The following is a 1,153,433-nucleotide window of genomic DNA, read 5'->3' on the forward strand; positions in this document are numbered from 1 at the left end:
AGCACTCCAGCCAGAGTCCACTGAGCAATTTGTCCCCCGCCTCCGCCCTCACTCGGCTCCAGGATTGGGTCGTTTCCGTCTGTCCTCGCTGTGATTGGCTGTCCTGGGCCCGGTTGAGCAGGAGATGGGGCGTGAAGTGTTGCCGCTGCCCAGGCCTCATCTCCGGTACACCGCTCACGCAGTGAACCTTCCTGTCTAGAGAGGCGGATGAACTCCGGTTTCGAAGACCACCTTTTAGGGGCGGAGAAAAAAAGAGCCGAGCAAAGAAGTCGAGTCTCTTCTGCTAAGAGGAGGGCTCTGCCGCCGCGCCGCGCCGCCGTGACGACATCTTTCCGCGCCCGAAGCCGAGCGTCCTCAGCGAAGTCAGCGGCGGGTGGCGGGCGCCTGCGCAGTGGCTCCGAGCGGGCGGTTGCTTGTTGGTTGTTGTAGTAACGGGGGGAGCAGCCGTCGGCGGCGGCCGTGAGCCCGGCTGGGGAAGGAGGACGGAGGTAGGCGAAGAGCGCGGTCCCCGCCTGCCCGCCCGAGCCGTGGGAAGATGAGACGGGTAAGCGCCTGCATCCGCGCGCCCCCATGCCGAGGGAGGTGCGCTCCCGGGTCTGGGCGGCCCCGGCGGCTGCGCTTCCTTCTGAGTCCGGGAGCAGCTGGTGGCTTCCGGGCGCGCCGGGCTGAGTCGCGGCGGCGGAGTCGCCCGGTCCTTCCCCTGGGGAGCATCTGCGACCTGCCTGGGGTTGGGGTGAGCCGAGGTGGGGCTGAGGGGCTGATCCCGTTAGGGCGAGGACGCTCCTGGGGCGAGTGTCCTTAATCTTCTTCCGATCGTCCCGTCTGTCCCCGCTCTGCAGGCGGCCTGGGACGGGTCGGCACCCCTTCCTCGCTTGCAGATTTTGTTTTGCTTCAGCTTAAAGGACATCCCAGCATTTTGGGAGAGATCGAGAAATCCCGTTGGGAATCCTCGGAAGAACGCCTTTGAGGTGGTTAGATCTTCATCCCATTCCGCTGAAGATCTGTAGGGATCGTTATCGGGATCGGCGTTTTTTTGTCCTGTTAACAATCTAATCTTATCGTATATGTGAATGGATAGAAAAGGTTTGGAAAGATTGACATCAGGTGGTTATCTCTGAGTAATGGGATTACGGTTATTTAAATATTTTCATTTTCTTTATCAGTCATTTCTATTCCTTCCTCTCACACACATAACGAATATGTACTTTTCTCCAATGGAAAATATATTTTAAGTTAGAAATGGGAATATTCTAATTTTAATGACTGAGATTCAGATGATAGTTTGTGATTTTTAGTAAGGGAGAAAAATTTTTGAGAGTGTTTGGAAGGACAGTTTATTCCCCAGCTATTTATTACCTTGATTCAGTAGAATATATTAATCTTTTGGTTCAGTGGTTGGATTTGTTTTAGTGGAAGCATGAGGGCGTTTTACTTGTGTGCTTGTCATAGAGTCGAAAGTATTTTCAAGGATCTTAAATCTTGAGTTTTTATTTTTAACCCAGGTCCAGTTTTTCTAGCAAGGAATCTGTTTTAGGCAGTCATCCACTTACCTCAGGCTTCTCTGAAAGTTAAGTAAATCTATCCTTTTGGTGCATGTTAGATATAGTATATAAAAGAAAAATGAGAAACTCAAACTTAATAACAGCTCTTCAAATACATAGAGGACAGACAGTACGTTTGGGAAAAAAATCTTGATTTTTCTGGCGTACGTGAGGGACTGTGATAGAAAGTAAGCTTCTAGAGGCTGGGCACCATTTAGGTAAATATTCATTTTTATTACTTGAAGATTATCAGCAATAATCAACAAATAGACAACTGTATTATGTTTCAGATCATTTGGCTTTCTTACAGGAATCAGTGCCACCCAAATTGTTTGACCCAGTGAATCTGCAAGGAAAGGTCTCTGAGGCCCCCGTCTGCTGACTGTATGACAACCCCTAAAGGAAATGCCAGTCGTGATGGCCCGGGACCTGGAGGAAACAGCATCATCCTCAGAGGATGAGGACGTGGTAAGCCAAGAGTAAGTAATAGCAAGCCTGCTTTTGACCCTTTGCCTCTAGGATGGAAAATAGTTCTCTTTTACTCGTATACTCTTTTACCCAATATCCTTCCTTTACTATTGTCTGCCTCTGGTTTTAGCTTCTATCCATGATCTAATTCAAGATCTTATTGTGTCTCCATCAGCTATCTGAAATGAGATAAGGCTCTGGGCTCATAAGTGAACTCGGGCTCATGAATGAACATCGGTTCTAGACGTTGCAGGTAGTAGCTCTTAGTAAAAACTCTTAATCAGAGCTCCTACCATAGGAGATTTAGAAATTTTTAGATATTGAAGAAAAATAGATCTCCAAACTCTTGTGACATTGGTTGTGTTCATAAGCCTTTACAGTGATGGAATGATGATAATATAGAGGTTAGGTGACTTCCCAGAGTAACTGTGGGGCAGGACATTAGAATTCTGTAGCCTGTGCTGTGTCTATTGGACCACATTGCTTTCCTGAGTTCTTTTAGGTAAGAGTCATGTTTCTTGATTGCTGGATTCTCATGATAATAAAAATGAATGATAGTGATAAGTGCAGCTGCTATAGATGATGGTAAGGGCTTTAACTACTGTATCTTATTTAATCTGAAGATGTTATTATTCCCACTTTATTAAACTGAGGCTCACAAATATCAGAGTACTTCCTAAGGGGCGCATAGAGAGTATGTGAAGGATTGAGATTCAGACCTAATTTTCCTGGATTTTGAAGCACTTTGCAGTTTTGCCTCCTTTAATGTTATTACTTGATACAGAGAACAAAGAGACTGGCTTAAAATTAATATTAGTTTTAAGATTCTCTGTGAGTCCCCTTGGATATGTGTGTGTTGTCTAACCTGAGAAATGGGGATAATATCTCCAGGCTATTTTGTAGGCGTATGGTGAGGATCAAATAGAAGAATGTGTATGAAATCACTTTGTAAATTATAAAGTGCCATACAAATGTAAGGCATGAATCTAACTGGCTTTAATATTGAATTTAAAGTGGAATTCTTATCATAAAGTGGAAGATTCCATTATTTAATATGACTTGAAAAAATTATTGAAGCATTAATAAAGCTTTAGGGAGAGGCTTCTCATCACTGTTAGGCTGCAGAAAATAATAGAGATTGGACCATATATTTGGATCATTCTCATTCAGGATAATTAAATGGGTAATTCCCTTTGGCCACTTTGCTTTCTTGAGATTTTTGCTTTCTGTGTGCCACTTTACCCATTTTACGAAATTTTTAACTTCTGCTGCAAGCATCCATCTTTCTGATTTCAAGTTAATGATTTACTCCATGAATCTCTCTGTTATTAGTGGGCCTAGAGGTTAAGCCTGACAAGTGTTAGATTGCACTACATGAAATTGCTATTTTGGTAGGTCAAAAACAGTCAAACATTGGGGCCAGCCCGGTGGCGTAGCAGTTAAGTTCGCACACTCCACTTCGGTGGCCTGGGATTCGCAGGTTCGGATCCCAGGCGTGGACCAATGCACTGCTTGTCAAGCCATGCTGTGGTGGCGTCCCATATAAAGTAGAGGAAGATGGGCACAGGTGTTAGCCCAGGGCCAATCTTCTTCCTCAGCAAAAAGAGGAGGAGTGGCAATGGATGTTAGCACAGGGCTAATCTTCCTCACAAAAAAAAAAAATTAAAAATAGAAATACCATACAACCCAGCTATTCCACTACTGGGTATTTATCCAAAGAACTTGAAATCAAACATTCAAAGAGACTTACGCACCACTATATTCATTGCAGCGTTATTCACAATAGCCAAGGCATGGAAGCAACCCAAGTGCCCCTCCACTGATGAATGGATAAAGAAGATGTGGTATATATACACAACGGAATACTACTCAGCCATATAAAAAGACAAAAACGTCCCATTTGCAACAACATGGGTAGACCTTGAGGGTATTATGTTAAGCGAAATGAGCCAGACAGAGGACAAACACCACCTGATTTCACTCATATGTGGAACATAAACACATGGACAAAGAGAACAGATTAGTGATTACCAGAGGGGAAGGGGGTTGGCGGGTGTGCATAAGGACTAAAGGGGCAAAATATATGGTGACTGAGAAATAATAATGTACACCTGAAATTTCACAATGTTATAAACTATCATGACCCCAATAAAATAATAAAAAAAAATCAACAGCAGGACTTTGAAAGGAAGAAGAGCAAAAGGTCCTTGAATTTGGATTGGGGGGAGTAGTGGGGATTACACCTTTGTTTTCACTAACTTCTACTAGAAATTTAACATTTCTCAATTATAAATATAGGCAACAAAGCACAGCAGTGTTAGCGTTATCTGTGCCATTGGCTCTACCTGAAATTACAGATTTTTTATATCATTTTACAGTTGTTGCTGATATCTCAAAATGTCATTTACATTTATCACTACTTCTAAGTTATGGTAGATATTAAACTTGCCACTAGATCACCTGTGATCACAGTCATCCTCCTCTGCTGTGATGAGGCTGGACAATGATCTGGCAACTCTGCCTCAAGCCACCAAATGGTGACATCTCACATTGGTGGTCCAGACATCTATGATGCTTCCCAGTATTCCCCACTTATAAGTGTTAATCAAAGACCACCCTAGAGTGCGATGATTTTATGCAAACTAAGCAAAAACAGTCTTCCTGCTACTGTCTTTAGAAAATAAAATTTAACCTTTCACTGTTTTAAATGAATCATCTTGTTATTTAATGTAGTAATAAGAAAGCATATATTACTATATCACAAGTTTGTTTTTCTAATTTTGATAACTGCATTTCAATGTAATTGGTATTCTTTGTAATATGTATTTTATTTTAAGCCCTTAGAAATGTTATTCTGATAGGGATTCATGGCACTAAAAAGGCTAAGAACCCATGGATCTAAGGTAATCTAAAACATAAAGTCTCCATCCATTCATTCAGTCAGTCATTCATTCAGTCAGCAAGTATTTATTGAGAACCTACCATAGTACTAGGTTGAACCATCTGAAATTGTCAATATTTGACTTTTTTCTTTTGTTTCCTTTGTCCAAGTAGACATGGTATTGGAAAAGATCCTTCTAAGACCGATGTCAAAGAGTGTACTGCCTATATTTTCTTCTAGGAGTTTTATGGTTTCAGGTCTTACATTCAAGTCTTTAAACCATTTTGAGTTAATTTTTGTGTATGGTGAAAGATAATGGTCTACTTTTAACCTTTTGCATGTGACTGTCCAGTTTTCCCAACACCATTTATTGAAGAGACTTTCCTTTCTCCTTTGTATGATCTTGGCTCCTTTGTCAAAGATCTGCTGTCTGTAGAGGTGTGGTTTTATTGCTGGTCTTTCAATTCTGTTCTATTGATCTGTGTGTCTGTTCTTGTACCAGTACCATGCTGTTTTGATTACTATAGCTTTGTAATACATTTTGAAATTTGGGATTGTGATGCTTTCAGCTTTGTTCCTTTTTCTCAGGATTGCTTTAGCTATTTGGGGTCTTTTGTTGCCCCATATGAATTTTAGGATTCTTTGTTCTATTTCTGTGAAGAACGTCATTGGGATTCTGATTGGGATTGCATTGAATCTGTAGATTGCTTTAGGTAGTATGAACATTTTAACTATATTTATTCTTCCAATCCATGAGCATGGAATATCTTTCCATTTCTTTATGTCCTCATCAATTTCTTTCAATAGTGTCTTTTTTTTTTAATATTTTATTTATTTATTTATTTTTTCCCCCCAAAGCCCCAGGAGATAGTTGTATGTCATAGCTGCACATCCTTCTAGTTGCTGTATGTGGGACGCGGCCTCAGCATGGCTGGAGAAATGTTGCATCGGTGCGCGCCCGGGATCCGAACCCGGGCCGCCAGCAGCGGAGCACATGCACTTAACCGCTAAGCCATGGGGCCGGCCCTCAATACTGTCTTATAGTTTTCATTTTGTAGCTCTTTCACCTCCTTGGTTAAATTTATTCCTAGATATTTTATTCTTTTTGTTGCAGGTGTAAATGGCCACAAAAGATGCTTGTATTCTTGTGTTCTCTTTCTGTTAGTTCATTATTAGAGTATAGAAATGCAACTGATTTTGTAAGTTGATTTGGTACCCTGCAACTTTGCTGTAGTTGTTGATTATTTCTAATTGTTTTCCAGTGGATTCTTAAGGGTTTTCTGTATATAAAATCATATCGTCTGCAAACAGTGTGACTTGCACTTCTTCATTGCCTATTTGGACTCCTGTTATCTCTTTTTCTTGCCTAATTGCTTGCCTAATTGCTCTGGCCAAAACCTCCACTACTATGTTGAATAAGAGTGGTGAGAGTCGGCACCCTTGTCTTGTTCCTGTTCTCAGAGGGATGGCTTTCTGTTTTGAGCATTAAGTTATGATGTTGGCTGTGGGTTTGTTACATATGGCCTTTATTATGTTGAAGTACTTTCCTTCTATACCCATTTTATTGAGAGTTTTTATCGTAAATGGATGTTGGGTCTTGTCAAATGCTTTCTCTGTGTCTTTATTCCTCATTTTGTTAATGTGGTGTATCACATTGATTGATTTGCAGATCTTGAACCATCCCTGTGTCCTTGGTATAAATCCCACTTGGTCATGGTGTATGATCTTTTTAGTGTATTGCTGTATTCGGTTTTTTAATGTATTGCTGTATTCAGTTTGCCAATGTTTTGTTGAGGATTTTTTCATCTGTGTTTATCAGTGATATTGGCCTGTAATTTTCCTTCTTTGTGTTGTCCTTGTCTGGCTTTGGTATCAGGGTGATGTTGGCCTTGTAGAATTTGTTAGGATGTATTCTGTCTTCCTCAATTTTGGGGGATAGTTTGAGAAGGATAGGTATTAAGTCTTCTTTCAGTTTTTGGTAGAATTCTCCGGAGAAGTCATCTGGTCCTGGATTTTTATTTTTTGGGAGGTTTTTGATTACTATTTCAATCTCTTTATTTGAGATTGGTCTATTCAGATTCTCTATTTCTTCTTGGTTCAGTTTTGGGAGGTTGTATGAGTCTAAGAACTTATCCATTTCTTCTAGGTTGTCCAATTTGTTGGCATGTAGTTTTTCATATTATTCTTATAATCCTTTGTATTTCTCTGGTATCCATTGTAACTTCTCCTCTTTCATTTCTAATTTTATTTATTTGTGCCTTCTCTCTTTTTTTCTTAGTGAGTCTGGCTAAGGGTTTGTCAATTTTGTTTATCTTCTCAAAGAACCAGCTCTTTGTTTCATTGATCCTTTCTACTGTTTTTTTGTTTCAATTTCATTTATTTCTGCTCTAATTTTTGTTATTTCCCTCCTTCTACTGACTTTGAGCTTTGTTTGTTCTTCTTTTTCTAGTTCTGTTAGGTGTCGTTTAAGATTGCTTATTTGAGATTTTTGTTGTTGGTTAAGGTGGGCCTGTATTGCTATGAATTTCCGTCTTAGGACTGCTTTTGCTGCATCCCATATGAGTTGGTATGGTGTATTTTCATTCTCATTTGTCTCCAGATATTTTTTGATTTCTGCTTTAATTTTTTCAATGATCCATTGATTGTTCAGTAGCATGTTGTTTAGTCTCCATATATTTGTCACTTTCCCAACTTTCTTCTTGTGGTTTGATTTCTAGTTTCATAGCTTATGGTAGGGAACGATGCTTGGTATGATTTCAATCTTCTTAAATTTATTGAGGCTTGCCTTTTTTCCCAGCATATTGTCTGTCCTTGAGAAAGTTCCATGTGCACTTGAGAAGAATGTGTATTCTGCTGTTTTTGGATGGAGTGCTTTGTATATATCTCTTAAGTCCTCCTGGTCTAGTTTTTCATTTAAATCCACTATTTCCTTGTTGACTTTCTGTCTGGATGTTCTATCCATTGATGTAAGTGGGGTGTTGAAGTCCCCTACTATTATTGTGTTGTTGTTAATATCTCCTTTTAGGTTTGTTAATAGTTGCTTTATGTCCTTTGGAGCTCCTGTGTTGGTTGCATATATATTAATAAGTGTTATGTCTTCTTGGTGGAAAGTCCCTTTTATCATTATATACTGCCCCTCTTTGTTTCTTGTTGTCTTTTTTATCTTGAAGTCTGCTTTGTCTGACATAGGTATGGCAACATCTGCTTTCTTTTGCTTGCCATTTGCTTGGAGTATCATCTTCCATCCCTTCACTCTGAGCCTGTTTGTCTTTAGAGCTATGTTTCCTGGAGGGAGCATTTTGTTGGGTCTTGTTTTTTGATCCATCCAGCCACTCTCTGTCTTTTGATTGTAGGATTCAATCCCTTTAGAGTGATTATTGATACATGAGGTCTTAATACTGCCATTTTTTCTCTTGTTTTCCGGTTGTTCTGTATTTCCCTTATTTCTTGTCCCATGGATTTCCGACTGCCAATTTAGTTTGGTGATTCTCTGGGATGGTTTTCTCAGTTTTCTCTTTATTTATCATTTTTGTCTATGTATTGATTTTTTGTTTAGTAGTTACCATGAGGTTTATGTACAAGATCTAGATGAGATAGTCCATTTTCTGATAGCCTCTTATCTCCTTAGTCTAAGCAGGTTCCATCCCTTCCTCATCTAAGTCGTCGTTGTCACAACTTATTCCATTTTGTGTTTTGAATTTGTGATTAAAATGAAATGGTTATAGTTATTTTTTGATGCCATCCTTCCATTTATCTTTAATGTTATAATTGTTTGCTAACCTGTTCTGATAGAGAGCTGCCATTTTCTGATTTTGTTTGTCTATTTATTTCATTGCTGAAGGCTTTTTAAACGATTTTTTTGGTCACGTACAAGGGCCTTCTTGGTCCTTCTTGTAGATGGGCTCTTGTGGGGATGAACTCCCTCAGCTTTTGTTTATCTGGGAAAGTTTTTATTTCTCCATCGTATCTGAAGGATAGTTTCACTGGATAGAGTATTCTAGGCTGAAATTTTTTGTCTTTCAGTATTTTGAATATATCATTTCACTCTCTCCTAGCCTGTAAGGTTTCTGCTGAGAAATCTGCTGAAAGGCAGATAGGGGTTCCTTTGTAGGTGATTTTCTTCTGCCTTGCTGCCCTTAATATTTTTTCTTTGTCATTGACTTTTCCAGTTTTACTAATATGTGCCTTGGAGAAGGTCTTCTTACATTGATGTAATTAGGAGTTCTATTAGCTTCATTTACATGTAATTCCATCTCCATCTGCAGGTTTGAGAAGTTCTCAGCTATTATTTTTTTGAACAAGCTCTCTGCTCCTCTCTCCCACCCTTCTCCCTCTGAAATACCTGTAATCCTTAAGTTGCATTTCCTAATTGTGTTGGATATTTCTCGGAGTATTTCTTCATTTATTTTTACTCTTAGTTCTCTCTCCTCCTCCACCTGATGCATTTCTGTGTTTCTGTCCTCTAAATTACTAATTTTGTCCTCTGTAATATCAGCTGTGTTTTTTAAGGATTCTAGTTTTTTTATGCCATTCATTGTGTTCTTCATCTCTAACATTTCTTTTTTTTTTTTTATAATTTTATTTATTTATTTTTTTTTTGCCCAAAGCCCCAGTAGATAGTTGTATGTCATAGTTGCACATCCCTCTAGTTGCTGTATGTGGGACGCGGCCTCAGCATGGCCGGAGAAGCAGTGCGTCGGTGCGCGCCCGGGATCCGAACCCGGGCCACCAGCAGCAGAGCGCGCGTACTTAACCGCCAAGCCATGGGGCTGGCCCCTCTAACATTTCTAATTGTTGTTTTTTTTTTTATAATTTCAATCTCTTTTGTGAAGAATTCCCTCAGCTCATTAATTTTATTCCTGAGTTCATTGAACTGTCTTTCTGAGTTTTCCTATAATTCATTGAGTTTCTTTATGATAACTATTTTGAATTCTCTGTCATTTCATGTGTAAATTTCTATGACTTCAGGATTGGTTTCTGGATACTTGTCATTTTCCTTCTGGTCTGGAGTGTTAATATATTTCTTCATGCTGTTTGATGGGGTGGACCTTTGCCGTCACATAGTGGTAGTATCTGGTCACAGGTTCCACCTGCTACCACTGGAGGGGCAGGAGCTGTGTTTTCTGAGCCTGCTGTGACCCCTGGCAGTTGTCCCTTTCTGTTGGAAGTTGTGCTGATAGGGCTGTCTGTCTCTGGCCACTGCTGCCTCACACAGACACGTGGAGGCACTCTGGCGGGGATCCCCCGCCCTGCCCAACTGAGCCAAGCTGATGCGCCAGGTGGGATGGGGGACAGGGGCGCCTTCTTTCCCACTCATGCTACCACTCTGCACTCGGTGGCTGCCCACCTAAGCTGCTTTGCTTGGTGAGAGTGCCCCTGGGGTGGCTTAGCCACCTCGGTGTGGACTGTTCCTGTGGGTTGGGAAGCAACTCCAAGAGTGGAAAGCATGCCTTTGAAGAGCTGCCTTTTCCCCTTTCTCCCCTCAGAGTCATGTGCTGGCCACCATGTGAAGTCTTGCACCCTAGATCGCTACCCCTGGGGTGGGGGAGGAGATCCCCTTACCTCCTTGCACTGCCCTCCTGGTGGTCCAGCACCCCTGCCTTCAGACATATGGCTGCGTGGATCTCTCAGATATCTGTTGTGTTATGTGGATGTCCTCTGTGGGTTAATGAATGTCCTTTTCGTTGTATCTTAGTGGGGAGAGCCTAGGAGAACAGCTCCCTCCGCCATGATGCTGACTTCACTCCACTACTGTTGATTTTTGACTGTTAATCTCGTTCTGTCACCTCATGTCTTGTCTGTCAGTTACTTCACAGATCTTAAGTCAATCTTGTTCAGATTTAGGGCAGTAGGCTTACATTTAAAAAGGTTTGGAAATTAGAAGGTCTTAAATCATCTAAGGATGTTGATTTGATCTAAAGATCCATGGACATCTGTTAGATCTGCTCAGATCCATAGGCCATGTTAAAAGTGTTAATGCCTTGCAATCCTGGACTTCAGGGCTAGAAACTGTTCAGAAAGTCCTTGTTTTGCATGGCATTATTTCAGATAATAAATGTCAAGGGGCTCTTTTTCTATATTTTGTTTGGGCATCCCAAATACAAATTCATAAATAGATGTGGAAACTTTCATAAAAGGATTTGATGTAAGGTTTCTTTAGTCACGGAAAAAATAGTAACCTTAATTCTTATCATAAATGCTGGGTTTATATCAGTTAAAAGGATCACCAGCATTTACATGGAAAAAATAAAAGATCGTCAAAACAAATGATTATCGAATGAGTGCTACAGGATTTTACAGAAGGAAGGCATCACTGTGGCTGGAGGAGCTGGGGAACGTCCATGGATGTGGTGAGACGGGCTTGGCCTTGGAGAGTGGGATTAAATGGACAGAGAAGTGGGGAAGGCATTTCCAGCGGGGATGTTGGTATGAGTCAGGCATAGAAGCTTTAAGTTATACAGGCTGGATCCCAGGAGTGAATAATATATATTCCTCATGAAATTGCTTCTTAAAAACCAAAACGTTCTTAGGCTTTCAATAAAGTGAACCATAAAACTGGTCTACTTCAGTAATTAATCATTCACATCCTTGGTCTTTTCATGACTCTCATGAATTATATTTTCTTAATATATACCAGTTTCTAGTGTGAATGAAAATGTAAGGTCCCAATTTCCACTTTCCTAATCATTTTGAGTTTTTCCCTTTAGCACCACCTGGTGGACACATGATTTTCATAACAATTTAGCATCTACCTTAAATGTGTTTTGGTTGACCCTAGTGAATTAATAATTCGTCTCCTACCTCTTTTATCTTTTCATAGGTCGTAAGTGGAAAGATTTCTCTCTCAGGGATTTGGCTTTCCACAGATAGTATGGTTAGGGCCTTGGCTCTTCTCAGCTGTGTATCTGTTTATAGTCATGCATCGCTTAATGATGGGGATACGTTCTGAGAAATGTGTCATTAGGTGATTTCATCATTCTGTGAACATCACAGAGTGTACTTACACAAACCTAGACGGCATAGCCTACTATACACCTAGGCTATATGGTACTAATCTTATGGGACCATCGTCATATATGCACTCTGTTGTTGACTGAAACGTCGTTATGCGGTGCATGACTGTGTTGTGTTCCTGACTGTTGTCAGGAATTTCTAACTGGTAGCAGTAATCCATTGGTTGTGAGTGCTAAGACACAGTGGTGCCAGTTTGTAGCTAGTGCTAGATTGACAAGGAACTTTGAATAGTTTCCAAAGTTTCTGTCTAAGACTTGGTAATTTAGGCTGCCTATTATTTCTCGGTCCTCTGACTTAGAAATATAGTAGAAAAATTAAAGTTGGAAAAGATCATAGGAATCATCTGGCCCCTTACCCGGATTTTATAGATGTTTAAGTTTTAAAAGCATGAAAACCACCAAAAAAATCCTTCTTGCTAAAAAATGCACCCTGTATGGGCCGGCCCCGTGGCTTAGCGGTTAAGTGCGTGCACTCCGCTACTGGCAGCCTGGGTTCGGGTCCCAGGCACGCACCGACGCACCGCTTCTCTGGCCATGCTGAGGCTGCGTCCCACATACAGCAACTAGAAGGATGTGCAACTATGACATACAACTATCTACTGGGGCTTTGGGGGAAAAAAAAAAGGAGGAGGATTGACAATAGATGTTAGCTCAGAGCCGGTCTTCCTCAGCAGAAAGAGGAGGATCAGCATGGATGTTAGCTCAGGGCTGATCTTCCTCACAAAAAAAAAAAAAGCGCACCCTGTAAACACCATTTCTCAAGTGGACACTATCATCCAAGTCAGAGAGCAAGAACAATTAGCATCCACATTCCATTTCTAGAAAACAGGAGATGAACTAGGTGTGGTGTTCTTTGCTTTCCTCAGTAAAAGGCTTTTGGCAGCTCATGCCAAGTGTAAAGGCTGCCTTACTTCTAAGTTTGGTAGCCTGGCAGCCTGTGCATTCAAATTGTGGATCTTTTTTTTTTTTGATGGGGAAGATTTGCCCTGAGCTAACATCCGTTGCCAATCTTCCTCTTTTTCTGCTTGAGGAAGATTAGCTCTGAGCTCACGTCTGCGCCAATCTTCCTCACTTTTTGTATGTGGGATGCCTCCACAGCATGTCTGATGAGTGGAGTAGGTCCGCACCTGGGATCCCAACTCGTGAACCTGGGCTGCCGAAGTGGAGCCCGCGGAACTATAACCACTCAACCATGGGGCCAGCCCCTCAAAATTTGGATCTTTAAAAACTTGAGCTGGGAGAGTCTGACTTAGCCCTGAGATTTGTGGTATGGACTTTGTGGTGTGATCATGTGAGTTTTTGAGAGCAGCCTGAATCTTGGTTAAATGCATCTTATTCCCTTTAAGGAACTGATTCAGTCCCCAAAGAGTTGGGTTTAAGGTGATCCATATACAGAACATCACCGAAATGTGACTCGGGAGATGGAAGGGTAGAAAGAACAGCCACTTATTTTCACATACCTGTTCTATTACTTAACCAGCTGTGTGACCTCGGGCAAATTACTTAACCTCTCTGAGACACCTTTTCTTCAGTTCATAGTGCGGCAAGACAATTAAGTGAGGTAACATGTAAAAAGCTCTTAGTTTAATTCCTGGCACAGTGCAGGGACTCAGTTCATTTCTTTCCCTTTCTACCTCCCTGCATTAAGGAGGTTGAAAATTTTCCTAATCTGTGAGTAAATATACATGTGTCTAAGATTGATTAATCTGAGATTTCCTGAGGATAGAGTAAGAGAATAAAGTCAAGGGTCCTTTTCTGAAGGAAAATGTCTATTGTTCCATTTAGTATAGGCTTTCTTGAAAATACGTGGTTTTAATTGGGAAACTTGTATTAATTTAGGGTTCCTAGCTCAGAATCTTAGGATGGGCCATCAAATTGGCTTAAAAAAGAACTATAGGGTGTAAAAGGGGTATATAAATTATTGTGAATATATTAGTTAGCATTCTTTATGTGTGCTGGGGAGTAAAGTGTCCTAAATAACAAAAGGAATTTATTTACTCATATTTAGGAAAGTCTTGATTCTGCAACTCCACATTTGCCGCTCAGGATCTCACTTCCCTCATTCTTTCATTCAGGCTCCACTGACTTCCTCTTCTACCAAAGCTCCATGCTCTCCTCTCCAGGTCACGAAATGACAGTTGCACTTCCAGACCTCTCATGCCCTTACACCACCAAGGGGAAGAGAGGCCATCTCTCCTGTAGCTGCTATAGAAGAGAAAGAAAGCATCGCTTTCTCAGAGGGTCTCACAACCTGTCTCCTGACACTCACTGGCTCCGATTGGTTTATGTGTTCATCCCTGAACCAGTCACTATAACTGGGGGGTGGAATACCTTGATTGGCTGCAACCAGTCAAGGCCTATCCCTGGAGCAGGGATGGAATTAATCTTAAACAAACCACATGCTTAAGAATGGGAGAGTAATGGTTTCCCAAAGGGCAGTTGGGGTTCTTATGCCAAAAGGAGGGGAAAGTTGCTAAGCAGCAAACCGCAGTGATCTGCTTCAGCCGGTAATTCAGATTTTGAGCTGTGAATTAATAAAGCCTTTTGTTATGGTTGCAGGGATCATCCATGTATCATGTGGACTGGAGGCTGCAGGAGAATTCCAGTTTTGGTGTTCCATGCTGATGCTATTCTGACAAAGGACAACAATATTCGAGTAATTGGAGGTGGGTATGACCTCCCCACAGAGGGCAGGGCTGGGCGTGGCCCTGAGGGCCTTGTCTTGCAGAAATTGATATCACATATAGATAGAGAAAGGGCCTTGGCCATGAGAAAATCTACTAATTTCTTATGCTTGAAAGGATTATTTATGATTTCTTCAGTTGTTTTCTGCATATTAAATTGTTTTTCCTCTTTGAATTTTTTTCAGAATTATATGTACATGTGTTTGTCTATTGTTATTTTTTTAATTGAGATAAAATACACATAACAAAATTTACCATTTTAACCATTTTAGAGTGTATGATTCAGTGGCATTTAGTATATTCACAGTGCTGTGCAACCATCACCACTGTCGAGTTCTAGAACATTTTCGTCATCCCAAAAGTAAACCCTGTACTCAATAAGCAGTCACTACCCTTTCCCCCTGGTTCCCAGTCCCTGGCAATCACTAATCTACTTTCTGTCTGTATGAATTGGCCTATTCCAGATATTTCATATATAGACCCATACGATATGTAGCCTTTTGTGTCTGGCTTCTCTCACTTAGCATAGTGTTCTCAAGGCTTATCCATATTGTAGCATGTTTCAGTACTTCATTCCTTTTTATGGCTGAATAATATCCCATTGTGTGGGTTTACCACATTTTGTTTATCCATTCATCAGTTGATGGATGGTTGTTTCTACCTTTTGGCTATTGTAAATAGTGCTGCTAAGAACATTCATGAACAAGTTTTGGTTTGAACACCTGTTTTCAATTCCTTTGTGTATATACCTAGGAATGGAGTTGCTAGGTTGCATGGTAATTCTGTGTTTAACTCATTAAGAAACTGCCAAAGTTCCTTAACTGTCACTTAACTTATTAAGTGACAGCAGCGTTCCAACCAACAATGTATGAGAGTTCCAATTTCTCCACATCCTCACTAACATTTGTTATTTTCTGTTTTTTAGATTATAACCACACTAGTGGGTGTGAAGTGGTCTCTTATGGTGGTTTTGATTTGCATTTCCTTAATGACTAATAACATTGAGCATCTTTTCATGTGCTTGTTGGCCACTGTATCTTTTTTGGAGAAATGTCTATTCAAGGCTTTTCCTATTTTATAATTGAGTTGCTTGTATTTTTGTTGTTGAGTTCTTTATACATTCTGGATACAAGACCCTTATCACATATATAATTTGTAAATATTTTTTTCTATTCTGTGGTTTGCCTTTTCACTTTCTTGATATTGCTCATTACTGAGCAAGTTTTTCACTCTGATGACATCCAGTTTATCTATTTTTTCTTTTGTTCCTTATGCTTTTGGTGTCATATCTAAGAAACCATTGCCTAACCCAAGGTCATGATCTCTATGCTTTCTTCTAAGAGTTTTATAGTTTAAGGTCTTATATTTAGAGCTACACGGTCTTTGATCCATTTTGAGTTAATATTTTTATATAGTGTGAGTTAAGGGTCCACCTTCATTCTTTTGCATGTGGATACCCAGTTGTCCCAGGACGATTAGTTGAAGAGACTGTTCTTTCCCTGTTGAGTAGTCTTGGCACTATTGTTGAAAATCAGTTGACCATGGATGTATGGGTTTATTTCTGGACTCTTAATATTCCATTGATCTGTAGTACATTTACCTTTTTTTTTTTTTTTTTTTTGTGAGGAAGATCAGCCCTGAGCTAACATCCATGCCAATCCTCCTCTTTTTGCTGAGGAAGTCTGGCCCTGAGCTAACGTCTATTGCCAATCCTCCTCCTTTTTTTCCCTTTTTCTCCCCAAAGCCCCCATAGATAGTTCTATGTCATAGTTGCACATCCTTCTAGTTGCTGTATGTGGGATGCCGCCTCAGCATGGCTGGACAAGCGGTGCGTTGGTGCACGCCCAGGATCCGAACCCGGCCCGCCAGTAGCGGAGCAGGCGCACTTAACTGCTAAGCCACGGGGCCAGCCCCTGTAGTACATTTATCCTTATACCAGTGCCATATTGTTTTGATTACTGTACTTTTATACTAAGTTTTGAAATTGGGAACTGTGAGTCTTCTAACTTTGTTCTTCTTTTTCAAGATTCTTTTGCTATTCAGGGTCACATGGAATTCCATTGAATTTTAGGATCAGCTTTTCCATTTCTGCAAAAAAAGGCTGTTTGGATTTTGATAGGGAGTGCATTGAATCTGTAAGTCACTTTTTGAAGTATTGCCATCTCAATGTTAAGTCTTCCAGTCCATGAATATAGGATGTCTTTCCATTTATTTAGGTCTTCTTTAAGTTCTTTAGAAGTGTTTTAGAGTTTTCAGTGTACATGACTTGGAGCTTCTTGGTTAACTTTATTTCTAAATATTTTATTCTTTTTGATGCTATTATAAATGGAATTGTTTTCTCAATTTCATTTTTGGGTTGTTCCTTGCCAGTGTGTAGAAATACAATTGATTTTTGTATATTGATTTTATATCCTGAAACCTTGCTGAACTCATTTATTTATGTATGTATTTATTTTTTTTAATTATCATTAGTTTTTTTTCCCTGGAGAAGATTTGCCCTGAGCTAACATCTGCTGCCAATCTTCCTTTTTTTATGTGAGCCGCTGCCACAGCATGGTCACTGACAGACAAGTGGTGTAGGTCTGTGTCTGGGAACTGAAGCCGGGCCACTGAAGTGGAACGTGCCGAACTTGAAAACTAGGCTATTGGGGCTGGCCCTGAACTCATTTATTAATAAGCTGTAATAGTTTTTGTGTATGTCTATTCTTTACGATTGTCTATATAGAAGATCATGTCATTTGCAAATAGAGATTTGACTTATTCTTTTCTAACCTGGATGCCTTTTATATCTTTTTATTGCTTAATTGCTCTGGCTAGAACTTCCAGTACAATGTTGAATAGAAGTGGTGAAAGTAGGCATCTTTGCTTTGTTCCTGATCTTAGGGGGAAAGCTTTCAGTCTTTTACCATCCAGTATGTTAGCTGTGGGTTTTTCATAAATGCCATTTATCATGCTGAGGAAGTTTTCTCTTTCTTTGTTGAGTATTTTTATCATGCAAGGGTATTGGGCTTTGTCAAATGCTTTTTCTACATCAATTCAGATGATTTTATGTTTTTTTCCCCTTCATTCTATTACCGTGGTATATTATATTGACTTTTTAATGTTGAACCATCCTTGCATTCCTCAGATAAATCCCACTTGGTCCTGATGTAGAATTCTTTTAATATGCTGCTGGATTTGATTTGCTAGTATTTTGTTGAGAATTTTTGCATCTATATTCATAAAGGATATTGGTCTGTAGTTTTCTTTTCTTGTGATGCCTTTATCTGGGTTTGGTATCAGGGTAATGCTGGCCTTCCTCCTCTTTGGAAGATTTTGAGAAGGATTAGTAAGTGTTAATTCTTTAAATGTTTGATAGAATTCATCCAGTCATAGCTTTTCTTTGTTAGGATGTTTTTGATTACTGATTTAACCTCTACTTGTTATAGGTCTGTTTGTATTTTCTAGTTCTTATTGAGTCAGTTTTGGTAGTTTGTGTGTTTCTAGGATTTTGTTCGTTTTATTTAGTTTATCTAATTTGTCAGTATACAGTTGTTCATAGTATCATTTTATAATCCTTTTTATTTTTGTAAGGTCAGTAGTAATGTCCCCACTTTCATTTCTGATTTTAGTAATTTGAATCTTTTCTCTTTTCTTAGTCTAGCTAAACATTTGTCAATTTTGATGATCATTTTAAAGAGCCAGCTTTTTATTTTGCTTATTTTCTCTATTGTTTTTCTGTTCTCAGTTTCATTTATCTCCACTCCTCTTTGATTTTAAGCAGTGCTCTGAATCCTGGGGCTAGCCTGTAATTATCTTCAAAGGTTACAGTACTATAGATCAGAACTATTGTGTGATAATAGTGGAAAGACTCTATTCTTGGGACATTGGTTCTGTACTGAGGTCATTGGTTCGAATCCCAGCTTTGGCATTTACTAGCTGTGAGTCATGGGCAAATCACTTAAACTCTGTTAACCCATTTCATTATTATTATTTTTGGGTGTGTGTGAGGAAGATCAGCCGTGAGCTAACATCCATGCCAATCCTCCTCTTTTTGCTGAGGAAGACTGGCCCTGGGCTAACATCCATGCCCATCTTCCTCCACTTTATATGGGATACCACCACAGCATGGCTTGACAAGCAGTGAGTCAGTGTGTGCCCAGGATCCGAAGCCCGGGCCACCACAGCGGAGTGCACGCGCTTAACTGCTATGCCACCAGGCCGGCCCTGACCCATTTAATTATTAGTAAAATGGAGATAATAGCTACCTTGAAGCATTGTGACAATTAAATGAGATCATTTAATGTTTGGCACATAGCAGGCAGTCAGAACTTGTACTGCTTACTTTACTTGTTGAACAGGATCTGCTCTACTTTGAAATGACTTTAATAAGCCAGGAGTTCAGAGGACAGTGAGCACCTGCTTCTGGGATTTGTATCCTCCCCCGTCCCTAAGGGTCCTTGTGTTCCAATCCCCTCAGCAAGTTGCTAGGTTACGACTTAAAGGGACATGGTTCATTTGTAGTCTCTGAAGCCCGAGTAACTGAAGAATTGCTAACATTTGCTGAGAAACTCCCTCTAAATATGCTTTGAGTCAAAACGTCAAAGGTGGGTAAAAACAACAAGTTTATAATCCTCCCAAAACACACTTCTTTTGGTCTGCTTGTCACATAAATAAATCCATGTATTCTATGGCAATAGGCAGACCCTTCTTTTTTAGAATACCTAACATTTATTGGAAATAAGTATCCATCAATGTAGTCATCCCATTATTCAAGCAATCACTATTTTCTAGAACCTCTGAGTCTTTGTGTTTTTTTTCCCTTACACATTCTTGTGATTAACGAATAGGTCACTAAACACTTTTTCTTAATCTCTCTGCTTTTAAATTTTCTGTATCTTTCTAATTCCTTGAGATTTAATCATTTTCTTCAACTTCTTTTATGAAAAGAACAATTTGAATGATTTTTGTTAGTTGCTGCCTCTGATGTCTGAATTTTTAAACACTTGGTCTAGAGCCGGCCCTGATGGCCTAGTGGTTAAAGTTTGGTGCGCTCTACTTCTGTGGCCCAGCTTCGGTTCCCGGGTGTGGAACCACACCACTCATCTGTCAGTAGCCATGCTGTGGAGGTGGCTCACGTAGAAGAACTAGAAGGACCTACAACTAGAATATACAACTATGTACTGGGGCTTTGGGGAGAAAAAAAAAAGAGAGAGGAGGATTGGCAACAGATGTTAGCCCAGGGCGAATCTTTCCCAGCAAAAAAATCCTCCAAAAAACAGGCCAGCCCCGTGGCCAAGTGGTTCAAGTTCCGCATGCTCTGCTTTGGCGGCCCAGGTTCATGGGTTTGGATCCCAGGCACAGACCTACTGCACTCATCAGCCATGCTGTAGAGGTGTCCCACATATAAAAAATAGAGGAAGATTGGCACAGATCTTAGCTCGGAGCTAATCTTCCTCAAGCCAAACAAAAAAAGAGGAAGACTGGCAGTGGGTGTTAGCTTAGGGTGAATATTCCTCACCAAAAAAAAAAAAAAAGACAGTCTATTTTTTAATTTTTTTTTTTCTCTCTTAAATAGCTGACATAGATCTGCTCAGATCATAATCCTGTGGTGAAATCCCCTTGAGAAGTTTATCTGGGGCATTAGTTATCTTCTGTTGATCTTATAGTGTTAGATGCCAACCTTGTTTCTTCTGTTATGAATTAAATGTTTCATTGAATTCACCATTAATATTTTTGGTACAATATGATTTCATATGCTTTATTTGTGAAATAGTCCAGGAATATATATTTTTTTCTCACTATATGCATATACTTTAAATATGTAAATGGGATTGAATTTTAGAGGCAACAGAGATATTTTCAGATTAAAGTAATCTTCTCCTAGGATGAAGTAGCATTTATAATTTGCCTGTGAATGTGTCAGTTTCATAAGTTTGCATTTGTAAAGACTACCACTGTCCAATAGAAATATGATGCTAGCTATATATATAAAATTTCCAGTAGTCTTATTAAAACAACTAAACAGAAATAGGTGAAGTTAGTTTTAATAATATATTTTATATAATCCAAAATATCATTTCCACATTTACTCAGTATAGAAAAATCATTGAGATATTTTACATCCAGTGTGTATCTTATAGTGCGTCTCAATATGGACTAAAATTTTCACTGCAAGTATTTGATCTGTATTTAGATTTCATAAATGTTATAGGTGAAAAAGTAAATTCATATTCTCAAGTTGTTCCAAATAAATTTTCCCATAACTGAATCGACTATCAGTTTTTAAATTTAAATTAGTTAAAGTTAAATAAAATTAAAAATTCAGTTCCTCTGTTACACTAGTCACATTTCAAGTGCTCGCTAGTTACATGTGGCTAGTGACTCCATATTGAACAGTGCAGGCATAGACCTAATCTTCTGACAGTAAGACAAAGCTAACTATGTTGTCATTGAAGGGGTTATTCTTGAATTCTAAAAGTCAAAAACATTAGTTTTCTCCTCATCCTAGTTTCCCATGCTATTATAGACCAAACCCCTCAGGGCACTTCACCATTCCCTAGGTGCTTCTGCGTTGAACCAGTGAGAGAAAGTTAGATTATTCAATAAATAGAGTTGAGACAACTGGCTAGCCATTTGGAAAAAAAAAAATGCTAGATTCTTAATTTCTTATACAACACACACACACATTAAATGTAAAAAGAAAAAAAAAAGACTAAAGAAATTTGAAAAAAAGTGAGCATTAAAAAATTTATCTTGGAATGAAATCTTTCCCAGATAAAATACAAAACCCTGAAACCATTAAGGAAAAGATTGATATACATTACCTTTAGATATAAAAAGTGAAAATTTCTACACAGCTCAAAATACTATATGCAAAATCAAAGGCAAAGGGCAGACTGGGAAGAATATCTGCAACATAGCTGACCCTGAAAAGGGCATATTATTTAATATGTGAGAGCTCATATGAATAAGAAAATGATTAACAACCCAAAAGAAAAATGAGCAATGTTTATGAACAGGCAATTTACAGAAGAAATAAATGGCAAATAAATATGGAAATGATGCTAGACTTCACTTAAGAAAATCTTAGTTAAACCAACAGCAAGATTCCCTTGCCAGATTGGCAAAGACAAAAAATGTTCCTAATACGTGGTGTTACCAAGGTGAGGGAGAAGCAGGTACCATCATACACTACTAGTAGGAGTATAAGTCAGTATAGCCCTGTGAGAGGACAATTTGACTATGTCCATCCAAATTATAAGTGCACATACCGTGTAACTTGGCAGTTTTACATCTAGGAATCTATTTACAAACATACCCACAGATTATATAATTATGTACACGTAAAGATAATCATTGCTGCATTGTCTGTTAGCAAAGACTAGAAACATGAGAAATATCCGTCAGTAAGAGACTAATTAAGTAAACTGCAGTTTGTCCATTCAGTGGAATATAATGAAGTTGTTAAAATAATGACTTACCTTGGAATGTGCTCATCTGAGAAGATTATCAAGCTTCTATACTCTTAAGTGAAAAAGGTATGAATATGGTACATAGTTTGCCCCCAAGTGTGTTTTTAATAAAAAGAAACATGTGTGCATATGTGTATAAACTTAAAATTTCTCAAATAGCTTGCCCCAAAAATTGTTAATGATATTTATTTCTGAAAAGTAGGAATAAAGGTCTAAAGCAGGAGAGAGATACTTTGCATTTTTTACCTTTTTTATATAGTTTGGATGTTTTTATCACATGCTTTTATTTTAAAAATACAGATATTTAAGTTCTCACCATTGATCATTACTACATAGGATTTCTTTTCTAATTTTGGTTTAAAACACTGAATAGTCTTCCACTGTGATGTTTTATGCCTTGAATATCCTACGTAAATATCTCAGTCCTTTGGGAGAACCAACTGTTGGTTGGGATTTGAGTAATCCTAAAGTCTTTGATACTAGACAAGCCACGATAAGGGATAGAAATTGGTTTCATTTGTGTGGCCATCCTGGTTGACTGTAGTGGCTCTCTGGTGCCTTACAGCAGGAAGGATTTTGAGTCAGTGTCCCAGTGGGAAAGAGAGTTGAGATAATTGAGAAGCTTTCATGAAAAGGCTAAAAGTAGGGGAGATGGTGGGCAGACAGTAACATTAGCCAGATGGGTGCTGTTGACAAGTCAGATACAGCCTCGAGGATGGACCCGGAAGCCAGGTAGAGTAACAGGGCCAAATCTGAAAGCTGGAACTTTAGGGACTCCCGTGGATGGGAGTGGGACAGCTGCTTGCCTGGGGCTGGCTCCTGAAGGAGTCCCACACTAGTTCAAAAAAAGAGACAGGTTTACAGGTCCCAGGGTGTATCTTTAATGCCGTATACAACAAACATCATGAGTATAAATTATGCATGAAATGAAGCTTTAAGAAATAAGGCTCTGAGAAATAAGACATTTACAATTGGAGGAAAACTGAGTAATGGAAGAGAAGAAGCTCAGCAAAGACGTTAACCTCTCGGGCCTCCCTAGACTGATACTGTTGTTCTTGGTCTTCTGGGGACGGCGGGAAGACAAGGCTGCTTATGGTCCTTTTTCACTGCTGGAGTTCTTTTTCTGTCTCTGGGAGACCATGCCCTAAGGTTTATTGGCATAGAGAAGTCATACGTCAGAAAAAACAAAAAAACACAGAAGGAATGTTCTGGCTAGTTCCACCCTAAAAAAGTTCAGCATTAAATCAGTGACTCATCTGTGGGAAAGAGACATTTCTCTTGGGCCTCTGTTGCTATGAACTTCTTTTTATGAAAAACATATTAATTGAACACATGACTGTGTACCAGGCACTGTGTTAAGTGCTCTACCTGCAGTGTCTCATTTAATCTGCACAAAACTTTATTTTATAATTCCTGGATAAGGTTAAGTAACTTGTTCAAGGTCACACAGCTTATAACTAGGTCTGTCTGAATTTAGAACCCATCTTCCTAACCACTAGACTACACTGCCTCTTCCTTTGGAGTCTCATGAAAATACATTCATCTCCCCTAACCCATATCCTCCTTGAATCTCTTCCTGAATTTATTTTATTGTTCTTTAAGTAACATCCTCCAAAATTCACACTTTTCCTCTTCCATCATTAGGCCTGGTGAAGAAAGTAAAGATGTCCGTATGCAATCTATCAATATGTCCATTTGAGACCATTTTTGAAGAAAGCTGTGTAGCAATAAATATTAACATCTTACGTGAGAAGACCCTTTGGTGCAGCAATTCCACTTACAAGAGTTTGAAGAAAAAATGATGGACAAAGATGCTGAATTCATCATTATTTGTGAACAGTAAACACTTTATCAATACTATAAAATTGGACAGATGCCCAACAAGGAAGTAAACATATTATGATATATTTATGAAATAGAATTTAATGCTGGCACTAAAAATGACTAGTGGATCTATATCATCAACACAGAGAGATGTCAGTGACGTAGCATTGAGTGAAAAAAGCAAGTTACAAAGAACGTGCAGAGCATAATCCCGTTGATGTAAAATTTGTGGGTTCAGGCATGTTTGCATGCATAAAGAGATGTCTGGAAGGCGAGTCTCCAAAATGCTAACAGTGGTTATTTCTGAGTGGTTGAGTTTTGAGTAACTTACTTTACTCCTAGTACTTTCCTGTAATTTCTTTTTATTATGATGAATGAGTACCGTTTTTTAAATCAGAATAAACAAATAGAAAGAAAAATATTTTCTTTGGAAGGAAAAACATGTCAAGGCAATCCACCACCCCCAACTGCTTGTCCCACTGACGATGGGTCAGCGTGGCTACGTTTGGGAGGCATATTTGAAAGGAGGCCAGCTCCACACTGGTCTTGACATTATAAAGAATTTCTGTCCAAACGGGATTGCAGGTCACAGGTCACAAATTGACAGCGCCCATTCAGCAGATGTCTTCATGAAGCTGCCTTCAGCAACAGCCAGACTTCTTTCTCTTGAAAAGAATGGGAGTCTCACCAAAGAACCCCTACCCAAGCTGCTTGGGGGTTTTCTTCGTCTCCTCTTTAGCAATCAGTCTGGACCCTGCTTCCCAGGGGCATAGATTGGTTCCACAGGACAAAATCCCCTTCAGATTGTGGGCTGTCTGTAGAAGGTCCCATCATGGGTCCACGTGGTAGCAAGCGAGGGACTAACAATAATGATGGTCATATTCCCTTGTTTATAGAATCACAGAATTAAAAGGAAACTCAGAGATGCTCTAGGCCAACCGGCTGTTTTACGACGAGGACCCTGATGTCTTCCTCAGGGACACCCCAGAAAATAAACCTCTTGTCGTTCCACCATTTGCTTTTGTTTTGTGTCACTTTGCTGCACAGGACTTTGCTATGCAGATGCTGCTGCTCTCACATGTCCTTTCGCAAAGGGTAAGCCAAGAGGTAGGCCATTAACCAGAACACCTGCACAACCCAGACACTCTTCAGTGACACAACCCAAGCATACAGCAAGAGACCAGAGAGAGAGAGTCCAAGATTGAGAGGGGCTGAAGTTTAAATGTTCCTTTATTTAAAAATGGTCTTAGGGGCCGGCCTGGTGGCACAGTGGTTAAATGCGCGCCCTCCACCTTGGCAGCCCGGGGTTCACAGGGTTGGATCCCAGGCGCGCACCGACGCACCGCTTGTCAAGCCATGCTGTGGCGGCGTCCCATATACAGTGGAGGAAGATGGGCACAGATGTTAGCCCAGGGCCAGTCTTCCTCAGCAAAAAGAGGAGGACTGGCATTGGATGTTAGCCAGGGCTGATCTTCTTCACAAAATAAATAAATAATAAATAATAAATAAAAACGGTCTTCAAGTTGTAATCCCAAATTAAAAGGACAATGACATATTGGGAAAATATTTACATCACACTAAATAAATGCAGCTTTAATATTTATACTATGGAAAGAACATCCTCAAGAAAAAGAAATAAAAGGGATTCAAATTGGAAGAAGTGAAATTGTCACTATTTGCAGATGACATTATATTTAGAAAACCCTAAAGAATCCACCAAAAAACTTTTAGAAATAATGAATGAATATGGTAAAGTTGTAGGATACAAAATCAACATACAAAAATCAGTTGTGTTTCTATACACTAACAACGAAGTAGCAGAAAAAGAAATTAAGAATACAATCCGATTTACAATTGCAACAAAAAGAATAAAATACCTGACAATGAATTTAACCAAAGAGGTGAAAGACCTATACACTGAAAACTATAAAACATTGTTGAAAGAAATTGAAAAAGACACAAAGAAATGGAAAGATATTTCTGTGCTCTTGGATTGGAAGAATTAACACAGTTAAAATGTCCGTACTTCCTAAAGCAGTCTACAGATTCAGTGTAATCCCTATCAAAGTTCCAAGGACATTTTTCACAGAAATAGAAGAAAGATTCCTAAAATTTATATGGAACAACAAAAGACCCTGAATAGCCAAAGGAATCCTGAGAAAAAAGAACAAAGCTGGAGGTATCACACACGCCCTGATTTTACAATATACTACAAAGCTATAGTAACCAAAACAGCACAGTACTGGCACAAAAACAGACACACAGATCAATGGGACAGAGTCGAGAGCCCAGAAATAAACCCACACGGCTAATTTTCAACAAGGGAGCCAAGAACACACAATGGAGAAAGGAAAGTCTCTTCAATAAATTGTGTTGGGAAAACTGGACAGCCACATGCAAAAGAATGAAAGTAGACCATTATCTTTCACCATACACAAAAATTAACTCAAAATGGATTAAAGACTTGAATGTAAGACATGAAACCGTAAAAATTCTAGAAGAAAACATAGGCAGTATGCTCTTCAGCATTGGTCTTAGCAGCATATTTTCAAGTACCATGTCTGACCAGGCAAGAGAAACAATAGAAAAAAATAAATAAATGGCGGCTGGCCTGGTGGCATAGTGATTAAGTTCTTGCGATCCACTTTGGCAGCCTGGAGTTCGCAGGTTCAGATCCCGGGCATGGACCTACGCACTGCTTATCAAGCCTTGCTGTTGCAGGCCTCCCACATATAAAAAGTAGAGGAAGATCGGCACGGATTATTAGGCCAGGGCCAATCTTCTTCAGCAAAAAGAGGAGGATTGGCAATAGATGTTAGCTCACGGCTAGTCTTCCTCACCAAAAAAGTAAATAAATAAATAAAATAAATAAATGGGACTACATCAAACTAAAAAGCTTCTGCACAGCAAAGGAAACCAGCAACAAAACGAAAAGGCAACCTAACAATTGGGAGAAGATATTTGCAAACCATATATCTGATAAGGGGTTAATATCCAAAATATATAAGGAACTCATACATCTCAACAACATAAAAATTAACAACCCAATTAAAAAATGGGCAAAAGATCTAAACAGACATTTTTCCAAAGAAGATATACAGATGGCCAACAGGCACATAAAAGGTTTTCAACATCACTAATTATTAGGGAAATGCAAATCAAAACTACAATGAAATATCACCTCATGCCCGTCAGAATGGCTATAATTAACAAGACAGGAAACAACAAGTGTTGGAGAGGATGTGGAGAGAAGGGAACTCTCATACACTGCTGGTAGGAGTGCAAACTGGTGCAGCCACTATGGAAAACAGTATGGAGATTCCTCAAAAAATTAAGAATAGAACTACCATACAGTCCAGCTATTCCACTGCTGGGTATTTATCCAAAGAACATGAAAACATGAATGTGTAAAGATATATGCACCCCTGTGTTCATTGTGGTGTTATTCTCAATAGCCAAGACTTGGAAGCAACCTACGTGCCCATCAGGGGACAAATGGATAAAGAAGATGTGGATAAAGATATATATACAATGGAATACTACTCAGCCATAAAAAGAGATGAAATCTTGCCATTTGCGACAACATGGATGGACCTTGAAGATATTATGCTAAGAGAAATAAGTCAGAGGGAGAAAGTCAAATACTGTATAATCTTACTCATAAATAGAAGATAAAAACAACAAACAAACATAGAGACAGAGATTAGATTGGTGGTACCAGAGGAGAAGGGGGGAGGGAGGAAGGCGAAAGGGGTGATCCGTACATGTGGGTGGTGATGGATGGTAATTAGTCTTTGGGTGGTGAACATGTTGTAATCTACACAAAAATAGAAATATAATGATGTACACCTGAAATTTATATAATGTTATAAACCAATGTTACCTCAATAAAAATAAATGTAGAAAAAAATAAAGAAATAGGATTGACAGGAAAACAAAAGAACATCCTTTTTAAGAAAAACATCAAGACGTCAGTAGGTGTGTGGGCAGAGGCTATGAACAGAAAGCTTACATAACATTTTTCCTACCAAAATGAAAATAACGAATTTTCTATGCTGATTGTGAAAACGATACACACTAAGGGTTTCTCAGCCTCCACACTGTGACATTCTCTGTGTCGGGGGGTGTCCTGTGCATTATAAGATGTACAGTCCACCCACTAGATGCCAGTAGCACCCCCTCACCCCCCAGTTGTGACAATCAAAAATATTTCCAAACCTTGCCAAATGCCTCCTGGGGGCAAAATTTCCCCTGGTTGAGAATGCTGTCCTAGGGAACAGATGCATAGAAAGTTCTTCCTCCTTAGTAATTGGTAACTTGGGACATTAAAGTGAAATTAAGAAACCTTCAGAAAGCTAGTTGGCAAAATAAATTATTTAAAATTATAACACCTAAATGCCGATGAGGTTGTAGTAAAATTGATAGATGCATTCACTGCTGGTGATGTTGTATATCTTACATAACCGTTCTACAGCAATGTTTACCATGAACTGGAAGACTGACTATGCCCTTTACCCCAGTAATCTCACTCCTAGGAATTTATCCTGGGAAATAATTGAACAGAAACAAACCCCAACATGGATCAAGATGTCCACTGCAGAATTATTTATAATAGCAACATTTTGATAGTGACCAAAATGTCCAACATTAGAAACCCATTTTAAGTAAATGGTGGATCATCCATTTGATGATGTAGCCATTAAAAATAATAATTATGGTGATTATGTAAGTATGACAAAACTATGACAGAAAGGAAAATACGAACTGTATATATGATTGAGATTTTATAAAAATAAGTATTCATGTTTGTTAAAAGGAACAAGATGGCAAAATGTACAAATGAAAACAGTCGTGTTAGAGGACTGGGATCATAGATGTGTATAATTTTTTAAAATTCTCTTTAATGTAGTTATACTGTATGTATTTTTTATTTAAAAACATAAGAAAATGATCAAATAGTGAGCTGAGTGAACTCTGGAGGAAATCAGGGATGAGAACAGAGAGGATATTATCATTGAGCTAGAATTCGGGGGGTCAGGCTTTCATGCGGGGTCTTATAATTTATCCTCCAGATGGGAACACTTTTGAGAGTAAAAAGGGGCACTAGTAGAAATTATATCAGGATAATAGGTATGAACTGGGACTGTCACCCTAGATTTAGGGGAACCAGGGAGGGTGACCTGGAGCTCTTATGAAAATTCAAGAGTAAAGTTCGGAGCCAAGCACAGAGGACTAGATTCCTGGGGCCAGAATGCAATTTCCTGCACCTGAGGAACTTGTAGCTAAAATGTTTTCTGGGTACTCAGCTGGCACAAGAATATGCCTTATTGCTCAGGGGATGGGGTGCTCCAGAAAATTCTAAAAGCAAAGGCCATATTCCTAGTACTAGAGCCAATGTCAGCAGAAAGGATCCATTCTGCTGGACAAGTAGATGTTAGCCTCCTGTGTACCAGGTACGGTTTGTTCTAGGCACTGAGAATACAGCAGCGACAAGACCGACTGAGTCCCTGATTTCATGGACCTTACATTCAATTGGAAATCAGACTGGAAAATAAACAGACAAATAAATGAACACGCTAGTCACATGAAGTGAAGAGTGCTTCGAAGAAAATCAAATAGCGCAATATTGAAAGTGACTATGGGAAGGGGATGGGGACAGTGATCAAGGAGGGTCTTTCTGAGGTCCTGACCTTTGAGATCAAATATGAGTTAAAGAGAAGGGGACCGGGAAGGTCTGGGGAAAGGGTGCTCTCAGCAGAGCCTTGAGGGCAAACTGTGTGTGGCCAATCAAGGGTCAGAGAGATGCCTTGTGGGGTGGGGACTGGGAAAGAGCCAGGATCTCAGGAATAGAGCCTGTTGTGCTATAGGGAGCAGGGGGGGCGGTGGTCAACAAAACTAATTCAGATCCTGCCTGGGGGGTACATCTGAATCTAAATTCTGATCTACAAAATGGGAAGCAATAACACCTTGCTGGGTTGTTTGAGAGTTAAATGAGGGAGGCAATGTAAAACAAAGCATTACTGCATTTTTTGCTTTGCACTGTGGAGAAGGTTATATTTATTCATTTGTTTAATGCAGAGAGCCTGGCATTTTCTTACAAATCCACCAGATGACGATATCAGATGTGTTATCATAATGAAAACATATGCCCTTCTTTCCAGTTGATAAAAACTTGAAAAACACGAACTGTTCCACTTGGCTTTTCCCCACAGCTGTTCAAGTCTTCTTTGCTTGGTAGGGATGGGGAAGGTCAGGTCCCAGCTAGGGAAATTAGGTGCAGAGGCTGACTTCTGTTTCCAACCTCTTTTTAGCCTGGGACTTTGGTCCATGTGCTTCTGCTGTGCACTCTCATTCTGTTCCCTCCCTAACTGGAAACTCAAAATCAACTCCCATACATACATATTTACTAAATGTGTAAAAACATGCACAGGAAGGATAAAAATGAAATTTAACATATTGGTTCCTTTTTTGGGGGGAGTGGGGAACAGGAGAATGGGATCAGGACGAGAGAAGGATACACAGGATGCTTTAACTGATATCTGTAATTTTTGTGTGTGTGTGTGTGTGTGTGTGAGGAAGATCAGCCCTGAGCTAACATCATGCCAATCTTCCTCTTTTTTTGCTGAGGAAGACTGGCGCTGGGCTAACATCTGTGCCCATCTTCCTCCACTTTTTTTATATGGGACACCGCCACAGCATGGCCTCACAAGCGGTGCATTGGTGCGCGCTCAGGATCCAAACATGGGCCGCCAGCAGCGGAGCACGCGCACTTAACTGCTACACCATGGGGCCGGCCCCCTTAAAATATTTCTAAGAAATATTTTATTTCTTAGAAAAAAGTATCTGAAGCAGAAATGTTAAAATGTTCAGATTAGATGGAGCAGGTGTTGGTCGCATAGGGATTAATTATAGTATTTTATTATCTATAATTTTTTGTATGTTTGAAGTATTTCATAATTTTAAAAATTTCAGAGTTAAAAAAAAAAGATAGCAGCAGTCCAGGTGGTGGATCACCCTGTAACCTGTCTCTTCCCCACCTCTTTATCAAAGCCGAGGAACAAGTTCTCTTCCTGTGAGGTTGTCACTGTGTCCTCCACCTCACCATTGTCCTAGGCTGAGACACAGATTAACCAGCCCACATTGCGAGAGCATCTGAAAGGCCCAGAGAGGTCCTTGCTGCTCATCCCCCGTTCAGGCCCTGCATTCTGTGGCATCCATGACAGGAGCACTAACCAGCCCCTGGCCAAACATCTGCCGGGTGGGCTTCGACTACAGAGGCAAGCCAATTTGAGTAAGGAGAATATGTAAGTGTGACTGATCCAAAATCGTCTATACTGCGTGGGACTGCCATCATCCAGACTCTGCTTTGCTGTAGCTGGCTTCACCACCTTGCTAAGACTTGGAGATCGTTCTGGAAGCCGGGACCATTCTCCTCTCAGTGTAGCCTTTGAAACCTTCAGTTCTGCCCCAGTAGAGAATAAACTGATGTGATCAAGCGGCCAGGTCTTTCTCAGGACCAAGTCTCTTTTCCTTCCATCATAGTCACTGCCTGGGTTTTTCTCTGTGTGTATCCAGTCTGACCGCTCCTTTTCCTCTGCACTGAGCACGCAGGCCCTTCAGTTCCCATTTCTGTCTGCTCCCTTGCAGGCTCTACCACCTCACGCTCTGGACCTTCCTCCTCGCCCTGGGGCACTTCCTCTCCGAGGTGTTCGTATATGGGACCGCGGCTCCCACGATTGGCATCCTGGCACCCCTGATGGTGGCAAGTAAGCCTCCAACCACCCTAGACCCCCCACAGGAACTGGCCCAGCCCTAGAGCCGGGGCCAGAGAGCAGACCCACAAGGGTTTAAGAAAGCGCTGTGTTCACGTCTGTTCTCTGTTCTCTGTATTCAAGGTTTCTCAATCCTGGGAATGCTAGTTGGGCTCCGGTACCTGGAAGTAGAACCAGTATCCAGACAGAAGAAGAGAAACTGAGGCCAGCCCTACCACCTCCAAGACTTCGTCTTCCACCTTCGCTGTCCTGTGCCTTCATCCTCTCTGCTCTTTAATTTCTTCTTCTCTGCTCTGTCATCAGCCGCCTTACCCACTTCTAGCCTTTTACATTTTGCTTTTTTTATTTTATTTTTTTGCAAGGAAGATCGGCCCTGAGCTAAAATCTGCCAATCCCCCTCTTTTTGCTGAGGAAGACTGGCCCTGGGCTAACATCCATGCCCATCTTCCTCCACTTTATATGGGACGCCGCCACAGCATGGCGCGACAAGCAGTGCATCGGTGCGCGCCTGGGATCCGAACTCGCAAACCCTGGGCTGCCGCAGCAGAGCACATGCACTTAACTGCTTGCGCCACCGGGCCAGCCCCATACATTTTGGTTTTTGTTACATTTAATTATTTTTAGATAAAACAGGCATACAAAGTAGTATACAACATGTATGTACAAGGTAAAGAATCATTTTAAAGTGACTACGCTGTACCTCCATCCAGATCAAGAAATTGCCAGCACCTCCAAAGCTCACTGGTGCCCTTCTCCCACCTCCACCTCTTCCAGGATCACTTTTCCAGCCTTCTGCCTTTTTCCTTTTATTTTCAATCCGTGATGTGACTTGTGTGGTGGGAACACGTGAACTGTGAAACTTAAAGCTGCTGCCTCACCCAAAGCAGCTGACACCAAGGGCTGCTTTCAGAGGTCGTCCACCCACGTTGGCCTCGTCTCTGCTGCCTGACCCAAGACTCTGAACCATCCGAGGGACAGGCAGTTCTGAGAAGGGCTCCTCTGTGAGTGAGCGTGGCTCACATCCTTGTATCTACATGTGGATCAGGGTTGGAAGAGTCGGAGCTGTTTTAGACCTTCTGTTCAGCTGTGTTTGTGTAACAAATTTTGTGATAAATAGAAAAACTCTCTGTTCTGATCAGTCCTTGTACTTTGACCTCCCCTAAGCCAAGAGCACTCGTGCCCTCCTCTGAGCTCAAGTGTAGGAGAAGCACAGCTTTCCGCGGATCAAAGACACCAGAGTGAGTAGGACAGCTCAGGACCCAGGCGGACCTGGCTGCCTCCAGCCCCTTTTGTCACTTGCTCATTTCTCTTGAAGTCAACTCTTCCTCCTCTCCTTCCTCACCTTCAAGATTCTGAGTTCACAACTGAATGGTCAGGACCCTGTCTTGTTTTCTTCCTAAGGAAGAAACAGATTCTTGAGAAAGCAGAGGCAGAAAACAGCACGAGGCAGCACAGAAGACACAGCTGCCTGACCCTGAAAAGGAGAACACTGACTTCCAAGGACAATGCGCTGGAGAGGACAGGTGCCCTCCAGACACAACCCGAAAGGCTCCCACTGCCTGGGCCTCCCACACAGTGTATAGACTTGAGAGACCATTCATTGTTTCAGCAAGTGTTTATTGAACACTTAGTCCCTGCCAGACACATGGGAAAGAGACAGACAGCCCAGGCAATATACCTGCTCCCATGGCCCTTACCTTGTCATCAGGGAAACCTGATCAACAAGTCAACAGGTGAGAGAACAACTTCAGACAGTGATACGGACTCTAGAAAACAAGGAGTTTTGATCAAGATGGGGAGGAGGGCATGAGTTAGATCATCAGGAAAGGCCTCCTGAGGAGGTGAGGTTTGAGATTAGACCAGAATGCCCAGACAGCAGATGTCTTCAGATATGAGGCAGGCGTTTAGGGCAGAGAGAACAGCATCTGGAAGGTAGGAACAGTCTTGTTCAAGGAGTAAGATCAGTGTAACTATGGTATGGTGAAGTTAGGAAGTAGAAGGTAGGAGATAGGTCAGAAAGAGGCAGGAGACTTCTAAGGGATCATAGGAAGCTTGAAGTTGATACTTGAGTGCATTGGGAATTCTCTATCAGTTAAGGCTCTTTAGGTGAAAGGAACAAAATCTGCCTTAAACTAGCTTAAACAATAAAGATAACATTCGCTCACAAAACTGAGAAGTTAAGAGGATATAGGCTTCAGGAATGGTTTGATGAGGACTCAGCTCCATTTCTCCACAGTCTTTTCAGCTTTGCCCTCCTGTGTTGGCTTCATCCTCAGGCTGGCTTCCTTTATGGCGCCAAAAGTGGGTGCAGAAATTCCAGCCCTCACATTCCCACGATAGCACATCTAGAAAAATAGCCCAGTGATAAGAACTATCTTTCCCTTAGCAACAATTCAGGTAAGAAAAGGAGGCAGTAAGAAAAGCAGTGATCTTACAGAGAGTGAACATTTGAGTGGAGATTCCCATGAAGCCCACCTAAGAAAGAATGAATGAAGTATAAGATGATTTGAATCCTTGAGGCATGCATCATAGAAGTATGATTCCAGAAAAATAAAGACCCCAAAGGATCTAAAAAGAGGACATAGAGTATTTAGCAGACACTATGAATATTAGATTTCTTTAACAGCCCAGGCTTGGCTCCCTTCCCAGATGATTTAGAGGAGAATGGTAATGTTGTCTCTCTCCAGCTAAGAATTGCTAACACATATGGTGCCAGAAGGCCACAGGCACAGTGCAACTCTCTAGGGAAGAAACGTACAGAAAACTGATGGCAGCAGCACATCCAACAGACAGCCATAAGGTAAACGCGATTGGGAGGGAGAGTGGCAGTAAGTAAGACAGTTTAAGAGAAAAATGGTAACAGAAGTGCAGAGGCCGGGACCGCAGACTCCGGCCAGAGCAGGCTGGTGTGAGCCTGGGGTGATTGTAGAACAAACACCTCGGCCACCCTGTGAAGCAGAGCCAGAATCGACAGTGGGCTTCATCAGCAGCCACACTCGGTGAACCGTCTTCATTTCAGGGTTGTTGCCACCAAAAGGGCTCTTCTACTCGCAACAAAGACAACCCAACAATCAAGAGACATGGTGGTAGGAGAGAAAGGGTTTTTTATTACAGCTTGCTAGCATGGGGGAAGATGGCTGACTAATGTCCTAAAGAACCATCTTAAAACTACAAAATTTTGAAGCAGTCATATAGAGCAAATGGGCTGAAAAGGAGGGTCTCGGAATGCTCAACATCTGGTATAGTAGTCTTTAAGATGCCACACCATCCCTTTCTCCTGTCACTGGTGATGAATACCAGCATAGGGCTCTTTCCCAGAGGTTGTTACATTCCTGGGAAAACTTAAAGAACAAAGTTCGTTACATTCCTGGGAAAACTTAAAGAACAAAGTTATCACCTTATCGCAATAGAGAGGTCTATGTATAAGCCAGGGCTACAAAAATAGTAGAGCATGCATATTTCTCACAAGCAAGTGCTTATTTAGGCTACATGCAAACCAAAGCACTGCTGACAAGGAAAGGGGGGTGTCTGGTGGATCAGGGTCATTTACAGTTCCAACATGGCTCCCCTTTATAAGATGGCTTCCCTTATACTAGCTTATGTTAACCTTAAATTGGCTGTATTTATCTGAGCTGTTTAGGCGGCACTAACAGGGTCACGTGTTGGGCGTTGAGGTGCAGTCCCCCTTGTAGTCCAACAGTAACCTTGACAGCCCCGTCATTAAAAAATAACCTAGGTGACCAGGATGGTAACACCGCTTCTACGGAAGGGGATGGGAGCTGCACCTCCAGCCGTGACCCACCCCCCCTCAGCCCTTTCCCACACCTTAGTCCTCAGAAACGTGCGAGTCTCGTGGGGACTACTAAAAGCCATCTCTGCCCCACCAAATGACAAGGCAGACCACTTGAAGAATCTTTTATTGCCTTAAAACATCTGGTATTACAAATAGAAAATATAAATTGTTTTTAAAATAAAGCAATGGATTCAGTAAACATTTGGTTAACACACTTTAAGGGGCTGAAGAGTAACACCTTTCTCCACATCAAAAAGTCAGGTACACTTTCTCTGCACCTCTCTTCCACCCCTACCTCACTCCCCCCACCAGAAGTGTCTGTACACACACAGCCCTGGCTCCCCTCAGGCAGTGGCCCAGGCACCCCAGCACTGCGGCCAGCACAGGCTGCCCCGACGTGCTGAGGCCAGGACAGTGGCCACAGGGGAACAGCACAGTGGTCATGACTGTAGCTCAATGCACAGGAGGAAATACCAACATGTCTTATTTTCAGGAGACACTACCCAAGCCCATGAGTAGAGCCAGACAGCAGGCTAGGCAGAGGAGGAGGTCAGCTTGAGATGGTTTAAAGGGAATCCCTTTAAATTTAGAACATCTGATAAAGATTGTTGCTAGAAGGCGGTGGGTGTGCAAATCCTGTCCCCACCAACGGTGGGGTACACTTAATTCAAGCCGACTCAATTCCCATTTCAAGGGCCTCCTTCCCTCTGCCCTTTCCTCTCATCGCTCAGAAGCAGCTTTGGGTTTCTCAGGCTGGAATGAATCAAGATTGCTTTTCAGTAAGGTTACAGGAAGTTGGCTGGGACTTCCCTCCCTCCAGAGCAAACAAGTACTTAGGCCGATGACAGAGTTTCTCACGGCGGTGTCCAGATGAAGGCATCAGAGGTGACTGTGACACACACCCAAGTCCCTGGGCAAGGACTTCTTTTGTAGACAAGATCCTTCCCGTTCCCAAAGCAGGTACCCGAGTTCCCAAATCCGGGCCCTCACAAACACACTCAGAAGGTGGCCCCCAGCACCCTCACACACCTGGGCCGTTAGCTCTGCCAATTCACTTTCTCCTTCCTGGCCACAACAAAGCTTTTCTCGAGTTTATTGATGTTTGGTTTGATCAGCTCTTAGGAAAGAGGGTTTGGTGACAGACCCCAAGGTTAGGCCAGGAGAATCTAGGCCCAGAGAGCCGATGGGCTTGTTCTGATGAAGCTGGTTCTGATGGTTCTCCCAGAGAACTTAGCAGTCAGTGTGATGACCCAAGAAGGACCCTGAGCCAGAGCAGCTGCCGCTCCTTAGAACTGGGCTTCTGAGGGTCATAAGACACTAGAAAAGTTAATGTCCTGATTAAGCTTCTTTCCGTGATAATTTCGCAGGCTTTCTCCGTAAGGGAGGAGGTGAAGAGGGAAGGCAGTCACCAGGCCAGGACTGACCCCACTGTCCTCCACCAGCCTCTCCCAACGCCAGCTCCCATGACCCGAAGGGGTCGGGGTCGGGGTCGGGGTCGGGATCGAGTCTGCATTTCGTGAAAGGTGCCCTTTTCCCTGACTACATAAGCTCTTGAGTGGGCTCCAGGAGGCACAGGCACTGCCATCCAAGCCACAAATATTCCAGCCGGTTCCCTCCAAAAGCTGCTCCAGCGAAGACCTCTGTGCTGCCGGTGAGCTGTGCTGACGGAAGAGGTGGGGGGTGTTCGTGTTCCCTGAGTCGCCACCACCTTTCTCTCTCAGAAATGCTCCTCCGAGACGGTCGTGGGGGCTTTGCTGGTATGGCTCATCACCTCCTCCTCCTCCTCCTCCTCTTGGAGTTTCTACAAGGCAAGACAAGCAGGCGGCCCTTTGGGTGAAGAGACACAGGACTGCACCCTGGCTGGAGCCGCTGCCTGTGAGTGACCGTATCCGAGGGAAACACAAGAGTCAGAGGCCACTCCGTGTCGCCAAGAGTGAACAAAGGAAACAAGAGAAAAGCAACCAGCCCCTGCCACAGGTGTGCTCCCCAAACACACACACACATACATACACACCATCACAACATAAAGGAAAAAAACAGTCCAGCTTTCTGTGATGCCACAGCCACCACAAACCATCCCAGTCCGAGTGCCAGGTTCCATGCTCTCGCCCTCCCCGTGCTGACAGCCTAAAGGTCACCTGGACTGAGCATCAAGCAGCTGTCTCAAGTGTCCAGTCTGCAACTCCCGCAGAATTTCCAACTACCCCCATTTGGAAGCAGCCCCCCAGGATGAGGAACATTATGATGATGTGCATGGAATGAATGCAACAGAGAATTTTTATAAAGGCAGGATGCCTAACATATATAAACTCAGTGGCTACAAATATGTATATGCACTTTATGGATAGAAAAAAAGACCTTGGGTCAGTGTGGCTGTGGCTTTCCCAGGGAGGGGTGGCACAGGATTAGGAGAGTCTTCTGGGTCACACTTGTTAGGTGAGTTTAAATACTGAACTAAAGGAATTCCAGGAATTAAATATGGCCTGGAAATCATCCTCTAGGGCCCCCAGGTGCACACTGCCACCTTGCGCATTTGTCTGCTGTTCTAAGGAACACTTTGCTGCTTAGCTCTAGTTAGCGAGAAGGCCTCGGGCCCAGGCACAGCCCTGCACAGTCCACACCACTCGGCTGGAGGAGGGTGTGCAGGGCCAAGCTGCAGTCCAGTCTCAATCCGACAGTGGTGCTTCTTCCCCAGGGAGTATCTCCGGGCCAGTCCCTGGCAGTGCCCACAGCTGTGGAAATCCAACTTTGCATCCTCAGTCTTGCTAACCTTCTGGCACCAGGTCAGCCTCGGTCATGAGGAGCCTTCGCTCAGGCAACTAGCAGCCTACTTCAGTCAACCAGGCAGGCTCTCTCTCTGCCACACACGCACACAGACATGCCTGCCTCCGCAGAGCCATCACCTTGAAATCGCAATCAGAAACCCAGGCTAGTGGGGAAGGAAGCACAGCCACTGCGTCTGTGGCTGAGAACTATCAGCTGGAAGAAAAATGGAAACCAAACCAAGATTTTCATAGTCAGGCGTTACACCATCCCAGAAGTTCTGTCTCTTTTTACTAAAGCTATACACGTCGCTGATTAGGAAGAGCAGCTCTGGATAGGTCTGCTGCGTGCCCTGTCTTCCCCTGGCTCTGATAATGAATTCGTGTGCTCTGTGCAGGTCTCGCTTACACTGACCGCCATGGGGTATGTAATGATGGACGGGCTCCAGAGGAGGGATGCTCTGTGACAGCCCTGGCTTCCCTGGGTGTCAGCCCAGCATGACTCTGACTGCCCCATAACACTAGGCTGGCCCAGATACAAGTGAGGCCCAGAGACGCAGAGTGAGTTATCCATGGACACAGAGAGTTGAGCGCCAGCACCACACTCAAGTCTCGTATTCCTACTTAGTGCTATTTCCAATGCTCCGTACAGAAGGTGCCTGAGACGACAGCTCCAACCTTGACTAACAAACCCGCTCCATGTGCACAAGGATCTGGCTGCAAGAAGCGTGAAATACTGGAACAACCTAAACACTAAACGAGAGGAAACAGAAATACGTTTATGTAGATATGAGGCTGTAAAATGCAACAATGTGGAAAGGAAAGGCTGTCAAGCTATACTAAGTAAACAAGTAGATAGAAAACCAAACGTGCACAAGCACACCCATAGAAAAGTGGGCTAAAATGTTCCTAGGTTGTCTCGGGGTGCAAGGACTGTAGGTGACCTTTATATTCTTCTTGTTTGACTATATCTGCCAACATAAACACAGATTCTAAAGTAAACACAGCAGGGCCGGCCCCGTGGCTTAGCGGTTAAGTGCGTGCGCTCCGCTGCTGGCGGCCTGGGTTCGGATCCCGGGTGCGCACCGACGCACCGCTTCTCCAGCCATGCCGGGGCCGCGTCCCACATACAGCAACTAGAAGGATGTGCAGCTATGACATACAACTGTCTACTGGGGCTTTGGGGGGAAAAATAAATAAATAAAATTATAAAAAAAATAAAAAATAAGTAAAGTAAACAGCAAAATCCCATATCACTTGACACAATATGTCACATTCCAAATTGAAACCTTTTCACAAGAAATCTATCCCGTTTTATTTCAGGCATCTTATCCCAGGCCCACTATATAGTCACCAAAGTGTTGCAGATCATTATGTTTCCTTGTACATGGCACAGGGGAGCGCCCGTCCCCACAGTGGAAACGCCTTGACCTCACCCTGGCTAGAGAACAGTGTTTCTGCTCCAAGGTGTTCCCTGTCTCCCCACTAAATTTCCTGTCCTAGGCCCCTCCCGCCACATGCTGCCCACTGCTGCCTGCCAACTCGAGAGCCCGATATCAGAAGGCAAATGGTAAAGAACTAAAGATCATCATCTGTCTGCCAACATGTATCCTTAAAATGCTAAATATACCTCTTTCAGATAAAATTATTTTATTTTATTTTTTAAATTTTTTTGCAGAGGAAGATTCGCCCTGAACTAACATCTGTCGCCAGTCTTCCTCTACTTTTTATGTGGGTCGCGGCTACAGCATGCCTGAGGAGTGGTGTAGGTCCACACCGGCATCTGCACCTGTGAACCCTGGTTGCCAAAGCGGAGCATGCTGAACTTAACCAGTACACCACGCGGCCAGTCCCTCACATACCGTTTTTTGCCCTAGAAAACTGGCAAAGATTTTTCAAAATGATAAATACTCAGTGTTGGCACTCATACACTGCTATAGCATATAAATTGGTAGTATCGATGGTACTTTTCTAGAGAACAGTTTGGCAATATAACAGGGCCTTAAAAATGTGCTTGACCGCTGATCCATTTCTCAAGGAAATACTGTGCTTAAGAACATGCACAGGGGCCGGCCTGGTGGCGCAGTGGTTAAGTGCGCGCCCTCCGCTGTGTCGGCCCGGGGTTCACCAGTTCGGATCCCGGGCGCGCACCGACCCCCATGCTGTGGCGGCGTCCCACGTAACGTGGAGGAAGACAGGCATGGATGTTAGCTCAGGGCCAGTCTTCCTCAGAAAAAAGAGGAGGATTGCCAGATGTTAGCTCAGGGCTGATCTTCCTCACAAAAAAAGGAACATGCACAAAAATTCAGCTTCCAGGACATTAACCACAATATTGTTTATAACAACAACTGGAAACAATCTTAATGTCCATGGACAGGAAAACTGTCAAACAAATCATGGTTTATACATGTGCACTCATTAAACATGGTGCATTCATTAAAAGTATGTTGTAAAAGACTAATGATCTGATACAGTGTTCACACCAAGAAACAGAAGATTCCATTTTTGTGTAAAAAAAATATATATATATATCCATGGATATATATTATATGTGGATATAGATGAGTATAAGTACATGGAAAAACACAGCATCTCATCTCTAGATGATGCTATTACAGGGTATTTTTAAATTTTGTACACTTTTCTGTCTTTTTCAGTTTTCCTACAAAGAACATGTATTACCTCTGTAATAGGTTTTAGGTGTTTTGTTTATTTTTTAAGAAATATTCCACTTTTACTCCTTCTAAGATTTGATATTCTTTTCATATAGCTCAGATTTGATACTTAACATTTTGGTTAAAATAGTTCCCACCTGGTTGGAGCAGATGGGAAACACTTTTCTGTTCTAGATCATACTCCTGGTCCTGTCCCCTTCTACCACCATCAGGTCCTGCTTCCTGAACTGTCCTTTTAAAGCCCTACTGGCTCCACTGGCTCCAGTCCTCCGTCTCCATCCCACTGCCTAAGGGGTTGTCACATGCCAGGAGAGCCACTGCCTTAGGGCCATCACCACCAGGACAGAATGGTCGAGCCTGGCTCCCACCTTTCCTCTCCAGCAGGCCCCAGGCTGAAACCAGCAGAGCCAGGGCCTCAGGACTTGTGTCAGGATCAGGGGTGGACACTACTCAGCAGACTGTGACAACAGTGATGTGCTCTGGGGACCAGAGCAGGGAGGCCAGGAGAAGGGCAGGAAGTGGGAGAAGAGACCGGGAAAGAGCAGCAGAAAAGCAGTGCTGAAACACCCACTGAGGAGACTCTCTGGGCACCATGTTTGTGAGTTGTGTTGGTTTCACAGCCACCACAAAACCAGTCCACTCTGGGAGCTCCCCCCACCCCCACCCCTGCTGCCACATCCTCAGCCAATGCCCAGAACCCAGAACTCTGCCCAGCAAGCTCCCCCATACTCACATTCTCAGGGGTTTCCTTATTTGCTTTCTGCCTCTGGAGATCTGCCTTAATGAATGCTGAGGTCGAGGGATCAAGAAGGAAAAGCAACAGAGACACAGAGTTATGAAGCCGACCAATGGTCAAGTTCATCCAAGAGAGGGAGGCCTCATTATCCTTATGGTCACAGGTATCCCGGAGCTACTTCAGATATCCCAGGGAGCTGGGGGTACCATCAGCCAACTTGATAAAGCTTGGGGATCACTGCTGTCCCTGACAGGCAGAAGCCAATGATGACACTGGCCTTCGTTTATAGATCACTTATATTTGCCGTGGAGTTTGCACACACTGCTCTAATCCTCACAACGATCCCCATTTTACAGATGAGGAAAGTGAGGCTCCCAGAAGTTGGTTCACTTGGCCAAGATCAAACAGCTATGGAGGTCAGAGTCACAGTCTGGGATTCAAACGAGGGTCTTTTGGCACCAAAGCCCATGCTCATCCCACCAAAACATGCTACTGCCTCCCGAACAGATTTCCAAATAAGCCGTTCCCGCTGCATGTGTGCCCCCAATCTGTATGCTCATTCAAGACCCTGGGGGCTGGCCCGGTGGCTTAGCGGTTAAGTGCTCACGCTCCGCTGCTGGCGGCCAGGGTTCGGATCCTGGGCGCGCAGCGACGCACCGCTTCTCCGGCCATGCTGAGGCCGCATCCCACATACAGCACTAGAAGGATGTGCAACTATGACATACAACTATCTACTGGGGCTTTGGGGGAAAAATAAAATTATAAAAAAAAAAAAACAACGACCCTGGGGTCCCAAATTGCCAAGAACCTAAGCCCATGGGCAGCCTGAGCGCCATCTTGTCCCGAGGCTCCAACTCACCAGTGAGGACTACTCCAAGGGTGAGGAACACACACAGAAAGATGTTCCCGGGCATGGGTCCATAGTTCTCGATAATCTGGCCCTGGGAGATGGTGAAAATGATCCCAAATACCTGGAAAGGCACAAAGAAGAGTGGAAATAAGCACTCAGCCAACTAGCCCAAGGGGGAGCTGAGCTACCACAATGCAATGCCTGTGCCAGCCAGGCCGGGCAGGGAAGCAAGAGCCACTGCTTTGGGGCCACTAAATGAGAGCCTTACCTGGGGAGACACGTTGAGGAAGCCAGATGACATGGCTTCTGGTTCTGGGTATGTGAGCTCCACAGCAAACTCAAATCCCAGCGGGATATAGCCAGTCATAAGCTAAAGGCCAGATCACAGAAACGAGGTGATGGAGAACTTCCAGAACAAGAAGGATGGGGAGCCCACCTCCTCCCTTAGAACTTTCCTGTTTGTTTCTCCCCATCAAGACATGCCAGGCCCTTGAATGGATCGGGGCATCGCCTCAATGGCCATACCAAGGAAAGACAGACCCCTACAGGCCAGGAAGAGGTTCATATGGAGGCTTTCTGTTCAGGAGGCCCTCGGGGGTCCCTGCTTCTTCTCTGTCCAGCCACCAATTACACACAGAGTGAGCATTTACAGAAGGGGTGCGGTTGCCTGGAGTGTTCAGACCTCAGCTAAGAAATTCTGTGTCCTGGGTACACAGGCCCTGTGCTGGGAGGGGGAAGTTCCCGGATATTGAACAGCATCTCCATGGCTCTTGGGGACCTGAAAGGAAGAGCTCTGAGTCCTCCTTATTTCCCTCCCTCCGGAGAGTTGCCAGCTGAGAAGGACTGAGTGTGTCTGTCTGTCCCTGTCTCTGTCTCTGTCTCTGAATCTCTCTCTCTCACACACACACACACTCATGTAGTGCCTACAGGAAAATAATTGGGAGGTGTGCCTGATCAGAGATTCCCATGGGAAGGGTACTGTTTCCTATGCTTTCTAAAACAACAGGTCTAGAAAATTACAATTCTCATTTTTTACATCTACACCACACTTCTTGCTGCTTTCACATCTATTATCTCTCTCAATCCTTCTAACAACTTGACGAGGCAGGCCACTCATCTTGATTTACAGATGAGGAAACTGACTCTCAGAGTGGTTAAGTGATGGGCCTGTGGTCTAATAGATAGCAACAGAGCTGAGACCAGGACCCAGACTTTCTGACTCTCGGCCCTGTGTACTTTCTGTGACCCCGTGTTGTCCCAGGCAGAGCTAAAAAATATTTCCTAGCCTCCCAGAGGTGTGTGAAGGCGATCCTTCATCCCAACAGCATGGATGGGCCTGGGGGCCCCAGCTCGCCTTTTGAAGTGCTGCAAGTAAACAAGATCTCTGGGGGCCGGCCCCGTGGCTTAGCGGTTAAGTGCGCGCGCTCCGCTGCTGGCGGCCTGGGTTCGGATCCCAGGCGTGCACGGACGCACCACTTCTCCGGCCATGCTGAGGCCGCGTCCCACATACAGCAACTGGAAGGACGTGCAGCTATGACATACAACTATCTACTGGGGCTTTGGAGGGAAAAAATAAATAAATAAAATCTTAAAAAAAAAAAACAAAACAAGACCTCTGGGCACCATGTCCACATGCATCTCTAGAGCTCAGTGAGAAGGCAGCAGAGGGATCAATATAGCTTCCTAGGATGGCGGCAGCTCTAGAAGCCATGGGATGGTGCTTCCCAGTTAAACAGGTTATAGGTGAAACTTACCCCATTGTGCCAGCGGTGATGAACACTACCCACAGGTGTCCCAGGTTCAAGGTCAATGTGTACACCACCATGCCCACCAGGGTCATATATAGACCACGAGGGTTGTCTCCCTACAAGCAGAGGCAGAGAAGTTGAGTAACACACTTCCGACTTTAACAGGATCATCCATCCATCCATCCATTCATTCGTTCAATCATTCTACAAGTATCTGTGGGGCACCTGCTGTGTGTCAAGCCCCTCTGCTGTGTGCTGGGACATCTGCTCTCACGGAACTTTCTGTCCATGAGGTTGATGGACACCGAACCAATGATCACACAAATAACTACCGAATTACATCGTGGTCACTGCTACAAAGGGTGAGACCAGGAAGTACGAAGCTGTCTTGCTGCACGTGCATTCTCCTCCTGCAGAAGCCTCTCAAAAACATCGAGCTGCAGCTTGACTTGTCACGTTCTACCCACAAGCAATAAGGTCCGGCCCTTTCCTTTCCTCATCCCGCACCAAAAAACCAAACAGGACAACATCAGCTCTGGTCAGGCGGCAGTGGCGTGCAGAACTCCCCCAGAGGCCATCCAATTCTGCTTGTCTGCTTTGCCCCAAGCCCCACGACAGTGCTGGGCAGTGTGCCTTTTCGGTTCTCTCTCTGGTCTCTAAGTTCTTCCTGTTGCCACGTGCACAGGTCCAGCCCAGCTTTTCCTGCAGAATCTGAGCCACTCTGCTCCAGACAGTGGAACTAAGAGAACATTCTCCCGCCCTGAACTAAGTGCTTGATTCCAAAGCCAAAGTGAGAACCCTCTGCCCTCTCCCTGTGACACTTCCCTTTCTCTGTCCCCTCAGAAGGACCATCAGCAACGTGCTGGTTTCTGTTTCCGGCTCACCCTGCTAGTCCCCTCCACACACATCTCCTCCCGTGCGGCCCAGGCAGGACTCTGCTGCAACCCCGACTCCTGCAGCTGGACCTGCATTCCTCTCCCTGCCCTACTCACTGCAGGGCCCGGGCTCCACACAGCCCTCCGCCCTCCTGCCCAAACATCAGGACTCAGAGGATGAAAGCTTACAGGCTTCACTCCTCTCCTGAGGCCAGAAACACGGTGGGGGCGCCAGGAGACGTAGACTACGGTTATGTCCAACTGATACTGCACTTATTGGGTGCCAGGCATTCTGTCAAGCATTTTACAGGCATTTATGATTTCCCTCAACCCTCACAAAAGCCCTGCAAGAAATGCATGGCTACCCCTAATTTTACGAATGAGGAAACTGAGGCTCAGACCAGTTATTTGTCCAAAGTCACCCGCTTAGTAAATGCAGAGCTGGGATTTGAACCCAGAGCTGGGATTTGAATCCAGCACTCTTTCTACCACTGCACACAGGAATACTAATATACCATGTGGTTGCATCTTTGGAAAAGCTTAAGGCCAGAGCCTCTGAAGAAAGCCCGTCCCACCTGGTGCTCAGAGCAGCTGCTGAGGGTACATGAGCTTCCCCATCTCCCATCCTGCTCCCTATCCAAGTCTCCCCCCCCAACCCGCAGAATGCAGCTTCATGGACACCAGGCTCTCTCGCTGATCCACAAGCTCATCTTTGCCATATTTATTTAAGCACAGCTTCATCTCAAACCACTGACCCATCTAGAAAAACCGTCAGTAGTCCTAGCCTGAGATCAAGCAACCTGACCACCCAATTTCCAGCCTCCAAACCAAAGGGAACAAATCTGGGAGCCTTAAGGAGGGGGGAACTACCGCCGAAATGACCAGATCACAGAGCTCTCTCCTCCTTTCTCTGCCTGGGTAGCAGTGCAGACAGAAGAATGTCTCCAGTTGACTGCAGGACTGAGACATCAAGTGACACAAGGAACTGGTGACGACAGGTTCTGAAGTGTCCTCCCCAGCCCTTTCCTTCTATTTTCTAGTTCATCTGAGTCATCTGGCTGCCCACGTCCCAGCCCAGCCGACATTCCAATCCCTCCCTTCTCCTGCCACAGGGCAAGCCCTGGAAAAAGGGACACTGCTGTCCACTGGTGTGGGGGTGGCCAGTCCTCACTGCTCTCGTGTCTGGCTGAAGCAAGCAATTGACAGGTGGCAGAGACGAGACGGCAGCCAAGCTCCACCAGCAGTAATTAAGCCGAGCCAGGCTCCTCGTCGTGCTCAGCCAGGCGGCCACAGCCCCAGGGATGGCCTCAATGGCCTTGGACTAGGGCGGCCAGAGTGAGACCTGGTCTGCCCAGAGCCTCACAGAAGCGGGTTTGTGTGGAGAGAACAGCTCTGCTACTGTCTGTCGCCTCCAGACCCTGGGAACTTTGGAGGCCTTGACAGTGTGGCCCAGAGTACCGCCATGCCCCAGCGCAGGACAACCCTGGCAGCTGCCCTGTGGGCCAGCATTAATTGAGCACCCAATGCATGCAGAGCACTGGAAAGACACAACAAGAAGGGAAGGAAGTTGGGCCTCTGTTCTCCAGAGCCTTTTCTCCAAGGCTCACTACAGAATTGAGCCATCTGGGTTGCTTTTTACAAATGCAGATTCTCCTACTGAATTGGCATCCTGAGGGTGGGGCCCAGGAATGTGTGTTTAGAACAAGCATCCTGGATTAGCCTGGCATATGCTAAAATCTTAGTGCCTCTTAGAAACTCACTGGACATTCAGGCCCAAAGCACCTCCCAATATTTACCAATTACACCAATGAGGTGTAAGCAATTGCAAGACAATACTGCAGCCCAGAGGAAGCACAGAGCACCTTGTTAACCCACAGGGTCCAAGAGGGAGTCATGGGAACAGGGCAGTGGAATCACCTCCTCATCTCTGGTCCTTGGACCTTCCACAAACTTCCCAACTGCTGACATTTTTCCAGGTTCATTTTCATTTCTCCCTCATCCGCACCTTCCCCAGATGCTTGGGGGGTGGGATTGGAGAAGATATTGTACTTCATGTCCTCCATCTCCAATCTTCCCAAGATCCCAATGGGGTGGGTACTCTTTCCCTCATTTTATAAATGGGGAAACTGAGGCTAGGAGAAGATAAATTTCAACTGCCTAGGTGACCACTCAGGCCCCCAGCTGCCGCACGCAAATCTTTGGAGTCGTATTGCTAATGAATGTGTCATTTCAAAACACTGGTCCCCAGTTCTCAGTCCAGCAGGAAGTCACTTACTTGTAGGTCTTGGTCCTATCCAGCCAGATGCCTGTGATCACAGCCCCGAGCATTCCCGCAATGATGATGGTCAGGCCGATTCTTCCAGCATTCACTTCTTCCCCCTGGGAAACCACAGCCCTGACGGTCACTCGGCGAGGGGACAAGACACCGGGCAGGGCACAGTCACCACAAGGCAAAGGGGCAAAGGCAAGTAATTCAGGCTCCATTAGAGCCAATTCTCAGAAAGTACCAGGGAAGATGGCCTGTAGGAAGCTACCAGTGGGCAGAGAATCCTAGAACAGTGCTCCTCCCAACATAATATAACCCTGGAGTGTGAGCATGACACTGGATGCTGGGGAGAACAGAATTCTGTCCTTGGAACCACTTTTAGGTAGATTTTTTAAGAAATTTAATCCTTACAGCAACCCTTTTATTTATCATTATTCCCATTTCACAGAGGGGGAAACTGAAATACGTGTATCCAAACCTTCCATACTTAGGTTTCTTTGAGCTATCAGTGCCAAAGGAATACGCAGATAATAGTTACATATTTTTGAGCACTTATTATGAGCCAGACACCATGGCGAGGACTTTACGTCATCATCTTATTTAATTCTCATAATTCCCCACCATAAGGTTGGGAATCAACATTCCCCAATTTACAGATGAAGAAACTGAGGCACAGTGAGATTAACCTATCCGCCCAAGGTCATGAGGCATTTATTAAGTGCAGAGCTAGGATGTGAACTGAGACCTGTCAAACTCCAGAACTGGAACACTCAGCCACAGTGACCCACCACCTCCCAAGGGCCCCTCGTCCTTTCAAAAGAGGGCTAGACGTGGGATTCCTGACTCCAGGACACTCAGAATCCCACTCCCAGTATCCAGCCCTCACTGATTCTGGAAACATTTAAAAATGCTTTCAGTTGAGCAACTAAGATTCAAAATTAAACCTTGCACATGTTTTACAAATTAAATATTCCATATGTGATTCCATATGTATATATGTTTACCTACTGTGTTGCCAGGCACCAGGCTCTGTGCTTTACATACATATAATGGATATGAATGTATATATACACACACGATATTATTTACTTTCTAATCCTACAAGTAATCTTTCATTATGATTATGTTCCTTTTGCAGAAAAGAGAATGAGAGCTCAAAGAGGCTAACTCGCTTGTCACACAGGTTAGTACCACCAGAGCTGGGGCTGAAACCCAGGGCCATCTCCCTTCAAATCCCGTAAGCATACCACCGTACCATGCTACCCAGAGCTAGGGAGAACCAAGAAGTAACTGCTGCCCCAGCTCCCACCAAGACAGACTCAGAAATCGCATTCTCTCTGGGTCCAGCATGCTTAGGGAACTCCCTTACCGGGTAGTGCAAGATCACCATGCGATTCAGCAGAGTGGACAAGGCATAAAAAGCACCAGCATTCAGACCTGAAGGAGGGAGGGAGAAACACAGCATTAGGGTCAGCCTTCCGCTGGGGCCAGAGCTAAGTTCTCCCCTCGCAGTTAGGGAGGTTAGAAATCCTCATCCTCGTTGCCACGGTGAGTGGTGTCCTCAGAGAAGAAAAATCGAGGGTGTATGATGCCACTCTGCAGTGTTTCTCAAAGAAATACTCCAAAACAACCCAAAGTAACCATTCGAACCTTTTCTTGGCCACACACCATTGCCCCCTGATCCCTTTAACTCTGCCCTGGAAACACAGGCTCTAGAAAGTATTACTCCTAGGTCAGAAACTGTCTATATTCCTCTTAAGTGTTGGCTAGACCTACAGGGTCAGTAGAACCACTGGACACCTTCCACTTCCTCTGGATGAACTTTCCCCTCTCTAGACTGCTCCAGACCTCTGACCTCTAACACCACTCCCTCCACAGGTGGTTTCTCACCTCTTTCCCCATCCCTCTTTCAACTTTCTTCTCCGATTCAATGTCACACAAAATATTATATTTGAAACCAGAAAGGACCCTAAAGAGCATTTAGTTGACTCTCCTAATTCATCGACTCATTGAATAAATACATGGGGCACCTAGAATATACTGTAAGAATCTGTGTCCTTAGAGAATGAGGCCATTTGTCCAAAGCCATACAGTGAGCTAGTAACTAAGATCAGACTGGAACTGACCCAAAGGAGACAGTGCCTCCTGCCCTCCCTTCATAATAACAGTAACGATGATGATGATGATGATGATGATGGCGGTGGTGATGGTGGTGGTGGTGGTGGTGGCAGCTGCGCAGACTTATGCACTAGACACTGTTCTAAGCACCTTACAATCCTCATAACAACCCTAGATGGCAGGTAATATTATCGTCCCCATTTTATAGATGAGAAAAATGCACACAGGGTTTAAAAACAAATACACAGACCATTATGTAATGGCCACCAGGGGTCTTTTTAACTTTAACTAATTTTAAGGTTCACAAGACTACCACCGGCACACTTGACATTAGGTCCACTTAGAAAGGTATAAGACAGCTCACAGGCAGGGCAGCCCCAGGAGTTGCTCTTCAATGGAACCAGTCCATAGAACCCCAGTCCATGGAGCCATCCAGAAGCTGTTCTCTTTGGCCCTCAATGTGATGGCTCAGGTGGAGGGAAAGGGAGATATGGCAACCCTGGTTTAACACCTCACAGGAGCTACTATTGTTTGTAACGACCCCATAGCCATAGCTTCCAGGGTCCCCATAAAGGACAGGCCACTGGAAAGAGTCACCGTACTCAGAGAAGCACCAAGAATGGCTTCCTACCAGATAGGAAAAGGCCTCCCAGTCCAGCTGCAGTCATCTTATCCCAAGAGGTCATTTTTATCATAAGCAACGTTGCCGAAATGCAGTTGACTTACCCCCTTATCAGGTTTCCAGAGGAACGAGATACAAAGTTCAGTGAAGGCCAGATTCTCAGAAAAATGGGAGAGGAAGTTTTGTTTGCCATTCCCACAATCCCACAGGTAGTAAGAGGCAGGGCTGGATTTGAACCCCAGACCGCATGGCTCCAGAGTCCTCGATCTTAATCACTCTACTTTATATCCTCACAAAACTGATTCTCAGGATTTCCCCAGCTCAGGGGATGACAATTTCACGTCTCAGCCTCTTCTGGCAGGTCGCCTCAGGGATGCAACAAGGGTGGGCTCAAAGCCGCCTCCTGACTGGCACAGGGCCACAGTGGGTTGGCAAACCCAGAAGTGTCACCAAATGTTGCTACAAGCTGATGGTCATGAGGACTCGGAGGCTCTCAGCAACTTCTGACCCAACAACCATACCTGACTAACCTTCATACCACACACCCAGCCACTTGGAAATTCCATTCCTGAGTCAAGAGGTCCCACAAGGAGACGCGTTCCTGAAAAGGGGGGTGGGGAGGAGCGGGGGCAGGGAGAAGGATGGAATCAGCCCTCTTCCTGCTCCTCACACCTCCCTCAGCCTCTGGGCCTCACAATACAAGGGGCAAGAGGAGGCTCCAAGTCAAGCTCAGCTTCAGGGGGGATGACTGCTCTCAGCTGGGGGCCCGGCTGGGATGAACAAGGAGGACAGAATCCTCAGGAAGCGGAGGGAGAACTGGAGCAAAAAACCCCACCCCCAACACCAGCACTTTCGTGACGCTGAAAAAGGCAGAGGGAAGCAGTCCTCAGCTGGCTGACCTGCACTACTGAGGGAGCAGCTTCACGGGGCTGGAGGGTTTAGGGAAATCAGCCCCACATCAGCACACCCGGGAGCTTGTGAGAGATGCAGACATTCTTAACCCCGCCCCAGACCTACTGCTGCAGAAACTCTGGCAGTGGGGCTGGCAATCCCCACTGAGACAGGCCCTCCAGGTAATTCTGCTCGTGCTCAAGTTTCAGACCCACTGGCTCAGCTAGATTAGTGTGATTTACCAATAGCCATCCCAGGCCACCAGACATGGTTCAACAGCACAAACCACTCCACTGCCCAAATCAAGGGGTCGGTGTCCACACTGTAGAGCAGGGATGAATGCGTGCTCTGCCCGGTGTGTGAGTCCCTCTCACAGGAAGACAGGTTACTGTGTTATACTCGGGTATGACTGTCCCCAGCAAGGTAAGCCTGCCAGGTCAAGGCCGTACTCCTGTGAGAAAATGACCCCTCCCCAAAAGGCCAGGTCATCCTAGTATCAGTCACCTGGTCACTGAGGAGACGGGCTTTAGGAAGGCAGAAAGGATGTGCCATCACTGAGCTTCCCTCCTTCGCCAGGACCAGTTTTTTCAAACTGTGGTCCAGAGACCACTGGCATTAGAAATCCTTAGAGTTTAAAAATGCGGATTCCTGGGCTCCACCATGGACCTACTAAATCCGATTCTCCTGGAACAGGGCTAGGAATCTGCATTTTGAAAACAATAACAACAAAAAACCCTGGGCATTTCTTAAACTTGCTGGCGTTTAGGAATAAATGGCCTTGGGAATCCAGAACCAGGTCCCCAGGAGCTGGGGTTGATATGGAGGCCGCTGGGATGGGAAGGGGCTTCAAGACCATGAGAATGACCCATAACACACCTACTTTAGAAGTTCTCAACCCTGCTGCCCACCAGAATCACCTGGAATGCTTGTTAAAAGCAGATTCCTAGGCCCCAACCCAGACTTTCTGAATTTGAATTTCCAGAAGAGAGGCAGGGAAACCTATGCACACATTCAACCAAGCACCCCAGGGCATTCTGTCCTCAGGGAGCTCGGGAAGCACTGATCCCAGATCCTATCCCTGGGTTCTGGCTACTCGGTGTTCACTTCCCTTCTGTCCTTCCTGAACTTGTAGTAAACCCTTGTTTCAAGGGGCCAACCTGACCTCAGCAAAGCTCCAGGGAATCCGGAGGATTTTTATACCCATTCTGAAGCCAGGATCTTAGAAGGGGCACAAAGCCCCCTCCCTAGGCCCATGTGGGTGGGGCAGTGGTAAAGCCCCTGAGTGCCCCCAGGAAAGGTATCCCCAGGACACACTTGAGGCTCTGACTTCAGATGCCAACACTAGCAGATTATTCAGAAGCATAGCTGGAGGCAAGGCTGGGGAATAACATGGAAAAGTATTCCCTTTGAGGACATTCTCTAGAAGAGGAGAGAAGAGGAGCCTTTTCAATGATTCTTTTTAACATGGCCGTTGTTACACCATTGATGAAAAGATACTTGGAGGCCATGTGAAAGCAAGTCCTAGAGACATAAGGAGAAGGTAGCCAAAGAAAGGTTCTTTCCTTCACCCCACCCCACTGCTCATACACATCACCAGCCCTGCCCTACCCAGATTTTGGTAGACCTGAGGAGAATCTGGCTCCAGCCCTGCATCTGCCTGCATTGCCAAACTTGGAGGAAGGAGGGTATTTTACTAGAGGAGGAGGCAGTTTCTTATTCCTGTGATATTTCAGCAACATCATGCACAAACCCAACCTCTGCACCTCCTCCTCTCTATGTTGGGCTACCAGATTTAGGAAAAAACAAAAACAAACAGCATATCCGGATAAATTTGAATTTCAGATAAACAAATGTTTAGTATAAATATGCCCAATGTTGCATGGGACATATTTATACTAAAAAGAATTTGTTGTTTATCTGAAATTCAAATTTAGCCAGATGGCCCTTATTTTCTCTCTCAAATCTACCCTCAGAACCCTATAGGGAACAGCCAGCCACAGGCAGACCCTGGAATTCCTCCAAAGCCTTCACTGTATCACTGCACCTCAGTTCGGGCAGCTGACTCTGCAGCTTGGAGAAACCACTAAAAATACAGTCTGGATGTCCCAGCAGCTGCACGAGAGTGACTCCTTACTTGGTGAAATCTAGTTCAGACCAACGAGAGAATGTAGGAAATCGGCAAGTTTACCAACGCAACAGCAAGGTGGATGCATGCAGTGTCTTTATTCACAACTGCTTTAAAAGTGTTCATTTCCCTTCAGAGCACTCCAATGAGAAGCAAATGTTACTACTATTTTCTGAGAGGGGTAATTAGAGAGACAAAGGATGGGCACAGGACGAGTGGTGGTACACTCAGGGATTGGCAGAGCTGACACCAAAACTCAGACCTCCCATTCCTTATGTGCCAACTCTGAACTCACCAGTCCAGCAGTCAAGGCTCTTACCCCAAGATATCCACCACGGCCAGCAAAGGTGCCCGTGAAATGCTATCATCTGCTTGATTCCCAGCTACATGCTCTTAAGTGCATATAATTCAGAGGAAAATATGAACATCAAAGGTACAATATAAAAAGCATGAACCATTTCCCTCTTCAAAGCCCAACCTGAAACTACAGGGAGGGTGGGGATGCTGGGGGATTTCTGGGGGGCTTCAAAGCCTCTAGCTCAATTTATAGAGGGTTTTTTGTTGTTGTTGTTGTTTTTAATTTGGAGCAAAGACAGTGGGAGAAGAAAGTAGAGATCCTGAGATGGACTGAGCAGCAAACACTGCCTTTACATGGCCTGTAAACCTTAGGGAGACACAGTAAGGCTGAGACCCCATCATCCCCAAATCCCAAAGATGGCTGGTCAATGTAGGTGGATCCTGCTTCCAAAACCCTAGAACTCTAGACCTGCACCTTAGAAGAAAGCAAACCCCCGGCAACTGGTCTGGAGGTCTGATTCTGAGGAAGGACATACTCCCCTAGGTAGACCCAAGACCACTCAGGCAAGTGCGCTAATAAAAGAGCCCTGGCTCTGTCTCCAAGAGGCCCCTGTCTGCGTGGAAAGGCAAAATGGCGCAGTGGTTAGGAAAATGGGATTTGGCATCAGACAGACACAAGTTTATATCCAAGCTCTACTGCTTGCTAGCTGTCCAACTATGGGCAAGGAACTAAATCAGAGCCTGTTTCTTCTGGTATAAAATGAAATAGAGTTAAGGACCTAAGTCATGGGTTTGTTTTGAAGATTAAAAGAGATAATGCCTGTAAAGCATTTAACATGGTGGCTGACACATAATAATGGCTCAATAAAATTGTTTTCAAATCTGTGATAAAGCCTAAGAACCATTTCCTTGTTGGCAAAGAGCCCTGTCACCAAGTCCAATTGTCTACCATAGAAATAAGGCTTGTGGTTTTCTGAAATGTGTACGACATCCAGATTAGTTTAACTCTCTCTCACTGGGATAATCCTAGGCCTTTGAGAAAAATCTTAATAAATTCTATCTATACACAACAGAGTCAAATGCTTCCAGAGACTCAGAAGTGACCTGCTTTTCTAGTTTGGGGCTATCTCAACTTAAATGATGATTTACATCCACCCCTCTCTCTCTCTCCTCTCCTTCTGGGACTCCCATTATGCATACATTGTATGCTTGATGGTGTCCCATAGGTCTCTGAGGCTCTGCTCATTTTTATTCATTCTTTTTCTTTCTGTTCCTCAGACAGGATAATTTCATTCGACCTATCTTCAAGTTCACTGATTCTTTCTTCTGCCAGCTCAAATCTGATGTTGACCCTTCTAGTGAATTTTTCATTTCAGTTATTGTATTTTCAATTCCAGAATTTCTATTTGGTTCTTTTTTATTTCCATCTTTATTGACAGTCTCCATTTCGTGAGACATCATTTTCTACTTTTCTTTCGTTCTTCAGACATGGTTTCCTTTAGTTCTTTGAACACATTTACAATAGTTGATTTACAGTCTTTGTCTGTTATGTCCACTGTCTGGGCTTCCTCAGGGACAGTTTCTATTAAGTGTGTATGGGCCATGCTTTCCTGTTTCTTTGCATGTCTTATAACTTTGTGTTGAAAACTGGACATTTTAAATACCACGTCAACTCTGGAAATGAGATTCTCCTCCCTCCCCAGGATTTGTTGTTGTTGCTGCTGTTTGTTAGGTATTCAAATTTATCTTACCAAAAGCCAAGAAAATGAAAGGAAAGAGGAATGTGGTTTTGCATTCAGGTAAAAACGGAGTCAGTGTTACCAGATGAAGGAGGATTGGTTGAGGAGTGGTTCGTGTGGCAAGACTTATGTATGCATTCATTCATTCATTCATTCCTTCACTCATTCAATACCTGTTGGAGTATCCACACCAGGCTGGCCACCGCTGAGGAACTATAAAGAGGAAAAGACATGAATCCCCACTCTTGGGGAGTTCATTCTAGTTGGAAGACAGATCTGGGAACAGTTTTTTAAAAATGATGAGTGTTGAGGCCGGCCCCGTAGCATAGTGGTTAAGTTCCCAAGCTCTGCTTTGGCGGCCTGGGGTGTGCAGGTTTGGATCCCGGGCGTGGACCTATGCAATGCATATCAAGCCATGCTGTGGCAGGCGTCTCACATATAAAGTAGAGGAAGATGGGCATAGGTGTTAGCTCAGGGCCAATCTCTCTCAGCAAAAAGAGGAGGATTGGCAATGGATGTTAACTCAGGGCCAATCTTCCTCACCAAAAAAAAACTAATTAAAAAAAACATGGTAAATGTTAAGACGTACCAGAAACAGGACAATGAAAGATGAAAAGTCACCTAATACTACCTTACAGCAGTGACACTGAGATGAGACTTGAAGGATCAGTGGGCATTTTCAGACAACCTGACATGAGAAGGAATGATTTTCTAGGTCAACTTTACAGAACACGCAAAGGCCCTGAGGCACAGCTGGCTCTTCTGGTCGACCCTAAACAATGACTTTACATACACAATTTGGATTTGGAAAGAGTAAGACCCACAGATACATCAGGCCTCTTGTCTCACATTCCTCGTTCAAGCACTCTCCTAGGCACACCGCACCTTACCATAAGTGAAGACAAGCAGCATAAAGTTGAGGTTTTTGAAGAGCCGGATGATGGAGGATGAAGCATCAGGGGATGCCATGTCATAGCTCAGGGATTGGGCCCTGCTGGGGGGATGTTTAGGCTTCTCCTTGAATACTGAAAGGAAAGAAACAGAGATGTGACTGCCAATCCCCGTGGTCCCACTGCTGCAGAGCTGACACATGAACCAGCTGACACATGAACGGGAGCTGGCTCCCTCATCTGAGGAGGAGCTAAGGCTCCAAAAGGAAATATTAATTCTTCAATTAACTCCTTTACAGCCTCCTCTCTTGAAGCTGCTTCTCATTGTCTGTGGATGAGTGAGTGTTCCTTTGATTACTTTTTCTTAATGGCTTCTGGATGGCGGCAATCACTGGGCCTCCCAGGCAATGTTCAAGGATCAAGGAGTCCCATAATACCCAGAAGGTAACATACCACAGAGCACTGAAAACATGCAATAGTAACGTATGGATAGAAAGGAAGTGAGGGCTGAGGCTTTGGTATTAGTGAGCCCAGTTAATGGCTCAGCCCCAGAGCTCCTCCCGAGGGGGAAGGGACTGTGTTGCCCACGAGTAGCACAGAGCCTGGCACGCAGCAGCCAAGAAACATTCCCTGAATAAGTGAAAGGATCTTCTTCTATTGGAAAAACCTCAAATTCATTCCTAGTTTCTCAAAGTCTGAAGCAGACATCTGCCTCACGAAGAGTCAAGAGGATCCTGCAGGAGTAGCCACTCTGATATGAAGGACTGGGGATGGACAGTTGAAAACCATTCATTGTATATTCTTTTTTCAATACAACTGGTACAGTCAATTTGACTGCACAGATTGCTATTCAGTTCTCTGGGGGGCAGATCACTTTAGCCAGTTGTTTGGCTAAACTGGTCCTCCAACTGGGTCCAAGCAAGCACCACGTGGCCTCGCCCACACGCCATGAGAACACTCCTGAAAGGTCAATAGGCTATCTCCAGTTAGAGGAAGCTCTGGAAATGAGGTTTACTCTCTTGAAGATCAAAGGGGCCCCCACCCAGAAAACCCTCCAGCCCTGACTTCAGAGCCCGGCTTCTTACTTCTCCGGAAATAGTCCTGGATGACTTCCCGCCACTGAACCTCTCGTCCATTATCTTGCCTGTTCACCTCCCCATGGGGGGGGAGGGGAAGAACAATGCAAGAGGTTATTTATCTCGGCAACAGCAGGGGTTTGCTCAAGGACTTGGCAACCACAAACCAGAATCCAGATAAGATTTCTCACTTCTTTACTCAACGAGCTGTTATCTGTGCTTGATAATAAATTGCCAAAATGTAGGAAGGTCCTATCTCCAGGATTTCAACAGCAAAGAACCAAGCCCTCATCTGCTACAAACATAAGAATTTGGAGGTGGGACATTACAACTTGAAACTTCAAGTCTGCTGATTCAGAGGGTCCCTGGCCAGACTGTTCTTTCTTGCTCTCATCCCCAGCTCCACAGCTTCTCAGCCTTCCAGGAACACCAAGTCCTCTGTCCAAGATATCCTGCCAGCTTCTGAAGCGATCAGGCAGCCCTTCCTCAGCTTGGATGCCGGGGAGGAAGGACACAGTCAGAGCAGTTGAATGAGGTACAGATTATAAAACTGACTCTGGAGGTGAGGCCAGCAGGAAGGAAGGAAACCTTTACCACGCGAGGTGGAACTTTCAGATGTTAGGAGAAAGCTGGTTAACCTTTAAGGACGGGTGACTAACTGAAAATGAAAACCTCTACTATGCTGTTTCCGAATTTATCACAGCCATGTCTTATCACTCAGATGATAAAGGAAGATATAAAATCAACCAGATACCTCAATGATTAAATGTACATGCACATAAAATTAATAGTAGTGTGGGAGATCAAAATTTGGCCACCCTGAAATATATCTCTTTACCTTGATTGTTTTCTCTGAAGGACATTTGACCTCCCCCACTAACTGCCTAAAGAATTTGACATGATGGCTCCTTCCTGGAACAGATCTTCCATCTGATGGCTGTAATATAATGTAAAATAGATGTTACAATAGGAAAGGCACCAACAAGCCCATCTTATCGGAAATTCTGTCTCTCTGGCCACATTCTCTGGATGGCCCTGCGAGGAGTTGCCAGACAAACATTTACATTTATAAGGGAAATCTCCATTTGTAAAGGTATCTCCCTCTCTGTTTGGAGAAGAGAGGGGGATGAGCTCATTTCTAGTGACTTATCAATGTGGAAGGTGATGACTTAAATCTGCATAATCACCTTACTCTTGTTTACTGTGCTTTAGTGGTAATCTCCTGTAACTGACTCCCCCACCCCCAAAATCCTCCTTTGTCATTGGCTGAAAATGATATTTAAGACGAGAATTTCTGCTATTGTGTTGAGAAATGCAGTGTCCCTGCTTTCTCCCATGTATACATGTTATTAAACTTGGTATTATTTTCTCCTGCTAACCTGTCTTGTTGATTATTTGGCCAGCCAGAAGAACCTTAAGGGAAAGGGCAGAGGGAGATCCTCCCTCTTCCCCCGACAGTTTTGGCGAGCCAGCCAGGAGAAGCACTGGCTGGTAAGTTGCCTTCTCTGGTTGGAAGACCTGCCTTCTCCCTGGACTACTGCAGATGATGAGATACGGGAACGCCTGACGAAAGCCGGCAAAAAGGTAAGACTTCTTACCACGTCAGCCTCCCGGAATCTCTATCTGCGGAGTCCGGCGGAAGGAAGTGGTGAGAATTTTTTTCTCTTTCTAAATTTAGATTGGCAGGAGAAAATATTTGGGAAACTAGTTTCTTGGGCTTTTAGTGACTCTTGGTTTAAATTTGGTAGAGTACTCTTGGTTATGATCTTGATCCCTTTTCCTCCCAGAGGTAGTCTCTGTTTTTCTCTTTTGTCTGTGTCTTTTGTCATAGGAAGGAAATACCATAGGGTAGGACGCAGGCATAGGCCCTATAAGCCTGCTGTCCGGGCTGGCCCCACAGACTGGTGAGTTTGCGGGTCTCACCAGACTGGCGTCTACAAACTTTGCTGTGGGTTATTATGCACATGAAGCGAAGGTCATTGCCAAGGGCATCTTGGAAGCCAAAAAGGCCGCAAATTTAAGTGGGCGCGGGTCGAGCAGTTAAGAGCCATTAGGGCGCTCGCCACTTTCAGAAGACTCCCGTGACAGGATAAGTTGGATCACGGAACAGGGTAGATGACACAGGTCCCCCGCCAACTGCAAGAAAATGTCCGTGCAACGACGAGGTACTCTGTAAAAGCACACAGTCCCCAACCCCGCGGCACCTCCCCCTCTAGGTATTATTCTGGCTCCAAGAGACCTAAGGCGTGACTAAAGCTGTCATTGTGCACAGAAAAAAAAAAAAAAAAAAAAAAAAAAACCGGATGAGGTTTTTCCTTCTGTCTTGTTCTGTGTCCTGAGAAAACTTGGCTTTGTGACCAGTGAGAATATTCTCCTTGGTCTCCACCATACGGAAGGTGCATTTACCGGGGTGCACCTTGGTGGCCAGTCGAGTAGACTGGGGTTCCGAACTGTCTCTTTGTCCGGCTGTGCCAAGTTCTCAGGGGAGTTTGTCATAAAAGGGCCCAGTCCATAAGGGCTTTTGTCGTCTTAACCTTCGTTGCTTGTTAGTGCTGGAAAAATCCCATTCCAGTATCGCCCGCCCGGTGTCACAGATTAGCGGGTCTGTGACGGAGGCGTCCCACACTATTGTGGGAGACCGGAGACACCCTTTTATCCTTACCGCCTGTGCAACGAAGGTCTTTACTGTCTCTGAATATCTTTGGGAGTGAATTCTGTGGATCATGGGGGCTACATCATCTGCGCCCTCACCAGGGACGCCTCTTGCGTCCATGGAAGATTTAGTCTAAGCGTGGAAAGCTACCTCCGGGTCTTTCCTTAAAAAGGCTTATTGGTTCGAGTCACTATTGGAATAAATATACAAATAAAGATCCTACTCGTCAATGGCCAGACGACGGATCCTTTGAATTGGAAAAACTTCTAAATTGGGGGAAAAAAAAAATGTTTTGAGAGCTCTCACATAATTGCTTAATTGGTACCTAAGAATTAAGGCCAGAAAAAGGAAGGGAAAAATTTGACTAGTCTTAAGACCTTGACTCAGGTTACAATTGAATTGAGAACATGTAAAAGTGTAAGTGTTGATAAGATTATAAAGGTTGGAATGTTTGAGCTAATTTTATACAAAGAGGTTACATCAACTTTGCCTGAGTATGTTTTAAAATGTCTGACTGGGAATGCTTCTCTTGTCCAAAGTTAGAAGACCAAGACCTATTGATAAAAATCTTAATGATAACTATGTTTAAAGGTATAAGAAGTGATGAAAATTGCATGAAATTTTGTAGGAAAAAAACCGATGTTATTTCTATTACAGAACTGGTTAACAAAAATAGTAATTTAAATGATGGCTAATTTTATCTCAAGTCTTATGAAGTCTTGTAGGCAATCTAAATAATTATTGGGAATAAGTAACTAAATAGTTGTGATAAAGATGAATGTTGGATGAACTTTAAACAATAATTATGTGTTATGGTAGTTACTGCTTCCAAACTCTTTTTGGTGACTTAAAACTTGAGAGTTTTGCTAAGTTTTATAATAAAAATTCTCTGAGTATCATCATTTCCAAATAAGATAAGATATTAGACATTGATTGCTAAATGTACATTTGTCTACTTTTGGCTTTTCATTACAGGAAAACTAAAAGGTGTTTTGGGTCTATTAGTAAACGTGTTTTATTAAAAGATTATACTATAAAATAACATGTTTCTAAAAGTTATGAAGTGTTTATAAATTTTCCAAGCCACAAGATACTAATGTAAAAGAAAGTTTACAATTGTTTACTTAGTTTTTACTTACAAATTAAGGTTTCTAAAGGTTAAAATTTCTAATTAGTATATGTGATTGAAAATTAAGAAAAATATGTCTGTGTACAAGGAAAGTAAGATGTATAAAGGTACAAAGAATGGAAATATTTGGTTGATTAAGAAAGATAAATTTGTCCTCAAGTACTAGAAGGGAAAAGAAAGACATGGGACAAATTCTGAATGTAAAAAGAAAGTTATAGAAGGTTTGTGGAAGAGGAATTCTGGAAAAGGAGTTTTATGCATGATCAAGTTGGCTAAGATTGAAATGAATTTAATTAAGTAAATAAATTTTAATAGCAAAAGTAAGCTGGTGCAAAATTAAAATTTGGTCTTATTTCTCTTAAAAAGATAATTTGCTTAAACTTGATAAAGAGGTTACAAAAGATTTTTCTTTACCTTTGAGTAAGTCTACCTAAAAGACAGAAAAAAAAAAAAAAACTGTTAAAATAATTTCCTACGTTCAAAAGACTGAGGTCTCTCTATTAAGGCTTTTGGACTGTTAATGCTATGTTTGCTTTGACTGTTTATATTTTTGACAAGCTCCACCAAAATTCATATCTTAAATAAAGTCTTTTTTTTTACTTTTTTCTTTGGGAATTTTCAAAGGGCCCTGGAACTTCTCAAAGAAATTTGCTCTCTTGCTATAAGGGGAAAGATACTAAACTTATTAGGCTTATTCAATATGCTCAATTAAATGGAAAGCATTGTCAGAACAGTGATGATAAGCCTGCTTAGGTGCTATTATGTGGGCAAATGTTATTGACATAGGTGTTTTAAAATTATATAACATTACTGAAATTCTGATCTGTCCTGGTTATCAGTCATAATTCTGGTTATTATTATTTTAAAGTGTTGTATGTCACAAAATTAACTAAATTTCCTTGTCAATTGCCATTTTGAGGTCTTGTTGTTTACAGACTTATTTCTTTGCACTAATGCTTTTGCAAAATATGTTTCATCTTCAGAGAAGTTCATAAAAAAGACTTTAACACTTACTCTAGAATACAGGTTTCTGACAAACTTTCTGATCATAAAACTGAACTGGGTAAAAAAATTATAGAAATCTGATGGAGAGACTGATAACTTCATAAAGCCACTAACAAAAAGAGTGGGATCAAGAATGGATTACACAGGACTGAATAAACTGATAAGGATGCTTATAATTTTTATGATTTTTCATTTGAAGTATTGCTGAATTTTTAATGTTTTGTTTTTTCAGATTTAAGGAAAACTTTTTCTCTTTTCTCCCGAGATAGCTATGACTTACAGCAATTTAGTAAATGATATTTTTGTAAGTAAAATTGAAATATTTATCTTTTTCTCTCTACCTGATCCCTCCAGGATTTGGAAACTCTTAGTGAGTGAATATTGTTGTTTTCATCGCAATATAGTTACTTGCATAAGTTCAATAAGAATCTGTTCTCCTTATAACAGGACACAATTGGAAACACTGGGTCTATTACCAAGGTTGTGACTGGAACATCATATTTGCAATATAACCATACAGCTTTTGAGGAATGAAGATTGGACTTTATGGAATAAAGCCACGTGGAAATATTGGCCTGGTACCTTTATGTTCCAAGCAGCACTTACCAAGATAAGTAAAGAATGTCACTTATCTGGCAGGTACAAGGAACCTCAAAATATTTTGGGGGAACCTCGGAAGAGAGGAATTCACCCAAATCTGTAGGTATTGCAGGCAACGTCTGACGATAAAATCCTTGGCTTGGCTTTCCTGGCCTCGAGAGACCTTTAAAGTTCAATCTGAGATTCCTTATAAAAAGTTCCAGCAAAGCAGATTTAAAAGAGCCTATGTGATCAACTGCTATTCTTGCTGTACTTATGTAAATAATTGAGCCAACTCTATTGGAACTAGACTTATTTTGCAAACTAGTTTTAATTTTGCTATCTTAATAAAAATGAGGGTGATTTTAGAGAGAAAAAATTATATTTCAGTAAAAACTATTTCAGTATAAGTTTGCAGATATTAGATCCTAGTTTTGTTGTCTTTTGAGGTTTTTGTTTTATATCTGTTGACTGGACTGGATCCTGATTTCTTCTAGTCTCCTGAAATATCTGGCTACAGATATCCAAACTAACGTTTTTGATTTTTTCCATCATTTTCATTTGAAATCACTGAAAACTGAACCTGCCCTTTTTCCTGAAGCCTTACAAACTGAAGCTGATGGACTTGATATAAACTTGAGATGACCTGACGACACCATCCGAGACATTTTAAACTGCAAAAGATGCTTTGACGCTGACATCTAAAATTCTTCTTCACTGGCTGTCCTCTGAACTCAAAAACTGCTTTACAACTTGCTCCAACCATTAACCTTGTTTTTCTTTTATAGAAATGCTTCTATTAAATACTTGATTGCTTGCTTCCACAATATAGGCGTGACCTTGAGAGCCCACCTGCATCACCACCTACCTTCCAAAAGGAACTTAATTGAACTGATCTATTCTCAGGACTAAGAAATGTGTTCAGTGAGATGAAACAATCTACCAACTCAGCTTCTGGACTATGAAACTTCTTTAAGTTTCAAAAGGACTGTGAAACTTTTAGTTTCAAAGGCGGGACTGTGGGAGATCAAAATTTGGCCACCCTGAAATATATCTCTTTACCTTGATTGTTTTCTCTGAAGGACATTTGACCTCCCCCACTAACTGCCTAAAGAATTTGACATGATGGCTCCTTCCTGGAACAGATCTTCCATCTGATGGCTGTAATATAATGTAAAATAGATGTTACAATAGGAAAGGCACCAACAAGCCCATCTTATCGGAAATTCTGTCTCTCTGGCCACATTCTCTGGATGGCCCTGCGAGGAGTTGCCAGACAAACATTTACATTTATAAGGGAAATCTCCATTTGTAAAGGTATCTCCCTCTCTGTTTGGAGAAGAGAGGGGGATGAGCTCATTTCTAGTGACTTATCAATGTGGAAGGTGATGACTTAAATCTGCATAATCACCTTACTCTTGTTTACTGTGCTTTAGTGGTAATCTCCTGTAACTGACTCCCCCACCCCCAAAATCCTCCTTTGTCATTGGCTGAAAATGATATTTAAGACGAGAATTTCTGCTATTGTGTTGAGAAACGCAGTGTCCCTGCTTTCTCCCATGTATACATGTTATTAAACTTGGTATTATTTTCTCCTGCTAACCTGTCTTGTTGATTATTTGGCCAGCCAGAAGAACCTTAAGGGAAAGGGCAGAGGGAGATCCTCCCTCTTCCCCCGACAGTAGTTATCCGAGGTTGGTGGTTGGGATTAACTGGTACAAGGCTAAATTAATGATCATTCTTTTCTTTATTCTTTTTTGTATTTTCTAGATTTTTCCATAATGAGCATATATTACTCTTATAATTTAAATAAATAGCATTTAAAAAACGTGGCCCCAGGTATTCTCAGGTGAATCTATGAGAGTATTAGTGTTTGTGGTTCAATTCTGCTTTGTTTTGTTCCAGAAATTTCGAGTATGGAGTTAGACAAGCTTAGGCTTGAATCCAATCTCTGCCACTTACTAGCTCTCTAATCTTGAATAATTTAGTAACTTGCCTTAAGTCTCCTTTTCCTCTTTGTTAAATGAGAGTGATAATGGTACCTTCATTCATAGAGTTGTCAAGGATTAGGTGATATCAGGCATGCTCAGCGGTGCCTATGATACCATAAGTGCTCACTGGGCTTTCATCAAGGAATCAGCAGTCTGCACATGAATTCTGGTGAGGTCCTATTGGGGAACTGGTTAATTACAATTAAACCTTTACTGACCTGTTTTGGTGGCAACTGCTCAGGCTAAAACACTTGAAGACCATCAGAAGCCTGGCCTCCAGTTTCTATAAATGTCCATGGTATTCTAGGGCCGTGTCCACAAGGTCCCCACCCAAGTCAGCAGAACCTCCTTGCCTCCCAGCCTCCCATCAGTCTACTAATGACCTTACCAATGATGACAAGGATGAAAAGCAGAGTGGCTACACCTCCTATTATGTAGAACATGATGCTCATGTGGTAGGCAAGCTTCTCCTGGTCGTCAGTGTTGGGTACCAAAACAGGAGGGACCAAGAATCCAAGCCCAATTCCAAGCTATAGAAGACAGACAATCAATCACAGTTACCAATGGCCAAGAGATCACAGCACAAATTTAAAGAGACTCCTAATAAGAAACATAATCCCCAACTTCCAGTCCTTTTTAAGACCCAAACAGGGGCCCCCCCACCTTAAACCCCACCTCAAAACACCAGAGAGATCTCTCTTTTGATTGACAACTCAACTCACACACCCCAACCACCCTCATTATCAATACCTATTGAAAAATATTATAGTTGAGGTTCTCAATGCAGACTGGCTCTTCTGTAGCTGCAAACTAATGAACAATGGTTCCTATACTCCCATGTCTATGGTAAAGTAAAACAATGTTGATTGTTTGTTATGCCACTTAAATTCTTGATTTCACTGAATCTGTTACCCTGGAGCTGAGAGACCAGCTGAGGGAAAAGATCTACACCCTACACCCCTAAGAACTTGCATTCAGTAAGACATAGAAGCCTGAAGTGGTTACCACATTTACAAACATGACAGCTTAAGTTCATTGCGCAAATAATTTCGTAATTTACCAAACAACTGTAGTATGAAGTCACACACAATTGTATAAATTTGTGCAGGACATGGGCACATGCAAACTGGCTATAAACACACACACACACACACATATGCACAGACACCAACAAATTAAAACATCTCATGTCTGCCTGGAAGTTCAAACTCCAGTGACCTAACAGATAACCTGACTTGCATGTTTCCAAGGTCAGAAATGCCTTGCTTCGGTAGTGACTAGTTGTGATACAACCCGGAGGCCCTTCTGCCACACGTAATACGAAGGCAGAAATTGGAAAATAGCCTGAGAACTCAGGCAAGCGTCAAATCCTAAGAGTGAAGGAAGATGAGTAAATCTTTTGTCTTAAGGTCCCACTTTTCCTTTATTGTATTTCAAAGGACCTGCAGGTGGAGAAGAAATCTGCTTTCATGGCACAGTGTAATGCGGGTTCTAGGTTCTTCTTCCATAAGCATCTTTGCCGCGAGCATTTTCACTGCAAACATTTTTGCCACATGTCTAATTGTAAGGCGATTTTGCTATGGAAGGTAACATAACTGGTTGACAGTTTGGTTTCAACCACTTGACACTTTGGTTTCATTTCTCCATTGACACAGTTCTCCCATTTTTATCTTATATAAACCTTAGCTCCACATTTACCATAGAACTTTGGAACATGTATCAATGGACATGTGACAACACGCCAAGAACAAACAACAGCGTAGAAGGCTTTTCACAACGCAATTCAAAGCTCAGTTACAAATATGCATCCTAGCATTTGGAAACTGACACCTCTCTTAACGAAGGAAGAAATTTTAGTGAAAAAGAAGTGTGATAGATGCTGAACAAGGAGATGAATCAACAAGCAAAAAAAAAAAAATGTAATACTATTAATGAAAGACTTTGAAGACGAGTGCTTAGATACAACCCACAAAATAAAATCAATTATTTGCACAGTATTGCCGTGAATCTACACACATTTTAAATGTATTCAAATATTTTGTATTTCAAAAAAAGTCTTTCTAATTATGTCATTCATTTTTCATGTTTCATTACTGCCCTTTTTAATGTCCCTCTTTTATTTTTTGTGATTTGCATTTTTACAGCAAAACTGTCTTATGGCCAATTAGTTACGCAGTGAAAATGTTTGTGGCAAAGACGTGTACAGCAAAGATGCTTATGGGGAAAAAAGCAGACACGTATAATACCATGCATCAGCTGCCAATCTGCTGACCGTGTTGATTGGTTTTCCAGCCTGTCAATTATACACACTCAGGATGGTCACTGGTGGTTCTCAGCTCTGGAATATTCACAACACAAAAGTCATCATCGACAGGCTCAGTATAGAGTTCTTCCAATGTACACCAGTATATAATCAATAAATCTAACAGATCTTTAAAGCATCTACTACATGAAAAGTATTCTGCTAGATATTTTAGGAGGTACCAAGATGTATATGGCAGGGTTCCTGCCTTGAAGGAGCTTTATAATCTAGTGGGGGCAGGGAGCATTTAAAACAAAGATACAAACAATAACACAAATGGGGATACTTGTGGGTTGCAAATATAGAATGTTATAGTTTCAGAGTTCCTTTGTCATCCTCTACTACAACCCGATTAATTGAGGGACAAACAGAGGCTACATGAGGTTAAGATCTAGAGGTGAAGTGACTTGTTCAGGTCACATGGAGTTCTAGCACAGTTGAGGTGAGAAAACAGATCTCCTGGCTTCTCAGGCCAGTGCCTCCTCCACTGGGCCTGGCCTGGTCCTTCCGGGACCAAGAGCCTTGAGAAAGGCCCAAGTGAGCGTGCTTCTCCAGAAGAGAAGATACTTCATGTCCTCAGAGCTTTATCCGATCCTCAGTCACACTGATTTGTCAGAGTCAAGTCCGGCTTCTTAAGGGCTGATCTCCAAGATCTTGAGGGTAAAAACCAGCCATAGACAGAGAGGCAAACACAACCTTTATAGCTGGGAAGATGGGCCCACTGTAGGTCATAGCTGGCCTTAGCCTAAGCACTTCAGAGTTGGAGATCTAGAAGTTGAATAGAATCCCGAGGGTCCCTTTGGCAAGAATCAGGGAAGATATGGGACATCACCCATTCTTTCATTCCCAAAGGACCCTGACGTAGGATAACCTAATCCCCAGGAATCTTCTGCCTCAAGAAAAAGTCCTCCCAGTGGGTTGTACACTACATGCCTGACCCCTCAGAGGCAGGACTCCATTCTCTGTCTACACAGTAAGGCTAAGTGAGTGCCATTCCACCTCAACTCCAGCACTGAAGCCTTCTCCAGCCAGCAGGATGAAGCAGCCAGCCACAGGGGCCCACAGTAACCCTGGTCAGAGAGCGACACTGTCTCACAGTGACCTTTCTCCAGGAGGAAATTGGCCTTGGAGGTACTTTCATGCCCAGTGTGGAAAACCAAAACATAGAGATTAGACTGGAAACTGCTTTTGTTTTTTCAAGACATATTTTTTCCTGCTTCTTGAGAGCCGTGTTCAGTGAGAGTGTACAGCTGTATTCCAGCTCCTGGTTCCTAAGTCTGTCCCTTAGTAGGTACTCAGTCCTGTTGGCCAGCTGGACCAGTGGACAGGTGAACACTGGCAGAAAATCTTGTCTACACAAAGCTGGCAATATCACACAGTCCTGCCCATCAGGGTCCGTGTTCTTTCCACAAACCACATTGTAGAAACCACTGTGAAGTGGTAAGGAAAAAAATGTGTACAAGGGAGAGTTGGGTGAGGGTAGGAGCATTTCCTGAGCATCTACTATGCACCAAGTATCTAATATAATTTATCTTTTTGATTTGACCCAAGAAGCTTACAACAAAGACAAAACTGAGAAAAACTGACGGTCAGCACCCTGCCCAAGGTCACACAGGCAGCTAGCAGAAGAGCTGAGCCCCTAAACCAGTTCTGTCTGACTCCAGAACCCAAGCTCACCTCCTGCTTCCCATGAAATGTTGACGTGATACTAGTCCACACGGAAGCCCGTGTATTCACCCACCTGAGTTCTGTCAAGCACTCAGTAGGACACCACTTGGGTAAAACTCAGAGACCTGCAGCCCAAGTCAGTACAAGGTTACTTCCAATAGATGGGAGAACGCTGCTCTGGGAGGGTGGTGCGGGCACCTTTCCTGTGCTCACACAAAACAGAGACCCAGGCCATGAATGTAAATAATTAAACATCACCACTAACTGGTTTTCATTTGGCTTACTTCCCAGCATATGTTCTAGTTTTATCCTCCTCAACAAAATACAAAGTCACAGGGAAAATACACAATACACAGTGAAACCAAGTCAGAGTCTTAGCTTGTCAGGAATTTGTTGTTGTTAGTGCTGTCAAGTCAATTCTGACTCCTAGCGACCCTGTGGACAGCAGAGCAGAACCCTGCCCCGTCTTCTTGCACCATCCTCTCACCTTCCGGTGCTCTATCAGACAATGCTCTGCTGCTGCTACTCATAGGGTTTTCACGGCCAATATTTTGTGTGTGTATGTGAGGAAGACCAGCCCTGAGATAACATCCGATGCCAATCCTCTTCTTTTTGCTGAGGAAGACTGGCCCTGGGCTAACATCCGTGCCCATCTTCCTCCACATTATATGGGACGCCGCCACAGCACGGCTTGCCAAGCGGTGCATCGGTGCGTGCCCAGGATCCGAACCGGCAAACCCCGGGCCATGGCAGTGGAGCGCGCGCACTTAACTGCTTGCACCACCGCTCACAGCCAATTTTTTCAGAAGTGGGTGGCCAGATCCTTCTTCCTAGTCTGTCTTAGTCTGGAAGCTCCACTGAAACCTGTCCACTATGGGTAACCCTGCTGGTATTTGAAATACTGGTGACATAGCTTTCAGCATCCCAGCAACGTGCAGCCGCCACAGTACGACAACCTGCACGTGGGTGGTGTGGTTCCCTGACGAGGAAACGAACCCAGATCACAGTGGGGAAAGCGCCGAATCTTAAGCACTAGACCACCAGGGCTGGCCTTCAGGAACTTACTTTTTAAAAATTGCTTTTAAAGTAGAGTTAGCCTCTCTTCATTTTTACATAGCCCGTAGCAGTATTTCCCAACCTTGCTTGACGACAAAGGTCACCAGCCCCAACCCCACTGTGATCCCTCAGGTCTGGGGCGGGTCCTGAGTACCTGCATTTTCATCTGCAGGCAATCCTTACCACACATCCAGGGAGTGGGGGAGACACTGGCCCCCTAACGGCTTCCATGGGGCTCTGCTCCCTGCCATTCTCCACTCTGCAGCCAGGGATATCTGGAAAATGTGATCGGAGTATGTTCTATGTGCTTAAATCTCTGCAGTGACCTCCCTTTGCTTTCAAATTAGGGGTAAAAATCCTAGACACACTCACAAAGTTCTGCACATGGGGTCACCTGCCCCTGGTCAACTATTTGCTCCCTGAGACTCTGCCACACTGGCCTCCTTTCTATCTTTCAAATGTCCAAAGTGCCCTCGTGCCAGAAGACCACAGGGACTCTGCACCAGCTCCTCTGCCCAGACTCGAATGCCCTCCCTGCTCCATGTCACCCCATAAACGCAGACAACCTTCAGGCCTGAGCTCAAGGCCCACTTCCTCAGGGAAGCTTTCTCGGATCCCTCATCTGAGGTCAGGACCCTCTCACATAGATAGTTTTGTACTTGTATGATTATTCAATTAACATCTGTCTCCCACCCAGACTATAAGCTCCATGAGGGCAGGGCTCATTTTACCTCTAGAGCCTAGCAAAGAATAACATGAATCAGTAAAATGTATGGCGCTTTTCACAGAGTATCTCAATCCTCACAGCAACCCCAGAAAGAGAGTCCAGTCATGTCCCGATTTCACAGATGGTAAAACTGAAAGGTGAAGCGACCTCCCCAAGGTGACAAACTACAGGAGGCAGAGCGGGAGTCTGAACACACAGCAGTTCTGCATCCAACGCCTATGCGCCCAGTCACTACAGTTCACTTCACCCCAAAGGAAGGCGTTGAACAAAAACGTGGTGAATGAAAGGATGGAGGCAGCCTGGGACACTCAATTTTCATTTTCTATGTTATTTCTGCTCTTTCCACAAACTCCAGGGTGATATCTAAACACTGATGCAATCTAGCAGTCACGGGCACTGCCAGAGCAAATGTCACAATTAAAAACACACCTGTGCAGCCTGAGGGCTGGGGGTGACAGGGAGAAGCCATGCTTTGTGTAATGCATCGCTCATCATTCTGGCTCATGCATTTGGCAGAGCAAGAATAAAACCAGGAAACCATCGGGCTGCCTCTGGGATAAGACGCCCACCCCTAACCAATCACCCAACACGTGTTATATCAGCTCTGAGACCCACAGAACCACTGTTCTCTAGGATTTCAGGGACCCCAGGAGCTGGCTCCCTGACAGTGAGAGTTAAATATTGTCCCCTTATTGGGTGGCAGCTTTCTCTACAGCAGAGCCCTTGGGCTTGAAGGCTGAGTCCAAACTTGGTCTCCTTGTGACCTCACTGGGGGCTCACCTTGCTCCTTAAGGAGCTCACACGCATGTTGTTCACTTTAAAATGAACCCCTCAGCTTTCCTTCTTTCCAATTCAACGTTCCTTAGAGACATCATCACCCGAATACAGGGGTTAAGGGCTCAGGCTCTGGGGTCAGAGAGACCTGAGTTCAAATCTCAGCTCTACTAGTTACTAGCTGTCTGACCTTGGCAAGTTAATTTATCTCTGTGTGCCTGTTTCCAACTCCACCAAAAAAAGATAATGTCACCTCCTTACAGTATCTAGCTCACGGGGTTGTTCTGAGAACTAAATGAGCTCATGGGAATGGACCATTCAGCAGAATGCTCTACAGCTCCGAGGCTCTCACTCCCCATCTGCAAGCCTGGCTCTGCACCCTGCGCACTCGCACACAGCGATGGCGACCGGCAGGAGAGGAGGGGCTACTGGGACTCACCAGACAGGCTTGGTTTATGTATGGCAGTCATGCAACCAGCCGCCCCCGGTTCTCCTCCTCCTCCTTCCCCAGCTCCTTCTCCTTCCCTCTGCTCTTCCTCAGTTCTCTCAGTCACCCTTGACTCTGCCCTCTCACGTCCACTCTGTCCCAGACCCTCCCAAGCCCTCCTTAGAAGCCCACTTTGAATCCGCCCCCTTGCCTTCAGGCGACCGTGATCTCTCTCCACCAGCCCGCACAACGTATTCAGGTGCACGTTCCTCAGAGCTGCACTGCCCACAAAGTCCCCGCTCAAGGACCTTCGAGGACTCAGCCCTCTCAGAGGGAGGACGGAAGTCCAAACCCCTCAGCCTGCTGTTCCCGGCTCTCTTCACCTACTTTCAAACTACCTTTCCAGTGCACCTCCACCTACTTCCGTCCATGTCACTGGTACTCCATCCAGCCAGACCAGACGATTCACGATGCCAACCTTTTCATCGTCTAGTCTCCACCTTGATCCAAGCAGTTTGCTTGCCTGGAAAGGTCTCCCGCTATAATCTTGCTGAGCCCATCTCAACGTGAGTTCCTTCACTGAGTCTTCCTTGGTTATTGTAGCTAGGCGTCATCTCCTCGCCACAAACTCCTCTAGTCCTTTGGTTTTCAGCCATTTTTCTGACACTAGTCTGGTGCCTGGTAAACAGAACAGGGCCTACTCAATAAATGGCTGAAGAATGAATCGCTGCAGTCAACTGGCACGTCAAGAAAATGTCACTTCCCTTCCAGATTAGCTGTGAGCCCAGACCCGGGAAAGACGTGGTCGGAAATTTAAAACTAGACCAGGTTCCCAGGGAAAGTTTGCTATTTAAAAAACATGATGGAGGGTCCTTTAAACCCCGCTTAAAAACTTAACACTTTAAGCCCATCAACGCTTATGAGCAATCTTAAAGCACCCAGCATGAGGCCACCACCCACAAGGGTGTTTTTATATGATGGATGACTAGGTACATGAGTGTATATACACATCTCTGTGTACACTAGCAATAGTCTTACAGTCTAAAGATTAATGGGAAGTTAAGGTTCACAGAGCACTCAGCTGAGGAAAACTTAAGCTACACAGATAAATGTAAGAAAATGTTACTATATTGAGGGCCTTTTAAGTCCATACAGAATTTATGAGCACTAAAATACGCTAGTAATGTGGTATGCCTAATTTCCATTCCACACAAAAGCATGCCCACACACTCCTGGGGCTGTGTGGCTTGACACTGGTGCCTCAGGTGTGAACAGTATGGCCACCAGCAGGGAGGACACCACTAAAGCTTCATCTCCCAGGACCATGTCCACGTGAGGAATTATGTGCAAACACTCGGAAGTGTCTTCAACACTCATTGCCCGACCCCGGTGTGCACTGGTGTGGACATGTCAACACCACCAAGATGGTGCTAGTGAGGCACATCTGCACACTCCAATACACAATTCTGGTCCTAGAAATACCTCCCTCTCTCCTTGGTGAGGCACTTAGACGTTGTTTACACCTGCAAGTGAATGACTAATCTCGGCAGAATAATGCACAAACAGGGGCCCCACGGTCCAAAACGTAAGGGACTAGGTTAGAGTGAAGGCACTCTGCAGGAAAGCCACCTTTGGACCAGTGGAGAAGGCTCCAAGGGGGGCCCTGGGACTCAGTCTATGGATGCTCCAGAAAGCAGCAAGGACATCGAGGTGGCAGCTAGGGCACTGACACAATGAGGCTGAACAGTTTAACCAAGAGGTCAAGCCCTCAGCCATCTAGGAAAGCCAGGCAGCTCCCAGGAAAATGCCATGGTAAGCAATAACGTGCATGCAAAACCTGCTCATATGACTGTATTTTGAAATCCCCAAATCCAAGCCCTTGGCTTCTTTTGAAAAGGCCAACTCAGGATTAAGGAGGTAGCAGACCTTCAGGAACAAAAACAATCCTGTTGATTTGGGGATCACTCATGAAAGAGGTTTATGGATTTAAAAGGCTAAGCTTAGGTCTCTAAGAACTTAGGAAGCATGGTCACTGCTGGTCAACTCCAGACTTCCTTAGAGCTCCCTCCCCACTCACAGGGTTTGTTCTCAAATCCGTGAGTATGCTGTGGCTTATACTAGCTCCACACTCTTGGATTTCCTCAACCTTTGGGGGAAAAGAGGTTAGGGAATGTAGGAAGCAGCAGCTACCGAAATTAGGGTAGCCTGCAATCATGATTCCTAGGGGAGAGAAGAGTAGTAATAACAGCTGATACGTTGTGTTTACCATGCGGCTGGCTCCAGCCTAAGCACTATACATAAATATACACGCACTCTTTTAATCCCCATTATAATTTGAGGAAACTGGCATTTAAGTAGCTTGCCCAAGGTCCTACAATAGCGAGTGATAAGGCTGGACTTCAAGCTCGGGCCATCTGTACTAGAGTCTGCACTCTTAACCATCAGGCTGAACGCTCAGGTCACGGCTACTATCCAAACTAGAAAGAAGGACACTAACACATAATGAACACCTACTATACGTTAGGCAGCGTGCAAAATGATTTTTCTCATGTTATTTCACTTAATCCCTCACAACAACCCCCTAAGTCGGCATCACTATCTCTGGTTTGGTTTTCACAGATGAGAAAACATCAGTACTTTGCCCAAGGTCACCCAGCTTCTAAAGGCAGAACTGAGATTCAAACCCATGGCTACCTGACTCCAAATCCTTTGACAAACAGGGGGAAGGCCACAGAAGCGACCGCCCTCAAAGACCTGACGCTTCCTCCAGCCTCATACGCTCGACTCTGTAATTCAAGCACCTCCCGGTCCGTCTGGCTCTTGGAGGGAGCAATGTGAGAGGTGTCTCCAGCCACAGTCTGTTTTGTTTACCACGTGGTTACACCCTACGGGATTTCTTGTTCTTATGTAATGCTGAGTTTCGGGTTTTTTCCATGTAGAGCGTTGTCTCCCCAACTAGACTGTTAGCACCTTGAGGATGGGGACGTTGACTAACATTTCCTGTGTGACCCCTCCCCACACCGCACCCAGCACAGAGATGGCGCTCGGGAAGTATCTCCTGAATTAAGAAAGGACTTTGAGAATTGTGCAGCTCAAACCTAACTCTAGTATTTCCAGTCTCTTCTATAGCAAACAAGTTGGGTACAGTAGCAGTTTGCTGTCTTCCAAGAGTTTACCACCAAAAGAAAGCAGATGCAAGGTGGAATGACACAGAGAAGACTTCAAATTTGAGGATCCCCAAGATCAGACATGGAGGCCATTGGAATGTAGGCTGATCAGCTTCCCACTCTCAAATCTGCACTCAATATTGATTGAACACCTACTGATACTAAGCACCATACTAAAAGGAGGGGGAGGAGACAACAGGTGTAAGACAAAGAGCTCACATCACCAGGCTTATAAACTCTCCAATATACCTTGATCTTGACCTACAGCCTTGGTGCTGGGTTTCCTCCTCATCTTTGTGGATGCAAGGTAGCTGAAGAGCAGGGGAACCCTAGGCTGTAAATAGAGAAGATGCTAAATTTAGGGGAGGAGTCTGAGTTCTACAGGGAAATTTTTTTGACTAAAAAAAAAAAAAGGATGCTGACAAAAGACTTTATTTTTTCAGCTGAGCCTCATACTTCTGCCGGCTTTCAGTCATCAACTCAGGAGGCTCCTGGTACACACACTCCTCCTTTTAAGGGTTGGTGTTCCTCTTGAAATTTCCCCGTGGTGACATCTGCAAAGGGTCAGTCTAGGTCTACATGAGAGCAGACGTGAAGCCTCCTCTGCCTCCCCGTTCACCAAGAGCCCGCGTCACTGCCGGCTACACCACTCAAAGTTCCCTCTGTCTGACAGTGCTGACGGCCCATGACCACAGGCTCATAGAACTTCCCCAATGACTCAGCTGGGAAAGAGAAAAAGCGAGGGGGAATCTCTTGAACCAGCAGGCCGGCCAAGGTGGCAGAATGCAGAGCTCCCTTTCTCCAAGGTTTCACATTTGAAGTAGGCAAGTGTAAATCTCCACTGGAATGCTTTGGAATTTCCCACCAATTCTGTCCCAGACGCCGGCACGCAGCAGCCAACAGATGGACTTTACCGTCCTGTGTGCTGTTACTGTGCTCAACTGCACCACTCCCTGCCTTTTGACAGATGGTGTACAACAGCCCAAAGCGGAATTGTCTCCTTTGTCTGCAGTGTCACACGCTGTCATTCCTAAAAGTTCTTCACGTGACAATAAATGTTTCTAATCCTCCCAAGTTTTCTTTTCAGTCTGGTTGGGCTCTCTTGGTGACACCCCTCCCATTCCCATTTTCACAGTTGAAACTCAGACCCAGAGGTTACTCATGGGCAGGTCCTGGAAGAGTTATTGCTTAAAGGGCTGCAATGAGACAGACGGAGTTCCTCTGACTTCAGGGTGTGCCTCCAGAAACAGACAGCGTGGGCCTCCTGTAGCTTTTTCCTAAGAAGCCAACTTCACAAGTTAACTAACCCCGCCTCGTGATCCCAGAGAGAAATCTGGAAAGAAAAGAAATCTAAACCTTGCACCGGAAAACTATGAGTTACCCATATCCAACACCACCCCAAGAAAGCAGCAGCATCAGATCTGGCCCTGCAATTTAGGGACTTACTAAGGGACCTACATACACAAGAACATCTCCCAATATCCTGCTCTGAAGTCAGCTCCCCTCCTCCATGGCCTGACATTTCCACCATTAGTCACTCCATAAGTGACTGCCTTACAGTCTGATCTCTTCCCTGAAATGTGAACTCAGGGACCTTTTCTTTCCCATTCACTGCTGCATCCTCAGAGCTCAGAATGTTGCTTGGACAGCGGAGATACTCAATAATTATCTGTTCAATAAATAAATGAAGGCAGTGTGCATTGTCTCAAAAAAACCATAGCTCCCAAGAACTGACTATAAAGGTCAGAGCACTGAGCCCTTTAAATGGAGGGTGTGGCCACTAATCCGACGTTGTCCTTCATGGGACAGACAGCCAAGGGAATGCGAGCCCTCATTCACTGGCTCTCGTCTGTCACATTACCTGCTGTCAACGGGGGAGACACAGGGAGGCTGGCTGGAGGATGCAATCCAGGACAAGTAGAATTCAACGCGAGACAAAGACTGGATGGCCCAGGGCCTGTGTGGGTTATCTGCAAGGGACAGAGATCTAGCCCAGGGCGGGGACACCCTAGGAAAGGTCATGGATTTCTGTGGAGTAGCATGAGAATACAGGGCTAGCCATTGCTGGGGCAGATAATGGGGCACCCTCTTCCCTAAGGAGAGTCAGAAGAACTCTAGAGAGAGAAAATGCAACATCTTCACAAGGACTGTCTGACCCCACCAGTCCCCATTCGTTACCATTGAGCACGGCCACTTGCTAACTGTAAGGGGCCTGGGAGAAAATGTGGTAATGCCAGGACCTCCAGGCCCTTAGGTGAGAACTTGTCACGCCCGGGCCCTGTCTCCTGGTGGCGGGGATTAAATCTATTCTGTGCTGTACCACCACCGCCACTTTCCTACATTGAAGAGAGGAGCCATTGTAGGCACATTCTTCCCCCACTACACCCCCATCCTACTGAGGCCATGGCTGACATGTTATTAAACAGCAATCACAGAAAATGCTCTGGAACCTTCCTTCTGAAATGAGAAGATAACACCCCAAAGGTAAAGTGTAAAACCAGAACATCAGTCATGCATCTTTCCATCTAAATGTTCTCAATCCCTACTGTGTGTCGGGCATGGCCTCTTCCTGCCTGTGTACTATGAGCAAGGTCTTGTGAGGGCTGATTTCTGTTTAGAAGGGGGGTGACGCTGGTTCCAACCTAACTTATCAGCAAACGCAGCAGATAGGTGGGTCTGCTTAAGTTCCCAATGGCTGACACATCAGGGAGGAGCATCTGTCTGCAAAAATTCCAGGGAGGGCAGCTAAGATGAAAGAAAGGAGCTGCAATCTAGAGATACCAGAAACACTGCTGCAGAACCTGAGCTTGGTGGGGAGGGGAAAGATAGATGTGGTTTCAGTATATTTACGGAGGGCTTATCTGGATTCAGGAACTTTCACACACACACTCCCTCATTTCACTTTGGGGGCGACCCTGTGAGGCAGGCTTCCTTGTTACAGATAATGAAGCTGATGCCCAAAGAGGGCAGGTGTCCTGCTGGAGGCCCCAAACAGCCACCAGCAGAGCGGAATTGTGGTTCCAAGGCTCCCAACCAGGAGTTCTCACACTTCAGTGGGCATCAGAATCCCAGGCACACAATCAAAAACACAGATTCCTGAGCCCTACCCCAGGGAGGCTAATTCCTAGGGTCTGCCCTGGTGTCCAGGAATCTGCATTTTTAACAAACAATCCAGGTGCTTCTAGTGCTGGAGTTCATGGACCACACTTAAAAACAATTAATCTCCACTGCCCCAAGGAAAGAAATCAAGAGAGAATGTCACATGTATATGACCTGGCTGGCCCCCATGACCATTTGAGGGTGGGGCTATCTCATTTCGGTCCCCACTAGCTCTGTTCTGCTCTCCAGGCCCTGTCTGTTCCTCTCTTCTAATGCATAACGGGGGGCCAGAAAGTGGGTGGCCATGTGGGCAGGCCCTTTGTGTGCCTTGTGTAACACTAACAACCAAAGGAAGAGAACAAGAGTTTGCCTTCACCTCCCTAAACTTCTCTCTGACCTTGAAAGGCCTCTGACGTTAGAAAATCCAGAAGGAAAGCCCGGACTTGAACAGACCCAAGTGACCATGATTCTGGAACAAGACTAGGCTGACCATCACCTATGACCCTGACTCCTGAGTCAGCCTCTGGGTGATGCCATAGGATCAGCGGGTCCAGCAAACACAAGCTCCTCGAGGCTGGCCTCGGCTTCCTAGAGCCCATCTTTACCTGCTAGACTCTGATTTCCAACTTATGGAAATATAATATAGCTCAGGACACGCTACCCCAGAATACGGGACCTTGGCATCTTGAGTATTTTAAGCTGAAGGAGTTTGAGAAAATGGCAGAGGCAGATCACTCTCACCTCCTACCCGTCCCCACCCTTCTTCCCTGAAACAGCCCTTAAAACCCTCCTGTGAGAGGTGCCCTCCCTGTACTCGAAGGAAGGGAGCATCCTCATCTCTGGAAGGGAGCATCCTCATCTCTGGAGACAAAGGGACTCCCCTAAGGAGAATCCTAACAAACTGGCCTTGTACAGTTTCCCCCAGTTAAAACCACCTCATACTCCTTCACCATTCATATTCCTCCACGACTGTCCACTCCTCATCAAACCCAGCACAAAAGCACATGGGTCGACCTGTTGCTTCATTTCCTTATGAAGAAATAGTAAGGCTCCCATGTCACATCACATATTAAATAAATCTGGATGATTTTCTCCTGTCAATCTGACTTTGTCAGTCTAATTTTTAGACCCAGTCAGGGACCCTAAAAGGGTCCATGAAAACTTTTTCCTTCTCTACAGATAGCATCATTGCTCTAGACCTGCTAGAACCTGATGCTATGAACACATCCCATCATTGCTGGGAAATGTCGCTAGTCTATAAGTGTAAGATACATGCTGAAAAGAATGTAAAATAGCTTCTTAGTAATTTTATTATATTGATTACACATTGAAATAATATTTTGGATATTTTGGGTTAAAGAAAATATAGTACTAAAAGTAATTTCACCTGTTGTTTTTACTTTTTTTAATTTATATTATACCTATTTTTAATGTGGCTACTACAAAATTTAGTTATGTGTATGGCCTGCATTAGTTGCTTGCATTATATTTTTACTGGACAGCACTATTTTCGACAGCCCAGCCAGCCATGGCTTCTACAGAACTTGTTCTGTAAAGTTACTGTATTTTCTTTACCTCGAAAAGCAGACTGATTCTGTCCTACTGTGTTTCTCAGAGGTGCTGGGCTATGAGCGGCCCAAGCGTCCTTGAGGAAGTGTCGGTGCTGTAGGCTCTTCACTGGGACCGGAGCAGACTTGAAGATCTCTTCCAGCTCCCACATCTCTCGTCCTGATCACCAAGCGATCACCAGACTCCCACACAAAGCTTGCTTCCAGCCCTTGCGCAATAACAATGTGTCCACATCACTCAAAACTCCACACAGATCATTTTCCCTTGAAACAATGGAGCAAGTGCTGCTAAAAACTGTCAAGCTGTTACCCACCGTGCAACTGGTCCGAGTGTACCACGGGAAGGGAAAGGGAAGAGCTGGGGCTGCAGTCTAAGACTAGCCTTCCCTCCCTCACCCCAGCTCAGGCCTCACTGGTTCTCCTTCTCAGAGACTGGAGCCCACCTTCCTGTGCGCTCCGCCTAGGCTCAGAGAGGCAGAAGGGGCCCTTGAGCAGTTTACAGCACAGCGGGTGGGGAGGCAATGCTGATGCTGGCAACTCCAAAACAGAAGACAGGTGCCAGGCCCTCAAATTCTGGAGAAAACTGCTGGACGCTTTATCACCACCAACAACCCTCAAGACGCAAGGGGCAAAATTCCAACCTCAGAATCCTGCCTTTTTTTTAAAAAAAAATATATGATTTATCCATGTGAAAACTCAATACTGGCTATTGACATGGGTGTTGGAGGTGGAGTTGGGTTCAGATCTCCCTTCTACCACTCAGCAGCTGTAGGACCCTGGATAAGGTAGCTCCATTTATCTGGGGCTCAGTTTCCCCATCTCTAACAATGGGGACAATTCCACCTACCTCACAGAGCTGAAACATTCAACAATGGATGAAAAGGTGCCTTGCACATAATAAGTGTTTGATAGATATGAGCTTCCTTCCCCTTCAATTTTCCCATAGCAATTAGGCAAAGCAGATACTAAAAACCTTGTGGAAACTGAAAGTAAATCCTCTATACTCTGATCTGTTTTTCATGTGTTTTTTGTTTTTTCTGAATTTTGGTGCCTGGTAGAATTTAAAACCCTGGTACAGGAACTCTGCGAAGGCAGGGATTATCTTTGCAGCCCTAGCATAGCATCTGGCACAAGGTAGGTGCCAGGAAAATGCTTGTGGAATGAATGAGGGAATGTGGGATTTACTGCGAGCAGGGGCTGGCGCAGGTGTGGAGCATATAAGCACTAGGAGAGAGGTCAGAGTTGGCAGGGTACGGGGTTTTGCTGATCAGTGTGACGTTTGCAGGCCACGAAGAATTATTCTGCAGAATGACATCTGAAATCTTGGTGGAGCCTTTTTTCTAAGCAGCAAAGCTCAAGGTGCTCTGTTAATATTTGTCCTCCACTCAGCCATGCTTTACTCAGAAAGGAAGGTTAGAACACACGCCGAGAAGCAAACCTGGTCATCTCTACATGAGGAAGCATAAACAATTCCGTTTTTCGTAATGATTTTTTTTTTTTAACTTAGCACAGTTGGTTAAGCCTAAAAGATCAAACTTAAATAGATGGCTCGTGATACAAACATATGCCATCAGAGTGTTTTCAAATGTAAAATTCTTAGCATTTTCTGACTTTGGTGGGGGTTGGGGGTGGAGAATAACTATTCTTTTAAAATTTTAAAGATGTATCTGGTGTTAAGTTCCCTCACAGGTGTGTGAGGAGGGCTCAGAAAACCTATTAGTTTACACTTGATGGTTAACAAAAAGTGTTGCATTCTCTGATCTCGCCAGACCACTGAGGACTTCTCCCGGTTAGCTCTCCTGCCCTCCCCACACAGTGGGTTTGGGATTGCAGTGACCTTGTCTGAATCTTGTTCTGCTGCTCACAGGAGCTTTAACCCTCTGGAAGCCTGCAAGTCCCGCCCTTCACCTCCCAGGTTTACCCTCCTATAAAGGAAAAATCCAAAAATGTCAAACACATCAGCAGGGCTGCAAAGGGGATGTTAAAATCCACAGTCACATCACCTTAGAGGGTAGGGGGTTGGTAAATGTCACCCTCGATACCTACTTTTCAATTGCCCTGAACAAAAGATCCATCTTGTTTCATCCCCAGACCTCAACTCAATTCAATCTTCAGAACATTCAAACCTGCAGTGCAAGAAAACTGAGGAAAGGACTTTATGGCGCCTGTTTGCGTGCTAGAGAAACCGTCTCTGTGCTTTCACTGATTGCTTCCACGATCACCCCAGTGGCAGGACTTACTGGCATAGGGAAATCTAGCTCAGCTTACCTCCCTGGTCCTGTGGATGAACAAAACAGAAATATGCCTTGAGAGAAGATTTGGAAATTTCTGATCCAAATGAGAAATTTCTAGATGAAAGGTTAAATTTTCTAAATGCAACGAACAGGTAAGAGAAAAGAGGCCTATAAGAACTAAGGGTCACTGGTCATTCCTTAAACGCGTAGCCACGACTGCACGTCCTTGGGAAGAAGTGAGACTGGAGGCAGCGGTCCAGATAAAGGAGTCCCCAACTATTCGCTTCAAAGAATTGGAAAAGGCAATTAGATTCATAATACACCCAACTTTCTGGATCATAACCACATCGAGATGCCAAGAATTTGAGATTCTCCTATAAAGAAGGAAAGACAAAGGATTAAGATACGAGATTTCCAGGAGTTTCCAAGATTTCTAGGCCTTGGAAATTCAGAGCAAGATTTCTACTCCATCATGCTGGACTTGGCTCTAAACCCCAGGGAAGGAGTTTGGCAAGAAGCATTGTTCCCACTGTCCTGGCTTCAGCTGTGTATGAACGAAGGTAAGAACAGTGCCAACCACGGCCAGGACACTGCTCTGCGATTCTGTGTAGTACAGGAGATACTGCACTCTAGGAAAGCTGGTTGGTCAGGCTAAAAACACCTCCCAATTTCTGATGACACCACAATAGTCTGACACCCAAGGGCTGCTTCCAGGGGAAGAACAGCTTTCCTCAAGTCACAGGTCTAAGCTGGTGGACTGACAGGCTCAGTAATGAGACCACGAAAACAGCATACGTTCCAGAAGCATGCTTTCTGCTGGGGGAGGAGAAAATGTCTGTGAAAGAAGAGGTACCCTCCTTTTGTTTCCCGGCACCTCTCATACACAGTCACCCAGTCACCATCACTCACACCGTCAGTCACACCCAGCCACAGTCACCCAGAGTCACAAACACTGTTGAAAGTCTGACTCAAGTCAGAAAATTGCAGGGTCCCCCACAGTTAGGTACAATCTACCCCACTCAGTCTCACAGTGACATGACGCTCATTCCTCTGAACATCCACAACTCCTCTACTCACCTGATTGCCAAGGACAGCTATGCAGCAGGCTGTTGAAACCTCATTAGCCCCAAACCAGACGGAAGCGATGCGGGAGGGCATGCCCAGGATGAAGACCTGGGCTACAGAACAGATGACCTGGCCCAGCACGGTCACTGGGAAGAGATGTGGCTTCAGGCTGCCCAACTTCACCCAGGCCCCCAGGCAGTTGAGAGCAGAGCCGGTGAGCGCGATGGTGCGCAGGCCGAATTTCTCCAGCAGCCAGGCCACAGGCAGGACGAGAGGGATGTAGGTTAGCATGTAGCACATGGACAGCCAGTCGATGGCGAAGGCGCTAACCCCGTAGAAGTTCCTGAAGATGTTATTGATGGAGCCGTACTGGATCCACTGGAAAGCGTTGCACATGGAGTAGCAGCTAAACACCAGGATCACCGCCCACCGGCGCCTGCTCACCTTGATCACGCTAAGGTCCTCGGGGCCGGAGCTACTGGGGTGGGCCAAGCCGCCGGGGTGGGCCGAACTGCTGGGGTCCGCAGAGACGCTGGGGTCCGCCCGGACTGCGGACTCCTGCGCAGGGGTGCCATCGCACTCCTGTTGGTTGCGATCTTCATTCACCATGCCCACAGGTGCTGGGGACTCCCGCGGTCTTAAGGGACAGTGGCCTCAGCTGGTCCCCTAGAGCTGACGACGCATTGGCCCCGGACAGCCCCAGAATAAACGGAGACCCGAGCCTGCGTAAAAGCCGCGCGTGGGGCTCCCTACGCTCACCCCCGAGATCCTACACCCACTTTTCCTTGACGTCCTCAGTCGCCGACCGCTGTCCCCCAAGCCACCGCAGACTCCTCAGCCCGGTCCCGGCCGCCGGCGCCTTGAGTCTTCCCAGGGCGTTCTCGCCTTGTTCAGCCTCTCTGCCCTGGAAAAACTTCGCTCCTTGCGCAGCCACTTTCCCGGATTCCGTTCGCTCCCGGGCCGGCTAGGGGCCTCGCCCCCTCGGGCGCACGTGACCTCCCCGCCCCCGTCCAGCCCGGCGTCCCCACCCCCCTACCCCCCTCCACTCCCTCCCGCCTTCTTGAGCCGGGCTGGCCCGACAGCACCGTTGTTCCGCCACAACTTGCGGGCGCATTCCTCTTACACGCCCCGGGCGCCATGGAAACCGCCGGTTAACCCCCACCCCCTGCACTGCCCGTCAAATTCATTTGCCGCCTCCCAGGGGACCCCGCAAGAAAAGCCCCTCCGTCCTTCCGAGGTAATCCTCCAAGCAGAGCCTCCCCGGTGCCGGTCCGCATCCCCTGCGCGCGGGCACCGATGCCCGGGGCCGCCTAGTGCTCTGGGGAATCCGAGAGGGATTCCCGACTTCTTCCCACTTGACTAGGCTCCCTGACTCTTGCTGAACTTTTGGTATAAAGAGAGATTTGTAGGTTTCCCGGTCTGGTTGCGCTCCTGGGGTAAAGGGGAGTTGCGCAAAACTCGCTTTGCTCTTTGCTTTCCCTGCGGACGTGGTCTGTCTCGGGGAACTCAAGCTTGAACCTGTCACGTAGGCTGTTCCTTCCTGATGGGTGCCCCGGCCGCCTCCTAGGCGAGGACCTGAGCGGGGAGGGGAGAGGGGAGTTCGGAGACGTTTAAGAACTAGCGGTGGGTTTGTGGGGAAATGCCCAGCACAGTGCTGCCCCTGGGCGTGGTCTTTGCAGCCGCGTACCTAGGCTGCCCCCTGCTGGTCCCAGCCCATGCCAGAGGGAAAGCCCTCAAGTCAGCTCCTCCAGAAAGTCAGGCGTGCAGGGCAGAAGTGCCTGTTCGCACTGATCCATTCAGCCCTGGGGAGGGAAAAGAGCCCAGATTCTCCCTGGGTTCAGACACCGGCTTAGCTCCTCCTAGGTGAGTAGTGAAAATTAAGGTATTCCACCTCTGTGTGCCTCAGTTTCTTCATCTGTCAAATAAGGATGATGAAATAATAGTACCCACCTCATAGTGTTGTTTTGAGGCTTGAACGGTTAAGATATGAAAGCACTTTGAAAATTCCTGGCAGGTAGTAAGCATTCCATGAGTGTTGACTGTCCTAACAATTGAAAAGCTAATGGTTGTTATATTGTGCTAAACATGTTCACTGCATTATCTCATTTAAGCATCACAAGAATTCTGTGATGAAGTTACCAATGCTTGCGTGCATTTTACAGAAAAGAAAACAGCTCATAGAAGTGAAGTAACTTCTTAAGGTCCCACCTGGCCTGACCAGCAAGTCTGTATTCATTGAAGCTACAGCCCAGCTACTCGAGCGTAGTCTGGGGACAGCAGTGTGGGCATCCTCTGGCGGCTTGTTACAAGGGCAGAAGCCGAGACCCACCCCAGACCGACTGAATTAGAGGCTGCCTTTTAGAAGATCTCCAGGTGATTCGTTTGTTTGCACATTAAAGTTTGAGAGCCACTGGGTGCCACTGCTTTCCTTTGGTTTTCTGTTTTCATCTTCAGACCAAAAGTGAAGAATTTAAAACTCTGTGGGAGTGGCTCCAACTTGGGCTGCACATTACAATCACATGGTGAACTCCTAACATTCTCAGTGCCTCAGCCACACCCCAAATCAGGGTCTCTGAGAGTGGACCTGGCATCTGCGTGTTTAAAGCTCCCCAGGGGACCTCACCATGCAGCCAAGTCTGAGCACCCCTGGTGGAGTTAGAACCACAGGTTCCCAGGAGAGGCAACACTGCTTGGAGGCACCTACTTTTTGGTAGAAATTATGGGGTCTTGGATTAGAATGGGATCTTTGAAGAGGGAACTCATAGCAGTCTAAGAATTTCTACACTAATTTAACATCCCCTGCAAATTCCAATGGTGATTCCCATCATTCTCCAGGGAACACAGAACCTACCTTCTCTTGGAATGCCTTCTGAGACCTCTCACTGTTGATCTCCCTAGGTCATCAGGGTCCTCTCCAAAAATTCTTCAGAATATGTTCTTAACTTCATTTTACAGATGTGGAAACTGAGGCCCAGATAGTCAGAGTGTGTTATCAGAGTCCCACAGCTAATTAGAATGAGAACAAGCAACAGTAAGACAGGTTTCTTTTTTGTGTGTGTAGGGAAGATCAGCCCTGAGCTAACATCCATGCCAATCCTCCTGTTTTTGCTGAGGGAGACTGGCCCTGGGCTAACATCTGTGCCCATCTTCCTCCTCTTTATATGCGACGCCACCACAGCATGGCCTGACAAGCGGTGTGTCTGTGCGCGCCCAGGATCCGAACCCGGGCCACCAGCAGCGGAGCTCGCACACTTAACAGCTATGCCACGGGGTCGGCCCTAAGACAGGTTTCTCGTTTCCGGTTCGCTTCCACACACCTTCTCCGACCTTCTCCCCTGGGGCAATGCTTCAGTTTGGTGACTAATCCCAAGGGATTTAACTTGGCATTCATGTGATATTTGGGGTCGCCTTTTGTGGTGGAGCCCGTGGGATCTGTTGTGAGCTCTGGATTCAGTCTACTCAAGATTTGAAGCTCTGTTCTGCCATTATTAGCTTTGGGATCTTAGGCAAGTTACTTAACCTCTCTCCTCCAGTTTCTGAATCTGTAAAATGAGGATTAAAAATACCTGCCTCATAAGGTTATTGTGAGAATTAAACAAGATAATGTGTGTCAGTTGTTTTCAATAATAGTATTCTGGCCGCACCCAGGGTAGTGCTGTCTCTTGGCTGATTCCCATCGGGGGAGGACAGCTGTTGGGCAGATATTACGTGGAGAGAAATATTCTGTATTCGACCATTGAGAAAACATTTATTGAGCAGCTTATTATGTGTTATATCTGTTTAGTGATATGTTCTATCTATAGGTACCTATAGATACACCTTGAAAGGGAAGGACAAATGCATTTTAGGGATTGCTTCCTGAAAAGGGGCCGTGGTTCCTGCTTCTATCCCAACTGACTCCGCAAGGAGCTTGAGGGACCCTGTGGCGTTGGATTCAAGCTGTGCTGGCTCTCTGCAGAATGGTAGCCGAGTCTGCCCCCTAGAGGCTAAGAGCAACTCCAGCAGTAAGAGCAGAACTGGGAAGTCAAAACATCACACCATCATTGATAGCTTACCACCCCCTCAGCAGAGGCTGGAGCGTGGGAGGCATGAAGTTGGCTGAGTGCATGGGAAGGCTAAATTGCTAATGTGATGAATCAGATTGAGACCCTGGATTAGTCTCTCTTAAAAAATACTGACACATGGAATTTGTAAAAATGTTGCCCTTACAAATCTTATATGTGTAACTTATGTGTGTAATACTGCTTAGTCACCAATATCCTGTTTGCCTTATCTCCCACACTTCCCACATATTTCCAGCCCCTAAGGACCTGTGTGTATCTTTGTATACACTGGAGCGTCTAGTGAGAGAAGCTATACAGCACATCTCTCAACACCTGTCGGGAGAATTGAGTTGAATTACACCTCCGTGAAATTTCAGAAATCTGAAACAAAGAAGACATCCACAGGCTTTCAAACATAAAAACAGGTTTCATTAAATGTTTTCCAAAAAACAGGAACAGAACGTCGTCAGAGTTATCATCAAGTCTGAAAACTGGAAGTCAGAGGAAAAATGCTTTCTGAAGGACTATCATTTCCTGCCTAGAATTCTATTCCCAAACTACCAAAGAAAACGTATGAGAAGAGAAGCAAATATTATCACATATGGCATGCAAACTTTCAAGAAAGGATACTACCTTATCCTTTCTCCCAGAGAGCTCTTAAAGGTGTGCTCCACGAAGACAAGCGGCAGGTGAAGGAAATCACCAAGATCACAGCAAAGGAAATTCTCGGGTGCACAGCTGTGTGCCGGGCATAGGAAGCAGCCTGTTCAGATGCAGGCTGCTCAAAAGACTCCAGGAAAGATTTACCCAAGAAGACGACACCGGTAGAACTGTGTTTAGACACATTGAGAGGGGGTTTAAATAATGGGGGAGAATTAGAGGTTGGACCAGTGATAAGTACCACAAAGTGTAACTAAATAAGTGGGGGGTGGGGAGAGGACGTGATTATCAACTCCCGTGGAGTGTAGAAAGCTGTGAAGGAAAGGGAAAAATCATGGTCCTTGAGTGACTCGGTTGTGAAGAGCATGAACACAATCATAACCATGTGAATGCAGAAAGCTGATATAACCCCATATAACTCTATTGGGAGGATGGGGGAATGGGAAGTGGGCACATGCGTGTGGTGGAGATCAGGGTGGGTTAACAGAGCTAAACTTTTGTCTGCCATATTGGAAAGTCAGTAGATGATTCCTGACATGGACAAAACCAGGAAGTATCAATATCCCCATCTTATTTAGAGCTACGGAGGTAAACAGCAAAAGAATCATCTAATAAGACCTGAAAGCAATTGCCTCAAGGGAGCAGGAAAGGGGTAACAAACTGATATTTTTGATACATGACTATTTGATTCTTTAAGCTATGTATAACTTTGGTTTTTGAAAAAAAACTCTAAAATTAAAAAATAGAATCAAAGTGAGTGGAGATGGACTTGCTTCACCGAGGAGGTCCACAGGTGATACCTAGGGGTGTGGTCAATTCCATCGAGGATTTTATAATGTTGGTGCTAAAATGGGCACCCAAGTCTCCAACCCTGGAACCTCAGGGATGCTGTATCCTCCAAAGTTGTGCTGCGGTGTCACCTCAGAAAATTGGGGGTGTGGTCAGAGGCCCTATTGCCTACACCCTGTTCTTTTTTTTTTTAATTTTATTTATTTATGTTTTTCCCCCAAAGCCCCAGTAGATAGTTGTATGTCATAGCTGCACATCCTTCCATTTGCTGTATGTGGGACGCGGCCTCAGCATGGCCGGAGAAGAGGTGCGTTGGTGCCCGCCTGGGATCCGACCCCGGGCCACCAGCAGGGGAGCGCACGCACTTAACCGCTAAGCCACGGGGCCGTCCCACCCGCCCTGCTCTTCCTTGACCCTTCTCTGACCCTCTTTCTGCTTCTAGTGACTTTCACTCTTGTAGATTCTCTGGCGGTCTTATCTCTTCTACTTAGAACTCACCTTCTGTCCCAACATCCAAAGACCATGCCAAGGTCTCTTCTGGAATCCTCTCTGTCGATGGTAGCACTGCCAGCTCCCAGCCAGCCGAACCCAAACATCAGGAAGTACCCAGAACCCTCCCTTCCCTCACTCTCAGTTTCCGCTGGATGCGTATCTCCTACCATCTTCCCTCCTCTCCTTTCCCTGGGACACCACTTCAGTTCAGACTCTCATGGCTTCTCACCTTGATCCTGCGACCCCCTGCTCATTGCTTTCACGCCTCCAGTTCACCACCACGCCGCTTCACAGGGCTGTCCAGTTCTCTTCAGGCCTCTCCCCTGCCTTCAGTCCTCCAGTGGCCGCCCCGAGCTTGCAGAAGGTTCACACTCCTCAGCTTAGCACACAAGGCCTTTGTGATGTCTCTCTGGCCACCTCTCCCACCGCTGCCCACTCCCACCTTTCACTCCGGGCAGCTGGAAGCACCTGCAGCTCCCCACAGCGTTATGAACACATCAGGCCTTGCAGGTGCCATCCTTCACAATGCAGGACAAGCATCACCTCCTCCAGGGAGCCTTCCTTGATGCCCTGGGGGTGATTCAGAGGCTTCATTCACACCTCGCACATACACCTTTATAGTAGCTTCTGTCACACTACATCACAAATGTTTATTTACTTCTTTAAGCCATCCACTTACCATGAGTTCCTCGAGGTTGTGAATCATGTCCTATTCATATTCAAACCCCAGCCCCTAGCTCGATGTCTGGCCCACAGAAGGGACATGAGGGAATGATTGCATGGACTTCTGGGATGCAGTTCTAGATGAGTCCCACCTGCAGAGGGCCTCAACAGGAGTGAAAACACGTCCAGCTTGTTCTGAATGCTCGTGTCTGCTTTGTCTCTTGGGTCTGCCTTTGTCTTCTCTGAGGTGCCTCCCCTGTGGGGTTTGGACCCCACTGACACATCTCACGGAGGCCATGGGGCAGGACGGTGGGGAGGGCATTCCTGTGCTGAGTGGGGTTCTGGATTCCTTCCCCACCAGGGTCCTCTCAGTTCAGAGAGTCTTGGAGTCTGTCTTGAAGGCAAGGTGGTCCGGGTCTGCTATGGGTGGAGCCTCGCTCTCCTTGGGAGAGAACGGAGCAGAGCCCCCTGCCTGGACACGGAGACGCAGGCTCTGTCCTGGACGCAGTGCTGGAAATCGATTCTCAGTTCCCTGGCAGTACGCGGCTGTATCCAGCGAGGCCTCAGATGGTGTTAGTTCTGCTCTGAAGAAACAGCCACCTACTTGGGTCACATTTTACGTCCTCAGCTCTCCGTACTTGGGTGTGTTCATGGGGTCCACTAGGTTGTTCTTCATACCTGTTTATATGTTTTAATAACTTCTTAATAATTAGAAACCAACGAAGTTGCTCCATAGGCATGAGAAAGACCTAACTAAAAACATGAGTCAAAGAGGAAGGAGGTATTAAAATGGCCTCTTTTTGCATAATCTATAGAAAGCCCAGAGGTGTGAGGCTCTCTTTGCATAGTGAACTAGAGGAACTGTGGTGCCAGGAGGTTTGCTGATTGCCAGCGCAACAGTTCAGGCACACGGGTGACACAACAGAGAGGCGCTGACGGGCAGGGCTCTGTGATGCTGGAACCGGAGTGTGAGAGAGGGGACAGACAGTCCTGTGGTTCAGCCCCTCGGTTTACGGGGGATAACACCCGGGCTAGGGAGCTGTCTTAACGTCATTCATCTATTCACACAGTCGTCCCCGTAGGCCAAGCACTGTGCTGGGTGTCGGGGAAACAGACACAAGAAAGCCAGTGGTTCTCGCTCTCCAGGAATCCACACACTAGGGGTGAGACACATATGTGACAAATCATTGCTGAGTGGCACAATAAACGCGTGGTGGAGGTCCATTCTGGTTCAGGGACTAAGCAGGGGGCCTGAGAGGGCTTCTCAGAGATGCTTGAACAGGACCTGGAGGGGGACGTAAGACTCACCCAGGCCCCGTGGACGCTGTTGGGGCTCCAGTGGTGAGCGAAACAGACATGGTCCCTCCCTGCCCTCACAGAGCTTGCGGTCTGGTTGGGAGGTCAACTGTCAAATGCTCACACAGGTGTCAGTTGAAGTGTGACAAGTGCTATGAGGGTTATTTGTAAGAACTTGTAAAGAAGGAAGGATGAGCTAGATGTTAAGAAAGAGTGGGAACTAACTGGGTGAAGGAGAGGGGAAGGGCATTCCGGGCAGAGAGAGCAGTTCGTGCAAAGGCCCTGGGCCAGGAGGGAGCACAGCCCTTTAGGGAGTTGAGCAAAGTCAGTGTGGCAGGAGCAGGGGGAGGGGGAGGTGGGGGAGAGAGGCAGCAGCCTGAGGTGCAGGCATAATTGAGGGTTTTGTACTTCATCCTAAGAGCAAAGGGGAGCCACTGAGGGGTTTTAAGCAGATGAGGGACATTGTCAGGTTTGTCACTTGGAGAGGTTACTCTGGCTGCTTCGTGGAGAACTCGGTTGGGGTTAGGGGCGAGCATGGGGACAGAGAGACTTCTTAGGAGGCCGTTGTGGTCCCCTAGGGAGAATGGAGTTTTAGAGGTGTACAGGGCCAGTGCAGGAGGGTGGGGAGGAGGGGCAGGGGAGCGGTGGTGCTGGACTGGATTGGATGGGGAGGGGGCAGAGGGAGGAGTCAGGACAATGCCCTCTGCAGGGAGAGGAACAGCTTCAGCCCATGAATCTTGCAGAGAGAAGCCAAGTTGTAAAGGAAAAGTGCCCTGTGTTCTTATCCCTCGTGCCCCCTGTTCCTCTCTCCTTCCCCCTTTATTCGGCCTCCCTCCCCTTCCTCCAGCTCCCTCAGCCCCTGCAAGGTCAACAGGCCAGAGACGCTGCTTTCAGTTCAGAGTGTGAATTCCCATAGAAATTCAATAATCAAATTTTATGGAAACTAATGCGTCCCGAATTCATGGTCTTGTCTTTCACTCTCTGCCATAACACCCCTCCAGGCTGCAGAGCAGGACACTGGCTCAGGTTCTCCTTAATTCTGTGAATAAATAGAATAACTAGAAAGAAACAAACACGTCCAGAATGAAACCCCAGTATTTGTGGATCCCCTTTAAGTTTTCCCGAGTCAACAGGTGTGTGAAGTCCCTGCCGTTGGGGCCGTCAGCCGCCCTGAGCTCTGAGTGGTCTTAAAAGTGCTTCCTGGTGTCTCAATTGGGGAAACCAAGAGTGCTGAGTGCACCCCAGTTTTTTCAATAATCTTTTCTTTTCACTGTTGCATTGAATGCAAATGACAGATGCCCAACCCGAACCAGCTGCAGCTCAAGGAGAATGTGTTTCAAGAAGACTGGGGGTGCTCACGGCCTTCAGGGAGAAGGTGACCAGTCCAGTGGCAGAAAGGCAGGGTGTGGCTGAAGCCTCGGGACCTGCCAGAACCAAGGACTGGACCTGCTCAGGACTCTTCCCTTCTCCGATTCTCCCCGTGTCTCAGTCGTTTGGGCCGCTGTGACGAAAATACCCTATAATCGACAGAAACTTATTTCCACAGTTCCGGAGGCTGGGAGGTCCACCGTCTAGGAGCCGGCAGATTCGGTGTCTGGTGAGGCCCCCTTCCTGGTGCACAGACGGGTCTTCTCGCTGTGTCCTCACGTGGAGGAGGGGCGAGGGATTTCTCTGGGGTCTCTGTCATCAGGGCACTGATCCCATTCGTGAGGGCTCCACCCTCAGGACCCCATCACCTCCCAAAGGCCCACCTCCCAGCACTGTTACCTACAGGTTGGATTTCAACATATGAATTTGGGGGGGACACACAACTAGTCCATTGCACCCTGCGTGTCTGCTTTCCTTTTGTCTCTTCCTGAAGACTGGTTTTCTCCATGCTGGACTTTCACCTCTTCACGGCTTCAGCTGCCTGAGAGAGGCTGCCCTGATGTTCCGTCCTAAATACAAACTCCCAGATGCCCATTCCTGGACCCATTGACTGGACCATGGGGACAAGGAGGCAGGTGCCAAGGGGGCCGGCCATAGTGGAGGTGGAGGAGGGGCAGTTCCCAGGAAGAGAGGAGCCATTAACCAGGCAGATAAGACCATCAGTGTCCTCCACGACCATTAACTCTTATGTATTAAGAATCACGTACCTTTAGAAATGAGGTAAGATTCGACGCTCTCACCCTCATGGCCTGGTTTCGTTCCCAGTCAGGGAACCACACCACCCATCTGTCAGTTGTCAGACTGTGAAGGCTGTGTGATGCTGAAAGCTATGCCACAGGGACTTCAAACACCAGCAGGGTCACCCATGGTGGACAGGTTTCAGCGGAGCTTCCAGACTAAGACAGACTAGGAAGAAGGACATGGACACCCACTTCTGAAAAAATTGGCCATGAAAACCCTATGAATAGTAGGGGAGCATTGTCTGATACAGCACTGGAGGGTGAGAGAATGGCACAAAAAGATGGGGCAGGGTTCCGCTCTGCTGTACACAGGGTGGCTAGGGTCGGAATCGACTTCCAACGACAAAAACCTAGTTCCCTATCCCCTTGGTGCTTGGAAGCATCCCCACTTTTGTACTAAGGACCGTTTGCCAGAGTAATGATCAGGAGTACAACCCCAGTCAAGGGCTGCCTGTGCCCATTGAATTTCTCTTGCACAATCATTTGTGTGATTCTGCAGATGACTCCAGAATCCAAACGCAGCTCTGTGTCTCTACAGTTGTATTTCCTGCTGGGACAGATCTCTGTGTGACAGCTTACCTTCTGGTCTTCCCACCTTATTTCTCATTCCTTAACATGCCTTTAGTTCCCAGTGCTCCCAAGAACTCTTTTATCTGCCCAACACAAGAGCACATTTCTGGCTTTCCGGCCGCAGAGTCCACACTGTCACTCCTTGCTCTAGAGTAGGGACACATGGACCAGTGAGACCTGAGACGATTTCAGGTGCTCCAGGAGCAACACAGGGGCCGCTGCCCAGCGGAGGCCAACACACTCGCTGTCCAGTCCCAGGAGGACAGCCTGGCCCCTCTGCGGAGGGGACACACACCCAGCACTGCCTTCCCTCCAAATCCACTTCCAGGTCACCCCACTGTGATCCCTCCTCAACACCCCCCAATCTCAGCTTTCCCCTCTGCATCCCCCAGCCTTCCTCCCCCTGACTCTTTGGAGCCCAGCCTCACTCTGCCCAACTCCTCAGCACCCCGTCCCACGTGTCCTCTCCCACATGCCCTCCTCAGGCCCTGCCCTTAGCCTCAGCACTCTGTCCTGCCCATCCCTCACCTCACCCGAACCCCCACACTGACAGCACCTCGGGGTCAGTCCCCCACCCCCTCGGCTTCCCTTCTCACAACACCCCAAGCCCAGCCCTCCGTCCCAGGCTGCAGCCTCCTTTTCCTCCTTCTGTCCCTGAGATTCCCAGGGTCCTGCGGGCTCTCTTCTTTCTCCTTCCCTCTGCTCAGCCCCTTGGGACCTCACTCCCGGCTCCGAACCCCCCACCCCTGCCTCCACTGCCATCGCGAGGCTCTGCCTTCCGCCTCTGCATGCAGCGCTCCCTCTGGGCCGTGGTTTCTCCTGCTGGTCACAACTTTCCTTTTGCTCTCCCTTATCTGCTACTTTCTGTTTAAAATGTGTGTATTCAGAGAATAAAAGTGAGTCAACTTGAAACATGAAGTCAATAACAGTGCAGATAGTCCAGGGATGCAGCAGAAATGGTGGTGGCCATCTCTGGGTGACTAAAGTTTGAGGAAATGCCGACTTAGAGGAAAGGGTATAACCTCAGATGAAAAACAGCTACCGTACTCACGCGATGACAACAGCCGTGTGTCGAGTAATTTCTGTTGGTGTGGCCCTGCTCTGACTGCTAATCAGGGAACCACAGCACGAAACTACTGACACAACCTGTTTCCGTCCCCCGCAGCCTCGTGGCACACTGGGGCAGGTCTCAGTCTCCCTCTGTGCCTGGACCCAGGTACCATTAAGGAGCTTGTTGCCACCTGTATCTCCGACACTCACTCGTTTTGGAAGCTGACGTATCCCCACCATCTCCACGGCTATCAAAAGCCTGCTCCTGGCCAGTGTGTTGGGAAAGTTGGGGACATCAGAAGGAATCTGTGGAGTCTTGACGTTGAGAATTCTCTTCCTTCCCTTTGCTAAAGTTAGTGGGAAGTGGGGAGGAGGCAGGGATGGAGGGTGGTGTGGGGGTGGTGATACCCAGTGACTCACTTATTCATTCAACAAATATTGTTGAGCCCTGACTGCCTTTCCAGCACTGCTCTAAGGACAGGGGATACAATGGTGAACACACTGACAAGGTCCTGAACCTGCTGAAGTTGACAATCCCACAGAGAAGGCAGTCAATGGACAAACAACTAACATAATATTATGTAAGGTAACAAGATAGAGAGTGAGGCGGTTGTTAGGGAAGGCCTTCTGAGGAGGAGACATTTGAGCATAAGTGAAGGAAACAAGCCACGTGGAGATCTGGAGCGAAGAGTGCCCCAGGGACAGAAATGGCAAGTGCAAAGGCCCTGAGGCAGGAACATGCTTGGTTTGTTCAAGACACAGCAGGGAGGTTGGTGTGGCTGGAGTAGAGAGACTGAGAGGGAGAGTGCAGGGAGAGGAGTTCAGATAGGGAGATGGGGCCTGATCATGAGGGGTCTGTGGGCTCTGCTGAGGACTTGGGCTTTGACTGAGGGAAGAAGCTACGAGAGGGTTTTAAGCAGACGAGTGCTGTGGCTGACTTGCATTGTAAAAGGATCACTCTGGCCACCATATGGAGAGTAGACAGGGGAGCCGTTAGGAGAGCCTGGTGAGGGACGAAGCAGAGGGATGGAAGTGTCTGCCCTGGGTGAGAGGCATGGATGCGCTGACAGGTGGGCTGGTTGTGTCGTGTCACCAACTGCAAAAAATGGGGGATGCTTCTGTGGAAATGTACCTCAGCACCAGCACTTTTGGAGGCAGTAGAGTTAGGAAGAGGTAGAACCGTCTCTCCAGCTATTTGGACACCTCCAGCCAGGAGATAGCGTCTCCATATCACCTCAGGCCACACTGGGCGTGTGCTGTTCCCTCCACCTGGAACGCGCTTCTCCTCCTCCTCCATCCTCCATCTGCTTGACGTTACTCATCCTTCAGCACTCAGTTGAAATATGTCTCCCTCAGGCAAACCTTCCCTGACCACCCCCCTCCCCACAATAGGTCAGGTCCTCGGGGTGTTTGCTCTCCTGTTCTCCGTGCTTCTCTTCCCAGGTACTTATCACAGGTGTCATTCGTTAATCAGTACGATTAGGTCTTGGTGTCTGTTTCCTCCACTGGACTGAGACTCCCCGCGGGCGGGGATGGCTCTGCCTTATTCGTTTCTCCATCCTCGGTCCCTAGCATGTGCCTGACACAGGTGGGCGCTCAATACATTCGTGTTGAATGAATGACTCAATAAGCCAAGGGACAGTAGAGCAGCTACCAGAGAGGCAGCAGGGGAGGGAAGTGATTCTGAAAGGAGAGACGCAAATAGGAACAGAGCCTGTGTGAACTTAGAAACCGAAGGACTCACAGGCACCTAGTGTGGAAATCATCAGGACTCTGTCCTCGACTTGTGGACGCACCCAGCCTTGCGGACATGCCCACACATTTGCGCACACACACGTATACACACACACACACGTATACACACACACGAGGCAGTAAGAGCGGTACCTCCCAATATGAAGCATAATGGCGGTTGATAACATAAAATATCTACTCAGAACACATACTGAAGTTGGAGCAGGAACAGGGACTAATATTTTGATGGCCAGAATTTGTTCTTGAGGCGAATGATTGAATCAACTCAAGCGATTTGCAACTCAACTCAACTGAAACCAGGATCAATGTTGATAGAAATCATGACATGATCAATTTGGTTTCGATGCCTCTAGCTCCCATCCTCCAAGTCCTTTCCCATACCCATTCCTCCAATCTCTAGCATTCTTATGCCCTCTCTACCCTCCCATGAATCAAAAGAAGACCTTTAGGGAAGGAGCAGGCAAAAATTCTGTCTATAGTGTAAATGGCTGATAAGACACAGTATTACTCTTACCAGGAGTATTTACACTTTGGCTGTTAATAAATACCTTAAGCTACAGGAAGACAGTTTGGGGTTCTTATGCCCTTGTGATTGTATTCTACAGACAGCCACCTCTCTCACACAGGTTCTCTTTCATTCACTGCACTTGGAAGGCACTTAACATGGTTGTTGTAGCAGAAGAGCATTTTGTGAAAGGGACATTTTTTTTTTTACATTCCTCTTTTTTAAAAAATTATTTTATTGAGGTCATAGTGGCTTATAACATCGTACAAATTTCAGGTATACATTATTATAGATCAGTTTCTGCATAGATTGCATGGTGTTCACCACCAATAATCTAGTTTTTATCCATCACCATACATATGTGCCCCTTTGCCCCTTCACCCTCCCCCACCCTTTCCCCTTTGGTAACCACTAATTTGTTCTGATCTATGTGTTGTTTATCTTCTACATATGAGTGAAATCACACGGTGTTTGTCTTTCTCTGTCTGACTTATTTCACTTAGCATAATATCCTCAAGGTCCATCCATGTTGTCACAAATGGCACGATTTCATCTTTTTTATGACTGAGTAGTATTCCATTGTATATGTATACCACATCTTCTTTATCCGTTCATCTGTTGTTGGGCACTTGAGTTGCTTCCAGATCTTGGCTATTGTGAATAATGCTGTGATGAACACAGGGGTACATAAGTCTCTTTGAATTATTGATTTTATGTTCTTTCGATAAATGCCCAGTAGTGGGATAGCTGGATCATAGGGTATTTCTATTTTTAATTTTTGAGAAATCTCCATACTGTTTTCCATAGTGGCTGCACCAGTTTGCGTTCCCACCAACAGTGTATGAGGGTTCTCTCAAAGGACATTTTTATATATTATTTTTAAAAACCATTAGGCTTCCAACCATTAAAAAATTATCAAGTAATGTACCTAACATACATCTTCATTCCATCCTTGAACCTCATCGCATCCTCATGCCCACTCCTTCCTTCTCACCATTGATGACACGTGATATCAGAGCTGCCAGATCAAACTGGTCCTTGGGTCAAACATTCTGCTTCACGTCAAGTACATTTACTTCTTGCAAGTAGGAGGCCCTCCTGGCTCAGTAAACTGTGACAACTGATGAGAACGTCTGGCTCCCAATTCAGTGCTGCAAGCCCTGGACCACACTCTCTGCCGGCAGCTGTGTTTCTTGAGTACTGGGTGCTTGCTGTGTTGACCGATGAAAGGTTTTTACCTAAGGAGTCTACGAATGGGTTTCAGGAGTCTATGAACCCCTGAAATTATGTAATCCAAATTTGATGAGTACATATATACTTTGCAAAGGGAAGGGGGCTCCATAGTTTTCATCAGATCTTCAAAGCAATCCTATGACCACCAAATGTAAGAAATCAGTGGTTTACATGGGTAATCCAGATATTTTAGGTAAAAAACGCCTGCTTCGGAACATGCTGCCTAGTATCTGCCCTCACTAGATACGGGGTGTCAGGGGCAGAGCTGACTATTCTGTGATGTGTATTTTGTCACTATGGGCAACCAGTTTATGTAGCACATAATCGAAAGTGGATTTCCTGACACAAATGATGCACTTTGCAGGCAACCGTTGAGGACTAAACAGAGAAGTTACTGAATTAATTTGGGGCAGAGTGAAGCACGGGTTAGGTGAGACCGTCCTGCCTTCTAGAAGGTGACTCTTTATTCTCTCTCCATTTGCAACGAGATTCCAAGAACTGGGTCTAAAAGCAAGATTTAGCTTCTGACTTCCACGTTTCAGGTGACCTGGGGCTTGGGAGAAGACCCAGAAAGAGCCGTGGGAGGCGCGGGGAGTGGGAATTGCTTCTGCTTATCTGCCCAGATATTATGTCCTATTATGGTTGAGACTGAAATCGCATGTCAGCCACATGTTTCAGATTAAGGTGACTTCTCGCTGCCTTAAAGATCAGGAAAGCCACTGTGCTGACACAGGCCTTTCTCCCCCTGGCAGTCTGCCCCACATCGACTCTTGAGTCATCACATCTGGATGACTGGGCTGACAAAAACAAGGTTTCACGGGGTGAGTCGAGCTAGGGGGAAGTGGGGTGGCAGGGCAGAGTGATGAAGCGGGAAGAACACTGCCCTCGGAGTCTGAGGCTCCGGGTTCAAGTCCCCGCTCTGTGAACTTGGGCACGCCGCGATGATCCCTTTGGGTCTCGGAGGAAATTAGATAAAGCAAGACAAGCTGCTTAACGTGGCACCAGGGAGCTAGCAGTGCTCGATGAAAGGGGCCGTGCAGGACCTGCACTGAGGCAGAAGTCTTGGCCCTAGACCTGGATGTGCTCAGCCCTGATCTTCACAGTGACGTGTCTTCAGAGGTTCTCTATGCAGACCAGGTTGGTCCCCAGACCTGTGGAGATTTGCATCCCTGGTCATTCATTTAGTCACCAAATATTTCTTCAGAGCTATGCTCTGGGATACAGTGAGGAAGCCTGATGAGGTGCCAGCTTATGCCAAGAAGTCAGTTCTCTGTGTCCAAGCTTCTTCTGCCAAAACACATAACAGTTGGCTGTGAGAGGTAGAACTCAACCTGTGCGGGTCTCTCAAGCTGGGGTGTGGGGCTGGAGCCTGGAGGGGGAGGTGGGGAAGGTTTGTGTCCACAGTTCTCTGCCTTGTCACTAGGTGGCAGCACCAACTCAGGGCTGCCGTCCCCAGGATCCTGGCTGTAACTTGGGACCTCAGAAATTCCCCCAAGTGGACTCAGCCCTCATATACAGCTCCAGCTTCGGAGGCAAAAAAGGTGAGTTTGAGCCCCATCTCCGCACTTCGCTGTGTGACCTTGGGCAAGCAATGTAACCTCTTTTGAGTCTGTTCCTTTATCTGCAAAATGGGGAAAATGACAGTTCCTAAAGTAATAGAGTGAACAATGAGGCAAATGTTTGATAAATGGCAGCTGCTGTCGCCTCTGCCCCCAGCAAGATCAGGCAGCACAGTCCCCTTACGCTTTCATGCATCGCCCTTATTCTGCGCCTTTCCCCTCTTGCAAGAGTGCCCCTGGGCCAGCCCTGTGGCTTAGCGGTTAAGTGCGGGCGCTCTGCTACTGGCGGCCCGGGTTTGGATCCCGGGCGCGCACCGACGCACTGCTTCTCTGGCCATGCTGAGACCGCGTCCCACATACAGCAACTAGAAAGATGTGCAGCTATGACATACAACTGTCTACTGGGGCTTTCGGGGGGAAAAAAATTAAAAAAAAAAAAAAAAAGAGTGCCCCTGATTCTTATTTAAAATGAGACCAGAGATAAACATTTTGGGGTGGGGGTGTGAGAAGGCAGGGGGAAGGTCCACAGGGTGATTTTTCTAGAACAGACCCAACTTTTCCCCTTCCTTCCCTCCTTCTACCCCTTCTCTTCCTCTTCATTTTCTTTCTCCTATCTAGGGATTTTTATTTTTTATTTACGAATGTCTGTTAACCACCAGCTCTGTGCAGAGCCCTTGGCCAGGCAGGGACAGGTGGGGAGCGAAGGCTGCGGAGAGTAGAGTTACACCCACTGGAGACAGCCCCTCCCTCAGAGGCGCCCACATCCTATAGGCGCTGAGCTGATACCCACATGGGGCGCGCCCAGCGCAGTCCCGTTGTTGAAAGAGTAAAATATTTACATCCTGGCTGGTCAGTAGCCCCACCCTACTGCCCTCCATGCCGCAATGCAGGGCACGCCTTGACCCTGCTCCGGTTCCAGCGTCGGTTCTGACTGGCCGGCGCCAGACCTGAATTTCGAATATTGCCCCTGAGCAGGTTGGCTGGGCTTCACACAGCGTGAACCAAAGCGGGTGGAGAGTGCAGCCTGGAGGCCGAGTCGCAGACTCCCAGTGATGGTTTTCAAAGCAATAAAGGGTCTTATCCAGGTCAGGCACGCCAGAGGCTGGCGCAGGCTGGCTGAATGCCTGGTTTCTGATGGAGCATCCCAGAACCTCTCAGAAACCAGCCTATTCCTGTTGGGCCCTGAGAATTAGGATCCAGTGCCCCCCCCCACCCCCCACCCCCGCTTCCTAGGAAACCCAGGTGTGAATCATCATTCCTCAGTTTTGGGTTTCTTAACAGAAGCTTACTCTGGCTGGCTTAAGGAGGAAGTGAATTTGTTGGAAGGATATTGTATGGCTCACAGAATCCAAAGGAAGACTGGAGACAAGACTCAGAATAAGGCAGGAACCAGGACGGTTCTCACCACAGGAATTCTCTCGTCATGGATTCACAGCTGGAGTGGAGGGTTCCTGTTATCTTTTTGGGTCTTTCCTTTGCTCTGCTCGAGTCAAATTCCCAGGAAAGTGTCTGATTGGCCCAGCCTGAGTCAAATGATTGCATCTTCACCAGATAAGGCATGGCAACTGATTGACAGCCCTACACATGGAAAGAGGCAATTCTCAAAAAGGAAATTAGGGCGCTTTACCAAAAGAGGGAGGAATGGATTCTGGGTGGCAAAAAATGACCCCTCTAATCACCTGCATCCCAGTTGTAGGTCAGAGTCCAGTGACATGCTGTCATCAGTCCTCAGGGGTTAGAACCAGACAGAGCTAGATCCCCATCCTATTAATACTATAAACTTCCTGGAGGCCACCAGGTCAACCCAGGCAGCACCGGTTCCTCAGGATTTGGGGAGCCTTGTTCCCCCTACCTCCTCAGGAACAATGGAACACAAACATCTGAGGGAGCTGTAGGCAAATTTACCCTGAAGTAGACAACTTTGAGAATATAAGAGATCCGTCCTTCCTTCCTTCCTTCCTTCTTTCCTTCCTTCCTTCCTTCATCAAACCAATAGTTATTAAGTGCCGGCTGTGCTGGGCACTAGTGATACAGAAGTAACAAAGACAGAGACAGTCTCTACATTTGCTCACAGGGTAGTGAATGGCCTATTTAGAAAGTCATTTGACTGTCCATCATTAGTGACCACTGGTGGCTTTATCCATGGTATGTGTGAATGTCCTGTCTTTCTCATCATCATTTCTCCTTTCTGGGTCAGAAGATTGGTTTGTGGAGCATGTGTGTGTGTGTAGGGGGTGGGGGCATGGAGAGCTAGCTAGGCAGGCAGGCAGGCCAACTTCCACTGTACGTTATCATGCGAGCAGGACTTGGAGGGATAGAGCAGAGGCTGATGAGGGCGGGCAGACAGAGGTGAAGGTCCTTTTATGGAGCCCTGTTCTGGACTCCAGCTTGTTTCTACTTTGATCCTGGTCCTTGCCTCTGTCTGGTTGGTGACATCGAGATACAAAACTAAAAGCCAGATGACAGTGTGACTCAAGAGACACAGCTCACCACCCTAGCCTCCTCGGCCCCACCTGGGGCTCCTGTCCCCAATCTCTACCATCTCCACAGGAATGAGTCCCTTCCCTTGATTCCTGCTGTTAAAAGATCTGATTAATTCTTACTGTTCATATGTTGGTCAAATGTTTGTTACTGGTATTCCATTGTCAGAAAAAGAATTGTCCTGGATTATACATTCCTGGAAGGCAGGCACTGTGCTTCCTTCTTTCATCCATCCATCCATCCATCCATCCATCCTTGCATTCATTCAGTCAACAAATATTGAGTTCCTACTGTGTGGCAGGCTCTTTGCTACTGTGCATAGAAATGTACGTGAGAATACAAAGGTGAGCCAAACCTTTGCAAGGTTCTGCCATCACAGAACTTTATGGTCTAGGAATAGACACAGATGTTAACCAAATAACCACACAGATACATGTGAAATTTCAGTCTGTTAATGACTATGAAGGAAGGGTATGCGTTGCTATGAAACCATGTGATAGTGGGGATCTGATCTAGTCTGGGAATTGGGCAAAACTTCCCTAAACTGATATGTGAAGAAAAGGTAGGAGTTAACCAGATGGAGGGGGAGTACGGGATAAAGAGTGGTTAGTTGAGGCTGAACCTTATGAACAAGATTCTGAAGTGGGAGGGAGCGTAGAGAATCAGGGAAAGGCACAGGGCCAGTGCAGGAAATGAGGGTGTGTGAGATGAGCTGAGGGGCAGAGGATGTAAGGCCTCTGGGATCCCATCAAGGACTTGGGTCTTCACCTCGATAGTCACATTGAGTAACTTTTAAAGCCCAGTCATGCCATGTGCCAGCAGACAGTTGATAAGCATTTGAGGAGAATAATGCTGACTTCACCCAGAGAAGATGTGCTAATGGGAATGCGGGCGGGACCTGGTACTGATGTGACTCAGCCTGATTTCACTGCTCCAATGGCACAGCGGTGAAGAGCTGGTCTCCAGGAATGGGGACCCATGTCTGTGACTGCACGTTGCAAGATGGTTTGGAAAGTGTAGTTCAGTATTTTATTTTATTTTATTTTATTTGCGAGGAAGATCGGCCCTGAGCTAACATCTGCCAATCCTCCTCTTTTTGCTGAACAAGACTGACCCTGGCCTAACATACGTGCCCATCTTCCTCCACTTTATACGGGACGCCGCCACAGCATGGCCTGACAAGCGGTGCTTTGGTGCACGCCTGGATCCGAAACGGCGAACCCCGGGCAGCCGCAGTGGAGCGCCCGCACTTAACTGCTTGCGCCACCGGGCCGGCCCCTAGTTCAGTATCTTAAAATGCCACGAGATAGGGAAATGAGATATGATGATTTTCACTGTTCAGACCTGGATGTTCTCTAGAGAAAACAAAAAGGGGAAATTTCAGGGATGCTTCTGGGCTTTCAAACTTTGGTTTTATACCCTATATTAGCTAGGCCTTAAAAATCTAAATATACGTATTTTTAAACAAAAGAAGAATGTAAATGATCTGGGTTTTGGCCAACAGGGAGGTTTAATTCATCTGCCTTTTACCCCCTTCTTCCTTGTCTTCTATGTGCATTAAAAAGCAACATGGAAAACAAAGCAAATATTTACATACTGTGTATATTAACAAGAGTGATGTTTCCTAAACAGCTGTCATTTTTAGCATATATTTCTTTAAATCGATTCACTTTTTTATGAAAGTGAAATTTATTTGTAAAGGAACTTGTATATCATTATAATAAATGGAAAACCACTAGACTTATTAGAATAAATAGATACCAACTAAAGTAAATAAGTTTTAACCAAGTATCGCCTAAAATCATCCTGCATTCCAGGCAGGCCCTGTGGTCACTGAGTTGGATTTTGAAAAATGGGTAGAATTTCAAAAAAATAAATGTAGCATAACAAAGTCATGCATCTCATGCCACTTAGATCAGAGGCACCAGAGAATCCTATTAAAAATGAAGGTTCCTGGGCTCCATCTAAAGAACCACTGAAAAGATGACAGGGGCGTTCTAGGTGGAGGGAACAGCACAGGAGCAGAGGCCTAGCGTAAGGAAAGTGCAAAATGTGCTCACAGACCTGAGTTTTCCAGCCTAGCCACCACACAAGTTTGTGTCCACAAGCGGAGGGACGGACGAGCGAGCCAAGGGAGGGAAGCAGGCTAAGGGCTAGTGCTCTGGAAGCACTAGCGCCAGCTGCAGGGTTTCTCAGCCTCTGCACTACTGACACCTGGGGCTGGATAATTCTCTGTCGTGGGGTCTGTCCTGTGCGTTGTAGAATGTTCAGCAGCATCCCTGGCCTCTATCCGCTAGATTCCGGTAGCATCTGTCTCCCAAGTTTCAACAACCAAAAACGTCTCCAGACATTGCTGAATGTCCCTTGAGGAACAAAATCACCCCTAGTCGAGAACCACCGAGCTGGGGTGGTTTAAATTCCTTGTTTGGTTGTTTGTTCTCTCAGCTTCTGCATTAGACAGAATGAGGTAAGCAGCACTTACCAGTGCTACTCATAGTGGCTTAACCAAGTAAACTCTTTTCTACTTTCACTTAAAAGAAACCCAGAGAGAGGCCTTCTATTTGTGCATCATCACATTTCTGCGTTATTACCAGGAACTCAGAATCTCTTTTCCTCCTTTGTGTACATGGTTGTCTCATGGTCCTAAAATGGTTGTCCCACATCATATATCACATCTGCCTTCTAGACAGAAAGAAGGAGAAAGGCATGTGCCAACTGAGATGGCCCCACCTTTTAAGGATCTTTCCTATAAGCCCTACTTGGCAATTTCTGCTTACATCTCGTTGGCCTGTGTCATGTGGCCGTCTCTAGCTGCAAGAGAGTCTGGGAAATGTAATCTTTTGAGCTGGGCACGTTGCCATCATGGATGAAATGAGGGTTCTATAGAGAAGAAAAAGAGGAGAATGGCTTTGAGAGGTCAATTGTCAGTCTCTGCCGTTGCTCCTCATCTTGGTTTCTAGGTACAGTGACAAGCTCAGTGGTCTCTCACCAGGAATCTTCCAGAAGGAGCCAGGCAAACCTCCTGGGCAGCAATGGAATTAGTCTGTGCCAGTTTCCCTAGTGAGTTCCTCTAAGACGGGGCTCCTCGTCTCTGCTTGCTGGTGGATTCTGTAACCCAGGATCAAGTTTTTAGCCTATCTTCCCGGAAGTAGATTAACTGAAATCACATAGCAAGCAGTTGAAAAATAAGATTTTAGGAGGAATGTGCCTCTGTTCCCTTCCCGGCCCCGGCTCCCATTCCCCTGGCACCCACACGAGGCGAGCGCAGCAGCTGGTCATCCACGCGGCAGGAAGTGCACTAACTATCTCCTCTCCACACTTGCTGCAGAGCCTAAAACGCCACCCTTAGCCACCATTCCTTCGGTCAGGCCTGGCTCTCCCCAGGGCCTCTTAAAATGCCAGTCCCGTCTGACAGAGACGAAAGAGGATGAAATCTCGGCCACCTTAGTGTTGGTCTCAGCTCACCAGCCCTTTTCCCCCTTGCGGTTCCTGGGCAGCTTTGGGGCACCGAACCCCGTGATGGGGAAGGAGGCCAGGGCGGCGGAGGAAGACGGCCTCTGTCCCGAAAAGCGGGGGGCGCCCAGCTGGCGCAGCTCCTTCCCTGTAAAGCCGCAGCCACAACGGGGGCACCGGCTGGAGGTATCAATAAACACTGCCGGTAAGTCTGGGCCCAGCAGATGGCAACCCCGTGACCTTTGAGTTGCCTTTGCTGCCCTTTCTCTCCCCACCCACACTTCTCGACCTGCAGACTGAAAATCTGGCTTTCCTGTAACTTGCTCTGACGCTGCCTCAGGGAATGACACTGCTAGTAAGAGGTCAACAGCGAGGATGGCAGGTGGGGAAACAAAGATTCCCCAGGAACCCTCGCGTCCAAGTGACAGGTAACGATGACGCGGCCTGCGCCGCTTTCTTGCTGCTCGGAGCCTTCCCCTGGCCCGGGCTCTCCAGGGAGACCTCGGTGACCTAGGTCAGAGTTACAAACTGGCAGGCCTCTGCAGTGCCACCCTCAGACCCGGGCAAAAGGGGACCCTGCTCTGGACTCCCCACATTGCAGGGACTGGCCGTGGCCCTCCTCCTGCTATACCCCTTCCCGTGGGGCATGAAGTGCTTAGGACCCAGGGGACATGCCTACCCAGAGCCCTCTGTCCCCTGTTAGACTGTGGTGCACATACCCAGGACACCAGAATCCCCTGCCTGAGTGGCCCTGAGCCGGCTTCCAGGAGCTGTAGCCCTCTTCCCCCGATACTTGCTCTCCCGGGTAGACCAGGCCTGGTACGTGCACCCCTGGACCTGAGGGGTGGCTGAGGATGGCTGTCCGTGGTGGAGGGACGTGCAGGGAACCCTGTCTTGTAGGTGCTATGTCCACCAACATAACATAAGGCCACTGAGGAGGAGCCAGGAGAGGGACAAGAAGAGGACAGGCCGAGGTCTGGGGACTGTTTCTCCCTGTGCCACCTTGTGCTAATACCAAGTTCTGAAGGGTCTAAGAATTCTGACTCCAAACCTCACCTTCCTGGTTGTTATGAAGATGTATTTGTTAAGGTAGGAGTAAAGAACATATATTTTTTAACATATTTAACATATTTTATTTTGTTGTTACTGCCGTTGAGTGGATTCCGACTCCTAGTGACCCTGTGTACAGCAGAGTAAAACCCTGCCAGGTCTTTTTATGCCATCTTCCCACCTTCCGGCGCTACATCAGACAATGTTCCACTGCTATTCATAGGATTTTCATGGAAATTTTTTCAGAAGCGGGCAGCCAGGTCCTTCTTCCTAGTCTGTTCTAGTCTGGAAGCTCTGCTGAAACCTGTCCATTATGGGTGACCCTGCTGGTACTTGAAATACCAGCAGCATGGCTTTCAGCATCACAGCAACACACAGCCACCACAGTATCACAACTGACAGACGGGTGGTGAGGTTCCCTGCCCGGGAAACGAACCCGGAGCAGGGCAGTGAAAGCATCAAATCTTACCTCATTTCTAAAGGTACGTGAGTCTCAATACACAAGAGTTAATGGTCATGGAAGGCACTGATGGTCTTATGTGCCTGGTTAATGGCCCCTCTCTTCCTGGGAACTGCCCCTCCTCCACCCCTAATATGGACCCCTTGGCAGCTGTCCCCTTGACTCCATGGTTACAGTCAATGGGTCCAGTATGGGCATCTGGGAGTTTGTATTTATTTATTTGTTTGTTTCTTGTGAAGAAGATTGGCCCTGAGCTAACATCCGTTGCCAATCTTCCTCTTTTTGGTTGAGGAAGGTGGTCCCAGAGCTAACACATTTGCCAATCTTCCTCTTCTTTGTACGTGAGACGCTGCAGCACCATGGCTTGATGAGTGGTGCATAGGTCCATGCACGGGATCTGAACCCACAAACCCCAGGCCACCAAGGCAGAGAGCACAAACTTAACCACTATGCCACCGGGACGGCCCCTAGGAGTTTCTATTTAGAACAGAATATCAGGGCAGCCTCTCTCAGGCAGCTGAAGCTGTGAAGAGGTGAAAGTCCAGCGTGGAGAAAACCAGTCTTCAGGAAGAGACAAAAGGAAAGCAGACATGCAGGGTGCAATGGACTAGTTGTGTGTCCCCCCAAATTCATATGTTGAAATCCAACCTGTAGGTAACAGTGCTGGGAGGTGGGCCTTTGGGAGGCGACGGGGTCCTGAGGGTGGAGCCCTCATGAATGGGATCAGTGCCCTGATGACAGAGACCTCAGAGAGCTCCCTCGCCCCTCCTCCACGTGAGGACACAGCGAGAAGACCCGTCTGTGCACCAGGAAGGGGGCCTCACCAGACACCGAATCTGCCGGCTCCTAGACGGTGGACCTCCCAGCCTCCGGAACTGTGGAAATAAGTTTCTGTCGATTATAGGGTATTTTCGTCACAGCAGCCCAAACGACTGAGACACGGGGAGAATCGGAGAAGGGAAGAGTCCTGAGCAGGTCCAGTCCTTGGTTCTGGCAGTTCCCGAGGCTTCAGCCACACTCTGCCTTTCTGCCACTGGACTGGTCACCTCCTCCCTGAAGGCCGTGAGCACCCCCAGTCTTCTTGAAACACATTCTCCTTGAGCTGCAGCTGGTTTGGGTTGGGCATCTGTCATTTGCATTCAATGCAACAGTGAAAAGAAAAGATTATTGGAAAAACTGGGGTGCACTCAGCACTCTTGGTTTCCCCAATTCAGATACCAGGAAGCACTTTCAAGACCGTTCAGAGCTCAGGGCGGCTGATGGCACCAACGGCAGGGACTTCACACACCTGTTGACTTGGGAGAACTTAAAAGGGATCCATAAATACTGGGGTTTCATTCTGGACCAGTTTGTTTCTTTCTAGTTATTCTATTTATTCACAGAATTAAGGAGAACCTGAGCCAGTGTCCTGCTCTGCAGCCAGGAGGGGGCGTGATGGCAGAGAGCGAAAGACAAGACGATGAATTCGGGATGCGTTAGTTTCCATAAAATTTGATTTTGGAATTTCCATGGGAATTCACACTCTGAACTGAAAGCAGCGTCTCTGGCCCGTTGACCTTGCAGGGGCTGAGGGAGCTGGAGGAAGGGGAGGGAGGCCGAATAAAGGGGGAAGGAGAGAGGAACAGGGGGCACGAGGGATAAGAACACAGGGCACTTTTCCTTTACAACTTGGCTTCTCTCTGCAAGATTCATGGGCTGAAGCTGTTCCTCTCCCTGCAGAGGGCATTGTCCTGACTCCTCCCTCTGCCCCCTCCCCATCCAATCCAGTCCGGCACCACCGCTCCCCTGCCCCTCCTCCCCACCCTCCTGCACTGGCCCTGTACACCTCTAAAACTCCATTCTCCCTAGGGGACCACAACGGCCTCCTAAGAAGTCTCTCTGTCCCCATGCTCGCGCCTAACCCCAAGCGAGTCCTCCACGAAGCAGCCAGAGTAACCTCTCCAAGTGACAAACCTGACAATGTCCCTCATCTGCTTAAAACCCCTCAGTGGCTCCCCTTTGCTCTTAGGATGAAGTACAAAACCCTCAATTATGCCTGCACCTCAGGCTGCTGCCTCTCTCCCCCACCTCCCCCTCCCCATCCCTCTGCTCCTGCCACACCGACTTTGCTCAACTCCCTAAAAGGCTGTGCTTCCTCCTGGCTCAGGGCCTTTGCACGAACTGCTCTCTCTGCCCGGAATGCCCTTCCCCTCTCCTTCACCCAGTTAGTTCCCACTCTTTCTTAACATCTAGCTCATCCTTCCTTCTTTACAAGTTCTTACAAATAACCCTCATAGCACTTGTCACACTTCAGCTGACACCTGTGTGAGCGTTTGACAGTTGTCCTCCCAACTAGACCACAAGCTCCGTGAAGGCAGGGAGGGACCATGTCTGTTTCGCTCACCACTGGACTCCCAACAGCATCCACGGGGCCTGGCTGAGTCTTACCTCCCCCTCCAGGTCCAGTTCAAGCATCTCTGAGAAGCCCTCTTGGGCCCCCTGCCTAGTCAGTCCTGAACCAGAATAGACCTCCACCACGCGTTTATTGTGCCACTCAGCAATGATTTGTCACATATGTGTCTCACCCCTAGTGTGTGGATTCCTGGAGAGCGAGAACCACTGGCTTTGTTGTGTCTGTTTCCCCGACACCCAGCACAGTGCTTGGCCTACAGGGGACGACTGTGTGAATAGATGAATGACGTTAAAACAGCTCCCTGGCCCAGGTGTTATATCCCGTAAGCCGAGGGGCTGAACCGCAGGACTGTCTGTCCCCTCTCTCACACTCTGGTTCCAGCATCACAGAGCCCTGCCCGTCAGCGCCTCTCTGCTGTGTCACCCGTGTGCCTAAACTGTTGCGCTGGCAATCAGCAAACCTCCTGGCACCACAGTTCCTCTAGTTCACTATGCAAAGAGAGCCTCACACCTCTGGGCTTTCTATAGATTATGCAAAAAGAGGCCATTTTAATACCTCCTTCCTCTTTGACTCATGTTTTTAGTTAGGTCTTTCTCATGTCTATGGAGCAACGTCTTTGGTTTCTAATTATTAAGAAGTAATTAAAACATATAAAAAGGTATGAAGAACAACCTAGTGGACCCCATGAACACACCCAAGTAGGGAGAGCTGAGGACGTAAAATGTGACCCAAGTAGGTGGCCTTTTCTCAGAGCAGAACTAACACCATCTGAGGCCTCGCTGGATACAGCCGCGTACTGCCAGGGAACTGAGAATCGATTTCCAGCACTGCGTCCAGGACAGAGCCTGCGTCTCCGTGTCCAGGCAGGGGGCTCTGATCCGTACTCTCTCCTAAGGAGAGCGAGGCTCCACCCATAGCAGACCCGGACCACCTTGCCTTCAAGACAGACTCCAAGACTCTCTGAACTGAGAGGACCCTGGTGGGGAAGGAATCCAGAACCCCACTCAGCACAGGAATGCCCTCCCCACCGTCCTGCCCCATGGGCTCCCTGAGATGTGTCAGTGGGGTCCAAACCCCACAGGGGAGGCACCTCAGAGAAGACAAAGGCAGACCCAAGAGACAAAGGAGACACGAGCATTCAGAACAAGCTGGACGTGTTTTCACTCCTGTTGAGGCCCTCTGCAGGTGGGACTCGTCTAGAACTGCATCCCAGAAGTCCATGCAATCATTCCCTCATGTCCCTTCTGTGGGCCAGACCTCGAGCTAGGGGCTGGGGTTTGAATATGAATAGGACATGATTCACAACCTCGAGGAACTCATGGTAAGTGGATGGCTTAAAGAAGTAAATAAACATTTGTGATGTAGTGTGACAGAAGCTACTATAAAGGTGTATGTGCGAGGTGTGAATGAAGCCTCTGAATCACCCCCAGGGCATCAAGGAAGGCTCCCTGGAGGAAGTGATGCTTGTCCTGCATTATGAAGGATGGCACCTGCAAGGCCTGATGTGTTCATTACGCTGTGGGGAGCTGCAGGTGCTTCCAGCTGCCCGGAGTGAAAGGTGGGAGTGGGCAGCGGTGGGAGAGGTGGCCAGAGAGACATCACAAAGGCCTTGTGTGCTAAGCTGAGGAGTGTGAACCTTCTGCAAGCTCGGGGCGGCCACTGGAGGACTGAAGGCAGGGGAGAGGCCTGAAGAGAACTGGACAGCCCTGTGAAGCGGCGTGGTGGTGAACTGGAGGAGTGAGAGCAATGAGCAGGAGGTCTCAGGATCAAGGTGAGAAGCCATGAGAGGTCTGAACTGAGGTGGTGTCCCAGGGAAAGGAGAAGAGGGAAGATGGTAGGAGATACGCATCCAGCGGAAACTGAGAGTGAGGGAAGGGAGGATTCTGGGTACTTCCCGATGTTTGGCTTTGGCTGACTGGGAGCTGGCAGTGCTACCATCAACAGAGAGGATTCCAGAGAAGACCTTGGCATGGTCTTTGGGTGATGGGACAGAAGGTGAGTCCTAAGTAGAAGGGATAAGACCTTCAGAGAATCTCAAGAGTGAACGTCACTAGAAGAAAGACGGTCAGAGAAGGGTCAAGCAAGACCAAGGTGTGGGTAATAGGGCCTCTGACCACACCCGCAATTTTCTGATGTGACACCATAGCACAACTTTGGAGGATACAGCATCCCTGAGGTTCCAGGGTTGGAGACTTGGGTGCCCATTTTAGCACCAACATTATAAAATCCACGATGGAATCGACTACACCCCTAGGCATCACCTGTGGACCTCCTCGATGAAGCAAGTCCATCTCCATTCAATTTGATTCTATTTTTAAATTTTAGAGTTTTTTTTTTTTTTTGAAAACCAAAGTTATACCTAGTTTAAAAAATCAAATAGTCATGTATCAAAAATATCAGTTTCTGCTGCTGGCCTGACGGCATACTGTTTAAGTTTGCATGCTCTGTTTTGTCAGCCGGGGGTTCGTGGGTTCAGATCCTGGGCACGGACCTACACACCGCTCATCAAGCCATGCTGTGGAAGTGTCCCACATACAAAATAGAGGAAGGTTGGCACAGATGTTAGCTCAGGGACAATCTTCCTCAAGAAAAAGAGGAGGATTGGCAATGGATGTTAGCTCAGGGCCAATCTTCCTCACCAAAAAAAAAAAATCAGTTTCTTACCCCTTTCCTGCTCCCTTGAGGCAATTACTTTCAGGTCTTATTAGATGATTCTTTTGGTATTTACATCCATAGCTCTAAATAAGATGGGGATATTGATACTTCCTGATTTTGTCCATGTCAGGAATCATCTACTGACTTTCCAATATGGCAGACAAAGGTTTAGCTCTGTTAACCCACCCTGATCAACACTACACGCATGTGCCCACTTCCCATTCCCCCATCCTCCCAATAGAGTTATATCATATGGGGTTATATCAGCTTTCTGCATTCACATTGTTATGATTGTGTTCATGCTCTTCACAACCGAGTCACTCAAGGTAACCATGATTTTTCTCTTTCCTCCACTGCTTTTTATATTCCACCAGAGTTAATAATGACATCCTCCCACACCCTGTTTATTTAGTTATACTTTGTGGTACTTGTCACTGGTCCAACCCCTAATTCTCCTCCAGTCATTTAAACCCCCTCTCAATATTTCCAAACACAGTTCTACCAGTGTCGTCTTCTTGAGTAAATCTTTCCTGGAGTCTTTTGAGCAGCTTCCATCTGAACAGGCTGCTTCCTATGCCTGGCACATAGCTGTGCACCTGGGATTTTCCTTTACCATGATCTTGGTATTTCCCATCGCCTGTCTCTTGTTTCGCCCCTTGTTTTGGTGGAGCACATCCTTTAGCAGCTCTCTGGGAGAGAGGATAAGGCAGTACCTTTTTTTTTGAAAGTTTGCATGTCACGTCTGAAAATATTTGCTTCTCTTCTCATACTTCTTTCTTTGGTAGTTTGGGAATAGAATTCTAGGCGGGCAATGATAGTCCTTCAGAAAGCATTTTTCCACTGACTTCCAGTTTTCAGACTTGATGATAACTCTGACGACATTCTGTTCCTGTTTTTTGGAAAACATTTAATGAAACCTGTTTTTATGTTTGAAAGCCTGTGGATGTCTTCTTTGTCTCAGTTTTCTGAAATTTCATGGCGGTGTGTAATTTAACTCAATTCTCCCGACAGGTGTTGAGAGATGTGCTGTATAGCTTCTCTCACTAGGCGCTCCAGTGTATACAAAGATACACACAGGTCCTTAGGAGCTGGAAATATGTGGGAAGTGTGGGAGATAAGGCAAACAGGATATTGGTGACTAAGCAGTATTATACACATAAATTACACATATAAGATTTGTAAGGGCAACATTTTCACAAATTCCATGTGTCAGTATTTTTTGAGGAGGACTAATCCAGGGTCTCAACCTGATTCATCACATTAGCAATTTAGCCTTCTCATGTACTCAGCGAACTTCATGCCTCCCACACTCCAGCCTCTGTTGAGGGGGTGGTAAGCTATCAATGATGGTGTGATGTTTTGACTTCCCAGTTCTGCTCTTACTGCTGGAGTTGCTCTTAGCCTCTAGGGGGCAGACTCGGCTACCATTCTGCAGAGAGCCAGCACAGCTTGAATCCAACGCCACAGGGTCCCTCAAGCTCCTTGGGGAGTCAGTTGGGATAGAAGCAGGAACCAGGGCCCCTTTTCAGGAAGCAATCCCTAAAATGCATTTGTCCTTCCCTTTCAAGGTGTATCTATAGGTACGTATAGATAGAACATATCACTAAACAGATATAACACATAATAAGCTGCTCGATAAATGTTTTCTCAATGGTTGAATACAGAATATTTCTCTCCACGTAATATCTGCCCAACAGCTGTCCTCCCCCGATGGGAATCAGCCAAGAGACAGCACTACCCTGGGCGCGGCCAGAATACTATTATTGAAAACAACTGACACACATTATCTTGTTTAATTCTCACAATAACCTTATGAGGCAGGTATTTTTAATCCTCATTTTACAGATTCGGAAACTGGAGGAGAGAGGTTAAGTAACTTGCCTAAGATCCCAAAGCTAATAATGGCAGAACAGAGCTTCAAATCTTTTTTTTTTTTTTTTTTTTTTGTGAGGAGATCAGCCCTGTGCTAACATCCGCCAATCCTCCTCTTTTTTGCTGAGGAAGACGGCCCTGGGCTAACATCTGTGCCCATCTTCCTTCACTTTATATGGGACGCCGCCACAGCATGGCTTGCCAAGCAGTGCGACGGTGCCCGCCCGGGATCCGAACCAGCGAACCCCGGGCCGCCGCAGCGGAGCGCGCGCACTTAACCGTTTGCGCCACCGGGCCGGCCCCATAGCTTCAAATCTTGAGTAGACTGAATCCAGAGCTCACAACAGATCCCACAGGCTCCACCACAAAAGGCGACCCCAAATATCACATGAATGCAAAGTTAAATCCCTTGGGATTAGTCAACAAACTGAAGCATTGCCCCAGGCGAGAAGGTCCGAGAAGGGTGTGGAAGGGAACTGAGAAACCTGTTTTAGGGCCGGCCCAGTGGCATAGCTGTTAAGTGTGTGAGCTCCGCTGCCGGCGGCCCGGGTTCGGATCCCGGGCGCGCACAGACACACCGCTTGTCAGGCCATGCTGTGGTGGCGTCCCATATAAAGTGGAGGAAAATGGGTACAGATGTTAGCCCAGGGCTAGACTTCCTCAGCAAAAATAGGAGGATAAGCATGGATGTTAGCTCAGGGCTGATCTTTCTCACACACACAAAAAAAGAAACCTGTCTTACTGTTGCTTGTTCTCATTCTAATTCGCTGTGGGACTCTGATAACACACTCTGACTCTCTGGGCCTCAGTTTCTACATCCGTAAAATGAAGTTAAGAACGTATTCTGAAGAATTCTTGAAGAATTCTTGGAGAGGACCCTGATGACCTAGGGAGATAAAGTGTGAGAGGTCTCAGAAGGCCTTCCAAGAGAAGGTAGGTTCTGTGCTCCCTGGAGAATGATGGGAATCACCATTAGAATTTGGAGGGGATGTTAAATTAGTGTAGAAATTCTTAGACTGGTATGAGTTCCCTCTTCAAAGATCCCATTCTAATCCAAGACCCCATAATTTCTACCAAAAAGTGGGTGCCTCCAAGCATTGTTGCCTCTCCTGGGAACCTGTGGTTCTAACTCCACCAGGGGTGCTCAGACTTGGCTGCATGGTGAGGTCCCCTGGGGAGCTTTAAACACACAGATGCCAGGTCCACTCTCAGAGACCCTGATTTGGGGTGTGGCCGAGGTACTGAGAATGTTAGGAGTTCACCATGTGATTGTAATGTGCAGCCCAAGTTGGAGCCACTCCCACAGAGTTTTAAATTCTTCACTTTTGGTCTGAAGATGAAAACAGAAAACCAAAGGAAAGCAGTGGCACCCAGTGGCTCTCAAACTTTAATGTGCAAACAAACGAATCACCTGGAGATCTTCTAAAAGGCAGCCTCTAATTCAGTCGGTCTGGGGTGGGTCTGGGCTTCTACCCTTGTAACAAGCCGCCAGAGGATGCCCACACTGCTGTCCCCAGACTATGCTCGAGTAGCTGGGCTGTAGCTTCAATGAATACAGACTTGCTGGTCTTCAGGCCAGATGGGACCTTAAGAGTTACTTCACTTCTATGAGCTGTTTTCTTTTCTGTAAAATGCACGCAAGCATTGGTAACTTCATCACAGAATTCTTGTGATGCTTAAATGAGATAATGCAGTGAACGTGTTTAGCACAAGGTAACAATTGTTCGCTTTTCAATTGTTAGGACAGTCAACACTCATGGAATGCTTACTACCTGCCAGGAATTTTCAAAGTGCTTTCATGTCTTAACTGTTCAAGCCTCAAAACAACACTATGAGGTGGGTACTATTATTTCATCATCCTTATTTTACAGTTGAAGAAACTGAGGCACGCAGAGGTGGAGTACCTTAATTTGCACTACTCACCTAGGAGGAGCTAAGCCGGTGTCTGAACCCAGGGAGAATCTGGGCTCTTTTCCCTCCCCAGGGCTGCATGGATCAGTGTGAACAGGCACTTCTGCCCTGCACGCCTGACTTTCTGGAGGAGCTGACTTGAGGGCTTTCCCTCTGGCATGGGCTGGGACCAGCAGGGGGCAGCCTAGGTACGCGGCTGCAAAGACCACGCCCAGGGGCAGCACTGTGCTGGGCATTTCCCCACAAACCCACCGCTAGTTCTTAAACGTCTCCGAACTCCCCTCTCCCCTCCCCGCTCAGGTCCTCGCCTAGGAGGCGGCCGGGGCACCCATCAGGAAGGAACAGCCTACGTGACAGGTTCAAGCTTGAGTTCCCCGAGACAGACCACGTCCGCAGGGAAAGCAAAGAGCAAAGCGAGTTTTGCGCAACTCCCCTTTACCCCAGGAGCGCAACCAGACCGGGAAACCTACAAATCACTCCTTATACCGAAAGTTCAGCAAGAGTCAGGGAGCCTAGTCAAGTGGGAAGAAGTCGGGAATCCCTCTCGGATTCCCCAGAGCACTAAGCGGCTCCGGGCATCGGTGCCCGCGCGCAGGGAATGCGGACCGGCACCGGGGAGGCTCTGCTTGGAGGATTACCTCGGAAGGACGGAGGGGCTTTTCTTGCGGGGTCCCCTGGGAGGCGGCAAATGAATTTGACGGGCAGTGCAGGGGGTGGGGGTTAACTGGCGGTTTCCATGGCGCCCGGGGCGTGTAACAGGAATGCACCCGCAAGTTGTGGCGAAACAACTGTGCTGTCGGGCCAGCCCGGCTCAAGAAGGCGGGAGGGAGTGGAGGGGGGTAGGGGGGTGGGGACGCCGGGCTGGACGGGGGCGGGGAGGTCACGTGCGCCCGAGGGGGCGAGGCCCCTAGTCGGCCCGGGAGCGAACGGAATCCGGGAAAGTGGCTGCGCCAGGAGCGAAGTTTTTGCAGGGCGGAGAGGCTGAACAAGGCGAGAACGCCCTGGGAAGACTCAAGGCGCCGGCGGCCGGGACCGGGCTGAGGAGTCTGCGGTGGCTTGGGGGACAGCGGTCGGCGACTGAGGACGTCAAGGAAAAGTGGGTGTAGGATCTCGGAGGTGAGCGCAGGGAGCCCCACGCGTGGCTTTTACGCAGGCTCGGGTCTCCGTTTATTCTGGGGCTGTCCGGGGCCAATGCCTCGTCAGCTCTAGGGGACCAGCTGAGGCCACTGTCCCTTAAGACCGCCGGAGTCCCCAGCACCTGTGGGCATGGTGAATGAAGATCCCAACCAACAGGAGTGCGATGGCACCCCTGCGCAGGAGTCCGCAGTCCGGGCGGACCCCAGCGTCTCGGCCCACCCCAGTGTCTCGGTCCACCCCAGCGTATCGGTCCACCCCAGCGTCTCGATGCACCCCAGCGTCTCTGCATATCCCAGCAGTTCGGCCCACCCCAGTACTTCGGCTCAACCCGGCGGCTTGGCCCGCCCCAGTAGCTCCGGCCCCGAGGACCTTAGCGTGATCAAGGTGAGCAGGCGCCGGTGGGCGGTGGTCCTGGTGTTTAGCTGCTACTCCATGTGCAACGCTTTCCAGTGGATCCAGTACGGCTCCATCAATAACATCTTCATGAACTTCTACGGGGTTAGCGCCTTCGCCATCGACTGGCTGTCCATGTGCTACATGCTAACCTACATCCCTCTCCTCCTGCCTGTGGCCTGGCTGCTGGAGAAATTCGGCCTGCGCACCATCGCGCTCACCGGCTCTGCTCTCAACTGCCTGGGGGCCTGGGTGAAGTTGGGCAGCCTGAAGCCACATCTCTTCCCAGTGACCGTGCTGGGCCAGGTCATCTGCTCTGTAGCCCAGGTCTTCATCCTGGGCATGCCCTCCCGTATCGCTTCCGTCTGGTTTGGGGCTAATGAGGTTTCAACAGCCTGCTCCATAGCTGTCTTTGGCAATCAGGTGAGTAGAGGACTTTGTGGATGTTCAGAGGAATGAGCGTCATGTTGCTATGAGACTGAGTGGGGTAGATTGTACCTAACTGTGGGGGACCCTGCAATTTTCTGACTTCAACAGTGTTTGTGACTCTGGGTGACTGTGGCTGGGTGTGACTGACAGTGTGACTGAGTGATGGTGACTGGGTGACTGTGTATGAGAGGTGCGGGGAAACAAAAGGAGGTGACTTTTTCTTTCAACACAATTTCTCCTCCCCCAGCAGAAAGCATGCTTCTGGAACATAAACTGTTTTTATGATCTCATTACTGAACCTGTCAGTCCACCAGCTTAGACCTGTGACTTTAGGAAAGCTATTCTTTCTCAGGGAGTAGCCCATGGGTGTCAGACTGTTCTGGTGTCATGAGAATTGGGGAGGTGTTTTTGGCTTGACCAACCAGCTTTCCTAGATTGCAGTATCTCCTGTACTACACAGAATCACGGAGCAGTGTCCTACCGGTAGTTGGCACCGTTCTTACCTTCTTTCATACACAGCTGAAGCCAGGACAGTGGGAACAATGCTTTGTGCCAAACTCTTTCCCTGGAGTCTAGAGCCAAGTCCAGCAGGAGGGAGTAGAAATCTTGCTCTGAATTTCATCCATCCTTGGAAAGGCCTAGAAATCTCATATCTTAATCCTTTGTCTTTCCTTCTTTATGCAACGAGAATCTCAAATTCTTTGCATCTCACTGTGGTTGTGACCCAGAAAGTTGGGTGTATTATGAATCTAATTGCCTTTTCCAATTCTTTGAAGCGAATAGTTATGGACTCCTTTATCTGGACCACTGCCTCCAGTCTCACTTCTTCCCAAGGACGTGCAGTCGTGGCTACGTGTCTAAGAAATGACCAATAACCCTTAGTTCTTGTAGGCCTATTTTCTCTGACCTGTTCATTGCATTTAGAAAATTTAACCTTTCATCTAGAAATTTCTCATTTGGATCAGAAATTTCAAAATCTTCTCTCAAGGCAAATTTCCGTTCTGTTCATCTTCAGCACCAGGGAGGTAAGCTGAGCTAGATTTCCCTATGCCAGTAAGTCCTGCCACTGGGGTGATCATGGAAGCAATCAGTGAAAGCACAGAGACGGTTTCTCTAGCACACAAACAGGCTGCATAAAGTCCTTTCCTCAGTTTTCTTTCACTGCAGGTTTGAATGTTCTGAAGATTGAATTGAGTTGAGGTCTGGGGATGAAACAAGATGGATCTTTTGTTCAGGGCAATTGAAAAGTAGGTATCGAGGGTGACATTTACCAACCCCCTACCCTCTAAGGTGATGTGACTGTGGATTTTAACATCCCCTTTGCAGCCCTGCTGATGCGTTTGACATTTTTGGATTTTTCCTTTATAGGAGGGTAAACCTGGGAGGTGAAGGGCGGGACTTGCAGGCTTCCAGAGGGTTAAAGCTCCTGTGAGCAGCAGAACAAGATTCAGACAAGGTCACTGCAATCCCAAACCCACTGTGTGGGGAGGGCAGGAGAGCTAACCGGGAGAAGTCCTCAGTGGTCTGGCGAGATCAGAGAATGCAACACTTTTTGTTAACCATAAAGTGTAAACTAATAGGTTTTCTGAGCCCTCCTCACACACCTGTGAGGGAACTTAACACCAGATACATCTTTAAAATTTTAAAAGAACAGTTATTCATTCTCCACCCTCACCCCCCACCAAGGTCAGGAAATGCTAAGAATTTTACATTTGAAAACACTCTGATGGCATATATTTGTATCAAGAGCCATCTATTTAAGTTTGACCTTTTAGGCATAACCAACTGTGCTAAGTTAAAAAAAAAAAACACATGAAAAACGGAATTGTTTATGCTTCCTCACGTAGAGATGACCAGGTTTGCTTCTCGGCGTGTGTTCTAACCTTCCTTTCTGAGTAAAGCATGGCTGAGTGGAGGACAAATATTAACAGAGCACCTTGAGCTTTGCTGCTCAGCAAAAAGGCTCCACCAAGATTTCAGATGTCATTCTGCAGAATAATTCTTCGTGATCTACAAACTTCACACTGATCAGCAAAACCCCGTACCCTGCCAACTCTGACCTCTCTCCTAGTGCTTATATGCTCCACACCTGCGCCAGCCCCTGCTCACATTAAATCCCACATTCCCTCATTCATTCCACAAGCATTTTCCTGGTACCTACCTTTTGCCAGATACTATGCTAGGGCTGCAAAGATAATCCCTGCCTTCGCAGAGTTCCTGTACCAGGGTTTTAAATTCTACCAGGCACCAAGATTCAGAAAAAACAAGTAACACATGAGAAACAGATCAGAGTATAGAGGATTTACTTTCAGTTTTCCACAAGGTTTTTAGCATCTGCTTTGCCTAATTGCTATGGGAAAATTGAAGGGGAAGGAAGCTCATATCTATCAAACACTTATTATGTGCAAGGCACCTTTTCATCCATTGTTGAATGTTTCAGCTCTGTGAGGTAGGTGGAATTGTCCCCATTGTTAGAGATGGAGAAACTGAGCCCCAGATAAATGGAGCTACCTTATCCAGGGTCCTACAGCTGCTGAGTGGTAGAAGGGAGATCTGAACCCAACTCTACCTCCAACACCCCTGTCAGTAGCCAGTATTGAGTCTTCACGTGAATGAGGCGTATAATTAAAAAAAAAAAAAAAAAAAAAGGCAGGATTCTGAGGTTTGAATTTTGCCCCTTGCGTCTTGAGGGTTGTTGGTGGTGATAAAGCATCTAGCAGTTTTCTCCGGAATTTGAGTGCCTGGCACCTGTCTTCTGTTTTGGAGTTCCCAGCATCAGCATTGCGTCTCTACCCGCTGTGCTGTAAACTGCTCAAGGGCCCCTTCTGCCTCTCTGAGCCTAGGCGGAGCACACAGGAAGGTGGGGCTCCAGTCTCTGAGAAGGAGAACCAGTGAGGCCTGAGCTGGGGTGAGGGAAGGAAGGCTAGTCTTAGACTGCAGCCCCAGCTCTTCCCTTTCCCTTCCCATGGTACACTCGGACCAGTTGCACAGTGGGTAACAGCTTGACAGTTTTTAGCAACACTTGCTCCATTGTTTCAAGGGAAAATAATCTGTGTGGAGTTTTGAGTGATGTGGACACATTGTTAATGCGCAAGGGCTGGAAGCAAGCTTTGTGTGGGAGTCTGGTGATCGCTTGGTGACACAGGACGGTCAGCTCCAGCCCCAGTGAAGAGCCTACAGCACCGATGCTTCCTCAAGGACGCTTGGGCAGCTCATAGCCCAGCACCACCCAGCAATACAGTAGGAGAGAATCAGTTTGCTTTTCGAGGTAAAGAAAATACAGTAACTTTACAGACTGAGTTCTGTAGAAGCCACGGCTGGCTGGGCTATCGAAAATAGCGCTGTCCAGGAAAAATATAACGCAGGCCACTAATGCAAGCCATGTACATAACTATATTTTCTAGTAGCCACATCAAAAATAGGTAAAATGTAAATTTAAAAAAAAGTAAAAAAGAACAAGTGAAATTAGTTTTTATACTATATTTTATTTAATCCAATATATCCAAAATATTATTTCAACATGTAATCAATATAATAAAATTACTAACAAGCTATTTTATATTCTTTTTTCATACTGAGACTTTGGAAATCGGCATGTATTTTACACTTGTAGATAGCCACATTTCCCAGCAATAATGGGATGTGTTCAATAGCATCAGGTTCTAGCAGATCCAGAACAATGATGCTAATTGTAGAGGAGAAAAAGTTTTCCTTGAGCGTCTTAAGGTCCCTGGCTGGGTCTAAAAATTAAACTGGCAAAGTCAAATTAAAAGGAGAAAATCAAGGCCGGCCCTGTGGCTTAGCAGTTAAGTGTGTGCGCTCTGCTGTTGGCGGCCCGTGTTCGGATCCCAGGCGCGCACCGACGCACCGCTTCTCCGGCCATGTTGAGGCTGCGTCCCACGTACAGCAACTAGAAGGATGTGCATCTATGACATACAACTATCTACCGGGGACTTTGGGGAAGAAAAATAAATAGATAAATAAATTTAAAAAATAAATAAAAAAAGAAAATCATCCAGATTTATTTAATGTAAATATGATGTAATATGGGAGCCTTACTGTTTCTTTCTTTCTTTCTTTCTTTTTTTTGCTGGCGAAGATTAGGCCTGAGCTAACATCTGTGGCCAGTCTTCTCTATTATGTACGTGGGACGCCAGCACAGCATGGCTGACAAGTGGTGGAGGTCCGTGCTCAGGAACCGAACGCGGGCCACCAAAGCAGAGTGCGCCGAACTTAACCACTAGGCCACAGAGCCAGCTCCCACCTTACTGTTTCTTCATAAGGAAATGAAGAAACAGGTCGACCCATGTGCTTTTGTGCTGGGTTTGATGAGGAGTGGACAGTCGTGGAGGAATATGAATGGTGAAGGAGTATGAGGTGGTTTTAACTGGGGGAAACTGTACAAGGCCAGTTTGTTAGGATTCTCCTTGGGGGAGTCCCTTTGTCTCCAGAGATGAGGATGCTCCCTTCCTCCGAGTCCAGGGAGGGCACCTCTCACAGGAGGGTTTTAAGGGCTGCTTCAGGGAAGAAGGGCGGGGACGGGGAGGAGGTCAGAGTGATCTGCCTCTGCCATTTTCTGAAACTCCTTCAGCTTAAAATACTCAAGTCAAGATGCCAAGGTCCCGTATTCTGGGGTAGCGTGTCCTGAGCTATATTATATTTCCATCAGTTGGAAATCAGAGTCTAGCAGGTAAAGATGGGCTCTAGGAAGCCGAGGCCAGCCTCGAGGAGCTTGTGTTTGCTGGACCCGCTGATCGTGTGGCATCACCCAGAGGCTGACTCAGGAGTCAGGGTCATAGGTGGTGGTCAGCCTAGTCTTGTTCCAGAATCATGGTCACTTGGGTCTGTTAAAGTCCGGGCTTTCCTTCTGGATTTTCCAACGTTAGAGGCCTTTCAAGGTCAGAGAAAAGTTTGGGGAAGTGAAGGCAAACTCTTGTTCTCTTCCTTTGGTTGTTAGTGTTACGCAAGGCGCACAAAGGGCCAGCCCACACGGCCACCCACTTTCTGGCCCCCCGTTATGCATTAGAAGAGAGGAACAGACGGGGCCTGGAGAGCAGAACAGAGCTAGTGGGGGCCGAAATGAGAGAGGGTGGGGCCGCCACCACACCCTCAAATGGTCATGGGGGCCAGCCAGGTCATATACATGTGGCAAAGTAGAAGTGACATTGGAGTGTGGTGGGGTCACAGCAAAAGTGACAAACGCGTCTCACCTAAAGGCAGCAGCTCCTTCAGCTCCTGCCAGCTGTTGACACACAGAGTGTGACCTGGGGTGGTCATATGTCTCATTTTTTTTCTTTAAAGAGAAACCAGAAATCCAGATTTTCATGTGAAATCTTTTTTTTTTATTGTGGTAAAATATACATAACATAATATTTTTCATTTAACCAATTGTAAGTGTACAGTTCAATAACATTAAATATGTTCACAGTGTTGTGTATTACCACTATCTATACCCAAACTTTTTCATCATCCCCAACAACTCTGTACCTATTAAACAATAACTCCTCCCTTCCCCCTCCCTCCAGTCCCTAGTAACCTCTATTCTACTTTCTGTCTTTATGAATTTGCCTATTCTATAAACCTCATATACATGGAGTCATATAATATTTGTCTTCTGTGTCTGGCTTATGAAATTTGTTTTTTAACTAATTCAATAGTTTTATTATTGTTATTATTATATTCTATGTTTTGAAACTGTGGGTCAGATAAAACTGCCCGTTTGAGACTTCTGGGGAGGGTAACCCAAAACCGAATTGCAGTTCTGCTTTCTCCTTCCTCGGGAGGCCCTCACCAAAGATGCAGGCAGGTGAAAATGAGCTCAGAGGCCAGCAACTCTGGGGAGGAGACTAGACTAGTGCTCCCCCACCATGGTGATCATTTGCCTCTCCCATGGGACTAGGTAAAGAGACAGATGCCTGGGCCCCCACGTGGACTTCCTTAACTGGACTCTCTCAGGGAGGGGCCCAGGCCCCTGTATTTCACCTGGTCTCCCAGAGGAGGCTAGTGGTCAGCGCTTTTTGAAGCCGTGTGGAGACGGGACCAGCACCCCATGGGAAGGCATCCTCCTGCTTGGAGCCACGTTCTTGTCGGAGCTGATTTATTATGTGTTTGCTGTATGCTGGGTCCTCTGTCCAGGTGGAAGCAGTTGGAAGCTCAGCCACTCGCTCTTCAGATTGAGGGGAGAAGCACGACTGGGGGTGGGGTTCATAATTCTGATTCACTTAAGGTTCTGAAAATATACTCAACGCCCTGGGGTGGGGGGTGGGTAGGGGAGAGGGGATGCTCCTGATCCTTTGTTGCTGTGACGTTCAACTCCGTGCACTGGAGGAGGCTTGGGTTGGCCTGGCCTGACTTCTGTCTTGGCTTTGTTGCCTTGCCAGACATTGTTGCAGGTGCCCGCCAAGTCCATGGCATCCAATCGGAGTCTCCAGTTTGGTAGTCCCTACTCCCTCCCCATTCCTATGCAGCCTGTCCCTTGTTCCCTCCCAGCCTCGTCTCTCTGCCCTGACCAGTCTGGCTCCTTAATTATCTCCTTGAAGAGATACTGCTTGGGGAATAGTTCTTAGGCCGTGGAGAGTGACATCAGCAAGATGGTGGACTAGGAAGCTCCAGACCCTCACTCCCCACGGAAACATTAAATAAACTAGAAACTGGCTACAGTAACTTCTTTATAGGAGCTATGGAAATCAGTCAGAGATCTAGAGCAGCCAAGCAGGTGCCCAATCAGGAAAAATCCACATTCAAAATGGTAGGGAATTTTACGGCCTTCTTACTCAGCCTTGCCTTCCGCCTTCCCCGTGCTGGGCCTCCCAATGCCCTGTTCCCTTCTGCAAACTGGGGAGAGTAGAGCAGACCCAATTTGCATCATTTTAACCCAGTTGTATTTCTATACACTAACAGTGAATAATCCAAAAAGGAAATTAAGAAAACATTTCCATTTATGATAGTATCGAAATAGAAAATACTTAGGAATAAATTTAACCAAGGAGGTGAAAGACTAGTACAGTGAAAACTACAAAATGTTGCTGAAAGAAATTGAAGTCATAAATGGATGGAAAAACTTCCTGCGTTCATGGATTGGAAGACTTATATTGTTAAGATGTCAACACTACGTAAAGCAGTGTGCAGATTCAGTGTAATCCCTATCAAAATCCCAATGATGTTTTTTGCAGAAATAGAAAATTGCATCCTAGAATTCATATGGAAGTTCAAGGGACACTAAATAGCCAAAACAATCCTGGAAAAGAACAACAAAGTTGGAGGGCTCATACCTCTTGATTTCAAATCTACTAACAAGGCTGCAGTAACCCTGATGCTATGGTATTGGCATAAAGACAAACATGTAGACCAATGGAATGGAGAGTCCAGAAATAAACCCTCACCTATATGGTCAAAATGCTTTTCAACAAGAGTGCCAAGACCATTCAATAGGAAAAGGACAACTTAAAAAAAAAAAAAGACTTTATTCATTAGAGCAGTTTTAGGTTCACAGCAATATTAAGGGGAAGGTACAGTATATCTTCTATACACTCCCTGTCCCCGACCAATGAAAGCCTCCCCCATTATCAACATCCCCCGCGAGAGTAGTACATTGGTTACAACTGGTGAACCTACATTGACACATCATTATCACCAGTTTTTTCAACAACCAGTGTTGAAAAAACTATAAAAGTCATAGAAGAAAACAGGGAAAAAGCTTCATGACATTGGATTTGGCAATGATAACAATGATTTCTTGAATATGATACTAAAAACATGGGCAAAAAAAGAAAAAAGATAGGTAAATTAGACTACATCAATTTAAAAACTTTTGATATGCATCAGAGGACACTATCAATAGAAAAGGCGACCCACAGAATGGGAGAAAATATTTGCAAATCATATAGCTGATAAGGTGTTAATATCCAGAATATATAAAGAACTTCTACAGCTTGACAACAAAAAAATAAACAACCCAATTTAAAAATGAGCAAAGGACTTGAATAGACGTTTCTCAAAAAAAGATATATAAATGGCCAATAGGCACATGAAAAGATGCTCAACATTAGGGAAATGCAAATCAAAACCACAATGAGATACCACTTCACACCTATTAGGATGGCTTAAAAGAAAAAAAGAAAAGAAATGTTGGCAAGGATGTGGAGAAATTGGAACGCTTGTGCATTGCTGATGGGAATGTAAAATGGTGTAGTCAAATGGAGGATAGTATGGTAGTTCCTCAAAAAATTAAAAATAGAATTACCATATGATCCAGCAGTTTCTACTTCTGGGTATATACCCAAAAGAATCGAAAGCAGGAACTTGAACAAATATTTGTATACTATTGTTCATAGCAGCATTACTCAAAATAGCCTAAAGGTGAAAGCAACCCAGGTGTCCATCTACGGATGAATGGATAAACAAAATGTCATATATACATACAGTGGGATATTATTTAGCCTTAAAAAGAAAGGGAAGTTTGACACATGCTACACGTGGGTGAACCTTGGAGACGTTATGCTAAGTGAAATAAGCTAGTCACAAAAGGACAAATACTGTATAATTCCACTTATGTGAGGTATTGAGATGTATTTTTTTCTGATACCAACCAATTCTCCAATTCTAACACCTACTGGGTGTCCTACAGTTCAGTTCAATTCTAACACTACTTGGAGTTAGTGCAGACCCCACACGTTAAGGGCTCAGTTCCACAAGACTGCCTCCATTTAAGACGCCATTTGCAGGGCCGGCCCCGTGGCGGAGCGCTTAAGTGTGCACGCTGTGCTGCGGTGGCTCGGGGTTCAGATCCCAGGCACGCACCGACGCACTGCTTGTCAGCCCATGCTGTGGTGGCGTCCCATGTAAAGTGGAGGAAGATGGGCACGGATGTTAGCACAGGGCCAGTCTTCCTCAGCAAAAAGAGGAGGATTGGCGACAGACATTAGCTCAGGGCTAATCTTCCTCACACACACACACACACACAAAGATGCCATTTGCAAATCCTAGGGGCCACCCGTACTTCTGACTCACTGACTATAAATTGGGGGTTTCCACAACCCCTGCTCAGGTTCTATAGTTTCTAGAATGGCTCACAGAATCCAGGTAAGCATTTTACTCAGGTTTCCTGGTTTGTTATAAAGGATACAACTCGGGAACAGCCAGGTGGAAGAGATGCTGGGCCAAGTTGTGGGGGAGGGGCACAGAGCTTCCATGTCCTCTCTGGGGGCGCCATCCTCCCCGCCTTTGATGTGATGTGTTCACCAACCCTGAAGCTCACTGAATTTGTTTGTTCAAGAGTTTTTACAGAGCTCAGTTTCCAGCTCCCCTCTCCTCCTCAGAGGTGGGGGCAAGGTGGGATTGGAAGTTCCCCAACTCTGATCACTAGGTCTTCTGGTGACCAGCTCCATCCTGGGGCCATCTAAGGCGCTAGTCACCCTAGGTCACCTGATTAGCGTAAACTGGAAAGGAGCCCCTTTTGAATAACAAAAGACACTACTATCACTCAGGAAATTCCAAAGGTATTTAGAGCTCTGGCCAGGAAGTGGGACAAAGACCAAATATATTTTTATTATACCACAGGTGCCTAGAGTAGTCAAATTCGTGGAGACAGAAAGTCGAATGGTGGCTGCCAGGGGCTGGGGGAGGAGGGAATGAGGAGTTGTTGTTCAAGGGGTACTGAGTTTCAGTTGAGGAAGATGAAAAAAGTTCTGGAGATGGATGGAGGTGATGGTTGCACAATAATGTCAGTGTCCTTAGTGCCACTGAACTGTACTGTTAGCAATGGTAATGGTTAATGGTTAAAATGGGAAATGTTAGGCTCTGTATATTTTACCACTACCACCAAATAAAGGATACATCACTTTTGAGGAGTTCTCTTCTGGCTGGGTACCTGCTCACCTCCTGCCCTGCTGTCATCAGCCTGTGCTGGAGGAACGCATTCCCTGCCTTCTCCGTGCTTGCTGAGTTTACTGGGATACTGGCCTTAGTTTTCTGGTGGTTTGTGTTTCCCCTTCTTCCTTTTCTCTTGTTCTATTCCCCTCCTCCTCCACCTCCTCTTCTGACTAAATGGGAAACTTGTCTGAAGACTGGAACCTTGACTAATACATCTCTCCAGGGCTCAGGGCTCTGGGCAGTAACAGGTGCTTAGAAATGAATGGACAAGTTAATAAACAAGTTTCCATTTCCTGAAAGGAGTTAAGGCGACCAGTCAGTTACCTGAGAGCTCAGGTGGTTGGAGGAAGGGATTATCAGGCCTACATTCTTCCCGATGTGACTCAGTCTTGTTCACTCAATGGAAAGAGCTGAAGTCCTTGCTGTGTGCCTTGAACTGTGCCAGACCCAGCGTGGTTGAGGACACTCTCTTTCGCTCTGCTGGGTACCCTTGGACAAGTCCTGTAACTTCCCTAAGTCTCGGCTTCTTCTTTTGTGAGATGGAGATAGTATTGGCTACTGCAGAAGGTGGAGGCGAGGATTAAATGAGACAGTAAGCGGAGGGCGCTAGCGAGCGGAGTTTATCAGATAAGAAGTGCAAAATGAAGAACAGATGCTGTCAGTACTATCACCAATAAAGGTGGTTGGCTCCTGTCTTCAGGGGGCTCCTGATCTAGAAGGTGAGGCCAACACTTCAACGCTCATGATACCCCACGTGGCAGGCTTAAGGGTCTATGTGCACAGGGCATTAAGGGGTCACAGCATGTGGGAGGACATTACCCCAGTGTGAGTGCAGTGGGGAGCAGGCGGGACAGCTTCCCTGAGGAGGTGATGGTAATAGCCAATTCTTGATGAGTGAGGTGACCAGGAGTTGGGTGAAGAGAAGAGGGTGGGCCATTCCAGCTAGTTCCCAGGCAGTATCCTGATGGGACCTTGTCCCTCTTGAGAGCTCCTCACACTGAAAACAGTGCCAGTGCTGGGAGATGGTGTTAATGTCCCAGTGTGTGGTGATGAGACCTGATGTCTGTGATGAAAACTTTGGGGTCTCTGTGAGATACTGGGCCAGCCTCCACCCCCGCACATCAGACTATAGTCTCACAAACCTAAGACTCTGCTGAAGGAAACGGGGCGCCCCGCTTATCAGGTGGACACAGCTGTTTTCCACCGCCTGGGTCTTGATCTTTTTCCAGCAATGCTGTTAACAGGATGTCCTTCCCTTGACTTCAGCTCCCTCCGGCCCTCAACATCAAACATCCCCGAGTGGATTGCAGGATGAGGGTTGGAGCCCCATCAGGGATGGTAAAGAACCACAGGGTTACGGTGAAAGCTGGTGTTGCCTCTTCTTTCTTCTCTGTCTCCTGACTTCTCTCCAAGACCATTCCCAAACTTAACTGGTGGAGCATCTCCCTTGTCTTGTTTCTGCAGGACTAAGGGCCTTTTTCTTTGCTAGGTCCTTCAGAGGTGGCAGGGCACCCTGCAGACTTGGGCGGCCCACCCAGACTCTCCTGCTTTCTGACCTCATTACAGCATCTTTCCATTTTTATGCTGTGCAAAAACATTAGCTCAGCCTCTCACCCCCCACAGCTCAAGATGAGGCCTTGCCCCAGCACGAGGGCAGGTAGCAGTGGCACCTGTGGTGTTTGCAGAAGGCGGGGATGGGAGGCAGGGCTGGCTTCCACTTGCTTACCCGCTTCTTGGGATTAGAGAGTGTGTCTCGGAACCTCATGGTGGAGCAGGGTTTGCTTTGGCTCCCATCTGATTCCTTCTCTAGAGAGGAGGTGAACACAAGCCCCTTTCAGTTCCAGGAGACCACTTTTGGGGGACAGCTCCAGAAAGGAGGGACATAGAAACTGGAGCAAAGTTGGGGGTTATTTTTTCTCCTTTTTGCTCTTCTCCTCTCCCCTGGAAATTCCTGATTTCTGCCCAGAATTACTGTGTTAGCGTGGTTGGGTCTCCTTTGGTGGCTCTGGAGGCAGCTATCTGTGCACAAAGCTATTGCTGTGTCCGTCTCCTCTGAGAACTGTAGGAAGTGAGCAGCCTTGAGTCATCATGTTAAAGCAGGACCCATTCCAATGGGCTGCTGTTTGGGGTGGTGGCTGCCAGGTGAGCAATCCACACCTCCTCAGACCTTCGTCCTGGGCTTCCTGTTTGGTGCTGGACATGTTGGTGGGGCCCTCAGTCAGCTCACTCAGAGGAGCATTTCTTCTCTGCCGAGGAGCCGGATAGGAGCTTGCACGTCTCTTCCATCATCCCTGCCTAGGATGCCTAGGGAAGCCAGCAGCTGAGAATTATCTCTTGATTTCTCTCCTTGGGGCAGTGGAGATCAGTTGTTTTTAAGTGTGGTCAGTGAATTCCAGCACTAGAACAACTTGGAGTGTTTGTTAAAAATGTAGATTCCTGGGCACCAGGGCAGACCCTAGGAATTAGCCTCCCTGGGGTGGGGCTCAGGAATCTGTGTTTTTGATCGTGTGCCAGGGATTCTGATGCCCACTGAAGTGTGAGAACTCCTGGTTGGGAGCCATGGAACCGCACTTCCGCTCTGCTGGTGGCTGTTTGGGGCCTCCAGCAGGACACCTGCCCTCTTTGGGCATCAGCTTCATTATCTGTAACAAGGAAGCCTGCCTCACAGGGTTGCCCCCAAAGTGAAATGAGGGAGTGTGTGTGTGAAAGTTCCTGGATCCAGATAAGCCCTCCATAAATATACTGAAACCACATCTATCTTCCCCCTCCCCACCAAACTCAGGTTCTGTGACATTCTTTCTGGTATCTCTAGATTCCAGCTCCTTTCTTTCATCTTAGTTGCTATCCCTGGAATTTTTGCTGACAGATGCTCCTCCCTGATGTGTCAGCCATTGGGAACTTAAGGAGACCCACCTATCTGCTTTCTCTGCTGATGAGTTAGGTTGGGACCAGCATCACCCCACTTCTAGACAGAAGTCAGCCCCTGCAAGACCTTGCTCATAGTACACAGGCCAGGAGAGGCCATGCCTGGCACCCATTAGGGACTGAGAACATTTGAGTGCAAAGATGCATGACTGGTGTTCTGGTCTTACATTTTATCTTTGGGGCATTGTCTTCTCATTGCAGAAGGAAGATTCCAGAGCATTTTCTGTGATTGTTGTTTAATAACATGTCAGTCATGGCCTCAGTAGGATGGGGCTGTGGTGGGGGAAGAATGCGTCTTGACCCAACCCTCTTTCTAATCTTTCTTGCTTTTTATGTGTAACTGGGCCCTCTGAGAAGATCTCTTCCACCTCCATCCTCAGTTCCTAAAGCTTTGGAAGCCCGTGCTCCAGCTTGGGGAGAGCAGCAGGTGGTCAGGCACCTCCCCCTCTGAAGCTGGCTGACCTGGGAGGCGGGGCCTGGGAGGATCAGGGCTCCCTTGTTCTCTGAGCCACTTCCTCTCTAGCCCCTCACCAGCGCCCTGTGTCCTGAGTGTCACTGTCCCAGTCACCAAGAGACATTCTTGGCCTCTGGCCAGCTGTGTGGCCTTGGGACAGGCATCTCAACAACCTCTTGCTCTATTTGTGGAATAAGGACAGTCCTCCTTGCGAATGTTTTGTTTCCTCAAGGTTATCGTCAAGGGAAGGAAAGTTGTGTTCTCAGGGCTCAGAACACTGGCTGGAAGTTTGTTTGGGGACTTAAGGAGACATTGACTTTCTCTCTTCTCATTAGACTGCCTCTTTTTTTTTTTTTTTGTGAGGAGATCAGCCCTGTGCTAACATCTGCCAATCCTCCTCTTTTTGCTGAGGAAGACTGGCCCTGGGCTAACATCCGTGCCCATCTTCCTCCACTTTATATGGGACGCCGCCACAGCATGGCCTGCCAAACAGTGTGTTGGTGCGCGCCTGGGATCCAAACCGGCGACCCCAGGGCTCGCCGGTTAAGTGCGCCACAGTGGAGCGCACGCACTTAACGGCTTGCGCCACCGGGCCGGCCCCAAGACTGCCTCTGACTCACTGTCCAGAAAGAACTTTGATAAGAAGTGCTGACTGAATATGTCTCCATTTTATGATGACCCAAATACATTCCTCGTTGTAGGACAAACCCAGTTGCAAATGATCCCTTCAGACCCTGGATCGTCTGGAGTCTCAGACCGTGTCTTCCTGGGTTATGTGGCTGTTTGGTGCCTTGTTGTGGCTCAGCCAGGACCTGTGGGGAGAGAGCAGGGCTGGGAATGGGAACATCAGAAGTCCTGATGTTTACCTCACTACTGATTCACTCATGACTTCAGCAAGTTGTTTAGAGTCCATTAGGTAATGGAGAGAACGAAGAGCCCCTCATCGGGTCTGTTGCCTCGTCTGCACTTTGGGCATCCTGCTGTTGACCCCACTGGGTGGTTTTGAGGCTCAGATTATATGCTGGATGTGCAGATTCCTTCAAAACTGTGAAATATTATGCAAATGTGGGCTTTTAAGTGCCCTTAAAAAAAGAGAGATCCTGGACTTGCCTCATGATACTTGGGGAATAAAAGGGTTCCTCTGTCCACAGATCATCTTCTGTCCATCTCATGAAGTGCAACCTTGGATTAGGGGCCTCACCCTCCGTTTACAGGGTTTGGCATTCTTGCCTCTAGAGTCAGCTCTTTGTTTCAGAATAAGCTCTGGTTATTCTGGCTACAGGAGCCTCTCCCAGAGCTTCTGGGTTCCAAAGCATCCTTGCTGATCTGATCCTTTTGAGCTGAGCCATGCTGCAGCTCCAGGAGTACTGCGGAACATTCTGATTCCTTTTGATTCCAAGAAGGGCCTTTTGCCAAGGGTTGGCACGAAGCAGCTTTTCAGTCTATACCTGCCTCTGATGGCTCCTCTCTTCAATGTAGGAAAGTGGCGGTGGTGGTACAGCACAGAACAGATTTGGTTCCCACCATCAGGAGGTAGGGGCCAGGAGTGAGAAGTTTTCTCCTAAGGGCTTGGAGGTCCTGGCCTTACCACATTTTCTCTCAGGCCCCTTACAGTTAGCAAGTGGCTGTGATCAATGGTAACGAATGGAGACTGGTAGGGTCAGACAGTCCTTGTGAAGATGTTGCTTTTCTCTCTCTAGAGTTCTTCTGTCTCTCCTTAGGGAAGAGGGTACCCCATTATCTGCCCCAGGAATGGCTAGCCCTGTATTCTCATGCTACTCCACAGAAATCCATGACCTTTCCTAGGGTGTCCCCGCCCTAGGCTAGATCTCTGTCCCTTGCAGATAACCCACACAGGCCCTGGGCCATCCAGTGTTTGTCTCTCTTTGAATTCTATTTGTCCTGGATTGCATCCTCCAGCCAGCCTCCCTGTGTCTCCCCAGTTGACAGTGTCTCACCAGCAGGTAATGTGATATATGAGAGCCAGTGAATGAGGGCTCGCATCCCATTGGCTGTCTGTCCCATGAAGGACAACCTTGGATTAGTGGCCATGCCCTCCATTTAAGGGCTCAGTGCTCTGACCTTTATAGTCAGTTCTTGGGAGCTATAGTTTTTTTGAGACAATGCACACCGCCTTCATTTATTTATTGAACAGATAATTACTGAGTATCTCCGCTGTCCCAGCAACATTCTGAGCTCTCAGGATGCAGCAGTGAATGGGAAAGAAAAGGTCCCTGAGTTCACATTTCAGGGAAGAGATCAGACTGTAAGGCAGTCACTTATGGAGTGACTAATGGTGGAAATGTCAGGCCAAGGAGGAGGGGAGCTGGCTTCAGAGCAGGATATTGAGAGATATTCTTATGTAAGTAGGTCCTCGAGTAACTCCCTAAACTGCAGGGCCAGATCTGATGCTGCTGCTTTCTTGGGGTGCTGTTGGATATGGGTGACTCATAGTTTTCCGGTGCAAGGTTTAGATTTCTTTTCTTTCCAGATTTCTCTCTGGGATCATGAGGCAGGGTTAGTTAACTTGTGAAGTTGGCTTCTTAGGAAAAAGCTACAGGAGGCCCACGCTGTCTGTTTCTGGAGGCACACCCTGAAGTCAGAGGAACTCGGTCTGTCTCATCGCAGCCCTTTAAGCAATAACTCTTCCAGGACCTGCCCATGAGTAACCTCTGGGTCTGAGTTTCAACCGTGAAAATGGGAATGGGAGGGGTGTCACCAAGAGAGCCCAACCAGACTGAAAAGAAAACTTGGGAGGATTAGAAACATTTGTTGTCACATGAACTACTTTTAGGAATGACAGCGTGTGACATCACAAAGGAGACAATTATTCTGCTTTGGGCTGTTGTACACCATCTGTCAAAAGGCAGGGAGTGGTGCAGTTGAGCAGAGCAACAGCACACAGGACGGTAAAGTCCATCTGTTGGCTGCTGCGTGCCGGCGTCTGGGACAGAATTGGTGGGAAGTGCCAAAGCATTCCAGTGGAGCTTTGAACTCAAATGTGAAAAAGTGAGGTCTCCATTCTACCACCTTAGCCGGCCTGGTGGTTTGAAAGAGCCCCCCTCATTTTTCCTCTTTTCCAGCTGAGTCATTGGGGAAGTTCTATGAGCCTGTGGTCATGGGCCGTCAGCACTGTCAGACAGAGGGACCTTTGAGTGGTGAATTCAGCCAGCAGTGACGCGGGCTCTTCGTGTAAAGGGAGGCAGAGGAGGCTTCACGTCTGCTCTCATGTAGACCTAGACTGACCCTTTGCAGATGTCACCACAGGGACAATTTCAAGAGGAACACCAACCCTTAAAAGGAGGAGTGTGTGTACCAGGACCCTCCTGGGTTGATGACTGAAAGCCGGCAGAAGTATGAGGCTCAGCTGAAAAAATAAAGCCTTTTGTTATCATCCTTTTTTTTTTAATCAAAAAAATTTCCCTTTAGAACTCAGACCCCTCCCCTAAACTTAGAGTCTTCTCTATTTACAGCCTAGGGTTCCCCTGCTCTTCAGCTACCTTGCATCCTCAAAGATGAGGAGGAAACCCAGCACCAAGGCTGTAGGTCAAGATATTAGATAGTTTATAAGCCTGGTGATGTGAGCTCTTTGTCTTACACCTGTTGTCTCCTCCCCCTCCTTTTAGTATGGTGCTTAGTATCAGTAGGTGTTCAATCAATATTGAGTGTAGATTTGAGAGTGGGAAGCTGATCAGCCTACATTCCAATGGCCTCCATGTCTGATCTTGGGGATCCTCAAATTTGAGGTCTTCTCTGTGTTGTTCCACCTTGCATCTGCTTCCTTGTGGTGTAAACTCTTGGAAGACAGCAAACTGCTGCTGTACCCAACTTGTTTGCTATAGAGGAGACTGGAAATACTAGAGTTAGGTTTGAGCTGCACAATTCTCAAAGTCCTCTCTTTATTCAAAAGATCTTTCTGAAGCACCATCTCTGGTCTTGGCATTGTGCTGGGTGCGGTGTGGGGAGGGGTCACACAGGAAATGTTAGTCAGTGTCCCCGTCCTCAAGGTGCCAGCAGTCTAGTTGGGGAGACAACGCTTTACATGGAAAAAACCCGAAACTCAGCATTACATAAGAACAAGCAATCCCATAGGGTGTAACCACGTGGTAAACAAAACAGACTGTGGCTGGAGACACCTCTCACATTGCTCCCTCCAAGAGCTAGACAGACGGGGAGGTGCTTGAATTACAGAGTCGAGCTTATGAGGCTGGAGGAAGTGTCAGGTCTTTGAGGGCGGTCACTTCTGTGGCCTTCCCCCTGTTTGTCAAGGGATTTGGAGTCAGGTAGCCATGGGTTTGAATCTCAGTTCTGCCTTTAGAAGCTGGGTGACTTTGGGCAAAGTCCTGATGTTTTCTCATGTATAAAAACCAACCAGAGATAGTGATGCCGACTTAGGGGGTTGTTGTGAAGGATTAAGTGAAATAACATGAGAAAAATCATTTTGCACGCTGCCTAACATATAGTAGGTGTTCATTATGTGTTAGTTTCCTCCTTTCTAGTTTGGATAGTAGCCGTGACCTGAGCGTTCAGCCTGATGGTTAAGAGTGCAGAGTCTAGTACAGAGGGCCTGAGCTTGAAGTCCAGCCTTATCACTCGCTATTGCAGGTCCTTGGGCAAGCTACTTAAATGCCAGTTTCCTTATTTATAATGGGGATTAGAAGAGTGTGTATATATTTATGTATAGTGCTTAGGCTGGTGCCTGCGGCTTGGTGAACACAACGTATCAGCTGTTATTACTACTCTTATCTCCCCTGGGAATCATGATTGCAGGCTACCCTAATTTCCATAGCTGCTGCTTCCTACATTCCCTAACCTGTTTTCTCCCAAAGGACTGAAGAAATCCAAGAGTGTCGAGCTAGTATAAGCCACAGCAGAATCACAGATTTGAGGACAAACCCTGTGAGTGGGGAGGGAACTCTAAGGAAGTCTAGAGTTGACCAGCAGTGACCATGCTTTCTAAGTTCTTAGAGACCTAAGCTTAGCCTTTTAAATCCATAAACCTCTTTCATGAGTGATTTTCCCCCAAATCAATGGGATTTTTTTTTTGTTCCTGAAGGTCTGCTACCTCCTTAATCCTGAGTTGGCCTTTTCAAAAGAAGCCAAGGGCTTGGATTTGGGGATTTCAAAATACAGTCATATGAGCAGGTTTTGCATGCACGTTATTGCTTACCATGGCATTTTCCTGGGAGCTGTCTGGGGTTCCTAGGTGGGGAGGGCTCGTTCTCATGATTAAACTGTTGTTCAGCCTCAGTGTGTCAGTGCCCTAGCCGCCACCTCGTTCTCCTTGCTGCTTTCTGGAGCATCCACAGACTCAGTCCCAGGCGCCCCCTCGGAGCCTTCTCCACTGGTCCAAAGGTGGCTTTCCTGCAGAGTGCCTTCACTCTAACCTAGTCCATTACGTTTGGGACCGTGGGGCCCCTGTTTGTGCATTATTCTGCCGAGATTAGTATTCACTTGCAGGTGTAAACAACGTCTAAGTGACTCACCAAGGAGAGAGGGAGTTATTTATAGGACCAGAATTGTGTATTGGAGTGTGCAGACGTGCCTCACTAGCACCATCATCATGGTGTTGAAATGCCCACACCAGTGCACATGAGGGTCAGGCAATGAGTGTTGAAGACACTTCCGAGTGTTTGTACATAATTCCTCACGTGGACATGGTCCTGGGAGACGAAGCTTTAGTGGTGTCCTCCCTGCTGGTGGCCATACTGTCCATACCTGAGATGTCAGTGTCAAGCCACACAGCCCCAGGAGTGTGTGGGCATGTTTTTGTGTGGAATGGAAATTAGGCATACCGCATTTCTAGCATATTTTAGCGCTCATAAATTCTGTATGGACTTAAATGAGCCTCAATATAGTGACATTTTCTTACATTTGTCTATGAAGCTTAAGTTTTCCTCAGCTGTGGTGCTCTGTGAACCTTAGCTTCCAATATGTCTTTAGATTGTAAGACCACTGCTAGTGTACACAGAGATGTGTAGATAACTCATGTTCCTAGTCACTCGTATAAGAACACCCTTGTTGGGGGTGCCCTCATGCTGGGTGCTTTAAGATTACTTATAATCGTTGATGGGCTTTTAATTGTTAGGTTTTTAAGTGGGCTTTAAAGGACCCTCCATCATGTATTTTAAATAGCAGACTTTCTCTGGGAACCTGGTCTAGATTTAAATTTCCAACCACGTCTTTCCCGGGTCTGGGCTCACAGCTAATCTGGAAGGTAAGTGATGTTTTCCTGATGTGCCAATTAACTACGGCCTACTCATGCAGCACCCATTTATTGAGTAAGCCCTGTTTTGTTTACCAGGCACCAGACTAGTGTCAGACAAATGGCTGAAAATCAAAGGACTAGAGGAGTTTGTGGCGAGGAGATGACGCCTAGCTACAATAACCAAGGAAGACTCAGTGAAAGAACTGATGTTGAGATGGGCTCAGCAAGATTAAAGCGGGAGACCTTTCCAGGCAAGGAAACTGCTTGGATCAAGGTGGAGACTAGACGATGAAAAGGTTGGCATCGTGAATCGTCTGGTCTGGCTGGATGGAGTACCAGCGACATGGACGGAAGTAGGTGGAGGTGCACTGGAAAGGTAGTTTGAAAGTAGGTGAAGAAAGCCGGGAACAGCAGGCTGAGGGGTTTGGACTTCCGTCCTCCCTCTGAGAGGGTTGAGTCCTCGAAGGTCCTTGAGCGGGGACTTTGTGGGCAGTGCAGCTCTGAGGAACGTGCACCTGAACACGTTGTGCGGGCTGGTGGAGAGAGATCACGGTCACCTGAAGGCAAGGGGGCGGATTCAAAGTGGGCTTCTAAGGAGGTCTTGGGAGGGTCTGGGACAGAGTGGACGTGAGAGGGCAGAGTCAAGGGTGACTGAGAGAACTGAGGAAGAGCAGAGGGAAGGAGAAGGAGCTGGGGAAGGAGGAGGAGGAGAACCGGGGGCGGGTGGTTGCATGACTGCCATACATAAACCAAGCCTGTCTGGTGAGTCCCAGTAGCCCCTCCTCTCCTGCCGGTCGCCATCGCTGTGTGCGAGTGCGCAGGGTGCAGAGCCAGGCTTGCAGATGGGGAGTGAGAGCCTCGGAGCTGTAGAGCATTCTGCTGAATGGTCCATTCCCATGAGCTCATTTAGTTCTCAGAACAACCCCGTGAGCTAGATACTGTAACGAGGTGACATTATCTTTTTTTGGTGGAGTTGGAAACAGGCACAAAAAGATAAATTAACTTGCCAAGGTCAGACAGCTAGTAACTGGTAGAGCAGGGATTTGAACTCAGGTCTCTCTGACCCCAGAGCCTGAGCCCTTAACCCCTGTGTTCAGGTGATGATGTCTCTGAATAATGTTGGAGTGGAAAGAAGGAAAGCTGAGGGGTTCATTTTAAAGTGAAGAACATGCGTGTGAGCTCCTCAAGGAGCAAGGTGAGCCCCCAGTGAGGTCACAAGGAGACCAAGTTTGGACTCAGCCTTCAAGCCCAGGGGCTCTGCTGTAGAGAAACCTGCCACCCAATAAGGGGACAATATTTAACTCTCAGTGTCAGGGAGCCAGCTCCTGGGGGCCGTGAAATCCTAGAGAACAGTGGTTCTGTGGGTCTCAGAGCCAATATAACATGTGTTGTGTGATGTGTTAGGGGTGGCCATCTTATCCCAGAGGCAGCCCGATGGTTTCCTGGTTTTATTCTTGCTCTGCCAAATGTATGAGCCAGAATGATGAGCGATGCATTACACAAAGCATGGCTTCTCCCTGTCACCCCCAGCCCTCAGGCTGCACAGGTGTGTTTTTAATTGTGACATTTGCTCTGGCAGTGCCCGTGACTGCTAGATTGCATCAGTGTTTAGATATCACCTTGGAGTTTGTGGAAAGAGCAGAAATAAAATGGAAAATGAAAATTGAGTGTCCCAGGCTGCCTCTCCATCCTTTCATTCACCTCGTTTTTGTTCAACGCCTTCCTTTGGGGTGAAGTGAACTGTAGTGACTGGGCGCACAGGCTCTGGATGCAGAACCGCTGTGTGTTCAGACTCCCGCTCTGCTACCTGTAGTTTGTCACCTCAGGCAGGGGACTTCACCTTTCAGTTTCATCATCTGTGAAATCGGGACAAGACTGGACTCTCTTTCTGGGGTTGCTGTGAGGATTGAGATACTCCGTGAAAAGTGCCATACATTTTACTGATTCATGTTATTCTGTGCTAGGCTCCAGAGGTACATGTGAGCACTGCCCTCATGGAGCTTATAGTCTGGGTGGGAGACAGATGTTAATTGAATAATGATACAGATATAAAACTGCCTGTGCGAGGGGACCTGACCTCAGATGAGGGACCGGAGAAAGCTTCCCTGAGGAAGTGCGACTTGAGCTCAGGCCTGAAGGACATCTGCGTTTATGGGATGACACAAGCAGGGAGGGCATTCGAGTCTGGGCAGAGGAGCTGGTGTAGTGTCCCTGTGGTCTTCTGGCACGACGACACTTTGGACATTTGAAAGATAGAAAGGAGGCCGGTGTGGCAGGGTCTCAGGGAGCAAATAGTTGACCAGGGGCAGGTGACCCCATGTGCAGAACTTGGTGGGTGTGTCTAGGATTTCTACCACTAATTTCAAAGTAAGGGGAAGTCACTGCAGGGCTTTAAGCAGGGGAAGGACATAATCCAATTACATTTTGCAGATATCCCTTACTGCAGAGTGGAGAATGGCTGGGGGCAGAGCCGCATGGAAGCCATTAGGGGGCCCATGCCATACATTTTGTGAGGCCGGTGTCTCCCCCACTCCCTGGATGCGTGGTAAGGGTTGCCTGCAGATGAAAATGCAGGTACTCAGGACCCGCCCCAGACCTGAGGGATCACAGTGGGGTTGGGGCTGGTGACCTCTGTCATCAGGCACGGTTGGGAAATACTGCGATGGGCTATGTAAAATGAAGAGCAATTTTTACTCTACTTTAAAAGCAATTTTTAAAAAATAGGTTTCTGAAGGCTAGGCCTGGTGGTCTAGTGGTTAAGATTCAGTGCTCTCACCACCATGGTCCAGGTTCATTTCCAGTCAGGGAAGCACACCACCCGTCTGTTGGTTGTTACACTGTGGCATCTGCCTGTTGCTGTGATGCTGAAAGCTATGCCACCGGTATTTCAAATACCAGCAGGGTCACCCATGGTGGACAGGTTTCAACAGAGCTTCCAGACTGAGACAGACTAGGAAGAAGGACCTGGCCACCCACTTCCGAAAAAACTGGCCGTGAAAACCCTATGAACAGCAGTGGAGCATTGTCTGATACAACGCGGGAAGGTGAGAGGATGGCGCAAAAAAGACTGGGCAGGCACAGCCTCTATGGAAAACAGTATGGAAATTCCTCAAAAAATTGGAAATAGAAATACCTTATAATCCAGCTATCCCACTACTGGGAATCTACCCAACAAACCTGAAATCAACAATCCAAATAGACTTATGCACCCCTATGTTCATCGCAGCATTATTCACTATAGCCAAGACATGGAAGCAACCCAAGCGTCCCTTGACTGATGATGGGGTACAGAACAAGTGGTATATATACACAATGGAATACTATTCAGCCATAAAAAAAGACAAAATCGTCTCATTTGCAACAACATGGATTGACCTGGAGGGTATTATGTTAAGTGAAATAAGCCAGAAAGAGAAACTGTATGATTTCACTCATATGTGGAAGATAAACCAACACACTGACAGATAGAACTGCTTGGTGGTTACCAGGGGCACAAGAGGTGAAGGGAGGCATTTATATGGTGACTGACAAACAATACTGTACAAAAAAATTTCACAATTGAAAAAAAAAAAGACTGGGCAGGGTTCTGCTCTGCTGTCCACAGGGTCGCTAGGAGTTGAAGTTGACTTAACAGCACTAAAAACAACAAATTCCTGATGAGTTAAGACTCTGACTTGGTTTGACTGTGTATTGTGTAACTTGGTATTTTGTTGAGGAGGATAAAACTAGAACATATGCTGGGACATAAGCCAAGTCACAACCAGTTAGCGGTGATTTTTAATTGTTTACATTCATGGCCTGGGTCTCTGTTTTGTGTGAGCACAGGAAAGGTGCCCGCACCACCCTCCCAGAGCAGCATTCTCCCATCTATTGGAAGTAACCTTGGGCTGCAGGTCTCTGAGATTTACCCAAGTGGTGTCCTATTGAGTGCTTGACAGAACTCAGGTGGGTGAATACACGGGCTTCCGTGTGGACTAGTATCACGTCAACATTTCATGGGAAGCAAGAGGCGAGCTCGGGTTCTGGAGTCAGACAGAACTGGTTTAAGGGCTCAGCTCTTCTGCTAGCTGCCTGTGTGACCTTGGACAGGGTGCTCACCATCAGTTTTTCTCAGTTTTGTCTTTGTTGTAAGCTTCGTGGGTTAAATGAAAAAGATAAATTACGTTAGATACTCGGTGCATAGTAGATGCTCAGGAAATGCTCGGCCTTCCTACCCTCACCCAACTCTCCCCTGTACACATGTTTTTCCTTACCACTTCACAGTGGTTTCTACAATGTGGTTTGTAGAAAGAACACAGACCCTAATGGGCAGGACTGTGTGATATTGGCATCTTTGTGTAGTCAAGATTTTCTGCCAACGTACATCTGTCCATCTGTCCAACCGGCCAGCATGACTGAGTACCTACTAAGGGACAGACTTAGGAACCAGGAGCTGGAATACAGCTGTACACTCTCACTGAACACAGCTCTCAAGAAGCAGGGAAAAAAAGACTTGAAAAAACAGAAAAGGCAGAATTTTTCAGTCTAATCTCTATGTTTTGGTTTTCCACACTGGGCATGAAGGTACCTCCAAGGCCAATTTCCTCCTGGAGAAAGGTCACTGTGAGACAGTGTCGCTCTCTGACCAGGGTTACCGTGGGCCCCTGTGGCTGGCTGCTCCATCCTGCTGGCTGGAGAAGGCTTCAGTGCTGGAGTTAAGGTGGAATGGCACTCACTCAGCATTAGTGTGCAGGCGGAGAATGGAGTCCAGCCTCTGAGGGGTCAGGCATGTAGTGTACAACCGGCTGGGAGGACTTTTTCTCGAGGCAGAAGATTCCTGGGGATTAGGTTATCCTACATCAGGGTCCTTTGGGAATGAAAGAATGACAGAGCCTTGGGTGATGTCCCATATCTTCCCTCATTCTTGCCAAAGGGACCCTGGGGATTCTATTCAACTTCTAGATCTCCAACTCTGAAGTGCTTAGGCTAAGGCTAGCTATGACCTTCAGTGAGCCCATGGTCATATGAGCTCCCAGCCATGAAGGTTGTGTTTGCCCTTCTGTCTTTGGCTGGGGTTTTTTTTTTTTTTTTTTTGAGGAAGATCGGCCCTGAGCTACCATCTGCCAATCCTCCTCTTTTTGCTGAGGAAGACTGGCCCTGGGCTAACATCCATGACCATCTTCCTCCACTTTATATGGGACGCCGCCACAGCATGGCTTGACAAGCGGTGCGTCGGTGCGTGCCTGGGATCCCAACTGGCGAATCCCAGGCCCCCGCAGCAGAGCGCGCGCACTTAACCGCTTGCGCCACCGGGCCGGCTCCTGTGGCTGGTTTTTACACTCAAAGTCTTGGAGATCAGCATTTAAGAAGCCGGACTCGAGTCTGACAAATCTGTGTGACTGAGGAAAGGATAAAGCTCCGAGGATATGAAGTATCTTCTCTTCTGGAGAAGCCTGCTCACTTGGGCCTTTCTCAAGGCTCTTGGTCCTGGAGGGACCAGGCCAGGCCAGTGGAGGAGGCACTGGCCTGAGAAGCCAGGAGATCTATTTTTCTTACCTCAACTCTGTATGACCTGAACAAGTCACTTCACCTCTGCAGTTTAGCCTTACCTATCCTCCGTTTGTTCCTCTAATGATCGGGTTGTAGTAGAGGATGACAAAGGAACTCTGAAACTATAACATTCTATAATTTCAACCTACAAGTATCCCCATTTGTGTTAATCTTTTGTATCATTGTTTTAAATGCCCCCTGCCCCCACTAGATTATAAAGCTCCCTGAAGGCAGGAACCCTGCCATATACATCTCGGTACCTCCTAAAACATCTAGCAGAATACTTTTCACATAGTAGATGCTTTAAAGATGTTTGATTTATTGAGTGTATACTGGCATACTTTGGAAGAACCCTATACTGAGCCTATTGGTGATGACTTTTGTGAATATTCCAGAGCTGAGAGCCACTAGTGACCATCCTCAGTACGTATAGTTGACAGGCTGGAAAACCAATCAAGACGGTCACCAGATTGGCAGATGATGCATGATGTTGTATGTGTCTGCTGTTTTCCCTGTAAGCATCTTTGCTGTAGACGTCTTTGCCACAAACATTTTCGCTGCATAACTAATCAGCCATAAGGCAATTTTGCTGTAAAGGATAGAGATCACAAAAAATAAAAGAGGGACATTAAAAAGGACAATAATGAAACATGAAAAATGAATAACAAAATTAAAGAGACTTTTTCAAAATACAAAATATTTGAATACATTTAAAATGTGTGTAGATTCACGGCAATACTGTGCAAATAACTGATTTTATTTTGTGGGATGTATCTAAGCACTTGTCTTTAAAGTCTTTCATTCATAGTATTATACTTTTTTTTTTTTTGCTTGTTGATTCATCTCCTTGTTCAGCATCCATCACACTTCGTTTTCACTAAAATTTCTTCCTTTGTTAAGAGAGGTGTCAGTTTCCAAAAGCTAGGATCCATATTTGTAACTGAGCTTTGAATTGCGTTGTGAAAAGCCTTCTACGCTGTTGTTTGTTCTTGGCGTGTTGTCACATGTCCATTGATACATGTTCCAAAGTTCTATGGGAAATGTGGAGCTAAGGTTTATATAAGATAAAAATGGTAGTCCTGTGTCAATGGAGAACTTAAACCAAAGTGTCAAGCAGTTGAAACGAAACTGTCAACCAGTTATGTTATCTTTTATACCAAAATTGCCTTATGAACAATTAGACATTGGCAAAAATGTTTGCAGCGAAAATGCTTGCGGCGAAGGTGCCTACGGCGGAAGTACCTAGAACCCGTGTTATAGGGTGGCATGAAAGGAAATTGCTTCTCTACCTGCAGGTCCTTTCAAATACAATAAAGGAAAAGTGGGACCTTAAGACAAAAGACTTACTCATCTTCCTTCACTCTTAGGATTTGAGGCTTGCCTGGGTTCTCAGGCTATTTTCCAATTTCTGCCTTGGTATTACGTGTGGCAGAAGGGCATCCAGGAGTTGTATCATAGCTAGTCACTACTGAAGCAAGGCATTTCTGACCTCAGAAACACCCAAGTCACGTTATCTGTCAGGTCACTGGAGTTTGAACTTCCACGCAGATATGAGATGTTTTAATTTGTTGGTGCATGCGTGTGTGTGTGTGTGTGTGTGTGTGTTTATAGCCAGTTTCCATGTGTGTATAAATTTATGCAGTTGCTATTAACAAGCAATGGGCTCGCTGTGCTCTCTGTGGTCTGAGCCAATCAATCACAACGAGTTAGGGATCGAGAAAGAGAGCTTTAATTCCATTAGCCGGCATAATTGGGAAGACATTAGCAAACTAATGTCTCAAAAAAACCATCTCAAGAATTACAGAATCTCGAGGTAGTTATATAGGGAAAGTGGGCAGTAAGGAGGGGGGTTAGAAATGTCGGCCTTCAAGCATGACGACTCCAGAGTCTTTCATTGTTCTTTTCTTCTGCCAGTGATGATGAATATCTTGTAGGTGTGTTTCTTGCCTTTGGTCAGCCTGTTCCTAGAGAGAAACTCATAGAACAAAGTTTTAATTTATCAAGCTATATTGGAGTACCCACGTAAGCAGAGGCCATAAATCAGGAGAGCATGTGAATTTTTTTAGAGTACATGCAGAGCAGCGAGTAGGCACATGGAGGAGGGGCTGGGGCCATTTAGTATAACAAGAGGGCCTCACTTATGTTCACTTAACATTTCATGTGACTTCACACTACAGATGCTTTATAAATTACTAAGTTATTTACACAATGAACTTAAGCTGTCATGTTTGTAAATGTGGTAACAACTTCAGGCTTCCATCTCTTACTGAATGCAAGTTCTTGGGGTTGTAGGGTATAGAACTTTTCCCTCAGCTGGTCTCTCAACTCTAGGGTAAAAGATTCAGTGAAATCAAGAATTTAAGTGGCATGAAAAAAAAATCAACATTGTTTTACTCTACCATAGAGATGGAAGTATAGGAACCATTGTTCATCAGTTTGCAGCTACAGAAGAGCCAGTCTGCATTGAGAACCCATCTATCATTGTTTCCAATTGGTGTTGATAGTGAGGGTGGTCAGGGGTGTGTGAGTTGAGTTGTCAATCAAAAGAGAGATCTCTCTGGTATCTTGAGGGGAGTTTTTAGGGGGTTCCTGATTATGTTTCTTATTAGGAGTCTCTTTAAATTTGTGCTGTGATCTCTTGGCCATTGGTAACTGTAATTGATTGTCTCTGTCTTTTATAGCTTGGAATTGCGATTGGGTTCTTGGTCCCTCCTGTTTTGGTACCCAACATCGAAGACCGGGACAAGCTTGCCTACCACATCAGCGTCATGTTCTACATAATAGGAAGTGTAGCCACTCTGCTTTTCATCCTTGTCATCATTGGTAAGGTCATTAGTAGACTGATGGGAGGCTGGGAGGTAAGGAGGTTCCTCTGACTTGGGTGGGGACGTAGTGAACATGGCTCTAGAGTACCATGGACATTTATAGAAACTGGAGACCTGGATTCTAATGGTCTTCAAATGTTTTTACCTGCTCACTTGCTACCAATACAGTGCTAGCCAGTCCTGTTTACTTTGTTAGCAGCTCAGTAAAGGTTTAATTGTAATTAAGCCAATATGACCTCACCAGAATTCACATGCAGACTGCTGCATTGTTGAAACCCGAGTGAGCACTTATGGTATCATAGGCACTGTACTGAGCATGTCTGATCTCACTTAATCCTTGACAACTCTGTGAGTGAAGGTCCCATTATCACTCTCATTTAACAAAGAGGAAAAGGAGACTTAAGGCAAGTTAATAAATTATTCAAGATTAGGGAGCTAGTAAGTGGCAGAGATTGGATTCAAGCCTAAACTTATCGAACTCCGTACTCTAAATTTCTGGAACAAAACAAAACAGAATTGAGCCACAACACTAATACTCTCATAGATTGACCTGAGAATGACTGGGACCACATTTTTTAATGCTCTTTTTTAAATTATAAAAGTAATATCCTCATTATGGAAAAATCTAGAAAATACAAAAAAGAATGACCATTCATTTAGCCTTGTACCAGTTAATCCAAATGACCAACTTCAGATAACTACTGTTAATTTTATATGCATGTACATTGAATCATTGAGATATTTGGTTGATTTTATATCTTCTTTTATCATCTGAGTGATATGACGGGCTGTGATAAATTCAAAAACAGCATAGTAGAGGTTTTCATTTTCAGTTAGTCACCCGTCTTTAAAGGTTAACCAGCTTCCTCCTAACATCTGAAAGTTCCACCACACATGTTAAAGGTTTCCTTCCTTCCTGCCGGCCTCACCTCCAGAGTCAGTTTTATAATCTGTACCTCATTACACTGTTCTCACTGTGTTGTTCCCTCCCCGGCATCCAAGTTGAGGAAGGGCCGCCTGATGGCTTCAGAAGCTGGCAGCATATCTTGGACAGAGGACTTGGTGTTCCTGGAAGGCTGAGAAGCTGTGGAGCCGTGGATGAGAGCAAGAAAGAACAGTCCAGCCAGGGACCCTCTTTTTTTTTTTTTTTTATAATTTTATTTATGTATTTATTTTTTCCCCCAAAGTCCCAGTAGATAGTTGTATGTCATAGTTGCACATCCTTCTAGTTGCTGTATGTGGGACGCGGCCTCAGCATGGCCAGAGAAGCGGTGCGTCGATGTGCGCCCGGGATCCAAACCTGGGCCGCCAGCAGCGGGCACTTAACTGCTAAGCCACGGGCCGGCCCCAGCCAGGGACCCTCTTAATCAGCAAACTTGAAGTTTCAAGTTGTAATGTTCCCACCTCCAAATTCTTATGTTTGTAGCAGATGAGGGCTTGGTTCTTTGCTGTTGAAATCCTGGAGATAGGACATTGCTACATTTTGGCATTTTATTATCAAGCACAGATAGTAGCTCATTGAGTAAAGAACTGAGAAATCTTATCTGGATTCTTGTTTGTGGTTGCCAAGTCCTTGAGCAAACCCCTGCTGTTGCAGAGATAAATAACCTCTTGCCTTGCTCTTTCCGCCTGAAGGGGAGGTGAATAGGCAAGACAATGGATGAGAGGTTCCCAGTGGTGGGAAGTCGTCCAGGACTATTTCCGGAGAAGGAAGAAGCCAGGCTCTGAAGTCGGGGCTGGAGGGTTTTCTGGGTGGGGGCCCCTTTGATCTTCAAGAGAGTAAACCTCATTTCCAGAGCTTCTTCTAACTGGAGATAGCCTATTGACCTTTCAGGAGTGTTCTCATGGCGTGTGGGGGAGGCCACGTGGTGCTTGCTTGGACCCATTTGGAGGACCAGTTTAGCCAAACAACTAGCTAAAGTGATCTGTCCCCCAGAGAACTGAATAGCAATCTGTGCAGTCAAATTGACTGTACTGGTTGTATTGAAAAAAGAATATACAATGAATGGTTTTCCATTGTCTGTCCCCAGTCCTTCATATCAGAGTGGCTACTCCTGCAGGATCCTCTTGTCTCTTCGTGAGGCAGATGTCTGATTCAGACTTTGAGAAACTAGGAATGAACTTGAGGTTTTTCCAAAAGAAGAAGATCCTTTCACTTATTCAGGGAATAATTCTTGGCTGCTGTGTGCCAGGCTCTGTGCTAATCATGGGCAACACAGTCCCTTCCCCTTCGGGAGGAGCCCTGGGGGTAAGCCATTAATTGGGTATTAATACCAGAATACCAAAGCCTCAGCCCTGACTTCCTTTCTATCCATATGTTACTATTGCATGTTTTCAGTGCTCTGTGGTATGTTATTTTCTGGGTATTATGGGACTCCTTGATCCTTGAACATTGCCCGGGAGGCCTACAGATTTGCAGCCATCCAGAAGCCATTAAGAAAAGATAATCAAAGGACTGCTCACTCAGCCACAGACAATGAGAAGCAGCCTCAAGAGAGGAGGCTGTAAAGGAGTTAATTGAATAATTAATATTTCCTTTTGCGGGGCTAGCCCAGTGGCCTAGTGGTTAAGTTTGTGCACTCAGCTTCGGCGGTCCGGGGTTCACCAGTTCGGATCCTGGGCGCAGACCTATGCACCGCTCATCAAGCCATGCTAAGGCGGCGTCCCATATAGAGCAACTAGAAGGATGTACAACTATGACATACAACTATCTACTGGGGCTTTGGGGGGAAAAAAAAAATAAAGGAAAAAGGAGGAAGATTGGCAACAGATGTTAGCTCAGGGCTAATCTTCCTCAAAAAAAAAAATTTCCTTTTGGAGTCTTAGTTTCTTCTCAGATGAGGGAGCCAGCTCTCCTTCATGTGTCAGCTCTGTGGGGGTGGGACCACAGGGATTTGCAGTCATCTCTCTTTTTGTTTCCTTTCAGTATTCAAGGAGAAGCCTAAACATCCCCCCAGCAGGGCCCAATCCCTGAGCTATGCCTTGGCGTCCCCTGATGCTTCATACTTAAATTCCATCGCCCGACTCTTCAAAAACCTCAACTTTGTGCTGCTTGTCATCACCTATGGTAAGGTGCAGGTGTGTCCAGGAGTGTACTTGAATGGAGACTGTGAGACAAGAGGCCTGATGTGTCTATGCTTCTTACTTTTTCCAAATTCCAAATATGTATGTAAAGTCACTGTTTAGGTTCAACCAGAAGAGCCAGCTGTGCCTCAGGGCCTTTGCATGTTCCGTAGAGTTCACTTAGAAAACCATTCATTCCCATGTCAGTTTGTCTGACAAATGCCCACTGATCCTTCAAGTCGCATCTCAGTATCACTGCTATAAAGCAGTATTAGGTGACCTTCCCTCTTTTATTGTGCTGTTCTTGGTACATCGTAACACTTATAATTTTTAAAAAACTGTTTCCAGATCTGTCTTCCAACTAGACTGTGAACTCCCTAAGAGTGGGGATTTATGTCTTTCCCTCTTTATAGTTCCTCAGCAGTGGCCAGCCTGGTGTGGATACACCACTGGTTATTGAATGAGTGAATGAATGAAGGAATGAATGAATGCATACATGAGTCTTGCCACATGAACCACTCCTCAACCAATCCTCCTTCATCTGGTAATATTGACTCCATTTTTACCTGAATGCAAAGCCACATCCCTCTCTCATTTCATTTTCTTGGCTTTTGGTAAGATAAATTTGAATATTTATGCTAGTGTATTGGCTTGCCTTTCCAGCATGGTATATCCTGCATCTTCTTCCCAACCTTTAATGAGAATGTTGGACCAGACCAGGGCAAGGACAGAGCCTCGTGGCATTCCATTAAAGAGTGTCTTTACAGATCTACCCAACTCTACTGCTGTCCAGCCTACATTTGACCATTTAATCTACCAGTTAGCATGATTAAAATCAAGAGTTAACATGTATGTAACATGCTCAGTAACCATAAGAAAAAAAGAAATGAGATTGGTTTGACATGACTTATTCTTAGTGAAACCCCGGTTGGCTATAACCTCACGTTTTCTTTAGGGTCACAAACCATGTGTTTTATAAGAACAATAACATTTACTGTGTGCCAAGACTTTTCTTATATGATTTTATTTAACCATAGCCGTGTGAGGTAGGTACTATGATTATCCGCATTTAACAGATGAGGAAACTGAAACTCAGAGAGATTAGGTAACTAATTCAAGAACACACAGCTTTTAAGAGGCAAAGCCAGGATTCAGATACAGGTTTGTCTAACTCCAAAGCCTGTACTCTTAATACCTGTTCCATAGTTGCCTATACTCCTTCCTGGAACTGTACCATGGTTTCATTTTAGGCCTATTGATGCCCTTTAGCTAGATAAAGGTGGTATCATCCTTTTTTTCTGGCATGCACAAAAGTTAGATGTCCTCTCACCTGGAGTAGCTCTAGATGACCAGATTAGTCTTCAAGGTCGCAGGTCTCTGTTCCTCATTCTCTCCAGCGTCTCAGTTCTGAGTATGTCTCTGTAGTCATCCACAATATAAAGACCAAGTTTCTAATACTTAAGATGTCCAACTAAAGAAGGTATGAGTTGCCTGTCACTGGGAGGTATTCAAGTGTGGGTGAGACCAGCCACTTTGTGGGGATATTGTGGGGAATATCAAGCTATAGATGGATAGTGAAATCAGATGACCTCTGGGGTCCCTTCCAGACTCAGGATTCCATGACTCTAAGAATTTTCACTTTTCCCTAGAATTAAACATCTTCAGTGCATTGATCTTTGACCACCATAAACTTTATTGCATCTGACAACAGGGTATTTGGAGCCTACCTTGGGGTTCTAGGGCAGATGAGTACTTAATAAATATTTTCTATGGATGAGAATGGTGATGGTGGTAATAACTGGGCAATGGTCCAATTCCAGAGGCTGTGGTCTTCAGTGCTGGAGGCTGGGTTGATTGCAGGTTCAGGTCATTGACCCATGAAAACAAGAAACAAGAACAAAATGTACAGGAACCAGCATTGCTCCTGGTCGTTGAGGGGCTCAGCTCTGGGCCATGCTGTGGGAGCAAAGCAACTACTTCTCTTTCCTTCTTCCATGGCTGCTTGCTTATATGGTCTTTAATCTGGTGGAGTGGTTTTAATCCTGTACTTCCGGACACTCTTATCTATTTGGTTAAATGATAACACAGGAAATAAATAGAGAAGCACTTCTGGAATGGTGGAGTTAGGACCTTAGGTAATCTGTTCCTCCATAAAGCAACAAGAACACTGGCAAACATTGTGAAAATCAGTTTTTTCAGAACTCTTAACCAAAGGCCTACAATAATCCAAGGGACATTTATTCAAAAAAAATGGCTGAATAATGGTAAGAATAGTGAGCTATGTGTTTTAACTTGCTCTATTTTTAGACCCCTGTCCCAGGCTCTGCTGTAGCCTTGACAACCAGCAGCCTTGCAGCCCTGGTAGTTGTGAAAACCAGCAGTCTTGCAGCCATAGGAGCAGTGAAAACTAGCAGCCTCACAGCCACTGGAGAGGGCAAAACACTTTTGGAGCTTCCCCAGTGCCCCAACCCTAGGTCACTATTTGACCTATCAGGAAGGTCTCTGGAAAAGCCCCATTCAGAGGACTTGCTTGTATTTGACCTGACTCAGAACTTGCTCAGTGGGAAAGCCCAATTTCTTGGGAATTTGTTGAAAATAATTACTGTTTAATGTCATAGCTGTCTGAGGTAGCAATAGCAGTTGGGGCAAACAAGAGGCTGGCCAAAAATCTTGAAAGGAAAATCTGGAGAATGAGATGTCCATGGGAGCTTTGAAAAACTCTGAAATATTCTTAGGAATCTTTAAGTCCACATGCACATGCAGAGCTGTGCACATGCCCAGGGAAGATCTGAGCGAGCCCTAAACTCTCACCTCTGGCTGACCTTGAGGCTCTGTGCAAGCAAGAAGTGAAGGCTAAGGCAGAGTTGTCACCTGCCTGCTAGAGCATTAAAGGTGAGCCCCAGCACAGACAGAGAGGTCCTTGGTAAAGGCAGAGACTTATTGGTTTAAGATGTTTAAGGAAATCTCTGTTTAATCATTAGCTTGCCACAAAGCTGATGTAGCAGAAACTTCAGTGGCACATGAGAAAGAATACAGAATTTACAAAGTTAGTCCAGGAAAGTCACTAAACAAACAGCAGCAACAGCAAGAAATCCTGGGGAGGGAGGAGAATCTCAGTTGATGTGATATTTAAAATGTCCAGTTTTCAACACAAAATTATGAGACATGCAAAGAAACAGGAAAGCATGGCCCAGCCCATACACACTTAATAGAAACTGTCCCTGAGGAAGCCCAGACATGGGGCATAATAGACAAAATTGTAAATCAACTATTGTAAATGTGTTCATAGAACTAAAAGAAATGATGTCTAATGAAAGAAAAGTAGAGAATGATGTCTCACCAGATGGAGAATATCAATAACGATGGAAATAAAAAAGAACCAAATAGAAATTCTGGAGTTGAAAATACAATAACTGAAATGAAAAATTCACTAGAAATCTCATCATCAGATTTGAGCTGGCAGAAGAAAGAATCAGTGAACTTGAAGATAGGTCGAATGAAATTATCCTGTCTGAGGAACAGAAAGAAAAAGAATGAATAAAAATGAGCAGAGCCTCAGAGACCTATGGGACACCATCAAGCATACAATGTATGCATAATGGGAGTCCCAGAAGGAGAGGAGAGAGAGAGAGGGGTGGAAGTAAATCATCATTTAAGTTGAGATAGCAGTAAACCTGGAAAGCAATTCACTTCTGAGTCTCTGGAAGCATTTGACTCTGTTGTGTATAGATAGAATTTATTAAGATTTTTCTCAAAGGCCTAGGATTATCCCAGTGGGACAGATTAAACTAATCTGGATGTTCATACACATTTCAGAAAACCACAAGCCTTATTTCCATGGTAGAGAATTGGACTTGGTGACAGGGCTCTTTGCCAACAAGGAAATGATTCTTAGGCTTTATCACAGATTTGAAAAAAATTTTATTGAGCCATTATTATGTGTCAGCGACCATGTTAAGTGCTTTACAGGCATTCTCTCTTAATCTTCAAAACAAACCCATGACTTAGGTCCTTAACTCTATTTCATTTTATACCTGAGGAAACTGACGCTCTGAGTTAGTTCCTTGCCCATACTTGGACAGCTAGCAAGCAGTAGAGCTTGGATATAAACTTTTGTCTGTCTGATGCCAAATCCCATCTTCCTAACCACTGCGCCATTTTGCCTTTCCACGCAGACAGGGGCCTCTTTCTTAGTGCACTTGCCTGAGTGGTCTTGGGTCTACCTAGGGGAGTATGTCTTTCCTCAGATTCAGTCCTCCAGACCAGTTGCCGGCGGTTTGCTTTCTTCTGAGGTGCAGGTCTAGAGTTCTAGGGTTTTGGAAGCAGGACCCACCTACATTGACCAGCCATCTTTGGGATTTGGGGATGATGGGGTCTCAGCCTTACTGTGTCTCCCTAAGGTTTACAGGCCATGTAAAGGCAGTGTCTGGTGCTCAGTCCACTTCAGAATCTCTCTTTCTTCTCCCAGTCTTGGCTACAAATTAAAACAACAATAACAAAAAAGCCTCGATATATTCAGCTAGAGGCTTTGAAACTCCCCCAGAGATCCCCCAGCATCCCCACCCTCCCTGTAGTTTCAGATTGGGCTTTGAAGAGGGAAACGGTTCATACTTTTTATATTGTACATTTGATGTTCATATTTTCCTCTGAATTATATGCACTTGAGCACATAGCTGAGAATCAAGCAGATGATAGCATTTCACGGGCACCTTTGCTGGATGTGGTGGACATCTTGGAGTAAGAGCCTTGACTGCTGGACTGGTGAGTTCAGAGTTGGCACGTAAGGAATGGGAGGTCTGAGTTTTGGTGTTAGCTCTGCCAATCCCTGAGTGTACCACCTTCACTTGTCCTGTGCCCATCCTTTGTCTCTCTAATTACCCCCCTCAGAAAATAGCAGTAACATTTGCTTCTCATTGAATGAGCAGTTAAAGCAGTTAAAGCAGTTGTGAATAAAGACACTGCATGCATCCACCTTGCTGTTGCGTTGGTAAACTTGCTGATTTTCTGCATTCTTGTGCTGGTCTGAACTAGATTTCACCAAGTAAGGAGGCTCTCTCATGCTGCTGGTGGGATATCCGGTATGGTTTTTGTAGTGGCTTCTCCAAGTTGCGGAGTCAGCTGCCCAGAGGTGAAGTACAGTAATACAGTGAAGGCTTTGGAGGAATTCCAGGGTCCAAGTTTGGCTGGCTGTTTCCTGTAGGCTTCTGGCCACACCCTTAGAGGTAGGTTTGAGAGATAAAATATAAGGGCCATCTGGCTCAATTTGAATTTCAGATAAACAACAGGGGCCAGCCCAGTGGCGCAGTGGTTAAGTGTGTGCACTCCACTTCGGAGGCCCGAGGCCCGAGAGTTCACTGGTTCGGATCCTGGGCGTGCACGGATGCACCGCTTGTCAAGCCATGCTGTGGTGGCATCCCGTGTAAAGTAGAGGAAGATGGGCACGGATATTAGCCCAGGGCCAGTCTTCCTCAGCAAAAAGAGGCGTATTTGCATTGATGTTAGCTCAGGGCTGGTCTTCCTCACACACACACACACACACACACACACACACACACACACAAAAGATAACACAATCTTTTTAGTATAAACATGTCCCATGTAATATTTGGGGCATATTTATGCTAAAAAATTATTTGTTTATCTGAAATTCAAATTTAAGTGGATGTGAAGCCGGGTACCTGAGGGTGACTGTAAATATTCAATAAGATTACCTTTGCACCTTGTTATGAAAAGAAGTTAATCTTGTCAATTTGCTGTGTTCCTGTTTAACCTGAGAGGTGACTCAAGGGTCACAAGGATTTACGAACTTGTTTCACAGAAGAAAGATAATGCCTTCAAGGAAGTTACCATCACCAGATAACCCGCCCCCAGCTGCCCTTGAGGCTGAGAAGTCAGATTGCCTGGGGCTTATCTGGGATGAAAGAAACATGGATTACCCCTTTGTTTCTCCTCCTGCCAAGCCCCCTAGCTCTACAAAACCCCTTGCTTTCTTCTCTTGTTAAGGTGGATTTGAGAGAACCTGTCCTCCTGCCTGCTCATTTTGGCCAGTTTATACCTTTCTCCATCTCCAAGCACTGATGTCTCAGTAATTGGCTTACTGCTCATCAGGCACTTGAATTTCAGATTAAGAGGTTTGGTATCAGATGTCCTGTTTGTTTTTGTTTTTTCCTAAAACTGGCAGCCCAACTTAGAGGGAAGGAGGTGCAGAGGTTGGGTTTATGCTTGATGTTGCTGAAATATCACAGGAATAGGAAACTGCCTCCTCCTCTAGTAAAATACCCTTCTTCCTCCAAGTTTGGTGATGCAGGGAGATGCAGGGCTGGAGCCAGATTCTCCTTGGGTCTCTCAGAGTCTGGGAGTAGGGCAGGGTTGGTGATGTGTATGAGCAGTGTGCGGGGAGAGGGGGGCTGAAGAAAATAGCCTTTCTTTGGCTACCTTCTCCTTGTGTCTCTACATCTTGCTTTTATATGGCCTCTTCTTATGTCTTTTCATCCATGGTGTAACAACTGCCATGTTAAAAACAATTGTTGAAAAGTCTCCTCTTCTAGAGAATGTCCTCAAAGGGAATACTTTTCCATGTTATCCCCCAGCCTTGCCTCCAGCTATGCTTCTGAATAATCTGCCAGTGAGGGCAGTTTATCTGAAGTTAGACCCTCAAGTGTGTCCTGGGGATACCTTTCCTGGGGGCTCTCAAGGGCATTACCACTGCCCTACCCACGTGTGCCTGGGGAGTGGGCTTTGCGCCCCTTCTAAGATCCTGGCTTCAGAGTGGATATAAAATCCTCCGGATTCCCTGGAACTTCGCTGAGGTCAGGCTGGCCCTTTGAAACAAGGGTTTACTACAAGTTCAGGAATGGCAGAAGGGAAATGAACACAGAGTAGCCAGAACCCAGAGATGGGATCTGGGACCAGTGTTTCCCGAGCTTGCCTGATGACAGAACGCCCTGGGGTGCTTGGTTGAATGTGTGCATAGATTTCCCTGCCTCTCTTCTGCAAATTCAAATTCAGAAAGTCTGGGTTAGGGCCTGAGAATCTGCTTTTCACAAGCATTCCAGGCAATTCTGGTGGGCGGCAGGGTTGAGAATTTCAAAAGTAGGCGTGTTATGGGTCATTCTCATGGTCTTGGAGCCCCTTCCCCTCCCAGCGGCCTCCATGTTAACCCCAGCTCCTGGGAGCCTGGTTCTGTATTCCCAAGGCCATTTATTCCCAAACTCCAGTGAATTTAAGAAATGCTCAGGGTTTTTTGTTGTTGTTGTTTTTAAAATGCAGATTCCTAGCCCTGTTCCAGGAGAATCGGATTTAGTAGGTCCATGGTGGAGCCCAGGAATCTGCATTTTTAAACTCTAAGGACTTCTAATGCCAGTGGTCTCTGGACCACAGTTTGAAAAAACTGGTCCTGGCGAAGGAGGGAAACTCAGAGTGATGACACGTCCTTTCTGCCTTCCTAAAGCCCGTCTCCTCAGTGACCAGGTGACTGATACTAGGATGACCTGGCCTTTCGGGGAGGGGTCATTTTCTCACAGGAGTACGGCCTTGACCTGGCAGGCTTACCTTGCTGGGGACAGTCATACCCGAGTATAACAGAGTAACCTGTCTTCCTGTGAGAGGGACTCACACACCGGGCAGAGCACGCATTCATCCCTGCCCTCCAGTGGGGACGCAAAACCCCTTGATTTGGGCAGTGGAGTGGTTTGTGCTGTTGAACCATGTCTGGTGGCCTGGGATGGCTATTGGTAAATCACACTAATCTAGCTGAGCCAGTGGGTCTGAAACTTGAGCACGAGCAGAATTACCTGGAGGGCTTGTCTCAGTGGGGATTGCCAGCCCCACTGCCAGAGTTTCTGCAGCAGAAGGTCTGGGGCGGGGTTAAGAATGTCTGCATCTCTCACAAGCTCCCGGGTGTGCTGATGTGGGGCTGATTTCCCTAAACCCTCCAGCCCCGTGAAGCTGCTCCCCTCAGTAGTGCAGGTCAGCCAGCTCAGGACTGCTTCCCTCTGCCTTTTTCAGCCTCAGGAAAGTGCTGGTGTTGGGGGTGGGGTTTTGTGCTCCAGTTCTCCCTCCGCTTCCTGAGGATTCTGCCCTCCTTGTTCATCCCAGCCGGGCCCCCAGCTGAGAGCACTCATTCCCCCGAAGCTGAGCTTGACTTGGAGCCTCCTCTTGCCCCTTGTAGTGTGAGGCCCAGAGGCTGAGGGAGGCGTAAGGTGCAGGAAGAGGGCTGATTCCATCCTTCTCCCTGCCTCCGCTCCTCCCCACCCCCCTTTTCAGGAACCTGTCTCCTTGTGGGACCTCTTGACTCAGGAATGGAATTTCCAAGTGGCTGGGTGTGTGGTATGAAGGTTAGTCAGGTATGTTTGTTGGGTCAGAAGTTGCTGAGAGCCTCAGGGTCCTCATGACCATCAGCTTGTAGCAACATTTGATGACACTTCTGGGTTTGCCAACCCACTGTGGCCCTGTGCCAGTCAGGAGGCGGCTTTGAGCCCACCCTTGTTGCATCCCTGAGGCGACCTGCCAGAAGAGGCTGAGACGTTAAATTGTCATCCCCTGAGCTGGGGAAATCTTGAGAATCAGTTTTGTGAGGATATAAAGTAGAGTGATTAAGATCGAGGACTCTGGAGCCATGCGGTCTGGGGTTCAAATCCAGCCCTGCCTCTTACTACCTGTGGGATTGTGGGAATGGCAAACAAAACTTCCTCTCCCATTTTTCTGAGAATCTGGCCTTCACTGAACTTTGTATCTCGTTCCTCTGGAAACCTGATAAGGGGGTAAGTCAACTGCATTTCGGCAACATTGCTTATGATAAAAATGACCTCTTGGGATAAGATGACTGCAGCTGGACTGGGAGGCCTTTTCCTATCTGGTAGGAAGCCATTCTTGGTGCTTCTCTGAGTACAGTGACTCTTTCCAGTGGCCTGTCCTTTATGGGGACCCTGGAAGCTATGGCTATGGGGTCGTTACAAGCAATAGTAGCTCCTGTGAGGTGTTAAATCAGGGTTGCCATATCTCCCTTTCCCTGCACCTGAGCCATCACCTTAGGGGCCAAAGAGAACAGCTTCTGGATGGCTCCATGGACTGGGGTTCTATGGACTGGTTCCATTGCAGAGCAACTCCTGGGGCTGCCCTGCCCGCGAGCTGTCTTATACCTTTCTAAGTGGACCTAATGTCAAGTGTGCCAGTGGTAGTCTTGTGAACCTCAAAATTAGTTAAAGTTAAAAAGACCCCTGGTGGGCATTGCAGAGTGACCTCTGTGTTTGTTTTTAAAGTCTGTGTGCAGTTTTCTCGTGTATAAAATGGGGATGATATTATTACCTACCGGCTAGGGTTGTTATGAGGATTGTAAGGTGCTTAGAACAGTGTCTAGTACATAAGTCTGTGCAGCTGCCGTTGTCGTGATCAACATCATCATCATCGTCATCATCATCATCATCGTTGCTGTTATTATGAAGGGAGGGCAGGAGACCCTGTCTCCTTTGGGTGAGTTCCAGCCTGATCTTAGTTACTAGCTCACTGTATGGCTTTGGACAAATGGCCTCATTCTCTAAGGACACAGATTCTTACAGTATATTCTAGGTGCTCCATTTGTTACTGAGCCCTAAGGGACCGGTGACCCTCTGGTGAGTCCTTTTGCCCGGATCTGCTTGCGCCGATAGGAGACCAGGTTTGGAATAGCAGAGCAGAAACGTTATTCATTGATCAGTGAACGGAGGAGGTAGAGTTTGTACTCTCAAACATCTTCTTGAAGGGAAGGTGAGCAGGGTTCTTATGTGATGTGAGGGGAGAGGGGTCTGTGCATTATCGCTCAGGGCAGGGGCATTTGGGGCATGCGCAGATCTTCCCTTCTTGCACACGGCCCCTTTTGCACACGTTTCCTTTTGCGCGTGGCACCCCATCGCCATCTTGCACCTTTCTGGTTTGGATCAGTTCTGCAGTTTGGCCACCTGGTATTGTTCTGCCTTGGTTGCTATAAGCAAGCACAACTTAAAAACAAAGCATTAGACATGGAAAGTTTTAGGGACTTCTCTGGGTGACACATTTATTTGTTGAATGAGTTGGTGAATTAGGAGAGTCAGCTAAATGCTCTTTAGGGTCCTGTCTGGTTTCTAATATAAGATTTTGTGTGACATTGAATCCGAGAAGAAAGTTGAAAGAGGGATGGGGAAAGAGGTTAGAAACCAATTGTGGAGGGTGTGGTGTCAGGGGTCAGAGGTCTGGAACAGTCTGGAGAGGGGAAAGGTCATCCGGAGGAAGTGGAAGGTGTCCAGTGGTTCTACTGACCCCATAGGTCTAGCCAGCAGTTAAGAGGAGTGTGGATGGTTTGGCCTAGGAGTAATACTTTCTAGAGCCTGTGTTTCCAGGGCAGAGTTAAAGGGATCACAGGGCAATGGTGTGTGGCCAAGAAAAGGTTCAAATGGTTACTTTTGGTGTTTTGGAGTATTTCTTTGAGAAACACTGCAGAGTGGCATCATAGGCCCTCAATTTTTCTTCTCTGAGGACACCACTCACCGTGGCAACAAGAGTGAGGATTTCTAACCTCCCTAACTACGAGGGGAGAACTTAGCTCTGGCCCCAGCGGAAGGTTGACCCTAATGCTGTGTTTCTCCCTCCCTCCTTCAGGTCTGAATGCTGGTGCTTTTTATGCCTTGTCCACTCTGCTGAATCGCATGGTGATCTTGCACTACCCGGTAAGGGAGTTCCCCAAGCATGAGAGAGATTGAGATTTCTGAGTCTCGGCGGGAGCTAGGGTGGCAGTTACTTCTTGGTTTCCCCTAGGTCTTGGCAGTGTAGTATGGTGGTATGCTTATGGGATTTGGAGGGAGATGGCCCTGGGTCTCAACCGCAGCTCTGGTGGTGCTAACCTGTGTGAGAAGCTAGTTAGCTTCTCTGAGCTCTCATTCTCTTTTCTGCAAAAGGAGCATCATTACTTACTGAAAGATTATTTGTAGGATTAGAAAGTAAATAATATCGTGTGTGTATATGTACATTCATATCTATTATATGTATGTAAAGCGCAGGGCCTGGTGCCTGGCAACACAGTAGGTAAGCATATATACGTATAGAATCACATATGAAATATTTAATTTGTAAAATATGCGCAAAGTTTAATTTTGAATCTTAGTTGCTCAACTGAAGCATTTTTTAAATGTTTCCAGAATCAGTGAGGGCTGGATACTGGGAGTGGGATTCTGAGTGTCCTGGAGTCAGGAATCCCATGTCTAGCCCTCTTTTGAAAGGATGAGGATGTGACACTTTGGGAGGTGGTGGGTCACTGTGGCTGAGTGTTCCAGTTCTGGAGTTTGACAGGTCTGAGTTCACATCCTAGCTCTGCACTTAATAAATGCCTCATAACCTTGGGTAGGTAGGTTAATCTCACTGTGCCTCAGTTTCTTCATCGTTAAAATGGGGAATATTGATTCCTAACTTTATGGTGGGGAATTATGAGAATTAAATGAGAGGATGATATGAAATCCTTGCCATGGTGTCTGGCTCATAATAATCACTCAAAAATATGTAACTATTATCTCCCTAGTCCTTTGGCACTGATAGCTCAACAAACTTAAGTATGGAATGTTTGGATATACATATTTCAGTTTCCCCATCTGCGAAATGGGAATAATGATAAAAGGGTTGCTGTAAGGATTAAATTTTTTAAAAAATCTACCTAAAACTGGTTCCAAGGGCAGAATTTGGTGTCCATGTCCTCCCACCCCCCCCCACCCCCCCGCCCCGGCATCCAGTGTCATGCTCACACTCCAGGGTTATGTTATGTTGGGAGGAGCAACTGTTCTAGGATTCTCTCCCCACTGGTAGCTTCCTGCAGGCTGTCTTCCCTGGTACTTTCTGAGAATTGGCTATAATGGAGCCTGAATTCCTTGCCTTTGCCCCTTCGCCTTGTGGTGACTGTGCCTGGCCCGGTGTCCCATCCCCTTACTGAGTGACCAACAGTGTTGTGGTTTGCCCAGGGGGAAGAAGTGAATGCTGGAAGAATCGGCCTGACCATCGTCATTGCAGGAATGCTCGGGGCCGTGATCTCGGGCATCTGGCTGGATAGGACCAAAACCTACAAGTAAGTGACTTCCTCCTGGACTGAGAATTGGGGACCAGTGTTTTGAAATGACACATTCATTAGCAATACAGCTCTAAAGGTTTGGGTGCAGCAGCTGGGGGTCTGAGTGGTCAACTAGGCAGTTGAAATTTATCTTCTCTGAGCCTCAGTTTCCCCATTTATAAGATGAGGTAAGCAATACCTGCCCTGTGGGGATCTTAGGAGGTTAGGAGATGGAGGACATGATGCCTAGTGCAGCACCTTCCCCAATCTCACCCCCAAGTAGCAGTGGAAGGTTGGGATGAGGGAGAAATGAAAATGAACGTGGAAAAATGTCAGCAGTTGGGAAGTTTGTGGAAAGTCCAAGGAGCGGAGATGAGGAGGTGATTCCACTGCACCATTCCCATGACTCCCTCTTGGACCCCGTGGGTTAACCAAGGTGCTCTGTGCTTCCTCCGGGCTGCAGTGTTATCTTGCAATTGCTTACACCTCATTGGTGTAATTGGTAAATATGGGGATGTGCTTTGGGCCTGAATGTCCAGTGTGTTTCTAAGAGCCACTATGATTTTACTGTATGCCAGGCTAATCTAGGATGCTTGTTAGAAATACAGATTCCTGGGCCCCACCCTCAGGATGCCAGTTCAGTAGGAGAATCTGCATTTGTAAAAAGCAACGCAGATGGCTCAATTCCGTAGTGAGCCTTGGAGAAAAGGCTCTGGAGAACAGAGGCCCAACTTCCTTCCCTTCTTGTTGTGTCTTTCCAGTGCTCTGCATGCATTGGGTGCTCAATTAATGCTGGCCCACAGGGCAGCTGCCAGGGTTGTCCAGCGCTGGGGCATGGCGGTACTCTGGGCCACACTGTCAAGGCCTCCAAAGTTCCCAGGGTCTGGAGGCGACAGACAGTAGCAGAGCTGTTCTCTCCACACAAACCCGCTTCTGTGAGGCTCTGGGCAGACCAGGTCTCACTCTGGCCGCCCTAGTCCAAGGCCATTGAGGCCATCCCTGGGGCTGTGGCCGCCTGGCTGAGCACGACGAGGAGCCTGGCTCGGCTTAATTACTGCTGGTGGAGCTTGGCTGCCGTCTCGTCTCTGCCACCTGTCAATTGCTTGCTTCGGCCAGACACGAGAGCAGTGAGGACTGGCCGCTCCCAAACCAGTGGACCGCAGTGTCCCTTTTTGCAGGGCTTGCCCTGTGGCAGGAGAAGGGAGGGATTGGAATGTCGGCTGGGCTGAGACGTGGGCAGCCAGATGATTCAGATGAACTAGAAAATAGAAGGAAAGGGCTGGGGAGGACACTTCAGAACCTGTCGTCACCAGTTCCTTGTGTCACTTGATGTCTCAGTCCTGCAGTCAACAGGAGACATTCTTCTGTATGCACTGCTACCCAGGCAGAGACAGGAGAGAGCTCTGTGATCTGGATATTTCGGTGGCAGTTCCCTCCTCCCTAAGGCTCCGAGATTTGTCCGCTTTGGTTTGGAGGCTGGAAATTGGGTGGTCCAGTCCCTTTATTTCAGGCTGGGACTACAGACAGTTTTTCTAGACGGGTCAGTGGTTTAAGATGAAGCTATGGTGAAACAAATATGGCAAAATATGAGCTTGTGGGTTAGTGAGAGAGCCTGGTGTCCATGAAGTTGCGTTCTGCAGGGGGTGGGACGAGGGGAGGGGAACAGGAGTGGGGAGGAGAAAGCTCATGTACCCTCAGGAGCTGCTCTGAGCACCAGGTGGGAGGGGCCTCCTTCAGAGGCTCTGGCCTTAAGCTTTTCCAAAGTGGCAACCACAGGGTATATTAGTATTCCTGTGTGCAGTGGTAGAAAGAGTGCTGGTTTCAAATCCCAGCTCTGGGTTCAAATCCCAGCTCTGCATTTACTCAGCAGGTGACTTTGGTCAAATAACTAGACTGAGCCTCAGTTTCCTCATTTGTAAAATTAGGGGTAGCCATGCATTTCTTGCAGGGCTTTTGTGAGGGTTGAGGGAAATCATAAATGCCTGTAAAGTGCTTGACAGAATGCCTGGCACCCAATAAGTGCAGTATTAGTTGGACATAACCGTAGTCTACGTCTCCTGGCGCCCCCACCGTGTTTCTGGCCTCAGGAGAGGAGTGAAGCCTGTAAGCTTTCATCCTCTGAGTCCTGATGTTCGGGCAGGAGGGCGGAGGGCTGTGTGGAGCCCGGGCCCTGCAGTGAGTAGGGCAGGGAGAGGAATGCAGGTCCAGCTGCAGGAGTCGGGGTTGCAGCAGAGTCCTGCCTGGGCCGCACGGGAGGAGACGTGTGTGGAGGGGACTAGCAGGGTGAGCCCGAAACAGAAACCAGCACGTTGCTGATGGTCCTTCTGAGGGGACAGACAAAGGGAAGTGTCACAGGGAGAGGGCGGAGGGTTCTCACTTTGGCTTTGGAGTCAAGCATTTAGTTCAGGGCTGTAGAATGTTCTCTTAGTTCTGCTGTCTGGAGCAGAGTGGCTCAGATTCCGCAGGAAAAGCTGTGCTGGACCTGTGCACGTGGCGACAGGAAGAACTTAGAGACCACAGAGAGAACCAAAAAGGCACACTGCCCAGCATTGTCGTGGGGCTTGGGGCAAAGCAGACAAGCAGAATTGGATGGCCTCCGGGGGAGTTCTGCACGCCACTGCCGCCTGACCAGAGCTGATGCTTCCTGTTTGGTTTTTTGGTGCGGGATGAGGAAAGGGAAGGGCCGGACCTTATTGCTTGTGGGTAGGACATGACAAGTCAAGCTGCAGCTCGATGTTTTTGAGAGGCTTCTGCAGGAGGAGAATGCATGTGCAGCAAGACAGCTTCGTACTTCCTGGTCTTACCCTTTGTAGCAGTGACCACGATGTAATTCGGTAGTTATTTGTGTGATCATTGGTTCCGTGTCCATCAACCTCATGGACAGAAAGTTCCGTGAGAGCAGATGTCCCAGCACACAGCAGAGGGGCTTGACACACAGCAAGTGCCCCACAGATACTTGTAGAATGATTGAACGAATGAATGAATGGATGGATGGATGGATGATCCTGTTAAAGTCGGAAGTGTGTTACTCAATTTCTCTGCCTCTGCTTGTAGGGAGACAACCCTCGTGGTCTATATCATGACCCTGGTGGGCATGGTGGTCTACACATTGACCTTGAACCTGGGACACCTGTGGGTAGTGTTCATCACCGCTGGCACAATGGGGTAAGTTTCACCTCTAACCCGTTTAACTGGGAAGCACCATCCCTTGCCTTCTAGAGCTGCCGCCATCCTAGGAAGCCATATTGATCCCTCTGCTGCCTTCTCACTGAGCTCTGGAGATGCACGTGGACATGGTGCTCAGAGCTCTTGTTTCCTTGCAGCACTTCAAAAGGCCGCCTGGGGCCCCCAGGCCCATCCATGCTGTTGGGATGTAGGATCTCCTTCACACACCTCTGGGAGGCTAGGAAATGTTTTTTAGCTCTTCCTGGGACAACACGGGGTCACAGAAAGTACACAGGACTGAGAGTCAGCAAGTCTGGGTCCTGGTCTCAGCTCTGCTGCTGACTATCTGTTAGACCACAGGCCCATCACTTAACTGCTCTGAGCCTCAGTTTCCTCATCTATAAATGAAGATGAGTGGCCTGCCTTGTCGAGTTGTTAGAAGCATTGAGAGAGATAATAGATGTGAAAGCAGCGAGAAGTGTGGTATAGATGTAAAAAATTAGAATTGGAATTTTCTAGACCTGTTGTTTGAGAAAGTGTAAGAAATGGTCCCCTTTCCACAGGGGTCTCTGCTGAGCTTCACCTCCCAATTATTTCTGTGTAGGTACTACCTGAGTCTGTGTGTGTGTATGTGTGTGTGAAAGAGAGAGATTCAGGGACAAAGACAGACAGACACTCAGTCCTTCTCAGCTGGCAACTCTTTGGAGAAAAATAATGAGGACTCTGAGCTCCTCCTTCTAGGTCCCCGAGAGTGATTGAGATGCTGTTCAATATCCGGGAACTTCCCACTCCCAGCACAGGGCCTGTGTACCCAGGACACAGAATTTCTTAGCTGAGGTCTGAATACTCCAGGCAACCGCACCCCTTCTGTAAATGCTCACTCTGTGTGTAATTGATGGCTGGACGGAGAAGAAGCAGGGACCTCCAAGGGCCTCCTGAACAGAAAGCTTCCATGTGAACTTCTTCCCGGTCTGCAGGGGTCTCTGTTTCCTTAGTATGGCCACCTAGTGGATGGCTTGATCCATTCAAGGGCCTAGCATGTCTTTTTCTTTTTTTTTTTACAGTACCATGGTTTGTGTATAGTTTTTTTTGTTTGTTTGTTAGTTTTTTTTTTTGATTGTGACATTTTTGTTGTACATTATTATTTGTCAGTCACCATGTAAGTGCATCCCTCCACCTCTTGTACCCACTCCCCACCCCCCTTGCTCCTGGTAACCACCAAACAGTTCTATCTGTCCATGTGTTGGTTTATCTTCCACATATGAGTGAAATCATGCACTGTTTGTCTTTCTCTTTCTGGCTTATTTCACTTAACATAATACCCTCCAGGTCCATCCATGTTGTTGCAAAAGGGATGATTTTGTCTTTTTTTATGGCTGAGTAGTATTCCATGATATATATATATACTACATCTTTATCCAATCATCCTTCGAGGGACACTTAGGTTGCTTCCATGTCTCGGCTATAGTGAATAATGCTGCGATGAACATAGGGGTCCACAGGCCTCTTTGGATTGTTGATTTCAGGTTCATTGGGTAGATACCCAGTAGTGGGAATAGCTGGATCATAAGGTATTTCTATTTTTAATTTTTTGAGGAATTTCCATACTGTTTTCCATAGAGGCTGCACCAGTTTGCATTCTCACCAGCAGTGAATTAGGGTTCCCATTTCTCCACAGCCTCTCTAGCATTTGTTGTTTTTTGTCTTGTGATTATAGCCATTCTAATGGGTGTAAGATGATATCTTAGTGTGGTTTTGATTTGCATTTCCCTGATGATTAGTGATGTTGAGCATCTTTTCATGTGCCTATTGGCCATCTGTATATCTTCTTTGGAGAAGTGTCTGTTCGTTTCCTCTGGCATGTCTTGATGGGGAGAAACCAACAGGAAAGTTCTAAGGGAGGAGATGGACTCCCCATCCTTCTTGTCTGGAAGTTCTCCATCACCTTGTTTCTGTGATCTGGCCTTTAGCTTCTTTATGACTGGCTATCTCCCACTGGGATTTGAGTTTGCTGTGGAGCTGACATACCCAGAATCAGAAGGCATGTCATCTGGCCTCCTCAACGTGTCTGCTCAGGTAAGGCTCTTATTTGGTGGTGGCTGCAAAGCAGTGGCTCTTGGTTCCCTGCCCAGCTTAGCTCGTGCAGACATTGCATTGTGGCAGCTCAGTTCCCCCTTGGGCTAGTTGGCTGAGCGCTTATTTCCACTCTTCTTTATGCCTTTCCAGGTATTTGGGATCATCTTCACCATCTCCCAGGGCCAGATTATTGACAACTATGGGACCTTGCCCGGGAACATCTTTCTGTGTGTGTTCCTCACCCTTGGAGTAGCCCTCACTGGTGAGTTGGGGCCACAGGACGAGATGACACTCAGGCTGCTCATGCGCTTATGTTGTTGGCACTTTGGGCCCCCAGGGTCTTGAATGAGCATACAGATTGGGGGCACACATGCAGCGGGAACGGCTTATTTGGAAATCTGTTCGGGAGGCAGTAGCATGTTTTGGTGGCATGAGCATGGGCTTTGGTGCCAAAAGACCCTCGTTTGAATCCCAGACTGTGACTCTGACCTCCATAGCTGTTTGATCTTGGCCAAGTGAACCAACTTCTGGGAGCCTCACTTTCCTCATCTGTAAAATGGGGACTGTTGTGAGGATTAGAGCGATGTGTCCAAACTCCGTGGCAAATATAAGTGATCTATAAATGAAGGCCAGTGTCATCATTGGCTTCTGCCTGTCAGGGACAGCAGTGATCTCCAGGCTTTATCAAGTTGGCTGATGGTACCCCCAGCTCCCTGGGATATCTGAAGTAGCTCCGGGATACCTGTGACCATAAGGAAAATGAGGCCTCCCTCTCTTGGATGAACTTGACCATTGGTCGGCCTCATAACTCTGTGTCTCTGTTGCTTTTCCTTCTTGATCCCTCGACCTCAGCATTCATTAAGGCAGATCTCCGGAGGCAGAAAGCAAATAAGGAAACCCCTGAGAATGTGAGTATGGGGGAGCTTGCTGGGCAGAGTTCTGGGTTGTGGGCTTTGCTGAGGATGTGGCAGCAGGGGTGGGGGTGGGGGGAGCTCCCAGAGTGGACTGGTTTTGTGGTGGCTGTGAAACCAACTCAACTCACAAACATGGCGCCCAGAGAGTTTCCTCAGTGGGTGTTTCAGCACTGCTTTTCTGCTGCTCTTTCCCGGTCTCTTCTCCCACTTCCTGCCCTTCTCTTGGCGTCCCTGCTCTGGTCCTCAGAGCACATCACTGTTGTCACAGTCTACTGAGTAGTGTCCAGCCCTGATTCTGACATAAGTGCTGAGGCCCTAGCTCCACTGCTTTCAGCCTGGGGTCAGTGGCTAGAGAGGAAAGGTGGGAGCCAGGCTTGACCATTCTGTCCTGGTGGTGATGGCCCCAAGGCAGTGGCTCTCCTGGCATGTGACAACACCTTAGGCAGTGGGATGGAGATGGAGGGACTAGAGCCAACGGATTTCCAGTAGGGCTTTAAAAGGACAGTTCAGGAAGTAGGAGCAGTTGGTGGTAGAAGGGAAGAGGATCAGGAGTATGATCTAGAACAGAAAAGTGTTTCCCTGGGGCCGGCCCGGTGGCGTAGTGGTTAAGTCTGTGTGCTCCGCTGTGGCGGCCCGGGGTTTGATCCTGGGTACGCACCGACGCACCGCTTGTCAGGCCATGCTGTGGCGGCGTCCCATGTAAAGTGGAGGAAGATGGGCAAGGATATTAGCCCAAGATGGGCACAGATGTTAGCCCAGGGCCAGTCTTCCTCAGCAAAAAGAGGAGTATTGGCATGGATATTATCTCAGCGCTGATCTTCCTCACACACACAAAAATATATTAAAAAAAAAAAAAAAGAAAGAAAGAAAAGTGTTTCCCATCTGCTCTAATCAGCTGGGAACTATTTTCACCAAAATGTTAGGTATCAAATCTGAGCCAGAAAGAAAGGAATAACAAATCTGAGGAGTAAAAGTGGGATATTTCTTAAAAAACAAACAAAGCACCCAAAACCTATTAGAGAGGTAATACAGCTTCTTTGTAGAAAAACTGAAAAATACAAAAAAGTGTACAAAATTTAAAAATCACCCTGTAATACATTCATCTAGAGATGAGATACTGTTTTTTTGCATTTACTCATACATGTTTATATCCATATATAATATATAGCCATGAATATCTATGTATTTTTTTAAAACAAAATTGGAATCTTCTATATGCTTTTTAACTTGTGAACACTGTATCAGGTCATTAGTCTATTACAACATACTTTTAATGACTGCACCATATTTTAATGAGTGCATATGGATAAACCATGATTTGTTTGACAGTTTTCCTGTCCATGGACATTAAGGTTGTTTCCAGTTGTTGTTATAAACAATATTGTGATTAATGTCCTGGAAGCTGAATCTTTGTGCATGTTCTTAAGCACAGTATTTCCTTGAGAAATGGATCAGCGGTCGAGCACATTTTTTTTTTTTTTTTGTGAGGAAGATCAGCCCTGAGCTAACATCCGTGCTAATCCTCCTCTTTTTGCTGAGGAAGACCGGCTCTAAGCTAACATCTATTGCCAATCTTCCTCCTTTTTTTCCCCCAAAGCCCCAGTAGATAGCTGTATGTCATAGTCGCACATCCTTCTAGTTGCTGTACGTGGGACACGGCCTCAGCATGGCTGGAGATGTGGTGCGTCAGTGCGTGCCCGGGATCCGAACCTGGGCCGCCAGTAGCGGAGCGTGCGCACTTAACCACTAAGGGCTGGCCACGGGGCCGGCCCTCGAGCACATTTTTAAGACCTTGATATATTGCTAAACTGTTCTCTAGAAAAGTACCATGGATACTAACAATTATATGCTATAGCAGTGTATGAGTGCCAACACTGAGTATTTATCATTTTGAAAAATCTTTGCCAGTTTTCTAAGGCAAAAAACGGTATGTGAGGGACTGGCCGCGTGGTGTACTGGTTAAGTTCAGCATGCTCTGCTTTGGCGACCTGGGTTCACAGGTGCAGATGCCGGTGTGGACCTACACCACTCCTCAGCCATGCTATAGCTGTGACCCACATAAAAAGTAGAGGAAGACTGGCGACAGATGTTAGCTCAGGGCGAATCTTCCTCTGCAAAAAAATTTAAAAAATAAAATAAAATAATGGTATCTGAAAGACGTATATTTAGCGTTTTAAGGATACATGTTGGCAGACAGATGATGAGCTTTAGTTCTTTACCATTTGTCTTCTGATATCGGGCTCTCGAGTTGGCAGGCAGCGGTGGGCAGCATGTGGTGGGAGGGGCCTAGGACAGGAAATTCAGTGGGGAGACAGGGAATACCTTGGAGCAGAAACGCTGTCTCTAGCCAGGGTGAGGTCATGGCGTTTCCACTGTGGGGACGGGCGCTCCCCTGTGCCATGTACAAGGAAACATAATGATCTGCAACACTTTGGTGACTATGTAGTGGGCCTGGGCCAAGATGCCTGTAATAAAACGGGATAGATTTCTCGCGAAAAGGTTTCAATTTGGAATGTGACATATTGTGTCAAGTGATATGGGATTTTGCTGTGTTTACTTTAGAATCTGTGTTTACGTTGGCAGATATAGTCAAACAAGAAGAATGTAAAGGTCACCTACAGTCCTTGCACCCCGAGACAACCTAGGAACATGTTAGCCCACTTTTCTATGGGTGTGCTTGTGCACATTTGGTTTTCTACCTGCTTGTTTACTTAGTATAGCTTGACAGCCTTTCCTTTCCACACCGTTGCATTTTACAGCCTCATATCTACATATACGTATTTCCGTTTCCTCTCATTTAGTGTTTAGTTTGGTCCAGTATTTCACTCTTATTGCAGCCAGATCCTTGTGCACGTGGACCGGGTTAGTTAGTCAAGGTTGGAGCTGTCGGCTCAGGCACCTTCTGTACGGAGCATTGGAAATAGCAGTGAGTAGGAATGCGAGACTTGAGTGTGGTGCTGGCGCTCAACTCTCTGTGTCCATGGATAACTCACTCTGCGTCTCTGGGCCTCACTTGTATCTGGGCCAGCCTAGTGTTATGGGGCAGTCAGAGTCATGCTGGGCTGACACCCAGGGAAGCCAGGGCTGTCACAGAGCATCCCTCCTCTGGAGCCCGTCCATCATTACACACCCCATGGCGGTCAGTGTAAGCGAGACCTGCACAGAGCACACGAATTCATTATCAGAGCCAGGGGAAGACAGGGCACGCAGCAGACCTATCCAGAGCTGCTCTTCCTAATCAGCGACGTGTATAGCTTTAGTAAAAAGAGACAGAACTTCTGGGATGGTGTAACGCCTGACTATGAAAATCTTGGTTTGGTTTCCATTTTTCTTCCAGCTGATAGTTCTCAGCCACAGACGCAGTGGCTGTGCTTCCTTCCCCACTAGCCTGGGTTTCTGATTGCGATTTCAAGGTGATGGCTCTGCGGAGGCAGGCGTGTCTGTGTGCGTGTGTGGCAGAGAGAGAGCCTGCCTGGTTGACTGAAGTAGGCTGCTAGTTGCCTGAGCGAAGGCTCCTCATGACCGAGGCTGACCTGGTGCCAGAAGGTTAGCAAGACTGAGGATGCAAAGTTGGATTTCCACAGCTGTGGGCACTGCCAGGGACTGGCCCGGAGATACTCCCTGGGGAAGAAGCACCACTGTCGGATTGAGACTGGACTGCAGCTTGGCCCTGCACACCCTCCTCCAGCCGAGTGGTGTGGACTGTGCAGGGCTGTGCCTGGGCCCGAGGCCTTCTCGCTAACTAGAGCTAAGCAGCAAAGTGTTCCTTAGAACAGCAGACAAATGCGCAAGGTGGCAGTGTGCACCTGGGGGCCCTAGAGGATGATTTCCAGGCCATATTTAATTCCTGGAATTCCTTTAGTTCCGTATTTAAACTCACCTAACAAGTGTGACCCAGAAGACTCTCCTAATCCTGTGCCACCCCTCCCTGGGAAAGCCACAGCCACACTGACCCAAAGTCTTTTTTTCTATCCATAAAGTGCATATACATATTTGTAGCCACTGAGTTTATATATGTTAGGCATCCTGCCTTTATAAAAATTCTCTGTTGCATCCATTCCATGTACATTATCATAATGTTCCTCATCCTGGGGGGCTGCTTCCAAATGGGGGTAGTTGGAAATTCTAAGGGAGTTGCAGACTGGGCAGTTGGGATAGCTGCTTGGTGCTCAGTCCAGGTGACCTTTAGGCTGTCAGCACGGGGAGGGCGAGAGCATGGAACCTGGCACTCGGACTGGGATGGTTTGTGGTGGCTGTGGCATCACAGAAAGCTGGACTGTTTTTTTCCTTTATGTTGTGATGGTGTGTATGTGTATGTGTGTGTGTTTGGGGAGCACACCTGTGGCAGGGGCTGGTTGCTTTTCTCTTGTTCCCTTTGTTCACTCTTGGCGACACGGAGTGGCCTCTGACTCTTGTGTTTCATTCGGATACGGTCACTCACAGGCAGCGGCTCCAGCCAGGGTGCAGTCCTGTGTCTCTTCACCCAAAGGGCCGCCTGCTTGTCTTGCCTTGTAGAAACTCCAAGAGGAGGAGGAGGAGGAGGAGGTGATGAGCCATACCAGCAAAGCCCCCACGACCGTCTCGGAGGAGCATTTCTGAGAGAGAAAGGTGGTGGCGACTCAGGCAACACGAACACCCCCCACCTCTTCCGTCAGCACAGCTCACCGCCAGCACAGAGGTCTTCGCTGGAGCAGCTTTTGGAGGGAACCGGCTGGAATATTTGTGGCTTGGATGGCAGTGCCTGTGCCTCCTGGAGCCCACTCAAGAGCTTATGTAGTCAGGGAAAAGGGCACCTTTCACCAAATGCAGACTCGATCCCGACCCCGACCCCGACCCCTTCGGGTCATGGGAGCTGGCGTTGGGAGAGGCTGGTGGAGGACAGTGGGGTCAGTCCTGGCCTGGTGACTGCCTTCCCTCTTCACCTCCTCCCTTACGGAGAAAGCCTGCGAAATTATCACGGAAAGAAGCTTAATCAGGACATTAACTTTTCTAGTGTCTTATGACCCTCAGAAGCCCAGTTCTAAGGAGCGGCAGCTGCTCTGGCTCAGGGTCCTTCTTGGGTCATCACACTGACTGCTAAGTTCTCTGGGAGAACCATCAGAACCAGCTTCATCAGAACAAGCCCATCGGCTCTCTGGGCCTAGATTCTCCTGGCCTAACCTTGGGGTCTGTCACCAAACCCTCTTTCCTAAGAGCTGATCAAACCAAACATCAATAAACTCGAGAAAAGCTTTGTTGTGGCCAGGAAGGAGAAAGTGAATTGGCAGAGCTAACGGCCCAGGTGTGTGAGGGTGCTGGGGGCCACCTTCTGAGTGTGTTTGTGAGGGCCCGGATTTGGGAACTCGGGTACTTGATTTGGGAACGGGAAGGATCTTGTCTACAAAAGAAGTCCTTGCCCAGGGACTTGTGTGTGTGTCACAGTCACCTCTGATGCCTTCATCTGGACGCTGCCGTGAGAAACTCTGTCATTGGCCTAAGTACTTGTTTGCTCTGGAGGGAGGGAAGTCCCAGCCAACTTCCTGTAACCTTACTGAAAAGCAATCTTGATTCATTCCAGCCCGAGAAACCCAAAGCTGCTTCTGAGCGATGAGAGGAAAGGGCAGAGGGAAGGAGGCCCTTGAAATGGGAATTGAGTCGGCTTGAATTAAGTGTACCCCACCGTTGGTGGGGACAGGATTTGCACACCCACCGCCTTCTAGCAACAATCTTTATCGGATGTTCTAAATTTAAAGGGATTCCCTTTAAACCATCTCAAGCTGACCTCCTCCTCTGCCTAGCCTGCTGTCTGGCTCTACTCACGGGCTTGGGTAGTGTCTCCTGAAAATAAGGCATGTTGGTATTTCCTCCTGTGCATTGAGCTACAGTCATGACCACTGTGCTGTTCCCCTGTGGCCACTGTCCTGGCCTCAGCATGTCGGCGCAGCCTGTGCTGGCCGCGGTGCTGCGGTGCCTGGGCCACTGCCCGAGGGGAGCCAGGGGTATTGCTGTGAGTACACTCTGTACATAATACAAGTTCACACTTCTGGTGTGGGGAGTGAGGTAGGGGTGGAAGAGAGGTGCAGAGAAAGTGTACCTGACTTTTTGATAAGGAGAAAGGTGTTACTCTTCAGCTCCTTAAAATGTATTAACAAAATGTTTACTGAATCCATTGCTTTATTTTAAAAACATAATTTGTATTTTCTATTTGTAATAGCAGATGTTTTAAGGCAATAAAAGAGTCTTCAAGTGGTCTGCCTTGTCATTTGGTGGGGCAGAGATGGCTTTTAGTAGTCCCCACGAGACTCGCACGTTTCTGAGGACTAAGGTCTGGGAAAGGGCTGGGGGTGGGGCAGGTCTGGGATGGAGGTGCAGCTCCTTGGCCTCCATAGAAGTGGTGTTACCATCCTGGTCACCTAGGTTATTTTTTAATGACAAGGCTGTAAAGGTTACTGTTGGCCTACGTGGGAGACTGCACCTCATCGCCTAACTCACGACCCTGACTGCTTCCCGTGCTGTGTACACATGAAGATGGTTCACCGAGTGTGGCTGCTGAGAGAGCCCACTGTCATTTCTGGCTCTGCTTCACAGGGTGGCCGAGGTGTTTGTTCTACAATCACCCCAGGCTTGCACCAGCCTGCTCTGGCCAGAGTCCGCAGTCTCGGCCCCTGCAGTTCTGTTACCATTTTTCTGCTGAACTGTCCTACTTACTGCCACTCTCCCTCCCAATCGCATTCACCTTATGGCTGTTACTTGGATGTGCTGCTGCCGTCAGTTTTCTGTACGTTTCTTCCCTAGAGAGTTGCACTGTGCCTGTGGCCTTCTGGCACCATATGTGTTAGCAATTCTTAGCTGGAGAGAAAGCATTACCATTCTCCTCTAACTCATCTGGGAAAGGAGCCAAGCCTGGGCTGTTAAAGAAATGTAATAGTCATAGTGTGTGCTAAATACTCTATGTCCTCTTTTTAGATTCTTTGGGGTCTTTATTTTTCTGGAATCATACTTCTATGATGCATGCCTCAAGGATTCAAATCAGCTTATGCTTCATTCATTCTTTCTGAGGTGGGCTTCATGGGGATCTCCACTCAAATGTTCACTTTCTGTAAGATCATTGCTTTTCTTACTGCCTCCTTTTCTTACCTAAATAGTTGGTAAGGGAAAGAGTTCTTATCACTGGGCCATTTTTCTAGATGTGCTGTTGTGGGAATGTGAGGGCTGGAAGTGCTGCACCCACTTTTGGTGCCATAAAGGAAGCCAGCCTCAGGATGAAGCCAACACAAGAGGGCAAAGCTGAAAAGACTGGAGAAATGGAGCTGAGTCCTGATCAAACCATTCCTGAAGCCTATATCCTCTTAACTTCTCAGTTTTGTGAGCGAATGTTATCTTTATTGTTTAAGCTAGTTTAAGGCAGATTTTGTTCCTTTCACCTAAAGAGCCTTAACTGATAGAGAATTCCCAATGCACTCAAGTATCAACTTCAAGCTTCCTATGATCCCTTACAAGTCTGCTGCCTTTCTCACCTATCTCCTACCTTCTACTTTCTAACTTCACCATACCATAGTTACACCGCTCTTACTCCTTGAACAAGACTGTTCCTACCTTCCAGATACTGCTCCCTCTGCCCTAAACGCCTGCCTCATATCTGAAGACATCTGCTGTCTGGGCATTCTGGTCTCAACTCAAACCTCACCTCCTCAGGAGGCCTTTCCCGATGATCTAAGTTATACCCTCCTCCCCGTTTTGACCACAACTCCTTGTTTTCTAGAGTTCTTATCACTGTCTGAAGTTGTTCTCTCAACTGTTGGCTTGGTGATCATGTTTCCCTGATTACAAGGTAAGGGCCATGGGAGCAGGTACATTGCCTGGGCTGTCTGTCTCTTTCCCATGTGTCTGGCAGGGACTAAGTGTTCAATAAACACTTGCTGCAACAATGAATGGGCTCTCAAGTCTACACGCTGTGTGGGAGGCCCTAGCCAGTGGGAGCCTCTCAGGGTTGTGTCTGGAGGGCATCTGTCCACTCAAGCGCATTGTCCTTGGAAGTCAGTGTTCTTCTTTTCAGGGTCAGGCAGCTGTGTCTTCTGTGCTGCCTCGTGCTGTTTTCTGCCTCTGCTTTCTCAAGAATCTGTTTCTTCCTTAGGAAGAAAACAAGACAGGGTCCTGACCATTCAGTTGTGAACTCAGAATCTTGAAGGTGAGGAAGGAGAGGAGGAAGAGTTGACTTAAGAGAAATAAGCAAGTGACAAAAGGGGCTGGAGGCAGCCAGGTCCGCCTGGGTCCTGAGCTGTCCTACTCACTCTGGTGTCTTTGATTTGTGGAAAGCTGTGCTTCTCCTACGCTCGGGCTCAGAGGAGGGCACGAGTGCTCTTGGCTTAGGGGAGGTCAAAGTGCAAGGAGTGATCAGAAGAGAGAGTTTATTTATTACAAAATTTGTTACACAAACACAGCTGACCAGAAGGTCTAAAACAGCTCCGACTCTTCGAACCCTGATCCACATGTAGATACAAGGATGTGAGCCACGCTCACTCACAGAGGAGCCCTTCTCAGAAGAACTGCCTGTCCCTCGGATGGTTCAGAGTCTTGGGTCAGGCAGCAGAGAGGAGGCCAACGTGGGTGGCCGGCCCTTGACAGCAGCCCTTGGTGTCAGCTGCTCTGGGTGAGGCAGCAGCTTTAAGTTTCACAGTTCACGTGTTCCCATCACACAAGTCACATCAAGGATTGAAAATAAAAGGAAAAAGGCAGAAGGCTGGAAAAGTGATCCTGGAAGAGGTGGAGGTGGGGGAAGGGCACACAGTGGGCTTCAGAGGTGCTGGCAATTTCTTGGTCTGGATGGAGGTACAGCGTATTCACTTTAAAATGATTCTTTACATTGTACATACATGTTGTATACAACTTTGTACGCCTGTTTTATCTTAAAAATAATTAAATGTAAAAAAACCCAAAATCTATGGGGCAGGCCCGGTGGTGCAAGCAGTTAAGTGCACGCGCTCCGCTGCAGCAGCCCAGGGTTTGCCGGTTCGGATCCCAGGCGCGCACCGATGCACTGCTTGTCACGCCATGCTGTGGCGGCGTCCCATATAAAGTGGAGGAAGATGGGCATGGATGTTAGCCCAGGGCCAGTCTTCCTCAGCAAAAAAAGGGGGCTTGGCAGATGTTAGCTCAGGGCCGATCTTCCTCGCAAAAAATAAAATAATAAACCAAAATGTAAAAGGCTAGAAGTGGGTAAGGCAGCTGATGACAGAGCAGAGAAGAAGAAATTAAAGAGCAGAGAGGATGAAGGCACAGGACAGCAAAGGTGGAAGACGAAGTCTTGGAGGTGGTAGGGCTGGCCTCAGTTTCTCTTCTTCTGTCTGGATACTGGTTCTACTTCCAGGTACCGGAGCCCAACTAGCATTCCCAGGATTGAGAAACCTTGAATACAGAGAACAGAGAACAGACGTGAACACAGCGCTTTCTTAAACCCTGTGGGTCTGCTCTCCGGCACCAGCTCTAGGGCTGGGCCAGTTCCTGTGGGGGGGTCTAGGGTGGTTGGAGGCTTACTTGCCACCATCAGGGGTGCCAGGACGCCAATCGTGGGAGCCGCGGTCCCATATACGAACACCTCGGAGAGGAAGTGCCCCAGGGCGAGGAGGAAGGTCCAGAGCGTGAGGTGGTAGAGCCTGCAAGGGAGCAGACAGAAATGGGAACTGAAGGGCCTGCATGCTCAGTGCAGAGGAAAAGGAGCCGTCAGACTGGATACACACAGAGAAAAACCCAGGCAGTGACTATGGCGGAAGGAAAAGAGACTTGGTCCTGAGAAAGACCTGGCCGCTTGATCACATCAGTTTATTCTCTACTGGGGCAGAACTGAAGGTTTCAAAGGCTACACTGAGAGGAGAGTGGTCCCGGCTTCCAGAATGATCTCCAAGTCTTAGCAAGGTGGTGAAGCCAGCTACAGCAAAGCTGAGTCTGGACGATGGCAGTCCCAGGCAGTGTAGACGATTTGGGATCAGTCACGCTTACATATTCTCCTTACTCGAACTGGCTTGCCTCTGTAGTCCAAGCCCACCCGGCAGATGTTTGGCCAGGGGCTGGTCAGTGCTCCTGTCATGGATGCCACAGAATGCAGGGCCTGAACAGGGGATGAGCAGCAAGGACCTCTCTGGGCCTTTCAGATGCTCTCGCAATGTGGGCTGGTTATTTTGTGTCTTAGCCCAGGACAATGGTGAGGTGGAGGACACAGTGACAACCTCACAGGAAGAGAACTTGTTCCTCAGCTTTGATAAAGAGGTGGGGAAGAGAGAGGTTACAGGGTGATCGACCACCTGGACTGCTGGTATCTTTTTTTTAACTATGAAATTTTTAAAATTATGAAATACTTCAAACATACAAAAAATTATAGATAATAAAATACTATAATTAATCCCTATTCGACCAACACCTGCTCCATCAAATCTGAACATTTTGACATTTTTGCTTCAGATACTTTTTCCTAAGAAATAAAATATTACAGGTATCAGTTAAAGCATCCTGTGTATACTTAGCCCATCCTCCTGTCCCCCCGCCCCCTGCTCACTGAAGGAACTGATATCTTAAATTTGATTTTTGTCCTTCCTGTCCATGTTTTTACACATTTAGTAAATATGTATGTATGGGAGTTGATTTTGAGTTTCTAGTTAGGGAGGGAATAGAATCAGAGTGCACAGCAGAAGTGCATGGACCAAAGTCCCAGGCTAAATGAGGTTGGAAACAGAAGTCAGCCCTTTGCTGACTGTGCAGCTGTCCTGTGTGGGAGAAGGAGAAATGAATGGGTAATAGAGGTAAAAATAAGTCTGAGCTGTCTTTGCTCACTGCAAAAGCACAGGAAACAAAAGATATACCCCTGATCCCTATCAGCCTTTCTTCATCATGGTAAAGGTCTTTCAAATGAGTATTCAATCCTCACTCCCTCCCCGTCACTCTGAGAGGAGGACAGATACACTAGTCTCACTTCATACATGCAGAGATGGATATGCAGAGAAGGTCTATAATGAACTTGCTGCTACAAAGTTCGTTACAAACAGAACTGACACCAGAGCCCATTTTCTAGTTTTCATTTTCACGCTCCAGGCTGTTTCCACTAAACCACACTGCTTCCAGAAATACGTGTCAGTCTAGAACAAATAAACCACAGTTTTCAAGTTCAAAAGAGAAAAGTATTTTAAAAATAAAGTTGGAGAGATCGCAGGGCTAATAGCACTGCTTCAAATCCCACTGGAGTCAGTCTTCCTTGGTTTAAATTAATTGGGTCTCTAATACATAGATCTGCAAACGTGGAATGAAAATGACTACCTCCCAGGGCTCCTAGGAGGAGACTTAATCAAGTCATGTGGATGAAAGCATCTGGCATAGTAAGAGGGGTCAGTACTGTTACCGCCTCTCTTCCCCAGATGCTGAGAGTTTGGGTAAGACAGAAAAATGTTTTAGTGTGAAGTTGGCGTTGGTGGCCTCACTCAGTGACCTGAGAGAACTTTCCACTTCACTGTGGTGATGACTGTTGCTGGGAAGAGAGCTCGAGCCCCCTCCAGTGGCCCCACCAGTTACAGCATTACCTAGAGGAGGCTAGACTGCCTGCGGTTGCTCCACACTGGTCTCCTTGAGTACCTAGAGAGGCAGAATACAGGGGTGCCTGGTTCTCTGTCACCCTCAGTGACTGAGTCTGCTTAAGCGTAAAACACGTTACTTCTGGGCTGGTTTTTTCACGATCGTGATTTCTGGTCATTCCTGCTTATTGAGGAGGAATGTGAGAATAAGGTATGTGTGGGTGGCTGCTCTAAAAAAGAGCACTCCACTCTACTCCTTCAGTAGAAGAAAGGCTGATTCCTCAGTAACGAAGTAGAGGGATATGATGCAGGCCACTGGATCATCACACTACTACTTTGCTATATCAGTTCTGAAGAACTGTCAAACTTTAAAGAACCGTTAGTTCTACTATGTTTTTAGGCCTGGAAGCAATGGAACCTATTAACCTTTTATTTATCTATTTTTGTGAGGAAGATTAGCCCTGAGCTAACGTCCAACGCCAATCCTCCTCATTTTTTGCTGAGGAAGACTGGCCCTGGGCTAACATCTACTTTATATGGGACACCGCCACAGCATGGCTTGATAAGCGGCGTGTCGGTGCGTGCCCGGGATCCGAACTTGCGAACCACGGGCCGCTGCAGTGGAGCGCGCGCACTTAACCGCTACGCCACCAGGCCAGCCCCTGTTAACCTTTTATGATCCACATTCTAGGCTAATGTGTCATAATTAACAGGTCTCCAAGGGGAAGACCACAGTGAGTATGCTTAGCACCTGATTTCCAACAGAAAGATGCTAAAGCTCTTCCTTCCCTTACATACGTCTTGTTGTGGATGTCGATGGCACAGATGCAGCGAATCACTGATGAGAGCAGCGTCCAGATCCCAAAGGTCCGAGCTTGGAGGCCATTCACTGTGTATCAGAAAAAAGTAAGACTGTTGAGAAGGGGAGGAGTAGGGCTCCTTCCAAACTCCTCCCACATCACTGGTGGGTCATGGGAGGCAGAGAGCTGAGCCTGAACTCCCTCTGGCTGGGCAGAGTAGAAAGAGGCGCTGGTGCTGCACATGGAAACTAGAAGGAATGGAAGGAATTCCAGAATGAGAACTGCTCAGCTCCTCTTCAGATGTCTACAGTTGGCTGGGGGAGTCCCCAGAATAGAAACCCAACAAAGAGCCCACTTAGGCAATAACTCCTGGATGTAGTAGTGTAAGCCTCTGCACTGGAAGCCACTCGGGTGTTGAGAAAGCCCAGCAAGTCTGGATCAGGACGGGTGTAGGGCCCTGCTCGAACACGGCCTATGTGCTTTACAACAGCCATGCGTCCCTGAGGCCCCTTGTCTGGACTAGGAGCCAGCACTCATGATAACAGTCCTGGGGTTGGCCAAGGCCAAGGTATCTCGTGGGATAGCTAGCACAAAGACTGCTGCTGTCTGAGGGAACACGGGGACACTCCAGGGGGAGCTCTCATCCTTAGGAATGCAAGTCATAGAGGGATAGTCCCCCTTGGCAAGCATGCAGCCTTTGTTCCTCTGCCTACTTAAGCAAGCTTCTCTCAGGGGATGGGAGCGGTGTGCAAATCTATGTCCAGTCAGTCATCCCTGGACTCTCCCTGTACGTAAGTCCTAATAAATCTTTATGTCTCGCCTGCTGTCTCTGAGTCATTTCTTTGGTCTCTGGGCACGATACCCCACTGTCTTAGCCCACCTGGGCATGCGGCCAAACAACAGGTTTGGAGGAGTGGTGCAGAGTGGTCTGTCAATACAAGATGCCTAAGAGGTCAGCTGATGTAGGAGAGAACTCAGAAATACTGGGACCTATCTCGATACCCACATCTGGTCTTTAAGAGACCTAAGTCCCTGGGTCTTCTCCTGAATCCAGATCTATATTATTTGAACAGAGCCCAAACCAGGCTGGTTTCCTGTGCATGTGGTAGTGGGACAACGCACTGTTTCTTTGGTGTTTTCCGAGGCCACAGTGCTCTTGGTGGCTTTGTTCTGATACTGCTGTATTAAATATCTTGTCCTGAAAGTATGGATCATATTCTACTGTAATAGTGGTTCTTGAGCCTGGCGTTTATTAGAATCAACTAAAGAAGTTTTATAAAATTACCAAGACCTGGGTACCAGACCAATTAAATCATACTCTGGAGGTGGGCCATGGGCATAAGTATTTTCTATAACTCTCTCCCTGGGTGACTGTAACGTACAGCTGTTGATCTAAGCCATCCAGTGGTCAGGAATCTCAAAATAGTGAAAGCAAAGATGCTTCCTGTGCTGGTCTATCAAGCAAGGGAAATTTCAAGGGACAAGACTGAAAATGGAAAGGTCTATTAATGTTTACTTAGGCTTTAAGGATTTTCCAGCTTTTGGAAAACTAGACAGTGATACGAGTTGCACAACCCTGAAGACCTTTAGATGGTAGTAAGGTGAGAAAAAATTACATCTGCCAACCAAATATCTAGGGGTTAGCCCTGGAGATCAACATTCTTTATAAACCAATTTGATAGCTTTTCTGATGAAAAGACTGAGGAAATTTCTCTACTTAGTGAGATATGAAAATGGAATATTTCAACAACCCAAACGAGATTAGACATCAGGTGAAATTCTACGGAATGCTCCAGAGCACGGCTATGACCAGCAGAGAACCCTGACAGCCCCCAGATCACGAGGGAGGAGGCAGGCTCTACTCTGGGCTGGAGACAGACAGACAGACACACATAGTTGTTTTGCTGAGCTACATGCCCTTCAAGCAAGTCACATGACCACTGGGCTTTTCTGTCTCTACTTGAATTCAAAGGGCTACACCAAATGACCTAAAATCCCGTGAATCTATACAGGGTTCGTGGACCACCAGAAGGCAGCGTTTGAGGGTGAAAAAGTGGAATTGTCCTGCCCAGCTTTCCAGGTTCTTGACTCCTACTGTATTTGAGCTTTGTTCAAAATGAGCCGTAGCCTACTTAGTTTCATTTTATACACAGATGTTGCGGAAAATGAGCTAGGTCAGGGCCTGAATCTGGGTTAGCTATAAATGTGACACGGATTCGTCAGCGCTGTGAGGTGGTGCTGCAGCTCAAACGACCCCCCGCAGCAACGCAAGGGAGTGTGAGCTGAAACGTGAAGATGCCCTCAGCAGAGGCTCAGGAAGCTGGGAAAGGCCACCGTGGGCCTTCGGGAGCTTCACTCTGGGAGACCAACTTGGAGGGATTTGGGTACCTTCTCAGGGCCCAGGTCACGGTTTGGGAAGACCTTGGATTAGGAACTCTCCATCTGCAACATGGAATATAACCACGTGGGCCGTGACCTGATTTCTGAAGAGGGCTGGATAACATGCAGAGCTTCCTCATGGCTTTCCAGCGGGGCCTCACAGAGTCACCAAGGACCTCTATTTCCTCACTTGTGTGTGTAATGCTTTCTGTACAGACTAATTACCTAGGGCAGTGTGAAATGGATGAAAGGGTGTTCAGAGAAGCCAGGGGGAAAGGGGCCAAGTGCTCTCCACAGTCTTTATTCCAGTGGTTGCCAAAGGCTAGATTAGGCAGCATCAGAATCACCTGGGAAGTTTTTAAAAAACAGCACCCAGGGCCCCACCCAGGGGGTCAAAGTTTCAGTAGATAGGTTGGGAGAGGGAAATTGGCCCCTGTGCTTTGTTTGTTGGTAAGTCTTCTAGGTTATTCTGATGTACAGCTGGGTCTGGGAACGACAATTTAGGCCACTCGCACAAAGGATGCATTTCTTCAATTTCTTACCGAGGTCTGGCTTGCCGGTGTAGAGCTTTTCATAGAGAAAGGTGTGGTCTCGGAAGCTCTGTAACGTGTTCCCCATGGCTATGATGGAGACCATAACCAGCCAGCTTCGCAACACATTCAGGAAACGGCTCATGGCTCCCCTCACACCAGACAGGGCTTCTTGCCTTGGAAACAAAGGCAGAGGACATGAGACAACAGATGGTTAGTCTACTGCAACCATAAGCTCTCTCACCTCCGTAGTTAACCTGTGCCCCACTCATGAGGGCTGTACTGACCTTACTTGATCAATCACTTCACAAATTCCTCTCCAAGTCCTCTAGGATCTTCCACCCCCAGGGATTTTTCTTTCCTTTTTTTTTTTTTGGTGAGGAAGATTGGCCCCGAGCTAACATCTGTTGCCAATCTTTCTCTCTCTCTCTCTCTTTTTTTTTTGCTTGAGGAAGATGGTCCCTGAGCTAATATCTGTGTCAATCCCCCTCTATTTTGTATGTGGGACACCACCACAGCATGGCTTGATGAGCGGTGTGTAGGTCCACCCCTGGGATCTGAACCTATGATCCCTGGGCTGCCGAAGTGCAGTGCTCGAACTTAACCAATACGCCACTGGGCTGGCCCCCACCCCCAGTGATCTTGACACACTTCCCTTACTTCACAAGGTTAGCACACTGCCTTTGAATATCTACCTTAAACCAAAATGTGCTGAAGTTTACCCAGAGTGAAAAGGCTCAATAATGCAGTGGGTGGAAATGACAACAGCAGTGGAAAAAATGGAGAGAAGAAAGGGAACAGTTGTACAAATATTACTATAAAATAACACATGGACTTCTGTGCAAGACTTACAGAAACTGGTCTCAATATTTAGTCACACTAATAGTAATGAACCAACATTATACTCTGCAGTAAGTGGCACAGGACTTATTTTTGTCTAAGCAATTTCTCCAAAATACTAGCCTAAATCAGAACTTTTTCTCTTGGCTGGAGTCAGTCAGTCCTCTTCCATCTTTACTTGTAGCCTGGTTTGTCACGCCATTCCTTTGTAATGCGAGTGGCTCAAATCTGCTAACAGATACCTGCCTGGCTACCGACGAAAGATCCCTCCAAGCACAGAGAAGCCTTATGCATTTGAGTGGAACCTATGGTGTTAGGCCCATATTTACATCCTCGGCTCTTCTCTACTCTGGTTCTCAGGTACACCATGCTCCATAAACTAGAACAATCTAAAAGTTAAAAATAAATAAACTGCTGTGACTTGAGAACTAGTAAGAAAATTACATGGAGAAGGAAACAGCAATATTGGTGTTGGGTTACAAGAGAAATGATAATAGCTTACAGTTATTGAGCACTCATGTGTGCCATGCAGTGCAAGCACCTAACATATATTATCTCATTTAATCCTTAAACAAGGTAGGTAGGCACTATTAATATTTACATTTTTACAGAAGAGGGTTGGCACAGAGAGGTTAAGTGATTTGCTTGAGGTTACACAGCTAATATATGGCAGAGCTGAGATACATGGTCTGTTGGGCTTGGTATTGCAATACTGCCTCACTGAGAATACTTTGATGAAGTTTCCATTTTTGAGGAAGACAAGCAGACCATATCCATTTCTGTCTTCAAGTTGTGTAGAAGATACAACTAGGTTACATACTTTTTGTTTAAAAAAAAAATAAAAGCTTAGATCAAACCTTGGTGAGCACTGATTTCAATCAGCTTGATTTCAATAAAATCCTTGCAGATAAAGAATCTAATAATGGAATTACTTCTTCCCAACTTCATTATGTCTTTTTGGCCCACAGTTTATCTGTTTTGGGTTAACTTCTTGGGCCTGAAGTGGTGATAAACCGTCAGGCCTCCTTTGTCACTGTGGCGGCAGGAGTCTCAGGAGGGTCCTACACTACCAGCTGAAACAGATATTAAAGTCAGCAATGGCTCTAGACAGTGAGAAGCATCAAAAAGCAAACAAAAATGAGCTCTAGAGGAGGATGGGTGAATAGATGACACCTTCAGGGACGGTGGCTCACAAAAGGGGACTTTGTCCAAGTCCACAGAGAACAGGGCTCTACTGGCAGGTGCAGCATGGGCCAGGATCCCTCCATCCTCCTTAATTTCTCACCCTCCCTCAATAGGAGACTCAGGCTCTTTCCTCCCAGGGTCAGAAAAGCTCCATGGATGGTCCCCTCTTTGACAGATCTTATGTCCATTTCACAGAAGGTCTTAGAAATCCCAACACATAGCTGATGAAGGCAGAACCTGATTACTCTTCTGCACTGCTCTTCCAATCCCTCAACACCATCTCCCTAAAGCTTGAGGGCCTCCTAGAATATCCAACAGCTATTCTCAAATTTTGCCCTGGCCCAGCCCAGCAAAGGTGTGGTGTTAAGACTAGAGTCAGGAGAGAGAGATTCCTCTCCTGATCCTACCATTTAGTAGCTGTGTGACCCTGGGCAAGGAAGTTACACGTTACACTCTAGGTTTCCTCACCTGCAAAATGGAGATGAAAAATAATAATTACATGAGCAAGTGGAGGTTGCACCGTGCTAGGCTCACAGTGGCCGCTCATTAGTTCATCCATTCAATCGTTCCCCGAACCTACCAAGCCTTCATCTTCCTAGCTCCCCCTTCTCGTGGTCTCTCGAACCTCTTTTCACTCAAAAGATTGCCTTCCAGGTATCTTCCTTCCATCCCACCTCCATTTTTCCAGACGCTCTGGAACCTTTCAATCAGATGCCACACACACCCCTACATCCGTCTTCTTCCCCACTTTCTCCTTACCTGGCGACTGTAGCCCCAACCCAGCAGCAGCTGCTGCAGCAGCAAATAAGCTGCCCCAAGACCGCTCCAGCCGGAGACCACCTGAGCCATTTGTCCGCGCCCCCGCCCTCACCCGGCTCCAGGATTGGGTCGTTTCCGTCTGTCCTCGCTGTGATTGGCTGTCCCGGTTCTGCTCGAGCAGGAGATGGGGCGTGAACCCCTTACTGCCAATCAGCGGTTGCCGCTGCCCAAGCCCTATCTCCGGGACGCCGCTCACGCAGTGAACCATCCTGTCTAGAGAGGCGGATGAACTCCGGTTTCGAAGTCCACCTTTTAGGGGCGGAGGAAAAAAGAGCGGCACAAAGAAGTCGAGTCTCTTCCGCTGAGAGGAGGGCTCTGCGACCGCGCTGCGCCGCGCCGCCGTGACGACATCCTTCCGCGCCCGAAGCCGAGCGTCCTCAGCGGCGGGTGGCGGGCGCCTGCGCAGTGGCTCCGAGCGGGCGGTTGCTTGTTGGTTGTTGTAGTAACGGGGGAAGCAGCCGTCGGCGGCGGCCGTGAGCCCGGCTGGGGAAGGAGGACGGAGGTAGGCGAAGAGCGCGATCCCCGCCTGCCTGCCCGAGCCATGGGAAGATGAGACGGGTAAGCGCCTGCATCCGCGCGCCCCCCTGCCGAGGGAGGTGCGCTCCTGGGTCTGGGCGGCCCCGGCGGCTGCGCTTCCCTCTGAGTCCGGGAGCAGCTGGTGGCTTCCGGGCGCGCCGGGCTGAGTCGCGGCGGCGGAGTCGCCCGGTCCTTCCCCTGGGGAGCATCTGCGACCTGCCTGGGGTTGGGGTGAGCCGAGGTGGGGCTGAGGGGCTGATCCCGTTAGGGCGAGGACGCTCCTGGGGCGAGTGTCCTTAATCTTCTTCCGATCGTCCCGTCTGTCCCCGCTCTGCAGGCGGCCTGGGACGGGTCGGCACCCCTTCCTCGCTTGCAGATTTTGTTTTGCTTCAGCTTAAAGGACATCCCAGCATTTTGGGAGAGATCGAGAAATCCCGTTGGGAATCCTCGGAAGAACGCTTTTGAGGTTGTTAGATCTTCAGCCCATTCCGCTGAAGATCTGTAGGGATCGTTATTGGGATTGGCGTTTTCTTGTCCTGTTTACAGTCTAATCTTATTGTGTATATGAATGGATAGAAAAGGTTTGGAAAGATTGACATCAGGTGGTTATCTCTGAGTAATGTGATTATGGTCATTTAAATAAATATTTTCGTTTTCTTTTTCTGTCATTTCTATTCGTTCCTCAAACACACGTAATGAACATGTACTTTTTCCCTATGGAAAAAGTATTTTAGGTTAGAAATATCTTAATTTCTCATCTATTTGAGATTCGGATTATAGTTTCTGATTTTTAGTAAGAGAGAATAAGTTTTGAGTGTTTGGAAGGACAGTTTTTTCCCCAGCTATTTATGACCTCGATTGAAGAGAACTATATTAATCTTTTGGTTCCATGGTTGAATTTATTTTAGTGGAAAGATGAGGGCATTTTATCTGTGTGCTTGTCATAGAGTCTAAAATATTTTCAAGGATCTTAAATCTTGAGTTTTTATTTTTAACCTAGGTCAGGTTTTTCTAGCAAGCAGTCTGTTTTTGGTTGTCATCTACTTACCTCAGACTTACCGAAAAGTTAAGTAAGTCTGTCCTTTTGGTGCATGTTAGATATAGTATATAAAAGAAAAATGAGAAACTCGAACTTAATAACAGCTCTTTAAATACATAGAGGACAGACCGTATGTTTGGAAAATAATCCTGATTTTTCTGGTGTATGTGAGGGACTGTGATAGAAGGAAAGCTTCTAGAGGCTGGGCACCGTTTAGGTAGATATTCATTTTTATTACTTGAAGATTATCAGCAATAATCAACAAATAGACAACTGTATTATGTTTCAGATCATTTGGCTTTCTTATAGGAAACTGTGCCACCCAAATTGATTGATCCAGTGAATCTGCAAGGAAAGGTCTCTGAGGCCCCCGTCTGCTGACTGTATGACAACCCCTAAAGGAAATGCCAGTCGTGATGGCCCGGGACCTGGAGGAAACAGCATCATCCTCAGAGGATGAGGAGGTGGTAAGCCAAGAGTAAGTAATAACAAGCCTGCTTTTGACCTTTTGCCTCTAGGATGGAAAATAGTTCTCTTTTACTCATATACTCTTTTACCGAATATCCTTCCTTTAGTATTGTCTGCCCCTGGTTTTAGCTTCTATCCATGATCTAATTCAAGATCTTATTGGGTTCCCAACAGCTAACTGACATGAGATAAGGCTCTGGGCTCATAAGTGAACTTGGGCTCATGAATGAACATCGGTTCTAGATGGTGCAGGTAGTAGCTCTTAGTAAAAGCTCTTAATCAGAGCTCCTACCATAGGAGATTTTGAAATTTTTAGATTTTGAAGAAAAATAGATCTCTAAACTCTGTGACATTGGTTCTGTTATTTTCTCAAAAGCCTTTACAGTGATGGAATGATGATAATATAGAGAGGTTAGGTGACTTCCCAGAGTAACTGTGGGGCAGGACATTGGAATTCTGTAGCCTATGCTGTGTCTATTGGACCATGTTGCTTTCCTGAGTTCTTTTAGGTAAGAGTCATGTTTCTTGATTGCTGGATTCTCATGATAATAAAAATGAATGATAGTGATAAGTGCAGCTGCTGTAGATGATGGTAGGGACTTGAACTACTGTATCTCATTTAATCTGAAGATATTTTTGTTCCCACTTTATTAAACTCAGTCTCAGAAATATCAGAGTACTTCTTTAGGGACACATAGAGTAAGTGAAGGATTGAAAACTAGTGACCTAGTTTTCCTGGATTTTGAAGCTCTTCCCTATTTTGCCTCCTTTAACATTATTACTTGGGGCCGGCCCCATGGCTTAGCAGTTAAGTGCTCACGCTCTGCTCCTGGTGGCCCGGGTTCGGATCCCGGGCGTGCACTGACGCACTGCTTTTCTGGCCATGCTGAGGCCGCGTCTCACATACAGCAACTAGAAGGATGTGCAACAATGACATACAACTCTCTACTGGGGCTTTGGGGGAAAAAAGAAAAAAGGAGGAGGATTGGCAATAGATGTTAGCTCAGAGCCGGTCTTCCTCAGCAAAAAGAGGAGGATTGGCATGGATGTTAGCTCAGGGCTGATCTTCCTCACAAAAAAAAACAAAAACAAAAAAACATTATTACTTGACACAGAGAACAAAGAGAGAGACTGGCTTAAAGTTAAGATTAGTTTTTAAGATTCTCTGTGAGTCCCCTTGGATATGTGTGTGTTGTCTAACCTGAGAAATGGGGATAATATCTCCCAGGCTATTTTGTAGGGCTATGCTTAGGATCAAATAGAAGAATGTGTCTGAAATTACTTTGTAAATTATAAAGTGTGCTACAAATGTAAGGCATTATTCTAACTGGCTTTAGTATTGAATGTAAAGAGGACTTTTTATTATAAAGTGGAAGATGCCATTATTTAATATGACTTGAAAAAAATTATTGAAGCATTAAGAAAGCTTTGAAGAAAGGCTTCTTATCACTGGTAGGTTGCAGAACGTAATAGAGACTTGACAATATATTTGGGTCGTTCTTATTCAAGATAATTAAATGGATAATTCCCTCTGGCCACTTTGCCTTCTCATGACTTTTGCGCTCTGTGTGCTGCCTCTTACCCATTTTACAAAATTTTTAACTTCTGCTGAAAGCATCCGTCTTTCTGATTTCAAGATCATTTTTTTACTTGTGAATATCTCTCTAAATAGTGGGCTTGGAGGTTAGGCCCAACAAGTATGAGGTTGAACTGTATAAAATTGCCATTTTGGTAGGCAATGAATGAATAGATGCTTTATGCTTTAGATCACCTTAGATCCAGGGATTCTTAACCTTTTTAATGCCGTGGATCCCTTATCAGAATAGTATTTTTAAGTGCTTAAAATAAAATACATATTACAAAGAATACTAATTACATTGACATGCAGTTGTCAAAATTAAAAAAACAAACTTGCGATATAGAAATATGTGCTTTCTTATGGCTACATTAATTAACAAGATCATTCATGTAAAACATGGGAAAGTTAGATTTTATTTTCTGAAGACAGCAGCATGAAGACTGTTTTTGCTTAGTTTGCATAAAATCATCACACTCTGGGGTGGTCTTTGATTAACACTTATAAGTGGGGAATACTGGGAAGCATCATAGATGTCTGGACCACCAATGTGAGATGTGACCATTTGGTGGCTTGAGGCAGAGTTGCCAGATCATTGTCCAGCCTCATCACAGCAGAGGAGGACGACTGTGATCACAGGTGATCTAGTGGCAAGTTTAATATCTACCATAACTTAGAGGTAGTGATAAATGTAAATGACATTTTGAGATATCAACAACTGTAAAATGGTATAAAAAATCTATAATTTCAGATACAGTCAGTGACACAGATAACGCTAATACTGCTGTGCTTTGTTGCCTATATTCATAATTGAGAAATGTTAAATTTGTAGTAGAAGTTAGTAAAAATGAAGGTATAATCCCCACTATCCCCACAATCCAAGTTCATGGACCTTTTGCTCTTCTTCTTTTCAAACTCCTGCTGTTGATTTTTGACTGTTAATCTCATTCTGTCAGCTTATGTCTTGTCTATCAGACACTTGTTTTATGCATTAGGAATCTTAAGTCAGTCTTGTTCACACTTGGAGCAGTAGGCTAACATTTAAAAAGTCTTGGGGGGGCCCTGTGGCTTAGCGGTCAAGTGCTCGCGCTCCGCTGCTGGCGGCCCGGGTTCAGATCCCGGGCGTGCACCGACACACTGCTTCTCCGGCCATGCTGAGGCCGTGTCCCACATACAGCAACTAGAAGGATGTGCAGCTATGACATACAACTATCTACTGGGGCTTTGGGGGGAAAAAAAGAAATAAATAAAATTTTAAAAAAATAAATAATAAAAAAAAAATAGTCTTGGAAGTTAGAAAGTCTTAAATCATCTAAGGATGTTGATTGGATCCAAAGATCATGGACATCTGTTAGATCTGCTCAGATCCCTAGGCCGTATTAAAGTATTAATGCCTTGCAATCCTGGACTTCAGGGCTAGAAACTGTGCAGTCCTTGTTTTGCATGGCATTAATTCAAATAATAAATGTAAAGGGGCTCTTTTTGTATATTTTGCTTGGAGATGCCAAATACAAATTTATAAATAGATTTGGAAACTTTCATAAAAGGATTTGATGTCCGATTTCTTTAGTCATGGAAAAAATAGTAACTTTAATTCCTATCATAAAAGCTGGCTTTAGGGGCCAGCCTGGTGGTGTAGCGGTTAAGTGCGCGTGCTCCGCCGCCAAGGCCCAGGGTTCGGATCCTGGGCGTGCACCGATACACCGCTTGTCAAGCCATGCTGTGGTGGCGTCCCACATAAAGTGGAGGAAGATGGGCACGGATGTTAGCCCAGGGCCAGTCTTCCTCAGCAAAAAGAGGAGGATTGGGAACAGATGTCAGCTCAGGGCTCATCTTCCTCACAAATAAAAAAGAAAAAGCTGGCTTTATATCAGTTCAAAAGATCATCAGCATTTACATGGAAAAAATAAAAGAGCATCAACAAATGATTATACAGTGAGTGCTACAGGATTTTAGAGAAGGAAGGCATCACTGTGGCTGGAGGAGCTGGGGAAGGCTCCATGGAGGTGGTGAGACGGGCTGGGCCTTGAAGAGTGGGATTAAATGGACAGAGAAGTGGGGAGGGCATTTCCAGCAGGGATGTTGGTATGAGTCAGGCATAGAAGCTTTGAGTTATGCAAGCTGGATCCCAGTTGAGTTATGCAGGCTGGATCCCAGGAGTGAATAATATATATTCCTCATGAAATTGCTTCTTAAAAATCAAAACATTCCTAGGCTTTCAATAAAGTGAACCATAAAACTGGTCTACTTCAGTAATTAATGATTCACATCCTTTGTCTTTTCATGACTCTAAATGCATATTTTCTTAATATATACTAGTTTCTGGTGTGAATGAAAATGTAAGGTCCCAATTTTCCAGTTTCCTAATCATTTTGAATCTTTCCCTTTAGCACCACCTGGTGGGCGCATGATTTTCATGACAATTTAGCATCTGCCTTCAATGTGTTTTAGTTGACCTTACTGAATTAATAATTCGTTGACTACCTCTTTTATCTTTTCATAGCTTGTAAGTGGAAAGATTTCTCTGTCAGAGATTTGGCTTTCCACAGACAGTATGGTTAGGGCCTTGGCTCTTCTCAGCTGTGTGTCTGTTTACAGTTATGCATCGCTTAATGATGGGGATACATTCTGAGAAATGTGTCATTAGGTGATTTCATCGTGTGAACATCATAGAGTGTACTTACACAAACCTAGATGGTATAGCCTACTACACGCCTAGGCTGTATGGTACTAATCTTATGGGACCATCATGGTATATGCAATCTGTCGTTGACCAAAACGTCGTTAGGCAGTGCATGACTGTATTGTGTTCCTGACTCTTGTCAGACATTTTTAACATGTGGCCGTAATCCATTGTTTGTGAGTGCTAAGGCACAGTGGTGCCAGGTCGTAGCTAGTGCTAGATTGAAAAGGAACTTTGGATAGTTTCCAAAGTTTCTGACCAAGACTTGGTAATTTAGGCTGCTTGCCTGTTATTTCTCTACCCTCTGACTAAGAAATATAGTGGAAAAATTAGAGTTGGAAGAGATCTTAGGAATCATCTGGCCCCATGCCCACATTTTACAGGTGTTTAAGAGTAAAAAGCATGCAAACTACAGAAAAATCCTTCTTGCTAAAAAATACACCTCATGGGGGCCGGCCCTGTGGCTTGGTGGCTAAGTGCGTGCGCTCTGCTACTGGCGGCCCAGGTTCGGATCCTGGGCGTGCATTGACGCACCCCTTCTCCGGCCATGCTGAGGCCGCGTCCCACATACAGCAACTAGAAGAATGTGTGACTATGACATACAACTATCTGCTGGGGCTTTGGGGAAAAAAAGGAGGAGGATTGGCCATAGATGTTAGCTCAGAGCTGGTCTTCCTCAGCAGAAAGAGGAGGATTAGCATGGATGTTAGCTCAGGGCTGATCTTCCTCACAAAAAATAAATAAGTAAGTAAATAAATAAATAAATAAATAAAAATAAAATAAACTTTAAAAAATGCACCTCACAAATGGGCATTATCACCCAAGTCAGAGAGCAAGAACAATTAGCATCCACATTCCATTTCTAGAAAACAGGAGATGAACTAGGTGTGGTGTTCTTTGCTTTCCTCACTAAAAGGCTTTTGGCAGCTCATGCCAAGTGTAAAGGCTGCCTTACTTCTAAGATTGGTAGCCTGGCAGCCTGTGTATTCAAATTGTGGATCTTTTTCAACTTGGGCTGGGAGAGTCTGACTTGGCCCTGAGATTTGTGATATGGCGTTTGTTAAGGGGTGTGGTCATGTGAGTTTCTGAGAGCATCCTGAATCTTGGCTAAATGGATTGTATTCCATTTAAGGAATTGATTAGCTTAAGTTCCCAAAGAGTTGAGTGTAAGGTGATCCATATGCAGAACATCACCGAAATGTGACTAGGGAGATGGAAGAGTAGAAAGAACATAGACACTTGAATTCAAATACCTGTTCCCTTACTTAACCAGCTGTATAACCTCGGGCAAATTACTTAACCTCTCTGAGACAACTTTGTTCCCATTCATAGTGCGGCAAGAGGATTAAGTGAGGTGACATGTAAAAGCTCTTAGTTTAATTCCTGGCACATAGAAGGGACTCAATTCGTTTCTTTCCCTTTCTACCTTCCCGCATTAAGGAGGTTGAAGATTTTCCTAATCTGTGAGTAAATATACATGTGTCTAAGATTGATTAATCTGAGATTTCCTGAGGATAGGGACAGAGAATAAAGTCAGAGGTCCTTTTCTGAAGGAAAATGTCTATTGTTCCATTTAGTATAGGCTTTCTTGAAAATATGTGGTTTTAATTGGGAAACTTGTATTAGTTTAGAGTTCCTAGCTCAGAATCTTAGGATGGGCCATCAAATTGGCTTAAAAAGGAACTATAGGGTGTAAAAGGGGTATATAAATTATTGTGAATATATTAGTTAGCATTCTTTATGTGTGCTGGGGAGTAAAGTGTCCTAAATAATAAAGGGAATTTATTTACTCATATTTAGGAAAGGCTTGATTCTGCAACTCCGTATTTGCCGCTCAGGATCTCACTTCTCTCATTCTTTCATTCAGGCTCCACTGACTTCCTCTTCTACCAAAGCTCCATGCTCTCCTCTCCAGGTCACGAAATGACAATTGCACTTCCAGACCTCTCATGCCCTTACACCACCAAGGGGAAGAGAGGCCATCTCTCCTGTAGCTGCTATAGAAGAGAAAGAAAGCATCGCTTTCTCAGAGGGTCTCACAACCTGTCTCCTGACACTCACTGGCTCCGATTGGTTTATGTGTTCATCCCTGAACCAGTCACTATAACTGGGGGGTGGAATACCTTGATTGGCTGAAACCAGTCAAGGCCTATCCCTGGAGCAGGGATGGAATTAATCTTAAACAAACCACATGCTTAAGAATGGGAGAGTAATGGTTTCCCAAAGGACGTTTGGGATTCTTATTCCAAAAGGAGGGGAAAGTTGCTAAGCAGCAAACCGCAGTGATCTGCTTCAGCCGGTAATTCAGATTTTGAGCTGTGAATTAATAAAGCCTTTTGTTACGGTTGCAGGGATCATCCATGTATCATGTGGACTGGAGGCTGCAGGAGAATTCCAGTTTTGGTGTTCCATGCTGATGCTATTCTGACAAAGGACAACAATATTCGAGTAATTGGAGGTGGGTATGACCTCCCCACAGAGGGCAGGGCTGGGCGTGGCCCTGAGAACCTTGTCTTGCAGAAATTGATATCCCATATAGATAGAGAAAGGGCCTTGGCCATGAGAAAATCTACTGATTTGTTATGCTTGAAAGGATTAAGATTTCTTTGGTTGTTTTCTGCATATTAAATTTTTTTGTGTGTGTGAGGAAGATCAGCCCTGAGCTAACATCCATGCCAATCCTCCTCTTTCTCCTCTTTTTGCTGAGGAAGACCGGCTCTGAGCTAACATCTATTGCCAATCCTCCTTTTTTTTCCCCCAAAGCCCAAGTAGACAGTTGTATGTCATAGGTGCACATCCTTCTAGTTGCTGTATGTGGGACGCGGCCTCAGCATGGCCGGAGAAGTGGTGGGTTGGTGCACGCCTGGGATCCGAACTCGGGCTGCCAGTAGCGGAGCGTGCACACTTAACTGCTAAGCCGTGGGGCTGGCCCTATTAAGTTGTTTTTCCTCTCTGATTTTTTTTTTCAGAATTATGTGTACATGTATTTATTTATTGTTATTTTTTTAATTGTGATAAAGTACACATAACAAAATTTACCATTTTAACCATTTTAGAGTGTACGACTCAGTGGCATTTAGTACATTCACAGTGCTGTGCAACCATCACCACTGTCTAGTTCCAGAACATTTTCATCATCCCAAAAGTAAACCCGGTACCCAATAAGCAGTCACTACCCTTTCTCCCTTGTCCCCAGTACCTGGCAATCACTAATCTACTTTCTGTCTGTATGAATTTTCCTATTCCAGATATTTCATATATAGACCCATACAATATGTAGCCTTTTGTGTCTGGCTTCTCTCACTTAGCATAATGTTCTCAAGGCTTATCCATATTGTAGCATGTATCAGTACTTCATTCCTTTTTATGGCTGAATAATATCCCATTGTGTGGGTTTGCCACATTTTGTTTATCCATTCGTCAGTTGATGGATGGTTGTTTCTACCTTTTGGCTATTGTAAATAGTGCTGCTAAGAACATTCATGAACAAGGTTTTGTTTGAACACCTGTTTTCAATTTCTTTGTGTATATACCTAGGAATGGAGTTGCTAGGTTGTATGGTAATTCTATGTTTAACTTATTAAGGCACTTCCAGAGTTCCTTAACTGTCACTTAACTTATTAAGTGACTGCAGCGTTCCCACCAACAATGTATGAGAGTTCCAATTTCTCCACATCCTCACTAACACTTTTTATTTTCTGTTTTTTGATTATAGCTATGCTAGAGGGTGTGAAGTGGTCTCTTATGGTGGTTTTGATTTGTATTTCCTTAATGACTTGTAACAGTGAGCATCTTTTCATGTGCTTATTAGCTATTTGTATATCTTCTTTGGAGAAATGTCTATTCAAGGCTTTTCCTATTTTATAATTGAGTTGCTTGTATTTTTGTTGTTGAGTTATGAGTTCTTTATACATTCTGGATGCAAGACCCTTATCAGATATATAACTTGTAAATAGTTTTTTCCATTCTGTGGTTTGTCTTTTCACTCTCTTGATAACGTTCTTTCCTCAGCAAGTTTTTCATTTTGATGATGTCAGTTTATCTATTTTTTCTTTTGTTGCTTATGCTTTTGGTGTCATATCTAAGAAACCATTACCTAACCCAAGGTCATGATCCCTATGCTTCTAAGAGTTTTATAGTTTAAGTTCTTATATTTAGAGCTAAATGATCTTTGATCCATTTTGAGTTAATATTTTTATATAGTGTGAGATAAGGGTCCACCTTCATTCTTTTGCATGTGAATACCCAGTTGGATTAGTTGAGGAGACCGTTCTTTCCCTGTTGCGTAGTCTTGGCACTGTTGTTCAAAGTCAGTTGACCACAGATGTATGGGTTTATTTCTGGACTCTTAATGTTCCATTGATCTCTAGTACATTTATCCTTATACCAGTGCCATATTGTTTTAATTACTGTACCTTTATACTAAGTTTTAAAATTGGGAAGTGTAAGCCTTCTAACTTTGTTCTTCTTTTTCAGAATTTTTTGGCTGTTCAGTGTCCCTTGCAATTCCATTGAATTTTAGGATCAGCTTTTCCACTTCTGTGAAAAAAGGCTGTTGGGATTTTGATAGGGAGTGCGTTGAATCTGTAAATCACTTTTGGAAGTATTGCCATCTTAATGTTAAGTCTTCCAGTCCATGAATATAGGATGTCTTTCCATTTATTTGGGTCTCCTTTAATTTCTTTAGCAATGTTTTATATTTTTCGGTGTATAAGTCTTGGACCTGCTTGGTTAACTTTATTCCTAAATGTTTTATTCTTTTTGATGCTATGTATTATAAATGGAATTATTTTCTCAATTTCATTTTTGGATTGTTCATTGCCAGTGTGTAGAAATACAATTTATTTTTGTATATTGATCTTGTATCCTGAAACCTTGCTTAACTCATTTATTAATAAGCTCTAATAGTTTTTTTGTGTGTGTATTTTTTAGGATTGTCTACATACAAGATCATGTCATCTGAAACAGAGATTTGACTTGTTCCTTTCCAACCTGAATGCTTTTTATTTCTTTTTCTTGCCTAGTTGCTCTGACTAGAACTTTCAGTACAATTTTGAATAGAAGTGGTGAAAGTGGGCATCTTTGTCTTGTTCCTGATCTTAGGGGGAAAGCTTTCAGTCTTTTACCATTCATTGTATTAGCTGTGGCTTTTTCGTAAATGTCGTTTATCATGCTGAGGAAGTTTTCTTCTCTTTCTTTGTTGAGTATTGTTATCATGCAAGGGTGTTGGACTTTGTCAGATGCTTTTTCTACATCAATTGAGATGATTCTCTGTTTTTTTTCCCCCTCATTCTATTACTGTGGTATATTACATTGGTTGAGTTTTGTATGTTGAACCACCCTTGCATTCCTGAGATAAATCCCACTTGGTCATGGTGTATAATCATTTTAATATGCTGCTGGATTTGGTTTGCTAGTATTTTGTTGAGGATTTTTGCATCTATATCTGTAAGGGATAAATGGTCTGTCGTTTTCTTTTCTTGCGATGCCTTTTTCTGGCTTTGGTATCAGGGTAATGCTGGCCTCCTAGAATGAGTTCCCTCCTCCTCTTTGGAAGATTTTGAGAAGGATTAGTAAGTGTTAATTTTTTAAATATTTGGTAGAATTCATCCAGTCCTAGCTTTTCTTTGTTGTGAGGTTTTTGATTACTGATTCAACCTCTACTTGTTATAGGTCTATTTGTATTTTCTGTTCTTATTGAGTCAGTTTTGGTAGTTTGTGCGTTTCTAGGATTTTGTTCATTTTATTTAGTTTACCTAATTTGTTGGCATGCAGTTGTTGGCAGTATTCTGTTATAAGGCAAGGTCAGTAGTAAGGTCCCTACTCTCATTTCTGATTTTAGTAATTTGAATCTTTTCTCTTGTTTCTTAGTCAGATTTGTCAGTTTTGATGATCATTTTCAAGAGCCAACTTTTTATTTTGCTTATTTTCTCTATTGTTTTTCTGTTCTCCATTTCATTTATCTCCACTCTGATTTTAAGCAGTGCTCTGAATCCTGAGGCTAGCCTATAATTATCTTCAAAGGTCACAGTACTATGGATCAGAACTGTCGTGTGATAATAGTGGAAAGACTCTATAAGTGGGTCATTGGTTCTGTACTGAGGTCATTGGTTCGAATCCCAGCTTTGGCATTTACTAGCTGTGAGTCACGGGCAAATCACTTAAACTCTGTTAACCCATTCATTATTAGTAAAATGGAGATAATAGCTACCTTGAGGCATTGTGAGAATTAAAAGTGGGCACTCAGAACTTGTGCTGCTTACTTTACTTGTTGAACAGGATTTGCTCTACTTTGAAATGACTTTAATAAGCCAGGAGTTCAGAGGACGGTGAGCACCTGCTTCTGGGATTTGAATCCTCCTCCCTCCCTAAGGGTCCTTGTGTTCTAATCCCCTCAGCAAGTTGCTAGGTTACCATTTAAAGGGACGCGGTTCATTCATATTCTCTGAAGCCTAAGTAACTGAAGAATTGCTAACATTTGCTGAGAAACTCCCTCTAAATATGGTTTGAATCAAAACGTGAAAGGTGGGTAAAGACAACAGAAGTAAATAATCCCCCCAAACATACTTCTTTTAATCCGCTTATCTGTCACATAAATGAATCTGTGTATTCCACGACAATAGGCAGACCCTTTATAGGATATCTAACATTTGTTGGAAATTAGTATCCATCAATGTAGTCATCCCATTATTCAAGTAAGCACTGTTTTCTAGAACTTATAAGTCTTTGTTTTTCGCTTTTACATATTCTTGTGATTAAAGAATAGGCCACTAAACTTTTTCCTCAATCTCTCTGCTTTTAAATTTTCTGTATCTTTCCAGTTCCTTTTAGGTTTAATAATTTTTTTCACCTTTTTTATGAAAAGAACACTCTGAGTGACTTTTGCTAGTTGCTGCCCTGATGTCTGAATTGTTGAACACTTGGTCTATTTTTTTTTTTTTTGGCTCTTTTAAATAGATGACATAGATCTGCTCAGATCATAATCCTGTGGTTAAATCCCCTTGAGAAGTTTATGTGGGGCATTAGTTATCTTCTGTTGATCTTATAGTGTTAGAGGCCAACCTTGTTTTTTCTGTTATGTGTTAAATGTTTCATTGAATTCACTGTTAATATGTTTGGTACAATATGATTTCATATGCTTTATTTGTGAAATATTCCAGGAATATATTTTTTCCTCACAATATCCATGTTTTTTCAAAATAGTATGGTCTTTAAACGTGTAAATGGGATTGCATTTTAGAGGCAACAAAGATATTTTCAGTTTAAAGTAATCTTTTTCTAGAGTGAAGTAGCATTTTATAATTTGCCTCTGAATGTGTTAGTTACCTAAGTTTCTATTTATATAGACTAGCATTGTCCAATATGTCCAAAATAGGATGCAAGATATATATGTAAATTTTCCAGTAGCTTTATTAAAAAAAGTAAACAGAAATAGCTGAAATTAGTTTTAATAATATATTTTATTTAGTCCAATATATCATTTCCACATTTACTCAATATAGAAAAATCAGTAAGATATTTTACATCCAGTATGTATTTTATACTTATAGTGCATCTCAGTATAGTGCAAAATTTACCCAGAAGTATTTGATCTGTATTTAGATTTCACAAATGTTACAGGTGAAAAAGTAAATTCGTATGCTCAAGTTGTTCCAAACAGATTTTCCATAACTGAATTGAGTATCAGTTTTTAAATTTAAAATAAGTTAAATAAAATTAAAAATTCAGTTCCTTTGTCACACTAGTCACATTTCAAGTGCTCACTGGTTAGTTACATGTGGCTAGTGACTCCGTATTGAACAGTGCAGGCATAGACCTAATTTTCTGACAGTAAGGCAAAGTTACACTATGTTATCATTGAAGGGATTATTCTTGTATTCTAAAAGTCGAAAACATTAGTTTTCTCTTCAGTCTACTTTCCCGTGCTATTTTAGACCAAACTCCTTAGGGCACCTTACCATTCCCTAGGTGCTTCTGTGCTGACAGTTAGATTATTGGTTCCTTGTTTTTATTTGCTCTCTATGGTCAGTCCTGGAATTTGCCAGGGGTCCTAGCACTTCAGGTTATCTCCTGAGAGACATGTAAGTGATTGGAGAAGAGGAAATTCTACCATCTCATGGTGGAATTGATGCAATGTGGGTTCAGAGGCTCAGCTGTCAGAGGTTTGGGCAGTTTGCTAGTAGCCAGGGAGGATGAAGGCCTCTTGTTTTTATATGGAAGAAAACATGGACAAAGTGGTTCTTTCTTGGGCAGTTGGGCAGGTTCAGTTTACAGCTGCAAGTCTCCATTTGACTCTTGCTGTGGGAGAGAAAACCTAGGTTGCTAGTTTTTTCAAGAGAAGCCCAGAAATCTAGATTTTTATATGAATTCTTTCAATTTTAAAAAGTTAGCAACTAGTTCAATTTTATGTTTAAAACACCACGAGGAACAAACCAACCGTGTTTGCAGGCTGGATTTGGCCCTTGGATCACCAGTTTATAACCTCTGTTCTTACATATACTGGTAATCAGCATTCTTGGACTCAGAACGTGCGTGTGAGTTATAATCCCCAGCAGTCACCGTTGCTTTGTATCATTCCACCCGCCTCTCTTGCACTCCCCTTTTGGAACATGTTCAGTGTATCTGAGTTGGGTTATAGTTAGTTGGTGTGGATTACAAGTAATTGGTTACTGCTTACTACTTACATACTGTGAGAATCAGATCTGCCACTGAATGCAGTGATGACTGCATTTTTCTTCTATATTAGGAGAAGTAGAAAGAGTATTAATAGCATTTTTATTTTTTAATTTGCTATATAAAGTGTATCATTTACTATGTATGATACTATGTATTAATAGCTATTTTACTATGTATTTACTTTTTTACTGTATGAAAAATTTTACTGTGTATCAACAAGTGTCTAAAAGTTTTACAGTATTAACTGACTTAATGCTTACAACTACCCATGAGATATATACCTTTGTTATCACCCCTGTTTTACAGGTGATGAAATTGAGCCTACAGAAATTAAACAACATATTCAAGATGACAGGCAGGAAGTAGTAAAGGCAGGATTTGAACCCTGGCAGTTTGGCTCCAGAGACATACTCGTCCTCTTATTACTCCCCCGTCTGCCCCAGTCCCCACATAATTGTTCTCTGTTTTTCCACACACGTTACTGATCACCTTTCCCGTGGCTGGCATTGTGGAGCCAGCACTGCAGAACAGGCATGGAGCTGGACGTAGTCCTGGTCTCCAGCAGTTGAGGATGCTTTGGCTTTTGCCTGTGCAAAAATGGAGGTGTCAGTGATGACTGTTATCATAAGGAAAAGCCTTGATTTTTTTCTTTCATTTTCTAAACATTTTACTTAGAAAAATTAAAAACCTCCAACAAGTTGTAAGAATACTACAATGAATGCATGTATACTCTTTCCCTAGATTCACCAATTATTAATATTTTGCCCTATTTGCTTCTCTATCTCTCTCTCTGAAACATTTGAGAATTAGTTCAAATACTTCACACCTAAATACTTTATTCAGTATGTATCTCCTAAGAACAGGGCATCCTGTCTAACCACAGTACAGTGATGGCCCTCAGGAAGTCTGTCATTGGTAAGACACTCTTATCTAATATACAATTCCTATGCAGATTTTTCCAATTGTCCCCACTTTATAGCTGTTTTTTTTTTTTCCCCCCAAATCTGGGATCCAATCAAAGAGTGCATTTAGTTTTAGTCTCCTTTAATCTAAAACCATTTACTAGAATTTTTTTGTCTTTCATGACATTGACATTTTAAAAGATTCCAGGCTAGCTGCTTTGCAGATGTCCTTAAGTTTGGGCTTGTCAGATTGTTTCCACATGTTCAGATTCAGGTTAAAAAAATTTGCAGGGGGGCCGGCCCGGTGGCGCAAGCGGTTAAGTGCGCGCGCTCCGCTGCGGCGGCCCGGGGTTCGCTGGTTCGGATCCCGGGCGCGCACCGATGCACTGCTTGGTAAGCCATGCTGTGGCGGCGTCCCATATAAAGTGGAAGAAGATAGGCACAGATGTTAGCCCAGGGCCGTCTTCCTCAGCAAAAAAAGAGGAGGATTGGCGGATGTTAGCTCAGGGCTGATCTCCTCACCAAAAAAAAAAAAAAAAAAAAGAAAAAAAAAATTTGCAGGAATATCACTTAGTGAAGTTGTGTCTTTCTCAGTGTATCACATTAGGAAGCATGTGGTGTCATTATATTGCATTGTTGGTGTTGGCAACTTTGATCATTTGATGAAGATAGTGTTCACCACATAGCTTCATTGTAGAGGTACCTTTCTTCTTTCTTATAAGCATTCTCTGGAGTGATATTTTAAGATGTATGAGTATCCTTTTCCCCAGTAGTCTCTAACCCATTGGTATTCATTGATTCTCGTCTTGAATTGCTTACTCTTATGGTTTTTATAAAATGGTGATTTTCTATTTCTGTCTTTCCTTTTACATTTATTGGCTGGCTTTTCTGTAAAGAAGAGCTTTCCCTTCTGTGGTAGGCAGGATAATGGTCCCCCAAAGATGTCCACCTCCTAATCCCCAGAACCTGTGAAAATATTACCTGACCTAGCAAAGGGGAATTGAGGGATTCTATTGTAGATGGAATTAAGGTTGCTGATTAGCTGACCTTAAGATAAAGAGATTCTTCAAGTGGGCCCAGTATAAGCATAAGAGTCCTTTAAAGTAGAAGAAGAAGGCAGAAGAAGAGTCAGACTGATGCGATGTGAGAAGGACTAGAACCATCATTGCTGGCTTTGAAGATGGGGAAGGAGACTACAAACCAAGAAATGGGGGCGGCCTCTAGAAGATGGAAAAGGAAAGGAAATGGACCCTACCCAGAGCCTATATAGAAAGGAGCACAGGCTTGTTGATGCCTCGATGAGACTCATCTCAGACTTCTGACCTGCAGAACTATAAGACAATACATTTGTGTTGTTTAAGCCGCTAAGTGTGTGGTAATTTGTGTTAGCAGCAATAGAAAACCAGTATACCTTCTCACCTTCTTATCAGTGTGGATTCATGGATTCTTTTCTTTTTTTATGAGTGAGTTATAAATCTATCTCTGTCATTATTCATTTTTATATTCAAAATTGTCTCAAATTTGGCCATTGGGAGCCCCTTCAAGATTCTTGTGACATGTTCCCAATCAGTTTTTGAGCACTTTCTCTTTTTCTGGCATAGTGAGATATTCCAGGCCTATCTTGTGGTTTCCTTCCCAACTTGGAATCAGAACACAAACTCTTAAGCAGTGCACCATATTGCTTCTTATGTTGTACTCTGCACCAAAGTGAACACATATGACTCTGTGCCGTTTTTCTTATAACGATATTGCAAAGACAACATAATAGTGATTGATCATTGGGAAAACTCTGTAACTGGGCTTTAAAAGTTTGCCACAAGAATGAGAACTATGGCGTGTCTGGCCTTTCCATTCCAGTCCTCCTGTGTCTGCTTCGCAAGGCGTTCCTGCCAGGGCTGGGCAAGTAGTAGCAGGGATTTGTGAATATTTTCACATAAATGCATAAAAATCAATGCTTATCTTTGTAGAGGCTGAATTTTGTCCTAGGGTCTGTCCGTAAGTTTCTGTGTTATACTCATTCGGAAATTGTTCAATACACAGTCCTTTAAAAAAATTGTTCTGTAGAATTCTTAGCTAACTTTTCAATAATCTGTAGTGATGCATAGAAAGAAATTGAATTTAATGGGCCAGATTAAATGTTAGTCTTTGGGGATATATAGACATTTCATATGATTTAGATTTTCCTTTTAGACAAGGGTCACAAGCACAGAATGCTTACAGGGGCCTGGCAGGAAATATGAATGAGTGAAGCAGGCTGGGTGGGGACTGTGCTGAACTGGACAGTGCAGGCCTGTCCTAAAGGGAGCGCTTGCACTTCTCCAGTTGACTCTTGCCATGCCAGAGAGAGACAGCCCAGGGTTGCCAGAGTTCTCAAGAGTAGCCCAGAAAACTAGATTTTTATATGAATTCCTCCAATTTCTAAAGGTTAACAATTAATTCAATTTTATTTTAAAGCACAATGAAAAACCATTCCTGCAGATTGGTTTTGGCCCTTGGGTCGTCAGTTTATAACCTCTGGTCTAAGATATGCTGGTAACCAGCACTGTTGTGCACACAGGGCTGTCTGGAGGGGTTCTTAACCTTTTTGGTGCAGTAGACCCCGTGGGCAGGGTGGAGAAGCCTATGGGTCTCTTCTCAGAATAATGTTTTTTAAGTGTATTAAAAAAATACATATAACTACAAAGAAAATCAATTATATTGCAATACAGCTACCAAAATATTTTTTAAAAACCAAACTTGTGGTAGATATGCTTTTTTATGAGTGCATTAAATAACATGATCTGGTGGTAGGTCTGTTAACTCCTATAATTTTTAAATACTATGAGAATAGTGATATTTTGAGCTAACTGTAACCATTGTAAAATAATATTAAAATGCCTGATATCTATTGGTGGCGGGTCACGGGTACTGCTAATACTACTCTGCTTTGTTGCCTACACTCCTAGTTGAAGCATGTTAAATTTCAACTAGAAATTAGTGAAAACAGAGATGTCATTTTTCCCCCATCCATATTTAGTAACCCCCAACGAATCTCAGGTCAAGAACCGTTGGTCCAAAATAATCCACAACCTACTTAAGGTTAGGATTATTATTATTATTATCATTATTATTACTACACTGCATAAGAGTAGCAGTGTAGTGTTATTGAGTATAATTAAGCAAGCCACCCTCTTACAGTTTATATCTGTCTCTACAGTTAACTTTCTGCTTACTGAACTTGATTTATGTTTTTCTTTAGAACGTTATCATTTGTCTTACAAGATTGTACGAACAGACAGTCGCCTGGTGCGCAGCATTCTGACAGCCCATGGATTTCATGAAGTAAGCTCATTTTTACTGCCTTACCTGATATGCTCAGAAGCTGAAAAACCTAGCCACCTGGCTGCCAATTAACAGGGCCAGCTCAAGAAAGTACATGGGACCAATGCTTAGTGATGATGCAGAACTTGGATTGAATTTCTGAGTGGCTTTACCAGTTTCTTCTTGAAATACCTGGAAAAATTTTCACACGATTATTTTTTTGGCAAAAACTCACTTTATTTTTCTTGCTATGTTTTTTTTTTTTGGTGAGGAAGATTCACTCTGAGCTAACATCTGTTGCCAATCTTCCTCTTTTTTGCTTGAGGAACATTCACCCTGAGCTGACATTTGTGCTAGTCTTCCTCTATTTTGTATGTGGGTCGCTGCCACAGCATGGCTTGACACGTGGTGTAGGTCTGTGCCCAGGATCCGAACCCGTGAACCCAGGCCCACGCCCAAGCAGAATGTGCCAGACTTAACCACTACGTCACAGGACCGGCCCCTCTTGCTATGTTTTTAAGCTTGGGCTAGAGGCAGAGTTGCCTATAAGAAGTTGTCTGATACCCAATTAAGGTTCTTTGATTGCAGGCAACAGAAATAGACTCTGTCTAACTTAAACCAGAGGAATTTATAGGAAAGGTGTGCGCAAGATGGCTAGTGGAATCAGAGGAATAGCTGAAAAGGGAGGCCTTTGGAAGGAGAGAGACCAGGACAGCCCCAGGGATCTGGGAACAGGAATCTTCAGGGCCATCTCCTCAAGGCACTGCTGTGGAAGTGACTTGACTCCATTCATTGTCCTTGTGCCTGTCTCTGCTCAAGAATAACATTCTAGGGGGCCGGCCCGGTGGCACAAGCGGTTAAGTGCATGTGCTCCACTGCGGCGGCCTGGGGTTCGCTCGTTCGGATCCCGGGCGCACAGCGACGCACTGCTTGGCAGGCCATGCTGTGATGGCATCCCATATAAAGTGGAGGAAGATGGGCATGGGTGTTAGCCCAGGGCCAGTCTTCTCAGCAAAAAAAGAGGAGGATTGGCAGATGTTAGCACAGGGCTGATCTTTCTCACAGAAAAAAAAAAAAAAGAATAACATTCTGGAGATAGAGTGACTGGCCCAGCTTGGATCATGGATTCACTTCTTGGGGGAAGAGAGAGGTGGGTGATTGGTAGGTCCTTTAAAACCAAGGAATATGTTATTCCCCCTCAAAATTGGGAAAATTGGCATGTTGACATCAAAAGGGACAGACAAAAATGCTGGACAGACTTCCACTGTAGATGTTTTGAGACAATTGATAAAAGTCTAGTTGCTAGCTCCTTATCTTAGGTTGAGATCTGAAGTAGACGTTTTGAGGAAGTTCTGATACCAGTGTATATCCTGTCTTATTGCTGTTTTATCTCCAGGGCTCAAAAGGGTACCTATCATGTAATAGACATAGAGTACATAATTATTGAATGAATGGACAAATGAATTCTTATGAATGAATGAATGAATTCTGAGTTGGTTTGCTGCTATAAGGCTTTAGTTCTGATCAGTACTTTATACCCAGCATCTGCAAGGACATAAGGACAATCTGAGAAGGGAGTTTTGGGGTTGCGCCCTCTTCTCATACTTTGATATGCAAGAATATTAAGAGACATCATGGACTTCTGTAGGAGGGTTAATTTATTCTACTTTTTGCATCTGGCATTTGCCCAACTCTCCCATTCTTTAAACTTGATTATCCTCATGTTCTGTATACCCCACTTTTGTCTTACTAGGCTCACATACTAACTGGGCCACCTCTGTGAGTACTCTGTGGATGAAAAGTCTCTATGGCCATCACTCTTCTTGAAGAGAGCCTGTCTCTGATGTTTTTTGTCTTGTCTTTTTATATGCCATCAGGTTCACCCAAGCAGCACTGACTATAACCTAATGTGGACAGGATCCCACCTGAAGCCCTTCTTACTTCGTACCCTCTCTGAAGCACAAAAGGTTAATCACTTTCCCAGGTAATGCTCTTGTTGCTATTTTGCTCCATTTAAAGGTACCTGACATTGGGCATGTAGCCAGCAGAGATAATTAATGTCCTTAAAAAAAAAGTCTGTGATATAGGGCAGCAGTCTGCAAACCAAACCGAGGTGTTTATATCCCTAAGCATATATCAAGCCTTTCCAAGGACTGTGTAGATATGGATAGTTTTAAAGAAGACTCTTTCTAGATTGCAAATCCCATAGGTTCTCTTTCCTACAATTGAGCTGCTTGAGAGCCCCTCATGTGGACAGGTTCTCCCTTCCCACCTCATTTTTCACAGTTACTGTTTTTCCCCTTTATAAAAGAATGGCCCAGCTAGACTCTTATTATGGTACCTTGTCCTTATGTGTAAAAATTTTCAGAGTTCCAAACAAAGGTACAAAAAAATTGGTATTTAATTGAATTCTAGTATGCATTGAATTCTTTTTGCATGATAAGGATTTCCATTTCTTTGCTTTTAACAGAATTGAAGGAGAACATAATCAAGTTGTCACTGATAGATCATTAAATATAATTTTTAATGATAGATCATCGTGTGACTTTTGACACATAATTAGGAAGGAGTTCAGAGAATTGAGTGTCATTGCTATAGAAAACTCCTTCCAGTTGCCGTTGTTAATGGCAGCCTAGAGAGGCAATATGGCCTAGTGATTAGAAGCACAGGCTCTGGAGCCACCTGCCTGGGCCCAGATTGCAGCTCTGCTGAGTGACCTTGAGCAAATGACCTTCCTGAGTGTCAGTTTCCTCATTGGTAAAAAGAAGGTACTAATGACACATATTTCATAGGATGGTTGTGAGGATTTAATATATCAAGATCTAAAGTACTTAGAACAGTGTGTTCCTGTCACATAGTAAAGACTATGTAAGTTAGCTATTATTTTTGTGACCAAGGTTTCTTAGTGTTTACATCTATGAAAAAGAAGATAGGAATAAAATTGATGCCGAAACCCTGGTTCTTCTAGCCAGTAAGTAATGCTCAACCATGAAGAGATACATGGTTACATTTTATTTTATTTTCAGGACTTACGCCCCAGTTACTCACTTACGCCAAGTTTTGTTTTCTGTTACCTCATATACTTTCCTCATTTCCATGAGGAATGAAAGGCACTTTCTTGATTTTTCAATACTACTGTCTTATTCCTAGGCACTGTGTATAAATACCTGTCTCTACTGTCAAATAGTTTCTTCATAATCTTGGATAAATGTGTGTTTTGAGTCTTCATTACAAGTTCCAGTTTTATTTTATGTCTGAGCTTCATTTGCAGAAAGTAATTTAAACCTTATTTTCGGGCCGGCCCCGTGGCTTAGCGGTTAAGTGCGTGCGCTCTGCTACTGGCAGCCCGGGTTCGGATCCCGGGCGCACACTGACGCACCGCTTCTCCGGCCATGCTGAGGCTGCATCCCACATACAGCAACTAGAAGGATGTACAGCTATGACATACAACTATCTACTGGGGCTTTGGGGGAAACAAAGGAGGAGGATTGGCCATAGATGTTAGCTCAGAGCTGGTCTTCCTCAGCAAAAAGAGGAGGATTAGCATGGATGTTAGCTCAGGGCTGATCTTCCTCACAAAAAAAAACCCAAAAAACGAAAAAACCTTATTTTCTTCCTTACTGCCTGGAAGATGTAGATTTGGTTTTCTAAATGTGTGACTGGATGCTTGAAGTGAATCAGAAGCATCTACTTTAAATAGGCATTTAAACAGTCTTTAAATAGCCCACACTAGAGTCTGCATTCCTAATTCATGATAGTAGTTATTATTTATTTCAGTAGTGTTTGAAATATTCCTGTAGGTGTATGAGAATTCCATCTCAATTTGGACTCTGTCAGTATTAATAAATTCTAACCCTGTGTTTTCTTTTTTTTTTTTTTTTTTAAAGATTTTATTTATTTATTTTGCCCCGGTAGATAGTTGTATGTCGTAGTTGCACATCCATTCTAGTTGCTGTATGTGGGACACGGCCTCAGCATGGCCGGAGAAACGGCACGTTGGTGCTCGCCCGGGATCCGAACCCGGGCTGCCAGCAGCGGAGCGCGCGCACTTAACCGCCAAGCCACGGGGCCGGCCCAACCCTGTGTTTTCTTGATTACTCTTTGAATGTGTTGTATGTTTGAGAAATTAATAATCAGTTACCTGAGAAACAATACAAAAAATAAACAAATGGGACTACATTAAACTAAAAAGCTTCTGCACAGCAAAGGAAACCATGAACAAAACGAAAAGACAACCTAACAATTGGGAGAAGATATTTGCAAACCATACATCTGATAAGGGCTTAATCTCCAAAATATATAAAGAACTCATGCATCTCAACAACAAAAAAGCTGCCAACCCAATCAAAAAATGGGCAAAAGACCTGAACAGACATTTCTCCAAAGAAGATATACAGATGGCCAACAGACACATGGAAAGATGTTCAACATCATTAACTATCAGGGAAATGCAAATCAAAACTACAATGAGATATCACCTCACGCCCGTCAGAATGGCTATAATTAACAAGACAGGAAACAACATGTGTTGGAGAGGATGTGGAGAGAAGGGAACTCTCATACACTGCTGGTGGGAGTGCAAACTGGTGCAGCCACTATGGAAAACAGTATGGAGATTCCTCAAAAAATCAAGGATAGAACTACCATATGATCCTGCTATTCCACTGCTGGGTATTTATCCAAAGAACTTGAAAACACCAATGCGTAAAGATACATGCACCCCTGTGTTCATTGCAGCGTTATTCACAATAGCCAAGACTTGGAAGCAACCTAAGTGCCCATCAAGGGACGAATGGATAAAGAAGCTGTGGTATATATACACAATGGAATACTACTCAGCCATAAGAAACGATGAAATCCAGCCATTTGTGACAACATGGATGGACATTGAGGGTATTATGCAAAGTGAAATAAGTCAGGGGGAGAAGGTCAAATACCATATGATTTCCTTCATTAAGTAGTAGATAATAACAACAATAAACAAACACATAGAGACAGAGATTGGATTGGTGGTTACCAGAGGGGAACGGGGGAGGGAGGAGGGCGAAAGGGATAATTCGGCACATGTGTGTGGTGATGGGTTGTAGTTAGTATTTGAGTGGTGAACATGATGTAATCTATGCAGAAATAGAAGTATAACGATGTACACCTGAAACTTATACAATGTTATAAACCAATGTTACTGCAATAAACAACAAATTAAAAAAAAAAAAAAGACAGAATAATCAGTTACCTAAATGCATACACTTTGTGGCTTCTGCTACTATATCTCTCCTTTTTCAATCCAAAGACTTCTAACTCACATGCAAGAGGAATTCTAACACTTAAAATGTTTCCATGTTTTTGTGAACTCTTTCTTAATATAATTTTTTAACTTTTTATTTTTAGTAATTGTAGACTTATAGAAAAGTTGCAAAAATAATGTAGTTACTATGTATCCTTTACCCAGTTCTCCTAATGTTAACATCAGTTATAATCATAGTATAATTATCAAAATGGAGAAATTTACATTGGTATAATATACATTTTAACCAGAATTTATAATATTTATGGTGTTTTGATGAATTGTGTACTGTAATACTTGCATTGATAATCAGTCCAATATAAACAGTTAAAGCCTTATGATCACAGGAAATTTAAAAATATTACATATTAATTCATATGCATATTTTTGTTGTAGAGAAGGTATGATAGGATGTAAAAAACTTATGAGCATTAAATATGTTCTATTAGGCTAAGCTGTTCTTTGGAGGAAATAGAATGGAAGAAGTAAAAATAAGAGTGATTGGGGGGATAATGTCTGGGTGGGAGTATGGGGGAGGCTTCTGGCTTGCTGGGAATGTTCTATACTCTGTGTGTGTTCACTTGGTGTGTTCACTTTGTAAAAATTCTTCATGCTCTGCACTAGTGGTGATTTGTGTGCTTTTCTGTATATATGTTAACTTCAGTAAAAAGTATATTTAAAAAAGTGAAAAATTTACTGACAAAAAAGAGCTTTTTCTTTAATAACATTTTTTAAATGTATGGTGGCTAGTGAATCCTGATGTTATTTAGGTTCCCTTGAATATACTTAAAACCGTAGTGTTACAGTTATATTTTAAAATAATATTTGCCGTTCATTGGATCCTTTGGAACAATTTAAATTTATGATGAAAAATCTTAGATGCCGACTAAAATGATATGTAGTCTCCCAAAATTTGTATAGGGTATATACCAAGCAAAACAGTTTTGAGACCACTAAAAACTGGACATCTGTAGGAGAATGTGTTCTTCTTCTTATCCTTTGGTTCGGTGTTTCTAATTCCTTAATGATAAGAATCACCGAGGGTACTTTTTAAAAATATACATTCACAGGGCCCATTGCAGATTCATGGAATCACCATCCCAGGGAAGATGTGTATTTAAAAAGCACCTTCTATGTGCTTAATCTTTCTAAGTAAATATACACCTAGAAAGCTATATATTTAAAAACCTCTAGATACCTGTGGCATATATATATTAAAAAGCAATTTATATCCAGCTAGTTTGGAGACTGTGAAACTAGACTAAATGAGTGTTATAGAGTGGCCTCTGGACCACCTGTACCAAATCACCTGAGGTACTTGTTTAAAATGCAGAATCCTAGACGTCATTCCAGAACTTTGAGAGCTGGGGCCAGGAACATGCATTTTAAAGAAACTCTCTAGGTGATTCTTATGTACACTAAAATTTAATACCTCTGCTCTAGATTTCTCAAGAGGACAGTGGATAAGAAAGAAGTATTTGTAATACCTGGATTTGGCAAAGCAACCTTTGAATTTAAGAAATCATAATAAAAAATTTGAACTGAGGAACAGATAGAGTAAGTTTTTAATGGTTACAACAAAGATTCTTCAATGGTTTTTATTTTATTTTATTTGTGTGTGTGTGTGTGTGTGTGTGTGTGTGAGGAAGATTAGCCCTGAGCTAACATCAGATGCCAATCTACCTCTTTTTGCTGAGGCAGATTGGCCCTGGGCTAACATCTGTGCCCATCTTCCTCTACTTTATATGGGATGCCACCACAGCATGGCTTGACAAGCGGGCATCGGTGCGCACCTGGGATCCGAACCTGCGAACCCCAGGCCGTCGAAGCAGAGAGTGCAAACTTAACCACTACACCACTGGGCTGGCCCCCCTTAGATGGTTTTTAAATGGTGGCATAAACCATAGACTCATGAGTCCAGTTGAGGCTAACTGAGGTGCCTTTTTGTAGTCTGCCAGGATACACTCCCCAATAGGCAGCAATGATTGCCCTGAATTTTAAGGTGATCATATCCTTTGTTTTCTTTAAAATTTTACCTCTTATATATCCATCTCTCAATGATGTAGTTTAGTTGTCAGTGGGATTCTTAACCTAGTAATCTGGGACTTGACTACAGTGGGATCATTGCAGTCTAAAATTAAGATCTGTCTTGGGCACTATGCAGGTGAAACATATCAGACCATTGGTACTTATAGTGATGGTACAAGTTCCATGTAGGTATCTGAGAGGTTGTGTAATTATTGCTGTGGTGTTAGGTCTATATATATGGATAAAGTGGCCACATGTTTTATTTTCCTGGACAGTCCTGTTTTCCAAGATACTAACCTTTCTTTCTAAAAACAAATTAATAAAATTTCTCAGAAATTCTGATATTTTAGTATCTTAATCAGTCTGCATCTACACTTGGGATTAACTGAGAAATTTTTTGTCAGGCCATATATCTCAGAAGGTCACATCCTCTGGATACCTGTGGCATAAAAATTCCCAGAATGCTTTGGATTTGGAACTTGTTAGTTGATATACTAGTGTTTTTTCATTATTTGGGTAATCCAGATTTTTTGGTACTATTAATGAATTATGATTCAATTAAAATAAAGCACATAGTGTTCCTAAAATATTTCATAATTATTTGTAGTGGTGAATAGTCACAGACTGTTCATGAAGCTTTATGAGACTAGAATTTATTTGATGTATTTAGTTTCTGGACCCTCTAAATTTGAGTATATTTATCAAAAGTCAAACTTAGAACACAGTCTTTTCTTGTTTGTGTATATTTGAAGTCTATTTTAGAATATATTTTATACTTATAAATCAAATTTAAAAAGCCGATTTGGCAAGAAGAATCATAGACTTAAATGTAAAACCTAAAACTAAATCTTCTAGAAGAAAACATTTAGAAAATTTTTATGACCTTGGATTAGGTAAAGATTTCTTAGATATAACAATAAAAGCACAATCTATAAGAGAAAAAAAATTGATAAATTGGACTTCATCAAAATTTAAAATGTCTGTTCTTTGAAAGACACTGTTAAGAAAATGAAAAGACAAGCCCTAGACTGGGAGAAAATATTTGCAAAACATGTATCTGATAAGGAATTTGTATCCAGAATATATAGTAACTCTTGAAACTAAATGATAAAGGAACAATCTTATTTTTCAAAATGGGCAAAATATTTGAACAGATACTTCACCAAAGACCATATATGGACATGACAAGTTGTTCAACATCAGTAGTCTTTAGCGGAATGCAAATTAAAACCACATGAGGTGTTACTACATACCTGTTAGAATGGCTAAAAACAAAACAAAAAACCAGACAATGCCAAGTGCTGATCAGGATGTAGTGCAACTGGAACACTGAAACCTTGCTGGTGGGAATTGCAAAATGGTACAGCCACTTTAGATAACAATTTGGCCATTGCTTATAAAGTTAAACATATACTTGTGGTTTTAAAATGTGTCCACAAATTCCTTGACATTGCCTCCAAAAGGTTGAGCCTAATTCTCTGTTTTTGAATGTGGGCTAGACTTAGTGACTTACTGCTAACGAATATAATGGCAGAAGTGATGGTAAGTTACTTCTGAGACTAGGTCATAAAAGACTTTCTTTCTTTCTTCAAGCTTCTTTCTTGCTCTGTTTCTCTGTTGGATCACTTGATCTGGGAGAAACCACCTGTCATGTCATAAAGACACTCAATTAGCCTTATGGAAAAATTCACATGGGGAGGAACTGAGGCTTCCTGCCAACAGCCAGCCCCCTATGAGTGAGCATCTGGAAGGTGGGTCCTCCAGCCCCAGTCAAACCTGATGACTGCCGCCCTGGCCAACATCTTGACTGTAACCTCAGGACAAGAAGAGCTACCAAGACAGAACTACCACTGCTACAGTGGACAGCTCTGCCACTCCTATGTTCCTGACCCACAGAAACTGTGTGAGATAAAAAATATTTATTATTATTTTAAGCTATTATGTTTTGGGGTAATATATTATGCAGCAATAATAGATAGCTAATACAACTTACTAAACAATCTTATTAAACCCAGCAATCCTACTCCTAGAGGGATGAAAACTTATGTTCACAAAAAACTTACAAAAATTTATATTCATATAAAACCTGTACACAAATGCTTATAGCGACTTTATTCATAATCTTCAAAAACTGGAAACAGCTCTTTTGTCTTTTAACTGGAGGATGGATAAACAAACCGCGTACACCCAAACAATGGATACTACTGAGCCGTAAAAAGGAATGAAATACATACATGCAAGATAAATCTCAACTGTGTTATGCTCAGTGAAAGAAGCCAGTCTCAAAAGGATACATACCATATGATTCCATTTATTTGACTTCCTGAAAAAGGCAAAATTATAGAGACAGAAAACAGAGGAATGTTTGCCAGGGCCTGGAGGTGATTGGCAGGGTTGGCTACAAAGGGACTTAGGGTAACTTTTTGGAATGTTGGAACTGTTCTGTATCTTGATGTTGGTGGTGGTTACCTAATTGTATGTGTTTGTTCAAACTCATAGAATTATACACTGAAAAGGGTAGATTTTACTGTACGTAAGTTATACCTTAATGAATAAATCTTACCTAAGAAATCCATTTCATGAAAATGATTAATAAACTTTTGAGCTTGACAAAGGGATAGATTTGGGATATAATACTATCCCCAGTAACTGCTCTAGAACTGTAAACTATAAACTTTTTAGAATATGGTAACACAGGAAAACCTCTGAGTCATGGTTTACTGAAATGGGAATACTTTTATGATTTTTAGGTCGTATGAACTAACCCGGAAGGACCGACTGTACAAAAACATCATTCGAATGCAGCATACGCATGGATTCAAGGCTTTCCACATCCTGCCTCAGACCTTCCTGCTGCCGGCTGAGTATGCGGAATTCTGTAGTAAGTGCTTGACTGAGAACGCCCCCATCCCCACAACTGAACTCAGGGCAGACTTACCCCAAGGGCTGCCTCAGTCAGTAACCAATCAGGGCTTTTCAAATCCTTAAAAAATTGTGTTTCTTTAGTAAAACAGCTGCAGAGATAACTTTAAAACTGTTTTTATTCTGATTGTGTACCTGTGTATTTATTCTTAGCAAGCTTGTTGGTATCATTCATGTGAGGACACATTAGTGTCATATACATGTTCCCCTGTCTTGTACAAAAAGTCTCTTCTCCATTGACCACAGTTAGTGCCTATGTAAAGATGTATGTACTTCTGCATTTGAACTACATATGCTTCCTTTTTGGTGTCTCTTTTCCCCTTGCCATTTAAGCAATATTCCTGTCACCTTGATTTCTGGACTTGTGTGACGTATGTTCTTTGGGGTACAAGTATCGTGCGTCTTTTGGTGTTAGAGTGTGAAGGTACAAATTAGTCACGTTCTCTCTCCTTGGTGTTCAGACTAGTTGAAAAATACACATGGGAGCTAAATAGGGATCTAAATGTCAGCTGTACTGCTGGTAAAGCCAGAGAGGAGCACATGGCCTGCGTCTGAGTCTCAGTGGGCTTCTTATTTCTTTTGCCTTGAAGTGAACTTACCTCCCCCACTCCAGGTAGAGGAGATGGGCTATTTCAGGTTTTCCTCCATGGGGTCAGAGCCTGACTCAGTGGGCTTAGTATATAGGAGAGGCATGAGTACAGAGGAGGTTTGAAGCAGGTCTTTGTGAGAGTCTAAATAGTAATAATCATAATAGTTAACACTTAATGAATATTTCCTTTCTGTTAGGCCGTCTTCTAAGTGGCATCTATCCTCTGAGTTATGTACTATTATTGTTCCCAGTTTTACAGGTGAGGAGACGGAGGTACAGAGAGCTTAAGAAACTTCCATAAGTTATGCAGCTAGCAAGTGGTGGAATTAGGGTTCAGACCCGGCAGTTTGGCTTCAGAGGCCATGCTCTTCACCACTGTGGTTTATTGCTAAAGACGCTGGGCAGTATGCGCGCAATGACCATTTCTCATTATCGCCAATGAGAGAAGTCACCTCTGTGAAGAGGATCAGGTATGACATACAGAGTGGAGAGACATATCGATAGTGCTCTTCTCAGTAAGTCCAAGAGAGACTATTCCTGTTTTATGGGTAGAGGAAGAGAAAGTTCTCTCTAGACTTCCTGACTTTTAATTCTTTTTTTTTTTTTGTGAGGGAGATCAGACCTGAGCTAACATCCGTGCTAATCCTCCTCTTTTTGCTGAGGAAGACCGGCTCTGAGCTAACATCTATTGCCAATCCTCCTCCTTTTTTTCTTCCCCAAAGCCCCAGTAGATAGTTGTACGTCATAGTTGCACGTCCTTCTAGTTGCTGTATGTGGGGTGTGGCCTCAGCATGGCCGGAGAAGTGGTGCGTTGGTGCGCGCCCGAACCTGGGCCGCCAGCAGCGGAGCACGCGCACTTACTGACTTTTAATTCTTTTAACCTGTTGGACTTAACAGTCTAGTCGTCACCAGTGGGCTATTCATGCTCTGGGACTTTCATCATCAGGGACAGTTATCAGGATCTCCTGCTTCCACCTTGGTGAGGCCATTTCTCTGATAGCACTAGTTGCTCCAGCTGGGACCATTGGTTGGCTGTTCATGTTCTTTTTTTTTTGTGAGGAAGATCAGCCCTGAGCTAACATCCATGCCAGTCCTCCTTTTTTTTGCTGAGGAAGACTGGCCCTGAGCTAACATCCGTGCCGATCTTCCTCCACTTTATGTGGGACGCCACCACAGCATGGCCCCACAAGCGGTTCGTCGGTGCACACCAGGATCTGAACCCGGGTCGCCAGCAGTGGAGCGCACACACTTAACCACTACGCCAGGGGGCCGGCCCCTGGTTGGCAGTTCAGTGTTTGCCCATAGAAGGCTCTGAAATGGATCAGAAGAGAATATTAATTGGATGAATTAAGTTAACTTCAAAGCTATAGTACACCTAAAGCTGGAAATTTGTAGGTAAGAATTTTTGTTATGTGACTTTAGCTACATTGCTTAAACCTCTCTGCACCTTAGCTTCCTCCTCTGTAAAATGGGACTATTTCTAGTACTGACCTGATGGTGGTGTTGGGCTGTTTAAATAGGTTAATGCATGGAATGCACTTGGAATGGTGCCTGATAGGTGCTTAATAAATGTTCAATATTATTTCCTATTTCAAGTTATGTTGAGATGTATTGTTACATAATAAAATTGATAATAAGCTAGTATAAAAATGCTTCAGCTAACATGTCAGCAATGTAAAAATCCCTGATATGAACTCTTCTTGTTGTTGTATTCCTAATGAGAAATTAAAGTCCAGAATAATTCCCTATTAAAGATTAAAGGAGTCTAACTTGAAAATTTCCCTTTCTCCTCTCTGCGATTTTTTATTCTGCTGTTCTCCGCCACACTTTGGAGGCAGGTTGAGGGCTGGGGATGCTCATTCAGATGATTGGATAAAGTTAGGGTTCCTCTATCAGTTCAAGCCTGACCTGTCTTTCTTTCAGTAGAATTGCTTCTTCAGCATATTGTTCAAACTCTGATGTGTTCTACTTTTTAACAAAAATAAGTTCAGAAGGTCAGTAGAATACATAGAATTAATACAGCTGCAACCCAAGGTCACCACATTTAGCTTCAGGGCTAAATTACAGGCAAATGGTGTTCCTCAGTCCCCGAGACAAACCACCCATTGCCGTTGCCACCCAAAGACCACAACAGGGACTTACTGTGTTTGTGGAAGAGGGAGGACAGGGAAGACTTGATAGTAATGAGGAATCTTCTTGGTTTCAGTCTTGCCAGGATGCCAGTTGTCCAGAGTCCGTGATCTCTAAACTTAAATCCATTAGGGAGAAATCTAAATCATTAGGTTAATTGTGTTGCTAAGTTTACGTATTAGGGGAGAAACCTACCTATTCCTACCACTTCCTCTTTCAAAGAGACCTTCTTCTTCTTCATAAAGTCTGTTTTAAGTTCCCTTCTTTTCCTTTGGTGTCTACCTAGCATATGATAACTAGGAAATTCCATTTTCTCCATGACTCTTATGTTCCTGACCCTCCAGTGCTGACCTGAGTTTGGGCAATAGGAGATTTTTGAGAAGGAAAAGGACGTGAACAGGCTGGCCTTAAGAAAAATGACCTCATGAAATGAATTGGAGGGAGTGGGGGGAAGACACACAGCGGTCACTTTGAAGGTTATTGTAGTGATCCAGATAAGAAGTGAAGATGGGTGCACCTAGGTAGCTGGAATGGAAAGGAGGGATGGAAAGAATGGTAGAGTAAACAAGGTTTACTTACTGGCTGTGAGGAGTGAGACAGGGGCCAAAGATATCTCCAGAGGTGTGAGTCTAAGAAGCTCGGAGGATGGATAAGTCTTTAACCAGGGAGTATAACCAGGAATGTAAAGGAAGTGTGTTAAAGGGGCAGGGGAGGGTTAAATTTTGGACCAGGTTTGGATTTGAGATGCCTACAGGCATCCACGTGGTAATGTTTTGCAGGCAGTTATAAAGGCAATTTTGAGTTCTCCTCTTCCCCCTCTCTCTCTCTTTTTGTTTTTATTTTTAAGGCTAGTCCAAAAATACAGGTTATTTTAGCTGCTGCCCTGCACTTAGAAATTTGAAAAATTCTTTGGGTACCTGGGTAGATAACCATTGCGGAAATTTAAGATGATAAACTCATGTCCCTTCTTTCCCTTTGTTTCTCTCTCCCCCTTTTTATCTCCCAATATTTTGAGCAGATTCATATTCAAAGGACCGGGGACCTTGGATAGTAAAACCAGTGGCCTCTTCTAGGGGGCGGGGCGTCTACCTGATCAACAATGTAAGTATGCGGCAGATGGCAACCTTTCTCCTTATGTGTTCTTCCCCATTCACCCTTGGTCCAAGATACTAGTACAGTTCCTTTTCATTAAGAGCAGATGTTCCTTTCTGAAATCTGCATTCAGAAGTATGGGTTCAGGGTGGGTATGAGTTGGCTACTGTTCACCTTACTGGCAGTAACCTCTTCTCGTGCCAACAGTTACTCTATGGCTATAAAGTCACTTGATCAGATTTTAGGGAAGGGCAGGCTTTGGTGTCAGCAGAAAAGGTACCTCTTTTCTGCTTTCAGCATACTGTTATGTTAATTCCTCAGCACTAAGAATTGATTGGTAGCATACACATTTAGTTTCTATTATGAGCAGAACTGTGGGTTCCTGCCCTGAAGGTCGTGAAGGAAATTAACCTTAATTTGATATGGCATCCTTGCTGCTGCTTCTGCTCCTTCCTCCTTTCCTCCCATCCTCCTCCTCCTTCCCTGCCTCTCTTCCTTACTTCCGTCCTCCCTCCCTCCTCCTGCTTTTCCTTCTCATCCTCTTTTTTCCCCAAAAGTCATCAGTATCTTGAATCTTTGCGAAATCCTCATTAAAAGGTGTTTTTAAATTGAATACATATACAGAGTGAATAAAATAAAATCTCAACTCTAGTCTCACCTTCTAGACTTACAACAGTAGTTAGTAACTTAATATGGTTGACTTACCTTTCTTTTTTTCTCAACTTTACATTGTATTTGTTAATTTCTAGTTTGATATTTGTTACGCACATATCACCTCCTATTCTCCCTTCCTCATTCCATCTCTAAATTTGGTTACTTTTTATTATTTTTTTATTTCAAAGGATTATAACATTTACATTCTCTTCGATAACGATGCTTCATTTTCTCTGCTTAAGAAGAGGAAAAAAAAATTTAAACTCAATAGAAGCTTTATAGCATTGGAATTCTGAAATTTAACCAGTATGTAATTAAGCCTGGGTCTCTTTTCATTCTTCCTCTTGGACCTTTGGTTGGACCTTTCAATCTGGAAACTATTTTTCTTTAGTTCAGGGAAAATTATCCGTTTTTTTTGTCTTTGTTTCTGCTTTTAGAACTCCTTTTTGAGGCATTCTGGGTCTTCCTTCCTGTCAACTTTTCACTAATTTTTCTTTGTCTTCCCCATCTTTATCTTCTGGATCACCAGTTTGAGCTCTTATCTGCTTTATTATTCATTCTATCCTACTGTATTTCTTCTATATTGGCTTATCATAGTTTCCAGAAACTCTTATTTTCTGATTTGCCTTTTTCTTTTTTTTTTATGATAGCCTTTTGTTCCTTAATGGATACAGTTTGTCTGCTGGTCTTTCCGAGGATGCTTTCTGATGACCTTAGGTGTTGCGTTATATTCATGAACAAAAGACTAGACTGAAATTGGCAGCTGGCCTGGGTTTCCCCTGCTGTTGTGTAGGACTGCTTTGTTTCTCTAAGAGCTTCTCTCTGAATGAGAGGCTGAAGGTGGGTTTTGTGTAAGGGAAAAATATGGGTGACATTACCTTAGGTGGACATGGGTGAAGAGCCTGCCCCTTCCTTCCCCCTCACTAAAATAGGGCAGGCCTTATTGTGAATACAGAGGAAGATTTTGGTAATTTCCCTCTTGGGAAGAGCTACCCTTCCTCTCCTTTCTCCTTTGTGTCTGTTATAGGGATGGAGGGGCCTCAAGTTCATCTCTTCTCTCAGATCCCTATACCCACCCAAGATGTCCTCCTGAGGGTGTCATCATTAGGTTTTATCCCGAGGGCAAAAGCTTTGGGTGTGGAGAAGGCCCACTGGCCTCACTGTTGTAATTCTTGTTCCTTGGCCCACTCCTGCTCTTCATGTTTGTTCATTACCAGCTTGGAACTTCTCAGAGGGCTCCTTGAGAAGATCACTCTTACCTCAGATATTTGGGGCTGGGCCTTCCTCTGCTCTGTTTTCTCAACTTGATCCCATCTGCTTTCTATCTTTCAGGATTTCCTTATACTTTTGGTCTGTTCTTGTCTCCTTTACCTGTTTTCTAGACTTGTTATCATTTCGTTCTTTTAAAAATATCTTTTCTGTCCTTTTAGTGGGACTCGAAGGGAAGAGGGGGAGGTGGCTGTGTTGTGTGTGGTCAATACTCCATCTTAAATTCCCCAGTTCTCTTTTCACATGGTCTGAGCTATTTCCTGTATGTGCAGAAACTGACTTTCTGAGGGGTCTTTCATATTGGGAAATCCTTAAATTCAGTCTGGACTAGAAACTGTACAGTAAACACTGGCAGCCAGACCTTTTGTGCTGAAGAAACATAGGATCTAGTTCTGATACAGCAACTACTACAGCCCCAGGCTGCAAGTCCTGTTACCTGGCCCTGGGTCATGCTGGAGGCCTTTTAGCCTGGGTCTCATGTGACCCTGGCTATATGGGCTGTAAGGCCCTGGTCATATGCCTTGGAACTCTCTTTTCCTGTCTCTGTTCTGACCTTGGCATGAAGGCTCCTGTCCGACAGCTTTTCCTTCAGTCCCGTGCCAGGAGCCCCAGTGTTGTTTGAATCTCATAGACGGCACTAGTTTGGGTTTGGGTTTCGGCTGCCAAATGGAATTGCTATTGAAAGTCAACTGTGGTACAAGTTTGCTTTTTATTTTCTTAGACATGAGTCAAAAAGAATAGGATCTATTCCCAACTCATCTGGGACTTTTTTCTCTTGGAATGCTCTTTTGCCCTAGTGATTTGTTATTTTAAACCCAACATCATAAAGAATAGAAAAGTTAAACTTTCCTTGGTGGGGCTGAGAACCCCGTGGGTGACAAGTCTTGAGAGAATGTGTTTGGCAGGCTCTCGTCCTCCCTCCCACCCCTCCCTGGGCTGAATCCCTTGAGACCCCCTGCATAGATCAAAGTACTTGGCAGGACCCTTTGCCTCCCCCTCCCCCTCAGTGAAGCTTTGGAATGAGTCTGATTCTTTGAGGTATTTGGTGAAGGTGCCAGACAGAAGCCTGGGAAGATGCCAGCAGGCACCGGGGGAGCTGGCAACATGTGGACATAATGGGAAAATATTCCCATTTCACTCCAACACTGGAATTTTATCACCTTTTACCCAGACCTACAAACCATGTAGTTAATCCTCTTCTCTCTCTCCTTACATACAGGCCTAACCATCCCCTCTTTTCCATACCTGGATCCTTTCCCATGGAATATGTGACCCATTAGCCAACGGGATGAAGTAACTCTTTCCAAGGCTGCTGCCTGCTTTCCTCTTAGATTGGAGGGGGACTGGGGGGAGTGCTAAGGCAAAGGGTCTATGAGCAGAACTAATATGAGTGGATAGGGTGTTGGGGGGGGCGGAGTTAGGTGTGAGGCCAAATGAAAACATCTTTCCCTGTCTTCCCGCTGGAGAGAGAGGGCCTCTTATTAAAAATTCCCAATAACAGTCATAACCTTTTGGAAAATATCTGCAAATAGCAACTTTTACCATTACACGAACAGGATAAAGGATAGAAAAAAGCATTACTTTTATGTAATACTGAAGAGAGAAGTGTGAGCTCCTACAGATGGAAGCATCTCGGCCAGTTGGGTAACGGGGTCTCTTAATGATGTGCTCTTTAACTCTAGAAATACAGCGTAAAGGAACAGAGTTGTGTTTGCTCCAGCTCCTTCAGTAACCGTTGACTAAATGCCATATTTTCTCAATTTAGTATATTCAAATCAAGGAGGGGAAAGAGCTGCTGTTTTCTGATTAATGTATGAATTTGATTATGGAAGTCAAATTTAGTCATCCTTGTCTCACGCATTATCCACGGTAAACACAATATTAGTAATTTCCCTGAGATTTTGAAGTATCAGGAGAGTATTTAGGTCACTTTAGTCATGCCTGTATTTGTGCATATAATTCTGTACAGCTCTCTTGTTCCTATATGTTTTTGTTTTGTTTTGTTTTTTTTGTTTTTGTGAAGAGATGAGCCCTGTGCTAACATCTGCCAATCCTCCTCTTTTTTGCCGAGGAAGACTGGCCCTGGGCTAACATCCGTGCCCGTCTTCCTCCACTTTATATGGGACGCCGCCACAGCGTGGCCTGACAAGCGGTGTGTCAGTGCGTGCCCGGGATCCGAACCGGCGAACCCCGGGCCGCCGCAGCAGAACATGCACACTTAACTGCTTGTGCCACCCGGCCAGCCCCTCTATATGTTTATATGTTGTTTTATGTTTATGTTTCTATCTTATGTGCTCTCTATTTTTTCCCATTGTTCAACAGATATTTAGGGAGCCCTTGCTGTGTGCCAGGTGCTGCCACTTCATAAAAATAGAGACTTTCTCTTAATCCTTATGTATCTTCATTATAACTCAGTGCATTGCTCTGTGTAGAATGGCGGGTGGCATGCTGTGATGAATGCTGCTGAGTTGTGGAACTTAGTAAGTAGAACCACATAGATGCTGTTGGGTTGGCAGTAATAATAACAACTATTTCTTGAGCATTTAATATGTGCCTACCACTGTGCCTTCCAAATATAATCTCATTTAGTCTTCATAAGAACCCTATGAGGTGGTTCTGTTATTTCCTTAGTGAGTGGTAAAGTCGACTGTAACCCAGAGCGTACACTCTTAACCACTGTACCATTCTGCCTTGCAGTAACTTAGCAGATACCATGAGCTTTAAGATGTTTTTAAAGTTAGAAAAATGTTTTAAAGTTAGAAAAAAGAATGTTTCCAACTTTCCCAATAATTCAGATTCTTGCTTTAGTATACTTTGGAGGGCAATTTGAGCTTGGAATTGAAATCATTTAAAATGATTTAATTGGGGATTGATGAAGAGGGAACAGGCATGAAGATATCAAAAGGCTTTCATTAGTTACTTATCAGTATATCACATTACACAAATAAACTATATCCAAATCATTTTTTTCTTCTATGAGCTTACAGTCTAATTCCTAATGCAGATAGAAGTGAAAGGGACAGACTTTTGAACAAATATTGAAGTTACTTAAATAATGTAAGAGATTATGTTATGCATCACTCAAAGGACAGATGTGTATGATGAGGAAGGGAAGAGAGGGAATGGGCATGGACACTAGATGTGTAATGCAGTGAAGACCATCATTAGTGTATTCTCTGGTTCAGAAGAAAGTTGGGTGGTCATATGTCCGTTGTAGCCTATTGGTGTTACTCAGTAGGAAGAGAGCTGCAATGTGTAATTTTAGGTTCAGAACACAGCCTACAGCTTGCTGCTTTGTACTGTGCATCAGTTCTTAGACATTAAGCTGACTCAAAATAGACCGTACTTGTGAGAAACTGATCAAGAAACCTAAGGGAGTCAGGAAGTGGTGTGAGTGATTGAGTCCATGCGTATGAGTCAGTACTGATGTTGTGGTGTCCACATGGTGCATAGAAGTGGGTTGTGACAGTTGTGTTCTGAGTTTGAGATCGCAACAGTGGGAAATGAGAGGGGAATCTCATTACTGTGACTCTGGAGTTGCTCATTGTGGTTGTGTATAATATGCTGGGTCACAAAGTTATCCTTCTTCTGTGATAACTGCAGTATTTGGGATAGCAAATGCACGTTATAAAGACAGACTTTTGAATTTGGGGGACAATTATTTTAGGTCAGAACTTTAGGGAAAGTTGTGAGTAGTACTTAAGAGTTGAGCCTCTGAGGCAGACTGCCTGGATTCAGTGCTGCTCTGCCACTTATTAGCTGTGTGACTCTGAGCAAGTTCCTAACCCTCTCTGACTCCTTACTCATCTGTAATATTTGGATGATGATATACCTACCCAGTGGGGTTGGGTGAGGATTAAATGAAATAATACTTGTGAAGAATTAGAACAGTGCTTGGCACGTAGCGAATGTTCAGTATGTTTATTAAATTTTATTTTTCTTTGCAAATGTTAATGGTTATTTCTGTTTCTGCTACTGTAGCTATTATCATCACAGTAATTATTATGGCCACTTCCTCTTTTGGAGTTCTTTTGTCCTAGATAGATTGTGCTGACTTCCAGCTGATTTCCCTGTCTTAATCTAATCTCACATAGAGTTGTTCTATTCCAGATATTTTAATCTTACTATTAACTTAATCAAGAATCCACAGTAATTTCTTGCTTCCCACCATGTTCAATCTAAACTTCCCTTGCCAAGGGTTCAGATCCCTTAGCCAGTGGGGTCCCTCCCTCCTAATAGCCTAACCGAACCTTTCATCATTTCCCAGTTCAATCTTTTAGTCCCAGGTCAGTGAATCTGCCTACTCTCCTTTCTCCTGGACTTTGTGCCATCTTCCCATGATGGCCTCCTTTCCTTCCCTCCATGTGCTTGATGGCTTTCAGCACTCACTTCTGTGCCTGCTCTTTCCAGACAAGCCTGCCCTGACTGGTCCCCTCTAACTGGTCTGCACTTCCGCTCTGCAGCCTCACATCTTGCACTGGCAGATATGCTGCTTTGTATTCTTTTAAATTATATATTTTGCTGTCCCTCTACCTAAATATTAAACGCTTTGGGAGTAGAGCTTCGGCTCTGCAAAGGCAAGAATTGTATCTATTTTCTTCATCACTGTATTCCCGGTGCCTTATACAGTATCCAACAATACTCATAATTATTTATCCTATAAATGACTCTTTTTTCATCGAGAAAATCTTTAAAAGATCTAGTTCGGTCTTTGCATACAGTTTTCTAAGCACCTTGATGAAAGTCTTCATTTAAGAATAATGGTAGTATTTTAAAATTTCCATCATACTTTACATTTGGGAGAAAACAAGTTTTTATTTATGTTTTAAGTAGCTTTTATTTTCTTGGCATGTAACTATTTAACATCATGTATGTAAATCTTTAAAGCTGTTTAGGCTGTATTTTTTATGTGAGAGGTGCTTTATAGATTTATTTTTTACCCCATTGTAATTGGATACCCACAATGTTTATGAAAGTGGTGTGTTATGTGGCCAATTAAATATATGGGTGGCTCGGAGGAAAGTTTTTCTTAAGAGTTTTAGTTTTCTGCGTTATCATTTCTAAAAGGTTAAGAACTTTACTCCCTTATTGTAAGTTAGGATTTCTTTGTGTTTCTACCCTTTCATTCTTTCTCTGTACTCAATAGCCAAACCAGATTTCCCTGGAAGAGAACATCCTGGTCTCTCGTTACATCAGCAACCCCCTGCTCATAGATGGTGAGTTGTTAGGGCCTCGACTAGATTGGGCTGGATCTTGCCAAATTTTTTTGATGTTTTCGTAGTCTTCTCTAGTAAACCTTGCTTAAGCTGGTGTGAAATTATTGGTAACTGTGGCTCCAGAAATGATGCTGGTTCCTTACCTACCTCATAGGATTATTTTGAAGATAAAATGAGATAATAAAAAAGGAAATGCTTTATAGGTTATACAATAACAAATATATACGAAATTGTCCAGTACATATATATATCATTTCTCTCTCATTATATATATATATGTATATGTATGATTCTTTCTGTCTCATTTTATATTATTATATTTTATATTATTTATCCTCAAAAGGCAAGGTATGTGGGCAGTCTGTGTTTTGTAGGAGAGGAGGACGGTTCTTTTTTTCATATTTGTTACATTGTCCTGTTCATTCTGTAACACAAAACAAATGCACTTAGTTTTTCCTGTGAATCCAAATTTTTTTCTAGATTTCAAATTTGATGTGCGCCTCTATGTGCTTGTGACTTCCTATGATCCTCTTGTCATCTATCTCTATGAAGAAGGATTGGCTAGGTAAGCGACTTTTTTAGGGGGGAGGGTGTTTATTAGAGTGGACCCATTAAAGAGTGTATTAAGATCAGGTGGTTTCTTTCTGTTATGTTCAACTCAGGAAAATAGAGTGTACCAAGATAGTCTTCAGATTACAGAAATCAGTGTTATTAGTGTTATTACTTTACAGTCCCATTTGCATATCCACACATATGAACAAGCATGTGAATGTAAACATATGCCTTTCCCAGCAGGGATACAGGATCACATCATATTTTCATGCAATGGCAATTGTTTTGAAAACCCCAGGGTATTAAGATAATTTGCCGTGGTTCTTCACAACTGATCTAGAGAGAAAAAAAAATCCTACCTTTACTTCTTTGTTCTGTATCAGACATTTATTTTAATGCTCACAACAACCTTATAGTTGATGCATTTTTGCAGTTGAGGAAACTGAGCTTTAGAGAGGTGAGGGAACTTGAAGTCCGTTTTCTGAGATCTCCCAGCTGGTTGGTAGTGGAGCGGGAATCTGAACTCATAGATCTGACTCCAGAGCTCCAGGCCGGAGCTGTTTGATGCCCTCTTGTATTTAGGAGACATTAGCTGCTTTATTTTATTTTATTTTTTTCACCTGCAAGTAATATACTTTACACTGGTTATATATAGATTATTCTGTTTTTCTTGAGGTACTTTTTAGGTTTTAAGGTAATGTGACTGACTTACAAAATTAAGTTCAAGTTATAATAATTTAAAGTTTTCTTTCCCATAGCCACAGGATTTTACAGGTGACAGTGTTTTCACAGACTCTTTAAATTGTTTAAAATAAGTATGTAACTTTGCTATGCTTGTGTTCTTTTCCCCCACAAAACTTATATATAGATATATATTTACCAACTAGCCTGCCCTGCAGTTTCTTTTATGCATAATGGCCTTAGAGAGCATAGCAGTTTAGGAGAGGTGGTTTGCATCTGTGAGCAGTCGTGACAAGCTCAAAAGCATAGTTTGTGTTTCTGTATTTTAGAAAATACACTTCAAAGACAGGAAATACCATGGATAAAAGAAGGCTACCTATTTAAGTATAGGTGCTTTGACACATATTATTGTACTCTGACAACTGTTATTTTAGAATTGTATTTTAATTATTTCATATACTCAAATTTTTTGATTCACCCTGTGACTGGAATCGGAGGGTGAGAGCAGGCTGAACCAATTCTAGCTGGCTGAACCATGTCTTCCCTTCACCTCTAGGTGGCAGTGACAGCATTTATAAGCCCTGTCATAGTCTTAACTAAGATTTATGAGTTTGTGCCCTGGGAACACTGGAGGCTGCTGAAGCTCCCTAGTTCTGGCTTCTTGTTCCCTGAAAGTTGAGGAGGGGGAAAACGAAAAGATTTCTCAGTTTTTAGGTAAAAGGCAGAACCAGGCATCTGGACACAAACTGACTACCAACACTGATCAGATTTTCATAGGAAAGAAGTTTTCTGTAGTGTTTGTGGACTTATGTGCTCTCATGCTTTGAAGTATAGAGGTAAAAGCTGAGTCCCCATATTATCTAGAACAGAAGAAGGTGAAATATATCCCTTACTTCTGCTCAGGTATATAAGGTGCTGAGGATTTTCCATTTTGTAATTTGAGATGCCTCAGCTTTCCCTCTTGTGTATCATGATCCCTCCATCCTCCTCTTTCCACTCATCCTCACCCCAGCTTGTCTCCTGTACCCCTCTTGGGAACTGATTATGTCCTACCACAAATTGGACTTCTTAAATAGGGAAAAGATATCAAGGTTATGCTCACTGTTTCTCAAGGATATTATGCCAGTATATTTTGTATATTATTCCAAAGACATTTCACCCACAATATTAGTAGCCCTCTCTATTGGTAAAGTTTGGCCTAGTTGTAAGACCTCAGTGGTTCAGATGTGAAATGAGAGCAATACCAATGTTTATTATGGAATTTACTGTACATACACAAGTTCTTTTGCTGGGTATGTGTTAGAAGTCAGAATCCACTAAATTGGGTAACTCTCTTCTTTTGCCTCCAGCAGCAACTGAGTATATATATTAAAAAAAAAAGAAGGGTGTTCTTTCTCAGAATAATTAGGAAGAAAGCTTTTTAAAAGCTCAGACCAAACTGAACCAAAAAATATGAATTTTCAGGGCTTTGGCTCGTTTTACCTAAAAGTATAGGAGCATATAAAAGCTTTTACAAAAGGACAGTACGTTATGACAGGCTGTTGGCCAGAGGCCTGCCAGGGTACGTTGCTCTGCACAATAACTCCCATGTGCCAGAGTTCCTGTGTCTTAGCTCACTGTGTATCCTGGCATTCATCTGCTTCTTTTTAATCCTCAGAATCCGCTTGACTGTGTCATTACATTCAACAATAGTCTATAGCATCTCCAGGTCTGCAGCCTCTACTAATCTTGGGTCACGTGTGTTTTATGTAGACATTACTGAAAATAATCAGTTTGGGATGAGATCACTAGGCCATTTTACTTTGAGGCTCAACAAGGAAAACCATAATCTTTCCTAAAGAGACAGAACTGGCAGCCAATATAATTGGTTTCCTTCTTTAGAAAAGAAGGGTCTTATCCCATATCACTTCTGTTTTGGGCTTCAAAATGAATGCTTAGGTGACAGCAAGATTGAGTTCATTTCACAATACAGTTTTGGGAAATGGGCATTTTGTGTAAATTCTTTACCTTCTTAAACTTACTAAAGAAAAAACCTAAATGGTTTTTCTAATAATTTCAGTTGTCCTTGTTGTTTTATTCACATAAGAAGTAGGAAAACTTATTATTTTCTTATACATAGGAAAAATATTGAGATTTTTTTTTTTAACAATCTTGTCTTTCTGGTATTTGGGTCCAGTGTTTTGCCCCATCCCACTTTTGAATTTCACAGGTTTGTTGCTCTTTTGCGCCAGCAGGGGACACTCACTTTCCAGAGAGAGGTGCCATTCGCTACCAAAATGGTGTGGGTTCTTTTTCCTGTCAGAGGTGGAATCCAAAAAGACTTTGTCCTGGATTTTACAGTTTTAGGTGGATCCAATATGTGGTCTAAATGATTTGACAAGGCCCTTTTTGAGACAAAGCTAATAGCCAAATTTTCACTGAAACAGGCAGAGTAAAAAGTTAAAAAAAATTAAGACAAAACTGAGTTGAAAACCAAATGTGTTGTCAGAGACCCAAAGATAGGTAGCACTAGCAAGCTGGGGAAATGAAAGTGCCTGTCCAGGGACCTGGGAGAATTCCCCCACGTGGTGGAGGAGGAGGAGAGGACGCTGAGAAGGCCCGGTCGGGGACTGCCTTTTTTCTGCCTCAGCCATATTATTCAGTGGAAGTTCAGAAAAGACCCAACAGCATTTGTAATGCCTTTCCCTCCTCCCCACCCCCAGTTCCTTCTTCAGTAGCCCTCCTTGCTAATTAACACTGGCTCCGCAGGGATATTTACCTTTTCTCTGCTGGATTCCTGTGGTTTTGAAAGAATTCAGGTACTTGCTGGTTGCCAAGGAATTGAGATTACCTCACAGGCTGCACACTGTCCAGAATCTGCCACAGCAGCAAGAGGGGGAAGAGACACCAACAGGGGGGAGAAAGCCCTCTCCGGTGCTCAGTGTCACCCTCCCTGGCAGGCCCTCACTGTTTGTGAAGTTTGAGTCATTTCTGGCTCTAAGACAGGGGATCAGGCTGGTAATCCCCTCCCAGACGGCTCCGGGGGGCGCTGCCTCGTCACTGCGGCACTTTGGCAGTCTCCCGGCTGCAGCTGGTTGACAGCAGATCAGAGAGCTCGTGGGCCTCTTGTTCTCTTCCATGGGATTTTTCTGGGTCAGGCCAGGATGAAACCCAGTGGCTCCTGGCAAGGCTGCCTGAGGTGCTGTCTCTTCATCCTCCAGGCCTCTCTGGCTCTGAATAGCTACACCTGCTGAAAGATAACTCATGTGCCACAGCCAGGGTCTCAGGGCTGGCCTCCTCCTTCCTTTGTACATTTGTAGTGAATGTTTGTGAGAGTCTGTAACTATCAAAGGAGGCGGGTAAGTTCTGCATCTCAACTCTCTATGACTCTGTCGATGGTGTTGTGTTCTTAGAAGAACAAAATAATTTTTGAATGGGGGAAGAGAGTTTAAAAGATCCCACTGACTCTGTGCTTCCCTTCCTGTTTTGGTTCCAAATTGGGAAAGTTTCTGGAACAAGCAACTCAGGTGCAGTTTTAGTTAATGCTTATCAAGCACCTACTATGGGTCTGACATTGACATCCTTCTTTCACAAAGACACTTGAGTATTAGACAAATTGTTACCATTGTCTTGATTCTCAGTGAGAAGCAATAGAAAGCAGAGAGGAAGTGTAGCTTTGGATTTAAGAATTTATTGTCAGAATAAAGATAATTTGTATGTTTCAGTGTGGTTAGGAAAAAAAATGGGCATGTAGTTCTCTATTCATCAGTAGGCTGCGAAATAGTACCCAGGGTTGCAGATTTGGCACAGAAAGCAGAGCTCCCCCTCCTTTTTTCTGGCTTAAAGGTCGAGGCTATGAAATTCTGTCATGAGAGCTTTTCCTAAATCTTGATTTCATTAAGAGGGAGGTTCAGACTCAATTCATCATGTAAATTTCAGTATGTTAGGATAAGTATTTGCAAACTTGGTCCTGGGGTACCTAGTAGAGAATTACCTCTTTTAGGTTGTTGCTAATACAGAAACTGTGTTGAAGCTTTCAGACCTAAATAGAATGAAATTTGATATGTGAAGGTCTAAATCAACGGTCACAAACCTAAATTCTCACAAGGACATTCACTGAAAAAGTTGGCCAAGTGGACACTGGAGAACTGGAGACCACATGTCCCACCCAAAGGACATTTACTATTCAGTGCCAGCAAGTCATTGATATGTGTTGGTGCTGTGGTCGGAATGTTTATGTCCCCCCCCCAAAATTCATATGTTGAAATCCTAACCCCAAAGGGATGGTATTAGGAGACGGGGCCTTTGGGAGATGATTAGGTCATGAGGGTGGAGCCCTCATGAATGGGATTAGTGCTGTTTTATAAAAGATGCCCCAGAGAGATTCCTCACCCCTTCCACCATGTGAGGACACTGCAGGAAGGTGCCATCAATCTGCCTGCATCTTGATCTTGGACTTCCCAACCTCTAAGAACTGTGAGAAATAAATTGCTATTGTTTATAAGCTACCCAGTTTGTGGTATTTTGTTATAGCAGCCTGAATGGATTAAGACAGGTGGTATTACCAGATCTTCTGGTTTTTAAGGAAAACTGAAAAATCTAGATTTTTATTGAGAAACTTATTTTTCGTTTTTACACTTTTAATTTTGAAACTATTTCAAACTTATAGAAAGAATGTCAAAATAGCGTGAAGAATTACCTTTTACCTTTTGTCTAGAGACCCCATTCAAATTTTGCCAATTGTTCTAATACTGTTTTCTATGATGAAAGAGTCCAATCCAGGATATACGTGTTATAATTAGTTGTCTTGTCTCTTTAGTCTCCTTCGGTCTGGAACAGTTCCCTCAAGTCTTCCCTTGACTTTCATGATCTTAGCATTTTTGAAGATTAAGGGCCATTTTGTAGAACATCCCTCAATTTGGATTCGTCTGATATTTTCTCATGATTAGACCCAGGTCATGTATTTTTGGCCAGAATATCACAGAAGTGATGCTGTGTTCTCATTGCATTATATCTGATGGCACATGATAACTTTTAATGGTGTTTGACCACTTGATTAAGGTGGCGTCTGCCAGATTTCTCTACTGTAAGTTACTTTGTTTTCCCATCTGTAATTAATAAGTATCTTATGAGGAGATACTTTTGAGACCATGTAAAATCTCGTTTCTCATCTCATTTTCACCCAGTAATTTTAATATCCATTGATGTTTCTTGCCTGAATAAATTATTACTGTGATGCTTGCCAAATGATGGTTTTCTAATTTCATCATTTCTTTTACTTTTTTTATTTGGCATTTTACTCTAAGGAAGAGCTTTCTCTTCTTCTTGTTTATTTATTCATTTATTTATATATGACAACGTGGCCTCAAAGATTCCTATTTTATTTAATGGGTTATAATCCTTTACTATCATAATTTATTTTGATGCTCAAATTGTCCCGGATTTGGCCAATGGGAGCCCCTTTAAGTTCGCTTTTGTGTCCTTTTGACATGTCCACTCATTCTTTTGAGCACAACATGTTTCAGGCTTATCTTGTTCTTTCTCTGCCTCAGCCCTGGAATCAACCATTTTCTCCAAGGAGCACTGATTGCTGTTAATGGAGAGTAGTATTTAGAAATCAAGATCCGGTGCTAGGTATAGTCATTGCTCTGGGATGTCTCTGCTCTCAGGTCCTCACAGTGGACAGACCTACGAAATATATGTATGTGTATACATACATGTACCCATACATACACATTTACATTTATGTTTATTTCTATTTCTGTCTGTATATATTGAAAAGAAGGAATTTATACTAATACCTCCAATTCTAGTTCAAAACTACAGGATTCATTCTAGCTTTTTCCATTTCCGTATTTTTTTATCTCTCTTCTCCAACAGAGAGATCTGACTCCCATTATCTTCAATATATTTATATATTTACTCAGTTCCCTTCTATGTAGCCAATCTCCCAACCTCCTAGGCCACTGCCCCACTCAGATGGCCTCCGTGTGTGGACTTTGACCCCTGTGGGGCCACCACCCTACTTGGATAACCTCTTTGTACTGCCTCTGGACTGCCTTCCCATCCTGTCCGCCATCATCCTGTCCACATGGGCCCTGGCTGCCAATGGGCTGCAGGAAGGAGGGTCTGATTTTTAAATCTTTTTTTTTTTTTTGGAAGATTGGCCCTACGCTAACATCTGTTGCCAATCTTCCTCTTTTTCTTTTTTCTCCCCAAAGCCCCAATACATAGTTGTATATCCTAGTTGTAGGTCCTGCTAGTTCTTCTATGTGGGACGTCGCTTCAGCATGGTTTGATGAGCAGTGAGTAGGTCTGTGCCCAGGATCCGAACCAGCAAACCCCAGGTTGCCAAAGCTGAGCACACGAACTTAACCACTGCATCACCAGGCCGGTCCCATAAGGTCTGATTTTTAAATGTTGGCCAAGTAATTCAAGTTTTTAAAAAAACACCTTTGTGGGTTAATCAGAACTTGATTATTAGGCCAGATCTGAGATTAATGGGACCTCTGGCCTAGACAATAAGAAGAAAATGTTGGGAATAGTGGTCAGAGATGAATATGGTCTACTTGATATGGATTTTAGTGAGAACCATAAGATCTTCCTGGGTTAGGGGAAAAGATGAACATACACATGTAACATTTATTCCATGTGGTCTCCTATGTTCCCCATTGAGCTAAGTGAAATAAAGAATGTAGTACTTTTGCCCTTTTAGGTAACTTTTCCATTGAGCTTAAGTTTTTTGTTTTTGTTTTCTCTAATTCTTCCTTACTACTGCTTCGTATGCTTTGTAGAAGCCCACTTTGTGACATTAATCATCTTATCCTTGCTGAGGTTCAGAATATAAATGCCCCAGCGAAAAGGAAGAGTAGGAAGGAGAAAACATTTTTTAGAGATGCAGTCCTATTGAGAAAAGGAGTGTAGGAATGACAGATGTGTTGGGTACTAGGTTACAGTTAACTGCCAGGCTTTTGCCAGTCTTTTCATGTTGTTGACCAAATTAGATCAGGTACTCGTATTGAAAAGAGTTGAAAAACCTTTTTCTCTGAAGCAGAACCTTTTCCCTCCTTCTAAATCATTATTGTTTTGGGGGAGAGATGGCAGGAGGTATGTCACTGTGAGGTAATGTCTGGTTGAGGAAGGCAGCCCCTGTGGGGCCTACAAGGGCCCCCTTTGCATTTCACAAGAATTCAGAGAATGACTGTCTCCTGCTTGACTGGAGAATCTCTGTGGAAGGAAGATAGGGATGTATAGGCAAAGTTTACTCTCAGTGGAGTGACGTGGCTAGAAGTTAGGTGATAACTACTGGAAGTTTCTGGAAAATCTGAAGTCCTTCTCATGCAGGGACAAAATCCTCATCAAACTCTTGTCACTTAGCCATACGTGCCTGGTCAACATTTTCTCTTTGTCCACATCCTTCTTCCTGGCCTCATGTTTGTTTATTTTACTTTTGGGGGCTTTTTGGTTTTTTTTTCACTTTTCTTTCGTTGGCTCTTGTGTATTTCTAGTACAGGGAATTAGGGAGCGAGATAGTGGGTGGGTGAGAAGAAATAGAGAAGAGGAAAAATTTTAAATGCTGCCCTTTAATGTGGTAAAAATTCATGTTGACTTCATAGTCTGAGTAAGCATATGTAAATAATTTGTAAATCAGATGAAAATAAACTTGTGGCCTTCCAGGATTTTTTTTCACACACTTGGATGTGCCTCTTGGGAAAACCACTTTAGTGAAGGGTGATACGGTTATACTGGTATGTAAACAGGGGTTGATATTTACCATAACCATTCGACTCGAGTGTCCTTTTGTTGATGTTGAGCATCACTGGAAAGTTTTCTCTTTCCCTGGTTACTTCCTTCAAAGGCACATATATTTTATACTTTGGTCTTCTTTTGACGATAGTCCAGGATATCAGATTGCGGCCCTGTATTCAGTGGGCTCCATGTTTAATCCCTCCGTCTTTTGCCTTTATTCCAAATTCAGAAATTGGTCTCCTGCATTATGCTCATATTTATGCTATTCTGCAGACCTAGGCTTTGTCTGCTATTAATTCTGCCATTATTATTTTCTTAAAATGAACTTTATAGGTCAGTGCTATTATTTCTATGGATGTGAGTTCTAAGTCTATATATTGTCATGCTGTCCTTCTTTCCTTTTTGTTTAGTATTTTCCTAGAATGCTCTAGTACCAAGTACTGTGTAGGCGCTCAGTAGGTGTTTCTTGACCAGCTAATGCCCCATCATCCACAGCACCCTACATATAGTTTCCCAGGTTGTGAATAACGCTATTTTCATTTTTCATCCTTTCTATCGTTTTAAGTTTCTATATAAGAGAGCAGCATCTTGTTTGAGAACATGGATTTTGGAGTCATTGTGATTTTGGGGCAAGTTGCTTAATCTTTCTAGGTCACATTTTAGTTTTCGTATCTATTTTGAAAATTAGATATAATATTACGTACTTTAGAGAATTGCTTTAAGGATTGAGTTAAATGCAATATAATATACGAAACACTTAGCATGGGGATTGACACTTATTAAACACTCAGTATTTGTTAATGATGTCACCCTCCCTTTATTAATATCTCATCAATCTTGGGTTCTAGCCTGTATTCCCTTGAAAACCTGTTCCTGGTGTTTAACCTATGTCTTTTCTATCAGGTTTGCAACCGTGCGATATGATCAAGGAGCCAAGAACATTCGGAACCAGTTCATGCACCTGACAAACTACAGTGTGAACAAGAAGAGTGGAGACTATGTCAGGTACTGGCTGCACCTGAGCCAGGAGCCAGAGAAGTCAGTCTCAGATGCGGGTCTTGTACAAGTGGAAAGTCAACATGTTGCTCTGGAGGAAACTTTGTGTTTATACCATGTAACTTACAGAGAGCTGTCAGAGTCATTTAATGTAGTTTTGGGGTATATCTGCTGCTGCTTCTCCATTGCTTGCCCAGTTAGAGTGTCAACTTGCTCTACCAAAATCTACCTTCCCAGGTTTCCTCTTCCTCATCGTCTTCCCTTACTTGACTTAGGGGTGGGAATTTAATAGGCATATGGAACTTTTTAGAAGTCAAGAAATGAGGTCATTTCAGCACTTGGCAAAATGTACCAAAAGCTTTAAAAATATTTGTACCCTGTGACCTGGCAATTCCATTTCTAGGAGCTTAACCTTAAGAAATAATGAAGGATATACACACAAGATCAGAGACAAGAATGTTCATCACTGTACGTTGTCAGGTGGAAAAAGCATATTACCAGACACTACATGCCATTTAATTTTTTTTTTTTTTTTAATATATAAGATAACTTAAGCTGTTTGTTTGCGCTGAAGGGGGAAAAAAGAAAACTAGAAGGATATATACTAAAATGTTAGCAGTCCTTAACTATAGTGAATGGGATTATGGGTGGGTGATTTCTGTTTTCTTCTCTGCTTTTATGTATTTCTTAAATTTTTCTAAAATAAATACTTGTATGATCAGGGGGGAAAAAGTTAGGAATAAATTAAAGAAAGAAAGAAATGAGGCCATCTCAGACAAGGATTCAGTGGAAGGGAGTACCAGCCCAGCTGTGTGGAAATATTCTTTCTGCTCTGTTTTCTTTCATCCTGATAATTTTGCCAGAAAGTGGAAAAATAAAAAAGAAACCCAAACAGTTACTTTCTCCTCAGACTAAAAATAGGTGCCTAGAAGGTCCAAGGAAAGAAAGAAAGAAAGGAATCTGGAAGTGATGGCGTAGGTGCCAAAGCTGTATAGATTTCATTGAGTGTCCTGTGACTAATGTTTGGAATTGGTTGAAGATATCATATCCTTCACTTTGGAAAATGAGCAAAGATGCAGCTGGTGGGTGGTGGGGGTGGTGGTAAGGAATAGGGGGCAGCTGCAAACACAAGTTCCAGACTGCAAGACCCTCCCAACAGTCATGAAAGTCTGCCCCATTTGCCACTTTGCTGCTGTGCTGGTGGTGTACTTCATCACTTTTATTGTCACTCTAGTGTGTTTTCCCTTCCATGATAACTCAAAAGGTATCAAAAAAAGCTGTGTCTACTGCTAGAGAGGAGGGAGCTTGCTTCAGGTGGTAAAGCAGTTCTGTGCTGGGTTAGTTCATTAAAATGCTACACTAGATTAGCTCACTAGCCCTTTCAGACTGAGTTCTGGTCATAAAATGACATCAGAGGTTGTTTTGTGGGCTCATGTGACATTTACCTCAAAGGCTGGGTTTGTATCCACAAACATTTCAATCTATTAATGTATTGTAACCATTCTTAAATTTGTTTATATTCTTTCACACATTTCTTTTACTCTTTCATGATGTGTAATTGTTCAGTTAAGGAAGAATTTGCCACCTTCTCCTTTAACCCCTGCCCCCCCAATAAGGCAAGCTATATACATTTTCATTTCAATGGAAGAAATTGGTGCAAAAGGGTATATGACAAAAAGGACCAAGAAAAAGTGGATGAGTGGAAGTCAGCAAAGGGAATGTTTTTCTAAGGACTTAAAAGGACAAAAAGGCTATTTGTAAAATATCTTATTTCCACAGCCAGGCCTACTTGCATATGTGACCTTGATCCATTAATTTGTTTTAGTTGTGATGACCCGGAAGTGGAGGATTATGGGAACAAATGGAGCATGAGTGCTATGCTGAGGTATCTGAAACAAGAAGGCAGAGATACAACTGGTGAGTACCGGGACTTGTTCCTTTTTGACTTCTGTTCTTCTTTGTGTAACTTTACTATTGTGTCACCAGGAGTTACTTTCTCTAATTCTAATAGGGTTGATGTCTAATGGGATCATTGTTCTTGGTGTTAATTTTTCCTGCCCTTTACAAGATGGAGAACAGGTTTTCTATGACCCCCGAAATCCCTTTTCTTGTTCCTAGTTTGGAAGGCATAACTTTTTCCTTTAATCTTTAGTGAATTTATGCTTCTTGGATGTTGAACTGCTAACTAAAATACTGTCAGCTTTTTATATAACAAATTGTCTGTCTCCATATTGGTCCTGAGTTCAGATTTTTCTAAGTTAATCTCTCATTCATTTTGCTGAATTGGAGAATGGGCAGTGTCAAGTTTGAGTACAGGGCTTGGAATCAAAATGGACACTGTAGTTGAGCCTTGAGCAGAATGGGTGACAGTGTGCCAAAAGGCCTCTCTCAGTCCACAAAAGCAAGGGTGAGAGGAGAGAAGAGAAGTACGGCTCCTTTTCCATTCTGTCTTTTGTCGTGAGAGGCCACTTGAGTACATCCCCCAGCACCTGCATTCTAGATGTGTTGCCCTATTCACAGATGTGTGTTCTCCTGGATCACCCATTCACAAGACTGCCACATAGACATTTTTGAGTGCGCACACATGCTTTATAATTACATTGTGTTCTGGAATCCAGTCCTTCTAATCCATGCATTATAGTGTTTCTTCCTTTTTTTTTTATAGCGTTGATGGCCCATGTAGAAGACCTGATCATTAAGACTATAATCTCTGCCGAACTAGCTATTGCTACGGCCTGTAAAACCTTTGTTCCTCATCGCAGCAGTTGTTTTGGTAAGGAAACTCAAGAAGCTTAACATGTTTTATGAAAAGGGCCTTGGGAAGTTGGGATGGCATCCTGGGGTAGGCAGGCTTAGTGATGCTACAGGAGTAAGAGGTATGTGGTGGACTTTTATTTCTTTCTAAGCTCACGTAGCATGTGAAGATCCTACTAAGAGGACAGTGATGAACTTAGCTGGAGGTCCCGTGAGGACTAACTAGCTTTCTGTGTGGGGAGCAGGTACTGGAACTAAAGCATGGGTCTCTTTGTCAGAGTGCAATCAGAAAAAGTCTGCAACGGACTGTACAGGAATCCAGCTCTAACAAATATATTCCAGAGCTCTTTGGCAGCCAGACTGGGAACTGTTCCAAGAAGCTCTGGCTGGTACCAGTATGTGCTTTCTCCCATTTTCTGATGACTCCTCCTTTTTGTTTTACTCTTCTTTCTAGTGGGTTCCTCCCCCTCCCCCTCTCCTTCTTTTTTCTCTTCCTTTTCCTCCTCCCCTCTCTTTCCCTCCCACCCCTAACTCTCTGACTGCACAGAGAAGGAGTAAGAAATAGTTCACAGCTACTGGATCAGGGAACTTGTTGCCTCCTGACCCACTGGCTGTGACTGTAGCAGCAAGGGTGCCTGCCTACATTTGCTTTCTGTGTGGATGAGAACTCTTTAGCGATTGCCAATATGAGTGTCCCTGAAGTCACAGAGGCTTTCAGCAGGTGTTAGGCTTTGCTAGTAAAACGCACTAGGGTCATTGATGGGAGGATAATTCAAGTAACACGGTAGTAAGGATATAAGAGTCATGGCTTGCTTAGGAGTCAGGGGAACAGGAAAGTAAAGAACATGGGCTTTAGATACTGAGACTTAGTTTGATACTCATTTGCACCCCTTACTAGTTTTCTGATTTTCAGCAAGGCACTCTAATCCTATTTCCTCCACTATAAAATGGCAGTAATGATGGTACCCGCCCACTAAGAGTACCATGAAGATCAAATGAGATAATGCATGCAAGGCGCTTGGCACAGTGTCTGGCCCTTCATTTGTACTCAATAAAAATTATTTTTTTGTTATTTTTATAATTAGACATTATAGTTCTTGATCTCTTTAATGGATTATCATAACAGTCTGTACTTGAGGTACACTAAACAGGGAAGCGTTGAGACTCTGAATAGAAGATGGTAGATACACGAGAACCTAAAATTATATGGGAAAAGAAGAGGTTGTAATATCTTTTTTTTTTTTTTTTTTGGTGAGGAAGATTTGCCCTGAGCTAACGTCTGTTGCCAATCTTCCTCTTTTTTTGCTTGAGATTAGCCCCAAGCTAACGTCCGTGCCAGTCTTTCTCTATTTTGTATGTGGGTTGCTGCCATAGCGTGGCTGACTTGTTGTATATGTCTGCGCCTACTATCTGAACTCGTGAACCTGGGCCGCCAAAGCAGTGTGCAGAACCCAAACACTAGGCCATGAGGCTGGCCCCTGTAATCTCCTTTTTAAGTGCAAATATGTTCATGGCTTCTAAAACCCTTAAATGGCTCCTTAGGCTTTTTAGTAAATAGAAACTGGATATGAGTTCAAGCCTTCTAAGGATCTGACCCCAGCTGACTTTTCTAGAGTTCCATTTCCCCTCTTACACCTTATAATCCAACTATACTACTGAGCACTCCATGGCTTTGTGCCCCTGTTGCAGTTCTGCTATCTAGGAAACTCTCCCCTGTCTGCCTTGCACACTCCTGTTGATGCTCTGAGAGCCAGCTTGACACTGCCTCTTCCAGGAATCCTTGCCTCACCAAGTACCCTGTTGTGTCTCCTCTCTCAGGCTGTTCTGTACTTGTTCCATTATATTCTCTTCCTATCGTGCTGGGATGCTGTGTTTCCACATATACTTCCCTAGTAATCTCTGAGCTTATCTTTTTGAATTCTTAGTAATCACTGTGTCTCTCTTTCCCCTCTTACCCTATTTTTGCCAAACCAGACCTTTCACCATCACCCTGGCCCTCCCAGGTCCTTTCCTTTGCCTTCGTACGTGCTTTATCCCGTGTCTGAAATACCTTTCTCATGTTACTTTACCTAACAGATTACTGACATCTTTTCAAAACAAAGTCAAGTATCACTTCTTTGGTGAAGTTTTTCCTAAGTCTCCCAGCTGGAGTTAGCCTCCATCCCCACCCCAGCACTCCGCTCATAATCTGCAGTGGTACCTGCATGTCATCTGGTACCCGTTTATGTGTCTGTCTCCCCACTGGACTGGAAGCTCCTTGAGGACAGCGACAATGTCTCACTCGTTTCTGCCCCTTGCGTGCACAGCAGCATTTTTTGCTATTAGAGGAGGTTCAGGAAATGTTGCTGAATGAATGACTGGTACTTGCTTTAATTGCCTTTTGATGGCCTGGCGGTTCGCTTCCCGGTGGATCTGGTTTGATAAGGGCCTAGAACTCTTAGAATTATTGCAAACTGAGGAGTGGGCACGGGCAATATAACTCCAACTTCAAAAACCTTATTAGATTAAAAAAATAAATGAAAGTTTCTTTTCCACATTGACTTGGCTCTTATATGAGGTAAATTTCTGGTAGCTTTTAGTGTAAAAATCTTTGTTCTAAAAACCATCACAAGCTTTTCTGAATGTTTCCTTCTCTATTTTGTTTTATTACCTGATTGCCTTTTGGAAGCTTAAGAATTTCTTGAACTTAATGGCAACAGAAGTTCCAATGTGAAATAACCAGTGACTTTCCCTGACTCAGTGAAACACCCACTAAGTCCATTTTATCAGCCTTGGGTCTCCTTTCCCCCTCTCTTTTTATGTTCAGTTTTAATAAACTGAGTGCATCTGGAGTTTTTTAAGTTGTTGACTGTCTTCTTGGCTTTTGTGGTTCTAATTCCACATCCTGTCAACCCTGGGATTTTGTGTGCTTCATTAACCTCCCGTCTTCAGATATGATTTTGTATACGTGTGTATATTTCTGTGAATCTCTTTTCCTCCCACTGATTCCTAACCTCCCCTGGGGTTTAAGTTAACGGAATAAGCTGGGTTTTTTCTTTTCTTTTCTTTTTCATTTGTTTTAGAGTAAACAGGAATTGAGAGATTCCCAGAAGAATTTGGCTTGAACAGAGCATTGGTGCTTTTAGAGGAAGCCAATAGTCCAGTGAGGGGGTTCACTTTATTGGTTGTTGTTTCTGCCTTTCCACGTTGTGGATCTTTGCCAGGAGCATTCCGTTACTATCTAAGTGTTTCTGTCCTATGATTTCTTTCCCACCCTACCATCTGTAATGTCCAACTATGTTTCCAGGTACCTTCAGTATTCCCATTCATTTGTTTACTTATGCATTTAACTTTTTTCAGTTCCTGCTGTATGCAAAGCATAGACTATACGAGTTTGTTCCTCTTAAGCTAAATTTTACGAGGGATGATATATACATATACCTGCATTGTATTATTAGCATTTAAATGTAGACTTAGGAACCTTCACAAACTATCTGAAACTTCGCTGTTTAATGCTTTTTCATAGATTTGTACATCCGGAGAGGACCTCAGAGAATAATTAGTTTGGATAAAAAAATTGAGACCCTGAGAAATTAGGACTTTTGCCCCAAGTTCTAGAGCTAGTGAGTGAGAGAACTCAGAGGAAAGAGACTCAGCTTGGAGAAAAGGGGTCAGAAGATGCGTTTTGGCAAGCAAGTCATCTTGATCATAGGACTCTTGATTTATAGAATTTTTGATGCCTTTCCCAATAAAACAGATTTTTGACAGTCTAATTTTCACTGCCTTCAAGTTTGTGAAAATGTGATGTCATGTGAAGTATATGCTTAAACAGCAACCCTTTAAATATGCTTAGGAAATTGGCACTGTGAGATAACTGGCTGTGAGAACAGCTTTTTTGACTAGTTGGAGAAAAACAGCCAAAAACAACAGGATGTTAGCTGTCCTTTAAAGATGCTGCTGCTGACAGGGATTTTATCTATGTGTATGAGGATGGCTGAAGTGACAGGCCATGACGCTGGTCCTCTCCAGCCTGGGATCATATGAACCAGCTGTCATGCCCCTTGTAAAATTGATGAGGCTGGCCTTGTTTAGGGCAGAGACCAGTGACATCTTTGCTCAGGACAAACCATGCTCTTTGCTCAGGACAAACACCTCTTCTTGTTGAATGTATGCTGGTTTGGCCTTTTATTGATATTGATTTAGACCATTTCACAGGGTAGGCTGCCGTTCTTAAAGGGAGGACGTCCATAGATATTTGTTGAAGGAATGAAAGCGGGCAGCATACATTCTCTAATAATGTGAACCCCTTGACCAACAAAAAATAATGAAAGTCATCAAACAGTTCACTTTTTGAGCTAGTGTCCTTTTCTGGTTTATCCTGTGGTCCTCTTTGGATGGGAAGAGAAGTTTATTTTAGAAGGGACTTAGTAGAAAGTACCTACTGTTTATCAAACACTCTTCGTTGGTTATTTCCTTTAGTCCTCTTAACAGTTTTGTTGGTATTTATTACTCATGTTTAATAGGCAAAGAAAAAGATCAGAGAGGTTAAATAATTTGTCCTAGGTCATGCAGTTAATAAATGACAAAGCCAAGATTGAGAGCCAGGTCTCTCTGGCTCTTTTTCCACCCACATAAAGACAAGTTCTGATGTACCCGGCCACTTTTGGCGTGCCGTGTATCCTGGATTCTCCTTCTGCTCTCCTGTAACTGGATCTCAGGAAAAATATCATCTTTTCTAGCAGATCACCCCTGAAAAAGTGATCTTTCTGCTCTAATCAATAGTACCTAGTCCTAGATACTCTTTCAAATCTACCTTTACATATGGTAGCCAGATAGTGATAGATTTATTGGACTTGTTAACAAATTGGCTCTGGGCTTTTTCTTGTATTTAGTTCATTTTCCTGTGGGATCTTGATCTGCTTTTTTCTAAATTCTCCTCCTGGACCCCAGATAAAGACTTCTTCCTTAGGTTTTCAACTCAAATCCAAAGCCAAGGTGAAAAAGAATTTCCTTTATACAATAGCATTTGAATGACAGTGAGTACTAGCTAATGTCAGTGCTTTCCACTGCCTCAGGGATTACAGCTTCAGCTGGGACCTTATTTCTGGAGAGGGCTAGTGGATTGATTCCAAAATTAATGGTGTGACATGTTTCGTAGTCTCTTAGGCCTTGGATGCATTATTATTTTCTCTATCAGATCTTTTTTTTTCCTCCCTTTTAGACTGTCTTCTAAGTTTTTCCTTAATATGTCTTAATATATAAAAATCTTAATAAGGATTTCTTTTATTTTCTTTATGATTGGTGGCCTTAGTATGACTATTTCAAGTCTTGTGATCAGGGTTATTTTGGGAGAGTAGCTGCAAATTATTTTGTCTTTCTCCAAAATTGTCCAGTGTATTTCAATTAAAATTTTTTTCTCTCTTTTTTCTTCTCTTTTTTCTTCGTCTTTCCATATTTCTTGATTGCTTCCTGTGTGCTTTTTATAGTACAGGCAGCTTGGTATATAACAATGAATGAGACATAACCCCTGCCATCAAGTGGTGGTAGGGAGCAGGCGTGAAATGGTAAATGACAGCACAAGTAGCAGAGTAACTCAAGTGCTCTGGGAATACGCAAGAGTTACACAGCTGTGCCTAGGGGAGCCAGGGAAAGCCATTCCTAGCAGAGGGAATAAACGCAGTGTCATGACAGGATGTGGCATTTTTTGAAATGGAAAGTTCAATGTGACTAGATGTAGCCTGCGTAGGATGGTGTGGCGGGAGATAAGGTTATGGAAGTAGATTGGGACCCAATTTATAAAGGACTGACACATTTAAATTCATCCTGAAAACAATAGACAGCCACTAGAGTTTTTTGAGCAGGGGAGCAATAGGATTATTATTTTTTTCTTTAACTTTTATCATGATTTGACCCAAAGCTTGGCACACCAGAATTACAACAAGGGGAATACTGTACAACATTACTAGAAGTGACTAATTTAAAATCCTCCCGGAACCAACCTGACATCAGTGTCTGTCGTTGGGCCGATTCACTGCCTGTCTCTAGCCAACTATTAGATTTATGTTTTAGAAAGGTAATCGTGACGGCCATGTGGAGAATGGACTGCAGAGGGGAGAGACTAGTGCTGGGGAAGTGATTTGGGAGGTAAGAGGTACTTAGTGATAATATACACTTACCTGTGACCCAGCAATCCCACCCGTAGGTATTTACCCAAGAAAAATGAAACCATATGTTCACACAAATACCTGTACACGAATGTTTATAGCAGGCTTATTCATTATAGTCAAAAACTGGAAGCAACCCAGTGTCCATGAGCTGTTGAGTGGATAAACAAATTGTGGTGTGTCCATAAAATGGAATACTACTCAGCAATAAAAGGAATGATTACACTACTGATACATGTAATAACATAGATAAATCTCAAAAGCACAATGCTGAGTGAAAGAAGCCACGCTCAAAAGGTTATATACTGTATGAATACATTTATTTGACTTTCTGGAAAAGGCAGAAATCAGATCAGTGGTTGCTGGTGGATGGGGAATGAGGATTGACTGCAAAGGGGCACAAGGGAACGTTTGCTATAGAATTGTTCTGTATAGATTGTGTTCTCTATAGATGTTCTCTATAGATTGTGGTGGTGGTTAAACAACTCTATATAACTCATCAAACTGTACAATTTAAAAGGATGAATTTTATTGTGTGTAAATTAAACCTCAGTAAACCTGTCTTAGAGCCAACCCTGGTTATCTAGTGGTTAAGATTCGGTGCTCTCACTGCCACGCCCTGGGTTCATTTCCTGAGTCAGGGAACCATACCACCCGTCTGTCAGTTGTCATACTGTGGTGATTATCTGTTGCTGTAAAGCTGAAAGCTATGCTACTGGTATTTCAAATACCAGCAGGGTCACTCATGGTGGACAGGTTTCAGCAGAGCTTCCAGACTAGACAGACTAAGAAGAAGGACCTGGCCACCACTTCTGAAAAAAATTGGCCATGAAAACCCTATGAACAGCAGGAGAGCACTGTCTGATATAGAGCTGGAAGGTGAGAGGATGGCACAAAAAGACTGGGCAGGGTTCCGCTGTGCTGTACATAGGGTTGCTAGGAGTTGGAATTGGCTCAATGGCACTAACAACAAAAATTTGTCTTAAAACAAGAAACAATGACAGATGGCTGAACCTTAAAAACATGCTAAATAAAAGAATCTAGACTCAAAAAACTATATGCTTCCATTTATATGAAATTCTAGAATAGGCAAAACTAATCTATACTGGAAGAAAGATGGATAGTGGTTGTCTAGGGGTGTGATGTGGGGAGCAGGGTATTTACCAGGAAGGGACATGAGGGATCTTTCTGGGGTGATGGAAACGTTCTGTGTGGGTTGATATGAGTGTGGGTTACATGGATGTATTCAATTATCAAGACTCATCAAATTGTACACTTAAGATCCATCTATTTCATTATATGTAAATTATACTTCAAAAAGGAATATAGGAGTTAGGCTGGATTAAAGAGAAAGAGAGAAAGAGATCTGGTAATCTTTTGGATTTGGGAGGTGGTAAAGAGAGTATTTCTAGCTTTGGAGACTGGTGAATGGGGTTACCATTTTCCGAGATGAAGAATAATGGGGAAGCCAAACAAGTTTTGGGGAAAGATAATGAGCTATGTTTTGTTGAATGTTGAGTACCCATGGGATATTCTAGTGAAATTGTCTAGAAGGTAGTTGGAATTATGCATTTGGTGTCTAGGAGATACTTGACTAAAGATATAGATTTGAATGTCATCATCATAGTATTAATTACAGCCATGAGAATATATGAGATCACCCAAGAAGAGAAGTAGAATTGAGAAGGAAAGACACCTGAGGATGCCACCCTGAGCAAACCTACCAGTGAATAGCTGGGCAGAAGAGAAGGAATGAAAGGAGAGGAAGGAGAGTAGAATCTTAAGAGAGCAGTGTCCTGGAACCCCAGGGAGGAAAAGTTCCAAAAGTAAGGGGTGGTCAACAGTTTTAGATGCTTGGGCGTAGCAATAAGGTAGTCTTTGGTGATCAGACTGAGAACAGTTAATTATTAGAGAGTGGGAGCAGAAGCAAAATCTTATGGGATGGGGAGCGAATAAGCATTAAGAAAGTTAAGACAGCTAAGTGTAGATTGCTTCTTCTAGAAGCTTCGTTAAAGAAATAGGGAGATAAGGGCACTAATGTGAAGTAGGAGGTGGAGTCAGGCTTCTTCTTACCATTCACTAGTATAATGTTCGTTTGTTTTGATTTGGCTGGGGGCTGAAGAGAGTGTTTCTCACCAAGGAAAAATTTCCTGAGGAAATGTTGTTGAATAAGGTAGTATCAACAGTCCTTCAAAAATAACTTGCTCTTCTGTCCCTGTGAAGATAACGCGGAGGAGCAAAGAAAGTAGCTCTCAGAACTGGAAAAGCCTACTTGCCTGCCCTCTTTAACGACAGGAACACTGGTAGCTCTCATTCTGGATACTCAATTTTTGAAATTCTAGGCACTGCTGCTAAAACACACAACATTAAAAGGGGAGGAAGTTTAATATCCTCAGTACAACCTACACCTCACCTTTTAATGTCCACAGAAAAGACCAACCATAAGTTAAAAGGGTCATTATAAGGACTCTACTAGCCTGCCAAGGACCCAAATTCTTGTTCTTAAAGCTGAATCAATTATTTTTAAGAGATAAACCTGATAAATGCTGTCTTTTCACCCTGTTCCTCTCCCCAGTTTCCAGCCTCCTAGGTGAGCTGGCCTTTGCACTGTGTTGTAATGCCATCCCACACAGTCTGTTTCTTCTCCCACTCCTAGGTGATGTACATCCACACCTGGCGCATGTGCAGACGTGATTAGAGTCAAAGCTGATTTTGAGATAGTTTGATTTTGTTTAGCTGGGTAAAAATTAAGTTGGCACCGTAAAGGGTGTTGTCTGTCTTTGGGTCATTTTTTTTTTCTTACTTCCCAGAGTATTGGTTCTCAGCCTTTCAATTGAGATTTGTAGAATTAGCCTCTAAATTTGAGCAATAGTTAAGTAAATGTGTTGGCTTCTTAATGTGAGGTGTTTAAATTGTGAGTCTCCTTGATTATTATTCTGTTTCAGTTTGTCTTCATTTGTGGCAGATTCTGCAAACTGATCGATATGTGTATCAATTATTATTTTCACTGTGTTCCTCATACTATTCTTATTAATAATATTACCACTATGAAACAGTTGAATCCTTTGCTTCAGCTTTTAAAAACTGAAGAGAATGTTATTTTTCTTGAATCAGACTCACATTATATTCTCTCTTGCTTGTGTAATATTAACATGGACTTGTAGAGTTTGCAGGTAGGTTTTTCCTTTTAAATGCTTTATTTAGTGCTATATTACAAAAGATTTTTCTCAGATTAAAAATAAATATTCTGGGTCAGGCCTGGTGGCGTAGTGGTTAAGTTCGCGTGCTCTGCTTCGGTGGCCCGGGGTTCGCAGGTTCAGATCCCGGGCGTGGACTGATGCACTGCTTGTCAAGCCATGCTGTGGTGGCAACCCATACAAAGTGGAGGAAGATGGGCACGGATGTTAGCCCAGGCCAGTCTTCCTCAGCAAAAAGAGGAGGATTGGCATGGATGTTAGCTCAGGGCTAATCTTCCTCTCACACGCACATACGCACACACAAAATAAATAAATAAATAATAAATAAATAAATATATATTCTGTGGGGTGACTGCAGATTAGGTAAAATATTCAGAAGAATGTTCTGGCCGTAAAAGCTATGAGTTTGTTACCAAAAGAAGATAGGTGAAGAAGCTTTCTTTTCTTTACATTTTAAAGTATAGATAATATTTAATTTTTGTGTGGTTACATGAAGGTGAATCCCCTCTCAGACTCTTTTATAGTTTGTGATTATTTTTGCAAATTAAGTGGAATCCTAAATAATTACTATGGTAGCCAAGTCATTCTTGGAAACTTCTCTCTAGAGAGAATTCGAATATGAATGTCTACCTGAATCCATACTACGTAAATAAGAATTTTGGATGTAGGTTTACTGAACATACAGATATTGACAAATGATAATTAACAGAGAGGATAAAGGAAACCAAAAGGTGCTAAAGAAATATCAGAGAGAGAAATGACTTCCCCATGTTCCACAGTGAATAAATGGTGGAGTCATGAGGAGGATCCAGGTCTCTAGATTCCCATTCTAGGATTCTTGGTACTACATCAGACTTCCTGTGTTCTAGAAGAGAGTCTTTGGCACCATCTTTTTAGAAGCCTACATTTATTTTTCTATGTTTTTGAGAGATTTGAGAAATGGGAAAATCTTTTTTGAAGTAAAGAAATTTGTTTCAAAATGAATTTCTAGAAAATACCTGGTTGTGTTCTGTGGGTGTGAGCTGTGGCCTGTGACCTCTGGTCGAACTGTAAGGAAGCTAGTCTTTTCTCTTGGAAAGAACATGTAAAGAGTTTATTTGAGGGACACAGAGTGGGATGTTTGGGAGTTACTGGGACTTCTGAAAATCTGATATATTTGATGTAAGTATACCAAGTAGGACTATGCACTATGCTTTCTGTAGAGAGGGTCTGATTAGTAATAATAAGAGTAGAGGTTGCCAGCTGAGGTTCCAAAGCTAGCCTCTCATCCCTGCATTCTAGGAGAAAAGCCTACTCATGGTTCTTGCTTTGCTCTTTGCAACAGTTGGGGAATTAGGGTAAGAGAATCAGTAAAGAATCCAGAACCCATGGAAATTTGATCTCTGGCTCCCTCCTTTAAATAATAATAGTAGTGCAAGATGGCTTGTCACAATCCTGCTGTCCTGCCACTAGCTCCCTCCTTTCTCTTCTATCTTTCTGTGTTGGGCCAGTGTATTTTATTTTCTATCTTCAAAGGGAAATTGAAACCATAAGAGAGGGGAAACAATAAATACGTTTTATACTTAGATGTCTTCTTGACCTAGGTTGCAAAAGCAAGATCTTGGTTTAAGGAAGTGTGATGGAATCATACTAGAGAGATGCCTTCAGTAGATTTTTCTGTTTTCAGAGTGTGGCGGGGAAGTGGTGGGGGATAACAATCCAAAGCAAGCCCAAAGCACCATTGATACTGGATGTACTTGTTGCGTTCCTGTCCCAACGTTTTTTTTACCCATAAGCACAGCAGAATCTTGCTTGTTGACTCTCCTAGAGTCAGGTCACTTTGTGTTTAGAATTCAAGAATGTTAATAGAGTGGATGATAAAAAAAAAAAACAGTGGAATTTTATTGCATTGTTTTCTTATTATCTCCAGAGCTTGATTAATTTCTCTTGAACTGGAAAGATTCTCTGCTTCTACTTCCACTTATTATTTATACTCAGCAAGTTTCTAGGGCTCTGGTGGAAGTTGATTGGATTGAATCTTCCAGATCTTTATTCGGTTGTGACATGGAAAATGATCTTGTATATTGTGTTATGTTGTATTTCTAGAACTCTATGGCTTTGATGTGCTCATAGATTCTACTCTGAAGCCATGGTTGTTGGAAGTGAATCTCTCTCCTTCTTTGGCCTGGTAAGTACTCTGTTCCATCAACTAGAAAAGGACAGACCTTCAATGAGTAGCACTAAAAAACACTTTTTTTGGTTACGTCTCTTGGCACTAGGAGATTTTTTTCCCCCTAGTTACTAGATAGAGATGACTAGAATTTCTAAATTTGGGGGTTTTGTGGTTTGTTGTCCAAGTCCATGTGACAACCATGAATCCCTATCTTACTAGTCAATTTGCCATCTATGTTTACTGTCTTATTGGGCTCCTAAGGGATGCTTCTTGCATTTATTTTTATCCCCACTTCTCTCTTTCTCTTTTTTTTTTTTTGAAACTTTGTACATGTTCTGCTAAGGCCACACAAATACATGAGGTATTATATTTCCTTTATTACCAAAGGTTTATACAGACTCAAATCCACGTATCCATAAAGGTGTATAGAGCTGGGCCCAGGGTAGTGTAGATCATATCTGGTCCTTTTGCTCTGTCCATGTCCTGGTATCCATCCAAGATTAAAGTCCCAAAACTTTAGACAATCTTTAAAAATTTTTTTTAACCTATCCGTTGTTTAGAAGAAGGAAAGAAACATATTTTTCAGTACCAGAGAAGATTCTGCTTATATCTGCAGCTACAGCCAGAGTTTCTATTAGCTATATGCTTCTGTAAACAGCTAGAGACCCTAGAGATTTATGGCAGAGACCACCCAGCTGCTGCATTTTTAAGGATGAGAAATGTTGGCAAATGCCAAGTAATCAAATGAAGACGGATTGACTACTTTGTGGGGTGAGAGTTTGGCTTAACCCCAATAGTAAGTTGTAGAGCTAGATATTACAGATGCTTCAGATATTGAGCTACGCTTTTGTTAAGTCAGCTTTTTGCAGATTGCCGAGCAAGGTATATCATGCAGTATTAGAGATCCCCAGAGTGATGCCTTGGATCCAGCAGCTGGAGTACTCTGATTCATGGAGGAACACCTCCAATGTGTTGGCCAAAGCCAACACAGCAGTCACTGCCACAGAGAGGCCTCCAACTTTCAGCCCATGTTGTTTCTGTTTCTGTGTGTGTTCTGCTGCATCGTCTGGTGATATTTTGGGATAACTTATATTTTTTTGCGCTCATTTGCAAGCCTGCAAGCTTAACAAGATTGATTTAGAACAGAAAATGAAGCCTTAAAAAATGTACAAAGATGGCCAAAGTTCCCTCTCTTGCATATGAATGTGATTTGAGTATTGCAGCAGTAAAAACTAATTTGGATGTTGGGCACAGTCATAAAAGAGCATATTAAATATTTGAATCTCTAAAATCTGCAGTGATAATGAAGCAGTATTCTTGACTTGTGCAGAATTTGAATTGCACAAGACCTTCTGGAATAAAAAGATTGCATGTCAGGGAATCAATGTCTTGGTGCTGGGCCTGCCCTACAGAGGATGAGTTTAACACCAGGCTTTTATTTCTAGCATTTTTGCCCAGATTTCTTTTTATTTTTCCATGGATTTGGTGAGCTTTATGTGTTGCTCCTCATTGACATCTGGAAGCTTTGCTGTTTTGGAGCCCGTTAGGGACAGCCATTCTGTTAACCTATAAAATTATCGATTGCTCTTTTCTGTCTCTGTTCTGTTAGTGATGCACCTCTGGACCTAAAGATTAAAGCCAGTATGATTTCAGATATGTTCACTGTTGTAGGTGAGTAGTAATGTTTTCTGAAAACTCACATAAAGGTTAACCAGAGCGTCCATTTTGTCAGACTCTATAGGTGTTGCCAACTGGCAGTTCTTAAGCCATGCTGAATGTTTTGTACTAAAAAATTATATTTTCAGGGAAGTGTTTATATGTTTCTGTTCCTCCTGGCTCCATCCTGTCCTAAGGCTGAACCACAACCAGGGCTGAGACCTAATTCCTGGGGCATAGGAATTCTGAGCTGAGGAAGAGAATTAAGCAAAGATCTGGAGAAAGTATATTTTTCTCTGAGCTAAGATAGTGAAACCCACTGAAGAAGCTTTGTTACTACAAAGGAGACTGGCTGCATTTCTGCTAGACAGCCTCTAGTGGTATCAGCATGATCCTTTCTGCAGTAGTTATAACTGAAGCAGCCCAAGGAAGAAAGCCCTTTTTGAGTAGATAAGCCAAAACTTTGAAATGGAGATGAGCAGTCAGGTGGGTCTGTTGTAGGTCTGTGGCTGTTATTTTTTTAAGTACTCTAAAAAGACATAATAAAATGTTTTTGAAATAAACTAGTATTTGCTGTACCAGCAAATGCTGTACAACTTAGCTACTCTATTCTACGTGGTTGGGAATCTGCTTCTTTTTAGGAAGTGAAATTAGCCCAAGCCTAATTTCCTAAGCCATAGACAATCTACAAAGCCCATTTTGAAAGTTGCCAATAGACCGTCTTCAGCAGTTCCAGAAGTGGATCTTGTAACAGGACAAGACCCCTCACTTGCTTGTGGATTCTCTTGGAAAAAGATTATTTTCCAGTTCCCATCCAGAAAGCTACTTTAAAATAATTTATTTTTATTGACAACCGTGTGTTTTTAAATGGTGGTTTGCACCATTTCTCTGAAGTTCATCAAAAATCTACATCTCTTTTTCTGTCAGAATCACATTCAAGCAGAGTGTGTATGGGAGAGTCATGCCCAGTCCTCTTGAGGATGGATCTCTGTAATATTTATGACAATGAAACTGAGTTTGTACATCTAAAGAAAAGGTGCAGCTAAACCTGTTAATTTCTTAGAAACTCCTAGGTGTTAATGTTTCCCATTCCCCATTCAGGATTTGTGTGCCAGGATCCTGCCCAGCGGGCATCAACCCGGCCAATTTATCCCACCTTTGAGTCTTCCAGGAGAAACCCTTTCCAGAAACCTCAGGTAAGCAAATTCAGCAGCAGGGAACCCGAAGGAGGCTTATTAGAAAGTGGGCGCTGATGTAAATGAGTGAGCCGAAGCACTGTGGATATGAGGTCACTGAGAGCAGGAGGATTTGGGGATCATTCTAGACAGAAGGCAGTTATATTCAGCTGTGGCTGATAGCTTATGCTTTCAGTGCTTTCAGACAAACTTACTGTCTGCTTTTTTTTTTTTTGGCTTCTTTTTTCATTATATTTCTTTTTTTCTTTCTCTTCTTAAAAATCATCCTCTTTTTTCTCAAATTGATACATTCGTAAACAAGGCACAGAGAGGGAGCCTACAAATTCTTAGTCGTTACTCTGCTACATTCTTTTTGATCTTTAGACTAGCTTCATAAAGAAGATGCTCAATTGAAATAATATCTTCTCTTCAAAAGGACCCTCAGTGATCATGAGGTGTTGATTGAAGTAAAATGAGATAAATGCCTACAGAAACATGTGCATGTCTGAAACATCATTTGATCAAGCATTGCGCCGGTCCTTGTACACTCTGCATTTTTGTTCCAGTTAAACTAATCAGCTAATCATTCTCTCTACTCATCCCATCTTCTAATCAGTCCCTGCCTGTCCAGACCTGGCTAGTGTCCACTTCTGTTTCTTTGCCTTTAACATTTCTTCTTACCTAAAAGGTCCACCTTCCTCCTCTCTTCCCATCTGGATTGGTTACCTCGCCTGCTTAGAAGTTGGGAGATCATTTCTTATTAAATCCATCCACTGTGTCGTGACCTTTACTTTTCATTTCAACATCATTTACTTGTTCTCTGTTGCATTGTTTTGCATTCATTGATTGGTTGCTTTTAAATTGTCCAGTACTCCCCTGCTAGAGTGTAAGCTCTTTGAAGGCAGAAACAGCTTCTTCCCTGTCCCTCCTCCTTCCCTTTCCCCTCACCCCCTATCAATCATCCTCCACCTTTGCATTAGCCCTCCACCCCTGTCTCTTCTCCTCCCTTCTCCTGCCACTCCTTTTGCTTGCTGGTCTCATTTAGAGTAGTGCTGTTTCTGTTTGCCAAGCTCATATACGATTATGTATTCAGATAACTTTTCATTGGAACAGGGTTTGCCAACTCAAATGCCTCTAGGGGCTGTGGGTAGACTATGTAAATGAGTAAATAGGGCCAGGTATAATAGAGCTAAGAGTGATGTGACTGAGGTAAACTGGAGAGTGCATGCCTCGTATAAAAAGGGGCAGCTGCTTTACTAATGTGCCCTAGCTGAGCACTGCCGTGCCTGAGTGTGGGCCCAGTGTTGTCAGATCTTCCGACTGTCAAGAGAAATCATAAATCTTATTGTAAAATATTGGCAACGAGTTCAATTAAAAAAATACTTGGCAGACCAAACATAGCGTGTCTTTGAGCTGAATTTAGTCTTTGGGCTACCTGTCTGTGACCTCTTGCTCTAGAATTATTCCCTATTGGTATTAGTATTATGATGTGGAAAAGGGTGTATGATATTTTAAGGGGTATTATCTTGGATTAGAAGTAAAACCAGGCAACAAGATTGTACTTAATCAGTACATCATCACAGATCAAAGGGTTTTCTTTAATTTTTAATAAGAAGTAGTAGAGGATTAACCTAAGTGTACTAGGAAAACTGGGTTTAGGCAATCACATTCCTTTGCAAATTATTTCCTGCAGTATCTGTGGTAAGAGCCACAGAATTGCGTGTAAAGGATTGTGAATGTTTCTGTGCAGCTTTGACAGAGTCTCTGCCAAGTTTCACTCTAGGGCTAGCTGTGTGTCAATCTTGGATGAATTGATCTCTTTTCTTAGTTTGCCTGTCAGCTTTCATTGGCGACTCTTTGCAAATAGAGAATCTATTCACTATTTGTTTTGCTAACTTGTAAGTAACAGCATGGCTTCATCCATAAGTCACCTACAGGACACTTATTTAAAGGCTAAAGAAACTGTAGATGAGTTATAGTACTGTGTGAAACAAATTTAACTTCAGGTCCTCAGTCTGTGACAGTTAGGATTGTGCTCTCAGTGGTGAGGAAGTGAAACTGGAATAGATACACTGTAGGAGAAAGCAGTGTGAAAAATAAAGAATGCTCTGATCTTCCAAGCACAAAGTGTAGGGCTCTTCCTTTTGGTCTCTGCTTGGAGATCATTTTTTCCTTTTTTATATCATAAATGTAGGAGCTGGAAAATACAGGCATGTTAGGAGAAGATAAGGCTTTATTCCGTTTTTCTGTCTTTTATAGCGTCCGGTATCTGCACAGTTTCAGTCATGTTTCAACGCCAAACAGGTAAGTTCTGGGTCATTTGGAGACTTCATTCAAGTTTTTACTTCCATTCCCTAAGTGGACAATCTTTTAGCTTTACCCTTTCACAGTACATATTTCATGCACCTGCTTTATGAATAGTTTAATAACATAAAATAGAATATGTAAAAATGAATGCACACGGAGGTCTTTTCAGATACAAAATAAAGAGTGGAGGTTGCAAGAGTTTATGAATCCTTTTTCCTGATAGTGCTTATGCTGTGATGGAGGCACTTGAATTTAAATAATGAGCAGGGTTTAGAGGCCTATCTATCGCTTTGACCAAAATATTCCAGAAAGAAAATATCATAGTTCACAACTAATCTTTCTTTTGCTCAGACGTCTTATGAAACGTACTATTGTCAGTAGCTTAGTATTGGAAACGTTTTTGCATTGGGTATTGTGCTATATTTGAGTTTCTTAGATGAAATGTAGTTTCTTATATGTAGTGATTTGTGGTTTTAGGAATCTTAGAAACTCTGCCATAATTAGGGTCTCAGATGCTACCTTTAAAATAAGGACAAAATATTTTATCTTTGTCTCTTAATGATCAGCATTTGCCCTCTTACTGTTCTTATTAGCAGTATTTGAGATTAACTGTCGTTTTCTTCTATGCAGATCTTTTTTTTTTTTTTTTACATCTTTCTGAAGTGATAGCATGGCTGTGAGGGTCCTGCTCCTGCTGTTTGATGCTTTGATATGAAGGATGTGGATGTTCTCTTACATAAGTGTGTCACTTGCAACTATTAGTTCTTTAGCAAAAAGCTCCGCTGTATTTATTTTGGTATTTGTGCTCTCTGATAGTTTCTGGTAAGCTTTGAAGCTTGAATTGTAACTCTCTTAGCTACTGTTTTTTGATAAAATGATTTACCTTGTTTATATGAATCCAGGAAATGAAAAAAAAAGACTTACTGGTTGTCTACTATTTGATAACTGGTTAATGTGGTTCTGTAATACAAGTTTTGGTGTTTAGTTGGTAGAATTAAAAACTCTGTAATATTAGTGTTTTATATTTAGCAAGTACCTAAGAGTGCTAGCTGCTCTCCATGGCAGAAAAAACAAAAAGAACAAGGCTGTTGACTTCAAAGAGCTTACATTCTAAATATCTCTTGAACTAATCTACTTAAAGAGAACATAAAAAGTACTATTTCATAGCCTTCTGAATTTGACTTCAAATATTTTATGATGTGTAATTCTAATCTCAATATCCCTACCCATTTTAATTCTGTTACATCTAGCTCCATTGCTTGAATTGCCACAGGTTGCAATAGCCTGTGGATGAGCAGGACTCTCTCTAGTAGTTATGTGTTTGCACACTGCTAACATAACACAGAGCCTTTCTGGCTTTATTCAGCCAATTTGTATGTGTTGAATTCTTTGGCTCTTACTGTTTTTTGCAATGTCCTGTTTGTCACTGTCTCGCTGTTAACGAAGCACTCTCAACTCCACAGTAGTTTTGTCAGAGCTAAGTGAAAAAAGAGCAGAAATTCTCTGCTCTGGCCATTTAGACTATGTCAGATTTTCTTTTTCTGTTGTCAGATTGTGAAGTCACAGTTTTTTACCTGTTGTTTGACTATTCCTTTTTAATCCATTCTCTCTTTCTACATTTCTCCCTTCCCTTGAATGCCTATGGTTTAAAATTTTCACTCACCAGAAATTAATTTTTAGTGTTCCAAGGCAAGTGGCATGGTTTTGTGGAAAGAACATGGACTTTAAAGTCAACAGACCGGGGTTCAAATTTGAGCTCTTTCGATAACTAGCTGTGAGACCTTGGTCAGGTCCCCTTACATCTCTGAGGCTCACTTCCCACATCTGTCCAATGAGGATAATAATACATACATGGAGTTATGGTAAGAAAGAAATGATAAAACATAGGTAAACTATTTGGGATAGTTCTGGACACTCTTGCCCTCAGAAGCTTTAGTCCCTTTCACACGTTTGAGTCCTATTTTGGTTTTCCTTTTTCCATTGTCAGTATGTGGTGTTATTTTGATATCCATTTATCTATAGTCTTGTTTTTTCACATTTGCTCTCATCCACAAATGCAGATTAACTAATTAATTAATTTATTTATTCATCCTCCCAGACATTAATGAAGATAATAATGCTTAATCAATACCCATTCTGGAAATCACTTCCTAACTTGATTCACTGCTATTTATCTTATCCTATAGTGACATCTTTTAACTGTTTTCAGTTTTTGTTGGTGTATTATTCGTTATATCATGACACTAAGCCCTGATTGGAAATATAATTAAGAATAAAAATTTTATGGAATTTTCACAAATGCTTGTCTAAAATCCAAAGATATTAAATATATTTGCTATATTCCCCCTTTTTTGTAATTTTGTCCTAAAAATCAAAATTTTAAAGCATGTTTTAAAATAAATAAAGCAATCTCCATCCTACTATTCTTCATGAGCCCATTAAACTCTAAATGTTTATGGATTTTTTCCTTTTAATGTTTGTTCCATTATTTTACTAGGGATTCGAGTTAGACTTACCAGGCGATAATCACCAGGAGCATACTTCTTACATTTTTGAAGATTGGTACCCCATTTGTTTTTTTCTAATCTTCTGGTACCTCCTCAGTTCTTCATGATTTTTCAAACATAATTGTAAGTGGTTTTGGTAAGTTTTTTTTTTAGTTTTAAATCCAGTTCCCTTCATAACAAGGTGCATGTCTCTCAGACCTGCTGATTTACATTTATTCCAAATTTCCAGATGTTGCATCTCCTTTTTTACTGTAGCACAAACCTCCTTACTTATTTTTTTTTTTTCCTAATTTCAAAGTATACTTCTGGTTATCATTACATGATAAACAAGGTCAACTTTCTCTGTTAGTCATTTTTTGTTTATTTCTACCCAGATTTATTCATATGTGGTCCTTTTGTTCATTTTCTTTAATTTGATAGCATTAATTCATTTTGCTTTTTAAACTTGCCTTTACCTTTCATTTTCTAGATGACAAGATGCATCACATATAAATTGAGCTATTTCTAGTTCATTTATTTTTGACACAGAATTCCAAACTTTGTAGAACTGCGTTGGGAGATTTTATTCTTTGCATGTGTTCTCTGTCAAACTGATTTCATTTTTGCCTTTCGATTATGATATCTCTTAGGACATGTCACCATTTTTCATATTCCTCATTTTGTCCAGTTCTTCTCATAATGGTACTTTCCAGCTTTCTTTAGGCTTAGAATCTTTTTTTCTGATTCAACATCTGTTTCTTACTGCTTTGAGTGGGGACAGTGGTTCCTTGTCTCAATAATTTCACATTCTCAGTTCTTCCCTAGCAATAAAGGTTAGATGTGTAAAGGTTTCTTCTCTGGGTGTATTTCTGAATCATAGGTTGTACTAATGATAATTTAACATCTTTGATGCGTGTTGCATGGTAGAATTCTTACTTGCACAGTAATTTGGCAGTTTAAAGTCTATCTGAGCACCCAGTAGTTGAAATCATGTGTCATCCAGCCAGAGGCCATGGTTCTCTTTAAGTTCAGAGGAGCTTTATTTCCTTAGTGCCTTCAGTCAATTCATTGGAATATGTGGATTTATTCTATCTCCCAGAGAATGTCGCTGAGCTGATATGCCCAAAGTCAAAACGACAGAATGACTTGCTGGACTGTTTTGTTTTTGTTTTTGACAGTCCTGGTGGCCTTTCAAATCAGTCTGATTCTTTTTTTCTTTTACTTTGCTTTTAATCTCGAGGTATGTCTCCTTGGCATCTATAAGCGTTTCTATTTTCTTTCTTTGTTATCCTTTCTTTTCCCCTTTTCTCTCTGCCTTTTCTCTAACCTGTGTCTGTAATTCGGGCCACATTCCTTAGTAGTTCGTTTCATTAATGAATATTGGTGGGATTCAGCCAGTGGTCTGGGATGGTAATGCTTTGTTGTTCCTGTATAATACGTTTCTCTATAAACCAGCACAGCAGATACTATGTTGATAAAAAAAAAATTTTCTCTAATCTCAAATTTATTGAAAAGCTGAGATTGGCAAAATACTTTTGACTTTCTAGTCTGATATTTTCCAGTAGCTTCCCCAAAGACACAGGCAACCTAGGTGGATTTTAGAGAGGCATTTGTGATACAGTAGCTACAGCTTTTCATCTCTCTCCCTCTCAGCCTTCTTAATAGTTTAGATTGAAATAAATAAGTGAAGAGATTAAAGGCATTTCTAGCCACATTTTTTTCCCTTGGGGTGACATTGACCTTTTCTTTGCAGCCTGGTGATATTCGTGGCAATAAAAGAGTGAAGGCATTAGCCTATGGGAGTTGACAGCTGGGGCATTCAACTAACAAGCACCATTACCCCTCAGCCCCTTCCTTTTTCAAACCTCCCAAATGCCCCAGCCGGGGGCACCTGCCTGAATTCCGACATGCCCCACCCAAACAGCCCACATAGATGCACACAGTAGCTCGAGTTAGAATTGTGGGCTGTGAGTAACAAAAGAGTGGTTGTGAATGTGTATGGGAGACAACTCTTTGAAAGTGACTGGAAGAGAAGGTTGAGATTTTGGGTATTAATTCATTGTTTATGGGAGCAAGTTTAGATTAGTAGAGGCAGGTTGCAGCATCATTATAGTCTCAATCTCTGGAAGCCAGGAATGTGGTTCCATCATGAAGCAGTTCCACAAAGATGAAAATTAGGTTCTAGAAAAGCAAAAAAAATTTACAATAAAAAGATAAAAAAGAAAAATAAACAACAAATAAGAAAATAACAATTAATAAAAAACAGACCAAAAAATGAACAAAAACAAACAAAAAGACAAAAACAAAAAAAATTTAGAAAACGAAAATTGGAGATGCTCATTAGATGTTATTCAGTGGTGGTTTGATCCATGTTATAAATATGACCATGCATTCCTTAAAACTGTTCTAGTAGGTAATAACTATTTCTTAAAATATTTTGGGTTTTTTTTGGTGAGGAGGATTGGCCCTGAGCTAACATCCATAGCCAATCTTCCTCTTTTTGCTTGAGGAAGATTGTCTGTGAGCTAACATCTGTTGCCAGTCTTCCTCTATTTTTGTATATGGGATGCCGCCACAGCATGGCTTGGCAAGTGATGTGTAGGTCCATGCCCGGGATCCAAACCTGTGAACCCCAGGCCGCCAAAGCGGAGCTTGTGAACTTAACCACTACACCACTGGGCTGGCCCTTTAAAATATTTCTATTAACTTTTTAATACAGATTTTAGTTTATCAACACTTCTTTTTTTTTTTTTTTTGAGGCAGATTGGCCCTGAGCTAACATCTGTTGCTAGTCTTCCTCATTTTTTCCATTTTTCTCCCCAAAGCCCCAGTAGATAGTTGTATGTCATGGTTGTACATCCTTCTAGTTGCTCTATGTGGGATGCTGCCTCAGTGTGGCTTGATGAGCAGTGCGTAGGTCCACATCCAGGATCGGAACCAACGAAGTGGAATGCGCGAATTTAACCCCTACGCCACCAGGCCGGCCCGTATCAACACTTCCAAATAACATTTTTTCTATTGTAAAATGCTTAATTGTTATTTTTTTTTTATTACATCATTTAAATAGATGCTTACTTCATACTCTCTTCTTACATAACTTCAGAGGACTTGAAGGTACTCTTAAAGAGTGTGAGGTGATAAGGCACCTTGACTTTGGAGGATTTCCTGCCAGTGGCTTTCTGTTCAGAGCCATGCTGTTACATGTAAAGTAGATAAGCATTTTTTGCAAACAATGAGTAGTATGTGAAAATGAGAAAAATCCTCCAGGCATCCATTTATATTTTGGCTTTTTCAAATTATAAGTTAAATAAGCATTCACACTTCAAAGTTTTTTTTAATGATTATATTACTTAAGTTGCTTCCCTTCCTAAATCTTTAAACTCTCCCCTTGATTCCCCTCTCATCCCAAAATGTACCGTTTAATGTATTAATTACATTAAACAGTATTAATTAATGTATTAAAGAGAAATTGGAAGGGAGTTAAAATTTTTCCCAAAATCCTCTGCGGAGTTTTATTCTTTAATAATTTTATTTATTTATTTATTTTTTTCCCCAAAGCCCCAGTAGATAGTTGTATGTCATAGCTGCACATCCTTCTAGTTGCTGTATGTAGGACGCGGCCTCAGCATGGCCGGAGAAGTGGTACGTCGGTGCACGTCCGGGATCCGAACCCAGGCCGCCAGCAGCAGAGCCCACGCACTTAACCGCTAAGCCACGGGGCTGGCCCTGCGGAGTTTTATTCTAACCATGATTAATCTGTGTGTCAGCACATTCATTCATCTATTAGTTCAACAAATATTTATTGATCTCCTACTCCATGCCAAGTACTCAACTGGTTGCTGAAGATACCATAGGGAAAGCTAAACAGATCAAGTCTCTGCCTTCACATGTTGCTTATATCTGCTGATTTCATGGTTTTTCTTTATATTAGTATCTCATCATGGAGTTGCCTATTAGAAAATCTATTTTTTATAACTCCCATGCTAGCTTTGAAGATTAGTATGTATTGGTCTCCCTTGTGTCCAAAGGTAAAACCATTCATGGTTATTTGTGTACAGAGATGTATTAGTCTGCTTGGGCTGCCATAAAAAAATATCACAGGCTGGGTGGTTTAAATCACAGAAATTTATTTCTCACAGTTCTGGAGGCTGGAAAGTCCAAGATCAAGGTGCCACCAAGATGGCTTTTGTTCTGGGGCCTCTCCTCTTGGCTTGTAGGTGTCCACCATCCAGCTGTGTGCTCACATGACCTCTTCTTTGTGAGTGCTTGGGCAGAGACAGAGTACAGGTTCTCTACTGTCTCTTCTTTTGAGGGCACTGATCCCATCAGACCAGAGCCTCACCCTCCAGACCTCATCTACCTTTAATCACCTCCCAACAGCCCCATCTCCAAATACCATCACATTATGGGTTAGGGCTTCAAACATATGAATTTGAGGGGACACAAACATTCAGTCCATAACAGTGAGTATTGCTGAAAAAGTCAAAAGTTGATTACCAAAATGCCTTTCCGTAAGTAATATACACAAAGAGAAAAATAAACAGTAGCTCCTGACAATGGGGCTTCTTCTCTGTGATCAGAGTTACTTCTTGGGATCTAGAAAGACAATTTATACCCACATTTCTTGAATTATTTCTTATTCTTCCTACTTGGCAGATTTGTCTATTTTATCAGTTACTTCATCTGTTTCAATAATAGTGTATTCTCATGCTTCATACCTGACTTCTCTTGTTACCTTTATATTTCTGTGCTCGCGTAACATCAAACTCACTTAAAACTTTTGTTCCCAGATGAGCTTCCTGATCATCATTTAGAAGGGGAAATAGCCCGGATCATCTCTGGGGATCTGTGGTGAGCGTGGCACACCTGGCTGCCTCCTTGGGGTGCCCAGGGCAGTCTTTCTTGACTCAGGCCTCTTGAAGTCCAGCAGCCACCGCATTTCTCAAGTTGCGGCCTTTTAGTCAGCTCTTTTCTCTGCCGCTGACGACTCTCATCTCAATATTTCCCTCTCAAGTTCTGAAACATCCCACAGCCCAACTTTTTGATCGGTGACAATAATAGATTGCTCCTTGGTTTTCTGTCTTATGTCTCAGTTCTTTTAACTCTTGTTCCCCAGTGTTGAAAAGAATTTGGTTACTTACTGAAATAAATACACATTTAATTTTATATTGAGGTTATTTTCAGATTTTTTTCCACATCCTTGAAAATATTAAATGTACTCTAAACAAAGATTAGGAGTAGGTACAAGCTTAGAAAGCCATGTGGACATATTTCTTTTTTTCCTACTTGTTTCTCTCAACCCTTAGTGTTTTCCTCCTATTCTGTTTTCTCTTCTTGCCTTTGAGTTTATTAGCTTTCATCTATTTTCTAGGGTTTCAGGCTAAGAGATTAATTAAGAGATGGGCTTTGGATTTTAGCTTATATGTATTAGGAAAGATAATGAGGTTGAGGGACTGAATGGAGGGAAATGAAGAAAGACGGTGAAAACTTTTGTTGGTTTTTCTGTTTTGTTTTCCCTTCTCCTTAGCGTTCCCGTCCACTCTCTGCCAGTGATGCGGAAATGAAAAACCTTGTGGCCTCAGCCCGGGAGAAGGTGCCGGGGAAGTTAGGTGGTTCTGTGCTTGGTCTGTCAATGGAGGAGGTAAAGATAACTCCCTTTCAGCCCTTTGTGGGTTAACACGGGGTTCAGTGAAAATTAGTGAGTCATGGGGCAGGCCCCGTGGTGTAGTGGTTAAGTGCGCATGCTCTGCCACTGGCGGCCCCAGTTCGGATCCCTGGCGGGCACTGAAGCATCGCTTGTCAGGCCATGCTGTGGCGGCGTCCCACGTAAAGTGGAGGAAGATGGGCACAGATGTTAGCCCAGGGCCAGTCTTCCTCAGCAAAAAGAGGAGGATTGGCATGGATGTTAGCTCAGGGCTGATCTTCCTCACAAAAAAAAAAGAAAATTAGTGAGTCGTTCATAATATTTATGACCAACTCATATCTTATATTGAGAAGAGAAAGATTCAAGACGGGAGAAATTTCTTCTCAGAAAACAGCATGTTAAATGGAATTAATTCCTCCCTTTGTGCTTCTTTCATATTCTTGGGTCATAACTCTCTTCCTCTGTCTTATAATCACATGGATTTCAGTTTTAAAAACAGATACTCATTTTATTTTATTTTCTCTTCCTCCATGTAGATCAGAGTTTTACGGAGGGTAAAGGAAGAGAATGATCGGAGAGGTGGATTTATTCGCATATTCCCTACATCAGAGACATGGGAAATATATGGGTGAGGTGACTACCTTTTTTTTAAGATCTGTATCTCAGGCCTACAGAATTGGATTAATTGTGACTCAGTGTCGTCATTGCTCCCCATGTGATGCCTTTCTTATTTATTTATAATAGTATGAATATTACCCAACTCAAGAACTAGAGCTTTAACAGTAATTTAATCTACTTGTGCATTATTCCTCTTTTTTTTTTAATCCCCTGCCTCCCTCCTAACTAGCTCCCTAACTCAGGGTTAGACACTCTCCAAAATTTTGTGGTTATCATTACCTTGATTTGAAAAAAAAAATTATTTTATCACCTATATGTGTGCCTAAATGATATATTGTTTATTTTTAATCATCATTGAGATCTAGTTTACATGCAATTAAATGCATCCATTTTAAGTGTACAGTTTGATGATAAGTTTAGACAAATATGAACACCAACATAACCACCACCATCACCACAATCAGAATATAGAATATTTCCATCACCTCCAGAAGTCCCCTCATGCCCCTTTAGAGTCAGTCCACCTCATTACCTCGAGCGTCAGACAGCTACTGATCTGCTTTTTTTTTTTTAATTTTATTTATTTATTTATTTCCCCCCCAAAGCCCCAGTACGTAGTTGTATGTCATAGCTGCACATCCCTTCAGCTGCTGTGCATGGGACGCGGCCTCAGCACTGCCAGAGAAGCCGTGCATCAGTGCACGCCCGGGATCCGAACCCGGGCTGCCAGCAGCGGAGCACACGCACCCAACCGCTAGGCCACGGGGCCGGCCCATGATCTGCTTTTTTGACTATAGTTTTTCTAGAATTTCCTATATAATGGAATTATACAGTATGTACTGTTTGGTGTTAGGAATTTTTTGTTTAGCGTAATGGTTTTGAGATTTGTCCATGTTGTTGTGTGAAGCAGTAGTTCATTCCATATTGTTATGTACTATTTCATTGTATGAATATACCACAATTTGTTTATCCATTCACCTGTTGTAGAGTGTTTGGGTTGTGTCCGGTTTGGGGCTATTGTGGAGAAAGTGGCTATAAATATTCACGTACATGTCTCTGTGTTGATATGTGATTTTATTTCTCTTGGATAAATACCCAGGAGTAGACTAGGTGGGTCACGTGATAAGGGATAAAGTCCCTTATCACATTGTCCCAGTGTAGAATGTATGCGAGTTCCAGTTGCCCCCCATCCTCGTTAACACTTGTTATTGTCAGGCTTTTTAATTTTAGGCATTCTAGTAGTAATGTATCTCTGTGGTGTTAATTTGCTTTTCTCTGATGAATAATGATATTGAGCATTCGTGTGCTATTGGCCATTTGTGTATCTTTCTTTCCATTTTATTTATTTATTTATTTTTTGTGAGGAGGATTAGCCCTGAGCTAACATCTGCTGCCAATCCTCCTCTTTTTGCTGAGGAAGATTGGCCCTGAGCTAACATCTGTGCCCATCTTCCTCTACTTTATATGGAATGCTGCTACAGCATGGCTTGACAAGCGGTTTGTTGGTGCGCGCTTGGGATCTGAACCTGCGAACCCCAGGCTGCCGCAGTGGAGCGCGCACACTTAACCATTATGCCACTGGACCAGCCTCTCTTTCCATTGTAAATTTAGGATTTTTATCTTTTTACTATCGTGTTATAAAGGAATCTTGATATAAATCCTTTCTCAGATATTTATATTGTGAATATTTTCTCCAAGTCTGTGGCTAGCTTTTTCATTTTTGTAACAGTGGCTTTTAAAGAACAGAAGTTTTAAATTTCAGTGAAGTCCAATTGACCATATTTTTTTAAGGTTTATGCATTTTGTGCCTCTTATATAGGAAATCTTTGCCAACCTCAACTTCACAAAGCTTTTTCTCTTATGTTTCTAGAAGTTTTACAGTTTTAGCTTTTATATTTAGGTCTATGATATGTATTGATTTAATTTTTGTGTGTGGTGTGAAGTAAGGTTTGAGGTTCATTTCTTGCCATATGATGTCCGTTTGTTCCAGCACCATTTTTTGAAATTACCTCATTGAGTTACCTTGGCATCTTTATTGAAAATTAATTGAAATATATGTGGGTCTATTTCTGGACTTCATTCGGTTTCACTGATTTGTGTGTTTGTCCTGACTACTGTAGCTTTATACTGAGTCTTGAAATTAGATAGTTTGAGTCTTTCAACTTTGTTCTTCTTCAAAAGTATTTTTACTATTTTGTGTCCCTTGTATTTCCAAAGAAATTTTAGAATTTGTCAATTTCTATACGGAAGCCTGCTGGCTTTTGATTGGCATTGCACTAAATGTATAGATTAATTTTGGGAGAGTAGACATTTTAACAGTATTGAACTTTGCAATCCGTGTGCATGATATATCTCTCTGTTTATTTAGCTCTTCTTTGATTTCTCTTAACAATATTTTATAGTTTTCAGTGTAAAGGTCTTGAACATGTTTTGTTAAATTTTTCACTTAGTATTTCATGTGTTTCGATGATATTGTAAATGTTATTTTTTAACAGCTTTATGGAGTTATAATTGACATACAATAAGTTGCATATATTTAAAGTGTACAATTTAAGTTTTAACATATGCATATATCCATGACACTACCACCACAATCAACATAATGAACATATACATCACCCCAAAAGTTTCCTTGTGCCCCTTTGTAATTCGTCTCTCCTGCCCCTCCCTTCCCTTCCCTGCCTGTTCCTGTCCCCAGGCAGCTGCTGATCTGCTTTCTGTCACTAAACATTAAATGCATTTCCTAGAATTTCATATAAATTGAATTCAACATGTTATTCTCTTATTTGTCTGGTCTTTTTTACTCAGCAGAATCTTTTTAAATTCATATGTGTTGTAATGGTTTAATTCATATGTATCAGTGGTTTAATTCCTTTTTATTGTTGAGTAGTCCTCTTTTGTGGGCTTATCCTAGAATTCATTTATCCTTTTCTTGTTTTGTTTTGTTTTTTTTGTGAGGAATATTGGTCCTGAGCTAACATCTATTGCCAGTCTTTCCTCTTTTTGCTGAGAAAGATTCGCCCCGAGCTAGCCTCCGTCCCCATCCTCCTCTATTTTGCATGCGGGATGCCGCCACAGCATGGCTGGATGAGTGTTGCGTAGGTGCACGCCTGGGAACCGTGGGCCGCTGAGGTGGAGCGCGCGAACTTAACCACTATGCCACCAGGCTGGCCCCTGTTTATCCTTTTGGCCAGCCTGTTTATCCTTTTATCTGTTGATGGACATTTGGGTTGTTTCCAGTTTTGGGTTACTAGAGATAAAGCTGCCTGAACATTTATATACAAATCTTTGTATAGACATATGCTTTCATTTCTCTTGGGTAAATACCTAGTTGTGGAATGACTGAATCATCATTGTATATGTTTTACTTTTTAAGAAACTGCCATACAGTTTTCTAAACTGGATGTACCATTTTGCATTCCCATCGTAAGTGTGTGAGAGTTCTAGTTCCTCCATCTTCACAACAGTTGGTATGGTCATTTTAATTTTAGCTCCTCTAGGAGGTGTGTAGTGATATCTCGTTATGGTTTAATTTGCATTTCTCTAATGACTAATGAAGTTGAGCATCTCTTCTTGTGCTTATTTCCTGTTTATATATTTTTGATGATCAAATATATTGCCCATTTTTTAATGAGGTTTTCTTATACTTGAGTTTTGAGAATTCTTTATATATTCTAAGTCCTCTATCAGATGTATTCTTTGCAAAGATTTTCTCCTAATATGTTACTTTTCTTTTCATCCTTTAAACAATGTCTTTTGAAAAGTTTTTAATTTTGATTAAATCCAATTTGTCCATTTTTTAATTACTGTGCTTAATCTTTGCCTATCCCAAGTTTTTTTCTGTTTTTTTATAGAAATGTTATACTTTTAAGTTTTACATTTAAGTCTTTGATCCATTTTGAATTAATTTTTTGCATATGGTGCGAGATACGGGTCAAAGTTCTTTCTTTTTTTCCAGATGGATATACAATAATTTTAGTACCATTTGTTGAAAAGACTACCATCTCTCCATTGAATTGCCTTTTCACTTTTGTGGAAAATCACTGCAATGTGGGTCTAATTCTTTACTGTCTATTTATTTTTCCATTGATCTTTTTGTCTTTGTGCCAATACAGTACCACACTGTCTCGATTACTGTAGCTTTATAATAAATCTTGTTCTTGGGCCAGCCCTGTGGCGTAGCGGTGAAGTGCTCGTGCTCCGCTGCGGTGGCCCCGGGATTCACAGGTGTGGATCCCCGGCGTGTGGCGACGCACTGCTTATCAAGCCATGCTGTGGTGGCGTCCCATATAAAGTGGAGGAAAATGGGCACGGATGTTAGCCCAGGGCCAGTCTTCCTCAGCAAAAAGAGGAGGAATGGTGACAGATGTTTGCTCAGGGCTAATCTTCCTCACAAAAAATAAAAATAAACAAAATAAATCTTGTTCTAACTTTGTTCTTTTTCTGAGTTGTTTTGGCTATTCTAGGTTATTTGCATTTCCATTTGGATTTTAGAATTAGTTTGTCAGTTTCTGCAAAAAAGCGTGCTTGAGGTTTTGATAGGGATTGCATTGACTCACTAGATCAATTTGAAGAGAACTGGCATCCTAACAATATTGAATCTTCTGACTCATGAACGAGGCATATCTGTCTGTGTATTTAGATCTTCTTTAATTTCTCTGAGCAATGTTTTGCAGTGTTCAGTGTACAGATCTTTTACATCTTTTGTCAGATTTATTCCTAAGTATGTAATATGTTTTGATGCTCTTGTAAATGGTATTGTTTTGTTAATTTCAATCTCTGATTATTTATTGCCTAGTATATAGAAATACAATTGATTTTTGCCTATTGATCTTTTGTCTTACAATCTTGCTAAACTCACTTATCAGTTATAGAAGGTTTTTGGAGATTCCGTTGGATTTTTTTACCTAGATGAAGATGTTGTCTGTGAATAAAGACTTCTTTCTTTTCAATCTGGATGCATTTTATTTCTTTATTCTTGCTTGATTAGACTGGCAAGAACCTCCAGCACAATGTTGAATAGGACTGGTGATAGCAGACATCCCTGTTTTGTTCTTGATCTTAGGGTAAGCATTCAGTCATTCACCGTTAAGTATGATGTTAGCTGTAGGTTTTTCATGATGCCCTTTATCAGATTGAGGGAGTTCCCTTCTATTCCTCCTTTGCTAAGAGTTTTTATCAGAAATGGATGTTGGATTTTGTCTGATGCTTTTTCTGCACCTCTTGAGATAATCATATGGTTTTTCTTTTTTGGTTTGTTAATATAGTGAATAACATTGATTTTTGAAAGTGAAACCAACATTGCATTCCTGAAATAAACCCCGCTTGGTCATGATGTATTATCCTTGTTGAATTTAACTTGCTGAAATTTTATTTAGAATTTTTAAATCTGTGTTCATAGGAGGTACTGGTCTGTATTTTTCTTTTATAATGTCTTTGCTTTCAGTATGAGAGTAATGCTCGCATTATAGAATGAGTTGGAAAGTATTCGCACCTCTTCAATTTTCTGGAAGAATTTATGGAGAATTGGTATTATTTATTCCTTGATTGTTTGGTAGAATTCACCAGTGAAGCCATCTGGACTAGGAGTTCACTTTCAATTTCTTTAACAGATACAGGGCTATTCGGGTTGTCTATTTCTACTTCATTGAGCTTTGATAGTTGGTGTCTTTTAAGGCATTTGTCCGTTTTCATCTATGTTGTGTTTATAAGCATAGAATTGTTCATAATATTCTCTCGTCATTTTAATATCTGTAGAATCTGTAGTGATGTTACCTCTCTCGTGTCTGATACCAGTAATTTGTTTCTTCTTTCTTTTTATCCTGTTCGGTCTGGCTAGAGGTTTATCAATTTTATTGATCTTCTAAAAGACCCAGTTTTTGGTTTCATTGTTTTTTCTATTTCTAGTTTCTTTACTTCTACTCTGGTATTTATTATTTCCTTTCTTTTACTTCCTTTAGGCTTCATTTGCTCTTTCTTTTTTTTCTAGTTTCTTTAGGTAGAAGCTAAGGTCATTGATTTGAGACCTTTCTTCTTTTCTATATAAGTGTTTAATGCTATAAATTTCCTACTAAATATTGCTTTTTGCAGCATCCCACAAATTTTGATTGTCATATTTTTGTTACTATTCTATTTAAAATGCTTTTTAATTTCTCTATTAATTTTATCTTTGGCCCATGGGTTATTTAGAAGTGTGTTGTTTAGTTTTCAGATATTTGGGAGTTTTTCTAGAGATCTTTCTGTTAATGATTTTCAGTTTACTTCTGTTGTGCTCAGAGAACATACTTTGTGTAACTTGAATCTTTTAAAATGTATTGAAACTTGTTTTATGGTCCAGAATATGGTTTAACCTGGTAAATGTAGCATGTACATTGAAAAGAATGTATATTCTGCTGTTGTTGGGTAGAACATTGTATAAATGTCCATTGGGTCAAGGAGATGGACAGTTTTGTTCAGATCTTCTCTGTTTTTACTAATTTTGTCAATTATTGAGAGTCTGGTGTTGAAATCTATTATAATTGTGAGCTTGTCAATTTCTTCTTTTGGTTCTGTCAATTTTGTTTTTTATGGATTTTGGAACTCTGTTATTAGGTATGTATGCATTAGATTTGTTATGTCTTCTTGATAAATTGATTTCTTTATTGCTGTGGAATGTCCCTCTTTATCCCTGATAATGTTCCTTGTCCAGAAGGCTACTTATCTGCTATAATATGCCCACTCCAGCTTTCTTAAGACTAGTGTTTGCATGGTATATCTTTTTCCATTGTATTACTTTTAATCTGTCTGTGTCTTTATATTTAGAGTGGATTTCTATAAAAGTAAAAATTCCTGCCATTTGTAGCAACCTAGATGAAGCTGAAGGGATGATGCTAAGTGAAATAAGCCAGACAGAGAAAGACAAATATTGTATGATCTCACTCATATGTGCAATTAAAAACAAAAAGTAGAACTCATAGAAACAGAGAGTGGAATGGTGGTTGCCAGGGGCAGGGGGTAGGGGAAATGGGAGATGTTGGTCAAAGGGTACAAACTTGCAGTGATAAGATGCGTATGTTCTGGGAACCTAACGTGCAGCATGTTGGTATGGTTGAGGTTAAATATGCCACGTTACTGTTTGTTTTCTTGTGTCCGATGTGTTTTTTGTATGCTTTTTATTTTCTCCTGCCTTCTTTGGATTAATTAGTGTTTCCTGCCTCTTTGTTTTCCTTTTTTTTTTTTCTTTTTATTGTGGTTGCTCGGGGGTGACAATATGCATCTTTTTCTTATCACAGTGTACCTTAAAATAAAATTATAATATTTCATGTATAATTTAGGAATTTTACAACCAATAGACTTCTATTTTCCCTTCCTGTGCTTTGTGTTATTGTTCTCATACATTTTACTTCTGTATAAGTATAGGTTATAAATCCTACGGTACATTGTTATTTTTGCTTTGAACAGCTTAATTTAAGGAACTTTAAATATGAGAAAAGTCTCTTATATTTACACATATGCTACCATTTCAAATGCTGTCCTTCTTTTGTGCTGATCTAGGTTTTTATCTGGTATCATTTTCTTCCATCTGAAAAACTTCTTTTAGGATTTGTTGTAGTGCAGTGAATTCTCTCAACTGTTATTTCTCTGAAAAAGTCTTTCTTTTCATTTTTGAGAGATGTTTTTCATTGGTTATAGAATTCTAGGTTGACACTTTTTTCCTCAGCACTTTAAAAATTTTGTTCCATTACCTTTGGCTTGCATTTTGCTGATGAAAAGCAGCATACAGTAATTATCTTTGTTCTTCTGTGTGTACCGTCTTTTTTTCTCAGCCTGCTTTTAAGATTGTTTCTTTTTTTTTTTTTTTAGACTATAAACTTTTCATTTATTTTGATGAAAAATTTCTATAATATACTAAAAAGAAAGTTTCGAGGGTCAATGAACTAGGAGTGGCTATTTGATCCCCACCCCCAAGACCTAAGTGGATCTGTCTTCTAAATTATCCTTTCCACTTTCTGAGTATTTGCTACTCACTGCTGCTTCTTCCTAATGTATGTGACTGTGACATATCTCTACTGTTTTCTTCTTTTTTCTCTCTTTCTTTGCTCTTCTTTCTTCATAGCTCATCTATTTCCTCTTTTCTCTACACTTTAAGATTGTTTCTTTATGACTGATTTTCAACAAGTTGATTATGACATATCTCCTGGTGTCATTTTCTTCATATTTCTTCTACTTGGGATTTGTTGAGCTTCGTGGTCCATGGGCTTATAGTTTTCATCAAATTTGGAAAACTTTTGGCCATTATTCAAATATTTTTTCTATTTGCCTCCTTTCCTTTCTCCTTTTGGGACTCTGGTTATGTGCTAAATTGGTTATTGTATTACAAGTCTGTCTCTGTTCACTTTTTTTAGACTTTTTTCTTTCTTCATTTTGGGTGGTTTTCTATTTCTCTCTTTCTAAATTCATTCATCATTTTGTCTGCAGTGTCATATCTATTAATTCCATCCACTGAAGTGTTCATTGCAGATATTTTATTTTTTATCTTTAGAATTCCCATCTTTTTCTCTATATCTTCTTTTTCTCTTTTTCATTACTTTTATGATTTCCTTTAGATCCTTGGGCATATATTATAGTATTTATAGTAGCTGTTTTAAAATCTTTGCTTATTCTGTTATTTCTGTCATTTCTATGTCTGTTTCTATTGACTTATTTTCCTCTTATTTATGGGTTATATTTTTCCTGTTTCTTCACATGTACAGTGATTTTTTTCTAAGAAGAGTAGCCTGTTGCCAGTCTTTTTCTTTCTTTTTTTGCCCCCTCCCCGGAGCCCCAGTACATAGTTGTATATTCTAGTTCTCCTATGTGAGCCGCCAAAGCATAGTTACTGACAGGGGAGTGGTGTGGTTCCGCATCCAGGAACTGAACCTGGGGTGCTGAAGTGGAGCGCACTGAACTTTAACTAGTAGGCCATCAGGGCTGGCTTACATGATTTTTTTTTTAATTGGATGCTGCACAATGTAAATGTTGTATTGTTGAGTGTTTGGATTTTATTGCCTTCTTTAAACCCTGTTGAAGATTTTTCTGGTCAGATGCTTAAGTTACTTGTAGATCAGCTTAATCTTTTTCAGGCTTATTTAAAAGTGTTTTTATGGTTTGTTTAGATTAGCTTTTTGTTTAGTTCTAGGATAGTTCTACTACTAAAGACTCTTTTTGGGATGTCTGCTAAATGACCCCCATATTCAGTGAGATCTCTCCATTCTGGCTGGTGGGAACTCGATCAATTCGCAGCCCTGTGTGAACTCTGGAAAGTATTCAGCTTACGCTTTCTCCTTAATGTTCTTTCCCCTGACAGTTGCTCTTTGCCCAGCCTTGTGGACTTCCACCCTCTGCCTGAGCAGATTTGTATTCGCCTAAAGACTTATAGGGTCCCCTGGGATGATTTTTGGATTTCTTCTTATGCATAGCTTCTTCTTCTCCAGTACATTGCTCTGAAAATTGTAGCTGCTTCCTAGACCTTTGATCTCTGTCCTCTCAACTCAGAGACTCTTGGGCTCTACTTAAATTCCCCCTCTCTTCATAGTCTGGAAATTGCCTTTCGGCAGAAAGGTAGAGCCCTCACAGGGCTCACTTTATTTATTTCCCCCTTTCAGAGATCCCAGTCCTGCACTGCCAATTGTTTAATGTCTGAAAATAGTTGTTTCATATATTTTGTACACTTTTTTGGCTGTTTGTGGTAGAAGGGCAAGTCCTATAGCAGTTATTTTCTCATATGTAGAAGCAGACTTCTATTGTTTAGTTTTAATGGCTTTTGAACTTTTTCTAAATAATGATGGCATAGTATATGTACTCTTGCTTTTTTCATTCAATATTATGTTATTAAGATTCATGTTTTTACATGTAGCTATAATTCGTTATTTTTCCCTGCTTTATTATATTCTTCTGTTTGTTTATACTGCTGTTAAATTTTCCATTCTCCTGTTGTTGGTATTTGACTTCTTTCTGGTCTTTTGCTGTTAAAGACAGCTGTGCTATAAATATTCTTGTATGTGTCTCCTGGGGGTATATCTAGGAATGGAATTACTGGGCCATAGGATATGTGAGTGTTCAACTTTAAAATATAATGCTAAAAAAAAGATAATGCTAAATTGTTTTCCTAAGTGACTGTAAATTTACACTCCTGTCAGTGCTGCATAAGAGATCCTGTTGATTTATATCTTCTCAAGATGCGGGACTGTCAGACTTCTTAATTTTTTGTCAATCTAGTGAGTGTAAAATGGTATTTTATTTTGGTCTTGATTTGTGTTTCTCTGATTACTAGTGAGATTGAGAATCCGTGTGTTTGTTTATAGGTAATACATTTTTCTTCCTCTGGTGACTGGCTTTTGATTTAGTTGGGATATTAGTGGTTCTAAGTATAGAGCCAGAACTTAGACGAATGAAAAATTAGAGGGAGAAAGAACCAGTTTTTGTTTGTTTGGGTTTTTTTTGTTTTGAAAACCCCACTGTTCATAGAGAAATCTTCCTTTTATCTTGCAAAATATTCTATCCATGTAGTACACTTTATAAAGACCTAGAAATTCAACAGAAAGATATTACTTGGGTTTTCTTCAAAGTTAGATAGAAGTATATTTTTTGATATGTTTTTGAAGAATTTGAATATTTGAGTTCCTAGAAAACATATGTTTTAAATAACAAAACTGGAACCCTCCAATCTTGAGTAGTTCAAGAGGCAGGACCTTAATTTGAGTGCCTTTTTTTAAGAAACCAGTTACAGGTAATGTTGGAGTCTATTAAGGAGTCCAGTAATGATGCCCTTCTTTACTGATTTGGTTCTGGACCAATGGAGAAATAAGACAAAGACTAAGATAGTTGGAGGCCAAAATTTTACCTTCGTTACTGATAAAGTCTAGGTTGGGAGACTTGATTATATCTATTTGCGAGCAAATGTACTTTCCGTTGAACTTCAGAATTGGACAGATATACATGCCCATTTGTTAGACTGAGCTGTGTGTGAGGAGTACCTGACACTATAGGAGCAGCTGTGGATATGTACTTCCTAAGAGGAGATTATCTCTCAAGAAAAAGAAGGGAGATGCTCATTGAAGCACATTCTGTTTGTTCTTCCTAAATTGCCAATCTGGTAAGTCACTCCACCTCTCCTAGGGCCTCTGAGAAAAGAGGCAGAGAGAGGCCAAGAATTTTGTACTAATTCAGCTGCCTTCATGTAGAGTGGGGAAGATGTGTTTATCTACTAACAAATATGCCTTTTTATTAATATATATTTATTGAGTATTAAGCAAGTGTCTAGCACTATGCTTGGTGTTTTGGAGTATAAAACAAATATTAGATGGGATCTCTGCCATTTGAAAGTTGACAGTATGATTATGGAGAAATTATTTATCCATATAATAAAAATAGCTCATATTTGTATAGTTCTTTGTAATGTGCTTTATACATATTGTTCTTCCCATTTTAACGATAAGGAAAGTAAGGCTCAGGAAAGTAATGTGCCTTGTCCATGATCACATGGTGGGACTTGATTCAGGTATTCTAACTCCAGATTCTGCTTTTTTCCCATTGCATCATGCTGCTTTCTGAGAAGAACAGTTTTACTCTATGAGATGGTCTATGACAGGTCCCTCATACAGTAAAGGCCAGGGTGGTTCAGACAAGGGCATCTCTGTGGACTTGGGGCAGTCACATCAGGGAAGGCTTCGTGTAGCAGGGTGGACTTGAGCTGCTTCTTGAAGGATAGATTATGGATAAGTAGAGAGGGTATGAGGAGAAGGTGTGCAGACAGAGGCCAAAGGATCCGTGGAAGGTGGGTGTGAGAGGATTCTAAGGAGACTTGTCTGGCTGTGCTGCAGGATCCATGTTGGGGAACTGTGTGGGAAAAGGGTGAATGAATTGGTGGTGTAGATCATCCATCTTTGGAAAGCTTGGTAGAGAAAGTGTATGCCTCCTGCAGAAAGCATCAAGGAGCCATTCAAAGCTCTTGAGAAATAACATGATTTAAACAATCTTCTGTCTACATTTTCATGCCCTTTATACATCTTCTGTTCCTAGCTTTATTTGACTTCTTTCCTAGCTATATATGATTTTTGGTGGTGGTTTTGTTTTTATCTTACAGTTTTATCTTCTGAATTTAGTATATCACCTTTTATTAATCCAAGAAATCCTGCCTTTTCGTTCTTTTTATTTTCTAAATTAAACCCTTTATTTTTTTCATTTTATTGTATTTGCTGCTACTCTAGTGTTTTATAATTTTAATTTGAGCAGCTGTCTCCTCCTTTGCCACTTTAAAGACAGTATATTTCTTTAGAACAGTATATAAGTAACCTGTCACTTCTGTGCTTGATTCATGGTTTTATTCTATATTTTCCCTTTTTAACTAAGCTTAAGAAATAACCAATTTCTTTCTTTGTCTTTCAGGTCCTACCTCGAACACAAGACCTCCATGAACTATATGCTGGCGACACGTCTATTCCAGGACAGGTGAGGATTTGCTAATCTTATAAATTTAGTAGAACTAGATCATAAAATTAGGAGAAAGTACATGCAAAAGAAGGAAAGAGGCTTTCTAGGCTTTCTAAAATCTTCAGTAAAATCTGTGATAGAAAGGGCCTTGGAGAAAACACACTGTAATACCTTATTTTTTCAGAATTTATTAACTCCCAGCACTTTGTAATATTTTCAGAGGCCACAAATTAAACCATAAGGGTCTTTAAGCAATCTTGACAGATGCCCTAAACTTTATTCTTCTTAAAGGAAAGCCCTTACTCAGTACCTTTTTACTTTAGACACAATTTTAACAGACATGATTGTCTGTTTTTCTAGATTAGAAGAGATTAGAATGATCAGGTTAGAGAAGGTAGAGGGGAGGTAATTCACAAAATAAATACAGTGAGAGTTGTAAGAAATGACAACTGATAGCCTTAACACAAGGGAAGATAGGAGGAAATGATGGAAAACAGACACTGGAATTCAAATAGCATGACAATCAGGGTCTGTCTAGTCCCACACACTCTTGTTGCCCCTGAGGTATAACTGCATTACAATACATTTCAGTAATTGACTAACAAAATAAGGAACCTTAGTTATTTTGAGAAATCTATATTATTTTCAGGATATATGTACTTTTTTGCAGGATTCTTTAAATAGGTACCCAGATTTCATGTGTTTCTTGCAATCTATTATCTATTATCAGGAAATATATGAGATTTGCAATTTCTCTCTATAAATCTCTGGTTATTACCATTGATTAAGTAGTCACAATGTGTAGCTTCTATGAAAGAGATCTTCAGATTTACTTACAAGACACAGAAGCTCAGTTCTTTATATATAACCTGCCCCCTCCGCCCCCCGGAAACTTTTGCAAGGCTGCTTTGTCTTTAGAGTTCAGATAATTTACCAAGATGTTATCTGCTATGTTACCTTTCATTATTTTGATTTTGCAGTGAATGAGTCCTTTCAGTCTGAAGATTTAAGTTTTCCAGTTGTGGGAAATGTTCCCTCATCCTCTCTTTCCTCTCCTTGTGGAACTTCTGTTAGATGAATTTTGGATCTTTTGCTATATCATTGTATTTCTTTACTTTTTTCTCATACTTTTGATCTCGTTGTCTCTTAGCTTTAAATTCTGGGACATTTTTTGAACTTTGTCTTCTAAAACTCGAAATTGATCTTCAGCCCTATCTATTTTGTTATTCAGTACCAGCACAGGAGAGAGTTGTTCAATTTACTTTTTTTCTTTTGGCAAGTATGATTTTAATATCCAAGATCTATTTTTGCTTTCTGACTAGTTTTCATAGCTTATGGATGTAATTTTTTTGTGTGTATGTGAGGAAGATCAGCCCTAAGTTAACATCCGATGCCAATCCTTCTCTTTTTTTGCTAAGGAAGATTGGCCCTGGGCTAACATCCATACCCATCTTCCTCTACTTTATATGGGATGCCGCTACAGCATGGCTTGACAAGCGGTGTGTCGGTGCGTGCCCGGGATCCAAACCTGCAATCCCCGGGCTGCCGCAGCGGAGCACGCACTTAACCGCTACGCCACCAGGCCGGCCCCGGATGTAATATTAAAATGATTCTGGTACCAATTCCAGGAGTGGGGGCAGGTTTCCCCCCCAGCACCAAGCAATTGCACCCTGTTGGTGTTTGAGAATTCAACTCAACTCTGATACTATCTACCTGGAGATTAGCATCAGATTCCACAGTTTAAGGGTTCAGTCCTATAAGACTCCTCCCCCACTTCAGATGCCACTCGCAAGCCCAGGTTGTCACCTGTGCTTCTGCCTGACTGGCTACAGATTGAAGGTTCCAACGACCCCCTTCTTTGGACTTCAGTTCAGACCTCAGTCAAAAGTCTAGGTTGTTACCTGTACTTCGGACTGACTGGCTATAAATCAGAGGTTCCTGTGACCCCCTCCTTGGGTTCAGTTAATTTTCTAGAGTGGCTCACAGAACCCAGAGAAACATTTTACTTACTAGATCACTGGTTTATTCTAGAAGGATATAACTCAGCAACAGCCAGATGGAAGAGATGCATAGGGCGAGGTATGGGGAAAGGGCACAAAGAAATTTTTTTATTGTTATATTACTCCTAGGAGAATGCTTCATTCAATAACAAGACCCAACAGTGGGTCTGGTAACCACCATAATTTTAAAAGTGTGATAAGTGTTGGCAGTATTTTATAGACACCTGTAACAACTCTTAAAGTAAAATGAAAAAAGATGTGCTATTTCTTTTGGTAACAAAATCACACTTATACTACGGTGGAGGGTTTCCTATATGTATATGAAGGAAATGCTAAATATCAGAGAATTAATTTTTTTTCCATCCAAGTTGGTATACTCCCTGAATTCTTTCTTCAGGCCCTGGTAACAACTCCTGCTTATAGAGCATTCTAAAAACTTTGATTAAAAAAATATGAATTTCCCTCTTTAGTGAAGAAAGGCCCTCGTGATTTACTCTTGCCTAGCTTTTCAGCCTAATCTCCACTTTTCCACATCAACCCACGGCCAGTCAGACCATATCTACTTGCTTTTTCATGCCTCCTTATCTTTACATACTCGCCATCCCTGGGAATGGCCTTCAGTTCATCCCTAAATTCTTCTAGCTATGTCCTTCATCCTCTTACCCATACTAGGAGGAGGTTCTCCCAGCCCTTCTCATCCCTCAGTCTGATTTAGATTCTCATATCATATCATAATTGCCTATTCACTAACTACTCTACTCTACAAGTTGACTTAAAGAGTAGGCACTTGGTTATGTTCATCTTTGTCAGTATCAAGAACCTACCACATGGTAGGCGCACACGCAAAAACATGCATTGAAAACATGAAATTGTGTTTGTTGCAAGCCTTAACATCTTCTAGTAAGTTTGTTCTGTTCAGTCGGAATTGATGTTTTTCCTCTTGCAAATCTCATTGTATTATTGTCAGAATTACTTTCAAACTAATTCTCTAATCATTTCTTTTAGGTTAATTTTATCTGCTTTCTCTGCCCTTCCCCGCTCATCCCCTACTTACCTATCCTGCCCTGGCAAACAGTATCTTACCTACTGTCTTACAGTATGACAGTAGTTTTATAATTTTTATTTATTTATTTATTTTTCCCCCAAAGCCCCAGTAGATAGTTGTACGTCACAGTTGCACATCCTTCTAGTTGCTGTATGTGGGACGCGGCCTCAGCATGGCCAGACAAGCGGTGCGTGGGTGCGCGCCCAGGATCCGAACCCGGGCCGCCAGCAGCAGAGCGCGTGCACCCAACCACTAAGCCACAGGGCCGGCCCAATATGACAGTAGTTTTAACCCTGGCTGCCTATTAGTAACACCTGGGGATCTTATAAATCATATTTATGCCCTGGCTCCACCCCTAGATTGAAGTATTGGTACTTACTAAAAGCTGCCCCGGGGAATTGTGATGTAAAGCCTTGATTGCAAATTACTGGAGCAGACCATTATCTGATGAAAAGGTTAAAATCATCTTGAGACTTTCTGATGATAAGGTGACAGTATTAGGACACTGGCATGAATAGAAGACATGGGAAGGGAAAGACAAAAAATTTTGGTGAAGACAAACTCTTTACTTGATTTTCTATAGACAGAAAATCTTGATATTGATTGTATCTGTCTCTTTTAAACAAACCAACACCAAAGGTTACATGCTGTGTGATTCCATTTATATAACATTTTTGAAATGATACAGTTTTAGAATGGAGAACAGATTAAAGGGATCCAGGATTAGATAAGAAGTGTATGGTTAGAACAGGCCAACACAGGGGATCCTTATAGTGATGGAAGTATTCAGTATCTTTTCTGTGGTGGTGGATACATGAACTTACACAGTGATAAAATTGTACCGAACTGAACATACACATTCACAAATGAGTAGAGTAAAGCTGGGGAAATTGAAAAAAAAAGAAAAGAAAGTGTTAAGTGAAAGGAAATTGAATGAGGAGAGAAAGTTTTAAAAGAAAAACAAAAGCCAACTCAAACATGAATGGCACTCACTTCCTGTGGTTGAAGCCCAACTGTAGTTTAGAGATAAGGAAGAGCGTCTCTTTTTTGAAGAGATTTTTTTTTTATTGTGGAAAACCTGTTTCTCGTGAGCAGTCTGTGTGAAGCCCATGAGAATGGAAATTGGTTTCTTTTCCTAATACAGTTCAGTGAAAGTATAAAGAGCACTGGAGTCTGAGACCTAAGCCCTGAGTTCAAATTTAAACCCATTAAGCTCCAGCCTTGGGCATGTCACAAAATGATCTTATCCTGCTCCTTTGGGGCTAATAATAATCTTATTCACATGATTGTTGTGAAGAATAAGTGTGATTTGATTTGTGACTAGCTATATAAATGCAAGTAATTGTTATGATTTTTCTCCAGAATTCATTTGTCCTTTCCCTTTTGTTTTTTATTGATCCTCCCTCAAGCTTAGGTACTCTATTCTTTTCTGAGCACGTTCTCAATTCATCTGTCTGCTTCTCCCCCAGTGCGCCTTCCCTGGCATAATTCCATGTTGAACCTCTGTAATACAAATTTCAAGAGTTTATGTGTATGAACTCAGGGGAAAATATCTGCACAGTGCTCTAACCCACTTGTCCTTTCTACTTCTGTAGGGGACACCCAAGAAGAAGCTTATTGACAGGAAGAACACGGTAACTGATTTTTGACAGTTGGGAAATTCTTTCCGTGTGCATAATGTGTGACCGTGCACGGACTAAGCATGATACTTTATATGACTATCTTCAGTTTGGCTCAGCTTGAATAGTAACATAAAAATGTTTCCTATAGAAACACTATTCTGTGGCAACTTTTAACTAACCAAGTTTGGGATTTACCTTTTTGTAACTATAGGTATATCATTTCAGCTGATAATAGTAGTATCCTTGTTTGGCTGTGTGAGAGAGGTCAAAGTATTAATGAGATTTCAAGACTACTCTCATGTTAGATTCAAATAAGAGGTTACGTTTTGGCCTTGACATACCTGGGGCATACAGCTCTGCACTTCACAGGGCTGAGTAGAACTGCTTCCAGTTTGCCACGGAACTAAAGTGTACAAAATACTTGTGCCTCTTCATTTTGGCAGAGGAGAGAAAGGTCTTAGAGGAAGGGCTGGGATAGCCTTGCCCAACTGAAGATTGCAACCCAAACAAAAGGTCTTAACCCTAAACATACCCTCTGGTTTGAGACATGACATGCATCCCCTTTGTGCTGAATTTCTTTAAAAAGCAAAGTGACAACAATAAGGAAGAGACCTCCTATATCTGGCTTTTTGTTTTACATTTAAGAATTAACATAAACTTGGTTTCTCATCAAAATCTTTTGAAGCATAAGTCTAATTTTTCTTTAAAGAAGGAAGACGTGATTGCCGTTTAATTAAGGGAAAACTGAGAGAAATCACGTATGTAGCTTGTTTCCAAATGAAACTCACACTTAGTTTATAAGTTTTCTCCAGTGTTTAGTCAAGGAATGTGCTTCCTGCAGTATACTGCTATCGATTTGGAAATTAGAAAAAAAATCTTAAATGACAAGAATATTTAAAGATCAGTAGGTTCTGTCCTTCATTTTTTGGCTCTCATTTTATATTGCCATCAGTAGGGGTTTTTTGGTGGTGTAGAGATGTAAGCAAATGAAAGGTGGCATATGATTGACCATATGCTGGAGTGTGAAACATTTAAAATGTCTTAATGCATTTAAAAGGATTAAAATCATACAGAGTGTGTTCTTTGACCACAATGGAATTCAAAATTAATAACAATAGAAAATCTCCAAATATTTGGGAATTAAACAACACATTTCTAAATAATCCATGGGTCAAGGAAAAAATCATGATGGAAATTAGAAAATATTTTGAAATGAATGTTAATAAAAGTATAATATTAAAATGTGTGAGATATAGCTACAGTAGTATGTGTGGGGGGGAGTGGGGAATTTACAGCTTTAAATGCTTATATTAGAAAACACAGGACTAAATCACTGATCAGTGTTCCATTTTATGAAACTAGAAAAAGAAGAGTAACCCAAAGTAAGTAGAAGAAAGGAAATAATAAAGGGCAGAAATCAATTAAATAAAAGACAATAAGGAAAATTAGTAAAATCCAAAATTGCTCATTGATAAGATAGCAGAATTGATAAACTCTTAGGTAGGCTGATTTTGAAAGAAGAGAGACCACTAATTACCAGTATTAGGTAGGAAAGAGGGGATATCACTATAGATCCTACAGACATAAAAAGGATATTAAGGGAATATTATTAACAACCTTATTCCACTACTTTAACAACTTAGATGAAATATCTGAATTCCTTGTGGGGAAGAAACACTTAGCAAAACTGACACAAGTGGAAATAGAAATTTTGCATAATCCTGTATCTATTCAGAATATTGAATTTAAAGTCCAAACCCTTCCTACAAAGAAAACTCCAGGCCCAGTAGTTTCACTGGTGAATTCCATCAAGCATTTGAGGAAGAATAACACCAATCTTACACAGACTCTTTCAAAAATATTGGAAGGGACACTTCCCAATTCATTTTATGATGCTAGCATAACTATGACACCAAAACCTGGCAAAGACATTAAACAAAAAAAGAAGAAGAAGAAAATTACAGGTTAATGTCTTCATGAACATAGACATAAAATTTCTTAAAAGAATATTGGCAAATAGAATCTACCAGTATATAAAAAGGATAATACATATGACTACAGTGATATTTTTCCCAGTAATGCAAGGTTGATTCAACATTTGAAAATTAGGCAGTACAACTCACCATATTAAATAAAGGAGAAAAAACAGATGATTATTTTATTAGATGCAAAAAAAAAGCATGTGATGAAATTCAACACGTTTATGATTAAAACTCTTAGCAAATCAGGAATAGAAGGGAACTTCATTAATCTAATAAAGGCCTTCTATGAAACACCTATTTCTAACATCATACTGAATGATGAAATATTGAAGCCTTTCCCCCTATGTTTAGTGATAAGGCAAGATGTCCATTCTCACCACTTGTATTCCCTTTGTCCTAGAGGTCCTAAGCAGTACAATAAAGCAAGAGGGGAAAAAAAGAAATAAAAGGCGTACAGATTGGAAAGGAAGAAGTTAAATGTTTTTATTCTTAGATGATGTGATCAGGTTAGTAAAAATTCCTAAGGTGTCTACAGAATAACTATAAGAACATAGAAATGCACTCGTCTTGGGATACAAGGTCAATATACTAAAATCTGTTTTGTTAATATACTAGCGGTAAATAATTGGAAAATGAAATTTGAAATTCCATTTACAATAGCATTTGAAAATATGAAATTCTTAGGGATAAATTTAATAAAATATGTTTGATACTTATACAGTAGAAGCTACTAAATGTTACTAAAAGAGATTAAAGAAGATCTAAATAAGTGGAGAGATGTTATGTTCACAGATTAGAAGATTTACTGTTGGGGCTGGCCCGGTGGCATAGCGGTTAAGTGCGTGTGCTCTGCTGCGGTGGCCTAGGGTTCGCAGGTTTGGATCCCAGGCACGCACCGACGCACCACTTGTCAAGCCATGCTGTGGCGGCGATACATATAAAGTAGAGGAAGGTGGGCACGGATGTTAGCCCAGGGCCAATCTTCCTCAGCAAAAAGAGGAGGATTGGCAACAGATGTTAGCGCAGGGCTGATCTTCCTCACAAAAAAAAAAAAAGATCTAGTATTGTAAATATCCATTCTCCTCAAACTAATCTAAAGATCCACTGCAATCCCAATCATTTTCTAGTAGATTTTTGTAGAAATTGACCAACTGTTTTTTTTTTAATTTATATAGAAATGCAAAGGACTTAGAATATCCAAAGTCATCTTGAAGAAGACTTTGAGTACTTGACTTAAAGAAATACTATAATGCTATAATAATCAAAGCGGTGGCAAATCGATCAATGGAACAGAATAAAGAGCCTGGAAATAGACCCATATTTATATGATCATTTGACTTTAAACAAAAGGCCTAAAGTAATCTGTTGGGAAAAGGAAACTTTTTAACAAATGGGCCTGGAATTGGGAATCATATTTTTAAAAATGAACCTCAACCCCTGTCTCCCACAAAAATTAGAGATGATTCATAGACATAAACATAAAAGCTATTACTATAAAACTTCCTGAGGAAAATATCTTTGTGACTTCAGGCCTGGCAAAAGTTTTTAGACATAACACAGAGAGCAATAAGCAAAAAGGAAAAAATGATAATCTAGATTTCCTCAAAATTAAAAACTTTTGTTTATCATAAAATACTATTAAGAAAATGACTAGGCAAGCCATAAACTGAGAGAACATATTCATCAAACACATCTATGCAGGGACTGCTATCTAGGAAATATAACGAACTCCTACAACTGAATAATTAAAAGACAACCCAGTTACAAATGGGTAAAATGTTTGGACATTTCAAAAGGAAGATACGTGAATAGCCAATATACTTATGAAAATGTGCTTACAACATTGGTTATCAGAGAATGGCAAATTAAAATCATGAGATACCAGTAACTTCCAGCAGAATGGCTAAAATTATATCAAATCATCATGTTGTACACTTTAAATATCTTACAGTTTGTCAATTAAACCTCAGTAAAGCTGGGGAAAAAATGACTGACCACATCAAATGGTGAGGATGTGGAGCTAATGGAACTCTGATAAATTGTCACTGGCAGCATAAACTGGTACAAGAACTTTAGAAAAGTCTGGCAGTCTGTTAGAAAGCCTAGAAAATTCCACTCTGACATCTTTACCCAGAAGAAATGAAAAACATAACTATAAAATGACTTGTACAAAAATGCTCATAGCAGCTTTGTTCATAATATTCCAAAACTGGAAACAACCTGGATGTCCAACAACAGGAGAGTAGGTAGACTGGCGGATTATTCATACAGTGGACTAATCCTCGGCAATAAAAAGGGATAAATACTGATACAATATGGATGAATCTCAAAAACATGCTGAATGAAAGGAGACATGCACAAAAGAGTTCATACGTATGATTCCATTTTTGTGAAGTTCTGGAACAGGCAAACCTAATATGGGATGAAACAATTCAGAACAATGGTTTGAATTGAAGTGTGAGGGAGGGATGGACTGGGAAAGGGCATGAGAACTTTCTGAGGGGATAGTAATGTTAGAGTTTGGGTTATATAGTTCTAGGCATTTGTCGAAACTCATCAAATGGACATTTAATATTTGGGTATTTCACTGTGTGTAGTATTTAGCTCACCAGAAAACCCAAAAAACCAGAAAACAACAACCCCAAAGCCCTATAAAACAAATATTGAACTCCAAATACTAATGCCGTGCACGTTGAAGTGTTTAGGAGTGAAGTGCACTGACATCTATGTGCAGCTGTGAGATGCTTTAAACGTTAGGTGGATTGATGGATGGATAGAAGAATGGAAAGTTGGATATATATGTGATCAAACATACAGTAAAATGTTCATTGTAGAAACTAGGCGGTGAGTATATGGATGTTCACTGTGTAAATCTTTAAACTTTTCTGTTTAAATATTTTCGTAAGATATTGGAAAAATAAAATGAAGTGGATGTAGCTAAAAGGTATTACAACTTATTTATAGGGAATTCAATTGTTGATTAATTAAAAAACATTTGTGGTATGTCAGCTGTGTGCTGGGCAGTCTCGTAAGCACCACTGATCCGGTGATCAACAAGATGAGCATGGTCCTTGCCCTCGTAGAACTATAGTTCCCGTTAATCAGATTCACACTTTCCCAGCATTCCCTGCCTCCTTCCCTTGTACTAGTTAAGATTTATCTGTCTATTCAGAGTTTCTTAGAAGCTCTTAGTTGTTATTTAAAAATATCATATTTGTTTTATTTTCTTTATTATTTAATTGGCTAAAAAAATCTATTTTCACAACCATGTTCGGGGTGGGGGTGGAGGCCAGTGTTCAATTGTTGGGACTCCAATAAGCTGAGTTTGAACTGTTTTTAAAGTTCATGAATTTGCTTCCTGTTTCTGCCCCCAACTGACCTTCCCTGTTCTTGGCTCAATTTCCTGCTCTAAAGAGAAGGCCTCCAAAAGATTTACTATCTAGCCCATCCACCCAGAAATCCCTAAAAGTCCTAAATAGACCAAAAGACACAGCCTTGCCATCATTCCCAGAGACTGAAAACTCCCAGAGGAATAAAGATGATTCCTTGACCCCAAAGGGAATACACTTTCAGTTCTAGAGAGTTCAAGAGAGTTCAGAGCCAACCAGTTAGATCTTGAGTTCTGAGTATACGGAGTTGGCTGCTTGCTTTCGGACACTAACATAGATACTTGTTTTCTGACAATGACCAAGAACCTTTTCTCTCTTTGGTGACCTAGTTATCTCTACCTGTCCTGTACTTTGCCAGTCCTTGTCTGGATTGCACCTGACACCTGTCACTTCCCTAATTTGTGATTTATCTTACTTTGACTAATGCCTAATGTAGCTGCTGCCATCCCCTTTCCCCATCCCATTTCCCGTTCATGACCTGAGGGAATTTGGCCTTATCCTACATCTACTGCCTTCCCTCGTCTGTGCCTCTGACTCTAACTCCAACTTCTGACCTGTGCTCAATACCTGGAGAGTCCCTGCCGCCTCTCCCCACCTCCTTCTGTAACCAAGTAGGCTCTCAGGGAGGAGTTCCTCATGTTGGAATGCTTGAGACTTGGTGTATCCCAAAGTCTTGGCAACTTTTCGCTAAGACACTTTCGCTGTGAGTCTCCGTCAGCTCTGTGCTACCATATTCACAGATTATCAGCCATTCCTCCCCTCGTTTCAACCTCTGCTAAATCTGTGTTTATTAAATATTGTATACATTCAGAAGAATATTTGTATAATTCTAGGTTATAATGAATAACAATAAAGCAAACACCTCTAGCTGCCACCCTGCCTAAGAATTAAAATGTTTCCAGTATCTTCCAGTCATTCTTAAGGTATAAGGTATTGGGTAGCACTTTATGATCCCTGCAATAAATAGTCAGCCAGTTTTACTGAGTACTTAAAAATACTTAAACATTTTCTTCAGATATATTTTTGTTCATAACATGTAACAAATGCAGACAGGCCATTAGTGAAGTTTTAATGTAGATTCCAATATTCTCATTTATCTGTCAAACCGTTTAGAATTCACTAGAGTTACTATGCCCAGTCCGTCATCATTATAGGATTCTGTCAAGCTTAGCCTTGGAAGAAAGGAGAGAATTTTATGACGCCTGTAGCTACCATATTGTTTTTTTCTAGGATGACTGCTGATGGAGCACCGGAATTGAAGGTAGAGAGTATGAATTCAAAGGCCAAGATACATGCTGCTCTTTATGAGAGAAAGCTCCTGTCTTTGGAGGTGCGAAAACGTAGACGTCGGAGTGGCAGATTGAGGTCATTGAGGCGAAAATACCCAGGTACCTGCTGGTGAGCTTTCACCAAACTCTGTTGTCCACATCCTGCCAGACTGAGTTAATCGGCTTCTTAATTAATACTTAGTGAATCAGAACCTTCCTGATCACATATACTTAATTTTTTTGTGTAGTCTTTTTCCTCTCAAACTTAATTTGAAAAGGATTGTAAGTTTTTAAACCTTCCACTCTATAATATTTGTATGGAAGAATATCTGAAGCACATATATTTTGGCTTTTGTTCTTATTCCAGCATTACATAGGTAGCTGATAGCTTAGAAGTAATATTGGCTCAAGTTTAATGGAATCCTGAGCATTATTGTTCAGGTCTTTCATGGTTAGATATTAAGTCCTGTTCATCCTTTGACATTGCTGAATGGTGTAAATATTTTAAACATGAACGGACAAAGGGGAATTTCTTTCTCTTCCAGATTCTCCCCTGTTATAGGTCTATTTGTCACTGACTGATTGACTGACTTCCTTTTTTTCCCTCCTTCCCTGGTTTGTTGAGCACTTGTATCAGACACATTAGTGACTGGGGTTTCATCAGTGAATAAAAAAGAGATGGTCCTTGTCCTCATAGACGTTCCCAGGCAGTGAAGGAGAAGGATAATGAATAAACATAGGATAGAAAGATATTCCCTTGCTTTTTGTACCTCCATAAACAGGTGCCCTTCTAAAAACCTCTAACACACTCTAGAGATTACTCTACAAAGATGTTTTTTGCCTTAAATTGTGAGAGAGCCATTGGTACTATGATGAGAAACATCTCTAATGAAGATCACTAATAGATTTTTAGATTATATAAGATTGGTGAGTAACATGTGTATGCTATTAATTTTGTGTGTTTGTGGTCTCATTTAGAAATGGGTTTTTACTAAAAGGATAAAAAGAAGGTATTGGGAGAGAGGAAAATTTAATCCTTTTTTCAGCAACATTAGTGATTCTTCGCATTTAGTGATTACCCAACCAGCTGAAATGAATGTTAAAACTGAGACAGAGAGTGAAGAGGAGGAAGAAGATGCATTAGACAATGAAGATGAAGAACAGGAAGCTTCCCAGGAGGAGTCTGCAGGGTCCCTTGGAGAAAATCAAGCCAAATACACACCCTCATTGACCATTATGGTAGAAAATTCACCCAAAGAAAATGCCGTGAAAGTTCCTGAATGGAATAACAAAGGTGAACAGTGCCACAAAATTGAGACTCAGGAGTCAGAGCCTAAATTTAACTTGATGCAGATTCTGCAAGATAATGGCAATCTTAGGTATGTACCGTTTGTAATTATAATAGTAAAACTGATAACAGCTGAATTGTACTATGTACCAGGTACTCTGCTGGTGGCTTTACAGCCATTTTTCATTTGTTATTCACAGCAGTCCTGTGAAGTAATGACTGTGGTTTGATGTTATTGTTGTTAAGGAAACTGAGCCTTAGAAAAGTTACTTGTCCAAGGTATTAGAGCCACAAACCCCGGGTCTCACTGGCCCAACAAATATTTGTTGGGTTTTAGTGTCAGTTGCTAAGAGCACAGGGGACTGAGACAAGGACCTCAGGCAGCTTATGGTTTAGTATGGGGACACTTAAGAGCAGGGCTCTGACCCTAAGATGGACAAAGTGTTCTTAGGACACAGAAAAAGGAGTGATTGGTCTTGCTTGGGAAGACATTAGAGAGACATTAGGGAGGAGGCAATATCTGAACCAGACTTTGACCGATGAGTAGGTTTTCAGGAGGTTTGGGAGGTGACAGCTAACGGTAGGAGTGCTAGTGGAGAAAATAAAGGCACAGAGATGTGATAGTACAGTCTTTCATCCAGCCCCTCAACGAGTATTTACTGAGCGCCTGCTCTGGGCCAGGAATTGTGCTAGGCTATGTGGTGTCACAGTGGAGACCAAGACAGGCTTGTGGAGCTTATGGTCTAGTGGGGAAGACTGACAGTAAACAAAGAACACGATAGTTTCAGGCAGTAAGAAGTGCTCTGAAGACGATAAACAGGGTGTAATGTTACAGTGTAATTGGGCAGAGGATTTCTTTAGATTGCGGTGTTCAGGCACGAAGAGGTAACCTTTGAAGTAAGTCTTGAATGATGAGAAGGAGGTAAGTCATGTGAATATCAGGGGGCAGATTATTCCAGGCAGAACATTAAGTATAAAGGCCGTGAAACTGGAATGAGCTTGGCGAGTTTGAGAAATACAGATTAATGTGTTGGAGTTACATGGAGAGAAGGGTGTAGTAATAAATGAGACTAAAAAATTGCATATCATTTGATCATAAAGGCCTTTAAGAGGAGCATGAACTTTATTTTCTAGATGGATAATTTTTAAGCAGATGAAGGAAATAGTCGTATCTTGATTTAGAAAGTAAATTCTGGTTGCATTGTGGGATAGGATTGATAAGAGGAGAACTAAAGGCAGAGAGGTGAGTTAAGGGCTGTTACAATAGTCCAGAGCCAGGATGATGAAGGCCTCGACCAGAGCAATGGCTATAAGAATGGAGAGAATGGGATGGACTTAATGAAATTTGCAAGTTAAATTGGCAGGGCTTGGTCTCGGTAGATGTAAGAACTCCCAAGAGACTGAATTTTCCAAATTTGGCAACTTGGTGATGCCATCAGTCAATATAAGGAGGATATGTGTTGAGTTCATGATATAAATAATGCGATTCATTGGGACACAGTGAAATGGAAGTGCTCTGGGATGAAGATGTCCAATAGATAGGTGAAAATACAACTTTGATAGTCAGAGTTGAACAGGATTGTACAGTTGATAGTTAGGAAACTTCAGAGTGGATGAGCTTGTCCAATTCAGTTTAGTTCAGCAAGCATAGACAAGGGGAAAGGAAGAGAATTGAACCCTGGGGAAAACCAGTGTTTAATAGTAGTAAAGAGACCAAGAAATAGCAGTTAGAGAGGCAGGCATAAAACTGGGAGGGAATAGTATGATAAAAGCTACAAGACGAGAGTTTCAAGCTGTAGAGCTTCAGACAGCCCAAGTTAGGATGGGGAATGAAAAGAGACATCTACATTTGTGACCTAGGGTGGACTTCGGTGGGTGGAAGAGAAATTGCAAATTGAGGAAATAAGAAAGCAAGTGTGAACTTTTTCAGAGGGGTTGGCAATGAAAGGAAGGTGAGAATGCATCAGAGAGAAAGCAAGCTAACGGAAAAAGATTTTTTAAGGTAGGGATTCTGCAGCTTATTTAGACTAGGGGAAGGATTTGATGGAAAGAGGATTAGAGATGCAGAAATGGATATGTTGATAAAGGAGGTCCTAAAGGAAGGTGGAAATAGGCCAGTGGAGGGGTATTCCTTCCTATCAGTCAGAAGGAAAGCACTATGGGATGAATGCAGTAGTTAGAAGTTAAAGGGGAAGGAAGTTAGGCATTTGTGCATGTTGCCTTTATTTTCTAAGTTAAAGGTCAGTTCTTATACTGTAAGGGTGGAGGGTGATATTGGGGTTTAGGGGATTGGAGGGATAGAGTTAAGGTTTGGAACAGTCTTGTGGAGAATGAGAATAGTTCCATTAGTGGGGAGCACATTGAACTGTGTCAGGAGACCTGGGCTCTGGCTTTTTAGTGCTTACCAACTGGCTGTGTGATCATGGGCAAGTCAGAGAGCTTCTCTATGCCTCAGTTTCCTTTTCTGTTAAGCCAAAGTATGGGGTTAGATAAGTATTTTTCAAACTGTGCTTTCTGGAGGGGAAGAAAGATTCCACTAAATTGAAATAGAGAATTTGAAAACCACTGGACTGTATTCTAAGGTCCTTTCCAGCAACAATGTTGTACTTAGCTGTTGTAGAAATAAATTATTTCTTCATAAGTCTTATGGATCTCGCTTTCAATGAGTAAACTGTTGCAATTGCAGAATATGTTACTGTAAGTCAGTGGTTTTCAGACTGGGTTTCCTGGAGCTGCCTCTCATTCTCTGGGGCATCTCAGTGGCTACTGAGAGGTCTGGGGGAGGTCCATGGCAAGGATTCCAGACTCCAGGCCCCATAGTTGTGTATTTTGCATATTGAGGATCCACATAGGCTTTTATTTTTTTAAAAAAAAGGTTTCTTCAGTGTAAATTATTCTAGTTTTCATTCTTTCATCTTTTTTTGGTTCGTTTGTTACAAATGACTAGCTGACCAGTGTGTCCAGTACCTTAGAGACAACCTTAGGATGAACACTCCACAGATCTCTTTAATAAGGTTTACAGAAATGGAAAACTCAGTCCTTGTTTATTTAATTTGTTACAATGATTTGCAGCCATATAATGATTGAAATCACAACTTCTAAGCAATAATTCCCTTATCTAAAAGTCCTTCATGTTTTGGTATTAGAGGACTATTAAAATTAAGTATGCTGTTACATTTGAGGTGTCTGAAACATGCCATTTCTAGCTCATTGTATTAGAAGTGCATTTGCTGACCAAAATTGAGAATCTTTTTCATTTGTTTTGACTTGAAAAGTTTTTAATTTATTGTAGAGGTAAAACTTACGGGAGTGGTTGAAGGGAAAGCGGTATATCATCTCCAGGTAAACAAGGATATAATTGTCGTCCTTGTTGAGAAACATTTGAAAATATAAATTTATTTTTTCAAAATCATATTGTGCTCCCATAAACTATCCCTGTTAGTAACAGAGATATAGCCTTACTTATATCTCATGCTCTAAAGATCTTATGTATTAAACTCTCAAAAGCAAATCTGCTTCCCAACCCCATTCCCCTCCCCTTCAGTCCCTTCAGCACACATATAGAAGCTAGACCGGGACCCTCTTAGGATTTCCACTTTACTCTGGACAACCTTCATCCTAGCCTTGGAGGAACAGTGAGTAGAAAGCATTCAGTGATTGCATGTGTGAGGACTGTAAACAGAGTTTTTGTTGGGCCCTAATCTTCACTGATGTAATTTTGGCTGGAGTGTCAGAAGGCCGATCAGCTGAAGTAATAACCAAAATCTCTCCTGAAGGAAAACAGATCTGCTACAGTTAGCAGCTGAAGTGAAAATCATCAGTGTCTCTCTTATACGTCTGTCTTCCAAACTATATCTTATCCGATTTCCTTGTTTCGAACCTAGACCACCAGGCAGAAATCACTGGGTTCTTCAGTGATGTCGCTGAGATGCTTTTTACCCTATGTAAGGATTTCTTTTTCCCACTGAACATCTGGGCTTGTCCTGGCCCGTCAGTTCTATGCCGGGCTCTGTTGGACCTCACTCGTTTGTTCTGGGCTCCAGCCACTCCCATCTTGTAGTTGAGAAAAGCATGGCCTTAAAATTTGGTCTCCAAAGTTCCTTTGTAGGATTTATCTATTTCCTGCTTTGGAGGCTTTTGCACACCAGAAATATTAGTTGCCATAGCAAAAGCCATACTTTTGCACTAACTGATAAGTATTCTCTTAAGGGCCTCTGAGGCAGAAAAACCTTTCTGCATTAATACAGATGTTCTTAAGATTCCATACTTTTTCTGTCCATTCTCCCAAGAAAGTTGTTAAAAAGTTCAAAGAGGTAAAAGGAAACTTGATTTTTGTGTTCTTGTTTGATTTTTTTTCCCATGGTAATAATGAGAAAATAAGTAGGATTCTCCCTCTCTGATTCTTTTAATAGAAAAAAAAAATCTCATGTACAATTGAGAATGAATCTTTATTCAGTGACTATATGAGGGGCTTCATTTTTCTTAGCCTTTCTAATAGAAAGATCCTCAAAGGCCACTTTGAGAGAGGCAAGTACACATTTGCTAGGCTTACCATGCTGTCTCATAATGGTATGTTGTTTTGGATTTCTATAGCAAAGTGCAGGCCCGAATAGCATTCTCTGCCTATCTCCAGCATGTTCAAATTCGCCTGATGAAAGACAGTGGAGGTCAGACGTTCAGTGCCAGTTGGGCTGCCAAAGAGGATGAACAGATGGTGAGGCTCTTCTTGTTGGAACCTTTTTACTTTCCCTTTTTTCCTTTTCTTTTTGTTTTTTCTATTAAGGTAAAGAGCAATATATTTTTCTGGTGAAAGAATTATTCTATACTATAGCTTATAGATTTCTCTTACTTTAATGTAAAGTACATCTTTGATCTGGAGCCATGTTCATCACAATATGTGTTGAGGCCATCAATTTGTTTCATTCTGAAAATGGAAATTGATTGCTCATTATATGTCAGGCCCTGTGCAAAGCCCTTGAAAAGAATAACAATTTCTAGAGATCTTTCTCAAACAACTTCACGTTTTGTTAACTCTTTGAGGGAGGCACTGTCATCCTCGTTTCGCAAATGGAAACAAAGACCCAGAGAAGGGAAGTAACTTGCCTGTTGTCCCACAGCTTATATGTGGTGAAACTGGAACTTGAACCCAGATATTATAATTGTACATTACTTACTCTTCCATTGTTTCCATGCATCATAAGCCATTTATTTTCTGTCCTGAGGGGTCGAATTAGCTCTTTGAAAGTCAACACTTTATCATAGGCCCTCTAAGAATGTACCATCCTCCATTTTAACATTTTTTCTTTACTAGTTGTAACTTCATAAGATTCTTAGATTACTGGGAACAAACTTGTGTAATAATTTTTACTGTATATCGGTCATTTGAACATGCCTAGAATTTAATATTCTAGCAAGGTTTTTCTTTTTGGATCAGAATGACAGGGAGCTTCAAGCTCTTTGGTAAGGTCAACACTTATAGAAGAAGCCACAGTCCTTCCATAGCCTTTTTAACCACAGGGATCTGTTACTGAAAATAGAGGGATCTTTAAATCTGAAAAAGCTGCATCGTTTGTCCAACTCAGTGGTGACCCTACCATAATTTTCAGTTCTCCATATACAAGAGGCATACAGTATGCCAGGCTTATTATAAAAACATGATGGATACCCCAGAAAACAACTTGTGAATTTAAAGTAGCCAATACAACCCAGAGATAAAACCTTGTGTGTTATGAATAATCCTTCAACCATCAGTGGAAAATGTTAGCTCTGCTCTTTCCAAGTGGAAAATTGAAACTGCCTTTTTTGAGAGTCAGTTTGCTCCACTGTGAAAAAATAATGTTTTAATACAACAGCTTAAACCACCGTATAGTCAACACAGCAGAGTAGAGCTACGAAAGCCAGCCCTCTGGTTGTGAAGCTCTTCCTTGATGCTGGAGTAAATTGGCACCAAAGGACAGTGAACCAAAATCAAATTCAAGAAGAAAAAGATAGCTCAGAAGAGGAGAGCCACTGCCGCTACTGGCTTGGAGCTGACACCGGATTTCATGGGGCTTTTTACAAGAATATTTAGGATCACCACTGTAAAACTTATGACCAGTTGTGTGCATTCCTTTTAGAAAATGTTTCTAGAGAGCAAACCGTAACCCCATTACCTGATGATTGTGGCCTTGTTTATGAGGAAGGTAGGAAAATTGCCTTCTCTGCTTCAGGTTAAGACTAGAGATTCTTTATCACATAACTCACAGAAGGCACATCAATAGAAGGTCCTAAAATCTATCATCTTAAGGCAATTTTGTTGTATTTGGAGTAGGAGGGAAGGAACAACCACCTTTGAGGCCCTTGGCTTTGCAAAATCTCTCGTTGAAGCGTTTGTAATGCTATGAATGATCTGATTGGTATCTGTTCAGATTTCAAAATCCTTTACCCCGTCTCAAGTGAGATCTTCCCCTGAATGACCTTCCACTGTGTCCTCCTTGGCAATCCCAGCTCTAAAAGCTCCGTTGTCCTTGGGGAAGAAGAAAAAAAAAAACTGTCAACTTTGAAGCATAGTAGTGGTTCTTCTTTCCCTTTATCACTGAACTGTTGAAGTCAGTAGTTTCTGCTCTTCATCTATATTCTTCATGACCCGTGCATTTCTTAAACCCTTCTCCTATTCCCTTTACTGTACTGAGAGTGTTCTCTTGAAATTATCTCATGCTGGCCAGATCCTGGGCCTTGTCTTGGTTATGGTCCTTTCCAGCTCCAGCCTCTTGGAAGCTTTTGACATGGTACCCTTTCCTCCCTTGGTTTGCATGACAGTAGTGTCTCCTGGCTTTCTTTCTACATTTCTGATGTTTCTACTATGGGGTTTTTTTTGGTTGTTTTTTTTTTTTTTTTTCCTGATTCTTCCTCCTCTTTCCTATCTCTGAGTGTGAATGTTTCTGTATTCTTTCTCTGCCTTCTCACTTTGATGACCTCATCTGCTCTCATGGTTTTAGTTTCCACTACCTATCCTTGAATGCTTTTCCCTAAATGCTTTCTTTGCTCACCCTATCCAAATGATATCTGTACTTTTAATTATTATAGTAGTATTTGTATATGCATTATGGTTCTTTTACAGCCACTACTTTATTACATAGTTATTTGCATACCTTTTTGATTTTCTGATTACTAGCTTATTGAGGGAAGAGAGCAAGTTTCTTTTGTTTTGTTTTGTCTTTCTGTATCCTTATACCTAACATGTTTGCTCTGGGTCTTATTTGTAGAAATGTATAGTATACATCTTCTCACATCTCTGTTGTGTAATTCCTCCATAGCTTGTCTTCTATTGCTTAGCACAATCCCTGCTTTTTCCCCCAATGACTCTTAATTTATAGGAGCTGGTGGTTCGTTTCCTCAAGCGAGCATCAAGTAACCTCCAGCACTCACTGAGGATGGTATTACCCAGTCGACGACTGGCACTTCTGGAACGTAGAAGAATCCTGGCCCACCAGCTGGGTGACTTTATCATTGTGTACAACAAGGTAGGTGGTTTATTTGTTAGTCTTGTGCTTTAGATTGCCACACACTATCCGAAACAGGCTAGAAGCCTCTGTCAGGCTGGGCAGGGAGGTCCTTCTTCTCTTTTGTAGCATCATTATCCACTGTTTGTGACTGATATGGGGAGCAGGACCTCACTTCTTAACCTAGCTGAGCTGAAAAGCTGCTTATCACTTCTGAAGGCCCAGTGGCCGTAGTTAATGCTTATTGAAAGGCATATTCCTTTTGAGTGCTGTTTACACCTGAGATGAATCCTGGGCTATGTGAATTTGCATTGTCATTATTCTGCCTGTAGACGGTGGTGAATTGACTACTTGAGAGCAAATTTGAACTGTGGATGTAATATAATGAAATAATCTTCTTTCCTGAGAGAGTTATACTTTGTTCTCTAGAATGTTTTATACAGTGACATCATTTTACAGCTAAGCCCAGGAAATATACTATTTAGTTAGACTGTTTTGCAAAGCATCTTATAGCCAAGGGTCTCAGAATGCTTTAGAAATATCATTTTTTGGAGGAAAAAACATATGGTCATTTTGCAGAAAGGAAAGCTGAGGCCTAGAAATTTAAATGGCTTTTGTAAAGATGCGTGGAATGGTTAGTAGAATGTCAGCACACCAAATCCATAGCCACAATTTACTCCAGATCTATTGAGAATTTTGGTATGTCTTATATAAGTGAAGAATTTATTCAGTTTGGATGCTGGTATAGGAGTATCTTCCAAGACCTATCTCTCCTTTCTCTAATTGTAACAAAATACAATGTCTCTGTTGTTATACTGTTAAAGCTGCAAGTGTGACTATGGACATTACTAAGCTACTATAAAAAGCTCCTTTCTCAATGGACTATGTGACTAGAAAGTAAAAACATGGTAAAAATTTACATTTATTCTGCAGCTTTTACTTGGAAATTCTAAAATGTTTCATGAAATAAGGGTAGAAAGTAATATATCAGATTTGTAGATGGCAAAAGTATATGGAGAAATTAAATGTCTTTACTATAAAGACAAATTAGGGGCTGGCCTGGTGGCATAGTGGTTAAGTGTGCGTGCTCCACTTTGGCAGCCCACGCATCTCGGGTTCGGATCCTGGGCGTGCACCGATGCACCACTTGTCAAGCCATACTGTGGCGGCATCCCATATAAAGTAGAGGAAGATGGGCACGGATAGGGCCAATCTTTCTCAGCAAAAAGAGGAGGATTGGCATTGGATGTTAGCTCAGGGCTAATCTTCCTCAGCAAAAAAAAAAAAAGAGAGAGAGAGAGGAAAAAAAACAATTAACCCAAGGGTGGTGAAACCAGATGATGAAGTATGCATTTATCAAGAATCAGTTTTATCTTGTTTTTCTGTGGGGTGGGGACTGGGTAGGAAACAGAACAAATGGCTGAAAAGAAATCAAAGAAGAAACTTGAAGAAGAAGAGGAAGATGGGGTGAATATGGAAAACTTTCAGGAGTTCATCAAACAAGCAAGGTAGAAGACATTCTTGATTAATAAAAACTGTCTTATTCCAGTTTCCATACTGCTCCATTGAATTCCCAGTATTCCCTTATTTCTTACATATGGATGTGAGTAAAATCACTCTTAGAAGGAGAAAAGAGTTTCCTAGGCTTGGCCTCTCCATATCTCAGCCAATTATGTTGCTGTTGTCATGGTTTCAGTTATCAAAACACTGCTGCTGGATATCTGGGCTGTATTTCTAGCCAGACTTCAAAATACACACCACTGGAAGTGCTGAGAGAGCCCTTTGGAAAGTTGGAGTTAGAGGCTTCTCGTGTTTACTGGATCTGAATTTATCCCTGACCTACTGATGCAGTGGAGATGACCAAATTTTGCCTACATTGAGTGGGTTGAGGAATTGGCAGTTTCTCAGCACTCTGGTTACGCCTAATTTATATAAAATAGAACAAGTCCTTCATGCTTAGGGTTAGGCTTTAGGGATTGAAAATCTCAGCATTCAGCTGTCTATCTTGATGCAAATCAGCCAGGCTATTTGGTCCTATTACAGTGTGTTTCCAAAGGAAGAGGTAACAAAGACATTTAATTTTAAATTTTGTAAGACTTACACTGGAAGGCCTTGTTCTAAAACAGAGAGTTGTGCAAGACTACTCAAAGGTAAAACATCTGTATAACACCATTAATTAGGCTTCAGCTATCTAAGTCACAGTAGGGGGAAAAGTGGTAAAAAATCAGCTCTGTTGATTTGTGAAGTTAAGTCAGGTGGTGGTTTATCAGTCACCAGCATAGTATGATCTGTGTTTAATACCTTGTACAGACTAACTGTAGCCTCAGTATCATGTGCTTAAACGCACAGCGAACAAACACATCACTTTTGCAGGAGTTCATAATTGTGTAATGTGATTTTGTTGACATTCTTGGGTCTTGAGTAATATGGTTGATAAAGCAGGTATAGAAACAATTTCTCACACCAACATTGTAAACATAGAAAAGGAAAAAAACTATATTATGTTCAGAAAATGGCTCCACTTTTAAAGTTAAAAGTTTAATTTCTAGATCTTCCTAGGGCTATATATAAATATATAAATATGAAAAAAGAAAAGAAAAAAAAATCTTTTAAAAAGTGATGTGTAGTCCCCTACCAGGCCTAACTGGGTGCTAAAAATGAGTTATATGTACTATTAACTAATCATATAGATTTGGAGATAAAATACATTGGAACATATTTACTACTGATTGTGGATTAAATGTTGATTGTTGGAAATATGTGGTAGTATCATTTTTTTTTTATTGAGGTCATATTGGCGCTTAACATTGTGTAAATTTCAAGTGTACGTTATTATATTCCAGTTTCAGTATAGATTGGATTGTGTTCACCACCAAAAGTCTAGTTTTGATCTGTCACCATACATATGTGCCCTTTTACTTCTTATACCCTCCACCCACCTTTTTCCCTAGTAACCACTAACCTGTTCTTTTTATCTATGTGTTTGTTTATCTTCTACATATGAGTGAAATCATACAGTATTTGTCTTTCTCTGTCTGACTTTATTTCACTTAGCATAATACCTTCACGGTCCATCCATGTTGTCACAAATGGTACGATTTTGTCCCTTTTTTATGGCTATTATTCCATTGCATATATATACCACATTTTCTTTATCCACTCATCCGTTGATGGGCACTTCGATTGTTTCCACATCTTGACTATTGCAAATAATGCTGCGATGAACGTAGGGGTGCGTAAATCTTTTTGAATCGTTCATTTGATATTCTTTGAATAAATACCCAGTGGTGAGATAGCTGGATCGTATGGTATTTCTGTTCTTAGTTTTTTGAGAAATTTCAATACTGTTTTCCATAGTGGCTGCACCAGTTTGCATTCCCACCAGCAGTGTATGAGGGTTCCCTTTTCTCCACATCCTCTCCAACACTTGTTATTTTTTGTGTTGTTAATTATAGCCATTCTGATGGGTATGAGTGATATCTCATTGTAGTTTTCATTTGCATTTCACTAATAATTAGTGATGTTGAACATCTTTCCACGTGTCTGTTGGCCATCTGTATATCTTTGGAAAAATGTCTGTTCATATCCTCTGCCCTTTTTTTGATCAGGTTGTTCATGTTTTTGTTGTTGAGTTGTATGAGTTCTTTATATGTTTTGGAAATTAACCGCTTGTCAGATATATGATTTGCAAATATTTTCTCCCAGTTGGTGGGTTGTCTTTTCATTTTGTTGATGATTTCCTTTGCTTTGCAGAAGCTTTTTAATCTGATGTAGTCCCATTTGTTTATTTTTTCTTTTGTCTCCCTTGCCTGAGTAGACATGGTACTTGAAAATATGCTGCTAAGACCAATGTCAGAGTATGCTGCCTATATTTTCTTCTAAGAATTTTATGGTTTCAGGTCTTACATTCAAGTCTTTAATCCATTTTGAGTTAATTTTTGTGTATGGTGTAGGATAATGGTCTACTTTCATTCTTTTGCATGTGGCTGTCCACTTTTCCCAATGCCATTTGTTGAAAAGACTTTCCTTTCTCCACTGTGTGTTCTTCGCTCCTTTGTCCAAGATTACCTGTCCATAGATTATTTCTGGGCTCTCTATTCTGTTCCAATGATCTGTGTGTCTGTTGCTGTGCCAGTACCATGCTGTTTTGATTACTATACTATAATTTGAATTCAGGGAATGTGATACCTCCAACTTTGTTCTTTTTTCTTAGGATTGTTTTGGCTATTCAGGGTCTTTTGTTGTTCCATATAAATGTTAGGATTCTTTGTTCTATTTCCATGAAGAATATTGTTGGCATTCTGATTGGGATTGCACTGAATCTGTAGATTGCTGTAGATAATATGGACATTTTAACTATGTTTATTCTTCCAATCATGAGCATGGAATATCTTTCCATTTCTTATGTCTTCTTTGATTTCTTTCAATAATGTCTTATAGTTTTCAGTGTATAGGTCTTTCACCTCCTTGATTAAATTTATTCCTAGGTATTTTATTCTTTTTGTTGCAACTGTAAATGGGATTGAACTCTTGACTTCTCTTACTGCTGGTTCCTTATTAGTGTATAGAATTGTGTACAACTGATTTTTGTATGTTGATTTTTGTACCCTGAAACTTTACAGTATTTTTTTATTATTTCTAAAAGGTTTTTGGTGGATTCTCTAGGGTTTTCTATATATAGAATCATGTCATACACAAATAGTGAGTTTCACTTCTTCCTTTCCAATTTGGATCCCATTTATTTCTTTTTCTTGCCTAATTGCTCTGGCTAAGACTTCTAGTACTGTGTTGAATAAGAGTGGTGAGAGTGGGCATACCTGTCTTGTTCCTGTTCTCTGACAAATGGCTTTCAGTTTTTCTCCATTGAGTATGATATTGGCTGTGGGTTTGTCATATATGGCCTTTATTATGTTAAGGTACTTTCCTTCAACATTTTGTTTTGAGTTTTATCAAAACCCATTTTGTTTAGAGTTTTTATCAAAAACTCTAACCGGCCTCTAGTAGGGCCGGTGTTGAAGCTTGTCAGATGCTTTCTCTGCATCTATTGAGATGATCATGTGATTTTTATTATTCATTTTGTTAATGTGGTGTATCACATTGATTGATTTACAGATGTTGAACTATCCCTGCATCCCTGGAATAAATCCCACTTGATCATGTTGTGTGATCCTTTTAATGTGTTGTTGTATTCAATTTGCTAATATTTTGTTGAGGACTTTTGCATCTATGTTCATCAGTGATAGTGGCCTGTAATTTTCCTTTTTTGTGTTATCCTTCTCTGGTTTTGGTATCAGAGTAATGTTGGCCTCAGAAAATGAATTAGGAAGCATCCCATCCTCTTCAGTTTTTTGGAATAGTTTGAGAAGGATAGAAATTAAATATTCTTTGAATGTTTGGTGAAATTCACCAGAGAAGCCATCTGGTCTTGGACTTTTGTTTTCTGGGAGGTTTTTGACTACTGTTTCAATCTCTTTGCTTGTGATTGGTCTATTCAGATTCTCTGTTTCTTCTTGATTTAGTTTTGGGAGGTTGTATGATTCTAAGAATTTATTTCTTCTAGGTTATCCAGTTTGTTGACATATAGCTTTTCATAGTATTCTCTTAGAATCCTTTGTATTTCTGTGGTGTCTATTGTAATTTCTCCTCTTTCATTTCTGATTTTATTTATTTGAGTCTTCTCTCTTTTTTTCTTAGTGAGTCTGGCTAAGGTTTTGTCGATTTATTTCTCTTCTCAAAGAACCATCTCTTAGTTTCACTGATCCTTTTTTTTTTTTTTTTTTTTGGTGAGGAAGATCAGCCCTGAGCTAACATCCGTGCTAATCCTCCTCTTTTTGCTGAGGAAGACCGGATCTGAGCTAACATCTATTGCCAGTCCTCCTCCTTTTTTTTTCCCCCCCAAAGCCCCAGTAGATAGTTGTATGTCATAGTTGTACATCCTTCTAGTTGCTGTATGTGGGACGTGGCCTCAGCATGGCCGAAGAAGCGGTGCATCGGTGCGCACCTGGGATCCGAACCCGGGCCGCCAGTAGCGGAGCGAGCACACTTAACCTAAGCCACGGGGCTGGCCCTCACTGATCCTTTCTACTGTTTTTTTTTTTTTTTTAGTCTCTCTTTCATTTATTTCTGCTCTGATTTTTATTATTTCCTTCCTACTACTGACTTTGGCCTTTGTTTGTTCTTCTTTTCCTAGTTCTGTTAGGTATAGGGTAAGCTTGTTTATTTGAGATTTTTCTTGTTTGTAGGCCTGGATTGCTATAAGTTTCCCTCTTAGTACTGTTTTTGCTGTGTCCCATAAGTTTTGGTATGTTGTGTTTTCATTTTCATTTGTCTCTAGGTATTTTTTTATTTCTCCTTTGATTTCTTAATTGATCCAACAGTTGTTCAGTAGCCTGTTGCTTAGTCTCCACATATTTGTGACTTTCCCAGCTTTTTTCTTGTAGTTGATTTCTAGTTTCATAGCATTGTGGTCAGAAAAGATGCTTGATATGATTTCAGTCTTCTTAAATTTATTGAGGCTTGCTTTGTTTCCCAACATATGGTCTATCTTTGAGAATGTTGCATGTGCACTTGAGAAGAATATGTATCCTGCCGTTTTTGGACGGAATGTTCTATATATATCTATTAAGTCCATCTGGTCTAGTCTTTCATTTAAGGCCACTGTTTCTTTGTTGACTTTCTGTGTGGATCGTCTATCCATTGATGTAAGTGGGGTGTTAAGGTCCCTACTACTATTGTGTTGCTGTCAGTTTCTCTCTTTAGGTCTGTTAATATTTGCTTTATATACTTTGGTGCTCCTGTGTTTGGTGCATATAATAATAAGTGTTATGTCTTCTTGGTAGAATGTCCCTTTTGCATTATATAATGTCCATCTTTGTCTCTCATCTTTTTTATCTTGAAGTCTGCTTTGTCTTATATAAGTGTGACTACACTTGCTCTCTTTTGCTTGCCATTTGCCTGGAGCGTCTTCTTCCATCCCTTCACTCTGAGCCTAAGTTTGTCTTTAGAGCTGAGATGTGTTTCCTGGAGGCAAGATATTGTTGAGTCTTGTTTTTTAATCCATTCAGCCACTCTGTGTCCTTTAATTGGAGAATTAAATCTGCTTTCATTTAGAGTGGTTATTGATATATGAGGGCTTAATACTGCCATTTTATCTTTTGTTCTCTGGTTGTTCTAGATTTCCATTGTTTCTTTTCCCTTGTATTTCTGCCTGCCATTTCAGCTTGGTGGTTTTCTCAGTTTTCTCTTTATGTATGATTTGTGACTTTGCTCTGATTTTTTGTTTTGTGGTTACTATGAGGTTTGTATAAAAGATCTCATAGATGAGATAGTCCTTTTTCTGATGTTCCATCCCTTTCCTCTTCCCCTTCTGAGTTAATGTTGTCACAAATTAATTCTTTTTTATGTTGTGTTTGTGACCAAATAGAAGTGGTCATAGTTATTTTTGATGTTTTCTTTCTCTTTATCCATTATTTTATAATTAAATATTTGCTAACTTATTCTGATAGAGAGCTACCATTTTCTGGTTTTGTCTCTTTGTTTATCTCCTTGCTCCAGGATTTGTAAACCTTTGCCTTTTTCTTTCAGGTAGGAGGGCTCCCTTCATCATATCTTATAAGGCAGGTCTAGTGGCAGTGAACTCCTTCAGCTTTTGTTTGTCTGGGAAAGCTTTTATTTCTCTGTCATATGTGAAGGGTAGTTTTGCTGGGTAGAGTATTCTTGGTTGATAGTTTTTGTCTTTCAGTATTTTGAATATATCATTCTCTTTCTGTTGAGAAATCTGCTGAAAGCCTGATGGGGGTTCCTTTGTAGGTTCTTTTCTTCTCTCTTGCTGCCCTTAATATTTTTTCTTTGTCATTGACTTTTGACAGTTTTAATATTATATGCCTTGGAGAAAGTCTTTTTACACTTATGTATAGAAGTTCTGTTAGCTTCATGTACTTGTATGTCCAGTTCCTTCCCCAGGTTTGGAAAGTTCTCAGCTATTATTTCTTTGAATAAACTCTCTGCTTCTTTCTTCCTCTGGGATACCTATATAATCCTTATGTTACTTTTCCTCATTGATTGGGTATTTCTCAAAGAATTTCTTCATTTTTTTTATATCTTAGTTCTCTCTCCTCTCCCACCTGGATCATTTCTAGATTTCTGTTTTCCAGCTCACTGATTCTCTTCTCCTTAAGGTCTGCTCTATTTTTTATGCTTTCTACATTATTTTTTATCTCATTAATTGTGTTCTTCATGTCCAGAATTTCTGTTTGGTTTTTTTTTAGAGCTTCAGTCTCTTTGGTGAGGTATTCCTTATGTTCATGAATTTTATTCCTGAGCTCATTGAACTGTCTTTCTGAGTTTTCTTGTAACTCGTTGAGTTTCTTTATGACAACTATTTTAAATTCTCTGTCAGTCAGATTGTAATCTTCTGTGACTTCAAGTTTGGTTTCGGGAGAGCTGTCATTCTCCTTTTGTTCTGCTGTGTTACTGTAGTTCTTCATGATACTGAATGAATTGATGCTCTGGTGGTGCATTTGTGATAGTAACCACCTTTCTTATTTGAGCATGGCCTTGGTTACTTTGGTTCTGAGCTGCTTCTGGTTGTGTATGAGAGCCTACACTTTCCTAACTCCACTGCCTCTGGAAGCGGCGTCATTAGTGCCCTCTTAGTGCCGCTTGTGCCTCTGAGGTTGCTGGTGCCTTGCTGCTTATGATGTCACTGCAGTCTCGAGTGTCACCACTAGGGTCACCAGACTGTGAGCACTTCTGCTGCTTCTGGGGTCGCCTGGGTCTCCTGTTCCCCCACTTGCTCTCCACGGGCTCAGGTGCTACTGCCCTGTGCACCACCTGCACTGCTGCTCCTTAGCTTATCTGGGGTTGCTGGCAGCACTGCTGCCAGGGGCTCTGGGTTCCTAGGTGTTGCTGTTGCTGTCGGGGGCCTGGGTTCTTATATGCAGCCCTCGCTGCTGGTAGAGCCGGTATTAGGGGTGCTTGCCACTGGGGCTGGGTCTCAGATTCTGCTGTGGTTCCTGAAGCCTCAGCTTGCAGGTGTTACCTGCCACTGCTGGGGGAGGAATGGGGGTTAAGCCACAAGTGTTCATGTTGGCCATGCAGTCTATGGTCACTGGAGCCCACCAAAGTACTTTTGGAGACCTCATGTCAGGGCACCCTGCTCTTGCTGGTGAAGTCTGCATTTTGGTTGCTGTCCCTGCTGCTGGAGAGTCCAGTGCCACTGCCGGGGGTGGGGGAGCTGAGTCACTGGCACCAGTTTGTGTCCTGAAGCCTCAGGACGTGTGTGCCACCCACCACCACTGAGTGGGGGGCAGGGGCCACAACCTCTGGTTGTCGGTGCTGGTGCTGTGCTGGTAGCCTGCTCTAAAACCTCGGGTCAGGGCACCCTGCCCCTGCAGAGGAAATTTACGCCTTGGATATGTCCCCACTGCTGGAAAGACTGGCACCACTGCTCAGGGAGGGAGAGGGGTCCGGGTTGCCAGCTCTGCCCTGTGTCCTAAAGCCTCAAGACGTGTGCCACCCACCACCGCTGGGAGGAGCAGGGGCCACAGCTTCTGGTTGCCGGTGCTGGCATGCACGTGCTGATGATCTGCTCTGAAATCTCAGATCAGGGGATCCCACCCCTCGTGGGGAAATTCACACCTTGAATGTAGTCCCCACTTCTGGAAAGACCGGCGCCACTGCTGGGGAAGTGGGAGGGGGCTGGGTGGCCAGCTCTGCTCTGTGTCCTGAAGCCTCAGGACACGTGCACCACCCACCACCGCTGGGGTGTGGGAGGGAGGGGCCAAGCCTGAGTGCCTGTTTGCCCTTGCAGCCTGTGGTCACTGGCATGTGCACTGGCATGGGGATCCGCGTTTTGGTCACCGCCACTGTGGGAGAGGGTGGGGGCTGCTCCCCTAGTTCCACTGCCTCCTGGGAGTCCAGTCCACTCACCTTCAGCTGTGTAGATGCATGGATCACTCAGATGTTCTGGTGTGCTGTGCAGGGAGTCCTTTGTTGGCCACTGGCTGTCTGACTGGTTGTAGCTTAGAGGGGAGAGACAAAGGGAACAACTCACTCTGCCATGATGCTGACGTTACTCCACATGCGGAGTAACGGAGGTACACAGGTGGTACACAGAGACCTTCATCAGGGTTGGTAAGTTCAAACACCTGCAGGAGTCAGTCAGGGGATTATAAATCATAAAGTGGGCAGAAGATAAAACAGGAGGTGTAGAGCAGCTTGTATTTTGACCAGCCTTAACCTTTCTCTTTCAGTATTCTGCGAAGGGCCAAATAAAACACACTGACAGGCAGAGGCAGTCGCCCATTTGCAACCTCAGCTGTAGATCTTTGATAGTTACTTGAGGTACTTCTGTTGTGGCACTTTGCTACTTTGGAGACGTTGGAGTTTACTCTGAGGCTCATAGAAGCAGTTTCCTATGTTATCATTTCAGTGTATTCTGAAGACCGGGGTTTAGGTGCTTCATAATAAGGCAGGAATACTTTGCTTATTTGAAGGCCGCTTATCTGGAACATAACCAGGCTTAAGAAAAAACTGCAAAAGGCCGTTGAGAAACTGCTACAAATGTTACAAAATCCATGCCTAATATGTTTACTGGAAGAATCCTCTAGGTCCTCATCTATTTCCTTATACTTTCCATTTTGTAGATGCTCATAAAGAGCATATAATTTCACTAATTGAAGTGCCCTTAGAGACCAGCTAGTTGAGTCTCTTTCCTTGTATGGATAGTTAGGGAACTCTTCCATGGTTACAGTGGTGGGTCTCTTTATTTCTGACACTGGTAGTTAAAATGACAAGCGCTCCTTTAGTGAATATACTTCAATTATCTAAAAGTGGAGTGGGAAAACTATGAAGGACCAGATAATAAATATTTCAGACTTTGTGGGCTACATGTGGTCTTTTTATAGCATATTCTTCATAAAAAATATGGAACTCATTCTTACCTGGGAGTCATACAAACACAGGCTGCTGGCCAGCTCTGACCCACAGTCTGTAGTTTGTTAACCCCTATCTAGAACATGGCTGTCTCCTAGAATTTTCTGTGTTGTAGCTACTCAGTACTTGAAATGTGACTAGTGTAACTGAGGAAAAGAATTTTTGAATTTATTTAGTTTTATTTCATTTAAATTTAAATAGTCACATATGTCTAGTGGCTGTCATATTGGACAGTGCAGATCTAGGAAATTCACTATGGAACGAATAAAGCCTTATCATGCTGTAAATTTTTTGGATTGCTTCATTTATATTTCTATTTAACCATCTCTTAATAGGGAGTTTTCAGCTTGGGCTTTTCATTTTCCCCTTCCCCAGCTTACTCTATTTGCATAATAAAATTTGGTGGAAAGATTTTCCAGAACAGCTTCCTGTTCTGACCATACTTTCTCTCATTTCAGTGAGGCTGAACTGGAGGAGGTGCTGACTTTTTATACCCAAAAAAACAAGTCTGCAAGTGTCTTCCTGGGGACTCACTCAAAAAGCTCTAAAAACAGCAACAGCTATTCTGATAGCAGGGCAAAGGGTGGTAAGTATGTTGGTTAATTAATGGAAAATAAGAAGAACAAGTGAAAAAATGAGATATATAAAGGAGAGCCAAGAATAATGTTCTGCTTAAGCACTAATAGACTCCATGGTGGTGACATTTTACAGTGTGGGGGTGGGAGATGAGGAAGCATTACATTTTTGTCCTAAAAGCAGAAGAGGGACATGGTCTGATTTTTTTTTCATGGTAATTAACAGCAGAGAGTTTTTCGAGACAAGCTAATGATAAGCTAACGTTTAGTGAGCTGCTCGTATTACTATCTGCTAGACATGATATTATTTTTTTACTTTCAAAAACCATATGGAGTAGGTACTATTATAAAACTTCTTACAGACGAGAAGACAGAAGCTGAAAGAGACTGAGTAACTTGCTCGAGGGTACCCCTCACCATGCAGTGGGACAGGAATTTGAACTTTAGTCGGCATGACTCAAAGCTTGTGCTCTTAATGTCTGCTCTTCTGCTTCTCCTAATGATTATTTCTCACTTGTTAAATTTTTTGCTTCTTCTGGCTCATCGCCATTGGCATTTAGGGTAGAAGAATTCTTTATTGTGTGGGACTGTTCCCTACCTGGTGGGATATTTAATATTCTTAGTCCCAAGCCCAAAATGCCATTAGATTCCTGCAGTCATTGTGATAACCTAGTGTCCCCGTGCATTTCTAAAAGTTCTCACTGCTGGGAAACTCCATGATTGGGTATCTTGGAATTGATGTGGACCAGACTATCTAGCTCACGTCATATGATCAAAAAATAGCAGTGATACTCTATTATAAACAGAGCTCTGTGCTTTAAATGTAAGATTCATTTAAAATCTAGATGAAAGTGTAAGACATAGGTAATCAATAAACTCATTTTATCAGTGTGCTAAGCACTAGATTCAAAGATGGAGACTTGTTCCCTGTTCTTAAGGCTACCATAGTCCATTGTGGAAATAGCCAGCATAATTGGTCATTTAAAATGAGTGAGTTTTCCCAAAGAAACGGTGTTAATATTTTAAAAACTGGTTGGATTCAGAGGCTAGTCCACAAAAGCCTATTAGCTCACTGTATAACTGAATTATTGTATTACTAGAAGTCCTTCTGAGTCCAGCCCTCTTTGAGCTTTCCTAGGTTGTCTAAGCTCTGAAGCTAGTTTATTCATGTGTTCATTCATTCCTTCTACACATTTTACTGAGCACCCATTATGTGTCAGACATTGTGATAGTTGCTAGGTATACAATGACCAGGACTGTCATAGTCCTCGACTTCATAGCATTTATTGTCTAGTGGATGAAGTTGGGTGAGTAAATACAGGAAGAAGGTTGGTAGAAGCTCTGAAAAGCTCCTATAACAGTGTTGGGAAAGGGAGGCTGAGGAGTTCTTGTAATGAGCTTGGGATCAGGAAAAGTGTGTTAACCTAGGGAGGTGGGGGCCTAGACTGGCATTCAGAGAGTAACTTCTCCCCTGGCAGTAATGAGGAAGCCCTAACAGCGTGTACTGGCAGCACCTATTTGTACAGATGGGTCTTTGGAAATTTTGGAGACTACCTTTACATAAGAAGATCTATACTTACAAGAATAACTAGAGGGGCAGTAGGAAGGCCTCAAGGAGACAACATTATGACATTTGATCATCTCTAGATTCATTTCAAATGTAAGCAAACAAATGTGTGACAGTATTGCCACTGCTGGTGGTGATGGAGAGAAGAGAATTCGTATGTCCTTATTCTTTAATTCTGAAAGATGATCTGTAAAATGGCATTTCTTAAATTTTTGTATGAACCCAGCCCTTGAGAAAGATTTTGGAATATTTCCCTAAGTATATGATTAGCTCTCGCTGTCCTGTTTCAAAATTCTGTGGTAGAAAAAAACTAATTTATTAGTGTGGAAATTTATTTTATTAGAGTGATTTTGTTATTGAATATACTGATCAGCCTATCTCAAGTAAACTCACTCAGCTTACTCAAGTAAAACCAAGGAGTTTACTTTAAGATACAGAGCTATTGTGGTATCCGAGTATCATGCCAACAAATATTGGGGCTATTCTTTCTGTCTCTTGGGAGTTGCCCTGCTCCATACATATTATGACTTCTTTGCTCGAGTAGGTACCACCAAACAGCTTGATCTCTTAGTTCCCCTAGTCTAAATTCTTGGCAGAGGCATCTGACTGCCCTTACTTATTTTCTTTTCCAGGCATATTCTAGCTTGTTGGCAGTCCATGAATGGTTCAGGTAGCTGGAGCTGGGGCTGGGGATAGTTAGGAATTATGTGGTGGGTTGCCCATTCAACAGAGCTGTGGGTGTGGCCATCCTTGAAAAAGTGTGGTGAGATATGCAATGGTTCCTAGCATAGTTGTGTTATATTTGGAAACAAAACTACAGTGTATAGCGATGCTCTACCGTTTGATTAGTAGGAGAGCCTAAGCTCGGTATCTGTTTCTCATTTCAGATCACCCTGAGACGATGGAAGAAGTGAAAATAAAGCAACCCAAACAGCAACAGGCAACAGAAATTCACTCTGATAAGTTATCTCGTGAGTGACTTCAAACCTACATAGATTTGCTGCTTTCTGATAAATCCCCCAGAGAAAACAAAGTCATCAGATCTTAAATGATTTTAGAGCATGAGACACCCTAAAGAGGTTCCTTTTCTTTGTTCTTCTTTTTCCTTTAGAATTTCCTCTTATCTACTGATAACCTGTTTTCCCTTCAAGGAATTTTTCGCTTTGTTAATGTTTAGAAATTCTGAGCACTTTCGTTTTTCCTAGAAGGGTAAAAAGCAGAGGGAGAGGAGTTAGCTGTCACTACCTGAAACTCTGTCCTGATGCTCTGACGTAAAATGCCCACTCCGGTTGATGGAGATAGTCCCAACTCCAGCCTTTAGAAAGAACTAAAAATAAACTATTTCTGTTGCCAGGTTGTGGCAGTAGGCAAAATTCATCAAGTGCATGATGGATACTCATTAAAGTCTGTGTTTTTCATGATTTCTGTTTCATGCTAAGATTATTTTGATGTTTAAAAATGTTTACTTCATGTTTTATAGGGATTATATGTCAGTTTTTTGTTAAAATGATCTGTTTTTTTGTTTGTTTTTATTTTAATAGGATTTACCACTTCAGCAGAAAAAGAGGCTAAATTAGTCTATACCAATTCTTCCTCTACTTCTTTCTCTGGTCCTGCTGCTACTCTTCTGCAGAAAATTCCCAGCACCCATTTGTCATCTCTTGTTACAACCTCTGACCTCTCCCCAAGGCCTGGCCACCATTCTTTATCTCAGATTCCTCCAGCTATCCCCAGCATGCCTCACCAGCCCACAATTTTACTGAACACAGTTCCTGACATTGCTTCTCCCTCCATATATCCTGGGACACAGAACGTACCAAGCCCTGCTGGCCTGCCACGCTGTCGATCAGGCAGTTACACCATTGGCCCCTTTTCCTCTTTCCAAAGCGCTGCACACATCTATAGCCAGAAACTGTCTCGACCCTCTTCAGCAAAGGCAGGTGAGTGAGAAAACGAAAGGCAGCCTGCAATGTCAGCTCCTCTCCAGCCCCAATAAAAAAAGAATGTCATCTCTTCTCTTTGCCTTTTCTTTTGAAAAGTAAAGGGACACACCCTGCATTGTTCTGGTGTGACTAAGGAAGAGTCTTGCATTTGGTCCAGTAACATTCATTCATCAATACAAATGAAACAGGACTTCTTAGGTGCTGGGGATAAAGAGATGAATGAGATAGTGCTTCTGTTTACTAGGAGCTTAAGGTCTAGCCACCGGTTTCCCCTCACAGATAATCGTAGACCTGTGAGTGTGCTACATGCGTTCTTTCATATTCAAATAGTTATTCCTGATATCAGACAAATTAGTATTTTTTAATTTTTCAATGTAAAGTCAAGTATGACCTGAATAAATAACCAAAAAATTCTTGAAATATGGTATCTTAATTTTAAATAAAGTAGACTCATATTATCAGTCAAGTCTTTTTTCCATTTTTTATAACAGCTCTATTGAGATATATTTCACATACCATAAAATTCACCCCTTTAAAGTGTGCAATTCAGTGATTCTTAGTATATTCACAGAGTTGTGCAACCAACACCATCTTATTTTAGAACATTTTCATTTTCCCAAAAGAAACCCCATACCTATTAGCAGTCACTGTCCATTTTCTCCTCCCACCGCCCCTGGCAGCCACTCACTGTTTTCTGTCTCTATAGCTTTGCCTATTCTAGACATTTCAAGTAAGTGGAATCATACGATTGGTGGCCTTTTGTGAATGGCTTCTTTCACTTATCATACTGTTTTCAAGGTTCATCCATGCTGTAGCATGTATCATTACTTCATTCCTTTTTATGGCTGAATAGTGGTCCATTGGATGGACATACTACATTTTGTTTATCCATCTATTAGTTGATGGACATTTGGGTTGTTTTCACTTTTTGGCTGTTATGAATAATACTTCTATGAACATTCATGTACAAGTTTTTGTGTGGAGTTTTTGTTTTTGTTTTTGTTTGTACAAGTTTTTGTTTTCCTCTCTCTTGAGTGTATACCTAGGAGTGGAATTACTAGGTCGCACGGTAACATTATGGTTCCTCTTTTTGAGGAACTTCCAAACTGTTTTCCAAAGTGACTACACCAATTTACCACCAGCAGTGTATGAAGGTTCCAGTTTCTCCATATGCTTGTCAACGCTTATTGTCTGTCTTTTTGATTTTACCTATCCTAGTGGGTTTGAAATAGTATCTTGTTTTTGTGGTTATCATTTGCACTTTCCTAATGACAAACGTTGTTGAGCATCTTTTCATGTGCTTATTGGACATCTGTATACCTTCTTTGGGTAAATATCTGTTCAAATCCTTTGCCCATTTTTAAATTGGGATATTTGTTTTTTTATTGTTGAGTTGTAAGTGTTCTTTATACATTTGGGATACAAGTCCCTTGTCAGATAATGATTTAGAAATATTTTCTCCCATTCTGTTGGTTGTCATTTCATTTCCTTGAAGCATAAAAGCTTTTAATTTTGATGAAGTCTAATTTATTTATGTTTTTGTTGTTCCTTGTGCTTTTAGTGTCATATCTGAAAAACTATTTGACTAACCCAAGGTCACAAGATTTATATGTATGTTTTTTCTAAGAATTTTATAGTTCAGGCTCTTGCATTTAGGCCTTTTATCCATTTTGAATTCATTTTTGTACATGGTGTCGCATAAGGGTCTAACTTCATTTTTTTGCATGTGAATATTCAATTGTCCCAGCACCATCTATTAAAAGAGTATTATTTCCCTGTTGAATTGTCTTGACACCCTTGTCATAAATCATTTGATCATAAATATAAGGGTTTATTTCTGGAGTCTCCGTTCTATTCCACTCACCTATATGTCTGTCCATCTGCCAGTACCACATTGTCTTGATTACTGTAGCATTGTAGTAAGTTTTGAAATCACCAAGAGTGATTCTTCGAACTTTGTTGTTCTTTTTCGTATTGTTTAGGCATTCTGGATCCCTTGCATTTTCAAATGAACTTTAGGATCAGCCTGTCAATTTTTGCAAAAATAGGCAGATGGGATTTTGATAGGGATTGCGTTGAATCTGTAGATTAGTTTGGGGAGTATCTTAACATTGGTCAAGTTTTTAAAAACCTTAGTAATATCCACGTTAAGGTGAGTTACTGCTAAGCTATGTTTCATAAATAGCCAATCTATATTTTTTAATCAGTATCTGATTTCAAATGAAATGGATATTATAATATGCAGCTTCAATCAGAGATATTCAATGGTCCATTTTAATAAATATGAATTTGTGCATATATGTGTGTCTGTGATAATTCTGGGTGAATATTTTTGTGATTTAATCTTCTAAAATCAATAATAATAATAATACTCAGTGTTCTGGTTTGAATTTTTTTTTCCCTTATGAGAGAAATTCAGTAACATCAATGTCACTAGTACCCTGTATTGTCATCAAAACTTTTTTTAAACCTTCTTTGTTCACCCCTTTCCCAGAGAGGGATAGAGAACAGAAGAAGCTACTCAGTTCAAAAATATTTCCTAATTTCTGTTTCTGTTGTCATCTGGATTATTTTTGACCCATGGATTGTTTATAAGTATGTTGTTTAATTTTCAGATAGTTGGCATTCTCTACTTACCTTATTTCCACTGTGGTCAGAGATCATATTCTGAATGGCTTAAACAGTAGTAGACAACAATATATAGATAACAATGTATGTATAGTCAACAACAATATAGTAGACAACAATAATAGCCCATAAGTGATTGGAGTCAGATTTTTCTGTGGTGATTGAATAGTTTGGGAATGAGATTAAGATATTATTTAACTTTAGACTTTTTAAAGATAAATATACAGTATCAAATTTCAAGGGTCACCAATGAAAGAATAAAATAAGGAAATTCCAAACCTATGGGAAGAAGAAAAATGGATTGAGGGGAAAAAATCACCCACAAACATAGACGCATACAAGCAAGAAGCTTAGAAAAAGCTTAGAAATGGAAATGTAAAAGATGGTAAACCAAGTCCCAATTTATCAAGAATCAAATAAATATAAATGGATTGAACTTGTTAGAAGAGTGTCAGATTGAATTTTTTAAAAATCCAACTATATGTTGTTTACCAGAGAGAGACACACCTAAAGAAAAGGACACAGAATGATTGAAAATAAAAGGATGAAGAAAGAAATACCATGTAAATACCAACCAGAAGGAAGATGGTCTAGCTATATTAATATATGCTAACATAGACTTTAAGATATAAAATATTCTTACAGGTACAGAGACTAATTACATAAAAGATTCAGTTCAGCAGAAATACAAAAAAGTTCTAAGTATATATAACAAAATAAGCTCCAAATATATAAAACAAAAATTGATACAATTACAAGAGGAATCTACAAATCCACTCTCTTAGTGGGAGATTTCCACATACTTCTATCAGTTATTAATAGACTAAATAGATTTTTACTCAGCAAAGATAAAGAAGATTTGAACAAGATGATAAGTTTTATCTATTGATTATTCATAAGACTGTGTGCCCAATAATTAAAGAAAACAGCTTCTCAAGCACACATGATATATTTATAAAAACCAGTCATGTCCTACGTCATAAAATAAGACAACAAATTTTAAAGAATTGGTATTATAAAACCACATTCTCTGTCCACACTGCAATTAAACTGAAGGTCAATAACAAAAATATATATAACAAATTCTCATGTATTTCAAACTTTAAAAGAGTTAAAGAAGAAATCATAATGGAAATAAATTTAGAAGTATTAGAATTGAATGATAGTGAAAAAACTGCTTGTCCAAATGTGTGGAGAACATGAAAGGCAGTACTGGAGGGAAATTTACTACCTTAAATACATTTGAAAAGAAGAAAGGCTGAAAATTAATGTGCTAAATATCTGATTTCAGACATTATAAAAACAATATCATAAATCTAAAGGAGAAAGAAAGAAATAAGAGCAAAAATCACAGAATTCAAAAATAAAGTACAGTAGAGAAAATATCAAAGCCAAAAAATTCTTTGAATAGCGTAATAAGGTGGACAAACCTTTGGTGAGAATAATCAAGAAAAGAGAGAAAACATCAGTAAATAATAGAAGGAATGGAAAATCAGACAGAAAATAAAAATATAGCATAGGTGACAAAAAGAATACTGTTAACTTCTTTATTCCAATAAAATTGAAAACTTATACAAAATGGACAAGTGCCTACAAAAGTATAACCTAAGTAAAATTGACTCAAGAAGATGAAGAAAGCATGAATAGTCCTATAAGTATTTTTTGTGTGTGTGTGAGGAAGATCAGCCCTGAGCTAACATCCATGCTAATCCTCCTCTTTTTGCTGAGGAAGACCGGCTCTGCGCTAACAGCTATTGCTAATCCTCCTCCTTTTTTTCCCCCAAAGCCCCAGTAGATAGTTGTATGTCATACTTGCACATCCTTGTAGTTGCTGTATGTGGGACGCGGCCTCAGCATGGCCGGTGAAGCGGTGCGTCAGTGCGCGCCCGGGATCCAAATCCGGGCCGCCAGTAGCGGAGTGCGCGCGCTTAACCGCTAAGCCATGGGGCCGGCCCTGTCCTATAAGTATTATTTATTTTTTTATTTATTTTTTATTTTTTGTTTATTGCCGTAACATTGGTTTATAACATTGTATAAATTTCAGGTGTACATCATTATACTTCTATTTCTGCATAGATTACATCCTGTTCACCACCCAAATACTAATTACAACCCATCACCACACCCATGTGCCGAATTATCCCTTTCGCCCTCCTCCCTCCTCCCTCCCCTCTTCCCGTCTGGTAACCACCAATACAATCTCTGTCTGTATGTGTTTGTTTATTGTTGTTATTATCTACTACTTAATGAAGGAAATCATACGGTATTTGACCTTCTCCCTCTGACTTATTTCACTTTGCGTAATACCCTCAGTGTCCATCCATGTTGTCACAAATGGCTGGATTTCATTGTTTCTTATGGCTGAGTAGTATTCCATTGCGTATATATACCACATCTTCTTTATGTATTCGTCGCTTGAGGGGCACTTAGGTTGCTTCCAAGTCTTGGCTATTGTGAATAACGCTGCAGTGAACACAGGGGTGCATGTATCTTTACGCATTGGTGTTTTCAAGTTCTTTGGATAAATACCCAGCAGTGGAATAGCTGGATCATATGGTAGTCCTATCCTTGATTTTTTGAGGAATCTCCATACTGTTTTCCACAGTGGCTGCACCAGTTTGCACTCCCACCAGCAGTGTATGAGAGTTCCCTTCTCTCCACATCCTCTCCAACACATGTTGTTTCCTGTCTTGTTGATTATAGCCATTCTGACGGGCGTGAGGTGATATCTCATTGTAGTTTTGATTTGCATTTCCCTGATAGTTAATGATTTTGAACATCTTTTCATGTGCCTGTTGGCCATCTGTATATCTTCTTTGGAGAAATGTCTGCTCAGGTCTTTTGCCCATTTTTTAATTGGGTTGTTAGTTTTTTTGTTGTTGAGATGCATGAGTTCTTTATATATTTTGGAGATTAAGCCCTTATCAGATGTATGGTTTGCAAATATCTTCTCCCAATTGTTAGGTTGTCTTTTCGTTTTGTTGATGGTTTCCTTTGCTGTGCAGAAGCTTTTTAGTTTGATGTAGTCCCATTTGTTTATTTTTTCTATTGTTTCTCTTGCCTGGTCAGACATGGTGCTTGAAAATATGTTGCTAAGACCGATGTCGAAGTGCGTACTGCCTGTATTTTCTTCTAGAAGTTTCATAGTTTCAGGTCTTACATTCAAGTCTTTAATCCATTTTGAGTTAATTTTTGTGTATGGTGTAAGGTAAGGGTCTACTTTCATTTTTTTGCATGTGGTTATCCAGTTTTCCCAACACCATTTGTTGAAGAGACTTTCTTTTCCCCATTGTATGTTCTTGGCTCCTTTGTCAAAGATTAGCTGTCCATAGATGTGTGGGTTTATTTCGGGGCTTTGGATTCTGTTCCATTGATCTGTGTGTCTGTTTTTGTGCCAGTGCCATGCTGTTTTGGTTACTGTAGCTTTGTAGTATATTTTGAAATCAGGGAGTGTGATACCTCCAGCTTTGTTCTTTTTTCTCAGGATTCCTTTAGCTATTCGGGGTCTTTTGTTGTTCCATATAAATTTTAGGATTCTTTGCTCTATTTCTGTGAAAAATGTTGTTGGAACTTGTTAGGGATTGCATTGAATCTATAGATTGCTTTAGAAAGTATGGACATCTTAACTATGTTAATTCTTCCAATTCAAGCGCACAGAATATCTTTCCATTTCTTTGTGTCCTCTTCAATTTCTTCCAACAATGTTTTATAGTTTTCGGTATACAGATCTTTCACCTGTTTCGTTAAGTTTATTCCTAGGTATTTTATTCTTTTTGTTGCAATTGTAAATGGGATTGTATTCTTAATTTCTCTTTCTGCTACTTCGTTGTTAGTGTATAGAAATGCAACTGATTTTTGTATGTTGATTTTGTATCCTGCTACTTTACGATATTCGTTTATTACTTCTAAAAGTTTTCTGGTGGATTCTTTAGGGTTTTCTATATATAAAATCATGTCATCTGCAAATAGTGAGAGTTTCACTTCTTCCTTTCCAATTTGGATCCCTTTTCTTTCTTTTTCTTGCCTGATTGCTCTGGCTAGGACTTCCAGTACTATGTTAAATAGGAGTGGTGAGGGTGGGCATCCTTGTCTGGTTCCTGTTCTTAGAGGGATAGGTTTCAGTTTTTCACCATTGAGGATGATATTAGCTGTGGGTTTCCACTTTTCTGGGTTTTTAATTTTTTTGCAGTGAGGTATATGACTTTTATCATAAAAAATATGAACCTTGATTTTATATTAAATAATTTCTTTCTGCCAAAATTTCAGTGCTCAGAAGTAATAGAAATCTTTGATATTATAGTTGAAAGAAGAAAATTTAAATCTGAAAGGAAAATCAGTTATTTGATAATGTAAGATTATTGCTGTTTTTCTAAATACACTCAGTTTTGCTCTTATCCCTCTTTCCTTTTTGAGCTTTGTGTGGACTGTAGACGATTTGACACGGGATGCCGTAGACAACTAACAAGTACAGTCACATAACAAGAAAAACAAGAATTATGAGTTTCAAGGCTACATTTTTTATTCATTAAGATTAGTAAATTCTAGGATTGATTATTCCCCACTACATATGATGAAAATTCTTTTTTGTGACGCATTCATAGTGAGCAGAAACACTTTAATAAATGCATGTCACAATTTGGTGGTCGGAAGAGTTTCTAGGGGATGGTAAGGATTTGGTTTTATTTTTGTGAGCATATGAAGATAGTTTGTTGCTCCTTAGATTGTCAAAGATCCCTAGGATTCAGTAAAGTCTCTGTTGGCTGAGATTTCTGTCATCATCCTGAGTTTTTCAGGGCTTTTTCCTAAGTGGGTGAAAACCTTTCTTTTTTAGCAGGTTCGTGCCATCCAATCAAGCAGCATTCAGGAGTAGCCAAAACACAGGAGGGAGAAGATGGTTCTTCGCACAGCAAACGGTACAACCAAAGTATGGTGACAGCTGAACTTCAGCGGCTGGCCGAGAAGCAGGCAGCAAGGCAGTATTCTCCATCCACACACATCAGTCTCCTCACCCAGCAGGTATGGACGGTTTGGGGTGCCCAAGAGCTCTTTGGGCCCAAGGAGAGGATTAACGGCAGGGTATTCTGTCATTCCTTGTCTTTATGGATTCCCATAGACAATGCCTGTTGAATGAGTATAGTTCGTTTCAAGCTAAAGAATGAAAGTGTTCCTCTTGAGCTTTAAAAAAAGAGTTTCTGTTACAGGTATTGCAAAATGAAGTCTGCTGCTGGCTCTGATGTAGTTACTTCGTGGATAAACAGACTTGAATGTTCAGCTGTAAATATACTTTTAAAGGATCTTTAAAAATAACTTCCTCTTTGGTAAAATTTTCCAGTGAGTTCTAGTCTTCTAAATCTTTTTACCAGAATGCCGTAACAGTACCTTTTACTTTTTTTTTTTTTTTATCGTAGCGCCTTTCATCTCATGATCTCAGGATGTTTTCTGGGTACTGATTAATGAATTATTTCAGTACACTCTTATTCAACACGTATCAGTCTCCCCATTTTACAGATGGGGGAAACTGAGGCTGAAAGAAGTGATGTAATCAAAGTCATGTGGCAAGCTGGATGGATAACTAGGATTTTGACTTTAAGTTATATATCTAATAACAAGCTTATAACACAGTGAAGTTAGATGAAAGTTTCAAGAACTTTGGGGTTCTTTTTGCCCTTCTTGCTGATTATCCCCTTGGTGTTTACCTGGAATTTGAAGCCATATTTCCTCCTTTTCCTTAATGCAAAATGGCATCAAAGTCCTCCAAAGGAATTATTATAATTTAACTCCACAGTTATATTTTGCTACATCTGTGTTGTGTCGAATTCCTTAATTGGTGGCAACCCTGTAATGATAATCAAGTCTAGAAAAAAGTGAAGCTGACACCTACTTCAAGCGCATGTTGAAAGTAGGCAACACACTGCTCCCTGGTGGTGCCCTCCTTCTCTGTATAAAATTGAGGACCAAAATTCAAGATAAGCCTTAGCCTTACTTCAGCTTCATCTCAGTGTGTGAGTTTGTAATTAATTTTCTTTTTCAAATCCTTAATAGTTTGAAGGAAGTAAGTGAAGAGGCCGAATGTGAGATAGGAAGCAAAGAATCTTACAACGGTGGTGTTGACACTTGAAGGGGATTGAGTAGTTAATTTTTAGTGATAGAATGATGGGAAGAGGGAATAGAATATCATGACCATGGTAGAATGGAAAGGAATTTTGAAATGTGAAGTAGCTATGAGGAAGGGAGAGGGCCAGTGATCTGCTACACTTTTTTCATTGGGTCATTGACTAGAGTATATGTTTCCAATTTATAAATGAGTAGCTAGAAGCACCAAGACATTAAGCAATTTTCTTTGCAATTGTAGTAAAAATCATAGCTAATATTAGTCTTTACATATTTTCAACTCCTGTCATTTGGTAGACTGCAAAACTTGCAAAATGACAGGATCCTGATGCTGTGGGAATCCAAAGTGATTGTATCCTAGTTGGAAAGTCATCCCCTTCGGTCCATCTGTCTTCCTAAGAAGAATTTCAGTGCCAGTAAATTAAAAGTCCGTCAGACTTCTCCTCGTAGGGATCTGAACTTGCCATTAGATGTCAGTCTTAACTTTTAGTGTCTTGGTAACAGGGTGGTTAGTGCTTGGTACAATACTGAGGGAGGTGCTGTAGTGTGTAATAAGCTGGGTGGAGTAGTGGAAGGAGAGCTGGATTAGCCATCTAAAGACCTGCCTACTTCTGCCACTTACTAGCTGTGTGATCTTGGGCAATTCGCTCAACTTCTCTCAACATCACGGTCTTTATTTGTTGATGGGGGAACCTGTTGTATTTTCCCCAATTATCCTCCACTTTGAGGATAGTGTGCAAAAACCTCTTTGTAAAGTCAAAATGCCATATGCTTGGAAAATATTGTTATTTGAGCCATAAAAGACTTTCAATAATAAATGATTTTTAATTTGATTTGAAATAAGTTTTAGGATAAAATATAGTGTTACCAAAATAAACTTTGTTATTGAAAAGCTCAATTGTATGTTATTGGACCTCTTCCCCTCAGAGAAAATAATTTGTTAATTTGGAATTTGGAAAATTCTACCTTTTATTGTTCTTTTTCTGGTAAATAACTGATAACGTGTTATAATGACTTAATGTCAGCTCTGGTACATTTGTTTACCAGCCGTTTCCTTTTTTTTCCTAACTCTGTTTGGAAGAAAGTTTCTTACACTGCCTTAGTTTCTTACTCACTGAGGCAAGTGATACAATGTCCCTGGCTTTCTGCAGAGAGGTGGGCATCCCCACAGGAAGTGGTGGGGGCTCTACTCTTCTCTCTGGACTGAGAGCGTGAAGGCTTACACTCAGCTTCATCAGAAACAACTTTGTGTCCAGTTATCACTTTAAATGCTTTTGATTTCCTCTTACCTGAGATTATTTCCTTATTTTCAATTCCTATTTTGTGTTTTCTTTTCTTTTTTCGTATATCCAGTAGGCTTAATGAGTATTTTCTTTTCTTCCTCCCTTTTTTTGATAAGATAATTCTGGATATATTTATTCCTTCTATTGTTTCTAACTGGTTATTTTCTTGTTTTATCTTTAATTTCCTTCCTTTTGCTTTCCCTAGCTTTGTTTTGTTATTTGCTCCCAATATCTTGAGTTGGGTACTTTATTTATTTATTTTCACTCATTCTTGTTTTTTACTATATTTAAAGCTGTGAATTTTTCTCCGAGTGTTACTGTAATTATAGCACATAAACTCTGGTATATCTTTACATTTTTTGGGGGGGAGAGTGTTAAGAGACGTACTAAATGAGGAAAGCTGATTTTAAATTATTTGTGCTACTTTGGAAAATGAGTATAAAAATTGAAATCCTTGGGTATTGCTAAAAAATCATATTGTCTGTCATTTCAGCTGCTTAGCCCATTAAAGGTTTTAGTGGCATTCTCCATAAAACTTTTTATTCAAATGTCTTTTTTCTATTTATTCATTCAAAAACATTTTATTAAGTTCTTTAGAGTGTTCCAGACTTTGGTACTAAGCCATAGGAATGATATAAGACTTAGTCCTTGGCATGAAATAATTCACACTCTGGTGAGGGTGACAGCCACATAAACACATGGTAATGCCAGTGTGATTGTCACTGTGAATGCATGACACAGATATTTCTAGGGAATAACAAAACCACCGAAAGGGATACCTAACCCAGCCTGTGGGTAGGAGTGGGAAGAAGGCCAAAACAGCCCTCTTGGAAGAGATTACACCTAAACTGAATCTTAAAGGTAGGCAGGTGGGTGGCAGAAGAAGGGTAGGGCAGGATCCAGAATAAAAGCTAGCATGTGTGTATGTGGGGAAGCACATGTGGTTAGTGGTGTTGGAGGATGGGGAGTCAGCAGGGAGCAGCTACAGTGGAAGCGGGAGGAGAAGACAAGGGCTGGTTCTAGAAGAGCTCTGAATGCCCTGTGAAGGAGCTTACCCTCCATCTCATTGATGGTGGGGAGCCACAGAGACACAATCAGCTTTGCCTCTTAGCTGAATCACTCAGGTTGCTGGCAGGAAAACGGATTAGAGGATGAAGCAATGTCACCCCTTTTTCCTCCCTGCTCACAGGTGAAGATGCTGAGGGACAGCCAACTAGCCAGACGTAAAGAAGCATAGTACTCTGATAACCCAAAAATTTGATAATAAAACTTGAGGTTACCCAGAATTTACATTAGGGGCTAGACTCTTATGAATTTGTATGGCTGAAAACAGAACCTCATTTACCTTGTAATTACTTTTACTACTTCTGTGATGTAGTTAACTTTGTTTGTATCCTAGTATACATAAGAATATCAAACTTTCCCTGCCACATGAAGAGGCCACGTTCGCCACTTCAGAAATGTTTGTGCCAGCACAAGTATGCATAAAATATGAAGAGATACGTGTTCTTAACATAGGATTATTCAACAGATACCTTACAGATCTGAGCAGAGAGCAGGTGAAATTTAGTTCTTTCCCTTGGCGCATGAGAGGCTGGTTATCTTTTGGGGATGAGGTCCTTTGGCAATCAGTCTGTACATCCTTGAAAGCAGGGTTTTCTAGAAGCATCTTTAGCCTCTTGAGAGGAGCACTGTGGAGGCTGAGAGGGTGCTGGAGTCAAGCTTCAGTGTAAGGTCTCACTACCTCTGCCTCACTCCGTGCTGGGAGAGGTGTGCTTTACAACTGCAGCACTGCACAGACGTAGCCCTTTGTGGTTTTTGCTGTTAGTGAACAGAAGAATGTGGCAAATTAGCCCAGCTCTGTGGTGAGGAGTGGGAGGCAGGGAATCAGAGAGCACTGGCCCTCTCTGTGCGGGCCAGTGTGAGATTTCAGGACCCAACTATCATTAGGAGCAGCTCCAGCATTTCCAGCCTGGGAGTTTAATCAAAGGGATAACAGCAGACCACCCAGGCGAGGGCTCCAAGGCGAACGAATGTGCTGTGTCAGTCTCTGTTCCCCAGCCAGCCAGTGCCCGGGATGTGGCCAGGCCTCCTGGAAATGTGCTGACAGATATGTAGGAGGGAGGAGACACTTCTTACTTCTCACATTTTTCATTTAGATGGAGAATGGAAAAGAAAACCATTCAGTTTCTTTCCTTTGTTGCAACTTACCCTGATAGTCCTAGAGAAGGGTATATGCTGAGGTATAGAATGTTTGGTTCACACCAGTTACTCCTTCACTCGCCTTCATTCATATACAGAGGAATTCTTTATCATTTCTTCTGCTTCAGCAGCTACCATTGTAGTCATGCTAATTTATTCAGGGTCCACAGTGGACCTTGAGTGAATCTCAGTTTCAGAAATTCCAACTTGAAGGTGGAATTGGCAGAGAGGGAGCTAACTTTTTGAAATGATTACAGATGTTCTCTAGGATTGAGGCAAATGGCACCCAGTTTATCACAGGCTCTGGCATTTGGCGCTGGAAACTTTCTTCCTGCCTTCTTGGCTTATCTAGACACATTTGAACTACTGTACATCTGTGTTCTGATTTTGTGGTAGGTTTCTAAGTCTAGCTTCTCTTTTGTTCTGTATTCCTTTTTGATAGAAAAAGTTACTCTTCTTTGTATGATATACGTTACTCTTTCCCATTTCTAGAGACAGAAAAGGATAAATGGAAAAAGCAGAAGCTCCTGAGTCATTGAGACCTTGACAAGTTACTTAACCTCCTTGTACCTTGATTTCCTTATCCGTAAGATGGGACGATTTTAGTATCAAGACTAATTCTCCTCCTGGATTCTTGTGCCTCTCCACTCTAGGACCTAGCTCCAGTTGATCCTATCGAATTTTCTAACTCTTCTATGTCTCTCGAGGCTTTAAACCCCCAGTGTTTCTTAGTTCCTTGGGCTACTGCATGGTGTCTTGTTCTAAAATAACCTTTCTTTTGCCCTGCCAACTTCTCAAGCTCTTGTCTTTTCTGTACTGCCAAACTTCTTTTAAAGTAACATGTCCTTGCTACCCCCAATCCCCCTCCCCGTCCACCTCTGCACTTAATCTTGCAGTCTGACTTCATCTCTTGCCATTTTATCCAGCTCTCTTTTCGAGAGTCGCTGATGACCTTGGAATTGCCAGCTTCGGTCACCTGCTTTTACTCCTCCTCCTCCATGTGGCACTATTATTGACCACTTCCTATGTGAAAACTTCCCTTAGCTTCTCCAACCTTTCAATAATTCCTGAGAGTGCATTTCTTCCTCCTCTTTCCCCTAAAAAGTAGATTCCATTTTCAACATTTTTTTAGAAGCCACTGGTGTATAGACCACAAATGTATAAAACTGACAACTGCAGAGTCTCTCTGATTGAAGAAGGTGGGATGATGCCTGGGCATCTGCTTCTCCCTGCTCTTCACAGGTATCCTTCAACATACCTCTGAATTCCAGGGCACAATAGAACTTTTTTTTTCCTCTCTATAGTTTCCCCTTGGGTAGTTTCTTTTCCCATAGCTTCATCTGGTACCGTTCTGTGGATTTCTCCCAAATGTGCCTACTTAGTTTGAACCTCTTTGCTGAGTGCCAGGTCCAAATTTCCAACTGCCTGCTAGACATTTCCACCTAACTGTATTACCAGCATCCAAAATATCCAACATGTTTCGAAAATACTCAAAAAAATATTCAATATGTCTAAAACCTATTTGTTCTCCTTTTTGTCCCTTCTTTGTTAGTGACTGTGCAATTCTCCTAGGGATTTAGGTATGGAGCCTTTGATTTATCATTGTCTTTCTTTGCTTCCTCAATCTCTGCATGTCCAGGCAGTTGCCAAGTTTTGTTGATTCTGACTCTAATGTCTCTGATATACATCTTCTCTGTTTCACTTTCACATCTACTGTCCTGCTTAAGGCCTTAATTATCTCTCCGCTGGACAGCTGCAATTACTTCCTAAATGGTCTCCCAGCCAGTCTCCTCCTATTCACCCTAGTCTTTGCTCTAAAGGAGTCTTTCTAAATCACAAGTCTGATAATAATACTCCTCTGCTCAAGAATCTCAAGGGGGCTTCCTGTTATCTACAATGTGAAGCCCACGCTATTAAATGTTATTCAAAGCCTTTATTTAGAATCTGGCTCCAGGCTACTTCTCCAGCCTGTCTGTCTCCCAACACATATATTTTTGTGCAGCACAACCAAATCTTCTGTTAGTCTCCATGCCTTAGTTTACGCTATCTTCTCATAGGAAATGTTCCCCAGTTACCATGTCTAACCTTATGCATCCGTCCAGGCTCAACATAGATGCCACTTCAGTTGTATGCATGCCATTTCACTCATCGCACCGCGTATGTTCAGATTGCTGTTGCCTTTAATAGACAGCGAGGTCTTTCAGGGTAGTGTCCTTTGCTGCCTCAAAAGCTGACTCCTGGGTGCTACTCAGTAAATGTGCTGATTCTCCTGGACTGTAAAGTACTTGATTGAGGATGGGGACGATGTCCATTTTTTTCACCAGAATTTTCCAGCCTGGTATATAATATGCACTCAATACATGTTTTTTGAATAAATAAATGGATGAAGAACCCCCTGCTGCCCCAGCCCCCTTCTCCATTCTCTATGCTCCTTTAGGCCTTCTTTAGTCACTCTCTATAACAAATCTATTACAGTTATTTTGCATCTCTTCTTTCCTATTGACTTATAAACTACGTGATGTAGTTTAGTTATAAACTACAGGCTTGCTAAGTTGAAAAGAATTTCTTTTCTGTGTTTTGTTGATTTTTATATTTTTTTAAAAACTATTGCTCTTCATTCTTTTTTTATTGACATTACCATACCTGTTCTTCATAATAAAGCAGCTGACATGCATTGAATGTCTACTTTGTACTAGGCTCTGTGCTCAATACTTTATATGCATTATCTCTTTAACCCTGTGAGCTAGGTACTTATTTTTTACAGATGAAGAAAGTAGAAGCTGGAAGGATAAGTGACTCTGCTAAGGTCACACAAATGGCGAGTGACTGAACCAGGACTCTACACCAGGTCTATATGACTCCGTGCTTTTTCTCTCATTCTTTTTCTGCCTCTTCCTGTTTGAATCAGGACTCTAACCTCTCATCAGACTAAAATGGCGGAGCTTAACAGTGTGAGCCTGTCGTTCCTGCGCGCTGCCGCAGAGTTGCAGCCAAGCCAGTGCTTGAGCCTGCAGAGAGAAGCGAGGAATTGAACTTCCTCTGTTTTCATGATTAGAAATACTTCTCCACTCCCCAAAGCAAGTTGAGAAACGTGTAGCTCTGTCCAGATTATCAGTTATTTGTTGAGTGAACTCCTCATCAGATTATTTTATGGTGAAGTCAGCTGATCCTTTGAGCAGGCGAAATTCATCCTTGTTAATCCCCAAAGATTCAATAAGTGTGGATCTATTTATCACGGTGGCAGCAGCCCCCATCGACGCACAAAATCTGAATGTATAATTTGGAAGCACTGCAAAGGGATTTGGCCATTTTGTAAAGCTTCCCAGGAATGTCTTTGGCAAATCTTGTTCTCGATTTTGGAACACTAAATGTCTATATGTATATGTATATTATGTAAATGACGAAGTTCAACAGAGAGAGGAGATATGACCAGAGAACTCAGTGCTAATGTATCAGAACTGCAGAGAGTCCCCGCTTTCCCTAACCCCTTTTAACATTTGGTTAACATTATCACCCTTATGTCCTGGTGATTGGAGTGTAGATTTCTTGAGGTTTATTTTATTAGCATCCAGGAATCCATACAGGAGTTGAAACTGCCTTAAAACATGTTCACTGTTGTGGCTAATGATTTCTTAAATGCTCATGAAGTGCCCTCAGAGGAGGGTTTAAAAATGTAGCTGTTGAAGGATGATTATTTTCATGTTCTTGATTGAATACGGTCTCTAATATTTCTCCAGTGGTGAAAATCTTATAGTAAATGCAGATCTGGCACTTTCGGTTTTCCTTTTCTTTTCAGTGAAACAGATCTTGGTCCACTGGTGTTTCCTATTCAAGGATTGCCTTTTGTTCTAGCAACATATACTAAAACAAGTCAGGAAGGACTAGCCACAGCATTTCCTTATTCCAAATCATTTAGAGCCCCATGGTCAGGGAAATGAAAAGTTCTGTGGCATGCTCAATTGATCCAGCCTTTGGATATGAATGACACAGAGAGCATTATTCTCAAGAGGGTATTGATGTAGTTCTGAGGACAGTATGAATGCAGATTTGGATAAAGTTATCTTTATATCAGTCTGAGTGATTCTTAACCTTTTTGGAGTCAGAGTTCCCTTTGAGAATTGAATGAAAACTATATTCTTTTTCCTGAAAAAAATGTACATTCAAACTTAGAAATCTGTATTAATTTCAAAGTGTTCATAGACACCCCCCAACTAGGCTTCCTTTTAATGCCCTTTGGACCTATGGTCTCCAAGTTAAAAACCTCTGAAAACTTTTAGATAGCATATGGCCCTTAATATCAATAATTTGGCCAAACATGATTGCTCCAAAGTTGTGATCATCTTTGCATCACACATTCTGTGATATACCCCCCCCCACTAGGCTGTAATCTCCATGAATGCAAGGATATTTGTTTTTATTTTTTCATTGTTTTATCCTCAATGCCTGAAAGAATGCCAAGCACAGAGTAGGTGTCTGATAAATATTTGTTGAATTAATAAAATGATCTTGTGAAACCTAATCTCTCGACCTCATCAGACGAGAATTATCTAAGATTCTATGGACCGTGCTCTAATGAGGAAATTGAGCTAGCCAAGGTTGTAAGCTGCACTGGGAATGCTATGCCACCGATTTGCTCACGTGCTAAGCTAATGTTGAATTTCCATTTCCATTTTGACAAATAAGGGACATGAAATTTGCAAACAGCCTTAGTGAACCTAAGGTTCACTCAGCGAATCTCAAATCGAGTATTAGCCCTTTGCAGTCTCAGTGCCAAGAAGAAACGTATAATATACGCATTGTGCAGACAGGGGCCAAAATCTGTATGTCAAAGCTATTATTTCACCCCTTTGAGGACCTTGCCCAAGGCTTCAAGACCAGGCAGAAATCATCTCTAAAATTATTCAGGGCACTAGCAAGAGCAACACTTATCTCTCATTTTAGTCACTGATTATTTTATTTCCCTTACTTCCAAAGCAGGCCCTCCCTTGTGGTCTACGCAAAAAGAGGTAATTTGGAACCTTTCATTTCCTTGCTAGCCTTGCAGTGACATTAATCACTTTTCTACTCATTGTGAAACTAACTGCTAGGCGGAGAGAGAGGGAGTGTGTATGTTCGAGAGTAGATAAGACCCACTTCCTTCACTATATAAATGCTTTTGTGCCTGCTGGGCTACGCTCTGGGGATACAACAGTGAATCAGATACAGTCCCTCTCCTAAAGGAGCATGTAATTTGTGGGCAAGATATGCAAATAAACCTGCAATTACAATACAAAATATGACATGAAGTTCTTTCAACTGTACCGCTGCACTCTTAAAGCAGTTTAATGGCAAGGATCCTTTACAGCTGAGGAAGGTCTTTTATGAAAAATAAGTTTAACATTGGCAAGTAAAGTGCAAGGTGGTAGTGACAAGATTTCAGGATCCTGCTGTGCCGAAGTGGTTTGAAGGACCTTCCTAGGGCCAATGATGAAACACCGAACAAGCTTCCGATGTTTCAATTTCCGGGTTGGAGATAATCCCTGCCTCTCCTGGCATAGCTGTATATCTATTTTCTGGTTGTGTTTTTCCCAAGCAACAGTGATAAACCTTGGTACTGTGTTAAGAAAAGTAAAAGTCATGTGAAAATCTACAGGCCCCAGTCAGAGGAGGGGTTTTGCCACTACATTGTAGACAAACCGTATCTATACAAATGTAGAATTCTTTTTTTTTTAAAGATTTTATTTATTTATTTATTTTCCCCCTAAAGCCTCAGTAGATAGTTGTATGTCATAGCTGCACATCCTTCTAGTTGCTGTATGTGGGATGTGGCCTCAGCATGGCCCGAGAAGCCGTGCGTTGGTGCGCGGCCAGGATCCGAACCCGGGCCGCCAGCAGCGGAGCGCGCGCACTTAACCGCTAAGCCACGGGGCCGGCCCAAAATGTAGAATTCTATGTCTGCTATGAGTAGAGTGTCTTGTCCTTAGGGACCGATAGCACATGTGTACACAGAGGCAGATGCTGGTTAACGATTGATCTGGTGGAGGACTCGAGGCTTCCACACTGGATACCGGCATCTTAATTTTTTCATTAACCTGGTTGTTTTTTCAAATATCTACTAAAACCTCACCATCTTTAAATGTCAGTTTGTTTGGTTTTGTTGTTCCATGGTGGAGCTGGAAGTTACTGCGCACATGCTCATTAAACGCTGGTGCAGACAGAGCTGTGGCTGGATCCAGGATTCCGTTGTCACTACCTTGAGTTTCAGGAGAAGACACCCAGAGAGGATCCTCTAGGCCAAAACCTCCTCTTAATCACGCTAAGGTTTTTGGCTCCAAACTCCTGAGTGGAATCCCTAGCTTTGGTGACTTGAGCTAGACAGTATATGATCCAGTGTCTTTTGCCTACCAGGCCTAAGGCCTAGACCAAAGCCATGTAGTCAGCCTCCTGGCACCTTCCCCCCAGACCCACCTCCTTTTTTTTTTTTTTAAAGATTTTATTTATTTATTTTTCCCCCCAAAGCCCCAGTAGATAGTTGTATGTCATAGCTGCACATCCTTCTAGTTGCTGTATGTGGGACGCGGCCTCAGCATGGCCGGAGAAGCGGTGCGTCGGTGCGCGCCCAAGATCCGAACCCGGGCCGCCAGCAGCGGAGCGCGCACACTTAACCACTAAGCCAGGGGGCCGGCCCATCAGACCCACCTCCTAATTTTTTTTTTTTTTTTTTTTTTTTTGTGAGGAGATCAGCCCTGTGCTAACATCCGCCAATCCTCCTCTTTTTTTGCCGAGGAAGACGGCCCTGGGCTAACATCCGTGCCCATCCTCCTCCACTTTATATGGGACGCCGCCACAGCATGGCTTGCCAAAGCAGTGCGTCGGTGCGCGCCCGGGATCCGAACCAGCGAACCCCGGGCCGCCGCAGCGGAGCGCGTGCACCCAACCACTTGCGCCACCCGGCCGGCCCCTCCACCTCCTAATCTTGATCCTCAAACCATTTTACTGTTGAGGAGAGGCATGAAAAGATAAATCTAAGGAAAGGCACATTTTCCCATAAGGTCCTAGAAAAAAGCTGGCCTCAGATGCCCACTCTTTGACCTTCCCTTCTTATATGGCAGGCAGCTCCATCTTGCCTTACCAGCTGCATGGGAAGATGTAATCCAAAAGAGGACTAATCCTAAAAGAAAACGTGAACAATGAGCACATGAACTCAAGAGCTTTCTTTTATCATCAGATCAAAAATGCAGTTCTCCAGTCCCAAGGCCCACCACCCTTCCTTAGCCTGGGAGGGAAGTAAGGGGAGACCAGCAGTAGTGTGTCCTGCATCCCAGCCTTATTACCTCTTGCCTGACTGTTGTGACTCTCAACTGATCCCAACTTTCTAGGCATGTAATATACAACGTGATGGCTGTGGCTAACACTGCTGTATGATATGTAGGAAAGTTGTTAAGAGTAAATCCTGAGAGTTCTCATCACAACGAGAAAATTTTTTTTCCTTTATTTCTTCTTTCTTTTCTTTTTATTATATCCATATGAGAAGATAGATGTTAGCTGAACCTATTGTAATCATTTCACAGTATATGTAAATCAAACTATCATGCTGTATGCCTTAAACCTATACAGTGACATATGCCGATTATTTCTCAATAAAACTGGAAAAAAATAAAAACAATCTGAACTTTCCTTATTAGCCCCTTTCAACCCATCCCACAAAACAGAACTAGGTTTACCACACACAGCACAGTTCTGACATAGCACTTCTCTATCAGAACCCTTGAGCAAACTTGCTGTTGTCTACTTGATCAGGGGCAGAATCTTTAGTCTGGCATTCAAGGACCTCTCCAAATTGGTTTTCTGTCTGTTCCTATCTTCTATTGCTCTAAGCTTTAGCCACATTAGACTCCTGTCTGTTTCTCATTCTCCCTGCATTTTAACTTACGCTTTTTGTTTTCCACCTAGGGACCACCCTCCCCTCATCCCCGCCCCCCACACCAATTCTCTCACCTATCCTTTTAGGCCCAGCTCAGATACCTTCTTTGAATTTCCTTAGCACTTTTATTATGGCACTTACTACATTCTGGAGGCCTTAAATACTGCTATTTGTCTAGATGTCTTGCCTTACTTAACAGAGTACACATTCCTTGATAGCTTGAGGGCAGGAGCCGCATTTTAATCTGTATATACCCTTAGGACTTTACCCAAGGCCTTGCCTATGATAGGCAATACAGTAAATGTTTATTGCAATATCTTTAGGTTTGGACTTCTTTTGAGCATTCAGGACTGCGGCATTTCTAGAGGATGCCAACTAGAGCAACAGTGATCTAGTTAGTCCTGTCTCCAGATCCTCTTTGGATACCAAACGGTTATATATCTGGGTAGGTGGTGGGTATATTCTGGGAAGCCATCAGGGCAATACCATCATATTTTAGTTATAGCGCTGGCAGCAGCGCCACTTTTAGCAAACAGCCGTAACGAGCAGTAACACTTGGGCGGGCCAGCCGCCGGAAATTGGCGTCCTCTCTGTTTCTCCTACCCCCTTTTCAATCCATCACCTGTATTTATTCCCGCTGTAATTTAAACACCTGTCTAGGTGGAATGCATGCAATGTGTCCCTACCCCACACATTCAGATATTTGCTCACCTGCCTTATTCGGACGGCTGGCTCTAAAATAAACAGTGTTTTGGTACTAAAAGAAAAAATGCACTTAGGTCACCGTGGCAGTGGACATGAGGAAGGGAACAGGACTGGAACGTCTGGATAAGCCACTCCAGGAAAGTGGGAGCAGAGGAAGAGGAGGAGGAGGACAAGGGGTGAAATATCTGCCAACAGGCCCCAAGGCTCAGTCAGTGGTGGGATCCCATGACTAGATTCCCACAGGCAGTCATTCACTTAGCTAACCAGCTAGAGAAAGAAAGGCGGGGGTGGAAGAATATTTAACAAGCTGATTGTTTGGAGGCTTAAATGTCTTGGTTTATTTTTAATGACCACTCTTTCTCATGGCAGGATAGCAAGTAGACTTGGAATTTTCTGAAGCTTGTTCTAAACCGTGTTATCCATTTTTGCATCCTTGGCATATTGAATGGTTACTCATGTTAATGTTTGAGTATCCAAACAACACTGAAAAATAGTAAAACCTTAAAGTTCCTCATAGAATTATTTTCTCTACTTCTTCCCCTTTGTTGCTTTATATCTTGTTCCTCACCCCATTAAGGACATTTCTACTAGTTTTTGGAAGATCCTCTGAGCTTTATGGAGAAGCATTGAATGGTTCCTCTTTCCTGTTCTTTCCTTTTCTCCCGTCCCCTTAACAAGTGCTTCATGAACATTAAGATGCAGGTGAATTACCTGTGGCTCTTGTCAAATGCAGATTTCGGTCCACTGGGGCTGAGGCTGGTCTGAGAGTCTGCATTTTTGATAAGCTCCCAGGTGGTGCAGATGCCTCTGGTCCGCAGGTGGAGTTGTAAGTTCCAGGCTCAATGATACAAGACAGTGGGAGTAACAGTGGTTAAAACTACAAGATTGGGAGATTTTGCATTGGGCAGTTCAGGAATTGAAGCTAGGGGCTGACACGTAACACTTATTTGTTCTTGAGCAAGTTATTTTACCTCTCAATCTCAATTTCCCCATCTATAAATGAAGGCAATAATTGTACCTATGTAACAAAATTGTCTTGAAGATTAAATGAGTTTTATATATATATAATGTGCTTAGAACAATGTCTGGCAAAAACTAACTGTTCATTAAATTTAGCCATCAGTAATGCTAATATGATTTTGTTGTCATTATTACTGTTATTGTAGTGGAACCTGAAAGGTTTCATATTTGCATAAAAGTTGATTATGGTAGAACACGTTAGAGGTCCAAACATAGACTTATAAGGTTCCTACATGTGTGTACTGACTTTTGCACATAAAGATTTTGATGTCCATTATCAATAAGGCATGTTCTTTGAGTCATAGTTTCAGTAATTAAAATGGGTTTTATTTAAACTATCCCATCTGTCTTCCAGATTCTGTGCGACCAGTGGCATGAATTCACAAGTTGCCAGCCTAGATTTAGTAGCATAGATTCTGGTTATTAGCCCAGAAAAGCCGACTAGCCCAGTGGCTACAACCTTCACCTTAATAGCGTAATACTCTTAACAAAATGATGAGCCACCTATTTTGTGACTGGTCCTATGTCTTTTTGTGCTGTAAGCCTACCCTTGTTTAAAATTCTTTAGCAGTGAAACGTTAATCATTGTTGCAAATCAAGTATATATAAATACTGTTTTCCACTTTCGCTCCATCTGATCAAAGCTGGTTTTGTGATGTTACCTGGAGAAATACAGATGGACAGAGAAGCAGGTGCAGCCTGATGACAGCTATATTCTTCATCCTCTGTCCTGCTAGGGAAGAAACCTCCAATATGAACCCTAATTGGCTTGTAGAGGTTGTTAAGGTCTGGTCCAATGCTGGGAGATTTGCCCTGCCCCTAGGTCTTCCCTAGTCAAGGTGTTTCTAGGGTCAAAAGTGATGCTTGGGTCTATTTTAGTTCAGTGACTCCTGCCCATCCTGGAAAAAGCTGAGAAGCTGAGAGGAAAAACTAAAGGCTTTCTTAATTCACTTAATCTAGAGATAATTTGTTTGCACCAAACTTTAGCAAGGCATAAATCTGTACATATAAGATTCAGCCAGATCTGGTCAAGGCTCTAGCGCTGTGCTGTCCAATAAGGTAGCTACTTCCTGCATGTAGCTTTTTAAATTTAAGTTATATAATGTTTAATATCCAGTTCTTCGGTCACACCAGCCGCATTTCAAGTGCATGTGGCTAATGGCTACTGTATTGGACAGTGCAGATTATAGAACATTTCCATTGTCACAGTACATTCTATTGGATAGCACTGTTGTAGAAGAGGGATTGCAAATAGATTCATCCCCCTTGTCTCTTCTGATTGATTGGTGATGGCTGCCTGGAGGACTGTGTAAAGAAGATTTTGAGGCCGTGTCTAAGTGAGCCCCAAGTTGTTTGATTATTTTTTGGCAATGTATGTTCTAGGAAGGCAAAGCTGGGGAGTGGGGAGTGGTTATAGCATAGGTGCTGAGTGTCTTCTAGACAAAACCACAGAAGTAAGAATAGAATATTTAGAGGGGTAGGTTGGTACTATTTAATAGAGACAGGTTATTTTTTTTAGCAGGAGTCCTTTGAAAAGACAGGTGAGAAGCTTCACAAGTTTTCTTATTCATTATGTAATCTCTCATTTAAGTAGTGGTCACTTTTGCTATTTCTTTTTTTTTTTTTTTTGAGGAAGATCAGCCCTGAGCTAACATCCATGCCAATCCTCCTCTTTTTGCTGAGGAAGACTGGCCCTGGGCTAACATCTGTGCCCATCTTCCTCCACTTTATATGGGACGCCGCCACAGCATGGCCTGACAAGTGGTGCATTGGTGCGCGCCCGGGATGTGAACCCGGGCTGCCAGCAGCGGAGCGCGCACGCTTAACTGCTACGCCACAGGGCTGGCCCATTTTTGCTATTTCTCAAAATAAGTTGGCAATGATGCTTTGCTTTTGTGTAGAAGGAAATCAGAATAGCTGCCAGTTCTTAGTTTATCCATGAAATAAGGAAAGGATGTTATGTGAAGAAACAAAACCCACCAAGATTCCAAAATTAGTTTCATGTTCATGCCACCTTTTACTATACCTGCTAAAAAGAAACAAAACTGATTGAGGTTGGTTTTTCTTTGCTTCTTTAATATCTTCTCCTGAAGGATAACAAGAGAGAAATAAAATTTAAGGGAAAGAAGGAAAAATTGGTATAGTTTGGCATAAATCAATCCCTGTATAATCACTGTTTTCAGAATTTGAGGTCTGTATCTGATTATATTTTCAAAAATCTCTAATAATTAAGGGTAAGTAGGAATGTTTCCCTACTAGTTTCAAAACTAGAAAATGGATTTAAAAAAAAAAGAGTCCCAGTTCTGCAACTATTATGTGACCTTGAACAGATTACTTACCATAACCTCTCTGAGCCTTAGTTTCTCCATCTCTGAAATGGAGTAAATAGTATCTACCTCTGTGAGTAATGGGTAAGGAGTAAGTGAGGTATAAAACCTCACTTATAGGTGCCTGACACTACTACTGTAAAGACTCAAATGTTAAAACATATTGTTTGGAAAAAGTATATAGCACATGCGCTTGGAGAAGAACATTCCCTGTTCTAATCTTGGCCCTGCCACTTAGTAGGTATGACTTATGTCTAGTTGTTTACCCTCTCTAGACTTTAGTTTCCTCTTGTAAAATGAGGGTAACAATAGAACCTACTGAAAAGACCTGCTCAGGGTTAAATGAGATACTGCACATCAAGATAATGCAAGGACGTCTGATAGATGGCACAGAGTGAGCATTCAGTAACTGTTAGCTATTATGATGAAAATGATGATGTTTAAATTAGAGGCAGCCTTGCCAAAAGAGAGAAGATTTATCAAATCTGATATCTTTTCTCCTTCCCATTCACTAATCTTCAAACTATACAGTTTATGCTAAACATGGTAAAGTGTGTACATTTTGTTTATTTTATTGCTGCTCCACTATAAATTATTAATAAGCCTCTTTCATTGGTTTTTTGGCACAGCTGACCTGAGGCAGTAATTGGAGAAGCTGTTAGTTATCATAAAGACCTTCTCACTTTGTAGTATTTTTACAAGCTGCAAGCTCATGTCTGATTTGAAAGGCCTGATGTTTAAGGCCAGGGATCAGAGCAGGAAGGAGGAGGGCTCAGGGTGGGGGTGGGGAATGACTTCAGTCCTGCAGGGTGTCTGTTTGATTGTCTGAGAACCTGTTGCCTCTAGGGTACAGGAAGGACTAGGCGCTTCAAAGGCTCTAGGGGCCAGAGAATATTTCCATACTCTACCAACGATATCTTCTCTGTCCTTTAGTCAGCGTGTATCTTTCTTCTCTCCCTGGTAGCAGCAGAAGGGGGTCAGAAATGATAAGCCAAGGTTGACTCCTGAGGCTTCTTCTAAAGACAGGTCCATACTGGAGGGCACAGCTTGAGTGTCCCATAGCCCAGCCTCCGCAAACACCAGAAATCACTCCTGACCTATGGAAAATGGCTTTCTTCCCAAAAAAAATATTTGGATCCTTTGGTGTGAAGACACAGCCCTGGGCTGTTTTCACTTGTTGAATTCACTATATACTGTTGCTAGAAATTACTTTTTTTTCTTTCAGAAATCTCAGATTTTTTAAAAATCCAGAATTCTTCTATTTGTAAATGTCAAAATTATTAGGTCCTTAGGATGTTTTCTAGGAGAACACTTTTCTGGGAATTTACATCTCCTTACCCTGCTCTCCTGTAGTGTCTCACACTCAGCTCCCTGCGTTCAGCTTTGCATCCTCCCTCTCTTCAGCATCCTCTGTGCATGTTCTTTTGAAATGCCTCTCAAACCATCCTTTCTTTTCTGATTCTACTCTCACCACCCAGGTTTTAAGTTTATCACTTCACATCTGTATTTCTCATAATTTAAGATTTGTCTTTTGGATTATGAAAGTAATACATGCGCAGTATAGGAAATTTGGAAAACATAGGTCAGTGTAAGGAAGAAAATAAGTCACCATTCAGAAATAGATGCTATTTATGTTTTGGATTTTTATTTCTAGTCTTTTAGGAGTGTGTATCTGTGTGTGTGTGTGTGTGTGCGCGCGCGTTTAAGGAAATTTGGATCTGCTTTCTATACAGTTTCATATTGTGACTTTTTTTTAACTTGAGATATCAGCGCATTCCTATATCATTAAGTATTTTTCAAAAATTTCTAATGGATACATAATATTCCCTTATCTGGATAGAGCAAAATTTATTTAACAATACTGTTAGCCATTAGATCTTCTCCTTTTCAATATTAAAATCAATGCCTGTTTTCAAAATCTGTTACAGGATAGTGTAGTAAGAACACGGGCTTCAAAGTTCCAAAGACCGTGGTTCAGATCCCAGTTCTGCCGTTTATTCCTAGGCCTCAGTTTCCTTCTTTGTAAAATGGGGATTATAATAGTACTTACAAATAGAATTATGACAGTTTAAATGAGATGCATATAATGTACTCATTTACAAAGAGCTTGGCACATTGTAAGTTCTACTAAATAGTAACTGTTGCTATAATAGTCACCGTCATTAGTCATCCATCTGCAGTTGTTTTTTAGCGTAGTCCTAGAAGTTAGATTATAGCACCAAAGTGTACGACTATTTTAATACCTTTAATAATATATTTCCAAATTTATTTCTAGAAAGATTCTACCAATTTATAGTCACATAAAAAGTATGAGTACCTCTCTAATATCACTCCTTGCTTTTATTAGGTATTATGTTTTTTATTATGGTATACCAATGTAACATACAGAAGCAGTATCTTATAATTTGCATTTCCTTAGTTGCCAGTGCAAATGATTAGTTTTAAATGTTTAATTGGCTAATTATATTCTTTCTTTGCAAATTGTGTATTGAAGTCAATGCCCATTTTTCTATTGACTGCATCTTTTTTCTTTCTAAATCAGTAAGTTTTTTGTATATTATAATAATTATTATTTATAACTAAAATTTATTGGGCTTTTAGAACTTTCAGATGAAGGAACAAGGGCCAGAAAGGCTAAGTAGTTTGCCTAGTTTCTTTTAGGACCTTGCCTGGCACAGAGTAAATGCTCAGTAAATACTTGCTGTTTTTGTTATTCATCTTTGTATTTCATAGCGCCCAGCACAGTACAGCACTTTGCACATAGTAGGAGCAGAATAAATACTTGTTAACTTACATTGACACCAGCATCTCACTTCCACTCTTCGATGTGCACAGAAACCAGCCTTTAATGTCTGCCTTTGTCACAGCCACTGTTTCATCTCAGATGAGTCAGCATCTCCTGGACTTTATTTGATTTTTCCCCATATGTTTTTAATGATACTTTTCTAAAACTCCATAAAATCAGGTATTTCCCTCACTTCATTTCTAGGTAACAAACCTGAATTTGACAAGTGGCGTCATAAACAGAAGCAGTGCTTCAACTCCCCCCACCCTTCGGCCTGTGATCAGTCCTAGTGGCCCGACATGGTCAATACAGTCAGACTCCCATGCTCCTGAGAGCCACTCCAGCCCTCCTGGAAGCAGGTATGTGAAGGGCCATGGAGCTAGCGTTTGGGTCACACAGGGATGGCCTGGGTCCTAAGCAAGCTATCCCACTTTGAGCTCCCTGCCAGACACCAGTAAGACGTGGCTTTCCTCGTGTGTCCCAATCCTCTGGCGCTTGAATATAGGGCCTCATTTTACTTGTAAGACAGTTTATGGACAAATCAAATGAAAAGGAAATTTCTGATACAGTTCAGTAAATTCACTTCTGAGTGAAAGAGCAAGAACTTATACCATACTTAATCCTTGCCTCTCGTCAACATTTTCATGTATTAATTTTTGACATTTTCTCCTCATCTTCTAATTCTTTTTTATACCTTGTACTACATTATGTTTCAGTAACTTTAGACTCTTTTCTTTTGAAGGATATATTTGTTTTTTTATGTTTTCCATCTACGTTATGTAATTAAACTTACACAGCCTCCCTGGACAACATTCACTTGGGAAGTGGGAAGGAAATTTCCTTTAAGTAGTTGAGCAAAGTGGCAGAGGGTAAAAACCAAATAGATTCTGGATATAAAGTAAGCAACTTCTCAATTAAAAAAAAAAAAACCACCGTATTGAATTCTAGTCTCAATCCATATTTTAAGTTTCCCTGTGTAAAAAATGTAAGAACTGGATTCCCAGTACATCTTGTTTTAGTGGCTATTAAATATGGGTTTACTTGCATCTGTCCCTGAGTTAAGTGAGCTAGAGAGGAATGTGACTGTTAGGATGAAGTATTCTGACCAGCTGAGATATTGTCCCTTCCCAATAAAGAAGCTCTGCCACATGTGTCCCACCGCGTCCCCACCCCCTTACCAGCACTTCCAGCCTCTGCCAGCTAGCTGTCTCTTCATATGCTGTCTTGCTGTGAGGTTGGGAAGGGTGACCGAAGACTTGGGCATGGAGGAAACACCTAATTGTTGTCAAAGAATCTGTTGGCGTTAGAATTATTACTTAGGGAACTGACTTGGGAAGCAGACTCTGCCCAGGAAGCAACATAAACATAAGCACATTACCTCATGCTCTGGTACTGTGTCCCCATACCAGTAATCACTGTGGTCAAGGGTGAAAAGAGTCATCTCAGTTGAGAATTATAAAGAATTGAAGACCGGGAGGCAGGACTTTTTAAGACAGGACATCCTCCCCCACAGTTCTCTTCACAAGAGAAGTCTGTCGTTGGGTGATTTACAATCTACAGAGTAACCGCATTCCTAAAACATAAGTCGTAAAAAAGAAATTCTGTTTATACCATAGAGCCTTATTTTCCATATAAAATATTTCCAAATATTCCATTTTCTTTTTACAGTCAGAGCCTTGTTTCTATGGAAAACATTTTCACTGCAATCTTGGATATATTATCTATATGACAAGGCTACAACCGTTTTCCATAGTATAAACAAAATGTCAAAACTACACATTTTGGAGACGTAGAGTTTTGGAATTTTTTATACTTGTAGATGGAATGAGGAAAACTTTTTTTTAATAAAAATTATGGCTGGGTTTAGAGCCTTCTCTTGGCAGCACCTGTTAGTGTTGCGACACAGATGAAGGGATCTGTCAAGGTCAGAGCCAGGACCTAGAGTCCGGCACTGTGAGTGGCCTTCTCCCAGCCAGACTGTGCTGGTGAGCTGTGGTAGAATGGCACATCATACAATCGGCTTCAGAGTCACTGGCACAAGAAAGCAGCCCCACGAAGTGCCCTGCTCTTTTCCTTTTCCAGTTGTACCCACAACAGTTCTCTCTTCACCTGCTCTTCAAGGGCCAGTTTTCAGGTCCCATTCCAGTCCCAAGTAGCCCTGGGAAATCTTCCTCTGCCCCCAGGTAACCTCTGGTTGCTAGGACAGCCTGGAGGCTCAGCTTGGGAGTTTTAGTTCCATGTGGAATTCCCAGAGGTACCCACCCTAAAGCAGCCCTAAGTGAATTCCCCGAGGTCCTTCCAGACCTGGTTATGATGGTGGGCCCTAGCCAGCCCTCCAGCAGGCATGCCCACAGTACCGTTGCCCCAATTTGTATTTTTATGTGGTAAGTCACGTTTTTTAGATATTTATTTAGTCTCTTGCTATTCCTCCCTTAGTAGTAAGGGTGACTAAGTTTAATGAATATGGGATTAGTAGCTTAGAGATGTGAGTTTTATTACTGGTTTTGACACTAAGTGACCCTAAACTATTCATTGAATCTTTTTATTGGGTAAGCATACTTAATGTATCAACTGGGCTGTTTTGAGAGCCTTTAGATTGCCCTGAAAGCACTTTGATCTCCCTGGAAGTGGGTGCTAAATAAATAAAATATATTCTTATTAGTTCTTCTATAATAGAAGAAGCAATAGAGGATTCCAGTGCTGATAAACTCTGATAATTCCCTAAACTAGGGGCTGCCCTGTAAAGAGCAATGAGATGTAAAGAGAATCCATTGCTGGCTGTACTTTTCATCTTCATATTGGAGGATTCAGTGACTTGGTAGCCACAGGAATGAAAACTGGTGACTCACGAGAACTCTGCAAATAGTGTTATTTTTCATTTCCCTGTGGTGTTGCTATTGTTCTCAGTTTTATGGATCACACAAGTTTTCACCAGACAACCTTGTTCTTCTCCCGCTGTTTTGAAACAACCCCAAATGTAGCCTCAGGGCTGTCGTCTCCCATTGGGTCAGTGTGAGCTCAGCCCAGCTCCTCAAATCCCTTGGTTCCTTTGGTCTGTCTGGAGTCCCTGTTGAAGCTTTGTTGTGGGAGAGGAAGGCAAGGAGCCCATGACTTGCCCAGACAGTCTGAGGCCTGGCCATGTAGCTTGTAGTTCCCTAGACACTCTGGAGTTGGACTTGGCCAGCCATTCCTCTGTTGTTACTTTTCAGAGGTAATAAGTGAGATTAATTGCAGGCCATTCTCCAGAAGAGAAAGTAATCAGGGCCAAATACAGTCACATGTTTAGAAGCCTGAGGTGTGCCTCTGAGCAAGGCCAATTTTGAATTATACAATAGAGCCTCCAGGATGCAGGTACCAAGTGTTCATGACCTCTTTTTTCTTAAAGGGATCGTATTTGGTTTCTAGATGTTGATACCTGGGTATTTAAGCTTTTCTTTAGCCAATGAGATAGGTAGGATTTTTTCAAGCTGCCTTTTAATTATCCATTTTCTGGGCACATCAGGAGTCGTTAGGAGCTGAGGGTTGATGTGCAGAGGGAGGCATCTCCTCATTTCTGCCGGCCTTGCGTGGAATTGGACCACGTCAGGCAGAGTATTTCCTAGATGAGGAGCGCTCAGTGGGTTCACAGTGCATCTTTCTTTATGAGACCTGGAAGGGTTACTGTAAAGTCTTGGCTGCTGCTTGGAATGATTTGGGAAGGACAGGGCCTCAGACGGCTTGGCAGGAACCTGAGGCCCTGTTTTTTTCCAGTCCAGCCCTTCCTTGTGGATCGAGCTGTCAGGGAATCCCACGAATGTCTGGCTTCTGCCCCTTTGTATGTTTTTCTAGCATTTGTCATTGAATTATTTTTATCCATCTCTGGCTTTTTCAAGTACGCAACCTGGGGATTTGTCTGTTCCTCGATGTTAAAGGTGGGGGAGGTTGAGAGCACAGCCATGAGTTTGTTCCTCTTTTTTTGTGACAGGGCAAGACCTCTTGCGCATGGGCTTCTTGGCCTGGCCGGCCCCCACTCCAGAGAACATCTCTGTGTCAGAACATTGAATTCTATTCTGGGGAATTGGGGACAGTGAAGCACCAAATCTTGGAAATTTGGGCCATATTTCGTGTCACCTTGTCCCTCTGCCCACTTACTCTTCAGTAATAAATTATATAGAGTCTGGTACCCTGCTTTACATACTTTTTAGGAACAAGTTTTTCAGAGATTCTGATTCTAGTTTAGCTAATACTTTTCTCCATTCCTTTAGATTATTTCTTAGAAATGTTGCTGGAGATTCAGGTCTCACTTCCCATCTTTTCGTTCTCAATGAGTCCTTAGAAATATTGAGTTTGTTATCTTCTTTAAAAAATATGACCTATTCATTTTCTATGAGTCAGGTATTTATGTTAGACACTGGGAAGTACTGATAAATAAAACAGGATAGTCCCTGATCTCACAGAGATTACTGTCAAGGATGTATCTTCCATGTTCTCAGTGTAGTGCTGGGTGCTGGATGCTGGGTAGGTTCTAAAAGACTGAAGACATGGAGTTTTATCACTGAGAAGTTAACATCTAGTGGGGAGAAGGAGCCATATACACATGGATCAATTAGAAAGTCGTGTCAGGCAGCATATAACAAAGATCTAAATTTTATGGCACAGGCAATTAGAAGAAAGAGTGTGTAAAAGAGAAGAGTATGTAAAGATTTAATCCTGTCACATGCTACAACATGGATGAACCTGGAGGACATTATGTTAAGTGAAATAAGCTAGTCACAAAAGGACAAATGCTGTCTGATTCCACACATGTGAAGTATCTAAAGTAGTCAAAATCATAGAAACAGAAAGTAGAAAGATGGTTGCCAAGGGCTGGGGAAAGAGGGGAGGGGGAATTAATGTTTAATGCTATAGAGTTTCACTTTTGCAAGATGAAAAAGTTCTGGAGATCTTTTGCACAATGTGTGAATATACTTAACACTACTGAACTGTACACATAAAAATGGTTAAGATGGTAAACTTAAGGTTATGCTTTCTACCACGATAGAAAAAAGAAGAGGCGTATGTAAGGATTTAAAAGAGAGCCCCATAGGTCTGCAAAAATTATTCAGTGACCAAAATGGCAAGGTTTTCCTTCCATTTTCTGCCGTTGTGTAAGAGAATTATTCTGAATTTAGTCTTTAAAATGCTTCCATTTCTTTAAAAGCATGTTAACTTTATAGGAAAGGGGGCCTTCTACCCATGTTAGGAAGATGGCATGGTGTAGTGAAAAGAGAAGGGACTTGACGGTCAGACAGACCTGGGTTTGCCTTACTGAGTATGTGACCTTGGACAAGTTAACTTTGCTTTTCTGAGCCATAATTTCCCTATCTGCTTAAAAATGCAGATAATAATACCTACCTCATTAAGTTGTTATAAGATTTAATTGAGTTGTGTATGTGAAAGGAGCCAGTATAGTGCCTGGTTTTGGTGTAGGTTCTTGGTAACAGTTAGTTCCTCTTCCGGAAAAAAAAAGAAGAAACTTAAAATTGGACTTGTTTGGGATATGGTGTTGCTACCCTACTTCTTTAGTATCTAGTTTGGAGGAAGCTGTGCATCACCTGTGTGCAGTGGGCTCCTGGACCTGAGTTACAGAGATGTGGCCTTTCCAGCTGAGGAAGGGAAGGCATCAGAGTGCGGCCAACAGGAGACTCTTCCTTTTCTTTGACCCCTTTGTTGAAGGGCGACTTCTTTCTACTCAACAGGCCCTTCCTCTCTGCTATCTTCTTCTGAATGTTGAAATTTCCATTGCAGCTTGATGTTCCAGCCAGTAAACATTCATATTTTCCATCCATCCCGGGGGTCGAGCTTTGGGAGAGCTTACTCTGGAGGAGTTTGGAGCTTATAATTTTGTACTTTATCCTGTTATATAAACAACACTCTCTAGCCAAAGAGCACAATCACAAAAAGAAACCACTTTTTGGGGGGAACTGAAAAAAAAAAACTCTTTCATGTTCTGAGTTCTGTAGCAGTGATATTTCACTCCTTATTCTCCTTCCTTCTTTCCCATAAAATAAAGTTTACCTGACCTTCCTCCTAAGTCTTAGCTCTCACCACTCCTCCTTCTTTAGTGAAACATTTCTTTGGCACACGAGTGATAAAGGCCTGTACTTCTATCTGAAATTCCTCTCAAGGGTTGTACTGTGTGTCAGTTCAAGCTCTGTGACAGATTCTACAGTTCCTTATTCACCAAGAGAGCTGAGTGCCGTAGGTGTTTGTGCCAAGGCCAGAAGGGTTGGGCTTTTGCCTGTTGAAGGAATTTTGGTAAACTTAGGAAATGTGTCAAAGATAGCTGGCTGGACATCACACCAGGGCCTAGGCAAAGTAAGTTTGAGAATGTTTGGGCCTAGTATCAGGAGTGAAAGAAGTGGATCTTTTCTTATCTGCAATCCAAAATAAAATGCAACTTGCTTTGTGGTTTGCCAGCGTAGCATTTTTCCAGTTTAATTTGCTTCTTTACCTCCCCTGCAAAGTTGAAGATAAACCACCTTAGATTTCCTTAGGATTAACACATGTGTGCACACATGTACGTGCACACACACATACAGAATCATTGTTAGAGGCAAGACCTTATCTTATTTAACTGTTCACTTTGTAATTTTATATCTATCCACAATTGATGATTATTTTGGTTTTAAGAGGCCTAAATGACAAAAATCCATGTACTAAGCTGAATGAGACTCCTTTTCTAGAATTAGGAAATTCTATCAGAGTTACTTAATTCATAATTCAGTTTAATTCTCACATGGTTTTTCTGTCATCTTTTGTCTTTCCAAGTTAACTCTGTTTACCAGCCTTGAAAGAGCTTGGAAAGAATCACAGTGCTGAAAAAACACTATATCTTTCCTTCTGACTCCTGTAGAGAAACATTGATGATCCATTTTTAAAGCCTACTTAATGTTGACTCAACAAATTTAGAAGGAAGACCAGCTGGCTTCCCTGAATCTTTAGCTGAAGATCCCATCCTCCCCTCCTACACATCTTTCTGCTAAAAGACTCTCAGCATATTACTGACCAAGTACAACTAAGAAATCAATGCCTTATTTTTTAAATTCCTAGGATTAAAGAGGCTAAAAGGAAAAAAACTCCCTGTGTCCATGTTTTAATAAAAGAAAACAGTAGACTTGTAGTATCTGAAAAGGAGTAAAGGTTCTCTCACCCTTGCAGCCATTTTGAGGAGCAAAGTTTTAGTATAGGCTCTGGTTTTGGTGTAGGTTCTTGATAACTCTTAGTTTCCTTTCCAGAAAAGAGAGAAACATAAAATTAGGCTTGCTTAGGAAATGGTATTGCCACACCACTTAGGTGGCACTAGTTCAGATACCACTGGGCATCACTCACAGGCAGGGTCGTACAGTGTTACAGTGGGAAAAGCAGTGGTACCTGATCAGAGTACTGAGGTCTATGTTATTTTTATTGTGAAGTAAGTATCCATATGTTAAAATTTTTATTACAGACCATTAAAATGCTGCTAAGAAAGATAACTTAGCAGAAGTAAAATTAAAAAGGTCATTTCAATATGGAACCAAATGTTCTTTGGGAGATGTGAGTAAGGCTAGAGGTGGGAGAGAGGCAGTATATGAGAGCTTAGGAATTCTAAATGTCGCATCATATGGCAGGCCCGGGTGTTCATAATAAGTAACAGTAGAACTCCTGTCCTAATTGGACTATTCTTATGCTTCAGAGGCAGTAAAGGCATGTTTTTTGGCTTTCATGAATTATCAGGCTAAGACGTGTTAATTTAGCTTTAAAGCCAATAATCAATACCACGTTTGGCCTGGTTCTTAAAAATAAGTTTTACTATCTTTCTGTGATAAAAATGAAATATGAGTGCATCTCAGTAATGTGACTACAGTCTAGAAGGATTTAGGTGAGAAAACCAGGCTTTCTGGCAGAGCAGGTAAGGAAACCATAAAGGGGATTAATAAATGGGATGTACTTAAAGGTGAGAGGAAATCAAATTATGTTCTTCTTACACTGGGTTGCACCAAGGAAAAGGGAGTAGGTGAAAGAATCTGCCTGTATTATTGGTGCTCTCAAATATCTCGCTAGCTGCTTGAACCTAACACTGACATTTGAAATACAAGCCCCCAAAAGAAGAGTTTTGTTACCTTTTTCACCAAATATTTAGTATATTGAAATATTTGAAAAAGAGGAAAGGCGAAACTAATAGTTAGTAATGTTCCAGCTGGGAAATGGCTTCATCTGGTAGTTGTTAAAAGAATGTTATCCCAAAAAAGTTAACACACATTTACTGAATATCTTCTAAATGCAAGGCACTATAAGCGCTAGGCTGAGCTCTGAAGGAGGTAGTAGACAGGGTCTCTGTCCTGAAGGAGGAAAGTTACTAGTTATTTAAATTATTAATCAAGTACTGTAAAACAATATGTCCTTAATTGTTGAATAAGAGAATTATGCTGTAAGTGGGATGAGTTCAGAGGAGAAATGGATCACTGGCTAGAGGAGTGGCAAAAACTTCACAGAAGAGAAGCGGGTGTGAGCTGAATCTGGAAGGGCACATGGGGCGTGGATAGGCAAAGAGGCTGATACTAATCAATTAAGAGATAATTGCACATTTACTTTGTGCTTGACACTGTGCGAGGATCTATGAGAGTCTAGAGAATACTACCCTGTATGTTTACTTCTTTTTTGCATGTGAAATACAAAGTGGGTGCTTGAAAAGGAGTATATGGTTCAGAGGAGTTCACAATTTAGAAACAGTATAAAGGTGGATGGAAAGATAGGGCTCTGCAGAGGAAGGGTTTAATTCGGTCCTGGATTATGTACAGACTATAGATAGGTGAAGGAAAAAAGATGAGGTACAGGGTGTTTAAGGCATTTTTAAGGGACAGTGAATGGGAACCAGTCTGGCTGAAGCTGAGTGTTTCTGTTAGAAATAATGTATTAGTCAAAACACTTTGAGTTTCAAGTGATAGAAACTGAAATCAAGGTGGCTCTAACTGTAAAGGAGATTTTTCAGTTCATATAACTAAAAGGTCTAGAAGTTGGTTTGGGGGCTTATAAAGCATCATTAATGATACTTTCTGCCTTCCTCCAGTTCACAACTAAATTATAGAAAAACATCAGAGAGAGCAAAATATTGACTTCATTACTGCTAAGGATAATTTGGAGAATGCAGCTTGGGAATATGGCACAATTAGGCTTCTACCTCTCAAGTCTAAGCTTTCTAATTGGTTTTATTTCTTCTAAAGATTTTCTTTATTGATATTTTGTTAATTTTGATAATTAAAACAATTTTTAGGGAAGAAATAAAAAGATCTTCTAATGTAACCCACAAAAAAAAGAAAAACAAAAAATAACTTGGGCTGATTTTTCAAGGTGAACACCTGCATCTGGCCCCAATCCACCTTTCCAGTTTTATTCTTCTTCACACATTCAGTTCCAGCCAAACTCAGTGGATCAAAAATAAGTATATTTTACCATCACTACATCCTTGCACATGCCATTCTATATAGCACTTGTCCTATTAGCTTATTGTTTACTTACTGTCACTTCTTCACAAAAGTGTAAGTTGTCTTATTCACTATTGTATCCCAGTGCCTTGGTAAACAGTAGGTGCTTAAAAATGGAGAACAAATATTAAATAAAAGAATGAAGGGGGGGCCGGCCTGGTGGCGTAGTGGTTCACACACTCCACTTCGGCGGCCCAGGGTTCACAGGTTCAGATCCTCGGTGCAAACCTACACACCACTTATCGAGCCATGCTGTGGCAAGTGTCCCACATATAAAGTAGAGGAGGATGGGCACGTATGTTAGCCCAGAGCTAATCTTCCTCAGCAAAAGGAGGAGGATTGGCAACAGATGTTAGCTCAGGGCTAATCTTCCTCACAAAAAAAAAGAATGAATGAACAGACACCCTGTTCCTCACCTACATCTCCCCACGTCCAAGCCTTTTTCTCCTCCAAGGCTCAGCTCAGCTCAGCCTTTCCACAGTCTTCCCTGATCTCCCAAGCAGCTGTCATTAGGATTTCTCTTCCTCCAATCCCCACCCACTGGACTCATGTTCCTAAAAGATATAGTTCAGAGGAAGCTCTGGCTAAGTGCACGATTTTAATTTCTAGAGAATGGATCTTTGTGGCTCTTCTTATCCTGGTGAACTGAACAGTAGGAAAAAAGCCCTATTTCTTCTTCATTGAGTTTAGAGCTCACACACCCCTCTTCCCAAGTCATCAGGTCCTTATTGCTTCTTTGGACCCTATTCAGTTCTTTATAGTTATCCAAAACCAAAAACTGCCCTACAAGTAAGAGGTCTCCCCCATCTGGGCAGTGTGTAGAAGAAGAGGAAAAGGCAGAGAACTTTCCTTTTACCATTCTTCTCCCCCACCCCCGCCAACTCACAGTAGTTTGAATAGCCACTGCTAGAAGATACTTGAGAGTGAAGGGGCATCCACCATCTTTGACAGCCCAGCATAGGGTAGCTATCTCTTTACTCCAGCCTTTTCACATTGGTTGACTAATAAGTTGCAGTGTTTGCTGAATATGTGTTTCTGTGATGTTTCAGCTTTTTGGTGTTCTTTATAGTAGTTCCTCTCTCCTCACTGTCCTTCTCCTCACTGTTTGATAGACTTACTGGCATCTCCTACCTGACTGGTTAGCATGGGGAATGTATAATGTCAGGCCACCATCTCCCTACTCCAAGTTCTAATATCATCTGTTTACCTCTGCTATGACACTTACCGCTCCTCCTTATGTTATGGTTGTTTATATACTTTTCTTACCTCCCGTATTAGATTGCAAGCTTTTTGAGGGCAGAGACCAAGTCTTCCACATCTTTATATCCTTTAGTTCCCTGTACAAAGTGCTCGGTAAATATTTGGTGAAGAAGTGACTAGATTGATGCTATCCAATATGGTAGTCACAAGCCACATGTGAATATTTAAATTTAAATTAATTAAAAGTAAATAAAATGAAAAAGTCATTCCTCAGTCATACTAGCCACATTTCAAATACTCAGAAGCCACATGTGGCTCATGGCTACCATTTGGGCAGCGCAGGACTAGATGGTTGACCCAGAAGATGTGATGAAGACCCAAACTTGGTTGGTGGATTAAAAAAATACAAAGGAATGAGTTTCTAAGAAAGGCATATTCTTGATTATCCTCTTAGGCTCTTCTGTAGATGCCAAGCCTCGTTTGTTTAGCTCTAGAGATTTACCACAGATGCTGTTCTTGAACTAATTTGTGGTGCAAGGAGGGGCATATTCTAATCCCTTGGGAATCTAAAAAGCCCAGAGTTTCTGTATGACTAGTGTCTAACTAATCAGAGTTGGGTTGACTGAGAGGAAGGGGCTTTTTAAGCAGATCAGGATTATCATTTTATTTTCTGAGATATGCCCGTGTCTAAATGTTGGGGAGAGGTCATGCTTCCCTACTCTGTCCCAGGCTTCATCCCCCCACCTGCTTGGCTGGCAGTTCTGATTTGGCTTATGGAGCTGCTATAGCCCTGGGGAACAGAGCCAAACATGCGGAAGTGGTTATGTGTACTAGCTCCCAGGGAAGCTGTGGCTAGCAGGGGGAGTGGGTGGGGTCCTGCCGGATGGCTTTTCAAAGAAGCCAAATCTTTGAAGTTTTGTTTTAGCAGCTGCCAGGTATGCTGTTTCAGCACTTTGCAGACTCTCTCACTGTGTTCTCATATCACATTTTTTCTTTACTATATGTGCATAGTGTACACAATGGAGCTTGGATGTTGGGAGAGTAAATATAAAATTGTGGAGTAAATTGCTAAACACAACCCCCTTGCTTTTTCTTTTTACTTTGACTCTGCTGTGAAATAGCCACTTTCATGCTCCCTCTGCCCCTTTCAGCTCTTGCCCTTTCTGATCACCTGCCAAAAGAGAGGCTAACAGAGTCTTCTTCTATTTTGGGAAAGTAGTAAGTTTTGAAAAACTGGAGCTCCTACATTCCTCCGATGGATTGGGGCATCACTCTGAGAACAGAACATCTCCCTTTTCTAAAAGAACAGAGAACGCCCCCCACCAAGCAACCCTGACACTTTTGGTCTTGGAGTAAATTTCTTAAACGTAGATCTTGTTCGCCATCGGATCCTCAGCATTTAGCACAATGTCAACAATAAATATTTGTTGAATGATTGCACTTGCAACTGCTGAAGGGGAGGGCTGGGCAGGTAGAATGCCCTCTAAAGCCACACTCCGAGCTTTCTCTGCTTCCCTGCCTTCTTGCTTACTAATCCCTTTCTTCCCTCCAGTCTGCAGTCGCCTCACACCTTTTCCATCTGCCCCCAAATTTGCTCCTTCCTCTGAATTCCACTCTTTTGGAGTACAGTGTATGCTCCCTTGTCTAATTATCGCTTATGCTTTTTTTCTTTCTCTCCTGAGATGTAAGTCTTTTAAAGCCAAAGGCTATATTTTCTTCCTATACGAAGAACCCTGGACCAGGAACGGGGAGACCCAGGTGCCAGTCCCAGGTCCTCCTGGAACCTCCTGACTTGGGGTAAATCATTGGACAAAACTTCAGTCTAATTTTGCCATGTGGAAGATAATGATGCCTGGATTGTCATGGGAGTTTGATGAGATCATGTACAAGAACTTTCTTTGTAAACTTTAAAGTACTACACACTATTAGGTATTTTCAATATTAATAATACTTACCACTATAAAATAGTAATGTTTGTTTATGCTGCTGATGATACACAGACTAATCTCTCCCAGAGTTGAAGTAAATCACAAGTTCAGTCCCACGTTACGCAGCTTGGCACAGGTTTAAAGCATTAAATGGTCCATTCCAGGCACTCTCTGTCATCACTTCTTTTTCAGTCTGCAGGTTCTTCCTCTCAGACCTGTGGGGTCATTGTTTTTCTTGCTAGTCTCCCCCTTCTTCTTCCCTCAGCCCAGGCTGAGCTCTCTGTTTTAACCCCCTCAGTTCTCGAAGAAGCAAAGTTGCCCCATCTCATTTCCCAGTTTTGGCTGGAATTGCGATCCTGGTGGACCCTTATCTCTTTAGCATGACCACCTGCCCCCCACAGCTCTGCCCATCAAGAGCACTGGGCCCCTTCATCGTTCTCCCTCTGCCCAGCCCCGCACCTTCATCAGCAGCACAGCTGGGGTCTCTTCCTGTTTCCCTCTCCCTGCCCTTGCTTTTCTGCCAGGCTGTCCCCTCAATCTCCCCTTTCCATGTCATCTGATCCTGCATTTTCTTTCTTTCTCTGAGCTCAGACCTTTCATCCAGGAAGGCTGTTCCCCGTTTGAAGACTTTTGTGTTTGGTACCTCTCCACATGCCTTTCACCCGGTCCCCATACCTTAAGGCATCTCCTTCTCAGAGAAAAGTAGATAAACAAGCACTGCCATTTTTTAGTACTGTCATATGGCTTGAGAAGGTCCAAATTCCCCCCCGCCTTTTTTTTTTTTTTGCTGAGGAAGATTGGCCCTAAACTAACATCTCTGCCCATCTTCCTCTATTTTGTATATGGGACACCGCTGCAGCATGGCTTGATGAGTGGTGCGTAGGTCCATGCCCGGGATCCGAACCTGCGAACCCTGGGCCACTGAAGCGCACAAACTTAACCACTACACCACTGGGCAACCCTGAGAAGGCCCAAATTCTTTTTATTTTAAAGTATCTAAGATCTCACATTTAAATGTTATGGACTAGTATTTGCGAGTCTATTTTAGAGGTAGACTCCTTTGGAACCCTCCTTTTCTTAGCCACTTATACTTACTTATTGCCTAGGGCAAGTTCTTTGAACCTACTATTCTTATCTCTAAATGAGCGTAAAATGCCTATTTCCCAGGGAGGTTCTCAGGAGCAAATGAAAATTAAATGACTGAAGAAAAGCGCTTTCATACAGTGCCTACCACAGAGTAAGTGCTCAGTAAGTGGGAATTAGTGTAAACATTCCCCCGTCATCTATCCATGTCCTGTTTTACATTTATTAAAAATTGAGACCCAGAGAAGTTAAGTGGATTGTGCAAATTCTCATGCCTATGTGGTGATACAGTAAGGACTAGAACCCAGGGCTTCTAATTCTCTGCTTGATGAATTTTTCATTTGCTCCTCTAACTCCTCTCACTCCCTCCTCTAATCAGGATAAAAACAGCAGACAAGCCCAAGTTGAGGTGTTGACAGGTCTGGAAGCTGGTTAGAGAAGACCTAGATCGTTTTTGTTGTTTTTTTTTTTTTTTACCAGTGGTTTCTTTTTTTTTTAAATCAATTTATATGAGAATATTACTCTTTTACTACATTTGCTTTCTATTTATTATTTGTTTGTTCTAGTTTCCCTTTTTCAGGTAGAACAAAGGACTACCCCAGAGAGAGGAATGTTCATTTATTCATGTATTTGTTCATTCAGCAAACATTGCATGAATGTGATGTTGCCAGGCTCTGGGTAGACAAAGCCCAGAATGATGAACTCACAGCCTTAATGGTTGGTCTAGTGAGTAAGAAATAGTCACTGAGAAGAACAGTCACAGTACAAAAAACATGCCAATAAAAGGCATCGTAGGGCCTCAAGGAATAAGCTATATCAGAGGAAGACCAGACTAGACTTTGCAGAGGGTGGGTTATTGTTTTCTAGGTGAAAGCGGCAGACTTTTGGGAAGGAGGGGAGGCGTGGAAGAGCGTGCCCGAGTGCAGTGTTGCGGGAGCAGGGCACGCAAGCAGGGGTGCTGGAGGATGAGGTGGGCAGGCACAGTGCCTGCTAGGCCATGCTCAGGGGGTTTTACACCATCACCTGTTCTTGTAATTAATGTCAACCAAAGAAGTCAGGAAAATTGTTTGTTTGCTTTAACATTTCTAGGTCTTTAAACTTAATATTTCTCCTGTCTTTCCCTTCCTCGTTCATATCTGGCAAATTCTTTTTGTCATTCCAGATACAGCCTAACTCTCACCCATACTCTGTGCACCTTCTCCTACCATCTCACGCAGAGGCGGCCTGCTTGCCTGTGGCTATAGTGTTTACATTGTGTTATGATTAGATTTTCATGTCTTTCCTCCACGCCCTCCTTTGAGGTCAAGACTTATACATCTTTATACTCCTGTCCCGTAGCACAGTGTCTGACACATAGTATCCACTAATGTAATGTTTGCTGAATGAACTTAGATACCTAGGTTCATAATCATAGACCGGACTTCCACCTGGGCAGCTCTTTAGCTAATGCCTGGCTTTGGCAACACAAAAATTTAGACGGATCAGATGAAGACTTTCTCCTTTAACCAAAGCCACAACTCAACACGCTTGCCATCTTTAGGGTCTGAGCTTTGGCGCCCTCTAGAAAGGAACCCTAACACTAAGCTGGTCAAAAACCTGCCATGGCAGCAGTTGTCACCCTTTGTGTGTTTGCAGCGCACTTCCACACACTAGAACCTCGTTCAACACACCTGAAGGAATTAAAAGACTCAAAACAATACTCAACCCAGTGAATCCCACTCAGTGGAATTAGTATTAAAGAAGAGCAGTATCTCACAGTGTCCATTCAGTTGCTACAGTTACACTCCTTCCTTGGTCATCCTTCAGAACTGTGTGGCTGTTTGAGTAGTCTTATTTATTTATTGCCCTGCCTAGACTCTAATATATTCACGAGGAAAAGTTTCTTCATATCTAGTAAACACACAGTCTGTGTTGGGCACCATCTTGATGTGACATTTCACCTCTTACATATTGCAGATGTACCCTGCTCTACACCATGCCACAAGATCCAGCCAGCTCAGCAGCAGTCATCTAACAGACATAGCTATGACACTGTATTAAAATATATCAGACTTTACACAGTTGTGAATTTTCTCGGTACACAACAGCTGAGAATCTCTCTAAGCCTTCAGTGAAGAGATGCATTGTAATCCAGCAGCAGACTGTTATGATAATGTACCCCTGCTATATGCTATGGTAGGATAGCAGGCCACTTCGATATGATAATGCTTTAAAGCTAATTTTTCTTTTCCTTTAAAAATTTGTTATCTAAGTAATTGCATTAGTTATCCAGCTGTATAACAGATTATCTCAAAATTTAGCAGCTTAAAACAATAAACATTTGTTATCTCGGTTTCTGTGGGTCAGGAACTGAGGAGCAGCTTAATTGCGTGGTTCCGGCTCAGGCTCTTTCATGAGGTTGCAGTTAAGATGTCAGCCAAAAGGGCTGCAGTCATCTGAAGGTTTGCCGAGGGCTGGAGGATGCATCTCTGTGATGGCTCACTCTCACATGGATGGTGAGCTCATGCTGGCTGTTGGCGGGAGGCCTCAGTTCCTCACCACATGGACTCCTCCACAGGGCTGCCTGTATGTCTTCATAACACGGCAGCTGGCATCCCCCAGAATGAATGACTCAAGAGAAAGACAGAAGCCATGATGTCTTTTATGACTTAGTCTTAGAAGTCATACACCATCATTTAAAAAAAAATTTGTTTAATTGTGATAAAATACACATAACATAAAATTTACCATTTTAACCATTTTTAAGTGTACAGTTCAGTAGCATTAAGTACAGTAGTCCCCCCTTATTTGGAGGGGATACCTTCCAAGACTCCCAGTGGATGCCTGAAACCACAGAGAGTACCGAACCGTGTGTACACTATGTTTTTTCCTATACATACATACCTATGATAAAGTTTAATTTATAAATTAGACACAGTAGGAGATTAACAACAATAACTAATAACAAAATAGAACAATTATAACAATATTCTGTAACAAGATACTGATAACCAAGACAGCTACTAAGCGACTGAGAAGTGGGTAGCGTATACAGCATAGATACACTGGACAAAGGGATGATTCACATCCTGGGCAGGACGGGGTGGGACAGTGCAGGACAGTGCAAGATTTCATCATGCTACTCATAACAGCGTGCAATTTAAAACTTACGAATTGTTTATTTCTGGAATTTTCCATTTAATATTTTCGGACTGCAGATGACCATGGGTGACTGAAACTGTGCAAAGTGAAACCACAGATAAGGGGGGGACCTCTGTACATCACATTATTGTGCAACCATCACCACCATCCGCTTCCAGAACTCTTTTCATCATGCAAAACTAAAACTCTGTACCCTTTAAAAAATAACTCCCCATTCTCCCTCTCCCAGCCCCTGGCAACCACCATTCCACTTTCTATCTCTATGAATTTGACTACTCTAGGTACCTCATATAAGTAGAATCATATAGGATTTGTCCTTTTGTGACTGGCTTACTTCATTTAGCATAATATCTTCAAGGATCATTCATGTTGTAACGTGTCAGAATTTCCTTCCATTCTAAGGCTGAATAATATTCCTTTGTATGTATATAGCACATTTTGTTTGTAGATTCGTCTGTCAGTGGACCCTTAGGTTGCTTTCACCTTTTGGCTGTTGTTAGTAATGCTGTTAACATGGCTGTACAAATAGTTATTTGTGTCCCTGCTTTAAATTCTTTTGGGTTTTATACCCAGAGTGGAATTGCTGGATCATGTGATAATTCTATTTTTTTTTCCAGGCTTAATTAATTCATTTTTTTTCTTGTGTAAATACACTACCTGGTAGCCTTAGGTGGAGCCTGGGTCCTCTGCACGGAGACTCTGGTATGGTTCTTTACTAGAAGTCAGTAACTTCCTGATAGGCAGACTTGGTGAATATCATCTCTTTCCAGAGGTTGGGGTGAGAGAGCTATAGGTCTTAGAGATGGCATCAAAGGTGGCCTTGACAAGGTGTAGTAGTCATCGATACCAGCCATCAGCAGCAGCTTCTTGGGCACAAGGGCGCAGACAATGCTACTGCCTCTGGGGGCAGGGATGAGGCACATCAGTACAGAGCCACAGTGGCTGGTCACCTTGTAAAGGACAGTGTGGGGCTTGCCGACCTTGTTCCCTGAGTAGCCACACTGCATGGCAACGATGGAGACCTTGGCCAGGGTGATGGCCCTGCAGATGGCAGTGGCCACGTCCTTGGAGCACTTACCTAGATTGACATGGCTGTTGTAGTCCCTCTTGGTGACAAATACCTTGAACCTGGTCTGCTGGCCAGCATGGGTCTGCTTCTGCACAGGTATAATCTTCAAGCTCACCCTTGAGGGTCTTCTCCAGGAAAAAGTCCATGATCTCAGACTCTTTGATGGATGAGGAGAAGAGAGAGATTTCCTCTGGGGACTTGAACTTCATGTCCATGACCAAGCAGCCCAGCTTGGTGACAGGAAGCCACTTCTTGTCTTCAGCCTTGTGTCCAAGCCCTGTGGCCTCCGCCCCAGCCTGAGCACAGCTGTGAGCCCAGCCCTGACGCCGCTGCCCAGACCTCTGGGAGCTGCTCCTGGCCTCCTACAACACTGGCGTCATCCACCATTTGATACTTTCTTAGAGTAGAGGGGCAATTCTATTTTTATTTTTTTGAGTAACCTCCATACTGTTTTCCACAGCACCTGCACTTGCACCATTTTATATTCCCACCAGCAGTGCACAAGGGTTTCAATTTCTCCACATCCTTGCCAACACTTATTTTGTTTTTTTTGATAGTAGCCATCCTAATCGATGCGAGGTAGTATCTCATTGTGCTTTTGATTTGCATTTCTCTAATGATTAGTGATGTTGAGCATCTTTTCATATGTTTGTTTGGTCATTGTATATCTTCTTTAGAAAAATGCCTGTTGAAGTCCTTTTCCCACTTTCAAATCAAGTTTGGTTTTTTGTTGTTGAGTTTTAGGAATTCTCCATATATTTTGGATATTAACCACTTATCAGATAGAGGATTTGCAAATATTTTCTCATTCTGTAGATGCCTTTCTACTCTGTTGATAGTGTCCTTTTACATGCACAAGTTTTTAATTTTGATGAAGTACAATTTTTCTGTTTTTTCTTTTTTGCCTGTGTCTTTGGTGTCAAATCCAAGAAATCATTGCCAAATCCAATGTCATGAAGCTTTTGCCCTATATTTTCTTCTAAGAGTTTTATAGTTTAACTCTTATATTTAGGTCTTTCAAACACACTATTGTTTTTGCAACATCCTATTGTTTACACAGGCCAGCTCTATTCAGTGTGGGAGGGGATTACACAAGGATGTGAATACCAGGAGGTGGGGATCATTGGGGGCCAACTTGAAGGCTGGTTCCCACAGTAACTGAAGTACATAGTTTTAAAAGTTGTACAAGTTAAGTAATAATAAGTTTCTAATGAAAATGGGAATCCCTTGCTCCTTCTCTTCCCACTGCTGCCCAACCTTAATTACCACACCCCAGAGATAACTCCTTTCAACTTTTTTTTTAGCTGTTTCTTCTGTTATTTACCTTCATATTTCTAAATCATAACGTTTACTCTGCCATTTTTGGGCTTTTCATTTTATATATTATTTATTGACTTCCTATCGGAATATGGAAGTTTAGCATTCTTGTACTACCTCCTCCCACCCCACCCCAACCACACACACACGCTCACGCTCCCCTTCCTCCTTGCAGTGGGCACGCAGTACAGTTTTGGTTACATCAGTGTTCACTGTTGTCAGTGTCACGACTATGCCTTTGGAAACTTTTGGGCCTGTTAGAGTTATCATTTCATCTCTCCTATTCATCCGTTTCTCTGTCATCCTGGCTGACTTTCTGGGGGATTCCCTTAATAATTTTCTATACTACCTACTCCCCTAAGTCTGATTTAGTACATGGTGTGAAGTTAAGAAATATTCTGAGTTTCAGATTTCTTCCAGTTCAAGACAGTTTACACAGGACTGCATCCAAGGGGGGGCAAAAAAAAAAAAAATATATATATATATATATACACAATTATAATAATTAACATATTATAATCTAATATATACAGTTATATATATTATATATATACTCCTATTTGCTGTAGACTGAGATATTTATGTCCATACTTTATAAAAATTAATTGTACAAGTGATATACACATGTAGCCACATCATAAAATAATCCAACAAAAATATTTACAGATTATGAAGAGATAAAGTTCGCTCCTCAGAAGTAGCCACAGTTAAAAGATTGGTTTGTATATTTTTCCATGTATTTTTCTGTGACTTTTCTTCCTTCCTAATGTTTCCGTGTTTTTTCAGTCTGTTCATATAAACTTATTTAATTTGTTTTACCATTTTTTATTTATTTTAATTTTATTTTACCGTTTAATAATTTTAATTTATTTTACCATTCTCATATTAAAGAGCACTAAATTGCATCCAATTTAGGCATCCGCACTGAATACCTTGTACATATATCTTTATGCACATGTGCAAGTATTTCTATAGGATACATTCCAAGAATTGGAATTTGTTGGATCAAATGAATTTTTATAGATACTGTCAAATTGGCTTCCAAAAAGGCTATATTGGAGGGCTGTACCCTCCAGTCTGGAGGGTGCCCTTTTCCCCACACTGTTGCCAACATTGCATACCACTGATCTTTCTCTGTTCCTCTGGACTGTCACTTATCCCTTTCATCCAAATTCTCTCCTATTTTTACTGATGGTGAAATTAGGAATAGACTCTATCTTCAGATATATTGCCTGAGGAATGCTTTGTTTTAGGGCAGGAATGCAGTGAGATGGGGCCGAGAAGGTAAAGGGTTCTGGGTGGCTCTTCCTTTTCCTAATATCAGTTAGGGCTAGAAAGAAGCCCTGTGAGTCTGCTTCCCTCCCCCACACTGCTTAGGTGCTCTTCTCTCCTGGTTTTGTTTTTGACTGATTTCATCCAAGGAGCCTGACCCTTCCCCCTCCCGAAGTAATGAATAACCAGAAAAGTTACAGATCTCAGCAAATTGAGTGTAGGAAGCTTAAGGAAAATATTAGAAAGAAAAGTGTTTGATGTACTTTTAATATAAAACGTGGAAAAAGTAGAAAACGGGTGGGGGTTGGGGCAAGAAGGGAGGAGAGAGATTATTCACGGTAATGGGAACCAAATGTTGGCTGGGAAAGCTGCAGCATTCTCACACTCTTCCTGTAAACCCAGCGGCTTTTCAAAGTGATAATAGTGGAGAGCCAACGGCACAAGACAGGCCTTAACCCTTCCATACCTGGACAGCTCCTTCCAGTCAGCTTTTCAGAGGTGTTGTTCACTTTGAGGAAGTCCTGGTGCATGGAGAATTTCTGTGTCCCTCTTGCCATCAGGGCAAAAAGAAGGAAAGTAGAGGCAAGTAGTAGAACAATAAGGGAACCACCTGCTCGCTAAAACACCTCACACTATGCCTACATTTCTCTTTCTGCCTCAGGCTTGGATATTGGACAATGAGCAGCGTGCTTGACCAATAGTTTACCAGATTTGAGTGAACATATCTTCTCTCCTTGCTGTCTAAAGGGAAACTTAACAGGACTTGAGAACTCCCACGTGACAGACAGGCAGTCTCTCTCCGTCAGTAATAATCCCCCTACATGAAAGCCCTCCAGGGAGTCTGACTTCTTCTTGGGTGCCGGCGTGGAAGTACATGCGCTCATCTGGAGGCTCGGGCCTCTGTTTCTCTTGGAAGTCCACTCCTGCCACCGTGGAATTGAGATAGAAAGACTGTGTGGAGCTGAAGGGTACTTCCTGACCTTATGACTTCCCGGTGGTCAAGGACAGGCACTTACCTCTTGGCCTAGCCATATATCTATGGAGGGAGAATGAAAAGGGGTGAAGGAATGAGTGAAGTTCCTGGTTCAGCTGGCTCTTCACTTCCATCTAGATTTGAACTTTGTTCAGATATCTTTGAAAGTCCATTGTGCATAAGAAAGAAAAGAAATCTTTTTTTTTTCTTTTTTTTTGTGTGGAAGATCGGCCTTGAGCTAACACCTGCCAATCCTCCTGTTTTTGCTGAGGAATACTGGCCCTGGGCTAACATCTGTGCCCATCTTCCTCCACTTTATATGGGACGCTGCCACAGCATGGCTTGCCAAGCAGTGAGTTGGTGCGGGCCCGGACCCGAACCGGTGAACCCTGGGCCGCCGCAGCGGAGTGCGCGCACTTAACCGCTTGTGCCACTGGGTCAGCCTCAAGAAATCTTATTTTTTATGTCATATATTTACCATTTCAGAGGGGCAGCCCCTAATCTAGGCAGTGGTAGCAACAGGGCAGGTGGGTGGCACTGCAGAGCAGACGAGAGCTGAGACTCTGTGGTGAGCTTGCCAGGCACCTTGACCTCTCCGCCCTCAGTTGCCTCATCTGTAACATGAGGCGTCATTAGTGTCAGCCTTCTCGGAATGTTACAGGTTTAAGTAAGTTAAAGCACAGAAAACATTTAGCACACTGCCGGGCATCTTCTCTGTCTTCATCGTTATCCTCATATTGCCTACAGCTAAAATTGAAACATCTCTTTTGTGTTAAATGTTTTTAAAAATCATCTTTGGGGTGATTTTATAGTTTTATGTTTTACATTTAAGTCTGTGATCCATTTTGAATTAATTTTTGTATGAGGTTTAGGTTGAGGATCATTTTTTTTGCCTAAGGACGTACAATTGCTCCAGCACCATTTGTTAACAAATAAATGGCTTAAACAGGTTATCCTCCTCCATTGTGTTGGTTTTTCCACTTTGTCAAAAATCAGCTGAGCATATTTGTCTGGGTTTTGGATGATTTTAGTATTCCTAAAACAAAGGCCTATAGCAATAATAGTTTGTTAGAAAATCTTTAGCAAGAACTATTTTAGGTTCTAATTTTCTGTTGTTCATTGTAATTTTGGAATCATATAAATTTAGGTTCAAAAGCAGCTCATTCACTTACTCTGTATGTGAAATTAAACCCAAGTTATTTAACTTAAGCCTCAGTTTCCTCATTTCTAAAGTGGAACAGTAATAATACCTTTCTCAGTGGGTTGCTGTGAAGGCTAACCATGGTAAAGCACATATATAAAGGGCTTAGCTTGAAGTGAGGCATTTAGAAAGCCCTCAAGCTAATGTTGGTGATGGTGGTGAGACTTGGCTGTCAACACGCTTGACCATCTTAAGTCATACTCACTCATGCCCTTTGCCTTCCCCAAACCTTAACTTTCTTTTGGCCTTTTCATAAGGCTTCGTCATGAGCGCGAGTGATTCCAATTGAAGCTGCTGTGGTGTGCTTTGCTTAGATGGCAGTTTTGACCAGTAACATTTCTATTTCTGAATATGAGATCTATGTCTGTGTCTTTAATGACAGTGTCTCTCCACCCTCCACTGCCCCCACCACTTAGCCACATTGGGTTTCCTCTTGTTCCCTACTCTTCTATATGCTCTTCCTTCTACCTGGAATATCCTTTCCAGTTGTCAAATTGCTGCTCATCTTTTGAGACCATTTCCACTTTGAAGTCTTCCTTGATTTCCCCCATAGGGAGTTGCTCCCTCCCTCTGTTTTTTAAAGTGCGTGTCCTGTTCCCAGCACAGTGGTATACAGAGTTTGGGGAGTAGCAGGAGTTTTCTTCTTAATAAAAAAAAATACACATATTTTAAAAGTACATACATAAAATATATCGATATGTGTTGGCATTAATATTAAATGTTAAAGCAGGATAGTGTAGTCACAATGTACTAGAAGAAGATGGGAATGAAACATGCCCCAGTACTCACTGTGGCTATAAAATGGGACTAGGGGTGACTTTTTTCCTCCTCCTTCACACTTTTCAGTACTTATACATTTTCATGATCAGCATGTATTGATTTTTAAATTGATGTTTATATTGTCTAAAGTGCCCTACAAGTTGCTGTTAATTCTGAAATATTTCTCCCTCCTTTTGAAATGATAAAATTCTATTCTCTGTTGTTAAAGACAGAAACAAAAGGGAGGGAAGGGGAAAAGGGAGTGCCCAGCTCATGCCAGATCTTGTTGTATGATTTATCCTATTTACTCCTGAAAACATGGGTGTTGTTACCTTCAAGTACAGATAATGAAATAGCTTTAGAGATGTTAACATTTGCGTTCAGCTCTCTCTGATGTAAAATCTCATGCTCTTTTCACCACTTTAACTTCTCTGCTTCTAGGGAGAGGAAAATCAGTACCTACCTTTTCACAGTGGCATCCCAGGCTAGTCTAGACCTATTTATCAATGATGATGATGTGCAAAGGAGAGGTGGAAATATTTCTGAAAATAAACTGTCACTGGTGGCATATAAGAAACAATCTTTCTGTGCACAAAAGTGAAGAAAACTTTAGTAGCTGGAGCAATATAGTTCAGCATTACAAATATCTTTACCACAGTCTATGAATCTGTACTGTTTTTCACTTTCCCTAGACACCAATGTCATGCTTTGTGTGTGGGCAGAAAACATCGATAGACTGAAGAAGCTCACTATAAGTATATGGCTTGTATTTACAATTTGGATTAAATTTCTACTTGCTTTGTATGCTAGCTGTTCTGGAATAAACTTAATTTCTTTCACAGATTTGAACCAGCAGGTCAGGCAGATTAGATGGCTGCTTTTAACGGTGGGTAATTCCATACAAGGGAAGTTTTGTGACTCTAAGGGATAGCAATTGTGGATTTTTGGGTCCTCTTGGTTTCTTACAATGGCCTGATCATACGGGTGCTTGTCAACACTTCTTATAAACGTGATTTGTCATTTCAACTATGGTTTAACAAACGTATTGTTCAACAGCTATAGTATTTTAGAAGAGAACCATCACTTCTTGGCCTTTTGGCTAAGATAAGTGTAGAGGGAACCATGATATCATGAAAAGGATATAAAGAAGAAGAAGAAGAGATAATGAAAGGTGTTCCTTTTAGCCTTCAGCCGTTTATGGACTCAGTATGTGGGGAATCTGGCCATAGACAGACACAGAGATGAATCATACATTTCTTCATCAGCAAGTGTAATGTCTGGATTTAGAGCTCTAGAGGTAAAGAATTTTGTTTGATTCATCCCTAAAATACGTGTTCTGTATTCCTATTTTTATCATTTTCATACCAAAGCTGATTAGCTTCTCTATACCAAGAGGACACAGTTTACCGTATTCCAAGAGGAATATGGACGCCCTGTTGATTTGTGAGAAATTTGGGTTACCTCCCATTAAATCTCAAAAATAAGATCATATATAAGAAATAATAGTAGTTGATCGTAACACAGTGCTTACCATAAGCCAGGCCCTAAATGCTTTCTGTACCTTATCTCATTTAATAGCTAACTTTTACTATGTGCCAGCAACTGTTCTCAAAGCTTTACATGTATTAACATGTAAATACATGCATGCTATGTATTTACATGATTGAGTGGTCATGGCCACTCTGTGAGATAAGTACTGTTTCATCCTCATTTTACAGATAAAGAGACGAAGCACAGACAAATGAGTGCCTTGCCCAAAATGACATATTGGTGACTGGCAGTCAGGATTCAAAACCAAGCAAATGGTAGCAGAATCCATGCTCTTAACCTGTCTGCCAGTGATTCTCCATGTTGTACATCAGAATCACCTGTTAAAGGGCTTGTTAAAACCCATATCGCTGGGTCCGGTCCCAGTGTTCTGATTCCAATAGGTCTGGGGTGAGGCTCAGTTATTTTAACAAGTTACCGAGTGATGCTGTGCTGTTGGTCTAGGGACCACACTTTGAGAACCGCTGTGCTACGCTATGCTGCCTCTCCTGGGGCTGGTTATGAGTTAGTATTCAGTGCAAGCAGCTGAGGACCGGGATAATGAGTTTCAATGGTCTGATCCTATGAGAGGCAGGTGCCTGCATTTCACGCCAGCTGTAACCTTGAACTAAGCCCCTCTAGTAAATCTCGAGGCCAGCAAATTTGAGTTGATTCGTCTTGACATAACAAGCGTGTGCCATTGTAGCCATGCCGTGGACTTGATGAATAAGAGGCCAATTCCTAGTATGTTGAAGAGTTGTTTCCGTAGATTGTATGTTGAAGGTAGCTTAGGAATGAGCTCCTAGAAGCAATACACACACATGCACGCACGCGTGCACGCACACACACACACTGCAGTAAGAAGAAGGCTTAACCATTAGTACACGTTTTACTTTCCCTCCTTCAGTCCTATGACTTTTAAAAACAATCTCTTTTTTATGATTTCCCCTATTTTATAAAAACATCTTTATTTATAAAACACAAGTGGAGAAGGAAAAAAAGAAGGAAAGAAAGAAAGGTGGAGTTTTGGGAGTTGTCTCCAGTTTCCCATGGCCAGTTGAGAAGCGGGCAGAGACAGGTTACTGAAGCCAGAAAAGCCGTAGACTTGGCTGTTGGGAGTTGCCTGCTGTTTTGCTTCCTGGGGAAAAGAGGAGAAACGAAAGGAGCCTTACTGATGCGATGAGGCAGGAATTCTAAATTCGTGACACTTTGCAAGCTGTTTCTGTGCACTAAGTTTGAACCCAGCTACAATTCAGTGTAGAAGTTCTTGGAAACTGGCCTGTCAGCTGCCCTAGACAATCTGCACATTAACTTTCACTTTGAAAGCTTTTCCTGGCTTGTCTTTGTGGGGTGTGGAAGCTAGGTGATGGTGGTCCAGTTTTACAAGGGCCAGCTGTGCTCGTGTGTACCTGCATTATTGTCACAAAGGCATCAGACTTTTCCCTTTATTTGATAAAAATCCTGCTGAGCTGGACTCAGTCTTCATTGTTGAATGAACTGGTGTCAGGGAGTTCTCTTTTGGCTTTCTTAAAGGTCACTCGTTGCTCAGTTCTTTTTTAGTTCACAGCTACATTTTTCAGGCTTCATGTGGTATACTGATTACGCCAAAGTAAAGAGCTGGATCAAAGACGTTTCTTGTTAATAAGGCTAAGGATCAATCTGTCTTTTCAGATCCAGACTGCTAATAGATAAAGGACCAAGGAGTCTCCATCTGCATAACTGGCTGACTCCCAGAAACCTAAGTTGCCTTCTAGAACCATGCTGTGAACTTAACCTTTTGAAAGGTTTGGTTTTATATCTAGCTTTGTGTTCCATAAAACTTGCCCCCAGAGTCTCCGCCAGATGTACTAAGAAATCCAACTTTGTCCTTATTTCCTCCTCCTGGGGATCATTCCATCAATCATGGAGTGGTACGAGCGTGGAGACGGCAGAAGTCTGGTTCACATTCTGCATCCGTTGTCAAGTCCAGCTGGCTGGGCTCTCACTGTACTTTTTAAAGGACAGGCATATCAGCTCGTGGCTTTTTGACATGATACTTCAGTGTTCTTCCCAAATTTATGTCATTGACACAGTGTTTAATAAAATCAAAGTAAAGTTACCTAAAATATCCGAGCAACATCTTTCAGCCATCACTACCGCTTCCTTTTCCTTTTCTATATGTCTTTGCTTATTGAGTGAATGATCAGAAACCTCCCCTCTCAATTGCTTGTAATTCTGTATTTCAAAGTATATATCTTATTTGGATCCTGCTCATGTTCTTAATCTCTTTTGATACTTGCATCATTTTTTTTACTTCTATTGATTTTGAGCCACCTTATTTTAATTTGTTGTCCTACTTCCGCTTGCCGCTTTTTTATTAAGATGTATAGTAAACTAAAGGTGATAGATTTATTTTTTTGAATGCCAATTGATATACAGTCTCCTCCATATTTAGATTCTTAATTTTCAGGGCACGTTTTTATCCTATCCAAACCCTTTATTCCTCAAGGAAAATGAAACTCACAAGAGTCAAGCTATTGAATCAATCTTTTTTCTCTACTTAATTATTGAATTACTATGTCCAAAGAGGAGCAGTTCTTATGATTACTAATTTGTGATTTATGGTTCTAGTCCTTGTGATTGTGATTCACTGTATGATTTAATGTGCAAAGAAGGAGCTCATACACTGGGAAAGGAAGGGAAGAGATAGAAATAAATTAGATGCTGAATATATAAACTGGTAATTGAGATGTCAGTTTCAAGCCAAAATCTAACAGATTAGCAAACCAATGATTTGGCAGCCCTTAGAGAAGGAAAAGGGAATTACTTAAGCCCAGCATTGATTCATGAAAAAAATAAGTCATACTAGACTAACCTCATTTCCCTTCATGGTAGAATTACTTTAGCAAGAGAAAATCAGGGGACTAAAAAAGAATTACTATAACTGGGTTTCAGCAAGGCATAATGAAATCTTGTGAGCACGAAAGAGAAATGTGAACAAGATAATGCTATCATTAGAAATATTTGATGAATAAATAGGCAACTGCACACAAGTGATGAATCAGCCCCAAATAATGGGGCTCTGTCATTGGCTCACTAGTTCACCATTTTTATCAATGAATTCATTTGTCCATTCATGAATATTTAGGTGCCTACTGTATGCTAGGCACTTATATATCTAGAAGACATACTAATCCTATTTTCAGATGACTTAAAGGTAGGGTAGGATACTGAATACCTTGGATGACAGTCAGGATTCACAGTGATTTAAACAGGCTAGAATGATGAGCTTGATTCATGGAATTTAATAAGGAAAAACATAAAGTTCTTCACATGGTTTCAGAAATTCAAATGTGAAGAAGGCTTAAGGGTTTAGGTTGACTTTAAGTGTGATAGAAGTTAACAGTGGAAGAACTGCCAAAAACCAACACTACCATGTGGGAAAATTTTCACAATATGTTGCCAAATGAAAAAAGCAGACTATAAAGCAGATAGTACAGGATCGCTCTGTTTGTGTGAGGGAAATACACAGAGAGGAAGTATATACATCAAACTGTCGACAAAATATTTATTGTAGCCATCTTTGGTTGTTGGATGATAGATGACTTGTGTTTTGCCTTTCTATCTTTTTTATGTTTCTCAGGTACATGGCGTTGAGAATATATTGCTTTTGCTCCTTAGAAAAATTACTTTTGTTTCATTTTGAAAAAGGGAAAGGGGATGTAGTCACTGCTGATAACTTAGGCTTTTATTAACAGAATTGGGGGTGGGGAGGAGCATTGTGATACCCTCTCTCATTCATCAGTGCTCACATCCACTGCCCGAATAGCTGCCCCTCCCTGGTAATCAGCATTATTACCCCCTCTTCCCCACAGGGGCCAGCACCCTGCCTATGGTTAGAGCATTCTCTAGCTGGTCTGCCTTGGAGCAGCAGGCCTCCATCATGAGGAAGCCTCCTCAGGAGGGGGCTGCCATGCAGCAGCTATCTCTGGTGGGGGAGACTGGCAAGGGGACTTGGCTCTCCTGCTCACACACACTGAGTGACTTTTGAGTCCTTTTTCATATCCACTAGGTTGGCTCCCCTATTTATCACCCAAGTTACCCCACATGGACATAATACTTGGAAAGGGGATTATAAATGCTATTTTGCTTCTCTTCTCTCTGAGAAGTAATAGAATTGCTTACACCTGTTCCTTAACACCCTTATTGTTTGCTTTTGCAAAGGTTTGGATTCACTTTCCATGGAAAGAATATTAATAATAGCAGTTCACATTTATTGAGCATTTATTATGTGTGCCAGACATTGTGCTAAATGTTTTACATGGATTATCACATTTAATTCTTGGATAAACGCTGTGAGAGGTGGGATTGATTTTTATTCCCATTTCACAGCTGAGGAAACCAAGGCACAGAGAGGTTAAGTATGTTGCTTTCAGTGGTAGAGACAGGATTAGCAGTCTTGTTCTAGAGCCCAGCTCCTGGTCACTAAGCTGTGCTGCTTCCTATTCTGAGGGTCACCCAGTTCAGAACCTGTGGTGGGGATCCAGGGGCACGGGGCCTCTGCTCCTCCTCCAGAATTCTCTCATTAACCCAGCTCTTGCATCGGTTTTGATTCCTTTCCAGCATCCAAAACCTTTTATTTCTTTTTGCCTTCTTTCTTGGATTATTTCTTTAATCCTTTCCCAAGAGCCTTTCATCCTCTCAAATAAACAAAATGTTTAAAGGTTTTTAAGCCCTTTCACCCTGTTCTCAAGCAAGGAAGATCAACTTGCATTTATAATTTCATATAGTTCTATGCTTTTGACCTAGCGTGTAGGTCGTCAAAAGTTCACGTTGTTTTTCCAGATAATTTCTGAGCTTCTCTGTACCTCTAATACTACTTCTATTGTACTTCAACTCTTCCTGCAAAAGAAACATCTCAATATTAACTGCATAGATTGAAAACAGAAAAAGTGAAAGTGTGTAGTCTTATCTCAAGGGGCAAACTCAAAGGTAAAAAAATAAATTTTACTCTTTAGCACCTACATTTTTAGAGATCGTTTTAAAGTCATATCCCAACATCAAAATTTTCTTAAGAATCAAGGCACCTGTCACCATGAGCATAAAACCTCTTGGCAGGTCCATCTAACTCATTCCACTTAAATAATTTTAGCCACAAATTTCATTTGGCTAGTTCTCACTGTTCCCAGTCAGCAGTTACCAATAGCAAGCCTTAAGACTTGTTAGGAGATGGTTTCAGTATTATTTATTAAGTTGATATCTAAATACAATTTGACTTTTATTTTTTCACTAATAAAAGAAGTTCTCAATCATTCCTTTGATGCCTTTTATAAGCCGACTTTTTTTTTCTTGGAACCTATGTTATGTAATTTTAATGCTCAAGTTAATTATCACTGACCTCTTGACTCTCTTCTAACTACATATGACTTCTAATTTCATAATATATCTTCAGGCTCGGTTTTTCAGGGCCAACATTTCTTTTTGCCTTTCATCCAGAGTCCTCAGTTACCATCATTCTTGTCACTCTGCTTGTATTCCCCTTACTTCTTCAGACGTTCATGCCAGCTGATTTGATCTTCAGGGGCTAATGTGGTTTTCCACACTGTCATTTTCCTGTGGCCCAGCTCCCCTTGACTCTGCCCAACACTGTTTCTCCTAGGCTTTAACCCTCTGAGAATGTGACCTATTCGAAGGCCCTGCCATCCCTGACTTTCCTCCGCCTCCTCATCTTCCCTGTGGACTCACCTGAAAAAGCACACTTCCCTCAGATGTTAAGCTCCTGGAGGGCAGGAGCTTGTGCTTTTCTTCTTGGTGGTCCCTAAGCACCTCAGAACAGTGTCCAATAAGTGAGGATTGAATTCCGCTGAAATGAAATAAGTGCTTAGGCCTCTGTCTTTACATGTGATCCTAGTACTACACAATGCATGAAGAGAAACAATACTTTTATAATTAAAATCAGAAAGTGAAGAATAGAGATCTAACATATAACCAGAACAGGAAATATTAGTAATTAGGTTTTTAATAAAAGATAAAGGAAAATGCTGTAACTTTCTGTTTGCCTGTTTGTCTTTTTATATATCTACCTCCATTCCGTGAACCCCAGGACTGTCTGTATTTTCTCTGATGTTTGTTGTCACCTTTAAAATGTAGACTTCAAATTGAGTACTCATAGGTTCAGACTCTAAGCAAACTCTATTTTTTTGTGTGCTCATGTTACAAAAAATAGAGAACTGCATTCATGAACTCTCCATTCACTCTTATCCTTCGCATCCTCCCTGGCTCAAATTCATGATCCCATGATGATATAATTAATATATACTAAAAAAATTATCTGAGACTTATCTTCCACGTCATCATTTTTTATTGAGGTATAATTGACTGATAACATTATGTTAATTTCACGTGTACAACATAAGTATTAGATATTTGTGTATATTGCAAAATGATCTTTCTTAAGTTGAGGTAAAATTTACACAAAATAAAAGGCACATATCTTAAGTGTTCAAATCAATGAGTTTTGACAATTTTGTATATCCATGTAACCACCACTCAACACAAGATATAGAACATTTCCATCACACTTCAAAATTCCCTTGTGTCTCTTCCCAGTCAATACTGCACCTTCCCCCAATAATCACTCTTTTAACTTCTTTCACCATGAATTTTCTTTTATTGTGGTAAAAATACACATATCATGAAATTTACTGTCTTAACCTTTTATTAAGTGTAGAGTTCAGTGGTATTAAATACATTCACATTGTTGTGCAGCCATTACCCACCATTCCTCGGCATAACTGTTTTCGTCTTGTAGAACTGAAACTCTGTAGCCATTAAACAGTAACTCCCAATTACCCACTCCCTTAGCCCCTGGCAACCACCATTCTACTTTCTATGATTTTGACTAAGTACCTCATGTAAGTGGGATCATACAGTATTTGTCTTTTTTGACTGGTTTATTTTACTTAACATAATGTCCTCAAGGTCCATCCATGTCGTAGCATGTGTCAGCGTTTCCTTCCTTTTTAAGGCTGGATAATATTCCATTATATGTGTATACCACATTTTGTTTATCCGTTCATCTATCAGTGGACACTTGGGTTGCATTTACATTCTGGCTGTTGTGAATAATGTTGCTGTGAACATGGGTGTACAAATATAGTTTTGCCTATTCTTGGACTTCATATAAATTTTATTTATTTATTTATTTTTCCCCAAAGCCCCAGTAGATAGTTGTATGTCGTAGTTGCACATCCTTCTAGTTGCTGTACGTGGGACGCGGCCTCAGCATGGCTGGAGAAGCGGTGCGTCGGTGCGCGCCCCGGATCTGAACCCCGGCCGCCAGCAGCAGAGCACGCACTTAACCGCTAAGCCATGGGGCCGGCCCTTGGACTTCATATAAATGGAATCATACAATATTCTTCTGTGTCTGGCTTCTTTCATTCAACACAGTGTTTTTGAGATGCATATATGTTGTTGCTTATATCAGTAGTTTAGTCCTTTTTATTGTTTGGTATTCCATAATAAGAATATTTACACAATTTGTTTATTCATTTTCCTATTGATGGACATTAGGATTGGTTCCAATTTTTTACTATTATGATACAAATTCAATGAACATTTTTATACAACTTTTTTTTGTAGCCATATGTTTTCATTTCTTTGGGGTAAATATTTAGGAGTAGAATTTTCAAGTCATATAAATATATGCTTAGATTTATAAGAAACTGACAAATAGTTTTCAGAAACTGTTGTATCATTTTATACCCCTATCTGCAATGTATGTGAATTATAGTTGCTCCACATGTTCACCAGCATTTGGTTTTGTTATCTTTTTAATTTTAGTCATTTTCTTAGGTGTAAAATGATATTTTCGTTTTTCCGATGACTACTGATGTTGAGAACTTTTCATGTGCTTATTGACCATTCGTATATTTTCTTTTGTAAAGTATCTATTCAAATATTTTATACATTTTTTAATTGGGTGGTCATGATAGGAGTTCTTTATATATTATCAATAGGGATCTTTGTCACATATATGTATTGCAAGTATTTTTCTCCAGGGCATGGCTTGCCTATTCATTTTCTTAGTGGTGTCTTTTTTTGTGTGTGTGTGAGGAAGACTAGCCCTGAGCTAAGATCCATTGCCAATCCTCCTCTTTCTGCTGAGGAAAATTGGCCCTGGGCTAACATCCGTGCTGATCTTCCTCTACTTTATATGGGACGCCACTGGAGCATGGCTTGACCAGCGGTATGTTGGTCCACGCCCAGGATCCGAACCTGCAAACCCCGGGCCGCCGAAGCCCTCTTGCTTGAACTTAACTGCTACACCACCAGGCCAGCCCTTTAGTGGTATCTTTTGATGAGCAGAAATGTTTAATTTTAGTAAAGTTTTATTTATCAAACTTTTTCATTTATGATCAGAGCTTTTTGTGTCCTAAGAAATCTTTGCCTATGACAGTGTTACAAAGGCATTCTTATATTTTCTTCTAGTGGCTTTATGGTACTAGCTTTTAGGTTTAGAGGTCTGTGATGCAACTCAAATTTGTTTTTGTGTATGGAGTGAAGTAGAGGTTGAGGTTCATTTTTTCCATATGGATATCCAGTTGTTTCAGCACTGTTTGTTAAAAAAAACTTTCTTTTCCCTGTTAAATTCACCTTGGTCAACATCAATTGACCGTACATTTATAGGTCTATTTCTGGACTCTTTATTCTGTTTCACCTGTTTGTTTACTATTATGCCTATGCTGCACTGTCTTGATTGTGGTAGTTTTATAGTAGCCTTGAAATCAGGTAACATAAGTCTCCCTTTTCAAAATTGTTTTGACTATTCTAGATTCTTTGATTTTTTTAGTATAAATTTTAAAATCAACTTGTCAGTTTCTTCAACAACAGCAACAAAGCCTGCGGGGTTTTGATTGTGATTGCCTTGAATCTGTAGATCAATTTGGGGTGGTCCAGTTCTGGCTGAGTAAGTTTTTATCTGATCAACCCACTGGATAAAATACAACTACCTAAAGGTGCTGGAGGGTAAATCAATGCTGGCAGATACTGGAGAATAACCAACGTTTGGAAGAAGGGAACTGCAAGGGGTGACTTTTGTATTTGTTTTTATTTATTGCCTTTTAACCTGAGGGCAGACCACAGTTTGCACCACATGGAACAGTTAGAACTTAAATAGAAATCCAAAGCCTACTGGCTTGACAAACCAGAGGATGGAGTTCAGGACAACCACATGTGCTGGAGAGTAAGTGGAGAACCCTGGAAATGAGGCAACCAGAAAGAGGGAGCCTAAATTCTATGTATAAATGTTGCCCAAATCTCTGCTGACCCCTTGACAATGTATATGTGGGGCATACTCCAAACTGCACAACTAAAGCTAAAAGAACTGAACGTAGATCTGAGCCACAGCCCGCTGAGGGAAGAAAGAATTGCCGTTTGAGTTCAGCCAAGTTAATGGCCTGCTTAAAACACACACACACACACACACACACACACACACAGAGTCTTTGGAGCAAAATAATACAATCCAGTATCTACAAAATTTCATAATGTCTGGGATAAAATATGAAATTATTCAACATATGAAAAAACAAGAAAACATGACCCATCCTTAGAATAAAAGATAATCAATGGAGGCCAATCCTAAGAAGGCTCAGAAGATGGAATTAACATACAAAGATTTTAAAGTGGCTATTATATCTATGAACAATAAATATTTTTATAAAGGAAAATATGCTTTATAAGTATTTTATAAAGGAAACTATGCTTTAATGAAAAAAAGAAATCTCAAGACAGATTTCCAGATGGAAATTGTAGAACTGAAAGATAATATCTGAAATATAGAATAAACATCTTAATGATATTGAGACTTCTGGTAAGTCAACTGGGTATATCTCTGTATTTATTTAGGTTTTGTTTAATATTTCTCATTAATTTTTATAAATTCAATGTAGAGATCTTACACATTTTCCTTTATGTTTATTCCTAGATATTTGGTGTGTTTTTATGATATTGTAAATTGTATTACCTTTTAAAATTTCATTTTCCAATTGTGTATTACTTGCATATAAAAATATGATTGCATTTTGTTTATGGACTTCGATTCTTGCAAACTTGCCAAATTTCTTTATTAATTCTACCAATGTTTTTATAAAATTCATAGGGTTTTCTATGTAAACAATCATGTCTGTGAATAATAGCAGTTTTTTTTTTCTTGTCTTATGACGCTGGCTAGGTCGCCCATTACTGATTTTGAATAGAAGTGGTGAGAGCAATCATCCTTCCTTTATTCCTGATCTTAGAGGAAAAGAGTCCAGTGTTTTACCAATAAGTATGATGTTAGCCGTAGATTTTTTGTCAATGTCCTTTATTAAGTTGAAGAACTTTCTTTCTGTTCCTAGTTTACTGAGAGTTTCTGTCATGAATGTATGTTGAATTTTGTCCAATGCATTTTCACATCTAATAATATTCTCATATGATTTTTCTTCTTTATTCTCTTAATGTGGTGAATTACATGATGGATATTTATTCTTAAACCATTCCTATGGTAAATACCACTTGGTCATGATATATTATCCTACATTTTTATAGGAGATAGGTTTTTTATATAGGAGATAGATATTAATTGCTAATATTTTGTTAAATCTTTTTGTGTATATGTTCATAAGGCATATTGGTGTGTAATTTTTTTGTAATGTCTTTTGTATCAGAGATATGTTAACATCATAAAATTAGTTGGGAAGTTTTCCCTTCTCTTTTCTGAAAGATTTTGTGAAAGATTGGAATTATTTCATCTTTAAATGTTTAATAGAATTCATTGAAACCATCTGGGCTTAAAATTTTCTTTATAAGAAGGTTTTTGATTACAAGTTAAATTTCTTTAGTATGTATATATATAATATATACGTTTATTTAGATTTTCTTATTATGTCACTTTTAATAAGTTGTATTTCCCAAGATTTCTTCATTTCACCTAAGTTGTTGAATATTTGGCATAGAGTTGTTCATAATATCTTCCTATACTTTTGATATCTATAGACTGTGTGATGTTCCCCTCCTTCATTCCTGGTATTAATAACTGTATCTTCTTTGTTTTCCGTGTGATCAGCTTGCTTGAAATTTATCAGCTTTTAAAATCTTTTCAAATAACCACCTCTGCTTTTGTTGATATTCTCTATTTGCTCATTTTCTATTTCATTCTGTTAAAAGATAAACTGAGGTACATTACAGTTTTGAAGAGTTCATTTGAGCAAACATTGATTTTAATTCATCAGTGCCAAATGGAAAGTGGTTAGGAACGCTCCACCAGCAGGAGCTAAGGGAAAGGCATTTTTCAATAGAGCAGACTCCTAAGCAAAGAAGGAAATTATTTGATTGGCTATAGCGTAAGCGGTTGCTTTATTTGGAAAAGCCTAGTTAGGGCTGTTTGTGATTGGTTGTTCTTAAGTTTCATTTTCTCAGATTTGTGTGCGTGGACTCGGGCTTAGGTTTCGGTTTGCTTACATAGTCTGCCAAGGCGTTAGAGCTGCCTAAGTCTAATGGCCTCCTTGTTTAATTACTTTATTGATTACTGCTCTTATTTTAATTTTTATTCTTCTACTTTGTGTTTAACTTGTTCTTATTTTTCTAGCTTCTTAAGATAGAAGCTTAGATCATTGATTTTACACATTTCTTCTTTTCTAATATAGATGTTTAATACTATAAATTTCTAAGTACTCTTTTAACTGCGTCCCAAATTTTGTTTGGTTATGTTTTCATTACCATTCAGTTTGATATATTTTCCAATTTCTCTTGTGATTTCTTCTTTCACCCATAGGTTATTTAGAAGTATGTTGTTTGATTTCCAAATATTTTGGAATTTTCTTGATATCTTATTGTTATCAATTTTTGATTTAATACCATTCTGGTCAGAATATACTCTGTGATTATGATCCTTTGATTTTTATTGAGCTTTGTTTTATGGCCCAGCATTTGGACTATCTTGGTGTATGTTCTGTGTGCACTTGAAAGGAATGTGTATTCTGAAGTTATTGGGTGTAGTTTTCCATAGTTGTCAAATAGATTGAGTTGATTGAGAGTGTTGTTTAAATGTTTAACTCTAGTTTGGCAGTTTTTGGGTTTTTTTCCTTTCAGCACTTTAAAGTCATCCATCTATTGTTTTTTGGCCTGCATTATCTAACAATAAGTCAATTAATCATTTGCATTGTTGTTCTCTTGTATGTGATGTTCCCACCAGCACTCCACCACCTTGGCTGTTTTTAATGTTTTTTCTTTATTTTTAGTTTTCAGCAGTTTGACTATGATGTGCCTGGTACAGATTTATCCTGCTTGGGATTTGCTGAGCTACTTAGGTTTGTAGGTTCATGTCTTCTATCAACTTTGGAAATTCTCAGCCTTTATCTCTTAAATATTTCTTCTGCCCTATTCTTTCTCCTCTCCTTCTGAGATTTCAGTTTTATATGTGTTATATACTCTCCTCTGTTGTTTCCAGTTTGCTCTTAAGCATTTTGAATGATTTCTTCATTTTTGATTTTATATTTTTCATTTCTAGAATTCTTGTTTGGTTCTTTTTTTATAGATTTAATTTCTCTGTTGGAATTCCCCATCTGTTTATATGTGTTGCCCACCTTTTACCACTAGACCCTTTTACATATTTATCACAGTTATTTTAAAGTCTATGTCTGGTAAGTCCAACATCTGTGCCGTCTCTCAGTGTCCTTCTATTGACTGTTTTTTCTCATGGGTCATATTTTCTTGCTTCTATGTGTGTTTTATAATTATTAATTGTATGCTAGAGATTTTATGTAGAACCAAAGACTTAGGTAAATAGTGTTTACCCCCCACCCCCAAAAAAAGACGTGCTCATCCTTTTCTCAGGCTGCTAATGCATGGGAGGGGGCAGGGAGAGAGGCATTGAGACAATCTAATTGATAAGTAAGCTGGTTCTGGACTTTATTGCAGCTTTAGTTAGATTCAGTTCATCCCTGGCTTCAGGTGTTTTGAGGGCAGGGTGGGACTACCAGTAAGATTCTAAAGACCTTTTTATGCTTTACGATCATGTGGCCAGCTTTCTGAACCGTGGGACACCTCTGCTGTTTATCCTGGATGTCTTTTTGGGTAGCTGAGGAGTCCTTTTCTTTCCAATCTTGCTCTCTTTGTCCCTGTCCCCAGGGTGTGGTAGCCTGTATTACAATAGGTCTGTGGTTCTCAAAGTGCTATTCATGGACCTGGGGGCCAAGGGGGATCCTTAAGACCCTTTGAGGAAGCCAATACAGTTAAAACGTTTTTCATAGTATTACTAAGACATTTTTGCCTTTTTCACTATGTTGACATTTGCACTAATGGTGCAAAAACAATGGTGGTTTTATAAAACTCCTCATGCCTTAGCACAAATCAAGGCAGTGCCACCAAACTGTAGTAGTAATCATTGTATTTTTTACCACCAGAGCATTTGTAGTTACAAGAGAAATGCCATTGCTACTTATGAATATCCTTGATAAGCAGTAATAATTATTAAATCTCAACCCTGCATTACATATTTTTTTAATATTCTGACTAAATGAGATGTACATATAAAAGCACTTGTGTACTGACTGAGTTGCAATCTGAACTAGCCACTTTTTTCGTGAAACGTTTTTACTTGAAAGAACAAATGGCAAACTGTGGTTATTTGGATTAGGATATTTGGCAGACATTTTCCCAAAAATAAACAGTGAACCTATCACTTTAAGGAAAACGACTGGCAGTATTTATTGTCAATGATAAAATTCTAGCTTTCCCCAGAAATAAACCCACACTGCTATGGACAGCTAGTCTTTGACAAAGGAGCCAAGAACATACAATGGAGAAAGGAAAGTCTCTTAAACAAATGGTGTTGGGAAAACTGGACAGCCACATGTGAAAAAATGAAAGTAGACCATTGCCTTACACCATACACAAAAATTAACTCAAAATGGGTTAAAGACTTGAATGTAAGACCTGAAACTCTGAAACTTCTAGAAGAAAATATAAGCAGTACACTCTTTGACGTTGGTCTTAGCAACATATTTTCAAGCACCGTGTCTGACCGGCCAAGAGAAACAATAGAAAATAAACAAATGGGACTACATCAAACTAAAAAGCTTCTGCACAGCAAAGGAAACCATCAACAAAATGAAAGGACATCCTAACTATTGGGAGAAGATATTTGCAAACCATACATCTGATAAGGGGTTAATCTTCAAAATATATAAAGAACTCATGCATCTCAACAACAAAAAAACTAACAACCCAATTAAAAAAATGGCAAAAGACCTGAACAGACATTTCTCCAAAGAAGATATACAGATGGCCAACAGGCACATGAAAAGATGTTCAAAATCATTAACTATCAGGGAAATGCAAATCAAAACTACAATGAGATATCACCTCACTCCCATCAGAATGGCTATAATTAACAAGATGGGAAACAACAAGAGTTGGAGAGGATGTGGAGAGAAGGGAACTCTCACACACTGCTGGTGGGAGTGCAAACTGGTGTAGCCACTATGGAAAACAGTATGGAGATTCCTCAAAAAATCAAGGATAGAACTACCATATGACCCAGCTATTCCACTGCTGGGTATTTATCCAAAGAATGTGAAAACACCAATGTGTAAAGATACATGCACCCCTATGTTCATTGCAGCCTTACTCACGATAGCCAAGACTTAGAAGCAACCTAAGTGCCCCTCAAGGGACGAATGGATAAAGAAGATGTGGTATATATACACAATGGAATACTACTCAGCCATAAGAAACGATGAAATCCAGCCATTTGTGACAGCATGGATGGACATTGAGGGTATTATGCAAAGTGAAATAAGTCAGAGGGAGAAGGTCAAATACCGTATGATCTCACTCATTATGTAGTAGATAATAACAACAAACAAACACATAGAGACAGAGATTGGATTGGTGGTTACCAGAGGGGAAGTGGGGAGGGAAGAGGGCGAAAGGGATAATTAGTCACATGTGTGTGGTGCTGGATTGTAATTAGTATTTGGGTGGTGAACATGAGAACATGATGTAATCCATGCAGAAATAGAAGTATAATGATGTACCCCTGAAATTTGTACAATGTTATACACCAATGTTACCGCAATAAACAAAAAATAAAAATAAATAAAATAAAATTCTAGCTTTCAAGAAAAAATCAGAATTATGGAAAATTTGTATCCACCACTGTGGATTTGACAGCTTCCTAATATTTGAAGGCTTTTCTGATAAAATTGGAGTGATATTAAAAAATAATGAGGGCCGGCCCTGTGGCTTAGCGGTTGAGTGCGCATGCTCCACTGCTGGCGGCCTGGGTTCGGATGCACTGCTTCTCTGACCATGCTGAGGCCGTGTCCCACATACAGCAACTAGAAGGATGTGCAGCTATGACATACAACTATCTATTGGGCTTTGGGGCGAAAATAAATAAATTAATTAAAAAATAATAATAATAATGATTATATTGTATAATGAAATGTGTCAACATTTGGAAGGTCTACATAACTCAGTGAACCAATATTCCTAAAGACTAATGCATGATATCACAAAAATCTTGCCTGGATAGAAGATCCATTCAAACTGCAAGATAGACCAACAGAGTATGAAAAGTTCATTGATTTGGTTTCAGATTCTTGTTGTTAGTGCCATCAAGTCGATTCCGAGTGGACTCTTACCTGGTCTTTTTGTGCCGTCTTCTCACCCTCCAGTGCTATATCAGACAGTGCTCCACTGGTATTCATGGGGTTTTCATGGCCAATTTTTTCAGAATTGGGTGGCCAGGTCCTTCTTCCTAGTTTGGCTTAGTCTGGAAGCTCCGCTGAAACCTGTCCACCATGGATGACCCTGCTGGTATTTGACATAGTGGTGGCATAGCTTTCAGCATCACAGCAACATACAGCTGCTACAGTATGACAACCAACAGACCAGTGGTGTGTAGTTCCTTGACCAGGAAACGAACCTGGGCTGTGGTGGTGAAAGCGCTGAATCTTAACCACTGACCGCCATGGCTGGCTACAGATTCTCTATTACAGATTCCACATTACGACTCGCTTTTAGACTACCACTTGTTGACTTTTGGTGAAGGTCAAAGAATAATATCCACAATTTCTCTGAAAGGGACTTCGGTCAGTCCCCTGCCTTGCCCCCAGCTTTCAGCGTCCCCGGGCACTTGGTGAAGGAGTTGGTGTGTGGGTGCAGACCCCCTCTGTTGCTGGGCTTCCGGGAGACTAAAATATCAGACTAGCCCACCTGCAGGTATTGAAAGTTGGTCAAAAGTTTAGCTGGTTGTGCCTTAACCCTTATCTTTAGCATGTTCCTCCTCCTCCCAGGGGTCTGTCCCATTGGCATTTTGTTGTGTTTGAAATAAGTATGATTTGACAGTTTATTCAGCTTGTTCTTTTTGTTAAGGTAGGAATGACAGTCTTTTGAAACTTCCTACACCCTGCTCAGAAGCTCGAAGTCCAACAGAAACTTTTAAATATTTTTTGGTTTTTGCCTTTGATTTAACACCAGAGAGGTAATATTCAGGATGGAGAATGAGGGAGCTATGTTGAAATAGAGAGGGGTCTATTTCATTATTTCTGAAAGTGGAGGGTAGCACTCCCCTTTGGGATCACGAGTTTTAAAGGAGTCCCAGAGGCCTGTCCAGCTCACTCTCACTCTCCCTTGAGCACCTGCTCGAACAAAAGGAAGCCACTACATTTATATGGATGGAAGCTGCATTGACAGACCTTGGGGGAGAATGTTGGGACAGGAAACAGACAGTGTAAACAGACAGTCTTTTCTCTGAGGTCACCAGTGAAACAGAGAAGAAGGTAGAATGATGGCTGCCAAGAGATCACACCTTCAGTCTCTGGGCTAGAGGATCAGGAAGTAGATCTGAGCAGAAAACTCAATGCTTAAAAAGGTGGATGTAGGTCTCCCTACCCCCTCCACTATTGAGTGGATTGAAGAGGAGGCAAATCCACCTCTCCCCAGATAACCTATCTTAGTCTTTGGCGTAGAGCAGTTACAATACAATTTTAATAACCCTTTAGATGATACTATTCAGCAGGGCTGCTTTTTAGTAACTTGGAGCCCTTTTGACTTCACAACTAATACTATATTGATGACTAGATTGTGCTAACTTTGCAACAGAGAATCTTCTGGTGGTAAGTGGCTAAGTTTATGTTTTCTATATACTCAAAGAACTGTAGGGCAGTAGTGAAATGGAATTGTTTGGTAGGAGGAGAGTAGTAATAATAGTAGTATTAGTGGTGGTGATATATTTTTGGAGCTCTTCCTCTGTGCCTGTACTTTCACTTGTGTTAACTCTTTAATCCCCACAACAACTCTTGAAATAGGTACTATTGTCATATCCCCATTTTACAGATGAGAAAAGTTTAAGAATAATAAAACACGGAGTTTAGTGAAGGCCACAGTGGAGAGAATCCTTCCCTGATTCTTCTCTCCTTATCCATTTGGTCATTGCAAATATGACCCAATTCCAGCTGCTCTGGGAGGCATTGGGAAGGGGACACAACATTACAGGCAGAATCACTCTAATTTTGTCCTTGGAAATACCCCCAAAGGCAAGGGAGATCCCCACCACATCATGTAATGTCTCTCTGATCACGTAGCTTCCTGATTCTGGCCAGCACTGCTTTGTACTGCTCACAGGAGCCCTTCTGTGATCTGTAGGATTTTAGCAGTTATGGCATGTTTGCAACGCTTACTATGTGCCACAACTACTTTGAGATTGAGAATTTATAGAGGAAGAAGATGGAGCCTCTGCTGTCCTTAAATATCTGCACATTCTGTAAAGTGCCATGGAAGTGGGTGGATATTCTTTCTTGTAAAGAAATAGTAAGATTCTCCCCAGAAAGCACTTCCTTCATGGCCTTGCAGTATTTCTCATTAGAAGCACCATTGGCGTTTAGAGCAGCACTTATGTTTCCTAGTACAGGTCTCTTCCTTGCATTTCTGGATGTTTGGCACCCTTGACGTCCACCTATTAAATGTCAGTAATCCCCCACCCCCTTTATTATGACCATTTAAAGTACACCTACACACTTCCCAACCCTCATGGGGGACAGGGGCATTCCTATACATGGTAGCTCAGGTTTTGCTGGGATTGGATGGAGGACGCTGGGGAAACAGAGTGCCGCATCACACTCGGTATAATGACTGTCGCATTCCTCTGCCTCATCCCCACCCTACATTCTTGTATGTATCATTCTTGGGAAATCTGTACACTGAAAGCATATCATTATGGAGAGTGCAACTGCCTGGTGAGATTTTGCTTTGCTAAAGACCAGTGCATTTTGCAGATTTCCTCCAGGTTCCTTAGAACCCACATCCATTTGATGGAACAGATATTAAACCAAAGAGGAGAGTATAGCCCTTCATGTGGCTGCAGGTTGGGGAGTATGCTGCAGGAAGGGCAGTTATGGCGAGAAACATTTAGTCCTGCAGTGCCACAGTAAGATGAAGTTCTAAATGAATAGGCCAATGAGAGAATGTGGTGTTCAGAAAAACTTGCTATGTTGTTGCCTATTAGCTGCATATGTAGTAAGGGTGAAATACAGCATAGTCACATTGAATTTTTGAATTTGAATCACATGTTAAACATTCTGAGCATTCCCACAGCTAACTCTCTTGGCTCTATATACTCTGTTCTAGAAATAATATAAAATGATTAGAAGTTATTTACAGGGAATATGTACAGTATTTTGCTATTGAGCAAAGAATAATATAAAAACTAAATTTTAGAGAGAATGGTTGAATCTCAAAATTTTGGTGGGAGTAGAAAATGTATTACTAGTCTGCTAGAATGAATTGATGTTTACGAAAATGGGATGGGGGCTGGCCCGGTGGCACAAGCGGTTAAGTGCGTGCGCTTTGCTGCAGCGGCCCTGGGTTTGCCGGTTCGGATCCTGGGCGTGCACCGACGCACCGCTTGGCAAGACATGCTGTGGCGGCATCCCATATAAAGTGGAGGAAGATGGGCACGGATGTTAGCCCAGGGCCAGTCTTCTTCAGCAAAAAAAAAAAAAAAGAGAGAGAGTTGACAGATGTTAGCACAGGGCTGATCTTCCTCACAAAAAAAAAAACAAGAAAGAAAGAAAATGGGATGGAATTTTGAATGGGAAGGGAAGCTATTAGACGCCATAGAAAGGAATATGTAGATAGAATCTCAGACAAGGCCTAGGTGAGAGCACACCTGGCCTCTTGTGTGTCAGTCATTACAGCACTTGCATATTACAAACCCTAAATGCTTGTGCTGTAATTGTGAGACACTGTGGCCTAACACCCACTGCAATTCACAGCAAGCCAGTGTCTCATGGCGGTTACACACGGCTTTACAAAGCTGAGCACCCCTGCCCCCGCCCAGTGTTGCACTGTAAAAATTCCTGCCTCTTTGCTAAAAGCCTCTACTTGCTTGAGAAACTTCCTTTTCTGATTTGGAGACTGGGCTTATGTTACTGATGAGATTAAAAACAGCTTTTGCTATAGAAGTTTGTGATGCTGCAGTCTGTTCAATGTGTGCGGTTAGATGAATAAACCTCCTCTTATCCAAAGTCCCTGATTTGATCTTCTCTTGCCCACTGCCCTACCCCTTACACTACAGTCCCCTGCTTCATGTACGCACACCTGAGAATCTCTCTCTGGGTGTCTGCAAATAATGGGATCCAGTTACAGACTCTGATTTCTGATACACAACAAGAAGGCATTAAAGTAAATGCCTCCTAGGAATATTTGTTATTAAAGCAGCTTTCAGAAAATGAAACCAATCTAGCTAGCCAGTGAGATGAATTCTGATTTAAGCTACATAGTTAGAAAAATCTTTTAATATCTAATCCCTGAGTCTAGATTGCTACTTGTGGCTAGAAACTTGTATAACCAGCAAGCTGGGAATGGAAGTAGAATCACAACTGGTGAATTTTCTGGCTTTTGGTGGAGTTATAAAGAATAATTTCATTCTAGAGTCAAATACCTGCTCTAATTGGTATGGAAATCTCAAGATTATTCAGCCAGACAGTTCCTGCTGTTTCATCCGCCTCTTCCCGATGTTCATTTGTTCATCGGATCGGCCCACTCCTGCCTTGAACTTTCTCTTCATTTGTACCTGGGTACCTTTCTCCATTGCCCCTGCTTCCACTCAGAGCTCACACAGTCCCCCTAGCTGTTCATTTGTTTCTTGCATGTCGTCTACAGTGAGCGTTTCTCTTCCCTCACTAACGAGAAAAGAGATAACAGGTTCCTCTGGCCCCTCGTTTCCTAAGCCAGTAACTCCTGTTTGACTCCCACTCAGCACTTCATGTGTGAATAATGTTAATGTTTTATTCATGTATTTAGGTACTTATTTATATTCAATCACTGGTCACCACATTTCTCCATACCTCTGGAAGCCCCTTGGGAAAGATCATGTCTTTTTAACGGTATAACAGCATGCACATTGAGGCATTTCAAGAGGGATCACTGAAGAGCAAATGTCAAACTCAAAAAATTAATAAATAAGCTCTGAGCTTTTTGGTACTGTTCTCCAAGAAGATTAGCTGCAAGTGTGTAATCGAGCAAGGGATGTGACATATCAGAGGTGAGATCATGTGAGTAGAAAACCTTTCATCCATGGACTTCAGAATACATTACACAGACCTTCCCTTAACGAGCTGTTTGGAAATCTCTTAGAGAGAGGCAGAGGAACCAAAGCAGAGACCTGAGGTGCCCAAGCTATGAGGGAGGCCACAGGCAAGAGAGAGCGTGGACTTCTGGACACAGCAGACATTCTGCTTTGCTCCTTCCCAGGGGGCTCTGCTGGGGGTCACTAGGACCCAGGCTATACATAACCAGGTGGCCTGTAGGTCAGGCCTCGGGGAAATCTGTATAACCTCACTCCAGTGTTGCTGTTCTCTGCCACTGAAATCACCATTAACGCCAAAGGAAATTTACAAAAGAGTAGCATGATGATTTAAATCACTATGAATATTTCTATTAAATTAGGCACTGTTTCCTCTCTCTCAGCCCCATTAACTAGGCTTTGGGTAAGGTGGTTCACTGTGAAATTCTTCATGTTTCTTCTGTGTACAATTTTCTGGTCACCATACCTCAAAAAGGAAAAAAAATACAGAATGGTTAAAGAAGTTTCAGAGAATAACCAAAAATGTTAAGGAGGTGAAAGGACTGCCAAATAAGACTACTCTAAGGATAAATGGGAACCTTTTTTAAAAAATTGTGGTAAAATATATATAACCAAAAATTTACCATTTTTAAGTTTACAATTCAATGGCATATAGATCATTTACAACCATCACCACCATCCATCTCCAGAACTTTTTCATCATCCCACACTAAAACTCAGTACCCATTAAACAATAACTCCTCGTTCGCCTGTTTCCCCAGCCCCAGGCAACCACCATTTTACTTTCTGTGTCTATAAATTTGACTCTTCTAGGTACCTCATTTCCCTTAAGTGGGAAGTAAAATCATACAATATTTGTTCCTTTGTTACTGGCTAATTTCACATAGCATAGTGTCCTCTAGGTTCATCCATGTTGTGACGTGTCAGAATTTCCTTCCTTTTTTAAGGCCGAATAATATTCCATTGTATGTATATATCACATTTTGTTTATCCACTCATCTGTTGATGTTTTCACCTTTTGGCTATTGTAAATAATACTGCATGAACATTGGTATATGAGTATCTGAGTCCTTGCTTTCAATTCTTTAGGGTATATACCTAGGATTGGAATCGCTGGATTATATGGTAATTTTGTGTTTAGCTTTTTGAGGAACCGCCAGAGTGTTTTCCACAGCAACCACCATTTTACGTTCCCACCAGCAGTGCATGAGAGTTCCAGTTTCTCCACATGGTTGCCAGAATGTGTTACTTTTGGTTTGTTTTGTTTTTATTTATTTATTCATTTATTTATTTATTTGGAGAAAATACTCAACGAAAAACAGGTCTTTTATTTCAAGATATAGGATATAAGAGTGGTCAGATATGTTGGTAAAGCATGTATAGAGGGAGAAAGGTAAAAAAGGAACTATATCCATAATAAGCCAGAATTAATTTTAGGTAATATCAGCATGATGAAGATCAAGGGAACATAAGAATGTTACAGTTCCTGCCTTGTTAGGATGAAGGTATAGATGTAAAAATGTCGAACTTTTAAAATTGAGATATATCACAAAAGAAATAGCCCAGTAAGTTTTCACAGGATGAAATCATACATCATATGTGCTCTTGTTTGACTTCTTTTGATCAGCATTATGGTTGTGAGATTCATCCATTTAGGTTGTTTCCAGTTTGGGGTCATTTAAATAGTGCTGATCTGAACATTGTGGAAATGTTTTTTGCTGCACATATGGACACATTTTTGTTGGCTGTGTACCTAGGAGTGGTATACATATGTAAAGCTTTAGTAAATACTGCCAAACAGTTTTCCTAAGTGCTTTTATCAGTTTACACTCCCACCAGTAGTATATGTGAGTTTCTTCACACGCTCTCTAACACTTAGTATTGTCAGTCTTAATCTTAGCCATTCTGGTGGAGGTGTAGCTATATCTCCTCAATGTTTGTTGGCCATATGAACAGGGACTTTTTTGTAAAGTCCCTGTTCGAGTCTCTGACTTATTTTTCTTATTAATTTGTAGGAATTATTTATATAATCTGGATATGAGCCCTTTGTTAATTCTATATGCAGAAATACCTTTTCCCACTTTGCAGTTTGCCTTTCACTCTGTTACATATATTGTCTGGTGAACAGACATTATTAATTTTTTTTTTTTTTTGCTGAGGAAGATTCGCCCTGAGCTCACATGTGTTGCCAATCTTCCTCTTTTTGTATGTGAGCTGCTGCCACAGCATGGCCGCTGACAGATGAGTGGTGTAGGTCTGTGCCCAGGAACTGAACCTGGGCCGCCAAAGTAGAGTGCACCTAACTTAACCACTAGGCTGCTGGGGCTGCCCCCGACATTCTTTTTTTGTTTGTTTATTGTGGTAACATTGGTTTATAACATTGTATAACTTTCAGGTGTACATCATTATACTTCTGTTTCTGCATGGATTACATCATGTTCTCATGTTCACCACCCAAATACTAATTACAATCCATCACCACACACATGTGCCTAATTATCCCTTGTGCCCTCCTCCCTCCCCCCTTCCCCTCTGGTAACCACCAATCCAATCTCTGTCTCTATGTGTTTGTTTGTTTTTGTTATTATCTACTACTTAATGAGTGAGGTCATACCGTATTTGACCTTCTCCCTCTGACTTATTTCACTTTTCTCTTGCTCTCTTCCCTTGTGGTTTGATGGCTTTCTGTAGTATTATGTTTGGGTTCCTTTCTCTTAGTTTTTTGTGTATTCAGTATAGGTTTCTGGTTTGTGATTACCATGGGGTTCATATACAGTAACCTACGTATATAGGAATCTGTATTAAGTTGATGGTCTCTTTAGTTTGACCTGAAAAGCTCTACTCTTGAACTCTCTTGCTCCCACATTTTATGTTTTTGATATCATATCTAACCTCTTTTTGGTGCATTTGTATCCATTACCCTCTTATCATGGAAATAGATACTTTTTCCTATTTGTGGTCTTCTCTTTTCCCCTTAAATAAGTCCCTTTAGCATTTCTTGTAGTACTGGTTTCTTGGTGACAAACTCCTTTAATTTTTGATTGTCTGGGAAACTCTTTATCTCTCCTTCCATTTTGAATGATCACCTTGCCAGGTAGAGTATTCTTGGCTGTAGGTTTTTTCCTTTTAGCACTTTAAATATATCATGCCACTCTCTACTAGCCTGTAAGTTTTCTGCTGAGAAGTCAGCTGATAGCCTTATGGGGTTTCCTTTGTATGTAACTTGTCTTTCTCTTGTGGGTTTTAGGATTCTCTCTTTATCTTTAATTCTGGACATTTTAATTATGATGTGTCTTGGTGTGGGCCTCTTTGGGTTTATCTTGTTTGGTGCTCTCTGTGCTTCTTGTACCTGGATATCTGTTTCCTTCCTTAGGTTAGGGAAGTTTTCTCTCTTTTTTTGTGAAGAAGATCAGCCCTGAGCTAACATCCGTGCTAATCCTCCTTTTTTTTTGCTGAGGAAGACCGGCTCTGAGCTAACATCTATTGCCAATCCTCCTCCTTTTTTTTCCCCCCAAAGCCCCAGTAGATAGTTGTATATCATAGTTGCACATCCTTCTAGTTGCTGTATGTGGGACGTGGCCTCAGCATGGCCGGAGAAGCGGTGCATCGGTGTGCACCCAGGATCTGAACCTGGGCAGCCAGTAGCGGAGCACGCGCACTTAACTGGTAAGCCATGGGGCCGGCCCCTGATTGGTTCTTTTTTATATCTTCCATTTCTTTGTTGACGTTCTCACTGAGTTCATCCGTTCTTCTCCCAAGGTCGGTGAGCATCCTTAACACTCTTTGTTTGAACTCTCTGTCGGGTAGGTTGCTCATTTCTGTTTCACTTCGTTCCTTTTCTGGGGTTTGGCTGTTCCCTTACTTGGAACGTATTCCTTTGCCTCCTCATTTTGCCTCTTTCCCTGTGCTTGTGTCTATGTATTAGGTAGGTCCTGCTCTTGGAGAGGTAACCTTATATAAGTGATGCCTTATGAGTCCCGGCAGTGTACTTCCCTCAGTTCTGAATGTTCCAGGAGTGACCCCTATGTGGGCTACGTGTGTCCTTCTGTTGTGGAGTGGTTGCTCTCCCTGTAGGTGCCCAGGGAGGCTGAGCTATGCCCGTGGCCAGCTGTCGTAATGCTCAGCTGTTTGTAGTTGTTGTGGGCCCTTCACTCTCTTTATTGGGTGTGGGGAGCACCAGCACAGTTGGCTACAAGTTCTGTTAGCACATTTGTGTTGCAGTATTTCTTTTAAGTGAGTAGGCCCCCAGCGTGGCAGGTTGTTAGGCTCAGAGGCTTACAATTGCTATAAGCCTCCAGCCTTTAGGTCTCTTGTCAGCTCTCTGAGGATTGCAGCTGGGTGGGGCTGGCCTCAGGCACGGGAGCACCCAATTGTTTCAGGCTTTGGAAGGTGGGGCAAACCCCCTATGTGAGTCTTGGAGAAGCACAAGTCTTCTGCAGCTGACAAGCCCCGCCGCCCACAGGTCCACACACAAGTCAACACAGTCCTGCCCTGTGTGCGCGCCCCAACCCCCTGAAGTGGACCCAGTCTCTCCAAGGTGGTAGCCCCACACACTCTACCACCACCCCACACTCTCCGCCTGTTCCTTGGACCCACTCGCAAGTCTTCGGAGAATCCAGGCAGCTTACTTAGCAGGCCTACAAGTTGCCCGAGGGCTTGTTGTTGGGTGGGGTCAGTTCCTAGGGTGGGCTGCCTGCCCTGGCTGAGCTTGATTAAGTTGGTGCTCTAGTGGTTGGGGCAGACCCTTGGCTAGCAGGCCCCAGGGAGAACTCCAATGGCATCTGCCAGTGTCTGTGTAAGCACACCCACACCAGGCCACAATAATGGCCACTGCCAATGTCCCAGTCCCTGGAGAGGTCTCACCTCTCACCAAGATGCACTCAGAGCCTATCAGGTGAGTCTCTTTTCACCAAAGCACTGTGCACCTTTCTTTCTGGTGATTTTAGGTTGCTTTCTGAAACGGGTGAGTTTGGGCCAGCCCTGTGGCTTAGCGGTTACGTGCGCGCGCCTCGCTACTGGCGGCCCGGGTTCGGATCCCGGGCGCGCACCAACGTACCACTTCTCCGGCCATGCTGAGGCCACATCCCACATACAGCAACTACAAGGATGTGCAACTATGACATACAACTATCTACTGGGGCTTTGGGGGGAAAAATAAATAAATAAATAAAATTATGAAACGGGTGAGTTTGCGCATGGGCTCTTTAAGAGCTGGTTTTGATTTCTTTGTGAACCAACTTTTCTGGGGGTACTCCCCAATGCTTTAGTAGCAGGCAAAGTCAGATGTTATGCCACTCGTCTCCATTGTGCTGGAGTAGGCACAAAATGCCTACAGCGGGGCGCTCCCTGGCTCAGGGCCCCGCTCCTCCAGGGAGGGCTGCGGACCTTTGGGCTGCTCCCGGGCGGCCGTGAGGTGCTGCGGCTTGTGAAGGCAACGTTTTTCCTCTCCAGAAGGGAGTTTCTGCCTCTTCCACCTCGATTAGGATTGTCCTTTGTTGCAGGAGCTCCTCTTATCCAGTTTTTGGTTCTCTCGCAGGGGTAATTTTTCCAAGAGTAGTTGTAAATTGGCTGTATCTGTGGGAGGAGGTGAGTTCAAGTCTGCCTGTGCCGCCGTCTTGACTTCTCTCCTGTTTTGTTTTTGATAATAGCCATCCTAATGGATATGAAGTATAAATGGGGACTTTTCTACCTGGAAGAAATGGACTGAGAGGGGAAATGTAGGAGCCTGTAGTTGTAAAGACTTCAACTTGAATGTACACAGACATGGTCACCACAACCTAAAATTTTAGAGTTTGGGCAAGGAAGATAGTCAAAGTATTTAATAGATAGCATAGCATAGGTATGAACAGTCCAGAAGGCCACCGGCCCTTCACCTTCTTCCTGTGTGCAGACTAAATGTCGGCTTGGCTGGGGACCCTGTTGAGGTAAATTTAGAATAATGAAAAAAATGTCTTCTCAGACCAGTTATGTTATCCAGTGATGGGGACATACGCTCAAATGTAAACACTTCTTTAAAAGATTTAGATACTTGACTAATGGGTGATGAAGAAAACGAAGAATTCTGTATAATTCACCCCTATACTTTTGAAGTTAATGTTAGAGAAGATGCTTGTGCCTCTGTTCCTGCCTTAAATTTAACCTACCATCCTGCATTTGAAGCTCTCTGGCTCCTCCTGGAAGTCCTCGTGGCATTTACAGAAGAGTAAAACTGCTATTATAATTATCTAACATTCAACAGATATTTACTGTACACTGACCCTGTGCCAGGCCTTGTGATAAGCACTACAAATAGAATGGAGAGCAGAGCAGACCCTATCTTTGTCTTCATGGAGCTACAATTTAGTGGCCAAGTCAGATAATTTATCACACAAATGGATTTGTAATTCCAGACTGTGTTTAGTTCTTTAAGGGAAAAATACCTGAGATATTTCTCTCCTTTCCTTTAAATTGTTCACACAACTACTATAGGAAATATGTTTTCTTTTCTCTTCAGGAGCCTCCAAACAGGTGGCTTTGCCTGGGAGGGAGAGGTAGAGAACAACGCGTACAGCAAGGCTACAGGGGTGGTCCCCCAGCACAAGTATCACCCCACAGCGGGCAGCTACCAGCTCCACTTTGCCCTGCAGCAGCTCGAACAACAAAAACTTCAGTCCCGGCAGCTTCTGGACCAGAGTCGTGCCAGGCACCAGGTAATTCAAGATAAGGCTTTTCCACGTACTAATATCTTCCTTCTCTCGGAAACTAAAAAGAGGGCCAGGGCGAAACGTAGGAATAGTTTCCCAGTGCCACCATGACTTTGATGGGTCATGGGGAATCTACTCTCAGGAAAGAAATGTTTTGAAGCCATAACATTGGCTTTTCTGGAAGGTGATGCTGAACCAGTTTTGACATTCTTTCTTTCATTTGAATGTTTCTGCACAAAAATCTCTACTGTCGTATTTACCCTTTCTGTTGGATGATCGTAGTTCAGTAATTTCCCAAAGGGTCTAATTCCCAGATACCTAAAATTACCTAGCATTTTAATGAATTTTTTTTCTAAATGTACTAATTCCTTATCTTCACAGACTTGGAATACATACCCACATATTAATCCTTCATGACCTATCAAGATTTTCAAGGAATAAATAATTTTCAAGTTCTTCTTGTAAGAAATGGTCAGAAGTTAGGTTATCGGTGTTATGGTTTGACAGTTTGTTCAGAAAACAATGTGCACAAAAATGTAACAATATACACAAAAATTCTCACTGTTGTGGAACTTAACACTCCAGTGAAATATTGATTCTCTACTCACTGTCCATAAAATGACAGAAACTCCTGAGCATGTGTGTGAAGAAGCTAGATAAGTAAATTGCACTAGTGTATCAGCGTGCCCCCAATTACAGAAAAAGGATGACTTCACAAAAGTCAGGCCATAAAGAGTTAAATTTTTCTTGCTGATTTCAGGATTATCATTAGAATCAGTTACCATGTTCTACTGGGCTGAATCAGTACTGATTCTAGGAGCTTCCCTGATATTGCATTAAGTGAAGAAATATCTATCAGCTTGATTTCTTGTCGTTTGCTCTTTCCTATAAAAATGAAGTACATAGTGTACATTAGTTTATGCAAAATTAATAGTCACTCAAAAGCTAAGGCAGCGTTTCCCAAAGTGTCTTTTTCCTCTAAATAAAACAATTATCATTATGCTCTCTCTCTTTACTTATCTTTTCAACTACTGTTCAAGTCCAGACATATTTTATTTCAATATCATTCATCACTTGATCATCTTTATCTGTGATAGTGTACTCTGTGTATTATATTAATTCATTGTAGTTGAGAAATTTTAAGTGAGGCATTGTGAAGTAGTTCTTTAGGTCGTTTTTACTGGAGAGAAATCCAGACTTGTTATCTGTAAAGCGTGGCATGTAGCATCTCATTCTGATCACCACACTGCCCTCTGTCATGTAGAAATTTCCTCACTTATTCTTGGGATAGTGAAGGCATTTAAGCCAATTTGCATTTTCACAATTGCAGAGATAAATGTGTATCTTAGATTTTTTTTAACCTGTATAAATTTTGTAAAATTTTTTAAGCCTCTGAACTCCCCGTCATTCAGAGTACTTGAGAATGCCAACTTAATCAGATGCTGGACAATAGAGATATCATATATAGCCTTATTTCCCTTATGAGAGTATAATCAATGGCTCTAACAAATCTAGACAATTGGGCCCTTTCAATGCTTTCATACTTGAAATAGTGGATGATTTTTTTTAAAAAGGAGGTAATTGCAAGGCATTGAAGTTTTGAGGAAGGAGAGACAGTTTTGCTGATTTTCACTTTTGGAAACTGCTTCATTTATAAGTCCTTCTCGTTCTTTTGATTAGCTTCCAGCAACTCACATTCCTTTGAAAATTCAGAGTACTGCTATTCTTGTGTGGGTTTTTTTTTCACTGAGGATTACACTGGTTTAGTTTCACCGAACTATGAAGTATATGGAAAACATGTTTTTTAGAATCTGTCAGAATATCTATCTTAGAGAGGAGTCAGAACTCCCAAGAAGGGAGTTATCTTGTGTCTGCTGGAGAGGGAACAGAAAATCATTCATCATAATTTTATATATGTTTATAACATCATTTTATTTCTTCCCCCTGTTCTTCTCATCCACAGTTGGTTTAGGTAAAAATGAGTAAGGGTGAAGTTCTGGGACTATAGGGGAGAGCTAACAAAACTGCGTTTTATTAGCTTGAAGAGTTTATAACTAATAAAATAGCAAATAAGATATTAAATGTTCTAACATGAAGAATAACTTAGAGCACTTTATTTCGGGGGACATTAAGAATTGCTCCACAGAAGGAGCAAAGCCCTACTGGATTTTATGCTTGTTTCTAGCCTAGCTTATGGCCATGCTAGACTTGACTGTTATAATTATCACCAAATTGTTGATTGAAGCATGGTTTGCATTCTCAGTATGTCCTGTATATCTGTCATTGGGTTAACCCTTTAGATAGAGATGGTTTCTCTGATGAACTCCTTGTGCTTTGGATTCATTTTTCTAAAGTGTAGGTAACCATTGATGTAACTAACAATTTGGTTAATTGCCTGTTTGAGAGCAATGGGTACAATTGAAATCTGGTTTACCTAGCTTTCATCCACAAGAGATCCCTGTTTATGGAACAGGACATTAAAGGGGGCTTTATGTGTATGTGTGTGTGTGTGTATGTGTGTGTGTGTGTGTGTGTATATATGTTTTTTGGTGGGTTTTTTTTGGTGAGCAAGATTAGCCCTGAGCTAACATCTATTACCAATACTCCTCTTTTTGCTGAGGAAGATTGGCCCTGGGCTAACATCCATGCCCATCTTCCTCTACTTTTTATGTGGGATGCCTGCCACAGCATGGCTTGATAAGCAGTATGTATGTCCATGCCCAGGATCTAAACCTGCGAACCCCAGGCCACCAAAGCAGAGCGTGCAAACTCAACTACTATGCTACCCGGCTGGCCCCAAGGGGGCTTTCTATTATATACGTTATTATACTGTACTATGTTATATTACATTATATTATCATAATTATGTGCATGGACAGTGCCTTTCGTTGTGATCTCCTAAAAATGTTTTGGGACAGATCATGTAGCCTTTCTTGCATTACGTGCAGTGGAAGTTCATCCTTTTCTGCACTTAGATAGCCAGCTTATTGAAGGTATTAACTTTAAGAAGGCAAACTCTGATTCAGGATATGAGTTTGGAAATGGGCATCTCCAACCATTCATGCAGAGTAAGCTTTGACCTCCATCTCTGTCTAGCATTGCACTCATAAATCTAGAAACTGTCATGCACTGAACCCACCCCTACGAAAGACTGGTCCTATAACATAGGCGTGTGAGAGGAAAGTCACCCAGAGCCATTGGCAGAGGTTTCGAGGGACAGAGGTACAAGGAAATAGGTGTGATCCAGTCCATTTGATAGAAAGCATGATAAACAAAATAAGACAAAATTGAAACTATGAGCTTTTACACACTGATGGATAAAACCAGCAGTTTAAAAAACCATTGTTCTAAGTCAGAGCAGGAGTCAGCAAACTTTTTCTGTAAATGGCCAGATAGTAAATATTTAAGCTTTTCAGGCCATAGGGTCCCTGTGGCAACTACTCAACTCTGCCATGGTAGAGTGAAAACAGCCATAGACAATATGTAAATGAATGGCTGTTTTCCAATGAAACTTTGTTTACAAAACAGGCGGCAGGCTGGACTTGGCTTGCAAGCCTTAGTTTGCGGACCCCTGGTTTTGAGCAACAGAACCACTTGGAGGGTCTGTTAAAACACTGATTGCTTCCTCTCCCCAACTCTGATTCAGCATGTTTGAGAATGGAGCTCAAGTATTTCCAACAAGCGCCAGGTAAAGCTCATGCTGCTCTTCTGGGGACCACACTCGGAGAACCATTGAGCTATAGGGAAAGAGATTCCAAATGTCTCCTCTTCATTATTTGTTTTCTCTCCTTTGGAAGGGAGACTGGATATGTTAAAACTTAGTGTTGCCCTTATAAAATTTCAGGCAATCATTTTTTTATAGGAACTTTGTTTCCATCCTTTTCACTCCATCTACCACAGTCTCCTTGTAAATAAGTTTTCCAAACTTAAAAACCTCCTTGCTCATTTTTCTTATCAGGGTACATTCTGCTCAGCAATCACTGCTTCCAGGACTCAAGTTTTATGGTGGACAAGAGATAAGTAATGGGACAGATTCCTCCCTCTTTGTTTTGCTAATAATAGCCAACACTTAATAACCACTTACTGTGGTTCAAGCACAATTCCAGGTGCTTTACGTATATTAATTCATTTAAAATGAGTTTCAGGATGGTTGAGGAAATTACAGAATCTTGATAGTCTAGGGATGGTAAAATGAATCTGTTACGTGTTGATATATCCTGATGTGTGTTTCCTCTCTAGTTTCCCTCTTTGCTTCCTGCTTCCTTCTCATACTGGCTTCCTGCCCCTGAAGGAGAAGGAGAAAAAACTTTCCTTTCAGCTGAGTCGGGGGCCTTTCTTGGGCAGCAGTGCCTGCTGGTGACATCAGCGTGAGTAGCCCTCCACGCTGGGGTCTGTGAGGAGGGCTGCACGGCTGTGAGGCCTGACTGACCTGATTCTAATTGCTGACACTGAGCTGATGTTATTCTTGGCCCAGGACAGCACGATTACTCAGTAGTTTCTGTTAAAGTGATCCTTTGTTAAACTTCTGCTCCCAACCCCCCTCTCCTTCCCTCCCACTCTCTTCTCTGCCTCATCCAGACTGAAAAAAGCCAAAAAAGCAGAAAAAATAAGGACATTTTGATGGCCAAGGCAGAACTGCTGAAATTTCTTTTAACAACAGAGGAGGAAAGGGGGAGATTTTAAATACATCTTAGTTTTTCACTGGTTCCGTTCTCTTTCCAAAGGCCTTCAACTTTTAGTAGACTTAATTTTCAACGTAGTAAGGTAACTCAGAGTAGAAAACCGTGCCTCCTAAATTCCTCTCATCTTTCCGCTCCATCTGTTCTTTACTTCCCCCCTCCGCACCATGCCCAATTTTACCAGACTAACCTAGATTCAGTAAGTGCCAGCAGAGACTAATGATCCTATAACAAGCAGCCCAGGGGCAGCTCAGTGTTCACACCAAGGGGTCTTTCAGTATGGTAGTAACATCTTGAATGCTATATGTAATGAGCTTTTTGCTAATGGTATGTGTGTGCATGCACAACCTCACAGGTGTGGAAAGGATTCCCATGTAAAACCAGCCAAGTCTTGTTATTCTGCTCCTAAAAGTGCATTGCATGTGTCTAGAAAAATTCTGCCCTCCTGCAGGAATGAATACTGTTTCTCCAAGCCTTCAGCTGCCCTGTGTTTGCGTTGTGGAGGAGGGGAAAGAAAGGAATTGAGCAGGCACCCGGGCTTTTCCAGGCAGCCAGCAATAACATGCTAGCTCCTCAGCATGGCATGAAGAGAGCAAGCAGACAGACTGGCTGTGCAGGGGGAGCCTTTCTCCGTCTTTCTCACAGTATCCGGGAGGAAGGCTGGACTGGGGATATGCAAGGGGAAGAACTTACACGTCTGTGCTCAGCTCCTGGAGCATGTTGACTTGAATGTCATAACCTATTGCTGTTTTATTTTGGTTTGGGGTTTTTTGTTCCATTGTGTTTTTGCTCCTGCCCTGTATCAGGAATTCATATAACGCTTAGTTTCTAGCTGCTGCTGCTGCTGCTGCTTCCTCTTCTTCCTCCTCCTCTTCTTCTGCTTCCTCTTCCTCCTCTTCTCCTTTTTTTTTTCCTAGACCCGTTTGATTTAGTAGATATTGCCAAACCAACCTCCTTTCTTCTCACCTAGTAAAATGCATTGAGAATACATGAAATAATGCGCATAAAACTACACTCAGCTGTTTTGGAAACAGGTACTCTGGACAGGCTTTGGAGTCAGATAATCCTGTTTAAATCTTGACCCTGTCCAGCCCGTGACCTGGGACAGTTTACTGAAACTTCTTTGGACCTCAGTTTGCTTGTCTCTAATATGGAGATGATAATATATATCTGTGGGTTATCAGGAGGCTTAAATTCCTCAGGATGTTACCATGTGTCAAGCACTGAACCAGGAGTTTTATTTGCATTATCACATTGAATCCTCACAACTGCTTTCTTATCGGCCCCATTTACAGATGGAAAAACAGAGCATCACTTATGTGACTTTCTCAGGGTCACATAAGTAATCAATGGAAGAGCTGGTTTTTGAACCCAGGTGTGTCAGCCTCTGGCATCCAAGCTCTTGGCTGTCATGCTGTATGCTATCTCCCTGACAATGTATTTAAGGCACTCAGTAAATAGTAGCTATACGTATTATTACATAAATTTTTAAGTTGAAGTTCATACATTCAACAAGTACTTATTGACACCTATAAAACTGTATTTGAAAAGTTATTCTCGAGTATCTTAACAAGTCTCCTACTACTCATATATACTATCGCAAAAGAAAAAGTTTACTAAACATATGTAAACTCAGGCCTAGACATTATCCCAGTTATCTCAAATTCTTAGTAAAAGAAGTGTCTTAAGAAAGTGTTCCTGGGCTTAAAACTCTTAGAAATGCCCATAGTTCACCCTCTTTTGTGCTTTTATTACTTAGTAATAGGGTCAGGGACTACTGAGTCATGCAATATCCTGAGATATGTTGTAGAAGTTTAGAGATTTGGAGCACTTGTGTGAGTTGTTAATAATAACATCGGAATTATCTCTTCAATTATCACTTTGTCCTTTCAACCCTGTTACTGTTACTGGTCAAACTATTTTCATTTTATTTCTATGTTGGTGTTTTGGAGAAGACTACTAGGAAACATGACAGGTGTCCACAAATGTGAATACCATAGATGATACTTTTGCATGATTAATATTATGCTTGCTTTTTATTTTTTTTTGTGAGGAAGATTAGCCCTGAGCTAACATCTGTAGCCAATCCTCCTCTTTTTGCTGAGGAAGATTGGCCCTCGGCTAACATCCGCGCCCATCTTCCTCTACTTTATATGGGATGCCGCCACAGCATGGCCTGATAAGCTGTGTGTCAGTCCACGCCTGGGATCCAAACCTGCAGATGCAGCTGCTGAAGCGGAGCGCACACTTAACCACCGTGCCACCAGGCCAGCCCATTATGCTTGCTTTTTTAATACCATATAAATCTGATTCTTAATGCGTTACTACAATATAGATACCAGTTCATTATACTGATTCATTTCTACTAGTAATAGAAGTCCCTGGTTGCCACCAGCTTGTTTTCTTAGCTGCTGCTAGTGTCCCTCTGGAGTCTTAGAGGGAGGAAGGTGAGGGCAAGGAAATGGATAGATAGTGAGCCTCCTGTGTGCTAGATGGAGTATTATCTCCATTCCACTGATGAGGAAACTGAGGCTCAAAGAGTTTAAGTAACTTACACAAGGTCGCAAAGCTAGCTAATACAGAGATAATATTCAAACCATATTGGAGGGCTTCCAAATCCTTTTCCACTTTACTACCCTCCCCCTTGACAGAAGTGACTCCTCATTTTCTTCTTGCTTTACATATTTATCATCAGTCAGATAAAGCATTCCAGTTTTATTGCTGCTGCTGCTACCCACTCATATACACACAAAAAAGAAATGGTCAATGTAATGAATCAAAATTCAGAACTCCACTTGGTTCTGGGCATATTAAAAGGCAACTATTCACCTATCAGCTGCTTAGGATCCATCTCGTTTGTTGTAAATCCCTAAAATGCGGTTTTGCTATAGTTGCCTGGTGATGTTTCGTTCCCTCCCATCACTCTGTGACCTGTGGTTTGTTTGTTTGTCTGTGGGCGTATGAGGGACTCACAGCAGTAACTTTGTGTGAGATAATGAAAGACCTCATCTTTAAATGTGAAGAACCCCACCTATCTGAGATGGATGCAGCCACAGGAAAAAGCTTAATGAATATATGACAGCAGGGTCTGTGCAAGATGCACAGTAGGTCAACCATGTGAGACTCTGAGCCAAATAAAACAAACTGTACATTTGAAGACAGAGACAAGTTAGATATTTATAAACTCTGAATTTAAAGTTGTAAGGGAGGGCCGGCCCCGTGGCTTAGCGGTTAAGTGCGCGCGCTCCGCTGCTGGCGGCCCGGGTTCGGATCCCGGGCACGCACCGACGCACTGCTTCTCCAGCCATGCTGAGGCCGTGTCCCACATACAGCAACTAGAAGGATGTGCAGCTATGACATACAACTATCTACTGGGGCTTTGGGGGAAAAAAAACAAATAAATAAAATTATAAAATAAAATAAAATAAAATAAAGTTGTAAGGGAACTTAGATATTGCCTTGTCTAATTATTTCATTTTACTAATCAGGAGATGTAAGACACAGACACGTTATTAGACAAGGGCTCTGATATGTAAGTAATTCCCTAATAGTACTAGCAGATAAAAGAGACAGTCGAAAATGAGGCTATGAATTATCTTTTTTTCACCAGTTGAACTCTCAATGTGGAGTCACTGCTGATCTTTTGAGCTTACCTTTATATATATATATATATAGACCTACATACATACGTATATATACATACTTTAGCTTTTAAAATAAGTAACAGAGATTTGCTTAGAAACACATTTTTTTCAACTTTCCTCTTGGAGTAAAGCAACTGAAATCTGTCGTTTAAGTGCATCTGATGAAAATTGGACGAATTGCTAGGTTTGCTTTAGATTTGCTTTGGAAGGGAGATTTGATTTCAGTGGATTTTCTTTAACAGGGGGTCAGCATAGCATAAATAAGGAAGGCAGCATAGTGTAGTGGAGCTCTGAAATCAGACTCCTCTGGGGGTGTGGATCCCAGCTTACTGCTCAGTAGCTGTGCAGTCATGGAACCTTTTTGTGCCTTGGTTTCTTCCTCTGTATATGGAGATGATGATGGGACCCCCATCAAATGGTTGGGAGGATTAAATGCGATAACAACATGTAAAGCGCTTAGAGCAATGCTGACCCATGGTAAAAGCTCAATAAAAGTTCATTGGTCTTACTATTATATATCACTTTTTGTTTCATTGTGGTAAAAAACACGTAGCATAAATTTACCCTCTTAACAATTTTTTTTTCTCTTTTTCTCCCCAAAGCCCCAGTAGATAGTTGTATATCATAGTTGCACGTCCTTCTAGTTGCTGTATGTGGGACACCGCCTCAGCATGGCCAGACAAGTGGTGCGTCAGTGCGTGCCCAGGATCCGAATCCGGGCCACCAGTAGTGGTGCGCGCACACTTAACCGCTAAGCCATGGGGCCAGCCCCTTAACAATTTTTAAGTTTATAGTGCAGTATTGTTAACTACACGTGCATTGTTGTACGACAGATCACTAGAACTTTTTCATCTTGCATGACTGAAACTCTATACTCATTGAACAACTCTCTGTTCCCCCTTCCCCCAACCCTTGACAACCACCATTCTGTTTTATGTTTCTATGAGTTTAATTACTTTAGATACCTCATATATCTGGAATCATGCAGTATCTGTCTTTTTGTGACTGGCTTATTTCACTAGCATAATGTCCTGAAGGTTCATCTTTGTTGTAGCAAATGACAGGATTTCTTTCTTTTTTAAGGCTGAATAATATTCCATTGTATATATAGATACATTTTCTTTATCCATTCATCCATGGATGGGCATTTAGATTGCTTCCACGTCTTAGCTATTGTGAATAATGCTTCACTGAGCATGCAGATATCTCTTCTATTGTGTATTACTTTTAACCTTAAATATACGTAGCATTATAATTTCAACTTGTGGGTTTTAGTTAAACCCCCTGTGCCAGAGCAGAAATTAATTAAAATGATATTAAAGAAGGTGTTTTAGGAGAAGTTCAAGGCTCGTAAAATATTAATTAGCTACATTTTTTTTTTACTAATATTTACTTAATTGGACAATCAAAAATTATATGCAAATTAATTTGTTCACAATTGCTAGAGAGAGATGTGTGAAGAAAGAGTAGAAAGGATGATTAATACCATGATAAAACAATTAAAAGAATATTTATGTAGATCGTTAGCATGTTTGTCCAAAGATGCAAATGTCTTATAAACATAAAAAAGAAAAGAAACAGCATTAGCATCAAATTATGAGCCAACTTTTCATGGGACACGTGCTATTTCCTTACAATAATCAAGGAAAGACAAGGATATTATCCTCTCAAACATACTGATGGAAATGCAATTGGTACAGCCTTTACAGAGGGCAATTTGAGAATATATATTACAAAAATTCTGAACAGAAGAGGAAGCAGCCTTCTAATCTAGCTATTCTACTTTAAGGAAATTATTTTAAGGAAATGATCCAGCATGTGTGAAAAGATATAGATAACATGATGTTTATCACAACACTGTTCTTAAATAGCAAAACAAAGTGATGACAACCTGATTGTGGGGGCGGGGAGGTTTCAAATGGAAGTATAAGATTTGGGGGAGCATACTTTTTCCCACTTAAAAAACTGTTATGAACATGTTTCCATAATGACAAATACAGATCTACTGTATCAGTTTACAGTATTTTACTATTGGTGATTGGTTAAGTAAATTATGATAAACCATAATAGAAAATATGCAGCTATTAAAAACAGTGACCTAGATCTACCCTTACAGATATGAAAAAATGCTCAAGATAGATATTTGAATGACAAAACAGTCTCCAAAACATCAGTTGTCATATGATCCCATTTTTGTAAGCCCCCGGAAATACTTATATATTCATAGAAAATAAGCCTGTATATTCATAGAAAATAAGTCTGTATACACACAGAAAACAGTCTAAATGTTACCAGAGGTTATATCTCAGAGTAGAATTTGAAATGACTTTTAAAACTGTTTTCCTTTTTCAAATGAACATATATTAAATTTAAATGTTTCAAAAACAGACAAAAAACCTCAGTCTGCCAACCTTTTGTCAGTGTGTATGATCAGTGTTCAGATATTGCTGGGCATTGAGGGAGAAAGAGATAGAAAGCAAAGCAGAGTCTACAGTCATATGAGTCTAAATTTGCCATCAGAATATCAGCCTCTGCTAAGGTATGTCTAATTGGTTCTGTTGTTGAATGGGTGATGGGGCTGCTAGTGAGGGAAGGTCATCCATGTAATGTCTTGGGGCTAGTTGGTTTCACTGAGTTTTGTGGTCATGGGCTGCAGCCCTTGCCTTAGCCAGCTGCCTCATAATTGGGCTCCTTTGGTTGTAACACACACCCATCCCAAAATCAGTTCATGTGTCTCAGTACTATTGAAAAACCAACTCAGAAACTGCTCTTGGTATCTTTGGTTTGGTTAGATGGAGTCTGAGGCTCATGAGTATATTTGAATATCTGTTTTGTATCACCTGCATTGTTTTTCAAATGTTAGCAAGTACAGTTGATATAGGGACTGGCTGAAGCACAGTGCTTTCAGTTGCTTGGTGAATAATAGTTTCTCCTAAATTATTTTGTCCAGGTAAGCACCTGTATTCACATCTTTTAGATTTGGTCATTCAAGAGCCTTCTTTCCTAGTTGCTTAAGAAGAAAGAGCTTCTTAATTGATTTTAGAAATGGAAGGATATGCCAGTGGACTTCCAGTATCTTTGGCAGCTCAAAGTCCTGTCTCAGGTGTTTGTGTCATTGGTCCCTCTCTGTATGAACAGTAGCATCTTCTGGGTGTCCGCTCCCTCCCTGCCGGGGTCATAGCACTGTCCAGTGCCTTGTGACAGTACCAGAAGTTATACTCTGTTTCTCTTGCTCAGCCTCCAGGCTTGTCCCAGCTGACAAACATTGTGAATGGAAGACAGCCAAGAACTCCATACAGTGTGAGACAAAGGCCTTTTGGAAGCTTGCTTTTGCCAAAATAGAAACAACTACCCTCACCGTCACCTTGGCCCAAGCTTTTTACTTTTTACAGCATTGTATGGTTGCACAAAAGCCATAATGTGTTCTTTGCATTGAACAGCTGTCGGCCTGGTTGTAGTAAGGTGAGTGATTAGCGTCTTACATGCTCAGGAAGATATACCACCTTAGCACTTGAGCTGCCAGAGAGAAACATACTAGAAGTGGCTTTGTGTACTATGTAATGGGAACTTTATCCAAGTTAGGATAAAATCTCATCTGGGGAGAATAATGCCTAGAAATATTTGCTCTTCTGAAATCAAGAGTAAAAGGAGTGCAAAGGGACATTAACCCACTCAAACAGAGGTTAACATTTGCCTTCATCTCTCTTAATTTTCAAAAAATGAATTTAGAGAGTTATTTTGTTACAAAGAGCCATCCAGCTTTGCTCCATCACCAGGAAGCCTGAGTAAAGACTCAAAAAAGGAGTGTTTTTCTGGAAGGAATTAAAAAAAAACCTCCCAGAATTTAATCTCTGAACAGTATTATCTTTCTAGTAAGAGAGCCCAGATCTTGCTTCCCTATAACCTTCCAAGTTGCAGTCTGTGTTCTGTCTATCAGAAATTCCTCCTTCCCACCCACGAGTACCCTTCTGTTGTGGGAGGAGGGCCTTTCCAGTCTTTTGCCTGGGGCCAAGCCAACCCTCAAACTGTGGTTTTCTCTGAGCCTCCTTGCTGAAGCATGGCTATTTCCCACACCCAATAAAGAAGCAAAAGTCTTGTATATGTTGACCAGGCCTTGAGTTGAGGCCAGTGCTTACACAGCTCTCCCATTCCCAGGACGTTGACTGATGACAGTGCAGCCTCCATCCCTGGGCTGTTCACCCACAAGTGCAGAGTGCTGATAGTGTATATCCAAACCTCACATCTCTTAGACATTATATAGAGAACTTTATACAACTCTTCTGTCCATTTATGAATGAATATCAGGACAAAGAGTTCACATAATCTATTGTTGGTGGAGTTGTAGGATTGGGGCCAATATAGGCTATGTGGGGCTTGGGGAGTTTGATTTCTGCTGCTAGTCTAAAGACATCCATTTATATGTCTGCTTTTAACATTGCCTGAGTATTTTCCTGGGTTTCTTCTTATCAGATTAGATTGCTTTAATCTCATTCCCCTTAGCCTTGGCTTTGGTGAAATACCTGGGGACTTGTCTGCATTACTGACTCTTTGGAATTTTGGATGGTACAGAATTTTAATCATTTCATTATCCATTCAGTGTATTAGAGTATGATCACCAAACAACAAATGAGAACCCAGAAGCTTTTATTGTATTTGGAAAGAGTATCTGTTTTTTTGAGATGTGGTATATTTGTGTTATATTGAAGCTTAAACAAGCTTTACTCTTTGGTAGATTGAGAATTATATCTCAGCTCAGTTAGGATTCCATTTGGCTGCATGTAATAGACTACCCCTCCACCCCCACCCCCTACCCATGGCTTAAACAAGTTGGAGATTTTTTTTCCCCCCATATAATAAGAAATCTAGAGATAGGCTCTCCCAAATTCCATAGTACTATCAGGAGCCCATGCTCCTTCTGTCTTTATCTTCTGCAATCTTTAGCAAATAACTTTCACCCTTTGCCTGTCCAACTCTAGGTAGATATCCATGTTCTGGGTAGGAAGAAGAAGAACAGTAAAGGGCAAAAGTTGTGTACCAACCCAGTCTGCCCTCTTTAAAGAGCTGTCCCAGAAATGGCACCTGAAAACTTCTGTTTACATCTCCGAACTGTGTCACATAGTTATCTCTAGGCACAGGAATGGTTGGGAAATGTAATTTTTTAGCTGGGTACACATTATTACCCAAACAAAATAAGGGTAGTATTATTAGGAAGAAAAGGAAAAGTGTTAGTGTTACCGAACCAAAGTGGGTTCTGCTCCTGGCAAGTTAAAATCAGACTCCACCAGAAGTAGTTGTCACACAAAATAGAGTGTATTTGCAGCAAATAGGAGACCACGCGGAATTATTTCCAAAGTCATGGCTGTCCCCAAGCATGGGACAGCAGGTGACTTATTTCAGATGGGGAATGAATATTTAAAAGGGAGGGGTGGGCATTCACTTGCGCAGGCTCTGTTGGAAGACATGCCTCCACATACACTGCAGGTTATGGTGATAAGGCCTCAGCTCCTTCCGGAGAGGAGATCTCAGCATTAAAAATGAGGCAAAGGTCATAGGCCTCCTCTTGTGGTAGGGCTTGGTCTGGTTCAGGGTGGTTGGTGATTGCATCTCTTAACATAACAAAAAGAGAAAAACAATTTGGAGAAACAATTAAATGTTTCTGAAACCTCCCTTGAGTTCCTCTGGCCAATTAGTCCGTGACATCAGTATCCAGGGAAATGACAGTCTCCTAAGCAATCAATTCTCCTAATTTATTTTATTTTGTTGTTTGAGGTAAAAACTGATCTTATTACTATGGAACATCAATGTCTAAGGTCCTGCCACAAAATTCACATTTAGGAAGGTGAATTTATTTTTGTTTGGAATCTACAGAAGGTCTTACTTACATTTTGTGGCTGAGTATGAGTTGAACACAAATAGCACACTAGGCACTGTTCAAAGTCCAGAGAATGGTGCCATTACAAGATTACATCTCTGTGTAGACACAAACTTGCCTACTTTCTTGTATAGGAATTCAGTAGTTGCTGAAAAGAAAAAAAAAAGATGAATAGTTGGTATAATGTGAATTTTGTTTTTTGCATTCATGGAGTAAATGTTTATTAAGCACCTTTTATGGTCAAGGCATTCTACTGGGCACTGTGGGTGAAACAAAAATTAATCGGATATAAATCCAGCCATTTCCAGTGTGTATTGTCCAGAAGGGGGAAAAAGTCCGTACGTAAGTGTCTGTAATACATGGTAGAATGCGCTAAATGTGATAAGACACATACAAATAAATTTTTATAAGTGTTTAGAAGAGGAAAAGATTATTTCTGCCAGAGAGAATTGAGTAAATATGATCTGGGGAACCTAAACATATGTTTTCATTTTAAGAGTTTGCTTTCACAGCTAGTGAGCATCATCATAAGACTAGAAAAATATGTTGAAAAATGCATAGCCAACTACCCTTCACAAATCATTACAGACAGGCAGACTGGCATGTCATCCCGTTGTTGGGTTCCTTAGAAAACCGAGGTGGAGGTTTGGGAAGGAGTGGAGCATTTGTTGAGTGTCTGCTCTGTGCCTGGTACTTTGATTTATTTCTGGAAACCTTTATTGAATGCCTTGGCTAGATTTACATATGTGATCTTCACTTAATCCCCAACAATCCAGCTAAGTAATTATACTTGCTTATGAGGAAGTTAAAGCTCAGAGAGGTTAAGTAACTTGAAAACATCACCGAGTTTCTAAGTGCCAGAGCCTACATTTGAGCCTAGGCACATTTGACAGGAAAGCCTTGCTCTTTTCCACTTACCCAAGTCTCTGCCTTTCACTGATGACCTAACCTGATTTTGTAGCCACAATAAGTGTTGAACAGTAATTCCTTCTTCAGCCTGGTCTAATGGTTTGTCCTATACCCTGCTGGTTGAAACGTGGGCTTCATTTGGATACTTTTGACTTGTACTCACAGTTAATTTGTTACCTTCTTAACTCTTATTAGAACTTGACTTTCTTTTGACTTTTGAATAATTTATTTTTGTAATAAATAACTACATATAAATGATACAAAATTTTAAAAGGTATAAATGATATATAGTAAACAATTAGTTTCCCTCTCCCGCTGACCCCTAGCTAACCAGTGCTTCTCCATGGAGGTCACCAGTTTTTTGTACATCCTTTCAGAATTGTTCTGTGAAGATGCCAACATTGTATATATGTTTGTATGAGAGAGAGAGTGTGTGTGTGTGTGTGTGTGTGTGTGTGTGTGTGTGTGTTGGTACGTACGTGTATGTTTGTGTGGATTCCTTTTTTTACATAAACAGGAGCTTACTATACTCACTGTTCAGATCTTGCGTCTTTTTATTTGTATTTAAATGTCCCAGAAAGATTTTTTTAACAAAAGGAAAACTCAATGAATTTAAATATGGTTAAGTTGTCACCATGGCAATGTGTATTGAATAGATGTTCTTATTGACGGCAGTTCCCTCGCAACATGAAAAATCTAACTAAATAAAGAATATTTTTATTTCCAAGAGCTCTTTACTAACCATGGTTTCTCCTCCTCTTCTCCTCATCCAGAGAATTTGTTTATCGATGTCCTTGTAGAACTCGTCAGCCCTCATTCTTGCTTTTTTTTGTGTGTGTGAGGAAGATCAGCCCTGAGCTAACATCCACACCAATCCTCCTTTTTATTTTGCCGAGGAAGACTGACCCTGAGCTAACATCCGTGCCCATCTTCCTCCACTTTATGTGGGACGCGGCCACAGCATGGCCTGACAAGCGGTGCTTCCGTGCGCGCCCAGGATCCGAACTCGGGCCACCAGCAGCGGAGCGCATGCATTTAACCGCTGCACCACGGGGCCAGCCCTGTCAGCCCTCATTCTGATTTCTAGTCTCCTTCCTGTCCTGAATCAAGCATCTTTCAAGCACTCCTCAGTCTAAACTCACTTAATTGGGATGTAGTGGTGAAAATAGAAGCCTAGGGTAGCCCTTTCCTGCTTCCCTCTTTCCTTCCAGTTGAGTCTCTCCCACAGATTTTGAGACCCTCAGATATGGAAATGGTGCCTGAAAGAAATTGGTTTGTTTTGGGGCCAGTCCCACAAGCCTGGCTTCTTGCTGCACCCTTTGGTTACTTGTCCTCAGAAAGCTCGCTGGAGCAGATCAGGACTCCTGGGCCCTCTTAGACCGTCTGAAGACCTCCCCACATGTACATACTCCACAGTGCAGCCATCCTGGCTTTGCCTGTGGGCTTGGGTCTGCCTTTGTTCCCCTTCTTTGGATCGGAGATGGAGGTGAGTGAACAGCTCTTCAGTTTCCCCCTCGGGTAGTTTGCAGAGATGAGGAACATCTCAGTCAGATTGGTCCTTTTGAAAATGCTCTGATCCTCTGTCTCTGAAATCACTTTGTTCTTTGTCAGGCCTCTCAGTCAAACATATTTACTCCACACAGGACCCCTTGATCCCCTCATATCTGCCTAGCCCAGGGCCTTTGGGCACGTTTCCCTGAAATGGGACATTCCAAGGAAGAGTATAGAAGGGTTGGTTAACATTTTACTAAAGCTACCTAGTTCATCTTCTATATCTTAAAAAATAAAATTCATAACAGACAAAAATAATACTAGTGAAATCTATCTAAAAGATGAATGTTCCTAAGAGCACTTGATCTGGTTCCTTTAGGCCTCGCCATGAGGAAATGACATTTCTCCTATGTCTCTTTAAATGTAATGTCTACAGATGGAAATCAATTGCCAGAAATCCTTTTAATTAAAAGTCCTATGTATTTTTTCAATTATATTATTTTTCTCTTAATGCTATTTTACATTTAAAGCTTTTATAATGCATGCGTATTAAAAGCAGTGTTTATAGTATTGAAGGATCAGAAACAAAATTTGTGACACAAAAGATTATTTCTAATGAGGTAAATAAGTTGTAAGAATTTTTTAAGCATCTACTTGGTGAAGTATATGTTTACATGCTAACTATAGGTATATGTTGGTGTTTGTGATGTTTAGATGGTGATTTGTAGGTCTTTATTTATAGGCTTACTCTCTGAGCAAAAATACCCTTGTGTTGATCTTGTGTTCATATAATAACTAGTATTCATGTAGTAATTTTACTTTGAATGTGTTTTCAAATGTAAAGTCTTGTGTTAATCTTTAGGTCAAAAAGGTGTTACTACGCCAGAATTCTACAAATAGCCCTCAAGGCCATGCATGGTCTGGCTCCTGGTTTCTCTTCCAGCCTCCTCTCTCCACGCTCTCTGTTTGCTCACTGTGCCCTAGCCACACTGGCTTCTTCCCTTTCCTCAAATGTGCAAACCTTCTAGGGGAGTTCAAAGTTCTGTGAGTGGGCTGGAATTTGAGTCCAGCTTCAAGTCACTTTTGTTCTGTGCTGTATTTCTAGTACTTGACACCCATTAGGAGACATTTGTTAAATATTTGTTGAATTTAACAATGAAGAAAACTAAGATAAAGAGAGACCAAGTGCTTTTCTAAATCATACATGTGGACCGATACATAGTACCCAGATGCCCTGATTCCTAGCCCAGTGTACTTTCAACAGGACCATCTCAACTCTTTGCTTCAAGAGATTTCCCGTCTCTGAATCTGGACCTGCACTGGCATTGTTAGAGAAGTTTTTCCTAAAAAATTACTTTAACGATTTCCTTTTTTTTTTGGTCCCACTTTAAGATTACAAACCAGTTATTCACTTATAGCAAATGGGTTGTGAAGAGCATCTCCATCAATCATTTTTTTCTTTTTCTTTGTAGGCAATCTTTGGCAGCCAGACACTACCTAACTCCAATTTATGGACAATGAATAATGGTGCAGCTTGCAGAATTTCAAGTGCCACAGCTAGTGGCCAGAAGCCAACCACTCTGCCCCAAAAAGTGGTGCCATCTCCAAGTTCTTCCTCCTCCCTGGTCCCCAAACCCCCATCCAATCACAAACAAGTTCTCAGAAAGGCAACATCCCAGAGGACTTCCAAGTAAGTTTTCAATAATCTTCTGTTGAATTTCTTCTGAGTTGTATCAATTCTCTGCTAACAGTACTCTTTATTTATGGAGTCTTCAAGACAATTTGTACTAAAATGTTGAAAATAAGAACACCTGATGGGGAACAAAGGCTAACGCTGGTTCTCAGACCTGGCTACAGATTAGAACCACCTGGGGAGCTATGGCAGCATGCCCACGTCTGGGCTTTACCCCGTGGGAGGGGCAGGCACTGCTCTTTTAGGTTCCCCAGGGATTGAAGAGAGCTGCCACTGGCAGGATTCAGGGTCTTTGCTAACTAGCTCTTCCGGCCTCTGGCAGGAGCTACAGTCAGACGGTGCACCAGGTAACAGTGCTGAACTGTGGGCTTGGAGAAAGAAAATGAAAACTTCCTCCTGGATGTATTCTTCTCTTGGTCATTCTACAGACTCAGATCTTTTCAATTTCATATAAAATTCAGCACCCTTCCCCTGCCTCCCACTCTTGTTGGTTTGTTCACTTTTAGGCATTTGAATGGGAAGACGTAAGATTGGGATTTTATTGGGGAGATTTCTGTTGACATTAGTCAGCAGGCTCTGTGTAGCAACAGTGTTTCTAATATCTTTTGTAGTCTACCTATTTTACCTCAAAAAAGACATTTCCATGCCTGAATCAGATTTTTTAGGTCACATCCTTCACTCTACTCCAGCCATTTTTTAGCTAGTGAACCAGAAATAGACTGATAAAGAGCGTTGGTCTTAGCAGCCCTTCTCCATTTAAAATTAGAGAACTTTTCCAAGCTGTCTGGAAGAGGCGGGCATTCCCTGATGGACAAACACCTGGAGGAGATGTGTGTATTTCTTTTGCTCTCATTAAGGCTCCTTATTCATTTGTCCTTCACAAATTCGATTTTAGTTGTAAGACAGAATCCTAGGACATAGAAAAAGCAGTTACCACTTTTTGCCCTGGGATGGTGAATCAAATTCTGGATTTGGATTGAAAACATCCCTTGTGGCTGTTTTAATTTTATTGCTGCCATTATTCATTTATCCAGCAAATGTTTATGAAACGCCTACTAAGTGCCAAGCACTGTTTGAGGAATAATTGGCATTGTAATGACTTTACAGAACTCTCTGGAGCAGTAGGGAAGGGCAAATTTGTGGTTTGTGGTTGAAGGCCAAATAGCACAATAGCGAGGAAGCTATATGGCCCCTTACCCTGGAAAGAGCAGAGACGAATCCTTAAGGGCACAGCCTCTGGAGCCAGACCACCTGTATTCACATCCCCACTCCACACTTTACCAACCTGAGACCTTCGGCAAGTTACAGACTACTTAATCTCTTGGCCTCAGTTTTCTAGTTTGTGAAGTGGAGATAATAAGAGTATCTACTTCATAGAGGACAGTTGATGAATATTAGCAGAGTTAATACATGTAAAGTACATAGAACAAGACCTAGCATGTGTAAGAACTTACTAAGGCTTCATCACCATCCTAAGCATTCTAAAACCACACTCTCCCTCACAAGTTTGAAAGCCCACAGTTAGGGAGGAAAATTAGCGAGTCAGATATGAATGTTGAATTTGCCAGTGTGCTCCTGCTTTGTGGATTCTCCAGTTACTGTTGGTACCCTGAGATGGCCCATGGTGGCCCGGGTGGCTAGCTGGTCTGCTGGTGGAGAGGTGGGCTCCGTCGGCAGGCGGCAGGGTGGACGTCTGAAGACGCCACTCACTGCTGGCAGGAGAAGTCTTCAGCCCTCTGAGATGAGATTGCAGCTCTATGGACAAACTTTCCTTTGCTGCATTTTTGTGGTTTCTTCTCTCTGACAGGCAGGACTGTGGGAAAACCGGAAACAGCTCAGCACCAAAAATGCACAGAAGGGGAGAAAACGCAAGATTTCTTCAGAATTTAAGAAATATAATCCAAGTATCAAAAGGCATGCTGTGAGGCGTTGTTCCAGGAAATAGTTTCCAATTTGCCTTTAAAACTCTAGCACAAGTCTCTGAAGCTAAATAAGTTAGCACTAATGGAGACCTTACCGTTCTCCCACTTACATGGAAAATGTACAGTGTTATGAGGGCCCCACTGCTTTCAATATTCTCCTGACTTTTAGGAAAAAGAATAGCATTATTTTTATTTGAACTGATGCAGTGAAAAGTTCCATCTATGAGATATCCAGATAAAGCTTTTTTTAAATAACCGTTTTATTTTAGAATAATTTTAGATTTACAGAAAAGTTGTAAAGATAGTACACATAAAGGTGAGTACACTCAGTTTTCCCTGTTGTTAACATCTGATATTGCCATGGTAGGTTTGAAGAATGTACAGCACTAAGAAACTGTCATTGGTAGATTGCTATAAATTAAACTCTGTCCTTTTTTGGATTGATGAAGTTATTCTTAATCTAGAGAAACTTTTCATGGCTCCTGAAATCAGGATTCTGAGTATCAGTTGATATATTCTTATTGTTCTAAAGTAATTAATGTTCCTAGCCAGCATGGCGAGTTACTTAATATCTTTGTGACTCAGTTTCATGTTTTTTTGTTTTTTTTTTGTTTTTGGTGAGGAAGACTGGCCCTGAGCTAGTATCCGTTGCCAATCTTCCTCTTTTTGCTTGAGGAAGATTACCCCTGAGCTAACGTCTGTGCCCATCTTCCTCTATTTTGTATGTGGGACACCTCCACAGCATGGCTTGATGAGCAGTATGTAGGTCTGCGCCCAGGATTCAAACCAGCAAACACCGGGCCACCAAAGCGGAGCACATGAACTAAACCACTACGCTATCGGGCCAGCCCCTCAGTTTCCTATTTTAAAATAGGAATAATAATAGTACATGTCTCATAGGGTTATTAAGAGAAATAAATGAATTAATAATGTCAAACACAAATACAGTGCCTAGTACATAATAGACGTTAAATTAGTTTTAGGTATTATTATGATTAATACTGAGATGACATTTCAAGAAATTTTCAGGTAATTTTTTACTTTCTTCATGAAAGATGTGTTGCTTCATTTACTTGGAGTTTATTGCAGCCTTTCCTCTGGCTCCGTTCAGATTAATCAGGAGCCCTCGGCTGTGACTGGTGAGACTGAGTCACTCTCAGGAATGCCATTGTTGCCCCAAGAGACACGACTAATGAGAAGTTGTAATGAGCTTTTGACCGTGCCAAGCCCTGTGTTTTTGGGTTGAACTTCAAACTTCTCCTAGCACAGAAGTTGGCATTGGACAAATATAGAAGCAATTTCCAAGAGCATCAAAGTTTCCACATCCTAGAGGGTTGAGTTTAGAGAACAATAGAACATAAAAGATGGAATGTCATTTGGATTTTGGTGCAAAGGGAGTTGAGAGTCAGAACAGTGGGGTCCTATTTCTTTATGATAATATTCAAGTCACTTTCCTTCTAAAGGTTTCAGTTTCCCATCTGTAAAGCAAAAACCACTGTTCCCACTGAATAATTAACCAAAATAACTTGTTTTCTGTCTATTCCATTGAAAGCCTTTTATGAGCACATTTGCTTTTTAATCCTGATGCTTTAAAGTCATTTTCCTCATCCCTTCTTGACCCAACAGTTCTTTGTTCTAGTTCTCAAGTTCATATACTTAGCTAAATCTCATTTGTCATTTCTGTGAAAAGATGATTTAGATTTTTTTTTTTTTACCTTTTCCGTAGTGCCAATAGCCTTTCTTGATTTTCCTTTCTAATGTTTGCAACACTTCATAATTTAGTACCCACTTTAGATCCTCCTTTCAAAACTATTTGTGGTATTTCTTCCAGGAAGTCAGCTGAACTAAGAAGGATGACAGCCTCTGAACAACTACATGCATATGTCTCTTCCTTGTAAATGACCTTTTTTTCAGAGCCAGAATCACACTGTCCAGGAAATATGGAGAAAGAAACCTGAGGAGATTAAAGTTTGCCAGGGACATGGGCAAAACTCATAGACGAGAGATGAATTTGGAAGGGCAGGGTCAAAGCCTTTGTACCTTGGGACTGCTCTGAAGAAGGAAAACTGTGTAAGAAACACCAGACTTAACTAAAGCCCTTTTCTTTAAATAGCTGGATTACCTTTCCTTACCCTGGTCGTAGGATATTCTGCACCAGGGTGACCTCAGTGGAAATCAAAGGTAACTGCCGTTCTGTGTCAGCACCCAGGACAGTGGTGTTTATTAAAGGCTGCTAGGGATTAGGAGGGAGGAACGCAGTCAAGAGCTCAGCAGCATGGTACAACCAAATACCAATTAATCTGACCTGATATTTGGTGATGTCAGCAATATGATGAATGATGCTCAGAGATTAATGTCAGAAAAATATTAAATTAAGAATCAGGTAAAAAAGTATGCTACATCTTTTTAACATATGAGTCATTAAAGTGAAGCAAAATGATCAGGAGTTATAATGGTCCAAAAGTAGCTTCTTGATAGGAGCACAGAAGATGTCATATTGTAGGTTAACCATCTTCTATCAGCCTTTCAGCCTTTTGTGTAGTTTCAAGAAATATGATTGAATCTGCAGCTTATCCATCCTTAAATGTAGAATTCTCTAAATTATACGTTTCTAAAATATATAATCATAGAATTTTAGATAAAGGAAGATAAAGGAATAGAGGCATAGTGCAGGGCTCTGAGTATAGCAAGGTACACAGGTGGTCAGTGGTAGAGCCAAAGCTGGAATCCATGTCACCTACTGTGCTAACCCCGGGCTCTTCCCAGTAGACCACTGATTTCAAAGGCCTCTACCAGTCCTTTCAGATCCATTCTATACAGCAAATGGCAGATGAATCATCCTAAAATATTGCCTTTGGGGAAAAGCAATGTAAGCACTTAGGAACTTACTCCTCTCCCTTCCACACCAGTTTTACCACTTAAATGGCCACTGAAATACTCAAAAGGAGCAAGAATTTGTGTCACTCTCATACTGAAGTGTTGGGAGAATTTCTATTAGATGTAGCACAAGAAGGATTGAATTGAAGAACAACATTGAGGGCTTTTATATACTGCCTTCCTGTGAGAGTGTAGTCTAGGAAGGTAGTGAGAGACCTGGAGTATACCAGACAATACCCTCTTACTCTAAGGGGCAGGGCCTGGAAGTAGGAAGAGGTGAGGGCCAGTCAAGGGGTCTGCCACTTAAACTATCTTTCCTCTACCAACTCTCAACATTTGGACCTCAGTGGTGGCATTAGGAGATCTTAAAGTTTGCTTTTGGCATGGACAATGACATCAGTCAGAGAACTGGGTACTAGTAACCACATGTAACCAGAAGTTGCCATTGGGGTATGTATGGTCCAGTGGAGAGAAGTACATGAGAGTCGTGTTCTTCCTTTGGTCATTCATAATTGTGTAATTTAATTTAAAATCTTACATCTCATCCCTGCCTGCTGGGATGTTAAAATGGTGTTACAACTGCTGGATATTTCCTATCCTTCACTTCCCTTTTTTCTTATCTGATTATGGAAATCTCTTTTTAAAAGATTTGAGCAGGAATTTATACCAAGCTTTGATAGAATCTATATCAGTTCCTCCATGATCATAAGCTCTTAATGGCAAACTTAGACTTTCCTCTCTAAAGATGAGCAAATACTAACAACTCTTGGGGCCCTGGAATAGATGGTATGGCTTAAAAGAAAGCTCCATGGGTAAGATTCAGAGGAGCTGCCAATCTGTGAAATAAGTTTAAGCAAGAAAGAAAACAACATTTTAGAAAATACCTGATGTGTATTCTTAACAAAATTTAAAAGTAGACTGTATCCCTGTATAGAGCTAGAAGAAGCTATCACATAGAGCAAGCAGTCAGAGGTCAGGGGGGATTGCATGGAAATGAGAAAGTCGGTTGAGCAGTGAGCAGAGATCAGGCACTACAGAAAACTGAATCAGTAGAATAAAGGACAGATTTCAAAAATTCTGCCAAAATTCTGAGGAAAAGTAAACAAACATAAAAATGATGAGAGAAAAGATAGATTCAACCTAAAATAATAAATTCCAGAAGGAAAACAGAAGTAATAGTCATTATTATAGGCAAAATGGACCTAACATAAGGACATAAAGGGTTTTCAACAATATAATTAATAAGATTAAATTAATAGATATACAACTTTGTGTCCTGCAGAGCGCCCATGGAATATTTTTCAAAATGAGAACATTTCAATTACATCCTTAAAAAATAAAAATTATACAGTCCTCATTCTCTGAGCACTTTGCAATAAAAGTAAATATTAAAATAAAAGTCTGGACAAAATGCCCAAATAATTTTGGAATTTTAAAACATTCTTTTAAGTAATTTGGATCAAAATTATATTACAAACTATGTTGAAAATACGAATCGTACATATCAAAAGAAGGATGCCCACTCTTGCCACTCTTATTCAACATAGTACTGGAAGTTGTAGCCAGAGCAGTTAGGCAAGAAAAAAAAATTAAAGGCATCCAAATCAGAAAGGAAGAGGTAAAACTGTCTCTATTTGCAGATGACATGATATTATATAGAGAGAACCCTAAACACTCCACCAAAAAACTGTTAGAACTAATAAACAAATTCAGTGAAGTTACAGGATACAAAATCAATACGCAAAAAGCAGTTGAATTTCTATACACTAACAATGAACTATCAGAAAGAGAAATTAAGAAAACAATTCCATTTACAATTGCATCAAAAAGAATAAAATACCTAGGAATAAATTTAACCAAGGAGGTGAAAGACTTTTATGCTTGAAAACTATAAGACACTGATGAAAAATATTGAAGAAGACACAAATAAATGGAAAGATATTCTGTCCTCATGGATTGAAAGAATTAATATTATTAAAATGTTTACACTACCCAAAGCAATCTACAGATTTAATGCAATGCCTGTCAAAATTCCAATGACATTTTTCACAGAAATAGAAAAAAATAGTGTGGAACCACAAAAGAGCCCAAATAGCCAAAGTAATCTTGAGAAAGAAGAACAAAGCTGAAGGCATCACACTTCCTGATTTCAAACTATATTACAAAGCTTTAGTAATCAAAACAGTATGGTATTGGCATAAAAACAGACACATAGATCAGTGGAACCGAATAGAGAGCCCAGAAATAAACCCACACATATATGGCCAATTAATTTACCATGAAGGAGCCAAGAATATACACAATGGGGTAAGGATAGTCTCTTCAATAAATGGTGTTGGGAAAACTGGATATCCATATACAAAAGAATGAAACTGGACCACTGTCATACACCATACATAAAAATCAACTCAAAATGGACCTGAAACTGTGAAAGTTTTAGAAGAAAATGTAGGGGATAAGCTCCTTGATGTCAGTCTTGGCAATGATTTTCTGGATCTGATACCAAAAGCAAAAGCAACAAAAGCAAAAATAAACAAGTAGGACTACATCAAACTAAAAAGCTTCTGCACAGCAAAGGGAACCATCAACAAACTGAAAAGGAAACCTATGGAATGGGAGAAAATATTTGCAAATCATATATCTGATAAGAGGTTAATATCCAAAATACATAAAGAACTCATATGACACAATACCAAAAAAACAAACAATCCGATTAAAAAATGGACAGAGGGGGGCCGGCCCGGTGGTGCAAGCGGTTAAGTGCGCGCGCTCCGCTGCGGCGGCCCGGGGTTCGCTGGTTCGGATCCCGGGCGCGCACCGACGCACTGCTTGGTAAGCCATGCTGTGGCGGCGTCCCATATAAAGTGGAGGAAGATAGGCACAGATGTTAGCCCAGGGCTGTCTTCCTCAGCAAAAAAAGAGGAGAATTGGCGGATGTTAGCTCAGGGCTGATCTCCTCACAAAAAAAAAAAAAAAAAAAAATGGACAGAGGAACTGATACACATTTTTCCAAAGAAGACATACAAATGACAAACAGGTACATGAAAAGGTGTTCAATATCACTAATTATCAGAGAAAAGCAAGTTAAAACCACAAGGGAATTTCACCTCACACCTGTTAGAATGGCTGTCATCAAAAAGACAAGAGATAACAAGCATTGATGAGGATATGGAGAAAGAGAACCCTTGTGCATTGTTGCACATGGAATGTAAATTGGTGCAGCCACTATGGAAAACAGTATAGAGTTCCCTTAAAAAAATAAAAATAGAACTACTATATCATCTAGCAATTCCACTTCTGGGAATATATTCAAAGGAAATGAAAACACTATGTTGAAGAGATATATGTACCCCAATGTACAAAGCAGCATTATGTATAATAGCCAAAACATGGAAACCAGCTAAGTGTCCCTTGATAGATGAATGGTTAAAGAAGTTGTCGTATATATACGATGAAATATTCACTCGTGAGAATGAAGGAAATCATGTCATTTGCAACAACATAGATGGACCTTGAGGGCATTATGCTAAGTGAAATAAGCTAGACAAAGACAAATACTGCATGGTGTCACTTATACATGTGTGGAATCTAAAGAAAAAAAGTCAAACTCATAGAAACAAAGAGTAGGAAAGTGGTTGCCTGGACCTGGGGGGGTGGGAGAAATAGGGAGAGGTTGGTAAAAGGGTACAAACTTTCAGCTATAAGATGAATAAGATCTGAAGATCTAATGTAAAATATGGTGACTATAGTGGATAGCACTATATTGTATAATTGAAATTTGCTAAGAGATTAGAACTTAAGTGTTCTCACCAAAAAAAAAAATATATATATATATAAATATATGAGGTGATGGATGTATTAAATAACTAGATGGGGGAATCCTTTCACAATGTATACATATATCAGATCACCACAATGTACACCTTAAATATCTTACAATTTTATATGTCAGTTATACCTCAATAAAGCTTAAATTTTTTTAAATGAAAATAAAGAATTGTACATATCAAAACTTATATTTGAAATGAAGTCAAAGATGTACTCAAAGGTAAATTCATAATCTTAGTTATTTTCATTGTTAAAATATAAAAAGTTTGAAAAGAAATTAACCAAGATACAAATGGCATATTGACTTCAACTGGTATACTGGCTTCAGCTGATTGCCCAGAGTGTTTTGTTGAAAAGAATTACGAGGACTTTTCTGAGTTCAGCAAGAAGAAGTGCTTTGATAGATTAGTAATGTCTACCACAGACAGGGAATATGATGAGCGGGGTGAATATACACGCCACATATTTGTCATACCTGAACTAAGCTTTCATTTCTTGGAGTTAGAAAAGAGTCAATAAAACAAAGCTAAGAAAAACAGATCAAAGGAAATCAGGAAGAAAAGCAATATAAAGTGAAAAACAGGCCATAAAATTAGTTAAGTTCAAAACCTTAGTTTGGGGTAGGGGGATCAGGGAGGAGAAAAATAAACATAGCTCTGCCAGAAAAATGAGAGAATTAAAAATAAGAAAAAGTTTTTAAAAGTAGATATAGGAGAGATTGAAAAATTATGAGAACACTGTGCACAATTGTATACTACTACATTTTAAAAACTGGATGAAAGATAATATTTGAAAAATACAAAGTATAAAAATTGGTTCTTGAAGAAAAAGAAAACCCAAGCAGAACAAGATAGAAGTTTTTAAACTATCCAAGTTGGTTCTTAAAGAAATAGGGTACATGAGTAGGCCTAGAAGCAACTTTAAAATATCATCTCTAAAATAGTTTTTTGAACGTTTTTTTTGAAATCTTTGGAGGCTTCCAAGTGCCTGCAAGATCAAGTGGAGAGTCCTTACTCTGACATTAAAGCCTCTGCAGTGTGTCCTCTATTCTGCCTCCAACCTTCCCTGTACTACGCTACCTCCTTGCACAGTCTGCTCCACACATGCTTCCATTCGTTCTTCCTACATGCTCATGTCATCCCCTCTGCACAGAAGGCCCTTAGCCCTCTTGAATCTAAGTCCTGCCCTTTATTCAAGATCAGCTTTTAGTTTATTGCCTTCATGTGTCTTTCCCAACTGCCCTGTCCTCAACTCCTCAGCTGACTCTACCATCTACCTCCTTGTCTTATTTTTCCTTTTTGTTTGTATTCCGCTTCTCATAAGTCTCTTAGGACAGACACGTTGTCCTCACCCTTTTATCACATATATATTGAATGTCCACTGTGCTATGCATTCCTCTAGATATTGATGATAACACCAGTGGAGAAGACAGACAAGAGCCCTGCTTTCATGACATTTATTTTTGAGAAAGGGGAGATAGTTCAGTCCCCAGCCCCTGATATAGCTTATATTCATAATTTCTCAGAAGATGGTTGTGGAGGGGATGGTGGTGGTTGAAGTTGTGGTGGTGACACTATTTTGCATCAAGGTGTATGCATCAAGGATCACTAAATAACAATGATCTCATCATTAATTATTTATACTCTGTAGAGGGGAATATGGGAGGCAGTAGAGCACAGTTATTAACAGCCCAAGATTTCAGATTAGATTTGAATCCTGGTTCTTTTACTTAATGGACTGTTATTTAGGGATCCCTCTAAGCTTCTGTTTCATTATCTGTAAAATATTACCTACGTCGTGGAGTTGTTCTTAGGATTAAATGTGATTATGTATTCCCTGACATATATTAAGTGTCCAGTGCATGCTGATTGGTTTTGTCATAATTTCTGCTGCTGCTGTTGTTCCCTATTGAAAGAAATTGCATTTTTGTTGTTAGTAAGTTGTTATTCATAAGTGTGATTTGGCTCTAGCTAGCAAGGCTATGGAAATTCAAACACATTCTGATTTCCTGAACACTAATAACTCTAATGACTATTGAAGGCTAAGGCTTAGTTTCAAACAAAACAAAAGATTAGATTTGAACCTACTGACTCCCAGTCAAGTTGGCTCCATAGTTCGCACTTGAATGTTCCCCTCTGCTGCAAACACATAGCACTGATAGATAAAAAGCTCAAAGAAGAAAACCAAAAAGGCGTAGCTAAGCTTCAAAACAAAGGAAACATCTCCTTGGCCCCAAAAAGTACAGAAGTAAATGAGAATCAGTGAATGAGGCTGAAGCAACAAGCTTTCTGAACTCTACTTTGGAAGTAGGCGGTGGCAGCCTGGAGTTCAGCTCCCGTGCTATACTGGGGCCTGAAAGTGCCCTACCCAAGAGGAGAGACTAAACCCAGGCTCATTCATTGACTATAAAGCAGTGATTTTTCAACTGGGGACGATGTCCCCCAGAGGACATTTGATAGTGTCTGGAGTCATTTTGGGTTGTCATATTGGGGTGGGGGGGTGCTTTTGGCATCTAATGAGTAGAGTCTAGGGAAGCTGCTAAATATCCTGCAAAGCACAAGACAGTCCCCCACAACAAAGAATTATCCAGCCCAGTAGTACTAAGGTTGAAAAACGATGAGCTAAAGGATACAGTGGGCTCTCCTAATGGGAGACTGATAAAACTGGCATAGACCCACTGCCCGAGGCTACATCTTTATATGAGACTAGGGGACCTGTAGAGTCAGGAAGACAATGACAAACCCTTGCAACTGTTCATGTCTCAGAACTGACCTGGATTTCTAAGTATCGCTGAGGCAAGGGCCCCATAATACCATTGTAAAGTCTGGTTCTGGACTGGGGTCAGGGGGACTTCACTGGAGACAACTATAAAATCTTCAGACAGGGAGGAGTATCTCTACTTAGCAAGTAGAGACAAGGGGGGAAATGATTCCTATTCAAAATGAGCCTGCAAACCAAAATTCCAAAACACATGAATAAATCTAATACTAAGAAAGATTGCCAACAAAATCAACAACTGGAACATGAATTCCTTACAGATGATATTAATATTTTTGACCAGTCAGACATGTTGGATGTATCTGTGGAACATGACATGTGACTCTGATAGGAGTATTAGGAGAGAGACCTGAGACATAGGTGGACGAGTAGTACTTTAAAAAATAATAACTGAGAATTTTCCAGAATTGAGGAAAGACATGAATCCTTAGGCAAAAAAATTTATTCCATGTACCAAATAAATACACCTCTAATCACATCATAGTGAAATTGTAGAACATTAATCATACAGAGAAGTATTACGTACTACCTGAGAGAAAATTCACTTTAACTACAAAGGAAACCAAGTCCAGCATTCTTCTCCTCGGCAATAATAGGTGCCAGAAGACAATAACTAATAGCTTCAAAGTGTTGAGGTAAAGTAGCTCTCAGTCTAGAATTTTACACATAGCTAAACTGCCATTTAAGAGAGAAGGCAAAATTAAAGTAATTTGGGATGTTCAAAGTCTATACTACCCATGACCTTCACTGAAAGAACTAGTAAAGACTGTCTAGGATGAAAGTGAACACAGAAGTGTTGGATAACAAGAAACAATGAAGTGCAAAATTTATAAAATATCAATAGATGTTATTGACTGTAAAAATAATTGTTGGTCTTCTTTAAAAAGATAAAACACATTTAAGACAACAAAGACAAGATGCAGGGACCAAGAATATTCAGTGGATAGTGAATGTATAACAGGTTTGGGTCAAGGTCAAGGGCAAGACAGAAATACTGAATGGCTTTACATTTTCTTAGAAAAAAATAGCTATATAATTGATATACAGTCCACAGTTGTCAAACCAACAGAGAAGGAGAGAGGGGAATGTAGAAACTTTGTGAATCAAATGGAAGGCAGGAAAAGAAAACAAAAAGCAAAGGAAAAGGATGGTAAATGGAAAACAAAATCTAAGAAAGTAGAAATAAGTCCAAATATATGAGTAATCACAATAAATGTTGACAGATTATACTCTTCTATTGAAAGATACACTATCAAATTGCATTTTTTTTAAAAATTCAGTTATAGGCTGCTTAAAAGAAACATACCTAAAATAAAATCTCACAGAAAGGCAAGGGATTGGAAAAAGATAAACCATGTGATGCTAATTAGAAGGAGAACGGGTATAGCAACAGATAAAATAGAATGAAGCAAAAAACATTAATAGGGATAAAGAAAAGCACTTATATGCACTTAACATCATAAGTTCAGCATATATAAATCAAAAGCTAACAAAATTTTAAGGGAAATTGGCAAATCATCAATCATAGTGGATGATTTGTTCAAATATATTTCTATCAGTAACTGATAGGTAACTCTAATAAAAATTTCTGAGGATTTTGAATATTTGAAATGCAGAATTAAATTTGCTTTAATAAGTGGCTTTTAATCTTTTTTGACCACCACTCATAATAAAAAAATAGATTTTATATGCAACCTAGTAAAAATATCTATATGTAGGTGTGTTATACATGAAATAAAAGTTTCACAAAATACTATTTGCTATTCTTTTTTTAATTCTGATTGTGTCCCCTAAATTGATTTTACAACCCCCTTATGAGTCACAACTCTGAAAAGCATTAATACCTGTGCATAGACTCCTGTGCCCATCAGGGAGAATATATATTCTTTTCAAGTATATGTGGAACATTTACAGAAATTCAGCATATACTATGTCCAAATGAAGGCTGCACATGTTTCAAAAAATCAATATCAAACAGTTCACACTCTTCAACTAAAATATACTTAAATTAGGAATAATGAAAAGGTCCATGTGTTTTGAAAATTTGAAAAAATAGAGTACTTAGTAATCATGTTAAAAAGGTAATATGAAAATTATAAAATATTTAGAACTGAATGTTTATAAAAGTACTGCATATCAAATTTGTGGGATAGCCAAAATGCACTCAAAAGGAAGCTTGTAAGCTTAAATACGTTTATTAAAAAGACAAGAAGACTTGAAAATGAGTTAATCATTTAACTTGAAAAGCTATAAAAGGAACAACAGAATAAATTAATGAAAATAAAAATAAAAGAATAAAAATATATAAATTGCCTAGTACAGCCTGCCACATGGGAGAATAATGCCTCAAACAGTATCTGGCACATGATGGGTGTTCATTAAATAGTTGACAAAGGAATGAATGAAATCGACAACAAACAATAGAGAGGATCACCTCTGGAAAGACTGATAAATTTAAAGAGAAAAGGCCCACATAATAATATTAGGAACAAAAAGAAACGGAACCACAAATATAATAGAATAGATAATGTGTGGTATATTTATAAAATGGAGTCCTGTGCACCACTACTGCACAAAAGTTGACTTCACTAAACGCTTCTTGACTTGGTTTTGGAATCAGACCCAAATTAATAATGTTCTAATTGTTATTTGCTACGGATTAGCATTTTAGCTTCTGTCTCTGAAATGCATGTATAATCCCTGGACTGACAAGTGAAAAGAATAGGCACACATACACTGTGTGCATGTAGGTGTGTTGTAAAGACAGTTGTGAGATATTTAATCTGTGAGTAAATGTTTGCTAAGAAAAGTCAGAGTACGTGTTCTTTTTTTGGAATTCAGTTCTTTAACCTAACTTGCATCTTGGAATTCTTCTCTCCTTTGGGAATTGAAAGAAGTGGGTTGTCACCAGTATTTTATAAAAATGATCAAGTTTGGGGGTGTTTGTTTTCAGGACCTTCACAGATGCCCCTTGTCTGTTTGCCACAGCCCTGGTGAGATCAGCATTTCCAGCTCTACTCTTCCTGTGAAATCTTGAGCATTTTCCTTTTCTGAGTCCTTCCTTCTACAGAAAGGTCATCCCTGATGTGGTGGCATGAATCCAAGATAAACTTTTACTAAACCATTGAAATAGAAAACTAGTACCTCTGTGTTAGAGATGTGGAGAGCCTTGAAAAGAACCCAAAGAGAAACAATATAGCATCAAACCACAGTCAATCTTGTGAAATAATGAACAAAACAGATCTTAAAGAAAGGATATCACTTTCGGAAAAGTTTCCACTGATCAAAATAATGAGAGAAAAAAAAGAACAGAGGAAACCACAAATAAAGGAAATAAAGATCCATGAAAAAGCACGTCAAAAGCCTTACCAACAAAATGGATAGTGGGGATTTTGCTCATTGTAACCCTCCTAGACTAGTGATGGTGTGTTATATAGGCCGGCTGTATGATGTGGTCTTGGTGCCAGTGGAATTCCTAGCCAGCCATTGGATCCACTTGTATTCCCTAAGTAGAGACTTGCACTGGAAGAAATCTTTCAAAATGATAAATGCAGGCAGTATTTCAGCTTATAGAGAGATTATTTGTTTGTAATGCTCTGTTGAACAACTTCTTTGAAAAGCCCAGAAGAGCTGTTCCCCCTTACTCAGAGTAGGAATAGTGCCCACATCAGGCTCGCTCTGGGACATCAGGAAAGTGGAAGAGGCAAGAGGAGTAAATAGGTATGGAGCAAGTAAATTGAATTCTGGGTTAGGAAGTGTACATTTAATATTTGAGGAAACTCTTCTGATACTAGCTGTGAACATGTCCCAAGGAAAGATTCTGCCTTGGTTGAAAAGAGCATGTCAGTATTAATGGAATTCTTCCAGTTCTTTGTTCCTACTGTACATGGCCACGTTTGTGAGTTCAGTTTATCAGGAAGCCTGCCCTTCAGCAGCTTTTGGTGATTATAGACAAACAGTCCACCTGCAGAGAATGGTCTGAACTAAGCCCGTTTCCCTAGCTGAAAGTGTAGTAAGCCACTGTCAACCTTCGACTACATCTGACACTTGTCCGTCTCCTAAAACTTGTACCATTTCCAAAAAGAACAATTAAGGAGCACTACCGGGACCAGACAGAGACATCCAGCACTCTTCCTGGGCTTGAGCTCTGGCTTTTGCATGATGTAAAGTTAATGGCACCTTTCTTGTCCCATCTTTTCGGTATTTCTCACCACAAAACTCAATACTTTTATAACTCGTTTTTCTGAGTTCATCTTTATTTAGCCACTTCTTCATATTCCACGTGTACTATGATCAGAAAACAGCAGGTAATGGAGCTGTAGCAAACATCTTTAACTTTGTACATACAGATTTCAGAGAGAAAGAGAAAGTACGATTTCAGTAGTGGCTGATTCCATTTGCTGTCCCACTCAGGAGGAGATGGAAGATGCATTCCTTGTTCCTCCAGTCAGTCTCGTTTCCCACAAGCCTCTCTTGTGGGAAGAGCATCCCATTGTACTATGTATCATTCTCATGCTTGAAGACACATACTTTATACGACAAGCCAACTACTTCATTTGGTCCACAGTTGAAGAAACAGTGATTCGTTCTGATGCTGGCAGAAAAAAAAGTGTATGTCAGATTTATTAAGAGATAGTTTGTCAGCTTGGCCCAGTGGCGTAGTGGTTAAGTTCACGTGCTCTGCTTCAGCGGCCCAGGTTCACAGGTTCAGATCCTTGGCGTGGACCTACACACCGCTCATCGAGCCGTGCTGTGGCGGCGTCCCACATACAAAATAGAGGAAGATTGGCACAGATGTTAGTTCAGGGCCAATCTTACTCACCAAAAAAAAAAAAAAAAGAATTTGTCAGTCTCAAATGAGACTTTTCTTCCTAAGGGACTTTAAGAGTAATTTTGACTATGAGATTTCTGCCTTGCAGGTTGCCAGTTATTTACCTTTTGGCTTTAATAGCAAGTTGCTATTAACTTCCAGGTTCTGAATATCTTGTGGTCATTCTTCTACAGTTTAGCACTAATATTCCATACTGAGTTAGAGTCAGTGAGTCATCCAATTTAAAATTTCTGTACAGAGATAGGCTTATAGTGAATGCAAAGGTTGTCAATATTTCTAAGTAAAAATAACAATACTAATAATAGTTAATGTTTCTTTAGCTCTTAATATAATACCAGACACTGTGCTAAGATATGCTTTATATCTGCCATCTTGTTTTATCCTCAACAACCCTGTGAAGTAGGATCTGTTATCCCGATGTTAAAGCACAGTAACTGACTTAGAGACAACCAAGGGAACACATACATACCTTCCTATGTAAATATTTCCTAAAACACAGGTACTCCCAGGAAAGCAGCAAAGAATCATTGCAGAAGCAGAACACCAGGTGCTAATTAACATACAGGCTCTAGACAAGCTGTGTTTCCAAAGTTCTCATTCAGGAATGGGTTGTCCAGAAGTTGGAACGTATTTTCCCGAGGAAATGAGGTTATCACAACAAAAGCATTTTACCCATGCTGTACCTAAAGTAGTAATAACATAGACCCAAACCATTTTGTGTACCAACGTTTCCATGGAAAAACGCACTCTGAGTTTCCCTTTGGATGGTATGGACCACCAGGGAAATGGCGACCCTATGCTAGAAGCAGTAGGCATTAGAAATGTTCAAAGTCTGAATCAATGGTGGCTCCCAAAGCCTGTGATGGGAGTTGATGGAGGGAGGAGGATGGAAAAGTGAATGGAGCTGAATACAAAGGGGACTCAGGGTCAGGTGATCTTGGGTGAGGAACAAGAGAAAGCCTACAAAGGTGAAGGATGGGATAGGAATTCCAGAGAGCAGAGGAGAAAGAGAGTTTGGGGACCAAGAACTCATCAGGTCTAAACCCTCAGGGATTCTTCTCATCCCTTGCATATCTCCCTGTCCACTGCCTTTGTTCCTTCTGCTGACTCCAAAATTTTACCTACTTGCTTCCCTTTTTACTGTTAACACTCAGAGCTTCCTCTGTGATACTAAGACTCACCCCGTGGCTTTTCCTGCCTCAGCTGCTCCTAACGCAGGCGAATGGCCCTAACCGTTTTTAACTTCTGTAAAAGAAAGAACCCATCCTAGGCCCTGCAGAACTTTTCCTTTTTCACTTGGACCTAGAAGAGCAAGTATCAGCCTACAGATACTTTGGGTGGTTTTTTGGGTCCATAAGGGGCTGAAATAACATGCATAGGCATAGGCATTCCGGATGTAGCTCTCCAAGGCTGAGGCTTGTGGGAAAAGGGAGAAGCCCTCTCCTCCTTTTCCTTGTCTTTGTTTTTGCAGCTCCCATGTCCTCAAAATGAAAGTGGAAAGGAGGGAGGAGCTCAGATTGCAGCTTGCTGGAGGGGAGGTCTCTAAGGCAGTGAGATCCTTGCATCACTTCTGGGGTGTATTCTCAAGGGGCACGTCTCCATCAGGGCTGTAGGGACCACCTGGGCACCTAAGCCTCTACCAGACTCTCCAAGTGCTCCTCAGACCACCTTCCTCTTTGCCCACTGGTCATGTTTCCCTGACTTCTCTGGTGATACGAGTCACCTGGGCACCTGGGAGCTATAGAAAGCTCAAGTTCTCAGGCCCTACCCCAGACCCAGTGAATCAGAATCTCCAGGGGAAGGGCCTGGAAAGCTGTATGATTAACAGGCACCCCAGATGATTCCTGTCAGGGACTTTTGGCAAATGCTGCTTGACTGCCCTCCACCTTGCTGGTCTTTAAGGGCTCCTAGGACATTCTGAGCCTCAGAATCGTTATATACACTATTTCTTCTCCATGAAAAGCTCTTTCCTGTTCCCTACTCTTGGCTAATGCCTACTTCTCATAACTTCATGACTCGGCTGAAATCTGATTTCCTCAGAAAGGCCATCCTTGACCACTCTCCTCACCATCTAAATCAGGTTCCCTGTTTCATTCTCAAACAATGCCTCGTGCTTTTTCTCCTTAGCATTTATCACAGTTGGTATCTTCCATATTTGCCTAACGTCTGCCTCCCCACTAGGACCAAACACAGGGAATGCTTTATAAGTGTTTTTTGCTTAAATGAATAAATGGATAAATAGTGCTGGGAGAAGGGTACTAAAGGTTGAGTTGGATGCTGCTCAAGAAAGTAAAAAAACTGAGCGTATGAAAACTTTAGTCTCCCAGGTAAAATTTTTGTTTTTTGTGTGTGTGTTGTGAGGAAAATTAGCCCTGAGCTAACATCTGTTGCTAATCCTCCTCTTTTTGCTGAGGAAGATTGGCCCTGGACCAACAGCCGTGCCCATCTTCCTCTACTTTATATGTGGGTCCCCTGCCACAGCATGGCTTGCTAAGTGGTGCATAAGTCCACGCCCAGGATCCGAACCTGCAAACCCCAGGCTACCAAAGTGGAGCACTCAAACTTAACCACTATGCCACTGGGCCAAACCCTAGGGGAAAATTTTTACACATCAACTAAAATCAAGGTAAATGGACCCAACAAGTAAGTGTATTTATGGGCAATGGATCACATTATTTCAAAAGATATTTATTAAATACCTAATTGTGCAAAATGCAACTTTGGGAGCTATGGATACAACAGTGAATAAGACCGAAACGATCTTTGTCTTTATGGAGCTTACATTCTAGCAAGAATAACAGATAGTAAGCAACCAGTTACACAAGCTCATAATTATAATTTTGGTAAATGCAGTGAAAGAATTACAGAGCTGTAAGAACCCATGACAGAGAGACCTGGCATGATTGTAGGGCGTCAGGCTAGTCACAGAATTTCCAAGACATGTGGCTAAGGAACCTGGGCCCAAAGAATCCAGTGTACTCTGTCCTGTCTCTTGTCAAAGTTGACATGAGGGGAGATGCCTCTATGTAATGGTTTCTCAACCTCAGCACTATTAACATCTTGGGCTAGAAAATTCAAGTGTTTGAGGGCACTTTCCAGTGCGCTGTAGGAGGTGTTTAGCACCATTCCTGTCCTTTACCCACCAACCCAGTAGATCCCATAGTTGTGACAACCACAAATGTCTCAGCATTGCCAAATGTCCCTTGTGAAAGGGCAGGGATGTGGGGCAAAATCTGTCCGTCCTCCCTCCCTCAGTTGAGAACCACTGCTCTTCATGAAACTTGGTTTGTTTTGTTTTGTTTTGTTTTTTGTTTTTTTATTTTTTTAAGCCATAAATTTTTTTTGCAGTAATATTGGTTTATAACATAATATAAATTTCAGGTGTACATCATTATATTTCAATTTCTGTATAGATTACGTCATGTTCACCGCCCAAAGACTAATTACAATCCATCACTACACACACATGTGCCTAATCATCCCTTTCGCCCTCCTCCCTCCCCACATCCCCTCTGGTAACCACCAATCCAATCTCTGTCTCTGTGTGATTGTTTGTTGTTTTTATCTTCTACTTATGAGTAAGATCATACAGTATTTGACTTTCTCCTGCTGACTTATTTCGCTTAGCATAATACCCTCAAGGTCTGTCCATGTCACAAATGGCTGGATTTCATCATGAAACTTGGTTTTTAAAAAATGTCTTTACTTATGATTTATCCAAGTGAGTACCAGGAACTTAATTTATTCATTCACTAAACAAATATTTGTTGAGTGATTACTAGGTGCCAGGCACTGTTCTAGGCACTGGAGACCCAGCAGTGATCAAAGCCTGTGCTTTCTTGAAGCTACATTCCAGCGGGTGGAGATGGACAATGAATTTTAAGATATGCAGTATTTCAGAAGAAAGGATAAGTTGGTCATAGAAGTCTTTTCTGATAAGATGACGTGAACAAAGTCTTGAAAGAAGCACGGGAATGAGCCACAGGAGAGGGAGCACCAGGAGCAAGGGGCAGAGCCACTGGGGGCCTGTCCTTGACCTCGCCTGTCTGTCTGCAGGTCTAACCAAGCTGCTTGTGTTTCAGGGGCTCCTCCACAGAAGGGCAGCTGAATGGACTCCAGAGCAGCCTTAACTCTGCCGCCTTTGTGCCCATCACCAGCTCCACAGGTCAGTGGGCACACCAGCTCCTTCCGGGGGCGGGACAGCAGGGCGGGTGCTGGGCTTGGCACATTCTCTCTCCTGCCTCCAAAGAGAGCCCCACTTCAAACGAGGAAGCATCCAGTCTTTTGAAGCTTTGGCAAATGGGCATTTTGTTACCTACTTCATTCAAATGATGTTGACGGTCTAGGATTGAATGGTTTTCCAGAACTATTTTGGGGTAGATGAAATTTCCCAGTCTGGTAGAAGGTTGTCAGATTTGCAGCATTTACTAAAAATGCCTGTATTTGACTGGTGTTTCACTGTTTATGTAGTATTTCCACATGTGGTATCTCTCACTAAATCCTCACCACAACCCTGTGAGGTGGATCCTCTTGTCACCTCCACGTGAGGACACAGAGGTGCCTGTGGGAGATTATACCTGCGCACAGAGCCAGTTCTGGGTCCTGTCATGCTCATGTCATGGTCTGTTGCCAGGCGGTTCCCTAGAGCCTGAAGCCTCTCAGTGCAGGTACCTCTGTCTAAGTCAGGTAATGTTGTCCACTGATAGTTTTCTATGAGTAATAATTCATAAAAATACACTCATCAGTAATCAGAAAATTGAAGGAAAATCACTTGGATTCAATTCAACAAATATTTGCTATTGAGCACCTACTAGGGAGAAAGTCACCTGCTTGGCACTGAGGTACAGAAAGGGTGAACTAGGCAGTCCCTGCGTCAGGGGACTTACAGACTCAGAGGAGAAAAGTCAGCAGGGAGCGTGCTGCAGGATGAGTGACTATCAGGTACTGGGGACACAGAATAACGATAGACGGCATTGGGGAGCATCCGCTATGTCAGGCACAGTTCTGAACACTTCACATGTAATAACTTGTTTGTTCACACAACAGGCATATAAGAACTGTGTTCCCCATTTTATGGCTGAAGAAATAAAGGCATAGGTTATGAAACGTATCTGAAATCTCACAGCTAATAAATGATGGGGCAGTATTTGAACCCAAGCCACCTAGCCCAGGCTCTTTAGGGACTGGGGAGGGCTTTCTAGAGGAAGAAACTTCAAAGCTGAGGTTTGAATGTTGACCAGGTCAGCCAGGAGAGGGGAGGCGTAGGGTGGAAGGAGGTCCAGGAAGAGGGAACAGTGTGTGCAAAGGCCGAGGGTCGGGGTGAAAATGTGCTGTGTTCTGGAGCCCTCATGTGTCAGTGTGGCTGGGGACTAGGGCCTGAGCAGGGGGTGCCAAGAGAAGAGGCTGGAGAGGTAGCAGGACCAGTCTGAGCCATGTAGGGAACTTGGTCCTGAGAGCGGTAGGGAGGCATTAAGGAGTTTAAGGCTGGGGAGTGTGCGTGTTGCAGGGGTCGGGGGTGGGGGGGGTGAGATAATACACCTTAAAATGATTAGGAGATGGCTGAGAGGCCTAGTTAGTTTGACTGTATCATGGGGGTCATTACGTATATCTCAGAGGCTTACTGTGAGGATTAAAGGAAGCAATATAGAGAGGAAGGGTCTGTAACTACACCCAGGTCAGGTTTAATGTGATCAGAGTGTAAAGATTTTTTTCTCCACTTAAAATCTTAAAACCTGAATTCAAGAAATATTTGATGAATATCTACATGCCCCCCCACCCCCCCAAAAAAAAGAATTACTAGAACATGGTAGTTATTTATAAGGAAGTAAGATTTCCACCTGAAACTGTTACAGACTGAGAAGTGGGTGGCTAAGAGAATCGTGGATTAGTCGAAAAGATTTCCATGGGATACAGCTGTTAGAGCCCCTTCAGCTCTTCAAATTTCCTGAAGCTGGAGAGATTTACAAAGCTTAGGAGATCCAGGAATCCTGCCTGTTTCATTTGCATGTCTAATTGGTAAATTAAGTACAGAATTGAATTCTTTGCATGCACTACGGCTTAGGAAGTTGGAAATTTGACCCAGGTGGGTCATACTTTCAGCATCTTGATAATGTATTAATATTTCCTGGCAGTTACTTAGAAGATTTTGTAATGGTTGTAGTGAATTTGGTATCAGCATAAAACCACAGAACAAAGAGAAGTTGTACTTCTCCATGGCTTCTTGTATCTACCATTTTTCCCTGCTTCTACCTTAAGATAAGCGTATTATTCTTCTCACCTTGTTGAGGTAGCCTGCTATTTACTACTTTTGTCTCCAAATGACTCTGGGCCTCTAAAGTCCCTTGAATTTGTTTCTATTCTGTGACTTTCCTGGTGCTCCTGATCCTTGGTTAAGGAAACACTGATGAGCATGATATAGTAAGGCTCAGGCATTTTCCATATTCCCAATAAACATTTTACCTTAGCAGTGTAATAGTAACTAGTCCTGTTAGAGTTGTTTATACAGCTAGTCCATAACTACCTGCACTTCAGTGTTTCAACTACAAATCATGTGTTTTTCTGTATTACATGTAGATTTAAAGCGGTTATTCTAAGGGTATGCTATAAAAAGGGGAAGATGAGATTGCTATTAGAAGCGTGTTTCTTTAAACCCACAAGCAGGGAGGACAACCTCCATAATAAGTCAAAAAGTTTACGCGTGTCTCTGAGAGTTGGGATATTTGTGCCTATACAGGAATCCCTAAACTGATTTGAAAGGTATTTAGCCCCTGTCTGCTCCAGTTAAGTCAGTTGGTTAAACATGGTATTATTGAGTCCCTCAATATAGCAAAAGTCTGTTTCCTGGCCCCTTGACCCTTCCCCAAGTCTATCCCACCAAACCTTAAAGCTGTGTGACTTCGTTCATCAGACAGTCTGAATGAGATAGTGGTTCATCCCAGGGCACTGTTGAAAAACAACTGAGTCCTTTCCCACTGATGGTGGCCTGCTGACCTTCTTTTTATTATGAACTTTAAATGAGTTAGTGAATGTGAAAGCGCCTAGCGGGTGCCTGGAATGCTCCATGCATGTTACCTTTGCTTGACTTTCCTACCTCAGGCTATATATTCTGAGTTTGCTATGGAAGGGAAGGTGTAGAGTCAGCAAATTTGGAAATTTGAGAAGGAGCCTGCAGTGAGGGCATTGGCCTTCCTCCTTTATAACCATGGCATTCTTCTCGAGTTCTGAAGTGGTGATGGTGAACTAAAATAGCAGAGAGCAACAGATTAGATAACTGGCATTTCTCTCATGCTGATTTGATAGTGTAAACTACCATTATTGTGGGTCTGAGCCATACCAGCTGCCCTCATCCCTGTCCCTTAGCTTCTGCCTAAGCCTTTCCTGTCCTAGAGCCCAGCCTCTACCACCCCCACCCAACTATTTTATTTTTATTTTAGCTCTTATTGGTCTATAGTTAGTTGATGGAAGGAACCTTACCACCTTTTGAGCACCAATGCTGGATTTCATTTCCAAGAAGTGAGAAGCGATGTCCTTATTAAATGCTTATTATGTGAGTCCCTGGTAAAAAGCACTTGAGCTCCGCTCTCTTCGCTTGGAGGTGGGGCAGCCACACATCATTGTGACTCTGCCTGCCGACTTCATTGTCTCTCAGTGGGACAACAAGAGAAAGGAACTTATTTTAATATAAAGTAAACCCAGTGGAGCTTAAACCCTAAGGATCTAGAAGTCACTTTAACTTTCAAGTGAAATTATTTGCCTGGCAGCTCTCAGTGGAGTGACCTATTTTCACTGTTAGTTTCTTATTCTTTGCACAATGCATTATATAGTTGTTGGAGATCCTGGGTGGATCTGGAGTATAACAGATTAATAATAAAAATAAATAAAGCTCTTGAGATGCTTGCCCTAGTGTCTTATACCTTTTATTGCTCCCAAAATGTTCTTCTCTCCCCAGAGCCAAAGGGATGAGAATTTGGATTGATTACCCATTCTTACACTGTTAGAAAGCAGAAGAGAGAGCCTGGATTGGTATTTGGCAGGAAATGGGGTGTCAGCATCTGGGAGAATGTTGATCCCCTAAAACCTAGTTTTAGATTTGACTTCTTGTCCTTTCAGCCAAGATCAAATAAAGTGTTAAGTAGGGATTTTTGTTTTTTTTTTTTTTACATTTTTCAGGATCTTTGGAAGCTCCCCAAGTTATTTTCGCCAGATCCAAACCCTTGCCCACACAATCTGGAGCCCCTGCTACAGTTATAGGACAGAGAAAATCAAAGTCGGTGAAGTCAGGGCCAATTTAAGGTAACAGTAAGAATAAGAGCATATTTTTTTATTGTAACTTGCTGTCTTGATGCTACAGCAAGAGATTTAACAGCTATCAAGAGAAGTGATAGTTTCTCAAAATGACAAGGAAATTGGCATTTTATAAAACCAGAGCTCAGAATGACTCGCCAAAACTGTGGCTAAAAGTTAAGCTACCAATAGCTTGCTTCTGTAATAGCCTACCAGTAGGTGGCGCTGTGGCAGTAAGAAATTTCCTCACTGTTACGGAAACTTTTATGGGGACATTGAGGCCAATCAAAGAAAGAAACTAAAGCCATAACTGAGTTATCACAGGTAAACTGTAAAAGAATATATTGGAAAGCATGATATTTGAAGGTCAAATTGCAATAGCCTCTAAAGAGAATGAATATTTATTATTAAAGATATTTATTAGGGGCCGGACCCATGGCATAGCGGTTAAGTGCGCATACTCCGCTGCTGGCTGCCTGGGTTCGGATCGCAGGCGCGCACCGATGTACTGCTTGTCAGGCCATGCTGTGGCGGCGTCCCATATAAAGTGGAGGAAGGTGGGCACAGATGTTAGCCCAGGGCCAGTCTTCCTCAGCAAAAAAGAGGAGGCTTGGCATGGATGTTAGCTCAGGACTGATCTTCCTCTCAAAAAAATAAATAAATAAATAAAGAAGGCTTTTAGACTAGAGTTGGGTAGTTTGTGAACTGAGACTTTCAGATAATGGGAGACAAGAAGGGAATAAAATTTCTTTTAAATTTTTGGTGAAGTCGATTATGTTTTTTTCTGAGTTATTTAAGATAAACATATGCTATAATTGGCAGCAAAACAAACTATAAACCCCATCCTACCACCCATCCAAAAAAATGCTCCTGCATTGAAGGAATGGCCTGACTTGATCTTGTGAGGCCGTACCCACACTTCACCAGCGCTGCCCCCAGTATTTTGTTCCCAGCTGTGGCCTTCAAAACTTTCCAAAAAATTCTATGGAACTGCAAGGTTTTGATGATGCCTTTCCTCTTTGCTCTACTCTACACACTAAAGCCTTAATGGCACACCTGCTATGAGCTTAATACTCTTCTTACCTCTAGGGGAATATTTATAATCTTACTTGAGAAGCATTATTCATCAAAATACCCCAGGAGAGCAAAGGAGGGAGGAAAATTATTTACCCACCACAGGATTCATTTACATTGGATCAGAAAGCTTCAAATATCTTTTCCCAGCCCATCTAAACTCTTTCCAAAAAGGAATGAGAAGAGAGAAGGGAACACCAAATCCATGGCTTGGTCATCTACCAAAATGTACCAGAGAAACTGAAAACAACCAGAGTTCTATTGGTAATACTTAGCCAATGGTCCTTTAATTCTGATACAAAGCAGCCTATCCAGTGATGAACAACTAATAAAATATAGAAAATTAAAGCGAGAAGGTCAATATTTTCTTCAGGAGACTGGCAGCCAGAAGAATGAATGTGACATCAAGCTCCAAACCAAACGGATGGCCTGCCAAGAAGTACTGATGTCCATCCGTTTCCAGGACTGTGAGACTTGGACCTGCCACACTTGTAATATCACTTTCCTTGAACCTATTTCATTAGTATCCGTTACAATCCACCCAGAACATTACATGGCAAAATAGGATCGTCAGCAAAGCAGCTTTGGGAAAGAGCCTATCTCTCAGCACTTAAATCTCTGTTGCAAACACAGCCCCGCTGAGCCTGAGCTGTACATAAGCTAGGGAGGGGGGATGATGTATTTGTAATTGGTTGAGGTGGTGAGACCACATGCCAAGTGTGTATGGACTCACGCGACAGAGTGGTCAGAGGGCCTCAGAAGTCCAGTCTCCCATGGTGCAGCAGAACTGCTGGGAGGCTCCAGAGGCAGGCCCACCAGCCTGGCAGATGGCAGATGGCAGTGGGCTGCCTTTCCTCGAGCAGGGGAATTAGCTAGTTTACAAAGTGGAGAGGCAGAACCCCAGAGTCCACTCCCATCACCTGGATGCATGCTTTCTCCATGTTGTAAATGCAGTGTAGAACAAATCACTCCTTGGGCAGAGGTCCCTTCAACCACAGTCACAAGTGAATGTCATCACCAGCTGTGACAGTCCTAGAACCTCTTCATATGTGGGTTTGGGAGGCAGTCAGGTTAGATTAGAGGATTTGAAGTGTGTTTGCATAGCATGTTATGTAAAACTGAGAGAACATCAGTTGTCCTTATCAAAGAATGAGGGAGCTGTGCTGAAGGATACTGGGGACTAAAGACTATCTAAGACCCACCATGCGCTGCCCCAGGCAAGTGTCATATTTAAATATATACATCGTTCTGTGTCTTCTTAGATTCTGTATTGTCTGTTTGGCATCTATTCCTCACAAGGCCAATTAACTATATTTTCTATGTTCTTGATGGTTTGGCATTTGGGGGCATGACAGACCCAGGGAGAGACTGCTCCTCCCAGGCTAGCTCATTCCTAAAGCTAATAACAACTTGCCCGTGAGCATGCCTTTCACATACAAGCCAACCAATCCCAAGTTTATATCCCCAGCCACCTCCTTATCTAACTGTCACACAGCAAGCCAAAATTGTCCTTTCCCTAAACCATTCCAGGGCCAGGGAGAGAGCAACTGGAGACAACCCCTATAGCCCAAAGGCCCCAGAATAATGCAAACTAGCCACTTTTAAGCTGCTTACCTTGCCCTGCCCTGCCTTTCCCAAGGAAACCCCAGATAAGGCTCTGGCCATGACTTTCCCCTCTCTCCTGTCTTCTGTCTCCTGACCACACTGGTGTTTTCCCCTTGTGACTCTGCGTGGCCTGCACTGACCCCCTCTCTGGGACCTGTGAGTATAATCAACTTCTTCCTGCCAAGCCTCCTTTTCATCCCCTCCTGTAGCTGCACCGACTTTACCATACCATACCCAATGTGTACATTCTTAGAACAAACATCAATAGGAAGAATATCTTTAATTTGCAGTATAAGGAAGCAGGAGAAAAATCTAAATCCATTAGGTTTTTATCACCCAGTTCTAAGCGACTGGTCATAGCACTTACTTCGTTGTAGGCTGTATTACCCAAGTGATGTTTTAACAGTATGTGTTTTGCTAGCTTCAGTCTGGCTGCAGCCACACAAGAAGGATGTGGATCCCTCTACATGGCAAAATTGCCTGGCTGCCAGCCATTGAAATTTCATGCTTTCCTGTCCTGAGGCCTCTTTCATTTCATTTAGTAACTGTTTCTACATTCAGAAACAAAACTCAAGCATAGCTGAAGAACCTGGTTGGAAGTGGGGGAGGAAACAACCCGGCTTCAGTTTGTGGGGAGGTAGGAGGTTCTAAGAACCCACCCAAAGGGGATTCATTTGTCTTGAAAACCGGGTGACTCTATTTCTGAAATGGATTAAGAAATGGACTACTGAGAAAGATAACATCTGAAAATTGATACTGTCTCTTGCTGAGTTGGCATCCTCCCAAGAGAGGAGTGATGATGCTTCAGTTGCTAACAATTGCTACTTTGTTATAAAGAGACAAGGGAAATGCCCTAGCCCCTTTCTCAAATTACATTTGTGTTACAGAAGCACACACACCTCCTGGAAAAATTGCCTGGCACCCTGGATTGTTCCAGTTATACCTACCACTGCATCTTATAGCAGATTTGTGCTGGCCTGTGTAATATCCATTCACTTTGGGTGGAAAAAGATCCTGTTTATTCTTGTAGCCCTGAACTGGGCAAGTAACCAGCATAATATTGCCTTACTTTGTGAGTCTTTATACTTATCACTACAAGTTATCAGTCTGTACGCTGTGGTTATCCATCCTATGAACCCACACATCTTGCTGCTAGTTTCAATGAGATGCTTGTTACAGGCACATACCTTTGCTTTACCATTCTTATATCCTCAGGACATAATTGCTCCTAAAAGTTCTAAAGAAAGAAAACAGCATGCTAAGCCATGCCGGTCTTTGGAAAAAGTGAGCTTTGCACATGGAAATATTTACAACTGTGCTTGCCTGATCTATAGAATTTGGACTGGGCCTCAAAGAGTGCAGAGCCTAGAGGACAATGACTTGAAGTACATTGTCCTGTTGGCGTGATTGGAATTGATATTTATCCTCTATTCTTTCAAATTATGATTATAAAGGAAAAAGACTCAAATTTTCTTAAGTCCTCAGAATGAAGAACATCATCAGTAAAAATAAAACAAGTCTCTCATACTTTTTTGTTCCCATCTTTCGAACATGCAAGTATTTCCATTTAGCTCCATAGCTATCAAGGGACTCTCTTCTCTTGAAACCTAAATCCATGGTAACTAGTTATCTGATACCAGAGAGGACAGCTTGAATGTGTGCAGTGTCCCTTTCGCTACATCAGTAAAACATAGCGTATATCCCCAGTATAAATGGGGTTGTAAGGTGATGAGGTGAGGAAAAAAGGCAGCTGGTTAGAAGTTGCTAGGCTATTGTTGCTTGTTTTTTTGTTCTTAGGTAGAAGAATCATTCTTTTTTATATCTGTTGGATGGAAAGTGACTGAGGTTTTTTCCCCCCTTCCATGCACTTCTAATTTGCTTCCCAGGGAAATTGAGACATGTGACAAGGCTAAATGAAGATATTTTGGGATGTGACAAGAGGCTTTTATTTTTAACTTATTATGGCTGAGCTGCAAAATGTATTAGGTAATGAATTGTTCATAGTTATTAATCAGATTTTGAAATATGGAATTTTAAAAACTGCCACTCTTTTTTAGAAGTCTGAGTCCTCTCAGGCCTTCTATTTTATATTTATTCATCCTTTCTACTATTCCCCAATATATCGCCATTGTGCGCGTGTACATATGCTTACCCTCCTCTTTTTTTTTTTTGGTAAGGAAGATCGGCCCTGAGCTAACATCTGCCAATCCTCCTCTTTTTGCTGAGGAAGACTGAACCTGGGCTAACATCCGTACCCATCTTCCTCTACTTTATATGGGACGCCGCCATAGCATGGCCCGACAAGCAATGCCTTGGTGCACGCCCGAGATCCAAACCGGCAAACCCCAGGCTGCCGCGGCTGAGTGCGCACACTTAACCGCTTGTGCCACCGGGCTGGCCCCTACCCTCCTCTTTTTATGCAGAGAATTCGAGTAGTCTACAACAGCCTTTTGATTATCAAGAAGAGAAACACCCTCAGTTTGCCTCTGTTAAGAAAATTTATTGTACATAAACGCAGGGAAGAAAGAAAGAAAGTCTCAAGACCAGACCTTGTGAAAACCTGCAACCTTATTTGAGATAATTAGCTCTTGTGGCTAAACAGCAAGTCTATTAGTCCATCCCTGTTACCAGGTCATCGGTGGTCTCCTCCTTTCTGTGTGATTGTTTCTCTCTCCACTTTTTGCATTCAGCTTTCACAAGACGGAATCTGCATTCATTCATCCAGCAAAGTGCCACTGGCGTGCAGAGCTAAATGTAGGTGGCTGCTGCCTTCCAGGCAGATGCCAGCCTGCTGCTAGTGTAGCATGATTATGTGATACACAGCTGCCAACGTATGCCTTTCTGGCAATTTTCTTCAGGTGGGATTGTAGCTAGGCAGGTGTGGCATAGACTGTTCGTCTCTAGCATAGAGTCTTAAAATATAAAACCACATGCAATAAATAATAAAATATATAGGGAAAATCCAGACCAAGAAACAAGATATTTCAAATTTTTCAAATATAAGACCAAATAAAATTACTATAATTGAGGTTAAATTTGGTTCTGAGTCTCCAAACAGCCAAGACAAAAGGGAAACATGATAAATCAGAGTGAATAGTTCTCATTTTCAAAAAGGAAGAAATACTCTAGAGGCAAATTAAGCCTTTTCCTAGCTCTTATTCTAAAAGAAGTATTTTACATACTGTATATAGAGGACACTGGATGGAGTAATAGTGCCCTCAACAAGCTAACATAGCAATGTGTTTCCAGGGCTACTTCTTGGCAAGACCTACATGAAGGCAAAACTTGACAGTGCGAGTCAATGAATACAGTTTTGTGAGGGACAAAACTAATATAGTTGAAGTCTCTTTGTGGTCCAAGATGATCCAAGGATAAGATATTGATTATTTAGAGGACTGGGTGGATTTCATGTGTCTTAGACAATCCTAAATATAACTTCTCTCAGTTGATTGCTCAATAAGAGCTATTTGTGCTCTTGGACAAGGGCCCAGATGCCTAGTCTTCTGCATTGCTGGTTGAAGATGCTTCTATATGCTTTGGAAAGCAAGTGGCAAAGGTAACATCTTGTGAAAACTGTGGAAGCTGAACAATATTCTTGCCTCATCATATGGCATGTTTGTTCTCTGTTCCTTTATTTACATGTACAGTTTCCCCTGCCTAGGTGCCACCTGCCTCCTCTTGCCCCCTTCCTCCCCAATCTGCCTCATTCCTATTTGTCCTCTTTTCTGCTGTCTAATCCTACCTCTGTCCCACCCCCAGTCTGATTTAGATGCTTTTGGACTGTGCCCCAGTGGAAGTCTGTGATGACCCCTGCAGTAGCATTTACAGCACTCTAGTATCTTTATGAATTGCTGTCTGTCTCTCATAGCCTGTCATTCTCCGGAAGGTGAGGATCAGATCTGATCTGACTCTGAAACCCCGGGGCCTCACTCAGTGCTCAGCCCCTAGTAGGGACTTAAGGAAATTCTGATTGAATAGATGGAGGGAATTTTCATATTTCTGCCTTTGTTTATTCTTTTGCTGACACCTTCAATACCTGTCCACACATGCAAATCCTTCCTGTCCTCCAAGGGCCCAGTTAAATTTTGTTTCCCCCAATAGTCCTTACTCATAGTGACATTTATCTTGCCATTTTTTAAATCCCTAGAACACTTAAAATTTGTATCACAAAGTTTAGTACCTCACTGTATTTTGTCATCTTTTATCGCTACTTACTTCTTGGATGTCAGTATGACCGTAAACTCCTTGAGGGCAGGATTACATTCTGTATGTATCTTGAAACCCTAGCAACAGCCAAAATACTTAACTACATTGTAATATCAGCCCTAAAGAAAAGAATACATAACACAAAATTTTTCTGGAAAATAATCTATTCCCGTCTGTTCTCCTGGCTTCAAGTAAAATGTGTAACCTCAGGTCAAAATGCTTTAACCTTAAACATTTCATAAATAATGCATTTTATTATTAAACAGTCTTCAAAATCAGAATAACCTTCCTTATAAATTACCTAGTATTTCTAACCTATTTCTTGCAATATTGTAAAACTACTTCCTGTAAAATAAAGAATGACTAATCACTACCCCTCAGATAACAACCTCTTACACACATTTGTAACCTTACTATAAACCTAATTGTTACGATCCAGAATTCAGTATAAAGATGTTCTATTTTAGACCACCTCCAAGGATCTCATTATAAGGGAACAAAGTTAAAATAAAGTGTAGTTTATTTGAAAAACATTATCCTTCAGCTTTTTTTCCTCTATACCAACTAATTGGAGCTCTTTAACTTTATCATAGATCAGGTTTTGCTTTTGAACACTGAACTGTCTTTTTTTTTTTTTTGAGGAAGATTAGCCCTGAGCCAACATCTGATGCCAATCCTCCTCTTTTTTGCTAACGAAGATTGGCCCTGGGCTAACATCCGTGCCCATCTTCCTCTACTTTATATGGGACACCACGACAGCATGGCTTTGATAAGCGGTGCGTAGATCTGCGCCCGGGATCTGAACCCATGAATCCCAGGCCACCGAAGCGGAGAGCACAAACTTAACTGCTACGCCACTGAGCCAGGCCCCACTGAACTGTCTTTTTTATTCTCTTCTGAATTCTCCATGAATTCTTCAAGTTCCTCTTAAATTGTATAGTGTCTGAAATGGAACACCATACTTCAGTATTAGAGATCTGCCTCATATTGAGTGTAGTATAAAATTCATCATCCTGCTTCTGGAGTCATGGTACACTTTCTATTTATATTTGTACAGTGTTCTCAGAAACAAGACTAAAGTTCTCTCAACCCTTACCTCTTACCTTCCCTACTTACTCTTGCTTCAAGTTCAGGGCCGTGTAGCAATACCACTGTCATCATCAGTAACAATACCTAACTTTTTTAAGAATTTCAGAATGTAGGATGGAAAGAGCAAAACTCTGAAGTTAGGCTGACCTGTCTGGGCTCCACCACGTCCCTGTTGGCAACTGCGGGCTAATTACTTAGCCATTTGAGTCTCAGTTTCCGCATCTGTACAGTAAGCATAAAAATACCAATCTTGCAGAGTTGATGTAAAGATTATAGATAGCCTCCACAACAGAAGACAAACAACCTGACTTAAAAATGAACAAAGAACTGGAATAGACATTTCTCTGAAGAAAATATATCAAATGGCCAATAGGCACATGAAAAGATGCTTGACATCACTAATCATAAGGGAAATGCAAATCAAAACCATAATGACATACCGCCTCACCCGTTAGGATGGCTACTATTAAAAAGAACAGAAAACAACAATTGTTGGTGAGGAAGTAGAAAAATGGAACCCTTGTGCACCATTGATGAGAGTCTAAAATGGTGCGGCCACTATGGAAAACAGTACAGTAGTTCCTAAAGAAACTAAAATCATAATTATTATACAATTCAGCAATTCCACTTCTGGGTATATACCCAAAAGAACTGAAAGCAGGGTCTTAAACAGATATTTGTATACCTATGTTCATAACAGCGTTATTCACAATAGCCAAAAGGTGGAAGCAACCTAAGTGTCCACCAATGGATGAATGGGTAAACAAAATGTGATATTATACATACAATCAAATATTATTCAGCCTTAAAAAACAAAGATAGTTCTCACATGTTGTAACATGTGATTTTACTTATATGAGGTACCTAGAGTAGTCACATTCATAGAGACAGAAAGTAGAATGATGATTTCCAGGGGCTGGAGGGAGGGCAGAATGGGGAGTTATTTTTTGATGGGTACAGAGTTTCAGTTTTTTGAGATGAAAACAGTTCTGGACATAGATGGTGGTGATGATTGCACAATGCAAATGTGCTTAACACCATTGAACTGTTCACTTAAAAATGATTAAGATGGTAAATTTTCCCCCCTACTCTCCACCTCTGGCAACCACCAATCTGTTCTCTGTATCTAAAAGCGCCTTTTTGGTTTTTGTAGGTTTTTTTGGATTCCGTATATAAGTGAGATCATACAATATTTGTCTTTCTCTGTCTGACTTATTTCATTTAGGATATTGCCCTCAAGGTCCATCCATGTTGTTGGAAATGGCAAGATTTCCCTCTTTTTTATGGCTGAATAATAGTCTGTTGTATGTATATACCACATTTTCTTTATCCATTCATCCATTGGTAGACACTTAGGTTGTTTCTATGTCTTGGCTATTGTAAATAATGCTGCAGTGAAAATGGGGGTGCGTATATCTCTTTGAGTTAGTGTTTTCATTTTCTTCAGATATAGTCCCAGAACTGGAATTGCTGGATCATATGGTAGTTCTATTTTTAATTTTTTGAGGATCCTCCATCCTGTTTTCCATAGTGGCTGCACCAATTTACATTCCCACTAATAGTACATAAGAGTTCCCTTTCTCCACATCCTCACCAACACTTGTTATCTCTTGTCTTTTTGATGACAGCCATTCTAACAGGTGTGAGGTGAAATCTCCTTGTGGTTTTAACTTGCTTTTCTCTGATAATTAGTGATGTTGAACTCCTTTTCATGTACCTGCTGGTCATTTGTATGTCCTCTTTGGAAAAATGTCTATTCAAATCCTCTGCCTATTTTTTGATCGGATTATTTGTTTTTTTGCTATTGAGCTGTATGAGTTCTTTATATATTTTGGATATTAACCCCTTATCAGCTATATGATTTGCAAATATCCTCTCCCATTCCATAGGTTTCCTTTTTATTTTGTTGGTGGTTCCCTTCACCGTGCAGAAGCTTTTTAGTTTGATGTAGTCTGACTTGTTTATTTTTGCTTCTGTTGCCTTTGCTTTGGTGTCAGATCCAAAAAATCACTGCCAAGACCTATGTCAAGGAGCTTACCCCTGTGTTTTCTTGTAGGATTTTATGGCTTCAGGTCTTACGTTCAAGTCTTTAATCCATTTTAGTTAATTTTTGTGTGTAGTGTAAGATAGTGGTCCAGTTTCATTCTTTTGCGTGTGATTGTCCAGTTTTCCCAACACCATTTGTTGAAGAGACTGTCCTTTCTGAATTGCATATTCTTGGCTCTTTTGTCATAAATTAATTGGCCATATAGGTGTGGGTTTGTTTCTGGGCTCTCTATTCTGTTCCATTGATCTATGTGTCTGTTTTTCTGCCAGTGTCATAACTATTTTGATTACTATAGCTTTGTAATATAGTTTAAAATCAGAAAGTGTGATGCCTCTGGCTTTATTCTTCTTTCTCAAGGTTGCTTTGGCTATTTGGGGTCTTTTGTGGTTCCACACAAATTTTAGGATTGTTTTTTCTATTTCTGTGAAAAATGCCATTGGAATTTTGACAGGGATTGCATTGAATCTGTAGATTACTTTGGATAGTATAGACATTTTAACAATATTAATTCTTCCAACCCCTGAGCAGGGAATATCTGTCCATTTATTTGTGTCTTCCTAATTTCTTTCTTCAGTGTCTTATGGTTTTCAGTGTACAGATGTTTTACCTCCTCAGTTAAATTTATTTCTAGGTATTTCATTCTTTTTGATGCAATTGTAAATGGAGTTGTTGTCTTAATTTCTCTTTCTGATAGTTCATTGTTAGTTTATAGAAATTCAACTGATTTTTATATATTGATTTTATGTCCTCCAATTTCACTGAGTTCGTTTATTAGTTCTAACAATTTTTTAGTGGAATCTTTAGGTTTCTCTATATATAATATTATGTTATCTGCAAATACTGACAGTTTTACTTCTTTCTTTCCAATTTGGATGCCTTTTATTTCTTTTTCTTGGCGAATTGCTCTGGCTAGGACTTCCAATACTATGTTGAATAAAAGTGGTGAGAGTGGGCATCTTTGTCTGGTTCTTGATCTTAGAGGGAAAGCTATCAGCTTTTCCCCATTGAGCATGATGTTAGCTGTGAACTTGTCATATACGGCATTTATTATGTTGAGCTGCATTCCCTCTAGAACCACTTTGTTGAGAGTTTTTATCATAGATGGAGGTAGAATTTTGTCAAATGCTTTTTTGGCATCTATTGAGATGATCATATAATTTTTATCCTTCATTTTTTTAATGTGATGTATCACATTGATTTGCAGATTTTGAACCATCCTTGCATCCCTGGAATAAATCCCACTTGATCATGGTATATGATCCTTTTAATATATTGTTGAATTGATTTGCTAATATCTTTGTTGAAGATTTTTGTATCTGTGTTCATCAGGGATATTGGCCTGTAATTTTCTTTTCTTGTGAGTCCTTGTCTAGTTTTACTATCAGGGTAATGCTAGCCTCGTAAAATGAGTTTGGAAATATTCCTTCCTCTTCTGTTTATTGGAAGAGTTTGAGAAGGAGTGGTATTAATTCTTCTTTAAATGTTTGGTAAAATTCACCAGTGAAGCCATCTGGTCCTGGACTTTTGTTTGTTGGGAGGTTTTGGATTACTGATTCACTCTCATTTTATGTTATGTGTATTTTATCACAATAAAAAAAAGACTATAGATTCTATATGTCGTGCACCTAGTACTGTGTTTGACACATGGAAAGTACTCAATAAATGGTGGTTCTTACTATGGTGTCATCATTCAAAGCATGTGGTTTCATTAATTCCCATTATGACCTTTGAAGTCACATTATTGTTATATAAGATCAAAAGTTAGGTTCCCTAGAAAGCAAACTCTAAGATGGAGATTAGTGTGCAGTAAGTTTAGGGGTGCTCTTGGGATCAATACCTATGGAATGGAAGGAAATAAGATTGGACAATGGGAGAAGTTGGGCTGTGATGCAGTGACAAAGAAGTCCTCATTTGACCTCACAGGGAGCTATAAAACTGGATGGCGTTTCAGAGTTGTGGGTTGTGGTGAGGGGGCTGGGATACAGCTTTCATACTTATTCTGTGTTGATCCATCATTGCTCATGGGCTGCCTGAGAAGAGGACATGCCCTTGCATAATGGAGCAATTCCCAAAGAGGGCTGAGGGCAGCAATGGAGGTGGGGAATGTCCTTCATTCCCAAAGGGAGGGGGGGAGGGAATGTGTATCACTACAGCAAAAATTTAGAACTAAAACTCAGGCTTTAGTGACTCCTAGTCCAGTCGGGCTCATCTTTAATCCTCTGTATTCATGAGTAAAATTTCTGTGTTATCATTCATATCGTTAAGTAAAGAATCAGGAAACTTGCAGCTGGCTACAGCAATGCTTTTCAAACCGTCAGTGTTGAAGGACTAGTTATTTTGCTTTCCAGTCCTGCATGGACTGATACTTTCATAAAATACACTAAAAATAAATTACTAGCGAAACTAAATAAGAAAAAAGACATCTAACACACAAGCTCGAATTTATTATTATTAGATTCACCAGGCATAAAATTGCTGGGCATTTGCTGTAAAAGGTTTTATTTAATTTATTTTTGTGTGTGTGAGGAAGATCAGCCCTGAGCTAACATCCATGCCAATCCTCCTCTTTTTGCTGAGGAAGACCAGCCCTGAGCTAACATCTATTGCCAGTCCTCCTCCATTTTTTTCCGTTTTTCTCCCCAAGGCCCCAGTAGATAGTTGTATGTCATAGTTGCGTTTCCTTCTAGTTGCTGTATGTGGGACGCCGCCTCAGCATGGCCAGAGAAGTGGTGCGTCGGTGCGCACCCGGGATCCGAACCCGGGCCACCGGTAGCGGAGCATGCACACTTAACCACTAAGCCACAGGCCCGGCTCCTGCTGTAAAAGGTTTTAACTGCCTACTTTCCTTTTCTAAACATGTCTCCTTGGAGACTAATAACAAAGAGTTCTCGGACTGGTACCAATCTGGGACTCCACTCCAAATAATCCTGGGTTACAGGATTCTTACAAGACATTGTGGATTTCCTTCTGAGTTGACATTGGCAATATATTGGATTAAATGAATGTTGTGCTTCAACCTAGAGATCTGACCTTTGCTGTTGTTGGGGAATCCATAGCTCTCTTCCTTCAAGTCTGGCCTGAATCCAGGAAGCCAGTGAGCAATTCAGGTTCCAGGTATAAGTAGTCCTGAGGACATTTCTTACTCATGTTTTCATCTGCTTCCTCCTAGAACCAAATACATGAATGAGAAAAAAGATGGAGTTTTTTTAGTAAAGATCTAATGGATGAAAGGGACAAAGACCATTTTCTTGTTTTGTTGGTCATCAGGCAGTTTCCGATCCTGGGACTAGGAACCTGACTCATCTGTTGTCATCATCCTCCTCTCAGGGCGTTTGTAGGATAGGGAGACAAGAGAACAGGGAACGGAGGTCTGATAAGCAGAGTACAACCTTCAGGAAGGAGCTACTAGTAATAACAAAGGGTCATGATACACTCACAGACTTTATCAAGCTTTCTTGTCTAAATTAGGGAGTTTGACCTAAGAGCTGTGGCCCATGCGTGTAGCTTTAGTTGATCTATGAATCCCCTGAAATTGTGTACAGAACATCAGGTGTGCTGCATTTGTGCCTTTTTTTGGAGACAATTCTGAGGGTGACCCAAAAACTCATACTGACTGACTTACCTCTCTAGTTTGAAACATGGGTTGTTTTTCCTTCCCTACTTGCAGGGATTCAAGCTTAAGTCACTAAACATTCTCACTTGGACCTACTGTATTAGCTTCTTAATGCATCAACCCTTGCCGTCTCTGTCTTCCTCCTTCCGTTCTCCATGTCACTGTGGAATGAGCCTTTCAGAATGCAAGCTATGTCTGACATACACACACACCACTTAAAGCCCTTCATAGAAGCTTACCATTGCTCTTAAGGTAAAGATAAAACTAGATTAAAGGTCTTACATCACCTGCTTACCCTCCATCCTTACTTGACACTGCCTTCCCCCGTGCTTTCTCAACACTAAGCACCCTGGCCTTCTCTGAACTCCCCACTGTTGTTCCTCAGTCACAGAGCCTCTTCCACCTGGAATGCTCTCTCCCTGCCCTCAGTTCATTTCCCTTCTCTGGCCTGTCTGATTCAGGCATGTCCCCCTTTCACAGAGGCCTGTGTAGCTCTCTCTTGTAGGGTTTGTTACAGTTCCTTGTGCTTTTCCATTAGTGTCTGCCTCCCTCACTAGACCCTAAGTTCTATGAGGTCCGAGACTGTGTCTGTGTTACTCACCATCAGATGCCCAGAGTCAAGCATAAAACCTGGTGTGGAGCAGTCTTGCCCTAGGTATCTATGATTGAGTGAGTTAGCTGTTATCTTCCTCACTTAGACAAGAGAAAATTAAGGTACAGAGACTAGGAAACGACCCAAGTTCACATAACTGATGTGAAGCCAGGCTTTGAACCCGGATTTGACTTCAAAGCCCTTGCTCTTAAGCACTGTAATAATAATAACAGCAGCAGCAATACGTAGTCATCATTTTACTGAGCACTTGTTATATGCCAGGACTGTGCTTAGCATTGTATATTAGTCACATTTTATCTTCTTCAACCCTACAAAAGTAGGTGGCTCTATCTTTATTTTACGTATGAGGAAACTAAGGCTGAGAGAAGTTAAGTAACTTGTCCAAGCCACACGGTTAATGGTGGAGCTGAAATTCAAATCCAGGCAGCTTTATTCCAGAACCTGCTGAACTGCCTCATCATATCAAAACTGTAGGCCCCTCAAGGTGATTTCACTTGCCCAGCTTCCTTTCCCAGTGGCACTAAGTGGCTGGTAACCAGGCCCTCCAGCCTGGACCTCCCTGAAGTATCTGGTGGGTATCTCTAATCACTCAGCAGGGGGTTGCTGGCAGTGTGGGGGCATGTGTAGGTGAGGCTGGCTTGCCTTTAATCCCAGCCATTTAACTTCTCTGAATGGAGCCAGACCTGGGAAAGGGGAGGATAAGTATCGAGGTGGCCCTTCTGCCTCCTCTCCCATAGAGGGCAGTGAGGTGATAATCTTTCCCATACCTCCTGAAACGCCTCTGAAGGGGCAGCAGTTCTGATTGGTAGAGGGGGCCTGGATGGGGGTGAAGCAAAGAACCTGGGACCCCCACAGCAGAGGGTGGAGGTGAAGGTGGGAGGTAGCAGGGTGGGGGCAAAGAGGGAGAGCTTGGGAATCACCCCTGGATTTGTTAGGAGAGTATTCCCTGCAGGTAACAGAAACTCAAAAAATCAGTGGTTTACCATAAGTAAAGGATTTATTTTTTTGGCATGTCAAGAAGTTCAGAGACAGGAAGTCCTGGGCTAATGCAGCTCTTCAGAGACATAACTAAGGAGCCAGGCTCCTCTCTTCTGCTCTACTAACCCTAAAGCATTGGCTTTCATTTTTTTGGTCATAAGGTAGTTCCTTTTCCTACTGGCATTGTGTCCATGTTCCAGGCAAGAAGGGGGTGGGAGGAAGGCAAAAGACAGATGCCAGCTAAATGTGTCCACTTTAAAAAAAGCTTTCTTGGAAGCCTTGCAGTTCCAACTAATATGTGATTGGCCAGCCCTGGGTCCCATGCCCACTTCTCCCTAGCAACAAAGGAGTCTGGGGGGTTAGTCTTTTAGCTGGGCACGTTGCCTCCCCAGCAAATTGAGGTTCTCTTATTGAGGAAGAAGGGGAGAATGGTGTTGAGAAACATCTATCAGTTTCTGTCCCAACATGTTTTCTCTCCAGAGTCTCCTCCCCTGTTGGATGGAGTCCATCACCTTTCTGCAGCCCCTCTCCACCAGCTTCTTGACTGCTACAAAGAGAAATGTCATTCCTTTACCCTAGTTTGCCCCAGACCTAGCTCATAGTACATGGGGGAGGGGGTACCTATTGTCTGGAGGTTTCAGGAACACATGAGAATCCCCGTCTTCCTGAATGAAGAGTCATTATAAGTGAGGAAGATGGAACAAATGAGCCATAGAGAAAAAAAAGAATGCTATAAAAGTGTTTATTATTTAAAATGATAAATTTGCTCTAAGTATAATATAAATTTATGATATACCACATTCATTTACATGAATTATTTAATATTCACTCCTGATTATCCTGCAGCAGAATGGTTATATATACTCAAATTATGCAGATTAAGTTTGTTGTAGGTTTAATTTTATTACGAAACTAAATTCTGTTCACGTATGTTGTCTTCCTAAGATTTTGCTCACAGTACAGCCGCTTTAAAAACTGAGAGAGGTTATTAATGACCCCTGTTTCATTTAGAGAAAAGCTTCCTTGTGCTCAGGTCTTTACTGAGATTCTCCAAAAAGAATAGAGCTGGAGCCTGGTACTCATGAGTCATAGAATTTTAAACAGGATTTAAAACTAACAATGAATACAAAGCTACAGTAATCAAGACAGTGTGGCGTAGGATAGATCACTGGAATAGAATTCAGAATCCAGAAATAAATCCATACATCTCTGTCCAATTGCTTTTCAACAAAGATGCCAAGACCATTCAGTGAGAAAAGAGTAGTCTTTGCAACTTATAGTTGAAGAGGCTGGTGGTGCTAGAACAGTTGGTTGTCCACATGTGAAAGAGTGAAGTTGGACCCCTACCTCACACTATATACAAAAGTTAACTCAAAATTGGTAAAAGATCTAAATGTAAGGGCTAAAACTATAAATTCACAGAAGAAAACATACGAGTAAATCTTATGTCCTTGGATTAGGCAACGATTTTTTAGCTGTGACACCAAAAAGCACAAACAACAACAAAAATTAAATAGGTTGGGCTTCATCAAAATTAAAAAATTACGTGCTTCAAAAAGCACCATCAAGAAAGTGAAAAGAGGGCCGGCCCCGTGGCTTAGCAGTTAAGTGCACGCGCTCCGCTGCTGGCGGCCCAGGTTCGATCCCGGGCGCGCACCAACGCACCGCTTCTCCAGCCATGCTGAGGCTGTGTCCCACATACAGCAACTAGAAGGATGTGCAACTATGGCCTACAACTATCTGCTTGGGCTTTGGGGGGAAAAAATAAATAAATAAAATTATTAAAAAAAAAAAAAAAGAAAGTGAAAAGACAGCCCATAGAATGGAAGAAAATATTTGCAAATCATATATCTGGCAAGGGACACTTCCAGAATACGTACAGATCTCTTACAGCTCCACAATAAAAAGACAGATAACCCAATTTAAAAAATGACCAAAGCATTTGAATAGATATTTCTCCAAAGAAGATATACAAATGGCCAGTAAGCACCTGAAAGGATGCATCATTTGGCATTAGGGAAATGCAAATCAAAACCACAATGAGATGCCACTTGACACCCACTAGATGGCTGCAATCAAAAGACAGGTAATAAAAAGTGTTGGTGAGGATATGGAGAAATTGGAAATCTAGTGCATTGCTGGTGAGAACGTAAAATGGTGCAGCTGCTTTGGAAAAAGAGGTTGGAAGTTTCTCAACCAGTTAAACTTCGAGTTACCATATGACCCAGCAATTCTACTCCTAGGTAAATAGCCAGGAGAAATGAAAACATATATATACATAAAAGGTGTACAGTACATGAATGTTCATAGCAGCATTACTCAATAGCAAAAATGTGGAAACAACCTAAATGTCTATCAGGTAATGAATGGATGAACAAAATGTGTATATATACACACACACACATGCATGCGCACACACACACAGTGGAATATTATAAAGTCATAACAAAGAATGAACTACTGATACATGCTACAGCATGGATGAACCTTGAAAATGTAATGCTAAGTGAGTAAAACCAGTCATAAAAGACCATGTATTGTATAATTCTGTTTATGTGAAATGTCCAGAATAGGTAAATCCATAGAGACAGAAATTGGATTAGTGGTTGCCTGGGGCCGGGGCTGGGGAGGGGGATGGGGAAAGACTGCTAATGGGCACAGGGTTTCTTTTTGGGGTAGTGAGAATGTTCTAAAATTAGTTTATGGTGATGGTTACACTAAAGACCACTGAGCTATGCACTTCAAATGGGTGAATTTTATTAGTGTGTGAAATATGCCTCAAACCTTAAATAGTTAATAGTGGATACCTAAAAAGTAAAAAACAAAATAAAAAGCCTTCAGTAAAAAGCAGTCAAATTGTATTTACTTCTTAGATAGCCAGATTCTTTAGTAAATACCTGCTTAGTGCCTCCTGTTCATTAATTCAACAAATATTTGACTGCCCCTTTTGTGTTAGGTGTGCTGAAGGTCCTAGGGGGAAAGGTGCCTGGGCCCCGCTTTGCCTCTAGTTTTTTTTACATTTCCAAGTAAGGTGGTGTGCCTGGGGGACAGCAGCTGTCCCTGGGCCTGGCCTCACTTGCTTTTTTTTCCCGTTTGGAAAGGTGTCAGGCTCCAGGGTATTTCTGTTGGTTTAGTCAGCACGGAGCAAGGAGGACCTTGACATAGTTTCAGAGCCTTAAGCTTCACCTCGTGCTCCAAATCCAAGACAGAGCAGCTGAGAATGGGGCTAGCTGTGCCACCAATTGCTTCTCTCCCATTGTTAATCCCTTTAATTCTGCTGTCCACAGGCTCCCCTCCTGTCACACTGTCCTGTTGCGCACTTGTGATATGATTGAACAAGTGGTTTGGGCTTTGAAAGGTGATTCTTAGAGACACCTCAAGTGACCCAGTCCCTGGCTTGCCGGGATGCTCTTGATGTTCATTACCATGGGGCACCAGAGATCTTCTCTGGGCTAATTACACTCTCCAGTCGAGCTGGCCTCAAAAGATGGTAACTGCTGCTGACTGCCTGAGATCCCGGCCGAGCTGCCAGGGGCGTTAGGGAGAGCCACATTTCATTGCTAAGTGCAGACAGTGAGAAACCTCCAGGCCTTTTTGGCTCTTACAGAGGAGTTTATGCTCTGACACTTGAGTTATTAAATCACTTGAAAGCATGGCACAACTGGCTTTGTGGTGATTATATATTATACACTGTATTTCTGCTTTGCTCTGTCATTACCTAGTCAAGATGTTATAGTTTATTTAAAAATTCATCCATCTCTTTCACACACCCTGGATTTTATACACCCCCCCAAAAAAAAACTGAGTCACTTTTCCCTAGAATTAAACTAATTCTAATTTCTCTCTCCCCCCAAATGGATGAATTAGTCAAGTGTCCTAAGATTTTCATGACATTTACAGAAGAATACTTGCTAATGGCGTGTAGACAGAGAAATCAGTTGGGTATTCGGGGGGTAAAAGCACGTGTTAGCCTTTAACCTGCCGTTACTGTCGCGCATGCCTCTAACCATGGCTCTGTGCTCCTGGTGTTTGCAGAGCCAAGGAAAGCCTCCTCTCCCCTCCTGGGCTCTTCCCTCATTGCTGTAGGAAGGGGAGTAGCAGGAAATGGAATCTGCCCCGGTCATGGGATTTTTGAAAGAAACAAAGCATGATCTGATGAAGAGCAGGTTAATCCTGCTATTTCATTTCCCTTTCAGAAGGGGGTGGGGGCAGGACCGTGATATGAAGTATTTGGTTTCACATCTGTTCCAGGAATTATCCTCGGCATAAATGCATTTTTCTTTTAAGCATCCTAAAGGGAGCTCCTCCTCCTGTGCACCCTCCCCACCCCCACAGTTTGTTTCATGGCCACAGAGCAGCTGACAGACTCCCAGAAAGATCATCTTGTCAATGCTACGGAAAGAGGAAATCTCTAAGTCTTGGAAGTCAGAATTTCTGTGGGTCAGTGGTACCAATTTTCTGCTCTGCTCTCCATGAAGGGCTTAGGATAGAAAGGAAGTGGCGTACCAGCAGTGCAGTGTAATGCAAAGAAGACCCAACTTAAAAATCAGAGGAACTGGCTGCTATCTCAGCTTTGCTACTATTTGTGTCATCTTGGGCAAGTCACCAAACTTCCTTAGGCTCAGGGCCCTCATCTGTAAAATTAGCGCAATGTTTCCCAAAGTGTGTCCAGTCTTAGAAATGCCGTTTACTCTCTGCCGTTTCTTAAAGAGTCATGATGTATATTAGCACAGTAAAGGCTCTGAGGAGTCTTTCAGTAAAGAACCCTGTTTTTCGCCCAACATTTTTCAAATTTATCTGACCTGAAACTGTTTTTCCTGTAATGCTAATTACATTTTGACACTTTTTTGAAACGAAGTTCAACTCCAGAATGCTACAAATCTATAATCTGTCACATGCCATGTTTACCAACGTCAGTTTAAAGTAAATTTTCAACTTTCAAATTTCATTCGTGGGAAAAAGAAAAATAATTTCGTATGTGACAAGGTGACTTCTAGCTTTAAAAACCAGCTTAAGAGCAAAGCAGTTATTCAGACCAACACAGGCTTGTAACTAGAGTTTTGAAACAAGTTTTCTGGAACATCTGTTTTCTACTTCCACCTTTCAGATGTTTAGGGTTCTCATATGGCCCTTAGGGGTGTGGTGGGAATTTTCTATGAATAATCAGTTATGCTCAGCACACTATTAGGTGCACGTAAGGAATAACAAACTAACTAAGTCACAAGATCTGTAACCTTAATTCAGAGAATAAACATATATGCAAGGAAAAATAGAATTCCAGATTTCAGAGTGAGGCAGAAGAATGATTACAAATTCATATTTTGAGAAATGTTAGTATATATTATTAGTTAAATAGCTGCTGAGAAGATGCAGAGAACAGGGAACTCAAGGCAGCAATGTAAGTAAAACATGGAACAGAAAATCAAAGGAACAACTGGATCAGGGGTCAAATGGGAAGAAAATGAGGGAAAAAATGTGAAAATAGTATCAGGCAAAGACTACTTTTAGTACCTTGAGAAACTAGTGGTACCTGGTATAAATATTGAGGCTAAAATTAAGTTCTATGATCAACCTTAGCCACACAATCCTAAGTAACATCATTAAAAAGTATGGCTAATAATAAATCTTGTAAGAAATAAATAAGGATGGTTTACTTAATCACTCAGTCTAGAGAAGTATCATCCCCATATTTAAAGTGTCAGTCTTTAATAATGAGTTTTTGGTAATGTTGGCTTTCCCCTTTCTTACCTCTCTGGCGGCTCTTTCCTAGTCTGTTTTATGAAGCTGTTCATCCTTTGCTTACTTTGACGTTTTATTCTCTAGAATCCCGTCTTTGGTCCTTTCCCATAGTTTCAGCTGACCTCAGTATTTGACCTGTACCGATTCCAAACCTGTGCCACCAGCCAGGGCTGTCATGTATGGCTTCACAGATCAGTTGTGCACTGCACGGTATAAAACGTGTACGCAGCAGCCCTTCTCCAGCCCAGACTTCTCTCTGGATCTATATAGCCCAGCCTCCTCTAGACATCTCTCCTGAGTGTCTCACAGTCATCTCAAACCCAACACATCCAAAACTGAACTCCTTATCCTCTCAGACACATGGTCTCCTCCTGTGGTCCCTCGCTGTTCACCTTCATCAAAGGGGAAGCCAGAAACCTAAGAATCATTCCAGCTACTCCCCTCACCCCACATATCCAATTGGTTATCACTTATACACTTTCCTTTAAATACTGCTCAGATCTTATGTCCAGTCTCATTCATTTCCACTGCCTTAATTCAGACACATATCACTTGGTTTGAGTTACTACAGCATTTTCCATATGGATCTCTTCATCCTCAGTCTCATCCCACTTTTATCCTCTGCATTGCTCTTAAAACAGTCTTTTAAAAACAATTATAATTATGGTACTTCTTTACTAAAAAGTCGTCAAAAGCTCCCTTTAAAGTGCAGACTCCTTAACTAGGTAACCCTAGCCCTTCGTGGGCTGCTCTCTTCTCTCCCCAGATTTCCCACCACTCCCCCAACACGTACCTTTCAATTCCAATTCACTTTCAATTAGTAGTCATTGTAAACTACTTGCCACACTATCTCAAACTTCCGTGCCCTTACACAAAATGTTTCCTCTTCATAGAAATCCCGCCTCACCTTGGCTAACTCCTGCCATGCTTTCATTCTCAGATCTTGTCATCTCTTCTAGAATCCTTCACTGACCACAGTACTTGCTTCCATCTCTTACCATCAACTCCTATAGCACCCTTTGCCTTCCTCTGTAATAGAATTTGCTAAAATATGTTATTTTACTTATTGGCCTCTACCACTAGGTTATAAACTCCCAGAGGGATTGGGAATTATGCCAATATAATTGGCATAATTATATCACCAATGCTTTTCACAGTGCTGGTGTACAGTAGGTATTCAGCAAGTGAATGGGGGATAAAAGATCAATATCTATTGCTATTATAAGATTTAACATAAACCAAATAAGTCTCTAGACAGTGTTAGGATCAACTATGCAATGTTCCTATCCTGTAGATTATGGGTATTTTATTAACTATTTCTATGTTCCTTTCTGTCCCTTGGACTTTTGAGAGGAAACAGAGAAACTCCATGCCATTTTTGCAGTCAGCTTTTTCCTGGTGTTCAGGGGCTTTGTTCCTTCATTCACCCAGAAACCTATATGGGGAAAAAAACAGGCATATATAGAGTACCTGTCTTTAATAAGCTGAAGGTGTTAAATCCACTACTCACTGACTATTAAAAAGATAAGAAGATTTGTAGATAAATCTTCTAGAATTGACTCAGTAGCAAACTAGAGTGTATGTGCTCATACTTGATTAATTGGCCATTTTCAGAATGTAGTTGTTTGCTTATATCTGCTTTTCATTCATCCCAACACAGCCCCCATAGCAAAAAAATGTAAAATAAATTGTCAGTTAACTGAAAACTTCATTATTTTTTAAAAACTCTTTTTATCCATAACTTCAAGGAAGAAAGATGCAAATAGCAAATATATAAGGTGACATGGTACAGTAGAAAAAATCCATTATTAAGCTTTGCTACATAGAGATTATTATCATTTTCTATGATAATAATTCTATTACCATATACTATATACGATAGAATTATACCATAGATAATAATCCTATTACCAGGATTCTATTACCATACCTGCCACTTAGTAACTGTGCCATCTTGAACAAGTTAGTTAACTTCTCTAGGCTCAATTTTGTCCTCTGAAAAATGGAAATACATTCACCTAGAAATATTTTTTGAATGCTTATCATGTGTCAGGTGCTTTGCTTGGCACCTGAATTAAAATAGCTGCTATGTCTTCTTCATGGGTTGCTGTGAAACTATATGAAATATTGCATGCAAAAATGTTGTCATTGATGTTTTTTTACTGTCAAGTGACACCTAGAACAGTCTCAATCAGCAGTCATCAAAGACTGTGTTATTTTTGGCAGAAAAGTACACTGATTCATTTGCAGCAAGTTTTGAAACAAAAAATTTGGCCTTAACCCCAATTAACAAAAAAGTTCAAGTAGCCACAGTATTCTTTGCCCAAACATTCCAGTTAACACGGGTTTTTCTTTGTTGGTTTGTGAGGTTATTGGTTGCATTAGTTATCTATTGCTGCATAACAAATTTTACCCCAAAACTTACAACTTAACCTTTATTATCTCACAGTTTTTGTGGCTCAGGCATCCTGGCTTGGCTGGGTACCTCTGGCTCAAGGTCTCTCGTGAGGTTGTAGTCAAGCTGTCAGCTGAGAGCTATGATCTCTTCTGAGGGCTCAACGCGGGGATCTGCTTCTAAGCTCACTCACATGGTTGTTGGCAGGCCTCTTTCCTCTTGGGCCTCTCCAAAGGGCTGCTGTATGGGCTGAAATGAGCCCCCACCCCCAAATTCATATGTTGAAGCCTTAATCTCCAGTACCTCAGAATGTGACTGCATTTAGAGATAGGGCCTCTAAAGAGGTGATTAAGTTAAAAGGAGGCTGTTAGAGTGGGCCCTCATCCAGTTTGACTGGTGTCCTTATAAGAAGAGGAAATTGGGACACACAAAGAGATACCAGGGATGCACTCACATAGAGGAAAGACCCTGTGAGGACACTAGGAGAAGGTGGCCATCTGCAAGCCAAGGAGAGAGGCCTCAGAAGGAACCAACCCTTGCGGACATTATGATCTTGGACATCGAGCCTCTTGAACTGTGAGAAAATTAATTTCTGTTGTTCAAGCCACTGCATCTGTGGTATTTTGTTATGACAGCTCTAGCAAACGGATACAGCAGCCTCATGAGATGGCAGCTGCCTCCACTAGGCAAGCAGTATATGAGCGAGTGAGCGAGCACCCAAGACAGAAGCCACAATCTTCTTATAGCTTAATCTTGGAAGTGACATCCCATAACCTTTGCCATATTCTCTTTGCTAGAAGTGAGTCAGTAAGTCCAGTCCATGCTCAAGGGGAGGAGATTACATAAGGGCACAGACACCAGGAGGCAGGAATCACAAGGGGGCATCTTAAAGGCTGCCTACCACACTAGTTTAGTTTAGTTTTTAATAGAGTGAAAATAAAAAGTTAACAAATGGACAAATTGGCAATTTTTACATGGTAAGTAGATTTAACCTCATCAAATACATGAGCGCTTGGACTGATACAATCTGTTGTATCATTCTGTGAAGCTAAGATTGTTCTGATCTGGAAGATATAAAATTTTGACATTCAGGATAAGATTTTCTAGGGGTGAAAAAGAGCACTTCATGGACTAGATTGAAAAGAAATGGTACAATGAATCCTTAAGTCTATGTATAATATATTGATTCTCACCCAGGGGTTCAGACCAAGAGAGGGTGAGGGAAAAAGAGGAAGGGAGATTAAAAAAAAGGATAGTCAAACTATAACATATTTTATGTATGGAAAGTAAGAAGAAACATAACTTTCATAAAACAAACTACAGAAGGTCAAACTGAACAAAATCTTGGCTGATGGAGCATAGGTGATAGAATGTTGAGAAACTGCTCTAATCATTCTTTATTGTCAATAGACAAAGAGAAGGATACAGGATAGTAGCTTAGAGATGGGCACGCATCTCTAAAGTTAAGAACTTGAACAAGAGAAGGATGGGCGATAGTTGAACCCAAGTTTTAGTTCAAAGGATCCGGAGGACATCTGCTTTGGGGTGATAGTGAGCTGACATCTGATTCCTCAGTAAGTACACTGAGTTTCCAATGGCTTTAGCCTCTAAAATTAGTATATTGTCAGCTTGATTGTCTCCTGTTTGTCTAACCATCAGAGTCTATGTGGCAAAGCTGTCATCATTCCCAACCAAGGTCCAACTTCCTTTCCCCAACAGCCTTCTTTTTGGTCTCTTCACTGATGCTCATATGAGGTTAAACTCTCCCTGTACCTCTCCCAAACACTCTAAGAGCTATCACTTGTAATCACATCTCCAAATATTAGGCTCCAATAATTTGGCTTCTGCTTCATTGGAACTCCCCCTTGGGTGGCCCTTTGTTTTAAAAGAGGAAGAAGGTGTTTCCTGTTATCTCCTGGTTGCACGATAACAAGATGACAGACTGACTCTAGGGTCCATTTCAGTTTTCCTTACCGAAAGCTGTGGAACTAGATGGGGGAGGACCTCACAAGATGACTCATACTAAGAAGGTGTCTTGGAATTTGAATGGTATTTCTATGGATTACCTAGAGTTCTCCTAAAATAGATGTTTATGTTGGTATGGAACAATTTCTGAGATGTATTATTAAGTGAAAGATACAAAAAAAAAAATCCACTGTAGGTTATGCTCCATTTGTATAAAAATGGGAGAAGGAATATGTGTTTGTGCATAGACTGTTCTGAGAAGGATACACACACACACACACACACACACACACACACACACCAGTAGCAAGAGTCAAGGGTAGAAGAGGCACTTTTAACTCTATAGCCTTTTGTATTGTTTGATTTTTTTTTAAATTTGTGTATGGATTACTTTTAAAAAACACAAATGGAAACAGTTCTTTGAAGAGAGAGACCTTGAAGACATGAAATTTAAGTTACTATATAAAGCCTTCAAACTCATGCTCTATTTTCTCACATGGTAATTTGAGTTTTCCAGTTTTCTCTTTTTATCATTATAGTTTGCGAAATCATGATAGTAATAGCAGCTATCTATTGAGCACCTGCTGTATCCCAGGTGCTGTAGCTTTTACACAGATTTTTTTAACCTAACCATCACAACAATCATATGAGGAACGTTTTATTTTTTAGCTGAGACTTGTATGTTCCTTCCTCTGGTACTCTTTAGAAAATGGAGAGGAGACAGTTCCAAGATTAATTTTCTACCAGATGCCTGACTAGCACTTTGCTCCAGCAAAGATCAAAGTGGCCCTGCTTCTGATGGGTAACGTTGGGTCAGTTCAGCTCTTGGGTTTTTCTCCTCTGTGTTTTCTTTCTCTGGGCTTATTATTTTATTCATTTTCAGAATTTCAGCTTTCACCTTCATTCTAATGATTCTGACATCTTGAGCCTCCATTGGTGGTATCCAGAATACATTTGGTTGCAGTAACAAATCTCAACTCAGACACCTAAGAAAAGGGGGATTTATTGACTGACATTACTAGGGAGGATTAGGATGGATCCAAGAACTAAGTGTGGTCAGATCTTTCTCTCCATTCCTCTCTGCCTCAAGTCCTTTGTCTCTTCATCTATTTTCATTTCTCTTCACAGCTTCATTAACCTCCCTCTTTCCTTTTTTTTTTTTTTTTTGTGAGGAAGATCAGCCCTGAGCTAACATCCATGCTAATCCTCCTCTTTTTGCTGAGGAAGACCGGCTCTGAGCTAACATCTATTGCCAATCCTCCTCCTTTTTTTCCCCAAAGCCCCAGTAGATAGTTGTACGTCATAGTTGCACATCTTTCTAGTTGCTGTATGTGGGACGCGGCCTCAGCATGGCCGGAGAAGCGGTGCGTCGGTTTGCGCCCAGGATCCGAACCTGGGCCGCCAGTAGCAGAGCGCGGGCACTTAACCCCTAAGGCATGGGCCGGCCCTCCTCTTTCCTTCTTTTTTTTTTTTTTTTTTAAAGAATTGAAAGCAAGGTCTTTTTTTTTAATATAATTTTATTTATTTATTTATTTTTTCCCCCAAAGCCCCAGCAGACAGTTGTACGCCATAGCTGCACATCCTTCCAGTTGCTGTATGTGGGACGCTGGCCTCAGCGTGGCCGGAGAAGCGGTGCGTCGGTGCGCGCCCGGGATCCAAACCAGGCCGCCAGCAGCAGAGCGCACGCACTCAACCGCCAAGCCACGGCGCAGACCCTGTCTTTCCTTCTTTATATGATTTTCCCATGTAGCAAGATCAGATGAAAGGGTGTAGTTTGAGCAGCTCTAGCCTTATTCTTTCCAGATTAATGACCACAAAGTAACGAGCGCTCTTCTCTATGTTAATGTGTATAAATCCTAAGGAAAGGCTGTGATTGGCTTGACTTGGATGACATGACCGCCTCTTAAGCCAATTGCTCTAGGCAAGGGGATGGGAACTTTGGCCAGATCTGGATCACCTGCCAATTTTTGTGAAAGAGTATGGGAATGGCCGGCCCCGTGGCTTAGCGATTAAGTGCGTGCGCTCCGCTGCTGGCGGCCCGGGTTCGCATCCCTGGCGCGCACCGACGCACCGCTTCTCCCGCCATGCTGAGGCCGCGTCCCACATACAGCAACTAGAGGGATGTGCAGCTATGACATACAATTATCTACTGGGGCTTTGGGGGAAAAAAATAAATAAATAAAAATTTTAAAAAAAGAGTATGAGACTAATATTTGTAATCACCTGATCTAATAATCACCTGAATGGAATAGAGGAGGTGGGGAGCAGTTTCCCAAAGGAAGTCAAAGGAGCTGAAACCACAAGCAGATGGGAAGGAATGCTAGGCAGACAAAAACCATAGATTTCCCCTACTTTCCACCCTTAGCTTCTTAGCATCTATGCAAATATGGGGTTAAATAAGACAATGCGTGCAGTAAATACTTCCTGTAGTCCCTGGAGCAGAATAAGTGATAGATCAATATCTACTATTATTGAATATCTTTAATTGTGGCAAAATACATATAACGGAAAATTTACCATTTTAACCATTTTTAAGTGTACAGGTCAGTGGATTAAGTACATTCACACTGTTGTGCAACCATCACCACCATCCATCTCTAGAACTTTTTTTAATCTTGGAAAACTGAAACTCTGTACTCGTTAAAAAATAACTCCCCATTCTCCCCTCCCTCAGCCTTGGCAACAGGCATTGTGCCTTCTATCTCTATGAATCTGACTGACTACTCTAGGTACCTCATGTAAGTGGAATCATAGAATATTTGTCATTTTGTAACTGGCTTATTTCACTTAGCATAATGCCTCAAGGTTCATCCGTGTTGTAGCATGCGTCAGAATTTCCTTCCTGTAAGGCTGAATAATACTCTATTGTGTGTATATACCAGTTTGTTTATCTATTCATCCATTAATGGATACTTGAGTTGCTTCCACCTTTTGCCTGTTATGAATAATGCTGCTCTGAACATGAGTGTACAGATATCTGCTTTCGGTTCTTCTGGGTATATACCTGGAAGGGGAATTGCTGAACTGTGTGGTAATTCTACTTCTCGTTTTTTGAGGAACCGCCGTACTGTTTTCCACAGCGGCTGCACCGTTTTACATTCCTATCAACAGTGCACAAGGGTTCCATTTCTCCACGTCCTCACCAACACTTGTTATTTTCTTTTTTTTTTTTTAATTAGCCATCCTAATGAGTGTGAGGTGGTTGTAAGTTCTTTTAAAGTAAATCTTGGTAATTGAGGTAATACTAGTGCCATTGATAGAATTAGAGTACCCAGCACTGTGGATGAGTGGGGCAGATAATACTGTTAGTATTTTTAAAAAGTCAAATTTGAGGTGGTGGCTGAACAGTAAACTCAGAAAAGTCTTCTCGAAAGCCAGGGAGAAGTCAGAGGCAGATGTAGGTTTAACAGCCATCCTTACAGAGCTACATGTTGAAGCTGTGGGTGGATAAATTCTGTGAAGGAAAGAATGTAAGAAAGATCAGCAAAATGCAAAGGAGAAAAAGGAGCCAGTGGAGGAGTCCAAGAGGCAGCCTTGAGAGGCATGTAGATATTTCAGAGCCTCAGAGAGCCACAGAAAAGAGATCAGGAGGGCTGGAATGATTGGTGAGCTCAGATGCTGATATTTTTAAATTGCCTGTGAATAAAATTTTGTTAAATAGACTCATTTTCCTATGAATACTGTCTTTAGAGCCCTTTATAAGTTTCAGAATGCTTTCATAAGTGTTATCTTATTTGGCCCTTAACGACAGTCCGGGGAAGCACACAGTTGTTATTCCCACCTTACAGAGAAAGAAGCTGAGGCTCAGAACCACTGTGCTTTTCCTAAGGGTGCTGCTGTTACCTCTCTCTCTCCCGAGGTGATCAGTTTGGGGAAGCTGAAGGCAGAGCAGTTCAGAGATGCCTAAACCAGAGTGGGCAGGGAGAGGTCCCCTCCCTTGCCCCAGCAGCTTGTTATCCCTCGCACGTGTGCACTCGTTCAGTACCTCCTGGAAACAGCGTCTGCTGGCCCCTCTCAGCTTCCTGTCAACTACAGAGAAGTTTGATTGTCTAGACTCCAGAGCAGTGGTTTTTAAACTGTGGGTCATGACCTGCCAGTGGGTCATCAGATCAATGTAGTGGGTCACAGCGGGCTCACAAGAGCCAGTGGAGCGTGCCTCTTCTCAACCCTGCCTTCAGTAACTCCGTGTTGGGTTACTTGAACTCAGCTGTGGTAGAAATCAGCCAACAACACAAAGCTGGGGCTGCTGTTTGTTTGTTTTACCACAGAGAGCCAGTTGTTAAACAGTTACTAGCATACCACGTATAACGATGGTCATAACCGTCATTTCTCCCTCCTACCTGCCCCCCACAATGGAACAGAATGGAATAGACAGAAAAATGCCAGGGTCCATCTATAAGAAAAGTAAGAATTGTTTTGTGAGACTTTTGTTTAAGTCATAAAGATATTTATGTGTGCGTTTATATAAGATGGATTTTTTTTACTGTGTTGCAGTAAAAAAAAAAAAAGTTTGGGGGCTGGCCCAGTGGCATAGTGCTTAAGTTCAGTGCACTCCGCTTCGGCAGCCTGGGGTTCACGGGTTCAGATCCTGGGCGCAGACCTACACCACTCCTCAGGCATGCTGTGGCGGCGACCCACATACAAAATAGAGGAGGATGCGTGCAGGTGTTAGCTCAGGGCCAATCTTCCTCACCAAAAAAAAAAAAGTTTGAAAGTCACTGATAGGGTCCCTTCATTTACCGTCCTCAGGTAATTGAAAGTCTGCTGTTGTCCTGATCTTTAGGCAAAGAACTGATATCCAGTGCCCTTTCTGAATTAATGCCCCATCTACACTAGGAGGAATGAAACTGAACTTTTATTAGGCTAGAAATTATTGTTCTAGAATAGACGAGATCTCTCTGTACATCAGTTCTTTTGAACTCAAAGCTATATAAAAATCCATTCTTAAACCTCACCAAAGATTTTTCTACCAGTGAGCATGTATTTGTCCTGTAGTCAGAAAACAATACTCATTATTATTAAATCCCAAAGATTAGAAGGCAGAAATCAGATTTAAGCCCATAGCCTTGTGTTACTCTACCCTTCTTCATTACTAGAACTCTCTATAAGGAAATTAAATCTTTTTAAGAAAGTAAAGAAACTTTTTGTGAAATAAATCATTTGCCTTTTAATAATTCAGTGATTTATTTTATAAATCCAGATTTTATATATATATACACACATACATTATATATAAACATTTTAATGTAAATGTTATGTAAACATATATATAAATATATCAGTTATGCTTAAGTGAATTATGCTTCAAACTAGATAGATGTAGATAGATCATAGAATTAGATCCTAAGAACTTTGATTTAGATCAGCCTTGCAATTTTTAAGTTTTCATAAAAGGAAAGTTATTATTAAGTATCCTTATGCAAAAAAAAAAAAACTCTGCAAATATATTAAATGGTCTGCCCTTAGGATACTCACCATCTAAATGTAGTTACAAAAAGAAACACTTTTCACTGAGTGACATTTGCAAGTCATTCAAATAGATTTAGGTCTTTCTATTCCATGATGTAATTTTATCATGCCCATCTTACTGGTTTGTTGTAATAAGAAAATGAACCAGAGTAAGGGGAATATGGTTTTTACAGGTTTGTAAGACTTAAATATACTTTCAGAAATTAGTTGTGTACATTTTTGTTAGAAGAATTAGGCTTATTGTATACATAACTTTAGTTCTTTACAGTAAAATATCTTAAAATAGCATTTTATTAAAACTATTCAATACTCATTGGCAAGTAGAAAGTAAATCTCCCCCATCGATGGACACTTGAGCCCATGTTGGTTTTAGCATCTAAGAGTTAAACCAAGTGCCTATACTGTTCGTTAGAAATTAAGAAGAAGGATTTCTGGGAGGGCATGCGAGCTCGGTGGTGCTGCTGTGGTCAGCCAACTCCCTTCTCCCTCGTGGCTGCATTTCAGAGTTACTCAAGGGCTGCCTTTGCTCTGAACAAACCTCTTGCAGCTGTGCCCGGCGCCTTTGTGTCAGCCAGGCAGGGTTTCATGAAATGGATCTGATGCTCTTGTGCCTGTGTTGTTCATTCCTACATACTGGAGCCGTGCCCAGGAAGGTGAGGGGCCAGCAGGTTGGCCCTCACTCCCCAGCTGTCCCTTTCTCCTATGTCACTCAGGATATAAATAAATTGATTCATTCATTCCCGTTCTTGCCAAACCAGGACACTGCCAGAAGATACTACTAGGGCCTATCTGACTAGTTGGAAAGGCGTTAGGGACAAATCTAAAGACTTTTGCATTCAGGTAATTTTAAAATTAAGTTTTTAATTTTATTTCTCTTATTCACTTCAGACCTTGGAGGGAGAAAAATAACTCCAGTTATACGTTTATATTGTTTGATGTCCAGGCCTTCTTTACTGGCATGGAAGTCATGATGAACTGGTAAAGCCAGTCAGATGATCTCATTGACAATTTGCATCCCTTTCCTTCAGTCAGCTGACGGGTGAGAGGAGCACTGCTCTGGAGCGTGGATGGCCGCTCATCACACCAGACCTTTTGCTGTTTGCAGAAGCATAGTTTGTATTGTTAGTTGGAAGTCTTGCTACCCATAAGGAACACTGCTATGGGTCATTTCCCACATCAGTCAGTCGAGTATTTACCAGGCAGCCCTCATGTAAATATCCACATGGCAAGACGCTATGAGCTCGGGTCATGTGAAGATTTGCGCGACGTGGTCTCTGCACTTTAAAAGAGTATAGCAGGGGAAATAAGCAAGCAATACGCAGAAGACGAAGTCTCTCTCCACCCCACAAAGAAGTGAAAGAAAGAATGCTTTAGATAGTTTAGGACAGTCTGTCCTCCAATCCTCTCAGGGAACTTAAGCCTCAAAGTGAGCATGAAGTGTGAATCTGCTGTCTCCTCAGCAGTTCTCCATCCCTGGGTGCCTCGTGGAGTCTACTTCACCTTGGCAAATGTCGATCACAGTGTTTAAAAATATTTTTATTCGCTATGTTAAAGTAAGACAAGCCAGTTACTTTAATCTGGTGCTAATGGAAGAACAGCAGGCTGGAAGAAAAATTGGGTTTGTTGGACTCTCTGATAGTTGCCAAACTAATATAATGTATTTTACAGGTGTGTTAGGAGTTGTAAGAGTAATTCTGACGTTATTTTATGTTTGCGTTGCTTGTTAACTTTAGAGTTAACCTAATAAGATGTAACTTAGTTTATTTGGTAAATGCCACCTGAGTGTTTAAATAGACAGTATGATCCATAGACATTTGACCAAACAAAAAGAAAGAATTCCCAGGCCAGGACATCAAAGAAGAAAAGAAGTAGATGGATTAACTTCAATGACTGGTTTGTCAAAGTCCTACAAAAAAAGAGCAGGACTGTGATCATGGCCACAGAGGCAGTGAAGGGGAACATGCAGTAACATTGTTGTCTTGTATCTTTCCTGCACTTATGACCCCAGCACTGGGTCACCAGGCAGGAGTGGGATCGTAGCAGCTCCGGACCAGAATTATGGAAGGGCATAAGGGGCAACAGGCATATCCCAAGGTGGAGAGTCTAATGGGAGACCTTTCGCTTAAAGATGGACCCCAAAGGGCTGCATTCTCCATATAAAGGTCAACCAGAAATAAGTTGACTTCTCCTACCTTCCCTCCACCCACTCAGGCACTGAAAGAAAATTGCCTGTCTTGAACCTTGGTGCTGAGTGAGATGGAGGAGGGGACTCTTCCCTGATAATTTATAACCTCAAGCTGGCCCTCATGTTAGCTTGGGCATGAATTCATATTCCCTAGATGGCCTGAAAAACTTCAAACTGAGAATTTAGTTTAAGGTAATCCAAAGCTAGTAGTGGCCCCAGGTACCTAATAGAATCAAGTGCATATTTTTTTCTGGAAAATGCTGCTTCAACTCAAATCTCAAATAATTCCCACAAAGTTCTAAGAATGGTGAGATCACAGTTTAAAATCACAAAACAAATAAGGCAATATGGCACCATAGGCACAAGCCAACAAAAATAACAGATAACAGTATTAGACCTGCAAAGACTAAGATATTAAAATTATCAGAAAAACAATAAAAAATAAATTTTCTCATATGTTTAGAGAAATTAAAGGAGGGAATAAAACCAAGAGATTAAAATTATGACCAAGCAGATTTGAAAAGGAACTAAGTAGCACTTTTAGAACTGAAAAAATATAGTAATTAAAGTTTTTTAAAAAAATCAGTGGATGGGCTTAAGTGAAAACTAGACCCAACTGAAGAGAGACTTAATGGACTCAAAGATGTGTTTAAAGAAATGATCTGGAATGTAGCACAGAAAAAAAAAGTGGTGAAAAACCAAGTGAGAAGGCCTAATAGATATCTAATCAGAGTTCCGGAAAGGAAAAAGGGGACAGGGACAATATTTGAAGAGATAATGGCTAAAATCTTTCCAAAACTAATGTGAGATACACGAATTGTAGGGACTCACAAGAAATCCACACCTATTCACGCCATACTGAAACTTGAGAATACTAAAGACAAAGAAAAGATGTTAAAAGCAGCTAGAGGGAGAAGAAGGCTCACCCAAGGAATGCCAATTTGATTGACAACACACTTCTCAACAGCAATAGGGAAAACCAAAACACAATGTAATGTTGCCATTGGTGAAAGAAAATAATTGCCAAACCAGAAATGTATTTTAAGCAAAAATATCTTTCAAGGATAAGGATGAAATAAAGACATTTTCCAACACATAAAACCTGAAAGAGTTTGTCACTAGTAAACTTTCACCAAAGGAAAGATTCTAAAGAATGATACTTGAGATGCAAGGAGGAATTATGAGCAAAGAATGTGTAAAAATATGGGCAGATACAAACATAATGACCAACAAAGTGATGATAATGTTCCTGTGAGGTTAAAAGGAGGGGGGGGGGTGAAAATATCCAACAAGAGTATCATGTAAATCAAGGGGGTGGTCTGATCAGAGTTAAATAGTCTAACTTGATATTGTATAGTGAAAAGCTAAAGAGATTGACTAATTTCAGCTCTACATAGTTAATATATACAAATGCTAAAATGAATAGAGTAACTACTAGAGGAATAGAAACACAAAACTTCTAAAGCAGTAGAGAGAAAATAGAATGAGAAAAAAATAAATCCAAAAGAAATCCAAAAGAAAAGGTGGAACAAATAGAAAGCACAACTGAAGACAGTAGAAATAAATAAAAATATTAGTAATTACAAAAATATGAGTGGACTAAATGTTCCAGTTAAAGTCAAAGACTGACTCATTCATTCATTCATTCAACAAATATTCACTGAGCCTCCCCTGTGTACTTGACACTACTCTAGGCACTAAGCAGACAGCACAGAGCAATGAACAAAACAGCCCAAAATCCCTAATAGGAGAGACAGACAGCAAACCAAATAAATAAAACAAACAGTACATTAGATAGTGGTGAGTATTCTAGAGAAAAGATAAAGCAGTGAAAGAAGACAGAGAATAGGGAGAGTCACATTCTAAATAGAGTTGTCAGGGAGAGTGGCATTTGAGTAAAGACCTGAAGGAGGTGAGGGAATGAGCCGATGGATATGTAGGGAGGGAAATTCCAGGCAGAGGGAACAACATGAGCACATGCCTCGAAGGGGGATCATGGCTGCTGTGTTTGGGACATACAGGCAAGCCAGTGGGGCTGCAGTGTTGGGAGTGAGGAGGAGAATATGAATAGCTGAAACTCAAGAGTTGACAAGGGACCAGATCATGAAGCACCCAGTGGGCCAGGAAAAGGACTTGCGCTTTTCTTCTCGTTGAAGCAGGAGCCATCAGGGGGTTCTGGGCAGAGGAGTGATGAGGTGACTTTGGATTTAAGAGGACTCCTGTGGCTGCTACATCAGACAGAGGTGAGGTAGTAGCAGTAGAGACAAGGGAAATGGTCAACCACAAATGGGTAACTCCTCAGCCTTGATTTTAAAAAATCCACTTTTAGGCTGTTTAAAAGAAACATATCTAAAACATAAGTATATAAAAAAGATGACAGAAAAAGGGTTGGAAAAAGATACACAAGGAGGATGTAGCTATATTCATTAGACAAAATAGATTTTAGGACCAAAAGCACATCAAGAAATAAAGAGTGTCACTATATTATGACTAAAATTTCTTTTTTTTTTTTAATTAATTTTTTTTTTAATTTTTTGTTTATTGCAGTAACATTGGTTTATAACTTTGTATAAATCTCAGGTGTACATCATTATACTTCTATTTCTGCATAGATTACATCATGTTCACCACCCAAATACTAATTACAACCCATCACCAAACACGTGTGCCGAATTATCCCTTTCGCCCTCCTCTCTCCCCGCTTCCCCTCTGGTAACCACCAATCCAATCTCTGTCTATATGTGTTTGTTTATTGTTGTTATTATCTATTACTTAATGAAGGAAATCATACGGTATTTGACCTTCTCCCTCTGACTTATTTCACTTTGCATAATACCCTCAATGTCCATCCATGTTGTCACAAATGGCTGGATTTCATCGTTTCTTATGGCTGAGTAGTATTCCATTGTCTATATATACCACATCTTCTTTATCCATTCGTCCCTTGAGGGGCACTTAGGTTGCTTCCAAGTCTTGGCTATTGTGAATAACGCTGCAGTGAACACAGGGGTGCATGTATCTTTACACATTGGTGTTTTCAAGTTCTTTGGATAAATACCCAGCAGTGGAATAGCTGGATCATATGGTAGTTCTAGCCTTGATTTTTTGAGGAATCTCCATACTGTTTTCCATAGTGGCTGCACCAGTTTGCACTCCCACCAGCAGTGTATGAGAGTTCCCTTCTCTCCACATCCTCTCCAACACATGTTGTTTCCTGTCTTGTTAATTATAGCCATTCTGACGGGCGTGAGGTGATAGCTCATTGTAGTTTTGATTTGCATTTCCCTGATAATTAATGATTTTGAACATCTTTTCACGTGCCTGTTGGCCATCTGTATATCTTCTTTGGAGAAATGTCTGCTCAGGTCTTTGGCCCATTTTTTAATTAGGTTGTTAGTTTTTTTGTTGTTGAGATGCATGAGTTCTTTATATGTTTTGGGGATTAAGCCCTTATCAGATGTATGGTTAGCAAATATCTTCTCCCAATTGTTAGGTTGTCTTTTCGTTTTGTTGATGGTTTCCTTTGCTGTGCAGAAGCTTTTTAGTTTGATGTAGTCCCATTTGTTTATTTTTTCTATTGTTTCTCTTGCCCGGTCAGACATGGTGCTTGAAAATATGTTGCTAAGACCAATGTCGAAGAGCGTACTGCCTATGTTTTCTTCTAGAAGTTTCATAGTTTCAGGTCTTACATTCAAGTGTTTAATCCATTTGGAGTTAAGTTTTGTGTATGGTGTAAGGTAAGGGTCTACTTTCATTTTTTTGTATGTGGCTATCCAGTTTTCCCAACACCATTTGTTGAAGAGACTTTCTTTTCTCCATTGTATGTTCTTGGCTCCTTTGTCAAAGATTAGCTGTCCATAGATGTGTGGGTTTATTTCTGGGCTTTCGATTCTATTCCTTTGATCTGTGTGTCTGTTTTTGTGCCAGTACCATGCTGTTTTGGTTACTATAGCTTTGTAGTATATTTTGAAATCAGGGAGTGTGATACCTCCAGCTTTGTTATTTTTTCTCAGGATTCTTTTAGCTATTTTGGGTCTTTTGTTGTTCCGTCTAAATTTTAGGATTCTTTGTTCTATTTCTGTGAAAAATGTTGTTGGAACTTTGATAGGGATTGCATTGAATCTATAGATTGCTTTAGGAAGTATGGACATCTTAACTATGTTAATTCTTCCAATCCAAGAGCACGGAATATCTTTCCATTTCTTTGTGTCGTCTTCAATTTCTTTCAGCAATGTTTTATAGTTTTCCGTGTACAGCTCTTTCACCTCTTTGGTTAAGTTTATTCCTAGGTATTTTATTCTTTTTGTTGCAATTGTAAATGGGATGGTATTCTTAATTTCTCTTTCTGCTACTTCGTTGTTAGTGTATAGAAATGCAACTGATTTTTGTATGTTGATTTTGTATCCTGCCACTTTACCATATTCGTTTATTACTTCTAAAACTTTTCTGGTGGATTCTTTAGGGTTTTCTATATATAAAATCATGTCATCTGCAAATAGTGACAGTTTCACTTCTTCCTTTCCAATTTGGATCCCTTTTATTTCTTTCTCTTGCCTGATTGCTCTGGCTAGGACTTCCAGTACTATGTTAAATAGGAGTGGTGACAGTGGGCATCTTTGTCTGGTTCCTGTTCTTAGAGGGACAGGTTTCAGTTTTTCACCATTGAGGATGATATTAGCTGTGGGGTTCTCATATATGGTCTTTATTATGTTGAGGTACTTTCCTTCTATACCCATTTTATTCAGAGTTTTTATCATAAATGGATGCTGTATCTTGTCAAATGCTTTCTCTGCATCTATTGAGATGATCATGTGATTTTTATTCTTCATTTTATTAACGTGGTGTATCACATTGATTGATTTGCGAATGTTAAACCATCCTTGCATACCTGGAATAAATCCCACTTGATCATGGTGTATAATCTTTTTAACGTATTGTTGTATGCGATTTGCTAGTATTTTGTTGAGGATTTTTGCATCGATGTTCATCAGTGATATTGGCCTGTAATTTTCTTTTTTTGTGTTGTCCTTATCTGGTTTTGGTATCAGGGTAATGTCGGCTTCGTAGAATGAGTTAGGGAGCTTCCCCCTCTCCTCAATTTTTTGGAAGAGTTTGAGAAGGATAGGTATTAAGTCTTCTTTGAATGTTTGGTAGAATTCAGCAGGGAAGCCGTCTGGTCCTGGACTTTTATTTTTGGGGAGGTTTTTCATTACTGTTTCGATCTCCTTACTGGTGATTGGTCTATTCAAATTCTCTACTTCTTCTTGATCCAGTTTTGGAAGGTTGTATGATTCTAAGAATTTATCCATTTCTTCCAGATTGTCGAATTGGTTGGCATATAGCTTTTCATAGTATTCTCTTATAATCTTTTGTATTTCCGAGGTGTCTTTTGTAATTTCTCCTCTTTCATTTCTAATTTTACTTCTTTGTGCCTTCTCTCTTTTTTTCTTGGTGAGTCTAGCTAAAGGTTTGTCAATTTTGTTTATCTTTTCAAAGAACCAGCTCTTGGTTTTATTAATTTTTTCTATTGTTTTTATGGTCTCTATTTCATTTATTTCTGCTTTGATTTTTATTATTTCCCTTCTTCTACTGATTTTGGGCTTTGTTTCTTCTTCTTTTTCCAGTTCCTTTAGGTGCATTGTTAGATTGTTTATTTGAGATTTTTCTTGTTTGTTGAGATAGGCCTGTATTGCTATAAACCTCCCTCTTAGAACTGCTTTTGCCGTATCCCATAAATTCTGGCATGTCGTATTTTCATTTTCATTTGTCTCCAGGTATTTTTTGATTTCTTCGTTGACCCAGTCATTGTTCAGTAGCATTTTGTTTAATCTCCACGTATTTGTGGCTTTTCTGATTTTCTTCCTATAGTTGATTTCTAGTTTCATACCGTTAGGGTCAGAAAAGATGCTTGGTATTATTTCAATCTTCTTAAATTTATGGAGACTTGTTTTGTGGCCTAATATGTGATCAGTCCTGGAGAATGTTCCATGTGCATTTGAAAAGAACGTGTATTCTTCGGTTTTTGGATGGAATGCTCTATGTATATATCTACTAGGTCCATCTGTTCTAGTGTGTCATTTAAGGCCAATGTTTCCTTGTTGATCTTCTGTTTGGATGATCTATCCGTTGGTGTAAGTGGAGTGTTAAAATCCCCTACTATTATTGTGTTACTGTCTATTTCTGTTTTTATGTCTGTTAATAATGGCTTTATATATTTAGGTGCACCTACATTGAGTGCGTAGATATTTACAAGTGCTATATCCTCTTGTTGGATTGTTCCCTTGATCATTATGTAATGCCCTTGTCTCTTTTTACAGTTTTTGTTTTAAAGTCTATTTTGTCTGATAAGAGTACTGCTACCCCAGCTTTTTTTTCATTGCCATTTGCATGGAGTATCTTTTTCCATCCCTTCACTTTCAGTTTGTGAGTGTCTTTAGGTCTGAAGTGTGTCTCTTGTATGCAGCATATATATGGGTCTGTTTTTTTATCCAATCAGCCACCCTATGCCTTTTAATTGGAGCATTTAGTCTATTGACGTTTAAAGTAGCTATTGATAAGTATGTACTTACTGTCATTTTTAACTTTTTTTCTTAGTGTTTTAGTAGTCCTTCTCTGTTCCTTTCTTCTTCTATACAGAATTGATGGTCTCTTTAGTTTGACCTCTGTCTGAAAGCTCTACTCTTTAACTCCCCTCCTCCCTCCTTTTATGTTTTTGATATCATATCTAACCTCTTTTTTGTGCATTTGTATCCATTACCCTCTTATCAGGGAAATAGATAATTTTTCCTATTTGTGGTCTTCTCTTTTCCCCTTAAATCAGTCCCTTTAACGTTTCTTGTAGCACTGGGTTTTTTGTGCATTTGTATCCATTACCCTCTTATCAGGGAAATAGATAATTTTTCCTATTTGTGGTCTTCTCTTTTCCCCTTAAATCAGTCCCTTTAACGTTTCTTGTAGCACTGGTTTCTTGGTGACAAACTCCTTTAATTTTTGCTTGTCTGGGAAATTTTTGATCTCTCCTTCCATTTTGAATGATAACCTTGCTGGGTAGAGTATTCTTGGCTGTAAGTTTTTTCCTTTTAGCACTTTAAATATATCATGCCACTCTCTTCTAGCCTGTAAGGTTTCTGCTGAGAAGTCAGCTGATAGCCTTATGGGGTTTCCTTTGTATGTAACTTGACTTTCTCTTGCGGCTTTTAGGATTCTCTCTTTATCTTTAATTCTGGACATTTTGATTATGATGTATCTTGGTGTGGGCCTCTTTGAGTTTATCTTGTTTGGGGCTGTCTGTGCTTCCTGTACCTGGATGTCTGTTTCCTTCCTTAGGTTAGGGAAGTTTTCATCTATTATTTCTTGAAATAGATTCTCTGCCCCTTGATCTCGCTCTTCTCCTTCCAGGACACCTATAACACGGATGTTAGTGCGCTTGATGTTGTCCCAGAGGTCCCTTAGACTGTCCTCACCCTTTTTAATTCTTTTCTCTTTTACCTGTTCAGCTTGGGTAATTTCTTCTAGTCTTTCGTCCAGCTCACAGATCCATTCTTCTGTATCCTCTACTCTGCTTTTGAGTCCCTCTAGTGAATTTTTCATTTCCAGTATTGTAGTCTTCATTTCTGATTGGTTCTTTTTTATATCTTCCATTTCTTTGTTGACATTCTCACTGAGTTCATCTATTCTTCTCCCCAGATCAGTGAGCATCCTTAACACTCTTTGTTTGAACTCTCTGTCAGGTAGGTTGCTCATTTCTGTTTCACTTAGTTCCTTTTCTGGGGTTTTGTCCTGTTCCCTTACTTGGAATGTATTCCTTTGCCTCCTCATTTTGCCTCTTTCCCTGTGCTTGTGTCTACGTATTAGGTAGGTCAGCTACGTCTCCTGCTCTTGGATAGGTGATCTTATGTAAGTGATGGCTTAGGAAGCCTGCAGTGTGCTTCCCTCAGTTCTCAATGTTCCGGGGGTGACCCCTATATGGGCTACGTGTGTCCTTCTGTTGTGGCCTGTTTGCTCTCCCTGTAGGCGCCCAGGGAGGCCGAGTTATGCTCCCGGCCAGCTGTTGTAATGCTCAGCTGCTTGTAGTTGTTGTGGGCCCTTCAGTGTCTTTATCAGGTGTGGGGATCCCCAGCACAGTTGGCTGCAAGTTCTAATACCACATTTGTGTTGCAGTATTTCTTTTAAGTGAGTAGGCCCCCAGCGTGGCAGGTTGTTAGGCTCAGGGCCTTACAATTGCTATAAGCCTCCAGCCTTTAGGTCTCTTGTCAGCTCTCTGAGGATTGCAGCTGGGTGGGGCTGGCCTCAGGCACGGGAGCACCCAATTGTTTCAGGCTTTGGAAGGGGGGTCAAACCCCCTATGTGGGTCTTTGAGAAGCACAAGTCTTCTGCAGCTGACAAGCCCTGCTGCCCACAGGTCCACACACACAGTCAACACAGTCCTGCCCGGTATGCCTCCCCAAGCGGACCCAGTCTCTCCACGGCGGGAGCCCCACACCACCACCGCCCCACCCTCTCCACCCGCTTCTTGTGCACGCCCTGCCCCACTAAAGCCCTGCCCCACTGAAGTGGGCTCAGTCGCCAGGCTGCAGAGAATCCAGTCACCAATCTATGCAGGCCCACAAGTTGCCTGAGGGCTTGTTGTTGGGTGAGGCCAGTCTCTAGGGTGGGCTGCCTGCCCTGGCTGAGCTGGATTAAATCCATGCTCTAGCGGGTGGGGCAGACCCTGGACTAGCAGGCCTCAGGGAGAACTCCAATGGCGTCTGTGTCAGCACGCCCACACCAGGCCACAACAATGGCCGGCGCCAATGTCCCAGTCCCTGGAGAGGTCTCACCTCTCACCAAGATGCACTCAGGGCCTATTAGGTGAGTCTCTTTTCCCCAAAGCACTGTGCCCCTTTCTTTCTGGTGATTTTAGGTTGCTTTCTGAAACGGATAAGTTTGTGCACGGGCCCTTTAAGAGCCAGTTTTAATTTCTTTGTGAACCAGCTTTTCTGGGGGTACTCCCCAATGTTTTAGTAGCAGGCAAAGTCAGATATTATTCCACTCGTCTCGATTGTGCTGGGTCCACAAAATGCCCACAGCGGGGGCGCTCCCTGGCTCAGGGCCCCACGCCTCCAGGGAGGGCTGTGTACCTGTGGGCTGCGCCCGGGCGGCCGTGAGGCGCTGCGGCTTGTGAAGGTGACGTTTTTCTCTCCAGAAGGGAGTTTCTGCCTCTTCTACCTCAGTTAGGATTGTCCGTTGTTGCAGGAGTTCCTCTTATCCAGTTTTCAGTTCTGTCTCAGGGGTAATTTTTCCACGAGTAGTTGTAAATTGGCTGTGTCCGCGGGAGGAGGTAGGTTCAGAGTCTGCCTACGCCGCCATCTTGACTTCCCGAAAATTTCTAAAGATTCGCCGGGAAAGTATTTACCCTTTTCTTGTTGACATATTTTAATTAGCATATTTACTGATTTTTAAAATTAAATAAAATTGATATTTATGAAAAATATATTGGGCAAAAAATTAATGGAACCACAAAGAGAAATAGACAGATCCACCTTCATATTGGAATGTTGTAATGTAACTCAGTAATTGACAGATCAAGCAGTCTTAAATCAGTTATGTTTCAGGAAATTTGAACCATATAGTTAACAGGCTTGATCTAATAGACATGTATAGAATATCGCACTAAATAAATGCATAATATATATTCTTTGTAAGTGTCCATAGAGTATTTGCAGAAACTATGTACTAGGCTTTAAATCGCATTTCACAGACCGTATTCCCTGATCACAATGCGATAACAAAGAGGTAACTGGAAAATCCTCACGTGTTTGAAAATTAAGAAAGAATTAACTCATCAAAAAAAATCAAAATTATGGCCGGCCCCGTGGCTTAGCGGTTAAGTGCGCGTGCTCCACTACTGGTGGCGCGGGTTCGGATCCTGGGCGCGCACCGACGCACCGCTTCTCCGGCCATGCTGAGGCCGAGTCCCGCATACAGCAACTAGAAGGATGTGCAGCTATGACGTACAACTATCTACTGGGGCTTTGGGGGGGAAAAAATAAATAAATAATATTATACAAAAAAAATCAAAATTAGAAAATGCTGTTTATCAAAAACTTGAGGAATATAGCTAAAGCAATATTAAAGGAAAACTTAAACTTACAGTAGGGAGAGGGGAGAGGCTGAAAGTTTAATGTGCTAAGAATCTGGCTTAAGAAGTTAAAAAAAGAACAACCAAATAAATCCAAATAAAGTAAAAAGTAAAGAAAAATTAATAATAATAAAGATAACAAAGGAAATGAATAAAATAGAAAATAAACATACAGTTGAGAGGAACGAATAGGGACATTATTATACAAGCCTCAGATTCAGCAGATGGTAGGAAAATATTATGATCTTTATGCTTATACATTTTTGACAGTTTGGTGATATGGATACAATTTTAGTATTTAACCTACAAAAATTTACTCAAGAAGAAATATAAAACCCAAATATTCTTTTAATTATTAAGGAAACTGAATCAAGAAAAAAATCTTCCTACGAATACCACACCAGGATTTTATGGTTTTACTGGTAAATCCTACCAACATTCAAGAAACAGATATCCCAATCTTCTAGAAACTATTCCAGAGTAGAGGAAAAGAGAGAACACTTCCCAACTCTGTTATTATCTTAATATCAAATCCTAACAAGGACAGTCCCCTAAAAAAGTCTTAAAATTACGAGATCTTCTTAATTGTGGCTATAAATGCAAAAAAATCTGAATAAAACATTAGCAGACTGAATCCAGCAATGTTAAAAAAGACAATACGTCATGATCAAGTTAGGCTTATCCTAGAGAGTGAAAGATTGTTTTATATTAAGAAATTGACAGATTAAAGGGAAAAAAATCATACGCTCCTCTCATTGGATACAGAAAGAGCATTTGATAGAATTCAATATCCTCGTGACTTAAAAAAATTCCTAGCTAACTAAGAATGGAAGAGAACCTAATAATAAAGTATCTCTGCAAAACACCAACAGTAACCGTCATAGTATTGATTGGGAAACTTGGAAAGCATTCCCTTTAAGGTGAGGAGCAAGACAGGGGAGCCATCACTTGTATTGAGTGTTGTACTGGAAGTCCTAGCCATGAAGTCAGACAAGGAAGGAAGTGACACGGGGATCAGAAAGGAGGAAGCAAATCTGTCAGTATTCTCAGATAATGTATCTGTCTGATTGGAAAGCCAAAAAGAATGTTCAGATAAATTATTAGCTTTGTAAGAGAGTTTTCCAAAATCAGTTACATTTCTGTACATCAGCAATGAACAGGTAAGAGAATGTGATTACAGAAAAGATACCCTTTGTATCAAAGGTAGAATCATCAAAACATATAATGCACCTAGGGAAAAATCTAACAAAAGATATGTAAGACCTATTATTAAAAAAAATTATTAAACCTTATTGAGAATCACTTAAAAAAAAACAAATTAATGGAAGGAAATACAGGTTCATGGGTTAAAAGTCAGTTTGGTAAAGATGTCACTTCTCCCCAAAATTGATGTATGGATTTGAGAGGGTATTAGTTGTTTATATGTTTTTAAATTTGACAAGCTGATTCTAAAATTTACGTGGAAGAGAAAAGGGCCAAGAATAACCCTTTTACCCCTAAAGAATCTGAATGAGAGATGGGAGCCACGTGTGACTTGTCTTACCAGATACCAAGAATGATTATCAAGATTATTATCAAGCTAAAGTAATTAAGAGAGCGTGCGTGGTGTTGGCACAGAATAGAGAAACCTAAAACCGGTCCCCTATATAAAAACAGTTTATGACAGAGGGCACTGCAATTAAAGGAGGAAAGGATGGACTTTTCAAAACCTAGTGTTAGGACAATTAGTTATTGTGTGGGAAAAGTGAAATTAGATAGTGTTTCACACTATACACAATTTTAGGCTAGATTAACGAGTTAAAAATGAAAGGCAGGGCCGGCCCCGTGGCTTAGCAGTTAAGTGCCTGCGCTCCGCTGCTTGCGTCCTGGGTTCGGATCCCAGGCGCGCACTGACACACTGCTTCTCCGGCCATGCTGAGGCCGTGTCCCACATACAGCAACTGGAAGGATGTGCAGCTGTGACATACAACTATGTACTGGGGCTTTGGGGGAAAATAAATAAATAAATAAATCTTTAAAAAAAAAAAATGAAAGGGAAAAGTGTACATCTTTTATAAGACATTATAGAACAATATCATTATGATCTCAGTGTGTAAGGGAAGGATTTCTTAAATTAGACCCCAAAAGTGCAGACTGTAAAAGTGAAAATTGATAAAGTTGACTTTTTCAAATTAAGAACTTCTAAGACACCATAAAGATATTGTGGGCTTTTTGTTGTACCCTCCACCCGACTTAAATCCTTATTCATTAGAGATATATTCTCTAGTATTTATGGGTGAAATGACATGTTATCTTGGGTTTACTTTGAAGTACTCCAGGAAAAAAACATGGGGAGAGATATGAAACAAGAATGGTAGAATATTGATAATTATCGAAGGTAAACGATGGGAACACGGAGGTATCTTATACTATTCTATTTCTTGTGTATGTTTAAAATTTTTTATTTAAAAAGTTTTTTAAAGAAACCATCCATTTTTATGGTGACTGTCTTGGATTTTCTAGGTCTTAACATTTTTTAAAAAATGATTTTCTGAAAAGGTCACTTATTAAGTGTGTATCTAAATGTGATCTAACTTTTATCTCTGAGTAGCATTTTTCTTATAAATTAATAAATCTTGAAACAACCACTAAAAAAAAATACTATAATGAGTGTGAAGAGACAAGTCTCAAATTGGATGAAGGTGTTTGAAATACATAGAACCAAAAAATTAGTATGCAGATATTAAGCAAAGAACTTCTAAAAATCAATAAGCAGTTTCTTAGATATGACATCAAAAGCATAAGCAACAAAAGAAAAAAATAGACAAACTAGACATCATCAAAATGTTTAAATTTTGTGCTTCAAAGGACACTATCAAGAAAGTAAAATGACAAGCCACAGAATGGGAGAAAATATTTGCAAATCATGCATGTGATAAGGGACTTGTATGTAGAATATATAGAGGAGTCTTACAACTCAACAATAAAAAAGACAACTCAATTTTTAAAATGGTCAAAGGATCTGAAAAGACATTTCTCCAAAGAAGATATACAGTGCCAATAAGCGTATGAAAAGATTCTCAACATCATTAGCCACTGGGGAAATGCAAATTAAGACCACAGTGGAATAGCACTTCACACCCACTGGGACAGCTGTAATCAAAAAGACAGACAATAACAAGTGTTGGCAAGGATGTGGAGAAATTGGAACCTTTGTACACTGCTAGTGGGATTGTAAAATGGTGCCACTGCTTTGGAAAACAGTTTGGCAGTTCCTCAAACAGTTAAATATAGAGTTAGCACATGGCCAAGCAATTCCCCTCCTATGTATCTACCCAAAAGAAATGAAAACATATGTCTGAACAAAACTTGTACATGAATGTTCATAGCGGCATTATTAATAATAACCAAAAGGTGGAAACAGTCCAAATGCCCATCAACCGCTAAGTGAATAAATAAAATGTATATTCACACAATAGAATATTATTTACACCATAAATGGGCATAGAGTACTGATGCATGCTACAATGTGGATAACCCTTGAAAACATTATGCTAAGTGAAAGAAGTCGGACATAAAGGACCACATATTGTATGATTCTGTTTATATGAAATGTCCAAAATAGGCAGATCTGTAGAGACAGAAAGAAGATTAGTGGTTGCCTAGGGCTGGGGGATGAGATGTATGGAGTGATGACTAACAGGTATGGGATTTCATTTTCTTTCAGTGAAAGTGTTCTAGAATTGATAGTGGTGATGGATGCACAACTCTGAATATACTAAAAGCCACTGAAGTGTACACATTAAATGGGTGAAATTGTATGGTATGTGAATTATACCTCAATAAAGCTGTTTTAAAAAACATCAATAGACAACAACTCAATAGGAAAATAAACAAAAGGCATGTCTAGACATTTCACAGAATAAAAAACATCTGTGCACAATAGATACTTGAAAAGATGCTCAACCTCATTCCTAATGAGGGAAATGCTAATTAAAACCACAGTAGGATACAATCATATACTCGCTTGATTCACAAAAATCTTAAACTCAGGCAATACCATTTCTCCACATGTAGAGGAGATGGAGAAGTAGGGGAAGCTCATCCACTGCCAGAGGAGGGGTAAGTTGGTATAACTGCTTTGGAAAATAATATGGCATTACTTTTAGAGAGTGGAAGATGCAAGTATTTATGACCCAGCAATTCCACTCCTAAGTATACAGCTAAAGAAATTCTTGCAGTTGTGTGCTGAGATCACATATAAGAATAGTCACAGCGGCACTATAAAATTCAAAACCACATAAAACTAAGCAATATAATATTTAGGGATATAAATATATGTAGTAAATCTGTTTTTTAAAAAGCAAACAAGTGAAGGATAAACAGAAATTTCAGGATAGTGGGAATGGGAAGGAATTGGGAGAGTCTAACAGGGGATTCAGGGTAATGGTAAAGTTCTTTTTCTTAAACTGGGTGCTGGGGTGTAGGTGTATATTTTGGGGATGGGGCCAAGAGGTACAAGGCAGAGTTTATCTGACAGCCCAACATTGAGGGAAGATTTAGAAAAACTCAGAAGCATACATAGAGCAGTTTTTCCATGCAGTTCAATGTTGAATGCTAATAATGATGACCCTGAGTTTCTATAAAAGCTTAACATATTTAGCATCTTCTATTTAAGAAGCAAAAGGGATAAAATGTTCTTATGGGGGGGGGGAACCTGAGAGAACTACACAAAAAAAAGAAGCAACAGCAGAAAAGGAGTGTTTTAGAAAGGTTTCGAACAAAAGTGGCTAAAATTAAGTTTTCTATTCAAGGTGAACTTCATTTATTTGGGCCACTTCTGTATTCTTCAGTAATGCCAGCTAAACTAGATATTGCTGTAAATAAGTAAAACCCCACACTCTCATTTTGGTCACTTAGTGGTTAATTTTCTCTTTTTTCAGATCCTGCTCACACTAAACCATGAACCACGAACACGTGGAAGAAAAACCTCTTCTCTACTCCCACCACTCCTGGGTGCGTGACTGCGGGGGAAGCATCCACCAGTGCTGCGAGGGGTCTGTGGTATTGTTTTGCTGCCTCAGTCCCCAGAGCCTTCGAGCAGAAGTGGCAATACACTGTTGCCTGTAGCCAATCCAGACTTTCCTGAGACGACAGGAAAACACATCAGCTGGTTTTGATGGAACTTGGCAGTGGGGACATTCAACTGATGCGCTATAGACCCCGTCAGAGCACACATGTGTCTTTTACCCCCTTTACCCCCTCCCCCAACCTGCCTAGGTCTTCTCTGTCCCTCTCCTGCTACCACACAGAGATGATATAAAAGAGGCTCTTTGGCTATTTGCATTTTGCTTCCTCTTCTTTTCCAGATTGCAATATTAAGTTTTACTTCCTACAAGCCTAAAATCCCAGCAACGTTATCTACCCAAGTTGTTCTTCCGTTTTCAGAGTTTGGGGGGAAGGGGGAGCTTCCATCACGAGTTTCCGGAGAGTGGAGAGAAGTCGGTGTGCTGCTGACCACACAAGCCACGGTAAAGGCACCCTTTGGAATTACTGATTTCTAAAATTAATAAAGTAATTCTATTTTTATTTTCTTTTTTCCATTTACTAATTTCCCTACAATCAGTATTTGCAAACAAGACTGAAATGGGACCAACTTCTCATTATATTTCATTGCTGGGCAATTTTTTAAACTTTAGAAATGTGAGCTGTAGAGAGATGTTTTATTCTTACATTCAGTTTCAGCAGATGGTGGGTCCAGGCTCTCCCCCACGGCAGCTCCCACACCTGGGAAGCTGGTGTGTGCAAATGTCTGTTAGCAGACCACAGCAGACAGGTCCTTCGGCGGCGTGTGAATCTGTATCCAGTCGCACATTGTTTACCTAAACAGTTCATCAGAACGAGGCAGCACAGCCCCCTGAGTGCTTTCCACTTAACCCCTGCTCTCTGGCTTCCTCATCTGTCCTAGTTCCTCTCTCTGGCTTCTGCTGGAGAAAAGCTTGAAAGGTGGGCTGCAGAGCCCACCAAAGGATTGACTTAGCTGTCCTAGGGAGTTATTGGGTGAGAATCCAGAATCTGGGGTTTCTATAAGATGCTAAAGACTCAGCATTGAAACCCCAAAAGAAAAATGACACCCAAAAAGGCAGCGAGAAAAGAGACTTTATTGCCTTCTTAGTGAATGAAAACAGGTTTGAGCACATTGAAGCGTTTTGTTTGCTTGTGAAGGATGAAGTCTTGTCAGTTGCAGGAGAGAAGAGAGAATGTATACCAGATGGTCCTAGGACTTCTGGTTAGAGTTTGAGGACCATCTTAACTGTTTGCTAGCTTGGTTGTGAATGGGTTAGGAGACAAATTAGAATTCCTTCATAGTCCCCTGCTGATGTGTAGAACTGGGAAATGAGATGTTTAGGGAGACTCACCACATGGATCTTGTGAAAAAGGATAAGAGTGTGAGCCTGTAAGAGAACTTTGAGACCAACTGGAGTGCTTGGGATTGCCCTAGGTAAGCATCAGAATTGAATCCTCAAGCTAATTTCTTACTGCATTCACCATGTGCTGATCAGGTGTAAGACCAGAATCCAGATCTCTCCCTTCATTTACCTAAGTACTTTCAAGTCATTTTTACTGGTACTGGACTTCAGTTGGTAATAAACCAGACAGATCATACGATCCTCCCTCCAACAGCAGTGTCCCTCCTTACCTTTCCCTAAAACAAGCGTGTATTTTGGAAGATGGACAGACAATGGTTCAAGTTTCTATAGTGCCTGTAAATGACATGCGGAATGGGGACGCTGGACTTCAGACCCCTGCCCATATTTATATATGCTGATTAAGATAAGAATAGAGATCGAACATAAAAAGAACATTTGGAATCACAGTGTGTTCTGTTTTCTTTGAGATACTTCAGGAAACACTTCTCGTTGCCTTGGTTCATTAGGATGAACCACAGGCCAACGTTTTATTGATGTCCTATGAGGTTATAAAAAGGAAGGTTTATTCTAGGGCCAGCAGGATTATTTCCCTCTTCCTTACTTAAGCCTTAAGTAAGGACCAGTGATGTCAGTTATAAATGCACTGCTTGGGCCGGCCCCGTGGCTTAGCGGTTAAGTGCGCGTGCTCCGCTACTGGTGGCCCGGGTTCGGATCCTGGGCACGCACCGACGCACCGCTTCTCCGGCCATGCTGAGGCCGTGTCCCACATACAGCAAGTAGAAGGATGTGCAACTATGACATACAACTATCTACTGGGGCTTTGGGAGAAACAAAGAAGGAGGATTGGCAATAGATGTTAGCTCAGAGCCGGTCTTCCTCAGCAAAAAGAGGAGGATTAGCATGGCTGTTAGCTCAGGGCTGATTTTCCTCACAAAAAATTAAAAAATAAAAAATAAATAAAATAAAATAAATGCACTGCTTCTTAGGCAGGCTGGATACTACCCCAGTCCTAAAGACATCTCTAGAGATGCAGCCTGAAATTATACATTTTTATAAACATTTGAGTGATTCTTATGCCCAGTGGAATTTGAGAATGACTTCTACAAGTGGGTAGACTCTGGAATTTGGATAGCAATGGCCATGGGTGAAGAGCTAGGCATGCTGCATCCCCTCTCTAAACCCTCGGGCTCCCTTGGATAAGATGGAACACAGTCCCACCAGCCTGCTTTTAGGGCAGGGACACAGCCCCTGAAATACAGTGGAAGTAAATGGGTGCCGCATCGGATGAAGCCTGAGAGAAGCCCTTAGAATCGGCTGGGCGTGGACAAAGCAGAAAAAAGTCTTGCTGACCAAACTCAGGAGTTCAATGTGGGAACACTCCAGAAGGACCAAGGTACGCGCGCGCACACACACACACACACACACGCACGAACATATTGTACACGTCCTTCAACCTGCAAATTTTAGCTTCAAATAGACTTTTTTACCAGTGGTAACGTGACTTCAGTAGAGGAACATGTTTTTCAGGAGCTGCTAGATGGTTCCTCATTCACTGCAGATGGTTGCTTCAAGTGGACATCGATACCACAACAGAATTCTGTATTGCTCTGGGATCTCTGACCTCTCTCTGATCACTGACCTCAAGGGAGAACTACGGGATTGTGCTTTTCTTGCTCTCTCCCATGCCCAAATCCCTGACAAGAGCCCCACTGTCTGAAAAGGGGTCCCTGGTCAGCTCTTTGAGGCTTAACCTGATAACAGAATCAGCCTCATAGTCCTAGGCCATTTGCCATGGTGAGTTTCTCTTATTCTCAACTGATTAGGAGGGTGAGATGAGATTTTCAAAAATGATGGTCATTTATAGTGAACGTACAAACCAACACATTTCCACGTGCAAGGGTTCACACCGGGTGATTCTGCCCACAGTTAAACTCATATACTTTCTGCAAATCTGAGCCACAGCCTCTGTGTGTCTGAGAACAATATCCTCTGCAGGAAGGAAGGGAACACAAACAATGGTGCAGCCTTCTCAGCTGGCAGAAGGCAGCACGGTGTGCACTGTTCAGGGTATTCACACTAAGCAACGCATTTGATGTCTGAGATTCTCTGCTCCAGATTCCAGTTACCTCTGGATAGGAGCTGTGGACACGGAGTCACGAAAAGGGTAATGATGGATATTTATCGAGTCAGACTTATACCTCAGAATAAGGCTTTTACTGTTCTAGAAACAATCTTCCAGAAGATGAAATGATCCAAGATTCCCCAAAAATATTTATTTATACAAAGATTTTGAGAGTAATATTTGTATTTGTCTTTATACCTCAGTCTATGCATCTGGGGCCAAGTCATTGTGTGGCACACGTGTGACTTCCCCGCATGCCTCACACGTTGTAGCACCTGCTTCCAGGAACACTAGATGAGCACAGGGTCTTGGGGGCTGGGGGGGACCCATAATGCCTCAAGGCTGCACAGACCCAAGATCCAGACCTGTGCACCCTGACCTGGAAGGTGTCTAGCCAAATGTCCAAGAGGAAATAGGATCGAGGAAGAAGACGAGAGGAGGACCCCAGAGGGCAGACAGGAGAGGGTTAATTCCCACCCTCTGCTTCTGAGTTCAGCATATCCACAGGGCCCAATATAGTTGATGGCCCGGGAACTACATTACCTGGATTTTCTCCCTGTAATGACCCTTGATGCTGATTGATGTCAAGGGGACAATTTGCAAAAAGAACAGATGTGTCCTTAATCCCAGGTAGTGTGAGATACAATTCTGGGACTTTGTCTTGGTAACCTGTCTGGAAGAAAAATGCTTGCCTTGTATAACGTAATCCAGCTTCCCTAGAGCAGATGAGGGGCAGCGATGAGCAAAGCTGACCTCAGCTCAGAAGTGTCTTCCAGTCTGGCCCTGTCCTGGCCATTCTCTGCCCTTTGTCCTCCCTAGGATATCCCAAATCCCATTGCCGCACCATGTGTCGACTCGCCATCCCTCTTCCTCTGTCCCCACCACCTCTGTCTACGTCACAGAAGATCTGTGTGTTCTGAAGAGTCCAGCCTTCCCCTAACCAAACACACACTTTCTTTACCACAGTGATTCTCAGAGCCAGCAAGAAAGAGAAATGTTCCAAGAGGGAACCTCCGTCTCAGCCATTTGCCTGGAGATGAAGGTTGTAGGCTCCAGGCCTCTAGGTGAGGTCTGTTGCTTTTGTGTTTCCGAGGAGCAGGCAGGCAGGCAGTGGCACTTCCTCTCTCTCCTCTCTCTCCGTCGCAGGCAGGGCCTCAGCTACACTTACAGGACTTCACCACCATGTTAGAAAGCTGTTCCACCTTGGGGGTCCTCCCGACATAGTACAGGATGGTCAGGGGCTCCAAGTCCTGGGGCACACAGCACGGTGAGGCAGAGGCTTCAGGATTCAGGGTGTTGTACAGTCCCAGCACCTGGGGAGGGAGACATCATTTAGAGGTTGGAAAGCCAAGCCTCAGGCCTGGAGCCCAGGAACTTTCAGTTCTAGGGGATGCTCCAGAGACTGAGCAGGTGATAAACTGGCCATCGATGCTATTTCACAGGGATTGGTGGAACATAGTTTGGGTTAGTGACTAGTCGCTGTTCATCCACAAAGGGAGAATGCAGAACATTTGCACCTCTTGGAGCGCTATCATCAGTTTAAGCATGGAACAGTTATTGGGTGACTTTAAATTGATGATGAACTTCTCTTTGCTGTTAAGGAAACACTCTTCCTAGCTGTCACTGGTCACTTTGGTGAGAACCATTCTCACTAAACAGTGCCTTGGGCCATTTAGTAAGTGCCAGAGGATGGGGCCCCAGACAGGATGTGGTAATAATGAGCTATAAGGAAACCTTCACACATTAATGCCCTATTTTTGATTCCCCCCTCAGGGAAAGACAGGCTGATTTCAGAGTCTGGACTTCCCTCTCTTCTCATTGTTTCATATTAGCTTCTTCTGTGTGTAGCTTATTCTACATTATTTTTCATAATAACTCTTCTTCCAAGAGGCTGCAATTATCAGAGTTCTTTAACTGATGGTAGAAGCCTTTCTGCCCCAACATTCCTTGCCAGCCATGTGCATCTGTGACATATAGGGTGGCATGTGATAGCTAATTAATTTCCATGGTACCAAAAGCTTTAGATAGAACAAAGAAAAAGTCTGGTTGAAACTATGGAAGAAATTTTAAAGGGCAGAATGTGACCACATAGAGTTGGGCTAGGATGTCAAGATCAGACCCTTCACCAAAGGGATCTTACTCACCCCAGGTCATCATTTGCTCATGCAACGTTCAGTCCTTAATGCATTCTTTTTAACAAGTGGCCTGGCAGGCCAACCCCCGTGCCCTGTGTGGCATGAGCCCTGCTCCATACCGTGCTGTGGGTTGTGTCCGCACTGCGGAGGTACGGGCAAGGGCCTGAGCAGAAGTTGGCATAGTAGCCCTTAGGTTCATGGACCCATTTCCAGCCCAGATCCTGTCGAAAGTCAATGTAGAGAGGGCGCACACAGCAGTTCTCCTCCAAGTTGCTACAACAGAAAACATTTATAGAAAATCAACCTAAAAGGAAACCACCAATATAAAAAACTTCACAAATGGCTCTCATGTTTGCACTTGGAGTTCTTCCTTGGCATCCTAAGAGGTGGCTCTAATGAATGGAATCCCAGGTTCAAGTGCATTGAGCTATATAAACTATAAAGGCATTTTCCTGTGCTGAAGACCATGATCTCACGGATGTAACAGGCAGATAGATGATGCATGAAGACGATAAAAAAGGCAAAAGTGGCCCTGCCCCTTTTACGTCACGAATCAAAACAGACTTAAAATGCTCTGCATAAAACCAAGCACTGAAAGCTACTGGCAACTCAGCTTTGTTGAGGTTGGTTTTATTGTTACCTTCCTAATATGCACCCAACTGAAAATGAACTCAAAGCTCATACAGCTTGGATACTACTGTAGATGACTGCTTAGACTAAACCTAGAGGCCATCGAGTCAAAACGAGGCATATCCTTCTATTAGACTCATGATTCCTAGATCACCCCAACTGCGATTGTCAGGCCACTTCACTTCTGTTGCCTGCAGAAATCCATTTGGCAATACCCCTTGCCAAGTGGGCATCCAGCCTGTGCTTCAATATCTGCCGAGACCTAGAACTTGCTACTTCCAAAGGCAGCTACTGGCCAAAATCTGGCTTCTTGTGCATTCCAAGGGTGAACCATGGCAGACAGTCTCGGTTACCTACTCAATAGCCATTCCTACCCCTCTTCTCCCTTGCCATGTCTCACTACAGTCTAGAACACCAGCTACTTTTTTTCCTGGCCTCCCTTGCAGCTAAGGGTGGTCATGTAACCCAGCGATGACCAATCAGACATAAGGAGAAGTATGCAGGGGGTGATGGCAAATTCTGGCAAAGATAATTGATCCTTTATAAAAGTCACAGATGGAAGAACAAAGCTGCTGGCTCTGCCTCTTCCCCCTTCTTCTTGTCTTGAGCATGAACGAGATGCCTGCAGCTCTAGCAGTCACTGACCATAAGCAAGAAGATGAAAAGCCAACACACTAATCATGGCAGACTGGAGAGAGAGAAAGTGTCCTCAAAGGCATAATTAAGCAGTCAGACCAACCCTGAGCCTGCTGCTACAGGCTTCTTGTGAACTAAAAATCTGTGGTTTAAGCCACTGTTACTTGAAGCCAAGAGCATTCGTTCCTAACTGAGCCACATAGAACAAATCTGCATGCCAGCCTTCAGACATTTGGAGGCAAACTATACTGCCTCTCCTATACATTCTGTTCCCAAGCTCATCTGTAGTTCATTCAGTTGTTCCTCATAAGACATGGTTTTAGATCTAAAGATTTCCCAATTCATTCTCCCCAGCTCCATTCTTCATCTCCAGCCAAAGTGATGCATTTATGCTCCTTCCTTTACCAGAAGTGCTTCCTCCTCTCATATCCCTAAATGCCCAAACCTCAGTCGTCCCTGAAGGCTCAAATTCTACTTCTGAAGGCTTTCCTGCGTCCATGGATGAACTCTTTGCTCCCAATTTTTTTTTTTTTTGGTGAGGAAGATTAGCCCTGAGCTAACATCCATTGCCAATCCTCCCCTTTTTGATGAGGAAGATTGGCCCTGAGCTAACATCTGTGCCCATCTTCCTCTATTTCATATGTGGGACGCCTGCCACAGCATGGCTTGATGAGCGGTGTGTAGGTCCACGCCCGGGATCCAAACCTGCGAACCCTAGGCCGCCAAAGTGGAGCATGTGAACTTAACCACTCCATCACTGGGCCAGCTCCCTTGCTCCCAATTCTTAAAGCACTTTATCCTTCAGACCTTCTCAAGGATGTGGTCATTTTCTACCTTTTAGTAATTGCTGTGTACACTTCATCATGCCCCTCTCTTATAAATGAGATGCTAAATAAGAGAAGAGACTCTGTCTTTTTTCTCCCTTTGCAGTGGCTGCCCAACTATTTCTGAATTAGTTCATTAATTTCTATAGCTCCAATTCCCCCCTGCAAATAGAGACTGCCCTATTTTCCCTCATCCAGTAGCATCCTTGGACCCTCACAGAGAACTGAGTACTTCTTGAATGGAAGTTCCTGCATTAATCTCCCCACCACGGAAACATACCCTACAAATATTTTAAAACATGAAAACCATGGAGAGGCTTCAACCAAGCCTCTCCATTCCAAACCATTTTAGCAACACTCTCCTCCCCCTTTACTTCATCCAGGCCCTTACAGAGCTGGGCTGCAGAAAAACAGTGGGGCTCCCAGAAAAACAAAGAGATCTGTAGGAGGTTCTAAGTCTTTATTCCTGGAGATGTTTGTGACTAGCATCAGGGACCTTAGCTGAGCGTAGCCTAGGCCTGAGGCCTGACCCACGACAGGCGCACAGTAAATGTCGTCTCAGGGGTTCACGGATCCTGAGTTGGCCCGCGCTCACCGGAAGCAGTAATTGGTGTCCAGGGCCCTCTTTTTCCTCTGACCCCCCTGGCCCGGGTTGTCCAGCCGGTGTGGAGGAATCATCATGAGGATTAGATGAGGGTTGTGGTGGTCCTTCTGCTTCTTGAGGCGCCCCAGATCTCCACGGCCATGATCATCCTCACTGTCCACACCTGCAGAAGGGAAGGAAGGGGACAGCCTCCTGTCTAAGGAAGGCAGAGTGCAGGCTGCTTTCTCATTCCACCCCATCACTGCTCAGGAGGAGGGACGGTGCAGTCTGCAAGGAAGGCCTGGGATGGGGGGCAGCTTCAAGCTAATGTCCAGCTGCAGGAAGGGGACCACTCGGTGGAGGAACTGATAGCAAAGGAACCTGCAAGACGCCCCTGGTCGGATTCCCTCATGACTCCTGTGCGTACACCTTCTGGAGGGCAGAGAACCCTTCCCGAGATGCTTCCTGGGCATCGTCAGGGATCCGTGAAGCATCCTTGTCACTAGGTGGCCACCTAACACATACCTTTAGGTTGTCAGCTTAGATTCTGAGACTTCGAATCTTGGGGTGGGAGTTTCCTCTTATACTCTGAATTGGTCAAGATAGCACAGAAGTCCCACTTATAATTTAAACTGTCACAATTTAAGATAGTTTGAATGGAAGCCAGAGGAACAAGAATGAATAATTGTTAAGATTCACATTGCATTTATAGTTTCAAAAGTGTTTTCACTATAAAACGCAGACGAAATACTGAAGTGTATGATAAACAGCTTAGCAAACAACTTCTGGAAAGAAAACATGCTATTTCATCTGAAAAAGGAAAGACTGAAGATTGAATTAGAAGTGTCTCAACTAATAGGAGATCTCTTCTGTGACAGACAGACAGCTGTTGTCCATCTCCACCAAGGATGGGAACATGAGGAGTTTAATTTACATAGTGACAGGAGGGACTTGGACCTCATGAAGGGGCACCAGGACCGTGAGGTAAATGGGAGGCCTGGATCTCAGATTTCCTTTTCTGAAAATCTTAATGAACAAGACAACTATTTACTGAAGTGGGATGATTTTGTCTTAGCCTGGCCTTGAGGTAAGGACTCTGAAGGTCTTCTGAGCTCTGAAGTTCTGTGATTAGGATGTCAGATGCTTGGCTTTTAAACAAATAGGCTCTGAGGGCCCAGCCTCATGGCCGAGTGGTTAAAGTCTGGCACGCTCCACTTTGGAGGTTCAGGTTCATGGGTTTGGATCCTGGGCACCAACCTACTCCACTCACCAGCCATGCTGCGGCAGTGTCCCACGTACAAAATAGAGGAAGATTGGCACAGATGTTAGCTCAGGGCAAATCTTCCTCAGCAAAAAAATAAATAAATAAATAAATAAAAGGCTCTGAAATAGAGCCCATGAAGGATAAGAGACTGCCCAGGGCTGGGAGCCAAGAAAGGCCTGCACCTTTTTTCAGACCAGACTCTGACCTCAGGCTTTGACTTGGTTGGTTTGACGACAAACCACCTGGTCTCATGTGTGCCCCAGTTATCCAAAATGAGACTAGGAAAGGAAAAGAGAACTTTCCTGAAATCCAGAGATGGTCTAGGCTGAGCACCTTAGAAACGTATTGGAAAACCAGAAATGACTCTCAACTATTTTGCCATCTCAACACAGACATCCTGAGCCCTGAAGCTATCATTCAAACCCAGGTGACCCCTGGGCAAGGGTCAGGTGGGCTTTGCAACATCTGAAAGCTAAGTAGTCAGGGGACTCATATTCATGGCCTCCAGAGTTCCTTTCTTTCAGAGACCAGGAAGACAACTATTGTTGGTTGAGCATTTGTGGCCCTGTGTCTTACACTTGTTATCTCATGTAATTTGTATGACAACCCCATGAAAGAGGTACTCCCACGCCCATTTTACTGACTGAGCTCAGAGAGCTGGAGCGGCTTGCCTACATGATTTCACAGCTCTTACCAGCATGACACTGTCTTCCAAATGCCACTGTATTCTCTACATCTATAAACTGAAAGTCACACTCATTGATTGTGGGGCAAAGCAGAAGGACTCAAGTACAAAACAGATGGCCCTCTCTGTGAGGAAGCTTGGTTCCTTTCCTTGGGGTCTGGTTGGAGTCTCCTGTTCTATCCTGCCTCATTAACTCCCTCCACCCATCCTACCATACACATCCATTTTGTTACCTTTGAATTTGATTTCCATCACCTCATGAATGTTTTCCAGGATATCTCCATTGGGCTGAAAGGTGTGACATGGACAGTGAATGCTGATTTCCAGACCTAAGTTGGACTCTGCAAAATAAGGCACAGAGTCGGTGAGAAAAGCGCTTTGTGTGATGGAGAAGTGTACCCACCACCCATGCCCGGGAGGGCCAGGGCCTCTGCCGCCATAGGCAATCACAGGAGCTGAGATATACTGAGGGTCACAGGAGACAGAAAGTGCTGCTGAAGCTAGAGTGGACCTTCACACTCATGTTGCCACATTCCGCGTATTTCTGTTACGTTATGAACAACCAAATGGGGCATCACGAAGGAGAATTTTAATAGTCATCTATTTTCAAAGGATCGTGTTAGGAAAAAATTGTCACCAGCCTACTAGGGGGCAAAAGAGTGCGGATACAGGAAGGAAGGAAGAAAACAGTCACACAGCCGAGGTGTTTGTTGGGAGAAGTGATAACTCAAGCCAACCTGCTGAGAAAGGATGAAGGGAAGAGGCAGGGAAAGGAAAAACTGAAGAACTTTGGGGCAGAGAGACAGTGATTCACAGGCCACAGACTCAAAGGGCCACAAGATGGGAGGAGGTGGCTCCATCTGAGCCATAGGATTAAAAGTCAGGAGACGAGGCTAGAGCAAGGTCACCTGCAAACAAGCAGCAGACTCGGTCCAGGTGGAAGATGCCAGCATTTCCACCAGGGATCTGACTGTGGACAGACAGGGAGTGGTAGAGTCCAGAGGAGATAAGATGAAAGTCACAGTAACACTTGGCCGTATGTTCCGTAAGGAACAAGGACACACGAGGTGCAAGTTGCTTGGAGGTTTCTTCTTTGGGAATCCTCGCTCAGCTTAATGGGGAAGTTGGCAATGTGGGTGGCTCGCCGAGGGAAAACGAACAACTCAGGAAGACAGTCGTAAAATTAGAAAACAGGCCAGAGGAGACAGCAGAGGGCTGTGGCCAAGGGTCCAGAGGACATGAGCGTAGAGAGAACAGCATGAGGAAGCCTGGAGGGGCCAGGCGTTGGTGACTGATATTCTGGTGCGGCTCTGGCCCTTTCTCCTGCTACTTGCGGGATCAGATGTCTTGGAAACTAAAATTGGGGAAGCGAGGAAATTAGTAAAAGCGGTTGAGTAAAGTGGAAGGATAAAAGGAAGAATAAGAAGTGAGAAATTTGAACTGAATCCAGTATTTTATGCAGGGAAACCAGGTAGGGCTTGGTATCCTGTCCATTCTGATGGGTAAGACTCAATTAGGGAAGCTCTTTTGATCCTGAGGCAGCAACCAGCTGTGTAGGAGAGGTCATGCGGGATGGACCCCTCTGGCTCCAAGGTCAGCATCTCAGGTTGCTGATTGATTTCCTTCTCCAGAGGCCATCCCTATTTCTGTGTGAGCAACCAGCCTTGGGGCCAAGCTGGGGTCTTCCTGAAATCTAGTATCATCAGGGCAAACCCCAAAGAGTCCAGGCGAGCTCAGCATCCTTCTCAAGGGCAAAACCACCCAAGCTCAGACATTCCAGTCACCGTGAGGCAGACCCGGATGTCCCAGTCCTACTGGTAAAAAACCAACTCAGTCCCTCCTTCCATAAACTCCAGGGCCCAGCCTCTCTGTCCTACTCCAAGTCAGGGCAGCCTCTGGGACACACGGACACATGCTGAGCTTGAAGATTTCTATTCCAGAAGATTAGCTCTGGTGGGGAGGGGAGAGGCCAATATAACAAGAGGCCAATATAACAAGGAAGCCCCAGCTAGAGAACAAGAAGTGAATAGAGAGGGAGGGAGGCATAAGAAGGATCCCCTTCCCGGTTTAAGGCAGCTAGAAAGGAGCTGGAGTAGCTGAAATGGGCTACATAAAACATAGTATACTTCTTATTACCCAGAAGGGGTTAAGGTAAGCCAGGAGAGACCCGGAGTGGACAAGTTCTATGATTCTGTGAGTTGGAAAGTCAAGGTGCAGAAAGATGTGTTGGGGAGAGTTAGGGCCAGGATACAGGTGGTAAGTGTGAGACGATGGCCTGGCTTGGCCAACAGGCTCTGTCTAGGTAGAAAAGTCAGAGAATGATGGCAATAATCACCAACATTTGTTGAGCATTACCACATGTCAAGCACCACTCTACAACTTTACATGCATTCACTCATTTAATCTCCACAATAATCTTACAAAGTCAGGACTATTATTATCCCCGTTATACAGATGAGGACACTGAGGCTTAGGGAAATTAAATGGCTTGCCCATGGTACCCAACCAGTAAGTGGTAGAACCAGGATTCAACCAGGCAGCATGATGTCAGAGCCACACTCCTAACTGTTAGAGACAAACAGGAACAGAGAGGAGCCAACCGAGACCACCAGGGAAGACGCCCACACATTCTCTGAGATGCAAAATGGTTGTGTTTTCCCAGTGTCCCCCCTATCCTGAGCCATGATGCTGGGGGTGCTCCCTGCCCAGCTAGGGGAGGCCTGGCTCTGCACAGAGAGAAACTGCAGACTGTGTGGAGCAACAGCACAAGCGTTTGAGGGTCTGGTCCTCCAACCCTGGATGGGGCTCCAGCCAGCTCTGGGACCCAGAAGGCAGCCCGGGAACCTGGTGCACAGTAGGCTCTCAGATGTTTGCTGAATGAATCCAAGACCATATGTGTGACTCAGTTTCCTCGTCAGTCCACACCACCAAGTGCTCCATTTGGAGTCCATCTGCTGCCCTGTTTGGGGCCGTCAACTCTGAAGGCTCTTGAGCTCTGCGTAAGTAAAGGTCTGTGTGTGATTCCCCCACGCGGGGGGTGGGCAGCAGCTGCCTGAGTGGGAACCGAAGGTTCTAATGAAGAACTAACCTCCGAATTGGCAGCAGTGGGGATGGTGGGTGGGGGACCCATAGGTTTTATTACGAAATTATCTTTTTGATGTCTCAAGGATGGAAATCATTCTCAATGCAAACTTCTCATTGAGTTCTGCAGCTGTGAAAATAAGAACTCCTTCAAGTGCCCAGGGCTTCAAACACATCCAGGTGGAGCTGATCAAAATCAGACAGGGAAGCTAAGAGCTTAACTTCCCCGGCCTCTCCTCTCTGCAGCCGTGTCGGGCTCCAGGCGGAGGGCTGTCTGAGTCAGAATTCCCAACAGTGCTGCTGTTGGCAGGTCCACGTGGCTTGTCCTAGGCTTTTGCCTTCGTGGTCAGTAGGAGAGATAGGATGGAATTCCTGGGCACCCTTGGAGCTAGGGCAAGACCTCCAGCCCATGAGCTGCCAGCTCAGCCTCCAGGTAATGCCCCTTCGATGGGGACTTGCAAACTTGGATGCCCACAGAGCCCGGGCAGGTTATGTAAATAAGCAAAGCAAGCCTGCACATCATGCTAAATAGGGACTGCCAGCCTCACTCTTGGGGAACACTGGGGAATGGTGTGGCCCATGGTGACATGAAGAAGGCGTGCCCCACCTCAAGAGGTGGCCACCACTCATCTCCAGTGGATCGTTACCAGGAAATCTTCCAATTTTTCGAGAAAAGCCAGAAGTCCAGGTTTTATGTGAAATCTCCTGACTTTAAAAACAAAAATCGTTGACCACTAGTTAAATTTAAAACAATACGTAGGCCAAGCAGTTTGTGATCTCTGCCTTAGATCTTTAAGTTCTAGTTTCCTAAAACATCAAGGACAAGAAAGGACCCACCTGCCCCAGGGACTCTGGACATCAGGGTGTGGATGGACTGTGGCTCTATAGCAGCTGACGATAGTAGAAAACTCTTCACAAGAGGGAGAGAAGGAACAGATGGGACCGCCATAGGTACCCCCATCCCACTGAGCATCAGACCAGGCAGTACCACCAAGTGAAAGAGGGGAGAAACGGCAGAGTGTGATGTCACAAGACACCATGACTGTCAGTCAGGAGACTCCAGTTCTAATCCAGGCTAGATGACCTTGGTCAAGTCACTTAACTTCTCTGGGCCTCAGTGTCCTTATCTGACCCAATAAAAGCTCAGTCTTGTATAACAGGCTGAAAGCCATGAAGTTCTCTCAAGTACAATGGATCCTTCAAACAGCTCTGGGAGGCATGCAGGGAAGGAACCATTACCTTATTTTCCAGGTGAAGAAACAGAGCGAATGGGTGAGATATTCGGGGCGTGTGATGTTGGACAGCTGCTGGACAGCTCTACTTGGATGACCACCAAGCCTTTCACACTTAATTGCCCAAAACTGCCCTTCTCCCGCTCTTCCCTATTTCAGTAAGTGTTACCACCTGGGTGTTGGGTCTAAAATCCTAGAAGTCATCCTAGACTCCTCTTGTGTCCTCATACCTTATACCTAATCAGCCTGTCCTATTGGCTCTGCCTCCAAAATACAGAAGAAATCCACACCATCTCCATACCCACTGCCACTGCCCTAGCGAAGACCCTATGCTCTCACCCCAGCTGCTACAAAGGCCCCTAACTGGTGTTCTCGCTTCTTCCCTTGACCTCATGGCAACCAGAGGGGTCTTTTAAAGATGTAAACCAAATCACCTCACCCCACATCCCCAGCACTGCTTATAATGATCCCAGGACTTCTCATCACACTTGGAATAAGTCCTAAAACCTGACCACAGCCTTACAGGTCCTAAATCATATGGCCCCAGCGACCTCTCTCAGCCCCCAGCTCACTCCACTCCAGCCACATCAATCTGTTTGCTGTTGCTAGAACAAAGCAGGCTTGTTCCCACCTGAGGGCCTGGGCCTTGCTGTTTGCTTTGCTTAGAACATCGTTTATCCTGACCTTCACAGGCTGGCAGCTTCTCATCACTCAGATCTCAATGCACAGACTCCTTTTTCACCGAGACCCTCTCTAAGCAACTAATGTTGGGCCCCACCCTGTCATTATCACAGTGCCCTCTTTCTGGTTTTCATGGTACTTACCACTATGTGAAATTCCTATTCGTCAATATGTTTACTGGTTTATTATGTGTCTCTCCCATCAGAACAAAAGCCCCATGAGATCTGGAACTGCACCTGTCTTGTGCACTGCTGCATCCCCAGGGCCTGGGTCAGAGTGAGCATTTAATAAATATTAGGTGAGTGAATGAATGAAGGGCACAGAGTTGGTCGCAAAGCTGGGCTCTGAACCCAGGTCTGTGACTCCTCTTGTTCTGTCCTCTTCCCTGTTTCACGAAGGACCAAGGGACCTGAGGTTCCTTCCAAACGCTCAACCTAAGAGTCAACCCACCTCTTCGCAAGAGCCATTCTCGCACAGTGTCAGTGACATCAAAAGACAGCCACTCAGCGGTGCCCCGCGTGGGCAGATTCCTGCCACCGATATAGCGCTGTTTGGCGATGTGCTCGTCCGGCCGGAGTATCTACAGAAGGCGAGAAAGGAGTGAGTACAGGAGGCCAGCACAGAGTATTGCAGTTCACGTCACAATGCAGAAGGACAGGTGAGGGGAGCAGCAGGAAACCAAAAGTTCCTGAATGTTCCTTCAAACACCTTAACTCTTTTCGTCCTCTGAACGACAGACACAGATACAGAAACTAAGGCAGGATTCACACCCAGGTCTGCTGAACTCTGTGCAGAGTGGAGGTCTGATATGGCACAGCAGCTGGCTTTGCCACCTGAAAGGTGTAGTTCTGGGAGGGGATTCACCTGGAAGAGCTCGATCCTCTGCTCGTTGCGCTTGGAGCTGGGGTTGGGCACCCGCAAGACCCGGAATTCTGCTCGGAACAGGTTGGTTCCATTCTTCTCCACTGAGGACACATTGAAGCGGAAAACCTTGGAGGTGATTCCTTTGGGGCAGACGGCCAGCTCGTCTAGGAGATAAAGGAGCAGGAAGAGGAGCAGCATGAGTGAGAGGCAGAGGAGCAGCGTGCTGCCAACGGACACTTGCCACGTGGCCAAGGTCCCACCTGTGACCTCCGTAGAGGCTTGAGGCCTCAGACCTAAAGGTGGAGGGAGGAGGAAGATCCTTGGTGGCCCTGGAATCACACACAGGCCTGAGCGAGGAGCAGGGAGACCTCAGAGCCCCGGGACATGGCACTAACGTAATCACCCCTCCTCCTACTGCCTCAACATCCCAACTCTGGCAGGCTCTCCAGCCTGCTTTTCCTACTCTTCTAGAAAATGCAGATTCTCAAAAGATATCAGCAATTCCCCCAAATAGTTTAATCATCTCATAGCTAGTCAATTCCTTCACGTGTTTGTCCATTCAGGCATTCATTCTTTTATTGAACGTGTATTGAGCAAATTCTATGTGCGGAGGATAGTGTTAATGTTGGGAAGCAAAAATGAATAGACACGGCCCCTGCCTTCAAGGAGATTAATATCCAGGGGAGGTTATTAATACATAAACCCAAATAACAGGACCAGAGGGAAAGTGCTGCGGGCCTTTAGAGAAGCCCAGGACTTGCTGCAAAGAGATCAGAGGAGGGAGAGAGCACAGGGCACTTCATGGAAGAGGTGATATTTGAACTGGGTCCTGCAGGAGGAAGGGCTTTGAGGATGGAGAGGAAAGAAATTTGACACGGAAGTGCTGCTGGAAGCAAAGGCAGGGAGGGGAGGAAATGCACGTGAGTAAGAGGGATCCGAGGCAGCCAGGCTAGAGCCAGTGAGACGAGGTCAAGACAGCAGACTGGGGTCCACCTGCAGGAAGGCTGAAATGGCAGACTGAGGGGTTGGATTTTATGCTATTAACAGTAGGGAGCCATGGAAAGTGTTAGAGCAGTGCAGTGACATAATTGACACTGTGTTGCAGACCTAACGAGACAGCACTGGTGTGGCAAAGAGCCCACATCTCTAGCTTGGCAGACACACAGATGTTTCTTCAGACCGAGCTGGTCCGACATCATTGGCTCCTTTCTCTCGAAGGGTTTCTTTCCTTGACAGCACATGCTATGCCAGCCTCTGTCATCCCGCTGGCCTCTTCATCCCTGTGCGCAAGACGGAAGGCAACAAATGCACTTTCCCACCCCTCAGAGCCAGATAAAGGAAAGAGAAAGAGAGATCCTGTCTTTCCTCCTGTACACTCTGCAACCTCAAGGTCTGAGCAGCATTAACACCCAGAGAAAAACTTTCTACACAAATGGTAACAATAGCCAGAACTTGAAATTCAAGCTCATAGACCCAGATTCCACACATAATGGACATGGCTGGAATGAGCTCATAATCACCCCGAGGGGTGGTTTAGGAAGTCACGGACAAGGCGGGAAGGATCAGAGGCCTGGAACAAGCAAATGTGCTACTGATCTTTAGGAAAGGATGAGTGAGTGTTTCTGGAAATTGCCATCTGGTGGGCCTGACACTGGTTCTTAGAAAATTAATGGAACAGATGTTAGGAAAACAAATGTGTGAATGCCGGCTAATGAAGCCCTGATTAATAATTGGCTTGGAAAGAACAAGTACTGGCAACTATTCCCTAAACCATTTCGGATAGAACCAGAAAGAGGAATCATGACGGCAATTTAATTTTTAAGTTTGCAAGTTTGTAACCTTCTGGACATGGATAAACTACTTAGACTGGCAACCCTCTTAAGTACTGACATACTTGGTTTTTGAAGGAGCTGTCATCAATATGGCTTCAGTTTTAATAGTACCTCCAGCAACTGTTGACAGAGGGAATCAACGGTATTTCAGCACAATGCACGCATTGCTGTAAAAGATAAAGGGGGATGGAGAATGCCACGTGCCAGTGAGGACAGTCAGAGGGGTCAAGAGAGTGGGAAGCCAGGAGATGGGGGAGCAATGAGCTAAGAGGGTCTTCAGATGCCCTAGTGATCATCCTTCCTTGGTTTCTTCCAGCCCATCAATCAGATACCTTATCCCTATGATGGACAACTATTGGTGGGAATTTCAAGGAGATTTCAAGAAGGAGGTGGGAAGGGTCATTTTTTTATCACTGGGATCTATAGATTTCTAATAAAGTTAGAAGGAACTTTAGGAGTCGTCTAGTGCAGCCCTCTTCAGATGAAGAAATTGATGTCCAGAGGGATCTTGGCCAGGGTCATACAGGAATTAGTCGACACAAGCAAACTGACCCTAGCAAGCAAAGCTCAGACACAATCATTAGTGATTAAAAAAGAATTGCCTAGGGCCGGCCCCGTGGCTTAGCGGTTAAGTGCGTGCGCTGTGCTACTGGCAGCCCGGGGTTCGGATCCCAGGCGCGCACCAACGCACCGCTTCTCCGGCCATGCTGAGGCTGCGTCCCACATACAGCAATTAGAAGGATGTGCAACTATGACATACAACTATCCACTGGGGCTTTGGGGGGAAAAAAAAAGGAGGAGGATTGGCAATAGATGTTAGCTCAGAGCCGGTCTTCCTCAGCAAAAAAAACGAAGATTAGCACAGATGTTAGCTCAGGGCTGATCTTCCTCACCAAAAAAAAAAAAAAAAAAAAAGGAATTGCCTAAGAGAGAAAAGCAAATGTAAATATCATCTTCTTGGGAATTAAATCCACTGAATATTAATGATGTTTTAAATAATTTGTGGAATGAGTCAGAGGGTAAATAAATAAAATGTAATAACACCACCTTACATTTCATAGAGCTTTTATTAACTCATCAGACTCTCTGGCAATCCTTGAGGAGAATAAGAATAAAATTTACCATTTTACAAATGAGAAAAGTGAGCGTCAGGAAAGTTAAATGACTTTCCCAAGGTCACCCAGCTAGTAGGTGGCAGAGGTGGGATTTGAACCCAGGTCTTTTGATCTCATCCATTGAAGCAGAGACTCTAGAAGTTGGAGGTCCCTGAGAGATCATCTAGTGGAGGGATGGTTTCACCAACAAAATGTGGCAGGATTCCATGAAATGAGCCTAGAGTACCAACCTATGCCTCAGACAAGAGCCAGTTCCCAGTCAGTTTTGTGGTTAAGCCATGCTTCTGCAGAACACTAGTATTATTGAGAACTGGACTAGGGGGTCCACCTTTACAAATTAAATTATGACCAACTTTTTCCATTGCACAAGACATATATATATTGATGGAGGCCATTTTCTCTTTTTTTGCTTTAGGGAAAGAAAAATAAGCAAAGAATATTCATGTAGAGTATTCATGGAAAAACCTGGAAATAGCTGATCATGTTTAGAACACGCCTTTTAAAATGTTTTAAGACAGCTGGGCTCCTACCCACGCCTTTGCTTGTATGCATCATTTCTGCTAGTAAAATGACTGCTGGTTCCAATGATGGGACCACATTCATCAGCAAAGCAGTGCTTCTTTGCCCTGGCTGTACATTAGCATCACCTGGAGAGCCTTAAAGACAGATGATGCCTGACTTGCCAGAGATTCTGACTACACTGGAGTGGGTGGGTGGGTCCAGAGTTTTTTTCTTTTCTGTTTTTTTAAGATCTTCAGATGATTCTAATGTGTAGCCAGGGTTGAGAACCACAGTTTATAGTGCTCTGCAAAGGGTACCATGGCTTCCAGATGTTCTGGAAGTTTGAGAAACCACAGCTTTAATGCTTTAACCTTTAAATGGGTTAACCTTTCAATGTATTAGACATGTTGTTCGGCCAATGCATCATTTCTTAAAATTTTGAATTAGAAGCCCGTAAACATTTTAAGCCAATGTTAAAAGTTGGGAAATTTCACACAAAGATCCAGATTTTCTGCTCTTCTGGGAAATGGTAAGATCTAGTCAAGCTGGACCCACGTTCTTAAATGCAAAACTCAGCAGGAGCTGAGCGGGGATGGGCACGCTTCCAGGTCCCCCCCACCGGCCTCCCCACACACCCTCTTCTCTCCATGACCCTGAGGCAAAGTGTCCTGTGCAGTTTGTCATGGTGCATATGCTGTGGCTTTTCTTCTAGATCATTTGCATTAGCTGCCTGGCCTCTGTGGGCAGTTGCATTTGTAGACCCTCTAAGGAAAGGTTTTCCCCTAGTTCACTGAATTTTAAGTTTCAGTGAACTTAAGAATCAATAGACAGCCTGTTGAAAATACAGATTCCCCAGGACCACCCACCCACCCCCAAGATTCTGATTCTGTAAGGGGGGGTGGGGCCTGGAAATCCACATTTCTCACATTTACCTTGCCTCTGGACCGCACTTGGAGAAACACCGACTAGTGTGCAGGGGGCAATGGCACTTAGAACAAATGAATTCTTTCAACACAAAACATCTTCTAATTTTCAGAATGAACAAAATCTAACTGTCGCATCCAGAAAAGAAAGGCTAAAATATCAAATTTTCTCTTTGCTCAGGAACTCTGGGGCTTGCTGGCTGTCTTAGCGCCGCCCTTGGATGAAAACAAGAGTCTCCCGCCAGACACAGATAATTACAAGCCAGAAGTTAAAACGACACCTACACTGGTGATATCTTGATAACAAGGATGACAGCAGAACTGAAAAAGCTGTGTCCTTCCCCACCACGTGGGTCAGAGAAAGCCTCTACTCACTTCCCATAGCAAAATCCTGGAGAATTATAGAAGGGATTACAGAGTCTGGCCTTCACCCCCCAGCAGAGACTGTGTTGAATCATCCCAGATGTACACATAAAATTGTTCCAGCTGAAAGGGAGTTTAGAGACTCTCTCTAACTTTACAGATGAGGACACTGAGGCTTAGAGAGGTGACGTGCCCAATTCCACGTGGTGTAGTTGCTCAACCGGCTTAAGACTCTTCAGCGGATAAAGAAAACCCTTTCGTTGAATTTGGGAGAATGTTTGTGGCAGTATGAATCTCCCAGCCAAAAAAAATAGGCAGAGCTAAGGAAGAACACACCCAGTTATCTCTACGCAATCCGCCACCGGGGTTGCTAAGATGTTGCTCCTGTCTCCTCTGCTTGGTCCAATGTGGGATTCGTTCATGTTATAAACCAAATTCTATAAGAGCCTAAAGGTTAAAGGCGGGACTTAAAATGTGTATTTTACACACTTGCATTGTGCCTAACAGCATGCATTCTGCAGGCAGAACGTCTAGGTTAGAGCCCTGCTCTTGTGGGGCCAATTACTTAACTGATGCGTGTTTCAGTCTCCTCCCTATTTTAATAGGGAAATCAGGGTACCTGTCTGACAGGGCAGAGCCAGAAGATGGGCCCTATCCTCTCTGCTCACCTTGGGGTCCCTTCTCCTGCACCACTGGAAATTACTCCTTCCTGCACTTTGCTCTCCAGGCACCCCATCTTCTCGCCCCAGCTCCTTGTCACTTCCCTCTGAGTGCCTGTACGCTGGGTGTGTGATCTCATCACCTCCCCGGCAGAAGCTCTGGGACCCAGACCTGCCAGTGCCCCACCACAAACCCAGTGCTTCCCTCTGCCCACCCTCCTCATCTCCAGACAGGCTTCCCTCACCCCAAGCCTATGATGGCTTTCAGCTCTGGCTTAGCATCTGCTGGGTGTTTGCATCTGCCCACTGCCTTCTTTATATTAGTGTGCCTTGTGTGTCTGCCTCTCCAGGGCTGGCTCAGCACCTGACCAGCTGCAGGGCGGGCCCAGGCTGTGTCTGCTCAGCCTCTGTGTCACCTCCAACAGCTGCAGAGAGTCTGGGCCTGCTTCCTGTTTGCACCTGCGAACCTCAGTGGCATCACCAGTGGCTCACTGGGCCCTGGCCCCTCCACGGTATGCCACGTAGTATCCTGCTCACTGTGGTGGGTTTGCTCCTGGCCTGACCACGGCTCTGTGGCCCCAAGGCAACCCCCACCTGCTGCAGTTTCAAGGTCCTGCCCAGCATCTGTGCAGCCCTGCCCTGGCGTTTCCCAAGGCTGTCCACTATTTGAGACCTGAATCTCTGCACAAAATCCATGTCCACTGGCACCTGCGTGCCCTTCCATCCATTTGGCTCATTCATTCTCAGCTCGGTATTCCAAGCTGAGTGGGCCCTGGTGACTCAGAATCCCTCCTCCCCGTGACTCCTCCTCCTGACCCGGATCATTAAGGTCCGAGTCCTTCCCTCACTCTGTACTCTCCTCAGACCTCTCCTGCAGGCCTCAGCTTTCCACCCTCCTCTGACATTTCTGGCCGCTACCTCCTGCCTTTGCGGGTGCCCAGAGGGTTGGGGGTTTAGCTATCTGGCTGCTGGTGCCTCTGGGAACTGTAGGCCCCTGGCAGACCCTGAATCTGCCCCACTAGAGGACCCGTGGCAGGGAGCACTAACTGCCTTGTCCTCCGGCCTCCGCTGCACATGGTAGCCACATCCTAAGGCAGGGCACTCTAGGCGGCCACAAGAAACGGGAATGGGAACCCCTCGCCAGCAACCACAGGCTCCTGGGCCTGGCGTGGGTCAGCTCCCAGCAGGGTGTTTCGCACCATCAGCCAGAGCTGGTCCACCTATCAGCCACCCACTCCTCTGCCTTCTCTCTAGCCGGGTTCCTTTCAACCTCTACAGTGCCCCCCACCACCACCCTCACCCTGCCCGTTCCATCCCACCCGCCCGCCCCCACTCCAGGCACTGCCCACCTCCCAGGTGAGCCGGGCTGAGGTAGTCAGGGTGGCGAGGACACCTGCTGGTAGGAAAAGCAAACAGAGCTGCTCCCAGAGTCCCTGGCCCATGAGTGGCTCACATTCCTTCTTCCTGGGCTGTCAGTTTCTCAACATCTGCCAAATCTCTCTCTCTTGTATTGAGGTTTTTTAAATCCCCGTTCAGTAAACACACATGACTTCCACACGTGTACAAACACACAGACGGCTCACCCAGAAGCCTCCCAGCTTCTCAGCACAGACAGGAGCCTCCTGGGAGGACACACTTCCAGACACATGTCCCCTCTGCACCCACAGTCATCCCTCCCACCCATTCTTCCCATGACACGCAGACACAAAAGGGCCGCCAGCAATCGTCTACACATTCAGAGCCACAACCCTGCTTTCTCATGTCCACAGGCCTGGAAGACACCCATTTTGAGCACATGAATCTGTCTACTGTACAAAGCAAGACTACACGTCGTCATAAAGCACGTGTACATGTGAACATAGGTGCACACCCTTTCCCTACGCACACAGCTCACGTGGGTCACGTGTGTGGCATAGACTCAAGGGCCTAGACAGCAGGAAGCCATCTCTTCCCTGGGCTTCAAAAAGTTTGACAGACATTAATTTGGGGCAGGTATACTCTTCTTCCCAAGAACTGGAAAAACGGAACCGGAGACGTGTCACAATGAGTTGTGAAAAGCAGGGAGAAGACGGAGGTTTCCAGATTCATGGAACAGAAGGCTTGACAGCAAGCGGCCCTGCCCCCTTAGGGCACCTCTGCCTACTGTTACCTATCTGATCACATGGGCGAGTTCACGCACATACGTTAATGGGACAGCACAATGTAATTCCAAATTAAACTCAGTCAAGGATCTGATGAGTTCAGCAAGCCACTCAATTCCAGGGCTCCTGGCCTCCAGAAGCACCCGGCTCTTCCTAGAACGGCTCTGTCTCCCTCCTCACCCACCTACCCAGCCCCAACTGCGCATCACACCTCCTGAACCTTGGTGCCCGGGAACCCGGGGCACCCTGCTGTGTGGACACCGCTAGGCCCCCCTCTGTGGCGCTCCCTACTCCAGTTCAGACCCTCCAGAGCAGATACTCCATAGAGAATCTGGACTTACTGTGTTCCGCCAGGCCCTGGATCATGTCGAATTTATGGATTTCTTTGGCATAGTACTCCGACTCCGTGTTTTCCTGAGTGCAGCCGTCCTCCCTCTCCCCCTGCATCTCCTCCAGCAGCTCCCGGGTGCTGTTGTAAAGGGCCAGGACCTGGTAGGGGACGTGGGTCATCACCGATGGCTCGGGAGGACTGGTGAGCCTGAGTTTGCTCAAGATCTGTCCCCTAATGGCTTCCACCCTCTTCTTCTTGATGTGGCCGAAGTCCAAGGTGGTGCAAGTGGACAGAGAGAGGCTGACCGTGGCAAAGTTCAGCAGGGCCAGGACCACCAGCGCCCTTTGCAAGTGCATCTTCATGCGCGAGCCGGGGAGAAAGGCCAGGGGGGCTGCGAGGCCTGGCGAGGAGGAGACCCCAGCAGACGTGCAGAAGGAGGGAGGAAAACCAGGCGGCCTCCCCAGATCCCGAAGACTGAGGCTTGGCAAGAAGGTGCATGAACTCACTGCACTGCAAGAGCTTCAGGACTTCCAGGAAGCGCTGGCAACCCTGAGCACGAAGAAGCCGACTGTGTGCCTTGGAGCTCTGGGTTTCTTCTCCATGTGTCTAAACAGGTTCTGCTGGGCTCTGACTCCCAGCAGGCCAGGTGGAGGGCAAGCAGAGGGCTGGGAGGGGTGGCAAGGCAGCTGGGAGTGGGAAGGGAGCTGGAGTTTTTCCTTAGGTAAAAATAAATAGAGCGGATATCTGATATTGCCAAACGCCGCTTGGCGATGGGGAGAAAGTGGGTATTTTAAAGAAAGAGCAGAGGGACCATGGCTGGGTCCCCAAATCAAAATCCTTGCCTTGCCCTGAAGGAGAATAAGAAAAGAGAATGGACAAGAAAAGAAAAAAAATTGTTAAAAAAAAAAAAAAAGTCAGATCACCAGTGAGTAGGTGGGGAGAGGCAGGGCCGGGCTGCTGCTGGCCCAGCTAAAGGTGGGGGCAGCGCAGGACACACTTGTCTCTCGGGCACACCATTCATGCTTTCTCTTTTGTTTACACTTCCTCGGGGGCTTTCTAAATGACTTTGTTCACGCTGCCTCTCGTCTTCATTGGCTGGGAAGTGGGGTTATGTGCAATTGGAAGGCGGGGGGACAGCCTCTGGAGAGCAGCCCCAATAATCCACTTGGACGCCCAGGTCACCAGCACCTCGGCTTGTCTTCTCCCTCGGCCATTGCTTCTGTTCCCTGCTTCTCTTTAAAAAATAAGAAGGAAAAGAAAAATAAGGCAGAAGCCAGTTCACTGCCCGCCTGCTCCGGAAAGCTGTTACTCCTTTCTCAGGCTTCTTCCCCTATCTCTCCCCTCTCTTGCTCATTCCCTTGGACTTGGCTTTTTGCTTCCCTCCCTTTCTCTCCCTGCTGCTCCTCTCTCCCTCTCCCTCTCGCTCCTCTCCCTCTCTCTCACACACACACATGCACACACACTGCTTTCTCTATTTCTCTCTGCTGAAATTTTATACCTCCCTCCCATGACGTCTCTGGCCCGGGGTGGGGGAGGGAGGGACCAGCGCACGCAGCCTCTTTTGCTGCACGATTTTAATGTTTTAAACAGGCACAGGAAAAGCCGAGCCCGTTTGAAAAATACTTTGCGAGTCCTCTCGTTCGACGTGGTAACTGAACTTTTTTTCCCCTCTTGGAGTCACTCCTGCTACACGTTGACTGTTTTTCTGGAAAGTTACTCCGATGAATCCCCTCCCTCCTTCTCCCCCAACTCCTTCGCCCTCTCGCCAGCTGTCAGTCCGTCCTCTCCTCGGCCGGTCTCTCGATCCCTCTCTGGCCCCCCCATCCCGGGCCGCCCCCGGGCCGGGCGGGACACTGGGCAGGGTCGGGGGAGCGCGCGGGGCCTGGGCAGGGGCGGCCGTGCCCACCCTCCGCGGGGGTGACTCCCGGCCCGGGAGCAGGGTTGGAGGTGGGTTCAGCTCCGCGGCGATCCTGGCCCCGATTCTTCATTGACAAGGTTGGAGTCGGGTGGCTTGCTGAAGCTTGGAGATGCTCCAGGGACTTTGAAAAATGGTGGCCTTTTTTTTTTTCCGGCAGATCGAGGGTGCCCTCTGGCGAGGCGAGGCCGCCAGTGAAGGAGGCCTCGCGGGTCGGAGCCGGGAAGGCGAAGGGCTGGGGGCTGGGGCTGTGGGCGAAGGGGCTGCGAGAGAGGGCGAGGAAAACGAGACCGCGGGGCCGGGGGAGCGGCCTCGCTCTGGGCCCGACGTGCGTACACGTGCACCTCTCCTTCCCCGCGCCCCGCGCTGCAGCCGCTTTCGCAGAAATGTCCTCCAGATGTTCGCAGCCGCCCTCCCCGCCCAGGGTTCCGCGGGGAGCCGCGCCAGCGAGCGCAAAGTCAGCAATTGGCCCGAGCCCATTTCCCAGATGGGTGAGGGGAAGTTTTCTCCGCTTTCGTTCTTCGTCTCAGCCTAAGCTTCTAGGTATTTTCCCAGAGGCTCAGGCAGGGCAAGGCGCATTGCTTCCCCCGCCCCCCGACACAGGACTTGCCCGTAAATTGATCACTTTCCTGGGAATTAGTGCTGCTCCCCACCACCCTACCTCACCTCACCCCAGCCCTCCTGGACCTTTCCTGCGAAGGCTGGTTCCCGCTCCTGGCTTCTGGGCCACTAACGGAAGGGATGTTCACTGCATCCCCGGGAGAGTGGTTGATCGGTTTACAGTTGAGGAAACTGAGGCACAGAGCGATTTAAAAGGCCATGCTGCTTGTGAGTGGTGGAAGTGATATTGAACACAGGCTCTCTAGTTTGGGTAGGCATTGTTTTTATTTGCCTAACAAGTGAGGAAACCTAGGTGTACATAGCTTAAAGAAACTTGCTTTGAAGTTACTTTTACAAGTCATATAGCGAGTGGGTGTCAGCACTGAGATTTCGACCCAGGAAGCCTATAGCCAGAGTCTGTGCACTTAACTATTAGGCTATATCATCTCTTGTATACCATCTCTGTCTCTGCCATCATTTGAGAACTATTTCTGACATTTGCTATATGCCAGGCACTGTTCTAGGCTCTGTGGAGAACTATTTCTGACATTTGCTATATGCCAGGCACTGTTCTAGGCTCTGTGGATGCAGCAGTAAACAAAACAAACAAACAAAACCCCCCTCATGGAGCTCACATTCTAGAGGCCTGAGGTGGGCCAGTGGGGAAGGCCATAAACTAAATAAATATGTAAATTATGTAGTCCGATAAAAAGTAAGTCCCATGGTGGAAAATAAAGCAGGAAAGGAGGAGAGGGAGTGCTTAGCTTGGGGGCTGTTGCAATTTAAAATAGGATGATCAGAGAAGGTCACTTGCAAAATGAGAGGGAAAATTATTACAGTTATGTCTTTCTGGACTCCACCTCTATCAAATTAGTGTCTCCAGCGGGCGGGCCCTGGCATATGGACTGTTAACAAACCTCACAGGTGATTCAGGTGCCCAGCAAGGTTTGGAAGGCACTACTCTAGGGCTTCCTTCTTCCTTTAGCTTTTAGGAAGTTGGGGAAGAAGTGGGAGTGAAGGTTTGGAAACTGGATATAAGGTGGTGGTGGTGTGGCTATGAGCTCATGAGAAATGGAAAAATCCAAAGATTAATCTTTTCTTCCTCATCTGGGGCCAAGGAAGAGGGAAACAAGGGATTCATTGGAACCTGTGTTTCATTCATCTTGGATTTTTGGCAATGAATGTTTCTTCAGATGAAAATCCAACAGAGTATTCTCACTGAGAATCAGAGTTAGTGAGTAAAAGATTTTAGGGGTAATCTCTAAAAGTAATTCCCAGGGAGGAAACTGAGGTCCAGAGAGGGCCTTGCCTGGCTACAAGGTAACTATCAGCAGAGCTAGGATGAGACCTCAACTCTTCTGACATCCAGGCAGGGCTCTTGCTGTCACGAGACGTGCTAAGGCACAGCCCCACTAGTAAACATGTTTGGAAGAGTGGTCCAACTGAGTAATTTACTGGGTATTTAAGAAATGTTTGCAGTCCAGGTTTAGGTGTGCTACTCTCCCTTCTAAGTCCTCACTTCTAAGTGGTAGCCATCTAGGTCTTACCTCCAGCATGATATTGGGAACACTGCTCACTTTCAGGACCATGAGTCCATCTTCTGGGGATCCCAGCTGACCAGTACCAGGGACCTTGCCAGTAGTATTGACTTGGAGATCTTACATGGAGAGTTGGTGAAGACTCAACTCACTTGCCCCATTAGGCTGGGAATTTGGGGGACATCTTCCTCTGCCGGCCTAGGAGAATAGCTGGCACCCAGTAATACGTGCTGGAGAAAAATACTCCAGGAAGATCTGGTGTCAGAAAAGGACCTGGCTCTGCTGCTTAACGCTCAAATGATTTTTCCTTAAGCCAGCTCTGCACCTCAGGGTCCCCAACTGTTGAACAGAAATATTACTGCTGCTCACTTTGTGGGGTTGTTGAAGGGGTTATTTGTACTTTTGAAAGTTATTACTACTCAGGTATTTGATGTGTTGGTTCAGCCTCTCTGTAAACTTTTTGAAGGCAGAGATTATGTATATTGCATTTTTGCTATAAACCATTTATTGGCACCTGACGCCCTGTAGCCTGTTTTCTCATCTGTCCAATGGAGACAATACAAATTATCTTGCTTTCCATACAAGGTTGTTATATCCTTCACGTGACCAATGAGGTGCTCTTACATTGCAAAGGGCTATACAAATAGGAGGGATCAGTCTAATTATTATTAGTAGTAGTGCTTTGCACTTAACTTATGTATTTAAACACAGCTACAAATGTAGACAGTTCCTAAAGACTAACATTTTTTCACAGTCCTGCAGGAGCGGCCTTAGCAGAATTTACTATCTGGAGGTTTCTTCCAGAAGTCAAGCAAGGCAGGTTTAGGAAAGATTTGGTTCAAATCGGAGGGTGGCACATAGAATCCAGGCACAATTCGGCGGACCCTTTAAATATTGGGATGGAAGGGCGGAGCCGTCGTCAGGGACGCGACTGGGCCGCTGGGTTTCCAGGAAGTGACGTCAGGCGGCCGCCGAGATGGAGGACTTGCTGGACCTCGGCGAGGAGCGGCGCCGCGGCTCGGCTACCTCCGTGAGGACAGATGCGGGGGCCTGGGGCCAGGATTTGGCGGGTGGGGAGGAGCGACCCCGCGGCTTGGCTTCCTTGAGGCGCCTTGGTGCGGCTTGGAGCGGGGGGGCCCCGAGCCGCGCCGGGGTGAGGCCGGGAGGAGGCGGCCTCATCTGCCCCGCCCCTGGGGCGGCGATGGGCTCCGCCGCTGCTGGCCTGGGGTTTGCTTTCTCTCAAAATCCTCAAAAGTAGAAAACAGATCCTGCCCTTGCCAGCCTCTGGGACCAGTGGGAAATTTCCCAGCCTGTCTCCGCTTCCTGGAGCCCCAAGAGCGAAAGCCCGTAGAACGGACAGATCTGAGGGTGCCTGGAGGGTTCCTGGCCAGGGTCGCACTTGCACCCATCCTAGAGTTTTCCCTTGGGACTTCTCATGCCGGAAGTTCATGTAAAAACTGCACTGTTTTATGCATGGAAGGAAGGATGGCTAGCCAACCGGGAGGACCTTTCTGGCCCATAATTCCCACGGGGAGGTGGGCGTTACCTTAGAGTTATAGTTAAGGAAATCAAGACTCGGATTTATAACGTGGAGGAGTAGCCAGGTGCTCGGGGCCCAGAGGTCAGATGAAGTATAAAGCTGTTGCGTGGGTTGAAAGAAGTTAACCTCTCCAAACCTCGGTTTCCTTAGCACCAGGATGGAGATGTTGGACGTCTTGATACCTACTTCAAGGAGCTGCAGTGGAGGTGAAATGGAATAATGCACGGAAAGCATTTCACACAGTGCCTGGCACAAGCTAAGTTATTAGAAGAGGTTAGCTGCTGCTGTTTCTGAGGCTGTGATGTACCCGAGGTTATAGAGTCACTAAAGAACAGAGTTAGATTCAAGACCCAAGTTCAGTATTTTTTTGTTTTTTTTTTTTAAACTCCATCACAGCCCCATCAGGCCTTTTTTGCCTTTAAAATTAGTCAAGACCACAGTCACTAAAAGATTGAGCCACACAGCAAGTCTTTAGTTTCTGCTGTGGAATCTGTAAGTGTTTTGAAGTGCCCCTGATAGCATTAGCTGTCCTGTAAGGTACTGGAGAGGAGCAGCTGTCTGAGGGAGATCTGAGGGACAGGAGCAGATCATTCTAGGATGAAGCAGGTTGCTTGACTGATCAAGGAGAATATTAGGTCACTGGGCCCTTCCAATATGTGAACTGGTTTAGTCCCTGGGGATGTGAATGTAGTTATTCGTTCTTTCAACAAGTATTTATTGAGTCCCTGTTGTGTATCAGACATTGTCCTCGGTGCTGGAGATATAGCTGTGATTAAAACAAAGCCCCTGCCTTCATGGGGTTTATGTTCCAGTGGGGGGAGATGGAAAATAGACTATACATTTAAAATAAATAAAATCAGCTTGTAAAGTAGTTTTTGTACCACTCATACCTGTGGATTTATACAGGGTGTTCAAAAAGTTTAAAACTTTAAAATACTTAATAATTATCAGAGAAACCATATGGAAACAGCATTTAAAGACAAGATCATTGAATTTTGTTTTAGCACAACCACTGCGTGTAGTATGCCTTATTCAGATACCTGATGCTATGACGAATGGAAAAGGGCAGTCACAGGCAAAGGAGTGGGATTGTCTGCCGTGGGAAGAAAATGAGCTGCTTGTTATTGGAAAGATTGTTTCCATCATCCCCGAAACCTAAATGATTGATTAGAATTTGAAATGTAAACACTACGTAAGGGTTTTTATGCAGCTCCCATGTGACCCTTCTCAATTTATTGGTGCAGTCAGCTCTTAGAACATCTTACAACTGAAACACCAGCATGGTATAGTGGAAAGAAGTCAGGATTTGAAGACAAGAAGATTTTGCTCTTAGATTTATGTCTGCCACTTACTTGCCTTCCCGGGCCTCAATTTCCTCGTTTGTAAAATGGTGTCAGTCCCCATCCCTGTTATTGTGAGATCAAATGAAGCGGCCTCAAATGAGATCTAAAGATCTAAAAGCTTGTATTAATGCTGGTTTTTAAAAAAGCAAACAAATGAAAACATAAATATTTCAGTACCCACTGGTCTGCCTAAATAAAGTTCTGTTTATGTGCTGGGAGGCATTTGAGACACAGAGCCTAGGAGGGTTGTGGGAAACACCTGCAAATGGTTCATTTGGTGACTCAGGATTTGAAGTGTTCTGATTTCCAAAGCTGGTGTCTCAAAATTCTTGTAAGAGATTTCCTTTAATGTCTGTAAGAGCAAATCCAGTTAGTGTATACATCAAAGCAAATTCTGTCTGTATTTCTGTGGTGTCAGTTGTCATGGAATTTAGGAATTCTTTCCCCAAAATACCTTTTTGATAACAATTTTCATGCCAAGCTGCAGCTTTGAAATTAAGCCTTCCTAAAATCCTGCCTAGGAACATGGGAGCCTTTACCACACTCTCCCCTGAGCTGTGGCATGAGGTCTCTGCCCATCCTGGAGGAATTTCTAGCTGCATTTCTTTGAGTAGAAAAGATCTATGGAAGTTAAAAGAAAACCTTGTGGTCATTAACCTTGTGAATTTCCTATACTCCTACCGAATAGAGCTGACCTCGGGTACTTTGTTTTAAGAGTTTGGAACCTTTTCCAAGAATATGTTCAAGTTACTCAAATCCCGTCCTCCACCCTGTCATCATAAATCCAGTCCTGGCTTACCTTCCCAGAATTGTCTTCCTCATAGTGGTTCAAAGACGTTTGGGTCAGCAGTGCCCCTCATCTCTCCTTACAGGGGGCCAAGATGGGTCGCCGAGCTCACCAGGAGTCAGCTCAAGCCGAGAATCATCTCAGTGGCAAGAATTCCTCTTCAACTCTGACTGCAGAGGTGGGTGTTAAAAAAAACTGTGAAGAAATGCATTTTAAGAGTTAGTGATTACTTAATGAGCAAGGATTTGGTATTCCGTATTTCTTTTCTTTAATGCTAGCCTTTTCTATCATGATTTGGGAATTCCCTTCCTTCGCGTTTGTCCTTAGCAAGAAATGAAAGAGGCACATTTTTTTCTTTGATGCCGGGGTAGTTTCTGTGCATTGCTTTATATTCTCAGTGGAGAACTTTCTTAAGTTAGCTGAAGCAGGGGCCTGGGAGGTTTCAAAATCCAGTCGAAATCCAGGTTTTTATTCCTGCCGAATAAATGCCAGTGAGGCTCGCTGGTGACGTAAGGTTGGATTACACAACTGGACGTTTGCTCTCGTGGGGACCTGCGCTTTCTACGGTTTTCAGGCAGGAAGGGATCAGTGCTGGCCTTGCTTTTGGAAACTTTTCCAAGTGGCCTGGAATTGTGGGAATTGATCCAGCTTCTATGTGGAGGGTGGGTCATCTTGATGAGCAATGCTTTTAATGCCAGGGCACTATTTTCAGGAGTTTACTCAGAGCCCTTTTCACCTTTCTCTGTCCATTTGAAAAAACGATGCCCTTTTCAAGAGTCAGCTTCAGGATAATCCCCTCTGTCAGCTCTTCCTGACTTCTCCAGGCCGACTTAGGACCCCTTCCTCTTGCTTCTCATAGCACTTGTTATAGAACATCTCACATTATATGCTAATCTTTTTACGGGTCTGTCTGCCCCACTAGACAGTGAGTTCCCAGATAGTGAGAAACCTGGCCTCTCAGTAGTCTAGCTCATTGGCACGTAGTAGGTTTACGACAAATGAGGGCATCTACACCGGGAAGCCTAATGGGCCAGGCAGATGCATGAGCCAAGTGTGCTGGAGACAAGACATAGACACAGTTTACTTACATATCACATCTGTAGGGATCTTCTTCGCTTTCATAGAAAATAAGTTCTCTGCTGTTTCTTTAAGTGCTCCACATGGCCCTTTCAATTTATCTTTCATTTTCTCACCTATTGTAGAAATGTGGGTACAGAGAATCATTTCTCTGCTAAGACTACAACCATGGCAGCACAGAAAAGCTGGCGGCTGACCCTTGGCCTCATTGCCTGAAGACAGTAGGGAGAGGGTTTGGGGGCGGATTGCGGGAACTGGAGGCCACCTGTGCCCTCTGAAGGAGTAACCACTACCTAGCCAAAGCCGACTGACGCTGTGGGGAATACAGGCCCAGGATTACCAGATCTTCTGATTTTTCAAGAGACACCGGCAGTCTAAAATTTTATGTGAAAGGGACACATTTTTAGAAGTTAGCAACTAATTATAAAAATTAAATCACCATCTGGGCTAGATTAAGGCCTGAGGGTTGTCAGTTTGTGACTTTGGCCATAGCGCTTCCATTATTGTGCTTATTACATAGTATTCTAGTGGTTTACGTGACTGCCTCCCTTGTAAGATGTGAGCTTTTGGAAGGCAGGGGTTGTGTTTTACCACTGTAACCCTTTGTTTATCACTGTGCCTGGCACAGAACGGGCATGCAGTTGACGCTGCAAAGGGTGAGGGGAGTGAAGCGCATGAGGGCTCTTAGGAGCTGAGTAAGAGTGTTACAGGGTGGGGGGGGTGGGCAGAGAGTGGCGCATTGGAGGCACAGTTAAGGGGGATGGTGGTATGTTGCAGGAAGACAGTGAAAGAAGATGTACCAGACCCAGCCCTGGATCTCAAGCAGCTTGAACTGCAGTAGTGTATGTCTTCAAAGAGAAAATAGGCAGGCAAATGACTGGGTTAATGGAAGTCTACTCTTGGCCTCTCACCGCCTTAGACTGTGGGTCTTGGAGGATCCATCCCAACTCCAGGTCGTTTACTCAGCAATATTTATTGAAGCTTACTGTGTGCCAGGCACCGTTTTAGAGGGTTGGCGTATTTCAGTGAACAAAAGAGAAAATCCCCTGCCACAATGGAACTTACATTCTCGTGATCACTGGCAGCCAGCAAGACTAACTACAAAGCTACTTAATTGTGAAGGAGGTTATAGCCACCTGTAGTGGTTAGGTGAGTGAGTCTGTGATGGGCTAGGATGTCCTGGATGACCTGATGGCCATGAAGCCCTGTGTGGCCCTCATATCAAATCAGCTTCTAGGCTGGGGTCAGTAGGCACGCTTCACCCTCTCCTTCCCCTTGGCTCCTAGGTGAGAGTGAGTACTGTGAGCACCTAACTCTAAAGTCACTGACTGGTGAATCTTTTAGGGTTTCAGCTTTTCTGGAATATCTGCTTATTTCCCCAGAGACACTTACCTTTTTTTCACTCCAGGCCTTAGCATCTTTCTGGGAGAACATGATGAAAAGTCGTTCTGTTCTTCACCTAACTGGTGCCTCTGACAGCGAAATGCCAGTCAGAATTCCAGGATTCCTTTTCTCCCTGGGTTAATTGAGGTTTAAAGCAGTGTGGGCAGCCTCCCCCCGGGGCCAGATGCTCACTGTGTTTTTTGGCTGTTTCTTTCTAAAATTAGATCCCAAGACTTGTGCGTGTGCCCATTTACATTCCAGTTCTGAGTGTATTACTGGATATATTTATTTTTGTCCTCTTGCTGACTATATTCAGGATGAAACTATCCATGAAAATGTAAATGTGGTACCTGGGGGCCATCAGACACACTGGAATCACTTTAGAGTTAAGTAGGAATTAGTTGAAACAAATGGTTATTTTAAAGCCAGGTGGTGGAGTTGGGAGCCCTGGTGAAGGAAGCCAAGAAGCGGTCTGCTGGAGCAGAGAGGACACAGGGCTTGGCACCAGGAAGCCAGAGCTTGCGACTCGGCTCTGCTAGTTGCCTGGGTCTTGAGCACGACCACTCACCTCTCTAATCCTGCCTTTCATTACCCGTCAGATGGCGGTAACAATGCCACCAGGTTGATGTGGGGATTAAGAGAAATGTGCATTGAAAAACACTTTAATAAACTGAAAAGCACTGCACACAGTTTCATTCATTCAATAAATTAGTGAATAAATAAGTATACGGACAGTGCTTTCCTGTTTGTATTAAGGGGCAGCAAAGAAGGGGTATGTCAGACTGGATCTCTTTTAGAACTGATTTGGAAGTCTCTTCAAGGGCTACTCATTTATCTGTAGGTTGACTAGTAGTGATCTGAAGCAGTTTTTGTGTGTTCTTCCCTTGTGAAGAACAGGTAAGAGCATCCGATAAGGGGGCAGCTGTGGGCTGAAATTCTGGCTCTGCCACACATTAGCTCTGTGTTAGCCTCTTTAAGCCTCAGTTTCCTCATTGGTAGAACAGGGATAATAATATTACATACTTCACCAGGTGACTAGAAAGAAAACATGAGATAATAGACGTAAAGCCCTTAACACAGTCGACACATAAGTGCTCAGTATGTTGCTAACCATTATCATTATGTCTCTAGAACTCGCATGTTCTTTTTATTCTGCCTGAACCTTCTCTACCAAGGTTGAAAACTGGTGGCCTTCAGGATGAATTTAGCCTACAATCATCTTTTGTTCGATTTGTAGAGTTTAAAATTTTTTAGTTTGGTTGTTATCATTTATAAATTAGGAATCTTCATGTGAAAATCCAGATTTGGGGCTTCTCTTCAACTCAGAAGTTCTGGCATGGTGGGTGTGGTGGGCTGGTGTTCCCACATGGCGGCGGTTGGCCGGAGTGGGCCAGAGCTGATAAAGGTGCTCACTTAACTGCGGCCTGCCCTCTCCGGTTCCCCACTTCTTACTTTAATACACCTAGTCAGATTTACTCACATTTGATATGCCTGGTTCCTATTTCCGTTTGAGTTTAAAACTCCTGCTGTTTTAGGATGGCTTGATTTTCAGATGTCCTCATGTATCTGTTAGTATTGAATTTGGCTACATGCATCAGAAACCCAACCCCCGTACTTGAATCAAACAGGAGCGATTTTTCCTACAGCAAGAAGTCCAGTTGAGGGCAGAGCAGGTGGGTGCAGTCACTGGAGAATGTCCTGCATTCCCCTCGCCCCTCCTAGCTTCTTGCTCTGCCATCTGGAGCTTATGACTTGTTCTCATGGCTGCAAGATGGCTGGTTGTTCCCCCGGGACCAGGTCTGCATTCTAGGTAGAAAGAGAGGCAAGAGTTGAAGAGTTCAAGGTGTTGTTTCTTATCAGGAAAACAATAGCCAGAGACCTCACCAAATAGACTTCTACTTACAGTTCAACCACCTTCAGTTTCAGGGGAGTTTTTAACTGGGCATGTTGCTGCACCTGGAACATTGGGGTTTTTTGGTAAGGGAGAATGGAGAATGGCTATTGAATAGGCAGTTTACAACTGACATGTCAATTTTTTAAAAATTAGAATTTATACAAAAGTGTTTTGGGTAGGCTTGGGTATGAAAGGAAAGAATTATTTTTCGTGGCAAAAAAAAAAAAAATATCCACATTCCTCTCCAGTTTTCTAGTTTAAAGTTTTGTAGAGTTCAATGAAAAATTGTGTGCCCTGAAGTCCCAGGACCCCTGATGGAGTTGCCTGTATCAACTCTCTTCTTGATCTTTTCCTTCTTCCTGTTGTCTCTGTAACTGCTTGGGGCTTTCTACTCATAGGATACGTGTGCTCAGTCCATGTAATTAAACTCTTTCTCCTGCTTTGAGAGAAGAGGAAAGGTCTCCTTATTTGCTTGGTCATTTTGTAATTTTAAAATAATTTCGAAGAATTTAACTGCCTAATTGTACTGGTTAACCAGAAAGATGAATTCTTCATCTTTTTTTTTTTTTTTTAAAGATTTTATTTATTTATTTTTTCCCCCCAAAGCCCCAGTAGATAGTTGTATGCCATAGCTGCACATCCTTCTAGTTGCTGTATGTGGGACTCGGCCTCAGGATGGACAGAGAAGTGGTGCCTCAGTGCGCGCCCGGGATCCGAACCCGGGCCACCAGCATCAGAGCACGCTCACTTAACCACCAAGCCACGGGGCCGGCCCGAATTCTTCATCTTTGATTAGAGTTGTGCCTATTTCCTTAGGGTTGTCATGAAGATCAGATTAGGTAATGCATGTAAAGTGCTTAGCAGAGTGTTCAGCATACAGGAATCTCTCAAGAAATGGTAAGTACTAGGAAAGGTTATAACTGTACTCTTCTGTTTTGTTTTGTTTTGTTTTCCCCACGTGTCACAAATCACACACATAGTTTCAGTTAGCAATTCAGGTCAGCATTACAATTATTGAGAATTGTACTAGAAGATGATTCCATGACGAGTGTCTACAAATCTGCAGTGTATACCTTTCTCTGGGTAGAGCAGCTCTGAGGATTAAACTGGATTTCTCTGCTCAAACTTTCACATTCTGTTGATTCAAATGATGCTGCTCTTATAAAACTCCTTCAAGAAAAGACCCCGACACTCTCTACCCTAAAGTTACACTAGTGTACACTGAGGTTGGAGAAAGTAATCTTGGGCCAGACCTCTCCAGGGCTGGTCTGTCTTTTGAATGAGCATTTCTCACTTGGGTCTAGAGCTCTTTGTGGCTTAGCTTTTATTTCATAGATTGTCTTTTTAATAGTAATAATTTTAGCTTACATTGGAGCAATTGCTACGTCTCTATTAATTGCATGCAATATTCTATTTAAGCCTCATGGTAGCTCTTGAAGTAGGTCCTATACTCATTATCTTAATTTTAGCTATGAGGACACTGAGACTTTGAGAGGCTAGGTGACTTGTCCAGAGTCATTCAGCCAAGCTCTGTCTCTAGTCTAGTCCCTCTGACCCCATCCAGGTGCTTAACCACCACCTAATCTCTCCTACCTGCCAGCTAGCTAGATGCACAGACCTCCTAGGGGAGAAAAGCTTGTGGGTTATTCTCTTAGAATCCTTTGGGAGAGGGAGTCAGTTCTCACTTATTCGTCCACTGGTCTAGAGAAGTGTTTGAGTCACAGCTGTTCCCTTTCTCCACCCCGCCCCCCCGGTCCCTTCTGAGGACACAGAACTGAAAGTTAGCCAGATTCTCTCACAGGAATCTGAGAAATGCTGCTGGGCTCATGTTCCCAAATTAGGCCAATTTCCTCATCGCCCAGCAGCTTCTCTCAGCTGGAGCTCCCTTGGCGCTTTGCATTACGTCTCTCGCCCTCCGCCTGTTCCCTTACTGGTCTGCCAGCCCGGCAGTTATTTTCAGCCCAATAGGGTTATCTGCTGACCCTTTTTGGTGACATTTTTCTTCTTTCTCACAAAAATAACTTTCCTGATTGGTCACATTTTTCAGCCTTTTTCGTAATCCCTCTCCAATGGGCTGGATTGAATGATGCTTCTGATAACGTCGTCCAAGAGGGATGCAGGGAATTTGATGTGGAACTGTTCGTGAGGAATGCATTTTCCGTACTTCATATTTATGTCATGCTTTGCATGCTTCAGTTTTGAACTCTCCCTTGGGGTGGGCAGATGTGCATCGCTGACCCATCCCTGGGGCCTGCCGCTGTGTGGGAGGGAATGTTGTCTCAGGGTAGATCCTGCGATTAGAAATAGCGTCTTGAGATTCTCCTCCAGTGCTGGCTCAGGCTCGTTCAGCCTCCTGGTGCGACGCACTCTCACAGCTCATGCCTCATTTTGCTGTCTGTAAAGTGGAGAATCACTCTTGCTGACTTCCGCCAAGTCCCAGGGTGAAAGGTGGTTCTGGAAGAGCATTTTAAGATTCTCTTCCTCCACTATGGGGTGGGTTAAATGAGAAATACACGTAAGGAGTTTAGCCCAGTGCTCCATTAAGTTAGCTATTGTCATCATTATCTAGACAACCTGGGAAGTAGAAAAGGTGATCATTTTGTCTTTAATCCCAGCTCTGTCGATCACTAGGTGTATATCCTGGGCAAGTTACTTAACCGCTCTCAGCCTGTTTCCTCCTCTGTTGAATGGAGGTACTAGTAGTAGCTATCTCATAGGGTTGTTGGAGGATTAAATAAGAGAATGTGTGAAGCTCTGAGGACAGTGCCCGCCACATGCTTATTGTTATTGTCATTATCTGTGTCACAGGAGAATTAGAAGGTATTATCAATTTATCTTAAATTGCAGTTCTGTTCAAGATACAGAGATATTCTTATTCCATAGAACTAACTAGCCCTTGGGGCAAAGAAACATTTGGATGAGGTGTCCTTTTGGTGAGAATTCTTTGTGCCACTTGAGCCCCATTTTATTTGTCTCCTCTAGTAGCATCTCTGCCTATGCCATTGACCAGGTATTTGCCAATACCTTTCCATCTTCTTTTCAAAACCCAACCCTCTGTCTAGAGGCTGGCAGACTTTCCAAAGAATAATCCTTAATTGCTGACTTATATCATTTTGTGGTTTTGGGGGCATATGGTCAGAAAATGAGGAGGGCAGGAGTGACCTTGGTGATCTTGGTGACCTTGGAGTAGAAGATAACATCCATTCATTTATTAATTCATTCACTTATGAAACTTGATTAAGAGCTTTCTATGTGCCAGGCATTGTGCTTGGAGCTGGCAATGCAATGATAAACCAGACATGCTCCCTGTCCTCTTAGAACCTTGGTCTGGGGGCTGCAGAGAATTAAGTGCCAGGTGGAGGTGAACACAGAAAGATATGGAAATACCTATGTGGAGCCCCTCTACTTTTAAGGACAACTGGAAAGGTTGTCTAGGAAAAAATCAGTTCGAGTTGAGACTTGAAGGATGGGTAGAAGTTAGCCAAGGGAAGGACACAGGGGTCAAGAGTGTTTGATGCTGCCAAGGGAGTCCAGGAAGGTGAGACCCTCCCCCCAGAGCAGGGTCTGTTGGATTTACCAGTAGGGAGTCCCCTGCTTCCCTTCAGGGAAGCAGGCAGAGAGGGTGTCATGTGCTCCTGGCACAGAACCACACACCAGGTAGGTTCTCAGTAAATATTTGTTGAAAGAATTCAGTGAATAGGTTATGAAATATGTATACTCAGCACCAAATGTAAAAGACCTCCCTGTCTCTCTCCTGAATCTCTGTCTCTTTGCCTTTTCTTCTGTTATTGAGCCTTCCTCTGTTTCTCCTTTTTCCTCCCCTATTTCTCTTTTTCTTGTATCTCTTCCTGTTTTTACTCTTCACCAGTAATAACAGAGAACTCGAGGGGCCAGCCCCATGGCCTAGTGGTTAAATTTGCCGTGCTCTGCTTCAGCGGCCTGGGTCTGGTTCCCAGGCGCGGACCTACAGCACTCATCGGCAGCCGTGCTGTGGCGGCAACCCACATACAAAGTAGAGGAGGATTGGCACAGATGTTAACTCAGGGCGAATCTTCCTCAGCAAAAAAATAAATAAATAAAAACATATATATATATGTATATAAAACAGAGAACTGGATCCCCCATACTCCTTTTTGTCCATCCATTTGTATATGTTTTTATTGATGTATTTGTAAGTAGAATTTTGTTCAATCATTTATTCACTTATTTATCCTACATTTAATGTGCACTCTCCAATGCAAAAATGAATAAGGTAACTTCATTTTCTAGTTGGAGAACCACACACTTAGCCAAAAAGTTATAATACTTAAGTAGTATCAGCGAGTGGGAATACAGAAGGAGCAGCTAAGCCTGCCTGGGACTTAGGGAAGGCTTCCTAAAGGAGGTGACCCTTGAGGTGGGTTGAAATGAATGAGTAGGAATTTGCTATGAGAGGGAAGGGTGGTGGGAAAAGTCTGTTCTAAGGCATGCCATCCTACAGGGGCCTGGTGTTTTCAGGGCATTGGGAACATAGGCCTTGTGTTCCAAGTGGAGGAATTTGGGGTTCTTTTGTATGTTGTAGGGAGCCCAGAAAGATTTTAAAGCAAGGAATGACATTACTGACTTCGTCTTCTAGGAAGGTGAATCTGGCAGCTACGTGGAAGATCATCTCGAGTGGGAGAGATTGTTGGCAGGGAAACCAGTAGGAGGCGGTTGGAGCCGTCCTTCTGAGAGATGATGAGGCACGAACCAGGCAGTGTTCCCAAACTTCAGGCATTCCCAGACCATTTTTACAGTTTGGGGTAAACACATACCACTCATGTTATTATTAACTTAACATTTTCCTTTAAATCAACTCCCATTTTATACTTAAATACATTCATTTTTAAAAAGAAACTATCAATGAAATTACAGTTTGTGATAGTTATATTTTTCCTTATACACATTGAAATACATGCATGGTTATTTTTAAAAAGGCACGTCCAGGGCCGGCCCCGTGGCTTAGCGGTTAAGTGCGCGCGCTCCGCTACTGGCGGCCAGGGTACAGATCCCGGGCGTGCACCAACGTACCGCTTCTCTGACCATGCTGAGGCCGTATCCCACATAACAGCAACTAGAAGGATGTGCAGCTATGACAGACAACTATCTACTGGGGCTTTGGGGGAAAAAAAAAAGGAGGAGGATTAGAAATAGATGTTAGCTCAGAGCCGGTCTTCCTCAGCAAAAAGAGGAGGATTAGCATGGATGTTAGCTCAGGGCTGATCTTCCTCACAAAAAAAAATAAAATAAAAATAAAAAGGCACGTCCAAGTATCACCTCCAGTCATCTTGCCTACACCAGTGCTTTGGGAAACAATAAACTAAAGCCTTGCAGAGGGATGAAGAGGAGAGGTCAGTGCCCAGAGATGTTTTTAAGGGAAGATGGATGGGAGGTGGTAACAGATTGGCTGTGGAAGTGGGAGGGAAGAAGAGTTTGGAGATGACCCCATGTTTAGCTAAAAAGGCTGAATAGAAAATGATATTTTTGAGATTGAGAATTTAAGAGTCTCAGCAGTGGGGGAGCAAGAAGACATAATTATTTCAATTTTGGGCATGTTGAATTTGAGTTGCCTTCTTTTCAAAGAGATCTGTTAAGTAAACAGTTGAAAACTTGGTCTGGAGCTTAAGAGAGAAAGTTGAAAACTCGTCATAACAGATGTGGGAGTCATTGACATATATTCTGGGGTCTCTAAGAAGGCCGTAGAGGAAGAACTCCTGATTCCTTTGGATGGCGCACGGACCCTTCATGATCTCCAGGTGCAAACTTGTGAGGGTTTTAAGCAGAGAAGAGGTACGATTAGATTTGCATTGTAGAAAGAGCAGTTTGGCAGTAATTGATCAGGGATGAATCCAGGTTTTGTGGATTTAGAGGCCTTCTTTAAGACAAATAATTTAAAATGATGAATTCAAAGTGAGATATGAAAGTAAATACTTATTTATAATGAGAAAAGAAATCACAGCCAGGTTACTAGAGCCTTGGATGTTCAGACACCTTTCTTTGGAGTTCTTGTTAGGTAGTGTACCAGAAATGCTTACATAGACATGGCTCCTGATTGAGACCCAGCTTCCCCTCCCAGTTAGAACTCTCTATAACTCCCAGGGGCCCGTGCAGGTGTGGAGTATGCTGGAAGCAGGGAGACCAGGTAGGACCCAGCTGAGAGAAGGCAGAACATGAGCGTGTTAAGCCTTAATTTGCATGGCTGTGCGCTTTCTCCAGCATCCCTCAGCAGGCTGCGTATTGACCAGTGAAGCCACATGGTTGGCTTGATCCAGGTTTGGGGAAGTTCTAGCAGAGATGTGCTAAAAAGACAAGACAGTGAGGCATGATGTGATGGACCTTGGGAGCGAGCTGGGTGGATAGGGAAGGAAGTGAAACCAAGAAGGAAGTTCTTTGGTAAGCAGAGAAGAGGAGGACTAGCTAGTTCAGAGATGGAGCAGTTCCAGGTTATGATGCATTTGAAAAAGTAGCAAAGTCCTGTCATTTAAAGCATCAGGGATCTATAAGGCTAAGCATTAGATGAATTGTTCATGTGAACACTGACTTTGCTTAGAATGATGGGACTAGTTGTGGAGTGGGAATGCCCAAAGTTTTGATCAGTGTGTGCTCAGGCAGTTGTTGGTGAGAGGGATGAAGAAGGAAAGAGAGGTGATGTAGCTGAACAGTATGAGTTTCACAAGAAGTGTTCCATAATAATTTGGAAGAATAATGGTCTAGAGGAACTTTGGGGAGTGAGAAAGGAGTGTTATCTTGGGACCCTGGTTTGTGGGGTTTTAAAGTATGAGCAGGCTCTACTTGAAAGAGCTATAAGAGAAATGAGGTCCACGGGGGGAAACCAGGATTTAGGAGAGGCAAGGAGATGGAAAGGGTGTGCTGTGAATACAGAATATCTAACCTGCTTAGGAACCATAAGATTGTGATCAGAAAGCGTCATTGAAGTCATTAGCTAGGCTGGATTTCTTCTCATTATGCACCACGTCAGTAATTAGTGAGAAGGAACAGAATGATAGTAAAATATTCTTTTAATAATGATGCTTTACAGGAAAAGGGTACTGACTGATATTGAATGTCATTGGTGATAGACTGAAACATTTCTGGTCACATGCCTTTACTCAGTATAATAGAGAATTATGTCACTCTGTTTAGCCAGTTGCTTTTATATTCCATTTTAATCCTTCTATTGGCTTTTTAGGTGTAGCTTTTTATACTATTTTTTTAGTGGTTGCTCTAGGGATCAGAGTATGCATCCTTAACTTATCACTGGCTACGTAGAGTTAATGTTATACCACTTCACATAAAATGTGAGACCCTTGCAGCAGTAAAAGTCCATTTATCCCCTTTGTGTTAATGAAGTCATATACTTTAAAAACTAGATATGTCATAAACCCCGCAATACTATTTGTCATTTCACCTTAAACAGTTGTCATGTAGAGAAATTAAGAGATAAAAGGACAGTCTTTTATGTTTGTCTGCATAACTACCATTTCTGTTGTTCCTCATTTCTTCCTGCAGATCCGGGTTTCCATCTGGTGTCATTTCTCTTTAGCCTGAAGAACTTCCCTTAGCATTTCTTGTAGATTTGCAAGAACAACTTCTCTGTTTGCTTGATCTGAAAATATTTTTATTTCACCCTCATTTTTGAAGGATATTTTCTACTGATATAGAATTCTGGATTGAGAATTTTTTTCTTTCAGCACATTAAAGATTGTCATTCCTTTGTCCTCTGGACGTCATTGTTTCTAACGATTGTTCTCCTGTATGTAAGTCTTTCCCCCTCTCTCTTGCTGCTTTAAAGATTTCCTTTTTATCTTTGGTTTCAGCAGTTTGACCAGGATGTGCCTAGCTGTGATTTTCTCTGTATTGATTCTGCTTGGGATTTGCTGAAGTTCTTAGATCAGTCAGTCAATATTTTTCCCCAAATTTTGGGAATTTTAGGCCATTATTTCTTCAAATACCTTTTCTGCCTCATTTTCTCTCTCTTTGTTTCTGGGACTACAGTTGCATACATGTTAAACTGCTGATATTGTCCCATAGGTTTGTCCTGTGTTTTTTTGTCCCAGAAGCATTGTTAATTTTTTCCTATCTGTTATCTTTTTGGTCTTCAAATTGGATATTTTCTGTTGATCTGTCTTCAAGTTCACTGATTATTTTTCTTCTGCTGTCTTCAAGCTGAACTTTTCATTTCAGATATTGAACTTTTAAGTTCTAAATTTCCATTTGTTTTTCTCCTGTTTTTTTTTTTTTTAATTTTATTTATTTATTTTTTCCCCCCAGAGCCCCAGTAGATAGTTGTATGTCATAGCTGCACATCCTTCTAGTTGCTGTATGTGGGTCGTGGCCTCAGCATGGCCGGACAAGCGGTGCGTCAGTGCGTGCCCGGGATCGAACCCCGGGCCGCCAGCAGTGGAGTGCGTGCACCTAACTGCTAAGCCACAGGGCCGGCCCTGGTTTGTTTTTTTTACACAGCTTCTATTTCTGTTAGATTTCCCATTTGTGCATTCATTATGACTATCTTTTCTTTTAAGTCCTTGAACATATTTATAATAGCTGCTTTAAAAACTCTTTTGTCTGTTAGTTGCAATATCTGGGTCATCTTGGCATCAGATTTTATTGTTTTTTCTTTTGACTGTGGTCAGGTTTTTGTATTTCTTCATGTGTCCAGTAATTTTTGTTTGTACATAGGACATTGTGGATAACACTTTTGTAGAAACTCTATATACCTTGTGTACAAATAATACATTTTAGAAACTCTGGATTATGTTACCTTCCTCTGAAAAGTGTTGATTTTTATTTTAGCAGGCAGTTTAATTATTTGCAGATCACCTTGGATTTATAAGACCTGATTTTAGGCTTTGTTAGGTCAGGTCTATTTTGGTTTTGCCCTTAGTCCTAGAGCAAACTCCATAGTCTTGGGACATGGTCTTTGCTCCTAAGGTGCCACTCTTCTGGGATTTCACTGGAAAACCCAAGGTGTGTACCAGGCACCTCTAACTTGGTAGAACTGAAACTTCCATCTCTGTCTCCCCTGCAGTGATTGTGATACACTCAGCATTTTTTTTTTTTTTTTTTTTCAGCTCTTCAGCAGTTGCTTTTCACTGGATTTCTTAGTGCACTTCAGGTATTGACTAAAGGAATTCAAGGGAGTTTAAGTGCAGATTTGGGGCTCTCTCCTTTCCAGGATTTCTCCCTCTCTATTTTTAGTGACTCTGGCAGCCCCCAACTTTGTCCTCAAGCCAATAACTGCAGCTTTCTGCTTGAATTCTAGCTGCTCAGTTGCCAGCCAGACTGGAGAGTGCACTCAAGGGGAAAATCCATTTAAACATGGGTTTTTACCCAGTGCAGTTCTTTTCTTTCAACGGTCAAATCCCCTCCAGTTTCTGCCTGCTTTTGTTTGCCCTCTAGTGCCTTCAAATAGTTGTTTCATATATTTTGTCCAGAGTTTGTAATTGTTATCTGTGTGAAGGTTAGTTGAATGCAGACTGCTCTCCTGTTTCTGGATCTAGAACCTGCCAATTGCTTTCAGATTATTTCGGAATCCATGGTGACTTTTTTCAAGTGGTGCTGTTGGCAAGAAAATAATGAAAGTGGTTGTTGCAGAAACAGCTTGTATCGATTTCTCTTAGGGTAACTGACAGGGGCATTCAGGTACATTAGTGTTGAGATAGAAAGTGTTCTGACAGCAGTGGTGCACTTGAAGTAATGATCAGAAACATGGGTATGAAAGAGGAGACACCTGGGATACAGTCACCAGGATGTGAGTGCTCATGCATGCAGACGCCGTGCTGAGCACTCTGCCAAGTTCATCTAGAAAGGCTCTAGAGTTGGAGAGGTTGGCAGTGTGCTCCTTCCGGGACAGGAGGTCTTCCTGTTCTACTTCAAGCTGAGGAGCAAAATGTATGGATCAAGTGACTGTACCCAGTCATGCCTTTTGTGTCAGGCATTGTCACCTGGGAGCAGTAGAGTGCCTGGCCTTCAGCCTTTTTTGTTTGAGAAAGGGTGGGATGAGAGCCTGAGAATTCAACCTTGGGCTTGGGTTGATAAGCTGAAAAAGAGATAGAGCATAGCCTGTTTTAACATTGGTCTATGAGGAAGTTTTTACCAAAATGAGAAAACCAAGAAGAATGTAATAAGTTTTTCAGAAACTAAATTTATTCAATTTAAAGGCTCATTCTTTATCCTGGTTTATGTCCTTCCTAATTTGGGGAGATTGAAAAGGTCCCCTCTTTAATGAAATGATGGTGAGAGGAAATGGTGTTTTTTTGTTTGTTTGTTTTTTTTGGTGAGGAAGATCAGCCCTGAGCTAACATCCATGCTAATCCTCCTGTTTTTGCTGAGGAAGACCAGCTCTGAGCTAACATCTATTGCCAATCCTCTTCCTTTTTTTTCCCCTCCAAAGCCCCAGTAGATAGTTGTATGTCATAGCTGCACATCCTACTAGTTGCTGTGTGTGGGATGCGGCCTCAGCATGGCCGGAGAAGCAGTGCGTTGGTGCGCGCCCGGGATCCGAACCCGGGCCACCAGTAGCGGAGCGCGCACACTTAACCACTAAGCCACGGGGCCAGCCCCGAAATGGTGGTTTTTTTAAAAAAGACTCTTAACAAAATTAAAAACTATTAACTGTACTGCCAACCACATCCCACCCTCCACAAACAAAATTTATTTCTAGAAATATCGACAGTCCATGAAATCTAGAAGTTTGGGGAACACAGTCCTAGAAGTCTAAAAATTTTTAGGGTTACTAGGGTCACTTGAAATGTTGTCGGGGGTAGAGTGAAACGTGTGCTAATTTGCCAGCCATGATCTTGCTCTGTGCTTAGAGTGTCTTCTCCTGCTTCCACGACCAGGGCAGGATGGAGAAGAACTGCATGTGAGGCTGCGATGCCTGTGGTCTCCCCACAGTGAGCAGAGTGGGGAACAGAGCCAGGTGTTCCTCTCCAGGTCTCACATGATGGGAATGCCAGCCCATTGTTTAATACTTCTTTCAAGCTCCCTCCATTTCTTTTCCATCATCACCCTTGAGGAGTCTTGTGAGAGATCAGGTTTCTTAAAGCATCAAGGTTACAGCTTGCTCCTCTGCTCTTAACTTCCTCCCAGTTATTCCACCCTGGGTTTGGTTGAGGTGGCAAGTCTAGACCGTGCTTATACAAAGTCACAGGTACCAGGAGGGGTGCTGGGAGTTTATGCCCTACACCTCGTGTGTATTTCTGGTGACACACATGCCGGGTGGATTTTAACAAATGAAAGGAGTTAGGAGAATGACAAAACCAGATAGGGTTTGATTTATGATGAAAGTTGAAAAGAATGTTTATTTTGGCTGAACTGCAAAAAGTATGGGGGAATAGGGCATTTCTTTATAAGTGTCTGGAAGATATAGACCCAGGAAGAGGGGAAAACTGATTTAGGATGACTCAAAGAGATGTCAGTGAGATTGAGGATGCCATCCAAGGTAGGAAAATCCAGGATGTATTTAAAGAATGGTTTCCAGGACTGAAATCTGTTCTCTTTGGATCGGGCTTTTCAACAAACTGCTGGCAGTCCTGTCCCATGAGTCATTTGAAGTGGGCAGTTTGATGACTCTGTATTGAGATATGGGACATGGGTCTTTTTCTTATAGGGTATGTGTGAATATTTGGAGGAGTGTGGCACCACCGCAGTGAGTGGCAGACACTGGCTGTCCTGAGCATCACCTTTATTTCTCAGTCAGCAGTGGAGCTGTGGTTTCCTCTTCTTGGTTCAGGCAGCTTTATTTTATTTTATTTTATTTGTGTGTGAGTAAGATTAGCCTTGAGCTAACATCCGCTGCCAGTCCTCCACTTTTTGCTGAGGAAGGTTGGCCCTGGGCTAACATCTGTGTCCATCTTCCTCTACTTTATGTGGGACGCCGCCACAGCATAGCTCTACAAGCAGTGCGTCGGTGCGTGCCCGGGATCCGAACATGTGAACCCCGGGCCGCTGAAGCGGAGCGCGTGAACTTAACTCCTATGCTTCTGGGCTGGCCCCGATTCAGGCAACTTTAAAGGGTTTCTCTCCAGGGAAGTTGGAATAGGTAAGAGTTGGATCCCTGGAATGACGCTTGTCCAGGGTATCCTCAAATAAAAGGCCCTACAATGTTTGCCCCCCAAAAACTTCTCATTGTTTCAACCTTAGACATGAACGATTACTCCTCCAAAGTCTGCATTTTATTAGTATTATTATTTCTGATAAATTATAACAGCCACTATCATCACCATTTATTTAGTGTCTGCTCTGTGGCAGAGATTGTCTGCAGTGTTTACAAGAGATCTACAAGGGACTCATGACCATTCTCATTTTACACATGAGGAAAAGGACGCTTAGTGAAGATGTGACTAGCCCAAGCCTACACAGCTAGAAAGTGATCATTCTAGAATTTGAACCCAGGACTGCCCCTCCTTTCCCCCACTACTCCCCCCCCCCATTAAAACTATAGCTTTTCTCCTTTATGTCTTTTTTGGCAAACTCACTTCTCCCTCCCCTTTGGTTAGTCATTCTTCAAAGCCACTGCACTGTTGGTGTGAGGAGAGTATCTTGTGACGTGCAGTGAAGACACAGCTACGTTCCGAGTACAAGGCTGTATATTGACTTCAGCCTAACAGCTTGGCGCAGTGCTCAGGCTGCTGTCGTTTATTGTAGGCCTCACTTTTTAATGCTGACTTTCCCCTTAACCCTTCCCTCGGCTGCCTCACTAAAGAGTTAAGGGGTAGACCAAGCTACTTTCTGGTCCTCCTGTCTTCCTGAACATATTGATACCATCAACAGGTACATCTCACTCTGCCCAGATAATAGATGAAGGAGATGCTTCTTTCATTCTGGTCTTCCCAGGTCTTATCCTTCGTATCAGGCTGGATGGCATCGATCTAGTCTCTCTTGTTCTTGGGCACTTTGGTTCAGCCCAGACAGATTCTTTTCTGTAGCTGCTCTGTCCCTTCAAGCACGTTCTAGCTGACATGCACCTAGCATCTAGGAAGCCATATTTCATGTGTTTCAGGGCAAAGCTTTGGTGTCAGAGAGACTTGGATTTGAATCCTTGCTCCATTACTTACAAATAGGATGATTTTAAGTGAGTTCATCTCTAAGCCTCAGTTTTCTCGTCAGTAAACTTGGTATGTAGTAGTGTCCACTTCATTGGGTTGTGAGGATTCTGCAGAGTAATCCTCCTAAAGCTTTGGCAGATGGTAAACCCTCAATAGATGTTGGCTGTTGTTATTATTATTAGCTATAAATTAGTTACTATATTCTTTCTCATTGCCTAGATTGGCTTGTTCACTACTGATCAAGTCTTTATGCTTACATATTCTCATTTCTCTCTGTACCTTGTCTTTTCTCTTTTATTGTCTCCATCTCCTACATACCAGTTCAAATCAGTGATAGATGTTCCATGTCATCATTTACATCTTTTTCCCTAGGTACCCTCTCCTTGAATTGAAAATACTACCATTCATAGACTCATTGAATCACAAAATTGTAGAACTGGGATGTATCACTTCTACCATGAGTTAAAATCCAGGATCATGGAACTAATTAGTGGTAGAGTCAGGACTAGAACCCAGATTACTTGGTGTCTAGTCTAGTGTTCTTTCCACCACATTTTTTTCCTTACCCAAATCTCTCATATACATATATACACAATTAAAATACAATCCACAGTAGATTGGGGGAGGGGGACACGAGGAGGCACTTTTATTTAGAAGCTCATTCTTCCATCACTTCTAGCTCTGGCAGGGATCTCAGACCTGACGTTTGGGGTGTAGAGTTGTTTTCTGTTCCTCAGGGTGTTGGTGTTAGGAATTCTCACCCAGGGAATGGAAATTGTCTCTGTTCCTGTTCAGCCTAGTTCTTCATTGAGCAGATATATCCATGAACAACCCTCATATTGATAATTTATAAAATATGTTAAAATATATATGTGTTTTATAGTTTTTTGCTGAATTATTTCAAAGCAAACATCATGACATGTCACTTCAATGGGGACATTTTCCTAGAAATCCACAATTCGATACTTAACAGTATTCAAAATTCTCTTATATCATCTATTACCCAGTACGTATTCATTTTCCCCAGTTGTCTCCAAAATGTCTTTTATAGCTATTTTTTCAAACCAGGATCAATCAAGAACCACTCCATTAAGTTTCTCTCTCTTAAGTCTCTTTTAATTTAGAATAGTTTGCTCCCCCTTCCATCCCCAACACACGCCCCTTCTTAATGCTCTTGACTTTTTGAAGAAATTGGGCCAATTGTTCTTTAGAGTTCCCTCATGCTGGATTTGTCTTTCTTCCTAGTGTCTTTGAACTTATTCCTCTCTGACCTGATTTCCAAAACTGGAAATCAGATAGGAAGGCTTCATTAAATTCTGGGTGAATGTTTGAGGCAGGAATTTTTCCTGGGTAGTGCTGCGTGCTCCAAGTGGCAGCACATCACGTCCCACTGCTAATGCTGCTAAGTTTGATGATGGAGTTATGGTGGTGATAGATATCTCTTGTGTTAAGGAACACTGTCTCCCTTGCAACTGGTATGTAATGTATGGGGCTGTTCTTTGGCACCATGAGAATGCCCAGTTCCCCATCAATCAATCTTTCACCCCATGGCTTTAGCATCTAGTGATGATCAGATTTCTTTCTTATACTTAAAATAGAATTTGCATTTTGTACGTCCATTTCAGCTTGAAAGAGCTATATTTACTCACAGGGGTTCAGTTATAATGTTGGATGGTCCATTACCTTCCATGATCTTAAACCCACAAGGAGAAAATTCAGGTCTGTAATGAATTAGTTGTCAGACCCAGGCTTGAGGCAGGAGGAAGAAATTGGCCGAGATGTAACTATGCATGGCGGACAGATTTGAGGAATAAGTGCCTGCCCCTGCAGTGTATGCACGTTTTAAGAAGTGTTAATCTTCTCTCTCATCCAGCATATAAGAACACCTTCCTTGGGTCTTCATTCAAGTTGCTGGAGAAAGGAAGGGAAATTTGTTTTTAGCCAGTAACCAGGTTTGAACTTGGGAGCTGTATTGCCCCTAGAAGCTGGAAGATGGGTAGATGTGAAGCGTGCAGTGGATCTTAACCAAATGTCTTTCCTGTTGGGAATTTATGTGTGCGTTTGGACTGGCTTTTTGAAACAGGTTGCAGTTTGGATTTGGGACTGATTCATACTGTGGGGTTTCTCCAGGACTTTTGAAAGTGTGTGAGAAGTTTCTAAACTCAAAAGGCTCCTTTTTTGGCACTGCAGCATCTTTTCTATTTCGGCATCTTAAGAATCTGGGGGAACCATATAAAGATCAGAAACAAGTCTGGCTCTAAAGGCTCCCTCTGACTTGGTAATTCCAGTTAGTTGAATCCTGGCCCATTCGGATGAGACCATATAAAGAGGCTGTTTCCTGAATTTCCCGCTCTCTGCCTATCACAGGCTCTTTTTTGTAGAAAGCTGGTATTTCAGGACTGCAACCACCAGTCACGTGCCTCCAGCTCTTTACTCGCAGTCATTCCTGCCCCTGTTTATTTTTGGAGAGAGCACATTTTTGCTTCTCTTCAGGAGCTATGCGGGGTCCTGCCCCCTCTGTCCATCAGGCAGCAGCCCCAGCGGGCTGTGCTCATTTCCCACACTCGGAGACATGACTCCAGCTTTCAAGAGAGAACACGAGGGATGCACTGCCTGAGGGCTACCGTCACCCGTTCCTATTTCTGTCGTTCCTGGTGTTGCACATTTTAAGACTCTCTTTTTGAAAACAAGTTTGGGTAATGTTACCTGGCAGTAAATCTGCCAAAATTGGAAATTGTTTTCCCAGCAGATGTCTTGGGGCTGTGCCTCTGAATTTCAGAAGCAGAGCAATTTAAAGAATAAACCAGGACTTTTGACTTCTAGGATCAGCTCTTCTCTTCTTTCTGGCTTTTAAGATCATTTGAGCTCTGCTCTCTCTCACTCATCCAGGTTTTTTTTTTCCTCTTCCCTAACACAGGGATAGCACACACATTTCTTCCAAAGTCATAGCTCAAACAGATTGGTAATGTCTTCCCAAGTGCTTGGTCAAGGAGGATTCTGGAGTTGGTGAGCTGCATGAAAAAAAATGCCATGACTGTCTTAACCTGCCTACAGATTAAGTTTCTAGTTTCAAGGATGGAACAAGAGTAAATTAATTACCCTTTAGATGCCTGGGCCATTACGCAGAGAACTCAAACACATAAGATTTGAGAAAAAATAAATCAGACATTCATGTGTCCTCTTGTCCTACCCAGACCTGATGGGCAGGAGAGGGAAGGACCCCTGGCCCAAATGGAAGGGTCCGTAACTAAAAGGTTGCAACTTCCCACCTCTCCAGGTGGGGACTGGGGCTCTGACAGTCGAGCTGGGGAGGGCATTCGGGTCCCTGAAATCCCCCAGCAACTGATCTGTCACCATGGGGAGGGGAAAGCACAGCAGTTCTGACAGCTGGTCCTAAAAGGAGCCACAGTAGTTTCTTGGCTTAGGAGTATGTCCTGGGTTTCAGATCACACTGGGGAGAGAGCCATGGGGCTCTTTTTGAAACCGGGCTGACTAGGTGTCTAGATGCCGTCATAGCTCTTAGGAGAGCAGCCAGGCATTCAGGGACTGGACTGTCCGTGCCAGACCTTTTAAATTACATTGCTGATAGCCAGTCATCTGCTTACATTGCAAACAGATCATTTGCACCTAATTTTAAACTACTGCGTTATGATCAAATTGCATCAGCTTCCACTCAACGCCCTGCATTGTGAAGTAACAGACGCTGAGGGGCTCAGACTCCCAAAGACTTTTCCCAGGGACTCCTACCAACGTGATACCACTTAATAGCATTTGCCGCGGCCCAAGTGTTATGTGCTATCCTGGTAGCCCTACACCTTGGATCTGGTTGCTTCTGGAATGCTTTTCCTCATCATCCCTGCTTATCTTTCCAATCCAGGGCAAGCCCACTTTTCCCATAAAGCTTCCTTGACCTCTTCTGTCCTCAGCACTTCCCAAGTTGGTTGGTACTGTTCTGTTTAGCCTTTAGTCATGTACTGCAAACTCATGCATGCTTGTCAGATCCCTGGCTTAAGGATGCCGCAGAAGAAAGTGGCCTGGTAAAAACCACCACAGGTGACAAGAAAACTGCAAAATTTAGTGGAACTAGGGGCTGAGGGATTCCCCCTCAGCTTCACCCGGGGGCCCTGGATGCAGCCTCTCCGTGGAATGACTCTCAGGACCTCCATCCCTCGTGCCTACCTCCCACCTCCAACTTAGCCTCTTAAGTTTCAGATTAAACCTGATGTCCAGCCACATGGCTTTCATACAGACCTGGTACACCCTGAATTCTGCCTCTTCTCAGCCTCATTGAACTGGGGTAGCATTTGAGGACAGGGGTGACATCTATGTTTTCTATCTCACCCGGTGCACATAGGACAGTGCCCAGCTCCCCACATGGGGAACAAAGTTGAATTCTCGGGAGGAGCTTTTATAACTTGGTAGTCGTGGTAAATTAAGTCTGTCTCATCCAGACAGGGTATTTGTGTGTGGCCATCACAAGACTCAAAGTAGGGAGCATTTATGAAAATAATTTCTTATCCTTGGACCCAGAGTACTAAATCATGAACATAAGCATTCCTCGTCAGGGGACGTCTTCCACCAGATGCCCAAGCCCTGCTTTGCAGAGCGCTACGTTCTACCTGCCCTTCTTAGCTAGCATCGGCCTCAGCACTCTCTCCTGAGGTTGGCCAAGACTCCCAGTGGGGAACAGGGAGGACAGCTATAGCCTCTGCCCCGTTTTGTGCAGAGAATTTCTTTGTGACTCTTCCTCTCCCGGGCGAGCTCAGTGAAAAGTGGCTTACGGTTTTACAACATTGTGTTAACACCTGAAGTCTTCAGTCATTAGTACAAAAAACCTTTGATTTTGGAACGAGTTAAATTCTGTTGGATGTGGAGGAGTGACTCTTCTGTGGTGATCTTTTTGTTTTGAAGCTCTTGTCCTATTTAGCAGCTGGTACCATTTCCTAATGGGAAGAATAGGAGAGAAAATGTGTCTTTGTGTCACCTCTAGGCAGAAAGGATTTTCACTCATCCCCCCACTAGCCACGGCTTCCTGGGGTTTGTGGTTAAAGAAGATAAAACAGATCATTTTGGTTTTTAGAATCTTAGGGAACTTCATTAACCATATGACGTCCATTAGTAATCGAAGTGACAGCTCAGGGCAGGCTCAAAGGAGTCTTTTTTTTTTCTTTTTCCTTTTTCCAAATGGTAGTATATTTTATTTATTGTGGTCTAGCCTTTCATGTATCGACATTGGTAATGATGATGATGATGATGATGACAGTAAAGATATAGCACTTATTATGTGCCAGGCACTGCTCTAAGCACCTACCATATGGTCACTAATTTAATCCCTCAACAGTTTAGTAATTACTCAAAGGAGTGCATTTTGACCTAAGTTTATGTCACTTATGCTCCTTTTCCATGCTACCTAATCTCCCACAATCCCTTCCCTGTTCAGTCTCTGCTTCTGTCACCATTATAACCAACACCCCATGGTAGACACAGAGGTGGAATGAGGGGACACAGGTTGAGGAACCTTGCCAATGCCACCCACGTTCCTTCCCTTCTTCTTGTGGACTCAGCATCTTACAGCGTTGGCATGTGCTGAATAGACTCAGACCCTCCTGACATTGTGGCACCATGGATTTACTTGGTTCATTCTGTCCTTCCCAACGTCCAGAGCAAAGAGAGGAAAGCAGAGGATCCCAGCTCCGAGAGTGTAGGTCAGCGGTCCCACACCCAGATGCCTGTAGGGACCTCGGTGAGTGAAGTGGGACTAGGAGAAAGACACAGGCACACTTTCAGTTTGCACACTGAAATTGTAAGAGAAGATCACACTTCCAACCAAGAAATAGCCTCTTTCCCATTTTTCTCAAAACGCCTGACATAGCTTTCATGTTCCCGCTTCTGGTAGACATAGGAACTGAGAGATAATTCTGCACAGAAAGAGAAACAGCAGCACGGGTGCACAGTAATAATTTTATTTATTTATTTATTTTTCCCCCCAAAGCCCCAGTAGATAGTTGTACGTCATAGTTGCACATCCTTCTAGTTGCTGTATGTGGGACACGGCCTCAGCATGGCCAGAGAAGCAGTGTGTCGGATGGGTGCACAGTAATAGATGGCAGCTGGCACTTGACTTGAGCAGGAAGGTGACAGAAAAGGAGGCTGGGGACTGTGGCAAGCTGGAATGCATATGTCTTGTCTACAGGGGCAGCTATTACTCAGTCCTAGCATTACTAGATCTTCCGGTTTTTCAAGAGAAGCTGGAAACTAATGTTTTGTCTGGAAAGCTTCCAGTTTTTTAAGTGGTAGCTTAAATTTCAAAATAAAAACAAGCAAACAAAAAACCACTGGCCAAACAAAACATGTGGCTACAGGTCTGTGACCTCCAAGTTCAGGAACGTACATTACCACAAGATGGTCCTGTCCTTGGGTAAAGAAATACGGGATGTTATCTGCAAAAGCACGGGGAAGATAACTACAGGCCACATTGGTTGAAAACATCCTCGAGGAGCCCCATATGGTTCAGTTCGGTTCTCTAATGTTTGAAGTCCCCCCAACACAGTACCTTACACAGAGTAAGAACTCAACGAAACACGGTTCTTGGTTTCTGCTTATACACAACTTTGGCTTCTGGTAGTCTTGGGTTACTCTGATTCCAGCTGGTCCTTTTAATTCCAATGCTCAGTGCTGTCTGAACAGCTTAACCTTTGAGCTTCAATTCTAGATTCCTGGGACAGAGAATTCGATTGGGTCAAACTGGTGCACCCCTGGTTCAATCAACTGTGTCTAAGGGAAGAGGGGTCGTGAGATATAAGGCTTCCCCTTCTAGCCTGAGGATGGGCCAGTGTGGGGTGGCAGGTATACCAAAAAAGCATGTGTGGGCCAGGAAGCGATGGTGGGCATCTCTTAGTACATCTTGTCTGGATTTCCCCCCGATAGAGACAGACAATAGCTTGTTTTCCACTTCTATATTTTTGTTGTTTCTAACTAAGATATACAGAGCCCCCAGATAGCTCCATTACCTGCCTCTAGTGTAGAAAACTCAAGTTTCTTTTCTCTGAGGTGCTGCTTACGTTTCCCAGGAGGTGAGTTGGATACAGGCATTCCAGGACTTAGCTTCTTCTCAGTCAGTCATTTCCAGCATGTTCTGGCTCACCCTGCAGAAAGGCCCAGTATCTAGACGGAGCACATCCTTGGCAGGCTGGGGAGCTACTAGAGAAGCAGGAGAGAAAACATACCTGGTGTAAAATAAAAACATCAAAAGTCTAAAGGTATTTTGACACGTTGAGGGAGTGTTTTCTTAAAAAGTTACCGGTTAGGCTTTAAGCGATAGATTTAAAGGACAAGGCAATGACACATTTTAGTCCAGGGGTCAGCAGACCACATCCTTCCTGCCAAAATTTGGCCTGCTGCTTGTTTCTGTGACGTTTTATTGGAACACGCTACTTCCATTTGTTTACTTGTCATCTGTGGCTAATTATTGCCCTAAAGCATCAGAGTTGAGTAGTTGCAACGAAGACTGTATGACCCTTTATAGAAAAAGTTTGCCAACCTCTGTTTTAGTCCATTTATCAAAGTATCTCCTTAGACTGAGAACAACAGTTGTAATTATGTGAAGTTCTGGGAAAAAGGAAGTTGATATTTCAAAAAGCAGTCCTAGGTAAATGCTGGCTAATTCAAAATAGGAAATGTTCTTTGCTGTTTTGTCCAACTTGAGGGATTCAGTGGATTGGTTGATGTTCCCTTGGTATTTTTAGTTGAGGTATGCTAGACGAGAATTCCTGCACTTGGGTTTCTGAATGTATCCATTGCAGGTGAATGGATGCTTCCTGCCCAAATCATCTGAGTAAGATTTTTAACCCACCAGTTTAGTCTGTGTCTTTTAAACAAGCCTCTCTCGTATCTTTATTTTATTACTTTTCTGTTTATAAAAGTAATATAAGTTGATTGTAAAAAATAAAATTGGAAAATGCACAGTAGCATAAAGAAGGAAAAAAAATTGCCTATAATTCTATCACTGGAGTCCCCTCTCACTCATGTACTTGTACCTAATTGACACTAGATGTTATGTATTTATAATCTTCTCACAAAGTCAGAAGCATAATATCTACTGTTTTGCAACATGTTTTAAAAAGTTGGCGTATGTTGAACTTTCTCATATCGTTAAGTATTATTTTTTTAACCTAGCTTTTCGTTCTTGCATAGTATTTTCACATAATCATTCCGCCGTTTACTCAGTTCCTTATTGCTGTCCATTTTGGTTGTTTCCAGTTATTCACTATGCAAATTTGACATTATATTTCCCTCTGATTATTTCCTTGGGATAAATTCCTGGGGTTAGAATTGCTGGCTCAAGAGGTATGAGCATTTCTAAGGCTTTCAGTAGACGTTGCCAAATGGCCCTCCAGATCTTGCCAGTTTATACACCCACCAGGAGGGTATGAAATCATCCAGATTTTCATGGTAAATTAGAAAGGTGACTGTGTTTTAATTTGAAAGGTTTTGATAGGTCGAATATTGGTGTAGGTGACCTTAACCTCAGCCACTGCTTGCTTGAAGGCAAATGTTGAGTGACTGTGTTATTTTGGCTTCTCTTTCTCTGTAGGCTCCCCCTCCCAAACCACCCCGCCGGCAAGGAGGCTGGGCAGATGACTCCATGAAACCTTCAAAGTGAGTGCCAGCAGCTCGTGGGGGTGGGGGTGGGCTTCTGTGTTGTTCTTTTATTTTTTATAACAGCTTTATTGAGCTGTAATTCGTATGCCTTAAAATTCACCATGTAAAACGTACAATTCACTCGTTCATAGTATATTCACAGAGTTGTGCTACCATCACCACAGTCAATTTTAGAACATTTTTATCAGCCCCCAAAGAAACCCTGTACCCATTAGCAGTCACTTCCTACGTCTCTGCAACCTCCCCAGCCCAAGGCAACCACCAGTCTGCTTTCTGACTACAATTTACCTGTTCTGGACATTTCATATAAGTGGAATCATATATGATGTGGTCCTTTAATGACTGGCTTCTTTCACTTGGCATAATGTTTCTTTTTTTTTTTTGTGAGAAAGATCAGCCCTGAGCTAACATCTGATGCCAATGCTCCTCTTTTTGCTGAGGAAGACTGGCCCTCAGCTAACAACCATGCCCATCTTCCTCTACTTTATATGGGACACTGCCACAGCATGGCTTGACAAGAGGTGCATCGGTGCACGCCCGGGATCCGAACCTGTGAACCCTCGGGCCGCCGCAGCAGAGTATGTGCACTTAACCGCTACGCCACCAGGCCTGCCCCTGGCATAATGTTTTCAAAGTTCATCCATGTTGTAGCATTCTATGTGCTTCTTAAAGTAACTTTCTAAACAGAATGGAATTGCCTGTTAGTAACTGCTGGATTACAAATCATTTTGGTCTTTAATCCCTTGCACTCAATCTTAGATGAAAGGTAAACCAAAAAAAATATTTTACTATACCAGTGGGTTGGCCAACTATCCAGTTTAACTACATAAGATATACTCAGGAAGGATATTTCTTTTTGTCAAAGAATAGACATTGCTCTCGTTTGGAATTTCCTTCAGCAGTGTTGCCTTCAAAATAGCACCATTAAAAATATTTTTTTTCCAGTTCTCTCCCTACTTCCTCCTCCCTTCCTCTCCCCCCCATGCGCGCACACACACACACACACACACACACACACATGCACACTCACATGTTTTTTTCCCCCTTGAGTTGTTTGAAAACAAGTTGTGGTTGTCATGACGTTTTGCCTCTAAATACTTCAGTGTACATCTTTAAAGATTAAGGACATTCTCCAGATAATCACAGTATCATTATCACATCTAAGAAGTTTCATAATGATTTAATAATATTTAATATATAGTTTATATTTAAATTTCCCCAGTTGTCCCACAAATGTCTTCTACAGCCTCAGGATCCAATCAGAGTTCACATGTTGAGTTTGGTAATTCTGTGTCTTTTAGTCTCTTGATTTAAAATAATTCCACCTCCCCCCTCCCACCTCCACCCAATTCATTGACTTTTTTGAGGAATCCAGGCCAGTTGTCTTGTAGAATGTCTCACATTCTGGATTTCTCTGGTTGATTCCTCATGATTAGATTCAAGTTAAAGGTTTTTGGCAAGAACAGGTGATGTTGTGTGCTTTTCATCATATCAAAATGGTATGAAGAGATGTGCTCATAGATGTCTTGCTCCCATTCTTGTGTCCTCCACCTCATTCTCATCCATCCCCTATGAGTAACCTCTGTGTTAGTTTCTGGTTTATCCTTCCTCTACTTCTTTGTACAAAAAATAAACATGCATATATAAAATTTGTCCTTCTTTGTTTCTGTATATTACGATTCGGCAAACTATGGCCCATGGGCCAGCTACCAGTTTTTATAGATCAGGTTTTGTTAGAATACAACCACACGCTTTCATTTTAAAGGTTTAGATCTCTGATCCGTGTGGAATTAATTCTGGTGTGTGGTATGAGGTATGGATCTAGTTTTGTCTTTTTCTAAGTAGGTATTGTCCTAGTACCATTTGTGTAAGAATCCGTCTTTCCCTGGTGAATTGAGAAGCCACCTTTATCATATTCTACGTCTTTGTTGTACCTGAGTCTACTCTGGACGTGTTATTCTGTCCCAGTGGTTTTTCCATTAAGTACCACACTATTTTCTTTAGAGAACAAAACACTACTTTTTAGTGCCAACCAGAAACAAGAAGGTGACTTTGAAATGTAGGTCTCGTATAGTAGTGAGAGTCTTGTAGAGGAGCCCCATTTTTCTAAGTTATTAGGGGATTTTAGTGCTTGTAATATCTGGAATTTATTTTAAAATATGGAAATGAGACAAATCCTATATCTGCTTCTTAGAGAAAAAAATATCTCGAGTGGTTACTTTTCAATGAATATAGTAAAGATTTTTCCAGATCAAATCAGTTTCCTCTTGGAGAGAGATGCTTTTCCATTTCATGTGTTACTTTTCAAGGGATTCACTTGCTTGACTCCTCAGTCTGTGGCCTAGTCTTGACCGCTTTAAATGTTAGGGTGCCCAAGGGTCATCCTCAAACCTGCTTTCTTCTCTGTCAACAGTCACTCTTGGCCTGATCTCAACCCGGTCTTGAGAGTTTAACTATCACCTACACACTGATGACTCTGAAATTTATGTATCCAGTCCAGTGCTTCCTTTGAACATCCAGTTGTCCACATGACATTTCCACTTGAACGTGCAACTCAATTCTAACACATCCAAGTTGGTCCTCTTAATTTCCACTCCTTCTACCCCATCCCCTAACCTGTGCCTCCCAAAGTCTCCCCTAGATCTCCATGAATGGTGACTCCATCTTCCCTGTTACTCAGACCATAAACTTTGGAATCATCCTAGAGTCCTCTCTTCATCTTCACTCGTGTTCAGTCTATCAGCAAACCGTGTTACGTCTACGGTTGAAATACATCTGTTGTCTGCACTGCCAGTGCCCAGCTATAGCCACCATCACTTTCAGCACTGACTCAAGTGAGGGCCTCCTGACTGGTCTCCCCACTCACCCTTGCCTCCCTCAGTCTTACCTCCACAGAGCCAGAGTGACCCTCTTAAAATATAGGTGAGATCATTGGGTCTCACCTATGTTTCCTGCTTAGGACCCTCCAGTGACATTCTCCCCAGTCAAGTAGAACCCAAAGACATTACCATGGCTTACAAGGCTCTACCCAACCTCATATATAAAGTAGCACCCCTCGTCACTCTGTGTTCCTCATTTCCTGCTCTATGTGTCACCACTTGACACAGGTGCTTACATACGTGTGTGTGCGTACACACACATACATATATTGTCTTTTTTCTCTACTGTAACGTAAGATCCGTGAGAGGAGACACACTCTTATTTACGTACCCCTGGTACTTCAAACAGTGCCAGTCCATAATAGGCACTCAGTGACTATTTATTGAACAGACAAGTGATCAGATCAGTCTTTCTGATTGATTACTTTGCTATCGGTGTGGGAAGTGGAGATCTGGAAGGCTGGAAGACCTGTTGGGAAAGTAGCGCTCTGTATGAAGGATGATAAGAGCCTGCACTAGGACAGTAGTGTGAGCATGGACAGGAGAGGCGATTTGGAGACATTCGGGAGGTGGAGTTAATGGAAATGCCATTGGCTGGATGCAGGGCAGAGGGAGGAGTTGGAGGGCCTTACCAGTGCCTAGCTTTGATGACTGGTTGGGTAGTGGTGCCGTCAGGTAGGGAGTGCAGGAGGAGAGACCTGGTGTGGGGGCTGGTGGTGACCCAGGTAGACAATTTCCACAATTTGGAGTCTAGAAAAGAGGTCAAAGAAGAGGTGCAATTGAGTCATGTACGCAGATAGACAAGGACAAGGAGAAAGCCTTGGATTTGGCTGTTTGGAGGTTACTAGGGGCCTTTGAGAAAGTGATTACGGTGATTTGCAGTGGGGCAGAAGCCAGATTATAGTGATTGAAGAGGAAGTGGGAAGCGAGGAAATGGGGGCAGTAATACAGGCTACTACTCTGAGAAAGAAAGGGAGGAGATGGGACAGCATTTGGAAGGGAAGTCTGTTGAGAATCGTGTGTGTAATACCTGGGGAAAGAGTGGTTACAGATGAACTAGGGGGGATTTGAAGGAGTAGGATCCTGGAGGGATAGGGTGAGACCTTCCAGGAGAGACTAATTAACCTTGGACTGGAGGAGGCAGGGACATATTTCCTCCAGGACAGGAGGGAGCTTGGAAAGGCTGAGTAAGTTATTAGGAAAGGTTGAGGGGAGTAGGGGATTGGGGAACTTTCATTTTGGATTGGCCTCTTTTTTTTTTTTTTTTCTTTTTTCAAAGTAGGAAGGCAAACTGGTTGTTGAGATTGTTGGAGCAAAGGAGAGTCGCATCTGGAGGCAAGTAGAAGAGATTTGAAACAGAAAGAGGAAAGGGGGCTGATTAGGGGTCGGAGAGGTGATTGTTGAGTTACATTGAGGATCTGCTCCGTGAAGGCTGGAAAACATGAGCTCCTGCTCTTTGCAGGGCGTTCCAGGGAGTCCAGAGTGTAGATGTGCTTCCTGCCCTGCAAGAGCTTGGGTTCTGGTTGGGGTGGTCAGGCCTTTTCATTCACAAAAGTTAGGAGCACCTCTTAAGTGAGAAATGAATGGGATGGTTAACCCTGGCAGTGTGACGTCAGTGAAGAGAGTAATCACAATGGTCAGGGGGTCCCTTGCAGAGGAGATGTGGGTCAAGCTGGGTGAATTTTGATGCACAAAGAGGATCGTGAGGAGAGCATTTTAGTTCAAAGATTGGTGTAGGCATAAGTGTTGTGGGAGACAGTAACCTTAATTGTCACTCTGGTTAGAGCAGAGAATTCACACTGCAAAATAGTGTACTCACCTTAAATTCTTTTGGGATGATAATAATGGCACTGTGCTAGGCATCTGTCTCTTCAGTTCGGGCTGCTACAACAGACTGCCATGGACTGGGTGGCTTAAACAACAAACATTTATGTCTCATTATTTCTGGAGGCTGGAAGTTTGAGATTAGGTGCTAGCATGGGTAGGTTCTTGGTGAGGACCCTCTACCTGGTTATGTCCTCACACGGCTTTCCTTGGTGTGTGCACAGAGAGAGAGAGATCTTGTGTCTCTCCCTCTTTTGATAAGGGCACTAATCCCATTATGGGAGCTCCACCCTCATGACCTTATCTAATTACCTCCAAAAGGCCCCCACCTCCAACCACCATCACATTAGGGATTAGTGTTTTGACAGGAATTTTGGGGGGACACAAACATTCAGTCCATAGCCACACCTTATATGTACATTACACCAATTCCATTGGGTAGATTCCATTGTATAAGATAGGTATCCCTCCACAAGGAAGGTAGGAGGAAATGAGTGTTACAGAGGTCTACGGCTATGTTGTCGCCAGTGGCATTTAGAAGGGCTGTTTGCAGATCTGATTGAGGAGCTCACAGCCAAGGGATGTGAGTTTCTGGGATACCTTTGTTCTGTTGGCATAACTCTGCCCAAGACAGAGAGCAGAGCATGTGTCAACCACCTTACTGGCTAGAGGTGCTCACCCCTGAGCCACAGGAAAGGGCTGTATTCAGGAATTGCCTGGGACTGGGGGTCACTACCTGTCCCTTCTCCTGGCACCAAAGTCATAGCTGTGCCAAAGATTCCATCTTGGAGCCAGCCTGTCCATGCCTCTGAAGTTGCCTGAGTTGGGCCACTTATAGACAGTGGGTCACGGGCTTGGCTGTGGGGACTAGAGCTGAGCAAGAGGCAACCAGACTTGGTACAGAGAGGAAGGAAAGGTAGTCTGATTAAGTTTTGGCTCAAAGTGTCTGTTTTTGGGTTTGTCCCTGCATTGATCTGCAAGGGAATGAGGCAAGTAATGGCCCCTCAGGGACTTTCAGGACTTTGCTCTCAATGTCAGCCGTCATTTTCAATCACCCTCTCCCTCCCAGCCATTAATTTTGGCCCAGGATCATGGGGACTTGTCCATCTATCACTCCTAATTGACACTAAATGATCTGTCAGTTTATTGATGAACGGCAGGAGTGGAATTGTCACAATATATTTTACTTTCTAACAACTCCTCCTGACAATTTTACCTTGTCCATCTCACTCTCCTCACATAAATCTCCATTGGCCGCTCATTCCTTCTCCTGGGCTGTTCTGGTGCCAGCCACTTCTACACCATCTGCACGCGTCAAGGACATCAAGATGGCGGTAGAACAGCGTGTGCCAGTCCTGAAGTTGCCCCCTTCCCTCCTCCTTCTCTCTCTCTTGCTTTTTTTTTTTTTTTTTTAATGGCATAGATGTTCCAAGAATACTAAAGGGCTTCTGTCCTCTTCCTCTGTGTCATTGCCATACCAGAGTCTCTTTACCTTCTCTTTAGCAGCAAGTAGTTAATTCTTATTAGGCTACAAAAGTGTGAAAGGCAAAAATTCACAGAGCTGCCGGGCCCTAGATCTGTAAGCACAGTTGCAAACACATGTCTTATCTTCCTAAGCTAGTTCCATTACAGGCTGTCCATCCTCCCAGAAGTCAGTTTCTTAGAAAGGCGTCACAGAGGGTGGATTAGCCGGAGCGTCCTCACCAGTGTGCTGTGTGCTGCACTGTGGGTGCAGATCTGCCAAGATGTGGGTGCTCTGCCCTTGCACCCACTGGGCCAGGCCTAGAGCTGCCAAGACCCCTGGGCTGGTCCTTTGTAACCATGAGCAGTCTCATGTATCCACCCCGGTTTTCCATTCAAATGTTATTTTGAAGTGCCCTACATCTTGAAAAATATGGGGAAATACTGGGTTAGATGTACATAAGGGTATATGGTTACTTAGTCTTAAGAAGGTATACATATGGATGTGAAAAATCCTATATCCTTTATGAAGCCAAGGATGAGTAGAGGAGCTTGACAATATATAAAGAATGTCACTCCTCCTTCCCTCCTTCCATTCCTGCTGAAGATAATTTTTAACTGATAAAGATGATTTTTGTTTAATAAACATCATTCAATTATCATGCCTATCAAAATTAATGGTGTTTCCTTAATGTCGTCTGTAATCCAGATCACGTTGAGGTACTTCCACTGTCTCAAAGATGTTTTTTTACAGTTGGATTGTAAAAAGTCAAGGTCCACACCTATTTAGTTGTTAGATGTCTTTAGTCTCTCTTTTATTCTGTGACACCCTCCTCTCCCTGTTTTCTTCCCATGCCATTGTTGTTGTTATTTTGAGAAACTTGTCCTGTAGAGTGTCCCACATTCTGAATTTGGCCCCTTGCTTCCTAGTCACGTGTTTAACTTGGTCCTCTGTCTTCATGTTCCTTGTGAAACTGGTATTTAGATCTAGCTCAACTGGTCGTTAGATTCAGGCCCAGTGTTTTGGCAGGAATACTTTTTCAGTGGTGCTGTGTGCATCCTGCTGCGTCACATCCGAAGGCACAGGCATGGGAAGCTGCAGGTGTCCAGGGTTCCACATTAAGTGAGGCTGCGATTGATCTTTGGGGTCAGGGGTGTGCCCTCCATTTTATGTTCCACACCAAACCAAACTCCCACCTAGAGCTCATGGTGTACATTGATGATCGTTGCCTAGAGCCATGATTTTGTTAAAGGTCGCCAATGGTGATTTCCTAATTTTCACTTATTAACAGAAAGTCTTCTATAAAGAACTTTCTCTCATCAACTATTTCGTTGCCTGAAATACAATTCATACCTGCAGTCCTGCCTTTTCCCCCTCTAGTCTTTTTATTTTGAAAAATTTCAAACCTATAGAAAAGTTGCAAGAATGGTACAACAAACACCCTTCTAGTTGTTAAAGTTTTGCCACATGTGGCTCTTTCCTCTTTCCCTATTTTTTATTTATTTTTATTTTTTACTGAACTGTGTGATAGCTCCAACTGCCTTTGCATTTACATTACTAGTAGCTGGTAAATAGTTACTTTGCAAGAGATTTTTGTCTGTATCGTTTGCTTCTGGGTCTGTGTCTGGCATATATGGGTGCTCAGTACGTATTTGATCAATGAGTGAATTTTGGATATTTCTTACAGAGCTCCAATAATTTAAAAGGGACCAGGTATCCCTGAGTCCCAGTGAAGTAAAAGAACTTAATCCTTGACCTTCAGATTTTCATCAATAAACACAATTTTCTTTAGAAGTATTGAGAATTTGTTTTCCACATGCTGCCCTCAGCCACAAAGAACCCAAATCGATATGGCGTCACCAGGGGTCCTGGGCACCATGGGTGAGCAGTTATTTGGTTCTCAGCGAGGTTGGTCCTGGGTCAGAGATGAGCGTCCAGTATTGGGTGAAATCAGATGAGGCGGTTGCGTGTGAGAGGGTGAGAAGGGAAGGTTCTAGATGCTAACTGCGCCCCCATTCCCAATGGTTCACACACCATGATCCTGTTTCTGTGGCTTTTGGAGAGGCCCATGAGAGCCCCCTGCTTGGACCTCTGTCTCAGCTTTATCATCATTGCTTCCTCCCACGTATATGCTTTTTCTCCATGTGGCTTCTGAGACACGGCAAATTCAGAAAAGATGGCTTCAGGGCCAAACAACAACCTATCTTTTTAATGTATACCTGACATTTGTTTGTTCTGTGTAGGCTCCCCAAAGAGTAATTGTTTTGTTTTATTGAGTAACACTGGTTTATAACATTATGTAAATTTCAGGTGCACATCGTTGTATTTCGACTTCTGTATAGACTACATCATGTTCACCACCAAAGGTCTAGCTGCCGTCCATCACCTTCCAAAGAGTAATTTCTTACTTTGCTCTCAACTGTGTTCAGAGCCTGGACAGAAAAGATGGTAGAGAAGGTCTAGATAAGTTTTTATTTTAATGGACTTAGAGAATTCACAGTTTGTTTTTTTTTTAAATTGGAACTTAATTGCATTGTTTATTGCTGGAAATCATATACATCCAGTAGGGCAAACAAATAACACCTAGACTGTGTACCTTGAAATAACTAGTGAAAAACAAGTATCTTCACTGATGTAGTACAAAGTGTGGGATATGTCAAGCTCCTCCTATCCTTAACCTTTTCCTGTCTTCAAACACTTGTATTGTTTTGGTAGATTTCATTTGTTTTGGTAGCTGGTAAGTGAGGAGGAATGAGAATAAGGGTCGCATGATGGCCGGACTTAGCTGAGCCACCCTTTCCTGCTTGCCCTGACGTGGGCACAGCCGTGAGGTCCTTGCTGAGAGTCACCCCTCATAGGCAGAGGTAAAGGAAGGAGTTTGTTCCTTCTGTGGACACATGGACAGAGGACTGTCCCTTGGCCAGCATGTGCCCCCAGGTCTAACTTTGTCAGACAGAACCCCTTTGTGTAAGGACGATATTCTGCCTTTTTATGGAGTAGAGTCTATTTGACCTTAAGGCTCAAATGTAACTAAGTTGAAAAAGGTTTATCGTTTCCTCAAAAGGATTATGAGAGAGAATAAGGAGACTAGGATGCAGAGACAATACAAATTCTTATGTTTTAGTCATTGTATAACTTCATGGTATTTTTTTGAGACATTAGAACTCTTAGTGAATTTTTAATTTATTTATTTTTAAATAAATAAGAAATATACATAGTATAGAATTCAAAAGATAAAAAAAGATAGGATATGAAACGGAAGTCTCTCTCTCCCTTCCCTGCTCCCCCAGGCACCCAGTTTCCCTTCCTGGAGGCAACCACTGTTCACTAGTTTTTTTGTGTTTCCTTCTGAAGATATTTTATGCATTTACAAAAAATATAGGTTAATATATTCTTTTATCCTCCCACATAAATCATAGCATATCTATTCTGCATTTTTCTTTGGTCGTATAACAGTATTTCTTGGTGAATCTTTCTTTCTGAATCTCAATACAGATAGAACTGCCTCATTTTTAAGGGCTGTATAGTACCCCAGAATTTCTTATCTCAATAAAAGTAGTCACGAGCAGACAGTAGGTGTGGTATTTTCCCAGGCTGAGAAAGCTGACTTCCAGTGTTTTTCCATGTAATAGCCATAACATGACCCTTTGGAAGGTATTGTGAAGGCTTGAGATATGGTACAAATAGATCCCGTAGTCTAGGGAAGAGATGTGAAGCATGCATCAACCTTTTTCTCGCTGAGGATTGAGGGGGGCATTTTCATGCACTTCTACTTGGATTGATACAGTGATGTTCAGTTCAGAGCAAGCAGAGATGTTCTCTGTTGTAGTCATTGCAGTTTAGGGCCCTGGATGGCTTGTCTAGTGTCACAAAACCAATTTACTTATGCAAATGACTAAATATGAAATAATTGGAATCTTGCAATTCTGTCAAGTGCCTCCCAGTTGAAGGTGATAGCAGTCTGTTCCCGTAGCCCCATGTAGAGTAGCATTTGGATACTTCACTTGCCACTCTGAAAAGTGGAGCAGTCTTCCTGACAAGTGGCCCTAGTCACTTTGCTCCCTGGAGCAGAGGTGAGTACCGGATGCCCAGGGCGGAGGGAGGAGCACGCGCGGTGACTTGAGATGAACTTGTTGCCTACGCTTGTGCACCGGAGAAAGGAGAGCTGAGGCCCCGAGACCACACAGCATACAAGGGCTGTGTTTCTGAGGGCCTAAGTCACCAGTACTGCTTCCTGATTGCCTGTGGGGAGGCCTGCAAAGACTGCAGAGTACAGGCCCTGAGCCCCACCTACCCCGGAGCCTGCCCCCAGCTGCCTTTCAGGCCTTCAGCTTTTCTTAACTAGTTAAACTACCCTTGGGTTTCATTTTGTAACTGAAAACCAAGAGTGGTTCTAGAATGGGTTCTTAGCATGTCCTGTGAAGGCTTTGACTTTTGGCCGTTTACGGTTTCTAGTTTTGCAGAGGTGAAAATTCTCCTGTGATAGAGCTGGTCATTTCTTGGAGCCACGAGTAGGATTGTAGAGTAGGAGTGTCAGGAAAGAAATGACAGGCCCGCAGAAGTATCATACCCGTAAAGAACACCAGCCAAAGAGCACAGCATCCTGTGGAATATTCCTTTGTCTCTCTGGATTATCACATAGTGCAGAGGTCCTGAAATTAGAAGGTTAGAGCCAATTTCATCCAATCTCCTGTCAAATTCTGATGTTTCTACAAGTGCTGGTCCAGGGTATGCCTGAACCCCTCCACTGCTGGGGAACTCAATGGAAGCATGTATTTTTTTAAAGTCTTTTTTAGTTTTACAAGCACCCCAAGAGCACTTTGGTGATGTAAAAATTCAGACAAGACAGATAAAGCTAAATTTGCCTGAAACTACCATCTCCTCCAAGCCTAGTCACTCTCTAGAAGTAACTACAGGTAATAGTTCGTTAGTATATTTTACAACATCAATAGGTGTACTTGTAGAAATCTGTGTGGTTTTTTTTTACACAGATGAGATCATATTAAGTATGTTCTGCACCTTACATTTTTTTTCATTTCTCATTTAACAGTACATCCTGGCAATCTTTTGGTACGTGTAGATTTACCTCATTTTTCTAGCTACTGCATAGCAATCCCATGGTATGGATGCACATTCCCCCGTTGGTGGGCATTTAGGTTATTTCTAATTTTTTTTTACCTTTATCAACCCCCCTCATTTTTTTTAAACAGCTCTAGTCTTTAGGAAATTTGTAGCTTCATCCTTTGATCCAGATTCTGGCTTCTGGGGCCACGCTTCAGAGCCCATGTGTAGACAGGCCACATGTCTTGTCCAGCCCTCTTGTTGTGTGGATGAGAGAACACACACACACACACACACACACACACACAGACACAATAGTACACACATAGTACAAACACACACACACAGAGACATCATTTATTATGGCTTTTGTGCTGGGCATGGTGCTAAGTACTGTTGTCTTACTTTATCCTTCTTATTATCCCTGCTTAGAGATGAGGAAATGGAAGTTCGGAAAGGTTGAATAACTTACTCAAAGTTACACGGCTAGTGAGTAGCCAGCAGGATTTGAACCCAGGTGAATCTGACAGTGGGGTCTTTTTCTCTGTGCCTCGCCGCCTTCCCTTTTTGTGCCCTTGGCCCCTGGCATAGTGCCTTTGCACTTGGCCGATGTTCCCCGAGGGGCGTCTTGACATGGCTCCAACATATTCAGCCTGTGGGAGGAATAGCAGGGGGCGACTGTGTGACCTACGCCCTTCTTCACCTCCTCTGGCCTGCCCGTCTGCAGAGCCATGCTCCAGCCGGCGGCCTGACCCTGAGAAGAAGGTGAGTGAGTACAAAGGATGCAGCCTGTACTTAGGGGCACGACCAAGGCCATGCCAGTCCTGCCGTTAAAAGGCCTAATTAGGGTAGTCATTAAGTTCAGTTAGGCATTGGAAACGATTGTTCCTTCGAACCCTGCAGTGCCCTCCAAGAACTGGATCCCTTCCCAGGCAGCCAGCTAGAGAGTTCTAGTTACTGGTGCACTAGCAGCCCTGTCTCTGGTTGTGGGCCCTTGACTGCTTTGCGAGGCTGAGGGCAGAGTGACCCAGGAGGCCCTCAGCCCGGAGCGAGGTGCTCCACCTGCACGTTAAAGTCAGGCGTCTGCCTTGGAGGCCTGAGCTCATTTCTGGTCACCCTCCTTTCTTAGGGGCACTCTGTCCCCATGCATGTGTTAGGAGTTGGACATCTGCCTGTGCTCTAGTCCCCTTCTGCCACTCACTCACCATGTGACCTTGGGGCAAGTCATGTGGACTGTTTGGGCTGAGGTTCCGTGAGGGGTTTAGACCAGATGATCTCAGAGTTCCTCTTTCAGCAGTGGGCTGTTATGATCCTGAGAAATCCCCCATATACAAGCCTTGGTCTGTACAAGATCTCCTTTCCCTGAGAGAGAGAGAGGAGGAGGAGAGCTCCAGTGGGACCTTGTGCCGCTACTCAGCACCTGGGGCCCTGCCCTTTCAGCCTTAAAACTGGCTGTCTCCAAGGCCCCCTACAGCTCAGAAAGTATGTTTGGACTTCTGAAATATGCTTTCTGGACACCTGCGGGAAGCAAGTCATTTTATTCTATGAATCATTACCTTGCAATGAGACAGTTGACAAACACTGAGGTGGGGCAGGCCTTCCAGGCACAGGGACCGGGTGCAGGGAGGCCTGAAGGTGCCACAGTGTGTTTGGAATGAGTGGAGCTGGGTGACTGAAGCCCAGGGTTTGCCTGGAGAACTCGAGGAAATAAGCGGGCCGAGTAGAGAGGGGCCCGAGCGCAGGGCCTTGAACTCCAGGCATGCACTTTATTATTTAGAGGACAGGGAGCCCCTGAAGTGTTGACAGGTGTGTGACCAGTGGTGCCAGGGACACATTAGCACACCTCTCTGAGTGCCTTTTTGACATAGTATAGTCTCGGGGTATTTGCAGATGTAAAAAGACACCTATTTCTCCCAATGTAGACTCCTCTTCTTAAGAGTTGTTTCATCTTCGTTCTTTATAGCGGGATGTTTTCTTTTTAGACTGGACAAAGTTGTGGAGAGGGTCTGCTCATCTTTTTTCCCTGTTAGACACCTTTTATTCCAGCAGATTTTGTTGATGTCTCTCATTCATAGCCTGAGAATTGCACTCCTCTTGTATCCATTTCAAATCATTGCTTTCTCTTAGGAGACCATATATTAAGGTTAACTGATTCTGACTATGTGAGTTGCTTTTTCCATAGGATATGTGTTCCTTCTTGACTAGAATGCTTTCTCATTTGCCACTAGATGTGCTCTATTAGTTGAGGTTGCATTCATCTGCAGGCACCAGAGAACCCCATTAACAGAGGCTTAAATAGAAAGAGGTTTGTCTCAGAAAACAAGAGGTCTGGGGCTCTGCAGTCCAGGGCTGGTGTGGCAGCTCCATGGTGACAGCAGGGACAGAACTCTTTCCATCTTCCTGCCTGCCATCCTTAGCATGTGGGCCTGTGTCATCATGTTCATGCCTCATTGTTATATGATGGCTGCTGTACCTCCAGGCCTCACCTCTGTTTTCCAGGCATGAAGACAGAGAATGACATGGAGGTGAAGGCGAAGGGCTCTTTCTTAGTAAGAGTTTGTCTTTTGGAGGTAAGGGGGTGGGATATGCTCTTTAGGGACTGCTACGTCTTTCTCATTGGTCAGAAATGTGGTGTATGCCCGTTCCTCAATGCACAAAAGGGAATTGAATATTTTTAGTTGGGCTCATTGCCACCCCAATAAAATTGGGGTTTGAATCAAGAGGAAGAGGAGATGACTTTTGGGTCAGTACCAAGTTGTTTGTTCTAGAAGCTTTCCAGAAGTGGGGAATCCTTTAGAAAGGATTCGAAAGCCAGAGAAAGTTGCTTTTCAGACAGGGATAAGCAGAAGGGTCTGAAATGAAGGACGGGAGCCAAGAGGCAGAAAAAGTAAAGCAGGAGATGGAAGGCGCTTGAGGGATGCACACTGAGAAACCTGGGGTTGACCCTGGAGGTTATGGTAATTTTGTTGTAGGAAGCAGTGGCCAGCTGATGGAGAGGCCTTGTGAGCGGGGCAAAATGTTTCTCGTGCGGGGTTGGGAGTGTGTGGATGGGAAATAGCAGGGTAGGTGGCGAGGGCGTGCCTTCAGGAGAGGCTGCTGGGGCCAGGCCAGTTCAGCAAGGGGCAGCAGGAATGTGGTGAAGCAGAGGGAATGATGGGTCTAGAAGCATAAAGTATGAAGCCACTCAGCTGGGCACACCTAGCCAGCACCCGTCTCTGGGCTGGGGTTCAGTTACAGGACCAGGGAGGAGAAAGACAGCATCAAGGATTAGCAGCATAGAAAATAGAGAGTGGAGTGGTGATGATGATGATGATGATGATGATGATGATGATGATGATGATGATGATGATGATGATGCAGCGGCAGCTGCTGTTCACTGAGTACTTCCTATGTGCCAAGTACTATGCTATATGCTTTGCATGAATTAATTGATTCTTACAACAACCCTGTGAAGCAGAATGTGGTCTTATCACCAGTTTTTCTGAGTTTAAATGACTTGCCCAAGAGCACACAGCTAGTGAATGGGGAAACTTGGATTTGAACCCTGTCTCCAGAGCCCATACTCAGAGCCACTGGTTTTAAGCCTGTTGCTCAAATCGGGGCCCAAGCTCAGAGCTCAGCTCCCACACCTAGGCTGGCTGGGTCCCGAGTGATTGAGCCCAGGGATCTGAGTCCTTCTGGACCCGGGGGACAGAGGGCTGGTGTCTGAGGTGCCCTGGTTGCAGGTTTGGAGACTTCAGCAGGTCCAGGCAGATACCCTCTTTCCAACTGCTTGCAGGGAAAGGAAGAGGAACGGAGTCATAGTAAGCAGGAAGAGAACAACTAGGAATGTTGCGAGTGGGTGACTGTTAAAGAGAGGACTGTAAAGGGAGAGTCAAGTTTCTCTCTGCCACTGGGACAGAGAGGCAGGTTTTGACAGCAGCTGAGAAAGGAGAAAAGAGGACCAAGGAGGAAAATGTCTTAACTTCTCAGGTAGGAAGAGAGCTTGTGTTAACTCTGTTGTCCCTAAAAATGATTCAATAAAGGGAAGAGGGTTTCTTTCTTTTCTTTCTTTCTTTCTTTCTGTTTGTTTTCCTAGCCATGTTGATTTTGGGATCTCCAAACCAGCACATTACAGTGTCTTGATTGAAATTTTAGGGCTGGATAAACCAGTTTTGGGGAAGGGGTTGCTTGGGAGTTGTCAGAATAGAGGGTGGTACTGACGGGGAACAGATGGGGATGGGGACCGGGATCAGGAGAGACAGGGTCGGTGATTGTTCCTACAGCTGGGGAGGGACCTGAGAAGTCATGCCATGTGGCCCCTTCAGTTTAGAGATGGAGAAGATGAGGCTGGGGCAGTTAAGGGACTCAGTTCTAGAACCTTAGAGTTAGAAAAGCCCTTAAATGTCACCTTGCCCCGCTGCCCAAGGTCAGACAGCTAATTAGTGTAATAGAATGTGCCTCTCATTCTGCAGCCGTGCCCATCCCCACACCTTGAGAGCTGCACGCATTCATCTCAAGTTCATGAAAAGGCCGTGCACTATGCTATTTGTGCAATAGCAAGTCTGTTAGAATAAAACTGTCTTTACTGCTGTCCACCGGGACCCTCGCAGAAATGCGATGTTGATCATATGAAGCAATCTTATTGAATGGAAAACTTTCAAGGAAAAAAGTTGTGTCCCCTGAGCCAGCTCTCTGCTGAGGGGGACTCGCTGCTTTGCAGTATGAGCAGCTAAAAGCCAGGAGGGACTGACTAGAGATGCCAGCCATTGGTTAAAATTCTCCTGACATAAAGGACCTCCTTGTTCTTCCTTTGGTGGATTCAACCTCTCAAAAATAAAATGCGTCTGTGAACATCATACCTACTTCTTCCCTTTTCTTTTTAGTCCTTTGTTGAGAAGTCACCGAAAGCAGTTTTGGTATAAAAGAAGCAGCTTGGGCATCTGTAGGCATGCCTGTGCACACGAAATAGAGCCCCCTCACATAATCTAGGTTTTTTCTGGTCTAGTGGGTCTGTCAGTGATTCTGTTTTTTGATTCATGCTACCCTCTCCACAGCTGGTTACTGGTGGCTATGCCAGTCTCAGCGGTCATTGTACCAGAGGCAATGCTTTGAAGTGCCAGGTTGTCCTTGGTTCATCTACACCAGGGAGTCACCAGGGTGGGTCCCGAGCCTGCACTGCCCTGATGGCCTTGCACAGTGGCAGCTGGAAGTGGGTCGCCTCTAACAGCAGGAGGCATCTTCTCGCTGAGCACCTCATCTCTCGGGTGAGTCTCTGTATTCGTGAGTTTGGGGAGGACCATCCTTTCACAGGATGGAAAAGAGGGGCAGAGAAAACAATGAGTAAGTAACTGGAAGGAAATCTTTACAGGTTTCTCCATTAGAGAGCAGAGAATGCTCTCCAGGAGAAGTAAAAGAACCAACCCATTCGGTGATTTAAAATGGACTGAAATAAAGGTTTCCAGAAACACTGATAAAAGTTTGCCCCCTGGCTTGTGCACCCATGATTTCCACATGTTTCAGTCACCCCATCCTATGTCATTTCACTCTCCATCCTAAATAGCCACATTTCCCAGAGATGAGCATTGAGTCACAAAGTTATTCCCTTTTCCATTAGCTTCCAGTCCCTCTGATCATGTCAGTGGGCAAGTCTCTATTTGTAGCTAGTCTTTCTTTAACACCTGTCTAACCTTGCTAATCTACTTTTTTTAAAAAAAAGCATAAGCCATAGACTCAGACTTTTGGCCAAATGGCAATATCTAGCTGTAATAAAATAAATTTTGTTTTTAAAAACTGTATTGTTTTTGACAGTTACCTTCTATATGGCTGGTGATGCTGGCTTTCCATTGAGGACATAAAGTATTCCTTTAAATAAATTTATTAAGGTAAATGTAAGGAATCAATTTAAAGAAAATATTAAGTAGGTGCAAAAAGTGCACAGCTATAGCAAAATTTGTGAAGGTTGCACTTGAAAATGACAGGCGTTTTTGGAAACATTGTCCTATAGAACTTCTTCCACTAGAAAATTAATTTCTAGTCCCATAGTTGCCTCCTGATCTCTGATCAGTGTCAGTGTCTATATTTATAGAGCTGATGCCAGCATGTGTTCAATTCTGGTTGCTTACCCAGCCAGCTCTGATGCCTTGTCTGTACTGCAGCCACACCAGGTCCACTGCTGTTGGCCCTTTCATGCCTCCTGCATTTATTCAGGTTGTCGCCTCCAGCTGCAAAAGCCTCCCTGCAGCTTCTCTGCCTGTTGTCTACTCATCTTTCAATTGGCAGATCTCGGAAGCCTTCCCAGATGCCCCGAAATGGAATGGCTAGTTCCCTCTTTAGTGCTCCCACGACCTTTGGTTTACATCTGCCTCACTTGTCCTGTTAAGTTTGGGGCAGAGTAGAACTAGCAGCAGATGAGGGATTATGAACCTTGGTCTCTAGTTCCAGCTCTGTGTCCAGCTAGCAGTGGGGCTTTAGTTAGGTCCCTTTAACAACTCCTGGTCTCCTTTCCCTCATCTAGAAGAGGCAGGGGTGGACGGTGGTAGGAGTCATTCGGGCCCTGCCATATACAAGTCTTCTGGACGTATTACTGTTATTTCTATAACGTTCTTTCTACCAGATGGTAAAATCCTGAGCAAAAGATCCCCAAAGCCCAACACCTCCCATTCATGTCTAATAGATAATTAGTTATCCAGTTACATTTCTGCATAAAATAATGTTCATTTGAGATACCTAAGATCTAGAGTTGTAAACTCTACTACTTTTTTAGTTTCTTGATAGCAGTCATATACATACATTTTATGTATTCCCATAACTGTTTTTAGCTACTAAAACTGTACCTATGTGTTTCAGCTCTTTTTCCTCCCGATATATAAAGGCTCCTTCAGAGTTTGAATCGGAACAGAGGTGTTATTTTGAATCTGACCAGCAGGGGGCAAACTTCACCCAGGAATTGCCTTGTAATTCACTGTCTTCGACTTGAGAGGGCTTGGCAGTCTACAGCCAGGACACGGACACCAGTTTTCATCTTTCTACTAGACACCTTGTTGATTAGACACCTTGCTAATAGCTAAATATCTAATATGACCTAAAGTGCCAAAGTGCCAAAATTTTGGTGCTGGGGAATTCTTGCTTAGTTTTAAAAGATGGGAGAAAATACAATACCCACAAATACATACTGGGCACCAAACACCTGAATGGCAAGAACTAGGAACTGGGGGGAAAAAGAGAGGGCACTTCAGCTTTCAGGAGAGATTTAATCAGGAGAAGTCCATTGGTCAAGGAAAACTTCAGGAGAAATATCTGGCTTTTAATCATTTTTTTAGGGACATCTTGGAGCAGAGGGACACCAATTAACCAGTCTACTTCCTGATCCTGACTGGACATTGTAGGCAAGATTACGATGGCAGCTTTCTCCTTTGCTCAGATTTGGGTTTTCATTGTGAGAGCTCATTTGGTGGGTCACACAATTTATAGAGGACAGTGTTGGTGTGGCTGTGCTGGTGATGTGTTATACGATCTGGGACAGATGCCCTCCCCTCTCTCTCATGCCTTGGCAAACTGTACCTCAGCGAGGTTTGGAGAACTTATGAGGTTTTTATTGGACGTTTTAAATCTATGAGGGTAGAAAACCTCACAAGAAAATAGCGTTTTGATTTCTTTTCCTCCAGAAGAGTGGTGCATTTTTACAATGTAAGGTAGCTTTGGCTCCAGTTTAGCTGGTATCTCGTTCCTGCTCTTCTCCTTACCAAGTGTTTCCTTATAAATTTGGCCCCTGGCTGCAGAGTTTCTTCTTTTTGTCACGGGAGTCCTCTGAGCTCCTTACTATGGCTTTAGCTTTTCTCTCAGGGGCAACAAGTTGTAATAGTAACCATTTGTCCAAACCCTTCACATCCTTCTTCTGGTCAGAGGCAGTGGTCCGCAGGGGCTGGGCCAGCAGAGGACCTTCCACTGGGACAGTCAGAGCTCTAACGGCCTGCCACTTTGGTCTATTTTAAGCCTGTTCTGTCTTGCAGCAAGGAGGTGAGTCTAGGGTCCAATATGTGCTGTGGATATTAAGAGACTTCAAGGACACTTCCCCCCATTTATCCCAGTTATGTCCCCTGCTAAAATAGGTTAACGGTGTCTAATTAACCACTGAACATTGTCATGCTGCATAAAGATAGCATCCTGGCTGTTCTCTGAGCCGTGGTACTTTATCTCCATTTAGATCTCTGCAGTATTCCATTAAACTCGAGAGAAACATTTTAACTGAGATGATGTCTACATTAGGGCTGCCTTTCACCCTTCAGCACGTAACCCGTGTAAGCAGCAGCCGAGGTCTTCTCTCTGATGCAGCAGGGAGGACAGAGAAGACAGACCCTGCTGACGGGGAGAGTTTACATTCTAGCACTTCTTAACCACCGGGCCCCAGGTTGAGACTGAGGATCCAGGAGCAGGCGGTGGTCCTGTGTGGCTGCAGTCACAGGATGTGTCGGTGCGATCAAGCTTGTCGTCAGCTGACCAGATCATGCCCGTCGAATGTCAGTGTGGTCCCTAAATGCCAAAAGAAAGGAATTGCACTTGTGCAAAAGAACCTAGAAAAGGAGAGCACATGGAGGGAAAGGTGACTTCGCTAGACGGGATCTCTTTTCTGCTGTGACACAAGCTGTCGTGCTGTAAATAAAACATACATAATAAATCATGCAGAGCAGTTAAACCAACGTTAGCTACTAAATTGTCAGGCCTGACAAAGCTACGGTACAACTGTAAGTTGAAAGTATGTCCTCGTCATGGGAAATAGTAATTGGATTTGAAGCAGAGTCTATAGAATGAGTGTTTCCCACGGTGTGGAACTGCCAGCGTGTCTCTGTTGTGTAGGGGTTAAGAACTGGGCTTCGGCATCAGACAGTCCAGAGCTTGTATTCTGGCCCTACAGCTTTCTAGCTGGGTGACTTTAGGCAAATTACTTTACTTCTCTGAGCCCCAGTCTCCTTATCTGTAAAATGGAGTAAATTAAATAAGATAATGTCTAATACTATATATAATATATATTGTTATATAATTGTAATATATAAATTAGATAATATAGTAACAATGCCTGGCACCCAACAAGCTCAATAAACGTTAACTGTCACCATCAGTCACCAGCTTTCACATGACAGGTTTGTGTTGAGGGGGATCCTGGGAATAGGCTTTCCCCTGAGGGTTGAGGGTGGATGTGTGAAGCCAAGGAGGGAGGGACTGGTTGGGTGTTGAGCTGAAAGACTGGCTTTAAATGCAGGTGAGGAGAGCGAGACAACACCCTTAACCTCGAAGTCCTCCACCTGAGAACCTGGTGTTGACAGAACGCCCGCCTCCCGGCTGAGCGTTCTTAGTGATTTGGAAAGGGCCACACAGAGACGTCCCTGGTTTCCCCTCCTGCCAAGTCACCGACCAGGTTCAGTGCATCGTTCGCTGGAAAGCAGGGAGCCAGAGAGTCCTTACTCCTGTCACCCTATCTCCACAAGCTGGGAGGTGAGGCAGAACATTTACTCTCATTGTCCGGAGTCAAAGCTTCCTTCCTCAAAATGGCCAAAGCAATCAGCAAGTGATGGAGTAGCTCTTAAAAAGAAACCTGGCATTTAATTAACTTTTCAATGTGCTGGTTCAGCAACCTCTATGTTTTACATTTTGAATATTGAACAAGCATCTCTAATCGGATCTGAATTGCTTCTGGGCCTGCCAGGGTGGAGAGCACCTGCTTAGCTTCTACGAACACCCTGGAATCTTGTCTGAATTTCGGGATAGCGTAAATCCGGATCACTCAGGACTGGGGCTTCAGTCTGTGAAAGCTCTTCCTTCCTCCCCTCAGACCTCAGGTCAAATAAGAGTTCATTAACACTTTGTTACAAGAAAGTAGGCAACTGAGAAGGATAAGGCAGAAAGGTTTCTGTTTTGCTGCTTAGCAACTGGAGAGTTCAGCCTACTTTCTGAAATAACAGCGATTCTCCTATATGTGACTGGGTGCCATTTCTAGAAATTACTGGCTCAGGGGGGCCTTGAGTGAGGCCCAGTACACAGACACTGAAAAAGCTTCCTGGGTGTGATTCTGTTGTGCACCACCGGTTAAGAACTGCTGGGCTAAAGGATTCTCTCCAGCTTTCAGTTTTCTGTCTGTACTGTGTATTGCCTTCTGTAAGTATGGAAAGTCAGGAATGCACAGTAAATCCAAACAGATGTCTGGTGCCCTGGGGACATCTGAAAGCCAGCGGGTATCTGCTGTTGAGAAGGCTCAGTGCAGTCTGTCTGGAATCTGTGGTGGAAGTCGGGAGATGGAGATTCTCGTTTCAGCCTCATCTCTAAGTAGCTCTGTGATTTGGGTGAAGCACACAACGTGGCGCCCAATGGCCCCGTCTATAAAATGGTGCCACTGAGACACGCGTCACCTCTTTTCCAGAGCTCAGCTGAGCTAGTGCTGATGGACGTGGAAGTGAAGAGTCCTGAAAGGGGCTCTACCTGTGTAAGGTGGTCTCACCAGTGTCACTGTAATTATCAGGTTCCCCAAACCCTCTGCAGCCACTTCTGAGGAAAGAGGCACGTGGGCCGTGGGTGCAGTAAGAGACCAGAAGCCGGGGGCAGAGACCGCGGCTCTGCAGAGAGCCTGGTGAGGCTGGACCAGGTCACACGGTTTCCTCAGAAGTATGTCTGCAAGGAAGAGAGGACCCAGAACCCACAGTCCTCTACCTCAGCCTCCACCCCAACACGATCTGTGGGAGGCGGGACTTCAGCCCCAAATCCTTCTCTGGTTCCCTGTCCTGGTGGGCTATGGTAGACCACTGGGTTTTCATTTTTTTAACCTGTCACCAACACTCAAAATACACTCTACATCATGACTGGGTATGTTTGTACATACAACTGAAAAAAACAAGTTTGTGTAATGCTTATCCTAACTGTTTGCAGTACACTCTCTTTTCCACTCTATGCTATTCAAAAAAAAAAAAAAAAAGACAAGAAAGGCTGGTGGTGGTGATCCACTAAATTGATGTCATGACTCACTAATGGGTCATGACCTGTAGTTTGAAAATCACTGTGGTAGATTCTGTGTCCTTGTGCTGGGCCCTGTGTCACTGCGTGACCTGAGGTGCCTTTGGGGACCAGATAGGTAAAATAAATCTGTGAAGTGGGGTTTTATTTCAGAATAGCACCTTAAATTACATTACTGAGATACGTATACAAATTATTTGCATATTCACAGTTCAATAAAGAACTGTATTATCTGCCAGTTCTCCTAAAACATGCTTCCCACTTAGTCTTCCTTTTGCTTTCTGACTTTGGGTAGCTGCATGGCTACAGGAAATACTTCACCTGTCTCTGAACTTCTCTAAGAAAATCAGCAGTGCAAAGTCAGTGATCAAGAACTAGTAGTGGGGCCGGCCCCATGGCTTAGCGGCTAAGTGCGTGCGCTCCGTCGCTGGCGGCCCAGGTTCGGATCCCGGGCGCGCACTGACACTGCTTCTCCGGCCATGCTGAGGCCGCGTCCCACATAAGCAACTAGAAGGATGTGCAGCTGTGACATACAATTATCTACTGGGGCTTTGGGGGGAAAAAAAATAAATAAATAAAATTATAAAAAAAAAAGAACTAGTAGTGGACCCAGCGTTAGGGAGGGCTGGGAGCTCAGGCTCGTAGAAGCGGGGCAGCCACAACTCAGCCTCTCTGAGTTCTCCATGTGGGAGTACAGGTCCAGTGTTGCCAGGCTTTGTATTTGAAGAATTCAGAAATCTGGATTTTTCTACAAAATCTCCCAGTTTGGGCAATAAATTCACGTTAAAACAGAACCAAACAAAAATAAACAGTAGTGTGGTCCAGACCAAACTTGCCTGCAAGCTAGGTAAGGCCCGGAAATGGCCAACTTTATCCACACAGAGTGTTTCATGCCATTTTTCCAGGGCCCTACCCAGCTTCCCACGAGGCTTTCCATCTCCCAAGCAGAAGGCTTGCCCAGAACCTGCTACTTCTGGCCGAGAGAGAGGACGTGCCACCTGAGGATATCCCTGCCGTGTATCCTTGAGGGCTCCCTTTTGATCTTGCTTCTTCCCATGGGGTGAAATGAGATTCGGGAGGATCCTTGGCTCCCCCTAGAGTGAGAGAGAGCAGGATGTGGGCTCAGCAGCAATTACGCTGAATATGAAGCTCATCCCCATTTTGGACGTTGAATGGATAAATGACAATTAGTCAGCCTTCCCTCGAAGATTAGTGTTATCATTATTGTTTCCTTCAGACAAAATCACCACACCTTTTGCCGTGGCACATTGCTTAGGAAGGAACAAGTCAGTCTTGCTCCTAAGGGTAATCCAAGACAGATGTCTCATATACAGAATGAAGGTGCTGGCCTAGTCCACCTAGCCTCTTCAATCCCATTACTTGTCTCTGATCTCTGTTTCCATACAAGCCCTTCTGCTGCTGGTGACATACTACCAAGCCATTTGGACAGTGGGTTTGTAGAGTTCAACTCCACCAGGACAATTAGAGGCAGTGGTCCTGGGGACTGTGTGAGCAAGCAGAGCCTTCTGTCTCCCACACAGACAGAAGGCAGCTTTGGTGGCTGCTGGGGGCTGTAGGTGTAGCATTCCTTTGACTCAGAACAGCACTGGAATCCTACACCATCCAGCAACACCCTGGTGGGGCTGCCCTGGGTTCTGCACTGCATTTACCTTTGGTGATCTCTTACTGCCCTTTCTGTCCCACTCGCCCTCCTACCCCTACTTGCTCAGGTTCTTTACTTGGCTCTTTAAGAGTCAAAAACTGCAGCCTGGGAGAGCCCCTCAGAGTTGTTCCATCCCGTTCTTCCAACTTTACCTGCCCGTTCTCTTCTCCCTCCCTGACTTCAGCCAAAATTCACTCATTCTTTCTCCCTTTTTTAACAGTGCAGTTGATATGGTCTAAATTTCATGGGAAGTAGTTTATTTAAACTTGGGCTTAATTTGCTATTATACTCGTGGAATTGTTTGCATTTTGCAGGAATTGCAGGTTGGTTCTGATATAGCTCTTCCTAGGGAAGCTCGTGGGCCCAGCACTGTCAAGGGCCTTCTCATTCATCCTGACTCCTGGCCATTAGGACATTGCCACCACGCTTTGCCCCTGCTCATCATGGTGATTGATTTCTGACTTAAAAGAATTCATTAAAAAACCAAAAACTCGGGGCCGGCCTGGTGGTGCAAGCGGTTAAGTGCGTGCACTCCGCTGCGGCGGCCAGGGGTTTGCCGGTTCGGATCCCGGTGCGCATCGTCGCACTGCTTGTCAGGCCATGCTGTGGCGGCGTCCCAGATAAAGTGGAGGAAGATGGACATGGATGTTAGTCCAGGGCCAGTCTTCCTCAGCAAAAAGAGGAGGATTGGCAGTTGTTAGCTCCGGGCTGATCTTCCTCACACACACACAAAAAAAAAACTCTTGTTAGTGTGGAAATTTTCAGATGTACAGAAAAGTAATCATCATGTACCCAACACCCAACGTGAGCAATTGTCAACATTTTGCCAATCTCAATTAGAAAACTTAAGATCTGTGTTTCTCAGAGTGTCAGTAGTGACCTATTTGGATTAGAATTACTGGAAATTTGTTCGAGATGCAGTATGCCTGGGCTCCTCCTCCCTGAAACCAGCTGATCCGGAAATCTCTCGCCACCAGGTCCAGCAGTCTGCTTGTCTAACAAGCTTCCTAGATGGTTCTTAGCACATTCAAGTTTGAGAACCAGTGCCTTAAATAAGCATGTGTGTGTAAACAGGCTTCCTGTTCTCATGGAATGTCTGGAGGGCACTACTCACCCAACATCACTCACAGGCTCTTCTGCTCCTTCACGTGGAGGATACAGAAGGACAGGCTTTGAACCTGCAGCCTGAACTGTGCCGCTAGTCATCCCTTATTTGCTTCTGGGAAGCTACACATGCTAACAGAACTGCTCCAGATAAGACCCAAAGCCTCAGTCCTAAGCAAGTGCTCTCTAAATTGGTCAGTTGATTGTTGAAAGAAAGGAGGGTACCATATCATTTATATCCATTTGAGTTTTGAGCTTCTCACTCAACCTGCATTTAAACTCAACAATTCAATTTGGAATTATGCTGAAATAAGTCTATAAGAAGGCACTCACAGTGTCTGTAATTCTCTCATGGTGGTTATGGGCGTTGGTCTATAAAGAGGAATCCAGACAAATAAAGCACTTGGGGTATGCTAATTTGCCCCCACTTTTGAATCTCCCTTTCCGACATACTACACCAGTGCATGAGACTAGTGGGTCCTGATAAACCTTGTCTTTCTCTTTTTCAGGTCAGGAAGGAAGGCTTCTGAAGAAATAGAAGAGTATGTTTCAAGTATTCTTATGGCATCCTATGGTGACCTTTGTCAACAGTGCAGTCTTCGTGGTCATTATCTGTTGAGCCTATGTTCAACACAGCATTCAAAAATAGACAGCACGAATCTGGCTGTGATCTGGGGCTGGAGTTATGCATACTGAATCAAGGATTTGGTTAACCCTGCTTCCTCAACCGCAGGTCTAGACTCTGGCATTGGTGCTCATGCCATATCTCCCACCCTGTGGTTTTTAGCATTGTTTGTTCAGATATCACAGTACTGAGCCATGGGTTCTGCTTTATTGATGTAGATGGGCAGAAGCAACACCAGCTTTCTAAACGTAGCCTTGTCCTAAGACTTATATCAAAAAGAAAGAAGGTTCTAGGTAAAGATGGAGTGTAAAGGCAGGGCCACCGAATATCCCCCCTGTAGGGATGGGAGGAGCATTCATATCATAGTCGGTGTGATGCTGCCCAGTGGAATGGTGCCCTGCACAACCTGTGCAGCCATACATGGCACACCCCATTGCCTGATGAGGTTTGACCAAGTTAATAGAGGAAAGTGGGTCCAGAGACATTTTTATCTAGGAGAAAGAATAGATACTATAAAAATTTAAGGTGTTTCTTTCTGTGTTTGAAACTCATTTTCTACTTTCCTTTCCTTCTTTTTGGGAGCAGTCACCGCCTCAGACAGCAGAGCCTGGATGGATCAGATGATGAAGGAGGTAAGATGTCCTTGGAGGAAGTCAGAAAGGCCTCCAGAGAGGTCCCAGAGCCCCCAGAGCATTTCCTGGACTGCAGCTAAGACACTCTTTGCTGCAGCTTTATGGAAGGCATCTGCAGGGGCCTCACCTCAGCATGTTGTTTCACATCTGGAGTACCTCACCCCCTTCTTTATCCACTAACCCTCCTCATCCTTCACAACTCAGCAGAAGCATCACCTCCTCTGAAATGTCTTCCCTTCCCACCCTACCCCTCTCTGATTCAGATGTTCTTTCCCTGTGCTCCCACAACCTCCTGGGCAAACCGCCCTTGTAACAACAACAACAGCAACAATAGCTAATATTTGCTAGGTGCTTGTTATATACCAGGCACTGTTCTACCAGTTTATAGATGTCAAAGCATTTAATCTTCACAACAACCCCATGAGATAGTACTGTTATTATCTCCATTTTATAGTTGAGGAAACTAAACTGTGGTTAAGTAAGTTGCCCATGGTCACAGAGCTAAGTGACTATCACACTTTAACTCTTTATTGGCTTGATTGTTCTTCTCACCAGGCTCTGAGCTCCTTGATAGCAGACCCATGTCTTAATTATCTGTGCATCCCTAGTGCAGAACACGTAGTGGTGAGTTAATGGCTGACGATGTAAATGAGGGAGAAACAACACTAAAAGAGCCAGCAGCCGTGTCACAGCTGAAGCCTACGTTCAAAACTCAAGAGAAAAGATAAAATGTATGTACTTTTTACAAGAAACCTACTAGAGAGGAGATTATATTTGGGACCTAAAATATCAAAGCCTTTTTTTTTTAACCCACAGATTTACCATTTCCACACTCTATTCCTTTGTTGTAGAACTCAAGTTTCCATCTGGTATCATTTTCCTTGTGCCTGAAGGACTTCATTTAACATTTTTTGTAGAGCAGGTCTTCTGGCAACAAATTCTCTCAGCCTTATTTGTCTGAAAATGTCTTTATTTTTCACCGGATATAGGATTCTAGGCTGACACCTTTTTTTTTTTCTTTTAGCACTTGAAATAGTTATTTCATCGTCCCCTGGCTTGCATTGTTTCTGATGAGCAGTCAGTGGTCGTTCTTGTCTTTGTTCCCGTGTGCGCAGGATGTCTTTTTCTCCTCTGGTTGCTTTTAAGCTTCGTTTCCCTCTGTCAGTTATTTTCAGCAGTTTGGTTGTGATGTGCCTTGGTGTGGTTTACTTTGTGTTTATCCTACTTGAAATTCTTGAGTCTGTAGATTTATAGTTTTCATCAGATTCAAATAATGTTAGCCATTATTTCTTCAAGTATATTTTTCTCCCCTCACTCCTTCTGGGACTCCAGTTACACCTATCTGGGTTATACCAGCTGAAGCTGCCACACAGGTCATTGAGGCTCTGTTTTGTTTTGGTTTTTTTTTCCAGTCCATTTTAAACTCTGTGCTTCAGTTTGGATCGTTTCTGTTGCTGTCTGATCTGAAAAGATCTGAACTGATCTTTTCTTCCACAAGGTCTAACCTGCTGTTAAGCCTATCCAGTGAATTTATTATTTCAAATACTGTATTTTTCAGTCTAGAAGCTTCATTCAGTTCTATATATATAGATGCATCTATATCTCTATATATCTTCCATTTATCTCCTTATTTTGCTCATGTTTTTCTATATCCTTGGTAGTAGCCTTTATAGTGGCTGTTTTAAAGTCCTTTTCTGGTAATTCTATCATCTCTGTCTTTTCTGAGTCTATTTCTATTGACTGATTTTTCTTCTTGTTACAAGTCATATTTTTCTGCTTTTTTCACCTGATAGTAGTTTTTTGATTGGATGTTGGCCATTGTGAGTGTTACTGTGTTGAGCGTTTGGATCTTGTCTTTCTTTAAAGACTGATATAGTTGTTTTGGTAGGCAGATAAAGTATTTGTTGATCAGCTTGATCAGTTTGAGAATTGTTCTTAAGCTTTATTGGGGCAAGTCTAGAGTGAGCCCTCAACACTAAGACACTCAGGTGTCTCTGCTGAGTCCCTGGTGGTTCAACAAGGACTCCCCACTCTGCCTGGGTAGAGCTGAGCCTCTTCAGTTCTGTATCAGCTCTGGGATTGTTCAGCTCATGCCTTCCTCGTAGTAATTCTTTGCCCAGCCATGTGGAGTTTGCCTTTATACGTACATGGCTTAGTATGCAGTCAATCTAGGTTTCTGGAGCTCTTCTGTGACACAGCTCCCCTCTCTCTCAGACTCTGCTTCTCACACTCCAGCCATCTTAGCCCCTAAACTTTGACCTCTGTCTCCTCAACTCAGCGAGACCTCCATGCTCTGCTTGGGGTTCCCCCTCCCTGTGCCAGCATCCAGGAAATACCTCTAGGCAGAAAGCTAGGGTGGCCACAGGACTCACTTCATTTGTTTCCTTTTTCTCAAAGATCACAGTCCTGTGCTACCTATTATCTACTGTCTGAAAACAGTTGTATCTTATATTTTTTCCAGTTTTCTAACTGTTTATAGTAGGGAGGCAAGTCCAGTACCAGTTACTATCTCATGGCTAGAAGTGGAGTCCCAAAGCATGCTATTAACTAGCCTTTGTATGCAACTACAAAGTGAAGGAGAGAATTAAATGTAGAAAACTTGCGTGATCATGTGTACTTTAGCTACCTCACAGGGTTGGAGTGAGGGCCATATAAGACATACGTGAAATATTCTGGGAGCCAATTAAAATACAGATTGCCAGGCCACCCGCAAATCAGAAGCTGGAGTTGGGGCCTAGAGGTCTGCATTAATTTAAATAAGCTCCCTGGATGAATATTTTGCATACTGAAGTTGGACAACTCTGCTGTAGTACCTCTAAAGCTAGGATCAAGGACTGGAGAGGACAGGAGTCATGAAAAAGTACTTCTGCCTCATTTCCAAAGGGGTTTTAAGGTAGAAAGGCAGTTACTGGAGGTCAGGAATTCACTCTAAGATTTAGTAAGAGCTTTTGAGCATAGTCTTATCATTCTTCAGCATTTTCCTTTGCTTTTCCCATTATCTCTTATTGACAAGCTCATTTCTTTTTTGCCATATCTTTTTCCTTAGCTCTACTCACTAAACTCCCTTTAGCTGCCAAAATTCTCCACCCAATGACCCTGTTAAATAAGGTACCCTGCATTTCTGTTCCAAAGTCGCTTTTCTCAGACAAGTACCTAGGATGTCTCCTGCCAGCGCTACACTGGCAGCTGTGGTGGCTCAGTGATTGGTGGCTGCTGGCCATACTTTTGATTGCTCGTCCTCACAGATTGTCTGTGCTTCAGCCATTGGTTGCATAGGACAGCAGGGTAATCATCCAGGAGGATGTGCCAGAGGACTCAAGGAGGCAGGGTCCCTGCCAGACAGTGACAAAGCTGTTGGGTGGTTAAGGAGCAGTGTGCATGGAAATTACGATGCTGGTAACTTTGAGATGCTTATTAAATTCATAGTCTACAGAACGTTTACTCAGCTGGTATCTTCTCTAGGCCTCTCCCCACCCTACTTTGAGCCTCTTTCCAGCTCTCTTCAAAGGACTTATGAAATCCTCCTTTCTCCACTTTTTTCAATGTGTGAAAAGGCTACATTTCAAGGAGTAACTGTTAAATGTTACAGCAAAACCTTCTGAATACTGAAGTTTACACACATTATAAATGCCTCTTATTAGAAGGTTGTGCTAGCTGCCATTGTGGCATCATCACATTAGAATTAAATTATTGCAGCTGAAAGCAACTCTATAGGCCTTCTTGTCCAAACCTGTCATTTGACATGTTACAGACTTGAAGCTTAGAGATTATTATACAAAAGAGCAGGACTGGGCCAGCCCTGTGGCTTAGCGGTTAAGTGCACGCACTCCGCTGCTGGCGGTCTGGGTTCGGATCCCGGGTGCACACCGACGCACCGCTTCTCCGACCATGCTGAGGCCGCGTCCCACATACAGCAACTAGAAGGATATGCAGCTAAGACATACAACTATCTACTGGGGTTTTGGGGGAAAAATAAATAAATAAATAAAATTATAAAAAAAAAAAAAAACTAATAGCTGTAAAATAATGACTATATTTAAAAAAAAAAAAAAAAAAACAGCTGGACTCAGAGAGGAACTCTGGTCTTCCGGCTCACAGGAGAACACTCTGCCGTCGTACCACAGTGTCCACCAGCATCACTGCCATTGTCTTTCATTACCAAACACTTACCATGTGCCAACTACTAAGCCTAGGGTTTTACATTTTTTTCTCATTTAATTCTCAAAACCAATCTATGGGAAAGTTTTTTAAAATCAACTTTATTGAGGTCAATAAACTGCATCCATTTAAAGTGCACAATCTGAGTTTTGATGGATGTATACACCCCATGAAACCACCACCCCAATCAATATACAGAACATTTCCAGCACCCCAAAAGTTTCTCACAGCCCTTTCCAGTCCATCCTTCCTCTGCCTCTGTCTCCAGGCGACTACTGATCTGTTATTTGTCACTATAGAGTGGTTTGCATTTTTTTGAATTTCATTTAAATTGAATCATATGTGTGTACGCTTTTGTGTCTGGCTTTTTTTGCTCATTGTAATGATTTTGAGATGCATCTAGGTTGCTGTGTGTATCATCAGCCTGTTTCATTTATTGGTGAGTAATATTCCATTATGTAGACATAGCACATTTTAGTTATCTATTCACCTGTCAGTGGACATTGGGATTCTTCATTATCCCCATCTTAAAGATGAGTAGACTAAGGCAAGAAAGGTAACCTTGCCCGAGGTCACACAACTAGTCAATGACAGCACCAGGAATGGGGAGGCAGCTGTGCTCACCACTCTACCACCAGCGCTGCACAGCCCAGCACCAGGATTTGAATACAGGTCTTCACCCCAGAGTCCTTGCTCTTGGCCTCTGAACTGTAACAAATGGTACAACCCTCAGCCATGTTGGCGTCTCCTTCCACAGGTAGGTTGTATTAATGTCAGCTCCCAGGTGTGTAATAAAGAGTGCCTAAACTGATTGATAGGATGCTTAATACAATTTAATTAAGGAAAGAGAGAAGAAAGATATATTTTCAGAGAATACCTCTAGTATGTTTTTCCCCTTCGTAAACTTGGAATGTGAAATTTGTGATTTGGCCTTTATTTTGGCTCTGGAGGTTTGAAGCATGAACTGCTTCCTTGTCAGAGAGTGCACTTGGTTTTACCTTCTGGGAGCGATGCCTCTTCCCCAGCATAAATTTGCTTTCCATGCAGTTATGCCTGAGTCCTTTAATGGAAAATCAGTTCATATGTTACACTTCACACTTGACTTAGTCCATTTCACTGTATGTGAATGTTTAGAATCCATTATGTAGTAGGAATCATATGTTACATATAACTAGGTTCTAGAATTATCTTTGCTCAAAGAATTACTTGGTTGGCTAGTGAAGGCTGCTCCTTTGAACTTACAATAACCAGTGGGCGGGGAGACTCCATGAATGATTGCCCTGAATCATCCAGTGATGCTCATTCGGCAATGACATTAAACAGATCTTTGGGCCCCTGTAAGGGAACCTTTGGTTCCCTTAATGAAATCACATCCAGGTTCTTTGAGGTCATTAGTGCAAGAAGCATTATCATCTGGGAAGGGTCTGGTAGTTTCCTTGTACTTGGTAGAGGTGGGTGATTGGTGAGCAATCTCAAAGGAGAAGAAGAATCTCGGGGAGTAGGAATGAGGATCTAAGTTCAGAGTCCCCTCCAGGCAGGTGGTCTCCTTCTACCACCAGCCTTATTGAGAAAAGCCAGCAGGTTTTCATACAGTGCTTCCTGTGGCCAGTACTGCTTCAGATGCTGGAGAGAGAGATGAGTAAGAGAGTCCTTGCCAGCCAGGAGCTTCTGATCTAGTGAGAAATGCCCTCCCATCCTTCCTTCCCCTTTTATAGGAGCCTTGTCTCTCTAGAGATATTTCTCAGCATGCAGCCTCCAGAGCCTCACTCTTGGTACATGTTCCTTCTTCTTCCCTGGGGAAGGTGCCTAGGGAGAGAAGAGAAGCACTTCCTCCCCTTCATTGATATCTCAGTCTTCTAAGGGAAGGGAACAGAAAAATAGATGAAAAAAAGAGCTTTTAAGATAAGGTGTGTTTTTAGAATGAGAAACGGAGAGTGAGTGACATTTAGAGGTGGTTTTTGGGTCTCTTGGTTAACCAGAATGTACTACATGCAGACTGTTTGCAAGACCCCGGCAGGCTACAGGCTCAAATGCCTTTAGGAGCCAGGCAGATAATATAAACACATGAAACAGCAGAAGTGTATAACAATAAAGAATGGTGGGGCCTGTGGTGAACCCAGAGAGGAGACGTCACAGCCTAAAAGTTGTCAAATTCATATTTCAAAAAAAGAAAGAATTTTTTTAAATCACTTTATAAACAGAACAAAATGCATCTGTGAGTTGGATTAGACCTTTGGGAAGTGATTTGCAAATCCTTCATAAGACCTTGAAGGGCTCTGCTCTAAAAGAACACAGAATTTTGTTGGGGAGACAAAATATAAAAGATGAAAAGCATTACAAGAATTAAATAGCTAAGACAACAGTATCATGGATGGCAAAGGCAGCAAATGGTGGTTGCTATATTGGTGATTTACATTATTAAGGTCCGTGAGTTCAGAAGGGGAAGTGATCCCTGTGGGCTGAGAGCACTTCAGGAAGAAGGAAGAACTTGTGCTGGGTCCTGAAGGATGGATAGGATTTGGTTAGGTAGAGAAGATTGTGAAAGGCCTTCAGAGGTAAATTGTCTGGCATAAGGAGAGACTCCACATGGAGAATGAATGAGGAATTCACAGTAACTAGGAGAGAAGCTGGTTCTGCAGAACTAAGCCCTGATTCTGGTCTATTCTCAATGACAGATATCCAATGTCCCCACGTAAACTTCCTTTAAGAAGTTTGAAGATTACCAATCATCTAATTTGCTGGTTCAAGGTAGAATCACACACAGCTAGAACTGACACAATGCTTCAGGAAAGTTAGGATTCATGATTATGGAGGATAGCTGAGAATGATGGACAGCCAGAGCCCCAAAATGACCCCAAAATTGTAGGATGGCAAAACTGATCTTACCTATTTAGATGACCATCCTTTAGTGGCATAATCATTCGTTCCTATTCTTGGAATCAAATTTCTGGTTTGCCCTAAGGCCTTTAGACTTCTCTGTCCTGGAAAGTTGTAGGGTGTTAGAGAAAGACTGTCGGATCTGGAATAGAATTGAACCCAGCCTCTGCAAGTGACTTTGGGCAAGTCATTCATTCATTCATTTAACCACCATTTGTTGAATGCCTACCATGTGTGATGCATGGGGCCAAGCACTGGGGATGTGAATGGACCGAGCCTTAGTCCTTGCCCTCATACAGCTTATAGTCTCGTCATGGAAATAGGGACTAAACAAATAGTCACACAACTAAATGAGTAAGGACAAATTGTGACTGCGTCCACTGAAGGAAGAATGCAGGGTGCTATTGGAGAGAATAACAGGAAGCCCTGATTTGGATTAGGTGATGAGGGAAGGCCACTCTGAAAAAGTGTTTTTTAAACTTCAATTTGAAGCAAGAGTAGAAGTTGCCAGGAAAGGAGGGTGAAAGTTGGGGGTATGGGGGACCCTGGTGGGGAAGACAGCAGGTGCAAAGTCATGTCACCTCTCTAACCCCAGAAGCGTGTCCAGGCCTGTTTGGTCTCTTCTGTCTCTAAAATCCAGCTCTCAGAAGGCAAACTCTGGATAGAATGTGAAACTTTAAAGATGAACATTGAGAGGCACACAAATGGGAGAAAAGAAGTTGTCTTTAAAAAAAAATGGACCTTATTCAGGTTGAAATAATCTCTGAAAACACAATTAGATATGAACTCAACTTTCAAATAGTTTATCTCAGAGCTAAATTCAAGTTAGGAAAGAACTTGTGAGCCCCAAAATATGTCTTTAAAAGTAGAAAGTCTCTGAAAACAGGAGCTTCAAGAAAGGATTAGAGCTTTCTTGCACTTAACCACTGCCTTTTGGCGTAACCTAGGACTGTGGGTGGAGTGATAACTCCCTCTTCCTGGCAGCTCCCAGTGCCTCTTGGGCGTGCCTCATCCCCACTGGAGATGGCTGTGCTCTTTGCATCGTGAGGTCCAGTTTTGACAGCATCGAATACTTCAAAACCTTAGGAATAATAAATCCTTATGGCCAACCAAAAAGTGTTTAATTCCTAAAGGACGAGCTGAGTTGAGCCACTTCTAGCCAAAGGCAATTGGGGACTTAATTCTGCAAGTGTAGCAATCTGGATGATCTGAGAGCTCTGAGTTTAAGGGTAATTGCTCAATTTTCTATCCATGTCAACAGGGAAAATAGGTAAAAGTGGCTGAACACAGCCAAGCAATGAGGCTGGATGAGATGTGAGATGCTTGACTGTCAGTGGAATTAGAAAAATGCTATCTACAGAGGGCGGTTGCACCGTCGCCCCTCTGTCTTCCCCTCTCCCAGTTCATCTCTGTCTCCGGGCTTTCTGACTCTCTTTTGGGCTCTTTCTCATTCCTTGTTGAGTCCTTCTTCCATATCCTTCATCACTTCTCCTGTAAGCAGCAAAGTCGCTCTGAGCCTACACAGCTTTAACGTGGAGAAAGAGAAAGTGGGAAGAATTCTTTAAGTACAGATGAATTGGAACCCTGACATCTGAATTCCTTTCTCTTGCTGAGTAAGAATGTTCCTTATGTTGGCGTTCCTTCCTTAAGCTTAATATAGCACATGGGACTTCTTAGGTGGTCCCCAAACCTAGTTCCTTTGCATCTCTAAATTTTTTAAACCATTCTAACCAGTACTGACTTTTGATTGAATAATGTTCCTTAAAATCAATTTGTTTTTCTAAGTTCAAAGTCACTAGGACTAGACACGAGTGTCTTCCTAAACCCATGCCTCCCCACACTTCCTGACACACACACAGGAGCTCCTTTAGCTAAACATAGCCATAGCAGGAAAGGGGCGGGGGTGGGACTCATTGGTCCACGGATTAGCTCCTTTGTCTCTGTGTTTTGTTAAACTTTGGTCTGTTTACAGGATCTTACAGGTAAGAAATTTGAAAGAGAAGGCATTCTTGTAGGAAATGGTATTGACAGTTGACAATTGACTATGACCCAGGCACTGTGCTCCTCTACCTGCAGTGCTCCGGTTAATCCTCACGATCCTGTGAGCAGACGCTGATGATCACCCTCTTACAGAGGAGGAAATTGAAGCCTTGTGAAGTTGAGTAACTCACAGACGTCACATGGGTAATAAGCAGTGATGTGCTGGTAAATAAACAACTGGCCCTCTAGGGAAAGGAAGTCCTCATGGGTAGTGTTTGCTGATTTCTATGGTGTAAATAGTCCCACCACGGCTGGTTTCAAGCTCCCAGCATGACATCATTGACTGCAGAGCTGGGAAGAGATGACAGTAGTACACCAGTGCATCATATTTCCACGTACAGGTACACTAGATGTCAATAATTTTGAGAGCATAGATAAAGTAAAATGTAGCAAAATATAGCAAGTGGTAACTTTTTTTTTTTTTTTGTGAGGAAGATCAGCCCTGAGCTAACATCCGTGCTAATCCTCCTCTTTTTGCTGAGGAAGACCGGCTCTGAGCTAACATCTATTGCCAATCCTCCTCTTTTTTTCTCCCCAAAGCCCCAGTAGATAGTTGTATGTCATAGCTGCACATCCTTCTAGTTGCTGTATGTAGGACACGGCCTCAGCATGGCCAGAGAAGCGCTCCGCTGCTGGCGGCCCGGGAGCGCACGCACTTAACCGCTAAGCCACGGGGCCGGCCCAGGGACCAGGTCTTTAAAGCTCTGTGATATGAAGCAGAATCTTCGGGTTTGACCATTCCTGTCTTCTTGTTAGCCTTTCTTTTCTATCAAATCCACTGAGATTGCTTTTAGATAATGACTTCTTGTGCCTATGCTGCATTCTCCGGAGAGGAGAACCTACTTTAGAGTGAGAGGAAGGAGTTTCACTGGGCTTGTGCAGGTTGCAGTGTGAGTATCGGGGAGTCTGGGAGGTTTGTCAGAACAAAGACCCACAGGGCACGCCTGGGCCATGGAGCGCTACGGTGGTAGCTCTCCCGCCAGCCTGCCCCTTTGAGACACGGCAGAGGAAACAGATTGACACCACAAAGTCATGGGACACTGGAAAGACTGCATGGGACATAAAAGAGCCCCAGCCAGGGGTGCCAGATCATGGAGTGAATATTGACCTGAGGTCGTAATGGGGCCACTGGTGGAATCTGTGCAGGTTAATTGCATCATAGAAAATGAATTTTTATTACAATGATTCTAAACAAAAGACTTGGTGTTCTTTATTTATAGGCCATGTCTGTGGTTAGAACATCTGGAAAGACTCTTCTATAGGCAAATGTGACACAAAGGTTTTTTTTTTTTTTTTCCAAATATATCACAAGATGTATTTCAATGGACACCCCAGGATAAGGATGTCTTAGAGATAGAGTGGACCTCATTTCAATGATAAGGAAACTTAGGACCAGAGTTGACAAGTAACTGCACAAGGTCAGCAAATTAGGGGCAGATCTGAGACTCAGGTTTGCTGATTCCTCATTGGGTGCACCCTCTGGTACAACTCTGTGGACCAGGCATCTGGATTCAGTTCTTCCAGTTAAAGCCACATTCCTGGCAGCAAAAGAAAAATGAACTCCGGTAGATATAGACTCTTGAGGCCACAGCGGCTGACTTCTCTACTCCCCAGTGTGAGTTTGACCAGGGCTGGTCCCCAGAGTGAATGACATACCAGAGAAGTTACATGGAACTTGCCAGAAGTCTCTAATGCAGCAAGAGAAGTTGTTTTTACTTGGTTTTGTTTTTTTGTAGGAGGTGATTCCAGGTCCCATGACCTTCCCCTAGGAAAAGCATACACTGTCATGGAGTAGGTGTCTAAGAGTTGATGGGATGGGGAGATATTTGGAATTATTTGACTCAGCAAACATAGTGGAGACTGGTTTGACTGTATTCTTCTGGCCCCCTAAAAGGCAGAATGTCAGGGGAGTCCTTGCAAACTGAGTTAAGATTTGAGCAGATTTTAGTTCTGGTTTGTCAACTCAGTCGTGTTCTGCCTTACCCGGTCCAGCTGCAAAGCATGGCCCAGAGTCTTGACCGGACCTCCTGCTCTGTGGGCAGAGCTGGGACAGAGTGCTTTGTGCCCCTGGTGGTGCCCTGAAATCTCTGGGTCACACCAGACTTTCCAAACTTATCATCACGAACATCTCTGCCTGAAACGCGGTTGACAGTGACCTCTTTGAGGTTCCATTTTCTTTGTTCATGTGAGCAGCTTACTTGCATGTCCCCATGTGAGGAGGCAGAATGGAAAGAATGAATATGAAGATCTTGTGCCATGCATGGACACATGTTGTAAATGAAGCAGGTTGTGTTAACCTTCCTCCAGGAACACAGAGAGAGAGCTCTGTCAGCATTCTGTCGTGCTGTAGTCTCTTTGGAGGGATGTGATTAATAAATCATCTAACATTAAGCACTGATAAAAGTAAAAGAGAGCTAAGTCTCCCTGAAATCATTCTAGAGATCAGGGTGTTTGTTCTGTAACTCCTTGTATTCTGTCTCGGTTGAATACAGAAGACAGGATCAGGACAGGACAAAACTAATCCCATTTAGTTTTGTGAGACTGTCCTAGATGTGACTGCAAGCAGTGTCCCAGCTTCTGGGGGGAGGCGCGGGCCCTTCTCCACACAGTTGGGAAGGGAGTGGATGCATGAGGGGGAGAGGAGGGGAGAGAGGTAAGTGCAGACAAGCCCATACTGATGAGAGCCACTGCTCAGGGAGGTCTCAGACAACTTAGATTTTTATTTGACTAGAAAGAAATAGAGGCTGCGTTCCAGGATGTCTGTGTCAAAAGATGAGGACTGCGTAAAGAGGCATAATGTTCTCTGCGATGTAAAAGGACAGGCAGAGTAGGAGAGTTGCCCCAAATAGTCACTGTCACCAAAAACACAGCAGGTGGTGGCTGGAATGACTGGTGGCTGTGTGTTCTCCCAAATAGATGGCCGCGGTGCATTATTACTCAGTGTAAAGCCTGGCAACCAGATGCGCTTAGGTGAGATGGGAAGGGACAGGCACGTTGGTGCATCTGAGGTTGGACTTATACATCAGTTAGCCCTCCATTGGAGATGTCTTTTCCTTCTGACACATCACACATGGAAATTAGTTCCTAAAGAAGGCTTTAAGACAGCACAACCTAGGCATTGCAGAAATCTAAGGAAGCAGTAATTGGGGACCCTCTTACCCTGGCAGGAGATGAACTTGATATGACCAAACAGTAGATCTTCCTTTCTAGCTCTAGCTTCTACCAGTTTTCTAAAAATTCACAGATGCTCAGTGTGTGTATGTACTCATCTATATATATACACACGCAGGTGGACACATATTGGGAATGTGATTCCTGAGTCCATAAGTGTGGTTGACGGACTAGGTTTACCTAAAAGACCCTTTAAGAGAAAGCTCTTGAAAGATGATTACAGAATTGAGACACCATCATTTAAAAGTGCCCGAGGCAAACGCCTTTGAAAATTGCAGCAGCGGAGGGACAGAGAAAGAAGAGGCAGCCGTGATTGTTGTGCCGTTCCCTCAGGACCCGTTCTCCCCTCCCCCTCTGTTTCTCCTCTGATAAGAGAGAGAGCAGCAGTAAGACTCCTCATCTATCTTATGAAAATCCGATTCGGAATGGCTGTGATCAAAACCAGCTGGCTGTCACCAGCAGTGGCCCTGCGCGGAGGGAACCGCTCAGAAGCGTTCCGTATGTGGGGGTGTCATGGGTGGCACCGATCAAAGTAGCGCTTTTTTAATAAATATATATAAAGAAAAATACAAAACCTAAGGATTTAGAATAAAAGCAGTGTAGTTTGTCTTGTTTTTTTCATTGTAACACGAAGAGGATGAAATAGAATCAGATATGCCTGGTTTCTAACGTACTTCTGGTGGCAGCTCTGCGAAGGCGCTTTCTGTCACATTAATGCCATATCACTCATCTTGGGCCTCATTGAAGAGAGTGGAGAGTTCCTCAGTTTCCATTCCTTCCAGCCACTTCATTTCTCGTCACTTTTAAAGTCCTTTACCCCTCCTTGTCTTTAACACATCTCTACAGATCAAAGCTGGAACCACCTGGAAGCTCCAAGAGAGCTATTGGAGTGGCAGAGAGCGTTCCTATTCATCATTCTTTGCTTCCTTCAATTGTCGGTACCAGTGGTGTGATATTTCCTAGAGGTCACCCCGGCAGGTGACACGGGGGTTCTCCCAGTGTCAGGTTCCTGGGCTGAACAGGATCTTTGCCTATAGAGAACCCTTGTTGGACCGTGTTTGTCTCTTGCGAGCACTACCTTTGAGTTGCTCGAAAGGCGCAGTCCTGGTTGACAGCCCTTTGCACTCGCGATCCTGATTCTTGTACAGCACTCAGTGGACTTGGGTGGGGTGATGGGAAAATCTCATTCCGGGGTGTTGCATTCATGGCTCCTTCAGAAATGTGCTGGCATCCTTCCGTGGGAGGCAGAGGTCTGAGGGCAGGCTTTCACTCACTGTAATATACCAGGAGCTGAGTGGCCACTCGTAGCAAAGCCCCATCTCAGCTCATGATCCAGCCAGCACCACACTGTGCTGCGGCCTGGCTTATCTCAGAAACCGAAGTCTGTCCAAACCTTCCTCCCCAGCCCCTCGTCAACCACGACAGTCACCACAGCGTAGCAGGCTGTGAGGAACAGTCGGCTATTGTGATCTTCTTAAGGTCTGTGATCTCCTTCCCCAGCAGCATTAGGAGAGATTTGGTTTGGCAGGAGCATGGAGGTATTTCAACATAGGGGGCACGTGAGAAAAAGCCCTCCAAGCCGGCACCTCAGGACAGGTCACCTTTTCTCTCTGTCTCTCTGTCACACGCTTCCTCGGGGACTTGCTCCTGCGTGGCTTGAAGTAGACACTCGCTCCACCGCATCTTGGGCCACGTTTCTTGCTCACGGTCAGTCCTGCTTCTCAGCTTCTGCAGCGTGGCTCTCTAGCCAGCACTCCAGCCCTCAGACTCTTCTCCCGTGTCTGTTGCCTCTCTCCTCCCCTGCTAGTAACGAGTACAGGCCGACCTGGCTCGAGTCAGGTGAGTGACAAGGGAGAAATCTTCATTAAGCAGACTTGCCAGGGACCTGCAGACATGTTTTTGCCTCTCGAACCCTGACTCGGGCAGAGCAGGGGGCCGACGGTGCTGGGCCCAGGCTCGCTTGGTTGCTCCTCTGAGACCGTCTCTTTCTCCTGTTCCTTCGGGTGTTTGAAGCCTGTTGCCTACCACTTTCTCCTTTTCTTCTCCCTTTTTAAAATTCTCCATTTTTTCACTTAGAAAAAAAATTATTTATACGATTGAGATCCACTAATTAAAGCCATTTTCTGGTATTTGGTTACTGGAGCGTTTGATGTCTCTCTGACAAGACCATGAAATGCACGGAGTGTCCACAGGGACAGAATTTGCTGAACACGGCTCTTTGTAAATGAGGGGACACAGTGTCGCAGCAGCTCATGAATATGAAACGCCCATGATGCCACCTCAGTGGACTTGGGAACACAGATGAATCCTGTCATGTGCTAAATGAGACCAATTTCTTTCACTTAACTTCATCTTCAATCAGACCTTCTTCCATTTGCCTGTTTAAAATTCCCCATATGTGATGCAGAAGGTAACAGCATTCAGTAAAACAAAGTTTTGCAGCTGCAGAGAAAAATTATAATGGTCTCTGGTTTAAAGTTGCCATCTCCTGAAAACATGGATGTTGTTTCCCCTCACTCACCCAGCTCTGCCGAGGTCTGTTGACTTTGGGTGTAGAATTAGGGGTTGTCTGGATTACCCATATTGGGGTGTCCTTAGACGGTGTGTCCAGATCCCTTTCGTGTGGATTGGTTAATGGACTTGGCTGTGAATGGTGGATATGAGCCCTTAGCAGCCCATGGAGGCAGTGGCCAGAGTACCAAGTGTGAAGGCAGCTCTGGGAAGGGATTGTGTGTAACCAAGCAGGGCCTTTGCCATCAGGAGCTCCATTAGTGGATGAAGTGAGAGGGACGGATGGGATCACTGGGCACCCGGAGGAACCTGGCAGGTAGGCCAACCACTTCTATTATTTCCTAAGGTGTCAAGGTAGAAAGAGCTGGAGTATAGAAGAGACTTTATGTAGCTCTGCAGAAACCCTTCTGGACACAACCAGGAAATTCCATTCAGAAATCCCCAACCAAGAAAATCAGCAAAGAACAGAACCTAAAGGGACCCAGAGGCCAGATCACAGGGCCTCCTTTGCTCTCTCCTTCCTGCAGGACTTGGATTTACACTCCAGGCAAAGGGCCTGAGTCACGCTCAGGGTGTACTCATCTCAAGCCAAGTCCGGTCTAAGAAGTCACTTTCTGTTCTTGTTGTACCAAAACTGGCGAACAACATCTGGGTTGAACACAGGCTATCACAGAATGCGTCACAGAGATCTGGGGCCCGCTTCATTGGAAGAGGCAGGCAGGCTTCTTACTGTTAGGCCGCAGGGTCTGAAAAGGATCCCTCTGGGGATCTACTGGGTAGGTAGCATTTTAGTGTGTGTGTGATCATATTATCTATAATAAATGTATTTCAGGGCAAATGGCAGCTTCTCACGGCTTTGAAACCAGTTGTAATTGATCCTACTGGTCTTCCCACATGTTTCTATTACTTAATTCTATTATTTATTTAGCACCCCTCATCACTTCTGTGGTTTCATCTAGTAGTTGGTTTGTTGGGTAGATCTGTTAGCAGACTAGTGTTATGGTATCATAATGAGTTTCTCATTTGGCAGTCTCTCTCTTTGAAATAAGTTCTTACTGCTGTTGCATACATTAATAAACCTTTACTGGGGGCTCCCAGAAAGTGGAGTGATAGAGTGGGACACGCTAGAGATGCAAGAAGAAACACAGGGAGGTTGGTGAAGAGCAGTGGCACCCAGCCTCGGGATGGAGGCCAGGTGGTCCGTATGGACCAAATTTGAATGACTCTGCCTCTGTAACTTTGTCCTCACTCATCTATTGTTTCTTGTATATACATGGGCCCTTCCCAGCAAGCCTTGCAGCTCTCAAGTGAGGCCAAGCCTTTGCTATGAAGGTATCAAATTCAGGAAGTATCCAAGGGTTGCGCTTGGTTGTTCTTGTGAAATGAATCCTACTTGGGCAACTTTAGGACTCAGGGGCACTGATACTATAATTGGAATGATGTAGAAAAGATTGACCTGGCTCTTCCGTGTGTGTGGCTTTCAGATTTGAGGGGCATCTATTGATTCAGTTCTGTTCAGTTGTCCTTTGGTTTGTCAGTCCTTGGGAATGCAGAGGTGACTGGGATGTGGTCTTCGCCCTCAGCTGGTTCACCATCTAGGGGGCAGACCTAGGGCAAATTTCACTTACCCTACCTACTGCGAGGTGGTGAGGTCTACCCTGTGGCCTTGAATGAAGTATTATGGAAAGACAAAGTAGAAAGCTCTGGATTCTGCCTGTTGGATTCCGAGATGATTCACAGAGGAAGGGATGTGCATTTTCCTTATTCTGCTCCTTTATTATTGTTGTTGTTTTATGTATAGACCCTCCCTTTGCAACTTTATCGTGCTCAGTCCGTCTGGGTTCGCCCCTCATGTGCCTCAGAAGGGGTCTTGCTTGTAGTAGGCGCCCAGTCCCTGTTTCCTGGATGGTTGATGCAGGGCCTTCCTCACCTGGCACCAGGCACCCACTCTGCCTCACCCGTGCCGCTCTCCCCAGGGCCCCGCAGGCCAACCACACCAGCCTTCCTGCAGCCTCTCCGGTGCTGCAAGTTATTTCTCACCTCAGAGCCTTGCACATGCCATCCCCTGCCTGGCTGAATCCTGTTGATCCTTCAGCTTTGAGCTGTGCTGTCCCTAACTCAGACACCTTCCCTAACTCCTCACCCCAACGCCCCAAATTCTAAATTAGGTCCTCCGTGGCCGGGATTAAATGCATTCCGGAGCATCCGTTCAATAGAATACCAGGTGGTCATTTAAAGAGTAAGATATATCAGTGTGCTGATAAGGAAAGGTAAGAGCAAGTTGCAGAACATCGCCTATGTAAAGTGATCTGATTTGCAAACATTTTTTAAACAACATGTGTGCTGTGTATGCATAAAGTCTTTTCAGTAATATATACAAGAAATTATTAATAGTGATTACCTCTAGGGAGACGACTGGGGCCCATATAAGGAAAGGAGATTTTTCATTTTAAACTTTTCTGTAGCATTTGAATTTATTACCATATGATATTACTCTTACCTTTAAAAAATAAGACAATTAGTTCTCCCTGTTATTTTTGGCCATAGAATCCTGTTAGTTTTCCTCACAGTATGTATTTGAATTTATAGGCAGTACATGTGTGTTTACAATCCCCCACTATGCTGGTGCTCCCATGAAGAGAAGGACCGTGTCTGTTTTATTTGCTGTTGTTACCAGCACCACTTAGCACAGCACCTTTCACATAGTGGGTGCTCAGTCAGTGTTCCTTGAATGAATGAATGAGCAAGCGAACAAATGCAGTTTCCCCACCATATGGCTAAGCAGGCAGCATGCGGGGCGGACAAGCAGGTTGAACAACGTGTGAGATGGCTAACACAAGAGGCAGCAAGTGCAAAGAGCAAAGAAAACCTGTTTGGTTTAAGGAGTCCGAGCTGGGATAGAGAGCAGCAGGTGATCTGTGTCGGGGTGGGGATCTGCTTTGGGCTGGAGATCTGTGTGGGGGTGGAGATCCACGTGGGGATGGGGATCCGCGTGGGGGTGGGAATCCCCGTGGGGGTGGGGATCCATGAGGGAGTGGGGATCTGCACGTGGGGATAGGGATCCGGGCATGGGGATAGGGATCCGCGCTTGGGAATGGGGATCCGCCTGGGGGTGGGGATCCGCCTGGGGGTGGGGATCCGCCTGGGGGCTGGGGATCCGCATGGGGGTGGGGATCTGCGTGAGGAGGCGCTGCTTGCCTGCGGAACTGATGTGAAGGGTGAGAGCACACACTCCCCTGGCACTGGAGGTGTCCTAGCCCTCCTGCCTTGCCTTCCCCTTTTCTGGGGCTGTCCAAGGTGCCCAGCCACCTACTCCATGGGGCTAGTTTAATAAGACGTGGGTGGCAGGGGATGAGTCCCCAGGGCTCTCGGGCATCCGTGCACTGTTTTCATTCTGCTCCATTTGGCCCTGTTGTAGGGAAGTAGCGAGTTGGGGTATTGGGTGAGGGAGAGACTTCACTTATTTATGGTTATTGGGATCAAGAGAAACACCCAAGACAGAGAACACTGAGTCTCAGGCAAAATAAAAAATGCCCCGACTCTAGGCAGTTGTCACCCTCCACTGTAGGAGGTGTCTTTGAAGGCACTGTGCATGTGCAAAGAGAGCATGGATGAGGTACGGACTAGCTCGGGGGTTGCAGGTGGACTGGAGCTGGAAGCCTGGCTCTGTCCATTATTAATGGTCTCACCCCTGCTTAATCTTGCTGAGCCTCAGTGTTCTCATCTGGAAAATGGGTAGGAATAAATGAGAAAATGAAGGTAGAGCCATACAGTTTCTCTCCATGCTCAACATTGTATCTGTTAAATGAGTAAGAATAGTTATAGAATGTTTATTATGTACTGAGCCTAGCACGTAGTATTTTATAAAGATTATTACACTTAATACTTACAGCAACCATATCAGGTAGGTATAATTATGATCCCCATTTTACAGATGAGAACCTGAGGCACACAGAGGCTAAAGTCACATGACTAGCACATGGGGGAGCCAGGATTTGAAGCTGGCCATCCTGCCTCCGGGGCCTGTGCTCTTAACCACTGCACAGGAGTCCTAGCTGTATACTTAACTCATTGTTTCTGTTAATACACTTATTATTAGCAGCATAGAAGAAAATGAGGATAAAGTTTACATAATTATTAAAATTTTTAAAATAGTGGTAGCTTTTCAACAGTACTAGAGCAGACTCCTATATTCCTCTTACTCTATTAAAATTGTGTGCTTTTGAATGTTAAACTTGACACCCTGCATCAGGTGGGTCACCTGTCCAGACTTGCAGGTCAAGTAGCCATCACTGTAGGCAGGGCTGGATCACTCCATGTAGAAGAAGCCACTCCTTGTGAAGAAGTGGATTTCTCAAGTCCGTTTTCTTTTTCTAGGTTCATTCACAGTATATGTGTGTGTGAGGGGGAGAGAGGGAGGGAAGGAGAGAAAGAGAACAGAAATTCCCAAGAACATATTATGCACACATAAGCAAGTACTTGTCTGTGATTATAAGTCAGAAACTGTAAAATTGTGAAGTTCTTTGAAGTTTGCCCAAAACCTGCTCCACGGCCACCTGTTCCACTGGGGGCCAGGAGTTGGATGGCCTGACTCTGCTGAGATGGCTCAAGCTGTCACTGCACCGGAATGTTCCAGCTTGCCTTGGCCTGGCTGTCATTGCTGGCTCTGTCCCACTCAGGCGGTTCAGCAGGTTCTGTTGGGCACCAGGCTTCCAATTAGAGAGAAATCCCACTGTGTGGCCAGCCCCGCCAGTGCCGCTCTGAGAGGCCCCTTTGCCAAGGCCCGAACTGACCTCTGATCTGTCACAGATGGGCCAGCCCTACACTCCTTTGTGCACATTTGGAGGAGGGGGGTGGGGAGGAAGAGAGGAGCCCATGGGGAGTCAGAGTGGACATTGGGCAGAAGTGCGATTCCTCAGAGCTGGGAGAAGCTGGGCAGAGTTGACAGGACCCAAATGCTAACATTGTGGAGGGAAAGGGGACTTTGGGAAGACCTCATCCTGAGCCCTAAACTCAGCATGGGGCATTTTCTTACCAACTTCTGAATATTCATCTCAGGCTGGACTCCACACCCAAGGAGAGCCAGGAGCAGCTACCTGGCTCACTCTGAAACTGTCACTCTGCTGATGGCGCATGGCACAGCCAGCTCCCTCCCCACCCCGCTTCAGGGGCTGTGCAGTCTCACCAGCCTGCCCTGGGCTCGGGGACAGTACTGTCAGCAGCCCCCACCATGGGCTGTGTTCATCACACAGCGAGCGTGAACAAGAAGGCTGAATTTCTATTAGCATAAGAAATAGAATCCTATAGAATTCCGTCTCTAATTCTCTAGCAGGATAGAGAGATATAATCTAAGCTCTGAACAGCTTCTTCCTAGGTAGAGGACTTGCTGAATGTGGTTCATTATTTTGGGGATGGCGTATGTGTCGTCTTTATTTCCCCTATCAGCCATTTCTTTTTATTTTTATCCCTTTTCATTCTTTTAATCACTCTCTTTCCCTGCCTGTCTCCTTCTCTCTGTGTCTTATTTTCTGTGTCTCCCTTGCATACTTTCTTTTTCTTTTTCCAGGTACAGCATCTGTAACCTCATAGTCAGAAGCAATGATAAAGACACCAGGCTTAGAACTGACATTTATATACTCAGGCTTAGCTTGACTAGAACGGTCGCAAAGTCTAAATAATGAGCAGCCTGGAAGTGGCAAGGGTCTTCCCAGGTGTTCTTGGAATGATTTCTGCATCTCTCTTAAAAATAAAATTGAGGGGCCCGCCTGGTGTCGTAGTGATTAAGTTTGCGCGCTCTGCTTTGGCGGCCCAGGGTTCACAGGTTCAGACCCAGGTGCGGACCTAAGTACTGCATCAAGACATGCTGTGGCGGCATCCCACATACAAAAAATAGAGGAAGATTGGCGTGGATGTTAATTCAGGGCCAATCTTCCTCACCAAAAAAAATAAAATAAAATTGAATTCAATCCATGGAAGCAAAAACACAAGGTTTCGTCACTATTCTCTCCTCTCTGGGATGTTTCCTCCATTTAATGTTTGCAGTTGGTTTGGGAATTCCAGGGCTGTCTCACCCCAGTTGGCCTTTTTTCCTGCCCCATCTCTTTTTTTACTCTGCTCCTCTATGCAGACTGATTAAAACAAAGAAAACCCCTCTACCAGTCTGTGATACTCATTTGGAGAAGGAAGTACTTCTTTAGGGTGTTAAGTTGTCCCCGTGAGAAGATGGACTATTTTTGTACCTTAAGCAAGTCGCCACAATTAAATGATGTGCTGTCTCTGTTTCTCCGTTTGCATGACTTTCTTAGACTGATGAAAGAAACGGCCTCATGTGTCCTCCTGTGTCTGTATGTCTGTCTCACATGGAGAGTTCCGAGAAGGAAGATTTCCATGAGACAGCAAGAGGAGTGTCATCTTTAGACTCAGCACTGTTTATTGTGTTAGACCTGGCAAATGGAGACCCTGATCCTGGATACACTGCTGGGGAGCCAGGTCACATCGTTAGGTGTAAAATGTCCTTCGGATGCAGGCCCAGGGCCGTGACTGTGATGGTTGTAAAGACTGCGACGAGCTAATGCACACATGGACCTTGGTCATAAGGAAGCGCGCCCAGAGTGACATCCACCTTGTGACACTACACTTTCTCAGTTCCTCTGTCTCTGCCCATGCCATGCTCATTCATCACTTCCTCTTCTGTCCTCTCCTCTAACGTAGTACTTCCCCAAGTGCTGTCAGGGACCCTCTTCTCATTTCTTTACATATCTCCTTGGAGATCCACCCCAAGGGCTCCCAACCTGAAGTGTACATCAGGATCACCGAAGAAATGTTAGGAAAAGATGCAGATGCCTGAGCCCCACCCAAGAGGTTCTTTGGTAAGGCCTGGGATTCAGAAATTGATGAAGTGCTACCTTTGATTCTAATGTGCACCTTTAGTTCAGAACCACAGCCCTAGACTGGGAGCCCCTGCAGGCCAGAGACCGTGTCTGAGTGTCCATTCTGAGACCGTGTCTGAGTGTCCATTCTGTCCACGGCCTACAGCCCCACGGCTGGTGTGTTGAAGGTGATAAGTAAGACAAGATCGCTATTCGTGCTGCTGACAGTTTTGCCTCCTCATCTCGTTGCAGACATTCCTGTTATTCCGGATCTGGAAGAAGTACAGGAAGAAGACTTTGTTTTGCAGGTGGCAGCGCCTCCCAGGTACGTTAACTTAGGTGTGAGTTAGGCGAGAGGCAGGGAGCGTGTGAACTAATATACTCCAATACCCGGCTGCAGCTGTGCTGCGACACCCCCCCCCCCCCCAGTAGATGGGATGTTTCTGGTGATGGGCTCCAACCCAGGGTTCCCATTTTATTAATATTTTCTTCCCATTTTGGTCCTTCCCAGCTGCCTAGGAGGCTCTGAGGATGGTGGCCCAGCAGCAGTCCTGGAACTGGTCCTGCCTGTGGTTCCTCCTCACAGTCTCTCTTTCCTGCAGCATCCAGGTAAACCGGGTGATGACCTACCGTGACCTGGACAATGACCTCATGAAGTACGCAGCTTTTCAGACCCTGGTGAGTGGAACGGCTTTTGCATGGAGGGGCAGGTTCCAGGCCACATCCATAGGGGTTTCTCAGTTCCTCCCAAGCCATACAGCATCTCCTCCAGGGGTCTCTGAGGCTGCCTGGCAACAGTCCCTTTGCCGGCGGCATCATCCTCGGGTATTACAGCATCCCTGGACCCAGCATATTCTGGTGTTTCCCAGGCCCAGGCTCCCGCCCGCTTCCATGGCTGCCCGCTTGGCATCAATAGATACACTGGCCGTAGAGACGTGCTGCTGTCATGCCCTGCCCTCCTGGTGCTGACCTTCTCCACAGAATGCTCAGCCTGTAGGATGTTGTGGCCGTGTGCTCCCCGTGCATTTTTACTCAGTTATAAGGCATTTCTGCAGGTCTGGGTTTGGGAAGTTCTACCACACGTGATTCTCCTCACTTTGCGAGAGAGAGTTGTCTGAAGGCCCTCTGAGGTACACAGCCTGCCTTTTTTTTTTTTTTTTGGCATTCACAGGATGGAGAGATTGACCTGAAGCTCCTCACCAAAGTCCTGGCGCCGGAGCACGAAGTTCGAGAGGTACGTAGCAGCGGCGGCTCCTTACTCTCTCGGCCGAGTCGTTCCTGTAACCGGCTGGCTCCGCAGGCTGACCTCTGCCTCCCCGGCTTGGCTGCGATCGAGGGACAGGCCTGCCTTCATCTTACCCAGCGATCCCTCTCTTGGCAGGACGACGTCAGCTGGGACTGGGACCGTCTCTACACCGAGGTGTCCTCAGAGCTCCTCAGCGAGTGGGACCTGCTGCAGACGGAGAAGGAGGACCCTGTGGGACAGCCCGCAAATACCTGAGCCCTCGGGGGGCGACAGGCCACTCTCCCCGCACTGAGTAGTCCCTGCTTTGGACTTGAAAAAATGCCATAAGCCTAAAACTCAAGAAGTTTGCAAGCAGCTTAGAATTTTTATATGGAATCTTTTGTAGTAAAAGTATTTATTTTCAGAGGACCACATTGGATCATTCAATTGTAATAAATTGCTTTTTTCTATGGCTATTTCTTCCAATTCTTTCCAGCACCCTCTTGGAAAGGTTCAGGAAGAGTCAAGGAGGGCAGCTTTTAAACAATCTGATGGGAACTGTCCCCGTGGTTGAAGAGCATGATTCAGGGAAAGCTAGACTGAGGGGGAGAAGGAAGTTGTCCAGTTCCCAGAGGCCACAGCAGTTCGCTGGAGCATCTGCCTGTGAGCACCTGGACGCGGAGATTTGGGAGGCTGCAGGCGGCTGCCTGGGGCTGGGGTCCGGGGCCTGGCGGGACACCGTCCTTCCTGTGGACGTTCAGTTACGGCAGTGAGGTTGCCTGTCTCCTTCGTGCTTTCAGGGAGCTTAGCTGAGGAGGCAGCAAGAAGTGGGCATGGTAGGGTGACCCATTCCTCACATCAGGGTCTGGTGGCTCTTCTGACAGACCCCCCTTTCCCCTCTTCCTGCAGCCCATCCCCGGGCTCCAAAGCAGCATTTCCCTTCTGCCACAGGGTCCCAGAGCCTCGTTTCTGGTTCTCATTAACGGGACAGCTTGGCAGCCCTGAGAATTCCACAGAGTGTTTTTCTCTGAGAAACCGGGCCTCCCTCTGACCTGGGACTCCCTCTGACCTTTCAGATACATGGCTGCGTGTCTCCACTGCTCCCCAAAGCAGCCTCACCGCCTGTTTCCAGAATGCACCAAGGTTTGGAGCAGATCCCAACCCTTTTCCTACAAGAGACATCTTTTGTTTTTGTTTTTCTCTTTCTCCCCAAGACAGCTCATCTGAGGACAGGGCCGGCTCCCCGCCCTCTGCTCTTGGATGCCTCTGCATCAGGCCCGTGCAGGCTGCAGCAGCTCACTGAGCCGCGCTCCTCGGCCGCAGGGAGTGCCACGCGCTGCTCTTCTCCTGCCTGGAAAGCCCTTCATTAAAATTCAGAAAAACAAAGAGGCTCAACACTTCAAAAACCCGCTGGGGGGTTATTTTTGTGTGACTATGTGCCCTTCCCCGTGAGCCACGTGAGCCACACAGGCTCCAGAGCAGGCAAAGAGAATGCTTGTCTGTTAATTATAAACTCAGGGATTTAGTGGCTTTGGGGTCCTTTTTCCTCCTTTTCCAGTCATGCTTGTGGCCCAGACAGCCTCTCTTTGGAATAATTTCCATGGTCACTGAGAAGTTTCTGTCCAGGCTGGTGTTTCTTGAGGCTGCATCCTTCTGAAACCCCCAGAGGAGAGAGGCTGCATTTCTAGTACCTTAATCACTGGCAAATTCCACTACCTCGGGACTCTGACAACCTTGGAGGTCTTCAGCCAGCCGGAGCAAGTGGCTAGGAGGTGACTTCCTTCCTCCTTTCATTTTATAACAGCAGCAGCAACAAGGTCTAACACGTACTGAGCACTCACCTCATACCGGGCACTGGGCTCAGCAGTTATCTAGTTTCATCCTCACCACCAGCCAGTGAAGCAGACACTGTTGTTATCCCATTTTACAGATGAGGAAACTGAGGCTCAGAGAGGTAAAAAGGTTGCCCAAGAGTATCCAGCACCTTAGGAGCAGAGCTGGGATTCAAAACCAAGTTGTGTGACGCCACTGTGCTTTTAACACCTGGGTTTTTGTTCTCCCTCTGCTGCCTTCAGCTTGGGAAAGCGATCTAGTTTATAGTGGGCAGAATTAGTAGTGTGCTGGGAGAAGCTGCCTGCACCACCCACCACCCCCGAGACCAGGCATCCGTTCTTTCTGTGGAGTGACCACAGAGCAGAGGGCTTCTGTCAGGCCTGCGTGTGAAGCCTCTCCACGTGGCTGAGTTCCAGAGTCCTGGCCCCGGAGGGTGGGGAGGAAGCCAGTGTCCCTGGGTGAGGAACAGTCTAAGTGACCTGAGCTAAGCCTAGACAAGAGTCAGGTTCAGGCCATGTGTGGCCTAGTCCCCTGTCACCTGCCTGCACCCGGGCCATACCCTGTCTGGACTTCATCCTTTACATGGCATCTGAGCATCACGTCTTCAGAGTTCCTGGGGAATGACAGGTTGTTCCAGAACCTACATCCACCCAGTTCTTACCTGACTCCTGAGATACCTTCCTTATGTTTCAACCAGTGGTGTCTCCCACCCCAGACTTCAGAGGGCCTCCTAAGAAGATGGCCCAAGGGGTATGACAGCATGGACAAGCATCTCCAGGTACCCGCAATGTGGTTTTCTGCAGACACGTGGGGGAGGCATGGAATGGGTCTTAGTGCTGCTGCCTCCTTCATGTGGCGTGTTGACTGGTTCCTTCCCAATTTCTCCTAGGCTGGCTCATGTCACCCCTAAGGAGCCTTGAGAAGTCCCAGCTGATCTCTGACAAAATCTCCCATGGTGTCTTTGGCATTGAGTGGTAACTGCAGAGATGCTGTTCGTGCGCTGGGCCCTGGTGGGAAAGGTCATGAGATATTGATTGCTACTTGATATGTGCCAGGCTCTGTTCTAGGCTCTGCAGAGAGAGAACTGGACAAGCAAAACTCCCTTCCCTCCTAGCACTGACATCTGTGGGGGAGACGGACAAATCAGTAAAACAGTATATCAGACGGTAAGAGATGCCATGGAGCAAAATGAAGGAACAGGGAAGGGAGTGCTGGAGTCAGGGGTCGCAATGGTGAAAGAGGTGGTAAGGGGAGGCCTCACTGAGAGGGTGACATTTGGACAAAGACCTGAAGAAGGTGAAGGAGCAAGACCGGTGCCGGGAACAGTGTTCCAAGGAGCGAGAACAGTATGTGCAAAGCCGGGGGAGGACGTGCACCTGGCCTGTTTGAGCAGGAGGAGGTCAGTGTGCCTGGGGTGGAGGGGACGTGGGGAGGGGAGATGCTCTGTCTCACTGTGTCCAAGGCTCGGGCTTATCACAGACAAGGCTTCAGGGTGTGTGGGCCTGCTCCCTCCAGAGACATGAGCACCCTCAGGCCTCCTCAGGCCTGTGGAAAACTCTCAAATTGCTGCACGGCCTCTTAGTCAGCCTGGAGGAAGCAGAATGGTTAATGCTGCATGGAGGGAGAGGGGAACAATGGGCTCTGTCTGCCACGGCCCAGAGGTCAGGAGGCTGCTGCCAGCCCCCCGCCAGGCTGGGGTGCGCTGGTGTGCAGGCAGACAGGGCGGCATTGTAAGGCCCCTGCACGGAACATTCCCTGGAAACTTGCAGCTCCGATGAAAAGCTCAAACAAGAAATTCCTCTAGGCAGGCCTGTGGCTGAACCTGAGGTCATCTCTCGCCCAGGATGTTGGCTCATCTTTGCTAAACCCCAGGACACTCCAGACAGGCTTTTGGAACTATGTGCTCCAGACAGAAACTGATGCTACCGCCTGTTCAGTGTTGTTGACCAAATGTACTGCTTACATCAATCAAGGCCTGTCTCGCTTAGTGGCTGGGGGGCTCCTGGGGGTGTTGATGCTGGAGACCTGCATGAAGGGTAGTATTTGCTACAGTGAAATAAGGAGGCTTAGCATCCTTGCTCTGCTTGCCCAAGCGGTGCTTGCTTTTCTCCTGGGGGCCAAAGAGTCAGTGAGGACGGAGGTAGGCAGAGTGGGTAGGGAGCCGTGGTAAAGAATGCGGATTCCAGAATCAGGCAGGGCTAGATCCAGTCCAGCTCTGCTACTTAGTAGCTGTGGGTCCTTGAGCGAGCTACTTTCCCTTTCTGATCCTGTTTTCTCATCTGTAAAATGAGGGTAATTTTAGTAGTGTCCTCTTAGAGTTGTGGTACCTAGCGAAAGCTGACCGCTGTTAGATTTTAGATGGATGGGATCGAAAAGCGAACATAGGAAAAGTCACAGTGGATATTTTATTGCATCACCACCTGTGTTTTGCTAGGGGAAACCGCCTTCGTTTCCCCTCGCGCATCAGTTCTCAGCCATGGATAGAAAAATGGTTTGGCACGAGGTTTGTTTTGTTTGTTTTTATAACAACTTTATTGAGGTATAATTTGCATGCCTTAAAATTCACCCACTGAAAGTATCCAGTTCAGTGATTTTGGTAAACTTATGGAGTTATGCAACCATCACCATAATCCTCTTTTAGAACATTTTCCTCACCCTAAAAAGTTCCCTTGTGTCCCTTTACAGTTAATCCGCTCCCACTCCCAGCCCTAGGCAACTACTGGTCTGCTTCCTGACTCTATAAATGTGTCATTTCTGGAAATTTCATATAAATAGACTCACGTAAGATGTGGTCTTTTGAGTCTGGCTGCTTTCACTTAGCGTGTTTTCAGGGTCCATCCGTGAGTTAGCACGTGTCAGCACGTGTCAGCAGTTCTCTCGATTACTGAGTGGTGTTCCATGGTATGGACACGTACCCCGTTTGGTCTAATCATTCATCAGTTGATGGACATTTGAGTTGTTTCCGGTTTGGGCCATTATGAACAATGCCCCTGTGGACATTCATGTACAAGTCTTTGTGTGGACATAGTTTTCATTTCTCTTAGATAGATTCCTAGGAGTGAAATTGCTGGGTCATATGGTAACTCTATGTTTAACATTTCAGAAACTGCCAAACTCTTTTCCAGGGCATCCATTTTATTTGTTTGTTTTTCAGTGCTTTAGGATATCAGGATGAATTAAGTACTTAATTTTTTCTTGTCTCCTTTCCATAAGTTTTCCAAAGGTCGCTGGTAAGTTATGGGAGGTACATCCTCCTGGCCCCTCCCTCCCTCCCTCCCTTCCTTCTTGAGCTTATCTCTGTTTTAAGAACACAGAGCTCGTCTGTCTGCCTTCCCCACCAGCCTGTGAGCTTCTTCAGGGTAAAACAGGGCGTTGTTTGAGTTGTTATCAAGCCCCATGCATATTCCAGGAGTTCAAAGTCAAACAAGACTTGGTCCTGACCCCAAGGAGCTCATAGGCTTGTAGAGAAATAGACAAGTTTCATCTGTGTTTTCAAAGCACTGGTTTTGAAAACCACAGAGGCTTTCTGGATGAGTGCAGGAGCCCGAATGATGCGCCGCAAAGTGCAGATGAAGGGAGAGAGAGAGAGAGGGAGCTTTATACATCTGCCAGGAAATACAGAGGTGGGATTGCTTTGCTCAGAGCAGGGGTCGGCAAACTGCAGCCCATGGGCGGAATCCAGCCCCCGCCCGTTCTTGTGAAGTTCTACTAGATGAAGCCATGCTCCCTCATTTACATATTTTCCATGGTTGCGTTTGTGCTACTATAGCAGAACTTAGTTGTAACAGAGACCATGTGACCTGCAAAGCTTAAAATATTTGCTGTCTGGTCCTTTACAGAAATAATTTGCGAACCCTTTTAGAGGAAAGAATGAAGATGAGAAATAGCAATACCCACATACTCCCAAAGTCCAGCTGCCTATTGCTATCCAAAAAATCAATTGCAGCAGGAGTGATTTGAGTTAGATGTAAGGAAAGACTGGAAGGGTGGGGTGATTTAGATTCCTAAAAGAAAGAGACAAAGTTCCCTTAAGGAAAGGAGAAAAACGCTCATCATTTCCAGCAACGTTGGGACATAATCTATCTGGAGACAGAAAGCTGGAAAGAGTGACTCGGGGCTCCTCAGCCCTTTGATCCTATTTGGGATGCGGGTGGGGGAGTCTCGGGGAGTCAAATACCTTTGGCAGTGGGCTCAGAATAATGAGGAGAAAGCCCAGTGGAGGGGGTTAGGAGCAAGGGCGGGGGGAAATCAGGTTTTTCTTTTGGCGAGATAGAAATCAGAGAGCAAGGGTGGTAGGCGCAGGCGGAGGAAGCGGCCATCCCTCTTGTGGCCGTGACGGAGAGAATTAATTCCCGGCATATGTTCCCAGCATCTGTTGTGGTGACCTGGACCGGAGGGGTCAGCGAGAGAGGGGACCATGCCAGGGCTGAGCATTAGCCCAGAATTCCCGGGCTGCGGGGGCTCTTAGCTCCCACAGAACGATGGCTGGCCAGCGCGCTCAGGAACATCTGCTACAGCTGGGCAAACAGCGCTGCCTTGGGGAGGAGGGGGTCCCCTCCACGCTCTCTCGGTAAGAAAACACCTGGCTGTGAGGGGCTGCGGGAAGACCAGAAAGAGTCCTGCAAACTCTGTCTCTTCTAGATCTCGGGCTGCAATGGATTCGACCCGCCAGCCACACATCCTGCCAGCAGACTGGAGGTGACGCCGGGGACCGCTGAGAGGGGGCAGGGGGACCCACAGCCCTGGATGGAAAGAATGCACATGGGTCTTGGGAGGGCCTCCTAAGTACCAGTCCCAGAATCTCCCTGGATGCTGTTTGGCCCGCTTGGTGCAAACTGTCTCTCGGGAGTCAGCGATCAACCTGGAGGAAGCGAGGCAGGAGGGCACGTGGCTAAGAATGTACATGATGCCGGGTTCACGTCTCCGCTCCTCCACCTCATACCTGCACGACCTTGGAGAGGTGCCCATACCTCTCTGTGCCTCGGTTTTCTCATCTGTGGAGAGAGGTGGAAAATAATTCCTGTCTCAGGGCCACCGTGATGATGAAATGACCTACTACATGTCAAGTGTCTGGCACAGAGTAAGCACCAGTGAAGCTTAGTTCTGATCACAGTGAGTGGACAGGCTAGGACCACCTGTGGCCCCGACGGTAGGTTCTGGGCCTCGGGCACTGAGAGGACCTAGGTGGGCATTTGCCCCAAGGTCACGAACTGGAGGCCCACAGGCCGACTTTGACCCACGGGACATGTTTGATTTGGCCTACACACGATTTTCTTTTTCTTTCTTTCTTTTTTTAAAATTATTATTTTATTGAGGTCACATTGGTAACATACACTGTTTTTAAGTTGTTTAGTTAATTATCAGCATTGAAAATGGAAAGGTTTCACATTAAACCCAGATTTTCAGCTTCTCTTAGAAAATCGGGAGATCTGTCCACTCTGGACCCTATGGCAGTGATGGGCTTGAGCAGAGAAGCAACAGCTCCTTTAAGCAGGGGCGGTTCAGCCCGTCCCCACTCTGTCCTCACTTACATTCCTGTGTGGCCGCTGCAGACACTGACTTTGAGACCCTGCCCCGCTTCCTCATTTTGCCAGTGAGGATTCTGTTCCCCAAGGGCACTTACCCAAGGTCATGTTCCTGAACTGGAACTCGAGTCCTGGCTCGCAGGCCAGTGTTCTTTGTCAGTAAGCAGGACCGCCTGCCTGATGTATAATGTAAAATTGTGTAAGCTCTGGAGAAGATCCAGTTTGCCTACCATGGGGTCATCCTCCTGTGATCAGGGAGCCTAACCCTGTGTCCAGCATGGATCTGACAAGAGTTTGAGCAGAGTCCTGGCATAGTTGAGGACCACTAACTGGTTAGCCATTTGCCGTCCACTGTTTAAACTCTGCCCCGGAGCTGATGGTGTCTGCTCAGGAAGGGTGTCCGGCCCAGCAGTCATAAGAGAGGTAGGAGGTTTGCTTCTTTCTACAGCAGCCCCAGTGCCTCTGTCGCGCTGCCGAGGCATTACGAAGATGGGGCTGAGGCTATAGGGAGTGTGTCTGGCTTTCAGGCCTCAGGCAGGAAGGCACCCACATCCAGCAGCCAGCAGGGTCTCTGCGCTGGGCTCAGGAGGCGGGATAGCCCTGGGGTGCACCACTTGGCTCACCTTTTACTCGCCACCAGGAGTGTAGTTAGCGGACGGCCTCCACGGCGGTGCGACCAGCATCTGCCTCAGCGTCCAGGCGGAGGCCATGTGCTCCCCGGGCAGCACCTGGCCAGTTCCTAAACCTGCAGTGGTGCAGAGCGCACCATTCCTGGCCAGCACAGGACTCGTCTTTCCACCCGAGCTTCCCCTCGGGCTGGAAGTAGCACTGCCCTCTGAGACTCCTGCTACCCCCTCCTCCCTCCTGCCCATCTCTGTTGACGGGCACCAGACTTCCTCACCGCCTGACGGCTTTCCTGCAGTTCCTGCCTCCTCTCCCTTTATCTTTCACAGGCGTTACCATCTCAGTGTCTGCCTGCCGGGGGACCCAAACAGCGGGCCTGGGGTTGTCCAGCCAGACTGCGTGGGCAGACTCCTGGGCAAGGCTAGAATATGGGTAGCGACCTCTTCTCCAAAGCGCTATGCCTCACGAACCCCCATTGTGTAGCTGGGGTGTGGGTTTGATTTAGAGCAGGATTCCTGGAGAGGGATGGAAGGTGGATCCCTCTCTCACTTCTGTAAGTGCCAACTTGCAACCTAATCCAACCGAGTAGGCCTGAAAAGGAGGAACTGAACACCCCACAGCAGGCATTTGGCAAAAAGAATTTGGTACCCTATCAGCCGGAGAAAACCTTCACCTTTTTGCTGAGGTTGGCACGCGGAACCTCTGTTGGTGGCTTTATGGGCAGAGAACAGGGATGTCATGGCACACCAGGCCTGCCAAGAGACAAGGATGTGCCCTCCAGAGGACCAGGATCTGAGGGCATCACCGCTGAAGCTGGGAGGAGAGATGGAGTTTAGACAACGGTACCCCTGTGCTCGCCAGGGCAGAAGCCAGGTAGCAAAGCCGCCTCTGCCACGCAGCAGGACGGGGTAGCATGTTCTCGGCTGGCAGAGGGGAGGCTGCTGCGGGCTTTGCGAGGGCCAGGCTTGTTCTGATGGAAGCCCAGTGGGCAGTGCTACACTGAACCTGAGGCACGATGTCCTCCAAGCCGCTCTTGCAGTTTTAAGGACAAAGTTTTAAGAACCAAGACTGAACAAGAAAGCTGCCTCACAGGGTGCCGATGGAGGCTCTGTGAGATGGAGGAGACAGTGCTTAGCAGGGAAGCTAAGCAAAGAGACAAAAATTAGTTTAGCTCTTTAACTAGAGAACAGAAAAAACCAAAAACAAACCTGGGTGAGCTAGGGTGGGGCAGGGATTGACTGCAAAGCGGTAGGAGGGAACTTTTTGGGGTGATGGAAATGTTCCACAGCTTGATTGTGGAGGTGGTTACATGTCTATCTTTATAAAACTCATCCAACTATCCACTTAAAAAGGGTGATTTTTATTGTATGTAAATTATTCCTCAAGAAATATGACTTTAAAAAGATTCTCCCGTCACCCCTCTCTATCTTGGGTACATGAGTTGGGGGAGTTTCTGTCTGTCCCACTGCATCTGACGAGTTTTTGCAGCATCCCCAGAGCCAGGGTGCCGGGCCGCCTGGCCATACCTGAGAACGAGGTCAGGATGTGGAGAGGCCCTAAAATGCCACCTCGGCCCCGGACCCCCAGACCAGGGGGCCGCTCAGACTCCAGAGCTAGCTTTTAAATCTTATCTGCAGTTTGATTTTCCATGATTATGTTTGGAAAGGAAAATCCAGCAAGTTTGACTACTGGGGATAGCAGATGGTCCAATTTGGAGTAAAACATGGGCATTTGGGCACCACTTTTGACATTCAAATGGAAGCACAGGTCTACTGAGCCCAGAGTGAGGAAGGACAGGAGAATCTTGAAGACCCAAGACCCTTTAAAGAAGACACGACCCCAGAGAGAGCAGCTGTGACATCGTTTGCATTGCAATAGTGCTTTTGACCTAGGGGATGAGTAGGGACATAAGAATTTTGATGCCAGATCTTTAAAAAAAAGTTTCTCTCTTTAAATGATTACAAATCCTATTGTTAAAATATTATCTTTACCTATACAATTAATATATATTCACTAAATTAAAAGCTATATATCTAAACATAGTGAATATCCCTTTTCACTCTGCCCTACCCCCACCCATTCCACAGCCCTCCCCAGAGGGGACCGTGATGGTCTTCCAGCTCTTTCAATGCATTGACTACACATGGACACACAAATAGACCCAGCGCTTGGTTTTACTGATGTAATTGGGACCAGTCTGCAAGTGTGGCCCACATTTTGCTTTTTCCACTTAAGAGCATATCTTGCAGAACTTCCCTCTCAGTATCTCTCTTCCTCATTCTTTTTCGTGATGGACATTATTCCATAGATTTGCTACCCCACAATTCCATCCCTTCAGTAGCCCTTCCACATGACGGTCAGCGAGCCCACTTCCTTCACTGAGGGCTCCTCCCTCTCATGACTGCCTCTGAGGGTCCCTGCTCCACCCTAGCCCCGGTTCCACTCAGAATTCTTTCTGCCGGACTGCCATCAACCCATAAAAGGACAGGCAGCTCTTCTACTCGTTCCAAACCACCCCCTGGGTAAGAAGCGGCAGAGGGAACACCAGCTCTCTGGGATGACTAGTCCAGGGCAATAGGGGCGCTGCGAGTGAGAGGCTGAGGCTGAGGCCGCAGGAGAAGACATTGGTGGCCCACAGTGGAGACAGGGGAGGCCCAGCTTGAAAAACCAGGCCAGTCGGTGTGTGGCAGGGTGGGGGTGGCGGTTGTTATTGCCGTCGAGTCAATTCCGACTCCTAGCGACCCTGTGAACAGCAGAGCAGAACCCTGCCCAGTCTTTTCACTCCATCCTCTCACTTTCAGGCACTATAGCAGACAATTCTCCCCTGCTATTCATAGGGTTTTCATGGCTAATTTTTTTTGGAGTGGGTGGCCAGGTCCTGCTTCCTAGTCTCTCTTAGTCTGGAAGCTCTGCTGAAACCTGTCCACCATGGGTGACCCTGCTGGTATTTGAAATACAGGTGGCATAGCTTTCAGCCTCACAGCAACATGCAGCTGCCGCAGTGTGACAACTGACAGACAGGTTGGTGTGGTTCCTTGACTGGAAAACAAACCCATGTCATGGGGGTGAGAGAGCCGAATCTTAACCACTAGCCCAGCAGGGCTGGCTGTCATAGTTGGTCTTAGGGGGAAATCAGAATTGGAATCCCCTGGGTACTTTTCGGTCATTTGTTTTTAATACACTGGTGAGTGCTCCGTGGCTAGGCACGGTGCCAGGTGCCGTTCACTGAAACAGCTTTGTAGCTGGTTAAGACTAAGAGCTAAGTCGCTGCAGGGTCCTTGTTGTCTGTGTGTCCTTGTTCATCTTACTCTGCCTCCAGTAATAGCAATAACAAAAGTTTATGAAGCCCTTACCAGATATCAGGCAACATACAAAATGCTTTCTGTACATTATCTCAATCTTCTCAACTCCAAGAGGTGGGCACTACAATCACACCCACTTTAGACGTAAGAGAAACTGAGGCTTCAACCCAGGCCTTTCTCATTTCATCCTCTTGAAAGCACCAGATGAGGTGTGAGTAGTGTCCATTCCTGTTTTGTGTACCATCGGTGTTCTGTTGCTTCCTCCTCCTGACTGGGGGCACAGCACGGTTCTGTCCCCCCACCAGGGTCTCCCTGGGTAAGCGATGGTAGATGTGCCGCAGCAGTGCCAGGGGACTCTGCCCCCTGAAGCTCTGCGCGTGGACTCAGCATGACGGGAGCACTGGATATAGGAGTCCTGCCTTTGAGACAAGGACATCAGGTTTTCCTTCTGACCTCCCTTGAGTGGGCAGTTGGAGGTGTTTTCCTACAGTCTACAAGCAAAATGACAACACCTGCAGGGCAGAGTTTCTCAGGGGTGGCCACCTGGCACGGACCACCTGCATCAGTAGCATCCACAAGAGTTTATCAAACATACAGGTTCCAGAGCCCCCGACCCACTGGATTAGAGTCTGGGTGGGGAAGGCCTGAGAATTTGTATTTTAAACTAGAATCTTCCCAAAGCCCTGATCCCATTCGAGAACTTCACAAACTGCTGGCTCACAGGCTGAAGTCTGCACTCACAGTACTGGCCAAAACAGTATTCTTGACATTTTTGTATTAGGGGTCAATATTTAAAAATCGGGAGTATCGCAGGAAAAACAAACAGACCTCTGCTTCTTTGGAAAGCTCTGGCAGTGCTTTCCCTCCCTGCACTGGAGCAGGGGGGCAGGGCTGAGGCCACCAGGCCTCCCTGGTGCCTGCCTCTCTCCTCTGGCTCCCTGGACAGTTTGAGTTTGTGACCAATGGTCAGAGGAGATGGCAACGCTTGTGTCTATCAGCGCCCATGCAGGCGACCAGGGTTTGACAAGCAAGGCCAGTCCTGGTGCCCACTTCCTCCCTGTGTGCAGGCCAGCCTCTGGCTGCTGCGTGGAGCTTGTGCGAAGCATGGGTTCCCCTCTCCCACTCCCTGCTGTCCATCCTGTGGCAGCTGCTGCCAGGTGTGTTTTTGGAATGATCCACACATGAAATGTGCCCCCTTCTCCAGGTTGAATACCCTCCCTGGTGTAAGATCAGTGTTTCTCAAAGCTTAGTTCAGGGACCACCTGCACCAGATCCCCCTGGGGAGGCTTACAAAATGCAGATGCCTGGCCTCTGCCCTAGATCTAGGAAACCAGAATTTCTGGGAATCTGCATTTTATAAACACCTACCAGGTGATTTTGATGCACCTTAGGGCTTTGAGGCCTGTAGTCACCTGGAGGAAAGAGAGTAATTGTAGGTTTAACGGGCTCGGGGGGAGATAGGCCTCTTGGGTCTTTGGCCTCCCTGAAAGAAGGGTCCTTTCCCCAGCCCCGAGTCTCCACCAGCAAACCCTGCTCCTCTGGCCTCCCCTGCCCCCAGGGCAGCAGGCACCCCGGGGCTCGGCCCTCTATCAGATTGCATCTCCTGTCACTTTCAGAACCAGTTCATTAGTCCTTTATTATTCCCATCCTCCTGCTTATCATTATTAATAATCACTCTAGACAGGCCAAGGTGCTGACAGCTCCCTCCTTGTCCTTTCTTTCTGTCGCTTTTAATCCTGCCTGCTTATCTGGCATGAACCCGATCTTTTCCCCATTTAATTAAGCAGTACTGGTCAGCCTACTACTGACCACATGGAGATGGGAATGATCGGTTCTGCTGATAGGCAGAGGAGTGATGGGCCCTGCGGCCTGGACATTCCACCTCCCCAGAGGGGCCTGAGGGCAGGGGCATGAGTCCTGGGAGGGGCCACATTGGGTCTGGAGGCCTGGGGAGGCAGGCGTGGTTGATGACCAGTACCCAACGAGAAGCAATGCTTCTCAAAGCTTAGTGAGCCCCAGAATCACTGGGAGGGCCTATTAAAATCTGATTGCTGGGCCCCACCCCCAGGGTTCTGATTCAGTAGGTGGCCAGGAATCTGAATTCCCAATAAGCTCCCAGGTGGTACTGATGCTGCTGGTGTAAGGACCACACTTCGCGTAGCCCTGCATTAGCGGGCTGACCTCAGCCTAGTGATGGACGCTGGCCAGGCCCGAGTGTGCCTTACTGGGGATGGATTGAAGGGGAAGAGATTTGAGCAGGGGGAAATTATTGCAGTCCCCAGATGTGAGGCGGTGAAGGACTGAGCCAAGGGGCGCTGGGACCGCTGGGACGGGATGGATATGGATCAACATCCGGTCTAGAGAGGCAGCAGGGTCTTCGGGCCAGTAGGGGCATGAAAGAGAGAAAGAGTAAAGATACCTCCGTGGTTCTGAGCAACTGGCAGCATGGTGGTGCTTGACAGAAATAAGTACAAAGGAAACACATGGGGGTGGGGCAGGGCCGTGCTGAGGTCAAGACAAGCTACGTAACTTGCAGGGCCTGGTGAAAAATGAAAAAGCAAGGCCCTGTGTTCAAAAATTAAGAATTTCAAGAGAGAGACCACAGAGCATTAGACCAAGTGTGGATCCTTCCAAAGTGCAGGGCTCTGTGCGACCGCAGAGGACATATGCCATGAAGCCAGCCCTGGCTGAGATTCTGCAATAGCTTGATAGCTGGACAGAACGGACCGTCACCTTGGCAGCCTGTCAATCACTCTGCAGTCCCTTAGTTGATTGGCACGTGCACTTCTGATGCCATGAGAGACAAAATGGGAGGTTGAGGGCCCAAGGTTCACAATTCAGAGTCTTATGGGGGAAGAGCCCCTAACAAGAAAAACAGTGGGAAGTTGCTGGTCAGACACAGCAACCTGGAAGGGCACCATGGCCAGTACTTAGGCAAAGTACCAGCAAAGTACCAATCTGACATTGTCTGTGCACAGACCTTTAAGTTTTGTAAGCTACTATTTATTGTGCATTTACCCTGTTCCAGGCATTGCACAAGCCCTTTAATACAGCGCTTTACTTCGTCCCTGCGACAACACTATGAAGTATATATTGCTGTCCCCTTGTACAGATGAGGAACTCGAGGTGGAGAGAGGCACGGTAACTCGCCTAGTGAGCGAGAGAGCCAGCCCATTCCGCCAAGTGTGCGTCTGGGGCTGGGAGACGCTACCTCTGTGCAAACAACCAGGCAGTTGAGGGGCTGATGCAGGTTGGGGCACAGGGGATGAGCTGCGCACGTGCCTGGGTGTTGCAGGAAAATGCAGATACCCAAGTGCCCGCCAAAGATGGAAGGATTTAGAGCAATTAAAATGTTTTGCCTGGGAGCTGTTTGGAGCCTTTTTTTTTTTTTTTTTTGAAGTGCGAGTTTTCTGACTTCAAGGTGTTAACAGGCTCTCTAAATGGTTTTGTTTTTTAATTGCAGCAAATGACTGTGGAGCCATTAGATTCTGCCTCTCTGCCGTGGTTCCGAGCCCTTCAGGCCTCCTTCTTCTATTTATTCTGTTTAATTCAGTCAGGTAGCTCGGGGCAATGGAGATCAATACCCCTCTTTGACAGAAAAGAGTCAGGTTTGAAACCTAGAGATAAAACTGACACATTTTGTATAAATTTAATTAAAAATGCACCTTTAGTGGCGTGTTGCAGGCACAAAGCCGAGTGTCTATCTCTCTATCTCCCTCTCTCTCCCCCTCTCTTTCTCCCTGTCTTCCTCTGCCTGTCTCTCTTTCCTTTCTTGTTCCTAACAGGGAGATCTCTAAATCAGCCTCGCCACAGTCTCGTTTCATGATTTTGGACTTGAAACTTCTGTGCTGAGGGACGCCGAGGGAAGGGTATGAAATTCTAAGTAGATCAGCCCCGGCCCCCTTTTTCTGGAGTAGGCTGAGGAGAGCGATGCTGAGGGGAGACGACCAGGGAGCGGAAGCCCGGGATGGGTCTGCTTTTCATTAAAAACCCCTTTTCTTTTAGTCACTCGGCCTGTAGGCTTGGGCCTCCTCTGGTCCGTGCCCACAGCTCCTACTCTCGATGTCGCCTCTCTCGATGTCTTTGACCTGCCTGCCGTTGCGGCTGCACGCGCCTCCCAGGGTCCTAGTGGGGTCCCGAGACAGCGCGGGAGGCGCAGAGCCCGGAGCCCCTCTCTGGTCACCCCAGGGCTGCTGCACACATTTGTCTTGTGTTTTACAATCCACCCCTTCACCTCCTTCCCTGCCGGCTCTCCCCCATTCACTCTTCTCAATCCCATTTGGCTTTCCTCATTTTTCACTTGAGTGGGTTTCCTATCCCCGACTCCGCGCTGGCCTCACTCTGCTCAACACCAATAAAACACACTCAACACAAGTAGAACAAGGTGCCCGGCCCGCGTGACAAATGACTCGCCAGCCCTCGCTAAGCGCGGCTGTAAATCGCCCCTCCAGTGGCCGGGCCTGGGCTGGTTCTCCGAGGCCCCTCAGTGGGGACGAGGTGGCCAGCGGACCCAGCATTTGGCCAGCCCCCCAGGCCTTCCCTGGGATCATGGGCATCCAGGAGGGAGCAGGATGGCAGGGTGGGAGGGGAGGGATCACTGAAATGTTTACACCGTGGCTGTGGCTGGAGCAGCTCGGACTTCTGAATTTATAGGGCCATAACTCCAGCAGTTAACATTTACAACACACTTACCATGTGCCAGGCACTGTGCTAAGGTTTTCCATGGAATTTTCTTTAATCCTCATGACAACTCTATGAGGCGTAGTTACCATGACCATCCCTGTTTCACAGCTGAAGACCCTGATGGAGGCCTAGCAAGGACACAGAACTCATCCAAGGTCATCTGGCTAGTAAACAGCAAGCCAGGATGAGGGCAGACCTCCCGGACTCTGAAATCAGGGCTTTTCATCACCACATCCCGCGGGCGTGGCCCTGGGCTGAGCATGTTGGGAAGCAAGATGTAATCTCCCTTCTCCAGTGTTTATGATTTCAGGCTGTGGGAACCGGAGGTGGGGGGACTGGAGAAAGATCACAGAGGAGCTCACAACCGGTTGGCTTCCTTCTCTCCTTCAGGAGGCTCCTCCTGCCGGGCCCCACAACTGTACACATGGGGAGAGTTGTTGCTCCTTCTCTCCAGAAGGAGTGATCAGAAGTGGGGAACCTCTGCTCCTGCACTTTTCCACCCTAAACAGTGAAGGTGCCGCCACCATGGAGAAGGAGGGGCAGGCGGTAGTCCTGGGGAAGGGCGAGGAGGGCTTCTCTAGCACATTCTGTTGCCATGGGAGCCACTGGAGCTCGTATTTCAGGGAGCGTAGAGCCCAGGGCTCGGGAATCGGGAACCTCGTCCGTCCATCCCGAGGCATCGGCTAACGTGGTGATGCGGCGTGTTCCAGCCTTTAGTCACTGCAAATGAGGGTTCAGACAGGAGAGGCAGATGTCGGGAGTCGGAGCCACTGGACCTTCCTCCCTCCGCCTCCTTCCTCGCTGGCAATTACAAACACCTCCGCTTTGTGTCTAAAATGGCCGAGATAATTGAAATGGAATTTGGAATCAGGGCCCGGCAGGCAGCACTTGTTGAAAGAAAAAATAAAGATGGTTTGGGTCACGTCTTTTGTAATTTGCGTTTAATAATCGTACCAGGAGGCGTGCACAAAGGGAGAGGCGGCATGTGAGCCAGCTCCCGGCCTGCCAGCTCCCCTCCCTGGATGGCGTGGGCAGGGGAGGGAGGGCGCTGGAGGGAAGCACACGAGTTGGAAGAAGTTCTCTCCACGGGGCAGTGGCAGGAGAGAGGGCAGGGCGTGGGGCAGGCCTGAGCAGCAGAGATGAAGGTGGTGTTGCATGCTGGGAGCCCTCACCTCCTGTCTCTGCACGTCCCCCCTTCCCCCGCGCCCATCCCCCTTGTGAGGGGAGGGTGGCTATGTAGCGAGGTAGCTGGAGCCCAGGACACCCAGGCAGTGATTTCTAACAGGCTGTAGTGGGACTCCCTTTGGATGAAAAGCTTGGGACACTGCCACTACTCGGTATTGCCAGCCACACGTGGAGCTGGGGCAGAAGGTGCCGCCCATCAAGAGCACATGTAGCCTCCAGGCAGCTGGATTTCAAGGGTGTCCTCTGGGAGCCCTCCAACCCGCTGTTCCCCGGCTCATGCCTGGGTCCTTGAGGAGTGTGCCACTTTTACACTGACACAATCCCCTCTCCCACCAGCCCTATGCACCACTCATACATAGAGTCACACCCTCCCAACTTCCAAAACACTTCCACCTTCCCCTGTGAGGTTGCCCTTTCTTGTCTGCAAGAGCCTGTGGACTCGGGATGTCAAGGGCTCCCCCAGGGCCCACAGCATCGTGGGCTCGGGGAGGCTGTGAGGAGCTCAGGCTTAGAGGTGGAGAGACGGTGCTGTGAGCTGAACTGTGCCCCCTCCAGATTCATATGTTAGGGAGTCCTAACCCCTGGGACCTCAGAATGTGACTGTATTTGGAGATAGGGCCTTTCAGGTGAAATGAGGTCATGTGGGTGGACCCTAATGCAATATGACTGATGTCCTTATGAGGAAAAGGAGACACCAGGGATGCTCACATGCAAAGGAAAGACCATGTGAGGACACAGTGAGAGGACGGCCGTCTGCAAGCTGAGGAGGCAGGTCTCAGGAGAAACCGACCCTGCTGACACCTTGATCTTGGACTTCCAGCCTCCAGAACTGTGAGAAAATACAAGCCTGTTGGTACTTTGGTATGGCAGCCTGAGCAGACTAACACAGGTGGTGAGTCGCAGGGGACACTTGCCTGTGATGCTCCTTGTCCTGGGTCCCCTCCTTCCCTTGCCCGGACATGCAGAACGTGTGCTTGCAAGTACCAGAGAGAAGAACTGTGGCTGCTTCCCTTTCCTGGAGGGGCTAGAATCGGGATGACAGATGGCTCAGGAAGGGAATGTGCATCATGGTTTTGCCCATGGCTCTTTCTCCGAGGCTCGGTGTTGCTCACCACCAGGCCCTGGGGATGGAATGCTCATAGCTCTGTGATGCCCAACTTCAGTCTCTTCCTTCTGCTCTTAAGCCTCTTCCCCTTTTGCCTTTGGTCAGAAAAAATATCCCGTTTTGGTGACACAAGGGGACTCTCGGTCCTTGCAGAAGCCAGAGCCCTGGTACTTACTAGAGATCTGATATCTGGAACCACCCAGTCAGTAACATTCCTGAACAAAGGCTGTAGGAGAGGAGGGATGAATGAAGAGCTTGTCAGGGTCTGCATGTCTGGTGTAAGCAGTGTGAATTCCTCCCCTGCTTGAGGGCCCTGGGAAGACACACACCCCTCAGGGGAAGGCCAGTGGCCACAGGGTGCCAGGGCACCTGCTGGAGCACCCGCTGCTCCTGGGATCTCCACGGTGTATGGCTTGGACCCTCAGAGGAGCAGGCGCTGGGGAGCAAAGGTGACCCCGGGCTGGGGAACAGAGGAGGGAGGTGGCCAAGGATGGAAGGGGGCAAACAGTGTCCTGGACTTTTCAGCTTGGAAGGGCTTTGTGGGGAAGAGTCGTGGACCCGCTAACATCCCTGAGGACTGCCTCTGCTGCCAAGAGCTGATATATGTGCTCTTAAATCACCTCATCTTAGTTCCTCCAATGCTGGGGGGTAGCTGGTGGCATCTCCATTGTACCCAGGAGGAATGGGCTTCAGAGAGGTTATGGACTTGCTCATGACTGCACAGCTAAAAAATGGGAGAGCTGTAATTCTGTAATTCAAATCCAGGATGTCTAGACTCTCTATCCAGGCTGTTTCGTCTAGAGTGGGGGTTGGTAAATTACCACCCATGGACCATATCTGGCCCACCATCCATTTTCACATGGCCGGTGAGCTAAGAAAGGTTTTTACATTTTTTAAGGGTTGGGAAAAAAATCAAAAGAAAAATAATATTTCATGACAAGTGGAAATGACATGAAATTCATCTTTCAGTGTTTATAAATCTAGTTTTACGGAACGCGACCACACTCTTCTGTTTTGTGGCTGCCTTCACGTTACAATGGCAGAGGTGAGTGGTTGTGACAGAGACTGTGGTCCTCGAAGCCTCAGATGTTTACTTTCTGGGCCTTTACAGAAACTGTTTGCCAACTTCTGCTTTGGAGTCATATAATTTGGGAGATGGAAGAGATCTTAGAAATCATCTAGTCCGAAAGTCTCGACTCCCTCGCACTCTGTCCACCCGTTTTCCAAATGAGCAGAATGAGACCCGTCACGTCTAAGCAGCTGCAGTCCCAGGCTGCCCCGCTCTCAGGGAGCTGGGCTCACGCAGCTACACCAGGGCAGGGGAGCAGGACTCCGGGCTCCACATCTTTGCTCCGTTGTTATCGGTGCCTTCATGGGGCTCCTTTGGCACCAAGTTATCCATGCCCTCAGGCTCAGGAGCTCGCAGCCTGCAGGAGCCACCAAAACCCTGGGGCTCAGAGGTGACATCCCCTGGCCGACGGGGTGAGGCACACCTGGTTTGAGGATTAAATGAGTTAATGCATATGAAGTGCTTGGAGTGGTGCCTGGCACACGGTATGTGTTGTATGAGTGGTGAGGAGGAGGAGGAGAATAGTCATGGTTGTCAGCCGTGTTCTGGCCAGCTCTTTACTCCACCCTACTGGGCATAAGCAGAGATTTATACTGGGCCTCCCCCCACCCCCCCGCAGGGGCCTCCTCCCCCAGGGCCTTCACAGGACCACAGCTGCAAAGAGAAACAGGCTACAGGTCTTAGCTGGAGCTTTTCTCCCGAATTTCCCCTGGAGACTGTGACTGGGCTTAGGGGGATGGCGGGAACCAGAGGGTCAAGGCCACAGACTGAGTGTTCTCTGTCTGAGGATGGGGTGCTATCAAAAATACTGGCAAGATGGCGGTGAAAATGAGTGAATTGTCAGCATGCCTGAATCCCATAACTATAACATGAAGCCAAAAAAGCAAGTCCCAAAAGAAGATGAACTATGTGGTGGCCATTTATATAGAAGTTTAAAACTTGCAAAACAATACTGCATTTTGCTTAGGGATACATTCATCTATGGTAACAGTCTAAGGAAATGTACGGGGATGATAACACTGAATTCAGGATAGCGGTTCCCCTGGGGGGAGGGGAGTGCGCACGGAGAGGCGTGCCCGAGGGCCGTCACTTGAATTTGAAAAAAAAACACGTGATTTCTTAAGCTGGCGGGTGAATGTATGAAAGTCCCTCATATTATTCTTGATACCTTTTTTAGGTAAATATTTTATAATGTATATCTTTTTAATGGAGGCAAGGCTAATTTTGCAAAACCCAATAGAATTTTAGAGGCCTCCAAATTTTACCAAGAAGCCCCATAGATGGGTCAGTGGGGATGAACGCACCCCCATGGACAGTGTGCCCTTGTGGTGTGCGGGCTTGCCCCTGACACCCTTCATCTGTGCCCACCGATGCCCTCTCCCGCACACATCCCCAGCCCCTTCCTGCCCTCTCTGCCTGAGCCTGGAGCCCTTCCCCATCTGCTGGCTGTGCCGTTCCTTGCCCGGCCGTGTGTCCTCTCCGGGCTGTGGGGCCGGCAGAGGCTCTGGCCCCCTCTCTTGTGGGGCGGTGGGGCTTTGGAACATGTGTTTCGAGGAGGCAGACACCAGCTGGCTGGGGAGCCATTTGCATATTCATCTGAGCCCCCCAGAGCCAAGCCAGGATTGTGAGAAGCAGGCGGTGGCAGGACAGGGGGAGAGGGAAGGCTCTGGTCAGCTGGGGGTCAGGCGGAACAGATTTCGGATTGGAGAGACAGATGGTTAAAGCAGAACAAGAGGGAGGGGAGCAGATCCTGACTCCTACATGAAGGAAGCCATTTGAGAGCCCTAAAATATCTTCCCTCCTCACAGGACTTTGTGGTTTTCAAAGCATTCTCATATCTCGCGTTTGATTCCTCATTGTGGTACTGCAAAGTAGGTATTAACATCATCCCCATTTTACAGGTGGGGAAACTGAGGCTCAGAAAAGTTAGACCCCTTGTTCAAGACCACAGGGCTAGGGCTTGGGGTGGGGGATGTCTTTGGACTCCTAGTCTAGTGCTCTTTTCATTGCACCTCAGAGCCAACTGCATTTGCCATCTCTACTCGCTCATCTCACAGTCTTCTCTCAACCCACTCCAGTGGGCTTTCCGCCCCCTCCATCCCATTAAAACAGTTCTTCTTGAGATTACCAGTGACGTCCCTTGATTCCAAATCATGGTCACTTCTCTGTGCTCATCTTACTTGGCCTCTCCGCAGCATTTGACACCTGTGACCGCTGACCTCTCTCTTTTTCCAGAAACAGCCTCCTCCTTGGTTGCCTTGACAACACAGGCTCTGGTTGCCCTCCCACCTCCTTGGCTGCTCCTTCTCTGTTCTTTTGCAGGCTCTGCGCCACCTCCGAATGTTGGAGCCCAGGCCTTAGACCTCAGCCCTCTTCTCTTTCTCCTCTCTCTACGCATCAGCCTGAGCCACCTCGTCGGGTCCTGGCACTTCCAATATTGTCTGTGCTCAAGGCTCCCACAGCTATTTCTGCAGCATCGCCCTCACTTCAGGCTGCCTTGCATGGCAGTCCAGAGCACAGACTCCAGAGTCAGACCAGCTAGATCTGGATCTCAACTTTGCCGTTTATTAGTTATATGATCTTGAGCAACTTTGCTATGTCTCATTCTTGCCATCTGTGAAATGGGATGATAAAGCCCTCACTCCATAAGGTGGGTATGAGAATTAAATGAAATGTAAAGGGCTTAGAACAGTGCCTGGTACAGAAAATGCAAGCTATTGTTATTTGGCATCTGTTCCTCCAACATGTCAACATCTTCTCACCCCAGGGCCTTCGCACTAGCCCATCCCTCTATCAAGAATGTTCTTCCCTTGATTTTCCTAAGGCTGACTCCTTTTAATTCAGATTGTCTGACCACCCAGGCTAATGTAGTCCCCTAGTCAGTCACTGTCACCGCACCCCATTTAAATTTTCTGCATAACATCTATCATTATTGGATATTTCCTTGTTCATTTTTTATTTATTGTCTGACTCCCCCACTAGAACACAGTTCTCATAAGAACAGAGATTTTATCTATTCTGTTCACTATGTCTCCCCAGTTCCTAGAAGGGGCACATAGTAGGTGCTAGATACAAATTTGTTGTGTGAATGAAGGCAATGGGGGCTTAAGCTTCCAGCCGGGAGCGGCCCGACATGTGCCTCATGTGCTGACATTCTTGTGATTGGCAGCTGCTTCCCACTGAGGAATCACTGAGGAGACATTCACTTGTGTCTCCAAGCCCCAGAAATGCTGGCGTCTCATAAATTGTCCCCCATCCCTTCCCAAGACATGATCACAGCAACCACACTCTCCCTCTGTCTTGACCCAGCCTGAGCAAATCCTCCCCATCTCTGTCTCTCCATTTGGGTTGGACTGCTGATTCTAGCATGTGGAAGTCAGAGAGGAGAGGCAGTGTCTGGGTCACCTCCAGGGTCAGGATGCCCCCCTCAGGCATGAACTGCTTCCTCCAGGTCCCACTGCACTTCACTCAGATTTCGCCTTATCTTTTCTCTCGCCTGCTTCTCTTGCCTCCAGGGCTAAGAAGAATAAAGGGACGGTGGTGACTGGGGGCTGCATTTGGGCCTAGGCAGCTGGCCCTTTAAGATACAGGGCGATTATTCTCATCTAGGGGCCAGGACCGCGCTCAGGTTTTTTGTGGTCAATCAGGACCCAGCTCCCTTTGTAGACAAAGCTTTTGCCAGACCTTCCCAGAAAGCATGGGTTGCACATCCCCAATCGCAGTGACTGAGCCATTAGAGCACCCAGGCTGGTCAGATGCGGGTGCTAGTGCTTGATCTAGAAGCTCTGGTCATGGGCAATGAAGGAATCTGGTGTTCCTGCCCACCATGGGAGGGAAATGGCTTCAGAGAATGGTAATGCAGAGCCAGTGGCCCAGGAGAGTACACCAAGACTGGGAGGCCCAGAGATCCAAGTGGGTGGCTGTGAGGGAAGGTGGGCTGGGTAGGGGAGCAGAGACCACCCCCCATAACCACATACACCAAAACACACAGAGGCAGGACAGTGAGATCCCCCTGGGGATGAACCCACAGGTTCATTTTTATGGTTGCTACTATGCCGCAGCCCCATTCACTTCATTGTCGCAAGACGGCTACAGCAGCTCAGCTCTAGGTCCTCAAATCCGCTGGGAAGAGCCTCTTTTCGGATTCCCAGAAATAGACTCATTGTGTCCTGTTGACTCTGACTGGCCCACGTGCCCATTTAAGAACCAATTTTGGGGCCCAGGGCAATGGAAGCTGGGATTGGCAGGGGACTAGATTACCTGCACTGAGCTGGGGTTGGGGCCCTCCATGCACAAGGCCTGAGAGTGGGGGAGGGCTGGTTCCTCAGAAGGCAATTGGGGTACAGACACCAAAATAGGAAGGAAATAAAATTTCCTTTTTTAAAAAATTTGTCTACTAGTCCAAAGATTGGCTTCTTTTCCACTCTGAAAATCTGGTCACCTCACATGAGGGCAATTCAAGAATTTATTCCCCAACAGGGCGGTGAGCCAGAAGCTCTGAGGCCTCCAAGTTCTTCATAAATATTTACTGAATTGAACATATGCTCTAGTGTCCAGCTGTTGATGGCTGGGGATGGGGTGGGGAAGACAAGGCAATGGAATTTTCTCTCTCTTGCTCTCCCCACCCCCTCTCTTTTCATTAAGTAACTACATATAGACTAGATAAAATAGTAGACTTTTTTGTTGTTGAAAGCTTGGGATGGCTGAATCAACAGAAATAAGAAAGCATACTGTTTCAGTTCTTTCTAAAGTGATTGATTCTAGTCTTTTTACCTATTTTGTAGAACATGTAGTATATATAGTATAACTGTGTTATGATCACAGGTTTTTCCCCCCAAGTTTCTTTGTCATAATGAGTCCATTTCACGTGCAATTTTCTGTAGTGTTTGATGAGTGACTTGGATGGGAGACACAAGGTCACAGGAGGGGATCTGGACGGGGAGGATCTAGACAAGGAGCTACGTGAGGTATGGTCAAAGGAACCGGGGATCTTCATCCCACAGAAGAGTCTTCAAAGGTGTCATCAGAAGGCTCCATGGATTTATCTTGTGTGGCTTTAGGAAGAAAGTTAGAATCAACGGTTCAAAGTTCAGGGGAGACAGATGACAGCTGAGTATAGAGAGGAACTTTCTGTGAATAATGGACGGCCCAAATTGGAATTGAGTGTGGGATGGAGGCAGTGGGTCCCCCCATCGGAGGCATCCCCTGAAGCTGGATGTTGTAGAGAAGACTGCAGCTCGGGAGCTGGTGCTCAGGAGCTCAGAGGGCCTTTCTGACTGTCAGGTTCTTCAGCTGTGCAGGTGGCAATGCAAATGAACACAAGGCTCAGATCTGGGGGAGCATCAGAAGTCCTTTTGCCCCCACCCCCCCATCCCCAGGTGGGGGGTTCTGCAGGCTCCTGTGCAGGAACAAAAGGAGGACCCCTGGTGGGCCTGGGAAGGCCTGTGGCTTGTGCTGGCCAAGCCAACTCCTGACCACACATGAACTCTGCACACACATGGACCCCGCACACACATGGACCCTGCACACACATGGACCCCGCACACACATGGACCCCGCACACACATGGACTCTGCACACACATGGACCCCGCACACACGTGGACCTCGCACACACATGGACCCCGCACACACATGGACCCCGCACACACATGGACTCTGCACACACATGGACCCCGCACACACGTGGACCTCGCACACACGTGGACCCCGCACACACAGACCCTGCGCACATGGGCTTCCTGCTCATGTGTACTGAGCTGGCCCTGCCTCCTCTACCATGCAGCCCCAAACAGGACCCCTGAGGGCTGACCACGCCCTGGGAGCTCACCCGTTTCCGGGGAAGTGCTGGTGCCTTGAGGAGGTCTGGGCAGGGGAAGTATGAGGTACAGTAGAAAGGGTGGACTTTGGATTTGACTGATCCTCACTTGAATCTCGACTCTGGCCCTTTCCAGCCCTGTATGTGCCTCCATGTCTTCATTTCTAAAATGGAGAGACCAAGACCTACCTTAGAGCCTTGAGGTGAGACACAAGGTGATCTTGGAAAGCCTAGAAGGGGAAACAAAGGCTGGGAGAGTTTCAGCCACCCAGGTGCCCCAGCTAGTCAGAGGCAGAGCCTGGACTGCCCTCAGGGCTCCCGGCCGAGTGCCCCTGCCAGCACTCCAGGCTGTTTCCTGCACCTCGGAGAACAGCCTGTGCTCCGGGTCCACAGGTCGGCGTGCGGCTCCTCGGTTCCCACGCGGCCTGGCCTCCACTTTGACCACGTCGGGGTTCTGAAGCTGGGGTGCAGTGGCAGCAAGCTCTCTGCAGGGCATCCATCACTAGAGGTCACTCTTCATCTGTGTGTGTAGTCTGGAGGGCAGAATGAGGCTGCCGAGTGGGTCCCTGGGACGCTGGGTCCCCGGGGGTCTCCTACGGTGAGGGTGCGGTCAGGCCCACCTTGCCAGGAGTGAGAGCCCACCCTTTCCCAATGTCTCTGGGCCTGACAGGGGTGAGCTGTTCCCTCCTACGGGCCAGGCCCGCTGAGCGCCTGAGCCTGCCCGGGTGCGGACGGGAGGGCTTGTGTGGTCCCAGGGCAGCCTGGCCGGCCCGGGGTTCTGCCTAACACTTCTGGTTCCCCATGAGCCAGCTGTTGCCGAGGATGAGGGGGTGGGAAACGGGGGTCTGATGGGAGGAATTGCAAGGCAGGAGGCCCGGATTCCCACCTACTAGTTCCTAAGCCTTGCTCACTGGGACCTGTGTGGGACTTACTTTCCTCCGGGCGGGACCTCACTCAGCACTCTTCTCTAGCACACTGGCTGTCCTGTGCTCGCCAAGCCCTTTCCTGCCACTGGGCCTTTGCACCTCCCTCAGCCTGAATGCACACCCCATCTGAGCTCAAATGCCACCTCCTCAGAGAGATGTTCTCCGACCCCCTAGTCTAAATTAGCTGCCTCCCAGCTTCAACTGGTTACCCTTTACCTCACCGTCCTGAGTGTCTCCTTCACAGCACTTACCACAACTGTGATGGCCCCCTTGGTTTACTTGCTTGTTGCCTACTCTCCCTTCCCCTCTTCACTAAAGCCTTGTGGGCTCAGAGACTCTGTCTGCTCTCTCTTGTGCCCCCAGCTCCTAGAACAGTGCCTGTCACATAGTAGGTGCTCAATGAATATTTCTTGGAGGAGTGAACTGAAAAGTCTTAGAAAGTAGACTGTTAGTATTGTCCTATTTTATAGATAAGGAAGTTAGTGAGAATAAGAGATTTACCACGACCACGCAGGTCGGAAATTGCTGAGCCAGGAACCCCATCCCAGGTCTTTGGACTTGAATCTGTCCCGTTCCCCCACCAGTCTGTGCGGTTTCACACCTGAGCCCAGACACCCTGTGAGCACCCTGCAGAGGGTCAGCAGCCCCAACCTCACCCCTCCCCGCCCCCAACCTTGACTATCTGGGCAGAAGTGGGGTGCACGGTAGAGACAGAGGGGGGATAACGAGGTCTTAGGTTGAAGTGTCTGAGTGAGAGCACACACCTCTCTCAGTGGATCTGGGGACCCCTGAGCCCCTAGGTTGCATTTTTTCCGGGAGAAAATAAAAAGCTTATATGAGAGGCACAAACCCCTTTTAAGATGAAAAGTACACAAGTGACCACATTTCAATGTTTGTGTTTACAATAGGCACTTTGCTGCAATTGCTGAGGGGTGAGCTCCCCAGTTCACGCCTAAAGCAGCCCCATCCCACAGCCAGAGCAGCCAGCCAGCTCAGCCCCACCCGAGGATGGGCCTCAGGGCCTCTGTGGGCCTCCGCGGTTTCCTGGGGCCCTAGGAACACTCGAGAATGTGGGTTGTGTAACCAGATTGTCTTGTTTTCACCTGCCCCTTCTAGCCGGGTTCCACAGCTAGGGGGCAGAAGGAAGAGTCAAACTTAGACTAACGTTTCCTCCCCTTGACTTCCCAAATGTTGGACACACCTTCCTCACCCCCAGCCCCAGCCTCCCCCCAGTCACCTGCCCCAGTATCCCACAGCAACCCTACTTAGTCCCAGACACAGCACTCACTGCTTCGCCTGTGTTCCCCGCTGCCCTGGCAATGGGATCCTGGCACGTGTTCTGTCTGCCGGGTTTGGGAGGTGGGCTGAAGCGCTGATGGAGAGACTGCTGGTGGTTGGGGGCTGATGGAGTCTCCCTTCTCCTGGTAGGTGGAGGAGAAAGAAAGGTGGTTAGCTCTAGGGCTGCCAGTAGCATCCTGGGGGTTGGAGAGCGGGGTTGGACCTAACGTAAGACTTCCAAGGGGCACTGGGACCTAGCCCACGGGGGGAGGCCCAACCCAAACCAATAACCACAAAGTTCGTGAAACCAACCTATCCTGGGTCTGTCTTGGCCTGAGCCTGATTGGAGGGGCCCTGGACTAGGAGCCCAAACACCTGGGCACTAAACTCAGTCCTTCCTTTAACTAGCTGTGGCCTTGGGCTACTCAGCTGCTCTGAGAGCTAAGTGATATGATATAACATAATACAATATATTACATGCATCTATGGATAATTCTGCTGCAGCAAGAATCGATAACGTGATAACGCATGTGAATAAACGTGGAGGGTTGTGAAGTCTGTGGGGGTGGAGGGTGGGCCCAGCCTCCACCTGGTGTTTTCCATCTTCTGCCCACCGCCGCAGCCAGCGGCTCAGGCTTCATCAGGCAAGGGGTGGGCTTTCGGCCTTAGTGTTTGTGGCCGGCATTCCAGCTGTTCCCTCGTACCCCGCCCCTCTCTTTCCCGGCACGTGGGAGGATTGTCTTTCTCCACCCCTTGAAGTTAGGCGGGGCCCTGAGATTAGTTCTGGTCAGTGGGTCGTGGGCAGAAGTGCCACATGTCGCTTTGAGGCTGGAGCATTTATGTGCTGTCGTGAGACCCTCCGGCTCTGCTCCTCACTGGTGTGGCGATCACAGAAACCTGATCGAGATGGAGTTCTGTCGGCCTGGGTCTCAGAGTCTCGACCTCAGGGAACAGAGCTTCCTGACAACTTGCATTGGGCATGCAGCTTGAGCGAGAAGTGAATTGCTGTTGTTTTAAGCCACTGAGGGCTTCGGGGCCGTTTGTTACGACAGTGCGACCCAGCCTAACCCAATTGATGTGGGGCTCCATCAGCAGAGTTTCTCAACTTCAGGGTTCAGGGACCTACTGCCTCAGAATCACATGGAGCAGCCCTGTCAAAATGCAGATTGTCAGGCTTCACCCCAGATGCATCGAGTGAGAACGCCCAGGTGGGGCCCCGGGATCTGCGATTCTAACCACAGTGACTGCTTCTTCAGAGGCAGCAAGCGCAGATCCAGGCCTTGGGAGTGGTGGGGGAGGCTCAGCCCCCCGCTGCCTCCTCATCTGGCGCCTCTGGATCTGAAGCAGGCCTGCTCCTGGCGTGGGCTGAGTTCTCCAGGTGCTGCTGGGCTCAGTGCTCAGTGCCCGACAGGTCCCTGCCCTCAGCTTGCGGTCATGGGGCTGCTCCACCCTGCTCTCCCGCCTCCTCTCCCCGCACCTGGCAGTGCAGCGAATCCCCTGGGCCCGGCGCTGGGGGAAGGGCTCGCAGAGTGGTCTCGGAGCGAGAGCGGTAGAAACCCTGCGTGATGGATTGAAGGAGACGAGACCATTCCCGGCTGACGGCTGACGTGCGGCGGCCGTGACAGGCAGCGATGTTTGTGCTCTGAACCCGCAATCTCAGCTAATGGGAAAGATTGAGGGGTTCGTTATGAGACGCGTCGTGGGCCGCAGCCCCACGGGCAGAGATGCTGCTGGCGGAGAGCAGCGTAGTTTCGTGGCTTCCTGAAGGAGGGAAGGGGGGACACATTCCTGCCCTGGCCCCCACAGGTGGGAGAAGGTCTCTGGGCCCTGGGAGCCGGGCTGACCCAGCAGGCCCCCAGCTGCGCCTGTGGCTGCCTGTGACTGTCAGGAGGGCCCGGCTGGAGCTGTGGGAGGAGGCAAGGGGTCTCCTTGCTGCACCTTGAGCAGAACCTTCCCAGCATCTCCCAAAGGGGCTGCCCAGCCCAGGCGCACGGCTGGTGAAGCCCCAGGTGGGGTGAGGGCGTGAGATTGAGGGCCCAGAGCAGCCCTCGAGTAACTTCCTCCCCACAACGGAGCTTCAGGTGTCCTTCTGCGGGGGCAGCCTGAGGGAGGGGACGGTTGAAAACCAAGAATCAAAAGCTCAGAATCAGAGAATCAGCTCACAAACCTTCCATCACTTCTTTCTTGGTTTTGAAGCCACACTGCCCTGGGTTCGAATTCCAATGCCACCCTTTCCTACCTGTGACCTTGCACAAGGAGCTCCACCTCTCTGGGCTCAGTTTCCTTGTCTGTAAAATCTGAAGGGAAAAACCCCACTTCCTGAGATGCTGTCCTAAGGACTGGATGAGAAGCTGTGAAGCGGTGTCTGTGCGTCACCAGGGATCCTGTGAAAACGCGGATTCTGACTCAGCAGGTCTGGGATGGGCCTGGAGAGCTTTCAGTTCTAAGAGGCTCCCAGGTGACGCCGAAGGATCACAGTTTTAGTAACGGGGATGTAGAGGGTCAGAGCAGGTGTTTGGTCCACAATGAGTGCTCAGAGTGGTACCTTTGGTTATTATTATCATCGTTGCCAACACAAAATAGGTGAGACTGTCCCTTTCCCTACCCCAGCCCACAGCTTCCTGTCTGGTCAAGCTTTCCCTTGAAGCCACCTGGACACAAAAATTGGAGGGGCCCAAAGTTGGGTTCACAGCAAGCCTTGCCTCCAGGGCTATCCCTGGGCCCTGGGCCCACCATGGATGCCCAGTGGCCAAGCTGTCCATTAGGCATCTCTCGAAGCAGCCATTGCTACCCGCTCCCAACCCAGGGTCCAATGGGCCTAGTCACTGGGGCCTTCAACGGGGCAAGCTGGGACGGCAGTAGGTGTTGCCCAGTCACTTCCCCACTCCAGCCATCACAGCTGTGTAAAGGTATGGCAGAGGTCATTACCGTATCACAGCTGTGTAAAGGTATGGCAGAGGTCACTACCGTATCACAGCTGTGTAAAGGTATGGCAGAGGTCACTACCATATCACAGCTGTGTAAAGGTATGGCAGAGGTCACTACCGTATCACAGCTGTGTAAAGGTATGGCAGAGGTCATTACCGTCCCCATCCTGCATCTCAGAAGAAGACCCTGCTCTCCTCTTTTCTCATGGGAGGGAAACCTGGGGGGTCTGGGTCTGCTCCTCCAGCAGCAGTGGAAGCAGCATGGCTCAGTGGTTAAAAGCTTGGGACATTGGGAAACTCATGTAATCGTTTAGAGCCTCAGTTTCCTTATCTGTAAAATGGGGCTAACACTACCACCGTAGCTTGGTTGTGAGCATGAAATGAGATAATGGATGTAAAACTCTTTCCACGTGGTGTGCACCAAATGCACGTCATTTTATAATCATTAGCGTCTCCCTAACTCTGGATCCCGCCTCCTCCTCACCGACCCCTGAAAGCTGGCCCTGGAACTACCTGAGCTGTGATGGCCACCACAGGTTTGAACTGGCCCTGCTCTCACTTGGACTGAGGTGGTTGCCATGGTTTGGAGCCAAGTTAAGGGCAGTGGAAACACGAAGCCAGAGGAGGCAGAGGACGCCAGCTGTTTACAGCTGCGGCTCAGGTGAGGAGGGCAAGGGCTGCTGAGAAACCACGGGAGGGGAGAAGGAGGGGAAAGAGGAAGGGAGGAGAGTTAATTGTGGAGAGGCAGACACAGTGCCACCCTCAGCTGAAGGCTGACCTGTCCATCATCTTGGGGAGTCTGGGGAGGGTCAGGGTGTGTGGTGAGTGAGGCTGTGGGGTGTGTGGTGGCTGCAGAGGCGCTGGAGAGAGATGCTGAGGCCTCGACAGCCGGATCCCCTACAACCCTCTCCAAGGACACTCACTGCAGGCCTACTGTCCCAAAGCCCTTCATCCCATTTGCACTTGTGGTAAAATACACGTAACATCTTAACCATTTTTAAGTGAACAATTTAGCGGTATTAAGTGCATTCATATTGTTGGGCAGCCAATTTCCAGAATTCTTTTCATCCCCCCCAGTGGAGACTTGTCAATTTGACTACTCCAGGTCCCTCAGATGAGTAGAATCGTGCAGTATTTGTCTTTCCATGACTGGCCTATTTCACTTAGCACAACGTCCTCAAGGTTCATCCACGTTGTACGTTTTGTGTTTTTGAATCCAAATTTACTAGTTGTTCTTGGAGGCCTGGTTGGCGGGATACAAGCTAGTCGTCCAAAGCTGGAAGCAGAAGTGCAGCCCCCTGGCCGTGTGGGGCGTGGGGCCAGCTCCCGGGCTGCAGACGCCCATCACCCGGAGGAGAGGGAGGCTGGTGCGGGAGCACCCCTCCCACTCCGCACTTCGTTTGTAAGGATTAGCTTTCAAGAACACCAGGCCGGTGAACTCAGCCTGCTGTAGCCTGGGCTCACGAGGTCAAGTTCATGCCTTGCTCCCTCCAAGGACAGAGTTCAGTGCACCGATGGGGAACTTGGGCTCTGGGGTCAGGTGGCCTGGTGTGGATCCTGGTCCTGTTACTTACTCTCTACTTGGTCCTTTATAAAGTGGAGATAACAGGGTCGCTGTGGGGATTAGATGAAATGACTTCTCTACAGTGCATAGCCAGGCCTGGCACCGAGGAAGTGCTCTGCGAGGGCTTCAAATGACTGATTTTATTAGCATTTCGTGGGTTAAGACCTCATCTCCACAGCTGTGATGTTACCCAGCTTGGACTGAGGTGAGCAAGGTGTGGTTGTTCCCAGGCAGTTTCCAGTGTTTGTATATTTGTTTACAATGTTTGTAAATTTGTATACAAATTTGCCTTTTGGCAAATTCTTTTGTGTAGCCCTGGTATTGGGATGGAAAAGGAGAGTTGCTCCAACTGGGAGGTAGGAAGTCTGGCCCTCCCCACGCTGTGGGCACAAGCACACCCACCTACACACACACAGGCGTGCACACACACTGACATACACACACAGACTCTCTCTCTCTCTCTCTCTCTCTCTCTCTCTCTCTCTCTCTCTCTCTCTCTCTCTCTCGACGTCCCGCTGCCTCCTCAACTGGAATCCTGTAAAGCCCCGGGGCTCCGTGGGATGGAGTTGGAAATCACTGCCTGGTGGGAAGGCCCCTCCTCGTAGAGAGTCCTGGAGGGGTCTCCCAGGCCCTGTGAACAAGGACCACTCACTGGGCTCTGTGGAAGGCAGGGCAGGGCCTCCGCTTGATGGGGCCACAGCATAGTCACGGGCAGGCTGGGCTGCCAGGGGCCTGAATCAGGGCCAAAAGGAAGGAACACCGTGGGGCCCCCAGTGTCCCTTTGTCTCACCTTCTCTCGGGTCCTCACAAAACACTTTTCCCTCACTTCCCACAGGAAGCATAACTTAAAAAGCAAGGTCTCCGATGGTGGGACTCAGGGTCACCTGCATGAGCTGGGGACAGTGTGTTTGTTTCTAGCACCCTGGCTGAGCCTGTCAGAGAAAGGGTGAGTTAGAGGTGAGTGAGTGTGTGTGTGCATGTGTGCGTCCATGCATGTGCATCCATCTACATGTGTATGTGTTTGTGTGTGTGCATGTGTGCGTCCATGCATGTGCATCCATCTACATGTGTATGTGTTTGTGTGTGTGTCTGTGTGTATGTATCTGTGCATGAGTACGTTTGTTCACGTGTGTATCTATGGATGTGTGCATGAATTCTCAGAAAGGCCCTCATGCTTCACCATGTTCCCCTGCAAAACTGATTAACTCACTAACTCACTTACTCATCCATTCATACATTCTTTCAACAAACTAAATAACAAGTCTTAAAATGATGCCTTATAATTTTGTTAAATGCCCTGGTGCCATGAGCACATGAGCCCACTATTTCGTGATGTCATAATCCTGAGGTCTCTATAGGGACCTGTGCCTCCGTGATCTCAAACACGGCCAAGTAGGTTAGCACCTGGTTCCCAGCACCCCCGCAGCTCCGTGTCTGTTCTCTGAGCTCTGGGTTCGAGCCCTGCTTCTATTTATGTGCATAACCCTATTTCTCCCCCACCTCATACCTGTGGTCTAGGGCCACCCCGAGGGCATGGCAGTTCCTCCTGCTGCTTTCTGCCACATCAGGCATACATGGGTCCCCTCAGAGGGTCCCTGAGTCAACTCCAGATGCGTGTGTGTGTCCCCCGTGGACGTGGAAAGGTGTATTCTTGGGTGTGAGGTCTGGGGGGCTACTCAGGTCCTTGTGTCGGGGCATCTCCGAGGATGTGAATGTATCTCTGAGGTTGGCCTGGGCCTGGACCCGTTCCCAGCCCGCCCCCAGAAGCCCCCACTGCGTTGTCCTGCCAGTAATTACAGCAGATAAACTGCTACAGTTGAGGGCTGCTGTCCCCGGCTGGCTGCCAGCCGTGCGGCCCCAGGCTGCGCCGTGGGAGTCCATTCATTTTAATAAGAGGTACACCCTGTGTTATTAAGAAGAGTGTTTATTACTGTCGCCACGCACTGACAGCAGCTTCCATCATCGTTAAACGGCAGATGGGGGGAGGGCAGGGGGGCTGTGCACTGCAGCTCTTCAGAGGCCCTGGCCCAGCTGGCGAGCCTGGAGAGGGAGGGTCTCTCCCCCTTCTCTTGCCCAGGACTGCGTGGCAACCCCTTTCCAGCAGGCATGGAGCTGTTTGTCTGAGGCTGACCCTGCTTGGGGTGGGGGTTGGGGCTGGTGGCAGGATGATGGAGGGGACTCTGCTCAGCATCCGGGTGCTGCCCAGAGAGGGAAGGGCCCCCACGTTCGGGCTTGTCCCTAGGGCTAGGCAGGGCAACCTGCCTGCCTCCCGGTTTCACCTGGAGTGCCCCACCCTGGGCTTTGCTTGATGGCTCCTCGCGCAATCCTGCAGTTTCAGCTCAATCTCAGGCAGTCCACACCTCCCACCCTGCCGCTGGTCACTCGCATCCCAACGCCAATTGAAGTCTTCACAGCCTTCTTCTCTCTCCCTCCCACTGAGGGAGGCTCCACGAAGAAGGGCCTGTTCAGTCTGTCCACTGCTCTGGCCCCCGCACAGAGAGCAGGGCCTGCCTTCAACGGAGACGTGATCAGTCACTGAATGAGGGAAGCCTCGCCGAGCTCCTTACCCCTCCCGTCGTCTTTCAGGACGTTTGGGTGTGGACAAGTGTTGGGCACAATAATGAGACGTGGGGTGGAGCACAGGAAAGAACAGACGTTCCTAAACTTTCTTAGTTCATGGTGCTCCTAACATCGCAGTAATTGTTTTCACGATACCCCTTGGTTGAAGGAAACACCTAAAAGTTCTGTTTCTTAAGTTGTCAGGTCTTCACAACTTACGTATTCATGTCTTCATAACCGGTTAGCTATTTGAAAAAGCAATACATATAAATTTAAGGTAAAAATACTTTATTTTATTGTTAACCTCAATTACACACCAGTGGGACGTGTGTGCCTGTTGGGCACTGCACATCTTCTCGGACGTTGGAATTAGACTGAACACCATCACCCTCGTTTCCGGTTCCACCACGATTTTTATCATAGCAACCACCGAAAACCCAGTTTCTCAAAGATATGATACTAACTGCGAAGAATGTAGCATGATCTAAAGTTGAAGCTGTGAACTACCTCAAGCTAGCGGTTCGTGTGTTGCCCGACAGATGTCCAGCGTTGCCTGGAAGGTTGAAAACGTCCTACGGCATCCCTGTGCATGTGCTTCAGTACCCACGGGCACCTCAGCCACAGGTGGAAACCGTGGTGGTAAAAGACCTGGGTTCAAGTCCCAGTTTGTTTGCTTATGTATTTATTTATTTAACAAACACTTTCATAGTACTGACTCTGTGTCACGCCCTGATCTAAGAGCTTTATAAGAATTAACTTGGGGACCAGCCCGGTGGCACAGCAGTTAAGTTCCCGTGCTCTGCTTTGGTGGCTCAGGGGTTTGCTGGTTTGGATCCTGGGCGCGGACCGACTCACCGCTCATTAAGCCATGCTGAGGTGGCATCCCACATAGAACAACTAGAAGGACCTACAACTAGGACATACAACTATGTACTGGGGCTTTGGGGAGAAAAAAGAAAAAAAAAAAAAGAATGAAGATTGGCAACAGATGTTAGCTCAGGGCCAATATTCCTTAAAAAAAAGAGAAAGGCCTTTAATGATTAAAAAAAAAAGAATTAACTCATTTAATCATCATAACAAGCTTGTGAGATAAGTACTATTGTGTGATGGTTCATCGTATGTGTCAACGTGGTGAGGCTATGGTGCCCAGTTGTTTGATCAAGCACAGGTCAAGGTGTTGCTGTGAAGGTATTTTGTAGATGTAATTAACATTTAACTCAGTGGACTTTGAGTGAAGCAGATTACTCTACATAATGTGGGTGGGCCTCATTCAATCAGTTGAAGGCATTAAGACTGAGGTTTCCTGAGGAGGAAATTCTCAAGACTGCAACATAGACATCCTGCCTGAGTTTATAGCCTGCTGCCCTGCAGAACTGGGACTCGAGACTTCCAACATCAACTCTTACTTGAATTTCCAGGCCCCAGATTTCAGACTTGCCAGCCCCCACAGTTGCATGAGCCAATTCCTTAAAATCAGTCTCTCTTTGGAGAACTCTAGCCCTGATTAAAACATACTGTCATCTTCGTTTATGGATAAAGACACTGCTCAGCTACTAACTATCTGTGTGGCCGTGGGCAAGTCTTTCTGTCTTTGGGCCTCTGTTTGATCACAGCCATGTAGAGGGAGTTAGACAAGATGAATTCAAGGTTCATCTCCCAATACTAACATCTGGGCTGTGAGGGGAGTGGATAAATAGGGCTATGATCTTGCCAAGGATGCTGTGGTAGGTTTTGTTCATTGACCACCCCGCAGCCATTGCTAACCCATTTCTCCTTCATCAGCACTCACTATACAGTATAGATACTCTTGTTCCTCACCTCACTTGTAGCTAGGGGTAGCCATGTGACCTTCTTCTGGCTAATGATGTGTAAAGTGGAAGTGTACTGGGGACTTCTAGAAAATATATTTTGCTTCCCCATAGAAAAAGGTTGGAGAAGATTCACTGGTGCTGATCTTTCCCCTTTCTTTGTGCCCCAAAGAAGGCCATGATGTCTGGAGCTGCAGCAGCAATCTTGTGGCTATGAGGCACAAACCAACAGCTAAGGATGGTGGAACAGAAACAAAAAGAGTCTGGGTACTTGGTATACGGTTAAGCTGCCAAACCAACCCTAAGACCTGCTGCCTCTGGACGTCTTGGTATTGCAGGCTATACAAATCCTTACAGTTAAGCCACGGTGGCTGAGTATTCTCTTACTGGCAGGCCACAGCATTTTTAACTGATACAAGTGCCTTCCTCTATTGCTAGAGGCCGTGGCTTAGCTTGCTGAGGGATCAAGGGAAGGGTCCTGACTTTGGGGGTTGTTGCTTTGGGCCTCAAGGAAACTGAATTTACTCTTCTTGATTGAGTCATAACTTTGACTCCAAGGAGAGAGACACTAATACTGTGTTGTCCCAGATTTCCAATAGAGGGTGCCACACATTCTTGATCAGTAAGATGGATACTCCCCAGACAGTTTTAGAACAGTGTGCGGATCAAATAGATGGATTTGGAGCTCATAGAAAGTCATGGGGGTCACCGGGGCCAGCATTGCTCACACCAGCCAAACCTCACTTTCCCTGTTTTGTAAGATTGATGAGGGGAAAGCCAGACACATCACATTCTTGTATGTCAGGGTGTTTAATAAAACCTATCACGATAGACTTGGGCTTGATACAGAAATGTGGGCTGAATAACAGCACAGTTTTAGTTCACCTCTCTCGAGCAATCAAATCCCAGCTGTTTGTTTGTTTAGCAAACACTTTCATATTACTCACTACGTGCCAGGCCCTGTTCTAAGAGCTTTACAGATGTTAACTCATTTAATCATCACGGCAGTCTTATGAGATAGATGGTATTATTACTTTCACTCAACAGGTCTGATCATTGGGTTGATGTCAGCCTAGGTGGGGTGTCTAGTGGCAGGCCACAAGGCTCTGCTCTGACTCCTGTCCTGTTAAGTCTTTTTTAAGATCAAGGACTTGGATAGGAACACATGGCCATAGTTTAGGACTATCAAAGCTCTCATATGTTAGACGATTCCAATGGGCTGCACTGATAGGGCTGAAACTATCAAGCTGAGACTGAATAGGATTACGTATAAAACCATGCACCTTTGTTTAAAAAAACTCTACTGTACAAATACAGAAGGGGAGATGGGTGGCTAAATGGTAGCACATGTGATGGAAGACCTGGGCGTGTTAGTTGCCCGCAGGCTCGGGGAGCCAGAACTGCTATGTGTGGTCACATAGTAGCAAATGGGACCCTTCATGTGTGATCAAAGTGGGGTGTCCAGGAGTGGGGTGGGGTAGACCCGAGACCTACTGTTCATGGTCGACACCACACATGGGAGGTAGGGTTCTACTCTCTGAACTAGACCCCACAGAGAAGTAGCAACACACCAGAGAGCGCACAGAGAGTGACTCAGAGGGGACGGGCCTTGAAACCATGGCAACTACAGTGGGCAGTGGTGGATTTGGCTCAACTTCCACTCTCCCTTCTTCTGGAAAGAGCCCCATGATTTTCCTTACAGCACCTGCCCCACCTCACTGTCCACGTCACGTAGGTGGGGCCAACTGAAGGTTGACCCAGGCCTGACCATTCAGAGATTTGTGTCTCCCTGGACACAGGGACTGGTTCAGGGGTGGGCACATGACCCAAGTCCAGCCAAAGAGAGCCCACCCACAGCTTTTTCTGGAATTATTGGGAAAGAGGAGCTCTCCTTCTGCTGCACTTGCTGAGCTGGTGGGGTTTAGGCTGAGTCTGCCGAGGGCTACTGCATCGGGAGCGCCTGCCCGAGAATAGGGTCAATGCGGAGGAAGACAGAGCCAAGAAATGGGGACAGGTTCCTGCAAACATCGTTTGAACCTTTCAGTCCCGCAGTGCCTAACCCTGGATTTTGCATGTTTCACGAGCCAAGAAATTCCCTTTGGGGTCTGGATTTTGTCCCTCGTGATTCTGACTGACACAGCAACTGAACCCATTGGGCCTGACGAAGGGTTTTCAAATTCTTAAAGTACATGAGACTTTTCCACGCGGATCCTGCGAGGAGCAGAAGAGCCAATGGTGGTGGTGAGGGGACCTCGCAGATCTGGGCTCCAGGAATATGAGAAAGGGTTTTCTAAGGGCAAGTGCTGCCTGAGGATGGAATAAACCACCCCTCTGAGGTGGTGAGCTCCTTGGCCCCAGAGGGTGCCAGCAGGGGCTCTGGGGCCATCTATGCTGGGGTTATCACGGAGAGTGTTTGTGCATAAGGGTAGAGAATTGGACCAATAGCCCTTGAACTCTAGATAACGCTGACTCAACTATAAATTTATAAATTGGGTGTGGTGGGGGCAATGATTCAGTAGAATTATGGTCTGGTAGAAAGAGAGAGATCTGGAATCAGAATCTCTGGGTCTTCATCTCTCTTTCACTGACCAGCTGAGTGGTCCAAAGCAGGCCAGTTAACCCCTCTGACTCATGTTCCCCACCTGCTCAAATGAGGATGGTGCTATCTGCTATCTTGGGGGGTTATTATGAGGCTCAAATATGGTAAAAGCTGCAAAGGGTTCGTGGAAGTTAATGCACTGTCCAGACTGAAGCAAGGGGCTGGCAGTGGGTGGTGAAGTGCAGAAGGAACAACAAACAGGATGGAGGGTCTGAGTGGGACCACCCAGGAGCCAGCCCTAGGCTGCAGGGGCTTCCTTGGGAGTCATGCTCCTTATGGGGAAGAGGTGATGTAAATGACTAGAACTGGGATGGAGTAAGATAGCAGGTGTCTGTGGAGCGTGGACTGGAGCAAGCCTGCCCTATCTGAAGAACTGCAAATTCTAATTTGATAAAACAAATGCAGACCAAATACAAGATATCCATTGGGCCATATTTGGTGTATGGGCCCCGGTTTGCAACCCTTTGGCTAGCTGGGTAGGTAAAGAAGGACTTGGAAGCTGGCTGGTGTCTTATGAATGAGTGTGTTTCAGAATTACAAACTCATCCTGACCCAAGGGTCCACCCGTGAAAAGGGGACGTGCCTGCCCAAGTCAGGGTTTCAGGCGATCAGATTCCCATTCCTTCTCAGATGGCTTAGTGGGGACAGGTCCCTTCGTGCTAATCAGTGAGCTTGGAAAGGTCCTGATGGGTCCTGCCCATACCTGTGAAGTAAGCCCCTCCATGCCCTCTGTCCAGGTGACCTCTCTCCATGTAGGAGCCACCACACCAGGCTCTCTCTAGAAACTGGGGAGAGCTCCTGGCCTGGTGATGCTCCTGCCCTGTACCCTGCCTGGAAGTAGCACCTGACTGAGCTGCTCAGAGAGCCCCATCTGAGGATGGGCCAGGTTGCTGGCTCTAGGCTGGTTCTCCTTCCTCCCCTCCGCTCAGTGATGCAATAAACCAGCCTAGGAGCCAGCGTCTGTGGTCCTGCTGCCCTCGCTCATCCCACCCTCCCCAGGGACATCGGGGTGGCTGTGACATTGGGACTCGTGTGCAGTCTGCTGGCTTTGGCAAGGTTGATTGGGACCCACATGTCAACCTAGGCCACTTCCTCATCACCGTAACTCTGCACCAAATAACAAGACCACGGGAATCTGCTAGCGCAGGCCTGGGGAGCCACTCCATTACTCTCTTTTATTCACTGGGGAGATTTATGTGGCCTATCTCCCTTCTCTTTGTCCACCTGCGAGGCCCTATAAGTCATGTCCCCAGGCTGACAGGTCACAGGGCCTGTGCTGCTGCTCTGTCAGAGTGAGTGATGCTGGGGGGTGATTAAAAGAGAGGAAGGGTGAGAGGTCAGCCGCAGATGGCATGATGGGAGTTTGGGATGTAATTATCACTCCCGTGACATACTGCTGGGTTGTTCTCCCCCTTCTCATAATAGATATACACACTTGGGTGCAGCTCAGAGAGAGGGGGAGGGTGCTGAGGCTAAGAGGGGCTGGAAGGACCTGCTGGAGCGGGCTGTGTGTAGTGGGCCTCACAGGGAGCTTAGAGCTCGGGGGGACGGAGGAGCGTCGGTGGGCCGCTCGGACAGCAGCACCCTGCCTGCAGTAACATGGTTTCCCGAGCCCATAGCGCAAAGCCCAGAACAGACAAAGCACTGCCTGTTATTGTTATTGGCTCTGAAGGAAATTATTAAGAAAAGGCACAGATAGAGGAAGCTCAGAAGGTAACTGGAAAGAAATCTCCCCAAAATGTCCTGGGCTGAGAGTTCACTAGTTGATGCTTATATGACACTGGCATATAGTCAGTCGGAGGCATGAAGCTCCATGGGTGACCAGGAGATGTCATGCCCCCACCCGCTCGGGAACCTCTCCCTCACCCACTTGTTACAATGCCTGGAAGTTTCGCCAAGGAAGCTGCTCCAGAAGACCACTACGGCTGTCTGGGAGGTGGGAGGGCCAGGCCAGGACTGGCTGGGGTGCATTAGCACGCTGAATGACAGGTTAGCAAGATTGGTATCGTCAGTCAGTCCTGAGGGGAGATTTTAATGTGAGTTGGAAAAGGCCAGAAAGAGTTATTCTGGAGGGTGGGGTTGGGAGGGTCCTGAGAAGACCAGGTCTTACCCAGAGTCTGGTACTGGGGTGAGGCTATGGAAGGTTTCAGAGAGAATCCTCAGCTGCACAGCCATGTCACCCAGGGTCAGCCACTCCCTAAATGCAGGAGAGTCACAGCTTCAAGATGGCGCCTTGCTGGGTAGGGGATCGCGCCTCTCTGCATTCACGCTGTTGTGTGGTTCCCTCCCAGAGTGAATCTGACTAGCCTATGACTTGCAGCAAAAGTGAGGTTGTGCAGTCTAGGCCTAGGTCTGAAGAGGCCTTATGGCTTCCACTTTCACTGTCTTGGAGTTCTGAGGATATAATGGGGCATCCTGTTAGAGAAGTCATGTGGAGACAAAGCCTCTGGAGGATGAAAGACCATCAGGAGAGAGAAGTCCCCGTGTTCCAGCCATCCCAGCTGAGGGGCCAGGCATGAGAGGGAGGCCATTTTATATCTTCCAGCCCAAATTGCAGCCACATACCAAGGCCAACCAAATCACATGGAGCAGAGATGAGCCGTCCTGGCCGAGCCCTGCGCAGCCAACCCACAGCATCATAAGCAAGAAAATGGTTGTTGTTTTAAGCCACGTTGTTTTGGGATGGTGGAAGGCTCTTTTGCCTGTGGTCCCTAGAGCCACCCTCCCTCTGCTCCTCGCTTCCTGCTAGGATCTTCGCTTGAGGCCCAAGCAAGGGCACCTTATTGGAGCAGATCACCTGTACCCAGTAGATTCCTACCCAGAGGTGTACCAAGGGTGGGGTGGGGGAATGGCCCACCCTGAGTGCAGGCATTTAGAACTTAGACCAAGAAAAGTTTTTTTGGGGGAAGAGTATTTTATCATTGGCATGGTTTAGAATTGCTAGAGCATGTTAATAATAAAAAGTAGATTAACTTTCAGTCAGCCTTGTTGCTTTTAAATTCTTTAAGACAATGCACCCCCTTGTTGCCTGCACCCAGAGCAGACTGTGCTCGCAGTCCCACCCTTGGAGCGCCACTGGTCCTAGGTCTTCCTCATGATGCTTTGAGAAGAGAGAATTGGAAAGAGGTCAAATCTGGAAACAGCCCAAAGGCCCCAGGAAGGAAGGACAGTAAGGTTTCCTTGGGCCTCTGTTATATGCAGGCCTTTTGCAGGTGTTATTGCTTTTAATCCTCAAGGGAACCTGTCTGCATTTTGACAGAGGGAGACAGGAGGCTCTCCAGGGTGAGAGACTCGCCTGAGTTCACAGAGCAAGAACGTGGTGGGCTGTTGCGTGTGGACACAAGGCTTTTTGACTCTGGACTCCAAAACTGTGAGGGTGGGGGGAAGAGTGGGCCCTGGCCCTGAAGGCTGGGATATCCTGGTCAAGGCTGGGGTGCCCTCTGACAGAGGCTGTGGTGGCCTCTTCCTAAATGCCTTTCTGAAAGTTTTATCCCACTTTTCACAGCTACCCCAAGAAGTGAAATTTGGCTCCTCCCTTTCCTTTTATGACATTGACATACAGGGCAGTGGTCAGGTGGTGCTGGACGACCTAGGTTCAAATCCTAGCACTGCCCATGCTAGCAGAGCTATTTGACCTTAGACAACTTTCTCAACCTCTCTTTGCCCTAGTTTCTTTTTCCATAAAGTAGGATTAACAATAGTATTTTCTCACTAAAACTGATGTGAGACTCAAATGAATCAATATATATGAAGAATGTAGACTCTAGCATATAATATTTTTAATTAACAACCACTAATATAGCATTATGGGTGGGCACTTTAAGAACTTGACACATATGAACTCATTTAATTCTTCCAACAACCCTATAAAGTGGGTACTATTATTATCTCCATTTACTAGATTGGGGACCCAAGACTCAGAAAAGCTAGGCAACTCTCCTGGGGTCACACAGGTAGCAAGCGGCAGGGCCAGGCTTCAAACCCAGACGTGCCTGCCTCCCAGACACGGATTTAACATCTACACAGGGCTGTGCTCGTTAAATCTTAGCTCTTATAATTTTACCCAGTTTCCCCTGTATAAACTCCAGAGGTTCCTCTATCTCTCTCTCTACTTTTCTTCCACAGAAATTATACTAGGGACACCTTGGTAGAAGTAATGACACGAAAAGAAAAAGCAGAAAAGGCAAAACAGGCACCATTTCCACCTATCAAACAGGTGAAAATTTAAAAGTATGGTAACATTAAGTATAGTCAACAGTATGAGGAAATGGGTCCTTTCATCCGCTGCTGGTGGGAGTGTTCACTGGAAAACTTCTTTGAAAGGATCATTTGGAAGAGACAATTAAAATTAAAACTATGCATTCCTTATGATCCAACAATGCCACCTCTCGGTGTCCACCCTAGAGAAATGTGCACACATGTGCATAAGGTGACATGGGCATGAAGTCCACTGCTGCATTGTGACAGTGATAAACCAGGAACAACCTAAGTGTCCGTCAACAGGGGATGGCTACACGAATTACAGAGCTGCATCCTGCCCCACCCACTATGGAGCACCATGCAGCGGTGGAAAGAATGTAGCTCTACAGGCACTCACATGAAAGGCTCTCTAAGATTCAGCGTCTGCTCATTCATTCATGCAGCCAACAAATGTTTACTGGGCACCTCCTATGTGCCAGGCACTTTTCCAGGTCCTGGGGACACAGCTGTGAACAGGACAGACAAAATCTCTGGCCCTGTGGGGCTTCCAATCACTGCTGAGTGAAAAAAGCAAGTTGCAGAACGACACATAGAAAGCCATTTATGTAAAAATAAAACCACATCACAGAACAATGATATATCTCTTCTAAGAGTATTTGTTTACATATGTGAGTACATAGGAAAAGAACTGAAAGGTTACACACCAAATTGCTAATGGCGATGACCTCTGGGAGATCAAGAGGAGACCAAGACTTAAGATGGGTCAAACATTATGAATAATATTTTTTTAAATGATAATTTATTTTTGTTTTACTTTTATAATTACATTTTAACATTAAAGTGGGAAAAAGTCAATTCATTTCTAGCACTCTCTTACTGAGACATCCCACAGTCCCCATGGCCCACGTTCTGCCTCATTGCAACCAGTCCATAAGCCCAACTTTGCTCCACTACAGGGGCATTCCTGATGGCTTTGGCTGGAGGACACTGGCCCACACATAGTATTTCCCCCATTCACAAACCTTAATACGGAGGCTCAAGGACAGGAAGTCACGTGCATGAGGTGAGGGAAGTGGGCCGGGGGGTGTGTGCGGTGTGGTCCAGTAGGGAAGCAGGAGCAGAGTTCAAGACACCGGGAAAATGGGACTCATATCTATAGGTCAGGCATTTCTCATATGAGTTTTTCAAAGCTCACCACAATCCAGTGAAGTGAGGGGTGTGAGCCCCATTTTTAAAGCTGAGTAAACAGAGTTTCAAAGAGAATAATAATCTGCCCGAGTCACAGTAAATGGCTGGGATTCTAGCTCAGGTGTTATGGAATAAATGTTTGTGTCCCCCCAGGATTCTTATGTTGAAGTCCCAACCCCCAATGTGATGGTATTTGGAGGTGGGGCCTTTGGGTGGTAGTTAGGTTTAGATGAGGTCATGAGGGTAGGACCCCCAGGGTGGGATTAGTGTCCTTATAAGAAGAGGACTGTTTTTAGCTGCAGAATTTTTTCTTCAAATGAAATCCTGCACAGAAACCCCATATATAACATGGGAGCCACTGAAGTTGAATCAGAGGAGTGGGGCATCCGTAAATCTAACCACTCCCCCTCCTGGACCCCCCTCATCAGAGGTCCATGAAGCATCTCTGGGGATCCCTTAGAACTCTGAGAGTTGAGTTCTCATCTTACTCAACATTTCACCTTCTAGAAGCCTAGAAAAGCTAGTTACTCTTCCAAAGAACTCTCCCCTCACCAACCTTCTAGATTCTTCTGGGTCCTCCATGGCCTGAGGGACTTTGCTCAAATCTCATCCAGGTCTTCCAACAAAATTTTTAATCTCAGAAACTTCCCCTTAGGAGATGTTGGTCAAAGGGTACAAAGTTGCAGTGATGTAGGATGAATATGTCTAGAGATCTAACGTACAGGCATGATAACTATACCTAATAATACTGTACTGAACACAAGAAATATGCTAAGAGTAGATTTCAGGTGCACTCATCAAACACACAAAATGGTAACTATGTGAGGACATGATATGCGAATTAACTTGACTGTAGTAATCATTTCACTATGTATATGTATATCAAATCATCATGTTGTACACATTAAATACATACAATTTTTATTTTAAAATATACAAATTTCAAAAATTTGTTAAACCTCCCCTTGATGGTGAGGGGGCACTATGGACACTTTTGGGGTGCTGGAACTTTTATATATCTTGATCTGAGTACATGAGTATGTTATACAGTGTACAGAGGGGTGCTGAGCTCATTCAAACTGGCTCACATTGGCTCATGGGAGCCAATTGTGCTCATCTCTTCCCAATTTTGCATTCAGTGACATCATGTTGGTGACTTGAAATCAGCCATGGTGGGAGTATTTACACCACAGTCATGGGTAGAGTTACAATCAGGGCTTTTTTTCCCTGAAGAGCTTGTTAAACATTTACCAGCACACTGCTGGATGTATACATACATAAATATTCATTGAGCTAAACAACAAATTTATGCACTTTACTGCATATGTGTTAGATCTCAGTAAAAAGATCTGGGGTCTCCAGACTCCTATTCCCATGATTGCAACCTAAAATTATCTTACTGATTGTCTGTTTTCTGTCCCTAAGTTCTGTGAGGACAAGGACCTCATCTGCTTTGTTCACCACCCAAGAATTAGTGGTTGCATGAAAAAAAGAATTTCCATGACGTTAATGCAGCTTGGGCCATCCCAAGGGTGTGTCTATTCACGTCCTGACTAGGTTTATGCTGCTGATGGCTGGGGTGCCCATGGGGGTGCTCACCATTGACACCTAAGCAGCCTAGAACTGTAAGGCTGGTACAGTTTCTTATCCCCACTACTCTGCCATATTTGCCATGCTTGCCTTTTTCAGGTGTCTTTTTCTCCCACCCCACATAGATAGAATTAACTTGTGTTTCCTCTCTGACTCTTTGCCTGTCTCTCTACAAAGCACTTAGCCCTGTCGAATAGAGACTGTGGGTCATATCTGTTTCCCCTGCAAGACGAAGTTGTTTAAGAAGGAGGATGTCTTCTTCGCTTCTGCGTGAATAAGACTGCAGGGCTTACATCCACCAGACCCTTAACAGAGGCCTGTTGAATGAATGAATGGGCTTTAAGAGAAGAAAGAGAGGCTAGGTTTAGAGGAAGAAGGAACTGTCCCACTGACGTGGTCACACATTGCCGAAACAGGGGTGAACAGGGGTGACTCTTCAGAAACTAGAAAGGCCAGTGTGGTTTGGGATGTGGCCCTGCTTGGTTGGTGGGGGCTGACCAAGTAGCTTTTTGAGATCTTCTCCATTGCTGGGGTCCCACTATACAAAGCAGAGGAGATGGCCGTGAATATAAGCACCAGGTCAGAAGTCATCCTGCCACATTGGCTGCCCTGGGCCGTGTGCTTCCTGGCATCTGGCACAGACACTCCCCCACCACACAACCTTCTAGACTCTTCTGGGTCCTCCTGGCCTGGGGGATTTTGCTCACATCTAATCCAGGTCTCCTTTCAACAAGTGCTTTTATTCTCAAACGTCTCCTTGACTGGGGGTGGGGGGGTGCACATGAGGGAGGAAGTAGGGGTTTTAGAAATGTTCTATTGCCTGATCTGGGTCATGGCCACAGGGGTGGTTATATATGTAAAAAGTAACCTAAGAATTGTGCATTTTGTGTGAGTTATACCTCAATGAAAAAGTAAAAGAAACGAAACCAAAACTCTCCCGCTGTTGAGGAAGGGGCTAGCCCAGTGAGTGTCCCTCCGGCTCCTGCAGGACATCCTGAGCCAGGGGCCAGCAGAGACTGAGGGCGCCCGAGGCTGGGCTAACCAGGAGGGAGAGAAGATGAGGAAGTGGGGAAAGGCAAAGCCCCTCAGGCTTCCCAGGGGAGACACGGGCACTAGGGCTGTTCAGAGGGGTCAGGCGAAAGGAAGGCGTTGGGTGTGGAGGAAACCCTAGGGAATGCGGAGGGCAGAAAGGAGTCGGGAAGGAACGCGACCGTCGGTGGGTGGGCGCGGCCGGAGCCAGTGCGCTGACCGCAGCGGCTCATCTCGGAGGAGGGCCGGGGCGGGCTGGGGAGGAGAGGAGGGGGAAGACAGCGTGACTGCGTCTGATCTACAGTGACGAGTACCAATGTTAACTGTCACCTCTCATCTCCAAACTAAATCACACCTGGAATTGGAGGCGCCGAGGAGCTGATAGAGTCAGCCTGGCAGAGGCGACAAGTCAATCAGCGCGGAGATGCGCGCGGAGACACCGGCTCCACGAGGCCGGGCGCCTTCATTCATTCCGGGATTTACACTTGTCAGGCTGCCGCCTGGGGGTGGGCAGGAGGAGGGGTGGGCGGGAGGCTGGTCTCACTTCAGCTCCACTTAAAACGGGATGACTGGCGGCTTCTCCCCGGGGGCTCGGCAGGCGCAGTCCTCTTGTTTTTGCTGCCCCTCCGCTGCTTTATCCTGTGAGTCATCCCCCAGGATCAGCGGACTTCAGGCTCAAAGAGCAGGAAGAAGCACAGCAGAGGGCAGATTGGGACAGATGGATGGTCTCAGGGCCAAAGGTATTGGCTGCCCAAGCAACCCTTGTCGGCTGGCACCATGTGAGGGCAAAGGAATTCTGTCCTGGGCACTGGGTCATGTGTTTGGGAGGGAGCCTTGTGAGCAAGGAGAGAGAGATTTAAATTAACTACTTTGGAGAAATTCTCTCTGTGTTCAAATGAAATGGAAACCTCTCATTCATTCCTGTACTCATTCAATAAATGGTATTCAGTCAGGCTCTATGTGAAGGGCTGAGAATTCAACAGCACGGAGCCCCCATATCCTGCAAGGAAGGGGAGACTTAAAGTGTTAAAAACTTCTCAGGTTGCCATTTCTGTCTTAAAACTAGTGTATGACCCTATAGCGCCCCACTCCTCCATCTCTGACTATACCATCATAATCTTCAGCACAGTCATTTATAAAGGGCTTTTTCACGTATAAACATAACTGTGCTAGGTGCTGTGCCAAGGAAAATGCCTGGAGATATAAATTCCAGATGGAGAGAAAAACATTGAATTTCCATTGCTGTTTAAACATCTATTTTATTTTTGTCACTACGAAAGTAATATAACTTTATTATAGAAAATTTGGAGCATGGAGAGAGGAAAAAAAATCACCTAGAGACAAAGCTAGCATTTTGATACGTTTCCTTCTAGTCTTTTTTCTTATATCTCTTTAACTTTTTTTCTCAAAAGCCCTTAGCTGAGGGTGTGTCCTATGGCACTGAACGTGGAGTTAGGATGGAAGCTTCATTTTTTGCTCTGACCTCCATTCAGAGTGGCCCCTGAGGACAAGGCTTCATTCTGCCTGATGCCCGGGTACAGAAATGGCGATACAGGCATTCAGCAGGCTGATCTCTTAATCCAGATTGGTGTAGTCATTTGAAACTGAAAGCAGCTCCTTTTTTATGTCGCCTGCTTCTTGGCATTAACTTCTCTTTGATGTAATTTTTGCTTCCGATGCTCTCTCCCTTCATGGGTTAGATTAGTGTGAAATTGGCCTGGCTCCTCCAGAGACTGCAGTGTTAAGCTTCAAATACTTGGTCCTTATTGGAAATCCTTAACCCACATCAGGGGAGAAAAGTGGAAACGTTACTTGGGAGTGTGTGTGTGTGTTGAGGGTGGCGGTGGGGAGGATTGGGTGCAGGGCAAGCGGGAGAGAAGTGCACGTTGGCAGAAGAGGATGAGAAAGTTGAGAGTCTTCTCCATTTATTGACTGCTGAAGATCTGCTCACCTTAATCTTGCGGGGAGAGGGTAAGGACGGATCTTGGGGAACTTGAAAACAAGATAATAGGGGAAGAAAGCCTAATTAGTTGGCTGGAGCTCTGGCTGGAGCTGTCCAAAGGTCTTGGTGCTGAAAGGAAGAAAGAAAGGTGAGTGTTTGGGAAAGTAACAGGGCAATATTGCATAACCCTGTCTAGATCCCTGGGGTTATACCTGCTCCTATGGGTGTTCCACCTGGTGCAGATATGACCTTGAAGCACATACAAGACACAGTTACCAACATTCTGTGAGGACTGGCAGAAGTGGGTCCCTTCACCAGTTCTGCCCTGCTCTCTTACCTACCTCCCATGTGGCAGAGAAGAATGGCATCTTGTAATTGGTCCAGACTGCTGGAGAGAAGTACTCAACTCCAAGGGAGACTCACTTGAGCACCTGACTCAGGAGATGGTTTCCCCCCACTTTTAAGGTAGAACTGGTTGGGGTGGGTGTGCTTCTGCCATTAGTCGGACCATTCCAGAGAGAAGAGATGCTTCAGGTTTTGAATGGCACCTCCAACTTACTCCCCCAATAACAACCTCAGACCCTCTGCCCCCAAATTCAGATTGCCACCTGAGGATATCACCAAAGGACAGAAGCTGCCAAAGGTGATTCTGATGGCCAAACTGGCCCATGCTGTCTACAGAGGAAGTAATCACCAAACTGACCATCAGGCGTTCTGGGGGAATTTCAGACTCTCCATTCAAAGACAGTTTAGCTCCAGATATTTCAAGTTTGTTATCAGCCAACATATACTTTTCCCCATCGAACTTTCTCTGCCGGACTAGCCATGACCTTTACTTGTACCCCCAGGTTCTGCCTCGGTTTCTCCTCTTCCCCACAACGCATCATTCCTGGGCCTCCACCTTCTGTTACTCCCAGCCCCTATATGTCTGTGACCACTCTTTCCCTTGGCCTGTTCTCTGTTCTTCGCCCTCACTCCTAAGTGGATCCTTCTACTCGCCTTCCCACTCACCTGGGTCCTCGGCTTTGCCCCCTATTTCCCCCAGCTTGGCCCACTTGTCCCCACTCAGTGCCCTTGTCCCTACCCAGTCTCTCTGCAGTGGAAGGGCCTTGGGCCACTTTGGCGTGGCCTTGTGCCTCCTTGTGCATGGGCTCTCCTCTCCCCTTCTTGAGTCCGCAAATCACTCCTTCCAGTGTCAGCCGGCAAATTGGTTTATCCTCCCCCCATCCCGGCTTTCATTACCTTGCCGAAATGAAGCGATATCTCCTCGGCGGAGGCTTCCCGTCCGTGCCGCCGCTGGCATAATAAATGAAGACAAAGTGCCGGCGGCATAGACCATCTCTCCCACCGCACCACCAGCCGCTGCCAGCTTCATTATTCGCTTAAGTTGCCGGAGAGAATTACTTAACCCTGACCCGTGTATTAGGGGCCTGTATTAATGCCGCGACAGGCGCCTCTTACTGCAGAGAACAATTTATTAGTGCCGAAACAGGCTGCTTTTCTCTGTCATTTTTCCAATCTGAGCTTTGAACACACATCATTAAACTTGTCTGACTCTCTCCCCTTCTCCATCATTCCTTTTTCATTTTTTTAAACAGAAAGCACCATAGAGAATGGGGATTGTTCTGAAAATCTTTGAGTGCCTCTCCCTCTTTTCTCCTTTTTCTTCTTTTCCTCTTTCTAATTCTTTTCTTGGCCCTTTTTGGTCTTGGTCTCTTTCCTGGTGGTTCTCCTGCTTTTAGAGTCAGAATATGATGGCAGGAGCGTTTGGCTCCCGGAAGAGAATCCAGCTGTCCTTTAGACGTGGGGGTTGGGGGAGAACAACCATAGCTCCCTGTCCGTTGAGCCCTGCATCAGTGTCTCTCCCTCAGATTCCTTTTCCAGAAGCAGCTCTGCCTCTCTTTGTGCCTCCAGCTGGGAGCATCTTACTTTGAAAACAGGCATCGGGATTGATTCGGGGAGCTAAAGGAGCTGGGTGTGAGGAAGGACTAGCCAGGGTTCCTATTTGTCATGAGGACTTTATCACGTCCACATTTGGAACAGAAGGTTGGAAGGGGTTTGGAAGCACCTAGAGATGGCCGTGCAGTGTCTGAAGCACCCTGAGCCCTGGTGCAGTGGCTGGCCACAGCCTGGGAAGTTGGACTGTGCTGCCACAGGTTCGCATACACAGCTCTCCCTGACCAAGGCAGACAGAGTGTCCGTTTCTAAGCATTCTCATCTCTGGCTCCCATGTGGCTTTGTCTCAGCACCTGAGCTCGACCTATAGCGTCCATGTCCTCCCTGGCTCCTGGTCTTAGCTCTCTGGTCTGGTACATGCCCTTGTCTCTAACACCACTGCTGCCCAGGGCCACATGGAGCCATTCTCTGATGCACCACTTGCCACTTCTCTTGGTGACTGTCTCCTGCCCTTCGTATTGGGGACACATATGGCCACTGTCTTAGTTTGTGTTTCCCTGAAAGCAGAGCTTGAGCAGACTTGGTACAGGTAGTTTGAGAGACACCAGGAAGGAGTGAGGGGTGGAGAAAGTGAGGTCCATATGGAGGAAAAGCCAATAAAAGAGTGTGTTATCGAGAGAGCTGTTATAGGCAGTGGGGCTCAACTCCACCAGGCCCTCTCTGCCGGGTACAGAACGCTTCCCAGAATTATCCTCCTGGGAAGCCTGAGGTATTTATCCTCAGGCTTCTGTCCCCCACTGGCTAAGGGTTGCTCCTGGGGGTACAAATCTTCCCATCCTTCTCCACCATGCTTGTGCATGGGTGAGGAGTACCGCTGAGCAACTTCTTCTTGGAGAAGTCCCTAGGGCAGAAAACTGGAGAGAAATGTGAGGGTCCTGTTCCAGATAGGTTTGGATGGGATGGGTTCACATGGACCTGACCAGCACTGCTATAGCTGAAATCAGAGGTGGGCCAGGAGGATGTGAGTTGGCATCAATAGCACCTACTCCTGCCACCATCCCACATGATCACCTCCTCTCACTATCCCCTCCCTCTCAATCCCCAACCCGCAAACCTCAGCAGTTCCCAGCTCCACAGCCCCAGCCTGACCAGGGGCTGCACACACGAATGACGTCACAGACCAGGCAGGGACATAACAAGTGAGGCAGGATGGAGGCGATAAACAAGAACTGGTGGGGACTGGCAAATCAGAAAGTAGAGACAATCTCAGAAAGACAAGGACATAATTTTAAAAGCACATGCTATTAGGCAAACCTGTCCGGGGGCTAGAAAATTTGACCTGCACACTACTGGTTTAGCATCAGGGTGGATGGAGTCTTTAGACAAGATGTGACTTTTGCAAAGTTTCACTCACTTTTTTGCATTCTTGCCAACTCTAGCTGATGGCTGTGGGGACTGTTTGGAGAGGGGCAGAGGGGGGCAGCAGAGCAGGAAAGCCCATCTACAAGGCCAGTGGCTTTTCCCCCAGTCCAGTCCTCCCCAAATTCCCTCCGCCTCCAGCTCCCTGCAACCCTCCCCTCTCTTAGCTCAATAGCTCTGGAAAGTTCTCTAATCACCTCTCTGCTTCCTGCATTAATGAGCCTCTCATTGCACTGATGGCAATCAGAATATTTGCTTATGAAAGGGACACGGTTAATAACACGATTGCTCCCCTCCGCCTTCTTCCTGCCTCTCCTCCCCCCTCCACTTCCCTCGCCCTCCACACAATTCTCTCAATTAACGATAGGCAGAAATTAATTTTTCCCCTCGATCGAAACAATTGCAGGGAAGCGGACTGCCAGCGTCGCTTCAGATAGGGACCGCTCCCAGCAGAGTGGAGAGAAAGAAGGGGAGATGGAGGAGATATGCACGACCCTATCTGCAGGCACAGGACAGAGTAATACAAATGTTATCCTTAGAAATGTACTTAAAGAGGATATGTTTATAATTCGGAGGGGATTTTCAGGGCTCTCCTGCCCTCCCTCCCTCTCCAGGGCACTCCACTCTACTCACTTCTGTGCAGTAGGACCCAGAGTTTGTTGGCAATTTTGCTCTTGTTGCCTCAGTGAGTGGAGTGGGCCTGGGGTGAGTAGGAGATCGGGTTAGCCAAGGAGTCACGGCCGTGGTCCAGGGGCCAAGGCTTAGGTCACAATAGTGCTGACTTTGTGGCCAAGTGCCAAACACCAGGTGTCAGGTCTGCCTGTTGTGTGGGCTCTTCAGGTGAGGATCTGGCTTATTGGCCACCTTTACCATCCCTTCTGTGCCTGCCTGGACTTTTGGCTTGGGCCTCCCTCCCAGCGCATTCCTCCATCCAGGTAGAGAGGCAGGGGTCTTCATGGAAGCCAAGATCATATGCTAGCAAAGTGGTTTTATGAACACAGACTCTGGAGCCAGACAGCCTGTGTTTGAATCCCAGCTCTGCTGCTTAACAGCTCTATGATGGCAGGCAAGTTACTTAACCTCTCTGTGCCTTGGTTTCCTCATCTGTAAAATGGGGATCATACCCACCCCAAAGGGTTGTTACAAGGACTAAATGAGTGAATATTAATAAGTACTTAGAATAGTACCTGGTAGTTAGCAAGTGCTATTTACATGGTTGGTAAAGAAGTAAAAACAAACAAACAAACAAAAAAACCTATACTCTGTGGCAGTCAGGAATTTGTTGATCCATTAATTCACCAAACATTTACTGTAAACTAGGTCTATAGAGGATATAGACATTTTAAAGACTTGATGGTCTCTACCCTGGAGCTGTAAATAACCATAATGTGGGCAGAATTCACCATAACGGTGGTGTACTCAGTGCTAGGGGATTTCAGAAGGATGAGGGAGGGAAATTCAGGCAGGACAATCAGGGTTGGCTTCACAGAGGAGGTGGCATCTGAGCTGAACTTTGAAGAGTAAATTGAATTTCTGTAGGTTGGGAATGGTCGCAGCTGGGCAGAGGAGACCAGAAGCATGAGAGTATCTAGAGGTAATGCCAACAGGTCAGGGAGGGAAGTTGGGGAATTGGTGGGGGAGGGGAGATTAGCGTAGTCCCTCCTGTCATCTCCACCTTTCCGTGTTCACCCCACCCCATCCCGTCCCAAGTCTCCCTTTCTCTCCACATCCGAGAAAGATTAACTTCTCTCAGCGCGAGAGAGAAAGTTATCATTAGCAGAGAATTAAAAGAGTGATTAATGATGCGCCCCCTCCCCCCACCCCGCCACCGGCCTTATCTGGTGGCGGTGAGCTGGACAATGCGGCCGGTTGGGAGGGGGGAGAGAAGGAGAGGGAGAGATGGAAAACAATAAATATTAAGTGCAAGAAGAAAGGGAGCGCAGCGCTGTTCCCACTTGTTAGATTGAAGGCGCCTCTCCAGAGGGGGGAAGGCTCCAAATTGCTAATTAGCGCTTCTGAAAAGGCCCCGCTCTGATATGCGCGCCGCTGAAAGGCCGCCGTTAATGAAGCCGCGGCGAGCCCGCCTCGCTTTGCCTGGCCTTCATCCCTCCTCCGAGCCCCGGGCCGGCCGCAACAATGCGGCGGGGGGCGCCGGCTCCCCCAGGCCGCGCCGGGACGGCCCGGGCAGCGCGCGCGGGGAGCGGCGCGGCGCCGGCGAAATGTGGAGGGGGAGATAAGGCCGAGCGGAGGGAAGAGGCTCACTCCCAGGGGCCCAGGGAAAATTTGCAGTTATTATGAAGGAGATGAGACAGATTAAAAGCCCTTGTGTTCGCCGCTTTGCCCCTTTATTTAGTGGCTTCATCTAGGAGATGAAAGAAGTTGGAAATGACTTTCTCTGCTGTGCGCCGCAAGAAGCTTCGTGGCACATTTCTTGACTTGATTCCTTCTTTTGTTTCTCTCTTCCTTGCCTTTAACCCCTGAAAGGCTTCACTGTGCGGCCATAGGCATTGGAGGCCGGGAAATAGGGACTGCTAGGGGCCTACCCCATAGACCACTGGCAGCCAGATCTTGGAGGTCTGTGGCTTCTGGCTGATCCCTGGGGGAACCGCTGAGCCAGGGGGGGATGAGCTTGCTGTCCCTGGAAGGCCTCAAGAGCAGGCTGGATGACCTGTTATTCAGATGGGTTAGAGACTCCTGTAATACCCTGGGCCTATTCCAGAGGGCAGAACAGCATTGTGCACAGGGTCTCCATAGCTAAATCATCTGGATTCAAACCCAGTTTCCACCACACGCTAGCTGAGACCTTAACAGAGAAGTTACTTCAGTTTCCTATCTGTAAAATGGAAACCACGGTAATAATACTAATACCTACTTCATAGGGTAGGATGGACTGATTGCATTGCTGTCCCTGGTTTTTCATGCCTCCATGTATCTACACCCTTTGTTAGTGCCACATCAGTAGCTTCAGTCAGTGGGTCAGTTATAAGTTTGGTTCAATCAGAGGCATGAAAGAGTGCTGCGTGTCTCTGTCTTAGAATGTGTGCCTCTGTGTGTACCTCTCTTAGAATACTGCCAGTCACGAGGACATACCAGGTCTGGCCTCGGGTCATGAGAACACGACTGTGCCACCCTGCTGGGAGTATGTGGGAGACATGTGCAAGAGAGCCAAGTGGTCCCAGACAAGAATATACTAGAATAGCCAGTCCCAGTTGACTGCAGGTACATGAGCAAGCCCAGCCAAGATCTGCCAGTTCTAGCTGAGATGGGCAGAACTTTCCAGCCAGCCTATGGACTTGTGAGAAACAAGTGGATGTTGTTTTAAGCAACTAAATGTTGGGGTGGCTTGTTATGCGTCATTATTGTGAAATAGATAACTGATGCACAAATTGGTGCCTAGAAGTTTGATGCTGCCCAAAAGGAAACAAAACAAAACCCAACCCTGAGATACATAGCAATGACTTTGGGATTGGAAAGCAAGTAGAGGCCAGAAAAGATGATAAAGCAGCAGATTGGAAAAAAGGTGACTCATAATATGTATGGTGAAACAATCAGTAAAACTGTCTGAGGTAATTTGGAAGGCAGAAAAAGTATTTAATGAACTTATGGAGTTGAGTAATGAGATTTCCAGGTAGAATGCTGAAAGGATCAACTGGCTCCTATTAACTGAATATGATAAGGTACTATGAGAAAGAGATGAGCTAAAAAAGGATACAACTAGTTTGCCAACAGCATTTAGAGGGAATATAAAGGGTGCAGAACTTGCTGGATTGGAAAATAAGACTGTTCCTCATCTCCAATCTCCCTAGCCAGTAAAAGATTCTCAATGTAATACAAGGCCTGTGACTTCTGCTTCTAGCCTTAAGGGAGGAATAGGGACTGTATTTACTCTGCCACTTTAAATAGTTAAAGGAACACAAAATTTCCAGTATCCTGTAAGGTAAAATTAGTAACGTCTGAAAAACAATAAAAAATTTCCAGACATAAAGAAGCGGGAAAATACAAACATAATGTAAAGAAAAACCAATCAATAAAACAGATGTAATTCTGTGTAATGACAGAACTATCAGACAAGGACATTAACAGCTTTTATAACTATATTTCATGTGTTTGTAACAAAGTAGAGAAAAACATGAGCATATTAAGGAGAGAGATGGAAGTTTTTTTTTTAAAGCTCCAAATCGAACTTCTATAAAAATATAATGTCTGAGACAAAAAATAACTTGGGTGAAATTAACAGCAGATTAGGTACTGCAGAAGAAGAGATTATGACCTTGAAGACACAGCAATATAAAGTATCCAAAATAAAACATAGAGGAAAAAAACAAACAAACAAACAGAAGGAGGAGGAGGAGGAAGAAAAGGATAAAAAGGAGAAGAAAAAGAAAAAAGAAAGAACAAAAGAACAACTTAAAGCAACCTAAAATATGTGTAATTGGAGTCTCAGAAGCAGAGAGGAGGAAAATATTTGAAGAAATAATAGCTGAAAAACTTCCAAATTCAATGAAAATTATAGACGCACAGATCCAAGAAGCTCAATGAATCCCAACGACAAGAAACATGATGAAAATGACACTAATATACATCATAATCAAATTGCTTAAAACTAGTGATAAAGAGAAAATCTTAACAGTAGCAACAGTATAAAGACATGTCATGCATGGAGAAAAAAGGTAAGAATGACAGCCAACTTTATCTCAGAAATACTGTGAGCTAGAAGACAGTGGAGCAACATCTTTAAAGTACTGAAAAAAAATACACCATCAACCTAGGATTCTATACCCAGCAAAATATCTTTCAAAAATGAAGACAATATACAGACTTTTTCAAACAAACCTGAAGGAATAATCACCAACATACCAGAACTACAAGAAATGTTAGAGAAAATACTTCAGGCGAAAAGAAAATTATACCACAAAGCAATCTGGATCTACACAAAAGGATGAAAAGCACCAAAAATGGTATTTGTGAAACTATACCTTTTTTTTTCTTTTTTAAAAAATCTCTTTAAATGATAATTGACTGTTTAAGGCAAATAAATAAAAACGTATTGTGGGATATCTGCCGTATGTAGAAGTAAAATGGATGACAACAAGAGCACAAAGTCTGGGAGAGAGGAAATGGAAGGATACTGTTGTATCTTTTTATACTAGGCATAAAGTGTTACAATGTCACTTGAAGGCTGACTAAGGTAAGTTAATGATGTGTACTATAAACCCTAAAGCAACCACTGAAAATATAAAACAGGAGTATAGCTAATAAGCTAACAAAGGAGATAAAATGAAACAATGAAAAACATTCAGTCCAAAAGAAGGAAGAAAAAGAGAGAAAAAGGAGCAAAGAACAGATGGGACAAATAGAAAATAAAGAGCACGATGGTAGATTTAAACGTAACAGTTATGGGCTGAGTTGTATCCACCCCAAATTCATATGTTGATTTCCTAACTCCTAGTAACTCAGAATGTGACTGTGTTTGGTGATAGGCTCTTTAAAGAGGTAATTAAGTTAAAATGATGTTGTTAGTGTGGTCTCTAATCCAATATGACAGATGTCCTATAAGAAGAGGAATTTGGGACACAGTCACACACAAGAGGGAAGACAATGTGAAGAGAGAAGACAGCCATCAACTAGCCAAGGAGAGAGGGCTCAGAAGACACCAAACCTGCTGACACCTTGATCTTGGACTTCAAGTCTCAGACTTGTGAGAAAATAAATTTCTGTTATTTAAGCCACCCAATTTGTGGTAATTTTTCTATGACAGCCTTAGCAAACAAATAAACTAACCATATCAATAATCATATTAAATATAAATATTCTAAACAACCTTGGTCCCCACCACCACACCAGCCCAGCCAGACCAGAGCCAACATGTTCTTTTAATTAATAAATCTCTGGATCAAGAGGAGCCATATTTAAGGAGTTGCGTTTGGTCCTGATGTGGATCACAACATCCTTGACTCCCAGTCTGATGCTGTGGTTGGATGAGACTTCTGGGTGTCCTGGGATGGAATGTGAATATTTTGCATGTGGGAGGAACATGAATAATTGTGACCACAGGGAGGACTATGGTAAGATGGTGATACTAATGACCCCAATTTTTCATGTGTCCTCTAGAAAGATCTGTTCAAGTCCTAACATCCAGTACCTGTGAATGTTAACTTATTTGGAAACAGAGTCTTTGCAGATCCTAATCAAGTTAGGATGAGGTCATACTGGATGAGGGAGGGCCCTAATCCAATGGCTAATGTCCGTACAAGAAGAGGAGAAGAGACACAGATACAGCTACTCACAGAGGGAAGACCACCGCGTGAAGATGGAGGCAGAGATGGGAGTGATGCATCTACAAGCCACAGAATGCCAAGACCCACCAGAAGCTAGGAGGAGACAAGGAAGCCTCCTTCCCTAGAGCCTTTGGAGGGAGCATGACCCTGCTGACACTCTGATTTTGGACCTCTAGCCTTCAGAACTGTGAGACAATAAATTTCTGTTGTTTAAAGCCACCTAGTTTTTGGTTCTTTGTTAGAGTAGCCCTAGGAAACTGACATACCTGCTCATGGCCCTTGCCCTTACTGTTCCCTCTGCCTGGTACGTTCGTCTCTGAGATGATTGGATGGCACACTCCTTCCTTTGTTTGAGATATTTGCTCAGATGAGCCTTCATCAGAGAGATCTATCACACATAGCAGCAAGCCTCCATGTCCAGCATTTCCTTTCCCCTTCTCCTGCCTTGTTATTCTTCATAGCATTTCCACCACCTGACAGTTCATATATTGTTTGACTTCCTCCCCTGGAAGGGAAGAATCCTGAAGGCAGGGACTCTTGTCTATTTTGTTCACGGTGCATCTTCAGTATCCAGGACATAGTAGGCACTCACTAAATATACCCTGACTGAATGCATGCAACACCTGCCAAATAGCTCCCAAAAGGGAATGAGAGAGTAGAGTAAAAAGAGCACCCTTGGGAGTCAGATGCCTAGTTCCAATCACAGTTATTTCACACACCCACTGTGTGACCCTATTTAACCTCTCTGAGCTTCAGTTTCCTCATCTGTGTAAGTCAGGACAATAGCACTTACATTAAAGAGTTATTTTGAGGATTAATTGAATGATTTCATCAATAAATAATGGAGGCACAAATCTCTTTGTATACTCAACATGTGTCTAACAATTAATGTATATCATATATGTGTGTATGTATTGCTACATGCCATGCAATGTGCTAAGCACTTACATTCATTTTACAGGCATTGTAACTTAGTGGGTAAGTGCGTAGCTTCTAGAGTCACTCTGCCTGGTTATACGCTTACCAGTTGTGTAGCCTTGGGCAAGCTACTTAACCTCTGTGTGCCTTAGTTTTCTCATCCGTAAAATGGAGATAATAATGGTACTTACTTCATAGGGTTTCTGTGAGGATTCTTGAGTTAATCCATGTCATTATTTAGAATAGTGTCTGGCACTTACTGAGTGCTCAGTAGATGTTAACTACTATTATTTTATCATCTAACTTGATCTTCTATGCATTTCTTGGCACACTGGTGCCCCATAAATTCTAATTTCCTTTTCTGCCCCTCCACAAAGTCAGTTTGAGCTTCCTTTTGTCACATTTCCCTATGCTCCCCAATGAGTTGCAGCTTAAACAGTTTTGGTCCAGCCCTCCGAGCACTCCAGTTTCTTGCTTTTCTTTACTTCCAAAGCCTTCCTGTGAGAACAAGCTCAGCCAAGCACGAAGGGTGAGTAATCTGTGCTTGGTTACTTCAGCCCCTCATTACTTGCATCTTGTGCAAGTAATGCACAAGAGGGGTCCTGCATCTTGTGCAAGCCCTTTCAAACACAATTGTGCCAAACAATTTTAATGCACATAAGGGCAACATGTTGAGTACATGTTTCACTGTCATTTCTTTTTTTTTTTTAAAGATTTTATTTATTTATTTTCCCCCCAAAGCCCCAGTAGATAGTTGTATGTCATAGCTGCACATCCTTCTAGTTGCTGTATGTGGGACGCGGCCTCAGCATAGCCGGAGAAGGAGTGTGTCGCCGGTGCGCGCCAGGGATCTGAACCCCGGCCACCAGCAGCAGAGCGCGCGCACTTAACCACTAAGCCACAGGGCCGGCCCCTCACTGTCATTTCCATAAAGGGATGGCAAGCGAGACATGAATAGAGGAGCTGCAGGTTTTGCCAGTATTAAGTGGCAGAGCACCTTTTGGTCCTGATGGTAGACAACAAGAGGGTGGTGGATATGGCAGGGTGCTCTGAATGACAGGCAGGTATAAAAGCTAGGATGCTCTTGGCTGCAAGTAACAGAAAACTATAACCCAAAGTCACTTAAATAATAAGGACACTTGGTGTGTCGCATACCAGAACACATAAATTCTGGAATAGATCTTTAAGGGTTGGTCGATTCAGGCCTCAACAGAGTCATCAGAGATCCAGATCCTTTTTATCTCTCTGCTCTGCTATTCTCAGTGTTGGCTTCATCTTCAGGATGTTAACAAGAAAATTGTGACAATTCTAGAGATCACATTCAGACATAACAATTTCCAGAAAAAGAAGAGACACAGTCTCTTTCTATGATTCTCCATAAGAATAGAAACTTGTCTCAGAAGGTGTCCCCAACGTGTCTCACTGCTCATTACTGAGTCATGTGCCCATTCCTGAAACAATCTGAATGGCGAATGGGATCGATGACTCCTTGAGATGGGAGCGGGGTCAGCATTCTCCGAGCACATGGATTAGTGGGGCACTATGGGCTGAATTGTGCCTCCCTCCATATTTGTAAGTTGAAGCCCTAACCCCAGGACCTCCAAATGTGACTGTATTTGGAGATAGGGACTTTAGAGGTGATTGAGTTAAAACGAGGCTGTTAGGGTGGGCTCTAATCCAATCTGACTGGTGTCCTTATAAGAAAAGGACATTTGGACTCACAGAGAGACACCAGGGGTGCACATAGAGGAAAGACCATATGAAGAGGCAACAAGAGGGTAGCCATCCAAAAGACATGGAGAGAGGTCTCTAAGGGGACCAACCCTGATGGTGCCTTGATCATGGACTTCGAGCCTCCAGAACTGTGAGAAAATAAATTTCTGTTATTTAAGCCTCCCAGTCTATGGTATTTTGTTGTGGCAGCCCAAGCAAACTAATATATGGGGGAAGGCTCTGTTAGAAATAAGGAAGAGAGTTGTCTGGTAGGCAGCCAATAGCATCCTCTACAGTAGTAGTGAGCGGGAAAGGAAGGGGGCCAGAATAGATGATACAGCTAAAAGACGAAGTGCACGAGCTTTGCAGTCAGACAGAGCTGGATTTCGGTCCCGGCTCTCTCATTTTCTAGCTGTGTGGATTTAGGCAAGCTTATTAGCCTCTCAAAGCTTCAGTTTCCTCGTCTATAAAATGAGGATAATATGACACTGTGGTTGACGGAATAATGGCCCCCTGGAATCTGTGAATATATTACCTTACAAGGCAAAAGGGACTTTGCAGATTTGATTAAAGTTAAGGACCTTGAGGTGGGAGGATTGTCCTGGATTATCTATGCGGATGCATTGTTTTAAGCCACTAAGTTTGAGGCAATTTGTTATAGCGACCATAGGAAACTAATATAAACACCTATGTCAAAATGTTTATTGAGAGGATTCAACGAAATAGTGAATTTAAGGTCTTCAGCATGATTCCTGGCCCATAGTAAGCCTTCAATTAATGTTACCTCAACAAACCCCCAAAATTCTATAGTTGCGGAGGGTACATGAGAGAACATAAGAGGCGTGGCATAGGAGGAATTTGGCAAACCTCTGCCAGCTGCCACTGCTGCCCCATGGCTGCCTGCTCTGGACACAGCACAGCCTCTGTCACTGTCCCCTCACCTGGTATGCTCTATAGGAGTTCTGTTTCTGTTACCACTGCTGCCAAGGAGTGGTTGACATCTGCTCCCCGCCCCAATCCCAGCCTCCTCGGAGGTTTCCTATAATGCAAAGGAGAAGGTACCAGGAGTGCTGGGGCCAAGGATGAGGGCGAATTACTGAGAGTCACTCACTTTTCAAGTAAATGTTGACACTTTCTGCCCTCCTTGGTGGACGCTGCTTCTATTAGTAACATCTCTCCAGTGGCTGTTGGAAAAAATTTCTGGAAAGATTCCAGAATGTCTTGGATCAGTTTAAAGAAGATCTGAGCAAGGAAAAGGGGAAATGGAAAAGAATTGTGGGGACGAGAGGATGAGGAATTCATCCCTTCATCAAATGGTTAGGTGCCTTCATCAAACTGTTCTAGGTGCCAGGGGGATCCAATGGCAAAAAGAAAGACAATGTTCCTATTCTTACGATATTTACATTCTAGTGGGAGGTGACAGAATGTAAACAAGTACACATCAAGTAAACAAGTTTACGTTGGATTATGATACAGGCCGTAAGGGAAAGAAAGATGATGAGATAGAAAATGGCTAGGGGAGTAGGACTCCTTCAGATTTTATTAGGAAAGACCTCTCTGTGAAGGTGACATTTTAGCCAAAACTTCAAATGAGGCGATCCCCCAACCTACCCCTGCAAAGCCCTGTAGACAGGTATTCTTGGTTGCAGGACAGCATACGCCAAGGCCCTGGGGGGTGCAGGGAGAGAGAGCCTGGTGGGCTGGTACTGTGAGCGTGGGGAAGAGGGTCAGAATGAAGCTGAAAGGGAGGCAGTGGCCGGATCCCATGCTGTGCAGGCCATGGTGAGGACTCTTGGCTTATTATAACTGCAGGCAATCTAGCGAATCAACAGTAGAGGTGTTTTTTCCGGATGTGGTTTTACTTACTTATTTTTGTAGGAAGGAGAAACCTACTATTTCCTCCTATGTGCAGATCCTTTTCAGCTGGTGATTTCCTCTTTCAACTTACAGTTTCACACTAATGGTCAATCAAAGGAAACTTGTTAACTAGACACTTGTCCTCTTCTCAGTAACTACTAATTTTTTGGAGCACTTAATGTATATTGGGCTCTATGCTAAATGCTTCGCATTCATTATTTCATTTAATTGCCACCCAAGAGATGGGTATGTTTTATTATCATCTCCATTTCACAGATGAGGAAGCAAGGGCTCGAAGAAGTTCAGCAGTTAGCTCTAGACACAGCCAGTCCGTTACGGAGCTTCACTCTTGGCTTTTCCTTCTGCCTCCGCTGTTACCTGCTTGCAGTCTGCTCAACACTCCCTATCATCAGTGACTTCTTCAATCACCAAGTGTGATGGACTTTCCTTAGAACTGTTCCTCCCCAATTTTCCTTTTGGTCCTCTTTTTCTTAAATTTTCTCCCTTCTCTGGCTTCTATACGCTGGTTCTCTTCAAATGCTCTCTGTTCCTTTTGAGCTGTCCCCTTAATCCCCCACCGACTTCTCTTTCTACCCTCTTTCTTTGAGCAGTCATGTCCCTGATTAAGACCATCATTTGAAGGTGGCGCTTTCACTTAAATTTTCTCTTAAGATTGAGACAATCACTTCTAATTTCCTGTTCCTGCATTTTGTAAACAAACATTTTTTTTTTTAATTGACAGTAGTTACTGGGCATCTACCATGTGCAAAGCAGTGTGCTAAGCACTGGTGAGAATATAATGGCTAGGACAGGATCTCTGGGGCAATGGAGTAGGCTTCATTGTTCACACAACTGTATCTCCAGAGTTTAGCATAGGTCCAGGCATGTAAATATTTGTTGAAGGAGTAATTTAGTTGGGGAGGCAAATTTGCACATTAATGGCTCTAATTCAAGGTTGAATGAGGAAAATGCTGGAATAAAGATACCAGCAAATGCTGAGAAAGCCCAACGGAGTAGGTGAGCAAGGGGAAGGCTTCATGGAGATGACATTGGCATTGAGCCTTTAAATCACCCTAAATCTCAGGGGGTGGGGGGTGGTTCAAGAAATAGCAAGTGATCTGGTGTGCTCAAGCATGATGCAGAAGGTAGTGAAAGATGGATGAGTGAAATCATGTTTCAGGACTCTCACTCTGGTGCCAGTGTAGAGACTGACTTGTTTGGGGAGAGACTGGAAATGGGAAGACCAGTCAGGAGGCTGCTGCACCATCCAGAAGAGTGGTTGCCTACCCAGGAGAATGGCAGAGAGAACGCAAAAGAGGGAGGATGGATGCAGGAATTCTGTAAAAGTAGAATCCACGAGGCTTGGCATTTAACTAGATGAAGGGATGTAAGGAAGAAGCAGAAACTAAAAATGGCTTTGAGGCTTCTCACCTGGGTGACTACATGATGGTGGTAACATTTCCCAAATGGAACAGTGGAGAAGGGGCAGATTTGATAGGGACTATGGAAGAAACTAAGCTTTGTTTTGAATTTTTAAATTGGAGATAGCTAGAAGAAAGCTGAAAATAAAAGCTGGATGTCAAGAAATTTGGGAGCTTTCCTGCTGAGGGAGGCAACTGACACCACAGGAGATGATATGAATTGTTGGAGAGATCTTCACTTAAGCAGAAAAGAGGGCTGACGGCTGTGGACACTTTTGAACATTTCTATCTTTCTGTCCTGTGGGAATCACAAATTCAGCATGTCCAAAATGGAATTAATCATCTTCCCACCAAATCTCTTTCTCTTCTTCACTTCTCTAGCTGTGCAAATGGCACTGACCACTCTCAGTCACGCTGGCTCAAAAGTCTCCTCCCTTAATTCTTTACACAATAAGTTTCACCTATAGAAAATTCTGAAAACCCATAAAAACAACAGGTAAAAGATACAGTGATTTATAATGGATGATGTGTAGTATATCATTCTGGTTTTTTCCTATGCAAGTATAGATTTAATTTCCTATATACACGAAGAGTCATACTCTACATTTTTAGAGTAACCTTTTTATTAGAGTATAACAGTCACGAGGAAATGTACACAATCAGAAATTGATGACTTTTCATGTCATTAAATATTCTTCCACATCAATTTTAAAAGGCTGCAAGGTATTCCATCTCACAGATGTACCATAACTTAGATAACTAACCCTGGTTGTAGGATTTCTGGCTTTTTTCTAGTCTTTTCACCCCTCCCTCCACAATGCTGCAAAGATGAATTTACCTGTAGTTAACATTTTTGTGCCCAATTCCAATTTTTCCTTAGAATAAAACTCCTAGAGGCAGAATTTCTGGGTCAAAAAGGTATGTGCATTTTTAAAAATAAACTTTTTATTTTAGAATAGTTTTAGGTTTACAGAAAAATTATCAAGTTATTACAGCCAGTTCCTATATACCCCACACCCAGTTTCCCCTATTATTAGCATCTTATATTAATATAGCACATTTGTCACAATTAATGAACCAATATTGAGACATTATTATTAACTAAGCCCCATACTTTATCCAGATTTCTTTAGTTTTTACCTAATATCCTTTTTCTGTTTCAGTATCCTATCCAGGATATCCCATTACATTTAATTGTAATGTCTCCTTAGTCTCCTTGGTGACAGTTTCTCAGACTTTCCTTGTCTTTTTTGACCTTGACAATTTTGAGGAATACTGGCCAGCCATTCAGTAGATTGTCCCTCAACTGGGGTTTGTCTGATTTTTTCCCCCTTATATTTAGACTAGAGTTATGGGTTTTGGAATGAAAGTACCATAGAGATAAAATGCCACTCTCAACATATCATATCTGGCCCACATACTATCAACATGATTTATTACTGTTCATATTAACCTTGATCACCTGGCTGAGGTAGTGCTTGTCTAGTTTCTCCTCTAAAAAGTTACTCATTTTTCCATTCTTTCCATACTGTACTCTGGAAGGAAGTCACTAAGCACAGCCCACATTTAATGAGCTGTGAGTTATGCTTCAGGGTGGAGTATCTACATAAATTATTTGGAAGTCTTCTGCACCAGAGATTTATCTCTTCTTCCCCATTTACTAATTTATTCACGTCACATTCATATCATTACTTTATATCAGTATGGACTCATGGATATTACTTTTATACTTCGAGTTATAGTCCGATAGTACTTTACCTGGTTTGTTGCTCAAGGCATGTGTATTTTTAAAACTCTGACTCACTACAAAGCTACTCCGCCAAAGGTTGTACCAACTCTCACGGTTAAGCATGAGGATCCATTTCCCCTCAATTTCACACACCCTTTATAAAAGTAGGTCAGCAGCCAAGGGCGAGGCCAACGCCCCTCCCTGGCACCCAATTCCCTGACGCCCCCAGAGAAGATGAGGCCAGCCTCGGGGGTGGTGCCCTTCCCCAAAGTGGCACGCAAGCCCTTGCGCTGCCCGCCACTAACCACCACCCCTCCTTGCCCGCAGCCCCTTCTTCGGCTGCCTCACGCCCCGCCCTCCGCGGGCGGAAGTGGGCGCGGCCGCAGACCGGAAGCGCCCTGCCGGGACGGGCTCTCGCGCGCGGCCAGCCCCTCCCACTCCGCCGGCGCCCCACCCCTCCGGCCGAGACCGGAAATGAGGTCAGAGAGGGAAACCCCGGCGGGGAGACTCGGCCCCGAAAGCGGCGGCAGTTGGAGGTGGCTGCTGCAGCCGGTGAGGGGAAAGAGGGGTGGAGAGGATCAGGGTTCAGGGGGCCGGCGCCAGCCGGGATCGGGGCTCCGGGCCGCGGCGTAGCGACCAGGGGCGCCATGGGGCCGCGGAGGCCGGCGGGAGGGGCGACGGTGGCGGGGCCTTGCTTTTCAGGGCCCATCGCCCCCATCCCGGGGGATGAGGGTCGGGCCGTCTCCCGGACGACAGTCGCCTCCCCTCCTTTCTTGTTTCTGGCTCTTTTGGGCTGGCGACAGCGTGAGGGTGTCCTGAGCCGTGGTCGCCTACTCCTCGGGGGTGGGCCGAGGTGTGGGGGAGAATCCTTCGAAACACGCCTTTTCTCAATATGTGGCCTTGTTGCGACCCCTGATCTCGGAGGGAGCTTAGTGGCCAGGAGTGGTATTTTGGCAGTTTCTGCCCTAGAAGGGCTGACACCCTGCCCCTGGTGAGCCCTGTGAGAAGCTGCCTCCTGCCTCCTCTCCCGCCCCAACCCCGTTTTCTCCTCCGACCCTGCGCCTGCCTCTCTTTTTACTGCTCCTAGTTTCCTTTCTTTCCCTTGCATGACTCAGCCAGCCTTTCTTCTCCCCGAGTGCTTGCCTGGACCCGGGGGTCCTATCGGACTGTGCATCGAAACCGGAGGTGTGGAAGTCCCAGGGTTCTTCTGTCACCTACTGTTCGAATTGCAATCTTTTAGGCAGGAGATTCTGCACAGGCATTCGACCACAGGTTGTTTGGTAACTTCGTTCCACGTTCAAGTTTGCATAGTTCCGCTTGAGTTTTTAAAGCAGTAGTTCTTTATTAGGGTAAGAGATATAGACATGCTGTTCCCCTTTATCTATTTTAGTCTCAGGGACAGTTGTCTCTTAAACCCTAGTCATGGAGTTTTAAACTACATCTTGTTGCTTAAAGGGACGTGGTCATTTTATGTGTGTGGCTTTTGACACTTTGAGAAGTTTTGTTTGGTTGGTAGTTTTCGACCTGGGTGTCTCCATTGCTCTCACCGATATGGCAGATAACCCAGAGGAATGTTTTCCTGCCTTTGAATTCCTTGGCATAGGGACAGCCTGAATATAGGTTTTAGAAAGTCCTTTGCAAAATGTAAACTGCATGAACGGAAATACGGTCTGTGAGTGGCGCCACACAGAACTTTAAGCTCTAATTATGGTCTTGAAATACTTTGGGCTTAACAAGGCCTAGGGAAAAAGTGCTAATTTAATATGTTTTTAATTAGATGTTGTACAAATTATATTAGATCTTTCCCTTTAAAGGCGCATTTTGAAAATTGCTCCTACTGCTTTCATCCCTTAGAAGGTTTGCCTCTGAAGTGACCCCCTGAAGAATAATGGTTTGACAAGAATGAGTAAAAACAGGAAATTTTGGAAAACAGCTAGAAATCTGAGAGACTCCACCCATCCCTGTTATTTTAGTCTTTATATCATGTTTTTTTGTGATTGTCTGGCACTGAAGCACAAGATTAGGGTGATCACTTAATTTATTTTCTGAAGGATGGGGAGAAGAGCATAAAAGTTGCTAATTATTCAAAAATATATGACATAGTCTATAAGGTTCTTTACCTGGTAGCTTCCAGGTGGTAGTTGAGACCAGAATGGGTGCAAACTTAGTCTCTTTTTTCCATTCCGAGTAGAAACCTGGGATGCTGCAAATTCTTGGATCACTAAAACTGCAAGTAGTCTTCCTTAAAGTGTGTCACTAAGTTGTCTTTCTGTTCCCTGCCACAAGTATTCTTATCAGTGACCCCAGACCGTAGAACAGTCCTTCATCCATGTTTCTGAAGTTGTGTGTTTTCTGCTCTTCTCTGATGAGACATTTTCTAATTTTTGTTGGATCTCATCATCAGGCAATTTAGTGACAAGTTGAATTGGGGAAAAATGGGAAAGATTTATTCTCCACTTTGCTTGTTTTTGCTAATGTCCAACTTGTCATCTCGTGAGCGTTTGAGTTTTTGTGCTTAAGAACATGTTGACTTCAGGCATTTAACAAGGGCCAAACACCTATTTTTAGCGGCTTAAGGAAGCATGGATGGTAGGAACAGAGTGTAAGTGTAGCTAGATGAAAGGTGACTTTATTTTCTATAGATAGGGTAGACTCTGCAGTGCCATGATCTATTTTATAAAATTGTTCTAAAACAACAGATCCTATTCAGGCTTTCGTTTTCTGTTTTTGAACTTCCTTTTGGCAGATGTGGCCTCATGGATGAACTGGTACATGACTTAGCCTCAGCCTTGGAGCAGACATCTGAGCAGACTAAGCTTGGTGAACTGTGGGAGGAGATGGCCCTGAGCCCCCGGCAGCAGAGGCGTCAGCTTCGAAAACGGAGAGGCCGGAAGCGCCGTTCAGACTTCAGTCACCTGGCAGAGCATACCTGCTGCTACAGCGAGGCCTCTGAGTCGAGTCTGGATGAGGCCCTTAAGGACTGCCGAGAAATGGCCCCCGTCACCAATTTTAGTGACTCTGATGACACAATGGTTGCCAAACGGCACCCAGCTCTCAACGCCATTGTTAAGAGTAAGCAACATTCTTGGCATGAGTCTGACTCCTTTACTGAAAATGCACCTTGTCGACCGCTCAGGCGGCGGCGGAAGGTGAAGCGAGTGACATCAGAGGTGGCTGCCAGCCTTCAGCAGAAGCTCAAGGTGTCCGATTGGAGCTATGAGAGAGGCTGCAGGTTCAAGTCTGCTAAGAAGCAGCGTCTGTCACGCTGGAAGGAGAATACTCCCTGGAGCTCATCAGGGCACGGGTTGTGTGAATCAGCAGAAAATAGAACTTTCCTGAACAAAACGGGGAGGAAAGAAAGGATGGAGTGTGAAGCAGATGAGCAAAAACAGGGCTCTGATGAGAACATGTCCGAATGGTGAGATCTCCCTTACTAAGTCAGAGATTTTCCTGGTTAATTTTATCCAAAGTACATCCACAGTCTTGATGAGTACACCTTTCTGTGAAACCAGCCACTGTAATACTGACTTGGCAGCCCTCCTTTAATCAGTCAGCTAGTGTTTCTCTCCAGCTTTTTAAAGTACATTCATGCTTCTACTTCCCTATGTCAAGGAGGCTATATGGAACAGAAACACATTGGTTTCTAAAAATTGTTTAAAATGTGTACCTCAAATGCGTAACCAAGAATTTTATTTAAAAAACAATTTGCTGCTGTTTATGCCATATAGTACATACATGGATGTGGTACTTTAGAACCAGGGTCTCAGCAGAGGCTGATGTGTGTGTGTGTGTGTGTGTGTGTGTGTGTGAGGAAGATGCTGGTGCCAGGCATAGGGAGTTTGTCTGTGCTCCTGGTAAGCTGCCTTTACCCATTAAGAATGAGGGCTTTAGATACTTCTGGGCTATAATTCTGTTCTCTGCTATTTACAGTTTAACTGTATTGAATTTATTTTTTATGGCTGACATTCAAGTTTTCTGAACACATGGGAGGCTTTGAAAATAACAGTACTGAATCCCATTAGTCTTACACCAAATGTCATCGAGCCAGAAAAATTTGTCTCTAATGGGTGCATGTTTAAAATGTCAGTGCAGTTTTTGATGACTTTTTATTTTTTATTTCTCAGATAGATAGTCTTAGGAACATTGATACTCTCCAGCTGGATACTTTAATATTATCATTAATATTGATGTGTGATATCTGTTTCTTAGTGAAGATGCTGTTGGTGTTTCAGATGGGGCAAATCTTTGTGGTGAGGGACTGTCCTATGCCTTGCAGGATATTTGGTATCTCTACATTGTTCCCACCCCTCTTCATAATATCAAACCAAATGCCTCCCTGGGTGCTCGGTAGGTGGGTTGAGTAGTCCTGATTGAGAACCATTGTATTCTATAATTGTTAATATTAGCTAGCATTCATTAAGCACTAACTGTGTGCCAGGCACTGTACTGTTGTGCATAACATATATTCTTATTTAATTTTTGCAACTCCACTGTATGGTAGGTACCACTGTTTGTATTTTATAGAAGAGGAAATAGAGGTTAAAGGCATTTAGATAAATTGCCCAAGGTCACCCAGTGGCAAAACTAGGAATCAAACCTGATTCCAAAGCTCAGACTTACCCACCGTGTTTTGCTGCCCTTTGAGTTTGCCTTTTCCCTGGCTCTTTTTTTGTCTCATCTTAACTTGTACAACTGTAGAATGTATGACCTTTCTTAGGACTTTGCTTCTACTGAAGTTTGTCTGAAAAACAAAGACATAAATTTTAGGAACTCTGAGGTAAGGCTGTGTCAGGAACAGGAAAAGCTGTGTAGGTCTGTATGCCTGTACCTTTCATGGGTGGTTTTTAATCCAGCTTTTACAGTTTTTCTTACTAACCTTGTATTTGCCAGTCTGCACCACTAGGTAGGTGGCTTGTAATTTCACTCTCCTAATTTTCATCTAATGTATATTGTAAGGCCTGTGTACCCAATTTTTATTTGTAATTTTGGATTATAAAGATTTTTTTCCTCATCATGCTATTTTTAATCAAACAAGAAATGCTTAGTCAACTTGTAGCCTTTCACGATATTGAAACCCTCAATTGAGGTGTTGAAATTTCTGTCAGTATCGAGCATATATGCCAAATAGTAATCTTGCTGTTGAGAATGGTGATTTTAAAAACAGCTTTTTGGAATGATAGCTTGTTTGTATTTCTTCCCCAGAATTTCTTGTTAAACTATGACATAATTGTGTGTGTGAGAGACTGTTAACTCTGTCTCCTCTAAGATAACAGCCCGAGTATGGTTCCAAAAGCAGAGCCTGTAATTTAGCAGTGAGACCCTTCAGTCTCTCCAGTTCCTTCTTACCCTGGACGCATCTATCGCACGTTACAGTCAGGTTGTGGTAATATACATTCTAGTTGTCTGAGAGCCTGGATAAATTCAAGTAGGCCGCAATTCTTATGAATTAGTCTTTTCGAATTGAAGAGACCTTGTTCCCCATTTGGTCTATCTCCCTGGTCCATGACTTGAGTTCTCTCAGGAATGTAGATGCCAAAGTCCTTGTAGCTATGAGGGAATAATGGATGGAGTAATAGCAGAATGAGAAAAATTCTTTAGAATCTAATTATTTAGGAATCTTGAATTCACCTTGACTTATTGATGCATCTGTAGTTACAAACAGAAGTGGTTTGTATTTTTTTCCTCCTACATCTACTCTATGGGGAAAGAGGGATGATTCTTATTCTTTGACTGCATGTTATGTTCAGACTCTCAACAGTAAAGTGGATCTAAAATCTGACCTCAATTATTAAGCACACCTTATAAACAGGACTAGCATTAGAGTGTGTTTAAGTAGATAATAGTTTATGATTTGGATATGTTGTCTTGGTGAGTTGATTCTGTCAAAATTTTTCTACTTATTTTCTGCATTAAAAGAAGTACTTTGAAGAATCCTCTTGGTTACTCTTTCATAAATCTGCTTGGATGTGCCAGTTTATTCACATACACATCAAAGTATAAAGCTTTACTTTTTATCAGTGGTATTGAGGGTTGTCAGAGTATGTGATCCAACTTGTAAAATTATTGGGATGAAGTTGATCATTAAGCTTAGCTTAGCCTAGTCAATGGATAGAGTTCTTTTTAAAAGCATATATTAGGTGGTTAGGTTCGAAAATGTTTGTCTCAATCAGAGAGCTTTATTTCTAATTTCTTTCAGTTTGCTCTGCTAACTAAACATGGAGTTTTTAGCTTAACCAATAATTCTTATTGCTTTTCTCTTTCTATCCTTCCTTCAATTCTACACATCAACCAATCACTCAAGAGTTCTGAGGAACTGAAAGTGGTTATGATGTAATAGTTTTTTATGCCTGCAAAAAGATCAGTTATTATTTTAATATTTTTCTGTGCATGTGTGTTCTATTCTAAAATGGAACAACTGTTTTGTAAAATTACTGTCTACTGATCTTTATTCAAATTGTCTATATAGAAGCTATTAATTAGGTGATTCCTAGCTTCATTTTGTTCTATTCTTCACTAACACATCATTCATTTGTTCTCTTGAATATAGTTTAGCTACTTTTCTTTCATAAGTGAGTAGGTTTGGTATGGCCTGAAGTCGCAGTCAGGAGCCTTCCTAAGGTGATGTATTAGAGGCTGATCTCACAGGAAAGAAAATGTTCCCTTCTCTTAGACGGCAAGTGACAGAGATAGAGTGCTAAACCTTCCCCCTCCTTTTCCAGCCCATGCTGACCTTCTGCGGCCCCTTGGTGCCTCTTGTTTTCTTATTTTTATAGAAAATCAATATCCCTTCTGACACAAACAATAGCTCAGAAGCAAGAATAAATGGGAGAAAGCTGAGATCTCTGTCCATCACCTCTCACTTGAACCCCCCCAAACTCTTTAATTATGAGCGTGCTTTGCTCCAGGTGTTTGCGACAGTGAAATTGCTAAATGAGGACCATTTTAACCAAAGATTGGGTGATCAATAACCCTCTATAGCCGTAGCTTGTTCGATCAATAGCATTCATTATTTCATGGTTAAGGTAAGTAGCCTCCTTTGCAAGTGGAGGTCATTAATCAGGGGTTACTGGAGCTGTGCAAAAGAATATATGTGGTGGGTTGAGGGTGTTCTGTGTTCTGTTTTGTAAATAGGGATGCTGAGCAAGAGTGTGTTTACTATCATTGCAAATGGTACTATTGCATTTGAGAGTTTTGAATAACTAGCATGGTGTGCTTGTATAGATTTATTCAAAGTTCTGCTAGTATATCCTTAGGAACAATGGAAAAAGACAACCTGGGAGGTGGATTTGATACTATTGTATTTGAAGTTCTATCTCTTGAAAGAAATGTCTACCTCTTGAAAGAAAAGTTACGATTATTTTGTGTGACTCCAGAGGAAGGAACTAAGACTCTTAGAAAGTACAGAGAGTTAAGTGTTGCCTCAGTATAAAATATAACGTTCTAAAAATTAGAACTCTATAAAAATGAAGTGAATTGTTTCACCAGGTAATGAGTTCTAGATCACTCGAGGGCTTGGTGACCACTTACTGAGTTACTGTAGAGTTGGAGAGGCTGAACTGAATGACCTCTAAGGTCCCTTGCAACACTGAGATTCCGTAATTTCGTAGTTCTTTTCAGTCACAACCTCCTTCCCATCGTTGTAACTTCATATTTTAAAAAGCATCTCATAAGCAGCCTCAACTGCCGACTAAAATACTTATGAAGACATAAAACATTGCAAACTCATATTGCTAGAAACTAGGACTTACAGTTGGCCTCTTGCTGAGATTTCCTCAAACTGCAAGGCTGATAGAACTGTACTGGTGAGTGCGATTGGAAGCCCACATCAACAGTGCTGAGCCTGCCCTGAGGGAGATAGCGAGACCCTGCATCCTTTCTCTGTAGTCAGCCCATGGTTCAGAAATGCAAGGTCTGTTTCAGTCAGAAAATTGGGCAGCTGCAATTTGACCCAAGTGTTGTTCCATCCTTTGCTTTCCAACCAGTATCTTTCAGTTTTTCTTTGGAGGCTGTAACTTCCAGAATAGGAAGGGAATCTTAGTGTTTTTTGTGTGTATATTTGTATTTGGGGGTAAGAGGCAGTCACAGTGTATTGAGTCCTGGGAAATATAGTCTCCAAGAATGAAGTTTACTGTTGGCATGGACAGAAAAGGAAAGAGCACTCATAGTAGTGTGTTCTGGAAATCGTAGTGTTTTATATACCTTCATTTATTGCAGACTCCTGGAATGGGGTAAGAATCAGGCAGTGAGGGTTAGAAGAAGATCCTCTCTCAGTCCAACATAGCTATAGGAGATAAAAGCCTACCAGTGACGCTGGGAATTGGGCTAGGGGCTCTGCACATCCTCTTGGCCAATTGTGGATGTGAGAAGAGCTTGCTACTAAGGGGGAGAGAATGGGACCAAGGGTAATTTACATACCCTTTCTGTTTGCAAATACCAGATTCTAGGTAAACCAGTCCTCAACGAGAGGCCTTTGAACAAGTTCTGCAGAATAAGGGAAAGGGAACATCATCCAGAAAGTTCAGTTCTTTGAAAATGATTGCCAGTGGAAACCAGAAGAACATTTTAGGAAATCTTTATTAGGATGCGAGAAGATATAAACACTTTGAAATAGGAACAGTAAATCATAAGGACAGAAAGATGGCTATTTGAAAACCCAATAGTATGGGAGGAAAAATTTTAGGGAAATTTGAAATGTAATTGCAATGTTAAAGTGAAGGACAGTTTATCCTGCAGAAGATTGAGGTGATGATGTGGAAAACTTCAGAAGCCCTCCCAAAATGCAGAGAGAGGAGATAAAAATGAGAGAAAAAGTGATAGATCTGGAGGACAGAGAATAGAGGCCCAGTCTACAAGTATGTAAGTATTCCCAAGGAAGAAACCAAAGCATTAGAATAGAAGAATGACTTAAAAAATATAACTGAAGAGCAAAAGTGTTCCTGGGTTGAAAAAATTAAGTATAAAGATTAAAAGGGGAGAGGCTGGCCCGGTGGTGTAGTGGTTAAGTTCGCGTCTACTGCTTCAGCGGCTCACAGTTCACACGTTCAGCTCCTGGGCCTGGACCTACACACCGCTTATCAAGCCATGCTGTGGCAGGCCTCTCACATATAAAATAGAGGAAGATGGGCATAGATGTTAGCCCAGGGCCAATCTTCCTCAGCACAAAAAAGAGGAGGATTGGCAACAGATGTTAGCTCAGGGCCAATCTTCCTCACAAAAAAAAAAACGTTAAAAGGGGAAACTAATGAAGAGAGACCTCTACCTAGACAAGTCCTGGCAATATTTGCATTCTGCATTGGTGGGGGGTGGAGCAGGTATAAAGAAAAGTCTTAAAAGGGATGAAAATAAGGGTGGCATTCATCCCTACAGTACTAGATGTGAGGGGCTACATTTGCCTGTAGAGTTTGGAGGGGGAAAATGTTGCTCTCCTACCTTCCACCCCCATCTGAATTTTATGTATAGCTAAGACAGATTTGATATGGAAAGGCAGCAGAAAGACATTCTCAGATATTCAGGTCTCAGAATATGTGCTCTTTAAAAATTTACTCTGAAAAGTCATTTCATCTAACCAAAGATGAATCACTATTAGCTCTAAGGTAAGGTAAACCTTAGAAGGATGAGTGGACTTCTTTAAGGCACAGCCCCCAGCTCAGTAGCAGAGTCCTGAGGAAAAGCGTTATCTCTGCAACGTGTACCTGATGCAGTGGCTGTGTGAATGACCCTGTGAAACTGCAGAGGTTGCTGCCTCCTTTGGTGGTGCCATCTGGGTGAAACTGGAAAACAGACCCCTTCATTATACATTCCTGTAACTTATTATGGGAATAATTTTGCAATCAATGTGAGGTATTTCTCTAAAAAACCTCTCCCTCAGTCATGTTTGCTTTCAGACTCAGAAGTCTGATTACCTGTGGTTACAAATGTACCACCTCGACCCAGGAAGAAGTCGGGAAAAAATTGAGCCAAGATGTGTTTGGGTGATGGATCTAGGAGTGACATTGTTTTCTTTCTGTTTTTCTGAATTCTAAGACAATTTTTAATTTTTGTTAAATGCATTATTAATAAATTAAAATGAAGACCCCTAATTTTTTAGCACGATGTTGTAAGCCATAAACTCTACCCTGCTTGTTTCTTTGAAAAGTAGACGTAGAAGTCACCTCTTATGTCAGCTACTTGGTTAATCTTAAATGGCTGAGAAACCCGAGTGGTAACTTACTGATACCAACTTGCTTATAGATGATAAACTAATTCTTTACCTCCTCATTGTAATTGAGACAGGTATGAACTACGTTCATTCAGTTCTAAATTTCCAGTCTTCCGTAGTTAGGAATATGAAAGAACTAGCAAGCTCTCAGGTCAGAGGATAAGCTGTATTTTTTTCTCCCAGTTGTGGGAATTGAGCAAGATTTGTCTTACTGAAACTGGAAGCTACTCGTTGGGGCTAGAAAGTAGGGGATTATTTTCAAAAAAGAATTCATAAAGGTGCTGTATTATCCATTGCTGCAGAAAAAATTGCCCTAAAACTTAGTAGCTTTAAACAACAAACATTTATAGTCTTACAGTTCCTGGAGTCAGGAATCTGGGAGCAGCTTAGCCGGGTGGTTCTGGTTCAGAGTCTCTCATACTGTTACAGTCAAATTGTTGGCCAGGGCTGCAGTTGTCTCAAGGTTCCGCTGGGGCTGAAGGATCCACTTCCAAGCTCACTCACAGGGCTGTTGGCAGATCTCATTTCCTTATAGGCTGTTGGACCGAGAGTCTCAGTTCCTCTCCACCTGGGCCCCTCCACAGGGCTGTTGGCATCCTCAAGACATGGTAGTCGGCTTCCCCTAGAGCAAATGATGTGAGAGAGGAGAGAGAGAGAGAGCGCCAGCTAGCACAAGTGCTCTCTCTTGAGTGCCCAAGATGGAAGCCACAGTCTTTTATAATGTAATCTCAGAAGTGACGTACTGTTACTTGTGCCTATGCTGTTAGTTACACAGACCAACCAGGGTGTGAAACACCAGGAGGCTGGGATCATTGGGAGTCATCTGAGAGTCTGGTTACCACAGATGGCTACTGGTCTTCTGAAATTTTTTCCTACCTTAGTGTGAAGCTAAATTCAGGAATAGTATCCTCAGACTAATATTTCCCCAGAACTTATTAAGAGAATGTTTTTACTTTGATTTCAAAGGAAAGGCATTCAGGAACTATAAGGGCAAGCAACGTATAGATCCCTGAGACTATATTGTATTTTAAGTAAGTATACTGAAGATGAATGTTTATTTTTTAAATTCAAGATATGGCATTAAGGGAGAGAGCTTTCCGAAGTGTGTTCGTCATCAGTTTTCTTGGTGTTCAGTGTGTATGATGCATTTTTAGCTGATAAACTGTAGTAGTCAAAGCACAGCTTGAGTTTCAGCTGGGTCTGACTGTTTTAAGTAGCAAAAAGCAAAGGAACACTCTTTCCCTGGTTCAGTTAATCTGTCTGCATTTTCAGAAGAATGAAAATGAGAAGTGCGAAAGTTCAAAAGTGTCTTATGAGTATAGAAACATGGGATTGACTTTCAGTAAATGAGGCGAATCTATCTGTGCACTGTCCGTGTTTTAGTGGCCATTCAGCGAGCACATGGGCATTGGAGATACACCGCCCTGGCTCTGATGCTTGTTCGCTGTGGAATGTTCGGCAAGTTGCTTAATCTCTCTAAGCCTCATTCCTTCATCTGTAATATGAGGTTGACATAGTTCCCTCATAGAGTTTTGGGGTAGGAGAAAGGCAATAATGAATCTAAAGCACCTAGTGCTTTGCCTGCCCTATAGTAGAGCTAGTAAATGTTATTACTGCTATCAGTAATTAATAGTAGCCTTCTATATTAATAATTTTCCCAGTAAACTCAATTCAAGTACCAAACCCCTTCTTGAGATACTTGTAGTTTAGATATCTGCCAAGAGCAATGTTTCCCTCTCTTGGATGAAACCCAGTGCAGGAAAAATACGAGATTTCATAGGCTACATTTTTTCCATTTAAAATGAAAATAGATTTGAGTCCCATAGAATTTTTTTTAATTGAGGTATAATTGAGAGTCCCATAGAATTTAGATTACTATTTTATTTTATTTTTATTTATTTATTTTTTGTGAGGAAGGCTGCCTCTGAGCTAACATCCATTGCCAATCTTCCTCTTTTTGCTGAGGAAGATTAGCTCTGAGCTAACATCTATGCCCATCTTCCTCTATTTTGTGTATGAGACGCCGCCACAGCATGGCCTGATGAGTCAGTCCGTGCCCAGGATCCAAACCTGCGAACCCCAGGCTGCCAAAGTGGAATGTGCGAACCTAACCATTATGCCACCGAGCCAGCCCCTAGATTACTATTTTAATGAGAGTGTCAGTGAGGAAATTACTACTGTTAGCCTCTAAAATAATAATATTTGGGTGTATACAAGAATTAGCATTCTAGAAGTAGCCTTTGAATCTTTCATCCTTTGCTTTTGTATAATGCTCTAGAATTCACAAAGTGGGTTCACATGCCTCGTATCAGCACATCCTCAGAACAATCCCTCCACATTTTACATGCAGGGAAATAGGATTAGAGAGTGAAGTGACTTGCCGCAAAGGCCATACAAGGGGAGGCAGCAGAGCTGATTTGAACGAGTTCATTCCATTTAACATTTACTGAAAGAAGGAGCAAGAGATCTTCTTTCCCAGCCTGGATGTCTCTCTTCCATGGTTATAGGATCTTCTTTCTCCCTGGGCTAGGCAGGGAAGGGTCATCTGTACAACTCTTGAGTAGTTTCAGTTCTTCCAGTTTGCCTGAAGGTCCAGTTACCTTCTCATGGTTCCCGGGATCTGGAGGCCTCAGACTGCTTGAGGCCCTGGCCCAGCCCTGGCAAGGGAGAGACATTGTTGCTTCTATGGGATGTTGACCTCTGCCCCTGAAGGCTGGCTCTATCCAGCAGAAGTGCACCGGCTCCTCTGAACCAGTTTCCTTTAACATGATGCCTTCCCTCCTCTGTTGATCTGCTTTGTTCATCACTCTAGATGAGGGTTCTCAACTTTTGCACTACTGATGCTTTGGGTCAGATAATTCTCTGTTGTGGGGAGCTGTCCTGTGCATTGTAGGATGTTTAGCAGCATCCCTGGCCTTTGCCCACTAGATATCAGTAGGACACCAACTCTCCCACCCCCCTCCAAATTCTGACAAACAAAAATGTTTCCGGATATTGCCAAATGACCTTGGGAGGGGAGTGGGTGGAGAAGAAGGGGGCACAAAATTCCCTCCAGTTGAGAACCACTGCTCTAGATGTTTCTGGTACTGAGATTGGGTTTTTACTTCATTGACTCTGCTTTTACCAACAAGCGTGAGTTTCAAATTTAGGAAACTTAGTAAGACCAAAACATTGATTTCTTCTATAGAATAAAAATACTGTAGTTTAAAACTGTGAGCTTTTGCTAATTTGGTAATAATACCCTTTAATTGCTCCTCAAAAGGACAAACAGTACACTTTCAGAACTTGGAAAAAAGAGCAGCTCTATGAAAGCATTTTAAAGTTAGTACCAAAGTTTACAATGTTTGGCTAACAGTGTTTGCCCTGGAGTTCGTTATCTAAACAGGGCAAAAGGCATCAATAGTGTGTAGTTAGGCTTGACTCCTATGATAATCAGCTCTCTGAAAGTGGTTGCCATGCCCAATCATCTGGTCTACCCAGAGTGCCTTGCATTACAAAGATACTTAGGTGGGAAGGTTAGATGGATAGATGTGTCATAAAACAAAAAAAGCAAAATGTTAGTTGCAATATGTAGGTGATGGAGTATGAGTGGTAACTGTAACTTCTTTCAACTTTTTTGTATGTTTGAAAGTTTTCGTAATAAACTGTTGGGGGAGAAAAGCCTCTGGAACTGCTGGTTAGGTTGACTTTCTTTACACACCTATTATTTCAGTTGGATGTGGTTCAGTTGCTTTTCTAACAATATTGTAATAATTAGGTAATACAATTGGTGGTCCAAAATCCAGGCTTTAATATTGTTTGTGTCCTCTTTAAAATGATGGCTATGCGGCTGAATTAAGTGTGGGAGTGTTTATTATTGCAAACCATTATAGAGAAGTGTGATGTATTATTACTATTTCTACTCACATGTGAATATTTTTGAGACATTTTCTGACTTGTAAAAGGGGGTGATTTCCTCATTATTATAACGTTAAATTCTAGGCTTACACCACCTCTGATTTGCAGAATATTCTTCATTGGAAAGCATTTTTCTCTCTACCTTTTCACACCCTTCTCCCATAGTGTAGACTAAGTTTTTTAGAAACTATGTCAGTTTTAGTGCTGGTTATAGCAGTGTCTGGTGTATGGTAAGTACTTTGTTTTAGTGCTGGTTATAGCAGTGTCTGGTGTATGGTAAATACTTAATGAATGCTTACTGAGTGAGTGAGTGGAAGTTCAGGAGAAATAGGGGGGAAATTCCTTCCTTCTCCTTTTCCTGTTAGACTTTTTGTTGCCCCAATTGGGGATTGAATTTTTTGAATGGTGTATAAATTATTTGTAGAGTCAATACATTTCTGCTCCAAAATATTTTAGAAATAGTCTAGGAAGATTTTTGTATGCAAACTATTTATAGGTTAGAATCTTGAGAATAGGGAGTACACAACAGCTCCTGCGGCAGACAGGAGGCATTGATGCCTCTGGGAGTGGCTGCCATTTTGGGAAAAGACAAGATTTCATTATCTGCTATCTATCCTTGTGGGCTTTGTCTTGTTGCTTTTTCTGAGGATTAATAAAAGCTGAGTTTCTGTCTTCCTGACTAAGCTTCAGAGGACCACAAGTGGAGTGGACACTAGAAGTAGGATCACATTTTTTCCTTATAAAAATGAGGAACAGAGCTTTTTTTCCTTGCCTAATAAAAAGACTCATAGCCAAAAAGTTATAAACAAATTTGAAGGTTTTGGAACAGGAAAAACATGCAGGAGCCTGGCATCTTTTAACCTTTTGACCTTGTGGTCTACAAAGGCGCTAAAAGAAAATTGTCTTTATTGAAAGATAGGAGCTTATTTTTAACAGAATATTGAACATTCTGTTAATTGGCTAAATTAACATTTTATAGTTGACTAAATCATTATTAAAATCCTATTAATTATATATTTTTTTAAAAAATCATAATCTCTGAGCCAGAAGTGAAGGAAGCCTGCATGACTGGACAACTTTGGCCTATAACTTGGAAGGGGAAATATTTGCTTCTACTTGATAGCTAGCACTACATTTTTGTGTGCTGTATTATAGTGTTTATGTGCAAACATGCCATGAAGTCCCCATTTTTTTCCTCCTCAGCAAATTATGCTAACAGTTTCTTACATGTGATTAGATTTCTACAATGCAAGTTCTTCTGAGGGAATAAATAGAATTAGCAGATGCTATCAGATGATACAGTCATTTCCAGATACTGGTAGAATGGTAGATACTTTTATGTCATAAGTGTTCTATAAGACATAAATTACTTTCTTGATGAAGAAAACACGTATTTCCCTTGATCAGAGCCTTAAAATCCTGGTAATATTTCTGTGACATCTTTGCCATTACTCTAATTAACTGTATATAGAAAACTTAGAAGCACATTCAGTCCAAGCTCTTTTAAGAAAAGTGAGTGTCCTTAAATGCTGTTGACAAAAATAGAAAATGTACCGTGACAGGAAGGTTTTAGGTTACCAACACCATTCTCGATCCAGCAGATTTCTTTGAGCTTGCCCTCTTTATTTAGCATATGAGGAGAGAATGGAATCCATGGAGAAGAGGATCCAGGAAGCACTATATCTTGTTGTGCTTATAGATGATGAATGGGGAAAAGAATTGATAGACTTTGTAATAAAGCAACAGTTTTAATTTTTTAATTGTAAATATTCAAACAGAGGGGACTATAGGCATTGCAGAGTAGAACTTGTAATACATGTAGAGCAGGCATCAGCAAAATTCCTCTGTAAAGAGCCAGATAGTAAATATTTTAGGGCTTTGTGGGCGATATGTTCTCTGTTACAGCTACTCAGCTTTGCAGTTGTAGTGTGAAAGAAGTCATAGACAATATGTAAATGAATGAATGTGGCTGTACTCCAATACAACTTTATTTATGGACACTGAAATTTGAATTTCATATTATTTCCATGTGTCACAAAATATTCATCTTTGATTTTTTTCCCCCAGTGATTTAAAACTGTCAACATTCTTAGCTCACAGGCCATAGAGAAAGAGGTGATGGGCTGTTGTTTGCTGACCCCTAAATCTCAGTTAGTGATACTACTAACCAATAAAACATGTAACGTGATGATGGAATAGAATGTCTGTCCCATGCGCGGCCTACCATGCTTTTTAAGCCCTCTTTAATATCAAGAGAGGTTAAAAAATATAAAATTTGCTTTATCTTTGAGAAGAGTTGAGAATAATAAACTAGTAATATGTTTAAGACTCAGTGGAGTTAGACCACTAATATTCTTAGGAATTTGCTAAACACAAAAACAGCACCTTTAAGTTCAGCAGGCACAATTCCTTAAACTCAGGAGTAGGACAAATGCAGTACTCAGTGAGGATGTCTTCTGGATTTAATTGCAGAGCTCTTTGAAAATTCTAAATCCATCAGAATCCAGCGGTGTAGTTTCGTAAGACATTTCGTACAATGACACCTGAGAATGTTCCCACTCATGAGTACAGAAGACAATAGAATAAAAGAACCTTTAAAGAAATCAAGTGTGTTTTATTGGCTCTTGCTGCAACAAATCTGTTGGACCTGTTATTCAGAGACAAGCTTAAGTGAGGAAAGCATTGCTCCTTAATTTAACCGGCATTTTTAGGATTTAGTGTTGGCAAAATATTTGGAAATGTTGCAAAATACAAAATATTTCAGATTTTTGATCTAGAAACGTAGACTGGGATTTTGCCACGCCTGTTTTTTATGGAGCGAGGTGAAAATATTTCTTCCTTGCTTTAGTTTCTTCCATCTTCTAGAGCAGGTGAAAAAAATTGACCACTTGGAAAGAAATACTCCCAATGAAAGATACAGTAATATTGTAAAGAACAGAGAAATTTTTCTTGAACCAGATAAATAAAATTTGATGAAGATTAGGTGAAAGAAATGCAGCATCAGAAGAGGCAGAATCAGTTGTTAGCAATACCTTGGAAAATGAAGCTATGAACAAGTTTTATTTCAGTGAGTTCAAATGGAGTTTGTTTTTATATTTTTATTTTTAACCTTAACGTCTTTTTCGAAAGTGAGTTGTATTGTATCTGCTTGATATCAAGGAAAACATTAAATTTAGAACATATAACTTTGGTCATACTGATTTTTTTTTTCCTGTTCATGGATTTTTGTTTGCTGCTTTGTAAATGGGGAGAAAGCTTGAGAAACGCTAGGTGTCTTAAAGTTGGATAGCTTCATTTGAAACTTATAGTTGACGATATTTGAAAATAAAATGGGTTGGTAAATTTGTAAATTTGTGTTGTTTAATATACCAAACCAGGTTGAGATTATGTCTATGAGCCTTAATAAATAACTTTCTAATGCTAAACTAACAAAGTGACTTTAGATATTTTAAAAGTACTTTGACATATAAGTAAAAGTTTTAGAATTCTCCTCTTATATTTCTTTTGTTTTGGGGGAAAATAAACTTTCCCCTGACTTAACTATGAAATTTACATTTCTGATTAGCTAATGAGCTGGAGTGAAATTAGGGAAACTTGCAATCTTTTGATTTGAAAACCAGAAGAAGAATGGACAGTGCTTTGTTTTTGACTGGAGCTTATGCGTTCTCTTGTGTTTTACTCTTTTTTCAGTGAAACCAGCAGTGTGTGTAGCAGCAGTGACACAGGGCTCTTTACCAACGATGAAGGACGGCAAGGTAATCTTGATCCCAGCTTTGGGACGTTGGTTCTGGGAAGATTCTAATGCTTATAGGAGTGACTCGCTGAGAATATGATGGTTGTCTGTGGCAGTGGTTCTCAAATTTTAGGGCATATAAGAACCACCTGGGCAACTGTTAAAACTGCAAATTCCTGAGCTCCTAGAAATCAAATAGGTCTAGACTTGGCCCCTGGAATCTGCATTTTTCATAGGCACCTGTGGTGACTTTTATGCAGGTAGTTCAGACTTTGAGAGTTATTGATCCAGAGGGGTTATAGTGTCAAGGATGGGAATTTGGGAAGTGGCTTTTTATTAGTACCGAAAAATATCCTCATGTATTACTCTCTTTTTTTGGGTGTTAAGATATTCTTATTTTCACATAGGGAGAGTTTATTTTTATAACCTTATTTATAAATTATCATAGTGTTCTGGGTGAATACATTATAGAAAACATTTTCTTTCTAAAGTTAAAACTCCTGAAGTTTAGTATAGAGCACTGTGAATAAGGCTGGTGTTTGTTAATGATCAGTTCTTTATTTTTACTACCTAAACAGTGATTTGAAACTTTGTTCTTGTCCTGTACACTTGCTTAGGGCCACACTAGTTGTGTACCAGTAAGAATTTCATATAGCTGCTTTGGACTGTAGTTTTCTTAGTCTAAATAAGAGATTTGTAGATCTCTAAAGTTCCTTCCAGCTCTGGAATTCAGTGATTTTTCTCCAAGAGTTAAGTGATGGAAGGACAGAGGCATGGTGGCTACATGCTCAGATTGATCCAGATAGGCTTCCTAGTAACTGAAGGGATCCTGATTTTGAGAGAGACTGTGGGGAGGGTGTCTCCCCCATGCCTCAGAGTTGTGGGCATGGATGGAGGTGTTGAGCTTCCTACTATATTGGAGGTTGTTTTGAGTACAATTCTATCCTTTTCTCATTCTGAAAGAGCTAGGTATCATTAGAGGCTGTGCGTGTCTACTCCTTGGTAGGCACTAGCTCAAGTCGTGATTCTCTTATCTCATACCGGGAAAGTCTGGTTGTCTTTCCATGAATGAGCTAGTGCATACTGTTCAGAATTACTAATATTTGCTCTTTTTCTTTGCTTTTACTACAGTGCTATGAAGTATCATAATGCACCTCTTAAAGATTGTGATGCATAATTAAACAGAGGTATAAGAATGTGTGGGCCTATTACAACAGATTAAGTTTGGGGCCTTTGGAAAGCCTGTCCACTGATAAGGCATGTTTGGTTTATCATGGGAGATTGTAGAATATTCTAGAGCCCCAGCTTTCCTCTCTGTCTCTGCCTCAACTTCACACATTCTGGTGATATTTAGACGTTTAGAGTTCTCAGCACAAAGCTATGTTATTTCTAGATTTCATGTTTTTGTGTATGCTGGTCTCTCTGCCTACAGTCTCATCCTCACCTTTCCTTGAATGGCTGGTCATCCACCAAGACACAGTTCTCTTTTTGCCCCTCCAAGGCATATTTATGGACTACATCAGTGGGCTTTCTTGCCCTCAATTCCTTGTTGAGTTTGACCAGTAGGAGACATCAGCAGAAGAATGGAGGGAGGGAGGTGAATAAGATTGGATGTATTGGTTAAGTTTTTATCGTGATAGTACTGTTTATCAGTCCTCAAATTTCAGTGGTTTACCACATTTAATTCTTGCTGTGGGACTGGAGGTTGGCTGTGGTTCACCTGGTCTTACCTGGGCTCAGCTGGTCTTTAGGCTTCAAGTTAGGTTTGTATCTATTCAGTGTATCTTATTCTGAGACCTAGGCTAAAGGAGCAATGGCTGTATGTGGCATGGACTTCTCATGGCAGAGGACATGAATGACAAGTGACCAAGCCAGACCATGCATGAATATTTAAAGCTTTTGCTTGAATCACATCTGCTAATGTTCTACTACCTAAAGCAAGTCATATGACTAAGCCCAGTGTCTGTGGGGTGAGGAAGTGTGCTCTGCCTCATGGGGAAGGCCCTGTGGAATCCCATGCAAAGGCCAAAGGGCGTGGATGTACCATTCTATTATAGGGAGGTGGTGAAGAGGTGGAAACAATAATGCAGTCTACCACATTGGATTGTAGCTTTCCCTGGCTCCCTTTCTGTCGAACTGCTGGTTGGCAATGGTTGTGTTCCTCTGCTGAAGGCCACCACTCCTATTGGGCAGCCTTCTCCTGTAACCACAGTTCTCTCCCTGGGCTCTGATAACCATTCTTTCCCCTTGCCACCTCAGGTCTAGGAATGGTCAAGACTCCTGGCTGTGCTGGCTCCAGGCTGCTTCACCATCCCTTACTGGTCTCTCATAATACTGTCTGCACCTTTGTAAATAGTCACTTCATTAAAGTCTTAATTACTCTATTTAAATGTGCATGTGCTCCGTAAAGGGATTCTGACTGATATACTCAGTGTAGGCATCATCTCCTAGAACCCTTACTCTTTTCTTGCTGTATTTATTGCTTGCTTACCACTTATCATATTACATTATTGTCTGTAGATGTGTGTCTTTTCCATTGAACAAGCTTTTCAAAAGCAGAAATTTTTATATTATTTACAGCCATAATAGGTAACACATTGCTTGGCATATAGTGAGCTCTTAATAGTTATTGGGAAACCCAGTTAAGGGGAAAATTCTCCTTTTTTTCCCTCAAACAGAGTTGTACATAGAACCTCAAATTGTAAAACAACTAAACCTCTTTTAGTTAAAGCAAGAGCCTGAAGGAGTAGGAGGTCAGGAGTCTGATGCACTCAGCCTCTTCCTTGTTCTCTGGCCGCACTCTTTTGAGGAGCTCCTGCGTCAGGCATCCTAGTGAACCCAGGTTGAAGACTACTGGTCTAGATGGTCTCACAAGGTTCCTTTCAGTTCAGTGAGTCCCTTTTCATATTATCAAAAATCTTTAGTGAATGCTTGAGAATGAAAAAAAATTCCATTGTAGTTTGCCATTTGTCATCGGAAAACATGATCTGGTTAAATATACTGTTTTAATAAATGGCCTAAAGAATGCTTATGAATAAGAAAGGAATACGTATATTGAAGTGCAGAGAAACGGATCATTGTTAATTCTGATGCCTATCTTTAATTCACCTATGTACTTGGTTTGATGAGATGCCTTTAGACTAGTGGCTCTCAAAATATGGTCCCCAGACCAGCTTAGCATCACTAGGGAACTTGTTAGAAATGCAGATTTTTGGTCCTGCCAGACCAGAGTCAGAAACTTTCGGGGTAGGGCCCAGCACAAACAACCCCTCCTTGTCCTTCTGATGCACACTAAAAGTTGAGAACTGCTGTTTTAGAGAAACAGCTGTTGGTGGTGTGCTTTTTATAAGGGAACACTTTGAGTAACTTCTTTCATGGCAATATCTATTGCTATTCACCAGGATGCAGCTTTCATTTCTTCTTTCAGCCGTCTGCACAGTGATTTAAGAGTTATCATTATCCTGAGTGTTAGTGGCCCATGAATCTGATACTTCATGTCCTGAACATCTTCCCTGGGATCAGTAGAGTCGGCTATCCATCTTGGGGGTTCAACATCTGCAGATTTCAACTAACGGCGGATTGAAAGGCCTACAATAGTTGTGTCAGTACTGAGGATGTATAGATTTTTTTTTCTTGTCATTATTCCCTAAACAATGCAGTATAACAACTATTTACATAGCATTTACATTGTATTAGGTATTATAAGTAATCTAGAGATGATTGAAAGTATATGGGAGGATATGCGTAGGTTATATTGCAAATACTATGTCATTTTATATAAGGGACTTGAACATCCACTGCTTTTGATATCCACGGGAGTCCTGGAACCAGTCCCCTGTGGATACCGAGGGATGACAGTTTATATTAGAGAATGAATGCATTATGAACTCTTTAGAAGTTCTTGTAATAATTTCCTTCATCCTTGCTATTTTGAAAGGGCAGTGGGGTGGCAGACGTAAAGTTATGTATCTTACTCTTTGTTGGCAGGACTGAATGCTATTGGAAATTGAGATGCTATCATTGTAGCCAGTAGAAAGAAATTTGAACCAAGAGTCTGAATATATGAGTCTAGTCTTGACTTTGTCATTAATGAAGAGTATGGCCTTGGGTGAATGGTATAACTTCTTGACAAGCATTGGGGAATTATATTGTTTATCTCTGTCGTTAGTTTTTTATTGGGAGCTTGGATTGCTAGTGTCAAGATGATTTTTCTGTCCCATTAATGAGGTACCAAGGAAAAAATGAGGTATGGGTATACATTCTTTATTCACCTATTATGAGACATGCAAATATAGCAAGAAATCCCTAGGAACAGCTAGTTTTGAATTGAGAAACATTTGTGGGCTTTGAACCCCCAAGTTCATTTATACCACTGAGAATGGTACATGGGAGGCAGTTTATTTTTTTGATAAAGGCTTTGAAATTTGTTAGGGTTTGGCTTCACATCCTGGCTTCATCATTTACTAACTTGACCTTGACTTCTCTGGGCTTTAGTTGCCTCTTTTGTAAGTTGGAGTTAGTGTAAGGTTTGGAAAAGATAACATATTTACAGATTTTTAGTAAGGATCCTGGTAGGGGGTAAGGGCTTAGTAAATGATAGCTTTATTAGTTTTTACTATTAAAAGCAGTCCAGCATAACACAGTATGACATTTTTGTGAAACTAGTTTGATGTTCCAGTTTTCGTCATAATATGGATCAAGAAGAAGGATCAAAACAATTTTTTTGTACTTTGACTTTATTTAAAAAGTGTAATCAAACCTATAGCACTGAGAAATTATTCTCCCATTTGCTTTTTCATAGAGCATGTTAAAATTCCAGCTTATGATATGATCTCTTTACTCTAGGGGATGATGAGCAGAGTGATTGGTTCTATGAAGGAGAATGTGTCCCAGGATTCACTGTCCCTAATCTGCTGCCCAAGTGGGCTCCTGATCATTGCTCTGAAGTAGAAAGAATGGATTCTGGATTGGATAAACTTTCTGATCCCACGTTCCTTTTACCTTCTCGGCCAGCTCAAAGAGGTAAGTTCTGAGAAGACCAAAATATAGTTCACATTGTATGGTTCTCTTTGGGGAGAATCATCCCATGACAAGCGTGCTCATGCCTCTAAGCCCGCATTAATTGTCTGAATTTTGGAGCTAGTCCAGGGCTTTTTCTGGAGGATTCAAGGGTGAGTCTCAAAGCTTGAGTTTCTCTTCATTCTTATCTAAATCAATCCATGGAGACCCTTGGATAGATATAGCAGGCCATTCCTTCAGCTTACCGTTGCCATTTGTGCCAGATTAGAAAGCCTAGCAGTGTGTCAGGGTGCTTATCCTGCTGTGAAACTGATGGGCTGTTGAGTGCTCAGTGGAAGCCTGAAGTATTGGATCTTGGAAGAGAACAGATTTCAGTAAGAACATTCACATACAAGGTATAATGGCATTTTTTAAATGGATGATTTAAAAATATTTCTTTAAATAATTTTATTTTAATAGTTCTATTATTATGGACTTCAATACAAATACATATCCTTTCTCTTTGCTTTTCCTTTAATTATGATGTAGCAAGATGGGATGGAAAGAGCCTAAGACAGGGAGAAGGAAATGTGGCAGTAATACTCTTTGATACTGTGTACTTAGCTCTGTGACTGTGACAGTCACTTCATTTCCTTGGGACCTCAGGGTCATCACTTAAGATATTGCGACATTGAACAAAACTGTTGCAGAGGTTTCTTTTAGCTCTATAAATTTATGATTCTGGGATTCCCAGTAATCAGTAATCAACCGCTTAGTCATTTATCAAGTATTTGTTGAGCATCTGTTGGTGATCAGAATTACACCAAGAGCTCTAAACTCCTGTTCTATTGCATTTTGTTATAATGAATTTGGGTGATTGAAAGGCCTTCTTGAAGCAGTTGGTTCTTAGTAAAGACTACTCCCTGGCTGAGGCACATTGTTTATTACCTTAATAACTTGCACTGAACATTTCCATAACTATTTCTAAAAGTTCTTTATGGACTGCTTAAAACACACACAAATAAGCAAGAGTAGGAAGAAGAAGAAACTTAAAATGGCCTGTAATCCCACACCCAGAGACGGTGTCATTGATGACATTTTGTGTGGGTCTTCCAGTTGTCTTTTCTATGTGTAAAACACATACAGCAGTTAGAAAAAGGGGATTATGTTATACAGGCTGTGTTTATCATTATTTCATGAATTAGAATGTTTTTGAGATAATAACCAGCATTTAACTTATAATTAGACATTGTTGATTATACCTTATATTTGTGTAGTGTTTTTAGTTTATAAAGCACCTTCCATATGCTCTTTCATTGGGTCTTCAAAATAGCCTTGTAAGATAGGACTGAGCAAGTGATTATTCCTCTTTTATAGACAAGGATGCCTAGGTCAGAGGTAAATGATGTCATGCCTAAGATCATCCTGCTGGTGACAAAGACATGGGAATAATAAATCCTTGGCACATAGCCTGGGGATACCAGTTTAAGGGTCAATCTAGCAAGATCCTCGGGGTTAAGGCTTTTGGTGTGCTAGAAGCATATCATTGCTAATGAATCTTCTGCATTCAGGTACTGAGGACTTTTTTCTTTTGTTTTTAGGGTACCATGCTCGCTTGAATCGTCTGCCTGGAGCTGCAGCTCGATGCCTCAGAAAGGGGCGAAGAAGGCTTGTTGGGAAGGTGGTAGCTCTCACTGTTTACTAGGCTTAATGGGAAGATGATGTTCCCTAGGGGATTTGTGTACCTATTCATAATCAAAGGTGCCGCAGAACTCCCTGGAGTTAATTAAGCCAACTGGAGTATTTTGTGAGTTCACAAGAGTGCGCATTATGCAGGATATGAATGGATACACACTTAAAAGATGAAGCATATTTCATACGGAAGTTCTGACAAAGCAAACACTGTTATGACCTTGTCTATGTCTATATATCTACAGGCCTGATCTCTGTCTTTTCTACTCTTTTGATTAATCTTTTATTCTTATTATATAAGTTAAAATACTCTTGGCTTCTTTATGATTTCTCCTGAATTCATGAATGCTTCTTTTATCCTAACTTTGGTCTTTCATTCTAGAATTCATTAAAAAGAAAAAAATGGAAAGAAAACCTCTGTTAACAAATTTTAGAAGCCCCTCCTTGGCCATGAGGGAGGAAGGTCTACCATTGACTCAGTTCTGCCTTTGCCAGGGACTGTGCTAAGCACTCAGTTCATATACTTCTCCCAACAACCTTGTAAAAAAGGTGATATTGCCCTTTAGCAGATGAGGAAAACTGGAGTTCAAAGAAGTTAAGAAATGTCTGATGTTACCCAGATAGAAGTGGCAGAATAGAGAATTGAACCCAGGTCTACTTCTCATAATTTTATCTTTTTTAGTTTAAATTTTAAAAATTATGTATTCTTATTCTAGCTTTGAGATTGAAAATAGGTTAAGACTGGGGCTCATACTGAGTCAAAGAAGATGGTGGGGCTGGCGACATGGCTTAGCGGTTAAGTGCGCATGCTCCGCTGCTGGCGGCCCGGGTTCGGATCCCGGGCGCGCACCGACGCACTGCTTCTCCGGCCATGCTGAGGCCGCGTCCCACGTACAGCAACTAGAAGGATGTGCATCTATGACATACAACTCTCTAATGGGGCTTTGGGGGAAATAAATAAATAAATAAAATTATAAAAGAAGATGGTGATGGGCAAAGAGAAAGGAAGGGAGAGGCATTTTAGAGCTGTAGTTTGTTTGTTCAGTCAATAAGCATTTAGAATGCCTACTGTGTGGCAGCTCTGTGCCAAGCCAGGCATATAGTAGTCAGAGCCACAGTCTGGCTGCCCTCAGGGAGCTGCTATTTTGTAGTTTAATCAGAGAACTGTTTTCTGAAGTTTTAGTCATGCAAAAGAAATGAGGCTGTTTATTTCCAGATGAACTCGGATTCTTACTGCTTTTTATCTTTAAACTCAATTTCAAATCTCTAATTAGAAAGATATTTGATTATTGGAAGAATGATACCTTCTTCTTTTGGATCACTCATTTTACAGACAATAACATGCTGCTTTTGCTATTCTGGGAGCTTATTCTTAACAGGACAGCTGGCAGGGGAGAAGGTTGTGGGGTGGAGAGAGGCAGGAGGTTGGGAGTGGGGACCTTTTCTCTTTATTGTTTGGGCTTGACAGACAATGTTCTCCCTATCACCTGCCTTACTTTGTTTCAGCTGCTGTAAAATAAGAGCCTTCGACTTTCATCGAAGTAAATCGGTTCATCTTGAAGGCTCCCTTTAGCTTGCCTAGAAGGAAACTAGGGCTGATTGGACGTGCCTCTAATGATTTCAAATGAGTAGGATAATATTTACTTGTTTAATTCATCTTCATCACCTTAAAGGGATATTTGTCATTTCTAGCAGAGGTCACTGTTCTGCCCCCCTTCTCCCCCCTCCCCCATCTCTCTTCTCTTTTTCTAAATTGTAATCATAAATAATGAGTTTCATTCACAGCTCCCTGCCAGCGAGCTGCTAATTACGCAAAGTAGTGCTTGTAATTTACACAGTAATAAACTGTAAATTTAAACATTACGGCACTTTAAGTTAGTAATTTTCTGCTGTAACAAATAGCTCATTTTTCACCTGTCTTTTCCCTTGGCCCCACTACCATGGCTGTGTCTATAAGCAGGAGGCATAGCGTAAGGGATAAAGAATATGACAACTACAGTGTGTGGAACCTTTGCATTTAGCTCCACTCTCGCCCAGAATCTGACCTCAAATTAATTTTTCTATAACCAGTTGTTCTGCTAAAATGTGTATCCTAATGTTTAGACTAATCCACACACATAGATGAATACGGATAATAATATTTGCCCAGAAACGAATACGGATAATAATATTTGCCCAGAAACAAACGTGTTTGAGTAACAGGCCTGACATTCTTGACATTCATGCCTATGACTTATGCTCTCTCGTCTTAACACTTATTCTTAAGTGCGTAATTCTTACTCACGTATGTACTGGTATGCCTCCCCGGGTATTGTGATAGATATTCATTGTAAATATACTCAAGCTAAATGAAGGGTGAGTGCCTTCTGCCATTTTCCAGTTTTTGGAGGTGATTAGATTTGAATTGCTTATGGTGTTATGGGTAAGATTTCGTATTACAATCTTGAGAATCCCAAATTTAAGAAGCAATTTATACAAACTACTTTTTTTTTTGGTGAGGAAGATTGGCCCTGAGCTGATATCTGTTGCCAATCTTCCTCTTTTTGCTTGAGGAAGATTGTCACTGAGCTAACATCTGTGCCAGTCTTCCTCCACTTTGTATGTGGGACGCCTCCACAGCATGGCTCAGTGAGTGGTGTGTAGGTCCACGCCTGGGATCTGAACCAGTGAACCCCGGGCCACCGAAGTGGGGTGTGCGAACTTAACCACTATGCCACCGGCCCCACAAACTTCTGTTTTTACTTTGAGAGATGACATTTAACAGACCAAATAGAGGGTGACAATTTTTTAAGTTACAAAAGTCTTTTGATGTATATACGTTTAGTCAGCAGATATTTAGGTGTTACCAGTGAGGACTCGGTAAATGTCCCATTATGAAGGCTGTTAGGGATATCATCATATCACTTGAGGGAGCTTGATATGTTCGCTTGTTAAAAATTGGCTGCTGTTGGATTTTTTTAAAAAGTGTTTCTATTTCTATACACTTTAATAACTCTAGGAGGTATTACTCACTATATTAAAATACTATATATAGTAAACAATGTTTATGACTTTTTGAGCACTAGAGAAAAATAAGTCTAGAATAACATGTAAAACTTTTAAGATAGATTCCCATAAAAAGAAATGTAGTTGCTGTTCGATTAAAGGTTGACATTTGACCTGTGCCTTTGAGGATGCTGACACAGTTGTGGGAAAGTTGTGTGCTTGATGACAGGTTGTGCTTTATGTATTTGTTTCTGTGGTTAGATGACACTCTTGTCTTCCTTGTCTTTTCAGGAGACCAGCATAAGTACTTTGGGTACTGAGAGGATAGGCCATATCATCAGTGACCCTCGGCAGAAAGAGTAAGTGCTTATATATTTACGGGCTCTCCAGCCTGTTCCTTGGAGAAGGAGGCACAGGGAAGTTTTATGAAGGAACCTAGAAATCCGACTTTGGAGCTGAAAGAGGAGATCTTAAAGATTTGCACTTTATAACAGTTAACATGGCTAACACCCTAAACCCATGAGAGTCATGTTTTTTCCTTTCTAGACTAGTTTCTATTCTTTGTATAGCTATAGGTGCTGCATTAGGAAAGTAGACTCCAATAAGAATGTTATATTTTAAACTCATTTTTCTGTCTCTTAAAAATTTTTTGTTCAAAAATGGATGATTGCCTCTCTATTCCCCTGTATGCTTTTCCCATTTTTAGACCTCTAGATAGAGAAATATCTTTTTTGTCCTAACTACTATGATAAGTGCAACTGGGAAGCCTGTGGGTAGCTACAGGACAGTCATTCCACCCTTTCTATTGACAACTTCATCCCCTGACATGATTGACTCTTTGATGTCTCCTGTACACGTTATGGTCAGTATCCATTTGTGATCCTATACCCATCCAGCCTGGTCACATTTTTAATTTACAAAATAGGCAGGATTTGCGTGTGGTTTATGCCCTTGTTAAATGGGGATCCTGTTGTCACTGCACAGCTGAGAGTGTATTGGTGTCACACCATAATCTTGGGTTTGTTTTACATTCCATTCCAAGGCTTTTTCCTTTGAAGAGTTACTTTCCACAAAAAAGTTCATACACATTTAACATCTCTTTCCTTTTCTCCTCCAATTCCATCTTTTTCCTGTTTCTTTCTTTGTCATCACTTCGTTATCCCAACATCTTTTTATCTTCTCTCTATAATTTTCCTACCACTTCTTTTATTGTTTTCTTTTCTGTTATTCTCTCCCTCTCTTTAGTTTCTGGTTACCGTCAGCTGGGAAAAGAGAACGAAATCAGGTAAGACCACTTTTCTTTGTCGTCTTTATTTTATCATTTGATTTCCTTTTCTTTAGAAAGAATAAAGCGTTGGCTTCTGATTTTCCTCACATTTCTGCTTGTGCACATGAGGTAAGGTTCTCGTTCCCTGTGTTATTCTGATTTTCTTGGAGGACTGTTTTCCAAAAATATCCAGTATTCACTGATAAGAACTGTAGCTAGTTCCTCTTTTAGAGTCAACTGTGATCTCAGTTTATTACTTGTAATGCATATTTTATAGGAATCCGGTTTTTATTTTAGTTTTGAGCTTTGCAGTAAGAAATCAGAATGCACTTCATCTGCTTGTTGTTTAGTTCAACCTCAGAGTCCTGTGCTGAGGAGTACATGTTGCAGCCTAAACACGTGAAACTGAAGAAGGTACAGCTGCTCTGGGTGAAGTGGGGTTGAGGCCTTAGAGCCTTGCCCTCTTAGTCTTTCCCTTTCTGTGGGGGCCCTTGGCACAGCTAAGCCTTTGTAGGGGCCACAGTGTTAATATTCTTCACAGTGGCTATCAATATATCCCTTTATGTTTGAAGCTTTTTGATTTCTTGGGGGGAGGGGTTGCTTTACCTTGGTGATTAGTTTTAAAATAGATGACGACTGGTAGGTAAATATTCTCAGGCTTTCTATTGCTCTGTGGTTTTTCTTTTTTTTTTTGACTACTTAGTGGCTTGTTAAGTTGTTATACGTTTTAAACTTGGAACCTTCATCCTGAAGTCACTGTTTCAAAATGAGCTAGAGCAGTGGTAGACCTAACTGGTCTATATTTATGAGATGATTTTAGGTGGTATGTGGACACACAATTTTTAGTTACAATAATTTACATTAGAAAAACTGTAATCATTTTATCAAACTTGATATTTCATAGAGATATAATAAGGACAAGACTGAGGAAAAATAATTGATATGAAGAAAAATATTCAGTAAATAGTAGTGCAGGTGGTGGGCAGATAAGGAGAAAGTCGTTAAGGTGGTATATGAGAGACTTTGACTTGGGGACCTCTGAGCTAGAGTACTAATCATGTTTGCAGCAGAGGCTCTAAAGGCAGAGGGGACCTGTAGTGATCACCTAATCCAGATCTGTCATTTATAGATGAGGAACAGGAGGTCCCTAAGATTTAAACAGTTCGCCAAAGTCACACAGCTAGTTGAACTGGGACTGGAACCTTCATGACAGATGGAACAGTGGCTTAGTTTGTGTTCTTTTAAAGTTCTCTTGAAATTACCATTCAGAGTTCTTCCAATCTTAAGATATATTTACTTCTGACCCTTTTGGGGAGGATTGTTTATTGTGGAAAAAGTCCAAAAAAGGCTAGCAAATATAAAGTGAGGCACTTTTATATATGGTATCCCATTTGATCCTCGCAACCGCCTTTTGAGATCAACTGATGTTTTACAGATGAGAAACTAAAATTACTTTATAAAGTGAAAGCAATATTTCATTTAGCCCACACAATAATCCTATAAAATAGATATGACAGAGAACGGTACTTCTATTTTACAGATGAGTATGGTAAAGCTCCAAGCGATTATGTAATTTTTAATACATGGCAACTCAGTGGTAGACAGGAACTAAACATTAGGTATTCTAGTTCTTTAATGTAGTTCTGTTTCCACTACACTGTGCTGCTGGTATGTGCTAACCAGATATTCACTGGAAACATTTGCCAGGATAAGGAAATGAAAAGATAATTTCATGCTAGTTTTCTTGGAAACAAGGGCTGATAATCAATAGGCATAAGTTCCCGTTATGTCACTTAGAAAGTACTATCTTCTGCCAATTAAGTAATTATCGTGTATCGGAAGTTTTTGAAAAATTGTTGTTTACCAAGGAATAGTCTTTTTTTGAGGTGTACTAGATCAGGTATGCTGCGTTCCTGGGTACCCTATTGAGTACGTGCAGCTTTATTGACTGATGTCAGTGGTGTGGCAAGAGTTGAACGGTCAAAGGGGAAAAGTCATCAAACAGCGGGTTACCCTGTAGGATCAGGTCTGTTTTGTATAAGCCTTACTGAAATAATCTTCTTTATTCCTGCAGTTTAATCCCCTCTCCCCTCTTTACTCCCTGGATGTTCTTGCTGATGCTTCTCACCGAAGATGTTCACCAGCCCACTGCTCTGCCAGGTAGTTGTCTTCTTAGTGGCAGTTATTTTCTTCTTGACAATACCGTTTTCCTTTTTATAACACTTTTCAAATTTTAAAGTATGTTTGTGTATAGTATTCAATTTGATCTGTACAAGAACCTTTTGGGGTCAGTAGATGTTTTACAGATGCAGAAACTGGGGCAGAGTGCTGAAGTAGCGTTCCTGTGGTCACATGACTAATATGTGATTTAAATCTCAACTTTGACCTAAGTCTTCTGGCTCATATTTCGTATTTCTTTTCCTAAAAACCCCATCTTCAAAGAACATTATTAATGGTTCTTGCCGTGACCTGCAAAACTGTACGTAATCTGACTTTTGCCTGCGTGTCCAAACTCCTTCCATACACTTCTTCCCCTCACTGGGGGAGAGATCCAGCTGCACCAGGGAGTTCCATTTTGTTCTTCAGAAATAGCAACTCTTTCCTGCCTTGAACTTTCACACGTGTTCCCTGTGCCTGGACTGCCGTCTCATCCCATGATGGGCTCATTCTCATCTCCACTCGGGCCACCTCCTCAGGGAGGACCTCTCAGACCATCCTGTCTTAAGGGGCCACCTCCACCTGTCTCTGCTTATTATCTGTTTCTTTTCCTAGCTTTTACCACAGTCTGTAATGAATTTGCTTATAAGGTTTTTTTTCTCCCTATTTATCACCACCATCTCTCTCACTAGACTATCAGCTTGAAAGGACAGAGGTTTGCCTTGTTGTGTGGTATATCCCCAGCTCCAACACAGTGTCTGCCACTTACTAGGCATTCAGTGTATGTTTGTCAGAGTGAATCCTGCACCTCTCAATATAAATTCTCTCAAGTTAGGTGTCATGTGAAGTAAATATGGTATTAATGGTAGCATACCCTAGCAGGATTATTGTGCACAAAAGAGCAGCTAATAGTCTGAAGCATAGTACTTTTATTATTTCTAGTGGCACAAAGAATTTCTTTCCAAGGTTCTGATGATTTTTTTCTTCTTTTTTCCCCTAATAAGTTCTTAAATGGATATGTTCATAGATTTGGGGTATAGGCTGCACAAAGAAGTTATTGTTTCGTGGATACAATTAGAACTTAGGCTGTAATAATAAACCCTGCATCATACCTACTGCCAAACCTTCTACTGGAGAAGTGGTATTTCAATGGGGAAAGTCTTTTGAAAAGAGAGACCTTCACAAATGGTGTTACTAAGACTGCAGAAAATTGTGGGATGGTAATAAACTACCCCTGAAAGGCCTTTTCTTCAGTAATATGCTGTTTATTCATCAGGTATTCATTCAGCATTTGTTGACTCCCTACTATGTGCCAGGCTCTTTGTTTAGGTACTACCCTCGAGGAGCTTACATTCTCTTGGGAAAGTCAGGTCTGGAAATGGACAGTTACAGTATGGAGTGACATATGTGTAAAGGTGTGCAATAGAATGACATGAAGCACAGAGGAGGGGCTTCTAAGTCTGAGGCTCAGCGAGGTTTTTTAGAGATGGTGGTGATCAAGCTATCTTGGAAGACACAAGGTTTCAATCCATAGGAGAGCAGTTCTCCAGTTTTTTATCTTAATACCAAATAAAGCAATGGCTGTGTATACTCTTTGGGAAGACTGTATGAGTAGCGCCGTATCATGTCAGAAGCGGACTGTCTGCCCTCCTCCCTTTACCTCTGCTACCTGGAGCTGTGCTGTGCTAAGATCGGTATCCCTGCTTTTATCAGGATTCCTGTTGCCTTTAAAGCCTCATCCCGGCTGGAGTGGGTGGCAGCTTCTTGTTTCTTTGTGTATCTCATTATCCACATCATTCTCTTCATTCCCTTGCTGGCACTGCTTGTGGCTGGACTTGGAAACGTAAGGAAGTCTAGGCTGTGCTTCTAGTGGACTCAGCTGTAGTAAAATATTGCTTATTGCTTTTGACCATTGCTAGAAGCAAGGCGAGAGAATGTGGACAATTATAGCGCATCCTTGGCCTTCTAGACATCATTCCCAGGGCAGTGGATACAAAGTGGATTGCATGCATGAAGGTTCTTTGGGTGGGGGAAGAAGATTTTTAAACTTACATTTATTTATAATCTTGTCCTTAAAAATTTCTTTTTGTTTTAAATTATAACATATTAGTCTAGCAGCACATATTTTTGTTTTATGTGTATGTGTTACATATATAAGGAGTGCGTGCTGAAATTTTTTACTCATGAGAGTACACAGTCAATGAAGTTTGCAACCACTAATCTATGGGAAATGGTCAGCGCAAGTGACCTCTATGCAGATTTTAGAAAATTTGATGATGAAACGCTGAGCCCTCAGGGCTCCATCTCATTCCTTTGAAATGGTGGGGTCCCTGCCTGGCAAGGGGTCAGTAGAGAAGGAGCAGTCTATCTCCAGTGTAGCCGACTGATGAGATCAGATTCAGAACTGGATGGTAGACTTTGCGAAGAGTGGACCATTTAACAAAGCCTGGCACCTAGGAAGGAATGTTAAAGAGTGGTGGTGGAGGGGAAGAGGCAGGTGAATGACTGTATTAAAAACTGTTTCGAATGGAAATTGTACCTTTCTCTTGTTCCATTTTATTTGTAGTAGGGAAAGATTTCTTTCAGAGCATCTGGGCAGCATTGGGAATTTCACACCCATCATTAGAACGATTTGTGTGTGTGTGGTGACTATGTTATCATTAGTGGTATAATTTTATTTTGCGAAGAGAGAAGTGTTTCTTGTTTTATCACAGCTTTCCCCGAGGAGGGCTGGTGTATTAATTTGCTGTATTGCCTCCTGGCTGTTCCCAGGCTGTTTTTCCTCTTCATCATGGAATTTTTAATGGCCCTGGTGCCTCTTGGGAAGCATGTGAGGAAGGGCTCCTCAGGGAGTGCTTCCCTTTTTTCACATGCCTATAATTACTCTCCTTTAAGAGCACAAAGAGTTTGATAATCAGGCCTGAACTGTGAAGGCTTCCTCCTGTCAGTTTCCTGAGCTGAGGCTGCTTCCTGCCTGGACGTTGCCAGTTCCACTCTCCCCAACACTGAACCATGTGAGAGTGAGCCCCCCTCAGCCACCTCTTCATTGCTAGAGCATTCTACAGCTCTGGTTCTCAGAGTGAGGCCTGGGGGCCACGGGAGTCAGTGAGTGACCTCAGGGTACTCTCTTGTTTAGTATTTCATTGCTATAAAAGAAATAACGGGACCGTGATTTTAAGAGAACATGTTATTGGTGTGTCATTTTAATACAGCCCAGATGGCAGGTGCAATGCATGGGAGAGAGGGTCTTGGCGGTCTTTGTAGCACCTATTCGATTTGTGGGTTAAGAGGTTTTCAGAAATTCCACTCTAGAAATACTTAAGTTTTGTGGTTTTTAACCCTGGCTGCACTTTTGAATCACCTGAGAAGCTTTAAAAAATATATCCGTGTTGGGTTCCACTTCCTGAGATTCTGATTTAATTGGTCTGAGATGAGGCCCAGGCATTGGCATTATTTTAAAGCTCCCAGGTGACTCTAATATGCAGCCGGGGTTAAGAACTATTGTTCTAAATACATATGGTTTTATGACTCGTGCTTTGTAATTTGCTTAACAGGAATCCCATTTCATAATTGGCACGAGCTCTGGGCTTTGGTATTGTGAGCACGATTCCGTAGGGGAGGTAGAACACGGGACTCTTCGCTTTGGAGAAGTGCCGCAGGTCAAGAAGAGAGCGTTAGGGTCTAGCACAGTGCCCAGCAGATAGCGATTAACAGATGGGAGGAGGTGTTGGGTGGGCGTATGGATAGTTGGATAGTCGCCAGGGTGTGTAGATGAAATTCATAAAACATCTGTTTTGGTTTGACTGTTTTGGTTACTAGTATTGGGATGTTGCTATTAAAGTAGTAATATTGGTATCGGTGTTAAGAATTGCTGCTGCTCCAACAGCAGATGGTGTGATTGGTGTTCTGGTAGAGGCAATTGTATTGCTGTCAAGGACACAGTCATAGAATGGTAATAAGGAGCCAGTGCTATAGGCAGCTTTTCCCAAAAGGAGAGGTTTATTGATTGCGAAGGGTAGCTTTTCTTACCATTATTGCTTTAGAAAACCATAACTAGAACTTATCAATTGCTACATCTCTCTGTATGATGCACAAGCCACCAGTTGTAGTTTTTGCGTGTCTAGTGGCAGTTTTGAGTTTTCTCCAGCTTTCGTGACCTTTCCTCTATTTTGGGTGGTGATTTGGTAGTGCATCACCATTTCCATTTTTTCCTTCTCTAAGTTGTTAATCTCATATTAGTGGATATTGGTGTGGGGCTGACCCAGGTAAGAATCTTGGCTTTACCTGGGCAACTGACTTAGCCTCCTCATACCTCAGTTTCCTCATCTTTAAAATGGAATGTGAATATTTATTGGGCTAGTGGTGACTAAAATGAAATAATATATTTGAATATTTAGCGTACTGGTAGCTTCTCTTAAATAATATATTTGAATATTTAGCGTACTGGTAGCTTCTCTTGTTATTTTTGTTAGGTAGTTACCTACCCTCCCCTGGCCTTAGGATAATTGCAATCTTGCGAACTTTGGGTTGGCTTCGAGGCATTTGCTAATGAGATGTAGCACAGATTCCTGAGGTGCTTAAATGGCCTCAAATGGACTATAAGAGGAGGCATTTGGACAGTGGTTGGGTACAAAAGAGGGAGACCTTCCTGCCCGTTAGAGAGTTGCAATAATGATAGGCTGCACTCATTGTAATTCATTTTATCTGTTCACAAACGTTATGATCTGCATATCAGAGTTGTGTGCCCAGCTGGCTGTGCCATTTGACAAGGAGTTTCAAAGAGCAAGAAGACGACTCAATTCATGCTTTTAATTTTGACCTTTGGAGCCATAGTAAACAGCCTCAGGTTTTACCTCAGGGCTTGGGGGAAAGAACCTTTTGTTAGTCCTGTATCTGTTGGGGCTGCTGTGATGCACAGCACATCTTGCTCACCTCTTTAGTGCCTTAGTTTTAGCCATGGGTGAGGAAATGTTTCTGCTATAATGTTGTCCATAAGGCTGCCTAATTCTACTGGAACTTCCCATGTATAGTACACAGTTCTTGAATCTTTTGTCCTCTGTTGGATGGTCTTGTTTATAGCAGCTCTCAGCCAGTTGGCATCTTACTGCTTAAGTGGAATGATGAAAGCATTTTCTCTCTCTGTTCTGCCATCGTAATATACCCATCTTTCCAACTCACGTGAAACTATTCTGCTCCTGTTGGTGGCATGAAACAGTTTCATGATATGCCAACCTTGGCCCAGCCAAGGGAAGTAGATTCTGGAGAATTTTCAGGGACTAGTGAGCAGTTTGTCATAGACTGCTGAGGGTTAGGTTTGAGTGCAAACACTAGTGGAATGGCCAGGATCTCTTCCTATTAGATAAGCCTCCTCTGTGTCCTATAATTGTGAAGTGTTTTTCTGTCCCTAGCTGCTTCTAGTGTCACAGGCCCACCTGGATCCTTTCCTCTGTGCAAATCTGTGAGAATATTTCCCCTGCTGGGTGTTTAATAAATGTCAGTTAATCCTCAAGATAAAAGCACGTGTGAGGAAGGGGTCTCTCTACTTGCCTAGATTTAATCCTCTCCTCCCTCATTTTACCCTAGCACTTTGCTTGTTCCTTGGTTACAGCTCAGTGTCTGTGTGTATTAGTTCTTAATGCTTTGGCCTTCCTCACTCTGTTGTGAGCTCCCCGTGGACGGGCCTTTGGCTCAGTCATCTTGTGTGTACCCTCTCCAGGTCTAGCATAGTGCTTTACACAGGGTAGGCCTTCATAAATTTTTGTTAAAAATAATTGAGGTGAATGGATTAGTAATTAAGGAGAATAATTGGAATATATGATATATATGACCTTCGGTCCTTAGAAATATCAATAATTTTTTCCTGATGTTATTTATTTGTATGTGCTTAAGAAAAAGTACAGCAAATAAATACCTTTTCACAATAAATTTCATACAAAAAAATGAACTTTTAAATGGGTTTTAAAAAAGTGATTTTTGAAGGTGAACTATTCCTTAAATTAGCTTGCCTTTGGCAGATAAAGACTGTTTTCTCTCCTTAGGAGTGACTTGAGACATCTTTGTTCTAAATCTAAAGCAGTCACTTCAGTTATTTTTTGCCAACATTGGTTCTATTAAACATGCATGTATTTCTCAAAGTAATTTTTTTTTCCCTAAAAGTACATTCCTGCCCCAGGGACATAGTGATCTGCCCAGTTTCCTAAGTAACACTGCAGTTTTAACAACTCACATGATCTTTCAGTTACCTGCAGTAAAAAATAAAATAGAAATGTTGTGTTTATGTGTGAATATACAGAATACTCTTTCAATTAATTGTTAATCTTCAGCATTCACCTTCACGTTTATGATATGAATTTAATGACTTTTCTTGAAGTAAGAATTTTTAAAGAGTATTTATTGCTTTTGAATGCTCATTTCCACCCCCATAAATTCTTTTTGGCAAATGCCGCTGAGTGTGACGCTTTTAGGGGAAGTACTGAGCCAGCATTCATGCTGTGAGAGAAGTAGTGCCCGAAGAATCCTTGGGCCTCCATCAGATGAAACTGAACGAGTGTAACCTGTCTTTTCTCTAGGTTAATTGCTTATAGACTGGGGAATAATATTTTTATCTAAATTTATATTCATTTAATCATTCTGTTATTCTTTAAGTTAAATATTTAGATCTCTTTTATTGACTAGCTTCGCTTTGGGAATTTGGTATATTTTTTTAACTCAGTAATTTTCACCATTCGTAGAAGCTTATCAGAATTACCTGAGGAGAAATACCAAAATAAATGTATTACTGATTCTTCTTCTGTCCCAGCGTGGTGGGGCCTGTGTATTTTGTAAAACCTCCTTACGTGATTCTGATAGCCATTTGCCACTCCAGTTGAGAAGGAAGTTTTAACTTGGTAGAGATTTTCGCTTAACTTAGCCTTTTTTGCCCATTGCTTAATTGAAAGGTCCCCTCTCCCCTCATAGAGTACATGGTTTACAACACAAGAACAACTGTATACTGCTCGTAAAAGAGTTTTAACAATCTAGTTAAATCTTCTCCCTCTCTTGCCTCTAGAGGGACGGGGTGTGTTGGTGAGACGGGGAAGCTCAGACTCTTTCCGTGTGCTTTGTGATGCCTCACTTGTGTGTTATCCCTTTTCAGTTTCTATCTTGTGAGAGTAGACAGTGATACTGTCAGAGTAAAATAGCACAAATTAAAGAAATAACACATTAAAAAGAAAGGAAGCAAAGTGGTTAAATACTCCTAAATGAAAATGGAGTGGGAGGAGGTCCATCTCTTTATTTTGCCTTCCCTTCTTTAGTTCTTTATGTCTACAATTCATTGATAGGGAATTATTTTGGAACAAACAAAAAATTGGTGCTGCCTCTTGAATAGGAAGCTGAGGCTGTAGCAGTTGCCTACCCCCATGATCAGGTTCCCCAAAATAACACAAGCGGCCCTTCCAGCCCCACACAGATTCTTCTTGACTTCTGAACAGGGCTGTCCTGGTGTTGTGAATGTGCTGTACAGCATGGGAGGTTCCATTTCCTGTCTCCCTTAAATCCTCTTGCTCCAGGCATCCCTCTTCGCTTTCCCCGGGCTTGTTCTGGGTCCTCTTCCTTCTTTGTCTTCTAATGTTCTTCCCAAACAGATGGAGCCCTCACAGGGAAAAACAGATTTTCCCAAGCTGTAAACTCTACCATTACTAGTGTTCACTTAAAACCCAAAGAGAAGGAAAATGTCTTACTCTCCTTCTGTAACAATTGTTTCTCTTCCTCCCTCCCCGGGTCTTTACTAGGAAGGGACATAGGGAGAGAAAAATATCCCTTCTGTACTCAGCCCTAAGGTGTGATGTTACTCTGCCTCTTCTGAAATAGCTCTTCAGCCTGGAAATGGTCTTAAGAAGAGTGTTTTAAGAGAGAAGGAGCATTAAACTGAGTTTTAGGAATGAACACGATTTCTCTTTATCCCCGCCTCAGTTTCTCTATTATCCAGATTCTAGAACCTGAAAAGCTCTGTGGCTGGAAATAGGACGAGACTACAAGGTCCATTAGGGAAGAGACTGTCTGTTTTATTCACCACCATATCCCTAGAGCTCAGTGAAAACTCACTGAAGAATGAAAGAAGCAAAAAAATTGCTGAGTAGAAAGGAAATAATCCACCCCAAAATACATACTTTTACAACGAAATAAGGTTATCAACTTAATAAGCTACATTACCTGGTTTCCTTGGAAAGCCTTCAGTTCTTTCTTAAGTTCTAACCAGAGGAATTTACAAAATTTGAAGGATTTAGAATGTTCAAGGTAACAATGAGGAGTGGGAGTGGGGTAGAAGTAGATCATTTACTGCAGAGGGAAGTAACAGGCTGGAGGCTTAGCAGTCATTTAATGTAGGGACAATTAACCCTGAAGCCCTTAACATCACTGAGCCGGGCAGAGTGGGGATCCAGGAACCATGGCCCAGGGGGCAGGGCAGTGTAAGGACCACCTGAGCCTTTGAGTCCACAGCAGCTCCCTAAGGATGTTGCAGATCACAGTGCAGTGTAATAACCTATGTGCATAATAGTAGGTAAGTAATACTTATTTTCATTTTATTAAAATAAATAAGCGCTTTTAAAACCACCATATTTCTATTCAAAATAGTTAAAAATTTAAACATTTTAGTGCATAAACGGTTTCATCTTTTTACTCTAAAATGTGTTGTTCCTTGAAAATATGAGATAGATGTTACTGACTAGGTCCATAAAAGCATGATAATATGTGCCCTTAACTGTCTTACTGACATGTATCAAACGTGTGAAGCTGTGAAAATGCTGGATGGTGTGTAGATAAAAGGCAGTATTTATTTAATTTGGCCCAAGTTGATACTCTGAGAATTAATTTCTTAAAACCCTTTCGAGTACTTTTCTTATGCTTTTCATTTTGCATCTGTCTTGTCAAACTCAGCATTTTGTAAACATTGATCTTGAAGAAGCAGTGTTTTTTAATTAAACTTTTTATTGAAGGGTAATATACATACAGAGAAGCTACAAAGAAATACACAGTTGATGAATTTTCACAAAGTCGCGTCCAAGTACCCACCCTCTAGATCCAGAACAGAACGTTACCAGAAAGAATCCCAGAAGCTCCCTGTGCCTTTCCTAGTCACTGTCCCTCCTCCCCACTCCCCGCAGCTGCAGGGTAACCACTCTCCTGACATCTAATCACGTAGTTTAGTTTGAAGAAATGGTGTTAACATTTAGTCTAAAAAGTTTTGGGGAGTCCTTTAATGAGCTTCCGGTGAAGAAGAAAGAGCCTGAATATAACTGTTGCCTTGGTTTGACTGGTTTCTCTTTCTGAAGCGCTTCAGGAGAAGCGTGGCTGAATTAGAGCAGAGTATTTGGACAGTGTGAGTTCAGGTCTGTATGTACTCAGGTGCCTCGTTTGTGGAAAAGGTAGAAGCTCTGTTCTGTACATTTCTCTGTTTTGACGAGAAACAAAATTATGTAGTGTCACTTTCTTTTCTGCCTGTGTCTTTGGCTTCAAAGGGAATTACCACCTCTGCATTTAGACTGAAGCCTGTCTCCCTTTGACATTCTGTCATCTATGTTTCTTATTATTAAATCAGCATGCTGATTTAGACTATTCCCTGGACTTCTGTAAGGTATGAACAATGAATTGTTTTCCCTGCTTTATACATTTATACTTATATTTCATTTTGGGGTTTCAGAATTAACTATTCATGAGGTACTTAACCTAAAGTTAACTCTTTTCCTATATAGAAGAGAGTGATCAATAAAAAGTGACTTGGATGGAATTTTCTAAACCATAGGCTTTATATTGTAAATCTCTGCATATTGTAGTGTTCTTTGCATTCTAAAAAATTTCTGATGATTTCAGTCAAATTCCTCTATTTTATTTATAAATTGAATTGACTCTTAAGCCTTTCCTCTTTGGAGAAAAGAGTGTGTGTGTGTGTGTGTGTGTGTGTGTGTGTGTGTGTGAGAGAGAGAGAGAGAGAGGGCGAGAGAGCGAGAGCAAGCGTATGCATATACTTTTAAACTATGGAATTTGCCAGATTGTGGCCCTCTGAATAGAAAAATTTGCCCGTTCAACATTTGTCTTGTTGCCTTGCTAACTAGGTTCTCTTAGATTTGACTGAGATTCCTGCTTTAAGACTACTAAGCCATGAGCCTTGATCCCCAGCTAGGACTACCAATTAGGAGTTCATCTGGTATAATTTTACTATATTCCTTTTTATATTTTGTGTCCTCTGGCTATTTTTAAAAATTGTGGTAAGATATACACAACATAAAATGTACCATTTTAACCACTTTTAAGTGTACAGTGGCTATTTGGTTTTTAGAACTTTTATTCATTTTTATCAGTTCTAGTTAACATATTTAATGGAGATCAGCTATGTGCCTTGTGCTGAGGTTGGTAAATCATTGGAAAATTGAGAAAGAAATATAAATATGGTCCCTGTTCTCAAGGAGATTAAGCTTCATTAGGGAAACAAGATATATATACACCAGTTAGATAATGATTCATGTAGATAAGGCCTTGAATGTTCAAGGGAAGCTTTGTGTAAAGGTGAGGCTCAGCTTGGTCCTTACTCAGGGGTACGATCTGTCTAGTTTGAGAGGAAGGAGGCAGTGGGAAACTAAAATAGCATACCAGCTATTTCAGTGTTAAGTCCATTGTCTTTCAGAGAATCTTCTGCTTTTCTAGTTTTGAAGCTCTCACTATTTGTTTGTTTTTTTAAAATAAGCTGAATATTCAGATGAGGGAACCTATCATTGGTACATAATTAATATTTTTAAAAATCACAGAACCAAACTTATTTAACTGGTGATACAGACACTATTAAAAATCTAGATTTATAGTGATAGAAGAGTTAAACTTTCTATTAAAATTCTATGCAAATATCTGTGTTCCTGCAGCATTAAACTTTTCAATATATTGCCATTTGGGAGTAGGTATTTCATTAGTGAGTTTAGAACAATTGTGGTTATAGTTTTTATGAAAAATAATTGTATAAAAATAAGTATGTAATGAAACACATATTTATTAAAATTAATCTTGAATGCCTGCTATTCTGCATTCAGGTAAAAAGTTTAGAATGGATACATATTGTTTATAAAGAGTAAGTTATGAATAACTCTGACTAATCTTGTATTGACACTTCATAGCAAAGGACGGTGCCCATTTTCTTAGTATATGTCTATAATGGGTCAACGATTTCATCTGAGCTGAACATAAGGTCTTACAATAAGAATTACAAAGTTAAAACAATATTTTTTCTTTCTCATGTCTGCAGACAGGCAAGCATACACTTGGGACCCCCGTGTTCACGTGACATCAAGAGGAAACGGAAACCTGTGGCCACAGCCTCTCTGTCCAGCCCAAACACAGGTAATTATTTGTAGTTATCATGTCTTGAGCACCTACTGTGTGTAAGGCAGTAAATTTCATGTTTTATAGACCTTTTCATCTAACATTTATGATAAGGTAGGTCATTTTATTCCCATTTTACATGGGAAAACTGAGAATGTGAGAAATAATTTGTCCAAGGTCACACATTTTGAGAATTCAAACCTAGTTCTCTCTGACCCTGAAGTCTGTGCTTTTTCACTGTGTCACATGACTTTCTTGAGTTTGAATCCCTGTATTCCACCATCAACAATCTTGAATCATCTGTGCTTTTGTTCTGACACAGACAGGAAATTAAGTTAAGTCCATGTTGAATGAAAATCCCGTTAGGGTAGCAGTTGAGTCAGTAGCCTAGGAGACACCTGAGTTTATTTTCTTTCTTATTTGGTTTACAGTACAATACATTCTCACTGTTTTATGTATAGTAGAGTGCTAATATTTTACCAGTCATGAAATTTCTAATTAAAACAAATTTTTCAAGTTAAAACCTTTAGTTTTCTGGGCAAAACTAGTTGGTAGAAACCAAAATAGTGGTTATATTTGGCTGAGGGTAGTGACCGGGGAGAGGACGTAAAGAAATCTTCCGGGGTGCTGGAAATGCTGTATATCATGAACTGGATGGGTATTACATGAGTATATACACATGTAAAGATTCATTGAGCTGTACATTTATGATTTATGTACTTTACTATTATATATGTTATTCTTAAATGAAAAAAAGGGAGAGTAGTTATGTATTTGTATCAGCAGAAATATTGGATGTCTATAGATATTTTTCTTTGGAGTTAAGAGAACATAGTTAAATATAACTAGTAGTCATAGGAAATCCCTTTTGTTATTTCATTATAATTTAGGGTGAATTGTTCTGGATAAATAGATCATATCTGTTTTTAGGACCTGTCAGAAATGGTTATTTTCTTGATGATGGTGAATTCACTCTGAGGGGATTGAGTATATCATAGATTATTTTATCTTGTTCAGAAAATACTCTATATTATATAGATCGGAGCAGTTGATAGCTGAGTAGAGTAAACTTCAGACAGGTAGAGAACTCTGTCCCCCCTACCTTTACTTAGTAAGTTTCAGCATACTCTGAAATTGACCTTTTTGAGCTTCTGTTTGGAATGGCTGCTTGATAATGGTTCATACTGGACAATCAGAGGTCTGATGGTTATAGTAAATTTTTTTAGTGATTTCCGCATGGCCATGCCCTGAGATGAACACTTTGCATGCATTATTTCACTTAGTCTTTGCAATAACTTTATAAGGTAGATGCTGTTTTTATTCCCAATTTACACGTGAGAAAATTGAGGCTTAGAGAGGTTGTCACTTCCCTCAGGTAACATGGTTGATAAATTGCAGAGCCGAGATCAGAGCAATTTACTTATGACTCTAGAACTGCCCTCTTAAACACTGTAGAGGTTCTCTTTTATACGAACGGAATGGTTCATACAATAGGAACAGTTCCATACTATGACTCTACATCAAAACCCAGATCCTCATCCAGGCTATAGTATGGGAAGCCTTAAAACACATTCTCCCCTCTTTTATCTTTTTGTTCTTTTTTTCTCTGTAATGTCTAGCTTCTATTTTTAGCTTTTAATTGTTTATAAGAGAAGAAATGTTGAGAAGAGTTTAAAATCCTTTTCCATATTCAAATTGGGAAAGCTACCGGGAGGTATTAAACAAGACTTGAGCATTAAATATTTCCCCAACTGAGCCCAACTCCTCCTCTCACTTGTTGACTAAGACCTACTTCACTGAACATTTTGTTTTTTTTCTATCCACAACCTGAGTGCCCCGTGGAGGTGAAGGACATAGCCCGAGCCCACGCCATCAGTCAGTAGAACAAATGGGCTTGCTCTGCCTAACATCGGGCCATCTCGGATTCCACCTCTTTTATAGAAATGAGTGATGAAGAGAGGTGCGTTCCGCTTTGCCGCTGTATTAATACACATCAGGGGCCAGCTCTTGGCACTAAATCACGCTGCTGCATACATCTGTTATCGGACTCTTCACCAGTGTGATGAACAAGACTGCAGATAGAGGCTTCCTTGTGTCATTCTTTATAGGATTTTCCTAAAAGAATAAATAGCTCAGATCTCTGCCAACACTCTCCCCTGTCACTGTGATGAATTCAGCTTCTTTCTTAAACATGCAGCCACAAATCTTTTCCCTTTTCCCCTCCCCCACTGGTGGAAAGTTTTGAGTTGAAATTGACTGAATTTAAAGATATTAATAAGGCTAGAGAAGGCAAGAGCAGGAAGGAATAGCATGCCTTCCCGTCTTTTTGTATTAATATTAACAAAGGCCGGGGAAAAGGACCTTTTCATAGGGTTGTTAAGTAGATCCTTCTTGAAAGTGTAGCACCTTTATTTTCTTTATTTTCCAGCCCCTTTCCCTTTATGGCTTTATAACATACAGGTGTCTGGTGCACAGAGCCGCCCCTGGATCTTAGTGAGTAACCATGTAACCTGCCTCTAAGTCCAAGACACCAGACAGGAATGCCCAGCAAGTCTCTACCTCATGCTGAAGTGAACTAGCTGTGTGTGTTCTTAAAGAATGTAACTGGAAAAGAAAAAAAGGGTTATTTTCTTCAAAATTTGAGACTAAGTATCTATAAGAAACATAAGGAACTCAGATGAAAACCAGACTTCATTTCCTTGAGATGATTTTCTTCATTAAAATGGCAGATCAGAACTTTTGGTGTACAAAACCCATTCCTTCAAAAAATAAACACATGGCTTTAGATAAAGGAGAATTGGGATAATAAGATATTCTATTCAGAGCCCTGACTATTTTGGCCACTCCAAAGCCTTTTCGGACCTTTCTTTCCCTGGGATAGGACGTGTGTCCTTAGAGCATCAGTCGGAAGGGTAACCAACTGTTAACCTGTTAATTAGGTACATCAGATTCCGAATACCAAGCCAGTGATGCTAATGATGCATTCTCAAGGGCAGGAATTTGTATCTGTTTTGCTCCCTCTTGTGCTCCGAGCGTCTAAGATAATGCTCAACACATAGAATGATTTTACTAGATATTTGTTGTATGAATAAGTGAATAGAATCTTAAAGTTGAAACAGTGTTATTCTCAATATTATTCTAACCCTGAGATTGGATTCAGGAGTTCCACTTTAGGATGGCCCTTGTCTCAGGGGTCATGGGGCAGGTTCTTATTGCCCACTATGCCTTTTTAAAGTTTAAATTATTTTTTAAAGTTAAAAATGTTTTTCTAAGGGGCCAGCCCTGTGGTGTAGTGGTTAAGTTCAGCGCGTTCCACTTCGGTGGCCTGGGTTTGTGGGTTTGGATCCCGGGTGCAGATATACACCACTCGTCAGCCACACTGTGGTGGCGACCCACATATAAAGTAGAGGAAGATTGGCACAGGTGTTAGCTCAGGGCTAATCTTCCTCAGCAAAAAAAAGTGTTTTTTAAGTAAAAATTGAATGGCTATAAAGGAACATTTGTAGAAGATATGTAAGATGTAAAGAAAAACAATACAGCAAATATCCGTGTACCTACATCTACTTTAAGAAGAAGAAGATTACTTTTAAAATCTTCTTCCCACTCTCCTCAGAGGTAACCATTATCCTGATATATTTTTTTTGTTAAGCATTTATCATTCTTTGCTTTTTTTAAATAGTTTTAATAGACATATCTATCTCTAAGCAATATATTGTCTAGTTTTACATGTTTTTGAACCTTGTATAAACCGAATATCATATTTTATAAGTTACAAATTTTACCAATTATGTTCTTGAGATTCATGTTTTGTCCTGCCAAAATCCATTCATTTTTTACTGCCATAAATATGGTATTCCATTGTATGAATATGATGAATATACTACAATTAGGTATTCTTGATGGACATTTGGATTGTATCCCATTGCATGCTATTGTGAAAAATACTGTAATGTTCTCTAGGAGAACAAGTGCCAAAGTTTGTCTGAGCCACTTCACACTCTTAGGATGGCTATACAAAAAATACAGGAAACAACATCTGTTGAGAAGGATGTGGGGAAATTGGAACCGTTGTGCATTGCTGTCGGGAATGTAAAGTAGTACAGCTGCTATGGGAAGTGGTATGGTGCCTCCCCAAAAATTTAGACATAAAACTGCCATATGATCCAGAAATTCTGCTTCTGAGTATATACCCAAAAGAACTGAAAGCAGGGATTCAGACAGATGTTTGGACACCCGTGTTCATGGCAGCATTATTCACAATAGCCAAAAAGTGGAAACAACCCAAATGTCCATCACTGGAGGAATGGATAAACAAAATGTTATATACACATACAATAGAATATTTTTTAGCCCGGAAGCCTTCATTATTCAGAATGAAATTCTCAGACATGTTACAACATGGATAAAGGCAATATGCTAAGTGAAATAAGCCAGACACAAAAGGACAAATACTGTATGATTCCACTTATGTGAGGTACCTAGAATAGTCAAATTCATAGAAACAGAAAGTAGAATGGTGGTTGCCAGGGACTTGGGGAGGAAGAGAATGGGGAATTATTTAATGGGACAGAGTTTCCATTTGGGATGATGAAAAAGTTCTAGAGATGGATGGTGGTGATGGTTGTGCAACAATGTGAATTTACTTAATGCCACTGAACTGTACACTTAAAAATTACTAAAATGGGGGCCAGCCTGGTGGCGCAAGGGGTTGGGTGCGTGCATTCCGCTGCGGCAGCCCGGGGTTCGCCGGTTCGGATCCCGGGCGTGCACCGACACACTGCTTGGCAAGCCATGCTGTGGCGGCGTCCCATATAAATTGGAGGAAGATGGGCATGGGTGTTAGCCCAGGGCCAGTCTTCCTCAGCAAAAAAAACGAGGAGGATTGGCAGATGTTAGCTCAGGGCTGATCATCCTTACAAAAAAAAAAAAATTTACTAAAATGGTTAATTTTATGTGTATTTTATCATAATAAAAAATATATAGCAAAAAAAAGTTTTTCTAGGGTAGGTATTTCTCACTGTGGTTGATGACCATGTGATAATGGTAGGTATAGTTTGTGAAATTTCTTTTCAGTCAGATACAAGTGAACGAGCATGTGTGTGCATGTATATGTGTGTGAGAGAGAGAGATTTGGATTGTGATGTCAGATGTATTTTTTGCTGCTGTGATTGAGGTTCTAAACCATTTGAAAGCCATTACCCTCAAGAAACTCTTGTATATGTGCCATAGGGTAATAGTTTTCAAGATTTTTTTTATGATAACTCACAGTAAGAAATTCGTGTTTGACTGTGTATTGGGTGTATGTGTAAATCTGAAATAAACCCTTGGGTGCGCTCTGATATTTTCTATTATTTTTCATTAAGAAAAAAAATGTACTAGTCATGACCCACTAAATTGGTTTTGTGACCCACAATTTGAAAATTGCTGTTCTGGGTCACATTCCTGGGAGTGGAATTATTGAGTGACAGGGTAAAAACGAAACTTTTCTGGATTTTGTTCTATTTTAGTGTATATTCATTTTCAACAGAGTAGGATGGTGGTTAGTACTACTCTGCTGAGGGGGCATTTGGAAATGTGAGGACAGTGTTTAGTTGTCGCAATTACTGGGAGTGCTTTTGGCATTCATTAGATAGGGTCCAGAATGGTAAGTGTCCTCAAATACACAGGACAGCCCTGCACAAGCAATGGTTACCATTTCCAGAATGTCTTTAGTGTCCTTGTTGAAAAGCAATGGGCCTGATTGTATGATTTTTCTACCATTTTCCTTATTGTTCAATATTTATTAGTGACACTGTCATTTTGGAGGCCTGGGGTGTGATAGAAAGAGCACAGGGCTTGAGTCTACTATCTGAGTTTGAATTGTGCTACTTAACCAGCTCTGTTGTGTCCCTTAGCAATTTATCTGCTCTCTCTATGCCTCAGTTTTCTTGGGGATGACAATACCTACTTTTAAGAATTTGTGTTAAGAAATAAGATTATGAGTGTGCAGTGTTTATATAGTACAGTGCCTGGCACAGAAATGCTTAATAAGTGATTACCACTACATTATGAATTTGTGCTCCTGAATTTCTTCATTTGTTCAGTTAAACCCATTTTCTCAAGGGGAGAAGTACTTATCTTACTTAAATCTTGCCTTTAATTTTTTGTAAACAAAAAAGAGAAACTTGATGTGACCACTTTGGTTAATAGGACATAAAATATAAGGATTAAGAAAATTTTGCACTGACGTGTTTCTCATTCTAATTTGTCTTCCTTGATTTTTTTCCTCTTTACTTTTATTGTAACAACCTTACCAGTTCATATGGATGCAACGGAGCCCACCACACTGGCATTGCAGGCCCAGAAGTCTGCAAACTCTGAGTGGTTGGTCAGGACCTCTGTCGCGGAGAAAGCCACTGACTCAGCTGCAGCTACATTTTTTAAAATGCCACAAGAAAAGAGCCCCGGATACAGCTAGAGAGCAGTATTTCAACCGCCGGGAGCCAACTGGGTGTTGTTGAAACAAATATTAGACTTTATGTTATATAGTCTTGCATATCTTAATTGACATTCCCAGTCCTTTCACCGCCAGGACTGACTCCTCTTCAGACAAAGCAGTGGACTCTTTCTCTTAGAAGATCATGTTGTGGAAATCTGTTGTTGTTTTTTTTAAATTGTAAAGTGTTGGGGCAGCAATTTTTGTAAAAAAAAAGTCATCCTATGCTATATTTGTTACATTGCTATTGCTGTCCCAGCAGTTACCTGCAGCTCCGTTTACCGAGCTGTTGGTTTTTTGCAGGTAGGTCTTTTTTCTTGAAAAGCTAGTAACTGCTTTTGCGTATTTTTTGTGTAGAGCTTTTAATATCATTTGAGGAAATCCCAAATTTGCCGCCAGTTCCAGACAAATTTAAACACTGAGTTAAGACCTGTGTGTGGGATTGTTTGCGGGAGGTAAGACTTGCCTTTGAGCCTGGTCTTGATAGACTCAGAGTACCAATGAGATAAATCCACCAAGTTCTCAATTTGGAGCCTCAGAAGAGACACCAGCAGCATGGGCCTTGGGAACTCCTTTCATTTTTCTAGGTGGTCTAATGGGGTCGCCAGCAGCTGCGCTGTACTTTGCCTCTTCTCCAAAGTTCATATTCTACCAAAAGAGGACCTACTGTAATATATATACAGATTGGTGGAATGAAGACGGTGGTTTAGGTGTACAGCAAACTTAAAATAGTCAGTGGGTTGTGTCTTAATACTTCATGTTGCAGTGTAAGCCTTTATGTACTAACCGGGACTTTTATTGTTAGTATTATAGGTCAGTAACCTACAGCAGAAATTCATACTCTATTATAATAATGGCTTCGGGGGCCATACTTTGGGGAGGAAAAATGACTTTTTGACATGCCTTTATACTTGGCGTGTTTATGATGGCTCAGCTGCCTGTAGAGTTATATATACAGCCATGCCTGAAGTTGGATGCTATTTTGTCAAAATGAGGAATAAGTGACTGCCTAGAGCTGCTGGAGAAAAGCCACTCTTTCTGAAAAAGTATTATCAAGAGTGTCTGTCATCCAGGGGCCTGGTTGACAGAAGGGCTTTTTTTTGTACGAATTGAGTGCTTTTACTCTGAAATGTATAGAAGCTGTTCTCTAGGTGCCCGCTGCTCTGGTAATGTGCTAGAGGAACTCCCACTCCTGCGCTTGGTTATTTTCTCTGCTTAAATAGGTGCTGAGTAGGACAGAGCCTCTTTTCCCTGAAGCCGAGTTATCCCTTTTTCTCCCACAGAATGTAGTGGTGAGCTGCTCTGTTGTGTTCCCTATTTTCCTTATCAGTGCTAGTTCCAGAATTCCCTTGTCAGTGGGTGGGTGTGAGTCTGTTTGGAAAGGGGGACTTGAAGCTAAGTTTACATGGCATTTTGTGTGGACTGAGAACATGTCAATTGTCCTTAAGAAGGAATCGGGTGGAGGGAGGGGCAGATGGAGGTTATGGGGTGAGGAGTAGTGCTAAAGCCAGCCCACATCCCTGGGAGCCACCCTGGTTCTCATGTCGTAGTGCATGTACTTCCCTTCCCTGTGGGCTGCACCCGGCAATATAGAAAATATCATGTCTGTTGAACATAGAATGGCACTACTGAATTGTTTTAGTGATGAAGGCAGGTTTTGCTGTCTATGTGCGTTCTTACCTAGTCCCCATGGTATCCTGAGGCACACATTTCTAACGTAATTTTTTGGATTTAAGAGAGAAACCCATGGACATAATTTTGTTATCTTTGCATAAAGCTCTGTGGCTCATGCAGAGATTGGTCCTGTCTGTGTTCATGGCTTGTTAAGACCTCTGCAGTTTAGGTAGCATCTTTTCTTCAAGACATGTTGTCTAATAGTTCTCCTTTCTACCTGTGATGAAAAACAATTTATATATACAACTTTATTTACATTTTAAACATCTCTATGATATAAAGATAGGTGACTGGAGCCACTTACAGAGACAAGAACAGTCACAGAGTGTAGTGACTTGCCCAAAATCACATAATCAAGCCAAGACTGAAATCCCAGACTTGCACTTTCTCTGCCCTGGGTTATAATCTTGTTTTTCATTGATAGACCTGAGTCACTCTGAGACCCATATTTTTGAAACAGTATGCCGTGAATGTTTATCATCTTTCTTGGGCATGCTTTTCTACATGTTGTGAATACTTTCAACAGGGATCACCCCAAAATGCCATATCTACCTGTAATAAGTGGGGAACAAAATTAATTACCTAAGAGAATAGCCGTTAAGCACACAAATACTTTCTAACACAAGGTTGTAAACCATGCTTGTCATTTTAAGCTGCTGCGTGAGCATGCTTACAGAATTATTAATCAACTTATTCTGCTGGTTTTTTGTATGAATTAATTCCAGAGGAATAACCTTAGAATCAAGTGTAATTTGAATCTTAAATTTTAAATTTCCTTTTTATACAGCAAAGTGTGTAATGTCATAAATTAAGAAAAATCTGTTGCCTTTCAACAAAAGATGTAATTTCAAAATCAGGTTTTGTAATCTATTCAGAAAACTCGGGTAGTATGACTTCCTTTGAGGATAATCATTGAGCTTCACATGTATTTGTTCTGCACAAAAATAATAACTGAAGCTGAGTTCCACAATTCTTACTTATTTCAGGGTTCTGATTTATCCCAGCTGGCCACACAGTCTTCCTGTCTGAATCCTAATCTTGTGTATTTTCCACAATGGATGGAAGTCAAACCATCATCTACTTGCATGAGCATCATTCGTAAAAGTTAGTTTTGCTTATGAGCTTAAGGGAATTTGAGATTACTTTTTAGATGCAGTATTTTAAAGGGAGCTCTTCATTTGCATCAGAACTCTTGTTTTGCTTTTTGGTAAGAACTGTTCGGAATAGGAAGTTAGTAGCTCTTTACATAATGCCAAATTTGGGAGACAGAGAGTATGATCTTTATGGAATGGGTGTGCTTGACAAATAGGCCACATTTAGTCTTGAATTCTTTAGAAATAAAATGCAATTGAAAATTTCATGAGACATTTTTTTGCTGGGCTATGAAACAGGCTGCAAACAAGGCCCTTTTGGCAACAAAAATGACCATAAGCTGAAATAAAGCTTCTTAATCTCTGATGCTTGTAGCATCCTTTGCTAAGTAAAGCTCAACACCTAGGACAGGCAATTAAACTATTTATGAATCCCAAATAGATGAATCTGATATGTCTTTGCATTTTGGAATCAAAAACACAATCTAGACCACAGCATGGCAAGTTCTCATGCTGCGACGTAAAGGAGCGGAGTTATCACAAAGGTCACTTAGAGCTGAACAAGTTGTCAAGTGTTGTGAGAGAGCAGCGAGGCTGCCGCTGTCATTGCTGATGTGATGGGTTCTCCACTTTGGCTCCAGGCGAAGGCTCCTGGTGATGCATGATTCATTTCAGGTCTTTGCTTTATTTAGGCTTCATTACCATGGTTCAGAGCCACACGCTTTTTGTTTCCTGGGGAGAAAGCTGTATAAAAATCTCAGCATTAGATGCCGTGTTCAGTGTTTTGTATGTCTGGTGAACCTTATCTGGGCTGGGATGAGAACAGAGTGGTTTTCTCTAGCAGCTGTGGATGCAGTCTGGTTGGGGCATGGCTTACAGGATGTGTCATGGTTCGTGGGATGGCGGGAAGGATGGTAGCAACAGTCTGCTCTTGCTGTCAGCTGCTTCCTTTGTTAATGTTCGAGCTGCCCATTTTATTTGTCAGAATTTCCTTATTTCCCTCTCTAGTCATGACAGTTAGTGGAGTCACTGATGGTAACAGCAATCAGGATGGGTTCCTGCCCCATCAGAAAATAGGTACAGAAGGAAAATGTGAGGCAATTGGTGGGTTCTGCTATTAGCAGTAAACGCAAGTGGTCCAGAGATGCTTTCACCCACATTAAGATCACAAAACCGATGAACATCAAATGCCTGGAAACAGCAACATGAAAAAGAAACAAGGGAAGTGAGTAATATAGCTGAAGAGTGCGGATTATAAGGTTTATAACGAGTCCAGCAAAACAAATATATGGCCAAAAGAAGAAATTTTCCTACCATTGCAAATAGACATAATCAGTACTTGGTAAAATTGCCAGATTAGGGGAATAAAAAATTTTCAAGCATAGTATTGAAGAATGGGGCCAATCCTGAAGATGTTCACCAAGGAAAGCAGTCTTGGCAAGGTCCAGAAGTGGGAAGGCAAGGGGACGAGAACGGGAGATGCTTAAAGCAGGGGTGGTAGGGTCCCTAGAATGACAGCATCAGTACATTCTCGCCCCACCAGGCCTGCAGAATCGGACTCTGAGGGTGGGCCAGCCATCTTTCACAAGCCCTCCAGGGGACTCGGGTGCACGCTGATGTTTGAAAACCACAGGCTTTGCCACAGTTAAAAAGTTTTAATATACTGATATCCCCCTAAGCTCTGAGGTGCTCTTATATTTCCCTCCGTAAGTGTAGAGATGTTTCGTATATGATTCTTTGCAGAAACTTATTGTCTTTGTTTCCCTACTTTTTCCCTCAACCTCTTGAAAGATCCCCTGAAAATATTGAGAAAAATGATGTGGAGAAAAATGCCATTGTGGCCATATTTAGATGGATGGAAACAACTTTTTAAAAGTGGATTAAAATATAACAATGAATTTGTAGTCTGTGAGTGATAGTCATTTTTTACAATTGGCAGTAAAACATTTGTGTAAGATACTTCCATCCATGATTTTACAGTATTTGTTCATTGCATCTTAGTTTCATGGGAAAATGTCATGTTTCTTCCAGTGTCATAATGATGAAGCCTTTAAAGTATAGCTTACAAAAATGAAAAAAATAATTGGAAGGAAAAAGCACCCTGCGTACGTAGCTGTTGCGTAATAAATACCTGTTGAGTTATTGGTAATCTTTTGCTAGGACTCAGTCTCAGTACTTCAGAGCATGAAAAAATCAATTTTCAGTGATCCAAAATCACACCCTATTGTCTTTATTTTACATTTCAGCTAGTGATTCTGCAGGGTTGGGGACCAGTAGCAACAGCATGTTATATTTTTCTGTTTTCTGACTTATGGATTCAGCATTTCAGAATATGGTACTCTAATCATAAACTTTGAAATGAAATCATGACCGTTTTTTCTTTAGATTTTATTTGTATGACTTGGGCTGGGCCCTAACTTATTACTAAAGCCTGTGGACCCAAGTTCTTTGGGAATATGTGGCTAAGGAGGAGTCTCTAATACCATTTCCTCAGATGCTCATGTTGTTTTGTGCCCAGATCTTAATTTATAAAGGTGACTGACAACACGGAGAGGTCAAGGCCATTGAAAGGAAAGTTTAATGGTACTCCCAGTTCCCCTAGAAACAAGAGGCACAGCTTGCCATGCAGGGCCACAGGACGAACACCAGGTTTGGGTCAGGAGGCAGAAGACAGGAGCAAGCAATAGGTTGAGGCCAGAGCCTTTATTGGGGTTTCCTCCAGAAAGGCAAGGGAAGGCAGGGTGAGCAGTTGGGGACTGGCTAGTTTGAATAATTCTGGGGCCTTTAGACTATAGTGGGGTCTCTATTTGCCTGGCCCTGGCCCTGGGGTGGTTGCTTTCTGGTTGTACAGGCCGGGTGGAGGAGGTATGGCTCCCTCATACCTGGTTAGTTTGCATATCAAAAGCAGGCTGCTGGCTGAGTCCTTTGCTATTTCTAAGAATTGGCTAGCCCTGGGAGGGGCAGTCTCTCCCCTTAACAAAGGCTTTTTTAAGATGTCAAAACATCATAATATACAGAAAGTAAAAAACATGGTTAATACACATATGTAGGCTGTTTAGCTCTCCTTTAAATTTTTTGCAGTCTTAAAACACCGTATAATTTTTCTTTTCCATCTTGAAAACCAGTTAAAAGTATCTCTGGCCGAAAATGTCAGTATTACTAGATATTATCAAAGTGTGGGAATATAAAAAGAATATTTTTAAGATGTAAGTTATGAAAATTAATGTTCTCTGTCTCTAGAAGTGAGCTCTGCCCCTTGCAGATCCCTCATTCAAATGTGTTTAATTGAAAAAGGAAAAGAAAATCAGACCATACAAACAGGCTTAGTAGCTTCGACTCACATCAACCCATTTCACTCTGTGTAGATTCTGTACCTGGCCCCTCCCAGTGGGCCATGCATTTCCCCATGAGCAATTGACATGACTGCAGACTTCTGCCCCCCCAAAATCATGGCAACAGTTTGAATTGCTCTAAATATTTATCTCACTCAGCCTCCTACCTGCTGTCAGCAGCTATTGCAAACTGGCCGTTTTAAACCCTTTCTACCCCCTCCATCTCACAACCTCAGCAAATAATCTCACCCCTCCCCTAACAGATTATAGAGCATTAGACGGGAGCCCCCACTTACACACCTTCACATACACACTTCCTCACCTCTTTTTCTTACAAGTGCCTGTCCTGGCCAAAACGAACCCCTTCTCCTGTACTCTAGGTCCTCTCCCTTGAGCAGATGCTCCATCTAGCTGCAGCTTCTCACTCCTGGCATGTACAGCTTTGCATTTAAACCCCTTCAAAGACTCCCTCTTCAAATGATACTCTTCTTCAACCCTTTGACCCCCTTGACTACCACTAAAGTACTGCTCTCTCCTGCACTTTCCGTCTGTTAAATCTTAAACCACTGAAGCAGTGGCTTTTAACCCTGGCTGCACATTGGGTTCATCTGGGGAGATTTTAAAAATTCCTAATTCCCCTGACTGAACCATAGACCAATTACATCAGCATGGGGAGGTGGGATGGTCTTTAGGCTTTTTAAAGCAACAGGCAACCAGGGCTGAGAACCACCACATCAAAACCTGGCTGCTCACCACCATTAAAATTGTTCTTGCTGGGTTCACCAGTGACTTCTAGTTGCCAAAATTTAGTCCTTAGGTTGATCTTTATGACCTGATACTGTATAACTACTTCCTTTTTGGAATTCTGCCTCTTCTGACCCTGCTCTCCTGATTTTTCTCCCACTTCTTTGCTCTTTTCTGTCTCCACAGGTAGGCAGATGGGTTGGTAGGTCGGTCTAACAGACTGAATGTCTGTCTCTGCTCTCACCCTCCATTACTTCACTCAACACCTGTGTGCTAGTGAGTCCTTTGCCATACTGCCTTAACGCACTGACTCAAAGCCAGACTTAGAGTGAAGCATTTACATTCATTAATAATTATCGTAAACTTCTAGGAAAGCATACTCAAGGGCTCTGCTCCTTCCCTCACTTCTCTTTATGCGTCCTCCAAGCCCACTGAGGTAGGAAGAATTGCTAATCAGATTAGTCAGAGTCTAAGATGGAACACCCCTATTTCCTAGTGGGTGGAGTAGCTGTTCATGAAAAGTCAGGCTTGAACTGTGGTCCGTCTTCTGCTTTCTCCTTTCCAGGGGGTTGGACTGGCAAGGAGGCCTGGGCCCACTGCTATGTACAAGGTGGCTACCTCCATCTAGTGTTCTCTTCAGTTTTTTGCTGCTGTGGGTAAGATTTTAGTTTGGGGTTAGGGGGTGAGACAGACCCATTCCCTCACCACTTTTTGACCTTGGGTACCATCTTGGATCTTACTTTATCAGAGAACGTTTTATTGGGGTTTCAGGCACTAACCCTACTATAAATAAAGTGGAACTTGACTTCCCACTTTATCACCATCACTGCACGCTGCCTCTGGAATTTATGTAGGAGTTCCAGCGTCACCAGAAGGGACTCTGTGTGTTCCTGGCTTCTTTGAATCACTAGTTTCTGATTCAAAATCTGGGATAGGTGGATCTCATTAGTCATCATGTGCCCATGTTCCAGCTGCAGGAAGTGAGAATGAGGTTACCTGGAATGTTTAGCTTCTATTGGGGTTGGATGAAGTCCTCAAATATAGGGGGGCAATCCAGATGCTGGACAGCCAACAAGAATAACAAAGGTTTGCTAGAGTTATTGCCCTGTTCACTGATTGAGCAAACGTTTATTGAGTGCTCATTAAGCCAGTCTTACTCAGGGACCTCTTGGGGAACAGGGTGGCTGCCCCAAAGCAGGATGTTCCTAGGTTCCTTGGGTATACTCTGTTTGAAACCAATAGAACCCTTTCCAGAGCCAATAATAATAATAGTGACTATTTACTGAGTGATTATTATCTGCCATTTGTCAACAGCATCTCACTTAATCCTCAACAACTCTAAGGTAGGTACTGTCATCTCTGTTTTAAAGCAGTGAAATATGCTTACAGTTATAGATTAACTTGTTCAGTGTCACATAGCTAATCAGTGTCAGCCAGGATTCAAACTCCAAGTCTGTTTGATGCTAGAGTTTCTGTTCTCAGCCAGTACCCTATGCTGCCCCTTTTCACAACATAAGTGAACTGTTGGTGGGCATGTATATCTGACATAAACTTCGGGCCACTGGGCCCAGGGCTGGGTGTCTGGTGACACCCTTTCACTCCATTTACCTATTGCTCCTGGTGGGCTGTTTCTCTATCAAAGCAACTGTGAATGGACTCATCTCTTCTCTGCGTCTACATCATTGAAAGAAGATAGGCAATTTATGGGGCATCCTCTTCTGACAACCTATTCTTGTTTTTAAAAGTGACTAGGGCAAAAGTCAATAAAATCTTCCAAACCTATAACAATAAAAAGGTATTGTCCTTTGTGTGCCAAAGCAAAACCAATCCCTAAACCAGGAGGACATGGCTCTGAGTTGTTAATGGTAGTGATGGACTGTGCTGAACATCTTGCTAAACATCTCATAGAACGGCTAAGAAAATAGCTGTGTTAACAGTCTTGGCCTTTATAAATGTCCCTTCATTCAGTAGATGTGTATAGAACACATTTGGGGCCAAGCACTGTGCTAGGAGCTGAGTATACAAAGAGGAAAGGCATTCTTGGCGTCATGAAGTTCATGGTCTTCTGAGGAAGAGACAAAGAAAGCAAATATTACAATGTAGAGTGATAAATTTTGAGATAAGAATATCAGGGTATTTGGGCAACAAGGAGGATGGCGCTCTAACTCAAACTGGGCAGAAGGAGGATTCAAAAACTACTGAGCCAAGTCCTGAAGGATGAGCATGAGTTAAGTGAAGACAAGAGGATGAGGCCATCCAAGGGTAAAGAGCATGGTCTATTCAAGGCACCACGAGTATTTTGGTAGGCCTGATGTATAAAACATATAGAGAAGCAGGGAGAGGTAGGCAAGAGATGAAAAGTGAAGGGCCCTGTGTACACGGGCTTGCTTGTTGATGTGGAGAGCTGTTACAGTATTCCTCGGCTGTGCAGTCATGGAAACCCTATCACAATCAGCCCATTGTGTGAACAAAGCTGGAACTGAGATGTGAACAGGTTTCCTTTCCTTGATCACTTTCCTGAGAAATATAACAAGGTCCACCAATTTGTAGGAGCTACTGACATGCTCGGGAGTATATTAGACTGAATTGGAAATATCAGTTTACACCATGGCTGACTGATTCCCTCTCGTGATGCCAGTCTGAAGTTATTCCCCTTGAACCACCTTATCTTGGTAGAATTTCATGCACAATGTGATGGTCCTAATTCCTAGTACAATTCTTCAGTAATCAAGTTACTATCAACAACCAATTATGCATTTTGGGCTTTGTTTCTCAGTAGTAACAGCAAATTTGTGTTGATCCATTCACATCTTTTAGATCGGGGACCTTTGCAATCTTGGCAATTTCAAGGCTGCAGAAAGTGCCCATAGCATAAAACCAATGCAGCTGGCGCACACTAAGCTCTGAGCCCTGGACCTTTGTCTTGTTAATACCATGCTGTAAGTAAATAAAATTAGCTAAACCCCTTGAAACTGTGTAAAACGAAACCAATTAAGTGTTTTTGGCCAACAGTGGTGACTTATGGTCTTTCTAGTGTGATTCAGAGCCTCCTCTCCACGTTCTCTGGGGCTCTTGATTCAAAACCTTTTTTAAAAAAATATTTCATTTTGAAATAATTTTAGACTTACAGGAAAGTTGCAAAAATAGTAGAGAGAGTTGCCATATGCCCTTTTCCAAGCTTCTGATGTTAACAACTTACATAGCCATTGTATAATTATCGAAACCTGGAAATTAACATTGACATACTCCTATTAACTAAACTGCATACTTTGTTTGAATTTCACCAGTTTTCCCAGTAACGTCCTTTTTCCGGTTAAGGATTCAATCCAGGATCCATATGTACTTGGGTTAGTTTCTGGGCTCTGTATTCTGTTCCACTGGTCTGCCTACTTGTGCACAGTACTACACTGTTTTAATTAGTGTGTTTTAATGTCTAGTAGAGCTAGTCCTTTCTCTTATTTTTCTTTTTCAGTGTTTTCCTGACTATTCTTACATGTTTGTTTTTCCATATAAACTTTAGTATCTACTTGTCCAGCTCCATTAAAATGTGTGTTGATATTGTTATTGAGATCGTATTGCATTTATTAACTAACTTAGGGAGAACTGACATCTTTACAACGTTTAGTCATCCTATCCATGAACGGGGTATGTATTTCCACGTGTTCAAGTCTGTTTTTTTGCCTTTTGAGGACTGTTTAAAAATTTTCCTTGTATAAGTTTTAAGCATTTCTCGTTAAGTTTATCCCTAAGTATTTAATCTTTGTTGCTAGTAAATGGGGTTTTCTCTGCCATTATGTCTTCTACTTGGTTATTGTTCTTACATATGGAGGCTATAGGTTTTTGTATGCTAATTTTATATCTGGCTACGTTAGAATTCTTTTACTAACATAGTGAATTCTTTTACTTTTTGGGTTAATTTTATCATTGATCTTCGAGGGTCAAAAAATATCTTTCTAAATGCACAGAGCAGTGGCAAGAAAGGAAAGACTCTATAGAGGTCAGAAGTGACATGAAAGCTCGAACCCTGGGAGACAAGTAGGACGAAAGCCACCTTTCACCCTCAAGGTATCTGCTGAGACCTGGTCCCCTTGAGCCTCTGTCGTGATGACTGTGATGGGTGCAGGAGGTAAGGCAGGGTCTGCTCAAGGCAGGGAATTTAACCTGAGATCTCGCACAGAGCAAGGACGCTCGAAGTGCTACACTTACAGTGTAAGGGTAACTACTAAATAAACCCACCCAGCAGAAATACCAGCAAGGAAACATGCCCTTCCTGACCTTGACCCTGGGTGGAGGAAAAGATTTTTTTTTAACCTAAAAATGTTTAACAAGTTGTCCCTTATAGAGGTTTAGGGCCCAAATTTATAGTACTTTTGTGGTCAAACATACTGCAAGTGGGAATTCAATTTACAGTGGACCAGGTCAGTAGCAACTCCAGAGGACTAGCAGATGCAAACACAAGTTCTCTCTGGAGGAATGGAACTTCGGTCTAGGTGTTAAAGAACTCCCACAGATAAAGTTATAAAGAATATGGGTAGCTCACAGTTAAAAATCACAAATCAAAGAAGGCAATAAGATACCATGAGTGAGAGTCTTCAGAAATAACGTACAGGAGGATCAGACTCACAAACACTTTAGATATTGTACTTGTTAGCACAGAATGGAAACTACATGTTTTAAATATATTTCAAGAAATAAAAGAGAGGCTTCAAAACACCAGGCTACGAAAGCATATGATTTTGAAAGGGGTGATGACAGTTACAGTGTCCCACTGCCCTTTAATGTTCAAGAGGAGGGTAGAGAGTCTTATTAACTTGGGACTTTAGGTAAGTAGACATGTTAAAATATTTGGAGTAACTGCTAAAAGAATAAATACAGAGAATATAACATTTACACTAATATGGGGGAAAAGGAATGATAAAAAGAAAATAAACTGGAAAGGTGAGAAAAATAAAAAGCATAATAAGATGGTAAAGAATTCAAGTATAACAGTAAATATATCAGAAAAGTGTAAACGAACTAAACTCTCCAGTCGAAACAGAAAACCTATAATACTGGATTTTTAAAATCTAGCTATATGCTATTTACAAGAGATACATCTAAAACTTAAAGTCACAGGGAGATTAAAAGTAAAAGAATGGAAAAAATATGAGGCAGATATCAGAGGAAGTAAAGATAATCTCTACAAAATAGTAAATATTGGTTCAATATATGATATGATAAATGGTTCAATTTGTCAGGGAGATATACTAACTCTCAACTAAGTGTAATAACATAGCCTCAATATACCTAAGCAAAAATTGACAGAACTAAGTTTAAAATATTAGTAATATTTCAGTAGTAATATCTTTCAGTAATTGATATAAGTGGGTAGAAATTGTTATGAATATAGAATATGCAAACAACACAATAAATAAGCTTGACGTAGTGGACACGAATAGAATATCACACCCAACAATTTAAAGAATTACACATTATTTTCAATCACAGTGTGAACATTTACAAAAATTGACTCTCAGACCATAAAGCAAACCTCAGGAAATCCCAAAGATTAGAGTTACATAGATCACACTTTCTAATCACAATGAAATTAAATAAGAAGTCCATAGCAAAAAGATGAATTTTCTAATGCATGTGGAAATTTAGTAACATCTAAACCAATGAATCAATGAAAAAATCCTAATGGCTATTAGAAAATACTTATAACTGAATTATATCAAAATCTTATGCATTAACACTCTTTGGATGCAGCTAAAGGGATAGTTAGAGGAAAATTTATGGTCTGAAATGTTTGAGTTACAGAAGAGAAGACTGAAAATTTATGAGCTAAGCATTCTACTTACACACTTAGTAAAAGAACAAGATTATTCCTGCAGAGAAGAATAATAGCCCAGAGAAGGCAAAAGTGATAAAATAGTAGTGGTGAGATCAGAATTAGATCTGAAATAGAAAGTAAACATATAATTGAGAAGTCAACAAAGCCTGAAATTAAGACAAACAGAATAGGCAAATCTCATTAATTAAGAAAAAACAGAGAAGGTGCAAAATATTAGGAATGAAAAGGGGTATATAATTATAGATACAGCAGAGATTTGAAAGTTAATAAGGTGATGCTATGGTGAACAACTTTAGCCAATAAATTTGAAAGCTTAGACAAAAATGGAAAAATTTCTAGAAAGATATAATTTACCAAAACTCAATCAGGGGAAATAGAAAGCTTGATAATTAAACATTAAACAAATCTAGTCAGTAGTTTAAAATCTGGACAGTATATTCTTTGTAGAAAGATTTTGTGCGATCCACCCAAAATGCTGGTAAAGTCTAGCTCTTTCTGGAGCTAGAGATGTTGATTGTAAAGTTCATTTGGAAGAACAAATGAACGAGACTGAAAAAGAGCACTTGGAACGGAGAAAGCATTAAAACATAAAGCTTCTAAAACTGAAGGTGCGGTCCAGGGCCATGAGTAGACAGACAGGCCAGTGGGACACCAAAGGAAATCCAGACATAGCCCCAACTGCACATGAAAACTCAGGATACAATAAAGGTGGTGTCTTAAGTCAGTGGGGGGAAAAGACAGACTATAAAAGTGAACGGTGTTGGGATAACTGAATATCCATATGGAAAAATAAAATTGGATCTGTTCCTCATACTATATACCAGGATAATTTTCAAATTGATCAGAGATTTAATTGTACAATATTAAACCACACAATTACTGGAGAAAACAAGATGAATTCCTCAGCAGACTGGCATATTGGCCAAAACTGGCCTGAGGCCTATTTTGGGGCTGCTGTGAGTTAAGAAAGCATGGGGTTTTTTTTTCAATTTTAAAGGGTTTAATAAACAAGAAGGAGGAGGAGGAAAAGGACATGAACTTATCTGGTTGAAAACCCTAAAATGTTTACTAAAATATTTTTTAAAAAGATTGTCCCCCCCTGCTCTGTAACCTGGGAGTGAGGAAACTTTCCTAACGGTGTTGGTTAGTTATTGCACAATAATGCCACTGAGCGCAGCCAGGCAGCTCTGCTCCACATGTCTTTCCGTCTCCTTGGACCAGTAGGAAAATATTCTCCACCCATTTGGTGGAAGGGATTGTAAATTCACATGGCGAAAGGTGAAGAATTGGGACCAATAATGTAATCCTCCAGACTAAATATGACTTAAAAATCCAGATACAGCAGAGATTTATTTGACTATGCTAAAAAACCTTTTGCATGGAAAATATACTGTAAGCAAAGTAAAATACAAGTGATAACTGGGAAAACATATTTGTAATTTATTTCACAGATTAAGGGCTAAATCCCTAATTTATAAAGAGCTTCCAAAAATTAGAGAAGATCCTGCAGAGAAATAGGGAACAGATATGAACAGACAGTTGACAGAAAAAAATGCAAATACCCCTTAAACATTTGAAAAGATTCTCAACTTTCTATAGTAATTTGATTTTCACAACAACTAATAAGGTAGATATTCCTATCCATATTATATAGACAAGGAAACTAAGTCAAAGAGAGGTAAAGTATTCTGCCTGAACTCCACTAATAAGTAATGGTGCTAGGATTTGAACCCAGTCAGGCTGGCTCCAGATAAAAGAGTAATTCACCATGACTAAGTGAGGCTTATTTCAGGAACACAAGGATCATTTAATATTAAGACTAGCTGGGTGTTTCCTTAATATGATAAAATATATTTATCTCAATCCAAAGCCAGCATCATGCTTAATTGAGAAGTAGAGAAGCAATTTCATGAAAGTCAGGAACAAGACAAAGATGTCCACTAATCACCACCATTATTTAAAATTGTTCTGCAGGACTTAGACAAAACAATTAGACAAGAGAAAGAAATTAAAGGTATAGAAATTAAAAAGGAAGAGAGAATAAAATTATAATTTGCAGATGATATGTTTGGATTGTTTACCTAGCAACTAAAGAGGACTAACCAAAAACTTACAAACAAAACAAGAATGTAATAAATTAGATGGGTCCGAAATTAATTTTCAGAAAACAATAGCCTCTGTATACACAATGTCCAATTATATGCTATAAGGGAAGAAAAGACCCATTTTATAATAGCAGCAGAAAACATAAGATATAAGATACTTAGGAATGAACATAAGAAATATTATTTGTAGAAAACTTTAAGATACTAATGAGGGACACAAAACAAGACCTGAACAAATGGAAAGACATACCACGTTCTTGCATAGGAACAATTAGGATCATAAAGATGTCACCTCTCCTTAGTTAATCTATAAATTTAATGTGATATCCAATAAAAATACCAATAGGATCTTTAAAAAAGATTTATACAAGCTTATTCTGAAGTTCATATGGAAAAATAAATAAGCAAGACTATCAGAAAATAAAGGGATGTTGATAGGAGATTAACTCTATAGATATTTAAAAATTTATAAATCTATAGCAATTAAAACAGTGTGATAATAAATTGTGAATAGTCAGATCAGTGTAATAGAACAGTTCAGAAACAGATATAAATATATATGGGAATTGAGTATATGAGAAAGGTGGTTTTTCAATCAGTGGGAAAAAGATTATTCAGGAAATGGAACTACTGGGTAGTGTTCTGGAAAAAAATTAAGCTGGATCCATACTTCACTCCTTACATCAAGACAAATTGCAGACAATTCAAAGATTTAAATACAAAAAATGAAACTCTAAATGTACTAGGAAGAAATTTTTATAACTTAAGAGTGGGGAAGGCCTAAGTATGTCAAGAAGCCATAAAAGAAAAGATTGCTAGATTAGACTTTGTAGAGATAAAAATTTCTTCATGACAATGGCACCATAAGCAAATGCAAATGAGAACCTGGGCAAGATATTTGTAACTTCACCAAGATGAGGTTAATTTATCTAATATAAGAAGAGCCCTTCAAATCAAAAAGAAATAGGTAGCAATTTAATATAAAAATGGGCAAAGGAAATTAACAGGCATTACATAGAAGAGAAAATACAAATGACTCTTAAGCATATAAAAATATGCTAAACCTCACTTGTAATAAGATAAAATTTTCACCTATCAAAAATAATAAAGTTTGATACACTATAATGGCAGGCATGTGGTTAAATAGGTACTTGCACACATTGTATAAATTAGTACATACTGTGAAAGTTGGCAATATTAGCAAAATTACAAAAGTACATTGCATCTTTTAACCCAGCAATCCTAGGAATTTTTCCTACAGATACACTTGTATATGTGTGAAATGACTTATGAGCATGGCTGATGAATAGAATTTACTAGAGATGAGTCAGGTTCAGTACACACTCAAGGGGAAGAGATTATACAAGGAGGTGGGGGTCATTTGGGATCATCTTGAAGAGGCTGCTTACCACATGGAAAAATATTTTAAAAACCTAACTATACCTTGCTTTCAAGAGGCACACTTTTTAAGTGTGAAGAGGAAGAAAGATTGAAAGTAAAAGAATGGGAAAGATATACCAAGAAAAGATCAACCAAAAGGAAGCTGATGTAGCTATACAAATATCAGTCAAGGTAAATGTAAGTCAAGAAGCATTACTAAAGATACAGAAGGACAGTGCCTAAAAATAAAAGGATAAATCTACCAGAAATATATAATAATTTTTTATTTTGATGTGCCTAATAATACAGTTTCAAATTATAGAAAGCAAAATTACAGAACTGTAAGTAACTGATAGTACAAACAGTGAAAAAATCATTGAGTATGGAAGATTTCAACAACATGAGTAATAAATTTAGTCTAATTGACGTACATACCATATTACAACCAGCATTGTCAGAATATATATTCTTTCCAAGCATTGGTGGAACATTTACCAAAGTTTACCATATGCTGGTCCTTAAAGCAAGTCTTAACAAATTCCAAAGGTTGAAATCATCAAAAATATGTTCTCTAACCAAAGTGGGATTTGGGTAGAAATAAATAACAAAAAGATAACTAGAAACCCCTCAAATACTTGGAAATTAAGCAATATACTTCTCAATAACCAATAATTAAAAAGGAAATAATGATGGACATTAGATAATATTTTTAACTTAGTAACAATAAAAATATGACATATCAAAACTTGAAGAACAAAGCTAAAGCTGTACTTAAAGGGAAATTTGTTTCTTTAAATCTGCATATAATAAAAGATAAGAAAGGCTAAAAAAAACTGTTTCCATCTCAAAAAGTAGAAAAAGAATAGTAAATTAAATCCAAAGATAGAAGAGTAAAGAAAATAAAGTAGTAGCAAAAATTAATGAAATAAGAAAAAGTATAAAAGAAAATCAACAAATTTAAAGGTTGGTTCTTTGAAAAGACTAATAAAATTAATAAACTGCTAGCAAGAAAAAACCTGCTAGATCAAGAAGAAAGAAAGTACAAATCATTAATGTTGTAAGTAGATATTACAAAGAACTTTATGCCAATTTATTTGAAAATCCACATGAAATGGAATTTCTAGGAAAACATAACTCACCAACTGAAGAGGAAATAAAAAATCTGAGTATATTATATCTGTTTAAGAAATTGAATCTGTATTTAAAACTTTCCTGCAAAGAAATCTTCAGATCCAAATTTATTCACTAGAAAATTCTTCTGAACATTTATAGAAATGACACTAATATTACACAAACTCTTTCAAATAATAGAAAAAGAACAAACAATTCCCAACTCATTTTGAGGCCACCATAATTTTAATACCAAAGGGTGACAAGTACATTACAAGAAAGAAATATTATAGACCAGTATCTCCCATGAACATACAAATATCCTAAACAAAATATTCGCAAGTAGAGTCCAATAATATGATTTATTTTAGGAATGCAAGGTTGGGGGCCAGCCTGGTGGCGCAAGCAGTTAAGTGCATGCGCTCTGCTTTGGCGGCCCAGGGGTTGCAGGTTCGGATCCCGGGCGCGCACCAACGCACCGCTTGTCAAGCTATGCTGTGGTGGTGTCCCATATAAAGTAGAGGAAGATGGGCACGGATGTTAGCCCAGGGCCAGTCTTCCTCAGCAAAAAAAGAGGAGGATTGGCATCAGATGTTAGCTCATGGCTGATCTTTCTCTCTCACACACACACACACACATACACACACACACACACACAAAGGAATGCAAGCTTGGCTTAACATTACAAAATCAAGCAATGTTTTCAATAGATGGTGCTGGGACAACTGGATATCCACGTGCAAAAAAATAAAGTCTTCACATACCATATGCAAAAATTAACTCAAAATGGATCAAAAACCTAAATGTAAAAGCCAAAATATAAAACTCTTAGAAGAAAATATAAGTATTAATCTTCAGGATCTTTGATTAAACAATGGTTGCTTAGATATGACACCAAAAGCTCAAGCAACCAAAGAAAAAAATAGATAAATTGGACTTCATCAAAAGTTTAAACTCTTGGGGGCCGGCCCGGTGGCGCAAGCGGTTAAGTGCGCGCGCTCTGCTGCGGCGGCCCGGGGTTCGCTGGTTCGGATCCCGGGCGCGCACCGAAGTACTGCTTGGTAAGCCATGTTGTGGCGGCGTTCCATATAAAGTGGAGGAAGATGGCCACCGATGTTAGCCCAGGGCCGTCTTCCTCAGCAAAAAAAAAAAAAAAAAAAAAAAGAGGAGGATTGGCGGATGTTAGCTCAGGGCTGATCTCCTCACAAAAAAAAAAAAAAAAAAAAAAAGTTTAAACTCTTGTGCTTCAGAAGACACTATCAAGAAAATGAAAAGACAACCCACAGAATAGGAGAAAATCTTTGCAACTCATATATCTGATAAGGATCTAGTATCCAGACTATATAAATAATTCTTACAACTAAACAACAAAAAGACAAATAACTCAACTGAAAAAATGGGCAAAGGACTTGAATAAACATTTCTCCAAAAAAGATATACAAATGGGCAACAAGCATATGAAAAGATGCTCAACATCATTAGTCATTAGGGAAATGCAAATCAAAACCACAATGACATACTACTTCACACCCATGAAGAAGACTATAACAAGAAAATTACAGACAATAACAAGTGTTGTCAAGGATGCGGAGAAATTGGAGCTCTCATATATTGCTGATGGGAATATAAAATGTAAAATAGTATAGCTACTACTAGTTCTACAGTTCCTCAAAAAGTTAAACACAGGTTACTATATGACCCAGGAATTTTACTCCTAGGTAAATACCCAAGAATTGAAAACCCATGTCCTTATGTTCATAGCAGCATTATCATAATTGCCAAAAATCAGAAACAACCCAAATTTCCATCAACTAATGAATGGATAAAGAAAATATGGTCTAGTCACATGATGCAATATTATTCAGTCATGAAAAGGAATGGAGTACTGATTCATGCTACAAAATGGATGAACCTTGAGAACATTATGTTAAGTGAAAGAATTCAGACACAAAAGATCACATATTACATGATTCCACCTATATGAAATGTCCAGAATAGGCAAATCTATAGAGACAGAAAGCAGATTAGTGACTACCAGAGGCTGAGGGGTGAGGGTAATAAGGAGTGACTGCTCATGGGTATGGAATTTCTTTCTGGGGGTGATTAAAGTGTTCTGGAATCAGATATTGGTGATGGTTGCACAGCTTTATGAACATACTGAAAAACACTGACTTGTACACTTTAAAAGGATGAACATTATGGTATATGAATTATATCTCAATTTAAAAATTAGTGCATTTAACCAAATCAGCATAATAAAGGAGAAAAAGAATAAGATTGTTTCCATAGAATGATGTAGAAAAAGCATTTAATAAAATCAAATACTTATTCATGATAAATACTCTTAACAGACTAAGAATAGAAGGAAACTTTCTTAAACTGGTAAAGATCACTGCAAAAATCTTACAGAAAATTTCATTGTTAATAGTGAAATGTTGAAAGCTTTCTCCCTGAGATTAGGAATCCCTACCTCCTAATACTACTTCTATTCAGCATTGTACTGGAGATCCTAACCATTGCAATAAGGCAAGAAAAAAAAATTTAAAAAGACTGGAAGGAAAGAAATAAAACTGTCCTTATTCACAGATGGTGTGATTGTTTATGGAGAAAATCCTAAAGAATCTATAATTTATTAGAATTATTAGAAATAAATAAATATAGCAAGGTCACTAGATTCAAGATATGTATAGTATTTCTATATATCTGCAATAAACAGAAAACGAAATTTTAAAATACTGTTTACAATAGCATCAAAGACATAAAATATCTGGGAATATTTGCACATCTAATGAAAGATGTGCAAGACCTTTATAGAGAAAACATTACTGAAAGAAAATGAAGACCAAATCTCTCCTAAATAAATGGAGAGATTTGCTGTGTTCATGAATCGAAAGGCTCAAATGTTAATTCTTTCCAAATTAGTCTATAGAGGGAATGCAATCCCAGTCAAAATCACAGCAGATTTTTTTGGGGGAAATTAAGCTAATTCTAAAATTTATGTGAAAATAAAACACCAAGAATTCTTAAAGACCAAGAATAGAGAAGACAGTCTTGAGGCAACAAAGCGGGAAGACTTACACTGCCAGGTATCAAGGCTTCTTATAAAGCTATAGTACTACGTGGTATTGGTGTAGACAAGTAGACCAATGGCACAGACTAGAGAGACCAGAAGCTTACTCACACACATACAGTCACTGGCCTCGGGACAAAGGTGACTCTGTAGCGCAGTGAGGAATGGATGACCTTTTCAATAAATGGTGCTCAGTCAGTTGGATATTCATTTGCAATATAAATATTGAATCCTATTTACAGGATTAAATAAAACCAATTCCATAAAGATTGCATCATAAAAGTGGAAGGGTAAAACAATAAAGCTTCCAGAAAAAAACAGGAAAATATCTTCATTATCTTTAAGTAGGTAAAGATTTCTTAAACAAAATATAAAAAGTACTACCCAGAAAAATAAAGATTGATGCCATTGGATTACATTAAACTTAAAATTTTCTATTCATCAAAAGACCCCATTAAGAATAAAAAGGCCGGCCACAGGGTTGGAGATTATACCTGCAATACAAATATCTGACAAAGGACTTGCATCCAGAATCTATTTTGAAAACTGCTACAAATCAATTAAAACAAACAGATAATCCAACAGAATAATAGGCAAATGACTTGTATAAAACATCACAAAAGACGATATCCAAATGGCCAATAAATGTATGAAAAAGTGCTAAGCATCATTAGTCATTCATGAAATGCAAATAAAACCACAATGCTGGACTGCTACACACTCAACAAAGGGCTGAAATTAAAAAGACTGACAACACTGAGTACTGGTGAGGATGTGGAGTAACAGACACTCCCTTAAACTGCTGCTGAGGGTGTACATTGGTACAGCCACCTTGGAAAGTTATTTGACAATATCCATTAAACTGACCATATGCAAACCGAACCACCCAGCAATTCCATTCTTAGGTATATTCACAAGAGAAATGTGTACATATCTGCACCAAAACACATGCACACAGCAGCTCCATACGTAGCAGCCAAAACTGAAAATGACACAAATGTCCATCAACAGAATGAATTCATAAATTGTGATCTATTCATACAATGGAATACTGTATAGAAACGAGGATTAACAAAGTATACACAGCAACATGGGTAATGTTGAGCAAAGCAGCCAGATACGTGAGAACGTATTGTAAGACTCCGTTTATATAAGGTTAAGAACAAGCAAAACTGAACTTTGCTGTTCAGAAAAGAAATCAGGAGCGTGCTTGCCTAGAGATGTGAGTAGTAACTGAAGGAGACAGAGGGCCTCTGGAAGTTTTGGTAATGTTCTTGTCTTTGTTTAGGGGGTGTGTTCTCTTTGTGAAGATTCATTGAGTTGTACCTTTATGATTGTGCATTTTTCCAGAATTGTGTTGTATCAATAAAAACAACACAAAACAAACAAAAAAGTGTGCATGAGCGTTGGTAAGTGTTTTTGAGTGTATGGGGATCTCTGAGAGCCCGGCACAGGGCATTTGCAGACCCCACCTCCCCTTCAAGCTCTGGACCTGGGCAGGAAGTACGGCACAGAGGCCCTCCCTCCTAGGCTGCCGGGGGGTCCTCCCACCCCGTGGCTTGGAGATCCTTGAGGACCCCTGCGTTTCCTTTCAGAGTAGGCCATGGGGCCATATATAATTCTCCACGTTGTTTGAAAAGGAGTGACCACAGCAAAGGCCATGCTGGGACTCTGCCCCTGAGTCTTCTGGCCAGCATCTGTTCTGATTAGGATAATCGCTCTCCCCACAGGATATCCTGGGTATGGGAGTAAGCGGCCATCCAAGGAAGACTTTAGCACCTCTCCCTGCAACCTCAAAGGGCCTGAGCACGTGGTCAGTGTGGAGTAAAGAGCCCAGGCAGCAGGGAAGTGAGACCTCTGCAGCCCCAGAGCCCAGGGGAGAAGGATTTGTGACCAGCTGATGGGGGTGGAGCCCCAGGTGTGAAGTTGATCCCCTGTGGGGAGACGAATCCAGGGACATGTAGAGACACCACCTCAAGCCCATTCCAGGATGTTCACATTCCACAGCTTCACTGGTAGCATCGCTTGCAGGTCATTTGTGAACCGAGTAACATAAAATGAATCATGTCCCTGCTAGGACACGTGCTTCCATTCTAAGATATTAAGAAGTAGCTCATGTTTGTAACACAGATACAATCCATCCACGGTACATCTAGAAATGCATTGGTAAAAGTTTTGCTATAACTCTAGTGGAATTGGTACCCACATTGTGTAGGCAGGTAAAATGTGAGTTGCTTGATTCTACCTATGAGCAGAAAACAGACCCGTAGGCCTGGCCATTCCGGTCTGCACCACAGGGACCCTACACAGAGTCTGGGAGTTGGAAAGCCCGATGGAGGTCACCTGGTCCAGCCTTTCCCAGGCGGAGGGCTCGGTCCATGATTCCCAGCCCCAAGAGTAAGGTAAGTTGAGAAAAAACACCTATTCACATGTCTGGGAGCAATTCCTATGTGAAGGGGAAAAATAGCAGTAGGCAATCCTGGAGCTTTCCAGAAGCACACTGCTTTATGGGTCTCTGTACCTGCAACACTGAGGTGGTTAAATGTTAAAAGCCCTGTCTGGAACCAAAAGAGTCGTATAGCTCTAGGTATCAGGATATTGCTGGTTCACATCCCCACTTAAAAGCCCATAGAGTAGTATTGCTTTCTCTCCACCCTGAAACCCAAGAGGGCACAAAAATTCCCCTTTCCCTTAGATCCAAGATTCTCAAGCATTTTGTTTCAAATGTTGGGTTCCTTTTGGGGAGGGAGGAACATAAACACTTTTGGTGTTTGATTTGTGTGTGTGTGTGTGTGTGTGTGTGCACAGAGAAATGTTGCTCCTTCCCTCTCACCTGCCCACATTACAAGTCTTTGCCTCTTCCTCTGAACTTGTAACTTTCAGCATTGTGCCAGGGGGCATGCAGTTTCTAGGTTGTCGGTTTTCCAAGGTCATCCTTTGAGATTAGCTGACTGCTGGTTGCATCTGTAATAAGTCGGACAAGGGTTTCTCTGGCTGAATTAGTAGGTTCTTCTCTGATCTGAACCTGCGGAGGAAGTCTCCGTGTATCCTGTAGCCTGTTAGTGACTGTAAATTCCTAAAAGAAAATGAAAGCAGAGTTTAATAATTCCTGGTGCCTCTTCCTCATCTCCTCCCTCCCCCCCACCGTCCTTTGGGGAGTGTGAAAGGACGTGACAGTGTGTGGAGGAGTTGGTGGAGAGACAAACAGCGGCCTGTGGGTGGGGGCTTGGAGAAAGAGGTTATCCTAGGATGAAATACAAACCATATCGCATTGATTTTCCCTTTGGGGGGTCCGGATATCACATCCTTCCATTTCCCTCTAGTCCCTGCCCGTCATCGACAGGGAAGCATTAACAGGGAATAATCAATGGTGCTCTGTCCTGAAAATAAAAGGCTTGTCATGTCTCTCCATTTGGTGGAATGGATGTGGGACCAGGGGTCATGTGGCCAACTTCCATCCGTCTCCTGACACAGGCACTGACTCAGACATGCTTTCCATCTAGAGGGCTGCAGCCCGCAGCCAGGTGATTGCAGACTCTCCATGGGCATCAAGAAAAACAAGACTTCAATTTCTTTGAACTCTGTGTCAGGAGCCTGGCTAACTATCCAACATGGCGGCTTAGGAGTGGCTTTACTGAACTTTAATCTCTGGGCTACGTAATGGATTGACATTCCCTAATATGATGGATGCTGTGCTTGCAGTCAAAACAAGGCTCTGTATTCACTGTTGCGTGATAGAATCACAGAAATTCAGAACTGACAGAGTCTTAGATCTGTGGTCCAGCCCTATTCCCCATCTGATAGCTGAATTTGCTACAGTTTTCCTGGTAAACCCAATGGTTGCCTGAACACTGCTGCCTCTTGATGTTGCTCATCCAATATCAGAAAGCTCAACTCTTAGAAAGTATTTTCTTACACTAACCTTTATCTGTTTTCTGATGCTTGTGGTCATCTTTCGTAGCCCTCCATATGCTCCCACCTCTTTCACTTAGATCCAGTTCCCACATGGTTCCCAACTCCTGATTCTTTCCCATTCACAATCCTAAATCCCTTTAGATTTAACCCTTATATTTGGTTATTCATTAAAGGCTCTGGCTTGGCAGCATGCCAGTGGCCCTCCCTTTCAGACTCCTTGGGTACCCTCCCTGCCCTTGTCTAATCCCCCACCCTTCCACCCAAAGGTAAGTGGGAAGTGCCCCCTTCCATTTTCTGTCTTTGTGTCCACTTAGCTGACGACCCGCTTAGCTGGCTTTGGAAGGCATCCTTTGGGCTTGTTTTAAAATAGCTCTAATCTAACATCTCTTTGCATTTTTGATGCATGCTACAGTTAAAGCCATATTTTTCCATCCCATACCTGTATGATTTGGTTTTATTTGGACCTAGATAAAGAACAATACAACTAGCACGATTACATTTTATCTTGTTAGATTGGTTTGTTGCTCCATCTTATTAAGATCTTTTAAAATCAGATTCTGCCATTATGAGCATGCACTTTCATTAGCAGCTTTGGTTAATCTGCAAATTTGATAAGCTTACCTTTCCTACCTTGGTCTCAATCACTGGCAAAAATGAGAGGTTGGGGTCCAGGACAAAGCCCTTGAAGAACCTTTAGGAACCTCTCTTTAGATTAATATTTATGAGGCAATCTCATTGGGTCTGGTAGCTACTGATCCTCTAATTAAACTAGCATCTATGCTGTATTCTTAATGATGAAGATCACTTATTGAGTCTTACCATGTGCCAGACAGTGTTCTACATGCTTTATATGTATTGTCTCAGTTAATCTGCATAATAACCCAGTGGAGTTGGTACTATCATTATTCCTATTTAACAGATGAGGCACAAAGAGGTTAATTAACTTGCCTGAGACCACAGAGCTGTTAAGTGGCAGAGTCATGATTTGAACCCAAGGATTCTGACTCAGGGTCCATACTGTTAACCACTCTATTATATTTATATCTCATCCACCACAGTGTGAAATTCCTTTTCATATGCCCGTGCATTCTAGATCCTTTAGCAGCTGCACGCTTATGCAAGCCAGCGTGAGAACTGGATAAAGCCACCAGGAGCATGGGTGTCCCACCTTGGGGACTCCTTCCGGCTTGCTTTCCACTGGCCCCATTCACTAGTGCTGGCTCAGTGACTACTCTGGTTTCACTGAGATTGGGTTGGTGGGGAGTGGATTGATAAGACCCTTTCTCCTTCCCCATTTGGGAGCCAACTGAGAGATAGACCCAGTAATCAGAGAGATGGAGACCCAGATGTTGGCTTTATAACTGAATGGAGGACAGGGCTTTAGATTTGTTGAGCAGACTTCATTCCCCTTCTGGAAAGTAGGCTTCTTGTTACAGGGACAGAGCCCACCCCACTAAGTTACTACGTAGCAGACAGCAGTGACTCCCCGTGGATGGGCATCTTCAAAGGAGAGCCCAGAAGGCACTGGTGGACACACTCTGTTACTTCTCAAAATGCACCAGAGAAGTTTTCCTCCTCCCGTCCTAACAATAATAACAGTAAGCATCTTAGGGTGCCTTACCATTTACGGAGCACCTTCCTGCTATTCTCTCATTCAATCTTCCCTCCACTGTGTTGTGGGAGGAGGAGAGTTTTCTCGCTGACATCCCTCCACATGTTGACACGGGCCCTGGAAACAGTTGCCCCGGGGGCCCAAATATGAGTCATTCACTGTATTTCCAGCAATCGCTCTGATTTTCTTTGGGGGATCTGTTCTCTACTCTCACTTCATGAGATTTAGGAGAGATTTCATCTCTCCTCCCCTTCTCCAAGGGGTGGGCATACTACTAGAGCTAAGCAGTGGGACTCACTGTCCCAAACTTCCAATCTCGGGTAGAGTGACTTAAGGGCAGCCCCCCATCCCCAGAGACAACACCGAATCCATTCCAGAGGAGGGCCCTGACGAGACAGTTCTAGCTGGCTGAGTCCTGCCCATCCTTGGCCTGCGCTCCACCTTCCTCTCAGTTCTGTGAGTTCTCCAATACTTTCTCAGGAAAGTCCACTGTTTCCCTTACATGTATGGGAGAGTCTATTGCTTATAGCAATATAACTGTAAGAAAAATAAAATGCAGGTTTTGATAGTTACCAGGCTCTGAGCCCAGCCTACTCTGACTGAACCTGCAGCCCCCTTAACACAGCTTTGTAGATTTCCTGGTTGGTGCTCATGCTTCTACCATCCATTAAGGAACAGCCCAGCCTTGTGTCTGATGGCAGGGGGTTAGGAAATCCTTTGTTGAAATACAGATATCCCATATCCAAGAGTCTAATAATCATGGCAAAGATAGAAATTATGTCAAGCTGATATTCCATGTGTGTGTTATGTAAATGAATCCATACAGCATCCTAGTGTTCACCATTTTGTTTTCTAAGTGCTCAGAAGTTATTTAGAATCTGAGACTCTTACTTAGGGGTCAGTAATAAGCTCCTGTATTTGCAGAATGAGCCAGCAGTGGGACCATGGACAGGTCTATTTGAACCTCAGCATCCTCCTCCTTAAGATGGATGGGATAATTATCTCCATCCCACTGGTCATGATTCTAAGCCTCTGTCTGGGGCTTTACCTTTTAGCATTTATTCTCTCATTGATCCCATCATATTTGTTTGTTGCAAAGAACAAACAAGAATTTGTATGAAAACACTTAGTGAAATGTAATGCATTCTGTCTAGGCTGCGGTTTGTTAGCAAAGCTCCAACCTTCATCTTCCAGAATCTTCTATTCCCCTGGTTGCCTCCAAGATCCCTGACAATAATTTAGCAATCCCATTTGCAAGGGTTATCAGCATCCTGGAAAGTAATTCATTGAGGTAAGCGACTTTTAATTCATTAGAGTTGCTGGAGAACAGGTGCACTTTTTATAATCTCTTCACTCAGGGCTTTAATTCTCTCTTATCAACATTTGTATTACCCATTTAGCAGTAAAAGATTTTATGTGACAGAAAAGATGGAAGCAAATTAGGGGTATAGTAGTTCTGCCTTCTTTCCGATAAAAATCACTGCCATTCCTAAACAGTGGCCTGTGTCATCTTTTTTTTTTTTTTTTTTTTTTTTGACTTGCCCTATACTTAACTTTAAAAAAGGAGAAGCCATTTTTGATGCCCTTAGCTCTTTTTGCAAATCTCAACTCATTGCTGGCTTCAGCCTTCTGACACTTTTAAACCAAAATCCATCTTGTTTGTTAAAGTTTTTATTCACATTCCCGCCTGCCAAGATTTTGAAGGACAGAAGCCAGTGAGAATAGATACGTTGTTTGGGAAAGTGTTTTGAGCGCTGTATCAGTTCTAGACCCCTTTGCCGCACTCAAGAACCGAAGCCCCTGATGTAGGTATTAACCTGGAAGGGATCCCAAGCTTTTACCAGGCCGCAGCCTCTGTTGTAGACTCACATCACCCTGTCACCATGAACTTCTCTTCTATAACACCAACTGTCACTGTCCTCAGAGCTTCACGCTACTGGCTGTGTAGGTCCTGGGTTTTGTGTTTCTTCTTTCCACGCTTTAAATTTGTGCTAATCAGAGCTCCTCCTGCAGCTGCTTAGATTTCCTTACTTTCCATCTCTCTTTCTTTCCTTTTGGTGACATTTTTAGTTATAGAGTCAGGTTTGAGCTTTTGAGAATTTCCCAATCGTGAACTACCTTCCTTATGCTATGGAATCATTGCTAAGATGGCTAAAACTTAGAAACTAAATACACACACATACCTTTTTTTTAATTTTATTTATTTATTTATTTTCCCCAAAGCCCCAGTAGATAGTTGTATGTGGTAGCTGTACATCCTTCTAGTTGCTGTATGTGGGACGCGGCCTCAGCATGGCCAGAGAAGCGGTGCGTTGGTGCGTGCCCCGGATCCGAACCCTGGCCGCCAGCATCGGAGCGCGCGCACTTAACCGCTAAGCCACGGGGCCGGCCCTCACACACATACCTTTCTGATTATCAAAGTAAGTTATACATATCGGCATTCTGCAAACCATTTGAAAAGTTTAGAGAAGTAGAAAATTAAAAAAAAAATATCACATAATCTTACCACCCGGAAAGAGCTACTCACTGGCATTTTAGTATAACTTATCTAGACATTATTCTACATGTATTTTGAAATCTACATGCATATAATAATAATACTACACATCAAACCTTTTGTGTTGGACGTGTTACATAACTTCCCCCTATTAATATAAATTCTTTATAAGTGCTATATTTAATGCCTGCATAATATTGCATACATGAGACACATAGCACTTCTAATATTAAATCCTGAAGTTGTTCCTAGGAATTTTTTTCTTTTATAAATAACCCCATGTGAGGTTAAAGGGGGCACAATCCATAAGACTGCCCTCACTTCTGACACCAACTGTGAAGTTAGGGAACAGTTCACAAGACCACCCTCACTTGTGACACCGATTGTAAGTTTGGGGATTTCCAAGACCACCTTGAGTTTTGATAATTCACTACACACTCACAGATCTCACTGGAAGCTATTTTGCTCATGGTTATGGTGCATTACAGCTAAAGGATACAGATGAAAATCAGCCAAGGGAAGAGACACGTGGGACAGAGATCAGGAAGGTTCCAGACGTGGAGCTTCCAGTTGTCTTCTTCCCGTGGAGTCACGGACAGTGTTTCTTCCTGGCAATTATGTGGGTCAGCATGGACAGAGTATTGCCAAGCAGGGACGCTCACCTGAGCCTTGGTGTCCGGAGTTTTTCGTGGGGCTCCGTGGTTGACAGGCCTTGTGGCTGATCTCTAATCTCCAGCCCCTCCAGACAGAGAGCGGATACCACACGGCCCAAAGCCCCCATCGTAAATCACAGTGTTAGGCTGTCCAGTGGCCAAGCTCCCCAAGTAAACAAAGGCACTCTTATCAGGGGGGACATCCCAAGGGCCTAGGGATCACCTCCGAGTAGCTGAGGGCAAAGGCCGGTCCGCTATTTGGGTAAGGTGAATCCTCTACTACACATCCTGTGATGAATATCTTTGTGCATGAGCTTTGTCCTATTTCTTTAGGGTAAATTCTCAGAAGGAGAATTATTGAATCAAAGGATATGAACATTTTCAAGACTCTTGATACATCTTATCAAAAGGCTTTCCAAAGAGTATACGAATTTATACTCCTCCCCTTCTTACCTCCCCAACAATGTATCAGAGTATCTGTTTTATCACACCCTCACTTGCAATGAGTATTGTCATTTAAAAAATTTCTGGCAATTTAATAGACACAAAGTGGTATCACATGGTTTTCACTTGCATTTCTATGATTACTAATAAGGATATATACCCATATGTTTATTTTTAAAGCTTTTATTATGCAGGCTTTTGAACACCCACAAAAGTTGACAGAACAGCTTAATGAATTCCCATATGTCCATCATCCCAGGCCCACAACCAACAACCCCTGAGAATTCTACCTCATCCATAGCTCCACCTTCTCTCACTCCCATAGTTTTTTGAAGAAAATCTCCTAAAGATATCATTTTATCTTTAATATTTTAGTATGAAATTTTAAAAGCTAAGGATTCTTTATTACAAGTTCACAATACAATTATCATACTTTAAAAGTTAACAGTAATTTCTTAATGTCATCAAATATCCAGTTGATATTCAAATTTCCAATTGTTTCATGATTATTGGGGTTTTTTTTTTTACATTAAAAAAATCAGGATCCAAATGAAGTCCAGGTACTGAGATTTGTAGATATAGCTTTTAATCTAACAGATGTCCTTTAATTTACATATCCTGTTTCTCTCTCTCTCTCTCTCTCTCTCTCTCTCTCTGCTTCCCTCTAAGACATGACATCCTATTCACTGCTGGTACCTAAAACAGAGTCTGGCTCGTAGCAGGTGTGGTGGACAGGCTCTAAGATGTCCCCACAACACCTGCCTCCTGGTGTCTACATCTTGGTGTAATCTCCTTGTCTTGACTGTGACTTCCTTCTCCCCAATAGAACGTGGCAGAGGCGATGGGATGTCGCACCGTGACTATGTTAGCTGAGACTCTGTCTTGCTAGCAGCCTCTCTGCAGGTCTTACTAGCGGTTCTCCTCTTTGTCTTCACGTCTCAGGGCTTCACAAACCCTCCATTCCTCTTGGCGCTCTATCTACCACCTCCCATAGTTCAGCCTGAGCGTTTAAGAACAATCATGGTCAGAATATGCATTTAATCTGTTTTCATCTTTTATTGTAAAAAGAGGAAGTGAAGACTAGCGGTAAGATTGCAGATGAATAATGAAAGAATTCCTCCCACCTGTTCAGGGATATATATTTTTCCTGCAGTGGAGCAAGACGGATTCCCATTGCAGCCTGGGGACTTGTTCCATGAAGCCCCTCATCTGTCATTCTCCGAGGGGGAGGGGAAGGTAGAGAAGTGTCATTATGGATGTAACTGGGCTCAGAAGTGACTGGTCAAGGTTGGCGCTGCAGTCCTGACTAGCTGTTTATGGAAATTTTCCTGGGAGGCGCTGATGGCTGGTGGGGTGGACGGCTCTAGACAGCACCTGTTCTGTGGCTGATTGCTGACTCCTTTCCAGTCAGCCTGCTTTGACGCTGAAAGAAATTCCTCCAAGGTAGCTACTAAGGCAAAGACCCTTTACTTGTTCCAAACGATAGGAACAATACAAAACAGGAAATCAAAACAATAAGTATTCTCTCAGTTTTGCGATAAGCCTGAACCAGATGCCCCTATCTGTCTATACTTTCCTATCCTGAAGCCACTGGCCCATCTCTGGGGAATTCCAGGCAGAGTGGAATCAGGGTGGTTTGTATCTGTGGCTCATGCATTACACCCAAAGGGAGAGATGCTTGGGTTGTTGGGGGGCCTGCATCAGGTTTGCTAATCCTGTGTGGATGCTGATTTAGTCTTAAAATGAGAAGACTAAGGAGGACAGAAATAGGCCATCTCATATGACAGAGAAGCTAGACTTCAGTTTCCTCCCCTCACCCCCTTTTCCTAACCCCAGGAAACAACTTGGACAAAGCGCTTTCCAGCCACTAGCAGCTGATCTTCCCCTCTCTTCGCTCCTGCTTTTTCAGAAGCTGGCTCTGACTGCAGTGCCCATCCCACCACTGCTGGAGTGGATCAGGGAAGGCCCTGCTGGACCGACGGCTGTCACTCTTCACCTCTCCTCCCAGGTGTTCAGTTTGCTTGAGGAAGGACTCTCCCACACACACACTTTAAATTTATTTTCTTATTGCCAGCCTCATTCCTAAAAGGACTTGAAATACCTGACAAATACAAATGGTGCGGCAAGGTAGACGGTAAGGGAGGAACATCAGGCAGGGGAAATAAAGGCAGGAAAAATAATAGCCATGTGAGGCTCTCGTACCAAAGGCTGAGTGACGTTTACTTGCTAATTTGGTTCTGAGTTTTCTGGAAGAAGGAAACACAATCAACAATTCCCTTCACAGTGTCTATGAGATAAAAGCAAACTAGTAGTTTTGGGAGAAAGTTCTGAAGTACCAGATACATCTCTTGTGGGATGTTTGTTCTTGTAAAGATGTGAACAACACCCTCAATAATGCTCAGTTACGTGGGGCATAGAATTATTGGAAACGATTAACTTTCTTAAAGCTGCTGTGAAGATCACTGGTGTTTGAATTCTGTGATTGTCTTAAGAAAGAATTGATGTCTTATGGAATCGAGTTTGAAAATACACGACTTTTTGTCTTTTATCGTCGTCCTCCTCCTTCTCCTTATTCTTCTTCTTGAAAGAACACCAGACATTTTCCACTTGCTGGAATCAGGGAACCTGGGCTCTGAGGCTGACTCTGTAAGCGGTTATCTGTGTCACTGCGCTGTGTGTGTCCTGATCTCTCTGTGAGTGTTTCTGCGATTGTGTGTTTGTGCACAAACAAGAGTAAATGAAAATGTCCAGCCCGGCTACTTTACCAACTTATTATTAAATTAAATGCAGTAAGTTAGAGGTAGGATTTTTCTAAAGCAGTGATTCTCAAACTTGAGCATCTATCAGAATCTCCCGTGAGGCTTGTCAAAGCACAGATGGCCGAGCGCCACCTCAAGAGTTTCTGACTCCGTGGGTCCAGGGTGGGTCTGACAATTGGCATTTCTAACAAGTGGTGCCCCTGCCATTTGTCTAGGGATCACGCTCTGAGAACCACCATTCTAAAGAAACTTCTTTTCCTTTCCTTTCCCCTAAACCATCCTAGGTTGAACAACCAGTGTGGTCCATCTGGGAGTTCCCATCTTGTTTTTCATCCTGGGCCAGCCAAAAATAGCCTTTGTCTTTTGGTTTTATTCTCAACCCAAGCTAGAAATCTGGCTGGGAAAGGTTTAGAGCAGCTCCCACTGGAGTCACAAGGAAGCAAAAATGTAGACGTTGTGAGCATACACATTCCATACCCTACTTGACTCTACTCTACTCTACCATACTATACTGTACTCTTGGGTTTTTCCACAGTTCTCATTTGGGCAAAACACCATGTGGTGCTGCTCAGATGCTTAAGAATGTTCTAAAAATTAGAGAGAGAAACATTTTCTATGCATGTAGCAAATACAAGTGTGTCAATACAGGCGGCAGGCTAAAAGATCTGATTGGATAAAGATTCAGGCTCCTTTCCCAATGCTGTCATCTGAAACTGAAAGCACTTGCTAGTCAGTGTCCATTTTGGCCGGAGTCTGGCTACTGTCACCAACCAAAGAGGGTTTAAGGAAGATAAGAAGCAAGTAGGGAAAAGATTTCTCGGCTGCATAACACCTCCCATTCCTAGGACTGGTTTGCCACCTTTGCTGGTATGTCTTCTGTGGTTCTGCTACTGGTGCTGGTTAAGTCAAGAGCAGGAAACTATGTTTGGTGGTTTTAAAATATGTCCACAAATTCATTGATACTCCTCCCTTCAGGGCGTGGAGCTTAATTTCCATCCCTTGGGGGTACCCTACTTAGTGCCTCTCTTGTAACGAATAGAATATGGCAGGAGTTATATTTCACCTGAAACTTGATAACTTCTGAAGGTAGATCATAAAAGACATTGCGGCTTCCCCACTTGCTGGGATCACTCAGTCTGGGGGAAGCCAGCTGCCGTATTGTGAGGACTCTCAAGCAGCCCTGTGGAGAGGCCCATGGGGCAAAGAATTGAAGCCTCCTGCCAACAGCCTATGAATGAGCCACTTTGGAGGTGGCCCTCCAGCCCCAGTCAGACCTTCAAATGACTGCAACTCTGGAAAACATTTTGGCTGCAACCTCATAAAAGACCGTGAGAGACAACCACCCAGGTAAGATGCTCCCAAATTCTTGACCCACAGAAACTGTGAGAAAATAAAAGTTTGTTGTTTTAAGACACGAAGTTTTGGGGTAATTTATTACACTGTAATAGAAAACTAATACATTACAGTAAGACAAACCTTTATACCACCACTGCTGAGACTGATTCTGTCACATTCCTTCTAAGAAACTTGCAGTGACTCTTCCTTACCTCAAATTACGTGCTCACTGCTCAGTTAGGTGACAAGACCCTCCTACATCATCTCCCACGCCTTCCCTAAACAGACCCTATTGAACTATTTGCTGGGCTCCAAACACCCCTCAGACTTGCACACCTTTGCCCACTAGCTTGAAATTATTCCCCAGCCCTCATCTCCACCTTTAAAAATCCTTGCATCCTCCAGGTCCTATCTCCAAAGTGGCCTTCTTTGTGAAACTATTTTTGAGTCTTTCAACCAGGTGTTCCCCTCTTCATTCGAACCCCTATTGTGCTTTGTGCCCCTGCTGCCTACCAGTAGCCTTTCCCTCTTTGCTCCTTCTGGCAAAGCCCTGGTTTAGTTTGGGTGGTCATTCCTCACTTTGACTCAGGGGCAAATCCTGATTAGTTGAAGCCATCTATAGTGGTTCCAATTCCCCAGGCAGTGATTGGTGCAGGAGTGATCACTGATACAGTTTTGGCCAATGAATTATGAGGAAATGTCTACATTCTGGGAAAGGCTTTTTAAAAAAAATGCTTTAAAAAAGATATTATGGAAGGAACAGTTCTGCTGAGCATTATCTGTGTGGGTATGATTTCTAGAATTATAGCAGCCATCTCATAAAGGGAAGGGGTGCTAGCCCAAGGATGGATGAACAGAAGATGGGAAGAACCAGGGTCCTTTATGATTTTGTCAGACCACGAATTAGCCAGTGTTGTTATTGCCCTCCCTCTGGACTTCACAGTATGTGAAGTTCTTTTTTAGATATTCTAGATTAAGTCAGTTAAGTTGGTTTTGTTGTTACTTGCAGCTGAAAATGTCCTAATTAGCACAAAAACCTGGTGACACCTTTTAAGACTTATATTAAAGTTATCCCTGTACTCATTTTTTTCTTGTATCCTGTTATAATCCAGAGGGCAGGGATTATATTTTTATCAAAGTAAGACATACATACAAAAAAATACATAAAAAGCCCTTGGTAACCACAAAGAAAATACCTGTATCAATAAAATATCTATCAATAAAAATAGGTAATAATAAAATAATAAAAGTGAAAATACCTATCAATAAAAAAACATCATTTTTATTTTAAAAGGAAGACAGCAAGGGGCCAGCCTGGTGGCATAGTGGTTAAGTTCACGCACTCTGCTTTGATGGCCTAGGGTTCGCAGGTTCAGATCCTGGGCACGCACCGATGCATCACTTGTTAAGCCATGCTGTGGCAGCATCCCATATAAAGTAGAGGAAGATGGGCATGGATGTTAGCCCAGGGCCAATCTTCCTCAGCAAAAAGAGGAGGATTGGCATCGGATGTTAGCTCAGGGCTAATCTTCCTCACCAAAAAAAAAAAAAAAGGAAGACAGTAAGAGAGAAAAAGAGGGACAAAAGAACTATAAGACAAACAGAAAATTGTTTTTAAAATGGCAATATTAAATCCTTTCTTACCAATAATTACTTTAAATGTAAATAGACTAAACTCCCCAATAAAAAAATACAGAGTGGCTGAATGGATAGAAAAAGTAAGATCCAACTGTATGGTGTCTACAACAACTCACTTTAGATTCAAAGACACACATACACTGAAAGTGAAGGGACAGAAAAAGATATTCCGTGCAAATTGTAACCCAAAGAAAGCAGAAGTGGCTATACTTATATCAGACAAAGTAGACTTTAAGTCAAAAACTCCCTCTAGAGAAAAAGAAGGTCATTATGTAATGACGAAAGGATTACTTCAACAGGAAGGTATAAGAATTATAAATATATGTTCACCAACATCAGAGCACCTAAGTATATAAAACAAATGTTGAAGGATCTGAAAGGAGAAATTGATAGCAATAAAATTAGTAGGGGGCTTCAGTACCCTACATTCAGTAATGGATAGAATATCCAGACAGAAAATCAAGAAAGAAGCAATGGACTTGAACAACACTGTAGAACAAATGGACCCAAGAGATATATACAGAACTTTTCACCCAATAACAGAAGAATATATATTCTTCTCAAGTGTGTATGGAGCATTCTCCAGGATAGACCACGTCTTTATGTCATAAAACAAGTCTAAACAAATTTAAAAAGATTGAAATCATACCACGTATCTTTTCTGACCACAACGGAATGAAACTAGAAATCAATAACAGCAAGAAAAGGGGAAAATTCACACATACATGGAAACTAAATTACACTGTCTTGAACAACCACTGGGTCAAAGAGGCAATCAAAAGGAATTTTAAAAATATCTTGAGACAAACAAAAACAAAAACACAACTTACCAAAACTTATGAGACTGCAGCAAAAGCAATGCTAAGAGGGAAGCTTATAGCAATAAACACCTACATTTAAAAAGAAGAAAGATTTCAAATAACCAACCAAACTTTACACCTCAAGGAACTAGAAAAAAAAACTAAACCTAAAGTAAGCAGAAGGAAGGAAATAATAAAGATCAGAGCAGAAATAATAGAGCATAGAAAAACAATTTTAAAAAGTCAACAGAGTTGGTTTTTAGAAATAATAAACAAAATTGACAAACCCTTAGCTAGACTAAGAAAAAAGAGAGAAGACTCAAATAAGTAAAATTAAAAATGAAATAGGAGACATTACGACAGATGCCTCAGAAATAAAAAGAATCATAAGAGACTATTATGAGCAATTATATGCCAACAAATTGGATAACCCAGAAGAAATGGATAAATTCCTATAGAAAACAACCTACCAAGACTGAATCAAGAGGAAATAGAAAGCCTAAACAGACGAATAACAAATAAGAAGATTGATGCAGTAATCAAAAACCTTCCAACCAAGAAAAGCCCAGGACCAGATGGCTTCATGGGTGAGTTCTACCAAACACTCAAAGAAGAATTAATACCAGTCCTTCTTAAACTGTAGAGGGAATACTTCCAAACTCATTTTATGAGGCCAGCATCACATTGATACCAAAGCCAGACCAAAACAACACAAGAAAAGAAAACTGCAGCGCAATATCTCTGATGAACATAGATGCAAAAATCCTCAGCCAAATACTAGCAAACCAACTTCAACAACACACCCAAAAGATTATACACCGTGACCAAGTGGGATTTATCTCTGGGATGCAAAGTTGGTTTAAACATATGCGAATCCAACAATGTGATATACCACTTTAACAGAATGAAAGATATGAACCACACGGTCTCTCAATAGATACAGAAAGAGCATTTGGTAAAGTTCAACATCGATTCACGATAAAAACACTCAACAAAATAGGTATGGAAGGAAATTTCCTCAACATAACAAAGGCCATTTATGAAAAGCCCACAGTTAACATCATAATCAATGGGGAAAAACTGAAAGGTTTTCCTCTGAGATCCATTATAAGGCAAGGATGCCCACTCCTGCCACCTCTATTCAACACAGTACGGGAAGTAATGCAAGAGCAATCAGACAAGTAAAAGAAATAAAAGGCATCCAAATCAGAAAAAAGAAGTAAAATTATCTCTGTTTGCAGATGGCATGATCATATATATATATATATATATATATATATATATATATCCCATTAAAAAAATGTAAACTGGGGCTGGCCTGGTGGCGTAGTGGTTAATTTCGTGCGCTCTGCTTTAGTGGCCTGCGGTACATGGGTTTGGATCCCGGGTGCAGACATACACACTGCTCATCATGCCATGCTGTGGAGGCATCCCACATAAAAAATAGAAGAAGATGGGAATAGATGTTAGCTCAGAGGCCAATCTTCCTCACCAGAAAAAAAAAAAAAGTTAGAACTAATAAACAAATTCAGTCAACTTGCAGGATGAAAAATCAACATGCAAAAATCAGTTGTACAGAAACATATCTTTACACCAACAATGATCTGTCCCTAAAGGAAATCAAGGAAACAATCCTATTTATGATAGCATCAAAAAGAACAAAATACTTAGGAATAAATTTAACCAGGAGGTGAAAGATCTGTATGTTGAAAACTATAAAACATGGGTGAAAGAAATTGAAGACATAAATAAATGGAAAGATATCCTGAGTTCATGAATTGGGAGAATTAATATTGTTAAAATGTCCATACTACCCAAAGTAATATACAGATTCAATGCAATCCCTATCAAAATTCCAATGGCATTTTTCAAATAAACAGGAAAAACAATTCTAATATTCTTGTGGAACCACAAGAGACCCTGAATAGCCAAAATAATCTTGAGAAGAAGAACTAAGTTGGAGGCATCACACTTCCTGATTTCAAATTATATTACAAAGCTATAGTAATCAAAACAGTATGGTACTGGCATAAAATCAGACACATAGACCAATGCAACAGAATAGAGAGCCCAGAAATAAACCCAAGCATGTACAGTCAACTCATTTTTGACAAGGGCACCAAGAATACACAATGGGGAAAGGATAGTCTCTTCAGTAAATGGTGCTGGGAAAACTGGATATCCACACGCAAAAGAATGAAACTAGACCCTTATGTTATTTACACTATACACAAAAATCAACTCAAAATGGATTAAAGATTTAAATGTAAGACCTGAAAGTGTAAAGCTCCTAGAAGAAAACGTAAGAAAAAGCTCCTTGACATTGGCCTTGGCGATGATTTTTTTGGATATGACACCAAAAATCTCAGGCAACAAAAGCAAAAATAAACAAGTGAGACTACATCAAACTAAATAGTGTCTGTGTAGCAAAGGAAACAATTAACAAATGAAAAGGAAACCTATAGATTGGAAGAAAATATTTGCAAACCACACATCTAATAAGGAATTAATATCTAAAATACATAAGAAAGTCATACAACTCAATAGCAAAAAACCAACAACCCGATTGAAAAATGGGCGTAGAAACTTAAAAGACATTTTTCCAAAGAAGACATACAAATGGCCAACAGGTATATGAAAAGGAGCTCAGCATCACTAGTCATCAGAGAAATGCAAATCAATGAGGTATCACCTCACATCTGTTAGGATGGCTATTATCAAAGAGATAAAAGATAACAAGTGTTGGTGAGGATGTGGAGAAAAGGAAACTCTCGTACACTGTTGGTGGGAACATAAATTGGTACAGCCATTATGGAAAACAGTACAGAGGTTCCTCAAAAAGTTAAAAAATAGAGCTACCATATGATCCAGCAATCCTTCTTCTGGGTATATACTGAAAGGAAGTGAAATCAGTGCCTTGAAGAGATAGCTGCATGCCCATGTTCATTGCAGTATTATTCACAGTAGCCAAGATATGGAAACCACCTAAGCGTCCATCAACAGATGAGTGGATAAAGAAATATATATATACAAACACACACACAATGGAATATTATTCATCCGTAAAAAAGATGGAGATCCTGCCATTTGCAACAACGTGGATGAACCTGGAGAATATTACGCTAAGTGAAATAAGGCAGACACAGAAAGAAAAATATTGCATGATGTCACTTATATGTAGAATCTAAATACTGAATGCATAGAAACAGTAGAACTGTTACTAGGGGTGGGGAAGTGGAGGAAATGGGGAGATGTTCGTCAAAGGGTATAAAATTGCCGTTGTGGATAAGTTTAGAGATCTAATGTGCAGCATGATGTTTATAGTTAATAATACTGTATTGTATACTGGAAATCTGCTAAAAAAAGTAGATTTCAGGTGATTTCACCATACACAAAAAAAATGGTAATTAAGTGAGGAGATGGATATGTTAATTAGCTTGACTGTAATAATCATCTCACTATGCGTATGTATATCAAAACATCATGCTGTACATCTCAAATATATACAATTTTTATTTTTAAAAGTAAATAAAGGTAAAAAAATAAAAATCTATAAAGTCCGAGTTTTAGCTTGATGCGTGTTCACAAAGTAACACACCTGTATAACCAGACTCAGATCAAGAAACAGTGCGTTACCAGCACCCCAGAAGCCATTCTTGTACCTACCCCCTTTTAATCATCAGCCCCTCCCAGGGGTAACCACCAGCCTTACTTCTAACAACATGGATCATTCGCCACTTTTTAAACTTCATGCAAACGGAAGCATGCAGCGCTACTCTTTTGCTCTGGTTTCTTTTGCTTCCTATTTGTCTGTGAGATCCATCTAATTTGTTGCATGTATCAGTAGTTCATTCATTCTCATGTGACATAACATTCCGTTGTACAAATATACCACAATTATGTATTCATTCTTCTGTTGATGGACATCTGGGTTGTTTCCAGATTGGGACTATTACAAAGAGTGTTGTTGTGAACAGTCTTGTAATATTCTTTTGGTGAATATATGTACACATACCTAGGGGTTGGATTGATGGGTCAGAGAGTAGGTGTGTGTTCCGTTTGATATATATGTATATATTGCCAAATGGTTTTTCAGGTGTTGTCTTTTTTTCGTGTTTGTGTCTCCACTCGCACACTGACATTCCTTGCCCTCTAGTCTTTCTCCCTTCAAAGAACCTACTTTGCACTTAATGAGTACTTAACAAGTAATCATTATATAATTATGTGTATATACATACACATATACACGTGCGTGTACATATATATCTCCAAGTTGTATATAATAGAATTAAATATAAAAACAACCCGAGCAAGTCAACAGTAAACATGCTATGCTGGGATCATAAAGAGTGTGAGGTCAGCCGGGGGTGGCTGGACCCCCTCCCCTTCTGAAATTTGGGTCAGTGGTGGATTCACCCATAGGTATATTTCAGTTGCCCTTGGTCTGAATTCTGGAAGTTGCTACAACTTACTTCTTTCTTGTGGTAGTTGACAAATGGAAGCAAGCCTTTGTAATTAAGGGGTATTAATGAAGAAAGGGGTTATCTTTCTTCAATAGTGCTGGAATGGAGGAAGAATGAGCCATGTTAGGATGCTCGGAGAAGAGAAGATTTTTGGTGTGAGAACAGTCTAGTAAAATGCTGCCAGGCCGAGGCCCTTAGGTACAGTATTGATTTTCTTAGAATCAATTTATTTTTCAACAAACTACCTTTTCCTAAATGCTTTTTCTCGTTCAACCTTTAGAAAGGACTTGGTTTGCAAAGAGATACTAGCACAACTTTTCTGTGAACTGTCTCCTAAAACTAGGAACAACTTTCAGAATTTCTATAAATGGAAATATTACAATACTGGGGGATTTTTTTTTTCACAGGAGGACTCTAAAATGTGTGCTAAAATTTGTTTCAATCTTGATTGGTCTCATGAGAAAATTTAATGTCACTAAGAAATATGTAATTTCCCACAGATGTTAAATCTCTATATTAAACTGTTGCATCCAGGAACCCCATGTACTCACAGAAAGGGCCGGAATCCATGACTTTGGCTAACCATGTACTTGTTCCCAGTTTCTAATGAAAGAAATAACTCAGTGATTGCAATCCAGAGTCTCTGTGTAACAAAATTGTGTATGTGGAGGGGAGGGGAGGTTCATTAATATATCTTTTATCATAAGGGTATGGGTGATTCACATTTATATGGCAAAAATACAGGTCTTTAATCAAGTAATAGGAAAAACTACAGACTCCAAGTAGATCTGCACATATGTATCAGAAAACGCTACAGGATTCATAACAAACTAAGTTGATATTTTTGAAGTCAAACCCACAATGGTTAATAATTTAAAGGAAAGAATGAGGAGTATTGAAAACCCTGACCGACTCAAGGCAACACTGATGACTAATGGCACACTGATAATAATCGTCCTTTTCAAAGGCTGTGGGAGTCCTGACTCTGTGCAATCATGTTCAGGAGTCGCTCTGCAGTGTGTCCGAGGACTGCACAGATGGCTTAGCAGACCCCGGACTAGAAGTCCCCAGTGAACCCTGGGAATGTGCTAATGTAAGCTTATGGATATGAAATTTCAGTAATCTTTAATAACCTTCTTAGGAGGTTACCAGCAAGAACCCCTTAGTCATATGGACAAAAACGTCTTTGTAGTTGCTCGTCATTTGTCCTGAAGAACCAAGAAAGGACTCATGCTAGTTCTTGGCCCAAGAGGGGACCCCGCACAGCCCAACAGTGGGACTTCAACCTGCTGAGAATCAGAATCCTCCACTACTAGAGTAAGTAAAAATGGAGGCCCTAATCCTTTTTGTGCAGATGTTTAAATCTCCCTGTGGGGCTTGGGTGATAAGGGATGAGTTCAAAGGTATCCCCTTAAGCAGCAACCCCGTGCAGCACTGGCCATGGTTCTGCAGAACCCGGAGTATTAGCAGTCAAGTGAGTTTGATTGAGACGTGGGTGTGAGACTATCAATTACCGTGTATGTTATGTGGGCGGTGAGTGTGGGTGTTAGAGGTGGTCTAGGTTGGGAGAGCCAGGTCAGCCTGTTGTCTGATTATTTCTAGTTGTCTCTTTTACTACAGAAAGATTTTCAATTGTCTCTTATTGCTTATATATACATTTAATTGTCAGATAATTTCTTTAAAAAGTAATCAGTATGCCAGGAATTTATTTATAGCTAAAGTAAGTTTCTATGTATGTTGCTTGGTTCCAAATATATATTTCAAAGCTCTGCATGATATACAGAACCATACAGAGATCAGAAAACATACAAAGATCAGATCTGGTCATTTGTGAATTTGGTGAATTATACCATTTGGATCACCACTTGAAGGTTTGTTGTCCTCCAAGTCTTATGTATTTCTCGAAATAAAAGAGCTCTTCAGATACCCAGGTGTCCAATTGCTCTCCTTTTTAGCTACCTAATATATTTTGTATTAATCTCCACTTTGCCTTTCTTAGTCCTCAATAGCTAAGCATTACTCTAACCAGATTCCCAGTTGATTATTTTTTAAACGAGTGTGCTTGTGAAGTTTGCTTATAGAGATAGTTGCACATCCTGAGCTCCTGCAGGACATCAATAGATAGAATTAGACATGAGCCTCACCCTCTGTGCTCGCCATGAAAATATTAAATAGGATAGAGGCAGGAGGAAGGCACAAGAACACACACCTTTGTAGTTGGGTTTTTCTACCGGAACCTGCAGATCAGTCTTCATTTTGTGGAATATTTTTACAAATGTGTTTATTGACTGAGCTTTAGAAAGGTAGGTGCACCTGTGGTTTATCCTATGTTAGCTACCAGTAGGTTTAGGATTTCCTGCCTAATGTGTCAACTAAGTGTCATGAACCTGTCATGCCTAATAAGCAACAGAAGGCCACCGGAACCTGAGGAAATGCCTGGTGCCTGGACAGCTCTATGATTGACTTATCGACATACCTAATTTGGTTCTGGAACAAAAATAGACAAATTTAGAAAATCTGCTTTATTTCTATGGTTGGTATGTCTTCATTCTTTACTCTAAACAGCTAAAGAATGTTCTATCAAACTCCAGTTTTTAGCATTTCAAGCAGTTGTAATGGCATTAGAAATTGCCAACTACCTCACAATTATTCTTTCTACCCCTACGAATGGAACTTTTTTTTTTTTTGTGAGGAAGATCAGCCCTGAGCTAACATCCATGCTAATCCTCCTCTTTTTGCTGAGGAAGACCGGCTCTGAGCTAACATCTATTGCCAATCCTCCTCCTTTTTTTTCCCCCCAAAGCCCCAGTAGATAGTTGTATGTCATAGTTGCACGTCCTTCTAGTTGCTGTATGTGGGACGCGGCCTCAGCATGGCTGGAGAAGCGGTGCGTGGGTGCGCGCCCGGGATCTGAACCCAGGCCGCCAGCAGCGGAGCGCGCGCACTTAACCGCTAAGTCATGGGGCCGGCCCCGAATGGAACTTTTAAACAGAGCCACTTTATGTACTGGCAGGGGAAATGTAAACTTTGCTATAATTACCACTCTAATGTCTTCTACCCACCCAAATACTGGGGTCTCCCAAAGCTTGACTGGAAGATACACTTGGTGAGGTGTGAGAGTCTACTGGGAATGACAGGCAGGAATGACAATGTTTGGAGTTGGAGAAAGAAGGCAGAGAATGGAGAGGAAGGTGCAATTATCTTAATGATGGAGTCAAGTCCTTGGAAAACTGGAGAAAGACTGTATCTCAGAGAACCAGCACTGATGTACTGACACACCTTGAGGCAGAGAGGATTCTGAAACTGAGAGCCCTTGGTAAAAGCCTTCTGTGCATGTGCACATTTCACATACCCAATGGCAAGGGTGCCCTTGCAGTTGCAGAGAAGGAGAGATCATCAAGCAGTCAGAGCCACTTTCTCCTCCTCCAAAAGGACTTTTCTACGTGAAGGAGGTTGGCCACTGGATGTGTTCTTGGAATTCACTGCTCAAAGCTGGTTACAGTTGGAGGAAGGGGAATAAGGAGACGGAGTGTCACCATTTCTATTTTCAGCCTGAATGTCCTAATACCATCTCTATTCCCATCATCCGAGTGACTCCTTGTGTTTTTCTAAAATGTATTTGTTTCACGGAAGGTCTTTATCTATGTGCTTCTTGCAGACAGAGCTTTCTACTTGTTTCCAACCACACTTCAGTGGCAAAGAATCCAAGAAAGATGATGAATTAATTAGTGTTATTGACTTCCTAAAAGGGTGAGCAGTTCATCTCACAGAGTCCAGTAATTTTCTAAAGTGAGAGGAAAGGGTTTGTGCACAGGGATGTGCATATATAATGAACTTTCAAATGTATAGAATGTAACACACACTGGGACCATTCTTAAAAAATTAAACAGATTCTCATTTAGTTTCGTCACATATTCAGTGAAGCCTGGAAAATGGCCCATGAGACTGGTCAGTCAGGCAAGGACTAGTCCCAGTTCCAAAGCCAATGTTATGGTAGGCTTCTAACGTATATGAGACAGACACACAGACAATCAAACGATACACATCATTTTAGCTAACAGATTGAATTCCTTCTCTTCTCCCTCCAACCTCCCTCCCCAGGCAATGTCTCCCAACTCTTTAATTCAAGGCACTAACAGTAACATTAGCACAGTTTGGCCTCTTTTCCTCTCTTTTTCTATCCATTCTTAAATGAATGTTCTGGGGAGTAAGGAAACAGTCAAAAGCAAAATATCATGGGTGACTTTCAGAAAGGATGAGATCCTTGGAAATCTAGAAACAGAGTAGGAGCATCTTTCATGTTGGGATTAGTTATATGTACTTAGGAAATATGGGGCCAATCCCTCACCTCTCTCCTCTCCCCCTCCCCCAAAACCCCATCCCTAGACTTATTCACTGTTGGTCGTCTTAACGTGGAAATTATAACCAAGGAGGAGAGAGACCCCCTGCACCCATAACTAGTTTTGACCTTGTTTGCTTACGGTGTACGTGTTAGCGTGTGTGCGCCCGCAGGTGCGTATTTCTTTATTCTCTTTGCATGTACCTCTAATTGATCTTGAAAAGAAGGGACAGTTAAAGAAGACGTTAAGGTGAAATGAAGCCATAACTGCAGCTGGAGACTTTTATTAAGTGTGGCAAAGTTCCCTGGGCTGCGCTGAAATTGTTTATTGATTTTGGTATGGCTGGGTGCTCGGGAGTAATCGCCCAGAATGCCGCTAGAGAGAGCGTCTTGTTAGCTCGCGCTCAGCATCTCCTCAGCACAGCGTTCACTCTGGAGCTTGCCTCTTTAACCTGTAAATAAATACCCCTGGTTAACTCTTGAGGTGCCTCTGCCTAGGACTAGAGCTGCTTCTGACCTGAGTGTGCACACTCCAGCAGCATTGAAAGACTAACGGCTGTTAATTCCTTCCGTTGGAAAGAGGATTCTTTCCCTTGAGAGGGAAAGAAAATAGAGTTAGGTTGGGATATTAAAGACGCATATCATTTTCCACCTTTAGTGTGTATTTTGTTTGTTTTTTCTCATTTCTCTTTTAGTATTAAGGTGGGAAGTTGAAGAAATAAAGTAAATTGAGATTTTTCAGCAGTGGTTTGTTTCATTGTCCCATCCCTGTGTCTTGCCTTGTGTGTTAATCAGTTTCATGGGCTTTGCCCATGCCTGGACCTTCCTGGTTTTCCCATCTCTACAACTAAACTTTCTTGGGGGTATCAATAGGGCAGGGGTTCCAGGGTTGCTCTCCGGCAAGTAATCCTGTGTAGGGCAGCTGTACGGCAAGAACAGGGAGTACACAAGGTCACGTGATCCATGCCCTCAAGCCGGTGAGGTGGTGGGAAGAGAAGCCCGGTTCCAGGATCATCCGAGAGAGGGATCAAATTGTGGGAAGAAAGCCAGGATGTCTGGGACAGCTGAAAGAGGGCTGGCTTAACCTGGGGGCATCCCTACTCCAAAGACAGGTAAGGTTAGTGTCTCTTGGGATCCCCAGGTTGACTCTTAACAGAGTCACTTTCCTGAAGGTATTTTATTTTGCTGATTAGAGTTGGTGGTGATGGGGAATTGCCATCATTTGCATTGGTGGATTTTCTTCCACATCATCCAACGAAATACCCCCATGGTTGTTCTTTCCTTGCCTTTGAGATCCTTCTGCAATTCCCAGGCACCATTTTTTGCAAGCTCCATGACCATGCTACTCGCAGCATTATACAGATGGCTCCAAAATAACAGGGCTGTGGAGCACCTGGGACCAGGGGCTTCCACTGGAGTCCTTTGGAATTAGTAGCTATTCAAAAATCACGTTCTGTGAATTGTTCCTTCTCTAGTTATCCTTAAACAATCTCCCTCAAGATGCTGATATAAGGTCATGTCCTTTGTGAATCTCTCTGTATTTGCCTTTTCCCCTCACTTAGTAGTTACTTTTTCCTGAAATCATATAGTAGCGTATTTTCTCATTCCATTCTGACCACAATGAGATTTTTTCCTCTGAGTTATCAGTTATCTGTTCCTATCAGTTTATCTGAGAGAATCAGAGATTCTTTGGAAAGCATTTCATTCTGAATATTTCTATAGTTTCTCACCTTCTTCATTCTGAATATTGTGTCAACTGTGCCCAGTTTCTGAGGGAATGACTCTACTGCCAGGGAAGAGAGTGAAAATGAAAGACAAACACATAGAAGACTTGGGTTTTATCTCTAAATTTCTATTGATGATGTCTTGTCACTGCTTTTTCATGCCTCTACTTAGCCTCCAGGAAGAGAGGGTTCATATTTGTCCCCCATCCAACTGGGCAGTGTTGGTCAAGACTGAGGAGGAATTTGGAGCTGTCAAGATGAAATGGACCATAAGTTAACTCAATGACAAATTCCATTACCCTGAAATTCAGTATGATCAAAAGATTTCTAAACCTAAAATGCTATCTTCCTTAACCTCAAAAACTACTCAACTGAATGACATTCTAGTGAAACAGTGGGGTTTAAACAGTCCTTGGGCCAAATTTGACTTGTGTAGCTATGATTTGTGTAGATATTTGACTTATATAGATAGTGATATTAAGAGTGAACATAATATCTTCTCCTTTGGAAAGTAGCACATGTCTAGGGGAAAATTTTTTGCATCAAGCAGATTTGTATTCAGAGCCCAGCACCATCCTTAAATCTGATCCTGAGCAAGTTATTTAATCCTTATGAGTTAAAGTTTCCTTGTGTAAAATGGAGATGCGACGATTAACTAAGATCCTATAGACTTTTTCTGCAACAGGCTGGTTAGTAAATATTTAAGTCTTTGCAGGCCAGACTGTCTCTCTATCATTGTAGCAAAACAGCCATAAACAATACATAAATGAATGGACATGACTGTGTTCCAATAAAACTTTATTTACAAAAACAGCCAGTTGGATTTGGTCATAGTTTGCTGACCCCTGCTATAGCATTTGGCAGATGATCTGTTATTCATAAACATGAACTGCCTTCCCTTTCATTGATCATAGAATAGTTGGCTAATACGTAGACTATATTCTGCAAACTGGTTTGGCCAGTATGGAGAACTAATCTATAAAAATCTTCTAAAAGCTTGTACTGAGTGTTGATCCTAAGTTGTAATCCATTCTATCTTGCTAGTTAATTGTTTCTTTTCTCCCTAAACTTGTATGTCACAGACCTCGTTCTGACCCTCCCTCCCCACAGTCTCCAGTTTGGCGTTGGGCTGCCTCAGTCTTCCATTACTTCCCCGCCCACACCTTTTAGAGAATTTAGAATTCCTGTTAGAATTCCTCAGTCTGTTGCCTCCATTGGAAAGAGGTATTTTTGACCTACCCTGACCCCGTCTTGAACAACAATAAAATGGGGATTGGGAGAAACGTGACACAAATCAATAGGTTATCCCAACAGATGTGATCTTTGAAGCTATTTTTTCTCGGACATTTGCAGCAGTAACAAAGATAAATAGCGACTCCCTCACTTTGCCATCTGAGCAGTAGGTGGCTCAGCGGATCACGATGTGACCTCTAGCCTGGGTAAGCAGCAGATTTGAGCATGATGGGGAACAGGGAAGAACAAAGATTCTGGCCAGAAGGAGAGAACAGGAGACAGCTAAAGGACAAGGGTACCTCAGTTTCTATTCACAGTTGTTGGGTTTCCTGTTTGCTCTGCTCACTCACTCACCCATTTTCTCATTTATTCTCATCCCTTTATTTTACAGTCATTCAATAAACATTTATTGAGCATCTACTGTGTACAGGGCACTGGCATGATAACTCAGGCATTAGTGGTGGCTCTAGTGTTCCTTTGCCTGAATCTGAGCAAAGTGAGGTTGAGAATTGATTGCTGTGGCTGATTCCAGGACCCTGGGGAGAGGTGAGAGGAAAGTGACCTGATGCCTCCCTCTTCCACCTTCCTGGGTACACCAGCTGGCTGGAGAGGGGTCAAGAGCAGACAGAATAGATGCAGGAAACCCTGCTGCCTCTTGTGTGGGTTGCATGTCCCTCCCTCAGCTCCTGTGGTACTAATAGTGGTGGAACTAGTGGAGGAGGTACTAGTAGCGATGATAATACTAACTAACAAAAATATTGATCAATTACTGTACACGAGGTGTGTTCTAGCGGTATTACCTCTATTTACTCATTGAATTCTCACAACGACCCCATAAGGAAGGTATGGTTATCATTCTCATTTTATACAAGAGGAAAAGGCTGAGAGAGTTTGTCACTTGTCATCACGTGACGAGGCTGTGGCAGGGCTGGGAGGGGAAGCCAGGCCGTCTGGCACATCATGGCATTTATCTCACTGTGTCATAAGCGCCTGTTTACATTTCTGCTTCCCCACCTTGACTGTGAGTTTGTTGATGGTATGAACACTAACTTTTAAAAATATATATATTTTAGGCACTGGCTTGGTGGCGTAGTGGTTAATTTCGCGCACTCCGCTTTGGGGCCTGGAGTTCACCGGTTCAGATCCTGGGCGCAGACCTATGCACTGCTCATCAAGCCATGCTGAGGCGGTGTCACATATAGAAGAGCTACAACTCTACAACTATGGTATACAACTATGTATTGGGGCTTTGGGGAGAAAAAAGGGAAGAGGAAGATTGACAATAGATGTTAGCACATGGCCAATCTTCCTCAAAAAAAATATATATATATGTTTTATATGATAAAGTATAGCATATATACAGAAAATTGCACAAAACATAAAATGTCAAGTGCAATAAATTATTGTAAAACAAACATCTGTGTATTCACTGCCCAAACATTGCCAGCATCCCAGGAAATTCCCCCAGTCCCCCTCTGAATCCTTACCCCGCCCCTTCCCCCCAAGAAGCAGCTCCCCTGACCTCCAGCCCTACAGTTAGTTTTGTGGATTTCTGAACCAGAGCTACATGGGGTCATAATGTCAATTTTCTTTTGTGTCTGTCCTCTTTTGCTCAACTTTATATTGTTACATGTAGCTGTAATTCATTTATTTTCATTTTCATATAGTACTCCATTGTAGGAACATACCACAATTTATTTATCTAGTCTATTGTTGATGAAGATTTGGGTAGTTTCTAGCTTTTGTATATTGTGAAAAGTTCTATCATACTCATTTTTGCCCATGTCTCTTGGAGTTCCTGTCACATATTTCTCTTGGATGTAGATTTAAGAGTGGGCTTTCTGGGTCACAGTGTACCCCTGTGTTCCCTTTGTTTTACAAATGTCCCTCCCCCAGCAGTGTGTGAGAGTCCCTGCTGCTTCATGCCTCACCAACACTAGGGACGTCAGGTTTTTAGGCAGATGGTGGTAACTCATTCTCGATTTAATTTGCATCTCCCTGATTTGTTACGAGGTCAATATTTTCACACGTTTATTGGTTCTTTGGAATTCTCTTTTTCAATTGCCTGTTCAAGTCTCTTGCCCATTTTTTCTTTGTTGTGTTTGCCTTTTTTAAAAAAACTGATTTTGGGGAGTTGTATATTCTGAACACAAGTCCTATGCTAGTTACATATTTGGCAAATAATCTTCTCTTACTCTGTTGCTTGCTTTTCACTCTTTCTCTCTTTTTTTTTTTTTTAGTAAGGAAGATTAGCCCTGAGTTTACATCTGTTGCCAATCCTCCTCTTTTTGCTGAGGAGGATTGGCCCTGGGCTAACATCTGTGCCCATCTTCCTCTACTTTATATGGGATGCCGCCACAGCATGGCTTGATGAGCAATGTGTAAGTCCGCATCCGGGATCTGAACCTGCAAACCCCGAGCCGCCGATGTGGAGTGCGCGAACTTAACAGCTACGCCACCAGGCCGGCCCTGCTTTTCACTCTCTTGATGGTGTCTTTTGCTGAACTGAAGTTCTTAATTTTAATGAAGTTAAATTTATTGGTCTCTTCCTTTATGGATAGTGTTTTTTGTCTTACTTATTATCCTCCAGAAGCTTTATTGTTCTGTTTTCTTTGTAGATCTATAGCCCACCTGGAATTGATTTCTGTTTATGGTATGAGGGAGCGGTTGTCTTTCTTTCTTTTTATTTTCCTTATTGATATTGAATCGAACCAGCACCATTTATTCAAAAGACCATCCTTTCCCCACTGCTCTGCAGTGTCACTTTTGATGTAAATCAAGTGACGCTATACATGTGGGTGTGTTTCTGGACTCTATTTTGTTCCTTTGGCCCATTTGTCTATCCTTGTATCAATGCCATACCATCTTAATTCTGTAGCTTTATAATAAGTCTTAATTCAGCAGAGAGAGTCCCACCTAGATCTTGCCTGAATTCTGTCTTTGTCTCCCCAGTGCCTATCCAGTGCTTGGCACATAATAGATGCTCAATAAATATTTGTGGATGAAAGGGCCTCTGATGCTGGTTTCTGTGGATTGCCATTGTGGAAGGCTGTGGGAGGAGAATGGCTTTACTCCTCTCCCGGGATGGGGCTGGATTTGGAGGGTGCTTTGGACCTATGGATGTTTTGTTGGGGTAGCAAGACCTCAATGTCTATGTTAGGCATATTCAAAAAGGCCATGGGGGTTAGTGGAACTGGGAAGCTCTGACAGAGGTTGGCATTAGGGGTGGGGCAGAAATGGTGGAGTGGATTAGCTGGGTGCCCTTGGCAGGGACAATGGCATCCTGCTGTGCCCCTGGCAAGAGGCAGAGGCTTATATATGAAGTGCAGGGAGCATTAGCAAACTGAAGCTTTCACCAAATCTAACCCCAAAACCGTCTGTCAGCCTCCCTGCCACCCACGGAGACTGCTCCTTTGCCTGGAACTGGACTTTGTCTCAAGCAAACTGGTGGGTTGCCCTCTTCTCTCTCCATCTTCCAGTGGGATTCTAGCAAAGATCCATATTTCACAGATGGCTTCCTTGACTCTGGTCTCTCTCTGTCCCTATAGGCAACTAAGCTTCCTCAAACACAACCTTCAAGCTGTCACTCCTCTACCCCAAGACCAACAGCGGACTCTTGTCATTTACAATGTACATTCCACTCTCCTCAGTTTGGACTTTAAGACCCTCCATAATCTAACCCCTAAATACCCAGTCCTCCTTTTCTCTCCCAACTACTCTCTGGTTAGTTTGCTTAATTCTCTTATCTCCCATATATAAAACGCTTATTCCTGGCTGAATTGTTCCTTCCGCTTAAATGCCTTTGTCTTCTCCTCTACCGTATTCTTCAAAGTGCAAGCCAGGTTTCATCTTTTTCCCCCTCGAGCCCTTTCTGACTACTTTAGCACCCTGTTCTCTCCCGTCTCTGAAACTCAGTGTATTCATATCCAATATTGAAAAGATGCTGTTTATGGCTCCCCCCATAGAGTGCAAGAAGAGAAAGCTGTATTAGCCAGGATTCTTTTGGTAGCTGTACTAGTTTGCTAGGGCTGCTGTATTAGTCAGGGTTCTCCAGAGAAATAGAACCAACAGGATAGATAGATGGATAGATAGATGGATAGACAGATGGATGGATAGATAGATAGATAGATAGATAGATAGATAGATAGATAGATAGATAGATAGATGGATGTATGGGTGGATGGGTGGATGGATGGATGGATGGATGGATGGATGGATGGATGGATGGATAGATAGATAGATAGATAGATAGATAGATAGATAGATAGATAGATAGATAGATAGATAGATGGATGTGTGGGTGGGTGGGTGGGTGGGTGGGTGGATGGGTGGATGGATGGATGGACGGATGGACGGATGGACAGATAGACAGATAGACAGATAGATGATAGATAGATAGATAGATAAAGAAGGGATTTATTATAGAAATTGGCTCATGCTGTCACGGAGACTGAAAAGTCCCACAAGTTCCTGGAGTACCCCTTTCCTGGAGAACCAGGAAAGCCAGTGGTATAACTCAGTCCAAGCCAGAGACCCGAGAACCAGGGGCGCTGATGGTGTAACTCCCAGTTCTAGGCCAAAGTCCTGGAGTCCAAAGGCCTGAGAACCAGGAGCTCTGATGTCTGAGAGCAGGAAACGATAGACATCCTAGGTCAAGAAGAGAGAGAGAATTCACCTTCCTTTGCTGTTTTATTTGGTTCAGGCCCCCGGAGGTTTGGATGATGCTGCCCACATTGGTGAGGGCGAATCTCTTTACTCAGTCTACTGAATCAAATGCTCATCTCTTCCAGAAACGCTCTCTCAAACACACCCAGAAATTGTGTCCCATCAGCTATCTGGGCATCCGGTAGGCTGGTCAAGTTGACACATAAAATTAACCATCACAGCTGCTGTAACAAAATGTCACAGACTGGTGGCTTAAACAACAGAAATTTCAGTTCTGGAGACTAGAAGTCTAAGATCAAGGTATCAGCAGGTTTGGTTTCTTCTGAGGCCTCTCTCCGTTGTTTGAGCATGTCCCTGGTGTCTCGCCGTATGTCCAATTTCCTCTTCTTACGAAGACACCAGTCAGATTGGATTAGGGCCCACCTTAATGGCCCCATTTTAACTTTATTACCTCTTTAAAAGTCCTTATCTCCAAATCTCCTCACATTCTGAGGTCCTGGGTGTTAGGGCTTCAACATGAATTTCGGAGGGACATAATAGTAGCCCATAATAGTAGCCAACTCACAGTGGATAAAGCCAAAGAGAGAATTTATCACCTCCAGTATCTGAACAGTTGAGGTTGATCAAATTGTTACAGCTGGATCCAGGTACCCTGTGTTGTCTAGGACCTTGCACTCTCCCTCCCTCATCTCCACTTTTTGTCTGTGTTGAAATCATTCTCAAGCAGGCTTCCCTTCCATTGTGGCAAGATGGCTGCCACAGCTCTCGGTTTCTATTCTACCAACTCAGCAACTCTAGGAAGAAGAAAGCTTCTATCCTAATGGTACCAGGAAAAGTCCTGGGGCCAATTCTCATTGGCCCAGACTCAGTCATGTGCCCATCACTGAATCAATCACTGAGATTCTAATTAGCCTGACCTCAGCCTACACCCCAGCTTCACCCCAGACAAAAGATAGAGTCAGCCCAATCAAGCCACATAGACTGCGAGTGGGGACAGTGGCTCCCTATAGAAAAACCAAGGCATTGTTATAGAAGAAGGGGGACAGGACGCAGAGCAAGGAAAACAAGAAACATCCATTTCAGCTACTTCCCTGTCTATCTTATTTTGATCCACGTGTTAACCCCAAGAAGTAGGTTTTGTTGTTCTCATTTTCATGGTAAAGAAATGGAGGCCCAGGGAGGGTAGGTCAAGTCAAATAGCTGGTAAATTGAGAACTAGATTTCAGTACTGATCTGCCTGACTCCAAACCCCACACCCTTTCCTCCACTATACTGTCTCCCTCATCTTCTTCTGGGCGTGGGTTTACCTTCCAGCTGTCTTAGCAACTGGCCCAGCTGTAAGAAATCACAGGGGCTCAAGAGATGATAGAAGCCAGAGGTAGATTGTGGTTGGTTGCAGACTGGACATGCTGCCTGGTGCAATAAGCCTTGGGAGCTGAGGTGGGGGCAGTTGAGGCTCAGGGCTGGGAACAGAGGGTGTGTCACCAAGGCATTCTGGGGGAGACAATGGGGGGAAAAGAGAGGAGGGAGCTGGGAAGGACGTCCAGATAGCAGGTCAGTGGATGGAGCAGGTGTAGTTTCCTTCCCATGGCTTTGCCTGGCACAGGTGGCTCTCCTGGAAGATTCTCTTGCCTTCTCCCATTTCTCACCTCCAAGACTTGAGTTTTGTATATAAGTGAGAGTGGGTCTGCCTAGCTCCTTCCGCTCCTTCCCTGTGTTCCTCTTCTTTGCAGACAACTTTCCAGACTTCCAAACACTAGAACACTAAGTTCAGAGATTGCTTAGCTCATCGCAGTCGAGTGGAGCGATTAAGAGACCAGCACGGAGGTGAGTAACCTGGCTCTGCCACTTAGTTGCTATGTGACCTTGGGCAAGTTATTAACCTTTCTGGGCTCAGTTTCTTTCTTTTTTTTTTTTTTTGTAAGGAAAGATTTTGCCTGAGCTAACATCTGTTGCCAATCTTCCTCTTTTTTTTTTCTTCTCCCCAAAGCCCCAGTGCCTGGTTGTATATCCTAGTTGTAGTCCTTCTAGTTCTTCTATGTGAGCTGCCGCCACAGCATGGCAACTGACAGACGGAAGGTGTGGTTCCACAGTGGGAACGCTAAACCTTAACCACTAGGCCATCAGGGCTGGCTCTGGGCTTAGATTTTTTATGTGTAAGATGGGGATAGAAAGAGGTCGACCTTATAGAGCTAAGATAATCTACCAAAATTTCTCAGCACAGTGTCCCACTCACTGTATATGCCCAGAAATAAAAATGTCAGGTGATACGGACTCAAGTCTGAGAAGCCCGCCTAGACAGGGGCTGCCCAGCCCAGAGCAAAGAGCCTGGTGAGCAGAGGTGAGCTGGCTCCTTGTTCAGAACTTTCTTGCAAACTCAACTCAGAGTTAGAGTGTCTTTTGGGGGTCAGCTCACAGGCAGGCAGTCAGGGTTACATCTGAGTTTGCTTTCCTTGAAGAGAGCTTAGAATAGGCTTCTCAGAAGAAGTGAGTCATAGGGAATGATTTTGAGAAAGGGAAGTTGCTGATTAATAGGGTGGCATGAAACTTCAAATGCTGACCTCCATAAAAATTTAACTAGTAAAAACGGAGCAATTTTACATCGCCCCATATTAACTAAGGGCTCCTTTGCCGTGGAAATCTATACCCACTGATAATCCCAAATGCACCTTTGATTTCAGAATGCATTTATATATATATTTGGCAGTAGATTTACTTCCTAATCATGTTTACAGCTTAAATTAATATAGAAATTAACCCTGAAACCCCAGACAATTTCAAAGCACTGGATTTTGCAGACCTTGAACTACTTTAAAATAAATGTTGAAAATGTGAACTGCATAAAAAATAAAAGCTGATAGTATTGATTTAATTTAATTTCCATTAAAGTTATCACAAATGATTTATTGAGCTTTTAAAAGTAAAAAGGCACATGCTCTGTTATAGATAGGCACATGCCACTGAAAGATGTAGGTCATTTGAATGAAAAATAATGCTTTTGCCAGATGCTAGTTTATGGCTGGATCCCAACCAGGAATAAAGTTCTGTGGGTTTCACTTTAATGATAATCTCTATGAACACATGTCTTCATGCAGAGATATCTCATATCTTTAGCAATATATAGCTACATACCAGATTTGGTCACATTCCAGATTCTGGGGAGAATACATTTCAAACCGTCTTTACAATGGATATGAGCTGGTTCATCCACAAATACGTGCCCTGCACCGTGTTATGTGTTGACTGAAAATAGTGGGTAAAAGAGCAGACGTGGTCTCTGCCTTCAAGGAACCAGTAGCCTGGGGAAAGGGAGACTTGAGATCAATGATCCCAAATGAATATCTACTAATAATTTGAGATAAATGTGCCTGAGAGCAAATATGTGTGAGGGCATTTAATTTAGTTTGTGAGAGGTCATGAAGGCCTCTCTAAGGAACAGACATTTAGCCTGCGATGCAAAGAATGGTGAGGACTCTCCCTGTTCATGACACACAAGTCACCTCTACACGTGGGTGTTACTATGTGTCTGTGGACACACAGCAGGAAGGTTGCAAGGAGCCTTAGCATACTGTGTGGCTAGCTCAGGGTGACGGTGGGTAGGGACTTTACAGGTGGGATTCTAAGTGTGCATCATTCTCAGCTCAGAGAGGCTGTCACTTGCTCCCTGGCAAGTGGCACAGCTGGGATCTAAACCCACGTCTGTACCTCAAAGTGCGTGTTCTTTCTCACACTACAAAGCCTCAGGAAAGAGGAGCTCTCCCTGCCCCGCTTAAATTCGAATACTTCATCCAGTGCTTCTCTGCAGGCTGCTGGAATTTCAGCTGCCTTCTCTGGTTTGGGTTAAGACAAATGAGTCTTTCTCTTTCCCAGAGGGACATCCTGGACCAGAAGACCTGAGCTATCTCTTCACCCTCTGAGGCTGCGTCTGTCGGTGCATGGTCCTGACGGATGGGTGACTTCAACGGAACAATTGTAACCAAAGCTGGGGAGTTCCTTTGGACTCAGAATTTTCTTTAGCCCCTTTCTTCCCAGCTAGAAACCTGCAGAGATGATTCCACCACCAGCCAGGGGAAGGGGTGATAAGGCTGGAAGAGGAAGGTGGTTAGACTTGCCTGAGGGAGGAGAGCAGGTCTGGGGAGCACCGGGTGTCACCTGTAGGGGAGAGGAGACACGTAGCATTCTAAGCCCCAGAGAAGAGGAGCTTCTGGCCTTTGTTCTTTTGTTCTTTTTAACTGACGTTAAAAAAAAATAACAATTCAGCTATAATTTATATATAGTAAAATGTACAGACCTTAAGTTCAGGTCCACAGATTATGACAATGTATACGCCTATGAAAATGCCACCCCAAACAAGATATAGAACATTTCCATCACTCCAGAAAGTTCTCTCGATCCCATTCCAGTCAGTTCCCCACCCCCACCCCACCATAGACAGCCAGTGTTCTGACTCCTATCACCAGAGGGAGTTTTGTCTGGTCCTGGATTTCATATACGTGGAATCACACACTATGTAGTCTCTCGTGTCTGGCTGCTGTCACTCACCTAAAGTTTATGAGATTCATCCAATTTGCTGCGTGTATCAGTAGCTTGTTCCTTTTTATCGCCGAATAGAATTCCATTGTATGGATATTCCAACATTTTTTTATCCACTTGTAGTTGGTGGACATTTGGGTTGTTTCCGGTTTGGGGTTATTATAAATAAAACTGCTATGAACATTTGTGTTGAAATTTTTTTATAGACATGTGTTTTCATTTCTCGTGGGTAAATATCTAGGAGTGGAATTGCTGGGTCACAGGGAAGCTGTATTTTATGTACATTTACTCTAGATCGTGTTGGAAAGAGAAGCAGCAGGGAGATGGAATCCCATCTGCTTGGGGCTTTGCTGTCTTATGTAGTAAACTTCAGGGGCTACAGCGTATCTACATCCAACCCCCACCCTGGTGCTGATCATCAGCCCTGAACAAGTGCTGTGGGTGCTGGTCAGCAGGGTGCCGCTGACTACCAGGGCCAGCTCTCACCCTACAATCGTCTTTCCTTGGCTTCATTCCTGTCCGTTCTCGGTTCTCTAACTCCAACAGTTAGGCCCACCTCTACAGTGTCCGCTCCTCTGGCTGCAGGAAGGCTGTCTTGTGTGATTGGCAAACTTTGGAGTCAGGTGACTTTGGTCTGTCTCCTGGGTCTTCCACTTACTAGCTGAGTGAAATGAGCAAGTTACTTAATGTCTCTGAGTCTTGGTTTCCTAGAAACTGTTGACAATAACTATCTTGAGGAGTGGTTATAGGAATTACATCAAGGCTGTCAAGTACGACCATGCAGGTTGCTCATGCCCAAAGGGACCCAGTGTGTGCTCTGCTGCTGAGCCCCGTGTCTCTGGGTGGGCCCGTGTCAGCATGGAGGAAGGGGCATCTTTTGTAATTTGTCTGCCAGAGGGAGAAACTTTTTCAAATTTGTCGACCCACAGGGAGTATCTTGCTGTAACTCATACAAAGGCAACTATAGTCATACTACGGGATGTACAATATTCCACATTCGGAAGATACTAAATAAATGGAAGCTATTATAATGCAGATTGTATCAGGCAGGATTCTTGGTTGCAAGCAATGGAAATTGGCTTTGGGGGACCAGCCTGGTGGCGTAGTGGTTAAGTTCGCACACTCTGCTTCAGCGGCCCAGAGTTCGCCAGTTTGGATCCTGAGTACAGACCTACTCACTGCTCATCAAGCCATGCTGAGGTGGCATCCCACATAGAGCAGCTAGAAGGATGTGCAACTTTGACATACAACTACCTACTGGGGCTTTGGGGAGAAAAAGGGAAAAAAGGAGGAAGATTGGCAACAGATGTTAGCTCAGGGCCAATCTTCCTCAAAAAACAAAAAAATCTTAAAAAAAAAAAAGAAATTGGCTTTGGCTCTCTTACAGATAAAAGAGAATTTTCTAAAGGGATAGCAAGGGCTTACAGACTTATTAGGAGACAGGAGAGCCAGGCTTGGGAATGTCAGGAACCAAGGGCAGGAGGCTGTTTTGAGGACTGAGCAGCAGGAATTTCAGCCAAAGCCACCTGAGCAGGAGCTGGCTGGCCTGTGCCTTGCAGTGACGACTGAGATAAATACGGCCTCCAACTCTCCCACATCCTTGTCTCGCTTGCTCCAGGGAGGAGAGTGTCCAATTGGCCAGTTTGGACTCACGTTCTTGCCCACTGTTGGGGATGGGCCAGAAGAGTCAGGATTGAACTCAAGCTTCCTTAATGATGGAACCCCATGGGGAATCCCCATAATGATGAGTAGGTGCTCCCTGCCCCCAAGATATCACTCCACAAGGGATTCCCCAAAATGATGGGCAGGTGGTCTCTTTCCTAAGAAGGCACCCCATGGGGGATTCCCTGTAAATGATGGGCAGGTGCTCCCAAGAAGGCACCCAAGAGGGATTTCCCATATTGGGATGGTAACGGGAAGGGGGATTACATGCTGGACAGCCAACAAAATGATGCACCCACGACTTCGGTCAGTTTTGAGGAATGAAAGATGTTCTAATTTATTGCCAGGAGTCCTCATCACTTGATAAACCAAGCTTTAAAAATGCAGGAGCCCATTAAGCCAAGTCTTTTTTTAAGTTGATGGAGGACGAAGACCCTCAGACAGAGCAGGGCACAGTGCCTCAGCCTTTTCCACTTTGATGTTTGGAAAAATACTCGTTCATTGTTCTAAAGAAATACAGAATCACCTGAAGAGATACCATTTGACTTCTGGGAGAGCCGCCCGCCGACTTCCGGATTTATTCCTCACGTTAATGACTGTTAGCACAGCAGAGTGACATGCGCCTGAGAAACTGTGAAAATAGTAATGATGGTAGTGGTGATCAAGGCTGATTGAAGGATGCTCTTGGGGAGAGTTGAAATTTTGATTTACAGCTTCAGCATCAAGGAGTCGCCAGCATCGCTGTTGCAAGCCACATTGGCACCTGATACCAACCATGGGAGCAGGGTGGGATTCCAGAAGGATGCAAGATGACTGAGTTTTGGGAGGGGCACAGATGCTGAGGAGAATGCATTATGCGTTCTATGGTGGGGTGAAGATGTGGTGGAAGAGGAGGAAAAGTGTCCGGTAACATCATGGCCCCAGTTCCCAGAAAAAGAAGGTCAGCCTTATGGAGCAGGGGAGGGGAAGGTGCTACTACTAATCGGGCATTGTGCCTGGCACGTCACCTATGTCAACTCGTTTAACGCTCACAACTGGGTCTAGTAGGTATTATTATTCCTGTTACACATATGAAGAAACTGAGGCTCAGAGAGGCCACGTAAACTGCAGTATGGTCTTATTCAGGTGGAGTGGTGTACGGCCAGAAGTCCTAAAGGAAGTCTTAGAACACTGCCACGCATTTTAGATCTGAAATCGGTAGGAGGCAAGGATATTCTAAATTGCCGCATCAGCCAGAGGATGAGACCCTCATCACCTCTGCGTTTTGATGACTCTTCATGATCATTTACATGTCCTAGCTGCCCTCAGTGCACAGGTTCTCAAGGCAGATCTTCCCCGATGGCGGGAGAGGGCATGGAGCCTCCTCCCCGCCACACTGATGGCTGCTCCTATACAGACACTCCAGCTGCTGCTTGCCAAGGAGAGGCAGAAGAGGGAGGAGGGAGGAAAGTGAGAGCTGATAAGTAGTCAAGCCACTGAGGCCCCTTTCTCCAAGCAAACAGCCCCACAGAGCCGCAGAGAGGCCTGGATTTCGGCGGTGCCCCAGCCTGCACTCCTGTCCTCACCTTAGGGGCTGTCAGCAGAAGTGGCTGATCCTTCCACCCCACGCTTCCCATGTCTTGTGTGTTCTGAAGAGACATCGCATCCCAAGGCCAACACATCCTCAGTTAACTGGAGAGTGGCCATGACTATTTGGTTAGTGACCACCTCCACTTCAGCCTCTGCTGAAGCTATCCGAATAATCATTGATTCCCTCCCCATTCCTTCATCCCGGAGGTGTCTACTAAGCACCTGCTATGTACCAGGTACAGTGCGGCCCCTGTGGGAGTGGCAAGCTCAAGAAGCTTACAGTCTGATGGGGAAGACAAACCATCCTGTTCTATAGCACCCCACCCCTCCAACATCCATGCTTTTCTCTCCCACACCCTCAGTGCTTACAACCGTTGGGTCCTCCCTGCACTCCAGACACCACGATGACAAATGCTGGGCTGCTTATCAAAGACCCCATTGAGAGCTGGTCACTGCATGCAGAAAGTGGAACCTGACCGAGGGGGAGCACAGCTTATTGTGAGTATTGTTTTGACAGCCCTTGACAGCAGGTATCCCCCCAGCCTCAAAGTGTCACTTCCATTTGGAAAGCATAGAGGAAGCGAGGTGGAGAGACGAACCAGTCATGGCTCTGCCTGTTGACCAGGGATGGAGGTCAGGTGTGGCCGAGGACAAAAGCAGCTCTGCTGGAATGTCCCGGGAGTGTGTTACAGCCCCCCTCCCTTAAGCTGGGGTCATAGGTCCCCCAGCTGCAGCACATCTCCCTACCTGTGCCTTTGAAGATGGTGGTTTTCTTCCATGGACCCATCACCAGAATCTGCCTTCTCAGTGTCTCCCCCAGTGGGAACCATATTGCCTTAGGTGAGGGTAAGGCGATGAGTGGAAGTGAATATCTTAGTTAAGGGTTTGAGCTGCCGTAGATTGATGTTAAAGGGAAGAGGAACAGAGTGAGCATAGGATAGTGAGTTAAAGCTTTAGAGTCAGATGGACCTGAACTCAAATCCAAAATATGATCCAGCAATTCCACTCCTAGTTATCTACCCAAGAGAAATGAAAACATCTGTCCACACAAAGACGTGCGTGCAAACGTCCATAGCAGCATTATTCATAATGCCAAAAAGTGGAAAGAGTCCAAATGTCCATCAACTGAGTAATGGATAAATAAAATCTGATATATCCATACGGTGGACTGTGTTTCAACCATAAACAGGAATGAAGTGCTGACACATACCCCATGGATGAACCTGGAAACCGTTATGCTAAGTGAAAGAAACCAGAGGCAAAAGCTCCCATGTTGTATGATTCCATTTATATCAAAGGTCCAGAAAAGGTGGACCTCTAGATCAGAAAGTAGATGAGTGGGTGCCTGGGGCTGGGGACAGGGGGTGAGGGGTGGACAAGGAGTGACTGCAAATGGGCACAAAGGTGATCTTTCTAAGGGGGTAGAAACGTTCTAAAACTAGGTGGTGAGGGTTGCACAACTTTGTAAACTTACTAGAAATCTTGGATTGCACACTTAAAATGGGTAAATTTCATGGTATGTAAGTTATAGCTCAATAAAGCACATTTAAAAATCCTAATTACACGACTCACTAGCTGACAGACCTTGGGCAAGTTACTTAGCTACTGAGTGTCCCCATCTGTAAAATGGGGATCATGACACCTACTTCACAGACTCATCATGAGAGTTAAGGGGCCTGATCAGAGTGAGCACTCAATAACTGACAGCAGCTGTTGCTACTACTCCTCATTTTTGTTTTTTTTTAAAGAAGTGATTTATTAAAAAAAAGAGAGAGAGAGAGAGAAAGATACCAAGACTCATGGGCAGCAGTGAAATTATAGGGTTTGAGGGCTTTTGAGATGTTACGTCCTCTCCCTGTGGCAGGTAGATTTCTTCTATGGTCTGCCTCCATATACATTCCTGAATGTTTCTCTGAATGCCAAAGAGTCTGGTTTAAAAAGTAAACAACTCACACCAGCCAGAAGCACAATGGAGATGCGGGTCTTATATCAATATTGACAGCAAGGGGAGTGAATTTTGCTGAAGGGAAATCTTTGGGGTCCAAGTGGTGCATAGTGCCCCTTCCTATTCCAGTTCTTCATTTTTATTTATAGATCCAGGAATGTCTTTGGAGTTTACTATGAGCCACAGCTAGGCTGAAAGATCTTTCTATGAGTCAAGACCCTTCTCATTGCAAGTGCGGAAACACAACCCAGACTGGCCAAGGCAAAATAGGAAATACTGCTCCCAGATCTAGAGGTAGAATGGGCTTTAGGTTTGTCTGAATCTAGGGGCTCAATGAGGTTGATTCTGGTCCCTCCATCTCTTGGCTCTGCTTTCCTCTGGGTTAGTTTCATTCCCAGGAAATTACTCCCCTTGTGGTGACAACAGTCTTTTCAGCAACCCCAGGCCTGTGTTCATTCAGCTTAACAACCCTGGGGAAACAACAGTTCTTCCCCAGCAGTTTCAGCAAAATCCCCAGGGTTTACCCTCATTAAATGTCCCTAGATTTCAGGCTTACCCTGAACCAATCACTGTGGCCTAGAGAACACAGCATGCTGATTGGCCAGACCCAGGTCACATGTCCGTGGGTAGAGAGGTCAGCCCCACCTAACCCACGTGGATAGAAAGAGAAGAAGAGGAGATCTCTCAAAGGGACATTAAGGGATTCTTACCAGAGAAAGAGGGAAAAACCAGTGGGCAGATTAATCACAGATGTCCACTACGACCATTCATCTCGCGGCCACCACCTTCCCTGTGTACGTCTCGGAGGAATTCTGGAACCGTTGTTTGAGGAACACCTTGGCTCTATTTGACTGTTTTCCCTTCGCCTACTGTTTTCCAGAGGCCCCAAAGCTCTCTTTCTATTCACATGTGAGTACTGGTTAGCAACTTCATTTTCACAAGAGAACCATAATCCCACCTCCCATCTGGCTCAGTTTCAAAGCATATGTTTCAACACTTAGTTGGAAACACAATATCTGCATTACAAATTCTTGATAAGGAATATAATTTTAAAGATTTAACTAGGCAACTCTTACAAAAATTTTGATTTCAAAATGTAATCCTCATGGAGCATTTACAGTCTGGTAGTTTCTTCAGATATTCCAAACTGCACCCCTGGGTCAAGTCCGAACCACCAGAGAGCTGTGTACTTGGACTGTGTGGCTTTGGCGCCCCTATACAGCCATCTCTTGAGAATATGCCCTTGGCTTTTCCTGAAGTATGCTATAAAAAGCAGTTGTATTAATCAGGATATTCCAGGCCATGATGTAACAACAAATAAACCCTGAATTCTCAGGGGGTTAATACAATAAAGGTTGACATACTGTTCACTTCAGAGTCTGATGTGATTCAGGTGATTCTCCTCCAAAAGGGAGTCAGGAATCCAGCTGCTTCCACCTTCCCATGTGGAAGATAAATACACAAGCATATTGTTATAAGAAGGCTGTTGAGACACAGGATTAAGGATAGCCATCCAAAACACACGCATTTGTTACTGTTCCCTCCCCAAACCCAGCTAAAAGTACGGTGAATGGATTTTCAAAAGCCTTGGACCCATAAGGATAAAGAGAATGAGAAGGAGATGATAGCAATTAAATGGTGGAAGTTGGAAAACAAATCAACAAGTGATTACTGACCATTTCAAGGCAAGCTGAGGGTGGAGGTAGGGGTGTGAGAGAGGAGCCCCGAAGCAGGTTAAGCAGAACCCCAGGAAGGCTTAGGTATTAGAGGCACCAGGTATTTTGAAAATGAGAAGATAGATGGTACTAAAAACAGAAGGACTAGTTTCAATTTGGAAAAGCAGCCTTTAGATAACCCTATACCATCTCCCACACGTGGACAACTGATTCCTCTACCCCACCCCAGCGAAGAAAGAGAAGTTTATTTTCTAGAGAAACTGAGCCGGAAAGACTGGACTTGTGCCTCCAGACACCCTTGAGGGCAGGGACCCCATGTGGACAGCAGGAACCTTAAGTGCAAGTCTGCACACTGAAAGTTAATCCCCTTACTCTCCGTTCGGCTCCCAGAACTCCAGCCATCAGATTTCTATAACCCACGCTGGAGCGTGGAAGAGGCCTCTCTGAAGAAACCCTTGAAACCAAGAGAAAAGACCTATAGGAGCTTAATATTTCGTTTACCGTGTGGTGCTCTCCTGATGAGTCCCCGGGAGAAATTTCTCTCAGACCTTAGTTGTGCTTCTATTGAACATCTAAGCAACACCATCTTAGGGACTTCGAGAATCTTATAACAAAGGGGCTTTTCTTCTTTGCTTTGTCTCTAGGAAAGTTAATTCCAAATCTTCTGCCCAGCTCAAGCAGTTGTGTGTCTATTTCTGGTATCTATTGGGCATTCTGGTATCTATTTCTGGGCACTAAATTTACTCCTGACTTTACTATGCCACTTTATTTTAGTTTCACCCTAATTTCCATCTACTGATTCACCCACTCATTCATTCAACAAACATGGGTGGACTGAATGCATTTTGTGTGCCAGACAATAGACTCAGTGTTGGGCCCATGGACTTGCTCTCATGGATCTTACACGCTGGTATTATATGCATTTTGGTAGGTATTCTCAGATCCCTTTTGGAAGTATGTATGGGTGTGCGATTGTTATAAGTAAATACATCTACAAAGAATAGAGCTGATCATTCCACCACGATGCTGGAGAACATACCTCATTGCAGTGGCAAATTCCAGTGGTGTCTTAGTATATCTGTTGCCATGGATGTTTAGGCATGGAAGGGGCATGGTGTAGATAGGAAGGTTCTGGAAAATGTGAACCTTCTCATGGAGGGACCCTATACCACGAAGAATCTAAATAAGAGAGAGATGAAGGAATGACCTCTTATTCTTACCTCTCAGGTATCTCTCAAAAGAGACTTTTTTGTGGATTTACGGTACCCGAGGAACCCTGCAAGACCACAGCATTGCAGAAAGTCGCCAGCCAGTTTCAGGAACCAACTTGGGTCCAGTTATTGCTTCTCTCAATGGCTGACCTTTGCTATAAATGGGGGTCTCACTGCCTGATCTCCCCCTGCCCCACCCCGCCGTTGGCTGAGTGAGGCTGGGGTGTGCAGAGCACAGGTGACCTGCCTCTGGGATGCACATGCTCCGGTCCACATGGGTCTGAAGATCTGTCTCACTCGGGGCAATGTTCACAGGGCAGCCCCCAGTGCCTGTGCACGCACGCACATGCCACACGTGCGTGCTTCCCCCTGGGAGGTTAATAGAGATCTACAGCCCTTGTTACCGTTTGCTTTCATAAATACATATATTAAATAGGTAAGCCAAATTTATTTCTGGCAACAACGTGCTGGCTATACCTCCCCCTGTGATTCACAGTTCCCGCAGCGACTCCAGCCTCTTCCGCCCCACCCCCAGGCCTGACTTTCTCTCTTAAAATTTTATTTTTAATTTGTCGTGATGAATGAGTGACACCCCTGACAGCTGATTCACGGAGATTAATAGAAACGACACAATATTTACGTCGGCTCTACGAACAATTATCCTGCCATCTATCTCTGAGATTATCTTCCTGATTGAAAACTACTCATCCGTGTAATCGGAATTATTTGGAATTAGAAGGGAATTTATAGCCCCCTTGGAGCATGCTCTCTCCCCTCACGTCACCACCTCGGTCTCCATCATTCTCTTGTCCATCCTCTGGGCCTTTGGCCTTCTCTTCCATCTTGGTCGCGGGGCAGAGAAAATTCTCCTCCCTCCAGGAGGGGATCTTGTCAGGGCAGGTGCGGGGCCGTGTGATTCGGGGTCTAGACCTAGTGGTTGGTGGGAGGGGGGGTCTCGGTGATGTTAGAGGAATTAGGGGTCAACCAGGCCAGCTCATAAGCTCAAGATAGATCAACATAATCTGAAGAAAGAGGTTTAATAGGAGGGTGGAGAAGACAGGTGACTTTGGAAAGCCTGTGGAGTCAGATTCTGCCAACTGCGAAAAATCTAAAGGAGCAAGACTGGGTTCTAGTGACGATGTTGAGATCGCCGTTAAGGCAGAGTGGTGTGAGGCCCCAAGGAGGCCGAGGCAGGTTGTTTGGATCTGGACCCTGTAAAGGCCACATCTGGGTTGCAGGGGTGGAAGAAGTTCGGCTGGATAACAGCAGGAGCAGATCTGGAGAGGCCAGAGAACCTGCTTTTCACGCCGGGGAGGCCAGGAGGTGGGCTGCAAAGTCGGAGAGGGTGGAGACGCTGTGAGCATGTTCTCTGCTCTCTGCCCGGCCCCTGCCCGTGAGCCCAGTGGATACAAGGTTGGGCTCTGAGTCAGAAGGACTTCAAGGTGACTCCTCAGTCTGCCACTTCAGAGCGTGACCCCAGGCAAGTTTCTTAACCTCTCTGGGTTTCAATTTTCAATCTCTAACTCCCCAACTTAGAACCCTCCCTGTAGGAGTGTGTAAACTGAGGGTAGTAATAGTACCTTCTTTATAGGGATGATGTGAATATTAAATGAGATAATGCACGTGGGGCACTTTGCACAGTTCCAAGTACATAGGAAAGTCTCAGTGTATGTAGATGCCGCAGGTGAGATAGACCTGATCCCTGGGCCCATATAAGATGCTAAGACCTGGGCTCCAGGAATAGCCCAGTTTGCCAGGTTCCTTTCCCCAACCTTGGCATCCTCATCCTGATGACCTGTCCACCTGCAGCCTCCTCCGCCCCTCCCCCTCCGTGGTACCAGAATGTCACCTGCAGCAGCAGCAGAGCAGGCAGGGACCTAGTTTGATGGAAGCGTACTAGGATCTCAGAACGAACTGCTATTATTTTTCCCATCCTCTAATACTTGTAACTGCTAACATGTATTGAATGCACACTCTTCACAGGCACTGCTCTAAGTTCTTTACCTGCCTCCCTATATTTAATCCACATGATATCCACAGAGTCTAGGTGCTATTAATTATTAATATCCTCATTTTACAGATGGAGAAGCTGAGGCACTAAGAGGCTGGGTAACTTGCCAAAGTCAAATGACTAGTTTGGTAGACAGCCTCTAAGATGCCCTCCCTGATCTCTACCTCTGTGCACCCTTGGGTGTGGGCTGGACCTAGTGACTTGCTTCTGATGAACAGAATATGACAAAAGTGATGAGATGCCACTTTAGATATTAGGTTATAGGACTGTGACATTTGCCATGCTCACACTCTCTTCCTAGCTCTTCTCAGCTCTGATGAAGCATGCTGCCATGTCATGAGCTGCCCTAGGGAGAAGCCCCAAGGAACTGTGGGTGGCCTCTGGTCAACTGCCCATGAGGAAATGAGACCTGCCAACAACCACATGAGTGAGTTTGGAGGCAAATCATTCCCCAGTGGAGCCTTGAGATGACTGCAGCACCTGATTGGACACCTTGATGGTAGCCTTGGGAGAGATGCTGAGTCAGAGGACCCAGCTAGGCGGGTCCCAGACCCACAAAACTATGAGGTAATAAGTGTTGTTTGAAGCTGCTGAGTTTGGGGACAATTTGTTACACAGCAAGAGCTAACCCATACAAGGAGTAACCAAGCCAGGACTTGGACCTGGCCAGTTGGACTCTAGAGCTTGTGCCCTTGACCACCTTGCCACATGGCCCCTGAGCAGCCCTTTGGACTGAGCTACTCAAGTTCTTAGGGAATATCTGAGATGGGCAAGTGAGCTTACGTGGCTTTCTCATGTTGTCATCTTAGACATAGATTCAGACGGAGATTAGAGTAACGTCCTGGTGGAAAGAGATTTGCAAATACCACCTGGAAAGTGTGCCTTCTCCTTTAGGATGAATGTAGCCTTGTCCAAGAAAAACATAGGAAATATATGGTCTTTAGATCTAGGGAGCATTGTTCTTTAGGCAGCTAGGAGGCGAGGACAGAGCTCTCCTTTTGTAAGAAAGGTGGTGTCATCAATGGAGTCTTGGGCCCCAAACGGGTGAGAATAATCCTTGATGGTGTCCTCAAGAAACGCTTCCCAGTCAAGGAAGCCTTGTGTGGTATACACCAACGCCCTGCCTCAGGGCTGATAGGACTTGGTCTACAATGGGAATATGGTCTGGGTTCTACTTCACTAATGTTGGAAATAACTTGAACCCATCTGGATTCTTTAGTGTGCTCTTTAAATAGTGAAATTCTGCTATTTCTCTCCTGGAAGTAGGGACAACATAAATTTGTTGTTAGGACCTTATTCCTCCTTTTTAATAAATACTTCCTTCAGCTCTGGAAGAATTGGCCAAGTCTCTCAGCGGGAGACTGTGGAGACTTTAGAATTAAGGCAGTCCAGAGTTCATCCTTCAGTGACAAAGAAAACAATGTAAGGCCAGTATAGCGCATTTATTTTATAGGTGGGATCCAGATGGAGAAAGAAAGAAAATAAATGCTACATACAAATAATAGAAACCACCACTGGGGGAAGGGGAAGATGCCCTGATAGTTGAGAAAACATTACCTTTTTCAAGCTGGGTTTAGATGGTGTTGTCCCCCCAGATTAATATATTTTGGGGAACGAGGTATGTGCCTGCTTTAATGGGCCAGTGGAAGCAGCTGGCCTCCCTGCAGCTTACACTGAGTTAGCTCCTTCAAAAGGACCCGCGTCCACCACAGGGCCCAAAGCCCCTTTTCCCTCTCAGCTTGGGTGGATCGCACTAGGCGGATTCAAGTCCATACTGACCATCTGGTCAAGGCCTGCTCTACCACTCCAGAATGACAGGCTCAGACCAGGGGCGTTGCAGGGGAACAGGAAGGATGGAGACAGAGGGAGAGCACCCCTCTTGTGTTGTCAGCGGTTCCCAAGGGAGGTGCAGAAAGTTTCTGAGAAATAGTCTGAGAAGGAAGAGACTCAGGGACATGATAAGGAACAAAGAACATAAATCTTCAGCCTCCTATATTGTAATTTCATTCCAAAATTGTCCAACCCCTGAATAAAGAAATTTCCCACAAACCTAGTCTTAGCAGATAAGATGGGGAGGCTGGCAAGGGAAGGGTTAAACGGTTCAGGGCATCTCATCACCAGCTCCATAGTTGCAAACAATACAAACTGACTGAGCCAACTTAAGCAAAACTGGAATGTACTGGAAGGATGGAGGACCTCACGGGAAGGGCCAAGCCTCAGAGAGGCCAAGAGCCAGGGCAGCTAAGATCTGGGTGTGCTTGGCTGTTCTCAGTCTTTGGGGCGCCTGGTTCCAGACTCACCAGCAGTGAAGAGAGCATGCGATCGGCCTAGCTAAGTCCTGGGATTGACGGTACCATCAAGGCTGCAAGAAATGGGTGTGGAACAGCTCCCCCAAGCAAAACTGGAGTGAAGTTACCAGAAAAAAGGTATGTTGGGCAAACAAAAACAGTAGATCATGTGCTACATTACAACTCATCACACACATGTGAAATCTTCATGTTTGTCCAATAAGTTAATATTGGACAAAGACGGCTTTCTTTCCATTGATCCCAAGCTCATCCAACAGAAAGGAGTTCAGAGTTCATCACCACCTTATCGTGGATGACCTTCCTTCCCTTCACGGACTCCCAGCAGCACCCAAGTCCCCCTTCCCACTGCCCACATCCCGTGTGTGTGCTGGAGACATAAGCAGGACTGGGCAGAAGCTACTAGAGAGGAAACGCGTGTGAAATCATGTGTACAGTTGCCCCTTTCTTAGGAACCTCTTTGGATGCAAATAGATGATTCTACAGAGGACCAGGGCAGGGCCCAGGGACAGGAGCTGAACCTTATTTAAAAACGACAGTGAGATGTCTGTATTTGTTTGGGAGTGTGGGTTGTGGGGGCAGGGAGCACCGCAGTGAGGTGTGCACTGTTCTGATGGGGCCTGGGAAAAGCATAGACAGAGCTTTGGTGTCGCATCCACCCCAGGCGAAGGGGGCGTGAACTCACCAATCCTCAGGCAGCACCTGATGCTGGAGGAGAATCGACCCAAAGCAGGTCCTCAGATAGCAGCCTCTTCATGAGAGGGACCGCGGGGGGCACACGGGAGAGTCATCAGGGTAACCAGCCTTAATAAAGGTAGAAGATGAGATGTGAGAGGGGTGGGCTGGAGCAGGGGGAGGCGGAGGGAAGGAAATGATTGCTGGAGAAACAGATGCAATTGAACAAGACTCGTGGAGATGGATTTCCCTGCCTTGGTCCAAACTCAAATCCCCGTGCTCAGATTAATTAGCAAGGAAATATTTTCCTGTCTGCAGAAAAAGGCTGCTGGATTGCCAGTGGGACATAAGGGTGGGCAGTCTATCAAATAACTACTAATTAGGTTACTTCCCACTGCTGTTGACATGCTGGGGACACGTTCGTGGGCCAAAATAAAGTGGGGAGGAGGGGAGAGGAACAGAGACGGAGATAGAGGTGCAGGCCAGGACCCTCTCTGCTCGTTGTAGGAAATTGTTGGCTGGGATGAGAAAGGAGACCTGAGTCCAGAGCCCAAAGGGGAAATGAGAGAGGAGAAGCAACGTGCTGATTAGCGGATAGCCTGTGGCCGAGACCTGCACTCGTGCTTGTGTTTCGTGGCTTTCTACAAACACCCTGAAAACACACAGTATGGCCAGTCGCTGGTAAGCCCTGGGTGGGACACGTCTTGATGGGGTGGGAATTTGGATGATGATAATAATGACAATGTGGTAGGAATTTGGATGATGATAATATTACAATGGGGTAGGAATTTGGATGATGATAATAATGACAATGGCTGCTTTTTGAGTGTTTGCTACTTGTCAGTAGCACTTCATTCATTCGTCCACTCAAGTGTGAGACGGGGGCTAGGAGATTAATATACACTTATCTCACTGATTCTCATGACTATGGGGAAGGTATTTAACTCTTTTTTGTAGAGAAGGAAATTGGGGCTCAGAGAGGTTTAACAACTTGCCCAGAGGCACACAGTGAGTAGGAAGTAGTGAAGCTGAGCTTTGAACCCAAGGCCGGCCTGACTCCAGCTCTGCCTGCTCCCAACCGCAGCTCAATGGAGAACGCACATTCGACAATATATTGTCTTCTTTGTGTTCCTCTGTCTACATTCCCTCATTCTGCCCTAGAGTTCTCAAGGCATATTCTTCAGTAGGTCACATGCAGAAACTTGAACTCTGCTGCAGGAGAGCACCGCCATTTTTCCCCGAGGTCTGAGACTGTGAGGCCATCATCTAGTTCCCTGTTTTAGAGACCCCACAAAAGAGGGTCGGACAACCCATTCCATTGGTGACACCACCAAGCTGTCCACATGGTGCCCGTGTGGAGTCTACCTGCTTCCTCACGTTCTGTCTTCACTGGAGACAGGGCAGTGAATCAGCTGCTGTGTGAAGTGGCTCTTGGCCATGCCTGCTCCTGGGGCGGTCCGTTCCCCTCCCTCCACCCTTTCCTTGCAAGCAGAGTTGGACCACAGGGTGCCCACTGCTCTCTGGGTGAGCCTCCTGCCTGGTGAGTCCTGTCCTTCACTGTTGTTTCTTTCTTTCTTTCCTCAGAGCTCTCTGTTGTCGTGCTCATCCTGCTAGTAAAGTAGCTATTTGTAGCCTGTGCGCTAGCTTGCCAGTTTCTTGAGGCTGAGGACTGTGTCTTATTCACCTTTGTTTCCCCTGCACTTAGTATTGTACCAGGGACCTAGTGATGAGTGTTCATGAACGTTTGCTGAATGAGAGAGTAAATGCCTGAACGACTATTTGGCTTGCACCCAGCCTGCCTCCAAATGTTTCCCTTGTTTTTAATACTGCACCAGACACCCCACTGCAGTACTGGGGTGTCTAAGTATGCCCTGATAAGCATGGCGGGAAGATGACAGTGCCCCCAAGAAGCCATTTACCCTGTGTGTATCCAGGTTCCCGCTTAACATTAAATGAGCGGAGACTTTGTACAGGTGTTGCGGCTGCCACGGACAGATGCTGGAGTTCAGGTACGGCTGCTGTCGATCTCAGGCCTTTGAAAGCCAGATCCAGATGTGAGGGCCCGGGTATGGGGAGGCCAAGGGATGGGATGGGGAGATACATCAGAGCGGCTAGGAAGGAAAGAGTGTCCGGAAAATCTGCTTCCCTGGAGCGAGTCCTGTGTGAGCAGAAGGAATCTATCCACAGAGGGGTGAGATAGCAGAGCAAGTGGGTTACCTAAAAATAGCATTACTGGTTTCTCACATTCAGAGATGGGTCTTCTGCGATTCATCTTGGCTGATTTGTGCAAGTTTGCTTATCTATTGCGAGTCAAGAAGGATCAAATCATTCGCTCAGAGATGGGAATCTGCAGCCAGACAGCTGAGCTGAGCGAGAAGCTCCTGAAACCCTGGAGGCCTAGGGCTGGCTGTGGCTCCCTGTGCCTGGGAGCTCTCCTCAGCTGGGACCTGCCTTCACGGCACAGGTGATGGTGGGTGGAACCTCACCCCAGTCACGGGGAACTTCTGTGGAAAAGGCACGTGTATACACACGAGTGCCCGTAGATGTGTACAAATGTGCATCTCTCTGAGGGAGGAGATGAGATACTGTGCATAAGTCACCTACCCCAGCACCAGGCACACATTGTAGGTGCTTAATAAATATGAATTAGGGAGTCAGTCAGGTGGGAGTTGAAGTCAGGGCAGGAGGAGGCGGGTGGCGAGGAATATAATGTGAAACAGTCATAGTGTTTTTGAAGAAAAGGTATGGATTTTGGAGTCAAGAAGCCGTAGGTTCCTATCCTAACTCTGTCTCTTGCTGACACTCCAACCTCAGGCAAGTTTCTCCTCCTCTCTCAGAATCTCAGTCCTCATCTATAAATTTAAAACATGGGGATAATAATACCTATTTCATAGAATTGCTGGGATTAAGTGAAATTATATAGGGAGAGTGCCTGTACAGGGCTGTACGATCAATACATTGTAGCTATGTTTCTTTTTATTATCATTTGCTATGAATCTCATCAACAATGAGGATCTTCAGATTATTAACAGTTAGAGTATTACTTTAAAAAGCTCAAATTAAAGCTGCCAAGTTTCCCCAAATTGATCTATAGATTTAATAAAATTCCAGTCAAAAATACCAGTAGACTTTTTAAAAATAGAAATTGACAAACGTATTCTCAAATTTATATGGAAATGCAAAGGCCTCAGAATAAACCAAAACAACCTTGAAAAAGACCAAAGTTGGGAGGTTATCCTAGCAGATTTCAAGACTTGAAAGGTACAGCAATAAAGTATTGGTATAGGGGATAGGCATATTGATGAACAGAATGGAGAGTTCAAATCTAGACCCATAGTCATAGGTGGTCAGTTGATGTTCTACAAAGGTCCCAGGGTTTTCAATGAGGAAAGGATAGTATTTTCAACAAATGGTGCTGGAATGGCTGGATGTCTATTTGGAGAAAAAACAAAATGAAACAAAACAAAAACCTCAATTCTTCTTACCAGATACCACATACAGAAATTAACTCAAAATGGACTATAGACCCGTGATGGTTAGTTTTATTTGTCAATTTTACTGGGCCATGGGGCGCCCAGATTTTGGTCAAACACTATTCTGCATGTTTCTGTGGGGATGTTTTTGGATGAGATTAACATTTAAATCAGTAGACTGAGTAAAGCAGATTGCCCTCCCTAATGTGGTGGGCCTCATCCAATCAGTTGAAGGCTTGCATAGAACAAAAATGCTGGCACTCCCTTGAGTAGGAAAGGATTCCTCTTGCTTCCTTGCCTTTGAGTGGGACATTGGCTTTTTCTTGCCTTCGGACTTGAACTGAAACATCAGCTCTTCCTGGGTCTCAAGCCCGCAGGCTTTCAGACTGGACCTACACCATTGGCTCTTCTGGATCTCTAGCTTGCCAGCTTACTCTGCATATCATGGGACTTGAAAGCTTCCCTAATCATGTGAGCCAATTCCTTATAATAAATCTCTTTCCATATAGATATAGATATAGATATATCTCCTATTGGTTCTTTTCTCTGGAGAAACTTGACTAATACAGACAAAAACTTTTATTCATTAAAAGACACTCTGATAGGGGCTGGCCTAGTGGCATAGTGGTTAAGTTCACCCATTCCCCTTCAGTGGCCCAGGGTTTGCTGGTTTGGATCCTGGGCGCGGACCTACTCGCTGCACATCAAGCTCTGTTGAGGTGGCGTCCCACATAGAAGAGCTACAATTATGCAACTATGATACACAACTATGTACTGGGGCTTTGGGGAGAAAAAAGAAAAAGAGGAAGATTGGCAACAGATGTTAGTGCAGGGCCAATCTTCCTCAAAAAAAAAAAAAAAGACACTGTGATAGATTGAATAATGGCCTCCCCAAGATGTCCATGTCCAAATCCTGTAACCTGTGGATATGTTACCTTACATGGTAACAGAGCCTTTGCAGATGTGGTTAAATTAAGGATCTTGAGATAGGGATATTTTCCTGGATTATCCAGTGGGCCTAATGTAATCAAAAAGTTCTTTTTAGGAGAAGGCAGAAGGGTCAGAGTCAGACAGGAGATGTGATGATGGAAGCAGAGGTTTGAATGATGCAGGGCCACCAGCCACAAAATGCATGCAGCCTCTAAGACCTAGAAAAGACAAGGAAAGAAATTCTCCTCTAGAGACTCCAGAAGGAATGCTGCCCTGCCAACACCTTGATTTTAGCCCAGTGAAACTAACTTCTGACCTCCAGAACTATAAAATAATAAATTTGTGTTGTTTTTAGCCACTGTTTGTGATAACTAGTCACAGCATTAGTAGGAAACTAATACAGACGCCATTAAGAAAACACACACACACACACACACACACACACACACACACAAGATTTGTACCAAGAATACATAAGGAAGTCTTACAGCTCAATAATAAGACAAACAACCCAATTTAAAAGTTGGTGAAAGATTTGAACAGACTAAAGAAGATATACGAATGGCCAATAAGCACACAAAAGGATGCATAATATCATTAATTATCAGGAAAATGCAAATTAAAACCACAACCAGATATTATCTCATGTGCCTTAGAATGGCCAAAATTGAAAAGATTGCCAATACCAAGCGTTGATGAGGATGTGGACCCATTGGAACTCTCATACATCGCTGGTGGGAATGCAAAACGGTCACCCACTTTGGAAAAGTGTTCGCTAGTTTCTTATAAAGTTAAGCATACGTTTGCTATACAACCCAGGATTCAACTTTTATTTACCCAATATCAATGAAAATATATGTCCATGTAAAAACTTGAACATAATGTTCATAGCAGCTTTACTTGTAATAGCTAAAACCTAGAAACAACCTAGTGAATAAATAAATATGATATAACAGTATAGTGGAATACTACTTTGCAATAAAAAAGACCAAACTACAGATCCGCACAACATGGACGAATCTTAAAAACATTATGATAAATAAATTAAATCAGATATACTCTGTGATTTCATTTATATGAAATTTTAAGACAGGTGAAACGAATCTAGAATATCAGAAAGCAGATCAATGGTTGCCTGGGGCCAGGGGTGGGGTGGGCAAAGAGGCAAGAAGGAGCTATTTGCGGATGATGGAAAGTATTCTACGTCTTGATTGTGATGGTGGTGAGAGGTTGGCAAACTTTTTTCTATAAAGAGCCAAATAAATATTTTAAGCTTTGAGGACCATATGGTCTCTGTTAAAACCACTCAATATTATCACTGTAGCATGAAAGCAGACATAAATAATATGTAAACAAAAAGATGTGGCTGGATTTGGCTCAAGGGTCGTAGTTTGCTGACCCCTGGTCTAGACTCATCAAACTATACTCTTAAAATCATATTTGCATATGCATATTATTATATATAAATTTTACTTCAGTAAAGTTTATAAAAATAACACAAAGCTAAAATAGTATGTGGCCATTTTTGAAGTAATTTTTGAAAGCTACATATAGAAAATGTACAAATCATATGTACGTAACTTGATGAATTTTAATTTTAGCCCTTCTGGTAGTTGCGGAGTAGTATCTTATTGTGATTAATTTGTATTTCCTGATGACAATTAGAATTGGGAACCTTTGTAAACACTTATTGGCCATTTGGATATTTTTTTTGTGAGGTGCCTGTTTAAGTCTTTTGCCCATTTTTAAATTGTCTACCTTTTTTCTTACTAATTTATATGGGTTCTTTATATATTCTGGATACAGGTCTCTTTGTCAGATACGAGTGCTGAAAATATGTTCTTCTAATCTGTGGTTGACTTTATGCTCTCTTAATGGTGTCTTTTGAAGAACAGAAGCTCTTAATTTTAATGCAGTTCAATTTATCAATATTTTCCTTTATGGTTAGTGCCTTCTGTGACCTGTTTAAGAAAACTTTGCCTACTCCAAGGTTGTAAAGATATTCCCTGTTTTCTTGAAAGAGTTTTATTAATTTACCCTTCACATTTAGTTATTCAGTGTGGAAATGGCTTCTGTAAATGGATATCCAATTGATCCAGTCCCATGTATTGAAAAGGCAACTGTTTCCTACTTCATTGCAATTACATCATTGTCATAAATCAAGTAAACCTTTGTGCGTGGGTCTGTTTCTCTATTCTGTTCCGTTGGTCTAGTCTTCTATCTTTGTACCAATACCATACTGCTTTTTCTTATAATATCTTTGTCTGGTTTTGATATTAGGGTAATGCTGGCCTCATAAAATGAGTTAGGATATATTCTCTCTGCTTCTATCTTCTGAAAGAGATTGTAGAAAATTGGCATAATTTCTTCCTTAAATGTTGGGTAGAACTCACTAGTGAACCCATCTGGAACTGGTGCTCTCTGTTTTGGAAAGTTATTAATTATTGATTAAATTTTTAATAGATGTATGCCTGTTCAGATTGTCTATTTCTTCTTCTGTGAGTTTTGACAGACTGTCTTTCAAGGAATTGGTCCATTTCATCTAGGTTATCAAATTTGTGGGCATACAGTTGTTATAGCATTCCTTGATCATCCTTTTAATGTCCATAGCATCTATAGTGATATACCTTTTTCCGTTTCTGATATTAGTAATTTGTAGCCTCTCTCTCTCTTTTTTCTTAGTTAGCCTGGCTACAGGCTTATTGATTTTGTTGATCTTTTCAAAGAACCAGCTTTTGGTTTCATTGATTTTCTCTGTTGATTTCCTGTTTTCGATTTCATTGATTTCTGCTCTAATTTTATTATTTCTTTTCTTTTGCTTACTTTGGATTAATTTGCTCTTCTTCTTCTAGTTTCCTAGAAAACTTACATGCTTGACTTGAGACCTTTCTTCTTTCCTAATATACACATTCAATGCTCTAAATTTCCTTCTGATCACTGCTTTCACTGCATCCCACACATTTTGGTAAGCTGTGTTTTCATTTTTCTTTAGTCCAAAATATTTTTAAATTTCTCTGGAGATTTCTTCTTTGACCCATGTATTATTTAGAAGTGTGCATACTGTCTTAATTACTGGAACTTTATAAAAGTTCTTGACATCTGCTTATAAGTCCTTAAGTTTTATTTTTCTACTTCAACATTTTTTGGCTTTTTTTGAGCCTTTGCATTTCCATATAAAGTTTAGAATCAACTTGTCAATTTCTTAAAAAACTCCTGGGGGTCTGATTGGGATTACATTGAATATATAGATCAATTCATGAACAGTTGACCTCTTTACAATATTGTCTTACAATTCATGCACATTGTATATCTCTCCATTTAGTTGGATTTTATTTTTTCTCAATAACTTTTCATAATTTTCTATGTAAAAATTTTTGCACACCTTTCGTATATTTATTTTTAAGCATATGATTTTTAAAAATTATTTTATTGAGGTCATATTGGTTTAATACATTGTGTAATTTCAGGTATACATTATTATATATCAGTTTCTGTATAGACTGCATCTTGCTCACCCCCAATAGTATAGCTTTTATTCATCACCATACATATGTGCCTCTTTACCCTTTTGCCCTCCCCCCACCTCCTTCCCCTCTGGTAACCATTGGTCTGTTCTCCTTATCCCTGTGTTTGTTCATCTTCCACATATGAGTGAAATCATACAGTGTTTGTCTTTCTCTGTCTGGCTTATTTCGCTTAACATAATACCCTCAAGGTCCATCCATGTTGTTGCAAATGGGACAATTTTGTTTTTTTTTAATGACTGAGTAATACTCCGTTATATATATATATATATATATACACACCACATCTTCTTTATCAATGGATTCATCAGTCGATGGGCACTTGGGTTGCTTCCACTTCTTGGCTATTGTGAATAATGCTGCAATGAACATAGGAGTGCATAAATCTCTCTGTATTGTTGACTTCATGTTCTTTGGATAAATACCCAGTAGTGGGATAGCTGGATTGTAAGGTATTTCTATTTTTAATTTTTTGAGAAATCTCCATAGTGGCTGCACCAGTCTGCATTCCCACCAGCAGTGTGTGAGAGTTTCCTTTTCTCCACATCCTCTCCAACATTTGTTATTTCTTGTCTTGTTAATTATAGCCATTCTGACAGGTGTAAAGTGATATCTCATTGTAGTTTTGATTTGCATTTCCCTAATGATTAGTGATGCTGAACATCTTTTCATGTGCCCATTGGCCATATGTATATCTTCCTTGGAACTATGTCTGTTCATATCCTCTGCCCATTTTTTGATCGAGTTTTTTGTTTTTTTGTTGTTGAGTTGTATGAGTTCTTTATATATTTGGAAATTAACCCCTTGTCGGATATATCATTTGCAAATATTTTCTCCCAGTTGGCGGGTTGTCTTTTCATTTTGTTCGTGATTTCCTTTGCCTTGCAGAAACTCTTTAGTCTGATGTAGTCGCATTTGTTTACTTTTTCTTTTGTTTCCCTTGCCTGAGTAGACATGGTATTCAAAAAGATACTGCTAATATTGATGTCAAAGAGTGTACTGCCTATATTTTCTTCTAGGAATTTTATGGTTTCAGGTCTTACATTCAAGTCTTTAAGCCATTTTGAGTTAATTTTTGTTTATGGTGTAAGATAATGGTCTACTTTCATTCTTTTTCATGTGGTTGCCTAGTTTTCCCAACACCATCTTATTGAAGAGACTTTCCTTTCTCCATTGTATGTTCTTGGCTCCTTTGTTAAAGATTAGCTGTCCATACATGTGAGGTTTTATTTCTGGGCTTTCAATTCTCTTCCATTGATCTGTGTGTCTGTTTTTGTACCAGTACCATGCTGTTTTGATTATAGCTTTGTAGTATATTTTGAAGTCAGGGATTGTGATGTCTCCAGCTTTGTTCTTTTTTCTCAGGGTTGCTTTGGCTATTCAGGGAGTCTTTTGTTGTTGCATATAAATTTTAGGATTCTTTGTTCTATTTTGGTGAAGAATGTCATTGGGATTCTGATTGGGATTGCATTTAATCTGTAAACTGCTTTAGGTAGTATGGACATTTTAACTATGTTTATTCTTCCAATCCATGAGCATGGACTCTCTTTCCATTTCTTTATGTCTTCTTTGATTTCTTTCAATAATATCTTATAGTTTTCAGTGTACAGGTCTTTCACCTCCTTAGTTAAATTTATTCCTAGATATTTTGTTCTTTTTGTTGCGATGGTAAATGGGATTGTAGTCTTGATTTCTCTGTCTGCTAGTTTGTTATTAGTGTATAGAAATGCAACTGATTTTTCTAAGTTGATTTTGTACCCTGCAACTTTGCTGTAGTTGTTGATTACTTCTAATAGTTTTCTGGTAGATTCTTTAGAGCTTTCTATATATAGAATCATGTCATCTGCAAACAGTGAGAGTTTTACTTCTTCCTTTCCAATTTGGATATCTTTTATTTCCTTTTCTTGCCTAATTCTCTGGCAAAACCTCCAGTACTAAGTTGAATAAGAGCGGCAAGAGTGGGCACCCTTGTGCCTTGTTCCTGTTCTCAGAGGAATGGCTTTCAGTTGATGTTGGCTGTGGCTTTGTCATATATGGCCTTTATTATGTTGAGGTTCTTTCCTTCTATACCCGTTTTGTTGAGAGTTCTTATCATAAATCGATGCTAGATCTTGTCAAATGCTTTCTCTGCATCTATTGAGATGACTTGTGATTTTTATACCTCATTTTGTTAATGTAGTGTATCACATTGATTGCGTTGCAGATGTTGAACCAGCCCTGCATCCCTGGTATAAATCCCACTTGATCATGGTGTATGATCCTTTTAATGTATTGCTATATTCAATTTGGTAATATTTTGTTGAGGATTTTTGCATCTATGTTCATCAGTGATATTGGCCTGTAATTTTCCTTTTTTGTATTGTCCTTGTCTGGTTTTGGTATCAGGGTAATGTTGGCCTTGTAGAATGAGTTAGGAAGCATCCCATCTTCTTCAATTTTTCAGAATAGTTTGAGAAGGATAGGTATTAAATCTTCTTTGAATGTTTGGTAGTATTCTCCAGAGAAGCCATCTGGTCCTGGACTTTTGTTTTTTGGGAGGTTTTTGATTGCTGTTTCAATCTCTTTACTTGTGATTGGTCTATTGAGATTCTCTATTTCTTCTTGAGTTAGTTTTGGGAGGTTGTATGATTCTAAGAATTTATCCATTTCTTCTAGGTTATCCAATTTGTTGGCATATAGTTTTTCATAGTATTCTCTTATAATCCTTTGTATTTCTATGGTACCCATTGTAATTTCTCCTCTTTCATTTTTATTTATTTAAGCCTTCTCTCTTTTTTTCTTAGTGAGTCTGGCTAAGGACTTGTCAATTTTGTTTATCTTCTCAGAGAACCAGCTCTTAGTTTCATTAATCCTTTCTATTGTTTTTTTATTTCTGCTCTAATTTTTATTATTTCCCTCCTTCTGCTGACTTTGGGCTTTGTTTGTTCTTCTTTTTCTAGTTCTGTTAGGTGTAGTTTGACATTACTTGTTTGAGATTTTTCTTGTTTGTTGAGGTAGGCCTATATTGCTATAAATTTCCCTCTTAGTACCACTTTCGCTACATCCCATAAGAGTTGGTATGTTGTGTTTTCAGTTTCATTTGTCTCCAGGTATTTTTTTAATTTCTCCTTTGATTTCTTCAATGATCCAATGGCTGTTCAGTAGCATATTGTTTAGTCTCCATATATTTGTGACTTTCCCAGCTTTTTTCTTGTAGTTAATTTCTGGTTTCATAGCATTGTGGTCAGAAAAGTTGCTTGATATGATTTCAAACTTCTCAAATTGATTGAGGTTTGCCTTGTTTCCAAACATATGGTCTATCTTTGAGAATGTTCCATGTGCACTTGAGAAGAATGTGTATTCTGCTGTTTTGGGATGGAATGTTCTATATATATCTATTAAGTCCATCTAGTCTAGTGTTTCATTTAAGGCTACTGTTTCCTTGTTGACTTTCTGTCCAGATGATCTATCCATTGAGGTAAGCGGGGTGTTGAGGTCCCCTACTATTATTGTGTTGCTGTCAGTTTCTCCCTTCAGATCTGTTAATAGTTGTTTTATATACTTTGGTGCTCCTGTGTTAGGTGCATATGTATTCATAAGTGTTATGTCCTCTTGCTGGAATGTCCCTTTTATTGTTATATACTGCCCCTCTTTGTCGCTCATTATCTTTTTTATCTTGAAGTCTGCTTTGTCTGACATAAGTATGGCAATACCTGCTTTCTTTTGCTTGCCATTTGCTTGGAGTATCATCTTCCATCCCTTAACTCTGAGCCTATGTTTGTCTTTAGAGCTGACATGTGTTCCCTGGAGGCAGCAAATTGTTGGGTCTTGTTTTTCAATCCATCTAGCCACTCTGTGTCTTTTGACTGGAGAATTCAATCCATTTACATTTAGAGTGATTATTAATATAGGAGGGCTTAATACTGCCATTTTACCTCCTGTTTTCTGGGTGTTCTATATTTCCATTGTTTCTTTTCCCTTGTATTTCTGACTGCCATTTCAGTTTGGTGGTTTTCTATGATGGTTTCCTCAGTTTTCTCTTTATGTATGATTTATGACTCTGCTCTGATTTTTTGTTTAGTGGTTACCATGAGGTTTGTATAAAAGATTTCTTAGGTGAGATAGTCCGTTTTATGATAGCCTCTTATCTCCATTAGCCTAAGCAGATTCCATCCCCATTTTTTCCCTTTCTGAGTTATTGTTGCCACAAATTATCCTCTTTTTTGTGTTGTGAGTTTGTGACTAAATTGAAGTGTTTATTGTTATTTTTATGCTTTTTTTCCCTTTTTCTTTTTTGTTATAATTAAGTGTTTTCTAACCTATTCTGATAGAGAGCTGCAATTTTCTGATTTTGTCTGTGTATTTATCTCTTTGCTCAAAGCTTTGTAAACCTTTGCCTTTGTGTTTCAGGTAGAAGGGCTCCCTTCATCATTTCTTGTAAGGCAGGTCTAGTGGCAATGAACTCTCTCAGCTTTTGTTTATCTGGGAAAGATTTTGTTTCTCCATTATATCCAAAGGATAATTTCACTGCACAGAATATTCTTGGCTAAAAGTTTTTGTCTTTCAGTATTTCGAATATATCATTCCATTCTCTCCTAGCCTGTAAGGTTTCTGCTGAGAAATCCACTGAAAGCCTGATAGGGGTTCCTTTGTAAGTTATTTTCTTCTGCCTTTCTGCCTTTAATATTTTTTCTTTGTCATTGACTTTTGCTTGTTTTAATATTATATGCCTTGGAGAAGGTCTTTTTGTGTTGATGTAGTTAGGAACTCTACACTACTACTATTGGCTTCATGTACTTGTAAGTCCAGTTCCTTCCCCAGGTTTGGGAAGTTCTCAGCTATTATTTCTTTGAAGAAGCTCTCTGTTCCTTTCTGCTCTGGAATACCTATAATCCTTATGTTACTTTTGCTAATTGAGTGAGATATTTCTCAAGAATTTCTTCATTTTTAAAAAATCTTAGTCCTCTTTCCTCCTCCACCTGAAGCATTTCTATATCTCTATCTTCTAATTCACTAATTCTGTCCTCCAGAGGGTCTGCTCTATTGTTTATGGTTTGTACATTATTTTTATGGTTTCTACATCTCATTAATTATGTTCTTCATATCCAGAATTTCTGTATCGGTTTTTCCTTTTTTTGGTTGTATAGTTTTTTTAAGGGCTTCAATCGCTTTGGTGAAGTATTCCTTCTGTTTATTAATTTTAATCCTGAGCTCAGTGAACTGTCTTTCTATGTTTTGTTGTAACTCATTGAGTTTCTTTATGAAAACTATTTTGAATTCTCTGTCATTTAGATTGTAGTCTTCTGTGACTTCAGGATTGGTTTCCAGAGACTTGTCATTTTCCTTCTGTTCTGCAGTGTTGCTGTAGTTCTTCAGGGTGTTTGATGAATTGATCCTCTGCTGGAGCATTTGTGGTAGTATCAGGTCACAGATTCCACCTGCCACCACTGGGGAGGAGCAGCAGCTGTGTTTTCTGATCCCGCCCCACCTGCTGGTGGTTGTGCCAGTCTGGCTGCGCTGCATTTGCACAGGCTGGCCACAGCCACTCAACGGGTTGTGCTCACACAGGCAGGGCCTCTGCATCCAGCAGGTGGGTCCAGCTGAGGTGCTGTGCTAGGAGGGAGGGGCTCTTTTGCATAGGCCGAGGTAGCTGCACTTGAAGGTGGGTCTGGCCAAGCTACTGTGTGTAGTGGGAAGGGCACCATCGCGAGAGCTGAGCAACCACCACTCAGTGGGAAGTGTTCATGTGGGCAGGGCTGCCTCAGTAGGGGGGCACTACCACAGGCCAGGCTACAGCTCCAGAAGCATTCGTGTGTGGGCTGGGCTGTCCCCACCTCCACTCACAGTAGCGCTACTGCTGTGTGAGGATCCTCGTCCTAGATCATTGCTGCCGGGGAGCAGGAGGAGTCTGCTCACCAATTTCCACTGCTTCCCGGGGATCCAGTCCACCCACCTGTAGATATATAGCTGTGTGGATCTCTCAGGCATCCTGTTGTGTTAGGTAGGGAATCCTATGTTAGTTAATGAATGTCCATTTAGTTATAACTTAGAGGGGAGAGACAATAGGAAGAACTCACTCCACCATGATGCTGATGTCACTCAGCTCGTGATTTTTTAATGCTATTATAAATGATATCTTTTTTTAAAGTATATTTTCTAATTGTTTGCTTCTAGTATAAAGAGGTTCAATTCATTTTTGTGTATTGACCTTGTATCAAGAGTCCCTGCTAAATGCACTTATTCTAATAGTTTGTCCGAATTTTTTTTGCATTTTCTACATAGATAATCATGTTGCCTGCAAATAGTGACAATTTTATTTCCTCATTTCCAATTTTTACACCTTCTATTTATTTTTCTTGCCTTACTACTCTGAATATTACCTCAATACGATGTTCAACAAAGTTCAAACAAGTTTCGGTGGACATCTTTGTCCCACTTCCAATTTCATAGAGAAAGGAAAGCTTTCAATAATTTATGATTAAGTGTAGGGTTTTTTGAAGGCTTTTTATAGATACTTTTATAGATACTACATTTTTAGGTAAGTAAGGAAGGAAGTTTCCATTTATTCTTAGTTTGCTAAGAGGTTTTGGTTGTTTAAAATCACAAGATAATTTTTATCAAATGAGTTTTTGGGGGGGCATCTGTTAAAATAACTGTATGTTTTCTCTTTTTTATTCTGCAAATATAGTGAATTACATTGATTTTTGAATGTTAAAATAACCTTGCCTGCCTGTAATAACCCTAAACCCTAATTTTGCTGTGTTTCCCTTTTTATATAACTCCAGGTTTGATTGACTAGTATTTCATTTAAGATTTCTTGCGTCTGTATTTGTGAAGGATACTGGCATGTACTTTTCTTTCTTATAATTTCCTTATTATATTTTGTATCTGATTATGCTGACCAGATTCTGCTACCCTCAGATAACAAGTTGGGAAGTGTTCCTTCTTTTTCTATTCTCTGGAAGAGTTTGGGTAAGATTGGTGTTTTTTTCTTCCTTAAATTTTTGGAAGCATTTACCAATGAAGCCATCTGGGCCTGGAAATTATAGATTTAAATTCTTTTATATATAAAGAGAACTATTCAGATTTTCTATTTTTTCTTATGTCAGCTTTAAGTTTTAGTTTTTAAGGAATTGGTCCATTTAATTTAAATTTTCAACTATATCAGCACAAAGTTGTTATACTATTCTCTTTTAAAAGTCTGTAGGATCTGTAATGGTGTTCCTCTTTTCATTCTTGATTTTTTTTTTTCTTTTGGTGAATCTTGTTAAAGCTTTGTCAGTCTGTTAGTCTTTTCTGAGGACCAGTTTTTGGCTTTGTTGATTTTCTCTTATATACATTTATTTTCTATTTAAGTAATTTCTACTCTGGTCTCTATTATTCCCTTCCTTCTACATTCTTAGGACTTAATTCACTGTCAATTTTTAAAATCTTAAGATGAATTCTTAGGTCATTTGTTTTCAGCCTTTCTTGTTTTACAATTTATACAATTAGGGATATAAATTTTCTTCTAAACACAGTTTTAAATTCACCTCATAATTTTTGATATACCACATTTTAATACTCATTCAATTAGCAATATTTTCTAATTTGCATTGCAATTTCTTCTTTTACTTATTGGCTGTTTAGTAGTGGTTTACTTAATTTCTAAAACCTGTGGGGATTATCTGGTTATCCTTGTGTTATTGATTTCTGGCTTAATTACATTGATCAGAGAAAATACTCTGATTTATTTTAGTCTTTTAGAACTTGTTGAGAGTTGCTTTTTTTTTTTTTTTTGGTGAGGAAGATTAGCCCTGAGATAACATCTGTTGCCAATCCTCCTCTTTCTGCTGAGGAAGATTGACCCTGGGCTTACATCTGTGCCCATCTTCCTCTAGTGTATATGTGGGACACATGCCACAGCATTGCTTGATAAGCTGGGAGTGGGTCCATGCCCAGGATCCAAACCTGCAAACCCCAGCCCGCTGAAGCAGAGAGCGCGAACTTAACCACTACGCCACTGGGCCGGCCCTGAGTGTTGCTTTTATAGCTTAGCAGAAGGTCAATTTTGGCAGACATTTTATGTGCACGTTTGAAAAATGTGTATTCTGAAGTTGTTGGATGAAGTGTCCAACATATATCAGTTAGTTCAAGTTTGTTAATCATGTTGGCAGACCTTCTGTATTCTTGTTCATTTTTTTGTCTGCTTGTTCTGTCATAACTGTTGTTTTTTTAAAATTCAATATTCTTTTTAGATTTTCCACATGTATACCCTTTCTATTTTTCATGATTCTTTCTTTCATTTCCATGATTACATATGAGATCATTTTCCTCCTTCCTGAGAAGAGCTGCCTTTAGTATTTTACTGTGGGTCTGATTGCAATGAAATAATTTTTTTTTCCTTAAAATTTCTTTATTTTGCCTTCACTTTTGAAGCATATTTTCACTGAGTATCCTAGATTGGCTGTTATAATCTTTAAGCCCATTAAAGATGTCTTCCCTTGTCTTCTGGCTTCCACCATTTGTGTTAAGAGGTCAGCTGTCAGACTTATTGTTGCTCCTTTGAGTGTGATGTATCTTTTTACTATGTCTGCTTTTAAGATTGTCCCTTTGGTTTTGATTTTCAGAAGTTTGAGTAGGACGTCCTTGGGTGTGATTCCTTTGTATTTATTCTGCTTGGGGTTTGTACTGCTTCTTGAATATTTGGTTTGATATCATTCATCAATTTTGAAAATTCTAGGCCTCTAGTTCTCTTTGATATTGCTTCCACTAATTCTTTCTCTTCTCAACTTCTGGGACTACAAATCCACATATTTTAGAACTTTTCACCATGTCTCATGCCTGTTTGTTCTTTTTTTTCCTCATTTTTTTCTCTCTGTGTTTCAGTCTGATATTTTTTATTGACCTATCTTCCAGTAAAATCATCCTCTCTTCATCTTTGTCCATTATGCCATTAAATCCACAGACTGAGTTCTTAATTTGACTATATTTCTCAGTAGTAGAGCTTCCTATGTTTTTAATACATTCCATTTCTCAGATGAAATTCTCCATCTTGTCAATTATTTTCTTTTTTTTTTTTTAACGGGAGAAAATCAAACAAAGCTTTATAACATGTATACATAGGAGAGACCCAGGAAAACTGAGCAACTCAGCATTCTGCCTGAGGTTGTCATCTTAAATAGCATGTTCAGCTAAAGACAAAGGAGGATGTTGGGGGTAGTGGTTTGGGACTTCAAAGGGGAGGAAGGTAATTCACATGAAATGGAAAAGCAAATGTTTGGTAAACAGAACTTTGATAAGAATGGGCTTAGCAAGGATCCTCCCAGTCTACCAATACCCAGACTTATCTATGGTGATGGTCTGTCCTGGGGATAGGCCTTTTATCTTAAATTCTTTTAGGCAGTTAGTCGGGGGGAGGTCAAAGTTTCTTTCAGAGTCTTTTGTTCTTGAAAATAATCAAGGCCAACAGACATACTTTGAGGTGGCCAATTCTGATTCCCCATAGTCCTGCGTTTGAAACTTTAAGAAGTTTCATAGTCCAAAAGCTGAGTTGGTAGATTGTTCCATCTCACTGAACACATTTCTTATTCCTGATAACAGATCAGTCCAGTTAAATTCATTTCAGGAGGTGGTGATGCAGCTGGGCTCCCAAAGTTAGACCATTTTGTGAGTCCAGGGGACAGGCAGTCAAGAAGATTTCTAGATGTCACGGTTGAAGCATCCCTTGCAGTTTGAAATGTCTCTGATGATGTCATTAGGTGTTCAGGTATCCTCTTGAGTGGGTTACATAGCAATAGGCATGCTAGCGTGGTGATCTCTCTTAAGTTTATATCAAGTTATCCAGCTTCAGTTTGCAGGGCTTCAGGAACAAGGGTGGTTTCAATTCCAATAAGGTTTCTGGGAATGCTGTAAACAAGGTACCAGGCCGGTATTTCCAAGTGGCTTTGTTCTATAAAGTCCAATCTTTGTTTCTCAAAAGCTGTCTGGTCATATCTGAGTCTATGTATGTTTCTCTCAAATATGACATTCCAGTCAAAGCTTTGGCAATATAACCAATGTTTCCAATTGTGTCCACTCTCGCTTCCACTGGACCCCACAGGCAGATACCTGGGAGACTGACATGGTAAGAACTCTTACTTCCTGCCGGCTCTTGTCAGGGGTCCAGGATCTCTCGGCTGCTGTAATCCAGGAATGAAGAGCATCCAGCCAGTGAAGTTTTATCCCACCCAAGTCACCAAACTGTAGGGGAGGAAAAGAAATCCTCTACCCTCTGGGTCCTTCTGGCTGGGCTATGAATTAAATTGACATGAGACAGAATAAAAGGAGAAAATCAAACAAAGCTTTGTAACATGTATACATGGGAGAGACCCAGGAAAACTGAGCAACTCCTTGTCAATTATTTTCTTGAACATTTTCATCACATTTGTTTTAAGGTCCATGTCTAATAATGCTAATATCTGGATCATCTGTGGATCTGTTTCTGTTGTCTTTGTCCTCTTCTTTTGTGTGACAGGAAATTTTATTCAATACCAGATTTGTGTAGGAACAATCATAGAGTCACTGGAAAAAGTTAACTGTCTACAGAAAGGTTCTACTCTATCTTCTGGAAGGCAGCAAGGGCAGGACAGATCACCGCAAGCCAGTTAGCCACTGAGATGACTCAAAGCTGTGTTTAGACTTCAAGTCTTGCTCTACCTCTGATGCTCCTTACTCTTAGGGTATAGCCCTCTAAAGTTTCTAACTGGGAGTTCAAGATGTTTTCGAGTTTCCTCCTCTATGTACAGCTGTTTGGAAGTTCTCCAATGCCCTCAAACAGAATTTTGTATTTTATCCAGCTTTTCTATTTATTCTTGATGGGATCATTGGTCTAATACAAGCTGCTCCTTTATAGTGAGAAACAGAATGTATCAGATATTCTTTTTACAATTTCTAGAACTGTAATTTAGGCTCTGATCCAGGACTAGAATTCATACATTTTCTGAACAATATTTGTTGAGTTTCTACTTATAGTTTTAGGCACTGTCTTGGTTCTAGAGATATAGGAATAAACAAACAGCAAAAATCACTGTATGTGTAGTACTTTTATTTTAATAGGAAAGATAGAAATTGGCAAAATAATTAAGTAAAATATATAGTGTGCTAAGCGATGAAAAGTGTTACGGAAAGTACATGAAGAACGGGGAATAGAGAATGTTTAGGGAAGTGAGTTATACTTTCACATAGGATAGCCAGCTAAAGTCTCACTGGGAAGGTGACATATACATAAAGACCAGAAGGAGGTGCGAGAGCAAGTCATGCAGATATCTGGGTGAAGAGCATTCCAGGCAGATGGAGCAGTAAAAATGCAAAGCCACGAGGCAAGGGCACACCCAGTGTGTTTAAGGAAGAGCAAAGAGGCCAGTGCAGGTGGAGCAGATGCATGATGGGAAAGTAGTAGAAGGTGAGGTCCCAGAGGAAGTGGGGGCAATTTATGAAGGGCCTTGGAGGTCATGGTAAGGAACTTTAGCTTTTACTCTGAATAAGAGAGAAGAAGGGCAAGGGAAGAAGCAAGGAGAGTGTTAGAAGGCAATAATCTAGGTAGGAAAGGTCTTGGATCAGGGTATAAAAGAGGAAGTACTAGATGGAGCCCGAAGGACCAGATATGGAGTGAGAAAGAGAGGGGTCAAAGACACTCTAAGATTTTTGGCCTGAGCAATTAGATGAATGGGAAAACCATTTGCTAAGATGAGAAGAGTAGATTTGTAGAGGCAGGAAGGGGTATTGCAGAAGCTCAACTTTGAGCGTGCCGATTGGAAATGTCTATTAGATATTCAAGTGGAATCAGATGATTGGATACAAAAATATGAAATTCTAGGGAGAGGGCTGGGCTGGAAATGTAAATTTAGGAGGCATTGGCAGATAGCTACCATTTAAAGCTATGAGACCTGAGGATGTCTCCAAGAGAGATGTAGGTAGAAAAGAGGTGAGGACCAGGACTGATCCCCAGGTTCCTCCCACATTTAGAGATCCAGAAGATGAGGAAAAACCAGCAAAGGAGACTAGGAAGGAACATCCAGAGACGTAGCAGGAAAATGAGAAGAGTGTGATGTCCAGGAGGGAGTGACCAGCTATGTCAAGTGTGTCACAGAGAGGCCCAAATAGATAATGATGGGCAACTGACCACTGGATTTAGTGATGTGGAGGCCATCGGTGATTCTGATAAGAGTCTTTTGATGTCATGGTGGGAAGGAAACCCTGTTACGTATGGGTTCAAGAGAGATCGGCAGAAGAGAAATTGTGGGCAGTAAGCATAGGCAACTCTTTCAAGGAAATTTGCAATAAAACAGGACAAAGAAGAGGGACAGAAGCTACAGTGGGAAGAAAGGTCAGAGAGAGTTTTTTCAAAGTGGAAAAACAATAGCACGTTTGCTATGATGGTTAGAATGGTCCGGTGGAGGGGGAGTATTGATGCTGCAGGAGAGTGGAAAATTACAGGAGCAATGTCCTTGAGTGGGTAAGAGGGGCTGGGATCCAGTGCACACGTGGGGGCCGCCTCAGCTAGGAGCATAGCCAGTTCAACAGTAGCTACATGGTGTGAGCCAGAGACTGCTATCGGCCACGGATGTCCAAGATGAGGCTAAGGTTTATCACCTGTCCCATCCTATGACTTCTATATTTTACTTGCATTTCAATACTAAAGAGTTGGCTCCTCCAACAAAGATTTGACAAAAGGGGGGAAAAGTAGTACAAGGGAAGGTGGCCCCTTCAGAAAGAGAAGAAGCAGGTTCCTTCTCCTTGCCCCTGCCCTTTGGTTCAGGCTTTTCCCAGGAACTGCAGGGCAGCCTGAGGGGGGACCAGAGCCTGCCATTATGACTCAGGCCTGAAGGTCAGGCTGTCACTCCCCCTCACTACAGAGAGGGACACACCCACCTCTGCCTTGGTTCAGGTTGTCATCATCCACCAGGGTCCCAGGCCAGAACTCTCATAGCTACCTTGCCTCTTCCCCCTCTCACACCTCCACCAACTAGTTAATTATCAAATCTTATAAATTCTATTTCAGAAATGTTTCCCCCAAATCCCCATTCCTCTCCACTCCCTTAGCACTGCAAAATATACACTCTCTTTCTCTTGGACTATCTCAAGGTTTTCCACTGGTCTCCCTGCCTCCTACTACTTTATTCTCCTCCATCGTTATAGGACCACTAGAGTTATCTTGAAAAACAAAGCTAGATTTGTGATGTGTCTGTTTAAAAGCATTTTCTGGCTTGCACATGGCTAGAAGCAGGAATTTTGAACCTGGGGTCTATACGCTCCCTGAAATCACAGGTAAATATTACACATATTATGTGTGCATTTTTCCTGAGGAAGGTCGTGGCTCAGAGCTTTTTTGAGATTCTCAGAGATGTCCATGACCCCCACAGCCTAAGAATCACAGGCTTGAAGGGTGATGTGCAAACTCCCTTCTTTAGAATACAAGGTCCCCCATTATTTGGCGTCTGTTGTACCTGCTGTCACTCTTCAGAATTTAATAGAACATTTGCTGAGTGCCTGCTAAGAGCAGGCATTGTTGAGTGTGCTGGGGAGACAGAGACAAACAAGACATGGAGCTTACCTTTCATCAAGGGCTGGGGTTGGAGAGGATATGGAGATAGAAAACAAACATATAAATAAAAAGAATAACATATTTTTTAAAACAAATACGTGCTATTTAGGAAATTGAAGTAAGATTATGTGAATGTTAGTGGGAGGCTACTTGAGGTGGTGTTGTAAACTGAACTAGCCAATATGGTCAATGACAACTCTTAGGTTCTTTTTGGTTGCTAATGGGAGTGGCTAAAGAAGTTTGAAGAGGGTGAGTATTAGTCACCCCCCACAATTTCACAACCATGTTAGAAGCAACTGCAGACCAAATCACACCCTCACAGAGGCATTCACAAACTAACTTCTACCAGGAGGCAAGCACAATACCAGTTCCTACACCTGTTCCATAGGCTTGAGGAAATCCCAGCTCTCTGTCCTTTTAAGTGCTCCAACAAATACTAAGATTCCAGAGGCAGGGTTCTTACTACCTTGATAGCCCACCAGCAACCAGAATCTTCCAGAATGCACAGCTGGCTGATGATAGGACCACTTGGGATCTGGCTTAGAGCATCTTCCCAGTGGGGAAAGCCTACAGACTCCACTGGATTCTTACACTCTGTGGGTACAAGGGAGGAGAATATTTCCAAAACATTTTAGCTAGCCCAGCTATTGTCTTAATTTGGGCTCCCCCATAAGCAGATCCTGAGACAGGACATTGCGGACAGCTATTTTATTTGGGAGATGATTTCAGGAAACAGAAGTGAGGGAATAGGAAAATGAAACAGGGAAGAGACAAAAGACAGCAAAGGGTTTTCTAAGGAGCTGTTGGTCCTTAACCCACCTGGCGACCCTCTCAGACACCAGGTAGAGCAAACCTCAGAATCTTTCCACCAAAGGACTGGAAGCATGCAGTATTTATCCGATGACCCCCAGCTCCTATCAGTTGAAGATTGCCCCTGGGGGCATTAACTCTCCTGGTTGGACCTGCTTTTAGTAGAGCAAGCTCCAGTGGTGGCAGAGAAAACAGTCAGGCAGAAGAGAGAAAAGACACAGGTGCGTGAGGTGGGAGGTGGCCGAGCTGTTGGACCCTGACCACCTCAGAGTAGGGGAACCCAGATAGGCAGAGGAGTTGGGGGGAGCACCCGCAGCACCCTCTCACATAGATCCTGACAATTTCACAGGAGAACTCGTTTCTTATTTACCAATAAAAATCCATTTCTGGCATTCACTATGCTGCTTAGCAGAGTGTTGCTCATTGATCTAGACACACATGCCACGGGCCTCCCGGCTAACTACCAGTCCTCACCCTGCGCTGTGCACCCTTGATTGAAATCCCAGCAGCCCTGGGGTACAGCTAAACCTCAGTGGCACACACATAGTATCACACTGCCATGCTGGGGTCTTTTAAGGTAAATTACACTCTAACAGGTGGGTGGCCAGGGAAGGCCTCTCTGAGGAGGTGACCACGAAGCTGAGATCTGAATGACAAGAAGGAGCCTGCCAGTAAGGTTGAGCATTTTAGGCACAGGGACCAGCTCCTGTCCCTCCTATCCCTCCCCCTCCTTCTTCTCTGGCTTGCCAGGACCTTTTATGCTTTTTGTTTGTCTACTTGGAAAATGACTCTTGTTGGCCTCTATGCCTGGCAAGCTCCTCTTCAGGCATCAAAGCCCAGCTCAAATATCCCAACCTCCTCATAAACTCTCTTTGGACAACTTTACTTGAGTCCTCTGAGCATCCAAGGCACTTGGTCCTACCTCTGCCTTAGTGTTTATTAGGTTGTATTTACATTTTGTCCTTTGATGTTTGCCTTCTTAAGAAGGTTTGTTCATCTTTGTGTCCCTGGTCCTTAGCCCAATGCCTGGCTCGCAGTAAGTGTTCAATAAACATTTGTTCAATGAATGGTATCAGTGGGCTGGTCGGGGAGGGCCGTTGGTCAGGAGAATGGGCCAGGGTTGGCTCCTCTTCCTAAGTCACTTGCCGCCAAGTCCTCAGACTCCCAGACCAGAGCTTCATCCCCAGAAGTACCAGGACGGGAAATGTGAATAATGTTGGGAAGGGGAAGCCTTTCTTCTACGTGCAGAGCACAAAGGCAGGTCTTTGGGGATAGGCTGTGGGGGAGGTTTGGCCCTCTCCCAGTCCGCGGTTTAATGTGTAACTTGTCACCGTTCCTGAATGTCAATTTCTTTTATTTGCCTGGAACACTTTCACCTTGCTGGGTCTCCTCGGTTACGACGCACAGTTCCAGTCCGCCTACAGACCTGTCGCAGGCCTAGTCGCTTCCACTCCACGGTGACTGACAAAGGCTTTGACGCCCTTGCCTCCAGCCTAGGGGCCTGACCTGGGCTAGACTTCCCGAGTCCCCAGACACTCCCCAAACCACCCCACCCCAGGGCAGCTCCTGGGAGCAGCGGGTACTCCTTGAGGGTAAGATCCTCGGGGGCAGGGCCCGTCCTGTGTCTCCCACAGAGCATCGTACATTGGAGACCCTCAAAGAGTATTTGTGGAATTAAACCAAACTGCTGTCCCTTCTTCTGCCAAGTTCCCTTCATTTGAAGACTATTTCTGCTTCCCAGAAGAGTTCAGACTAACCTATAAGCTTGCCCTCCCTCCCTCCTTCCCTTTCTCTTTCCTTCTACAAATATTTATTGAGCACCTAATACATGTCAGGCACAGAGGGGCCCATGGAAAATAAGACATTCCAGGTCTCTCTCTCATGGAGGTGATTTACAGTGGGGGACAAATCAACAAATCAGCAAGGTGACCTCAAGCTGTGGGAGATGCTCTAAGGGAAATCAGCAGAGGCTCCCACAGAGAGGAAAGAAGAGGGTCTGCTCTGCAGAGGGTGGTTAGAGGAGGGGCCATCACAGGAGGTGACTGAACACCTGATGAGCAGTGTCAATGTCTTAATAATGTAAAATTTTGTTTCTTAAAAAACAAAGCCTGTAGCTAATGACATAAAGTTAACATTTGTTCATTTTGGTGGCAAGTACATGGGCATTTATTACCTTTTGCACTTTTCTCTATTAAAAGCGTATTTAAAATGTTTTTAAATACACTTTAAAAGTGTATTTAAAGTGTACATAAAAATGTATTTAAAATGTTTTCTACATTAAATCATCTAATTGAAAACTTCTACTCCAGCCATTCACAATTTGTGACACATGAGCCATCAGAGCTCATATGAATCATGAGTAGCCACACTGGAGCATCATCGCTGGGCCCGTGAATGACTCTTTGGTCCTTATCTTGTGGCCACCCTTTGCTTTTACCTTTTGTTTTCCCGGCAGACTCTTATTCATCCTTCAAAACCCAGCTCAAATATCACCTTCCCAGTGAAGCCTTCCTTTACCTCCACTTAGGAAGAGTCAGTTATTCCATGGATTGTGGTCACTCAGTACATTGCTTATATATTTCTAATAAGTCTTAGCATATTGTATCACAGTTTATTTGTGTGCATACATAGATTGTTCCAATGCATCCTTTGAATCTTGCTCATCTCTTTATCGCCAGCTTCTAGCACAGAGCACAAAATAGCACATTGTAGATTCTCAATAATGATTCTCCATGATGCCTCTTGGATGAATGAATGAATGTTTAACCTTCAAACAACAAGCTCTCAAAAGAATATTAATAGAAGTTATTTGTATACAAGGAATATGCTAATTAAAATTAGTTTTATTTATTCATTCACACAAACTCAGCAAGAACTCCATTTGGCTGCTATTAATGTTTAGTGTGATTTACTGTAAGTACTAGAAATGTAAAAAATGTGTTTCTTTTAAAAGGAAAGCCACAGTTCCTCCTGGTTTTCCCCCGCCCCACCCCCATTGGTCTGAATTAGCAAGGCTTGACTTTAGTTCAGGTCTTTTGCTGAGACCTGCAGGCTGGTTGCACGGTGATTTAATTACTTCTGAATCTACTAAAGGCAAATACCAAGCAATCTATGGGGAAGATTATGGAGTTCCAGGTTATTTATTAAGTAAGCCTCATGTAGTCCTTATGGCGGCAATGGTGACCCCCCACCCCCACCCTGTGGGTGTCAGCACTGGGAGGGAAGCCCAGTTAGAAACATTCAGATCTTGGAGTTAGCCAGCAGGATGACAGAACCCTTATACAAAGGCCAGTCAAGATGGAGGGCTCCCCCTCAAAGCTCTGTGTCCTTCCTGAGGGAACATGATTAATAAGCATAGAGCCCCTTTCTTTTCTTTCCAGGAAGGAGTGAACACCATGGTTGAGCAGGTTGTCGGGGGGAGTGTAGGTCTGGAACGGGACTGACTGGGTCCATACCCTAGCTCTGCCCCTTTCAAGGTGGGAATATTACAGGACCTCCCTCCACCTCAGTTTCCTCATCTGTAAAATGGGATGGCATCTCCACATCATAGGGTTACTGTGAGAATCAGATGAGTTAACACATGCAAAGTGCTTAGAACAGGGCACATAAATGCTCAGGAGCAGAAGGAGCTCTCAAGAAACTCACATGACCCAGCTGATATAGAGGAAGAGGGGGATCATTGCTGCCATTTGTCCCTGGCTGTTTCCCCACCCCTGTCCTGTCTGCCTGGGGGCTATTGTGACTTCAATAATGTAAAGGTATACAAAAATATGCAGGTTTTTTTCCCAGCCCAAAGACAAACAATTTTTTTGGAGGGAGGGAGGCTTGGATTACAGCGAAGGGGAGACAGTGCCAACTTAGCATGTTTAAGTCAGAGAGAAAGAGAATAACCAAAAACATGAAATCAAATTCACATCATTGACATTATTCTACCAATATTTGCATTTAGAGACTCCTAACCTGTGAGGTCTCAGGGCTTTGCCACTAATTTACATCCAGCTTACATTAATTGACTGGCTCCCGGCTTACCTTGCCATATGCAGCACGACCCCCACCCCCTAATACGTCGGTTAGAAGGCTTTGGGATGTAAGTAACAGAATAATAACTGATAGTGATTTTAGGAATAAAAACACTCATCATCTCCTATAACAAGAAATATGTGGTTCCAGGGTTGGTTCCGGTTCAGCCGGTCACCGATGGCATCAAGGACCCAGGCCTTTCCTTTCTCATGCTCTGCTGTCCTCTGCATACTGGCTGTTCTTCTCCAAGCTTCTTTCTTCACAGTTGCAAGACGGTTTCAGTGGGTCTTTTCCCATCTCTCTCTCTCTCTTTATCATGGAGGAAAATATTGCCCAAATGCCCCTTCACCCCTGACAGCCTCCCCCGTAATCTCATTGTCTGACTGGGACACATGGCAACCTCTCTAACTGTAAGGGAGGCTGGGGAAACAAGTGGCGTCTTACAGTATAGGACAGGCCCACCCAGCCAGGAAACACAGTGGGAGAAGACTGTGGGGTGGACAGCCTATAGTGTCTGCCAAACTTGCTCCAGCTCCTCTTCTAGAATTCTCATCCATGTTCCCTTTTCCCAAAGTCCCTTCCAACTCACATTAACTGGCTGGAAGAGGGTCTATGCCTTCCTAAGTCTGTTCTTTTTGTGGGGCTGCTGCATATACCTGCACAGGTTGAGATCTGTATGATTTTAGGACATTCATGTAGACCACCACATGAATGGTCCCTCCTGGAGTTGTGGAGTGCACAACCTTCCCAACCAGCAGCACTGTGGACCATTTCTCACTCATCCTATGTTGATCTCTTGCCTCACTCTTCACTCTCTTACTTTATATTTCTTAATTCATTAGCTTTCATTCATTCATTCAATAAACACTTATTGGTCACCTAGTAAATGCCAGGCATTGGTTGGTAGTAGAATAGAAGGTGATATAAACATGAAAAAAGCAAGTCTTCATCCCCCAGGAACTACATCCCAAGGATGGAGACTGATATGTGAACAAATATTGATAATACTGTGTGATAAGTGCTAGAGCAGAGTGTGTCACACAGTCCTGTAAGTGTACAGAGGAAGGAGTGGCTGGAGTAGGAAAAGGCTTCCACAGGAGGTGACATTGGAGCTGGGTTTTGAAGGGCAAATGGTATGCTCCAGGAAGAGGTAGGAAAGAGATGGCAATGTGTAGAGGAAAAGCTGTGTGACAGAGCATGGTGAGAGATGTGACCAGGAATATAGGCTAGAGTGGAATTCTTAAATACAGTATAGGTTAGAGCCAGGTGAGTTTATCCCACGGAATACAGAGAGCCATAGCTGGGGGTTGGGGGGGGCGGTGGTAGTAGGGGATGAAGGGGGCTATAGCAGTGTCTAGAAGCACAGGCTTTCAAGTCACGCAGATGTGGGTCCAGATCCCAACTCTACCCACTACTCTACTTACCCACTGTGCCACCTTGGTCAAGTCACTCCGCCTCTCTGACTGCCAGTTTCCTGGAGGATGAATGGGGAAAAATAACCCCTGCCTGTTAGGGTAGTTGTGAGGATTCAATAAGGCAATGTAGATCAGGTGCTTTACCCAGACCCCGGCACCCAGTAGGTGCGCAGTACACGGTGTCTGGTTCCGTTACTTCTGCTTTGTTGTAGCACGAGGCAAACACACATGGGAGGACAGCACACAACTCAACAAAAGAGGGCTGTGGGAGGTGGCTGGGATGAGCTGTATTGTTGGCAGTGGGGGAGATCTGCAGTGGGGACCCCTGTGGGCAGGGAGTGCACAGGTAGGACGTCACTCTTGAGCTGGAACGTGAAGAATGAATAGAAATTAGGTAAGGGGCTGGGGGAGGCAGTAGAGCTAGGAATGCACCCAGCAGGGACAGCTTGTTCATGGGACACTGGGTAGACTGGCTGGGCAGCAAGGTGGGGTCTCTTGGGGTAAAGAAATGGGAGAGCTCGGCCTGGGGAGCATGAGGGTCTTTGATTTTTCGACTTGGCCCCGCCTTAGGTCTCCGTTATTTCTCTGTTCTGGCAACTCCTCTGCTCTCAGAAGGTATAGGATCCCCTGAGGGTGTTGCAGGCGTGTGTCAAACTGCTGGCCTGGAGGTCCCCTGGCAAACTGGACTCAGTCTGCCCTTGTGTGTGAAGCTGGTGCCCACGATGGCTGCTCCCTGGTCTCTTGTGTCCCGGCAGGAGATGATTAATGGCCTAGCTGCACCGACGTGTTGTATTTAGGTCTCTTCTCAAGCAGATAGATTTTTCTTTCCAGATAAAATGAATGCAGGCCCTTCCTGGGCTGCGGGTCCCTGTCTACCCCTCCTGGTTGCAGTCTGTTAGGGAACTCCGAAAGGTAAATGAGATGATAAGCCGGTGGGGGCAGGGATGACTGTACCTTCAGGGGCCATTGTAAACAGTGTAAAGTCACCTTGATGTGCCAGGACTAATGACGCTGGAGCAAGCCAAATGGAGGCCGGTGGCACCGAGCCAGGGCAGGATCCAGCGTCCCGACAGCATGGAGGAGGGCTGTCGAGGCCTCCCCTCCCTCTGCCCGGGTCTTTTCTGTGGTGACACTCACCCAGCTCGTCTCATACTGAGTGCAAGACCTCCTGAACTTTCAGTTGCCTCCTCTGTAAAATATGTTATGGGTTGAATTGTGTCCCCCGCCCCAAATGATGTTGAAGTCCTAACCCCCAGTACCTGTGAATGTGACCTTATTTGGAAACAGGGTCTTTGCAGATGATCAACTTAAGAAGAGGTCATTGGGGTAGGCCCTAATCCAATATACTGTGTCCTTATAAAAAGAGGAAATTTGGACACACAGGCACGCACACAGGGAGAACGCCATGCGAAGATGAAGGCAGAGATTGGAGTGCTGCTTCCACAAGCCAAGGGATGCCCAAGTTTCCTAGAAAACCACCAAAAACTTGGAGAGAGGCCTGAAACAGATTCTCCCTCGTTCCCTCAGACAGAACCAACCCAGCCAACATCTTGATGTTGGGCTTCTAGCTTCCAGAACTGTGAGACAATAAATTTCTGTTGTTTTAAGCCACCCAGTTTTTGGTCGTTTGTTATAGCAGCTCTAACAGACTAATACAGGGGAATAATTATCCTCCCCGCGGGCTTGCGGGGAGGATGTAACAAGGAGGCGGGTGATGCTACTGGAGCATTTATTAAAGACTTTCCACGTGCTAGGCTCTGTTCTAAGCATCCCTTTGCATTGAGTCATTTTGCTCCTGACAATCTTAGGAGGTAGACCCTTAGAATTTCCATATTGCAGATGGGGAAACTGAAGCACAGAGAAGTTAAGGGATTTCACTAGTTTCCCATTAGTAAGTGAAAGAGGCAAGATTCCAACCAGGGAGTCTGGGTCCAGAGTCTGTGCTTTAACTACTAGGGGTGCGTGTCTATGTGTGCCTCTGCTCCACAGGGGACCTGGCCCTGGAAGCTCCTGAAAGCAAAGACCTGTGGTCTCCCATGATGATGACCAGCATTTCAAGAGAGCCCTGGAGGATCAGAGGGATGCCCACTGGTTATCAGCTGCCCCCGCAGACCCCCGGGGCCACTTACAGGGAGTAGACACCAAGGCTTAGGTTAGTTGAGAGAGTTGACACTGAGACTGTGGACAGATTCAGAGATCACCCTGGGGGTAAAAAGCCCAAACCAAGGCCCCGCTAGGCTTTCTAAGGAGGATGACTTCTGGGAGGAGTGGCTTGGCTCAACCCGTGCACTAAGCACTTAAGACAGACAAGACACTGTGTTAGTGGCTGGGGAAGCTCTAGGAGAGGCCTCCGAGAGAAAGACTCATGCGTGATTTCTGCCGGAATTCGGGAAGGGCTCAGCAAGAATCCCAATGGGCACAGCTGGAGAATTTGACAAGAAAGCAAATAGTGAAGGGATCTCCTCGGTTTGTATCAGAAAAGAAAGGTTTTCCCTTAAAAAGGAGCCTGGTGGTGAATGTATGCTAAAGAGGCTATACCCCCAGTCATCAGTACGGGAGTTTCTCTAGAGCCCTGCCTCTCAGCAGGGTTATCTGCCTTTCAAGCAACTAAACTCACCAAGAACGCCATGTATGGTCAGGCCTGATTAGGGGGAAGTGCTTGGTGGCCACACTGGCCTGGGACCCAGAGCTCAGTGGTCCTCAGACGAAATTATGGGTACATGATGGGTCAGTTAGACTGCATCTGCCTGAAGTCCCACTCCCAATTCTCTGCCTTCCTGGGGGCTCTCTCATAATACAGACATTTCTCCAGTGTTTTAGTCCAGAGGAGTGACTCCAATGGTGGGTGTCTTAGGCATCACTCATTCAATCATTCAGTCATTCACTCACTCAGTCAACCCATCCTCAGGAAAGTCATCCTAAGTGTCAGGTATCATGGCAGCGTGTGGGGACACAATGGTGAATAAGACAGACACATGGTCTTTCCCCTCTTGTACTTATATTCCAATGCCGGGCTACTCATGGAAACATTTGAGGTCCTACATAGTAAGTAGGCTTTGACTTCAACGGCCTGGGTACCGCCTCATCCTCATGGTTTCTGTTAACCTGGAGAGTAAAGGATTAGATCCAACATGAAGAGGAAATTCAACTTCACTTTTTAAAAATTGGGGATCAGGAAGTTTCAAGGATTATAAAGTACCTATGCCTTACCACACCAGCAAAGGGCTGGTCCTATGACCCCTCTGGAGGGGGAACTTTACCTGAAATTCCACCTAAATCAGTGTGGAAAGTAATGAGGTCATGAAGGCGGATGGCCCTTGTGTGATCAAAGCCAGTGCGTCTCCACCTGGCAGGATGGGAGTCCCCGGCGTGATCAGGAGCTCACCTTGTTCAGTGTTGGACAGCCCGTAGTTCTGTCATTTCTCCCTGACTCTTCCGTCTTCTGGAAACTTTGCCCCAGCTTTCAGAGGTGAGCTGGCCTGCCCCAGGGAGGCTGCCCCAACTTTGCAGAACTTTGAAGAACTTTTGCAGAACTTTGCTTCTTAAAGACCCTTCAGTATCCCAAAGAATGGGGCTCATTTCCCTAAGAAAAAACTTTTTCGGACAATTTGGTCTCCTAGGAAATCTTTCTAGAAGAAGCAGAGACACCAACACACCCAAGGCCAACCTTGGGCAATTCTTCTATCGGGAATGTCATCCCCTGGCCTTTAAAAAAACCCATTACCTGCTACCACTGGGCCCACTGAGCGACTCCTGACTCTGTCCTAGCCCCTCACCTGCACATCCTCCTTCACCCCAGGAGCCTCTGCATGTCCCCCAAGAAGCCTGTCTGTTCCCTGAGCTAGGAAGGCTCTGTCTGCCCCCTCCCTTCCTCCTGACCTGGCAGGAGGAATGGAAACTTTCGTGGAAAGCACTTGCACTGACGAAAGCTCCCAAGTCAGGACTTTGACTGAGCCCTGACAGGGCCACAGGCTGGGGATCTGGGGCCTCTCCTACATGGGGTCAGGACCTCCTGCCCTGGCTCCGCCCCTCGCTCTCTCTGCAACCATCATTCGTGGGCTCTCCCGTGACCCCAAGTGACTGCTCCACCACTAGAGAAGTAACTGTCTTTCATACTTTCTCCCCTTTTTTTGTCCTCCCCTCACTTCCTCCTCCCTTTTACTGTATATTTTTCCTCCGCCCTTTCCAGGGCCCATCAGTGGTTGTGTAGTCTGCATGGGGCTCAGTGGAGTCGAAAGTCGAGAGCTTTTTGCTGTTTTGTTTAAGACCTGGTTACGGTTGTGGGATTTTTTTTTTTTTGTCAGCTGCCTGTTATATCAATCACGGAGTCGGGATCTATTTATAGGTTGGGAGTACTGTGTCCTTAGTCACAAAGAGACACAGACAGGGGACTGTCAGCTGGTGCCGGAGGAGCCGAGCCACGAGTCATCAGCACTGGAAACACCTGAGGGGTAGACCATTCCACGCCAGCCCCTGTCCTCTCCCCGGCCTGAGCATGTAAGTAACAACTTCTTCCTTCCCTCTGCCCCAGACTCTGCCCTGTTCCTGCCTGTCGTTTTTCCTACACACCTCCCTTCTTGCTTCCTCTCTCTCTCTTTTTTAATGGATAAAAATATCTCCCCATGCTTGCTCTTTCATCGTGATTTTCGGCACAGTAAAGCATCCCTGTGTGGCCAGAGGAAAATGTTGCCTTTGGCAGACTGTCACGGGAAGGTCAGAGGGACTGGGGATGGCTGGGTGGGACGGTTACACAAACTCATTTGGAATCCGTAGGTTCCCTTTTATTTTTATTTGTTTTCACTGCGAAAAAGTGAGTAAATCAAAAGGGCAAGGGGAAGTTTACACGCGGCTCAGCAGGGCGGTTATGGCTCCCAGCGTGAAAACTTTTATTCGCTGGCAGCCCTGGCGTTGGGTGAGCTAGGAAGGTTACAGAGAGAAGACTCAGTTCGCACAGGACAGGTGATGATGGAGGGCTCCTGGCAGATTGGGGTTCAACCTGGGAGCTTCCAGGTTCAGGGGAGTCATGACAGTCCCAACAACCAGCTTTTCTATAGCACCTCGAAGGAAAAGGACTATTTTTTTTTTTTTTTTTTTTTGTTCCACGGAGCAAGTTTGCTTGGAGGAGTCCAGATGAGAGCTGAGGATCTGTCTTGTCTTCCAGGCTTTCATTGGCTCTTGTGGTGTATCCTGAAGGGGGACTTTGGGTGGGGGGCAGGGGACAGAGAGTCTCGGAACGGATGAAGCCAGGTGTGGCGTGCCGTTGATGCCTGCTCTGCATCTTCCCCGAGGAGGAAACTGAAGATCGCGGTTCTGGTCAATGCCGTGCTTGTTTCAGGCAGTCAGGGTGCAGGCTCTGGAGCACATTGGTGGCTCCCAGAGATGGCAGTCCCCAGACCTTGTCCCGTGGGCCACACAGCCAACATGCCACAAGCTTCCTGTGGAAGATTTGGGACTTTAGTTTCTGGATAATGCATAGTACTAACTAAAAATCCTGCACGTGGGGAGATTTGCTATACATTATTTACAAAGGAATAGTAGCCCTAAATTTTGGGGGAAAAAATGTGATAATGCTCAACGTGTATTACATACAACTTTTAAAATGCATCTCATTCTTTTCACGAGTCTAATAATGCCTGGGTTTCTATTTACTAATACAGTGGTTACCCTATGCTATATTGCTAAGGACTACTTCTTAATTTGTTTGGGAAAAACAATATCCTAACAAAGAAATCATCTTTCCAACAATGTAAAAGCATTAAACAAAACAAGCGAATCTGGATTATTTTTGATTAAAAACAAAATAGTTTTAACAACAAATCTAACTTGGCGAAAGTTAAATAATATGGACACATACACATAGAGAGAGGGAATTTGATCTCATTTTTATTTTGACAACTTATGAGACTCTAACATTCCTTCTCTTGGTTCTTTACTTTCAATTGTAATTTATTTTGGGTTATTAATATCTTTAATCCACTCACTTATTTTGGAGGGGAGCATGGGGATCAGGAAGGAATAAGAAATTAGAAGGTAAGCTTCACATATTCACATAGTAAGACCACATTCATTGGTGGAGAAATTCAGAGTAAAGAGTTTGGTGTAAAATGGGGGGAAATATCGCTAATTCCATATTAAAACCTAATATGGAAAATAAAGCCCAAGAAGTCAAGAAAAAAATAAACAGGAGTTGCGTGTGTTATATATGTAGCATTATTATTTTTTCTGTTGTAAGGACTCTATTTTGATAAACATATCCTGCTAAGGTTTCTCACAATAATGCTGAAGTGGGATTTGGTGGGTTATTATTAATTAAAGCTCGAGTGAATCCAGTGATTGAGACATTGCATTCAGAAATCACAGCCGTCAGCTGTTTGCAAAACTGAACTTCTATCCTAGGACTTTCAGATTTCAGTGACTTTTTAGAGAAAGTGTGACTTTTTTTAACCTTTTAATAGGAGAGCAAACCATTCCCTCTCCTCCTCGACATGCACCCTGGAGCCTGCTGGCCCATGATTAAATGCAGTGGGAGCGAGTCCCACATTTCTGAGCTAGTCTTATGTTCTCATTAGCGGTAACGGTTGAGAGAGAAGAATATTTGTTGGAACATTTAGGCAGGAACTGTTCCTTCCTTCAGCTACCTGTGGATGCTTTTAGGTGGGATGGGGGCTCATTTGGCAGCGTGACGGAGGGCCTGGCTTTCACCCTCAAGTTCAGGCTGTGGTTTCTCCCCTTTGGGCTTACTTAGAGAGATGCACTTGGGGGAAACTTCAATGCATTTACAGAAGGCAGCCTCTGATTACTTAGTTTCTGCTTCAGTAACGATTAATTTTATGTGGACCGAGCTCCCGTCAAACTCATTTTTTTTCCAAACTGATTTCTTAAATGCAATTGGTCACGGGACTGTCTGTGACTTCATGTCTGCAAAACCTAACCCATTCCATCCTTGTCGTGTTTTATTTCTCTGAATGTAAACGTGCGGTCGCCTGTGTGCACGCACTGTTGTTTTATGTGCCCGCCTCCCTGGAGCACATGAAAGCCCAGCCCCGACCTCCTCCCAAACTGGGGACAGTGGGGCCAATGAGCAGGTGCTTTGGAATACAGCAGGCTCAGGTGCAGGACCATCAATCTCGAGGAAGAAGGAATCGCAGATACCTGGAAAGCACTCCCCTAATTCAAACAATTTTACATAGCTGAGGGCTCTCCAAATACCCCGTAAATAAAAAATGGCAGCGGGCAGGATTTTTAAACCCAAGAGCATGCTCAGCTCTTTCTCCCCATCGCCTCATTTCTACGGTGTATCCGTCCATCTTTTTCTTATCTCTATTTTTACATTTCATTATCCTCCCACTCTCTCTCTCCCTCCTCCCTTCCCTCCCGCTTCTCGCCTTCGCTGAAAAACACATTTCTATCCGGCACAGAAAATAAACTCAGATTGTGGGTAGTTATGTTAATCTAATTCAATCCTCAGCGGGTTGAGAGTGGAATTCTAATAGCGGAGCTGTTGAGGGCTTTTTTGTTAATGGCTTGGGGATTACATTGAGTTAAAGGCTCATTTCCTAATCAAACAGAGAGGGAGAGAGTGACTCCGAATATTTATGAGTCTCCCAGTGAGAGTTTAAACATTCAACTCCAAGAGCAGGGTTTCTGCGGGAGGAAAGAGGTAAAACCCCTCAGGGCTGCTGGGGATGAAGCCAGTTAAGCCGCCAGCATCTTCAGGCTACTGTAAAACTTCGGCAAAGTGGAAGGTGGGGAGAGAGGGGAATCACTTCACAAAGCGAAAATGGAAACTGTGGCAGAAGCTCTGAAGCCAGAGTCAGCTGATGTGTTTGTGGAAAAGTCCCCGGGAGCAGACAGGGCTCCTCGGTTCACCAGGGGCCTGGAGGGGCTATGTGCCTTCAACTCCCCAAATCAGTTCTCCTCCTCCGGTCCAGAGGTGAGAACAGGAGTATAGCTCAATTTACCGGCAGCTGGAGAGCTCCCCCCTGCTGCCTGGTGGATCTAGGGGAGAGGATTCTCTCCACTTCCGTCCTGCCGCTAGGATGTTGAGGGCTGTCTTCCCCTTCTAGAGCACGTTCACATCTCACAAGCCCTTCTCCTCCTTTGCTCTGTGATCGGTCCGGGTCCCCTGCCGCGCTCTCTGCACACCAGGACCTCAAAGCCCATCTGGTTCATGTGCCCAGGAGAAGGCAGGTCCAGAACTGCTGCTCTCCAGCCAGGGAAGGGAGGAGGAACTTGGCCAAGGTCAGACAATGTCACGGCAAAGCTGAGGTAAGGAGTCCAAGTCCTCCACAAGCGTTCCAGCGCTCTCTCCCCTCGTTCTCGGGGGTACAGTGGAGGAGAGGGGAATGTCAGAGCCCTACGGCTGCCAAAGTGTGCCCCGGCTCTCCTGGAGAGCGGTTTCCTTCCCCAGCTTGGGAAGGAAGGGCAGGAATCCCTGACACAGGACGATTCTGAGTGCTCTGTGGACGCTTGTCCTTTTTTCTGCCACCAACCAGGTGAGCAGTTTCTAGTCCTTTCCCTGGGCCTTTTCCCTTGCTTCATGAGGTCAAGAGGCTGCAGACAGCCGAACTTCTATCTATGGGGCCTCTGGCTTTGTGTTTCCTCCCCGCCTGGGCACTGTTCTTTCTCTGAGTGCTCCTCATTCAGTGGCCTGTGAGTCCTCTTGCATTTGCCCTTTCTCGCGTTGAGGTGGCATTTATAGCACGTCTACATCAGCTTTTCTGTGAAGCCTCCCTCTCTTACATGGTTGGCATTTCCTTCCATTAATTGCATTCATCCCCTGTGGTGTAATTGTTTCTGTGGGTCTCCCTCACTGGACCAGGAACTCCTGAGAGCAGGGACTACGTTCCATTCTCCTCTGTAAGCCCAGCTCTTCGCTGATCATTCTTGCCCTCTTGCCCTAACAAGGGCCTCACGTGGATGGCACAGAGCTGTGGTTAAGAGCATGCCCTGTGAGCCAGACAGCTGGGGTTCAAACCCTCCCAGCACCACCTTTCCTCAGCTGTGAGACTTGAGCTACTTAACCCCTGAAGGTCTCAATTTTCCCACCTGCTAACTGGGGATAATTATAGAACCTACCTCATAGGGTTGTTGGGAAAATGAAATGCATGCAAAGTGTTAGCCCTTTGCCCAATAAGTGTTAGCACTTATTGGGCACTTATTTGCTCAACCTGGAGAAGTCACTTCTGCACACATCATATCACACCACTAAAGACAGGCTCTTACGCCTCCCACTAAGGATCTATGTCTTAGTCACTTGGGCTGCTATGACAGAATACCATAGGCTGGGAGTCTTAAACAACAGAAATTAGTTCTCTCACACTCCTGGAGGCTGAAAGTCCAACATCACGGTTGGGTTCCAGTGAGGACCCTCTTCTTGGTGTGCAGACGGCCGCCTTCTTGCTGTGTCTACACGTGGAGGAGGGAGTGAGAGCTCTGGTCTACCCTCTTCTTCTAGGGACACTAATCCCATCATGGGGGCTCCACCTTCAAGATCTCACCTAAACCTAGTTACCTCCCAAAGGCCCCACCTCCTAATACCATCACATTGGAGATTAGGGCTTCAACATTTTCCTGAAGGTGGGCGAGCAGAGTCCTGTGTCAGCAAGACTTCCAGCTTCATCCTCCAATGGGCTATTCTATTTGGAAATCAGAGATCAAGATTGAGAAACCCCTTAACCAGAAAAGAACTTGGGGCTTTTAAACCCCTGTGGGAGAGCAGAGGATGTGAGCTGGGCCTTGCAGAGCATTCCTAAGTCAAGAGAAGAAGGCTTGATTCTTTTCCGCCCTGTGGAAACAGAGTTTTGTCACCTCTCTTGGCCCCAGTTCACAGTCCAATGAGCAGTTTTGTTCTTGGGTCTCTGGGTCACCGCTGCACGCCTCTCCACCCTGCATTCTCAGAGGGCAGTTTGGGCTCTGCCCACCGAGCAGGCCAGGCCAGTCCTGGCTGTGAAGCCAATCAGGCTATGCTTTCAGGGCAGTGGGTGGCTGCTCTGTCCTCCTCTCTCTCCACATGTCACTTGACAAATGAATCCAAGAGCCCGGCGTTCCTGAGGAGGTGTCCTCTCATGGGATGCCTCCAGTCCCGATGTTCCTGACACGCCTTATGTGTCTCTGTGTACGGACTCTCTATGCTGCAAGGCAGTGAGCCTCCTCCTTCGCTTTCCCCACTGATGGGCCCCTTACTCCCTGATTGAAGCAGGAGATTGGACTGTGCCCCCCAAACTTCCACAGTGCCCCATATTCTGCTCACTCTCTCCTCTCTGCTCCCCTCCTAGAGTTGGAGATGCTACTACCAAACACTTGAATTGTCACTGCCTCCCTTTTTGCCTCCTTCCTATTCATCTTTGAACTTCCCAGTGCCTAGTGCAGTGCCTGGCACATAATGTGTGTTCCATAACTGCGTGCAAAGTGCATTTCACAGAGTCTCTTCTCTCCAGGGGGCACCTCCAATCCCTTAATCATTGGGGGAGTGATTTGAAGTTATGAATGTCCAGCTGCCTTAACTACATCAGCTCGTGGTCCTTGCCCCAGCCTTTCTCCCCTCTCTGTCCTTCCTGCTTTCACATTCCTCTGTCCAGGAAAAAAAAGGGTGTCTTTTATTTAGATGTGCACAAACCTTCCCAGGAATTTTATTCTGCTCAGTAAAGAAGCTTTGTCTAAGTTGAAGTCAAATTTAATTCCTAAACTGGCATGTCTCCTGTGACTTCCCCTCATTTGTCACGCCCTCTCCCCTCCCCTCTCTGGGATGAACCTGCCTCCTCTGGCTGTTCAGACTCTGCAGGGCCCTCGTTCTCCTCCTGCTTTAACCGCGCAGGTCCCCGAGGGTGCACATAAGAGGGATACCTTCCTTCTGAAGTGTTCCAGAGTGTCTGCTTCCATTAGCACAGACAAGGCTTTTGAAAGTTGGCAAGATTGGAACATCATCTTAGGTACTGGCTTCTTCCCAGAACAGTCTTTCTGGTCTCTTTTGGAAGACTGGGTAAGAACTCAGGCTGCTGAGGGTTAACTGGTAGCATTGAAAAGTCGAGGCACCTCTTGGGGACTGGTGGCTGGCTGAGACAATTGATTAGCTTGGCTTAGTGATCTTTCCAGCAATATTCAGGAATGAAATTATTGCTGGTTAAGATGTGTGTGTGTGTGTGTGTGTGTGTGTGTGTGTGTGTGTGTGTTAGAGGTCATGCAGTGAGGGGGATAGGATAAGATCTGAGAAAGAAATGTCATGGGTCGTTTGCTCCTAAGTCTCAGGAAAAGACCTGTCACCCCACGGCTATCTGTGGTTGTATTAGGACTTTGTGTGTGTACAGGTCGGCTGGGGAGAGGCAGGATTAGGGGTCCACAGGGCTCCCCTGAACATTTTCTGTGAATCTAGAATTATTTTAAAATAAAAAGTTAAAAAACAAAGTCAACTGGAGGGAGGCCATGTTTCGAGGGCTGCTTCCCTGGGCTGCTCTGGCAGACAGAGGGGCAGCGGGGTGCCATGAGTGGAGGCAGGTACTAGGTGGGTCCAGCCCAGTTCCCACTCCCCGATCAGTGCTAATTAAGGTGCTCACAGTCTCAGGGCCTCAGTTCCCTGATCATAAAATGAGGGATAGGAGGAGGTCTCTTAGACCCTGCAGCTCTAGAAGTTGACATCTTAGAGCTGTTGTTCATGATGGACCCGGTACAATGTGCTCTGAACATGACCAATAACCACAGGTCAGCCAGCCTGCGTCCCTTTACTCAAGGCCTTGGGCCCCAACGTGGCTGTCCTTGGGCTTCATGCCTTGACCGTCCTCCACCAGTCCTGTTATCTATCATTGTCCTCAGTTCTCTCTCCTCACCTCCTCCATGTATAAGTACATCTGGGCAATGAGTGGAAAACTGGTCAGGCCTACTGTTCAAAAACAAATCTATAAACTCCGCATTTTAAGTTTTGTTCTTAATTTATAGAGACCATCATTTCATATCTCTGTGGTCCTAATACTCTGCCCCTCACAATGCTCTGCCCAGAAGTTGCATCTAGGCCTCTACACATCTGCAAAGCCCCATCGCCAGGGGCCTGCTCATCGAGGTTTGCTCGAAGTCCTTTGGCAGCCTCTGAAGAGAGATGCATGGTTGGGATTTGAGAAGAGAGTTGCCAAACAGGGTGACCTCAGCAAGACCTTAACCTCTCTGTACTCTCATCTCTTCACCCACCAAAGGGGGCCGAAACCTGCTCTGAGTATCTCTCAAGATTGGCATAAAGCTAAAATAAGAACCGAGGATAAACGTTCCTTTAAAGATGGAAGTCCTTACCAGTTTTAGACTAGCTTATTCGCCAGCACACTGATCTCCATGAAGCGGTTTGGGTGGGGACTAGGCAGGCTTTAGAGCCACCATGCTGGACCCGTGTCCATCTTGCATTAGCTGTGACTTTTGGCGAGTTCCCCAGCCTTTCCAGCCTGCACTCGTTTTCCTCACCTGTGTAATGGGCGTGATGAGAGCACCTCCCTCACAGAGTTGTCGTGAAGATTAAAGGAGACCCACATACAGGCCCTCGAACACTGCCTGCTAGATCCTAAACTCTCAGAGCCACTGCTGTTGATGGTGATGATGTCATTTTGGCTTTTGTAATCATTTTCTAGGGCCCCGTGACAAAAAAGCCAAGAGGGAGGGAACTTTCAAAGTCCCCATGTTCCCCCCAAAGTCTCCCTGGACATCTTATAATGTAGCAGAAGGTGCTACTCCAGAGGTGGTTTAAAGATGTGCCCTGGTCCTCCATGATTCCCTGCATTTCCACATCCCAGAACCAAGTGAGCGTCCTCCCGGGGCCTGTCTGGGGTTTGGGGTGATCTGGCCAAGCTTTCTTCTCTCATGGAAATCTGCTCTCCACAGCCTAGCAGAGATGGCTGCTGAAGTCCACAAGGCCAGGTGAAGGTTAGAAATGGTTTAAATGGGTTGTCTTGTGTGTCCCAAGTGTCGTGGAGTCAATGGAATGTATTTTCTGCATAGGGTCGATTCCTCCTCCTTCTACAGTGTAACTAAGCGAGAGGATTGCTTGTTTTCCACATATTTGATGGTGCATCTTCAGGGAGTACTTAGCAAGGAAAGAAGAACGGGACTAGGAAAGGACAATTTCTGATGCCCCCAAGGGGGCCCGATCTGTATATCTCAAGGGACTTGTAGAACCGAGATCACACTCTTAGGGGGAAATTCCGAATCCAGGCTTGTCGCCAGCCTGTGTGTTTGTGTGTATGTGTGCACGTTAAGGGTATTGTGGTCAGCCATCCATGACTCTCTTCTTTCCCCATCTCGAGCCGAGAGCAATCTTGAAGGAACATGTAATTACTATTTACTCTAGGGCACTCAATCGAGAACACTCTCGTGTAATGACTCTTGAGTTAATTCTGCCTTCAGATGCCCATCTGCTGTTGCTCCTTTAGAAACCAGTGGGAACCAAGCACCACTTTTAGCCCAGGGGAAAAGACCCTGAGACGGATATTAGTCCCTGCAGTTCAGGCTTTACTCTTGGGCAACAGAAACATGGTGGTGGCGTCTTTCTCATGCAGAATCCTCCCCAGATTTCTGCCCTTAGTGACAGAAGCTTTGAAGCAGAGCCAACTTAGTCTAATGAGCAGTCTTGGTGGATTTGGATAGTCAGCAGCATTGATAAGAGAAGGGTATTCAGAAAAATTCTAGAGACAGGGTCTAAAACATGCAGAAGCTGCCATACATCGCCTAGGGATCAGACTTAGAGGGGCATGGGAGTGAGACACGCCAGCATCAGGAGAGGAGGGGTGTGGGCTTATTCGAGTATGCTCTCTACCCATCCGCCAAGGGCACGTGGTTGCTTTGGCTTCCTCAGGCTCCTCCTTCGCTTTCTTTTCCCGTTTATTTTTGGGGATGAATTTGCCTAATCATTGAAGGTGGGGAATGGCGGCAGAGGGAAAGCAAGTGGGTGCGTTGTAATGAAACCTGTGGAATCTATTTGCTAAAAGTATCAGAAATACTACCTTGGAATATGATGCTCTACTGATGTAGTGGGACATTATTGTGGAGACTACCAAACTGTTTACGGAAATAAAACTGATTTTTATAGCAGTATTGACCAAGTATTTAGGTTAGATTCCTGAAGCCCCCAGCTCTAGTCCTATCGACTTTGTCCAAGCCACTTCATTTCTCTCTGCCTCTGTTTCTTTACCTGTAAAAGGAATCAGTGGACTAGAGGACCTCCATGCGCTCTCTGGGTCCAGCCCGGAATTTATTCTTTGCCCTACCCAGGCAGTGATCATCTTGTGTCACAACTGTTTGCATGGTGGCTCCCCCTCCAGAATGAAGGCTTTGTGGGCAGGGACTGGTGGCCCCATAACCCAGCACAGTGGCTGGACATGACAGGCACCCAACATGCCTTGGAATGTGCTAATGAAAGAAATGACACAAGTAAATGCCAACCCTCCCCCCCAATTCAGTACCAGCTTGGCTGTTTCCAGAAATGCCACAGGCCTGGCTGATTTCTTAATGGCTTGAGTTTCCACCCTCTGTGTCCTCCCTCATTGGTCAGGGGTGGTGGTTCATGCCTCCATCGTGTGAACTGGAACATCTTTTAGCAATAAAATGTAAACTGAGCTGCCTAAAACCAACCCCCTGAAAACAGCTTTCAGGAATGGCGTTATTTGCCAACTGCCTACTTCTACATGACCATTCTACTGTCTGTTTCTGTTATTTTTTTCCCTCTCTCCATCACACTCTATTAATTTAAAAATATTACATTTGAAGATTTGCTAAATAAAGAGACCTCAGAGCACAAAGTATCCCTTATCCATTTTCTGGGTCCCTCTGTGCTTCCTTGTCAAGATTTTTTCTATTTTTTACTAAATGGCCTTGATTTGATCATTAATCGCTGTGTGACAATTCTTTTTACTGTGTCTAACTTATTTCTAAAATATTCTTCCATAAGTCCTTAACTCTACTTCTATTGATCCCTTGTGCCCCTTTCCACTTCTGTCTTTGCCATTTTATAAATCTTATAAAGTGATTCCTTTGTACGTTGGACCCTTGATCTCAGGCCTTTCCTAGTCCTCCACCAAAATCTCCCAGAAGAACAGTTCTTACAGTTGGACTTTCACAGTTCAGGTGGCCTTGGGTCTCTGTCATTTCCATACTGAGCCTGGGGACATGCTTTGTTCTCTGTCCCCTAAAACCTCCTGTTTTCTTTAACCAGCAGTTTTCACATTGCAGATGAACCATATTACGAATTGAAAGCCTTAAAATTTCTTCAGTATCTCTCTTTTGTGCCATATTGAGAAGGATCCCACTTTTTACCCTGGCAATAATCTCGCCGCATGTTAACTGTACCACTACCTGGAACCTAATCAGGACGTGTCCTCAAGACGTTTCTTTGCTGTTTCCTTACATTGTTGTTGAGTGCTTGGCTGGTTCCTTGGCTTTTTCATGTGTCCCACTTCTGCAACTACTCTCCTGAGTGTGGGAGAAGGAAAGAGACATTAATGGAGGGCCTGTTATGTGCTGGAAACTTTACATAGTTTATCTTCATTGATCCTTGTAATGACTGAAAGATGTAAGTATTATTATTATTCCCATTTTATAGAAGAGAAAGCAGAGGCACTGAGGTTAAGGATCTTGCTTAAGGTCACTCAAGTATGATGTCACCTTCCACAATATCCTACAGGGCTCAGTGCAAGTAGGCAACCAATAAAAACCACACCAATACCCACTGGTATCATTTATATAAACATTGAACTTGGTCCAATGTTTTCAAAGTTTTAGTGTTTTTATTTATTTTCTTTGAAAAGTGTCGGGTGTCTCCCTTAACAGACCCATATGAGAGATCCTACAACTCTAGTTTTCATTCCCCTACATCCTTGTAAATATTACAACACAGATGCTTCCATCAAATGAGCCCTTGGTAATCACCCTGTGCTCCCCTTTACAAACGCTAACAGCCTTGCTTCCCCTAAATCAATTTTTAAAAACCTCTCCAGAGGAGCTGTAACCATGTCGGTAAAATGCAGACCTAATCTGTGGCTAAAGTGGGTAGACTTTAAAAGCACTCGGGAGGCAGGGTCCTCTTTCAGAGACCGCGTTCCTGTTTCCTCCTGCTTTATTATGACAGCATCTTCCCTGCGCCTCCATCGCCTTTCCACTTCTGACTTTATATCCTCCCTTCGATCAACCCACAGACAGTGCTCAATCCCTGTGGCTTTCCCGTTTTGTCTTTTCCCCCACCGCGCTCTTTCCATGCGTCATCTTTCTCGACTTTGTCTTCTGAGAGCTTTGTCTGCCTTATAAACTTGACACTGGTGCTCCATCTCCTCTCCCGCCACCAACATCAGCTAACTGCTTGCGGGACATTACGTGTCCTTCCCTCCTGTATGGGCTGCACCAACCATAATCCAGCGCACGTTTTCTTATTGAGGGAGCGGGTGAGGGAGGAGGGGTCTCCCGCCAATGCCACAGCCTCGGGCAGCCGGACTGCTTGCGCAGTCTCCTGTGACCTTATCTCCTCTTGCTCTGTCCGCCTTGGTCTTGGGATGCTAGTCACATCCCCGAGGAGAGTTATGATATCTCCCCACCTTGGATGGAGGCCAGCACGCGCTCACTGTTTGGGACAAAGCGTTTGTCATCTCTCTGTCCGTGACCTTCCGTGGATACAGGTTTATCGGGTTTCTGCCTTTCCTCTGGCTTCCCTCTATTTCAAGGGGCCCCACAGCCTGCAATCTGCCTCCAGAATATAGCGGGTGGGGGTTGGCTGGGGGTCACCACCTGGCCTTTGAATGAAATGCTTTTGGGTGTTTGATAGTCACTGATGTGATTCCCAATGTTTCCCACCACTCCCCTTTTCCCTAAGCCACAGTGCCACACTGAAACCCTGTGAGATCACTGCAGTTACTTAGACAATTCAGTGGGGAACTTTTCAGTCTCCAAAGGACTTCCTTTCCTTGGGAACTTTGTTTCCTGCCTTGTCTGAGGTTCTTGAGGTCTCCAGTCCTCCGTCTCTCTTTTTGTAGGGAGAATATGAAAGTTCTCCTGTGAGGGGAGGGGAGCTAGTTTGATGGGACTATGGTTGCTCTCGGTCGAGGCCACTGGGTCCCCGGCTGCAGGGGACAGGGTATTAGATCTGTTGGCTTCCTGAGTCATGGCCTTGACCAGGCTCTGATTCTCCTGACTGGAGTGACCCAGAGGAGACCAGTGGTGTTCTCTCCTATTCCTGGGCCTTTGCAGATTCAGAAGCTGGCATTCCCCCCAGATTGGGTGAGTCTGTTGTGTAATCGCCGCCTGTTCATCTGATGCGCACATGAGTGTCTCTGCCAGGTGGTTTTTGGTGTTTCCCTGGTTCGTGTGTTCCACTGTCACCCTGCCTGTTTGGGGAAGACTCCTGAGAGGTGGGGGAGGAGAGTGTCTTCAGTCAGTGTCCCTAGAAGCAGAGCCTGAAACGGGGATTCTGGGCAAGAGATGTCATGAGGGCGTGCTGTCTAGAGAAATCTGTAGGGGAGTGAGGAGAGAGAGGGCAGGGGAGGGAGCTAAGTCAGGACGTGGACTCAGCTGAGGTCTAGCTTCAGCCCCATCCCACCGGGAGCTCTGGAGCATAAATGACACCACAGAGTCGTCCCACCTTGAGGCAAGGATATGGCCAGTTCTAGCCCCATATCAATCAGCCATTGGCTGAGAACTGTCCCGATGTGAGAGAGTAACCTCCCAGGCCCGTCTGGACCGAGGGGGCTCCCACTGGTCAAGGGCAATTCTCAGGAGAAGGCTGCAGCCCTTGGCAGCTGGGGATGGGGGCACTGGTGGGCAGAGGGATCTGAGCAGAGCACCCACGGCGTCCACTACAGAAGGATTGTATGAGGCAGGGTCCTGGAGTGGGTCACTCTGGAATTTGATGATGTGCTTCCCTCACTCTGCAGGATGAGGCCAGGGAACAGCCATCATAAAGCACCGGGACCCAGCATGTTGAAGATGGCAGGTTACAAAAGGGGCTCTGAAGACACCGATGCCCAGAGCTTCCGTTATACCTCTCTGTCTGCTGGGTTAGGCTCACCAGAGGCAGAGGGCGAGAGCATCCCTCAGCTCCTCATGCTCTCACTCTGTGGGAGCCGGAAGCAGAGTAGGATACAGCCTCCTCCTCTTCTGCAGAGGGTGGCTTCCCTTTAGGCCCCTTTGATGGAATTGAGAGCCACCCCACGGGAGAGAATTTTGGCCTTCGATTTACCTTCAGACAAAGGCCAGGACAGTGTGTGTTGGCCTTCCCTGTTACCAAGCAGCATGTATTATAAATGGCCCTGTGGCCGGCTCTGCGTGGAGAAAACACAGGAGGAGCAGTTCTTCTTTATTTGGAGTTTGGATTAGTTGGAGGGAGGGGTCACTTGCATGCTTGTACTTGGTTGTAGCCTGTCTGGCTGCCTGGAGGGAAAGCACAGGGGATGCGTGTAAGGAAGGCAAGCCCCTGGGGGAGGGAAACGTGTATGTGAAGGACCAGGCTCAGAGTACGGGGCCCGGCTCCTTGTGTGTCATTGCATCCATGGCCACAGCAAACCCTGAAGGACTTGGTGTCTCTGATTTACAGCTGAAGGGGCAGAGGCTCCGGCGTCAGCCTACCTGTGGGCATTGCAGATCCAAGAAACAGTAAAGATGAGTTTTGAACTCCAATCTGGTTGCCTCTATAGTCCGGGTTATCTCATCACTAAACCAGTAGGGCTTGGGTACCCACTTCTGGGGGCACTGGGGTCAGGTCCCTGAGGGCGTGCTGGCCCAGTGCGTCCAGGGTGCCCAGCTCATCCCAGTCCCCAAGGGCTTGGTGCTTCTCCCCGCATGAGCTCCTCCGCCCTGCTCCACCCCCTCCTCTCCTCCACTCACCTGTAGTGCACCCCCATCGTGCTCTCTCCCCCAGCCCTATGCAAAACCACGTCTTCTCTATGGTATTTTCACCTCCCCGAAGCTGCCCTAGTGATCTAGAGCCCAAGAGTAAAGGACCCCACCCTGCATATGCAGCATCCATGGCTGATTCCCACAAGGTATCCGTGCACCCAGAGCACACGGCTTCACGTCTGTGGTCGTGGATTCGTGCGTTCACTCTCTGGGTGCAGCCGCTCAGCACTTCCTTGTATATCCTCTCAGAATGCCACCCACAAGTCTATCCTCGGCACCCACTCTGTGCTCTGTCAAACTGGATAGGAACTTCGAGGCACAGTGATGTCCCTATGCTGGAGTAACCCCCACCTACACACGGGACCCCGGTGGCTCAATGCCAGCACAGGGGACAGCGACAGTCCCGACTTTGGACTAGAGCTACCTGAGTTCAAATTCTGGCTCTGCCACTTATCTGCTTTATGGTCTCGGGCAACTTGATCTGCCTGTTGGCGTTCAGTTTTCTCACATGTGCGAAGGGGATGATGAAATCCAGTCTCGTGGGGTGGCTGTGAGGATTAAGTGAGACGGCAGGAGGAAGCACGAGCTCGGGGCTGGGCTCAGGAGCTCTGCTCTCCTCGTGGCTAGGTGGCTGAGGTTCATGGACAGTGAGTGCCACGGGGTTTTCATGGACACAAACCAGCCGGGTGGGGGGAGTTCTGATGGTAACAGCATTAACTCTAACCTAAAACTTTGCCGACTCAACAATTTGGTTATAGACACGAGAAGAGAGTAGGAATAAGGTTTGCTTTGTGAGATGTTTGGTGCCACAGGATCCCCCATGCCTCCTGTAGCTCCAGGACCCATGACACTTTCAAAAGGCCACACTGCTTTCTTCTCGGCTGTGCTGTGCCCAGAGTGGGGAGGACAGCACCCTCCTGCCAGCAGCTTTTACCAGCGCCCGGCGCGTGTGCTTCCCTGGTGCAGGGAGAGCTCAGGGGTGCACAGGCCACCATCTGCTGGAGGCACCACGCCAGGGCCCAGCACCAGCCCAGCCCCCAGGACCCCATCCCCTGCTCTCGGCAGCTGCCTGGGCTGGGGGAGCCAGGCCTAGGCTGGGTGACCTCACAGCTTCGTCTTCAGCCCCTCAGGGGCTTGTGTTTCTGTCTCTCTCAGGGGCCCATCCCGGCTGCCGGGCAGGGGGCTCACTGTCCTTCAATACCAGAGGCTTGCATGGCCCGGCCTGTGCCAGCAGCTGGCATAGGATTCTCAACCAAGAGGCCCTGTGCCTCTTGCATCCGGGGCTGCCAGCTTGTCCTACCAGGGGCGTGGATCCCTGTGCAGATGGGGCTTAGCCAGCTTTCCCATTCTCTCTGGCAGGTCTGGAAACTCCTTGAAAGACATCTATTCTCACATGAGTCAAAGGGGAAAATTGTACAGGTGGCTCTGAAAACAGACTCTGGTTAAATTATGATGAAAAGAATACTGACGTCAAGCAAGGTATGGGTTTTCTGACCTGAATCCATGGAAAAGTATATGGCTTGTGGTGATGAGGATGAGGAGGAGGAGGGGGAAGAGGGGGAGGAGGAGGGAGAGGATCAGAGCGGGAGGCAGGTCCATCACTGAGCACGCACTATGAAGCAGGCACCGTGCTTGGTGCTCTACCCCTGTCATTCCTTCTCACGCTCAGCAACCCTAGGAAGTAGATGCCGTAATTCCCCCCATTTCACAGATGAGGAAGATGAGGCTCAGAGGAGTTAAATGATTTGCCCTAGGCCACACAACCGCTGAGGGGCAGCACTGGGATTTGAACCAGGTCTCTCTCTAACATGTGTGCTTTTTTTTAATAGATATACTTTTATATACATTTTAATATTTGAACCAAACGTATATTTTCTATATGTGAAAACTTGAGTTTTTAAAATTAAGTGGTTGACAATTTATGTTGTAGTTTTTTTGTTTATTTTTTTGCCTTTTTTGTGTGTGTGGTAAAATATAGGTAACATAGAATTACCATCTTAACCATTTTTAAGTGTACAGCTCAGTGATATTAAGTTCATTCATATTGTTGCGCCATCCTCGCCACCCTCCATCTCCAGAACTCTTCTCATCTTGTAAAAGAGAAACTCTGTAGCCATTAAACAATAAATCCCCATCTTCCTCCTCCAGCGCCTGGCAATCACAATTCTACTTTCTGTCTCTGAATTTGAGGTCTCTAAGTACCTCATATAAGTGGAATTATAGAGTGTTTGTCTTTTTATGACTGGCTTATTTGGCTTAGCATGATGTCTTCAAGGTTCATCCACGTTGTAGCATGTGTCAGAATTTCCTTCTTTTTTAAGATGAATAATATTCCATTGTATGTGTATACCACATTTTGCTTATCTATTCATCTGCCAGTGGACACTTGGGTTGCCTCTCCATTTTAGCTATTGTGAATAATGCCGCTTTGAACATGGGTGTACAAATAACTCTTTGAGACTTCACTTTCAATTCTTTTGTATATATACCCAGAGGTGGAATTGCTGGATCATACGGTAGTCTCATTATTAATTTTTTTTTATTTTATTTATTTATTTTTTTTGGTTTATAACAGTGTATAATTTCAGGTGTACATTATTATACATCAGTTTCTATATAGACTACATCGTGCTTACCACTCATAGTCTAGTTTTTTTTGTGTGTGTGTGTGTGAGAAGGATTAGCCTTGAGCTAACATCCGTTGCCAATACTTCTCTTTTTGCTGAGGAAGATTGGCCCTCAGCTAACATCTGTGCCCACCTTCCTCTTTTTTGTATGTGGGATACCGCCACAGCATGGCTTTGACAAGCGGTGCGTAAGTCCATGCCCAGGATCCGAATCTGCGAACTCCGGACTGCCTAAGCAGAGCACACGAACTTAACCACTAGGCCACTGCGCTGGCCCCATAGTCTAGTTTTTATCCGTCACCATACATATGTGCCCCTTTACCGCTTTCACCTACCCCCCCACCCCCTTCCCCCGGTAACCACTAATCTGTTCTCTTTATCTCTGTGTTTGTTTATCTTCCACATATGAGTGAAATCATACGGTATTTGTCTTTCTCTATCTAGCTTATTTCACTTAACATAATACCCTCAGGGTCCACCCATGTTGTTGCAAATGTGACGATTTTGCCTCTTTCTACAGCTGAGTAGTATTCCATTGTATATATATATATATATACCACATTTTCTTTATCCATTCATCAGTTGATGGGCACTTGGGTTGCTCCCACATCTTGGCTGTTGTGAATAATGCTGCAATGAACATAGGGGTGCATAAATCTCTTTGTATTGTTGATTTCATGTTCTTTGGATAAATACCCAGTAGTGGGATAGCTGGATCATATGATATTTCTATTTTTAATTTATTGAGGAATCTCCATACTGTTTTCCGTAGTGGCTGCACCAGTTTGCACTCCCACCAGCAGTGTATGAGGTTTCCCTTTTCTCCACATCCTCTCCAACATTTGTTATTTCTTGTCTTGTTAATTATAGCCATTCTGACAGGTGTAAGGTGATATCTCATTGTAGTTTTGATTTGCATTTCCCTAATAATTAGTGAAGTTGAACATCTTTTCATGTGCCTGTTGGCCATCTGTATATCTTCTTTGGAAAAATGTCTGTTCATATCCTCTGTCCGTTTTTCTTTTTTGGGGGGGGTGAGGAAGATTGGCCCTGAGCCAACATCTACCAATCCTCTTCTTTTTGCTGAGGAAGACTAGCCCCAGCCTAACATCCATGCCCATCTTTCTCCACTCTATATGGGACGCCGCCACAGCATGGCTTGACAAGCAGTGCGTCGCTGCGCGCCAGGGATCCGAATCAGCGAATTCCAGGCCGCTGCAGCAGAGCGCGCGCACTTAACTGCTTGTGCCACCGGGCCGGCCCCCTCTGCCCATTTTTGATCAGGTTGTTTGTTTTTTTGTTGTTGAGTTGTATGAGTTCTTTACATATTTTGGAAATTAACCCCTTGTTGGATATATGATTTGCAAATATTTTCTCCCAGTTGGTGGGTTGTCTTTTTGTTTTGTTCATGGTTTCCTTTGCCTTGCAGAAGATTTTTAGTCAGATGTAGTCCCATTTGTTTATTTTTTCTTTTGTTTCCCTTGCCTGAGTAGACATGGTATTCAAAAAGACGCTGCTAAGACCGAGCTCAGAGAGTGTACCGTGTATATTTTCTTCTAGGAGTTTTATGGTTTCAGGTCTTACATTCAAGTCTTTAAGCCATTTTGAGTTAATTCTTTTGTATGGTGTAAGATAATGGTCTACTTTCATTCTTTTGCTCGTGGCTGTCCAGTTTTCCCAACACCATTTATTGAAGAGACTTCTCTTTCTCCATTGTATGTTCTTGGCTCCTGTGTTGAAGATTAGCTGTCCATAGATGTGTGGTTTTGTTTCTGGGCTTTCACTTCTGTTCCATTGATCTGTGTGTCTGTTTTTCTGCCAGTACCATGCTGTTTTGATTACTACAGCGTTGTAGTATATTTTGAAGTGAGGGATTGTGATGCCTCTAACTTTGTTCTTTTTTCTCAGGATTGCTTTGGCTATTTAAGGTCTTTTGTTGTTCCACATAAATTTTAGGATTCTTTGTTCTATTTCAGTGAAGAATGTCATTGGGATTCTGATTGGGATTGCACTGAATCTATAGATTGCTTTAGGTAATAGGGACGTTTTAGCTATGTTTAGTCTTCCAATCCATGAGCATGGAATATCTTTCCATTTCTTTACGTCTTCTTGGATTTCTTTCAATAATGTCTTATAGTTTTCAGTGTATAGGTCTTTCAATTCCTTGGTTAAATTTATTTCTAGATATTTTATTCTTTTTGTTGAGTTTGTAAATGAGATTGTATTCTTGACTTCTCTTTCTGCTAGTTCATTATTAGTGTGTAGAAATGCAACTGATTTTCGTAGGTTGATTTTGCACCCTGCAACTTTGCTGTAGTTGTTGCTTATTTCTAATCTCTTATTAATTTTTTGAGGAACCACCATACTGTTTTCCACAATGGCTGTGCCATATTACATTCCACCAACAGTGCACAAATGTTCCAACTTCTCCACATCCTCGTCAATACTTGTTATTTTCTTTTTTTGATAGTAGGCATCCTAATGGATGGGAAGTGGTATCTCACTGTGGTTTTGATTTGCATTTCCCTAACGATTAGTGATGATGAACATCTTTTCATGTGTTTATTGGCCATTCGTATATCTTCTTTGGAGAAATATCTATTCAAGTCCTTTGCCCATTTTTTAATTGTGTTGTTTGGTTTTTTCGTTGTTGTTAAGTTTTAGGAGTTCTCTATATATTCTGGATATTAATCCCTTATCAGATACATGATTTTCAAATAACATCCTTCATTCTGTAGGTCTCCTTTTCACTCTAATGGTGTCCTTTGATGCACAGAAGTTTTTAATTTTGATAAAGTCCAGCTTGTTTCTCTTTTTCTCTTGTTGTCTGTGCCTTTGGTGTTGTATTCAAGAGATCATTGCCAAATGCAATGTCATGAAGCTTTGCTATGTTTTCTTCTAAAAATTTTGTAGTTTTAGGTCTTACAATTAGGTCTTTGATCTGTTTTGAGTTAATTTTCGTATATGGTGTTGGGTAAGGGTCCAACTCCATTCTTTTGCGTGTAGATCTCCTTTTCCCAACACCATTTGTTGAAAAGACTGTTCTTTCCCTTTTGAATGGTCTTGATGCCCTTGTTGAAAACCATTTGACCATAGACGTGAGGGTTTATTTCTGGTATCACCTATACTTTTAACCGCTTTCTTGCACTGCATCTCAACACTGTGCAATGCCTCGTGGATTATGGAATATCGAAGCTGCAGGAGACCTCCAACAAGTCAGGAGCACTCCCCCATTCTGTAGATGGAAACACTGAGCCCAGTGGTCAGAGCACCCTCAGTCCAGTGCTCATGCCAGTGCAGGACTCTGGGAGGGTCCTCACATCTGGAGTGAACGGAGCGGTTGCTGGGATACTTCTCGTGCATTTTAGCAAATGCTCCATTCTGTGGGCAAATGCACTCATGTGTTTTAGACACCTAAAGTGTAGGAGATGGAGGAGGGAGAGGAAGCATCTAGAGTTGGCCCAGGACTGAGGTGTGCTGGATGGGAGGCCACTTAAACCACCTGAGTCAGGATCCAGGACCACCATCTTCTGGGTGACTCTGGGTGATACCCGCCAATCCATGCACAAGTGCAGCAGGCAGCCTTAAAAACCCTGCACGTGTGCAAATGCTACTGTTCCTCTGTGCCAGGGCCCTGCTTAGCCCCCAGCACATCTCCTACGCTTCATACCCACCTCCACCTCCCTCCTGCCCTTCACTGCCCTTGAGTCCCATGCTCCAGCTATGCTGAAACACTCTATTTTCCTGAACAAGGGCCAGGCTGGTTGTGCTCTTGTGTCCAGCTCACACAGATGCCTTTACGACTGCTGGATTATCCTCTCTCAGAGAAGCCTTCCCTCCTACCTCCTCCTGTAGAAGTCGTCTCTCCTGCCCCGTCCACTCATTCCCTCTGTGCCCCTGCTACAGTCACCCGGAGTTACAGTTATGCATCTGTCCTCCTGCCAGTGCTGAGATCTCTTGAGCCAGGAAGGGTGTTGCAAATATTCAAAGAAATGCCCTAAAGAGCTTGTGTGTGTGTGTGTGTGTGTGTGTGTGTGTGTAATCCTCTGATTAGTTGTGTAACACAAATTTGCTCAACACACTTTTGTGAATCCAGTTCAGAGAGGGAGCAATGACTAAAAAGTCAGGCTGTGATGGGAGCTGATGGATCAGGGGTGGGAAAATGAGGGGCTCACCAGCCAGTATTTCACAGTATTTAGGAAAAAGCAATTGGGTATCTGTTTGGCCACCACATCCCGCTAACTCCAGTGTAAAATCGGATTTTCATTCTGGGAAAGGGGCCACCAGTGAACTTGTTTTTCCAGGGCCCAGGAAGGAGTTAGGAGAAGGGGGTGGTTCCCCATCCAAGAATGATAATCAAAGTCAGTCTCAGGTTTAATCCGCTTTGACCTCATGTCCCTGACTGTCACTGCCACCAGGCGGTCCCAGTGCCAGCAGGTCACCTCTGTGTGCCAGTTCCCCATCCCTGCCCCTCTGCAGGAAGCTGGCGGCTCTGCGCACCCCAACACCGGCTGGGCCAGCTGGAAACAGCTGTGCGCAGCACAGACCCCGCCCATCACACGCCGGGCACTGACCTATGCAAACACGAGCAGGATTACAGCCGCCCATAAACAAATTAGCATCCTTTAAAAGGTGAAAAGCTCCATAAAATGTCTGGGTTTTGTTTACGGCTTCGAGGTGGGGGTGACAGGGAGTTGGCTTAAATCACCGGGGTGCCCGTGTGGCGCTGGCTCTCCTGCCCGCCTCCCGCGTCCCCCCACCGTCGTGGGCACACGGACCCGGCGCGCTCGCGCGCACACAGCCCCGCCTAAATGGCCGCTCCGTCCGTCCTGCCGTGGTTCCTGCCAGCCCGGGTCCCAGCAGGTGTTCCCTAATTAGCAATCTCTTCATTTCCAATCAAAGCACAAAGCGGCCCCAAAAGCCTGTCTTTATGAGGGAGCCAGCAGCGGCTGGGGATGTGCGGGGGGATAATTGTCTTCGCCAGTGGCGGCAGTAAGCGGGCTGGCTAATTCATTATTGTAATAACTTTGCTTGTCCTTGGGGAGGTGCGGGTGGGGGAGGGGGGAGGGGACGGGGGAGGGGACAGAGTGTGGCTGAGGGTGGGGCGGGGTGAGGGTCCGGGGCAAAGGGGTGGGAAACGGAAGAGCGAATGAACGATGCACTTGCTCGCTCCCGTTCTCGCCCACTGGCTCTGCACCCACGTCCCCCGCCGCTGAGTGACACGGCCTGCCGGCCCTCCGCAGCAGCCACCCGAGTGGGAAGGAGTGCACTTTCCACGGGCCGGGAGGAGCCCTGGGTTCTGAAGGAGGCTCTGGGCTCTGGGCGGCAGATGACGGCTTACCCTCCGGCGCCTGAGCGGCTGAGCCCAGAAGTCTTAGGGTCAGGTCTCCTGAGAGGGGCCTGGACCTTGACTGTCCCTGCACAGAGGACCACTAGTTAGAATGTCCCAAAGAGCTGCCTTACACTTTTGTTGGCAGAACGATATGGGTGACAACTCGAAGACCCCTCGAAGTCTGCAGGATTACAGAGGTGGCTGAGTGGGTCCCTCAAATGGGGCTGAGGTGGCTGCCAGCCGTGGTTGCCCCCTTGTTCTGTCCCGGTGCACTTGCCCTGAACCCTTTCTCCCACAGCGAGCAGAGCCTCCTGAGTAAAAGATTGGGACAGGGAGTGTCCTGGCACTGGGGGCTGGGTCATCAGGTGACTTTGTGGGGTTCAGGACTCCAGCTGAGCCTCCATCCAAAACAAAATACAGGTATAGAGGCCGGAGGGGAGGGTGTTCCCAGTGGGGGAACAGCAGGGCAAAGGCACAGGGTGACTCCTGGGATTGGGAGTAAAAGGAGGCAGGTCTTGTGGGATGGAGGATGGGTGGGGGTGTGCCAAAGACTCATGGGAAATTCTGGGAATGGAGGGTGAGGCAGCCCATGGTGGGCCTGGCTGGTGGGCTGAGGGCTTAGTCTTCATCTCTTGTGCCCCCAAATCAATAGCAACAGCAGGGCCAGCCCTGTGGCCTAGTGGTTGAGTTCAGTGTGGCCTGAGTTCGGTTCCTGAGTGCGGACCTACACCGCTCTGTTAGCGGCCGTGCTGTGCTGGCAGCCCACATGCTAAAAAAAACAAGATTGGCACGGATGTTAGCTTGCTCCAGGGCGAATCAGCAACAGCTGCCCCTGCTAGGAGCCTATGGACAGCCTTGCCCTGCCCTAGAGGGCAGGCGTTAGGGTGGACCCTTGGCTTCCAGGTCAGCAGTCCTTGCCAGACTGGAACTTGAGGGAAACGGCCTGGACCGGGAACAGGGACCTTGCAGGGGGCCAAAGGGAAAGGGATCGGCTCCCCAGACTCCTCCCTCCACCCCAGCCAGCCGTGTGGTACTTGCCTTGGGACATTAGAAGCTGTGTGGTACTTGCCTTGGGACGTTAGAAGTGGATCCTGACCAGCCCTCGTCTGACTCCTCCCAGCCTGTCTCTGAGCTCTGTGCATTCCCCGGGCCTTAGTGCACAGTGGTGACCACCCAGCGTCAGGACTGCGGGCTCCAGCATCAGAAGACCTGATCACAGGTCTGGCTCCATCAGCTAACTCACCTGTTCGTGCCTCGGTGTCCTCATCTGTAAAATGGGGGTGTAGGAGTGCCTGCCTCACAGGAGGTGATACAGGTGAGGTGCAGAGCACAGTGCTGGCTGGCCGTGAGGGCTCCTGCGCTAGTCCCTGCTCCTAGAGACAGGGGAATGGGGAGGGGGAATGCGAGGGGCCTGGGGAGGGGGTAGCAGAGCTTCGTGCTCCTTCTTTCACCCGTTTTTCTCCTCATCTGTGAAGTCGGATGGGGGAGGCTGAACCTGGACCCGCTAAGGTTCTCTGGTTGAAGGATCCTGGAAGCGGGAGGGGGGTGGTGTTGTGCTAAGCAGCAGCTTGTCCTCTTGTCCGGGGTCTAACTTGGGGGTCTCTACAGTGACCTGGAACCCAAGGCCCAGCCCTGCCCCTGTCCATGGGTTCTGATGGGGAGGCCCTGTGGCTGGTTCCTGGACCCTGCACCTGTGGGGGCACAGGGGCACATCCCTGGCTGTGCTGGCTGCCCCATAGAACAGAGTTCGGGAGGCCCGGTGTCCAGCTCCCAGCCCTCTCAGTGGTCATTTCCTCGGGGCATTGTGGCTTTGGTCCCTGCCTGTCACGCTCGCTTAAGAGTCAGGAGAACCAAAAAGCCAGCCTTCCCCCTCCCCCCGACCCTGAATTACAGATCATTCTACAACGGCCTTTCAACAAATATTTATGAAGCATCTATTATGTGCCCAGCGGGAGAATCCGATGCTGCACAAGTAAACGAGAGGATGGTTGGGGCGGCCTCTCTCTGGGGATGGAAAAGGCCGCTCTGAGGAGGTGACATTTAAGCTTCAGCCTGAGCGACTAAGAGCTAAATTAGGACCTGTATGGGCTGGGGCAGTGCTGTCCAGTGGAGATAAAATGCAAGCCACAAAAGGGAGCCACTAGGGTAATTTTACATTTTCTAGCAGCCACATTTTTAAAAAGTCAAAAGAAACAGGTAAAATTAATTTTAACAATATATTTTGTTTAACCCAATATGTCAAAATATTATCATTTCACATGTACTCAATATAAAAAACTGTTCCTGAGATATTGGACATTCTTTTTCTTGTACTAAATCTTTGCACTCTGGTGTTTGTTTTACCCTCACAGCACTTTTCAATTCAGACTAGCTGTGCCTGTGGCTAGTGGCTGCTGTATTTGACAGCACAAGTCTAGAGGCTAACAGCACAAACTCTGGAGGCGCTTACTAGCTGTGTGACCATGGGAAAGTTGCTGAACCACTCTGTGCCTCAGTTTCTTTATCTGTAAAATGGGGTAGTAAGAGAACCTACCCCTTGCAGTCGTTATGAGAATTAAATAAGCTCATAAACTTAAAGAGCTAAAATAGTGCCTGGCAGGCAGACAGGGCTATCTAAATGTTAACTATTAATAAAAAGAATTAGAAAAGTGAGAATAATAAATCTCCGAAGGAAGAGCAGTGGAGGCAGAAGTCAGAGAGCAGAAGGCAGAGCGGGAAGGCGGGGCGGGGGGGCCGTGGGCTGGGCTGGGTGTGGTTGGGGAAAGTATAGGAGGCCAGCAGGGTGGCGACCATCACGTCCAGCCTTGAGGAGCTGGGTTTCCTTTTCAGCTCCATGAACAGAGCCTGAGAAACCCGAGAGAAAATTCTAGGAGCTGAGATTTGCCTGACACCTGTTCCCATCTCGAGGGACAGGGTGCGAGCCCTGGGTGGGGGGCCTGGTGTACCCCTCCATCTTCCGCATCTTGCTCTGACTCCAGAACTGTTGCATGCCTGCCGCTCACAGCCGTCGGGGAAGCGCCAGGCATCAGCTGGAAGGGAATATTAATGATTCAATTTTCAGCCGGGTTCCACTCCAGGGCCTCGCCTGCGACATGCATTTTTAATCATAACAAAACAGAATGACAAAGGGAGTCATTTGCGTCAAGACAGCCCCTGCTGGCTGGCCCCCCCTGGAGAGTCTCCTGGGGGGAGGAGGAGCTGGCTTCCCAGCCCATAAGACAGTCCCCATTCTGGTGCCAAGACTGCACCCCAACTTCAGAGAGGGTCTGGCTATAGGCCATGCTGTGCGGGTCATGCTCTCTGAGCTGTGACTCTCTTCCAAAGGGGGCCACTGGGCTAGGGGAACAGAAACCCTTGGGTGCCCATCGGCTAGGGCTGGTAGCAGAGGCTTGACCATCTCCCCAAGGTTCTGGCTGATCGGCCGCGGGGACAGGAACCACGGGGGTGACGAGGGGCCATGTGGGTGTGGAGGGTGCAGAGGATTCTACCTGCCCATCCCCCAAGGCCTAGGGTCCTTCTTCCTTCTCTGAGCCTCTGTCAGGCTTGGGGTGGGGTGCCCTCGGGGCTGAGCTCCCCTTGGTGGTGCCTGGGGACTGGGTGGCCCCTCTCTGATGGGGCGGCACCTTAGTGCCCGGTCGGATCGCCCTCTGCCGGCTGTGGGTCCTGGCCCATCCTTTGGCGACTAGCTCTGCACTGAGCCCATCTGGAATGCTCTCCTTCGCTCTTCCTGATACCCCTGAGGGCCCAGCTTGAGTCCCTTCTTCTCCGTGAGCCCTCCCTGACTGCCCGGCCACAACTACCCTCTCCACCAACCAGTCTCCCTGTCTCCTTCCCAACCTGTTACCCGCGTCTGCACCCCTCCCTCGGCACTTCTGCTGCCCTCTGACCGTCCCTCCGTCCGTCCTCCCAATCTCTGAGCACCCAGTGTGTGCCAGGCGCTGTGCCTGCTCCCTCAGTCTGGTGGGGAAGGCAACGGTCTGCCTGTAAACCCTTTCACTACGTGGACAGTGCTGCAGTAGGGGGTGTAAGGGAAGCTGTGGGGGCACAGGGGCCAGTGCACTTTGATGTGTACGTGCTGTTTATTCCACCAACATTTACGAAGAGCCTACTATGGTGCCAGACGCTGTAGCACAGTGGCAAAGAAGACAGACACAGTCTCTGCCTCCACAGAGCTTACAGTTAGGTGCAGGAGATTAAACAAACCAACGGGGCCCTGTGCTTCTTTCATATCTCCTTTGTGTCTTGTACACAGCAGGTGCTCAATACATGCTTGCTGGCTGTTGGTTCTAAGTTGGCTAATTCTTGGCCTGCGCCGCTTTCTTCCCCCTCGTTTTATGTTCGTGAGGCTGGTTCCTAGGTTGGGCCTTTACCTACTTCCTGCCAGGAAGCCCCTGTTCTGATTCAGCTGGCTCTGATCTCAGGTGTAATACATTAATAATAGGTACCGCCAGCATTTTTTAGGTGCTCCCTGGGTGACAAGTGCTCAACACTTTGCTGATACAGGTAATGCAATCTTCTTTCATCTTCACAACACTCCCATGGACTACATGGAATGTACCATTATTCAATCCATTTTACCACAGAGGGAAATCAGACACAGAGAGGTTAAGTCACTTGTCTGAGGTTGCACAGCAAGTAGTGGGCAGATCTGGGATATAAATCCAGGCAGTCTGGCCCCAGTGTCTGTGCTCTAAACCACTCCATCATCCTGCAGCTGCCCCTTATCATTTAGAAAACGGGTCAGAAAGACTTATTTGCACCCCATTTGCAGAAACTTGCTGGCTTCTAGTTGACTGGGGTACAGCTAGACTGTGCACCACAGCCTCCAGAATCATGGGATGGCAGTGCTGGGGGCCCTCGGAGGTCTTCGGCACCCCTCTCATGTTTCAGCCAAGGGAACCAAGGCCCAGGGGTGGAGAGGGATGGGTCAAGACCGTCTTGACTGAGCGGCTCTCCAGGCCCTGGCTGTCCACAGCCCCGGGCTGCCTTCCCGAGGTTGTTTTCCGTGGGTTAGTGGAGACCGGGCGGCAGACAGCTGGCCTCAGATGAGGGGGACGGGGGGCAGAAAGCCCTATGAGCAGCCCGGGCCCCTCAGGTCTGCGTCTGCCTCTTGGCAGTCCTTACAACTCCACGGATCCTCCTTCCCGGGCCCCGGGGGCTGCTGCGCCCTGCCCTCCTCACCCTGTGCCACCCACCTCATAGCCACCTTTCCGTGATCTTCCCCCTGGGGTGCCAGACAGTGGCAGCCTGTGCTTCTCCCCAGGTCGCCCAGGGCAGGAGTGGAGGCTCGGCTCGTCCACAGGGGAGTCTGCCCCACGGACCCCCTCACTCTTCATTCATCCAACATGTGTGCTAGCATGTTCTGGGTGTGGGGGATACAGCAGTGAAGAAGACAGACAGGAGTCCATGCCCTCATGGATCTTACATTCATGTGCTGGGGGCAGAGGGCAGATCAAAACAAAACAAAACCTAAGATAATAAGTGCATTTAGTACATTAAATAGGTAAGTTCCATGGAGAAATAGGAAAGCAAGGGAACAAGGGAGCCCTCACTACAGTTGAGTAGACACCTGAAGGAGGTGAGGAAGAGAGGCTGCAGAAGTCCAAGAAGAGCATTTCAGGCATAGAGAATACACAGCAAGTGCAAAGGTCCTGAGGTAGCAACAGGCCCAGTGTGTTCAAGGCCTGGCAAGGAGGCCAGGAGCTGGTGTGGAGCAAATGAGGAGACATGTAGAAGGAGATGCGGTGAGAGACTGAGGGCAGACAACCACTGATGCCGCTGACCAAAGTGTCAGTGAGAGACAGAAATCACTTACAGTGGCAGACTCTGCTGGGGCTGAGGCTTCCTGCCCCGGGGAGAAAGGAAGGCAGATTTGGCATCTAACTGGGGGGAGGCAGAGGACTCTCACCATGGAGTCAGTCTCCCTGAGCTGCCCTGGTTGGCTCAAGATGTCCGAGAGGGTTTGCGGAAACCACTGGCAGGTAGACAGAGCACGCAGTGGTCGATGTTTCTGTTCTCCCTGACCCCGGCCTCTTGACCAAGGGAGTTCCAGAAAAAGACTGGTCCACTTAACCCCTGTCCTCCTCTCACCTTCCGTGGTCCTGTTGGTGGAATCCGTAGAACTTTCTAGGGGGTGTGTGGGGGCGGGGGCGGGTGCTTGATTTGTCGTCTGGCTGAAGCTCCATCACCTGGAATCCTTTACAAGGGAAAAGCTCTTGCTCTTCTCTCCAGAAAAGGACTTTTCAGAGCTCTCGTTCCCACAGCTGCCCCAGGAAGGGGGCCTCAGTCAGTCACTGACTTTTCTAGGAACTTTCAGATCCTGGTCATTGTTCTGAGGGGGACTGTCCCGAGGGGACACTCAATGAACAGCCTCATTTTGACCCCATCCCGGCGTCTGCCACTGGCCGCCTTGGGTGGGAGTCCCTGTGTGACACAGGGTCTTGTGGGGACACAGCCACAGGGTGAAGACTGTTTTGCCCGGTGGAGCCCGAGGCTGCTGCTGTCTGTGCTTCTGTTGTCGCCTCCGTCCTGCCTCCAGCCGCCCCTCTCTGATTTAAGGGCAGGTTTTATTCGCGAGCTGCCTGAGGGCTCCTCTCTCTGATTGTATTAGAGTCTCCGTAATTCTCCCCTCATTAATGATTGGCATATTTTTACCTCTCACTAAAGGAGCTTCAAGGCGGCTCCCGGGGGGCCCTACTCTCCGAATGAAACAATTTCATCCTGCTCCAGAAACGCATTAAAAGGGGTTTGTCAGGATCTTATCACCGGTTAGAGAAAGCTAATCAAATTACTTCTATTTATTAGCCGATACAGCAGTGTGTCATTCCATCAAGCCCTGGTCCCGGCCCCGGCCTGGGGTGGGCATGGGCCGAGCACCCTGGCACCCTGGCAGCTGGAGGAGGGCAGTGCTGGCCGGCCAGCCACTGCCCAGCCTCTCTGCCCCAGCGGGCAGCTTTGCTCCAGCCCTGCCTGCCAGGAGAGCTGGGGTGAGCTATAGGGACAGGGAAACCCTAGTGCTTGTCAGTGATGGCTCCTCAGAGGTACCTGCATGTTCTCATAGCCAGAGGGCGCATCTCAGCCCAGACTGCCCAGCCTTGGCAGAGCTGGGAAGGAAATCGCAGTGTATCTATAAAACACACATATTCTCCCCTACTCTGGGAGAGAAGAGTATAGGCTATTTTTGTTTTCCTTTGGGGAATAGATTTTTTTTTTTTAAAGAAAATACTACAGAAAATAGTATGTATCTACCACCCCAAATTGACAATTGGTAATATGTTGTGATATATGTTTCATGTTTTAATAACAGAATTAACATTTCGGGTAAGTTAGAGACTTTTGTGCCCATCCCCCAGTTGTATTAGTCTCTCCCCTCCCAGTGACAAGTATCACGAATTTATTATGTGTCTTTCTTGGCCCTTAAAAATTCTTTTAGGGGCTGGCCCGGTGGCGTAGCGGTTAAGTTCACGTGCTCCGCTTTGGCGGCCCAGGGTTCACAGGTTCAGATCCTGGGCACGGACCTATATATCACTGGTCAAGCCATGCTGTGGCGGCGTCCCATATAAAGTAGAGGAAGATGGGCACGGATGTTAGCTCAGGGCCAATCTTCCTCAGGAAAAAGAGGAGGATTGGCATGGGATGTTAGCTCAGGGCTGATCTTCCTCACCAAAAAAAAAAAAATCTTTTAAATGATATATGTGTATCCAAGGATGGTGCAATTATTGGGCGCAGTTGCTGCGTGCAGCTCTGTGACCTTGGGCAAGTAACCTAACTTCCCTATGCCTCAGTTTCCCTACCTCTGAAGTGGGGATAATAACAGCACCTACCTTATGGGATTTGTCGTGAGGATGGCATGAGATAACTAAAGCACTCAGCGAAGTCCCTGGCATGCGGTCGGTGCTCACAGATGCTGGACGTCATTGTTACCATCCTTTCTCCCTCTTCCACCTGCACCTCATGGGGGGCCCATGTGGCTTCCGGGCTCCGCCTCGCATGTACGTGGTCATGCCGCCCCTGCTTTAGGCTGCTTAAGGATGTGTGGTGTACACAGTGTCCAGACAGGCCCAGCTGTGTGGACACGTGTGTGCTCTACAAGGAGCCCCGGAATCCTACAGTTCACTGTATGGAGACGGTGGGCTGGGGGAGAGAATCTGGCCAGTCCGGCTCCTTGGCCGAGCACCCCCTGAGCAGACCCAGGCTGGAGCAGAGGAGCAGCCCCCCTGCCTGGCCAGCCGGACGCAAGGGGCTCCACCAGCTGCACCGCAGCCTCCATGGCCCCAGGAACGGTTCAAAAGGCTGTGCCGCGTGCCTCGTCACGTCGCACAAAAGGACATATTGATTGGTTTGTGGGAGCATTTCCTGGGGTCCTTTATATCTCTCTCCCTCGCTGCCGTAATGAAGAGGCTGAGTGCACAGAGGAGGGAGAGGCCGGCACACATCCATCCGAGTGGGATTTCTTCATCTTATCAATCAGGACTTTAATTAGACACGTCCGAGAGGGCAGTTCCATCTTGGGGCAGGCGGCAATCTTTATCAAGCATGCTACATCTCTAATTACTGTGTACTGACAGATAACAACTGGGGGGCAGAGTGGGGAGCCCAGCAGGCAGGGAAAGGACAGTGGGGCCGGGAGACTGACCATTCACCCAAGGAGAGCATCCTTCCTAGACAGCCTGGAAGGAATTGCTGTGGCTCTGAGACCCGGGGGCAGGGGATGCGGCCCCAGATAACCACCCTCAGAGTGATTGCAAGGAGGAGGCAGGAGAATGGCCGGGTCAGCAGATGGACAGATGTGAGGATCCCCATCCCCAGCCTCCCGGCCCTGGCTCATGCTCCTGATACACACTTTTTTCCTTTCTTTAGCTCGGAATTTCCTTTTTGCTTTGTGTTTATAATGACCTAGTAGAAAGAGCCAGGAAGTTCTAGATTTGAATCCTATGGCTTGGCTTCTTGGCTCATGTCAACCAGTTTACGTGACCTTAGAGAAGTGGCTTAACCTCTCTGGGCTCAATTGCCTTCACTGCTAAAAGGGGGTAGTTACACCTACTGGTAGGATTGCTGTGAACATGCATTGACATGAGGTATGTGCACGCAGGTATGTTCTCCTTCACTGCCTTTCCCTCCTTCCCGACCAGCAGGTGAACAGCTTTATTTAGGGAGTGGGGACAGTTTCAATAATCAAAACCTAAAGACAAAGGCTCCCGCCTTTCCAGGTGAGTTTTGTGCTCAGCAGGGTTGACAGCTCGTCAGGGACCATGAGTCTGGGGTGGGAAACGAGCCCAGAGCAGCAGGTGGGCAAACTCTGTCTTGGGTGGGGTCCGCTGGTGTGGAGGCGATGGAAGCAGCATGCGCAGAGGCACAGGGCGTGGACTGGAACATGTGCGCTCTGCTGTGAACTGAGTGAGTTTAATCATTTCTTCTTTCTGAGCCTTGGTTTCCTCAAGAGCAGAATGGGTGCAATCGTCCCTCCCTCAGGGCTGGAGAGGGGGCACGAGAAGTACCCAGGCTCGGCCCGGGCCTGCACCGAGGTCGCTGCTCAGTGGGTTAATCAAGACCAGGGTGCCCTGGACCTCACTCTAACCCACGTGCTGCCCCTCCTGTACGTGGATCTTCCCTTCTCCTCTCTCCCTCCAGCAACTGGGTCTCCTGCCCTGGGCTCCACCCTCCCCGGTCCTGAGACCCGGTGTTTCTCAGAGAAGCCTGCGTTCCCCTCACCCTGTCTGGACACCATCGCGCACTTCGTTCACTGCTTCCCAGGCCGGGGCCTTGTGTCCTGCTGTCCCCTCCCCAGCACCACATTCTGACCTCTTTCAGAGATACTGCAAAATTCACACTCCTTTGACCCAGCCTCCAGTGACCAGTTCCTGTGACCCCCTCCCTGTGGCCTCCTGTCTACCAAGGCCTCCGGCTCTCCTGACACCATCAGAGCCCTTGTTCCCAGGCCCTGGGGGCCAGCATTTCTCTCAAGAGAGAGAGCGATTTGGCTTGAAAGCTTTAAATGCTTCTGGCCTCCAGGGTCTCAGGTATGTCCCAGGCAGGAATGGGCCCTGGGGTTCCCAGGGGGAGAGTGGAGAAAGAAAGGCTAAGTTCTTGTTCTTTATGAATCATTTATCAAAACAGCCTTGCTAGACAGCGATCTTAATCCCCGCTCAGAGAGGGAAATAAACTCTCCCATTGTCTCTTGGAGCCAGAGTTTGAACCTAGTTCTGGTGGTCACTTTGGTGTTCTTGAAACTACTCAGGGAAGTGAGGATGTTCAAAACTGAGTGAGACCGGGCCCCACAGGCTTGGGGCTATCTGAGAATGTCCCTGGATGAGAATTCTTGTGAGACCCTTTGACAAACGAAGACATACCTTTCTCCAAAATCTGCCCAAGAATAGTGTGGGAGCGTGGTGCTCTGGGCGGCAGGAGTTAATGTGTCCCTGAGAGTGCCCCATGGGGCCACTGGCGTGGTTGACCCTGGACTTGGGCTGACGGGGGTCCCGGGTGGAGTTTCAGGATGCCAGGCTGGTTGGGACACGGGAAGGTGATGGAGGCGGCGATGGGGGTGTCCAGAAGGACAAGGCACAGTCTCACCTTAGAGGCATCAGGATGTACACAGTGGGGAGAAGGAGCGATCACACAAGGCCCCGCGAGAGAGCAGTGAAGGGCTCATGGGGGCCAGAATGAGGGTTCACAGGAAGGAGCCGGCACCAGGGGCCACAGTACCCAGGAGGCCTTCCCTGGTGTCAGCGACCTTCTTCCCCTGCCTCTCCAGACCACACACCTTTCCGAAGAGGTGGCATTCTAGCAGGGCAAAAGGAACACCAGGAGCAAAGGTGGAGGTCAGAAAGGAACTGGGTGAGAGCCCTAAGCCAGCCTGCAGGCGAGGCCCGCGAGCTCCGGGGCCTTTGTAAGAGCAGGGAAACACTGCTGGTCACAGGAAAGGAGTCCCTTCACCTGACACATCACACGTTACAAGTACTGCCACTTGCATTCTTCCTGGGTCACTGGCCACCCTGAGAGGTAGGTGATAAGATCATCCCCATTAATCCAAAGGAGGAAACCGAGGCGAGTGAAGAGATTTGTGCAGGGGAGATGGAGGGTTAAGAACACAAGCTCTGGAGCCAAAGCATTCTGGTTTGAATTTAGTCCACTTGGGCTTTGATTTTCTCACCTGTAAAATGGGAATGTAACGTTCATGCCACAGAATTATTGGATGGTCATCGCTTAGCTCATTTCCTGGCACAGAGTAAGAACTCGATAAACAGTAACTGCCTGGATTCTTCATTCATTCGTCCATTCATTCATTGAGAAAATACTTGTCAAGCACCTATTCTGTGCAGAGCATAATGCCAGGTCCTGGGATTGCAAAAGTGAACTTGACAGCCAAGTTCCTACTCTCAAGGCGCTTATGTTCTAGTGGGGAGATGGGCAGTGACAGAGTAAACAAAGAAAGAGAACATTGCAAAGTGGAATGGGAGTGATGAAGGAAATAAAGGGGGTGGTGGAGGGAGGGTAGCGGGGGGAGATGGAGGGATCTTCTAGGGATCTTCCCTTCTGTTCAGGGAAGGTCTCTCAGAACTTGACCTCAGGCCTGAAGGGGGAGAATGATTCAGCTGTGCCAAGAGCAGCCCAAACAGAGGAACAGCAAGGCCTGGGGTGTCCAGAATGTGAGAGGAACAGAGATGAGCGGAGCCCAGGGAGTGGGAGGGTGGTCCAGGAAGAAGATGGACAGACAGAGCAGGCAGGACCCTGTAAGTCATGGTGAGCAGCCCGTGGTTTATTCTAAGCACAGCGTGAAGTCCTGGAGTGGTTTAAGCAGGCGAGTGATGGCGTGATGCAGTGCTTGAGGGCACGGAATCTGAAGCCAGGCCGTCTGCATTTGAGTCCTGTGTCACCAACTCCTCCCAAAACTTAGTGTCTTAAAAGAACAAAAGTCATTAATCTTGCTCACAAATCTGAAATGTGGGCAGGGCTTGGGGAGGACGGTTTGTCGCTGCTCTGAGGAGCATCAAGCTGGGACGGAGCTGAGTTGATGGCTCCCTCACATATCTAGTGGGTGGTGCTGCTGTTGACTGGGAGCTCAGTGGAGGGGACTGTCAGCCAGGGGCCTCTGGTCCCCTCCACACGGCCTCTCCAAAGGGCTGCTTGGGCTTGCTCGAAGCATGGTGGCTGAGTTCCAAGAGCGAATGTTCCAAGCTGCACGGCTTCCTCTGATCTAGCCTTGGAAATCCTGCATCACCACTTCTGCCTTATTCTGTTGATTAAGCGAGGCTCTAGGGCCAGCCCGAATTCAAGGGGACAGGAATTAGACTCCATTTCATAATAGGAGGAGGAGTGAAAAATTTGTAGCCATGTACTAAGCAGTTTGGAGAGATAGGTTAGGTCAAAGACAGATCAGGAAAAACCTTGTCGGTAAGTTTTTATTTTATTCTAAGTGCAATGTGAAGTCACTGGGTGATTTTAAATAGGGGGGATGGCAAATGTAGTGGGTGACAGGATGGATTCTAGAATTAGGCTGCCTGGGTTTCAATGGTGCCTGTTCTACTTACTAGCTGTGTGACTTTGGATGTGTTTCATAACTTCTCTGGGCTCTGTAAAATGGGATTAGTAATGGAACCTACCTGAGAGGGTTGCTGCTAGGATAGAATCAATTTAATTCTTGGCAAGGACTGCAACAGTGCCTGGCACATATTGTATGTTCAAAACGTTCTCTTTTGCTGTTGGATTTGTGCTTTTAAACACTTGCTCTAGCTGCTGTGTAGAGAAGGCATTATAGGGCCACTTAAGTCAGATCAGGGAGCCCCAGCTAAGGGGTAGAGCCGAGACTGGAATTCAGATCTTTCGGGTGCTCTCACACATTTGTTTGATTAGGTGTTTACTGTGTTCAAGATACTGTCTGTGTTAGCGTCCCAAGGCAGCTGTAAGAAATGACCACAAACTGGGTGGCTTAACACAACAGAAATTTATTCTCTCGCAGTTCTGGAGGCCAGACGTCCACAATCAAGGTGTCTGGCAGGGCCGTGCTCCCTCTGACGCTCTAGGGAAGGATCTGTTCCAGGCCTCTCTCCTAGCTTCTGGTCGTGGCCGGAACCCCTTGGCCTTCCTTGACTTATAGTGGCATCAGTCACTCCAGTCTCTGCCTCTGTCTTCACCGGGCCTTCCTTTCTGTGCATCTGCGTCTGTGTCCAAATTTCCCGCTTCTTATAAAGACTTTAGGGCCCACTCTCATCCAGTGTGACCCCACCTTAACTTGATTACATCTGCAAAGACTGTATTTCTAAGGAAGGTCACACGCACAGGTGGACATGAATTTTGGCGGGACAATCCTCCATCCAGTGCACTGTCAGGGCTGTTATGGGGGCTAAAAGGATGGAAGGGTTACAGATCCGGCCCTTAAGGTGAAGGAAAACTGCTTCCCTGATTCCTGTAATACCTGGTAGGGAGCCGCTGTGTGCACTCCCAGGAAAGTCAAGACCCCCAACCCACTGAGCTGCCCAGAAGCCGGCCTTCTCTACGTGCCTCCCCGGCCGGACCCCGAATGAGCGCACCCGGCCAGGGCAACACACGTGGTTTCCTGAGTTCTAAACAGGAGGCAGAGAGGATGGGAGTGTACGGGCTGCTGTTGTCTCCCAGAGGGACTCCTCTGGGGCTGGGCCTCAAGATGCCCCTGAGGCTGGGTGCTGGGCAAGCTGGCCTGGGCCGGGCAGAGCGGGCTGGGAACGCCCCCCACCACGCCCCTCCTTGCCATTTCCCAGGCAGCCTGGCTGGGCCCATGCACCTCCACGGGGGTGCTGCCCCCCGGGGCCCGCTATCCCCGTGGCCAGGCCCTGGGGACATCTGCCCCGGCAGCTCCCGGCAGGCTGTCCCCAGCCAGGCTGAGCCAAGGGCCTGTGAGGTCCGAGGAGCATGCCTGGGATCAGCCAGGATTCCGTAATTGGACTGTTGTTCTTTCATTTTGCCATGTCGTCGCGTGCGGATTATAGACACCAGATGCTATAGATTTCCTGTCAGACCTCATGAATCAAGCCCCACTGTCTTATTTACTGTGGGCCAGCGGCTGTGAATAACATCACCCCCAACACACGCGCACGGGCACGTGCTTGTGCAAACACAGCCTGCAGAGCCGGGCCTAGGCTGGCTCCAGACACCGCTGCCGGGGAGGCAGCAAGGCGTGGGGCTCCCCCTTCTTCCCCTGCCCTGGTCACTTTGGAACAAGCAAGAGGTCTGGTCGCCTGGGCACAGCCTAGCTCTGGAGGGAGATCCCTTCATTCAGACTTTATTTTGCCTCATCCAGCTTGGCGTTAGTCTCTGTGGGCTTAAGGAGGAACACAGACCCTAGACCAGCCTGCTGTCAATCTATGCCTATGCATGTAGGCTGTGAGAAAAGAGTAATACTGTGCACGCGCTCTGGGGCCAGAGCGATGTGCCTCAAATCCCAGCGAGGTCTCTTACTACCTGTGCAACCCTGGGCTGGTTACATGTTCCGAGACTTCTTTCCCCATCTGTAAAATGAAGGAATAGTAGCATTCGCTCATGACTGTGTGTGTGTGTGTGTGTGTGTGTGTGTGTGTGAGAGAGAGAGAGAGAGAGGGAGAGTAAGAGTGAGGGGGTGGAGGGAGGGAGAGGGAGAATTAAATGAGAATGCATGTGAAGCTAGACACTGTTAGATATTATTGTGGCTGCTGAATGCCACTGCAGGGGCACAGAGGGCATATCATAGATCTTGAGCTGCTTGCTAATCTGCCCAGCAACTCTTCCAGGTGGGTATGGCTCCATTTTGCACATAAAGAACCCAAGGCTCAGAGGGGTTAAGTAATTTGTCCAAAGCTGCACAGCTGTTAAGTGATGGAGCCAGGACTCAAATCCAGCTCTGTCTGGCTCTAAGGTCCAGGGTGTCTCCATTAGTCTCCAAGGACTCCAAGCAAATAGTTTAGAAGGAGCCTTTTCACCTCACTGAGCTACCAACCAGTCCAATTATCAAGGCAGCTGCCGCGTCCTGCCTCTCTCCTGCCCATGCGGGGGCCGCTCAGGTGGACGTTTATCCTCCTCGTGGAGCTCAAACCCTGATCTTGTTGCTCAGGGCTGATGGAGGGTCAGGGGTAGAGCTTATTCTGTTTTTGCCTTTTTATACAGAGTGTCTTTATCACTTGTGGCTCGCACATCAGCCTGTGAGCGTCTGCGGGTATGCACCACGTGTGTCTAGTTCACTGCTCTCCCTGCACATGACACCTGGATGGGAAGTGTCTGGATGGGTGGAGGGGTATGTCCCTACCAGCTTCCTAAGAAAAGTGGCTGAGTGCATTTTAAACTAAAAACGTGCCACATCTCTCTTGTCCAGTATCCTTAATAACAGCCACTTCAAGGTGGCACAAACCTGGGAAAATCATCATTAAAATACAAATTCCTCTGCTTGAATTTAAACAGAGATGCTGGCTCCCAGCAAAAGCAACACCAATGACCTTTTCCCCAGACGCAGGGCCGGACCCAGCCCCGGGGTGGGTGTCTGGGGCTGGTTGCTGCTGGCCCCCAGAGGCTTGCAAGAGGCTGGACCCAGAAGACAACAGGGCTTTTCCTACCGGAATACTGCTTCATCACAGCCACAACAGGCTGATTTCTTACTTTTCTCTCCGTGAGCCTTTAAAATGCAAGTCAGGAGAGGGGACTGGGGTTTCCATTTTTTCTGGGCTGTTCCCCAGTCACCTGTGCTAGACCTCAGAACGATTTCTGACTAAATTTCATTCTTAAAGGCAGTGTGGTTCCTGGGAAAGCAGGTCACTTGGTCTCTCCGAGCCTCGATTTCCTGATCCATAAAATGGGACTAAGAACACCTGTGTCATAAGGATGTCATGGAGCTCAGAGACTTGGATTCTTCCCCCAAGTCTAGGATGAAGGATCATATTTCCTGTCTTCTGTGTCTTGACAGGCACATAGAGCATGTTAAGTAAATACAGGTGATCCCTTGAGGAGCTTTTGGTTGCCACCTGGAGCTTCAGGAATTCTCAGCACAGGTGCGTTTCCAGGGCCTGCTACGTCCCAGGTTAGTGTGTGTATTCGCCTGTTTTGTCTGGGAAGGTAGACACACTTTCTTCCTTCCTCCAAGGAGAGAAATTTCCACAGAGCAATAAGGCCCACTGGGCATAGACCGTGTGAGTGAGACGCACCCGCCCTTTCGGGAACCACGAACCTCAGGCCTATTCTGTGAGTCATCTCCGAATTGGCCCCCCCCTTCCGCCCCCCAGAAAAGCTTTCACTGGCTTGTTCTGTGCCCAGAGGAAATGCTTCATCCTCAAATGTAATTGTGTCTGAGGAGGTGTCCTCTGCAACCAGGCGGGTCATGGAGCCCACGAGTGAGTCAGCGCATCCGGGCTGAGTTAATTAAGGTGGGAGGGCTGGCAGGGGGCAGTGGGAGGCTGGAGCATTGGCTGCTGCAGGAGATGACTCCTATCAGGAAAGGGGCCGACCTCGGGCAGGGCTTCCGGCTGCAGTCTGCTGGGCTCCAAAGGGTGAAAAGGGGGCCACGGTCACCAAAGGGGTGGTCTGGGTCTTGGGGGGAGGTGGAAACAAGGAGGGAGGTCGAGGCCTCAGTCGCTTTCCAAACTAGCTCAACACTTGGGCTTAATATTGGCTGTTTCCACTTTCCTTTGGAAATTCACAATATTCACAAATAATCAAGAGTCCCCTGTGCCGTCTCTGTGCCCAGTGAGATGGACTGGTCTGGCGGGGAGGGGGAGGTTGTAATTCTCTTAGATTGCTATTCACCCAGGAGGCGTGGCCTCATGATAGATGCCCGAGATGGCCAGAGCCTAGAATGGTGCCCGGCACATTGCAGGCATTTCACTGAATGAATGAATGAGATTTAGACTCTCCAATAGCTGAGTAAGTGCTAAGAGAAGAGTGGAAAGAAACGAATTGTTAAAACGGAAGGAGAGAGATATATCCATTAGAATGTAAATTCCACAAAGCCTGGACTTTTTGTGTTTTCTCGCTGTTGGGTTCCTAAGACCTAGAACAATGCCTGACTCAGAGTAGTGCTCATTCAAGGTTTGTTAAATGATGAGCAAATAGAGGAGGAAGGAAGGAGGAAAGAAGGAAGGGAGGGAGGGAAGGAGGGAGGAAAGAAGGATGGACCCATCCAGCTGGAGTGGGTCTAATGGCAACCCAGCAAGCTGGAGGAGAGCAGTGCTATTCTCTGTACCACCCTTCCCTTCGCGCCCCACTTCTCGGCACCTGTTCAAGGGGAGACCAATGTTCCCTTAGTGAATGAGGTCAGAGGTTTCTCTTCTTCCTCTACCCCTTTCCTGCCACCCACCAACCTGCCCCGATTCTCCCCCACCACGGGAGGTTCCAGCCAGGAGCTGTCTCCAGTCCCAGACAGGACATCTAAATGGAATCTCGGCTCTTTTCCCTCCCTCATAAGCTGGCCGGACAATCCAAAAGGAACCTCTCCTTCTCCCTAAAGCATGTCCTCCCCCGAGCCAGCGGGGGCTGTGGGTCAGGCGGGCCACGTGCCAGTTTCCTGTGATTGTGGAAGGCACTGTGCTAGACCTGGGATGATTCCGAACAGCCCCTGCCCTCACAGAAGTCTGCTGCCTTCCTAGAGCGACAGGGCATCTGCATGTGAAAGCCTCTATGCCCAGAAGAATTTCAGCGAGCGGAAAGGGTACACAGAGGTTTGCAAGGCTGCCCAGGAGATTCAAAGTGAGCATGCAGGGGCCCCAGCCTCCCAGGAGAATAGAAGCCACCCGGTCCCTGGGTATCGGCAGCTTTACCACGAGGGACTGGGTCACTCCAAGGTTTTCAGATTGGCATTTTGTGCATTTCCAAACCAGAATATCCTAAGCCAAGTGAATCAATATTCTGCCTCCCAGAACTTGGAGCCCTCGGATGAACCAGGCACGATGACAGCTGTGTCAAGGCACTTTGTGGGGTGACTGCTGAATGAGAGGGACTGGGCCATGCATGACTCCCCACGGGCTGATGCCCTCTGCCTGCCACTGTCGTGGGCCACCTGGACACAGCTGGATGGACTAGCACGATGCTGCCCCTCCCTTCCCCCCTCCCCTGTCCAGGAATCAACGAGAAGCACATCAGCGACATGGGGCTTTGGCAAAGCGAAGTGAGGCTGGCAGAGCTGGACTGGCAGGTGAGGTGTGGGGGCCTGGACGCACCTGCCTGCTGTCTGCCCTGCCTCTGCCAACTGGATACACCTGTGTCATCCTGACTGGGAACCACGGGCTAGCTCAGACAGGTAGAGGACGGTGATGATAAGGCCACGAGCTTGGGATCAATGCCACTGCAGCCCGTGAGCTTTGTACCAGCATATGGCCACAGTGATACCCCTGACCCTGGCCATTGTGGGGACGGGGTGAGAAAAACAGTGGGAGGATAAGCCAGGTTCGTCCCCATTAGTGGGAAAAAAATTAAAGGTAACACCATTATAGTCGTTTCCTAGGGCAGCTGTAACAATGTACCACATACTGGGTGGCTTAAAACAACAGAAATTTATTGTCTCGCAGTTCTGGAGTCTGGAAGTCTGAAATCAAGGTATCAGCAAGACCCTGCTCTCTCTCTGAAACCTGTAAGGGAGAATCCTTCCTTCTTAGCTTCTGATGGTGGCCGGCAATCCTTGAAGGTCCTTGGCTTACAGCTGCCACAATTCAATCTCTGCCCCATTGTCACACGGCATTTTCCCCTTGTGTGTGTGAGTATGTGTGAGTGTGTGTCTGTCTTCTCTTCTTATAAGGACACTAGTCATATTGGGTTAGAGCCCACCCTACTCCAGCATGACCTCATCTTCACTTGGTTACGTCTGCAAAGACCATATTTCCAAATGAGGTCACATTCATAGGTACTGGGGGCTAGGATTTCACATCTCATTTGGGGGGACACAATTCTACCCATAATAACCATCATGCCCTACCTTCCAGGTGAAGGTCAGGAATATTATCTCATATATGGCACCAAATGCAAACAGCTTGTGCTCCTTTCTGTTCAGGACACATGGCCTCTTCTCATAAGCCTTCTAGAGACAAGAACTGGGTTAATGTCCCTGGGGGACTCGCTATAGCTGATGAAGAATGTGAGCTCCAAGAAAGCAAGGGTTTTGATCTGTCCTGTTGACTGTTGAGTCCCCAGCACCTGAAAACAGGTGCTCAATAGAGGTGCTGAATGGATGGATGGATGGATGGATGGATGGATGGATGGATGGATGGATGGATATGGTGGTGGGAGCTCCAAAGGCTGTCAGGGTTTAACTGTGAGACCCAAGGAAAATCACTCCTCCCCAACTTTGTTTCCCCAGATGTACAGTGGAAATAGGAATGAGCACACATCATCCACACGTTTTTGGGAGGTCGCATGAGAACCCGTGTGAATGCATTAACTCAGTTCCTGGCACATAGTAAGTGTTGAATGTTAGCTAAATCCAAATCGGTTGGAGGCCATGGTGTGGGGTTCGAGTTCTACAGCTGGAACGATGCCAACCTGCTGAGTGGAAATGTAGCTACACATGCCCTCTTTTCTGCAGGGAAGGGTGAGCTGACTTAACCAGTGATCTCCTAGTGAGAAGGTGATTAGCCCTCAGGGGGAAGGAGGAGAATGGATTACTAGAGAGAGATTGTCCTGGAGTGCCCAAGGGCACAGGCTCTGGGGCCGGTCCCTGCGGATTCAAATTCCAGCCTGGCCCTTGCCAGCTGGGCGACCTCTGGCACACTGAGGCTCAACTTCCCCAACTGTAAAGTGGGGCAATAACAGCCTCTCTCTCCGGGCTGTAGTGAGGATTGCATTCGAGTGTCCGGCGCGTAGTGAGAAATATGTAAGTTTAGTACTGTTAGTGTCACCTGTCTGAGTCCTCTGCCCTGACTGCTCGGAGCTCAATCATCGGAAAACCTAACCCCCGAGTTCTGGGCTGACTTCTGGGAGCGCGGGCTCTCTCCTTTCCCTCGTCCCCAGCCCCCTGCACCCGCCCTACGGCAGGCCGGCTGCGCGCACTCTGAGAGCCAGCGCGCCCTCTGGTGGCACTCGGCCGGGAATCGGACGCACGGTGCCCCCCGCGGCTCGCCGGCCGCGCCCAGGGTCACCCAGTGGGCACGTCCCGCGTCTGTGACGCTTCCCGTTCCGAGGCGCCCTTGAGCGTGGCTCTCCTCCCCGCGTGGGGTCTGTAGGGAAAGCTCTCTCTCTCTGCGGCCTCCCTCGCGCGCCTGCCGCAGTCCCAGAGAGCCCGGGAGCCTGACCGGCCTGCAGGCAGGGAGAGGGAGGGCAGAGCGCACCTTCATCATCCCAGCGGGGTCAGGGTCTGCCCTGCCCATTCCAGCCAAAAGGAGGGCACAGAGCTGAGGAGCGGCTCTTATACAGTCCCCCACCCCACTACTTTTTTACTTAATATGATGTCGAAACCAACCCGGCAGCTAAAAGGGTGTAATATCTGCAAATTTGCCTGTTTTAAGGTTCTCCCCATATATCTTGAACTCATCATCCATTTCCAACCGGTAAGACTAGAGGATTAGAGGTCCGGCCCTGTCTGCTGCTGTGTGGACCCTGTTGGCATTCCAGCCCCATGAGTTCAGCATCCTCATCTCTAACGTTTTTTAGCACTCAGCCCCTGCACTGTTGTGCTTCATGGGTATAGCTCATTTTGTCCTAACAACAGTAGGACCGAGAGGTACAGTAGGACCGAGAGGTACAGTAGCACCTGTGGGGAAACCAAGGCTCAGAGAGGTTAGTGATGAGGTCAGACGGCACAGAGAGGGGATTTGGATCCTGGCAGTCTGGCTGCAAGCTGATGTCACTTCCACACTGTCCTACGGCCCCCTACTGAGTTCTGTGTAGCTGGTCCTGCTCCCCTGAGCTCTCTATCTAGAAAGCCCTTCCTCACCCCCAGGGCATCCGCTTGGCAACCTCTTCTGTGAATTCTTCCCTGCCTCTCTGTGGCCCCCAGGACCCCAACCCCATCTCTCCATGTGCCTGCTTGTCACCCGGGTTGTTTGCCTCTGCTCCTAGCCTGTGAGTCACTGAAAGCTGGGACTGTGTGGTATCTGTCTCTGCTCTCCCGCCACCTAGCACAGCTCCAGGCACAGAGCAGGTGCTCATAGGATGCAGGCAGCCTCAGGTAGCAGCAGCCTTTTCCCAGGGACATATCTCCCGCTGCTCTTTTGATCCACCCCCCTGCACCCCACTGAGCCACGTCACTGAGCACTTGAATGAGAGTCAACATGGATCGTTTCAGGCATTTCTTGGGCCAGTCCTGTTTTTTCCGCAGTAGTGGACGCCTCTTGAGAAGGATCAGGTCTTCTGTCCTGTCTGCCTCCCCGTCAGGGGCCAGCACAATGCTGTGCACTACTAGATGCTCAAGAGGAGGCAAGTTGCTTAACTCATCTGAGCCTCAGTTTCCTCCTCTGTGAAATGGGGATAGCATATCCACAAGTGTGAGACTGTGTACATCCAAGTACCTAGCACAGGGCCCAGCACCCAGGAGGCAATCATTTGATGTTAGTTTCTCATCTTCCCTGTCAACACAGTCCGGCTCAGCCCCCTGACTTCCTGCTCTGATCTGGAATGACCCATGGGGAGGAGCACATGTTCTCTCTCCCTCCACCCTGGGCGCAGGTGACTAGTGTTCAGAGGCTCAGATGCCCTCTCCTCTGCAGTCTCCCCGCCCCCACCTCAGGGAACTGGAGGGGAGTCTGGGCTCCAGCAAAGGGGAGGTTGAGTCTTGATTATCCACTAATGCCCAGCTGGAGTCTGGAGGAGCTCGAGGTGGTGGTTGCAGGCATGGCTGTCATTGACCTGTCCCAGAGCCCCTTCCCACCGTCCCCCTAAGTGGCTCTGTGAATGAACGGATGGAGGAGCTGGGGACAGGCTAGGATTTCTTGCTGGGCACTTGTGTTCATGAGTGATGGTGCGGAGGGCATGAGCCACACCTCTTACCCCTTCTCCACCTGGCTGTGTCTTGAAGCCAAAGCATTGGCTCCCACAGTGTATGCAGGGGTAGCTTTAGTGAATGTGCCCGTTTCTCCTATTAACTCCTTTAACCCTCACCGAAACCCTATGAGCTAGGTACTATATTTCCCAAATTTTACAGATAAGGAAACTGAGAGAATCTAGCCCTGGAGCCTGTGCTCTCTACCACTGTTATACTGTCTCCAGGATGACAGAACAAACATTTAATTTAAACCCTACAGCCTGACTTCTTCTAGTCCCAGCCTGCTTTTCCGGCCTTCTCACATGGCCCCATGTGAGTGCTCTGTCCTCAGACCTCCCAGCTCTGAGCCCACTCGCTGGGCTCCTCCTGCCCTCTGGGCGCCCCCCAACTCTCAAGGGGAAGAGGAAAGTCCCCTGGGGACGGAGAACAAGCAGCACATGAATAAGTAACCACTCTGTCCGGCCCCATCAGCGCACAGCCAGTGATTGCTGTGGGCGGCTGGACTCTTCTGTGGGTTTTAACTCAATCTTACTCTCTTGTCCGACTTTATGCTCCCTCACTGCACCCCCCTCCACCATGATTTTTGTCTCTTCTGAGGAGAGAAAGGGACTTGGTTGAATTTCTGATGGCCACTAAGAGCTTCCTGTGGGGATCCCCAGGGAAGGTTTACACTCTCCTTGAACCACCCCCTACCAAGGGGAGAGTTGTCCGGCTCCTGCCTCCTATCCCTGCCAGGCTGCAGCCCTCTGATTGGGGGTAATTTACTAGTGTTCTCCACTCCTACCCAATGTTACCAAAAGTATTTTTCTGAGTTCGCAGGAGGATGGGAGAGAAGAGTCCATATCCAGAATTCTAAGATGCTGGGAGGAGCTCAGAAATGCCCAAAGTATTACCAAAATGAGGTGGGATTTGCATTTGAAAAAACAGTGTAAACAATAAAGAGCCCTAATAGAACGTTCAGGCCTTTGACTCAGTAATTTCACTTCTGAGAACTGATTCTAAGGAAATCATTCCAGAGAAGAAGGAAGCACCAGGTTCATGGCAGAAGTGAAAAATTAGAAACAGCCTAAATTTGGGGCCATGGTGAAATAAATGAGCACTTTGATGGGATGGTATAATGTGGGATCATTTTAAATGGTGCTTATGAAGAATCTGTAACAACAGGAAACGTGTACATTGTATCCATATAAAGTACAAAACTACATAAAATATATGTGCAGAAGGGAATGAGCAAAATTGGAATAATTTCAGTGTGAGGTGATTAGGGTGGTACCTTTCCTTCTTTAAAATAATTTTCCTTGTTTGAAATATTCCTACAATTAAAAAAAAAAAAGAAATGGGGGGCCGGCCTGGTGGTGCAAGCGGTTAAGCGCGTGCGCTCCGCTGCAGCGGCCCGGGGTTCAGCGGTTCAGATCCAGGGCGCGCACTGACGCACCGTTTGTTAAGCCATGCTGTGGTGGCGTCCGGTATAAAGTGGAGGAAGATGGGCACGGATGTTAGCCCAGGGCCAGTCTTCCTCAGCAAAAAAAGAGGAGGATTGGCGGATGTTAGCACAGGGCTGATCTCCTCACAAAAAAAAAAAAAAGAAATGAAGGGGGGCAGGGATGGTGACTGGAAGGGGGGTACATCTGGGGTGCTGGCAGGATTCAGTGTCTTGATCAGGGTGCTGGGTACATAGATGTGTTCATTTTATGAAAATTCAGTGAACGGTCCACTTAGATATGTGAACATTTCTGTATGTATGTTCCTTCAATTAAAAGTTGAAAAATAGAAAAAAAAAGCTTTTAAAAACAGAAAGAGTCATCACCTTGTGTTCAGTAGGACACACTGTGAACTGCAGTCTACACAGTCAATAAGGTTTTTTTTCCCCTAAAATGTCCTCTTATTAAAAATTAGTAATGACTGTTTTTAAAAGTCCTTTTCTCTGGGATTATTTGAAGCTGAAGACATGGGCTGCAAGAAGAGACTTAAGAGCTTATAATACTTAATATTTGTGAAACCTTAAGTTAGTGGTTTCCAAACCTAAGTGTGCATCCGAATCTTCTGGATGACTTGACCTCTTGTTAAAATACAGATTGGTGGGCCCCGCCTGGGTCTGGGGTGGGGCCTGAGAATTTGCATTTCTTACAAGTGACTATGGATTGAGGCATGGTCTTCCTTCTGAAAAATCAAAGCTGGTGTTAGGTCTTGATGGTAATAATTCCCTCATCCTAGAAGACGTTAAGTGCCTACAATCCTCTGGCACTCTGCTCTGTGCAGAATGAATGGATTTTGACTGGCCCTATTGATGCCTTCCAAAAACTCTAGCCAAAGCTGGTATTGGTGTTGCCCGGTGCAAAAGGGACATAGAGGCAAAATCATTCAAGCACGGGGAATGTACAAATTAAAACTCTTGGCATTGTGTCTTTAAACACAAGTGAGTGCCTTTAGGGGTGAAAAAACAATACACAGGTATTGAGCAATTACTCTAGGCCAGGCACTATGCTGGGAGCTTTATCCACCCTGTCTCAGTTCATCCTCGGGACCACCCTCTGAGGTCAGTACCATCGTGATCCCCATGGCCCACCCAGAGCCCCACGGCTTATACATGGAGGAGTCAGGATGGAGCCCAGGTGCAGAGCCTGTGGCCCTGCCCGTGCAGAGCCAGTGGGCCCACAATCACCCCCTCTTGGAACCACTTGCAGATGTGGCGAGGGAGGAGGGATGCCAGGGCTGTCTGCAGGGCCAGGGATGGGTTTGGGTGGGAAGCGATGTAGAGGAGGTAGGCTTTGGGGAAGGTAAACATGAAAATGGAGGAGGAGGAAACAATGTGGGGGGCAAGATCCAGGAAACAAGGTAACATGGGCTGTATTTGCCAGGACTCAGGTGTGAAATAATGCAACTCACAGCAGCAGAAGCCCCAAAGGCTCATTCACCTGCAAATCCTGTCCTCGGGTGTGGCTGGATCCAGGGCCATCAGGACACTGCTTCTTGTTTTCTGACTTTTCTACAAGGGATATAATAGAAAAAGACAAAAAAAAAAAAAAAAGTGGTTAAATTCAGGTGGCCAGGGGTCACATTTTTAGTTGCCTGAGAATGCTGCTGATGTGCATTGAGTGGTGGGACTCACCTCCATTCCACCTCTGGGTGGCAATGGCTGTGCTGGAGGCTGTTCTTCCTCCCTTCTCTGGGTGAGGGTGCCAGGTTGAGAGTGCCCTGCTGGCAGCCTCCATCTCTGTCACACTGTCATGTTGCTCTGCTCTGTGTCCAGCCTGGTGTGTGAGGGTGGCCATCCTGTCCTGTGCAGCACATCCCGACGGTCGTGTGCCTCCTATTGGTACCATCGGGTTTTCTCCTGTGGGTGCTAGCTTTTCACTCCTGCTCCCTACTCCCTCCCCACTGGGTCTCTGGAGCAGACCCTGGCCTGCTCACTTGAGACAGAGGAACTGGACAAAGAGAGAGGAAGAGTAGGGACAAGCCAGCTTTGCCTGTAGGAGGCTGGAAGCCCTAAAGATCAAGTGGGCAAAAGAGAGCCTTGGGCAGGTGTGCAAACCTTTAACACTAGTGGTGCTGCCACTAGTAGAACATGGCCCAGAGAATGTCCTAGCACTGACCAATCAGATTAACTACTCTTCCTTCCTTTCCTGTGGGCAGAGGTGGCAGTGTGGGGAGGGGAGGTGACAGTCTCCCATTCTCTTTAGTATCCATCGTTACATTAGTTGGGGCACATCACCAAGTCTACTGCCTTGCAGACTGCTGTATCATGGGGCTCGATCGTGGTAGCTAGCATTGAGTATCACAAACCTAACCGATGAGAAGGATGCACTATTGTTCTGTCCCCCCGGTCTCAGATCTGTAAGCACCTGCCTACCTTTCTGGGTTGTTCCATCCTGAACTCTGAAGACATGCTATTAATCTTCAATATCTTTTCATTCTGCGAACCCTCTCCCCCGACAAAGGAGGGACCCAGGAGTGTCACATAGAGGGTAGATTGACTTTATTTATTTATCCCTTGCCAGATGGGAGGAACTGTTCTGCCTCTGATTGTGACCTAACAAAATCCACAAGACAATACCCAGGAAGGGACTTGAAATGGCAAACCATCTTATACCCACAGGGCTTCTGCCCTGCTTGGAGGTGCTGCCACCTGCCTCCTCCTGCAGACATTGGACAAGGAGCTCTCTCACATTGTTGGTCATGGAATCGTGAAAGGACACATTTGAGAAGCCATCCCTGTATTTTCATTACACGGAGACCATCCTATATTGGAGATGGTCCTGACACATCCCAGATGACTTGGCTGCCCAGTGACCAGACAGTGGGGTCAGGGGCTCACACGCCTCTCTGCCTGGGCTGTTGTCTGAGGCCATTCAAGGTGGCTGCATGAGATGTCGCTTGAGATGGGAGGCTGAGATGGGAAGGGGACCTCAAGGTAGTCAGCTCTCTCTGCCACAGCAGTGAGGTGAGGTGAGTTGAGCTGTGGAAGATTAAAAAACCCTGGTTTCTCCATTACCTCCAAAAGGTCCTTTGGAAAAGAAATGGCCAGTGTCTGGATTTTTACATATTGATGACTCTTCCTCCAAGATTAAGAGATGGGTAATATGCACACTTCTGAAGGTTGCCTGGGCAACACCTGGTGTTATTAACAGATGTGGAGGAGAAAGGAGGATTTCCAAGGGTGGAGTAAGCCTCAGAGGCTACAGGAATGGCAGTTCCTTTTACCCCTGTTGAAAGACTCAAGTCCCAGTGGGTGTTAGGTTGCCATGAGATCCCATGTTTGAGTCATAATGAAGACTCAAAGTAGACCCAAGGGCATCTCTGATGGGTGGTCGTGACTGTGTGGCCTTGACCCCGACATTGCATGAGAGTCTGAGGCTCACCATGGGCCAGGCATTCAACGCTTGGGTTATCTGGTTGGAGAGCTCATGGCAAGGTGGGCAGAGGGTGGCTAGGCTCTAAGAGCTGTGCTCTAATCACAGCTGGGGAGATGCTGCTCCAGATCCTCCCATCTCCAGACTCCAGAGGATCTGGAGCAGCAATGGGGCAGAGAGGAAGATTGTGAATAGGACTCGTATGGGCTGTCACAGTGAATAAGCTTAGCCACTGGCTAATGACTCTACTCCAGAGGGCTGAATTTAATGTGGACAATGGATATGTTATAGGGGAGAAGATCACTGTGAGAGGCAGGCTTCCCCTCCCCAGAGGTGAGATCAGGACCTTCAGTGAGGAAAGGACAGGGTGGAACCAGTGTCTGTTGACCAACTACTATGTGCCAGGCACTATGCAAAGAGCTTTATACACACTCCCATACAACAAACCATTTTAGAGACAGGAAACATGGACGGGGGCTTACATGTTGTCCCAGGATCATAGAGCTATGAAGGGCAGAGTGAGGATTTGAGCTCAGGTCTGCCAGACTCCAAAGACAGTGCTCTTCTTTACTCTGCCAGTGCTTCTCAACTGCTTCCCCCAGACACATACAACAGAGACATTTACCTGGAGATGCTCTCCCACTAGCATGCGGAGTGTTCCTTGTAATTCACAAAGCAGTAGCTATATCTTGATTTGCCCCTTTTGCTCCCATTCAAAAAAACACATCCCATTCAAGTGAATGAAAGTGACATTATTAAGTATTTTTTAATAGTATTAAGTACTTGGCCGGCCCGTGGCTTAGCGGTTAAGTGCGCACGCTCCGCTACTGGCCGCCCGGGTTCGGATCCTGGGTGCACACCGACTCACCGCTTCTCCGGCCACGCTGAGGCGGCGTCCCACATACAGCAACTAGCAGGATGTGCAACTATGACGTACAACTATCTACTGTGGCTTTGGGGGAAAAAAAGGAGGAGGATTGGCCATAGATGTTAGCTCAGAGCCGGTCTTCCTCGGCAAAAAGAGAAGGATTAGCACGGATGTTAGCTCAGGGCTGATCTTCCTCACAAAAAAAAAAAAAATAGTATTAAGTACTAAATAAGAAAGAGTATTGTGCTTATGAATTTTGGTACTTTACCAACATTAGCATTCCTAGTAACTGACTTCATACCTGATACCTGATAGAAATCCACCTGTCCATCATGATGCTGGTTGAGAACCACCAAGCCACGCTCCCCATGATGATGCATTTGGTCCTTGCTCACAAGCGTGCTGCAAGCCCAGCCACGGAAATAGGGTTGGCCGCACTCTGAATGGCAAAGGACATTGATACCAAAAGCAAGGGTGTTTAGGTAGGTTGCTACCTTTTAACCGCAGCCTCCTCTAACACGGCCCCAGGGCCTCCAAAGAGGATGTTGTTTGTTCTAGTTGTGGGTCTGACTTGTAGTAGCGATGCTTCTTATTCTATTTATTTATTGATTGGTTGGTTGATTGATTCGATGCTGTTTAGGGAACACTGACGTTAGAGGTACCATTTTGGCTTTCAGAGCGTGCTCCAGGGGGCTAGGGGCTCTATAGAGGTGGTTCCTGGATTTCCTGGGGGTGGGGGTGAAGGACCGAGAGTGGAACCCACTTTCCTAAAACAGAACGGCTACTTTTTTACTGCTTTATATGACAGAGTTCTATGTACAGTTCCATCTGAAGAAAGACTCTTTTTTAAGTTTGAAAAACATTGCTTTAAAATGATACTTTCGTGATCCCATAGGCAAAAACATTCCTCCTTGTGGGAGAGCCTCTCCCCCGTGGACCAGCCGACTGGCTGTTATTGAAGACTCGTTAAGGAACTAAGTCTCAGTAAAGACCCATACTCTAGCCCATCCTTTGATACTAAAGCAAGAAGTGAGTCTTCTTTGTGGGATGGCTAGGTCAGCTAGAATCCAGGGAACTAAAGGAAGTGTGCATTGATGGATGTTGGAAGAAACAGGGAAATAAAACCACCAATTCAGTCTCGTGGTAGCCTTTCAAACTGGAAGGGGAAGTAATTGGAGGAAATGGGCCCTCCTTGTTTTATCAGGGAATATATTCTCCCTCCAGAGGGGACCACCTAATTTCTTGGGTGTGTTTGTGGAAACCATTCAAGCACATCCAGCTGGTTTCAGAATTGCTGTCCATTTGAACCAGCTCCAACCAAGCAAATTGGCCCTAATGGGGAAATTTTGCTTAGCAGTAGATCGTCTTCCTTTCCATCACCTCCTCCTTCTTCTTCCGGCTGCCCTTCACCTTCTCCAAGTCAGAAAAAGTTAAAATTTCCCCTTTGGCGTCATTCCATAAAATCAGTTGGTTTCTTCTCCAATGTTTCACTCCTTCTCTCCTTTTCTCCCTTCTGTGCTGAGAGCATCTCATTCTGATTTGAAAGAACTTCTCTATTAGGAAAGAACATGTCTTGCTGAATACGTGTACAGTGGGGATATGCCTGGCCCATACTGACTTCCCAGAAGCTATGTTCCTAAAGTCCTCTTATAAATCAGTTAATTGGACCTAAGCACATATTTTCCCAGTTACCTATTGTGCTTAGTTCCCAGGCTAGCCCACAAAAGCCTCCTCTTAGTCACAGGATGCGGCATTGGTGTGGACTCCATTCAAGTGACATGGTGGAATGGACAGAGAGCACAGGTTTGGAGTGAGCTAGAATTGGGTTCAAATCTCAAATTGTCTTCTGGCCTTGAGCCATTTGCCCTCAGAACTTCGATTTTCTCCTCGATAGATAAAATAAGAGTGATGATGCCCACCTCAGATGGCAAGTGGGCTTGATTGTCCCGTGTTAGGGCCAACTGGCAGGGCAATGCCAAGTGCCCAGCACAGAGTGGGTGGTCAGTAAGTGGCACTCCCCCACCAGCCCCTTTCACCCCCCTCCACCCCCGAGTGATTGAGTCTGAAGAGTCATACTAGAGTTGGCGTTCTCCGATGAACAATGAAAAAAAGGGAGAAAATGAAAATGCTATAATATTAATGGTGCACCAAAAGAGAGAATTAACCATATAATGAATAAGCAGTAGAGTTTCTGTCTATATCGCTAGTATTTGATAAAAGGTGGGATTAATCAATTAGAGGAAAATGGAGTAAATGGAGAAATGATGAAGATGCTGAGCAGATTTCCAGACACTTTTGGGGCTCACGGATGGTTACTACTATCTGTTTGGAGATGAATTCACTTAAGAATATCCTAAAGAAATGTGGACATTGGCCTTTTTCTGTTTCTCAGGAGCACTAGCCCAGCTGGAGGTGAGATGAGACAAAAAATAACTGAGTAAAAGAAGGGATGGTGGGCAGACCTTGAATATTTGACACCTGGGTCCACCCTCCTCTGTACAGGAAAATTATACTTAGTAATAATCATGACATAATTAATAGTAATAGTTAATTTCCTGAGTGTTATTAATTTAAAAACAAACCATAAACACTTCAAAACAAAGAATAAATTTCTATGTTAAAGATATTATTCAAATTCAGTAAAATTTGTCATGTAGGAACTAATATTTGAACTTACAAGTATCACATCTCACAGTTCTGCTCTATCACTGTTTTACGTTTTAAATGCAAATAAAAACTCAAAGTGGTCACATAGAATAACAAGATTGAGGTACCTCAAGTTCTTTCTCTGTCTCTAGAATCACTGTGCCATCACTGTTTATTTTGAATCTACCATTTGAACAGGAGGATATACAGTATCAGGGAACAAGAACACAAGCTGTGTCTTAAGCAAGTTTGACCAATCCTGCACCATTATGAATTTACTCTTGAAACACCCGTGTAGCTAAATGTAGCTAAGTTTGTATGTATGTCACTGATGTTATAACTTCCTCGTGGAATGTAATTTGTATTAAAGAACAGGTAATAAGAACGTGCTAATTTGAAGCTTACTTATATTATTAAAACTCAACAGCAGTTGCAACAATTGTTTAGAATGTAGACTGACAAGAGATTTTCTTGAGGAGGATTTTTTTTTTTTTTTTTTTTTGTGAGGAGATCAGCCCTGCGCTAACATCCGCCAATCCTCCTCTTTTTTTTTTTTTTGGCTGAGGAAGACGGCCCTGGGCTAACATCTGTGCCCATCTTCCTCCACTTTATATGGGACGCCGCCACAGCATGGCTTGCCAAGCAGTGCGTCGGTGCGCGCCCGGGATCCGAACCAGCGAACCCCAGGCTGCCACAGCAGAGCGCGCGCACTTAACCGCTTGCGCCACCGGGCCGGCCCCTTGAGGAGGATATTTTATCAGTGACATTATTTTGACTTGCTAGAGCAAGATGATAACAGAAAGTCCGACTTTTAGTTTTATTATTGTTTTCATGTCTGTACAGACGATGACCCTCTAATTGCCTGCATCCATGGTGGTCTATCACCACCACCCCCAATGGTACACCACCAGATGTGGCAGACACTGTTGGCTGCTAACCCAACAGCTATTCCCACTAACAGAAGTGGATTTATTTGTCACTGAACATTAATGTAGTCAGGAAAAGTGAACCTCTCCCCCAGCTTCAGGGAGTAAACATATTTTAAAACAATCATGGTGATCCATTTCTCCTTTGACGGTGACTGGTTTGGGGTGAGCACGTGACTGGATTCTAGCCAATAAGATGTGAGGATAAGTCTGCTGGAGTGGGGAGGGGGAACTCCTGGGAAGGATTTTCCTCCAGACTAAAATCAAATCAAAGCAAACAAGTGAAAAATAAACTAGAGACATAAGGAGTGACATGTCCCCCAACATAAGCACACACCTACATACAGCCTTGTCCTGGATTTTGACACACTGGGTGAGGAAGCGATGCCTAGGCCACAAGAACCATCCTTCAACCGTGGGGGGACAGGCTGAAGGTGACAACCAATATGCTAAGGATGACAGGCCAAAAAGATGAAACCACCTGTCCGTAGAGTGTTTATTGTGTGAGATCACAGCCTCCCGCTCCTTAAGCCACTGGACTCTCCCGGCGCTTGAAGCCAAAAGCAACTTAGAATTATCGTTGGATGGGTGTGCTTACAGAGAAGAGGTGGTCACCCAAGGAAGCAGCTTAGCTCAGTATGGAGAAGACCAGGGAAAAGGGAGAGCACAGTATATACTTGGCCTCCCGGGTGTGGAGGGAGAAGGAAGAAAGGAGAGTGGAGAAGGGCTATGGGGCCAGGTGGTCCTGTTGGTTGGCTTCAGTGACACCATTGACCTGAACGTCTTGGCAGCTGAACCAGAAACAGCATCTGGGTGGATGGGTGAGTGGGTGGGGCAGGGTTTCTGCGGGCCTTTGTAAAACACTGAGTCTGTAACTTAGGTAGTGACTGCCCATGGTAACCCATCAGTCATTGTTCTCTTATGCTCCCCCTCCCTAACCAGGGAGGGGGTAGTAAATAATAAAATCATTTAAATCAAGAGAAAGGCAGTGGCTGTGAGCCATTTGCTGATTCAGTCTTTATCTCAGCCCTGGTGCCCCCAGAAAACAGAGCCTGAGGCAAGCATTAAAATGAGGCTTCACTTGAGAGGTGTAAGGCCAGGGAACTGAGGCTGATAAAAATGGGGAATTGAGGTGAGGACAGAGGCCAAGCAATGTGATGTGAGGTGCTACTGTGCTGGCCACCACTTCCTCTCCAGCCTCAATGAGCCTTAGCAGGTCGCTTGGCATGCATGTCTTTTCTGGAAGGTTTATAAGAAGAAATCACACCATGAAACAATGCACAGAGGGCAAAAAAAAAAAAAAAAGGGGGAATTCAGGGAGCTGCCCTCCTGCTCTTCTGGGATGTATTATCTGGGCCCCTCAGTAAACCAGATCTCATGCACTGAAAGTGGAGGTGAGACTGGGCCTGAGCAGGATGCTGCCAAGAGAGAGAAAAAAGGAAGCAGTCGAAGGGACCTGAGTCGACCTACAGTGTGTGTGTGACATGGTGTCTGGACCCTGGTATTTGTCCTTCCTTGCACAGGGACAACCCATCCCACCTTGTCCCACATTTCCCTCTCTTCCTGGGGCTCAGACACCCTTCAGGAGGCCTTCGACACTTCTCCAGCTCTCTCAAGTCCCTTCCACATTACCCTTCCAGTTTGCTTTCGAAGCAAGTCCCTCAGGGCTGAGCATAAAATTCCATCTGTGCCTATAGTAAGAGAGAGTAAAGAGGAATTATTGCTGCTCCTTGCTCGGCTGGGTTTTGTAGAATTACCCCAAAGCAGTGTTTATCATGCCATTGAGCTGGAGGCCCATGCTTAATGTGCTATCTGTTCTGACCCCAGATGTCTCTCTGCATCGCTGCTCTCCCACCAGCGCTCCTGCAGTCTGGCTCATTCTAGGGTCATTGCTGACAAGTGTATTACTGGTGTTTATCCATATTAAATCTTGTATCGTTGACTGCTCTTTTCTCATTTCTCTAAACTCTCTCTGGTTCTTCTACACTTTCTCTTCCTGCCTTGTCTTGTCCTTCTAGGAAAGGCAAACACTTCTAAGTCTGGAGTTCTACTGAAGGTTCATGTTCCCAGTTGTTTATGAAGAATAAAGATGTTAGAGATGGCCCTGCCACAAAGCTCGAGCCTTCGTCTGGATTTGGTACTGACCCATTCATAATTACATCGTTCAGAGCAGTGGGGGGCTCACCAATGGGACTGGTTTCATTACAATACTCATTTGCGAAGGCAGTGGTTAGCCAGCACTTTTCTCATGGAAGAACACAGTCAAAAGCTATCATCTTAATCATGTTTGATAAAGCCATAGCACTTTAAAGTTTATGAAACTCTTAACATTTGATTTTTCCTAAAACCTAAAAGCATTTTCTGTTTTTTCCCCTCTCCATAAAACATTTTATTAGAACAAAAATAAAGTGCATTTTATTCCAAAAAATAATGAAATAAGAAGTTCTACCTTAATTGAGCCATTGGGAAATGAAAACACATTTGAAAGTTTCCAGTTTTGAATTTCACGCGAGGGAGACAGGCTCAGCCAACATGTTTCTTTGTTCTGACTTAATAGCAACACTTTACATGTGTGTTGTACTTCAGAATTAATTTTCCAAAAGTTTCAGGTATTTTTATGGTTTCTCTAAAATAGTTATCCTTGAGAATAGAAATGTACATGGAGACATAATTTATGAGTTTGCAGAGCATGTTGTTAATTCTTTTTGTGGCCAGTGTTGATATGAAAATTTTGCAGTTAAAACTATTGTCAACCAAAGGGAAGTTTTCCTTTTACCAACGATAAGACCCTAGAATCAAATGTTTGCACTACTATCTGAAACCAACTATGTTTTATGCTTAAATTGATGCAAAATTCACAAGAAATTGGATGATAAATTAATATGTGACACAGATGAAAATAAGGTCAAATTTCTTTTTTATAAGGATAAAGCCCCTACAATCCATTGCAATGGGAAATATTTAATAAGACAGAGCATTCCTTCAGTCAACAGCTAGTTGTTCAGAGCCTTGTAGGTACCAGGCACTATCAAGCCATGTTCTTCTTTTCTCTTCCTCCCTCTTCTTCTCTTTGTACTCTTCCTCCTCCTTCCTCTTCCCCCAGAAATTTGGCAGAGGACAAAGCTATTACAGTCATGATGTGTTCCTATTCTCCTGGTGATTAGGAAGTAAAAAGATTTTTGTTTCTATGGAGAAAAATATCTCACTTTCCTGATCCCCCCAACCTGCCTGCTCACATAGCTGCCATGTTGCATCGGGCCTGCAGGAACAAGGAATCTTTTCGGTAAACAGAGAAGTTTAATATACTATTCAGTTGTGTTGGTGAGAATGGGATCTTGAGGCTCAAAAAAAAAAAAAAAAATACCGGAGCTTTGAAATATCTGGAAGTTATTCCAAGACCCCTGGTAGGGACTTCCGATAATGAAATAGATGGTGGTAGTGGGAGGAAACCCAAGCATTTATCCACTCAAGATGTCCCCTTCATATTTTATCTTTGGTGTCAGGGAGGCAGTGCTAATAGTACACGAGCCTTCTTGCCCCAATAATGGGCCATTACAGCTTCAGGAAAAGCCATCATGTTTCTGCAGCATTTATCTGTCAGCAGGAGACTATTATGGGAGCACAAACTCACATTGTATTAGCGTTATCAGTTAATTATGATCCTTGGGACATGTGCCAGCCAATGGGCTGACGGTCTGCTGACCACCACTCGGGGATATAACTCCACACCCCAAATTCAAGCATGTGAGAAGAGAGTGGGCCCACAGAGGTATACGGACAGGGACATTTTCCCTGGCCAGGAGTCCATGGAGCCCTGGGGTGATCAGCACTGTCCCCAGAGATGCACAGGTTAGGCTCACCGTCTAGGCCAGGCCCACCTTAGTCACCATGGAGGGTCAATGGATGCACTTCCCCGCTTCGCCTCCCCCAGCCCTCCCCCTGGAGTGGAATAGAAACGAGCTTGGAGTGTGATTCCGACAGCTCCACGGAGGCATCCTCTCCTTCCTGGGCCGGTGGTAAGAAGTGGCTGCACACCTTGTGTGTCTCCCAAGGCATCATTCTCACCTGGAAACCTGGGTTCAGGGAACATGGGTAAGGGTGAGGGACAGGGATGGTGTAATCAAACGATTCGTGTCCCACATTCACTGGACTTAGGGAGCATGGGGCAAGACTCTCCAAAAATTCCCGTTCAGTCTTATCTTTTAGCGATGAAGCCATCAAGTCCTCTGTTCTCCTAGGGCCCCTGCTGAGTCTACCAGCTCCTGCTAAGTTGCTTGGCTTGAAAGATGAGAGAAGCCTCCTCTTATTGTTAGGCCAAGAGCAGCCTGCCACAGGGAGGGGATTCAAGAACCTGAGAGAAACTGCTTGCTGCCGCCTTATGTGTGCAGAAATGACTGGTGTTGGGGGAGGCTGCCTCAAGAGAGGGAAGATATACACCAAGACCAGGCTTTCTTAAGGGTGGGGATTTTCACCAGACCTATGGCAAGGAGTGCTGGGGTCAGCTGCATAGACCATGGCAAGGCCACTCGGGGGACCCTGGAGATCAGGTGCAGGCATTGGGACAGCCCATACTGGGGACTTAGCCAGACTAGGAGGGGAAAGAGTGGGGGTTAGCGTGGACCTGTGTTCAGCTATCCACCACACACTTGGTGCTTTTTGACCTAGAGAAACACAGGTTTGGGGAACAGAGTGGGCCAGGCTGTGTCTGGGTATGTTTTCCTACTTACCTGCCACCTGGAGCATTCTTCATGGTGGGACGGCAGGTCATGATATTGGTGCCACCAATCAGTGCTTCCTTTTCCTCCCAGGGAGCCATGTGGGACACAGAAGCCTGGGTCCCCGCCATCCACCAGGTGAAGTGTGCGTGGAGCGTGTTGCCAATGGCACTGCTCTTATTTGGCTTCATATTCCTTGGGAAAGAGCTTGAACTCGGGGAAGGAGGGAGGAGGGAAAGTGAAGAGACTTGTGTGCAAAGATTTCGCAGTCGGATAAGTAGAAATCCAGAGACCACAGATGGCATGCTTTGCCAGTTATCCGCCGTGTGACCTTGGGTAGGTCACCTCAACCCACAGGGAAATTTACAAATTTCCATAGTTTTAAACTGTCTGATGACGGTTCTAAATGACTCCCTGAGCCCCTCCTAGATGTAAGGTTCTGTGAACATAACAAATATCTATTTAAAGGAGTTTGTCACAAGAACATCGTGAGCTGCTGTCCTTTACGCCCTCCACAGTTACTGCGTCTAACTCCTTTTGTCCCACCCCCTGTTGGCTGGCTTGCCCATCTGGGAGTGCCAGCACTGGGACACAGGATAGCCAAGGGATGGCTTAGAGCTTTTTGCTAGGGGTGGATTACAGCTAGCACCTGCTGTAGGTGAGCGGTGGAAGTGTGAAATGATGATGGGGTGAATGAATTTCAAGCTTGAAGGAACCCCAGAGCCCTCCCCACCTTATTCTACCCCCCGAACCACCTTTGTTTTCTGGAGAAGAGATGACTTTGGCAAGGTCACATGGAGTAGTCAGGACCAGATCCTGGAGTCCCTGCATGCTCCCACAATGCCACCTCTGCAGCTAGAGGCATGGAACCTGACCCTGGCTTTGGGAAGGAGCTGGCTGAGGAAGGAGGGAGAAAGGCTGGTCCCATGAACAGTGTGTGACCAGCCACGTCTTCCTGGAGAACCACAGGAGAAGCCTGGACCCCCCAGGCTGGATCAGGTCCCCAGGGTGTCCTTGCCGGTGGGCCCTCATTTCCCCTCCAGCAGAGTCTGCAGGCTCAATCTTGCCAGGGAGGGAAAGGAGAGAGAGCTCTGCCCCAGGGCTGTGTGCGAGGAGGCTGGATAGGCCCGGCGGAGGAGGACAGTCTGAGGAGGACGGGGTCTCAAGGACCTCATTCCCGCCCTCAAGGACAATCAGCTAGTGCCCAGAAGTCAGGCCCTCAGTTACCTTTCTCCCTGCCTCTTGGAGGCAGACAGCAATTATGTGTGGGCATTAGCCTAGCTTTTTAACCCACATAGACCTCCAGTTTTCCCTCATTTGCCCCCAGTGGCTTTGGATCCACTGCTCTGGGCTGTGAAGTTGTCTTTCTTTGCATGTTCCACCAAGTGTGCTCTGTCTCCAGCTAGAAATGGTCATCCACACAGAGCCAGGAGCCAGCTGATCCCATACAACCTGTCAGGGCCTAACCCCCTTCTGGGGTAGCCATGTGGTGTCTCAGCAGGCTCTGGAGCTTTGAAATATCTGGAATTTATTCCAAGAACACTGGTAGGGATTTCTGGTAATGAAATGGATGGTGATGAACATCCCACCCCACCCCAAACTGCTGTGCTTTTAACAATTCCTTCAACAAAATCTTTATCAAGCAACTGCTATGTGCCAGGCACCATTAAGCACTGGGGATTCTCCGATGAACAAAACCAGACATACCTCTACCCTCTTAGAGCTTACAATCTGGTGGTGGTGGGGGGTGGGTATTGCTCATACCGGTACATATCTCACTGCAAACTGATACATTACTTGAAACAAAATGAATAGCAGAAGGTTCTGGTGTGGTCCAGAAGGTGGGGTGTTCTAGGTAGCAGGTGCAAAGACTGAGGGGAGCATGGCATGGGCTGGGGAGGGGTGCAGAGGGACGCACAGGAGCCCGTCGTGTGGGGCCTTCCTTCTGGGCCATGGGAAGGACTGGGGCCTCTTTCCTAGTTGCAACAAGAGGACACCGGATGTGCATTTTACAAATGCGCCCTGGCTGTGGTGCGCTTCGAAAATGGATTTCAGGGGACCAGAAAGGATGCGGAGAAACCGGTCACTGAGGTCTTGGCGAGAGATGTGGTTGTGTAGAGGTCATGGTTAAAGAAAGTGTCTCTGTACCCCCCTTTCCACCTCGAACGCAACCAAGCATCTCTGTGATTAAAAAAAAACATCCGAGGCTGCTGGGGGTTCTGGCGACAGAGCAGACATCTTCATCCATCTCTCTGTGAGATGCCTGCCTGAGCCCTGCGCCCGGAGAATCCCACGCGTTCCTCCACTTCAGCACATATGCACAATCTCAGCTCTGGTTCCCAGCCGGCACATGCTTGCATTTATCCAAGTCAAGTATCATCTGCAGTCCTGCTGCCCACTCCCCAGCCCCTCCCGAGCGGCTGGCCCCTCCTGGGGGTTCTCACAACCCTCCTCGCTTTTATTCCTGAAGGGCCTGAACACTGCCAGCAGTCACACTCCATTTAGACATTATTTTGATGATAAAATTATGTTTGCTGCCTACCGCTCATTGTCTTCTGTCAAATCTAGGAGAATAAGGTGCTAGTCTCTCCTGGGGGCTTTTTCCCCCCTTTAAATAATTCTATACCTATCCCCTCCCCACACTCATTGAAATCATCAAATTGATTATTGTCCCTGTGGCTGGCACATCTCAAGAGGTGACAAGCCCCAGAAGAAGGATTGGGGCTTGACTTATAGCCTGTTTCGGTACAGCGGCAGCCCGCAATCTTCGGGTTCATGGAGGGAGCAGCAGACGGGGATGCAGGTGTGTTCGTAACTGGGGATTCAGGTGTGTATTTTGAAGTGTCTCCTTGTGCGCCTCAAAGTGGATGCGGCACATAAGTCGGTTGTTTTAACCACGGTTGTATTTTCCTAAGCAGGCAGGAATTTATTGGCGTGTGTCTGTCCTGGGTACACTTCTGCGAGTTGCCAATGAAGGGAGCATCATTTTATGCATCTACAGAGCATTTTATAGACACACATCCTGTATCTAGCCATACGAGAGCAGTTCAGGACCGGCTGGCCGGGCGAGGAGAGCTGGGAAGGGAATCTGTTTCCTTTTCTCTCACCATGCCTCACCTGCTGGCCCGATCCTTTGCACTTCTGCTGCACCAAACACAGGGTTTGACGCTGTGAATTTCTAAGGGGCTGGCCTCTTCTCCCTGGTGAGAGAGTGGAGGAATGTGACTCATTTTTAATTTGTAAAACAGACCCATTCCAAAAGGCTGCGAGTTGAGTTTGCTAGGCCTGCCCGTCAAAAGACAGGATGGGAGGTGAGGGCGTGTGTAAGCAGCACATCTTTCAACCCCCAGCCCCACCAGCCAGTTGGACAATTTTTTTTTTTCTTTAATGGCGAGATTTCAGGCCTTGCGGCTCTACAGCCCAGTCCTCCCACTCCTCAGGAGGTGGGGACCTCGCCTGAGCGTCTGATTCCATTGAAGTCTCTCTGGCTCACCCCCCTCCCCCCACCCCTTCTCGATTCTGTCACTTTAAGTCCAGCCCCTGAGAGATAGCCAATAGGAGCCAAACCATACATCAGTCTCCCAGCCTTAAAGCTACAGTAGGGTTAGTGGGCTCCCAGTCTCTGGTGCCCGAGCCTCCTCCACGGCTTCCCATCCCCTCTGCCGGCTCGGAGTGTGTGCCTGAGTGGGCGCGCTGGGCTGTGCGCGCACGGCTCTCTGCCTCCCTCTCGCCCCGCCACGGCGCTTCCTCCCACTCTGCCTGCTCCCGCTCTCTGTGCCCCTGCCCGGAGTCGCACCTCGCCTGTGCCCTTCACTCGCTCTTCCGCGTGATTTCCCCGCCGCCTTTCTGTACCAACTGGGAATGCTAAAACGGGCCTGATGGACGTGTCAGAACTCTGCATCCCGGACCCCCTCGGCTACCACAACCAGTAGGTGCTCTGCTTGTCAGCCGGTCGGTCTGTCCTTCTGCCTGTCCGGCTGTCTCTGTCCTGGGTGTCGCAGTTCTTCTTCGAGGCATCCTTGAAGCGGCGGGGACCCCGGGGGCACTTGGGGGCCGTCGGAGGGGGGGAAGTCGCACACTTCCTGGGTCTCCTTCTCGGGGGTAAACCCGCCTCTAACTTTTCCCGCACCCCCTTTTACGAACCCTTACTTTTAGGTAAGAGCAGCGCTTTCTCATTCACTCTTTCTCTCTGATCTTCCCCGGCGGCGAGAAAATATTTGAGTTTCTGGGGAATGGGGAGGAGTTAGCCCAGAACAGGTGCGAGAATGTCGCAAGGATGTCCTGTCCCGTTCGAGAAAGTCTCCCCGCGTGCCCTTTGACTTTAATATTTGTTTCCATACCGGGGACCAAAAATGATCCGGGCAAAGGGGCGAAATCAGACGTGCGGCGCGGGTTTGGAAACTGCAGGCGGCCAGCCCTGACTGCCCCGTGGTCCCAGTGTGGCGCCCCGAGGGCGCGCGCGCGGCGCAGTGAACTCGAGGCGCCCAGGGGTGCGGGCGGCGCGGCCGGGAAAGCACTGCGCCCTGTCCGCCCTGAGAGGGGAGCCCGCATCCCGCCGGGAGTGGGGACTGCCGGCCCGGCGCTGCGGCGCAGGCAAAGTTGGTTCGCCGCTTTGAGGGACGCTGCGCCCGGCGGAACAGACGGATGCGATTTCCGTGTCCAGGGGCAGCTTTGCGCTCGCCTCGCGGGAACCTGGGGTTGTCCGAGCGGCGTGGGCCTCGGCGGCGGGCCGGGCTGCGGGACCAGACTCCAGGAACCGCCGGTCCCCGGGCTTGGGCAGCGCGCCGAGCGCGCAGAGTGGGAAAGTGAGCACTGATCCCCCGCGGGGGGCGAGAGGCTGCACCGCACGTCCAGCCCGGGCTCTCCGGGGTCCTGCTCTGGCCACCCGCGATCTCCCTCCCAGGGCTCTCCGCGGTCGTCGCCCCACCTGCCCGGGTCTCCCCTCGGGCGCTCCGCGTCCCGCCGCGCTCTGGGCTGATGTCCCGGCGTCTGGGTGTGGGCGCGCGCAGAGTGGTCTCTCGGAAGGCTTAAAATAATAATAAAATTAAAAACTCTAGGTTCTCGCGAACCTGCTTAACTTCGTGCTCTTCTGCCTTCTCTTTTTCTGAAGCAAACTAAACTACCACAGTCAGTGCTCGCTCCACCATCCTTTCGTTTTTGTACACTGCCCCCCTCCCCAAGCCACGACATCTCTAAAATAAATGCTCTGGATAATGTGGGGTTCCAGGAAGTGTGCTTAAACCTCTCCTCGCTGCACCCCGGGTGGACCACGAGCGAAAGAGGAGGCAACTTCACAGCGGCATCTCCTGTCGATCACCGGACTGTCCCAGCCTCCACGCTGACCCTTTTGATTCTAGTTTTAGGATTTCCCTGGGAGGAGGATCCTTTAGGTGCCGCCAGAATTTAGACAGAGTGTCGGAAGAAAGCGATTGGGTTGGGAGATGAGGGGAATCCTTAATTATAATGGATTTAGATTTCTATCAGCTTGAAAAGTGGCTTTTCATTCTCTTTAAAGGTTACACTGATCCCCGCTTGTATGGCGGGTGGGGGTGGGGGTGAGGTAGTGTCCTGCGCTGCTCCCTCCTAAAGCCAGAGTGGGAGCCCAAAGAAACCTCGGGGGTGGGTGAGTGAGGCTGTGAACAATGTTTGATACTTGTGGGGCATTTCCTCACATAAAATTACCAAGTACAACAAATATTGGATATTTAAATTATTTAGGCTCCCTCTCTGCAGAGGTGACTTCTTTAGTTGAGCTGGAAATATCTATGTATTTGTCCCTGGCTCAAGTCATAGTCAATAAATATGAAAATTCGTATGGGGGAAGTACATCCTTTGATTATGTTGACCAGGAAAGCAAGGAGAGATGGAGGATTTAGCAGCTGGATAATTCATCCAGTTGACGGCAACCCTGGCTTGAGTTTGAGGAGAAATATGGGCGAAGAGGGAATGTCAGGGAAGCAGCAAAGGGGAATGAGGGAGCCGAGGTGCTGGGTGTGTGGGGCAGATTTGAAGTGGAAATCATTTACTATATATAAAGTAAGCCTGACAGTAGTTTGGATTCCCTCCCCTTCCTGGTTTCTTTGCAAAGAATTAGCTTCTCACTCCGTGGGGCACAGGAAAAGCCAGAAATATACCCGCTAACCGCACTGGGGAGCTAAGCATCCCTGTGAGATGCTATTTCTCAAATCCCAGGACCTGCTGGGCAGCAGCTCCAGGCATTGATGAGCTGGCCCCGTGTACAGATGTGTGCTTCCTGGCAAGGGTTTGCATCTGCTGGGTACAGGGGTACAGAATTTCCAAGGATGGGCTTGTGGAAGTTAGAGGCTGGTGTCAGGGGAGGCGTCTTTCTGACCTCAACTCTGAGGCTTCATGACAAGTAGCTTTATAGCCATTGGTAGCACAGTAACAAACAGGACTGCACTCCATGATCTGTTGGAAGGACAGTAGGATGAATCCATTTATTACAGGGCTGATGTTTCTTGTGGAACGTATACACAAGTGGGTTAGTGTGCTCTGTACACACAGTTTCTACCCATGTGGCTTAGGCGACATTCCTGGACTTGAGAAAACCCGAGGGTACAGGGACCACATTTCAGCGAGAAAGCACCCTCCAGCCCTCCTTCTCACCTGCTCACATTCAGAGAACATGTTCCAATGTTTTCATGTTATTCTCACTTTCCCAGGTGAGAAATTAACACACACACAGATACATTCCTACCTTCATACCTTTCTCTCCTTCATTTTCATTTCCCTGTAGCCAATCCTGTAGGTGACTCCATTACCATTTCTAATCAATATTTTATGTAGATGTATAATCAGCCAGAGTGGGAGTGAGTGTGCTGGCCTGCGTGTGCCTGTGTACAAATGTGTCTGTGCCGGGACCGTCTGGAGACCCTGGGCATAAAACCCAGAGAGCGGGGGGCTGCCTTCCCCACCATCCGATGGCCACTTTGCTGTTGTTAAAGAAACAAAGAACAGACTGTCCTGAAGGTAAAATATGTGGGTTCACACGTAGGAAAAAATGCCACATGGTAATTCAGAATCAGTGACCCAGAGAAAAACAAAGGGGGAAATTAATTTTTAATGGTACATTTAAAAGTAAATGAGAGCGAGGACATTAGTCTTGGTTTTCCAAGGGAGGGGCTCTAGGAAATAAACCTTTATGTGCCTGCCACCCTTCTGGAGGTGTGGGCCGCGTGGAAGAGGCTGGGGTGACAGGAGGCTGGACTTGCTCAGGCCCGAGGGCGGTGAGCTAGGAGGAAACAGTAGGTCAATGTGGAGAACCCCAGTCTCGGGTAAGGCCCTTTCCAGCTCACTGACATCCTGACATCAACTGGAAATTTCCTCTTGGAACTTATTATTTCCCCAACTCCCTTCATTTTAGAAACAATCCTCTCTTTTTCCAATAATTAGGATATACAAAAAGATGTTTCTTAAAAAATATATATAAAGAGACAATCTGGCCCACCAAACAGGAACCTTTTCATTGTATTGATTTGGAGTAATCAATAAATATTCCATTTAGTCAGAGAGAGGAGGGACAGAGGAGACTTTCAGGGAAAACTGCTGCGAGGGAAGTGGCAGTGACAGAGATTTCATGTCACAGCCCTGCCTTCTCAGAGTGCCCCGGCCCCAGCGCAGGGGCCGCTGTAACTTTGTCCTGCGTGCTTGATTCGTGTTCTTGATAATTGGACATTTTGCCAAATGGTTTCTAAAGAGAATCCAAACTCATTGGAAAAGTTTGTCTCCTTCCTCAGTCCTCTGCACAATGCCTTGTTTCTTTTGAGCGTTTGGAACAGGCCAAAGGAAGGATGTGCGTGTGAGAGAGAGAGACGCGGAGAAGGCGTGTGCGTTGCAGGTGGGCGATGGAGTCGGCTGTGTGAAGGAGCAGGGTTCCAAAGGAGAGGGAATTCAGAAGACGGTCAGAAAGAGATAGGATGCTTTTGATGTAGTTCTGCAGAGCCCTTCTCTAGAACTTGTCTTCCTGGATGCTTAAAATTATTTGTGGTTCTCATTTAAGGGGAAGGAATAGCAGATATTTAGACCATGATCCACTCCTTCAAAGTAAAGTCCAACCCACACCGTGAACACGCCATGCGCTGCCTTCCCACACCTGCCGCCGTCCTCAGGCCCTGTCCATCCATCCCTGAGAGAGAGGCCCTCCAGTGGTCTTCCAGCTTGAGCAGGAGGTCTGCCCCGAATTAGCCAGAACTCCTCACAGCTCTGCTGGGAGCTTCTGCTTTGGAGTCTGATGGCTCTTACTGATTGTTCCCGTGGGGACCCCAGCATGGCTTGAGTTCTCAACCTCTGATGTCCTCTGCGACTGCTGGAGTTCCTAGAGGGTGCGTGGGCCCAGGAAGGGGCTTCGAGTGGAGGGTCCACAGACCATGATGTGAAGCAGTGAAGGGCACAACTTGGGGCTGGGCTGGAACCAGACAAATCTGAGCCCACATCCCACCTGTTTGCCCTTGAGGCCATTTGCCGATTTCGAGGGATAACTCAAAGATCTTTTTAGCACTGTAAATTGCTGGTGACCCCTGACTTGGCTTCATCTCTGGTGAGGTTCCCTCTCTCAGTCCCAGCAGCCTCAGACCTCCGGGGGACCATCATAAGCATGGTCATTCCTTGCAGGAGGGGCCCATATGCTTCCACTGGCCCCAGTGTCCCCTGGTGTGGCCGGGGTGGCCTGGGGCAGGAGTACATCCTGGTTGCCCCATAGGCTGGTGTGGCCTGGTCCCTGTGCAGGGAGGCTGCGGTGTTTATAATTGCAAATGTAATTAGCAGACCAGCTCTGGGGGACTGGGATGCGCAACTTCTCTGCACATCACGGTGACCCCTGTGATGGCTGGCCGGGCAGATTAACCCTTGCTGGGCCAGCCTGCCCCCAGCCTCTGGTGAGGCTGCTGACCTTCCACTGATAATGGCAGAGCTGTCCTGGGTAACAGGTGGCAGGGCCAGACCCCCTTCTCGGAGGGAATGTCAGGGCAGTGACTGAGAGAGGTCAGTAGTTGGGGAATTTCTTCCCTAGGCCACTGGGCAAGTGACCCTTGCCTCTTGTGACAGCGTGACCCTGTGGCAGGCTGCTGTGGGGCATTTCCCTCCCTCACTTTCCCAGCCACACTGGAAGGACGTGACTCGAAGACTTTGGGTGCATGCTGGTCTGTGGCTCTGGGGGCCTTGTTGGAGAAAGCAGGGCTCTCAAGGGGACACATCATGACTTTCAGCGCGTGTCCTGGGGCTCAGCGGGCAGGGTTGGTGACTGCTGGCTCCTGGGTTCTGCGGGAGTGTTCCACAGAGCTGGGCAGCTACGGGCGGGTGGTCCCACTCGGGACGTGCGGGGAGGCCAGCCATAGGAGAGCATGGGCTCACTTTGTCTCTGGGAGCAGAGACCCCGAACCAACCATCCAACAAAGACACCCAAAAACCAGACAAGTGGGGAAACATGGAGCCGCATGGTCTTTTTTTTTCCCCCTCCTAATACTGTACTTGTCTGCCTATGTAGAGCACCTTTCTGTACCGATCAGGATTAGAATAGAAAGGATCTTAACAGCACCTTTATTTATAAGCAATGGCTTAAGAGAGTGTCAAGCCCTTTCCTGTTGCTATTAACGCCCCTGTTGTAGAGGATATCTCTGAACCCTGAAACATGAGAAGCCACATCCATTCCTAGGAGAGGTTCCACCGTGGACGGTCTGTGTGCACATGTGTGAGAGTGTGTTACTGTGGTATTCCCCTTTAAGACGGGAGTAACAGGGGGCAATGGGCTCTGCTATTTAAACACAGCCCCTGCTGCCTGCCTACCCCTTGCCTGGGCTGAGGTCAGGCTGTGGCCACATTCCAGTGGGGGCTGCCAAACCTTGGGGTTTTTCCATGGTGTGAAAGGGAACACAGAGGGACCCGAGGGCTGGCTGTCCCTGCAGCCGGAGGAGTTCAGTCTTAAGAGCCTCTCTTCAGTTTTCTGGCCTGGGTAGGGCTGGACAGACCCCAGAGAGGGTGAGAAGGCAGTCCTGCCCTTCTCTGGCATAACAGATGGCCACACTCATAAGGAGCATTTGGGCAGTTCTGTTCCAGGTTCCTGACTTCTCCTCTCCCTGGATACAGCCATTGACAGTCTATAGCTTAAAGGGTCAAATGTTTTCTTAAGTCAAGGAAAATCATACTGATTAATCTGCTCATGGGACTTTCAGTATGGAATCAGACAAGGTGAAAAAAAAATCTATTGGCTAAATGTCTTTAATTCAGAGTTGGATGAGCTTGAGTTAAACTAAACCCAAAACAGAAGTTGTCCTGGGGGTTAGAGACATAATTTTTTTATCTTCATTTTGCTATGCTTTTTGACTTATACACGTTTTACTCTCAAAGAAGTTTTTTTATTTCTTCTTCTTATCTCTTTTTAAATTTCTCTCCTCTGTTCCTTAGGACTTGAAAATATTCTATTCAGTATTGCCATTCAGTGTCTCCGGGATTGAGCCTTTTCTGGGAATGGTTTTCTGGATAATGTTATTCTATTTCTCAATGTCATTTCATCCAGAGGTCAAGAGGCAGTTAAACAAACTCCGACAAGGTTTTGTTTTTATCTTCTGGTTTCAAATGTGATCAATTTTCATTTAAAACTATATCAGGGTCCTCTCCCGCCAATTACAGCCGCTGGCGGCCCCACGCCTGACCGTCGGCGTTCACTGAGAGACTGCATTTAAAATTGCGCGAATGTGGAGTGCCCTGCGAGAGGCAGGCTGTGTCTGTCCAGGAAACTCGGAGTTTCAAAACCCTGAATACCAAGAGTTATTTTAACTCAGCTTTTTTTTTTTTTTTAATTGCTTGAATTAACTTGAATTCATCAGTTTTTTGTTTTATTCTTCTTGTTAATTTTTAAATTTTATTATATTTACAAAGATGTATATTTTTAGTATTTTCACCCAGTTCGTATTTTTAAAAAGATACGTGGAAAAAGGCTTTTGAGCATCACTGGCCTTTTCATGTTCTTGGCTTCCGAAGGGCAAAAAACAAGGAAATACAGTCGCCAGGAAGTGCTGTAGGGGAGGGTGGAGAGTGTAAAGGCTGATGTTTTAGTTGAGATTTCTCTCCTGTCTTACAATTTAACATTTTCCTTTGTCTTCACTTATTTTTTTTTTCCCTCTGTTTTCATTCCAACTTGCTCTAGTTTGACCTTGTCGTTTTATCTCTCTTTGATTTTATAGGTTTTGGAGGAAGGAGTGTAGGGTGTGTGGGTCTGTGTGGGTCTACCTGAGCGTGTGTACGTGTGTGTACGCGAGTGTATGTGTGTGTGGATGTGTCCGAGCTGTTTCTAGGGGCTGACCACGATTAGTGGGTTGAAGGCCCAAAGCAGAATGCCTGTTAAGGGCCACCCTGTTCTGTTTCAGCCATCAATGCCTTGACCCACTGTCCATGACCTGTTCACATGTTTCAGTGGAGACAGCAAGCAGTGTAAAGACCTCCTGTTTACAGGCACATTCCAGGTTGGTTGTGTCTGTTACCTGAGGAACAAGGCTGGGGACTGGAGGTGTGGGTGAGGGTATCAAGAAGCACTAAACTTTGTTCAAACCAATTTTCAGCTCTCCCCTCTTATCTCACTTCCTAGTGCTTTGAACTCTAGTTTGGGATCTTGGTGAGGCAGAGTCAGTGAGCTGGTCTGTGCTTTTGTTTTGGCCTTCTCATCGATCAGCAGAAAACATTCCCTTTTGATGGTGCAACATGCCTTCAGCATGCATGCAGAGCACAGTATTTATCCTTTTCCTCTTCACCTCACTCTTTGTCATTTGTCTCTTGGGTGTGTTGACATTGTCTACCTAAGCAGTCAAGCTAACAAGCTTTGGCAGAAAGTACACCGCTTTTACAGAAATAATAGCAATCGTGAGACGTTGTAATAATTATAACGGTCATAACAGCTTGCAGCTTTTTCTTTCCTAAAAGCACGAGGCAATTCTCATAACCAGTTTTCTCGTAGTAACTGGATGCCCCCAAACATGTTTTTCTGCAAATGTAAACGTGCAGAGGCTTCAGGTTTGCATGTCTAAATTCATCCAGGAGCTAAAACTGCCTGGTCTCTGAAATATGAACAGATGGGGAGAGGAGAATACGGTGTTAGCCGCGTGGCCTCCCTGAGAAATGCTGGGTGTGTTGCCTTTGAACTAGGAAGGGAGAAATGATTCTTGTAAAGGATGCTGTGTTAGGTCTGATCCCACTGCCACGAGCTTCTGAGGCCCATGCCCATGCTCTGCCTCTCGGTCCCACCTCGTTCCTTGGTTCCTCTGGCCGAGATCTCAGGAGAGGTTTGCAGACCAAAGACAGACAGAGGACAAGGGGGTTAGGACTTGGCGCATGTGAGTAGCTGAGAAAAGAGCCGTGTGAGGAGAGAGGCAAAGTCACTCCGCCATCCCTGCTCGCCTTCTTGGCCATGCAGCTTCTCCAAGGCTGCTGTCCTCTGCTCCTGGGTACCTCAACCTGCCCTCTGGAGGCAGAGATTAGAGGGAGGGCACCAGGGAGCTGACCCCTCTGGATCCCCACGCCCCATCTTCTGACTCTTCATGCCGACTCCCATACCCGGACCTGCTCATCTGCAGACTCGGCTCATCTGTGCGTTACTTTTGAAATCGGCTCTGCCTTTGTTATTTTCTCTCTCATTCCTTTTTTTTTTTTTTTATGTCTTGGAAAAAGGAGGCAGCCTAATACACCAGCCTAATATGATAGGATGCACCTAATATACCAGGGTCCCACGGCTGTCTGTATTTTTTTTCTACTTTAATATTCTTACTCATGTTCTTACTCAAATTTTTTCCTCTAAAAAAAAAAAACCCAAAGCTTTGGGTTATTAATTGATTATTAACTGATTTAACAACAAAACATCCTACCCCCAAGGAATCCCAGCAAGAGTCTGGCTGCGTTGCTCAGGTCGAGATCTGCCTTTCCCCTCAATCGGTGAGAAACATTATAGCTTCAATTCCCTTGCTGGACCCTGAGTAAAAAATTAATTCATGAATAATAAAAACCAATCAGTCTTGTTGAGTTTAAGAAGGATTAGGAGAAAGGGTGTTTTTTCTTACAGAGAACATTTGGAATCTGTGTGTCATTGTCCCAGAGTATTTGAGGTGGCTTGAGTGCGCCTGTATTCACAGCAAATGAGCTGTTTATTATCCTGAGGTGTAACACATCTTCCTCAGTTGTAAGGCCAATTTACTGGAGACTGCTTTGGGTTTCCCAGCCACTTCTCTCCCGCAATCCCATACCCCAAGCCAGGGATAATTCACTGAAATTAAGACAGTTTCCTGTGTAAGTGGCACATAACTAAATAGCAACAGATCCGGCATTGCATTAGGAATAAGCCTGCTTGTTGAGGGGATGGAGTCCTTGGTTTTCCTCTCCTTTCTTTCCCTGGGAAGTAATTGACCAGAAATTTACATGCCTTTGCAAGAACTACAGAAATTAGACTTGTAGATACTCTTCTTAGTTTCCACTAATAGTATCTACCTCCCAGGGTTGTTGTGAAGATTCCACAGAGGTAATTCACAAGTGCCAGGCACATAGTGGGTGTGCATTAAATGTTCTGTGTTCTTCTTAATTCTTGGATGTTATCTTTTGGAAGTTAGTTTTCATTCCTTTGAGGTAACCTCACAATGAGACTCCTCCTCAGCAGTGAGATTGGGGTGCTTGAACTGATTACTTCATTTAATGCGATCAATGTGGCTTGGGTTTCCATATGTAACACAAGGGGATTAGAGAAGGAATGACAATTTGGGGTGGGGATGATGAATAGGAAATTTCCTTTGAATGAATCCCTAGATCCTTGGACCCGTGGACAGAGTTGCCTGATAAAATACAGGTCACCCAGTTATTTGAATTTTATATAAACAACGAATAATTTTTTTAGTATAGTATGTCCCATGCAATATTTGCTAAATCTGGCAACCCTGTCCATCCGTGTTTTTCTTAAATTGGTCTGATTAAGAAACACATTTCCTTAATTTTTTCTGCTTTTGATGAAGCCCAAGAGAACGGTGATGTGTTTAGTTTTATCAAGTTGTTTTTTAAATGACTATCTTTAACTTTTTGCCAATATTAACTTGTTAGGTTGGCCATGTCCTTAGAAGTTGGGTACAAGTGATTTCTGTGATCCACATATATTGATGGAGTTGCAATTAGGTAAATAAATCTGCCGGATCAGGTCTCCTAACATAGCACCCAGAGCTATTGAGTTTTGCCTTAGGGAGGAGCAGAGTAAGCCGGGTCTTTTCGGGTACCTGTCTCGGCATGAGGTTTCCCTAACAGGCAGGTTGAGGGGCTGGACTGCTGGAACCTGAGACCCCGGTAGCTGGAAGCTACCTTTGCTGCACGTTGGAAGCCAAAGCAGCGGCCTCTCCCTGCCTTCCCACACAAGGGCAGGAGGCTGACCCCTTGGAGGCGTCCCCTAGGAGGCTGTGGGGGAAACCGCCCCGATCAGTGCTAAGTGGGAGAGTAGGGAAGACGGGGCTGAACCTGAAACAGCCAGTTGGGAGCGTGGATGAACTGGGGCTCACCAGCGGGGGACCAGGAAACCCCAGCTTTTCTTCACTCGCCTCTCAGAGCAGCATAGTCGCACAGCCCGGGTAAACACAACCATTGTTTTAAGCGAGGTACCCTCACAGCCCAGAGTATGGGAAATGGAAGAGCACTAGAGCCCCCTACAGGCCGTCGACGGCACTGCACCTCATGGGTGACAGTCCCACTACAGAGCCTTCGGAGGGTGAGGAGAGTGGGGGACCCCAGTGGGTGAGTTTGCAGAGACGCAGGATCCTGGAGGAGTGAGCGCTCGACTGCGGTCTAGTTTGGGAACCGCGCGCCTTTCAAAGCCATGCTTCGTGCTCTTTAGCATTGCAGCTGCCTCCTAGTGTGATATGCCGACCCCCCCACCACCACACACAACACATACACATGCACACACGCACACATACACACACAGCACATTCGGTGCCTCAGTGGCTTGTCTGACCTCCAGACAGGCCGGAGAGTGCTCAGGCCTCGTTAGATCTGAGGAAAGCCCCCCCAGCTGCTGGATCTGCAGCAGCGACACAGCCAGCACCATTCCAGAGCCCGGTACTTGTGCCCAGATTCTCCTCCTCCAGACACAGAACTCCCTGGGGATCATTGTAGGGTTTGCTGGAAGAAAAGTTTTGGGGGAGATGAGAGAGCTAAAAATAAACCATAGGGTCAGAGGTGGACAATTGTAATAACAGCAATGATAGCAGTCATTAACATTTATTGAGCCCTTACTGTGTGCCAGACTTTGTCCTAAGCACATTCCGTGTGTGAACTCATTGCTTCCTCACAACAACCCTGGGAAGCAGGTCCTATTACCCTCCCCGTTTCATAGGAAAGGAAACTGAGGTACAGAGACATTAGATCCCTTGCGCAAGGTCACACAGCTGGCAAAGCTGGGATTTGCTCCGGGGCAGTCTGGCTGCACCCCTCACCCCCACGTTGTATGCCACTCATGCATCTAGAATTTCAGCTTTCTAATGCCAGAACACCCCTTCTTAGCCACGTGGGTCAGACACATAGGTCGAGTTTAGGGTGGAGGTGGAAGGGGGCAATTGAGCCCCTTGGCTTCTTCCTAAGAAGGCAGATGGCAGAATTGGCGCAGCGTGTTGGGCCTCTCTCTCCCTTAGCCTGGGTCACTGGCACAGGGGAGGCTGGAGAAAGGAAGCTTTGGTAGTCCTGATCTTATCCTCCAAGGCCACTGCCAACCTCCAGAGGCCTCTGAGGGTCTGACCCCTTCGTGCCTCCCTCTGAGTCTGTCATAACGTATTTGGAAGCTGAATCCCTCTCTTTGCAGCCTGTATTTTCTCCCATCTCGTGCCCTCCCCTCGTTCCCTCATCACCTGCTCTCCTGTGACTCCTAATCTGAATCTCAGTGTCCGACTCGGATTCCCAGGGGTGCTTCACACCAGCACATGCGAACAGAATCGCAGCATCGCCCTCCAGACCTGCTTCTCCTGTGTCTTCCTTATCTCTCCCGCCCTTGACTCAGGGACCGCCAGCCAAGATGAGGAGCATATCTTCCGTTCTTCCCTCTCTTTCCTCATTGTCCAACCGCCTCCTCAGCCTGCACAACTTTTACCTAACTATACACCTCAGATCCGTTCTTTCGTGTTCCTACTGTTGCTTACCCCTTAACCGCCAGTCTGCCTGGCGAACTTCTATTTATCCTTTAAAACCCCACTCACATATCCCACTCTGGGTAAAGCCATCCCTGACCCTCTCTCCTTGCAGCTGCAATTCTGGGCCCCTGAGTGGTTGTAATCTGTTGGATTTGAATATATGCTTATCTTTCCCCACTAGATCACGAGCCCCTACAGTATAAGCTCATGTCTGTGTCCCCAGTGCCTAGAACAGTGCCTGGCATGGAGTAGGTGTTTAATAAATGTCAGTGGAGCTAACCTAGGGAGATTGGAAGTGGGCGAAGGGGACTCCAAGGGCCATAAGAAGGAGGTAGGAGGCTGTGGAAGGGACTGGGTCTGCAGGATCTGTTGCCTTGTTGATTGGGGCGGGGGGTGGGGTGCAGATCTGCCTGGCCAGCTGGGCATCTGTGCCATCTCCGGGCAGTGTGTGTAGTGTTAGGAGGAAACGCTCTGGCTCCAGATTGAGTCTCAATCCGGGCCCTGGCGGTGTGCTGGAACCAGCTCAGACTGGCTTGGGAGAGCCGATGCATAAATTTTCAGGGATTTTGTGAGCTGATTGTTTAACACCACCATTATTAAAAATGAATTATCTAAACTTACAATTAAATACATCGTGTTGAAAACAAAGATAATAAGTACTCAAAACTCATCACTTCCTAACATCTTATTACTTTTAACTATGTTCTTGAAGTAAATTTACATCTAATGTATCTGGACGTTGGAAATACTACATGACGGTTTGTGATTGCCCATCTCTTCCCCATTTGGCACTCAGTGATGTCTCGTTGGTGGCTTGAAACTAGCCACGATGGGAGTATTTACGCCAGGGAAATCGGCACGTGCTACAGACCAGTGCCTCTCCCTCGGCCAGTTGTTAAAGTAACCCCCCTGCACTGCCCGGCTGCTTCCCATCCCGCTGTGTGACCCCGGATAAGTAACTTAATCTCTCTGTGCCTCAGATTTCTTATCTGCAGCCATCCCCCTCATTGTGTTGCTGTAAAGATTAAAAACTGATAAACATAAAGTACTTAAAGCAGAGATTGGTACACAGTAAGTGCTCAATAAATACCAGCTTTTTGGTATCTCTTCCTCTCTGCTCCAGGCATGTCCCGGTCTGAATTCCATGGAGACAGATGACCTTCCCAGATAGAGGAATGTGAGTTTTATGCCTAGAGTGTCAGGTTATTGCTCTCCCCTGCTGGCCCCTGGCCCCTGGGGTTTAACTGGAGTAGCTAAAAGCAGGAAGCAGACAACACGGTTTTCCAGGGGAAAGGCTCTGGTGGAGAGGTATGCACCAGCCTCCGGGCCAAGAGAGGACTGTGCCCCAGGCCTGGGAGGAGCTGGGACCATAGCAGCTGCCAACACGGCTGAGCAGGTGAGGAGGGCACAGGTGAGGTCAGGGGAGGAACGGAGCAGATGCTAAGACCTGCCAAGCTTCAGGGTGAAGGGGGCTCTGTGGGTGGCGGCAGCAGGTCCGCCAGACCACATGAGGGGCAGCTCCTCTCCCTGGGAATGCTGGGGAGTGCAGCCATGCCGGCGAAAGCAAGGGCCCCTCTGGCTTTGGGAGTTGAGGGAATATTCGGGACCATTCCCATGTCAGCGCACATGCTGTAAGCAGCTGGAGCTGGGGTTGCACTGGCTGTGCTGCCGTCGTTTGGGATGCCACGGGCAAGTGGGATATTGAGAGGAGCTGTCTGCAGGGGCCCAGGAGAGGGCCAGAGTGGCCTGGGCTCTCCCAGCCCCTCCCCAGCAGGTTCCTCGGGCCCCAGCCGCCTCTGCCCCTGGAGGAGGTCTTTGCACAGGCAGTTGCCTGGAAATTGTCTGAGGCTCAGACCCTTGGCATCAGGAGGCCCAGCTCTGTGACTCAGTTATGTAACTCCCAGGCCAGCCAAGCCCGCTTTCCATGGTAAGTGAACAGCAAGACTCCAGACACTGGGGAATGGCTGGGTCTGCACAGCGTTCCAGGCCAGAAGGTACATCTCAGCACTGGGGTCTCATTTCATTCTTTGAATCCCTGGTCTGTAGAGAAATGCCCTTGGAAATGACCTTGCCAAGGAGAAGGCAGCCTTGAGAATTAAACCCGCCTTCCCACCTGTCCATGAAAGTTGTTCCTCTACCCTGAGCCCCTCAGGGGCCTGGGTCTGATTTATTTGTGAATCTGCAGCACACGGCCAGGCTTGGAAGAGCCTTCAGGAAACATGAAATGAAAGCTTGGATACATTTTGAGAAAATTTGTGTGTGGGGCTGAACTGCTAGTAGACTACTTGGACAGTTGTACAGGTTGTTCACTGACCAAGAGTGCCTGGTTGAGGGGTTGGGTGAGGTCTGAACCTAGTTTTTCTAATTCACACCAAGGCATACGTGGCAGGGAGGAGAGGGGGTGAGTATCCCAGGGGTTCAGGGTCTAGAAGGGGCTAAGGAGTCCCAGGCCCTGACTCCTGCATTTGGGGCAGCCCCCCTAACATGTGCCCTGGTTTTCTAAAGACCACTGTGTTTCTGTCTGCCCAGCCTTGTCCCTGCAGCCTGAATTTAGAGCGTGATAACTCTTCAGAAGGCTTTCTGTTGTGTTCAACTGCAGTTCTTAGTAGGTCCCCCACAGCTCTCAGCAGGCACGGAGCAGCAAGGGGCAGCCAGGCCCCGCTCCTGCTGCTGCAGATAATTCAGGATGTGCATGGGATCAGAGACCTGCTGGGACCCTGTGTTCCCAGACTCGAGGGCCAGGTGGTGTGGGGTGTGGGTGTGGGCAAGCGGGGCCCCTGGCTGGCAGAGGTACGCTGGAGGGAAGGTGTCATGTGGTCCCTGGGCTTTAAGGGGTTTTGGGGCATGCTGGAGCTCAGCATCTTGGAGGGGCGCTGGAGGGGAAGGGAACTGCTGGGTTAGCATCTGATTGGATGCTCACAGGCATGATCACTTTATCTTTACAGTAACACCTAAGTCAGGGGGGCCCTATTCCCACTTTACAGAGGAGGAGCCTGAGGTCCAGAGGGGTTGAGTGACTTGCCCAAGAGCCAGGATACAAACTCAAGTCTGCATGAAATAGCTCAGAATGCCAGGGGCCTGGAGACGCCCGTTCCTCTCACAGATCCCTGTGGTTTCACGCCAACCCTCCGGACATTTTTCCCCGGCACATTAACGTGGTCTCAAGCTGAACCTCTCAGCTGACCCTGGGCTCAGGAAAGGGGGCTCACAGCCCCTGAGAAGGGCATGTGGCTCATGAGGCTGCCACCAGGTGCCCATCCTGGGACAGCTGTGCAGACGTCAGGGCATCTGGAAGTGTACCTGTCTGTGTAGGGCTGAGAGACGTGCCTCGCCTGCCAAGAAGGAAAGAGGCAGATGAAGCACAGGCCAGCCCCTCGCTGCTCCCTGGCTCAGCTGCCCTGGACGGCGTTGGCCTTGGTGGAGAGGAGCCGCTTGAAAGTGGTCAGTGTGTTTGAGCTGGAACTCGGGGCCTGTGGTCAGCACCTCGGAGGGCCTCTGTGCAGGTCTGCGGGGCAGGGAGGCGCCGGAGGCCAGTTTCCCGTGTGTGGCCTTCAGGGCACAGAGGAGGGGGAGGCCTGCTTTGGTCTGAGTGGTGCAGTGGCCAGTATCTAGCAGGCCTGGACTTCAGGTTTTATCTCGCTTGTCTAACCTGAGCCCCCCAGCTCCACGCCTGACCAGCAGAGCAGTCCCAGGAGGAGACCCTGTATGCTTGACTTGGGGCAACAGTGGGGGACCTGCCCTGCCCTCCCTAGGGACAGTCACTCTCAGCAGAAGGGCTCTCATCACCCTGGGAAGTGCCCCAAGTTGGCTCGAGTAGACGCCCCACGTGTGGTTGTGGCCATGGGCCTTGCTCACCCCTCCCCCACTCCCCGCAACCTCCTAAGTCTTCACTCTGCCGCGTACCTTCCTGTGGTGATAGTAATAAAAACAGTTGCAGGTGGTCTGGCAGTGGATCATTTATTTTTGGTCTGTAAATGTATTTATCTAAAAAATTTTACATTTTATAACATCTAGACATTGCATGAAATATCTTTATTGCAAAGAAAGATGTTACCTGGGATCAGAGCAGTCCCAGAAATTAGGGACCCCTGGCAGCCAAGCCACGCCCACCAGGGAGTGGCGGTCAGGCCAGGAGGTGGGTCCCCTGGGCGGGCCCATGTCTAGCGTGTGGCCGGGTGTGGGCAGCTGTATGTGGCGAGCAGGGGCCCGGGCTGGCAGCAGGTGCCCACCTACAGAAGACACCTGCACGATTAGAATCAGAGGCGTCTCCATGGGGGACAGGTGGGCTCAGAGAGAACATTTTGGATTCTGGATTATGCGGTAACCTCAGCTCCTGGCCACGCAGGTGAGGCCAGAGATTGTGCCCATGATGGGCAGACTTGCCCACTCCAGGCTGAAGCAATTTCTCCCCATTCTGCAGCTCCGTTCTTTTTCTCTGTCATACTTTGTTCCTAGCCTTGTATTTCTGCCTCTGTCATCCTGGGCCTGTTTCACTGTACTTTTCTCTTCCTGCTGCTCATGACAGTAAGAGTCGCTAACATCTGCTGAAGGCCTGCTCTGAGCCGGGCACTGTGCACAGTGCGTCTTGCGGCTACTCGCACCTTTTGCCTCCTCTCTTCCTGGGCCTTCTGTTCTAGAGACTCACGCCCGGGAACCCCTGAGCGCCCTGCGTGGCTGGTATGCGAGACTTCCTGCTTCCCAGAGGGAGGAGGCAGAATGTAGGGCTGGGGAAGACCCAAGAGGCTCATTGGTGACTAAGCCCTCATTTTACAGATGGGGAAACTGAGGCCCTGAGCGGATGAGGGCCTGGTCCAGTCCTGCAGCTTGTGTGCAGAAGTAAGCCCAGGCCCTGGTCTCTTGACTGCCCCCAGCACTTTGCGATACCCTGCCTGTCTTTCTGGATGTAGATTCTCTTTGCCCTCAGCATCAGTAAAGGCCTCCGTGGCCTGCTGGTCACGAGCACTTGAACTGTGAGCCTCAGGGCTGAGCGGTGCAGGTCACCAACTCCGCATTTCACTGTCACATTGTGCGCCCACTCCAGGCCATGCCAGGCCACGAGACTGCAAGAACCAGGCAGAGAACCAGAGGAGGGCTGGACAGAGTGACACAAACAATTCCGATTTTTAAAAAGTCAGAGAATTGAAAGGGTTTCAATCGATGGAAACTGGTAGGATGAAAGATGAGCTGATCGTTCTGGGCAAGGTGGCCTCGTCCTCCATGTGGTTCCTTGGCCATCCGTCCCCCGATGCAGGCCTGTGACCCCCTTCCCGCCTCTCTCTCTGGGCCATCTCTTTGGGCTGTTCTCTGCTCTTGGTGACCAAGGTGGAGACACAGCCAGGAGCTCCTCCTCCAGTGGGCGTGTGGAGGACAAGACAGGAGATACAAGCTATGTGACGATAGGACCATGCGTTCTGTCTGGTCACACTGGCCTTTGGCTGCCTCACCCCTTGGCTAGCATGAAATAAGAACGCATTGCCCTGCGGCCAACCCTGTGGGTACTTCAGGCAGCATCCCGGCTACTGCAGCCCACGTCCACGGTCAGCGCCTAACAGGCCCTCCTGATCTGAGGTCAGAGTCAGGGTCTGGCAATGTTCCCGTGTAATAAACACAGCTGGCCGAGCGGGCAAGGCTGGAGAAGGGCTCCGTGGAGGAAAGAGAGGGGGTCCTTCCTGACTCGTGAGTCACACTAGAGGGACGTGCAGGAATAGACAGCCCCCATGTGGCGTGGTGGAGAGGGTGGGACGTTTATGTCAGACAGGTCTGAATTCACCAGGCGACTCTGGCCCTCCCTTGCTGTGTAGCCTTGGGCAAGTCACCTAACCTCCCTGTGCCACGCTGGCCTCATCTGAAAAATGGGAATAATAATTTTTCCCTTACGGGGTTATGGGAAGATTTAATAAAATAATGCTTGTAAAATTCTCACGCAGGGGTATTGTCAGGACCTCACAACGTCAGCCGTGCCCCAAGCATTCTCTGTAAACGTTGCTGTGGTCATTGAAAGGAAGAATGCAAATTCATTTTAGAGTATTACTGAATTTAAATTTAAGTTTAAAGTATTACTGAGTTTACTATGTATTTTTCCAGCCAATGAAGAATAAAGGTACCAAGATTATGAGACGAGGCATCAAGAAATGTTTTGATATCAAAAAGAGGCCCGCATAGATCATATGGACTGATACCGAAATATAGACAACATGGAGTTAAGTGGAAAAAAGCAGGTGGCTGAACAGAATATATGGTAAAATCACATTTATGGTTTTTAAAGTTTTAAATGCTGGGCATATGCTTTGGAAACTTCTGGAAGGAGACACCAAAAGCTGTCATTTGAGTTGCCTCAGGGGAATCTGCTTGGGAATCCTGGAAGAGATTCCAGGATTGGGAGAGATTTTTACTTTTGACTTTACCCTTTTGATCGTATGTGAGTACGTTTTCTATAACGAAAACAATTTTAATTTAAAAGCTAAGGAGGCCAAAGCACGCAGGTGAGCTAACAAACTCTCCTAAGCAAAACATCCAAGTAAAAGAGGCTCCTTCTTGAAACTTGGAAGCCAGTGCTCCGGACAGATGGACTTCCAGAAACGGGGTTCTGTCCTTGTCCCGGCTCCCCGCCCACCTGTACCCCCGGTCCCCAGCATTCTCACCAAGCCCAGCGGTACCTCTGCCAGCCGCAGCCACAAGGACAAACCCGGGAGGGGGGTCAGCCCGTGGGCTGGGCTCGCAGTGGTGTCACTGACAGCGGACCAGGCAGCCGGGCTCTGCCCGGGTTGGCAAGGGCTGGCCTCTCCAGCGGATTCTTTCCACACTTCACGCCTCACAGAGCCAGGCCGAGGGAGTCGCTGGAGGATCGTGACTGGACGAGTGGGCGGCTGCCCCCCTGCCTAGGAAGCCATTAATCTTGTGTCTCTGTGGCCTCACGTGCCCCCACCCCAGCCGCCCTGGCACGGACTGACTCGGGAAAGGACGTGAAAGGGGCCCTGGGCCTCTCTCCATGGTGGACCGTGACCCTGGAAAATACCATCTGGCTTTTCTGTGTGTCTTGTGACACCAATTTCCTAGGTCGGGACACATCAGAGAGAGCTGTGTCTGGTGACATTTCTCATTGTTATTCCTTTGGCAGGGCCTTCGGATTCAAGGTCACAGGTAGACACACGCTTTCAGAGGCTGCCAGTGGGGCCTGGGGCCTCCCTGTCCTGTGGATGCCTCAGGAGGGGGCTTGCAGAGGGTGACCCAGGATCACCAAGAGGGCAAGACCCTATTCACTCCAGTGGGCAGGACAGTCCCACGGGGCCAGGCCAGGCAGCAGAACTTCGTGGCGCTACCAGCTCTGCATTCCCTTCCCTGCAGTCTTACTCTTCCCACACACAATAGCCAGAGTGCCAGGTACCCAATCTGCGGTGTCAGCAAATGTGTAGAGTTTGACCTTGACCCTAGGAATCTTGGCTTTAGTCTCTGATTCATATTTTCTTTAAGAAGACGGAGGTTGCTGGCTTTAGAGTAATTCCAAAAGAGAAGTATTTGGGGTAAGATAATTTTGTGCAAAGGAGAGGGTCTTTGATTAACCTAGATGTTTAGTTCTCAGAAGTGGACTACCTGCTGAGCAGTGAGTCGTCCGTTGCTAGAGGGACCTGTTTGGAATGTTACAGAGGATACCGCATCTGGCAGGGCATTTGCCCCTTTAGAATAAGCCCCTGCATCTCATGTCAGTGGGGAGCAGATGGGGGCCTGGGTGGGGCTGCATTGAACGTCATCTCATTTATTTCCTTCTGATCTTTCCAACGTGGGGCAGTGCCTCGGGAGCCAGCTTGCCCTTGTTGGAAAATTGGTTCAATAAGCCTAAGAGCTGACACACGTCCACGTGTTTACTCTCTGCCAGGCACAGCGCTGCATGCTGTTACCTATTTTTTGTTTTTGAATCTCAACTGTACTGCAAAGTAGCCACATATATTTTCCTCATTTTACGGATGAGAAGATGGAGGCTCAGGTTGAGTAACATCCCCAGAGTCACAGAGCTAATAAAAGGCAAAGTCCAGATTTGAACCCAGATCTGCCTCCAAGTCTGCTATGCTGGACACACCTGGAAAATAGTTGCCCCATATCTTTTTATCTCTTTGTTGGAAACTGTTTGGTTCTCCTTTTGTCATTGTTGACTCCGTCTTTCAAAGACAGTCAAGAAACTGGGTGGTCTCTGCTCTGCTTCTTCCTACCTTGGCAGGTCCAGTGGGGGAAGAGGGCAGGGCTGCAGGGGAAGGGGGTCTGAGGATTGGGCTCTCAGGTACCACCCTAGGCTAGGCAGTAAGGCGGCTTGGCTTCCATCTGGGTGGGGGGTTGGTTGGTGTCAGGCATCTTTTTCAGGGTCAGCCTTCCCGGGCGTCAGATACCCGAGGTGGTTCAGCTGGTGCATGGTGGAGTCAGACTCAGGTCAAGGGCAGTCTGACTCCTCATCTCCTCACTGCCACCATCATGTACAGTTCAGCCTCTGCTGTTTTGTTGAAGGGATGTAGGGGAACAGAAAGGATGCAGTTGCATAGGTGGGTTAGGGGCTATTCCAATGCTCCCCTTACCCACGGAGCCCCTGAGGCCCCAGAGTGCCATGTTGAAGTCACTAAGCTGGGGACCGAAGTTACCACCAGGCCCCTCTGTGTCCCCTGTCTCCAATCTGCCCTCTTTGCAAATGAGTCCGAACAACAGATGCTGATCATCTGGGAGGAAATGGTGACGTGGCTGTGTGCAACGGGAGGAGACTGGTGATTTGTTGGCTGGCTGGCTGTTTTTTGAAATCAGTGCACACATCTTTATTTAAACAGATAAAGTGCTTTTGACCAATCCAACAGGAAGCTCCCTGTGGTGGAGTCTGAGGTCCTAGTGTAACCCCTTGGTAGACCTGTGATCTTAGACAAGCCACTTAGCCTTTGAGCCTCCATTTTCTCATCTGCATAATGGGGATAATAGCATCCCTGCTCATTGGGTACATGTGAGGGTTGGGTGAAGTCAGGTCTGCAACAACGGTGAGATCTGAGTCCCTGGGAGGCACCTTCTAGCAGTGCCTCCATCCCTCGCTCCATAGACTCTGCATCATCTCTGAATATGCTCCCTGGTGGTGAATCTTCTTCCTTTGGGGATGGATTTAATTTTTAATGTAGCCAAGGTCATTTGGAGGCAAGTGGAGGGAATTAGCTGGGTGACAAAGCTGAGCAAAGCGATTTTTGATTAAAAGAAAAATGGGAATGTGACTCTATTTCTCAGATAATCTGGCTCTCAAGGCAGTTCCCAGGAGGAGCTCCAAAAATGCTTTGACCAAAGACAGCATCCCTGGGAAGAGATGACCAAGGTGACCATGTTGAAGGGGACAGCACTCACGGGGTGTGTAAATATCTGTTGGGCACAACTGGTCCCCTAACTTCACGGTCACACCCCGCTGCCACTGCTCCGTGGAGCAAACTCAGTGGGGGCTCACGTAGGTATCCAGGGGACTTGAGTAACTATGGCAGCCCCGGGTCAGGCTCCATCCCTGCTCCATGCAAAATAAGCAACAGCCCAGCAAGATGCCTGTGACTTTCTCGTCTTACCAGCTAGACCTGCAAATTACCCAGCGGAAACCACACGCTGCTTCCTGCTTCGCTGCTTTGGCCAGGAGGGCCAGAAGAGCCGGAGTCTAGCTGGAGGCGAAAGGGAAGAATGACACACATGCCCTCTGCATCCCCGGGACATCATTTGCTCTTGAGAATTAGCCTGGCAGTAGGGGCCCTAAAAGTGGGCACTTAATTCCCCTTTTCTTGTAGGGCCATGCCCTGGTGTTTTGCTCCTGGGAAAACTTCTGGAGAAACCGTTCTGGGAAAGGTAGAGATTTAGAAGTTTTGAATAAGAAAAGAGCAAGGCAAGAAGATAATTTGGAGAGAAAGGCAGAGAATGGGGGTGGAGACCTCTGAATAGTGGCAGGTGGGCCTCAGATGTGGGTCTGAAGACTGTTAGAGATTAGAACAGAATGAGAGAAGTAGAGCACACCGGGAGCCTTCCAGAAGTGCTCACTCCAGTGGAAGATGGTCCTCTGTTCTGAGATTATGGCCTTCGTCATCTGGGGTGTTAAAACGGCTTTTCCTTTATGAAATGATAGTTATACTAGGTGCTTCTTTTTTCTTTAATGTTCTTACTTGACAAAATAGTCAACCTTGTGTTGGTTCCCAAATTTGGGGGTAGTGGGATACAGTGGGGTTTATCCTCTGAGATTGAAAGACGAGAACCACTGACTTAGATCTCAGAACCCAGGTGTCCTCAAGTTGGACCACAGGCTCCATAGGGAACCTGAGGACAGAATGTGCGGGCGCGGGAAGCAAGTGTCCCCGTGCCGTCCTTCAAGGGGGAGGCTTCTACGAGATGGGGCTACATCCACCCGGGATTTCTCTTCCTCCATGGAGCTCTGCTCTTTGTGCTGTTCAGAGGGCAGCTGATTTGAAGTTTCAGAGACAGAATTCTCTGCTTTGGCCGAGCTCCTCAGAGAGCTCGGGCCTCACCCTGCCTGGATTCCGCTCTGAGGTCTGGCCTCCTGCAGGGACATGTCTGAGAAGAAAGGCTCCTGTTCCCCTTTGTGGGGACTGCAGTTCAGGGCCAGGCCACTGTTGAGGCCGGCACAGCCCCAGATACTCACGTGGGAGAACAGAGCCCAGAAAAGTGCTAAACTCCTTGTGTCACAGGAGAGGGGAACCAAAAAGGAAAATCTGAAATAGACAGGGAATTGTCACTCATGAAAGAGCAGGCCTTCTTAATGCCCATTCCTGTCTTTTCAGCCTGGAGGACTTCAGATTAAAGAGACTGTGATGAATGGGGACCACAATGATACACTACTTCAGAGAGCACCCTGGGGTTTAGGCTGGGGTAGCCTCATTTTCTGGGTGGGTGGGAACAGGGGCCTACAGCCCTCTTAGGTTCTGACCCTCCACTGCAGCATTCCTGAAGCATTCGTGGGACTTAAGGACTGCAGGATGCTCTTCAGGGGAAAAAGGTTTCTGTGGTTGTATTAGTCTGGGTTCTCCAGAGAAACAGAACTAATAGGGTGTGTGTGTATGTGTGTGTGTGTGTATATATGTATGTATGTGTATACACACATACGTATATAAAGAGATATTTTTTATCTTATTGAGGTCATGATAGTTTATAACATTGTGAAATTTCAGTTGTACATTAGTATCTGTCAGTCACCGTATATATGTGCCCCTCTACCCCTTATGCCCACCCCCAACCCCCATCCCCTCTGGTAACCACTAATCTGTTCTCTTTGTCTATGTATTTGTTTATCTTCCATATATGAGTGAAGTCATATGGTGCTTGTCTTTCTCTATCTGGCTTATTTCGCTTAACATCATACCCTCAAGGTCCATGCATGTTGTTGCAAATGGGAGGATTTTGTCTTTTTTTATGGCTGTGTAGTATTCCATTGTATATATATATATATACCACATTTTCTGTAAAGAGATTTTAAGGACTTGGCTCATGCAGTTATAGATGCTAACAAGTCTCAAGATCTGTAGGGTGAGTCAGCAAGTCCAAAGGCCTGAGAACCAGGAGAGCCAATGGTGTTCCAGTCCAAAGGCCAGCAGGCTAGAGACCCAGGAAGAGCTCATGTTTCGGTTTGAGTGTAAAGGCAGGAAAAAACCGATGTCCCAATTTGCAAGCAGTCGGGGGGAGGAATTCTCTCTTTCTTGGGAGAGTGTTGGCCTTTTGGTTCTGTTGAGGCCTTCAACTGATTGGATGAGGCCCACCCACATTAGGGAGAGCAATCTGCTTTATTCAGTCTACCAATTTAAATGTTAATCTCATCCAGAACCACCCTCACAGAAACAGTGAGAACAGTGTTTGACCAAATGTCTGGATACCTCGTGTCCCAGTAAAGTTGACAGGTAAAATTAACCATCACAGTGGTCACATGAATTTGAGAGACTGTATATGATAGCCCCATCTTAGACCTTCCAGTGTGTGTTAGTGTGTTAAAGGTTCTGAGAAGTTCTGCAGTAAAGAAACCTATTTGACTTGTCCACCAAGTGTTTTCCTTATTTGTTTGACAATGGTACTTTTGTTTTTTTTTTGGAAGGGATGTGGGGAAGGGGCAAGATTAAATTCCCGTGGAACTGGATTCTGTGGACCATGTATTGGGCAACACTGCCCTGGAGACATCACTGGTCGTCAGAACTTCCTCTGCCATAACCTGCCTCCCTGCAAAGGCTTGATTTTGGCTTCTTGGACCTCTCCTCCCTGCTCTCTGCCATGCCATGTTGGCTATAAGAAGGTGGCCTGTCCGTGGCTGGGCTCTTGTACATGTTGAAGCTTCCTGCACTGTTGTGGTCAGGCTGCGTCCAAGAGTAGAAGCGCTCAAGAGAGAACTTTCTGCAAGTTCTTCACTAGGCTGCACTTACTGGGTGCTTATTCAGTGCTAAGTGCTTTATATGTATGATCTCATGTAATCTTTCCAATCACCCTTTGAGTTAGGAACTGGTATCTCGTTTTTTGTTGTTTTGTTAGTGTCATTGAGTTGATTCCAACTCCTAGCGACCCTGTGTACAGCAGAGCGGAACCCTGCCTGGTCTTTTTTGCACCATCCTTCACCCTCTGGTGCTGTATCAGACAATGCTCCGCTGCTATTCATAGGGTTTTCGTGGCCAATTTTTTCGGTGGCCAGGCTCTTCTTCCTAGTCTGTCTTAGTCTGGAAGCTCCACTGAGACCTGTTCACCATAGGGACACTGCTGGTATTTGAAATACTAGTGGCATAGCTTTCAGCATCACAGCAACACACAGCCACCACAGTACGACAACTGACAGATGACGGGTGGTGTGGTTCCTTTACCAGGAAATGAATCCAGGCCGTGGTGGTGAGCGCCAGATCTCAACCACTAGACCACCAGGGCTGGCTGGTATCTCAGTTTACAGATAAAGAAATAGGCACAGAGAGTTTCCGTGACTTTCTACCAAGTGGGAAGCAGGATTTGAACTCAGGCCTGTGTGCTCCAGAACCATGCCCCTTTCACTGTACCGCCCTGATTCCCACCATGTGGCTGCAAAACCTTTAGGAGCAAAAGGAAGCAGAGGCCTCACCAGGCATGTAGTTTAAAATCCGTTTATCTGAAAGCCCTTAACTGACAAGATGCATTTTGATGGCAAAAGGGAAAAGTGGAGAGATTAGGGAAGGGGAGGAAGCATAATGCTAGTTAGGGAAGAGAGACTGTGTGTGTTTGTAAAATGTGGTCATGTTCCAGAGGGAAAGGCAGAAGAACATCGGCTCAGACCGTCCTGGGCCGTCGTCCCCCTTGCTGGTGACAGACAGGCCCTGCTCAGCTCTCTGTTTCATTTGGTGCACAAATGGCAGAGGTGATCCCTGAGAGCACCAGATGGGCGGAGAGGGTAACAGGCAGCAAGACCCTGCTAATGGGAGCAGGACTTCTGGTCCAATAATCGGCGTGACTTGGATAAGTCTGGGTGCTCTCAAATATCTGGCGTGCTGTCTGCCTGTCTGCTAAGTGAGCGAGGTTGCTGCAGCCTATTTTGCATGAGGGTGTTCCATAGAGGACGCGCGTGTGACTGTGTGTCTTCAGCAGCCGGTGCTCCTTGCCCTGCCACAGAGGTGCCCATGAGCAGTGTGTCTGCGCATGTGTGTGTACATACATACCACACGTAAATGTATTCCCGCATCACACAGTACTTGTAAACTACTTACGTTACGTTATACTTAGACGTATGTTATGTTACATTACGTTACTTTATGTTACGTTACATTACATTATATTGTATTGTATCCTTGTTAATCATCTGTCTCTCCCACTAGAATAAAAGCTACCTGAGGTCAAGAACCTTATTTTCACTGCCAGACAGTGTCCAGAACATTGAAGTACCCAATAAATATTATGAATGAATGAATGAATGGACAGACTACTAGGCATGCTCTTTGAGTAAATGCCCTGAAATTTATACCTTCATATGAACTGCACCCCTTCAGCAGAGCCCCTCATGAAACTGCAGTTAGCTGTCCCAGCCTCCTTCGCCTCCTGCTCCCCCTCCTCCCCTTCTTCCCCTCTTCTCCCCCTCCTTCCCCTCCTTCTCTTCCCCCTCCCCCTCCTCTCCCTCTCCTCCCCCATCCCATCCCCTTCTTCCTCCTCCCTTCCCCCTCTTCCTCCCCCTCATCCCCTCCCCCTCCCCCCTCCCCCTCCTTTCCTTCTCCCTCCCCCTCCCTCTCCTTCCCCTCTCCCTCCCCCTCCCCCCTCTCCTTCCCCTCCTCCCCCTCTCCCTCCCCTCCGCTCCCTCTCCCTCCCCTCGCCCTCCTCTCCCTCCCCTCCCCCTCCTCCCCCTCCTCCCCCTCCTCTTCCTCTTCCTCCTCTTCCCCTCCCCCTCCTCTTCCTCCCCTCCTCCTCCTCTCCCTCCCCCCCATCTCCTCCCCCCTCCCCCTCCTCTCCCTCTTCTCCCCCTCCATCTCCTCCTCTGCCTCCTGTTCTCCCTTTTTCTCCCTCTCCCTCCCCTCCTCCTCCTCTCCCTCCTCCCTCCCCCTGCCCCTTCTCCTCCTCCCCTTCCCACTCCATCAGTATCCCCCCACGCCCCTGGTGTTCAGAGTCATCTCTGGCTCCAGCCCAGCCTCTTGAATATCCTTAATGATGATTTTGACTTTTTTTTTCTTAGAGACAAAAGTCATTTGGAACCAAGCAGATGAGCTGGTTTGTTGGCCAACTTGGTCACTAACCCAGAGATGATAAATGAGGTGTAGTAATCAGATTAGTATGTTTTTGAGGAAGGCCCATGTCCAGAGGGGGGGGATGATCCCCCTCTGAGTTTCCTGTGAGGTAGTGTGGGAGCCTTGCCTTGCACACTGACTCCATGGGTGTGATCAGAAGAGGGTAGAGTGTGCCCGGCAGGTTTTCCTAGTGAACCTGGGGGTGAGGTGTCAGTGAAACATCTGAAACAGATCCGTGAGGAAAATGGACAAAGCCTAGAATCTCCAAGTGCCTGCTGGGTCAGTCAGTAAACCACCCTTAGGATTTAGCTCTTCTCCTCTGCCAAGCCCTCCCTCTGGCTTCACCGTGTCACTGTGGGACCTGGGCAGGACCCCCCCCCCCCCAATTTCCTCTCTCCTGTGCTCAAGCCCAGCCCTGCCCTTTGATGGGCATCCTGTTCCACCCTGTGCTCATTACCTGCCTGGGAGAGCAGGGACCCAGGAGGCAGGACCCTTCCCCTGTGATGGATGGACTGGCCTCTGCAGGGGCCTCCCCTGCTCCTCCTGGGCATGCACGGGGAGCGGGACAGAATGGCTGTGCCCCACCTCGCAGACTACCCCGTGCTGGGCAGCCCCTCATTCTGTCCCCAGCACTGGCCCTTGGGCTGCATTTTCCCTTCCTGACCAAGCCGCAGGAGCCCTGGTCCTGGGGCACTGGGCGCTGAGCCTGGCGTGGAGCCATTGCCCCCCGCCGCTGCCGTGCTTAGCACAGAGCCGTGCACGCTCCCGGCCGAGGCCGTGTGAAGATCTTCACAAATCCATACCATCGCCTACATATTAAATGCCACATTAATGTAACCTTTATTGTAAAAGTTATTTGGAAGGATTAAAAATTATGTGGAATTTTTTGGATGCAAATAACTCATTGAATCTAAAAATAGACAAAATGACCCAGTTCCAGCCCTGGGGAGTTACAGGGTGGAGAAGGGGCATGAGGAGAGGTGGAGAAGAGGGAGGTGTTGACTGTGGAAATCCAGAGTCTCTGAGAGCCAGCTGGGGTGGTGGGTGGGGCTGGGGCTACGAGTCAGGGCTGGGTTCTGGATTCTTCTCTGCTGTTTAGTTAACTTAATCTGTAAAAGGGTTTTTGAACCTTGTTCCTGTTGCCTAGGTGCCTCTCCTCTACCTCTCCATTTACCAGTTTAGCCCCCTCCCTCTCTTCCTTCAGGTCTACTCAAATGTCATCTTAGTGAAAATGGCGCCCTAGGGCCGGCCCCGTGGCTTAGCGGTTGGGTGCGCGCGCTCCGCTGCTGGCGGCAGGGGTTTGGATCCCGGGCGCGCACCGACGCACCCGCTTCTCCGGCCATGCTGAGGCCACGTCCCCACGTACAGCAACTAGAAGGATGTGTAGCTATGACATACAACTATCTACTGGGGCTTTGGGGGAAAGATAAATAAATAAATAAAACTAAAAAAAGAAAATGGCGCCCCAGCCTTCTCTAACGTATGGTGTCCTGTTAAGAAGCCAGTGATGCTACGAGGACGATAAAGGAGGACAAGGGAATAGAGAGTGTCCTCGGTCAGGTGTTAGTTTGCTTGCTTGCATGTGGTCTGTCTGGACCCTCTTGCTGAGGGCAGGACAGTGCTTTGTTCACAGCAGCGTCTCCAGCACCTGGAACAGAGTATGGCACCTAGTAACGCCACACGGTAAATAGTTGTTGGCTCCATCAGTAGCTAATGAATGAATCTTTTGCCCTGCCTGTCTCCGGTGGCCGTTGGAAGAATCAGTTGAGAAGAGATGTACTCTTCAAACGACAGACTCGTGTGCCAGTGGCCCCAGGAGTCAGAACACGTTTTCTGTTTGCAGAGGGCTTTCCAGGTGTTCCCTATGGGGCTCAAAGAAGAGCAGTACTCAAAGTCCCCGTCTTGGTAAGAGTCACTTGGAGAGCATGTTAACGTGCAGGTTGAAGCCAGAGATTCTGATTGTGGGGCAGAGATTCTGGGTCTGGGGCAGAGGCCTGGGCATCTGAATTTAACAAACCCTCTGGGTGATACCGGTGCTGCTGGTACCAGACTCGCTGGGAGAAGCCCTCATGGAGAACTAGTGACTTTCGCTTCATTTTGCAGATCACGATGGGAGCCTAGGCTCATGGGCTGCCTCGAGCTAGACTGCACTGTGACCCTGGAGCCCGCGTTCCAAAGCTGGTGGAGGCTGGGGATGGGGCCTGCCTTCCTCTGTGCTTGAGGGCCAAGAAACTGCACGGGCAGAGCCACGGTTTGACCGTGGTTTGGGCACCCTCGGCACTGGAGTTCTAGTTCTCCCACTTCTTCTGAGACCAGAGGGTTTGGGAGCTGCCAGCCGCACCGGGCTGCTCGGTGCACACGTGGGGTCCTGCAGGGCCAGCCGGGCCATGTGGCCCGGTTCACACACTCAGCCTGCAGCCTTTGTTGCTGAGCGTTCACGGGGGGCTGTCAATCTTGCAGGAGTGGGTCTGGGTGCCTCCAGGAGGGCAGGGGTGCCACGTCACTGCCTGATGACCGTGGAATGGGGCACAGAGGTGCTGGCATTGGAGGCTGAGCAGCCCGAAGCTAGTGAGCCCAGTGTGGATGGAGGGGCCAGTTCGCTGCTTCCCCAGAGCAGGACATCCTCCCAGCCTGTGAATTCCCCTAGTGCAGCCCCTGGGTGGGTGACTGTTGATGCTGGACTGCAGGTCCTGGCTGCCCAGCCCTCTGACAGACCCCAAGCAGCACACGACGTGCAGGCCACATATGCACCAGCAGTCTGCGGGGACAGGGTCTCAGGCTGCAGTTACTTACGTCTGCAGAGCAGACTCAGGACCCCTGAGGCAGGTTTGAGGAGCCATCAGGCCTTGGCCCAAAGAGAATGCAAAAAACCAGGCCCGCAGTTGCCTCGGGTCATCTGGCCCCACTTATTGATTCATTCTTTTGTTCATTCCACAAACATTTATTAGGCTCCTTCTATGAGGACACAGAGATGAATAAGACAGCCCCTATCCTCAAGGAACTTAACTGATAAGTGATGCCCCAAAGCAGAGGCACTTTATAGAGCAACGGGCACCCCCTGAATGCACAGCGCTGGCAAAGAGTGGGCAGTCAGTACATCTCTGTTGAATGAGCGGGTATCGGGGAGCATGGAGGAGAGAGGGAGGAACTCCCCAGGGAAGTCTCTTCATGAAGAAAGAGTGAAAAGGCATTCCAGGCAAAAGGTATGAAAGTCAGAAAATATTTGGGAAGTGACAAGAAATTTGGTGTGAGTGGCAGTGCAGAGAAGAGAAGTAAGAAGTAACTTTTATTGGGCTGGCCCCGAGGCTTAGCGGTTAAGTGCGCGCACGCTCCGCTACTGGCGGCCCGGGTTCAGATCCCGGGCGCGCACCGACGCACTGCTTCTCCGGCCATGCTGAGGCCGCGTCCCACGTACAGCAACTAGAAGGATGTGCAACTGTGACGTACAACTATCTACTGGGGCTTTGGGGGTGAAAAAAAAAAGGAGGAGGATTGGCAATAGATGTTAGCTCAGAGCCGGTCTTCCTCAGCAAAAAGAGGAGGATTAGCATGGATGTTAGCTCAGGGCTGATCTTCCTCACAAAAAAAAAAAGAAGTAACTTTTATTGAACATTTAGTCCTAACCAGACCAAGTTCTGAGCCTATTACAGACATCATCTCTTTAACCCTTTAGATGGCTCCTATTGCGATCACTCCCATTTTACAGATGCATACTCGGAGGCCCAGGGAGGCTAAGTTAATGCTCCAGGCCATGCAGGCAGTAAGCGGCAGAGCCAGGTGTTAAACCACTCACCAAGTGGCACTTAACCTATCTGAGCCTCCATTTCTCCATCTGGAAGATGGGACACCCAGGCTTGCCTTGCAGGTTTCTTGGAGGGATTAAGAAAGCTGTGCATGAATACGCATGGAAAACCTGTGAAAAGATTACAAGGTTCACAGAAAATTTGCTAACAGGGCTACTTTGGGGATGCTGTCAAGGGGACCAAGAATTAGGGGAGAAGGGATAACGGACCAGTCACTGGATCACTTACTGGGCCTCTAGTGCGTTAAGGTTAAAGGACAAGGAACCTTAAAGGGAAGGAGTTGGGGTGGGGGTTCAGTGTGAAGGAAAAGTCGAGGCTGGTGTTCCTGGAGCAGGGATGGCATCTGTCTGCGGTGGACACTCCCCCCGAGCCCCCACCCCTCTCCTTTTGAGGGGAAGGACACCGTGGCGACAGGCTTCCTCCTCCATACAGTCTGTACATTTTATCTCTGCACACTTCTTGCAGACTTGGTTTAAAGATCTCAGCTCAATACCATTAGTGTATATCTGTGGAGGGCCCTCTGTAAAATTGATTAGAAAGTGGGCTTTTGCATGTGGGCTGGGGGGTGGGGGTGGGACCTAATCGGATTTGAGCACTAGATGGTATCTAATTCCCTGCATCTAGCAACTGGCTTGGGGACCTCCCGGGGAGCCAGGGCCCCTAATTTGGTTTGCGAATACATTAGCCCAACAAGCTGAGGGGGCTCCTTTGGGGAGAGGGTTTTGGGGGATGGGGCAGGGAGACGTGGGAAGGCTGAGGAAATGAAGGAGGAGATGCTTCTGCACAGGTCCTGGGTGTCAGCTGTACCTGAGATTTCCAAGGATGTGTGTTTCTGATGGTGGTGCCCAGTCCAGGAGAAGGAAGCAAACTTTTAAGGGGAGTTCTTATTGTATTGCTTGCCTTTACTGAGCCCTCTATATATTTTTTTTCCATTTTTAAGTCTTTAAAAAAAAGTAATATTCACATGTATAGTAAAAAAGTCAAACAGTACAATATTCACATGTATAGTAAAAAAGTCAAACAGTACGAGAGTATAGATAATGACTGTACATTATTCTTTTTCCTCTAATCCTTGGTCCCCTGGTAGCCACTGTTACCAAGTTTTCTGTGAATCTTGTATCTTTTCACAGATTTTTCCAGGCACATGCACAGCTGTCTTAATCCCTCCAAGAAACCTGCAAGGCAGGCCTGGGTGTCCCATTTTCCAGATGGAGAAATGGAGGCTCAGATGGGTTAAGTGCCAGTTGGTGGGTGACAGGACCAGATCCAAATTGTCAGTGGTCTGGCTTTAAATCCTGGAGTCTCTCCACGGAATCCTGTGCCCTTCCTGAAAACAGAGGGGGCTGCTCAGAGCTAAGCACGAGGCACCTGGACTTTTAGTTCTCCAACTCATTTCTTGGGTCCGCTCACGTGCTGTCATTTTGTCCCCTTATACCCAAGTATCCTCTAAACACGGTGGAAACTTCCAAGGGCATCTTTCTTAGAGCCTCCTTCAATTCAGCATCTCTTCATAGGAGTGAATTGAGTGACTCCTTGCCTTGCTTTGTCAGGATCTTGGAGGTGGCCTCCTTCTGCCCACTCCCCCACCAGGCACTTCTGTGTAGGGGACTTGGGGGGGTATGAGTGGCAGTGCATGCTGCAAAGTGAGCATGGCATCAGGACCCAGGGTCAGCGCCCAGCTCCATCACAGATAATAATAGTACCCACCTCATGAGGTTCTCGGGAGGTCTAAATGATATGATGGCATGGCGCCTGGCACATGGCAAGCTCTCAATAAATATTAGCAATTGTTAGTATTACTAGCTAGATAACCTTTTATACGTTACTCATCTACTCTGCTAGTTATGTCAACCAGAATATAAGAATAGTATTGTTCTTATATTATTATACTATTGTTTAATATCTAATATTATTTAAAATATAATTCTATTTACATAATAAAATTGTTTTAAGTAGAATTAGTGTGATGCCAGGCATACAAGAGACGCTCAGTAAATGTGATTTCCCATTTTTGTTCCCTTCCCTTTACTAGCTTTCAGTCAACATCTTGTTCTCTTCTATGAACATTCTGAATTTAATTTCTGTAAAGTCAATTGATTTTAATTCCCACTCAACACATTTATTGAGCACCTGCTGTTTACTTGGCACTCTGCTCTGTGCTGGGGGCAGAAAGTAATATCGGCATGGACTCTGCCCTCAGGGGGCTGATAGTCAGATAGGGGAGAACAGGGGATCCAATTGCAGTCCAGGCTGTTTAGGGGGAATGGGGAGTGCCAGTGGGTGAGAGAGAGACTCACTGACTTCATGCTCTCCTGTGCCTCAGTTTCCCTTCTGAGGAGTGCAGCCACCTCCCTCTCTTGTTCCTTGGTATTGGGAAGATGTGGAGCAACTTGGCTGATGTGGTTTCAGGCTGGTGGAGGCCAGAAGGGCTGAACCCCTTTCTTCTTCCCACTGCCTCTCCCCGTCACCAAGTGCCCCATACCCCACCCGCCACCTCTGCTGGAAGCCACGAGGCTCTGGCTCATTCCAGGGCTGCAGGAACCCATGGGCTGCCACCCAGGAACCTCCTTACCCCCTTTGCCTCCTGCCCGTGACTGTAGCATGTCCCACAGTGCTCCTGGCAACTGCCCCCCCTCCCCATACATGCCGCACCTTGTCACGGGCTCCTTATCCAGCCCCTCCTCTCCCCACCGGGGGGTTTGTAGGGACCAGAATACCTCAGCCCTGATGCTGTACTGTAAAATCCAGAATTATGTAACAGCTGGATTACAGGGCGATTATTAGCTTTGCTTAAAGATTTTCCGTTTATACAAGGATTAGCTGCGGGGTTCCCTTAAATAGCTAGCTTTGCTAATGCACGTGTACTGCAAAGAAGGATGACGGGAGAGAAGGGGACAGGACTGTGAAGCAGAAGGCCCTAGTTCTAAGGGTCGTTTTACCTCTGGGAGCCTCAGTTTCCTTGTTGATGAGAGTGAGAAGCGGCCGCCCTGCCCAGCCCTGACAGAAAGAGGCGGGGGGACTGCAAACGCGGTGGGTAACCCGCTGCCCTGCAGATCTGAGGCTGCGTGGTTCTAACCACAGGACCTTTGCGCATCCGGTGGGGCAGACGTGCACCGCATGGGGTGGGTGTGACGCAGCCAGCCCAGCAGATGCCCCAGGATCCCAGAGGCCGGCCCCACAGAGGTTCCAGTGTGCAAACCCATTAATTTAGCACCCAGGGACTTTGGGGAACTGGCTGCTGCCCACCTCTCCATCTGGATCCAGGATCCGGATCTCCTGCTCTGCCCTCACCGTCTCCCTGGCCTGGCCCCCTGCCGCACACCCCTGTCCCGGATGTCCCAAGGTACCTACAGGTCAGCAGATGTGTACTGCTGTTTCCCACCTCTGTGATTTGCACGTGCTGATCTCTCTGCCTAGAAGGCCATTCCATACCTGCTCCCCTTACTGGCTTGGCCAGCTCCTTACTTGTCCTTCAAGACAGCCTAGAGTTCTCCTCCAGGAAGCCTTCCCAGACCCCTTTCACCTAAGTAGGGATAAAAACCCCTCTCTGCTCCAGGTCCCGTGAACATGCGGGTGTGAGTCCATCATGACACGTTTGCACACTATTGTCATTGCTCACCTGTTGGTATCTGCCGTGAGCTGCTGCGCTTAGGGGGTCCCTGTGGTGTTTGGCTCAGTAAATGTCTGGTAAATGAAATTAAATCAGTAAACGAGTGGTAACTGCTTTTTATAGGAGCTAAATGTGCTTTATCCCCAGGCACATGGAGCACCCCCAGCCCCCAGGAAGCACGTCCTTAAAGGCAAAACCCTGGTGTTAGACCACAGGAATCGGAATAAATCCTGACTCTACCCCAGCTGTGGTCCAAAATTATTTTGCCCCTCAGTTTCCCCATCTGTACAATGGGATTTTAATAATTCTGACCTCTCAGGGTTGCTGTGAGGACAAAGTGAGTCAATGTGTGTGCCACACTTAGAACAGTGCTTGGACATAGTTCCGTGTTTGATGGTGGATTTTATGACCTAGGGCCCTGGAGTTCTGCCCCTGCGCGTCCTCTCCTGGCCCCCAGCGGCTCCGGGTTGCTGAGCTGGCTGTTTCTCTCTCTTCCCTCACTGCAGTGAACTTTCCCACTTCCAACCCGCCCCAACCAGTCAGCACAGAAATAATGCAATTTTACTTGATTATTAGTCATTACTTTCTGCTGCTGTTTTTGTTTATTCCTTTTTTTTTTAAGCACTCTAGATTTAATTGAGTTGATTGATTAGCACAATCACTGGTTGGAAGGAGGTACTCTGTAACCCTCTCCTCCCCCAGCCCTTATCTGCCCCCAGAGAGGCCCCAGGCTGACTGCCGGCTCCGGCTCCGGCTCCGGGGCTCAGCCCTCCCCGGGGCTCCTGCCCCAGAGCTGCAGGGGCGTGGTGTGGTGGGCTGGGAGCCCGGCACCTGGCCCTGACTGGCTCAGTGGCCTGGGCAAGTTCTTTACCCTCTCTGAGCCTGCGGTTCTTCCTCTGTAAAAAGGGATTGAACTAAAATGAGCTTCTGATACCTTCCCACCCTAAAATTCTATGAAAACTCGAATCCAAGGCCCGCCCCCCCACCCCTCCCGCCTTGGTCTGTGAGTCTTTCATTCATTCAGCATCTCTGAGAGCCTACTCTGTGTGCAGCACTTAGCCAGGTGTGGTGGGATCCAGATGTGAGTAAGGCAGAGGCCCTGCCTTGTAGGAGTTAGCCCCCCGGGGCAGGGCGGTGAGGGGGGTGGCTGACCGTAAGTCTAGCATTTCCAACTTACGTGTGTTCTAAGTTTAGCAGAGTTTCAGAGAAGGTCCCTAACTCTGGAAAGTTGTAGAGGGGGTGACATTTGGGTTCAGTCCAAAACAAAAACAACAATACAAAACAAAACTGAGCAGACTGTGGTGGGGGGAAGCAACCTTTATAGAGGCCACCCCTATGGGCCGAGTCCTGTGCTAAGCACGTTCTTCTCACTTTCTCTTTAACCCCCGGGCAATCCTCTGAATAAGGGAATGCAATAGCAATTTCACAGATGAAATACCTGAAGGTCAGAGAGGCTGAGTCGCTTGCCTAAAGTCATATAGCAAGTGAGTGGGAGATGTGGATGTTGAAATGAGATCTGAACGATATCAAAGTGTATCTTTTTTTTTTTTTTGTGAGGAAGATCAGCTGTGAGTTAACATCCATGCCAATCCTCCTCTTTTTGCTGAGGCAGATTGCCCATCTTCCTCCACTTTATATGGGACGCCGCCACAGCATGGCCTGACAAGCGGTGCATCGGTGCGCGCCCGGGATCTGAACCCAGGCCGCCAGCAGTGGAGTGCGTGCGCTTAATTGCTATACCACAGGGTCGGCCCCAAAGCGTATCTTCTTTATTTAGTTTCAGACCATGTTCCAATTTGATTAAATAATTTGAGAAAGGTAAGAAAAAGTTCAGCTAATTTCCCCAAATATCACTTCTCTTTTCATTTTTGCTCATTGTCTTCCATACATACCCTTTTTTTATTGTGTATCCTTTTTTTATTGTGTGTCTATGCAGCCAGTGCAAAGGCCCTGAGGTGGTAATGCCCTTGGGATATTTGGGAAAGAGCAAGGTGGCCAGTGTGGCGGGAACACGGGAGAATGGTGGAAGGTGAAGTTGGAAAGGTAGCCAGGGCTGGTCGTGGAGGGCTTTGCAGACCATGGTAGGGACTGGATTTTACTTCCAACATATTTCTCCATTGTCTTCCAATTCCCATTGTTTCAAGTCCACAGTTCAACCCAGTGGATGTGGCATTATTTACCAGCGATGAGGTTGTTTTAGCAGTGTTTGCGTGTGTGTGCACACGTGTGTGTTTGACGTGAATACTGCAGGTCTCATTTCAAGCCTGTGGCTTTTTGCTTCTGATGACTATCCAGCTCGATCGATAGGAGTGTTTGACCCTCTGTGTGGCTCTGGTCCAGTCAGGCTGCATTGTGACTGCTGGTGGAGAGAGAAGGCATTCCAGGCAGCGGACCTGTGTGTGCCAAGGAGCTGAGCTAAGGAGGGGCCAGGCTTGCGCAGAGGCCTCTGGCCGTGAGGGAGGAGCGGTGGTCGGGATGTAGATGCCTCCTCAGGACAGGTCAGCACGTGGCTCCTCACCTGCTCTTCAAGGGGCAAAGTTGGGGCTTCTACATTTTTTCCAGTTTGTAAAAAAGTTTTTATTAGAGTAGTTTTGCATTTCCAAAAGAATTGCAAAGGTAGCGCAGAGCATTCCTGTGTGCCCCTTGTCTGGTTTCCCTCTCGCTAATTTCTTCATTACATGGTATGTGTGTCACAATGGAGAAACTGACATTGGTACATCACTGTTACTAAACCCGGTCTTTGTTCAGATTTCATCTGTTTTCCCCTGATGTCCTTTCTCTCTTCCAGGATCCAGACTGCAATCCCACGCTGCATTTAGTTGTCGTGTCTCCCTGTTCTCCTCTGGTCTGTGACAGTTTCTGTGACTTTCCTTAGTTTTCATGACCTTGACACTTTTGAGGCATGCTGGCCAGGTATTTTGCTTTTGCATTTTTAAACTTTCTGTTTCTATTTGGAATTGTGATGTTGAGAGGCTGTGAAATGTTGAGGTCAAGCTCAGAACTCAGGAGTCAGAGGGGCCTGGGTTCAAATCCTGGCTCTGCCCTCAACCGGTGACACGACGTTGAACAAGGAAACCTTCCATCCTCAGTTTCTCCACCCTTACAGTACATGGTCTCCCCCGGGGGCCTGGAGAGGGTTGACTGGGATGGACGTGTAAGTGCCCATCAACTCCGGCTTCGTTTGTGGGCGGTGCCTGGTGGGACTGACAGCCCTGAAGATCTCCAGGAGCCAGGGTTGTGAAATGCCAGAGTGAGGTTGCTGGGGAGGGCGTGACAGCATTGCTGTTGCAAAGTTTTTTAAAATAATATCCTAATTTGATCCTCATGGTAACTCCATGAAGTTAAGATGGGTTGTCCCTGTTTTACGGATGAAGAAACAGAGGCTCAGAGAAAGTCAAGACCCTGCTGAAGGTCACGGAGGAAGGGAGGGGCAGAGCTGAGACTTGAAGCGGGACTCGCAGAGCCCGGATTTGGTGCTCTGCCCGGTGTTGCCTGGCCTGAGCTGGCCAGTGCATGGGGCAGGCAGCCCTGGGGTGGATGTGGTGGAGAAGCCCTGCTCCCCTGCTCCCGGGCTGGAGAGGGTCTGTCCTGTGGCACGGGAGGACTGGCGTGTGGCTGGGCAGACACATCAGGGTGGGAGACTGGAGAGATGGAGTCCCAGTCTGCACACATCACATGGATCTCAGGCCATTGTGTTACAGGGAGTGTTTCATTTTGTAATGTGGATTTTTTTCTGTAGGTGATTTTGTTTTTAACCCTTGAGTTACGCGTGAAACCAGCATGAGCAAAAAGCTCTTGACTGGCATCCAGCTTCCCAGGTAAATCTCAGGACCAGTGATGGAGATTCCTTCCAGAGGGCCCCCTGTGTCACTTCCTGTTTCACTTCCTGTTTCATGGGTCCTCAGGCCTCTCTGGCAGGTGGGGGCTGTCTCCATTTTCTAGAAAGGGAAGTAGACTGACTGAGACCAGACAGGGCAAGTGACTGTCTCAAGGACACACAGCCTTGGGGCTGGGTCAGAAGCCAGATCAGTCACTGGGCTCTTTCTACCAGGCATGACAAGAACTCAGAAGACCCTTGTGCTGTTAATCTTTTTTTAAAAACCTGAAATGTAATCTACAAAATTGCAGCTCCACCCTTGACAGGGGAGCTGGGAGGGCATGTGTATGTGTATGTGTGTTTGTGTTTGTGTGTGTGGGCACACACACACACTATGAGCACAAAGGACAAAGCCAGTTTGACACTTAGGCCAAACAGCCAAAATTTAGGCGCACAGAAGTTGGAGGGGTGGGCAGTCCTTTCCGAAAAGAGGCCCCTGGGACCTGTGGCTGCCATTCCCTTGGTATTGGGGGTTCCCTTATCCATTCACTTTGAACTTTCTACATTCAAGGCTGAGAGGAATGTAGCTCTGCACATGGGTGATGTGGCCCTGGCAATTCTTCTGGTTCTAAGTGATATCTCTTCTGTCTGTCCCCTGTCACTGAGGCGTGCCCAGGTTGTCAGATCTCTGAACAGCCTCGTGTCTCACTGAGCAGCCCAGTGTTCACAGCCCCCGCATCCTTTTGGTCCTGGTGACTGGCCTTGGGACACCGGTCTCCATATTTGCATGGTCCAGAGAAGGGTGTCTTCAGGCCTACTATCTTAGTCCATTCGGGCTGCCATAACAAAATACCATAGCCTGGATAGCTTATAAACAGTGGAAATCTATTTCTCACAGTTCTGGAGGCTGGAACTCCAAGATTAAGGTGCTGGCAGGTGTGGTGTCTGGTGAGGGCCGAATTCCTGGTTCGTAGGCAGCCGACTTCTTGCTGTGTCCTGACATGGAGGAAGGGGCGAGAGAGCTCTCTGGGGTCTCTTGTGTAAAGACACTAATTTCATTCATGAGGGCTCCACCCTCATGACCTGGTCACTTCCAAAAGGCCCCACCTCCTAATCCCATCACATTGGGGGTTAGGTTTCAACATATAAATTTTGGGGGGACACACACGTTTGGTCTATGGCACCCGCCATCCTCCTTCTGGCTGTCAGCAACCTCTGCCCCTCCTCCCAGTCCGGACCCACCAGGAGGAGGACAGAGGCCATTTCAATTCTGCCAGCTTTAAAGGCTGGTCTGGCCAGGAGGGGCAAGAAGTAACCATTTGGAGCCACACTTCTCCAGAGACAGTCCTTGATCTTTGTGGGGAGGGACCCCAGAGTGGCTGAACCCCCAGACGTGCGTGTCAGGATGGATCAGAGTTCAAGACGTTATCCTTCAACGTACCGTAGAAGCTGTGCGGCCCATGAGGCTCATCTGTGTGCCTCGATGGGTTTTCCCGTCCATAAAATAGGACTCAGACCCCAGAGTTATTGCGAGGATGAAATGAGCTTATATGCGTAAAGCACTTTGCACATGGTAAGTGCTTAACGAGAAAGGAAATCTAGTCGTATTATTCCATTAAATAATCCAGCAGCATTAATATTTTTTTTTCCTCCAAGGGGCTTCCGCATCTGTTTTCTCTTTGCGTCCTTCCAACAACCCAGCCAAGTAGGGTAGTTTTTCTTGGATCCAGTTGACGGATGCAGCAACTGAGATGCAGGGATGTGAGGTGATGTGCCCAAGGCCACCCAACAAAGCATTGGGGACGCTGAGGCCTGACCCTGAGGTCCCAGAGGGCCGCTGGCTAGGTCAGGTGTGTCCCCATCTGGCACACCTGCAGCCACAAGGGCCTTTCCTGGCAGGCCTGACAGCAGCTGCTGCCCCGTCAGTTCTCCACCAGGAAGGTCATTTCCTCTCCTCCTTCTCCTCCCGCCCCTCCCCAAGAGCAGCTGTTATCCCCCCCTGCTCGGACTTCCAGAGGGGGAAAGGGAGTTGGCTCCGCCTCTCAGCCAGCGGCAGGGCGGGTGTCATAGGCAGGATGAAGGTTGCATTAGTGAGCAGTAATTGAAATGCAAAATAACATTTTGATCGAGCCAGCAGGCTGTTTATTTATCAGATCAATAGTCAGAATGCCCCATCTGGAGAAGTCAGCCTGATAAGTGACAGCATTTCCAAGGGCAAGCCTGGGGAATCCGGCCTCCCCCAGCATCAGCTGAGGTTAGGGGAGGCCCAGGAGCCTGGGAGTGACCCCCACCTCTGCTTCCTCTTTCCAGAGTGTAGGCACTTAGGCCCCTTTCTTCATTGTCTTCTTATATCCAGTTTATAGAGGAGACCACTGAGACCCGAATGGTCAGAGCTTCCTTGCTGCCGCTGGAAGGAGCTGCACCCAGGACAGCTGAGGAATCACAGTAACAGCTCTCGTTTATTGAGCACTTACTGCGTGCAGGCACTGCTGACGGTCCTTTACATTGATTGTGTCATTTAATCCTCAGAAAAATCCTTTGAGGTTTGGTATCTTTATATTACCCATTTTACAGAAGAGGAAACCCAGGCGTGGAGAGTGTTACTGAACAAGGGTCTGCTACCCAACGCACATAGAAGCCAATACTATGGCACCGGCTTCTGAGAAGTTAAGTGACTGTCACACAGCCAGGAGGTGACAAAGCCAGGATTCAAACCGGGAGATCAGGGCCATGTTCTGTCCCCTCCCTAGAGGGCGGGGAGTGTGCTGGACCACGTTCACTTACACTGCTACAGAGTCAGGGTTCTGCTCTGAAGTCAAGGCAAGCTTTTTCCAAACTTGCTTCCCGCAGGTTTTCATAAAGTACATTGATTTTTTGTGTTAAAATGTCTTTTTTAACATTGCAAATCCAGATTTTTTGAAAGGTGGATCTCAGACTGTAACCTCTCTAAATTGCTTCCAAACACATTATGTAGTTTTGGGTGCTTGAAAAAAACAACAACTTGGGGCTGGCTGACTTAACGTGGTTAAGTTCACACGTTCCCCTTCAGTGGCCCGGGGTTCGTGGGTTTGGATCCCAGGCGCGGACCTACGTACCGCTCATCAAGCCATACTGTGGCGGCGTCCCATATACAAAATAATAGAGGAAGATGGGCACTGATATTAGCTCAGAGCCAGTCTTCCTCACAAAAAACAAACAAACAAAGAAACAAACAACAGCACAGAAAGTAAGAAAAGTCTACACATCGTTTGTAAAGTCTTTAAGCCAGGATTAGCGGAATTGGATGGAAACTGTGGCAGGTTGGTTCTTTGGGTCCTTTTGGTGGGGACTCTGGGACTCGGGTCTCGGGGCTCTGCTCCTGGGGCGCTGGCTGGATCCCTTGCTCTGACTCTGGTCCTGTCCTGTGGCTTAGGCCTGCGACTGTCACATCCTTGGAGGGTGAAGGCCTTGGGGACCCATATCCCACCCACCTCTCAGACCTCTTCATTCATGTTCACTCAGCCAGTGTGTACTGAGCACTTACTGTGTCCTGGACGTCCTCTTGACACTGCAGAACAGAGGGAAGAAAGCAGACACAGCCCTGCCCTCATGCACAGAGGCCCCGAGGTGGTGTAGTCAAGCAACAGTCAGGGCTGGTGCCGTGGTGTAGTGGTTAAATTCAGTGTGTTCTGCTTCAGTGGCCTGGGTTCACGGGTTCAGATCCTGGGCGCGGACCTACACCACTTGTCAGCCATGCTGTGGTGGCGACCCACGTATAAAGTGGAGGAAGATGGGCATGGATGTTAGCTCAGAGTCAATCTTCCTCAACAACAACAACAACAACAAAACAGGAGGCCAGTGTGGCTGGCACGGAGTGACCATGGGGAGAGTGGGCAAGGGGACAGCATCACAGAAGTGGCAGGGCGAGGCCCCAAGGGCCTTCAGAGCTACCATAAGGACTCCTGCTTTACTGGGAGTGCCATGGGAAGCCCGAGGCTGTTGTGAGTAGAGCAGTGTTGTGACTTAAGCCCCTTTGCTTTATAACTCACTCCAGCACTTTCTGGCTGTGTGATCCCCACCAAGATAGTTAACCCTTCTGGGCCTCAACTTCTTCATGTGCAATATGGGGAAAATGATAGCACCTACATTCAGCAGGTTGTTGCAAGGAATCAATGACTTAAAGCGTATAGTTTCATGCCCAGCATAGAGTAAGCCCTGTGGGCACTATCTTCATCATTACAGAGGTCAGAAGCGTGTCCCCAGTTAGCTGCAGTGCCAGGTCCCCACCTGTCCACCTGAGTTAAGATGTCTCTTTGTCATCTGCCCAGGCTGCCCATTTGCACAAAGACTGAAAAATTGAATCAAGAAGAGAAATGGATGTTGGGAGCCTCAAGCTTCTTGTGTCATCCCTGCTGTGCATCAGGCCACATAGAACGGGCCACTCCTGTGACCAGGCAGTGGATGGAAGCATTGTCCCCCTCCTTGGGTCTTCACACCACCCTGCAGGAACACACATGAGGGGGAAGCAGTGAGGCCCAGCAACAGCACACTCAAAAGAGACTCAGATGTGTGGTTGGACAAGGAGCAGAGTGGAAGTCAGCACTGTGAGCCAAGCACCTTAAACACTTATTCCATCTTGGGTTGCATCAACAGAAGTATAGTGTCTAGGTTGATGGAGGTGTCAGTACTGCTTTGCTCTGCACTGGTCAGAACTCACCTGGAGGGCTGTGCTCAGTTCAGATGTTCCCCTTTATGAGGAGTAGACAGAGCATATGGATTATTTTTAGAGGGGGGCGAATCGTGAGAATGGGTGATTCTAGGTCCAGGGGATGTTGATCCTGGCTAGGAGAGGGCTCATCAGGGAGCAGGAAGCTGCCTTGAGCAATCTAGAGCATATGGAAGGGGGGTTAGTTCTGTAGGTCCTGAGGGAGAGACTTGTATAAACTATAACTGGGAGCTCCAGAGAGAGGAAATATTTTGGGTCTTGACAAAGAACTGTCTTTTTAAATAATCTGAGTGACCTAAAGATGGAAGCAGCTGCCTCCTGAACGTGCGACCTCCTGTCACTGGGGTCTTTGACACAGCAGGCAGCCAGGGACAGACCAGAGGCCCTTTGAGGTCCTGGCCTGGCTGGGAGAGGGCCTGCCTGCCTCTCCCTGCCCAGCTGCTGTTCCTCCAGCACAGCTCTTTCCCGACTTTCCTCTTTCTTCAGGCCTCTGCTTAAATGTCACCTCCTAGAGAAGCCTTCTCTGGCCCCCTTTCTAGCACTGCTCTAGCCTGCCGTCTGTCCCCTTCCCCTGCTCTTTTTTCCTAACACTCATCACTAACTGAATTTATACTATCTGGTTGTTTACTTATTGCATTAGTTAGGCTGGGTAACACCAGCTATTATTACATACAACCCCAGAGCTTCAGTGGCTTAACACAACGCAAGTTTACATCTTGCCCATGTGACATTTTGGTGAGGGTGTTTAGCAGACAGCCTTTCATGAGGTTATTCAGGGTCCCAGGCTCCTTCTAATGTGTGGTTCCGCCTTGGAGCCCCTTCCTGGATCCTCTGGAGCCTCTGCCTAGATCCCGTGGGGGCTGCAGATGGGGGAAGACAGAGAGAGGGAGCAAGCGGGGGGCGGGAAGTGCTGTGGGAGATTTTTATGGGCCAGATAGGGGAGTGGCTTACCTCACTTTGCCCACATTCCATTGGCCAGGACCCAGTCACATGGTCACAGCGAACCGCAAGGGAGACTGGTAAATGTAGTCTTCCTTGTGTCTAGGAAGAAAATGAAATTGCTTTTGGTGAACGCATAGCAATCTCAGCTCTACATATTGATCATATTTCATTGCATCTATGACATCATCTGTTGTTAAAGACACCATTAGTTTTGGAACCACTAATTAAATTAAACTATGACATGCCATCGATTTACGATGCATTCTGATTGCCAAGATGTTAAAATGTGAAAAAATGGTGTAGCTTAGAGTCAATGAAATACGGTATTTTCAGTCCTAGAGGGCAGGAACCTGTCCACCTTGTGCACCAGTCCGTCCCCAGGGCTAGACTAGTGTCTGGCACACAGTAAATATTCGAGGAATAGTAATGGCATGAATGAGGGATGGAGGGAGTGGACAAATGCATGAGATGGCAGGTGAGTTGCTCTTTTGGTTAAGTGTCAGACCCCCCCTTGTGTGAGCTACGATGTCAGGGAATCAGGCCGTGCTCATTCGCTTGAGCAGAGGTGCTGCGGGGCTCAGGAGCAGCTGCCAAGAGCGACTCAGGCTCCCAGGGCTCTGCCCCTGGCCGGCACCCTTCTCTGCTGCCAGCTTCAATATTCTTCTCTCTCGCTGCGCATTGGTGCCAAGTACGACCTTGCTCACACCTGAGCTGTCCATCTTACTGCTTCTGTCCCTGGAAAGGCAGCCCTGACACCACAGCTCTCACGGGAGAGACTCATTGGCCCAGCTGGGGTCAGGGGCACACCCCTGGGTCAATCAGCTGGGCCAGGGGGTTGGAGGTCTGTAAGAACGTGGCAGTTCCTGCGGGAGCTCCGTGTGTGCACACGAGTAAGAGAGAGAGAAAGTTGGGGTCAGATGTCAGCTCCCAGGAGAGAGACTAGTTAGTTCTAATGGTTGGTTCCAGTAGTGCCTGAATAAGGAGACTTTTTGCCTGAAAAGGGACATTCTTGGTGGAAGTGCCAGCGTGCAGAGTGGGCAAATGCATGATGAAATGGGTAGACGGGTAGAGGCATGGATGGGTGAATAATGGAAGGAGAGAGGGAGTGAGACAATCTGGCTTGCTGTGGGATTGAACTTTTTGGAGACTGTAAATGGAAGCCATCTCATCAGCACCAAGAAGGGATGCTGGTAACAAGTGCTAAAATTTATTTATTGAGCACTTCTTGTATGCCAGGCACTGTCTAAGCTCTTTTCTGTATTAACTCGCTAATCCTCAAGACCACTCTATGAGAAGAATACTATGATTATCATCCCCATTTTGTAGGTGAGCAAACTGAGGCACAGAAAGGTTAAATAACCTGTAAGGGACAGAACTGGCATTCAAACTCAGGCAGTCCAGCTCCAGCCATTAAGTTCTATGGCCCAGCACTGTGGCCACTGTGAGGATTAAATGCCATCTAGAAGCTGCGAAATCTGTTCAATGACAGTGGGTGGGATGTTTATGCCCTGTCATGCTTCACATAGGGTGAAAATGACAGGTTCAAGAAGAGTTAAGATAAATTCACAGATGTCAGATCTCTAATAGCTATTGAAAGAATGCTAGAGGTGTGTTGGGGGCTTATTCTGAATTTGTGATGCTGTCTTTCCCCCAAACATACCCCTTTGTGGTTGCCAGAGCCCAAGGCTAATGTAAAAGCCACTAGGTACCTTTGGGTTCTGCATGAGGGCACAGGACTGAAGACCATGGTGAGGGCTGAAGTTTCATATTGGTCTCCCAGAGGTGGCCCCTTTTTCTAACTTTCACAAAGTCACAATGTGAGCCAGCAGCGGCCGTTCACTGTGGGCCGGGCCCTCCCAGCTGTCCCAGGGCAGCCACTCCGCGTCCAGTTGTCTCCTCCTGCGCTGGCAGAGCCTCTCCGTTCTCATTATGATGGATGCAGCCTGGAAAATCATGGATAAAAAGCCCCGATTGAAAGGCACTAATTACTCATCATTATTTTCCATGCCGTAATTTGTGTGGAACGAGATTTCAGTCAGTTGTCCGGGATCAGCCTGGTTTTGACTAATCTTTCAAATGACAAGATGCTTAATTACAGATTTTTGCCTGAGCTCCAGCGTGCAGGGGGAGGCGGGCTCTCAGTAAAGCCAGTTTGGTACTGGGTCATTTTAAAGTCCTGGGTCCCTGAGGGGCCTCCAAGGGGAGAAGGAGAAAGAGAGTGTTAGGAAGATGTTCCTGAAAAGACAGATAAAATTGTACCTGGACGGTGCTGGGGTAGTGATATGGCCATGTAGGGTGGCGAGTGGGCTACTGCCTGAATCAGCTCATTCTCCTGGGCAGGTCACCAACTCTCTGTCTGTAAACCCCCAGCCAGCCCCCAAACAGCCCGGCTCTCTAGTTAGAAACTTTGTGTAAGTCACTTAGCTTCTTGGGGCTTCAGTTGTCACCTGAAAGTCACCAGGGCAGGCAGGAGAATCTCTGAGGACTTATGATCCACTGACTCAAGCTGTGCTGGTGTGTCTGTCCAGAGCAATGGACCTATTGTTGAAAGATGCACGTATGAAAGGTTTCAATCACACAGAAATAGTAAAACACCATTTATTAAAATAGATGATTCAGACTACTCAGGGGGAAGGTCAATTTGAATTAATGAAATATCTGAGTTTAAGGAAAAAATTATATAATTAATGGGCCTTAGATGCACAGAATTGGATTAATCATAGTCTTTGGTTCATAATACTTCTCATCATTGGCCTCTTCTCCCTCCCATCCTGCCTGCCTCCCTCCCTACCTACCTTCCTTCCTTCTTCCCTCCTTCCCTCCCATGTAATAAGTGCTCATGAATCCATGTACCAACAGGAACGCTGGAACCTTGACAATTATTCGCATCTAGCCATGTGGTCTTCCCCATCCTGTCCGCCTATTAAAGGCTCATTCTGCATCCTTTAATAATATTTTTAAAGGAAGTTTAGTTGTGTTTCTTTCAGGTGCCTGAGGGGCTGATTTGTACCAAATAAAGCCTTGCTGGCGGGTCTGAGGGTCTGCTCTAATGAACAGCTCCGGTGGCCCCTGGTTAAGAAGATTAATTACGGAAATGTACATAAGAGTCTCTCAAGTATTCAGAGACCATTTTTCTTCTGTAGAGGGGATTCTCGTTTCAGGCTTATTTATCCTCTTAATTTGCCTAACCCCCCACTTTCCCTCCTGGCAAATGGCAAGTTCCTTGTGGAATTATCCTCAATTCTAGATCTGGGGACTTGGTTGAGGGAAGAGCTTAGCTGGGTTTAACCAAAGGCTGCCAGCTGCTGAATTTTCTGGAAGGGGCTTCCTGGAGAATCACAACAGCAGCCAGTGTCCACTGACTGCTTGCTGGGCACCAGCATGTTCTAAACGTTTTACTTGCGTTAGCTCATGCTCACCCAGAACAGCCCTATGAGAGAGGTGCTCTGATTGAGCCCATTTTACAGATGAGGACCCTGAGGCCCAGAGGGGGTGATCTGTTTACCTAGAGTCAACAGCTGTCGTGTGGTAGAACTGCCTTGTCTGATGCCAGAGTGCAGGCTCGTAGCCGTCAAGCGACTCAGCTGCTCGTTTCCGCTCTTCCAGGGGTGGCCTCTAGGGGGCAGCCCCTCTGCGTGTGCCCAGGTTCTTCATGTGGTGGGGTGGACTCTACTTCGCAGAAGAAAGCAAGTTGGGTCCTAGGCTAATCAGGCCAGTTTGCCCTTTTCCCTCCAGGAGCTTCTCTTCCTCTAGAAGCTTCTCTTCTGCCGCCTGCCCACCAGCAGGCCACCTTCAGGGGAATAGATCCCTGGAATTCTAGCTTAAAGATTTATGATGGCTCTTGCTGATATCCTGGAATTTCTGTTCCTCTAGAGGTTTGGGGCAAAATTGCTCAATAGCTTGGGTTTCATTCAGAACTTCCAAGATTCTGTTAGTTTCTGAATTAGGAAAATCTTCAGCCCACTTTGTTGTCCAGCAGAGCAATGGCCAGCAGAGGCAGAGAGCCCCCCAGTAAGCTTGGGCATCTCTGAGGCACCGCTCTGGGGTACAGGGCCCCACACTGGACGCTACGAGGGCCAGAGGCAGGGCCGGGTGGGGGCGGGAGGGAGGCTTTGTCTGATCAGATGGTGGTGAAATTGAGGCCAGGGCAGCTCTGGCTGCCCTCCTGTTACAAGATGGATCAAAGGGAAAATGATGCCTCGAGGGGCTTCGACCACTGACTGCTGCTCTTTCAAAGGCTGCTTAGATGGGGCCTCTGTCCCCTCCCCATAAAGTCAATAGTCATCGACCCAGTTGGGAACTGGGTCCCAGCCAACCACAGATGATGGACCGGACAGGACTCCCTCCTCCCAGAGCGCCTGTCAGCCACCTCCGCCTGCACCCCGAGGCTGCACTCCTCCTGCACATCCTCCTCCTGGGCCTTGGCATCAAGGGTCCACCTCTGAAATCTTCCCTGACCCACTCTCCCATCCTCCAGCCTCCACCCCCTGGAAACTATCACGCTCTTGGCCACTCCGTTTTCTCCCAGTTCCGCCCTTTCTGACATCACTCCCCTCTATCTCGAAACCGCACTTTTCCTTTGCCCAGCCTGCAGCTCCCATGCCCCTGGTGCACCCTCTTCCCTTCTACATCTAAGTCAGTGGTTCTCAGCTGGGGGTGAGTTTGCCCCCCCTGGGGAACATTTGGCAACGTCTGGAGAAGGTTTTTGTTGTCATAGCTCCGGGGGAGGGTGCTATTGGCATCTAGTGGGTAGAGGCCAGGGATGCTCCTAAACGTCGTGCAATGCATAGGTCGGCCCCACAACGAAGAGTTACCCGGCCCCAAAAGGCAGCAGTGATGAGGTTGGGAAACTTAGATCTCAGCTGCTGGAGGGGGCTGGGCTCCCCCCTGCCTTGGTGCCCCCACAGACTGAGTGAAGGGGCCTGGTAAACCTTTAGGCCCCTGATTTCTGATCTTCCTCCTCCACAGTTGCTGTTGCAAACTTTCTTCCTTTTGCTAGACCTGCCGCCCTCAGCCTTCACTCCTGCTCCCACTGCATGGAGTGACTAGAGGCTGAGTGGGGGTGACGGGGTGGGAGACCTCTCAACTCTCCCTCTGCCGCCTGCATCTTCCTCTCTGCACCACCAGCCTTCCCTCCCCCTCCTGCCGCTTCAGTTAATTTCTCTTCGTGCATCCCAGATTCCTTTCAGACTCCCACCAGGTCCCCTGACTGCATCAGTTGTTCCCGTGGGACTCAAACTTGATGCCGCTAAGAATCACAACCAGGGTGCTAAAAACAAACCAACCCCAAAATGCAGATTTCTGGGCTCCATGTGCAGAGACGCATGTTCAAATTGTGACTGGGGTGGGGTCAGGTCCAGGAGGTGACCTGTTCAACAGGCCCCTCAGCTGACTCTGATGAAGGCTGAACTAGAATTTGAGAAAAGCTGACATTTCCCTTTTGTATCTTCATCCTCTCCATCTTGATATGCTCTTTACCATTAACATTTTATTCATTGTCTGCTCCGGGGAGAGACAGGGGGAGTGATGGGTAATTATATCGGGTCAGTAGATGGGATTGGGATTGCCCAGGGCAAACTGGAAATGGTGTGGATTCCATAATTTTTAAATACCTTAAGTTCATTCCATTCTTAAGACAGCCCCTTCTCATCCAAGAAACCAGCAGTTACGGACAATAACAACAAAACGTTCCTTCTGCAACCCCACCACCCCCAAGTTCAAGGGGATGGTGCTGCCTGAAGGTGTACAGGGAGGCAGCCCACCCTCACCCCCTCCTCTGCCCTTTGCCGCCAAACTGCCTGAAAGAATCGTCTGCCCTCACTGCCTCCTCCAGCCATCTCATTGTGGCTTCCCTCCCCGCCATGCCATGCCATGCTCTGGCGAAGTCCCCAGCCCCCTCCTGACTGCTCGCTGCAGTGGACACTGGCCCATCTGACCTCCCCTGACCCTGTAGCTTCATGTGACCTGCTGCCATCCCCTCTTCCTTGCATTTCCACCACCTGCCCTCTTTTTCCCCTCTTCCGACTGCTCTGGCCACTCCTCTGTCCTCTTCCTCGACTTCTTTCTGTCTGTCTTCCCTATCAGTTTTGCTTTTGGATGAATGAACGGTGTGCTGGACGTCAAAGACAGACGGAGGGAGGGGCAGCTTTCCTGGAGGGTCCTGTCTCTCCAGCAGCGTTCTTTCCCCTGCCCTGTTCTGTGCCCCAGAGAGTGCTCGATGCTCCCGCTACAGGTCAAGAAGTGACGGCGAGGAGCGCCCAGGGCTTGGGAGCTCTTCTCTGCAGTTTTTGAGGGCTGTGAACATGAGGCGTCTGGCAGGGGCGGCTCTTCCCTGGTATTGGGAAGGCGGGTGCTCCAGAGCACAGAACTTGGATCTGCAGCCAGACAGTGCTGGTTGGGAGCCCAGCGTGTCCTACCACTCAGGTGACCGGGGACAAGCTCCGAGCTCCAGCTCTTCTCTTCTGTAAAGTGGGGACAATAGTGTCTGGCAGACAGGTTGTGAGGATTAATTACGATGGTACAAAAGAAGGTGTCCAACATGCTGGGCTTGATGAACGGCCATTAGTCTGGCTCAGCCCCTGGAGCAGAGGGGCAGCCTGGCGGCCCCTGAGAGTGAAAACCCAGGCAGAAGAGTCTGGAAGGAACTTGCAACACAGAAAAGAAGCTGTGCCCCCGGGCTGTTCCTTCAGTCTGCAAATATGAATGAGTGAGCGATGGATGAATGAGGCAAGACCAGCGGGCTGGGCAGGGGAGCCCCCTCAGCGCAGTACCCCCCGGCCCCCTCTGGCGCTTTGCACACTTGTGTTTGTTACGTGTCTGTCCTTCCTGTGAGAGGATGAGCTTCTTGAGATCCTGGGCTGTGCTGGTCACGTCCTGTTCTCTGGCCAGCACTTAGCATGTAGTGGATGCCCGAAATACGTATTGACTCTCTCTGGAAAAGACATTCTAGTGGGGCCACAGTGATGGTCGCAGACATGAGACAGCTGTAGGAATGAAATCGTTAGACCCTCACAAGCTGGGACTCAGGCACTAAATGAGTGGCCGGCTTTCCATGCAAACTCTGACTGGAGTCAGGGTCAAGTTTGCTTGCTTCCTTCCCAGCCCTGGAGTCTCTGACTAGGGCCTGGAGGCGGGGTCCAGCAGGGTGCGTCTTGGCTGCAGAGCCCACCACAGGATGTTTTGTGCCCTTCTGAGCCAAGAAGAGGGCAGGAGGGGAAACCAAGGCTTAGGGGACGAAACCGCTGCCCGCCCTGGGTGTCCTTCAGGGTTGGCTGAGCCGTGAGGCGGAGGGAAGACAGTTGGGAAAATTGTGGCTTGCTGTCCACTGGGCTCTCCGTCTACTTCCCTCAGGGCGCGTGGTTCTTGTACGTCAGACAGATCTGAAGCGTGGTGCATAATGCATGCTCACTAAATGGTGGTTGCTGTAATTACTGTTTACGTCAAGCGTATCTCCTGAAATCTGCAGCTCTCACAAGCTGGAGGGTGGGGTGGGGATGGAGGAGTGAGGTCTGGGGGCTGTCTTGCCCCGCAGGGTTTGTCACAGTGGGCCTGGGGATGTCCCTGTGAACTGCAGAGCCTAAAGCAGCGAGCAGGAAGCGCTGACAAATGAAAGAGCCCTGGTCAGCTCCCTGCCTGCCGTGGGGGGAGGTGACCCAGAGGCCAGTTGTGCCTGCAGGCAGAGTCCTCGTCTGGAGTATGCCCTGCCAGGCTGATGGCGTTTCCCCGAGGACACACCAGGGACCCGCTGGTGGATGGAAGGAGGCAGGTGGCCACGCAGAGCCCAGGGAGGTGACAGGGCACCCACCAGAGATATCAAAGGGCCCAGAGGAGACCCTCAACTGGGGCGCCCTCTGCCGACATGAGGGAAACTTGAGGAGAGGAACATTCAGGTCGGAACAGAAGAGACTGGGAGCCTCTATCTTCAAACACTACATTCCAGTAGATAATAAACATCTTGAGAGTGGGAGCCTCATATGTATCTTTTATATTTTTATCGGAAGCAGCTCTCAGTTTCTGATTAGAACTGTCTGTGGGGCAATGAGTTCCCTGTCTCTGGACGTGTTCATGTAGACGGATGGGGCAGCCCCTTGGGAGGTGTGTTAACTAGGAAATCATTAGTGGGACCAGGGACCGTGGAGGCCCCTCCCCATCATCTCCCCATCATATGATTGCATTTGGTGGTGTGGGTGTGGGCCAAGGTTTTGTGGGAGTGGGCTTTTTGGGTTGATAAGGCAGCCCCTTCCCCAGGTGGTGACCCATCCTTTCCTCAGTGGGCTGCTCACAGAACATGGGCTACCTCTGGGCGTCACTGGAGGTGGAACCGTGGCCGCTCTCCCAGTAGGCCCTCCAGCATTGAGACCCTCCCTCCCAACACGGAGCCATCTTTCTACCAATGAGGCTGTACTGCCAGCCTCTCCAGCCCTTTTCATTCTCCAGGACCTTTCCCTCTTTCCTTTCACCTCCTCCTCAGGCATGAGCCTTGGCCGTCTCTATACCTCCACACAGCCAGCCAGGCCAGAGACAGAAGGATCTCGACCCGGCCTCCTGACTCAGGTCCTGGCTGGCTCCAGAGGTCTTGAGTACAGGCTGCAGCTGGACTGCTCTGAACCACACCTTCATCTCGCATGAGCTTTTGCCCGTGCGGAGAGCGGCCCCTCCCCCTGTCCTGGGAGCTGGGATGTGGGAGGGTCACACCTTGCCTGTCTTCTCACCCACCCAGCATGGTTCTGAGGGGAGGGCCTTTCATTACGGGAAACATTTTGTGAGTTTTCATAGTGCTCCTGCCATGTTGGTAATGCTCCCTCGACTTATGGGTGAGGCAGGGAGACTTAGAGGTTGAAACTTAAAGTGAAGAAGCAGCTGGGGGATGCACGGAGTCGGGTTGGAGGGCTCCCCCATGCTGCCTGATGGAGGCACAGTCTTTTAGAGGGGGAGAGGCTGGGCAGAAGCCGCCGGCTCAGGAGCTAGGAAGGGAAATGAGAGAGCAGGCCTGGAGCCACTCTCCAGATGTGCCCTGCGCCACAGGCAAAACCCACAGGGGAGCCAATTTGGCTGGGGCCTTCGCCACAGGCACTGCCTCTTGCCCTGCCACGTGCCTTAGCATCTCTGGGCCCAATCTCAGTGATGATGGCGCGGTGGAAGGGGAAGCACCAAGCTTGGGCTTACCTGATGGCCCAGTGGGGCCAGGTGAAGTGGGTTATCAGGTCATTGTACTGAGGGTGTTTGGTCCAGGGCCTGGCACACCCGGACTTTCAGTTGTAGCCAGCATGTATTACTGTTGCGCGGGAAGATTGGCCAAGTATTTTGGCTGAGTTGTTACCACTTTTTGTCACCCTCAAGCCAGCAATTTGCAGAGGGCTGGGAGCCTAATCTGAAGTTTATTGAGCAAACATAGCTGCTTCTTTGAGGACTCAGAAGGTTCTGGGGGGTCATACCAGAAACTTGCTCTGGGCTGAGCCGGTTCTTGACCAAAAGACTTTCTCTGCCAGCATTTTATCTCATCAACGCCTCAGTCTAGGCTCAGCCCCTCCCCAGCCGCCCCACCCACTTGGTGCCGGGAGCCCAAAGCTAATTCCTGGGACAGTGTCACACCCACCGCACCCTCCTGGGAGCTGACTTCCCGCGCTCTGTGTCCACAGGCTGCTGAACAGAATGTCCGCGGACGACCGGCACCTGAGCTCCAGCTGCGGGTCCTTCATCAAGACAGAGCCGTCCAGCCCGTCCTCGGGCATCGACGCCCTCAGCCACCACAGCCCCAGTGGCTCGTCCGACGCCAGCGGTGGCTTCGGCCTGGCCCTGGGCGCCCACGCCAATGGTCTGGACTCGCCGCCCATGTTCACAGGTGCGGGGCTGGGGGGCACCCCCTGCCGCAAGAGCTACGAAGACTGCGCCGGCGGCATCATGGAGGACTCGGCCATCAAGTGCGAGTACATGCTCAACGCCATCCCCAAGCGCCTGTGCCTCGTGTGTGGGGACATTGCCTCTGGCTACCACTACGGCGTGGCCTCCTGCGAGGCCTGCAAGGCCTTCTTCAAGAGGACCATCCAAGGTGCGTGGCCGCAGGGCAGGGCCGGGCGGGGGGTGGGTGGGGGCCCTGTGGCCGGAGGGTCCAGCAGGAAACCGGGTGATTCCCGCCCGCTGCGAGGCCAGGTCTGGGCACCCCTGGAGCAGAGGGTCCGTAGGCTTCCTTTTCTGTCTCTCAAGGTTTCTCATCCTGGGATTCTGGACAAGGACTAACTCCAGCACTGTTGTTAGAATGGCATGTGCCCCCATACGGCACCCCAGAAAACCCACACAAATGCCTCACCACGGGTGCGCCGCTCACTGGTATGGGGAGCACTCTCAAATGTGTGGCCCTAAAAAGCTGATTTTTTGGAGAAAAAGAAAACAGCATCATTTGCCTTGCAATTCCAGATCTCTTGCAATGTAAAGGGTTTCTCGCTTTGTTTTGATATTTTTTAATTGCACAAGTGAAACATGCATCTTTTCTTCACTGTGAAAGATTCCGGCAGACAGAGCAAGGGAAAGTTCCCCCTCACCACTCACCCTGTCTGACCCCATGGTGGCCTGTCTTCCAGGGCTTTTCAGTGCCTCTGCATATGAGCTGAGTCATGGCCCGACGGCCCTGGGGGTGGCTGTTTCTTTCAATGGGTGCCTGAGTGAGTGATGCTGATGAAGGTGCTCAAGAGCCCCAAGAGGTGCCCCGTGTAACATCAACCCTGGGTAAAGTGGGGGTCAGGACGGGTCCACCCTCAGAGGGCTCGTGTCAAGTTCCTGGCACAGGGCCAGCACAGCGGAACGGCCCCATACAAGGCAGCCGAGGTTCTTACTGCAGCAGGCTGGGGGTAGAGAGAGCACTTCATGCATTCAGCTGAGTATCTGTTGAGCAGCTACTAAGCACCAGCCATTACTCCAGGTGCTGGTGATGAGATAGAGATAGGTACAACCCCTGCTCCTGCAGGTAACTGAGGTGAGCTTATGTGGTCCCCCTGGGACAGAAACTGCAAACCAGACTCAGAAAACCAGACACCTGTCCTGTCCCTGGCCCAGATCCCTCATCCAGGACCCTGCCTGGCTGTCCCCAGAGTGTCCTCCCCTCCCCCTCCCCCCACCCATTTCTCTTTTGGAAGAGGCAGGCTGAGCTTCCCTGGGATGATTCTCAGTTGATTCATTCAACAAATATTTGTTTCAATTTCTTGTGACTATTTATTTATCAAACCAGTTGAGGATTAGGATTGGCCATGTTTCCAATTCTACGTATTAGTTGAGATGGTGTGGTGTAGTGGCTAAACTCCCAGCTCCTGGTCCCATAGCTCCATCCGGTACCTTACAGCTGAATGCCCTTGGCCACGCTGCCTCAGTTTCTCTCTGTGCTTTAGTTTCCTCATCCATAAAGTGAGATGATATCATTCCTACCTCACACAGAGCTGTTAAAAGAGGATTAAGTGAGTTAACATATATAAAGCACTTAAAATATTGCCTGGCACTTATCAGTGCTAACTAAATATTTGCAATTACTACTTTCACTTTTACAATATCACTTAAGACATATTACTAAGACAACAGACATACACTTTGCTTTATCTTACAGAGCAAGCTTTTGTAATTATATTTAAATAAATAAAACAGAATAATTATTATTTTGACTTAACAGGATTTAAATCATTTTAGCTATTTTCATATAAATAATATTTACTTTTTAGATGAACCCTTTTTAAAAAAATAAATATGGTAAAAATTCAAACAGTGCAAAGAGTAAGACACAAAAAAGTAAGTTTTCCTAAAACCCCAGACCTTGGTTCCCTGTGCATTCCCCAGAAGGAGGCATGATACCAAGTTCTTTCAGCAAATATGTATTGAGCGCCTTCATATTGGGCACTGTGCTGCCCTCCAGCACGGGGAACGAAAGCACCCTGGTCCCTGCCAGCTTCATGCCCCAAGTCTGTGGGAGGGCTTGGAATCTCTGTATTTGAAAAACACTGCTCGGTGACTCTGAGTCTCTTGACTCAGACGGGTGAAAACCTCTAGTTTTCTATCCGATCAATATCATTGGATATTTGACAAATAAACATGAGATATTCAAACCAATTTAAGTTACCTAGATAGCAGCGTTTTTCTTCCCAAATTGGGAAGTGGTCTTGGTGAAGTTGCCATTCTTTGAGACTCTTTGAAGTCAGTTTTTTGAAAAATTGGTTTTTAGGAGACAATTACATTTTCTCCTCTCCGTATTGTTCTTAAATGAGCTGGAGAGTTCTGAGTCCAATTTTCTGAAAGCAGAGTCTCAGAAACCCCACTCCACCCTCAACGGATGTCCGTGCGCTGAGAACATCCTCAGCAAGTCTGGAGCCTGCTGGAAGGATTTGTAAATAGTCTTATTATTTGCTCCCACGAACAGGATAATGATCTCTTCCTAGAAGTCCAAGACAAACAGCAACATTTAGTGCAATCAGAACAGAACTGCTCAGGTCTCTTCACTTTCTCGAAAGAAGCGTTTCACATTTATAACCAGAAAGAGTTTCTGTCTAGAACAGGGAAGAGTAAATTCTAAGGCTGATGGATTGCTTTGGTTATTTTAATAACTCTTTGGCTTTGTTCTAACAAAGATTTTGATTTTTTTAATTTATTTATTTTTTCCCCCAAAGCCCCAGTAGATAGTTGTATGTCATAGTTGCACATCCTTCTAGTTGCTGTATGTGGGACGCGGCCTCAGCATGGCCGGAGAAGCGGTGTGTCTGTGCGCGCCCGAATCCCAACCCGGGCCGCCAGCAGTGGAGCGCACGCATTTAACCACTAAGCCACGGGGCTGGCCCCTCGATCCTCCTCTTTTTGCTGAGGAAGACTGGCCCTGGGCTAACATCTGTGCCCATCTTCCTCCACTTTATATGGGATGCCGCCACAGCATGGCTTGACAAGTGGTGCATTGGTGCGCGCCGGGGATCCGAACCCGGGCCCCGAACCCAGGCCGCCAGCAGTGGAGCGTCCGCACCTAACCGCTACGCCACTGGCTGGCCCCAGTCCCTGCTCTTGATACCGAGCAATGGGCTCGCTCTGCTCGCCGCGATCTGAGCCAATTAATCACAACAACTTAGAGATCAAGAAACAAAGTTTAATTATACTAGCCGGCAAATTGGAAGACAGGTGACGAATGTCTCAAAAACCCATCTTCAAAGAGTCTAGAATCTTGAGACAGTTATATAGGGAAAATGGGCAGTAAGGAGGCGGTCCAGGGATGTTGGTTTCCAGGCATGTTGGTCTCCAGGCATCTCATTGTTCCATTCTTCTGTCAGCTGTGATGGATACCTTGTAGGTGTGTTTCCCGCCTGTGGTCAGCCTGTTCCTGGAGAGAAACTCATAGAACAAAGTTTTTAATTTATCAAGCTATTAGGGAGTACGTATGTAAGTGGAGGCCATAAATCAGGAGAGCATGTGAAGTTTTTGGAGTACATGCAGCGCAGCCAGTAGTCACACGGAGGAGGGGCTGGGGCCATTTAGTGTAACAAGATGGCCTCACTTATGCTCACTTATACTGAGGAAGGAACTGCAGGGGAAACAGGAGAGAAAGAAACCAGTAACTGCCCTCAAGAAGCTTAGAGGAATAAAGTCTGCAGGCGTAGCCCTAGGCTCCAAACCAGGGCACCAGCTCCTAGGCACCTAACCAATTAACCAGGATATTTAGGCCATTTTTGAAAAGTCCAGTAACTTGGACTGAGAGTCTTTAGTCATAGAATGTTCCATTCACAAATACATGGAAATGCTTGGAAAGCTCTGAAAATGGTGCTAGCTCATGCCCCACCTCCCTCCTTCCATCACTTCAATCTGCTCAAGTCAGTGGTTAAGCCAATATGGGAAGGCACATTGCAGAAACAAAGATGTCATGATAGATTTAGGGAGAAAGCGCTCAGCCAGCCATCCCTTCTCTACAAGCATTTCCTGAGCACCCGCTGTGTGCTCGGCTGTCCTAGGTGCTAGCATTACGGGGAGGGGGGACGGGGGAGGGGCTGGGACAGGTGGGCAAAGTACAGCCTGCGGCCAGCCTCCTGCTTTTGTAAATCAAGTTGTACTGGAACACAGCCCCACCCATTCGTTTACTATTGTCTGTCTCTCCTTTGGCGCTTTGGTTGAGTAGTGGTGACGGAGACCTTCTGGCCACAAGCCCAAAACATTGACATTTTTCTGGCCCTTTACAGAAAAATTGGTACTCCCCTGCATGACAGCATTGAAAAGGTAGATGCAGCCCCGCTGCCCTCATGAGGCTGAAAGTCAGCCCTTAGTAGTATATGCTAAGGGTTTATTACAACTTTGCCTGCCCAATTCAATGCTAAGAAAGGAAGTGTGCTGGGGATTATGACACTCACTCAGAGCAGATGAGCTCAGAGATAGACAAAAAGAACTCCAGAAGGGACAGAGTGGCTCCCTGCCAAAGGAGATAACCCTCACCCTGACTGAATTCACTTGCAGATCTAAAGAAAAAATGTGCCCATGGGACAGGATTGATCAGCCCTGGAGGACCGGGAAAAGAAGGCAGGCCTTGCAAAGGCACCACTCCTAAGAGAGGGGAGGCAGCCTGGGGACAGCCTGATGTGATTAAACATTCATTGATCTGATTATGATCTAGCTCCCCTGTAGGTTTTCTGCTTGGAGTGAACTTGCTGGTCAGGCAGACTGCTGGTTAGACAGAGCAGTTTCTCCTTGTCCTTGAGTGTGCTGGCATCCCTGGGCTTGTACATGAGATTCCTGAATTTGGGTAATGTGAGTCTGCCTCTGAGAGACAGAGCCCTTTTCTGTGGCTGGCAAAGTCAGGCTTCTGGATCGTGGGGCTGAGTGCCAGATTGTGGACTGTGATACTGATCCCACAGTAAAGAAAACCTTTGTAATGAGTACCACATGGCCTTTTGGGGAGCCACCGGGGGGCCTTTTCCAAGCTGTACCCCAAAACCTTGACCCCGTCACCCTGTCTCATTCTCAGCAATGACCTTGCCTCCTGTTCCACTGAGAATGTAGAAGCCTCAGATGGGAACTCCCTCAGTTGTTGCCCCCAGTCCTACCCGCTCTCCCCCGGGTCTGCAGTATTATTCATTCATTAATCGCATAGTTATTCATTGCTTCCCACTCCTTCTGGAAAAGACATCTCCTACCCTAGGCTCAGCTCTTCTCAGGCTTTGAATCCATCTCTTCCCAGAGACCCTCCTACCCTTTATCGCCTCTCTTTTTTCTTCTCATTTTCTACAGTCTGCTTCCTTCCATCAGCATTTAAATACCTCTAGTATCTCCAATCCTAAAAAAAAAAACACCCATATCCTTTCAACCTTCAGCTTCCAGGTCCCCCATTCTCTTCCTCGTCTCAGTTCTTGAGCCATCTTATGTGCCCAGCATCTTCTGCCCATGGCTCAATTGCCTCTGGAATCAGGATGGTTCAGCCACTTCCATAAGCTGGTTTCATAGCTCTTGTCCTCAACCTCTCCCCTGAGCTCTCCAGTGCCTGTAACACCTAATGGACATTTCTACTTGGATGTCCCAGAAACACCCCGAAGACAGCAAGTCCTAAACAGAAGCTGTGTCCCTGCCATCAAATGTTTCTCCTCGAATTCCCAATTCAGTGCCTGCATCTCTCCTCCGGCTCAAGCCAGAGATGAGCCTTATCCTTAACTCTGCTTCCTGCTCCCCATCCCAAACCAGCATCCCAGCAGCCATATCCTGTTCACTCTCCCTCCTTCAGATCTTTTGACCCCACGGCTTCTCCATTCCCCCTGCATCATTGCAGGCCACCCCTGACCACTGACTGCAGTAACTCCCAGACTGGTCTCCCGGCAGCCAGGCTCGCCTCTTCCCGGTCTGTCTTCTTCAGTGCTGCCGGAGGGACCTTTCTGAACACACTCGGAACATGTCACTCTTCTATCTTGCTTGTCGGTAAAATCGAAGCTCCAGAGCGTGGCTGAGGACGTCCTCTGGGATCGCCCCCGTTGACCTTGCAGCCTCATCTCGTGCCACTCTCCTTCGCAGGCTGTGGGGCAGCCTGCCTGCTCTATCTTCCAGTTCCTAGAACCTGTCGCAGGCTTTCAATATCTAGACTTTGCACGTGGTCTTCTCTTTGCTCTCCCTGCCAACCTCCAGGCCCTGCTTTTGTCCATTAGGTCTAAGTTAGCTGGCCTTTCCTCCAGGAACCTTCTCCGACTTCCTCCTCTCATTTGACATAGGTAGCGCCCCCCCGGATGCTCCTGTAAGTCTTCTCCCAGCGCACCAACAACACTTATCACACCGTGTGGTTATTGCCATTACTAGTCTGGTTCCCCAAGAAGATTGTAAGCTCCTAAGGAACAGCGTTACATTTACCTTGATTTCTGCTGAACGCTATGTCCTCCTACGGTACCTGGCACGTAGGAAGTTCTCAATGTGTCTGAATAGAAGGTGATCTCCAAAGGGATCCCCCATTTTCCTAATGAGGACGAACCAAAGAAGTTTGGCCAGTTTGCATATGTAAACTTTTAGGGATCTAGATAAAATAGTCGAATGTCTACTTATAACAATATATTAATTTTAGTTATAATTGCATATTTTAAGTCACATTAGTAAAACAATGTATTATTTTTTGAAAAACTTTTTCTACTCACATTTTGTAAAGCAAGGTTTATGAAACTTTTCACATGAGTGTTTGATGAAAGTGTCTTTGCCTTCTCTGGGGCCGCTTTTTGAGTCATTTAACACAGTGTTTCAGAGCACACTGTCTTCACTTCCATCTCCGTTACTTGAGATTTTATGAGTATGTATGTTATGTATGTGCCGCTATCCCTAAAAATTTTATTTTGAGCCAAAAGTACAGTTCTTAGACCATTAGGACAGGTCTTTTTTATTTGTGTCCATTTACAATCATGATTTCCACAATGGATCAGGTACTGTACTGCATTTGACACTCAACATTTGTAATTGTGAGGTTGTATTCCCGGGAATAACGAAATTTGTGTTAAATTTCTTTACCCCCTTTGTTGTTGATTCAGTCGGGTGACTAGCATTGATTGAGGTCTTCTTAGGGCAATGGGTCTTCCCCATGGTAGTTGTTCAATATAAAGTGATTGACCCAGTGCCTTAATATGAGACCTCACGAAGACTCAAATATTAAGCAACTCCCTCTTTTCTAAAGGACAATGTTTGGGAAAAACTCCTGCCTGACATTGGAGCTTATGAAGCAGTTGTTCAGTTCTTTGGTGACTATTTATTGAGTCCTAACCATTGTGCAGGGAGGTGAGGATGGGACAATGGTCTCTACCCTGGTGGGCTTGTCTTCTAGAGGGGGAAGGCAGACAGTAAGTATGATAACAAAGAAAGAAGCGTAATGACAGACTGAGACACATGCTGTGAAAGAGAAAAACCAGTGATGAGATCAAAGGTGACCGAGAGGGGTCTAATTTAGAGGGAGAATTAGGGAAGGCTGTGCTACGAAGGTAACTGTCGAGGTAAGGGGACCAGCATTCCAGGCGGAGGAAACAGTGGATGTGTTTCAGGACTAGAAGGAGGGCCAGTGTGGCTGGGGTGAGTGAGTGAGGGCAAACTGGAAGGCTGGAGATGTTGGCGAAGTTTAGGGCCATGGTGAGTGTCACACTTGGATTTTCTTCTGGTGGAATGGAAGCCACTGACAGCACACGAACACAAGGTGCGTGGCCACAGCAGCTGTGCGGAGGGTAAAGCCACCCTGTACCCCTCCCTACGTTCCCGGGGCATGTGGCTAACTTTGCAGGTCACTGGGAGGCCCCTCCAGCAGCTCCTGGGTCTGTGACTTAAGATGGGGAGGAGCAGGCGAGAAAGAGGCTCTGGCAGGGAGCTCTCTCTGTTCATCTGGGGCCCAGATGTGGGCTTGGAAGGAAGCTCCCCAGGGAGAGGGGCAGGGGCATGATTGATGGGTTATCCTGCCTTGGACCACCTCCAGGCCTTTTGTCCTGGAGAATGAGGCCGAGGATCCCAGGAGACACAAGCCGATGGGGGTGCAGAGACAAAGCCAGGAGGGAGTGGGAGTCAGAGCCCAGTGCTGTCCCAGCCATGCCACTCGCCAGCTGCTTGACCTTGGGCAGGGACTTGGGTCCTCTGGTCTCAGTTTCCACATCTGTACAAAAAGAGTCAATTAAACCCACAAACCGTTTGCTGTCTGCGGCGCACTGGGGGAATGAGAGGAAGCACAGATCACAATTCCTCTTTTCAGAGACACAGAGCCCAGACAGGGCAGGGAGGGCTTCCCAGAGGAAGGGCCATTTAAGCAGCAGTGAAAGATGGACATGCTGGGCAGATGGAACAGCAGGAGCAGGGCCCAGAGGAGTTGAGTGTGCTCTGCTCAGGGACGCGGGGGCTCAGAGGTGGGTGATGGGCTCGAACAGCAGAGTGGGGCTGGACATCAAAGGCATCCTAGGCTGTGTTAGGAAGAGAATAGAGTAATGTTTAAATTTGAGGGCTGTTTCACTGGGCTTAGAATCCCAACCTTACAATTTCTTAGTTGTGTCAACTTGGGCAAGTTACTTAGTTTCTCTGGGCCTTAATTTCCTTATCAATAAAATGGGACTAAGGGGACTAATAAATAGTTCCTGCTCCTAGAATGTTATTGCAGAAATTAAATGCGACATGCTTTTGAAGTCTTTGGGTTAGTGCCTGGCATAGGATAACCATTAGAGAAATAGTAAGTATTTTTGTTATTTTTGCTTGGCAACAGAAAGCCATTGGAGGTTTTTGAGCAGGAAATTAATCAGATCTCCTTTTAGCAAGATAATTCTGGCAATGAGAAGGAAGATGGTCTGCATGAGCGAGAGTCTAGAGGCAGGCAGACCAATTACCAGGGCCAGGTGAGAGTCCGTTTTAGAGACATCGAAACCAGGACAGGGGCAGAGGGCTAAAAGGAGAAGTTTGGCTTGAGAAACTTGAAAGTAGATTCAGTATAAAAAGAATAGTGACTGGGTTATGAGCCTGACTCTTAGATTTCTAGTTTAGGCTACTAGGGAGGTGGCAGGGTCATTAGGGGGAAAGAAACCTGGAAAGAAGAGTTTTGCTGGTGGGATGGGGGCTGGTGGGGGTGGGGGTGGGGAGTGGAGGGTTTGGGATTACGGATAAAGTTTGGGATCAGTTCGCAGGACTTACCCTGGAGAGTTGGAAATCGGGGCCTAGAGCCCAAGAGTAGAATCTGAGTGGGGTTTGGGGTCTAAGGAGGTCTTCTAGGGCAGTGGTTCTCAGAGTGTGGTCTCCAGACAGGCAGCACAGGCTTCACCTGGGAGCTTGTTAGAAATGCACATTTCTCCCCTGCCCCAGACCTGCTGAATGGGAGGCTCTGGGGGGCGGGGCCCAGGGATCTGATTTAACCTCCTTTCCAGGTGAGCTAGTTCTGGGGACTGCTGTTCAGAAGGAGAGGGGAAAGGGCTGGGGGCAGGAGGAGGGACCCTGGTGAAAGGAAGAGGAGTGAGAGCCTTGAAAGGAGACGAAGTACCAGGTTTCATCCTTTTTCCCATATGACATCTCTGCACTGGGCTGTGTGTGGTTACCATCCATTAGGTGACCGCCGTATGCAGTTCTCACTGCCCTCACTTGCACATTAAAACTTGCAGAAAGGGGCCACTGGCCTGGAAGGAAACCCCTGAGACCACAATGGACACTCGTAAGAAACACAGCATCGTCAGCTCCCTTGTTAGCAGAGGGGACGATTCTGAATAAACATGAATATGAAGACTTTGATCAAAAATGATCGGCCCCGGGGCGCAAGCGTTAAGTGTGCGCGCTCCGCTCTGGCAGCCTGGGGTTCGCAGGTTGGGATCCCCGGCGCGCGCCTACGCACCACTTGCCAAGCCATGCTGTGGCGGCGTCCTGTATAAAGTAGAGGAAGATGGGCATGGATGTTAGCCCAGGGCCAGTCTTCCTCAGCAAAAAGAGGAGGATTGGCAGATGTTAGCTCAGGGCCGATCTTCCTCACACACACACAAAAAATGATTAAAGTGAGTCAGACCCCTAGAAGAAGTTTTATAGCAAAGTCTTCACCAATTTACTTTTCCTATATTTTCTCTTTCATGTATGCACAAGAATGCTATATGATCAAATCTATATCTAAATAAATCTCAATGAGCTCCTTGAATACGAAAAAAATGAAAATGCTAGTGGCAAGGAAGCAGATTTCTCTTTTGTTCTTGGTGGTACATAAAATAATGGTGCCATCTTACCATCAAAAGCATCTTAGATTCAAGGCAGTAAATACAGAAGTGGTCAGAGGCATTGCAAGAGTTTTTGCAGAGAGAAGGGAGATGAAATCTAACAGGAGCGGGTTTTAAGAGGCGATGACAGGTGTCTGCTGCTTTAGGAAGGACCAGGATTGGGAGGACCCAGGGGAGGCGATGCTTTTGACAACTGGAGGTTACTGTTGAATTCTGGGATTCTCTGGGTGGAGGTTCTTGTTTCTGATTCGTTGCTTTGATCACAGATATTTTCAAGTGCAGTCACTGTTCTTGAGATATAAAAATGAAAGACCTAACAACCTCTGTCCCCGATAAGTACACAGTTCAGAAGGGAGGATGACACACAAAATCCCGATGATGAAGCACTAAACTAGCTGTTTAAGTGTCGGGGAGATGGGTGGTGGATGAAGTCTGTGGGGGCAAACAGAAAGGAGCATGTCAGCCTCCTTGAGACAGAGGGGAAGAAGGTGTCACGGAGAAGGTCACATGAGAGCTGAGGCTCTAAGGATGTGGAAGAGTTTGCCAGGAGGAGTTTCAGGTAGAGGAAGGTATGAGATGGCTCAGAGGCTCCCTGTGGTTTCTTGGAGCCTACAAACTGGGGGCCAAGGTTGGGGGAGATTAGGGTGGACTGGTCAGAGGTGGTCGGATCATAAAGGGCCTGTTGGGCTTTGCTGTGGAGGTTAGATTTCATTTTTTACACAATGAGGAGCAGTTGGATGATTTCTTAAATTTAAATTTTAAGTTAATTTTTAACTTGATAAGTAATGTGTGCACATAGTTTAAAAAGTAGAACAGAAGTGTAAATCTTACAATGAAAACCAGCATCCCTGGCCCTACCCATTCTCTCCCCTCCTCCCTCCATGATGCAGAGTTAACCATTTAAGAAAATCTTTCTTCTAGCATTTATCTTCCTAGTTACTAATACGATTTTACAGCCATATTTGCTGACTGAGCAATTTTGACATTTTTTTCTTGACTTCCTGTTATGGAAGATGAAGTGTTAGTTCCAATTGCACAACCCATCCCAAGACACACACAAACACATTTCCCATCTTCCCATTGTCCGAATATAGTCAGATCACAGTTTTTGGTTGAATCTGTTTGCCTACTGCCAGTTCCTCCTTCATGTGTCCTTGGCTTTTCTCCTGGGCTGGAGCCCCTATTCTCTGGATCCTCTGTCTTCCTGTTTTTGGTCCCTCCCTTGTTGGGGGAAGCACATTCTGGAAAACACAGGAGAGGGAAAATTGTTGACACCTTGGATGTGTGGAAATGTCAATCCGTCAACCCACACGTTAGATTCATACCTTGGCTAGTGTGAAATTCTAGTTGAAAATAATCCCCCCCTCCCCCCAGAATTTGGACACCATTGCTGCTTTATCTGCCAGCTTCTAGTGCTGCTGTCAAGTTTCATTGATTTATTTAGAAAATGTATACGGAGGCCTCACTCTTTCCCAGACACAGTTCTAGGTGCTGGGGAAACCGCAGTGAACATAGCAGACAATAAACAAGAGAAATGAATGAAGTCAGGTGATCAGTGCAAAGTAGAAAAAAGAGCAGAGAGTATGTGCCCGAGGTGTGTGTGTGCGCGCGCACGTGCACACATAGGGCTTTTTTTCCTTGTAGTTTGAGATATGGTGGCCAATCTTGTTCTTTTTTTTTTTTTTTATTTTCCCCCCAAAGCCCCAGTAGATAGTTGTATGTCATAGTTGCACATCCTTCTAGTTGCTGTATGTGGGACGCAGCCTCAGCAGGGTCGGAGAAGCGGTACCTCGGTGCGCAGCCGGGATCCGAACCTGGGCCGCCAGCGGTGGAGCGCGCGCACTTAACCACTAAGCCATGGGGCCGGCCCCCAATCTTGTTCTTGATCCTTTGTATTTGACTTTTTTTACTCTCTGTGAAAGTTTTCAGGATTTTTTCTTTGTCCTCCGTGATTGAAATTTTATGATAAAAATCTACATTGTGTGTTGTAGGTCTTTTATTATTATTTATTATTTTTATATTTTTGTTTTGAGATCATTGTAGATTCCCATGCAGCTGTAAGAAATACTACAGAGAGATCCCATATACCTTTCACCCAGCTGCCCCCGTGGTAACGTCTTGCATAACTATAGCACAGTATCACAACCAGGAAATTGGTGTTGATACAATCCACACATCTTATTCAGAGTTCATGAGTTGTACACACTGTGTGTGATGTGTGTGTGTTTAGGTCTATGCAGTTTTGTCACTCTGTAGATTCCTGTGACCCCACCACAGTCAAGACACAGGACACTCTCATGACATCGGATTTCTGGCACTGCCCTTCTATAGCCATCCCACCTCCCTCTCTGCCCCTTCCCGACCCCTGGCAGCCACTCATTTGTCTTCACCTCTATAATCTCGTCCAAGTCTTTTTTCATTCATTCTTCTGGGGTCTCAGCAGGCCTGTTTGGTCTGAAAACTCACATTCTTCAGGTCTTAGAAATTTTCATCCCTCCCTCTCTCCCTCCCTCTTTCCCTCCCTTTGTGGTAACTTCCTCTCCACAGATTGTTTTCTCTTTCAGAAACTCCTCATGGTTTGATATTGAGCTTCCAGGATCAATCTTCTCATTCTTACATCTTTTATAGCCTATTGGCCATCTCTTTAATTTTTATTCTGTTCTAGAGTAGCTTCTTAGGCAATTCTTTGGAATTTTTTATGGCTATATTTTTTATTTCTGTGAGCTACATTTTATACTTTCTTTTTATTGCATACTGTTCTTGTTTCATGAATGCAGTATTTTTTTCTTCTCAAGTCAGCAGCATGCTGATTATTGCTTTAGGAGGCTTATTTCTGCCTTCTGCTCTGTCCTGGTCTCCTCCCACACACTTTCCCCCATTTATTTTGGTCTTTCATATTGAAGGCTTTGTGTAAATGTATTGGTAATCCTTGGCTATCTTAAATGCAAACAGGGATAAAAAGCATAGAAGGAGCATTCTCTTGGCTTATCTTTATCTGCTGGTCTTTTCTCTGATGCTGTTGGTTCTTCCAGAGAAGAATCCTACAAATTCCTATCTTCAGGGATTTCAGAAACCTTCCAGATTTCAGGGAGGTGGTTGAGGTGGGTGGAGTGAGCATCTGGCAGCTGGAATTCTGGGACTGGACTTGGGGGTGGGCTGGTCTCACATGTGCAGTATGCAGTATTCAGCCGTCTTTTTGGCCTCAGCGTCCCTTCTGCCCTCAGCTGAGCCTAGTGTCCCTGAGCTCAGAACTTCACTGGCTTCTATTCTCCAGAGATTAGGTTGGCTTCTCTTATGCAGGTTGTGGGGAGGTCCTGGGTGGCCACATGGAGTGGCAGCTAGGCACTCGTTAAATACAGACTTCCAGCAAATTCCCCTGTGTGCAGCCCCGTCCCTCACTCCACCTCCTGCCATATCTGCCATATCTAGGCTTTCCGAGGTTCTGCAGTACAAATGGCTTATTTCTTATCTGGAGCCCCTCTTTGGCAACTTTGGTTTCTACTTCGTCCATTCTTCTGTCCATGGAGCGATTTGGCACAGGAAACGTCCCTCCAGGGGCGGTGTGGGGGATAGATTGATTGGAAAGGGAAATGGAGCCGAGAGGACGCGAGTGCATTAGAGGGGAGGCAAGAGACCGTGAGTGTGGGAACTTGCTGCGGCAGAGGGGAAGGAGGGAGGAATAGCAGGGCTGGAGGATGGAAAGGACCTGCGAAGGTAAGGAGGGGGAAGAATCAATCCCGGATGCCAGCGCGGTTTCTGACCTAGGCAGTGGGGTGGCTAGTGGCCCCTTCACTGAGACAAGGAGCACAGGAAGAGGAGCAGGCTGGGTGGGGAGGGGTTCAGCTTGAGGAGGTGTGAGGAACCCAAGGGACTTCCGGTGTAACTGTGCAGCGAGCAGATGGAGATAAGGGTGTGAGGCACAGGCCATGCATCTTGCTGCCCATCCTTGTCAAGTATGTGCTCCCTGAAGCCAGTGGCAGGAATGACATCATCCAGGTAGTGGGTGAGGCGGAGGGAAGGGCCGAGAGCTGAGGACAGTGGGCCACGCAGAGATGAAAGGGATAGTCTCTGTCCTCCAGGAATGAGATAAGTAAGGGAGTGGAACCAAGTGAGTACCAGCCCAGCCCTTTCACGCCAGCGGCTTAAAATGGCCATTCAGGCTCTGATGTTAGCCAGCAGCCTCTGAGCCCACGCATTTCCCAAGAGCCATTTATCTAAGCTCTGCAGCCCCCGTCCCTGAGCCCCAGGAGAGGACTGCCCGCTCCCTGCAGCTGTTCAAGGACGGCTGACCGGGATGCCCCGGGGTTTCCTCCTGGGGCACAGGATCAGAGAGGTGATGGTGTGTATTTCCTCTCTGTCTGGAGGTCACCCAGAATCCAGGTCAGGTTCTGGGGTTCCTGCCTCCCTCCCACAGGCACACGCAGCATCCACTCTGAGGTCTGTCTGTGGGACCCCGATCTTAATGTTGTTTTTTGTGAGGAAGATCAGCACTGAGCTAACATCCAATGCCAATCCTCCTCTTTTTTGTTGAGAAAGATTTGCCCTGGGCTAACATCTGTGCCCATCTTCCTCTACTTTATATGAGACACCGCCACAGCATGGCCTGACAAGCGGTGCGTTGGTGCGTGCCTGGGATCCGAACCTGCGAACCTCAGGCTGCCGCAGCAGAGTGCGCTCACTTAACCTCTACGCCACCAGGCCGGTCCCCCGATCTTAATGTTCTTAATGTCAGAATGGGTGGCTGGCCTCAGGTCTGACCCCTAGAAAAGAATTCTCTCTCGGAGTCTTCTGGCTGTATCTACCCTGGTAGCCCTATTTGGATGTAAAAATAAACAGAGTAAGCTTGACCATTTTCTTTTCACTGCATGCACTTCACTAAGCCCTTTATGAGCTTTCTGTCACTGAACCTGCGCTTTATGAGATGGGAATGTACTGTGCCCATTTTACAGATGAGGAAACTGGGGCCCAGAGAGGCTGGGTGACTTTCCTGAAGTGGAGTCTGTGTATGTCTGCGCTGGGCACACTCCCAGGTTAGAACCCTGAATTTACGCTAGCCATTGGCCGTGTCCCTGTCCTACGAGAGCTCACCCCCAAACCAGCCACACTTCAGCTGGTGGTGTGTGCGTGTATGTGTGTGCGCGCGCATGCCACAGATGCCGCTCCCTGCTCCTGAGCTCTCCTAGACTGCCCTCAAGAGACCACAGGAATTCGGATGAATTAATCTCATCACTTTATCGAGGAGGCACTTAAGAAATTACAAGGCCACCAGCCTGGCTTTGCTGGCAGCCAGCCGCTGGGGCCATAAAACAAATTGAAAGGAACAAAAATAAATAAATAAAATTAGAACTCTTGCCCTCTCTCTCTCTCACACACCCACACCCACACCCACACACACACACAGGTCAAGAACATCGCTCGAGTTCTTGTTAACGCTCAGTCCTCTTGTCCTGGGAGAGCACCAGTGCCAAATCAATGGACACTTAGTGACCCCCGGCTGGAGCAACAACCCTGCAGAACCTGGGATCGGTCCTCCTTCAAGGGCTGACAGGCTGGCCGTGCAGCTGACCAGCGAACGTGAAGAGCTAGCAGCGTGCAAGTGGTAACCCGCCCGGCACGAGTTACCCTGCCGGGTGAATGCAGGCCCCCGACGGGCCCTGTGAGCTCTCTGCACAGTGGTTCAGAGCGGAGACTCGAGCTAGGCCGCCTGGGTTCAAGTCCTTGCTCTGCCTCATCCTGGACTCTGCTCACCTTTCTCATCTGTAAGATGGAGAAAAAGATGTTTACCTGCAGGGTTGTTGGGAAAATTAAAGGTTCACTCTGTGAAAAGCAGAACTGCAGCTGCTTCATAATGGGCACTCGTCGGTGTTAGCTCTCGGTGTGGACTGAGCAGCTCGTGTGCCAGGCGCTTGGGCTGCAGAGGAGCTGATCTAGGGGGAGGAGACAGGCAATCACAACACAGGCGATGGGGAGAGAAGGAGTGCCTGCCTGAGTGGGACCTGGAGACGGAGGCAGGCTGGGCAAGGAGGTGGAGGGAACACAGTGGCCTTGTTCTAAGCAGCCGGAGCCAAGGCCTGGAAGCTTAGGAGATCATGGAGTTCTAGGAACTGATAATTATGCAGAGCAACGGGGATGTTGAGGCTGAAGAGAGAGGGGTGGGGGGTTGGGGGGGTCAGATTCGACAGAGCCTTCTAAGCCAGGACAGACTTGGATACATTTGTTTATGTGTGTGTTTTCCTCCTTTCTGTTTATCTTTTTAGTTTTACCATACTTATGTGAATACCGAGAAGCCACACAAGCCAGAGTGACCTGAGAAATGATGAGAGTTGGATAAAGGGCGGGGGGCCGGGGCACAGACTCTTCATCCCTTCCCTTCCTGTCCTCTCCCATCCTCCAGCCCAGAGGATGACCTCCAGCCCCTCTCCCTGCAGGAAATGGGACCGCTGGACATGAGAGAGAGAGAGATCTAAGGTGTCCAGGGGAAATGGACCTCTGAGCCTCAGTTTCCTCACCAGTACAAAATGGGGATAAGAATACTCAGTGCCCTGTTGTGAGTACTCAGTATACTCAGTACTCAGTACAGTTAGGCACGTTGGAATTGGGGCTCAATAATTTTATTACTTCAAAGCACTTTGTCAGTGGTGGAAAGTGGTTCATGCTGGTTCTCAGAAAATCCACTAGTAAATGGTTTCCATATGCCACCCAGGGAGGCTGAGGCACAGGGACACCTGTGGACAGCCCCTCCCCACCTTCCCCCAGACCACCTCAGCTGCTGGGTCAGTAACAGGGGCCTGTCTGATTTCCCCAGGCTGCTTGTTGGGTGCAGGGGGGGCACAGGGCTCTGTGTGGCCCTGGGTAACTCACTTCAGCTCCCTGAGTCTCAGTGTCTTGGTCTGTGAAATGGGGCACCATGAGCCCTCCTCAGAGGGTCGTTGTGAGGACTGAGGGAGCTGATGCAGATTATGCACATGGTAGATACACAGTGAGGGTGGCTGTTATTACTGCTGACGTGAATGAGGTTACGTGTGGAGGACAACCAGGCCTGGAACTGCCCTTTCAAGCCCTGTCCCAGGCTGAGGATGGCCTTTCAGAGGCTGGTCTGTGCCAGGCAGTGTCCTTGCTCAGTGAGGTGGCCCAGCAGCACCCCTGGCTCAGAGAAAGTTCCCTGGGCTCGAGGTGGGGAATCTGGGAGGCCGTGTTCTGGGTATCACTTCTCCCTGCTCCCTCAGGAGGTGGGGTCTAGCAGGAGAGGGGATGGAGGTTTGCACCAGTTCAGGGAGTCTGTTCTCTAAAACCACAGGCTTGGGCAGACCTCACTGACTTTGGGACAGGGGCCAAGGAGAAAAAATAAAAACAAAACAGCGCTGGGGTCTGCTGTCTTGCATTTATACCTTCCAGTTGCCTTTCCGTTCTCATGTGACAGGTGCACAGTGCATATGTGTGAAATAAGTGTAGACAGGTAAGAGTGTGCAGGACGGAGGCGATGTTCCTCTATTAGGAAGGCAGCCACAGCCTCTCCTGACCATACTGTGAGCCCTCCCAGGAAGAGGCACTGAAAAGGGACATTGGCCTCCCCAGGGACATTTGAAGATCAAGTCAATGTAAATAAGACCCATATAGTTCTGTTGCAGAGAACCAGTCTGTAAACCTCAGGTTTCTCACCTGTAAAATGGGGATAGTGTCGGTGTCTCATTCATGGGATCGCCATGAGGATTCAGTAGACTATTCATTTAACGAGTTTTTCCTGCATGCCTTCTGCGGGGCAGGGGCGGATCTCAGTGTGGCTGGAGATTGAATGGTGAACAGGACGCGTTCTTGTCTTCGTGGGACCCACAGCCTACTGGGAGCATGGGATCAGGATCATGGTAGTCATTATTATAACCCATTTAAGGGGTGACATCGAAAATTAATCACAAGTTCCGTCTGCAGCAATGAACTGTGCTTATAAAACCACCCGCTCACGTTGAATAGCGCTTTACAATTTTTAAAGCAATTTTACATACATGATCTTGCTTAATCCTTCACTCAGTAGATATCACACTGTTTTGCAGATGGGGAAACAGACTCAGTGAGAGGAAAGTGATTTCCTCAAGGGCAGCCGAGCTGGGTGGCCTGGGCCTTTGTGGTGGGCTGTGGAATCCAGGCCCTGGTCCCTGTGGGCTCAGAGCTTCCAAGAGGCTTCTCTGATGAGTTGGGGCCCCGGGCTGGAGGGCAGAGGGGCCGTGGTCTGCCCTGATGTTCTGGTCAGCACAGGGGCTGTTCTCTTCCTGGGATAAAATGCCAGCTCAGCGAGATTTGATGTCCCAGCCCGGTGGTGGCTTCAAAACGGTGGGTGACCATTCTTCAAAGCCGTGGCTGCCTGGCCCACCCAGACCTCTGGAACTGGATCTCTGTATTTAAGAGAGTTGCAACACTTTGACAAGTACCCTGGAACATCTACCTTGAGACCCACTGCACTGTGGGAACCTCGGGGTCGGGGGAGCAGTGGGTCTGGCCGGTTAATCGCCATCCAGCCTTTGGCCGGTGGGTGGGGGCCCTGGATGGCACCTGGCAACCCTGTCTGTGTCTGGTTACAGGGAACATCGAGTACAGCTGCCCGGCCACCAACGAGTGTGAGATCACAAAGCGGAGGCGCAAGTCCTGCCAGGCGTGCCGCTTCATGAAGTGCCTCAAAGTGGGGATGCTGAAGGAAGGTAAGAGGCCCGCACGCCCACGCCGAGGCTTAGCCTGGGCCCGGGGTCCTGCGCGAGACCCTTCCTCTCATTAGGGGTCTCAGACCCTTGGGAGAATATCTGTAAGCTGTGGACCTTCTCCTCGGGGCAGCGCATGTGCACACGGTTCCTCGGGGTCTGCAGACCCTAGAAATCCCTCCGTGCATCCCAGGTTAAGACCCTGCCGTACTTCAGCCCTGGAAAGCTGTCTTGGCACTCTGGCGAAGGCCCTCCTTTAGGGCCAAGCCCCTGCTCCACCCTGGGAGGGTAGGCATGAGGCGCTCTATTACCCCTCCACGGTCCATGGAGTGTGGGGTGCCAAGAGCGGAGAGGCTAAGGCCGAGAGTGACACGTAATGTACTGTTCAACTGCGAACCACAGCCTGTGCTTTCGGCAGGTGGACAGGACGTGACCGTCTCCTGGCGGATGTCGCCCCTCCCCTGTTCCCCGCCCCCCATCCTCTCCCTTCCCTTTCCTTTCTCTGCCTTGGCCTCTCTTTCTCCTCCAGAGCTGTGCCGTCCAACACGGCAGCAGGAGGCATGCGTTCTGAGTTAAAATACACGCTGGATGTTGAAGACTTAACTAGGATGATAAAAAGCATAAAATAGTGTAGTAAAAATTTTTGAAAAATAATTGCCTGTTGAGATGATAATATTCTGGATACATTGTGTTAAACAAAACATAATATGCCAGTAATATCACATGCTTCTTTTCACCTTCCTTGTGTGGCTACTAGAACATTTAAAGTGACATGTGGCTCTCATCACTAGGGCAGCGCTGCTCTCAGTCTCCTCTTCATCACCTTCCCTGTTGATCTGCTCAGGTTGATGACCCTCGTTAGGTACCGTTTTGGGGGATGGGTAGTTTGTGTGTGTGTGTGTGTGTTTCTCCAGCTTTCAAGAGGAACCAGTGGTAATTCTTAACAGATCAGCTTTTATGCTTCTGGGCCCTGAGATCCTTCCAGAAGTGGGAGGAGGCAGGAAGAGAGGTGTGTGCTAATGATTGGATCATCTGATGATTGGGAGGGGCTACGAGAGAAAAGGAAGGGGCAGGACTGGAATGCAGTCCCTCACTGGGAGGGGGCTTCTGGAAGCCCAGCCCAGCCTTTAGGAGCCCCAGACCCCCCCACCCCACCCTGGTCTCCATGCACACTCTGGGGAAGAGGGCCCAGATTTAAGATGCTTTGTCAGTAGGATGACGTGGGACTTGGACGTTGTTGTGTTGTGGAGGTCGGAGCCCCCTCCCTCCGTTTTCCATTCCAGGGTCCCCCTCTTCACCTCCCCTCAGTCGGGCATCAGCTCCTGTAAAACAGAGGCTCCTGAAGCGCTTCCTCAGCTACCCCTGTGTCTTCAGAGCACGATGGCCTTTAAACTGCATTTCTCATTAGTCGCTTCATTTAACCCGTTTGAGGTGGGGAAGGCCACTCAGCTCTTAAACACTTGCCAGCTGCTACATTGGGGGATCAACAGAAGAAACAGCCCTGTTTCTAGATTGAAACTGGGCCATACTGGACCTGCTGAAAGACTATGTGTCGGTTCATTTTGATTCTACACTATTTGCTCTATCCCTGTGTAGGGTGTGACCTAAACTGAATCAGGTCCCCTCACTCCTACACCTGGCCGTTTCTGCCCCTCCAGAGCATCCTGGGGTTCACAGATGAGGAAACTGAGGCACGTAAGGCCCTCAGAAGCATGCTTCAGTGCTGGTCTCTTGACTGCCCCTCCGTGTGGGAACCAATCTGAGGGTTTCTAAGTCGTGGAGAGAGTCCTTGCTCTTAAAGGCCGTGAGGACGGGGGCTGCCACCTTGTTCTGGGAAGCTGGGTGTGAGGACACCGGGTCAAACTGGGGATCAGCTGTCCAACAGCCTTTCCTAGTATGGCCTCTGTTTGCTTACTTTGCAGCATCCAATGAACTTAGAGCAGAAGGAGGCTGATTGCTCTCAGTATACTCCTGAACTTTAGGGATGACCAAATTGGGTCCTGCAGGGGTTGGTCGAGATGACTCTCCACTCTCAGTCATGTGCTGGTGTGAGGGGAGCTGGGCCCACAGCCTGGAGCTTCCTCGTGCTCTGTACTGTGTCTGCCCCCCATGGCAAAGGTCAGGGATAGGGGAGGCCACCCACCCCCAGGATTGTGAGCTAGAGCAGGGGAGGGAGAGGGAGAGATGAGGAAAAAGTAGGGACCACCGTTCAAAATCTCTGGACCGTCTTGCAACACTGAAGAGTCTCCTTAGGCACACCCAGTGTTTGGGAGAGAGTGGGGGTACGTTCTAGTATCCCCCTAGAAAGGAGGAATGATGGGGGGGATTCACTAGTGGCAAGGAAGTGAGTGGCCAAGTGCGTAATTGGTGGCAGCAGCTCAGGTCCCAGTCCACCGACCACTTAAGAGAAGTGAGATGGATGCTGTATCCCAGGATGATGGTGGGGGTTGCTGGGGGGACACGGGCCTGAGAGAAACGCTGCCTTGGGTGGGGAGGACGTGCAGGGTGAGCCCCAGCCTTGACCCCTCCCCCTTGTAAATAGCCATGTGGTTGGCCCAGGAGGCAGGATGGGACATAGGATACAGGATGTCCTCTAACCAGGGTGGCAGCCGGGGCATCCGAGGCTGTTGGCAGGAGCCAGGCAGATGTGCTGAGGTGGTGAGCTTTCTGGGGCCCAGCCTGGAGAGACCTTTTCAGGAGCTCTGCCTAGAGGAGGAAGGGCCATCACCAGAATACCTCTCCCCCAGTGCTGGCAGGTCTAAATCCAAAGGGGAAAAAATGACACAAAGGCTCCTGTGTAGACAAAGCCGAGCCTCCATTTGGTTTCCGTCCCCCGCAGTACAGAGCCTTGGCGCGATCCTGGGATCTGAGCTCCACGGGGACTGGCCCCTTAGGAGGAGCGTGCCTCACCAAGGAGCCTGGGTCCCTGCAGGCAGGGCTCTTGGCAGCTGCCCTGGCTTCTGTGGTTTGGGTGTCCCTCCCTCTGTGTGCAGGAGCCCAGGACCCCCAGACCAGCGTGGGCTGTGCCTCCGCCTGTCTTCCCTCTGATTCTCAAAGACAAACTCCAGCCTTCCTCGGGGCCGCTCCCCCTCTTTAAGGTTCCACGCTGGGTGGGCCTCGGGCCTGAGGGAGCTGGGGGCTGGGTCCTGGGTCTTACTGGGGGCAGGGGGCTGGGGCAGGGGAGAATATGAATCCTGGCTGCTCCTTCCTCCCATCTCACCTCCACATCTGAACACGGTTTCCCCTCCTCTCTCCAGCAGCTCTGGATACCCTTACAGTTTTTCCTTTCTTAAGTACAGTACCCTGGGAGACTGCCACATGATTTGGGGGCCCCAGCAGCTGCCGGGGAAAAGGCCAGACGTATGGCCTCCTTTGCCTCAGCCTCTGCCTTGAGGCTGCTGTCAGCTCTGGAATCATCGACTGTGGAATGTAGGTGATGTCCAAGGGTCTGTCTCGCTTGGAGCAAATCCAGTGTATGAAAATCTGCATTTTCAGGGAAAGAAAGTGATTATTCTCTTTATAAAAAATTGAATACAAAATCTGCCCTGGGCTGGGAGTTGGTGCTGTGTCCTCCTCCTGGCTCCGAGGTGTTCTTGCTCTGTGTGTTATTTCTCACTTCTGCTGCTGGGCCTCCACATCTTCACCTGTAGAGAAAGGTCTCTCCAGCAGCAGGTCAAAGTGGGGACCAGATGGGACAACTCCTTGGTGGAATCCACTGTGAGATTGATTTCAGATGTCAGTTTTCTGGGCATGTTAAAGTAGTATTGGATGCAACTTTCAGCAGCCCGCCCATTGTGTTAGGGGAGGCAGACTGGTGTCCGGCGGTCTGATTTTCCTCCTGGACTTGCTGGTGGGAATCTTAGAGGTGGCATCTGTCTTGGGCTGGCCCCCATCTGGGGTCTAAAATCAGGATGAGAGGTTCCCCTGGGAGGACAGTGGGGAAGCTCTCCCCTGATAGGCAGGCTTCGCAGCCTGGCCAGGGTATGGCCTGACAGCCTCTAAGCCAGAAGAACCTGGAAAACCATTTGCTGCATTTCACGGGGGCCCCCAAGTCTTTACTACAGCTCTGGGGTTGCAGCAGCTCCCTGGACAGCTTGTCCCTGCAAACTTCACCTTCTCCTCACCTTATGTCACCTCCCTCAAGCCACCAGCCTCCTGTCCTGCTCCATTTCCTCCTCCCCTCAGCCCCTTGCCAGCCTTTCTTCCCAAGTGTTTTCTAAAAGATATTTGATTTCAGTGAAAGCCAGGCTGACATCCACGCAATATGCTCTCACTCTCTTTGTGCTTGTTGGGAAGGCGGAGGGCTCCTCCGGGGACTCTGGGTAATTGGGTTAGTGGCCAGCTCATGTCAGGAAATTAAAAGGAGGCTCCGATCAGGTTCCTGCTGCCTGGGATTTAATGGCTTTGTATTTATAGAGTATTCTGCCTGTAGCCCATGCCAGAAATACCACTTTTCTGGCCCCGTGAATGAAGAAACAAGATGAGAGATGACTTGCCTTTAAAAATTCTTTTTCTTTCCCAAAATACATTAGTGTTCTGAAATTAACCAGCTCTCCAGCACTTCAGAGAATAGTTTTGAACTAGAGCCCAGGAACTCTGATGTGTGTTTGTATCCCCCCGAACCACTTTCCATCCTATATGTGCACACACGTGCACACATACACACACACACAAGCACATATATGTCTGATGGCTCACAAGATCTTTCCCTGTGGTCTGAAGCATCTAGGCCACTCAGGCGCGATGACCTGGTGACCTCTGGTTGAGGAAGTGTTGATTGAATGAAGTCATAGGAGATGATCTTGTCTGTGCTGAGCCCTTTATTACCGTTCATTTGGGGCTTTTGGTGTGTCAAACATTGGATCACAGGTTCAGTGGTCATACAGAGCCAGCAAAACCCCAGGGTCACCATTTATCAGCTCCTTGGGTAATTTACTTAAACCTTTTTAAACCTCCCTTTCCTCCTCTGTAAAATGGAAGTAATAATAGTGCATTTTCCTCTTGCTTCTGACTCTTCAGGTAAAGCCCCTAGGCTTGTACCACAAAGTAGGATGTTGGTCATTGATTCGAGATAGATACTCATCACGTTATAAAATTGGTTTTCCTCTGTGGTCCAGGAGGCAGTTTTGAACCTCCCATAGCCTCTCTCCCCACTCCTTGGCTGATGACCTTGCTTCACATTTTCTTGGGAAAATAGAAAGTCAAGTGAGGAGTTTCTTACCCACCTGCTATTGAATCCACAAACCTACTTTGCTTGTTTTATGCCTTCACTCCTATTACAGATATTTCTGCTTCTATCAAAAGCCAGTCTCCCCACTTGTGCTCTGAATCTCTCTCCAATTCTTTTTTTTTTTTTTTGAGGAAGATTGGCCCTGAGCTAACATCTGTTGCCAATCTTCCTGTTTTTCTTTTTTCTCCCCAAAGCCCCAGTACATGTCTGTATATCCTAGTTGTGGTTCCTTCTAGTTCCTCTGTGTGGGATGCCGTCTCAGCATGGCTTGGTGAGCGGTGAGTAGGTCCACGGCCAGCATCCGAACTGGCGAACCCCGGGCACTGAAGCGGAACATGCAAACTTAACCGCTACGCCACTGACCCAGCCCCTCTCCAATTTTTTATCAGGGACTTCACTCCTGTAGTATCATCTCTGCTTTCAGCATCATCAAACTCAAATTTCTCACTACTGGATCATTTTCATCAGCACACATACTTTTGTCCTCCCATTATAAAAACAAAATTAAGTTTCAAAAACCCACAACTGTATTTTAATTCTTCACCTCTATCCAGCTACTGCTACTTTACCCAGCTCCCTTTCTCAACAAAACTTCCCCAAAAAGTTGACAGCTCTTGCTATATCCACCTCCACTTTTTAAAAAAACTTCCTTAAAAAGTAAACATTGAGTAGATCCAGAAAAATCTTTATGGTATATTAGTTAGGCTAAGGCTAAGCTTCTATAAAAGACTCCCTTTTCCCTTCTCAAAAACAAAACAAAACAAACAAAAAACCAGAAGCTTAGGCAGGATAGAAGTTGAGTTCTTTCTCATCTTTCATGTAACACTCCAAAGGTCAAAGGTGATGCGAGACTGGTTGCCAGCTTTGCCATCCCTAGCAAATGGCTTCCATTTGTGGACCCAGTCCTCTCCATCTCCCAGACATCCAGAAGGAAGGTCATTTGAAGGGCGGGACCCAGAAGTGGCACATATTCCTTCCATTTACAGCCCATTGGTGGAACCTAGTCACGTGGCCACCCCTCTCTGCAAAGAAGTCAGGGAATTGTAGTCTTTAGGTGGGACACCATGTGTTCAACAGCTAAAACTCTGTTGGTATGGAAGAAGGGAATAATGTATTTTAGAGCTCAAGCATTGTTATTTGCCAAAAATATATGGAAAGTATGAAGAATACTGCTACCTTCCATCCAATGTAAGAAAAAGAAAACTACTCCTACTTTTGAGGTTCCCTCTTTTTTTTTGAGGTTCCCATTTCCATTACCCTGAGAGGTAACCATTATCCTGATTTTTGCATTATTTTTCCCTTGCCTTTCTTTATAGTGTTATGATATATCTGTATCTCTAATGATATAGTGTTTGTTTAGTTTTAAATGAAATTATACTATACATATCCTTCTGCATCTTGATTATTCTAGTCAATATTTCTGAGATGAATGCTTCTTGTTGCATGGTGCTATAATTCATTCATTTTTCCAGATAGTAAATATTTTAGGCTTTGCAAGTAAATATTTTAGGCTTTGCAAGCCATAAGGTCTCTGTTGCAGCTACTTCACTCTGCCATGGTAAAGCGACAGCAGCCACAGACAGTATGTAAATGAAAGAACAGGGCTGTGTTCTGATAAAACAGGCAGAGGGCTGGGTTTGGCCCACAGACCTTAGTTTGCAGACTCCTGCTGTATAGTGTCATTGTATGAGTTTAGTAGAGTTTATTTATCCTTTCTACTACTGATGGACGTTTGGGCTCTGGGTTTTTGCTGTTACAAATAGTCCTGTGCACAGGATTCCGGGTGCACATGTGTAAGGGCTTATGGGCCTCGGAGTAGAAGTACCGGGTATGTGCATCATCAGCTTTATGGGATGAAATGAAACTGTTTTTGGTTTGGATGTACTGATCTATCACTGTGTTCAAATGTTCTGGCTGCTCTATATCCTCACTAAGACTTTTTAATTTTTGCTAGTGTGTGTAAAGTGGTGTCGTATTATTGCTTAATATGTATTTTCTGCACTATGAGATGATTATGTTTATTAGCCTGTTGGGATTCCTTTTCTGTGAGGTGCTTATCCGAGCCTTTCCCCTATTTTTCTACTTTATTTTTCTTATCAATTGGTTGTAGAAATCTTTATATATTCTGGTCATTTTATTAGTCATTTTTCAGTTGTTGGTGTTGTAAAAATCTCCCCATTTGTGGCTTTCTTCTCTTTATGGAATCCTTTGATGATCAGAAGTTAGTAATTTTAATAAATTGAATTTATCGATCTTTGTCTTTATGGTTTGCAGTTTTATGTCATTAAAAAAAGATCTTGGGCCGGCCTGGTGGCGTGGTGGTTAAGTTCGCATGCTCTGCTTCGGTGGCCCAGGGTTTGCAGGTTCAGATTCCGGGTGCGGACGTACACACTGCTCATCAAGCCGTGCTGTGGCAGCGTCCCACATAAAATAGAGGAAGATGGGCACAGATGTTAGGTCAGGGCCAATCTTCCTCAGCAAAAAGAGGAGGATGGGCGATGGATGTTAGCTCAGAGCTGGTCTTCCTCACACACACACACACAAAAATCTTTTCCTAACCTGCTCTTGTAGAGATATTTTCCTAATCTGCCTTACCCAGTAGGTCTTTGATCCTGCCGGAGTTGATTTTTTGTGTGTTTGTGTGTGTGAGGAAGATTGGCCCTGGGCTAACATCTGTGCCCATCTTCCTCCACTTTATATGGGATGCCGCCACAGCATGGCTTGGTAAGCGGTGCGTCTGTGCGTGTCCAGCATCCGAACCTGTGAACCCCGGGCCCCAGAAGCAGAGCGCATGAACTTAACCACTACGCCACCAGCTGGCCCCTGGAGTTGATTTTTGAGTATGATGATCTCATCACCCTCAGTCTGTCCCAGTCTGGCAGGACTCCTGACCACACCCTCTCATGACCACACCCCACTCCAGACCACACCACACCCCTTCTGACCACACTCCTTCTGACCACACCCCACTCCTGACCACACCCTCTCCAGACCACACCCTCTCCAGACCACACCCTCTCCTGACCACACCACACCCCTTTTGACCACACCACTCCTGACCACACCCTCTCCTGACCACACCCCACTCCTGGCCACACCCTCTCCTGACCACACCCACACCTGACTACACCCACTCTGGACCACACCACTCCTGACCACACCTCAGTCCTGACCACTCCCCGACCACACCTTCTCTTGACCACACCCCACTCCTGGCCACACCCTCTCCTGACCACACCCACTCCTGACCACACCCATGAGCCTGCCCTCCACAGCCCCTGAGCTGCCAAACCTGGTACTTCTCTGTCTTCCACTTAGCCCTTTGGCAGTATTCCAGCCAGTTGCCCTGCCCTCCCTTGACGTCTTTTCTCTTGGCTTCTCTGACACCCTGTCTGCCTAGTTTTCTCCTTACCTCTCTGACCATGCTTTTTAGTCTTCTTTGCAAACTCTTCCCCTTCCTGACCTTTACATTTTAGTGTCATTCAGGACTTGGAACAGGGCCCTCTTCTTCAGCTACACCCTGCAGGTGACCTCTTCTAGATCCAAGACTAGATCCAGGTGACTCTCTATCTCAGACCTCCAGTTCCAGCTCCTTCCCTGCATTCTAGACACCAGTATCTAACTCGCCTCCTGGCGTCTCCCCTTGGGTCCCTTATGAGGCATCACAGATTCAACAGGTCTAGAAAGGAACTCTGGGTTTGTCCCACTCCTCCCTCCACCATGCCCAGTCTTCCCACCACAGGAATGGCACCCCCATTTACCTGGTGCTCAAGCAAAACCTAGAACTCATCCCGGACTCTTGCTGAGTCAATGTCCACAATGTATTTCAGATCCTCCTGCTTGTCTTCATCTCCATGGCCATGACCCTCGTCCAGGGAAGCACCATCTTTTCCTGGACCATCTCAACACTTTCCTAACTGGACTTGTGATTCCACTCTTGGTCCTGTTTAATCCAATTCCCATAGCAGCCGGAATGATCTTTTTAAAACACTAATATGATTCTGTGGTTTTGCTTCACGTCATTCAGTGGCTTTCCATTGCACTTAGAATAAAAGCTAAACACTTCACTCTGGTCTTCAGCACCCTGCGTGATCTAGCCCCTCCCTCTCTCTTCAGGGCCATCTCTACCATTTCTCCCCTGCCCTGTCGCTCATACGCACTCTGCTCCAGCCTCACTGGCTTACTTTTGATCCTCAAGCATGACCTTAGGATCTTTCCCACCTTAGGATCTGCAGGCTGCTCCCTCTGCCTGAACGCTGTCCCCATGGGGGGGCTCCTCATCCTTCCGGTCTCAACTTACATGTCATCTCAGAAAGGCCTCTCTTCCTACTTCATTACTTTCTGTTGTATCCTCTTGTTTACTTTCTCATTGGACTTCTCCCAGTCTGAAACGATCTTATTTATTCATTTGTTTGTTTGCGTACTTGCTCACTCTGACAGCCTCTAACACAGTTGCTCTTGCTTTAGGGACTCACAAGTTCTTTTGAAAATCCAGTGAAACTTGACCATAAAACATACACAAATACCTACGCAGACAATTGTAGGAGCTTCACAGCACCCCTGAAGCCCACCTAAGAAGTTCCTGAAACCAAATTAAGACCTATCATTGCAGAATCAGACTTTTAGAGGTAGAAAGGACCTTGGGAACCATCCAGGCTCCAGGATGGCCAGTTGCTTTTAGTTGGACTGTCAGCTCTAGGGTGGGAAGTGGCTACCTACAGTGCATGATTGAAAGGCTTCTTACGCAGTGCCTGGGACCAGTAGGCAAGCGTGATGTGATTGATTAGCAATGTCTGCCACAGTCTAGGAAATGGAGGGCAGTGGTATAGCTGACAGCTGTTTGCCATGCCCGATCTGGTGCAGCTGAGTTTAAGTGATTTGCCCAAGGCCACACGGCTAGTAAATAACAGAGCTAGGTGGAATCAAGCCTCCTTGGTTGTGTGAGAATTCCTTCTAAGCAGCCCATTCCAACTCAATGAAGATGGCTTGGCCAGTAGCAAACCCTTAGTCCTTCCTCAAAGGGGAAAAAAGAGGAAGGGAATGGACGGGGAGGCTGGGCTGAGATAACTTTTCCCTGTCAGTTGTTCAGTTTTAGAGACTTCTTGGCAGCTGGGAGTCCATGGATGGTTCCAGCTTCCTGAAATGTCCTTGGGACATGGTGCCCTGGGAGAGAAGGTCCAGAGGAGAGAGCAGCACGAGATGGACACTTCTTTAATAGACAGAGGCCAGGAGCTCATCACTCTGTACTATTTGACCCATCCTGGAGCAGTTGGTGCAAACCCAGGAATATTAGGTGGCAGGTATGCTTATCCACCCACAAGGCTCTCTCTTGGCTTTTAGTGAGTCAGGCATGACCCTTCACCATTATGACATGGCACCTGGGTCAGAGGCAGCCCTAAATAGCCATCTGGTCCGAGGCAGCAAGGCAAGCTCACCTGTCACCCAGAAACCCCCTCAGGACAGGTGGCTGAAGGAAGCCCCACATGTGCAGGAGATGTGGACGATGCTTAGGGCATCCTGCTGGGCTGGGTACCCATCAGCATGCCCCCACGATCCACAGCCTCTGGGCCCTCAGGAGCTCAGGGTACCCGCATCATCTTTTGGGTGGTTTTCTCCCCTCATCATCTTTTGGGTGGTTTTCTCCCCTTTCTGGAGATGAGTCAGCTATAGTTTGGTAAAACTTACAGGCAGAGAATCAACCCCCAAGTACCCCAGGAAGAACGCTAGTTAGATCAAAGTGTTGAATACAATAGGTTTAGTGCAGCCCTCCCCAGACCTGGCAGGTAATCAGAATCACTAGAGGAGCTTTGAAAAATTATCTATTCCTGGACGTCACCCTGGACCTACTGACTCAGAACCTCTAAGGGAGAAGTCCTCAAGGTCTGTGCAGTTCAGAGGCTTTCCAGGGCATTCTGGTGATCATACAGGACTGGTGCTTTCAAGTTCAGGGCAAAGGAGATAGGACTTGGAGATCAAGGTTCAGATCTTCCCTCCAGCATGTCCTGGCTGTGTGATCCCGAGCAAGTCACTTGACCATTCTGAGCCTCAGTTTTCACGTGGGAAAATAACAATCATGTATTCTTCCTCCCTCAACATTGCTATGCAGACCAAATGAGATACAGAAATAGCTTTGTAAGCGGTGAAGCATTGCACATGTGAACCTGCTTACATCATCAGTAAACCAGGGACGGTGAATTTGGGGGAGGGGAGTGGGATTTCTGGGTAAGGGGAAGAGAAGGGTCTTGACCGTGAAAACTTTGCAGTGTGGGGAGAGATCTTACCCTTAGAGGTGGACAGCTGCTCTGCAGAGGAGGCAGGAGAAGGACGCCGGCTCAGAGGCCGTTCCCACTCTGGCCTTGTCTGAGCCCTTCCTCTGGGAAGAGAAATGTGACAGGGGCAGCGCCCACGCCAGGCTCTGGGCCAGGTACAAGGATCGGCTTTTCAGAGCTTTAGCTGGTTATTTTTAGTGCCTGGGTATAAAAGAAAAAAACTTAAACTGCCCCCCGCTGCTGGACCCCCTGCATCCCGGGCTATTTTTACTTCCAAAGACTGGGATCTCATCCAGCTTAGGGAGGGAAAACGAGAAGAAAGGAGGGAGGCGGAGGGGAGCAGAAATTGTTTTACTTCCATTAAGAAAAAAGTCAGAAGCCTGATCTTATCAAGTCAGCAAGAGGACATCTGATCCAGGACGTGGCTGCCGCCGGCTCTGGATGCTCCATGGTGCCTGTGGTGGCTTGGAGAGGTCAGCAGATGGGGCACGGGCTCTAGAGGTTTGGGGAGCCCCACTCCCCTCCTCCCAAGGAGTCTCTGCCCCGGCGTGGCCCTCCAGCTTCTTTGCTGTCTCCTGTCCCCTGAGCTGGGAAGTGAGATTGGACACTGTCGATACCGGGACAGCAGCCCAGTGAGGATCGGGGTGGGGTGGGGGCGGTACAGCTGCAGCCCAGGGCAGCACCTGTGTGCCCGGGTCAGACAGGGGCAGTGCTCCGCCCTGTGGGCAGAGTCAAGAGAGTGCCTGTGTTGGAGCTGCGCGCCCCCAGGCACAATATTTAACCTCTCTGAACCATAGTTTCTTGAGAGTTTTTGTTTAACGCATCTGACCCATGGTAGTTATAGCTAAAGGGGCGTGTTTCTCTCTCTCCCCGTGAAGAAAGCTGGCAGTTCAAGGCAGACCCTACCACCTTCGGTAGGCAGATAAAAGGGAAGAAATGACTGTTGAGTGCCTACCACGTACTAAGCACTTTGCTATGTTTTACACGTTTTATATTATTTAATTCCACTAACCTGAGAAAGGTGAAGTATTTTTTAAAAAAAATCTTTGACGGCTTTATTGAGATAAAATTTGCCCATTTAAAATGTACAATTCAATCATTTTAGGTATATTACATTATTAATTTTTTTAATTGTGGCAAAAATATATATAACAAAATTTGCCATTTTAAAACCATTTTTAAGTGTGCAATTAGGTAGCATTAAGCACACTACAGTGTTTTGCAATTATCACCACTATCTATTTCCAAAACTTTTTCATCATCCCGATTCGAATCTCTGTACTCATTAAACAATAACTCCCTATTCTCTCCTCCCCTCAGCCCCTGGTAACCTCCAGTCTACTTTCTGTCTATTCTAGGTATTTCTTGTAGGTGAAATCATACAACATCTCTCCTTTTGTGTCTGGCTTATTTCACTTAGCATAATGTGTTCAAGGTTCATCCATGTCATAGCATCAGAACTTCATTCTTTTTTGTGACTGAATAATATTCCATTGTGTGTGTATACCAGATTTTGTTTATCCATTCATCTGTCAGTGGACACTTGGGTTGCTTCCACCTTTTAGCTATTGTGAAGAGTGTGCTGCCATGAATATTGGCAAACAAGTATCTGTTTGAGTTCTTGATTTCATTTACCTAGGGGTGGAATTGCTGGGTCATGTGATAATCAGGTATAGCTTTTTGAGGAACCACCAAGCTGTTTCCCACAATGGCTGCACCATTTTACATTTCCACAAGTAGTTAAAATTTTTTTAAATTAACCTTTTTATTTTGAGATCATTGTAGATTGACGTGCAGTTGTAAGAAATAATACAGAGTGATCTCACGTGCCCTTTACCTAGTTTCTCCCAATGGTAATGTCTTGCAAAACTATGGTACAATATCGCAGCCAGAATATTTACTTCGATACAGTCAAGAGACAGAAGGGTTTCCGAGGTGAAGTATCTTTAATAATAGTAACAGTAGCTAACATTTATTGAGCACTTACTGTGTGCCATCTATGATATTTTAAGTGCTTTTCATGTATTAACTTGTTTAATCCTCACCACAATCCTACAAGGTCAGTACTATTATTATCTGTCAAATGGGCTAATAATAGAAGCTCCCTCATAGGGTTGTTGCAATCCCTAAGTGAGATAATAGACATACAATGCTGAGAGCAGGGGCCAGCACCAGGTAACAGCTGGTCAGTGGATGTGAACTTCTGCTTATACTTGTGTCTACATGATTCAGGGGGGTCATCATGTTGGCCAGGAAGGGGGACAGCTCCTTATCCAGCCCTGGGCTCAACTAGAGGACTCAGTCTGCACAGGTACGTGTATTCCAGTGATTCTCAGTCTTTTCTGTATTCCTGGCACACTTATGAATACTTACATTTTGGCCTGCCCATGTTAAGGGATCAAACAGGGTTGAACAGTGGTTAATACAAAGGCTATGTATTTATGACAGTATTACACTTTACATTGGTGGACTAGTGGTTAAGATTCGGCGCTCTCCCCACCGCAGCCCAAGTTTGATTCCCAGTCGGGGAACCACCCCACCCGTCTGTCGGTTGTCATACTGTGGCAGCTGTGTGTTGCTGTGAAGCTTAAAAAGCTGTGCCGCTGGTATTTCTGTTAGCAGCAGGGTCACCCAGGGTGGACAGGTTTCAGCAGAGCTTCCAGACTAAGACAGACTAGGAAGAAGGACCTGGCCACCCACTTCTGAAAAAATTGGCCATGAACACCCTGTGAATAGCAGCGGAGCATTGTCTGACACAGCGCTAAAAGGTGAGAGGGTGGCGCCAAAAGACTGGGCAGGGTTCCACTCTGCTGTACACAGGGTCACTAGGAGTGGGAATCGACTTGACAGCACTAACAACAAAACATTTTACATATGAGAATTATTAATGCTTTTGTAAATTCAGAAAATATGAATAAGATGATACAATCTAATAATCCCGGATAGTAATTATAAGTTGATTAGTATTTTAATGTGCTTTCTGTGTCGCCTTTTAGATATTTTGTTAATATAGGAACAAAGGAATGATGCGACCCCTATTTCAAGTTCAAGTCTCTTTTTTTCCCCATTTGGTGTTTGTAAGACTTAAGCATCCTAATTTAAAAAGTAATTGCCCATTGTATCAGTGAAAATTGCTTTCTGCTGCGAGTGACAGGGAACCTGACTGTTAGTGGCTTAAGCATCAATAAATGAGGTTGATTCCCCACCTCACAAGAAACCTGGTGATGGGTAGTTGCTGGCACAGGCTTCTCAGCCATGGTGTCAAGGGCTCGGGCTCTTTCTCTTTCTTCTCTGGTGTTCTTTGGTGTCCTCACATGGCTGCCTCATGGTTGCAAGGTGGTTGCCACAGCTCTAGGCTTCACCTTCCAGGTCAGAGCAGGAGAAAGGCAGAAAGAGCTGCACCAAACATGTCTGTCCCTTTTATCAGAAAAGCAAGACCATTCCCAGAAGCCCCCACTGTGGACTTCCTCTTACATCCCTTGGCCAGAACCATGTCGCATGACCAGTGCTAACTACCAGGGAAACTGTGACAGTCGGGGACAGGATTGCTGGGACTGGCTAGGGCACGTTGTCTCCACAAACAAAACCTGGGTTCTGTTAGCATAGAAGAGGAGGAATGGAATGAAAATTGGGTAGACAACTAATAACGTCTGCCAGACCCACGTAGAATTGGGTGATTGCTTCTAAAGAGTTCCTGATACGGCGTCTTGCTGGAGCACTCAGGATGAGAACCCGGTCCATACCATTATCTCTTGGAGAGGGACTTCTTGTTTACTAAAATTATGAACAGCATACTGAAGAAAATATAGAAACACACTGGCAGATAATAAGTATAAACGTAGTTGACCAAAGCCTGTTTAGGCAGAGTGCAGAGGAATTCAGACCTCTGTCCACTGTCTCTGCCCTTGAGGAGCTGGCCCTTCTCAGTTCAGAGCAGATCACATCAATAAAGACAAATGTATATAAGGCAGGGAGGTGACTGGCCTGAAAACACTTTACAAATATAGAAAATAAAGGGTACTTGGCCGTGGAAGGAGGATGCCCCGGGATGTTCAAGTCCATAAACGGTTGTCTTATGGAAGGGGGCTAGTCTTGCTGGATAGGACAGAGGGTAGGAAGTGATCTGGAGACAGAAGTTAGCTCAATACAAGGGGAAACTTTCATGAGGAATGGACTGCCTCGAGGGAGTGAATTTCTAGAGGCTGGAGGGACAAATGGAAGCTGGGAAAGGACCCAACCCTGAGATTCTTTTGTTTCCTGAGTCTGAAGGGCTTCATTTTAATGGGCCACACCATTTACTTGGCTGCCTACCATGGTCTGGGAGCTGAGCGTGGGCTACAAAGATGAATGAAGTCCTTGCCCAGGAGGTGCCCACAGTCCCCCAGGGAGATGGGCGTGTGGGGTACCGTGAAGAGCTGTTTTGGCTGTGGTTGCTGTAACAGCGAAGGAGCAAGGGAAGCCCAAGGAGGGCGTGGCCAGTGCTGCGGGGGGAGGGGAGTCTGGAAGGGCTTCTCAGCGGAGGCAATATTGATCTGGGCCTTCAAGGGAGCATCCAGGATATGAATTGCCTCTGGGAATAGTGTGGGCAAGAGGAATAGGCCACTTCGCTTGGGTGGGGGCCCATCTGCCACATCCCCAGGCCGTGGGAAGGGGCTCCTTGGGTTGGGAAGCACGGGTCTGTGCCACAGGCCCCCTCTACCCTCAGTGATCATTAAGGAGGCCTGACTGTGGGACAGTGTATAGGGGGAGGGAGAGCTCAGAAAATGGAGCTGACCTGGGCCCCGTCCTCTGAGAACCCACTGAATTGCTGAACTGATGGGAATAAAGGGAAGTAAGCATGGGGTGGCATGTGAGGTGCCCGGTGAATGCTGACGCAGGGAGCAGCCACAGAGCGGTGGGAGTGACAGCCTCGCCCGGCCAGCTGGAACCACTTTCCAACTACCAAGCATTTTCCCACTGGTACGTCATTCGGTTGTCAGAAAAGCCACATGCGGTGAGCAGAGTTGGTATTGCCATTGCCTCCTCCCCGTACCTGATGATGAAACCAAGGCTGTGAGAGCCACCTTGGCCAAGGCCACATGACCCACAAGGGGCAGAGACAGGCCTGGGACCTTGATCACCAGATCCCATGGGCTGGAGTGATTTGGGGCCAGTGTATGGGGGATGGGACTTGGAAAAGCAGACTGGAAGCAAGGAGAGCAGACACATCTCACACCAGGCATCAGTTTGTGCGTAATCAACCCCAACAGGCTGCTTTTTTTTTTTTTAAACAGAATAACCTGATAATTGATAATTGATTGATTGGCACCATTGACCGTTCTGCTGTAAAGATCTGGAGGAGAAAAGTTAGAGGAGAGAGTGTCCTGTTGGGTGCTGGAGGTCGTATCCTGACATGGCTAGGAGCTGGGATGCTGGCTCTTTTATTGGGCAAATTACTAAATCTCTCTGAGCCTCAGTTTCTCTTATTTGTAGAATGGGGAGAATAGCACCTGCTTTGTATGCTGTGGATTAAATAGGGCGACACACACAGCAAGTCCTCTGTAAATGAGGCTGTTACCGTTATTAATGTGATTTGCCAGAGACTTGTACACAGTGCTGGGGAAGAGTAAGAATGATGATGGTGATGATGAAGACAACAATAGCTCCCATTTTCTCAGCACCCACCGTGCACTGGGTGCCGTGACAGACCTGGAGGACAGTCAGCAGCCCCTGGCCGGAGGGGCGCCTGGCAGGTAGGGGAAGCCCTGTGTGCTGTTGGAGCCCTGGAAGCAGCACCCAGCCTGGTGGGAGGGTGGGAGGCACATCCATTCCTGTATGCCTCAAGACTTTCTTGAACACCCACTAAGGGCCATGCCCTGTATCAGGACAGAGAACATTCCAGATGGACGCAGCAACAGAGGTGGCAACTGCCCATCTCCTTGCCTTGCTAAGGGATGGGCGCCTGTTTTTATTTTTTGTGGGGCAGTTCCCACTGCTCTGGGGTCAGGCAGGTGGGGTGGGAGGGGAGAGCTCATGAGACTGGCTTCTAGGAGAGAAGGTCAGTGAAGTGGGGAAGGGGCTCATCCCGGACTCCCCATCAGACCCTGGCGTATAGTAGGTGCTCAGGAAATGGGGGCCTCATCGTCCTTTATGAATGAAGCTTGGCATTTTCACTCGTGGTCTTGCCAGCTTTCTCAGGGGAAGCAGAGCTTGGTGGAGCCTGGCCCACCTTGGGTGTAGTAGGCAGAGGTGAGCTGCTTTGTGGCTGCGTCACAGGAGGGGGTTGGCAAAACTCTTCTAAGCAGGGAGCTTTTCCTCGAAAACCTTCAAGGGAAGAAGCATCCTTCCTGCCTTTGTGTACCTGCTCCTTCTGCCGTCACTGAGGGGCTGGGAGAGGGGAGGGGGGCAAATGAGGGCGGAAGTCCTGCCAGCACAGGTAGGTCTTGTGCTGGATGGGATTCTGCTCTCCCCTTCAAGGTCCAAGTAGTGATGGAAGTTGGTTAGGCACTGGGATGCTGTGGTGCAGCTCTTCTCAAACTCTCCTGTGGATACTAATCGCCTTGTTAAAATGCTGACCCTGATGGAGAGGGGGTATGGGGGAGCAGACCTGAGATTTTTGCATTCCTAACAAGCTCCCAGATGATGCTGATGCTGCTGCTGCTGCCCGTGGACCACACTCTGAGAAGGCAGCAGTCAGTACGTCACCTGCATTTACTCAGCACTCTATCACGTGCATGCTGCCCTGCCGTCTAGTAACTGCAACTCTGCCCGGGGCTTTCTCTGGCCAGCAGAGTCTGCTCAGCCTGGACCTGTGAGCTGCCAGTGACTGCCAGGAGAGGTGGCTCACTACCCCAAGGCCCTCATCCACAGCGGGTAGCAGAGGCGTGTTCTACACTGTCTCCCAGGGTCCTTGATGAGGTTGGGCATCAGTTGCCCATGGCAGTGACCTACTCAGGAACACACTCGTTCATCGACTTTCTTCCTGAGCTTGCCTCCCCAGTCAACTGCCTGCACACACATCCTTGTCTCAGGGTCGGCTCCTGGAGAACCCACCTACAGATGTGGTCAGTTGCAACCCATTCTGACCCTCAAGGCAGAAGGGGAGTTTATTGGAAGCCTATCAAGAGGTTCAAGGAGCACACTTAGAAGCCGGACAAGGACCAGGAAGCCCCAAGAGCCCGGCACAGGAGATGCGGTCACCAGGAATCTGGCCCAGGGCTGCCCACACCCCTGCTGCTCGGGGCACTACTGCTGCCCTGAGCACTCCTCACCCTCCCTCTGTCTTTGTGCCATTTGATCACAGGCTCCAACTGGCTGTGCCTGGGTCACCAGTTCATGCTTCGACCCCCAGAGGGTGGAGAGGAGGAGGACCTGGACCACTTAGATATCAATAGTGGTGGGTGGGCATAGGACCCCAATGAGTTGACCCACAGTAGGGGAACTACCATTAAATAGAAAGCAGGGGTGGGATGCTGGGTAGACCCGCTCCTTGAAAAAAAAGTTCATCACAGCCGTATTCAGCGTCAAGTACAGAAGTGCCAAGATGTGCGTGAAAAGGTTGCTGCTGCTGAAAGTGCCGAGTGGTGACTGGCCTCAGAGGGACAGTCCCCTCCCCCTGGGCGGTCTGCTGGGTGCGGTCTGCTCACAGCATCCTCCTTGCCCTCTGGGGAGGAGGGTGTGGTCTGAGCCATCACTGGAAGCCCTTGGGGATGGCGTCGTCCGCATTCCTCAATCCAGATTCCTCCTTCCCAAGGGCAGTTAGCATTTAAAGGGACGGTCCTTGCCCATTCAGTAAACAAAGTAATTCTACTTGCAATTACTCTCGTCGCCCTAGGGAGACTTCCTCTTTTGTCCCAGGGACTTAAATTTAGTAGCTGTACGTCCTAACTAAGAAACAGCCAGAAAATCACCCCTGGCATGAATGGGATCTAAATCCTCGCCCCGCATAATGACTTGACTTGTTGACCTTTGATCAACAAAGGACCATATAGATGAGGACTGCATAGACGATGGTGGTCCTATAAGATTAGTACCATGTAGCCTGGGTGTGTAGGCTTTACCATCTAGGTTAGTGTAAGTACACTCTGTGATGTTCACACAAGGATGAAATTGCGTTTCTCAGAATGTAACCCGGTGGTTAAGCGGCGCACGACTGTATTCCTGCGTCTCTCTTGCCTCTCTCCAAGAAAGGGCTGGACTGATAGGAGCGGCTTGCACCATCTTGTGCTAGGAGGATGGGAGAAGCAAAGGACGGGCAGGAGGAATCCCAGAGGGAAGTGCCCGACAGGGCCCTGAAGATCGCTGACTGGGGCTCTGTGAGGTGATGCTGTTGGCCTTTGGGGAAGGAACAGGAAGTTGAACGTGGCCTGTCGCCTCAGAGGCTGAGGGGGTCACTGCGAGCTGTCTTCCTCTCGGGACCGGCTCTGTCTCTGACTTCTTATGTGTTTTAGTCAAGGCCCGTTTCATGGTAAGGAAAGGAGAGCTCTGCTCTCTGCCTAAGTTCATATTTTGGAGCTGACTTGATGGGTCCCATCCATCTTTTCAGGTTGGACCACACGTGTAGGTGGTCATCTGAGCTTGAGTGCCTTTGGCTGAGGAGCCTATTTGAGGTCTTGCCCACCCTGCCTGCTGGTGGGAGTGTCAAATGGTACCCACATGTCTGTGTAGACAGCAGGAGCTGGGGTTGGGGCAAGTTTCTTGAAGGCGGTATGGACCCAGAGACAGGAACAGATCTTTCTAGGATAGGGCCTCACTCCTGGAAGTGGGTGTCCGTGTGGAGTAGCCACAACTGCGTCTGCACCTGCTATCAAGATACTTCTAGGCATTGATTTGCCAGGTGTGGCTTGACCACCTGCATGCACCCCATCTCGTGGGGACTTTGTGTAGAAAGACAGACTCCAGAACCCCATCCTGGAATCTCTGAAGGTGAGAAATTGACATTTGTAACTAGCACCATCCCCCCCAGTCTTCTTACGTGAAAAGTTTGGAAATCCTTCTTTTAGCTCTTCTGAGGTGCCTGCTAATGGCAGAGATTCCTTCTTTTTCTTGGCAAACTAACTCAAACCTCCCTGGATTCACAGCAGATCTAAAATAACGTGTCTTCTTTCCCCAACACTTGGAGGAGTGCTCTTGTGGTGCTTTCTCTTTTGGGGACAGAAAGACTCAAGGACGGAAGGTTGCTTAGGAGGATTTCAGGAGGATGCTGAATCCAAGAGGCAGGACCAGGCCTGGGGCAAGTGGGATGGGCCATTGTTGTTAGACAATTGTTTTAGGATTGTCTGACCTCTTGGCCTGAGGCTGGTAATGAGGCAGCTGTAAAAGGCCATCTGGGTGTGGCCCTGAAGGATTTAGCCAGTTTTGAAATTCCAAAGTCAGTGCTACCACCCCCGTGCCGTGCGTGCCGTTAAACAGCTCTTGAGACCTTCTCCCTTTCCCCTTCGGCAGGTGTGCGCCTAGACCGAGTGCGTGGAGGCCGGCAGAAATATAAGCGACGGCTGGACTCCGAGAGCAGCCCCTACCTGAGCTTACAGATTTCTCCACCTGCTAAAAAGCCGTGTGAGTGCCAGGGTAGTCCGGGCCCCTTTTGTCAGCATTTGTAGCCAGAACATCTGGCCATCTTTGGGGAAATGCGATCTTCCCACCGCTGGGTCATGGGACAGTGTAGATCTTGGGGAAGTGACATCTGTGCCTGGCGTTGTTGTCAGATACTTCGTTCAGAAGGCCTTTCTGTATGGGATGTCAGAATGTGGCTCCACACGAAGCATGGTCCTAAGGCGGCATGGGCCCCCGCATCCAGAACATGCGCCCCTCACCTCCCACCGGAAGCAGGTTCCTCTGGGGAGAATTCACCAGGCAACTTCCCTTGGAGGGATGTTCCTCAACAGCCCAAGTCACTACTACCAGCAACTTTGTGGAGTCAGAAAGGGAGGGGAGATGGCAGCCATGTGTGACCTTCCTGGGGCTCCTCAGAACCCGACTTTTCTTCCTGAGCCATCCCAGGCTCCACCCCGGCCCCTTTCCTCTGTTCCCAGGCGTTTACATTCTCCCTTTGGTCTTCGCAGTGACCAAGATTGTCTCCTACCTGCTGGTGGCTGAGCCGGACAAACTCTACGCCATGCCTCCCCCTGGCATGCCTGAGGGCGACATCAAGGCCCTGACCACTCTCTGTGACCTGGCCGACAGGGAGCTCGTGGTCATCATTGGCTGGGCCAAGCACATCCCAGGTGAGTCACGTGTGACCAGGGGGCCAGTGTGCAGCTAGGGACTCTCAGGGGTGCTGGTGTGTTGATGCGTGGCAGCGCGGGACCCAGGGGCCCTGTGGAATCCTGTTCTCTGGGCTCCTTTTGTCTGCTGGGGGGGTTGGAGGGGAGCTGGAGTTTGGAAGGTCCTGTAATGTTCCTGAACTGCTGGGGGCTCTTCAGAACCAGTTATCATTCTAAAGGGGCTATGATTGTGTCCACAATGGATCATATTCAAAGAACAGGTGCTTTGATTCCTTAAAGGCCGCAGAGTAGTGTTTTCTTGTAGGCCTTATTGGAAATATGCTGGAATACAATGCAGAAAAGGATTGGCTCTCTTGCTTCCTATTAGAGGCAGGGGGACTGGAGCAGTGAAGAGCATGGGCTTGGGATCAGATTGGGATTCAAGTTCTGGGTCTGCAATTTACTAGCAGCACAACCGTGGGCGGGTCACCCTACCTCTCTGTAAATGGAATAACAGCAGTGCCTCTTTCCTGGGCTTTGATGGGAGGACGAAACGTGAGCATGCGTGTGAAGCGTTTGGCACATGCGAACATCAGTTGCATGCTCACTACTGCCGCTTGCCTGATTTTAACAGAGGCCTGTCTCTTAATCTGGATTCTATGATTTTTTGTGTGTGTGTGTGAAGAAGATTAGCCCTGAGCTAATATCCAATGCCAATCCTCTTCTTTTTTTTCTGAGGAAGATTGGCCCTGGGCTAACATCGTGCCCATTTTTCTCTACTTTATATGGGATGCCGCCACAGAGTGGCTTGACAAGCGGTGCATTGGTGCGCACCCAGGATCCAAACCTGTGAACCCTGGGCTGCCGAAGCGGAGTGCACACACTTAACTGCTACACCACCAGACTGGCCCCTGGATTCTGTATTTTTTTTTTTATTGTGAATTTTTGTTCTACATTATTGTTTGCCAGTCACCATATAAGTGCATCCCTCCACCCCTTGTGCCCACCCCCTACCCCCCCAGCCCCTGGTAACCACCAAACAGTTCTATCTGTCCGTGTGTTAGTTTGTCTTCCACATATGAGTGAAATTATGCACTGTTTGTCTTTCTCTTTCTGGCTTATTTCACTTAACATAATACCCTCCAGGTCCATCCATGTTGTTGCAAATGGGACGATTTTGTCTTTTTTATGGCTGAGTAGTATTCCATGGTGTATATATACCACATCTTCTTTATCCAATCATCAGTCGAGGGACACTTGGGTTGCTTCCATGTCTTAGCTATAGTCAATAATGCTGCGATGAACATAGGGGTCCACAGGCCTCTTTGGATTGTTGATTTCAGGTTCATTGTGTAGATACCCAGTAGTGGGAATAGCTGGATCATAAGGTATTTCTATTTTTAATTTTTTGAGGAATCTCCATACTGTTTTCCATAGAGGCTGCACCAGTTTGCATTCCCACCAGCAGTGGATTAGGGTTCCCATTTCTCCACAGCCTCTCTAGCATTCGTTGCTTTTTGTCTTGGTGATTATAGCCATTCTAACGGGTGTCAGGTGATATCTTAGTGTGGTTTTGATTTGCATTTCCCTGATGAGTAGTGATGTTGAGCAACTTTTCATGTTGGATTCTATAATTTTTAAGATCATTTCTAGCATGGAAAGTATGTGTAATGAACGTGTTTCAGGCGGTATGGACTTCTCTTCGTTGCATGTGGCCCGCAGCCCCTCTTTCAGCTTTTCTCGTTCTGGATACACGGTGGGCGCTGATTTTTAATTTTATTTGTGTAGACACCGACACCCACATATTCTGCATGACACACACGATGGGGCCCTTTCTAAAGTGTGTGCAGTTTATTCCTTGAAGGTCTAACAGCTTGGCTCGTAGTGTGGTGGAGACATCCTGTTCTCCTCTGGCAGTGGTCCACCATGGACTTGTATTCTTGCTAGCTCAGTGACATGGGGCGGTTTATCTTCCTGTCTGTAGATCCTTTCTGTGTTTGTCACCGGCTCTGAAAGATGTACACGGTGTGCGTGGTTATGTAGCACAGTTGTCCTGGACTTTAGATGCCAAGGCCCACAGTTGATTGGGATAAGTCAGAAGGCCCTTACATAAGACGTTGTGTGCACACCTTACAGAAGGAACCTTCCCGGGCACAAGGGCTGGGAGGTGGTGCTGGTGTTCCTTAGCTGGCAGGACAACTAGAATTCCTTCCACAGGGCCTCTCTGGTGGCCCTGGCATTCTGCCTCAGGGGTGGGCTCACCGGGATCTGAGCTGGAGCGCCCTTACTAAGGAGCTCAGCCTCTCGGGATTACACACTCAGTAGTTTTTGAATCTGCCCTGTGCTGGTTCAGCACAGATGTGGGGTCAGGCCACTGCTTAAGGCAACTCAGCCTGGATTGCTCCACTAACCCAGGGCCAAATCGGGCACAGCTCACCTTGTCCCTCACACCCTGCCCCCGCTCCCATCACACGCTCCTCTTCCTGGTGGATAGACTGCATCCTAGCAGTGGCTCAGGAGTGGCTCCTGGCGGTCCCCTGGGTCACTGCTTCCTTCTCCTACCACCTCATCCCTTGATACCTTCAAGGGGGTATGGAACCAGAAGGCACTGTCTCCCCTGCACCCATTTCTCTCCATGCCTTCCCACCTCCCAGCTCCATCTCCCGTCTGTGCCCAACCAAGGGGGCAGTGGGCAGAGCCGATGGTTGTTAAGGGCACAGACTTTGGATTCAGACAGATCTAGGCTCTGTCTTGACTGGCCTTGTGTAAGATATTTCATTTTTCTGAGCTTCAGTGTCCTCGCCTGTGAAATGGGAATCATAGAGCCCCCTCCCCCGGATGCCAGAGGATATGACTCGCTTAGCCCAGCCCCCACACAAAGTGTGTGTTTGATAAATGGTGGAGACTGTGACCGTGGTTGTCGTTGTTCCTAATAGTATTAAAAGCCTCCTTTCACATCATCATTTTTCCTCGTCCAAAGCTGAATTCTTTTTGATTAAAAAATAAAATAAACATAGGGGCTCATTTGTCTGTCTCAAACGCTAATTTGCCTATTTTGCATAAATCTGCATGCTGAATTATTTGGGGCTGACCTTCTAGTGTTTAAGGTAAAATTAATTACTAAAGTCTCCTGCCACTGCATGTAAACCTCCTATTAAGGGTGACGACACATCAAGTGTCTGATATATTTAAACTAATTGACTTAATCCCATCTCAGATTAGATGGAAAACGCCTCTGAAGACCTGCTCACTAGCCCTTAGAGAAAGAGAGAGAGGTTGAAAAGGGAGAATGCAAGCCAGGGCCCCACCCTGGGACTTGTGTCAGCTCCTGTGCTGGTTCCTGGACAGACAGCTGGTTCCTGGACAGACAGGGGACCGGCTCCTTAACAGCGCTCAAGTTAGAGCTCTGGAGAGGAGCCTAAGCTGCTGTCCTTATGCACAGGAAACTGCATCTCATGCCTCAGCGTCCTCCTCCAGCCTCTAGTCCAGAGCCTGGCACACAGACGGTGCTTCATACTTGCCTGTGCATGCATTTATTGAGCATTCACTGTATGTAAGGTCTCTTGCTAGGAGTTGTGGCTGATACAAAGAATTAGATTAATTTCTGCCCCAAGGATCTCATTTGGGAATAAGATGAATAATTTAAAAAAAAAAAACTTTTTCCTGGAAAATTTCAAACTAAGGTAGACCAAATAGTATGATGAACCTCCGTGTATCCATTACCCTGCTTCAGCAGCTACCACCCACGGCCAGTCTGGTTTCATCTCTGCCACCAACTTCCCACCTCCCGTTGTTCATATGTGATAAGGCAGATACCTAGAATGCAGCGAGAAGAGCCACAGGGCGCAGTTCAGAGGCAGGAGGGATGCCGTGGCTGCGAGGGGAGAGAGCAGAACCAGAGTTAGGCCTTCGGGACTGATGGGCAGTGCCATGGAGGAAAAGTCCAGAAGGGCGTTAGATGCTGTGAACACAGGTTTTCATGCTGCGACATGTGACGTATTCATGCGGGCCCTGAACGAACATATTGGCCAGAAGGAAGGATCATTGGAGCACAAACTCATTCCCAGCAACCTCTGCCTTTTACCTGTATTTTGAACACACACTTTCACAGGGTGAGTTCCATGGGGGAACTTGGGGCCGACTGTGGTTTCCTCAGAATAGCAGCCACTCCTTTGTTTGAGTCGCCTGAAGTTGCCCTACCCCAAATGCAGGCTTTTACCTTGAGTTGATTTTCCAAGGATTGGCTTGCCCAGAGGACGCGCCCATGTCTTGAGCGTGCCTACCTCTTGTTCCCAGTGAGCAAGAGATTAAAACAAGAGGCAGTGGGGGTCACTTGATGGATTGCAGCCTCCAGATGTTATTAGCCCGTTATCCTCCCACTCGGGCAGCCTCCAGTCTGCCCCAGCCAGGAGAGCCTCCTCGGGCCAGCCCATGGGAGTCATCGCCGGCCCTGCCCAGCCCAGGCTGACATGAGCCCAGCCTCTGCAGGGGACCCCCCAGACGCCTCTTCAAGGAGGGTCCCTCAGCAGCCCTGCTCCCAGGTAGCCACCGTCTGGCTCACGCTGGGGAGAGAAGAACGCCAGCGGCCGATGAAATATGGGCTGCCGAGTGACAGCAGCTGTGTCTGGAGTGGCCTCAGATCCTATAATTACATCTCCCTTTATTACCTCTGCTAATGGCCCTCCAGGTCGACAGAAACGATAATAAATTAACAGATTATGAACTCCACTTGCCACAAATTATGTGCTCTTTTTTTTTTTTTTTTTTTTTAAATTCTAGGAGCTCGTGCTGTCAAATCACTGGGGGATGGGGGCTTGGGAAGAGCCTGAATGTTATTAGATCAGTTGGTGCAGATAAAGCAACTTCCCAGGGCAGCAGAGCTCAAGGTGGGAGACCTGCGGAGAGAGGGGCCCCGGGCAGCCAGCTTGGGCAAGGCCGAACCTCAAGGGGGCAGTGCACTCCAGGGGCACGGGCCACACTCAGCCTCTCCCGCACCAGCCCCCTCTGTCCCAGAATCACCAATTACTGGGCTGGAGGAGGAGACCCAGCCGGGCACAGAAAAGCGGAAGGGAAGGATGTTTTGCTGAAGGGCAGGGAGGAGTACTTGAGCCCCTTTGTTTGGGTTTAAATAGAAGAAAGAATACGTGCTTCTAGTAAAGATGTCAGATGTGACAGAGGGGTGGAAATGATGTGTTCCAAATCCCTCATCTTTCCTACGCGTCCTTCTGGGAATGTCCTGTACATGTACAACGTGTGTGTGTGTGTGTGTGGGTGTGTTCTCCCTCCCACCATGGGATCATACTGTAACACTGCTGGACACCCTGCCTTAACACTGCTGGACACCCTGCCTTTTTATATAATCATATAAAATAGTAGCACTCACCATGTGCTAAGCAGTGTTTTAAGTGTTCCGCACGTTAGCTCATTTAATCCAAACAAACCCCGTGAGGAAAGTACTATTATTATTCCCATTTTACACGTGGGGAAACTGAGGCACAGAGAGGTAGACTTGCCCAGGGTCGTGCACAGCCAGTGGTCAGCAGAGCTAGGATGCTAACAGATCTTCTGGCTCTGATGTCTGCCCTTAATGGTTAGTTCCTCCTTAAGCTCTTGGGTGTCTTTCCACATCTGCTTAAACAATTCTCCCATGTTCTTTCTAGCGGCTCCTAATGTGCCATTCATTTAAATAATAATTACATTTATTATATTTGTATAATAATTACATGTACTAGATTAGTTACATTTAGGCTGTTTCCTGCTTTGGTTCATTACAAACTGATCTAACAAAACACCCTTTTCACATTTATTTTTGTGTATTTATGCATACTTTTCTTTCTAGGAGAAATTCCTAGTGGTGGAATTGCTAGGTTGAAGGGAACATACCTATTATTTTATGTGTGAATTAATTTATTTTTGGACATTTTAAACATGGACAGGTTCAAAAGCCAAAACAAGACAAAAATGTGTACGCAGACGTGTCACCTCCTGTCCCCTCCCCCTCCTTCCTCCTAGAGGTAGCAGTTTTCATTTCTCATTTTTCCTTCTAGTGTTTCTATTTTCAAACGTTAGAAGATATTTGCACTTTTTCAAATATTAGAAAATATCAAATATTTCCCCCCTTCCTTACACAAAACAAAGCAGCTTGTGTACACTATCCAGCGCTCTGCAGTGCGTGTTTGGATTTTCTTTTGTTTTTCCCCAAAGCCCCAGTAGATAGTTGTATGTCATAGCTGCACATCCTTCTAGTTGCTGTATGTGGGACGTGGCCTCAGCGTGGCCGGAGAAGCGGTGCGTCGGTGCAGCCCGGGATCCAAACCCGGGCCGCCAGTAGCGGAGCACGCGCACTTAACCGCGAAGCCACAGGGCCGGCCCATATGTTTGGATTTTCAAAGCTGTTTCCAGCTCCTTTTGAAGATGCTCAAGGAAGAAGAGAGAAGTCAGGGGCTGAGTCCACCAGCCTAGCAGAGAGGTTTGGACACAGGCCTTAGAGGTACATCTTCCAGTGGTGGCACAAAACTCTCCAAGTCGCTGTCTCCCTCCCTCCTGCCACCTGCCCTTCTCCCTAGAAGGCAGGCCTGGCTCTGACCATACACACAGGCAAAGGCTGCTAAATCTGACTCGTGTCTAAAGGACAACGAGGGTTAACCAAGTTCTTTTGGCACGTTTTCTTGTCACCTAGGAGTCGAGGCCCAGTGGCATTTGTCATTCTCTGCTCTGTGCCAGGAATGTTGGTTGGGCATCTTCTTTGCACCAGGCCCGGTGCTCAGCAGTGGAGGTGGGAAGATGACGGTGGCCGTGCTCCCAGGGAGCTCGACACAGCACGGCGCCGTGGCAGCGCATGCAGATGCACGGCCACGTGTGCTGTCAGGTGCCCTCGCCGCCCCCTCCAAGCTCAGCCCCCAAGTCTCCTCTTCTCCAGGTCGTCGTGGCCTCTCATTGGGACCAAATAGCCCCGTTGCGTGCTCTCAGAGCCCTCTGTCTTGCCGTAGCTCTTAACAGTCATGACTTCATGGTGACATGTGGTACTTGGGGTGCATCTCTCCCTCTGGACTGCAAGCTCTTGAAGGCAGGGGCTGGTTCTGGTGTGAGCTCGCCGTTCCGTCCCCAGTGCCTGCACAGGGCCTGGCACTTAGTAGGTGCTCAATAAATACGTGTGGAATGAGTGAAGGGGCAGAAGCACGCTGCTCTCGTTTTTCTAGTGGTCGTACCTGCGTGATTAGCCTCGCAGGGTCTTTTTTTTTATTATTTTATTTTTCCCCCCCAAAGCCCCAGTGGGTAGTTGTATGTCGTAGCTGTACATCCTTCTAGTTGCTGTATGTGGGACTCGGCCTCAGGATGAACGGAGAAGTGGTGCCTCAATGCGCACCCGGGATCCGAACCCGGGCCACCAGCATCGCAGCGCGCGCACTTAACCACCAAGCCACAGGGCCGGCCCCCTCGCAGGGTCTTTACTCCTTCGTTTCCAGAGGCCTAGCTCTTACCTCGCCCTCCCTCTCTGCCACCTTCCAATTCAATTGTCTATTAATTTCGCCCCGTCCACCTCCTACATCTTCCCTCCTCGTCTGTCTGCTTTCAGACTTCCTCATGCAGTCCTCCACTTCTCCACATACACCACCCTCATGTGCCAGCTGATTGGTATCTGTTAATTAATGTCGCCCAGGGCCTCTCCTGCTCAGAGACCCGATAAGGGAAATTGGATGTCCATTTCTATCTATCTTTTGTTGCCTCCCGGCTCTCCCCGCCACACAGGCAGCCACACACCCTCTCCCACGCCGGGATCTGGACAACAACCCACATGCACCTGACCCCTCTGTGCCACAGCCTCTCCCCTGAGAAGGCACGTCCATGCAGGCTTGCCCCATGTCAGTCAGTGTAATCACTCCAGCTCTTTGTCGGTCACCCACGGAGGCCAGCGGCCAGGTGGTGATCCAAGGCCTGGGTTGTACAGATCGGGCCGGCGAACTGCGATGCTCAGACTAAGAGGGTGCTCACGGGGAAAGGGCAGCCTGCCGAGTGAAGGGGGCGTCAGCCCCGGCAGTGCCCCCTAAAGTTGAACACTCCTGTGCTGGTTGGAAAATGGGAGGGACAGTGGATTTTAGAGACAAAGAACAGGAGATGAGGGTGAGATAGACTCCAGGGAAACCCAGAGCGAAGGGCCAGTCCAGAACCTCGCGACCACCCCAGGCCTCCAGTCCCTGGTGAGAAGAGTCATGCCAATAGCATGCTAATAACAACAACAACAACAGTAATAGTAACAACAACTACAACCGTCACCACCCCCCAGCTCAGGTTTGCTGAGCGCCGACTGTGTGCGGGAGTGGTGCTAAGTGCTTTCCACGCACCATCTCTTCATCCTTACAGCACCCGCATCACGACACTGCCTCTGCGTGGGGTTAGGTTCTAGGTCAGCTAATGAAGTACAGGGTCCTACGTAAGCAGAATTAGCCCTGGATCCCTTAATTTCAGTTGCCCGTGACACGTGGTGCTGATGGCTTTGTGGATGCTTTTCCTTCTTTCAGTGAATCTGACATGGTCAGTGTTGGAACCAGTCACTGAGTTTCTGGCTGAAGTTACCGTCTTGTTCTTAGTGACCAAGATAATTGAAAAGCAACATTCTTCCTCCCTCCTTGCCTCCCTCTCCCTCACTGCTTCCCTCCCTACTCTCTCCCTTTCTTTCTCCTTCATTCCTTCTTTTTTTTCCTCTCTCTCTGCAATCAAGTTGTTAATTGACTTTGCCTAAGTTAAGTGCATATATAATGCGATTCCAATCTATTATTCTCATTTTGCAGATGGAGACTTGCATCTCATCGTTAGTAATAGTAGTAAGAGCTCCACAAATGCGTTGTATGTTCTGTAATCATTGTCTCATTTAGACTTCATGGCGACTCTCGGAGGCAGGCACTATTGTTGTACCCATTTCAGAGATGAGGAAGCTGAGGTTTGGAGAGATTGCACAGCTTTCACAAGATCAGACTACAGCTAGTAAATGGGAGTCAGGATTCAAGCCCACGCAGTCTCCAGAGCACATTGGACAAGACAGCGTCACAATTCTGGAGCTGTCCCCACCCCCAATCTTATTCCACTGTGGAGTCAGCCTCCTTGCTAGCAGAGAGGGGAAACTCCCATGATTCCAAGCTCACATACAGGATACAGGACTGCTGGGTCATCGTTAGAGTGATGGCCGGGCAGCAGGGATCTGACCCCTGAGAGGACGGGCGGCCCTGTGAGAAAGTGCCCCTTGACCCTGGGGGCTCCCAAGCTCTTAGCAGCCCCGGGCTGTGCTCACTGGGGCCTTCTGAGGCTGGGAACAGCTGAGTCCTCATTCCTGGTTGGGCCCCTGGGTCTCTGGGATGCAGCTGAGCCTCTGGATCAGGTGTCACTTTAAAACACCAAAACCTCCCCTGGTGTGAGCAGAGAGGGGGGCCTGGAAACTCCCCAGATTGGAGGGGACCCTGTGCTGCCACCTACTGATTCTGCGATGAATTCAATAACTCCTTGAATTACAAATGCATTTAATCAGTCAAAAGCCTCTCCAGACATTTGAGAAATACCATAGAACTAACGATGATAATGATGATAACAACTGTCAACACTGACTGAGCTCTTGTTATGTAAGTCTTTTCCACGAATTCCATGTCTGACTCATTCACCAAGGGGAGGGCAGTGAGTCCAGCAGGTACAGAAAGAGGGGCAGGATCCAGAGGTGCCTGGGACCCCCTCCACCGCCCCCCACTACCCCCCCAGGGAAGCCCCTGGCCCAACGACCTGACCCCTGCTGCCCCCCTGCTCCCTCTTCCCGCAGGCTTCTCAAACCTCTCCTTGGGGGACCAGATGAGCCTGCTGCAGAGTGCCTGGATGGAGATCCTCATCCTGGGCATCGTTTACCGTTCGCTGCCCTATGACGACAAGCTGGTATATGCCGAGGACTACATCATGGACGAGGAGCACTCCCGCCTTGCGGGCCTGCTGGAGCTCTACCGGGCCATCCTGCAGCTGGTGCGCAGGTACAAAAAGCTCAAGGTGGAGAAGGAGGAGTTCGTGACGCTCAAGGCCCTGGCCCTGGCCAACTCAGGTAAGGGCGGATGTGGGGCCTGCTGTGGGGAGCTTCGAAAGGTCTTTGTGGGCCTGGGGAGCACAGCTCTGGGACCCGTGAGCGGAGCCACTGCAAGGGGCAGGATGATGTGAAGATGCTGAATCTGCTTGTTACCAAGATTGTGCAAAGAGTGGCCTGGAGTTAAAAATACGGCGATGCAGGCCAGCGGTGGTCAGGTATTTCCTAAACCCTTGATTTGCAGGGCACTGTGCTGAGCCCTGAGATCCAGACCAGCACACTGGCTAAAGACGCAGATTCTAGAGCCAGGTTGTTAAGAGTCAAATCCTGCTTCTACCCACTTGGGCAAGTTGCTTCACTCTGGGCCTCAGTTTCTTCATCAGCAAAATGGGAACAATACAGTCTCTATCCCACAAGACTGGAAGGGATGTGTTTATATGTGATTATATTAGCTTACAACATGCCTGGCATGTATCAAGTGCACGACTTGTTAAATGAATTAGCTATGAACTTATTTAATCCTTACAAACAATCCTGTGAGCAAAGTTCTTACTATTTTAACCCCATTTTACAGATGTGGAAACTGAGGCTTGGAAAGGTGAAGCAGATTGCCTGGGGTCACACAGAGCTAGGACTCAAACCAACGGCCTCTAATTCTAGAATCAACTCTAGCTTATACTGACTTCTTGAATCTCCCAATCACATTGCTCAGGCACAAGAGAGAAAACCTTCCCAACTGAGTTATTTAGTCTGGCATTAAAAAGGAGGCCTCGCTCTGTTTCTTCAGTCCCGCCAACTTCTGGCCAGATTACCTGGGGAGAGGGGCTGGCACTGGTAATGCGGGTGAGTGAGCTTGAATGTACTCTGTGTCCACGCTTAGAGAGGGTCCACCCTGTGCAGGGTCCATGCTGGTGCCGGGATGGAGGGTGGGGAATGCGGAAGGAGGAGGAAGGTGGGGTCCCTCTCCTTAGGAGAGAGTCAGCCCACACACACGTAATTCTGCTGCGGGGCAGCCTGTGTAGAGTTCCCTGCTCAAGTTTGGGTCAGATGGATCCAAGGTCAAGTTTTAGCTCTGACACTGGTAGCAGAGTGACCTTGGGCAAGTTGGCAGCCTTCCTTCACTCTGTCCTTCTGTGTAAAGTGGGGACATCCCGGTACCTCCTCCCAGCACTTTTGTATTAAATGATCAGTTGAAGATAGAGGACTTAGCCCAGTGCCTGGCTTAGAGAAAATGTTCAATAAATATTAATTGTTATCATTATTATTAACATTAGAGGAAACAAAGTGTTGTTAGCATATGGAAGGGAGAGAGCTGCTTCCCAGATGGTGATGGTACAAACAGGGTAACCAGCCGGTTTGCTTGATACTGTCACGCTTTTACTGAAAGTCCCATGTCCCAGGAAACCTCAGTCCCTGGCAAACCAAGACAGTATGTCCCCCTAACAAGTGGCCTCATTGAGAATGCAGGGGGTGCTGTTGATGTGCTGCTCAGACCCCTTTATTGGGTTAGTGCACCCGTGCCCCAGCTGCTGAGTTTTGCTGCTAGCAGCTCACAGCTGCTCCCCCACCAGAGACCTACCCTCACCTGCCTTGGCTGGAGGGTTATATACCTTGACATCTTGAGCCAATGGCAGATTCACACAGGGGAACAAAAGGCTGGACTCCTGGTGAGGTGGGATCTGAGCTGTGCACCAAGGCTGCATCCTTCCCTTGCTTGCTCCCACCCTCGCTCTATCCTGCCTCCCTCTCTTCCTTTCTCCTGAAAGTATGCCCTCCATAAATCCCAGGTACCTGAACCCCTGCCTCAGGCTCTGCTCCCCGGAGAACCTAGCCTAATAAAGACAGTCCCTGAGTTACCACAGTTCAACTTACGATTTTCTGGCTTTATGATGGTGTGAAAGTGATATGCATTCAGTAGAAACCATAGCTTGAATTTTGAATTGTGCTCTTTTCCTGGGCCGGCAACATGTGGTACAATACTGTCTCGTGATGCTGGGCGGTGGCAGCGAGCCACAGCTCCCCGTCAGCCACGCGATCACGAGGGTAAATGGCTGATACACTTACAACCGTTCTGTTGTTCACTTTCAGTACAGTATTCAATAAATTACGTGAGATCATTGACACTTTATTATAAAATAGGCTCTGCGTAAGATGATTTTGCCCAACTTTGGTTAATGGAGGTGTTCTGAGCATGTTTAAGGTAGGCTCGGCTAAGCTATGATGTTCAGTAGGTTAGGTATATTAAATGCATTTTCAACTTATGATATTTTCAACTTAAATGGGTTTATCAGGACGTAACCCCATCGTAAGTTGAAGAAGATCTATTCAGAGAAGGAAGCATTTTTTTTTAGTTCAAATCCCTTTTATTAATAAACTATGCAAAATAATAATTAAAATTTTACATGCTTCTATAGAGACCATTTACACCTTAAGATTCCAAAATTGTAATGTATTCTTTGTCTGAGAATGCTAACGCTGTTGTGTTTTCTTAAGGTACAGTTTAGATTGACAGAATAATCGAGCAGATAGTACACAGCGTTCCACATACCATCCCACCCCCGCCCCCACCCCCTGTACACAGTTTCCCTATTATTAACATCTTGCATTAGTGTGGTAATTTGTTACAGTTAATGAGCCAATATTGATACATTATTATTAACAGAAGTCCATAGTTGCCATCAGGCTTTACTCTGTGTTGTACAGTCCTATAGGTTTGGACAAATGCGTAATGACAGATCTCCATCAGTACATATAACACAGTAATTTCGCCAGCCTCACGATGCCCTGTGCTCACCTGTTCACAGGGAAGCATCTTAACCAGCCACTGCAGGGGGGCTGGGGGTTTGGGTGGGCAGAGGAGGAGACGGGACACGGGGAAAGCAGACAGAGGAGAGCACAGCGAGAGGCAGCAAGGCGCTGGAGGGCACGTCCTCGATTTTGGACTCTCTTGACCACTTCAAACCAGACCTAGAGGTCGAGCCGGCCCCTGGCGGGAGAGGAGAGTGAAGAGCTGGCCTTGCAGCTCAACGCCAGGCTGCAGGGGCTCTCAGATGGCTCGTCAGCTCAGCTGGCTGCTCGCGCCTTGATCTCAACACATACAGACATGCACACATATACACACACGTGCATACACACATACACACGTGTATACACATATGCACACACTACCTGAGGACCGGCGGTGTATGGTAACATGAGCCCATCAGGAGCTTCAGCTAGCATCCAGCTTTGCCTGAGTTACACACTTTGTCATGTGAGACGAAGTTCCAGGAACATGGGCTTCTCGCTCCAGTGGCATTTACCAGTCCATCCTGCAGCTTATGTGCAGGTCCAGGAAGCTCAAGGTGGAGAAGGAGTTTGTGACACTCAAGGCCCTGCTGCATAGTGGAGCGATCAGCTCTGAGCAGGACACGGGGAAAGAACAGGCCTGTTTGGGCATTAGACTAGAAAAGCAGTTTGGGGTCAGACCAGAGGCTCCAGGGCTGTGAAAGGATTGGGTTGTAATAGGGTCAATATAGAGAACCATGAAGGTTGTAAAGTAGTAGCCCGTCCTCCACAGCAAGGTGGGAAAGTCACCCAGACGGGCACAGTTGGCTGGAGGAGAGACAGGGGCCAGGAGGTCATTGGAGTGGTCCTGGTGGCAGCCGCAAGGGCCACCGTGGGTGCCACTGCTGAGGTTGAGTGGACGGGACAAGACCACTCAGAGGTGGCTCAGGGCGCTGACACTAGGCAGAAGAGTGAAACACATCAGAGATAGGCTGTGGCCCCAAACCACAGCCCCTCAGGAGTCTGCTGGCTGTCTTTCACCCTGCGTCCTGGCCATCTCCAAGACTCCCTGACAGCAGAAAAAATTCATAGCCATTGATTTTGTAATTAACAGTTTATCAATGCCATCGATACAGACTTGCTGATGGATTGCAAAGAAATTAATCTTGCGATGTTATTTTATTTCATTTTTGGTCGAAGGCAGCTGCCAATTCAGGCCTCCTTGGGGGGTGGGGGGAGGAGAGAGGCAGCTGGCAGGAGGCAGGGAGTCTGCAGGGCCAAGTCCCAGCCTTACAGGGACCAGCGCATCTTGGGTGCCCGCTCTGTAAGCAGCTGAGATGTAGGAATGGAGTCATGCTTCATCTCCAACTGGCAAAGGAGTCCTCCCTGCCTTGGTAACAAGGAGCAGAAAAATGTGGAAGAGTCTTGAGTACGGGGCCAATAACACCCCAGCCCTCCAAGGGCACTCGCCCGCAGGCTGAGTCCTCACAATAATGATAATAATAGCATTTATTAAGTGTTTACTAAGTGCCTGGTAATGTGCTATTTCATTTAACCCTCACCACCCCCCTATGAGGTATGCGCTCTTATTTGCTTCATTGTACAGATGGGGAAGTAATCTCAGAGAGCCTAAGTAACTTGGCCAAAGTCACACAGCATCTGAGACTCCAGAGTCTTATCTACCTCATCCTACTGCTGTCCTCCCAAGAGAAAGAGGCAGGACCCTTGGAGGCATGGGCTGAGTTGAGTGGACGGGAGGGAGACACTGGGTCAGCCACTTGGTGCAGCTGCCCTTGGCAGTCTGGTATCTAAACCAACCCAGCATGCAAAGGAATTGCCCTGCTCTTTGGAGGAATTTAGAAAGCTCGCCCAGGCTTCCTTGGCGACCCACCCAGCACTTTGAGCTCACTTGACTCACACGCGCCCTTACCCTCCCCCCTTGGTGGGCGTGGGGCGCTACACTTCAGGGTGGTGGCTGAGGATCTTTCAGGAACGTCAGAAGAAGGTTGGGTATTTACCCCGTGGCCAGGAAGTGCGTTCCAGGAATATCCCTTTGCTTCAGCTCAGACCCAGCCGTAACCCAGCTGTCAGTGGGGGCCTCCCTGCCATGCTGGGATTTAGATAAATTTTGTTTGAATCCCCAATTCATGGCCTGAGTCCAAAGCCCTTCCAGGATTTTAGAGAACTCCCAACAGCATCCTCCATCACTGTGCCTATGCATCCAGCCATGCTCTCTCAGCTCCCCTACATCCCCCCCAACAGGGCACCCAGACACAGAGCTCAGCCCCTTTATCTGTGTCTCTATTCTGTAACCAGCATTTTGTGAGATGAGAGATTGTGCTGAAGACTTGAGCTGGTGCCTGGCAGCAGCAGCAGCAACACTAGTAGTGATGATGATGATGATGATGATGGTGGTGGTGGTGGGGATGGTGGTGATGGTGATGATGATGATGATGATGGTGATGGTGGTGATGATCATGGTGATGGTTATGATGGTAACGATGATGGTGACAGTGATGGTGATGATGATGATGGTGGTGGTGGTGATGATGGTGACGGTGGTGATACCACTAGCTGGGCACTTACTTTGTAATAAGTAGTTTTAAGCACTTGACTTGTATTAACTCCTTTAACCTCTTGAGGTAAGATATGGCTATTATCTCATTTCACAAATGGAGAAAATGAGGCACAGAGAAATTAAATAACTTGCTTAAAGTCACACAGCTAGCAAGTGAGGGACGCAGGATTCCAGCTCCACCGGTGTGGCTCGAGTCCACCTGGCACCTTCAGGGCAATGACAGGTCTGCTCATGTTCAAGCCTCTCAGGCTCTCCGCTGCCACCTGTTGGTGGTTTCTCAACAAGTGTCCTCCATAGATAGAGATCTCTCCCTGGGTCTGAGCCCCAGCTCTGTCATTGGTCTCTGTGACCTCAGACTGACAGCTTAACCGCTTAACCTCTCTGAGCCTCGGTTTCCCTCTCTATAAAGTGAGGATTTGTGAGGCTCCAAAGCAGAGTCCCAAGGGACTGGGGTGCCCACCCCCAGGGCAGCACTCTCCGGCCACGCCCACTGATGCTCACCCTTGTGCCCACAGATTCCATGTACATCGAGGATCTGGAGGCAGTCCAGAAGCTGCAGGACCTGCTGCACGAGGCGCTGCAGGACTACGAGCTGAGCCAGCGCCACGAGGAGCCACGGAGGACGGGCAAGCTGCTGCTGACGCTGCCCCTGCTGCGGCAGACGGCCGCCAAGGCCGTGCAGCACTTCTACAGCGTCAAACTGCAGGGCAAGGTGCCCATGCACAAACTCTTCCTGGAGATGCTGGAGGCCAAGGTCTGACGGCCCGCACGTGGACCGACTCCCGCCCGCGGACAGACACACAAATGGACAGAGCGACGCGGAGACCTCCACAGCCACCAGCCTCGCCCTGCGAGCCCTGTATCATGGCCATGAGCAGTCCCAGGGAAAGGGGTTTCTCGCCGCCCATCTGTGTGCAGAGTCCTGGGTGCCATGGGGCGGGGGAACGGGGATGGGAGGGCAGGGCGTGGGCTCATCTGTAACTGGCTTTTTCTTTGGTATGTTTTTCCTTCTCCATGGGCAGTGCTGAGGCCTGGCCAGAGCTGACTCCCCAAGACTGGAGACCACTGAGGAAGTACCCCTCTCCCCACCAAACCACCAGGATTGTGTACATTTCCTAACCCCACCCCCACCCTGTCCTCCCCACCAATGGCCTGGGTGGGCAGTGCTCAGCGCCCAGGACTCCTGCACACTCAGCTTGGGTGCCATCTGGAGGTTTTCGTTTACTAGAGGGCAGGCACTTTCTTCCCTACCTACTTGGATGTTCTTTGGAGCCCCTCAAGAGGCCCTACACCTTCCACAGTCCAGACGGCTCCCTCCCTCCATCCTTGTGCTCAGCTCAGCACACAGTCAGCTCCTAGCCAGGACTCACCATCAGGAGAGTAGCTGCCATGGCTCACGCATTTTCCTGGGCACCCTACTCGGTGCACTCCCAGCTGCCTGTCACACTGTTCCAGGGCCTGCCTGTCCTCCACCCCCAGGAGTCCCCCCTGCTACTTCCTGCCCCTACCTCAGAGCTCACTCAGACAGTGGGTTCAGCCAGCCGAGATGACATCAGGGCCCGTAGCTGGGGACGGTGCTGGCTCAGAGAAGAGCAGGGTGCACACAACACTCCCAGGAGCTCCCCCTTCTGCTTGCTCCTCCCCCTCCCCCGTCAGCCTTCAGGGCAGGTCCAGAGCAGGTGGGCCTATGGGAATTAGGAGCTGTGCAGGGGCCTGGCCTCACCCGAGGGCCCCCTGGGCACCCTGATTCTGGGCTGGCAGTCCTGGGAGGATTGGGGCAGGTTGGGGAGAGGCCCGAACCAACCTTTGCTGAGCACAGAAAGGCCCAGAAGCAGAGATCAGCAGGCAGGGGAACCCTGAAGATAAGGAGCTCAGCAGAGGTTGCCAGCCTGCCTGATCCCTCCTGGCTTCCAGAGGCAATGGACACCAGGACGCCTCCTCCCCTGCATAGCCAAGGGCCACAGAAGGGGGTGCTCCCACCACCCTTGGAATAAGGAGGCGTGATGTACCTCCCTGGGTGCACTGAGAGGGCCTGGCTCTCTGGTGGGGACCCCTTCTCCCCCCAGTCACGCTGGCTGCTATGTAGGGTGACCAGCCACCCCAGTTTGCCCAGGACTTCCCTGGTTTTAGCAGTGAAAGTCCTATATCCCAGGAAACCCTTCTGTCCCGGGCAAATGGGGACAGTTGGCCACCCAGTTTCTGTAGTAGCCGTGAAAGTCTGTTATACCCCTTCAGGGGGCAGCCCTGCACACCCCGAATGGTGCTCACAGGTTGGCTGAGGGCAGCTTAGAGACCTCTCGAGAGTGAAGGGGTGTCAAGTGTAATGGGAAATGCCCTTTCCAAGAAGCTGTCTTCCAAAGCGAGGATCAGAGCGAGCCCGCCTGGGACACTCTTCTGGGGGATCCACACCGATTCTAACCCAACCTCCCGTGACCTGGGGAGGCAGGTAGACCCGGCCACTGGGCACCAGCACCCCAGGAGGCCAGGGGCCCCCTCTCCCATGGCCTCGTGGCGTTTGCAAGGGAAGCAGCTGATGCTGGTTCCACCTCGCTGCCTATCCACCCCCGACACCGCTCCTCCTGAACTCCCTCTCTAGGACATGCCGAGGTCACCCCAGGCAGGAGGGTTGGCAGAGAGACAGCAGCTGCGGAGTGGGTCTCCGCTGTCCTCACATAGAAAGTGTCAAATGTTCCAAGAGACTCCCCCAGACCAGTAACGTGTGCACCCCTCCCCTCTCTCTCGCCTCTGGGGAATCCGAGGCCACAGTCGCTTGACAGCGTTGGAATTTCTATCTGATCCAGGATGCTCTGTCCCTACCTCCCTGTGCAGTGCCCCATCTGGGTGGATGCACAGGCACCTTCTCAGCATCACAGCACCGAGGTGAAAACTGAAGTCTAACTTAACCACTGGGGCCGCGCCCTCAGGTGTCAACTGGAGAGGCTTCCCTGGGAGGGAGCACGGGGTCTGCTCTGTGGGAGCCTCTGCTAGCCTCTGTGCCGTGTGCTTGAGGAGGTGGGGCAGAGGGTGCATCTCTCTACCCGGGCACCCCGTCCTCTGCAGTGTCACCTCCTGCTCAACCATGAGCACCAAGCCGCCAGCCACGGCCAGGGCTTGTGCACACCTGCCATCTAGTCTTTAGGAGGAACAGCTCCAGCTGACCGTGAACACCTGGTTTGAAGCGGGCAGGTGTTGCGCACACAGGGCAGCTTTGCCTCGCTGGATCTAGGGCGCCTGCAAGTGCCCTGGCATCAGAGCCCCTGTCGAGCAGAAGAGGGGGCAGTGGTCCTGGTGGCTTGGTGCCAATGAGGTGGATGCTGCTGCTGCTTTTACACTTAAAAACTCCAATGGCAACGGGAAATGTGTCAGTGACAAGGGGAGCTCCATCCAGTGGGAAGGCCCTCGTGCACTTGATGGACCGTTGACATTCAGAGAAGAACGGGGTGGGGCCCACTTGGTTGTTGGAAGTCTAGCCAGCTTGGGATCCTCCTGGGAAGACGGTGGCCCTGACTTAGTGGGGGATGGTGAAGTGATGAGTGTTTAGGACACCCTGTCCCCAACAGAAGAGAACTCACGTTTACCCCAAATCTGCTGTTCCTGGAAAATCTGTTAAGGAAATAGCCCTTCTCGGTTGTACTCTCATGATACAGGTCATTGACGTGAACCAAGAAATAAAATGTACAAATCCAACCAAGGAGAAGGTGGTATTGGCTGGGTTTTGTTTGGTCCCTGTGTCCCCACCTTTTCTAAAGCTTCCAGACTGCTTTTGTCCCACGTGAACTTTGACGGTGGCTCCCAATTTTTGCACACAGGAAACTTCATTTCCAAGGTCGTAATTTAAGAACCAAGCAGGAAGCTCTCCAGACCAGAGCAGGGTGTTGGTTGGGAGGCCATAGCAGGGCCTTAGAGAAGCCAGAAGCTGCATCCACCGCTGTGGGGCCACTCTTCCTCTAGACTCACCCCTCCCCCTGGGCAGATGGGAGGAGTCGGGGAGGGGGTGATGGGGGAAGTGGTGACAACTTGTGGCAGAGGGGCCCATGCCCACGGAACAGCACCAAAGAAAAGCACTATGTGGCAAGATTGTTCTATTTTCTAATAATAATATGGCTGGAATGGCTTCTTAAGATGTGTATATTTTTTAAAACCGTAGTCCCACATTGCCTCATTCTCCTGTACGTATTTCCACCTCTGTATGTTCTCCCCAAGACCCCTATGTAAGTCAAACCCCCTAGGATTCTTCTGCCCTGGTCCCATGTATCTGGAATCTAATAAATAAGGAACAGCCTACTGGAGAGTTTCTTCACACGCTGTCTTTCCGGGCTGGCTGTCCCCTGGCTAGTGCTGCCCTCTGGTCTCAGGCTGCAGCTAGGAGACGCCGTCAGGAGAACCAGCTGGGCCTCGGAGTTCTCTGGGGATTCAAGTTGGCACTAAAAAGTGTGTTCAGCAGCAGAACTCAGGAATAAAACTTGAGCAGTAGGATACAGGTCTGAGAAGCCCCTCTACTTTTTATCCTTTTAAACTTAATGGTGAGGCACTCTCGCATATTCAGTAATGTCAGAGACATGGAGCATCAGATGTATGTGAACCAAAAACAATTCATTGCCTTAGGATTTTGAAACGTATCTGTGTACGCATGCATGTAACACTGACAGCATAGAGAGCCCACATGTTGCACCAGGACACCCTCAGGACCAGTGAGAAGCAGAGGGGAGGGCCTGAAAGAAACCAAAGAGAACAGTATCAGGATGCCTTTTGTTGTAAGTAAAAGACACCCCAGCTTATACTGGCTTACTGGATTTATTGCCTTGGATATAGGTGAAGTCCAGAAGTGGGGCAGGCATCAGGTGGGGTTTGATCTAGAGGTTCACAAAGTCACTAGGGCTATGGCTCTACTTCTCTGATTCTCTTAGCTCTGCCCTGTTTTGTCTGTTTGCCTTGTCCTCAAACTAGCCTCTTTCATTTTAGCAAGAAGGCTGCCACCTTTTTATTTCACATCATGGGGAGAGAGAGAATCTCTTCCTGCAACCGTGGAAAATGTCTGAGCTTCATTCTGAACTCCCATGGTTTTTGTGCCTCTCCCTTAACAGAGCACTGTGACCAACTTGGAGTGGGACCAGTCTCACTCAGCAGCCTAGTTGCTACACAAAAATGTTGGGTTGGAAGTCTAGGAGACAACCAGCCAACCACAATGCCCACAACCCACATGTTGGGACAGCTCGGGGTCTGGTCAACTTTCAATGAGCTGTTTGTAAGTTTCCTGAAACTCTTAGAAGATAGGCTCCATATGGCAGTCTTTGAACACAATACGTAGCACGTCTCCTGCATGAAATGTATTAAGTACTTGAGGGAATGAAAATACTCAGTTTGTGGATTATTTTGGGGTGATTTTCCAATTCCCCTTCACTATATCTGGTACATGTGTATTTGTGTTTACACACACACTCATACATACACCTAGTACCTTAAGAAAAATATAATTAGGAAAGAGTCCACCATAACATCATAGAATGCCATCAAAATAGAAATATTTGTTGGATTATCTGTATTTTAGGATTTTCTATAATACATCTTCCTTTTGTATAGATAATTATGATCAGACTAGCTAATAGCTCATTTATTCAGAGACTTAACCGTCATCTATATCTCGGTCTCTCTTCAGTCCTTCTCCAAATATTCTCCCCTTTGTGTTAGCAAAAGAATTGAAGCTTCAAAGAAAGGGGAAAATGCAAGTAAGGGTCATTCATTCATTGAACAAATATTTACTGAGGGTCTTCTGTGTGCCAGCCCTGCTCTGGGCACAGGTACGATATCAGCAAAGAGAGCTAGCACAGTCTCCGTCTTCATGAGCACACGGTCTAGTGGGAGGAAGAGAGACAATGAGCACAATAAATAACCAAATTATATAGTTTGTTAGAATGTGATAAATTCCGTGAGGGGAAAAAAGTAAGGTGTGGGCGATCAGAAATGCAGGTGGGATATAATTTTAAAAGGAGTGATCAGAGCAGCTTCAATGAGAATGTTACACTGAACAGCAAGCTGAAGAAAGTGAGGGTCATGTGTGTGTCTGGAGGAAAAGCTCTCTAAGCAGAGGGACCAGCCTGTGCAAAGGCCCTGAGGTAGGAGAATGCCTGGTGTGTTCAGTGAACATCAAGGAAGTGAGTGTGGCTGAAGTGGAATGGGTTGGGGGCAAGGGGGAGTGGGGCAAATGATGTAGTGGACACAAGGCCATACTAAGCATGGTTTTCACTCTAAGTGGAAGGTTTTGAATCAAGGAGTGACATGATCACATGTTTCAAGAGGAGTCTTTGGCTGCTGTGTTGATAACAGGCTGTAGGAGGTCCAGGGTGGAAGCAGGAAGACCAACTAGGAGACCACAGGTGAGGTGACGGTGGCTTGGACCAGAGTCAGGGGAGAGCAGGTGTTAAAAAGCACTTGGGTCCTGGGTCTATTTTGAAGCCACCAGGATTTGCTGATGTGGAATGTGAGAGAGAGAGGAGACATGCATGATTTCAAAGGTTTTGGCCCCAGCAACTAGAAGAGCAGAGTTGTCATCCACTGAGGTGTAAAAGACTCAGAGAAGGCAAGTCTGGGGGCCGGGTGGGAGAATCGACCATGTTAAGTTTGAGATGCTGTTGAAAGTCGAGGGTGAGATGCCAAGAAGGCAGCAGGCCACAGGGTCAGCTACATAGGTAATGGGGAATGAGTGTCTCTCCATAATGTGTGTTAGCACTGAACATCTTTACCAGCGCGAACTCCTTCTCACATCCAGCCAACGCCCTCCAATGCCCTCTCCCTAGCCTCAAAGGCAGTGAAGTAAAATTCGTCTTTTTTTTTTAAGTGAGGAAGATTAGCCCTGAGCTAACATCTGATGCCAATCCTCCTTTTTTTTTTTTTTTTGCTGAGGAAGACTGGCCCTGGGCTAACATCCGTGCCCATCTTCTTCTACTTTATATGGGACGCCGCCACAGCATGGCTTGCCAAGCGGTGCATCAGTGCGTGCCCGGGATCCGAACCTGCGAACCTCGGGCCGCCACAGCAGAGCATGTGCACTTAACCGCTACGCCACGAGGCCATCCCCCAAATTCATTTTAGAAACACAGATTTGGGGGCCGAAGGGGCTTAGCGATCACCTTTTATATCATTATTTGACAGTTGAGAGAAATAAGCCTAAACTATAACCTTGCCCTTGGATCTCAGAAACGTGTGGGGTGCTGGAAAGAGTGCTGGGCTGGAGGTGCACAACTTCTTGCCTTGATTTGGACAAGCAGTTTTCACATGGGGGTGATTTTTCCCCCAAGGGTACACTTGGCAATGTCTGGAGACATTGGGGCTGCCACTGGCGTCTAGTGGGTGGAGGCCAGGAACACTGCTGGACATCGTACAGTGCACACGATTGCCCCACGACAAAGGATTATCTGACCCAAAATATCAACAGTGCTGAGGTTGAGAAACCCTGAATAACACATATTCTGGGCATCATCAAGAAAAAAACACCCAGGGGTCCAGGGAACAGAATTTGGGGGTGTCAACTCATGTTATCAAGCTTTTCCCACGACCACATGCCGCTTCTACCTTGCCTGGTCTGGCTCTGTCCCCACACATCCATCTGGGGCGAACATTCCACACTCCACATGGATGGTTCCTGTTCAGACCACCTAGCCAGGGGACAGTGCTCAGGTCCTGCAGTCTCTGCAGTCAGGCCATCAGGACATGACCCAGTTTCCTTTTATATGTAGACTTTCGGTTTGGGGAAACAAGACAGCATGTCTGGAGGCAGTGGGGACCCCTCTGGCAGACCTCTGGGCTCCCCGGTTAACGGTGCTAAGAACAAAGATGACTCCACATCCTCCTCCTCCTTGCCCCAAGTGCCCCTTGCCCGTGAGTGTCCCAACCTTTCTTCTCCATCTGTGGGTTTTCTCTCATTGCCTCCTTCCGTAGCCTGGGATAGGCAGGTTAACCTGGGGCTTAGCCATCCAAACGCCAGCGTCTGATGGTCAGAAGCCAGCCTTGTCCTCTACAGGAGGGGGGCGGGTTAGGAGAATTTAGAGACCCCTTTTTCCTACTTATTTTTCTCTGGGAAATTGGTCTCCCTTCTGCAGATGTCCCTCCCTTGTCAGCCGAAATGCCCAGCCCGTCTGCGCAAAGATCCCTTCGGCAGCTGTCACAAGGCCAAGGCAAGACATGAGGCTCTCAGCTGTGTACTGAAGAGTCTCTCCACCTCCTCTGTGGAGAAGAGAGACAACCAGAGCCTCTCACCCCCTCCTCCCGACAGACAGACGTGACACTCCCCATGATTAAGCTTGGAGCAAGGCTAAGATGGGGGCTGGCGCAAAGCAGGGGACCAGCCAGGCTCCTCAGCGGGCCCAGGAAGACTCAAGAATGACCCACTGGCCACATGGACTGCCCTCCCACCCTGGCCCCATTCTCAAGGCCCCTCATTAAACACATGTCCCAGATAAAACCCCAACGCCGCATTCAATGCCCAGCCAGTCACTTCCAGAGCAACAACAGTCCAGCAAACCGCAAAATAACTAAAAGGGACCCAAGTCTTTCCCCTTAGCATTGTCGACACCACCAGTGGGACGTTCAGTTATTCGTGCACAGCAAAACGTCATCAGAAACCTCTCTCTTCATCTCTCTCCCAGGCAGCGCTGCTCCTGAAAATGTCTCTTGAGCATCTCCAAATCGCCTCCCTAACTCAGCCTCCTAGGGCGCCTCTGCTCCGCCCTCCTCTCCCTGTTCAGCTCTTCGCTATCGGATCAGCTCAGCGTCTCTATCTTCTTTCCTCTTTTCTGCAGAAGCTCAAGAAGAGCTAGAAGCTGATCCAGTCAGCAAGATCTCTTCTTTAGAGGGGCGGAGGCAGTGGAGGAAGACTGAAAACCTCACCACCTCAGATATTTTATTTTCCTCCATTGCAAATGCACTTTGCCCCCAAAGAACAGACACCACCTGGAAGCCCAGACAGCTGCCGCTTACCTGCCCCGAGGCTGCGCCATGCGCACCGTAGTTCTATAGAAGCAGGGCGTGCCCTTCCGAGGACCCACCTCCAGGCTCAAAGGCTGGCAGCTGTTTTAAATATTATTTCAGCCAACACCCAGAAAGGCAAATCTTCTCTGATCCAGGGTGTGCTCCCTTTTCCTCGGTCAGCCCTTGTTTTTCCTGACTGGCTGTAGTCGCTTTGGCCGGCTTTTTACTCATTCATTCATCACCTGGCCCAGGGCTAGATTTAGGGGTAGGATGGGGGCTCCTGGGTTAGCAGAGAAGATAGACATGGAGCTGGTGGTTTATGAGGGTATGTCATACAGGAGACTTTCAGCAACGTGTGTAACAGGGAAACTAACCTGGCCTTTAGACGGGAAAGGGCTGTCCAAGAAAACCATCTTGGGGAAGCAGGTGGAGGCTGAGACCTGAAGGGGTGGAGGTAGCCAGGTGGGCTGGGGGAGAGCGTTTCGGGAGGAGAGAGAGCCAGAGAGAGAGGCCGATGTGCTCCAGGCTTCTCGAGAAACTGGAAGAAGGCCATCTGATTGGCTGGTTGGTGGCAGAGGAAAGGAAGAGAGGAGGAGACTGGAAATCAGGGGGGCTAGATCGCACAGGGCTTGGTCAGCCTTGTTGCGGACACTGCTCTCTATCCCAGAACAGATGGGAAACCCTGGCAGCATTTTAAGCAGGGGAGGGATGGTCATATCTGCCTCTCCCACCTAGAGACGGTGGGTCAAGCTTTCTGTCCTCCATGGACCGGCTACTGGGGTGAAGCATGGGCTCTGGGTTCAGATTGGCCTAGGCTCAGAAGTCCCTGCTCTGCCCTTACTGGCGGTGTGGCCATGGCCAGACACCTCCCCTTCCATCTGCACGATGGAGCTGGTCAGACCCTGTAAAGACGCTAACAGGTTACATTAGTGGGACGCTAGCTATACAGGAGTTCCCCCATCCACAGGGGACACATTCCACGACCCCCGGCAGATGCCTGAAACCACAGATAGAACCAAATCCTATATATACTATGTTTTTTCCTGTACATACACACCTATGATAAAGTTTAATTTATCAATTAGGCACAGTAAGAGACTAACAACAATAACTAATAATAAAATAGAACAATTATAGCAATATACTGTAATAAAAGTTACTGAGACCTTAACAACCTCAGCATACGATTTTTTTCTTTCCTTATTCAGTAGAGAACTTGCACTTTTTCACTTAAAGGAGGCACTTTACAGCTTCTCTTTGGCAAACGCAAATCGCCAGTATCCCTACTCTCACACTTTGGGGCCATTGTTAAGTAAAGTAAGGGTGACTTGAACACAGGTACTGCGATACTGCGACAGTGATCTGAAAACCAAGATGGCCACTAAGTGACTAAGGGGCAGGTAATGTATACAGTGTGGACACGCTGGACAAAGGGATGATTCATGTCCCAGCTGACACGGAGCGGGATGGCGAGAGATTTCATCACGCTGCTCACAACGGCACAAAATTTAAAACTTACGAATTGTTTATTTCTGGTATTTTCTATTTAATATTTTCAGACTGCAGTTGACCTCGGAGAACTGAAACCACAGAAAGGAAAACCACGGATGAGGGGGTCTACCATATCCCAGACACTTGACGCATATTATGCCATTCATTCCTCACAATGAGTGTTTGACATAAATGCTGCTGCCTTCATTTTACAGGAGACTAAAGCTCAGAAAGGTGAACCGACTTGCTTAAGGTCACAGAGCCCAGATTTGAATCCAGATCTGCACAAGTTCAATTAAAGTCTCTTCCCTTAACTGCCATGCCACATTTCAGACTAGTCACTTAAGGGCCAGGCCCATCGTAGGCACTCAACAAGTGTCCGTTCCCTTCCCCACCCTCCTCCCACCACAAGGAATGACACCACCTCACAGGAACCACCCTGAGCCACAGATGTCTGCTCCCACCCCTGCTAGGGACGGTGTATGGCCCATCCCGGTCAGCTCACTCATCTTTCCAGCTGCACGGGAAGGGGTGGAGGGAACACGAACAAGCATTCATTGGAGCCTTCTTACGTGCCACACAGCGTATGTCCACTGTGGCAATGGGGCCCCTGGAGGGGGACTGCTTAGCCAGTTTGAGGGTTAAGTGACTTGACTCAAAGTCATGCCCCTTGTAAGTAACTGAGCTGGGATGACTGAGCTGCTGGCCTTCAGACCACATTACTGGGGACAAAATTCCAGGGACTTCATACCTTATTCCTTCCTGCTTGTCTTTGGAGAAAAAAAATTCAGCCTAACCAATATTATGGTGACATTTCTACCATCATCCTAAAGGTCCCTGGGGGAAGGCTTAGCCTCATCGAGAGAAAAGTCTCAGCTGTAGGCTATCAGAGGTCAGAGCATAGACAGAAGGAGTCCTATGTCCCCAGACAAAACACGGAGGATCTTAGGGGACAACCCTTGGCTTGCACCGTGGGAGATGGGGGTGGGCAGGGATGTCTGGGGCAGGGATTGTGTGTCCCTCAAACCACGTCTCATAGGTGGCTGGTTCTGGCTAAGGTCACTCTCCAAGTCACAGGTCTCCTGCGGGTGGGCATGGGGAGGAGGTACCAGCGTCAGGCACAGAGGAGGGGGCTGGGTGATCCCTGCCCGGCTCTGGCCAGGGACCCAGAGCCTTCTTCATCCTACGGTGCAGGCAACCCCCTGCTCCACACTGGGGTCCCTACCATGAGGGTGGGGGTGGGGGTAGAGAGTGAGCAAGAGGCCTGTAGAGGACAGGGACTTGGGACAGTCGTGGAAAGCGCTGGCCAACAGGAAAGAGAATTTGACTCAGAGGCAATGTTCCTGGAAGGAGACAAAGCTCCCTGAGCTGCTTCTGGAAATTGCTTTGTTTAAAATGCAAAGTGCAGATGTGTTTAGATGACATCCCGGCATCCATCACCCTATGCAAATGCCGACCCTGGGGAAGAGGAGCCCCTGTAAGTCACTCGGATCCCCTAAGCGAGTGCATGTGGTGATGGCAGGCCGAGAGAGCGGCGCAGGGGCGGGTGACGGCTTGCCACCCGGGAGAGGGGCTTGATAAGGGGCTGGGGGGAGGGAGCTCAGCCCTGGGGGTAGGTCGGTGGTCCACACCTGTGCCCAGAGGGAGGGGTAAGCTCAGCAACCTGCACCCCACCCCCCCAGGCCAGCTGCTGGTGGATGCAGGATGCAGGATGCGGGACGCTGTGCGGGTGGTGGAAGGACAGAGCTCTACACAGGAGCTGCCTGGCTTGGGGACAGGGAATTCCATCCTTCTGGGGAACGGGGAGGATGCCCCTGGCCTAACACTCTGCGCCACAGAAACTGGGGAGATTGAAGGCCTGGCTGGGTGGGTGGGGCTCTTAAAATCAAGCCCGCCATGTGACAGGTCAATCGATCACCGTACCGTAGCCTTCTTCCCGTTGTTGTACACCTTCGGTGACAAAAACTTGTCACTCTGGTAGGATTTCCGGAGAAAATCAAGATGCCCAGTTAAATTTGAATCTCAGATAAACAAGGGAGAATTTTTTAGTATAAGCATGTCCCAAATATTGCATGGGACTGTTTGTCGTTTACCTGAAATTCCAATTTAACTGGGCGTCCCATACTTTTATTTGCTAAATCTGGCAACCCTACACCCTGGACAATCCATTCCATGTTTTGCACACGTCTGATCACTAGGTTGTAGGTTGATCCCACCTCTGCCTTCCTTTCCACTCCCATCGTGGCTCTGCCTTCTGGGCCACATGCAACAATTGTCCTTCCTCCACTTTATCTTTCACAGGTTACCTCCTACCTCCCACCACCAACAAACTGCTTGCACTCCCCACTCCATCTGAGCCTCTGCCTGCAGTCCACCCTGGGGAAAACTGCCAGCCTGGCTCTTAGCTCTACTACAAACACACGTTCTTCAATATTCACCCCTGTACTCAACAGGTATTTGTCGAGTTCCTGCTATGTATCTGACACATGGCGAGGCACTGAGGATACAGTAGCAAATAAGATGGCTATGGTCTCTGCTCCTCTGGGTCTTACATACTAGCTGGGTTAGGCAGATTTTAAAAAAAAGAAGCAGCAGCAACTAACAAAGTAATTACAAGCCTGAGTGCTAGAAAGGAATCAAGGAGCTGAGATGGAGAAGCACGAGATGGGAAGGGAACCTACTGTAGATGGGATTACTGGTGAGGGCCATTCTGAAGAGGTGACATTTAAGCCAAAATCTGAAAGACGAGAAAACGCTAACCATGCAAAGAGTGGATGGCAGTATGTTCTAAATAGAGGAAACAGCATGTGCAAAGGCCCTGGGGTGAGATTGAATCTCAGCAGGGCCTTAGTGTTAGACAGCTCTTTTATTTCTCAGAATTTTTATTTTATATTTTAATTTTATCCTCAGTGGATATTCCAACTTCCAGTATCCTTAAGGTCTCAAACCAATCCCATCCTTTAGCAGGTGACCTCATCTCTTGATTCACTAAGAAGATGGAGCCAACACAGCTTCCTTTTATCATCAAGTTTCCCCCACAGTCACACACCAATTTCTTTCTTTCCTTTGTTCTTGAAATAAGATGTGTTCTGACTTCCCTCCACAGCCAGCCCTTCCCCCTGTCTTGACCCTGCCTCGCCAGCCCCTTTTGGGCCTTTGCTCCATCAATTATTTCCTCACTCTTGTACCTTCAACCTTGCCCATTCCACTGGCTCTTCCTCCTTCATCTTCAAACCAGCTTAAACAGGATAGCTCCTCTTCCAGCCATGACTTCACCTCTTTCTTTGTGTTCTCAGCCATTTTTTTCCGAAGGTATTTGGTGTTTTCATTGTCTCCTTCCCCACTCACTCTTCACCCACGCCTTCTGTCCTCCACCTTTCTCCACCCAACCACGTCTGCTCTCCAAAAGGCCGTCAGCGTTGCCTTTCCCAGACCATCGAAACGTGGGGTCCTTCTCCCTCACTCTCTGACATGCCTGTGTTTTGCAGCCTGGGACTTCACAGTTATTTTCTTGCTGAAATACGAGGTCCTTGAAGTCAGCGACTTGTCTTACCTTTTACCACCCAAGCATGTTACTTCATCCAGAGGAACCGCTCAGCAAATGTTTACGAGTTGAATTCAACTAGGGTAACTCTCAAGCTTCTGGGAACGCACGTGGGAGAATTTCCTCTAGGGTAAACACAAGAGGGCTCCCCTCAGCGGCAGGAGGACAGGCAGAAGGGGGAGGTGGGATTGGAGGTGGGGGTTGGGAGAGAGCAAGAAGGAAGGGGGAACAGGCGGAGGGTGCCAGCTTTTACAAGAGGATGATAAATGATAACAGCACTGGGAACAAAACCAAACATCTTTCATGCTGTCAGAGCAATGAAGCCAGCACATTCCAAGACGTGGGCACCAGGCAGTGCCTCACTTTCAGAGGAGGCATAGGCTCTCGGTCCCCTTCTGCTCAGAATCAAGAGCCCAATTCATCTTCCTTGGGGTGTCTTCTGAAACTGAGGGGAGATGGGTATCCTGGGGTTGGTGAGAGGGAGGGAAGTCAACCTGAGCCAGCTGTCCTCTTCATTGTCACCTGTCTGGGGCAGTAGTGGTCTCATGGGACCCTACTGGTCCCTTCCATGCCTGGGGTCAGCCAGATGGTGTTGGCTTTCACTTGTGTGGCAGAGCTTTTGTCCCAAATATAAAATATTAAAGTAAAAATGCTCTAAGAATAAGCGAACTGAAACACACCTGTGGGGGGTGATGAGAAGACTCCAGAGCCTTAACTGTCACATATTTTCTTCCCTTGGCCACAGATAGAATGTGAAGTGGAGGAAGCCCTGCTCTGAGAGTCTGGGAATCAGCTTGGACCTGGGGCTCAGCTTTGCCACAGAAGACCCAGGGACCCCATACAAGTTATTTAACCTCTCTGGGTCTTGATTTCCTAATCCCTAACTTGTTGGGTTGAGTCAATGAACTCTAAGTTACCTTCCAGTTTTCTCATGCTGTTATTCCTTGTGCAGCTCAGCAGTGGACATCTGCGGTTTCTCAAGCCTGGCATCCCTTTTGTCTCTTTATGATAACAGCATCTACTTCTCCGTTCCCTTTCCACATGGTCCTGGTGGGGCTGTCAATCATACTGCCGTCCCCAACGAGGGGTGGGGCCAGGAGCTGAGCTTGGCCAATCAGACTCTGGGACAGGGTCACATGATGCCAGCCCACTAAGTGCCAGTAGCTGGTTCCAGCTACCCAGCTGCCCAGCTGCCCGTCCTTCCTGAAGTCAGATTGTTCATCTCTTTCTTAGTTCTGCAAGCTCTCCAGTGTTGCTCTAATAAAATCCCCTTTTCTCCACGGTCAATGTCTGGTGCTTGCAGTCAATGACCTTGATAGTATATTGTTAGAATCCTGAATCCAGGATCAGAAAGGGACTGTAGATGACAAGGGTCAGCTTGTCAACACAGCTGTCTCCCAGCTGGGGAGACTTTTAATAGCGACACAGGGGGTGACCTTTCTGAGCTTCGCTGCCTGCTTCCTGAGAAAAAGAGGCACATGTCCAACAGCAGTCAGGGATCCCTTGGAGAATTCCGAGAAAACTCCGAGGCCCCCTACAAGCATGCCATATATGTCAATGATTCTTAGCATTTCACACCAAGTGAATTCCCCCATGCCCATGCCCAGACATCGGTACACCTGTGACCTGAATGACGCTTCCCAGCCCAGCAGTGGGGCCAGGTAAGTCAGTAGTTCACATAACCTCAGCAACTGCCCTTGACCCAACACTGTCCAATAGCATTTAACAAGTCAGCAAGCGAGTAACCACTGGGTGCCCTCCATGGCCTTATAGAGCGGGCCTTGCCCACAAGCAGCCCTTAACAAGAGTATTGTTGAATGTCTGAAACCTTAGGTAGTTGGAAAGAAAAGAACTTGAGCTAAAGCAGAGGTCAGGGGCTTCCTCTTTTCTCAAAGCATTTGAGTATAAACACGATGAAGGGAGGTCATCTGGCCACCTAGGAAACAGGCCTGAAAAGGAACACAATTTTGGACTTAATCTAGTCCCTTCCTTATACGACAGTGTTTCTCAAGGTGTGGTTGGAAGGTTTTTTCTGGTGGCACTTGAACATTTTTTTAATTTTCTTTTTAAATTTTGTTTTGCTTTATTTTATTTTAATGTGTGTTAAAGAAAATATCACTAACATATCCAATTATAGGATCTACAGATATTTTGCTTAGGAAGAGGCTGAAGTAGGTGCATAAGGCCCAAAAAGTGAGTTGGTTTAAATAACAATATTAAGTAAACAACAAGAAGTGGGATATGGATCTGGTGAACTTGGTGAACGTGGAGCTGGAATACATGAGCTTGGGCAGCACTTGTGTAAGAGATTCTGGAGCTCCCCCTTTTGCTCTCCTCCAGCAGCCCTGTCCCTCCTCTGCATGGCTGGGTGAGGAACCGGTCTTGAGACTCGGAGCTCCTCCAGGCACGGCCTGGGCTTCATTCAAGTTGAATCCTGTATCTAGGGCAGAGCCAGCGAATAGGAAGTACTGACAGATTGAATGATAGTTTTATGCCCTGCCTTGTTCTAGAAAATAATTAAAGCAGACACGCAGAGCAGACTTGCACAGAAACAAAGCATGACACAAGTTCTAGCCCTTCTTTCACAATATGCTTACCCTGTCCAACTGGTCAACCAATCCCATCCGCTTGATAGGTAGCTTAAAAACACCCCCTTCTGTCTACTGTCATCCATCCCCACTGCTTCTGCCTGCGTCACGGCACCAATATTTCTCCCCTGAATTACTGTCTGCCACCATCTCCTAATCGTTCTTCCTGTCTTCAGTCTTGCCCCATCCAAGCGATGCTACCATCCAGCCACTTTTGAATATTGTCTCCAGCTCACCTGAGTGGTAGAGCTGTGCAAATGAAGATGGGGCACATCCAGGGAAGGAATTGTGGGTTGCTTCTAAAATGCAGCTAATGGGTTGCTTCCAAAATGCAGCTCAAGCCCCTGATGGCTTCTTGCTGCTCACAAGATGAAATCCACAGTCTATAGAATGGCAGGTAAGGCCTCTTGTGACCTAGCCTCTGGTTACCTCTCCAACATCATCTCTTACCAATTGCATTCCATATCCTACATGCCCACCATATTTTATTCTTCCCTGAAAGCATCTTGCCTCTGGACCTTTGCATATACCATTCCCTCTGCTTGAAACACCATTTCCTTTCTTCTTCTGCCTCATTCCTCAATCCTCAGGATCTACTCAAGCCATTACCTTCTTAAGAAGCCAGCCCAGACTTCTCAGTCTGGGTCTTATGTTCCCATAGCACCGGCATTTACTTATCACAGCACTTACAAGGATGGGTCCCAATTGCTTGTTTATTTATCCACCTGCCGCATAAGTCCTTAAGATCTTTGAAGACAGGGGCCATGGCTTATTCACCTTTGTATCCACAGAACCCAACCCAGTGATGGATCAAGAATAGGCGCTCAGCAAACATTTGATAATTGAGTAGCTGATGGCCATAGGCCTGGGAAAGTTCATGACAAATGGGCGTGGGACCATGGAGCCTCTTAATCTCATTAGTGTTATTCACCAAATATTTCTAACTTCCCATCTGCTGGGCACACAGTAGGGCTGCACTCCCTGGCCCTCTTGTGGTTGGGTGGGGCTCATGTGATCATTCTGGTCAATGAGTTATGAGTGGAGTTATGAAGTGTCACTTTTTAGGCTGAAGCATTTAATTGCCAAAGTTCTCTTTCTCTCTTTCCCTCTTTGACAACCTGCAATAATCCAGATGGTGGCTTCTCCACCAGTCGGGGTCCTGGAGTGATGACAACACTGAGTAGACCCCCCAGCTGATCTGTGAATAACATGTAGCACAAATGAGAAAAAGCCTTTGTTATAGTAAGCTTCTGATTTTTAAATTTTTAACCAGCATAACTTAGGCTGTCCCAACTGATGCACCCATCCAGCCCTTAGGGCTCAAAGGACTTAATCTAAATTATATTCTATCCTTCTATCCTCATTCTGGTCTAGTTCACTGCTTGAGTTGACCTCAGTCTGACCAGCCCACCTCTCCCCCAGAAACAAGAAGGAAGGAAGGAAGGAAGGGAGGGAGGGAGGGAGGGAGGAAGGAACGGAGGGAGAGGAGGCAAGCCATCATACCAATAACCAGGAATCCAGCTGAGCAGCCCCTAGAGAGACATGGCCTCGAGAACTGTGAAGTCCGTGGTGGGTTCACCGCCATGAAGGTAGACTAGCCCTCCCTCAGACAGCAAAGGGAGGGCTGAGTAGTTTTCCTCTCTGTCTTCTATGTAGCCAGTTATGGGGGACCCTTAAAACTCACAGGGCACTGACTCACTAAATCTGACCCTTGCCCCATTCCTAACTCACACGTATTCTGAGATATCCTATATAGGTAGGTCTACACCCCCCATGGGGGGAGGAGGTCACACCAGTGCCACCTACCAGCTTGCCTTCCACAGCCAGAGTCCATACCACTCACAGCTTACAAAATGCCCTCTGCTGGTCCCCACCCTTCCCCTACCAAAGGCTGTCTGTTCTTTAACACACCGAGTAACAATGGTTCCCCAGACATCAATCCTATCAACCACATGTGTCAGGAGTTGTGGTTGGACACCAGCTGGCCCAGGTAACATCTTATTCTAGGCTCTGAGCCCTGGAGTCCTGATGTGGGGTCCTGGTGCTTCCCTGCCTGGGGGTACATACACCACATAAAGTTATATATGCCCCAGGCCTTCTCTCACACCCATTACTCTTCATTAAGCCTAATTAGAATGCCACTGAATAATCATATTATTCTAATGCACCATGTAATGATTAAGAATGATGGTGATTTCCACTTCTCTTCCCCTCTCTCCCCCCACCTCCTTTTTCTCTTCTCCCTCAGAAAAGCCATGTGTTTGCTTCTTTATGATTTTTTGCTTGACTTTATTCCTTCCACTGGGGACTGGGAGGATGTTGACTGGGTTATAACCATGATGGTCATCCCATTCTGGCATTTTTGTCACTGAATTCTCAGTGCCAGTTACAGAACATGGCATCAAATGTTGCAAGTGGGAATGGGGACAGGACAGAGAGGAGAATAACCTTGATGGGGTGTACACATTGTGGGGTGCTGTCCTGAACATTTGCTCACTTAGTTTTCATGGCAACTGATGGCAGGGTAAATGATATTATGACTAGCATGGAAGAACCGTCCAATCTAGAGAACATTGGACCTGCAAGGTGGGGATGAGACGGCAGAGCAGAGGCGAGAAAAGGGAGAAGGAGAATGGAACTGGATTGCTCTTCCCAGAACCCTTCCTCTACGGCATCACACAGGACATCACCATGTGTAGAAAGCTCTTCCTCCCGAGCCCTCATCACTTGTTTGTACAGAGTTACCCAGATTTTCTGGGTGGAAGTGGTAACCTCTTGAGATCTGGGAGTTTGAAGCTCCCTCTCCTCAAAGTAGATCCTGTCTTCAAAATGTCCATCCTGCATCCAGCCTTGAACTAGAAAGATCCTGGAAAATCGACTGTCGATTCAAGATGCATCTCATTGGTGTAGGGTAAAGAGAATGGACTCTGGAATCAGAAGGATCTGGACAAGTCTCAGCCTCATTGAGCCTCAGTTTTCCCATATATAAAAGGAGAATTATCATGCTTACCTCATCAGACTGTGATGGTTCATATAGAGTGCTTAGCACATAGTAGGCACTTAATAAACTGTTAATTAGAGGTAAACTCAGTCTTTATTCATGTGAAAATGCATGACTTAATTTCAGATCTTAAAAAATAGTTTCACTGAGTATAGATTTTAGGTTGACATGTTGAAGGTAATATCATCACTGTCTTCCAGTTCTCATTATTGCTATGGAAAAGTGAGCCATCACCCAATTGCTGTTCTTTGTTCTGTCTTTTCTCTCTGGCTGTTTAAAAAAACCTCTTTTTCTTTGATTTTTGCAATTTTACTGTGTAGCATTTGGAATGAATTTCTTTTAAATTGTCGTACTTAGAGTTTGTTGGATATCCAGGATGTGAGGATTGATGTCTTTCAACAACTCTGGGAAATCCTCAAGCATTATCTCTTCAAACATAGGCTGTTCTCCATTCTCCTTCTCTTCTTTTGGGACTCCAGTTAGGCCTATCTTAGACCCTCTCACTCTACCCTCCATGCCTCTTTAACATCACTTTCATATTTTCCATTTCTTTGTCTCTTTGAACTAAACTCTGGAAAATGTTTGAATCTATCTTTCATATTATTAATATTTTTCTCTTCAGTTGTGTCTAGTTTTCTGTTTAATCCTTCCATTGAGACTCTAAATTTAATTATTATGTTTCTCATTTCTACAAGTTCCATTTGTTTTATTGCCATCTACTTAAGTTGTTCTTTATACTCTTATACTCCTTGTTCTTATTTTAAAACTTTTATTTCTTTAGGTATGTTTGTGGTAGGCAGAATAATGGCCTCCCAAAGATGCCTGTGTCCTAATCCTTGGAGCCTGGAATATGTTAGGTTACATAACGAAGGGAAAATAAGGTTGAACATGTTTGTGGGAGGTCTATATGTGTGTTTTTTTTTTTAATTCTATTCTGTTGATCTATATGTCTATCCATCTCCCAATGCTACACAGTTTTGATTACTATAGAATTGGTGCTAATTTTTCTTTAAAAATTTGGTAGAATTCTCCAGTGAAACTATCTGGGCCTAGAGATTTCTATTTTGGAAGTTTTTAAATTACAAATTCAATTTCTTCAAAAGTTATAGGGCTATTCAAATTATCTATTTCATCTTGGGTGAGTTATGGTAGTTGGTGTTTTTTGAAGAATGGGTTCATCTCATCTAAGTTGTCAAATTTATGTGCGTAGAGTTGCCTGTCATATTCTCTTGTTATTCTTTTGATATCTGTAGCATCTATAGTTACGTCCCTTATTTCATTTCTGATATTGGTAACTTGCATTTCATGTTTCTTTCTTTGCCAGTCTTAGAAGATTGTGAATTTTATTGATATTTTCAAAGAACCAGCTCTTTTTCCCATTGATTTAAAAATTTTTTGTTTTACTTTCACTAATTTATGTTCTTATCTTTCTTATTTCCTTCTTTCTGCTTACTTTGCATTTATTTTGATCTTATTTTTCTAAGATCTTGAAGTGGGAGCTTAGATTACTGATTTAAGACTTTTCCCCTTTTCTGACATAAACATTTAATGTTATAAATCTCCCTCTCATCATGGCTTTACCTACAAAACCACTAATTTTAATATGCTGTACTTTCATTTGTATTCAATTTGATTTATTTTTTCATTTTCCTTGAGACTTTCCTGTTTGACCTATGGATTATGTAGAAATGTGTTGTTTAGTTTCCAAATAGTTGGGGATTTTCCTGTTAGATTTCTGTTATTGATTTCTAGTTTGATTCCATTTTGGTTAGATAACATACTCTGAATGATTCCAACTCTTTTCAATTTGTCGAGATTTATTTTGTGGCACAGGATATGATCTGTCTTGGTATGTGTTTCATGGGCACTTGAAAAGAATGTGTATTCTGCTTTGTGGAGTGGAGTGTTCTATAAATGTTGATTAGATTCTGTTGATTTGTGGTGTTGGGTTCTTCTGTACCCTCACTGATTTTCTGTTTAGTTCTATCAATTGTTGAGAGAGGGATATTGCACTCTCCAACCATAATTATGGATTTCGCAATTCCTCCTTTTAGTAGTTTTATCAGCTTTTGCTTTATATACTTTGCAGCTATATTGTTTGATGCATAGATGTTTAGGATTGCCATGTCTTTTTGGTGGATTGACCCTTTTATCATTATGTAATGTACCTCTTTGTCTCTGGTAATTTTATTTTCTTTGAAGTTTACTTCACTGATACTAATATACACACTTCTATTTTCTCCAGATTAGTATTTGCAAGACATATCTTTTCCATCCTTTTACTTTTAACCTACCTATATTGTTATACATAAACCAAATTTCTTGTAGATGGTATATAGTTGGTGTCATGGACTGAATGTTTATGTCCTGCCTCCCATCAAATTCACATGTCAAAACCCTAATCCCAATGTGATGGTATTTGGAGGTGGGGATTTGGGTAGGTCATTAGGTCCTAAGGATGGTGACTTCATGAATGGCATTAGGGCCCTTACAAGAAAAGGCCAAAGATCTAGTTAGCTCTCTTTCCACCATGTATGGATACAAGAAGTCAGCTGTCTGCAACCCATGAGAGGCTTCTCATCAAAACCTGAACATGCTGGCACCCTGATCTCAGACTTCCAGCCTCCAGAACTGTAAGAAACAAATTTTTGTTATTTAAGCCACCCAGTTTGTGGTATTTTGTTATAGTAGCCTGAGCTGACTAAGACAGTGGGTCATGTCATTTTTAGTCACTCTCTTTTAAGTAGTGCCTTTGGGCCATTTACATTTAATGTTATTATTGATATGTTAGAGTTTTATTTCCCGTGTGTTCTCTCTGTGTTTTGTTTCTCTATTTTCTTTTTCCTAACTTCCTCTGGGTTACTTGCACATTTTTTTTTTCCCCCAAAGCCCCAGTAGATAGTTGTATGTCATAGCTGCACATCCTTCTAGTTGCTGTATGTGGGACGCAGCCTCAGCATGGCCGGAGAAGCAGTGCGTCGGTGCGCGCCCGGGATCCGAACCCAGGCCGCCAGCAGCGGAGTGCAAGCACTTAACCGCTAAGCCACGGGGCCGGCCCACTTCAACATTTTTTAGAATTTCATTTTTATCTATCCATGGTTTTTTTGAGTGTATTTCTTTGTAAGTCTTCATTAGTGGTTGTTCTAGGTATTAATTATATATACATAACTTATCACAGTCTACTGGTGCCATCATTTTATCAGTTCAAGTGAAGTGTATAAACTTTACCTCCCTTTATATTCCTTTACCCTCCTCTATTTCTTATATAATTGTCTTAAATATTTCTTTTACACACTTTTAGAACTACACCCAACAATGTTATACTTTTTGCTTCAATTGTCACACGTAATTTAGAAAACCCAAGAGGACAAAGAAAGTCTATTGTATTTACTCAAATTTTTGCTTACTGTATCCCCTCTTTCTTCCTGGTGTTCTGAAGTTCCTTATTCTATGCTTTCTGTTTAGAGAACTTCTTTTAGCCATTCTTTTAGGTTAGGTCTAATGGAAAGAAGTTATCTCAGTTTTCCTTCATCTCGGAATGTTGTGATTTCCTCCTTTATTCCTGGGGGATATTTTTGCTGGATATAGGATTCTTGGTTGATGGTTCTTTTCTTTGAGCACTTGAAAACTGATGTGCCACTTCCTTCTGGCCCCATGGTTTCTGATGTGAAATCTGCTGTCATTTATTTTTTTGTGTGTGAGGAAGATTGACCCTGAGCTAACATCTGCCAATCCTCCTCTTTTTTTGCTGAGGAAGACTGGCCCTGGGCTAACATCCATGCCCATCTTCCTCTACTTTATATGGGATGCCACCACAGCATGGCTCGACAAGCAGTGCATTGGTGCGCGCCCGGGATCCAAACCGGTGAACCCCGGGCCACCGCAGCAGAGCGTGCGCACTTAACTGCTTGCGCCACTGGGCTGGCCCCTCTGCTGTCATTTAAATAATTTTCTCCGTATAAGTAAGGTGTCATTTCTCTATTGTTGCTTTCAAGATTTTTTCTTTGTCTTTAGTTTTCAGAAGTTTGACAATGTGTGTTGATGTGAATTTCTTTAGGTTCATCCGCTTTGTGGTTTGCTCAACTTTTGAATCTGTAAGTTTATGTCTTTTGCCAAAGTTGTAGAGTTTTCAGCATTATTTCTTTGAGTCCTTTTTCAGCCCCACCCTCCTTCTTCTCCCATTCTAGAACTCTGATGACCCAAATGTTAGCTCTTTTGTTATAGTCCAAAGATCCTTGAGACTCTCTTTTTAAAAGTCTATTGTTGTTCTATTTCCAAGTTTACTGATTCTTTCCTCTGTCACCTCCATTCTGCTACTGAGCCCATCTGTTCAATTTTTTTTAATTTTTGGTTATTATGTTTTTCATTTCTAAAATTTCCACTTTGTTTTTCTTTATATCTTCTACTATTTTGCTGAAACTTTCTTTTTTTTCTTTTCATTTGTTCCAAGCGTGTTTGTCGCTTGTTGAAGCATTTTTATGATAGCTGCTTTATTTTATTTTATTTTATTTTGTGAGGAAGATCAGCCCTGAGCTAATATCCATGCTAATCCTCCTCTTTTTGCTGAGGAACACCAGCCCTGAGCTAACATCTATTGCCAATCCTCCTTCTTTTTTTTTTTCCCAAAGCCCCAGTAGATAGTTGTATGTCATGGTTGCACATCCTCCTAGTTGCTGTATGTGGGACATGGCCTCAGCATGGCCGGAGAAGTGGTGTGTCGGTGCGCACCCAGGATCTGAACCCGGGCTGCCAGTAGTGGAGCGCGTGCACTTAACTGCTAAGCCACAGGGCCAGCCCCCAATAGCTGCTTTAAAATCTTTGTCAGCTAATTCTAACATCTCTGTCATCTTGGTGTTGGCATCTATTGATTGTCTTTTTCTATTCAGTCTGAGATCTTCCTGGATCTGGGTATGATAACTTTTTATTGAAACCTGGACATTGTGGATGTTACATTATGAAACTCTGGATCTTATTTAGGCCTTCTCTTTTAGTTATTATTTTTCTGACACCACTTTGGTGGGGATGAAGGATGTGACCATGTACTGCCAGGTGGAGGCAGAAGACAGTGCTTCTTGCTACTCCTGGGTGGGGGTGGGAGCTCTGGCTCCCCATTAGGTGTCCACTGACACCTTCCTGGCTGGGAAGGGTAGGAGTGCCTGATTTCTGCTCTTCGTGTGGCCTCCACTGACACCACAGAGTGGTGGAGGAGTTGGTGCCTCACCACAACCTGGCAAGGATGGAAGTCGAGGCCCTTCACTTGGTCTTTGCTGCTGGGGGAGGGGATGTGGCCTCAGTTTTGTCTACGGTATTTGGCTGGAGTCTAGTAGTGACTGTGTAAAAGCTTTCTGTCTCACTAAGTTCCCCTTTCCTGATCCATTGGCTGGAAAGAGCAGGCTTTTGTTTGGGCTTTTTAAAATCTCTGTCCATTGGTGTTTTCAGGTTGTTAGCTTCTTCCGCTTCAAGTCTGGGGCATATAAGGCGAAAAAAACCCCACAGAGAATTTACCACCGTGTCGTCTTTTCGGTCTCGACGTCCCTAGCTGGTCTGCCTTCTCCTCTCTGCCTTTCAGAGTCTTTTTATGATTGTTTTATACACGATATCCCAGGTTTCCAGTTATACTTAGTGGAAGTAATAGGAGAAAGTATGTCTATTCCGTCTTCCCAGAAGCAGAAGTCTTACTGTATAACTTTTATAATTAGTCAAAAGAGTGAGCGTATATGGTTGCGTGTGTGTGTTTGTGAGTGTGAGCACTAAGATACAGGCACATCAAGGTTCGCTGTTAGCCTTCAGGTTAGGTGCCAAGCACTGAACTAGCAGTGCAGGGATGGACCAAAATAAGGCGTAACTCCAGCCTTAAGGAGCTCACCCTGCAGAGGGGGAGCAGGCACGTAGGTAAAGAAGTGCAAGGCCTCTTATACTTGCTGGGATGAAAACAGGCCCAGGTAAAGAGATCTGGCCAGATCTTCCTGGCTTCATGGAGGAGGAGATGCTTGAGCCAAGTCCACTGGAGCTCCTGATCCATCCCAGGAAGAGCCCTTTCTTGGCAGGTCAAGGTAGAGACATCAAATCTGTGGGAATGGGGAGCAGATGAGAGTGGCTGTAGCATGGTGGTTTAGAACAGCACTTCTTAAACTCTAATGTGCACAGGAATCACCTGGGAGTCTTGTTAAAATCCAGATTCTGATTCAGTAGGTCTGGGGTAGGACCCAAGATTCTGCATTTCTAACAAGCTCCCTAGTGATGCCCATGATGCTGCTGGTCTGTGGACCACACTTTGAATAGCAAGAGGAGGATATAGACTTTGGAGTCAGACAGTGTTTAAACACCAGCTCTGGCACCAACTAACTGGGCAAGTCATGTAATCCCTCTCAGTTTCTGCATTTGCAAAATGAAGACAATAATAGTTCCTGCCCTGTCGGGTTGGGGCGAGGGCTAAAGAGGCAGTGTATGAACACTGCCGGGCACATAATCGGCACACAGTGAAGCCGAGAGAACCAGGCTCATTTCTCTGCCATTCTCCAGCTGTCCCTGGTCCTGATCACTGGCTGGCTACACATGGCTGCAGGGACTATATGGGCCTGGTGATGGCACACACAGGGTTAAGGCTCCTGCTCCTGCCCAGAGACAAATGTTTTGTGTTGAGGAGTTGCTGCTGGGAAGGAAAAGGAGGGGGGAAAGAAGGCCCCTTTTTTATTATTCTGAGGTGCATTTTAATTTGCACAAGCGATGTTGTGTCTGTGATGGATGACACAGAGGGAAAAATTACAGCCCAGGAAGCCCAGCAAAGGGGGAAAAAAATAAAAGAGATCTAGCGAGGATTAAAAACAGCCCATTGTGATGCTGCATCCTGATCAGGGTGGGGGGCTGGGGGGCTAGGGTTACTGGGGAGGGGTCCCTGGGAAGGACGGTGCCCAGCAGAGCCAGTCTTTGGCAAACTGAGAATGTGTGGGAAGTTTGCTTTCCTTGCCTCTGGCTTCCCCTTTCTGCATTTGATCCTCCCCACCACGGCATCACCACCATCTCTGGGTCATCCAACTGGGAACGTTTTCGGGAACCTCTTTGATCTCTTCTCTCATTAACAAAACTCGAGAACCTTGGAGCTCCCACTCTCCTGGGGGCATTGTACATCACAGCAATCCACAGAAGGGCAGGATCAGAGCAGCCAAGAGTTAGGGATCTAAGTGAGGCAGCTCGTGTCCTGATTGCTCATGAGCAGACCACTGAAGGCCGCCAAGGGAGTTACTGACATTCTTCTTGTTAGCTACTCGTTAGCAGTAGTTCAGAGAATGGGTTCTGGTATCGGAATCACAGACGTGGGTTTGAAACCTGACTTTTCTATTTAATAGCTGTGTGAACTTGGGCAAGTTAATTAGTCTCTCTGTGCTTCTATATCTTTAACTCTAAGATAGAGATAAAATTGTACCTACCTCATGAGGGTTATTGTGAAGATCCAATAAAATAGTGAGATTCTTCTTCTGGCCCGAAAGAAAATTGGCCAAGCAAGATTCAGGAGGGTGAGTAGAATGAGGAAGGGCAGTGATCCCAGCGATACAACTGACCATCCCCAGTGTAGACAGCAGCCTCCATGCTCATCTTCAAGACTCTTAGGGAAGGAGACCTCAAAACATGCCTGCTCCAACAGCTAAACTAAGTCTTGTCCTCAGCTCAGGGCAGCTTCCTCTCAACGAGTTCTTGGAGGTGGGGGAGCAGCGGCCATTGTCTTCTGTCTGATGACCTCAACTGAACCAAAGGGGCTGCCCACCCTCTTTCCTTTTAAGAATGAAATTTAGCAAATCTAAAACTCCCCTATGCAGGACACTCACTCCACAGCCCGGCACCTCTTCGCCACAGCCAGGTAGGAAAACAGCGGCGATGTTTCCTTGCAGCCAGCTCAGCAAATGTTGATCAGGCAGAAATAAAAACAAGTGGGAAGTCCTAAGGGACCCTCCTGGGACACCCCTCCTGCAAACAGTGGCTGTTTTCTAGAGCTGGGCACCTTTCACACACTCACTCACTCACTACTAATAATCCAAACAGCTAACATTTATTGAAGTCTTCTTATGTGCCAGTTTTAGGCACTTATTATTTATTCATTTAATTCTCAAAACAATCCAAGAGATAGGGACTATTATTATCTGCTTTTTACAGATGAGGAAACAAAGGTACAAGGGAGACTAAGAATTTTGCCCAAGATTGTAAAACTCGGGAGCACCAGAGCCAGGATTCATGCTCAGATAGTCTGGCTTCAGAGCCAAGCATTTACTGGACCTCTCCTGCAACACACAAAGGCAGGCAAGACGACAGCGAACCCTCACGGGCGCAGACAAGTATTCTAAGTTACTTGTCTACCTGAGGTGCGTCTATACTCTGAATGCCAATGCTGGAGAATTGATTGAGCTATTTGGGCGGTGTGGTTCAGGGTGGGGCACAGTTTGCCGGCATGAGTGCCCAAAGGTGCAGCTGTTACCAAGGAAGATCCTGTTTTCTGGGACTCGTGGGAACTTTGCCTTGTGCAGATATATATAGGAGGGTACAGACAGGGCAAAAACGCTCCATCAATGACAAAAAATAAATAGCTGGACACTTTTAGAGACTCTGTGGGACATTTGTTCTCCTGTCTTCCTGGGGACTGGGTTGCCATTATTATTATAGAGTCTTTTGGGTCTTCTTCACTTGGCTCCTGGGGGCCCGTGTTTTCTTCCCACTCTCCCTTGCCATTCTGACAGCAGCCCCTGTGGGGTCTGGATTTGGGGGCAAGGCTTAGGACTATGGGGAAAGTCTTAAAGGAATGTGCTCTGAGTTGGAGGGATAAAGTCCCCCAAGTGAGCACTTTCCTGCCAGGGCCTCTGTCCACATGAAACATCAACAGGGGCGTCTGAGTGGAGTTAAAGAAGCCGGGTTAGAGCCCTGCTCTGCCGTGTGATCTCTTTGAAACTCAGTTTTCTCTTCTCCAAAGAGGGATGATACTTATTTTTCCTGCTTTACAGATTATTAAAAAGTCCAGATGAGGTTTGTAATGATTCTTATTAGCTGTGGTCCTATCATCTTATATCTGATTAGTCATAGAGGCTGACTCCCTGTGGGGTAGCAGTGCTAGGTAAGGTCCCTCTTCCCAAGAATCTCTCCCCTGTGAACAACTCTTGTGGAGCTTGGAATTCTACCATTAGTGATGTACTTGTTTGGATCTATCATCATCCTTTATTAGCGTGAATCCTTCAGAGGGATAATACCTTCAGCTTTATCAGGTTATCCCTTAAAGAAATGGTTCTTAATATTTCTGGAACTAAGACTAGACCTTGTTTGAGAGTCTGATGAAATCTATAGATGTTCTGTGCAGAAACATGCACAATTTGGTCGTGGCGGTGGGGTCAAAAATCGGCTTCCCTGTCTTGTCCAGGGAGTATTCTGGCAGGAGCTTGGCTGCAGTGGACGTCAGCTCTTTATGCCTGCCCTGCATTCCTGTCTCCTGCTTTTGGTAATAGCCTCTTATTTTCCCTTGGGGACTGTCTACAGCAGAGAGTGTCGTTGGCCTGCCCATTTCCCCTCAGCGCTCACAGTCACACTGGTCACTTCTTTTTTTTTTCCTTAAATTTTATTTATTTATTTTTTCCCCCAAAGCCCCAGTAGATAGTTGTATGTCATAGTTGCACATCCTTGTAGTTGCTGTATGTGGGATGTGGCCTCAGCATGGCGGGAGAAGTGGCGCGTCGGTGTGTGCCCGGGATCCGAACCCCGGGCTGCCAGCAGCGGAGCGCGCGCACCCAACCTCTAAGCCACTGTGCCGGCCCACACTGGTCACTTCTTACTGTGAGCACCTGCCAGAGGGCTCTCTCTGCCACAGAAGCGTGCTCAGCCCACCTGCATGGAGCAGGTGAGACGTGCTGGGGAGTTAACGTCCCCAGGAGCAGTCCTCAACCAAAGATAAATCGTGCATTGGTGGATAAAGTCCCCACTTCCGCAGCCTCAGGTGGAACAATTCCAAGGCTGCTTCTGCACAATCTCCCCATCTCTCTTCTATACAATCTCTGTACAATCTCGGTGGAGTTGAGCTTCAGTTGCTCATAATATAACCTGCTCGTTAATGCACCCTCTGTCCCTAATGATGCTTTCTGGGACCACCTCCCAAATAAACTGCTTGCACTCAAACCTTTGTCTCAGGGTCTGTCTTTGGGAGAACCCAACCAAGAGACCACTTTGGCGCCCTTCTCAGTTCATGCACCTTAGGTGGAGTTGATCCCACCCCCAGGCCCTGAGGTGGGCACCCAATCCAAGCTGTGCTGATGAGGGTCATCCCTGGGACTTTTGCTGAAATCACTGGGAAAGAGGCAGTCTTTTTCTCTAGGATTGCTGGCCGCAAAGACCATGAAAGCCTGGAGCTTCCAGGGTCATCCTTGCCACCACGTGGAGAAAGATAGAAGCGAAGAAGGCTAAGAGAGGGCAGGAGGAACGGATTCCTGACATCCTGAAAGCACCCAGGTCCTAGCTCAGCCTGAAGCCACACCTACCCATGGTCTTTCAATGACACGAGCCAATAAAGCCCTGGTTTACTTATACCTTTGTGCCCTCATTGGAACCACAAATTCCCACCCCAGTGGAGGTAATGTTCTTTGAAGGACACCCAAGAGTTTCTTGTGCTGTCTCTCCAGGTCTGCTGCTTCCAATGTGGCTTAGTACACAAAACCATGACAGGCCCACCAGCCCCCTGAGAGAAGTGCACTCCTCCTCGTCACCTCTGAGCAGTCTGTCTCTGATCAGGATGGAGGAAGGTTGACCTGCCTGGATTGTGATCCTGTGACCCTGGGCTTGCTGCACCCCAGGACCCGTCCCCTCCCGAGTGGGTCACCAGCCTGGAGCACACACTCACTAGCATTCAGGGCAACTCTCCTCTGTAGGCTGGGGCTTGCAGTGCGAGCTCTATGGAGGCGAAGTAGAGGCTCTCCAGACAGGGCGCTGGGCCTGCCTTGTTCGGGGCTAGGCCGTGTTGTGACTGTGTTGGCCACCTCTGCCTTAGCCCTACTCCTCCCTTCCACTAGGGTATGAAGCTAGGGCACTCAGCGCAGTCCCCGGCACATAATGAGGCTTTAATAAATGGTGGCTATTACTACTATTACTACTACTACTATTACTACTACTACTAGTACCATCGCCACTACTACTACTGCTGCTGCTATGACTATCATTGTTCTCACTGCCCCTCTTTGGGGCAGGTCCTAGTCACTCTTACTTGGATTTTTGTAACAGCGTCCCAAATTTATCTTGTCACCTGTGTTCCCCTTCCTCACATCCACTCTGTCCTGGGGAGCCTCAGTCCCTCCCTGGCTGGCCGTACTTCTTCCTTTCTAGCACTTCTTTCCTCATTCACAGCCTCCACTTTTCCCTAAACGCCCTGTCCCGGAGTCTCCTGCTCGTGCAGCCCTGCCTGCTGGGACTATCTTGCACACCTTCTTGTCGAAATTCTGCCAGACTTCCAGATGACTTCAGTGATCTTCCTCTCTGTATTAGTCAGGTGGGCTTCAGTAACACATAGCCCCAGCTCTCCATGGCACACAAGAAAGGGTTCTTTCTCACTCACGTTGCATATTCGTCGTGGGGGCTGCTAGCCTCTGCTCCGCCTCAGCCTCAGAGGAGACACCGGCTGCGAGGCTCTACTACCTAGAAAGGAGCCAGTGGCTCTCTCCCCACACCACTCAGGTGATGAGTGGAAGCCACATAACATGGTCTCAGCCCACTTGCCCCTGACTGGTTCAGGGACAGGTGAAGCAGGGTGCACGTTCGCTAACGAGGTGGGAAGAGAGGCTTGTGTGGGGCATATGGGAAAGTAACTTCTTCCCTCTCAGCCGAGAGCCACACTAAGCCCATCTGCTCCAGTGTGAGGAGGCAAACAGCTCCCCAGCAGGCATTGTATCTGTTTCCTGAGACTTCTGTAACAAATTGCCACAAACTCGATGGCTTAAAGGAACAGAAATTGGGGCTGGCCCGGTGGCGCAGTGGTTAAGTGCACGTGCTCCGCTTCGGTAGCCTGGGGTTCACAGGTTCGGATCCCGGGTGCACACCGATGCACCTCTTGTCAAGCCATACTGTGGCAGTGTCCCATATAAAGTAGAGGAAGATGGGCATGGACATTAGCCCAGGGCCAATCTTCCTCAGCAAAAAGAGAAGGGTTGGCATCGGATGTTAGCTCAGGGCTACTCTTCCTCACACACACACACATACACACACAAAAGAACAGAAATTTATTCTCTTACAGTTCGGAGGCCAGAAGTCTGAAATCCAGGTGTTGGCAGGGTTATGCTCGCTTCAAAGGCTCGAGGGGAGAATCCTTTCTTACCTCTTCCAGCATCTGGTGGCTCCAGGCCTTCCTTGGTTTGTGCTGCATTACTCCAGTCTCCGCCTCTGGCTTCACATGGCCTTCTCTTCTGCGCCTGTGTCTCCTCCTCTTCTGTCTAAGGACACTTGTCATTGGATTTAGAGCCCACTCGGCCAATCCAGGATGATCTCATCTTGAGACCCTTAACTTAATTACATCTGAAAAGACCCCTTTTCCAATTAAAGTCATATTCACAGTTTCTGGGGCATGGATATATCTTTTTGGGAGCCACCATTCACCCCACTATAGCCATTTGTAATCTTGAGGAAAACCAGCCTGAGGACAACGCTAACGTGGGAGAGGGCAGAGCTGACAAATGGCAAAGAAACTAAGCCAGAGCCCTGATCATTCTGTACCTGAAACTAACCCTGCTTCTGTAATTTGTACGTGTGAGATAAGTTTCTCTGTTGCTCAAGGCAGGTTTTCAGTTACTTGCACCCTTTTCCAGCTTTGACCACCTGTGTGTGTCCCCACCCCTTGCGGATCTTGCTAGACAGTTTCCCCTGCCAGGTGGACCTTGATCCTTCAGGTCTCAGGCACCTGCCGCACAGCACACACAGTTTCCTGGAGATAATTCTGTCCTTTTTATGTCTCTCGGGGTTCCTACTCTCCCCTGTGTGTATCACCCTGGCTAAATTACACACGCAGATTTAATTGGTCAGCCATTAACGTCACCTTCGTGGAGACTGTCAATGTGGTCGGGCACCCGCTCCTGCTCAGCTCTCCCCTGCCAGCAGCGGCCGGGCCGCCCCCTCGCCCCTCTGGTTTGCGACTCCCATTCATCACACCTTTGTTTATGGCCTCTCAGCCGAGCCCCATCCCTGAGACCGTCCCTGTCCCTGTCAATCTAAATTAATTTTGCCAGTCAGATTTCATGAGACACTGAATCAAAGGCTTTTCTGAAAATCAAAAAGCACTAAATCTCCAGTGGACCCTCTTCCACTAATACTACAAATTAGCTAGAATTAAAAGGCGCTATGGTTTCCCAGCGTGACTTCTGCGTAAACCTGCCAGTTCAGTTCATGGCTCAGGCCTCTGTGGCCCTCTAGCTGCTTACTGGATTTTCTACTCATAAAATTTATCGTCAATTTTTAATCATAAAATTTGCTCTATGACTTGCCTACAAGCAGAACTTATGGCTTCCCTGGGGGGAGATTGCTGGAATCAGTTTTCTTCCTGTTTTTCAAGTCCAGGCCCATGTTTTTCTCTCTCCACCATCTCCCGTGGTTCACCCTTACTTTTTGAAAGTAGATGTTAAGAATTCCTTAAGTTCGTTAGCTAATTCTGGCCAGACCTTTCAGTTTGCATGCCATAGGACCCCCTGATTTATGTATCTCCCTAGCATTTAATTTTTCTAAGTGACCCTTTACCTGTTTTTTATTATGACTTACTAATTGCACCCATTTCCTAACTTTATTTTTCTTATTAAAGACAGGTTTTAATAGGTAGTTCATTTCTCGGCCACTTAGGGACCCTGATTAATTTCACTCACCTCCTAGTCATTCAGGAATGGATCGCCTTTCTCGCTAATATGTCTTTGTCCCTGACCTGACAGGTCTGGAGTCTGCACTGGAGAGGAAGGTAAATGCCTGGGTAAATGCACAGGCTCGGGTTCAAATCCTGCCTCCACCACTTCATAGTTGCATGATGCTACCTCAATGCCCTTGGTCTTAGTTTCTTTATCTACAGAAGGAGGACAATAGAACGTATTCTAAAACCTTATGGTGGGCCTCAGTGAGACTGTGTAAGTAGACTAGGTCCTGGCACATAGCAAGTGCTTAGTAAATGCTAACTATGCTTTTTGAGAGAGGCTCTTTCCCATCCAAATGTTCTCATAGAAGTCATTACTTTCTGAGCAACTTCTATGCTTGTAGCATTGAGCCAGGTTGAAGAGGGGATGGTTACAGAGCTGAATACTATTGCCTGGTCCCCACCCCATGGAACTCTCATCCTGGTGAGAGACAGCCAAACACACAACCGCCTATAATTCCAGGCAGAATGAAGGAAACGCTAGAACAGATAAAAGCAGAGTGCTGCGGGACTCGGTGGAAAGAATAGTTCATCCTCGGGAGGAGCTGGAGAACACATCATGGAGAAGAAGGCTGAGCTTTAAAGGACATGTGGAGTTTTGGCTGCAGAAGAACAGGAAGAAAGAGCATTGCAGGATGAGGGACCAGCCTGGGCAAAGGCTTGGAGGTGGCAGCATGTGTACAGTATTTGGGGAATTCTCCAGCTTGGTGTGGCTGGTGAATAGGGTCCCTGGGGGACAGGGAGGTGGGGGGTCAGGGGCAGGGCTGGAAGACCGGTTGGAGTCAGATAGTCAATGGCCCTGAAGCAGTAGTTTGCGCCCCATGCTGTAGGGCAGTGTTTCCTAAAGTGTGGTCCCTGTGCTAGCAGCATCAGCATCACTCGGGAGCTTGTTAAAATGTAAATGCAATTTCTCAGGCCCCACTCCAGTGTTACAGAATCAGAAACTCTGGGGGTGGGGCCCAGCAATTGTATTTTTATAAGCCCCCCCGGGTGATTCTGATGCACACTCAAGTTTGAGGACACTGCTGTTGGTGATGGTGAACTATTAGGATTGACTTAAAGGCAATCCTTTAAGGATGCATGGTCTCCTTTGTTTATTAGGTATGACATTTGGCTGCATATAACAGAGGCCCAAATGCAGTCGCTTAACCAATTAGGATTTTATTTTCCTCTTGGGACAAGAGGTCCAGAGAAGGATAGTCCAGGGCTAGTGAGGCTACTCAAGGAAGTCATCAAACCCAAGCTCTATCTAACTCCCTTAGCATGTGACTTTCATCCTCATGGTTGTAAGATGGCTGCTGCGCCTCCAGATTTCTCTACCATATTCCAGGCAGAAAGAATGAGGGAAGAGCAAGGGAGAAAGTCAGCTTGTGCCAGCTGACTCCTTCCATTTAGTCTTGCTGGACATCCTCCTGGGTAGAAATAGTCTCTCTGGAAGCCCTAGACTATAGCTTATTTCTCATTACTTAGAACCAGGTCACATGATCACTCTAGTCACAAAGGAGTCTGGGGAAACGAGCATTTTTAATGGGATAAGTTGCAGTCCTAAATGAAATCAGGGTTCTATTAGTCTGGAGGAAATGGAGACTAGACACCAGGTGGACGACCGTTAGTGTCTGCCACACCGCATTCCAAGCACACTGCAGGATGGTGCCTCTGGTAGAAATGAAAGGCTGGTGGAAGGAGGTTTAGTAGAGAGGTTAAAAGTTAAGCTCCAGGGGCCGGCCCGGTGGCGCAAGCGGTTAAGTGCGCGCGCTCCGCTGCGGCGGCCCGGGGTTCGCTGGTTCGGATCCCGGGCGCGCACCGAAGTACTGCTTGGTAAGCCATGCTGTGGCGGCGTCCCATATAAAGTGGAGGAAGATGGCCACTGATGTTAGCCCAGGGCCGTCTTCCTCAGCAAAAAAAGAGGAGGCTTGGCGGATGTTAGCTCAGGGCTGATCTCCTCACAAAAAAAAAAAAAAAAAAAAAAAAGTTAAGCTCCAAAGCCAGACAGTCTGAACTTGAGTCTGCTCTACCCAGCTATGAAGTCCTGGGCAAGTTACTTAATCTCTCTGTGCCTCAGTTTCCTCATCTATAAAATGGACACAACAGTACCTACCTCATAAGGGTTTTGTAAGGATTAAAAGGGTCAATACATGTAGAGCCAATAAAACAGAGCCAGGCTTCTGGTGAACTCATTAATACATAGCAGGGAGATGATAGGGAGGCTATTGAACAAATCCTTCAAGAAAAGATGAGAGTCTGAATTTGGACAACAGAAATGGGAATGTAAAGAAGAGGGCAAGAGAGTATGTGAGCAAGAGTCACCGAATATTTTCCTCCTACCTCCAAGCACTTGGAAAACGTCAACGGCCTGGCCCTTCCCCCAGGTTCCACTGCCCTGAGTGTTAAGTGGCCTGGTGTGAACTCCTGAATCCCCCCATGACTGTAGCACTCCCTGAACCGACGGGACCCCTGTGGTTTTCCTGCCAATTTTAGTTTGGTCTCCCATCTCTGAGGGAAAACAATTTTCCCCCCAGATCACCCTAGACCTGGCCCCTCCATCCTTGCCCGGCCATCACTTATGCCCGCCCGTTTCAGAATAATTTTCACCAACTCCAATGAAGTGTAATGACTCACTTGGCAATTTGTATTCATACACTATGATTAGTTTTGTAAGGAATTTTGGGAAACACCAAGGACCCAACCCAATGTGGAGGAGTCAAGAAAACTTCCTGGTGGAGGTGAAGTTTGAGCAGACTCTTTAGAATGGGCAGGAATTGATTGGAAGAAGAGGAAGGAAGTAGCGAATGGGGAGGGAAGGCATGTCCTCTGGGTGCGTCCTCAGAACAAAGGCATAGACGGGAAAGAGCATGGAATGGGCTGAGAATCCAAAGTTTGGGGGCTGGACTAAAGCTTCCAAGGCTGATGATGGGAGAGGGGCTGGAGGGGTGGGCCTTGTGAGCCACGGGAAAGAGCTGGGGTCACAAAGTCTCCGCACATTTCGGGTGGCTCAGCCGGGCTGCAGCAGCACAGAGGAGGGCTTTGAGTGGGCCGCGCTGGGGCCCTGGTCAGGGAGAAAGTGCTGGAGCCAGAACACCAGCTGAGGGCCAGCGGGCAGCGGGACGGTCTGTTGTGCAGCAGCTGATCATCTGAGATGTGGGCTCCTGACCTTGGCCCTGCCCAAAGTCAGTCTTGGTCCCAGGGCGCAGCTCAGTGGCCTCAGCCGCGGTGGGGCACCCAAGGATGCAGTTGGCCATGGAACACCGTAGGCACGGGAGGCTGAATCCCTTCACAGAGGCAACAGTGGTGTTAATAAAGAAGAGTGAAAAGTTTGATCCTCAATCCAACACCAGTTTGGAGGCCAAGCCCTGGACTCCTGGGGAAAGGAGAGAGAGGGCGGGAGAGAGAAGGGCTGAGCCAGGCTCCAGGTAAGCCTTTTGAGAAAAGTGACTCTTCACCCAAAACTAACCTAACAAGCGTGCTGGGCAACCTGAACCAAGGTTACACATTGCACTCCAGTTCTGCGACTGCTCTCAAGGGCTCGGGTCCTTGGCCTGGCTCCCAACTCCATTGGGCTAGGGTCTTGTCTTGCCTTCACTGCCAAATTGCAGCATAGTTGAGAACCTGAGTTTGGCAGTTATGGGGTCCTATTCCTAGTCATCGCGTCTTCCTGGTGCTGATAACCCTCTTCTTGTTTCTCAGGATGCAGACGGACCTTGGCTCCCTTCCAAGGGAATCCCTATCCCCAGTGGGGAATTCCCAATGGTCCCTTTGCTGGATCTTCCTCTTTTTGCCAGGCTGCACATTTTTATACACTGCTTATGTTTTGGTTTTGTCCCAATCCCTGACCACACCAGTGAGTGAGTCTAGCTTCCAGGCGACCCCTTCTCATCTACACTCTTCTACCACCACAGGACAGGAGCAAGGCTGCCTTCCTCTTACCCTTTTTGCTAACCTTTCCCTACTCGTCGACATCGCCATTCAGATAGTTTTCTCCATTTCTATGACCTTGTGGGTCAGAGGGGAACCCCCTACATTCATGATTCCCTTCGGCCAGTTTCCATTTTCTGAAAACCTTGTCTTCTGTCTAATGAGTTACTGCCCACCGCCAGTCACTGCCCTTGGTGCTTTATGAGCAGCAGTGGAAGCAAGTGTTCAATCCCACTTTACAGGTCAGAAACTGAGGCTGGGAGAGGTCACACAGCTCATCAGTGGTGGATGTAGGGTTTGACCTAGGCTCCAAAGACTTTCCAATTCCAGGTTTTTTTTCTCGATGGCACACTACCTCCTATCTCCCAGTGCCTTAATTCTAAGCCTTCAAACTGAGCATTCCAGGGCAAAGTGACAATTTTGAACTCTTGAGCCCATGGGAGCCCACCCACCCTATCATTCAAGGGCACCAAGCTGGGGTGAAGTCTAGAGTCCTCTGACGCTCTAAATCAGAGCTTCTCAACCTCGGCTGCACTCTAGAATCATCCAGGGAACTTAAAAAAATCGTGATGCCCAGGCCATATCCCAGACCCGTTCAATCAGAATCTCTAGGCACTGGGAGTTCTTACAGCTTCCCAGGTGATGCCAATGTGTAGCCACAGCTGAAAACTACTGACTTAAACCATTGGTTCTCAAGCTTTAGCGTATATGAGAATCACCTGGAAGGTTTGTTAAACCTCAAATTGCTGGGCCCACTCTGGGTTTCCAGTTCAGTAGGTCTGGATGGGGCCTGAGAATTACATTAGTAGATAATTATTAGATAATTACTTATCAGATAATAAGTTCCCCGGTGCTGCTGCTGGACCACACTTTGAGAACCGCTGCTCCAGACAGCCTCACTCACGTCTCACCTACTCCTGCAGACGCTCCCCAGCACCCAGATTCTCTGTGTCTCTCCCTACTGAGTCACTCCTCCCTTGTTGTAGCTCTGTACGGACCCGGTACATGCAGGAAGAGAGGGCTTTAATAAAAGAGGAGACATTAGGAAATTCAGCCTCAGATCAACAGGGTGGATTATGAAATAGGGCAGGGAGCAAAACAGTTAATTACCTTGAATGTCTGTGTCACTTATTTAAAATATCCCTTCAGTAGTAGTAAGGTGATTGTCATCCTGTGGCTGGCAGCTTTGGTCTTATAGATGGAGCGGCTGAGGGATACAGGCCACTTTGGAAAAACCTGCTCTCCATCAGATCTGCCACTTCTGACTGTGGGACTGCGGCCAAGCTGCTTGACGTCTCAGTTTCCCACTCTGAAAAGGGAGGGTTATGATAATACTCACTTTGTGGAAGAACTGTAAGGATTAGATGAAGTAACATTTGAAAATGCCTACTCAATAAATGGTAGCCATTATTATTATTATTACTCTATTATTATTCTTGCCTCTGCTGCTGTTGGTGCCCCTTATGTAAAGATTCTCAGCAATGAATTATGCTTACAGTTTAGTGTAGAGAAAGCTTCTCTCATCCAACTAGCAGGAGTGCTTTTTATTGGTTAATAGCAGCTAATATATTTACCAGGGAAGCTCAGGGCTAAATTCTGTGAAGTTTTTTTTTTTTTTTTAAATGAGCCACTTTTATTTATTTATTTATTTTTTTGGTGAGGAAGATCAGCCCTGAGCTAACATCCATGCTAATCCTCCTCTTTTTGCTGAGGAAGACCGGCTCTGAGCTAACGTCTATTGCCAGTCCTCCTCCTTTTTTCCCCCCAAAGCCCCAGTAGATAGTTGTATGTCATAGTTGCACATCCTTCTAGTTGCTGTATGTGGGACGCGGCCTCAGCGTGGCAGGAGAAGCGGTGCGTCGGTGCGCGCCTGGGATCCGAACCTGGGCCGCCAGTAGCGGAGCACGCGCACTTAACCACTAAGCCACGGGGCCAGCCCCTGTGAAGTTTTGATAATCATCTTTAGCCTAAGTTTTCTGGTGTCAGTCTCTCTCCCCTTGATTATACATGAGACACTCCTTTCTTTACTTATCTTGACCTCATTCATTACCACTAGCTAATTTTGTCTCCCCACTGGTTTCTAAGATCCCCCAAAAGTAGCTTTGCAGTTCTCTGCTGTGTCTGACTTGATACCTATTCAGCCATGTTAAATGTGTGGATGGATGTGCGAGCTCTAAATAAACATGAGTGATCTAAAATCCTTTTTGGCGATGAATAATTTTAAAATGATAAATTATTAAATGCATAGAAAACATGAGGACTCTGGGTCTCATTGGCCTCATCGGTGAAGTGGAATCAATTTTAATTTAACTAATACTCGGCAAGAAAAAGAAAAGTCAATATTGAAGCGAATAGAACACAGGCAGTTCTGAGTTCAAATTCTAGATGTACCAGTTCCTTCCTTCCTTTCTTTTTTTGAGCAGGTTCCTTAACCTCGCCAAGCCTTGACATCCTCAGGTGTAAAATGAAATTACCAATGGTTCCACTGTGGTCTCCTGTGAGACTAGAGGATGTGACGTGTGTGAATACACCTGGCATGCGTGGTGCTTTTCCCCTTGGATGTTCAGCTGACTCTTGGTTCTTTCTCTCAACTTCATCCTGCCTTGCAAGGATTTAGATCCACAACACTACAGCTTCTGCAGAACCAGGCCTGGGGGAGGCGAGTAGGACAGCCAGGGCCAGCGTTTAAGGAGGCGCTCACCCTCAGGATCGGGCAAGTGCAGGGTGTGCCCCTGAGAGTAAGTGCCTCCTTAAATGTCATTCTCTTGATAGTTTGCTTGCAGTACCCTAGTCTCCACCCTGGGCCTCTGGGTGACTTTTTATATCTCCATACCCCATACACAATTGTATTTAAATGACTTTCCTGAAACTGGCTTGGAATCCAGTTTCGGCATTCTCAAATTGACAGGAATCTGTAGTTTTCAAATCCAATCAAAACAGACGACCTGTGGTGACGCAAGGGCAGCATGCAAAACCCCATGGGTGGGAAGGGCTCGATCCCTGGCCCCGTGCAGATGCTGGAGGAAGCAAACCACGCCTCCCAGTCCCACCTGAACAGAGCTGAGCACATTTCAAAATGCATCTCATACTTACTTTGTCAAATTGGAACCTTCTCTGACCTCCATGTGGTAGGAGGGACAGTCAGGGTTCTCCCAGTTTAAGCAACAAGGAGATGGAGACTTAAGTCATTTTCCCAAGGTCACAAAGCAAATCAGGTTTGACGCACAGGCTGGACCAGTAATTCTCAACGCAGGGTCAGAGACCCCCAGGGGTACTTGTCCAGCTCCAGATTTCCAGGCCTGGGCTGTACCCAACACCTCCCGACCCAGTCTCCGGAGATGGGGCTGAAACGGGCAGTGAAGTTCACTGTGGTCCAAACTTCTCTGACTTCTGTGTCTTGATCCCATGTCAGCCAGCACACCACATCTCTGAGTGCACAGGAGAGAGTGACGCTTTAACCGAAGTGTGGGACGCGTGTGCTGGGTGCTGCTTGGCATAAAGTTGCATTCATCGATAAAGTAGCTAAGCATTTATTTTCATAGCTATTGGGAAAAATATACCCACTGCTTCAAACACATGAGTTCATGAATTTTTGCTTAGGACAAAGTTAAGTTTTGAAAGGTAAACCAACTTAAAGTTGATTTAAAGAAAATATGGTACATGTAGTACTGAAATGTGGCAAAAATTGTGAAAGTGATACAGTCATGACTGAAGTTTGGGACACACAGCTTTGAGTGATCCTACATCAGGAGCAGAAGCTGGCCAGAAGGCCGGGCTTCTTCTAAAGGGACTTTTAGAGCCCTGCAGAGACTCACCACCTCTGTGCATCAAACACCGCCAGCAGCCAGTGAACATCATGATAAATATAAACATCGTGATAAACATTACCACTGTCATCAAGCCAGATGCCAGGGGGAGTGTAAAGCTCTCCCCTTAGGGACAAGCGATAGCCCTTTCCAACAGGTTGTCAGAACCCTAGACTCAATCCTTCCAGGTCTGCAGACCAAGAAGCAGACTGGGGATGGAGGCCTGTGGGGGCAAGTTCCAGAGGGATAAGATGTGCACCCTTCTCACATCTTCCCCAGGCCTTCTGGTGCCACTACTACCGAAGGCGGCTTTCCCCTTCCCTTCCCAAGGGACCACTGTAGATGGCCAGGTTGGCAGGGGCCTGGGGGAGGGGTTTTGTGCAAGTAAGAGATGACAGAGAGAGCAAGAGAGAAGGAGAGTGTGAGGGAATGGAAGGCTGGGGGAGGGTAGAGACTGGAGGAGAAGGAAGAAAGAAAAGTGGGGAAAAAGGCATTTGTAAAATTAAAGGCAAGCCCCCATCAGATGGTGTTGGGCAAGGAAAGCGTGTTACAGGCAGGAGTAATTGGTAATCGGAGCTGATGTGAAGAAGGGATGATTTATGGGAGCATGCAGACAAGGGTGGAATAATTTTTGGAGCAGAACGGGGAACTTACTGAACGCCTGAAACTCAGCTACTTATCCACTCGCTCTTGTGATGAATTAGCTCTTGTTTAAAGTAACCGCGGCTCCATTTTTCATTCTGATTACTACACTTGATATGTTTCTCTCCTTCTGTTTCCCTCTGACCACTGCCCCCTTACCAGGTTCTGGGTGCAGAGGCACTGGGGTTGTAGAAACTCGTCACCCCTCCCCCTTGCCTCCCCCCACCCCGACCCCCATAGCAACATTAAACAGCCAAGTCTAAAACCCAGCCACTTGAAATATTGCAAAGATTAGTGAAGACTTTAGATGCAAGACTGGCTTGCTGATGCATCCTGAATGATGGCAATTCCTTTGCCGATCTGATGTGGGAAGTCTCTCTCCAGGCCGGTCTACCCGTCCTTAAAGATGTGAAGTAGAGAACACACTTCCTCCGCGGGTGTAGCACTCTTTGGAGATGGAAAGGCTTTTGAGGACCCTGGCAAACCCTAATGAGAGGTAAATTCAAGATAAACCGTGTCCTATCCCATGTACCCCTCCATACCAACATTTTTAAAAATCAGCTTTAAATTTATATTGTGCAGAAAGAGAGCAGTTCTAGGCACAAGCATAGGTATATCAGTATCATGTCCCTTTATTATTTACAAAAATTTTTTCTTTTTTGGTGGTGAGGAAGATTGTCCCTGAGCTAACGTCTGTACCAATCTTCCTCTATTTTGTATATGGGACACTGCCACAGCATGGTTTGATGAGTGGTGTGTAGGTCCGTGCCCAGGATCTGAACCCGTGAACCCCGGGCTGCTGAAGCAGAGCGCATGAACCTAACCACTACACCACCAGGCCGGCCCCTAAAAAATGTTTTCTTGGTTAAAAATACAACCCTCAAAAGTTCAAACCTCCCAGTGGTCCAGTCTCAAGACAAATTTCCATTAGGAAAAAACAAAGAGTCTGACAAAACAGTGATTAAAACAAATTAGATACTTATAGTAGTTACTTGTGAAAATAACAAAGGGAAAATATTTACCTGATGCTCCAAAAAACTTCTAAGATACTCTTGGCATCTTTTTCCTTCCCCGACTAACAACTCCAAACCAAGAAGCCCTCCAGGCCCGGCCGAGTGGCTCTGGGTCAGTACCACACACGCCCAAGGGGGTTGTGCAACACGGTGGCCCCAGCTCTTCGCGTCTTGTCACCGCCACCGGTCCCTCAAACCTGCTGCTTCTGTTTTTGCTCCCGTTAGTAATTAGCTCACCTCCCTCTCACCACTGAGCCTCACGGGCCCCTAGATCTCTGCCTTTGCCTGTTGCTGGCACCTTTCTCTCATTCCTTTGGTGGTTCTATCTCAGGCCTTTCGAGATCTTTCCTGCCTCAGTGGACCCCTGGTTCTGCCAGCTGCTATTTCAAAGTGTCCTAAACACCGGGGCTGCTGTCTTCACTGATTTCTTGAATGCTGACCCACCTGGGTCCTCAGGTACCTGCCCACTCCCTACCTCTAGCTCTTCTTTTGGCTTCTGACTCTGGCTTTTATTTTTAAAAGCAGCTTCCAGGAGCTCCCCGGGGCTCAAGTCTATGCCTGTTGGTTTGTTTGGCAACATTCTGTTCATATCCAGACCCCAGCTCTCCCGGCTCTGGGTTTCCCCTCTGCCTTTATGATCTCCCTCGGCCTTGGAGGCACAGCAGGGTGGGAAGCAGAGCTGTGTTCCTAGTGAACAGTGTGGTGCAGTAGGGAAAAGCTTTGGATTTGGAATCGGGACACTTAGAATCCAGTCCCAGCTCTGCCACTGATTCTAGGCAATGGGTTTCCCTCCCTGGGGAATAAAGAAATAAAGTTTCCTCATGTAGAAATAAAGAGATGGAGTGGCTGGTCATGCGGATCCTTCCCAGTGTAATGGTTCAGAAGATGTGGTCTCCAGTCAGACTCAGGGTCACATCCCATTTCCTCCCCTCACTGATGATCTCTTTGAGCCTCTAGGAAAACTGACTTCCTGGGTTTTTATGAGGATTAAACAAGAGACTGGATACAAAATGCTTATCACAGTGCCTGGCACAGTGAACACTCAGTGTTAGCTGCTTAAGTTATTATCATCATCTATTATCACTCTGTCATTGAGCTAACTCGGAAGGCTTTTCCTTTCATTTTGGTTTACACAGTCAGCTTTTTGGAACAGCATCTCAGTCTTTATTCTGCCACATCACGCTTGTTGAATGAGACCCACTCTCAGCAGTAAAGAGCGAGGACTCAGTTCACCCGGCAGGGTATATCAGAATTGCATGGGAAGAAGAGAAAACAGCCACAATAGAGGCTGAGAACCAGCCTTTTATATTCGTGCTCCTCCTAAGAAAACACCCATCCAGAAGGAGCCGGTTCAGCCCAACTGAATCCTCAACGTAGCCAAACAGGTGCCGGCCCTCTGGGAGATGCCCAGGTTCATCCGTCATCAGGGTCCAGACGTCCTTCTTGGGCTTTGGGAAGCACGGTTGGGTGCAGGGCGGGGGGGGGCTGGTCCTGTTTGGCAGACACTGGAATCCGGAGACTGGAAAGACAGCAAGCAGGGCTGAAGCCAAAACTGAGGGGCAGTCAGATAGTCCCACCAAAGTTCAAGAGGGCTGGCTAGAGAGGTGAGACTGCGAGGGCCGGCCAGGCTTGTAGAGCATGGCGGCAGTGATGCACCTTCCCCCAGGCCTCCTCCAGCACCCACCTGTCCTGCACGCTGAGGGGGAAGCTGGGCCCAGAGGGAGTGTGTGCCCTGGAGTGACCTTCCCCTCCTCCTCCTGCTGCTTGGGGGCTTCCACGGATGTCTGGTCATTAGGCAGAAATTTCAGAAGGAGGACAGTCACTCTGGCTCTGCCCACAGCAGTGGGGACTGTAGTCCCTAGCTTATATCCAGTGACAGTGGACACTTTCCTCTTTGCTGGAGGTCATCGTACCTGCCTGGGGCTCGGAAATGAGCAGTTCCCCTGAGCTGAGCTGGCAGTGTTCGTTTCCTAGAAAGCAGGGCTGACTTTACCTCGGACCCAGGGAGGCTCAGCAAGCTTACACCCGTCCACCTGCGACTCAACATTCGCCACTTCAGTCATCCATCCACTCATTCCAAAGATGGTTATTGAGCATTGATTGTGTGCCAAGCCCTTGATGGGAGCTGGAGGTGAGTCAGGTCCAGGGCTGAAAGGCCAGTGGGCTAACCTACCCTTGGGGACAAAAGCCATCCAGAGCACTTGCTTCTCTCCTCTGGAACAGTCAGCCAATTCCATTAGATGTGAGCAGCTAGAGAGCAGAAACAGGTCTGTTATGTTCATTACTGTCTAGTCAGCACTTAGCACAGTGGCTGGAAAAATAGCGCTGGGTAAATGTTTCTGGAAGGAATGCTTCCTCCCAAAGGAGTTGTAGATAGATGACCCCCAAGTACCCCAAACCAAACGGCCAATATTGGCAGCTGTTACTCGCCACAGCATTGCTCCTGTGCACATCACGGCATTGCTCCCATGCACAACACGGCATTGCATCCATGCACACGTGTCTGTCCACACCCTCACACACACACCACCACGAGGTTCTACTGATGCCCAGCCAGTCGCCCTGTGACCCTTATAACAGCGACCCTGAGAGGCTGGCATTATTATTATTGTTACGCTCCTACTACAGTTGAGGAAATTGAGACTTAGAAAGTTTAAATGACTTGCCTACAATCAAATCCGGATTCTAAGCTGTCTATTCCCTGAACTGTCTGCACAGAGGACACCATCCAGGAGTTTGGAGCGAGGGTGTGGAGGTTGGAAAAGGAAAAGGAAGGGCAGGAGGAGACGGTATTACCAGTTTTGGAGCTCAGCGGTGGGAAGTAGAAGTTTCTATCCCAGACTCAGGATATACCTTCCGTGTGCGTGCGTGTGTGTGTGTGTGTGTGTGTGTGTGTGTGTGTAGTTGGGAGGGGCTGCATGGTAAAGACCTCCAAGCCCTTCATCCCTTTGCAGAACAGACATTCAGCACCTCTGATTGGCTGCCAGCTTGCGGAATGGGTGGTGATGGGGGTGTGGTGGGATGGAGCTGGGGCACCAGCTATATGGATTTCCTTCCACGTGACCAAGAGCAGGAGCAGGATGGGGATGGGCGGAGAGTCGGGTTCAGGTTTACCAGGTAGGACCAAGTTGGGGTCAGGAACCCAGGCTGTGATTGTTCAGTAACCAAATTTCCCCCTTCCCCGGGAGCCCCTGCCCCTTTTAAGGAGAATTGCAATCTTTATTTAATAATTAACTTGTCACAAACCCATCAAAAGAGAATGACAGAGAGAGAGGGAGGGGAGGTGGGGGAAGGGGGCCCAGCCCAACATCCCCGCTGGCCCGTGCTCACCTGGCCCATAATAAATAGGATGAAAGGCACTCCTGATAAATGCCCGTGTCAGGGAGAGATTTTACCTTCACTCAGAAACAATGTAATATCTCGGCTATTACCCAAAATAATTTATCAATGTGTAATAGCTTTGTGCAGACCTCAGATAGGAGGGGAGCTGCGCTATCAGAGATGGATGTAGCCTACCTTCAGCTTTTAATTTTTAATGTTCGCAGCCAGCTTTGCATTAAAGGCCAGGTGTCATATAAAGACTTAATGTAAGAGGGGAGTTCATGAATTCTAATCAAGGGAGGAGCGCTCCCTGGCTGGCTGCTGTCACCTCCCACTGTTCTTGTTGATCGTTTGTTTTCTCCCCTCCTTCTCTTGCCTCTCCTCTCCAACCCCTCCACCTTACTCCACCCCAGCCGACCCCACCCTCCCTGCCCGGCCCACCCTTCCCCACCCAGCCCAGAGCTTTCCACTTCCCAAGTCACATCCTTTCTTCTGGCCAGAGGAGGAAGGGTCTCTGGCTGGCTGGGCCAGGCCAGTGAAGATTCTATAACATCTGGACCAGATGCCCAAACTCAAGATGGCAAGACTCTTTTTCTTTTTCATTCATTCATTCCACTTTTGTTTATTTATTCATTTCGTTTTCATTCATCATCCAGAAAGTATTTTTGAGTACCCACGAGGGGCCCAACTCTATGCTAGGACAACACTAGAGACAAGCAAGATAGGAGTTTATAATCTTGCTGGCAAAATCCTCACTCATGCCAACATACGTGTGTAAACGTGACTGTAGGCAGTTACGTGAGATTTTGAAGACACCCTCAAATGTCACATTCTCGGTGAGGGCTTCCCTGAAGGCCTTTTAAATTTTGTACACCTTTTAAAATCTGTGCACTTAAGTGTGCGCACACACACACACACACACACTCATCCAACAGGCATTATCCCCTTCAATGCTGTATTTTCCTCCAGTGCACTAATCACCTGCTACGCTGTATAAATTGCCTGTGTATTTTGCTTATGATCTGCCCCCTCCTACAAGAATGACAGCTCCACGAGGTAGGAATCTTGGTCTATTTTGTTACTGATATGGCTCTGGTGCCTAGCACAGTAGTCAACTCATAGTAGATGCTCAATAAATACTGATTGACTGAATTAAGAGACCAAGAGTTGTGCTCAAGGGACAGGAGCAGGGGTATTGCTCTGTGGGGGGAGGGGAGGAACCATGTGGCTTCCAGCGGTAGGCCACTCCCTCTCTCCTGCCCCTTGTCTGTTCTCTGACCTGCCGGGCCTTTTTAAAATGCCAGTGTTGTTCCCTGGGGAACCCACTGCTCTCCCCGCTGTCCCCAGCCTGCCTCTGTCCCTAGCCTCCTGGCAGCTTCCTCTACCTGTCCCTCCAGGGGCCTGATTCAGATCAAAGGTTGCCACAAGGTGGGGAGGGGGACAGGGGATGTGTCCCTGGCTGTGAGCTCCTCCAGGGTGGGGCTGGGCCTTCTGCTCTCTGGAACCAAGAGCCCAGGTAGGTGCATGCAGTAGGTGCTCAATTCCAGGCAGGCCAGTTTTTATGTGAGAAATGCATTCCTGAAAACCTTTCCTAATCTTGAACTCACAGAATTCAAGACTAATTTTCCCATAAGAATAGATATAAAGCAGGATCTGCATTATTTCAAACTTTAGAAAAGGAAGACTTCATTCATCTTGTTTGTATTGCCCAGTTTCAGATTTGCTTGAAAATGCAGCTGTGCTGTGCTGCTGTGTCGAACGTGGAGTCAAGAAGGGGCAAGTTCCCGCCATTCCTTTTTGGTCCTGCTGCCTCTTCTCTCTGCCAAGGGGCCCCCTTCTACCATTTCTGCAGTCAAGAACGCACGGCTTCCTCCCTATAGTTCCCTTCTCCTCCTTTAAGACCCACTTCAAGTCAGCCTCCTCCGTGAAGCCCATAGGCACAGTGGGTCCCCCCTTCCCCTATGCTCTCAAAGAATTTTGTTTCTGCCTTTGCCACAGGCAGTTGAATTGTTAATGAGTTGCTAATAAATCTGGCTTCCTTATTAGATCTTGAGGCCTTAAAGGCAGAGTTCAGGTCTAAGCATCTCTTTTATCCTGGCACCATGAATATGAATGAATAAATTAATGAATGAGTGCCCAGGTAACTCCCACAGATATCCCCCAAAGCTGATGTAAACTTCTAAGCTGGTTTCATCAGAATCACGTTTGGAACTTAAAACAAACAAATAATGAAACCAAACAGATTCCTGGACCCCACCCCAACCCTTGCTTAGAAAGTCCCCGGGGGATTCTGATGGTCAGGCAGGTAGGAAGCACTGCCCTAACCAGGGTTTCCATTAGACTCACCCAGGGCACTTGTTAAAGGCACAGATTCCTGGGCCCCACCCTGAACCTACGGAGCTGGCCTCTCCAGGGAGGGTGAGCATTTAACAAGTGCTCCAGTGATTGGAGACGTCAGAGCAGTTTGGAAACGCCCCCTGTGCTCTGGCCGTCCTTCTCAAGGGCTCCCAGTGTGGGGTGGGGACCCCTCCTCCAGCCCTGTCCAGACAATGAGTCCCTCCAGAATCCCTAATAATTTTCAGGGCAGGAAGGCACATTATGATTATTCTGTTCCAGGGTTTCTCTGTTGTGGGGCTGTCCTGTGGATGGTAGGATATTCGGCAGCATCCTTGGTCTCTACCCACTAGATGCCTGCAGCAACCTCTCCCTCCTCCACTTGTGACAACCAAAAATGTCTCCAGACATTGTCAGATGTCCCTGGGGGACAAAACTGCCCCTGCTTAGGGGCTCAGAAAGGCCAATTTTCCCAAGAGAAATCACACAGCTAAGATTTCAGGAAATCGTTGCAGGGGAGGCAAACTTTTACCTCTACCTTCTAGGGTTCTTTTGGCTGGGCCTGAGAATTAAATTGATATAAGAGAGATCAACAGGAGAAAAGCATACACATTTATTTAATACATGTTTTACATGACATGGGAGCCTTCGTTAGACATGAAGACCCAAGGAAATGGCAAAACGTACTTGCTTTTATATTAGTTTGAACAAAGAGAGGCATCTGTGGAACAGTGACTCAGCTGTGTGGGGAGGCTAAAGGAAGATAAGAATTATTTTAACAAGGTCTGTTCGTATAGAATTCTCTTGGTCTCACCTTTTTGTCCTCGATGATAAAAATGTACTTTTCTTTTGGTATAGGGAGTACATCTTTCATATGGGAATTTCACCTCCTGCTTTATAGAAAAAGAAAGAAGGTCAGAGTGTTTTTCTTGTATTTGCTGTTTTTCAAGTGCCTTTAACTCAAAATAGTCAATATAGCAGAGTGACATATTTTGGAGTGGTATGCTCTGAACTCCTTCATAATCAAAAGTCAAGATGAAGATTATATACAAAGGGATTCATCACAATATTGTTTATAATAGCAAAAAACTGGAAGCAGCCAATGCGATTAAAAATACAAGAATAATTTTTCAAAACTTATAGCACTTTCACTTATAGGCAGCCGTGAAAACAGCGATCTTGAGGATTACCTAATGACACAGAAAAATGATTAAAGGTTAAAGGAGAAAAATCTGTTTACATAGTGGGATAAAGAGCATGGTCTCAACATTATTTTAAAAGTGAAAATAAAAGGGCATAACTTTTGTGCTATTTCACAATGGAAACATATTTAATTTTTTCCTGACAAAACATTATTGTCATAACAAATTAAAACAATACAGAGAAAGTGTAAGTTCTCCCTAGACACTTTACTTCCCTATCACAAGGCCAGGCAAAGGTGTAAGGACTCCCCAGAGGGAGTAAGAATTAATACAGGTTACACCGATATCTTTTAAAGACACATTCAACATTGATTTATGGGAGTGGGGAGAGACTGATCCTTGCTGAACAAAGAATTCATACACCTCTATTTCAAAATACATCATTTATTGAAATAAAGAAAGATTTTTTTGTTTTCAATTACAAAATATTTGAGGCACAGAAAATTGTAGGAAACAGTATAAACAAATTCCTATGCACCTTATGTCAGTTTACTTGCTTTAGAACTTTCGGTTTTTAAGAAATGTTGCAATGTTATAGATACAGAATAAGCCTCACTCTCTTTTGTCTTTTGCTCTCTTATACTCAATACTCAAAGAAATTTCTATCTTGAAAGTAATATAAACCATCCCCATGCATGTTTTTAATACATTTTCTATATATATGTCTCCATAAATAATTTTTGCCTTGCAACTAAAAATTACATAAATAGTATCAAATTGCTTTGATAGAATCTCTTGCAACTTGTTTCTTAAACTTTGTGATTTTTTTAACTTGTCCATGTTTATACATACAGATTTAATTCATTCATTTCAACTGCTCATTAATATGACATTATATCATTAAACTACAATTTATTTATCCACTGTCCTACTGAAGGACACTTAGGTTCTTTCCAGTTTTTCTACTACTTCAAACAATGCTGCATGACCTTTCTTTCCTTCTTTCTTTCTTTTTTTTTTTTTTTTTTTGCTGAGGAAGAGTCACCCTGAGCTAACATCCATTGCCAATCTTCCTCTATTTAGCATGTGAGCTGCCATCACAGCATGGCCACTGAACTGAACCTGGGCTGCTGAAGTGGAGTGTGCTGAACTGAACCACTAGGACACCCAGGCTGGCCCTGCATGAACTTTCTTATACAGATTTCCTTGCGTATTTGTGGGAGAGTTTGCTTTCTAGGGCAGCACTTCTCAAGCTTTTCGGTCTCAGGACTCCTTTATTCTTAATAATCGTTGAGGCCCCCCAAAGAGCTTTCATTTATGGGGTTATATCTATCAATAAGTATCAGAGTTACCAGTTTAGAAATCAAAACTGAGAATTGTTAAAACAATTATTTATTACTTAATTAAAAACAATAATAACAAACCCATGCACATTAATATAAATAGCATATTTTTATGGAAAATAACTGTTTTCCAAAATAAGTATAGTAAGACAAGTAACATTTTTTTTCATTTTTACAAATTTCTTTAATGTCTGTTATGCTATATTGTTTTGGTTGAAGTCTATGACGAAAACTTGGCCTCACATAGATACATAGTTGGAAAAGGGGGGAGTAATTTTCAGATAATCGTGGCTATTCTTTGGTAATATACCAAAACTCAACAGGTGGTAGTTTCTCAAAGATCAGTTGCAATATGAAATCTGAAACCATATCAGTGAACTTTTTGTGTTCTTACATTAAAATGCATTGGTCTATCTTGTACTTTGAATGGATATTTTACTCGTGATTTTTGTAACATCGTGCATTGATCATTTGGAAAATATTGGTTCACCAACTTTAGATCTTCCAGATGTTAGCACACTTTATTATACAATAACAAAAATTTGTGTTCGTTAATATCACCTCCGATCTTATCAGAAAAATCTTTAAGTATTGGGAAGCTGTCACACTCATGGTGGCAGATATAAGTTTCCTAAAATTTGAAATTTCAAGTTTTATCACTGGCAACAAATATTATCAGTTTTGTTCCTTGATGCGACAGGCTTACTTCATTTTTGAGAAAATATCTGCCAAATATCCAAACCCAAATAACCATAGTTTGTCAGTTGTTCTTTCAAGGAAAATAGTGTTTCGTGAAAAAAGTGGCTGGTTCATCTTTCAACTCAGTCACACGCATGCTTTCCCTGGAGACAATTGTACTGGGGTATTCAGCAGAAGGACTCTATGCATGATTCCCATTTCATTACACAGAGTATTAAAAAACCAGGGACTCTAGGGGTCGAGATTTTTAAAAATTAAAAATTTTACTGCTCCATCAAGAATATTCTTCAGTCGGGCCGGCCCCGTGGCTTAGTGGTTAAGTGCGTGCTCTCCGCTGCTGGCGGCCCGGGTTCGGATCCCGGGCGCCCACCAACGCACCGCTTCTCTGGCCATGCTGAGGCCGCATCCCACATACAGCAGCTAGAAGGATGTGCAGCTATGACATACAACTATCTACTGGGGCTTTGGGGGAAGAAAAATAAATAAAATTATAAAATAAAATAAAATTAAATTAAAAAAAAAAAAGAATATTCTTCAGTCAAACTGTTCTTCTCCATCCAAAGTGCTTGGCAGTGCAGAATACAATGACAGCTGATTTGGGGCAACCACCTTGATTCGTGCCAAGGTAACAGCAGTCCTAACCACCATTGCTTTTACACCATCATTGCAAACGTCAACATAGTGGAAAAGACAAATAACATCTTAGTATTATTCTGAAAATAGTTTTGACCTTGCAGGACCCCTGCAAGCCTCTCAAAAATCTCTAGGGTCTAGGATCATCCCTTGAGAACCACTGCTCTACGGTATCTAAGCAGAAGCTGAATTGCTGGGTGGTCAGATGTGCACATCTCACATTTACTAGTCACTCCTAAATCACTCTTCAAAGTGGGTTTATCAACTTTACTCCCACCAGCAATGTTTAAGCATCCTCAACTCCCCACATCCTAGTCATCACTTGGTGTCATCCAACTTAAATTTTGGCAATCCAATGGGTATAGAATAGCATCTCATCGCTGTCTTAATCACAGCATAGCATTTCAAACATATTTGGGATGGTCCTTCAAATTAGTATTTTAATCATTCATAGTTAGAGGGTGTTTATTGCACTCACTCATAATTGAGATAATTTACAAGGATAGAGATATAAAATATAAATCTCTTTCAAGATGTGTTTAAGAGGTTATTTTCTAGCTTTCATGTTGGCAAAATATTTCCCACTTCTCTTCAATTTCCTTTTGCAATTTTCCAAATGAGAGAGCTTCTGGGGAATGCTATTCTAGGGTTTTTAATCATTTATTCCCTATAAACATTGCCAGCCCATATGTGATTTGGTTTCAGAATTGCAGTTGATTACATTGCAGATTTGAGCCTACTGGTCCCAGGGCTGGCAATGCTGCCTACAGTAGCTCCATGCACACTGCATGGACACATTGTCGAAATGCTCAACACAGATTTGTAGATGCTGGTAAAACTGGCTGTGCTGGATTTAGTGAGAAACAGTATATCCACCTCCAAGGTGGCCATTTCAGGAGACTTTCCAGATTAAGTTTGACTGTGTGTGATTTTGCTGTGCATGTTGACTTCACAAGCTAACCCCCATGAAAGAAGCAAGGCCTTTCTAAGTAGTTGCATGTGGGAGTCTGAACTAACAGGCATTGGGTTTCTCATTTATTTTAGTAACACTTAGCTCCCTATACTGGTTTGGGTTCTCAGCCTCTGTTCATGTAGACTAGGGGTTGGCAAACTTTTTCTATAAAAATCCAAACAGTAAATATTTTAGGTTTCATGAACCACCTAGTCTCTGTTGCAACTGCTTCACTCTGCAGAGTAGGGCGAAATAGGTAAACCGACACTGTGGTTGTGTTCCAATAAAACTTTATTTACAAAAACAAGAGAGGGCTGTAGTTTGCTGACCCCTGGTCTACATTGCTTCTTTTTCTCTGGAGAAAGCCTTTGCTAATCCTTCAGTGTCTATTCTTTTAGTATAATGGTCTGTAGTTTACATTTCATATAACTGTGTGTGTGTTGTTGAATCTTTAATGACAAAAGCAAATACGAGAAGTTGAAAAGGAAAACACCGTGGATAATAAATAAGATTATTATTACTATAAATTATAAAGCCACAAATATTATGAGAGAATGTAATAAAATACATGCCAACTGGACCACCATGACAATGACATAGGCATGGCGGCTGTCATTTTGAGGTCCTCCACTGCTCTCCAGACAAGTGAAGTCAAATTGGGCCTGGAAGCCTCCTTGGAGAAAAAGCTGATTCCAGATCTAGGACAAGGAAAGTACAAGAGGAGCCCAAAATATCTGTTTGTACCAAACAGTAAAGTGTACTCAAAGAATAATGAGGACATAGGAACCAACTAGAAAGGATGCCTCTCGCCAAATCTGGGACAACTTGAGCATCAAAATAAATCACAATAGGGGCCAGCCGCGTGGTGTAGTGGTTAAGTGCACGCGCTCTGCTGCTGGCGGCCTGGGTTCAGATCCCAGGCGCACCCCGAGGCACCGCTTGTCAGGCCATGCTGTGGCAGCGTCCCATATAAAGTGGAGGAAGATAGGCACAGATGTTAGCCCAGGGCCAGTCTTCCTCAGCAAAAGAGGAGGATTGGCATGGATGTTAGCTCAGGGCTGATCTTCCTCACAAAAAATAAGTAAATAAATAAATAAATCATAATAGTAATGAATTATAACTCAATGAATGAAATAAGAACCCCCCAATCCACAGTGATCTAAATAAAGAGATAAGTAAATGAGGGAGAAGGGATAATTCTTCCTTATAGTAGAATGCCAAGTAATAAATACAAAAGGCATGATGGTGTTAGAAAATCATCAGTGGATGCTAAAACTGGTAGGTGAAAGTTTAATGATGAAGAGGATATTTTCATAGCCTCAAAGTATCCTCCCACAAATTACTTATTCATTACAGAGGGAATCATAGTAACTTTACAACAGAGAAACCTAGCAGACATCACGTTACTAAATGATTAAAGTTGATATCACTAATTTGGGGCAAATCAACATCAAGTGCCTCTTGATACAATGCACTGAGAAGAACACAACATCACTTCTGTGAAATTTCTGTCCAAATACATCGACTGAATCTAATCATGAAAAAACATCAGACAAGCCAAATTGAGGGCCGTACTACAAAATAACTGGCCCACTCTCTTAAAAAATAAAGCAAAGATCAAGAAATGCAAGGAAAGGCTAAAGGAGTGTCCCAGATCAAAGGAGATGAAAAGAAACATGATATTGAATTGAATGCACTATGTAATCCTGGGTGCATCCTTGACCAAGGAGGAAAAATAGCTGTGAAGGATACTATAGGGACCATTGATGAAATTTGAATATGAACTGTGGATTAGAGAGTGGTATCATATCAATGTTAAATGTTCTTATTTTCATAATTATACTAAGCTTATGTAAGGGAATGTCTTTATTTTTAGGAAAAAACACTAAAGTATTTGGGATTAAAAAAATGGTCCTAATAATACAAAGAAATACCTCATAAGCCAAAGTTGGGCTTTTAAATCAAACTCCTTATAGGTTGAACTCTAAAATGATGTTATCTGGAGATGTGGGGGCATTTTTCAGCTAATAACGTGCCTTGGATTAATAGACCCCATAGATTTTACTGTCTATTTATTACAATTGTAATGTATTTTATAATCATAAAAATTCTGTTAATTTTTCAAAAGTTTGGGAGTATGTTCTAGGTGGAAAAAATAGAATGCACACTCTCATAGAAGTGAGGTATGCAAGTGGTTTGCAGTTTAAAATATGTCAAAGTTGTAGCCAATGAGTAGTGGAAAAAGAAGGCTGAAAGGGTAGTCATGGTCAGATTGCAAGGGACCTTAAATGCCATAGCAAGGAGTACTCATTTTGTTCAAGGGAAAAAGGGAAGCCATTGAGAGCTGCTGAGCAGGAAAGTGACATAGAGCTGAACTTCGGGAAGATGACTGGCTGCATGTTTAAGTTGGATTAGAAGGAGCAGAACCTGGAGTTGGAGAGATTTTTGCAAAAGTGGGTTGGGAGGTAATGAGTGTTCCACTCATAGGTCAACACACATTTTTGTAAATCTGGAACTGGGGAAATAGGTAGAGATGGACATAGATAGAGTCATCTGCCTTGAGGAGCTCTTTGAGGCTATGGGAGCAAGTGGACTTGTGCTATGGACTTTATGTCTTAGTCCCCCCAAACACACATGTCGAAGCCCTAATCCCCAATGCAATGGTATTTGGAGGTGGGCCTTTGGGAGGTAATTAGGTTTAGATGAGGTCATGAGGGTAGGGCCTCCATGATGGGATTAGCGCCCTTATTAAGAAGAGGAAGAGAGCAGAGCTCTCTCCATCATGTGAGGACACAGCAAGAAAGTGGCCATCTGCAAAGCAGGAAGAGGGCTCTCACCTGAGACTGAATCTGCTGGCACCTTCATCTCGGATTTCCGCCTCCAGAACCGGGAGAAATAAATGTCTGTTGTTTAAGCCCCCAGCCGATGGTGTTTTGTTACAGCAGCCCCAGCAGACTAAGACTAGTTGTTAAGAAGAAGAGGTAGAAAGGGACGGGAAACAAACGAAGGAAGAACTTTGGGAAGTACCTGAATTTAGGGGGCAGGAGGAGAAAGGGGAGCCAGGGAAGCAGACGTGAGTGACTAGCGAAGGAGGATGAGAGCCCGGAGGGCAAGGTCAGGGGGACCTATGGGGAGAAGCGTCACAAAGGATGGGCAGGGGGTGGCCAACAGGCGTGAGTGCTGCTGAGAAACTGGGTACAGCTTTTGGATGTGGTGGTTGTGTTCTCACTGACGCCTTAGAACTGGTTCAACAGAGCGGGAGACGGGAAGCCAGATTGGAAGCAGGAAATGGAGGTGCCAGGTGAAAGCTGCTCTTCGAAGAAGTTAGGCGGTGCAATGAAAGACAGAGGTGACAAGTAAAACTTGAAGATAATGCAGGTGAGGGATGTTTTTGCTCTCTTTTGGGCCTGGCCCAGACCCCCTCCTTGCTGCTCTGTGAGACTCTCAGAGGACAGACACACCTCCTCCAGGTCGGTGATGCCTCCTGGGGGGCAGAGCCCTCCTGCTGTCTGGCCTCTAGAGCAGCTGCCCTCTTCCCAAGGGAATGATGGAGTGGTGTCATGGGCATGACCAATGTCTCCTTGTACTTCGTCACCAATATGGAATACTTTAAATTACCAGAGCTCTGGATCCTGGATAGAGATGATGCCTCTACATGAAGACATTAATGAGAGAAGAAAGCAACAGGCATCTCCTCTGAAAGCAGAAAAACAGTGACAAACTCACACCACACATATGTGGTGACAAGAAACAAATTCAGTTTTCCCATCTCCTCACCCATGACTCCATTGGTCAAGAATGTCTTTTCATTGGTCTAGAATTCTACATCCCTTTAAAAACTTCACTCCATAATTGTGATAATAGTGATAACAATGATAGCTAAATATTTACTGGCGCTGTGTGCCTGGGTAGTATATTACAAGGCCTGCCTGGCTCTGTCTGCAGATCCCCAGAACTACAGAGGTGGACATAAAAGATCTCTGTGACGCATGAAGCAGCACAATGTAAAGGTGGAGAGCATGGGTTTTGGAGTCTCACAGACCTGGCTTCCAGTTGCAGCTCTGCCATTTATTAGCCATGTGACTGTGGGCACCATGCATGCATAATATATATAAGCCTCAGTTTCTCCCTCTGTGAAATGAGAATGATAACAATAGAACCTACTTTACAGGGTTGTTGAAGATGAGATAATGTGCCAAAAAAATATTAGCAATGTGCCCAGCCCCTTGTAAATGTTTTTTAGTTGTTAGCAATTATTTTACATAATAAGAGATTATAATTATTCCCAAGGCCCAATGGTTGAGGGGAGCCCTAAGGAAGATTTTTGAATGTAAGGCACTGCCTTACATTCTTTCTTCCCTTTCAAAGCCAGAAGGTGTAGATAGAGGAAACAGAAACTCCCAGCATCTTACTTTCTTGCCTGGGCCAGCTTGGGCCCCAGCCCTTCCATGCAAGCCTCCCCTACAGAGATGGGAGTGCTGGGTGTTCAGGGCTCAGAGCAGAGTTCTAGGACTAGATCCCAATCTTGCTTCTAGCTCTCCCTGACTTGAGGTCCCCAGAAACCAGAGCCCCTACTTGAATACTTGAATGCAACATTTCTAAGGGTCTTTACCAACATCACCCCAGCTTCTATTTATGACACTGTATCAGTCAGGGTTCAACCAGAGAAGCGGGGAGAGAGAGAGGAGGTGAGAGGAGAGGGAGAGAGAGGAGGTGAGAGGGGAGAGACAGAGAGAGAACGAGATGGGGGGGGGACATCAGAAAGGGCAGATAGGAACTCTTGGGCATGGGCTAAAGCTGCTGTCCACAGGCAGAATCTCTTCTCCTTTAGAGAAGCCTCGGCTCTCATTTTATGACCTTTTGACTGATTGAATCCGGCCGACCCAGATTATCCAGGCTAATCTCCCTTAAAGTCAACTGATAGCTTTAATCACACCTACAAAGTATCTTTGCAGAAACACCTAGATTAATGTTTGATTAAATAACTGGGGACTATAGCCTGGCCAAGTTGACACATCAAAAAACCATCACAAACACCAAACCCCGGGCCACCCATGGAGCCTGGAGTTATTTGCTTCAGACCACATGGCAGTGGGCATCTGTGCATACAGCAGAGAGGATCATCTTGAGCTTGGTACCTTAAGCTTCGACAGGCTGGACAGACAACTTCGCTTATACGTAAATGCATAGTGAGTTGGCGTTAAAGAAACCTTGGAGGCCATTAGGGCCTTGAAGAGGGCGTGCGCCCTGCTCTGCTAAGACAAGCCTTGGGGTCCCTGAGGGTGGCCTCTGCTTTGGATTTACCAGTGTTTTCCAAACTGTGGGTCACAACACACGTGTGGACCACGAAATCAATTCAGAGGGTGGTTAATCCACACCCTTTTTAATGAAAGGGAATAGAATGGAAAATGAGCGCATGGATCACATGGAAAAGTGTATTACATGTAATAAAGATAAATGTCTCAGGGGTGTGTGTGTGTGTGTGTGGCACTTCCCATAGCCCTCTGCAGATTTCCTTTAGTTCTAGAGGTGTTAACATCCTTGGTCAAAAAGTGGGGGACAATAGGGATGGTGGTGGGTTGGGAGTAGTTGAGGGAGGGAGATGAAAGTTGGGGGAGATAGAGGATTGGGGGAGTACGATAGGGAAGGAGAGTTGAGGGGACAGCATTGAAGAGGGGAAGGGCGCAGAGGCTGGAGGGAGTGTGGTGTCTGCTGGAGTCTCAAATCTTGTCTCCTGTACTCCTGGTTTCTAGGTTACCCACTCTGTGACTTCAAGGGCTAATGGGGAGGGCAAAAGAGGGAAGATGAGGCAGGGCCTATATTGCTTGCTTTTATCTTGTTGGTCTGCAGAGCTCCAAGCAAGATCAGAAGAGAGTAGCTTCTATATGCCCCATTTGCAGATAAACAAACTGAGGCACAGGAAAGGCGGTAGCACAGAGGACCTCCTGCCATCAACCGCACTCCAAGGAAGAACGAGCCCAAGCCGGGCTGTTCGCGGCTTCTTCTTTGTCACCACCCCTAGTCCATCCTACCGCTCTCCACTGGGGTCTCTCTGTGTCCTGGTACAGGGACATGCCCATGTCCATGTCTGCTCCCAGCCATGGCCCAGCCCCAGGGCCTCTGAAACACTGGTTTACTCTGGACAAGGGGGCTGGGTGAAGGGTGGGCTTCCCAGGAGACAAGCAGTCATTTCCTTGACAGCTTCTCCTTTCTGCCCTTTCCCATCCTGGGGCAGTTCAAGGGACTACTTTCGGGTGTTTGACAAGCCCACAAGCCAATAATCTCTCTCTCTCCCAGGAACTACCCACTCTACCCACCTGGTGGGCTCCAGGCAGCCATGGGTGTACTAGATGGCTCTGCACTCCTGGACACACGGTAGACCAGAGCCATTTACCAGACCCAAGAGGACCCACCAGGTTCTCGTCCCCACCACTGGGAGGGGAGCTGAGAGATGACAGGGTGAGTCTCTGTGGACGGTTGAACTCAGAAGACATGAACTTGGGCGCCATGGGCAGCCTATAGCACCTCGTGGAACAGGGAGGTGGAGACCACCAGAGAAGAGGAGAGGCAAGAAGAAGCTCCAGATCCTGGTTCCAGAACCCACTGAGCTCAGGCTGCAGCTCTGCCCTGAGGGCCCACGAGATGCAGGCTACCTTTATAATCAATTCTCCATTGTTGTTTGTTTAAACTAGCACACACCTTACTTGCAAAGAAAGAATCCTTTCAGCCATATAAGGAATGAAGTACTGACACAGCACTGGGTAAGCCTTGAAAACACTGTGCTAAGTGGGGGAAGCTAGACATAAAAGGTCACATACTGTATGATTCCTTTTATACGAAATATCCAGAGTAGACAAATCCATAGAATCAGAAAGTAGATTAGTGGTTGCCAGGGGCTGAAGGAAGGGGAGAATGAGGAATGATTACTTAAAGGGTACGGGGTGTTCTTCTGGAGTGATGAAAAAGTTTTGAAACTGGAGAGAGATGGTGGTGCCAACGTTGTGAATATGCTCCATGCCACTAGATTGTACACTTTAAAATGGTCAATTGTATGTTACATGAATCTCACCTCAATTAAAAATAAAAAAGAAAGAAAGATCCTAACGAACACATGGAGGGAGGTGGGGGTGGTTTCTGTCCTTCTCTGGTGCCCTAGGGCTTCCCCGAGCTGACCCAGGAAGACTGCACGTGGAAGAGAGCTGGCCCCACTCCAGCCGAAATGAGCCAATAGAAGGTCCTGTTTGCAGAGAGAGAACCAGGACTCACCAGCCTCTCTCAGCCCCTGGCACCCTGGGCTTCCGGTCTGGCTGTGTGCCAGCTAGGGCCCTGCTCCCCTCGGGGTGAATGGTGCAGCCCTAGAGAGTGGTTGACAGGCTGCATGGTCCTGAGCTCAGTGAAGGTCCCCAATGTTCCTCTGATCCCCTTTCCAGGTCAATCCTACAGTGGAGACACCACCCACCGCTGGTGCCCAATGATCCCAGCTCCTCTAATCAGAGTCTCTGGCTGTCGAGTCCGTTGCTAACATGGTGACTCTAACTGCTGTGTACTACAAATTAATTCATTCCTTTAGGCCTCGCTGTTCAGTAACCGGCTGTCACAGCAATTGCCCCGGGAGCTAATTGAGAGTTGTGATCCGTGGCAGTATTTCCATTAGCATAATGACAGCAGCCACCGCACACACACAAATATACACAGAAGCAAAAACACATGGGTACTTGTACACACACACACGGAAGCTCAACACACACACACAAACGCCCAGCACACAAACACACACGCACTCAGCTGATTAGCCCCGGTTTGTTAGCACAGAGACAACTAGGAGAGGATGCTGCCAGGGCTGCTCATATTCTGGGAGGCCCCAGAAGAGGATGAAACCCCTGTGGACATGGGACACTGGGGATGGGCTCTGAGTGTGTGCGCACAGGTCGGGGTGGATAAGTGACAGGATCAAGGGCTCTCATTCCAACCAAAGTTCATCACCCGGCTGCCTCTTCATGCCAGGCAATGCTGATGCATGAATTCACTAATTCTTTCAAAAAGTCCTTAGATGGATATGAGCCAGGGACCATTCTGGGCACTCAGTGGTTGTCCTGGGGTGGATTCCCACCAGAGCAGAGCCTGAGATAGGATGTGAGTGAGGCGGTTTGTGGGGACATGACGCCAGGAAGCCCCAGTAGGGAGACGGGGAGTGAAACCGGGCAGGGATGGCAGGCAACACACGAGGGCAAGGAGCAGGTCACCACGGCCGTGCTGGGACTCGGAGAGAGTGTGCACACCCCGGCTCAGAGCTGTCCTACCCCTACTGGAGGCGGAGGAGCTGGGGTATTTACCCTCAACTCCCAGCGGTCATCAGTGAGGGTTGAGGGTTGCTCGCAGGGTTAGCTTCCTGCTACTTGTGGCCTAATCCTTGTGCAGACCCAACATGCTTCCTGAGCCAAGCAAGTCCTCGGAGGAGTCACAGAGTCAGGTACTCACAGTGAGTACCTGCAGGGCGAGTGCAGAGGGGGTGGTGAGGGGGGGTGAGTGAGGACGGGAGGTGAGTGCAGGGAGGAGGTGAGTGCAGAGAGGATGTGAGCACAGAGGGACTGGGCTGCCCAGCAGCCTCCCTGAGGGGTGCACAAGACAGACCCAGTCCCTTCTCTAAGAAGCTTATTTCAGATGAACAAGGCCGGGGAGTCAAGTTCCGGCGTCAGGACAGCAGAGGCTCAGGGCCAGGCTCTGGCATCCAGTGGAGCAGGGTAGGGGATGGCTCTGCTGAGAGCTCCTCCTCCTGCTGTGCTCATAGGCTGTTGATGCTCCTCACGGCTCCATCCAGGGCCTTCTGTTTCTCACCCTGTGCCATCTCCTTCAGCCACTCCCCTGCACGCACAGCCTCAGCCACCACCGCAGGCAAGCGACCCCCACTCAGGTAACTCTGGCGCGGCCTCTCCTCCAAAGCCCCAATGTTGTGTGTCCAGCTCCCTGTGTGGCATCCCTGCTTGGATGTTGTGAAGGCACAAGACTCTAAACACGGTCAAAACCAAACTCACCATCTCCCCTCCTCCCCACAAACCTGGGCGTCTTTCAGGTTCCCCATCTCAGGGCGTGGCAGCGATTCCATTTCTCAAGCTAGAAGCCTAGGATTAGCTCTGGACATCTTTCTCACATCGTTGATGGTCAATCGCCACCAAGTTCCATTGATCTTTCCATCTCCCAAATATTTACCTCCCACTGCCGTCTGTTCTATCTCCACTGCCACCCCCTAATCGAAGCGGAGGATGGGCACTCAAAAGATACCTGCAGATGAGGGCATGATGTGGATGGGCTTGCACTTCTGTGAGGACTGTTGAGACTCTCTACTCTGCCAGGGTGCTGCAATGACACTCCAGGGGCATGCCATCCACTTCTTAATCGGGATTGTAGCAAAGATAAATGAAAATAAATATATTCCAACTAGATAAATTATAAAATCCAAATAATGAGTCTGGTGGATCCATTCTAAGTGAATTGTGATTAATACCCTTTTTTTACTAGTGATAGAAAATCTGACTTAAACTGGCTCAAGCAAAGTAAGGGGGAGGGGTGGTGAAATATTTAATGGCTCAGATAACTAAAAAGGCCAGTATTAGAGCTTCAGGCACAGCTTGATCTAGGAGCTATTGATAACACCAGAAGCCTCTGTTCATCTCTTGATTCCACTTTTTCTATATTAGTTTCATTCTTGGAGAAGTTCTGAGCCTTAAAATGGCAAAATGGCTGGCCATAACCAGTCCATAGCCTTGCAGGTTCAAAACCAGTAAAAAGAATTCTCCCTTCCTGTACAAGTTCTGGGAATCACTCTGATTGCATAATTTGGAAGACATGCCCATTCTGAAGCAACCTTTTTGGACCCAGGGAGATTGAACGCTGATTGACCAGGCTCTGAAGTCTTGGATGGGACCCTACATAGCCTGAGAGTAAGGCAGATGGGTCCCCAAAAGGGAATCTGAGTGCTATTTACTCAAAGAAGGGGAATGGAAGCCAAGGGCTGAGGCCACAGACAACAAATCCCCACTAATAATATGTACCCTGCTTTGCCCAGGGCCAGCAGGACACTTGGATGGAAGTCCGTGGAACTATGCAGCTAACGGTGCATGCTATGCACTATGCACAGCTCACAGTCCATGCCGCTAACTGTGCAGCAGCCATTTGAACAGAGCGCTGGGTCTGCCTCACTTGTTCCAGAGTCCACTGCACAGGTGCAAAGCCACACTCTGCCTGCATGTGATGCAGGTGTGGGGGGTGGGGGGAGGGGAGCTCTGGGTCCTTCCGCTTTCCCCAGGATTCCGTTTACAGATGATAGTGCCACTCACTTGGTCTACTGGGTTGAACAGTGTCTCCCAAAACTGCATGTCCATCTCGCACCTCGGAATGTGACTTATTTGAGAATAGGGTCTTTCCAGATGTAATTAGTTAAGATGAGGTCATACTGGATTAGGGGGCACCTTAGATCCAATATCACTGTTGTCCTTATAAGAAGAGGAAAGGACACACAGAGACACTGACACACAGGGAAGAAGGCCATATGGTAACGGAAGCAGAGATTGGAGTGATGCATTGACTGGCCAAGGGTTGCCCGCAGCCACCGGAAGCTGGAAGAGGCAAGGAAAGATTTTTCCCTAGAGCCTGCAGAAGAGCATGGCCCTGCTGACACCTTGATTTCAGACTTCTAGCCTCCAGAATGGTGAGAGAATAAATTTCTGTTGTTCTAAGCCACCCAGTTTCTGATATTTTGTTACAGCAGCCCTAAGAATCTGACACGCTTGGGCCGACCTTGTTCCATACAACTCCATTTCCTTAATATCCACCCCTGCACGAAACAGACAAAAACCATCACAGACACAGGCACTGCTGTGTGTAGCAAACATTATTGAAAGTCTGGAGGAGTTTTATTTGGTCACATCTTCTCGCAGCCTTAAGACACTCTGAAGCCCTCTTCTCCAGTCTGTCTTTCCTCCGCGTTCTCTCAGATGAAATCCACTTCCTAGCTTTATTACGTAGAACCATCTAGGTCCTGTGTTGTCCTCTGCTCTGGGCTCATCTGCCCCCCCAGAGCTCACTGCCCTGCTCTGCAGAGACCATTTACTAACGATTCACCCTTCAGCAACAGAAAACATGGAGGGTATCTGGACCTGTCGGTCTTTCTCCTCTTTCTCTCTCTCCAGTCTTAGCTAGAGGAAAAAAGCACTAGAGAGATTTTTTTCTTACTCATTTGAATTATTCTTTCCTCCTCAGAAAGCAGAAGAAGTTACAGTCTCTTTTGGTTTTAAGTAGCAATTTTTTATCACCAAGACTGGAAAGGTCGTGTTTTCTGCCCGGGGTGTATGCGGCCACCATTAACCTTTAATTTGGTGACTCTTTATCCAGATGGACCCACCACCTTGGCTCAAAAGCCTGCCTGGTTCCAACTGCCACAGAGAGGGGGGCCATCTTCCCAGCTCCCGCTGGAGGCTCTCCCTCCTCCATCCGTGGCTGTTTTGATGGTCAGAGCTGATGGACATATTGAGGGACCTCAGAGGCCATCTAGTGAGGAAACAGAGACCCAAAGAGGAGAGGGCCCTGCCTGGGGTCACCCAGCAGGTGGTGAGGCAGCTGAGATCAGAACCCGGTCTCTTGCCTCTTCCGGCCCAGTCTGCAGGGGTGAGACTTGGGAGGAGGTGAGGCAGGCACTGCTGACAGCGTACAAAATGCTGTCCGGCTGTTCAAAAGTACTTTCCTCGCCTGTTTGCTAGGCTTTCTCAAAATTCCCTGTTTAACCTTGATCTCAGATTGTCTCCATAGGGCTCTGGTTAAAAAGGACATACACTGCCTCAAAGGTAGCATACTGTCAGCATTTGGCAATATAATAGTAATAATTCATTACAAGAACGATATCTCACGCATTTAGACTTACAGAGTGCTTTCCCAGAGATCCCAACCAGGGACGATTTTGTCCCCCAGAGGACATCTGGCAGTGTCTGAAAACATTTTTGGTTGTCACAACTGGGAGTTGCTACTGGCATCTAGTGGGTAGAGGCCAGAGACGCTGCTAAACACGCTACGAAGTACAGAACAATACCAATAACAAAGAATTCTCTGGCTTAAAATGTCAACAGTGTGGCAGTTGAGAAACACTACCATGGATCACTCAGTCCTCCTGACAACATTCCAAGGCAGAACTTTCCAACTTGGGTGCCAGGGACATGAATGGGTTACACACAGTGGATCCTCCTCTTCACCCTTGAGGAGTCAGGTAGGGCCACCTGCATCTGGTGCTTACAGCCTCCTCCTGGGTTCTTGCAGAAGTGGCCAGAGCTGAGCATAAAAGCGCTTAGCAGGCACTCCATTAGACTCCAAAACGGGCAATATTATCCCTATTACAAAGGTAAGTCAACTGAGATTCAGGAAGCCTTCACTTTCAAAGTCACACAATTAGGTGCTGGTTCCAGGAGTAAGGAAAAATTAAAGCAGATTTTTTGATGCTCATCATGTATTGTAGGGAATTAATGGCAATTACTATTTTACGAATGAAGAAATTTTCATAGAGATTAATTTTCCCAGGGTCATATATCTAGTAAGTGGAAGAACCGGATTAAACCTCAGGCCTGTCCTATTCCAAAGCTCGTGCCTCTTTTCCATTATATGTCGTTCCCCTTCCATGACTCTCTCCTTTAGGTGAGTGGTGGGTCTTATTCCTCCTGTGGCTGAGCTCAACACAACCCCTGGTACACAATAGTCACTCAGTAAATGCTGGTAAATTGAACAGAACCGTCACTCCTTCCATCCTTGGCTTAGCTATCCAGATCTAGGACTATTAGAAACCCCCGAGTGGATAGACATTGACTGTTCCCCTTGCTAGGACTCCGCCCCCACCAAGCCTTGCCCTTCCTCTCCTTTCAGGATCCACTCACATCTCACCTCTTTTGGGACGGCTCCTCAGGTGAACTCTAGTTCCTCATTTTCTCCTCTACCTTGAGAGCTTAAGCAAGTGGGGGTGGTAGGTGGGTTGGAAAGAGCATGAGGCTGCAGGCCAGGACACCTCTTTGGACCTGTGTTTCTTTTTCTATAATGTTAAGAAAGTTGAGAAGATTATTTATAAGATCCCTTCTGCGGTAGGCTGAATAATGGCATCCCAAAGATGTCCATGATCTAATTCCCAGGAGATGACTAATTCCTCTAACAGCTAGCTGTTGAGCACCCACGATGGCTGGCACTGATCTAGACACAGGAGCAGGAGTGGTGAACCAAGTAAGATAAACCCCTGCCCTGGGGGAGCTTGTGCCCTAGTGTGGGGGTGGCATTGGTCCTGCCAACAACAACACAAACATATGTACCTCTGCACAGGGCTTTATGGTCTTCAGGGCTCCTTCAATAACCACATGTAGCAGGCTGCCCCACTCCATGGGGAGGATGCGGAGGCCCAGGCAGGGGAGCTACCAATTCCCTCACCGGACCCTATGGGTCAGGCCCCCCACTAGAGGGACACATCTTCTATCCAATCAGTGGAGGATTTCCACACATAAAGCCTCACTAAAGATGAGCTCACAATCCAAAATTACAAAACAGCATGAGGAGATAATCCAACACAAGTGAAAGTTGGCAGATATAAGAGATGATAAGATCAGCTCGTCAAGAAATTCAGATAAAAATATTATAGGCACAACTCTGTGAATATACTAAATCCCACTGAATTGTACTCTTTAAAAGGGCAAATTTTATAGCATGTGATTTATATGTCAATAAAGCTGTTATTAAAGGAAAAGACCACAGGATGGAGATCATAATACATGTATTTTTAAATGATTAAAGTTACATTATCTTCCTGTGGGATTATTTAAGAATTAGAGAAAAGGTATAACTGGCATAAAATAAGCACTCAATAAGTAGTATTAATTATGATTATTCAGTGATTATTAATTTATCCTCATTTCCGTATTTCCTAAGCTCCTTGTCATTTATCAAAATGTACCTGTGCTGTGGCCCATTCTATTAGAGCCTTAATACCATATTCCCTCAATTCTAAGATGCTAGCAATTGTAACACACACTATCAATTCAATAAAAGTGTTTTTCTTAATAAAGCAATCTATCAAATGTATTTATCTATTGTAAGTTTCACTCTGATTTTGGGAATATTAAAGTGAGAAAAACACATTTAAATTTATAATACCTTATAAAGTTATTTGTGTTACTGTGACAATGGATGCTACTACTGGGTAGCTGACTTAATGTTTTACGATTGTAAATTCCAGATCACCTGAAGGCTGGCAGCTAGAGACCAGCAATGTTAGAGGCTGGAGCATGAGACTAGCATCACAGCCATGCGTGTTGCCCCCAAGGCAGTGGAGTCCACGAGTCTGAAGCAGGAAGAGGGACAACACACAGGCTCAACAAGGGACGTTGTTTTCATAGCAGAGGCATTATCTGGCCCAGTGCTGCATCTTCTTAGCAAGGATCCAATACTACTTGCTGTTTGGTGTCATCAGCCTACATGGGGCTTCTCCTCCCTCCTGGGTCTCGATTTCTCTGGTTAGAAAATGGAAAGGAAGGAATATGACTCTATTTTCCCATGGACCACGAGTGAAGGCTTATTTGGCTCCAAGTTTGGCAGGATGGAGTTCTCTTTCTTCTTCACCCCTTTTGTTCCTCCCCATGAGGGGGGATCATCTCTTTACGAGAGAGCGTTATGGCTAAGGATTGTGCCCAACCCGAAAGATTTCAAGGATCCACTATTGGCTAGGGCTGCAAAGCTGGGAACTACAGGGAGGGCAGAGGGAGAAAAAGGAAAGGAGCAGAGAGACAAAAGGAGGAAGGTGCCCACCCATGACTGATTCAGACCATCCTGAAAGACCATCTAATGGTGGGGATTTCACAACAGGATTTAATGATGCACGGCATAAAGCGCTATCACAGAAGTAGGTGTGAAGTGCAACCTCCTTCACCCATGAAGATGAAGGCAGGAGAGCCTGGCCCACCAGGACAAAGGGTCTTATACATATGCCAATGTCTCTCAAACTTCAGCACGCACGTGAATCACCGAGGATCTTGTTTAAAATGCAGATTCTGAATTGGCAAGTCTGGGGTGGGGCCTGGGATTCTGCTTTCCTAACAAGCTCCCAGGTGATACAATGCTGCTGGTCTAGGAACCACACTTTAGTAGCCAATATTCCAGCATATTGGACTGGATGGATATTCACTCATTTGTTCATTCATTCATTCAATCAGGCCATAAATATTTATTGAGCACATACTACATGCCAGACAATATTCTAAGATACTGAATAGGAAAAAACCAGCAGAACACAGAGCTTACATTCTAAATGAAAAAAATATATGGTTGCATTAATTAATTAGTGGTGGAAGCTTGTGGTTTAGTGCAACATGGTAATGACGATGCAACACAACCAAATTTCTCTTGCAAACCCAAGCTCCAAAATTTGCTCATTGAAGAAGAGGGCAGGAAGAGAAGGGAGGAGAGAGGGAACCCTGGGCCAAGCACCAGCAGCATGACCTTGAGCATGTTCCTTAACCTCTCTGGGCTTCAGGTTCTTTTAAGGGAGGAGCCTATTCCAACTTTACCTGATCATCGTGAGGATTACATCAGAAAACGTACCAAACAACCTGGTCTAAATGCCTGGCACATAGTAGGCACTTGACATGTGGTGGCTGCTGTCATTTTATTATTACCGACCAAAGTGTGAAAGCGCAGCTGCCTGGGCCTGTGTCCCCACCCCCCAGCCCCTGCCCACCACCCCCACCTGGAGTTCTCCGTCCCCCATCACCCTTGCCTCACGGACCCACAAGGCTACCCTGATGAGCTGTGCAGCTTACTGTGAAATGCGTTGCATTTTCTCCCCAGCTGCCTCCTGATTGCAGTATTTACTTTTAATCTCCTGTGCCTCAATGCCCGATAAAAACTTTGTCACATTAGATGGTGACAGATGGGGAAGAGGAGGGGGTAGCCCTGCGAGGGAGCGTCCGGGCCGCTCAACAATCCTTCACCACGCCAATTACGTCCTTCGGTGCTCCCCGGCGTGGGCACCCATGTCGGAGCAGAGGGAAATGGAAAAGCATAAATAAAGACAAAACCAGGCTCGGCGAGGCTTTAATCTGCAGAATAACATTTCTCATTTGTGTGAAATATCACTGGATTCTCTCTCCCTATGCTCCGGGGACTCACATGAGTGCACACGCACACCCCGGGAGGGAGACAGGGGTTCCCAGCCGCCTGCGGGTAAGTTAACTGTGTGTGGCATGCCTCAGAGCTGGGTTAACCCATCCCGTGTCCCTAACTGGGCTGTCAGGGACCATTGCCTCGGCGTGTGTGCGAGATATAAAGGGGAAGAAAGGAGCGGGAACTGACAGAAAGAGGAATGTAAATGGTTAAGAAATTTTCAGATGTGTGTGCAAGGAAGAAGAGAGGCCGGGTGATCATAATTGGTTCTGCTTTCACAACAATGGAATAATTATTTCATAATAATATATGCAATTGGTGTCAACACTTTCCAAACCTCTTTCTTTCACAGGTAAACTTCCTGATCCTCAACAACTCTGTGAAGCAATTAAAAACACATTCTCACATGTGTGCAGAGCTTTTCCATTTTCAAAATATGTCTATTCTCTCTCTCTTTGCCGAAGTGTAGTGTGGAGGAGTGTATTAGTGTCCTAGGGCTCCGGAGGCCCTAAGGGAGCATTCTTCCTCGCCTCTCCCGGTTTCCGGTAGCCCCAGGCGGTCCTTGGCTTGTGGCCGCCTAACTCCGATGTCTCTCTGCGTCTGTGTCCACATTCCCCTCTTTCATAAGAACACCAGTCTATTGGATTTAGTGCCCACCCTAATGGCCTCATCTTAACTTGTTTACAATTGCCAAAAAAAAAGTCACATTCACAGATTCCGGGGGTTAGGACTTAAACGTATCTTTTTGGGGACACGATTCAACCCATCACATAGAGGTACAGTGAGAGAAAAGCATGTGTTTTGAAATCAGACAAGCTTGTATTAGACATCAGCCTTAGGGACAACTGCTGCATCTCGGGAAGAAGGCGAGGAGAGTCCTCCAGACCACACCACACTCTCCAGCCTGAGGCTGCAAGGTCACAAGACCCGCCCACGCAGCTGCAGTGGGAAGGCTCTCAAGGAGCTCGTGCGCATGCTCAGAGCCGCCACCAGCCTGCCCATCTAGGTCCACATCCGCATTATCAGAGGGTAAGAAGAGGGACTGGAGTGCGAGGAAAGAGTCCAGAGACAAACGCAGAGGTTGTGTGTGAGAGACCCCATGATGGGAGTTGCAGAGGCAGGGCTGAGGGCCCTTTTAGAATAGTTCCGAGGCCTTAGGGTGGGAAATGACCCACGGTACCAGAACCTGGTGAACTGCAGCGGCCATGGCCCGTACTTGAAGGAGCATTGGATGATAGAGGCCAGACATGGAAATCAAAAACAAATACAATTCCAGCCACTCCTAGCTGCAGATGTCACCAAACCCCAGTGGGACAGAATTGGTGGTTAACCCCTGAACCCCCTGGCTTCATACTCAACTGTGCTGGATGGAGACTGGCTCACAGAGAAGGAAGGGGGCCCGCTGAGGGAACTAGAGAGAGCCTGGAGGAGAAAGCCCTAATGAGAGAAACCCCAGGAAGCAGGATTCTAGCAACACCTTAAGGCCAGGAGAGAAGTGGAGGGAAAGTCAAGTGAGGGTGCAGATGCGGACCCCAAATTGCAAAGCAAGCCCTTGAGAGTGTAAAAGTCCTCACACATGGAGGATAGGTGCAGAGAGGCTGCCAACTGCCACTGTGACAAGATTAATATTTCATGAAATGTAATCTTTTTAAAAAACTGAGGTGAAATTCATATAACATAAAACTATTTGAAAGTATACAATTCAGTGGCATTAATACTTTCACAATGTTGTGCAACCATCCCATCTATCTAGTTGCAAATATATTCATCACCCCCAAAGGAGACTCCACACCCATTAAGAAATCACTTGTCATTGCTCCCTCCCCCTCTCCCTTGCCCACCACTAATCTGCTTTCTGTCTCTATGGATTTGCCTATTCTGGGTATATCACGTAAATGGAATCATACAATAGGTGACCTTTGTGTCTGGCTTCTTTCAGTTACATTTTGTGGTTCATTCATGCTGTAGCATATATCAGTACTTCATTCCTTTTTGTGGCTAAATACTATTCCATTGTGTGGATATACCATGTTTTGGTTATCCGTCATTCACTGACGGACATTCGAGTTGTTTCCACCTTTTAGTTATTGTGCACGCAATGTAATTTTGATAGGAAGTTTATTAAAGTAGCTGTTTATTCTATCCAAGTGGCAGTTGAAAGAACAGTTCCTATGGTTATTATGCTTGTATTCCAAGTGGACATTTACAATGGTTGTTGTATGGAATAAATTGTATCTAATAAAAGACTTCTCTAAATCTCCCTCCCTCACTCTCAAAGGTAGGAAAGGAGACAATGAGAAAGAGATCTCTCTCTCTCTTTCTCTCAATCTTTCCTCCCTTTTCCCTCTCCCCTTCTCCTCCTTCTCTCTATGCTCTCATCTATTCATTTATTCAACAAATATTTCTGAGGACTAACTGTGTGGGGACCCTGGGAAGCCTTGCTAATTCCCAGCTACGGGTCCCCGGAGATCATAGGGCCGCCCCAAACCACAGATGCTGGTCAAGCCTCTAGTGGCAACCTCCCATTTGCCCTTCAGAGCAGGAAAGAGAATGACTGGCGCTTGGATTGGCCCTCAATCAAAAGGGCAGGGAAGGCCTGATTCACAAGGCGTGGAACCCTGGGGAACGCAGTGAGGACAGGGTTCCTGTCCCCTGGAGGGGCTCCCAAGAGCAGCTCGGCCCTGATCATCCATGGAAACAATGAGACCTTCACTAGCTCTGAGGCTGGGGGCTGGGGAGAGGAACAATAGAGGGTTCCTTGGACTGGGCCCCTCTTTGTTCTCCGTAACTTCTCATGTGTCTGCGTGAGAAGCTGAGAGAAAGATATGGAGAGAGGCAGAGACACAGAGAGACAGAGAGAGACAGAGAGACAGCCTGACTATTTAGCAAGTCGACAAGATCTCAAGTGAAAAAGTAAACTGGAAAAAGTTGGGGTGACCCCATAATATTATTTTTAATTAACTATATATTTTTGTATTTAATAAAACTCTCACAGTTTATTCTATGTAGATTCAAGTCTTCTCAAATAATCTTTTTCTTGCCTTCATAAAATCTTGAGTTAAAAGCCACCCTCAGGAATGGTTTTGAGTCTGCATACATGGGGTTTGGATTGAGATTCCCGATAAACAACACCCACGCAGTGTTTCTGAAAGTGCTACCAGTGGCACATGCAATACAATAAGCTGGGGTAATTGTTCAAAATCCAGATTCCTGGTTTCTCCATGAGAAAAATGCCTCTTTCTCAGTGGTCGTCTCCCCACCAAAGTCCAAGAATGGCGTCTCATTGGTTCCAGTTTTCCTAGTTTAAGTCATGTCCATCCTGAACCAATCACTATGGCCAGAGGTGGGGGCAGGGATGGAACACTTTGTCAGCCAAAAGAGTTGGAGAGCAAGGGAGGGTGTTTCCCAAGGGGAAACTGAAAGTTATGGCAGAGAGATTTTTGAGCCCTCACAGGAAGCCTTTTCCAACAATGATAGCTGACGAGTATCAGATAGGCTACGTCCTAAGGAGTGAGATCCTGGTTACCAGAAGTCCTAGAGCAGAGGCTGCTTGACCATATATGAAGTTTGCTACAGAGAGGTTTCCATGTCAGAGAAGAAGCTGGAATAGATGAGGGACCTGCATTAGTTCTCTATGGCTATAGTAATTTGTTGTAACAAATTACTACAAATTTAGCGGCTTAAAACAACCCAGATGTATTATTTCACAGTTCTGTAGGTTAGAAATCCAACATGAATCTCACTGGACTAGAAGACAGGTGTCAGCAGGGCTGGGTTCCTTCTGGAGGCTTGGGGCAGAGAATCACTTTCCTTGCCTTTTCCACTTCTACAGGCCACCCCATTCCTTGGCTGGTGGTCCCCCTCCTCCATCTTCAAAGCCAGTAACAGTGGGTTGAGTGCTTCTCCCATCACATCACTCTGACCTCCTCTTCTGCCTCCCTCTTCCACATTTAAGGACTGTTGTGATTATACTGGGCCCATCCAGATAATCCAGGATAATCTTCCTATTTTAAGGTCAGCTGATTATCAACTTTCATTTCGTCTGCAACCTTAATTCCCTTTGCCATGTAATGTACCATATTCCCAAGTTCAGGGGATTAGGATCGTCTTCGGGGGCCATTATCTGCTTACCACAGGACCTCGATGTCCCTTCCCAGCCAGAGATTCAGTGGCCCTACAGTTGATTGGATCGTAGGGTCTTCTCGAGCAGGGCAGAGACGTGGGCACACCTGGCCACAACAGTAACACTCTTCAGATCTCCCCAGAGCACAGCACATGTGATAGTTTGCTTTGAAACCAGAAGGCAGGTTACACAGTAATTACCTCTTTCTCTATTAGCAGCAATTATGCTCAAGTCAGTAGGAGGTCTAGAGTGACTATGGACTCAAACTCTTTCTCAGAAAATTCTATTAAGTGTCTGTGTAACTAAGAAGTCATTACAGAGCACTTGAAATTACAGTGTTACCTGCCTTAGAAAAATCCCTGCCATCTCTCAGAGAGGGGAGAAAGGATGGAGCAGCAGGGAGACAGTAGGGGAGGGGAATCTTCCTCCCCTTGAATCCTCATGGCCTCATGAAAGTTGGAGAGTTCTGGGCCTTGGCAGGACCCAAAGGTGGTGATTAATAATAGCGGCTAGTCATTGCTACCTCCTGGGTGACGGGCAGAGCCAGGTTCCTGAGTGATGCTCACTCCTCCAGGGCCTTCCCAGGCTGAGAGGAGCATGCCAAATCCCTGTTTCAAGAACAGAGGGGCTGAGGCCTCCAGAGATGGGACTAAGAGGTCCCAGTGTGAGCTGGGAAAAGCATTCAGGCCTTACCTGCCAGAACCATCCCAAGCCAACCTCGTGTCCTTGGCAAGGGCATGGGGTAAGAAACAACATTAAGCAAGAAAACTATGAAAAAGAAGCTTGGTTTTCAAAAGCATGCAGCTTGGAGCAGAAGGGTGAGGCTGGCTGGGTGGGCTGAAGCCAGGCCGTGGGGGCCTTGCCTCCCAAGTTAAAGATTTTACTCTGTCGCCAGAGGAACCATTGAAGGGGTGGGTAGAGACATGGTTGTGCCCTTTAGACCTTTCTGTTAACTGTATAGACCAGGGGTTGGCAAATTTTTTCTGTAAAGGACCAGATAAAAAATATTTCAGGCTTTGCAGGCCATCTGCTCTCTGTCACAACTGCTCAACTCTACTGTTGTAGCGCAAAAACAGCCCGAGATGGTATGTAACGGAATCTGCAGGGCTCAGTTTCGATAAAACTTTATTTACAAGAGCAGCCTGTGGGCCAGGTTTTCCCACAGGCCATAGTTTGTCAGCCCCTGATCTAGATGATGGATTTGAAGAGTACGTGTGTTCTGTGTTCCTATAACTGCTCTTTTATTTATTGGCATATTTAAGTGGATCATTGGACTGGCTAAAATAACAATTAACAGTGATAGAAACTTATCATATTAATATAACTTTTTATAGTTTACACAGTTCTTTCACGTAAACTGTTTCATATGATCCTTACATAATTTTAAGAGATAAAAATTCAGAGAGGTTAAGTGACTTGCTCAGGGTTGCACAGCTAGTAAGCAGGTTTGGTTCTGTTTGAGATCAGTTTGGCTGAGGGTCTCATTCCTTTCCCAGCTCCAAGATTTCTTTTTATTAGGAAGAAAATGTGAAGGCTGATTGGGCAGTTCATTCTCTGAGGGTGTATTAGTGTGTAGGGGGGTGGATGGCAGGAACTCTTACCCAGTTTCCAACTCTTAGAGAGCTGGCTGGAGAGCAGTGGCGTGGTGCAGGACCTGGGACTAGGTTGCACAGTGGGGAAAGTCTTTGGGGTTGCAGACAGGCCTCATCTCTCTCTCTGCACCAAGCTGAGAGGATGAGTCCTCTCTCAGGAGGAGTGCAGCTGTATCCAGGAATTCAGGTCTGGCACCTAGCCTCAGAGGCTCGTTCATAAGGATGATGCTGACATGGACCAGGCTAAAGGAATACAGAGTTGAGGAAGGATGTGCAGGGAGGGGGGATGCAAGCCGTTTCCTGGAGTGGTAGGGACAAGCAGAGCCGGGCATTATAGGTCCAAATTCAAGACAATCACTATTAAATGAATCTCCCCCCCACACACACACCCAGTGTTAGGAATCCAGTTCATGACAATGGCTCTTAGTGGGGAGGGAGAGGGGTTGGCTCTTCCAATGACCGGGTTTCGCCTTTGGCATATTGTGGGTGTGTTTAGGGAGACAGGCTTCCAAAAACACACAACAAAGATCGTCTCCTGTCCCACGTGAATTTCGAACAGTCCACTGGACATTCACATATGTGAAAAACCTGATTTGAGTGATCTGAGTCTGGACCTCACAGTTTCTTACATATGAACACAAAGCAACTTTTTGCGAAGTTTTAATATCACCAAATTTTCCAGAAATTCGACTCTTGTAAATCAAAATGAAACTGGACTTTGTAAAGTTCAAGACCTTGCCAAGAACTGTTCATTATTTCAGAAAATGAAATCACAAAATGGGGACACCACAGTGTTTGGCTCATTTGGCGGGATGTATCAGTCTGTATTTGTAGCTTTCGAATTCACAATGAATCTACAAATAGGTACAACCTTCCAACTCCTTTTTAAAATTTTTAACTCATATTTTGAAACAATTATAGACTCACAAGAAGCTGCGAAGGTATAAGGTACAGAGAGGTGCCGTGTACCCATCACCCAGCTTCCCCCAGTGGAAACATCTCACTTAACTATAGTTTGTTATCAAAATTAGAAAGTTGATCGGCACAATACAATTAACTAGACTACAGACTTTACTCAGATTTTACCAACTGACTCTTCCTTTATGTCATCTAGTGTCATTGAACCTGATCATTAATAGATTAAAATACAAACGGCTTTGTTATAAATTACTTGTATTTTGTTTTTTCTATGTATTACACTTAAATTCACATGTTTTTTTTGGGGGGGGTGAGGAAGATTAGCCCTGAGCTAACATCTGTGCCAATCTTCCTCTATTTTGTATGTGGGATGCTGCCTCAGCATGGCTGACAAGTGGTAGGTCCACACGTGGGATCTGAACCCGCGAACCCAGGCCACCAAAGCAGAGTGTGCTGACCTTTAACCACTATACCATGGGACTGGCCCCCACATTATTTTTTAAATAAATTACTGTTATTTTATTTCTTCCTTATAATAATTTATTAATTTTAAATTATGCATTTGGGCAGGTTATATTATTTATGGGTTTCATTTTAGAGTGGTAAAGGAAGCACCAAAATATTTGGTGGTGGAGAGGGGTGGGGTTGCAGGACTGATGGGGTTAATGCCAGCCACAGCTCTCTAACCATCCCTGTCCTCTCGCCTTGCTCTGCTGCGTGCCCCGTCGCTGTCCCTGCCTGGGTGTTAGCCATCTTTGCGCAGGAGTATTTTAGCCCTTTGCCTCTCTCGTTCTGTCTTAGTCAACTCAGCCTGCTAGAACAAATACCATAGACTGAGTGCCTAAATGTCAGATGTTTATTTCTCACAGTTCTGGAGGCTGGAAGTCCAAGATCAGGGTGCTGGTTCAGGTTCTGATGAGGGCCCTCTTCCTGGATTGTAGACGGCTGCCTTCTTGCTGTGTCCTCACATGGCAGAGAGAGAGAGAGAGAGACAGGTCTGGTCTCCTCCTCTTCTTAAAAGGGCACGAATCCCCATCATGAGGGCTCCACCCTCACGACCTCATCTAAACCTAATTACTTCTCAAAGGCCCCACCTCCTAATACCATGAATTTTGGGGGGACGCAGACATTCAGTCCATAGCACTTTCATACACTGGTTTAGATTAATTTATTAAACAAACAGAGGAGCCCCATAAACTGTAAGACAGTGTGGTCCTTCCTGTGGGGAGCACAGAAATGGATAAAGCACGGTTCCTGTCCTCTAGGAATTCACAGCCTAGCTGGGGTGTTCAAAGACCCACTCCCTCCTATGCCCAGGATCTGGAGATGAAAATGCAACAGCGTGAACAGCAATCAGCAGCACTTCTCTGCCTCTCCGCTCCACCAATTATTGGCCAAAGTCCATCCCACTGGTGTCTGGGAGTTCCCAACAGACGTTCCATGGTCTCATTAACAAGCCCAGAAGCCAGCAGGAGGCACCCCCTTTCTGCCTCTCTGGGTGGGTGCAGCCCAGGTGCCACTGAGAGCGCTCACCCTCACCACCATTGCCCCTGTGGCTGCTGGGAGGATGCTACGTGGGTGCAGCTGCCCATGTTGCTGCCTTTGCCAGATCCCACCTATAAAGAGGCTGGCTTGGTGGCGGGTAACATGCAGGCCTCCCAGGGCACCCAGCACCCTCTCTGTACCAGGAGGTCCCACCTCTGCCATTGCCAACACGTCCTAGACCAGAGACCCCTCTTGTCATGGGCCCTGCTGACACACTCTGCCCTGGAGACCCATGGGCTGGAGCCACCTCTGCTGCATGGCGAAGAAGCGAGAATTCCTCTCCTAGCCTTTCCCTCCCAATAGTGCTGGCTTGTGCTCGCAATTCTCCAAGGGGCTTTGTAGTAAAAACAGCTTTTTGGGGAGGGAGCAGCTTCAAGTCAGAAAGCCCGCTTTCGCATCCCAGATTTGCATTCACTGCGTGACCTTGGGCAAGAAACTTAAGTTTCTGAGCCTCAGTCTCTACATCAGGAACACAGGTGAGACAATAGTGACTATTTCAGAGGTTTCTTGTGAAGATGAGTGATAATAAGACTTAAATAGCATTTAATTTGAAATAAAAACTATTCTAAGAGGTTTAATCCTCACACAACTATTATCATTCCCTTTTTACAGATGGGGGAACCGAGGCACACAGGAACTAACTTGAAGTGCCAGAGGCCACAGAGCAAATAGATGACATAGCCAGCATTTGAACCCAGGCCCTCTAGTTCCACAGGACATGTGCTTAACCTCTGTGCCATGTTGTCCCTCCCAGGGAGTTCTAAGTGCTTTGCTTGAAAGAACTCGTTTCATCCTCACACAATCCTAGGACAGAAGAACTGTTATTATACCCATTTTACAGAGGTGGCAACTGAGGCAAAGAGAGAACAAGCAAATAGGATACATGAGACAATGCACTTGAAGTGGAGCGCACTAATACATGTTAGCTTACTGTTCCCAGGACTCAGATCTGTGTCCATGGGGCTGGGTTGGGGGAGCTTTCTGAGGTCTGGGACCTCCACTGAAACAAAGGTCAAGTGTGGCTAGTGCCTCAGGAGTGACTTGGAGCACGGTTTTTGCTTTCTTTTTTTTTTTTTTTTTTTGCTGAGGAAGATTAGCCCTGAGCTAACATCTGTGCCCAGTCTTCCTCTACTTTGTATGTGGGTCGTCACTACAGCATGGCTGACGAGTGGTATAGGTCTGCATTCGAGATCTGAGCCCGGGAACCCGGGCCGCCAAAGCGGAGCCCACTGAACTTAACCACTATGCCACTGGGCTGGCCCCTCAAGTTTTTATTTACTGACAAACAATAACAGGTTTCTTCAGAGTCCTCTGGAGTCAAGAAGCCCTTGTTTGAATCCTGATTCTGTCGTTGAGTCTTAGTCATCCGGTGCAAGAAGTGTGATGTTTTTGGAATTCCATTTCCACATTAGTTATGTGGGTGAAATGATGCCTTGCTGCTCAAAGTGTGGTCCATGGACCAGCAGCATCAGCATCACCGGGGAGCTGGATGGAGATGAAGAATCTCAGAGTCTTCCTCAGCCCTGCTGTGTCAGAAACTCATTTTAGCAAGATCCCTGGGGGTTCGTGTGCATGGACACCCGTCCCATAGTACAGTTAGGGGGACCATGATAATGATGAGTCCCAAACACTGAGATGGGGTAACAGACGCTAATACATAATAATAATAACTGACTTTGTCTAAGTGCTCCCCGTGTGCTAAACCCTTAACATGCATTATTCCGCTTAATTTGCATAACATCCTGTGAGGTGGTTCTTATAATCTCTATTTTATAAATGAGGAAACCAAGGCACAGGAAGGTTGGGTGGTTTGCCTGTGAACCCCCAGCAAGGAAGCAGTAGAGGCAGATGCCTCCCGAGTCGGCAATATCAACCATGAACCTGGATGTTTCCAAAGCACTGTCACTAGGTCTCCTACTAATGCTGCCTTTAATACAATAAGAATCACTTCCACTAATTGAATCCCTACTATGTGCCAGAGAGCAGGCTCTGTGCATTACACAGGTTGTCTACCTCTCAATAGGCCTATGAGGAAACCGTTTCTATCCCCATTCTGAAATCAGACACTGAGACCAGAGAGGTTCCGTAACTTGCCCATAATTGCACAGCCAGAAAGTGGTTGTGTCAGGTTTCCCGCCAGGCAGTGCTGCTTCAAAGCCCGGTACTCCACCCACACACCCTGTTCCCTCCCAGGCTTCACCCTGTCCTCCTTCCGGTTTCAAATTGTGTTTCCACCATAATCTGCCCTTACACCCAGGCAACAGGGTCTCTGTCCCCCCACTGTCACTCTTCTCCAACTGTGCTCCTCCCCATAGGACAAGGAGTCTTGGAGCCAAGCCTGTGCCCCGTGTAGACCATATTCTGCATCCTCAGAATTCCCTGTCCACTTGGCCCTAAGTGGCTTCCAGCATCTACGCAGACGTCCTTCTGGGTCCACCCTTGGGAGGTGGGTTCAGCCACCGACATGCTCACCCCAGGCCTCACGGATGGTCCAGAGGCAGTTGTGTGGCAGCGAGGGTCAAAGCCAGGGATGGCGGCTGGAGTGTCCAGTGGGAAGAGAAGCAGAGAGCCGTAGGTTGGGGGGCCCCTGTGCCTTCTTGTCCCCGCCCACAAGGCGAAGGCGGGCCTGGTCTTAGGCCTTGCCCTCCAGTTGCGTCCCGCACATCAGTCCACTCTCCACACTTTGGTGTTAAGTTCCTGGTCGAGGAGCACTTTGACTTAAACTCCTCTTGGCCACTGGCGCCCAGGGCCTAAGGCGCTGTGCCCTCTGTGCGCGCATTGAGCCAACATGTAGCCAAGGGGCTGGTTGGTTTAGCCTGGCTCTGACCCTGGGGTCATTGACAGGGTGGGAGACAAGGGGATCCCTGATTGGCCACAGGCCCCCCGGTCCCAGCGGATGGGCCCTCAGCCCCCCTGGGGCCCTGCCTGGGGGTGAGGGGAGGCGAGGGCTCCTCCTGTCAGGATGTGTGAACAATGCGGGGTGGGCACGGGGGGCGCTCAGAAAGATTATCTCACAGTTCGAACTCGTTAATGAAAGAAATAAATTAACCAAGCTCATTTTTCAGGGAATTCTTGTGTAAACTGGAAATTTTCCAGTCCGTGAGCCCTGTGCCGAGCCCTCCCATAAATCACAGCAAGGAGGCTGTCGGCTTGGCAGAGGCGGAGGGGGCCCAGGGGGAGAGCAGCCAGGCACAGGGGAAGCGAGCCGGGCAGGGCGGCTGCGCGGGGAGGACCCTGAGGAGGACCGTGTTCTCCTGGCACCTTCTCCCTGGAAAAAGCGCTGAGAGAAGAGAAAGGAAAAGAAAGAGCAGCCACAACCACAGGGCTTCTGCCAGCAAGTCTGCAAACACCCCCAGCCTCCTACGCCCCCAACCTGGGAGAGGCCCCCGAAACAGGTCATTTTTTAATTGAATACGATATTAATTACCTCGTGCACCATTAACGGTTTGTGGGATTTGACTAATTAATGTAATAGTTTTTGAGTCACGCTCATTAAATATGAAAATTACGCTGGTGAAAGGTATTGGTTTCATTATCAATCTTGTATGGACAGGATGGGGGCAGGGGCCGGCAGGAGGGACAGACCCCTGCCTGTCTCTTGGGGCTGTGAAAGAGCTGTATTAGGGTTCCACAAGCGAGGGGAGCCTGCAAGGGGGCCAGGCAGAGGCAGGAGGGAAGACGGGCCTGAGGGAAAGTTGGGAGCAAACTCTCATCAGAAATGACCCAGTGACCACACAGGGCTCTGAAAACCAATCTCTGGCTTCCTTTCTACCCCAGACATGTCTAGGTGGGAATCCTCTCTTAGATTCATTCATTCATTCATTCATTCACTCAGGTATGGTGCAGCAGGCACTGTTGGCTGACTGTCTAATACAATGTCCATCCCCAGCCCCCTCACTCCTAGGTGGGGGCTGCCTCCACCTCAGAGTCTGAAAAAAGGAAATACTTAGATTCCCAACCAATTTTGCGGCTAAGGATGGTCATGTGACCCCATTGTGGCCAATAAGATTTAGGTGGGGGAGCAAGATTGAAGGGACAAATGTTGCTGGTAACACTCTTCCTTTTCTTCTGTCTGGAGCTGTGGCAGCTGTTTTGTGAACATGAGGGAAAAGCCAAGAGACATGGAGAGATGCTGGTCCTGATGCTGCTAAGTCACTGAACCACCCCCAGAGTCATCTACTCTCAGACTCCTTGTTTTGGGGGAAAAGAATCCTCTATTTGTCAAAAACACTGATAGCTGTTTTTTTGTTATTTGCATCAAAAGTGTTCCTAATAGATACACAGGATAAAGGCACTAGGCCAGGTGCTGTGAGAAATTCAAACAAGCTTACAATTTAGTCAGAGAAAGGGCAAAAAAGGGCAAAAAGCCAATGCCAAGTGCCCTTTGAGTGGCCTGTAAGGGTTGCTCTTCAGCTGGGGAGCCCCAAAGAGCCCTATGGTTACTTACAACTAGGGGGCATCCTGACCCACCAGTGCCCGTGACACACTGGTTCTCAAATACGTAGAGCATCACCCCTGGGTCCAGCAGCCTGGGTTGTTCAAATGAAAATCAATGGGGTTGTTCAGGAAGCTTTTGTGATCAGGCAGGGAGCTGACTTGGGCTTTGAAGGATGGATGGGACTTCCAAAGGTAGAAATGCAAGTGGGGGCCGAGTGGTGGGAGGGGTGTGATGAGGAAGTGGCAGCAAGCCAGGCCGGGAGGTGGGAAAGGGAAAGTCCGTTTCAAGGGATGAAAAGTAGCCCCATTAGGTTACAATGGAGGGAAGAGAATGTGGGATCTCTGCTCACTGCTCTGCTGCACCCCATTCCTACCCCTGTGGACAGGCTGCGCTATTGCAATTAATTTAACATCAAGTGGCTGAAGAGGGCACTGAGCACGGGGTGACAGATAAACCGTATTCTTCCTGCTTAGTACAGGATCTGACACACACAGCGCTGGCACTGCATAAATGTTAACAGAATCAACAGACACACATTAGGGTAGTAGAAATAATAACAAGAACAACTACCATTTAAAGAGAGCTCTTACGTGCCAGGCACTGTTCCCGGCACTTTACATGTGTTATTTCCTTTGATTTAACCAGACAGATTCAGGTTCCAAGTCTCACCATGCCCTTCCAAGCTCTATAATCTCAGGCAAGTTCACGGACCTCTTTGAGCATCCCTTTCCTCAGGAGCAACATGGTGAGAGTAATACCTATTCAATATATCTATTGTGGTGAATAATAATACCACCACCAATAATAGCTGACATTTACTGAGTGTGTGCAAAATGCTAAATGCTCACTATCTCATTTGTGCCTTATAGTAAGTATATAATATACTTATATATACTTATATAACAGCTGCGAGTTAGCTACTTTTATTATCTGCTTTTTATAGACAAATAGATTGAGGCTCAGAGAGGTTAAGTAACTTGCCCAAGGCCACACAGCTGGTAATAGGAGAAGGCTGGAAAAGCTGATTCATGAGTGGGTGCTGTGGGAAGATATAAGGAAAAGAGAAGATGTGTCCCCTTTCCTTGAAGAGCTGAGCATGTGGCTGGGGAGCCCCAAAGACGGCAGCCAGCAAACAAGGCCAACATCCTGGAGTGCCGGCTGTACAGTCCCGCAGAGGAGGAATTTGGCAAGGGAGTGATGGACCCCCCCAGAGTGGGGTAGGCTTAGAACCCAGGATGGGCAGGACCGGAACAGGCCTACAGTGCTGCAGTCTGCAACCAGCCCCCCTCCACTCCCACCATCACCAGAGATGAAGTGAAAGTCCAGAGGGGTAAGGGGCATTCCCAAGGGAATGTTAGGTGTGCTTTTGGCTGCAAGTACCTGGAAAAACACCTGGCCCAACAGTGGCTGTATTCATTTCCCTCCGCTGCTATGACAAACTACCACAAGCTTAGTGGCTTGAAACAACACATATGTGTCTTCTTACAGTGCTGGACGTCGAAGTCCAAGGTGGGTCTTATCAGGCTAAAATCAAGGTATCAGCAAAGCCACATTGCTTTCTAGAGGTTCTAGAGGAGAACCCATTTTCATGCCTTTTTCAGCTTCTAGAGGCTGCCCGCATTCCTTGGCACATTCCTCAGAAGGGCTGATGGCCCCCTGCCATCTTCAAAGCCAGCAATGGCCAGTCAAATCGTTATCTCATGGCATCACTCTGACACTCGTTCTTCTGCCTCCCGCTTCCATAATTTAAGAAACCTCGTGATGGCTAATTTTATGTGTCAGCTTGGAGAGGCTAATATGGCAGTTCTTTGGTCAAACCCCAGTCTAAATGTTCCTGTGAAGGTACTTTTTAGATGTGATTAACATTTAACTCAGTAGACTTTGAGTAAAGCAGATTACCCTCCATAATGTGGGTGGGCCTCATTCAATCCGTTGAAGGCCTTAAGAGCAAAGACTGAGATTTCCCAAAGAAGAAGAAATTCTGCCTCAAGACTGCAACATGGAACCCTGCCTGAATTTCCAGCCTGCAGATTCCAGACTTAAGACTGTGACATCTACTTTTCCCTGAATTTCCAGTCTACTGGCCTGCTCTATACATTTCAAACTTCCCAGCCCCCATAGTCCTGTGAGCCAATTCCTTATATATATCCTATATGGTTCTGATTCTCTGAAGAATCTTGACTAATACAAATACATTGGGTCCACCCAGATAACCCACAATAATCTCCCTATTTAAAAGTCAGTTGATTAGCAACCTTAATTCCATCTGCCATATAACCTAACATATTCACAGGTTCTAGGGAATGAGACATGAACATCTTAGGGTTGGGGGGCATTGTTCTGCCCATGATAACAACTTAAGCAAATAGAGGTTTGTTTTCCTCTCATAATAAGATGTCTGGAGGTGGGAGGTAGGGTTTGGGGGCAGTGCTGTATGACTCAGACTCTTTATATCCTTTGATATGTTGGCTTTGGTCCTTAAGCTTGCCAACTCATGCTCGCAAGACGGCTGCCACAGCTCCCAACATTATATCCTCATACTACCATGTCAAACAGGAAGGAAGAGGATAGGAAAAGCCCTCCCTTTTAATCCTTCCTTGGAGCTTTCTACAAACTTCTCTTTGCATGCGCTGGTGGGACCTGGGCTACATGGCCATCTCTAGCTGCAAAAGACACTGGTAAAGTGGGTATGTGGCTTTCCAGCCTGTATAGAGGGAGGCAGGTGAGACAGAGGGGGCTTTGGAGTGGTTTTGGGTAGCCAGGCTGTAACGTCTGCCACACCAGGGCACACAGCTTTGCACGGCAGAGCCGGGACTGGCGTGGTCTGGCATGTGGCTGGCGGCCACTACTCAGCTCCCGGGTTCTGTTGAGACGAGCGAATTGTCTGCACAAATCTCGGCAGTCTTCTGGTGGGAGCGCAGCTCTCACTGCTGTTTGAACTCGGACCCTGCATCATCAGTGAAGCGGAGATGCTCTGAGGATGAACGAGGTAAGCTGCGTAAATTTGGCTGGTAGCAGAGTAAGTTCCATTTACACAGAAATCACAGCCCCAGGGTTGGAGGAGGCGCCGGGGGGAAGACAAGAGACCCAAGGCGGGGGCTCCAGCCCACCCACTGCAGAACGTGGAGCCCTCCATTCCCAAAATGCCCTCTCCACCCCCCAAGCCAGCCTTGCAAGCTCTTTATTTGGTACTATTGATTATTCTTGTTAATCAATTAGTGTTTGCTGAGTGAAGGAGAGAGACCCTTTGGATCCAAAACTCTTTCAAGCTGCCAGTGGGCCTGATGCAGGCAGGAGGGATTGCAGCAGGAACCTGGAAGGCAAAGCCCCCTTCACTCTGTGCTCTCTTCTCCAAGCACCGCAAGGGGAGCTGGGGACACGGCCTGTTAGCAACAGTGATCGGCTGCCCAGTGAGTGACTGTCAGGCAGGCGAGCCCTGGGGAGGGGGCCGTGCCAGCTCCATTATGTTTATGGCTCTGGCCTGCTCCCTGCGGTGAGCTCAGGAGGGGGCTGTGCGCCAGGTGGGGGCTGGGAAGGCACATGCCTGAGGGGCAATGAGGGGAGAGAAAGGGGAGGGGACAGGTAGGGGAGGATGGAACAGGGCAGTGAGAGTGTGCAAAAACTCAGCCCTGACTGAAAGATCATGTTTCTTTTATTTTAAAGAAAGGATTAAGGGATGCTGTTTGGGAAAAACAGAGAGGGAGAACTGAAAAAAGGGGAAAACAGAACAATAGGAAGAGGGACAGGGAAGGACAGGAGGGGATAGGACGGGGGACCAGGAACCAACAAGGCTGGGCACCCCATAAGGAGGGCAGTGAGCCTCAGAGGTGGGGGAATGAGCCCAGGTCTCAAAGATCGGCTTTGAACTTGGCTTCTCTGACCCCAAAGGCCAAGCTTTTCCCCCAGGGCCACAGGCTGTGACTCGGAGATTGAGAAGATGGAGGTTGGAGAGGGGGGTTCTGGGGACCTGAAATAAAGCAGAGTCAGACTGACCGGCTGAGGGCAAAGGGGCCCAGGCGGAGAACAGCCTGAGTCGGGGAGGACGTGGCGCCCAGCAGCACAGGGGGTTCTCCATGATCAGACACCCTCGTGGGTTCTCTCTGATCTTACGGTGGCAACTGCCATCCTCGTGGGACCGCACCGCCCTCGCCTGCTTCCTGGAGGTAGGGCACTGCCTAGAGGTTAAGGCTCTGGCCCTACAGCCAGCCCTCCTGGGTCCAAATCTTGGCTCTGCCATTTGAGAAAATTACTTAAATGCTTGTGCCTCAGTTTCCTCTTATGGAAAATAAGGGTAATAATAGTTTCCATCTTATGGAGTTGTTCTGAGGGTTCAATGAGGCAACACATGTAAAGTGCTTAGAGCCAGCATCAAATAGATGTTCGATAAGGGTGAGGTGTCTTTAGATAATTCTTTACTAACAAAATCCCTATATTGTTGAGGCTGGCAAGGTGACCAGCCGAAAAATAACATTTCCTAGCCCACCTTGATGTGGAGGCAGCACATGAGAAGTTAGAGGAAATCATTGTGTGGGACTTCCAGGAACTCTCTTTAAAAAGGACTGACTCTTCTGGCAAACTCATCTTTTTCCGCCTTTTCATGCCAGAAAGGTGAGGTTGATGACCTGATCTGCAGCAGCCATTTTGCCACCCTGAGGTCCCCTTGAGGATAGAAGCCATGCACTAAGGGTGGTGGAGTGGAAAGGTAAAGGAGCCAGGGACACTGACCACATTGTGGGGCTGTCAAACCAGCCGTGGACCTCCTATCTCCATGAGTCCTTTGCCTGAGAGAAAAACAAATGCTTAACTTGTTTAAACCACTGTAGGTTCAGGTTTCTCTTAACTACTGCCAAACTTATCCTAGCTGACGCAGAGATAGAGAAATTTATACTGATGGATCCAAAGTTGGTGACTTGTGGAAGGTGGGGTGTGGTGGGGGCATGTCTGAGAGACATCAAGTGACCTCAGAGGTCCCACGTCATGTCCTCTGGACTAGATTGTCTGTGAATCCAAGTTGGGGGTTGATTGTCTTATTACTGTCCTCACCGAAGCAATGAGAACAAAGCCTTCTAGACACCAGTGCAAGACACAAGCTCCTGGACATCAAAATCCCGTTGTCAGGAAGGGAGGGAAGCCCCCACAAGACCATCAGAGACAGGATAGTTTATCAGCACGAGGTCACACGGGCAGACAGTGACATCACCCACCTGCATGGCTCCATTCCTGCTCCTGAGGATGGCACAGAGGTTCCTGGCCCTCACGGTAACCCTCCAGACAGCCTAGAACGGCCACTGTGGGGTTGTGACAGGGCTGAAGGAAGGCGCTGGGATGGCTCTTATTTCTAGACCTCCGCAGTTCTCCTTTGGGTCCGTGTCCAGCAGGGGCTCCACGTCTGGAACTTCTCACAGTCATTGCGATGCAGTATGCACCGCCTTGCCCGTGTGGCCTGGAGCGAGATCAAGGGCTCTCGACTCCTCATGTTCTGGTCCTTGGGTGGATAGCGGCCCCTCTTGCAGAAAATGAGGAAGGGCTATTTCCTTCTCGGGGGAGCAGAGGGGGGCTGCTTCCTGCACAGCTTCCCCAATCCCAGCTCTTTGAAATGGACGAGATGAAAAGGTCAGGGGGCCAGGAGAGGCACCAAGAGACTTTTCCCTGCTAAGACTCCTGGAGCGGGTGCTGAGGAGAAGCTGCTTGTGTGGCTGTGTTTGAAGGACACCAGACTGGAAAGAAGGTAGCACCAAGGTTTCCTAGTGATGAGCTGGGGCCTGAGGGGCAAGGAGTGGGAAGCACGGGGGCGGCAGCCATGAAGGCCTCCAGACGCCAGCTCAGGGAGGTTCCAGGCTCCTGTGAGAGTATGTGGAGACTGCGGGGCTCTGGCTTCCGTTCTGCAGGTCTGCGGTACGTGAGCACACTTTCTCGTAAGTGCATTTCTCACTTGACATTGGGTCAAGGGTGTTTGCAAATGCAGAATAAGTATGTGATTCTCTAGTGGACACCTTCATTCAGGAGCTGGGTGGAGCTAAGGGAAGAGGGAGAACCCCACCCTCACGGAACCCGGCGCCTTTGGTATAACGGGGCCTCTCATACAGGAACAAAACAAAGATGATATAATCTCTGCAGAGAGCACCACGGAGGGATCAAATCCAAGTAGGCTCAGGATGAAGGTAGAGACCAAACTTCTTCAGAAGTATAGGACTTGGCGGGGGGAGTGGGGATGTCAATGTCCAGAAGAGGCTGTTTCTACACAGGAGTCCCAGGGTGGCTAGAGCACATCCAGCATGTGCAAGGTTTGCCTCCTCGTGAAGAGATGGTACCCAAGTCTTCCATTCATTCGTTTAGTCACTCATTTATTCAGTCCACAATACCTCTGCTGTGTCATGCACATAATCAATCTTCACTTAAATCACATCTTTCACTTTCCTCCAGTGCTCAATTCTAAATTCACTGCCTCCCTCCTTTGCTGGGGGTCCCTTATTCAGCTTGCTGGGGATCATTGCTATTCTGCTTGTTGATCTGCATGCCGGAAGCCCAAGGGCAGCGCAGAGCTAGCTAGAGTCAGCCCCCTTGCCTTGCTTCAGAGTCACGGATGCCACCCAGTCCTGGCCACTAAATCATCATTGCACAAGGGGTCCGTTTCTGTAGTTTTAGCTCAGGGTCCCAGAATTTCTGCTGCATTATTAGAATCTACTCAACTGTCTAAAGTTGACCCAATGTTGTTAAGAGCCTTCATTCATTTAACACAAATTTTTTAAGTGCTTCCCACATACCAAGCACATCACTACATGTAGCTTTTCTTGCTGGGCCTTAAGCACCAGAAAATCCACAAGAATGGCTGTACTTCTGAGATACACACATGGGCAAGGTCTTCAAAATAGACACAGAATGATGGCACCAGTGTCAGCGTAGGTTTGAGTCTCCCTGAACTCTCTGAGGGAAACGATGGAGGAACAAAATAGAAAAAAAAAAAATCCATAGGCAACATCTACAGCAAAACTGGTAAGAGAATCTCATGAACCCCAAAATGTGAATGGGTGAAGACAAGCCCCCAGTAGCAATAAGGCGTGCGTGGTTTCAGCAGCTGTGCCAGAGGAAGCAGAGATAAGGCCAAGTTGCTTGATGGCTAGAGCTAGAGACCTTCCAAACCACCTGCCGGTGCTGGCCTGAAGGCGTGACGGGACAACATGAAAAGAGCAGAGAAGCTGGGATTGGTCTCTGCTGGCCCTGACTTACGGGTGAGGGCACGCTGCAGCAGTCTAGACCTGACACTGCTGAAGCTAACAAATGAGGGCTCCCTTTGAGGACAGAACCCCACACAGAGGAAGGACTACTGGTTGGAGACTTCAAACTGAGGCGGACTGGGACAGCAGGGGCAAAGGAGAGAGATCGAGAATTCTACACTGCCCAATGTGGAAGCTGCTAGCCACACATGGCTTTTGACATTTAAGCTAATTACAATCAAATTTTAATACTTAGTTCTTCCAATGCATTCATCACATTCCAAATTCTTATAGCCACATGTGGCTAGTGGCTTCCATTGTATGGCTACTGTATTGAACAGCGCAGACATAGACCATTTCCGTCATCGTAGAGAGTTCCATTGGATTGCGCTAGAGAGAAAAGTGGGAGGGGGAAGCAGAGAGCTCAGAAAGAAAGAGGTCATGTTTTTGATCACTCCAACAAAACAACAACAGAGCAAGGTCTTGAGCAGAAAGCTAGGAAAGCTAACCTGCCCGTACTCCCTTCCTAACAGACTAGGAACACACATCTCCCTTAAACAAGAGCAAGGAAATAGGATGGCAATCAAGTCCCCCTCAAAAGGCCAAGTCACTTATAAGGGAAAGAAAATCAAATTGTCATCAGACCTTCAAAAGCAATGTTTTATGCCAAAAAAATTTTTTTTAATAGATCGGTAAATTAAAGCTATTCCAGGAAAGTAAAAGTGAGTAAAGGATGTTATATCCATACAAACTGATAGTCAGGTATAAAGGCTGCAGACAAACTTTTGAACATCCAAGAAATCCCCATGTACCCCCCCCAAGGACTCTACTAAAAATGAACTAAGGCAATCAAATGATTGGAGTAACATTAACTAAGACTGGAGGTGAACATTATATATGTAAATATGTTTAATATATAAACATATGTTTAATATATAAATATATTTTTATGTTTACGTAAATATATATAAATTAATCAAATTATCATTAAAACAGGGGAGAATGTGAAGAGCATTTGAAAACTAAAATAAGCTTGCTGATTGCCGTATAGGTGTTAATCTGGAGTAAGAGGCCATTGCAAGGAATAAATAGTGGGTCACTCTGTAATATGTGACCTTGGCCCTATAACTTCCTCTCTGATGCTCAATTATCCCAGTTGGAAGATGGGGGAATAAAACCTTCCTTGCCTACCCTATAGGGTATGAAAAAGTGGTTGGCACTCTATAAACATCAAATTTTATTATTCTGGGACCGGGAAAAATACTCCATTTTAGAGCTGAAGAGACTAGAAGTTTTAGCCAAGGTGTGTGAGCAGGAGAAGGTGGAGACGCAGCTGAGCTACTCAAGCCTTTTGCTTCTCTCTGGAAGAGGTGAGCCCTGGTCACTCCTTAGGCTGGGCGGGGAAGCAGGAGGTAACGGGGCTGCCCCAGAAATGTGAGGCCACATGTTAGGGAAGAGCGCCCCCCAGGAACTCCAAGGAAACAAGGTGAGCTGAGGCCAAGGAGGGGAGAAGAGAAAGGCAAAGTCGAGAGGTTGGAGATCTAGCAGGCAGGCTTCATGCCAGAGGCTGGAAAAGGTTGGCTGAAAGGGAAAAAGCAAATAGGGAGGTAGTCATCTGTTGGGAGGCATACATAGGAGTCACAAGGTCAAGGAGCCCCCACAGGAACAGAGGAGCCAAATCTAGCTTCGCACTAATCTTTAAGAGACACCCCTCCTCCTTCCCTAGCAGGAGGGGACGGGTGACCCTCATACGCACCAGCCAAGTCACATTCGCCAAATGCACACCCAAGACTCCAGAGAAGGTTGGAAGCTGGGTCCCCACTCTCTGGGGCTGAGCAGGTTCCTGACACTTGGCCAAATAAAGTTTGCCCATGGTCCCATCACTGCCGCTGTGTCCCTGACTCCCTCTCGAAGGAACCCTACTCTCCATTTGTCAATTTTAAGTGATAATTTCTATTCAATCTGATACATATTATAAGAATATAAACAAATGCCTCTCCCCCTATCGGCGCCATAATCACTTTCTTTTATAGCTATCATTTATTACAGGACGACAGATGGCCAGTTTGCAGAATTCCAAAGAGGCTACCCGCCGGCCAGTCACCTAGGAACACGGGCGCATTTACATTTCTCCAAAGCAGATGGGAAAGGGAAGGGGGAAGGAGGCAGATTCCTGTCAAAACTTCGGCGCTTTCCAAAATGTGCTTCTTTTGCTTCTCCCTCCATTCCTCTGCCTGTCTCGCAGATGGTACTTATATCCTCTTGCCCCTTCCACACCTCCTTATACCCTCCCATTCAAACATTTCCCATCAGTGGCAACTGAAACCACTAATATGGCGGCATTGATAGGTGGAAACTGGGTGGGCTCTTGGCAGGCCACCTTCTCAGGACTTTCAGGCCTGCAGTTCAGTATTCCAGCATTCCCTCTGGGCTTGTTATTTGGGATTAGGGTTGGGGTAAGAGGCCAGAGGAGAGTGGAAAGTGGGTCTGCTTCACAGAGGGCAGGTGCTGGAGCCTGCCTTTTTCACAGTACTACAGAGCAGTGGTTCTCAGCCCTGATAGCACATGAGATCACCTGAAGAGCTTTTCAAAACACATTAATGCCAGGGCTCCACCCAGAATGATTAAATCAGAAAGCCTGGGGGAGGGGCCTGGCAAGGTGTGCAGGTATGGTTGAGAACACATTGCTGCAGAGTCAAAGCAAAAAGAGGTTATAAGAAGGCAAGAAATGAAGAAGCTATAGGGAAGAGAGACTACTGTGTGCCAGGCATTGCAAGAGTTGCAAAGTTAGAACTCCTGATATAAAGTCCCAGCTCATGGCCCAGTGGGGAGAATGCAAGTAACTGATCGCTGCAATAGAGAACGGTAAGAGCTGTGATGGAGAGAAGTTCAGTGTGAGATGGGAGAGAACCCACTGGTAGGGGCCTTGGAGACGTCTTCCTACAAGAAGATGACATCCTGAGTGACGAAAGTAGAGGAAATAAGAGAATATCTGTATGCCCCCAAGGTAGGGAATGATTTCTTAAGACACAAGAGTGAAAACCATAAAGGAAGTGATTGTTATATTTGCCTACATGAAAATCAAGATCTTTTGTTCACCAAAAAAATATCATAATGAGAAAGAAAATACAAGCTACAAACTAGAAGATATTTGTAACACGAGTAACTAATAGAGGATTCATATCTAGAATACATAAAGAAGCTATATGAATCAATAGGAAAAAACAAAAAAACCAACCCAATAAACAGTTGGGTAGAGGATATGAAAAGGAAACACACACTAAAGGAAACAAGCAATAGTCCATAAGCGTAAGAGAAAAAAACTTAAATCATTTGTAATCAGCAAAATGCAAATTATAACCATAAGGAGATACTATTTCACGTTCACTAAATTGGCAAAAACTAAAGTCTGACAACATTGAGTGTTATGAGGATGTTGATGCTAGTGGGTGTGCAAATTGGTACAACCACTTTGGAAAAGCTATTCAGTGATAACTACGAAGGCTGAACACATATGCACTCTGCCACCTCACATTCTACCTTGTGTACGTACTGGAAAGAAACTTGCCCGTGTTTCCAGAGACGTGCATAATAAGAACCTTCATAGCAATGTTGATCATAATAGCAAAAATTGGAAACAATCCAAATGTCCATCAATAGCAATGTGGATAAATAATGTAATCATACAATGGAAAACCAGACAAACAATAGCCACACACATCAACATGGATAAAATTCAAAAGCATAATGTTGAGTGAATTGCAGAAAAATACATTGAATATAATTCTGTTTAATAAAGTTCAAAAACACGCACAACTAAACGATATATTGGTCAGGGATACATACATGTGTGGCAAAACTGAAAATAAGGCAAGCAATGATTAACAAACTTTCACAAGGTGAGTGCTATGGACTGAAAGCCTGCATTCCCCCAAAATCCTATGTTAAAATCCTAACCCCCAAGGTGATGGTCTTAGGAGGTGGGGCCTTTGGAAGGTGATTAGGTCATGAGGGCAGAGCTCTCCTGAATGAGATTAGTGTCCTTATAAAAGGGACCCCAGAGTGATCCCTTGCCCCTTCCACCATGTGAGGACACAGAGAACCAGGATCTCACCAGACACCAAATCTGCTGGCACCTTTATCTTGGACTTCTCAGCCTCTAGATCTGTAAGAAATAAGTTTCTTTTGTTTATAAGCCACCCAGTCTATGCTATTTTGTTATAGCAGCCCAAATAGACTAAGAGAGTGGGGGTGCTCAGACAGCATTGGGAATTTCACACATAGTGAGAGTTTCAAAGATAATAGTGAGTCTATTTCTTAAGATGGGTACATAGGTGTTCATTTTATTATTATTCTTCAAACACGTTTATATGTATGATATATTTCATAAGAAAAAAATTTCTGATGAAAACAAAGGGAGTATCACACACAAAAGCTCATATTATAAATGTTATTCCTCATCCCAAAGTTTATCCAAGAAAGTGGCCCAGTTTGACCTGTTTTTCTTTCATAGGAAACATCCATCCTTCCTTAGCTTATTGAAATAGCTTAATGGACCCATATCAAACATTGAGTTGACAGTGTGGCCAATTTCCAGCCAAGAGGCAGGGCTCTGGGGTTTGGAAATGGCCCGCGCCCTGTGGGCCCCTCTAGACCATCTATGCATCAGTTGGAGGGTCAGTAAGCCCCCATGCTCTGAAAATCCCTGAGCTAGGTGCCTGCGGAGAGTCGATGGCCAGCCCTGCTCCAGCACATGGCACCATCTGACCATGAGTCAGGACAAGTGACCAGTCAAAATAGCCATTGAACACCAGTGAGTGACAAACATATTGTGCTCTGCTTGTGTGTGGGAGTGGGCGGGGGGCGGGGAGTGGAGGTGTGCACATGGACTGAAGGTCCGGAAGTTGGAAGAAGTCCTAGGATGATGACTGTGGGCACTATGGACAAAATTCTTACTCCTCTCGGTCGCAATTTCCTCATTTGTCCAGTGAACAGAACGGACAAAGCCCACCCTTAATGTTCCTTCCAAATCTAGACTTTTTGATCCTGTGTATATTGGGGGTTAAATACTCCAAATACATATTTAGCAAATTTTTTGTTTACACCTAGGCTGATAGTTTGATTCTCAACCTACTTGCATGCCTATCTGCATGATTTGAATGCACAGAAATGTAAGGAGAGAATCAACATGCTCCCAACTGTTCTCGTCTGAGATGGATGTTGGCCAAGACTAGAACTCTGCCCTTGACATCAGCATCTGTGCAAAGAAGAGACTGTTGAAGTTGTCAGTGTTTGAGGAGATGTGGAGGGATGAAATTTTCAGGAGAAGTCTGTGAAGCACCGCAGATGTAGGCAGTCTGCAGGAAAAGTGGGATGTGGGTCTCCTTGTTGACATTAGGGTATGGAGAACGACTGCCAACATGCGGGCGGTGCAGTGTTTAAAAAACAGGAACCCTAACCTCCCTGACTGAGGATCCCTCACACTCCTGAGCAGGACTTCGATTCCAGGGGTTCTGATCCACTAGTCACCAAAGGAGTATTTTGAGAGAGGGGGTTTGGTCTTGAGGAAGGTAATTCCTGCTGTCAAGTACAGGACAGAGCTGAATAGGGAAGGATGGAAGCACGGAAGCTGCTACAAGGGCCAGCAGGGGCGGCTGGTGTGGCAGGGATGGAGAGAAGATGGCCAACCTGAGAGCCACCACAAAGAGGACCTCTCTAGGATACAACCTTGGTTGTGTTCACCACCACACACACGGCCCAATGCCTGGCATGTGGTCAGTGCTCAAGAAATAGTTATTGAATGAATGGAGAATGACGATGGCTAACATACATTGAGAGTTTACTCTCAGACACCCGGCTAAACCCTTTGCATGCATCGCCGTTGCAATGGTCTGAGAGTTCAGTGCTGCTCTTATAACCATGTCACCGAGGAGGCTGTGGAAGCACACAGTGTGGCTGGAGGTAGAGCCGGCTGTGACCTTGTGGTCTGATTCCAGAACCTGCTAGCTCAGCCTGCTCTGTTCTGGTTGGAATCCCCATAACCACTCTGGAAGGTCTTTGTAAGATGAGAATATTCTAACTACCATTTGATAGATGAAAAGGCTATAGCACAAGCTCAGCGACTGGCTTATGCCCACACAGCCAGTTAGTGACAAAGGGGAGAAATCCACAAGATTTTCGACTCCTCTTTTCCTGTTCTACCGGGTGGCTGGGTGGGGGGTGCGCCAAGTGGGCTCAGGCATCTGGCCGGCAAGCTTGGAGATGCCTCAGACAAGGTCGTTGCCCTGATGGCTTCTATAGTGAGAGAAGGAAAGGCACGGGGCCCTGCAGCTCCTGCTCTGTGCTCCACGGTGGGTTAGGCCCTGTATCTCTCATTTAAAACCTCCAATAGCTCCCGAATTATGTATTCTCACCTCCACTAACAAAAGAAGAACCCGAGGCAGAGAGAGACTTGAAGCTGGTTTGGGCACCGGCAGTGGGTCTGACTTTGGAGCCTGCGTCCTCCGTGGCACCAGGGCTCCTTCTTGTGCAGAGTCAGACCCAGTGTGAGAGGTGGGGCTGGGGAGTGGTCAGCTCACAGACTTCTTTTGCACACCTGCAACATCAGTTTATTTTCCCTGACTCACGTGTGCCTTTAATTTTAGACAAGCGTGATTTGGGAAGGGGTGAGCAGGAGGAAGCTGAACATCTGGATGCATGTGCCCTAGTCCAGTGGTGTAGACTTGAGAAAAACCTGGTGGTGTCCCCTCTGCTGGGCCCGGGCCCTCCAGACAGTGCCTAGAGGGTGGAAGGTAAGTGATGAGACGATACCTCTGGGTGCCACTCGACTCAAGCACACAGCCTGGGAGATAGCACGGTTCTGGGAAAAATGGAATTCTTTGAATATTTTCCTCCAATTTTTCTATCCCCATTTCTAGGCCCATTTTCTTCCTCTAGCCTCATCTCTCTCATCTCTTACTGCCAACCTCAGGTTTGTTCCCTGCTAGCTGTCTCAGCCCTGTCCTGGGAAATGATAAGCATTAATTTCCACGTTGGTAATATGAGGGGGTTCGGGCCCTGCTGGGCTCTGCCATACTATGCCACAGCCCAGGAACTGTGTGGAGGAGCCAGGCCCGCTTTGGCCCTGGCTGGCTGTGTGGTGCCAGATGAGTTACTCACACTCCCAACCTCCAGCTTGCTAGGTATACAGCGCAGATAATAACAGCGCTTTCCTCTTTGAGTGAGTGTGAGGGTAAGTGACACAGAACGTCACCTGCTTGCCCAGGGCTGGCAGAGCCTAAGTGCCCTCTACACACCGATCAGTGCTAGAAAGAGCCCTCATTCTAAGGAGCGAGGCCTAAGGAGTAACTTCTTCCAGAGCTATTTGGCTAAAAGACTGAATCTCAAATGGTGGAATTTCAGGAGCCAGTAAGCAGGCAAGTAAGAGGGCAAGCAGAGTTTTTGGTGACTCTGGATTCACGCTGCTTAGCAAGGCTGGCCAGGAGACTCATAACTAGGTATAATAACAACGGTTAGCGCCTCAGAAGCATTTCCTATATGCCAAGACAAGGCTCAGCCAACTTCAGCCCGTGGGCCAATGGGGCCCATCGCCTCTTTTCGTAACTCTGGGTTTACTGGAACAGCCACTCTCATTTGTTGATGTATCGTCTACCGCTCCTTTCCCACTACGTTGACCCAGCTGAGTAGCTGCAACAGAGACTGTCTAGGCTGCAAGGCCTAAAATATTTATGATCTGGCCCTTCAGGGAAAAAAGCTGCCAACCCCTGTTCTAAATACTTGGTACACTTAATTTAATCTAATCCATATCACCTTCCTAGAAATAGGGGATGTTGCTGTCTCCATTTAATAGATGAAAAGACTGAGGTCAGAGAGGTAAAATAACTAGCAATTCAATTCTGAATGTAGGCGAAGTTGCGCCGGAATCTGGGATCATAACAACTCCACTGGGTGGGATTCTCCCCCGGATAGAGTTGCCCAACTTAGTAAATGAAAATATAGGACACCAGTTAAATCTGAATTTCAAATAAACAACAAAAAATTTTTTTAGTATCAGTATGTTCCACAAGATATTTGGGACATACTTATACCTAAAAAACTATTCGTTGTTTACCTGAAATTCGAATATAACTGGACGCTCTGTATTTCAACTGGCAATCCCACTGAGGACCCCAGGAAGAAGGAGAGCTCAGCCAGGCAAGCGGTCAGAGCAGGTCCTGGAAGAAGCCAGTGTTCCTGGGCCTGTTCCTGGGAAGGTCTCTTCCCACAGCCAGATCTCTTCTTGGGAGGCTCAAGGATGGGTCCTCCTACGCATTTCAATCCCTTCGTCCCATGAAGGCGACTTTCACAAGGTTCTCGGGGGATCTTGAGGCCTATTGCCACATTATTTCAGACCTAAGCAGCCAGGAGCAGACAGAAGCTCCGGGAAAGCATGAAGCCCCTCTCTCCAGTCCAAGGCTGAGCATCTACCTCCCTTCCCCTGGCAACCTCTAGCATCCTCTTCTCCTTCTCTCTCCTATCCTCCTGGTCAAAGGCCCCGCCAGACCCTCTCTCTCAAGATTACAAAGGAGTTTAAGAAAGAGGGAAAAAATATGGCAAGCCAGAGTGACAGCAATGCAGGGCCAGAATGGGGTGGGGAAACAGGGGGCAAAAAGAGAGAGAAGAGGTGGGGGATAGAAGAGGGCCATCTAATTTTTAATAGGCTGAGACATAAATGCAACATGATTCACTTTGAACGGGCCACCTGGATTAGATGGAAGTTAATTAAAACAATCCCTCATTTCTCAGCGTTTAAAACTTCTTAAGTCTCACTTGGGGAAGGGTGCGGCAGGACTTTTTATTACTCTTAGATGGTGTTCAGAAGGCCCATAAATACATCTCCTCTTCCTGTGATCCCATTAATCTTGCCGCCTCTCCTGCTCCTCTCTGCCAACAATCAGATCCCAGTAAACAACCTCAAGTGAAATTTGCAACTGTCAGATAAACATTAAAAATGCTTCTCTTGTCCTTTCCCATTGATAGTCCCATTAATATTGTAATGGAACAAAAAGTTATGAAAATGAATGCATGCTGGTTTTGGAAATGAGTGATGCTGACCACTGGGATACAGACACACATGCATATGGATGGGCTGGGAAGACAGCGGATGCTGCCTGCATCGGCAGCAGGCTGCGTGCCGACAGGCCTGGCAAGCATGCGCCAGGGACCAAGGACGGCTGCACACAATGCTGGGTACACGCATGTACACACCTGTCAGGGTGGGGAGGGCTTATAAACGGAATAAGGGAATTCCACCCCAGAAACTACTGTAGACACACACTCACCACCCAGCTTTATACAGAGTAAAATATGCAACGTTTCTATTTATCATTGCTTCTCTCCTCCCTTATCTGTCTGCAGTCAGTGGTGGGGATTCTCCTTAAAGATACTAAGATACCCCAATTGATAAGGCTTTCTTGACATTTCTTCCTCATTTATTTTCCATGCAGTGGCCTTTTTAATACACATGCATGCTCTCGTGTGTGTGTTTATCTATCTGACGAATGAGGCTTTAAAATCTGGAGGTATGATACATGGGAACTTTATAAGAAGAAACTTCTTAAGGAGCATTTTAGGTCAAAGAATCCCATTCGATTCAGGAAATGACTTCAAGTTTTATGGATATTTAAGTTCACTAGGAGAGTACACAATAAAACAACAACAAAACAAACAAAAAACCCTTGCGCCGGAATCTTGCATAGAGGGATTTGAATAACCACATCATCAAGGCCTGGCCATGGGCTCCTGGTGGACAACAAGCACTTTTATCTTTGCTCATCATTGTAACCCAGCCCCTAGTAGAGTGCCTGGTGCTTTGTAGAAGCTTAAGGAAGGTAATGCCAAAGAGAGATGAAGGAGAAAGGAAGGAAGGAGGGAAGGAAGGGAGGGAGGGAGGAAGGAGTGTCCATTTTGCTCTTCCTCTGTAGGGAAATCTTTCTGTACCTGCCAACCAGAGGCAGGAGGTGAGTTTTAATATTTTAACATCTGGGAGGGTCAATCTGAAGGTGGAATTCAGGGGGAGCAGGACCTGGCCCGTCTTTGGCAGGGCAATGAGCACATTAAAAAGGACTCATCATTTGACTAGCTTCTCTCTGTGTCTCTGGTTTTCACACTCTTTCTTCTAACATTTCTTTATCATGATCTTAACTGTCATATCAATATATTACCTTAAAACTAGAAAAGTGTTGTTGAGAACAAAGCTTCCACAGATCTCTCCCTACCTCCACTCCAGCAACGCTTTTGACCCGCACACTTCGGCCTAGTGAATTTTGACCCTCCTTAAGGTCCCCTCTGAAAAGCCCTCTTGACCCTTTAGAGTGGGTTAAGTCACCTTGCTGTGACTTCCCAGGGTACCCTTCCTTGCTCTTTGCCAACAGCCAACATGGGTTTCCTCAAGTCTATAAGCTCCACTGTGGCAGGAGCCTGGCTCATAGCACAAGCCCAAGAAATATTTGTTGATTGACTGATAGAGGAGTAATTATTTTAAAAGGAGTTATATGAACTCTCTAGCCTAACTTGTGAATGCTTAACTTATGTCATTTACCACGTGGCAGTAGAGAGACCACTAGCATCTTAGTCCACAGACCAAATCTTGGCCATGTCCCTGACTCACAGTGAGACCTAGAGGAGTTCATTTAAGCTTTCTGTGCCTCAGTTTCCTTATCTGTGTTAGTGCAATGACCTCACATAATGTAACTGCAAAGCAGACAAAACCAAGTGAGATATGCAAAATACCCAAACTTCAATCCAATATTATATTACTATACATAAGAGTTATATGTATATTAAAGGGATAGGAAGGCTATAAAAAGAATGCAGAATTTCATTAAGTTCCTGCCTGAAAAAGAAGACACATACAAAACTTGAGAGACAAAAAAAAAAAAAAGGAAGACGCAAATCCTGTGACAGCTAATCGCCGGCTTTCTGGAATGTATGCAATGTGGATATATGGGAATTGAACTTCGCCACTACCTCCTTTGAGTTGTGGAGGCATCAACATTATAGCCACCGTAAATAAGGTTTAGTGCATCCCAAAAGGAGCATGGACTGGAATCAAGGCAGAATCCTGGCAAAATCTTAATCATCAGTAACCTCAGCTAACGGATGTCATTGCTTTTCAAGAGACACATACTGTTCAACTCCAGGAAAATTTATAATTAAGTAGAGAAACGTTTAAGGAAATAAAAACTATGTTTTAATATTTCTGCATTAAGAAATCTGTAAAAATTTGATATTCTATATACTTGCCAAGCTTAAGGGATTTTGGCCTTTAGAGTGACAGCTTTCAACTCCAATTTAAAATGTATAATTATGTAATTGGTTTAGTACTTGGGATTTTGCATTGTACAGTGCTGGAACATTTAAGAGAACTTTATATTCACTCTATTAGTTTAATTTCATAGATTTTTGAGAATTATTTGCGTACTTGGGAAGATTTTGTTTAAGTCAGGAAATCGAAGTACTTAAGAAGGAAATAACATATATTACATTTATAAATACAGTTTAAAATACTCAAAAGTATTTAATGAGCTAGGTTTTTAAATGAGGCAAAATAGAATTCAAAGCCTTCTTAAAATGACTGCTAAAATAAGAATAACAAGATTTGTAAACTGACATAAATAGAATAAGGAGATGTGGAAGCTGGTCTTAGAAACCTGCAAGGAAACCCTGTCACATGCTCCAAGGTGGATGAACCTTGAGGACATTATGTTAAGTGAAATAAGCCAGTCGCAAAAAGACAAAAATTATGATTCCACTTATATGAGGTACGTGGAGTAGTGAAATTCATAAAAAACAGAAAGTAGAATGGTGGTTACCAGGGGCTGGGAAGGAGGAGAAAAAGGGAGCTGTTTAATGGGTGTAGAGTTTCAGACTGGCAAGACGAGAAAGTCTGGAGATCTGTTTGCAACAATGTGAATATACTTAATACTAATGAACTGTACACTTAAAAATAGTTAAGATGGTAAATTTTATGTCATGTGTTTTCTTCATCACAACAAAAACATGAACAAAAGCCTACAAAGGAATTGAGGTTTTTAATGTACAGTTTTACTTTATTGCACGTTAATTGCATATTTAAAACCCTAACTAACTATTTCCTCCATACAATAGCCATCCTCAAAGACATAAAAATCTCACATCAACAATCTATGTAAAGTGGATAATCGTGCAAGAAAAAATTGCTGTGAGGGCTAACGGAGATAACATCCAGAATACAAGACAAGAGAGGTTCTTTTTTTAGAGGTTCCTACAAACCAAACCAAACTAAACCAAACAAAAATGAGTCTCTTGGATGAACTTGAGGCACATGCCCATCCCTGAGCTAGTCACCAAGGTCGGTTGGCAAGATGAAACATGCTGATTACCAATTGTGATTCATTCCCCTCTCCTTCCACTGGAGCTGGGGTGGAGAGGGGTGGTTTCCCAGAGAATAATCAGGGGGCTGTTACCAGAAGAATGGAGAAAGTTTGCAGGGAAGGGAAATGCAAGAGATCCTATGACAATGCCCTTCTCTGTCCCTCGTGTACTCACCCTTTATAACACGGGGTTCATCAGAGCTCCTAGAGCAATCTCCCTTGAATCTTGTAGGTAATTCCTACTTTCTTCCTGACTGGAACCCTCTCCAACTTCACATCCATGAAAGAGGCAATGAAAAGGTGCTTGTGCTGGGGAATGAACTCCTACAAAAGACCTCCAGGATTGGCAGCACCCAGGCCTCAGCTGGCAGGCTGTTAATTTACCACCTTCACTATCAAGGCAAGAAGACCAATATTCTGAGAGTATGTGATCCTCCAAGGACAACTGAGCAAATATTTCCATATCCATAAATTTTTGTTTATAAATATACATTTATTGCCTATTTGAATGATTGGGCAAATAAAAGATAGGAGTCCAGAGAAAGGAACTGCTCTTTATCCAAACATGTTGGGGCATGGAGGGAGGGAGATGTAGCCAGGCAATTCTAGCGGGAATTAAGGGAATTATGACTGATGCTAACATTTGCTATGTGCCAGTTATTATTCTAAGGCTTTATATGTAGTAATCTACTGAATTCTTGTTACTGCACAAAACTGGGGTTCTCTGCCTGATGCACATAAACAAGCCAATTAATTATGGCACCAGCCTTTGAGGGGAGAAATCAGCTTTTATTCTGCGAGATTGATCTCCAGGGAGATAGGGGGTGTGTGCCCTCAGATCTGTCTCCCTGATTCAGGATTTGGGACACAATTTAAGAGGTTAGGGGGCCGGCCCCGTGGCTTAGCCATTAAGCGGGCGCACTCTGCTACTGGCGGCCCAGGTTCGGATCCCAGGCGCGCACCCACGCACCGCTTCTCTGGCCATGCTGAAGCCGCATCCCACATACAGCAACTAGAAGGATGTGCAACTATGACATACAACTATCTACTGGGGCTTTGGGGAAAAAAAAAAAAAGGAGGAGGATTGGCAATAGATGTTAGCTCAGAGCCGGTCTTCCTCAGCAAAAAGGGGAGGATTAGCACGGATGTTAGCTCAGGGCTGATCTTCCTCCCAAAAAAAAAAAAGAGGTTAGGGAGAACAGATTGGCACATGGAAACATTGGTGGGACAGGTTTCGATTGGTGGGCTTCAGGCATTTATGGTAAGGTTTTAAACATTTATAATGAGGTTCTAAACACTTATGATGGGGTTGTAACATTTTTGCATGAGCTGGGGAAGGAATTTTAACACCGATCTTCCTGAATGAGGGACCCCTCTCTTCTGATAAGAGCCTGGCTTTCAAGTTCCAGTCGTGTCCAGGTCCTTGGGTTCCGTGGGAAGGAGGCTCTTGGTTCCAAGGTTGTTTCAGGTCATGATTTCTTCTGTTGCGCACGCCCTGGATGCGTGACTTTGCAGTTCTTCTGAAAGACAATCCTTAATCACTTTGTTGATAAGAGATGAGGTCTGTTCAAACTGGCTCTAAATGAGCCCATAGTTACATTCTCACAGCCACCCTTTGAATTTTATTATCCCCCTTTTACAGATGAGAAAACCTAGTCTCAGAGTGGTTAAGAGACTTGCCCCAGTGGCAGAACAACTGGCTCCAGGATCCACACACACTCTCGCCTACTGGGCTAAACAATTGCAATAACCCTCTGTTTGATGCTGAAAATATGGCCTAGAGAGATTAAATGACTTGACCAGGCTACACAGCTGACAACGAAAAAGTTGAGACTTCAACCTGGGTCCCCTCATGCTAGGCTCTTGGCAAGAACGCAAACCCAGGAGTATCAGGTTCTTGAGAAAGGATCAGCCCTAAAGATGCCTTCTTTCCACTCATTCTTGATTTGCAAGTCACTCTGCTCCACTCATGAGCCCATATTTTGTCACTAGGGTTCAGTTGTGGCTGACTTTCAGAACCCACAGTGACAAAAAGAAAACCATATTACTATTTAGCGCAGTGGTTCTCAGCAATGGCTACATTACCTGGGGTGCCTTATAAACTATTGATCTGAGGCTCCAACCCAGACCAATAAATCAGAATATCTGAAAGGGCATCAGTACTTCATAAAAGCTATTCAGGTGAATTAAACGTATAGTCAGGGCCAAAAACTACTGATTTAGCCCACCCCAAATACATATGGGACCCAGAGAATGCTGCAAAACATTTCTTCACTTTCTCCATTAGCTTGCCTTTCCTCCCACACAAACTCTGCCCTGGATGGGCCCCTGGGGGTCTCTTATTCCTGGCTTGTTCTCTTCTCTTACCCACCCCACCTCATCACTTCCCACCAAAGTTCCTGGCTCCATCCTGGGAGGCTAAAGTGGATCCTCACAGAAGGAAGCGAATTCACCTTTTAGTTTTCAGTGTGAAGCAAATGTGAGACAGAAAAGCCTTTCTGTTGCTAATCCTGGCAGGTGAGGATGGGCTGGGATGAAGAGGGTAAAAGAGGCAGAGAACACCATCCTGCTACAACTACACTGTACAAATTCACTGAGAAGTGCTGTGAAGGAAAAGTGGAGAGCTTCATGAGCAATGACAATAGGACTACTTCTCCTCTTCATTCCTGTTTCTACATATTAAACCAGGCTGCAACACCCAGTTGCATATGGTAACTTGGTGGACACTACTGAATTCTTCATCAGCTCCTTTTCTCTGCCCCATCCGTTCACATGACATGTGTTGATGCTGGTTCCCCCTCCCCACCAACTATGGAGAAGTTTCCATACTATCCATAAAAGGCTATGTTTTAGAGAGAAAGTTCTAGAACACAGTCATCTTTAAGATAAAGTAAGCAAGAATTACTCCACAAGAGTAAGACCTTTGGGAGAGATGTAGAAAATAATTCAATATGCATTTCCTAAGCCTTTACTTGGAGTCAGGCACTGTGATGGAAGGAAGGCACTAGATCTGTGCCCCAGAACATATCCTGTAGAGCAATACCGTCTTGGGGGCTGCCAGTGATCCAGGAGGGTCTTCCACATAGACTAGTCTCCTGAAGTAGCAAGGACTATGAAATGATAGTACCTACACTTCTGTTTCTGTTATGGATGGTAACATGGCACTTCACGGGAAGCAGTGCCTTTCTTCCCATCTCTCCTTTTCAGCTCCTTTAGCCGTAACTGGAAGTATAGATAGAGTAGACGGGGGGCCATGCAATCTCTTGTCAACTAAAGTGGTGTGGGCCCTGAAGAAGTTGAAGAGACATCTGTGCATCATATCCTCAAGTTAGGGTCTTCATGAGTTCTCATGAAAACTACAGTGATTTCTGTCACATTGCCAGTCTCTCACTTTCAATCCTTCAAGAGGTGGACCTGAAGAAGATGCAGGGCTGAACTTGGACAGCTTTAGGAAGTCAGGGGGTTAGATAAGGAGCAGTCATGTTGTGATTGTTCATAGAGAGGGTTCTAATCTTCACAACAACTCTCTGAGATCATTATACCCATTTTACAGATGGCAAAGGCAGCCTCAGTTACCTTAATGACCACAATGAAGTAACTTTTTTTAAAATTTTATTTATTTATTTTTCCCCCAAAGCCCCAGTAGACAGTTGTATGTCATAGCTGCACATCCCTCTAGTTGCTGTATGTGGGACGTGGCCTCAGCATGGCCGGAGAAGCGGTGCGTCGGTGCGCGCCCAGGATCCGAACCTGGGCCGCCAGTAGTGGAGCGCGCGCACTTAACCACTAAGCCACGGGGCTGACCCTGAAGTAACTTATATACAACTTGTCCTCTGCTAAAAGCAGCTAAAAAACTTAAAAATATATATATATATGAAACAGCTGATTTCAGACTTTAGATAACAGGTATCACAGGACTGAGAAAGGATACAATCACTCCAGTTTTCTGCCTGGAGGTATTTTCCAGACCACAGTTCAAATAAGGAGAACCCAAGCAGAGAACAAGAATCTTGTTGAATTGAGGAAACTGAGATTGGAGTTGAAGGAGGCTGAGGCAGCTGGAATTTGAAGAGCAGAGCACCAAAGATAAAGGAACCATACAAAGAAAGAGCTCCAGATATCCGTCTGAGGGTCCTCTTTGAGACTGTTGATCACAAAGGGCAGGGAGATGTCAATTGAACACCAGGGAGATTCAGTAAAGACCCTAGAAGGGTAATACCTCAATAATATGGCTAAGCCAGCCCTGGAATAAAGGCTACTTTAGACCCATCCTAACAAAGCTTAAAAACAAGCCTAAAAAGAAGCAAGTTGATCCACAAGTAACTTGACAATCTACCAAAACAATTTTCTCTTTTCTTTAAAGGAAGACAACAAAATCCAGACACTCAATAATGCAACATCCAAAATGTCCAGCACCCATTCAGAAATCACTAGGCATTCAAAGAAGCAAGAATGAGACCCATAACCAAGAGAAAGAAAAAAAAAGCCAATAGAAACAGACACAGGAAGGAAGAGATGATGGGGTAATGAACAAAGACTTTAAAATAGCTATTACAAATATTCTCAAATATTTAAAAAGAAAACATGAATATAATGGAGAGAGAAGTAGAAGATATGAAAAAAACTAAACGGAACTTCTAGAGCTAAACAATATAATATTTGAAATAAAAAACCCATTGAGTGGCCTATTTAGCAAATTAGACACTTCAGAAAAAAAGATTAAAAGAAACAACAATAGAAACTATAGCAATTGAAGCACAAAAAGAAATAAAGTTCCCAAATATATAAGATATTATAATGTATGTTAATATATAATATTTATATATTATAAATATTCAATATATGAATATATTGAATATATTATAATAAATATATACCATATATTATATATCATATAATATATTATATACATCATATTATATTAATATTATATATAAATAATATAAATATATAATATTAATATTATATAATATATAATATATTATATATATAAATATATATATATACACATACACAGAGCCTTAGTGATCTGTGGGAAAATGTCAGTTTCAATCTAACATGTTTGTAATTGAAATCCCAGAAGTGGGAAGGGAGAAAATACCTTTGAAGAAACAGTGGTCAAAATTTTTCCAAATTTAGTGAAAATTATACACCCACAAATCCAAGAAGCTCAGCATCTTAGTCAGCTTGGGCTGAATAAATTTCTGATGTCTTAAGCCCCCCAGTTTGTGGTCATTGGTTATGGCAGCCCTAGGAAACTAACACACCTGCAAAAGCTTAACTGGGTCTGGACCTCTTGTATTTGCTGGCTGATGCTTCTCTAGCTTAAGTCTTCACTTCCTGTTAAAATGCAGAAAATGTTCTTTAGGCTGCCATCTGTCCTTTGCAGATAACTGTAAGGACAGTGTGATGTGTGGCACTTCTTGGGGTCACACAGGGCAAATGCAACTGATGCTGGGTGCAACCTTGATCCAAGCTTGCCCAGAGCAGCCCACACCAGGACTTCTGGAACACCTGGTTCCCAACCTGAGCCTTTTCCTGGGCCAATAATTCCAGGGTACCTGTCCTGTGTGCTTTTCTCTCAGACCCTTGGGATGTGAATGAACTCTTTATGGCTTGTAAACTAATTCTTGCTAGGGTGTCAGTGGTTCCCTGATTTTCCATTACGTGCAAGAAGCTGCCGAGTCTGGTATAGGGATTTCACCCCTTCCCCCCGCTGCACGATAGCAGACATCACTAACAGGTAACACATAGTATTCTGCTAAGCCTGTGAGTGGCCTCAGAGTCCAGCACCTCAGTTGATCAGAGCTGGCATTTCAATGTTCACTTATTCATTCAGTAAATGTTTACAGAGTGCCTATTAGTGCCAAGCTTGGTACCAGGTGATCAGTACCGGATATACACTGGTGAACAATATAGACAGTCCTACGGTCTAGAATAAGCTTTTGTGCCATCCTTGATCTAGTGAGAAGGCCACTCACCTGGAATCAGAAATTGTACCCTTGGACCATGCGCGTGACTGGTGTCAGTGTCCTCACGTGTAAAATGAGAAGGTGGAGCTAGATTACTTCCGTGGTTCTTTGCAGCTCTAAATTCAAAACTCTGTACTGAAGACCCAGTGTCTCAACTAACACCCAAATCTCCAGTGGTTAGAACTCGAAGCACAGAGGGGTCATTTGGGGAGAGGAGACATCTGGGAATAGCAGAGATCTTTGGCAAAGACCTTCCATCACACCCAGACAAGGCAGTGCCTTCGCCACCTGAGCATAAGCCCCCCCGAATCAGCAGGCAGCCTCCCTTGTCTGTGCTCAGAGACAAGGGATAGGCACACGAGGGAACTCCATGTAAGAAGTGAACTTGGGAACAAATTAGTTCTCAATTTCAACAAAATCAACTGAGCAAGTAGGGCTGGAGAAACTATGACTTAGCAACAGCATATGTGAAAAAGATTTAGGGGCTGCAGGCAGTTATCAGCTCAGCATGAGGCCATTGGGATCTTAACCTGCACTAATAGAAAGAGTGTCCAGGATAAAGGAAACAAGGCTCATTTGATCTACCATGCAATTCTGACTGTTCCTAGAATATCATAGTCATTTCTGAATCCCACATTTCAAAAGAGAAGGGTGGGTATGAATTAACAATTAGGTATTTACTACAAGTGTTTGGCACTTAACATCCATTATTTCATTTGAATCCTGACAACAACTCAATAATCTAAGACAATTACCCCTCATTTTGCAGATGAGGAAATTGAAGTTAAGCCAGTCCTCAAGCTCTCTCACCCATTCACTGGCAGAGCCAGGACTGGAACTCAGGTTCACATGACTCCAGAGCCCATGGTCTTTCCAGAGAAAATGACGACCTTGGGAAAGAGAAAGATCACTTCCTGGTGGCTACTCTAGGATCGAGGTAAGGTAGGAAGGGATGTCAGCCTTAAGCCTGGTCTTGTAGGAGGGATAGGCTAGAAAACATCGTGTGTTAGGGGGAGGGGGGCATGCAGGAACATGCCAGGGAGAAAAGACAATGAGTAGAGGTTTAGAGATAAAGAGTCTGGGAGGTGTATCTGGTGAGTGGTGGTGAGAAGACACGTTATTTGTGAGAGGCAGAGGCAGTAGACAAGGGTGGGCCGTTTTTTCCAGACTACAGAAGGCTTTGAACGCTAGGTTAAGCACTATAGATTTTGCCACATTTGTAATGGAAAGGTAATAGAGATTGAATACTGTTGGAGGTTGGAGTATCACACTAAGGGCTGGGCTTCAGGAGGATAATCTGTTGGCCACATCTGTGGTGGATAGGTAGGGACAAAGACGAGTATTAAACTGAAGAAGCATCAGCCAGCAAGTAAAAGAGGTTCAGACTCAGTCAAGTGTGTTAGTTTCGTAGGGCTGCCACAACAAATGATCACAAACTGGGTGGCTTAAAACATCAGAAATTGATCCTCTCACAGTTCTGGAGTCTAGAAGTCCAAAGTCAAGGTGTCCACAGGGCCATGCTCCCTCTGAAACGTCTAGGGAAGAATCCTTCCTTGTTCCCTCCAGCTTCTTGTAGCCCCAGGCATTCCTTGGCCTATGGCAGCATCACTCCCACTTCTGCCTCCCTCTCCACGTGGCCTTCTCCCCCATGTGTCTGTGTCTTAGGGCTCACCCTAATTCAGTATGACCTCAACTTGACAACATCTGCAAAGACCCTGTCTCCAAATGAAGTCACATTCACAGGTTCTGGGGGTTAGCACTTTAACATATCTTTCTGGAGGACACACTTCAATCCATAACACCAAGTTTTCTCGGCCCCGGGACATCTTAGAAGATGAGGAAAGAAGCGCTTGTCAGCTGAGGTGAAGCCGTCTCAAGAAACCTCACCTGCCAAGAACAGTGCTCCGTACATCTGCCTCTATCCCCTTCCATTTTCTCCAGAAAGTCCTTTCCAACAGGGCCTGTGCCAGGATGTCACAGCTCCTCCCTAGAACTGAAGTCCATTTTCTCCAGAAAGTCCTTTCCAACAGGGCCTGTGCCAGGATGTCACAGCTCCTCCCTAGAACTGAAGTCATCGTGACCAGACAGAGGCGACCCTGGTCCCAAACCTTCTCCCCGTAGCTGCAGAATTAAATTGTGAGGAACGTGGCTCATGCTCCGTATGAACCTCACATGGGAGTCAGGGGCCTGGCTGTGAAACTTTGGACAAGTGACTGAACCTCTCTGAGCCTCTGCTTCCTTCTCTGTAAAAGGGGCCCTCACAGCATTGTTGCAAGGATTAAATAGAAGAATGTGTTTAAGATGCTTAGCACAGAGTCTGCAATAAAGTTGTTGCATTTACTGTGCCCAACAGCGTCAGGTTGAAGCCCATCCATCTGCCTCTTCAGCACCAAGAGAGCCCAGAAACGGAAAAGAGCTTTGAGGTGATGTGCCCAATTTCATCCCCACCCCTAGGGGAAAAAAGGAAGACAAATAAAATGGCCATTTTAACTTATATCCTCTGCATTAATATTCACAGTTAACTGCTGAACTGACTAAATTCTTTTCTTTTCTTAAGGACCTTTATAAATTCCATCATTAATAAAATCAGACATTCAATTAGCAGGAAGCTCCGATTGGTAAGCGATCGTCTCCCCGATACCTTTCTCTCCTCTCTCTTCGGCAGACTCCCTGGCTTGTCCCGGGCTTGGTCCTGCTGACGCGCCATTTCCCATTTTTCCCTCCTCTTCCCCCCATGCCTGTCAGTGCCCCCAACAAAAGCCAGAGAAGAACACGGGCTGATTCCATTAACCTCTGTCAGCGCTGAATCTCTCTCTTAATTAACATGAGTTAATATGATTAATCAAAATAATGAGACAAACCTATTAAATTAGGGGGGCTTAAATGACAGAACTCGGCAGGAGAAGGGAAAGTAAGAGGAGGCACCAGCAGGGCCAGGTCGGGGGTGGTGAGTCCAGAGGGGAAGAGGGCAGGGAGCCGGCGGCCGGCCCAGTCCAGCCTAGTCTAGTCCAGTCCAGCCCAGTCCAGCCCTGCGCTGGGGGGGAAGGGAAGATGGAAGTTGAGGGCAGTGGCTTGGAGAAATTGCTTTTGGGGACATGCTCAGTGTTTATGCCCATCTCGGCTAACCACAACCGGTCCTCATACTTCTCTGGGGCCTGTCCCTTCTTAGCCTCTGAATTCTTGGCATCCCTACCTGGGTGTTGGCTCCCCCTGATATCTATATCCTCTCCCTCCTGAAGCCAGGCTTTTAAAAATAGCTGCTTTCCCTAGGCAGAATGACTCAAACCCCAGCTCTGCCCCTCCCAGAGTATGAGACTTGGGGAGAGTTGTTTTACTTCGCTGAGACCCAGTAAGCCCATCTACAAGAATGGGAATAATATTCCTGAGCTTGAATAACTGCTGTAAGAATCCAGAGAGAGGCTATGTGAACATGCCTGGCACGGCACCAGGCCCACAGCAAACCCCCAGGAAAAGTTCTTTCCTTCCTTCGTCCCCTTCTATGACTATGATAATACCTTGAGATTCTAAAGCACATTTTAGTTCTAAACATATTTCCGTATGTATCGTTCTACCAAAAATTTAGGCGATAACCAAGGGAGGTGTGATCTTACAGATCAGTGAGGTTCTGCCAGCATAACTGGGCACCTAGTGGGTGTCAGCCCCTGAGCAAGGTCACTCAGATCCAACAAGGTAAAGTGACTTATCTGGGACTTCTTCTAGAACCAGGTCTCCTAACTCCTAAGCCAATGGGATTTCCATTGCCCTTCACTCCAAGTAACGAGGAATATCCACGGTGCCCCTAGGAGCTCCTGTTTCACCCCGGGTCATCTCCGTGCTGTGCAGGCTCTGTGGCCCCCAGCTGCCGAGTTGCCCAGCAGGAAGTCCATTCAAAAGAGAACAGTGGCTCTCCGATGCAGGACATCTGACAGATGACAGATGACCTGGGCTTATCATCAGAATTTCTTACTCCAGTGAAACAATTGTTTTCGTGCCAAATAGTACTACAGATATTCTTTGCTATCCAAACACTTGCTATTTGAACTCAGGAATCGAATAAAATCTAAAAAAATTTTAAAATAAGGCTAATATTCCTTGCTATCTGAACTCTTGATATTTGTTACCCAAAACTCAGGAACCACACAGCTTTGGGTAATTCAGCCTCCCTCACTATATAAAATCTCATTATGTGGATTTGGGAACTGTGTAGATTTGGATAGTAAGAAATACTGCATTCTGATGAAAAAAGAATACTGACTAATTTAATATGTAAATTTTGTGTTCATCTAAGTAAAGATCAAGTTATGTTCCTGCACTGTGCACAAACATAGACTTCATAGGAATTGGAATAGGAAAGGGATGGCACAAGTGAGTTATTACAGCACACATAGAAAAATAGGCACAGCACATTCAAAAGAAGCTGTAAAGCGATAGTGTGCTGGAGCAGCCTGGTTGGGCTCACAAGAGCCGATTGTTAAATTTTCAGGTATTTTGAGAGCCAGTTGTTAAACACAATAATTACAATGGGAGCCATACTAAGAATATTTACCCCATGGAAATCAGCAAATGCTATGAAACAGGCTTTCTTTTTTACTGGAGTATAATTAGCATACAATATTATATTAGTTGCAGGTGTACAACATAGTGAGTCGATGTTTTTATACATTGCGAAATGATGGCCAGGCTAAGTCTTGTTACCATCTGTCACCATACAATGTTATTTCTTTTTTTCTCAAGAGCTAATTTATCAGCACATCACTCTCAGTAGCAGTCAATGCCATATTTGCCTTGTGAGTGGCAATTTAGTTTCAGCAAACATCATCGTCTAGTCCACTAAGTTAACGTGGAATTTTATTAGTTTTATGCCTTTTTGTATCTAATTTGTAAATTGGGTTTGGTTTTGTGGTTCATACAAGAGATATAAGCGTAAGGAGTGTACACCTAGTTTTATGTCTGTTTATTTTTAGGTATTATTATATTAACAATAATTTTAAGTCAAAACTGGGTGTTAGCACAAATTTTTTTATTTACTCAAGTTTGAGAAACACTGATTCAAGCCCATCAAAGTTAATAATCCCAGCCTGGCACATAAGGCCCTCCAGGATCTGACTTTCCCCATCTTGAACCCCTGTTGTAGCCAAACTGGTCTCTCCCTGTCCCTCCAATACATTTCTCAGGGATGCGGCATTTAAATGAGATAATAGAAATGAAAGTACAGTGCCAACAGTCTACCCCTCCACCCTCTACCCCAACTCCATACCTCCTTCAAGGCTGACTCAGATTCCTCCTCCCCTTTGGAGATGACTCTGATTACTCCAGGGGAGGGGATCCTTCTCTTGTCTGCACATACCACCCTGTGTGTTTGATTTTATCAATTGATGCCTCTCACCTCCTTTACTAGAGTTGCAGGCAGAGAGTTCCAAGGGTCCTTGTGGATCCCTCTGTCAACTTGCCTTCACCTCCAAAGTTACTCATATTCTCATACCTCTTTCCCTTCTGTATACGAGGAAGAAGTTGCCTTATTTCTTTCCAAGCCAGCTCCTCCACCAATGGTCTTGAGAACAATCATTCCCACTTCTCCTGGGAATTTGATCCATCAACTCTCTCCTTTCTCTGTCTTGTGCCTTTAATTTCTTTCTCTTCTCTGAACTTTCCCCCCTAACCCTGTGTATCCTCCATCCCTAAAATAAAATAAAATCCACTGATATCCATCAATGATGCTTTTAGCTGCATGTAACAGAAAACCTAACTAAAACAGTTTCAACAATCATAAAATGTATTATCTCACATTAATGAGAAGCCTGGATGTCGGGCAGTCTCTAGGAGGCTTTAGGATCAGGGTTCAGCTCTCTGTCTTCAAATTGGCTTCTCTCATGGTGGTTATATGGTTACCAATGGCAGCCGTGGCCACACCTTGATTAGTCTGATTAGACCATAAGGTCAAGTGCCCATTCCTGGATAAAAAATAACCACTGCCAGCAGAATGCCCTGCACTGATGGACTTAAGCTTATATTCTTGAGCTAATCAATGGCAAAGAGGAATGGGATTACCATGAGTGGCTTAGATTAATCAGTACCCATTCCTGAGTCAAAAGGGTTTCCTCGGGGTAGGGTAGAAACCTTAGCAAAATTGGGGTTCTGTTAGGAAGCAAGAAGTGGGGAAACAGAAGGTTGGAAGATAATCAACAGGTCCATCATTCCACTTTCCCCATTCCCAGCTACTGCTCTCTCTCCTTTTCTTAGCCCCTAATCTCCTTTGAGAAGCAATTACATATTTGCTGTCTTCACTACTCAATGCACTGCAATTTGGTTTCCAACCCTGCCACTCTACTAAGATCACTCTTACAAAGGTCACTGGTGTCCTAATTTGGCCTCTCTGCGGGCTCTGACACCTCCACCAACTCCCTTCTTTACCTTCTTCCACCCATCACCCTACTGATAACCTTCAGATGATCAGTCCATCCTCTCCAAATGCTCCCCATCACTCAGCAATGTTTATTCCATGAGCATTTGTTGAGCACCTACCATATGCCAATTCAGTGTAGCCAGCACATAACACTTTGCAAATTACTCTTGAATGCATAGTTTAGCCTCATCATTTTTTACCTCCACAATTGTAATAACTTCCCAACTGGTCCCTCTGCCTCTGATCTCTCCCCCGCAGTAATCTGTCTTCCTTGCTCACAAGTGTGATCTTACCAAATACAAGTCTGATCATCTTATCCCCCTGCTTCTATTTCTCCAGCAAGAGAAAGCCCCAAATCCCCAGCACAGCCTCAAGGCCATGGCCCTCAGGCCCACCAGCCTCTCCTGGTCTGTAGCCCATCCCTTCTCCCCTTATATTTTAAGCTCTGGGCATAATGAACTACTATTTCCCAAACACACCATGAGCTTTCTTAATTTGGAGTTCTTCTCATACTCTTTTTTTAAGTAAAATGCCTTCTTTTGCCTTTTCTGCTAGGAAAAACTCTACTCATTTTTCAAGACTCGGGATCCATGTCACCTCGTCAGTGAAGTCTTCTCCAAGGCTGGATCAAGATCATCCTCTGTGGTGCCACAGCACTCTGTCCATATCAACAATAAACCCTTCTCAGAATGTATTATAGTTAGGATTATACTCGTGAATTCTTGCAGGGGGCAGACTGGATCTAAATCATAATTCTGTACTAAGCACAAACACTCAGCAATACATGCTCAATATGTGTTTGGAGAATTAAACTGAACTAAGTATTTCAACCCCCTCATCTTACAGATGGGGAAACTGAGGGCTAGAGAGGAAGCGACTTGCAATGGTCATTCTGTGTATTTAATCAGCATGCTTCTGCTGCAAGTAGAAAAAAATTGGCTTAGAAAAAAAAGGGAATTCTTTGGCTTGCTGAATTGAAAACCCTTTCTTCAAGCACAACTTGTGTCCAAGGATTCAAAAAGTCTCACCAAAACCCAGTTTTTCAGCTCTGCTTCCCTCTCTGTTGGCTTCATTCTCTGGTTCTATGTCAGAACAAAATGGCGGCCAACAGCTCCAGCCAAAACTACTCCACATTCAGGTTCATATCAGCGGAAAAGAAAACGCCTTTTGGTGATCATTTAAGCAAAAGTCCCAACATTTGTTCTAACTATGATCTGAGTCACATGCAATACCATGATTGGCCAGTTGTAGGTCACACGTTCATCCATGGAGCTGTGGGTAGAGTCAACTCCACCGAAGCATGTGGACTGAGAATGAGAGAGGAGTAATTCCCTCTGGGGTAACACTGTGCAACAGAACTTTCCATGATGAAGAAAATATTCCTATCTGTGTTGCCCAGTATGGCAGCCGCCAACCACATGTGGCTATTGAGCACTTGAAATGTGGCTAGTGTGATTAAAATTGAGGTTTTAACTTTATTTAATTTTGATTAATTTAGATTTAAAATTAAATGGTGGGCCGGCCCTGTGGCTTGGTGGTTAAGTGCGCACGCTGCGATGCTGGCGGCCCGGGTTCGGATCCCGGGTGTGCATTGAGGCACCACTTCTCCATCCATCCTGAGGCCGAGTCCCACATACAGCAGCTAGAAGGGTGTGCAGCTATGACATACAACTATCTGCTGGGGCTTTGGGGGGAAAAAATAAAAATAAATAAAATCTTTAAAATTAAATGGCAACGCATAGCTAGTGGCCACTGTATTGGACAGCACAGGTATAGGATAGAGAAGGTCTGGAATTCTACACTGTCCACTGCCCAATATGGAAGCTACTAGCCACATATGGCTATTGCCTCACAAGGAATATGTACACTCAATTTACCATAAATGTGAAGTTCTCAAAAGCCCTCCAAGGATGGGCTGCATCCGAATGGCCTGGATGATTTTTCTAAATCCAGATTTCCAAATTTACTCCAATCTCACATATTCTGATTATCAGTAGACCAGAAGTAGGACCTAGGAATTTGTATTTTAAATCTCCCTAAGTGATTGGGATGCACAGCCAAGTTTAGGACTCAGTGCTATTTGGGATGGGAGTTTATTGAAGGACATGCAAGGCAGTGGGTAGCATCTCTGCAGCCATATCATTATTTTGAGTCTCAGAGGTCCCAAAGCTAGACGGTACAGAAGTCTTCCTTCCTTCTCTGCCTCCTTCCTTCCTTCCATCCTTCCTCCCCTCAGCCATACCCTGAGCATCTCCTGGGTTTAATTTGCTATGCTAGATACGTTACATCATCGATTCATTCATTCACACATTCATTAGATATCTTCTATGAGCCAAGTGCTCAGCTCAGGGAATTCAAAAGTGGAACAAGAATTCTTAGACAGGGTCCCTTTCCCATCTGGAAGTAAGACAATATTGATGAACTATTTATCCATACTATGGGTGTTTGGAAAGGGAGAGTACAAAGCAGGGTCTCCAACGTGTCTAGATGAATCCTCACTAACATTAAATTGAGACTGGGGGATGAGGAAGAGCGAGGGGGCTGGGGTGAAGGGTGTGAGGTCCAGGCAGAGGAACAGTGGGTGCCAATGAAGGGTTTGAGGCAAAGGTGTGACCTGCTCAGATTTGCATTTTTCAAAGACCCCTCTGGAAATTACACTGAGTGAAAAAAGCCAATCCCAACAGGTTATATACTGTATGATTTCATTTATATAACACTCTTGAAGTGACAAAATTATAGAAATAGAGAACAGATAGTGACTGCCAAGGGTCAGAAGTGAGGTGAGAGGGGAGGAGGTGGATGTGGTTATAAAAGGGCACAAGTGGTTATGGACTGAATGTTTGTGTCCTTCTCCCCAAACCTACAAATTCCTATGTTGAAGCCCTAACCCCCAGTGTGACTGTATGTGGAGATAGGGCCTAGTGGAGCCGGTAAGGTTAAATGAGGTCATAAGGGTGGGGCCCTAATCCAATAGAGTTGGTGCCCTTATAAGAGAGAAAGAAACACCAGAGCTCTCTCTCTCTACCATGTGAGGACACAGGGAGAAGGCATCTCTCTGCAAGCCAGGAAGAGAGATCTCACCAGGAACCAAATCAGCCAGCATCTTGGATTTTTTGTCTCCAGAATTGGGAGAAATAAATTTCTCTTGTTTAAGCCACCCAGTCTGTGGTATTTTGTTATGGCAGCTCAAGTTGACTAACACACAAGTGTAGTGAATTGACTAGTATCCCCCCAAAATTCACGTCTGCCTGGAAACTCATTATGTGACCTTATTTGCAATCAGGGTGTTTGCAGATGTCATTAAGACAAGATCTCAAGATGAAATCATCCTGGATTAGGGTGGGCCCTAAATCCAATGACTGGTGTCCTTACAAAAAGAGGCGAGGACACAGAGAGACACAGAGAAGACCACGTGGAGACAGAGGTAGAGGCTGGAGTGATGCAGCCACAAGCCAAGGAATGCCACGAGCCACCAGAAGCTGAAAGAGGCAAGGATAGATTCTCTCCTAGAGCCATCAGAGAGCATGGTCCTGCTGACACCTTGATTTCAGACTTCCAAAATTATGAGAGTGAATTCTGTTGTTTTAAGCCACCAAGTTTGCAGTTTGTTACCGCAGCCCTAGGAAGCTAATACAACAAGGGGTCTGTGTGGTGCTGGAACTCCTCTATATCTTGACCATTAATGTCAATATCCTGGCGGTACTACAGTTTTGCAAAATGTTACTATTGGGGGAAACTGAGTGAAGGGTATAAAGGATCTCTCTGTATTATTTCTTACAACTGTATGTGAGTCTACAATTATCTCAAAATAAAAAGTTTAATTAAAAAACTTTCCTCTGAAAGATGTGTGGTAACTGGTTGGCGGGTGGCTAGAGAAGAGGCTGAGTCACCAGTTGGGTGCTGGTGAAGCAGTTCAGCAAAGGGGTGACAGCACATGGACCAGCTGGTGTCCAGGGAGACAGAGAGAAGAAGACGGGTTGGAGAGAAAGTTAAAAGATGGAAGTGACAGCACTTGGGGATTTATTGTCGATGGAAGTTGAGGAGTAGAGGTGTCCATGATGACTCTGGCTTGCGCAAGTGAGAGAATGGTGGTGGCTTCAACGGGAGCATCTGGGAAAAAGAGCAAGTTTGAGGAGAAAAGAATGGGAAGCACCGCATGTTCAGGACAGAATAGCTCAAAGGACCAGGTTGCCCAGCTATCTCTCAGAAGGGGCGATCCATTGCTCCCTAACCCCACCTCCGTCTGCATTTCATATTCTTACTCCCCAAGAGAGATTCTAATTGGGTCAGTTTGTCGCAATCTAAAATAGAGCGTCCCTACTGGGCAGTCATGTGCCAGGCTACACATGGGCCTCCCCTGTGATCACTGTATACTGACCATCTTTTCCTTGGGTTTTGATCCCTGCTCACAAGGCACAAGACATGGCCACTTCATTCAGATAGATTGGGACTGTGATTCAGCAAGAACTTAGGGTTTCAGGTGTCTCCAGGACAGCCATAGGAGCTAAGCAGAGATGGCCTAGGATGGAGGACGATTGCTTTAAGAGATTCTCTCAAGTTATTGACCAGGCAAAGAATGAGAACCAGAACTCTCCACACCCACTCTAGCTTTGTTGTCTGATAAGAGGGAAGGAAAATCTTTCAGAAGAAAAAAGTTGGAGGACTAACACTATCTGATTTCAAGACTCATCATAAAGCTACAGTAATCAAGACAGTGTGATATTGGCATCAATATAGACAAAACAGATCAATGAAACGAAATAAAGAACCCATAAATAGATCCACACATATGAACAACTGATTTTTGAAAAAGATATAAACACAATTCAGTGGAGAGAATATAGTCTTTTCAACAAATGGTGCTGGAATAATTGAATATTCATATGGAAAAAATTGAACTTCAATCCACACCTCTCATCATATACAAAAATTAACTCAAAATAGATCATAGGCCTAAATGTAAACCTAAATCTATAAAACTTCTAAAAGAAAACATAGGTGAAAAACCTTTGTGATCTTGGGTTGACAAAGATTTTTTAGGTAACACACCAAAAGCATGATCCATAAAAAAAAAGAAAAATAAGTTGAAATTTGTCAAAATTAAAAACTTCTGGTCTTTGAAAGACACTGTTAAGAGAATGAAAAGGCAAGCCACAAACTAGAAGATATTTGTAATCATATATCTGATAAAGGACATGTATCTAGTATAAAGATCTTTCAAAATTCAGTAATAAGAAACCAAAGAGCACAATAAAAAAAAAAGAGCAAAAGATTTGAACAAACACTTTAGCAAAGAAGATATACAGATGGCAAATAAGCACATGGAAAGATGTTCAACTACCTTTAGTTGAAAACCAAACCATCATTAGTTACTAATGATAATTAATGAAGCCTAAACTATCATTAGTCATTACGAAAATGCAAAGCCTACAATACCATTAGTTATTAGGAAAATGCAAGTTAAAACCACACTTCTATAAGCGTATCTAAATTTAGAGAAATGCCCATATCAAATATTGGCAAAAACGTGGAGCAAATGGAACTCTTAACCAATTTGAAAAATGGTTTGGCAGGTTCTAAAACAAAAACCAAAGAAAAAACCATATACCTAATACATGATCCAGCCATTCTACTCCAAGATATTTACACAAGAGAAATGAAAACATGCATTCATACAAAGACTTCTACATGAATGTTCATAGAAACTTTATTTATAATAACCCAAAACTGGAAGCAGCCCAAATGTCATCAACAGGTGAATGGATAAGCAAATTCTGGTATAGCCATACAATGGAATACTACTCGGCAATGAAAAGGAAGGGATTTTCCATGCACACTACAATGAATCACAAAATAATTACGCTGAGTGAAAGAGTAAGACAAAAACGAATAGGTACTGTATGTTTCTATTTATGTAGAATTCTAGAAAATGCAAACTAATCTATAATGACAAAAAGCAGATCAGTGGATGCCTGGAGATGGGGTAAGGAGAGAAAAGGAGGGGGTGATTACAGAAAGGCATAAGGAAACTTTGGTGGAGGGGACAATGGATATATTCATTATCTTGAGTGTGGTAATGGTTTTCTCGTTGTTAGTGCCATCAAGTCTATTCCGACTCCTAGCAACCCTGTGGACAGCAGAGCAGAACTCTGCCCTGTCATCCTCTCACCTTCCTGCGCTATATCAGACAGTGCTCCCCTGCTATTCATAGGGAGATGGTTTCATGTGTGTATAAATATGTGGAAACATCAAACTGTACACTTTAAATATGTTCTGTTTTTGTATGTCAATTATATCTCAACAAAATTGTTTTTAAAAAGAAGAATCCAGGGGTGGGAAAAAAAAAAACCAGAAACACAGGGCCTTTCTCTCCTGTGTGCTCTGTCACTCTCCCCACCCATCACAGGGCTTACCCACTACTGAAAAGTGGAGACCACGTTTTCTGCCCCCACAAACCAGTCATTTATCATTAAAGAGCAGTCTTGTGGGGAATAAGACGGGGGGTGGGAGAGAGAAAGAAGATGGGCAAAGGATTCTTTATCAAAGTCAAGGCAATTCCTTAGCAAAGTCTCTGGAATCAAACAGATCTGGGTACAAATTCTGCCTCCACGATTCAGCAGTTTTCTAATTCCTAACCTCTCTAAACCTCCGTTTCTTTAGCTGCAAAATGGGATCATAATACCACACAAAGAATGCCAGGAAGATGAAGTGAGATTCTATTTACAAAGAGACCTACATCAGGGCTGGCACAGAGCAAATGCTTCCTCCATCCAGGGAGGCAGCATCTAGAAAGGGCAAGGGCCAGGAGTTCGACACCAAAAAATTTGGGTTCTAGTCCCAACTCTGCCACCAGCCCCCGACATGACCTTGCTGCTGGTCTGTGAAGCCCTTCCTCACTGGGGCTGGAGAGGGGAGAACAATGGACAGAACATATCAGTTCTCCACTCCAATAAGTTCTCGAAGACCTGGTTGAGGATTCAGTTAGATCAGGAGTCAGCAAACCACAGCCCATGGGCCAAATTCAGCCCACGACCTGTTTCTGTACAGCCCATGAGCTAAAAATGGTTTTTACATTTTAAAGGATTGAAAAAATTTTTTTAAAAGAATAATATTTTGTAATGTATGCAAATTATATGAAATTAAATTTCCTTGTCCCTTAATTAAGTTTATTAGAATACAACCACTCCCCTTTATTTACATGTCTGTGGCTGCTTCGAGATACAAAGTCAGAAGAGAGTAGTTGCAACTGAGACCATGTGGCCTGCAAAGCCTAACTCTTTACTACCTGGCCCTTCAGCAGGAAAAGTTTGCAGACTTCTGAGTTAGATCTTCAGACGCAACATGTTTGCCTTGCTACTAGCTCAGCTCCCCACAGAAATGTATTCGGTGTGTTGAGATTTAACATTGTGCCCTTAACTTTTATAGAGTTCATAAGAAACATCCGTTCAAATGGACTTTCTGTGTCTTTTGCAATAAATATTTTCTTAAATTTTATGCCAGGAAAGAAGTTTGTCTTCAATTGACCTTATATACATCATTTTGTTACCCCACTGTAGCTGGCATATCATAAGTGGCAGACAGAATAATTTTAGATTATTTTAGATGATATTAACAGAAAATTCTTTGTTTTAATGATTATGCATTTATGTGTGTTTACTCTCTATTTGTGGTTAGTGATGGTGGTTTTCCATTTATGAAAATATCAAGTTTTCTTGTTAATTTAAATAAATGAAATAATCGTATTGAATAAAAAAAAGTCAAGTAAGTAATAATTTGGGTAGATCCACAGGAAAGGCAAAAAATGTGATGGTTGTTCAAGAACGACAGAAGTTTGGGAAATACCATATTGGACAATAGGAACAACATGTTTCTCTTTTCACCATGGTGGCCAGGAAGCTCAGGAATAAAGGTAGTGACTATTTGCAGTAATATCCAAGGCTCTGTAATCTATGTCATTCTACTTTTTGCATCTGCCTTTGTTAGAGCATTGACTACACTATTTAGTTTCTGTTGGCTCAACGTGTCTGTCTTCCAAGTGAAATGGGAACTTTGTATCCCATCACGTCTATATACCCAATTCTAGCAGTTAGATACACAGAAAGGGTTGTGAAATTAACAAACAAAGGAATGAAGGGATGAAAAGATGCATGAAGGGTAGTGTTTATTTCCCTATTCTTTTTAACAACTAACAGGGAGGGATTCCTGACAGCAAGTGGTAGAGAGGGTGAGGGACTCAGGCGCCCCTGGGGAGAGGATATTTGTGAAGCTCCAGCTGCCTGTCCTCTGATCTCAAGAGCAGACGGCCAACTGTCTCTGAGGGAGGTGGGAGGTGGGGGTTGGGGTGGGGGGGGCTAGTGGCTAATAAGAGTGCTTAGTATATCCCAGACATTGTGCCTGCCTGCGGTATCTCAATTAATCTACATGACAATCCTGTCCAAGTACATACTGTAATTTTCCCCATTTGGTGATGAAACTCAGGCTTAGAGACTTTTGTACTTCATAGATCAATAAGATATCCAAAAAATCTGGGAGGGCACCCATATAGATGTTGCAAACATTCATTTTCCCAAGCAAGGTCAATAGGAAAAACTACCATCTACCATCACCCTTATTTCATAAAAGAATGAGAATTTTAACAATTAAAAATGGGGGAGAGGAAATGGCTTCTGAATACAGAACAATTCTTTACATTAAAAAAAAGTGAGCTTTAAAAGAAACCATCACATTGTCCTTAATTTTCTCATTTCCCCAATGATCACAGAAAATTTTGACATGAAATGGGGTATGATGAGTTTAGGGAGTCCCTATGGTGGACTACAGGGAGAGGACTCAGGAGAGCTGAGAGAAGTCTGCGGGTGGGGCAGAGGCAGGCGTGCTGCGGTGGAGAGCCCCCCAGTACACACCTGGGCCAGCACTCAGGACAGAACCTGGGGAGACCCCCAAGCAAGATATTGGAGATGTCAGATGCTTGTATCCACTCAAGGCATCTGCCCAGGCATCCAAGAAAAACAGGATATCAAACCTAGAATGTACCTATGAGATCACCTCGTCTAACCCCTGACGTTGCTGAGAAGGAAATGCAGTCTCAAAGGTTAAACTCTTTCACAGAACCCCCAGGCTGCTGGTCACAGAGTCAGGATTCTAACTCCAGTCTCTGTCTTCCCAACCGGTACGTTTTCACCGCGTCACTGGTACCTGCCAGAGGACAGACACTCTGCAGAAAAAATGCCGTACTCTATCCATGAGGGCATCTGCTTCTAAGGATGGGCTACGGTTGTTTGTCTGCCTCCAAGGTATTGGAAGGACATACTTCCTGGAAAAAGACAGTCCCCCCCTTACACAAACATGCATGGACAATCACTTGAAGGTGCTGAGGACCTACGTAGTGAGAAGAACAGCCCCCCGCAGTCAGCAGCCCCTGAATGAGTAGTCCTAGCACTGGGCAGTAACCCATGGGGTTGGGGCCCTGGGCTGGGGAGAGACTGTGCATTCCCCGAGCTCTGCCCCTGAGAAGGGTGCTCACTGGACCTTCTGGCCAGAACTTGGGGGACACAGCGGGTTGACCTGTTCCATTTCTGTCTTTCCATACCTCTTGAATGCATTGACACCTGACTCCCACTTCTTTCCTAAAACTACTCCCTCAATGTTCGTTAATTACCTTCAAATGGCCAAATGCAAAGACCCCCTTTCAGTCTTCAATCCACGGGGCCTCTGTTCAGCATTTGACCACATTTACATATATGTTATTACATGTCATAAGCTAGTGACATCCCCATTCACCCAAGAGCAGGAGCCAAACTGTTCAGTTACCCTCGGCTCCTTGCTCTGCTCTACTCTTCCTGCCCAAGCTCTTGGCCAGTACCGTCCTTTCTTCCCGTGAAGCCCCTCTGAACATTCTCGGCCTCTCTGGGAGCTCCACGGCCCTACCTCAGACCTTCCTGTTGCTCCCCTGGACACGGCATTCGCTTCCCTCTCCTCTCTTCTACCCACTCCAGCCCTTCTCCACACGGCTGCCGCCTAACTTTCTAAAACAGGAGCCAGCAGATCACGGTCAAACCAAGGTGGGCCAAGTCCACCCACCAGCTGTTTTTATATTTTTTAACGGTTATATAAGTACCTACATAATAGCCTCAATTTTCCTCTTAGTCCACAAAGCCTAAAATATTCACTCTCTGGCCCTTTCCAGAAAAAGTTTGCCGATCTCTGTTATAAATCCAGAACTGGTTGCTGCCCTGCGTCTCCTCGACTATACAAACCGTGAATGCACACCAGAGTCCCCTAAGGCAGTTGAACTGGTTTAAATGCAGATATCTGAGCCCCGACAGCTAGAGTCTGGTTCACTGGGTCTGAGTGGAGCCTGGAATCTGCATTCTAACCAACCCTCACTGCACACCCCCCAAGTGGTCCTCACGTAGGTTCTAATCGTAGGTCCAGGGTCCACACCTCGTGAAATCCTGCTCTCACTGTAGAGCAGTTCACGCCTTTGCTCTCACAGCTCTGTCTGCCTGGAAAGCCTTGGCAAATGCCTTTCTCTTTCAAGGCTCGACACAAAGGCCATATCTTCCCAGACCCCTCACCCCTACACCAGATTAGTATTGTCACCTCTCCCTCTCTCCTGCTCCATAAAGCATCTGTCCCTTTACAACCCAGATGATGTGCTTGTGTATCTCTCTCAGCAACCACACGTGAGCTCTTCATATAAGACATCACTTCCCCGTGCCCCCAGCCTTTGCAGAGAAGGCATAGGATCAACAGTCAATGAATCAATGAATGAACAGATGGACTTGCTCCAAATTGCCACATGACACAGTGCAAAGTCAGGACTGGAGTCCAGACACCGGACTCCTGGTCGGGTGACATTCGTGCCCATCCTTAGCTGCTAGAGCAGAGTGAATCCTGGGTGTGAATCCAGCTCTGTACCTTGCTAGCTCTGTGACCTTGGGCAACTTGTACAAGCTCTTGGAGCCTCATGACATCATCTCTAAAATGAGAAAGATGATACTAATAGCACTTACCTCATAGAGCTGCTCTGAGGCTTAAATGAAATAATCCACAGAAAGCTCTTCAGCACATAGAAAGTATTCAATACCTGTTAATATTGTTGCTATTCCATCATCTTCCTTTGTCCACACCAGGCATTTGCCCAAGGGGAGCCTGACAGGAAGCCTCAGCCTTTCTCTAGGGAGGGAACAGCAGGGATTGTTCAGACTTGAGTCTCAGGGTCAGCCAAGCCCATCCCTCTTGTCACTGGAATCCCACAGGAGATCACCAACCAGGGGAAGCCCTGTCAAGTGGCCCAGTGCCCTAGAAATATGCAGACCCTGGAGCTCCTAAAGCTCGTGATCACCAGTTCCCAGACCAACTCAAGAAATCCACCCCACAAACATCCTATTCCCTGGAGGGTTAAGGCACAGTCATTTCAGGAGACAGAGGACACTCAGCAGGCTGGAGGAAGTGGCAAGGGCTGGGATACGACGAGGAGGCTGGCAGCGTGCCCTCCTGGGGCAGCAGTTGGCAACACTGCACATTTCCTGAGTCCTCATCAATGAGCACACACCAGGGCAGATGCCACCAACCCCGGCGAGAGGGTTTGGTGGAGATGCAGCAGGAGTCCCAGTGGCCCACAGTGTGGACCTGGCATGCACAGAGAGCAACGTGGCACATCCTTATGTGGCAAACCCAGGACAGGAGATGCAGAGACCGGATTACAGGCCCATGTGTAGTGGCTGAGGTGATGGGGACGCTGTCATAGAGCCCACAGGACTACAGAATCAGAAATATTTGAGTAATGTTTAGCCTAATACACTCTTTTTAAACCATTCTTCAGTTGCCCAAACCAGAAACCTTGGAGCTGACCTTGACATCTCTCTCTCCCTTAAACCCTCCAACCTGATCCTCCATCATAGAACATAGCCATCATTTTTACTTCCTAAGGATCTCTGCCATCAACTACGCCCATTCCCAATCTCACTTACTCTGCTCAATTTCTTTTTCTTTTTCCATTGCACATAATGCTTCCTAACATACTAGCTTACTTATTTATTATATTTGCCGTCTGTCTCCCCCCTCACTAAAATATCAGATCTATGAAGGTAGGGATCTTTGCCTGTTTTGTGCACTGAAAAGTGCTGGCGCATAGTAGGTACTGAGAAAATATTCATGGACTGATTCTCCATGACCACCATCTCCTATCTGAATGACTGCGCTAGCCTCCTGTCTGGCCCACTGCCACCCATTCTGGTCCATTTCCAATCCTCTCCCCAGTGTAGTGTCTTCTCAAAATGCAAAGCCGATCGTATGTCTGCTCTGTGCTGCTCACACCTGCACTCACAGACTTCACACACACCAACAGCTTCCCACAGCTCTCGGGATAAAGTCCAGTCCCCCTGACATGGTCCCCCCTGTGGGGCCTGCTCCTGGCTTCTGTGCTCCCCACCCCCCTCCCTCTCCCTGCTCCAGCCCCACTGGCCTCCCCTCAGCTCCACCCATTAGCCACCATCACTCCCACCGCAGGCCTGAGCCCAAGAAGATTCTCGTGCTTGGAACCATCCTCCCTCTCTCCTTCACCCTACCCATCCTTCAGATTCCAGCTCTGAGCAGTCTTCTCTGACATGGCTCGCATCCCTCACCAGGTCAAATCCCCCCATCGTGGGATCTCGTACACCATCAAGGCGTTATGAGGATACATTTCTATACTTGTCGGTGGGTTGTTTGGTAACATCTTTCTTCTTGACTCTACTGTAAGCCTCAGGAGGGCAGGACTGTCTTCGTTGCTCACTATTTTATCCCCAATGCCTAGCAGTGTGCCAAGCACTTTCAAGCCACTCAATGAACATCTGTCGAATGAATGAATGAAGTGAGGAAACCAGGGCCCAAAGAACAGAAGTGACTTGCTCCCAACAGCCTAGAGATGACCACACGGGGCTAAGAACACGGACTTCAGGACTCTGCCCAGTATTTGTTTCATGTCTTTTTGGCAGGGCAGTGACAAGGGTCCCTCAGCCAGCAGAGAACATTGCTGGCCAGTACAACCAGACAGGGGGATGGAACCAAGGCCTGCCTTAGGCCCTTTCTGAAACAATGGCTTCAGGCGGTCAAAACAGAAGGTCAAGCTTTTGGAGAATATCCCACACTGAAATCTCCTCCGGGAGATTACAACTCACATCTGCATATTGAAGGCTCCGAAAAGTCCCAGATCAAAAAGAAACAGTTAACAATAAGCAGAGGATTTTCTTTGCCCAGAGGGAAACATTTCTGACCCATCAACAGGTCCTGGAAGAAGGTCCCCCTGAAGGTCAGCTCTGGGCATACCCATGTGGACACTCATTCTTTCAAAGAACACTTATCAAAGACCTACTCAGTTTTGGGTATGTGCCAGGGGTTAGGGCAACAGCACAGAGAAAGACAAGCAAGGCCCCTACCCTCAGGGAGCTTCCATTCTAGGAGGGAAAATGTCAACACAAAACCAACTGAACAATGAAACAACCAACCGGACACAGATGGAAATCACAGTAAGTGCAATAAAAAGGAGGGCAGGCCGTGGCTGACTGTTGACCTGAGCTCCGAGGAGGTGACCACACGGCTGACAGCCTGAGGCACTGGGGCCAGTTTGACAGGAAAGTCGGGGCCAGACATTCCAAGCTCCTGGCAACCCCGTCCTTTTGCTGTGAATCTGCTTGAGACAAATGCTGGCATCTGCAGACGCACTTCCACATGTCTCTCAGTGACCACAAGTGAGAAACCGCTGGTCTCTCCAGGTTATGACTTAGAGAGAGTGACGAGGGGACTTGGTGTTGTCCGATTTCAAACAGACCCGTCCTGCGTGGAAAACCACACACAGAAAAGAACGTGCCCCTTCCGAGGCATAATCTCAAAAGCCAAGCAAGATTAATGCGTAATATCCCACCGAATGTGCTCAAGTGTTTCTGAGAGCAAACGAATTGCTTAAATGGAAAATAATTGTTGAGGAGCCATTATTACTAATTCAAGATGTATCAAATGACATTGAGGTGTTCTATTTAATGCACTGTTATTACTCTCATCTTTTAGAGAATATAAAAATAAGCAGGCATCTGATGACCTGAATGCCCATACCTATTTTCCTCATCATATCTTACGACCATCCACCTGGAATTCTCCAACCTTGGCAGTTCTCAAGAACATAGCCCTCAGGTGAGGAGGGGATGCTGTCAACATCCAGGCCCTCGATGGGTCTGAGTCTACTGAAATGTTAGGCGACGTTCTCCAGTGGTTTGGCAGGGCAAGCAGTACGAAGGGAGGAGTTGCTCATCGCGTGCTCTCGTAGCATGCAATCCCTCTATTTTGCTTGGGATAATATGGAGAAAACTGGCCGCTAGGTCCAGGATCCCGCAGCTTGCCCTGGTTGACCCTCGCAGCAGTGGACTGTCGAGTATTTCCTGACATTGGAAGGTGCTGCGGGGAACTAGCAGAAAAATAAGGCTTGCCTGACCCCTTGTGGTCAAAGCCTGCTCTTGGCTGTCCAGAGAGGACAGGAGAAGCCTAGGTTCAGGGTGAATGTGGGCCTGTAGTGGATCAACTAGTGGACCCCATAAACATATGTTCTCCCAAGGTGACCCTATTTGGAAAAAGGGTCTTTGCAGATGGATTAAGGATTTTTACGATGAGATCATCTTGGATTACCTGAGTGGGTCCTAAATCCAATACCACGTGTCCTTAGACAGACGATACGGACACACAGAGGAGAAGTCCACGTGAAGAGGGAGGGAGAAATTGGAGTTATACAGCTACAAGCCAACGAACGCCAAGGATTGCCGGCAGCCACCAGAAGCTAGGAGAGAGGCACAGAAGGGATTCTCCCCCAGAGCCTCCAGAAATAAAACAACCATGCCTACAACACCTGGATTTGGGACTTCTGGCTTCCAGACTGTGAGAGAATAAATTTCTGTGGTTTGAAGCCACCGACTTTGGGTAATTTGTGAAGGCATCCTTGGGCAATGAATACAGTGCCTTTCTAATTCCAGGTGGGGCTAAAGGATAGGAGGATTCAAAGAAGTCAGTGGTTTCCAAATGCTGGTCTGTGGAGGGAGTGCATGAAAATCTCCTAGCACAGTTTTTAGAACAGGTTCCTGCTTCTGGGTCAGTTTCCTGGGGTGGGGGTTCTGGAATCTGTGCATTTCTGTCCCTAGTCAATTCTCCTGCACAACCAGTTCTGGAAGCTGCTGCTCTGAAGAACTCAGGGACAACTTTTGTGGCCGTTATTTGTGCTATTCACTGAATATTTATAGCTCTTTACCTTCCAAGTACAGGATAAGATTGCACTTCCTGACCCCCTCCACCCCATGGTCATATGGAGTCAGGTGACTAGTTTGGAGCAAATGAGTTGTGAGCCAAAGTGCAGTAGGTCATATCTGGGATGAACATTTAATTGCCAGTGTGAGACCCTCCAGAGCTCTTTCCCTGCAATGTTTGGGATGGTAGCGGCCCCATCAGCCCGGGGCCCTGAATGACTGAGCAGAGCCCCCTGCCCACCTGTAAGGCTCATGTACCTCGGGGGTTTTAAAGCCACTGAAATGTCAGCTTGTTTGTTACTGCAGCATAACTTGGCCTATCCTGACTGATTTAAATACGAGAACGTTTTATTTCAACTTCATCACTCTCCCTAAGGCATAACTTGGATACAGATACATTTTTTGAGCTTTGTGAACAATTGGCTTAACATGCCTCTGGCTCATCATAGTGAATCTTTCTTGTATTATGGGGGACACCAAACTGAACTAAGTCAGTATTAACTCCCAAACAAATTCCAGAACTTGTTTTTCTTAATTCACTAAAACTATTAATTTTCTAGCCAGTATCAAAATTTACTATGCATATAAATCACCTCAGGATCTTGTTAAAGTACTCAGTATTAAAATTCATTCGTCTCAGTTGAGCTACATTCTATAGTTCTAACAAACTCTCAGGTGATGCCCATTCTGCCGTCTGTGGACCACAGTTTGAGTAGCAAGGTTTTAGACAATGCTTTTCTACAAAATCAATTACTGAACTAACAGTTAAATTAACTTCATAACATCCATAATTATAATAGTTTATATTTGTAAAGCCATCTATAGTTTCACATGTGTCCAATTTCAGCCTCATAATAGCCCTGTCTGTGAGGGAGACCAAGCAGATATTCCTATACCCACTTTGCAGACGAGACAAAGAAAAGCCCAGAGAGATTAAGAGACAACCTCAGGGTCATGTAGCTAGGAAATGCCAAAGGTCAGACTAGAACACAAATCGTGTTTATGCTCTACCACTGCCTAAGTAAAGTCGTCAAGATTTCATCAGTGTTTGAATGCTTAGCAAGATTCTAACCATCGTACGTGGGTGCACGTGTATGTGTGTGTTTGTGTGTATGTGTGAGAGTGAGAGAGAGAGAGAGATCGAAAACCACTTCAAATCCAAATTCTTTGGTCACTTCCACCTAGCCCCTCAGTTACGCTCTACACTCTGGCTTTGGAATGTCCTCTTTCACGGGCAAGACATTGCCATCTGGTGGACTTTCAGAGCATGAATTTTTAGGACATAAGTCCAAGTTACATCCTCACAACTTGGACTTCATGGCTCCAGCTCTTTGAGTCGACACAAGGGCTAGACTCTGTAAAGACATCCAGACACGGCACAAGCCATGGTCCTCACCTTCTAGGAGCTCTTGAGGCACGTGCAGACATAACTTTTTACAGGAAGCAATTTGTTCATAGTGCAAAGTTTGTGATCAGAAGACTTGGGTAAGTTTTAACCTTTATTGGTTGTGTGGCCTCGGGTGAGGCATTTAACCTCTTTGATCCTCAGTTTCCTCATCTATAAAAAGAAAATAGGCTTGCCTAGTTGGGTCACTGGGATGAAGAGGAGAGATTTGTCCTAAAAATCTATAGGACTTGGGAATGAAGATATTAAGGGAAAGGAGAAGGTCATGATCCCATGATGGCACCATGATGTTGAGCCTGATTGACAGGGAGAAGGGTGTCATCTCTGGGAGAGATAAGGTGGACAGCTAATTTAGGGGAGGAGACGACAAGTTTCAATTTACCTATGAGTCTGAAATGACACCAAGATGCCATGTCGCAATGTCTAAAGCAGTTGGAAGGAGATGCAGAATGAAGATACACATTTGGAGAGGCGGGAGCATGCAGTGGGCAGGTGCACAGGTCTGGAGTCCAGTGGCCTGGGTTTAACTCTCAACTCCACTACTTCCTAGCCATGATCTCAGCAAGTTATCTAACCTCTCCTGATCTCAGATTGGGCACCTAGAAAATTAAAATAACAATGGTTTCTGGGAGAATGAAATGAGTTAGTGCAGAGACATGGGTTATGACATCTATTGAGTGCTCTCTGTCCACTGGAATATAACCCCCTTGAGGACAGGAGTTTTTGTGTGTTTATTTCTATGTCTCCTGGTGCAGAGTAGGCATTCAATAAATAGCCACTGAATAAATGAGTGAATGAACAAATAAAAGAATTGCCACAGGACTGATGAACAGAGAAGCTGTTTGAGGGAGAAGCTGAAAGGCAAACGAGAAGGCTGAGCCTCTAATGTTGCCCGGAACTAGGGGCTGAGGGCCACCCTCTAACCGTGTTCTCTTTAGAAGCGTGAAACGGAGGTTTTCCCATGGAAAGGACTAGGTTAATGGTTCTCCACCAGTGGCAATGTCTGGAGGGAGACATTTTTGGTTTTTGCACTTGCTGGGGGAGGGGAAAGTACTACTGGCATCTAGTGGGTAGAGGTCAGGGATGCTGCTAAACATCCCGCACTGCACAGGATGGTCCCCACAATGAAGAATTATCTATCCCATATGTCAACAGTGCCAAGGCTGAGAAAGCCTAGACTAGACTTAGGAGTCCAAAAGATGATCTTCATCCCAGCTAGTGTGTTTCTCACCAGCTCTGTCGCCTTATCAGTCAAATCTCTGTTCTCTCTGAATTTGTTTCCTTATCTGTAAAATGGGAATATTAATAAAACTGAGGGTGTGGTAAGGAACAGAATAGCATGTACACGGCACCTGCCACATGGAGGTCCCTGTTAATCCTACCATTATGATTAGTCATTACTCTCATGCAAAGGGCTGCATGGCACAGTTAAAGCCTCATCTCCTGGGTAAATGACTGAGGCTGAATACAGAGCTTGATACGTGTCACTTTGAAGAGACCAGATTCACTCACTCTGAGCTCCCACCATCCTACACACAGATGCAATCAGGCTAATATTGGTCTGGCTCCTGCTTTCATCTTACTAAGGACGTGGAAGGTGTGCAGAGCTGGGAATGACCCCAGACTTGTCACCGGAGCAAAAATGGGCTGAGGCTCCTTTACTTACAGCCAGGTTATAATCAGCTCATAACCTTGACCCAGGCCTGACCCAGGCAAAAGTTAACAGGCCTGAGTCCCCCATCTCGAAGCCCTGGCCAGTGGAGCAGGTTCCGGAGGAGGTGAGACTTGAACATTATAGACGTTGCCAACACTGCTACAAGCCTATGAAAGACCTGCGTCCACAGCAAACGAAAAATAAATCCAGGTAAATTCTCATGAATTACACACTACTTAACGTTTACTTACACATTACTGTTAATGAGTGTGCAAAATGGATGGCCTGGCATGCACGTTACATACACTGAGGCTCCTGCTTCCTTGAACGCACCCACATAACCCTCCCTAACACTTGGGGTCCAGATGCTGGCTGTCCTTGCTCTGGCTTGCTTTACAGGTGACTCTGGCCTGATCGACTACACCTTTATTCCGTGAGAAGAGAGGTTCAAGCATCAGGTCTTTCCTCTGCCCTGAATGTCTCATGGAGGACAGATGGGTCAGGGGAGGGGGTAGGGGGTTGGGTAGGAAACTCAGAAAAAGAGAGAGAGGAAAAGAATAAGGAATAGGTATGAAATGTATTACTGAGAAAGAATAGAACTCCTCAACAAATAATAACAGCTAAAATTTTCTGAGCACTTACTTTATACCAGGCACTATCTTCACGTTCGATATTCAATCCTCCAACACGCCTGTGAGTTCAGTTTAAGGATGCCCATTTTACAGAAGTCAAGTAAAGTGTGCTCCAAGAATTATGTTGTCTGAGATCAGCTCATTCCCAGTCTAATCAATAAATATGAGCCTGGGGTAGAATGTGAAGTGGCATAAGAGGAAGACCTGCCCCACAGGAGATCCTCCCCACCCAGCACTATGTGTGTGGTGGGGGTGGGGGAGACAGTCTTTCCTCCATTTGCATCACTAATTAGTTGTCACAATGACTGGGGTGGGGTCACTACTGGTATTTAGTCTGGGAAGCCAAAGATGCTAAGCACCCTATGTTGTAAAGAACAACACTCTGGTTGAGAAACACTGGAACTTTCTGAACCTCAGCTCCCCCACCCCCATAGTGTGGACCATATTACCCGCATTATCAGGTTACAATGAGGATTAAATGACGTGTCATCTGGAAGGCGCCAGCTCCCACAGTGCAGCAGACATTGTCAGAGCCCCAACCGTACCCTTGGGCTTGTACCATTTCTGAGCAGGCTGGCCTCACATCCACCTGCCAGCATCTGCATCTCCTTTTCCGAGAGCGTCTCCGGCTATGAAAGCACCCCGTACCTCCTGTGACAAGGCAAGCTCGGGGCATGCCAGGCCCTCATCCAACGACGGGTGGGAGCTGGGGCTTAAATACCCCGGCTGCGTCACTCCTTGGAGAGAAAAATCTACTATACTCTCCAGAGTTCCCCAGTAGGACTAACCTCCGGTGTCCTACACGGTAACCAGCTTCCTTCTCATGCTTCCAGGAATCACCTCCCAGTTAAACCATTTGCTCTCAAATCCTTGACTCCGGGTTGCTTCTTGGGAAACCCAATCTGAGACACGCTAAATAGTTAAATGTTAGTCCCGTTTCCTCTGCGTCCTTGTTGGTTTGCGTATTTTTTCAGCCTAGAGCTCCCATCATGAAAGGGTGTGTGTCTTCTTGTGGGGGTTCTGCTTATTTTAATAACTGTGTACTGTGAATTATGTTAGTTCTTCTCCCTGGCTCGTTAGCAACATTATTAAAAATCGGGTGGGGAGGGCAGCTCATTAAACACCACACACTGAAAATAATTTTTTCCCAGACAATGTGAGCACTACCATTTCTGCTTTGGGACTGAGGACTCCCAAACACACAGCCAAGGAGAAGAGTGTGCCCTCGTGGGGCAGCAGCGAGACACATGTGCAGGTCCCAGGCAGCTGGGAGGGCTGTGCCTGGGGAGGCATCACTGCCCTCACACAAATGACAGAGCTGCACTGGCCAAATGGTCCCTCGAGAGCACAGCCATGCTGGAGGCTGGCTGAGGGGAAACATCAGAGGAAGGCAAGTGGCCCTGCCCTTGAGAAAGAGCCAAATCTCTGACCAAAGGGACACCAAGCAAGGGCTCTCTCCAAAGCCCACCAGTTCCCCATGAGTTCCAAATGGGCCACACCTAAGCTGCACTAAAGAAAGGCTGGTTTTCAAGCTCGTCCCTTGCTTCTTGAACTTCTGCCTGGTTTGCTTTCATTCCCTCCCCAGGACAATCCTATTTCTTCCAAGTTTACGTCCGTTTGGAGGACATGAAGTCATACACAAATGGTTTGGAAAATGTCCTGCAGACACGCCGTTTGCTGCGTCATCTGCATTTCTCTCATGCTGATGGCCAGGCCACATCCCCCCAAAGCCACCCAGGGGTCCTCTCAGCCCTTGTTGCCTGTGCTGAGTGATGGGCCGCTGAAGGTGATCGCTGAGTGATACCTGGTCATCTCGCATTGGAATGTTTTGCTATGTAACCGTCAGGGGCTTCAGTCTTGCCCTGCGCTTACCCTCCACATGTCTGGGAGCAAGGCACGGCAACTGTTGGTCTCAGATCCACCACTGCAAAGCAGGCTTAGAATAAGAACCACTTCAGAGCAGAGTTTTGTGGATTAAATGAGATAATACACATAAGGAGCCAACATGAGTTCTGGGTGTGTAGTATCCAATTAATAAATATCAGCTAGGAGTAAGAAATAATAGTTATAGCAGCAGAGAGCAGTAGGAAGGGTGAAGGACTTGAGATTGAATGCTTTCGTGTCTCCTCTCTACTAGCTGCACACAATTCTGGACATAGTGCATGCTCAACAGATATTTGCCTGGAAGAACGAGTAAGCCAAGCCAGGCTGAAGATATTGGTTAAAGCTGCTATTTACTGAGCACTTAGATACTAGTTCCTGTGCTGAGAATAAAACCACCTTGGAATTACTCAACTACTTCCCTCTCTAAAACATTTTTATAAGCTATTTTTCAGAGGGCATGTGCAGAAAACAGAAGCCTTGTCCTCGGATGACCTTGAGCCACGCTGGGACCAAAAGTTCCCAGACTGTGGAACCTGAAGTGATGTAGAAGCAGCACGGGGAACCTAAAGAGAAGCAAATGTCTCTCGATTTGTAGCACTTTGGATTTATAAGACCCTTACACTCCCACCATCCAATCAGACTCCACCAACCTAGCATTTTACATAACCACTCCCTCTCTCAACTCCTTAAAAGTCCGTCCCCATTTCATCTCAAGGAGACAGATTTGAGCCTTGCCTCCTGTCTCCTTGCTGGTCAACCTTGCAATAAAGCTCTTTCTTCTCCCAAAAGCCAGTGCCATAGTATTGGATTCTGTGCACATCAGGCAGTGAGCCCTTGCTTGGCAACAAGAATGTCATACAGATTTCCTAGTTTTATCTGTTTAGATTGTTCCTTACTTCTGAGGTTTCCCTCCACACGGAGTGCCTTCACTGACTAAAACACTCCAGGCTCTCTCCACCCCCTCACTCATTTAGGGAGCGACTCATCTGATTGGTGAGCTGGAAGGAGAAACTGGGCATGCGTGGTGGAGCCTCTTCCCGCCAGCCTCCCCTTCCTTTTAGGAGTGAGCTCCCATGCTCTCCTGTCTGAGTTTAACGGGGGCTGTGCAGGTCCAGGGCTGCTGGTAGCCAGGCAGTTCTGTCAGTTCTGGGGCTCAGTGTCAGGAAATCCTTTGGCCTGTAGATATAAGTGACATGTTTCGACCTGGCCTTTATCAGTAATAAAGGTGATTTGGGGCCTCCACATGAAGACTCTTTTGTTTAATTCAAAATTGGTTCAGATCCAATTGGCAAACAGCAGCACTATTTTTTGACTCCCTGTTCAACCTTAACATAATCCCTGCACCAACCCTGCGATGTAGATGAAGGTAAGACTATCCTTTTTTAATTTTTTATCATAGAAGGGTTAAATGACTTGCCCAAGGTCACATAGGTGAACTGGGATTCAGATTCAGGTGTTTTTGACCCCAAAGAATGGCTCTTACCTATGCTGTATCCCTCACTGGAAAGTTTCTGTGCCCACCATGCACTGATACATTTTCATTCTTATGACAAGAGGGCAAAGAGGACCATTAGGATAGTCTCCTCAGGAGACCCTGACTCGGACCTGCCAGACGTGCTTCCCAAGGATGGCCTTACAGTCATCATTTCTGTTGGCTCTGTTCACTGGCTCGGCCTTGCTGGAGTTTTCCTCTCACTCTTAGGAGGTTCGCCCATCTTTATGTTTCTTCTCTCCACTTTTTTCATCATTTGGCAAAAATATCCCAAGCCCGAAAGGACATATCATTCCAAGATATTCCTCCATGAGCACGTTCAAGTTTCTCCTGGTTGGCTCTTTTATTATTTCTTTCCTTTATTCCCGGATGCTCTCATGATGACATGAGATCCCATTCATTTTCCAAATGACTTGTTGACATCGCCATGTGGCACCATGATCAGGAACAGAACATGCCCTCATTTCTTTCCTATACAATCTCTCCTTCAATGCATTGGCAACTCTTCTCACATGCTCCCATTCTGCTGGGTGTCTACAGAGGCAAGGAATCTAGAGTCTGGAAGGGATCCTGCCTCCTCCTCATTTTCCTCTCCCTCTTCCTCCTCTTCCCTCTACTTCTTTCTCAAATAACAACCTACTTTTCTGTATCTGAAATATAGTGCCTGGTTGTAAACACCAAGGACTTGAATGAAGGGAACCCAACTTTTCTAATATTATAGATGAGGAATTAAGGCACAGAGAAGTTAAGGGACTTGCCTAAGGTCACACAGTGAACGAGTGGCTGAGCCAGACTAACTCTCTATCTCTTGACTCTCAGTCCAGTGCTCATCCCAGAATACCCTTTGGTTAAATTGGTCCACTGAATTTAAGTCTTGACTTAAGGACCATACAATTAAGTGAAGCAAACACATCTCATTCCCCACTCTATTGAAAGCTGAGTTCTGTCAGATCAATTCCATCAGGTCAGACTCCATCTCCTGCATCTCTGTCTCACTTTTTTTTTTTTTTTTGAGGAAGATCAGCCCTGAGCTAACATCCATGCCCAGCTTCCACCACTTTTATGGGAGGCCGCCACAGCATGGTTCGATAAGCGGTGCGTCAGTGCGCGCCCGGGATCTGAACCTGCGAACCCCGGGCCACTTCAGCGGAGTGCATGCACTTAACCGCTTGCGCCACTGGGCCGGCCCCGAGGCTCATCTTTTTTACATTGCGCAAAGTCAGTTCCTGCCCTGGGGCCTTGACGTTGGCTGTCTCCTCAAACCAAACACTCTTCCCAGATCTTTGCATAGCTCCTCAGATCATTCAGGTTTCTGCTCAAATGTCCCATCTTACCTAAAATTGTCCCTTCTTTCCTATCACTTCCTATGCCTCCTACCCAGAACACTGATTACTCTGAAACATCCTTTGTGCTTCTTCTCTTGTTTTTGTCTGCCTCCTGCACAGAAATGTGAACTCTGTGAAAACAAAAACTTTGCCTTGCTCACCACTGTATCCCCAGCACCTGCCACTCAGTAGATGATCAATAAATAATGAATTTGTCTGTTATTAATATATTATTGATCAGTCTTTGTTAGGACCGAGTATAGGGTGGCAGGCAACCAGATGGCTGCCGTGAGACCCAGGAGAAGGAAATATCCTGGGTCTGGGCATGGTGACACTGTCTGAGTGTACCTGGATTCAAACACTCTGTGGAGCACAGCACGTCTGGCTTCTGAGGGTGGGGGAACCTCCACAAGATCGGGGCCATATCTCCTCCTCCAATTCCAGATCAATGGGCTAAATTGCAGGAACCTGGGCAGAACTTCAAGCAGCCCAGGCAGGATTAAGGTGTTCTTTCCCACATCCTGCTCCTACCAGATAACAGATTCTCTCCATATGAGATGCCTACTGTCTGGGCCCCCACTCCCTCACTAGGGCCCCACACCCCACCAGATCACATGGCTGCCCTTAGAAATGCATGTCATTGGTGATCCTTCCATCTTCCATCTGCAAAGATAAGAAGGTCACTGGCGCCTTTAGGTGCAGAGCCTGGTTGACTCAGAAGTCAGCAAAGAATCATCTGCCTTCTGATCATGGAATTTGGGATATCAGTGGTAAGTGGGGGCAGAGGAGGTAGTTTCAGGCCCAGTGGTCCCCTTCCTGTGCCCTCTAACATCACATACCATGGGGAGCCACAGAAATCCTTCCCCCACCTCATGAACAGTCAAGTGAGGAGGCAGTCACCACACCAAGGTGGCCTCATGTTTTCCTTTCCTGCACTCACACTGAAATGCTCAGATGGGCAGCCCAGTCCTTTTCTTGCCTTTGACCCAAGACAGGAGTAGCTCTGTATGTGAAGAGAGGAGAAGTCAGCCATGTGCTAGGGTTGTACTTCCTTTATTCTACAGGGTAACTTGAGAACCCTAAAATGCCCTTGAGGTTGCCCAGTGCTTCCCATCCTTTAAAGATGATGTCAGTATTCATGCTTTATTACACATTATTATTTTATTATTACAATTATTTTAATCAATGGTTAGCATTAATAATATCTGCTAGGCACTCTTTTAAGTATATTATCTGTATAAATCAATTTATTTCTCACAATAGGGCCTTATGAGATAAATACTACTATTACATCCATTTTCAGGTGTGGAAACTGAGGCACAAAGTGATTAATTTGCACAATATTATGCAGCTAGTGAGAGGTAGAAAAGGGATTTTAAAAAGGCCATTTGGCTCTAGAGCCCTATACGCTAAGTTTTAAGGCTATGAATTTTCTTCTTAGTATAGCTTTAGCTATATCCCTCAGTTTGCAGTTTGTACAGTTTTCATTGTCATAATTTTTTAAATGTTCTAAAACCTCAGTTTTTACCTTATTATTGACCTAAGAGTTGTTTAGAAGAGAGTTTTAAATTTTTCAAATGAGTTGAGGTTTTGTTCTTTTTGTTTGTTTATTTGTTTTTGTGAGTTATCACTCTCTGATTGCAAAGAAAAAACTCCAGCTGACTTAAGTAAAAGAGAAGAATTGGTTATAAGGATATAAGGGCTTTGCATACTCCAAGGGCAAGAGTACAGGTGAGACTCTTAAACAGACATAAATCAGTGACTGGGAAGTCATCAGGAGCCTCTCTCCATGTCTAATCTCTGCTTCCCTCCTATGCATCTATTTCATTCTTTTTTTTTGCCAACCTATTTATTGTGTCTTCAATTCACATGGCAGACCATGATCACTGATAATTCCCAAGTTTTTATGTTACAGGTCCAACCATCTGAGAGATGGTATTCCTCTCTCTGTGCCTTAATTCCAAATTCCCAGGGAAGGAATTCTGGCCCATTGGCTCAGGTGTCCAATCCTAAATCAATCAATCAAAGCCTTGGAGGTGGGGTCAAATTGTACTAAAGGGTTGCTGGAAGCCCAAAGCTGGGAGACATAGTTATGGAGAAAGGGGGAGGAGTAGTTATTGTGACCAGATTGGACACACAAAAAGGTGTCCATTATTATTTATTTTTTGTTATATTATTTATTTCTAGATTTATTACATCATGGACAGAAAATGTACTCTGATTTATTTCCACCTTTAGGAATTTATAGAGATTTTCTCAGTTACAGCTTTTTTCTCACTTTTATAGAAAGATAGATGTGGGAAAGTTTCCTGCTGCTATTGTTACCATCAATTTCTTACTATATTTTAAAGCTATATTGTTTGGCACATAAAGTTTCAAGTATATTGTGTTCAGTTTAAGAATTATGTTGTTGTTCTCAAGGATGCTTAGAAATCATAGACTCTTAGGGTTGGGAGAGACCTTAAGGGTCATTGGGTTCATTCCTCTTTCAGAAATTTGACTGCCCTCTCTCACACACCCCACAGCGGCCATTCAGCCATGTTTGAACTCTCTCAGTGTTGGTTAACATGTTCCCCTCCCCCTGCCCAGGAAGTCCACTCTATTATTGAACTGCTCTGACAGCCAGAAAGTTCTTTCCCAATGAACTGGACTCTGCCTTCCTCTAATTTGGTCTTGGTTCTAACATTGAGCACCCTCTCCCACAGAGCATCTCTTCACATTTTTTTCAGATCAATCTCTAGAAACACAAAACCAGAGTCCCTCTTTCTGGATGCCTTTTCTGATAGCTCCAAATGTACTAAACGTATCACAAACTCTGAAATGCCAGTTGGGAAAGAAATACCTTAATCCTGAAAGTCTTCTTGTTTCTGCCCCTCACTTTATGAGGAATCCTTGAAAAAGTTAGGCAACGTTTTCTTTGCCTCAGTTTCCCCTCACTTTGTCAGAGGTTCTAGAAACAAGTTTACAAACAACGATTCTGATGAGGTACAGGAAAGGTGGGGGAGAGAGAAAGAGAAGAGTGAGGTCTTCAAGTGCAGGAGGGCACATTCAGAGCCCTGGTGGGGCAGGCAGGGTGCTGAGAAACAGCCATTTGGAGAGACCTCTGACCATCAGTGGAGAATTGCTTGTGTCTTATCAGTGGGCGAGGCTTGTGGAGTCAGAAGTAGATGTCACAGGGAGGACTGCCGTCCAGTTTGCCCACCTGAGCACCACCATCACAGGTGGACATTCATTTTGTTTCTGTGTGCTGTCTCCCCAAACAAGGATGTAAGCTCCACATACCAGGGATTTTTTTTTTTATTGTCCACTGCTGCATCCTCAGTGCCTAGAACAGCTCCTGGCACATAGTAGGCATTCAGTAAATATCTGTTGAATGAATGAATGAATTCAAGGAGCTCAGCTTTCTTAAGCTGATTATCATGCTGCCTCCCCCCAGCCCCCTACTTTGTCAACAAGTCATCTGGTTCTTTCTCTTCCCTTTCATGCAAGAAGGAGAAATGACTTCAACCACCCATTCCCACTGGATTCTTATCTCAGCCACACCACCAGACTTTGTCAGTGGCTTCACAGAATGTGGGCACTATTTATGGAGAAAGAATAGAAACATAAAATTAGAGAATGTTTGAGCTTCCTCGGTTCCGCCCTCAAAAACGTAATTTTCCAGTCCCTAAAATTCCCATGTTATTAACTTCTTTGGCTAAAGACACTTGTATTAGTTTCCTATGGCTGCTATAACAAATTACCACAAACTTGGTGGCTTAAAACAACAGAAATTTATTTTCTCACAGTTCTGGAGACCAGAAATCTGAAACCAAGGTGTCAACAAGGCCATGTTCTCTCCAGAGACTCTAGGGGAGAATCCAGGCTCAGATGACAGCCAGCATTCCTTGGCTTGTAGTCACATCACTCCATCACTTAAGGGTCAGCATCTTCAAATCTCTCTCTGCTTTGTCTTCACGTTGCCTTTTCCTCTGTGTGTGTAGTCACATCTTCCTCTGCCCCCCTCGTGCAAGGATGGATGTGACTGCATTTAGGGCTCACCCAGAAAATCCAGGCTAATCTCCCCATCTCAAGATGTTTAACTTAATCACACTACAAGATACTTTTCCTTTATGAGGTAACATTTACAGGTTCTAGACACAAGGACCTGATATCTTTGAGGATATAGAGCTGAGCTGGTCTCTGGGGACAGACAGTGGCAAAAAGGGCTTATGTGTGTCCTCCTTGAACCCACATTCTAGTGAAAGATACAGCACAACAAACAAGCCCATAGACCCTCAGTGCTCATCAGCTCGTCAGTCACCTAGGTCTTGCCTGAATAGAACCCAGGACAGGTACATTTTGATGGATCAGGAGGACTGATGACTTAGGGATTTTCAGGGGAAAGGAAAGAGGGGAAGCCCCAATAATAACTGTAATCTACTCAATACTTCCGCTTTAGACCTTCTGCCAAATGCTCTAATACGTTATCTAATCTAGTCCTTACAATAAGCCCAGGATGTAGGTCTGATTGTCCCCATTTTACAGATTGAGAAAACTGAGGCTCAGAGTTAAAATAGTTTGTCTAGGGTCTCACAACTTGTAAATGGCTGAGCTGAAATTTGAACCCAGGTCTGTCACATTCTCATGTTCTTAATCAGTCATGACCCTGCCTGAGTCGTCTGAGGACACCGGGCACAATTAGGTTGTGAGTACTGGAAGAGGAGGAGAGGCAGTATCGGGCAGTGGGAAGAGCTGCATTCTGGCCCTGATTGCTCTGCTTACAGTCTGTGTGTTCTTGAGTAAGTCACTTTACCACTCTAGCCTCAGTTTCTCCATCAGTTATATGAAGGGATGGGACCAGATGAAATGAAAGTCTTCATCTAACTCTCATATTCTCTGCATCTGGAACGGAGGGCTGAAATAAAAACTCCATTATCCCCACACTTTTGCCTGGGACAGAGGCTCACAAGCACCAGGATCCCCAAAAGCTGAAAACAGAGGAGGCAGTTTTAGATTAGATTAGATTCTAAATAATTCTAGATCAGAACTACATCATCACGCAAGGCCAATGCCCAGGAGACTGAGATGAGGGGTTGGGAGATAACTCTTCAGGCCATTCACTTGAGTCCAGCCTGGGACCTGAGGCCACAGAAGCCCTTATGGTTTCACTAAGCACACAGGTGATGCACAGGTGGCTCCTCTACCTGCCTCTCTAGGGTGTGAGAATCCCCAGGGCGAATTTCATGAGACACTTCTGGAACAGAGGGAGACCCAGACTATCAGTTCTAATCTTCACTGATTAGAAGGTGTGGACCAGTGGTTTGACCCTTATGGAGAGTCATGGACCTCTGACAATTTGATTAAATCCTAGAATGCTCTCTCCAGAAAAGTTCTCACAGGTGTGTACCTAGCTGGCCTTCTATGAAGCCCATTCATGGTCACCAGGTTAAGAATCCAAGGTATAGAGAATACAAGTCCTTTGATAGGACTTGTTCCAGGAATAAATCAGCCTTGAGGGCTGAGGAAAGAGCCAAGGCCACTCAGAAGTCACTTTATTTCAAATCATCTCATATGATTCAAAAGCTGATGTCTTTGTTTGGAGGGAAGGGCTCTGAGAGAGAGAGAGAAGGGTGACGTTTAAAACACATCTACATACAGTTCTTAACCAGCTACTATATTTTCTTTACATCTGTCTCAGGATCTGGAGAATCCAACAGTATTTCCATTTCCCTGGTGATCTGCAAGTTCATCCTGAAACATAGATCCCAGGAACAATATTGATCTGCAAATAGCCCCTCTCTCCCATGATGGTTTTCCTTGCCTTTCAGCCAACCTTGCGTTGGCCCTCCCATCCATCTGGAAACCAAACGTTCTGATCCACGTACACTATCCACATACACTATCTGGAATCAGAGTCAGCCAGAGTGTTGGAAGTCCATGGGCAGGATACCCCACCCAGCACTGCAATGCCAAGTTTTGGATATCACAAGATTCAGCTGAGAAACTCGACATTTTTCTGTTCATCCTTTGGGAGTCACTAATGCTTTTGAAAATCTGATAGAGCTACACACCCCCTCATAAAAAATACACAATCTACACATTTTTAACCCCAATTTCAAAGGTTTCAAACCTCCCTGAAGCTTACTCATGATACTCTACAGCTGCACCATCCAAGGAGGTAGCCACAAGCCCCATGTGGCTACTGAGCCCTTGAAGTGTGGCTAGTCAGAATTGAGAGACGCTGAAAGTGTAAAATACACACTGGATTTAAAGACTTAGTATGAAAAAAGGAATGTAATTTATCCCATTAATAATTTTTGTATGATTACAAGTTGAAATGATAATATGTGGATATATTGAGTTAAATAAAATACATTATTAAAATTAATTTCACCTGCTTCACAAGCCTTAGGAGATCCTGGATCCCCAAATTATAAACGTTTGCTTTAGCTCCTGCCCCGCCCTATTCTCTACAGCCCCATTTCCTGGTGTCATCAAGGGGGCTGTGGTAGGCAGGGCTCCCAATGCCATATCTCTTCCCCTACCCTTCCCCAGCAACCAGCAACCCCCAGGGCTGAAAGGAGCCTTGGGACCAGGGAGGGGCCTTCCTAAGGGAGAAGGTTCCTGGTCAGGTACTAGGAAGATGTTGCAGCCTCTTGGCAGAGATGGAGCACTGAGCCTCCAAGTGTGGCCAGGGACCTCTCAGCGTGAGAAACACCCCAGGGTGGGTTTTTGCACTTCCCACTAGTCCACAGCTCAGATGGAAATCCTCAGGCCCAGGTTCTGGGGTCCACAGTTCCTAAAGACCTGAACCCAGTTGGCCACACAAAGAACGATGCTCCCACATCCCCAAGGATGCACGAAGACCATGTGATGGTTTTCACCACAGCCCCTGGATGTATTCTAGTTCCTGGCAATGTCAGCTAATGGACCCAAAAATGCCATCTAGTCTAACCCCTCACCTTACAGATGGAGAAACTGAGATACACACAGCTGCTGAGTAATGTCACCAGGGTCTAGCACAGAGCCTGGCTCAGTAAGTACGTGCATCATAAATGAGGAAACAATTGATCCAGGGAAGGAATGCAGATCTCTCGCTGCACAGGCCAGGGCCCATGTTGCTACCCCCACTAACCCCCTATCCTCACCCCTCTTCAGAAAAAAAGGAATTCGTTTTCCCTGTTGGTGACTGCGGGGGATGAATGTGGGAGAGAAACATAAGAAGCAGAACAGGATTTGAATGGAGAGATTTGACTTGAGAGTAATCATTAGCTCTAATCATCCCTCCTTCCTCCATGGGCATCTTAGGGTCTCTGCAAAACCGAGGTACTCTCACTTCTGGAGACCCCATCCCACTCCTTATCAAACATATTCAAATACTCCCATAGCCTACATTAAATAGAATTTATACCTAACTATTTAGGAGGTGATTTGCAATTAGCCATTGATATAATGTTATGATTTATAAACATTTAATTAAAACACTATTAACTTTAATAATTGGCTTTTTGTTGCTGTTGTTAAGTCTCAAGCATTTTCACAGAACTTTGCAAAACTCAGAACCTGGAGGCAGGGCAGATATTCAGCTGGTACACTCCAGTACAGCTGTACCTGTTGTTTACCCCCGGTACCCATTCTAACTAGTCAATGCCCATGCCCGCCAGAGGTGAAGTCTTTGAACATTACCCCTGCCCAAAGGATAAAATGGCCCTGTCTCCCATGAGCTTACTTCATCATCTTAAACAAGCAACAGCTTTAATTAATAGTCTCCATTTGTTCTTCTGCAGAAGGAAGGAACAATTCACAGAGGATCCTAAGCAGTAACAACAGATTCCAAAAATCAGAGGTCCACTTGGGCCCCATCCTCACTATGAATGACTCACATGCTAGGAGCAGGATCCCACAGCCATTGACCACATAAATGTTGACACTGCTCACTAAAAATGATAATCAACAGACACACATAAGAGCACTTTAGAGTTTGCAATTTTACACACATATTTTTGCTAATGGGGGATGGAGAATATGATGTTGCAACTGCTACCATCCACCTCTCCCACCAGCCAGAAACTTGAGTACTGGGGCAAACATCTGGGCCCCTCATCAGCTGCCAGGAGGACCACCTGATCCCTCCCTCACGCAACAGCACACATCTGGTTCCTCTGAGGGGTGGGGCTGTGGAGGGGAAGTGTGTCCTGAGAGGCCATGGAGACCCCATCCCCATTGAATATCACACTGCCGGGTGTGTCCCACTGGGCCACAAAGTCCTCTAGGGTGAAGGGGAGGAGCGTGGGCTCTGAGTCAGACTCTCCTGAGTTTGAACCTTGGCACAGTCGCTTGCTAACTCTGAGACTTGGGAAAGGTTATAAGATCTCTCTTCTATTTCTTCATTTTAAAATGGGGAGACCCCCTCCTACCTCAAAGAGCTGTTGTAAGGATTAAGGGGGATGTTGCTTGTAAAGCGCCAGTCCTATGGTAGTTGATCAAATCGCTTTCTTTCCCGTTCCATGTCACACGCTCCTTTGAATACTCCCAGTCCAGCCCAGGAGTGAAGTTACACAGCTGAAGGGTTAAGAACCTTCAGTCAGGGGGCTGGATTTGAATCCATGCTCTGCCACTTACCATCTAGTTACTTAATCACTCATGTATAGAAAGGCAATTAAACTACCACACACTTCTAAGGGTTGTTATGAATAATAGATAAAAGTTTAAAACAGTGTCAGTCACAAAGGAAACCCTCATTAGCTACTGACTGTTGTTACTATTATAGAAGGTGCTTAATAAATGCTAACTGAATTCCAGTTTATTCACAAGATAAGAGTTGGGATCTCCTTTCCACTAAGTTTCCCAGACTATTTTCATTTCTTCAACATCCACACTTCCCACAAGAGGGTGGAGAAAACCCACAGGAGGGTGGAGGCCAGAACCCTGCCTGGATTGTCCTGAGCTGGACACTTTTGAGGTGATTTGCTGACCCTTTTTTCTTTTCTCCAATGGCCCTGAAAGGAACTTGCAGGGTGGTATGGCAGACGAGGGAATGGCATGAAGACAATAAGCAGTTCTCTTTATCTTTCATGATTCTTTTCCACCAAGCTCTCATCTCCATCCTACTGAAAAAGAAGTCCCCATACAAGATGACAGAGGAAGAAGCTAGGAGGGGCTATGGAGGAGTGTGACCTGCTAAGAACTCACAGCCTTATAGGGATGGTCAGTGCCCACACGACGGCACCATGGTCTAGAAGATCTTCCATGTTCAAAGTGTGGTCCATGGACCAGCAGCATGGACATCATCTGAGAGCTCATTAGAAATGCAGAGTCCCAGGCCCCACCCCAGATCTACTGAATCAGAATCCGCATTTTGACAAGATGCCCTGGTGATTCATTTACACTTTCAAGTTTTGAGAAGCACTGCTCTAGAAGATATAGTGATGAGTTTGAGGTCTGGAGAACTGGGTTTGCATCCTGGCTCAGCCACTCACCAGCTGCATCACCTTGGAAAATTTACTTATCATATCTGAGCCTCAGCATCCCCATTTAAACAACAAAGAACAATTATAATGCCCCTCTCTCATGAGTGTTAATGAAGCATGTATGTGGAAGTGTTTTGTAACATATTATGTGCTAGATAAATATAAGATTTCATTTCTTTCCACAGCATGCATTTTTTCAAGTAGCTCCAGTGGCCTATGGGCCAAGAGGACTCCAACCTATTCCCCTCTTGATGTGAGAGCAGAGCCCACTCACATTGAAATGATAGCAGCTGTACCCAGAGCTGCTCCTGCTTGGATAGGGTCCTTGTCACTCTTCCCCAACGCTCCCATGTAGTCTACCTAAGACCACAGCCTCAGTGTGAGGGGAGGCCAAGCTGTCCACACAAATCCTGGGAGACCGACCAGACTAACACTTATTAAGCCATAAAGAGGGACTCCCTGGAGTAGTGCAAAGAATGTGGGCTTCGGACACTAACAGACATGCCTTTAAATCCTGTCTCAGCCACTTCCTAGCTGTGACCTTGAACAAGTCAGCTTGGCTTTCTGAGCCTTGATTTCTCCATCTGTACAACAGAGATAATAATACAGACTTTTCCAGACTGTTGTGAGAATGTTGTGAGATAATGTCTGTAAAGCATCTCATATAGCAGCTGGCACATAGGTACTCAATAAATGATGCTGGTAGCAGTAGTTACTGTTATAAACAAAAAGAATTATTATAATGTCCATTATAGATGTCTGCTTTCCCAATGACCATGAGGAACTTGTCCTAGCCAAATATTTTGGGCCTAGAATAGCTTAGGAGAAATATTTAGTCATTGACTCATTATTCAAGCATTTATTAAGCTCTAGCTGTATGCAAGGAAGCTCTGTGTAGCAAAGAGAGCGTTGACTCTGCTGTCAGAAGAGGCAAGTTTGAATCTCCACGGCTCCTCCCTGATCTAGGATTCTAGGATGTGTTACCTTTCAGTGTAGGGAGGGAGAGAAGAGTACTCCAGAGCAGGAACAATTCTGAGTGTCACCAAATCCAGGAGGATTGTTCTTTTGCCGAGAGAAAAAGTTATGGTGGGGGGCAAAGGGGATGAAAGAAGAGGGCACAGCAGGGAGCCCCACTTCACAGGGAGTCAAGGACAATCTGACCTCCAGGTCAGCGCCCACAGATTAGCCCCCCATCCCAAACCAGAGTAGTATTTGATTTTCTATTCCTCGAGCAGCTTGAAACAAACCAGAAATTAGGATAATGCTTTCAAGCAGCAATTCTCAAACTTACATGTGCATCAATGTCACCCAGAAAGCTTGTTAAATACAGATTCCTGGGCTCCAGCCCCAGAGAATCTAATTTAGTAGGTCTTGGAATCCACACATTTAACAGATGTTTCTGATGCAGGTAAAAGAAATTCTGTCTTAGGGACAGAGACCCACTTCTGCTGACTCCAAATTCTGACCCTTTTCTATCACATGGGGTCCCCTAGAAGGATGGATGGATGGATGGATGGATGGATGGATGGATGGACGGACGGACGGACAGATGGATGGATAGACAAATAAAGAAAATGAATGACAGTTTCCCCCACATAGGTCCACAAGGCTGTGGATGGGTAGCAGAAGCTGAGGCCCTGACCTTGTTTGTCTCTACTATCTCCTTACCATGGTTCCTGGGAAGGAACTGAGCTCTGGAGTGCCGGCCAGATGATTCTGGGACATGATCAAAACCAGCCTGGCAGGGTAGAAAGGGTCTGAGCTATGGAGTTAGAACACAGGTGTTCACGTCTCAACGCTGGCACTCCCTGGTTGTATGACCACATGGAATTCACACCTTTACTCAACTTTGATTTTCTCATTTGTAAAAAGAAGATAAAAGTGTCCAATCCACAAGATTGTTAACGACTGAAGTATAATACATGCTAGCTAATTTCTGTGAGGTAGGTAGGGGCTGATTCACAACTGACAGATAGCTGAGGCAATCAGAACGCAGAGAAGTAAAGCCACCTATCCAAGGTCACCCTGGCAGCAGTGGAGGAGCTACAGATCTCGAGGGCATCTTTTGGTTCTAAGTCCAGTGGCCTCTCAACTGCTCCCCACTGCCTCCTCCTGAAGGGGGAGCTCTCACATTAAACCCTAAAACCACCTTTGACTTACCTTGGGAGTGGGGCAGGGTCACAGCTAAAATTAAATTGGTTCCTTATACTTGTTACTAGATTATGACTGCAAGCACTTGAATTTTCAACTTCTGCACATCTACATCTTGCTGTTTAAGACTGGTTGTGCAGGGGCCAGCCTGGTGGCTTAGTGGTTAAGTGCGCGCACTCCACTACTGGTGGCCGGGGTTCGGAACTGGGCGCGCACGGACGCACTGCTTGTCTGGCCACGCTGAGGCGGCGTCCCACATACAGCAACTAGAAGGATGTGTGACTATGACATACGACTATCTACTGGGGCGTTGGGGAGAAAAAGGGGAAAAAAAGGGAGGAGAATTGGCAATAGATGTTAGCTCAGGGCTGGTCTTCCTCAAAAAAAAAAAAAGACTGGTTGTGCTGAAGGCGTTCCTGGAAACTCTCTTGAAATCTTCTCTTCAAGTCTGTTTCGTGGACTCTTTACCCCTCTGGCCTTCAGAAGGCATTTGCGTCCTGGCTTCTGATAGAGGAGGCTCTGTGAGGGGACAGAGTCTATTTATTCTAACTTGCTCTGTCGCCTCTAATGTACTGTCACACAAGTGACTTGCTGTGCGATGCTAGAAAGAAAACAATAAAATGCACGATTAAGAGTGTGGCTAATGCCTCCCAGGGAGTCAGGCTCTCTGGAGGTCACATTCCCCATGAATTCATTGCCCATGGACGGTTTCCCCACGGCCTTCAGAGGGGCTCTGCTGTGGGATGCCTATCTTGCTCTTTTCCACTCTTCCATGTGGATTGGGGATTAGGTGGGAAGTGGGGAGGGGGCAATAGAGAAGGTAGCCAAGCCCACTCCATCCAGGACCCTCCAAGGTGACAATGGACCTGCCTCGCCCTTTCCATGGAAGCTGTCTCTCCTTACCCTTGAGTTCAGCCCTTGTTTCAAAAAGCCTGCCCAGTTCTGGCTTTTATGACTCGAATGACCTAGAACAAATAGATCCCACTGTGCTATAATTTTCCTGATTTTTTAAGTAAGCCCCAGTCTTCCCAGCTCTCTCCTTTTTAGAGAAACTAAAGGATTAGGGTCTTTCTTGGATTCTTTTAACAAAGCCAATTGACTTGACAAGAATGTCACTTCCCTCCAACCACACAGTCCCAGATATTAGGGCAATATTATCCCTGTATTGTAAGCAGATGGGGGTGGCACGGACCCAGGAAAAAGCCACAAAAAGGGAACCAACATGCATCGCATATAATCATGTTCTGGGCTTTTATACGGCTATCTCCAGCCTCACACAGCCAGATGTAGTGGACCCTAGTCTGGCTGACTGTAAGGCAGTATTCTTCCTTGGATGATCCTAAGCATGGCCTGCTCTCAGGAGACCCACTGGGTAAGAGAAAGTCCAATGGCACCATTGCAACAGGAGTGACACAGCCCTGCTGGGGACCATGGTAGGGAAATTAGGTCTCACTCAAGAAGCTGGATCCAAGTACCTGCTCAGTTGTCCTTGCCCCCACTCTTGGGGGAGCCCGTACACAGAATCCCCTGTTAAGGGCACACAAGGAAAAAGCAGGCACTGGGTAAACTGTGAAGTAGGAAAGTTGGTTTTTAGCTCCTTTGCTCTCTCTAGCCTGAAAGTCTCATGCTCCCTCCTGCCCGACGTGTGCCCTGTTGACACACCTGTCCTGTTCTTCAGGCCGCCAGGACACCAGGTGCCACACGGTCCATCTGATAAACTCACCTGAGTCCCTGAAGGTCAGCAAGAGAGGCAGGGAAGCAGCGTTAACTGAGCCCTTTGGAGCCAAGATCAGTACCTGGCATGCAACCCTCAGTGACTTCCACCCTGAGAACTTCAAGACAACAGGGATGGAGACCGGCCCACAGGAGGAGGAGCCATTTGACTCCTTCAAATCACAACCTGGCAGCACGGGGAGCCACATTGCAGGCTCCTATGACTCCAACCTGTCAGCTTATGCCCTAAAGGAATTCCCTTACTGTCTCCTGCCCTCTGACACCAGGCTCCTGTGAGGTTCGAACAGAGGTCTGGCATCTCTACCTCCTCCATGCAGCCATTCACAGCTGTGCGAAGTCCCGGGACAATCGCCTCCAACATCTTGCCTCTTCTTTGGAGCCTCCCCTTCTATCACATCCCCAGCCCTTGCTACTACCACCATATCCAGCCCTGGGAGGAGGGGGTGAAAACTCAGCCCTGCTCACCCTGCCACCTCCCAGCCAAGGAAGATCTCCTACAGGAGCTCATCTGGCCCCAGTCCTTGAATGCTGCCTTATAAAGGGGACCCACGCTGAGGAGGGCTGATGTTGAGTGGAGCCAAGTCCAGCCCACCTGCAAGATAGAAGAGGCTTGGGTCTGGGGGTAAAGAGTTCCAGCAGAGCAGCTGCTCAGCCCCGAGCTGGACAAGTGGTCACAAGTGGGGCTGGTCTTCGGAACCAGGGCACAGTCCCCATGGACGTTGCAGGTATCTCTTGCTTTAAGAGAGGGATCAATTAGAGGCTGTCTTACGCATAACAAAAGGAACCTGCACTTGATTTAAAAAAAAGAGTGACCACAGAGTTCTCTGAATAGTGACCACCCCTACCCTTTCCAGACCTCCACCCACCGAAGGCACACTTGAGTTTGGGGTGAGTTCTCTGAGCATCATTTTCAGCCCCATGCCTCTGGTATCAGTGCACCCATACTGCTGGGTCTCCCAGGGATTGCGGACACCAAGAAGGCTTCAGGGCAAGCCAGGCTGGGTAAATCTAAAGACATGAGCTTTGCTAAACAAACCCAGACGGCACTTGCTGGAAGTGACAGCTGAAATGCCACAATGCGTATTGTGACAAATCGGACCAGCTAGTGTAAGACTGGGGACAGCGTATTATTCTCCCTTTACGTATTTAGTTTTCTTGCATCTCGGTCAGTCTCGGATGGGCTGGAGCTGACAGCAGGGTCGGAGGAGATGAACTAAGAGCTCAGAGCAGAAGGTAGAAAGGCCAGAGAAAGGAGCTGAAGGAGAAACAGCCAGGGGAAGACACAAAAGCAGGGGGACTCCATGGGACTCGTGGCTCCAGAGCTGAACTTGCAGCTTCGACAAAGCTGACTTTAAGCCGACCTTCAGCAGCGCTCCTTAGCAATGTACACCGGGCAATCGCTGGTAAATCTTTATTAATTTTAATTGGCGGCACCCATTTATAAGAACCATTAAAAAGGATAAATTGAGCCCATCCGGCGTAATGTCTTTTGTTAATTAGTTTGTCAGCACTGTTTTAATATCCCCTAATGACTTCATATTTCAGACCTGACATTAAAGGAGACGCTGTGAGAAAGGAAATGGTCTTATCACAGTGTACTGTAACGTTTTTCTTTTTTGAACAAAAAGTGTCCTTCCAAATGCTGACCAAGGTTAGATGTCATTTAATTCTCAAAGGCGGATGCTCGAGGACTCTCTGAGGCCCCCATGTCTGTACCCAAGTCCTGCCACCCCATCATTTCTCAACTTGCCTCTTTTTTCCAACCATCTCAGGCATCCCCAAAATACTCATTCATTTCTTCCTTCCTTCCTTCCTCCCTTCCTTCATTTATTCAACAAACATTTACTGAGCCCCTCAGAATCAGGGAAATAGGTTGAGATGAAGTCAAGCAAGACACGATACTTTCAAGAAAAAAGATGTAAAACCTTCATGTTCTCCACCCCACTGAAGGGCTTTTCTCACAAATTCAAGACCATCTTTTTCGTTTGGGCAGCAAACAAAATATGGGAGGGAAGAGAAAGAAAGACTCCTGGTTCCAAAGAGTTTTGCTCTAAAGTCGAATGAAAAGCAAAATTGACACCAAGATGGTCTCCCATGGAAGGAGCACAGATTTTGGAGAGGGAGAGAGAAAGAGAGAGAGAGAGAGAGAACTGCTTTTGGATCTTAGCACCACTGCTTAACCAACCTCTGTTGTAGGGTCAAAGGAGAGAGCAAAGGAGAGAGCATTGGAATGCTGGAAGCTTTTAGAACTATTTACACACTTCTAAATCTAAACAAAAAGAAGGAAATTAGGCTTTGCTAACGTGTAATGCAAGGTTTCACACCTTCGTTCTGCCTTGGTCTGTGTGTCCGAGGGCCGCTGTGACTTTGGGTCCGGGGTAAGGGAGGCATCGTGATGGGGAAGGAAAGTCAGCATGGCGCCCACTTGGCCTTGTTAGCTCTCTGCGTGTTGTCCCTCTGCAGTATACCTTTGCCTCGTTCAGTGAATTTACAGGTAGTATTATCCAGGTTGAACTGAATTACTCTCACGAAAAGCACAATGAGGAATTGTAGCTTAAACCTCAACTTGACATGAAAAATGACAGAGCTGAAACTTCTCCCAGTCCTAGTATAAGCTCTTTGTCAACCATAATATGAGGTAAAAATAATGTTGATCTAATCACATCTGACAAGCAATTGGCCAAAAAAATGTATGAAAAATTATCAAGAAGACTATTCGAAATGTGGATTTACATCCACTATTATTCACAGTAAACTTTGCCCCAGGCATATTCTGTGCCTTGAGATATAACTAATGATTGTGGGACTAATTTATGCTTTATGAATAAATAAACAGACACAAATGGAGGTGCGTGAGTGTTCAAAAAATTCTTTCTGATAGGGTGCGCGACCATAAAAGTCTGGAGACCACCTAAGTGTGGGACTCCTGGCAAGTACTTGACCCCCTGGACCCTCAGTTTTCTCATCTGTAAAATGGTAATAATTCCACCTACTTTGTAGGATTGTTCTAATGGCTAGAGATGAAGCGTGGAAAGAGCCCATCACAGAGCCTGGCGCTGGATGTAAGCACCTCACAGAAGGAGCTATCATCATCATCATCCTCATGACCATCCTCATCCTCATCCTCACACCAGTAATACTCTCTGATCCCTTTCAACACAGTCTGTGGCAATTACTGAATCACTGAAGATTAAAAAAAAGAAGAAAGAAAGAAAAATCCCAAGTCCCCTTAAAAGAGGCAATAAGAGTTTCTTGTGGGGCTTGAAGCTCTCTTAACGCACTTTCTCAGAAGAACTTACTCCTCTCTCCGACAGATGATGGATGCTCTAGAGGGGGCCTCAGTAATTCCAACAGACCGATCACGCAGATGAACGAAGGGAGCCTCACGGTGGACCACCTGTCTAAAGGAGTAGCTGCTTCCCAGGGCCGTGCAGAGTAGCTGCTTTGCAGGAAGGTGGGCAGAAATCAGAACTGGAGATACCTTTAGGTTGAAATCTTTCCATTTGTTTTTATCTTGCACCTGCTACAGTGCCTAAAAAAATGCCGTGGAGGTACATTTCTTGGGTTCTTACGGGTTTTTCTGCCTTAAGGGGCAAAAGCGAATGAAAAGCAAATGTTCATAAGGGAGCAAATACATTAGGTCTCAACTCACATCTAAAAGGAAATTTACATGTCAGCATTTTTAGTGTGAAATCAAAGCCAAGAGAGAAGAGGATGGGGAGCAGGGGTAGAGTAGGGAAGGGGGAAGAAAAGACTGAGAGACAAAGTGGGGGAATCCTAGGAGTCTGTTTAACATTACCTACACCCCAGCTTTGCTGACACTGGTCCTTATTCTTGAGGAAGGGATTATTTGCTTTTGAATATCTACACATTCTCCTTTTCCTCCTTGCCTCCTCTCCACTCCTCCGTCCTCTCCAATCTCCTCTCTCCAACATACACACACACACACACACACACACACACACACACACACCAAAGCTACTGGAGCACTGAATTAAAAGAAAAGATTAGGATGAAAACAAGACTTGAAAAATCACTAGATTCTAATATAGGACAAATTTGAAAGGAAAATAAGTTGTATGTGTGTACATGTGGATGTGTATAGTTCACAACTTTCAGCAACAACTAATCCCCTCATTGCCCTAAAATAAACCTTTATTAGCACATACTATGAACTAGAGCTTCTTCTAAGTGCCGAGGATACGAAGATGAGTGAGAACAATAATTCTTGTCTTCAAGGAGCTCACCATTTAGGTGGCAACACCAACGAGTACACCTAGATAGATAATTTGTCACATGTTTTAAAAGAGGTGAATCTGTGGGAACACAGATGAGAGGGGGACCCACCTGCTCCTTTGGGGAAGTTGGTTTGGGGAAGGCTTCATCATGGGAGTGACCCATAAACTAAATAGTTCTTAAATATTTTTTACTGTGCAATTTATCATAGAGAAGGATTATAAATGATGCACATATACAATTTAAAGATAATAAACAAACGTCTGTGAACCCACCACCCAGCCTAAGAAACAGAACAGCTTCTATATCTTTGAAGTCCCTCTGAGTGTCCCTTCCTGATATCATCCTTATGTTTTATTAATCAGCCCACTGTTTTTACTTATAATTTTACCACAAATATATGTATCACTGAACTATATACTTCTTTGGTTTGCTTGGTTTTGAATTTTATATAAAAGGAATAATGCAGTATTATTATTCTGAGACTTTATTTTTTTAACTCAACCTTTTTTTTGAGATTTATCTATGTTGATACATGTAGCTACAGTTGATTAGTTTTTATTGACATACAATATTCTGTTGTATGAACATACCCTAATTTATTGATCCGTTTCACCATTAATAACTAGTCGACTGTTCTCAGTTTTTTGCTATTACAAACAGAGATGCTATGAACATTCTTCTGTAAGTCTTTGGCATATATGTCCACTACAAGAGGGACTATTAAGTTATTGCTGGTATACAGCAACGCAATTGGCCTCAATATTGATTTTCTATCCAATAACTTTGCTAAATGCTCTCGTTAATTCTAAAATTTTTTCTGTAAATAGCTTGATATTTTTTCATAGACAACCATATCATCTGAAAATGCTGTTTGTTTCTTTCAAATGCTTATATATTTTTTATCTTACTAAAATTATTAAGACCTCTAATATGATGCTGTATGGAAGTGATGATAGCGGCATCTGTGTCCAGCTCCTGACCCTAAAGAGAGTGCTGTCAACATTTTACCATTATTTATGCTGTTGAAGTGTTTAAAAATAAATCATTTCCTTTATTAGGTTAAAAAAGATTCCTTCTATACATAATTTGCTAAGAGTTTTTTGTTTGTTTGCTTTTTTGCTGAGGAAGATTGGCCCTGGGCTAACATCCGTGCCCATCTTCCTCGACTTTATATGGGATGCCACCACAGCACGGTTTGACAAGCGGTGCATCGGTGTGCACCCAGGATCCGAACCTGAGAACCCCAGGCCGCCAAAGCATAGCGCACGCACTTACCCGCTTGTGCCACTGGGCCGGCTCCTAAGATCGAATTTTTAATTTTGCCAAAAGTTCTTCTGCTTAAAAAAAAGTTGTATGATTTTTTTCACCTTTAATTGCTAATATGGTGAATTACCTTACTCAGTTGTCTAACATTAAACTAAATTTGCATTCATAAGATATACCTCATTGGTCATTACCTATGTTAATGTATGTAGCTATAACTAATTAGTTTTTATTAATGGATAGTATTTTAAAATGTCTCAGTACCTTTTAGTCCTAGCTGGCTGTGCTTTTGCCAATACAACTCTTATAAAGACTTTGTAGGTTTCCAGATTCTCTGATTCTGGTCTGCTTCATGCCATAGAGCCACATTCACAATTCTTTTTTAGACAGGCCTCTCCCTACTTTTGGGAAATTAAAACCCTTTTGTCTAGCTGAGAGGGTCTAACAGGAACCACCACAAAACTTCAGAAGTCTTATCTAAAGGCCCTATAGCCATACTCTTTACTTGATCTTTACCCTGAGGCCATTACTTTGAAAATAATTTACCGGCTTGAGGGACTAGAATTAAGACGCAGTTTTGTTTTCCAGCCCATTAAGTCCTAGCTTCTCTATAATCACTCTAAATTCTTCCTGCAAACTGAACAATTCTTTCTTTGGCTCATCTCTATCTTCCTATGCTTTACCATAAGCAACCAAAAGAAACTAATTGACACTTTTAACATTCTGCCTGGAATCATCTTATAAAAGTACAGTTTCCCTGCATCCTCACCAGCATTTGATATTGTCACTAAATTTGTATTTTAGCTGTTCTGATACATGTGTAGTAGTTTCTCATTGTGGTTTTAATTTGTAGTTCCTTGAGGCTACTGCTATTGAATATCTTTTCATGTACTTATTTTCCATTTGTATATATTTTTCAAAGAAATGTCCTTCATGTCTTTTGCCCATTTTCCAATTGAATTGTTGGCTTTTTTACTGTTGAGTTTTGAGAGTTTTTAAAAAATATATTCTAAATAATATTCCTTTGTCAGATATGTATTTTGCAAATATTTTCTCCCAGTCTGTAGCTTGTTTTTCCATCTTCTTAACAAGGTCTTTTGCAGAGAAAATATTTTTTATTTTTTTGAAGTTTAATTTATTGACTATTTCTTTTTATGGATCATGCATTCAGTGTCATATCTAAGAACCCCAGGCCAAGCCCTAGGTCCCAAAGATTTGCTCTTAGGTTATTTCCTAAAAGTTTTGTAACTTTACATTTAAATATACGATCCGTTCTGAGTTAATTTTGTAAGGTGTGAAACAAGATGAGCTTCATTTTTTTGGCCTATGGATGTCCAATTACTCCAGCAACATCTTTTTTTAATGGTAAGAGACTCTGAATCTTATTTAAACCCTCTATTTTAGGTGACCTCTAGTGGGGGAAAAAGAGTGCTAGGGGGAGTGGAAGTTCAGATTCCTTACTCTGCATCCTTTGACAGCTGGGGGTCAATGGCTCCTTGTTACTGCTGGGTGGGGATAGGAGTCCCCTCTATTAGATATCATCCTGGATATCACAACTTGCAGTTACAGAATACACACTTTTTTTATGGTGTAGTATCACACATACCAGATTTTATATATAGGCATATATGTATATGTATATCTATTTCTATATCTATGTATCTGCATCCCACAAATTTTTATGTGTTGTTTTTTCATTTCCATTTATTTCAAAGTATTTTCAAATTTCCCTTATGATTTCTTCTTTGACTTTTGGATTATTAGGAAGTGTATAGTTTAATTTCCAAATATTTGGGGATTTGACAGATATCTTTCTATTTTTAATTTCTAATTGATTTCCATTGTGATCAGAAAACAAATTCTGTATAATTTAAATTATTTTATATTTATTGAAGTTTGTTTTATGGCAGCATCTGATCTATCTTAGTGATGTTCCACGTGTACTTGAAAAGAGTGTATTCTTTTCTATAAATGGCAATTAGGTCAAGTTGATGGATAATATGGTTCACATTTTCTGTATTCCTATTGATTTTCTGCTCTTTGTTGTGTCAGTTACTGAAACAAAGAAATCTTCAACTACAATGTGGATTTGTTTACTCATCCTTTCAGTTCTGTCATTTTTGCCTCATGTATCTTGAAGCTCTGTTATTAAATGCACACTCATTTAGTAGTGTCATTTCTTCGTGAGGAATTGATCCCTTTATCATTATGAAGTGTCCCTCTTTATCCCTGGCAATATTCTTTGTTCTGAAGTCTACTTTCTTTGACACTAAAATAGCCTCTCCAGCTTTCATATGATTAGTATTTTCATGGTATATGTTTTTCCATCTTTTTACCTTTAATAATCTGTATTTTTATATTTAAAATGAGTTTAATATAGAGAGCAAATAGTTAGATCTTGCTTTTATCTAGTCTGAAAATCACTGCTTTTTAATTGGAATGTTTATATCATTTACATTTAATGTAATTATCTATATCATTGGGTTTAAATTACTATCTTTCTATTTGTTCTCTATTTAACCCTTCTATTCTTTATTCTTTTTCCTATTTTCATGCCTTCTTTGGGATTATTTGAGTATTTTTTTAATCTCCCCAATTGGATTATTAGCTACAACGTTTTTTCTTACTAGTCACTTAAGTGTTCACAGTGTGCATCTTTAACTTATCACAGTAAATTTTAAATAATATTATGCCACCTCGTGTATTATGTATAAATCTTACAACAGTGTACTTCCATTTCCTGCTTCTATTCTCTGTTCTATTGTCTTTACTTTCACACTATTATTGTTTTTGCTTTAAATAAGCAATTATCTTTTTTTTGAGATCAGCAATTCTCTTTTTTTTTTTTTTTGAGGAAGACTGGCTCTGCACCAACATCTGTTGCCAATCTTCCTCTTTTTCCTGTTTTCCCTCCAAAGCCCCAGTACATAGTTGTGCATCATTGTTGTAGAGTTGTAGCTCTTCTATATGGGATGCCACCTCAGCATGGCTTGATGAGCAGTGAGTAGGCCCATGCCCAGGATCTGAACAGGCAGATCCCAGGCTGCCGAAGCAGTATGCATGAACTTAACTGCTACACCATCAGGCCGGCCCCTAAAGAAGCAATTATCTTTTAAAGCAACTTAATGAAAGAGAAAAAGTCTTTTATATTTACCCACATATTTACCATTTTACATCTCTTATTTGTGTAAATCCAAGTTTCCATCTGGCATCATTTTCCTTCTCCCTGAACAACTTCCTTTCGCATTTCTTGTGTACGGATATAAGGGCAACAAATACTTTCAGTTTTTGTCTGAAAATGTCTTTATTTCACCTTTATTTTTGAAGTATAATGTTGGATAATATGGAATTTTGTCTTTCAGCACTATAGTTCTGACTTGTGTAATTTCTGACAAGCAGTCTGTTGTCATTTTTAATCTTTGTTTTTTATATAATGTGCTCTATTTTCTGGATATTTTTAATATTTTTGCTTACCACTGATTTTTATCAATTTGATTATGATACGTCTTGGTGTTGTGTTCTTTGTGGCTATCCTTCTTGGGTTTTGTCAATATTCTTGGATATGTGGGTTTATAGTTGTCATCATATTTAGCAATTTTTCATCCATTATTTTTTCAAATGCTTTTTTTTCCTCCTCTCTTCCCTTTATTGTGGGATTCCAATTACACATCAGTAATATAGCTTGATATTGTCTAATAAGTCACTAAGGTTCTATTCATTTTTTCAGTCTTTTCCTCTGTTGCTTCATTTTGGATGGTTTCTACTGCTTTGTCTTCAAGATCACTGATCTTTTCTTCTTTAGTTACTACTCTGAGGTTAATCTCATTCAGTGATATTTGAATTTCAAATATTGTATTTTTCAACTCTAGAAGTTCCATTTGATTCATTTTTTTATCATTCATTTCTCCCATCATTATATTCATATTTTCCTTAGGTCTTTGAGTATTGGGCATATTTTTTTCCTTTTAAATAGCCTTTTTTAGACCAGTAGGTCCACAGCAAAATTGAGCAGAAAATACAGAGAGTTCCCATATACTCTCTGCCCCCACACATGAACAGATCCCCCCACCATCAACATCCTGTATCACAGTGGTACAGTAATTATAATCCATGAGCCAGTGTTGACACATCATCACTGAAAGTCCATAGTTTCCATTAGGGTTCACTCTTGGTGCTGTACATTCTACAGGTTTTGACAAATGTGTAATAACATGTATCCATCATTATAGTATCATGCAGAATAGTTTCACTGCTGTAAAAATTCTCTGTGCTTCACCTATTTATCACTTCCTCCTCCCTACTCCTTGGCAATCACTGATCTTTTTACCATCTCCATTGTTTTGCCTTTTCCAAAATGGCATATGGTTGGAATCATACAGTATGTAGTCTCTGCAGACTTCTTTAACTTGGCAATATGCATTTAAGTTTCCTCCATGTCTTTTTGTGGCTCGATAGCTAATTTCTTTAGCACTGAGTGATCACAGTTTATTTATCCATTCACCTATAAAGAACAACTGATTGCTTCCAAGTTTTGGCAATTATGAATAAAGCTGCTATGAATATCTGTGTGCAGGTTTTTGTGTGGATGTAAGTTTTCAACTCATTTGGGTAAATACCAAGAAACATGACTGCTGGGTCATATGGTAAGAGTATGTTTAGTTTTGTAAGAAACTGCCAAACTGTCTTCCAAAGTCATCGCACCATTTTCCATTCCTACCTGCAGTAAATGAGAGTTCCTGTTGCTCCATATCCTTGTCAGCATTTGATGTGTCAGTGTTCCAGATTTTGGCCATTCTGATAAGTGTGTAGTGGTATCTCATTGTTGTTTTAATTTGCATTTCCCTAATGACATATGATATGGAGCCTCTTTTCATATGCTTATTTGCCATCTGTATGTTTTCTTTGGCTAGTTTGATGGGGTCTTTTGCCCATTTTTTAATCAGATTGTTCATTTTCTTGTTGTTGAGTTTTAAGGGTTCTTTGTATATTATGGATAATAATCCTTTATCAAATATGTCTTTTGCAGATATTTTCTCCCAGTCTGTGGCTTATCTTCTCATTTTCTTGACTATTGGGCATATTTACAATCCCTAAGTGAAAAAAGTAAATTTCATATATTTTGCCCTCTTTATGGTGGGAGGGTCACTTGGAAACTGTTACTCCTTCGTGGTCAGAAGTAGAAGTCCTCTCATGCATTTTTTTTTTTTTTTTTTTTTGGTGAGGAAGATCAGCCCGGAGCTAACATTTGCCAATCCTCCTCTTTTTGCTGAGGAAGACTGGCCCTGGGCTAACATCCGTGCCCATCTTCCTCCACTTTATATGGGACGCCGCCACAGCATGGCCTGACAAGTGGTGTGTCAGTGCGTGCCTGGGGTTCCGAACCAGCGAACCCCCGGGCCCACGCACTTAACTGCTTGCGCCACTGGGCTGGCCCCCTCATGCATTTTTAATGCTCTTTTTCTATCTATACATGTATGTGTGTGTAAGAGAAAGAGTTTCTGTGTGTATCCCTAAGCAAATGTCATTAAATCTTTATTTTAAACAACCCAGTAGCCTAAATCTAAATGCCAGGGACACATTTGATTCCTACTGGACCTTCCACTTCCCCAAGAACAGTGTTCCTGGGAGCCCCCCAGCATGCATTCCTTTCATCACACAGTAAAATAAATAGAACTCTTGGTCAAGACAAAACTTAAAGAAATGAGTTGGTTTTTGCAGTTTATTTACCCTGGTGTGGCCAGGGTCCCTTGAGGACAGGCCCAGGTGCCTCCAAGCTCTCCATACTCTGGGCCACTCTCCACATTTATACTCAGGTCTGATCATATTGTCCCCATACTAACAAATATTCAGTGGCTCTCTACTGCCTTAAGAATGCAGTCCTGGGCCGGCCCCATGGCGTAGCGGTTAAGTGCGTGCTCCACTTCGGCGGCCCAGGGTTCGCGGGTTCGGATCTCGGGCGTGCACCGATGCACCACTTACCAAGCCGTGATGTGGCGGTGTCTCACATAAAGTAGAGGAAGATGGGCGCGGATGTTAGCCCAGGGCCAATCTTCCTCAGCAAAAAGAGGAGGATTGGCATCGGATGTTAGCTCAGGGCTGGTCTTCCTCACAAAAAAAAAAAAAAAAAAAAAACGTAGTCCAAAAATTAGGCTGGTTTTCCAACATGGCTCCTAACAGAAGGTCATCCACTCCTACACCCTGCCCACTCTTCTAGGTCTCTCTTCCAAATCTTCAAGCATTCAGATATAGCTCTAGTCAAACCTGTTCTTTGGACAGTTGCGGGCAGAGACATTTACTTAGTCCCTTCTCTCATCACATCCCCAAGCTCCATCCAAAACCACTTAAAACAGAAACAGTGCATTTTAGTATCAGATATGGGGTCTAGAGTATCAGATATGGAGTCAAAAATCTGAGTCCTCGTCTACCTCCTACTGAGTAGTGACTTTGCACATATTATTTCCTGTCTTTGAGCCTCAGTTCCTGTAACTACTTTTGGGACTCACAATACCTGCCCTACCTCACACTGTTGTGGGGGTATAATAATAAGAGGGTTTTTGTATCAGTCAGGGTCCAAACAGGAAACAGAAATCAATTCGAGTATTTACAACAGAGATAAGTTAATGCATAAAGCGATGGAAGACTGAGGAGCCAATAGAGGAGAGTGAGACAGCCCAGAGCTTAGTAAAGCAGGAAGCCACTATCACCCCTAGGGAAGAACAAAGGGAAAATGTATTGCTACCACAGTCTAGGAGTCGGGGCCTTCTAAGAGAGCAGAAGATCTATCATGTAGGAGCTGGAGCCATGGGGGGACACAGATGCTGCTGGGGATGCGTATGCATCCTGAGGCAAGAGAGAGAGGAATACCCTGGCTTCTCCCACCCTCCAATTCCCCACCAGGCTCCCCACTGGCTTCATATAGCCAGATGACCTGGGAGCCTGGGAAATATAGTGGAGATCAGCTCCCAGTATAAAGAGCAGATAATAGACCAGAGGGCTCACAGGCCCAAGAGCAGCCTAATGTTCAAGAAAATGTTTAGAAATACTAATGCCTTATATGTTAACTATAATATTAGGACGTCCAGAAAGAAACACACACTCACCACGCCTTAAAAGATCACCCATTCTGAAACCCCTGTTTTACAGATGAGCCCATTGAGGCTCAGAGAGAAACTCAAATGAATGTCAGATATACTCATGAAACCTCAAAAAAATTTTAAAGTATGCAACTAAAATTATTGCAGGGAGGTACAAGGTGTAATGGTAGCTGAGCCAATCACCAATCAACTGAGCAGTGTAATTCTGAAACTAGGGCCACAAAAGGCATCGGGACTCCCTCCTGTTTTCTCTCTCAGATCACTCACTCTGAGGGACATCAGCTACCACGTTGTGAAGATACATCAGGTGGAGAGGTCCATGTGGCACAGAACTGAAGATCCCACCACAGCCAGTGAAGAACCAAGACTTCCTGTCAATGGCCCCGAGTGAACCATCTTGAAAGCAGCTCCTCCCCCCCCAACCCCAGGTCTTCAGATGACACAGCCCCAGCTGACATCTTGACCACAGCCTCATGAGAGACCAAAAGCCAAAACCACCCAACTAAGCTACTCCCAAGTTCCTGACCCACAGAAACTAAGATAATAAATGTTTGCTGTCTTAAGTCACTAAGTTTTGGAGGCGATTTGTTACGTAGCATTAGATAATAATACAATGAATTGTTATCACAGGACCTTTTAAAATCTTTTCCCATTTCCTTTCTTGCTGCCTTGGTGATCATGGCCGCCCCAGTCCATTCCAACATGTTTGAAAATCTCAAAGTAAAGAGGGCTGAGTCTTGATTCCTTCCTTTCCAAATTTGCCACACCTTATCCAGCAACTGCTAAGCTCTGCCTACCAATGCATGTGTGGGAGTGGCAACAGGCCCCACACCCTGCACAGCTGGACCTTAGGCACCCGTTAAGTGACATTGTTTGGCTTTCCTACTCCCACAGAGCAATGAGGTAGTTACTTGCTTTACTTCGTGTATCTTAAGGATCTAAGTTAGATTTTCCCAGAACAACCAGATTCCATCCCAGGGTGAACTGACAGTTGCCCTCCAGCAACATAAAACTGCTAGCAAATTTTAGAGGTCAGCTCTGTAATTTCAAAAAATACAAAATTTTTGTGTCTGTGTGAGGAAGATCAGCCCTGAGCTAACATCCATGCCAATCCTCCTCTTTTGTTTTTTTTTTTTTTTTTTTTGCTGAGGAAGACTGGCCCGGGGCTAACATCTGTGGCCATCTTCCTCTACTTTATATGGGATGCTGCCACAGCATGGCTTCACAAGCAGTGCATCCGTACGCACCCAGGATCTGAACCCCCGGCCGCCAGCAGCGGAGCGCGCGCACTTAACCACTGTGCCACCGGGCCGGCCTCAAAAAATACAAAAGGTTTTGGAAGTGTGTCTATTAGGTCACACTTGCAATAACGTTTCCATTGGACCACGCTATCAGTAACAAAGCAGCAAGTTTTAACTGGCACTTCTGAGAGATGACCAAGTTACACATCCACTGTTCCCCCATCAAACACACAGATAAACGGCAATCACCACTTGCCGCTGAATAACGGGGCTTCTGCCACAGATATCTGATGGTTATTCTTATAATTCACCTCCCTCCGTGGAAGCTGGAACAAAGACATATGACCTAATCTTGGGACCTGCGAAGATGCAGAGAAGTGGGGATCATGGAGATCCTGCCTTGGTGGCAACACCCAGTTTCCAGGGCCAGCAGGGTGGCCGTGACCACATCCCCATGCCCGTGTCTGGCAGTAAGGCCAGGCAAACGGAGTGTCCAGTGTTTAACAGCAGTGGTGGCAGCTCTGTCGTCATCGGGCTGGTCCGTGGTGTCGTCTCTGCAGTTCTGGCTGCCTGGTGGCCATATCTGCCCACACTGATTCCCCAGCCTTCCCAGACAGCTGGGGGCTTCCCAACGTCCCTTCCAAAATAGCTACTTTCTGTAACTTTCAGCTAGAACCTCAGACGAGAATACATTCTTTCCCTGGATCAGACCAACAAAACTTCGACGTAAATTCAAAGCTGAGTGAATGAATTCATGAGAACCAAAAAATGCTAAATTTAACTGTCATCATCACCAATTAATGGTTGTTTTCCATGAACTGTGCATTGTTGTAGGCAATGTGATACCCCAGAAATGATTTTTTTAAGTGTAACCTTCTTTTTCAGAAGAAACAAAAAGGGTACACAGGTGAAGCCTAGAGAGAAAAAACTAGAAAACCAAAGCAAAAAATGAAATGTAATTTATGAACTGCGTACATAAAAGGCACAGAAAAACAGTCTTCAAAGATATTGCAAAAAAGAGGAGAATAAAGGGAAAGGTTCCTCCTTCATTAGATGGGGACAGGGAGGAATGAGTAGCAGATGATAGAAAAAAATACAAAAAAAAACATTTTGATCTGGTTTGATCTTGATCAATATCAAAAAACGACAAGGTGCAGAAAAGTCTAGTTAACACGTGGACTTGGAAAAAGGAAGGACAAAGTACAGCAGCTTGAAACTAGGTAAGAAGCAAAGAAAATTCATCAGAATGAGCTGAGGTACTGCAGAGAGGGATCTTAGGAAACTAGGCAAACTCATTGCCAATGATTGCAAATTCAACAAACATGTGTGGAATATTACTATGTTCATGGTGCTGGTGATTTCAGACACATCCCACTTTATCCTCACAACAATGCTTTCCAGTAAGAATTCTTATCCCTAACCTCTAGGTAAAGAAATTGGGTTCAAAAGTCTCACAATAAGAGTTGGGGCTGAAATGACTGGTCCTAGTGCATCCTTCCCACAGCTACGTTCCTAGGTGGGGAGATGGAGAGATGGGAGAGAGATTCCAGGAGAACCAGCCTAGACCCTGGGCCAGATTCAGGGTAGCAGGTGCTGGAGGGTAGATAGTGTGCTAACTGCTGGCAGAGACAGAGAAGCCAAAAGTGAACTGGGCAACAGGTCAGACCTATATCCTGCTCCAACTCTGCAGCCTACTAGCTGTGTGATCTTGGGAAAGCTAATCTTCCTCTCTGGGCCTCAGTTTCCCAGTAGAATGAGGAGATTTGTCCACATAATCTTTGCCATTGCTTCAAATTCTAAGTCTATGATCCTGACTGTGATTTGAACGTCACAGAGGGATTCTGGAAAGTTCATGAGCCTGAGAAAGAGTATAGTTTTCCATTTACAGAGCAAACGTATATTTATCTGGGTTTCTGCTGCTTTGCCCAACATCCCTTTCATCCTTTCTGAGGATGGCACCCTGCTCCCACCTCCCTGTCTTTCCTTATGCACTGTCCTTCCCACACTCCATGGGATTCTGATGGGACTGCCAATCACAGTACTGAGCCCCACCCCTGGCCTCAGGGATTGGCCCAAAGGTTGGGCACGTGATACAAGAAGACCAATCAGAATCTTTCCCTGAGTGTTTATGTATGGATAAAAAAAAGGGGGAGGAAGGTACTCACTCTTGGGGTTGTAGGACTGATATAAACCCAAAATATCCTCTCCCCCCCGTCATCCCTCCTATATAGACATTTCCTCACTTTTTCACCCCACTGAGAAGGCTTATCTGGGGTAGAAAAGAGAAACAGAGCAGGAGATAGTGGGAAGGATGGAGGGCAGGCAACTGTGGGACCATGTTACTTCAGCATCTCAGATGTCAGCTCCATTCAAGGCTTCTTAGCATGTGAACCCCAAATTCCACATATTTGGGGCATATTTGTGGGTATTCGTTTCCTGTGGCTGTTGTAACAAATTACCACAAACTTGATGGCTTAAAACAACAGAAATTGCTCCTCTCACAGTGCTGGAGGCCAGAAGTCTGAAATCCGTATCACTGGGGCAAACTCAAGGTGTCAGCAGGGTAGTGTTCCCTCCAGAGGCTTCAGGGGAGAATCCCTCCCTTCTTTTTCCAGCTTCTGGTGGCTGCTTCCATCCCTTGGCTGGTGGTCACATCACTCCAGTCTCTGCCTCTGTGCTCACATTGTCCCCTCTTCTGTCTGCATCAAATCTCCTCCTGCCCACCTCTTAGAAGGACACTTGTGATGGCATTTAGGGCTCACCTGGATAATCCAGAATAATCTCCCCATCACAAGATCTTTAATTTAATCACACCTGTGAATGCCCTTTTCCCAAATAAGGTCATATTTACAGCTTCCAGGGATTAGGGCCTGATATCTTTGGGTGTCAGTCACCCTTGTATCACTTTAGCACCCAAAAGTATCTGGCTCATAGTAGGTGCTCAGTAAAGGGAGAGAAACATGTCTTGTGTCTAGAACTTATCAACAAACTTGAACAGTTTTCTTCAGCTTCAGGCTCAGCTGGAAAATAGTCTTCAGGGGCCTTCAGCGTAGGGGGCAGGTCAGAGAGTGTCACCTGGGCATAGCCCTCATCTTGTTCCACAACACACTGCCCCACCCCACCCCCAGAAGCCACTGTGGGTTGGGGATAACCGAGTGGCTGGGGTCAGCTGGCAGGCAGCTGGGCAGTGCGCCACTCCCCAGGAGACCCCTAAGCAGTGCCCGCTTTTCCCAGGCATGCCTGAGCAACCGAGAGCCCCAGGAAGACTCACTCAGAGTGAAGCCAGGGGCCTCTGTGACTCCTGGTCCAATCCCCTATGTTACAGATGAGGAAACTGATCCTATCCAAGTCGACTGGCGTATGCTCTTTGTAAAAGAAGGAAATTAGCTCTTTGCCCACCATATATTCACAAGTGTATTGTCTCAGTTTGTCCCTGGTCTTTGGACCGTGATTATGGTGTTTTTCTCCCCTAGTGATGATTTTTAATTTTTATGTAATCATTTACTATCAATCACTTCCTTTATGGCTTTGGGGTTTATGTCCTACTGAGAATGGCTCCCACACTTATTAATTTCTTCTAGAAATTTTATAAAATTTTTTGAATGTGAAGAGTGTATTAGAGATCCAACTTTTCTCCCCCTAAATTAGACCCAGAAAGGAGAAATAACTCTTCCGAAGTCACAGACCAAGTCTGGGCTCTGCTGGGTTTACAGTGTCCCATTCAGAGCTCACCATGCTGTCACTACCCCCAAGTTTGCAAAAAGATTTCTTCTTTAACCAGTCTCTTGTTATTAGTGCTGTTGAATCAATTCTGACTCCTAGCAACCCTGTGAACAGCAGAGTGGAACCCAGCCTTGCCATTTTCCTCCATCCTCTCACCTTCTAGTGCTATATCAGACAATGCTCCGCTGCTATTCATAGGGTTGTCATGGCCAATTTTTTGGAAGTGGGTGGCTGGGTCCTTCTTCCTAGTCTGTCTTAGTCTGGAAGCTCTGCTGAAACGTACCTAGCATGGGTGACCCTGCTAGTATTTGAAATAGTGGTGACATAGCTTTCAGCATCACAGCAACACGCAGCAGCCACAATATGACAACTGGTAGACGGGTGGTGTGGTTCCCTGACCAGGAAACAAACGCAGGTTGTGGCGGTGAGAGCACTGAACCTTAACCACTAGACCACCAGGCTGGCTAACCAGTCTCTTTGGAAGGTCCAAAAAGAGTAACTTGTTTTCACAACTTGTTTCCATTGTATTCTGTCTTGAACTATAGTCATTTGTGAGCTTGGCTTTCCTTGTACTCATTTAGTGACTATATTCTGTTCATCTTTGTGTTTCCCACTAACCCACAACACCTTGCTCAGTGTTCTGCATACAATAAACAGTCAGGAATGAAACAGAGTTTTATGCTACAACTGGCTGTGTGAAGTGAAGGCCCTTGTATTTCCTAAGTGCAGAAATAAGAGATTTGGTGGGCTAACTGACCTGCGGGTCCTTCTATTCCTAAGACCCCATGACCGTGGCAGGGGCTGCCAAGGAGAGAGATGCACCCAAGTGTGACCTCTGTCTTCCCCTCCCATTTGTCATGATTGGGAGCCTTGAAGCCAGAGGGCTCTGAAGCAGTTGCTGGTTCACAGGATAAAGGGGCTGGATCTATGGAAAAACACAAAGAAGGATTAGACAGGAAGGGAAATTGCAGCTCCTGTGCCTGATCTTGGGTCTTCCCCATCAGTCCACCTCTCGGATGTGAGTATTTCTTAGACCACAAGGGCCAGAATGGCAGAAACTGAAGAAAAGAGAAAGCTGAATAGGAAAGAGGGCACTCTCCATTTCTTTAGCCTTCAGAAACTGGAATCTGCCCAGTGTCCTTTGGGGTAACCATATCCCACCCATTGAGGTCAATACAAGCATCTCCTGATACTTTAGAATGCTTGGGGAATGCAGTGTCCTGACAAATGGAAGACCCTTATGCATGGAGTGGCCATCTTACTAAAGATGTCTTGTTCACTTACCCACTCAAGGGTTACAGGGTGCTTGCTGTGTGTCTGACTCCGTGCGCTGTCCTAGGTCCTGGAGACCGCAGAGAAAGGGGGAGACAGTTGGCTGTTCTCATGGAATTTACTTTCTAGTAGAGGGAGACAGATAACAAACAAACAAACCCAAAATGCACAAGAAAATATCAGATATTGATAAATGCTACTAAGAAAGTAAGGGATGCTGTGCCAGGGAGTATGCTAGTGGGTGGTCAGGAAAGGAAGAGACACTTCTGCTGAGACCTGAGTGATGAGAAGGACCCACTCACCTTGTGAAGCCAGGGAGGAAGAGCATTTCGGGCAGGGGCACAGCTGGGGCGAAGATCCTAAGGCAGGACCCAGCGAACAGAAAGTAGGCCAGCTGGAGTGTAGTGAGTGGGGAGAAGAAGAGACAAACTCGAAAGTATTAGAAAAAATTAAGTACCTCACGTTGCTCTCACGATGGCTTAACTTGTCAAGAGTGATTCTGAAAGCTCTTTGTGACCTATGCTCAGAGGGGCTTCCTATGTCACAGATAAGAGGGTCTTCAGCCACTCTCTGGTCCAGTGTGTCTCCAACTGAGGCACTCCCTCTAACAGAAGAGAATAACAGCATATCCCCAGAGTTTCTAGAAGTTTCAACCAAATTTTGTATTTTGAACTCATGTTTTATCTTTAAAACAAAAGCAAATTTTGCATTCTATTCCCTCAGGTAACCACATTTGCTTTTATGTTAAAAATTATATTCCAAATAATCAAATAAAATTAATGCTCCAAGAGTTCGGCCATTTATGTGCTGTGTGGCCTTACTGACCCCCTGGCATACCACCAGGACCCCCAGTTTGAGAAACACCAATCACTTGACAGATGAGAGGACAAAAGCCCAGAAAGACAGGATGAGGTGATTTTCCCAAGTCCATCCAAGTTGTTGTAGAAAGAGAAACTGCTGGTGTTTTGTGCTTTCTGAGTATTAGGATTCCAATGGGCAGCTGTTTCCTGTTCATTCGAGTATATTTTGAAGGCTTGTTTCATACCCTGCCTGACAGGCTCCTCTCTGTCTCCAAGATAGTCCTGTTGTTTCACCCCAGTCACTGCATTGTTCTTCCAGGCTGTGGGAGATGAAGGGCCTGCCAACCCTGTGAAGGAGACCCTGGACGGCCAGGGATGCTGCTCGTGGAAAGCCACCTGCCCAGGACCAGCTGTCCCCACAGACCAAGTGAAGCATCTGCAAAACTCTCCTGGGCCCCCGCCCATAAGACAAGAGAAGTCATCGCCCCAGCAAAGAGAGCTACTTCTCATGGCTTTAAGATCCTGCATCAGCTACATGCAATGTATCATGCCACTATTTAGAATGAGACTTACAAAGAAGTTGAAAGGAGAAAAACTTACGTTTTACTGTTAGTTAAAAAAACAGGTGGCAAAATTAAATATGCAGGTTAACTCAACTAAATTAGCGGGAAAAAGCATGGGAAAAAGGAAAGACTAGAAGGAATTAGACCAAAAGGTTCACAATAGTGGCCTTGGGAAAGTGGGATTGTGGGTAATGTGGGCATGTGGGATTATGAGCTATTCTTATGTTTTTTACACTTTCCAAAATTCCTCTGTGTGTGACATGGTGGAGGGATTGAAGGGAAGCTGTCTTTTTCTCAAATTCCCAATTCAGGAAAACACTCCTGTGAATGTAGAATATTTTTAAAGTCTTGAAGGTGAGTATTCCATGTGTTTATAAGAAAGCCGTGTGGAATTTACTAGACTACTGTAGCTGCCAATTAATTAATGGTCATAAAATACATAACAATAATTATAATTAGCAAGTTGATTGTTTTGAAAAGAGTGCTTTAAAATACTTGAACTACTTTCAAATGGAATAAACATTTCTTATATAATCCTGTTTATATTCCGTACCATTTAGGGGGCTCCTCTGATGGTTTAAAAGGAAAACCAGCTGAATCCTTCCCTAACTTATCACAGGTTCATGGAATCCATGGACTAGGATTCCAGGGCACATCTCCCTTGAGCCTCCCACCCCAGCCTGCAGCAGAGAGGAGGCCGCCCTGAGGAAAATAGCTGGAGGCTCTCATCCCAGCTGACCCCCGAGTCCCTAGGACCTCAATGGGGGTCAGTCTCTATCTTCTTCTAGAGTCAGTTTCCTGACCTATAAAATGAGGAGCGTGGCCCAGACATATCAAAGGTCTCCCCAGGTCATTCATTTACTCACTTTTACCTACTGAGCACCCACCGGGGCAGGCACGGCTCCAGGCACTGGGGACAGCATTGAAGAAGCAAAATCCCAGTGTTCTTGTCGGCTCATCTACTTCCCACGTACACGCAGCTCTCACCTCCTCCAACATCTGTGACAGACCAGCCTCCTGTCTGCACTTAGTCATACTCTGCCTGTGTCATGCGAGTTAACTGGCCTGCCAACTCGATTACAACCCCCAGGGGAGCAGAGGCCAGGATTTCTTCTACTGTATTTCCAGAGTCCTTAACACAACCCGAGGCACCCTAATTTTTCAATGAGGAAAGCACAGTATCTTCACACGGTAAGGACTTGATAAATGTTTATTTAATGAATAATAAGCATCATACAATATGTTGGACATTTACAGACATTATCTCCTGTAGTCCTGACAACAGCCCTAAAAGGTGGCAATTTACTGACAGGGAAAGAGAGGTTAAGCGACTTACTCCAGACACACAGTAAGTGGTGGATCCTGGATGCAAGCCCAGGTCTCTACATTCATGAAATAAAATGTAATATGAAACAAGACAGTTTCTGAGACATATCACATGTGTAGTGGGGACACTAAGTTCTTCAGAGGAGGGAAGGATTCGTGAGGGCAGAATGAGCAGGGAAGAAATTAGGGCAGAAGTGGGGCTTCGGCTGGACTTTGAAGGATGGAGGAAAGAGAAGGAGGGTAAAAATGACAGTGCAGGAATCCATGAGGCCGACAGCCCCTAAGCAAAAGTCTGAAGTCTGCTGACTCAGAGCACCTTAGCCAGCTGATGAGTCTGACTCACGTTTCTCTAACAGCTGGAAAGTGATGGGAAGATAATTGTTCAATACGTGCAAAAGATCACTAGCCTAACTAAGCACGTGGACGAGCTTGAAATGAAGCCAGATGCCCTCCTGCTGTGATCTCCACTGCAGGGCAGAGCTGTTGGTGCTATAGCACCTGGGCCTGACCCTGAGCAAGGCACGGGGGGAAGGGGAGCAGGAGCCCCAATGGGGTCTTCAGTGAGCTAAGAGGGGCCTTTGTACACTGCTTCTGCAGAGCCTTGACCTCTGCCCTATGCACTCCAGCCCAGTGCCCTCCCAGGAAGAGGTTATTTCACACCCACAAAACGCAGCCACTGGCCTCCCAGGATGATGCAGGGAAAGAGCCCTGGACTTTGATCCTGGTGACCGGGGTTCTAGACCCAGCTCTGCCACGTACGGATATGTGATTTCGAACAATTCATGACACCACTCTCGGTCTCCGAATACTAGAATAGGACAGAATACCAGCTTTCTCAAGTAGCGCCGGGTCCTCAAATCATTTGAGATCAATTTAGTGCATCAAGACCGGGACTTCTTGGAATGGTATGAAATGGAAAAGGGTCGAAAATATCAATGTGCATCTCGTGTTTGGTGAAACTTGTATTTCAGTTGTGTATGCATAGTGGGTAGTCACGTTAAAATGATTTCTCATTGTGTGTCATACTCAAAACAATTTGAAAGCCCCTGGTGTAGCGTCTGAGGGTGAAAGGTGTGGAGTCAGATGGCCTGAGTCTGGATCTGGCTCAGCCACTCGCTAGCTATGTGACTTTGGGCAAGTTATTTCACCTCTCTCAGCCTTGGTTTCAACATCTATAAAATTAGGCAGATAATATTACCAACTTCATAAGGTTGTTGAGAGAATTAAATCATTCAATCAATAAATCAATATATATATAAAGTCCTTAGGACAGTGCCTGGCATTCAGTAAGGGAACATTAGCTGCTGCTGTTTCCGTGTTTGTTGTTGAGGCAGCTGGACCAGAAGACAACTAGGGTCCCATAGCTCTACCCCTAGGCCCTGCTTTTCGAGATAAGAAAGGCCCAGAGAGGTCCTTAGACTGACCCAAGATCACTTGGCTATTGCTCAGTTCGAAGAGCCTAGTGTCACTTTTCTGAAGCCTTAGCTCTGGTCCAGGCAGGCCCAGATGGCAGGACAATGAGGCGGGGGGCTGAGAGTATTCAAGTCTCCTTTGCCCAGGCCCTGAGATGTCTCCCAGAGCTGTCCCTCACTCAGAGGTAAGAAGCACTGGAACCCTGTGACAGCAAGTGTGCCCTGGAGCTCCACAATGAACTGTCTAAACTGCGGCAGAAACGGGAAAAGCACCAGGGTACTGCACCCCCGGGGATGAGAGACCCACCGACGGTAAGAAAGGCAGCCAGCACGCTTTTATTTTTGTTTTTGTTTCTTTGTTCCTCCAAAGTAACTCTTGAATTTTACAAAAAATAAAAATATAGATCACTGTTTATTAATAGTCTTATAGCATGTGCTAAACATTGTTAAATTGTTCTTCTAAAAGATAATACTAATATACAACATGAACAGTATTACAAACATACACATATTCAGTGCATACATGATACAAACAGTAATTTGTAACTATTGCGAGTAAACCTGTTGCCCCACAGCTTCACCAGCATTGGGTTTTACTATGTTATATTTGCAAATTTAATAATGGTGTAGGGAGACCTATTCTAACTTACTTATCTTTAAATACAGTAAAGTGAGGCTGACCTTTTATTTCCAGGTGTTTACTTCCTACTCTCCTTTCTTCCTAACACATAACCCTCCCATCTTTCAGTCAGCAATACTTATCATGTAATCGGTATGGGTTGGGTTTGACATTAGGTAGCAGAAGAGCAACGTTTTTTTTTTTTTTTTTTTTTTTTTTTATTGATATTTTAATGGTTTCTAACATTGTGAAATTTTGGGTTGTACATTTTTGTTTGTCCATCACCCCATATATGACTCCCTTCACCCCTTGTGCCCACCCCCCACCCCCACTTCCCGGGTAACCACAGTCCAGTTTTCTCTGTCCATGTGTTGGTTTATATTCCACATATGAGTGAGATCATACAGTGTTTGTCTTTCTCTTTCTGGCTTATTTCACTTAACATAATACGCTCCAGGCCCATCCATGTTGTTGCAAATGGGACGATTTTGTCTTTTTTTATGGCTGAGTAGTATTCCATTGTATATATATACCACATTTTCTTAATCCAATCGTCAGTCGAGGGACACTTAGGTGGCTTCCACTTCTTGGCTATGGTGAATAATGCTGCAATGAACATAGGGGTGCATAAGCCTCTTTGGATTGTTGATTTCAGGTGCGTTGGATAGATTCCCAGTAGTGGGATGGCTGGATCATAGGGCATCTCTATTTTTAATTCTTTGAGGAATCTCCATACCGTTTTCCATAGAGGCTGCACCAATTTGCATTCCCACCAGCTGTGTATGAGGGTTCCTGTTTCTCCACATCCTCTCCAACATTTGTTGTTTTTTGTCTTGGTGATTATAGCCATTCTAACGGGCGTGAGGTGGTATCTTAGTATTGTTTTGATTTGCATTTCCCTGATGATTAGTGATGTTGAGCATCTTTTCATGTGCCTATTGGCCATCTGTATATCTTCCTTGGAGAAGTGTCTGTTCATTTCCTCTGCCCATTTTTTGATCGGGTTGTTTGTTTTTTTGTTGTTCAATTGTGTGAGTTCTTTATATATTATGGAGATCAACCCCTTGTCAGATATATGTTTTGCAAATATTCTCTCCCAGCTGGTTGGTTGTTTGTTCATCTTGATTCTGATTTCATTTGTCTTATAAAAGCTCTTTAGTCTGATAAAGTCCCACTTGTTTATTTTTTCTTTAGTTTCCCTAGTCTGGGTAGGCATGTCATCCGAAAAGATTCCTTTAAACCCAATGTCAAATAGTGTGTTGCCTATATTTTCTTCTATGAGTTTTATAGTTTCAGGTCTCACCTTCAGGTCTTTGATCCATTTTGAGTTAATTTTTGTGAATGGCGATAGCACATGGTCCACTTTCATTCTTTTGCATGTGGATGTCCAGTTTTCCCAACACCATTTATTGAAGAGACTTTCCTTTCTCCATTGCATGTCCTTAGCACCTTTGTCGAAAATTAGCTGTCCGTATATGTGTGGTTTTATTTCTGGGCTTTCAATTCTGTTCCATTGATCTGTGTGTCTGTTTTTGTACCAGTACCATGCTGTTTTGATTACTATTGCTTTGTAGTATGTTTTGAAGTCAGGAATTGTGATGCCTCCTGCTTTGTTCTTTTTCTTTAGGATTTCTTTAGCTATTCGGGGTCTTTTGTTGCCCCATATAAATTTTAGTATTCTTTTTTCTATTTCTGTGAAGAATGTCATTGGGATTCTGATTGGGATTGCATTGAATCTGTAGATTGCTTTAGGTAATATAGACATTTTAACTATGCTTATTCTTCCAATCCACGTGCATGGGATATCTTTCCATTTCTTTATGTCATCGTGGATTTCCCTCAATAATGTCTTGTAGTTCTCATTGTATAGGTCCTTCACCTCCTTGGTAAGATTTATTCCTAGGTATTTTATTCTTTTTGATGCAATTGTAAATGGTATTATCTTTTTGAGCTCTCTTTCTGTTAGTTCATTATTAGCATATAGAAATGCAACTGATTTTTGTAGATTGATTTTGTACCCTGCAACTTTGCTGTAGTTGTTGATTGTTTCTAACAGTTTTCCAACAGATTCTTTAGGGTTTTCTATATATACAATCATGTCATCTGCAAATAGTGAGAGTTTCACTTCTTCGTTACCTATTTGGATTCCTTTTATTCCTTTTTCTTGCCTAATTGCTCTGGCCAAAACCTCCAGTACTATGTTGAACAGGAGTGGTGAGAGTGGGCAGCCCTGCCTCGTTCCTGTTCTCAGAGGAATGGCTTTCAGTCTTTCCCCGTTGAGTATGATGTT

At 44.7% G+C, this 1,153,433-nt stretch overlaps 8 protein-coding genes, 1 long non-coding RNA gene and 1 pseudogene across 26 annotated transcripts; 6 read left to right on the forward strand and 4 right to left on the reverse strand.

Annotated features, from left to right (window-relative positions):
• The first annotated feature begins 413 nt into the window (after positions 1–413).
• Positions 414–32,775, forward strand: LOC131420960 (uncharacterized). Of its 2 annotated transcripts, XR_009223722.1 has the most exons (5): positions 414–544; positions 1,852–2,020; positions 14,463–14,569; positions 31,513–31,631; positions 31,761–32,775. It is a non-coding gene; the product is annotated as an uncharacterized LOC131420960 (long non-coding RNA). The 2 variants fall into 2 exon arrangements; XR_009223723.1 differs by lacking the exon at positions 31,513–31,631 and having other exon boundaries at positions 416–544.
• Positions 32,776–36,952: 4,177 nt separating this feature from the next.
• Positions 36,953–83,498, reverse strand: LOC131420959 (heme transporter FLVCR2-like). The gene is given in 11 exon segments (XM_058567417.1): positions 36,953–37,231; positions 41,601–41,656; positions 42,463–42,574; positions 42,722–42,823; positions 44,204–44,295; positions 44,298–44,317; positions 47,352–47,455; positions 48,712–48,779; positions 56,025–56,159; positions 64,846–64,987; positions 82,557–83,498. Coding segments are annotated over 11 exon segments (1,512 nt in total). The 5' UTR covers positions 83,154–83,498; the 3' UTR covers positions 36,953–37,147.
• Positions 83,499–116,561: 33,063 nt separating this feature from the next.
• FLVCR2 (FLVCR choline and putative heme transporter 2) lies at positions 116,562–172,859 on the forward strand. The gene is made up of 10 exons (XM_058567414.1): positions 116,562–117,554; positions 145,228–145,369; positions 148,298–148,438; positions 159,046–159,113; positions 160,392–160,495; positions 163,532–163,642; positions 165,613–165,718; positions 165,869–165,980; positions 166,571–166,626; positions 171,148–172,859. Exons 1-10 carry the CDS (start codon positions 116,868–116,870, stop codon positions 171,229–171,231), a joined length of 1,611 nt encoding a protein of 536 aa, XP_058423397.1. The 5' UTR covers positions 116,562–116,867; the 3' UTR covers positions 171,232–172,859.
• Positions 172,860–175,860: 3,001 nt separating this feature from the next.
• LOC131420958 (ergosterol biosynthetic protein 28 homolog) lies at positions 175,861–184,748 on the reverse strand. The gene is made up of 5 exons (XM_058567416.1): positions 184,660–184,748; positions 181,888–182,051; positions 178,965–179,055; positions 176,146–176,264; positions 175,861–176,016 (listed from the first exon to the last, which is right to left on the reverse strand). The coding sequence occupies exons 2-5, from the start codon at positions 182,018–182,020 to the stop codon at positions 175,937–175,939; spliced, it is 423 nt and encodes a 140-aa protein (XP_058423399.1). The 5' UTR covers positions 182,021–182,051; positions 184,660–184,748; the 3' UTR covers positions 175,861–175,936.
• A 110-nt stretch (positions 184,749–184,858) lies between these two features.
• On the forward strand, positions 184,859–481,383 carry TTLL5 (tubulin tyrosine ligase like 5). 16 transcript variants are annotated; one of them, XM_058567405.1, is made up of 35 exons: positions 184,859–185,221; positions 186,584–186,752; positions 193,353–193,459; positions 203,818–203,900; positions 205,757–205,863; positions 213,942–214,072; positions 217,851–217,933; positions 224,994–225,063; positions 225,544–225,628; positions 234,928–235,029; positions 236,846–236,937; positions 237,686–237,793; positions 249,200–249,281; positions 250,876–250,937; positions 252,024–252,118; positions 254,357–254,401; positions 262,418–262,531; positions 263,071–263,162; positions 275,558–275,620; positions 280,243–280,281; positions 286,871–287,028; positions 287,981–288,287; positions 292,790–292,910; positions 295,552–295,698; positions 297,082–297,185; positions 307,071–307,198; positions 309,642–309,725; positions 310,296–310,694; positions 318,157–318,341; positions 337,866–338,020; positions 389,721–389,916; positions 407,978–408,195; positions 428,517–428,599; positions 432,604–432,726; positions 480,738–481,383. In XM_058567405.1, exons 2-34 carry the CDS (start codon positions 186,679–186,681, stop codon positions 432,723–432,725), a joined length of 4,041 nt encoding a protein of 1,346 aa, XP_058423388.1. In that variant the 5' UTR covers positions 184,859–185,221; positions 186,584–186,678; the 3' UTR covers position 432,726; positions 480,738–481,383. The 16 variants fall into 16 exon arrangements, 15 of the variants coding, with proteins under 15 accessions (XP_058423388.1, XP_058423390.1, XP_058423380.1 ...); XM_058567407.1 differs by lacking the exon at positions 432,604–432,726 and adding an exon at positions 440,790–440,920; XR_009223721.1 differs by lacking the exons at positions 432,604–432,726; positions 480,738–481,383 and adding an exon at positions 410,006–412,190.
• On the reverse strand, positions 355,149–360,594 carry LOC131421303 (small ribosomal subunit protein uS5-like; annotated as a pseudogene).
• A 3,066-nt stretch (positions 481,384–484,449) lies between the features above and the next one.
• On the reverse strand, positions 484,450–506,126 carry TGFB3 (transforming growth factor beta 3). The gene is made up of 7 exons (XM_058567948.1): positions 504,838–506,126; positions 496,963–497,126; positions 496,549–496,678; positions 491,338–491,445; positions 489,168–489,339; positions 486,602–486,755; positions 484,450–485,660 (listed from the first exon to the last, which is right to left on the reverse strand). Exons 1-7 carry the CDS (start codon positions 505,187–505,189, stop codon positions 485,502–485,504), a joined length of 1,239 nt encoding a protein of 412 aa, XP_058423931.1. The 5' UTR covers positions 505,190–506,126; the 3' UTR covers positions 484,450–485,501.
• Positions 506,127–509,854: 3,728 nt separating this feature from the next.
• Positions 509,855–588,187, forward strand: IFT43 (intraflagellar transport 43). Its single transcript, XM_058567418.1, has 9 exons — positions 509,855–509,910; positions 512,636–512,728; positions 538,565–538,629; positions 564,115–564,147; positions 564,816–564,862; positions 586,741–586,813; positions 587,091–587,166; positions 587,660–587,722; positions 587,870–588,187. Exons 1-9 carry the CDS (start codon positions 509,857–509,859, stop codon positions 587,987–587,989), a joined length of 624 nt encoding a protein of 207 aa, XP_058423401.1. The 5' UTR covers positions 509,855–509,856; the 3' UTR covers positions 587,990–588,187.
• Positions 588,188–654,188: 66,001 nt separating this feature from the next.
• Positions 654,189–707,111, forward strand: GPATCH2L (G-patch domain containing 2 like). Of its 2 annotated transcripts, none has more exons than XM_058567420.1 (10): positions 654,189–654,249; positions 656,444–657,115; positions 671,483–671,547; positions 676,371–676,547; positions 678,125–678,204; positions 681,492–681,559; positions 682,446–682,485; positions 684,542–684,627; positions 695,897–695,991; positions 702,270–707,111. In XM_058567420.1, the coding sequence occupies exons 2-10, from the start codon at positions 656,454–656,456 to the stop codon at positions 702,428–702,430; spliced, it is 1,434 nt and encodes a 477-aa protein (XP_058423403.1). In that variant the 5' UTR covers positions 654,189–654,249; positions 656,444–656,453; the 3' UTR covers positions 702,431–707,111. The 2 variants fall into 2 exon arrangements, with proteins under 2 accessions (XP_058423403.1, XP_058423402.1); XM_058567419.1 differs by lacking the exon at positions 682,446–682,485 and adding an exon at positions 682,542–682,596.
• A 213,102-nt stretch (positions 707,112–920,213) lies between these two features.
• On the forward strand, positions 920,214–977,511 carry ESRRB (estrogen related receptor beta). The gene is made up of 6 exons (XM_058567421.1): positions 920,214–920,659; positions 939,353–939,469; positions 960,389–960,499; positions 961,006–961,167; positions 970,949–971,218; positions 977,057–977,511. The coding sequence occupies exons 1-6, from the start codon at positions 920,263–920,265 to the stop codon at positions 977,299–977,301; spliced, it is 1,302 nt and encodes a 433-aa protein (XP_058423404.1). The 5' UTR covers positions 920,214–920,262; the 3' UTR covers positions 977,302–977,511.
• The last annotated feature ends 175,922 nt before the right edge of the window (positions 977,512–1,153,433 follow it).

The sequence above is a fragment of the Diceros bicornis genome, chromosome 24, assembly GCF_020826845.1.
Source record: "Diceros bicornis minor isolate mBicDic1 chromosome 24, mDicBic1.mat.cur, whole genome shotgun sequence".
NCBI lineage: Eukaryota > Metazoa > Chordata > Mammalia > Perissodactyla > Rhinocerotidae > Diceros > Diceros bicornis.

Excerpts from the sequence above, each read along its gene's own strand:
- FLVCR2 (XM_058567414.1), top strand. The coding sequence starts at position 116,868 with ATGGTGAATGAAGATCCCAACCAACAGGAGTGCGATGGCACCCCTGCG. Across the intron at positions 117,555-145,227 it reads TAGCTGTCTTTGGCAATCAG|CTTGGAATTGCGATTGGGTT; the intron begins GTGAGTAGAGGA and ends TGTCTTTTATAG. Across the intron at positions 148,439-159,045 it reads GCTGCTTGTCATCACCTATG|GTCTGAATGCTGGTGCTTTT; the intron begins GTAAGGTGCAGG and ends TCCCTCCTTCAG.
- LOC131420958 (XM_058567416.1), bottom strand. The coding sequence starts at position 182,020 with ATGAGCCGTTTCCTGAATGTGTTGCGAAGCTGGCTGGTTATGGTCTCC. Across the intron at positions 179,056-181,887 it reads CACCGGCAAGCCAGACCTCG|TGAATGGCCTCCAAGCTCGG; the intron begins GTAAGAAATTGA and ends TCTGATACACAG. Across the intron at positions 176,265-178,964 it reads ATCGACATCCACAACAAGAC|GCTCTACCACCTCACGCTCT; the intron begins GTATGTAAGGGA and ends GCTCCCTTGCAG.
- TTLL5 (XM_058567397.1), top strand. The coding sequence starts at position 186,679 with ATGCCAGTCGTGATGGCCCGGGACCTGGAGGAAACAGCATCATCCTCA. Across the intron at positions 214,073-217,850 it reads TGAGTATGCGGAATTCTGTA|ATTCATATTCAAAGGACCGG; the intron begins GTAAGTGCTTGA and ends TATTTTGAGCAG. Across the intron at positions 288,288-292,789 it reads CAAGATAATGGCAATCTTAG|CAAAGTGCAGGCCCGAATAG; the intron begins GTATGTACCGTT and ends GGATTTCTATAG.
- TGFB3 (XM_058567948.1), bottom strand. The coding sequence starts at position 505,189 with ATGAAGATGCACTTGCAAAGGGCGCTGGTGGTCCTGGCCCTGCTGAAC. Across the intron at positions 491,446-496,548 it reads AGAATGGCTCTTGCGAAGAG|AGTCCAACTTAGGTCTGGAA; the intron begins GTGGGTTGACTC and ends CTTATTTTGCAG. Across the intron at positions 489,340-491,337 it reads GATGGAAATCAAATTCAAAG|GTGTGGACAGTGAGGATGAT; the intron begins GTAACAAAATGG and ends TCCCTTCTGCAG.
- IFT43 (XM_058567418.1), top strand. The coding sequence starts at position 509,857 with ATGGAGGACTTGCTGGACCTCGGCGAGGAGCGGCGCCGCGGCTCGGCT. Across the intron at positions 564,148-564,815 it reads GCTTCTGAAGAAATAGAAGA|TCACCGCCTCAGACAGCAGA; the intron begins GTATGTTTCAAG and ends TTTTGGGAGCAG. Across the intron at positions 586,814-587,090 it reads CAGGTGGCAGCGCCTCCCAG|CATCCAGGTAAACCGGGTGA; the intron begins GTACGTTAACTT and ends TCTTTCCTGCAG.
- GPATCH2L (XM_058567419.1), top strand. The coding sequence starts at position 656,454 with ATGGATGAACTGGTACATGACTTAGCCTCAGCCTTGGAGCAGACATCT. Across the intron at positions 657,116-671,482 it reads GATGAGAACATGTCCGAATG|TGAAACCAGCAGTGTGTGTA; the intron begins GTGAGATCTCCC and ends CTCTTTTTTCAG. Across the intron at positions 676,548-678,124 it reads TTCTCGGCCAGCTCAAAGAG|GGTACCATGCTCGCTTGAAT; the intron begins GTAAGTTCTGAG and ends TTTTGTTTTTAG.
- ESRRB (XM_058567421.1), top strand. The coding sequence starts at position 920,263 with ATGTCCGCGGACGACCGGCACCTGAGCTCCAGCTGCGGGTCCTTCATC. Across the intron at positions 920,660-939,352 it reads CTTCAAGAGGACCATCCAAG|GGAACATCGAGTACAGCTGC; the intron begins GTGCGTGGCCGC and ends GTCTGGTTACAG. Across the intron at positions 971,219-977,056 it reads CCTGGCCCTGGCCAACTCAG|ATTCCATGTACATCGAGGAT; the intron begins GTAAGGGCGGAT and ends TTGTGCCCACAG.